General features: G+C 38.7%; 6 protein-coding genes and 1 long non-coding RNA gene across 19 annotated transcripts; 3 read left to right on the plus strand and 4 right to left on the minus strand.

The window, feature by feature from the left end:
* The first annotated feature begins 391 nt into the window (after window positions 1–391).
* UBE3C (ubiquitin protein ligase E3C) lies at window positions 392–77374 on the plus strand. 4 transcript variants are annotated; one of them, XM_037382583.1, is made up of 24 exons: window positions 392–625; window positions 1112–1213; window positions 10742–10795; window positions 13602–13676; window positions 14361–14507; window positions 15299–15414; window positions 17298–17455; window positions 19546–19699; window positions 20493–20713; window positions 21000–21154; window positions 23127–23314; window positions 30612–30698; window positions 31351–31508; window positions 32071–32303; window positions 37363–37467; window positions 38534–38621; window positions 42024–42121; window positions 44332–44464; window positions 46182–46429; window positions 59804–60016; window positions 68682–68870; window positions 68967–69033; window positions 69808–69938; window positions 75351–77374. In XM_037382583.1, exons 1-24 carry the CDS (start codon window positions 560–562, stop codon window positions 75519–75521), a joined length of 3357 nt encoding a protein of 1118 aa, XP_037238480.1. In that variant the 5' UTR covers window positions 392–559; the 3' UTR covers window positions 75522–77374. The 4 variants fall into 4 exon arrangements, with proteins under 4 accessions (XP_037238480.1, XP_037238481.1, XP_037238482.1 ...); XM_037382582.1 differs by lacking the exon at window positions 392–625 and adding an exon at window positions 655–921; XM_037382584.1 differs by lacking the exon at window positions 1112–1213 and having other exon boundaries at window positions 393–625.
* A 10898-nt stretch (window positions 77375–88272) lies between these two features.
* DNAJB6 (DnaJ heat shock protein family (Hsp40) member B6) lies at window positions 88273–147684 on the plus strand. Of its 5 annotated transcripts, XM_037383149.1 has the most exons (11): window positions 88326–88454; window positions 98507–98614; window positions 99583–99692; window positions 102333–102392; window positions 102754–102864; window positions 111339–111470; window positions 112373–112514; window positions 114632–114702; window positions 136696–136719; window positions 137958–138164; window positions 146081–147681. In XM_037383149.1, the coding sequence occupies exons 2-11, from the start codon at window positions 98550–98552 to the stop codon at window positions 146161–146163; spliced, it is 1005 nt and encodes a 334-aa protein (XP_037239046.1). In that variant the 5' UTR covers window positions 88326–88454; window positions 98507–98549; the 3' UTR covers window positions 146164–147681. The 5 variants fall into 5 exon arrangements, with proteins under 5 accessions (XP_037239047.1, XP_037239046.1, XP_037239048.1 ...); XM_037383151.1 differs by lacking the exon at window positions 136696–136719 and having other exon boundaries at window positions 146081–147684; XM_037383152.1 differs by lacking the exons at window positions 136696–136719; window positions 146081–147681 and adding an exon at window positions 121974–122124 and having other exon boundaries at window positions 137958–137976.
* Window positions 147685–244292: 96608 nt separating this feature from the next.
* On the minus strand, window positions 244293–907754 carry PTPRN2 (protein tyrosine phosphatase receptor type N2). The gene is made up of 23 exons (XM_037386391.1): window positions 907491–907754; window positions 836971–837021; window positions 735984–736097; window positions 672079–672196; window positions 667095–667257; window positions 653007–653481; window positions 646608–646859; window positions 645236–645276; window positions 643046–643419; window positions 622076–622162; window positions 606361–606440; window positions 484191–484255; window positions 352043–352255; window positions 331245–331439; window positions 307857–308004; window positions 300321–300394; window positions 292080–292157; window positions 279771–279890; window positions 278448–278614; window positions 272809–272862; window positions 270663–270727; window positions 254418–254491; window positions 244293–249037 (listed from the first exon to the last, which is right to left on the minus strand). The coding sequence occupies exons 1-23, from the start codon at window positions 907606–907608 to the stop codon at window positions 248966–248968; spliced, it is 3198 nt and encodes a 1065-aa protein (XP_037242288.1). The 5' UTR covers window positions 907609–907754; the 3' UTR covers window positions 244293–248965.
* An 11649-nt stretch (window positions 907755–919403) lies between these two features.
* On the minus strand, window positions 919404–923570 carry LOC119147828. Its single transcript, XR_005104164.1, has 2 exons — window positions 922245–923570; window positions 919404–921089 (listed from the first exon to the last, which is right to left on the minus strand). It is a non-coding gene; the product is annotated as an uncharacterized LOC119147828 (long non-coding RNA).
* An 801-nt stretch (window positions 923571–924371) lies between these two features.
* Window positions 924372–972875, minus strand: NCAPG2 (non-SMC condensin II complex subunit G2). Of its 4 annotated transcripts, none has more exons than XM_037385278.1 (28): window positions 972706–972875; window positions 971970–972064; window positions 968520–968711; window positions 967425–967539; window positions 966796–966953; window positions 965818–965952; window positions 960019–960113; window positions 959125–959194; window positions 958344–958430; window positions 955752–955847; window positions 950795–950920; window positions 949654–949833; window positions 948437–948589; window positions 943978–944200; window positions 942652–942761; window positions 942002–942175; window positions 940141–940211; window positions 939714–939867; window positions 939364–939537; window positions 938720–938836; window positions 938453–938596; window positions 935715–935814; window positions 935047–935231; window positions 934156–934299; window positions 932134–932237; window positions 928928–929025; window positions 928470–928572; window positions 924372–924600 (listed from the first exon to the last, which is right to left on the minus strand). In XM_037385278.1, the coding sequence occupies exons 2-28, from the start codon at window positions 972042–972044 to the stop codon at window positions 924549–924551; spliced, it is 3435 nt and encodes a 1144-aa protein (XP_037241175.1). In that variant the 5' UTR covers window positions 972045–972064; window positions 972706–972875; the 3' UTR covers window positions 924372–924548. The 4 variants fall into 4 exon arrangements, 3 of the variants coding, with proteins under 3 accessions (XP_037241175.1, XP_037241174.1, XP_037241176.1); XM_037385277.1 differs by lacking the exon at window positions 972706–972875 and adding an exon at window positions 972391–972693; XR_005103882.1 differs by lacking the exons at window positions 924372–924600; window positions 928470–928572; window positions 972706–972875 and adding exons at window positions 930513–930585; window positions 972391–972694 and having other exon boundaries at window positions 928939–929025.
* A 10223-nt stretch (window positions 972876–983098) lies between these two features.
* Window positions 983099–1067461, minus strand: ESYT2 (extended synaptotagmin 2). Of its 2 annotated transcripts, XM_037383686.1 has the most exons (23): window positions 1066959–1067461; window positions 1038149–1038190; window positions 1037066–1037200; window positions 1035150–1035226; window positions 1029281–1029353; window positions 1028371–1028460; window positions 1014726–1014781; window positions 1009774–1009894; window positions 1008992–1009168; window positions 1008499–1008581; window positions 1007100–1007148; window positions 1006349–1006438; window positions 1005719–1005814; window positions 998247–998309; window positions 996177–996251; window positions 994695–994781; window positions 993764–993913; window positions 992561–992949; window positions 990248–990346; window positions 989510–989641; window positions 987429–987534; window positions 986407–986456; window positions 983099–986279 (listed from the first exon to the last, which is right to left on the minus strand). In XM_037383686.1, the coding sequence occupies exons 1-23, from the start codon at window positions 1067313–1067315 to the stop codon at window positions 986234–986236; spliced, it is 2643 nt and encodes an 880-aa protein (XP_037239583.1). In that variant the 5' UTR covers window positions 1067316–1067461; the 3' UTR covers window positions 983099–986233. The 2 variants fall into 2 exon arrangements, with proteins under 2 accessions (XP_037239583.1, XP_037239584.1); XM_037383687.1 differs by lacking the exon at window positions 998247–998309 and having other exon boundaries at window positions 1066959–1067460.
* Window positions 1067462–1074039: 6578 nt separating this feature from the next.
* Window positions 1074040–1108539, plus strand: DYNC2I1 (dynein 2 intermediate chain 1). Of its 2 annotated transcripts, XM_037385891.1 has the most exons (25): window positions 1074083–1074170; window positions 1076527–1076623; window positions 1078486–1078539; window positions 1080116–1080548; window positions 1081086–1081138; window positions 1081730–1082056; window positions 1083762–1083820; window positions 1085592–1085649; window positions 1088769–1088846; window positions 1090005–1090200; window positions 1091707–1091809; window positions 1094586–1094715; window positions 1095284–1095395; window positions 1095759–1095853; window positions 1096179–1096308; window positions 1097188–1097360; window positions 1097906–1098068; window positions 1100789–1100902; window positions 1101965–1102026; window positions 1103103–1103154; window positions 1104444–1104504; window positions 1104757–1104853; window positions 1105109–1105240; window positions 1106738–1106961; window positions 1108089–1108539. In XM_037385891.1, the coding sequence occupies exons 2-25, from the start codon at window positions 1076594–1076596 to the stop codon at window positions 1108258–1108260; spliced, it is 3108 nt and encodes a 1035-aa protein (XP_037241788.1). In that variant the 5' UTR covers window positions 1074083–1074170; window positions 1076527–1076593; the 3' UTR covers window positions 1108261–1108539. The 2 variants fall into 2 exon arrangements, with proteins under 2 accessions (XP_037241789.1, XP_037241788.1); XM_037385892.1 differs by lacking the exon at window positions 1076527–1076623 and having other exon boundaries at window positions 1074040–1074170.
* Window positions 1108540–1153433: the final 44894 nt, after the last annotated feature.

The raw sequence follows: 1153433 nt of genomic DNA on the forward strand, positions 1-1153433 counted from the left end.
GCTGGGGCCGCCCGGGACGAGGCGCGGCCTCGCGGGGGCTGAGGAGAGGCGCGCGCGGGCGGCGCGGCCCCGGCGGCTGCGGGCGGCGCTCGCGCCACCGCGCCCGGCCGCCGGGAGCGCGCCGGGGAGGCTGCGGGCGGCGGCCATCTTCTCTCCACAGCCGGCTGCTCCCCCAGTGCAAGTGAAGCAGCCCCGCCAGCCCCCTCCTCCGCTCCCTCCCTCCTCCTTCTCCTCCTCCCTCCCACTACACTCAGCCGTTGCCGCCGGTCAGAAAGGGGGCGACCGGGGAAGCGAAGGCCGCGGGGCGGGGAAGGCGGGGGGGGGGGGGGGGGGGGGGGGAGACAGGCCGGGCCGCCGTGAGGGGAGAAGCCCCGCGGGGGCGGGCAGCGGGGGCTAGCCGGCGGCGGGCGGGCGGGCCGCGGGGTGCCAGCCCGGGGGGTTCGCGCCTCCCCGGGGCCGGCGCCGGCCCCTCCGCTCGCCCCTGCCGGCCGGCCGGCGCCCCCTTTGCGGGGTCAGCTCGGGGGGCTGGACCCCGCTCTAGATGGGATAAGCTGTAAACATGTTTAGCTTTGAAGGGGATTTCAAAACGAGGCCCAAGGTGTCTCTCGGAGGAGCGAGTAGGAAGGTAAGAAACGGCGCCTGCCTCCGCGTTTGTGTCTGTGTCGGTTTCCCTCGGCCCCCTCTGCCTTCCCTTCTTATCGTTATTTTTGCCATTGGGCCTTCAGAAATGGGAGCAGCTATGACTAAGGTTTAATAGAGGGTGAGGAAAATCCTCCCCTCCCGATGATGTGTTTCTCTCGTCTCGGCTCTGTGTTGGATTTTTTTGTGTGTTTTTTTGTTTGTTTGTTTGTTTTCTTGTTGTTTGGTTTTTGGTTTTTTTTTTTGATCAGGCCCCACACACCATCCCAGGTTTGCAGCGTGGTAAGAATTGTGGGAAGCGAGGAAATGTCTCCTTAGCTCGTCCCGGTTGTCCCCGTCTCCCCCCCCCGTCCCCGCCCCGGTAGCAACCCGGTTTGTTGTGGCTGGGAGCACCTCCCGAGCAGTTCGGTTCGAGGGCTCCCGGGGTGAAGGAGGGAAGGACTCGGACACCTCCTGTAATTTCTTTGCAAAGGGAAAGTCTTGCGTGGGCCCGCCTCGTTGGAGAGATGGGGGGAGAACAACAGCCTTACACAACTCGAGATCAACGCAGATTGCTGGGGGAGGCTTCACCCACGTGAGTGAGGGTTGCCGGGTCACAGCTTTAGCTTTTCTCTGTCAGGTTCACGTTCAGTTCAGTTTGTCGTGTGCAGGGTGAGTAGCAGTTAATTGTCTGTTGTACCAGACTATTGTATATCCTTGTGTTGATGGCAGAGAGGCGAAGTGGTTTATTTAGATCTTGCTGACTGGACAGAGCAGTCAAATGTTTAGACGAGGACTGAAGGGCATAGAGCGACTGAAGAATAAGCGAAAGGACAAGGCGTTTTTAGAAATGGCCTGGCTTGTAAGGGTTGCTTTAATTCACTTCTAAAATATTACTACCCATGTCATCATTGGACATGATTGTGTGGGAAGCCGAGTGTTTCAATTAATATGTTTGAACCTTAATACGGGTAAAAATAAAATTTATGTTATTGTGCACTGTAGGCAAGTTCGGCTCCCTGAAACTTTTAAGGTTTGGCAGTACAGTTAGGAAACTAGTTTAAAATACTGCACTATGTGCTACTAAAATCACAGTGAAGTTTGCATTTTGGTGGATTGTTTTACATCATTTATTAAGGAGAATGTGTAACAGAACTGTATTTAAATTGTGCAGCTTTTCATCTAAATAATCTTCCGTGTATCTTAAGACATTTCTATTCATTAGATTACATACAATGGCATTACATGAGTGAAAAATACCATAAATATTCCCCAGCAGAAGTAGGAATTGGCAGAACATGCCCTGGTCCTCAGCTGAACGATTTAGGTACTTTGCAACTTCTAACACTGACTTTCTAATAGTGTTCCTTGCAGAACATACTTCCTTCTACAGAAGTAAACAGCTGTCATAACAGCTTCTTTTATACCTACTGATTTCTTCATAAGAGTTCAGCAGAATTCTATTTTATTTTAATCATACGGACAAATTTATTAATGTTGTACAGGTGTAAATTTCCAAGGGCAAATATTAAAAGGTAAAGGAAGTGGAAACTGAAGTTGATGCATAACCTTCACTCTGTCCAATACAGAGGTTGTGTGTCATGGTCTGATTGATACTGACTAGTGCACAGATTTGATGATTTCACATTGGTACGCTGAAGTGCTTGTGCTGCGTCAATGCAAATCAGTTAGTTGTGGCTTTGTATGTCATGTTTATATGGATGTTGTAGAATAACCTTGAAATAGCTGCTTATTTTCAGAAACTATGTACAGTACTAATGAAAAAAATTGTTTAAACAGTACTAAGAAAGCAGTTTACCTGAATTTATATGTAAACGTATTACAGCAGAGATTGGTGTGGCAAGTGTTTACATGGATTCCAGGAGCTTCCATTATTTCACGTCCCAGGCTCCTTGTTTTCTCATACCTATAGACTTCAGTTTTACAGAAGGCTAAATTATAAAATGTTTCCTTTTAGCATTTTGGGCACATGGAAAAAATGTTCTTTGATGAACTCCCTTGCCTTCCAAATGTGTATAATTTTAGAGAGATACAGTTTATAGTTCCAAACTTGCACCTCTGTGATGCTTTATTAGTTAGCTGGGTGCTTAGTACTGCATGTTTTGATTCCTTTAGTAGAATAAAGCACTACCAGAAGTACAGGTGAAATCTGTATACAGGCTGCTTAATGCTAAGAATAACTCTCTGCCCTGTTTGGGGAAGCTTCGCAAATATTGTTGCACCTGCATAGATAGCTCCATTAGCAAAACCCTCCCAGGGGCTGGATATGAAAGCAGGGACTCCAGTTCAAAGAGCTAGTCAGTGCTAAAGATGCCAGCAGTCTTCCTGATGTGGATACAACTATGCCAAAATAAATGATCAGCAAAACTGACTATTAAAAGTATGATTGTTTGCAGCTGCAGTTATATCAGCAGAATAACTGTGTCGGGCACAGGTCATGTGTCAATGCCCTGTCTTACATTGCATTGCCTGTTTGTAGTGTTTCTTTAGGCCTTGCAAGAGGCTGACCTCAGTAAGTCCTTATTATAGGCACAATAATAGAAATACAGCTGAGGACTTGTGGCTACTAACTTTTATGGCATTTTTTAATTATAAAAGTAGAGAGCTTCAGGTTGGTTTTTACTCTGTTTGCATCTTATGTTCATATGTGTTATGATGGTCTGACTGTGAATGCTGTAGAGGGCCGTTTCAATCCAACCAGACCTTTTGCCAGAAAAGTAGTATTTTTGTTAAAATCCTGAGTTGCAAAATTAATGTTCTCAAAATTACTACCCCTGTGACTGATTGTAACATTTTAATGTTGCATTGTACATCAGTGTAAAAATACAGATGGTATTGTCAGTGTTTGGACTTTTCCCTCCATATCTACTTTCAGAAACTTGCTGATACATTTGGGCATTAGTTATATAGGAGTTTGAGGGTCTAGGTACTGTGTCTTATTTACAATATGGTAAGTTTGTTTAATTTTTGAGATTGCTTGTTGTTACCTTTAAAACAATTTCCTTTATGAGGCTCTTCAAAAGATATTTTCAGATTGTTTTAATTGTAACTGGCAAAACATATTTTTTTACTTCTGAAGTAAAATAGCCTCCAAAAAGGAATACTGTTGTTGGAGTTCTATATGGTAATGCCTTGAATTACGCACGGACTTTTTGTACGGGACTGTAATTATTGCCTAAAAGGCTGTGGCTGCAAAATTTGTGTGGTATGTCAGGCAGGAAAGAAGACATGCATCTGAAGAGTTGGTTTGGGGTGCAGTTCAAATTGAACTGAACTAACCGAACTGTGCAGTGGAATGAAACAGGTGGTTCCTACCTCGTCCTTTGTGTCTCGTATAGTGAACATGTTTTGCAAGGTGGAGTGTCACCATGCCTTCTGGTGGCAGCTATTAGGTTTCATTAATTTTATCATGAAGTTGGACTCTTGGTGGCATAGCACAGAATCTGTTTAACCATGCTTGATTTGGTATGGTCAGGCCCAGTGTTCCTTTATTAATTTTGCCAGTGTTAAGAGAAACACGAGGTACTAGTCCTTTAGTTTATCATGCAGGGGGATACCCATGCCTGTGCTGAGATGCACAAAGGGCTCTGTAGCTCCACATTATTCATTTAGGTTGTGAAATAGGTTAATGACATCTTGTAAGCCTTTAACAGGAAAAATAGTTAAAAGGCTTTTGCTAAGTCAAATGTACAGTATCACTTGAGATATCCAAAACATGCTTCTATAAATTCCAAGACTGTTTTAAATAGAGTATTTTAAAATTATCATACTGGTATGAGATAGTTTAAAAATAAATTCCTTTTCAGGAATTTGTACTACAGATGAGTTAGCACTGTTGTGAAAGTGAAACCAACTTCACTGTGTTTCTTTTTGTGTTTTGGTTTTGTTGTTGTGAAACGTGGAAAATTACTAATGAACCAATAGTGATGATTCCATCTGTATTTTAAAAAAGTCTCTGTAATTTTAATATGGACATGTTTAGTAATAAAAGATCTCAGTTTACAAAGTTTGTCTATGTTTTATTTTAGTAGCTACTGACATGCTTTCTTAAATTAATAGCATAACATTAAGCATTAGATTCCTTTATATTCCTCCCCCCAGCTGAAGTGCAGACATACAACTCCAGAAGCACCTTGTTTGGTCTTTGTTTTCTATATTCTATATGTGAAGTAACTTCTTGTGGAATAAGAATTAATGATTTAAAACCAGTAGGGTATAAGATTGCCAGTGAATGGAGAAATCTTTGCACATGTTGGAATTGCTTATGGTGATAGCTGTCTGTAGGATTTAAAAAAAAAAAAGGGACGTATTTAAAAATGGTTTTGTTTCTGTCTTAATGATTAGTTGAAGAAAGTTGTTAATTTCAGGAAAGGAGAATTACTGTTTTGTTATACCTTACTTGAACCTACATTAGGTGGCAATGGAAATGAAATGATGCTAGGGATTTATAGTATAGGATTTCTTGATTATAATTACAAATTTACAATTTATTTTTGAACAGTGGAAAAGAATTGCACTACTTTGCTCTGTAAGACTGGTGTCCTGTAAGGCACATGGTTAGATATTACGCAAGTACATACTTCATTGTGAGTCAGGACTGTATTTTGTCCAGATCATTCGAACGTCAAAGCCTGCGTCCTGAAATGCTCTTTGAATTTCAGATCTGTGGTGTGGAAATACGATGAGACCATCGTGTTGTAAAATAATGACTGTCAATAGGAAACTATTATCAATGTACACTAGATTCTTTTGGATTTTTCTCCTCTTGGTAACATTTTAAATTCTCCTCGTTTCAAAGGAAGCTACGAGTGATGGAGTTGAAGTTAGCTGACATCAGTGATTACACTGCTGTTTTCTCAAATTCAAAGAAAAAATTTCTGCTTTTATAGATATATTTTTCCCCCTGCTTTTTTCTGCGAAAATGAAAAGTCACTCAACTACAATGATGCATACAATATGTGTCTTAAAAATCATAATAGAGACAAACGGAGTAAATTTAAAGGCAATTTGTTTACATTTCATTTGGCCTCTAGACCCTTCAGTCAAGTCCTGATTCCACTGTGCGTGTCTTCGTAGCTGTCATGATAAAAGTGGTTTCAGATACTCCCTACATCCTACAGTAAAAGTTGAGCTAAAATGCTGAGATGCTTTCTAGCAAGCACTATGACATTGATTTCCGTGATGCCAGGCTTTCCCTGGCCTAATGCCTCTTCTTGGCTGTATTTTAAGTACTTTAAAACACCTTTTTTCTAGAAGAAGGTCTTCTCTACATGTAAACGTAATTATTATGTGAATAATCAGAGATAACGAGGAGCCACAAACTGTTTCAAAGCGGAATTTTCCAAGCTGCTGAACATGTTTTACTCAGGCTGGCTGAGCTGCCTGTCCAATGGAATTTAAATTGTTGAGGTCCAGTTCAAGACACTGTGTGTCTTTAAAAATGCTAATTTCTTTTAATATTCAGAGAAACCAATAGAAATGGAGTTTATCTTGTCTGAAATAATGTTGGGAACTAGAAACATTGTTGGGAGCCACTTTAGAGGGGGATATGTCCCACTGCCCACCTTTGTTCTCTACAAATAAATGCTACAAAATCTTCCTTTTCTTTTTTGGACTTGATAAATATTTATGTTGGAAGGAATTTTGTTCTATAAACACCTTAGGTCACTTCATTTGCTTTGGAAATTGTTATTGATTTTTATGTGGTTCAAGCTAAATTCAGCTGAAAAGTCACATTCCTCATTTTAAGGAAAGAAAAAAGATGCAAGTTCCTGGGTTTTGTAGATGAAAACCATACAAGATTTTACAATTGTCCCAAAAGTTGAAAGATCAAGTGCTTATTTGCTTTTCCATGAAAATTTCCTAAAAGGCATGCCTTGTACCTTGCATGATCTATTGTAATGTTAAATAGAATAGCTTTCTCAACTAAAGAAAGAAAATGAATTACAAATAGATCTCAAAGGTTTGTTAATTTTTTGCATCAGTGTATTTTTGTTGTTGTTTTTTTTAAATTGTGCTCAGTGTTTGGACAGTGCCAGAAAATTAATTAGTCAATTTCACCTTTGCATCTGGCATGTTTTGGTTTTAAATATATTTCTGTGGAGCTTAACATGACTGCTCAGGAGTGTTTCAGATTTTAAATTTCAGATTTTAAGAGACAACAAATGCTGGAAGTACTTGGAAAAAAAATTATTCTTTTTCTGAACCTGAATTTTGAACTAAGAGGGCTGAAAGCTTATTACCACTCTCAATGCAGAGTGTTAAAATGACAAAAAAGAATCATTATTTGTTTGTTTATGTTATTTGGGCTTTGTGTAGGATGTGTAAAGGGTAGGAGTTTTGTAAACATACTTTTGCAACTAAGACTGTATTTCAGCAAAGTGAGGACGAGAAAGCAGTCTGAATTACATTTTTTTTTCATTATGTGTTTAATTGGCATTTTTAAAGCACTGATGTTGTTACCTTGTTGGGTGTGGTTTTTCTCGTCAACTGGTGTGTTACAGCAGTGGTGTGACTTTGAACTTTGCTGTGATGAATAATACGGTACATAGCAGTTTCATCCTGATGTATACATTAACATTTCAATATTACTTAACATTTCTTTGATGATAGTCGCAAGCTTTCCTTTCTATCTACTGTCCTCCATCTGCTTCCTTGTTTTTACCTTTTTCTCCCTCCTTGTCTTACTTTTTAAGTTATCATCCATAATGTCACATTGTGTTTTACTGTCACATACTGTTTCTTTGCTTGCTTGTTTCTTTGTGTCATGCCTCATGTATTTGGTGAAGAAAATGTCTCTAATTGGGCTTTTCATGGTCCTGGAGCTTGAGCAACCTCCTTGCTAGAGCCTGAGGTTGGTTGTCTTTACGATTATAAGCTGTTGGAGGAAGGAGCAGACAGGAAGGGGGCTGCTAGTGAAGCACTAAACATTGTATGAAACCACAGACAGTGTATTCCCTCTCCTGCACTTTGGAGGTCAGCTCCTGAAGAAAGACTACATCATAGGAACTGTCAAGAATTTTATTCAGTAAATGGCTTTTTGGTCTTTCTGAATTAGGGTTGAAGGAATCCAAGACAAGCTGATGCTTCGTTCCCCCTAAAAATGCCTGCCTGCCTGTCTGTCTTAGTAGGTAGACTTGATAACTGACATCTGCCTGTCTGGCAGGTGAAGAAAGAAGAGAGTGTGACCATCACAGAAGTGAGGGAAGGAAGATGGGGGGTAGGAATGAGCTAGGTTTGATCTTTGGAAGTTACTGTTGGATGGATCCCGTACTGTGAGTTGCTCTGGCTGTAGCTACGCAGGAAGAGATGGTGGAATGGCGGCTGTAGCTGTCAGCAGTCACATGACCATATAGATAGGAGTTGTCAAATGTACATCACTTTCTGTAATGCTGTTGTCATTCACAACCAGCCACAGAACAAAAGCTACTGAGTTTTGCTCTTTTTCAATGTGCTGTTTTATTAAGAGGCAAGGCAGGGAGGATTTCAGAGATGACAGTGCAGTTAGCTGTCTGTGAGAAATGAGTTTTTTAGAAGGCCCTTTGTAGGCAAAGAAGATTATTTCATAGTTCTTTTCGTCTCTTTTCCACAGCAAGTTTATTTTCTATTGCATATTTACTGTTACTTTTTAATTTCTGAAGGGGCAGTGTACTCCAGTTGGGTTGAAAAACTCTGAAGGAGATACATTTTTCTTGCATTTAACTTAAATATGTTCTTTAGTCATAGTTATGATTCCATTTCTTTATGTTTCTGATCTATGTGTGTCTTGTGACCAATAGTAGTATTTGACCCATAATAATTTTTCAAGTGGGATGTACTTACCTGAATATTTTGTGTTGTTTTAAGACAGTTCCTCTACTGTATTTATTTTTTACTTTAACAAGTTGGTGTTTTTCTTTAAAAGTACTCAAAGCAAGTATGTGTCATTGACTAAAAACTTAGTTTTGCTGTTTCTTTAAAGAAACAGTGGATTGTTTAAAGAGTGCTTGCTTCAGAGACCCTATTACCGATCAATGCAAAGTCGGTGATACAGTATGTGAGGATACACTGCCCTCTTAGATCTTCTCCCCTCCCCCCAGTACTTAAAATTATTTTTTTCTGATAAGCACTCTGGCTGCTTATTTTCCTTTCTCTACTAATCTCTTGTGTTTACTGTGTGTGTATTTTTTTGTTTTGGTACTGTTCAGTTTGTCTTCCCTTTTCTGTATGTTCTTTTGCTTTTTCTTTCAATCTGCTCTGTAGTGTAAGAACAAATTCAGCAGCATTGCTTCTAAGCAGAAATGCTCTTTCCATGGCGCTGCTGCAGAATTAAACTCTAACACATTGAAGAGAGACCACTTTTTGGTACACTGATCACTTCTGAATAGGAACATTTCACTAACTTCTTTAATGCATTGGGTATCAGCTGTTGAAAATGTAGTATTCGATTTAAAAATGTCCTGAAACTTTAAGCCATCTGTTATTTCTTAATTTAGTACATTATTTTGTCTTTTTGTGTGTGTGAGGTCAGAATCTCTTGCCTCATCTTGCCAAGCAGGCTGGGAGTCTTTCCTATTGCTTGAGTGGAGATGCATTGTCTTATGTATGGATTTTGTTATGATTTGTTTATACTGTGTTTAACACATGAAAAAAACCCTGTCTTTAGAGGGCAATAGCTGTAGTTAGTGGTGTGTTTGGCCGTAAATGCTGTCTTTAGAGGAAAAGATGGTTAACCTTCTTGTGGGATTTTTTTTCTTTACGCTCCAGTAAGTGATCAGAAATATAAACCCAATTTTAAATTCATTTTTTTGCATCTATGTTTTTCTCTTTCAGTGACCTGCGTTAAAGTATCTTCTATCTTAAAGAAATCAGGAGAATCATGACCTTGTTTCTTCTGTATTGTCAAAAAATAAATGCAGAAGACTTCTGCCCTCAGTTTTTGTATCTGCTTATAGACATTGAAAATATTCCACCACAGTTGTTTTAAATGTGGTTAAATATTTTATAAATTTTTGTTTGCCAACTCCAAATTTATTTTTATGTATTCAGATATAATAATTATCATCTTGAGTGTGTTTTATTTCTTAACTTCTCTAGACTAGCAAGGGTATAGGGAGAAGAGGAAGTAGTTACATGTGTCATAGAGGCAAAAGACAAAATTCCTTAAATCTCTTGTCTGTTTTAGACTGGATTTGGGAAGGTGCTAGGGTAGTTTAAACTCTTACTGTCTGCAGTGGGAGCTGAGTACTCTGCGTCAAAAAGGGATTATTTTGTATATTTCCTTGGAAACTACACAGAACCATCCAGTAAGAGATTCTTGCAAATAAAGCTTTGTTTATGTTTTGAAATCAATGCGTACTGATTTAGCATTGTGGTTTAAAAGCTAAGGCACAGGTTTTCTATTATAATGGTATTGTTCTTTAGAGGCCTCATGAATACTTAAGTATTCTTTTTCTTTTTCTCTATTGGAGAGATCACAATCCTGAAAGTTTCAGTTCCTAGCCTTTACCTGGGTGAAGAGTTCAAAATTTTAAAAGACAAAATTCTTACTGTTTATGTTATGTATGTCTGTTTTGGCATCTTTTCCAGACAAGTTTTGAGGAAAAGGATAAGTAAATATAAGAGCTTAGTGCTATTTTGCAAGTGAGACAAAAGAATGGGGGCTTTGGTACAGTGGTTACTTTGAACATGCCACAACTTGCTATACACACCTGGGCCAGTGACTTAGTGCGCTTCAAGCAAGGAAAACACTCTGTAAACATTTGGTACTACCTGGTAGGATTGAGACTGTTCTGTTTCAGCTCCCCCATTTGTAAATGGGTGATACTTGCCTGGATAATTGGGATGCTGAGAAGACAAACCTGGACAGGCATCAGTACAGTTCACTGCTATTTGCTTGTCCCTTTTCTTTTTACATAACTTCTCGCTGTTGGTGTGCTTTTGAGAGGGCTGCATTGTCTGTATTTGTAAGCGTGGAAAATGATTAACGCTTAATTTTCTCAAGTGTTTTATGTATTGCAAATTAACGAACAATCTCCAGAGTTAAGTCTATATTAAATATCATAAACACATTTGAATCATGTTTGAATGAAAATGCAATAGTATCTTTATTTGTGTCTTATAGGAAGAAAAGGCTTCTCTCCTGCATCGTACTCAGGAAGAAAGGAGGAAACGAGAGGTAAAGTAGACTGTAAGCGTTTGCATGCACACTGGATTCTTTTGGCTTTTTTTTGCTAAGGTACCATTGACAGTCCAAAGTACTTCTCCTGCAGTTTACTTAGTTCAGGAATATTTTGTTGCAGTTTACAAGTTCTATATAGTCTTCAGGTGTACTAGAATTGACAAACTGTTTGACTGCTTTTAAGATGCTTCCCAGAAGTGATTTTCATCTCAAAAGAAGGTACTTAAACATGCACTGGGTGCAAAGGGAATTCTTCCCTTTTGTTTTGGTGCTCATTGAATCTAGTCTTTGTCAAGAAGACAGGTATTTGGCTAGTAACTGCCTTTTTTTGCCATTTCTGTAATCTATTACTATGGGTTGATCTCAGCAAACTGTCTTCTACTCCTGGTTCTGCTATGGTTTCTTGAATGACCCTCAGTAATTGACTTACCCAGAGCGTGCATCCTCAGTTCTTTGGAGATGAAGTCAGAACAATGATACTTGAATGCATCCTACAGTGCATTGAAATCACCTGATAATTGAGGAGCAATGAGGAGCTGATGTGTGAGGCTTTAGGAGACCTTAATACAGGTTTATAATGGAAGCTTACTGCCATGGATTATTCATTCTGGAATGATGCAAAGGAGGAATAGGCATTGAAAGGAAAAACCACTAGCTTTAAACATTAATAGACGTGGCAATATCAAAATAAAATTTAGTAGTATGGAATTAAAGTGAATATGTTCATTTTGTTGGATTTTTTTCCCCTCCTCCTGATATGAGCTGAAAAAAATTTGGTCTTAAAAATGATTTAACAAGTATAACTGCATAGGTTTCGTGCTGATTAAGAAAACAGCTGTTTGGCGCTTAAAGGTGTTTTTGACCCTTGCTAGATTAAACACAATTTATGCAGTGGCACCTCTCTTTCTGAGAATAGTTACTGCTTTTTTTCCTTTCCAACCTGGGTGTATAGTTATGGACCAAGTTTAAGTATGAAGTTACTAGGGTTTTGCCAGTTAGTTCAGAATGCTGTGTTGCGCATCAAATTTATGATCAGTGAGTCCTTACCAACATATGCAAAAGTATGTTTTTGTGCTTCATAAACTTTTTGCCCTATATTGAAATAACCCATTCAGTTGCTTAATTCTGCCTGCTGCTAAGCTGATGCAGTGTCATGTGCTCATAGCTGTATATGTGCATGCATACACACAATGGTTTTCTGTGGCATGTATCAGATTCTTACAAAATGAACGGCTCCTCTGAGAATAAAATCAGTTATGGCTTTTAAAAAAATGCCTGTAGCAGAATCTTAGCAATGACTTCAGACTTAAAACCTTTGCAATTGTGGGTCACTAATTGACAATTATGTATTCTAGAATAAAACCTGTACCTAGAGAAAAAGAGAAGGTATCTACTTTTTAGTCGAGCATTACATTATGATTATGGAGAGATAGTGCCTCTCTGTAATTGAAACTCTCTCCTGTTTGCCCCCATACTTTGCACTTTTACTGTTAGATAACTTTGAAGAGAAAAATATCCTTTGGCTTATCAAAATTTTGATTTTGATCCGTGCTTTAGAGATAATTGGAGTCTTTCAAGTGTATGCTTATTCAGAGAAATTGCTTTAGGAACTGGGATTTCCGAGAAAAAATAAAATAGGCATTGGACAGCAGTTTCATCTGGTGTTTCTCAGGACAGTTCAGGTTGTTTTTTAAGTTGCATGTCTTTATGGATAATAAATCAGAAATCAAGGTTTTGCGGGTAGAAAGTTTATGTGAACTTTCCCAAATGTATTTTATTGAAATCTAGAAAAATGTTTTGGTGTTTTGTTTGGTGTCTGGTAGCCCTTAGAATTATGGGCTCATTCTAGTCCATGGATTGGTCAGGATAAAATGTCTTTTCTTAAAGAGGCTTCTCTGATTTTTGCTCTTTGTACTTCCTCAACCACTGGTTTGTAGGTCTAAGTTCATGAGCAACTATTTTACTTCCCCCTTTCATCCCCTAAAAAACTATATGGACATTGTTAGAAACCTAATTACAGTAGCCACTTCCTTTAGGTATTTATTATGATGGGGTATGCTGGGGGTGTTGTCAAGGAACTTACTGACTGCACTTTCTGTATTGCCTTAAGCAGGCTGGGTTTCAGTTCCTCAGAAACTGATACATTGTAAAGGGATGATTTTAATTACTCCTCCTAGGTACTGAGGAAGAAATCTTAAAATTACTCACTTAATATGTCTTGTTTGAAGGAGAAAGCAAGAATGTTTATTAATTTTTGTACTGTGCTCCTGAGCTTAAAGCATTTAGCCTCATTTTCCTTTTGACAGCAGTATTGTTTCCAAATAACTGATGGGGTTTTTTTGCGGCTTCCCCCTCCCCCAATCTAAACTGCACCAGCCTCATAATACTGATGTATTATTTGAATGGAAACAAATAAGCAAGGCTTCAATGTTAGCTGACATATGCAGAAAGAGAAATGGTGTAATTGAATTTGATGAATTCTTCAACATTTTAGTATTAAGACTTTGTCTAATGAAATACGAAAGTGTTTTATTTTGACTTACATAGTATTATATACTTGTTGAGTATTAAAAATTATTTTGCAGTGTCTTAATGGTAAATCTACACTTAAAAACATAAAAAGCTTTCTCCCTGACGTATGTGTATTGGATGCAAACCTTCAAAGATTTTATTTTACTAACAATTAGTGCTTAATTTTAATTAAAAAAAAATATCCTTTTGAATACAAATATATTTGTTAAAATGGTAGAAATTAGAGTCAGTTCCACAATGCTGATTTCAGTTTTCTTGCTTTGTTTTACAGGAAGAGAGGCGGAGGCTGAAAAATGCAATAATAATCCAGTCATTTGTAAGAGGGTACAGAGACAGAAAACATCAAGTAAGTACTTTTTTATTTAGGTAGATGTAAAATAGTTTTGCTGAAAGTGAGACTTTCTAGTAAAGAATAATTCCATTGGTAAATCTTCATCTTTTTGAGTATTGTGTGCCCACAAAGTGGAAGTTTTCTCCCTTTTGATGTTTTCATTTGAACCTCAGTATTTTAGTAGATGGACGTTTATTCTGCAAAGCATGTGTGTGACACTGGACTTCAGTGGGATTACACAATGTTTTTTTGAGCTGATAATGCAAATGAAAACAACTGGGTATCAGCAGCTTTCACATGCCAGTGGAGCTTTTTTTCCCCAATATGGCTAAGGTGGTAGTTTGAGTCAAAAAGATGTTCTTTCTAAGCTGCTGTTCGGTAGATTATTGTAAGAGTTGTATCTGTTTAAACTTGCTAATATTTATTGAGTGAACTAGATGAAAATGCGTGATGTGATATTCTTTACTTGAAAAGCAACAAATTTATTGCAATGTGTACTTTCTGAATTATAGAAAGCAGTTATGGCTTTAACTATGATATAGTCTGTATGTTTTAATCTCTTCACAAAAATATGTTGTATCCATTTTACTACTTTGTATCCATTTTGGATGCGAAGCTGAAATGAAGTTTTAAAAATGTTGCATCTCTGTTTTAAATCATGACCATTATTGATATATTGATGCATGTCTTATTTTTAAGTACTCTATCCAAAGAAGTGAATTTGATCGCTGTGCTAATTTGGCCCAATCTGGAGGAACCTTTTCCACTGCTAATGGAGCCAATTTGACTCTTTTAGTTCGTCAGTTACTCTTTTTCTATAGACAGAATGAGGATTCTAAGCGTTTGGTGAGTACTGTTACATACTTTGATCTGTAGGACTTATGTCGTGCGCTTTTAAAGTACTTTCACTTAAAAGATTTTGAAGGAATGCAAAAAAGTCTTTGGCCACTTTAGTAACTTCATTTAAGAATTCTGGCTTTTGCTGACGTGTACTCTGCTGTTTTTCATTTAGTCAGAATAAGTTAAGAGTTAGATTTCATATGTATACGCACATGCAGAATCTGAAAGAAAGCTTTGAAAAATCCTGTTTGTATTATTATTTTATCAAAATTAATATACTTCTATTAGATTTTAATTTTTAAATAATATTTTCCACTTAGCTCTCTGGTCATTCCAAGGGTGTTTGGGTTGTTGTTTTTTTTGTCTGGGTGTTGTTCCCATCCCCTGTCGTGTCGTCCGCCCCCCGCTCCCCCCGGTCAGTAATGCTGGCATATCAGTTACAAAGTCACTGCAAATTTCCCAAACATATGAGTACGTATGGTTCATAGCTAGTATTAATAATGGACATTAAAGAAATATGGCTATTTAAAACCAAAAAACGTAACAGATAAATTTGTTGCAAGAGTGAAGTTATTTGTGAGTAATTAAGTCTTAACATTGAAAATTTAGTACTAGCAGTCATGTATTTTATGTTGTATAACAGTTTTTTTTTTCTCGGCTGAACAGAATTGTCTTCGTTTATGTTTTGCAAGTCCTCCAAAGTTCTCCAAAACAGGATTGAAATATTACTCTCTGTGTTGTAATAAATAATATAACTTGTTGTTATAAACAGTAAACTTGTGCGGATCTTTTCCCAGGTATGGATGTGTCAGAATTTAATTAAACATAGTTCTCAGTTTGTTAAGCAATTGGATCGTCCAGACAGACTTACTTGCTTATTCCAAATAAAGAGACTGTTGGGGCTGTGTTGCAGGTAAATTCTTTTTTCTATGTGCTGCTATCTAAGACATGGTCAGAGATTATGTTGGGCACTTGTTGGCTTCTTTTTGGAGAGGCAAAGTATTAAATATAAATTTATTTTATGGGGAGGACTTTTTATGTTAAGTATGTGTATAGGCCATGGTGTAGGATACTGCTGTAAGACAATGGAATGTTCTTAAACTTCATTTACTTTCAAGTTCAACATGTACTTAAGGGATGCACTGCCTAGGAGCAGGCTTAAGTGTGTTCCTACTGCTTGCATATAGCAATATTTGTGGAAAATAGAAGGTTTTTTTGGGAGCCAATAGTAATTAGAAGATGTTATCTGAGTTAGACTAATGTTCCAAGGATATGGTTTGGATATGTTTTGTTTTAAAACTAGTATTCTATAAGAGGCTTTTCCTCACACTTTATTTTGGATTTAAGGCATGTTAATCAGTTGTATTACTGGCTTCAGTGGTACATTTATTATTTGTAGCGGGAGGATCACAGGAAGGTAAATCTGTCAAGATGACTTGAATATCTGGCAGCTAAAGCATAGTTTTAGAAGACAATGTATTTACTTTTACCAATAATAGGAACTGGTTATACTTTTCAGAGCCTTAAAACAGGTTTCTTTTCCTTTTAGTGTTGATACTTCTTTAAAAAATTGTTTCATTCAAGTCACTGAACCTTGTGTTCTTACAATTGTGTATAGTGTGTGTGTAATAAACACCAGATACTAAAGGAGACTTGAGTAGTGGGCTTCAAAGGAACACAGCTGCGATGTCCCTGGATTAAACTGTACATTTTTGCTACAGTTGAAATTGTGGTTTCGTAAATGCAGCTCTGTTAGTATTCCCACTGTCCTTTCCTGACTGGGTGATTTGGGGGAAAAAAAGCAATGGAAGAGGTATCCCTGCCTATACATACAGGGAAAATGGAGGAAGAAGCTGCTCTTAACTTCACCTTGCAGCATGATGATGCGTGTCTATTTGCTTTCTTGAGCTACTTTAATTTTCTGCAAAAGCTCAGAAAGTGTGCAGTGGGACAGTTAGCCAGAAATGTTGTTTCCCTGGGATAAGTTGAGATTCATGAGGAGCTGTAGCTTTTGATCCTGTGGAAAAAAAGTGACCATGTAATATCATAGCAAAAAAAAGTAGTTTGATCGCAGCTGCAAAAAAGGTCTTGTTATCAGAGTATCTTTTTTTCTGTTTAGTGAAATGTCTTAGCTATAGTGTCAAAGTAATTTTTGCTGTTAGGTCCCATTTTTCAGAATGGCTGAAAGAGAAAGCAGTTGGGTATGCCTAGATACCTCTCATACTAACAAATCCTTTTAATTCTAAACAGGCTCTTAATATTCACCATTTCTGTGGTTACTGGTAGCTGTTTCATAAGCAACGTGCTAAAAAGACAGGATGGTTGTACATTTTCAATATTTCAGTCCGTAATTAAAGACATATTGTTTTAGTTACACATACGACATTCCCCAGTGTTTGTTCCCAGCTTGTATTGCTCTGGGGCTTTCATGGCTTCATTTTTAATATGGGTAGTAATACATGTTGGAAAAACATGTATTACTCTCCGCTTCTCATCCAGTTTGGGCAGTAGACCTCCCAACTTTCAAGTCACTGAAAGCTGGAATTTAATAGGATTTAAAGAGGCAGTGCTATAATATTCATAGAAACCCTAAAATGAGGAATTATTATTATAAAGGTGTCTACAAAAAGATGTAGCTAAACTACTGAGAACGCTTGGCAACCAAGTAGAAATAAGTTACTTTAAAGTGAATGTGAAAGGTTTTTTGTAGCTCTATTTTTAAGTCAGTGTACATATGCCTGTGGTGAGGGAAGAGAAGTATCTTGTTAAATAATTTTTATTTCATTTCATTTATAGGCTATTGCAAAATTGCAATGATGACAGTCTGAATGTTGCACTTCCTATGAGAATGCTTGAGGTATTTTCATCTGAGAATACGTATTTGCCTGTTTTACAAGATGTCAGCTATGTGACATCATTAATTGAACAAATTTTGCACTACATGATTCAAAAAGGTGAGTAGCTAGGAACTAGAAGTTTTGGGAAATTCGCAAAAATTAAACAGAACGTGTAATACCTGAGGACCATGTTGTTTAATGACATTTTAACCTTTACCATAGACACAATGAATTAAGTGCTGCACACATTAACATAGTCATTAGATGGATATTTTGCTTGAATGAGATCACTGCCTGAGAAATTACTGTTTGATTTCTTTGGGAATTCTGGTTATAAATTGAATATTCTACCAAATTACTTATACAGAGTTTTACCACAGATTTTGGGAGTAGGTGGGTATTACCTAACAAAAGTTTTATTCCAGTAGCTGTTCACACACACAAACACATATACACATGTGCCCGTGCACACCCGCATGCACACTGTGGCAGATCTAAGCTTTAGTTGTGTAAACGTTGGGCATTGTGTTGCATTACTGTTCTCTAAAACTGCTAATAATCATTATTATTGTCAGTTGGCATTACCTTTTCATCCTGCTAACATAAGACACCTTAGCAAAGCGATGGTGACCTAGCTTTTGTTTCCCTTGTACCATCATCATCAAAACTGTTTGCTGAACTGCAGTTACACCTGTGCAAACATACTGAAAGTTAATGAATTGTGTAGTTATCACCAAAATTATGTTTTGCCTCAAAGAAACTATATTACTCTGCGAATGTGGGGGGAAAAAATAAAAATTTGGATTTCTGATACCATAGTTTGAGGTTGCAAGACTTGTGGATGAGGAGAACAGCCAAAAACTTCATGAAATAAACATCTTGGATCCAACTTCATTGATATAAAAGACAAAAAGAGCACCTTCCAATTTGTTAGGTAATTGTTGGAATAATTCTATGCAAGTCTTAAAAGTACATTCAGTGGACTCGGCTGTTTTACCCCGTTACTAAGGATTTGGTTTTAACTGCTACAAGTTGACAGCACTATGAGAAACCCCCCCCCACCCTCTTATTCTAGTGCATTTATTTTACTCGCACAGGCATAGCTAAAACTACAGATGTATTCGTGTTTGTCTCATTGCTTTGTGTATAGTAAATATATCTTCCAAAATACTCACATTTGCTCGGATAGTATAATATTCAGTCCTCGCAACTGATATGTGAAACTTTATCACAATGTTAGATCATACATTTTAGTAAAAATATTCAGCTTTCTGATCACTTATAATGAAACCAAAAAGAAGCGTTTGTGTGTACCTACAAATGTTCTGTTTCCTAATCATTTGTGATAGTTAATTTGTAAAGAATCTGTAATCAGATTTTATTAGTATATGCTTTTGCATTTGTCTTCTGTGTGTGTCTTGTCAGCATTGCTAAGTTACTCCTTTATTGGGACTTCCACTTGTTGCATTGCATGTGAAGTTAGGTAGTTCCCAACAAAGGGTCTTAGGCTGGACCTCTCGATGATGTGACATTATTTATGCATTTATAGTGGTTCCAGTAGTTGTGGAACTTCCATCTTAGTTTAGGAGTTCATTGAGCAAGAGGAATTTTTAAGAAGAATGAAATAATATGATTCCATTTGTACTTTAATGAGACAAAACTAGGTTACCCTCTACACATCTGTGATTTGGGTGGTAATGCATTTTATTACTGAGAGATCCCCGTTTTGGAAATCGTAATTGTATCCTTAAGCTTGCTAAGACAGGGTGCTTATAGAATTGAGATACTCTGCCAACAGGACTCTTACCTGTATGATGCAGTCACATTTTGGTGTAGAGGGGAGAATTCATAGTTTCTGAATGGGTGGAAGGACAGCTGTCACAAACATGGCTAGAGTCACTCAGAGGAGAAGAGAACATCTTTTTTATGGGTCATAGTTTTTAAAAAACCCAAATTATTCACTTCAGCAGCAGGAGTGATTGGTCTTTGAAAATCAGACTGACTCTGAATGCAGTTATCAATTTGTGATTTTTATAAAGCAATGTTTTCAGAGAGGTTGCTAGTATATTCTGTTATGTGAATGTGACTTGGGCTATTGTAAAATGGCTTCCAAAGTAAAGCTTCATGCAGTTAATTGTGAATTAGAAGTTGTTTTATACAGAAAAGGAGTAATACTGTATTTAAAAAGTTATATTTTTTGTTTGCAGGCTACTACAAGTCGCTTTATTTGTTAATTAACAATAAGCTTCCCTCGAGTATTGAGTATTCTGATGTTTCTCGAGTCCCTATTGCAAAAATACTTCTGGAGAATGTTCTGAAGCCGTTGCACTTTACATATAGCTCCTGTCCAGAAGGTGCAAGGTAAATAAAGATAATACTGGGTGTTTGTATGCTCACTTGTTACTGTCAGAGGTGTGCAGTTTGCTGTTGAGTGTCTAGCTATTCTTTCAGTGCATTTTGTTGATTTATTTGCAATAGTAATGATTTTTCTGGTAATGCTGTACATTGATGAAACAGTGTAGTTTTAGGTGTGTTTAAGAAAAAAGCCGTAGCATACTGAAGACTACAATAAACAGAGCACAGAGAATAGCAGTTATTAGAATACATAGAAACATAGGTGTGGAAAAAGTTAGGTGAGAGCAGAAATGCAGCTAAGGGCAGATGAAGACTTAAAAAGTTAAACTTCTTGACAGAGGAGCTGAGGTTTATGGAGAGAAATAACTAAGTCATAGCTTAGGAGCAGAAAGAGTCGGGTATGTAGAAAGATGGAACAAAAATCACTCTGGTTCTATCACATGTTTTGTGTTGAAGTAGTATTTAGGGGGTAAAAAAGACTTAATTGTTCTTTTTTAATGTATTTTTTATTTCAAGATTATAAACAATGACTTTAACTTCAGAATAGTTTTCTGTAAGTTCAGGAAAAGTTTAAAGGGTAAAATTACATGTAAGATCACCAGGAAAAGGGTGTGGTATAAGAAGTTTATTTTTGAGAAATCTGAGAAATTTGGTTTATTAGCACAGGATTAATGGAGTGCATCTTTGCAGCCATCTTGATGGACATGTTCAAACTTGCAAATTGATCTGTTATTCCATGGATATAACTGTGGGAAATTTTGCCTATATTTTCTATAAAGACAATTTTTCTTCATTTCAGGCAGCAGGTTTTTGCAGCCTTCACAGAGGAGTTTCTGGCAGCACCTTTTACAGATCAGATATTCCATTTCATCATTCCAGCGCTTGCTGATGTGCAGACCATTTTCCCTTACGAACTCTTTCTGAATGCACTATTATTAGCAGAAAGTGGATGTTTGAGAAGAAGTGATCAAGCCCCGTGGCTTTTTTACTTTGTGTTAACAGTTGGAGAAACATATTTGGGTGAGAAAGCTGAATGGCCATTTCATTGTTTTTTCATGTTTCAGTTAGTATTTTATGTGTTTCTACAACATGGTTCATTGCCAAGCAAAAAGGACAGTTTGTGGATTAAAGTGTTGGAGAGATCTGTTTTTTTAGCTATTCTTACCCTTTTCAGTAAAAAATACACTTAATTTGGGAAGATCTGGCATAATGTGTTTTGGTCAGGTATTTCTGGTAAAATATATTTTCTATTACAGTGCGATCTGGCTAATGACTTTTTCTTTTTTTTTCAATATACATGCTATAGGATCCCTTTCAGAGGAAGGACTTCTTGTCTATTTGAGGGTACTCCAAACTTTTCTCTCTCAGCTGCCTGTGTCTAGTGCTGGTACGAATTGTCAAGATGCAAATAGTGATTCTGAAGATGAGGATGAAGAGATCAGTAAAATGACATCTACAGCAGTAAGCAGTACAGAATTTCTTTGAATGAGTTTGTATTATAGCAGCAGCAAATATAGGCAAAAAAATGATCATTGTAAGTCCAGTATTTTTCTAACTAAGTGCAGAAGGGAGCATGTTTATTTTTTAAAAATACAGGGCTGCTCACTGTAAACAAACAGAACTGGTTGTTTACATTAAAACCAAAACTCTTACTATAATAACAAATCTTAAAGTATGGGCAGGTACTGGGTTTGCTGAAGAGCAGAGCTTTTATTTAACAAAAAATATTTAAACTTCTTTAAATTTGTATTTTACAGAGACTGTATTACTCGCTATATTCTTTTAAGTTCATGATGATGCTAAGATACCATGAGATGTTCCAGACTAAGTTGGAAGATCCCAACTTAGTATTTTATTTTTTTTCCTCTCGTGGAAATATTAGAAGTTCAACTACAGTCTTTACCATGTAGAATTAGCTCTGCATTTAAATGCATCCACTACCTTGAAAGCCTTCAAAGGGGGAACACCCACTTTCTATAATGATGTATAGAGACTGTATTATAAATAGAACTTTTCGCTGTAGTTTAAACTACCACCAGTACAATGAATCTGTGCTGACTTTAACCTCCTAACACTCTGCTTGAGGCTTTGAACAACCAAAGTTGGAGAGATGTAAATTCAACAGTTTCTTACTGGCCTTTATATAATCTCTCAAAAGGCACTACTGTTCAAAGGATTTAGGCAGTGTGCCGTCTTTCCTTGTGGAATATGTGAAATGTCACCATATAAAAAAGTCTCATAGACTATTTTGCCTCTCCACACTGTGCTGGGATTTCTGGATTTCGGTCTCTCAGGCATTCTAAGACATACTGCTATTTTCTTGCCTATGTCTTGGAAGCAAAAGTATACCAGCTCTTCTAAGAAATACTTTTCCTATAAAGTGTGCTTGTATAACACCTTACATGAAATGTATTTCTGAAAGACGCAGCATTTTTAAGACTTCGATATTGAGAGTAATCTCTTATAAAGAGCTGTACTGCTGGAGAATACATGCAACTTTTTTTCACTTGTACATTTTTAGATGCAGTGTGTTACCGTTACCCCAAAATCTTTACCAAGATAGTGCGAATAAAATACTTAATTTGTCAGACACACACATGCTGTATGTGATGTAAATATTGGCAGATTCTGCTTGTGGCTTAGAGATGTTGGTGATGTTCAAGACGTGATTAGGTGAAAAAAAAAAAGCATAAATATCTGTTCACAGGTAACTTACAGTGATTTTTAGATCAGAGAAAATCTTCTCTGATGAGGCTTTAATGCATAATACTATATATTGCAATGTTGGTTTCTCTTGTGAGATTTTATGTATTCCATATTGCCATGCATGCCTGTCTTAGAAGAAAAAAAGAGGGTGGGTGGGGAACCCCTCTTTCTTAAAAATTCATAACTGGATAACTTGTATCCTTCGGTGATCCAGACTGCTTTGCTCAGTTGAGGGCAAGAAAAAGAGAGGAGATAAGGAAAAGGAAAGGCTGAGCTCCACTCAGAGAAAGCATTCTTCAGTGTACACTTCTGTACTACCCAAATGTGTATTAGACACACTGAAGTTTTTTGTTGTTTGTTAACCCATGGATTATGAATGTGAAAATACTGTTTAAAAACGAACTTAACAGTAGACATCCAATTCTGGATTTTGTGTCCTGTGCTGGCTGATGTCAGTGGGGAAGAGATGACTATTCGCATATCTTATGCCAGTAAATGATCTTGCCTTATTGTATGGAAGTGTTGCAGTACATCATTACGTTAAAGGGAGTCTTTCCCACTGATCCAGGTGAAAAGACCGGTACCACAACCCATTGGTTGCCTCCCTAGGGATTTAAGTTGGCTCTTGGGTCTGGTATTTGTAAGAATAGTACTGGGATATACATACGTGCTTGAGTGTGCTTGATCATTAAAAAAACTTCTAGCAAATTTTTCTTTGTGTTTGTAGGGTGATGGGAGAATATCAGTTCAGTACATAACTGAGGAGTGTCTAAAGAAATTGGATACAAAGCAGCAGACAAACACTCTACTGAATATGGTTTGGAGAGATTCAGCTAGCGAAGAGGTCTTTACCCTGATGGCATCAATCTGCCACACACTAATGGTACAACATCGGATGATGGTGCCAAAAGTCAGGCAAGTATAAATAATTGTGATGTTGACCGCAGTACGTGTAAAATTTGTTTTATTAGCTAGACTTGTTTTAAATACCCTGTGGGTTTTTTTCCCCTCTGTTTTCCTTCTGTGATCAGCTAAAATAAATAAGAGTTTAAGATTTTAAATAATAAATCCAGGCAAACCAAAGAGTAGATTCTTTCTTATTTTAATTCTTGTTAATTATGCTCTCTCTGGAGTAATCATAGAGTCCAAAAGCATAAGCTCCTGGTTTGTTTAGTGAGTTGCAAATAAGTTAGTATTGTATCACCACGTTTGAGGACTGTGGAGCAGGTAGTGTTTGTAACCAGAAAATGACACACAAATAGGGATTGCAAAGATGCTTGAAAGGAGTTTGTCTGTTCCTTTGCTTAGAGGTAGTGAAGTGTCATTTTAGCAGAAGTTTGTCTAGCTTGTTTTTAAAAATTTTAATGATACGGATTCCACAGTCTCTGTAGCTAGCTCAGCACTGAAACCAACTTGTTCTCTACCCTCTTTAATTTACAGCCATTGCTACAAATTAAAACGATTCCTAACTATTGAAGATCACTGTTGTTTGGGAAGGGCTTTGGCACCTGAGGTGGAGATAAAAGACTTGTTCATTTGTACGCATTCTTTTACAACGGTTGCAAACCACAAATGTCAGTAACAATTGAAGAAGATTTTTGACCTTTTTATTATCAGAGCCATAAATATTAACACTGTTCTGGTGTAAGTAGTTTTGAATAAGTATGTAGTTGCCGGTAGTAAAGTAAGTATTTAGAGAATGTTGTAAACATAATCAATTTAAACTGCATTGTAAACAGTGATACAGAAAACTAATTAGGTGGTATCTTAGCCCAACGGTGTTTATAGCTGTTAGAGGAAGTAAGATGTCAGTGAAACTGTGATTGCTCGATTAGGGTAATTAGTTCTTTGTAGACTAATTGCATTAGAGCAGGATGTGAGACCTGAAGATCATAGCAGCAGTTGAATTAGTATGCCTGCTCTATTGTTGCAAGTAGTACATTGCCTTGGATAGTAATTACTGAGTTTAAATGCATCACTGCTTTGACTTGAAGTTTGCTGGTTAGCTGTGTGGAAAAAGGTGTTTAATGAATAAAGAAGTCCCACAGAACTTTAGTTGTATGAGTATGGCATCTATTTCCTCTGAGACACCATATTGGGTCTTTGTAATTATTTGTAATAAAAAGCTAGTTACACATTGGATAAATTCAAGAGTTATGAAAGCTCTACTCAAAATCTTATAAGGGAAAGCAGTTTACAAATTGTAACTTTTGAATAGCTCCAAAATAATTGAATGCATCAATTTTAGAAAAAAAGTAGTACAGATACTTATATTTTTGTCAGTAATACCAATGGAATTACTTTCATGGTCAAAATGAAGTTAATTCATACAGGTATTTGGTAAATTAAAGCAGACATTGAATTACTAGTTCTGACTTCCAGGCCAATCATACGTGTTGGGTTTGGCAGGCATCATCATGTCAGGAGGTGCCAGTCTTTTGTTCTATCCTCAATCCATTTTAGACCTGGCCTAAGTTAGCAAGCAGCTGTTCTAAATGTTATTTTTGAGTCTTTTTCAAAGGACATTTGGTGCTTGTTTTAAAGGTAGTAACGTTGTGTCATTTTAAAAGACAATTAAAAGATTTTTCATGATTGATTTCCACTTTTTTTGATTACCTGGTGATTTTTTTTTATTGCCCAAATGATTTTGTGAAATTCAATGATAGACGTTTGAAAAATGCTTAACTTGTTTCGAAACTAACTTAAATGACTTAGACACACTTTCCTTTGTAATATTCTGTAATTAAACTATGTAGAAATAATTAAGCAGAAATAATTAATTTAAAATTATTTTTGGTGTATTCTAAGAGCTCAAAAATGCTCTTTTCTGATTGGAAACATACTGGGTCAAGTGGTTTGAAAGATAGAGAAAGATGTTACAAAGGCTTTGCTTATTTAACAGCATTTACAACTGTAATAGAAAATTATGATAATTAAAACCATAGACTGCAAATCTGCAAAGTGGTATGATAAATAAAGACTAATAATTGAAAATAGCTTTTCAATAACTGTAAAGAAAATTAGGCAACAGTTAACACAGACTTTGGAAGGGAGGAAATGACAAGTGTCTCTGTATTGCTTTAATAGTTATAAGGCTTTTTTCCTTCTTGAAAAAAGAAACTTGTAGTATAGACTTATGGCACTCCATTAAAGCTGAATGCATTTTCCTCTTGTGACTTCTCAGTACATCTTTGATTTGACCAGTGCTGATCTTGTATAGTTGCTGCATTAGCTCAGTAGTTTCTTTGGTTTTGCAACAGAGGCCAAGAGAGAATAGAACAAGATGCCCCAAACTGCAGTGTAGTTCTGAATGGAAGGAGCACGCCTGTAAAGTTTCATTCTGATTTTCCACAGAGGGTGGCGGGATCCAGAGATGGATTACTGGAAAAGCACATTATTTTGGGTTAGTTGTTAGGAATTTTGATAAAATCTGAATGAGTTCTGGAAGGATCCAGTCAAGCTCAATTGAAGAAAAAGGCTCAAGACAGGAAAAACCTAGCTATAGCTAGTGTTCAGTAAGCCAGATTAGAGGTATAGAATAAGATCCTGATTGTAATGAAGTCATTGGGAATTGTACTTGTTTTCAGAGGGGCAGGGCTTTCATCTTTTCACTGTAAAGTTAACATGTATTATCAAATACAGTTACTACAAAGAAAAAAAAAAAAAAAGAACCTGAGTCTTGGAGTGTAGTTCTCATTATAAAGAGATTTGCAAGACTTATTCATCAAAATAACTAGTAAATTCCTTTTCTGCAAAATGTTTAGGGGCATAATTTAATACCATAGACCTCAGATCATCACTGTGGCTTGATACTAAATAGTGGTGGAAACTGTGCTTGTACTGGGACTTCAGTTGCTGTCAGCTGTCTGATCAGTGCCCCAGAGTGATTGCTCATTTTGGTTTAGCAGTTTCATAGTGGCCATATATTGCTACTGTTTAATTAACATAACACTGCTAATCTTAATTTGCAGTTGAAAATTGTTTGGAAAATTGACATTACCATGTAATATGAGCAGCTTGTCTTCATACATGTGTTGAAGATACTTAAGTTTTACATGAAGCAATTTTAATAATTCTTCAAGGATGTTCTTAACACCATTGTGTTGTTCTTAAAACCAGAATCATTGTATATGAAGCTTTTACTCTTTTTGCTGGTTTATTGGTTGGTTTGGTGTTTTTTTTAAGGTTTGCTTTACATTCTTGGTCCAATACAAAGACAGGCAGAACCATAAAGCAGCCTAAAGAATGGTATACTTCATTTAACGATGGCTTTGCATGCTGTCTGGTACCTGTGACACCTTGCAGTTCTGAGGTGTCAAAATCTGCTGCCCTGGCAGCGGTGACCTTTCACAGACTGTATGAGCTCCTCTCATTCTAGTGTATTCTCTTCATTAACTTAAATGGTCTCAGTGGGAAACTGGGTCCAATTTATGACCTAGACTGAAAATCTTGCCTTTAACTAATTAACTTGTAGTGGTGCCTCAGCTAAATTAAGCTTAATGGGTCATTTAATCTGTCCCATTGCGCAGGAGGAATTTGACACTTTTTTTTTAAACCAGAGGTGCACAAAATACTATTCTGGCAAGTACACATAAATCATGTGGCCTTTGTGGACAATTAGATACCTAGGGAGAGAAACAAGGCTCTAAATAAATGATCGTTATGTACTTACTTTTGGGAGCAGATAAGTTAATTTGGTATGATTAAAATAGGTACTTAACAGAAATCACTGGAGTGAATTTAACTCCATCATTGCCTGTGGCTGAGATAGTGTTCATTTTTCTACTTGAAAGGAACTTACCCTTTCTGGTAGAGAAATGGTTCTTCTCCCAGACTAGAGTGCTAAATCTGAATACTGAACTTTACAGAAAATCTATCAATGAATCCATTATATAAAACCATGTATAGTGATCTCATAATAAAGATGTTGGGGGTATGCACTGGTATTTTCAACAAAATGTAGAACCATCAGCTGGGAAAGGTAAAAAGCCAGGGTTTAAACTTTAGCCAATTGGTTTGTTTTTAGAATAATACAGATATTGAAAGTGAAACCCCTGAGTCAGATTATAAAAAATTTACATAAGAGGAAATAATCTTAATAGTTTTATGTGCGTGGTCTTTTTTTTTTTAAGGAAAAAGGGATCAAGATTGTATGGACACTCATACTTTACGTTAACTGATCTCTAAACTTTGTGAATTGATAATGCTTTGTCTTCCGGGTATATAAGCTGTCTTTATAATGCTCTGCAGTTTATCAGGAATTACTGTTTTGTGCAGTGTCATTTTAATGTAGTTTTATCTGGAAATGCTGTTTTTTAGCAGGTGCACGTCTTTTTTCTGCCAAAGAAAAAGACCCAGTGAGGTAGATTTTGACCTATTTTAATTATAAACATTTCTAATTATTTACCTTCTGATTTTTTTTTAATTAAAAATTTTTAGGCTTTTTCATTTTTTTCAATGTAAAGCCAAAAATGTTGAAACTACTTAGTACAGCCGATTTCTTGAACTTATGCAGAAATAGGACTTTTCAAGGCCATCCTTGCATTGTGGGTTTGTTTGGATTTTTTTTATCGTTACAATTGTTACCTACTACTTTGAAAGGCAATTTCTGTGCTTGAAGTGGGAGGGTAGTAGTTGGTTTCTGCTCTCATTCTTTTCGCAATGAATTATATTTCAGGTGAATCTAGTGATGTAAAATTTTTCTAACACGAGGCCTCCTTCACCCTTCTGTGTTTAGTTTGCAGTTTTATGTTTATTTTCTGGTAACAGTATGGAAACTAGAATTGATGAATTCATCTGCTTCATATTTCATAGGTATTTCGTATTGACAAATAGGTTGTATGATAACATCTTCTACCAAATTTGCATTTTTGTATTTAACCAGATTTTCAGGGAAGGGAAACATGAAAGTTGAATACATTGAGCATTTCTGGAATTGGGCCATGAAATATAGCAGTTGCTACAATTGACTGCCTGAATCACAGATGTGGAATAAAAATGGCTAAAACGTAGACAAAGGTTATTATTGTAAGCTCTTAAGGTTTGTCCTTTTTCCCCCTTCATTATTGCTGAATATTGCTAGAATGAAAAAATGAATTACATTATGATAGGTTCAGTGTCCATAATGTTTGTTCATTTCTGCTAAAACTATTACATAATTTCCAGGGATGATTGTAAAATTAACAAGTTTTTACTTGGAAGCCCTATGAGACCTAATGGCACTGTGCCAAATTACAAATGAGGAAATGTCTCATTTCAGAAACCAAGACATCTGAGCTATCTTTCAGATATGTAAACATTAAAATACCAATCCTTATTCTAGGTTAGCTAGATATAATTCCTTACATGATAATGCATGATTTCCACCCAAATGTCAAAATAATGTGACATTAGGAAGAAGTAAAATTCCCATGTATGAAATTCAGGTTGAATTTTTTCAAAAATTCGAAATGTTTGAAGTAGAACTTAATTTTACAATAAAACTTACTTAAACTGGCATTAGCTGCAGTTACTTCAAATGTAACTCAAGCTTAGCAATGACCACCAACATGTAAATTCTCTGGAATATGTGAAGCTCCCAACTCTTTTTAAAGGTACTGATCTATGTATTTAAAATTCAAAATTTTTGAAACAGAGGGCATGATATTTTAGTAAAGACACACTGCAGACCAGAGGTTGATTGTATGTAATTTTCCTTTTTGCATGCCCCATTGTATTTCCAGAACTCCCCATACCTGTGAAACTCTATCCTTTCTGCTTAGTGAAGAGTTCTGCCTTTCCTCATGCTACTTTATCTTTGCACAGTTCCTTGTCTGTGCAACTGGCTTTTGGTGAATATGTGTGAACCGAGAGCCTGAAGAGGGGAGTAGCTGTGTAGATGCATGAGAGAGGTTGGACTTCAGTGAAGGCAGTAAAAAGGGGCTACAGGGCTTCAGCAGCCAGGAAGCGAAGACCCAGGGGCAAATGGCACTATGCACTATTCATTTGTGAGTGGGCGCGTAGATTTTCTTGTGGGTTTTTTTTGTTTTGATGTCTTTAAATGAGTTGCCACTTAAACCATTCTCAAATATTTTTACACGTTTACTGATATTTTACTTTTTTCCTTAACAAAATGCATGCTTCCTTTCCTGTTGCCATCTGGCAAATTTTAATTTATCCATGTGGTCCATAATACTGTTTATTCAGGCAGCAGCTAGTCTACCCTCCCTGCTCTCATTTCCCAGCCTCTTGTATGCATGGTCACAGGCAATTTTGATACTATGAGGCTGTTCACTTCTGAGAGATGTGGACCTGAGCATCTGTTTTACCTTATTTATTCTAATAGTAATTAGGAGACCTAGGAAGTAGCATTTAGGATAACTAACTGAATATAGTTCTTCAATATCCAAAAAATAACAGTTTAGTTAGTCAGATCTTGTTAGGTTTCCTAGAAGACATTAATTGTTTCAAATTATGTTTGTCACATGTGTTGATTCCTGCAGGGGAAAAATTAGGCTGGGGGAGACTTCTTAACTCTGGAAAGCTTTTTATTTCTCGTTTCTATGAAAAGTGTATCATGCCGTAATCATGCCTGAAATAATATGGTTAAAGTCAGTCCTATATGTAACTGACTTGTGAACATACGTGTTTATTTTTACAGGTGTATAAACCATGTTTTGTCTGCGCATGGATTAGTGTTTGTGTATGGGTAGCTGTCCTGACAGACATTGTTCCATGATGATATGTGCCATACAGAATATACCAGTAAAATTGCTACATAATTTTAAATCAATGGCTGTTTCTAGTGTAAATTAACTTTAAAGTATTTTCGATCTACTTTTTGCAAAAATTGCTATGTTAATGTTAGAAGAACCACGGAAGTTAGCTGTTAAGTAGTTGGTGTGACTTACCTGTTTTTTTTTTAAATTCTAATATAGAAAACTCTGACTGTATGTTATTTTCATTAATATGTGTGCAATACTGCAAACTAGGGTTTATATTGTGTGCTTTGTTGCTGAGTTAATGAAAACTGTATTTTGGGTATCAGAATTTATATGCTTGTTTTTCAGCTTTTGGGGCTTTCACCACATTTGATAAGAATAAGAGCCTCCATCCTGAAAAAGTAAATTTAAATTGTTTGAGAAATGCTTTACAGAAAAGTTCTCATAGAAGCACTGTGTTTTGTGAATACAGTATTTGGGAAGACACAATTTATTTGAACTTCCTCTTGCAGGCTTCTTTATAGTTTAGCCTTTAATGCCAGATTCCTGAGGCATCTTTGGTATTTGATATCTTCAATGACTACACGAATGATTACAGGGTATGTATTATACCATTTCTGAAACTAATGCTTTGTTAAAATAGGGTGTATCTAGAGAAAAGAGAATAAGACAATTAGTGGTATGACACTGCTTGCAGAAGACGATGAAATCCAACACTGTCATGGTTACTTAGCCCCTATGATTTCATAAAACTGAGCTAAATAAACTGTTTCTTTAAGGTGGATATTTTGTAGTTTTTCGGAGTGCTTACTAGCCTCAATCTAACAAACATCAAAGCCCCAAGTATGTGAGGTTTTTTATCTTCTATACTTTGACTTGTGAAATTGATGGTGGCAGAAACATGTTCCCAGAAACTGAAGCATTGGACCTACAGATTTGTTTTGTGCTGACATGCAGAATAGTTGCTCTCTGTTTTGTGTCACTGTTCTAAACCAGAAAGTATCTGCAGTCTGTAATGGTTAATGTCAAAGTTTATATATTATAAAGACACTGAGATACTATACAAGACAAGAACTTATGAAGAGTAACCTTATTTTGCAAGGATGGGAAATAGTAGTTACTTAACTGAGATCTTGTCCTTATTTTGCTGTAGGAACTACGACTAAATATTTTTACTAGAATGATGAAGTTAATACTTTTTTTAGTGTATTTAACTAACAATCTCTTTAACTTCGCATTTTATATTTTAAGGTCTATGGTGCCACTCCTTCAAGTGATTTCAAGAGGCTCTCCAATGTCTTTAGAAGACTCTAGTCGAATTATCCCTCTCTTTTACCTTTTTAGTTCTTTGTTTAGTCATTCACTTATTTCTATTCATGATAATGAATTCTTTGGTGATCCAATAGAAGGTGAGTTTCAAACATATTTTACAAAATGTTTTTGTGTAAGGCTACAGAGTTCCCTGTGCAATGATTTGCTGATATCCGTGGGGAAGGCTCTTCTGGGTTGACTTGCTGAGGGTCCCCTGAGCTCTGAACTGTCAACTGGCTCTTTCATGGTGATTGCATTTAAAAAAAAAGGGGGTGGGGTGGGGTGTGAAATGATGGCTGCACCTTGGAAACCTTGGCGTTACAGGGTCTGATATGGAAGTTCTTAATCATGGTAGTTTTCAATGATTTAGTGAAGAGAATGAAGTTCCTCTGGACTGAACCTGTAGTCTAAGGTAAAAATTTAACACAGCAGGAATCACAAAAGCAAACAAGAGAATATTTGATTAAAATAATTGTGACTGCAAACAATTACAAGACCTGATCACCATTGTAAATGTATACTTGTTCTCTTTTTGGGGTAATGTTTCTTTCCTCTGCCTTTAGAGTTTGTGTGTGAATATTAAAGTTTCAATGAAATATGTTTATGTAGTAACAGAATTATTAAGAAAAGGTCATTTAAGGAAACTTGTATTTTATGTAGTTGTAGGTCAGAGACAATCATCAATGATGCCTTTTACGCTAGAAGAGCTTGTAATATTATCACGCTGCCTTCGAGATGCATGTTTAGGAATCATAAAGTTGGCTTACCCAGAAACAAAACCAGAGGTTCGTGAGGAATATATTGCAGCATTTAGAAGTGTTGGAGTAACCAAAAATACGGAAATGCAGCAATGTATACAGACAGAACAAAAAAGGTGGATTCAGTTATTCAAGGTAAATTGTGTCAATTTCCAGAACATATTTAAATAAAATTCTCAGCCTTCTGCTGAAGATAGATCGGGAAGTTTTTTTTCTCTCCAAGTACACTTCTAACACAGTTGTTACAAGGAATGTGGATTTGGGAAGGTTGCTTTTTGGCATGTATGCTAAACTGAGTAATTCTGATAACTGCAACAATTTTTTTTTGTGCTTCTGGCAACATTTTAAGTTTAATTTCTTGCTTATTCTGTTTATCAAAAAGTTACTGTATAGACTATAGGCTTTAACTTGGATTCCCATTCAGCAGGGTACCTAAGCATGTCATTATAACTTTATTTAGGTGTGAAATTTTAACTGAATCATACCATTACTCAAGTACTTCGGTATTAGAGGCTTCACTAAATTCGTACCATGCCTTATTGGTTTTGCTAGTATTTTACTAAAATTTGTTGGTACTACTCCTTCTGGGTTTGCTGGAATACTCATGGAATAGTGAGTCCAGCTTAGCAAATGTAAACTTAATGCATGTTCTTTCTGGCTATCTACCAATGTATTTCTGCTAGTTTTATCCATGGTATCCTACCTAAGACATGAGTTAGGAGAAGCTGAAAATGTTGGCAGGAAAAAACCTAATATAACTGTTGCCGAGAAAAAAAGAGTGCTTGACTTGTCATGAAAATCCTGCAGCAAACACATCTAGTCAGCTAAAATTGCTCATTAAAGTGGGAGCAGAAGAAATGCATTTTCCAAATTGAATGCTAGATTTACAGTCTGTTTAATACTGGCGACCTCTCGCACACTAATGTTCAGATCGAGTCATCAGCTGTCCCTTCAGGTCTTTTATCACTGCTTTTGTCAAGCTATCTATTTAATTGAAAGAAGTTAATTGAATGAAAATGATCAACTAAGCTTGTATTAATATTGCTAATGGAACTTTCTTCTTGGCCATGTTTGGAGAAAGATGTCATGCTAGACTTTAGGAAAGGCCCATTAAGGCTTGCACTTAACCTGATGGGCTAATTAAGGAATGCTTATTCATTCTACAAGTCTAAGATAGCCTCTATCCAGCATATTCTGCCTGATTTTACAACACATTTCACTTATGAGCATAAGCATTAATAGCAGTGAGAGTAACTGATAATGTTTTGATTGCACTGAATACAGTCCTAATGCTCCACTGAATATGTAATTTGCATGATTGATCTAATATATGTTTGCACAATTTAATTTAATTACTTGTCTTTAAATTGCCAAATAAACTTTCGATTTAAAGGTCACAAGAGAAAACCCCAATATGTCTGTTTTTCTAAGAATAACGGCATGCTAGGGGTGTTTTGAAGTATGCAGTTTATATCATGCCATCTTCCATTTTGTCTCTTCAGTTTGTCACATATGTTTTTATAAGCTGCTTATATTTCAGGTGAATTTGATCATATTTTGCAGTCATTCAGAAAATCCTGAGTTACTTTGTCCCACTTTGGCAGTCGGGAATTAAACTTCTAGTGGAACTGTCTAACTCTCTGTACTTTTACTATTTTCAGGAGCCAGCGTTGCCTTCCATTAACTGAATTACAAATATAAATCTTGAGGGTATCTCGAAGGCTCTGGTTCTATTAAAGAAAAATGTAGCTAATAACAAAGCTTCTCTTGTTTACTCCTTCAGAAACATATTGTTAAAAGTAAAAATTCAACACGGCTGAAGTTCGCCTTGTCAAGAAGACTACTGTACACAGCACTGAGTCTTTCCTGATGGCAGCTTCAAAATACCTTCTTGCCAGTAAGCAGGCAGGAATATCTTCTTCCAAATCATTAAACCAAAGCTGAAGTAGTCTGTCATAACTTTAAGTATAAAATACTTTCTTTTACATCGTGTCAAATATGAGAGATTTATCTTTGGTAAAGCTTTTGCAAGCTGCAGAGAAAGAGGCATGTTCCTTCCCTATTATCAGTGCTTTTAATTTCTCGTTTCTTTTTTTCTCTTAAATTGTCACGCTAGTTTTGCATGTTTTCCATGCCACTGGTGTATAACGAAATACATTCCTGTGTGTATATATATATATGTGTGTGTGTGTGTGTGCAAATACAGGCTTTGCTTCTGCAAGGTAATGGTAAATCTGAAAACAGTGAGTCTGCTGACAACAATGTGCATATTTACTAACAGATTGGAGATCTTTGGTAAGATTTAGGTGTGAAAATGTCTTTATTCAGCAGAATCCCCCTTTTTTCTCGGTATAATATTGAATAATGTATTCAACTGTAACGGATTTAATAAAGGACTTAAGTTATGAGTACATGAAAATGGATTTTGTCAAATAAAATAATTATTTCACTATCTTGAGTCAGTCCTATAAAATTAAGTTGCTAATTTTGCTGAATTTTAGTTTTTGAATGTTACTTGAACTTGACACTTTATTGGAAAGAAATCTCCATTTTAATATTATTTATTGAAGTGGGTCTTTCCTTTCAATAAAATACATACTTATAAAAAGATTTATAAAGGAGTCCTGAATTTAGATTGCTAGTGTTCTCAGTACCCTTTCATTATGTAGAAGGGACTCCAATCTCACTGAACTTTATTCAGTTTCCTTTAAGGATTTTTTAACTGCTTGTAAAATATTTTATTAGCATGGTCTTCACAGGGATAATTTTTTCTGATTCTTTTTTTTCCCCCTTTATTTTTTAATCTTTCTCTTGTGTATAGTGGTAATGGGACCACAGAGCTTCAGTGAGGCACCTAACCCACACTGAATTTTATAAGGGCAAGGTGATGAAAATTCCTGTGTAATCAGACAGTTCCTTTAATAGCATTCTTTGTTCTGCCTTTATTCAAGACTTTACAAACTGGATGTAAAAGGTCTTTTGTGTAGTATCTAGAGATAGAATCCTTTAGAAGGCCCATTAAACTCTTTGTTGATCTTGACACCTGCCCATTAAGATTGTCCTTTAGCAAGATTGCTTTGTGTATTGTTTTTTTCTATTCATTTTTCAAGTGCTGTAATTCTGAGTTGCAAAACAGATGGTTGTTCATTGTAGCAGTGATAACATCTTTTTAGAGTAGTAATTTAATATTCTATTGATTCCACTTAATTATGTTTTATGTAGTGTTGGGATAAGTTGGTTCCACTTTGGAGAGAAGGCATGCAACAAAGTATGACAATTGTGCTTGAGGATGGAGTAATTGTTAGCCTGATATCTCTTCTACTTTTTCTTTTTTCTTTTCCTAGATTGGTGGAAACTGCCAAAAAAAATTACTAAAGTTGCAAAGCCACCCTAGTGACCATGATAACCACTTTTTTCAGCCTCCCAATTTTGTTATGAAGATGTGCATAAATAGTTATCTATTCAGTTTTCTCATTTTCTGACCGTATGGTTATAATAATGACAGAATTACAAAATTTCATCATTTGAATTGCCTGTGAATAAAAAATAATTAAGCATAGTGGTTTAAGTTAGCGTGCTTGTGGTTGGGTGCAGTATGGGTGTACACATCATCATCCACTATGGTCCACCTAATAAGCTGGTATTTGTTAAACCACTTTTACTAGGTGGTTTTTAGGTAAATACTTACACCTTCTGTTGGAAAAAGGTTTACTAACTTGCCACACTAAAGGGTTGTTACCGAATGCATTTTAGTTTGTAAATAACGTTATGATAATAAAGTATATGTGTGCATATTAAATGAAAATTGCAACCAGCCACCCCACATGTGTATTTTTAGGTCTGTAGGTGCTTTTTGTGCTTCTTGTGGTGATCACTAGAAGAGTATTTGGTAACCATCCTTTCTGGGAAAATGGTCATCTTGTAATCTGCTTTCAGGCATGTTTGAGCTAGGCCTTTCTCAGAAGTGATTTTATTTTCTGAAACTGATGTGTTGGATCTTTTAACAGTCTTATGGTAGGGTTTACTGTATACTATAAACAGCTGATTTAGTCACACTAGGATCTGTTTTAGTATAGACAAGAGCTTTGAGGGTACAGTTCATTTGATAAATTGCTAGCTGCTTCTGGATGAGATGATCTTTTTTTCTCCAGCCAACTTTGAAAATGCTAATAAGATATTGACAAAAAAGGGAGCCTGTAGTATCTTTTCAGATGTAGACCTTTACCCTTAAAAATAGCAGCTTTTGTTTTTTACATGGATAATCACCTCCGTGTCTGGTGAGGTGGTATTATCAGCAGACACTTAGGATTCCTCTGAGGCACCTTTAGCTGGAAATGTTTTAGTTTGTTAATGCAGCAGCCAGAAGTAGTCAACCTTTTGTGTACTTCAGAGATGGAACTTTTGCTGTTTTGTTTTGCTGCCAATTTAATGCTTCAGCCCTCTCCTTTACTTTCTGAAGTTGATATTGGCTTTTGAGAAGCACATCACGCCATCTTCTGCTGGTTAGTTAAATTTATGGACTATGGGCAGAAATACCCACTGTTTATTAGATATCTCTCAGATTTGACAGGTGTGGAGTGATACATGTGACCTTTGTCTTGAGATGGCAAGCAAAAATTCCATTCTTCTGTGGAGCATTTTCCTTGAAAAATGGTGCACAGAAATTTAAGAAACTCCTTCCTTGTGGACAAAGAAGATCGACAAATCAGCCAAGTTGTTTGGAATCTGTTTTAGAATAAGAGGCAGTAAGGAATAGCTATATCTGTTCACATGTTTAATTTCTGAAAACTTGTGTAAGCAAAAAAGACCATTGTATAAATGACCTGGTTAGGTGTTACTTTCTTTAAATAAGTAATTTAATGCTGGTGATGATTTGATTAGGCTTCCCTGAACTGGCATATAACTTTTTACATGTGCAGGGTATTCCTAAGATTACTTAGTCCTAGGTAGTCCTGGTTCTTAGGTTTTTGAATAAGACTTTAATAAATCAATTTTTTTGATGGCTTAGAAGTGAACCAGAATTACTTATTCACATTCTAAGGTATTTAAGTATAAGAGCAAGTTTTTGTAAGTAAAAAATAAGAATTTCATACATTACTGACAGATTTTTTTAAAAAAAGTTTTTGCTTGTGGATTATACAGTTTCATTCGCAGTGCTAAATGTGTGTTGAATGTATGTGTTTCTGACACCTAGGTCATCACAAATTTAGTGAAAATGTTGAAATCTAGAGATACCAGGAGAAATTTCTGCCCGCCAAATCACTGGCTCTCGGAACAAGAAAATATTAAAGCAGATAAGGTAAGAGTAATAACCTTTTTCCACATAGCCTTACAGGTGCTGAAGTTTCAATAATAAAATGTTAGGTTCCTGATAGTATCAGTGATGTTGATGTTGCACAGATTTAATGTGTTTTAAAACTTGGAGTAAAGCTGCTTTTTTCTAATGTAAAAGTCTTGCACTTGTTAAACTTTATGGATTGGAACTGTGATTTAACATAAAAGTGGAACAATAGTGTAAGTCATCTGCATTTACAGAGAGGAGAATCAAATTCTGGTAGCGTTTTGTTGTGTTTTATTTTCTAGTTACTTTAAGTACTTCTCATAATAAAAATGCTAAATAAAAGAATTGCTCTATAGTGGGGAAAAATGCCTCAAAATTATCTTCCAAAATTAAATTCAGCATCATTACCTCGCCTAGAAATTATTTTTTTCCTGAGAGCTTTTGAAAAAAATGTCATTGTTTGAGCTTAGAGACTGTGTTTATGTGTGCAGAAGTAAACAGTAATATGAATGTGCAAGGACGTCCTTTGAATCACTGAAAACTTGGATCATAAGAAGCTCGTTACACCTCAGAATACCTTGCACTATTAGATGTCTTAACAGTTGGAGGTTTTGCGTGGAACAGTTGACAGTGAACTCTTCTGGTTTTGATGACTGCACGTTTGCTTGCCTTGTGTTCAAGATTTCCATTTCTCTGTGTGACAGTTCTTTATAATACTTAGCAAATCGTGCCTACACACCTTAAAGTACTAGTAGTCTTAAACTGTGATGCTAACCTCATTCTCAGTACAAAGTGAACAGAATTTATTTGACATCTCAAAATTCAGACTCGGCTTTAGTATCTTAAATACTGGAACTTATTTGCGTGGTATTTTTAAATGATACACAGACTCTATATTACATTGTTAACTTTGCAATGCAAATGCAAACTTTAAGGCATGAGTATAAGGAGGAGTGATTAGAAATTAAGATACTTAGGCATTCAGATGCATTGGATGTGACAGTTCTATCCATTTGTTGTGTAATAGTAAATTGTAATTTGTAATTCAGTAATGTGTAACTGTAAAATACTGTTAATTTCTTAGGTTACACAGCTGTATGTGCCATCTGCCCGACATGTCTGGAGAGTCAGAAGAATGGGAAGAATAGGACCATTGCAGTCTACTTTGGATGGTAAGATGCTTCTATGCAATTTTTGCTTTACTATGTCAAAGTAACAGTTTGCCTTATACAAAGAAAAATCTATCTTTTATAGAGCTCAGTTGAGCATTTTGTGTAAAAGTCTTAATGATAGCGAAAAGCAAGGCAGTCTTTCATAATTTTGTTTCTGATGCTTTAAAAATGTGTATTTGTATACATACACATTTGTGCATTATGTCTTTAGAATATTTAATGTATAACAGCTTTCCCTAAGCTGTTTCTGGCATTGATGAGGGGAAACGATGAGGTGGACACGAGATGTGTTAAAAATAAATGAATTAATATGTGTAAAAAGCAGTTGCATAAGGTACACAATAAAGTAGCAGATGATGTAAAGCACTAACATTTTGCTTTTACTGTATACTATAAGGAGACTTCTATATTATACATTAAACTGTAACAAACAAGCTTTAGGTACCATGATAAGTATTAATTACTGTTTATAAATATTTTCTCTAATTAGATAAGGCAGAAACTTAACCCTTTGAATTACTCAAAATATCCGGACTGTATGGAACTTCCAAAGAAAGATGAGAGAATTGGACCAACTTAGCAATGAGGGTAAATTTATGCTAGTTCAGCTTTTCATACCTTTGTAGCTTCAGTATTCTAGAACTTTACCTTGCTATGCTCAGGTAAAATACTCATTAAATCACTCATACTTGTGAAGATTTAATAATGAATTAAAAATGGGGCCTTTAAGTAGGAAAATCATTCATCTGCGATGGTCCATACTCATTCAAGATGATGTAATCTACTTGAGTATCTTAGCCAGATACAGTGGATCATTTAGAGAAGACCATAGCCTTTGAATACTGCCTCAGACTTGTACAGAATTAAGGGCTTTGTCCAAGGTCAAAACCTATGGACTACTTATAATGATGTTTTTTACTGGAATAGCTATGATGGTCTAAGTTGACTTTGATTACCTTATTAGTCTAGTTGCCAGATAACAACTAGCTTGTCCAGTGTAAGTACTTCTCAGAATTTTAAATTTAATATTTTTTCAGTTTAGCTTTTCTTTTTGGAAGTTGCGTATTCTAAGTGATTGTTAATATGAAATCTTTCAAATAGGTGTTTTAGCAAAAATTGCTAGGCTTCAACAGCCCTGTATCCTGTATACCTTGCGGACTCTAGACCAGTAGTCCCTGTTTCTTCCATTGACCTCCATGGCTCTTGACAGCTATACTGCCATGATGATCACTGTCAGACCTGTTGCGCATTTACTACTTCCAGATTCTCTCCCATGTGTATCGTCTTACTGTTCTTACATCGTCTTACTTAAAAGGGTCTTACTATTCCTTGCCTCATACATACAGCATCTTGAGCTCTTTCCCTTGTCTTTCTTCTCATAGTAGCCCCGGTTCCCTCTGTTTCATTAGTTGCCTTGGTCTGGGCAGTTGGTGGATAAAGGAATGTATGTGCTGCGGTTGGTGTGGAGCAGCTACATGCCCTCGCTTTGCTGGCTGGCTGCCAGGCAAGCTGACACACTGAACAGAGCAGATAACAGAGCTCTCCTTGCTGTTTCTGTGATCAGGTCACTAAAGGAATTTCTCTTCTCTGTTGAGCTGAAAATTTTCACAAAACTTAGTATTTTTGAGCTCCTCTGTCAAAGCTAAAATTCAGCTGGGTAGCTCAAAAGGGTGTCTTGGGGGCAAAATGATGAGGCAAGATGTCACTATGTGTTCAAGTAGATGCTGTTTTCATACAAAATCGGACTGAAAAAGATGCAGCCAACGTGAATGTGTGAAAATGAGCAGGTAATAGTGTGCACGACTTGTTTAATCCCTCTTGACTCCATATGGGTTAAAGCCAATTAACATAAAAGTACTGCTGAATCACATATGGTCATGTTTATTTGTGCTTTTTCATTTACTTAAATGGCAGACTCGTTAGTTCTAAATGCCCTCTGTATTGATGGCTCCATCCCATATTTCTCTTTAAAGAAAGAAGCTGTGATGGAGAAATGCAGATAAAATTGACTAATTGACTGGAATAATTGAACTGTCGAAGTCATGTAGTAGTTTACCTTTGCTGTACACGCACTTTTTCTTTAAAATGCTTTTAACTGTTAGCTTAATAGGCTGCATACATTGACTTTAATTAAAAATGTTTACTAAGTAAACTAAGGGTAATCACAGATAAGCATTTTATCAGAAATTCCAAAGGCTTGCAATGTTGAAACCTGCCCCAAATGAATATAAAGTTTTGGGTCACATCATGTGTAATTGGTACTTAAAATATCCCTACTTAATGTGCTTTGAGGAGTGGGGGGGAAAAAAAAGTGAAATTGAAGTGATGTCTAGTTGCAGAAAGGCAGCAAAATACTAGTCACCTCAGGTAGGAACCAAAGGAAGAACCTGTAACTGTCACGGTAAACTCTGGCTTTGTAATATGGCCTGTAAATAGTGACTGTGGATTCTTTTTTTTTTTTTTTTTTTTGCGCTAAGGTAGTTATTAAACATGAAAAGAAAACAACTAAGGAATTGTGGGTTTTGTTTCCTCTGTAGACTGAAGCTAGGTGGACCTTTAGCCACAGCATTGAGTCAGTGAGCAGTATCTTTTTCTTTTTTTTTTTCCCCTCTGCATTCAATTATTTACAGTCAGGTATGTGCTCGGCAACTGAGTTTCTTCCATGAGGTTGGAGCAGGGTTGTCACTTCTACTGCGCACCACCCAAAGTTGAGTTGTTCCCTAAGAACATTCTCTGTGGGTATGAGAAGGTTTAAGGGAGCTGCATGGTAGCTTGGGAACTGTATGTGACAGAGTGTATCTGTTGCTGTGGCTTCTTGAATTCTTTTTTAATGTTCTTTTCTCAGGCACATTATAAATACAATTACGGTGACCTTGCTGTTGAGAGAGAGAAGCCATTGAAATAAATGTTATCTTTCTGCTGGTTTCATTAGATTTGGTTTACTCATTAGTTTTTATGCCTAAAATTATTTGACTGAAAGTAGATGTAGTTGCAGGCACAATTCCGTTAAACTATTTTGCTTGTTGAGATGGGAATATTGTGTATTCCTGCGATGAAATTTCTAATTGCTTACAACTTCTTAATTGTCTTTTAGAATGAATTTTTTCTTAATTGAAAAATTAAAATGTCAATAATAAGAAAATAACTTTTTTCTTCTAAGATGAAAAATACAGGAGTACTTATTTTTATACATGTTTTGTTTTCAGTGTGTTTTCACTACTTGTATTTCAGTTTGCCTGTAGAAACCAATCTTTAAAGAATGGTAAGGCTTTGTTTAGTGAGTAAATTATTTTAATGTATGTATTGTTATACAGAGTAAATTGAGTCACTTGATACAAAATAAACTGTTTAAAAAATAAATGTTCTTTGCAAAATTTTAAAAATTATTATTTTTATTTTAAGTGGGCTTGGAACCAGCACCTCTTTCTGTATCTGAAGAACGACAACTTGCAATTCTGACAGAGCTACCTTTTGTAGTTCCTTTTGAAGAAAGAGTAAAGGTACCTAATTTCCAATTTAATATGCAGTTGTATTTTTAGTTTTTTATTTTCAGTAAGTGTAAAAAGACCTCTTAAGTAGAAACTGGATTGTTTCCCTACAGAAGGATACAGGCCATGCTGTTTTTCTATAGTACTCATGTGGCGACTGAACATTTAATTACTTTTATCTTCTTCTATTAGCTGTATTTTATAATGCATTAGAATTAGAAGCATGTATTCCAAGTGGCATGAGGTATGTTTACAATCAACTGCAGTCCTGATTCAATGATTGATCTACATGATTGCACCCTCTTGTGGTAAACAGAGCACTAACTAGTTGTGCATCTAATAAACAGCTTGCAAGGTCAAGTCTGGAGACTTGTGCAGTGGGTGGATTTACAGAGAATGAGATGGTGGATATCGGTTTTGGAAGAGTAACACCTAGAGATTAAATTTCTGCATTCATAGCTGTGTAGCTGAACTTTGATAGAGTATATAGTTTAAAACTTGGAAAATTCTTGTATTTTCCAATACAAGAATTACCAGATACTGGATACTCTTATAAGCAGTTACTGCGTTCATTTTCATGGTAGACTCTTCATCCTCCTGACCCCAGAGGATGTTACCCTCTTTAGCCTTAAAGCACATTGGTGTACACCTTTCAATCTGTTATTTACCTGTGGAAGGTAAAGAAACTGATTTGTATCAGGTGTCTTGGTTCTCACTGACTTAACCCATACTTTTGACAGCTTGCCTATGATGATGTTACTTCTTATGGTGTGTACTTTAGTCAACATTGCTTGCTTTTCCATGTGTTTGTCTGAATTAATTTTAAATACCTCAGTTATGTGTTAGGGTTCTTATTCTCAGGTCTAACGCATGCATGAACATTGGATTATGTAGGAGTCCAGACTCTATATCAAGAAGAAATTTGCTATGAGTTATACTTGTGTAGTAATTGTAATGAGCCATATCTAGCTGTGTTTCAGGGAAGAGAATGGTGGTGAGCATATTCTCATGCCATGTACATAAAAATAAAGTGTCTGCGGCTGTGTGTCTTGATGTTGTAGAACTGTAGAAAAATACAGGTCCGAAGGGACCTCTGGAGGTACTCTAGTCTGCATACATCCTCATACAGGAATAAATTCAGAGTTGGATGAGGGTGTGCAAGGACTTGTCCAGATGAGTTTTAACTGTCTCCAAAGATGATGATGGTTTCACAAACTCTTCATGTAACCTCTTCTGATACTTAATCACGCTCATTATGAAATGTTTTTTCTTTATGTCCATTCAGCATTTCTCTTTCTACAGCTTATGACTATATTCTCTTATCTTCCTCCTGTGTACCTTAGAGAAGAACCCAGCTTTTGCCTACACTGTAATCTTCCTGGTTGGAGAGCATCCTCTTCGCTAGCTGCAGTTGTCCATAGAAACAGTAGATTTGAGGCCTTACTTACAGTAGCTTTGTCTGCTGTAGTCAGATTTTCCTCTTTCGTGGCAAATTCGTTGTTTCTAAACATCCCTGAAGACTCTTAACCTTCTAATTTAAGAAGGCAGTCTCTAGTATTGGGAGATTGCATCCCTTGGAAAATGTACTAGGCTGTTTACTGAATATGGAAAAGATGCAAGAGAGGATGTAGTAAACAGACACTCCCTGTGTTGAGAGTATATTAAACATTGTTACACTTTAGGCAACCTGCGTCCATGCTACATATTGGCATATCCACTTGGCTATGTGCTATTTTGCCCTGGATTATTTGCTCATTGCTCCTAACAGGAGAATCTTACCTAATTTCTTATTACTGGGAAAGTTCCTAAGCATTACAAAACCCAATAAAAAAGTATTTACTATTATTGAGGATAACCTCTGTATGTGTAACATACTCATGGCTTTTTCCTTTTGTTTTTGAATACTTTGTATTTCAGAACTCTGAAAGTTAGGGAGCTAAGTCTGGAATCATTGATACAATATCTGTAGATGTGTCTCTTTGTGTAGAAAGAACTGAGGATGGTATCTTGGCATGAAAAAGTTTTTTGCATGTCTGTCCCCTCTCCTTCCCTCCCCTGGGATATGGCTCTGTATTATGTTTCTGCAGCTCAGTGAGAGAGAAGACAAATTGCTTGAAAGTGAGTGCCCAACAGCAACTCAAAGGACAGTAATAGTAGTGAATGACCATCTGTTGGTGAGTATTTAGATCTGACACGATTTCTCTTTTCACTTACTTTAACAGATTTTTCAAAGACTGATATATGCTGATAAACAAGAAGTTCAAGGAGATGGGCCGTTTTTGGATGGAATTAATGTCACTATCAGAAGAAATTACATTTATGAAGATGCTTATGATAAACTTTCTCCTGAAAATGGTAGGTTTACAATTAATTTATCATCAGCTTGTTTATAACATTTAACCATTCTTAACATGTACTTACATATTTGCTTACTTGAGTAGGGTGTTAGAAGTGCATCAGCTGTGAGGTGTGAAAGCTCTTACAAAGTTAAATTTCCTGATTTTTACATAAAGTGATTCTTCTCCACGTTCTTTCGATTATAGCAGTCTCATCCTCTTTGAACTAAGGAGGCATGTGTTAAACCTAATTTATGGGGCTTTTCTCCCCATTTATTTATTCAAATAACTTTACTTTGTATATTTATGTATGTAGTTCATTAGATATTTTCTGCTTTGGTAAATCAGTGTCAACAAATATATAGACTGCACAGAATTTGCTAGGTACAGTGTGACTGGTAAGGATAAAGCAGTGTACTTAGTAGTGGTAGTGTGTACTAGTATGTATTTTACCACATCGATTTAAATCATACCTTAGTGTGAAAGCAGCCTCTTTAGAAGTAAAATTCCAATATAGATAAAGGCTGCCAGACTAAAGTCCTTATTATATTGTATTTTTGTGTCTAAAAAGAATAATTGCCAAATACTTTGCCATGTGAATCTTGTCTGCTGTGCCATCTCAGCTTGTCCTGAAGAACTGTCTAGTTTAGAGAGGAAGAAGGGGCGGTGCTGATATTCTTGCTTAGTGTAAAATTTCGCGAGATCATGTATTTTCTTAATTTCCTTTGCTCGGGCAGTATTAAATATACTGTTGTATTTATAAATAGGATTTTGTGTTTCAATACCTGAGTTTAAAACTAACTACCTAAAAGAGATACATTTAGACTTATTTTTTTTAAAAAAAGTACAAACTATGGTACTAGTAGATGTACAGACATTTGCTAATGGGAGAGTATAAGTAAGACACTCGGTGGCTCAGTCGAAATTCTTTTGCTACCAGGTGCTAAAGATTCTTTCATGAATATCAGCTTCCCATAATGTGTGCATTTTTAGCACATGGAAGCAGTAGAAAGTTTATTGTTACTGGTTCATTACTGGTTGCTTTGCCTGGACAAGTGTAGTCAGTGCAAGGGTTTGCATAAAAGCTGTGTATTTGGTTAGATCTTTGGAAGACTGCAGTGAATTGAGCAAAAAGGTCCTCCTTTTCTGTTAGGTGTACATAGTTCAGGGACCTAAATACTGCTTGCTTTCTCAAGGAGCAGCCTTCTATGGAACAAGCAGAACATCTTCCTTCAGAACATGTTCACCTTTACTACACCTTGCTCATTGGAATTCCATGACATAGCAATAAGTCCAGAGTATCAAAAACATAAAGTTCAGTTTCAAATAAAATTATTTAATGGTGTAGCTTAATAGTCAGCCCCTCTAAGTGGCAGTGCTTATTGAAGGTTCCTTCAGACAGGAAAGTGTTGAACCTTGCAGTCACAATATTTTATATAAATAGAATTTTCAAATTATTCTTGGGCCTCTCTACAAGACTCTAGGATTTCCTTCCCCCTCCTAGTGTCTTTCCACTGCCACCTTTTGATGCTCTTAAAGCAAGACCCTTTGTACAAAGTGAGTTTCACATACTGAATATTCCCAAATCCAAGCCAGTAATAGAATTTTGATCTTATGTACTAGTTCAATCTTTTAATATAAAGTTAGTGTAGATGTTTGTATAGTTACGTGTGTGTATCCAAACAAATTTCAAGCAGATAGTTATGTTTGAATTTGTCTGTCTCTTTTCTCTGCAGAACCTGACCTAAAAAAGCGCATTCGTGTTCACTTACTTAATGCACATGGTCTTGATGAAGCTGGTATTGATGGTGGTGGAATTTTCAGAGAATTTCTGAATGAACTACTTAAATCAGGATTTAACCCTAACCAGGGATTTTTTAAGACCACCAACGAGGGCCTTCTTTATCCTAACCCTGCTGCACAGATGCTTGTTGGAGACTCTTACGCCCGACATTACTACTTTCTTGGAAGAATGCTTGGAAAGGTAAAGACAGTATTGTATAATATAAAGCTACAGCAGTACTGAAATAGTTCATAATATTTTTTTTTTGTTTTAGATGGGGGTAGATGGGGAAAAAGTGATATTTTTATAGAGTTGGGGGAAAAATAACTTTCAGATGTTGGATCTAAACATTATTTCTATATATCACCCAAGATTCTGGTTCCTTTTAGTAAGTTACATACTTGACAAGTACCGAGGATTTGAGATACTTTTGACTGCCAGTTGAGCAAAGCGTGCATGTGTCTGCTTCTGTGTTTGTTCTGTTGCTTAAAGTTAAGTTGATTGAAGCCAATAGAACTACTGTACTTATGGTGATTTTTGATCTGGAGCTTTCTGAATTTGACTACACTTAAACTTCCATCATTTGGGCTATATGAAATTAATAATTTAAGGAATGAACAGTTTCTAGTTGTATGAGGTGTAAAATTCTTGCTAGCATTTAAAATTTGCCATATGCATTTACCATACTTAAGAGCCTTATGCAAATTAACTGTCACTTAATTCTGGTTGGGTTTTTTGTACATTTTGCATCTTTATTCAGTTTTAGTGCTTGGTACTTTGCTGTGAATGTTGAAAGACTAACTAAACATGAATGTTCAAAGACTAATTTGAGCTAGGTGGAAGATGGGGGAGGAGAGAAAAAAAAGAGAGAAACCATTACAGATACTCATTACATTCAGTTTTCTTTTATGGTCTGGTTCAGTCATGAGGCTACTTTTTTTTTTAAGCCCTCGAAATACTTTTTGTAAAGCTAATAATTATGAAACAAAGTTTGGAATACAAATTGCATTTCAGAAAAAAAAAAGTATTGATTGCTCCTTAGCTATCTAAAACTGAAGGTATTTAAGATGTAAAAGTTCCCTTTAATTGCCTGAATTATTTTGGAGGCTAAAATCCTGTTTACTTGCAGTGAGATTTTTATGTAGAGTTGGATGTTCTTTTAGTGTAGCTGGAAGCAGTTTAAGAGGACGTTGTTGGCAAACTTGAGTTGTTGAAACGGAATGCTGTTCTTCAGAGTTGCCAGTCAACTGCTATAAACTGCCACTTTGCAGGCAAATTCTCTGCTAAGGTGTCCTAGCTTTTAAAATATGCAAAATCATTCAATAATGAAAATTTCAATTTGGCCATTTCAATAAAATAATCTTTGAAGGATGTTCCCGCTTTTAGTGTGAGACTATTTACAATAGTTTGTAATTCTGACCTATGTTACATATCCAACTTTTCATTTCCTTTCTGCATCTGTAGATTTTTGGAGTAGGGAAACACATACTGCTGTGGTATCATAAGGAAGTTACTTGACTCTAAAAATGTTGGTTTTTATCTAACATGGAATGGGGCAGGGCTTAATTGTCGCGGGGAAGTTTGAAACATTATTTTAAAGAAAAAAAGACTGTAATTTTGGATCCTTGTATTTCTTCTGTCAAAACAACACATTGCCTTCTGTAATTGGGTTTCAAATGTTAGCGTAAAGACAGAAGTTAAAAAATGTGTTTTTCCCATAAAGTGCTACAAGTATAGTTCTGGTTTTGTCTTTTTAAAAGCAGAGGTTCTATTATTTAACATTTGGAAAGCATAAATTGTTTTTGTATTTGCAGTATATTTACATAAGGTAAGAACTGACAGTGTTACTTATAATTATCTCTACCCAGGTGGACAGACACGTTTTTAGTAGTGTGTTTAGAGACTCGATGAATTAAACAGAAAGATAAGGCACGACCATACTATTCAAAACCTGCCAGTATTGCGTTCTTGGTTAAGTTATTGAATACTCACTCACCCGTCTTCAAAAATGGTCCATTTTATGCTTTGCACAGGGTTATTTGAGAGCAATAGTGGATTATTAAAAGCCCCTTTGTAAACAAAATAGATCTAATGCAAAGGAAGCAATCAGGCATCCACAGCAATTTCTTATTTGTGGAAACCAGTATGTAAAGAGCGCTGCCACCAAAAACTCTTAATGTAAGAAGTTTCAATGTTATCAGAAAACAAATACATTAAAATATAATAATTTATAGAAATTCTCTGTCTCTTGGTAGCCATTTCATACTAATACCCAAATGCATTTAACTTTCAGTACCATAGATACACACCTAATTCATTTTTTCTTCTCATCAGGAAGTTTCTAACAGCTTGACATCTTCTATGTTAATTATTCAGTTCAAAAGTAGAAAAGCCTAAAAACTTTAAAATTACCCTTAAAAACAGCCTATCTAAAAATTTAAATTCTTGTAACCCTACAAAAATTATTGACTACTTGGGATGTATTTTTGTAGTTAGTGAAGAAATTGACATTATATACTATACAAACTGCATGGCTGTCCATGCAGCTTTTACTGATCACTCGATGAGGAAAAGGCCTGGTAGAAATAATACCATGTGATCATGCACTTGCATATGTTGTCTGAAATAATTCTTTAAAAAAAAAAAAAAAAGGCAAAAAAGCAGACATTAATTTGCTTAAACAACAGCAGCACTCAAACACTTCCAAAGTTTACATTTCTCAACTTTCAGTGACTTTACTTTGTAATGTAAATATTATTTTAACTTTGGTGCCTTTTAAGCGTTTCCCTTTCTCTTCCTTAAAAGTAAAAGCTCATCTTACTGTGCACACCTCTGGTAGCAGTCTGTCACCACTGGTGGGGTTTGAAACTTGAATTCAAATTCTTTTTTTTTTTTAAATTAAAAAAAAATATTCAAAATTCAAGAATTCAGTTTTGCCCACTGGAAGGATAGCAGTGACTTTCTGAGGCCCAGGCTTTGCTTGAGAACTGTGGGTGCCCTGGGCTGTCAGGGACATTCAGACAGGTGTTCTAGCCCCAAATTCTTTGTTGTCCTCCCTGGAAAGTAAAGTCTTGTCCCATGTGGTGTCCCAGAAGTATGGATGTGACAGTAAAATTGGGCTGTGGGGAGGCACCTGATTCGGTTTAACTTCCTTTCCATGGGCAGAAGTTCTGGCAGCACTAAAAAAATCCTTCCACATGCAGACTTCCCTGCTGCAGCTTTGTCAATGTAGTGGGCTTGGCTCGGCAGAACACAAAAATTGTCATTTTTGACAGGCTACCAAAACTAAAACTGACATAGCCAGAGAAGGGAAGTTTGGAAGCAACACTTGAGAATCTTAAATGAGGATTCTCTCAGTGCTGATTCTTGAATGGTCTGCTGCAGACCTGGAAAGAGGGAAACACTGGTTAACCATTTCACCAGAAATAAGGATTAGTAGAACAGTGACAGATACAGAAGTAAAATCTGAACTTTACCATATTATTCAGACCTAAACTCAGTCTTGTATACCATATTATCTTTCTCCATTTCCAGTTTACATTTGTATGTATTATATGATGTTAATGTGGCAGATGTTGTTGAAAGGGACATTCTTTGCATTTGGAATTATTTGACATCAAGTAGCTAATTCTTATGATAATTTACTTACATTCAAAGAAGTATCAGCATTAGTTTTAAGAATATGGCAGGAAGTCCATAGGAAGATTAGAATGATAATTGTAATGGTTTCCTCATATTCCTTTTTGACATAAACCTGTCTAGTTCTTGTATGTATTATGTTTTGCAGTGATTATCTTTACACCTCCAACAAGGTGACCCTTTCTGACACTAAAGATTTTTGTCTAATACGCTCAGTATTTTTGGTTATACTGAATTCTACTGTCTCCATTTCTCTTCTCTTACTCCAGCATATTGAAGAGCTGTAGCGAGTCACGCATTCATGTTGCTGAAGCATATATGCACTATCTTTGAAATATAAAATTAAATCTCTTTTTCTAAGCAATAGAATCTGCAGTCCTTGGAAGACACTGGAGTTTTCTGAAATGCTTTAGGTTTGTTTTGGAAAGACTTAGCTTTTGTCTTAAATGGGTGGGAAGGCAGTATGAAGGACAATTTTTTTGAGTTACTGTTGTTTTGAACTGAATCCTTCCTTTGTGGAGCCAAGTAAAGAATTTTGATGGAAGAAGCAGCAAGGACTGAGCAAAAATGATGTGTTTATTTTAAATGTTTAAATCCATTATTTTGACGATGGATAGGTGAGACAATCTAGGATTAGTCTTTGATCATTAATATTTAATGTTACATAGAATTCAGTAATTTGCATGGCCTGGTGGATATTACGTTGATGAAGGTTTATGTCATATGACTTCTTATAGGTTACTGTACTGATTTGAGATATAACAGACCGTTCTGTGCACCTATCTAAATGTTTTTAGATGTATAATTTTAAAAAGGTTATAAAACGTGTATTTTCGTAAAACTGAACATTAGAAAGGTAATAGTAGATCACATACCAATTTAATTACCATAGCAGTAAATGTGAGGCCATTAATTACTGATTTGATTAGTTTTCTGTATCTTAAGAGTGTGTGACTTGTGGTTACTGTTTGTAACTTTGAATAGAGCTCTGATAGGTCATTTATTGTGTGACACATTATTCCTGGCTGGAAGGTACAATTCTTAGATTAGCAGTGTCTACAGTAAAAACCTAAAGTAGTTCTTAATCATCTTCGGGCCTTATCTAAAATAGATCGAATCAACGGGAGTCTTTTCGCAGCAAGATCTGGATCAGATCCTAAACTCTGAAATCATTTATAAGCTGCACATATGGAGTTAAAACCTTCAAGCAAGTGTTTCCTATAACATATTTGTGTGCCCTTTTTGTGCCAAAAGCTTGTAGAGAGAAACAAAGCAAGAGAACTGGATTTTGCATGCTTGAATATTTGATAGGGTGGTGCAGCAAGCATTGTACTGCTACTCTTCCTTTGTTTCTCTGACTGTTGAAGGGTTTGCTGTGGTTTTTTTTTTTTTTCTCCTGATTTTTAGGCAGCCCTTTCCCTTTGCTTACTGTCCATTTAATTAAGACCCACTTTGACTTGGCTTAAATCAGTACACTTGATTGATTTGTGCTGCAGCCACCATTGGTGCTACTAGTACCTAGAAAGGTAGGTATGGAATTATGGTACTGGTACAAAGAGGAGGTAATTTGTGTGAACTTTTTGGTTTATTAATTTCAGTTACCCTCCACGTGATTTTGTAGACTCAGCATTTTGCTTAAACACAAGTTAGCTGACGATCATTTGTATCGGAAAATCCTGAATCATCTGAAATGGAATCAAAACAGAAATTTACCATGTAAAGTGGCATGCTCTTTTAATTATACAGTTACAGTGCAGAAGCACAATCGTAAGAGAGCAAAATTGATACCTTATGGAAGTTATTTCGTGATTTATGAATGTAGATGTAAACTAATCTGAATCTATTTTCTGACACAGTTACTCAGCTTGACAATTCCTTTGTGTACTGGTTCATTTAACATAACCAATTATCTTTTGATTACAAATAGCTACGTTAGTACTAACCTTGTAAATATATGTCTAGCACTAAAAGACTACTGAAATGTGGTATTCTAACTCTAAATCTTTAGGAAGGAAAAGTGTGTATTGATGGATTGTGATATTTATTGGGTCATAATGTATTTAAATTTTCTTTAATGCATATGTTAGTGATTGTTTACTGTGATAAAGTGCATAGAGGTCTCTGCAAGGAGTTCTGCATGGAAAGAATTACCTCATGTCAGTGGTCAGTCCTCAATTAAAAGTTCCATTAGCAGATGATTCCTGCTTCTGGTTTGTGTACTGATTGCATTTTATTGCCTCTAAATCAGGTTCCTAGACAGGGAATAAATAAACAGTTAGAGTGTGTGGTAATGGTATCCTTATCTTTTTTCAGTTGGGAACACCTACGTCTATTTCAATCAATTAGGTTTGGAATACTTACTGAAATTCCTTATTCTATTTGAACTGTTTTCAAAAATGACTGGTTTCACTGCTATTAAAATAGAGATTTATCTTAGAAGCATATCCAGAGGTTAGTTATATAGTAGTAAGTGTTTCAGTTTTTCAGAAGACTAGAACTTGAATAAGGAGATGTCTTCCTTTTATCTTCAGTTCTTAATAAATTACGCTTAAATTTGAGACAAGAAAAAAATATATTAAGCCTTTACTGGAACTTCAGTAGTGAATGATAACTATCAGTTATCCAGCGCATCCACAAGTACCTCTAGTCTTTCCTTCTCCCATCCCTCAAACCGCCCAAATGACATTGATTGCAATTTATATCGTATGTGTGATATAAGTTACAGAGAGAACTGTTCCTATTGGAACAAAAAGAAAGTACTAAGCTGATGAAATGGTGGTTTTCTGCAGGTACTAACATTTCTGAAGTACTCTATTTTGGTAATAAGAACTCTTGTAATAAAATTAAATGCCCTATATTCTTAGAATAAAAATACTAGCATGACTTCCCATTTTAAAACTAAAAATTAACTCAAGGTCATTATACCTTATATGCTCCAATGGAGTCTTTGGAAATGGATTCCCACATTTTTATGGTAATGAGTCAGTCGAGGGTTTCTTTGGTGCTTATCACACACTTGCAATCCATTTTCAGGTATTTACATGGATCGTAGCAAATCTGACAGGCAGGCCCTTCGCATCTGAGTCTTCCTACCCCAGTTCTCTGGAACTTCTGTGAACTTGTACTTACTGATCTGCAAATTACCAGTGAGTGGGAAATCAGAAGTAAAGCCAATCTACAAAAGGCTCTATTTTTTCTGGAAAAAAAAAAAAAAAAAAAAAAAAAGTATTTTTACATCTGAGGTTGTAGCACTGCTGCAAGAGTGTTAATAAAGCACTCTCAGAAGTCTAATTACCGGCATCTAGTTGTGGAATTTTGGCCTCCTGCTCTTTCAAAAGGCATCTAGTATTTGAACAGAAAATGCACTATGAATTTTTGCAGCCGTATAGGGAAGATAATGTACCAGATTTTCCATTACTGTGGTCATATAATGCATCCAGATGTCTCTGCTATTGTCGAGCTCAGAAAACTGAGAAACAGTGACTTAAAGCTACCAGATAGACATGTTGCATTGTGACACACCACCTGATAGAATTAATTTTTCATATTGGCGTTAGGAACGGTATAAATTTGTTTTTGCTCACTTTAAAGCACATAATTTCTTACAGATATACTTAATAATTTTAGCTTTAAAATTACTAAATGCTAGCTTTAAAAATGCTTCAGATATAGGAATGAATACATGTTAACTTTAATGTAGCTTATATTTTTTAGTTTTATCTTTTTCATTAGGGTAGAAAAGGCTTTTCTGGCCCCAAAGGCTTTGTAAGTGTGATATTTCTCGAATATAAATAATAAGGTAGAAGGAAGTTCTAATGGTTTTGCTATTTTTCTATCATTTTTATTAATGGTTCTGTACAGCTTTGAAGATCTATTGCACTCTGTAAGTGCTAAGTATTATTTAATAGTAACTGTTTAAAATGACTGAAATAGAAAGGGTTATGGTCTTGGGGGCTGATTAGGGAAATACCTGAATTTAAGCTCAGTCATTTACTGCCTCAGCCCATAAGCCTTAAGTGTGTCTCTCTAGGGGTATGACTTTAGCATTGTTTAGGTTTTAAAATACAGTTCTGGGTTGTGAAGGACTAATGGAAAGTAGGAACAATGACTGATTAATTATTTAACTAAAAATCTTTCTTAAGTAGAAATAATGGAATTAATTGTAGACCTGAAAGTATAAGTAAAGGCACTAAAGCTGCCTTACAGTCAGGAAGGTTTAGTTGGTTCATCTGTGAATTTGTTTATGTAATTTGAACCTTACTCAGCATGTTGTAATGCTCACGTAACCTCTACTGTATACGGCTAATTTGTCTGAAATAACTAGCTTAGATTTTGTCCAGTTTTAAAACATGGCACAAAGTTGTTTCTTTCTGAAGAGTGTTGCCTAAATCTTGGAGTGTTATACCTTAACAATACCTCATGTGACCACATATTGCTTAAATAATACTGTGATAGTTATCATATATAGTCCCAGGCAGATGTTATTCCCATTGTGTTGAAAACAAGGAAGAAGTCCTTCTTGCCCAGAGAACTGCATCATTTTCCTTCCTTTCTTACTATGCGCTGTATACAAGTGTCCTTCCAGCTGAGATCATGCTTCTATGATACATTAAAGCTACTAATTGCATGCCTGTATTCTTAAAGTTGCTTGCCTTAAAGAACCATTCCTTGTTTCCACACATCACAGGTGCTTAATGAATGCATTCAGGATATTCATAAGTATCTGAACATATTTGTCACTTTAGATGACCAAGTTGTGATCTATATACTGATTTCTTTTGTAGCTACTCTGTTGTAATCAATTATAGTCGAACTATACTGTAATCACAACTAGCTAATATTTAAAAGAGTAACAATAGGCTTCAGTCCGTGCGCTTTGTGTGTGAAGTCAAAACCTATTAACCACAGTAGGCTTTCAGTTACTCTTGCTTGTTTTTAACTTTCTGGTGTGTTCTACAGGCATTCACACACAGAGGGAGGGAGGTGTATGAAGTTACTTTTACTGAATACTACTTCTTTCGTAGTGAAATAATTGCTTGGCCTTTTAACCAGAAAAAACTTCTTTTAACCCATAGATGTTAAAAATAAATAAATAAAAAAATTTAAAAAGCTAGCAAGGCTTCTTGGATAATGGGAAAATGCTGGGGTGAAGAATACCGAAAGGAATTTGTTATCAAAAACCAGACTTCTTTGTTTGTTCTGTTTTGTTTAGTTGTTTCAGAAGCTTTTAAGTTATTTTATTGGTTATCTAGATATGTCATCACTTTGCCTAAAAAGCATCCCTTACCTACATGAGTTTGAAATAGGACTGGGAAGTCCAGATTGGCCCTTTTAGCAGACATAACCTTTTAGCTTCTGGGAATGTGTCATCCTATGAGCATTACAGTGCGTGTGTGATTGCCCTTGATGTAGACATCCCTGTCTCTGCTTCAGACTAGCTTCTTGCCCACAACTTGCATATGCAAATTGCACTTCCATGGAAGTGGAATGCTAATAAATGCCCAGCCTTTAGAGGAGGAATAGGTATATAGGCTCTGTTAAGGTGTTTGATTCCCCTTCCCCCCATCAAAAGGTTAAAACCTAGGAAGTCAGATGTCATATTTGACCACTAATTGCTCCTTTTGTGACTCCCTATCTGGATTTTTTGCTTTATGTAAGTTGCTTGCAGTTTATGGGACTGCAGGATAGACACAATTGAAGTCAAGTAAGGGGCTTGGTAGATAAAAAAGTGGGGAATGTGAGCTCCCAGAATTCATTATAGAATGGCATTAGTCCCATCAGTGACGATTGTAAGAGTTAAAGGAAACTTGCCAAAGGGTGAGAGTACTTGAAGTTTGAGAAGAGTTTAGTATTAAAATGTATATTGGTTAAACTTGCTGGCTTTGAGTTCTTGAAGCAATGTATGAACAAGAGCTTACAGTCAAACGAAATTATTCACCTCCCTCCAAGAGCAAGCCAGTTTCTTTGTCAGCATTGTTGCCTGTTGGCTACTGGAGGAGAAAAAGAGGACTGCTTCTGTGGGGAGGGTGTGATTGTATTAAAAAGTAAATATATAAGTATATTCTAATGCTGCAGCTTCATATTGCGGCTGATTAACCTGACAGCTGGTTCCCTCTGTTAGAGGCGGGCACCAGTCCCTTGCCTGTCACTGAGGCTGGGCTCCTGCCTCCTTTATGTTGATATTGCAGAAGGCCTGTTCAGAGAGTTCAGTATTTCATCTCAAGTAATTTATAGCTCCCCAAGACAGTTCACTAAGAAAAAAGAGGAAAGGAGTTATCTCCCGTGTCGGCCATTAGATTAGCTGCAGTAAGAAAAATACTGTCAGGGTGGACTTCCATGGGCAACTGGCTGCTCTAAGGTTGTGCTCCCGTGGAAGCAAACGGTCTTGCTCTTCCTACCTGGTTTCAGCCGTAGCAGTGAGCTGGATCGGATTCTGATTTGAAAGAAAGCTCAACTTCAAACAGTGTCTATGCTGTGGTTTAACTCCAGCTGGTAATTAAGTACCACGCAGCCACTCGCTCACTCCCCCCTCACCCCGAGGGATGGGGAGGAGAGTTGGAGAGGAATGTAAAACTCGAGGGTTGAGATAAGAACAATGTAATAATTGATATAGAATAAAAATGAAAGAACAATAATAACAATGATGACAGTAACGGTTATAATGAAAAGTGGAAGGGAAAGAATAAAATCCAGAGGGAAAGGAAGAAAGGAACACATAGTGCATGGGGCAGCTGCTCAGCACCCACCCACCGATGCCCGGCCAGTCCCTGAGCCATGACCTGCCCCCCCGGCCAACCCCCAGGTATATACACCCAGCATGGCGTCCCATGGTGTGGAACACCTCTTTGGCTAGTTTGGGTCAGCAGACCTGGCTGTGTCCCCTCCCAGCTCCTTGTGCCCCTCTAGCCTCTTCCCTAGCAAGGCCTGAGGAACTGAAAAGTCTCACATCAAAGCCAGAACACAGCACTGTACCAGCTCCTAAGAAAATAATTAACTCCATCCCAGCTGAAACCAGGACAGTCCACCAACACCCCCCCACCCCCAAACCTAAAACCCAACATCACAAACAATGCACAGCACAAATAATCTGCAACTTCTGAACTTTATTCAGCATGTCATAATGCTCATGTAACCTCTATACTATACAATTACTCTACCTGCAAACAAACCCAGTTGATTCAGAAAGCTGGTTTATTTCATTTCTGTGGCAGGAATGGGTGGAATCACACCTTTTGGCAGAGACAGGTAGTTTGATCAGTTCATGCTGACAGAGAAGCAGGGAAGTTAGAGGGAAACTGAAGAATACAGTTTCAGTTTGTTTGGTCATGTTCAGATGTACACAGCATTTCTCAGCATCTTTGTGTGGTGCTGGAGCTGTAATGGTATAATTTACCTCTTTGAAACAAAACCAATTTTATTTACCAGAGTGTTAGTGCATTTTTTATTAAACTTTATTAGGATAGCTTGACTTTCAGACTAATTAAAACATTACTGTTTGTCTTGTTTCCAAAAAGACTTTTTTTTTTTAATACTGCAATTACTTGGCTAAGAGAAGGAGTAATTAAAGTTATTCTCAAGTTGCACAATTTATTTTATTTAAAAATGCTTTATATAGTTTTTAGATGAAATTATAAATGTTCACTTTGGAACTACCTGAAGATTAATAGTGATGCATTTGAAATGCATTATTTTTTTATTGATTCTTAATGTAGTAAATTACTGAAGTTATTTGGCAGCAAACAGAAGTAGCCAGTGATGTTGTTCACATTTATTTTCCTGATAGCGTCACAATTTGCATTAATTGCATTGCAGCTGCACTCACTTATATTAAAAAGCTTCTACTATAATTAATCCTTTTTATTTCAAATCATTTTGGCACAATTTCTAGCAATAAACACTCATAAAAGACAGACACTTGAAAAATAACATACAAGTTTCTTCAATATACCTATTGCTGTTTTTTCCTGACAAGGAATTATTGATAGGCTTCTAGGATTAAGTGTTGCAAGTGGCTAAGACTTAAGACCAGTTTGAAAAATGCTAAGTGGATTATTTTGCATAAAAAATAGACAGGTTTTGAATTTGTGTAATTAACCTGTGTTTAGAAAATACCTTGATTTATGTCTACATTTGTATTTCAGTTGCATACATTATGGAAATTTAATTTATAATCCATTTAGCTGATGTGATCATAGTTTTTAGTGCTATCATTTATTAGTCCTTGTATATTAAATGCTCTAAAGGCTTAAACCTGCCTTGTGTAAAAAATTACACCTCTACATTTACATTTTATGAGTCATAGATGGAATTCTATTTTAAATTCGGGTAGCTTTGATATATTTAAGGAATTACAATAGCTTTATTGTTACTAATGCAGGAACAGCAAACAGTGACCTTATACATTGCAAATTAATGATTTATCCCTCTAGTTTGCTTTTAAAGTCAACTATACAAATGAGGATTTCGACTTCTACACCTTGAATAAATCATATAGCTCTAAATATAATGCACCCTCTGGCTTTGAACTCGTTATTCTCAATTCTTTCTGCAAGGTCTAACTCACCTCATAGAAATGTTCTTTCAAAGGTTTAAGGAATTGTGTATATTTTTCTTAACGTTTTTGTTGGAATATCATTGAGTGATTACAGCTACATTTATTCTTCTTTTTTCCTTTTTTTTGCTCATTGTACTTCCTTTTCTAAGCTTGCAGCAGATTCTGGAGGAATTAAGGAATGACAAAACACTGCTCTTGAAGACTAAAAAGAGAACAAACAATGATGTTACGTTGATGATGCCTTTTCTGATCAGCTTGGCAGGGATATTAATGATACTGTAAAGATTTGGTTGTCATTGTTAAAGATGCTGATGTGGCAAACAAACTAGACAATGGGAAAGGCTAGGCACAGCCAGCATGTTTCAGGAATGGCAGCGGTCTCTTATTTTTCCTTTATTCATGTAGGCTTTCTCTAAATAATACCATGCTTTCTCTTTCTAGTGCTGAAGTCTCAATCTCACCTTGTTTTGAGAGCTACCATATGTACTTTTTTCTTCCCATGAACAAGAAGTTGTTACTTATTGTATGAAAAATATGCAAAGTTGCTTTGCTTTACATTGCAATGTGGTCATACAGTAGATCAACTGAGAGTGGTATTGCTGGAGTTCTGTGCATTTTTGAAAATTGTTGAGGAAACTCTCAGTTTGCAGTAAAAGTGTATTTTTCGTGAGTGCTGCATATTCAGGTCAGGCTCACTTTTGGTTCAGCAATTTTTTGGCAGGTATAACAGTGTCAGGCATAGGAAGGATTGGATGTACGGTACTGTCATGACTGGTAAGCTTCTGGTGGGGAAATTAGGATGGTTTGACGATGCCATTTAAGCAGTAGAATTCACCAAAAAGATACAGCCATGAATCTGTATAACATGCAAGAAAAATAGTTTATTTGGATTAGTTTTAACTGTACTGGTTTTACATAGTTATTTTAAAGGGGCTGACTATTTTACATGTAGCAATTGTTAAGAATGAGAGGATACTGCTGGTGAAATGCTAATGAAGGTAGAGATGCTAACTTTATATGGAAGATATTCTTGATGCAGTTGTGTTGTCCTTCAGCAAACTTTGCTTTTCTTGCCAGTCTATGCAATTAATACACTTTCTGTTTGTTATCATACTTTAGGCAAGAAGATTAATGTAAGTCACCACATAATTAATTTGTAAAATTTAGGAGCTTGGTATTTCACAAAAATACTCAGTTTTCAAACTTCAGATGAATGCTTTTAAATTCATGCAATATCTGGGCTATTGCTATACCAGAAGATCCTATTCAGGTACCAAATTAAGAAGGAATTACCAAAATGTTGAGAAATAGATAATAGCCTTTAGAATTCCTGCATGTACAACAATAAAATATAATGTGCTTTTCATTGCTGTGTTTTTCAGGCTCTTTATGAAAATATGCTGGTGGAGTTGCCATTTGCTAGTTTTTTCCTCTCAAAATTACTGGGGACAAGTGCTGATGTGGACATTCATCATTTAGCTTCACTAGATCCAGAAATGTACAAAAATTTGCTTTTTCTCAAGAGCTATGAAGGCGATGTAGAAGAACTTGGACTAAACTTCACTGTGGTAAACAATGACCTTGGGGAAGCCCAGGTAAGAATAGCTTTCACTTTTTTTTTTAACGACTGATGAATTGTTACTACCATGATTAATTAATTTTTAAAGTGATAGGAAATAACTGTTGAAGGTGCTGTGTGTTTTGAGGCATCATAGGGATTCTGACTCAGTATTGGGAATAGACAATAACTAATGTGTGCTTAAAAAAAACACTTTTGATGACAAGTTAAAGGTCTGGTCTTTTACGTAGTAAACTATAGTGATTATTTTCTAACAGACATACATGAAAAGTTCTGTTGCCCAAGATAATTTCTTCAACAAAATATTTTATGGTGTTTCTTTAATTGCTCTTCAAGTAACTGCAAAAGTTAGAGGATATGTAAACTGTAGAAGTACTGTCTGGTTTTGGAATCAGTTAGAAATCAGAATAGTTTTAAATGATAATCACCCTTTATTGTGAGATAAGCATTGTCTCCTTTAGCTGTCATTTTCAAAGTAGAGGTCCTGAAATCAGACCTTAAATATTTTGGGGGTTTTTTGAGGGGTTGAGACACCAGGTGAGTCAGGAGGGAGAAATGGGCATTCAGTGCTTCCAAAAAGCAGTTAGTTAGGGCCAGTTAGTTAGGTCCTTAAGTGTGAGTTTTAATGCAGTTGTACTATATAATTTGATTATGGCTTTTATTTGCTCTGTGTGAGTACTAAAGATCACTTATGTTCATAGTAGAAAATAAATGTCACTAGAGCTGGAAAAGTGTGCCTTTATGTGCTCTTACAGTTAATCTCCTTAGTTAAAGTCTTTGTCGTACTTCCTTTTTAATTTTTGAGGATTTAAAGTTGTGTACTACTTGTGGTCTACTTATACTTGATTATGGTATTTATTAATAATTGGATCAAAAAACTAGACCTGACCACATTATGACATGCAGCATCATCTGAATTCAGCTTTGTTTCTAGTGGAAGAAGCAGAGACTGTAAAAGGGGTAAGCAGTTCTCTTGAGTTTGCCTGGCAGGGAAGCCTGGGACTGTGCACATCTTACAGAAGCGGCAGCGAGATGCAGCAGCGAGATGCAGCAGCTAGTCCTGGAGATTGTTAGGTGTTCTCTGCTGCTGCTTAAATCATAGCAAGTTTGATGTCCAAGACTTCTGCTTTAACAACATCAGGCTCAGACTTTATCTTGACTTTCCTGTCATCCATTTCCTGTTGTTATGGGAGATCCTAAAACCTGGACTGCATTCAAAACAGTACCCTCAGATTTGCGGTTCATGAATGATACTGAAGGGGAGAGTCAACAATTGCCTGGTACAATACATCTTTTTTTCCCCTGGGTTACACTCCCTATATGAAAACTTCTGACCGCTGTCTTTAGAAAAACACTCAAAAACTTGAAATAAAGGCATGTGATACAAATGTATGCGAAAGCACGTTCTAGAACACCTACTCTATTGTACAGTATTGTACAGAGAGCGCCTGCTGCGTTGCAGCATGTGCTGTAAGTGACGGATACCAAATTGTGTTCTAGCTGCGTATTTGGTTACGAGGTTGCAAAGCACACAAGACGGTACTCTGCAATATAACCTAGAATTTTTGTGGAGGGCAAGAAAAATCTTTTGTTTGTATTCTAAAGCCATTCATTTCAATGCACTTAAAGTAATAGTTTTGTTGATCACAGCTAATATAAATGCAGTTTAGTCTCTAATTAAAAATAAGTAGTAGTGAATATTTTTGGGAGAGGTTTTGGTGTCCATACTTCATACATCTACTCTGTATGTCCTCAAAAATTAGCCACACAAATTAAAACCTACCTTAACAAGTAAAGTAGAAGGATATAGAAAAGAGGAAATAGCTCAGAAATAACATAAAAGGAGATCCAAATTAGAGATGATGTCAGTTCTACCTACTGCAACAAAAAACTGTAAAAAGAGAATTTTAACAAACAAATTAGGCTTGGCAAGAATCCCTTTGAGGGCTACAGCTTGTATTATCAAGACTTCTGATTTTTAATTGTTTGGAATTACTTTAAAAGGAAGATTAAATAGTGAGTTTCTGAGTAATTAAATGCAATGTAAGTTAAACTAAATATTCTTATGCTGTTTTGCTATGTTTACACTTGGAGAGAGAACGCTATAACTGTGAAGTATTAATCATCTTTTAACGAGACTGCATGTTTAGTGTAGTTCAACTAATTGTTTCTTGTCACAGTCTTCTGTGTTTTAATGCAACAGGTTACTTTTTATTCTTTGTTTCATTGCCTTAATAAACCTTAATAAATACATTCTGTCTAGTATTTGACTGGTGTAACCATTGCATACTAATATAATTGTGTCAAGGTAAGGCTAATTCACTTTGGGAAAAGAGCTTAATTTGCACTCCTTATGTTGAATGCACATTTTCTCTAGTTTTCAGCTAAACAACCACTTTAGTGTCTAATAAATTAGTGCCCAATAAATGCATCATAAATCTATCATTGTAAATAGCTATCCTCATGACAGTGTCCATCCAGCAACTGTGGCACAAAAGCATTATCTGCAATGAAAGACACATTCAAAAGAGGTTCTATTGCCTCGTGTCAGTAGTAGAAGGTAAAATTCTATTATCAGCATATTGATTCCAATCCTGTAATGTGCTTTTAGATCCCATTAAACTATTGTCAAAGTGCATTCAGCAGAAGTTGAAAAAGGTACTTAATAATTTGCACATTAGACGGCTAATTAGGGGAGCTATGCCATCAACCTTATTTTCCAACCCCAAATAGCTTTAGTTTTTGATAAAGAACTGTATAATGCAGTGATACCAGTTGAGATTTCAGTTGTTGGATCTGCTGCATAAAATGGTGGCCAGTAAAAATGTCTCAAAAGAATGTCAGCCTACAGTTACAGGTGCCTTCAGGAAGCTGTGTATATTGATTTTATTTTTCCTTTTATCTTGTAGATTAGATGGTGATAAAATAGTTCTAAAATGCTTATAATAAGTGTAAGGTTAACAATTCCAAGAAAATACCTCCTCTTTTCAGACCTCCCCCCACCCCCGCAGTGAGGAAGATGAGTTTTGTGGCTGTCCAGGGGAAGAGAGTAAGATTCAGACATGTATTCCTCATCCTGCAAAAATGTTAGGTTCTGTACTGCAGGGACTGTTCTAAAACAGTGATTTTTGAGATTACATGGATTGGAACAGTTGAATGTGATCAGAATACTTCATAATCAGAAGACTCCATAATTAAAGTGTAGAAGAACAAATCCACAGTAAAGCACTATAATATATATAGTAGCAGTTTCTATGAAATTCTATATAATATAGAAGTCAGTGTCAGGACACCTTTGGCTTTTTAAACAGATGTGATTGCCATTGCTGTTGCTGAAAATATGTTGACTCACTAAAGGAGAGTTTTTTGACTTTAAATTTTCAAGCCTTAAAAATAATTCTGAAACTGGCTGTCTTGGTGCCTTCTTTTCTAGGATACAGTGGCTTAGATGAATGATTTTGGAAGTTTTTCAGAAGCAAAATATTTAAGTTGAGGCTGATCCTTCTCAGGCAGATTTATAACACTAATGGCAAATGCATTCTTAGGCATTCAAATGCAATCTCCTACCTGGAACTCCTGCCTGAACATCTGGAAGACAGATGACAGGGAAAGAAAGAAAAGCTTTATTGACTTGTTTTCAGAATGGGGAAGAGCTTTAGGGGTGATGTGAACAAAAGTGATCAGAGTCCAAGAGGAAAGGTAAAATATTTTCATCTGTCCTAAAAACAAGTTTGTAGGAGTTCTTGACTGTCTGTAAGAGTGCTTTTTGAAACTGTACTGGAGATTCTATGATTATATGAAGACATACATGTTTTCACGCACAAGAAAAGAGCACCTAGGTGACATGTCCATTATTCTTTCTTGAAATACTTCCTACTTAACTCTCTGAATGTTCCCTTTTTCTCTGTTAGCTTGGGATGCAGCTGCCACTGCCAGATCTGTGTGAGCAGCAGCTGGCATGAAGTTTGTCTACCAACAGAGACTTGCAATTTTCTGTCCATAATCACATTAGAAATCAACTTTGTGTGACAGATTATTATCAATAAGCTAGAAGATAAATACTCCAAATTCTTCCTGACAAATAGTTACTCACTGTTTTCCTCTTCATTATTGTGATAACGTTCAAAATAGTAGCTATAATAATGATTGAACTGTTCAGTTGAACTGAAGCTATACATAAAATAATTTACTACTTTTTTTTAACAAACTGTGGTGGTTTTCTTGAATAAGAATGTAAATGCAAGTGGATCACTTTTTTTTTTTTTAAGTAAGCGTGTACCTGGAGAAACACATAATTGAATTTGTAGCCACGAAAACCCTAAGTGCATGTAATTGTAGTTCCAACTGTATCTAACCTTCAGTCAGAGGCCTAATGCAATACTTCTGTCTATAGTACTAAAAAAAAGCAAAGCACCTTTTCTTGCAGATTTATAAAAATATGGGACTTTTTGTATCCTACTTTGATATTTCGCCTTTATTTTGAACACATACTTTGTGAATATGGAATCAAATGCAGTTATCTGTGGTATTGTCTGAATGAGCTGAATACTTATCTCAATAATATGCATGAATTGATTGCTTTAAAAATAAGTGATTCTGATAATGAACCAAGTTAAGATGATTTTTAATTTTTTTTTTTTTTAGATTTACAAAATAGAAAATAAGGTGATGACACCAGTCTACACGTTTTGGGTAGTTTTCTAGTTTTGCCCATCCTGTGTAACCTGTGTTATCATCTTGCACCATCTAGTGGTAAAAATTGGATGGATAAAAATAAAAACGCAAGCTGAAAAATCTTTCAAGATGTAATAAATTGTATTGTGGCCTTTTGAAAAAGGAACTCTTCAACAATCACAGTGTGACAATTAATTCCTGACATTTAGAATTAGATGGGAATTCTACAACAGTTCCTTTAAAATGCCATGAAAACACTGAATGAGTAGAAAGTGCATTGACATTTACTATGGTTTTACTGCTACCAAGTGATACTACTTTCTGTCTTCTGTTTTACATCTGTCTTATCTTTTATGGCATAATATATTTATTATTCCTGCTACATTAGCCTTTTTGTATCAGACTGTGATGATACTTTGACAAAACGGTAGTAGGAAAAATAGGATTTCTTCAAGTATTTTTTCCTCTTTTCTAAAAATAGTGGTCAGAAAGAGTACAGTGCTCGTTCTTCCACAAACCAAAGGAAAAAATCACAGGGAGAGAGAACAGCTTTTATTATACAATGATTACAGCTTTCCCGACATCTGTAGACCACCGTGGAGACAATACTGCTATAATGCAAACATAAGCATAAATGAAACTGTGCCCTGATTTCTATTTGCTGACACGCAAGGAAAGTCAGATGTTTTGCTTCACCTAGTGCTGGCATGAATCTTAAAACACAACAGTTGTCTAGAACACCCTGCCAGTAGTTCCCTTTGCTATTTTAGGAAGTCAGTTCAAGCATCCTTTTATGTAAATACTGAGCTCACAGAAATTATTGTACACAAATGGAATAATAACTATTACTTAAGTTATTGTTGGTGTCCGTATTCTTGAGAGAAGCTCGATGAGTTAGGTAATACAAATATGCTTTAATACGGCCAAATTCAATGTGTCCATATGTCAAAGAGAAGAATTGTATTTGGTGAAATAACAACAGAAGAACAACAATTATGCAGTTCTGCAAAACAAATAGAGAAAATTTGTAGTTAATTACTGTTAGCGTTGAGGTCTCAACAGTGATCAGTGCATATGGAATAGCATTGGTAACTCTGACCCTGTAACACTGAAGAGGACAGGAATTTAAATAATAAGTAAGAGAAAGCTTTCTGATCTTGTTAGGCTTTGTAAAAAGGGTATTTTCTAGGAGGAGATTGAAGGAACCTGACTGACATTGGTTCAGTGAAAAAAGATCTGGGAAGATTAATGAAGTTGCTGCCTGTAAGTAATATGTCATGGATATAAGCTATAGGACAATATTGAAATAAGAACAATAGGTATGAACAAACTTTACCCATTTGACTTGAAGTGGAAATTAGAAGTTTCTAATCATTAGATGAATCCCATTATTGACTAACTTTCCAGGGACAATAGCAAAACTACTATGGTGGGATGAAACGCACTACATTTCTAGACTGCATTGTTGGCTGCAGTAGCAGAGAAAGCTTAGCAGTGACCCCTTTTCATCAGATGTTTCCACTGTGGTATGGAACATGTCCCATACTTCCATTAATACTCCTTTTGGACTTTGACCAGTAAAAATATCCTCACCCTCTGGCCAGTCCGTGGCACCAGGTACTGGCTGGTATCCCCTAGAGTGGCCAGCTGCATAAGTGCCAGGCTCCACAAGGGCTGGGCTCCAGGGAAAGTGTGGTTTAACTCCAGCCAGCAACATCCCCTGGGGATGGGAGGAGAATCAGGGAAAAATCAGGGAAAAGGTGAAACTTCAGGTTGAGATAAGAACAATTTAATAATGGAAATTAAACAGAAATAATAATAGCAATTGTAATGAGAAGGAGGGGGGAGAATAATAAAATCCAAAGGGTAGGAAAGGGAAAAAAACCCGAGTGATGCACAGTTGCTTTACCACCCACTGACCGATGCCCAGCCAGTGCCTGAGCAGTGATCAGCAGGCCCCAGTCAACTCCCCCAAGTTTATATATTGAGCATGATGTTCTATAGCATGGAATATCCCTTTGGATAGTTCAGGTTAGCTGTCCTGGCTGTGTCCCCTCCCAGTTTCTTGTGCCCCTCCAGCCTTCTCGCTGTCGGGGCCTGAGAAACTGGAAAGTCCTTGACTTAGTTGTTGGTAGGTCATTTCTATACTAAAACATCAGTGTGTTATCAACATTATTCTCACACCAAATCCAAAAAACACAGCCCTGCACCAGCTACTAAGAGGAAAATTAACTCTATTCCAGCTGAAATCAGGACAGAAAGCTATTCTGCCTCTTGTCTTGGTGGCTCTTGTCGAAGGGAACTCGGAAGGGAACCAAGCTAATGTGTGCAGGGTATGAAACAGTCAGTTAAACTGACATCTTTGTTTTATTTAATTCTTCAGGGAGTAAGGTTTAAGCATAGTCAGTACTGCCTGCACACAGACATGGTAGAATATTAATGAATTTTTTTCTATGGGCGTAACAAAAGCAAGAAGCTCTCAGTTGAAGGATTAAAGTGGGAAGTAAGACATATTTTTAACACCTATTGTAATTCAGGTTGTTATAGCTTATCAAGGAAAGTGGTAAATACTCTATCACATGGAGTCTTTATACGAGGATTGCCTGTCTCTCTAAATAATGTGCTGTAAGTCATCTGTGGATTTATTGAGTTAAATACAGGAATCTTTAGACAGAATCCTCTGGCCTGTTATCTGGGAGGTCAGATTCACAGATCAGAATGTTCACTTTTGGCCATAAAAAACTATTAATCAAGTGAAAATCTGAATTCTCAAAAGCACTGTGAATTTTTAATCTTACTGTTTTTCATTTTGCTTAGTACTGGAACAGCTTACATTATTGGGAAGCATATTACAAAAGAAGCTATTCACATGTTTAATTCTCTGTGCTTTAAGGATGCAAACATGCACAGACTGAAATGCACAGTTGTTTAAAAAAAACTTGAAAATTGCCAATTCCAGAGTGCAGAAAACCAAACGCTCTTTTGAAGGGTTCAGAAGGTGACAGTATCTCAGCTTTTCAGGTTTTTAATCCTCCTCTTAGTTTTCTAATAATTCCTTCCAATTGGGCTGCTACTCTACAAAATTATCCTCATGTAGTAAAGAATAGAATATGTAAGGGTCTTCAGTGTGTTAGTAATAACAACCTTTGATCCTGGTTTATATCTTGATGCAATTAACAATATCTTTGGTTTGCGGTTGTTTAGTTTTTTTTCATTAAAAATTCTTCTGTGTTGAGGTACCTTGGTACTTGAAGGACAAAAGTTAAGCTTCCCAGTAGAAAAACAAGGTTTGGGCTTGATATGTTTGTTTGTTTTTTACTTTTGCTGAAAGTACTGAGCATGTATAGCTTGGATTTTGAATGGTAGGAGTTGTGAACGTCATTCTGTAAATTATGCTTGTATCAGAATCTTGATTTTTACTCAGCAGACATTGCTTTTACCATAATGTGATCGTGTAGAATTCATGATCACTGGACAGTTAGAGAAGAGCCTAGCAAGTCAAGCACAGCTTTCCTAATCCAACTGGAAGGAGAGTGCTCTGTGTGAGCTCTCTGCTTACACAGGCTATCGTCTCTTCCAGGTCCCTTACTAGTGTAAGGGAAGCTGGGGCAAGCTTGCCAAGGGGCAGTTTTTCACCCTAGTTTCTGTCTGACTGGCAGTGGTGAATTTAGTATTGCACACTGACTGCTATAAAAGAGATCTGTCTTTGCCAAATGTGTTTTCTGGTAATAAACCACAGGGCCATGCAGTCAGCTGCATTAGCAGCTGGATGTCTAGTTCTAAAAACCGGATGCTATAGAATATGCTCTTATGAGTAAACAGAAAAATCAGTACCTTTATAACTTGTTGTAGTCTTCTATCTTAGTTTGAGGTGAATATTCTTGAGTATATTCTAGTAAACTTCAAATATATACATCACTTACTAGAATGTTTTGGAGTTCAATTTTATGGTTACAGCACACAGAATTAAAAGTTTACCGAAGTGATGAAAACTGTTATGTTTATAGGTGGTTGAACTGAAGCCAGGTGGAAAAGATATTCCTGTTACCAGTGCTAACCGAATCGCGTACATCCATCTGGTGGCAGACTACAGGTTAAACAAACAAATTCGACAGCATTGCCTTGCTTTCCGTCAGGGACTGGCCAATGTTGTGAATCTTGAATGGCTTCGAATGTTTGATCAACAGGAAATACAGGTACTTTTGCTTAAAACTGCAGAAACCCATTGCTTTAAAGTGAAATAAATGCTATTTTTTGCCTGTAATTAACTGTCTAATTTCCTTCACTATTAGGTTCTGACTTCTGGTGCCCAGGTTCCTATTAGTTTGGATGACCTTAAATCTTTCACAAACTATTCAGGTAAGCTTATTTTACTGAAGTAAAAGAAAGTATTATGACTGACTCCAGAATAAACAAACTTGCTTTTTATCCTAGCTTGTAAAAAATTTTGTAGGGTCATTCTTGTTAACTTTGGTTGTTAACTTTGGCCAAACTCTAGATGGGCCTGAATTTTGGAAGATTGGGTAAAATTGCAACCTAATTTTATGAATGCTGGGAAATAAGGTATGCAGTTTATTTTATTCAGACACTTAAATAGAAGTTTAGAGCTGGATAATAAGAGGACACGTAATTCCTTTCCCAAATGCATATTAGTCAGTGATGGTGTCTGCCATGAAAATAAGTCTGCAAATGCCTTTGGGATAGTTGGGTTTTTTGCTCTGCATTTATTATGAATGTAATCAAAAAGTAGCTACTATATCATCAGTTCACATCCGGGCTTACCTCAAGGTAAGTTGATTCATTAAACAACATCATGAGTCTTGCAGATTTTGGAAACTCTTGGAGTAAAAGGCAGTAGTCCAGAGTTACTAGGTAAATGCTAAACTAAATAAAATTAATTTAAAATAAGTAGGATTCAGTGAAGAAAACTGCAGTTAAGAAGGTGAGGGAAATAGCCACACGAAAGCAATGAATGAGAAACCCAAAATGCAGTGATCAAAGAGATCTGTAGATACTGGAAGTTAGCAATGTAAGCCCACTGGTTATAATATTTTCTCCAAGCTTTTCAAGACTGATGCTAGGTTTTCTTACATGAAACTATTCTACCTATAAATCATTTAAATCTCATTACAGGTGGCTACACAGCAGACCATCCTGTAATCAAAATATTCTGGAGAGTTGTAGAAAGCTTCACTGATGAAGAGAAACGCAAGCTACTCAAGTTTGTAACAAGCTGCTCTCGACCACCTCTTCTGGGGTTTAAGGTATATGTCTTCCCAGCTTCCTGGCAAGTTTTTGTAAATGCTGCAGGTTATGAGACAAGCTTTTTTGTCTGTGGGAATTTACAGTTTGAGAAGAACGTTCCTCTGTGACTACAGAAACAGTTTCAATGCATTTGCATGTATGATCAGTATAGTTTTAAAATACTTAATGAAATGTTGTTCTCTTGTCTTCTATTTCAACTGCAAAATTTGATAAGCTACAAATACATCAGTTAGAGCACTGAACTCTTTGTCATGGAAGATCCTTGATGCTGTTTCATGTTACTGTGCAGAAGCAGTATTGCTACCAGTTTCAAGGAACAGGTTGAGTTAATGTCTTTCAAACCAGGCGAAAGAGGATTTAGGGTATAAAAGCAGCCATTAAAATTGAACCCTTTAAATTAACCATTTGAAGCAGGAGATGTTTTTCTTTCTAATTACTGTTTATCTGTTTATAGGGTCACAGTTCATTAGCCTTTGTATCTACATATTTTGCTGATGTCATTAACAATCTAGTGAAGCTTAAGTATGCAGAAAACTTGTCTACTGCTTATAAAACGAAAATGCTGATGCAAGTTGAAGGCATTTTGAAACTGAATTCTGGAGATACTCTACCTATGAGTTTCAGCTGTGCTGCAAAATTTTGGTTAAGAACTGGTCATGGACTTTATTTCTACTAAAATTTAGGAACATTCAGTGCTTTTCTGTAAGAAAATAAAAGAATAAATTGATTCAAGGCAACTTTTAGTTGCCTCACTTTTAGTACAATAGTCAACAGTGTGTTTGCTGTTGTTCCACATAATCCCACCTTTGTATTAACTTTTACAGGCATTGCATCATGCAGTTCCTTTCAAGTAAGAATAATATTTGTTGCTAAACAAAATTTGAGTACATGTACTTTTAAAATTTTCACATCATAAGGTACTGTGGTACACTTTTTAATTAGCAGTGGATAGTAACTAATTTTCTAAATTTATAGGTAAAATAGGTAGATCAACCCATAAGAAATAAATGCAGGTATTGTCAAAGTCCTGAAGGCTTATTAACTGTTTTGTAAAATAAGTGGTGTTGAATTAGCATTTTCTCATTATAGAAATACTTCAGGGACAGACACTAGCATTTTATATAGGAACAAGGAATTCAGGTAGACATAATAGCCTGGAGGTGAAAACAACATACTTTGAATTTTGCACAGTTTTTGCTTGAATTATACTGTGAAAGTTCATTCTGGTGGGTTTTTTTTTTTTTTTGTTTTGTTTTAATCAGCATTTAAAAAAATACTGGAAAGGCAAATGCTAGAAGAATATTTTCTTAGCTTGAGGAATTGGGCCCTTTCCTGTGACATGTCCTGGGGGTGACACATGATAAAGGTGTCAGAAGTAAAAAATTAAACAAAAATCCCCACCTTCCTCATCCATACATACAACTTAGATACTTGTAGTACTTACCATTTTTTTCCTCTTATGGAATTAAACAAAATTAATTCTAGAATTTTTCAACTTTGGATTATTGACTTTTTTCACGAATACAGTTTTCTTCTGGAAAACAAAGATGACACTCCGGTATTGAAATGATGGTTAGTCTCAGACACAGCCCTCTGAAACTTGAATGATTTAGAATATATAAAAGCAGATGTGAGTTATCATACAGTAGTGTGTGGATCAGTTACGAGAGGTGATGAAAGAATACTCCCGGTAGCTTAAACAGCGGCTTTTTTTCCCTATGCTGCAAAGTGATTTTGGAAGTGGAAGAGTTGTTTCTAGTGCTAAATTCTGCAGGGAAGCACGGCCCTTTTCCCTTGACTTCGATCTATCCCCTTATGCTGCAACTTCGTGATCTCTTCCCTTTCCAATTTTCCTATTTCTTTGTAAGCTGATGGAGGTATGCAGCACTGCCATTGCAGTGTGTGATCGCTCAAACCTCCGTTTAGTACAGTCGTGCTGTAACCCTCTGTGCAGTCTCACCCTCTGCATTATCCCCTCAGCCGCTGTAGCAAGCTCTCTGTGGTGGCGTTAGCATGTGGATAGGCAACATATCCTCCATCTTCAATACCTGTAACGTATAGCTCAGCCACACTCCATTTACAAGCACCTAGGAGAGGAATTGGCACTTGCTGTTTGTAATTTGTCTGACTGTTCCATGTGTCTACTTCAGGGTGAAATGAATCATGCCTTAGACTCCACAAAACATACTAACTAGATCCCCTTGAACAGTGAAGAGTGTCTGGGTTGACTATATTTGGATATGCAGGCAACAGAGATGGCTGTTTGATAACATGAATCCTATTTAGGGTATTCACTGATCGATTTATGTGATTGATTATTTAAAAGCCTGCAAGCATTTATCTTTAACTCTCAAGCCTGCAAGCATTTCTCTTTAACTCTCCAGTCCGTGTGAATATCACTGTACGCTACTCTTGCAACAGAGTTTTATAGGACAGTGTGGAATGAGACCAAGAAAGAACAGTGCATGAGACGTGTAGTGAAGGGAGAGCTGGGAAGGAGTTGTATGGAAACAAAGTAAACAGAAGTCACTTTTTATATGTTTGTTGACATATTTTTTTAATTACAAGGAGAGAGGAGGAAATGCAGATGTAGCTAGCCAGCTTTGAGGTAACCAGCGTGACGTTTGAAGAGATGGAGGAAATTAATCAAAAGTCTAAAAAATTAAGGCTGACAGTGACATATTAGAAAGAAGCCACATGTGGAAAGCTGAAGTTTGTGTGTGTACTTGGGTGGTAGGGCACAGACTGACTTTAACATACTTGGCTAGGAGAACTGGAAATAAAATAGTCATCAAATTTTCAGCATGGTGGCAGTAAGTTAAAAGATTAATTCACTGTGCAACGGACTTGTGAGCTCAGCCATGTGCAAGAGTCTTGGCAGCAGCTGAGTAGAAAGGCATGGCTGCCGCTCTGCTGGCAGCACCTAGCAGGAGCTAGGTCAGTACTTGCATGGTGCTTGCAGTAGTATCTTGTTAACATGTATTTACCCATGAACCAGGGGTTTGCCAGAAAAGGAAGTGGGTAACTGGTGTTGTCATCAGTAGTAGCATCTTGGTAGCCTACAACAGTGTGATGTTTATAGCTCTGAAGGAGAAGAGTGCAAAGTGGCAGGAGCGCTGAATATTGCGGGCCAAATCACTGTCTGAATATATTTAGACATTAACACAAGCTATCTTCAAAATTTGTTTACAGTTTTAATATAAGTACTGTATTTTTCTGAGGAACACAGTTGCTGGTTCTCACTCTGAAACCTTCTGTACACTTTATATTGTGGAACCTTCACATTTTCTTAAAGTTAATGCATGTTAATTTAAGATAAGGCAATGTCTTGACATTCATAGCTAATAGATGACACAGTTTAACTTTGCATCATTTAAAAATTCTGAACTTTCACTGCAAAATTCAGACTCGGAATAACATTTACTAAAGCTAATTAAAGTTTAATAAGTTTAATAAATGTGATTGTTATGGACAAAAAAAAAGCCCCAACATTAAAGCATGGTTAAAAATTGTTAAGTTCCAATCAGGTCACATAATAAATTGATGATACTTTTCACTTCCAAACTATTGCAGTTTCCTGCTGTACAGTATTTAATTATGCAACAAATGGTGCCCTTGGCATGACACTTCAATTTAGAACTTCATTTTTCCATTTTTAAAGCTAAAGTAGGGGAATTCAATTAGCATTTTGAAAGGAACACTAAAAATGCAGCATTTTTGCCATGAAATACTTCTAAGGCCTCCATTTGAACAATAATTTAGCTTAGAATCTCATTGACCTTTTGCCTTTGGAGCTGGGATTTTTTTTCCAGTTTTTAAAATCAGAACTGTTTTACCTCAGGCAAGCATTTGATAAAATGAATACTTTCTTGCCAGCAAAGTTCTTGCAGTTCTTGCAGTGATCTAGAGGTAACAAATATAATTTTCACTATACTCTTTTTCTTAGAAGAAAAAAAGATCTGATATTATTGAAACAGATACTACATACAAAATGTCTTATGAGTCTGTTCCTCAGATCAATAGTTACCACATCACTGTGCACATCAGTATCATCCCAATAACAGCCAAGTGACTTTAATAATTAGTCTGAAGAAACACTGAGTATTATTGCTTTAAGTAAAGCTAGACCTTTATTTGGAGCTTATAAAGTACCTCTCATTTCAGAGTTCTAGACATAGTAGTGTAAATACTTGCTTAATCTTACACATGAACAGGTCTACTGAAGTCATTAGTACTGTTCATCCTGAAGTTCATAAATTGCAGGCTTGCTGAAAGATTAGTTTAAACAGAAGTCTCCCGAGGGCAAGAAATGCCTTTAGCATTGTATCAGATAATTGATTTCAATGAAGAAAATACCATTGTATATTGTGGTGAGTAAAGGAAAATGTTGGCTTGATACTCATCCACTGGAAGAATTTATCTTATATATCTGGGGCATGCTAACTGAAGTTCTAAAAGGAAAACACTGAAAGGGTATGTTTGATCATAGTTCCTTTATTCGGGATTTTTTTTTAATGTCACAAATCGATGTAGTATTACAACTTCATAAAATTTGTTCTTAGAATTGATCACTCATTCATCCTTTTTCTTAGAGCATCATTTGAACATGACAAATGCTCATGTAGCATTTGTGCATAAAATTGGAATACTTTTAAACTAACAGAAGAATGTTGTAACTGGCATAGCACATCATTTCATTAGCTAGAGCAAAATTGCCTTTGTTGGGATTTTTTGTGTATACAGAAACAATGTCTTCCCTGCCTGGAAAGAAAAACCCAAAGTATAATTCTCAGAAGAAGCTATGTCATTATACAGTGACAAATATTACATGTCATTCAAGGACAGAACATCCTTTTCCACTTACCTCCATTACTGCTAGTGGTCTGTTGTTCCCGGTGTTCAGCATGTTTCACTATCGGAAAACATCACTGTAGCAGGGACCCGTCATTTTCCTCTTCCTACATAATAAACAGCATCCATGGACATTTGAGAGGTGGTGAGGAGAGTCTGAGGTTGTGAAACCCAGTTGTTTCTCCCAAATACAACAAAAAATTTCTTGCATGCTGCTGTATGACTTTTTCCATTTTGGGGTTCACTGTTCTTGTGGGATCACAGATTTGTAGAATAGAATGTACAAAAAGTAACAACTTGTTATTTTTTTTCCTTAGAACTAAATTGCTTTGTGTTTTGCAATTTAATGGATCTCAGTGGGGACAAGGGTAGAGGAAGGCACTATACAATTCAAGAGCTCTTTTGGGGCCACCAGGAATAAAAGAAGATGCCACTTGATTATGTCATTGTGACAGGCTTTAATTTCATGATTTATTTCCTAGAAGTCTTTGCTAGCTGTTATGGGGTAGGTTTTGGCCTGTATGTATTTTTTGATACGTTTCTTCTGTTGCATTTTTCAGGAGTTATATCCTGCCTTTTGCATTCACAATGGAGGATCTGATTTAGACAGGCTACCTACTGCCAGTACCTGCATGAACTTGCTGAAGCTTCCTGAGTTTTATGACGAAAATCTTATGCGAAGCAAGCTTCTTTATGCCATTGAATGTGCTGCTGGATTTGAATTAAGCTGAGTCGAACTGATGCTTATTTGGATGATCTGCAGAGGAACTAACCAGTGCCTACTCTATAAGCAGCACCCTACCCAAGCAGTTTTAAGGGAATTCTGTCTAGATTTCTGCAGCTCTTGTGTCTTACTGAATGCCCTCAAATAGGTTTCATTTTTAAACATTATTTCTTAGTTAGCTTTCATTAATTAATATTACATTGACACTGCTTTATGATTGAAAACAATGAATGCTGTGTGCAGTGTGGTTGTTTTCTGTGTTTATGCGAAGAAAGAGCACATTTAAAGAACAGTGACATCTCAGTGAAATTAACCAAAGATGAAGCTTTGGCTTTGTGCTGTTCAAACATAAATAATTTCACAAACTGGCAATAAAGTTGTGTACCATGCAGCGCATTGGGATGAGACAGGGCTAACAGCCTGTAATTAATCTCTTAGAGGGAAGTGAAGCAGATGTTTGCAGATATCCCAGAACTGAGAGGATGAAAATGCTCATTACTGATAACCTAACATCTTTATCTTTACTTATGTTGTAGAATTGTTTACAAATCATAGTTTTTGCAGAACTGATTTTATTTTATACTACCTTCCCTCAAGATGGTAGGCACTGAGATAAATAGTTTATAATATTCCATTTGTGCTTTCTGAAATACCTTGGAGAAATTGGATTTACATTATTTTAAGTTCAACCTTTGGCTGTGTCATTATCACTTGAACACTGTCGTAAATGGATGTGACTATCCATGTTTGTTCTGTTTCTGTCTTTTGTGCCTGTACAGATTTTTTTTTTAATGTATCAGACGCCTATTGCATACACAGTACATACAAAAGTCATCACTTTGGAAAAATATACGTGTAACAACTATTAAAATTATTTGAACCAAAGTTATCAGGCTTTATCTTTTATATTTGAAGCCTGTGGTGTTCACATTCCTTTTCCCTATGGTTTCTTTCCATCTTAAATATCATATCTGTGCTGTAGACACTAGTCAAATTCCTTATTTTTTTGTGATTAAACACCTTTTACATCCCTCTGCCTGCAGTACTTCTGCTAAGAAAAGTAGGTGGGAATATGCTGCTTTAATGTAATTTGATATCTGGGAAAAAAATTGCTTTCATATGTGTGGGAGTCATCTTGCGAGAGACGGGACACAGCACACCAATATGATGCTCTGTAAAGTCAGTTTACTCTATCAAAAGGCGATTCTTTTATACAGTTCTGATTTCCGTACATGTGCAAACCTTAATGTTGATTGTTGCATACGATGTACACACGCTTTAAAACCTCTCATTATTGGCTATGTCCATTGACGTCTATAAAACCTCATCCTCATTTAACATCCTCGTTCTAACATTTTACTTCCTCCTTATCTGATGTCAGAATTGCCACATCAGCGCTTTGTGACCGTTCATCAACCTTTATCCTTTACCTTAAATCTTCTTCCATGGCCCAGGCCACTACACATATGGAAGGGACTGATCTTCTAGTAGTAGACACATTGTTGGGTATTCATATGCAAACTGTAGTCAACTAAAAAAAAAGGAGTTATACTTTAAACTGTAAGATTCATAAATGCATCCCTCTGAACCTTAGTTTTATATTCTAAATCATCAAAATTTACAATCAAATTTGTATTCATCTCTTATGCAAAAAAATATTTTGCTGTTACTGGAAACTGTTTGATTTCATATTTAATAAGCAGTAACCAGCAATATCCTTTTAAATGTGGGGAAACTGAGTGATTTAAGATGTTTACTAGTAACCATATAAAAATGTATAATTTCTTAATTTGGGTAATGAAGTGTTAAAATACTATTTGTAGTCTTGATGTACAGAAATAAAATGATTGGTTTTCTTTTTGGTTTTGTTTTAGGCTTTTTATTTATGTTAAATGTTACGTACTCAACCTATTCTTTATCCCAAAATTCTTTTCTTGTATATTTTTCTATCTAAATTATAGAACTTGTAAAGAATTTGAAAAAGGAGATCAGTAATAGTGGAACTGCCTCCTCCTAATCACAAAACCTGAATGCTTCTTTTTAGATAGCATTATTTATTTTAGATCCTAATGCTTTAAATATTTTGAATTTTTTCAATTCTGTTATTTTGCTACATTGGGTAGTGTTGTATCTGTGTTTTGTAAAAATAAATTCTCGATTAAATATTAATACTTTGAAGATTCTGTTGGAGTCACGTCAAGTAATCGTGACTGGTAATGCTTTCTGCTTTTGTAAAAGGAGACAGTGCACACTATTCCTGTTACCATGAACGCAAGTTCAACAGAGAGGGTAGGCTGGGTAAGTGAGTTGCAGATAGGTATAGTCATGTAATTGCAGGAATCACACAGTTGCAGAAATCTTCAGCAGAGAATTTGAGTTTGCTGAAAATACTCTATTTCTTCAGTATGTAATAGTTGGCAATCTTGTTTTGTGTATTCTGTACATTAAGTATGCAATTCTGATGTACTCAAGTCAGTGGGATTGTAGCCTAGATTTCATTCTGCAGGTGGTCGGGTGAAAATCTGTGCTGCAACAGCTTACACCACCTTTGGTATCCAGACTGCAATAAGAAGAGTGCAGGGTTTTCCTTTGGCAATGAGTGCTTTCCCTTCTGACTGTCAACTGTTTTCATGTAGTCAGGATGAAGCACGAGTCCCTGCTTTTCAGTGATCCATTGCTGGATATTTTAAGGAACAGGAGGTAAAGGTGTAAGAAATAATATAGGTATAGTTAGTCACGTCCTGAGGAGCTAGGTCATCTACATGATCTCTTGTAGCTCTTACGTAGCAAGAGTTGTTTATGTACGAAAATGGATTTTCTGTTTTTTAGAAGAAGAGCAAACTCTCCATTGTGATGCTCCCAGATTTTAGGTAGGCAGAGGCAGGAAGCATTTTGCATGCAAGTAACCTGAAATATTATCGTAGATTTTGATAATCAGAATTATAGCAGTAATAATTATAGGTTTGGACTTGTTTTCTATACAAGGCAACCCTTCCTAAAAGTCAATTGCTGTACTTCACTGTTCTGTCTGCCTAGTTGAGTACGTGCTTTTTGAAAAATGACAGCATTTTCTGTTTAGTTTTTGTTTTCAAATAATTTTTGGTTTATAATTTTGTGATCTGTTTTAAAAACATTTTGTCAAAGTTTATCTGATGGGAGAGGTCACAAATCCTTTATCTCTCCAAAGTTAAAAGGCATAACAGCATAATAAAAAAAGAAAATTAGCACTTAGTCTGTTTCATTTTGGTGAGAATTCTTCCAGATGTGGGTTTAGTCCTACTAGCTGGATTTAAAAACAAACAAACAAACAAAAACAACCAACCAGAACATAGATTATTTGCCTTGTTCCTTAATCTCAGTTGTCTTCCATCATGGTCCTGAAAGCCAGGCTTCTATAAATGTCACAAAACTCACTTGTGATTTCTGGGGAGAATTTATGTCTACAAAAGAGGAAAGATTTGGCTCACATGTAAACACTGAGCTGACAGAAGTTTGATTTGAACAACAAAGATATCTTCAGTTATTTTTGTGTGGGGTGCTCCATAACTTTTTTAAAAAAAGCTTCCTGATGCTGTTAGTGGCAATGTGGACAGTTCTTTTGGCATCACTTGAGTAATCTAGCACAAACATCCTAATGTGACCTATAAAGGGGTTTGGAATTCAAAGAAAACACTTGAAGGAGTTCAACCCAAAAACTACTTGTTAAATGCCAGTGAGACAGCACGTATATACTCTACACCACTGAAAAACAGTACAGCACAGAAACAAAAAGGAAAGAACAAGAGAGCTTTTTTTCTTGGAATGTTTTGTTAGACCTGTAATTTTTTTTTTGGTATTTATAATTATATGCAAAAACTTTAAAATGTTTGCTCATATACATGAATCTGTGTTAATAATGGTTTGTGATGTAAATGCTTGTTACAGTTTTTTTTTCATGATGCTTTGCCTGTCAGTGAAGGAGTGAAGAAATTAACATGGTCTGTAAAACTGATCAGGATATCTATATTTTTATCGACTTCTGCTTTTGTGAATAAAATAATTTGAGTTTTCTTGAAACTTCGCGGAAACACTCTTTTATTTTTTCGCAGTAAATTTGGCATTCTCTTGCTAAAGATTGATAGTACTGAACAGATTCTGAAAGGGAAGGTAGTATTAACTGTTTGTTGGTCTTGAAGTTACTACTGTTGGAACAGGCTGCCCAGGGAAGTGGAGGAGTCACCATGCCTGCAGGTATTTAAGAGGTGTACGTGCGGCACACAGGGACACGGTTTAGTGGTGGGTTTGGCAGTGTTAGGTTAACGGTTGGGCTCTGATCTTAAAGATCTTTTCCAGCCTAAATGATTTTACTGCTTCAGGATGATCCTAACTTCAGTTCTTGAGCAGTGAATTTCCCACTCTGTCAGTCAAACTGCAGTGATAAGGTTTAGATTTTTTTCAGTCTTGTCTTTCAAACAATATAGCTAAGACCACGGATGTACTTTGAAAAAGCTCCTTCAGAATCTTTGGAAAGAACAGAACTCTGTCCTTGGATAAGAATATGAGAATTTGTAATTCATGGTGAAGAATGCTATGTCAGCAAACACAAAAACATCTCTTTCAGCTTCTGGAATTTTAGCACAAATGTGGCCCCCTCTGAAGGTGTAGTTTAATTTTTACCTCCTTTGATGATTACAGTTGTCTGCTTCCCTTTGCTTTTCTACTATTTTTATTGCTAAATACACTTCTGGTTCCATGATAGCATTTATGAAGTTAGTATTGTGCACGTTTCTTTTGGAATACTTAATACCATGTATTCTTCAGCTTACAACCCACTAAAAGTGTGGTAAACAGAAAATTACAGAAAATTCCTCCTGTAGGACGCTTCGTGAATAGAACACACGTGCTGAGATATGTTGCCTGTTTTTCAGTATCTATCTGATAGTCTGGAAAGCTCGTAACATTTCTGATGTGTGTAGAGAGACAACACAGGGCAAAAAGTGAAGTTACCAACAGTTGAATCTATTTCGAAGAAGACTGAGTGGTTGAGGTCAGCAGGAATGTCTGGAGCTCACCCAGTCCAACCCCTCTGCTCCAAGCAGGGTCACCTAGAGCAGGCTGCTCAGGACATTGTCCTGGGGAGTTCTGAATGTGTCCGTGGATGGAGACTCCACAACTTCTCTGGGCAACTTTCTCCAGTGTTCAATTACCTTTACAATGAAGCATATTTAATCTAATTTTTTCTATTCCAGTTTGTGCCCATTGCCTCTTGTCCTATCACTGGGCAGTGCTAAGAGGAATGTGAGCCTTCTCTAGGCAGAACACCACCAGCTTTCTCAGCCTCTCCTCATATTACATGTGCTCCAAAGCCTTGATCTTCTTTCTCTCTGACTTGCTTGTTAGTGAACACAGCAGCATCTTCAGAATATATGTTGTGGACTTTGATGTGACTGCTGAGGCTGCACCTTGACTCCTGTGTACAGTTCTGGGCCCCTCGCTTCAAGAGGGATGTAGGGGTGCTGGAGCGTGTCCAGAGATGGGCAATGGAGCTGGTGAAGGGTCTGGAGCACAAGTCCTATGAGAAGCAGCTGAGGGAGCTGGCGTGGTTTGGAGAAGAGGAGGCTCAGGGGGGACATTATTGCTCCCTGCAACTACCTGACAGGAGGCTGTAGGCAGGTGGGGTCAGTCTCTTCTCCCAGATAACAAGCAACAGGACAAGAGGAAATGGCCTCAAGTTGTGCCAGGGGAGGTTTAGATTGGATATTAGGAACAATTTCTTCACTGCAAGGGTGGTCAAGTGTTAGAACAAGCTGCCCAGGGAGGTGGTGGAATCACCATCTCTGGAGGTGTTTAAAAAAAGATGCAGTGCTTAGGGACATGGTTTAGTGATGGGGTTGACAGTGCTGGGTTAACAGTTGGACTTGATGATCTCAAAGGTCTTTTCCAACCTAACCGATACTGTAATTATGTAATTCTCTTCCTTGTCAGATGCCTGTAGATGTCTGTAGTTGTTAATAAGTGGCACTTACCCGGTAAGGATGGATTTAAAATGTTGTAGCTTTGCTTCCAGTGCTGCTTTGTGTTTTCAAGGATTTTGGAAATTGGTTATCAACTGCAAAATAAAGAGACTCAGTAAAAACTGAGGTCTCAATTATTTTCACAACTTTTTATAGATATGATGCTAGACATGGATGCAAAAAACCATCAGACTAATGCTAAATGTTATATCACCTAAATATATATTCACTTCTTCCGCCACCAACAGTATCAAACATCTGGAAGTGCAACAGCTTTGACAGACTCCTGTAACTTGACTGTCTAGAAGACAGAGGTTGTGTAGGCCAGCGCTAGGTGCAGTCCAGCAAAGTGTGTCTGACAGTCCGACAGGAGAAACATGGGAATTCTGACTGGCACCAGCGGAACCGCTTGTACATAAAGGCACGCACGGATGTCCTGCAGGCCTGATTGCATGCTGTCAAGGTATGAACTTTTCCTGTGCGATGGTTAAATCATTGCTATGTTTCTTTGCCAGAATAGTTGCTCTCCAGTCTGGGACTAAGTTTACCTGTCTACAGCTCTGTAGGAAACATATGTCTGTTTGCAGTGTTTGTTAATGTATTTATAGGAACAGCTTGCTCAAATGTCCTACTATATTTAAGATCATTCTTTTCTGCATTCCCAGAGCAGCTGTTAGTTCATACTGTGTAACATTTGACTGAAAATTAGTTTTGCATTATTTCTATTTTATTCTCTGTTTATAGTTACACATAGTTCTTGATCGCTGAAGAAGGAAACAGGCATTCACCAGATGGTGTTATTTCAGATCATCTTGCTACTTCTGCTTACCCAAATGTTAGATCTAGGAAAAACATCTCTCATCAGTTGCTATGTAGTTTTGCTCTGTGTTGTTAAACATACCTTCTGAAGAAATTAGTTCCTTCTAGCCCTTGTAGCTTTAATTAAGAATAATTCTTTTCATTACAGCTCTGCTTGCTGTTTTTCCCCTCTGCGCTTTCAGGCAAACAGCAGCCAAGCTCAAAGTTCTGGAGAGATATTTTTAGGTCTAATTATCTGTTAGATCCATCTGGCTATTGATGAAAAATTGCATAGAATTAACTAATATTTGGCATTGGCATATGGATAAGAAAGCATATTCCTGATCCAGTTAATGAACATAAATGCTGATCAAGCTGTCCTTGCAAGGAATAAGCACTTGCCATAAGCTGTGAGCTCTTCTGACTGCCTGCAACAGTTCTTAGGTTGTTGTCTGCACACCCCAAATAATCCGTAGAATACATCTAACGCTTCAGAGGAATTGGCAAAAGCACCAGCTATCCTGAAATGTTTTAACCACTCTCAAAAGCATCCACTAAGCTCAAGCCTTTGGTTAGAAAGAGTCCTGATAAACTTGCAGCCTCTTGATTACCTAAGAAGCATCGTACCGATGAAAATTGAGTTGTCCTCAGCAGAAATGCTCTGGAGAATGCTAATGAAAATTGGTTATTTTGTGCTTTTAATGCTTCTACTTAAAGTTTTAAACTTTAGGTGTATTGCCCATATTTCAAGTCTAATTGTTTCTGATAAGCTATCAGCAAAAAGTTAATGCTTACATTTAATTAAGTGGCACTTTCCAGAATTACTTTGCCAGTAGTACTATAATTAAATGATGTGAGAACAGTCTTTGACACATATGCTCATATTCGTTGTTAATACCAAAAATAGAATCTGTAAATCTGTAAATAGAAAAACTGGATGCATTAAGCAGCAGGCCAGAGCAGCAGGCTAAGAAGGCTGCAGCCATTACCACATCAGAGGGACTAACATTAATATCTCTCTAATGCAGCATTTGTAAGCATTTCTTGTGTTCTGATGGGCTTTTCATAATTGACCTCCATAAGTCATAAAAAATGATTAAAAAAAAAGAAACTGGGAACTATGTGAATTGCTAAAACCTCCTGGAATGCTGCCACATTATTTCCATCATGAGGTTATAGCTACCAGTTAGGCCTGAATTCATGTCACTTAACTTCAGCCATCTGTAAGGTGGCTGTCAAGGCACTTCCGATGCAAGAGGGAACCCAGAGACAGAGCTCCAGAGGGTGGTTCGTTCTTTACTAAAATACATCTCCGAAGTGGATGGAATAAATTGTGCCCTGGAGATGCCCCCTCTTTTCTCTCTCTCTCTTTGTAGTTGGAAGCCTTAAACGGGATGCTTAACTTTTAGGCAGTTGAAGTGAACCAGACCTTTCCCTCACGTTCCCAGGTGAGAGCTGAAAATTCTTGAACAATGAAGATCCTTTGATAACAGAATTTATTCTGACTTATGACGCAGCACTTGGACACCAGCCCAGGTCTGCTTGGATCTCTGATACCAGCTTCCACAGATCCACCAGACTTTATCAGCTTTTGTTAACTGGAATGTTGATCCTCTGCCAGCAGCATCAGATTTAATGCTCCTTAACACAATACTCCAGGCTTTTGCTGCAAGCAGCTAGCTGTAAAAAAATAGAACACTTTTGCAAATACCTTTGAAGAAGGTTTTCTGAATCTAAAAGCTTTTCTGTTTTATGAGCCCTGTAAGTAGATCTAATTAAACATGTTACCCATTTCTATGAGTCCTGCCTCTAACATCTTTCCCATGACATTACCTCTGATGAGGAGGAAGGTGATTTTGGCTCTTTACCTTATGCAGTTCCCCCTCTGTGTTTATTTTTTACACAGAGACTGCAGGGTCCTCCTGTTGCATGGAAAACACTGATATGGATAGGTCTCATTTAAGGACTTCAAACTATTCTAAGATTTATGTATGATTAATGCTACAGTTTAAAAAGAATTGAGAAATCTTAAATGAGTGTGACTGAATATACAGATCAAATTGAACTATGGGGTCAGATAATTTTTAATTAATTCTTGGGGAACTAGTCAGTGCTGTTCTGTAGTACTTGAACTATGTAACTGAAATGAGAGAAATGGTGGTAAAAAGGTGGTTCCGCAGTACCTGGCTATAGTTAACGAACGTTGCTTATCAGAGTGCTGCTCTTTAAAGCAAAGTAATCACAGCCACAATATGTACTTTGAGCTTTGGGAGAAGCAGACTTTGCCTGGACACATACTGATAAGATCAAGATCACATTAGCCTGAAAAATCTTGGATGCTGAGCTGACCTACTGAAGATCTGAAAGGGTAGGAGGTGGAGGCGCTGCCAGACTGGGCTAAGGCAGCAAGTGCACTGGCAGAGCAGCACGAAGGCAGCCCTTCCTGCGCTGCTTACCAGCCACAGTGTTCTTCTGATCAGAAAACAAACAGAAGCCAGGAAAACAAGACCATGAGTGACTGGTTTTGAAACTACTCTTTAGTTTATGTTTCTCTGTCAAATTCTACAGGATGCTGATCAAAAGGGATACAAATCTGTCACTCTTAACGTTTTTATAGATTCATGCTGTTAGTCTTGCACTCCCCAAATTACTGTTAACCTGTAACCCACTGCTGTGCATGAAAAAATGCAGAGGGTTAAGCATTGTCAAGATGACATCAGGTGGAATGCTTGGTCATGTGCCAGTGGGGGAGCTACAACCACAGGTGGGAGGTAGAGACTTCTTCCTTTGGCAGGAGCTGAGCAGTTTGATGGACTCTGTGCTAGAGGCAGCCTCAGCCTGGAGTCTCCAGAGTTACTTGTCCCCACACCTTAGACCTTGAGATATAATCAGAAATCCCTTGGCTGCTACCACTGTCCCGTCACCAAGTTCGTGGAGGTCCAGTAGTATTCGATGCCAGCCGGCCAGGCTGAGCTGCCTCCTGCAGAGCTGGTGAGATTGGCTTCTGCCAGGGTACAGTTCCAGAGCTGACCAAACCTTGTGCTTACAAGCATAGGGTAGTAGTGAAATCTTTCAGAACTGGAGCACTGGGGACAATCACATAAGCAGCTCTACAGAAGCTGGCTCGGGTCTGGTGAGGACAAGCTGGGGTCACATTGTACTGCAGGAGTTTTGAGGATACTGACTTTGCACAGTCACCTGGATCTCTGCTGTGTGATCTTGGTACACCCCACAGTACCCCTTCCAGCTGACTTTGGCACGTGCTGTATTTATGTATTTTATATGCCTTCCCTGTAACCCAGAGAACAGAAAATTGAATACCAAGTTTGCAATATAAACAAACTTCAAAAAAAATACAATACTTCTTGTTATCGTCCAGTGTTAGATAATCTGAGATATCAAAGATAGTAAGTTTATAAAAAAAATAAAAAGTGCCCCAATAAATGCTACTTGTAATTGCTGGCTGTGCAAACCACCTGTTCTGCAAAGTCTCAGGAAATGTGTTCCTATCCCACTTCAAAGACAAGCATAGACCAATTAAAATATATTTTGGATTTTTTTATAAATGCATAATCTGTTGGGGTTTTTTTTATAATTTTGTTTGGAAACTTTTATTTACATTCTCTGTGTCCTGCTGTAGAAAATTCTCAACTGGATCTCACACTGCTAGCTGGGCCCTCAGCTGAGAGCAACACACTTTACCTTCTCATACCTCCCTTTCTCAGAGTGCAGAACTGGGCTCTAAGCCTTCCCAAACATTACTCTGACACCTGAAGAGTGCTAACACTTCTGTTACCTGATAACTGATATCAGAACAGTGTTAGAAAATCTGTGGGCAAATTAATGTAATTCTATCACCCGTACAACAACTGTGGTAAAGCAGCAGTGGTCCTGGTTGCATTGATGTAGGCAGCGTTGCAATTTCAACCCTAAAATGCAATTTCAGGGTTGAAATTGCATACAGAATTAGGCTGCTTTGCCACTATTCTGCTTGTGTGGATAAATAGAAAATTACATGGTTGGCATCCATCGTACCATAACTTTAACATAAAATCTACTCTGTAAACCGTAACTTTAACATAAAATCTACTCTGTAAACAATTAGAGCAAAGCAACTGCCTCATGCACAACTTCTGGCTTATTTACCGCAGGTGAGATTTTTTTTTAAAGACCGAAGACTTTTCATACTTTGTTCTCACTTGTCATCTGTCATGAAAGGTTGAGGGAAAACCTCTTTATTTCCACATCGAGAAATGTTTAAAGCATTAAATCAAAATTTGTTATGATCCCCTCCTGAACTGCACAGTGCTGACCTGCTGCTTGTGTTTGCACTTGCTACGCTGGGAATCTTCAGAGATGATGCCAAAACGGCACAGAGTAACTGCTCAGAGACGAATTTTGTCTTTAAGCAGCAAAGATACTTATTTCATGCAACGTTGGGAGCTAGCCGATTCGCACCGGACATAGTAGCTCCCAAGTTTTCAGTGAAAAGTCAGGTAATTTATACAATTTTTGTGAGAGGTAACAACATCTTTATATACATATTCATTTGATTTCAACACCTAATCATTCTATTCTTAATAGGTGGGATCTAGGTGGAGTAAACCTTTCAACTTCTCTGTTCAGCGATTTCCTGACTCATGGTCTCCTTATCTCCTTCAAGTGCCCACCATATCTTTTCTAATTATTCAGAGTACTTTGTTCCTTTACTTTAACATCATCAGTGGAACCTTTTCTAATTATTCAGACTACATTCCTTTCTCAACACAAACAAAGCATCACCCAGAGCATTGTACCAAACTCATCCTGACTAATATTAAGACCTTGCTCTGTTTCCGAGTTTTGCAGTTTTAACTTTTAGAAAGAGCCAGTCTAAACTACTGGTGTTCTTCCTCCCCCTCAGCCCCTGTGGATAAAACAACTTGGACTTCACAGCTACTTGCTGATGGGCAGCTAATAGTGGTGCAAGGTGTCTCTTTGATCTAATTCTAAAGACTCGTTTCCACGACCACAATTTAGCATCACATCTCATGGAACAGTACTTCTTTTGAAGCTTGTATTTCCCCCAAAGCACCAAGCCTATACTTTTCTTGCGATTGTCCTACTACTTGCCTTGCTGATCCGTGTTTTATTCCAAGCTTGCTTTTTTGTTTTTCAACTGATCCCACTCCCACATACACACCTCGAGAATAAGGAGTAGCCTTTTATTTGACGATATTTGGGGAGCACGCATTGTAGGTGTGGAAATTCATTTCACCTTGGTCGTCTATAAATCAATGCCTCCTCCAGCTTTTAAAATAAAGGGCAAGAAAAAAAAAGAATTTTACAGCCGTGGATAAAGTCCAAATTTTTAAAATAGAATAATAACTTGGCTGCTTATACTTTGCTCTCAGCCACGACACTCAGAAAACCACATGCTGAAGTGTAACCCTGGGGATGCTTAAATATATTCATCTGCGTAGGTGCCAGCTGGAAAACGGGGAATCTGGCCTCAGGGGAATTGTGTGCGAGCGTTCCCATTTTGAGACTAAAATGAAGACACACACAGGGGAAGAAATTTTGTCTTCTCGCTTCTAGCAGCCAAACTCACCTATTCAAAGAGCGTTTTTTAGAATAATTAATGGTTTTTTTCTCTTTTTTTCCCTCAGCAGCACAGCTGGACATCGCTCCGCCCATCCCCCGCCCGTCTGTTCCCCTCAGAGGCGAGCCGCCCGCTTCGGGGGCCTTAAACCCCGCCCCCCTTCGGGGGAGAGCGAGCGCTGGGGGAGGCCCCTGCCTGGTCCTGCCCTACGGCCGGGGCCGGTGGCGGCGGCTGTCCCTGCCGGGACTGTCCCTGCCCGGGGGCCGCCTGGGTACGCGGCCCCGGCGCCGGCCGTGCGGACACGGATGGCGCCGGAGCCACCCGGCCGGAAGCCCCGTCCCCACTGCAGCGCCGCCGGCCGCCGCCAGGGGGCGGCCTCTGCCTGCGCGGCGGGCGGCGCGGGGCCGCGCGCCGTTCGAGAAACTTCCGGAAACAGCCGGCCGGCAGTGACGTGAGGGCCGCGGTGACGGAGCATCCTGTTTGCGGCTGAGGTGAGCTGCCGCCGTTGCCGTTGTCCCGGGCTGCTGGCGGGGAGGGTGGCGGCCGCGCTGCGGAGGCACCGGGGCGGGTGAGTGCGGGGGGCGAGGGTGCTCAGCGGCGGGCCTTGCTGCACTGGGCCGTGTGAGGGGAAGGGACGGGGGAGAGCGAGCGGGAGGGGGCGCCGGTTTCTGGGCCGGGCCTCAGCTCTTAGCAACAGTGTTGGTGGTAACGGGGCCTCCCGGCGCGGCCTGGGCCGGAGTGTCCCCCGTGGGGAGCCGGGGTGCCGCCTGCCTCGGCGTTTCTCCCCAGGTGGCGGGGCGCTGCGCGGGGCGGCCCCGCGGCGGCGGGTGCGGGGCGGGCGCGGGGACCGGCGGCACTTGGGGGCGGGCGGTGAGGAGCCGCCCCCGGCGCCACGGCAGCCTGGGACTGAGCCCGTAACCCACGGCGGAGGGGTCCGGGGGGGATCACCGGGCCGTGCGAGCCCGGCTCGGGTTTGCCTCCTGTTTGCCGCAAGCAGAGAAGGCCTGGAGGGGAAAAAAATACCCGCGCTTCTATTTCTGCTTGCGGTGGTTTCAGTCACGGAAAGGTGAGGGAGAGCTGCAGTTCACCCTTTGCTCCTGAACGTGTTGGACAGACCTTTTCCTCGGAGACCTTTTCTTCGCAGCGTACTTTTTTGGCGTGCTTGCAAATTAAACGTGGCGCTCCCCCCCACTTCCGCCGGTAGAAGTGGTTTAATGAAATTCTGTTCTGCATTGTTTCTTAACTCAGAGTAGGGTCAGTCGTAAGGTTTGTTGTGGGTGAAGACGGTAGTCGCCAGGTGTTTTGAATTCGCTGTTGGCCGAGTTCCAACGTGAGTTGAAAATGGTCACAGGCGGGTAAAGGAACATAGTTTGTTGTCAGTGTTTGCTGGACTTCTGAGAAGGCAGTGAGTTAGGAAATGCAGTTATTTATGAACGGTGTTTCTGTTTGTAGCAACACTCTGTCCTGTTAGAGTTCTACTGTCAGAGCTCTCGTTGGCTGCCAAAAACCTGTGCTGCAGGGTTGAGCTATTCTAATGAAGGCATTAGAAAAAATTCAAAATCCTGAGCAGATTTGTCTTGAATCCTGATAATAATAAGGCTGCTTGTTTGCTTTGCATTTGCATACGGCAGCATTATAGAAGCTAAATTTGTAACAGTGCTGATGTGCAAAATTGTCAAGCTTGTGATATTGCATAGTCAATCAGTGATCAAGTCTTGAGTTTTTAGGATATAAAGCATCAAAAAGTGTTAAGAACAAGGTGTTGACACAGAACAGCTGGAATGAAATTAGGCTCTTCCTCTCCGGTCCTCTGCGGTTGCAGTTACTGCTGACCTTAATTTTTGTTTACTCTTCGGGGATCCTTGTACTCTAGTTAGGAGGGATTTTATGTCATGTTGATGATCAAGCGTCTGGTGGTTGAAGTGTCATTTGGTTTGCTGGATTACGTTGTCAAAGAGGATTTATTTGAATCAGTGAGTAAATGTATGTCCAGATTTTGTCTCTGTGATTATTTTTTTTTGTAATTTTTTTTTTATTTTAAACAACCAGAATGTTAACTGTTGCACAATACTGGTCTAAATTTGTTTCTCTCTCTTGGCTCTCGTGCTGGCTTTTCAGTGGAGAACAAGAGACCATTCAAAATGGAAGTTAAATTAGGATTAAATTCTCTTAAATAGTCTCAGACATTGGGGGAGAAATTTAAATTGCTACTTGTACTGGCAGTACTGTTTAAACTGCAGTGTTAATTTCTGTCTGTAAACTGTGAAGTTCCTCTCCTTACCCATCAGATTTGTCTTTTTAGCACTTGTGCTTTCTGACTACCGCATGTTCTTACCAAAACAGCTTTTCTCTCTGGTGTTTTTTTCTGTCTTTCCTAGATGGATGCAGTTTGCTAATTTGTCTTGGCTGGACTTTGGGAGAAAGCATGCAGGGCTTCACTTTTGTGTAACACACAACTTTCAGTTGGGGGGATAATGTGTTTTGCTGTTTATTTTTTTTAATAGATATATACATTTTTCAACCTACTATATTCTTTCATCCACTAGGAGTGTTGCAATTTACATGGAGAGAGGAAACAATCTGCATTAAATCATGATCGTAGTTGCAAATGTATATGAATTCCTAATAGCATTTGGACTGTATTGAGGAAAGAAATAGCTGGGTGTGGGTGGTTGGTTTTTTTTTTTTTTTATTGTAGAACTTTCAGGACTCCTTCATCTGTACTTAATTCTTTGAGCTGAGGTTGTGTGGGATGAGGGTGATGATTGTGTTTTACTGTAAATCCAGAGGCATTGGAAGTTCTAGCCTGGAATTGACTGAAATTTCACACCAGGTTGAATGGAGTGCAGCCACCCATGTTAACTGTGTTCTGCTTTTGTGCTGCTGGCTATAGAGGATGGTACATCTCTTATCATGTCAATATATTGGACTTCCAGACTTTAGCAGACTGTTTCTTACCATATAAATAGTGATGTTTTGAAGGGAATGTTTTGTCTTAATTTTCAGGTTAGTTGTGTGAGTTGATGTTCTAGTATTTTGCTCTTTAAGTAGGAAGTAATCAATTTCTCTAATAGCATTTGTGAAGAACCTTGTCAGCTGTGTCCTGAAAACATTTTCTGTCAACAGCTTTTCCTTTGTCTTGATTTATTGAAGTAACGGAAGGATTAGTGAGAAATTACTTAATTTGTCAAAACTTTTTGTCTTAGATATGATCGTTTATTTCAAGATAGATTTAAATTAAAACTGTAGTTGATGATATCAGTAGGTTTAAATTGTATTTTCCTTGCTTTTCAATGAAGTGCTACTATATTTGAATGGATGTTAGATGTTTTTTAAGCTTAGACTTAAAACATTATTTTGATTCTGTTTATTTAACTGCTGGAAAATAAATAATGCATATGAATTTCACTCCTACAGTTGTAGGTTTCATTTATGTTTTTTATTTGTTCTAAATAAATTCTGAAATCCCACTGAGTGAGGACTCAGCACTTCACAAGGATCTTAAAGCTCATATAATGGCTGAAGTCATTCATAGTTACATTGCAGCCAGATTTTGTTTAAACTTTAATTCTTTTGATTAGAAGAAATTATTTTGTCTTAAAATGTAGCCTGAGTCTGTGATAATTTGTCATTGTTTTTCTGAAAAAGAAACAAGTGTTTGCTTTAATGTAACTTTTTTTTTTTCTGGTTGGCGTAAATAAAACTATTGTGACTCCAAAAACTACTTCAGGGGAAGTGTGTAGAAACTGTAAACTATTTTCTTTCCCCTGAAGAATCATCTGGTTGCATGTGATTGTTTGACTGAAACTTTCTGGACTTGATCTTTGCCAGTTGAGCCTTTTACTGTTTTTAATCGCTTAATCAAATACAGATCATACATTTTTTAAAATGAGTTAGGAATATTTTTACTTTGTATAAAATAGCCTTTTATGGTTAGTTTTAGGAGGGTGCCAGTGTTCCAGATATTTGTATGACACAGTTCCAAATTTGGGCACCTGAGTTGTTGTGTTTTGGAAAAATGCCCCTTTACTTTTTGAAGAAACTTTGAGTAAGTACCCCTTGATTTAAGGCATGCTAATAGATCAGACAGCTAAGCTGTAGCGTTTAAGGCAAGAATGTGAGGGTAGCCTATTCACAGATCTACTTCCTTTTCCAGTTTTTATTAGCTAGTTTACATTTCTTTCACAGATGAAGATTTTAATTTTTTTCTGTTTTTGGTAGGCTAATTGTTTTTTAATTTAAGTTTTTTTACTTGCTGCCCTTTACAGGCTTTCCATGTGCCAAGCAGTAATACAGACTTGAAAGTTCTGTATTTCTTGTGACAGTTGTGTCTTGCTCCCGTTGGGGAGGAGAGGCAGGGACAGTTACTTTTTGTAACTTCTTGCCTTGAGGGGTGAGGGAGCCTTATACAGGAGGGTCTTTATTTGGTTGTGGTGGTGGGGTCTTGGTGTTTTGTTAAAAAAATAGAACTTGAACTGCAAGGTAAAGCAGTCGGCCTAGCTACCTTTTCCACTGTATGAACTGCATCCTCTTGTATAATAATCGCTGTCTTAAAGTCTGTTCTGTTTTCTGACATGAAAACAGGATGTTTAGTGTAAACATGAGATTAAACTAAGCTTTTTGGAATGTTGATTTTGTTAAGATTCATCTCATGGGGATGCTGTGGCAGTCTTAATGTAATGAATATAAACATTGCTATTTAAGTACATTTTATTAACTTTAATTATATGGTAAATTTACTTTTTTCCTTGCAGTCCATTTTGGGAACCTGTGAAATTAAATTGTGACAGCTTTTCTAAGCTTAGCAAAGTAGAATTTAAAAGTACTGAGTTTTTTAATATATCTTAGTCTGTACCCCACCATGCATATATCAGTGGGAAGAAAAATTCAGTGTTGCTGCATTGTGTAAATTATGTCAGCTTAATTAATCACAAACTTTGTACAGGGTTTCTTGCTCTGTATTATTGCACTCATCAAAATGAAAGTAACTTTCTTTTGATTCCTTAATATTCTTGGACTTCCTCTGAAAACACAGTGCTAGGGTGGTGGACCTTTGCTAGTACAGCCAAGAGACTGCTCATGGTCTTAGCTCATATGGCTCATCCCAGATACTGTTGTTAGAACGGACAAAGATCTCTGTATTTGGGATTTGGCCAAGGTTTTGGGACTTCTGTGACTTCTTTGCTGAGTTGTACTAGGTAAAATGCATGTTACTGTTGCCCAAGGTGGTGGTCTGCTCTGAAGAGTTGTGATGTGAGTTTTGTCTTTTTTTGGTTAAGGCGCAGGATGACGCCAGAAGGCAGTTTCTATAACCGGTTATCTGTGTGTTAAAGGCAGTGGCCTCTTCAAGCCAGTGAGAACTCCTGAGCCACTGCTACAAATGTGTTTTGGAAGCCTTGGCAAACAGTGCTTTATGGCTGATTTTATTTATCCTTTTAGACAGGTAGCTTGGGGAGATATAGGCAAGTAATCACAATTCATGGATTTCATTTGAAATCTCTAGCTTGTGAGCAGATGAAGTGGCTGAACTTGATCTGAGGTTTGTTACTTTAAGACTGAAAATATTTGCATGTCTCTGAATTTACGAGACTGTAAATAATAAAAAGCTTAGCAAAGGTGTCTTAGCTATATAAAAATTGAATGAACAAATACTATAAAACTTTGAAAGTGTGTGTATGTTGCTTGGTATTTTTGTGGCTCTGGATCTACAACAGTATTAATGCTACTGTGGGTTAGTTCATGCTTTGAAGGAGTGTAAAATTTCATCAGGTCCAGCTGACATACTGTTTTCTAATAAAACTCTTGGAATGTGGAAAATCATATTTTTTTTAATCATAGGTTGCAGTTCCCAAAGGTCCTTGAGTGTGTGCATCATCTGTTAACATACCAAAGACATCTCTAAGTTGCTCAGTTGCTGTTGAGGAGGTCAGGTGCAAGCTCAGGCTGAACTGGGATTCAGAACAGGGTGCTTGCTCTTCCTGTGCTGCCAGCAAGGTGCAAACCTTTGGGTATGTTCGTAGAAAGCAGGCAGGTACTAGGAGTTGGATGGCCCTGCAGCTTGCACAGCGTGTTGATGAGTGGCTGCTGCTTTGAATTGCCTGAATCAGGAATTTGGAACTCCCATCTCCTTCTGTTGAGGTGACTGCTCTAGTCACTAAGCTTGAGCTGTTCTGGCGTATTTCAGGACTCTCTATGCTGTCCAATTGCTTCATGGCCAGAAATAGATAACTTTTTCTGATAGGCTGACTGCAAAGGTTACATGCCCCTTGCTGTCTGAATTCCCTCCTGGCTGCTTTAAGAATGTCTTGTTTGGATACCTTCCTCCCGTCCGTATTTGGTTATGGGTGCTGCTTTGTCGTCCTTGCAGGTTGTGCATCTAATTTCTTTTTTCTTTGCCACCTGATCTTATAAAAGTTTGTATCTCTGTACATACTTATCTACTGTAATTCTTCTCATGCCTTTTATGTAGCTGAAGACTTTGCTGTAAAAAGAGTTTACGAGCGAGTTTTCAGGATAGCTCTAAACTGATCTAGCTTTGGGCCCTGCTGTGAGAGGGAGATCTCAAGTCTGGTCATGTGCTCCTGTCAGTTGAGCATTCAGGGTTTCTGCTCGGTAAGCCGGAACAAAGCTGACTTCTGTGATGACTGAGAAATCTGTAAGCTATGGAAACTCCTGCAAAATGCATAAACATTGGATGTTTGAATTGTTCATGCTTTAAAGGAAGAGTTAGAGTAGCTGATAGCATCCTATAAACACAGTTCAGTTATGAACACAAGTAACTGTAGATTTTTGAAAGCAAACATGAAGGCCATGAAACAACTTTTTTTTCATCTGGAGTTTTTTTGCTTGTTTTTTCTTCTGAGACTTTGAAGATTTTCTGTGGCTGGAGGCAGGAAACTAACAAATTTGGGCTGCCTTCTTTGTGGTTTTGGAAAAAACCTGCCTAGTTAATGAGCCTTGCTTGTGTATTCAGACACAAGTTGTTTGACAGATTCGGGGTTGAAAGATGATTTTTGTCATGTCATTTTGGTTGGGACAGTTGAATATTTTTGCTTTTCATTTTGCAGGAAGGCGTACGGTTTGCTTCTTTGAAACATCTAGGTATTTTCACTGTGCAGATTCCTACTAGCCTTAAAACTGCTGTTATTTTCTTTTTGATCAGCAGTTTTCTGTTTTGTTACAAGTTGATGGTGGTTGTTTTCTTGAGTCAGTATTTAAAGTATTTTGTTCCTAGTGTCATGGTTTAACCCCAGCTGGCAACTAAGCACCACACAGCTGCTTGCTCACTCCCCCCTGCTTTGAGAAGGGAGAATCTGAAGGGTAGAGAGAAAACTCATGGGCTGGGATAAAGATAACTTAATAGATAAAGCAAAACCTGTGTCTGCAAACAATGTGAAACAAGCAATTAATTCGCTACTTGCCATCTGCAGGCAGGTAGGTGTTCAGCCATCTCCAGGAATGCAGAGTTCCTTGACTTAGTATAAACATTACTTGGCAAGAACTGGAAACATCAGTATGTTATCAACATATTCTCATACCAAATCCAAAACACAATGGTGCACCAACTACTAAGAAAAAAATTAACTCTATCTCAGCCGAAACCAGGACACCTGGAAAGATTAGAGACAGAGGTCTTTTCTAGTTTGTGAGTGTTGGGTTGGGATTTTCTGAGTTTTTTTCTTAGTTGGTTTTTTTTGCTTTTTGTCTTACTGGGTGTTAAGTATTTCCAAGCGGCTAAATATTAGCTGGCACTGGTTCGTGTTTTTGCATGTCTTGCTTAAGCTGACAAAAAAGGCTGCAGATGAATTTTCTTCATGTCAATATTGCTAAAGTGTTTTTGTGCACAAGAAAGATGTTTCTGTGATACCAAAAATTGTAGCAGTGCAGTTTGTGCTTTATGGTAACTAGCAGGTAGAAATAATGATTAATTGGAACTTAATGAACTCTTCTTGTCACCCGAATGTTTGATTAAGGGAAGAATATAAACAGTTTATTTTCTTTAGAGAGCTGCTGGCATGTCCTAATTCCAGACTTTATATTAGTAGCAAGTGAAAGCTGGACAATAACACGCTCACAAAGAATAGAATATGCAACCCCCAGACATCTCTGAAACAAGTAATTCCTTTGTTCGAGGAGGAGTTGCTTTTTAGGGTCAGAGTAATCTCTTAAGAGCTGGCCATGTTGCTGCAGCACTCTTTTGGTACCAGCTTCAGGCTTCTGTTATTTAGGATATATTGGTGTATATATTGAGTCTGAATTTAAAAAGTACTGCAGCACTGTTTTTAAACAAGCAGTCTACATGTTTAAAGAAATATATGTTGAAATAAATATGACTGCCAGTGTGCAGATTTCTCTAGGAAAATGTGATTTATTTTTTAAATCAAAGTTGCTTTTCCTACCTGCTTATTCTAGCTAGAAGCTTGAGTTTTGAATTTTTCCTTTCAGGTATCTGCCTAAATTGACAGGAATGCCAATGCAGGTTTTTTTCGGTTGTTGTTTTTTTTTTTTTTTTTTTTTTTTTAAAAAAAAAGGAAAGAATGTAGAAAAATCATAGTATCCCTTGTTTGGAGGGGCTCTGACCTCTTTTTTTGCTTGACTCAAACTAGAAATCCCCCTCCGCCCCCCATTTCTTTCTGTAAACTTTTCATATATGCCATTACCCATAAGGATTTGCTACAGGATTTGATAACATACTTAACCCGTCCTAACCTTTGTCCTTGCTGGTATATTCATAGAGCTGTTTTTCTAATAGTTGTTTGGGAAACAGCAAAACTAGTGAGGCTAGTTGATAGCAAATATTCTGGGATATTTTTGGATAATCTGTATGCTTACATATTGAACCCTGCCATTACCACATTAGTATCAGCATTCTTAATGTACGTTTTAATGCATGTCTCCCAGCTTCCCTTGGTGTTGGTCACAATATTCTATACACTTACTATTTTTTTCAGTAGGGAAGTTTCTTCAAAGGGCAAAGTCAATTAGAGGTCTGTTTACCTGCTACACTTTAATTTTGCAAGTGTTTGTGGGACTGTGTGGTTAACTAGATTGCTAAAACCACCTAAGTTTTAAAAACACATACCTTCTCCAATATGTTTGCTTCTGTAAGTAGCTTGGAGGGGGGAGGTAGCATGGGAGGGTATTTCTTAAACTGGTTTTGCCATTTGAGGAAATGTGTGTGTAACCACATCCCTAATTAAAGTAAATTAGGCTTTAACCTACAACAGCAGTGTATTTTGAAGATGTATCAGTTTGTTTTAAAAGGAAGGCTCTCTTTAATGTTTATATTTCAGGATGTTGAAAGATACATGTAATACTAGTAAAATAAATCAGTTTAAGAATATTTTACTGGGCTGTATCATGCTTGATTCTTTTAGCATTTATGTGAAAGAACATGAAAATGAGACTTTGCCTCGGGTGAAATTAAAAATACTGTCTGACTTGAAGAAGGAAGTGATTTCAGTGAATTTTTGTTCTTGATTATGTTCTTGATGCATGGGATAAGAAAACGTGACTAATAAATTGTGTTGTTGTGTTCTAAGTGTATCTGGGTGACTTTGCCCACAATGAGTTGGTAGCTCATTGAAAAGGTCAGTGTTGCCTTGTTTGTAAAACTTGAAATGATCCAGCTGTAGTGGTAGGATGAAAAGGTGGTTGGAAGTTTTGCCAGAATAGAGACTTGTTACAGTGGTGGGGAGAAGAAGCCTTTGCATGGAGACATGAAATGTTCTTGAAATTTTTAGAAAGATTCTTTCACCTTAGTGGTCATTTAGTTGAAGCGATGTTTAGTATAACTGCTCCTTGGAACTTTTGTCTGATACTGACAAGAAACTGTCAGTATTTGAGTAGTGCAAATTTTCTTTTAAATTTCTTAAGGCTCTTTTGGAAAAACTTTGTTCTCTATACCAAGAAACACAAGGTGCCTCTGTACTTGAGTTGGTTGGTTAACCTGGCCATTTGAGCAATCTTGCCTGGCTCTGTACTTAATGTTGGTAAACATAAAGGAAATAAATGGAATTCAGTAGCTTTGGCAATATGGGAGTTTTCTGTCAAGGTTTAAGTACCTTGGAAACTATAGGTGGAACTCTAGATTTTCAAGACCTGTACATACGTTGCTTTTTTGGAGGGAGCATCTCGGTGGAAGTAATATTCTAGACAGTAGATATGGAAGATGTGGCCCTTCGTTTATGCTTGTATGTGCTTAAGACATGACATAGTTGTCAGAGATGGCATAAAGTGAACGTGATACATAGTTTCTTTTGCATTCAGTTATTAATGTGTATAACAGAATGGTGACATACTGTACATACTCTTCTTAATGTGCCAGTTAAATCAAGCTTTTCAGTCTGATTTGTTTCAGGACCCTGCTCTTTACCTATGTCTCTGTACACTGTGTTTTAGTGGGATTAAAGAACATAAACAAAAATCAGAATCAAGGTACTTGTTTGATCTGTTAACGTAAAGTGCTTTTATTTTGGGGGAGTTTGGAACATTCAGATTCCTAAAAAACAAACATTGTGCTCAAGTCAGGTTTGGTACTGGAAGGTACTAGGCTCCTACCTGATTTCTGTGAAGTAGCATTAGTGGACGAGCTTTATGTACAAGTTCTTGTTGTTACAGGACTGAAGGACTTGGCTGTTGTTAAGAAGATAACTGCTGAAACATGGTGGATTACTATGAAGTTCTGGGAGTGCAAAAGCATGCCTCAGCAGAAGATATTAAAAAAGCGTAAGTATGACTCTAACACATATGTTATGTATTTTGACAAACATACAATCACATGGTTTCTGGATTCTCACTAAACAAACAGTTCTTTGTTTAGATTTAGCGTTTATGTACTGTTTTAAAATGGATGTATGTAACATTTTCAAAAGATATGGTTCACTTTTCTACAAACAGTTGGGAGGAGACGTTTGTGAAGTACCCATTTCTAGTATACCAAAACCATTTGATAATAAATTGCAGTTTCAAGTGACCTGGAAATACTGTGTTTCTCTCTTGCTCCTGGGTGCCTGAGCTTAATTAATCAAACAGCACTAGTGTGTGGAAGTTTGATTTATGTTTTTTTCCTCCCTTGTTCTTTTGCCAATTCCTGCGCATACTACTTTGTCAACACCAATGTTTGAACTGTGATCTTGTATGACTGAGTAAAACACTCCAACCTAAGTGCAAGCTTAGCTCTGCCCCTTTACAATAGTTATGAATGCTGCCTAAAATACTTCATTTGAGGGTAGGAATTGTGTGCAGGTGTAGCAATCAAAGAAGCCACTGATGTTAGGATGCTGCTGCAGTTTGGTTTCAGAGTACTCTTGGAGCTTTATTGTCTTTGTACGAGAAGAATAGTTTTGATGCTTCCAGGTTGGCTGTAGTATTGAAAAATTATGGAGCTCTAAGAAGCAGCCCATAGCAGAAATGTTACAGAATTATTTTGTTGAGACGTGCCAGATGTTGATCATCAGACACAATCTCAAAATAACTAAAGAACCCCAAACCCACCTTTTTTTTTTTTTTTTTTTTAAGCAAATCTTCGTGTACCTGAAGAATCTATTTATACTGTTTTAGATGCAAGGTACAAAGCACTGGGGAATTTCTAAATACTTTAATCCCTGATAACTTGTTTGAAACATTTTGTCTTTACCTGTATAGCATACCCCTTCATTTCAGAGTAAAATATCCTTTGTTTTCCTTCCATTTAGGTACCGTAAATTGGCACTAAAATGGCACCCTGACAAAAACCCAGACAATAAAGAAGAGGCAGAACGGCAATTTAAACAAGTGGCTGAGGCCTATGAAGTTTTGTCAGATGGTAGGTATTTTAAAAGGGCTCTTGGACTGCCTGCCCCTAGTCTGGGTGTCAGACTGAAAATGCTGATGTGTGATGCTTTAAAGGAATATTGTAACTTTGGTTTACTGCCCAACTCAACTACTTCCTTTTCAAAATAAGGGAGAGAAAAAAAGCTTACAGGTAAGACAGAGTAAACAGAAATTTTGAAACAGAAATTTCAGGTTCTTTCTAGATGAGTAACCAAACCAGTTTCCTTCTAGAAATTGAAATGCTTTGTTTGCCAGGCCCTCTTCCGAAATTTCTGAAGAGATTTTATCTTAGGGGGTAAATCCAGTGTTACCATTGGTACAGAGTAATTACTGTGTTTATCTAATAAAAATCAGGCTAGACAAACTGAAGTATCTACTGCTGGGCCTGCTGCTTCTAGTTCTTGTAACAGTAAACTATTCTTGACAAAGGCCAAGCATACTGTAAACCTTGCTGAGAATTTGGATTGTGTTTGGGTGAATTCCTTCAATTCAGTCAACTGTGATACTGAGGGGAGTGTTTATTTTGAATTGTTCTGACACAGTTGCTTAGCATGATCCATGTGGTGCAGGAATTCAGCTTATAGTTCACCATGTCGTTTTGCTTGAAAAGTATCATTAATTTTTGCTAGTGTTCTGGCAAGAGCAGTCTGAATCATAACAAAGTACTTTATTTTCCTGTGTAATTGACTGCAGCTGTCTATGCTATTTCTGAAGTGTCCTTGATTTCACCTGAGACCAGTGAGCATGGGAAAGCTATATTTAAAACACCACCAGCATCTAGATTACCCTTCTGGATTTTGCCTGGTTTATCAAGATGCAGTCTTATACACCCTGTTTTGATACATAATTGACATGGGAGAAAGTTTACTTTATGGTCAGTTCATCGTATACTCGTCTTCTAGAGTAGTTTAACCTTCTTAAGCAAATCTTTTGAGCAAGATAAAAATAGGATACTGGTCTGGTTGTTACACAAATCTTTAGTTCTTTGGAAACATCTTCTGAAAATGCTGCCTGTTTTTGGATCTAGACCAAATCTTAAGTTACTGGTGTCTTAATCATTTGTGCAGCAGGGGTATCTTGACTCCTGCGCCCCATGGTTGAGAGGCAATGAACTGTTCTGCAGACTTAACGAAATTTTCTGACACCATTACAGGCTTGAATGAAGACAGATTTTGGCAGAATAATAGTTTCGTAAGGGGTTACATAAGCAAAGAATACTGAAATTGGATGATCACAGAACACACTTCCCTTGTGGTTTCAACAACATTACATTTTTCAAGATGAACTTCAGGCTTTGTGAGCCCTCAGGTTTTCCTTGCTGTTTCCTGCTCTTTCTGACAGTTTGTCTCCATTAATGCTTTGATCTTTTTACACTGGTGGGTAGGTTAACCTCCTTTCTTTAAAAGTCACTTCCTAGACATGTGATACAGGTAATGAACCAAGCTTTCCTTGGGAGTGTGCGTGTGTGTCAACCTATTACAAGTTTCCATTATTTGGAGATGATGACCAATACATAAAATTGAAATTTCTGTTGGAAGTATTTTACTTTTCAGCAGCCATTTGAGGTAACTGCATGTTCTTTCAGTGACGCTACTTAAATTTCAAAAACATCTTTCACTGGAGAGATCCCCGTGGGAATAGCATGTTAATATTGGGTCTAAAATCAAGTGCCCTGACTGGTTTTTAGCTGATGCATCCACACCAGTGCAAGCAAAATAAGCTAACTCTCTGCCCGTTTAAGCTCTTCAGGTTCCCTTCCAGTACCACAGTGCAGTCTGATCTTGTGCAGTAATGTAGAGTTAATTTTTCTTCCGTTTCTCATGAATATGGGAAAGCTGGGCTGTAGTGAAATTAAGTGAGCCATTCCATGCTTTCTAGAATAGTGAAGAGCAAGCAGTTAGTGTCAAATCCTTCCATGGTATCTTTTTTAACATCTCTTCATTTCCCTTTAACTAGAATTGATTGAATGGATAGAATTGATTTGAAGGGTTTTGCAGTCACTTAAACACTTTCCATTTTGATAAGTCTGTCACACTGGGCTTGGTCTGGTGCAATAAAAGGAAGAGAGGCAATGGTCAAGGTCTGCAACAAGGGAAATTCTAGTTGGATAGAAGGAAGGGGTGGGAATGCTTACGGTAAGAATGCTTGAGCACTGGGACTTTTTCAGAGAGACTGTGGAATCTTCTTTTCTTGGATATTGATGAGATCAGGGCCTTATCCAGGCAAGTTTTGACCAACTTTGAGGTTAGACTTGTTCGGAGGAGAAGCTTGAATTCCAACAGTCCTTTACAACCTGAAGGTTTCCATGGTACCTGTGTAAAGGTGAAGACTGCAGTATTCTTTTTGAAGGCAAACTTCCTTGTGAAATTTGTCCTTGTACCAGAATTTTTTCTGATACAACAGGACTGGAGCTTCCATGACTAATGATAGGAAGTGTAAAGTTCAGTACCTGTTCTTTTTGAATCTAATTGCTTTGGCAATCCTTGTTAAAAATGTTCCCTTGTTATATGCCAGAACTTTTAAGTAATCTAGCTTTGTGATGAAGTTTAGCTGAGAATACCAGTTAAGTGGTCTTGTTTTTATTCCAAATTCGATGTGTCTATTTACTGACATGTACAACTTCTCCTTGTAGCTAAAAAACGTGACATCTATGACAGATACGGAAAAGAAGGCTTAATAAATGGAGGTGGAGGTATGTTAACTAGCAGTTCTGTGCTTTCTCTATTCTGATGGGAAGCAGTTTGCTGCAGATTTCTTTTAAGATGGGAATCTGGAAATGCCTATACTAAGGCCTAAAACGTAGTCTTCTGAAAATTGAAGTTACAGTTGTTTTCACAATTTTTCTAGTTGTTGTGAAAGGTATTAATGATGTCTGGAAATAGTGAAGAGAATTAATTACAAAAAGGGTATTGTGTGTACTTCACTTGAGTTAACCTGGGAGAGAAAATTTTTAGAAATGTGTTTGTATTTCTAAATTATTCAAATACAATGTAGGCCTGAATTTTCTTATTAGTAAGAATGTGTGAGGGTTGAAATTTAATTTCTCTTTGTAGGTGGAAATCATCACGATAATCCATTTGAATTTGGATTTACATTCCGTAACCCAGAAGATGTCTTTAGGGAGTTTTTTGGTGGAAGGGACCCCTTTTCATTTGACTTCTTTGGTAAGTAATCCACTTGAAAAAAGAGCTCTTCCTCTTCAGTGTCTTCATATTGCTTAATCTCTATAATAATGTATGTAGAAGTTTTAATGTTTTTAAAAGTAATTTTTTATCTTTGGCAGCAAAAAGGGGCTAATTCAGCTTAGATTTTAATTACATCTTTCTCTCGTTTGCTATTCTGGAGTCATCAGTTGTTAGATGACTCTAATGAAGGATTAGAAAAGGGATTGAAGGGCTAGTGGTTGAATTAAGTAGAACGTTAGTTGATGAATTAGATGAGTACCTAGAGGAAGAATCTGGTAGAGGATAAGCAGCAGAGTTTGAGCAACTAGATCCAGTGAGAAATTAGCAGTAATAGTAAAGGACAGATTAGAAGAAGTGTCCAGCAGAATGCTAATGAGTGAAACTGGCTGAACTGGGAAGATGCAACTTCTTCACTGCAGGGGGTTGGATCAGATGAACTCTAGAGGTCCCTGCCAACCTCAGCCATTTTGCGATTGAGTGGTAGAAAACCTAGAAAAATCTGAGCAAGATGTTGAGTAGGATAGATAGTGAGGAGGAACTGAGAGAGAATGTTTAGCTCTTTTGTTTTTTTAATCTAAGATACTTTAAATAGTTGGTTCTCAAATCATATATCTGCATAGTAAGGGTAAGGCATGTTCTAGCTACAGGGAGACTGACATAGGCTTTGTTTGATTTTGACTGTATTTACTTCATCAGCACTAGCAAAAGATTTTAACTTGCTGTCTCTAAAAATGTCAGTGTTCCTGACTGACCTTTAAAGCCATGAAGTCAGGTTCTCCATGTTAATAGCTGTAAGCTTCAAAAGAACCTGAGGATTTACCTTTTGGATTCCTTAGAAGGAAGGCTGTACAACATAGTGCATAGAGCTGTGTAGTTTATCAAACAGAGGTACCACTACTGCCAAAATTTTCCTGGGCTATTGCAGCTACTTTAGCCTCTCCTCTGTCGAGGAAAAGTGTTACATCTTGCCCTGCGGAAACAGAGGACTTAACAATATACCTCTGCACTGGTGACATTGAGGCGTGCTTCCAAAAACATTTTCCACCTGCTTAACACCCAAATTTATTTATTTATTCAGAAGCAGGCCATCTACTTCATGTATTGATGACTGTCATTGTCAGGTTTAAGATGCGAGTAATGTGGCACAGGCACACTTCTTGCAGAGTAAGGTTCTGACACTGTCAGCAATGTTGCGTATACTCAGTTTGATGAAAACATAAAGCTGCCTCCACCTTATGTGGGTAGTTGCAGTGTTGGTGACCAGAGTCCTAAAACCTGTGTTGAGCTTTGAATTCTGACTAAAAACTCTTGTAATTTTTCTCATCAGAAGGCTTCAAAGTGAGCATCTTTTTTTTTTTTTTTTTTTTTTTTTGCTTTAAGATGCTTAAGACATTCTCTAATATGGGAATGTGTAACTCAGAACTATTATTCCACAATTTCTATTCAGCAATCTCTTGTTTGCAGCAATCTGAATGTTGAAGGTAGCAGAACATGAAAATACAGGTGCTTTCAGCTGAATGTAGTGCATTAAATAATGCCAAAAGCAAGCAGTAGAATTGTGTGTATAACTTGAATATTTGTATTGGTGAACTAGAGCATTTGTAATATTGAAAACACTGGTAGGACAGAAGCTTTCCTGAAGAATAAGGGAATTTTTTTGTCTTCTAAAAATGAGAAGTTTTCAATTTGTTAATGAATTTTCTGTGGAACTGGAAACTCTTTAAGGAGATACTCACGTTATAATTGGTTTTATAAGCAATTGAATAAGGACTGAGGTCATGCTTTCTGAAAATGTACACTGGTGGAATCGAAGATGAAATTGAATAATTACTTTGAAATGTTTCCACCTTTTATCCAGTTTGAAGTGTCATGTAGTGAAGCCCACAGAATGTAGGTGGGACTCTGAGTCCTGATTGCCATTGAATATGTAAAGAGCAGCATTCAGATGCATAATCCCTGGATATCTGTGAATATGAAGAATTTCTAAAATTGTGCTATGAATTGAGTCTGTTAAACTCCACTGAGCTATGTTGCACTGCTATTGGAGTTTCAGAAAGTTTTCTTAATAAACAGAGGCATCTTTATTCCTCTGTAGAAAAGGGGAGAAATGTGTGAAGACTTCTGTGGTGGTTTTTAAATGAGTCCCTTCAGACTTTTCATACGACAATTTTAATACGGTTAAAGACAGCTCTGAATGCTTCTAAATGGGGCAAAGTTAATGTTATGTGCTCTATGTTCCGCTTGAATTAACTCAGCCAGTCACTATTTCTCTTACTGATTTTTCAGGCAAATTCTTTGTAAAAATAAGGATTTTTTAGAACTCGATCTGATAATACAACAGATTGTTAACTCTTGAGACTTGTGGGCTTGCCTTCTGTGACATCTGGTTACAGCAGAATCTGCTTTTTCCTAGTGGGCTCTTGCAATCATAGTGTTCAGTCTCTTTGACATATAGAACGACGGTAATCCTTTATAGCAGGAAGAAAAGGTGATGCTTCCTGTGTAGTACTGCTGTCTGCCTTGCAAAGGACTGCCTTGCAATATCAGCGTCTGGTTAACTGGTATTCAGCACACTGTACTATATACCACTCCTGTTCTTTGACTGTCCTTTGACATTAGAACTGAGTGTTTACTCTTAATACAGGGATTGATTTCTCCTTTCAGTAAGTTTTTCTGTTTAAAGTTTATATATGATGCTTCCCTTGAATTGGTTTATTTGTGCTCCATGTAGTGTTTTGCTCATATTTCATTCGTAAACTTTTCAAGGAATTTTTTTTCTGCTGTATTTTAACAGTTCATAGTGAGGGAAGGATCTTATTGTTACCACTGGTGATGGAGGTGCATTCATTAAAGACTGTTGCTGCAGGCATTGTGAGGAACAGAAACTGATGTGTTTTGCTGTAGGTCAAACAGCTTGACTGTGTTGACTGTGTTTCTGGGCTGTTCAATAATTGACTTCGTTTTGGTTTAGATAACTTTCAGATTCTCACTTCAAGAATAGGGTATATGTTGGAAGGGATTATCAGCGAGGAATTATATTGAAAAATGCAGTATATATCACAAGAGCATAACATTACCCAACAGGCAATTTAGTAGTTCAGACAACTCCTTAAGGAATTAAGTAATCTTTTATGTAAATTGAACTTCACATAGACTCTAAACCATCTCAGATGTCACCAGTTGTATCTGAGATATCCAAGTAATTTCTGTATGGGCTAGAAAATACAATTGTGGACCTACAGCAGATTAGTATCTTCCAGCAGTGATATCTAGAAGCTCAACAGGATGTTTCAGGGCATTTCAAACAGCTTTAGGTGCCTGTATGTCTAGTTAAATTAATCCCACAAGGTACCATGCTTTTCTCTGTGGTAGAATGTGTTAATAATGTGCCATGATAAATTGCTCCAGATGGAAGCCCTCTCTAGACGTTGATGTCAGAGAGGTGTCTGTTTGTGGAGTCTCAACAGAGATCATAATTGTGACGGCTTTGCTGTAGTTCTAAACACTGCAGTGTTCTCAGCATGCATTCTGAGACATTTTTTAATAAATGTCTTAAATGTTTTTCTTACCTTGGGAAATAGAATTCATGATGTGTTTTAATTTAAATTTAATATCAGGTGATACATACAAAGCCATACACATTCTGTGGAGTTTCCTTTGAGAATTCTGGTTGCCTGCTTTATGTGGTATTTTAAAAATCTATACTCTTGGAAACCAAAGGTAAAATTGAACTTAACACCTTTATATGACTAGCTAGATACAAATATTTGTCACAGAGAACATCAGCTAGCTAGTTACATGGTATTTGGTTTGATTCCATCAAACAACAGAGTTGTTGCACATTGACTACTGTGGTATTGATTACATACAATGAAGCATGAGTGTTCTGCAGAAGTATAGTGAATTACTTCAAGCATCCAGGCTAAAGAGTTTTCACCTGACAAGAAAGGGGAATATCTATGTGCAGTAATCATTGCAAACTCTATTTTACATGATCTGTGTTTTAGGGTGTTGTTCAGGGATGGGGTAACTTCATCAACCTTTTAGTCTCAAGGACAGACAGTTGTCTTACTGGGACAAAAGGTTTGCCTAAGGGTCAGATCACCGTGTAATCCCATTTCTGATAATTATGATGTGTAGATGTTCTAATGCAGAATGTATTTGTTAGTCAAATAGGTTCTTAAAACTGAAAATGGAGGTGGCTTTCAGTTAAAGCTATCTTGCACAATGTTGTACTCTTTGTAATTAGTCTTTTGTTGACATAAATTTGCAGGTTTTGGTGCAAATGAAGTGCTCAGAGATTTGCATGCACATTCATTGCTTTGGTACGAATGTGCACAGTTGTATTTTCCAAGCACCAATCTTAAAACATAATTATCTACCGAATGGCCAAAATCTCACTCCTGTAATTTTTTCAGAAGTAACTTTATAGGTTTGAAGAAGAGTTTTGAAATGCAGGAATTCTCACACAGACAGCATTGTAAAACAGAAATAGGTAATGCTGTGGCTCCAAGGTTAGCTCAACTAACATACAGCTTCTGCTGAATGGGAGGAGGTCCTGCTCCAAATTCTCGTGTCTGCCTTAAAACTTTAATCTTTGATTAATGACCCATTAGACACATTGAGAAGCTGTGTGATAGTACATTGGCCAAAGAGGAAGCTTCTTGGGCATTCCAAGCCAGTTCAGGTTGTTAGTTCCCAGGAAAATGCTTTTGTTTTGTTTCGTGTTCTTGGATGGCTAGCTGGTTAAATTGGTCAGAGGACAAATGCAAGAGAGACATCAGGAGAGCGGGTCATACAGTGGTAGTAGAAGATTCCTCCATTTTTAAGGTCTGCCTGAACGTTAGGATGTTAATTTGATAAATATGAAATGCTGATTAGAGTTGGACTTACTAGCACCTTTGTAGTCTTGCTGTAGATGGCATTCAAAGGTAATGTTTTAAGTCTCCTTTTTCTAAAAAATTACTAGTCCCAGGTTCTCTGCTTTGTATCATTAGAAAGACTTGCAAATGCTTCTGCTGGTATATTTTCTTACGTGGCAAACATGAAACTGAATCTGATCCTTTGTCCTCCCATAAGCTTCTGGTAATACGCAGATTAGAATAAACTTTGAATTTATCTCCAAGCAGTATTTAGTAATACTCTAGTCCAGCATTTCAGTTTTCTGAAGCTTTTAAGTTATATAGTATTTATATGCTATTTTCACTTTTTAGAAAGGCCTTCATTTTGTGTGGTGGTGTGGTTTTGGGGTTTATTTTTTTTTTTTCCTGCTTAGTTTTGTTGATCTGATATGCTTCTAACATTCAGTAGGAAAATTACATCGATTATAAGCACCAAAATGACTTACCATAAGAGGAGTCATTAAAAAAAATATAACACCCTGATATTGTGCTGTCCACTGCATTTGAACTGTTTGGAAAAAAACATCTATGTGAAAAGGTTATTGTTCATGGAAAGGGTCTGCTAAATCACAAAAATAGACTACCAGGCTGAAATGTTATTACTTTGCTGAGTGGTACTATTAATCATCCTGAGTTAGGGACTAGAAGCATAAACAGAGCCTGAGTGGTTGTGGGGCTGCTAGGTTCATGTGTATTTGGTGGTGGATATAACAAATTATAATGCAGGAGCCTCTTGCTGCCTTCTTTCCTTGGTGTTTTTGGCAATTTATTTTTTTCTTCATGTGTACCTGGATGGCTGTCAGGAATCTAAGACTCCCTCAGGGAAGTCCTACACATTTTCCTGTGTCTGCATAATCCATTTTTGCTGAGAATTCCACAGTCCATTGTGGAACACTGTGGAAGAGTGGTTTGAGTATCTTACTGGAGAGACTTGGTAGAGGAGCGCTGGAGGGTTATTAGCAGAGCTGCTAACAGAATTCGCCTGAGGTTAGAATATTTGCTAGTACAGAGTGCTGACCTCTTTCTTTGGTGTTCAAATAAAAACACCAAAGGCTTGCTAAAGGCTAATAAGGCATGTCCGAGTCTCGGTTAGGTTTTTGTGTGACTAGGAGTAGGCAATAATCCATTTAGAAGCTGAGTTGATAGTAGGGATCTCTGGGACATTCTGTGGTCCTCCTTTAAAAATCTTTATGTTGCTGCTGCTGTTGTGCTGAGGAGGAGAGATTAACTTGCAGAATAGGCTGACACAGTGGGAGATTAAAACCTCAAAGCTTACATGGTAGGTTGTTTTGTTTTTATTTGAACACCAGGTAACAAGAAAAATTGGACTATAAATAGAAAGATTAACAGTGGGAGTAATATAATATAGATCATTTGTACACGTGAGTGAATGACCTTCATAACTAACTTATGAGTCATTCTAGTGAGAATAAATTGGACTACAAAACAATTAACTGCAGTGATCTTACTTGCTAGTTAATATGCTAGTTGACAAAAAATATCCCCTCATTTTTTAAAGGGACATGCTGCCTGTTTTGGAGATGGTCATTTTGGTGGTAGGTTCCCATATTTCCATGCCCAAGCATTTGTTTATTTTTTTTATGTGGTTGAAAAGGTAACAACAATTCATTTTTGTATTAAAGAATACTTGTTCTGCATGGGGGGGGGGGGGGGTTGGGGAAATCACAAACAAGAAACCACCTGAGTAGAAAAAAAAACCAACATTCTAACCACTTGCTTCTCTAGTGTGTATAAGATAGTTTAGTCCTGCCTTGTTTTATTCCATAATTGTGGAAGCTGGTGGAAGGATAAGGTTATTATTATGTTCTTGGCATTTCATGTCTTTGCTGATGGGCATGTATGTCTGAACCCCTCAGTGGCTGCCTTTGTTCAGCATAAATACATGTGACGTTTCACTTTTGTTAAGTATTTGCACATAAACCAGATGGAAATTAATATCTTTTTATCATCATACTGATTGTTTTACTATTGTCACTATTGCATTAACTTGGTGATTTATCATAAATTGGCTTGGATTTCTGTGGGGGTACCACAGGTGGTATAAGGACTGCAGGTCTGACCTTCAGTTTGTCAGTTTGTAGTTTTGAACAGTGTTGCAGTTACAAAACTCTTTGCTTGCTTTCATACTTTTATGGCTGCTATCATCAGTTTCTGATTTTCCAGTAAGAGCTTGTTCTGAGCAGTGTGTCAGGCTGTTGTCTTTCAATATTGAGTCCCCAGTTGTAAAACTTGGGTAAAATTGTTGGTACTGTACAGTACTCATTCTGGGAGAGGTCTGGTTGATGAAGAGAGTGGTTGAAGTTCTTAAACTTTTCTGATTTTAATGTATTATGTTTATTGAGTATCTGTTACATGGTTGCAGTTTTATATGTTGCTCTTTGTTTTAAGAGCACTAGTAAAAAGCAGCTTTCACATAATTCTAGTAATTATTTTTTGGGAAAATGTGATAAAGTGAGTAAGGCTTGCTTTTATAGGTGTCTGGTCCCCGCTTGTGTGGTTTTGTTGTGTGGTGTGTTTTTGTTGGTGTTTTTTTTTTTTTTGAAAGAGTATTGTCATCTTGATGGGGATGGAACAATAGCTGTTCTGAATGACATAACAGTTGTACTTGAATTTGAAATAGCATTCTATCCATGACCCCCTTTCTCTTTCTCTCCCCTCTTCCTCCTGCTTGGTAGGGACCGAATGTTTCTTTAGGACACTGTTTGTAAACCTCCATACTTTGGTGCCTAAATGTGCATCAGAATACATGTTTGAAGTACCTAATGTGGCAAGTGCTAAAATAAACACTTTGAACACTTTGAGGTTATGAGTCATCAGTCCCTGGCTGCTGTTTTTATATTTCAATAATGGACACAATCTGGAAGTTACTTTTCAGAGACCTCATCATGGTGATCCACAATAAATCTTAAATAAGCTAGGAAGTTCAGGTACCTGTATACAGTATTTTAAGACTTGTTAAATTCAAATTCTGAGAGTTTAAATTGTCTGTCTGTGGTGGTCTACACCTTGGAAAAACTTAGTCTGACAACAGGGAGTTCTGTAGAACAGCTGAAGGGTTTGCCTTGTGGTGACTTGATGTAGGGAGATCATGATTATGCATCTGAAGAGTGTTAAATCTGTCAAATGTGAAGTGACTGGACATAGTTAGCCTCAAATAAGTACTGATTTCACTTTTTATCATACCTACGGTGTATTATGCTATATGAGCATGTGGTGGAAATTATACTATTTCTATAGCTCCTGCCATTTCTGTTATACTAAAAAATACAAGAGCGTTTACATTAGGTATACTGGTTTTTAATACTAAACAGCTAAAATAAGGAAATAGAATACTACTTGTAATTACTTTTTTTTGATCCAAAAGTGAGAATTTAGTCCAGAAGGAGCATAGGAATTGCCTTTGAACAGTTCAGTAGCATCAAATATTTCAAAGGAAGAATCTTATCTGTAACAGGAAATTTCTTTTTTCAGTGAAGAATCCGTGATGATTAACTACAGAATTGCTCAGTAATGTTGTCTTCTGTTTTGTAGAAGACCCTTTTGAGGACTTCTTTGGGGGCAGACGGGGTCCAAGGGGAAGCAGAAGCAGAGGCGGTGGATCATTTTTCTCTGCCTTTGGTGGATTCCCTGCTTTTGGAAGTGGCTTTTCTTCATTTGACACAGGTAAATTTTCACAACATTTAACAAGGAATGCAGTTTTGGTTCACAAGGGATCTCAATATAAAAGCTGATACATACCTTTTTTAAAAAAAGTTGCCTTTTTCATGTAGGAAATTTTGACACTGATTTTTAAAATTTGGCGGCTCTTACCAAGTCTGAATGTAAATAATGCTATAATTACAATATTTCCTCTGCTTTAAAGTTCATGAAAAGTAAACAGACCTCTAAGAGATAGAACTTCGTGTTCTTAATTTTGGTGCTACAGTTTTTTTATAGCTTTAGAATTGGCTTTGTTGCATTTGCTTTTAGGTGTTGGGGTGTAATGGATTTTAAAGTCCTGAAAATACACTGGGAAAATGTGTGCCTAGAACCCAGGGTACTACATAGCATTGGTTCTGGGGCAGTCAGTTTTGAATGCTGATGGCTGTATCTATAAGGTTGCTGAGAGTTGCTGGTAGTCACCATCCTTTCAAGTGTTAAGAGTCGGGGTATTAGGCGATACAAAACTTGGGTTTTTTTTTTTTTCTGCTAACTCTGTGCATTGGAATCGTGCATTAAAGCAAAAAATTGGATTAATTAAACTTACTAGCTTTACCTTGAGTGGAAAGAATGGTACAATGGTTGACTTCAGCTGACAGGCTTGAATGTCTTTTCTTCAGGGGTGGAGTTGACAAATGGTTTCTGGACAGTGCCGTGCATTTGGAATTTGAACTATGGGTCCCTATGGGAGAAATTGATGGGGTTGGAGCCATGTTTTTGTTCTCACACTGGTGTTTTATGCCATTTAGTCACTGATGTTGCGTTGATGCAACCAGCTAAGGGCATCCTGGAGCTAGGATGTAGTCTGAATGGGTGATAAATTTGGATCCCACAGTCATGCAAAAATACATGTTATTTCCCAACAGGTTTTACTTCATTTGGTTCGCTGGGACACGGAGGGCTTACTTCATTCTCCTCTACGTCATTTGGTGGCAGTGGGATGGGTAACTTCAAATCAGTTTCAACCTCAACTAAAATAGTTAATGGCAGAAAAATTACTACAAAGAGGTAAGTGATACAAATATATTTGTATGTCTTGACATATGCCATGCATAGCTATAAATACAGGCATATAAATATATATACACACCCGTAAATACAGTGGCACGTGTATGTATATATATTTTTACTTTTGTTATGGTTATCACATTACTTGGATTTCTCTGAATGCTTAAAAAAAATTGTAAAGTTTTATTGGACTCTGACTTCTTGGCATTGCTGAGTTACTTAAAGCTGTAGCATGTGAAATGGCGAAGATGGTGTTTTTGTCTAAACTCTTGATATTTGGGGAGGGTTCAGATGTGTAAGCCATGGTTTTAGAACTGCGCTGATGAAAAATGTAGGTTGCAGCTGCTTTGCTGACAGTGGAGCTCTTCCAGACCTTCAGAACCTTATAGCCCTTGACTACTGTCTGCCAAGTCAGCTTGAGCTTCTGGAAGGGAAAAGTGCTCTTGGTTTCTGTTGATTGTGAAGCTTTTAATTGGGGACTGGGAGACTTTTCATTTTGCAGACTTTATGAAACACTTTTCCCTAACATCTGCTCTAGTTTGCTTTCCTAGACAGTGTTTGAGTGAAGCTCTTGTGTAAAAAGGAATTTTCTTTTATCTGTTAAGTGACACAAACAAATGCAACCTGCTTTGGGGAAAACTCTTCCTGTTTGTTACAAAGTGAATTTTCAAGTACTATACATAGTGTACCTTCTCACTATTTCATGCTTTTGATGGTGAAATCACTGCATTTGGGAAACTCAGATTAGTTAGCTATGGAGGTAACCTATGTGGAATGTTATGATCAGTAACTTAAGAGTACTGAACAAGTAGTTAAACAATTTCAGTACTTAATAAAAGCTTATGGGAAAACAAGGGAGAACCGTTTTTTTTTTTTGTTTTGTTTGGTAACTTGTGTCCCATACCAAAGTGCAAGGTTCTTCTGTGTCCTGTTGTACTGGAGAGATCTTGTCATCTTGACCACTTAATTGCAGCCTTTGTCATCACACACTACTTTGGTCATATTTTTCTGTGAGTGTATTCTAGAAAAATCGGAAATCTGCCCACTTTTGAGGGGATTGTATCTGGGGAGAGAGACCAAAGAAAGTAGAAAGTGTTTATGCAAAAGAAGATAAGGCACCATGTTTGTTTTAATATTAAAAATATAGGTTAAATCAGGTGTGCTGTTGTCATCTCTCTTGTTACCATATTTAGAAAGAGGGGAGAGAAGCAAGAAATGCTGTTAGCCACATCTAGGAAGATGCACTATCTTCGAGAAGTGTGTTCCTTTGTAGAATGTCTGCCCATATGGTAGCTGAGTCTAAGGAAGATTCATATTTCAGCATACCTGAAGAAAATCTTCTCTGAGTAATATTTTGATTTGGGCAAGAAGTCTTTAATACGGGTGTGTTCTCTTCACTAAGTCTGATCTCCAGAAAAATTTGTATTCATCCTTGTGGTTTCCTCATTTGAACCATGAGGGGAGAAACCCCAGACAGTTAAAAATTTAGGCATAAATTAAATGTTTTAAAAATAACTTAAACATTCCTTATATTCCATTCTTAAAACAAACAAAAGCCCAAACCCACAGAGCTCTTTAATACAAGGATACTTAAATTTTGCAACATATGTGCTGGTCATAAACTTGCTATATGGTAGGTCTCTAAATTAATTGCTCTGATCAAATTAAAAGTGGATTACAAACTGTCTTGCATGCCATACATCGTGCAAAATTGTGATTTGATCTAGAATATTATGCATTTAACAAATGGGTAGGTACTAAATGCAGTGTCAATTTGTACAGTTCATCTGTCAAAAGACATTTAGTTCTAGATTACAGGGTGTAGTGTCAGTACAACTGTGACAATGTATGAGGTGACAGCTGTAACTGTGAACTCTGCAAATGGGAGGATTCAAACCTCCAGAAAGCAATTTTCCTGCTATAAATAAGCAATATCAGTGGGGGAATGCAGATGGTTACTAGTTAGAGCTTCTGTGCTGTTAAATACAAAAGTTTGCCAACTACAGTTGCATTAAGCAGGCAGTGCTCAGCTATAGTTCATTATATGAAAACCTAGGTCTGGTGTGCATTCTCAGCTGCTTACAGAGCTTTGAAATGGCTGTGTTTTTTATCTACAGAATTGTTGAGAACGGACAAGAGAGAGTAGAAGTTGAAGAAGATGGCCAGTTAAGGTCGCTAACAATAAATGGTAAGGAGCAGCTGCTGCGCTTGGATAACAAGTAATTCAACGCACGCATTTAACAGAAATTTTAAGCTATAACAGCCACCATTTGAGGATTGACAGGAACATTTTTTGAAGATTTCAGATGAACTCAACTTTCTGTATATCCATACTTAAGTAGTATAAATAGCTCACCGAAACTCGTATTTGTCATAGACTTTTGAGTTAATTGTTGGGACCACCTCAATTGGACCATTTTTTGTCCTTAAAATTGTTGTAAATTTCTGTATGCACTTTTATTTTTATTATATATGATCAAGGTGACCATGATCCTTCAGTAGTGCTAGGGCAAGATGTACACTAACACTAGCATGAATCTTGCTTTTTCCAATTTGAAATGTGAGCCAATTAGTAGTTTGAAGTCTGCTGTGAAGTTAACATTTCCAGGATAACCTTTTTAATAATTTCAACTTTTTTTTTTTTTTTAATGTTTAGTAGTGAACAATGTTAATACATTTCTGGTAATGCATTTCTGGTTTAAATAAATTAAGGATGTTTTCTAGTTGTGCATGAATGCAGACAACTTAGTAAGTTTTGACAAATGTTTAAATGTGTAATGTAAGCAAAGGTAAACAAAAGTGAAGCCAGTGAGCAGAGTCTTTTGTCATTTGCTAAAAAAAAAAAAGAAAAAAAAAAGATAAAAAATATTCAAAATGAATAAATGCTGATGTTTGTGGTGCATTCTTTCATGAATGGCATTTGTAACCTTGTGTCTGTGTGTGATTTGGGCAACTTGGGAAAACTGTGCACTGCTTTTTGTTTTTTTTTCCTCCTTCCCCTCCCCCTCCCCCCCCCCCCCCCCCCCCCCTTTTTCTTCAATCTCAAGGTTGAGGGCCTTTTTTCTTTGCACGTGTTTTCTTCAGTGTGACTGAAACATGATATTTATTTTTTTTTTAAACCTGTATTTGAAGCACCTGTTTTTAAGAAGCATTCAGAGGCTGTCTTAACTCCATCTTTAGCCCTAGTACATATTTTTTTTTCTGGTCTAGGCCTAAAGTAACTAAACCAGAAAAAACCCTAAAAAATAGAAGAAGTTTTCTAAAGTTTTAAGTTCTGAGATGGCTTCAAAGAATAATCTGTAGTGAACATAGATGCACAGGAAAACGTTTAATAATTAAAAAGGCTTTTTAAAAGATAGGATTTTTTTTGCTTATTTTGAGAAACATAATTGCTTCGAAAAAGATTTGTACATAATTAGTAGCGATAAAGTATCTCGCTCTTATATTTAGTGATCAACCAAAAACGGAAAGATTGACAAATGCCTTTTGTTAAATTGAGTGAAGCAAAGTGTTAGTTTGTAGCTAAGACCAGATTTTCAAAGTTTAGTGAAAGATGACTTGATTTCTGTGTGTCATAGAGAAAGCATGCAAATAACTATTGGCATATGTTAACACCTGCCAGTCTCTGGGTAATTTCATGCGTAAATCATGGATGTGCGGTTTTTATCTGTGCACCAGCTTTGAACATCTGGCCTTCATGGAAATCTTTAGGGTGGCTTAGTGGGTTGTGGTTTTTGTTTTTTTTTTTAAAAAAGGCATGGTGTTTTAAAATGATCACTTAATGCCTTCTTGCTGAACACCAACTGCTTTATACTAACAAATGCATTGATTGTTAAATACATCGAAAAGATTTGCTCTTGTTTTTCATGCAGGATAACGGATTCAACTTAACCCAAACCAACAATCTAACAAACTGCTACAACAGAGTTCGTATTTGCAGCAGACTTAGTGTATCTTACATTCGTCCCTCTACCATTAATGCTAATTTCATAGAACCAAACAAAATAACAGGTAGAAGAATAAATAAATACGTAATTTGGTTTTGGGACTATAGAAGTTATGTACCTTTTCCAGTTCTTTGCAGAGTTCTTGTTATTTCAGTGTTGTGGTTTTGGTGTAGAAGCACAAACTCAATTTAGAATTAAACAGTGTTTTCTTGTTAATGCTGTTTTTTCCTTCCCCATGTATGTTCCTTCTTGATCCAGATAACTAAACAGACAATTTATTTCAAAATCTGGCTCTGTTGTGATGTCTTGATTATTAAAAATGTTAATTTATATTTATAGGACACGGTGTGCTCCTTTAAGTTTATGTAAACTGTAAAAAGTGATTCAAAATTGGTTAACCAAGTCAAATAAAATCAGGACAATCTGGACTTGAGTTTGAATTCCTTCCTGTGGATACCCATAGGTTTTACATTGAGCTGCCAGACTTCACCTTCTATTTTAATCCCAGGTAATCTTTTAACATTTAAATTGCCTAGCTCAAGTTAGGAACATAATTATGATAGCATAACTGCTAGTGGTAGATCTGTACCCACATGCTTGCCTTAGCTATTCTTACCTAGAAAAGTGCGGTCCTTCTCATAGTGTTACGTACAAACAGTTCACTCTGGGGTTCTGTTAACAAAATCTTGTAACGCTGTCAATTTGCTGAAGATCCAGTGTTTTGGATAGTCTTGCCTTTTTCCTTCAGATCCCTGAAGCTGCTTCTTGTCAGAACTGGACAAAATGCAGCATTAAATGGCAGCGCTGCACCTTCTTGGTGTAGAAACTGGTGAAACAGAGAAGAAGAAATGAGCCAGCAGAAGGCAAAACCCATCAGTAAAAGTTTCTCTAGTAGTAAGCAGATACCCATACACCAGTGTTTGAATAGGCTGCTGGTTGTACTGGGTGGATACACGGTCTTGGTCCAGGTATATAATTGCACTGGAAGTTCCAGGTCCAGATGTAAAAAAACAAACCAAAACAAAACCACCAAAACGGTCATCGCCTTACACTTGACCAAAACCTGGTAGTCTCCACCTGTTTCAATATGTAGAACACAGTTTTGTTTTGGTTTTTTTTTTTCTTAAATAACACTGCATCCAGCATTCTTTTCTAATGCAACTTCTTGCATCCAGCTTCATTTTTAATACACAAATCCTTATTCTGTGTTTACTGTGGATCCAATTTAAATTCTTCACATTATATATTATATATTCAGAATTTCCTCTTATTTGGGCTGTTGAAAGGAATTTCTTCTCTGTTGAAAACCCACTTAGTATGTTGCTCTGAGAAATTTTATGTTGTTCCTTACTAATACGTAATTTGCATGGATGAGCCAAACCTACTCACTAGAAGTAATGTATCATCAAGGGCAGCAAATTTCCCCAAACTTCAGTTTTGGCCAAAATAGCATAAAATACTCAAAACCAGAAAAGGTTCTAAATTCTAGGAAATGCTAGGCATCATATGTGCAGTGGGCTGAGGTAGCTTTCAATACCAGGTGCTGTTTGATTAAAAGTACCATTTCTTCATACAGGAGGGATTAATGCTGAATCTTTAGGGACACCATCCCATTTAAATTAAGCTCTCCCAGTGGTCTGGAAAAAACTAAGATGGAGTTTTTGAACCTGCTAAGTCACTTACTCTTTCATGCTCTGCTTCAGAGTTCGTTGTAGAAGGCAGTAACTTTGTAATGCTTTTTCTGGGAGCAGCCTTTGGGTCTCTGGCGCATGGCCGTGATTTCAATGCAGTACACTGTAACACATTGCATGGCATCTGCCCCTTCCGCTTGGCTTTACTGGAGAACTTTGGGATTTTGCCTTAGAATGCTTCACATCTTAACATGGCTGCAGCTACTGGAGTTCTCAGTTCTCACAATACCTTCTCTGAGAATCACAGACACTGTTTTGTGGTGGAAGTGACAAAGCTGTCAGAAAAAGTGAATTTCATTCAGGGGTGTACATTGCAATGGGAAGATGCATACTGTTTCAACTTGTGATTAATTGATGGACTGAGTCTTAGATTGCTGAAAACAAGATTGTAAAAGACTTGGAGCCCCCATTGTCCCTTAAGCCCAAGTTTAGGTGTCTGTGTCAGTGTTTGTGTTCAGCTGTCCTGTTTGCTTGCCTCCTTCAGTATATTGGTGTTAAGTGTAAGTGGAGGTTTGTCTTCTGTATTTAGCTGTGCTTCTGCGTTTCAGACCATCTCTGGGATGGTCTACTGATAAAGGAAGTTAGATTTTACTTTTTATTTTTGGAAACTTGAGTTCTGTTCCTGAATCGTGTTTCTGCTTTGTTTGAGAAGTGAGCTTGTTTCGTACTTTGTCTTAGTTTAAGCTGTGATGGCAACAGAATAGCACTTGCTTCTAAAGATGATGGCTTTGCAAAGTGAGTGCTACAGCTGGGTGATGCTTAAGGTCAGGGACCTTTTGAAAGGTGCTCAGTGTTAGTGCAGTGCTTTAATTTAGTAGTGGAATACTTGTTAACCTTTCTGTGGAAACATTTCTTGGTACTTCTGGAAGACCTGTGTCTTTGGTCGTGATTTTTGGATGTCTTAGTATTCAGGTTTATTTTTTGGCATGGTGTTCTCATACAAGGTAGCTGCAATACAGACACCACTAGTCTACCAGCCAGCAGTTATCTGAACTTCGAAACTTTACTATTTTTAAGGTAAGAAGGGGAAGCTTGTTCGCACTGCCTGCTTCCTCTGGTCTTGTTTACTTTGGGACTGAATTGTGACACAGACTTGCTTTAGGTAGTACCCAGCATAGTTTGGGTTTTCTGGTTGTTACTGCTAGTCTTCAAGTGGTTGTCTTAAGTAAAAAGTTTTTTATATTCCACCAGAAATGCTGAAATGGTCCTTACGTTGCCATAGTTGGAATCAAGCATATTTTCTTTGTCGGTGTTACAAACTGTACCTGTTGAATTTATAATTTTGGTGGGTTTACTGCTTGATCTGCTTTGGTTTCGGAAAAGCATACCTCGACTGGAGTTGGTGGTGAGGTGCACTACTGAAAAGGTAGAGCACAAGATAGTTGCTTTATACTCTTGCTGCATAGGCCATACATTCACAAAACAGTAAGTTTCACTTCTGAGATGCTGCTGTTAGGTTAAAAAAAAATAAATTAAAATGCTGTGACTGTCTAAGCTGTAACCCTGACCCTATGCAAGCTGACTGCTGATTCAAACTCATTGAAACTTCTCTGAAAAACTATGTTCTGGCAGACTTAGCGCTGGGTTAGGTGTTATCTTACTTAAAACAGCTGGTAGAAAGTTAATTGAAAACCCACGTGAATACTATATGCCCTGTCATGCTTACCACGTCTAAAATAGATGCAGTAGTTTGGATGTGATAGTACCCAGATCTGAAAGCTATGAAGTCCTGGTGTGAGGTAGATTGCGCTGGTGGCCCGAGTGCTAATTATCTTCCAAATAAAGGAGGTTGAAGACTTCCGCCTGAGAAGATGTCAGCTTTGAATTGTAATGGTGGGGATTAAAGTAAATTTAATTCAGAAGTGAAAAGTTTTATTAAAAGATGCTATTAAGTAGAATTGTTTCTTTAGATCTTTAGCTTTTTAAATAATGCTAGCTTTTGCAGCATAGTGAGTTCATTTTAAAGTCACTAAAACTAATCATTTTTGAGCTTGACAATCAAGAAAATAGGCGTTTAGAGGTTTATGGCAGTAACTTAAAAGTTTGGTTTGCCCTGGGACTTATCCTTTACACTGAGTCACAACTGAGAGCTCTTTCAGCTGTTCTTTTCAATGCAGCCAACTTCAAATGAGCTTCATAAAGAGAGAAAAAAAGCCCTGTAGCCGCTGGTTTACCAGCGGTCAAAATAAAGCTGAATCCTTTCATACACCTGAACGTTAGTTAATTCTGAGAGAGACAGAGTGTTATGTTAACAACTAGTTTGTAAAGACTATAGTAAGGATGCTAGTCTTGTAGTTGATGTAACAAATGCCAAAGTACATTTGGAAAGCTTCAATTCCTCCTTTGATTGACTGATAAAAATCAGATATGAAATCTTCTGGATTGTTTCTCATTTGTAAATTTATTTGCATGAGTTACTAGTATGGGAGAGGCAACCAGCCTGGGTGAGTGGTCATAGAATTCACATTGTGGAACACCTATTCCTGATGGCTGGGAGAGAGAATTATTTTGGCAGTGTCTGTAACGGAGTTGCTTGAAGCAGTTACTAAGAGAGCTAAAGATGCAAAGCAGCAGCTCTGGATTAGGATTCTTCTCTCTTGTTTGCAGTCACAGGCTTGATTGAATTTTGGCCCAGGAGGGGAGTTTACCTGGGAAAACAAATCATGAGCCTGCAGAGGGTTTGACACATCTGGTGGGGAAGCTGGGCAGCTCCAGCAGTCTTGGGTTTCTTCTCAGGAATACACGCCGTGTCTGTGTTAATCTTTGTAACCAATACATAGATTAAGATGAACTTGCTTATTTATCACACGTTTGCGTAACTGTCACCATAGGCACCCCTGGCAAACATTTTTCCTAGGCATGTAGTTGGAGGCTGCCTTTTACAGAAACTAAACGTGAATTTGTCATCCTGCAGTGGTATTTGTCTAGCTCAGCAGCGGAGTACTGTGTCTTGCTTTTGTGAAAGGCTGTATTCTGTAGTGTCAGTCTCCCTCGTTCCTTTCCCAAACGCAGCTAGACTGTGCGTGTTTTAGAACTGCTTTGGACTTGTCTGTGAAAGTATTTCTGGAGGAAAATGGAGAAGACTCAGACAGCCAAGGTTCAGCCTTTCCTCCAGTCTCTCTTAGCCAGAGTCAGAGGACAAAGTCTTTTGTGGTCAGAGGACTCTGGCCAGGTTTTCCGTAACAACACTGCCTCTCATCAGAAGGCACCCCGGTACTTCTAATTTACTCGGACATGCTCTGTTAAGTAGTCAGTCACTCAGACACCTCCCAGAATTAGTCTGCTAATCTTGATGTATACATTTCTTACTACTGGCTGCTTATGGGAAATATGGTCAGGTCCTTATCACCAAGTGTACTGCACTTCAGTAATGAAAGGGCATTATTCAGCTCTTCAGTACAAACTGGGAGCGGGACGTTCAGGAGAAATTCCCTTAAAGCTGCTCTGGGTGTGTCTGGCACTGCCTGCAAGCATGAGTAGCATTCACAGACCTCCTGCCCTCAGTCTTTGAGCTCCTGACTGAGTGCGAAGAGGTGGAGGATTTTTCTCTTGGGAAGATTCACCTTCTGAGGACAACCACCAAAAGTTTATTTTTTGTTAAATACCTCTAGCGCTGTTTCCATCTTTTCTGGGGCTGGGTGTTGTAGCCCCAAGAAGAAAGGCAACTCTTAACATCCTTGACAGGCACAGTGCTGCTTCTCAGTGTAATTTGCAGGGCATGAAACCAGTAAGGGAGAAGCAGGAAACCAACACAGCCTGTTCTGTGCTGTTGACATAAATCTCAAGGACTTTTTTCCTTGTTTGGCCTTGGCCTTTCTCAGGAAATTGTGCTCACCAGTTACTGCATGAGTGCAAAAGCAGTGGGTGTTTGCCTGTGTCGCCTCTTCACCCAGCGCAAACAAGGAAGGTGCTTCTGCAGCCTGAGGGTGGTGTGCCAAACTCCAGTTTGATTGCAAACAAATGTGTACACTGGTAAGATAAAACTGCGCATATTAAAGGTCGCCTTGTTTGGAAGAAGGGTATAAACATTTGTATAAGGCTAGACATTTCCAATTGAGAAGATAAACATACATGTTCAGCACATGGGTGATTCACTGTTGGAAGAACCTGCCAAGAGAAGTCGTTTCTCCAGCCTTCAAATGTCTTAAAAGACGAGCTTTCTGAAAAATACGGTTTGGTGAGAAGCGAGTGTTTGAGCTTTACAAAGAAGTAGCGGAAACTTGGGAGCCTGGGGCGCAGATCGGGATGCAGCATAGGGTGCCGTGTGCCTTCAGGCTTTTCTCATAGTTTGTATCTTGGCTTCTCCCCTCCCTCTCCTAACGTGTTAACGTTAACGCGCATGACACGTTCTCTTGCTGTGGTTGTGAGACTGGGGGGTGCTTTCACGATGAAGGAGTTTGGGGGATGGTTGAGGCTGCGTGCAGGGGCCGTCTTGCCTGTCGGGAGGTTCTGGGGAAGCTGGGGAGCTGGGAAGAGAGGAGGCAACGCATGCATCTAGGGCACAGATACTGTTGCCTGATGACTATCGCCCTGAAGTGTCCAGTTTGGGATGTGTAGGTGCCGAGAGGGGACTCCATGTGGCAGAAGACATTCTGGATCTGTTAAGGTAAGTAGTTGCTTTAGGGTAGTGGACAAACCGGGTGTTTAGTGATGATGAGGAGCCAGGCTGAGGGCCATGATGACTGTCTCCAGGGAATTTGATTTGAAATGTGCATTATGGTGAGCCCTTGTACATCTCTTGTCTTCTCACCAACAACAGATTGCAGAGCTCGAGAGCGCCTAATTTCAGCTCCTGAGATGAAGATTAGGAGGTCTCTTGTTAAAATGTAATGTTGTGACAATGATTCATTTGGCAGAGGGAACTATTGATTTTCTTAAACATTTTAACAATGGGAAGTTTTTGGTTTTAGTGCATGTTAAATCTTATGTGGATAGCAATATGCATGTTTTGAATTTTGAGTGACTATGATGAAGAAAGCTGGCTTTTTGTTATTTGGGTCGTCTGTGGTAGTGTGCTGAGCGCCTAAGACTGCAATATGTCAGAAAAGTACTTCTACAGGGAACAGGCAGAGAAGCATCTCCTACGGGGCTTACGTGCATGAAAAATACACTCCGTGGACACTTACTTGGGTTTGGTATATACCCAGAGCTGCATTTGTTAATCAGTTTTTTTTGAAGAGAAGCTTGAGGAAAGGCAAATTCCTGGAATCATAATTCAGTAGCATTTGGGCCATATAACCATCAAACATAGTTTGGAACAAAACCAAAATGTAAACTCTTCTATGGCAAAGTTCTGATACCTCTGCGGTCCTTCCTCATTTTCTGAGGAAGGTATCCTGCTTGGAGATTGCTGGAACTCCAGAAGAACTAAGTCTTAGTTCTCCTGTGGTCAAAGTTAACCATATTATGAGATCTAAATATTCAGCCCTTAAAATAGCTGTTGTGGAGAAGTCTCCTTTCTGTACAAACGGTAAAAACTGAGAGCAGAGTCGGGGAGGACACCTCCACCAGTATAGACACAGCCAGCTGCAGGGACAAGGAAACTTGTTAATGGAAGAGCAGAGAAGTGTGTGTGCTGTACTGCTCTGCCCTTCTCTGCCTTCAAAGAAGTCTCGGGCATCAATCTTTCTGTGGTTGGCAGAGTGTGACAGCCAGTGTACACCTTGTGTGTGGTGACTGCTCGTTAGCAGTAAACCACTTCTGAACTACTTGCTTTTAAATGTATCAGAGCTGTAACTTGTCAAAGCAAAAGAATTGCATCCCTTTTATCCGTATTTTCCAAATAGATTCAACGTTTTTGAGTTGCATCCCGCGTGAAACCTGTTTCAGAGTTAGGAAATGCAATTCCGTTCGCTGTACGGCTCGAGTCATCTTACATTGCTGGAAGAGACATCACCAGGTGTTCTTAGGCAAAACACGGACGATTTCTCTAGAGAATCGGGTAAAAAGACAAAGCAGATGATTGGTTTTGCTGCTGTTAAGTAAAAAAAAAATTATGCGTACTTTACTATGCATATTCATATTTTTGATGTGTTATATCATTGCTAGCTACTACTACACGGTATGGAACTGGCAGTGCCTGTTGCCAGGGGGGCTGTCTGAGTAATGTCCAAAGTATTTCTGAAACGTTGGTGTTGTCTTCGTTTTGATCCATCTTGAAAGTACTAGCCCAGAAGAACTGGAAGATAGTCGTGTGTGAAAGATTTAGAGAAAGTTGAGTGATCTTTCCTGAATCCTAGTCACAGCAGTTCTGTAGCCATTAATACTTTATTAACAAATATAACTGTCTTGAAGAGTGTAGAACAGAAGGTGAATTTTAAGTGCTTTCTAATGCAGTGAATAATCAAGATGATGATTCTTGTAATCACTCCTTAAAACAAGAAGCTCAACTCAAGGAAATAAAACGTTTTTCTAAGAAGACACAGGTGTTTAAGCTCCCTGCTCTTCTTGATGAACAAAATCAAGAACGTAAGATTAATTGATTGCTCTGATGTGGTTTCCAGTCTTCGCTCTCCTCTAGCACTTGCTCTGTGCGCTTTGCTCCCGAAATGTTTATAGAGACGACGACTGCATCCCTGGTAACCCTTTTTGTAGAACAAATCACGAAGCCACGTGCATGCCAGTGCTTTGTGCCGTGTTGCAGGGGAGGTGCTTCTTTCTCTGGACAGAACAGTTTCCAGCAGTGGAAAGCCTTTTTCTATGAGAGCTGTTTGACAGGGAGATCTTACCGTAATGCCTCCTGGCTTCTCCTGAAACAAAAAGTCAATACTTTGTTCATGCCGGGCTCCAGGTTCAGCTCATTGTTGTGTTCTCTGTGTGTGGCAGCAGAATTTCCCAATTTATCGGTGTCTCTCGTCGTGAGTGTGGACCTGTAAGTGGCACGGAGCCAAGCGAGCAACTTGTGATGTGGGTTAGACGGTACGTTGCTAGCAGAGGTCAAAGCCTCTCCAGTTTTCTTCTTTTTGTGACAGTTTTGGCTAATCTTCCTTTAAAATATAGGCCTTTGAGATTTTCGGCTGAAGTTGGGATGGAGATGGGCACTCCGAGGTCCTGGCTGAACTGTGTCCGGTGTGTCAGTGTCACACCAGCGTGGTTTTAGTGTTTTGAAGGCTTTTGCAAACGGATTCCACCTCCTGGAAGGTGACCTGATTGCCTTGCCTGCTGTAATTTTATTTCCAGTCTACTGTTCAGTTTGAGTAAGCAAATGTCTTTAGAATAACAGTTGTTAATTCTTTAATTTAGTATTTTTAAGAGTTACTGTAACGAGATCTTTTTTTCCTGCAGGAGGTACCAGGCTGTATCCAATACCGGGAGTTCAGGCAAGGTCAGAATTTTATTTGGAAAGTGAAGAAATGCTCTCAAAAGTGCAAAGTCTGGGCCTTTTTATGGCAGTTGCTGACTTGCATGATAACAAACGTGAAGTGAACATCAGTTTTACTCATTGTGCGTCTGTTCTAGGTTTCCTTTCGATTTCACAGTGCTGACTGCAGGACACTCTCAACCCTGTGAAGGGAGCAATAAATGATCTTAGAAGGCCGAGGAGGAATGCTGTAGGGTAAATGAAGTTTGACATCTTCAAACTTAGTAAAACCTCTTGGCAAGTGTTTCTGAGAAGATTTTGAGTTTGCTGGTGTTCCAGGGGGAGGTGGAGTAGCTTTGCTGGCTCCTGCACTTCAGGCTGCTGGTAGTACAGAATTGTCTTTGTAGTTAAACAGTTCAAACCTCTGCAGTTTTGATGATTTGTTTTTGAAGTGTTTCAAATATTTGTACCATGGTATAATGAGTCTGTTGACAAATGGTCACTTGAATATTTGGAAAAGCTTTTGGCTGCCGTTGCAGAATTACAGGAGGTGCGGGGATGTCTGTACGCCGGGTGATTTTGAGCAGAAGCTCGTTACGGCAACTTCAGGTGTTGAGTTGTCCTGTTGTGTAGTTTTGGTGGGCCCATCCCTTCCACAGGTGCATCCACCTCTCCAGCCAGAGCTGGTGGGCATTTGGGTGCTTTTTACTCCCTTCTGGTGTTCTCCAGTTTCTCTGCCTTTGTGGTAGCTCTTAAATACTGGTCTCCCCTTTTTTTGCTTTGGCCCCAGAAATTGTGGTTGGAAATGGTGGTTGTTGTCCTTAGTGCTTCATCCCACCTCGGAGGTGTGTTACAAGAGGAGAAGGTGGGGTGGTGCCAGTGCAGCAACATAGGATGGGAACAGCCATCGCTCCGGGCATGGGCAGCTCTGGGGTGGCCTTCCCAGGGGATGCATGGCCACACTGGGTACACCAAGCAGGTACTAATGCTGCTCTTCAAACTCTCGTTCTATTTCCAAAACTCACAAAGCTCTCTGGGTAAAACATTCCCTGTTCCCAGTGGATCTCTGCAGAAGGAACGTATAAACTGACGATACTGTTCCCAGGCACAAAAGATAATTGTAAGTATTGTTATTGTTGGATGCTAGTCATGTGTCTGGTTTGGTGTTTTGTTTTTTTTTAATTGAGAACATTTAAATTTCTGTGCTCTCCATTGGTTAGTTTAGTCAGAACCTCAATTTGAGCAGAATACATGGAGCAATTTCTTTCTGTGTGTATAAATATATGTATGTACGTATACGTGTGTGCATGTTTGCATGTATAAATATTTAGTTATTGATATGTCTTGGATTTGAGAAATCACCTGTGTTCCTAAGCTATGGTGGGTTTTAAGACACAGGCTGATGAGCTTGACTGTGGGTGGGAAAGAGTGTGTGTGGAAACTGAGAGTTCCCTGATGGATTGGAGGTGCCAAACAACAAAAAGTGGAGCAGCTTGGGAGGTATGGCCCCTGTAAGGCCATTGTACAGGTTCCTAACGAAATACAGTATTTAGTCAAAATTAATACTGAATGTCAGCTTGAAACGCTACTTTTTAAAATTCAGACTTGTCATTAGCGTGTCAATATTATGGAACCGAATGCCAGCTAACAGCTTATTGTTCTTGTGGGGAAGATGTCAAAAATAGGATTGGGTTTTGTGGTGCAGGTTCATAAAGCACTTTGAAACCTACTGAGCTGTGAGAAGAGGGAGTTGTCCTGTTACTATGAGCCCGTGTCATTTTTGGGGCAATTAAAAGATTAAGGTCTTTGGAGCTCTGTAAATCAGGGATGTGTGCAGGCAGTGGGAGCTGGAATCTGCCCACCCCAGTCCTGGTAATGCAGGGATGGATGAGGAATGAATTACACGTTTTGGGGTATAATTGGAGAGGGCACGTATCCTTTTTTTGGTAATTAGTATGTGAAACAGTGTCATATTTAAGGCTCAGAGTAGAAGGAGAATATTTTCCGAACGATTAACCAGAAAAGATGAGAGCTTACAAACAGCGTGGACGATGCAATATAAACATGGAGCTTGCTCTTCCTGCCTTGTGTCTGTGAGTTTTCAACAGCGCTAATAGCCATTTGGTGAAAATATAAACTTGGTGATTTTGTGCTTTTGCCAAATTACTATGGTAGTGTTGACAAAACAGCTGGGGAAGTCATTCATCACATTTTTCTGAAGTCACTCATGGGATTCTTTTCTTTTTAAATTTAACTGCATGGCTTTTTGCTTTTTTTATATATATATATATAAAAAAATAATATATATATATAACTTTTTTTCTCTTATGGTAATCTGGGTTTGCCGTACATTAAGGTTTTGAAGATTGATTTAAAGCTGATAATAATGACAAAATGTGTAACAAAGCTGTAGAATTTGCAAAATAGGGCTTGCTCATAACTGCTCTGGAGATGCTCTTTTTAGTGAGGGCTACTAATGGAAATGTAAGATGACATCTTGATGCTTTCACTCGGTTTTTAGCAGCGATAAGATCTGTTCGTTGTGGAAGAGCACATTCCCTCTGCTCGCTGTCTGAGGAGTTTTCTAATGAGTAGCCCAATTTTGCTTGATCTGGTGGTGGCGACGCCGACGAGAGTTGAAGGCAAGAAGCAAATTTTGACTTCAGGGGCAGTGAAGGGGCTGTTTTGTCTGGCACTGGGAGGTTCTGGAGCACGAGTGTGAGAGGTGGGAAGGTCCGTGGGGCTTTGCTCGGGCACGAGAGGAAACCCCAGTGGAAGGCAGCTTGTGCCTGGGCGCGCAGTGGAGGACCTGGCCGGGCTGCATGTAGTTGTGCTGTGGATTTTTTATTTACTTATTTTCCTCTAGTGTTGAGTATGTTGAGTTGTGTTGTGAGGAGCTGGTGGTTGTCTTTTTTTTTTTTTCTCAATAGAATTTTGGTTTGCACTTCAAAACCAATTTCAAAGGCAGAAATGAGCTGTAAGGCTTCCTCATGGTGGAGGTGAAACCTGCAGGGATTTTTGCCTGAGGTTGAAATACAGGTGAGACAAGAAAAACCTCTGAATATTGGACCAAATCAAGTATTTTGATCTTAGTAAAACCGGTTCTGGAGGAAGAAGGGCCATGTAAAAGAGGGAGACAGTTACAGTGATCTGAGCCCCTTCTCACCTATATGTTGTGTAGGGAGTGTGCTGGGGAGAGAAGCCCCAGGAGCGTGAGCCCCTGGTGTGACTTTGTAAGGGGGTCTGGTGGGCAGCACTGCAGCATGGTGCCTCACCACGGGGCCTACAGGAAGCTGTGACAGAGATCTGACATGACCCTGAAAAGTGTAGAAAGCCTCATCTTTTAAGTAACCTCAATTGCTGTTGAAAAATTTGGTCCATTTTTTCAAACTGAGCTTGAAATCTTGCTAATTTGTATTTATATATCTCAAGCTGTGAAGCTTGTTCCTCGTTCTTTGCTTCCTTTCAAAATTCATGCAGAAATGAATAAAAGATCCCTGTGTGGGAAAGTCTTTTAAAATTAATAAAATTCATTTTGAGCGGCAGCAGCATGCAAATGGGGTTATCTCTCTGCTTGCTGGAAACGTGGGGATTCACGTTACCTCCTGTCACTTGCATTTCCCACATCCCAGATCTTTAAGATGAGAGCCGTTGGCGTCATCGGTACGGATGCCCTGGCGTGCTTCAACAGAAACAAAATGTAACTGCAGAAGTCTGGATGCGCTCAGCCATCACTTCTCTCTGGCCTCACAGTTAATGTGGGACCATTCATTGGGCTTTAAAAGATCTTCCAATGAGTAAGTTGGCAGCGAGGAGGTAAATCCAGGCTCTCGGCAACTGCCCTGTCCATACATCAGGCTGCAGAGCTCTGAGCCACCCCATATGGTCAGACAGGAATGGCTTTAGCCATCAGTCCCCGTTAGCCGCTCAGAACAGCATGATGGCGTCCCCTTTAAAGTACCTGTTTGCAGCACTGCTGTAGTTAGCATATGGTGTGGACTCCGATAATTTTCCCAGTTGGTTGCAGATTGGGGTATCTTCGTGGCAAAATACTGGTGCTTTGAGTAGCTTGATGCGCTGGGAATACAGGATTCGTGTTGGTACACGCTGGGCATGAATGCAGGATATAATGGGGTTCTTGGGCATGTGTGGGGGTGGTAGGTAAAACCCAGATGGCTAGAAAAAAAAGAAAATCATCAAAAGGCTGAGCTTTCTGATGGAGCCTGCTGTGGGGTGGGGAGGGTGAGTGACCCACTTGGGGGTCCTTCCCTCCCCTGCCCTGTGCCACAGGGCTGCGGGCTGGGTGGGAACAGGAGCCGCTGGATATGAGGGCAAAAAGGAGCAAGTCCATTGCCAGCTTTTAAAGCCAGAAGGGCAGAGGTGTGTTCAGCAAAATGTATGAGCCCAGCCCTGTCCTGGATACTGGATGTGCTGCAGCCGCGGCTGTCCTGGGCCAGAAATAGCACTGCCAGAGCTGCTCCATCAGACTTGCTCCTTTCTCCCAAATCCCACCCCCTTTGTTTTCCGTCAGTTCCCTGGACTTGACCACCACGGTGCGGGGGTGACGGCAGGGCAGGCGGTGGGAGCCCGCGCAGGGTGTGGGATGGGCAGGGGTGAGGGGGGACACGGCAGCGGTCCTGCGGAGGGCACGGCTCGAGCCTTCAGGCTCTGACCAGCTGAGCGCTCCGGGCACCACTTCGGCCAAGTCTTTCCGAGCATTTTGCAGGAGGGATGTCTTGGGCACAGATTGGGTTCGCTGTGCCAGAGGAAACCCTGAATCTCCTCATGTTCTCAGTATCAGTTGTTCCAGAAGAAAAATAATTGCTAGTAATTGGTGAAAGCCACTAATTTTTGTGAGATGGCTCAAAATGTTGTCCTTCATCCTGTGCTTTAGCTGATAAACTTCAGTGTTGAAATAAATTCCCGTTATGGTTTTCACAAGCTCTGCCCCAGAAGCGGTGGTGCAGATGGGGCAGCTGCTCCGGCATTCCCTGGATAGTTTCTGAGTGATTTCAGGCTCTTTCGGCTTTCAAGACTACTTGCATTTTTTTTCTCAGTAGACTTTAAAATGGCTGCTTTTTCTCATAAGTATCACATCAAACAGCAAGAGGGAGATTCTTTTTTTTCTTTTTTGTAAGGCTGTCACTGTCAAACTCAGCGACATTTTTCAAAGAGGACCTGATGCAAATTTCGGTTTCTGTCGAGTCTGACAAACCCAAGAGAGCACAGGCTGAAAGTGGGTTTTATAGCTCCTGCTGTTAAGCGCTGCAGTATTCGTGTTTCCTGGTATTTGGAAACAAGTTTAAGAACAATTAATCAGAAGAACTTGCTCAACATAGCCTCCAGTAATGGTGAGGGAGTATTTTCTTGGCTAAGTGTCTTGCCTACAATTTCAGGAGGGGGGTGTGCGTGTGCGCATGTGGTTTTGGAAAATACCCTGGGCTTGGTATCTTATAATGAGCATCCCTCGTTCCCAACAGAAATTAAAAGAAACTGTGATGGTTCGACAACTTTCTGAACACAACTTTCAAGTTCATCCCGTGAATTAGACCTCTTCTTATATGTTTTAGTAGAGTTACTTGGTCTCCTGATGTCTTCTCTGTGCTATAATATATTGGGTACGGAGCTTTTAAGAGAAGAAACAAAAGAACCAGTTAATCTCCAGAATTTTTCAGCCCAGGGTAATCCTGGCCTGTAGATGGGTCATTTCCATGAAATAAATTCGTGCATCCAGTGGGCTTCTCTGAAGTACGAGATTTCCCAGCAAATGTTGGATGTTGGATACCAGAAGAACCCTGGTATCTTCTGCTAAGGTAAACATCAGTACTGGAGCTGCTGTAACAGCAGAAAAGTTTATTCGTACCGAAGCCTTATCAATAGGTTATGAAGATTGTAGCGCTGCCTGCTTCAGATGAATGTATTTAAATGGGGATGTTTGTTCTTTCTCTTGGGGTTGCTCCTGCAGTCACAGCTCAGCACTCCAGTGCAGCAGCGGGTGTAGTTGAGTCATCAGAAACTCCGGTGCCCTCTGTAGGCGCAGGGGAAATTCCAAGCCCTTGTAATAGAAGGGGGGAAAAAAGTCAAGCAAAGCTTTTTTTTTTTTTTTTTTTTTTTCTTTTGCACTCTTGTTCAGTTGTCAGTCAGCATTGGTAGCAGTTCAGACTAACATCAGACTTCCAGTTGAGTCTTCTCTAGAAGCAGCAATAGTGTCCTGCGCTAAGCGTCAGAAAATACATAACCTCTTAACTTTAAAGTCTTAAAATATTAGAAGGACGCTTTGCTGGCCATCATGCAAGAAAGATTTGAATGGAGTAAGTTTCCTGCAAGCTGTCCTTCCACAACTGGCTGGCTGGAGCTTAGCTGGGAGCACTCTCGTGCCATTAGATAAAGCCAGACATCCCCCACTGGCTGGATCTGCTGGTGCTGGTTGCAGGGAGGGCTGTGTGGTGGTTGCAGCCTTGGGGAAGTCTTCCTTTGGACTGAGCAAACCGGTGTGCCTACTTGCTGTTTCTTAATACAGGGCAAGTCCTGATTATATATGTGTATGTATATATATATATTTTTTCTTTTTTTTTGGTTGGGTGTGCAAGAAAATACCATGCAAGCAGCAGGGCTCTGTGTGGGAACCACAAAGGCTCCGCTTCCTTTTGTGCGGGAAGTGACACGGCAAGTGTAAATCAGTGGTTTGACGTTCTCAGGATGTTTGCCCCGGTTGGTTCAGCATGTTTCTGTTAATTACTATCCTGCCATTAATTACTGCTGATTCCTGGTATGATTTCGGTTCGATTCCAGGATGTACAGGGATGTTACTTACATGTAACACAATAATAATGCTAGCCTGTGCAGGGCTGCTTTTGTGCGAAGTGCTCTGGGACTCACCTGTCCCACCTGGCCCGGAATATCCTCCCTCTTAGCGGTTTAATTCCTGTGTGTTATCTCCGTTTTCCAGGAGCACACACGGACCCCTCGGTGTAGCTGGCGGCTCCCCTAAAGCACCCGGCTAGTCCAAGCATTGTACTCGCGGTTTGCCTTGGACGTGCAAAATCGCTGTATCGCCGGCTGAAGCGGCTGGGGCGCCTCGTGCCCCTCGCGCCAGGCAATGTTGCCCTCTGCTGGCTCATTACAGGTTAAAGGAGCCAGATTTTCCCCTTTCCCACAGCAGCGCTTTGCTGTGAGAAACTGTTTTTCAGCCCTTCTTGCTTGCAACAGAACGCAGGTTTTTATCCTAATGCAACTCTGTAGGATGCTACAGCTCACGTTGGATTTCTTTTTCCCCAGAAGCTGCTTTTCGTTTGGGAGAACCTGGTGCACCAGAAAACCAGACTTTAAATTACTGTTTTTAAATGTTACTAGTAATGCTGAATCCTCATTTTCAGCATTAGCCCTTAGAAATGTAACTTCTCTGAACTAGTTTTGCAAGTGAAATAACTGCAAGGTTTTTAATTATTATTTGCATTAGCACCATAAGACCTTTTGCTTAACACTGTAATCTGGATGCAGATTCCAACAGCCCCAATAATTGTCCCCTTCCCTGCCCCAGCTGGGGCAGCTGCACGATGACCTGGATCCAGGCACTGAGCTGGGTTAAAAATAAGCTTGCAAAAGGGAGTGTTATTTTTAACCTGGGTCAGCCCCCTGCCTGGGTTCGCAGCACGGCTGCTCAGGCTCTCACATGGGTGTGCTGGCTTGGAGGTGTGGGAGGCGGCAAGAAGGAGCCATGGGGGAGAACCAAGGGCTGGAGTACCCCTGAAAGTTGCTTCTCCAGTGGATATTCCAGCTCTGAACTCGGCTATGGACCCCCCCCCTCCACACCAGCTGTCTTCCTGAAAGCCATTTCCAGGACAAATGTCACCGCTGATAAAGCCCCAGCAATGTTCAGGCACTGGGTGGTGATGCCCTGTGTGGCTGGCCTTTCCCGGAGTAAATTCTTTGCAAATTCTCACAGTTTGCAATTGGTACAGCTAGTTTTATTCAGAGTCTGACTCGAACGTTTAAAATATGTTAAAATAAGAGGAACATGAGAAAAGAGTTGATGCACATTACACATTTGTGGTGCTTTGCAAGGTGTGCTAAAGATAAGATGATCAGAGGAACGATCTGATGGCTCATACCATGCATAGCACTGTCGTAGTTTCAACATTGAATCACAGCTGATGTGATGTTACAACATTTAACTAATTTGTGGTGCCATCCTGCTCTCCTGCAACTCATAAAGGGGAAGAAGTTTGGATGATTTGTTGGGGTCTATTTGTTGAACTAAACATTGTCTTTTCTTTGGGGGAGGTGGAAAATGGAGTGACTGTTGGGTGATCGAGGTGGATTTAATCCTTTCAGTATTTAAGTGGGGCTTATAAGAAAGATGGGGACAGACTTTTTAGTAGCAATAGGACAAGGGGTAATGGGTTTCAACTGAAAGAAGGTGGATTGGTTTAAAACTAAAAGAGGATAGATTCAGACTAGATACAAGGAAGAAATTTTTTACGATGAGAGTGGTGACACACTGAAACAGGTTGCCGGGAGAGGTTGTTGATGTCCCATCCCTGGAAATGTTCGAGGTCCAGGCTGATGGGGCGTTGAGCAACCTGATCTATTTGAAGATGTCCCTATTCACTGCAGAGGGGTTGGGCTAGACAACATTTGAAGGTCCCTTCCAACCCAAACCATGCTATGAATCTATGGTATAGCTGCAAAATGTGCTGCCTGTGTAGTGGCGGGGAGCAGCTCTGCATCCCCCCTAGGGCTCTGCTGTGGAGTGAAGGACAGATGGAGGCAGGCATGGGCTGCCCAGAAGTAGAAAACATAAATTGTTCTTCTGGAGATAAACTGTGTAACTTCATAGTTTAATCAAAGTAAATAAAGCATTTGACTTAGTTGCCACTGTATTGTGTTTTGTGGGCCCCTCCGGTGTGCTGGTGCTTTCGCCCCAAACAGCAGAGTGATGCCAGTGGCAGCCGGATAGGGAATTTTCTTGCCATACAACACAGGTCAGCTCCGCTTAGCAAAAACGCTGCTTTCAAATCCTTAGTGACAAAGTTAGGGAGCTTCTGAGGAAGGGCTGAAGACAAACTTCCAAAGGGATGCTGGTTCCCCAGGTCCAATACCGAGGAGCTGTGCTCGAGGTTTTAGCACAGGTTGTCACCACTTTTGGGGCAGGCGGTGGGTTTGAACAAGTTTGCAAACAGCCCTTTCACCATTTGTGTATCACTGGACGTTCCATACTGATTCCCTTAGTCACCTGCCTCCTCCTGCACTGCAGCCACAGCTGTGTTGCAGAGATAAACCCCGAGCAGGAGCTGCTGGTCCAGTCTCAGGCGGTGCTGGCGGAGCAGGTGGCGGGCACGGGCGAGCCAGCGGCACCGAGCACAGCCAGGGCTCTCCTGGCTGCCTTGGGCTGGTGCAGCACCTGCAGCCAGTGCGATGGTGCAGTGCGAGGCCCATCTGTGGGGGTTGGTTTTGGATTGGTTTTGAGGGGAAGAGAAACAGGTATTACAGGAATTGTCTCTATGTTGGTTTGTTTTTTTGTTTTGTTCCCGCCCGCTCCCCGATGTATTGTCCTTGATGGAGCAATTGAACTATGAACCCTGCTGGAAGAGGGGACAGTTCTTGCTTTGAGCTGTTTGCGGAAGAGCTGCAGGTGTGGGATACCCCAGACAAAGCCCTGGAGAAGACGTATCGTGACTTTTCAACTTTTCATGGACTAAAAGCAGCATAGTTGTAAGGACTTTGTCCCAAAACTTGCAGGAGGTGTGTAACAGGCAGGTATCATCATTTTCCAAAGTCAGAGCTGTGCTCATACCGTCAGGAGCTGAAGGCTAAAACCAGCTCTAGAGAGCAGCGTTCATGGGATTTGATAAAGCAGAACAGGCTCTCCTGCCTCATCTTTAGACTGCAGTTGATTTAATTGGGAAGTCTGGAGTATGGAATGTCTTTAATGGTTTTGTATTTTATTTTAAGCTGGACTCAAGCAGTGAGTGCTTGCTGGAAGGTCTTTCTGCGGCTTCGTTATGTGCTCAGTGGTGTGGGGCTGGTGGCACTGCTCAGCTGCCAGAGCCAGGGAGCTCTGCAGCACCGTGCGCTGCAAGCAGCAGATCGAGGAGGCATTAGGGTGCAAGAGGGCCAGCACCCAGCGATGCGGTGGGTACATCACTAGGCAGGAGCAGGGTTATTGTGATTTCTTCCAGTCTTAAACAGTTCCTTTCACACTGGCTGAATTAGACTAAAATTGTCAAGATTGATTGCTAATGTAGTTAGGAGTAATTTATTGGGGTGTGCGTAGAGCATCTGGTTTGATACTTCACTGTATTGTGTTAGTGCGTCTGATCAGGTTGTCTCCGCGATGCGCACACACAGACACAGAGCTTTGAGAATGGCCTCAGAACATTCCTTATTCCTGCATCTGGTGGCCAATATAGATTCTAAATCTGCATCAAGCCAGACTTTGCACATCAAAAAGAAAGCCATGCGGTTTGTGTTTCCATGGAGGGGAGGGATCGCCTGTTTCTGGTGTGCTATAATTTGTTAGGAAGTGAACTCTCTTGACTGGTTTTTGTATGTGCAACTGGTGTATGTGTGTTTCCTATGTTTTTTTTTGTTCTGTTTTGTTTTTTTTTTTTTGGTTTTGTTTTTGTTTTTGTTTTTTTTTAAACTCCAGGCACTTTATAGGCTTATCTCCATAGACCCGGTTGATATGATAATACCACCAGGCTGATACATGCTTCAGTGCTGTTTGTATAGTGTGTAGAATCCCGTAGCCTCTTATGGGAAATGACAGCTATTTTGTATGTGGTGTTTTCCGAGCTTTTCCTTGCCTACCACCTCCCATAGCTGAAGCACTGTACCCTGTGTGTGTGGGAGGGGAAGCTGTCCTGCCAGCCCCCTCCTACTGCAAGAAGAACCACACATCCAGAGTTTACACTGGTATGATGCAGTCAGGTGGTGTCTTATTGCAGAAATCCTTGGTGGTACCATCACTTGGGTTTTTGTCTTGTTTGCTTGTGCCTTTGGAAACGCAGGAGACTCCGGGGTAAAACAGTGTGAGTGTTTGGAGGGTGGGAATGGGCGTTTAACCACCCAGGAATAAGGGTCCTCTGCGTGCTGCCCATGCACATCAGGTGCTCTGACGTGCGGTGGTGTGACGCGAGGCACATCTTGGAGTCCTCTTCTGCGAGGCCTCAGGTGCCGCATCATGCTGTGAAATGACTTTTTAAACAAACCTTGCCTCCTTTTCCTTATGCCCTCAGAAGCATCTCCCCATGTACGATTACAAGGTAAAGACAATGCAGCCTGTTCTGTTTGAAAGTGTCAGTGGCTTGGTGCACACAACAAAGTGGGTATTACTGTTCTTGCTCCTTACTGCATACGTTGGTGCTTTTTCCATCTTCAAAGCATTTTCCAGCCATGAACTAAGAGCACACGCATTAGCTGGGAGCACGCACCCCTCCCTAAGCAGCTGATGCCGGGCACATCCCAGGAAAAACTTCCAGAATGTGACACACCACTTTTGATGCAAATAAAATGACGCTGTATTTCATCAGCTCTATTAAAAGTACTTAAGTAATTGAATTAATGAAACTTTAAAAAGCCTTCAAGACACAAATGTTGTACACACCTTTCTTCTCTCTCTTTTTTTTTTTCTTTTATTTTCTTTCTTATTTTCCCTGTTGATTGTCTTTGGTTGACCTCTTTATTTGTTACCTTACTGTTTGCTTTTTGATGTGTGGTTTTTGCTTGGTTTTTTTGTGTTACGGTAGCTGATTTCTCTACTTTGCAGCATTGGTACTGTTACAGTTTCGTGCAGCAAAGGAAAGTGTCATCTGCAAAACAGCATGAGTATGACTGGGGTACCTCATTGTTCATGTTAATTTTTGCAAACATTGGGGTTTTGTTTCCATTGCGTTCATTCGCCTTTGCTGCGTGTGCCTGCCTTGCCCCCTGGACTGTGCTTACCTCTTACATCTTCAGCCCAATTTCCCATCTCCATGTGATCCTTCACACTTCTGTACCATTCTTCCAGCTGTGGATGTCCAGCATCCAGCCCCTCTGAACCCACGTTGGCTTTGGTTTTCTCCCACCATCCTTGTAGCCAGCTTAGATATTTCTCCCTTCTTTCCCGATAGCTGTTCCTTGAGCTGGGCCAACCCTTCCTAGGCAAGATAGTCTGGCTGAGGTGGGATGAGATGACGTGCTCTGCACAGGACAGAAATATCATCCAGGGCCGTGGGCTCAGCTTGCTCACCCTGCCTTTGGGAAAAAGGAGACGGTGGCCCCTGAGCTGTCATATCTAGCTGACTTTTTTGGGTGGCTTCAGTGTGGTGAGAAGCCACTGATGGAGCTTTCTGCTCCAGCCGCTCCCCGGGTGGGCAGGTAGACAGGACTGTCTGAGCTAACCACAGCCGAGGCAGTAGTTCTGTGACTCCCCGTTTCCAGCCTAGTTTTGAGTTTTGTTCAGGCGACGTGTAAGCATTTTGGGTGCAGCTCACTTCTCTTGCACTCTTTGCTGTTTCAGGTGAGGCAGATGAAGAAGCCTTTGCTGAGGAGTGCAGACGGAGAGGACAACACGCCCTGCCTTTCCAGCCCACCAACCCGCGCCTGCTGAAGCCTCACAAGCCTGCCAGTTCCCCCAGATATGCCTATCATTATAATAGCGATGAGGTGGAAGAACAAGATAGAAGCCGGGTTACAAGCAGCTTGGAGACCCCTTTTTATTTATCAGGTGTGCACAAGCATGTTGATGAGAAATGCGCAGAAAAGGATCCGTCAGCTAGTCAAAAGCCAAAACCAAAGAGCCAAGCAAGAGGTTGTTGCTGTGTGTTGACTTAATGTTAGCTCCCTGGTAAATAATCAGTAGCAGCTTGTGTGCCTTAGTCCTGCGTTTGCTCTGCTCTTCAATTTAGTGTAGATTCACAAATGCCCTGGGATATTCAAGGATCCAGGGCAAATACTGTTACGCTGCTGGAGTGCCTGTGATCTTTGTTCTTAAAAGTGAAGGCCTTTTAGAGATTAACTCATCACAGTACTTGGAACATTCATTTATTTAAATTGTACGCGGCTTCCTTGTTGAAGGAGAAGTTCGGCAACTTGATACTATTTCTGGAAGCTGCTATTTTAGGTGCCTAAATCCTAATAGAGGAGAAGGCTGAGACTGTTCAGGCTAATGCAGAAGAGTGGCAATTGTCCTGGTTATTTTTGGAAGTAATTAGTCCTTTGATATATTTCCTGTCTGTAATGTTTCGGCACTATAGTCCAGAGGCTATCTTGGACAACAGAGTCCTCATAACTACTTGATTTAATTGGAACCTGTGGTCAAAAGGTCATCCAGGACTGCCGGGACAGGTTTTTCTGAAACGTGAGGATGCCTTTCTACGTGGATGCCCAAACCAAGGGCTCTTCTCAGTAGTGCTGAATTAGGTGAGGTGCTGGGAAGTGTGAGCGCATGAGGCTCCTCGGGGTAAACACAGTGCATGAAAAACATGCATCCTACCCCAAAACATGCGCTTGAATGCTCCCAGTGCTGTACCAACTTCTGCTGTGTTTATGAGCCTTTAAATCTAACACTCTTCTGTACGGAAGACCTAAAGAGATCATGTAGGATGACAGCTTGAAAAAATAGAAACACTCAGATAAATGTCTTCCTGATCAGTTGTTGGAAGTTTTGTTTCTTTAGGGATGGCTAAATTGGATCTTTTCTTTAAAAAGTTTAATATTTCTCTACAGAAGCCTGAATGTAACCTCGGGACTGATGTCCTGATATCTCCTATGCAGGGGATGGAGGTTTTGTCTCTGGTGTCCGCAGCTGGCAAAACAAAACCTTGGCTCCGCATTTGGAGACATGAGGTCCTCTACAGTCATAACAATCCTTTGGTAATGGTTTCCAAAGAGCATCTGAGTTTGACAGGCACCTTGCAATTTTTGGAGCAATTTTTAAGATTGCTTAAGACTTTTTGCTGTGAAACTATTTATGCTCCAAGGCGCACAGGTTTGCAATTAAAATGAGTTTCCAGAGAAATGAATTTCCAGAGTTATTTGCACAATCACAAAATCCTGTCTCCTACCAGTAGATTGTGAGTTGCCATAAAAGATTCAGGGTGAAAACTTGATTGCAGTAAGACTAAGGTTTTACTGTTGCTTTAAATATTTTGCCTACTTTTCCTCTGATGGACAAGGCTGCTGAAGGACAGGTCGAGTCAGTCATACAAACCTACGTGAGTGTCTTAATCTCTCCCTGGGAAGCTTGTGCGCGAGCCCCTGTCAGTGATGCCGCTCTTCTTGGGTGTTCACCTCTGCCAACTGCCTTGCCCAGCAAGCAGCTTCACCGGCGCAGCTCTGTGATTACACAGAACGCTTACTTGCTCCCGTTTGGCTTCTCATTGATCACTGCAACAGCTGCTGTGCTTCCATGGGCCAGCATTGGGAAAGCGCAGCATCTTTTTTTGCCTTGGTCCAAAGCCCACTCAATTCAGTGGAAAATAGTGAAGTTCAATGGCCTTAAGCTGGGCGCCGTTCCACCTCGAATCAGACCCTTTTGCCACCGTTGGCATGTGGCCCTGGGCAGCGAGACCGCGTGGCAGTTTGAGATGTTGTCCTGGGTAGAGCATCTCAAGCAAATCCTCAAGTCATTAATGATTCACCTGCAGCGATATGTTTTTCTTTTCCCAGCTCTAAGAGTGGGAATGTTTTAATTTGTAAGTCTGTAGCAAACTGAAATGAAGGAGAAGGGATAGGTTTCATCTTGACTGTGTGGTTGGAATCCCTCTGGAAGTGGCCATCTCTCTCTAGTGCCCAAGGCAACCAATACCCAGAGGTGAGATGAATCCTCTCCTTAGCCAGGATTTCCAGTCATTACAGTGGGCATTTAATAAAAAAATTGGAGTTTAATTTGATTCTCCATATTGACACTTTGTGTTTTAGTATAAATTGCTCTGTGTTTCCTGCTGTTCTCGGTTTCGTAATGGCCTTTTAGAATAAAATGTCACCTCTTGTGCTCTGAAGTCACTGCATATCTCAAACAGTTCTCTAGCTCCAAACAAGTTATTTTTTAATAAGATTTCAGATACTGCAAGTAATGTGCTCCCTGATAGGATGATGTATGGCTGCCTGGTGGTATCCAAGCTGTGTCAAAGTGGTGTTAATGCCAGCAGAGACCTGGGAGTTGCAGCCATTCATGGTAGAGGCCATGGTAACTACCCCTAAAAAACAGCTGCTCCAGATTCGAGTTTTTGACCTTTACCTAGCAAGGATGGTTGAAATGTTTAATTGTTAAAATACTGAAAAATACACGATACAAAAGATCGTTATTTGGAAGAGAATATTGCAAGGTTTGCTTTTCCTTTTGAATGAAATAGCTTGCATTCACCTAAAACTTACAACATTAATAATTCATTTTTGCTGCATTTTCATCCACTGGCATCCCTGAAGAGGAAACCACTTTAAAAGAACTAGCTTAACTAATCTGGATCCTTTCCTGGCATGGATTCTGCTGCTGGAAAGTTGAGCTATTTGTGTGTTATTTCATCTTTAATGCAGTCTCTGTTCTTTTTACCACCATATGGTTTCCTGAATTACGCTTTACTAACTAGTAAAATCGATATGCTTGGTTGTCCAAACTAATTACTTTATAATTCCCTCACATGTATTTGGGCATGTAATGGAAAGAGAAAGGAAAGCAAAGCCACTGTTTTCTGTGGAAATCTAATATGTAAGGAATGCTGGAGGTGTGGAGATGGGAGGGAGTTTGCTCTCCCTTTGCTCCGCATCCCCCGGCTGTAACGGCATGTGAGTGGGGTGGGGGGAAAGCCATACTCTTCTGCAGGCAGAGGGTGGGAAGATTGGCTGGTGGATTTGGAGGCTGGCTGGTTGCTCCCTGGCTTAGCCAGAGCTGCCTTCACACATGGGTTTTTGGCTGCTAGTCTAAGAGCATCCCGCTACCCATTTGCTTCCCATAGAAGGTAGCTGGGTTGCACATGGAAGGGCTTCCAAGGCTGCATTGCCTTGCAAGCTTTTGCTTGCCATGTGGGAGTAAAACCTTGGACTCTATTCAGTAACAGTATTACCTTAATTAATAGCAGGCAAGCAGGTTGTATCTGGCTTGGTATGTTCTTGTAGCAATTCTAGGCAGAATTGGTAATGAAAATAGTATGATGAGCAAGCATGAAGGAAAGCCCCGGTAAGTTGGTAAAGCTTTTCAGTCCCCTAAAACATCAAAGTTGGAATTACATCACTGGGTTGGCCAGTGAAACTGGAGAACTCGCCCCTTGGATTTAACAGTGCGGATAATTAAATAGCAGATTGGCATACCTAGACAGGGTGGGATGTTTTGTCACCTCAGGTCTTTACGTAAAGGCAGGTTCTCTCCCTGTGATGCTCTGTGGCATGGGCAGGAGCTGTGGATGTGGTGAGAGAATTAGTAGGTCAGGTTGTGGTGTGTTGGGCAGTGGCTTGGGCTGAAAGGAGGGAATGTGAAAGTGTAGCGTAAAGCTGTAATTGGAAATTGAGTCACACACGTGAAATTATACTGAAGCTGTGATCCTGGGTGAATTTTAATAATGGTATATGCAAGCGTGTTCAGTCTAAAATAACAGATGGTGGCTGCAACTCAGAAGTAAGCTAGCTACCTTTGAAGAGAGCTATTTCTAAGAGCAGAAAATTACAAAGCGCACTACAGAACCCAGGCTGTGCATGCCCCGCTGCCCTGTTAGAGCTCTGTGTGGATGCTGGAGCCGTGACGGCTTCCATGGCTTCAAGGAGGGCAAAAGACTGGCTGCAATCTTAGCAAAAAGTTAGTAGGTCTTGAAAACCATTTTCTCTGGAACTTGAGCACAAAGCATGAATCCCTCCCACCCTCTACCTCAGCGCTTCACAGCCTGAAAGGAGGTTCCTCCAAAGTCTTCACCCTTGCAGGAGATCCACAAAAATCAGGCCACGGCCTTTATTAGCGATTAAAGTGGGTCAAGAAGCAGCAGTGCTGCACATTAATCGTCGGTCATGACTGACCTTGTTTCCTTCTGCTGAGTCCTGTGCTCTCCTGTGCTGGCAGGAGAAGGTGGAGCAGAGCCGCGGCTGCTCTCAGCATCCTGGTAGAGCAGGCAGATGTCAGACAGGGCAGGAAGAAGTGGGATACCACAGATGGGTTGGGTGGGAGTGTTTTGCCCAGGACACTTGTCCCTTTGGATCAGTCACTCAATGTGCACACCTCCCTTACAGTTGCTGCCCAAGAACATGACGAGTTTTGTAGTCAGTGGCTGAACAAACCTGTGACTTTGGGAGGTGCAGATGGCAGAGAACTAGAAACACAGAAATAAAGTCAGAGACGCAGCAGGGAGGCTTCCCAATTTGTTTTGGTCCTTGCTGAGTGCTTGAGGGAGTTGCTACTGAGTGTTGCTGGAAGTTGGTTTCAGTCATCAGCAGCTTTACGAAAGCTGGAATAGCTTTTGTGCTCTTTATGGTTCTTCTGGAAGTAGAAGAGAAGGGGATGAAACGGATGGAGTGGGTCAGCTAATGCTGTTTGTTTTAGACAAGAATTTTCCAGGTCATAAACCAGGTGTAACTCCAAATGCTGTGGCTTCTTGCTTCATCTGTCTCTGCTCCTGGCAACTGACAAAAGCAAGGACATACCAAGTTAGGGTGATAACCATCTGTATTTGAGTGATTCTGTTTTCCCAATGTCAAAGCTTGGGGAAGCTCTCAGCAGCCTGTTCTCCCTCCACCCTGTAGTGTGTTTCTAGGGTTTAGGTGGCTAACCATGCTTCTGAGGGTGGAAATTTGAACAAGCCCTTCTCTGAGGTCAGAATTGTTTGGCTGAAGCCAGTTGAGCCAGGCACCAACTGTGGGAAGTTTCTGTGACTGCTTTGTGACGCTGACGGCTCGTCAGGATGCAGGTTCGCTGCAAATGAGTCAAATAGTAATGGGGCTTCTGCTTTCTAATTCAGATTTTGTTCTCTCCTGACTTTGCGGCTAGCCTTGTAATCAAGGCAGGTAAATATGCTTTTAATTAGTGTTGGTTGGAGTATTCAAGTGAAATACACACCAAAGGGTTACGTCTTTAGTGTGCAATTTTTATTTTTGTTAGGAGCTGCTTCGCTTGTTTGGATCAGGTTTTTGGCTGTTATCACCCAGCGTAGCATCGCTGGAGCTAGCAGACAGACAAAATTTGACCTGTCCTTTCTTCTTAGCTGGGGTAGAAAAGGAAACGGTTGAGAGTGAAATTATATATCACAGCAGGCTCAAAACAGAAAAGACATGGCAGTTTTCTCTTGAGGAATACTCTGTATTTGTGTGTTATCTCCTCCTCTGGCAAATCTGTTTCTGTGTGTCAGTGATAACACTTGAAAGATTTCCACTTTTTCCCCTTATCATTCTGGAGGCTAGTAGGAGACGGTGTTGTCAAATGCCTAAATATCTTCATACCACATATTTTAATATTTGAGTTATTTGATTTTTAAGACAATGAATTATGTGGCATTAATTTCAAGTCATAATTTACATCAACTCACAGTATTTTTAGGGAAGAGTTACATTTGAGGAAAATGGACTGTTGAAAACAAGAAAGTATTATGATATAAAACAGCAGTATCAAATGCTATCATACGTGTATGTGGAAGCCTTTTAGAAATACTGACGGTGTTTTGAGAATGAAAAATGATAAAATCATGAAACTAATAACCTGTTAGGGTTTAATGATCCTTTCCCAAATATCTGTGTTAATGTTTCATAGTTGTTACATGAAGTAGTTCTGATCAGCTGATATGATGCTGGTTTTCCCCTCAAGTAAAGGGAAGAATCCTTTGAATAACAGCCCTTGGATGACTGATTCTCAAGAGTCAGCACGTCTCTTCCGCCTCCGTGGGCCTTTGTGGGAAAGCAAAGAGATGTCTGACCCCTTCCAGGATTTGTGCCTTAACAGCAGCAAATTAAATGCCAAGGGATCCTCTTTTTGACAATGTATAGGTGACCGAGGGGCTGACACTGAAGTAAACTTCATGGATGGGGTTCTTAGTTAGGAGATGTTCATGCGGTGACCCTAGGGAGGGGGTTGTAGCTCAGGAGGGTGGCAGGGTGCAGGGAAAACAGCGTCATCTGCAATTCTGCAAAGCAGTGCCTGTTTTTCTCTTCCTTAAACAATAAAACAGGTTTCCACTCTAACTTTGCGCAGGCTAATTGCTCATGGCAGAACTTCTAAATAAATATCCTGCTTCTTGACTCAGATGATTGCGAAAGATGAAGTCATGCTGTTGATACAGCATAGGAGCTAGAATGATAACCTAGGAACAGTTTTCCTTGCTACAAGGGAGTGTATTTCCTCCAGTGCACAGGCTTTTGATAATGTCTTAAAGTGATTTTAGCCCAAAGACCATCTTGTGGTTCTCCCCAAGTCTTAAACCGAAGACCTGCAGTTCTGCTGCGGGCACAACAGCCCTGATCGCGCCCGGGAGGAGCTCTATTAGGAGCCAACTTCAGCCACCACGTGGCTTCATACTCCTCTGACCTCCCGCCCCTTCCTCTTCCCACTTTTCCCGTCTTTATTTCGCTATTGGTGCTAAATTGGTGGAGAACCAGGTGCGATGGTGACACAGCTTCCTCAGGGTCGTTTTGCCTGCCTGCAGGGAGAATGGAGGAAAGTAAGAGATTTCCAGACAGGCCGAGCTGTGCCCTTCCTGGGCCGTTCCTGTGATGCGAGGTCCTTGCTCCCAGCTTGCAGGGGTCCTCCGCTCTGTGCTGGCCCCGTTCACCGGACTGTGCCAATTCCTAGTGGCAGAGCACCGCTGAGCTAAAAGATCCTTCCAGCTATTTCAAAGCATCACAGAATGATTATCTGAGGGAAATGTTTGCTAGCTTTGAGTTGAGATTTGTAAGTGCACTTGGGTAGATGCGTGGGTTCTGCACCGTTTGCTGGCCATGCAGGTCTGCTAGTAAGTTGTGTTTTACTGCAGGTTTGGAGGAAAGGGCATGATGCAGAGCACAAACTGATTTTCACACATCTTTGTGGGGGGGGCGGGGAAAAACACATGAGGATGGTGATCACATGGCTGGAAGCTTGTGCCTACTGAACATGTAGCAAATAATTATTACTTGAACTCGATGCTTCCATGCACCGTTGCAGTTGCAGTAGAATATAACCTATGGTGCATAGTAAAGCATGAGTAGGCTGATGACCCATATATAAAATGTGGAGTGGTAAACACTGAGCATCTTCTTATTTACTCAGGACTCTTGGCATTCCCTAGTCTTAAAGTGGAAATGTAAATATCGTGGTAACTTGTGACTACTACTGTGAGCAGGAAATGCCAGTAGTTAAATAGTTCCTGCTGTGTAAGTCTTATTTATTGCTTCCATTCTGAAAATTGTTCTGGTTTTGCATGTGCTCTAATATTGAAGCTTTTCCTGAATGGCTTTGAAATCTTTTGAAAGTTCTCCAGATCTTTTCAGACTTCGGAGATTGATAGTGTTTTCTTTCTGTCCTATGTAAGGGATATAGTAGAACTGGGGATATAGTAGAAATGATAATTTAAAAACCACCTTAGAAAGCCAGACCTTTTCTTTAAGATTCCTTAAACCATTCAGAGAACGTGCTTTTGCTAGAAGGAATAGTCCATGAATGCTGTGAATAGTGTTTTACAAGCCATGTTTCCTCAGGATACAAGGAAGGCAGCAAGAGGAGGAAGCAGAAGCAGAGAGAGGAACAGAAGAAGAAGAAGTCAACCAAAGGGAGTTACTAAAATGGACTTCTCTGCTATGCCAATACCTTTATAATAATGACGATTTAATGTTACATTTGAGCACACCTCTTCTTGTGTATATTTTTTGATTGTTCACACTGCTAGCAAGGAAGTGACTCATGTTTAAAACTGTACTAAAATTGCACTATGTTATTCTTTTTAGTTTCACAGAGTGGCTTTCTTGCCAGCCAGGTTAGGGAATTTGAGTGAGGCTGATCTTTGTTGGAAGTGTGTTACGTTTGAAGATTGGAAAATGTTGCAGAATTTCTTACCTCTTCCTTCCCTGGGACTAAAATGACTCTAGTCTAGTGTTTGTTTATTTGTCTTGCAGGATATAAAGGGTTGTGCAAATGCCTGTTTGTTTGGTCACTCTAGCATCAACATCAGGCATGCTGGAAGAAGAGTGCTATTCGTTCATGTCATTGGGAATGGGATGGAGACATGAGCTCTTATAGTGCAATTTATGCAAGTGACTTTTATGGTTGTTTTTTTTCTCCAAGCTGGGCAGTGAAGGTTTGTCCCTGCTTTTAAGATGTTCCTTCATTTTTAAATTGTATCATGAAGTTATATCCTCTGATTTTAAGAAGCTAAGTGTAATGATGGTCTCCTGTAAGCACTCCTACTGATTTCCTTAAGCTTAGTTGACTCCCGATGAATCATTTGGTGAAATCATTCCTTATTTTAAAAGTTTATTTTCAGAACCTAGAGACAAATGATCTAAGTGCTACTTTGAAACTGCTTTTTGTTTCTGCTGAGTAGGTTTGAGATAACAAAACATTTTTTCAACATCCATATATGACTTCAGCGAGTCTACAAGGAACTTACACCTTTACGTACGAAAGCATTTTGCATTGGTTTTATTGCAGAACTAATTTTTTTAGCTTGAAAACATGTCTTCAGTTTAAAAGAAATATATATTTTCTGGCAAGATTACTTCCTTGCTTCCCATACTTGTCTCATGTGCATGACACATCGCTTCTCTTAACCTTTTATTTGTACAGAGCCCTTCTGTTGCCTTAAGTGTTTACCTGCATGTTTCTTGTCAGTATGTTGCCTCCTCTTTTTAACCTCCGGGTAGGAGTTAGCAGCTTATGGGTTTGTTTCGTTTTGTCTTCCTCTTGCCAATCAATATGTTGTTGATGTAACAGACTTAAACCTGGCAATATTGAAAGTCCACAGTTCCTGGAGAAACTCACTCATGCTAACATTTAAAAGATCAAGGAATGCACGCATTGGTGTCAGGAAGAAGCCAAACAGAAACATCAAGGCTGCATTCTAGCATGGTTTGGTGTAACAAATTCTGATGTCTCTGGTATCTGAACGGTTTAGCTTCAAATGCTTACGTTACCCAGTGTAACCCTATGCAAACATATAACCATACATGAACTCTGTTAGGGTATTTAAATTATGGTTAATACGAAATAAGACTGAGTACCATTTTCTGTCACTTAAGTACCACTTTTTATTTTGTTTTGTGCAGTGTTACTAATATTTAAAAATAAAGAAAATTATCCTTTATACTTTGTCCTCTTGCACTGTACTGTAGACTACAGCTGGCATCAGTTGTTCTTGTGTAGTTTTAATTAAAGTGTAGGCTGGAAGCACAAGGGGGAGAGTCCATATTCGCAGACACCCACAGTGTACCAAGTTTTTCCTTTTGCTAAATCCATGAGCAAGCCAATCCAGTCCCTGTGTCGAATGGCTGATCCTGGAAACCTGGTGAGGGTTCTTTCTGGCTGGAAACATTCACTGTAAGGAGTGTATACCTCAAACGGAGATTGCACATTTGCCGTGCAAGGAACATCCATCCTGGACAATACACAACACTTTGAATTGCATCCCAATTAGTATGCTTTCCATACTCTGGGAGAAGTCCCCCTCAGCACATACGCTAATTTGAAGCTATTAGTGGTCCTCATTTGTTGGGAAAATGGAGCATGCTTTGGAAAAGCCGGAGAGGTAGAGGGAGGGGTGACACCAGCGTAGGGCTGGTCTCCCCAGGCTGTCCCTGTGGTGTGAGCAGCCCCATGTCATAGGACAGAGTGGCTCTGGATCAGGAACGTGCCTTGAAGAGTTCGAGCAGACTGGGGTTTGGAACATAAATATCTTCTTGACTCTGGTCCCTGTGTTAGCTTTGAAGGAGGAGGATAGAGCATTAATTAGTTAGAAGACCTGAAGGCAGGCTCTAAAATAGTTGGGAAGCCTGGCTCACCAAGGGCATCCTTATCCCACTGGAAAGGTGCGGGCGTGCTGGCAGCTGGGCTCCTACACCCTGTGCCTCCCGTGGGGAGAAACTCCTGGGAAAAAGAGTCCCCAGAGGGGTCTCTTTACAGGCATAATTTTTCCTGTAACTACCTAGAATCTGCCCAAGCTTGCCTAGAAATTAAGAAATGTGGGCCGGTGGCCATTAAGCCTCATTCCTTTGTTCTCAGCCTGATTATTTCTGGATTGTAACCACAGGGTAACTGCTTAACTGAGCACCACGAGGTAAGGTTGTCAGCCTGGGTGCAGCACCGTGCTCCCGTGGCTGTGCTGCTTGCTGGGCAGCCTGGATGCGGGGCCACAGCTGCCACGGATGTACGAGCAGCCACGTACGTGGGGTCTGGTATCCCAGCGCATCCATCTGCCACAGGTGAAGGCTGCATGATGATAGGGTTGGTTAAAGTATGTGTTGGGGCAGGAAACATGCAGGTGGGTGTGAGGCACCACAACTGATGACAGATGATGCTGGCCCAAGAGTGGCTGTGAATAAATGTATTGTGAAAACTGGGAAAAGATTCCTGACTGTCCAACACTTCTGTGGAAGAGCTGAGGACAGAAACAGAGCTAGTCTGAATAGAGACCTTACATGATTTATAAAACGGATTGCAAAATGATTCTTTACAGAGCAGATAACCTGGGCTCACAGACCCACAACGTATCCCGTGAGAAAATTAAATTATTAGGGTAGAGAGCAGTTGAGTAACAGCATAATTAAAACGATACACTGAAAACAAAACAATTTTATCTTGAGATAGGGGGACAATCACAAACAAAATACTGTCAGATAAGGGTTCCTGCTCCTCACTTGGAAGCTGCCACTATGAAAATGGTTTAAATTCAGTTGTTTTTCCACACCTTTTAGAGATGTGCACAGTCTGCTCTTTGAACTAAGGTTTGGCAAGACTTTGATCTTAAATAAAATCTCAGAGCACGTAGGTGTCAAAATGATAAAATGTATTTTTCAAGTTTTTGCCCAGTCTCTGCTCTGTGCTGCTGCCCACCTTCATGGGCAGCTTGCAGACCTGTAGCAGCTACTGTAGAGGTAACACAAGGCTCTGTTTTCCTCTGTCAGCTTAGCTGCCTTTACAGAGTCTTGCTTTTCCCCCAAATTTTGGAACTATCTCATGAGCCTTTGTATGTATTTATTGAAATAACACACTAAAAAGATGCCGCTTTTGAAAAGAAGAGAGCCAGATACCCAGAAAATGTGCAGTAAATGTTGTGGAAGCGCTAAACTGCCTGTTTTCCCAACGCCATCTGAAATGTGTGACTCATACCCACTTGTTCTTCAGGAATGTTCCTAGACTTGTGCCACTGAACAGGTGCCTATCAAGTGGTGGGATTAGCTTGTTACTATATTGAATGTCATTGTTTAATTCAGCCTATACAGAAATGTAATAATTTCCATTTTTTCCCCTTTGCTTGGTGTGCCAGCTGCACAGGACTGTTTATTCCTGGGATGCACAGGTTAGTCCTTCCTGCATTTCAGATCTCAGTTATCTTTCTTCGTGTGCAGTTCTGCTCATTTTATGTCCAAACTTTGCTTGCATTTTAGTGCTTTCACACCATCTTGCCTGGGGAGCACCTTACTCCCCTGTAACTCACATATTGGTGGAGGGGAGGGGTAGAGTTGCCTGTGATTAGGTATATTTAATTCTTCTCTTCCTAATGAGCAAGGTGGAATCTGGTCTTAAGAGACTTTTTATCACTATTTGCAAATCTTCACTCATTGCTACCTGCAGCACTGAACACTAGACAAGGCAAGGCAATTTTCCTCTCCACTGATGAGAATTAAAAGAGGCCACTTAAAGCCACATACAGATCTAAATTTTAACGAATGTTCATAATTGAAACCATGATTAATACAGCTGCCCTGTGCCGGCACACTGACTTCTCACATGTTTTTCTAGCCAAAAAGGATTAGGCGGGGTGTTGGGAAGTGTCATGTTTGTTAAGTACTGTGTTGGTGCCCTTCTTAGCCACCAACTGATATCTACTAACAGGAGGAGAAGCACTTCCAAAGTGGCTGAGCTGACCTGAGATGACATTTCCAAGGTAACCAAGTAGGTTACCTTGCTGCTCTCATCACAACAAGCAGAGACTGCTCATGTCATTCGGCACATCTTGAACTATGTCATCAAGTATCCCAGACCTTCCTTCTGCCTCTTCCAGGAGGCCTCATGTTGTCACTACAAAATCATCCCAAAAAGCAAGAAGTGAGCGCGAGAGGAAGATCAAAACACACACTCTTTTAACGAGCCTGAATGCTTTGATTTTAGGAAGATGCCTCCATGTCTGCCTGGAAGTGATCACATATTTTCTTGGATGTTTCCAAGGAGGGAACTGGACCTCAGAGCACTGCCTGGATGTTTAATTGCGTCTCTTCAATGTCTGTTTCCGTTGGCATGCACATGCATCTTTCTACTTAAACAGCATACATAATTTTTTCCATCCCTTGTTTAGGAAGTGCTCATCCTTTGGTCAATGCAGGGCGGCTTGCTTGTTCTTTAGGCTGCCGGTTGTTGAAATTTAATGAAGTCTTATAGTATGGCGGGGGTTATTTTTGCATTATCTCAATATTAGAGAGTTGCGGTTGGGAAAATTTCTTGAACTTGAAAAGCAAAATTTACTTCCAGGTTTTAAGATATGAGCTAACGGTGCAAAATGGTAGATCATGCCAAAGCTAGTACGCAAATACACCTCTTAAATGTGTTAGGTTAAAACTTATGAAATAGGTTAAAACTTAGGAAATATATCTTTCTGCCTGCTTTTTGGAGTCCCAGTGTGTGACATCTGTGGATGGTTTAATACGTTGAGCAGCGCACTGGTTGCATATTGCTACGTGAGACCAAGGGATAGTTTGAAGCTTCTTTAATAGACTGCATGCTCAGAGCCAGGGAAGGGAACGAGCTGTAAGGAGACATTAGGGAGCACTAAGCAAACACTTCCCACAGCACCTGGAAGGGACACGCACCAAAGGTGCATGACTTGATCCTGGCAGCAGATGCAAGCTACAACCTGCCATACTGGTAGTGTTGTGACAAGGTGGGTTTCACCGCTTTGGGATTCAAGGCGAGGAGGTAACCAGCACTAGAGCCTTCCCAGTGCTGTGAGTCACGCTTTATACCCATAAAAATGATTTGTCAGCTGCCTGGCCCGCTGTCCTGTCTTTGATAGTGACTAACAGTGGATGCCTAGGGGAGAGCACAGCAACAGGCTAAGCATGTAATTATACCTCACCAAAATGTTTTCCCAGCTGCGGCTCCATGGCCCAGAGGCTCCTGGATCCAGAAATGGGCTTTCTCTTGCCCAGTATTTTTTTCCCATCAACTCGTTCAATTGCCTGCTCAATACCCAGTGCCTTACGGCAAGATTCCTCGCCTGGCTCTGTTGGGTAATGAGATAGCCCCTGTGTTTTAAACCTCTCTCCTACAGCTTCCTTTGGTTTCCTCCCCTCCTCCATCCTGACATTGGAAGAGACACTGAACACCACAGCCTCATTCACCTTTTCCATGCCACTCGTGATTTTACAGATTTTGCTCATGCCAGCTTTTGGTTAACTCTTTTATGGCTCAAGAGCATCTTGGACTATACCTTGCAGAAAAGCCTCTTCCTACCTTTGATGGCCCTCTCGGGTCAGGAAAGCTCATTAAACAGCAGCTGTCGCTCAGCTCCATAAACTGTGATGACTGCCCGGACGAGCATGACTAGCATTTTACCAACTTGTAATACCCCGCTCTCAGTCTGACAGGAAGAGAAGGCGGCCGCGCCAAGCCCAGGATGCAGGAAGAGCAGAGCAGCGCTTGAGACCCGCCTCCGATGCCCTCAGTCTCACCAGGCTCTCACGGGCTCTGGAATGAGAACGCATGAGCTCACGGCAGTGATGGTATCTCCAGAGCGTCGTGGTCCCACACACCTTCACCCTCCTTCCCACCCCCTCAGCCGAGACCGCGTCACGGGGCATTCCTTGGCAGCCGACAGGACGTGCACCTCCTGACTCAGGCACAGCTCCTGCCACCGCTCGTCCCTCGGGCTGCAAGCGCTAACTCTGTAACTCTGCTTGGCTGGCAGCACGCGGACGGTGGAGTCAGTGGAGTAGGTGCTTTATTCTAAGAGGTGCCTGGTGTTCCTGCTGCCAGTTTGCCTGCTCCCATGGAAAACTGGCATTGGCTGTATGATCCCTGCCGACCAGGGAGACAGGTCCAGTAACCTTGGGAAGACACCTTGCTCACGGTGTGACGCATCCCTGTGGGCACTGCCTGGAGATGGGGGCAGCGCGACAACGTGTGTCCCTGATTCCTGCAGCACTGCAGTGGTTTCACTGCCACCCCCAGTATGTCCAGTATGCAGATGGTATTTCCCACCTGTAGCGATCTGGGCTGTGACTTTCCCTATTCCCCTCAGCATCTTTTGTGCAGGGGCAGCTGCATGCAAGTGTTCACTCACCAGCGTCATTTGGGAAATCTTAAACGTCTGGGGAGTTAGTTATGAGGAAACAACAGTGGTGGCAAGGAGGATCCAGACAGACGGGCGGGCGTACGGCATCGAACACTGACAGTGAGAATTCAAAACCGGCCCATTGATCCGACCCCCCAGAACGTTGTGTCAGGACCTGTCAAAGCTCAGAGCGTGTCTGGCTCCGCAGTTCTGGTACCCATCCAGCTCCATGTTAAATACGATTTTGCCCAACGGATTTTCGACCTGAGCGCAGACACAGGCCTGGGGGACAGGTAACCCCTGCCCGCGGTGCCCCTGCCCCAGCAGAAGCCGTGCCGCGCCTGCGGGAAGGCTTTTCCATTTGGGTGCGCCTGAGCCTGTGGCCTCTTCTTTCTCAGCGGGATTCAGGTTTGGTGGGGGCAGTTTTCTAGTCAACAAAATGACTTCCCTCGGAACCACAGATTTTTCTACCACGAATACTTAGGAAAATATTATTCAGTTCATGTGTAATGTGAGTCTCAGGTTGCGTTAGGAGATGGGATGTGATAGAACACGATGAAAATGAGTCACTTCGTATCATGCTTTATTGTGATGTGTCAGCTGAGAAAGCTAAAGAGCTATAGGTGTTCCTACCAACCCAATTATGAAACAACCGCTGGTTCATGCAGAGATTACTAAGTTTTTCCTAGGCTAGTTTAGGTTTAGGTCTGCTGTTTAGCAATGTTTTGTTTAAGTTGCTAACAATAGGCTGCCTCAGAATCTATTTTCCACCCAGAAAAGTCATCAGTCTCATTAGCAATAGCTAACCTTGCTCAAAAACTCCAGTCATCAGGACCAGACTGTCTCTGTTGGCAGAGGGGAAAGCCTGTGAGATTGCCCTTATTTGAGGGCTACTTTCCGCTGGCGTTGACTAGAAGGGGGTAATGGTGCCACCGCCTGCTGCTGCTGTAGAACTGAGAATACGAAGGTGTGATTTGGAAAATCTGCAGGTTAGAGAGTGGCCCTATACTTCGCAATTTAATCCAGAGAGTGACAGATGCCTTGACACAGGCAGAAAAACTCAAAAGGATTTTCAAGTTAGACTTGTCATTTCCATTCCTGCTGGCTGCATTGCTGGCGGTCATTAAGAAGAAGCACGCAGGACCCTTCAGGACATTGCAGCAGCCCTGGGTATGAAGTTGTGTCTGTGGGATGCGGGTGATGGAATTGGTGGAGACCAATGGTCTCAGTCCCTCTCCACCACTGGTCTGGTGAGACCTTCAGCTGATGACTTTGCCTCCTGCTGCAATGCCCATGGGCTTGCCAAGGCTGCACAAGCCAAGAGCCACACAGCTGGGCAGCCTGGAAGTACCTGGTGTACACCATCTGCTATGGTGATGCTGGATGAGGAGCTGCTTTTGTAAAAGCTTAGGTAAATTTTGAGAATAAGGATTTATAAGTCCAGCTTTTCTTGTGCTATTATTTTGAGTATGAGCGGACTCATTGGGGGAGCCCTCACCCAGGGGGCAGATTTGGGGCAGGTATATGTGACTCCTCTCCCCTGCTCTGTGCCTTCTCCTGACTGTGACCCTTCGGCAGTCCCCGTCCCTTCAGCTCTATGTCTCTCTGCCACAGAAAAAGTCAATTCAGTGAAATGCCCTGGGGCTTTTGCTGTGTCAATACACAGAGGCCAGGGTAGGACCTTTCCCTTCATTTTTATACTAGGGTTTGAACTCCTCGGTCTCGCACCATTAACCCCTTGCAGCCCTGGTTTGAGGAGGAGGAGGTTTCCTAGCGGGGTTGTAAATGCTTCAGAAAAGGCATCTGGGGAGGAAAGCTGAATAATGGAAATGTTAACAGACCTTTCATTACACACCCGATACATCATTACTTAATTTCTTTGCTTCTGTCTCTTGTTTTTATAGGGTTTTTTCCCCCTGATCAATAGCATTCATCCTACTCAGTGAACAGGCTTGATACTGTTTTTATGGTGCAAAAATTACTGTTGCTTTGACTGGTTGCTATTACCGGATGACACTGCTTGGCAGAAAACAATGAATCTTCCTATTATTTGGAAAATAAATGTGATTTATGGGAGCAGAAATTGATAGTGGTCTGTGTCTTGCCGTCAGAGTGCTTGCTTTCTTGAAATAAGGCACCTTTGGAGTGTGAAGGCTGTTTGTCTAGCGCTGTGGAGCAATTTATAATATAAATTTTTTAACTCAGTTTTGATTCAGATTTTTTTTAAAGATGATGATAAAGAAAACATCTGTGGTCTTTTTAATGGTTTGATGCCCATGTGGAAAGCAGTTGCGTAGGTGCTGGAGTTAAGCATGCTGGCAGGGAAGGACATGTTGTGGGTGGTGGAGGTGATGGAGGGAGGAGGAGGAAGGGGAAAGCTGGCCATTGACCACCTGCTGTCATTTCCCTTCACTCACTGAAGGGACGATGGTCAGCACGGAGGATTTATTATTAAAATCCCACAATAATGGTAGCTAAAAATGGACCACTTGAACTGCAGGGAAGCAGAACCGCTTCACCTGATAGCTGTGCAAGACATTGCCTAGGGACATCTGGGGGGGCCTGTGAGGCTGTTCCTGTCTTTTCTGCTCGTTCTTGCTCTTTCGCAGCAAACTCTCTGCTGCCTTCCAGTTGGCCTCAGCTGTGGTGGGCCAGCTCTGCTCCTGGACAGCACGGCTGTGGGCCCTCTTCCTCTAATGCCTGTGCCGAATATGGCTTCTGCTTCTTGAAGGACTAGCAAATAAAGAACTTACCTATTTGGGGACATATTTTGTGCCTCTCTTAGGGCAAAGGAACTAAGGGAAGTCCTCATCGCTTTGGATTTTTTTTTTTTTAAATTAAAAATACATGTGGTCTCCAAGTCCAGTCCCCTCAACTCTTTGGTTTATTCCAGGCTTAACAGTGATTTAAGCTACACTTATGGTATATTTACACAGAGAGAGGATGTTTGGCTGAGTGCATATATCAGCACCTCTGCAAGCAACTGCAGTTGAAGCCAAATGCTGAGCTCTTCCATGTAATTGCATCTCCCATGCCAAGGAAGAGTGGGCACAGCCCCCAGGGTAGCAGAGCTATGGGTCTCCTCAGCTAGGCACGGGGACCCCAAATCTCCACAGAGAGATCCTTTGGGAGAGCTGCGATGCCCCAAACACCCAGATGCTGGAAAGCCACCCAAGTAATTCCAGTCCGGAGTGGAAATTTTCACCTCTGGGAATCAAATTTAACCTCAGCAAATGATTCTGCCCCACAACATGCTGCGTAAGGGGCCACGCTTTTTGTGCAATCACTGGTAAAAGAGGCCCTGTGTCCAAAAAGTACATCCAAAATATGTACATCTGCACGTTTGCACACGAAAGGATGACCGCTGAATATATACCTATTCCTACTGCACAAATGGCCAAAACCACAGTGCCCAAATCATTTCTCTGCATAGAACTGAGCTGCTTGGAAAAATAGTGAAGCGAGAGATTTTCGTTAAGGTATTTTGACAAAGACAAATGTTCCCTTAGGAAGCAGGTACATCAGATGGGAAGAGGCTGATCGTTAATTTTAAAAAGTCAATTTTCTGTCAGGTAAAAGTTGTATTTTGGAGATGGTTTACCATCCCTGCCTGCCAGCCGCCTTGCTCTGCTTTGGGGCTGATTTCTGGTCAAGCTGAAGTGAACACCTGAAAGTTTTTTATTTCTCCATAGAAATAAATATGCATGCATACATATATGTATGTGTATGTACCTTTAGCACCCTTCTGGATATTTTTAGCTACTTTTCTTAGGCCAAGAGGATGGATACTGTACTAGCTAGGAAGCTGAAGCAAACTGTAATTACCTTTATCAGTCTTAAACCAACGTAATCAGCAGTTTTCTGAAAACCTTTGTGCAGAGCCTTTATTTTTCAGGCCTCTGAGTGTATGTTCAGGCAGGGCCAAACACTGCGGTGATCTAAGCCTGATTTGGGTCTGCTCAGTGGAACTCCTTTGTTTTATGGTCAGGAGGAAAACATTATGAAAATCGGATCTGCTACATTACATGGGGCCACATAATTTCACTTAATGGTGCCTGCATTGAAGTTACGATCTCACGGCAAACCCAGAGTGTATCTCATAGAGAAACACCCAGCCACAACTGGAATAATTATCTCTTTTAGGCATCATTCCTTGCAGAAAGTACTTCCATTTACTCAATTCTTCAAACAGCAGCTTCTTCCAAGCAACTGCCTGGCTGGCTGCAATGTCTTTACACAGGTAGGACCATCTCTGGCCAGGACTAAACATTGAGTTTGTGCCGAGTTAGCTCCAAGGAATAATGGGTTTCAGCGGGTAAAATAGCATAAATACAGCTGCCAGGGTAGCTAAAACTATACAGATGATGGTAAAGATAATTACACTGTTGTTAAAGGGACTTTGGTGCAGTTTATTTCTTTGACTTGCAAGAGTTGTACAGAGATAAACAGCTGTCAAAGGGAGTCCATGGTTTTGTTTCCTTATCTGAAATCAGAGCCCCAAGACACAGCCGTATTCTTGTACTTTGAAGATTAATTTAAAATAAATACCATACTTTTTGTATCAGACTCTTTCCTTCTGTCTGGGATTTGTGTCCCATGGATGTACTTACTGCAGATGCAGCTTCTCCTGCTGTCCCACGTTGTAGAGAACATATTTGTGTGTGTTTACCTGGCTGTTGGTGCAGGATTCAGCACTGTGTGTTTTAGCACTGTATTTCTAGTGGTAAGTACATTCACTGGGATAATTACACATGAACTTGAAGAGGTGTTAGACGTTAATTATACCAACATAGATAATCTGAGGTAAAATTCTGGACTTATTTACGGCTTCACATAGGTAACGTAAATAACCTATTGCTATGTGTATCATTACACTGAATCTCACTCTTCAAGGACATTTTATTTTCATCAGGAAACTGACTAACACTAGTACCATGTTGCTACTTCAGAATCTGGTCATAATTTGAGGATATTATCAGGATGCATCCTCTATAAAAGATCCTGAAAAGGTCTTCCTATTTAAAGTAAACCTTGTGGACTGCACACTGCTTTTCTGAATGGAACTAGCCATTCCTTAATTTAGCCCTGGCAGTTACTGTGCTATTTGCATTAATATATACTGATATTCAGTGAAGTAAATCATGATGCACCCTTCCAAGGGGCAGTGGTGAAGAAATCCCATCAACCCACATTATGCTAAAGTAGCCTTCGCCAACTAATTTGTGTTGCTCCAAACGTGGAGCACTTTACTGTGATGAGTTAACTCCAATACTTACACAGTAAACCCCCAGATCCTTCTACCATTTGTGAGCCTAGAAGGAGCTGTGCTCCACAAAGCTTAATGTACTTCCATCAGGTTCCTGACTTCATAAATAAAGCAGTTCTTTGTTTTTCCCCTGTTGTGTTCCTGACTCTCTCATCAAATTGAAACCGTTACTAAACCAGATTTTGGTATCAGCCCAGAGCTTTCTGTTTTGCAAGATAGCTCATCCTCATTTTTGATACAGCTGAATTTCCTAGCACATTAGCTTTATAAAAAATCTGTTACCATTTCCTCTTCAGAGTCCCGGTTTTCTGCAATTCCTAAGCATTTGGGGCTGCAAAGAGTATTAATCCAGAAGCACAACTTTTGCTGGAGGAATCAGCCCTTACAGATATGAAGTTGGAAATTTGCTGGAGTGAGGGTGGGCTGGAGGCAGAAAATGGTTTGATGTATGATGCATGGCCACTTTACAAACATAGCTTTGTACTTGAGAAGGTGGCTTTCATCATTAAGAGAGTAGCCTGGGACCTAGAGGATCTGCATGCAGTTCTTGACTCTGCTCCTGCCTTTTTGAGTCAATCTTAAAATGATTACCAGCCAGACAATCTCTCTGTTCCCCGTCTATAAAATAAAACAAGTTAATTCAATCCTCTTCTCCTGCACTTCATTCAATCTGTTTAGCTCATTAATTCTTCAGACCAGGAACTCAATCATGCTGTTTCACAAGGCAAGCACAGAGAGAAATAAAGTGGAGCAATGCAGATTTAAACAGTCCTGTAGCTTATAAAAATGAAATTCAACCCTACAGAGTACTCCCCCTTACTACCAATACCAAGATGACACATTTCTCCCTCTCCCTGAAATCTAGACATACCAGAGATGGAGATGGGTGAGGTCGGCTAAGTGCCCCGCTCCACCCCTCTGATGGTGACTCTCCTTGTATCCCCTCTCATTCTGCCTAATTGTATTTACAGTGCAAGTATTTGTACAAACACAGCCATACCTGAGGGCTTTCCCAGAGATAAGGGGGTTTATTACACTTCCATCCACAGCTATCTGCAAAATAATGTAATTAGTTTATCCTATGTTTGTCAAGAAAAAACAAAACTGAATAGCGTAAATGGTATTTGGAAGAATGACGCATTCCTGCCCTTTGGCATAATTCAGCCTATAATTCTTTATCCAGCTGTTGGTGTGCTATGTTGTCCACCACTCTGGGATATGAGACAGAGCAGGGCTATAGGAAGATACTTTCTTGCTTTGGAGGAAAATTTCAGCATGTCTGTCACAGGAAAAGTTATTAAACTCCTTCAGTTATTTGCCTTCCGCCTTTGTAACCTGCTCTTTTGTAGGTACTCATATTTTGGGGGCACAGGTTAGCGCAGGGGCAATGTAACCAGTTCTCCTGGATCTCCTTTAGCTCTGCCACCAGCACGCTGGACCTGGGTCCCACTGGCGTGGAACAGACCCTGTAACTGTCCTCTGTGAGGAGTTTAAATATATTTGCCCGCTTATTAGACAAACTTAATGTAACCGTAACTATCCAAGCCAACTAGTGTAGTAAAAAGATGCTTTAAGATCTCAAGAATCCAGAGCAAAAGGAGAAATGTTTAAAAGGCCCCCAAACCAGCTACCTTTAATGGAATTAGATAGTTTAGCTATATAAATAAGAAGCTATTGCTCGTGGAAAAAAAAAAATCTCAGTGATTTCCCCTGAGGTAAAATCAGTAGAGCAAAAGAAAAAAAAAAGAAGTAAAAAAAAAAAAATCCCTCACCATAAACCTGAAGGGACTTGTCAGCTTTACAGCAGAAATTGGAGAGACCACTCAAGCAAGGAAAGGATTAGGCTATCTCCTATCAAAGCATGCATGGACTGGATTTTTACAGCAACTTAAACAGAAAGTGGTGGGGTTTGGGCTTTGATTTTTTTCCATTTCCAGCTGTGGCAAAGATTGGAAGAAAAAATGCACACAATACAGTCCGTAAAGTAGTGCCTTTCCAGTGGAACCAGTGCCTACGTCCTCCTCCCAGGTCCATCAACTTTAGCAATTACAATACTGCTCCGTTTTGCACACTGACCCCAAAGGCAGTGTGAAACATTTATACTTTTGGTTACATCCATGAAGACCCATGTCCCACAGCTCTCAACACAAGAGTGAGCTGGCCTGGCTGTGAGAAGGAAAGGATGTAGTTGGTGACGAAGGGTCTTGGGTGCTGTCTGATGCAGGAGAGCTGGAAGCAGCTATGCTACGACAAATCCTGCCTCTTAATCCCCTCTGACCTGAGCTCCTGATCCCAGACACATCAGCACTCAGCTATTTTGAATCTGCTCAGTGTTCCAAAAATACCATGCATGCCCTGAGCATACTCACATTAGTGCAGCCTCCACCATGAGAACATGGTACAAGCTTGTTTGCTCCGTGCTAGGAGCCCTGTGCTCGCCCTCTGCACCGTCTCCCTGCTGCTGCAAGACAATGTGACTGTATTTACAAGTAGCAGAAGATGGAAAATTATTGCTGGAGTGTGAACAAATAATTCTTTATTAAAACTCATTTTTTTTTTTTCACTGAGTCTTCAGCTTTTCAAAGTGTGCCTTTGCTCGTGCGTGTAGTTGACTAAGCATTGAGGGGAGGGGATTGATTGCTGTATAGTCCTCAGCTCCGGCACGTCATCTCATTGCACTGGTTCTCTTCCTCTTTACAAGGTCCTACCACACACTGTCCCCTCTAAGGTCAGTCCAGCCCCAGTCCTCTCTTCTTCAGTCCTGCAGTGTAGAGGAATTACAGAGGAATTAAGGCAAGTTAATTAACATTGATAATGTACAGCTGGGGGCTGGCTTCAGGGGCGGTGGGTTGGCTGATGTGGACAATGTGCAGCCGTGGCCGGTTCCTGCTGAGTAGTTAAATAGCTCTAAGGGGGATGGAAGAGGAGCCCTGGAGGAAGAGAGACCCAGAAGAAGGAGAGGGAGTGCCCTGGGTGGAGGAGAGACAAGGAGGGGGCCTAGATGAGGAGAGGCCAGCTGGAAGAGGAGCCCAGAGGAAGAAGAACATGGATGCAGCAGAGGCAAGAAGCAGGGTGGACTGAAGAGGGTGAAGAAACAGCACAAACAGTAGATGAACTTTTGAAACCTTGTGGGGCATTGGTGGCTGTGCTGGGGCAAGGTGGGGGAACCACTTACTGAAGTTAACCTGGTATGGGATGGTGAAAGCCTTGTTGCAGCCAGCTAGTTTTGATAGTGCTGTGACACTGCAGCTTCTCAGGTTGGGCTGGTGGCAGCTTTCAGGGGGTACAGAGAAGCTCATCTCCATTTGGTGTGTGCCTTGCCTTTTTTACTACATGAGTCCTACAGTCATTTTATAGTAAAGTATGCCAGGGCAGGGTAACTGGGCATCTTCACTTACCAATCTTCAGACTTGCTGGTGCACTGTGTTCAGTGACTGGTCCTTCACTGTCATGCTGTGATTTGGCTCTGCTCCCACTTCTTGTCTTTAACCAGTTTTCCCCTAAAGAGAGAACAGATACAGTTTTAATTTGGAGTCTACTTCTGGGCTTTCAACTCACTCTTCTAAAAGTTTTTAAGTCAGGACAGACACAATTTTCTCTCTCTCTCTTTTTCTTTTTTTCCCCCCAGCCTCAGATTCTGATACTGTTGAGGTAATGTGTCTCTCTGTCTAGCTTTTAGTTATAAAGCCTTTGCCACTGAATAACTGTCTCCCTTTCTTTTTATTTATTTTTTTTTATTTTCCTTGCCAGTCTATTGCCAGCTGGAGAAAAACTGTTATCTCCTTCCTACAGGCAGGATGTGAAGCGATAAAAATTAAATTCCAATGCCAAAGCTCAAAGTCTACCTAGCCAGCCTTCAGCCACCACCCTTCCTTGGCTAAACCTGACTGTGTCAAGCTTGGAGCCTCCTCAGGTTCTCCTTGGAGATTTCTATAAAAACCCCTATGTTTTCTGCATTGAGAGACACAACCACCAAGTCCAGGCAGCAACCTGTGTTCCTGCTGGTAGTCACTAACAAGGTGCTCTGTGCCCATTTTCACCTTCAGAGCCTACCCTGAAAAGGGCCATGTGCCTAAGGATGGTCTCAATTTGTGCTTAGCAGATGACACCTTCTGCTGGGATGGAGTATAGTATCACAGAACCATTTAGGCTGGAAAAGACCGTTAAAATCATCAAGCCCAACCACTTCTCCCAGTCTTCCTGTTCTTCCTCCTGCTCCCTCTCCTCCTCTTCCTCTTTTTCTTCCAGCTTTTATTTCTTCTATTTTTTTGTTAAACACTTCTTTCTGATTTTGTTCATCCTCATTCTTTTCCTTATCTTTCGCCTTCTTGTGTTCTCCCCCTGGTCCTCATTTCCCATCTTATTCTCATCCTCCTCCTCTTGCCTCCTGTTGCCTTCTTGAGTAGTTACAGGTTCACAGCCCTCAGCTACCCGAAGGCTTCACAGCATTATCTCCTGCTCACAAGGCTCTCCTCTTGGAGGGAGGAGAATAACTAGGCATCTTTAAAACAGCTATCCACGGATTTCATACAGTGTAGGAAAACTTCAGCACAACAATATACCTGATTCCAGACCTGGTGAGTAAGACTCCGTGAGCACTGTGGGCACCATGTAATGGGCCCCACAGGTCTGCAGCAGTAACCTTGCCTTACAGATGTCACGTTTTGTAAAAATGGTACACTTGACCTTAATGTCTACCATCAGTAGAGTCCTCTCTGTAGGACAGCTTCATATGGAAGTGAATTTTCTCAGCCCTTTCCCCTACAATATTTTGTGAGGTCAGTTTACCTTATCTGGATGCTGTTCCTGAGGTGTCTGACTTGCAACAGTGCTCTTTTTAGGTATTAGAGTGCCCAAGTTCTGCTTATAAATCTCACTCACTCAAGTTAAAATAGGTAATTTATCCTGAAGCTAAAGTATCAATCCAGTTTGAATTTACATCAACCCTTTTTAATCTCAAGACTTCTAAATACAATTGCCGCAGTGTATGAACATTATGTTATCAAATGGTATTGAAAGATGCTGTTAATCTACACATGGCTGTATCAAGGCTAGCTGTAGTACAGAATTCATTGCTCAATATGTGGTTAAAATGGATTCCATATCTTTGCAAGTTTATACATTTATCTTCAGGCATTTCATTATGACTGGTGCTAATGATAAGCTTTCAAAATAAACACACATGTATTGTTCTATATTGTTAGTAAAGTGACCATAACCCCTCCTCTGTCTAGTTTTCCTGTTTTAAAAACTCTTCTAATCAGGATTTTGCAGACCAGTACTGCTTTCCTTGAATTATTTCAGATGAATAATTCTGATATCGGGGAAATATTTTACTGGTACCTTCCTCAGCTCCCAAAAAATCCATTCATATTTTAAAAACTTAGAAGAAAACCAGAAATCTGCCAGTTCCCAACTGTCATTTGCTCCTTATAGCCTACTTTTGGAGTGTTGCCAGACGCTCTCATCAGTCTGCTCATGATGTATACATGGCTCTTTCAGCATAATGTATGGCTGTGGACACGAAATAGGCGCATGAAAATAACGGCTGCTGATTTTGCTATCAGTGTGCTCTTTGACCTTCACCCCTGGCTGGAAAACCACTATGTTATTAATTCAAGTCTCATGTTGTCTCTCCTCTTTACTTGTAATACATGTTCTGTACAGGCTTTATTACAAAGTATGGGTTACAGATTTCACAAACTGGGAATAAAATCACACTGTTAGCATGACACCCCCAAATACCAATCTGTCTGCTAGGTTTCTCATGGGACCTAGTTACTCTTGGCATGATCTCAGCACCTTCCTACTGACCCAGCACAGGAGCAGAACTAATATTAGACAGCACTAAACTCACTGCTAGTGTAATATAATTTTATTTAAAACCACTAGCCTAAATCCCAATTGAATTTATTTGCCGAAACATGAGCCCTTGGTGTAGCACAGCTACCATCTTTTTGTGTGAAAGCACAGATTCTTGCTTGAAAGATTTATCTGATATTAATGACATAGCTGCATTTAGATTGCATGAATCAGTACGTGCCATAAACTGCTTGAACACTCGTTAAACCTGATGAATTAAATAATCCTCCTGGGTTGGAGAGAGATGTTGCTGTTATAGTTTATGATATATCATATATCACATCTGTTTGTTATTGTTCTACCCATGTTATTTTATGTTTAAAAGGGATAATGTCAGCAGGAGTAAGTCCTGCTTATTTTGGAAGAAACAGATGCTCTGCAAATAGAAGACAGTACAAAATGCCTGGAAATTGGGAAATCTGCTGGCAATCTGATAGCTGAGGAAGTGCTGGAGGACTTGTCTATATGGAGAAAAGAGCCTGAAGAATATTATTACGGAGTAGTTATTAGACTGCGGGTTGTTATTTTTTACAGTAAACCAACTTGTATTCTGATTTTAATTCATTTTGAGTGCTCTCCCTTTGGAAGTGTTGCCATGGGGCTGCTTAGGTCTCTTAGGTTGGAGCCTGGTACTTGATGATACTGAGATGCACCTCTTCTTCTGTTCCCACGGAGCACTGGACTGGGGCCCAGATCTGCATTTCAGTAGTTCTCTAAACTGTTTAAGGCTTGGGCGAAGGTAAATCCTCCTAAAATCGCACACCAAACATTGTTCACTTTGTGTGATATATATATAAGCTCATTTTATTTATTTTTTTTTATTAGCTGGTAGCACGATTCCTCCACTTCTCAGGTTTACACTTTTGGTCGGTCATGTATGTGTTGGCTGGCTGAGAGCAGTTCCTATCAGCCTGACCCAATTCCCAATGGAGTGCATGGGTTCTGAGCCAGGCCAGCTGCCCTTGGCTGTGAACCGTAGAATAAATATTTCTTTTAAACACAGAGCATCTTGACTATTCCAAGAATGTCTCAAAAGCCGATCTAGGCTATGTCAGCTCTTCTTCATATGCAGAGGGGAAAAATCCTTTCAGAACTGAGGCATGGGAAGTATGTAACGCTGAGATGTGTCATTGTCTAAACTTTGGGCAGGGTGGGATGTTAGGGAAGGTTTCCAGGGAACCAGAAAAACTTTCACAAACTTATTGGCCGACATCCACGGCAAATGTCATTCCAGATATGGCAGAGAATTAAGCAGCTCTATAGCAAAATAAAACCACATCCAAAAATAAAGATCGTAACACTTATATTTTAATATTAAATGATAAACATTCGAGTGCTGTAAAAGTCAGTGAGACTGGGGAAGAGATTTATGATCCCTGGTAGTATTTAAATGAATAATTTTCTGTGATTTCTGGTTAAAACCAAATTAAGTGTTTAGGTACATGTAAGTGTGTGAGTTGTTTCCTGGCTTTAGGATGGACTAATCTTTCAGTTGCATACAATGTGCTTTGCTGAACTGTGGACAAAATTTCTTTCACATGGCTAGTGATGGGGCCATGCCATGATGAGAACACAGTGCCTCTGGCTTAAAGTGTATATTTTCAGTTTAATACATAGATAAACAAAGAAGAAAGCTACAATTCAAAGAAGTCCACATAGGACTCCAAAAACTCTTACTCAGACTACATAAAAATTATAAAAGTAAACAAATATTCAATACCTTTGGTAGCCAAAGCTCTGCTGACCTAGAACCATATTTTTAAATATGAAATTGGTCCCACTCTATGCAAGACATTGTCCTCTACTGATTCTTCTCTTATATGTCCATTTCTTCCTTTCTCAGCTCTCTTCCCATCCCTCTCTGGGGCATCATTGGTCTTGATCCCCAGACCTGACAACTCTCTGAATTACTGGATCCCTTGGGTAGCAAGCACCTGCAGGGAGCAGTCTCGATGGAGCCTGCTGTCTAATCACCTATTGCAGACAGTGCAGCTCCAGTTAATGCAAACCATTGATTCCCAGGAATATTTGAGCTCATCCTAAAGCACTGACCTACTTTTGGCCAGATGACTTGCCCTCTGGGCTCCAGTGGTCAGACTGACCACTGTAATGGGGCACTACATACCAGCTACCCTGGCAGACACCTTGGCTTCTGTGTCCTAAGCAGGAGCTAAATCCTACCTTTGCTGTCCAGACTAAAATCCTGGCATGTCTTTGTGAGTCCCCAGTTGGTTTTGCTTCAGTTTCTAATCTTTCCTCCTTTCCGCATCCTTTCCTAATCATGGCAGGTGATAAAGCTTTTCCACCTGTCACTCAGACTCCCAACCTGGCCATCATATTAGCTGGGATTTAGCTGAGCTGTGATTACTGAAATCTCATGGTTCTTTCTCTAACAGCCACTCCTTCCCAGCAATGCACACAGGTAAACCTCTCCTCCAGACACCCAGTGTTTCATACCTAGATCCTTGCAGGTTCCTTTCCCTTGCCCTTGAGAAACTCAATCCTACTCTGCTCCTACCCATGGGCTATCAGAGGTCATCTCTGGCCTGGATCGCTTACCCTTCTTTTCCCATGCTGACACCTTTTTCTCAAATATTGAACATAAGCTTCTTGCCTTGGCTCCCTGGTGCAGCCTGGCCAGTTCCTTACTATCTGCATCAGCTTTCATTGCCTCTCAAGGCAGTTGCTCCCTGCTGGGTGCCATCGTTCCCTTGTTAACTTTTCCAACAAGAACCTGTATACTTTCTTCCAGCAGGCCCTCGGACTTGGGAGAGACCTCTCGCAAACAGCCACAAAGCTACATCAGTATCTGCTTTCAAATCTCTTATTTAAATTCTCCCTTGACATAAGGCTTAAGAATAAAACAGCTACTTTTAACATTACACAAACTGCAAGAGTATATTAGACTAAATGATATATTTGTTCTTGATTTCCCATATGTCCTGTATTATTTTTTCTTATACTTTGATTATGAGCTCTTTGGGGTAAGAATCACATTCAGGGGTTTGTTATTAGAGAAGACATACATACATCATAAGGATAAATAAAGGAGGGTAGTAACTCTTCTTCATTCAAGAGAAGGACGTGCCTTAATTTCTTGTCGGTCAGATGTTGTGGACGCCATTAGGAGCCATGAGTGGTGACATCACTTTGCCTAATTTAATGCCAGTTTTTCGAAGGCACTATGGCATGTTGTTAGCTTTGGGAGACGTGTAAGCACCTCATTTCAGTCAGCAGTAGAAACCACCAGCTGCTTGTTCGATGCTGCATTTTTTGGAGAAGCCACTGGAGGGACACCGCCGCTACAAAACTAAACCCACCGCAACCTGCTCCAGCGCTTCCAGCCTCCTCCGCTCCTGCTGCCTCTTGGGTGGAAGAGTCCAAACAGACATTATTTTGCTGGCTACAAATTATTTCTGGTTTAATCAAAGACCTAACATGACCTGAAGTTATTCGTTCTATAGACGCAGGAGGAAAAGAAAGAATGGAAAAAAAATGCTACTGTCACTTTGGACCAGCGTTAAGGCTCAGAACTCCACGGGGGACACGCCAGGCAGCCTGTCCTGCAAAGCCCAGCTTGCAGATGAAGTGGGGCTGGCTCACACAAGCAAAGGCTGCAAGACTGGGCCAGAAACAGCCATAGCACAAGCCTGCAGCCGCCAGACACGCTTAGGCAGCCAAGTCATCCCCGATGGCAGGCCTGTTCCTCTGGCTGCTGTGGATTTGGGGGAGCGATGGCCACAGCAAAGCGGAAATTGTCTCATACCTGGGTCCCCAGGAGCTGCGGAATTACCCTTTTCCACAGCAAGCCTACTGTCATTGCCAGCTGACTCTTGCCAAACCACCATTTTTTCTAAGCTACATAAACTAATATTCATGGCTATCGGCTACTTTTCTGTAAAAAAATAATGATCACCAAGAAAACGGCAATCTGGGGAAGACATGCCAAATGTGTCTAAGGCATACCTCTGTGCAAAAACAATTTTATTTTTATCTGAAACAGAAGGCAGGAAACATTTATGTTCCTGAGTATCTGAATTTATCTTGAAAAGAATATTTATTAACATCACCATAGAAACAGAAATTTAGAGGTGTTAGACTTATTCCAGTTGTTACAATTACTATTTCCTCCACAGCATGTTCTGTTATACAGCAAATAATGAACAACTTAAGATCTCTTATGATCTTCCTCTAGAGATTTTTTCTCTTTGCTGGAAAAACTCCCAGTTTCTGTGGCATGTAAAACTGCCCTTTCACATCCCCGCTTTCATTTACTGAACAAAAAGAGAAAAAAACCTCAGAATATTTCCCTGGAAGTAAAGATGCAAGGAAGAAGTTTGAACTTGCAGTGCATAATTTTAGGGCAGTATCCAGGGCTGTTTGTCAGATTTAAAAATGCTTTTTAATGTGTTGATTAATAAGCAGGATCCAGGCTATCTGTATACAGTTAACACAGAGTCTGCTCTGCCTGGTGGTGCAGTGGTCTCTCTAAAATTGTAAAATCATGTCAACAGTTGTCACAGCTACTACTATAAAGCCATTTAAAAAATGAACCCACCACTGATTTGCAGTACACCATTATTGTAGTGTGTCTTCTTTAACTACAGCGTCCCCCCGTCCTTGCCTGGGACCATTCCCTCTGGTTTACGAAGGGGATTACACACACCATGTTCCTGCTGGATTGACTTGCATTGACCATTGCCATGCGGATGCGCTCAATATTGGAACTATTTTGGTGAGTAAACTTTTTATTAACAAGCATCCTATAAATGCCAAACTCTGAAATAACTGTTTTCATGTGCTAAAAATGCAACTTTCACCATGAAAAATGTTCTGTAAAATATTAAGCAGTATATGCTCCCACCCTTGCTCGGTACAATCTTTCACACTAGCTATTTAGTACAGTAGCTACTCCAGATTAACAATAAGATTTTCATAGTTTACAATATGGTTGATATAAATGTCCTATTATGGAAGCTTCACCTTTTCTTGTTGTATGCATTTTCTAAAAGCAACAATGTAATGCTGTATGCACAGGTTATATTTATCACAGCTGGCTTAGGCAGAGACAGAATTAATTAGGAAGTGTCTCAAATGTCAGATCATTAAATGAAATTGTAAAAAGGTAAATTGTAGTCTTCAGCAAGCAAATATCTCACAAAGTGATCCTTGAAAAAAATTGCAGTTGCTCTAAAATATATTAATTTCTTCTTTACAATTGCTTATAGGAACAACGTATGTGGTTCTACATAAACAAAAAAACTTTCTAATTTGATCTGAAGGTCAGCACAGAGGTCATGATGAAGCATTTCTTTTAGTCTCTGAGGAATGACTAAACACTGAACAAATATTTAATTTGCATTTTTCATTACTATTAAATAGACTTTTCTTCTTCCAAAAATCTCCCTAGAGTTTATTTCAGTTCTTTTCTGAAATTTACAGGAATAAAATGGAAAAAACAAGACACATAATGAACAGCTAACATTTAATAAATTCTTCCCTTTTTACTACTTTAATACCAAAAAAAGTACTGTAATAGTGAAAAAAGGGAAAATGCAATATATTTCCCTCTTTCCATCCTGAAGTGCCAGCATTTCTTGCCTGAAATCAATATTTAGACTCAGTAGTAGAAATACATTTTAGTTGGAGAAACTCTTGTAATAGAGTTTTAAAATCATGGCTGTGAGGTCTGTTATTTCAATGCAGTATTTGATTCCAAGGACTCACAGGAGATTTCTGTATGAGGATGCTAACTCTTCCCTGCACTACAAGAGGTAACAAATTAAGACAGAAAGCAGCATGTGGGGGATAGCATACTATTTTCCTCCCTTCTCTCTCTTTCCTCCCCAAATCAATGTTTAGACTGAACCAGTTTTAGCTGCAGCATCAAGGCATCACATTACGGAAAGGGTTGCTTTGAAGGGGCTCCCATCCGTTTGCCGGGGTATTTTTAAGCTGTTTTGGGTAGATACAGACCCTTGTTGCTTACTGACTGCGCAGTACTGACATGATGCAGAACAAGCCAGCATACATGTGCAAACATGCACCCTAAACAAGCCTTTCTCCCTGCAAAAGCTAGTGCTGCTGAGCTGCAGTGAGGAGGAAAGTCACATTAAAAACAAGTACGCTCTTTCCAGCCACTGCTTCTAGTGTACAGAGGATGTATCAGATCCAGAGGCAAAGGACGTGAGTAGATAGCAGCAAAGGCAGTTAGTACATCAGAACAGTGCTGAGGCCATATTATACTATTGTTAAATACAGCTTCTATAAAGCAGTGGTCCCCAACACGCCAGAATTTAAGGGACGTGTTTCTACTTAAGATCCCCCCAAGATCTGCAGCTCTTCTGTGGGCACCCAGCTGCCTGGCCTCACTGTGGTCAAAACTGTGGCTCTTCCTGACACTTCCCACACCGTTAAGTGATAAGAGGGTCTTGGGGTTGGCCATCCTTGTCGGGACCCTCCTCTGGGATCTCTCCTCAGATGTAGGATGATAGAGATTGTCCCTGCCCCACCTCCTCTTACAGAACAGGCTGGAGAACCCATTCCTGAACTTACTGAGTGCTTGGAAAGCGAAGCCACCTATGTGGAAGGACTCATATTTTTCCCTATAAAACATTTTTAACAGTGCCATCAATGGTTCCTCCCACAGTCCCAGCAGACTTTGGAAGATAGGAGTTTTCAGCAGAAAAGTGAACACAGATTCCTATGGTGCTGCCTCTGTTTCTTTTGCACAGTGCTGGGGCAGAGAACTAGGCTGTGTCCCATCTGTTTTCCCAGTCCTAAATTCAGTATGCAAGAGGCTTGGAGTGCAGATGTGCCTCTGCACTTGGTACATCACTCCCCAGGACTGTACTGGAGATGGGAAGGGACAAATGCAGCCAGGGTACCGAAGGTGGCTCTGAACCGACGCTGTGGTGCCAGAGCTTTTAGATGTGGAGCCAGATAACGTTGAAATTCAGATTTCAGCGCTACTCTTGTGACTCGTCTTTGTTAGACTGTCAGCACATACTGGCACCCCCAGGCATATGTACGGTAGCTTCACCTAACATATGAGATGATACTTGCTATGTTCATAACCTGCTGTAACAGAGAAAGTGTTTCCATCTAGAACTTGGCAATTCTCCACTATGCCATCAGACTAGAAATGCTCAGCGAGACTGGCAGTATATGCGAGTGTGCTTAAAGGAATCCACAAGGGACTGACCATCAGCCTCTAATCTTCCTCCAATCTTGCTGAGTTACTTTCATTCAATCTTCCTTTGTGTTCTTACCCGATATCACACTTATCCCTTCATGCACGTTCCTCCTATTGAAAGCACATGCCTTAGTGATCTGTTAAGAGGGTACAGTGAATGTTATGTGAGTGTATTCTTGGAATTTTTTTTCTTTGTGAACCGTTGAAATTGCTTCTTGAGGACATGAATGCCTTTTCTGGCTGTCTCCACTCCTCCGTCTTCGTCTTTGACACTGAGGACATTTGAGAAGTACAGGTCATGTTGCATGGGAGCATGGGATGTAGGAAGCTTAATGCACAAATCACAGACGTTCTGTTCTATTCATAAAGAAGAAATAATTGGGGATTTTGTTTTCTCTTAAATGAATCTTTTGATTAACAGGCTGATGCTAGGCATTTTTTTTAAAGAAGTGCAGTTTTTTTTGAGACAGCAGTAATAATAAAAAGGTCTGCCTGCTTTTTGTTTCATATTATACAGTGATTAGCCTGAAAGAGGTATCAATTATATTTGTCTAAGAATATTTTTCCTCACTGTTTTCAGCCCTGTGTGTTGCACTGATTAAGGGGAATTGATCTTTGCTGCCATATGAAAATGGGAAAACAAACATGAGCTCAGTGATTGTATAAGATGTGCTCGAGGGCCACAACTTGAGGCAAGAGGAACGCTTTGTGTCTTAGTCAGACCATGCAGACAAGTCTATCAAATGTACAACGTGTCATATACAGATTTCTGTTTAGTGGACCTTTCTGTCCCAGCCTCCACATTTATCATTGTCTCCCTGACAGGAGCTCTGCCCTGTTATCCTGACTTGTATGTCATTTATCAGTATTAAGTACAACAAAAGAGTATCTCTTTAAACCCCCTTTACCCTTTCACATGCTTCTACCCTTGAATAATGATATCTGTCTCTGCAACCACAAATATTCTATTTTATCCTTTCCTTTGTATTATGTTAGCTGCTCAATGAATGATGAAAATGGCATTAGTGCACTTTAAAATGAAAATTATTATATTATTTTTGAAGTCATGTGTAAGAGAAGAGATAAAAGCATTTGGGCGCTTTTGCCCCTTTTTTAGGCCTGTCAGGTTGAAAAGACTTTATATAACCCCCACCATCCACAAAGTCAAAACATGGCAATGCCAACTCAACCCAAATCACACAGCCCCAACCCCCAAATCTGAATTTTCAGCCATGGGTATAAATCACTGTCTCCAAAGCAAAAAGTGTGAATTATGACATAAAAAGTGAAATTAAAATAACATTAATGGCCTTTGAACATACTTTCACATATGACTATTGCATTTATTTTACTCAAGAACAAAGGGGAAGGTGGGGGAAATGGGCCACAGAAACCTTAAAAAGGTAACAAAAAAAGGGAAAGCAGCTGCTGGAAAAGATGTTTCCAAGCAGCATTTCATGGCCACGTCTGCTGCAATGTTTTATAACAATGGACCATCTTTATAGAAAGTTGGTAACATGCTGGAAATCATAAGCTTCACAGAATTTATGTCTAGCTACTGCCTTGCAAGATATTTCACAGAGATGTGTTAGCAACTCTGTATAACACGTACAGTCCAGGCTCAGGTTATTAATTATAGCTTGGATTTTCAATTTATAATCAATAAAAACCCCAAACCAATTGCCAGTTTGAAACTTTGCTTCTCATTCTCTCATGTGTACATACACATAAATCATCCAGTTCTCACGTGTCTCCTGTTACACCTCCTGCTGTATTTTCCAGACGTATTTCCCTGTTCCTTTTTTGAAAGACAAAAAACTCCCTCGTCCTTCATGTTCTGCCCAGCCTCCTCATGTTCCTGCTCTCCTGAGCCCTGCACTGGTCAGACCTGGTTCCCAGCACACCCCATCACTGTGCTGTATCCCTTCAGGCATCACTTAAAGGATGCTAAGACCTGCAGACTTGGGCACAGCAGTAAAGGAGTATTTGCAGAGGAAGACAGCGGTGCATGGCATGGCTACTACACAGTGATTACATGGGAAAGGATGAATGGATCCCTCCACTACTCCAGATTTGGGTCCCAAGAGTCATCAAGATTATTTACATTTCTGTAACACCTGCCAAAGCGCCTCTGACAAAGATAGGTAAGCGGCTGTATGGTGACAATTCTTGATGCTGAAGGGATGCCCAGGAAGGGATTATTGGAGGAAAAACAGGTCACCAGCTCCTCAAGCTGGTAAAACACCAGGAATACAAGTAGAAATGGAAATGGGGGAGTCATTTGGAAGGCAGGGTGTCTCCGGGAGCTCTTGATTCCCACGTGTGGCAACTGAAAAGGCTCTTGGGGAGGTGCTGGAGGTTGGTTGCCATCCCCAAGCAGAATTGCCTTTTGAATTTGTTTCTTCATGACTATTTGATTTCAATTCGGTAACTAAGAGCCTGGCCATATATCTTGCTAATTGCCTCTTGTTTTGCCACTGAGTTTACTTGATTCCCTGTGTACACTGGTCTTAAATACACTTAGCTGAAAATTGGTGGATTTTCCTCTTCCATGTAAAGGAATCGGTTTCTGGACCTGGTTTTCAGTAGAGGCGAAAACCCACAACCCTAATAGGTTTACAAAAAGGTTCATATAATGGTGTTTGCAGTACTTGTGTGCTGGCATGCCAGACTCCAGGGAGTCCGAGTCTTTCCTGGAGGTAGGGCACTGTCTGCTTCTTGTCAGCAAGTTGCTATCACAGACTAGAGATCTAGGAATAAGTCTCTCACAGTGGCTGCCACCTGGCAGTATACATTTTTCAACCAGCAAGGAAGTCTCAATTCTGACTTCTCCAGGAGCATCTCTGGAGAGCAGTGAGATGACCTGAACACTGTTTCTCTGGCTGCTCTGCAAAGATACCACCAAAAGATCTATCCCTGTGTGATCAACACAGTGTACACAATGCTTCAGATGAGCTGCTACTCAAAGCCTTACTCAAAAGAAACTATGGCAGCAGTTTTCCCAAAATGGGAGGCACTGACCTAACAGTCACTCCCCTGTAGAAGGACCTACTCCTTTCCCTTTCCCCCGTCTCTGCTCTCTGCTACACACTTTTGTCATTTACCATGTGGCAGGTCTGGGTCTCTCTGGATCCCTCTGCAAATGGATGCAGCTCATTAACTCAGAAAATAATTTTTTTTTTCCTCAGTTACCAAAAATTACACGAAACTGGACTGACAGGCAGCAGAAGACCATGAGAAGGGTGTGAGGAAGCTAGAGATGGTGCACAGGAGACAGTGGGAGCATGCGACCGAGTGTAGGGAAAGGGCACAAGACTCCTATCTCCATTTGTAAGGCAATAGCAAGCCATTAGATCAGCCCACCAAATCATGGTACTTAGCTTAAAACATCCTTAGCTCTCCTAGATATATTACTTCTGGTATAACTGAAGACAGCCTTCTCACAAGTGCCCCAGGCTGGTGGCTCACAGCTGCCCTACAATCAACTCATGACCTTTCAGTCATTTCCCAATGATGAGCTCCCATCTTCCAGAAGGTGTTTTGGGTGTTAGTTCCAGACGTATCCATTAGTATTTCACACCTTGAATGAATTTCACCCTCTTTCCATTATTTCAATCCAAAGTGCCATGCAATTCCTTCTGTAGAACGTACCAGTTCTTCTCCGTTTGGGAATACCTCCCAGCTTTGTGCCATCAACACACATCATCAACATGCTTCTGACATTTGTGCCAATTTAGCATTTGCACTTAGGCTACCTTTTCAACAAACCACATGCTACTTCATGTACCCTGATGGAGGATGACTTAACCCCACGTTGTCACTTAGTACAGCATTTGATGCTAAACATCCTCCTGGCAAGATTGTTATAACTCCCACTGAAATCAAAAGGTGTCTTTGCACTGATGTTAGTGCGCGAGGCCACCACACCGAATAGGCTGGGAAGTTTAAGATCAATAAGTGTAAGCTGTGACCAAAATGGTTTGAATATTCCAGCGGTTCTTAGCGTAGATTTTGTAGCTTTATATTGATCAATACAATGGGAAAAAAACCACCCTGTGTTTAAACAAAATTACAGTGAATTGCTCAAAGGCAAAACAAAATTCTCTGCTCAGCTGTTTGGCTCACATTCATCTCCCTTTACTCCTATAGAAGTGACATTTTAATTAACTGTGTCAGGTGGATGTGTAACATCTCTGCTGAAAAGCCTGTATCTGCTCAGCTGTGTGTCATAGTTTCTATACTGGTAATACCTACAAGCGGTCATGCTTTTGTGGCAGGAGGATCCAAATTCTGAACAAATACTTTATAATGCATAATCTTTCTAAGCTTTTCTTCTACTTGCACAAATCTATGGAAAGTGGCGTTTTCCTTGGATTATTTAAATAAACTTTTTTTTTTTCTATGAGCAAGCCAAAAAATTTTCTATAGCAGGATCAAAAATCAGTTCTTTGTGGGTAATAAACAGTTTTGCATGAGACTGGCTGGCTAAATGGTAGCGATTTTGTTCAAGTGAGTGCTTTTAGCTATGAATACCTAAGTGTGCAAATGTAAACTGCTGCTTCTGCAAATATATGTGCAGCTCTGAGGTTCACTTTCTGTGAATGTTAATGGACACAGAATTCAATTGCATGAATATTCAAAGAAAGTGAACACAAAAGCAGCACAAGTGTGGCTGAAGCAAACAGATGTAAAAATATAAGCCCAGAATCAGGGTTTCCCCCTGCCCTGCCAGTGGGAGTGCCTTAAACTTTGACAGCTTTACAGTATTGACCAGATTCTGGGTTTTTCAGGTAAATTATAATGTGATACGAGCCATAAGATTCCAGAGAGTCCTATTTGGAATGTATCAGTTGTGTCACAAAGTCTGATTTGGATCTGAAGCTTTCCTAGTCAACTGTCAGCTTAGACCTAGATGGGAATGCTGTGGTGTGGGAAATACTTCTGCTGGGATGACAAGGAGATGGTCAAAGAAGAGGATCACTCCCTTTATTGGAGCCCCTTGTCAAACCAGGAACGAGGGTGAGCAAGCAGAGAAATAATGTGTGAAGTTCTGTGAAAGGTGAGGGATGTGTGTATCTGGGTTTAAATTGCAAGTGTGTGGTTTTAACATTGGTGAGTGGGAGGGAGAAACAAAGGAATGGAAATCTGGATATACAGTTTATATATGTACTTGAACGCATATTCTCAATCTGTCACCTTAAGATGTGCCCGCTAAGCTGCAGTTGTGAGTGGGAACCTCTGAAAGAGTCAATGAAGCAGGAGTGGGCATACAAATAAAATTAAACTGCAAGAGGCTGGAGTGCTGCATTTTGTTATTCAAACTTTCCTGATGCATTTTAATTTTACCGATAAAGGAATCATGCACAGACACAATCTACAGGGGAAGAACATTGGAGGTTATGAATGAAACCAGTTAAAATTAGAGAGGCAATTCAGACCTTTGGAAAAGCTAATGGCATTTCCCCAAGTGCATCACGAGCATACGATCAGTGGGAAGTCACCACGCAAATGTAATGTGAGTAAATGGCACCTCCCCCAGTGATAATAGGGAAACTGAGGCACACAGGTGATTTGGGCTCTGATTCTGCAAAGCACTTGAATACATGCTTCAAACATGGCCCATTCTCACTGACAGCAAACAGTGCTTTCCTGAACTTAGTAACTGTCTTAAATCCTTCCTCAAATCAAATCAAAACAGGGGCAATGTGATGACTACACTCAGAATTATTCTATGGTTAGAAACATGCATATGCTTACTTTGCTGAGATAAAAGCTATGCATATGGCTGAAGACCACAACAGGAGTTGGTCAGAGATGGGCTTGGGATAGGAGTACTGTCAAGAATATCAGCACAGCTATCACTTGTTTGATGGCAGTAATAAGTGAGGATGAGCAAGGGCTGAGGCTCGTAGGTGAGGGACAAGATGCGAAGGTATGTAGGAAGCCTCAAATAAGATGCGTTGTTGAATCTGTGTTGCTGTTTCAATGGAAACTAAATATAGCACTTTTACTTAGCATGCAGAATACGTGGTAACAAGCTTGGGGCTTCCTAGATACCCTTATACTGCATCAACATAAGTGGGGGATACTGGGGAAAGGCTCACTTTCTCCCCTCATTCACTCTGCAAGATGGGCAAGACACAGTGGGGTAGAAATCAGCCCAGTTTTCAGTATATTCCTTTCTAATCCTCTTAAAATCTAAGTCAGAGCTGCAGTGATTAGTGCAAGCTCAATGACCAGAATCTTCATTTCTTCATGCCACCTTCATTTCTGCCACACAGCAACTTGTTTCTTCAATAACTTAAATGGAGTACGGATTTTATATATTTATTTAGCTTGTAGGAAGGGTTTGGGTAATGCAGTCATTCTATTAGGTCTTGATGGCTGTTCTAGCAGCTTAATAGCTGATGACAGATCCTCAATAAACAAATCTAAATGCATTTTAAGGAAATTAAATACTACCTTTCATTATACTATCTTATTGGCACTGTGTCAGCTGCTGTTTTACTTGTACTACTCCCAAAAAAGTGAGATCTGATAAAAATTTGCATTTCAGTTTACATTATGTATCAGAATTTTAGTTCTAGTATTCTGTGCATGACTTCATAAATGCCTCACAATGATAGTAACTGCAACTCTATGCACAGACCTACCAAAACTCTAGCACACAAGGCCACTTGCTCTCTGTGTGGTGCCAACACAAAGTAACTCTCTCTCTCTCTCTATTCCACTCAGTGTCAGCACCTCCTGCCTCTTCTGGAAATGCCACCAAATGACTCGAAGATGGTGTAAACACATCATTGAAATCAATTTAATTAAAAGCATTGCAAACCTTGACATATGGGGAGATCTGCTTTGATAAATTATGGAAAATTGCTGGAAAGGCCGGTACTGCCTGGCTGCTTTTGCATTTTTCTTCAATGACAGGATCTGGTGAAAAAGCAGAATTTGAGTATGTTTCATCTCTCTGACCTGAGTCATTTAGGAAGCAGGCACATAGTGTACACCAGCCACGTGGGGTCCCTCTGCATTCAGTGGAGAGACACTTTCATCCCTCCTGTTGTGGGCTCTCCCAGTTTATGTTGAGGGACCACTGTGATTTCAGACAGCCCCTCCTCAGGAAGACTTACTTTTCTTTGGCTGTGGTTTCCCAAAAATGTTGCCTTAGAAAAAGAAAATAGTGACAAAAATTTCCTCTTTAAGTGTCTTTTTCACAAACCCCTGTGTTCTTTGAAATTTTGCTGATCCTTCACTTTGAACAGTATCCAAACACTGAAATAAACAATGTCTTGTTGCTAATTTTCTTTCTCCATGTTCCAGTGCTCCATGCTTTCTCTCCATTCTTTTTATTTTCCTTTGCTTTTCCAACAGAGGGAAAACAGAACAGAAAATACAGAGAGAGAGGAAAATTAAGCCTGTTTAACTACACTGTTAAAGGTGTTCTGAACACACAGCCAGGGACCTGCTCAGGACTCTCAGGGCAAGTATGGCTTCACCATAGGATATTCTCTGCAGAGCTGTATGGGATTAGGTGAGCAGGGTTACCTCTTCACTTTCTACTCAGCCATTAACCCCCACAAATTTGCTCTTCATGCTCCTGGGCTTCTCTGAGTTGAAGGGATAAGACAGAATTTACGGTAATGGCTCATTTCTGCCAGATCTGGGCCCTGGTAGCAGATAGCCCGCTCCTTTCATCAACCTGGTGACTCAAAGCAGGCAGGATGCTGCAAGTCAGACAGAGCAGCCTGGATGATTATTCTGCAAATATTTTGCTTTTTTGAATTTGCTTACATACCAAAATATGGGTTTAGCTGATACAAGCCAACAGCTCCATCAGAATCCATTACAATCTATCAGTCAAATACTCAGTAATTTCCAAATTAGTCCATGGACTACAATACATTCAAGTGATCTTTATACTCTATCTTGTAAAAAAAATCCACCGTTATAAGAATTACCTAAACATGGATTTACCAGGCAGATAGCCTGCAATGTAAATGACTTGTGTTTGGATAGGTAGAATGCATATCAAAATGCACGCTCAAATGAGAGACCATATTGACTCTTTCCGAGCTGTTATGGTCTATTAGATAAATATTATCTTGGTTCAGGATTGTGGTAGTTTTCTATATGCAGTTTCCTGATAAGCCATATGGACTCTCAGATAAAATTGTGTCTTCAGATTTAGAAAGTGATATGGCTGAATAGCTGTAATGAGTATGAGGAAGCTCCTGTTAACCAATTAATCAGACTGTGTCACTGAACACCCCCTCCCCTTCTCGTGTTAGCATGTGCTATAATATATACCCAGCAAACATGCACTGCTTAGTGGTGTTTTGACAAAAAATCACATGCCAATACAACTAATCCTTGTACAACAGTTGTAGTTGTATCCCTACACTACTGTGATTCCAGTCACCTTTCTGATTATTTTCTACCTTGTTCACACAAATGCATATATACTTACAACCATGGCCCATCAACATTAACAGTAAGAACTTCACTGATTCCAGAGGCATGGATTCCTGGCATGCATTGCCTTTTCTCACTTAATAACAATGTACAAAACACAGCTTTCAATCATCAATGGCAGAAACTAAGTGGACTTGCATTTCATCTACATGTGATGTGAGATCCAGGGATCCCTGCGTAACTTGTAAAAAGTTTGCATGAACTAACTAAGGCTGGGACACAAACCAAGAGAAGAACCATTAGCTGGAGCCAGGTCCTAGCTTTGTAGGTGACACAACAACCAACCTCTCTGTGTTAATAAACACAGGGATTTGTGCAGTGCATTTGTATACCACGCTGATGTGAGAAATTAGGTGGTGAATTCCAGTTTGTTTAAAGTGACTGTGTATCTTAGAACTGACTGTTTTTTCCTTCTTTGTACACCTTGCAAAAGAGTTTTCTTGCTGCTACATAAACTGCTACCTGAAGAGGACAAAAAAAAAAAAAAAAAAAAAAAGCATTATTTCTGGATAAATCAAATTTTGTCCAGATTCTCCTTATGGTTAAAGGGGTGGATTTTCTCCTAAAGAGCAACACAAAAGTGTACCTACACAGAACAGTTCAGTATTATGCAGAGATAACCAAGGTACTTTAGGGTACCACAGGCCTTATTAATAACCTCTGGGGTGTTTTCCCAGAACTGTCACTCAGAATGGGCAGCATATCAATGCATGAGTATCCCGTAAAATGTTTTTTGAAAGGACCTAAAGTTTTCTCCCAGCAGAAAAAGTGCCACATGGCTGCTGGTTAGGATGCTGCCAGATAGGGGGGGGGAGGGGGAGTCTCACTTTGGGAAAGGGATGGTCCAGATACAGGCAAGGCCACAGGGTGCCTTTACTTTATTCCTCACAAATGGGTTAAGCAGCTTTCTTTTAGACCACTACTTCTTTTACCTCTAAGACCTTAGAAGGTAAGGCAACAGATGGTATATTAAGAATGTAATTTTAGCAGGTGAGGAATGTGACTTCATTTGGTCCTCTGTTCCATAACTTTCTTGTTATCTTAATATTAGTTAAAAGTAGCTCTGCTTTGAATGGCTAAACTCATTCTCTGAAGCACGCTGCTAAAATGTAAACATCATACAACTTTGATTTCTTATGAATAGAGAACACATGCTGTTACTGAAAAGAACATACAAGATTGCCACGCTTTTGGAAATCAAATGTTAATTATGAGTCGGGATTGGAGAACACAATAAGCTTTTGCCCATTCATTGTGGCCAAAGACAATTTCCAAGCCTCTACAAAAATCATACTTTTCAGGTCTGTTGGGATTCTTGTATTTTATCAGGAAAGAGCATTTCCAGCTCCTAGTCCTTGCAGAGGAAGCTGTGGCTGAAGGCATTGTCTAACGTTGTTGCCTAACTTTGCAAAGAGGACATCAGCATCTTGCCTGTGCTCATGTTCACAGCCATTCTCTATGAATAAGTGTTAAGTTGTTCAGCTTTACACAGCCCTGCCATGTTGTAAATGTTGTAAATGTACTGTTAACACTTTTATAGGCCAAATTACATGACAGCTTTTGTTTTTGGTGGTTTTTTTGTTTGCTTGGTTTTGTTTTTTTTTTTTTTTTAATGAAAACATACTTCTTTCTGTGTATATTAGCCTGTATGTCAAACTTGGAATGTGAAAATAATGCAGTTATAAGCCTGAAGCATCAAGACATCGAACAAAACCAACTGCAAAGAGTTGCTTTATCTTCCCAAAAATTTGACCAGAGACAAGTGCAGATGAAGCCTGGCTTACAGCAGTGATCGGATCCTCTCAAACATGCAACTTATCAAACCAAAGTTGCACACTTAGCAAAAGTTTTGGCTTCCCTTTGCTTTTCCAGGCTTTAATGTTTTATGCGGCTTAATTTAAACAACTGAAAAAAATGGGAAAAAGTAAGCATTTGTATGTTTCAAAGTTCTCCTAAAAACCACCGTGACTGAAACTGTTGCCTTGCAAAACCCTAGGTAAGGGCACAGCCTCCTCCATTTCCAGCACGTAAATCGTTTGGGAGGCAGCCCCAGTGCTGCACAGAGCATAGCTGGCAGGAAATACTGCACACTGTATTCTCACTGTCATGATGCAGGTTATTACAAGAACTCAGCTTGCTTTATTCAAATCACCATTTTGAAAATAGGCTAAGTTTCTGCACCTTGTGTTTCTGGGCACCTTTGGCATTGTCCGACTCCATAACCAGCAGAGCACTCTGTGGCCAGCTGTTCTGAAGCCAGCTATCCCTTCCATTCTCCAGGACACACTGTTCTCATGAGATTTCCAGCACAGTCCACGCTCTGTTCAAAAGGCTTGGATAGGCTTGAATAAACATCTGACCTTCTTGAGGAAGAAAATGTAAACCTCCCTCCCCTCCCACCCCAGCTGTGATTCTTTTGAGGTTCTCTTCTACTATTTGTCTTTATTTACCAAGCAAAGACAATATGTTTGACCCTACATAAAAACAGACGACTTCCAGATTTAAAAGAAGCTTTCAGCTATAATGGAAACAAGTGAAGAAGTTCAAAATTGTGAATAAATACAAAGTTTGTAGGAAGAAGTTTTTAAGTTTTTTACACTGTGAAGAATACACAGAATAAATAAAACCCCTTGTGTTTCTAGGTACACAGCATATGACGAGCCCCATTCCCAGCTCAATGTGACAACTGCTCCTGTAATTATATTGCAGGCTTTGTGGAAGAAGCACAGAACTGTGGCTTGATCAGCCATGATTTGGAAGGTCTTTCATGTTTTTATTTCACTGAAGCATTGCTATTTTCAGCCAATTTTAATGTGTGCCAAAGTAACTTAAATAGATGCGGGTTTTCTTTTTTATTAAATGCCTACTTTTCCACTTGCCTTTTTTCACTGAACATTCCATGTCCTCTTTCAAGTTGTTCTAGGTTCAGTCTCCAAGAGAGTAGCGAGGGAAAATCAGGCCATTTAAAAATAAAATAGATTACTTCTGCACAGCTTTCTTTAATCAAAACCATTATAACTGATGGCTCAGAGCCTTGATTACACCTCTTCAGAGGGCACCCCTTGATTTTGCGCGACATCCCTGATTATTTTATTTATTTATTTATTTATTTATCTATTTAATTTATTTATTTATTAGCTTTTACTTTCTGCCTTGATTTCTAGGTCACTGAGCTGAGGCTCTTTCTTGCTTTAAATGGACTTGCTTGTTTCTCAGTGGCAGGTTATTTTTCTTACAGGGGCTATGAAGTAAACATGCCCCTTTTTCAGAAGAAGACAAAAATTCTCGTGATCCCATATTCTTTGAGTTCTTTCTCTTTTTTTTTTACCCCCCTAGCTCCTGTGGAGAGCAAGATTGGACCAAGAGTTATCTCTCCCGACCTCCCCCAAGCCCCCGCAGAGCTAAGGGCCAAAAGGTCATTTTCTCAGGTTCCCTCTGGAGGGAGAATCCAAAGGTCATTCCCTCCCACCCCAACTCACCCCAAGTGCATCTGAGAGACATTTAAAACAGCTTTGAAGAGGGAGGGGAGAGACCAAGGCCATGTGCTTTACCTACTACCCCTCAACAGCCAGGAGATGTGAACCAGGGCTGTGCATGAAATGTTTATCATAGAATCTTTAGATTGAAAAAGGCCTTGAAGATATTTGAGTCCAACCTTTAACGTAGCACTGTCAAGTCCACCACTAAACCCTGTCCCTCAGTGCCACATCCACACGCCTTCTAAATACCTCCAGGGATGGTGACTCAACCACTTCCCTGGGCAGCCTGTTCCAATGCTTGACAACCGTTTTGGTGAAGAAATTTTTCCTAATATCCAATCTAAACCTCCCCTGGTGCAACCCATTTCCTCTTGTCCTATTGCTTGTTACTTGGGAGAAGAGACTGACAGCCACCACAACACACCCTCCTTTCAGGTAGCTGTAAGGAACACGGTCTTCCCTGAGCCTCCTTTACTCCAGGCTAAACACCCCCAGTTCTCCCAGCTGCTCCCCATTTACCTTGACTCTCAAATCTACTCAGGCCTTGCCTCAAATTCAAGGTTTGGTGCTCTGTGAACTTCATCAGGGATGGGCAGAAATTGCTCACACAGCTGTAAAGCGGGCCTAACCGTTTCTGCTTCCTTTTCTATCTCTGAAATCAGCCTTCTCCTTCCCAGAGTCCTGGGATTCACCTTCTCCCAGATCTGGGTTTCACTAGGAATTAACCAGATGCCATTAGGGAGTGGTGCTGAACAGCTCTGAACCTCTCAGTGTTCCTGGTTCTTGGGAATGGAGCTGCAGGTATCATTTTATGAGTCTGCTCGGAAAACAAACCCAGACAGCCTCACACAGGAGCTGCTGCCGCTGCTGCCTGCTGCCCTGTCATCCACGAACCCTCTGGACCGGTTTTGGACTTGCCCAAGACAGAAGCAAATAGTTCAGGTTAGCACCTTTACACTTCCTCCTCATCCCTTCCAAGGAAAAAGACTCTTTTTTTCCCTTGCTTTCCGAATGCCGAAGTAAAAGAGATTCCTCATCGTTAATTTCTTTGAGCTGCCTGAGGAAGGAAGAGAAGAGCAACAGTTATTTCACAAGGTCCCCCGCAGAAGGGGGGCACCAAGGGTCACTTCCTCTCAATCTGTCCCCTCCGAAGGCGAGCACTTAGGCTGTGTCAATGCCACGGTCCCTTTGTGGTGGATAGGCAGCCGGAGGTCATCCCCTGCCCCAGCCCTGCTCTCGCCGCAGACGCACACGCTTGCTTTCTCTCGCACACGGGGGGCAGGGGAGATTAGTTCTTTTTTCCTCTCTCCGCTTTGTATAGGGGAGAACTCACAAGTCACTACCTGGGCCCCTTTTGGAAAGAGACAATAACAAAAAGCCAGTTCCTAGGGTTTGGGGGTTTTTTTCTGAGGATTTTTCAGGCTGCTGGGGCATAGTAGAATTAGCTGAGCAAAGCTTTACAATCCAGATTAAAAGGGAAATGCTGAAGTATTGGTTTTGAGCCACTTGGAGGTTTTGGTGATGCTGCCCAGTGCAGCTGCAAATCCACAGCAAAATTTCTACTGACCTCTGGGTAACACGCCAGCCTTAAATTTGGGGAACACACTAAGATCCTGTGAGGCACTGTAAGAAAGCAAGGATCATGTGACATACACTGGAAAATTCAGGTCTCTGTTATCAGATTAGGCACAATAAATAAAACCACCTATCCTGCTTATTGTTGGAGTTTGAATTATCACAGGTCACTCCTTTAGGGCCTGAGCGAGATCCTTTGAAATAATGCAAGTGTTCTGGCTTTTCTGTTTCTGTTTTTGAATTTCACATGGGTCAAGCCATGATCAGGCTTCCTCTTCACATTAGTCTCTGGAAAAATCTTTAAGGCGCTAATATGGAATTAAGAGTTCTTGTCAAAAGCTACCTTTTCACAGATGGTTTTCTGATTCTCTCAAGTCTTGGGGGGAAAACTTTGTTCTGAGATAAGAGTTTGCAGCTCCCACTGAAGTCAATGAGCTGGTCTTCAACACCTCCAAAACAGAGCCAAGGGAAATAAGCATTGTGTGGCTGCTTACCTTGGAACAAGAATCTGGCCCTAAGATTAAAGTAGAACACTTACATTAAGGCATCCTACTATTTCAGCCTTGCTATTGTAAATGACAGGCACACCAAGCTGCTCAAAAAAGATGTGCAGACTTTCTACATACTCATAAGACTGAGTAGAGAAACTAATTCGGCAGCATAAATTAACCTGTACCCAGAACCTCCGTGTGAACTCCTCAGCAAGATGCAAAGCTCCTTTTGACACACTGCAAGACCATTTACAGGAGAACAAACCGTAGCTAAGACTGCTTGCTTGCTTTCTTTTCTCCTTCTCCCCCCTCCCTCTGCAAAGTCAGAATGACTTCTCTCAAGGCAGATGTTGACCCCTGGTACTGTGCAGTTTGCGCATTTCAGCATGCTGGAATAGTTCAAGACTTTCCCATCCAGCTCTTGAGATAATGCATTGCTTCTATAGAAGCAGTAGCACTTAAATGGGGAACAACGTCATTTTTAGGCCCTAGGTGAAAAACATGCACTGTGAGGCAGTAAATGGCTACAAAATGCTTTGAGATCCCCGTGTAAGCGTGCAATATGCTTATTCTACAGCACCTCACCACTGTGGAGTTCAGGACTGATGCCGTTCATCAGTGCTTCAGATGACCCCGCTTGCAAATGAAGTATTTAGCCTTTGCAAGTAGCAGTGACATATTCTACACCCTGGGTAGCACACCGGCGCCCTGCACAGCACTGAGCCTTTCTGCCCACACCCAGAGTTATCCCTGACTGAGGAGGAACAGGGTCCACTCCCCTGCACAGAGGCATGACTCGCTCAAGCGTGAGCTCCTATTTCCAACGGTGCCCACGGATCCGCGGCTCTGCCTTGGAGTGTTCCACACTTCCAACGGAGCACACGAGGATTCTTTATTAATTGTGATGATTCTGTTATTGCCACACAGTGCTGCTTGTTAAGAACACAATGAATGCAAGTCAGTGTAGTATCCCTTCCTCTCCTCCTTCCCTAAATGCAAAATACAAATCCACTTGAAAAGTGGAGATCTTTTGACTTCTAACAGAAACTTTTATCCGCGTAAGAGGATAAGAAATTCATTAGCTTAAGTTGTGTGACTGTAACAGCTCATTAGAGAGCACTGTGCTTTTCAGAGTAAGCATGCCTCCAGCCCTGTGTGGAATCTATCAAAAAATCTATCAAAGTTCAGGATAAAGGTATGGGACAACTTAACCATCTTGGAAAGCAATTCCTTATTTTTAACTATGCAGACCACAGGGTTCATGACGTTATTTTAATGAACAGTCATAGGCCTGACATTCAAATCTTCATTTTTTGTCTAATTGCAAGCAAAATATGAAATTGCTAAATTGATCTTTCTTGCCAAGGAAAAAAATACAGATTTTAATTCATGGTCCGTAATTATGTTTTCAAATTAATTTTGACTAATATTTTTTTTTTAAGGTAAAATAAGCATTTTGATTTCAGGTTTGACTGCTGCAAAATACTGCTGTAAAAATCTTAACATGGCTTCTCTTCAAACAAGGGAAAAACTGCCACTGATAAACAGAAACATATTAATTAGTCCTACCAATTTGTTGAAAGAAATGAATGATGAAGCAGAGTTCTCAGCCATTTGTCTGATCAAAAAAGTTAGCGATAGGGCATTTTTTCATCCATGGAATCTCAGAAGGCATGGCCTTGACAAAGCAGGTCGTTTGCAACATTTTATAAAATATATGAGGGGAGATTGCATTGTATTTTTCAATCTTCCCCTGGCAGCCTTCATGGCTTTAGTCAATTTATGCTTCATCTGTTAAAGTTCAATATGGGGCACTGGGTCCCAAAATGTACTTTGAAGCATCCATAGCAAATCTTCTAATCTCCATTTTCACTATCTGAGCAACATATGCATTAGAGTGGAATTTGGGATCGGCTTTTAGGTTGAGGGGTGAAACGCTTACTGAGATAACCTACAGTATCTTGGCTTCAAGTGTAATGTTCAGGTTCGGATAAATGATTGCTTTTCATTTTCTCCAAAGATAAATGATAAAAGATATAGTTTTATACGAGGATTTATAGACCTCTGTATCCACATATACATGGACGTCAAGTATTTGTTTTAAAATGTACATTAAATACAAATCTTGCAGAAGCAAGTAGTTTCTTATGCCATTCTGAGAAAAATGACACTATTTTACAGAACACGATGGTTGCAGTAAACCACCATCATCTGCCTTTAGTCATCAACAAGCTTTTCTGGCTTCACTGTACTTATTTAGTCTAAACAAAGCTCAGTACCTTTGCTGCCCCTCAAAGCAAGGAAATTACACATTTTTGTTCGTAGCAGTACTATGACATTAAGAGTTAACAAAACTTCACAAAAGAATTGAACGGGAAGGGTCAATGCTTTCCGCAATTTTGTTTCCAAGTCTGGCTTCTACTACAGGGATTTTTCAGTTTTTGCAACTATTCGGTTTCCACACTTACTGCATTTTTGCTTTGTTCTCTCCTATGTCATTTGAGAACAATGACTGTGTTGTATGAGGTAAGACAAGCTATTGGCATGAAGGGGCACAGTCACAAAACAGTAATTATTGTTGTAGGGTGCAACTGAGGGAGGGAAAAATATCTGATATTTGTGCCGATTCTTTAAGAAGTGATCTGCCATTTACAGCGAGCTGTTGCCGAGTATTTCTGCTTAGTAAAGACCACCAGAATATAAACATTTGTTTTTCAAATGATGCTATTTGCAGTTCACGATCTTTATTAGGTATAAATAAATTAAAAAAATGTATGCAGGTCTTGTGCTAGGCAGGTACAAGGCATTTTTTCTCACAAAAGCCCTTCTCAAGGTACAAGTGGGCTTGCCTGCCGCGAAAAAAATAAATAAATCATATTCCCACTTCCTGCTGCTTACAAACCAGCCCGTCTTTCCGCGCCAACACGCACTGTTAAGGTCTGGCTGGACAGGCTTTCAGAATTACCCAATTCCCCTCAAACCAGCTCGGCCGCCCGCCCCGGCGCGGCACGGCACGGCACGGCACGGCGCGGGCACGGCACGGCACGGCACGGCACGGCACGGCACGGCACGGCACGGCACGGCACGGCACGGCACGGCACGGCACGGCCCCGACCCGCCGCCGCCGCCCGCCCTCCCGCCGCCGGACCAGCCGTTAACGGCGCCGCCTCGCGCAGGCTCGCAGCCGGCCGCACGCCGGGAAGCGCCGCCGGCGCCTCGTATGTGCCGCCCCGCCGGATTGGCTAAGCGGCTTCGGAAAGGTGGCCGCCGATTGGCTGGGGCCGGCTGCTGTTGCTATGACTTTGTTGCTAGGGCCTCGGCCGTCTCCAGGCCCTGCAGGAAACATGTAATGAATTATGGATGGTTGATTTTCTCAAAGAGGCCTGATCTGTAATGCAGATTAGCTGCATGCCCCCCCTTTTCTTCTGGGTTCTTAAAAAAAAAATAATTAAAAAAATATATTAAAAAAAAAAAAGAAAAAAAATAATCTGAGTTTTAAATCAGAATCTGGCATTTGCGTTGTCCCCAGTCACAGCAGTGACTCCTGAATACTGATGTTAATTCTTATGCAAAGACAGGGCTAGAGGTCACTGTCTGTTATTTGTTCAGGAAAAGCTTGTAGGATTTTCACTGAACTCTGTGACCTGTTGGGGTATTATTTTTTTGCCCCTATTTGGTTCAGAGATAAAATAGGATACAAACACCAGAAGTGGTATTTTCTAACAGTTGGAGAGGAAATTGTCCCCTTGGAGCACGATGGAGCTGTAGGAATCCAGCAGCCAGGCTGGCCAGCACACTGGCTTTTCTCACCTCGTAAAAGATATTTTTTCCCAAATATGACCTAAGACCTTCTGTCGGCACAGTTTGTGCTGCTCAGGCCTTCATTAATGGTCTCAATAGCCTTTGGCTGAAGAGAGGTTCCCTGTGAGTGCCACATCAATAAGATCCCCGCTTCACACAAGTGCAAAATGGGATGTTGTTACCCACGGATAACTCCCCAGCTGGACTCCCCCAGGAGCAAAGCCTCTGATGCTTCATACCTGAATAAACAGGATGCTACAATTCATTTAATTTCCCTAATCTTCATCTATTAAGAAGTATGGTGGATGTTATGCTACAGAAGTTTTAATATTTTCCTATTCCTAATGAATACCAATGCCAAAAGAGACACCTCTCTTGTGCTCATGCAGAATTTAGTTCTAATTTTTTTTTTTTCATACTGGTGACAAATTATTTCAATCCTTTCTGAGTCAAGCCTCTGTGGACAAATGTGAATTGAAAAATTATGAATTTTAGAGAAAATAATGAGCCTGATCCTTATTTTGAGTCAGATTGCGTGATTTTGGCCAGACTCAGCCAAGCTGGACATCCTCAGCTGTCCAAGTGATGACCTCAGTGGAGGTCTCTTGGTACCTTGAAGGTTCATGACTGATGTGAGGGACAGCGCAGGCTTGCTCCTCCTCAAACCTCTGTTTTTCAGACAACTGCACACTAAGCAATTTACTCAGCAAGGAAATGACTGGGTAATTAGATTGATTCCTATAGATTTTGTATGGTGGAATTTACACTTTTTACACCTCAAATCCTGACCAGTTCATAGTTCTTTCTCGGGGAGAAGTAAATGGCTTAAGCAAGAGCTCTGAGATGAAGATGAAATATATCCAACCTCCTGTGATTCAGAGAATGATACCTTATTTCTAGGATTATTAAACAAAATGTTCTGTTGTGTAAAAACCAATGAGCACTGAAAAAAAAATAATTTAAGAAAGTCTGAAACACTGCATTCAAGAGTAGAAAAAACAGGCTCAGCTCTGGCCATCAGGCAGTCCCTAAGAGCTTCAGCTGCAATGGCCCATATGTTTTATTATTTCCTGTTATTAAAACGCTTTCTATTGAAGAACATGGTTAAGGCAAAACTGTATTGCCTATCCCACCCATTCCTGACAGAGCATTCATCAAACTCCATTAAAAAAAAATATTCAGACTATAGATGTGTCATTAGAGACCCAATGATGCTTATAGCTCAGAAATGTCTGAGATGCAGTTTGCTGAAAACACAGTATTAACATTTGTTTATATGGATGTGTTAAATTTGGGTATTTTCCTGACAGTGGTTCTGTGCAACATACATTAAAATGAAAAATATGTTAATAGTTTGTACTTGCAGGAAATGTAGGTCATGTTTTTGTGAACTAAATTGTGTTTTCAACTTTTCATTTAGTGATCTTTATTTTTATATATAATAGTCTGTGTCTAACCCATTGGAAGATGATTATTCCTGCACCTATATAAATACAGCATACACCATGATATTTGGGACAGCTTAAATAGTCAGCAAAGAGGCAGCAAATGACTTCTTAAGCACATATGCAATTTAAGCAAATACATATTTCTAGTGCTATAAATGTATAATAGTACAGAGTTAGTAGCTCTCTATGCTTTATATTGAGGAGGCACATGAAATTCAAACAGCAGCAGCCAAGCTCTTTCTGTAGCTACGCTGTCACATTGTGGAAAACTCCCAGAGCTGGGCATCCTGACAACGTCTGCAGCACAGCTTCTGTCTTTGTGCATTGGTCTCAACTTCACTAAAAGAGTGCTTGAAGCTACAGGACAGAGAGGCTTCAACTCCAGTGAGCCTTGCATCTGAGGACATTTTGTAGGTAACTCCTCAGGAGGAACCTTGCTGAGTTTTCCTGATTAAGATTTTATAATTCCCTTTGCTGTGTTTGTGTGCTGAGGGGCAAAGGAGGGGCTAGAGGCCTTTATGGTATGGACTGCACCACCTGACTCAAATGGATACAATACATACTGGACAATAGCTCAAGTGTGAGAAGGTCTGGAGTCATCTAACAGGGAGAAAAATGATTCAGGAAGCTTTTACAAAAGAAGCGGCTCTTAAGGAGATCGCTGAATGAGGAAAGGGAACTTTTTGGTGCCTGATGAGTCGGAGGTTGGTGTGTGGTCAGGGTGGAGCAGGAGGCAATCTTCAGAAAGCAGGAGTGGTTATGAGAAAGGAAGGAGAGGAAGGAAATTGTATTTTTTTTTGTCTTTATATCAGTAGCATCTGAGTGAAAAAAAAAATCACATCTGTTTCCACAGAAAATATCAAAGTTTTGGGTTCCCCGCCCCCCCCCAAGTTTTCAGTGTTATTGTTTCAGTAGAAGTTTCTTTCTTTTAGAAACAAAGGGCTTCTTTCAGTTTGCTTAGAACGAATGAAAATTTTCTAAGGGTCCTTTTCTATTAGGGACTGTATAAACAAAAAAAGCTTTGCATTTTTAACAAAAATAGTTTTAAAATTGGGCTTTAGCACAAGCATATTATTCACAAAGATCCTTCTATAATTTGAAACATTTTCTGTTGAAGTAGTTTCCACTGGTTTATGCTATCGGTAATCTTCATAGAGTTTACATTAAATCCACAAACGTTGTATAGTGTGATGAAGCTGATGAGAATCAACAAAGGATAAAGTAGAGTATCGCAGCCCAGATAAAGAAACCCACTGTTTAATGCCAGATGCTCAGGAAATGTCAAAAGTAAAGTGAGTTTCAGGTCAAGGGCACTGGGAACACTCTGTTAGCAAACCCTAAGAGAGGCAGCTCTTGTTATTAGTATGTGCAAGGATATGGCGAGTCCTTTTTAATCTATCCCTGGGCCTCCTTCTAGCTTTCCAGACACGAATCCATCCCATTTGGGTTCACCTCTGTGGGATTGCTGGGAGTTTTAAAAAATACTTTCTTTGGTCTTTCTAATGTTCTCCATCAGGTTTGCTAAAGGCCAGGATTTCAGTGAAAATCCTGCTCCTAGGAGACGTGGGCGCACTGCCAGGCCTTGAAAGTGCAGAAAACAGTGGACAGCTGCTCTTTTTTTAACTTTCCGTGACAGCAAGGTTCTTTCTTCACCCCTTGTTTTTCCACCACAGCACTTAATAGTACCTGTGCCAAGCTCATTTCCATTTTGCACACCTTTGCTTTTGAGTACTTTTCTGAAGTGTTTAGATGGTGGGTGGTGAGTTTACCTTGTTTATCACCAATTAAGGGAGTTACTTGCTACAATGCTAAATTGACAGGTGAAACCTGAAGAAATAGGACCAGGGTGTAGGCAGGTGAATAGCTTGAGCAACCTTTATATAGGTAGCTCTTTCATGGAGAATGGGGCACTATTTCATGTAACTAGGAAGTAGAGGATCTGGTTTGGGAGAACTAACATGATACATGCTGATACTGCTTGATAAATGTCCCCAGCAAGGTGCTGCAAAATTGGAAGAGTGTTGACTTCCACTCAGGTATGAACAGCAAGGGAGTTTGGCCCTGTAACTTCAGAGCCATAATAGGCACTTTCTGTATTTTAATTTCCTGTAGGTGTGCACCAAGTCTGCTGTGAAGTACAAGTAATTTTGCAATGATTGTTCAGAATTTTGCAGCTTAACAGCATGGTTTAACTCTTTCCTTACTGATGGTTTTAACATCTCTGAATTTCCAGGGATCCCCTAAATGCATGTTTAGTCCTTGAATGCTATGTTTTATACCAGAGGAAAAAGCCTAATATAACACTGTGCAATGTACTTCCTAACATGTGTGCTATTAACATGCTGTGGGATGTGGCTTATACATTTTTATGATACAGCGCTAGGAAACAAATTTATTCAGTGCAAAGTCTGTACACTCAGCCAGGGAATGGGTCAAACTGGTGAGGCCTACCAGTTGTCTGGTACAGAGCTCTTTTGAAGGAGACATAGTGAGTTTCCTGAAGAGCCTATGTCACCACAATCCATCATTACAGTATATTGTCATAATATACAAGTATGTTGTCACATTTGTGTTGTCTGAATAGTGGATATTGTGAGATACAGACTGGGAAGAGAGAGATGAGTGACTCAGACCCTGCTGGTGCCGCAGAGCTTTTCAGTTATTAGAGCAAGGCAGTGTTTCAGATTTGGTCCAGTTTGCAGAGTAATTGTCCTGTGTCTTGGCAACAGGATGGAGAAAGAACAGCAATGTGGTGTCGTCTACTATGGATCCAAACCTTGCTCTTCATGTTGATGGGATTTATCTCATATGTTAGATACTTACAGAATAGACATCTATAGTAGATCTAGCCCAGGCATTGGAGATAAAAAGGTCCTTTTGCATATAACTAATTTGATCTATTTAGTTCTGTCTTCCTTAGGTTGAAACAAACACATGTCCTGGAAGTATGTGTGCTGGGATCACAAAGCCCAAAATAATATGCTGTCATGATGGATTGTGGTGACACAGGCTCTTCAGGAAACTCACTTCATGTCTCCTTCAAAAGAGTTCTGTACCGGACAACCAGGTGATCAGGCCCAGTCAGTGTGGGTTTATAAAAGGCAAGTCCTGCTTGACTAACCTGATCTCCTTCCATGACTAGGTGACCCACTTAGTGGATGAGGGAAAGGATTTGGATGCTGTCTACCCAGACTTTAGTAAAGCCTTTGACATTGTTTCTTACAGCATTCTCCTGGAGAAACTGGCTGCTCCTGGCTTGGATGGGCTTATGCTTCCCTGGGTAACAAACTGGCTGGATGGCTGGGCCCAAAGAGTGGTGGTGAATGGAGCTAAATCCAGTTAGTGGTTAATCACAAGTGGTGTTCCCCAGGGCTCAGTATTGGGGCCAGTCCTGTTATCTGGACAAGGGGATCTGGCACACCAAGTTGGGGGGAGTGTTGATCTGCTGGAGGGTAGAAAGGCTCTACAGAGGGATCTGAATGGGCTGGACCCATGCGCCAAGGCCAGTTGTATGACGTTCAAGAAGGCCAAGTGTGGGGTACTGCACTTGGATCACAACAACCCCATTCAAGGCTACAGGCTTGGTTAAGAGTAACTGGAAAGCTGCATGGTGGAAAAGGACCTGGGGGTGTTGATCAACCATGCTTAGCACTGGTGAGGCTGCATCTTGAATACTGTGTTCCGTTTTGGGCCCCTCACTTCAAGAGGGATGTAGAGGTGCTGGAGCGTGTCCAGAGAAGGGCAACAAAGCTGGTAAAGGGTCTGGAGCACAAGTCCTATGAGGAGCAGCTTGGGAAACTGGGCTGGGGGCGGGGGATTAGCCTGGAGAAAAGGAGGCTCAGGAGAGACCTTACTGCTCCCTACAACTACTTGAAAGGAGGGTGTAGCGAGCTGGGTGTCAGTCTCTTCTCCGAAGTAACAAGCAATAGGACAAGAGGAAATGGGTTGCACCAGGGGAGGTTTAGATTGGATATTAGGAAAAATTTCTTCACCAAAACGGTTGTCAAGCATTGGAACAGGCTGCCCAGGGAAGTGGTTGAGTCACCATCCCTGGAGGTATTTAGAAGGCGTGTGGATGTGGCACTGAGGGACAGGGTTTAGTGGTGGACTTGACAGTGTGAGGTTAGCGGCTGGACTCAATGATCTTTAAGATCTTTTCCAGCGTAAAGGATACTATGATTCTGTGAAATGTATCAGTCATGCTGGTCTTTGCTGTCTGCCGCACAATCCTCTTCTACACAGAACTTGTTTCTGAGCCTGGAAAGGGCCTTTTTGTGAATGAGCCAAGAACAGCAAATCTAAAGCAACTCGTTACTGGCCTTCCCTTCTCACTCCTCATATAGCAGCTGTTGGTAGGATCATTGCAAGTGTAGCCACAGAAATTGCTTAAAAGCAGCTTGGTAGCTGCTTCAGCTTTCCAAGTCAGCTGGCAGCTGACTTGGGAAGCTGAAGCCAGCCGACAGTGAGATGTCTAATACATCTCCAGAAGCCTCTGTATTTGCAGTGATTACCATAGTGACACACCACTCTGTTTTGTCCATGTTCTGTGGTCAAATAGAAACAATCAAAATGTTGCCATTTATCCAAAACAGATAAAACGATGACATAAGAGGAATAATGGGACTTTGTATGTGGATCCCATATGGATGCCATAGTTCTACTGGTTTAAAAATAGCTTCTATTATGTACAACCTGGGAAGAAAAGGTACCATGACGGGTAGGACTTTTTCTGGAGAAAGAATCATGATGTCAGAATTGTGGATGTTTCATAAGGAGTAATCACCCATGTTGAAGAGAAGTTGATACGTAGCTAGGTGTGTGAATAAAAGTAGCATGGTTAATTGGCATGTAATAGTTAATATTACTCAGTTTATTTGCAGTAAAAGCTCCAATTCCCCTTCAGCAAACCCTGTGTAACACAGTGGGCTGCTGTGTTGTATATTGTTTGAGCTTTTCAAGAAGGTCTTGAGCTCACAGCTATTAACAAAGTTGGCAAGTTTGTATCTGCCTATGCTAGCTTTGAATTTATATGGATGTTGTTGGCATTGATATCAAAACTCATATTGTGATCAATGGGAACAGCATTGAGCCTTGATTTCTTAAGAGTAATTTCCACTAAGAAAGCACCTAGTAAGGTCATCTAGTTTGATCACCTGTATAACACTGTCTATTCAGTTCCATGATTCACGTGCATTTTCAGCATGATGATTTTAATTAGATTAATGTCTTTAGGAGTAGCAGTTGCATGCCACAGGCATGGAACGGAAAGAACAAGCTACAGTGCCAAGTATGGGTGAGGCCCCAGCGATGATTGCAATTAGTGAAAGTAATACCTTCTCCCATCTTTTAACTAATTTCTTTCCAATTTGACCTGAGAAATTATTCCCAATTTTAAATCTGCTGATCAATATGATTCTGTGCATGTAGGCTAGAAATCAAGTTGTACTATCTAGGAATATTTGTCTCTATCTGCTCAGAATTCAGATCTAGTTTGGTGCCTTTTTGTCAGTTATGGTAAGTCTGTAAGTAAAGGGAAAACCCAATAAAATAAAAGAAAAAACCCCACCCAAACCATCAAACAAGTACAGAAACAAAAAATCCCTGTCTCCAAACCCCCAGACATCTCTACCTGGCCAGTTGTGCATGAGAGGGAAACCTTCCTACCCTGCCTTGCTGTGAGGTTGTATTAAACCACATCTTTTAGGAAGATAGGTGGTATTGCCTTGAAACCTCCAGCCAATAGTGAGACCTTCACCTTCACTGATAATCTTTTAGTGTTTAATTACCTTGTCTGGAAGAAAATTACATCTTGTTTCAAGGTTGAATTTGTCTAACTTCAACTTTCAGCCATTCAATCTTGTTCAAGCTTTTGTCAACAAGATTGAAAGCCCTTTATTAGGTATCTTTTCCACCAGGAAATACCTATATAAACTGATAGAGTCATTCTATAACTTACCTGAAATTCTGCCTCTAAAAAGCACTTCCCAACTCTTGCTTTCCCCACATCTCCCTGACAGAGGTTCCTTTCTTCTATATGCTGCACGGTCAGAAACCAGTACTGTATTCTAGCAAGTCATGAGGAAAGAGGAAGAAATATCTAAGAGGAGAGGTTCAAAAGGAATTCCTTGGTGATTGTTCTGTTTGTATATTTGGAAGAGGTATTTTCTCTTGAAAAGCAAAACTCTGCTAAACATTCCCAGCCTGCCCCCAAACAGGCCATCAGCTCAGTTCTACAATACTGATACTAGAAGTTTGCAGAGCAGTGCCCTGTACTTGACCATGCCTGATGTAAATCAGCCAACCTCCTGGGAGGTCAGTTCCTGCCAGTGGGGCTGTCGCTCTTTATATCATTTGAGGGTGTAGAAAGCACTTTACAAAGAGGCATGTGGATGTTAAGGAACACTAGCCAAAGCAGTGATAACCTCTAGCATCCTGTAGGTGCTCAGTGCCCTTAATTCTCCTACCTGCAGTAAAAATACAGGGCCCTTCAAACCTTGGGTGGAGAGTGGAGTCATGGTGAAATCTTGGTGAAACCACTCGATGTAGCAAGTCCATGTTAAACATAAAGGAACAGTAAAAACTTCACTAGCAATCTTCTGTTGAGAAGTCTAGTTTCTTGCCCTACTTGTCCAGTTATTCATATATTTAATTACCACTTATGTTATGAAAACATCAAGATAGATGCCAGTCTAGGACATCACTAGGTCAGGACAAAAATGTAATGCAGTCCCCATCCCAGTAAACCTGTGGGACTGTAACATAAGCTATTTATAGCTGACCAGATCAAAGCATTTAGTGTAGAAGGAACAAGGGATCCTAAACAAGAAGGTGAGTACAGATCCTCCCCAAGGAGGAGCCATGATCAGAATTCAACATTTTCCAGTGGTGCAGTTTCTGTGTGCACCCTATGGAGGTAAGTTTATTATCACTACAGCAGTGATTTATTTCAAACATCTTCATTTTTTTTTCTCAGGATGAAGCCAGTGTTTTAAATTACAGCTATAGCGTGGAAGAGAGAATTTAACTAAAGCATAAATATGATACATGAAAATATTCGTGCCTTATTTTCAGGGTAATAACTAAACACCTGCTAAATTACATTTCAAAAAATTACCCAGTATTTCACAGTGGGTTTTATCCTTTTGTTTGTTATTTTCTCTTAAGCCTTGCTCTGGATCCTTGATCTGTGTGGGAAGATTGTCTCATCCATGCAGAGCTCTGCATGTACTGATGCTCTGCCCATGCAGGGCTGATTACAGGACGAGGCCTGAGGTTTGTGCAACAGGGACAGCACTTCTCAGGGCATTTAGGTTGACTTCTGGCATAGCATGGCGTGCACCAACAGAGCATGAGAGAAGAGATCATTACTCAGAGGAAAAAAAGAAAAAGACTTTTTTTGAAAGCTTGGGCAAAAGGAATAAGAAGTCAAAAGTGACTCATTCATGTTGATTCTGTCTAACCTTTACTTTCCCACATGTTGCTGTTTTCTTCTGTCAGCAACTTAAGTGTAGTAAAAGCATCTCATTGAGGAGAATGCTGTAGATGGGCATTATCTCCCCTGAGATGTGAAGTGTATATTCGGTTACTGAGCCTCTTGGAAACATGGTGGAAGGCTCATGCTCAGTTGTCTGTTTTGCTTTTTTTGTTTTTTGTAGTTGTTTTTCATTCTGGCACTGAGTGGGCAGACAAGACTCTTGAACAATCTGTAATTACATAGTGTCACAGTTGATGAGGTTACAAAGGAGTAAATATGTAGTTGGTATTAGAGAGGGTATTTTTAACAATACTCACTCTACATCTAATAGAGTGCATCTGTGTCCTCTGTGGGCACTTTGCCTTAGATAATATAAAAGGAGAGCAATGGGGAAGAGAGCAGCATAATTATATCTGCATAGTCTTCAGTGGAATCAGTTTCTGCAAATACACACTTGACTTTTGAACTCTTTCATACCAGTGCTGCTCCTATTGATGCCAGTGGCATCTTTGCCCTTGAATAGGAATAGGATTGAATTCTGACTATTGAATCTCTTATGACAAGAGAGGTGGAAGTTTCCCAGCATGATCTGATTGCTGTAGTCAAAGAGAAGAGTTTTATTAGACCATCATGTCAGTAATTCTTGACCTGGGATCATGACTATGTCTCAAGGAGGCGCGACAACTCTCCTTTCTTTTTTGGCTTGCAAGGGGACAACAGCAATCTGATATATTTTTCTGGTGTAACGTGGGTCACAGCGCAGAGCAGAATGAAATAGTTTCATCAGCCTGCCTCTGCTGGGTTGTTACCTGCTGTGTTTCCACTTCTGCTAGCCAAATTTTAGCATCTCTGTGATGCAGAACAGCCTGCTCTGGACAGTACCACACGTCTAAAGTAAGGAAATCATATTGTATTTATACCCCTCAGAGCTGAGGGAAATAATTTAAAGAGTCAAGGGCCAAGTTTAGTTTATCATGGCAATGTGAAAAGATTTGTTTAAAAAATGCTGTTGCATACTGATGCTTGATGTTCCTTGGCTGAAGCAGTTACTAGACGCAGTCTTGATCATCTTTATTAATAATTTGTACTCCAACAGCACCTATGGATTCATGTATCCTGTCCAAACATAAAGGGTGACATTACTTGCAAGTTTGTCATTTCCAGCCTTAAGGGCAGATGTGGGAACAACAAGACTGACTTCCAGGGAACAGTGTCCGTTCACCTCAGCCATTGCTCTACTCGTGCAACCTGAGGATGTGACTCAGGTTGCTGCGAACATCCCTCCACCTCTTAGCTTCAGCATTCAAGGTATTGCAAGCATACTGATCTTTACCTGTGACATACCTTCTCCTTGCACTTTACAGTGAAATGCCAGCACTTCCCTGTGTATGGGCATATTAGTCCCTGGCTTATAGTGCAGCAGTAAAGGAAAAAGTACTTTTAAACTGCCTTTAGGAAAATACAACAAAATTGAGAAGAGGCAACAGTACACTGTTTGCCAAAACCTGGACAGAACCGCAGACCTGCACTATTTTCTAAAGTCACTTGCAGAATTCCTGAAGATATTACGAATAGTTTGTATTCATTTTCCTTGCCTTGCTCTGTCTTTCTTCCTCAAATCCTAATGGCCTTCAGCATCTGACAATAGCACCACCTACGCAATACACCAGAAATGATCAAGAAATAAGGGGAGTGGTTAGGTGATCTGCTTCTTGAGCAGCCTGCTAAGAGCCATCTTCTGTATGAATGAGAAAAGTCAGACGCAGCATCAGAGAAATCCAGCAGAGTTTGCTTGCTTTTTTTCTCCTCTTTCCTCTAGCCACAGGAGTGGACCAAAGCAATCTCAATCCCCTGACCCTGGTACGTGGAGGGATTATCTCTTCCCCCAACATGAAAGGCTGTTTGTGTCTTCTTTTTCTCTGCCATTTACTCTATTTTCCCTGTCTTGAGGTGTTCCCTCTCTCGTTTAAACAGTGTTGCTCTCTTTTTTGGCAGAAAGTTGTTCAGGACACAGAAGAGCCAGGCCTGACTTCAAATGAAAGACAGAAAGAAAACAGCCTTTTTCCCTTTGGCTTTAGCATATTTTGTGGGATCTCTGCCTGACCTGCACCATTCACTTCCTCTGCCTTAGCTCCTCCTTTGGTCTGCCCACTCAAACATTCCTCTTGCTACTCTTCCCGCCCCCCCCCCCCCCCGCCCCCCTTGTCACGTAAAACCTCCACATCCAGGTAATGAATGCCATCTCACCTCTTTCTCTTTACTCATATTTCTGTGAGGTGAATGAACCCACTGACAATGGAAGGAGGAGATAAGAAATCCCCCATGGAAATATTGCAGATACTGAAAATAATTTGGAGCAAAAATCCCTGCGGGTTTATTGAAAACACCCCCTACCCTGCCAGCCCCCAATATACAGATTTATTTATCTGCTTTGCTGCATTTTGCTTATGTCAAGAGCTGGATTGCTCCTGTACAGCCCCCTTGCCAGGCAGATAATTGCTACATACTCTTTTGTATTGCTGCTACCACCTCCACCATCGGGCGCTTTCTCAAACAATCGCCTGCGCAGCCTCGGAGCAATCCATCTCTCTGCAGACAGTAGGATAACAGTGCTTTGATATTAGGGGTCTCCCAGGAGCAGGTGAGAGTCTTGCCTCTTTTCTTGAAAATCAAATGAAGTAAATACTGTACATTTCTCCTTCCTTTTCCAGATCATTAGCAAAGATGTTAAGTAAAACCAGGCTAGCTCTCTGACAGCCCCAGCCTCTTCTTGATGGTATCTCGTTGGCCGTCACTTGCACGCAGACACACCGACCTGATGCAGTGTCATTTATCATTACCTTTTGTTTACAGCCACTCAGGCAGTTGTCACTCTGTGTGACAATGTCCGTATTCAAGCCAATATGAATTTATTTTTCAAGAAAGACATTTTGAGAGTAAAGTTTATGTCTCACTAAGGATCCAGCTATACTGCATTACTGGCAAGACTTTTTCCTTCACCATCATCCGTTACAGTTCTGATTAAACAAATCATACCGTAGCCTGGCCTTTCTCATTATTTACTGCCCAGGGTTTCTTTCACATGCTCATGCTTATCTTTTCAGCTGGATAGTCATTAAATTCTATTGCTATGCATATAGACAATAACAATTTTTAGGCTTTCTTTGATTTCCTCCACCTGTCTCCAGCTCCTGAAGGCTGGTTTCCTTCTCAGTTCCCTAGACATGGGACTGTCAGGCCCTGCTGACTGCAGGCAGTGGGAGACTCCAGCAGTGCTAGGACTAACCATGGACCCCAATTTTTATCTTAGGAGAGGGATGCCTCTGACAAACGAGACATCAGTATGTGTGAGGCAGGAGATAAACAGCTTTTTGTAGGTCACAGTAGCCACAGAAGTGGATCTTTGTTTTGAGCTGCTTCTCTCTTTTCTACCCTTCCCTTTCACCTTGCTGCTCAGTGAAGGTGGAAGAATAAGAGCCAGAGGCAGGGGCAGCATCCCAGGGGGAGCTGGGCCACATCTGGTTATGCCTCCCCTCCTTGCAGTGGTGTGGCAGCGTGCGGGTAGCAGCCTTTTTGCCACTGCCATGGACAGAGGCAGGAGGACGTGCTCCCCGGCTGGGTTTGCAGAGTTGTCTTCTGGACAAAGGCAAAACTGCATGGAGAAAACCTGCGGGAACTTGTTGGCCATGATGCATGTCAGAAGCATGTTTGGCAAAATAATTTGCTACCCTGTGGACAAGTAACAACTTTCCTTTCACTTTTTTCCTATCAATATATTAATTGCCAAAATAAATATTTGATTTTCCAGTGCTAATGCAGCCCAAGTGCCATACATTACATATGCATTCCCTCCCTTATTGTCTCCTACCCCAACAGCACAAAATATATAATTGCACAATAAAGACTGGGGGACTAGGGACATACCTTAAACCTCTAGTCTGTCTACCACTGCAAAATTACAACTGGGACCAGGTGCTGGGCCCAAAAGACAGAACTAGATGAACTATTCTATGTAAAATTTCTGGTGAACCAGGAAGGTTCCATCATACTAAACATTTACTTCAGAACAAATTTTATCTCACTGAGAATATTTTTTTTTAAATTTCATGGGAAGTATGCTTCTTTTTAATACTGTCAGGGTGTTATATTCTATTTGTTATTGGAAACTTCAGCTAGAAATGACGTGAAAATTTATTTAAAAAAAGATTTAGATCCTTAACATCAAAAGGAAAATAAACTATTTTGGTACGTGAAACATTTTGTTCTACCTGACACAGTGATTTTAAAAATATTTCTGTTTGCTGATAGCTAACAAACCAGTTTGGAATGACACACAGTTATTTCAATGACATTTTCCTAGAGCTACTAGTGAGACAAAAATCCATTATCTGTAAAGCTCAGAGTAGACAGTCTAAGTCATGAATATTATGTTGAAAGCATCTTATGATCTTTTGATGTTAGATGCTGTGCACTTATATATATAGATAATATATATATATATACATGTGTGTGTGTTTATATATACACACACATATATGAATGTGTGAGTGTATATCTGTAAACAAGTACATTTTGCTGTAGCAGTTTTGCCCTCAAAGATAGTAGCTCAATATAGCTTATGGAGAGGCATGCGGTCTGCATTGTTACGGATATTATTTCTTAACAGCTTGGATCCAGTCCAAGATTTAAGCACATACTTATGTTCGAGTATATCAGTAATTGCACTGAGCTTTGCTTGAAAGTTTTCCTTAAGTCTTTCCCAAAAGTCGTCAATGAATATACGGTGTGGAATTTTGTTGCTAACCCTTTTAACAGTCCCCAGTATCTCTCATTTTCTTCTGTTTTGGAAACCACCATGACATGACGTGTGTGTATGCAGCTTAGGCTCGTGTGCTGGATGTGCTAGTGTTTGGATCCCAGTTTCTTTGGTTCCCCCAAACAGGACCACTTCTAGGAGCAGACAAAAGAAGCAGGGCTGTAGTGTGCTGTGTAAGAGTCATGCTCCAGATGCCTCAGAGAAAAGACCTACCGCTGTGCTAACGGTGTTGAGCGCAGTAGTTACTATTTGAGGTGAAACACACAGCTCTTCAAGCTTGGAGGAGGTGTACTTGCCCTCGGTAAATTCAGCTCCAAGCCTTCTACGGTGGGCATGGATGCAGCAACCTAGCCCTGATCCTTCATCCTCAAGGCCAAATTTCAGTTTTGCCTGCCCCCTAAGTCAGACTGAGCCATCTTTGCCTTTATATATGTATAGTGTGTGTCAAGCAAGGGGCGCAGCAAGGCCAGCACAGCCTGCTCAGCAGTGCCTAATGTGAGCGCTCCATCGGGGCTCAGGTGCCACCTCCGTCTGCAGGTGACTGGAAAGCAAGTGAAAACAAGCAGATCAGCCTTTGGCTGCACAGAGCTACAGATCAGGTCCCCGGTGGCCAGCTCCCCACTGATGGACAGAAATGCGTTGTGGAGGCAGTGTAGCATAGCTTGTTTAATGCTGCATTATGTTAATGCATACCGGAGAGCCATTAACATGGGAATCTTAGATTTAAAATATAATGAACCACACAATTCAATGTTCTGTAGCACTGTATACTCTGGAGTCATAAGCATGTAATTTTTTTGATCAAGTTTCAGCCCAAAGCAAATATTCTCAGCTAAGCAGCTCTCTAATCTATCTATCCACAAATATATATATTTGTTTTTAATAACATGTGATAATATTTACCAGACACATAATGGGCACTGTTATTTTTATCCAGGGTTCATGCTTTACCTATTAAATGTTATACAACCTTTCTAAAACCAAATTAAGCAAAAACATTAGCATCAATCCATTGAATGCAGGCGCTATTTAAAAAATGTAGATGTTTTCAAACACTACAGTGAATGGAAAAATATTGCTGCCTTGACTGTCAGATTACATTTCTTTCCTATTGAAGCTAAGTGGGTTAAATTAAGTGATTAATTAACTATGCATCTGCACAATTAGGTGGGCATTTTTATTCTGTTCAACTTATACACTTACTTCTAGCTTCAAAAGAAAGGAACCGCAACAAGACAAAGAGAAGAACATCCACCAGAATTAGGCATTTCCAATAGCAGTATTGTATTATGGATTTTATTATCATTTCTGTTGTAGTGTTGTTAATTCATTGGGTTTATAACTCAGGCATGAGGATTTGGTACGTGGTGGAATTTCTTAGTTAGAGGAATTTTTGCTAGGTTTTATTTACTGTTGGTTTTTAGACTGAAAAGCTGTAACAATGTCTAACAAAAATAATCACCTTTGTTGCAGGTTTTCTGAGTTTCTTGTCATAAGACAGCTTGGCCCGGTCTGTCATTGAGGTGCTGTTTCCAAAGCCATTTCCCGAGGTGCTGCCTGGACTTCTGTCTGCAGTGTGTATGGAGGTGGGTGAAAGCTGTGGGTGCTGCTGCACTTGTGGGGACAAGGGCCAGCACCCTACTACATCCAAGGAACATGCGTGGCATTACTGCAATACAATGGTACCCTCTTGCTGCTCCCACTACCTAAAGCTCTGCATCTGCTTTTGCAAACTTTTAAGTAGGAATAAATAGCCATCATTATAAGATCAGTGATTCTTCCTTTTTTTTACTGTTTCCCTTCAAACCCACCCCTGTCCTGGCCTGCTCATATGGTGTTCCTACAGCTTTATACTTTTAACAGCTGTGTTTTGTTCAAAGTGTCTAATTTTGCAATAATTGGCCAAATGTCCCGCCTTTTCCACATGACCATGGGCTTTAACTTTCTCCTTTTTTCATACTTAACCACTCTTCTCCTCTTACCCTCTCTCCCTGCTCCACAGAGCACAGTAGACATTAAAGTATTGTTTTTTTGCATGGCATGTTTACTAGCAGCTAAGGGGCTGCTCAGATGTCCAAGCCAGTCTGGGGCAAAAGCAGCAATCACAAGTTCAGTTTCCTCACCTCCCCCTTGCAAAGTGCATGTGGATGTCCATAAACCTGCCGCTAACCTTCAGTGGAAGAAGGGCACCTATGGCTTCTCCTCTCTGGGTAAAACTCTCTCCTTCCACCCCCTGCAGTGGCGCCTACCCCAACCAAAGCTGGGTGCAGCCTTGTGCTGGATTTCTTGTCAAATTTCTCACCCTTTTCCCCCCTCTCCAGTGAAAACAGAAGTGTTTTTCAATGCTCCCGTTCACCAAACCTCTTTTCTGAGATGGTTTTTATCTTGGTCCTTGCCAGAATCCTGGTCACTGGCAGGTACAAATGCTGTAAATGGACTAATGTGGACCCAGCAAGCGCTGGCCTTCTGCTTTGAGCTGTGCCTTTGAAAATAATGAGCTGGATTGTCAGAGCCCTTGGTCAGCAAGGTGAGAGAATGAGAACCCTGCTGCTCCCCTGCTCAGTTTGCAACTCCAGCTGCTGGCAGTGGCAACTATTCAACTGAAGTTCCCTTCAGTGAGAAAGGTCTTTGGCAACAAGGAAATGTTGGGATTTTTTTATTCCCTCATCTGTAACTTTTGTTTTTTGGCATCAGCTGCCATGTGTCCTCATACAAAAGTTCTTTTCTTTTCTTTTTCTTTCCCTTTTTTAAGCTGACATTTTGATTCTGCTTTAATTAAACCACTTTGGAAGCAGCATGACTCTGTTTTGGAATGAATTGCACTAGTACAAGTTTTGTGCGGAGGCATCTTTATTTCAGAGTGACTACATCCCTTCTGACAGTCCTCCCACAGCTAGCCCACCTTGCCTTGCTTCAGGCCTCCATCAGTCTGGGGTTTTTTAACCTGCATGAACTCTACTGCTCTACAAGCATCCTGACCAGATGTCACAGGGCAGTTTTCATGCCAAGAGGCAATCGCTTTGGCTCCTTTGCTTTTCTGCTTGCATGACACCCCTCTTGCTCCTTTCCCCTTGCTCCCTTCTCCCACTCAGTTACTGACCCAGTGAGGATGCCATGGCCCAGGATTTATCAGGGCTTTTTTCTCTCCCAGAAGAGCATGTCCAGTCCTCGCTGAATTAATCAGTGCTTTGCTGTGACCTATCAGTGTCTGGGGCAGCGTATGTGGGAGGAAAGCACTTGTGGGGACAAGGGCCAGCACCTTACTACATCCAAGGAACATGGGTGGCATTACTGCAATACAACGGTACCCTCTTGCTGTTCCCTCTACCTAAAGCTCTGCATCTGCTTTTGCAAACTTTTAAGTAGGTATAAATAGCCATCATTATAAGATCAGTGATTCTTTTTTTTAACTGTTTCCCTTCAAACCCACCCCCATCCTGGCCTGCTCATATGGTGTTCCTACAGCTTTATACTTTTAACAGCTGTGTTTTGTTCAAAGTGTCTAATTTTGCAATAACTGGCCAAATGTCCCACCTTTTCCACATGACCATGGGCTTTAACTTTCTCCTTTTTTCATACTTAACCACTCTTCTCCTCTTACCCTCTCTCCCCGCTCCACAGAGCACAGTAGACATTAAAGTATCGGTATTTTGCATGGCATGTTTACCAGCGTAGAAAAATCCTGGCTCAAAAAACCCATGAGTGACCACTGTCTTAGGTTTTTAACTACATTTATAGTAGAGGAGGTAAATTGCCAAAATCAAACCATGACAACATTACAAAAATCCGTGAAAATGATAAGGCAGAAATTCCCAGACGTCCTCTTTTGCAACTCCATTTCCAAGCCCATGAGCTCATCCCCACCAACATTTCCTGCTTGGGGTGCATTCCTCAGTCTAGAAAGCACCATTATAAGGAATTCTTGGCTATTTTTACTGAGATTCTTGGAATTTTTAACAATTGAAATGCAATTATATTATTATAATTATTTATTATAAAGTCCAGTTATTTGGGAGTGCACTTTTATGATGCATAAACCTATGGGAGAGGATTTAAACACAGAGAATTAGTGCTCAGTTTCAGTGCCTGGATTATGGAATAATACACAGCCTCCTCATGGGGCTGCGTTCATTCAGTGTTTCCTTCCTACCCCAGTACTGCCTTTCTGAGCCCCAGCATGGTACATGAGCATTGTTCTGTTTTCCAGGTCTTATAGAGCCTTTCAATGCAATATCCATTTCTGTTTTGCAGCCCAACATTTCAAGAAAGCATCCACTTACGGAAAAGAAATCCATGGAAGTTAAGAAATAATTACAAATTAACTACTACAATTAAAAATATTTTTACCCTGTGCTGTTGGTTAGTGGATTGAAAATTGAGCCTACTTGGATGAATTAAATCAAAGGCAGGAGGAAGGCTATTGGGAAGTGATTAGCTGGTCCTTGTGTCCCGGAAGTCCTGTAGTGCACTACTAGGAAATTCATAGCGTCCCAAAGCCCAATAGCTGGATGTTGGATCACAGGGTATCTTCCTTGGACACCGCACAGTTACTCTGAAAAAATCCAACACTACAATAAACATGAAAATGCTCTTAAATTGGCATTAAAAATCTCACTCAATATGTTCAATGAAAATCTTCTATCAGATATATTTTATTAGGGATGGTACTAAACTGAATAAGAAGGTGGCAGGCAAAATTAGGTAATTTGTGGAGTTCTGGCTCCATGATCCCTCTCTTATAAGAGAGAGAGAAAAGAAGCAGTTTAATTCCAGGAAAAGAGGCACAGCAAATGTTTCTCCTTTGAGTAAGCAAAGAGAGGAGGGAAACTGTGATCATTCCCTGTCCTGCCTCTGCTGTGGGGCAGCTACAAGCCATCGCCTGTTCCAGGCAGACAGTGAAAACCTAGCATAGCCTAGTGGGCTTGCTCACTGCCATAACAGCTATGTTTAGTGGTGGCTATTTTCAGAATCAGGATTTTGTGTTGTAATCCATGTCACACAGCACCTGACTGGCAGATGTCTGGATACACAGCAAGGCTTGGAGGAATCGGTAGCTTGGAAGTGCTGGGGATTGTGTGGACGTTACTTTTTTGATCATATTGTCTTTATTCCAAAAGTGAATTCCTAATTACACCCACAGTTCTGGGTCAGCAAAAAGCCACAACTCACATATAAACAATCTAATTTTTAAAGTTGTCAAAATGACAAGATCTTTAAAAATATGTCAGCTCATTAATATATAATAATCCCATGCCAACTTGCCTTGAAATAATTTGATAGATAAGATCTCATTTTGTTGATAACTAAATGAATTTTAGAACACTGAAGGTTGTTTTGTGTTTTTTAATCTGGTTTTTATTTGTGATTGCTTGTAACTGTTTATATCCATTTAATAACTAAAAAAGCATGTCCACAATCTGTCCTTGGCTGAATTCCTCCAAATAGTTCACTCGTTCAGTGTGGTATTGGGTTAGCTTGTTGGTTCAGTGATCAACATGATTTTTGAATCAATGTAACACAGGAGAGGGTTTACATTACTGCTGCCACAAAATGTAATCAACTGCCTAGCATATTTGTCTGAAGAATTATTAAAGCATAGAATGCAAAGTGGCAGAAATAGAAGTATAATTCTGGTAAAATCATCAAAGGATGCAATAACCGAGTTAGAAAATGCAGTGACAGATCTAATTAACGAACTAAATTACAATTCAGTCCAAAAATAATTGTCATTAGAAGTAAAATCACATTTCTGTCTGAAGCGTCTCAGCATGTTTGCCATAGTGATTGGTAAAACTAGAAAGAAACCCACTCTCATTATTTTTTTAATGCAATTATTATACACAAAAATCAGTCATGAAATCGAATATGCCAGTTTAGCAAACCATTCTCAGCTAAGAGCCTTCCCCCTCACACTGCGATGTAGAGCTTTAGGCTCTAGGGCTGCTGCCTTACAGCACTCTCCTTTTGTGCCCGTGTTGGAGTCAACATTATTTTTGGACCGACTCCCTCCTCCCAAAGACCTCTTCAATTTCTGAATTAAAACAACAGACCGTTTAATTTTAATATTGACCTAATTGCACATCTGAATCAGTTGGAAGCCATCTAACAGAAGGAAAATACTAATAGGACATGTGCCAACTGCAGTTTAAGTTGGGCTGCTTTTAATATAATCTGAAGAGCTTTTGTATTAAGCTCTAACAATGGATAATACAGCCGCTGAGCTGATTACTTAAGCAACTTCTAGATATATTCACACAACAAATTTGAATTCTGAGTATTTTGCATACTGTTTCCACCTATATAATTGTCCACTGGCCCTTATCATTTTTTATTATGCAAAACTGAATTTTTTTTGAAGCGTGAAGAATGAAGTAATTTAGTATGCAAACAGTTAAAACTCTCATGTGGATTCCGATTTCGTATGTGTTGATAAATTCACTTACGATGACTGACAGTGTGAGATTTTTTAGGGTCATATCGGTCACTCTTTCCATGACACTGATGAAAATGATAAACTAAATGCCAGAAGTGTCCCTGGCGCATCGTGGGATGAAATGTGTAAAATGTCAGTGTCTAGCCGGTGTCTATTAATAACTAAATATGATTGCATGTAATGAGCAGAGATTTTCATGTTGATTGAAGTATGATTTCTTTTGATCTTCCAGATGTTGCTGCTTAGAAATTCATATTGCTCTTTTGCTGCTAAATGCATAATGACCTTTTAAAACCTTTTAACTGTTAAAACCCCTATTATTTTCAACAACCAAGTCAAGCTTCCAGCTTTTTTAATGTTGATTGGAAGTTCCTCTCTCTTCCCATTCTTACTTTCCCTTTTTGCTTTGTCTAGTCTCCTCTTCCTCTCTCTTTTTTTCTACACTTCTTTTCCTCTAATACATTTCTCTAGCAAAGTTTCTGACAACACACTGACTCCTGTGCTCGGAGGGGCTGATGGCATAAGATAGCTGGACCCCATTGCCACTTGTGCCACTGCTACTCCCTTAAAGTACCAGGGAGTTACCCAGCATCGCTGGGAAATTTGGCCTGAACAAATATTTTGTGTGAATACCCAGGTCATCTCGCTTCCGTGGTAGAAAAGAAACAAAGGCAGGTGTCAGAAGTAAAGAATCGCATAGCTGGTGTTGATAGCGGAGTGATCCGCTTGAAGAAAGAAATCGGGGAGCATTGTAAGCTTTCTGCATGAATAATGCATCTGTGTCGCTTGTTTTTGGGCTTAGTCACACCCTGCCTTCCACATTTGGCCCCTTTATGGTTGCACCTGTGTATGAATGGTGACTGCCTGAGAGCTTGCAAGAATAAAATGAGTCCCAGAGTAAAGGCGGCAGCAGCAGCAGCGTAAGCTTCTCTTCATTATTCAGCTTTTGTGCCAGTCCCACGTTAGCGGAAGGCTGTCTCTGGCCTGCGTGACTCAGCCATGTTAATACAGGGAGCTGCTTCTGCTCCATGAGGGTGTTTTAAGTTCTTAACTGCTTTGGTTAGTGGCCGCTGGATGAAGACGCTGAAGAAGGGTATCTCCACTCCTGGCACTTTTGGCAATATGAGCTTTAGGATGTTTCAAGACCTCTGAATGGGGTTCATGTGCCCAGGTTTCTTCCACATCACCGTGCCGTCCCAGCATTGTTCACAAAGAAAAGGGTCTTGGGAGACCACCTAGGCCAAACTCGCACTTCAAGCAGGGCCAGCACTGGCTTAAGACCCATTTGAAATATTTTGGATCCGTCTGGAAGGAGAACATCATCTGGCATGTTGCGTTTGGTATGGTGTGTACTCAATGGGTTAAGGGCCAAATCCTCTCATAGTCTCTTCAAGCAAATGCAACGTCTTCAAGCAGTACTCCTGTAAATTAGCATAAGGACAAATCTGCCTGGAACAGTTTGATCAATTCACTATGAAAGGCTTGCCCTATCTAGTTACCATCCTTTGGGCCCACTGCCATCCAGCCTAGGAATCGGTTCAAGTGCTTCTCATTGCCTGGACACTGGCAAATGATGGGAGGCTGCCAAGGGACAGGCTGGAGTACAGGGCCATCCTGAGGTGTTTTGCGGCCTTTGAAATGGGGACATGGCTCATGGATCTGTTTTAGCTGCTGTGTAACAGCAGGAAAATGTACCACTTTTGCATAGGCAGTATGTAGGTGGAAAAGACAGTAAAGACAATCGAGCAGAGTAAAGCATCTAGCAAAATAAATCCCTTCTGAACAAGTGTTTTTTTACACCTAGATCTGTTCCTGCAAATCTTCAATATAAAACAAATTATTCTGGTTTTAATTACAGACTCTGTGGCAAATAAGCCACACAAAGCCAGACTCAAGAAGATCCTAGACCCTTGGAGGACCAGTCCAAGTCTACCATGGCACAGGTAAAGAGTGGCTCCAGTGGTCACTGTACCAGAGCATGCCAAGTTTTTTGTGTTTGTTGGTGAAAAATGCTGTCCATCGTATGGCATCTTTGCACTGTCTTTGTGAAAATGGCTGCATCTTTTACTGACTTCCCTGTGGATCTCTTTGTCACTAATGCAATAGTGACAGTCCTGGGGCCCTATTGCTCTCAGCTACCTCTGGTTCCTGTGCAGTGTACTGTGTCATTCATTATATATGCTGGTCCCATCTGGTCTGACAAGCCTTCTCCATCCTCAGAAGCGATTACAAATAATAATGATGACAAAACCCAGAGAATTTTTGCTTTATTTTGAAAGTGATTGTCTTCTGTTGCATGAGGGCGCTTCCCGCCTATCTCTGGGGTCACCTGGCAACCATTTGCTAGCCTCCTGCCATCAGATCCATATCAAGCAAGGGCATCTGGAAGCTCATTTGGGATGGGAACTGCTCCCTTTCACTATCCTTGCTGGCCTTCTATGGGCTGAGGTGAGATTACTGTGCATACGATGGATTCATGACCATTTTACTCTGATAGAGGCTACTTAAACATATTGTAGCAGTTTCATTTGTGTTCTGCCAAAATATTAAAAGAAAAGCTGATGCTAATACAGTATCAACCACCAACACTGCATAATTAAGCATGCGATATTTGCAGTTGATGTTTGTCTGTTTAATAGAATTAAGGATAATTAAGAGAAAACAGTGAGAAGACATCACTGCACAATATAACAATCTACCAAAGCAAATGAAACAGTGAAAGCAATGTCTCTGAGTAGGACTGTTCCCCTTGTGTGTTGTTTGCTGCTGTGCTTCTTTAATGGGTCACTTAATAATAAAAATTATATACGTATAATAATATATACACTTAATACATACAAATAGACACTATATTTGTATGTATTAAGTGTATATATGTATTAAGTGTACAAATGTACAAATATACACTTTAAAAATTAAGTGTATATTTGTATGTATTAAGTGTATATATATGTATTAGGTGTACAAATGTACATTTGTATATGTACATAGATACATATATGTGTATATATATGGATTAAGTGAGAACGTGACTGCACATGGCTGGGACACATTAGGATTTTAAAGGATCTGTTTAAAGGGTGCACTCCAATTTTGAAAGAGAAGAAGCATTTGTGACATACTGGGCTAACATGGACACATTCCAACTTTCTCATCCAGCATCCTTTCCTTTTGTTTACACTGGAATGCCCTGTGACTGTTCCTGTCTGATCACATTCCCCACTCTCACCCTGAAGCTGACATCTCTGAAGTGGCTGGAGTAAGTCCAAAGGACATTAAACACTGGTTTGGCCACTGGGTTTTGCTACAGGACTGAAAGTGGATGACTGGCTTGTGGCAAGCCATACCTTGGTTAAAGTGTCGTCTTTTAATGTTCCACCTTGGTGCTAAACCTCCTCCCTGGCTGTGGTGTCTCAGATATAAATCACCTTTCTGTTGGTGGCTCTCTCTTTCTTTCTTTAATTATCTGTTCCTTTAATCAAAATCAGTAGGGACAGCAGAGGGAGTGTGGCTAAGGATGTATTTACTTGAAACATCCAGAGCTCTGAATATATCACCAACATGGGCCAGAATGGCCTGGGGAACATCTGTGCTTCAACTTTGCTCAACAAAGACAAATATGTCTCACTCAGTGCTTCACTCTTATAGAAGTTTCCATATTGATAGAAATAATTCAATGTATTTTAGTAATTTTGTTAAGGCAGGCTCAGCAGTTCCCCCACTTCAGATTCAATAGTAATTGGGTTGATATTACCTGCAGGTATCTTTGCAAGAAGATGCTGTTTATGTCACTATTGCAGAAGCTTTATCAATACATTAATTGGTGCTAGAAAGTTGACAGCCTGCCCATATGAGTGTCTGGCTTTGAGCAACCTGAAACTTAAATTACTATTTGAACTTATTTTTTGTTTGGAAGATAATGCACTACAGAGGGACAGTAAGAAGCAACATCCTTAGATGGCACCTGTGTTTGATGAACGGATACCTAATGCAATCACTATTTTTATTTGTTCCTGTAGCAAGGGCACACCCAGGGGCTTTGGTGGGGATTAGGGCCTCTGTGCTCAGTACCATGTACAAACAGCTTGCAATTGAATGTGGATTCATATATAAGAAAATGAAACCAGCCATTCCCTTTCAGAAAAATTGAATTCCCCTCCCAACAGGTCGATAACGCAAGCAATGACGGTGGTGCTTGAGAAGGATAGCTGCCATGGTGTGCAGTGGAGCTTCCTTAGGAAGGTCCCACATCTTCATAAGGCTCCAGCAAGATTAATCTCTGCACCAACACAGAGCTTTTGGGAAAAATCGTGCTCCAAGAGAGAAACTTACTGCTCTGCCTCCATTCCTCCAGGGCCACCTTTACAGACAGGCATGGCTGGTGGTTTGCTGCAGTAGCAAGGGCCAGCTGACTGCCTCGCTTGGACAAGGTATGTGACATGGCACTGCCCCAGTCCCCAGTCTGGCACAGCTGCTGGCAGAGACTGTAGGACACCACGATCACTATTCTGGGGGGTCAGCTTCCCCCTTTCCTCCTCCTCAGTAACAACTAAAGAAGCAAGTCCAGTTCTGTCCCTTCCCTCCCTCACCTGATCCAGCATCTGAACCCAGGCTGTCTAATCTGCATGCATGGCTGAAATTTTAGGGGCCTGGGAAGGATACAGCTACCCAAATTTCTTTGCCAGTCAATGCAGAGGCATACTCAACCCTAAAGACTTGCAGAGGTTGCTCCTGTCTCCCTTACTTGTGAGATGCAAGGAAAGCAAAGGGGAACCACTGGAAATAGTTGTCTTCATGCCTTCGAAATCTGCTTGGTCATGCTCTTCTAAAGGCAGGAGTGTAGTACAGGATGGTGTCATTGCTTATGTTTTGAACTATGTGGCAGTAGAGCAAGCACTGACTTAGTGTGGCTCTTCATTTCAAGCCAAGCCATGGTACAGCCAGGCTGTCAAGAGTCACATGGAAGAGACAACAAGGAGGATGCAACCAGCCAGCAGCCAGGCATTCACTGGGCATGCAAGAGCAGAGCTGAGTTTTGCTGTGGCTTTCTCCTGGTTTTCATCCAGTGATGCTGAACTATAACAACAGAGATGCCACAGCATGCTGCAGCCATAACAGCAATAGGGGAATGACTGCACCCCCTTGGTGGTTATCAGAAGCTCTGACTCTTCTGGAAACTGAGGCAGGGTGTAGGTGCCTGTTAGCCTACACTTGGGTTGCTTTAGAATCGGTAGCCCCAGCCATGTCACCTGCACCAGCAGCTGCAGCAAAGAGCCTGGGCAAGTGTCACAGTCCACTCAGTGGACTTGTGATGGTTTGTTAACTATGATCTTGAAGCGCAAAAATCAAGGTGACCACGCCAAGCGGTTATGCTTCAATCAAACAGCACAGTTTTATTGTTTGCCCGTAAAGCAGTGTGCGATAGGTGGAAAGACAGAAAGTGAATAAAAGGTAAAGTAAAAAGAAAAGGAGAGAGGATGATAGCTACCACCACGGGTCCAAGGTGTCCCTATGGTCCCAGGTCCAGGCAGCGTCCTACCGGTCCTTCCGATCGTCGTGATCCTTGGTGGGGAATATCTCCAAAGTTCAGTTGCTAAGAAGGCATCTTTTTGTGCCAAGCAACACACCTTGCTCCGCCTCTGGTCCATGGACTTCCACCAGTCTCCACCCTCTTGAGCCAGGTTTTCTTGCCCCAGAGGCGGGTAGCTTCAGACCAGGAGGCGTGTTCTTTTTTGTTTTCTGGTTCGTTGTTATGACCACGGTTGCGATCCATCTTCTGGACAGCTGTTATGTGGCCTTATTCAATCCCAGGTGGCAGGGAGCGGCATAGTACTCCTCCTCGTACCGTGCAGTTCTCTTTCCCAGGGTCTTTGTGTCTTGGTGTCCATGAGGACCGCATTCCATCTCCAGGTCTCTGTTGGCAATGTTGAGACAATATTGTTCTCTTTAGACCGACTCTTACAGCTAGATTCAGGGTAAACCTGTGAGGATTCACCTATAGTTGAAAAGGATCAGTTTTGACAGACTGGACCAATGTCTGATATTTGTAAACCAGAATGTGTCTGTGTTCGTATTTATTCACACTGTTCTCCAATGTTCCAGTTCCTAGATTGGTGTGAGGATAGTTCCTCGGAAATTAATAACTGTTAGAGCTCTGTGGCTCAGTGAATTGTTTACTTCCTTACATCATTAATACTATCTTTGTAGGGAGAAGGAGTGTTGAAAATAATAAACAGTCTTTCCCTCATTAATATTCTGAAGACTATGGGAGCAAAGGCAAGACATGACTGCTAGCTACCGCGGGGCCTCGAAATACACAGCTTCCAGCTGGTGCGGTCCACGCTCAGGTCTTTTCTAGTCACCGTAAGAAAAACGTGTTATAATTGCACAAAGCCAAGTTTGCATCTTTCCCGGCATACTGACTCTTCCGTTGTCTGCCTCTGTATATGCGTTTATACCCATCGCTCAGAAGGCGCGCTGGATTTTGCATGCTGGGCGCGGGTCTCGGTGCTGAGCGCGGCTGGGAAGCCCCGAGCAGCGGCCCGAGCAGCGGTGGCCGCGGGGCAGGGCTCAGTAGGTGGCGCTATTTCCTCTTGGTTTAGGACCAAACCCGCGACCCAGCGCCGTGTGCGGGGAGCCGTCCGGCCGCAGTGCCCCGGTTCCGCCTGTTAGCAGGGCTGCTTCTTTCTCTACAAGCGGTGAAGCTGCGTTTCTACCCTCGGATGGCAGGAGGACTTACCTTAGCATTGTAGTTAAAATTCATTTCTGTCATTTCATTCGGATTCTATACATCTCTTTTGCACGTTCAGCTGGGTATTGTATTTTTTTTTACTTTCCAACCTAAAAACTGCTGTTTGGTATCCAATATGTTGTAGTAACTCTCTTAAACCAGTTATTACCATCTACTTCAGCGATGGCTGCCTTCCTAGAGTGGCAAGGAAATGTGTCCCTATAAATTCCTTCCCTCACAATATTGAACCTTAATTAATCGCCACTTATAAAATGCTTTGAGATCCCCAGAGGAGGAAAAAGAAAAAAAAAAAAGTATGGAAGTGCAAAGTATAGTTAATTGTTATTTTAGCACTTTAAAAGCATGAACCCACCCCTGGAAACTAGGCACAAAAATGCACTAATTCCAAATTCTGCATGAGAAAACTCAAGGCCACAAGGGAATTTGAAAGGTTCCTAATTAGGCAGAATTCACAAGGCAGACAAAAACTGGAAGACAAAGGTTAAAAAAAAGAGGCAAGAATATATTTCATAGGAAACCAAAAGACAAGTAGCGAAATGCAGTGACAGACAGCTACTCTGTCTAGACCACAGACCAGGTGCAGATCCACCCAGGGCGATGCTCATGCATTAGCACACACTGCACTGGTACATGTACTGGGCAAACCCATGCCTGAAGTAGCTCAAGCAACTTCCTTGGAGTGACACCAGGGACTTGCTTGGCCCCTTTTGTTTAGCTGATATCACAAGAGCTGAGACGAGGAATTAGACTGACATAGATAACTGCCTACCATGCAGTCAGGGGAGGGAGTGATCATTTGTGTGCTGCTGGCTCTGCCCGATAGGGTCTTTGGATCTTGTGTTTTTCCCCTGATATTATTATTCTTACTATTTTTAGAAAAATCTGGAAAGAAGGAGCAAGTGGTTAAAAACACTAACAGAATGAAAAAATGAGAAACAGTTTTGGGGTTGTGTTTACAAAGACAGCTCAGGATACTAACAGCCATTTTATGTTCTAAGACCAAATGTAAATTTTCTAACTCTCTCCTCTCCCCTTATGGGAAACATTTAATTCTTTAAATACCAAAGTTTCCACTGGTGAAGTTTGTTAGGTGCAATGGCACTGGGCTTGCACAGATACACCTTCACCTGCAATTTGATGACTCTGAGTTTCTTGGCATCTGTTTCACTGATGAATGTTCTCTCTTTCCCAGAGGAGGGGATGCTGCAGCCACACCTGGAGCCTGCTTTCCCTCCACCTCCCTGCATCTTCTCACAAAATGCAGCCAAACGCTCCTCCCTGCTACACACCCTTTTACCGGTTCTGATAATCCTTGAGATCAAATCCTTGCTCTGTCTGTTTTGGGGCAGAAACTCACAGCTAGATCTGTCTCTTTCTGGAGACTCCACCGGTGGGGTACTGAATGAGATAAAATGTAGCTGTCTCAGTCAATACCATAAGTTATTTCCAGTTTCATAGGAGCCCTTTCCTTTGCATTTGCAATTTAGTATTCACAGACTAAGGGACCCAGCCCTGCCTCTCCCCCAGCGCAGGTAAGGATCCAACCCCCAAAGCTGCAGAATCAAATCTGTACAGCTTCTTGTTCCCTATGACTTAATGAATATTTATGTCTTTATTGCAGCATGGAATAGCTCAGGTCCCATGAGCACAGCAAGCAGGAGAATGTTTGATTTGTGAGCCTGAGATAGGGAGCAGCAGTAGCTGAAATTCAGGGGCCATGGGGATTTCTGTAGAGAAGGGGAGAGCCCTGGTATCTATGTAATTTAGGTACCGAGGAGGTCTGGAGGATAGCTGTTTTGGAAGTTAGCACATGGAGTGGCAGTTAGATATCTCCAGCACCCCAGTCAATCTAGTTCCAGAGGCTTCAGCACAATGTTCAATCCATATTCACATATTTTGATTATTCAAAAAGGTTTTTGCCTTCCCTGAGAATTAAGCATGAAGGGCCTAATTCTAGATGCTGCACTGATACAACTCTTGATAAGTATCACTGAAGTCAATCAGCAGAACAGCATTTCACATTTGCCTCTTTGAGAATGGGATTTGTTCCTTACCTAATCAGGTAATAGTGTTGTCATCAGACTAATCCATATGCCTGCAGAAGAAAGTCTCTCTCTTGTTTTACTGTTGCCATAATGTTTCCTCTTCGGACATTGACTGCAGATCTAAAGGCTTCACAATTCACAGAGAAGATAGAGAGCTTTTCTTTCCTTGCTAGTCTTTGGCTGGTTTTACCTGTGCTCAGGGTGCAATAGTCAATGTTCATTTTCTTGACGTAAGATATGGCAGGTAAGTGTAACATCCTTAATAAAATACCACAAATACTGTATGGAAGGGCACAACAGCTCCTTTTTGGACTGGATCTTTGCTTAGTGCATGCAGGTTTTTAATGTTAAATGTTCTCAAGAAGATGTTAAGACCAGAGTCTGTTTTCCTTTGTGAACCCCCAATGAGTGACAGCCCAGGTACTTCTTAGGATAAGGTTTTGTGAGACAGCTCAGCCTTACAGCTCGTAGTCTGCACGGACGGAATGTCCTCACTACAGATCCTGTGGTCTGTTTCCATTGTGTTCACTCTGCTATTTGGACCTCTTAGCAACCAGTCTGTATCATTAAAAAGAAAAAGGATTAACATGGGGAAAGAAAAGAAGAAATGAAAGTTTAGTTAGTGAACTGATCTGACTCTCCGTATTCCCAGCTGAGCCAATGCGAGGGACACAGTGGAGCAGTGCTGCCAGCAGTGGGAGGATGCGCAGGGACAGGGGTTGCCCCCAGAGCTGTGAGCTTGCCCCATCTGCCTGTGAAACTTTAGTCTTAGAGGTGAATAGATGTCATTCCTCTGTGTGATCCAGCCCTCAAGCCTTCCAGCAGAGCTCCCTGTCTAGCATAGATGCAACAAACTAAATACCTTAATTAGAGCATGCTACCATTGCACCTAGTGCAAAGCAATCTGGGATGGGAGGGAGTGCCTAAGAAGTGGTGCTGGTTGTGGCAGGAGAAAATGGAATGCTTTCCTTCTGTTTGAGCCTAATTATTGTACTGAGAATCTGTCTTCACTGGTGTCTTGGAACTTTAGGGCTCTGTGCTGGAAGCAGGATAAGTGCCAGTAGCAAAGGAACAGGGTATTCAGTACCAGAACAACAAAAACATCATCATGAAGGCAGTGACCTGCAGGACTCTCATTAGCTCTGGTAGCAGCAGGACCCAGCTGTGATGCTGAACACAGATCTGAAGCTTGAAGAGACTCTGGCCAGCCACAAGCAGGCTTCGAAGCTGTGCCAGAAGAGAAGGGAACAGAGGAAACTTCTGCCATGACAACATGAAAGAGTGCTCAAAAGGTGTCTTGGGTTCTTGTTCCAGCTGGATGAGTGGCTGCCTAGGTACAGAGACTAATTTATGGGAAATGTAAAGACAACTATCTTTAATATTAAAACCTGTGAGTCATTTTCTTTATTTGCTACCCCAACTGCACAACCAAATGCAGAGGCTCCAATCTTCTTTCCTATGACCTTCAATCATCTGTTGGAGAGTCACATCATTAGGATGAAATTGGGAGAGTTTATTTCAGAAATTTCACTAACTGAGACGAAGAAACTTCTGTGCTGCATTTGTCCATCTTTCCTTGAAGACCAGAGATGAGGTATGTCACCCAAAAGGCAGATTTTTCCATCATTCTGACCTGACAGTACAGTCTCCATATTTTTTTGAATGCAGGAAGCCGATAACCTTACCCTTGTCATTTTTTCACAGATCTGGGCCTCTTTTCATCTTATTCCTCTAGGCAATTCCAGATCTATTTTCTACTTGACCCCATAGTTCTGATTTGCATGGCAGGTTGCCTATTCCTTTGCTTCTGCACATCTAGTTTGTTTAACAAAGAATCCCATCCTAATCTCTTGAATTTTCCCATGATTCTGCCATTAAGCCCTAAAAAAACCCCAAACAAACAAACCAAAAAAAGGGTACAAAATGTACAGAGCCTCCCAGAGCCCAGAGAAACAAGTATCACAAGGAACATCAGTGCTAAACGCTGTTGTTTACCCATGCACTCCAAATGCATTAATAGGTTACAAAATGGAGATGAGTTTAGGTTAAACAGACAGCTTTGTCACTTTGCAGAGACAGGTCTTTAGACTCACAAGATAAATAAGACAATTCAAGCATGGCTTTACCACTCCACACACTTCTTATGTTCTTACAAAAGCTCGTGCAATTGTGTATTAATGTAAAAGGCGCTTTCCTTCCTGTGATTATTTATGTAATCAGTAGGAAAAAATTCATGATGAACTAGACTCTGCGGGTCAGCCTCTGATCACTCTAATTTGAATGTTGGATGAAGAAAAAATGTCACAGGCAGCCAATATCCTGCAAAAGAGAAGATCTGCAGGGACACTGACAGGGGACTGGCAGTGAGTTGTCACAGTAGACTTTGCTGGTTATTTGCTGTCTTTCTCACTGCGTATCATCTGGTCTTTTGCTCCTGAATTACTAGCTTAAGCTCCCCTGCATGCAAGACAGATGCCTAATTTGTGGATACCAACAGGAGTCATGTCCAAAATAGATGTTCAGCTGCTCAGACCTGTTAAAACTGAGAAACTTCTGGGCATGTCTGAAAATAAAACATTAATTGCCTCAGAAGCACTGGTGCTCGAGGCTGTGATGCCTGCAGATTTTTAGGTGCCACCAGGTTTCATGAAGGAATGTTTTTGGGGGTAACACCTTTTGGGGCCTTAAGCCTTAGAAAAATTCAGTCGTGGTGTGGGCCTATAAGTCCTTAATATTTCTGTGCAGCTCACAGGGAATCACCTCCACCGTGATGGCTCCCCACTTTTGCTCACTGCCCGGTCGTGGTGAGCGGTGGGTTACAGGAGTATGGCATTCGGGCTCCTGGGTGTTGTGTGAGGAGCCGAGTTGTCTGACTTGAGGGGGGGCATTCCTTCATCTGGCAGGGTTCTGGGATGCAAAGGCTGCATCAGTGCCATACTGAAGCAAAGCACTTTACCCCCTTTCGCTGACAGAAAGCATAAATGCATTACTCTTTAGCTGGCACAGAAGTGATTGATTCCAAAGTGGCCGCAGCAGCCTATATATTCATTTGTTGAGTGATGATACACAAAACCTTTCCTAATCCAACATCTCCTGCTCTGCTGTCACCGAATCATGGAATCACAGAATAATTTGGGTTGGAAGGGACTTTTAAAGGCCATCTAGTCCAACCCCCCTGTAATGAGCAGGGACATCTTCAACTAGATCAGGTTGCTCAAGGCCCCATCCAGCCTGGCCTTGAATGTTTCTAGGGATGGGGCATCTATCACCTCTCTGGGGAATCTGTTCCAGTGTTTCTCCACCTGCACTGTAAAATATTTCTTCCTTATATCTAGTCTAAATCTACCCTCTTTTAGTTTAAAACCATTACCCCTTATCTTATCACAACAGGTCCTACTAAAAGGTCTGTCCTCATCTTTCTTACAAGACCCCCTTTGAGTACTGAAAGGCTGAGATCAAGTCTCCCCGGAGCCTTCTCTTCTCCAGGGTGAGCAACTCCAACTCTCTCAGCCTTTCCTCTTAGAGGAGGTGTTTCACCCTGAGGAGATGAAGACAGGGACTCCTGATTCCGACCAGAAGACTATTAGCCCAAAACCTGCGTTTATATATCCTAATGCACCATACTAAAATATAATCAATTAATCAATACTGTTCACAGGCTTCTTGGCTATATTTCATTGGTTAATTACTAAGCTACAAACACACTGAACTTCTTGCATTTTTTTTCTCTCTTCCTTCTTATCTCTGTGAGTTTTATGTTCTCAGCCAGCCACCAATGTGGCATGGTGCATCCGCTCCAGCCTTGCTTCATATCCCGTTTCTCTTCTGGGCGTTCAGCCAACCTTATCTTACTTTCTTTCTTCTTTAGCCTTCAAGGTCCTTCACAGGCATCGTGGCCTCCAGCACTTGCCATAAAGCTCTCTACACCACCCCTCTGATAATTTTTCGGCTGTCCTCCGCACCTGCTCAACAGGTCCTTGTCTTCCTATGCTGGGGGCTCCAGAGCTGAACTCAGCACTCCAGGTGGGGTCTCAGCAGTGTGAGTAGAGGGGCAGAATCACCTCCCTCGACCTGCTGGCCACACTTCTTCTGATGCAGCCCAGGATACAGTTCTATGATAAAGCTGACCATGGTGTTTATGCTCCATCCTGAAGCTCTCCTCAGCTAGAGTGGGAGGATTCTAGATATGACAGTGGCAGAGTTTAACAGGATCCTTACTGGAGTTCAGGAAAATAGCTTTACTGACACTTCTCAAAGGGGAGTAATCAATGTCTTGATGGCCAGCAGGTGACCAGCAACGAGCAGAGTACTGGGCTCTGGTGGGATCCCATCTGTGATATTGTGTCTGGTTTGGGCCCTCAGCTGAAGAGGGACAGGAAGAAACAGCTGCGGGTCTAATGGAGAGTGGAGAGCTACCAAAATGGCACAAGGCTGGGAGTTTGTGGCTCACGAGGAGAGGCTGAGGGAGTTGGACCTGTTCTGCCTTTGTGGAGAGAAGGCTAAGGGACACACTTGTAACAAAAATGGCTTGATGGGCAGATGCAAAGATGGAAGACCTAAATCTTTCTTGGTAGTGCCAGGCACTATAAGAAAGGCAAAGGCCGCAAAATGCAATTTGGAATTTCAGTTTGGACATTAAGAAAAAATGTTTCAGCAGGAGGGCATAACAGAGGAAGACTCACCAGAACTGTCATGCAACCTCCATCATTTGAGTCTCAGCTACACAACTCACGGATCTGGTTCCGTGTGGGTCATAGTCCAGGTGAGTAGGAAGATGGAGACTAGACACCTCCAGTTGTCCATTCCAACCAACATTTCTGGTCCCGTGTGGGTCATAGTCCAGGTGAGTAGGAAGATGGAGACTAGGCACCTCCAGTTGTCCATTCCAACCAACATTTCTGTGATTCTGTGATTTAGACAGAAATTCTGGGAATTTTTGTAGTTGTTATCTATAGCACAAATGCAGTTCCAGGCTTCTGAAATAAGACTGAGTTAGACCAGGAGACTAGAATAAATGAAAAGTCTCAGAGCAAAAGTTTTCCTCTAAAAACCAGTACACCAGACGACTGGAAGAATTTTTTCCCTATGCTGGTAAAAGATGAAGAGCTGTGCGTTCACCATGGCATTGAATGGGCTGACTGTGAGTCTCCTGTCGTAGCACAAAGAGATGGGGATAACTTCAGAAGGAACCTGCTGGAAGAAAACTTTGCATGCTGAAGTGGTGAAAAGCTGCCTCTCAGCTGACAGCAGAACAAAGTCCTTTTATGCTCTGAAATGATTCTTATAGAGACTGAGGAGCTACTGTGTGTGGGGAGCCCCATCCAACTCTTGACAGTGGTAGTGCTCTGGATTAACATGTTAGGAAGAAAGAAGGAAATACCCTGAGGAAAGAAGTCAGCATTAATTTTACTGTTACTGGGTTTGGGAGTGAGTAATACCTAAGTCTCAGGCTTGCAGTCATCCATGTAGCAATAGCCACCAATTTAGTCTGCAACAAAGAAGTCTGCTGTCAACACACACACACACACACACGCATGCGCGCATACGTATCTATACCATCTTTCAAACACCTTCTAGCACCACTCACCAGTTACTTCCTATGTGATTAACATATTCCTGGTGAGCAGGCAAAAGTAGCATTTCCAGTTTTTGCTGTAAGACAAGCCTTTGACCCTATATGTTAGCTGCTGCATGGAGAGCAAAGAAAGCACTGCCATTTCACCTAATCCTGTGTGTCGAACCAAAGCAGCAGATTGAAGTTATGGCAGGCACACATCAGTGTGCATGGATATGAAATCTAAAAAAGAAATAAACTTGTACATCTCCACAGATCTATTTAAATACAATATTTTATTCCATTCCATGTAGCTTTTTATACAGTTCTCATCACCATAGCAACAAAGGTCCAGCTCTTCAAAAGGTATTTAGGTACCCTTCAGCACCCAAATCTACCAACTGGGTGCTATGGCAGTCACAAAAATATTGTTAAGCTTCCACACACTCCTCTGTGTGTGTCCGAGGTGCCTGAATACAGGTGGTGCCCATGGCTGAGAAGCTGCTAAGGGCTCCAGCTTAAAGCCAAAACAGGACTTGAAGACAGATCCTCGAAGCGAGAATGTCCCCACTTGATTCTCCAGTGCCTTGGAAACACCATGGGGAGACACTTGAATGCTCACCCAGTGGACAGCTTAGGGACAAGTATGGGCATATATTAATTTCTATATCTGTCAGTGTTGCCATCTTGGCAGCCCCGTACAGCTTGTTGGTTAAATCACTGATGTGTTGCAGACGGGTTCATATTTTACTCAGAACCATTTGAAACAGAGAAATACACCTCCTTCTCCCACATCCTACCGTAACCCTACTTCCAGTTCTCCCTGTTTAGATGAACAGGCTGAAGCAAAAACATTTCCTCTGCAGAACACCTTCCCCCCAGGGAAAAGGTTTGAATTTTGCCTCAAATGAAGCAAAAACAGGGAACTGAGCTAGAGTTTCCTGCAGCACAAGATTAACAATCATCTGTCATGGTTTGGTTCCATTATCTTTTTGTAAAGGGAGATATGTGTGCAGGGTTTTTTTTTTAAAATATACATATTTCTGTGCACATAAATTCTGTACTCCTTTGCATGCTTCTACTTAGATGAATAGTGTGTGTATATTTAGCAGCATTGTACAGATACTGCATGAATAAAGGCTGTTGTGTCTAGTTTTTATTTTCCCTCTCTAAATACCTAAATATATGTTGTATACAGTGATATTTATGTTCAGACATGTGCAAGGCTGTGTGTGCATGTGCTCGGTTTGATGGGGGAAGGAGATCTCCTTGGCACAATACTTATTAGTATCATCAATCATTGGGGGTGTCATTTCCAAATTCCCTTTCCCTTACCTAATTTGCTAAACCTAATTCTTTATCACACTACAACACCCAGCATGAGAGATGGAAGTGATAATGAGAGGTGGCTTGCTCATCCACGCTCTACTGTACAGAAGCAATGTCAGCTTGGCATCTTCTAGAGGGATTTCCCATTTTCTTTCTCTTCCCATGTAGGGTGCTCTGTATCTGCTCAACTCACAGCAATTAGCAGCCGGTTGCATCCCTACTGCACTGTGGCTTTACTTCTGGCTCCTCAGTGTGCTCTTCAGCTGCTGGAGTCCCTAAATCAAGCATCTTGCTTGATCTGTCTGCTGGTGCTGTCTGCCTGTGCTTTCTTGGCTTAGATACATTTGCTAACGCATCCAGTTCAGGACACCTCCAAAATTCACTTTATTAATCTCAGCAACCTAAGGCTATGTATTTTGTTTCCAAGTCTGGTACTAAATTAGCAAAAGACCTTTATCAAAAACATACCTTATTGAATTTGCCAGTCCTGTTCTACTTGTGCAAATAATTGCATGTCTTTAAAACTTCGAGGGAGGAAAACACCAAACATGAGTGGAATCTAAAGTACTGACTCAAAACTCCCATCCCTGACATGGACAAGGCCAGGATTTCATCCTGTATGTGCTGTCACTCCCAAACCATATGCAAGTCCTGTTCTTGTCAATGAATTTAACTCACCAGAAGTCATTGATTTCCCTGGGTTTATTCGCAGGGTTGTCCTACACAAAGACCGCTAACGGAATTAATGGATCTTCATCCTGCACACATAGATTACAGCGCTGGGTTGGGGCTCAGTTATTCATGGACAGGGCTTTGTTTCACCAGCAGACCTTCAAAATACGCAGCAGCTTCTCTCAGTTGTTGCAAAGAGGATGCCATAGAAAGAAAACAGCAACATATGAAAGCACTAATAAAGCAGTTCAGGAGCCCTAGCAGGAAATGACCTTCAAAATTTCATGCACATTAAGGGAAAAAAAAATACAAGCTCTGTTTTTCATAAGATGGGGAAGGTACGTCCAGTGTGTAAAGCTTTTAACACCAACACAAAGAATCAGTGAAGCCTGACTTTTCTATTTGATGAGGAATGAGAAAGACTCAGAATACAAAGATGTCACCAATTAGCAGCATCTCAGCTAGAAGTGTGAATATTTTTAGAAAACTGAAAGAACGGGAGACTTGTTTTTAAACAAAGAAGAGGTTTTAATCAGATGGAGAAACAGATATTATGGAGGATGCTTTACAAAAATCCTTTGGGAATTTGGTTGCTTAGTGCCAGGAGGAATGGTATTTAAATCTTTTTTGTTTTCTTTTCTTTTTTTTTTTCATTTTGGACATCTATGATTACTCCAGTGACAACACAGTCCCATGAGTTAGACCACTTGGGACTCCCTGTTCAGATGCTGTCACAATGACATCAGTCTTTGTAGAAGCGCAGGAAATAACACTGTGGATCAAGGCACACTGTACTGAGGTTTGACTAAACCCAGGATCTTTATACAAGTCCGGTAAAACAGACCACTTTGGGAAGGACCTGCTGAAAAGGTGAAAAGTCACATCAGTAACTCAGGCCGGCAGCAGTCAGGATTTATCAGAAAATTGGAAGAGAACATTTTCTGACACAGAAGTTGTGATAACAGGAGATGTACAGTAAATGGTCTGCTTTGATAACTGGCTTCACAGTGGTGCACCTTACCCACCGCGCGTGTCCTCCTGAGGCAGGCAGGCAGATGCGCAGCCAAAGCTGCAGTACTTGGATGCCCCTTGTGCAGCAGCCAGAATCCCAGCCATGAATGTAGCTATTTACTCAGAGGCCCGGAGACCTCAAAGACTGCTTTCTGTTTACAGAGGAGGTACCTCTTTGCTCAGCTTCCTGACTGAAAACTGTGTTCAGGCAGCTACAGCTGTAAATAAAGGCATAAGCAATGGTATTTGAGACTGTTAAAGCTCCTCCAAGCAGAGATTGACTACTACACAGACCCAGTGTTCCTTACTCTATTCTTGGTGGCATTTGGGCATCGCTGTAAAATTTATGCTTCAAGGAAAAAATGTACCTTAAAGGCTAGAAAATTGCAATATTCCTATAGGATAAGTATCAAGCACAAGGGAGAAACTGTGCTTGCTACAGCCTAGACTTTTATGGTAAATTGTACTCTGGTTGTTTCACACTCAAAGGGATCAAGCCAATGCCAATGTCCAAGGAAAGGTACCATCAGACTCCTTGTGTTCCATTGGATGGCCCATAAATGAAATTGCCTGATTAAGTTCTCTTTTCTGGGAGTGGTAAGCATCTAATGGAAATGGATTTTAGCACAGGGCAGCTACAAGGAATGAAGTAAGACTTTGGCCCTGAAACTGCAAGTTGCTGGTCAATGGCTATTTGTCTTCCCAGAGTCAGCACTACAACTCTCCCCCTGAGTAAATGCCCCAATATTCAGATTGTCTGAGAAGTGTGAGCATTTTTTTAGCCTTTTGTAGCAGACCTGTAGAGGAAAGTATCATAAAATAAATTGTAAGTGTAAAATTAAATGTGATTAGACATAGGCAGTAAGCCTCAATTCCTGCATATTCCCTGCAGGCTGGGAGAAGTCATTCTCCTCCCTTAAGCTATGCTGTTGACTGTGTCCAGCTGTGTGCCTCACTGACACATACTGTACAGCTACTCCCTGGAGGAGCTGAAGGACTTGCAGCTTGAGCTCACAAGTTTTGGCAGCTCAACATGTCTCCATGTGTCTGTCACGTTATAGTACCCTCCACATGACAACAAGGTAGTCAGTCGTTCCTCTGACGCAAAGTCAGATGGTTGCTATGACAAAGCGTGGTTTTTGTTTGAATGCTATTTTGAGGCTAATGTATACCCCTTGCACCAACATCTAAGGAAGTGTCAGTCAAGATTTGTTTTAGGCTCGCTATCTGAAAGGATGTTCCCTAACGGGTTGGCCATTCCATTGTATCTAATATTTCTATGGATCCTATCAGTACGGCATGTGAGTTAGCCCTCCTGAACTTATCCTACTCATTAGCAACATCAGGAATAGCCATGCATATAATCTTATATAATATAAGATTATAGGAACATCTTACTGAGTGATGTGGCCATTTTCTCTCACACATCTATCAGAGGCAAAGGAGCAAGCCCTATACAGATGAACAACTCGAGAGCTATTTAATTAATATAGACCATAACAACCACCTGCAAAGATGGTTGAAGCTCTTACCCCCAGTGGCCAGGTTTCCACTCCACCAAGGCAGGCAGAAGGTGGCCAGTCTCAGCTTTTTTTAGTCTGTAGAATTTTAAAGAAGTCATCAAATTATTGCAGGGATATATATTTCTTGCATGCTTTGAAACTGAAAAATATATACTTCATGGCAGAGAACTTTTTGAAAGGTAAGTACCTTATGATTCTCATTTGACTTTAATCAATTACAGTAAAAGTCAGGTAAGGCCAGTCTACCATGCCTGGTAAATTTTATCAACAAGTCTGAAAGACTGAATGTTTCTATTACTGTATTCAGATAATTACCACAGCCACTTACAATTGGATGGTCTGTAGTAGGAAAGATATTATTATTTTTGCAAATCCACCAAGTTATGCACTGAGGTGCCATTCAGGCTAGGACGGTTAGGAAGGCAATTGTCACAATCCTCCTGCAGCTCAAAGGGCTGAATAACAATTCTGGCCCAGGAGCAAGCCGTATACTGGGTTAAAACACCAGCAATTTTCACCTTGGGGTAAGGTTTAGTGGAACTCATTGTTTTTAATTTGCAGCTTTGAGAAGTGTAACCATCTATGTTTTATGGATTTTTCTTTTCCTATGAGGGAACTCATCAACTTTGATGTCTCTACCTATTGATTCTCTGTATTAAGGGATTGGTAAAACAGATTAACCACAATAGGATGTTAATTAAGACCATGTTTCAGCTTTCCAAAATTACTCTCTTTTTGCAGAAAGCTGATGAATTGACTGGCAGCAGAGACCATCCAAGCCAAGGAGTTAGAAGGTATAGATCGCAAGGGAAACGGTCCACATATCCAAGAGAAAGTCTGGAGACAATGCAATCCTGTTTTCACAACGTGCTGCGTGGGGCTGTTGCATCCGAGTGGTGCTAACAGTGTAAATAACACTTTTCAACAAAAAGGTAAATGCAAATGTCGTGTGTTGTGTTTTTCCACCCTGGTGCTCCCAGAACCCTGCTCTGGAGGAAGGAGCCTCTGCCCACCTTTTACTCTGGCTCTGCTCTGCCTTTCCCAAGCCTCATTTTTGACTGCACTCTCACTGAATGTTTTTATTCAGAGTCTGTAAACCTCAGTACCAGCTCGGCTCACATTAGTGTCAGAGAAGTATCTCTTGGCAGTTTACAAAAAAGAAAATAGGAAGTCAAGCATTATTTAATGTGAATGTGGTAGAGTGCCTATGCTGAGCTTCTCTTGGAGGTCTGAGGCTCCAGCTACCTGAAAAAGCTGATAAAAGCTGCTGTCATCCCGTGGTTCAGCTTCCCTCTCCCCCATGGCTCTGGCCCTGCTCTGCTGGGGTGACTCACAACACACGAGAAATCTGGGCTTTTTTTGCCTCAGTCTTCACTGGCAACGTTTCTTCCCACACCTCTCTAGTGGATGGACCACAAGGCAGGGACTGGGGGAACAAAGTCCCTCCCACTGCTGGAGAAGATCAGGCCTGTGACCACCTGATGAACCTGAATATACATGTCTGTGGGACCTGATGAGATGCATCCCCAGAGCCCTGAGTGACCTGGCTGATGCAGTTGCCAAGCCACAGTGATATCTGAAAAGTCATGGCAGTGAAGTGCCTGGTGACAGGAAAAAGGGAAACGTTGCACTCCTTTTTAATAAGGGTAGAAAGGAGGACACTGGGAACTACTGACCTGTCAGCTCATGCTGGTTTTGGCTGGGACAGAGTTAAATTTCTTCATGGTAGCTAGTATGGGGCTATGGTTTGGATTTGTGCTGAAAACAGTGTTGACAATACAGGGATGCTTTAGTTATTTCTGAGCAGTGCTTACACAGCGTCACGGCCTCCTCTGCCTCTCACCTGTCCGGGTTTCAGCTGGGAAAGAGTTAATTTTCTTCTTAGTAGCTGGTGCAGAGCTGTGTTTGGGATTTGGTGTGAGAACGATGTTGATAGCACACTGATGTTTTTGGTTGTTGCCCAGTAATGTTGCTGCTAAGTCAAGGACTTTCCAGTTTCTCAGGCCCTGCCAGCAAGAGGGCTGGAGGGGCACGGGAAACTGGGAGGGGACACAGCCAGGACAGGTGACCTGGACCAGCCAAAGGGATATTCCATACCATATGGTGTCATGCTGAGTATATAAGCTGAGGCAAGAAGAAGGAAAGGGGTGACATTCAGCATTATGGTGTTTGTCTTCCCGAGTAACCGTTACGCGTGATGGATCCCGGCTTTCCTGGAGATGGCCGGACACCTGCTGGCCCATGGGAAGCGGTGAATGAATTCCTTGCTTTGCTTGCATGCGTGGCTTTTGCTCTACCTATTAAACTGTGTTTATCTCAACCCATGAATTCTCTCACTTCTACCCTTCCAGTTTTCTCCCCCATCCCACTGGGGGGAGCAAGCAAGTGGCTCTGTGGGGTTTAGCTGCCGACAAGCACTAAACCATGACACAGCCTCACCTCTGTGCCTGGGAAGATCATGGAACAGATCCTCCTAGAAGCTATGCTAGGGCACATGGAGGACAGGGAGGTGATTCGACAGAGCCAGCATGGTTTCACCAAGAACAAATCCTGCCTGACCAACTTAGTGGACTTCTAAGGTGGAATGACTACATCAGTGGACAAGGGAAGAGCTATGGATGTCATCTATTTGGACTTCTGTAAAGACCTTTGACACGGTCTCCCTCAGCATCCTTCACTCTAAATTGAAGAGATGTGGGTTTGAGGGAAAGACTGTTTGGTGGATGAGGAATTGGTTGGATGGTCCCATCTAGAGGATAGTAGTCAACACCTCAATGTCGAGATGGATATCAGTGACAGTGCTGTCCCTCTGGGGTCCATGTTGACACTAGTACTGTTCAATATCTTCATCAGTGACATAGACAGTGGGATCAAGTGTACACTCAGCAAGCTTGCAAATGAAACCAAGCTGAGGGGTGCAGCTGGCAAGCCTGAGGGACAGGATGCCATCCAGAGGCACCTGGACAAGCTCGAGAAACGGGCCCATGGGAACCTCATGAGGTTCAACAAGGCCAAGCACAAGGTCCTGCAACTGGATCGGGGCATGCCCCCAATATCAATACAGGCTGGGAGGTGAAGAATTTGACAGCAGCCCTGACAAGAAGGACTTGAGGGTACTGGTAGATGAAAAGCTGGACATGAGCTGGCAATGTGCATTCACAGCCCAGAAGGCCAGATGTATCCTGGGCTGCATCAGAAGAAGTGTGGCCAGTAGGTCGAGGAAGGTGATTCTGCCCCTCTACTTGCTGTTCCAAGACCCCACCTGGAGTGCAGAGTTCAGCTCTGGAGCCCGCAGCAGAGGAAAGACAAGGACCTGTTGGAACCGGTCCAGAGGAGTGCCACAAAAATTATCAGAGGAGTGGAACGCCTCTCCTAAGAGACTGAGAAAGTTGGGGTTGTTCATCCTAGAGAAGAGAAGACTCCGGGGAGACTTGATCTCAGCCTTTCAGTACTCAAAGGGGGTCTTGTAAGAAAGATGAGGACAGACCTTTTAGTAGGACCTGTTGTGATAAGATAAGGGGTAACGGTTTTAAACTAAAAGAGGGTAGATTTAGACTAGATATAAGGAAGAAATATTTTACAGTGCAGGTGGAGAAACACTGAAACAGGTTTCCCAGAGAGGTGATAGATGCCTCATCCCCAGAAACATTCAAGGCCAGGCTGGACGAGTCTCTGAACAGCCTGACCTAGTTGAAGATGTCCCTGCTCATTGCAGGGGGGTTGGACTAGATGGCCTTTAAAAGTCCCTTCCAACCCAAACTATGCTACAATTCCGTGATTCTGATGCAGACTAGAAGTTAGTGGGGCTATTCACTCAAGTTTCACTTGCATTGAAGTGTTGGCTTTTCAACTGCCCAGTGCTCTTTTAAAGCTGTATTTAGTCAGGAAAATGAGGAGAGTTTGCTTTTTATGCAGTGATATGGATTGCTTTTTGGCTATTCCAGCTGTGAGTGACAATAAATTGGATTGATGCCCAAGGGACATCTCTGGGGCTTGGTCAGGCTGGTGTGGTACAGTTTCAGAAAGAGACAGTACCATGTGGGCTGAGTCACCAGAGGCAAAACCCCCATTACAAAGGGATCCAGCAGACTCTTGTGCCTCATAGCATCATGCAAGCTGGGGTCCATCTTGTAGTTGGGTTTCCAGAAAGAAATGTTGGCAGCACAGCTCTTCAGAGTCATGTACATGCTTATACCCAGTTAATTTCATTTTCTGTGTTGAAAAATTGAGGAGCATGAGCTGTACAGCTTCAGAATACTGTTTAAAAGTGCATCTTTTCTGGATAGGTGGAGTATGCAAAATGTGGATACCTTTTTGAAGAAGCATCACTTTGATTATTGATATGATTTCCTACTTTCAACATTTTCTGGAAGGAAGACGGATATTTGGTTCAGAGGCTATTTTAGCTGGTTCTATCCATTTTGCTGAACCAAGTTCCTCCCCCCTCCCCAAAAGGCTTTCTTTTTAATAACAGCTGTTATTTCTTTCCAGGTGCTGGGAAGAGAAGTCAAAGAAACCCCTCCTTGGGTTCCTTCCAGAAATAAAAAAAACCCAAAACATTTTGGCTGTCATTCAGGCCTGCCCTTTCATTAATTCTATTTCAATGTATTTTATATGACCATGCGTCTGTCTTTGCAACAGCAAGGAATCTCAGTGGGACAGAACAGCTTAATCGATCAGCAATCCTGGTCACCCAGAAAGAGTGTTAATTGGCCTTGGTACTTGAAGCATGTGACACCGCCTGACCTAATCATCAGAACTGGAGAAGTCAATAAATTAGAGGAGAAATGCAGATGGATAAAATAAGGACCCAATTCCGTACAACATGCTGTGAACATCATTCCTGAAACCAGTAGCAGTATATGGAAAAGCCAAGTCAAGCATTCACTGGAGAAGGCCCAGGGGAGCTAAAAGCAAGAATAATTTTATGTTTTCAGAGTTTCACCTTTTAGTCTTCCATCATGTACATTTGATATGTCTTAGCAATTTGTCTGAAAGCTCCTAACCGAATCTGTGGAAATTATTCATTCTCCCACTCACCTTGCCCCTGCACTCCCCAGGGAGGGACTGAGGCCAGCGAAGCCAACGTGACCTGGTCAGGGGACTGGCAGGGACATGCCAAGGCTCACCTCTCTCTAAGAGAGGGGCAGCATTCACACAAAATTTGGTGTCTCTGTTAAATGCTGCAGGTGAAATCTCAGCTCCTGCTGCAGCAACAGGAGCAGGTTTGCTTAGCCCCCGGCTCCCGCATTTACCTCCAGCCACTGATGCGCTAATAACTCCAAGCTGCTAATTCAGGCCTGTAATTTAGACACATGAAGAAGCCAGTGCAAACACCTCCCATGGCACCTGCAGCATTAGCCTGGTGAGGGCTGAAGGAGAGTGGATCACCTTCAGAGGCAGGGCGATGTCCTTTCAGCCTTAATAAAAATGCTCCCATCCCTGTGCTGCAGATGAAGAACTTCAGTCCCTGGAGCTGGCAGGGGCAACTTTCCAAGTGTTGACTGCAAGGCATTAGCATGTGCAAGCACACGCTGCCCACGAGCACGGGGAAGGATGACCCTACATACACAGCCAGGTTCGAGCATGTGGGCTTTGGGCAGGCAGCCAGGGCAGGCAAAGGCTGGCAAGGGAAAAAGAGTCCAATATCCCAAATCTGCATGGGGGCAGAGGCCAGCCCTCTTGTACTGTGTGGCTGTATGAGTAGAACACTTAACGCCCCTCCCGTGGGGCTAGGTGGTGTCAGGACTGGGTCTGGAGTAAAGCAGCTCTTCGTCCTGCCTGCTCCAGAGGCAGCACGTACTGCAGTGAATCCTAACCTTCTATTAAACATTCAGAAAAAAAGAGGGAAATAATCAGTAGACATGTCTCACAGGCAATCTGGTAAAAGGAAGATGGCATAGAGAGTACCCCTCCCCCCTCCCTCTTGCATTCATGGTGAAGCCACAGCACTGGGGGGCACGAGCCCCTTCAGGGACAACCACCCTGGGACCCTCCTGCGGCAGATGCTATGAGAAAAACTAATTCACACCCTGCCTGGGGTATGGTCCTCCCGACAGCCAGCTGTGGATGCGAGCAGATCTCTGGTGTGCTTAATGCCCACTGCTGTCCTGTCAGGACATGGCAGGTGGCACAAGATCCTCAGATGTGGGACAGGGAACCCAGGGAATACGTCAGCCCCCAGGCATGGAACCATTGGGACTGAAGTCCCAAGGATATGGATAATTAAAATGATGCCTATCACAACCTTTTGAACACCCATTTGGATTCTGAATTACCTTCTGGTTTTTGTCTTTAAGGGTAATAGTAGGCAAAGTATTTGTGACTGTCCCTGCAGCCATGAAGCTCCTCAAAAGCTGAGGTGATTTTATGATTAAATGTTTCTGGACATAGTAGATGGAAATTTTTTTCCCTCAGAACCCAGCAGGTGGGAAATGCACAGAATCCAGCCTGAATTTTTTATGCAGTGAAAACTGAAAATGAAAATGAAGAGTTTCCTATTCAAGCCAGAAGCTGCAGGGACTGGGCTAAAGTCTCGGTCTGGGGTAACAAAGTCTCAGAAAAGGGTCCTTTGAAGTAGAGGGTCATGAAGAGCAAATTTTCAGTGAAATTTTTTCCATCTTTTTTTCCACCAAATATTGTTTTTTTTTTCCAGTAGAAATCTGTCAGTTTTGCTGCTGACTCTCAAGCTAGTTTGAAGGTGGACATCTTCAGGTTTTTTTTCAAAAAATCCAATTTCAAATTTTCCAATTACACCTTAAATTAACTCTGGGCATCCTTACAGCAACTCGGGTACCTCTACTTCGTATTTTGCACCCTGAGCCACTCTGTAGAGCCACACAAGGGATGGAGAAGCATCAACTGCAGACTGCCATTATCTACATGCACATTCCCATACTCAATGAAAATGAACATCACCATCCCTATTTTATAGGTGGCATAATGAAAGTATTTATCCTTGGTGTTCCATTAGGAACCCAAATCTGACTGTCTCCTTAGAAATTTGTCCCTAAACACCTCCCTTTTATTAAACACATCAAAAATCACAGCTACAACGAAAGAAAGCTTACTGGAAGGCTATCAGGTTTGCAGTTTCCAACCAGTTAGAACCACCTTGTGTTGGTGCAGTCAGTGGAGGGAACTGCTGGGAGAAGCACTGCTGCCAACCAAGTGCAGGGACACCAGTATCAGCAAAATGACTCCCAGCTCCTAGCAGAGCCAAGATGGTAGCGAAGGGGTGGACATCTCCTACACCGAAAGCTATAGATGCCCACCCATGAGCAAGCGAACATGTGCCTGGTAGGAGTCCTGTGACACTATTTTATCCAGTACAAATGTCTGGAGGTACACTTATCCATCTGTTGGCTGTCCACATAGCTGTGCTCTTATTCCCTGCCCCGTCGTTATTTATGTATATATAGATATATAGAGCTGTGATATATCTCACAGCTCCAGAGACAGTTGCACAGATAAACATCTGTAGGCAAGGTATGGTCCACAGTGGGAAGACTCACTGTGTTAGCAGAGAAGTTAACATAAATTTGCAGTCAAAAGTCACAGATTCAGTCCTATTACTTGCAACGCTCCAGCAAAATGCCTTTTAAAAAAATAAGCAAAGCTTAAAAAAAAAAGATATCAGGAAGAAAGTTAACAAGGCACTAAAAACTCATTTTGTTGCCCTTCAAGTGCCAGAAGGTGTTCAGAGACAGCAGAGCTATTGATGTTAACTCAGATACGGGAGGAAAGGAGACCAGATTACAGTAGCCTGGCAGACAGGAAGGAGAAAAGACATAAGGAATAGGAGCAATAAGGATCAGGAGCAATAAAGTCTCCAGACCAGCCAGGTGAAAAGTGCAAACCTGTTTTGTCCCCTCCTTTCCATAGCTCACTTTTTCCTATAGCCAACAGAAGTGATCTGTACCACATCCTTTATCTGCTGGCCTTTCGCTGGAGAAGACAGGGTTTTTAAATAACAATAATAAAACTTTCCATTTGTATTTTAATAAGGAAACATTTCTTTTTATCAGATTACCAGGCCTGCCATGATTCACCTCCAAGCCCTTCATTTGGCTAATGAATTTATGCCCCTCTCTCTAGAGGGAGAAAATCTTGTCATTCACAAAATGATGCCATTATCAGCATATCTCATGCCGAGGAGAGGCAGGGAAAGAAATCCCTGCTCGGCTTCATTGGTGCTGGTCTCTCCTTCCTCCTGTGCTTGGCGCTATAAGCGGGAAGGTCATCACTTAGCTTGGACACTGCTCTGCTTGAGGGCTGCTGCCCTGTCTCAGAGCCTTTAAGGTCAGGAGGGACCACAGTGTGCTATGACACCCCCCACCCCCACCCCCCCATTTGTCCTCTCTCAGATCAAGAGCTGTTACTTCATTACAGTGCAAAAAGCTCCGCAAACCAAGTGGGATGGCCTCCCCAGTCCTTCAACTAAAGGTCAAACAAAGGTGAAATTCTGGCCAGAACATGGTCAAAAGAAGGCTGGACTTCGGTTGCTGTTGGGCCAGGATGTGATTCTGCATCTCTGGTGTGGACAGGGAGCTAATCCACCTGGCCACAACATCAGTCAGGTGGCTTTGAACTTTGTTAGACAGGCTGCCTTCCATCCCCACCGTTCTCTGAGCCATTTCACACCATGCCAGGGCAGCTTCACAGATCTGGCTCAGGACCCTGGGCATCCAGCTCACCACCTGCACTCCCATCATGAGTATCTGGCAAACATAAGTTTGAATACAGCAGAGAAGTAAACCTGTGCCCCAGCACGTGGGACAGCTCTAAGAGCTGGAATACAGTCTGGTATTGTTTTTATAGTCTCTGGCTAAAAAAACCCCACAAAAGTATTTTTTTTTTTCCTATGCAACTTCAGAATGTCTGTTCTTCATAATCCTCACACAAACTTAGCCTAGGCATGGGCAATCCTTGCTCTCAGCTGTGTGTTGCAGCCCTCCTGGTGCATCACAGAGGGTCTGTGGGAGCTGGGTCTAGCAGTTGTCTGTCAGTAGCCCAGCACTCCCATGAGGGATGCAGTTTCCCTGACCAGTGCCCCAGGCACGCTGGGGAATGGCAACTTTCAGGGGAGACCCAAAGCCCACAGCCAGGTGGGAGTCCTTCCAAATCTTGTGATGCTTCCCTTTCTGCAAGAGATGCTATTTCAGTAATGTCCTGCCTACCTAACACCCAGCCTGTATTTTCCACTGGAAACAGTATTTTTCCACTTTCAGCCCCAAACAATTCTGGGCTAAATACTGTACCACTGCTTCTCTCTGCTGACCTGGGAGGAAGCTGAAAGGATTAGCTGGGACTTCCACTTAATTTTTAGCTGGTTGGATTAGGGAAAGCAAATCCCACCCTCTATGCCTACATTAGAGACTGAGCAGTTGGGAGCAGATGGGACCAGGAGAGGAAAGTGTGTGTAGAAGTGAATACTTAGAGGGTTTATCAAAATATGTTAGTGGTACACTGCCACACTGTTATCTGCTCTCTCCTGGGAGGTCTAACCCGCACTGAGGCATCAGGCATTCCCTGGTCCTGGGTACGGGCAGGAGAAGCATATCAAGATCGTGGTGCTTCCTTTCCCTCTTGCCTAACCCTTCATATCTCACTGTATATTAAAGGGTAACTCAGACAACTAATTAAATTACTTTCCCCTGACTTAAACTTCATAATATTAAATAAGTTTTCACAGATGCCAAAAGTAAAAGCTGTAATGGCATTTTCAGCCAGCACTAAATTGATAATTCATTGACATACATTAGAAGTAGTGTAACAAATGCAGCATCAGCCAGCCATTCAGAACAAACCTTTAAAATTGTCTCAGTGACACATACGGGTCAGACCCAGCTAGACTTGTATATATAGGTGCAGGAGTCTGCTTTAGGATGGGGCGGGGGGAAGCATTGGTTATGCATGGCAGGGCTGTTTGTGCCTGCCATTTACATAAGTCCTGCTTTTGCAGGGCTGGAATTCACCAAGGAAAATTGCAAAAGCTTTTACAAGCCAGCATGCTGCTAAAAAGAAGCCTTGTGAACATTTATGTGGTTTTGTGCACATCAGGTGTTGTGTTGGCTACTTTCAGAAAAGCAAGTTTGGGTGGATGCAGAAAAGGCAATGCTGGGAAGGTCTCCCAGGGTAAATACCCACAACACCGACAAAAATTACGGGATTTTTTTTTCCCTCACTGAGAAGAACAAGATTATTAGAGACTGGAACATGTCCAAGCAGTGAGATGACAATACTGGCAGATCACTACAAAGGTGTCCATCCATCCCGTTCCTTGGTGAATGTGACAATACAGGGCTACTGCTGTAACCACTCTGCTCTAGAGCAAGGACCCACACCTTTCCTGCAGAGAGCGTGTTAACAGCAGGCTTATCTTCAAGATTTCTATTCTTATGCCATATACACTCATGTCAGAGGAGCACCAGCCTACAAACCATGTCCGTCTCTATTTGGCATCTCGGCCATGGGGGATAAGGGAGGTGGAAGTCAATCAGGGAAGGAATTTGGCACAACTGAGATTCCAGGCAAGACATGGGATGGAGTCTGTTTCAGCAAGCACAGCTGTAACAAATCTTTCAGAACAAAATACTTGAAAGTGTATGAACCAGCAGTGCATCAAAAATATTTTCTTTCCCAAGTCATCTCATTATCTCATCATGTTGTTATAGTGTCTTTACTCCCTCAGCTGCATGAAAAATAGAAAGAAGGTGATTTAACATAACAGACATAACCTAAGGGTTTCTCCAAAGGGCTCAGCATTCAGTGCTACAGCTGTACAGAATGCCAGATCCTATCTAACTGCTTAGGAGCACAACTTGGTCTGGTTGCCTGTTTTGTGGGTCCTTACAATGGAAGTGCATGCAATGGGCAGAACTGCAATTCATTTCAGACTAATCTTAATAGATCCCAACTTGTTACTTCACCTTCTATAATACCTTATTTTTTTAAAATAATAAAAATGCAGGCTCTCAGAATGAGCAGTAGAACAGATAAAAAAAAAATCAATGCTAAAGACCTTCTGTTCTATAAGGAACATCTCCGAGTCAGGTCACTTACCCAGCTCCTTCAACCATGCATGGCTAAACACACCAGATGTTAAATTAACCTCCCTTTTCAAAAAGACATGTGTATTCCTGTTCATGGAAACAAATCTATAAATAATCAAAAGGTAATTCTGGAAAAAGTGGTGGTTTGTTTTTCCCCTTCAGCCACTTACAAGAGCTTCTTTTCAGCCTCGTCAATGCTTTTATCAGGATTGCAAAGCTGTGGGTCCACTTTGGCTTCTGCCCAACAGATTAGGTGTAGCATCAGTAACACCGCAAGAACTGGTCTTGCTCATTCTCACTCTATCGTAATATCCGTGCGCAGGAACAAACATTTCTGACTTGGACAACACAAATGAAATCTGCTGGAAAATGGAGCAGATTTCCTGCGTGAAGGAAATGGATGCCACATTTAGAAACAAGTGCTACTAGAACACTGCTGTTCACTAGGTTTTTTTTTTACATGAACTCAAAAGTCTAAATACCATGTTTTTGGCCACTTTTCCCTTTTTTCCCCTCTTGTGCTGGAAGGCAACAGTGCCTATTCTCCCACACAATAGTGTCACTGGCTGCGAGGCACACAAAACCACTAAGCACTACCCAGCACCAAGGCTACTCTCCAGTTATGCCCTGCTGTGGTCACCGCAGCACCTCCTGCCCAGGCTTGGCATATGCTCAAGCAATGCTATCTGCTGCTGAAGTTATAGCCCTACCTGGAATCCAGTACCGATAGATGTTCAGACTGGCATAATGAGGGGTTTCAAACGGTGCTGCCCGTTTGGGAGTGGCGGGTTACACCTGGGACACTACTGCCCTGTGAAATTCCCTCCCATACCTTGAATTTTGGTAGAAGCTATAGAATCCAACTAGTAGGCACACGATGTGGGAGTCAGTTCCCTGAATATAGGTATCCAAAGTCATGTGAGGCACCTCAGGAGATTTAAGCCACCAGCACAGGGTTGGCAAAGAAAACACAAGACTGGTCCCAGCCATGTGGCATGAGTGCCAGAGGCTAGGCAGGATACTCACAGCCTCTGCAGTGACAAGCACTGAATCCTGCCCAGAGGATAGGATTCAGCTCATGGATTAAGACACTTAAATATAAATGCTTCCATGTGCGCTACATGGCCAAGTGTCCACTACAGCAAATTACAACCTTGTTGGTGCAGCCTAGAGAGGGATTTATCTGTCCAATTGTAGGTGCGTCCTTTTGGGAAGCTGATTAGTAATCAGTCTGCATCAAGGGAAACTTCAGTTAGGTCTTGAAAAGATACTTTCAACAGAGAGGATGCAGAGGAATCTGCATCTCTGGAGACACTTGAAACTCGTCTGGAGATGACCCTGAGCTGTGTGCTGTATTGGGGGGGGTGTGTTTGCACTATCTGAGCTGCAGAGCTCCACTTTAAAGACCATTCAGTAGCTCTCCACTGACTTTGAAAGGATACCAAAGCTATTTTAGTAAGTATCTTACTCTGTAAGCTGCATCCACCCCTTCTTGTCTAGATCCTACATAACTGATGGCATAAAGCAGAGGGATGAGCAACATGGCCATGGCTTTTGCAGGGGGAGGTCATGTCTGAAAAGCCTACTAAGAGGCTTTGAAGGAATCAGTGATCACGTTGATGTGGGTGATTTACTTGATATTTTGTACTTGGCTTCCTTTAAAAGCTTTTGGCAAAGGCTGTTCCATGAAAGATTCTTACAGAAACTGAGCTGCCATTGGATTAGGGGGAAGTTTTTTGAAGCTTAATGAGTGATTAAGAGATAAGAAACGGGTTGTGAGGGAAGAGACAGTTTTTGCAGTGGTAGTGGTTCCCCAACAAGGAGGAGGTGATAGCAAGGCAGCAGAGTGTGAATAACACGTTATGTAGGGTCATAAAAACAAGCGTAATTTAACCATGAAGTGTCATGGAGAAACCTTGCGATAATGCAGAACTGTGAAGATGGCAGATGGAATCACTGATGACACACAAAGTAATGCACATCATGAAATACACATCCCTAACAATAAAGACAGAAAGATGACCTCCAGGCAAGCTATTGCCCTGAAGAAAAGGATTTGGTATTGCTGTGGATGAAGGTGGTTTGAGCGCCAGCTCTGTGCTCAGCAGTGGAGAAGGGCACTGGAGTGTTAGAAATTCCAAAGAAAAGGAAAAAATATAGAACTACACTACTTGACAGTAGGCTGCAGCCTGGCCCCTGTGCACCTCAGGGCACACACAGTAGAAACAGAAGTGGACAAGATAAGATGAGAGGTAGCAAACGTGACCAAAGGCAGGGGACAACTTCTGTGAGGAGAAACAGGTCTTCAGTGCGGAACAGGAAGAACTGAGGAGGAATAGGATAAGTACATCCATAAAATCAGAAATTACTTCCCTGTTGCAGCACTATCAAAACTAGCTGGCTGCAACAAGGCTTTCACCATCCCATACCAGGTTAACTTCAAAAAGTGGTTCCCCCACCTTGCCCCAGCACAGCCACCAATGCCCCACAAGGCCCAGCACAGCCACCAATGCCCCACAAGGTTCAAAAGTTCACCTACCATCTGCACAGTTTCTCCATCCTCTTCAGGCCAGTCCACCCTGCTCCTCCTGGGGCCTCTTCTTGTCTCTCCTCCCTCTCCTTCTTTCAGGTCTCTCTTCCTCCAGGGCTCCTCTTCCACCCCCCTTAGAGCTATTTAACTACTCAGCAGGAACCGGCCACAGCTGCACATTGTCCACGTCAGCCAACCCACCGCCCCTGAAGCCAGCCCCCAGCTGTACATTATCAATGTTAATTAACCTGCCTTCATTCCTCTACACTTCCCCTACACTTCCCTTTTTCTCACAAGTGATCCAACCCAGTTATGAGGGAATGGGTTTACAATATCAAAAGGAAATGCTTTTCTACGTAACAGTTAAATTTTGAAACTCCCCGTTTCAAGGTATGGGGTGAATAGGATGAATCACCTTATAGTAAAGCAGACATCTAAACTAGATCAGATAAATCGCAGCCTAAAAATGCTCGTTTTCCTTCACTGACTACCAAGGAACCTTATGATGAGTTGCTAGTCTGCAGAAGTCCATGCAAAAGCTACTCAGAGGTTGGTCAAGATGAATCCCACCTCGAACATCTGCTGGAAATAACAGACTAACACATTCCTGTATCTTTGAGAACTGTGACCAAAGCTCCTGCAGGGAAAAATCTGGTGCAGGGCAATATATGAGCCATATAGCCCAAAACTTAGCTTAAGTCTGTGTCTCCCAGGATGGACGTCCATGTAGACCCTTTTTTCGGTGTTGCTGATTTACTTCTGTGTGTGGGATAACTGGTGCATTCTCAAGGGAGGAAATTAATTTTTGGCTTAACTCCACTGCAGTAAGAATTTCCCCAAGGATTTGGTTGTTTCAAGCACACGGTGTGCTGGTCCTGTCACTAAACCAAGAATAAACACAGCATACCAGTTACCCCTCCCGCTGGGTGCGCGGTTCTTTGTATTTGTCCACCATGCAAAACAGAAGCACCAATCTCATCCACACTGAACTTTACAACAAGTTTTAAAAATGAAACCCCGAGGAACTTTGGGCAACTTGAACTGGGTTTTACACCGTGTGAGGGGCTGCAGTGGTTCAGTTAGGAGCTGCAGAAACGAGTCTCTCCCTTTCGCGCTGGCACCAAGCAGAGCAGCAGATGGGCAGCTCTTTCCTCCTCACCCCCTTTGCTGGGTTCTGTCTCCCTGCTCACGCTCAGCTCATGCTCAGAGGAAGTGTGTTACCACAGCACGGGCTGTGTAACAGGAATGTTCGGGTGTGCCAGGCATGCTCCAGGCTCATACACCCAGCTCCTTCCCAAGCCCTACCAGAAGCCAGTACCCAGATAATGAGCTAGAGCCAAAAATACAAACCAAGAACACTGCCACCAAAGTAATGCCCCTAGCAGCAGCTGAGACGCTGTCATGCAGTCGGAGCACTGGAGAGCTGCGTGTATCTGTGTAGCATGAAGCAAAGCAAGTGCTGGCTGCATGAATCGACGTATGAGCAGCTGATGGCTTTCGTGTTTGGCCTAGAAGATACATAATGCTCCAATAGTTACATAGTTAAATACATTTCTCTTTTTGTCCTCCATCTGATGTTACCAGAGGCTTCAGAAAGCTATCTTGGAGATGAAAGACCTCCTAAATTACACCACTAGGAAAATAGTGGTAATGGTGTATATATGCCACTTCCAAGATGAAAGTCACCTTCTTACACTGAGCAAGGCATAGATATTAAAATGCACAACTACTTAAACAAGGTTAAAGAATGTAAAATGTGATTCTTCTGATGGGAAGGGAGTGAGCTGGACCAGGACGTTTTCTACCTCTCTATTCACATTTTTCTAGTGATTTCCAGGTAAGCAGCAAACTATTTTAAGTCTTCTTCAAAACACAAATGAAATTTTAACACACAATATAGGACCATGAAAATTGCCGTACCAGGGCTGTCTAATCCCAAAGACTGCCTCTGATAACAGCTAACAATAGATATTTCATGGAAAAATATAAACCTTCACGTAACGGGCAGTGCTTAAGGGAAAATTACTTCCTATCCTCCAGGGAAAAGAATGTTTATTTTATGCTGTGCTTTTGTAGGAACCTTAGACTTTATTCCTCTTAATATAACAGTGAGTATTTTCCATCACCCGTTCAAATCCTTCTGTGAATACAGCTACTATTTTAAAACTATACATTCTTGGGCAGTCTGTACCACCCATTATGTGATGCTGAACCACCAGCCTTCCCTCCCCGAAACCATTTTCCTGCCTTTATTTTTCCTGAAAGAGGGCATCACTTACTCCGTTTATTAACTGGTACACTCTGTGACACACAGTACAGGCCAATTTTTTTCACTTCCCGGTTATACAAGGAGGGTCACTGTAATTTAGTCATTTTTTTGCCTGCTTCACATTCTGGTCTGAACCCAAGAGTCTGCCTTGATCAGAATCCTGGAAGCTGCACCACCGCAGCCACACAGCCCAGCCAGGGGCGGCTGCAATGACTTCTGCTCTGAGCAGATTAAACGTGCACCTCTAAGCTGTCAGCAGGTGTCTGTGCCCTCTCCGTCAGCCCCCTGAGCCCACCTCGGGTAGTCACAATCCAGCTCTCCAGCAACAGACGGAGGTACCACTCCCACCCCCCAAATAAAAGCAAAGCACCAGCTGTTAATGCTGTATTCACAATACCGTACTCCACAGACAACGTGACTTTATTCACAAATATGATTTTTACAGAGGTAGAACAAAATACTTTGTATAATCTTTTTTTTTTTTTTAAACTATATACATATAAAGAATATAATAGAATGACAAGAAAGAAAAGGTTGTAAACAAAACAATATTATGCCATCAAATACAGTACAAACAGCATGCAAGAACAGCTTCAAATGAAATCTTGCTGGTGTAACTTCATTTTATTTCTAATGTGGTAAATGAAGAGTAGTAAAGAGTCATGCTCTAATTGGATTGAGTATGCCACAGCTCTGCAATTTTGTTTTAGTTTTTTTTTCTTTTCTATTACAATAAACCAACAGGATAGCTTTCTTTTCACTGTGGTGGGAAATGCTTTTGTAATGCCCAATGTAATCTCAACAGAAAAATATAATAATCAAATCTACAAAGTGTACTCTCATTTAAAAAGCAAAACCATAGAAACTGTACAGTTTTAAAAAGCGAATTATCTCAACTGCTTCTTAAGAGAATTTTCTAAAGAAAGAATAAAATATGCAGAATAAAAATTAGGAGAGCTATTGTTCTGTAACAAAGCTAATCAAATACTTGTTTTCTATTCCAATAAACAGTTTTTTTAATTAATTACTATTCTGGAAATTATGAAGTGGGCTGGGTTTTATTAATGTTCCACTTGAATAATAAAGCATGAACTCCTTCCAGGTACTATAGCTGTCATTCCCCTGGGGATGGATGGAGATTGGTTCTGCATGCACGCTAGAGACAGGAACAAGGTTTAGTCATTGGCATAGATTTTAAAAATATTTTAAAATACTTCAGATTTTAGTAGCATCTATAAAAATAATCTTGCTTGTTTTGCTACTGGATTGAGATCTGGATATGGGATTTTCTGCTGAAATTCATTCTTGGCCTTTGCACTTGCCAAGGACTTCCACTGGATGTTCCCTGGGCTGCACCAGGTCCCCCAGATGGTGGTCAACAGCAATGGTTGGAGCTCACACCTGAAACACGTGAAGCCAACAGCAAATCCCACGCTGTCTTCACTGTGTCTAGGGCTGAACCTCAAGGACCTGGGGTTTGGGGAATGGTGCTGTCCTGCCCCTCCACCCCCCTAAATTCCAGCCCACGGCATGGGAGGGGCAAAGGCTGGAGAGAGTCCCATGAGCTATATCAGTGCTGCTGACAGCCACCTCCCCGTCCCTCACATCTGCACTGTGACTATGTCAGCGCGGGGTCTGGCCAGCTCACTGCCCTGCTCGTGGCCAGCAGCTGTGCACACTGCCGTGCCTGTGGAAAAAGAGAGTTTTCTCCTCTGCCGCAGGCTTTGACCAGCAAGGAAGGAAACTGTGAGCACTGGAGTTAAATCACCCTCCCGCAGCTCCCCCCTTTAAATGACATTTAAAGATTCAACCACACAAGCACTTGTAGATTCAATTTGTCTTCATCAAGAACATGAGGATGGTCAATTTTAAACACATGCTGTTTATGGCTATGGATCAGGCACCGTCCCAAGCTTCAATCGCAATGAGTTTACTAAAGATCAAGCAGAATATTGGACAGGGAAAGACAGTAGGTCTCATTTGACTCTGGGCTCTCAGGTGATCCTGGCTTCCAGGAAGAAGCTCAACTCCACCTGTCAGTGAACATGGAGCAGGACCCACGTCTAGTGCAAGTGGCCGTGGCTGGCCTGAACAACGTCCTTCATGAAATCACCAGGATTAAGTTAACTGCAGTGAAAAGGGTAAAGAAATACCTGCCCTGCATGAGAAATCCATCTCTGTGGCTTCATCCATGGCTTTGGCATCTTCCCAGGAAACGGCCTGTCAAACCCCTCCGGATTGCCCTGGTGCAACTGAAACCTGCATTTCCCTATTAGGCCCTGCAGAAGATTATCACCCCCAGAAGCAGGGCGTTTATTGAGAGGTGTGAACAGTATACCACCTGCACAGACGAAATACTCTGTGTGATAGTTTACAGTCAACAGAACAAGCCTGGCACCTCTTTGTGGAAGAACTGTACAAAAAATGGCTGAAATAACAGGATTGTCAATGACATTCAGTGGGAGATACTCTAACCCTCTGAGTAAGACTGCATCTTTCTGTTGTGTAAACTGGTCTACAAGTATGAATAAAACAATACATCCCTGCCCCATTAGCCTTGGGGAAGATTAATGCCCTCTAATCTACGCTAAATAAACTCCGAAGCATGAAGAGCAATATTTAAGTCGTACACTCAGCTGCTTGTGAATTAATAGGGATTACCCTGAAATTGCTATTATGAAATGCAAATATTTGCAAAAGAACAATTAAAAAATATTCCTGAAGTGCGAACGAGAGGCTCGTCAGCCCTGTTTGTGGTATGCACAGGGACAGTCACAAGGCGAACGCTAATGAATCCCAGGGCAGAAATCTGTGCTAAAAACCCATCAGCCGTTTGGCAGCAGGTAATGGCACAGCGTCTTGCACAGGGAAATAATTCTACCTGGTAATCAGAGGGCTTGGCTTAGGATGCCCTAATTTTTGATTCTTTGGACAGTTTGTTGGATATAACTACCTGTATTTTCAGAAAACTGCAGTACATGGCTCACAGTAAATCTACTTCAAACACTTGCTGATACTGCTCAACTGATCTCATCTGCCCGGATCTGCAATTTTGTGTTAGCTAAAGTAATAAAAGAATCCTGCTAAACCTAAATTATCAAATGAAAAAGGCAATTTTCTCATTTATACTCCATTAGTTTTTTAGTTATTGCTAGGAAAGCTCTAAAATGCTTAGGCCATAAAATAAACATGTGGCTTAATGTACAGTATGTGTACTTAAGAGGATGATGGCATCTGTAGTAACTGCTCTGTACTGCTATAGTAACGGAATGCATGAATTAAGCAACAGCACATACCAAGTAAAGCATACAAAAACGTATGGCAAAAAGTAACAGGAGTTCTGCTTTTTTTTTTTTTTTTTTTTTAAATAACTCTTTAATTGCTAAAAAGAAGAAATCACCAATATCCACACCTACAACACAAAATTGCAACATGGTTGATTTCGATAGATGCCTGTTACCTCTGTGTCAGCAAAAATCTGTGATACTGTTCTAACATTTCACTGATTAGAAGTTTATAAAAGCTTCCCCTTCCCAAATTAAATTAAACTACATACTTCCCAGTGCTGAATTCAAATGATTAACCTAATATGGTTTCAAGCCCACAACACTGTTAAGATTTTTGGAAAAAAAGCACCCCACATTCTTACATCATGGAGATGTAGGATAGCATAAAAAAGCGTCCACATATTCAGTTTTGAAAATGAAATTAAAAGCCTAGATCACTTAGGTAACTTGTAGAATTTTACTCCCAGACCCTTCATTCAAACGTATCAGTGTACTTTTTATCAATAATGGAAATTCCTTCACAAGAGTACCACAACTAAACCTGTGAATTCACATAAGCAAGACTGCAAAACCAAACTGTTTATGGACATATTTTAGCATTACTTTGCAACAGTGGGCATTAGGATTTTGTGAACACAAGAATCTCTGAAATTCAACCTGTGTGCTTCTTTATCCCTTAATGGTTAATTAAAATAGGTATCATTCAGAACAAGCAGGGAGCAGAGCCTCTGCAGAAAGGTGCAACGAACGTCTGGATCAGACAAACTCGATGAGGATCATAAAACGCAGATTGGAGATTTCTCCTTCAGCCAGGCTTTTACAGAAATATATTTTCCCGGCTACAAAGGATGGCACAGCACAGTTTTACAGAGGGAAATGCAAAAATATAAAGAGGAAAGTCTCATTTTCTTCCTCAGTAATCCCGTAACATCAACAATCTGTTTCCGTAACAGCTCTGGACATTTACCTGACTGCTGCCAGGGCCTTTCCCCATCACCCGAGGTGAGTCTATGCTCTCCTTTCCACTGTCAGTGGTAGGTACACGGTCAGAGTTGTGCTCCTTATCCCCTGGCTTCCCATTAATGTGACCAACTTGTTATCCCCAGTTGCAACAACTGTGCAGGCCTATTTACCTATAGTTCAGATTTTCTTCCATTCACGGCACAAAGCTGAAAAGTAAACAACAGTTAAGAAAACATTTGCTTGCCGAAGCCCAGCATGAGGAGGTGCAAGCTCTCTTTGCCTGAGCCTGGACCTGTGTTTACTCACACCCTCAGCACTGTTTCATGCTCTAGCTTGGCATTGTATAGGAACAATCACCATACTCTTCAGCTCCCCCCGCCTCATTCAGCCTTTGAGAAGTTACGAAATATAACAGAACACTGTTTTCTGAGACTATATTGACTGCACTAATTACCCACAATACTGTATATTTGCTATTAAGAACATGAATGTGTGCTTTCAAAGTGTGACTGACATTCAGGGCTTTGAGGATGTGAAAGGCATTTGATGGATTGTTCTGTCACTTAATCCGAGGCTTCGATGTACTTTTAAAAATTTGTTTAAAACCCCAAAAAACAGAATACACATTTTTAACTGTTGAACTTTTACCAGCTAAAGGAGTTTTTAAGGACCCTATCACTATGTGGTTACAACAGAAGATACACAGTTAAGGTCAGGTCACGGTTTCCAAGAACATTCACAGGGACTGAGGATGAGGAAAATGAGGGACGGATCCTGCGGGAACCTTCGGGAGACTGAGCTGCTCACTGGGGAAGTGCCTTGAGTATTGCATTCACTTCCTCTGCAACCGCTGTCAAAGCAAACTCAAACTGCTCCTGCGGAAAGAACAAACACATACTCTGAATAATAAAACAAAACACTTTCCAAAGCGCACTATTCTGCAGCCGAGAATCCTCAAGACATTGTTAAAAATATGAATATGCAGGATGAACTGTAGACTGCAACGGAAAGGAACAAAATGTTCTGGGATTATTGATGCCATATAACATGTTTGACAGCATCTTGAAGCCGGAGTCATTTTAATGGAGAAAAATGTTGGTAGCAGAAACTAAGCTATTGGGACACAATGATGTATTGCAATTGCGTGGTCAGAAGGGTTTGGGAGTAGTTGATCGCCAGCCACTTCCTTCTGACACAGAGATGGAAAGTCGTTAACATAATTGAGATATGAAATAGGTGAGATGCTGCAAAGCAGAGCCTTTGGCTTTTCTCAGGACTGTTTCTAGGTGAAATCAGTTAGAATAAATACCTCCTCACCTTATATCTATTATATAGAACAGTATCTGCTTTTTGGTTTGCCTGTTATTGCTCTTGCTCAGTCTCCCTTTTTAACAGCCTTTCTGTACCTACAAATTGCCTAATGATTTTTAGCCCACTCCTATTTAAGAAATACCTGGGATAGCTTCTCCCTGCTATTAATTTACTGTAAGCATAAAACCAAAATTACTGACAGGCTTCTGTGCTGGGTTGGCAGAAATGGGAAGGACATAGCCATGTATGGCCACCTCTTCTAAGTGCAACCCTAACATGCTCCTGAACAGTATAGTCCTATGGAAGGATGACAAGTTTTACTTCCTCAAGGTTAACAGGTGTTGTATTTTCTAGGCAAGTAATTTTTCCCAGAAATTTAGCTTACTGAAATATCTGACAGGATGATTTGGCATTTATGACTTTTCAGATGAAAAAAGATATGTGGACAGTTTACTCAGAATAGCGGCAGATCAAGGATACCAGACAAGGACTGTGAAGATGTTTCTGGACTTTCTGTAAGTACTCCAGTGGGTTAAGCCAGCTGGGCTCAAGAGCTGCTGAAGAATTGACTTTGAGAATGAAGGTCAGAGACACACCCTGCAAAGCATCCTGAGATCACTGCTGGGATACTGTCTGTGTTTCCAGTTAGAAAACTGGTGGTCTGGTAGGTACCTGAAGCCCCTCAGTTTGCACTGCCAGAGGCTGCGTGGGACGGCTGCAGGCATGTAAGCAGCAGCGGTGGATGGCTGCCGAACACAGCCAGCCCCCAAAGGTGGTTACTGGACTAAACAGCATTTGTTTTCCAAGTGTCTCACCTTCCTGCAGAAATCTACAGGAAGGATGAAAGAACAAACTACAAATGTGCAACTCAGAGTTCAGAAAGGCAGCTGACTTCTAATTCCTGCAATTCAGTGCCAGTCTCCTCTGCCTTCTCTTACCCCACTGCAGTCACCTCTCATGTGGAGATGCCTCAGAAAGAAGCAACGAAGGGCACAGTTCCTGAGCAGAAAAGAAGAACAAAGCTCAGAATAATTTCTCAGAGACACTGACATTCAAGAATTTTGCTGTCTGCTTGGTGCTGTCAAAGTAGCATCCTTGTACATTTCCTGGACTGCAGCCAATAGCTTTTAATCAGACATCAATTCACCCTAAAGAGTAGGACTCATCCTCATTAGGCACAGAAAATGGTGTCTATGCCTGCCTATGCCTCCCTACACTCCACAAGGTCTCTGCAATTAAAGAAAAGACTGGAAATGCTGGTGGCCACCCGGGACCATCGGTTGTACTTTAACTGGAGTACACTGAATGTGTGAGAGGAGCTGGAGGGCAGGGGAGGCAGAGAGGGCATTCATCTGGACATGCTGTGCCAGAACCAAACCAGGTGCTTGTACTAGCTCAAAAAACTTGGAAATTTGGAAGGAAATTTGGAAATTTGGAATTTAGAAGGAAAAAGGAAATTCGGGCTTACGCATGAGAAGTGCTTGCCTCCAGGAAAAAGAACCTTGGCTTCTTTGGAAGGTTGGAGACCCTTGTGCTGGGGCTGGTAGCAGCAGGGTGAAGCAGATGCTCCCGGGACGCTGGTGTTCAGATATGAGTGGGAGAGTTGGTCCCCACTGCTGCCAGTCCTTGGAGCATGGGGAGCACAACAGCAGAAGAGGCTGATCTGAGCACTATGGGGTTGACATGGTGATGCAGCCAAGTTTCAGAGATGTGCAGACGCCTCTTCCAAGATGTGGGCGTCAGTTCGGAAGAAACTGGTGCTGCCCATGGTAAAGAGGCTACCTAATGTGCTCTTCATCTGATTTTTTCATAGTCAGGAAAAGTTTGTAAGATCAGGGACTACAATACATTGATATTAGTCCCATTGGCGAAAACAACTCCTATTACTCTGAAGTTATTCATTGAGCAAATCTGCCCTTTGACCTTGTTGTTCCGAGATGTGTTCACCTTATTGTGAAGATCTGTCAGCCCTCTGACCTGCGAGTGCTTTTGCCCCTCACGGTGGGGTACCCCTCCTGTGAGCACAGGGTATCACTGCATTGCCTGAGAAAAAGTCTGTCTCCCCTGGAAGACTGAAAGACTGATCAAGATGAATTCCAAAGTTCAGTATGGATTTTGAGGCAAGTTTGGTGGATCCCACCAGCGAAAGTTAGGTGTGATCTTAAATTACTGAGGCAAAACAACTTACAAAGCATAATCTTTACAGCCAAAGCTCAACACTGACTGCCAAACACTGCAGTAAAGGGGACAGCAGAGCAGACACATGAGATACGTGAGGACATGGTCCTTCTGCGATGGTGCAGCTCTTCCCTTTCCTTCCTTCTGCATAATATGCACAGGTGAAACACAGATAGTGCAGCTTCCACCGATGTGTATCACCACCCTCCAAAGAAAAGCCTTGACACACCTTCTGCACTCTTCCATGAGAACAACCACAGTTAAAGCAAATTAATTTCAGATATTTTTCAAGGAGCTCAGTTTGTTGTTTTGTACAGCCACGCTGTCATTCACATATGATATTTGCCTATACAAGACTGACTGGAGATGAATTTTAACGTCTAGCTTTGCCTAGAAAACAGAGCCGGACAGGCATTTTGTGGACTCAGTCCATATATAACACAGAGGTGACAAGAATATATTTAATAAAAAATAATAAGCTATGTTTCATTAAGTTTACAAATAAAAATTCCTAAGAAAACAAACAGAGTACACGTAGCATACATGAAAGAACCTTAGCTAATTATTACAGATTACAAGAGGAAAGATAAAGGAGAAGAGAGAAAAAAAGGAAATATATATTCCTCCCATCACACAGAATGCACTTCTGCCTTCATTACTTTTTCCTCTCACATGTGGCATATCAATTCTATTTTATGATTCCCCTGCAAAAAAACCCCACAAAACCACAAGCCCTCTTATTATGCTTCTCAGAAATGTAGAATGTCGTTATGATAATTTCATTACCATTTATTATATACAGTGCCTTTGAATTAAAGATCCCTTCCAGAAGACAAAATGTTGCAAACAAATCTTTCACATGCCTATTGAAAATGTGGAGCGCTGCCTGCTGGAAACACAATAACATTGCTGAAGTAAGTTGGTGTTTATTTTGCCTAGGGATATTCTGTAATTGGCATTTCTAACCTGACTTTTAATCCATCGTTTTAAATTACTCCAAGAGTCTAATATTCCTCATTTGTATTCAGTTGGGAGAGCACAGGGGTTTGTTTAAATCCATCAGAAAAATTCTCTGGGGATTCTGCATTGCTAGCATGTAACCAGATATTTATAATTTGCAACACATTAGCTTGAATAAGTGATTTGGGTGGTTTTGAGAAAATGACAATGATGGAAGAAGGAGCAAGAGGAGAGATAAGCAATATCCTGAGAAAATTTTTCATCCTGGATGAAAACACAGGATACATTTCTTTTCTGGAGCTCTTCCAGATAAATGGCCGAAGGGGAAAAACACATCTTGAGTGAGATTTTCATGGGACTTAAGTAACTATTTCTGAGTTAAGTAAGAAAAGTTGTTCACATAAACTCATTCTTTGGTTCTGGAGCTATGTTTTTTCCTTTGTTGAAGGCAACAAGCTGTAATTTCTCTGCCCTTAGAGGGAAACTGGAATCTGAGCTCTATATTTTTGCAGAGCTGCCACGTATTTTGTATGCATTTACAGGACTTGCATGTTCCCTCAGAGTAAATATATGTGACATTGGGTACTGTGTGCTATATGCATTTTTCTTCCAGTCTGAATAATCAAAGCAGAAGAAAGATTTGTGCAGTGCTATGTCCTGCATAGAGATAAAGATTAGTTAGCTTTGACTGGCTCATCTTTATTTTTCATGCACTTAGTCTATTTGAAATAATAACTAAATGTCCTCCCAACTGTTCTCCAGCACCACTTCTCCTAGTATTAGTGGAAAGATAAAATGATTATGAAGACATTCAAGAAAAGTTATGAACCAATGATTCCTGCAACACACATTTATTTCACCTTCGTCCCTCAGCAATTTCAACTCCATAAACGCTGCAGACTCTCCTATCAGTTTCAGCCTGGCCAAGACAGAGTGCTGCCACATTGCCCTTGCGACTCAGTTTGGGGCTGTAACTCTCATTCGATACTTACATCGTCATATACAGATTTATTTGGTCTCCATGCCATGAACGATTTTCTCTATTGTCATGCTTGCAGCTCTTAACTTGCAGCAAATAGCCCCAAATATAATTCCATACATCACTGAAATTGTTAATAATAGAAAGTTTCATTTCTAATTTAAGGGACTACAATCACACCATCAGCTATCTTTAAAAGTTTTACATCGTGTCAAAACTATTACAACTGTCCGGAAATATAGAGCAAGATAATCACCTTACCAAAGGGTACAAGTATAATTACCATGCTACACCCATAAAGGACATGGATTTATGCAAGATGTAAGCTCTTCTGTTCAAAGATACTAAAAATGACACAACTTCCTATAAAACCCTATTTCCTTTAATTGTAAATATTTTTTTCCACAAAAAAAATCAAATCAGCAGTTACATTCTCTTTAATAACTTGAAGCTTTTAAAAAAATACTGCATTCACAGTTATGAACAGATACTCTAAGAAAATAATCCATATTTCAGGATGAAAGCAAGAACGTTCTTTCAAATGCACATTTTCTTTAGTAGGCTATAGATTGTTGTCTTGACTGCCTTTCATATATGGTAATCAAGATAGATGCTGGAGATGTTACAAGAAGGAGCAGTAAACACCAAAGAAAGTAGCCTAGATAAATCTTCAGCATAAATAAACCTCAGTTGGTAGGGAGCCAAACAGAGTAATCAGCAAGCGACCTGCGTTAAATTAGGTCATACCCTCTCTCTTCTGTCATGAAAACAACTACTGTGAAAGACCTTTAATGTATTTAAAATCCCAGTGGATTTATTGACAGTACCTTTGTCTGGACCATGCCTGGTCTCTGGTCCCTCAAGTGCTCCAGGGTAGCAGCAATATCAATCTCTTTAGCACCTGCAACAAACCACAAATTGGGCTGAGTTCAGAGCACAAGATAATCCATGCTGCATCTGTCAATCTCTTGCTATCGGGTTCCCTTTGGGCTAACAGTACAATTGAAAATTATTACATCCATCTCTCAGCAGACTTGGCAGGCAGCTGCAATTTTTGTGTTCATATAGAAAAATAAGAGGTTGAGGCAGCTTTTATTAACATTAATTCAAGAAAAGCCAGAGAAAAACAAATTCTTAAAAATGCCTCTGCACCTAGAGCAGAATACATTTTGCAGAACCTAAGGGCCAGTTGTGGCAATGCCACCGAGTGCCCTTCTGTCACTTCTAAGAGTATGCACTGAACCAAGGGCCTGAACCACACAAAGATTTACGCTGTTAAAACAAGACTTAGGTGAACTTTTGTCATTTGCAGCTGAGATCCAGAAAACCTGTCTGTGGTTTCCTAGATCAGGACGTGCCAGACCATCTTGCTGCATGATCACTCTTTCAGCCAGCAAATCCATGGCATTTTCTTTAGGTTATACTTTGGCTGTCTGGACATCGCTGCTGTGTAGTGATCAGCAGCACCAGGATGCAGAAAATAGACATGCACAGCCTGACTGCCGCAGGGCCCGGCTCCCTTCTTGGTGCAAATGAGAGTGTTTTCTTTTAAGACATGATCTGTGGAGATCAAAGCAAGTCCTTGGTGCCTCTCACCTTTTTTAATATAGCCCAGACCCTGGAGAACCAAAGGGGAAATCAGGGATGCTGGTTTCCTGCTCGATTTCCTCCGGTTTAAGACATTTCAAAACAACCCTCCTCATTTTCCTCAACTGCCTAACTTGAAACCTGTTTTTGAAGGCATTGAGAGGAAATTCGGATTTTGGTCCCTCCTGTATGAAGTTCATGAGTAGAAAACTGACTGGAAATCCTTGGAGCTACACTCCAGCTACAGAGTTTGGCTCCTTCGCATCCTTCCCTTTCTGCATCTTTCAAGAACATCACACAGTGCCAAAGCATCGGGCAGATGGGCAGAGGGTCATGCCAGCCCAAGTGCAAGTGCCCCATCTCTGTTCCCCTATACCCTACTGCCCTGGTAGTCCATGCGTTCTCCGAGGGCAGATGTGGGTCCACAGCTTCTGAAGCTTAGAAAGATGCACACCTCAGGTCCCTCCTTTGTTGTACATACACTTTCATCATTAGATGGTTTATCAAGGACAGGGATCAGCTAAAATTCTGAAATCTGCTCTGTTTTAAAGGATACACAATGGTGTGCTCCAAAAAAAACCGTGGCCCTTCAATAAGAACTTTGACAGCTGTTTCCCATTGCCTGGCCCTAGGAATCTCCTGGCCCAGCCTGTGCCAATTTGGAACTTCCTTCTTGAGGTATTTAAATCTCCCCAACTATTCACACGGGTCTTGGTTCCTAACTTGTAGGCCACGCACCTAAAGCACTGCTGCTGCAATAGCTAACTTGTACACATGTAGAACATACACTTGTTTAGCTCCCAGGACAAGATTTGGCCCAATGCTTACCACTCTTCCTACAACTTTTGCAATTTAAGGGCTTGAGTCTAACTGTAATTACGTTTATGTCAATGTAAACATCATACACCTCCTCATTTACCCAACTCAGCTTGATAACTCAGCATCATCTTATAAAAAAATCCAGAAAAGCAACTAATAGTGAACGATTTAATTTGGTGTCCTTTGATATAAGATATGAGAAGATATTTTAGAATAACATCAGCTCTACAAGAATAACTGATTTGCAATACATTGTTCATATCGATGAAAATATGTTCTTCAGCTGCATCAGAAATTGAATGAATTCATTCAGTAAATATAACAGTGACAATTTAAAAGAAGTATCTGACAGATATTTTTGATGATTACCATGGGTTGGGGCATTGTATGGCTTTTTCTTCCTCCACTGCCCCCCTGAACTGTACAGGAATTTACTGGGATGAGCTTTGGAAAAAATAGAAAGTTTTATTTTAAAATAAAAACCCTCAGATCTTACAACAGAGTAAAGCAATACATACTCATATATGCTGTAAAGTCTGCTAACAGGGACAGTAATTACACCTTAAGTCTGTTGCAGGTTTTGCAGTGGCAGATCATCTGGAAAGCATCAGTAAAGGTAAACTCTTTGTAAACCCTAGCACTTGTGTAACATGGTAGCTCATTTCAGTGCTTAGTATCACACATGCATTTGCCATTAGGTGGGGTTTTCCTGTTCCACCACAGATGTCCATGGGAGCAGAGCTGTGTGAGTACTGTATACACTTAACAGCCTTACTTGTGGCCTCATTAGATTACCAGGAATTTGAATGTCCCAGTAGCATCCTGGCTCAGTGTAAGAGGCATTCTCTCCTTCAGAAATTAAGATACGAGAAAAATTTAAGACACCAACAGCCATGGATGAGGTTAACCACAGTCCTGAGCTGGCCTCCAAGGTGTGCTGCGAGGATGAACCTGGAGATCCCCCAGTGGAGCTGGCAGGCTTGAGTGCCATGTGGGCTTCCCTGTGGTTGCAAATGAGTACATCCCCCCTGCAGTGAGGGACAGTCTTTATTTGAAAACACTTTAGCCTCAGGTCAAAAAGGGAAAAGGTTCATGACAAGACCTAATAACACTTTAATGGCCAGACAGGCTTCTGAGCTTACCTTTGAAAGAATTAATTCCTCCATTTCTGTGATGCAGATTGCGGGCATTTACTAGTGAACTGATGCTTGCTTTTTCATCATCATTAATGGAATGACATGCCTAATAGTACGAACGATGCCTGGTTATGAAATCCTGATTTTGTGAAACACCAAAGCATATGCTTTCCCTGGAACATAGGAACAGTTCTAGTGGGCCAATGTGATTAAGGGAAAGCTTGTTTTGAAGTGTTTTGCCAGTGGAAGTCCTTGAAACATCAGTTCTTACTGATTGCTGTCCCCCAACCATGACCCCCAGCATGTCACCCACAAGCACTTCTGATGTCCACAGCCATAGGTAATTAAACGGAAAAGGAGAGTGAGTATGATTTTGCCCAAATCACGTGTCTTGTTGAGAGGCCAGAGGGTCAGAGGCAGAGATTAGTTTGCTACCCCCTTTTTTCCATTTTTGAATGCCTCTGATACTATGGTGATGGGAACTACCTAAGTGCCTAGAGAGGCTGACCAACAAAACTCAGTGCTGCAAAGATAGGCAGCTGTTTTGGAAGAAAAATATCTTGAACAAGAAAATTCACAGGAAAAGGGATGAAATCAATGGCACAGGATAAAGCCAGCATGACTTGTTTTCTCTCTACATAAACAACCCCCCTTTTGCTACTTATTCTGCATCTACTCCCTTATTGTGCCTAAAACAAATGAGTTTAAATATATATTGCTAGTCCACTATTAAATCTCATTTTGTGATGAGGGCTTTTTTTCTATTCAAACTTATGCTAGATTGCTGTTATATTATGTAAATTCAGCTCACTTCCACTGATGTGTGCGATAGTAGAAAGTTCTCCGGTGATACAGACAGACAAAGGAAGAGATTCTCAAGGCACAAAGAGGGGTCTGAACCCAACCTGCCTTCACAGGTGAGAGGAGCTCAGTGTCTACTTGCAGCATGAGTTTTCAACTCTGGAATTATTTGGTTGAAATCTGACACAAACTCAACATGTTCTTCACCACACTGAGGCTTTCTCTTTAATCTGAGCATACAACAGTATGCCATAACATTCTATAGTACCCAATAATGCTTTATTTATGATTTGGAGCCATTTCAAGTGACAAAAAATACAGCATATACTACATGACATTGGGAGAGAGGGATATTGCAGCTAAGGACATTAGGGTCAAATCATGCTCTTACTGAGATGGCTGCAAAATATTCACATGCTGCTAAGGTATTTTAAGCATTGCGTATCTGCAAAGCCCACATACAAACTAAATTTGATGCAGTGGTTTAGAGTAAAAGCTGGAAGAACTTGATCCACTGATTCTAAGGATATCCCATAATTGGAAGTGGTTTTGCTCAGGCTACTAAACTATGAAGTCCAGTAAATAGATGGACACATACATTTATTGTCATACAACAAATAATCTAGGGGAAACGTTAAAAATACTAGGCTGGAGAACACTGACAATTGGAAAAAAGAACACAAAATATGTCAAAAAGGCAATATTTTCTATCTTTTCTCCCCACCAGTACGTACGTTATCTGTCTGCTTAACAGTGCTACTGGTTACTGAAAATGAAGAGGGGGATAAAAGAGGAAGCATTTAAAGAATAAAGAACTGCCTTTTCACCTTTTGACTGTATTTTACTCTGCAGGGAATAAATTTGGCTCGTGCTTGTGACAGGTTCCTTTTTCACAATGGATTTCATTGCTTGTTTTAAATGAATGTACGAATGTAGCCTAGTGTGAGACTGAGCTAATGTTGTACCAGCAGTATTGTGAAAAATGACTGTGCAATGTGCGGTGGTGTTTTTTTTAACCAGAACATGCATTTGCAGAATTCACTGTGAGCTAGATACTACTAGCCTTCCCCCTGCCCTCAGCAGCTCAGTGAGCTAGCTGAGTAAATACCTCCAAAAGCACTTCCACACCACTGCAAGCCAGATTTTAACTTCAGTAATTAACTATCATATTCCTAAAGGCTTGAAGCATTCACAGTAAGTGCACAGCAACCCACATCAGGAACATTAACTGGATAAACTAAAAGAAAACAAGAGAAGACGCAAGCTGAATTATATTTTGCCCCCAAGGAGAGAAGTGGTTTCTGAAGTTTAGGGTCATATCCTTTGCAACCCTTTCTCTCCCCGCAGGCACCAATGCAGGATGCACGCTGGCACTTAACAGCTGGTGCTCCTGATTAGCAGATCTCAAGGGGTTAAAGTGTTTGCCCTTAGATAGTCGCATAAGTGGAGTATCCAGCATGTCATAAAAACATAGGTAAAAGTTGAATTCCCTCTTCCTCTTGCAATAAATAACAAGCTAGCCAAATTCTGCAATAGGCTCCATGAGGTGACCAGCAGCTCGCACTATTTAAAACCATCATGAATTACCTAATGTTAGTTTTATGACTATAATAATGGAAACTTCTGTCTCTTCTCATCCCCCTAAACATGGCAGGGGACCTATTTTGATAAGCACAAGACACATGAGAAACACCCTGTGGAGGATAATCCCTTCCAGATTGTAGCAGCGCTGCTGTCACTGTGATGGTACAGGAATATGACAGACAAAGTTTGTCGAGAGGTGTAACATCTTTTAATATATCAGCTGGGAAGAAAAAATGAAGGCATATCATTAAGAAGTGGGTTTCAGATTCAGCAAACTACAGAGCTTCTGCACCTGAATACGTGCTGGGGTTTTTATTTTCAGTTATAATAACAATCAGCATTTGTTACGTAAATGTACGAAAATTTTGGCTTAATTAAAGTAAGCACTGAAATTTTATTTTTTATGTAATAGGCTTGAACATACTTGCATTGAAAGCAAAATCAAAAGTCCTATTTTATTCATTACTAATGAAAATTGCAGTGTAGATTCTGTGAGACTGATAGAATTTTATATTAAAGCACTGTATTAAAAGGAATATTTTAGATGCTAGATGCTCTGAATTTTCTGTATATTTATAAAAATAAAATGATTCTTAAATACTTCATCAAAGAAGTTATTTGTGGGGGGTTTCTTTTTGAATAACCCAAACTGAAGAGTTTTCTTTGTGAATGTTTCACAAATACATATCACTCATAAATATTAAATTAAAAAGGATTTTTCTAGTTGGGAACAACTTTCAAATCTACTGACATATATGCTCAAAAAGATATGATTATAACTCTGCAGAACAGCTATGAATTTGTTACTGTGAGTTCTGAAGGATGGCTTGGTCATTAGAGGGCTATGTTTAGACAAATTTAGATTCTCTTTCAGACTGAGACTCTGACTTCCTGCACCACTTCGGTTAAATCATTAAATTCACCCTACGTTTCACACCGTCATTTATAAAACACACCATTTTTTCCTACCTAGTAAGCTGTTATGAAGGCAAATCCACTAACGATTACAAGGTATTTGGACACTAGAGAGGCGAGGACCTAGATAGATACTCTTATTTTGTTTCTCCCCAGTACCCTTCGCACCTTCCTTAGCCCTCTTTCTGTTCCCCTCGATCATAAAGTGATCACAAAGCTGGATATATGATGTAGGAGTCATGCCGAGCAGTTGTAAATGTGGGATTATTAGCACTGTTAGCTTTTCTCCTTAAGGAGATGACGATGATCTATATGGGAATAACATTTATCCCAACAGAAAAAAAATGGAGTACTAAGGGGAATACAGAAGTGACCTGTCAAGTGCCTCTTTTTGCAGCAGTAAGTATTCAGTTTCATTCTATTCATTCAGATATTACCTGCTTGATGCATCTTTTTATATTTATTATATTGTATACATTTTTGAATTAGGCCTTGAAGGGCAAAGGGACTTGTTAGGTCAGATTAAAAACTGGCTTGTTAAAATCTCGAAGGAAGAGTCCCGAATACAGTTCTTTCCACTCCCGTTGCTACAAGCTGAAAAAGATCCAATTATTATTTGCAAGATGCTGCTGATCGGCAGCCCTTTAGTCTCAGAGTCATACATGGTGCAGGATTCGCAGGCAGTTGGGAGTGCTGTGGACGAATCACTTGTAATATTACGAACCAGCAAAAATACATGTGAAAAAAACTAAGGGCATAAACCACAGTGTCAGCAAGGACAATGAGCTGTCTCATCACAGCGCGTCTGTGTTTAGGAAGACTACAAGTGTTATTCATGTTTGGGTGATGACTGCATGACTCGTGCCTAAAAGCAGTGCTTCATGGTCAAAGCAAACTCCGCACAGCGGCTTTATGCTGCCTTTCTTCCCTCCCCATGTAAAGCCTCTGACAAATAAGCTTTCTTGGGTTTAGTACAACATTTTCTGGCCCTTTTCCATGCTCAGCTTTGCCTTAGAAAGGAGGTAGACAACTGAGCTGTGGAGATCCAAGGACAGAAGGCTCCGGCTGGAGAAGGACAGGCGATGACTAGATCCAGGTCTGCCAGGAGCTTAACACACAAAAAGGGCCCACCTATCCTGCTGGCTGTGACAGTCTATAGAAACAGGAGCAGGCTCCCTGGGGAGTTAGGAGGGTAAATCAGCACTCATGGACTATTATGCTGTCGTAGCTATGCTGCTTCCAGTGCCCAAGCTAGCTGGATGTAGCACAGATATCCATTAGATCTGCAGTGCTCCTAAAGCCCTAGATGACTCCAGCTTCCCACTGGCAACTTCTAAAGGACGGCCCGGGTAGCTGCTCCAGCAAGTGTTAGCCCCATTGAGTACTTAATGTTGCAGCAAAACATTTAATCACACCATATGAGGGGCAAACTCAATCTGATTAAAGAAGAAAGGGTCATAACTAGGGGGAGTGTAACACCACTTCTTCACTGACCATTAGTTTTAATGGCATACCGGTAATATTTACTAACTAGCTCAGTCTCAAAGGCCCAGCCTCATCTCATCTACTCCAGCCATCCTTGAAGTTCGAATCGGAGTTAGTCATCTTCTCTCCCAACAGCTGAGAGAGAGGGGAAGCTCTGATGGGCAATTCATTTGCCTGAGAATTACCCTCCAGAGGTGCGTATCATTCTCCATTGATGACTGAGGAGACCTGGACAACTAGGTTAGGAGAGATGCTCAATGCTAGATGGTTTATATGGCTGAAGTTAGCTGGAATGAACCTGGGCTGAAAAAAGCGGAGTTTTTGCTCTGCAGTTTCGGGCTCACGAACGCTAGAATCTGCCAAATCCAATGGTGTTTGAGATCTGTGTTTTGTGTCTGTTGCCTTCCCCTCTTCCCTCACCTGCCCAGTTTGCCAATTTTGATGGAAAAGACAAAAGAAAAAGCTATGTGCAACCACAGTGAAAAGATAAACCAGTTGCAGTATTGTGTAGGGAAGGCCATGGAAGTGAAAAACGTGCTGTAAGAGTAACCGCTGTTTATACAGTGCTCTGCTGCAAAGAAATGAGTATTTTCTTCCTTCAACTTACATTGTCTGAATGCCCAATAAATAAAAACACTTGTAAATATTAGAGTTAAAAAAGGGAGCTCAACAACAGCTAAAACCTACAAAAATAAAAGCGATTTTCATTTGTAGTTATCCAGATGTCTGCTGCTCTAGCTGCTGGAGTTCTGCTATTGGCCAGGAGGATCATTTGATGCTTTTCATGGAAAGAGAGAAGCGTCAGCAAAAACCTAGTGAGGGACACACTTTTAAAGATAACAAAAAAGAGAAATGTATTCAGGCTGGCATTTTCATTAAAAGCTTATTGTCTCTCTGAGATGAACAAATTTGTGTGCATGTGTGTATGCAGTTAGGGACTGACCCAATGCATACCTGAATCAGTGAACTGTCTGTAATTTCAGACAAAATACGTAAGTGCTTTTATACACCTAACAATGACCCTAATTAAAAATTCACTACTTTATTAAAACAAAACAAAAGAACTCAATGGGCAAAGCAAGCATATCTATGAAGAAGGGAGTACTTACAGTAATGAAAGTGAAGCAATGAAAATTATTGTGACAGTCATACACACACAGAGTATACATTGTGTGTTATTGTTTACACATTTTACATTAATACTTGAAAAATGCATGTCATAGATTTATAAATGTAAGTGATACCGCTTTGTCAGTACACAATCCTAAGGAAGGTGATATGGAAGATGGAATACAGCCTATTTAAAAAAAAATTCCAAAGGAAAATAATGCTTCTAAGGTTACACTAATTTTAACAGTCTTGCAGGGATAGAAATTCACTACTGCCATTTCAGCTTTTAAGCTAATATCCTTTGTCAATGGAGAAAAAACATGCAGAAACCACTCACTGTAACTGAATGCAAATGGATGCTAATTTGAGGACCAGTCCTTGCTCACTTCCACTGTGCATGAGAATATGTCACATCACATTCCATACAGTATAGAAACTGTTTCTCTTTTACATCTGGATTTCCTCCATCCTCCCCCAAGTTAAAAGTAAAAAGAATATGCCTAAATTACTACATGCAAGAAATCGAAGTTAATGAGTTATATTCTATATAGGCTAAGATACCCCATAATCACCTGTTGTCACTCTAGAAAATACCAGTGCACACATCTAAATTCAACTTACACAGGCGTGCACACACACACATACACACAACATACAAACTCTACATGTAGCAAGAATTGTGGATGTGCTGCTACTGCCTACTTAAAGGTGTTCCCCAGTATCAGCTCCCATAAGAGTTCTACACAATTTCCTTCTTTTACTACCTCTTCCAGAAACTACTGGCAAATTACCTAAAAGGCAGTTCATCTCCACATGCTGAATCAAACATGAATAAAGTTAAGATGCTGCTTGCAAAGATGACATTTCTGAAAACGTGCCTCAGCTGGCCCTAAAAATTCTTGGAGTCCCCTTTGGAAAATGTGAATTTTCTTCAGCGGGGACACAGAAGTAGCTCACTCACATGAATCTATTAAATGGTAAGAACTACATTTTACAGTACTTTCATTTTACGTTGCACGTAGGTGGCAATGCTTTCACAAGACAGTACATGCAGTGACCTAAACAAAAGATGAATTCATTCTTTAATGAAGTTTATCCTTAAAAGTGATTAAACTGGTCCAGCTATAGAAGCTGTGGAATAATTACACTTCAGTTAGGTCATACATACATTGTAGCCTTTACAGCCAGAAGACTACCATCTGGTCAATTAAATACTTCAAATCCTTCTATGGACTGCTGCATGAGATTAGCTACAAAAAAAGTAGTTCTTTGCTCTGTATATAAACCTCCTTTTCCAAACATTTGTCTAGCTGCTTCTCAAACCGATAGCACAGTACTTCTATGACCAGCTTTTTCACTTTTCCATATTCTAACCTACCCATTGTGTGAAAAAATGCCGCCCAAATTCCTTATCTGCTTGTCTCCTCCTTAGTTTCAGTCAATGACTTCTTGTTTTCAAATTAGTGACTATCTCAAGCTGCTTACTGACATCAATACATTCCTTTCAAGGTCTTCTAATACTCTATGGGGACCCCCCTTCGTGTTCCCTTTCCCAAGGAATAGCCCATGTCTGATCAGTCTGTCTTCACAATTCATTTGCCCCAAACCCTGGATAATTAGGATTGTTTACAACCACACTTTCTTAGTCCCAATTCTTTTCCAATAAAATCCCAGAACAGCAAATAACTCATGAAATATGCCTCTTTTAGAGTAATCCCTGACCACTAAACTATATAAAAAAGAAAGAAGCCAACGAAATTACATTAATAACTTGTTTTCTTTTTGTTTGAAATCTCTAGATGCCATGAAGGAAACCATCTGAAAATGCAGTCCATACAGCATACACCAGGCAACCAACACCTTCCCCGTGGTCACTAATTCATTTCACAACAGAAGCTTGTAGAACATGCTACATTTTTATCCTCATTTGATGAACCAGTAATCGATGACTCCACAGTGTCAATAATGTGTCAAAAGCTTTAAAGCTTTATAAATCAAAAATGTGTTTTGCGAAGGAAATAAACACTGTTTTATACAGCTTGTTCTAAATCGTGAGAGTTCGCTAAGCATCACAGGCTGGACCATAAAAAACTGTCTTACACATTCCCTATACACTTTTGCATGTAGCTGGGGGCCCAGCTCTCACTGTGATTAATTATCTGCTGGGAAAGGCTGCAAGAATGAGCACTATTTGCCTAATTGTGTTTCCAGGGTAACTCATTACATAAAAGTTACAATACATAAATGCAGCTCATTTGAAAAACCGGCCTTATAACATATGATATGTTTACATGGACACTAAGAGCTTCCATCAGAAACTGAAATAGCAACATTTCAGATTTACTTGGTTAGCATTATTGCTGCTGAGAACTGAGGCAGCCTTGTGGACAGCAAAACAGTGCACAAAGCAAACCCTAATTTTTAGGCTTTACTGGCCTGCATTTCCCCCCCCTTTTCCTAGAGATGATAATCTATCTCACCCAAATCTCAAAGACCATCTATATGATCAATTCAAACTTAAAACAGGAAAACAACTGAATTTGTAAGTCCTGATTTTTTCTCCAGAATACCACCTATTTCTAATCCCACTTTTTGCTCTCTTAACCATTAAAAAAAATCCCACCAGTAATGTCTCTTTTATACTACATATTTTTTCAATCACTGGATGACACACAGTATGTTAAGTTTTATTTTCATGGGAGAAGCTGGATCCTCAGTGAAAGAAATATCCCCTTGTTCACCAAGAGCATGTCAGAAATAGTCTGGTCTAGACTTGTATCAGCACAACTGAACAACAGAATTTTCTCAGACTTTGCATAAGGACTCAAAAATAAGCAGATTGAATCCATTTTAACATGAATATGGGCCAGTATTTTCTTTCATAAAATCCTTTCAGAGAGGAGCTAACCTCACAACTTCATTATGATTGTTAAATCCACACAGCAGATAAGCAAAACCTCAGCAAGGGTTCAGATTAGCCAAAATCATTTGATCACGATGAGTCAGAAGGCGAATTAAGGAATCTTTTGTTTTGCCTTAAAATGTCACGGTATAAACTGCATCTGCTCAGGAGCTGACTCACAAGACCCTCAGACAATAGGGTAGCGGGGGCAAGGAAAGGACTTGGGGAGATAACCTCCGCAGCCAGCTCAGGCCAGAGTGTGTGCTCATCAATTATAATCCCAGCTTTTGAATGCGAGAGAATAAACCGTTGGTTCAGCTTTACTAAATCGAATCTTTTTGCTGGGTTTTAGAATTCGGAAATCAATACTTTAAAAGGATTTTAAAATTCATATTCGCCTTCCCTTTGACTCATCTCGTTCCAGCTAGTTCAAACACAAGAAAATGGATGGTCAGCAAACCCTAAGCAGCTGCTGGCTGGATTAATATCTAAAAATCAAACTATTATCTACCCTATCCTAGCTTCTCAGTTCAGAAAAATGAAAGTAGGAAGACTCATAATCCCATTTTTTCTCTTTTTTGTGCCAGAAACACTCAATAAAAATGTCTTGCAATACATCAAACTTTTAGTCACTACAATAAGCCTGCAGGAAAGACAAGAAATGAGAAAATTCTCAATTTTTCTCTAGTTCACACAAAAAGAAAAAAACCTGATCAGCTCAGAGTTACTGTGAGTTTGGGGTGAGAAAGGAATATCAAGTAGACTAAATCTAAATCAGCTTATCTTCCCTAGTAACAAAGGATAAAACTTGTAAATACAAGAATGTTGAAATTCTCAGCAGAAATCAGCCTCAGAAAAACAGTCTGTCAAAAATCCAGCAAGCATTGTTATCTACAAAACCAATCCAATACCATTTTCTGCATTTATTTAAATCATGGAAGCACACATGGAGTCGAAATAAATCACTTCTCAACTTCTCATTTAAAACTAAAGCTTGTCCTAAGCTGTCTGTCAGGGAAATGAGAGGTGACTTGGTAACTGCCTTAAAATTGTAACACCCATGTAAAAATCATTATCATAGTTAATTCATTATCATAGCTAAAACATGTCAAACAGTTTTTAAATGTCTTACTGTAAGGCCATACTCAACACCACTTAGTTTTTGCTATTACTTTGATGAGCACAGGATCAGGGTTTTGTAACTACTCTGCATATGAATCTAGCAAGAAAAATAAATCTAGAAATAAACTACATGATCAATAGCAGCATGAAGTTACTGGAACAACTAAACAAAAGGATACACTTGCATTTAAAACTTTTTGCTGACACAACACAAGAATGATAGCACTGAATAGACACTGTTGTTCTCTGACTGCTCCAGGAACTAATAAGATTATTTAATGTGGCTGCTTGGAGTGAATGTGCACAGATACAGACATTACATTTACTACACAGAGGACAGTGAAATTCATTAAAAACCCAACCCAAGAGGAGATCCTTCCTGATGCTGCGCAGAGCCGGAGGGAGTCCCGCAGGCCGGCGCTGTGTGGCTCTCAAAGGCAGCTGGGGGCCAGAAAAGTGTTTGCTGAGCAAGGGTTCCTGCCAGCCCTTGTGTGCCCTCCTGCCAGCTCACCGCACACACACACACCCACCCCTCCCAGTACACCAAGGGGGCACTTCTACCCTTGGCACCAACTTATAGCATCCTGCAAAGTGCACTGACACAGGGTGCTTTGGTTTTTTTTAAGATTTCATTCCTGCTTTCTCAAAGGGGCTGGGGCCATCAGACTGACATGGTGGGTGTCGAGCACAACCCCCTCCCCATTTTGATGTCCCCTGCTTTATGCTCTAGGAACAGAGCCCTGGCCGGTGTTTTTCAGCATCTAAAATAATACGAGGGACAGCAACAGGCAAGACAGTAGAAGATATGAATTTATAACGTGTTTAATAGACTAAGTGTTAGCATTAATTCAATGAGCAGTAGGAGAAGAAATTGTAAATGACAAAGGCATTTACAGTTAACTGTCTAAGAGAATGCAGGGAAGTAAATCATTACATGAACAAGGAGCTCCTTTTCTCAACCCACCCTATTAAAACCCCCACTAAAGAGCCAAGGCATTTATTGATTGCTTTCTACTTTCCCACTGCCGAAACTAAGTACTCCTCTATTTACTTTGATTTAAAAATGCATTATTGTCTACTTTCTAATAAACCAGACAGTGGAACAAGAAACTCAAATTATTCTAAGTTTATTCCTAAAAGTCCGTTTTTTTTGGTTTTTTTTTTTTTTTTGAAAGACTGAAGGCCTTAATCCTTAAAAGCCTTTTTGAAAGAAATGTTACTAGATGCTGGCCTTGCAGCTGGGCCCAGATTGAAAGTGCACTTACATTTTTATGTTTAGCGCTGAAGGACTCTGAAGTTAGCCCTCGCACTCCACATAAAAGCTTTGGAAAGGGCATTCTTTGCCACTCGTGCAATTCATTCTCTAAGAAAAGGAAATGGAAAGAAAGATTTCATGTCCAGGGCTTCAGGCCTTTGATCATTTGATGAACATTGGATCCTCAACCTGGGCCTCCAGCTTCTCAGGCCAGACAAAGAGGGCCCCGGCCGCACAGGCTGGGCCTCGGTTCCCGCCCGAACAAAACCTTTGGCGGCCGCACAGTGTGACAGCCTGGGAAAGGCCCACCTCAGCAGGGCTGAGATGCCCGCTCTGCCCTTTGATCTTTCATTTAAACCCCGGCCAAAGCACCAGGTCAGGGGATTTCGCGTCGCACACCCCCATGGGCAGAGGGGAGCAGGTCAAGAACAAAATGGGGGTGACCGATCTCCAAAAAGCCCTGTGACGCCTTTCTCTGGCCAGTTTCACATGACTTGTCTGGTATTGTGAAGCGCTAAGCCCACACTTAAAATGGAATTTGACATTACATGGTACAATGGAGTCAATAAATGGCATTCTTCAGTGCTTTTACAACAAAGTCAACCCTCCCTTAAGTGCCTGAAAGCCCCAAGCTAGAAAATATTTCTCATTTACTTCTTTATGCGAGTAAATTGCATATACTTTAAATCTAGTTTTCATCATGGCTTCTCATTGCTGATGACTGAAATGAGCCGAACAAATACTTAACAAAGGTCTACATTAATTTTACGATGTACCATTGCTTCTATTTTTAAAGACTAGGTTGTCACGTGGCACGTAACAAGCATTGGAAATATCTCCATATTCCTTCACAGAGAGAAAACCTGTTTTCCAACGAGCATGAAAAACTAATCTCATCCCACTGAAAAATTTATTTTCAGTACAGTGCTAAGGAGAAGGCAAACACCTAACTTCTTTTAACATCAGCAGCCAGTTCCACATGGTGCTCGCGGGCAGAAAATTGAGTCCATGTTTGATGAGACATGTTAATAGAATCTGGAGAGAAAAAAAATGCTAAACTCTTCTTTCTAAAGGGATGGGACCCTGCTATGCCCCACAGGACTGGGACATGCAAGATGCAAAAGCAGATGACTGCAAAGCATGGAGTGTATTTTTAAACTAATATACAAACATGTCTATGTTAGAAAAGTTTAAACAACTGTAAAGTGGTTAGAACTCAAAGAACTAAATATTGTTTCTCTGTATAAATTAACATATGTTTTTACAACTAATTCTTTCTTTAAATACACATATGTGCATAATGCCAGATCAAGGTGACTTAAGAACACAGGTTAAGAATTAAGAAAGGCAAATGACTATTTTCTATTTACTTTCAACCTCATAAGATTTCTCTTCCTCTTAAAATGTTCTACAAAACTGTGATACAAACATGGCCGAAGGCACAAAGAATGGGTACAATAATCCACAAATAAAGTGACTATGATGTCTTGACCTTGGTCAGGTTTACATGCCCACTTTTACCCCTCTTCCTTTTGAAGACACAGTATCAGTATAAAAATTTTGGTTTAGTTCTAACATACAAAGATTATTTCAGGGTATTTCAAGTACTTCCCACCATGAACCATTTAACAATAAATAAAATGCAAAGGGAATGGTCCCAATCTCTAAAGAATCTACAGACTTCATTTTAAACAAACAACAGTATAGATTTATGTTGAAAGATAACTCCCCACTTCATAAAATTACATCTCACAGATAAGGAAACTAAGGAACAGAAAAATTAAATAAATTATTCAATATTGAACAGGCAGTAGCAGAACCGGGAACAGAGCATTAACTGATTTATTTTCAGTCCTCTGTCCTGTTCACTACAGTCTTTTTCCTCCTAAGAGACAAACCTGTGCAGCGCAGGAGGCCCTGTCTGGTACCAGGTCTTCTAGGCAATTTAGTGGCAATGGGCAGCCACAAAATGAAGAGTTAATGGTTGTTTGACCAGGTGACAGAGAACCAGGCAACAGCCATGAAGCAGTCCAGCACCTAACTCATGTAACCATCAAATAAGGATTGTACAGTCCCAAGGTATCTTCTAAAAACTCTAAGAACTATTTTAAATTACAAATTTAAAAATTCAAATACTCCTCAGCAGCACAAATCCACCTGCTCATTCACAAAGCATTTGTGCTTGGGTTTGTTGTTTGAAATCGCTATGAAAATAAAACTTAAGAACATTCAGGAAGGAGTACAATTTGCCTTTAATTTATTCTCAGATTTTCTGTGAATATTGTTCCCCGCGTTGCCACGGCAACACAAGCACATCTTCCAGTACTGAGGAAGTAACAAGCCTTTCGATTCTCACCTTTGGCCATTTTATTGAGAACCATGTCAATTAGAATGTAGGTTCCACTTCTTCCCGCACCATTGCTGCCAACAGAAAGGGAAAAAGAAAAAATAAAGCCTATCAATGTGTATCTAGACTCAACATGCAGGTACCTGCCCTCAATGTTTATACTTTTACACATGGGGGGGAGAGGACAGAACAAGGGGCTAAAGCATGGTACTGAGAGAGGAGAGAAAGCTTGCACTGAATTAATGCAAGCTGTTTGTGGAAGATTAAGTATTAGTCTGCACGGATAACAGGGCTTTGTTTTGATTTTTTAAGCCAAGTTGTGTTTCTGCAAGAAAGCATTTTAAACAACAGTGGAAAAGCCATTAACCCTAAAACAGGATACCCTTCTGTTCAAGAAGTGCACATACAATGAGCTTAGAGTCACTTGTATGTGACATCAAGAACCACAGAATAAGCTAGAGCAGAACATTATCCAGAATGGTCTCAAAATGTCATGGGTTGCATTTGAACACAGTGGTCAGAGGCAATGCATACCGACACGCATTTGAGAACCAAAATATTTGACTACTGAGGGACTGCAGTCTTCCTTCACTATACATCATGAGTGGTTTGTTTATTCTTTTTACCTTTCCCTTGAATTCTTCCTTAGTTGCAATGACCAGAAAAAATATTATCATGTAATTCCCAAGAAACAGCTTTAACTGTTGTGTGTCATCAGCCCTTCCTCAGAGATGTGAGACCAAGCCTGGGGAGGGGGAAAGCTCCCTAATCTGAATGCAGCTTGTGTCCCTTTCAGAGAGCAATGTGTAATTGCCAGCGTGATGCTCTTTTAGAGCTGCTGTTAGCAAACATAATTAAGACTTTAAGTAAAAGCTTTTTTTCTTTCCCTCCCTAAAATTTTTACAAAGGTGCATGTGTGACCAATTAGACTGGTATGTAGTTTTATTAATTAAGCCATTATTTTTATTGATAGCTCAATTTGTGTACAAGAATTAAGGAAAGGAAAAATAATAGAACAGCGTGAAGCGGGTTATTACATTCTGTTTACAGGCAGGCTTTGAAACTTAATTTTTGTTAAGTCTCTGTGGACAGAGGTTTTTTTCTTTCAGTTACTAGATCACTGCTTAGAGAAAAGGAGGTAATGGTAATAATTTTTTTTTCTGCGTCCATGAAAGGAACAAAGACACAATCTTATTAGTTAAACTGAATAATAAGAGACAAAGCAGCGATCAGGCCCAATAAAAACAAAAACTACTGAGCTGATGGCAGGCACTTCCATCCATCACAGTAAGGAAAATGCAGGAAACTTGAAGGTTCTTCATTCTGCATCAAATGTTCCTTTTCCCAGGCTTCCTCAATGCAATGCAAACAAGCCTGCTCCAGAGCATTCACCTCTGCAGAGGGCTTCCTAGCATCCAGTGGAAGGTAATTCTGCTGAGCCACATGTGAAACATGTCCCCTTTCTTCTCACTCCCACCCAAAGTGGAGTACCCCATGTTAAACAACCTGCCTCTTAGCAAGGTTGTTTTTCTGTCTTCCTTATCGATAAGAATATTTTTGATAAATAAGTGCAACATTCTCCTTACAAGTCAGAACATCCAATAAGAAAACCAACCATTAGTGTCATTATGGCAAAGTTTTCCATTGACCTGCCTGATAGCTTTTGTGTGCATCTATCAGACTGTCAGGCCTAAAGATAATCTACGCTTAAAGGATCACTTGATCTCTGGGTAGATTTCCACTCCCTGACATTGCCCTCTTCTTACCATGGTCACTGAAAGCAAGCAAAGAAGAAATAAAACGTAACTGAGTGTTAATAAAATAAAGACAACTGAACTGGGAGGAGATGCAAGGAATCACTATCATTTTGAAGGAGATTTATGAAAATGAAGTGCTACTTATATTGGAAAAGACAGCCATACATTGTTAAATTGTGGCACAACATCTATGAAATCACAGGAAAAGATAATTTTGTTATTAAAATAGATCCTCAGTATTAATTAGCATTAAAAACAACTGAATTATATTTAATACCTTCAGCCTACCTCACTATCTGTTTAGTGATTCATCTAAAGCTTTAATTTGCCCATTAAAAATAAAATTAAATTCTTACACATACAAATCTCTCTAAAGCTATTTTAGAAATTGTACTTGCCTGCAATGAACAACTACTGGACAAGAGCGACCCCTGTAGCACTTGTTTACTTTTCTGAAATAAAACAGACACAAAAAATTAATTAAGCATATTACTATTGTTTCTTTAGCCAACTGTCAAAAATACGCAGTAAGAAAAAGTACATATTAACAGTCTTTAAAGAAACAGTCAGGTTGATAATTTGCTAGTACAACAAGCAGTTGTTACATACATGATCGTTTTTAAAGTTTGCTTCTGTAGAAATTTTGCTACTGTAGAAATCCCAAAAAACATCCCTGTTTTCAGTTATCACTGTTGGCTAGGCAAAATAAACGATCTCTTTTCTCAAATGTCTCATCTTAGCTCCAAAACTAAGATTATCTTGAGATGCTTTAATTTTACAGCCATCTTTGAGTTCATGAGCTTGCTCAAAGAAGTATCGAGGGGCACCAAACTGAATCCAAAATCAAAACTGGCTATGTCACTATACTTTGTGCAATGTGTGCTGATTTGTTAAGCCAGTTCTCCTCAGAAAGGCAAATACCAAATCTCCTGAAAAGCTTCTCACAAAATCCTAAAATGTAATCTATTGTGATAAAAATAACTAAAACCATCAGAAAGCTTTACTGCTTTGGTTCTAGTGTAGAAGTCTTGTATATTTAATATTTACAAATTATTCTCTTCTACAGCTTCCTGGTTAAACATTCTTAGTGGCAAGAGAATATATCCGAAGTCAATCAATGAAAGTACAGCTATCAAACAGGTCTGCTGATATGTAAAATCAAGGAAGGAATTAACCAGTGCTGACAAAACCCCAAGATATTCAGTCTAAGAATAGAGCCCACAAAATTGGTTTAAATCTATTTAAATTGCCTTACAAAAACCCAAATCCCAAACCCTGTCTTCTGCTCTAGGATATATTTTGCATGTCAAGTATGTTACAGGCCCAAAAAAACCCATAAAATATGCACACATATGTTATCAAGGCAAGCTGAATAAAGGCTAAAATGGGAAAGCATTGCTTCAAGAAATCAAAACCTTTCATTCCATTTATTTGGTAAGATGTTTGAGGTTACCAGAGCTAGAAGGTCTCCTGTGAAACCATTTCACAGGGCAGCTTCCAAGGGGTGCCCAGACCCCCTAATAGTCCCCAGCTCAGCACAAGTGTTACACAGGATCCTGACTGCTAAACTGAAGTGAGCTGCTGGAATTTGGCAACTGCGGTACAATGTTATTATGAATTTTAAACCATAACTAACCTACTGAATCATTTAGTTCTTGGCTGTTCATCTATTCACTAACATCTGTGCTGTGAAAACATGCATATATCTTTAAACATTGCTTACAGTATAGCCTGAAGATGCCTAAACTTCTAAATCTGACAGGGAGTCAGGATACCTGGAACTCAACCCAAACAGGCTACAGAGATGTTGGTGATGTCCCATGAAACTGCATTATCACATTCTGCTTTTTATTATTTAAGATTCTAACTGGACTTGATAACAATATTAAGTTCTTGTAATGAATTCTTTAAACATTTGAATTCAGGAATTTTTCACAATTCTTACTCTTTTGCTTACTGATGTAAATCCTACTTACAGAGACATTCTGTCTTTATTCATAATGCTTGGATATAAGTAATTAATGCAGTAGAACAATGTTCTATGAAATAAGTGGTAAGTCATCGAGAAGCACCTGACTTTAGAAGTTAAATGGACCATTTGTAGGTCCATAAATGCATATATACGCAGGCACTACCAAGCAAAATTTCAATGACTTAAGCTGCAGTAGAGTTTTTACATGAATGAACCATTCATTTCTTGATGGTCGTATCTGAGGACCAACTCCTTCTACACAATATAAACCCTGATATTTATTTTTTGTATTGTACAGTAAATTATATTTGAAATGTCTGTAACAACATCAGACACAGTCAGTCTGCATTCCCCTACGTGCAGTGCAGCTGGTCATCCTCCCCCCACCTCCCACCATGTGCATTAGCAAAGTTGTTTCTGCATTTAACATCTTAAATAAAAGCTAGTAACTATGGAGGGTATTTACCATTTCTTTTTCTGCTTGTGTGGTTCCTTTGTTCCTTGTATGGCACCACTAATATGATATTCGCATGTTGTGACTAGCCATCTACCAAAGTCCTAATATAATTTCAATGACAAACTCGATCTAAACCTCTCAGTAAATCAGACCTCTCAGTAAATCAGACAGCCAGAGACACATGTTAGGGAAAGACACCTTATGTTTGTCAGTTTTATTGAAGGCGTTTCAAACATTTTCATTATCACACATTTCAGGAAACACATTAAAACAAAGGGTTTCAATCCAGCTGGTTCATAGCTTTGTCTATATATAGCTTATGAAAATATTTAGAAGTGCAGCAACATCTCATTTCGTTCTTAGTTCTGGCTAATGAGAGTGAGCTGAAAATTCATCAGTAAGCAAAGTTCTTGAATGTTGAAGAAAATATATATTTATATATATATATATACATATACAGGAAGAATTAACTTAGAAAGAATGATTAGTAATACAAACCAACCCTTGGCTCATTGAGTGAAAAAGAAATCATCATGCAAACCATCAGCAAGCAAAGGTCAGAGGTCGTTAGAGGCTCAGAAAAGGGGTTTCCCACATTGTCCCTGCAGCAGAGTCACAGTTTCCAATGATCACTTTTGTGACTATGCAACTGGGCTCATATTACTAGCTGCAACATCACAAAAATGACACTGGCAACCGCTAATTAGCTGGCAAAATAAGAATTTGTCCATTTTTAAAGTGAGCAGTGTTAGTAAATGCCATTGCACACAGCGAGAAGTGATAGCATAATAGATATATATTTTAAGCAAAGCCCTCACATGTGATGCTAATTATCTTTTAGCTTAGCAGTCCCTCTTTAAAGTGTAAATGTGCTCCCTCTGGGCTCAAGAAATATTTAATTACACATATCAGTGCATGACTAACAAGCTAGTCCAGAGCAATAATGATTGGTCTATTGTTCAAAATGAAATTAGGACTCCAGAAGCATTTAAAACTGACCAGTCGTTTCTGTAGTAGCCTCACCTCTCAGGGACTGTCTTTTGTACAGATTTTTAAAATATATAGAATAATCTCTTTTTGGCAATTTATACCTACATTCTGAAAGTACGATAGATTATTCCATAAGGTTTAATGTATCTGCTAGATGCAAAATCATCTAAAACACTGATACATAGTAAGAGAACTGTAAGCTTTCAAGTTTTCAAAGAGACTTGCAAAATTTACTTCAATAAAAATTTTAAGGTCCATATTTCCACAGACTCTGGGCAAGGTAATTTTGGGAATCCAATTTTTCTTGGTGATGAATTATAAAAAATAGAGGGTTGGTTATGTATATGCTTAATTTCATATATGTATGTGAATATATAAATATACACACATATCCATATATATATACAAACACACTGAATGCACATAAAAACATAGATAAGATTAAAAGAAATGAGAGCAGCCCCTTCCTAGCACCACCCTCTATGAGTATGGTAGCGCTGCCAGACATTTATTCTGGGGGCTTTATGACTCAGCTGTCGTAATCCAGCGGAGTTTGTGCTTTAAATAGAAAGCTTCAGGTGCAAAACATGTATTGTATAAATGAATTCCAAATACATTATTTTAGCAATAGTGCATTAGGTTTTTTTGTCATTAAAAAAACAGCAACATCAGATGACCAAGAAAACTGAGATTCATAGACCAGCTATTGTGCATGCCAAAATTCCTTTTCAGACGGAATTTTACTATGCATTCAGTATTATGAGTTCATTGTACAAAATCTGCACGTAGCACATGATTACAGTACCCTACACTGGACTGTGAATACATATGAAATGAACACTCAGAATTCAATTAAATCTTAACAGGTTCATTCCCATACTGGCTTTAAATACAAAGAATGGCAGCTCCGCTACTTTTCTCTATCTACTTATAAATTTTCTTTTTCAAAGTATCTGCAACAGTTCTTCAACATGGCTATCTAACCCTTACACAATGTCACTTTAAGAAGTGCTTTCCTGGTGATGTGAACTGTGACTTACTGTGGATCTAATCCTGCAGCTCATGCAGGGTCCTCAGTTCTTACTGTAGCAAGTCGGAGTTGAGGTGCTCCGAACTTCAGATGTCCTGGCTGTACAGGCTCATTTATTGTCTAGTTAGAACTGCTAGCAGCTTTCCCACTAACTTCAAAATGAGCAAAATCAGACGTTGTGTTGGCTCCGTGCTGCAGCCTCACATGGCTTGATAGAACCAATTCAGAATTTTCACTACAGAAATTCACTACAGGCAACTTCCTCGGTACCACAAGCAAAGGGAAATCAACCTATAAAAATCACATTAAAGTTTGAACTCAGAGAAGAAAACCTTGAATATTCAATTACAATTTCAACTCCATCCTATGGCCATGCTTCCTTCCCCTGCTATCACTTTTGCATTGCGAATCTGTAGCATATCCTTATATTCTTACCTAGCCATAGCTCCTAGTGACTCAGCACAGCTGTACTCCGTTACTTGACCTGCACCATGTCAGATGACTCTCTGCTTTGAGAAGCCTTGCAATACGTATGAGAATACTGATGGATGAAGAGTGCATTTAGTCCTAAATTTTTAAGGGTAAAACTCTGCCAACAGGCAACCAGCTTCTCCGCTCAGGTGCAGATGCACAACTCTGGCATCAGTCAGAGCTCCTAGCATGTATTGAAAGAAACAAGTTTGGACCCTTTGAGCACTGAGCCCCGTATAATCACTTTGGGGGGTTGTATATAATATTGTAGTACAGAGGGGAAAACACGCGATCCCACAGGCCGCTTGCGGATTGAGAACCAACTCCCCAAACCTCCTGGAGATTCTTTTCATTAGCCATAAGCACATCACTGTGGATTAGCTGGCATACGCTAACACCTACACACGATGCACTGGGCACGGTTTGCAATCAAATGAAGATTATTTCAGTCCAGTATTTATCATGCATGGCTTTAATTTTCAAATTAAAATTTAGATAGACACAGCAAACATTAGAGAAGGTGGCAAGGACTTTCACAGGTTTTGCCTTTGTATATTTGTATTTTAAAGCCACGTTGACTTCCCTTAAAATTCCAGAGGGTATGCTTTGTCAACATTTTCATCTGCTTTCTCAAATTTCCACCTTCCTGCAGCCACAGAAGGTCTACAGACCTCACTGTCTCATCCTTACGAGCAAACGTTCCCATGGGAATGCTGTTACTTCCATATGACTCCACCACGTTGGTTTTTTCTTTTTAAGTGTACTCATACTACACTATTTATTTGTGAGATTCCTGCAATAAGGATCATAGGGGAGACATATAAAAAAGCCTGGAAGTTGCAGAACGGATACAGAAGCACCAAAGGGCTGTACAGAGGGAGGAAAGGTATCGATCTCTAAATGGGAAATGAATACGTCTTAAAACCAGGCAACATTTACGCGTGAGACAACACTCAACATCAACCTACTGCAGATTTTGGTGTTAGTTTAGCATTGTGGCATCACAGGCTGAGGAACCCCCTTTCAAACCAGAAATATTTAAAGGACAAGTAAAAGGACTAGTTTAGTTCCTCAGATCCGGATTGTCTTAAAGAAACTGTCATACTTTGTGCTTTACCTGCGGAAATCCAGAAGTGATCTTGTGGAAGCAGGAACCCTCTGATCGTTCCAGCTGAGGAAGTGGAACTGTGTCACTGTGCGGGTCTCGTTTGTCTGCAGGTTCTTCAGATAGAAGCTTCTCACAAGGAAATCCTCGCACCAGATATGCTCAGAGACAAGGTTTACCTACACGCCACAGGAAGAAACAAACGGAGATCAGCAATTTTGGTTGCTAGCTACATCTTCAGGACTGCAAGTGTAAGATGTCTGGGATGAAGGAATTGCATGAAAGTTTTATTTTTATTAGCAAATTGGCGAGTGCTGGGAAAATATTTTTTTTTTAGTTTAGCAAGCAGTGTAGTTGTCAGGAAGGGGTTAGCTGTCCCTGCTAGTCTATTGAAAATGTAAGAAAAATTCTTGACAGTTTTAATGCAAAAGGAAAAATCACTGAGTTGAAACTTCATATCATTATGTGAATACAAAAGACACTGCCTGAAAATATGTTAAGACTTCCAGTCGCTTTCTACTTGGAAATGCCCAGAATGCATTGCCCAGGTCACTCGCAGAGGTCTTAAAAATCTGAGTTGAATTCACATGAGAAGTTAAAAGTCAGCTTCTTCTGCTACGTAGAAAAATAAGCATTAAAAAATGCAGCTTATTTGCACAGTTCATCTTTTCAGAAAATTAGTTTGTTCCCATTTTACTTTAAATAACAGTATTTCCTCACGTTTTCCTATTCTTTGTATTGTGGTATTATTTTCTCCCTCTACTCAGCTGGACAACTGGGAAAATCTAACAGCCATTGTCAACGTTACATAGCAACAAAACTGGTGATGTCAAATTTTGGAGTAGAAATGTAAAGCAGAAAAGAAAAATATGTATTTGCTGTTGTGACTGAGGCAAGAGGTAAAAATAGATAGCATTAATTGCTAAAGATATAAAGATACTAAAGATAATACAGGCTTTTCTACAAAGAGATACATATGGCTTTCCTAAGGCAAATTTCACTAGTTCTAAAAATACTATTTACCTATAAAATATAGATACACTTTTTCATATTTCAACCACTTGCAAAACCATCTGAAAAACATAATTATTGTCCTTTTTTCATTGTAATACTTGGCTCATTATTTATGAGATCTTATTCAGCAGAAACTACATGGCTATTAAAACTGTGTTCAGATTTTCTGCAAACCTAAAACTACTCGAAGGCACACGAAGTGTATTTAAGAGCCCTCAGCTCAACCTCCAGGTTAGATCAGCTTGAACCCCATTTTGCCCTGTAAAAAATCAACCCGTACACTTAGTGTCACATTTAGAACCAGATATTTTGTTTAGGTACCTCGTAGATGTGGTAGAGGTTTGACCCTTCGTCTGGCCAATAGTGGTAGCACTGTTTGACTCCGTTTTCCACGAGGGGTGTCAGCATGACAATAACGACACAGCCGTTCTCCCAGACCATCTGCAGACAAAGAAAGACACCGTGGCCACATTGTGACTGCCTAATTACTGCGTGACATGTATAATTACTGCACTCAGACACACAATCAAAATTTATTCCATTCACAGGAAATTTATTTCATTTTCATTAGACACTTTTACTCTGCAGCTGCTTTCAAATCCCTGAATAAACTGGCACCGTATTTTGCAGGCGTCCATGAAATATTAAAGAATATCCTGCTATTTCAATTCGGGTCTTCCACAAAATCTCTCCTCGTTCCCGGTACCATGTTCAGCTGCTTTTCTGTCAAACTTTTAGATCCACAAAGGGAACACTGAACTATGCTTGCAGAACATACAGATATTTGGGATTTGATATTTAATACTAAAGCAGCATGGACCTACTGAAGTCACATGTATTGAAACCTGTTTGTGTCCTCAACCCTGTGTCTTTTTACAGCTTGCCATGTAGCAAAAGCTATTAAAGTGCTGCATTGCTGAAACAATCATAGAAGTTGCATCTGAACAACAGTAATGAGGAAAAAGCAGGAAAAACCCAAACCAAATCTGTCCTTCCAGAAACATTTCAGATGGGGGAATCGTCCCTTCAAATGCACATTTACAAAAGATTTGTTGCAAATGTGCATTATTTTCTTTCTTCTTCCTCCCCTTCTTCCTTTTTTGTTCCCTTCCTTCTTTTTTTCTTCTTTTCCTTTTTGTTTTTCCTTTTCTTTGTCTAGCTCTGTTTTCCCCTTTTACTTTCCTTTTTTTCTCTGGAGGTAGAAGTCCAACTCCTGCTGCAGACTGTGCACTCACAGAGCACAGGTACAGCAGGAGCAGAAGAAAACAGCGTATCTTCACCACCAGCATGATCACTTAATAATTGAGGCCAGCCACAAAGTAGGATACAGGAATCCAGTGCATCCTCAACTAAAGGATTTGTGGATGCCTCCCACAAACAGCAAACAAGCAGAGATGCTCTGGTCTGGCGTATCTCTGTTCCAAACACAGCCCATGGCTGAACAAAAAGGCTCCTATGAATTAATACCAAGCAGCATAATCGCTAAAAACTGTTATTATTATGCTGTACATTGATGTTATATTTGCATACAACTTTCATTGTCTTTTTGCTAGCATATAAAATTACTGAATGAAGAGTAAACTGCGCTTTTTGTGAAGGGTTATGTTTATTTCACAGAAATATTTAGAAGCAACTGTATTGACATGTAAATTTTGTAAACAAAAAAGGCCTTTGTCTAAACTGTGCAAAGATGAGATGATACATTCAATTCAAGGATTATTTTTTTTAATTACATATCAAATAAAAAGGTTTCCCATTCATGGATAATGATGTTGTCTTCTCTTTTAAGAATAGCTTGCATATAGAGAAACAAATAACATTTCTCTTCCTTTTTTTTTTCCATTTTGCAACATAATTAAAACAACTTTTAAAACAAGCTTAGAATTATTTAGAGAAATTAATCTAGGGTTTGCACAGAATAGGGTTATTTATAATTTTGAACAGAAGTGGGGAAAAAAATTACAGTTGCCTATATGGAATAAAAATAATCTTTATCTTCTTTCTCTTCTCCCCTTAAAAACATTTTAAAAATAAAAATATCTATAATCCACCCATCCTCCTGTTAAAAACTCATAATGCCACAAAACCAGCAAAATTAAACTGATAGATAGCTTATTTTACAGACAGACGTAGATTTATCACTTGTATCTTTTTTGTCCTGCATTTGTTTTAGGCCACAGCTGGGAACCTTCTTTGTATGTAAGGAAGATGATAAGAGATTTCATTCATTCTAACGTAGTTTCACCTTTTTCAGTCAGCAATCAGACTAAGATAAGAATTCAAAACATGCATCTTACTTTAAAACTAGCCCCACTAAATCAGTACTTTCATCACATAACGATTTAATGTGCCTCTAGAAGGTATAGAAGCTCATTGAAGCCATTACGAAAATGAGGAGAAACACAGTTTTTATGAGTGTAATAAAAATACAATGATCTAGACCATAAACTAATCATCTAGCACTCTGCTTGTGCCACCCAAGTGTAACATTATAAAAGCCCACTCATTTAGAGAGGAATCCTTACAGTTTGGCAACCCTGTTCATTGGTTCAAAGATACAGCATTTCATTAGAGAGGGGCTGTCTGCGTCTCTGAAGATTTCATTAAGCATAAATCCAAATGAAAGTTAATTTAAACAAACAATTTCAAAGTTACTCTGGGGTATAATATTTCTTTTAGGTCATTGTGTGAAAATGTAGAAGTCAAATCTACTAAATCAAGAAGGCAATACAATCTAGTGCCGTCATCCCTGTTACATGCAATTGTCACTGCATCTCCTGTGCTTACCATTGAGACACGATTTTCACTAAAACTCCCAGCCTGTGACCGGAGGAGTACAGCATTTTCTTTGTTTCCTTGATAATTTAAATGTTAGACCATCAGGCTGTTACCTGGATTTCTTCCCAAATAACATAGAAGTGGGATGAGTCAAAGGCAGTTCACAAAGTTTTATACTGCTGCCGGTTCACCACTCCATCTTTAACCTGCTGATGGGTTTTTGAGAAGCCGCTGCTCCCAGCACCTAACACTTTGCTGTGCTCACTGTCAGACATGGCCACGTGCTAGAAAGTGGCCCCAAGGAGCACGTCTTTGTAATGAAGGAACAGGTAGCACAGACCTGGCCTGCACAACCCCTTTGGAGAAGCACCTCTGGTAACCTAAGACACGTTTCAGCTGGGCTTGGAGAACAAAGGAGGAAGTTCGGTTGCAAATCCACAATAATGCACGTAATTCTGAAATTTGTGTGCTTGCACAGTAGAAAGTGAGTCAATGCATGTGATATAAGAATAAAGAGACTATCTGGTCCTCAGGGCAGAGGTTTTTCTTGTTAGGTACAGCCTAGCAAAATTAAGCCTTAAACTCTATGTGTCCATAAAAACTAAATATATTTTTCTACATATTATGTTTAGTATATAATATATACATATATAGCTCTCTAATATATGAAACTAAACTTATTTAGACCATTTAGCCCAGGCAGCTTCATGTTTGTAATTTATGGTAATGCTTTCAGGAGAAGAAGAAATGTTGAATGGAGTCTCCTGAATGGAAGTGATAAAGTCTGAGTTACATATAGGAGCTCACTACAGAGCTCACAATACATGCTTTGCTGAAAAGGGAAGGTAGCGTATAATTTTGTGTGACACGTCTACCTTCAGCCTATATGCCTAGAGAGTAACATGTTAATGATCTTTAATGAGGTTCTGCTGTATGCATCATTCTCAAAACATTTCTTAGACAAGAATAACAGCATCCCATTCCATTTATTGCAAATGAAAGGCTGAATCCTGCAACCCAAAGATGAGCAGTGCGTTTGACATCTGCAGGATTCCCTGTTGATGAAATCCGCCACGTGTAGAGACCTCATGCTGTGGTTATCCAGCATGTCAGTCCTATACAAAGGACTTCCACATTGGGATGAATTATATTTAATAGGAATTACTTGCAAAGGAGCACAGAATTGGTTTTTCAAGTAAGGAGAAAAATAAAGTCATAAATAGGAGAAACAGTGTTGCAACACTGCCACAAAACTGATAAAGCACCAGGTTTTGAAAGCTTGTATTTTAAGATGTCCTTTTTTACTAGCTTGTAAATAAAATGGTTAATACGGATCCCTTTTTTTTTTTTCAGACATTTCATCATTTTGAAGCTTCTTTTTTATAATGAATGATTCTCCTGAACCCTCTTTTCAGTCATTTTCTTCTTTATTTTAGTGATGGGGAAATGACAAGATACATGTTCTGACCAGACACTTCTTTTGATGGGGACTGGTGGAGAAGTTTCTAAAATGTGATGATTTCAAAGTAGAAAATAGATGGGATAATCAGTTAAATCCAGCCTGTTCACTAAAAATAACAGGCTAATCACACCAGCTGCTTTCTGGGGGAGATCTCCAGCAAACTAAAGAATTCACCTTTTCAGTCTTTTAGGCTTCCCAAGTAACTGGTAAATGCAACTACTTGGAAAAGCAGACAAACAAGCAAACAAAACCCAAATAATTTCTAATGATAATAAAACCTCAACATGAATAAACACAACACCCAAAGCCACAACAAAGCAAGGTACTAACTCTTGCTGGATCAGATAATATTCATCCCATGACATGTCTTGGAAGTAATTAACACAACCGTGACTTCTTTCATTCTCCACTGGAAATAGGAAACACTGTACTGAATGGAGAGAGTCAGCAAACGGTATTTTCTGGAATATTTTAAAACCAAACGCCTATGTTTTAATGGGTTAAAAAAAGGGGAGGGAGGAATCTTTTAACTAACAACAAAAAAAAAACATTGGAGGGGCATTTAGATGTTTGTCGTTAACTAGAACTTCACTATGCATGCCAGTCAAAAAGCAAGCTCTTTTGCAAAACATTTTGGTTGAAAATGACTTATCATCTTGATAGGAAATGGGTCAAATCTGGCAAAGTCAGAATTGCCATTTGCAGACACTACTGTGCTGGATCGCTAAGCAAATCTGTAGGTTGAAAAAGTGACTATCAACAATCTGTATTTAATTAAAAAAATAGTCTGACTCTTGCACTTAAAAAGACGTCTCCAGAAAGGACCATATATAAATACGTGGTCATCAAGACTGGCTCCATGTGTTATGTCCCTGGTGCTGCAGCAACACTTGTTTGGAAGTCAACGGGAAAGGCAAACTCAAGATGACTGTATGTGCTGCAATAACTTCTGCTTTCTCAGAGAGATATAAAATGCTCTTATTCTTCTCAGTAGACTCCTAACTCAAGCCTTATTATTAAATAATTTAAATATGAGCCCTATTTAGTATTGCAGTGCTGACAAAACCACGTTAAGGAGGGAAAGTCCACCAGAATTGCCAGTAATTAGGTTTTCACCTTAGTATTGGAAAGGTGGAACCTAAACAATAAAGGGATAGAAATTTAAAAAGGATCACCCCTAAGTACCTTCCTCAACAGAAGCCATAATTAGAAGTGAGCATGGTAAATGCACACTCCTTTACTGAACGCCTATGGAATTCCTAATGCTATATTTATTTCACATGGCTTGACAAGTTACTAGAGCTCTAGGGGCTACTGTTCTGTGCCTATCTCTCCCTTGCTGTTTTTCTTTTATTAAATTAAAATATGCATATTTTACACATTGAATTGCTTTGTGTCGCTTTTCATCTGCTCCTCTTTCTGAAGGTGAGAACTGATTAGACATGCAGGAAGTCCCATTCCAGGCAAGGAAAATAAAACTTGGGAATCAAGACTGCTTGAAAGCACTCTGTTCTGCACAGAACAAAATGCAGGAAAATAATTTAGTCTGTAAATTAATTTCAGCACTCACAAAACATGCTGAACTGGGAGCACAGAAACCAGCAATTAGAGCAGAGGAGGGTTTGGTACAGTTGTTCCTACTCTGCCCATGGGCTTGGAACACTGATTTTGCAGGGAGACTCAATTCAGCTACTGGGACGTGGTCTCCTGCCCACTGGGATTTGCCCTTGGAGATCACTGATGACTAATCCCTTTTTACACAGGAAACAATCAACTGACAGTATTTTGTATTTCTTTTGCTGAATTCCAAAACTGCAAGAGAGAAGCAAGTGTTGCCAAACAGACGTGCAAAGATTTACCACATCCTCAAGACCGCAACTCAGAAATGGGGTTCTTAACATGCTGGTGTGATCTGGGGGGAAAACAACAGTCAGTTTTTGAACTGATGCTGGTAATACACTCCTAAATATGGGTAGAGAAGAATTATTCTAAAAACAGTTATAGATTAAGAAATGCAGGACTGAGGACAATGAAAAGCAAAAGTCAACTGAACTCCCTGGCTCACATTAGGGCTCGAGTCTTTACTCTTGGGATCCTTCTGCACTTTGCATTTAACAGTCTTGCAATAAAAATAGAAAATAATCCAAGGAACAGACATGACGCCCTATAATCACAACAGCGTAAACCTCCACTCCATTCTTTTTGTTTGTGGGCAATAGACACCTAGTTTTAACAAGGGTGAAGAGTGTTCCCAATTTCAAGACTATTTCAAGTATTGGTGAACAGTGAAGGGAAGATGGGGTACTGAAAGCATGGGTTTGATTCAGAACACACAGGATGAAGCTTTCCCACTTCCCAGAGGAGCATCCTAAACATGAAGGGGCAGCATCTGAAGTCTGTCTTTCTGGTCCTGTGTCAGACACAGTGCTGTTCATGACTGGTATCTGCTTCATCACCCTTGCCAGAATGGAGCCTCTCAGGGACTAAGGCACTTGGGAACTTACCTAGCCTGAACTACACATACATTCAGGCAAAAGCCAGGGAATTTTCTGGTCCAAACTACAAGTGTTGACTGTATTTAATCTCATGATTTACTGTTGTAGGTACTTTAAACCTTACTGAACATCTGCAAAATGAGGAAAATTGTATTTACCTACTCCTTCTGTAGAGGTTACATAATGCTCATATACTTATTAATGATGTTGTCATAATTAATGGGTTGGTAGGGAGGACATCACAGAAACACAACAAATACAAAAATATATATGTCACATGTGATTTCATTTTGTAAGGCAACTAAAGGGTATCCTCTTAAGTCACTTGGCAGGAAATCCCTGATCCCTCCCTCTATTTCACTTAATATGATAAAATAAAAAAAGATAAAAATGTACTTTCCACAAAGGGAGTGGAAAGAAGGGCAGATGTCGGTAGATTTATGAAAGCAAGACATATCTTGGGGTATTTTCTGGAGGGAAGAATTATGGCCTCCTACAGAAATCTCCAATTGGAGACAATGCGCTTAGCAGACACGCCATTTATAAAATGGCATAATTAAGAACAATTTTTCACTGCAAGGACAGTTGGTTCTGAATATCCTAACTCCAAGGAATAGTTTCTTGCATATTATCATCTCTTGCTTCTTAGAATACTCTGCAAGTTAAGACATGTACTTCATGTCAAATACTTCGTAGAATTATTACCCAGCACATACGGAAAATAATAAAATTTTATGCCTCCAGAATTATTCACAACATAGAACTCCTGCTGCGAAAACTTGTTATAGATCAGAAATATTCTACATCCTCTTTCTTTTGAATTATGTTCAAAGAGATGTTGAATTTTAATAGCGTTATGTGGAAGAGCTGAGTGAAATCTCACTGAAGCTGCTGGACAAAATCATCACCTTTCATTCAAGATAAATGTAAGAAACAAGCAAACTCTTTTATGGAGCCTGATAACTGAAATTACAGAAGTTAGCATCAAAAACAAGAGAAATGTGAAGCATACGGACCCATGAGTTTCTCTAGAAACTGATATGCTTAATGCAGAGAGAGAGGCGTTAATCAAGGCAAGATGATTAATCCAGATAAGCAGCAAAAACGTGTAAAAGGAATAAAGAAACCACCAGCACAGTTCAACAAACTAGCATTGTGATCCTGCTAGAAGAAAAGCTGAAAGAGAGGTTGGGGGTAAAACACTGGGTGAATGAGGTTTGGAATAAAGAAGTTATTCCCTGTTATTTGATTCTGTCTTTGTTCAAAGAAATAAAACTCTCTATTTTCTTTGTAAATAAAATGGAAATATATCAAAGCAAAACCCTATCCTCAGGATGAATTCTCTTTCCAGCTGAGAAGAAAACAACCCACAACCTGGCAAATTGTTTAACCACTCAGGTAAAAATGGATTAATACCATGTGAGGAGAAGCATCCAGTTTTCAAGAAAGGGAATTGTGAGGTGGAATTCCCACTGAACCAAAATAGAATCAATGAAGGATGTATCACTCAGAAATAGTAATTGGTAAAAAGAGATGAAAACAAGACCAGATGAAATTAAAAGAAGACTTAAATCAGCTGGAGGCTTTTCAAAATTAATTAAAGTAGTAGCTGGAGAATTTCCAGAGCGGTCTAAGAGATGACATGCAGGCAGAGATGAAATCTCTGCTTGAGCCGCAAACACAGAGTAACCAGGCAGATTAGGAAGCCCTGTGGCAAAACGGATCAATGAGATGACTGACAACACAACTCCTGCAGGCTAGAAAGTTTTCAAAGAAATAGGTAAGCCAGGAAAGTTGGAACTAACTTGGCACTTGCTGACTTAGAGGAGCTATGCCAAAAATATAAGGAGCCGGAGAAGTAATCTGGAGGGACACAGACAACTGTGGAAGTCTGATGCCTGGAATTGGTCTTACGCCCTTAGAGAAGCCAGAGTTAAGACTCTTGCCTTTTTTATCATTCTTATTTTTACAACATATACAAATTTGAACACAATTTGAAAATGACCAATGTATAGGAGTTTGGACTATCGCCAGCTCAAAGTCTTTGAAAGAAAAACTTCCATCAAGCTGATCTCTCTCAAGTCAATATGAAAACCCAAATGACTAGAAAGGTGTACAGAAAATGCTGAGTCTAATGGCCAGCTCTAGTGGCTCAATTTAGGTGGTACTGAAGAGCAGTATTTGCTCTTCTTCCTCACCTTACCAAAAAGGACATAAACTTTCAAGAAGTGGTCACTAGTGAGATGACTGAAACTGGTCCCTCTCCAGTCCCATAGTGGTATTAGGCATGGGTTTGCTCAACAGTAAGTAGTAAGAATGCTAAACAAGATGAGATTGAACAAAGCATCATAAATGCTTTATGAAAATGCTTTACCCAGTTTGGGAAAGAGAAGATACTGAGCTAACCATGATCTTTGTTCAGATCTGGGCAACTCGAAAACAGTAAATGGGAATTTGATTGCTAAGTGTCTAATAACACTTGCACAAAAACACTGGGCACTGGATCAACATAACAGGTTTTAGAAGGGTTTGCCAATAAAACTAGGAATAAAAGATTATCCAAAACTAAATCATCTGTTTGGTCTTAAATAGAGATAATAGATATGACCACATGATCATGAAGATGACAGATATAAAGAGCAGCAGACACTGCAGAGTAGTGTTAGAGAGCTCAGGAACTAGGTTCCTTTTGGAAGAAGCTTCCTCCAGATGCGTCTGTAGCCTTCTCCCCCACCAAGCGGCATTTGGTCCATTGGACCACGCAACAAAGTAAATCCTAAAACGAGAGTAAAACCTACAAAGTACTGTGACACACTATAAATCTATCCCTAGCAGGCCACGCTGCTCGCTAATGTAGATGTAGTCACTGACGGGTGGAAGAATCTAATGCAAGTTTAAGGGAAACTAAGTTTAGAAAGTGTCTCTGGAACCTGAGCACAGAATCTAGAGAGTCAGGACAAATCAGAAGCAGTCTGGATTTTGTTGCGGATACCAGCTGTGTTGTAAATGCCAAGAAAGTTATCTTATACTTTCAAGTAAAACAAATACTTTGTAGACAAGTGTTTTCTAGGAATCAGTTTGAAAAGCCTACAGGAGTTGAAACATTTTGTAAGAGTTTCTTCCTGGGGTAGCCTTTCAGCCAAGGTAAAATGGCCTGGCTGATGTCCACCCTGCAACTAGGCTCTTGGGAATCTTAGCAGTTAAGTTGCTGCAAAAATAAGAAACAATAAATCTAGTACATATTGCCATAGAAGATGATGCCAAGCTCCAAGAGTTTCTGTTGGACTTGCTAAAGCATGACATTGTGCATTTAGACAAGGAACAGCAGAATAGTCCCAGGTCTCTCTGGAGGCAGTCACTCTTCCATCAGTCAGAACACTGCTTCACTGAGCACACAAAAGGGGAAAAAAACAACACAGCTCAGCAACAGCTGGTATTAAGTGGAGGAGGGAGAGGGAGGAGAACCACTGAGAAGACATATCAAGGATGAATAATTGAATCTTTAAACAATCCCTGGTGGAAGCACCATGGTCTTGTATAAACTACAGAAAATTGTATTCGAGGATTCAAGAATTGTATTCAAAGGATTCCGCCCTGACAGGAGTTAATACTCCATTTTCCATAGCAATTTCAGGTTTCCCATGCTTTACCTTAATATAGGTACTACCAGGTGAAAAACAGGTATAAACATTGCTCATGCATCTGGGCATACACTGCAACAACTTCAAGCCATGGCTTTTGACTTGTACAATGGACCTACTACATTTCAGTGGTTATGGATGTGGCGTTCTGTGAGGAGTTAATCTCTCTCTCAGCCTGCTCATCACACCTGGCTGATACCCTGGGCCAAGTAAAAAGCTTGGGACAGGAGCTGGCACATTGACATGTGATCTGTAGGAAGTTTAACTTAAAGAAAAGTGGGTGATGGACCAATCTGATACAGGTAGATTGTTATGTTGAAGTGACAGGCACCATCAAAATAAATGTAAGAAACAAACTTTTGTATGGAACCTAATAGAAGAAACCACATAAGAATATCACGTAAAAAATGGATATGTAGCCACACTTGAGCAGAAGCTGAACCATGGTTGCTGAATGGTTTCTGTTTACAGCAAATCTGGTGGGGAGATGCAGTGAACTTTCACTGAAGGATAACGGGGAGGAGGAATAGTTAAAAAGAGCAGAAAGCAAGTGAAGGAAAGTGAAGACTCTCCACTCACAAATAGCATGAAGAAAGAAAGTCAAGAAAGAGACCTTCTGAGTACAAAGTTGGAATGAAGACGGTTGGATCACAGAAGAAAGAAATAATGTTCTATCTCTGTGTCTATGCGAACAGGTTGCCTAACTGTTCAAATTAGAATGGGAGAAGAACAAAATATATCCTTCATACTATGTTTGTATGATTAATTCTGATTTCTGCATCAGCAGCAATGATTCTTTAAATGCCTCCTTTAAAAATTAGAACATACATTTTTTCCAACATGTAAAAGGTGCAGTAACAAGTGAAAATACACAAAATCTAAATATACAAATATGCAAAAATATACAATTAAAAACCCCTGGGCCTTCGGAATCATAAAATACAATTACAGAATAGCTAACATGGTCTTTGATTTTGCACGTTTAACTTAAGAAACACATTCTTAAGCATCATGCCTGTTATAAGGAATACTCCTGCCAAGGGAAGAAAGATCAGTGTTCTCAATTGTGTCTAATTACCAAATAACGAAGATAAAAATCACAAGTTACTTGAAAATTTAGGCCAGACCAACAGCTCAGCTGACTTGAAGCAGAAAGCATTTGCTTTGCACTTTTAAAAACCAGTCCCAAAATATCTCAGACTGAGCATCTGAATATCCAGGCACCCAAAATCAAACAACCTTTTTGAAAATGTCCTGATTCCTCATCAGAAACAGTAGAAAATTGTGACATGAAAAGCATCTTCAATAGGGATCAGTTAAGACTTTCTAATCATAGACCAAATGATGCAGATGAAGAGACATGATGATTTCAACTGATGCAAGCCCCTAAAATACAATGGCACTTCTGAAATTTTTACACAGATACTCTTTTCCTTCAGAACAAATGCTTCTACATTTATAATGCAAACCAAGAAATAAAAACATACGTTTGTCTTGATAATAAACCTCAGTTGGCCTCTTCCCTTCAGTAAGCTTCAGCAAGCTTTCAGGTGCACTTTCACACTTACAAAGGAATTTAACGCAGCATATCCATCACACAATTTGCATACCCCAGCCCGGCGGTGTGTGTGTATGTCCAAATCTGAGAGCTGCGTAAGCACATAAAAAACCTCCATGCAAAGTAAGCTCATATTTGCATCAGCAATCCTTGCCTTCAGCCCCGGTCCTGCAAAAAGTTATGCACCTCCTTAGCTTTATGCAGCAGGGTCTTAACTCGGCCTTTAACTCAGCTACCTGTGGTAGGGAAAATACGTACGAATTTAAGCATTTTGGGGAACTGGGACATGTGAGAAATAGGTTTCAATGGAAAAATTCATGGCACATAGTGTTAGGTCCTTTTGATCTGGAGAGTGACAATGAATTCTGGCTACACTCTTAAGAAGGTCAGGCCCTCTGAAAATCATCCAGTCCTTGGCAGTAGCTTAATTACAGAGACCTGGCACTATTATACGAATACTTCAGCCTGAGGTTTTCAATATAATTTCCAGATCAAGTATTCTTTCGCAGGGCTTGTCGTATACATAAATGGCTTGAATATCCATGCACCAGATTTGAAAAAGACATGTGAATGGAGGTTTTTCCACCTGTTGTGACTCAAGCACAACATATTTTCATACATCTTACATTTCTAGAAGCACACGACAACATTTGACTTGTCACATAAATTCCATTTTCAAAGAGATATTTAACTTACCTGCCAGAAGTCAGCAACAGTAGCAGGGAGAGGGCCCTGGGTGGCAATATATGCAGGGTTTCGAGGGTCATGGTCCATCTGGAACAAGGGAAGAGAACACAGACTGGATTTATTTAGAAGAAAATCCCTTGCTGTGTTAGAGACAGAAAGTATGCGAGAGCAGAAACAAGGGACTTCCTAAAGGACTGTCATGGCCCTCCATCCTTTATTGGCAAACAAAGAATTTTATTTCTATTTATAAGCTCAGAGGAGAAGTTTTTCCACAAAAGACTGATCCTACCAGATGATAATCGGCGCACATGATAAGCAATGTCCTATGTCCTCAATATGCAGCATAAGATCATTTACGGTGGTTGACAAAGGCATTTATTTGAGATCAGTACTCGTGGTCTCATAGCAACCTAGGAGCCATTTGAAACATTTTTCTACACTGAGTGTTAAGAATGCTCCACACATCTAAATATGTTCTCCATTTCCACTGTGCCAGTCAAGGGCACATGTAACTAAAAAACAGCAAAAATAGGGAACAAATTCAGTTTCTGGCTTTTTCTGGTTAGCTGATTTATCTAAATGCATGGATTTGGCCTCAATAGAGGAAGTTCTGCTTAAAGACCTTAATTATTACATTTAATTCAAGGAGCAGAAAATTCACTGAGCAGAAAAAAAAAGAAGCTAAGAAACAAAGCCATCAAGAGTAAATAGGATTAGTGTGTTACAATGAATGTTTTCGAACTGATGGGTGGTTTTCTTGGTTCTAAATCTTAGGACTCATTCTGCTGAAAAAGAAGATCTGCTGATAGGATTAAAAAACAAACAAACTCATTCTAACCCTGAACTGGGCAAGACAAAACTGAGCATAAAGAAAAGAGACCCAGTTCAGCTCTCAGATGAGTGGGTGTGCCTCACTGACACTGAAGTCGGCGAGAGTTAACTTATACCCGTGTAGCTGAAGGCAGAATTTGTCTCAATACATGATTCTGTTCTATAAGATCTGAATAAGAATGAATGTGAGTCACATTTGCATTAACAGGCATCTACTGAATTTATTCATAGCCTATCAAAATTTTCAGTGATGGTACATGTCAGTGTAAAAGAAGGCACCTCATAATTATGTGCAACATAAAAGAGGGAAGAACTATAAAAGAACAGATGTAAGTTATTCTAACAGAACAACAATATGATGAATGTTGCAAAAAGGAAGAGAACACTTTTATGTTTCTAATTTTCTGATGTATAATAAGCTGGACTTAATATTAAAATTCTCCATGACAACACAACACAGGTAAAATGAAGTCACTGAACCCATTTAGAATAAAAGCTTACTTCTGATTCACCACCCCTGGTTATAAAAAACCTTGACCAGGATGTCTATAATACCATCATTTTATTCTGAACTTCATTGAGATGCTTCTCTTATCAGCAAATAACTCTTCACAACAAGCAATTGCTCACAACAAATTTCAACCTGCCTTTCTCTGCCTTTTGATAAAAGCAATTTTGATAGCAGAATGTTTACTACCGTGGGTATTTTGAGATCAGGGAAAAACTAGCTTTCTTCAGAAAGCAGTATTAGCAAAAAAATCTTAGGAACCATTTCAAAATGGGTAACTTTTTCTTGGTTTTGTAAGAATCCAGACACTGAAACAAAGACAGCTGAAAACAACAGCAAATGTGATTAAGCAAAGTCAGGTTTAAAGGGGTTATTTTTGCTCCATTATGGTTGAAATAATTTCCGTTGTTTTGTTTTGAATCCCACAGAGATCTATAGGATTTAATCATGTGCTTAAAGGTTTTACTGTGCTGGAAAAATCTTAGCTTAGGAGAATCGACCTGCACTGAGCAGGACTTGCTGCTCCCAGCGGAAAGCATTGCAGGCTGCATCCACTCGAAGATGATGTCAGTTGTCTGACTGGCGAGAGGCCGATTTGGAAATGTAACCAATCGTGAATACACCAAACTTTAGAAAAATAATAATTTACTTTGAATTTCTTCTTAAACTAAATTCTTTTGTATGTAGACATGACAGAAAGCAAAGGCAGAAGAAATCAAGGATGATGTAAATGGCGCTGTCATGGAGGAAACACTTCTCAACATTCAACTGGTAAATCAGGAATAGGCCAATCTCGGCATTTCAGCATTAATCAACCTCTGTCACAAAGGTGCAGTTGGAACGTGGCAAACATTACAATAAGCACAGAGTAGTGAAGTGTATCAGCAGTTTAACAATAATTCAAAAGACAATTACAATTATTCCATTTCAAGCACATTGTGTTGCACAGAAAACAATTACGAGCAGAAACTCTTCTTGCTTGAAGCAAATAGAAGATGGCAGAAAGCCCTATCACACTATTAAATGATCTTTAACTGAGCAAAAATAAGCGCAAAGATTAAACTAATTAAATGAAATTCCTGGTTTCATCAATTTTCTATTATATGTACTGTTTTAAAGGCCACATATTTCAAGAACAGTGTGAAAAATCACTACTCTGGTCACATTCAATTTAACTCGAGTAGGTGACTGCAAGGGACAGTTCACGATGTTTTTATGTTCTTTTTTATTCTCTCAAGGTTACCAAGAACACCAAGGGCATCTTAATCTATCAAAGTTAACAAAAGTTTGAATAAAGAAATAAAGTCAGTAATGGGTTTTAAACTAACTAATCAAGGATCAAGTAAAAGGCTTTTTTTTAATGTCAGTAGTCATTATCTTCTTTCAACGATCCCTCAGATTTCTCACTTCATGAAAATAAAACAGAAAATGTATTCTCCAGAGAACAGAGAACAGCAGGCTCCATACTATCAAGTATTAAAATAAAAATCGACTGTTTGCTAACATTTTACATTGGAACAACCTTCAGAAATCACCCTAATAGCAGTTGTTCAAAAAGACCAAGATTTTCCCCTCTGTGTCCCCATCAAAGCACCAGGTTCGCAAGGCGTACATCAGAACTGGATCGAACAGCCATTCTGGAAAGAAAAACCTGCAATTATTACAACTGTTGTGCTATGGTGAAATTCTCATTTTCTGCTGAAGTACAACAAAAGCAAGTCTGGAGATGATTGTTTCAATCTTTTTTCCCCATGATTTTCTATTAGGAAAAGAAAGGGATTAAGGATTACTATCACTGATCATGCAATTGACTGTGGCAATTTCCATCACTAATATCAAAAGCAAATGGAAACAAAAAGGAGGAGCATTCAGATTTCTTGTTGGAAAAGAAAAACTACACAAAACATTAATGGCACAACTTGTAACTTAAGTTGACTTACAGTATCTTCCAGTAGGAAAATATATAAAGATCACAGTATCACAATTAGTTCCACCTTTGTTGAATTAATATCAGATTCCAACTTTGCTTTACTAGAGAATAAAAGTTACTCCTTTGGTTTTTCCTTCAAGAGTTCTACTGCCCCGTTGCCCTACCCTAGGACTTTGCACTGATTCCCTGAAGAACTCTGAATTGTGTTGAGTTTTTACAGAGATTGTGCTGCTGTATGATTTCACTGATAACACTGATGAAATACAGCAAAATCAATACATTCTGGCAGCAAATCCTCGAATTTATTGTATTTGGACTTGAGAGTGGTACATACAGATTCTTGTTAAGTAGTCTTCTAAAACCGTACACAGTAGAAGTGTCAATAGGCATCAATGACCATTCTGAAATCTCATGTAAATGATACACCGATTCACTCCTGCCCTTCACCATCATTCTCAGCTTGTCAGATCCTTACTTCCCACACAGAAAAATGCTGGGTGAGATGTGGTCTGACACACCATATTTACCCTGATCTAAATCCTCTGAGTCCAGCTGAAATACTCCTAAATCATACGAGATCAGAATGAGATCCAGCGTAGACCAAATATGACAGAAAGAATGTTGAACCCCGATTAAGACCTGAAAAATTTGTACGGATTCAAGGTACTGTGTGGTTTCCAGGTTTAATGTGTTTGTAATACTGATAAAATCTACTTTCAAGCATGTATTTACTACACAGTAAAGGAAGTCTCTAAAACTAAAGAGAGTATTTGTTTTTGTAAAATAAAGCATATCCAGCAAATGCAGATGAACTTTGTAATCACATTCATCTCAGCATTAACATTAAAAAGGTAGACCAGTCCTCATCTTCATGTTTGAATTAAAATTTAAAACAATTTTTAAACCCTTCCTTTAAAACCCCTAATGGAATGAAAAAAGTAAATCTGGTCGTGAATGCCATTATGAATTTCAGAGTCTATTCTTGGTGATGAAATTTGTATGCTGTGTTTGAACAAACTGTCATGGTAATGACATTCCTCAGTCTGGTGTCTTCAGTAATAAGCAAACCGAGTTTTTAAATGTAGTTGATGGGATTTTTTCTCTCAGACACCCTATGAGGAGAAACAGAATTCCCATTTACTTTCATGACCTCTGATTTAAAAGCAAAGATTGCACATTATTTACTACTGGATGATTTTCCCGAAATTTAATGAGGACTAAGTACAAATATGACAGAAGTAATTATCACAGTTTTATTCTGCACAGTCAGGGTCTTCTCGTGCTGTAATTGCAAGCCTTTCATTCAGCTGCCGATAGCAGAGTTATTATCATAGTACTTTATGTTATTTCAGAGAGGATGGAAGCAGATTTCTACCTCACTTCTACCCTGCAAATTTATCGCAAGGACTCATTTTGCCTGGCCTCACGCTACAGTGAAATTAAAGACCTACGGGAAGAATTCGGGACTAAATCTTTGCTGATTCTCCTCACCTACTCTCAGCCACGGTGAGGCCATCAATCTAACCCCACTTTTCACAGCACATTGCAGGGAAAGGAGGTCTTGAGGGGGGTAGCGTTTTTTAAAAAGGAGAAACATGTGGGCAGGTCGCCAGCTCATTGTCTAGCACGGAGATTTTTTTATGGTGTACTGCTGCACTCATTTAGACTTAAGTTAAGGTTGAGTGAGCCCCAGCTGGAGACTGGACCACTGACCCAGAAGCTGGAGATACCCAGCGACATGTACACGACTGGAAGCCTCCCTTCCCGAAGCTCAAATATAATTACTTTATTTTACACTCTTCCCTCACCAGACAGCTCACACACGCAGGGAGGAAAAAGCCTCTTCCAGTCAGTACAGACCATACTGATCCTGTGCTATTAATGCCCATCTTGCAGCTCACTACAATGCTCGCTCCTAACCCAGGCGCTGCAAGGCGCAAATGCACCAGGAACATCATTGTATTGACATGATAATTACTGAAGTTATTTAAGTTGAAAGGCAGCAGTCTGAAGGAAAGAAATGGCAGGATTTTTGCAAGAGCGAATAAAGGCACACTTACTGGTACTCCACATCCACCGTACACTTACAAAGATGTTGATTAAATGTGTGTCTGCTAACAGAAAAAAATCTCAAATAAACCACAGTAGTAATAGCATGTATGTCCAGCTCAGGCTGCAACAGCTGTACAGCCACAGTAAATATTGCAGAATCAAGTGCCCAACATAATATTCCAGTAGGCTTCTGTGGTGGGAGAAACAGAGACTGAATGTGTCTGCCACTCCTATATTTTACCTCATTATACAAAACTGTATCAGATCAACAAATATGTTTACACTAACCTGAAGATATTTAATCTGTTTTGAAAGGAAACAGTTTTCAGGGAATCTTTCCAAACTATGGACTTGCAAAGTAGTGATTTCCTCCTACTAACCTCCCACTGCATCACCTTCAGGAAACACACATTTTATCTACTGCTTTCAAAATAGCAAAATGACTATTGACTTAGTGAAATGAACTCACAAAACCATCTGGAGCATCTCTTTCCTTGGAATAGCAGGTCATCTACACAAATGTGGGCTGTGGCACTCCTTCCCACACAATAGGGTCCCTATACTACCATGAAGAAGAGGAACTCAAGAGTTTCTCTGGGCAGTTTTTCATGGCTCTGCAAGATACTGGATGCTTGTTCCAATCCAATGAAAGACTTGTGCACCCACTTATCTCTGGGCATAGAAATATTTCTGTAAAAGATTTAGAGACAACCATAAGATTTTTTGCTTCATCAATGTGATTTGTTTTATTGAACTAAACTTTTGAGTCTGGGAAAGCTACAAAAAAGAAAGTTTCTAACCTTGCAGAAGAAAATACCCTTATTAAGTGCTGGATGGAAAGGCAAGATTACAATCTCCTGTAAAACCATGAGAATTAAAGCTGCAGAAGCAGAGATCCTCTGCCTGCATTAGCTTCGGGCATCATGACAAAGCAAATCTTTCCCAGTTATGTCAGTGGGGTATATCTTGGTCCTGTCTCTCCAACTCCAGCACTACTTAAAGTAATACTTCTCACTTCAGCATAATTAAGGGAATAGATACACTATAATCCAGAATTACAATTGCAACAGGCATATACACACATGCAAGAATTTACCCCTTCCCCAAACAAATTTGTTTACTAAAAAGTTAAGCTGTGCCTACACCAAATTTTGTGCAGGTTGCAGAACCCCATCTTGGTTATTTGGTATAAACACAGTATTGGTATTGCTGCCAGCATTGAACCTGGCTTAGCCGTGTCTACAGATGCTGTAATTCCACTTCTGCACGATACTGTAGTCATGTGAATTACAACCAAGCTCTTTCAAGAATACAGTATCTCACTTCCACTTAACACCTCCTACTCCTTTGCTTGTCACAAAACCTCAGCTTTTACTATCAAATTAAGGCTTGACCAACCATAACTCACCAAATGCGCTCTGAAGACAGGCAAACAAGAGCACTGAAGCCCTGGAGCTGGACCTCTGTGAATGACTTTACAAGCAGTACACATATTCCTTGGAGGACCAAGGTATTCTGATCTCCCGATCCAGGGGCCATCCAGAGCCCGGTCCAGTCAGAGACATACTTAAAAGTGGTCCAAAACCTGCTCCAGTCTGTGCGCATCTACCCCATCCTCTAAAATGGCAGCTGGCAAGCCCTGAAGCATCCAGGTCCTTTGGTTTCCCCTCTACCCTAAGCCAAAGAAAAAAGCATCCCCAAGATATTTTTGGGTTCTGTGTACTTTTAACTCTTTGAATAAAACGTTTTTCTATGTTGAAGGAAACAAAGCTTTTGAACTGAAAGTAACAAAAACAAAGCTTAGAGAACAGTTTCTGTGTAGTTGTGGTGTTTTTTTTTAAGAAAAAAAGTATTGTCAACAACATTGGAAGGAAGCAGCCTGTAATTTCATGCTGTTGCAAATTGTCAGCTGCCTTGCCCACACAAAGTGATTTAACTGGGGGAGTGATACTCCCCAGGAAAATGAGCCAGTAATGGCATATACAGCCCACTGCAGTGAGATCTAATTTTCCATCCTAAGTTCTTTCTCATAGTTTCCCTGTAATAACTTTTTAGGGCCTAATTAATGTGAATAAGAACCATGAGCAAAAGTGACTCCGATACTAGCAGTCTCATGGAGGTCAAGGACGCGGTGCCTTTTTCCCCCTTCAGATGGGTATCGTGACACTGCCATTAAGACGCTATGACAGGGCAATGCTTCTGGCTGTACCATACCTGCTTTGTGTCTAAAAATAGAGACCTTTTCTCCCTATCATCTTTCAAAGACAAGGAAGGATTCATACACAGCTTATGTAGAGTGAGAAAGGGCAGCTGGGCCACACTGGAGTATTTGGATGCAAAAATTGGATTGACCTATCTTGCAGTTCGAATGAACACACAAGTGGTAAGGGACCTCATTCTTGCTTTCAAAACAGCAAGCTCTGAGAACTGGGAGAGCTACAGAAATATCAAGCCATGCATTGGGAGGGCTACAGAGGAAGAGAGGTAAGAGGAAATTTCAGTTCCTGATGCAGAAGTTCAGAAGCCTGTGGAGCTCAGCTCTCCACGCCTACAGAAACCATTCCTCCTACAACTGCAGCTGGCAGGACAAAGCAATAAAGAATAAGCAAGTTTTACCTCCTCAGAGAAGGAAAAGCTCTGCTAAGGGTATATCATTGAATTTTATAATCTGTAAGTTAATAATATCTAATAATAGTATCTATTGACTTTGTTCTCCTAGTACATAAACTTCAAGGGTATTGCATGTACATGTAGAAGATTCATTTCTCTTCGGTTTGGAAGGAAAGCCTGAGACATCAGAGTTGTGAGGTGCTCACAGTCTGCGGCTGCACAACCTGAGCAGTGAGGTGCTTCAGGTTAGCATCTTTTAACAACAAGGAAAGACAGGGACTGACTATTTTGATTATTTCTCATAGGTTACCATACTTACAATTGGGCTAGCGTTGATGTAGTCTGAATTGTCATGGCTACTTTCACCTTTTAGACATATCCTGGAGTGATCATCTGCAAAGGAGAAAATAAAAGGAGAAAGTTTCTATACAAGTATTCTACTCATTTTATGTTACAGAATTCAAAGTCAGATTAATGTGCATTTTAAGACAGCAACAGTTAATATCAGAGAGGATACTTCCTTCTGGCTCCCAACCTCGCATAGCCTTCATACAGCCACAGTGTCACAGCCTGACTCAGGAACGAAACACGAAGATACCTCAGAGGCTGAGTATCAGAGAGATACGCATTATGAGATGCACCATAATGTGCTAGAACCTCTCACAGGAAAAGGAGGAATCTCTGCTGCTCAGGTAGTTTAAGAGTTAAACTAGGCAAATCACTAGAAAAAAAACAGTATTATGGAAAGCATTCCTGTATTTGCAGGGTCAGGGAAGAAGTAAGCTGATGGACTTGGTCCATCTGGCTTCTCTATAAAATGAAAAGCAGAAACATTGAAGTATGAGAGCTGGACAGCGAGTTAATCTGCCCTGATCAAAGACCAGTGCTGTGTGGTGCTAGTGACGTGGGGTGATGATATGACTTGTACACGATCGTGGGAGAGAGAAAATGCTGAGAATAACTGCATCTAAAAGTACAACTGCAGCACATATATCTTACACTGCTGGTAATGTAGCTAGTTCAGACACAACTAGTAAAGAAAACAGCAGCTCCAGACATAGGAGACTTACTCATTATTCTCGCCCATTGACAAGATTCTTTTATCACTTTTTAACTTGCATTTTTACTGGTGCTAGCTCATTTGTGTTTAGAGCTGGTACACCCCAAACTCTAGTTGTTTGTTGTTTTTTTTTTTACTTCAGGACATATGTAATGGATGGGTTTTATTTGTCTGTATTTAGACAGTGACAATACAGATGTCTGCATTTCTTCCAGTCATTTAGACTCACTTTCCGCTAAGAGAAAAGAAGTATTTCTATGTCATGAATCATCTCATCCTGATTTAGCTGTCTCAAACGGGCCAAATTGCACTCGAGAAGTGCCTGTTTCTTTCCATTGACTAAAGAAAGACTAGACTACTTTATGTGAGAGATGTCTGTCTTTACATATGAATCTTAAACAGCTTGTACCTGATTACATAATCAGCACAATTCTCAGGAAACCTACCCTGCACAGTACATAGTGGTGAGAGATTATGGAGCTGCCCTTTCTGTAACCATCTACAGCTGAACATGTATACCAATGCTTTGAGAGGATCTTTCCACCAATTACTCAAAGACAAAATAAGAGCACAGGAATACACCCTGTCCCCCTTTGGATCTTGTCTAGTGGCCTGTGGCACCATCCTCACCAGCAGAATTACAAGTTGGCTTTTTTAAACTACTAAGAACCGATCATCATTTTAATAACGAGGAGCAATAAATGAGCCACCAAACATTGTAAGTACCACACAGGAGAGACAGAGGATTTGGGCCCTGCTTAGTTTTATTGCCCAGTAATGTCATGGCAGTTCAGTATGTGAGCACGACAAAGGTGTGCTTGTGTAAGGGTTGTTTATAGTCACTCAATCTCATCAGCAATACTTAGCTTGCCCATGTGAGCAGCCTTCTCCTGGAATAAGATTAGAGGTGAACAAGTTAATTTCAAATGAATGAAGAGCCATTCTTTACTATTAAAATAAAATTATTTCCTCTAATAAGGTTTCAATGCAATAGGAGGATGAAGACGAGGAGAAAGGAAACACATTCAATGCACATTATTCACTTCCACTTTACTTTAGCACCACTGCACAAAAAATCTGAAACATAAAAATGAACCTGTGACATCTGAGATCTTGGGGCTACCCAAGAGTTTTTACAGAAAGCTTTACAATGAGCATTGTCACAGAGTGCTTGAAGAACTCCAGCTCTGAAACCTTTTGGCTATGTGCACTAAATGTGGTCTCTCACGTACCTCAGTAACCGCTCAGGATAAGCCTCATTCATTGGACAGCAAAAGTGTTTGAACTAATCACCAAAGAAAATGTGTGAAATTTTTTCAAATGGATGAGCGAGAGAGAGCAGACATTTAGCAAACAAATGCCAGTGTGACTCTCCAATGGAAGTGTCAGATCAGTAACTTCAGGATCCTTTTTAAAAAAAACAATGGTTTATCCAGACCCTCTGATTTAGTGTGCCATGTCATTATCCTGCTGTCTTGGAGGGTTTAGCAGAGGGTGAGACATGTTAAGGCTTTGGTAGTGAAAAGGTGGTGAGACTGTATTTCCACTCAGGAGGAAAAAAAAAGTGTGCAAAAAAGGGTTGTAGATGTGTTTTCTGCATATATCAAGAGTTTGCACCCATGTGTGCTTCAGTTGCAGCATCAAGCGTTCATATTGACAATGAACAGATTGTGCTTGTCTATGCCTGTTATCACCTCAAAGCTTCTAGGAACTAGCATAATAGCTCTTCAGAAACAGGCGGAAAAAGAAGGGAAAAAAAACCAAAAAAGGAATACCACGGACACTAGTTTTTTAACAATAAGAAATTACAGGGAAAATGCCGAATGTACATTATTATTTTTTTTATAAACTGCATATTGATTACATTAGAAGCAAGGAAAGAGAAGCAGGAGAAGCAGGAAATAAAAAGAATGAAGGGGGTGACAGAAAAGGAAGATATATAAGATCAATCTAAAAAGTGAGAAAGAAAGATGGATGAAGAAATAGGAGGAGAGGGACGGTAATCAGGAAGTGAGAGAAAAGACAAATGATGTTACTAGCTACTGCAATCTGGCCGAGCTACAACTAGACATTATTTCAAATACCCACAACAGCTACTGCTGAATGCTGAAGTACTTTGCATTTGCTATTGCTCCAGCCAAGCCACAGCTGAAAGAAAAGCAAAACGTATAGATGGATATGTGCGGCAGAGAGAGGCTTCTTAAACAAGAAGGCTAGTGCTAACCTATAGCTGAGGAGAAATGTAGCACTACCATATTTTATATATATATAAACTATAAAATATAAAGAACAGAGGGTAAAGGACAAAATATAAAGCAAACACACATGAGTTTTTATATGAATATAAAACACAAATGAGTTTTATAGCATTATATAAAAACTCTTTTTCTAGACTGAGAAACCTAAGTTTTGGTGTCTACATACAGGTATTTTCATGTGGACCAGGTTAGACTTAATGGAGCTTGATTTAATTGGCCAAACATGAACGTGTTGTACTGTTTGAGAAACTGTAGAGTAGGTGAGGCACTGCACAAGGCTAACGAGTACGACACAAGACCTAAAGGCTTGCACTCTATTGGACCAGCACCTGAAATTCACACAGGATACACAAGGGCATCCTAGAGCTATTAATTTCCCTGTAAACCAAATACCAACTTCTGGCCATTGCACAGCTCTCCTGATGCCACTGCACTGACTAGCCCTTCACTGGCTGTAACAAGTGCTTTGACACCTGGCTCGTATGGAGGCAGCTACATGGAAACACTTACATCTAGGCATCTTAATCTACAAGTTCACAGAATCATGCCCGGAGAACTTGACTCAATGCCTCCGTATTTCTGAGGTGATATCTGTAGGTTTCTGGTGATATCTGAGGTTCCCTAAGGACTCTCAGGACAGCAGCTAGGGGGGCACAGGTCTCCCACAGGGTCTGTGTTATACCTACTGGCTCTGCGTGGGTACCTTCGGTACTTTAGGCATCTCAAATGGCACTGGATTCCTGTGTGTAAACAACCGAGTTGGGCACAAAAGGCCATACCTATCTGGATTATTTAAACAGTGACCAACACTAGAGCAGTATGCCATCTCACAGTCTCACAGTGGCCCTGCAACTCAATGAAGATCTATTACTTGTATTGTTTTTCAGATGAGGGTCGAAGGCTTGGAAAAATAAGACTCACATCTTTTTCCTCACATCTAATTCTCTCTGTCTTCTGCCTCCTTTCAGTCAGATACTTCTGAAGGGACAGAACTAACAAAGGCTGGAAACAAGGCACATGGGTGACTTTGGGTGGTCTGAATCCAGGCATCACAGAGCAGAGCAAATCTCAAAACAATCAACCTGGCACATTCTGCCCAGATCATCATTGCTTCTAGATTTAGACAGATTTCTTTTTCCCCCATACAAAGCATGGTACAGAAATACACTAAGAAAGTGAAGAACTACTGAGGAGCAAAAGAGGAGCAGTCTGAAGACTGTGAAGAATCATATTTGTTGGTTATCATTATTTTGCCCATAGGTTATTTGCACAAAACGGAACTCTTCTTCTTAGATGTGAACTGAAATCAAGTTCATTTATTCCAGAGCACTATTTGTACATGCGTTACCGACACGGATAATGCACACACCCAGAGCAAGCACCCCTGTTCAGGTGTTCCCATCCTCGGCACATCCCCTGGCTTTGCTGGAACTGCACCCCAGCCTCCGAGCTGGGCTCACACTCTGCCCACAAATGCTCTGCCTTCCTTTAGAGGACAACCAAAGCACAGAGGTAAGCGTGTTGCTGTGATGTATACCATGACCCACGGACACTGCTATGGTAGACAGCTTTTGACAGATGTTCACTGCAAACAGTTGTTTGCCAAATGTTTAAAATACCTACAGGTATTAATGGTATACATAAGTAAAACCATATAGTGTTGACTCTATTGAGATGGTTTTATTTTGCAGAGATGCAAGAAGAGAAAATAAAGTCTGGAAAGCTTTTTCTTGGGCATCAACAAATTGAGCTGCTCATGCATTCAGATGAAAAAAAAAAAGGTATCCCGTTTCCCTAAATTGCATCAATCTGCCTGTTGGTTGGATAAAAGGATGCAGTTTTGTTAATCTAGAAGGTCCAAGTTACTTCAATAGTTAGAATTTTTCAAACTAGTCATTTAAGTGCAGTGTGAAGGTGTTCTGCTACCAATTTTTTTAAAAGCTATTTGTAAACAGAGAAGATAGGTATAAGAGTAAACTCTGATAAAACTGTGAGATTAAAGATAACGTTAATCTAGAAATTATATCAGTTATGTAATCAGTAAAAAAAAAAAGTCATATTATTTTAAGACTGGTTAAGAAAGGAAAATGCAAAGTAAATACAACGTGATATTAAAGCTTCTTTGAAGCCTTCCTAAGACGAAATCTTTCACATGACTTGGCAATCTTGTTCTACCTTGTCAAGGTGATTATGAATATGAAAGGGATAAGGAAATGCTAACAAGGCATTACTCTGTGAGAATACTTTGCATGTAGCATAACAACTTTGTAGCGTATCAAAAGCATATCAGTTTTGCTTCTTAATTTATTATTAAGCAAATCTGTGAGTTTTTGCCATAGTTTTATTGTCAAATATAGTTAAAAAAAATGGGCGAACTGGACCCTGATCTCAATCTAATCTTAAAGTCTACAATAACCATCACCTTATCAAAACGTAATATTGTTTAAACTCTATGCCACACTTTCCACCCAATATCTGAGTAGTTTTAAGGATATAACATGACAGCTGTTTACCAGTGTGCAGCAACTTCAGAAAGTGAGGCCAGGTAATTTTGTGCAATTCAGTCAAAAAGGAAAGTTCCCAGTCCACTAATGGCTATAAGAGAAACTTCCACATTGTAACAAAGCCAAACCCCAGCATTTTACTCTTGGAAAAGTACTATGGGTTTTTAAATGTGGCAAAATACTTTTAAGTAAAGCTTCAGGAAAAATTGCAGCCAGCCTGTCCATGTCCAAATACCTTCCCAGGCAGTGCTGATTCAGTCTAGGCTCAGCCACGGGAAGAACAGGCGTAACAATATGCCATGGAAGAAGCAATGGCAGAGACTTGTCAGCTGAAGGCTGATCACTGTAGGCTGTTCCATCCACATGGTACAATATAAAGAAAAGAAACAGACTATCTTAGCTCTGAAAATACTTCCGTGACACCCAAGCTAAAAACCTCTGCTCTTTAGCACTGCTGCAGCTGGATTCAGAGCTAGAACTGTCTAGTCCGAGGGTCCCTATCTCACTGCTCGTTGTATCATGCAGACTCATTTCCTACATCGCCTGAATAACCAACATCAAATTCTGGCAACATCTATGGCTCCCATGCTGTCTCCAGGGCAGCAACCAGAAACAATCCGGCTTAATTTATGAGCAGGGACTTGGAATAGCTCAAGATGGTCTGACTGTAAGCCCACATTGAAAAGAACGTTTTAAGCAGGAAGATTAACTTGGATCAATACACATTATCATGGAGTAATTTTCACTTCCTATCATGTCAGTTAAATGCTATTTTTTCAGGATGGAAAAGATCACAGAACTTGCACTCCTTTAACTTTCATTGTGACTCCTTCTAGAACTTTTCTACAGACCTGATCCCAAAACACATGGAAGTCAGCAAACTGCTGCTGTTGCCCCAAAAGGCTTTCAACCAGCACCGTATTTACTCAGGAGAATTTGCATTGCCAAACCAATGCAGTCCTCTCCTAAGCAGCAGAGTATAGCAAAAAGAGCCACTACATAAACAAGACAGCAAAACCCAGCTGAAGGTAATATGCAAGGACCGATGGGCTCAGTTAAGTTATCATGTACTTCCAAAGAATCTTTACTCTAAATCTGGCTCTGACATTTACTTAACGTGTCACCTGTCATCTCCCCATTTCTAAAGGAGGAATAGTACTTACTCAAGGCTCTCATAGGGAAAATTAATGTTTTCAGGGCACTTTAAAAATTAAAATAGCTACATAAGTTTGCCAAGCTACCCAGCTGGATTGTGGGCACACTGATTGAGAGCATCTTTGTTGCTGTGGTCTGTGCATATATTCTCAGTTCCAGTTTTGTTTCATTGGTTGCTTAATAAAATGTGTGGCCATAGATTACCAATGTAATCTATGAGATACATATATTTGCATAGGAAAAATATGTTGCTTTTATTTCAAGCTCAGAAAGGTGGCTGCTTACAGGAAAGAGCAGATTCTAGGAATATAAACACTGACTGCTTTTTTCCTTTTTTTTTTTTTTTTCTCTTTTTATCCTAAGCCTAGCAGAGAGAGAAGCCAGTTTGCAAGCTTATCCACTGAAGCCTAAAGGGGCTCATTCAGTACAGCTGAGTATCTGATAAACAGATCATCTAGCTCTGATTATAGACTGCTGGTATTACTGTTGGATGGACATGATACCAACTTTAAACACAAGCCAAACTTCTTTCTGTTGAATGGCTACAGATGCCACTCTTGTGCAGAAAGTGCATTCCAGCACTGAAAAGCACTCTGGCTACTGAATTTCTTGAGACAGCACAGCTGCAGCAGCAGTGCTATGTGACATAGTTCTGCATGTTTGTAACATATATGCAACTTACAAGGAGATAAACAGCATCTGATATTAGAACAGGACATGCACCCAGCCCACAGCTGTAGCTACAGTTTTCTGGTACACGTATAAGCTACTCTGTATTCTGTTTGCCTGTCATCTGCAGCTTTCAAACCCCTGCGCACAAGATATTGAGAAATGTATTAAGAACTTACAATGCAATCATCCAAATTAAGCATACATACATGGTACTACAGCCTGTGAGCGATTCTTCTGGATGTTTTCCTCCTGCTGTGCAATGGTGGTGGCATTGGGTTCAGCCTGGTAAGCACACAGAGCTTCCCATTCTTTCTCCAGACGATTCTTGTTTTTCAGATGGTCTTCCATGTAGGACTGGAATTAAAAGAATACTGTATTAAGCACTGACTTGTCCAGACTCAAAGCTAAGCTAAAGGCATGTATCTCAGGATAGAAAGCATGAGAATCCTGAGCTTTGGGGACAAAACACACTCAGTCTTATGGCTAATTCATTCACTTAACAGAGTTCAAGCTTATTTGTGCCATACAAAATGAGAATGCTAACATGTACCAGTGCTAACACAGAAGAAATGCTTGAAAACCCCAGCTACCGAGCTTCAGGAGAGAACTATTTCTTCTTCAGCACCCAGAAAATGTAAGCCCAAATGTCTCTTTCATCAGGCAATGAAAAAGAAACAAGAGCCCATTGATAAAAACTACTTACTACAACAACAGCTCACGTCAAACCAAAGGCTTTTAAAACTGAAGTTCAAGCACATATGCAAGTCATAACAACGATACAGCTGTTGAGGAGAATTAAAAAATTGCCAGGCTGAACTGTCATGGCTCAAGTACCAGGTCATTAGGAACTCGTCCTGCACATGGACTGGCACAGAGGGTGCCTTGAACTGAGAAGGTGCTGTTAATTAATATTAATGTACGTTGTTAAAGATTGTAACTGGCATTCAGTAAAGTCAACAGTGTTAGGAGAAGCATCACCAAAGCAAAATTAACTGGCTGTGGCAGGAATTGTCTGTTGGAGTATACTGGTGCAGGTCACTGGTGCAGGTCTTCAGTTTTTGCAGAGCTCCCAAAGCTAGAGATTCAGTATTGTGTTGGGAATTCAGTTCCAAAGGTTTTCCAAAAGTGAACTAAAACCCTATTCCTTCACCCCACGGACCTGAAAATCATCCAGGTAAGTGAGGGGAAGAGAGCAGATAGGAGGAAGGGTGAGGAAAACCAGAAATCTTCCTTTCCCTTTAACATGAAAATTAAGAAAGTGATCACCTGGTGCTCTAAGCCTACTTACACAGCCAAATTTCCTTTCAAAGACTGTCATTTGCTCCTAGAGTAAACAGCAGAATAATCTCACATTACATCCAGTTCATATTTGTAACATCCCTACTACCTTTACAAGGTAGGTTGAAGTTAACAGCCTTAACCAGATCAAAACAGACTGTTTAGGGGGACAGGCTCAGGGTCTGGATGGGGGTCGGGAGCAGCACTGTGGGTGTCTCTGGCCCAACCATCCGTCAAAGAGGTTCCTGCTGGAGCACTCACTAATACAGCCCAATCTGCAGCAACACTTGTCTAGAAAAAGCTCCTGGAAAGGATTCACTGAAAAGTATAAAAAGCAGTTTAATTGCTTAGAAAACCTTTTTCACAGACAATCTCTGTTATGTCAAATTGTTCTTCCCAAACATGCTTTAAAGAAGAAAGGCTCTCATGCCCTCTCAGCAGGTTTAACAGAAGGTGCAAAAAAGCTTGCAGCTTGTCTTCCACCAAATGGGAACTCTGCTAAAGCTGTCGCTCCACCACGCTTCCCACCCCACCAGCGAAGCAGGATACTGCTCTCTCTTGCAGCTTGAATGGTTTTTCGGTTATAAAAGAGCCCCTGACACACAGCTTTGTTTTGTGCAGGGTTTGTCGGGTGTGTGCGTCTTTACACGAGATTTGTAAATCAAACCTGTTACTGAAAAGCAATTCAAGAAGTGACGCTTCCAGAAAGGATATCTTTAAGGACATAGAAATATATTGTGTTAGAAGAAAGGTTTCTAAAGGAGGTAAAAAATAATGGTGGCCTAGATACAATCAAAACACCTACTGTGTGATTGCTTCTTTTCTATAATGAAGGAAAAAGCATCGTGGTGGACAGAGCCGTGACCTGACGGATGGGGAGCTGGGAGAGCTGGGCGGCCCCGTCATGTGTTAGGGGAGCAGGTCAGCCAACACGTTCCCAGCCTTAACCTGCGAGGTAATGGGAGGAAACCATCCTCCGATAGTTTCCTTGTCCTTGCCAAAAGACTTTTTACTGTGGAAAGGAGGGAGGCTAAAGATCCCATTCTTTTCTCCCAGCAAATCTGTGCCTGGATATGTATACTGAATTTAACAAAAAAAGAGATAATCCTTCCTGAGCAGAGACTAGTTGGTATATAAGAATTTTTATGAGGCCAAGGCGAAAAATAGCAAAATCTTACAATAACACTGAGCCAAGAATCCTGGCTTCAGAGAAGCTGTTTAGCATGCAGCAGGCAGAGAGCAGGCAGTCAAGGACCAGCCCGTAGCATCTTGCCATTTTAAACCACAATTTTATAATCTGATTCATTTTGACATGCCCATCACCAATGTCCCATAGACTTCAGGGACATTTTATGCAAATATACAGATCTGCCAACACTGAATCTCTCCAAAATACTCAGAGATCCATGAAGCTGCAGGAAAAGGGGCATGAACATTTGATTGCTAAGGCAGGGCTGTATGTAGCAAGGAGCCTCTTGTTGGCTCCAACTTGTCTGTTTAATGATTTCAAGGACTGTATTAAAAAAAAATACTTTCTTTTAAAATCATCAAATGTGACAAAGTTAAGGTTATTTGATTGCTTTTAGCGCACACAAATTTTTCAAAACCTCATCTTCCTCTAAAAAGGAATACCCTTTTCACTTTTACGTTTCTTTTTCAGGGAATCCTGAGCGTAAAGATTAATGTTCAAACGAAAACACACTAAAATCTTTAACCAGACAAGGACTTTTCATGCAGTTTCAACACCTACGCTGCATGGATCAGATTCACAGGGCACTTCCTGACAGATCTTGAAAAGGTGTTTCGACTATACGAACAGACCCATGGAAGGCTCTGCACAATGTAAGTATCTGCTTTACACACATTTAAAAAAAGATACCGAGAAAGAAGCTCACTTTAAAACATTCAGGAGTCAGACAATTCCCTCAGAGTTAAGTAATCTTTCATTTACAGTCCTTCAGAGCCCCTACGCTCATCCCCATTTTGCTAAACAGAAGCTTAGTGATTTTGAAACACTCTCTCGGGAGCCACTGGATGTACATTAAATTGAGTGGAACTTCTGATATTTTAGAGTATGTATGTCTACTCAAATCCACTCCTCAATTAGGATGTTTTCATGAGACATTCTGCAGCATTTGCCTGGTACAAAAGAAATTCATTACCAACATGTCAAACATGCACATGATTTTCCATGTCCCAGAGCAGAAGGTAAAATAAATAGAGGTTGTCACCACCGTTGTAATGCTCCTCAAAAACTGCTGAAAAAGATAGAGGTCCGGTCTCACCAATATGCCCACATCAAGACAAGTCCTGTAATCCCAAGTATATGCTACTATTTAAACAAATACGGTCTGCTTGGACAAATCTCCTGATGTATCTTAAATTTCATTAAGTCTTAATTTTCCTTCCACAGCACCTCACCTGCAGAGATAACTGGCAGCCCAGTTCGTACTTACTCTTCTACACACAGATGAGACACTCTTGCTACCAAACGTGTTATGGAGATGAGGATGCAGCGACATTACGTAGAGGGGGTGTGTGTTATGTTGTAAAATCTATTATTATTGTGTGATTGTAACCTATAATTATCATGCCAGTCATAAGGCAAAAGATGAGCTTTCCGACAGAGGATGAAAAACTGTTCCAAGGACAATGAGTCTCTGGCCAAGAGAACCATGTCCAGCAGCAAATATTAAGACAGCATGCCCGAACACAGGCACAAGGACACAGCACAGCAGCCTGGCTTGGCTTTGGTAAAAACTTTCTGAACTGATGTTGTAATATGGTGTCAAACCACTTTTGGTTTTCTTTACTTTTTTCTTCACTCAAGGAGTGGCATCCAGTGCATGCTCTGTGACTAAATTAACGTTAACAAATTTAACAATTAAATTCTAATTGTCTGGTTGGTCTCCAAATACCTTCTTCAGAGATAGTATGGTTTGCATCTGTCAAGATATTTGTTTTTTAAACACCTATTTTATTTCCTGATGTTCAGCTATCACAAAAAGCAATTATTTTTGACAACGTTTCCAATACAGTACTTGATCAGACACTCTTCGTGACTGAGGATGTCTCTTTTAATGAAAAGATGAGCAACTGTTAAATTGACAGACCTTGACAGGTCTAATCGAATCTCAAATGTCATCTGAAGAAGTGGATGGGACATTACCTTAATCCTGGTGAATGGTGACCACTCCAATCCACACCTATCACCTTACAGTGTGACAGCCACTGCTGCCAAACTGCTGCCGCTTCTTCCAGAGATGCAGAGGGCCATGCAGTGTTCTGGTGCTTCACTGGACTCCTCAGAAGGAATTTGGAAAGCAGAGAACTAGCCCAGCTACTATATAGCAAATTGTGTGCTAAATGACCATACTTGAAAATTTGTTTTGCTGTTTTCTCCAATTCACTTAAGTAAAGGGTGTTTTTTCTCCTTTGTTCCTTGCTAACTTGTAGGCTACACTGCTCTGGCACAGGACGCCCAAGCATTTCTGCTATTCTGCTTAAACTTGTCTTCTTCAGCACATATTGCATTGACTATATGCAAGAGGAATACTTTTCTGCATAAATCCAATTTACTTTCAACACAGCACATGATTTTCTCCTTCCTTTTTCTGGCTTAATACCTTATCATTAGTGGCTTCACAGTAAATTTCTCTGTTCTCACTCACAGTACTCACAGTGCTATAGAATTTAGAGACAGAAGCAGCCTATTTGATTCAGGTAATGTCTGGTTTCTTGTACTTCACTATGAAACTTTCTAACATTTAAGTGTCCTGTATCTGATGGAGAAGCCTAAATCACCATTCATTACTACTTCTCGGGATACAAACTGTTCTAACTATACACTGTATTCCTGGAAATACTTAAATATTTTCAATAAGGAACATAAGTCCTCATTTGAGATGGCTTTTTCACAGGGATGCCAATAGTATTGCTTTTCTATTGCAAAATTAATTTGCTACCCATTGTTAACAATCCATTTACTTCATCCCTGGTCTGCTTATACAGACCATTGCGGCTCTGTATAATTTCTGCTTGTATATATTTCAGTGTCTTCACAAATCATGAATTGATACATCTATGCAAACTATAGACATCTCTTCTTGTGAGTCTTTTCTATAAAGATAAGTTATTTGTTGTACGTATTTTCAGGTCTAAGGTTTTCAAACTTTTTAATTACTCCGTCATCACTTCTGTGCAGAACTTTACACTGTGGTACCATATGTAAAAGCCACTGTCAACTGCATTCACTTCCAGATCATTATTTAAAAAGTCAAATATAATTGGATCTAACAGCAATTCCTGTACTCTGCCAGACACTCCCATGCCTAGCTTTTGATCACTACTTTTTGTATATCATCCTTTAGCCACATTTCAATTCACTTAATTGTCTACTAAAAAACGGACATTAATTTATCAATTAAGTGTTCATGAGACAGTTTCAAGGCTTTATTAAAATCTGGATATATCACCTCTGTTGTTTTCACTTCATCTACTGGTTTTGTAGTTTTAGTTAAATACAAAGCAATCAAGTTTGTCCAGGCAAGATTTATTCTTCATAAAATTATGCACATTCTTACTCATTGTGCAGCTATCCAAGGGAAAGGATGGAGGAGATTAGCAAATGCACAAAGGAAAGACTCCAGCCTTCCCCATCCTCTTAAATGAGACCCTCACACTTATCTCCCTTTCATGCCCTTGAAAAATCTCTTGCTAGATAATCAGCAATTTCTTTTTTTAATATGTACTTCCATTATCTTCTAGGGCTGGAGTCTGGACTCAGGGAATAGCAACAGAAAGGTTCATTTCTCTTCTCCTCTTTCCTTCTCCCCACTCCTCTTTTATAAAATTATGATTACTTTATTCTTCTATTTTGGTGCACCCACACTTGTCCAGACGTACTCAAATAAAAGTCCCTGAGCTTTTAGAGTTTTTAGTCACTATTAGAATCCTGAGCCACAGCCAGATCATGCAGTGCACCCCAGTGTTTCTTCACATCTTCTAAGCATTTCTCACATCTCCTAACACCGTCTCATAGCAATACTGAGGTTACTTTGGGCTCTTCCTTGTTTACAGAAGGTTGGTCTTTCTCCCTGAGCTGCTGTGGTGTTCTTGCAAAGACCGAAGGCTGGGAGCTCATCACCCGTGTTTCCAAGAAGAATGCTCTCAGCGGTGGCCTACGTAGAAGAAAACACAGGAGCAGAGCCAAACTATGCCCATACCTTTCCTATCTTTCTTCCTTCACAAAGCATACTTTATTTAAAGAGAGGATGCACCATCCCAAAACAATTTAAGTCTTCTGATCAACTAACATGTTAAGAAAATCAGTTTTCTCCAACAGTTCTAGTTCTATGGAAGCACCACAGTTGTTTCTGATGCTCTGACACAACCAACCTGCAGTAATGCAGAGCCTACAGCTGTTAACCAAGACCCGCCCCATCTCTGAAATGTCACTGCGTAACTGCTGCTAAAAGCACTAGCTCTGGTCCTAACACAGCCATTCAAGTTTTCAATGCTAACTGTCAAGTGATTTTATTGAGCTAGTTACATGAAGTTTATATATATGTATAAAAATAAAAATTCTGTTGTGGCAATTCATTGTCATTATCTCACAAAACTCGTTATCTGGAAGAAAACTCAGTAAATTAACATCTGTCTATAAAGCCTCACATACTTCCACTCCTGGGGAGCATTCTGCATCCACTACTGCCTATGGCAATGGTACTGACTTTACTGGGCCAGGATTTCATTATCTGGTTAGTCTGTCGTTTCAGGCTGAAGGCTCCTTCTTCTTTTCTAACTTGTGCCATCCCGGATCTCCTGATTTTATCAGCAAGAACTGTCTAAGGTAACCAGAAATGAAAAAATCTAGGAAATAAAAACCTGGGAATTTTTATTTTGTCTTTATAAAATAACACCGAGAAATTATTTTTCCTCCTCAGTGTTTGCAGCCACATTACTACCATAATGTGTTCTCATCTAATTTTTCTCGTATTTCTCAGTACCTGATTACACCAGTGAGAGAGCAGTTTCGAAGTCTTTTCAATTAAGTATTGAAAACTACAATGAAACTTTACTAGTAATTTGCAGTAAAACGCTACTAATATCATACATAATATGGTAGGTGATGAAGGAAAACTAAAGAAAACAGAGGGAGGCAATTCTCTGACAAAGCAGCTATTCAGCCTAGTTGAGAATAATATCCCTAGATTGTTTCAAATAGGTTGTATTATCCAGAAATAAATTAACTTCCATGGTGATGTCAGCCAACAATAAAGAATGGTATTCCATAGTTTCAATTTTATATTTTTAGATGTAAAGATTATTGTAAACAACTAAGCATGTGCACAGAGAGCAGTCATGCTTTAAGCATGCCATCTAAAATAATTTTAAGTGATTGTCCTTGGGTTTCTAGAGAAGCGTCATCTTTGCACGAGCAGCGTATGGCATTATCTACCAGACTAGACTATTGTGCAACTTTTGCAAGAATGACTGTAATTCACAAGTACATTAAATGGCAACCTATGTTCTGTTTACCTAAATTAATATACCCTTGATGTAGCGTATAACACTGCCTCCCCCTCTCTTAATGCTTTGATAATAGAGTTTTGTAACTTGTAAAAGGATTACTTCAATCCAATCAGCAGGTGCTGGGATCAGTGTGTGTCAGACAAACACTCGCTAATCCCTTTTCTTACAGCTCCCAGCTGCCAAAGGTGCTCAATGAAATCCCAATGAAATGACTGGATACAACCTGGTGTGGACTGACGCAGGTTTTCAGCTCTGGAGGAAATCTTGGAAAATACATGTGATTGCTAAACATTGCTAGAATTGGAATGATGAAGGCAGATATGCCTTTGAAAGGAAATGTAGCCAAGAAATTAAACTTTAAAAAAATTTAGAATGCTTAACTATGAAATATTTACTCTACCTGGCTCTCTAAATTTAGCAGAAGATAAAGAAATTCACTCTACGAAGAACTCCTTCTCAAGGATTATCAGCTACTTAATGGTGTCTTCTAGGTCTTAAAATACAACCACCCCCATCTCCTCCTCCTTACCCCCTTTCTTGAAATCTAAATTATGCCTATGAAGTTTCACCCCTGCAATTACTTTGCTTGAAATAAACCTCAAGAAAAAGGAGAAGATGATTACCATTAAACGAATATAATTTGCCCCCTTACAGTCTCTGTATTTCTATAGCTCCTTCTGTCCCACTGTCTGAAAGTACTCACATTACTGGGCAGGGGGGCCAAGTATCATCACCGTTTACAGATGGGAAATGAAAGGGCAGAAACATCGAAGTGAATTTCTCAGGGTCACAGAATATGATCCTAAACCACTTATTTTTCAGGGGAACGCAGAACTCAAGTCTTCTTGACCGCTGGTTTTTCTTTTTCCCATGACAATTTTTAGAGACAGGACTGAAGGTCGTGCAACCTTCATGAATCCCTATCTGATAACATTTTTGTAATTAGACCACACCAAATGTTCTGACTCTAATGGAATTAGAACAGGTTTTGGTTTGAGGGGTTTGTTTAGAAATGCAGGGTTTAAGTGGTTGATGAGTGGAAGTAGAGGAATTTAATTTACACACATGTTAAGATTCTATTTATACAAAGACATGCCAAATGAAATAAAAAAGATTTAAATGATGGATTAGCCAAAATTTCACAACAGATTTCACAATAAAAATCTTAAATAATAAATAACCTTTAAATAAAGAAACAATATTCTTTCAAAAAACAGAGGACTAAACCTCTTAGCCAAATACTACTATTTCACAGCATGGGATAAGTCTTGACATTTCCTAAAAATGAATATAAATCCAAAACAAGAAACCCCAAACCTCCCCATTAAAGACAACTCTGCAGTATAGAAACTGATGCCAAGGACAGTGTCAGCTGAATTTGTCAACTGAGACATTTTGGTAAGGGCTTCTGGTAGCTCTTTTAAAAAGTAAAAGCACAAGCTACACAGCTGAATAAAAACCAGCAGAAAAACTGCAGAAAAAATATACAAATCAAGTCCTTTGCCTCTTTGTCATAAATACTGACACCCAATTCCATTCTCACAGGAAACTGCTATTTTCTTCTTACACATTAAACCTATTTTTCAGATGATCCTTCTTCTCAATTCATTTTTTTTTTTACAAATGGTTTGAACACCGTACCACAATCCAAGACATATTTGTGATTCATTTATATGCCTGCTAATGATGTTGTGTGCCTGAAACAAAAACTTTAAAAATACATTACTACATGTTAATTATCTAGCTGAAAACACAAAACCAAATTCCCTGCCTTCTTCCTCTCCAACCCCCGTTAACTCAATTAAGCATCTAAATTTGGGTTCCCGGTTGGGTACTGTATTTGCAAATTTAAAATTTAATGAATTAAAGTCTGTGTTTCTTTTCAGAGCACTTCTACAGTCATCTTCATTTACTATATATAAAAATTACCAAGAGATAAATATAGAATTCTGAAAACGTCATGTTTAAAAATAATCTCTTCAAGCCTGGTCAAGTTCTTCAGAGATAATGAGACTAGGAAAACCCAGGCAACCATGACCAAGTACATCAAAGAGATTCAGCACATGATTTATAGATAGTCTGGCAAATTATGCCTCTGCTAGACAGTAGCCATCTTGAGGGCAGAAAGGAAAATATTATTTCTACAGACATAACATCCCTGCCACAGCAAAGGGATAAGCAGTAATACTCTTACTACTCTTAAATATGTGAATGAAAGTGAAAAGGTGCTTCTCTAGGAACAAATTATGACTCATAAAGAAAAGCCACTCTGATTCTCAATGGTTTTTGGGGAAAAAGAAAAAAAAAGGTATTAAAATTGATAATGAGAGTCTGTACACAAACACACAGAGAGGTTTGTGTGAATATTGAGAATATGCAAGACGAAATCCAAGAACTCTTGCAATCCACGCCATACCCACAGCCTAGCAGCAGAATATGCATAAGCACAAGTGAACATATGGTCACCTGTGAGAAAAAGCAGGGAAAGAACAGACTGGATAATCAGCCTTTTCCTTAGAAAACATCCATAACAGTCAGAGACAGGAAACTTTAGACTCCATGAACATCTTCAATGGTCAAATCCTCACACTCAAAACCATTTTGGAACCACATACCTGACCTAGGAAGTTCCATATTTCCATGCTGCAAGCTGCAGAGAAGCAATCCATTACAGTAGCTGCCAAAGAGGACAGTGAGCAGTGAAGGAACACTTTTTTCCACAGATGTACTTTCAGGACTTAATGGAGACGACTATGGGAGAAGACATGCCTGACTCCTGCCCTATCCCTTCCACGTCGCACATTGGTTCAACATGGCTGTGAGTGTGGCAGGAGACCAAGCAACGCTGGCCATGAGAAAGATGCAGCTGGCATCTACCCAGCTCCCAAATCTAGGGGAAGCGTCCCATTTTTTAGGTAACCTTTTATCTGTGCTCCCTGGGACTCTCAGATGAGGTTGGCCTAGCTCAGTGATTCTCAAGTATTTTTCTCATGAAAGGATTCAAAAGGGATTGTGAAGAGATGGTAGAAAATCTTTAGAAGTGCATAAGCTGAAGACATCCTACCTGCTCCTGGGACTTTTGGGTTTCCATGGAAGCTAATAAGGGTTAACACTTTAAAGAAGTTTGAGGAACATTGGTCTAATCCACAGACGAGAACATATGAAGTGACAGAGGGCAAAATAAAAACCAGAGAAAGACAATGTGAAAGGGGACAGAAAGAGAAGCCAGGAACAGACTGTAGAGGTCAATAAAGAAGGCAAATGATGACACTGTACTGCAAAGAAAGAAAATCAGAAGAACAAAAACCAGAACACAGCAAATGAAGAAAAAGCTATGGGAAGAAGCAAATGTTGGTCATAACTGGTAACTGTCAGCATTTCCTCGTGTGCTGTTTCTTTTCCCTGGAACACTTCCCTTCACATGCTGACCAAGGAGGAAACATTGAGAGGGCGACCGCAGCAGTTTCCAGGAGACAGTACAAGTACGGCTTACTGCTAAATGGAAGGAAAAAGCAAAATAAAGAACTTAAAATTCAGCATGTGTGTGTGTGTGCAATGGCTAAGGATTTAGCAGGTTGGCAATATATTCTTGAAGAAAACTGTTACCAATTCAGATGAGACTAAAAAAGTGAGTAGATGGCATCCTTTTCTATCATGAAGGTAGCAGACCATAGATTGCCCATCCTCAGTTTGGTTTTCACAATCTTTTCCAATGTGTATTTAATACCTTTCAGCCGGCTCTCCAAACATGGAATAGGTTGCTCCTAGATAACGAGGCCAAAACTAAACCTGCAGAATCAAATCTGACAAAGCCAGGTGCAGAACTCCTTTATACTTTCATGTTTTAAAAAAGACTAATGAGGGACAAAAAAGGGCAAAAATATTACCCTTCGATACAATCCTTTTTCTGTTAAAGCCAATATGATTAGTCGTGAAAGCAGAGCACTGGGACACCAGGGAATGGAGGTCTACTGGCTCTGCTTCTGACCTTAAGGTTAGTCTTGGTCAAGACAGTTCCCTGTCTGTGTCTGAGCTCCCTGGACTAAAAAGACAGGATAATGATATTGACCTTTAAAAAGAGCTTTGAACCTACTGATCAAAAGTGCTATGTAAGAGTTGGCTTATTATTATTTTGGTTACTGAAGTGAGTTGAAAGGCTCTGGGTGACTTTAATCAAAATTTCTTATATCAGGCCCCAGAATCCTACCTGAAGGACAAAGTTTCTCAAAATTCAGTTGTGAGGATACACATATGGTGTGTCCATGGCTGGTGCATAACCTCAGATACTGCAGAGTTTTCCTGACTCCAGCAGAACTTTAAATGACACAAAAATAATTATAGGACTTCCAGAAGAAATAACGTAGTAGGCACCATGAGTATATTCACTAGCAATTAGACACTACTATAATGCTTTCAGTCAAACTGGTCTAATGCGAAGACACTGAGAGGTGAAAGGAGGCAATGAGGAAAGAAGAGAGCACTGTTCTCAGGTATCACACATGCCCGTGTGAGCAACAGCAGCTCATCCCTCCTGCTGCGAGCCAGCACTGCCTGGGGGTTTTATGCTGCTGCTTCTGGGTGGTCGCTGTGGGCACCAACTCTTCTGGGCACCTTTCTACTAAAGCAGTAGATAAATACCTGCATCAGAAATACTCCTACATATTGAAAAGCTTTGGGTTTGGATTCTGCATTAGCGTCATGCTCGACAAATTCCACCTCTTAACTACACCAGCCTACCATGCTGGCATGGGGGTTGTCTCTTCCTGTTGTGGTCTACATGGTTTGTTATGATTCTTATAGATTAACACAGACCCTTGATGCCTTTGACCTAACAAATAATTATAATACACACAAAACATGATTTTATAATGAAACTGCTTCTCCAGGTGTTGTTACTGCACGCTATTCAACAACTGCTATGTTTAAGCTAAGACCCCTTTGGCTCTGCTCGATGACTGAAGTGAATGTACAGCCTGTGGCACCTTCTGCTACACCACCACCCTGCCTGCAAGACCGTTGCAAAGGAACGCCTGGAGGACTGCAGACACAAGGTTAGTTCTGTAACCCATAATCTTCTGCACAAACCCAATGAAGTTCCGACATGGTCCACACACAGGTAAAGCTTGGAGTAATCTCATGGTAGAGCAGGTACGTGGGGGTTTGTTGCATGGATACAAAGTCCATCTACTCATGCATATAATGCTTTAATCAAAGCATTTAAATGATCTCTTCTCTGTTCTGCTGGTAAGATTTGTCACTGGCAAAGTCGTGACATCTCTTACATTAGCTTTTTTCTATAACGGGACACAAGCAAATTAATAATGTTCTTTAACATACATCTCCAGTATTCATGTGGCTGAGACCACTGCAAATTAAACTTCGTAAATTATCACTGCTCTGCTTTTCACCATTCATGTCACTACATATTCACAATTTCCTCAGCCCGAGGAGCGAAAACAGCCTTGTCAGCTTCATTTGTACACTCCTATAAGAAATAAAAATTGCAAATATTGCAAGGAAAAGTTTTAAAATTTAAAATGCCAAGCAGTTTTTTGTTAACACTTCAAAGATGCGTATATTGTATCTCTGCTCACAAATATTTATCTAAACTTCTATGAGGATACTGTTGCTGTACATGGTATTTGTACACAAGCATACATGTGGGTACAAAGCACCCACCGCTGAATATTCATCTCAAGGCACATGACACTAATAAAAATATACAAAACTGAAAATATGTTTAGCATATTTTATTAACACCTGGTGAGCAGGTGGGAGCCGGGTCGGAGTGGGGCCCCAGATCTTGTTGATATTTTTGTGACACAGAAATAGCCTGTAATTATATTTGGTAACAATGTTGCTTCATGTTTAGGTAGCCCTACTTTGAAATTGACCACTATTTAAAGATGTCAATTTCAAAGTAGGGCTACCTAAACATGAAGCAACATTGTTACCAAATATAATTACAGGCTATTTCTGTGTCACAAAAATATCAACAAGATCTGGGGCCCCACTCCGACCCGGCTCCCACCTGCTCACCAGCCATGTGCAGGCAAAGCCTTGGGTGCGATTTCCAGTTCTCAGATGTTTCTGCTGTAGCATTCTTCTGTGGTTATCTCAGTAGACATCTTTGCTTTGGTAAGATGGATACTGAACTCCCATCCTGCTACACATTCCAGGAATATGCACACAGCAAGCAGCTCAGCATCAGCTCACACATGAACAGCCTTAGCTCCCATAAAATATTCATTCATTTAAAAAATATTTGCACCCTGCTGTCAAACTTAGACAAATTCATACCGAGCTTCAGAAAATAGCTGTTTTAATGGTAAATGATGTTCCAGAAACCTCTTTCAGGCTAAACACTCTCGTCAAAATTATTTTAATAAGAAAGATTAACAATTTCAACATTAGCTGCTAATCCCCTTTCATTTGAAACTGTGCTGATAAAATTCTTTGCTTGTCATTCAAATAGTAAGTAATAATTATAGATTTGGGGCCTCCATCTCTTGCTTCATTAATAGTAAATTGCATGGAAGTCTGAAGCATAAAGTCAGCTTTGATACATCTCAAAATGCAATTTCCATAGCTTTCCTTAGCTACGTACAATTAATTACAGAGTTAATAAGGGGAATATGTTAATGAAAGGGAAATTATTTACTCAGACCACCTGGTCTTATCAAATTTCTTTAATATGTTTCCTTCTTTCTGTGAATTTGGATGACAGCAAGAACACAAATCATGGTGTGCACTGCTAGTCCTTTAATATTTTTATTTGCACCCAGCTAAAGTCCACTTAAATTGAGTATCAAAAGAATGTAAGAACTAGTCAGTACTAAACAACTGACCGTATTTGTTTTATCAAGTTCAGTTTTAATTTTAAAACAAAAATGCTTAAACAACTTTATAATTACCAGACTCTCTTCAATGCTTAGAGTATAAATACAAAGAATCCAATAAGGAGGCATTGTCATTTTTTTCTTTAAAGCAATGTGTTGAATATGCACATATTTAATAAAAGAAGTACAGAAACATGCTTCAATTGATTACACACTGACAGCTACCAGCGCTTAGCTGCTATGTGCAGCAGGGTGACTGGATGTTCATGGGCATATCTGAGCTAGTACAAACAGCCTGATCGGAAGGAGGCAAACCTTCACCAAGTCATCTTAAAAATAACGCAGCTGTGACACGCAGTCAGATAAATATTTCTTAAAGACATGTCAAATCCAGAAACCAACCATCTTCAACAGACGTTAATGGATTTACTACTAACCAGAGGACAGAAAGATTTTAAGACCTGGATGCTAGCACTCATAGTCATAAAAAAAAAAAAAAAAAAAAAAAAAAAAAAAGGCAGAGAATAATTGCCAGAGCAATAACAGGTCATGCTTGGAGGAGGCGATGCTTGTGAGCAGTTTGTCACCCTTCCCTTCTATTCGTAGTTCAATGCAACGGTACAGCAAGCAGCCAGAAACACAAGGCAAATAGTAATTCTCCCCCTGCTACGAATGAGGTTTTCTTGGCCAGCTGGGCAACCTACAGCACCATTAGCATATGAGTTCAGGACAAGAGAATCAGCGAGACATGGCAGCATTGAGGGAGAGTTACCAACTAAAAAAAAGAAAGAAAAGGTATTACTCCAGTCTGAAATAAGAGTTGCATAAAGGAGACAAATTCATAGTAGAATCATCTATTTCATGAAGAGATACTGGGGGAGGGATATAATATTTGAGGGTAGCAGACTTCATCTGGTTTTGACCAAGAAATAACACAGTCCTCCTTATGGAACAGCAAATACTGTCATCCACAAGCAAACTTCACAGATTATTTTAATGTTTATCTCCTTATTTAAAAATGTTTCCACAGCTGCGTTGTGGGTGCATATGCAAAATGTGATCATCACAGGAGCATTTTGTCTGTGTCCTACACATTAGATTTTCTAAATACCACCCAAATTCTTATACCTTACTCACAAAACACTGCCAAGTTAAGGCATAATCCCACAAAGAGTTGCAGAAAGCAAGGTATAATATTTTTTAATCTTGTCCTGAAAATAAGCATAAACAGATTTTGTTGAATCAATGGAGGGATTAAGTTGTCTTCATTATCAGCACCATCTTAACCAGACCACTTCCAGTAACTTTTGCTGGCACAGTCCACATGAAGAAAAGGAGCTTTCCAAAATAGCACTGGAGTTCTCCTGGGTGTCTTAAACTGCAACTGGTACAACAGTGCAAAACCACAGTGCCAGTATGGTGTCCCTTCTTCGTAAGTACCATGAAGCAAGTTCCAGCTTCATCCTGAACTGTTTCATGTTTTCAGAAGCTCTGAAGTTGTAGTTCCATTTACCAGACATCATTTGATCTCCTTGGTGCACCATGTCTTGCAACCATTTCTTTATCCCACAGTGAATCAAAATGCACCTCCTTCTCACGTCTGAACTCTGCCACCAGCTCAGAGAAATACTCTGTAACACGTATTGTCATCTCAGGCCTCCTGCCTGAGAAGTCTTCGTGAACCACCCTCTTTCTAGTATCCTTCTCCTTCTAAATAGGCATTTCCGCTTGTTAGATGCCCAACAGGATCAACTGCTACAATGAGTTATCAATGACTTAATGCATGATATAAGCAGGCACAACAGGACAAACACAGTGAAGGGCACTTCATTATTGACGATACATTTGGAGCCAAAAGACAAAACCAGTAACCTCCTGCATGAGAATTCATCTGGTTTCTGCCACTAATGAGACTCTCAGAAGCAGCTGAGGACCCAGTAACATCCCTCGTCTTCAATCTGAAGTACCAAAACCCAGATCTTTTTCATTAGACGACCTCCTAGCATCTCTTGCTGCTTGCTACAACTGGTACTTATCTTGCCTTGACATGAACTGGATGTTCTCTAGAAATGGAAAAAAGCTGGGAGAAACACAAAAAAGCTCAGATAGCCACTAAGTTTTAGTTTCAGCCATGGCAATGATCTTTTCTTTTTACTTTGTGCACACAGTTGCATAAGCTAGTTTTGAGTCACATATTTCTCCCAATGTAATGCTTTAAAAATTAATACTCCAGAATATTAATAGAAATGTTTTGTTCATCTCTCTACTAAAAGCCTTAGGCAATGATATAAGGTGGCTGAAAGTGTTCAACCAAAGCAGCTTAAACAAAGCTGGAATAAACACTTCACAGTCAAAAGACAGACCAAGACGTAGTCACAGAAATTCGGTGAGTTATTTCTAATCATGAATACATTTGGGGAAAACAACCAACAGGGAAGAATTTAGGGGGAAAAAGAAGATTTTGAAATTAATTTCATACTGCATTCAAGAGAAATGTTATTCTTGATTTAATACTGACTCTGTAATTGCCGTTATTTCCCAAGGCCCATTCAACAAGATTAATATAGAAAAAGGGAGGCAACTGAACATGAAACAAATAAAAATGGAAGAATCAAAGGATAACCTGTTCATGAATATTTTTCCTGAGTTTTATTGATGAAATCTATGTAGTACATACATCCATTTATGCGATTTATGGCTCTATCAGTATAGCTGTTTTCATATGCAACAAGATCTTTTGCACTTTAATTTGAGGCTTTTCTTTGTTCCTGTATCTCAAGTCCTGGCTTTAAACAGAGGCAAATGTTTAAAAATCACTTAAACATTCAGGGAGGGAAACAAAAACCTAAAAAGAAGGGATAAACACCATTTCAACAGCAGAATACCTTTCAGGAGGCAACCAGCTCCACTTGTCCCTTAAGAGCATGACAACTCAGGGAGAGAGGGATAAAGATCTTCCTATCCACAGTATTTATGTCTTTTTGGGATATCAGCTATCTTGTCACTGACAAATGCAATACACGGCAGCCTTCTCCCTTGTGACTCCTCTCATCTGACCGAGGGTGATGAAATGGCCTTAGGGCCAAAGCCTTCTTGGGACTTACATTTCATGAGACTCCTACAACTATTTATACTGGCACAGATGAAAGGTAAGTTGAGATTTAGATCCACTTAGCACATGTGTAAGGACTTTATGCTTTCAGCTAAACTTTGCCACTGCCTTGTTTCCCTTCCCATGTGGAGGAGGACTTTGTTCTTCATTTTGTCAGCTGTAAGTGCTTTTTTAGACAGAGTATTCATATTCTCGAAATTCATAAAGAACTAAAGAGAAATTAATGGTGGTAGAAGGAATTGGTGGAAAAAGAAAAGAATTTCAAAACCCACTAAATAATCAAGCATGCCATAATTGTGACAAAGACCTTGTCTTCCACACCTGCACTCCTCACCTTTGTCCTTGTTAGTATCAATCACCTCTGTGGTGTGTGTCCCCAGGCAGCGGACTGCACTCATACCACGCATCACGTTCCTTCGCTCAGGAAATGTTTTGTGTGTACATGGATTAAGCTCAAGGTGGAAAGTATACCTACGTCTAGCACAGTGCTATCGGCCCTCACATGCTGGAGTTTCTTTCTTTATTCAGAAGTGCTTTTAGCTTCCTTCTGCTCCTGCTTTTTTGCAGCTTCAAGAATAAAACCAAGGAATTTCAGCAAAATGTGGTGCAAGATTTAACAAACACTTTTTCTTGTGGGAATGTGTCTTCTATCACTGAGTCCTACACTCTTTCATATTCAATTAAGAGAAAATCTATAGCAGCTACCCCATAGAGTCCATTTCAAACAGAGTTTATTTTAAAAAATGAGAGTGAAGGAAAATGGCTTATAAAGCTTCAAAAAGTTACCACGCAGAAATTACAGGATACCAATGTTGTCAAAAAAACCCAGGTTCAAGCTTGGAAACTATCCTCTCCTTGTTACCCTTCTCAGTCCCACAGCAATCCTCCCATTGATCCTGCATCAAAACTGAAGTGGATGCAAAATTCAACATCTTGGGTTTGACTGGTTTCCCAGTAGCAGGTCTCCATCCCACGTTGCCCCGTTCAGAAGGTGACACAACCCGTCCCAGAACTTTCTTTTGACACAAAGTTCTCACAGGAGGCCATCTTCACTTCTCTGTGTAGAAAGTCCTTTTGGTTTTGCAGGCATATCGCCAAGGGCAGGGGGATCAAGAGGACTTACACCCCCCCTAGATGTGAAGCCCTAGATTTCAGCCTCTTGTTCATTTGCTCCCACTGCCTCGTTCAGCCCAGTTTACAAAACCTTCCTCTCCTCCTGAAAAGACCAGTATGCACAAACTATCACAGATCGTTCTTATTTCCAATATATACAGCAGTTTCACACCCTCCAGGAGAAGACTCCTCAGACTCCCAGTTTAAACAAGCATTGTAGAGGACCTTTTGTAAATTCACACTTTCTGAAACTCTAATTTATATGTAATGCTCCAAATTTTGCACATCTGTCTTTACAAGGAAAAAAAAAAACCCACCAACCCCAAAACATAGAAAATCACTTTTGCTTCTGCAAATTCCCTCTCATATACGGTATTCAGGTAACAACCTCAAAACATTATCGTCAAAAGCACACGCTCCCTTCCTGCAGTACTGTTCTTCATCCAAAACCTCATAAAAGATCATAATTATTTTAAGCAAACAAGCGTGGTAATATATGAAGCAGATGTGGGATCCAATCTACCTAACTTACGTGCTGAACCTGTGTTTCAGCACGAACAAAAGAGGCTCCTTCATCTACGCCACAGATGTCAACGGAATGGTGCAGGCACCACAGGAGACCTCCAGGGAGAAATCCACCCTCTGGCTTATTGTCTGGAGACCTTCACGGTCACCCGCTCACTTCACCAGCTAGACAGGGAATTTATGGACTCCAGTCAACGCCACCACTTCATTAAGTGCCTAAAATGTGGGTGTAAGTCAGGAGCCCGAGTCAGGGAGACTGAACCTCTCCTGCACACCTTCAAGCCCCCACTGGTTTTCCTGCTGGACTGCCAAGGAAGTGCCACACTTTGTCAGGACTTCTCTTGGCACTTGAAATACGGATGTACACATGTGAATACAGTGAAATCCAATTCTAGGTTCCTACTCTTTCCCTTGCTGTGACCTTCTGCAAAACAATTGTTTTCTTGCAAAACCACGGGTGACCAAAAGGAGGACACCTCTTTGTTGTTGCTCACGCTGAAGCCAGCCAGCCAGCCCCACAGACACGACTGCATAAACCAAGCTCCTCTAATTACACTTTCCAAGGTGCTTGGATCTTTTAGAAAGACAGAAGCAAAAAGTGCCATATGCGCCATCCTCCTGCTATGAATGTGAGGAAAAAGAACGTGAAAAGGAAAAAAAAAAGCAAAAAAAAAAAAAAAAAAAGCAAGCTCTGAATGTTGTTATCGCTGTCCTTCTGGGCCTCCTGAGTCCTCCCTGCTTCTTCCTGCCAACAGCACAAACCACCTCATGCTACCGCCAGCAGCACAGACACTGCTGTGGATGTACAGGGAAGCAGCAGAAATGCAGGATTTTTCCCTTTGAAAGGCTGGTTTCAGTCTAAGCGAGGAGCCCGCCCCACAGCCACAAGGGTTGGGAAGATTCCTGGTTTCTCCAGACCTCCAGCACTATAAAAGATGTGCTAACCAGAAGTCGCAAGTCCTCCAAAAAAACAGTACCTGTGCCCAACCACCAGCTCCAATAAACCCAAAGCTGAGGTGGCTTGGAGATCACTTCAGGTATGACCTGCCACAAATTAAACAGCTTTACAGAAATGTTTCTGACCAACGCAACCTCTGAGCAAGATTACATGAAGTCTTTCAGCAATTGCACACACATTTCTTTTAAGCTACTTTCATTAAAGATTTATCCTGTTTATAAATCAAAATAAAATATTTTCTGCTGCCACTTTATACAGTAATCCATTGTTTTATTTTCCCTGGGGAGGTCCTGGCACCTATGAACAAGAAAGACTGAGGAGCCCCGGCTCAGCTAACTGCTACTTCGCTGCACACTGTGGAGCTGAAAAACACATTTACAGACCTGCAAGTGCATTTACCCTGCAAAGCAGATGGTATTTGCCATTCTTACCAGGTCCCTTGCTAATATTTCTCGTTGCTTTTTTAGGCACTGAGATATTTTTCGCAGAAAACATCTACAAAATTTAAAAGATAAGAGGACTGTGGCAGCAGGACATGGGAAGACCTGGAAAACTTCTTGTACTGAATGGTATAAAAGTTACAAAGTGGCCCCTCGCCCTCTTCCACCTGTAGCTGCAGGGCAAGGAGAGGAACAGCTCACCTCTGGTGAGCCTCTTCTGTTGCTGAGGTCCAACAAGCCACAGCATCTCCAGAGGGAGAGAAATTCAGGCAAATAAGTATTACAGATAATGTGCATTTATTTTTGAGCAAAACATAAATTGGGTCAGCTCTCCGGTTTCAGTGTGACCCACCGTGACACAAAACATGAGCATTTCTGATCAAGTCCAATCATCTGCTTCAGCGCTGTGCTGAGCCATGCTGATCTTCCCATGTAAACCTAACCCAGCTTTGCCTTCAGCAAATCTTAAATTTATGGTTTAACTACTTCCCTTAAGTAAACATCCCACTGCCTGCCTGACCCTCCTATTAGGCTTGCCCTGATATCCAGGCTAAATAGATCCTTTCGATTCTAACCCATATTTTCTTCCTAATTGTATCATCTGCATCCATTAAGAACAATTTTTCCCCATCCTGTATTTCAAAACGCATAGGCAGACTCCCCTGAATCACTGATTTTTGTTTGTTCCGTTTAGACTAAACAAATTAACTGCTTTTACGCTCTCTGTGTGGTTTGTGCTCTCCAGACACTACAGCATTTTTTCTACCCTTCTCTGAACCCTCACCATGTAAGATGTAACACATGCTGTTAGATAGCTAACATATGTATGAGTTCATCCAGGGTTAAACAGGATTGACTGAATTATGGACACCCAACACCGTAACAGTGATCTTGACCAATCTGACTATTTTTTAAAGTTCATTTATCGCCATATGAAGACAATTCTTTCTTGTAATTTTGCAGAAATTCCCAGAGCCAGAGTAAGTGGCTCCCATACGCAACTTTCTCTCCTTTAAGCTTGATTTTGTGATTTTCTATTTTCCCCAATAATATAACTGAAAACAATTTTGCTCAATTTTAAGTAGTTGAAACTGTTTGCAAATGTTAAATGTATATTTCCATCTACATAGGAAATTTTGCTCTTATTTCCATATAAATATATTGCCTTAGAACCTTACAATGGGAATTGGTACTTATTTTGCGGTTGGGCAATTGCAGACATTCCTTTTTCCCCCAAGCATTTCAATTAACTATGAAAGGAAATCAAGTGAATTTTAGGAAATCAAGTGAATTTTAATTCTGGTTAGGCAAAAGTGGGACAGTAAAAACTATAACAAATGATTTTCTGTCATGGGAGCAACCCTTCCAAACTGTACTTGTAAACTAAATTTTAACATAATAATTAAGTAACTCCTTATTGGGGAGGAATAGGCAAGGGCAGGGGAAGAACTATTTACTCAGGATGACATACTCTGATGAAGCATCTGGTTTACAATCCTGCCCTGTTTTTGCTCAGTTTTATAGCTGACCTGATCAAGGCTGAAGGAGGTCAGTAACTTGGCTGAGGTCAAATCAGCTCTTTGGGGTTTGCCTGCCTTCATTCCTTTCTCCATTATGTGAGGTGGCTTGTAAGGACCTGAGAAATATCTGAGAAGACGACAGTACTTTCAAATAGAGGTCCAGAAAAAGAAAGAAGTTGAAAAATTATGACCCAGAAGCATGGCACAGTGGAGAGAAGTTTTCTCCTAAGAGATCCTGCTGGTGAGTCCTCCCAGTGGTGCGTAAATAACTCAAGAAGGAAGTTTCCAAAAGCACAGCAACATTACCAGCTGGAGAGGGTGCTTACTTATGACCAACCATACTGATAAATAGCAGAGATCAACTATAGAGAGCAAAACAACACCTGACCCATCGTCTTCACCATCACCTAACTTCTCAGCTCATTTCAATGCATTCTACAAAACCAGCAAATATTTAAAGGAGGAGGAAAATAACGTACAAAAAATGGGGGATCAGTCTACAGCTCTCCCAGCGGGACACTAACAGAGAGACAGAAACACACTGCAGCCAGCCCCAGCCCCTAGGCTCCATTACAAGACACAGACCTTCTTGTGCCCATCTTCTACACGGATACTTGTTGCAAGTTGTGTTTGGAAGTAACCCAAGCCTTCCAATGCAGAGGCCATCAACAGAATATATTTGGATCATCTCAAACATAGAAGAGAACCAGCTTGGAAGAAATTCGGCCAAGGACAACAAAATTCAGGCAAGGCTCAAAATTCAGATCCCTTTTATAAAGGTAATGGAAAACAAATTGCTCTGTTTTCTAGGGGTTTTTTTCTTCTCATTTCTACTGGAATCACTAGCATTCTGCTGCCTTCCCAGCTCAGACACCTCTGCACACCAAAGATACATGAGAAAAAGCAGCAAGCCGATCAGAAATTTAGCAGTTTTCTTCAGTTGTCCAAGCTGAGGTAAACACAAATTAACAGGACAAAAGGACAACATGGGGCTTATCTTTTTTGAAGCACGCAGACAAGCAATTCGTATGTCCAAGATAAAAGAACGTTCCCCAGAGAGAAAAAAAAAAAAGCATCATAATGAAAAAGAAATGGAAATAAAAATCCCCTTAGTTTTAATTAAACAAAACTAAGATTACTAGCAAAGCTCAGGAATATTTTTCACCTGTGAAAAGACAGCTTCCCTTTCCTTACAAGTTACCCCTCTCCCAAAGCTGAGCAGGTACCTTAAATAATGATGAAATTTCTCATGCCGTGAAGACAAAACCACCTTACCAAGATCATGTGACCGGTGGAGATGTCCATGTTGGACTGGACCGGCTCCTCACACCAGGACGACGTGCTGCTCCGGGCCGAGGGGCTGGGAATGGGCCCATCGCTGAACTGCGAAGAAATGCTGTTGATCCGGGAGGCGTGCAGGGGCTCCGGGCGATCAGATGTTTTCACTGCCATGCGCTGGCGGCATAGCTCCTGGAGAGAGAGAGAGAGGAAGAAACAACCTACGGTTAAGAGTAATTACAGGATACAGTCTACTAAAGACATATGATGTACAATATGTTTCCAGGGCTGTAAGTGTTTTCCCCTTCACTGCAGTGATTTTTGGGAAGCTGTCTGTTCTGTTAAGCGCGTCTACAAAGAAATACTCAATGAAAATTGCTCTACGGTGACTACCCCAACCCTTCAAAAGTGTTAATTATGACTGCACACACATCTCCTTTTAGATAACCGAAAACAGTATTTTGGAGCTTGACTTCTCTAACAGATGGCCTCTTTTCCCCCTAACATCACTCTGCGTTCTGCAAAGCCACTTTTGAACTGCACAACCTCCTGAAGCTAATGGGGTTGCACAGGAGTAATTGAGAGCGGTGCTTGGCCCTGGGTATGCAAACTCAGCAAGCTCAAGGCAACTGGATTGATGTGCTCTCCAGTATAAATCCTAGTTGATAGATGCCTCATTTCTCTTCATTAAAATAGCAAACTCACAACACTTCCTCCCTGACGTGGGGCAGAGAGGATGAAGAATGACATTAACGAAGAATAAAAGCAGAAATCTGTCGCTGTATTGTTTAAGCAGCTTCGGCGAAGAAAGAAAACTCAAGCTATCACACACCCTAATGCAAGCCATGTTAAAACACCAAAATAGACCGTGCTGGGAATACGTATTTTCAGTTGTTCCCATGCAAAAAATTCAGGCAAAACCACAGAATTCTTGTTAGGTAACAGAAAATCTTGCTGGCAAAACCAGCTCCTTACAGCATAAAATTCTGACTCTAATGGGATAAACAGACCCCCAGTTACACTGTCATCGATACAATGCTTTTAGAATCAGTTACGTGTGGTGAAATCCCAGACAGTATTATAAAATTATCATTTTTAAACATATGTCTATTGTCCATAAGAAATACTCAGCTGCCTATGGTGCACAGCAAGACCAGCTAGTCCATAGTATCTGGACATATTGCACATGCGGTGTGGTTACACATTTGTCTCAGATTACTCATCTGAGTACTAAGAGCACAGTCTCTTGCCTCAGGCTAACAAAATAATACAGTCTAAAGAATTCATACTGTGGAAATGCCATGGCTTCTGTTTTCTTATTCGTTGATAACATAGTTGCAGCCCAAGTGCCATCAGTAGGATGATCTGAAACCCTCCATATATCAAGTGCAATACAATCTTTTTTTCAGACTGGAGTTAGGAAAGTAACTTTAAGACTATGTTTTTCTTTTTGAACCTTGCAGACTTTAGGACACTGAAGAGGGATCCTAATCCATGCAGTAGCAAGCATTCAGACAAACCCACTGAAACCATTATACTGGGTCTCCTCTTGCCACCACATGGCAATGATTAAAGACCCCTTCAAACATTTTCTTCTACCAAAGCTTCTGTTTGACTTGCCATTTGAGATGCTTATGTGGAATTTTACTATTCTGTGTTGTGCAATGCATTTTATATATATACATAAAAATATACACACACACACAAACGTGCAAATTAAGAATCACTGAGACAAAATTTATATATATATATATATAAACAGGATATATTTTGTTGTTTATTACAAAAATAAAGTCAACAGAGGTTTGGGAAGCACAGATTACTCCTTGCATGTGGTCTCCATTGTTGGAATAACTTTACAGACTGTCCCAAGGCTGCTATCTGACTCCATGACTGCATTTTGTATGTTTATTAATTTCATCCAAGCCATGTAAGATTTTTTCAATGTTTTACAAAAAGTAGGGTTTTTTCCACACTTGACTAGAATATTTTCTGTCACTTGGTACCTTCATCACTTCCTACTGACTTTACAGGAAAAATATTAGGCAAAAAAATTAAACTTCAAAAATACTTTGAAATTGAGTCACATATATTGTGTTAAACAGGTCAATTAAACTCCCAGTATTAAACCCTAGAGTTTTTAATAAAGGAAAAAAAAATATTGTATTTCTTGGTTTTAGATATAGGAGCAAAGAAAAAAATCTCTCCTTCTCCTTTCCTCTGAAGGATCACACATGTCATAAGAAAAGATAGCAATAGTCCAAAATGGCTATTGCTAACCTCAGAATGACCTTGCAGTAAGTGTAATTTCAAATCCCTGCTTTTAGCAGTTTTTGGGAAAAGTAGAACAGTGTGGAAACTTTTTAGACAGAAAAAATAAATCTAAAGAAAACCAAAAAGCTGTTCAGATGTCTAGATCTCAGTCATTCTCAGAGGGAATGGTTTATCGGACCAGGGAAAAGTATAATAAGTAAAGGTATAAAAATATGTAGTCTATCCCATAACTGCTCAAAGGATGTCTTCTGGCTAGCATTCCATGTGGCATAGATACAAATTTATTATATTCTAATAGACATCCTGCCACTTGACTCACCCCAACTCTGTGCTAACAATAGCATTTGTACTTAAACAGGATCTTTGTTTTTAAGTTGATCTCTTCCTGCTGTTCATATCCTGCCTCAAGTCATAATCCTCTGCTTTTACAAGCGGTTGCTGTGGAAAGGATTATAGACCTCTGCTAACAAAAAAGAATCAGGATCAAGTGAACTCTAAGAAATTAATATACAATTTTTACGCAAATGATAATGACAGAAGAAGCAATATTACAGCCAACTGGTTCTCGGTAGATTAACCTCCAACTAAAACCAATGTTTTGGACATAAAATACTTAATACGCTACAAAGAAATGCTTTTTAAAAACTAAGTTTAACCCTTTTGTGGTCCTCATGAAAGAAGGTTGAAAAACACAATAAATATACGTTTAAAAAAGAAAAAAGTAATCTGATCTCAAATATTAACGTATTTCTTTCCTGACATATATAGAACCAAAACAACTATTCCCAGAACTGCTGTAACTGTCAACTACCTTAAACAAAGCAACCACGTCACTGCACACTGCCATAAAAAGTGTTTAATGTAAACAGGAAGGTCAGATCATAGCTGCAGCAAAAACACTACGGAATTTCTTGATTGGTGTTTTAAATCTCCAAGACAATGGGATTTCCCCTGCCTGTAAACACAAGCTTTTTCTTGAATTTATTTCCAGATTAGTCTTAACAGCTCTTGACAGTTCTTCCTTCCCCCACTACCAGCCAGGCCAGCCCAGCCTGAGGAACCTGCCCCATCCCCACGTGCAGGTCAGCAGTCTCAGGACACCTACAGCTTTCGCTTCTGCAAAGCCACCTCCCTGTTAGCCCAACCATCCCAACCCCCAGCTGGGTTTTTACCCTAGCACTCCAGGGATAACACAGTTAACACCATCACATACAAAAGCTTTGACCATGTGGGGCGTTTTGGGGAGCAACATGGGTTCCTCCAGGACATACAGACTAGGGAGGTCCAGCTCAGAGCAGGGAAATGTCTAAATGGGGGGTCTGGGTTTGCTTCATCCTTGAGATGGTCAGCGATGTCCCCCTCCTGCAAAAGGTGCTGGGAATAGCGGGGTCTCACTGGGTGGGGTGTTTCATACAAGGGGCTCCCAGGGAAACACCATCCCCCAGCACTTGCAGGGATGGCATCACTCTACAAGCACACAAAGCCCTAGATGGGCAAGAGCCTCATTAATATGATATCTGTTACCTGTACACTTCTCTGCATGCTCAGGTAAGCTTTTCCCCGCTCTCCAAAATCTTTGCTCTCAGAGGCATTTAGCAAATCAGCCATCTACCAAACCACAATTAGAATTTAAACTTGACTAAAATGTCAAAGCTGCAAAACTTGACTAAAATGTCAAAGCTGTGAGTGTGACACGAGCTGTACTTCTGCATCGTCTCGGCACGTACACCATTAAAAATATTTTCTAAGAATGAATTCAATTTAATGCTGCGCTTCTATATTTAGCCGAGTGGCTGAGGCTATTTCTGCTGTACTGCGACTCAGTAATGTCTAGCCGTTGTTTGTGTATAGTTTGAGTGCCATTCTTCATTTAAAAACATCATTTACACCTAAAAAAGCAATCATAACGCATACAGTGAAATATGAAGAAATGATCCTTTTGACCCTTCAGGCTATGATCTAATGGATGGGTTGGACATAAACATTTATTTAAAAGGTAATTTGAAGTTTATGACATTATTTCCCATCACATGAGAATTGCTATCATACTGAGGCACTTACTCTGTTTTTTATTTCCCAACATTTATTATCAAACTTATGCGGTGGTCACATGCAGTATATAATGGAAAAGTAATATCGCTGTGTGACAAAAACTGCCATAACCAAGATAAATATTCTGTAAATAATGTCCAGTTAAATGAGTTCAAAGTACAGCACAATGATCATGTGTAGAAAGCTTTTTATTTGAGACATAGTTGATAACCTTAAACAAACCATAAACAGTATTCTCAGAAAACCCCTGGACCTCTTCCAATGAGGTTTTAAAGTGCTCCTGATACTTGGTTGTCCTCACGGAGACAGGGAGATGCACAAATCAACAATTAATTCCTCACATACAACAAATGGATTCTCAAATCCATACAGTCCGCTTGTGAATGAACCATGTTGCAGCACAGATGGAGTTTATCCATGTTTAAAGAAGGACATCAAGGGATGTGTTGTGCCAAAAGGACAACAGCCCTCATGGATGGAGACCCAGCCTTACCACTGTGTTGTGTTAGATGTGTTTCTGAACTTGAAGAGATGAGTAAGAAACTCTCCTCTCAACCAAGGAGGCATCAAGACTGTTCAGAAATGAACCCCACAGATACCTGCCCAGGTCTGGTTTAGGGATGCAACAGCAGAAGCATTAGGCCACCTCTACTGGATGCCCCCAGTCAGTGACAGCAGCAGCATTTGCTGCCACTTGGCTTTGTGATGCACAGCAGCCATCGTCATGGAAGGGCAAGACAGCACACAACAATTCAGAGGAATTTTTATCTTCCATCAAGTTCAACTAATACAGTAGCTATCTGGAAAATCCACCAAGACCACATAGTTTACTCAAATGTTTGGGTTTGGAGAAAAATCTGTGTATATGCCCTGGTAAGGACTAAGAGTATAGGCAAGCATGGAACTAAAACCAGCTGGAACTAAGGCTTGAATTGAAAATTGAATTGAATTGAAATTGAATTCAATTGAAAAATTGAATCTTTTCCCATTTTAGCTGCAAAAATGGGATCTGAAAACCTCAGGGTGGCAAGTTACCAGTGGGAGACCTGATCTGAGCATCCTGCTTAAGAGATGACCAACACGCACCTCAGCTTTCCACTCATTACTCTTTAAAAATGAGCCACTCCACCGCAAAGCTGCCTTCGGTCAGGATGTTGCTCTTTAATAAAATACACCTACTTCATGTGAATGCACTATGCAGTGCCTTCAGGTAGTCCAAGTCCAGCTACTGACCATGGCCCATGAATAGTTCTCATCTAGCTGACACCAGGTGCATTACAAATGGAGCTGTTTAGTCCAAAGTAAATGAAAACAGTTTTGTATCGAAAATACTGCTCTTCTTCCCCAGTCACATTTACCTCAGATCTGCTTAACAGGAGCCTGGGATCTGAGGGAAATGCCAACTCTCCAGTTTACTATATAAAGTATACTTTACTATATAAAAAAAGAAATATAATTTCATTCTTATATATTAATGAAAATAATATGGTTTTGTAACTGACCCCAAATTTACATAACTCCAAAAATAAACTCCAGGAAATAGGACTAACATTTCCACACTTTTAAAAATCTTTTGCTTAACAAATTCAAATGGAAATCACCTGAGCTAGTCCAGAAACAAGTGTGGCACAATTATTTTCAGCATTTACAAAATATAAGAGAGAATAAACTCTTCCATGGCATAATTATTAAGAAAATGCAGGCAAAGACAGACAAATAGACAAATAAATTACTGTTTATTAAAAGTGATAGCTGAGTGTTCACCAAGCCCTTTCAACTTGACCTGCCCAATAGTCTATCAGAAACAAATCTGCTTAAGCAGGCATGATCACAATAGCACTGTGTTCACTTTACATGCAAAACAAAATTGTTTTGTAGAAATTTTAAATTAAAAATGCTCACTATTCGAAAGGATTCAAGGCTGTAGTCTGTAACAAAATCTAATGAAAACTAAGAATATACGTAACCTTTTATATGCTAGGTATGAAAGAACAAGAGATCTTTAAAAGTGCTTTTCTTCTCAGCTTTAATACATTTAATTAAATAGTAGCCTCGCTTTACATTAAGGTGGCATTATTCACAGGATGAGCTGAGGTCTGCACATACAGCATGGATTCAACTGTTCTGCTATGGATGCAGTCATAACACAGCGAGATTTAAAAAATGAAAAAATAAGGTAAGCTCATTTTTTAAGACAAATGAATCTAGGACTACAAACATCATTATTCTCTAACTAAATTTGCTTAGTGTTACTACAGGGTGAAGCTAAAGTCATTTGGCTGCCTTTGTTTTGCTTTTGCATACTTAATACGCTTGCAGGTGTTATAAATTTAACTTTAACTTATTTACTGTGTTTGTAGCTTTGGGGATAATTACAGCTTTATTACCATTTATTTTTGAGTTACTGAAACATACTTTCAAGCTTTAGTTTCATTTTAACATACTTTTTGTCCAGGAGTAAAAGAGCTGTTTACATAGGTCGCACAGCTGTACATCTATTCTCTGTCCTTGCCAGAAAAGGCAACCGCTGAGATCAGTGTGCCTTCAGAAAAGGAGCAAAGGGAAATAATGGAAAAATGTTTGAGAGTAACATTTTGAGAGACACAGCATCAAACATATCGTTACATATCCATGCTCTGTACAATTCGTATTTATCTAGACTTGTATGTGATAGCCTTTGGGAGAAAAAAAAAATTTAAAAAAAAAGAACAAAGCAAGATGTATTTATTTGATTGTCCATACAGCCTTAGTCTGTCCAGTTCAGTTTATCGTCTGCCCTCTCGCACTGCAGTACCCTCTGTACATCTGGATACAACTCGGAGTCTTGGTGTTGGGGTTTTGCTTTGTTTGGTTTTTAAATGACCTAAAAGGCAAGGCTGCAGTTTCTCTTTGAGAGCATTGCAGTCAAACACAGGCTTGAAACTAATTTTCCTAAAAAAACCCCAATTTTGATTATGGTCTGTGAAATTAAAAATTTTAATTATTTTTAGCATTGCAAGTGTTTCCTGTAATTACGATTCCCCTTTCTTCATGTACACAAAGAAAGCAGAGGTCACGCAGGAGGGGAGAGGCAAACAAAACATGGGCATCTTTACATGGAAAATGACTCTTCCTTTATTTCTATTTATTTGTTTTATTCCCTCTCTTGAAATTCAAGCATTTGCACGGTCTTATCCTACTAAATCTAAGAAACAAAAAGCCATCATGGTCTTGTACACATCTCCGTAAGTCCAGCAGACGAGAAAATTTCTGGCTTGCACAGGACTGACTATGCAATACAGCTTAAGGAAATATTTTAACTTTAATTCTTTCAGTAACCTCTCATCAATGAGGTAGACATCTAAATAGCCCAGAAGCTCCTGAAGGAGGGAGAGGTCCTTTACGTGGCTCATGTCACCAAGGAAGATGTGACACCATAGGTCTAACGATATTTCCCTGAAATAATGGTACTGTGTTTTCCCCGCTATCCATGCCAGCAAAGCACAGGCATTTTTGGGGATAATACTGCTTTCCAGAGGGTCAGTGACATTTGAAGACCATGTTTAGGTTACTCTACTGAGGAATTTTTTCCCATACAAAAATATAAAGACCACTCTATCTGGAACTGTGTATGAGTTTATAAAACAGTTGATATTCTTGATTTCTAAAAGCAAGAGTTTTATGAAACAATGCCTGCCTTAACGTGGCTGGAGGGCACTGGACTTCACAGATAGAAGATGCATGAAGAAAGTTCATGTTTCTTTAAACAGATTTGAACTGGTATTTTCCCTGCATAATGACATCATGGTCATAACGACATCATGGTGTTTCTCTCAGGATTTAAAGAGACTATCTGGATGCCTCCAAGGAAACCAGGGACTATTTCTAACAGGAAAGATCTGCAAGCCATAAACCTGAAGTCAGCTGAGATTTACTTGTGTAAAAACACCCATTTTTTTCTCAGGGTGTCCCTGACAGTGTCTGAGCATTACTGGTCTTGCAATTCAGACAACTAATTCTGGAAGCAGCAAGCTATGAGACTGATCTACCTGCCACACACACACACACTCCCCCTCCAAAAAAAAAAAAAAAGAAAAGAAAAGAAAAAAAGCATGTATTTTTTTGGTGGTTTCAACCAATGCTGGTTTCCAAATTGCATTGCATGTAGCGTATATAGTAAGTATGAAGATGGGAGAGGAAAGATTTCTTAAGGAGTAACTAGACAGAGAAAAACAAGGCGTAAAAAAACCTTCACCTTTTCCATACTTTGTCCATCTTAACTAACTCAAATAGATGCTCATGAGGGCACAGCTGCTTCTTAATATGAATTTGCACAGTAAATTCACCGCTAGCACAGTGAGAGCCATACAGCACAGTATGCATTACAAATAAACCGTAGTAACGATTGAATTAACCTGAAAGGCCATGCAGAACCATGTGCAAATTCATCATGTACTTTGACTTTGGCTAACCCACCCAAAGCCTGACCAGCTTCCAGCAGATGCCAGGGCTTTAAAAGATAACTGCCACAAATGTTTCCTTTTCCACTCCCAGTGTTTATAGTTGCCTGGGGCCCAAAGCAGGCAAAAAATGCAGTCCCAAGCCAGCTGTAGTTTCTCAGGAAAGCTATACATTAAGGCTGTGTAGTCCACTATTTTATTGCCCTGCAGGATTAAAAATGGGAGATCATTTCTGCTAGAAATAAGAATCCCCAGCTGCCAGCAGAATTCAGCATGCACTTCCAGCCTGAAAAGAAACAAACATATAGCTACAAGTTTATGTCTAAAAATGTTACTTTACCCCATTGCAAAGATTATTATTGCTTCTCCTTAAGTCCATGTAACTACATTCATGGTAAGAGAGGTACTAAAACCAGTCAGAGAAATATGAAAATAAGTCCTAAAAACCTCAAATACTTTTTTTCACAGAAGATGACCATACGTGTAAGAGGTGATGCTGGATAAGGAACTATTTATCAAGGATGGCCATCAGCAACATATTTTTTTTCAGAACATCATCTATCATGACATTTGAAACTGCCAGTCATTACCCTCTCCTGATCTGAAAACTAAAGTCATTGCTTTCCACCTGTTCCCCACTGAAAATAAAAATGAAATCACTCTTTAACTCTACTAGGAGGAACAAACACAAACTTTGTGAACAAAGGAAACTGTAAAAAAAAGAATCTATAAAGCACAAAGTTGCCACTAAGTCAGAGCAGGTTATTGCAAGCCACATCTTTAGTAATATAAGGAAACTATACTAAACTATGGAAAAAATAGTATCTCTGAGTTCCATCATGTCTCTGAGAACAGACATTCTTTCTATCACACACCACAAAAGTCTGCAAGGATTAAAAATGTTGGTCAGTATTTCTACACATTCACTTTATTAGTGTTACACAAGATACTGGCAAAACTAAGAGGGGCCACCAGTACTGATGGTCAGAGATAGAAGGAGACTTTGTATTTTGGAGAAAACAGCAACACCAGCAAAAACACCCATTTCTCTTGGGCTATCCCTTGCCTCTCCGTACAACCGTACTCTCAACCAAGACTGCGGTCCTGCCCTGGCACTGCTGGCCCAGAGCGGAGCTGCAGACCTCCCTGCTATCCCTGACCTGCCCCACAGCATCGCTTCCAATCCATCCTGCAGCAGGATAATGTGTGTGTTTTCTTTCAAAGAAAAGAACTTCCTTGGCCATTACTGAAGCTCCTGGGTTTCCCTCTGCCAACTCACGCAAGCACAGGGTCACTTTGGACCCCTCCACTAGTTTGTCTGCAAGAAGCCCCATGGAACACCACAGGAGAACACAAGGAAGGTAGGCATATTCCCAAAACGGTCACATCTTAATTTTGGACTATTTTAAGAATTAGGGCATGAAGTTACAGACATCTTCTAAAACATTATCAGCTGTTTTATTACCTGGGAGATTTTTTCTCACCTGCTTCTTTGGGTTTTGAGATTCCTGCTAACAACATGCTGCAGAAACAGTGCTGTGTGTTGCAGTTGTATTACGCAGACAGATTTTCCTCTATTAGTCCTTAATGGTATATATTTAACTGAATGTCTTTACCCTGGTACTAGGCAGAAGACAGAGTAAGAGTTTCACTCTTTCTTCAGTTCTTCACTTTATATACTTCTTTTCTACACGGCCACTTGTTACTGTTTTAGAAGAAATAACCTGTCTTTTCAATCTCTCTCATATGAGTTTTCATGCCCTTAATTATCCTTGTCACCTTTTCCTCACTCCCTCCACTTTGGCATTGTTCCTTCAGCAATGGCGGGACCAGCACTCACAGAAACCTCAAGCATTGATTTATACTTAATTAACTTCTAAAGCCCTCAAACAAGCAAATAAAATTATTAGTCAACAATGCCTGGAGAGCCACTGGGTTAACCCAGACCTTCAAAAAGAAGCTGAAGTTTGGACCAGCTTGCTAGGCAACCCTTCTGTATGCTTTAATTTCATATCCAAGTGCTTTCCGGTGTGGTTAATTAGGAATTGCAGCTCTTTATTTCACTCTTGTGGGTGACAGTATATGGAATGTACATGCTTACATTCCCATTTTACTGTACATATTATTTTCCCAGAGTACAGAAGGAGATGCTATATGACATAATTTCACTATACAACACAAATTTACATATGCAAATTGTTCTTGCTCCCAAAACTAAATTCAGCTCCATCACATTTCTCCTCCTATCTTACGTGGATAGCCAGCCACTGGCAGCTTTCGCTGTGGTCCACTGCAGTGAAATCTCTTCCAGCAAATCACTCCACACAAGACATTTTTCTTTCCCACGAAGCCAGGATGAACTCCAGTTGAGAAGTTGGAAAAAGGTAAAATCCAAGTTTCTTTCCTCCAAGCTGTCAGAAAAGCAGCAGCATACTGAATTTTTTCTTTTCATCTTTCCCTCGTTCTTCTGTTAGTAGTTAGTGGGAAAGATCAATACTTCTCTGACATGAATATTCCCCTCCATACAATTTTGAAGATTAGGGGGATGTTCAGACCAGCAGTACAGGACAATGGGTAGGGCTTGTAGCTATGGCTCTATTGCAACCCACCTCAAACCACATACCACTGCTGTTGTCAGACAGCACAACCAAGGCAAAGCCTTTGCACCTGCGTGAAATGCATGTACCTCCAATTAGGTAGCCTTCCAGGAGGGGAAAGGGAGTGATTTTAATCAGCCAAGGTATGCATGCAAAACCAATACCAAAAGTGAGTTTTATCACACAATGATTAGCTGTTCCCACTTTGGAGGGCAAGATCAGCCACTTTGGAGATCTCTGAGATGCTGCCAGAACCTGGTTCTGCAAAACAGCAGCAGTCCTACGTAGATGGAAAAAGAAGGAATCACCAAGAAGCCTGCAACTATGTTAGCTAGACAGGAAAACAGAAAAATAAAAACTGTACCAAAAATTAATAGGATTTACCAGAAATATTAAAAATTCAACAAACCATTTCCCTGATCAAAATCTGTGCTTGTTCAGAATGTGGTCATCCCCAGCAAACATCAATAAAATGTCACTCATTTGTCTTTGACAAAAAAGTGTAGAAACTGGTCAGCAAAGCTTAGAGAAGACCCCAAGCACTTTCTCCTTTGGATAAGCCACCTACACTAAATATGATTTTCTCCAGTTGAAAAGGTATTCTCTCCCACCCTCCCCACCACATTAATTCTGGTTCTTAGAATGATTTAACTTCTAGGAGCATCCTTTTACAGTCTACCTTCTTCAGTCTTGGTTTGGTTGTTTGGTAAGAATACGAGTGATGAAAACTGGATCTGCATGCTGAAAGCTGAGAGCCTGGACTGGAATATGACGAGCTGCAGGAATGCCCCAGCTGAGTTACACTGCAGGGACACACACTGGTGCTGTGAGAGCTCAGAACCCGTGATAGCAAAAATCTCAGTACAAAGAAGTCCGGTGAGTTGTTTCAGTCCTTTACCATACCTTGCTGGTGGCATTAAATCACTCCACTTTTCTTTTACAGTTTTTTAAACTGCTAGAAAGCATTTAGATCTCTGTTGTGCACATAAATACATAAAAAGCAAAACATCTTGGATAGGAGGTCTTCATCACTGGAGCTGGAGCTTTGTCCTTGGTTGAGAGGAATGAAATGAGGCCTCTTGTCCAGCCAACACAAAACACATCCTCAATGTTTAACTCTTTGTAGCTCTGCTCAGAGGTCATCCATGGGTCCCCCTGCCCTCGCATGTCACACACGCTCCCAAGGCCACTCGAGACAGCACCTCTCACTCCGGCCTTTGGCGAGACTGGAGTGGTTGAGCAGCATGACCCCAGGAGAGCTCCAATCTGCTCTACCCAAACTATTTCTTCTACAGTTTATACCACAGTAAAACAAAATGAGCAAACACCTCACAGTCCACTCAGAATATTCCACTTGGCGACATTCCTGCAAGAGCTGCAGAACAGGGCTACAGGCAGAGGAAAGCTGACGAACTGAAACCTACTTTTATTCACCTGTCACACCAAACCGCCAAGTCCGTATGGGTTTACCCGGGTAAAACCTTGGGTGGCTGTGGTCAGCCTCAGATCCTTCACTGAGGCTAAGCACAGACACACGGTGCAGGAAGGACCCAGACATTTGCAGCTGAGCTCTCGCTGGCATTGGGCACAACACGGAGCTGCTCGGCCAGCACGCCACCAGGCACAGCATCTCCCTGCCCGCACCGAGAAGGGGAATGGAAGCGATGCTGCATCCCCCACTCTTCCTCCCTTTCACTGCATGAGACCGGTGTGCAGGATGAACAGATGTACCCAGAAGAAAGTTGTAAGAACAGTGCTTTTAATGTACCTTACAGACTTCAGAGAATAAACTGCGACCTGTTCCTGCTCGCAGGCAACGTGGTCCTACAAGAACTAACAAACATTACCTACAACAGTTCTTCACATACACAAAATTAACTTCTACTCTCTCCCAGGGAATGTGACCCTGGTACAAGATTCATTCTGCAAATGAAAAAACCTTCCCAGTTAAAAACTTTAAAATATTTTTTTTTTCTAGTGCAGCACTCTGAAGGAATATGAAAGGCTCAGCAAGTCAGATTGCAGTGTTAGCTGCTGAGTGTTCAGTGAATATACAATAGAAGAATGTGTCAAATCTAAAACATGGTAACAGAGCTGCTCCAAAAGAAAAAGGAAAACCTTAAAACAGAAAAAAAGGCAGAAATGTGTAGGAAAGACAGGCCTGATTATCCTCTACATTACATCAGAAAAAAAAAATGCCACTGAAGACTGTATAGGAAAAAAAGAAATCGGGACACTTGAAATGACGTACAGCCTGAGACTGCAAATCAAATACTCTCCAGCCCATTAGGCAAGGCTGTGGTTATCTTTGGCTTCTTTGTAACGTACAGGCACTGGGACATAATCAATTTACCAGGGGGAGACAATCCATTGTACTTAGCCAGAACCAGCCCACACTCAGCTGGCAAACAGCCCGCGGCATGGCAGGGATGGGTGACAGGGGCTCTGAGGTGGGAGTGGGTATGCTTGGGAGCAGAAGCATGGACCTCGGCGGTCCAAGACGGGCAGTTAGAACAGATGAAGCAACAGTAATTCACACCCTCTAAAATCGGGTGGCCATGGCCAAGTTAGTAAGAAAACTGACTAGTGAATGAGTATGTCTTTTTCTTGTCCTGTGCTGAGAAATTGTCTGGGAGAAGGTTGGGTGGCTTGGCCTGAAATGGTGCCAGGGCCATTCAAACAATTTACTAGTTTAATTTACCAGGCAAGATGCAGCCTGCAAGTCCAGAGCACCTCCAGCATATTAAAAAAAAAATAATGCCTGTTTGGGTAAGGACTCTGGATTTCCCAGTAATTAAAAATGAGTCACCAACTTTATTTCCCCTCCTACTATTTTTTTCTTAGCATTTTCTTACATCTGAAATACACAGAAATTATACTGCAAGATGCTTGGAGCACATTTGTCCTTGTTCCACAAAACACCAAACTCAAACACCATATTCTACAGGGAAAAATAAACAAAGCTGAGTAAGAAGAGAGGGTCAACATCACCTTCCCCCTGCCACTCTGCACTAATCCTATGCAGATGAACAGCCAACTACTTGAAAAAGATGGTTTATATTACTCAGACCTAAACTCACATGGCACCTTCTCATCCAAGCACTCCAGGAGTTGCATCTATGCTTATTTTCCTTCCATATCTGCAAAAAAACTCGCTCTCTACCTGCCCATTCTAATGTAAAGACTCTTTTACTCAAAAGTGTTGCTGCATTGCCACTGCTGCAGCAGCCCACGACCTGGGCTGCGAGGATAAAACCTCTTGTGGTCAGGGCCAGTCTATTTCTCCAACACCGAGTAATTTACAAAAGTTATTTTCTTAAAGAGGAAAAGCTTGCAGGAGAGCCATTCGTAACAAGCCCAATAAACCTCTGTCACCCAGCGGGTGCAGTTCTCCCAGGGCTGCCCCACTGCCAGGGCCACGCGTGCTGGAGCGGCAGACAGAGCAGGGCAGGAGGAGATGGGGAGGCACTGCTCCTCACAGACAGGCACGACAGTCTCAAATAATTTCCTGAAGTACCCTCTGAAATCTGTGCCATCGAGCTTTGGCACCTAGGATGAGCATTTCTCATTAAGCAGTATTTTGAAGTGGATTTTAAATGCTAGGGCTATGGTAGCAAACATGCCCCTATTTATTTATTGATATCCCGACTTATCAATCGGACATGTTTGGTAAATTTCTGCTGATTTAATAATTCATAGACTATTCTGAAATATTACTACCATTTAACTCAATTTTATGGCTACCACAGGAAGCAAGGTTAGGGAATAGTCCACTGCACCACAGGAATTGTGGATTGTTCTGCACACTAATCAGATAAAAAACAGATTAGAATTTAAATCCATATTTGCACACCTCCTGTTTTGCCTCATTCTGCTTTGGCCATCCACTATCTGACTTCAATAAAGTATTTAAGCACAAGGTAAACTCTCCTCTAATCACCTTAAAACAGACCCCACTTCTTTTCCTCTCCCATTATTTCTATACATGACTACTCTGTACTATGTTTTGCACATTGTGAAAACTACCTCTGCCTCACCTTAAAGTACAGTGGTTTATGTAACAACAAATGTATTTGTGGGTTTCTGAAATTTTCTTTTAAGGCGAAAGTCTAATTAAAAATAGAGAAAACTGTTCACATAATACACAATAAGCAGACTTAAATGGACAAGAACTCTTCTAATACATATACCTCCCCTTGTATGCTTTATTACAAGCCATTATAGTTTGTCCTGTTGCTTTACGGAGTCACGTGAGATATCTTTTTTTTTCTCTTTTAATAAGGACACAGGAAAAGATTAGAAATGTGTTATATCCTTTGTTTTCCTAGAAGAAGACACAAACAAGCCCTTCATGGCATCCAGCCTTATGGCAACATTTTAATCTATCCAAAATCCTTATTAAATGTATTTCTTACTGAAATGCTTGCTAAATACTCATGTACTGAATACATTTAGTCTTCAGTGTTACCTTTTTTGTTTAAGTGTAGGAGGGTCCTTGAAAACGAGGTTTTACATAGGCAGGAGGTAATACTTTATGGTACTGACTGTCCCCAGTTTACCAGCTTTCCTTGGTCCCCATCCTGATGTTTATTGGAGGGCTACTGAGAAGCTGATAAATAAGAACAGCAAAATTTTCCTCCCCGCCCCCCCCCCCCCCCCCCTTCACTTGGTTCACAAAAATCATAAGGAGCAGATATACGGTACTAATGTAACACTAAGGTCTAATACTGTAATAACAACTTTGCTTATGAACGTCTAAAGTGTAAAATATGAAGCTATATTAGAGGTAATGAATTACCTATATTTAAACACACAAACTGGGTGATGGTTAAATAGAGAATGTGTTTCCAGGGGATTCTTTCACTTGGAGCCTTTTAAAATATGTGCAGCAAAATTTTTATCGTAATTGTTGAAAATACCGTGTTCTTAAAATCTCTAATAAAAAATACCAGCAGGATCAAATCTATAAAAGCACAGAGAAATTCTTACTGGCTTTGAATCCAGAAAGATCATATAATTAATAAGACTGTATTTAACAAAGAAATATATAATTTATATATAATACATGTAATAACGTAGAATTTAACATATAATTTACAATTATATGCCTGACAAATCAAATTATTTGAAGAAGTTTTTAAAACAGCCGATGATGTAATCCAGCTGCACTGACAGTGCACAGCTCACGTAACCTTGAATACTAAGGCAGTTTAAGAAGGAACTTCGGTGTAAACTGCCTGGTCTTTGCCCCCTTGCTTTTTAAAGGAAGTTCTTTTGGCTCAGATGAAGGAAAATTAAAAAGAACATTATTGACATAAAATATTAAAAGACAGGCTTTCTGAAGCCAGCCTCAGTGCATTTTAACTTTTGCCTTTAAATTCCATTATGGGCCACATTTTGCCGAGCATTACCAGTGATGCAGAAGGCTATGCTCATAGGAAAGTTCTGCAGCACAAAGTATAAAATATGCTGATGATTTAACATCTCGCACAATGCAGCGTTCTCCACAGGGGGGTCAAAAGCCAGGGTTCAGCTGGACTCACAAATACATCACCCTGAATCAAACAGAGCATCCCTAAATAGTAGCAGTCGCTAACATACACTCATTACATTAATAAATTGCTCGCTAATGGGAGCAGTGACAAGTAAGATGTGCACTTAGTGGCCCTGTTTGCAGGCCGCCCCTGATATCTGACTGCCCGTTTTTCTCTGGGTTATGTTCCAAAGGCTTCAAAGTGCATGAAGAAAGTCTGCTCAGTGTTGTGAAATAAATCAAAGAGTGTCTGCTGGAAATTCCTAAAACACTTCTGCCCTAATCTCCTGGACCAGAGAGTGGGCTTGCAGAATGCTAAACTTGCTTTTCAAAGAAGATCAAAGCAACATGAGCAACAATTAAAAACACGGGTGCAGGTGTGCGCATGTGCAGGGGCACCACGGAGACACTAAGAACCTCTTTTTAGTCATCCCTTAATGCTAACGCTAACTTATCTAATCATTACACGTGTGATTTGAAAGGACAGGAGACGTGTTTGTAAGGTACACAAAAAACTGTCTGCCTTTATGTATAAAATGTGGTTTATGCACATGCAACATCTTACGAGATACACTATTTCCATTAATTTTTAAAAGCTCCTTAGCCACTAATTAAACCATCCTAGCATTTTGCTGTTTAGCAATTGAAAGATAAGTGAAGTTGCACTTGTGCTCTCCAGTTCCTAGTGTTACTCAGTCCTTCGGCCGGGTTTAGCCTCCCAGACCTTACTTTAACACTGTGCAGGCCAGCTGCTTGCCTTATAAACACCTGAAGAGCCAAGATACCTCCTCAAGTGGCATTGGGCTGTTTGGCAGCTCACCACGGAGATTTCATTTGCCTGCTTCAACTTTTACATGGTATTGGCTGTCCCACCTAAGACTGGTCACTTCTGCACGCACTTACACAAGAAATACTCGTGTTAGTAGATGTGTGCTCACACCAGAACTGCTTGTGCTGGCAGGTGAGTGCCCGAGGGACGGTGACATCGCATGACAGGCGCTATGCCTCTGGTGCAGGGGGACACTCAGCAGCCAACCTCTTATCTCCCTGACAATGTGGTTTGCCTGTTTTCTGCTTCTCAAGCCAGTATGTTGCAGCACAAACAAGAAGTGGTGGTGGTGGGGGGGAACAACAAACTAGAAGCTGTGGGAAAAAACTTCGAAGTTCACAGGGTGAGTAAGGAAGGAGTAAAACCCAGGATGAACTCTACTAGCTGAACTGGGTTAGGATGAAAAATACTTCTGCTAAATGTTGAAAATTTAGGTCAGTCTTGTTTATGTGAAGATACAAACCACTGACATTTTGAGAAGCATGTGAATCAAAGTAATATTTCAGTGTTCTGTCTGAATCGCATTGGGCCACCAGGCCCTTTTATACAAATCAATTTCTCCCCCTTCAAATTAAAAAAAATAAATCTGAATTATCACTTAACTGTAAGCAGCAACATATTGGAGTATCGTGCTTTAAGGTCTAGTGGCAGCAGCTGCTGAAATATTTCATATTTTTAAAATACACTGAGTTAACTGAGTAGATACTTGGGAAACAGAAGAGAACAAAGTAGGTACAATTTTGAAAGCTATCTGCTTTTTCCTCCCCCTGTATTAATATGGGTTACATTATTCCCCTATGAGTATCAGAGAAGATGAGGGAAAAGATAATTGATGCTTTTCTGAGACCTAATTGATGTTATCCAAAACATGCATCACACCAGATATCCATTACATTTAACACAGCTCAACATAAGGCGATTTTGATGATAGGAATAGGGCTCAATCCTATTTCTCTTCAAATCCACATGAATAGTTTATTATATACAGAACCAGGCTCAGTGATTCATTTCAGTAAAACGTTACTTAGCAGCATCAAAACTGCCTGAGTATTTTGTCTGCCTATACTGGGGCCTCCTACTGCTGCCATTGAAACAAATGGCAAAATTCCCATTTACTTCCACGGGAGGAGAGCCAAGCCCTTAGAAACCTTTGTATTTAAGGAAAAAAATTTTTCCTCCCACTCATGACTACAGTTCCCCTGAAAAACCAATGGAAATGTTTAAGAAGTCAGGTGGTTAGGACTGGGCCCAAAGGTCAGGAACAAAGAATACAAATACAGTCTTGCTATTGCAAAACTGCGCAGCATCCTCGAAGCGTCATTGTTTTTAAACAGAAAATGTCACTCTGGGATCTAACTAAGAAGATTTTGAAATATATATAAATCTGGGACGAAGAAATGAAGCATACATTTCATTTAGTGCCTGGATTACAGATTCTTATTAAACAAACCAGAGCTCATTATAAAATCAATATCAACCACTATACTCCCAGGAGAAACGGCAAAAAAGGTCACTCCAAGAAATTCAAACAATTTTCCTGCTGGAAGGGCATGATTTTAATTACAGATACTATTAATTAGAGCTGTCAGTAGGAAGATTGTCCTGTTAATTATCACAAATTCAGTTTCAAGTGTGATTTTGGAACCTGAAGGGCTTCTATTTTTTTAAATTAAGAATTCTTCTATGCACGTTTAACGGAAGAGGAAGGCTACCTATCACTTCTGTGGTTTAAACAAGCCAACAGCAAGTTCCCTATTAAAACCAAACAAAAATATTTACGGCCACAGTCTCTTTGGCCAGCAAAACTGATCTGACAAACTGCTGTTTTGTTCACACTTTGCCCTGGAGGACACTCCTTTCTTGCACTGGAAATGCTCTTGCTCTCAACTCTCTTACTTTGGTAGTAATTAAATTTAAGGATGTAAAGTAATTTTTTTAAGTAAACATTCCATTTAAGCTGAAAACCAAAACCATCCCTGAACATACTAACCGTTACAGAAAGATTCGTATTTATCATTCTCTACTCAAATCTCCCTGGACCCTGCCTGTGGAGACATACTTAATACATTACATCTTTAACATGTAAGAGGTACAGACAGACCCAAACTTTGTGAGGAAATCTGAGTTTATTCCTGCATGACTTCCAGCTGCCAATTTGACTCTGTCTCAGCGCCACAATACAGAAAGGCCATAATGTCTGATCCTCAGCAGAACAAGAAGGTAAAATAAAACCTGACCGAAGAGTGCCATTAGGGAGACCCTATGGGCGCACAGCAGAACCGGATACTACAGCAACCATGTTTACATATTCTCGAATTCTTTTTCCTGGTCACACTCCAAATATTTTGGGATAGCAGACCAGGGCTGTGTGGTATATGACCATAACACATGCATACCGCACCGCCAACACACCAAGAAATAAGTGCCACGATCTAAAACAAACTTCAGGAAGATGCAGAGTGTCTCTCCACCCAACACTTCAGAAACTGAAAGAGAAAGCCCGAGGTTTCTGATTTATTTCAGGAAATCTGAGCGTAGTCCTCCCGTATCGCTGGGTACACATCTGCTACCATTGTTCTCCCAGAACCAGCCCTGGTTTACCTCCCCATCTATCAGCATTAGATTTCATTTTATCTGAATAATGGCAGAAGGTGGCAACAGATCGGGTCAAAGGCTCTTTTCATATCAGACCCCGAAGAAGTCGATTACTCAAAAAGAGAGACATCTTCAGATAACCGTACAATCCATTCCTCATAAATGTTAAAGATTTTTCATTATTAATAGTGGCAAGGGTGACAGATTATGGATATTAATGTTATTTTTCAGAGAATTTCAATGGCAAAGGCTTTTTTTTTTTTTTTTAATGTTTCTAATTAGGCACGAATTTACAGCAACTACCAGAATAGCCAAGATTAACACCCAGCAGTAAAAAGCCGGTCCAGTGAATCCGCGGGAATATGAATCGAGCGGGGGGTGGCAGCGGCGGGGACAACCCGCCCCCCCCGGCTCCCAGCACGGGCAGGGTCCCCTCGGGGGTACGGGCTCCCGGCAGAGGCACGATCGCTCCTTACCTGGTAAGCGGCGGGGGCGTCGGAGCCGGCGTCGCCCCCCAGGGCCGAGAGCTTCTCCTTCAGGCGGTGGTGGGCACGGTGGCGGAGGCAGTAGGCGACCCCCGATGCCGCCAGGACGCCGGCGATGCAGGCGAGGGAGAGGAGGGTGAGGAGGAGGAATTTGGCGGACTCTGCCTCTTCCCCGCGCTGCGGGAGCGGCGGGACGTTGCTTTTCTGCAGGGGAGGAGAGAGAGGCAGCGCCTGAGTTGCGCGGTCGCGGAGCTGCGCGGAAAAGGGGGGGGGGGGGGGCACCCCGTCGAGGGAAACACCCGGCAGCGCTAACTTTCAGCCAAGGCTGAAGGCAAACGAAGGGGCAGGGACAGCGCTGCTGGCATGTCCCCCTCCGTCCCGTCCCCTCCCCTCCCGGCGGTGGCATTTAACTACCGAGAGGCGGAGGCGGGCGCGCTGACTGCGCGCAAGCACCGCGGCGCGTCCCGCAGCTCCGCGCCCCCCCGCAGCAGCGCGTCCAGGGCCAGCAAGGGAAAATCCGAGCGTGGTTTGTTTTTTTTTTTTCCTTGGAGTGAAAAATAAAACACGGAACGACCAAGAGGAGGAGAAGAAGTAGTAGTAGTAGGTGGCGGTCCTTCCTTTTGTCTGTTGTAGAAGTAAAAGGATAAAAAGCAGCCCGATAGTTCCAAACTCCTCCAGATTACTATTATTTTTGCAGCAATAGGAGAGAATCCTTCTAGTGCATTTCACTTGTCTCCATGTGCTAAAAAGTTGTACAATAATTTCCCCTCATTAGCTTCATTATAAGCTATATTAGCAACAATTAAAAACGCAACATGAAAATGAAAAGACCAGGCGCGCAAATTGCAGCAAGACTCATTTGGCCTGCATTCCCCCTTTCACAATTACCAGGGAAATGAATTGAAAAGCACGCCCCTGCCTCAGTCCTGGTTGCTACAAGATGAGAACAATTAGCAAACTCCTTTCCACCACCTAATTTCGCGTGGTAACAAAATGGATTTTTCCCCATGAATGCCTAGCCGGCCTATTCATTATCTCTCCTCTATTAGTAATTTTCTGCTCCGCATTCAGCTAGCCAGCTCTTAATTTCCTCCTGTCTTGCAGTGTACACAGTGGCTCTTATGTCAGACCCGGTCCATTTTTATCTTGTAATCATAAAGGCCACCAAAGCAATTATCGCTGGTCTTGACTGTAAATGCTTGTCATTAATTAGCCTCCTTGCCTTCAGTGCTGCGGATTAGCCGGGGCTGAGGCTGAGTTAATGGAAACGCAGGTTCAATAAGACTCCCGGATTTTCGTGCCTGGATGCGCCGCGCGGAGGAGGGCGGCCGGGTTTGTAAACCCCGGGTGGCGGGGGGCGGGCGCCGGGGCCAGGCATGTGCGCCCGCCTCCGCGCCCGCGCAGCCACCGCCGGACCGCCGCCTCCCCTCCCCTCCCCTCCCCTCCCCTCCCCTCGGCGGCGGCCGGCCCCTCCTCCAAATCCCAACAGCCACCAGGAGGACGGGGCTGCATCCCCCCCGCCCCGGCGCCGGGGGGCTCCGGGGCCGCCCCCCCGCCCCAGCCCTAGCCCTACCCGGGCACCTGCCCCAGGCGCGCCGGGGGGAGCGCGGCCTCGGCCCGCCCCGGGCGGGGGAAGGGGGGGGGGCTTGCGAAGGGAACCCGGGAGGGGCAGCACCGACGGCAGCCGCCGCCTGCGCCCCGCTCCCGCGGTCCCGGGGGCCCGGGGCGGGGGGTGAAGGGCCGCTGCGCTCCGCATTAGCATCTCCGTGAAAGGCCGCCGTCCCCCCGGGCCAGAGGTCGCAATCTGCATCTAAATAGGCAGCTCCCGCGAAAGTGCCGACCCTCTCCCTCCCCCCCCCCCCCCCGCCCCCAGCCCCGAGTGCTGCGCCCCGGGACGTTAATCCGCCTCGCCGCGGTATTCGGCCTCGCATCGGCGAGGTAGGGACAAGCGCCCCCTCCCCTCCGGACCCCCCGGGCCGCCGCGGTCCCAGGCTCGGACCGCGCGTGCGGGCAGTGGCACCGCCGCCGGGAAGGGAGAGGTGGGCGGGCAGTTTCGGGCACCGCTCCCGAGTCGCTCGGTTCCTTGCTTTCGCAACCACGGCTCTAAACCATTTTCCTTCTCCGGCTGCCGTGTGAGAGCCGCACAAGCACGCCGGGAAAGGGCTACACGAGAGAAACCAGGAAAACGATGGGAGCCAAGTGCTGTCAAATGCCCCGAGCAAACACAGGGGAGAGAAGGCGCGCTGGCCTTTCTCCCCTTGTAGTTACAGTGACTGTCGATGTCGCTTCCAACTTTGCCAGGCAGTTGTCCCCACAAAGCCGGGGCTGCCATCCCCAGAGCTGGCTGCCCTTAACAAAAGCACTCGCCGAGACACCCTGCATGTCCCCCGCGACGGTGATACACGGGGACGGGTCGGATCCCACCCCCCTCCCCCCCCGTGGGGTGCTCTGCCTCGGTTACACCTCGGTAAGCACCCTCGGCGGGGAGCCCGTGTAGCCGGGTCCCTAGGGATGGGCTGCAGGCAGGCGAGGCTTGCAGCAAACCGGCCCCGGCCCCGCCGCGGGCGGGAAGGGCCGGAGGGGCACGGCCGCTGCCCGCCGCCCTCCGCCTGCGCGGCCGCCCGGCGGTGCCCGCCACGTCGGAGCGGCTGCCGGGGAAGGGAGAGGGGCTCTGCCGCGGGGCCGCCGGGCCCTCTCCCCGCTCTCCCTCGCTCCCACGTCGCGGGAAGCACCACCGGAGCCGCTGCCGTCGGGGCCCGCGGGGTTCCCCTCTCCCCTCCCAGCCTCCGGGGACACCCGGTGCTGCGGGCCGCCCCGGGCAGCACCGGTGACTGCTGCCGGCTGCACCGCCCCGCGTAAAGCACCGAGCAAAGACGACGGCGAAGCCCCGGCCCCGCGTGGCGCAGCGGGCTGGGCACCCCCGGTGCCGCGGAGGGCAGCGGGGCCCAGCAGCCCCGGGCGTCTCTTGTCGGGGGGTGGTCAGGAAACAGCCCCACTGCCCCCAGGTCAGCTGGAGACACCGGCTGCCCTTTCCTCCTGCTTCATGTCTGACCAAACACCACATTACAAACGGGTAAAAATTAACCTGACGAGATAATTACCAGCTCCCCCCCCTCCCCCGCTCCCTCCAGCAGCAGCACAGCTTTCCCCACTTCACCTAAACCCCTCATTCCTCCCCGCAGTAAGGCCCCAGCCTGAAACCGAGCCCAGGGTTAATTAGAGGCGTCCTGTCAGACTTGACTTGAAATTGAAAGAAAAATGTTTAAATATTTATGAATTTGACATTTACAGTCGGATGTCTTTTAAAGCAGAGCACCTCTCCCTGTGCTGGCTGGGGCTGCCGGGTGTGGGGGCCGGGGTGGAAGGGGAACAATGGCTGTTGCATAATAAGAAAAACAAATCACCTCTTCCCTGCACACCCCCCCTACCCCCCAGCTTCACAAATAAATAGACCACATAAATTACACGTAATTAAACATTAAACTCAGCTACATATAACTATGCATTTTCTAAACTTTATAGAACAGAATATACTGACGTTCCTCCGAGTGATTTTCTCCTTGGAAAATTGTGTAGTGTCACAGAACCCCAGTGAAGGAGAAACAACTAATGCCTGAACGGATGGCTTAGGATGTGACTCTAAATACGACGGCTCTGGAGATGCTCAGCCAGTCTTTACTTGCTTCGAAATGGCCTGGCCTGCATTTAAATACTAGAAGGCAAAGATTTACCCTGTCTCAGAAGAACGTTACACCTACCACTTAACACTCCACAGTGTTTGCTTGAAGTGCATCGCTTCTGGGGGGGGGTGTGGTGGTTTGTTTTTTTGAAGAGGGAGGAAAAAATGCTTCGGATCTGATCTCATGTAGGCTTTCCTGGTCCCTCGACAGAACACATTTTACATACACCCAAAAGTGAGTCAGTAACTAGAGCAGCCATAACGCTGGAGTCACAAATCACTGTTCTAATCAGAGCAGCGTCCCGTTCCGCGGTGTCATCCCATGATGCAGCAGAACAGCCGACATTTCAAACGAATTCCAGGCAAATGTCAGTAAATATTTAATGTATGCTTTCATGTAAATAAGTTCTCACACCTATGCTGCAAGTGTGGGAGAAAGTCTTTGTAAGAGCAGAGAGGAGCTCCCCATGCAGTCATGTAAAAGCTCACCTTCCAGATGCTTCAGTAGAATTACACTTTATTATTTCCTTTAGGACCCAGGGCCTGATTCTGGTCCTTGCTGAAACAAAACTCTAACTGAAGTTGAGGTTTTGTTTTGCTTTGTAAATGTAAAAAGATATTCCTGGATTTAAAACTCAGTTTGCCAGTTACTGCACCCAACCTCTCTTCCAGTTTGCAAAGGAAAAAACACTACAATTCATTTTAAAACAAGACATCATAATTTTTTGCAATTTTTGCACGTCTTGGTTTTTACATTTATATTACAGTTTTGTTTCTGAGCAATAATAAAAAACTGCAGATTTCTTAGTAAACATGGGCAAAAAGAGGAACTCCAGAATATGATTTGTTTCAAAATATTAGAATGTTAAAAAACTCAAGAGGTGCTATTTTTAATTTGGAATTCACTATAGAATCTAATAAATGAGAGAAGTGAGGCGGAAATAATCATGTATTAATTCTGTGCATTACAAAATCTTTTCAGAAGCTATTATCAGAGCAAGAGGCATTGTGGTTTGGATTCAGGGTGGGAGAAATCCTTTGTGCAACTGAAAGCTATTGTTCCTCTGTGCAGATGAAATTGTACTTGCAAATCTGCCATTCAAGGAGGGAAAAAAGTGCCTAGGCAGAAGAAAAGAATTCTACAAGAAAATAATTATTCTTAAAAATAAACTTCACTAAAATAAGTTTTAGTTCATTAGCTTTTTTTTTTTTTAAGAGGATCCTATGCTAATAATCACAGCCACTGACATTAAAACAAACCATAAAACATATGTGTATTATTTCCTTAATATAGAAAGCATGAAGAAAGGGATGTGTGTGGGTGTGTATGGAGATATATATAGATATATAATATGTATTCATATATACATCTGTGTATGTCTGCCTGCGTAAATAATCTAAACTTAAATTCACTTCCAGTGATTTTGCTCTGTAAGTTTATCTGAAACATAGGTTGAGATACACTATGCTGGTTAAGTTTTGATAGACCATTGAAAACCAGAGGAACACTTCACATCAGGAGGAGCCTGGCTACCCTAATCTGTCCCCAGGAAACCTACAGATAAGATTTTTTCCTTTAGTAAAATACGAAAGCAAACAGAAGAGAAAACAGCATCTCCTTTGGTTTTGGTTCCTGCTTCTCCTCCCCTACTTTGTGCTCCCAGTCAGGTTAGACTGGGGCAGCAGGGCCTGGGCATGTTCACCTTCAGTTCATATAATGTTCCTTGCGTTCGGCGCTGCACTCCCAAAGGGTATGGTCCGGGCTACTTGTTGGCGTTTTAAAGTACTATCTTTAGAGTTAGTATGAGATTTTTCTCTGCCTCCCTCTTGACTCCCCCCCTCCTCCCCGGGAAAGCTCGCCTGATGCCAGGATCACTTTCAGCAGATGTCAGTTCATCACCTGAAATGAGGTCAATGTAATGCTTTTACTCAGGAGGATGAAATCGGATGGGAAGGTACTTTTTGCTTCTTTTAGGGGTTGGAAAGATTAGACAAATCGACAAACACAAAAGGCAGATGGATTTCTGGGAACTGCAGCTTATTCAAATCACTGAGAAAGGTCACTGCAAGAGCCACAGATCTATTCATCTGTAGGGGTACAATGATCTTTCCGCAACCTTCAACACCACAAAGCACTCTGGAGCGTCTCTATACCTTTTAGTAGGATTAATACCACGAACAATGACTGAATACAATCAAGAATTCAACGAGTTCAAAGATCCCTTGATAAATGGTAGATATTTTCTGCTGGCTTCCTAAAGGCAAACAGAAGTGAAGTTTCTGGTTAGAGTTACAAGAAATTATACCTGTTAGTCTGAATCCCACTACAAGGTGATGCTGAAATGGCAAAATGTCCAAGAACCCCAAAGAAGTTTGTGGTGTGGAAGGAGTCAGGTTGTGAAAGAGGAAATTTAAAGAGCTTCAAGATTTTCCTGAGGATCTGGGTATTTTTTTAAGTCAGCGCTTAGTTGAAGAATACAGCCCAAGAGCCTACAGCATCACTGAGGCATTGTAGGGATAAGGCACAACTCAGGAGCACGGACAGCCACATCCATGCCTGTGGAGGAGGCAGGCGAGTCGGAGCTGGAAGAGTGCGGCCTGTCCTGCCCGGAGCCCGCAGCACGCCTCTGGGGTGGCAGCAAGAAGAAGAGGGTGCGGAGGCACTGCAGTGAGGAAACTTCAGTTCCCAGCTCTAAGGACTCAGGAGCAATTAGGGGAAAGCAGCAGGATGGGAGCACCGGGAAGCAGGTTTCCTCCTCAGCCCAGGCTTTGTGAACCAGAGTGAACCAGATGAACAGAGGGACTCGGCAGGTCCAAGTCCCACAGTGTCAGAGCCCGAGCCAAGAGGACGGTCAGCGATAGCCGAGCTTAATCAAGTATCTTCAGCAAGCAAGACAAACACAAGCCGTAGTGCCAGCGCTGAGCTAATGCTGATGCTGAAGGCACATAATTTAGGGATTAGATAAAGCGCCCTTCAAACCGAGTGCCAGCAAGCGATCCGCCTCTCGGTAACGCGCTGGCACTGCCGGAGGCCCCGTCAGCGGAGCAGCCGCCCCGTCTCGCAGGGAACCAGGACGTGTCCCGCTCCGAGGCCGCCGCCGCCGCCCGGGGCTGGGGCTCCGCCGGCCGCCTCCGCGCAACCCGCCGCGGGGGGGGGCCCGGCCTCGGGGCCCCGACCCGCCAGCGGCCCGAGGGGAGCGGCGAGAGTGCGTCCTCACCCCGCCGGGCCCGCCGGGCCCGCTGTCCCCGCCCGCCCGCCCGCCGCATGTTCGACGGCTCCGGCCCCAGGGGCACCCCCGGGGCACCGCCGGGCCGGGGGCGCCCGGGGCTTCGGGAACCGCGGGGCCGGGGGGAGGCGAAGCGGCCCTCCCTCCGCGGAGACCCCGGCCTCGACCGACGGGGCGGGCGGTGGCTGCAGCTGCCCCGCGTCCCGCCCGACGCTCCGCCGCCCGCCGCGCACCCGGCTCCACGCAAGCCTTGGCCAGGCCGCCTCGACAGACGGCGCTGCCCCCCCTCCCCCCCGCCGCATTTACCTGCTGCCATGGCGCTGCAGCCGGCGTGCCGGGACGGGCTCCTTGCCGGGAGGGCTCCGCGCACCTCGGCGGGCTCTACCAATCCTCCTCCGGGGCCAAAACTTCCCCCCCCCACCCACCCCTCCCCTCCTCAGCGGAGACAAAGGCGGCGGCAGGCACAGGCGCTCCCGGCAGCCCGCAGCCGCTCCCGGCGCGGCGGGGGGAGAAGCGGGTCCGGGCGGCCCGGGCGGCCCCGCGGGGCGCGGGCGGACGATGCTGGCGCGCCCCGGCGCTGCCCTCCTTATATCGGGCCGCTCGCAGCCCCTGCCGGCTGCCGCACATGGCCCATCCACCGGTTGCTATAGCGATGCCTCCCCTCCACATGTTGCTGGCAGCAATTGGCTAAGGAGGTCTGGGCTGTTCAGAAACCCTTCGCCGGAGTGAGGCGGTGAATGGACACGGGCTGTGTCACTCATTTGCAGAAGCTGTTTGGGGTTTCTGTTGTGGATGCGTGTGTGTGGGGTTGGTTGTTGGTTTGGTTTTTTTTTTGTTGTTGTTGTTGATCTTTTTTTTACGCCGCCCCCCCATCTTTTTGCTTTTACTCCCCCCCCCCCTTTTTTTTTTTTTTGTGCCACTCTTGCAAGATGGAAGCGAAGGGTGGAACAATGACGGCAAGCCAAAAATAAAATCAAACAAGGAGAGCCTAAGATAATTTACATGACAATACAGCAAAGAAGTCCACAACGTTTCTTCCTGAAAAGACTTTCCTCTGTTAAAAAAAAACCCCACACACAGTGCCCAGCAACGGAGGTACAAACTTTTCCCCCTTCCGTCCTCATTCTCCAAATAACACACGAAATTAGGCAGAAGCAGCATGCTGCCACCAGCCATAGGACAGTGGCGGAGCCCGGTTAAATAAATCACGGCGGGGGCTGCCGAGAGCGGGTGCGGGGCCGCTGGGGCCGAGCGGCGCCGTGCTGTGCCCGGCGCTGCCCGCCCCGCGCTCCCCGTTAGAGCCGCTTTTCCGCGCAGGTGCCCGGGGCAGCACTGACTCTTCCAACCCAGAGGGACCCCGCAGCCTTCCCCGTCCCCGCAGCCTGCAGCATGCCGCCGGCAAACACGCAGCGGAGGCACCCCCGAAGCGTCTGCCTACGGGTGCCCCGGCTGCGGGAGCGGGACCAGAGCTAGCGGGAATGGGGGTGGGGGGTGGGAGGGACTACCGGTTGCAGGCGACAGGGCCTTGGGGGGCTCCTTCGGACCCCCTCCCCGATGAAGCGCCCTCCCGCTTCTCTCTTCCCATTGTTTCCCGTTGCCACTACGGCTGGGGTGGCCGGCCCTCCTCCGTCCGGGGGGGCGCACCCCGCTTCCCCTTTCCCTCCGCAGCCCCCAGCCATGCCGCCCCCCCGCCGCCGCTGTGCCCCAGACTCCCCCGGCTCGGGCGGCGGCAGTCCCTGCGCGGACGCGGGGCAAAACCCTCCTGAGCCGAGAGAGCCGCAAATCCGGGCGGGGGAGCGGCTCCCCCCGCGCCGCCCGCCCCGAGGGGACCCCCCCACCCGCGGCGGGACGGTGCGGAGGGGGCGGCGTGCGGGGGTGGGGTGGCATACGGCGGGATGGGGTGGGATGGGGTGGGTCGGGCCGCTCCTGTCGCGCCGGCAGCCGTCGGGGGCTCGGCCCGCTGCAGCCTGGCCGGCCCCGACGGGCTTCGCCTTCGCGGTGGGCGCGGGCGGGCTCCCCGAGGCTGCCCCGCTGCCACCCCACGCAGGTCCCCGCTCCCCGGCAGCACCCCCCCCACCCCCCGCAGCCGGCGCTTTGGCAAGCACAGGGGCCTGCCCGGGAAGCCAAGGAAGGGCAAGGGCAGCCTGTGTCCCCCCAGCGTCCCTCCTCCCCCGCCCCAGCGCCACGCTGCACTTAAACCTGCAGGACAGCACCAAAAGTGCCACCGGCACCCTCCGTGCAGGGTCGTTCTGCCGTGGCTGTGCCCCCGGCTCCCCTGCACCCCCACCCGCGCTGCCCCCTCCCGTGTCACCCTGAGGAAGATGCTGTTCACACCAACACCAGTTTTGGCAAGGTTTCCAGGGGGAAGAGGTACCCCTCGTGCTCCTACCTGGCTGCTGCTCATGGAAAATCCTTCACGTTCCCACAGATTAACACAAACTTGGCTTCTCCAAACATTTAATCAGCTACATTTTTAGCGCACGGTATGAACTTATTACTTTGTCAGTCTGTCAGCCTGATAGCACTCTTTTCCGTCTAATATCATCCTGCTCCGGTAAGAGCGATAGCATACATAATTTGCTCACTAACCTGTATTACTTAAGTTGAAAGATAAATGAACCCGCCAAGAGATTTCATTAAAAGGACACGTGTGTTTGCATATTGATCCTTCTAATGAACTGTCTGAAACTGATAAATACTTCCATTAGCTTTGTAGTTTGTATTTCTTATTTACAAATAAATTAATCATCATTTCCTGGGCAAATACTGCACCTTTTCAGAACTGTCAGGTGCTAAACATGCAAATGACTGTCCAGGTGTCAAGACACAGCAGAATACAATTTAAAATACATTATTTTTTTTTTAACGGTGAAATTTTGAGACATTTGTAGTGAAATTTAAAATACTTTAAAATTTTTATGTAATTTTCACTACTTCTATCACGTGCTAAACACAACCTTTGCAGGCATGGCGAATATCTGTGAGGGTTACGTCACAGGGAAAAATTATTTAAACATAGATTATTTAATGTGCTATTCATTAAAAACATAGGATGTGCTGCCAGATGGAAGAAATAATTTCCAATAGTTTACGAATTTAAAACTTCAAAACCTTCTGAACAAAATTTTCATAGCACTGTTACTCTCAGCCATTACTAGTGAATAGCTTTACTGGTACTTGATAGAATCTCATTTTCAATTGAATAACTTACATTTAGGTGATCTAAATACATTTTCTCATAGGATTCAATGCATTTGTGAATGGAAAAACAAAACATCCCTGATACTAGCAGCATTTTGCTATAGAATTGCTAGAGTGTTTCATGTCTTTTTCTTGGATACCAATTGAAATCAAAAGTAAAAATTACTTTGAGGCAGTTTCTCTGGTTGTAGTGCATTTAAAATACCAGTATTTCCAAAATTTGCATTAACATTCATCCAAATTCAAGAGCTCTATTTGAACTATGCCTAAATGCAAAATATTCTGAATCTTGCCATTTCAATGAGAATGATGCTGAAACATATTTCCATTTTGCACAGAACAAAACTCTTGTCTGAGAACCAGCAATGTTTGTCAGGACTCCCTAAAAATCTGTCCTCATAACTGGGTGCTGAAAACCACACTGACCTTTTTGCCTTGATTTCTGACTACAGCTCTGTCTGCAATTTTAGATTTAGTCACTTCTTTCTGCAACTGTGTGCACGATGTATAGCATGAAATAGATTTTCATTCTTTTAAAGGATGTATGATAAAGCTAAACCACCATTTAATCTCATTTGTTGGTTTTGTTTAAAAGTTTTATCTCACATCCTCTGGAGCCCCACTCCTTAAATACAAATCTAAGTATGTTGCAGAGGATTTTCCACAGATTTTCCGTCTGCGAGGATCTTAAGATCAAAGTTGAATTTCCTTCACTCCTATGAACAAAAACTATTTTCCAAATATTAACTTCCTATCCAAGTTTTTGCAAATTACCTTAACTTTAGGAATACATGTATTAAGAGGCAGAGCCCCCCTGTCTTGAAACCACCACACCTTTCTTATAAAGAAAACCAACACCTAGGACCATAATTTGAAAATGGATTTAGCAGTATTTTAACCACTGCACTTCCCTGAGTTGTACATCTTATCTTCTTAAGCTCATCTGTGAAGATCAACACCAGACACTTTCTACTTCCAAGTAAATTCTAGAGCTCTTAGCTTTATTAAGAAAATTATTTCATTCTGGCTAAGATTTGAATCTAATTAATCTGTCTTGCGGTTTAAAAATGATAACTAAATTCAAGCTGCATACATTTCTTCAGAGACAGCTTAAAATATTAATTAAAGAGTGCATTTTCCATTTATTTTAATTACATTAATACAGTTTCAATAAATAAAATAGTTCTATGCTTCATCAAATCAAACAAACTTGAATGCAAATTTTTCTATTGATTAGTTCTCTGTTCACATCGGTCCTTTTGGCTCTTTACTTTTAAATAGGAAAGAGATGCAGAAAGGTTTGGGGGTTCCCATTAGTGAAATGAGGTCCAGCGGTCGGAAAAGATCAGCTCAGCCTTCTAGGAGGCTGATACAGCCATGTAAAATTGGCATTCTGATAATGTATTGCTTATAAAGGTAATCAGTGATATAGGATGGAATGCCTTTACAGACTTTTTTTAAACAAATGAAGATTTTCTTTTATTACGTTTTCACAGGTAAATTCAAAAAAACCTATTTGATCTTTCTGATCCACTTGCCTGTGATGCTTACTGATCCACAGACAAGGTATTACAAGACAACTGGATGAATTGTGTTTTAATATTCAATTTAATTAAAGCTGACATGTTCTAGATTTGCAGGTGAACCTTTCTTGAGATAAAGCACAGGACAGAGGCAGTCTTGTTAGTAGCTGCGTCAAAAAAAAGTGCCATTCTACCTAAATCAGTAATAATTCTATCCTTCAAATATTTGAGCAGCAGCAGCAGCTAAAGAAAAACTGAATATTGAAGAAAAACGTTCAAAATACCTTGGGAGACACAGCAGGTGTTTTGAAACATGCCCTTTATACATTTCTGAACAGTTTGAATCTCTTTGTAATTTAGGGCCCAATCCTGCTCCCCTCAATCTGAGGAATTCATTATGAATCAACAGAACTAATCAGAATACCAACTGGAACACAATAGTAAATGTTTTCGGGGTCAGGCTTTGTGTAAATCTATATTTCACAAAAAATACGTGCAATATTAAAACTAATTACATTGTGATTAGGTTTATATTCACAGAATAGAGATAAAATGTTAATTTAAGTTTTAACATGAGACTAAATACTGTTTTTATGAAAGCCTGATCAAGAAGCTTCTATAAAAGTGCCAACTCAAAACCTGTTTAATGGTAAAACATTATGAGAAATGCATGATTTTACACTGTGATCTTGTTATAACAAAATGTGGCTATCATTGAAATGCTGGACTTATTTTACGCATCAGTACCGTACGTGCTAAGAATTCAGAGAACTGTTAGGTATCAGTTTTCTCTAATGTAACGTCAGCAGTTTAGTTTTGTTAAAGTGCTATTTTAATATTGTCATTTTCTGAGATGAAAAGAAACAGTACAGTTTACATGTGAGAAAGTATTTTCAGAGTAGTAGCCAGTGCTGCAAATCTGTATGAGATCTGGAATTGAGATGTGTTTTTTCTGCCTTTGACACAAATATTGCTCTTTCTAGCTTATCTTCGAATACTGGTAGCCCCAGGACAAACATAGATTACATTAGAAAACTGTCCTTCATTATATTGATTGAAATGCACTTCCAGCCTACCTGAATCTGATGTTAGAACATTTTTATTAGCTTTAAATTGTTTGCATTATAAATTTAAAATAACAAAATGTTTTTATAGTTTAAAGTTCTAAAGCAGGTGGTTTACAAAGTTCTTATGAGCTTTGTGTAGTCCCATCGAGTTTCTTTTTGCACCAGCCTCCCATTTCTGGCCACAGAGAAGGACTGGCTTTGTGGACAACTGGCGATGCCTCTTACGAAAACAAATGAGGACAGCATTGAAAATGGTACACAAAATTTTAACAAAGGTCAGAATTACAGAGCACTAAATTACTGAATTACTAACCAATTACAGTTCATGCACCAGTAGTACTCCACATTATTTAAGATTTCAACATGGTGCTACCATTGCTTTAGGGTCCCTGATAAGGGTCTTGCCTTTACGTTGTGACACATAGAAACATAGAAACTGGAAGTCTGAACAGCATTAGCAGCATCACCAGTCCTGGAGCTGGGCTCTAACAGATAAACTGGCAAAGATGGCAGACACCCAGTAAAATCCTTCTTATACTTTCACTACATCTAATAAAGACACCACCCCACTCCCACCCTAATTCCTTCTTTTAGAAAGCAATTTGCCAGGGTTTTCCTCTTCTTTTTCTCCTCCTGCTGAAGAAATGACAAAATGCCCATGGAGTGGAGGCAGACCCTTGGTCAGTAAAGCAAATAGGCACTATGTGTGTGGCATTTTTAATACAATTAGATTCCTACAAGTATGAACACTTACCAAAATAAGAGAAAGAAGACCCTGACACTTACAGGAAGGAGGATAGAGGCTAGATAACTTTCAGAAAGTCCCGTTTCTTCTCTGAGTCATACAAGCATTCAAGAACATGGAAAAATTTTGCCTTTTCTGGCTATAGAAGCAGGAAGGTGATTACACTGGTTTATGCAACCACAAGCTATAAAACCTAGATAAATAATAATGTGTGATAGCATGCTAAAATGAATGTATCACACAGCCATTTTAAAAATACATGCCTTAAATTTATGCCTTCAGATTACATATGAAATCAGAAAGATTGTTGAAAAAGTACTTATCCTATGTCTTGTATGTAATGAGGCATGCACACACACACTCAATAGATTTTGTCAATTAACTTCAAGACAATGTTCTATAGATTTTAGTAGTCCATTTAAGACTTTAGACACACTGCTTTACAGACACATGTGTGTCAATTTACACTAAATGTAGGTATGGGCTGTAAGCTTTTACCTATACTCAGACACTTGGTGTTTGAAACAACTATCACTGAAGCCTCAATATTTTAAATGGAAGAAAAGCAAGTGTGCTGATTTATACAAACAGGACCTTTCACCTTCAAACAGTGGTCTTACAAGTGGCACTGAGAGCTATGTCCACATGCCTATCACTGGATTCCCATAACTTTGTCAGAGTTTTGGAAGGGCAAAGAATTAAGGGGTCACGCAAGAGCTTGATAAGACGCACAGTGACAAGCCTCTCATGCAAAGCTAATTGCAGGGGGAAAGTCAGAACTTCTGAACAGATCTTCTGTTTACTACTTTTTTTGGTGATTTGCTCAGGCTTTTGAAAGAAAAGACCTTCCTGACTCTCCCTCCCCCTTTTAGTCTCTCAGTCTACATATGATAAATTTGTTCAAAACATTTTCCAATAAATGTGAAAGATTTCTCTTAAATCAGTATAAACTTTTAAATTGTCAATAATACTGATGATACAACCCTTTCAAACACAGAGCTCAGGAAAATTTAGGGGTTCTTGCACCATCTCAAACTATGTATAAAATGTAGTTTTCTGCAATTAACTAGATACTCTCCAACATAGCTGCTCCTAAGTTTTACGCGTTACATTTCCCTGTGAATTTAAGGAAACTAATGAGAAACAGTACTTATAGAAAAACTTCCTCTGGAAGTCTTTCCAGCCTCCCACCGATCCTGTCCTCAGAGCTCCTGAAGGCAGTGTGGGAATCTCAGGGTGAACTTGAAGCATGCCCAGGGAAGGGCTGCAGGTTTGGCACTTGGATCAATCGCTTTGTGCATGAAAGTGTAACTCTTCCCTCGGGCACCTCTGAGGCCAGGAAATGAGTGCCACGATCAAAGCTTACACCTTTTCCTACTACCTAGCCCTGCTTGCAGGACAAAAGCACACTAGGACCTTCACAGGAAAAAGAAAAGTATGCCTTAAAGTATTGCATTGTTTAAAACATAAATGTATCAAAGTTTTTAGAGTTATGATTACTAGAAACATTCTGCTGTTCAGCTCTCCAAGCAAATGGAGAAGATGCTGTTGAGAAAAGAACGTGTGATAACATCCTTTGAGGTCTTCATTTTCCTACATGATTATCTCTAACTCACTATTTTTAATAGTTTTGTTTCTTTAGCTAAGTTAAGCCTTGGGATTGATTATCTTGTCTTCTGTTTCACTAACCCAAACATTTGACCTGGCACTACTGGGGACTACTTTGCTGTAACCCCGCTCTCTCTGTTCCCTGGTAGATGCTTGTTGTGCCTTTCACCCTGCTTTCTTGCTTCTAAAAACCTGTCAAGTCCATGAACCACAGAAGGTCCTTTAGGCCCCTAGTTAAGGGCTTAAGCCAGGTGCCACCAGTCCCTTGGTCTCCTACTGGTCTGAAAGGGCTCGTAGCAAATGTAATTTCTTTTCTTTTATGTTCGATATATTCATTACTCTACTGTTGATCACAATTTAAAATCAACTGAAACAAATATCATCTCTTTAGAAAAGTTACCATAGAAACAACACTGGAGAATTCCCTTTAAAAATGTCAAGATTTCCCTCGCATTTAAATACGGACTCCCAGGCATTACTCATGCACCATTAAAAACTGCAACAAAGCCAGTGAGTCATTAGTTTAAAAATATATCCGTAAACATACAGATTTCAAAGATAGAGATGTTTTTGTCTCAGTAAGTATGTATCACGACATGACCCAACTTTTGATTTTATCTTGTTCTGTTTTACATCCCCAGAGAAAACTTGAACACTGTTGCCTCTTGTTCAAACACCTGATTGAGGAAGGAAAGAACAAAAATCAAGAGTGACAAAACACACAGAATGTGAGAAATACCAGCAAAAGCTAGTCAGAGAGGAAGAATAACTTTGAATACATATTTACATGGTAGTAGACAAGATGAATGGAAAGAAATGAAATGAGACATTCTCTACACAGAGAGAGAATTTTAATATTGTACCTTAAAGTAAGAAAATTTTAAATAGAGAAATTTCCTAATTTAAACTAATCAAGGCTACGGTACTGTGCTATGTCAGTCAATTTCTATTTCTTTGTGAAAATCTGTAGTATAACATTAATATCACATACTTTTCTACTCCACCCTTCTTCTGTGGGATAACTGGCAAACTCTAACAGATTTTGGCTGAGCAGAAGAAGGTCCATCTGCATAAGACACTTTGATCATACGGAAGCAAAAGCAAATATGCTGGAGTCAAAGTGGAAGGTGCTCCACAAGTAATAATAATGCAAATTTAAAGAAAATTCAGAACTGGTCACAAAGAAAGCTGATAAATAGTTTATTCATAAACTCTTGCATATTTAGAGGAGATTATAATATAAAGGCATTGTGCCTTCCCTTTGCATTACTGGCTCTGCTGTAGATAAATAGCATGGCTGAATGGAACCAGATTAATGAAAATAAAGACAGTTTTCTCATTTTCTTTGTAGTAGAGCCAACCTGAAAATGAAGAAAAACAACAAAATTGAACTAATTTTTGTTCTGCAGGCTCTTATATAAATGTTTTATTTCTTTCATTTTCTTAATGCAAGAAGCCTTAGAAATTTGCTTCTGAATTTTTAGTGGTAGAAGTCCCCCCATTCCTGCTTAGTCTTCTTTCCTTTTTTTTTATCCTTCTTCCTTCATTTTTCCCTCCTGTTTGTCACTTATTCATGGAGATAAATAAACATTGAAGAACAGATAGAAAAAACCCAATAAATCCAGCTTTTTAAAAAATAAGCCAAACAATTATTTCCCTATTTAATAATGGATTTATGTAATAATTTAAATTATTAATAATTTAATAATAAATAATATGCCATATTTAGATTTATCAGAAATACTGCAAACATTTTCCATATTAAAGAGAAATTTCAAATACAATATTTTATCAAAATTTTTAGCCACATTAATTTATATGATCATCATACTCTGATAGTTAAAATATAGTTTTAATTTTTTTGCTGTCAGAATTGTGTTTTCTGTTCCCACTTCAACTCAATGAAGTTGAAAAAGAAAAATAAACCCAAGGAGTTAAACTGAGACTATGTGAAGGTGAGGAGAGGTGCAGTATCAGGACAGATGTGTGTAGAAGGCTCTAACAGAAAAACATATTCTGGATGTGACAACACATTTTAAATTAACTTATAGATGATTATAAATTTCCTGCCAAAGATAAACACCAGTAGAATTTTTCCTCCTAAAACCAGGAAGGGCAGTACATAGTACAGCTGTAACTGAGGTATCTTTGATAGCTCGCTTCTGCTTTAATTTCCTACTATTTCTAAAAAGAAAGAGCAGGTTTTGGAAACATATTAGTTCTCGCCAACACTGGTCTGTATTCCCACACATAGCCCAAATCACACCCCAGCCACACCGATAAAAGTTTTTGCTCCGTAGACATCTAGCAAGAGGCAGAAGCGTACCATTGCCAGCAAGGAGTGCAGGGAAAGGCTTCGGTATGAACCACAGGCATACCATGGCAATTTTTCAGCTAGAAGCTGACTTTAAATCTTTTGTAATCATGTTTATATTCAGTGCCATAGAAGGAGTTTCACATAGAAATAGATCTGTTTGTTTCAAAACTGAGTTGTTCAGCGTTGTCTGGATCAGCAAAACATTTATCGGTCCATGGACTCGGCGCCATGACATTACAGGGTGCCCATGAGAGCTGGATTTTGCATCTGTATATCAAAGGCAGGTGGTTAATGTGCTGATCCTGCCCTGGCAGAGAGCTCCCCACTGACCACACATCTGAGCATGGGCTATTTTTATGTGAAGTGTAAAGTTTGCTAAAGGGAGGTGCTAGTTTCTTCAGTAGACCTCCTCACCTTGTTTCTTTAGCAGGATGTACTTACTTTATTGTGAGAATTTCTCCATGTTCACCTCATTATTCATCTGGCTTTAGGTAGGAACAACTGTGAAAGAGGACCAACACAAAAGCCTAGGTTCAGCCCTGAAACCCCTCCTGCATTGTCCTGTAGCTTTTTCACATATGAGTAACACAGCTTGCCCTAAAATCATGACAAAAATCTATGCCACTTCGCTGGCTTGCTCTCCAAAAGACAAGTTGCCAGAGCTGTAACAGTTTACACTGGGGAAGGTCTGTCCTCATCTATTTTTATTCACATGTATGAATCACACTTCCATGCACCACAGCTAGAAATAAAACAGTAGTCCACCTCAAAGCTTTAAATTACTTGGGGCTTAATTAAGAGTATGATAGAACAGATATGAAATTTAAGATGCAGTCAGTGGTTAAATTAATGTAGACACAAGATCATGTGTCTGCTGTATACCTCAGTCTGGTAGTTTCATGCAGAACAAATTTCCCACTCATTTTTCCCCCCTAGACATAACATAGAGTAGTGTAATAACTATGATTATCATTATATGAAGATTAAAACAATTTTGAAATTGCAGGGTTTGGAAACACGACTATCATATGTATGCCAGAGAAAAATGATAACTTTCTACATCAGTTTGTCTCATACGTGGGTGAGGGTTGGATCCTGGCCTGCTCAAGTTGCTTTGTGACACTTGGCAGTTTTCAAGCAGCTGCAGGGCTGGGGTAGGCAGGTCCCCGAGCACTCTCCTGCATCAAACAGGCAGAACAGTGGCTGTGGATTGTTTCTTCCCAGCCTCTGTAGAAAGTCCTCTCCTTCAGGATGAGAATACAACATGAGTGCATTAAAACAAGAACATCAAGCTTCTTTTTAGAGGGTCCTCATTCACTTCAATTAGAGTGATGCTGGGTGAGTGGTCCCTCAAAAGGGCAAATGTCTTTTGACCAAAGCTGTCCTGTCCTATCCATGTGGGACAACCGATGAATCCTGTACACTCTTTACAAGTTTGAGCATTCATCCACATGGAAATAAGAGCTGGAATAAGGCTGCAAATTACTTCTTGTCCCAGCCACTGAATCTGGCACTTTTTTCAATAGGACTCCTCATTCAAATTCTATTTTACAAGAATTTTCCCTGTTGCATTTGGTTGCCTGCAATAAATGCACACTTGGGTTAAAATGCAGCATATTATCCTGTTTCCTTGGTAGCACTTCGGTTCTGCCAAAGTGTTTACTCTGCAGTCCAGGTTACTTCAGCTGATGGAGCAGTAGAGGGGAGATGCTTAGGAACAAGCTCTGTCTCTTTGCCCTAATATCAGACCAGTTTCTAATTTCTCTTTGCAGTCCCCATTCTGTCTCACCACTTCTGTCTTTGAAACAACCTTTCCATACCAGTTTGGATTTTAAAAGGCAATTCATCTGCCTGAAGGATAGATAATGAGCAGAAAACCAAACAAACAGATCATCAAGACCATTATTTTTAAGCTGCTTCCTTTCTGTGGGCTTCCCCCAGAGCCCTGACTTTTGCTCTCTTTTGCTGTGTAGCACTGAGTTTAAGGAGAAGACCATGGATCTGAGACTAAGGTGGCTCTGTTGCTTTATACCCTTTTACAACACTAAAAGAAGACATCCAGAACTTTGGCTTTAGTCCCGATTGCGTGAGTGCCACTGATGACATGTGGTAAGGAAGGGAAGAAAATTTCTTAAGAGTGTATTAACAAAATACAGTTTTGATTGCAATTTGTTAACACATTTAACAAAATGGATGTTAAACAAAATAAACTAAATTTTGTCAGGGAGCTGGACCTCATTGTAATCAAGGGCTAGAGAACAAGAATGCTATAAATTGTTTTCCAGTGACTGAGAAAGGGAATAAATCTGAAGTCCTCTTTATGGGAGAAGAAATCGGGTGACTCTACTATTTCACAGTTACACCGTATGGTTTAGGGCTACAATTACAAATCATAATTTTTGAGGGAGAACTCCCTGAATGGAGAAAACAGGCTGAGTGACCATGTCCCTCAGCTGCATGCTAAGGAAACATGCCCAGACTGACAGTGTCAGTACATCAGCTGCTGTCACTCCCCTGCATCAGCTGGTCACTGCTAATTGCAGGTATGAAGAGTGATGCTGCGCTTTCCCTCCTGCATGCTCAGAGCTGGGGGGCATTCCTTCCTTTCCGCTCCCTTACAATGTCTGGACAGGGAGGGCTCCTTAGATATTCAAGCTGTGCCCTTTTGCAGGAGAGAGAGAGCATTGCTGGAAGCAGATGTGATGCCTCTTGGAGGGAGAGGAACTTGCACACCTAAGATTAACACGACTTTGAACACTGGAGGAAGCAGGGATAAAGGCAGGGTCTGCAGCCTCCTGCCCACTCCTCCGTGCACATCAAGGCATTTGGAGCAGACAAGCAAAGGATCACCTGGGCGCCATCCTGTGTGCCTCTAAAAGATGCTCTCAGCCCATGCTCAGACCTAGAATTGACTATTTTTTACATGCTAAGGCTCATGCATTGCAAAGTTGTGTAAGTGTGGAGTGGGGAGAGCTTGGGTCCAGCTGGTAGCCAGCCTGTGCCTTAGCACATACATCTTCAAGCTGTTACACACAGAAGTGGCCATGCCTGAGCACTGGAGCCCATCACCACCTCCTTGCAGAAACATTGCGTGACCGTCATGAGGCAAGCTGGCCAGCTAGGCTTACTTGCAGATAGACCTGATGCGGATAACACAAATAATTGCAGCTGGTGGAGTTATACAAGCTGATATTTTCTTATAAATGCACAGATGCAGAGATGCCATGCTCTTGGCTGCTGCAGACAAGCTTTCCCAAAACACGCTGTGTCCTTGGGCAAAGCCCATGTTCTGGGCGCTGGCTGGAGCCGGGCACCTGTCTGCCTTCACCAGGCTAGATCTGCACATGACCACTGACAAAACCAAACCCAAGTGCTAGAACACCTTCATAATCACATAGAGATGTGTAACAACAGGCAGTAATGGAAGGAGGGAGAAACGAGGACAGTTGGGCTGCAGTTTTGGATGTAGGCACTTCTCACTGCAAGCCCCTAAACCCTGCACTGAATTTAGCCCCAGATTTCAGGTGCAGCAGCTGCATTATGCATTTTTGCTCGGTGTCAGCTCTCAAGCTTCTAAGAGCAGGGACATTCATCATCTACAGAACTGCTGGATTATTTATCATTGAAGAAAATCAAGCACTCTTACTTATACATGAATTTAAAATATTAATATGAATCTATTTGTCAGCAAAACTCTAAATGGTTATAAAATATGTGTGGTGTAGCAGATTTTACTTACAGGAACACCAAACCATACCTTGACATATTTTTTGTTGGAATTCAGCTATAAACTCTGTGACTAAGATGTGCTTTGACTTTGACACCTCTCCAGCGGCTTGCTGCTTTTCTTTATTAAAAAGGATCCCAGCAGAGTGTTTTTTCTTGTTATAGATCACTTTTTGCCCCTTACAGTAGAAAATGTGTGCTCACACTAATTTCTATATACCAGATGATTATTATTATTTTTTCTGATGATCAGATCTGGATAACTTGTCCTGGCAGAATGATTTATGCATCTCATTTCAATAAGAATAGACTTCAATTTGATTCTAAAGGAAAGAAGGTTTTGTGGTTTTTTTTTTGTTTGTTTTTTTTTGGTTTTTTTTTTTTTCCAAACAGCTGAAGTAAAATAGGATTACAGAGACCTCTGGAAAAATAAAAGATGCAAACATTTTATTTATTTCCTTACATTTGCCTAATAAGATCATAAACACAACAACAACTACAAAAGGTTTATTTTAAAGCCTAGAGGATTTTTAACACAGTCAGTATCATAGGCTTTTAATGGTAGGTATAAGCTAGGGCTGCCAGCTGGGAGGATGGCAGCAGGTGGGATGGAGGAGAATTATGGGTTTCATGGGAGGATTGGGCCACTAAGAGGAGAAGTCAAGATGCTTGTCTGGGGACAGGTCAAGACACCTTCAAGGAAAGCCCTGTTCATCTTCTCATGGCCTGGCCACACAAGGAAAATCACACTGACATAAACCACCTCACAAGCTGGACCAGTACACCCACAGCTGAGTTTGGTATCAGTGCACCTACTGCAGGTGAGTGTGACAACCAAAACTTCCCTAACTACAGGGCTTACCTCTGAATCCTCCAAGGTGCTCATCGCCAAATTGAACAATTTATTTTCAGTACATAATACCCTCCTTTTCAAACTAAAATATTTTTTGGCATACAATGGAGCAGGCAGAAATGAGAGGATGAGTGGGAAGAGGACAGGGTGATCTCCATCTTCTGACTCATGCCAGATCTAATCAGAGCAGCATACAAAGCCCTCCAGAGCTAACAACAACAGCAAAGCATTTTGCTCTGCAGTTTTCCATACATTTTTGGACCTTGGGAAGGTGAAGTGATAAGTGAGCATAGAGTTTCTAGTTTTCTTCCCATGTCTGTCCACAACAACTGGCACAATCTTTTGCAAGACATTACATTTATCAGTTCCCAAGTTTTCTTAGTTGTTAAATGGACATAGCAGAACTTCAGTGCCTCACAAGGCTGTTGTAGAGTTCAATTCATTAAAATTTATAAGATGCATTCAAGTTTTTAGCCAAAAGTTGCTGTATAAATTGCAAGGCTTCTAACATCTGTTTGCCTACACAGCTGAATACAAAACAGAAAAAAAAAAAAATCTTGTATACAGGTTTCCTTGTGGTACCATAGGCATTTCCATCTTTTTGTTTATTGCCCAAGCTGAAAAGTTATAGGTAGGTATTCACAAATGGCACAGGCTTTTAGAACAAGGTTTGACTCTCCTTTGGGACCACCAAAAGAGACCTGCCTCCAGACTATGTAGGTTTCTAGCTAACAGAAATAGCAAGAAATCGCTGACTATGGGGTCAGACCTCCTGCAATACTTTGATACAATACTGCTAACAAGAATTTAAAAATCAGACCAGGCACTGAAAAAATAAAAAGAAATTAAACAAGATGGTGAAGTATTTTTGCCCTGGCTTAAAAATAAGAAAGAGGGGCACAATGCAGTTAATTTAAATATCACAGCTGATAGACAGATGTTCAGACAGATTCCTGTAACAAGTGCCATAAAGCAGGAATAAACAAAGGTGGCTTTGTGAAAAATGACAAAAATACAATGATAAGTGGCAAAAAATGTTTTTGTGGGGAGGAAAAACCCTCTAACTCATCTTCAGAATAGCTCAAAGTTCATTTGTATCGTTTGCAGTGCCAACAGTGCAATTTCACGATCTTCCTAGGATTTTTTAATATGCAATGGATATGCGAAGTCAGATAATGTATTTCAGCTCCACCCATAAGACATGAAAAATCTAGAGTTTAATGAGGTGGCTGAAAAGGTATAGTTAGTTTCATAAAGCAACAACAATAACCTCTTGTTTCAATGTAGTCTTGGCAAGAAAGAGGGAAAAACAGAGAGATATGAATTGGTTGGCACCCCCCAAATACTTGGACAATGAATTTGTTACCTGCAGGCTGGTCAGGTGGATGAACTGCTTGCTTTTGCTAGGAAGACCTGGTGTCTAATGAAACTTTTATATTCCGGTATCATGACAAAAAAACCAGCCCCAAAAGAGAGGAGACATTGTATACAATCACTAGCAAATTTAAGTAGGGACCAGAAATCCCAGGCTCTGTTGCTGGCTCTTGACGTCTCTTGGGCATGCAATTTAACCTCCCTGTGAAAGATTTTTCATAAGCACCAGAGGGATTTAGAAATGCAAGTCTCATTAATTTTCATTAGACTTGTGCAACTCCACCCCTTGGGTCCTCTGAAAATCTCCCTTCCTGTGTTTTTTAGTTGACTTCCCTGTTAAATAGGGATAGTAATTACAACTGATCAACCTGTTTAAATAATACAGTTATAATATCACTATTATCTTCATAGATTATATTCAGGACTGAAATAAATGTCTCATAATAAATAATGCAGAACTTTAACATCTGTTCTGGTTAGTAAATAATTCACAAGTCAATAATTAATTTTCTAGCTGTTCATTTATAATTCATAAATATTTGCCAAATATTCAGAATCTGAAAAATTTTATCTGAACTATTATGTGAACTTTTCCTTTTAATTATTACATACTCACAATTTGTGTCATTTAGTTTGGCATTTAATTAACACAGTATTATTTTCTTTCTCCTGACTGAATGAGTGAAATTTTTCAAATGTTGGAAAGTCACTGTCAACACTGAATCATTGATATTCGCTTAGTATGACTTTTCAGTGCCCACAAAAATTTAGTGCTTTGAGGACTCACCAGCATTTTCATGAACAATATGATTTATGGAGTCAGTCTCAGTGACTTCATTTGTCAGCTTGCCTACTTCCCAGTTGTTCCCTTAGCCAGTTCTCCAGTTTACTCCCAGTGCTTACCTAATTCAATTAATTGATGTCTGCATGATGATTGGTCAAAACTTGGGTGGGCATATTTTTTAAACAGTACTAGTGTTTACAGGAAAAAAATACACCTTTAAAGTATTCATTCAATAATTTCCCAAGAACTTTGATGCCTTTTATATCCCTGTTACATTAGAAAATCTAACAAAGACATCTTTGACACATCAGACTCTGGCTGTCTTAACAAAAAAAGACCTCAAAGCTCAATCTATGTATTCTGCAAAACATGTATCACTAAATATATCAAATAATCATTAACATCAGTATGCATTTGTAATGGAGCTTAGCAGCAGAAGACCTGAAAGATTGAGATTATCCCACCTAGGGCACCTTTCCTGACTGGTTAAATTTAGTAATTACTTTCTGTATGCTATTGGGGCTACAGAAAGTAACGAGTCTGCTCTATAGGGCAATTCTGGATGTGGGCTGAAATGTTTGGAAGAGTCACATCTTGCTCCTTCTGCAGTGACTACGCACAGGGCCAGAGCAGCTTTGCTCTTTAATCACTTCATGGAGAAATCGAGCCTGTAACTGCTGACTGAAGATGTCCTTGTTGTTTTAAAAGCAGGACAAATAAATATTCACTTGCAACTTGCCCCTTGAAAGGGATCTCTGCATTCACCAAATGTTCCTGATTAAGCCTCTGAACTAGTCGAGAATCAATAAGCCTCTGAACTAGTCGAGAATCAAAATGGATAGTTTTAGTCTGGTTCTCCAGAGGACTCAAAATATGAAACTAATTTACATCTGGATTTAAATGCTTGTTCAGAATAACATTCTGCGTGCAGATACATCCAAGCAATGCGTGGATGCATGGGTAAGTGAACAGGGGTTAAAAATGGGGCTGGACCACAGGCTCAGGGCATAGCCTGCTGTCTACAGCACTGACGGCTGCACTTCTCTCACTAATTAGACTTTGATCAGATTAATCATGTATGCAGTCCTACTGAATGCAATGGGACTACTGCTGGGGACAAAAATAAAAAACAAGTTTAAGTGCTTCAGGTGGTTCAGATTGTCGATAACTAGAGCCAGAACCTTTCATATAGCAACTCAAGAGGGAGAAGCTACCTTCTACCCAGCAATTCCATACCTATTACTACACCAGAACCATTAGGATTGTTATACAGTGAATATCCCTGAAACAGCAAAGTATCATTATAATGGATTTTTTGTTAAGAGTTCATAGCATTCATAAGCCTATTCACACAGCAATGTGCAGCCATAAAGCTTTGAAGAGTGGGGTTTAGAAAGTGGAAAAGTAGCACAAAGGTAATTCAATAAGATGTTGGTCTCACAAACAGTATCAAAAGACTAACTTTTACATAGATTGTGACATTTACTTTCAAAGCTAAGAAGATTTTTCTTGTTCATATTATTTTCATTAGGAAGCTGCACTTGTTATGGATTTTTTTCTCACTCAGGCACAGATGAATGAGACAAACCCCCAGGTATTTAAAACATTAATATAATGGTCTGATAGCCTGTAAATAAACCTTTGTCAATTTGTCATTTGCTATAAGTGTCTCTTTTGTTAAACCACCATTTTTTTAGGTCATCTCTGCAGTTTAATCCAAAATAGCTGTAACAGGTATTAGCCCTTGAACATAAGCATCACCTACAGGTGTAGGAAGCAGATGGCAGGTTTGTTCTTTCTACTCTGCCATGAGGATCTTTGCACCTTTTAAAAGGGATTTCATGCAACCTAGGATAGGGTCCACGTTGTTATTAATGCGAAAACAAATTAAATTTGCTTTGAAACAACCTAAATACTTAGGCAGATCCCACTATAGAGGCTACCAAAGGCACTGCTGCCAGTTTCCTTGTACTTTATAGTGGTCTAGCCATTTGCATACTTGTTTAGTAACAGACACATACAGATCAGGGGGTTGGAACACCTCTCCTATGAAGAGAGGCTGAGGGAATTAGGTTTGTTTAGCCTGAAGAACAGAAAACTTTGGGAAGACTCTGTTGTGGCCTCTTCTCAATTAATTCTTAATTTAATTTAATTAAATTCTTAAAGAGGGCATTTAAGAAAGATGGAGGAAGACTTTTTACCACAGACTGTAGTGATAGGACAAGAGGTAATGGTTTTAAAGTAAAAGAGGGTAGATTTGAATTTGATAGAAGGAAGAAATTCCTTATGATGAGGGTGGTGAGACACTGGAACAGGTTGCCTGGAGAAGCTGTGGATGTCCCATCCCTGAAAGTGTTCACAGTCGGGTTGGATGGGGCTTTGAGCAACCTGATCTAGTGAAAGCTGTCCCTGCCCATGGCAGGAGGGTCGGAACTAGATGATCTTTAAACATGCCTTACAACCTAAACCATTCCATAAATCTATGATTTTATGATGCTACTTCCTTCTAGCCCAACAATTATTTATTCTATGTACAATGCAACAAATTTAATAGAACAGCTTGAAAGAACACATCTGAGAGTGTGCTGGTGAGTTACAACGTCTACCAGGTGACTGGTTGTGTCAGTATCATTCTCAAAGCATGGAAACTGAATCTGGTTATTGCATGTTCTTGGTGATCTACAGGACAGATGGCAAGATATTGGCCATTGTCTTATCTAATCTAACTACTGCTGTTTTCTTTTTCTTGAAAACTGTATGGTGGATAAAAAGCTACTAGTAGAAGGTTCAGGGGTTTAATTCACATGCAAATATCCTGATTTTCTGCATTTCCTGATAGGTATGTGGTTTAATCCTCTCTGTGCCCCTTAGGCAGTTCCCTGGTCAGCATGCTAGTTTTATGGAGGATCTCTTATATACACCCCCCCCCCGCTCATTGAATGGGTAACCTGTATGGTGAACTTCTCTGAGGCAGCGGACAGCCAAACAGTACCCAGAAGTGCAGGTACTAGACCTGTCAAAATGGGAGGCTTATGTCAATTTATAGGGTTAGCCTTAACTGTCTTCCCTGAGTCAGAGCAACATTGGAATCCAAGCCTTGTGACTACTGTGCTACTGTCATAACCAAAGGACTATCCATCCTTGCCCTTTGGAAATTCCATATTGACACATATAGACTTGGTTAATCAGCTAGTTAGTGTGACAGTGAGTTTTTTAACTAATAATAAGTAGAAGAAAGTTACTTTCAGAAATAGTGCTTATGAATCATGTCCCAGTTATTCTAACCACGTTGGTGAGTTAAGGCTAAAACAGGATACACCTTGAATGGGTTGTATCTGAAGGAATAATCTAGGTCACAAATAAGTAACCTACTCCAAGGCCCAAAGTATCAGAACTTTTGAAAAAAACTGACAAATTCTGAAAGCATGCAAACTTTGATAAAGATGCCTATTTCAGGCAAAAGTATAGGCAGGCAGGCTGATGTTAGGAGTGAAGGAATTCATGACAGTTTGCCCAAACTTCCTCTCATTTCTTAAAAAATTTGAAATCAGAGCAACTCAACACTTCATTATCTGATAGACCCTCCACTCACCAGTCACATCAGCATGCGGATTCCCAAAGTGCTGATTCCAGAGATGCAGCATACTTGTCCAAGCCATTATGAGTATCAAGAAGCGTTTTATACAACATGCTATTGGAACTAATTTCACACACGATGTCACGTTCATCCTAGGCATATTTGGTGGCAAGAGTTCCCAATAAATTATAAGGCTAGAGAAGCCTAAAGAAAAGGAGTAAGTCCTTCGCTGCAGAGGGACTAGCATTTTCTTTTTCTAAAGTTATGACATTTTGCCTTTGGATGATTTTCTTGGCAAATACTATAGACCAGTGTCAGAAGGGGAGGAGAAAAACAAAGACTGTGCAATACTTTATATTATATGCATCACATGGTGCCTTTTGGTTCAGTAGACATAAACAGCTTTAAAGTTCAAGGCTAATTCAAATTGGATTTTAGAAATACAAAGTCTTAAAACATTTGCACCAAACTAAAGGATTACACTCTTATCTTATCCTTATAAAAGCTTTCAAAAAAAAATCTGGTAGCTCAGATTTTAAATTGGGTCTTCAAAACCCTCTTGTCTGTAGCTGTGTCATCTGCTTGGTTGCCTATTGTCAAAAGGTAAAATGTCTTATAGAGAGAAGGATTTGCATAAATTGCTATCACCTGCTGGCCATCCCAGGTTAATGAAAGTGGGAGAAAAAAATAAATGCATGATGCCTTTGAGCCTAATCTTTCTTGACTGCTTCTGTGCCAAAACAGATGAGAGAAATATTACTGTGGTCGTTGTCTTAACTTGCAGATCATTTACAACCTGGGCCTAGTCTTGCCCTTTGCTATCATTGAAATCTTGTATCTCCACCTACTGAAATCAGTCATCAGAGGGTGGAGGAACTTTTTCATAGTACAGATGCTTTTAGCCTTCTCCTCCCTGCATGCAGCAGAAAAGATGTAGCACAGGAAACTGTGGGAACCAGCTGTACTAAAAGAAAATTATCCCTCAGTGGTTGGAGTAGAGCATACACAGCATTTGGACAATCAGGCTAGAAATAACACATGAACAAAAAACATATTAGGCAGATGCTCATACTCTAAGTTAATTCTGCGTCTGGTAAAGAGGACTTGAAGGGGCAATCTATAGCAGTGCACAGCTACCTAAGGATAGTTACAGAGGTGGAAGAACCAAACTCTTTGCAGCAGTTTTAGATGACATACTGAGGACAACAGTCATCAGCTGTGGCCTGGGAGATGAAGATAGCCCAAAGAGGCTGTGGAATCTCCACCCCTGGTGGTTTTCAAGACTTAGGAGGACCATACCAAAACTGACCTGTTGGCAATTGCTGCAGTTTGAGCTGGAGATTGGCCTAGACCTGCTCATATTCCTTCCAATCACCATTTTTTTGATCCTATATAATGCTGAGTATGAAAGTTAATGCAGTGAATATAACTATTTACACAAAAGATAATGAAAAGTACAGCGAGCAATAATTTTGTTCAGAGGGTTAAAGAATGGTTCTGACAATTTATTACAGCATAAGGTCTTTTACCAGCCACGTGAAATGAATTGTTTTTTATAGTGTCTGTTCTTTCCTGTTTAGAAAATTCACAGGAAACTACCATTAATATTCATAGGGATTTTATATTTACATCAGAAGAACAAATCACAAAATAATAGTCAATGTTCACCTACAGATAAGTCTTATTTCAAAAGGAATCTCCACACTGCACTCACTTGTCTAACAAAGTTTCCCAAGTATTTAGACTTTCCCATGTTTACTCCCTTTTGTGCAGAAGAAGAAAGGGGAATTTGGCTTATTGTGGAGGACTTTTAAACAGCTGTGAGACTGACCACAACATTGCCTAGAAATCTCAGAGAAAAAGTCACTGCACTTCTGCCAGCCTATTCTGTTTGATGTGCTATACCAAATATATTACGACATATATCAAAACACATTGACCTATGAATTATTACAATAGTGAAACCCTGGATTATGCACTGTATAGTTGATCTATCCATGAAAACAGTGTTTGATGTACATGTGCATTATTGCAGATGGGCAGATCAACTATGTTGTGCTGATAGTGCCACTCCGTTTATCTCAAGTGCACCCAGCTCACTGCACATGCAATGCAATGCAATGCATGTATTTCTTTCAGGGAAAGATCTGTAGAAGACTTATACCTGACTATACAAACGAGTGTAAGAAGCAGTCTTGTAATACATGCAGTGCAAGAGATGCTCACAGAAGGTTAATCCATTCTCAGAAGTTGCTAAGTAACAGTACCCTGAGCTCAGGATCACTAATTACTCAACAGCTCATCTCCAAAGACTTTGACTTGTGTTTTATTGGCTGAACATCACTATTTCTTGATAGTCTATTTGGGCAGTATGGGTTGAGGGGGGAAAAGAAAGCACCCAGTTGATTTAAATCAGCAGAATCTGACTTGTCTCACAATTTTGAAGTTTAGATTAACATTTCAGTAAAAACTCCTTAGTAATGAGAAAATGACTTCTGGACCACTATATACTAATATGCCAAAGATTCACTCCAGCTACAATAGCACTGTCTCTTTAGAATGCTCAGAATTCATTAGAAGGCAGGTGAAGTAAATTTGATTTTGTCAAGCTATCATGTGAGTGCAGTATTACATAGAGAATGGAGTGCACTTGTGTTTTGCATATCCTAGGTACATCGTTTTGATTTGCAGAAGGTTATTTTCTAACTGCCAGGGATTTTATTTTTTTCCCCCTTTTTAAAAGAAAAAATCAATCAAGTCCCCTCCCAGCACACAGGTAAATAAATTTGTACCAGCAACGGGATTAAGGTCAAAAACATAACTAACATTCCTCTGTAAATACCCAAGATTAAAATAAACGTATTTTTATTAATGCTGTTAGAAATCTCTCCAACATTTGAATGCCTTGACATTTGAACAATGATAATCTTTCTGCCTCTGAGATGTGCATTTTTGTTAGCAAATACTGTAATACATGGCTTTAGGATTCAAAATAAAGTTCTAGGAAACCTTTACATAAATTAAGAACAACGCAAAAGCCAAAGATCCTGCATTTGGTTCACAGACACCATTCTAATGTTAGGGAGTAATGATGTACAAAACAGAATATTAGCTAAAGCTTATTTGGTGTAAACATAATAACTATTTCAAAAGCATTTAGAAACAATATAAAAGATACCGATTCATGTAAAACATAATGAACATGCAGTTCCTTGTAGTGAAAAACGTTTTACAAGAGTTTGGCAGAGAGCACATCTGTAACTGAAATAAAAATCAGCAGAATTTGTTGCATAACTTAGACATAGCTTTATCCTCTTCTATTCAAATTAATACATGGGTTAGCAATTTATATGCCAAGTCTCAGCTCTCAGGGATTAGAAACAGCTGAGGTATACTGCAACATTGAGGTTTATGAAGTGAAAATGCTGACAGACTCAAATAAAATGGCACTGCTGCTACATCAGGTGGGAAACTTGATCCATGAACTGTTACTGGAGGGGTGTAAGTGTCTGAATCCATAGCTTCAATGTAAAGGGTTCCAGTTTGCCCAGAGGGTGTTGCCTAGCCTATATTTCTTCGTTTACAATACTCTTCAAACTAATATTGTACCTTAAGTGAGCTTCAAATCAGCTACTTCTAGAAAAAGTATGCTGTAGTGGATCACCAGCACAAGGCTTGCATGACAGCTGAGCCTGCTTAACACCTTAAAGAAGGGATTAACAAATGTATTTTCTCAAGCACTGTGTGTGAGCTTCCTTCCTTCTCCTTCACTTCTGCCTCAGGATTCACAGCACTGTGGTCCCTGCCCTGCTTTGATGCCCCCAGTGCCCAGCACACCTGTTTGTGGCAACCAGCTCTCCAATTCAAAGGCATCCCAATGAAAAGGACGTTCTTCCTAAATACAGGGTTTTTTTGCTGTGGCCTCTGCCATAGCTGAAATGCCTAGGTTATGCAGAAGCTCATGGCAAGACCTCAGGCTAATCCCTCTGGATGCGGGTGTTGTGGCTTTCACCCTGTAAAGCTTGTTGTCAAAGTCATTTTACAGTGCAGCATGTTGCTCTCACTGAGGAGCTCTTCTCAGTGAGTCCCGTCCATCCTGGGAAGTTGTTAAGGAAAAAACCAGCCACAGTCACTGTATTTAATCCCCACAGAGATCATTACATTTTACTGTTTCCTCAGGCCATGGCTAAATAGGGCTTGTGGTGCCTTGGGACTATAAAGATGCATTTTTCTTTCATGGCACATCTCTGCTTCCTACAATGCTTCCCCAAAGTACAAAAAAGTTGCAAAATAAAAACAAAATAGGAGGAAGTAGACTCCAAATGCTGTACTAAGTGTGAAATTCCCCGAGGTGTAAGGTAATTGCAGCACCTAGCTGTCATGGTAACAGGCATGACTGCAATTAATAAAATTCAAAGTGTGCTATACGTGGAAGACGTTAGGTAGAAACCTCCACGAGCCTGTTTGTTTAAAGTCACTCCTGCCTTCCTGCTTATCCCGGCTGAAAACTTGCCTGATGCATCTCAGCCAGGCATCAGATTGTCTTCAGAGATTTCAAACCTTTGTGCAGAGCCACTGCCAGACCTTCATAAACAGAATGATACTAAACTTCTCTGCACCAAGGAATAATACTGAACACTTGTAATTTGGAGAACACAGCCTTCAGGTTTCTATAATGTGTGCTTGTGAATACCGGGAACTAATTTAATATTGCGTAAACCTCCTTTCACCGCTCGGCTTTATAGCCATCACATCAGCATGGTTTTCTAGCCAATGTCAGGCTGCCCTGGAACTGAGAAAATCAATGAAGGTTAAAATCGCACACATGAAGGCATTGTGTTGATCTGCACTGCCATTAATTTAAACCATTTGGGGAAGCTAAAAAGCAAGCCAATTATTTTCTATTTGCAATTCTACTGTACATCTAACACACAGAGCAATACCTAGCATAAGGAAATGTAAACCTGTCAGTTTACTGCTAAGTGACCCAGCTTATACAGATGCAATTAGAAAGTTATTAAACCAGAGTCCCTTTAGCCATGGCTTCAGCTGAACAGCTCTGCTACTAATACTATCCATCAGATTGCATCCATTTATAGCTTGAGCACTATCACTTTTTCATAGCATTTAATATCATTATTCCTAACAATCAACCAGCATATGCTGTTTTGAGCATTAATCCTTGCCTGCCATTGACTACTTATAAACACAATATAAATTAAAATTAAAAGAATGATAGCACTATCCTTGTAGGTTTTGATTGGGAGGCGCACCCTCTCTTTCAGCTGTACAGGTGCCAAGGGCCAGACCTGCTCTCTCCTGACCAGTGCCTGAGGCTGGATGGACCACATGGCATGGCTGGATGTGGTAGCTCACCCGGGGTGACATCCCACCTGGGGTGCAGCACTCTGCCGTGTCACCTGCAGGTGAGCTGGTGAGCACCTTGACAGCTGTGTGGTAACAGTGATGCCTTCCCTGGATGCCTTTACACCTCCTTTCAAGTCTGTGGCTAAAAGAGAGCAAAGTTTAGGAGAAATCGGCCAGGTAACCCTTACATCAAGGTGCAGCTCATTTTTTTCTGGGAGAATTCTTGCCCCATATCCATCCTTTCTGTGAACAGCCCATAGGATCACAGAGGGAACCTGATTCAAAGGGCAAGTTAAACATGAGAATTTGTGCCACATAACCAGATACTGGGTCTCCTCTGTCTAGTCCTTAAGAAAGCTGGAAACTTGTCCCCAGGGAAGATGTTCTTATTCCACTGATCCCTCCAGACATTTCTGAAATTCACGCCTCTACACAGGTCCATACAAGAGTTCATTAGATCCACAAAAAAAAAATCTTCAAACTAGGTTCAACTGGAATGCAAATGAAGGCCCGTGGCAAGAAGACAAATTCCCTCTTTCTTGAGTTAACTTCTGTATTTTCGTCCGTACTGACTGATCTGTATTAGCATGAGAAACAGTATAATTTCAGTTGCAGCTCTTTTTAAAATCAGGTATTTTCATGACTCCCTGCTTTATCTGTGGGAAAGTACATTTACTAGGGATTAAATCTAGAAACATCCAGGCTTCTGAGTTTGTACTGCATGCAATAGTTTAATTAGGTAATGGTACATCAGTATTTTTAGGAGAACTTTCATTTATTACATGGAAGCGATCATAAAAGTTGAATGAGCTCTGGAAATAACTTGTTCTTTTCTGAGACTATTCAAAACCTCATCTTTATTTTTAGATTTAAAATCTATCTTAATTTTAAACTGTATAGATACACTGTACTGTACTTAGAGCATATATAATTAGAAATGAGAAGTCTAGATTGCTGTAGATCAGGAGCTGTAAAATTTTCCTTAAAACTGACAGTTGCCTTGAATGTGGTTTACCATTGAAGACAAAATATTTCTTTCTAATAAAATGGCTTCTCAAATTCTTTCAGGTACGATCATCCATCAGCTGGGTCTGCTGGATCTAACTTCAATTCTGTAGATATCTAGACAAACAGAGATGGAGGAATCCTCCTCCTTTATTAGCCTCTACTCTATTCTCACAGCCTTCCTTCCTGCATAGGATGTGGTATTGAACTCTGCCTTGGTTTCAGCTGGGATTATTTTCTTCCTAGTGGTTGGTGCAGTGCTGTGTTTTGGATTTAGTATGAAAATAAGGTTGATAATACACTGATGTTTTAGTTGTTGTTAAGTCATGCATATTCTAAATCAAGAACTTTTCAAGTTTCCCATACTCTGCCAGTGAGCGGGTGCACAAGAAACTGGGAAGGAGCAGAGCCAGGACAGCTCAGTTCGAACTAGCCAAAAGCATATTCCACAGCATAGAATGTTATGCTCAGTATATAAACTGGGGCGAGCTGGCCAGGGCCTGTCGATCGCTGCTTGGGGACCGACTGGGCATCATCGGTGAGTGAGTGGTGAGCAATTGTATTGTGCATCACTTCTTTTTTTTTTCCCTTTGGGCTTTTTTATACACCTCTCTCTCCTTTTCATAATTGTTATTGTTATTATTTTATTTTATTTAAATTATGAAATTGTTCTTATCTCAACCCACGAGTTTTACTTTTTTCCTGATTCTCCTCCCGGTGCTGCTGGCAAGTGGGATGGTGGTGGCACGGTGGACTGAGCGTGATACTTAGTTGCTGGCTGGGGTTAAACCACAACATACTCTAAGCCCAAAAGGTTACATCAACTACTTGTGACTGTACCCATAGGTCCAAGGCACTGACAGTCTTGCTCCTACCATACATCTGTGGAATTTCTTTTGCTTTGCTAGATACCGCAGAAACTGTGTTTCTGATCATGTAGCTTTCTATACTGATTTATCTGACAGCTTCCTCATTTAGACCTAGGCTTTTTTAAAATGAAAGTATTCAGCTCCTATACCCCAAAAGTATGAAACACTAAGGTACAAAGAGAAAGCCTGTGTTTCTTAAAGCATGTCTAAGAAAAGACTGCAATTTCCAGTGAGTAAGGCTCCCCAGCATTATGCAGTGGAAGATCTTAGAAATAACAAATCAAAGAAGTTATGCAGTACTAAAACACTAATAACTGCACCAGTACCATAGGTTTTGAAGCATTAAGAAGTATATGTGTACTTTCTTATGAGAAACATTTAAGCGCATACTGAAAATATTAATGTGGAAAAAAACAGTATAGAAAAACCTCAGCGTATGGACTGCTTTACTGGAGCAGGCTGTCTTTAACAGTGGAGAGCAGCAATCTTTAAACACAGAAGTGAGCAATCTTAATTGCCCTGACTCTCGAAATAACAGCAAAACTACAGCACAGACCACAATATGGCATGATTTTAACTAAGCTGCATAAAGTTCTTGCACTGTTGGCTTACCATTACATGATCTTAGATGAGGCATGTATCAGAAAACAAAATTCTGGTAAGAGGAAAGTCTCTTTTTCAATTTCTATTTGTTGAATAGTGATTGCATTGGCACTGAAGATGCTAAGTGTCTTGCTGGATTAGATGTTTTGTGGTTCCTTATTATATAACATTTGACTATATATATATATATAGTCTAAATGTTTTATAAGAAAAGGACACAAAGGGTTCTATCCGAAAAGAACTCCTGAGCCTGTATATTACCCCATTATAATCCATATAACCAGGTCTGACCTAGTGTGGCAACTTGCTGATATATCGCCGTAACAACTACGTATACACATTGTAACACAGTTCAGGCTATTACCAATAAAAGCCAGTTATCTGGCCTCTGACATTTATACAAGCCATAAATATCCAGAAATAAGAAAGCTAGATCCTGCTTTCCTACTTCCTGTCTTCCTAATGATGCAGTTTTTTTCAAACTTGCTAACAAGAGCTATCGAAGAGCTGTTCAGCTCTATGCAGTCATTGTGCACATTTCCATTTACCCAAAATAAATGCAAAACTTCCAGTGAAGCCCTTTAACAACAATTTTTTCCCTCTGTGTTTTGTCACCTCAGTTATACTTTCTATGTTGTAAAATAAAAATTCTTAGGTGACCTCATACAAAATAGTCCAGTTTTGATGTTTGTATCGGGATCTGCTTCCCTCCTAGGAATCCCTTATAGTATAAAGGCAAAACTGGTACAGGAGACCAAAATTGTTTGGGTTTTTTTTTCATACTTCAGCTAAAACATTGTAAAATAAAAAATAAATGTATAATAAAAATAATATTTTTTAAAATTTTACAAAGTAAGAATGTAAGTTTTTTAAAAAAATCCCAAATGTTCTCTATACTGGGCATACTTTGACATATTCTGTTCTACAGCAACTTCAGCCACTGCAACTGTCTTCCAAAGTCTGCACAGGCATCCATGAAAATTTTAAATACTTCCATTCAGCCTTGGCACAGCAGCTCCTAATAGATGCACTTGGGTAGTTTAATACATTTACTAAAACATTTTAAGTCACTCGGTTCAGATAAAATCTGTGTAAACAGAGACAAGCCTCATGTGCCATACCTAAACTGTTCAATCTCAGCAGTCTGATCTCAGCACCAAAGCTCACATAAACGTGCCCAACCATCCTGATTTAAAGGGCTGGTGGTCACATGCAACTCATACCCATCCTAACTTGGGGCATGGGGTAATGAGCACTTGGAGAACTATACCTATTTTAACACTTCAATACAAGCCTTGCTGCCTAACTTGATTGCCACAGTCACAAATGTGGGCTTGTAGCTGTAAACCCCACTGATCAGGCCTGGCAAAGCCACAGCCCAAAAGACAAAACTGCACTCCAGATCAACGGGGATTTACTTAAGCATAAAGGCTGTGTGTAAGGATGGTGAGCAGCAACCTATTGCCTACCCAGGGCTGCCTGCACATCTTCCCAGGTGAACAGTCACTCTCTACCAAGTTAGGTGGAGTGGTTATCACCCAAACACAATTTTAAACTAGCAGACAAACAGGAAACAAGTAACTGTATGAAGATTACCCTAGGAATTTTTGTCCAGCTCTGGAGCTGGATGAAGCCTCAACCACTAGCTTCAGACCCTAACATTTCCTATTGTGGGTGTCCCTGTTCATGTGTCCTTGGTTTTTATGTCTTGTCCTGTCTTCTGTGCCACCATCCTCATGTTTGTTCCTGCACTGCCTGCATTTGTTCCCAGGCCTCATCCTATCTTGCTGGTATTTAAAATCCTGACCTCATACCAGGTTCTTGTCTTGCCCCTTCATTTGACTCTTTCATGATTTCTCCAGTTCTTGGTCTTTGTCAAGGTTTGCCTTGATGACTTCTTCACTCTGATTCAACTGAGTTTAACCAACAGGCAGGGCCACCCGCATCCCAGTCGTGACAAACTGAGTCAGACTACAGCTTGCTGCATCTGCTTCCACCAAGTTTGAAAGGCCTGACTACTCTAAACATAAAAGAAACTTGTGGAGACTGGGAGGCTCTACACTCTGCTCGGTGTCATTTTTTTTTATTGAATGTAACATGATGAATTTTGGGAATGGCACATCTGCTCTCCTCCACAATTTAAAGGGGAATGTTGGAGGCAAGTTGAAGGAAGAAAAATGTATCAAAGGCTATTAAACACAAAGATACCATCTGTGGTTCAGGAAGTCTCTGGACTGCAAATCACTGAAAGCTGGGGAAATACATCAGCAAAGTGTCACTGCACACCGGCCCCACTCCACCCTGCTGTTGCCTGCAGTTGGATGCAGACTTACATGGTCCAAGAAAGATATTTTTATGTTCTCGGGTAGCCAGGGGAAAATCATCATCAACATTTATCATCAACTGTATTTATTGGGGGGAGTCTGGAAAACTGAAGGCAGGACTCCTACCATCTGCTTAGTAGAGCCACAGCTTCAAGTACCTCTGCAATGGCCTGAATGCCAGAGAACTGACTGATGACACCAGTAGACATTTTCCAGAACAGCAATATCCCGGTGTGAGTGTCTCCCCATAAAGTTTAAGGTAGTGCCTTTCCAAAAGACCTGCCTTCTAGTCAGAGAAGATGGTGGCGGTGGGAAGAGGCCAGAAGGCCAAGCACCCTGTGAGAGGGAAGGCAAGAGGGGACCTGCAGAGCCCACTGGAGTAACTGAGGGAGGGAGAAAAGGGGACAACCAGAGTAAAACACACAGAGCTCCCCCAGCCAACAGCATATGTGTCTTCTGTGTGGGTTAGACACACCACAGAGCAAGCAGCGCCCCAGGCACGGAGGGAAAGCTGAAGGTTTAAGGCCTCCATAAGCAAAGGAGGCCTGAAAGCACAGCCCCTGAGCTGGGCCGTGAGCTTGGGTGACAGATGCCCTGATTGATGAACCTCCCAATAGATGGTATATCTCCCCAGGGTCAGGAGATGTCACTCCTTGAAGCCCCTCTAACAGGGGGTGCAGAATCAAATAACACGTTGTGGAGACTTGCTAAAAGGGTAAAGAAGATTGCTCCGTTTCTGAACAACCTGCAAAGTATCACAGTGCACTGGACTGTGTGCTGATGGAGTGGTGGAGCCTGTTTCGGCTTGTAGTAAAGAAGAAGATCGGGCAGGACTCGAGCTGGGCACCTGAGCCCTAATCCTGTCATTTCTGGAAGCAGATGTATTCCTTTTATGCCCTGCATGTGCTCGCTGCCCAGTCCAGGCCCCAGGCGCTGAGGAAGGCAGTGTGCTGAGGGACACAGCCAGCAGGCAGGGGGTGATGGCTGCAGGTGAGACCCCACGGCACAGGCAGCTGAGGCGTACCCCTGCCTGGAGCTGTCTGGGGGTGACCTGAGCATCTGGCATGTCTATCCGCAGCAACGTTCTACATCATTTGACCAAAATACTCTCTTTTCTCCCTCCGTGTGACTCCGTGCAGTGACCTAGTGGACCCCTAGGAAAAGTCCAGATCCAATGCAATTAGCGCAAACATCAGGAAATGTCTCCCCATCACACCACTCCATATAGCCAGGGCACAGCTTGAACATGTTTGTTCTGTGCAAAGCTTTGGGAGAATTTGCATTAGAAAACAGAGACAAATGGAAATTTTGGCTTTTGCTACTGTTTTTAAGGGAAATGTCACCCAAAGAGCTATTTACCTATTATCTAGATTCTGGTGTTGATAATGCTAGCTGTGCAATATGAATTTTTAGAATTTATTTTAAAGCAATATTAGGAAATGCATTTTGCACTATGTAATTTTATTAATAAATTTGCTTGATGTTTATTTATTCTTCTCTTGCTGTAATCATACTTCTGATGCTGCATACATTTACAATGAAAAAAATGCATTTTCAAATGTCTTTAACCTGGTTTTATGATTATTTGTTAATCACAATCCATTAAAACCTTAAGGTTTTGAGTGGAGGAATTTTTTGGGGCTTTTTTCTTTTTTTTAGAATGGTCTGTTTTGCTTTAGCTGGCACACTAAAAAGAAAAAAAGTAATTTGGGTTTAGTATGTAGAATTTAACTAAGCTTTATTTATTTTATTGTCAGAAGTAATAATAGGGAGTAATTTAAGTACTTTGAAGACGTGCATTTAGTGGTCTTTGAAGCATAATCCCATTAAGATTAATAATGAATTACATCTGAGAAAGACTATGTCCCTTAATGCTAATGTCTTTTGCAAGGTGGATAAATCGCTCAATTTAACAGCAAAGACAAATGTGCAAAGGAGCTGTAGTTACACTGGCTTATTTGATGTTGGGAGGTTCTCGTTTTAGTGGTGGTGGTTTTTGGTTTTTTTTGTTTTGTTTTTTTTTTTGTTTTGTTTCTGTCTAGAAGACCCAGAGACTCATGGTCATTGAAAACGTTTGAGTAAAGCCATACCCAGGGATGACCAGCTCCCTTGAATAATCACCATCCACTTCGCATGACTGCAAACCTTGCTGGTAATAGTTCCACCATTGCTGAAGACTTCAGTTTTCCCAACAGGTCTTGGTCATGGTGTGCACAGAAAGCCTGAAGCAGCCAAGATAGGCTGAAGAGCTAAACGATGAAGACAATGTAGGTGGCCTAGTTTTAATTAGGAGCATGGTTTGTTGAGCCAAAGCGTCCCATATGGTCTTTCGCAGAAACCAGTGTTCAGGATACCGACTTCAAACTTCATTCAGTGGTGCTGCAGTGCTCCAGAGGGGAAAGACTCTGCTCCTTTTCCTGGAATAGCATAATTTTTTGCAGCATGCATAGCTATGAAGTAAAAGGTAGATAGATGTAAAATATGGCCTGGCTCTTTTAAGAGCAAGAGGGATGCACCCAAGGACTGAAACAAAGCCTACAAAGCAAAGCACGAAATTATGGCTCACACTAGCCAGACCATGCCAAGGAAGAAGCAATGTCCCTTCAGCCTCCTTTCAGGTCCAGCCTTGTAGCAGAGACCAGGTGGGACAGATCTCTGTTCCCACTCGTGTAAGAAAAACATCCCTGGCAGGACACCAGGCAGAACCTCCTCCTGTACCCTGCTATTACGTGTATGACAGGCAGCTAAGCCTTCATCCTGCTTAATTTATAAGAGCTAACGAGATCATGTAACACACTGGTACAACCACAAAATCAGTGCTGCTTTGTCCAGGAAATAATGGTATATGTCGTTTCTGATTACAATCGGTTCAAGGGGGCAACAAACCTCACAGGTATGTGCAACCTTCAAAGCACCTATTAAAAATATATTTTTATGTTGTAATTCCTTACTAAGATAGATGCATTGATTTCTTTCCCTCACATCTGAGAAGCAATTGCACATACTTATATTCAGAAGAATGCACATAATATATTAGAAAAACTAAGCATGAAGAATCAGTTTAGATTTCACTGAATATGAATTTGGGGAGAAAAATAATCCCTCCACCTTCTCACTACTAATGCAGTAGGGTTTATTTTTGAATGAAGGCAATATGAGCTTAAATTAAATGTCAAATATAATTTAACATTAAAGCATGAAGTGTCTGAGTGTGTGCGTGTCAAAACTAGAAGCTTTTCTGAGTGGTTAATTGCTATCTACAAAATAATAACCTATAAAAAGATTTCTCATTTTCAGTAGTGAGGCTTAAATTTACTGTACTGGAATAATACTAACAAAATAGAGCTTAGAAGCCTTTTTAGTCACCCATGCCACATGAAGACACACAATGCCAAATAAAAACATCTGCAATCTGGCTGCCTACTTCTCTGGGAGATGTCTAGACTCCTTTTATAATCAGCAATGAGAAATAGGCACTTCTAGGCTGCAGTTCATCTTGTCCTAAACTAGATATCTAAAATAGGCCAGAAGAATCACATCTGAAAAGTGCCTATTTCTCTCCACTGACCGTAAAGGAAGGCAGGAGTGATTAGTTCAGAGGCACAGAGCTACAAGGCAATGTGTAGTTTTGATCATTTTCTGCCAACAGGACCAACTGACCAATGCTGCAATTATATTTTTTTTCCACTGACACCTGAGAGGTAACTACTGTTAGTGTTAGAAAGTGACTGCTTTATGCAACATGCCACCCACTTTACAAAGTAGTGAAATCCTTGCCAAAACAACCTCCAAGCCTGAGATTTTTAGTTCTAGGGCTGAACTCTGCAAAAGCATTACAACAATCAAAACAGCTAAAACTGAACAAAACCATCCCAACAGGAAGGCCTAACCTTCCATGCATTTGTACAACTGCTTGATTCTAGCCATACAAATAGTCCTACGGGGTAGATTCAGATGACTTTTTAAATAAGTTGTTGGCTATAAGTGGGCAAAGGTCTGTATGCTGTAGTACAATGGACTGGCTGGAAACCTCCAGTAAGTCAGCTGAGTTCTACTGGAAGGAAGGGACAATAGGGGAAAACAAAACAAATACATGCTTTTTATATCGGTATACTTCCTTGTCATGGGTAACTTATGACTTAGCTTTTTTTTTTTTTTTTTTTTTTTTGGGGGGGGGGGGAGGGGGGAGCAGTATTCCTAAATATGTAACAGCATAAATAATACAGAAAATCTGACTCAAATCTATTAGGAATGGCTAGACAAAACCCGGATATGTGTGAAGTTAATGGCAAAACTATCAGTGACTTAAATTAATTCACAACTTCAATCCTTTGGCATTTATAACAACTAAAAATCTAAGGTGGTTTCCAGAATATGAAATAAAAATACATAATTTTAATGTCTCTATAAAACTATTTCTGCTAGAAGGAGGAAAATATCTGAGATCGAAAACAAGGAACCAGTTTTTTAAAGACATTGGCATTGGGCTCAACGAATATAGAAGCAATAAACTATAATTTTCATCATGATTTGTCATTTTTTGTTTGTCTTCAAAGTTACATTTCAGAAGCATAACACAGTTGTCCAATTTCTGTGGGGTGACAGGAGCTTTCCCTGTCATTCCCATGTCATCTACCAAACATGTTCGTTTGGGCATATCCTTCAACACCGAAGTTTTGATATACAAGTTCACAAGGGTCATGCAAGTCACATGATGGAGAGCATTGAAAGTTAAGCTAACAGAGTAATCTGAACATCAAATATACCTTAAATAATAAGAATTACTATATAATCAGAAAAGCATTGAGTTAGATTTCTAAATGCTAGGTATAACATGGAGTGAGTGATATGGATGAAAGAAATGCAGGCTAAGCAGTCTGGAATCACTAGGGAAGGAGTAAGCAATTCCTGTCCAAACCTTTCCACCAAAGCAGATGCATCTAAGCCCTATGGAGCTGCCTTTTTACGTTAAAAGGAACAACCTTGAAATGTGAGCAAGGCTTAAATCTCATTGAAAGTTACTGTTTTGTTTGTTCTCTTATGTCCAAAGTCAGTGCTGGCAGTGGGCAAGCAGCCTGATATGGGACACGGCCAGAGACATCTCGTGGCTTTGGTAACACAGTCACACACTGTGCGGCCGTTGCCAAATGTGGAAATCTGCTGGAGAGTTTTACACAGTGGCATGAGCCTTGGGCATGGTGCTGACATCCTAGAGTGCCTGCCAGCTTGGCCACTGCTTGCCCTCCCTGCAGATCATTGGTTGCCAGCCGTGAGCTGTTTTGAGTGGCTCCCAGCCCCTTCTGCCCGCTGTGTCTGAGATGAGTTGCTGCCATGTTGGCAATGGCATCTCAGCACCATCAGAGCAGCCCTGAACTACCTCATCTGCAGCAGAAAGAGCACGGGTCTTCATTTGCCAACACAACAGTCACTCTTTGTAGCTGGAGAGGCTCCTCACCCCCATGATCTCTGACTGATAACAGCAATGAGGATCAGAGTGTTTTTTCAAGCCCTAGCACTGCATGCACAGAGCACACCTCCCCTGCTGCCATCCCTCCCCTTGACATACCATGGACAAGCACAGAGTGGCTTGGGGTTATTTCATGCTCTCAGCTGAGGCCTAAGGTACAAGATGTTGGTGTATTCCTGATTTCTAGTTTGGCTACTAGTAGGAGCTTGCAGATGTGGCTCCTCCTCCACACGTAGCTTCTTTCCAACCTCAGTGCCTTTCCTGCACTGTGACCTCTGCCTACCGTCCACTGTCCTGGCTCATGAAGAGACACAAGGACTATCTGCCCTGTTAACAGGTGCAGCTCCACACCACAGAAAGTAGAAGCAGAAGGCCATGATAATCACGTCTTTCTCATTTCGGAGGTATCCCATGTGTTGATGTGCAACTACTTTTGCCAACTCAAGATAGAAAAAGCCAAAGGCTGATGCTTTGCTGCACTGGGTACAAAACCCACATATTCAGACCACTGAAAAAGAGTGTAACATCCAGGGGATGCCGTAGCACTATGTGGACAGACTTGCATTGAACGAGGGGCAAGAATATCCTTGCGTAGTGACTCCAGCAATTACATTGTGAGAAGAGAAAGTGGGTCAGAAGGAAAGACCTGTGTGGAAACAGTGGCAGATGCGGTAAAACTCTGGCACGGGCAAATGTTACTTAATCTGGCATAAGGTCTGCTGACATCAGTCCAGCCAGGAATATTATCTATTTACTTGTTACTGATTCTGAACTGGTGCAGTGTGGTATAGGGTAATTACTGATTTGTGCCACCTGGTTGCTCCTTTTTCAGCAAAGCACTAAGAGCCCTTTTGCTACTATCCAGCTACAACCTTTGGTTCTTAGGCTACTGTAGAGACCTAGAGGTCTCCACACCTGCTATCTGAAGTCTTCTTACCTGGTCCCATCAGTGCCATTATGCTTCTTTAACATAATCCATTCACCAGTAACTCTGCCTTCTGTGTATTTTAAGTCATAAGGAACATTTTAAGAAATAAATACTTTGCCAACCAAGAGAGGATCTGAACACATTATAATACCGGGCATCATATAAAACAATTTACTTGCAGTATTTGTTGTAGGGTCTTCTATTCTTCTGCAAGTTAAACTCCATCACAAGTAATTAAGAACTTCCTCTGAAACCTCAAGATTTGTTGATTTAGCAGAAAAGATGGGTTGTAACAGCTGAACTCCAGCAATTTTTGCTGAGGTGGTTTAGATGTTACTGCTCTCAGTTATTTTTCCCATCCTTCTGCCAAAGTTACTGCCCCTGGACAGAAGAGCAAACTAAAATGTGGGCCTGTATCTCACACAGCCCCTTCAAACTGCTGAGATATCACTCTGCAAAGTGATGCCCTTGAAGTACAGGCATCCAGTCTTTTTTTGTTGACCCTGATACAGGGCAAAATTGAAAAAGATATCTTCATCAGAAGCTTTAAAAAAAAAAGGGATGGGAAAACAAAAATGTATCAAAACTATCTCAGTTTTCTCTCCTACTTGTTCTTACAATGAATTCAAGTCACAGCCTTGTTTCTCTACAACTGTCCTGTCTCTGCTAGTTACTAATTTTAACCAGGGTCCTCCATTACGCGACAAGATGAAAAAGAAAGTTATGAAAGGATGCAAGTCACAGCTTTGCTAAACCTTTTATAGTTTTTAAGTTCCTCAGTCAGCTCCCAAATACCTTCTCTGGTTCTATCACAATTCCAGCACACAGAATGGAAACACAAAGTACGAAACAGATGCAGCTATGTGTAAGAAAAAGCCAAAACCTTATGTCCTCTCTCAATAATCTCTGACTTTCAGAATCTTGCCTGAACATTCATCAAATATTCCCTTTGTCTGTTGTCATCCCTCTTAAATACATAAAGAACTCATTCATGAATGTATAAACTTTTGTCAGTCTCTAAAGTAAATGGAGTTTTCTTTTAAAATGTTTTAAATCAAAATCGCTCAGTACCTGGTGCTCTGTACTGTTATCCTCCTTTCTTCAGAGAGCATGTCTGCTTTTGATCCTTTATTCCAGACTTCTCTCCAGCACAGATTTCTCTGTCAGTTTGGGAGTTGTGCCCTGTGTTAATGTTTAGATGGCATAATTTGATGCTTTCCTGTCTCGCTTTTAAAAAGTATCTCTCTCAAAATTGCTGCTGATAAAGGTTAAAGACACTCAAGGATAATGTAACTGAGGCTTTTGTTCTTCCTCTCCAGCCCCTACCCCTTGCCCCCTTCCCAATATGTGAAGTAACTGTTGATGGGCCAGAAATTCCATTTGAGCTGCATCAAGCTCTGCACCTGTGCACAGGAACAGACTTTGGTCCACGCTGCTACAGAATAAGGGCACAAACTCACCAAGGACTAAAGACAATAGTCCAGTAAAAAGTTTCCCTTCAGTAATCAGAAACCAATCTCTCCATTTCCTACTTGGATGCCCCACTTCATCCCTCATATTGCATGCGGAGGGAATTGCTTTGATAAGCCAGTTCTGTTACGCTGTGCAAGGAGACCACCACTTCAGATTCAAAAGTCATCTCATCTCTTCCCAAACCACTTCAACATTCTTTGAACATTGCTTCATGGAATACCTTTCTCTAACAGTTGAATTGTCTTTATTCATCTAGCGAGAAGAGTGGCAACAAGGCAGCAGAGACCAAGGCAACTGTAAGACAGAATGTAGCCAAAAGAGCAAAGAAATCTTTCTCTGGTGTATGTGTGTGTCTCTCTCTTTTTAAAATAAACTTTTGCATTGCACTCAATTTCAGAAAGAGAGAAGTCTCTGTTAAGAAGCAATGGAGAACTCTGAGAGTAATTGGAAATGTGTCCTTCTGCAGCTCCTATTCACTGCTGGTGTTCAGCAATAAAAAGAGAATTGCAACCATGAATCACAAACACTGCCGTGCTGTCTTAATACTCCCTTTCAGGAACTGAAGAGACAAATACCACTTAGTCAAGGAGAAACCCTCATATATCTGATACACCTCCAAATGCTCTGTGATTAATCTTTTTCCTTAAAAACAAACAAAACAATACAAACACTGGTTGAACAACAAAAAAAATCCCACATCCAACAATCCAGATTTCTAAAGCTTTGATGGAATGAGGCCACTGGTGGGCAACAGTAGAACTTTACATAGAAAAACCCCTAAACACTTTACTAAAGCTATCAAAAGAGCTATTCTTTTAGGTAGTTTTGGAGTAAATAAAACAACACTTATTCCTTTAAGTGATTTGTTTGCATTAAATGATTCATTTGCATTTATTTGTCTAATCCCAGAGAGGTTATTGTGCTGCAGCACACTCACATTCAATTGGGCTATTCTTTAAAGCCAAGTGCTGCGGCTTCTAAAGTGAGAATGTGGATGCTGGATTTCAGCAGAGTTGGAATCCACTACATAAATTGAAAGAGTTTTCTATTCTGTATTGTCCGTATCATGCTTGTTTGCTGAAACAACACCAGCGTTTCAGCAGTGGGAAGTGGGTAGCCTGGGGAGCAGGAGGGATTCCTGACATGCTGCACGGCCCTTTGGGAATCATTGTGAGATGCGTTCGCAAAAACACTGGTGGCTGCCACTGGTCTTGCTATGAGCATGTTTTGAACAGCTTCCATAAGCCTCTCCAGGATTATGAACCCGTAGTGCTTAATCAGCAGGTAGTAAGAGTTTCAAGAGCAGATCCCCAGAGTCAAGCGCACCCTTCATTCTTCAAGGTGGGACTTGAGTTTTTGGTTAGGCTGGCTTTCACTGCCATTCCTGCCTACACGCTCTTGCTGCTTCTCTTGTGCCATCACCACTCTTGATCTGGATCAGGGAGCTGAACTGGTAAAAGGCTATAAAAAATATGAAGTAAATATTTTTTGCCCATTTAGCACCTTGAACTGTTTCACCATGATTGATCATGGCTTAATGCAAGAAAGAAAATGGAAGCAGATGGCTGGGGTAGGACAGAAGAAAGTTTTACAGTGGTTTAACTACATTGCTAAACCATACCCTCAGTTTATCTATCTCTCTATAAACAACTCCTTCCCCATGTGCAACTCTTCAGGAGCTGTGGTTGAAAAAGACACGTAAGCGTTAATGCAATCTGAATAAATGGTGGCATTTCGGCAGGGGCAGTGTGGGGGTGAGACAGCCATTACATAATATAATTGGAGATTTATCCATCAAAGCATTACATTTTGAGCGGGACAAACTGGATGTCCCAGAAACCAGCGGTTAAACAAACACTGAATTTGTAAACCCATTCAGAATGTGTAAAAAGTATTGTTGTTTTATTACTGTTATTTATCTTGATCGCGTTTGTTCTGCTTAGAAGAAATGAAACACAGGCGCTCTTTGCTTTAATTGCTGGGCCTATTCTTTAGTAAACAATGAAAAGTGATTAGAGATGTTTTTTGGCATGCACAGTCCAAAACCACCTAGTGAGAGTTCAAAGAACAAAGCAAATGCTTATTGGAAGAAATTACTCAGCTAACTAAACTTGTATATCTTTGAGTCAGACATTTTTTCAGCATCTTTACCCCATTTATCAAAGCACAATTACTGTCACTATTGTGTTGTGTCATTAGGCGTAAGGTTACAAGTGCCAGTCGGAATAAAAAAATTGCAGTAATGTTGGCATAATTTTTCATTATCATCTTCATTAACCACAGCTAGTGGGAGTAAGAGTTTATCCTTGCTGTTGTCATCGTCATGACAACGCTTCCAAAGCTTGTCTGCCGAGAGTTCACCAGATACAAAAAACTGAATGTCCTCATTATTCCGCTTCTCACACTCTCACCCATGCCAAGGGTGATCCGAGATGCACAGGGCCCTTGATTTATCCCCTGTGATTTCTCTTGACAGCCTGGTATGGTGTCTCAGCTTAAGGCAATCGGTCTGATTTCACAGTTTAATTACTGCTAATCTGAAGGAGCGTGGCCAATGCTAATGAGCCAGCAGCAATCAAAGCAATAATGGCTAAACTCGTCCTGTTTCATTCTTCTCTTTTTATTAAAACACCCTTGCCCTGAAATAAGCAAGTAATATCTCCTTCTCTCTGCAACTGCACTGAGAGAACAGACGAACCTCGTGTACAGTTTGGTGTTATTTCAGAAGCAGATCATAAGATTCCTTTATATTTCACACTTAAACTCTAGTTTAATGTTAGTTTCCAAACAGCTTTGATTCAAGAAAAGAATCAATAATTGGAAAAGACTCATTAGCAGATCACTGGCTCAACTGCAGAACTTCCATGGTGGCACACCAGGGCCAAATGTGGGATGGAGGCCTCCTTGATTTTTGCAGCTGGGCATCACCAAATTGCACAGTGAATTACAGCACTGTGAAAGAGAAGCTAGAATATTCAGAAAGGCCTTTAATGTAAAAGGAATTAATTATAAAAGTGGATAGCAATCTACCCTGCAAAATGATTGGTCCCCTCATTTAACACCACCCAACAACTTGCACATTCTCCCTTTTCTTGAGCTTCTCTCCTATTGCCAAAAAAAGACAAAGAAAAGCATAGAAAAAAATCTTCAGGACTGATTTCTCTCAGTCACACAGCCCAAACACCAGGAGTAACTCCAGGAAAAAAAAACAACCAAAAAGAATTGGGCCCCACATCTGCCTTTCTGTACATCCCTCAGCTGCGTTACAAGTTCCTTCAGATAATTTTTTGTTGGCCTTTTTCTTCCTCAGAGCAGAACCTCTATTTAAAAATATTTCCCAAACTTTACTGTGATGATTTGATTAACATACAAAACCTTTTACACTGTAATGATTCTCCAAACATGAAATACCTTATTAGAAGCAAAAGCCCCAACATCAAAGTAAATCTTAGATATTCCAGCATTTTCATGTTTCCTTTGGTGAACCATAAGTAGGCTCTTGCCCATTTTGAATTAAGCAGAAAAACTGTGTTTCAGTCATACTGTGTGATTTATGATAGATAAATAGAAGGTTTGGCAATATTTTTCTTGTTAAATGACATGAGAGGAAGAATGATAGAGAAATCAGCCATAAATAAGAGGTTTTAGAGCCAATTTTGAAGAATGTGAACTACTTGTCTTGTGCTTGTCTCAAGTTTATCTGTTATTACTTCAAATTTGGTGTTGCTCAGTTAACCTGAAGGAAACCAGCTTTTTACGAATTTTGTGGACACCTAAGAATACCTGGCCAGTGTGGAAAATCACATCTTTGCAGATAAAGGTGTTTAATAAAATGGTAAATACTAGAATGTATCATTTGCTTTTTACAGCAGTGTCATTTAAATGTGTAATATAGCAAACCAGTGACACTTTATAGGATTAAGTCTATTATGAATCATTTTATCTCATCCATTCATTAAAGAGCTGTTCTATCAGTGATTGTTTCACATTCACAATGTCATATTTTAAACCAGAGAAGTCCAGACTGTAATACTATGGAGAGCTGTGCAGTGTTTGTAAACCTATTTTATCTAATATTTTTGTCTCTGTCTCAGTGCAAGAAAAATAATGCTATGGGTACTCACAAAATATGGCTATTTCCATAAGATACATGAGAGAGAGTGTCACAGGAGGGGAACACCATTCTAATAATATTTTGTACTTCATCATAGCACTGTCAGAGGATGCCAATGGAGACTCCAAGTCATTTTAAAGAATCACTTCATTTACAGGGAAGGAGTTCACTCCTAATTAAGTTGGAAAGCCTCTGGGGCTTTCTCCAGCCTTTGCAATTCTGATTTCCTTTGAGAACTCCTGGTAAATCTAAGAGATCCAGAGATTTCAGTGTGATTAAGACCCTATTGACACAGACATTAAAATGGCGCTAGTCAGACTATGCCATAAACCTTACGCGAAACCGCCTGTGCACAACAGCTCAGGTAAAGTGAACTAGCAGCCTGCCAGTAATGACAATAATATGGTGTAACCGTGAGCCACAAGTGATAACAAGAAAAGAAGAAAAATCTAGGTTTAAGATCTTGTTTGTCTCCAATAATAGACCTCGATATTCATCTGCTGAGGAACTGGGAAATCTTGGTGTAAAGCGGAAAAAAAGTAAAAATGTAGAGCAGGGAGCTACAAAATTCAGATTGCGTATGAAAAATCTACACTTCCCTTATCTTCTAACTTAGAATGTATCTATACGCCAAGAATGTAATCTGGTGCCACCAAACTGATGTGGTATAGCTACATGGAAGATTGGAAGCCCTGTAAATAAAACTGACATTTCTACATAAGGCTAAATTCTCTGATTTGGTTCACTGGAAAACTCCACAAGGTCTATTACTACCACAGGCAGAAGAGAAGGAAGGAAGGAAGGAACATGATATAGTACTTATTTATGCTGTTGTAATAATAATAAAAGAATGTATATACAACCATAAAATGAGAACCAAGTGACCTGAATTCCACTTAAGCCCCTATGTTGTCCCATTCTGAGCTAAACTGATCATGTCTAACATGTCCATGTAAATGCACCCCAACATAGAAAGCAAGGAAATATCCACTCATTTGTAGCTCTGGCTTGGTTCTCTTGTTTTACTGAATATCCATCAGAACATCTAGGCAGATAAAAAGCTGTCAGTCAAGAGTAAGTAGCAAACATGGGGACTTTGGCAAAATTGAGGCCTTGTAAATTTGGGTCAAAGAGAGCAAGTTGCACTGAAAACCTGCAATAGAGCAGGGAACTAATTTTATGTCATTCTGAATAATGGAAAGTATCACCGCCATCAAATTATCCTTCTCTTCTTATAAATGGGAATTGCTAGCACAAGTGTAAAACCTTTTTGTCACTAAAGTAATACATGCATCAAAAGATGTCATTAATAAATTTAGGGTGTTTTAGTGAAGTGTGGTATGATAGACCCTGTGACAAAAGAAACACAATGATGAGCAAAGACTTCTAAAATATAATACAGGGACACATTAGTCATATGGAGGCAATGTGAATCGAAGAACAGACTGTCAAGAAATCAGAGTTGATTTCCTTCTGCATCTTAGGAATTTGGAGGACATCAGTTTTGGTTAGCTGTGGATCTGGCATCCTGGTACTCTTCCTCCAAAAAAGGAATTTCTCAGAGAATAATCTACCAAGTGGTCAGACCCAGTGCTGCTGAGACTGCACTTCCTGCACAGTTTGAACTGGCTCAATTTTTAGAAGCAACTGCCTTCTATTATTCTAAAATAATGTTTCTACTGAGGTTTTTGCAAGACAGGAGTGAGGCAGCAGTAGCAGGTCCCTGCTGTGGAAATAAGGGATCTGAGGAAACACACAGAAGAATTGGAAGAGAGGGCATTTGAAGTGAACACAAAGAGAAAAAAACAAAATTAATAAAATTGGAGAGATCTTCAAACAGAAACAAACTTTAGATGCAAAGGAAAATAAAAGAAAGCAAACTTGGTTTGTTTAGCAACCAAGACTAATTCCCCTTCCTGTTAGAAAAGACCTTCATAGATCAAAGTATTAGATCACTCTGAATTCCACTTGGGCAACCAGCGATATCCTGATTAGATTTGTATTTAAACAGAATTCTCATACATTTCAATTATTAGAATCATTGGAGCCAAGTGCTCTTTCAAGTTAGACCTAAATTATCCATTCTGTAACAGAAAGTGAAAAGGCATACAATACTGATATCAAACATTGTTCTGTAGAGCCGTATATACTTTTAGCAGTCATGAGCATAAAATGGAAGCATTCTGTACTCATACAGTTCCACTGGCAAGCTGAAAACTTACTACAGCAAACAAAAGCAAGCATATTCTTGGGTTTTAATTGCTTTACTATTCAAAGGATAATCTGCCAGCCTTAGTCTTCAAAACTGTTCTTCAGAATATTTACTTCTGTGTGCTCAAAAAGAAAAAAAAGATACTACAAAAGGTACTAATTTTCATCTGTTGGGCTAGGTACCTTTTAAAAACAAGTGCCCTTGATGGCATGCCATTTGACAGTGCAAAGCTAGATGTACCACAGACCAGGAGTCTCTTTAAATGATGACGTGTGATCAGTTTGAATATCCCCAGTAGTGAAACAGGAATCTATATATCTATTGAAACAGCACTGGCAGATAAGCATATTCACTGCTACCGAAAAACAGCTTAATGGAGCCATTACTTAAATGCACAAGATCATACACAGGTTCAAAACATTCATCATTCACTTAAAACTCACCAAACCATGAATTTGGTAAATAACTGCTTCTCAGACTTCACACCTACATTCTGAATCTAGGATTTAAAAATTACAAAGACCCTTATATCTTTTTGCCACTTTTAGGATAATATCATTGCTACTTGAAAATGATGATTTTCTAATCTCCTGCTTTGGTTTTCTTACAGTACCGTATGAGGTTTAATGTCTCAACTTATTTGTTGCTAGTCAATAGACCCTAGGTGTCATGCTGTTACTATGTCTTATGCTGTCTATAAAATTATGAAGTGCGTGCAGGATAACAGGGAGAAATCATCAACACAGGAGGTTTTCAGTGAATAATCTTCCAGATTCAGAGAACCACCTCCCTCCTCCTACCTTCCAGAATTTTACTGCTGAAAGAGATGACTCTGAATCACCATACAGCAAAACAGATTTCATCAGTGCTTGTTCCTATCGCGGACCTTTAACCGCTCTGTGACTGCTCCCATCCTCCCTGCACTGCTGCTGAAAGCAGCCTGTTTGCCCTCACTGTGTTTTCTCACAGGTTCCTTCCATAGTATTTGCACAACATCCTACTTCTACTCCCAGACACTTTCCTTATTATAGCAATTTTCTCCAAAGGAGTCTATCTCATCTGCAAGAAACAATAGAAATCAAAGATTTTAAAAATGTCATGGTCATCTGGTTATATCCTTCTCATATATCTCCCCCTCAATGTCATCTGTGAGTCCTAGTTTCTGCATTGTACTATATGCAGTTACCTGGGCAAGAGATCAAATTTTTCCCTATCTTACGAGAGGCCTGATATATCTTTGAAATCCTAAATATAATAAATCACTATAATACTAATTAAAGAGCAAAGATTGCTTGTAACTCTTCTCTTATCCTGATGAAATTACAAGTGAAACAAATCTACTATTTATCTCTAACACACTACCACCAACATAACTGAATTATGGTTTTCTCCTGTTTGATAGTTTAACTAGTTTTAGAAAAATGTTAAGTGTACACCTGCTGTTTCCACTGAGTAATTTCTTTAGAAGGTAGGTGACCTTACTCACATTTGCAGTTCTCTTGTAAAGAAAAATAAACAAGAATTGTAGCATGAATTTACCAGTCAGATCCAGGTCTTATTTCAAGTAGGTAAGATGTCTGGGCTGGAAAATGTAGATGCAACTCATATGTACAGTGGGTAAAAAAAATCAGTGGTCTGAAAAACATAAAAATTTGAAAGTGGTATAAAATTGGCAGATTGCCAGTCCATCCCATTTTCTGTCTGTGGAAATTATTGTTTTATTTCTTCAAAGGGCTCACTCATTTTACTAGCCCATATGTCTCAGTGACACCATTTTTAGCTATCAGTTAAGATATAAATATCGCATTGAATTGTTTGTCCTCTTGGGATCCTTTCAAAACTGGCATAATTATCCGTTACTCACCTCTACCTCACCAGATAAAATTCCAGAGTCAGGACCTCACTTAACTTTTCATCAGTGAGAAGGAGAAACATCAAAGGACCTTCCATTGTAAACAGAAATGGGGTCATCTTCATCATTAGCAGCAATGATGGATGTACAAAACCTCTGCAGAGTTGGAAAAGCAGCACTGACAAACCCAGATGCAAACTGTTTTGGTTTATCTAAAACCCTTGTGCATAGTACTTTTCCCTTTTAACCCTTCTGTACCAAACAGCAAGTCTTTAAAAGGATGCCAGCAGTCTTCCTCCAATCCCTGTGGCAATATTCAGTATTTACAGAAGCACTTTTTGGGATGTCAGTAGCTGCAGCTGCGTTTGTGTGGTCCCAAAAACCAGGTCTGCATAAGACTTCTACTTCTTATAAGCACTGGTGAGTCTGCCAGCCTGTGGCACCCAAAGTCAGCAGACAGCCATGTTTAGCAAAAAAAAAAAACACCCACCCAAAATCCCTAATTCTAAACAGTTTAATCACTTCAGTTGAAATGATGGACTAAGTCAAGCCATTTTACCTGCCCTAGTATTTAGTTTTCTCACCTGACATCTACGGTGCCATCCTCTACAACAATCTCTGTAGGACAGGAAGAAAAACAAACACCCACCCTCCATTTCAAATTATTTTTAGGAAGGTACATGAATCATCTTTGTCAACATAACCCAGAGGATATTGAAAGCCTTTAGAAAAACTAACTCAGGTTACTCTTTCCATCACATCATTAAACATGTCTAGAATTCTTTAAATTATGCTCTGTCAAATGTTCTGTTTTTTTTTTTTTATTTTAAATGTTGTTAAGCTTTTTAACCATGTTCCTCAAATAAGAAGAGTTGTGACTTTTCTTATATATGTTATTTAGAGACAAGAAGCAATATGCACAAGTAATCTTTATGCTCCCTGTTTGGTGTCTTCGTATGATTCAGTAAATAGCAAGAGATGCAACACATATAAAAGTTAAAACAGCTTCAACAATGCCAGAGAATGATTTATGTATGGAACTTTTTGCTTTGCACTTTCCCATCTATGCCAAAACAGCAGCAGTGGATGGTAGCAGGCACTTGTGTTATATATGTTATCAAATATTATGTATAAATACTATCTACCTCTCTGCTTTAAAGTCTTCCTTTAGCAGTAAAGGAGGCAATATCATGCAACTGCACATCGAGTAACTCATCACTGCAATGAAGGCAGTCTGCTTCTGTCTTGTTTTAGACCATCTTCTGACTCAGAGTCTCATCTGGTTGGTTTACACTTTAATTTGACTCCTCGTTATCTTTTCGACCATAAAAAAAATGACAACATCTTTTTTACTTTAAATAGAAACTCAGGACATAACCAAAGACTCTCTGCAGACAAAGAACTCTATAGGTTAAGAAGTTTTTAGTCTGTCTTTGTCTGGGCGGGGGAAGCCAGACCACACTGTAAGGCACTGTGGCAAAGGCACCCATGCTACTGGACCAGTAAGTTTTCCCTCACAGATAACCAACTCTAGAGTTGTACCAGTTGGTGTTTGCTACTTGAGCCAGTTTAATTGCTTTTTAGCTCTTGCCAGAGGATATGCCTATTCCTGCCTCAAGCTGTCTTTCAAGAAGCCTCAGCCTAACAGAAAGTGCCCAAGGGAGTGCGATAGAAAGAAGACCCAAACCAGCTGTCTGGGAAGTCAGAAAGATGGGGAGAGGGCAAATAAGTTTGTGTTTCTTGAGGTTTACCAGCAGGACACACACTGAAAAACGGTGTGCATGGAGGGAACCTCTTTGCTGCAGAAAGCTGGAAAAGGTATTAATATAATAATAATAAAATAATAATAATAATACAGTTTTCCAAGCTTGAGTCTCAGTGATCCATTCACAGGAAAGAGAGCATGTAAAATATCCAGATAACTAAAGAAACCCGAAAAGTGATCCTTTTGCTAATATCCATCCTCATTTAGCCCAAAGCTGTAAGATGATATTTCCCTAATGTAATCTTCTGCTTTTTGTCAAAGACTTGTGTTTCCCTGAACTGGAAGTTGTATTCAGACCACTGTATTTAATAACCTTTGATGATTCTTTCTGTCTTGAATTTGTCTAATAATTTCTTAAACCTCTTTAAACATGTGGTATCCAAAATATCTTGTAGCAATGAAATCCTCAATTTATTTTGCATTATGAAGAAAAAGTGCTTTCCCACTGCCTAGCAATTTCAGGGTGCCCCTACTTCTTGTTCTATGGCAACAGAAGATGATCATCTCCTCTCTGGATCCTCTGGATCATTTATAATTTTGTACACCTCTGTACATCTTTGTTGTTTACAGTATTGTGTGCACCATGAGACTCCTTTTTCCCCCACAGTGAAGGGATGTGGTGCATTCAGTCTCTGCTTTACATAAAGTATTCAATTCCTCTGCTCAGGCTGTCACCTGTGCAGCTCCTCCAGCTCTATCACATCCCGCTGGAGTCAGACCTGTACATAATGTACAAAACACAGGAACGTCACAAGTTAGAGCTGGGCAGGCATTTTCTTTCTTGTTCTATTCCTTTTCTGGTAACTCCTTTTTGTTTGATGAAGTTGCATTTTCACAAGCTTCTGGGCTGCATGCCAGTGTGATGTGAGATGACTCGACGTTTTCAGTATTATTTTTCTAAACACTGACTTCTCTGCAGTCGGCTGTCCTGTGGGATGGCTTCCCAGGAAAGAAATGAATTTGCCACGACTGAAGAGTCACCACTACCTGTGTACAAGCCATCCCTGCTATAGATTTAATCTCAAAGCAAGTGTTGCTGTTCTGAAGGGTCCCTCTGGCAGAAGGCAGGTCCACACCATGGCTGAGCGGCTGCATTAGACGCCGCAGTATTCTAATGTAATTAGAAAACAGCTGTGAAGGAACAGTCAATTGTTTTTTGGCAGTCACGGCCAATTTTGCACCAATGCAAATGATGAATCAAATCCTGCAAGTTTACAAAATCTGTTGAGAACGTAATGGCAGAAGCCACGCTAATGATTTTAAATCTCATTTACAGTTTTCGGCTGATGGAGTAGTCCCTTGTCCCTCAGAAGCCTCCAGGGTGAAGGAATTCCCATACACTGCACCATAACACCTACGGGGAAGGGGAGAGGAGAGCCAATGGATTCAGTATGGAAATCGGGCAGCTACTTTCCAGCTACAGACTAAATGCAGTGCAGTCTTCTTCCTTCCCAGAGCGGAAACCATGCCATTGAGACATGCATTACTCAGCCCACCAAATAAACATAAAACTGGGAAGAGAGAATAACACAAAGTACCCAGTTACTACCAGGCTGCTGCTCCCTGACTATCAAACCCAGTCCACCTGCAATGTAATAATGCATCAGAAATGCCCATCCAGGAGAACAGTGTTATTCCTTCGGACATATTCCTCATACCAGCTCTTTTAACAAACATTTAGCTCCATTAAGGCTATCAAATATCAGCCTGTGAATTATCATCTACTCCTAAAATGTGTGCAACTTTACTGTCTGAATGATGATAAGAATCTCTAGGGCCACATTCTCTTGCTGAGGTCCCCCACAAGATCTTTCAAAAATATTGCATGTGTCAGCTGGGATTGGAAATGCTTCTTATGGGGATAACTGCTAAAAACATATTTTTGTGTTTGTAAGAGTGCCTGTTAACATGAACAAATGGAATCTAGTTGGCAATATGTTTGTGTAAGTGCAAACTTTGGGATAAGGATGTAAGAAACAACATTTGAAAATGGCCCTTTGCCCTTCTTGCTCTGGCCTGAAAATAGCCACGTGTCACTCTTTAGAAGGCAGTATTTTTGGCCAGATAGTCAATAATTTTAATAGAATTAGCATGGGACAGAAATGCCATCCAAAAATGGATTCATGTTTAATCTGGTAATCTGATCCCATATGGCACTTTAAAGAGTGGGAGGAATTAGTGTTTGCTGCTTAAAGAAATTACCCAGAAAATGACTGCTGAAGACAGACCAAATAGTACCTCATCAGCATTCAGTGTGAAAAAGACAAAAAGCACAGGAACAAGAGAAGTTAAAAGGTGAGCCAGCAAAGAAAGCCAAAATTTGTTCCTGCATGGCTGGAAAAGGGATAACAATCAGATGATAAAGGCAACCTCACAAAGTACTCAATATAAATAAAGAAGAATTAGAATATATTGCACAGAAGGTGGAAAGCAATTTAAAAGCCGCACCTAACAATAAGCTAAGCTCTATCCTTAAATACCCATTCACCTTCTCTGCAGTTCTGAGAAGGTGTTAAGAATGCATCAGAAAGCACAGTTTGGTCCCATATTTATCTCTAATCATCCTGATAAGGGAAGCAAAGGTCTCGGGCACAAGGCTTGTAATGACACTTGACTGTGCTTCAGGTCACAGTTTCAGGGTGCATTTCTGGGAGGCAGAACAGGCCAATGTGGTTCTTTCTTCCTGCCTTCATCCCTCAGTCCTTCTGATCCATTTGTCTGTGCAGCCTTGTAATGAACTCAATCCACAGAAACTCAACGCACAACTAATCCTGCTAAAGAATTAGAAAAACGACTGAGCATATTTTTAATTCAGCTGAGCTCAACCAGTTCATCTCTAGCCTTGCAAAAAGTGGCAATGGCACAACTGAGGAGCCACCCCTGGAGTGAACAGTTGGAGATAAATGGAATAAACAGATGGAGTTGAAGAGGAGAAGAGCGGGAACAGCTCACGCTGCCTTTGATGCCAAAAGCGATGTCCGCAGAAACGCAGCCTCAGAGCCCCAGTTTGAGCTGTCTTTGGAAGTATGTTAATATCTGCACAAATACAGAAAATATGGCCTTTGTGCTAAAAAAATATAAATAATAATGACCAGAGAGAATAAAAATAGCTGAAGGATGAGATGAACATCCAAAGCATTTCAGATAGCGGGCAGGCAGCTCAGTAATTTAATGATGCTTTTTCTATGTTCTTCTCCCTCTATCAGGATGTTCAGCTTCCCTGACCTGCCCCGAGCTGGAAAACCTCCTTTCGTGACATTGACCTTTCACTTGGCCCATACCCCCAAATCCTACAAGGTATGAAGAGCCCTTCTTCTTTTTCACTGAAATTATGGAAACCGAAGGGCATCAAAACAACGGCCACTGAAGTTGCAGCTAAACCAAAGCAGGGTTTGCAGGCTGCAAATCTATTTTTTGATTCTGTAACTTGACATAGACATGCAGCACAGGTTAAAAACCAAAGAACAGCTATTTCCCCCCTTCCTACCTCCCTGGAAAGGAAAGCATTTAGCAGAACAAAGTGCCTGCTGTAAAATGAAATAAGATGTGACTGTTCCCATATGGGGATTACACAAAATACACCCCTAAAGAATTATTCTGTTGCTTACTTCTGGGGTAAGAATACAGGATTTATCTGTAAAAGCAGCTCAGACCAGGGCAGTGCAGTGGCTAATGAAACCCATGCCAATATGTGTCCAAATCCTTTCCTTTGTGCCACCAGTTCAAGCACACCAATTTGTGACAGAGCTACGAAATGAAAAATCACAGCCCAGTGCACAGAGATAATATAGACAATAACTAAGCTTTTGCTGCGTGCTTATGCACACATGCAACACCCAGCATTCAGCTCAGGCAGAGCCTGGCTGGCTCACCAAAGACAACAGCCCTGAGATAAAGAGTCCAAATTAGGGGGAGGGAAAAAAAAAAAAAGTATATATCTCTCAGGTGCAGTCTACAAACACAACAAAGCACAATACTTTTTGACGGTTATCCTGTGGCTCTGAACAGGCACAGACCCTGAGTCCTACACAAATAGCCAATGGCAGGATTAGTGCCATGGTATTATGTCCTTAATGGATATAGACTTTCCTCTTAATTCTCCCCTTAACACCCACCCATCTCTTTTCCTTCCTTTTAAAGTACCAAAAGGATGTCCAACACCTCTGGAAAACATATCTTAAGAAACAAAATCAATTGCACCTATAAAAATCATTCATTTGCAAAGTAAAACATTTTTTGTTTTGTTTAGCTAGCAACGGAGGCAGAGGGAGAACTATATCCATTTTTCCTCTAAAAAATTTAAAAACTCTTGTGAGATTCCCTAAAATTAAGTAGAACTTAAGTGTCCATAGGACCTTAAGTGTCCTCACTTAGCAACCTGGTTTCCACAACCGGTGGCTAGTTTGGGTGCCAGAGCAGCAGCTACCAGCTCTCCATGTTACATTTCTATGAATTACCAATCTATCTAGCATTTTTAAAAACTCTTTGACAATTAAAAAACCCCCAAAAAACATTTATGAGAAAAGACAAGTACTTACCAACAGCATGTCAAGGGGGTAAATACAACAAAGCTCTCTATGCATGTTTCTCCTTGCCTAACTTTCCACACAATTCTCTATCTGTGCGATGCAAAATTTCAATGTGCTCTCAGGGACTAAGGACTGGCCACTTCTGGCAGCTCCCCCAGCCTCATGCCATTACTCAGACATACATGTGCTTTAGTATTTTATATGATTATAGGTTCAGACTGGAGAGATTACAATTTGCCAGGCTAGAGAACGCCAGGCTAGAGGGCTTCCCCAATTAATAGCAACCCTGTTGTTATCACCAGTGACCCCTTCCAGGCTGTGCTTGATTTCCCTTGTTCCACTTCCCCTTTCCCTCCTCTAAAGGCCTTATTTAACTCTTTGCAGAAAAATATCAAATAGGTGAACTGAGGTGACATGAAAGCAATTTCCCTACACTCGCCTGCTTTATGCTCTGGTCAGCCAGGATTTCCTTATTACACCTAAGGGAAAGGCAAAGAACGCGTTCCTAAAACCAGCATTTTATTTGCCCAGCAGCCTAGCAGGTTGTGCCACTATTAGCACGTCTAGCTCACTAACAGCACAGTGGTTGCTTCCCATCAGCTTTCACAAAAAAGTATTTATTGACAGGTCAGAAAGCAAAAATGGCAGATTGAATGTACTAGAGCAACTGTAACCACAATCCTTTACTAAACCTATTCCAGAAGCATCCTTCAGATTCTGTGGTGTGATTAAGATGAGGATGTCAGTAAATTACTATTATTTGTTTTCTTCCCAGGACTTGGCTAAAATAAGGTAGACAGCTTGCCTTTTTGACTGCTATATTATTTTCTTGATGGTCTTTGCATAGGATCCCTTGTTTGTTTCCAAATTCAGGAGTAATCAGACCTTCCTTATGTGGGCACACCCTACAGTGCATCCTGCAGCAGGTAGAACAAAAGGACTCTTGTTTCAGCTCAGTTATCTAATTGCTGAGGCTTCAAGACAGATGCCCAAGACAAGTTTAAAAGAGGAATAACAGTTCTGAACTCAATTACCTAGGTGCAAAACAGGATAGGAATCAAGTCACAGATTACTGGAGACAGTCTGGCAAGGCAGAGGACCCTGAGCTCAGCCCTTCAAAGGGGTTAGGCACCACCTTAAATTTAGCACAAGATTAAATGACTTTCAGCATGTAAATAGGAATATCAGCACTTTGCACCCCTGAAAGGAATCACATTAAAAAAAATCACGAGGTTAAGATATATTATCTAGGAAGACCAAGTTCCCCTTGTATCTCTGCAAGCCAATTGCTTTTACAGAACTTCAGGCTATTACTTAATATGAAAATCACAGGCTGGGGATGGGACAGGAGATGTGTAAGATGTGTCATGAAAAAAAAAAAAGCTGGGATTAATGACTGGGGCTTATCAATCTCAGCTTGTATTTGTGATGAAGACAGTGCAAAGTGGATATACACCTTAAATAAGAAAGGGAATGTCAAAAACATGACAGTTATAAATCCAAGGTCAACAGTAGCCTTCAAAGAGTTTTCTTAAGCAGTTGTGATGGATTCCCGATTTGCTGAAAGTTTTACGCAAGACAGCTTGACACTTTATTGCCATAAGTTTCACGGCATAAAAAATTCAAGGGTTTCAGCTAACAGCAGGTACATCTGAAGGAGATTACAGAACCTTGACCTCATTTTTTGGTACCTATGTTAGTTACATTGTGAAGGGGTTCCCAAGTCATACAGGAGTGCTAAATTTTGCCAAGCAACGGCACTTCTTTCCTTATTTTGACTACTTATAAGCAACAGCTTAGTCTAAGCCAAAACCCACAAAAGTCTTGACAAATATTACCATTGACTTCCAGATAAAACTCATAAAGTCCTTTTCATCTTGAAGGCTATTTGAGCATTCCACACATTCATACACTATTGAAGTTCAGCAGATTTCAAACTGGTACAGGGCAACTATTTAGCAATTTAGAGCAAACCCACATGTCTTTGGCAGAAGATGTGAAGTCTACTTTAAAACAGAATTTCCAGGGTTATCTTATGTAGGTACAATGAAATTGCTTTCACAGTTTAACAGCATACGTTTTGCCTTGTATCTCTATATAGTCCCTCTGAGAATATAACATTATGTGACCTAATTTTTAAATTATTTTAAAGCTAGTCCTTGAACAAGCTTTACCTTGCTCTCCCACAGCGCTCTCAGTGCACCACAAAGTCTCTAAACTTCAGGTAAGGTCTCCAGCCTTCAGGGAATGACACAGCAGTTCAGGACAGGCTTCCCAGGAAAGACAGCACCTTCAGTCTGCTGGCACGCAGCAGCAGTGTTTGTTCAGTTCCTATGGCCTTCCCAGTTTCATCTTCTTACCCCAAATCTGCCATCATTACCTCTACGGTGTTAACACTGCAGCGCATTAGTTGTGGCAGCGGGCAGCCCAGCTCCACAGCTTTCCGTTCTTCAGATAAAGTGGTTTATCATTTCTTTGCCTGCCTAGCTACGTCTTCATTTGTAGCATTCCTGCAGTAGTAGTTCATCCACACCAAATCAGAGGACAGATGTTGGACACAGATGTACTTATATGTGGAATTCCTTCCAATGTCCTTCATATCTTGCTCAAAATGAGAAATTATTTTTTCTTCAGCATATATTGGGAATTAAACCAGGAAAGCAAATGTATAAAGAAAAGGTAACTGCAGAATTACCAGACCCAGAGAATTTACACTCATACTGTGGCTCACATGGGCATTAGTTGTAAAACAGCACATCTAAGAACTGCAAAATGTGTCACGGTCTCATTTCCAGCCATAGATCCTAAATTTTAAATGTAGTCTGAAAGATAATTTTCACGAGCAACCCACCTCCCACTTCAGCTGAAGGATCACCACCTTTGGTGCAGTCTGTTTTCCTGGATACCTCCCAGGGGACCTGATCCTTCACCGCCTTGCCTAGATATCGATACTTTTGCACAAAAGGTATAATGTGCTATAGTTCTTGTTGTAGCACTCACTCCCACTCTCCTCTCCTGCTGAGCAGGTGAAAATGAGCAAAGAAGCTGCAAGGCTGCCGAGTAGAAATCCTTACACTGGCACTTTCATTAACAAATCTTTTCTGTTGGAAACATAGTATATAAAATCTTAGCAGAGAAGAAGTTATTTTTGAAGACAGCGAGATTAAAATTTTCAATTAAAGTTGCATAAATATAAAGGACCCTATATATTTTTTTGAATATTATTATTTTGTGCCTGATGAAACTAACAGTTACACCTTTGAAAGCAAACAATATTATTAGCTCTAATAAAGTTTGCCATATGTTTCCTTTCTCAGAAAGGTATTTTAGAGTTTTGGGTGGGGGAAAAAAAAAAAAAAAGAAAGAGAGAGATCCCTTCCCAGTTTGACGCCTCTTTTGAGCGACTTTAATCCTCATCCCAACCACTATGTCTCCCACAGCTTCTTTGCCTCTCCTTGAAGCTCACAAAAGCTCTGCAGCGACCTTGGGAACAGGCTTGTGAGGTACCAGCAGTGACAGGCAGCAGGGGGGGCTCACACATCGGGTTACTTGGTCTGGCATATTTTCATGTTCATTTTCACTCCTTCCTGATGGTAATGGCAGAACAGAGAATTTCCATAGCCGTACTAAACTTTGGAACCTAAATTTTCTGATAATTTTCTTTGGAGTTTCTGTACATGAATGCTTTTGATGATAATTTATATCTATTTCTTGCATCGAGACATTCATCAGTAAATCTCAAAGCACTTTAGAAAGGAGATCAATGTCATTATCATCATTTTGAAATTAGCTTACCAAGAGATTATTATTTCTGGTACAACGTGATTGCTATATAAAAGCAGTATGAGTGCCATGGCATTTGCCTTTATGCCATAAGCTTAACGCTGCTCTCTAATAAAGATTTCTTTAACCAAATCAGAATAAGACAGCCTTAGTCTTTTCTGCTCTTTTGAAAAAAAAAAAACCACCCAACAAAAAACCTAACCAAAAAACAACAAAGGAAGGATTGAAAGAAATACAAATCTTTTTGACTAAGTTAAGAAATCCAAGTTAACGTTGCTGTATATTTTACGTAATTCCAAGCATATGATTCCAGAAAGACTGGCACACAGGGGAAAAAAAAGCAAACAAAACAAACACATGCACTAGAGGAAAGCTTTGCTGCTTGCAGGCTTGCTGAGTTACGCGCCCTGTCCTCCACAGAAAGGGCTTCACTGACACTTTGTGGAAACACTGGCCTGATCTTGAATCACACTGTGCTTGCTCTCTCTTAACAGAGGCCTTCAGAGAATTTCATGCTAAAATGCCATATTGAGAATTGTTTACTCTTGGCTATTTTGCTGCAACACATCCTTGACAGGGCTTAAACGTTGCCCTTACAACGCGGCACAGAGCTCAGGCAAGGCATGGCAACTCCTTGCAAGGGAAGGAGGATGGAAGGAAAATATTATGAATACGTAACAGCAACCAAAGTATTTCCGAGGAGTATGTTCTTTCATGAACACCTTTAGTACAGTGCACGTCTAAACTGCATTTTTGCATATTCTTGCAGTAATTGCGTGAGAGAAGCCGTTAGTCTGAGAAAGAGAAAACGGTAATGGTTAGCCAGAAATAATAATTTTTGCACTGCCCAAAGAAAAAAAAAACCATGGGCAAGTGTGTGTTTCGAAACAAAATTAAATAGATTTGTGTTTTAAATAGTACTGAAAGCTGTGGGTTTCAATAACTTGCCTGTTTCACCATTCAGGCATCAGCCTCAAGACAAAAAACACACAAAGCAAGAGAAAGTTCTGTAACCTTTTCAATATTCTTCATTAGACTTCACCATCCACAGCCCCTAGAGTGAACTGCATCATCAAATCAATTGCACCAAAGCCTCCTCTGATTTATGAAAGGCCTCACCATGGAGTTTTCATATACCGGTTATTTAAGTACTGAAAAGTCTTACCTATAGATCCTCAAGTAATTACACACTGAGAAAGCTCACGCAGAGCAGATTTTCAGCAAAGGGAGGCCACAAAAAGCCTTTTACAGCTGAAATCAGGCATGTATTAAGGTTTGTGTTTTTATAGGGCTGCATTAAGAGCTGAGCCCAGAGACTAGCACAAAATGAGAGCAAGGGGACTTTCCCAGTGATAAATCTGAGAAGATACAAAGGCATTTCCAGGACTATCGCTATGATGAAAGCCAGACCCAGGCTTTCCCTTTTCAACACATGCATATGGGAGGTGCTATAAATAATATCATCTTACTACAGTAGATCAGTTTGGATTTTTTTTTTCTTAAATAATGATCTCATCACCTTTGTCTTCTCATCTCCCACTAACACAGGAAAAAAAAAAAAAGAACAACCAAGTTGCTGCTTGCAAGAGCATCTGCTGCACTCCTGCTTGTGGGTTTGGGGCAGTGGATTTGCATGGGAAGCTCCCAGTCTCCACAGTGGCGGACCACTGTGTCATGTTGATCTAGGTAAAAAGAATGCTCAGACCTTTTTTTCTGAAACCTGTCCTTCAAACACAGCAGCAATGGGGCTTTTTAAGGCATTTTGCAGGACGGATGTTGTTTTGGTATCTTGATCATTTCTAGCTACGTAATTCCCACTCTGCAATATAATAAAATCAGCAAAAGTAGCATCAGCATACTTCCCTTCACCAGTGGAAATTATTTCCCCCTTTTCCTTCCCCTTGTTCAAAGTCTCTCTAAAAAACTGGATAAGTGCATCAGTCCCTTCACAAAATGGAAAAAACCCATATTTATATGCTTTATTCTCTTTTAAAAAAAAGTATATCAACTTTATCAATATTTATACATGTTTATACTCTTTTAAAAGGGAGGGCAAACAGAAATTTGCAGAGTCTTTGCACCAAAATCAAACAAACTTAACCCCTGTGCTCAGCTTCAATCAATTCTGTTGGTAGGCTGCATATTCACTGATGTTTTGGGAAGATCGATGCATATTGTGTCTCCCAAAGAAATCTACCTCCCCACAACAGCAACAGCTAAATTGTTCTACTCTGCTTCAGAGTTAGCTGCTGGTTACTGACAAACAGCCACACATAACCAACTTACATAGAAATATATTTAATACATGTTAAATCCTTACCAAAACACAACTACAATTTTGATACAGAAGACTCAGCCATTGCAACTCATGTGGGCATAGTCCATAACACATATTATGAAGGCATTGGTTTAGTTCTTACCTGTGACGCTTGCATGCAATGGTATATTAATTAGGTTACAATTTCATTGATATCTCAGAAGCTACAGCTACTTTTGCTGGTGGCCTATAGTTTAGAATTGTTTTCAAGTAATTAAATATCACACATTGCATTTTGGTGGATTTTAAAATACCTCTTTGACAAAGTGACTCAGGTGCTGCATTGTAACCATTATCAAATAAATCCTACCCTGGACACCATTAGTTTAGCTAAAAATAAAGCAGCATCAACTCTTTGTACTCTGAAAGCACACACTAATGCATAATGGGGGGATTAGGAGGAACACGAGGCACTCAAAAAAAGCTAAAAGGTCTAAAACTGCCTGCAGGTGGACTTAAGACATCCTTGAGTTACAGCCTGCCCTACGGACAAGAACTAGCATGCAGCCAATTTGAGTGTAGTTAGCAGAACACCTTTTATTTTAAAATACTTTTTGAACCTAATAAAGCAATTTTAATTAGATTGTTTAGTGAAAAGTTAGAGAAAATCAGAAGGAATATTGCTATCCTGAACACAAACCCTCCCTATAAACTGAAAAGGACAGGCATTTTGAAATAGTAAAAGGCATGAATTTATTCTGTACTTGTGCTTATACAGACCGCTGTCTTCCCCTGGATCACCTAGCAGATGCCCTGAACGCTTATGATCATATGTCATTCTTTGGAAGCTGAAACCTCATGTAGACTTAGGATTTTCAAAGGATTGAAACCCTAACCCCATTTAGGATCTTTTCCATAAACCCTAATCCTAGTCATTTGATGGGACATTTCACTGGTTACTGTATCGTTACTATTTTTTTAAATACAAAGGCAGTAGAGCTGAGGTTTGAGTTAATATCATAGAACTCAGAATAAAACCACGGCATTTGGTCACAAAGATTTTGCTCTCAAAAGTGGCTGATGTTTCTGATTTGTCATTGATCAAAGCGCAATTTATCTTCCTTAGGGAAATAAGAATGACATAGTATTTTCCAACAGATGTGACTCACTAACTGTGTTCTTCCAAAGAACTTTTAGAAACAAAATCATCATCAGATTTGGCAATGGGTGTACTGGCTTTCCTACAACTGCTATTCTTACAGTGCTAATGACTTGCTCTTGTGTCGGATCACACTGAACGACCATGCCACAAGGCTCCTTGTATCCCAAGGGATGCTGTAGCTCCTTGGCAGCACATATATTACCTGATGTCAGACAGCACCGTCTCCAACAGCAGCAGCATCCATCAGCTGCCACGAGCTAGGAAAGAAAGCAGCTGTTTCCAAATCTTTTTGAAATGATGTGTAATGCACTCAAGCAAACCTCCCTTCCTCTCCCCTGGGATGTATTATAAATATTATGAATTTGTATTATTAATACTGTATGAGTGTTAGAATATTTATTGTAAGTGTGGGGCCCTAACATTTGTACAAATCAAGTGTGTCTAGGGAGTCTCTCACTAAGCACTGATATGCAACTGCTTCCAGATAAGTGTAAATATCACAGGACAAGATTGTACAACAGTTTGAGACAGAAAGTAAAAAACGTCATATTATCCTACAGGGCTGATGCTCGAAAGTATGCAGATGTATGACAGGCAGCCAAGTGTGAATTTTGACAGGGCATTAGGCAGCCAGTCTGGCAAAAGTGTTGTAAGATTGTTAACGAACAAGAGATCAATAGCCTTTTAATTTCTTCACCTGAAGTACTGCAGAATGCTCCCTGTAACATGAAGTTTTCCAGGGAAGGATGTCAGCTACTCACTAATCAAAGCTACTTTCTGCAGCAGTGGTGCGCCTCACAAATCGCCCTTTAAGAAACTGTTTCTGATTTACTTGCGAATCAAATTGCACTCGCAGTCCAATGTGGGATTGCTGTAATAGGAGAAAGCAACAAGGGAGGACACCTACTGATATATTACTTTTCTATTTTATTAGCAGGAACCGTGTTAAAGCCAATTAAATTTCACAGAACTGAGAACAGTTGTGCTCTTCTGGAGATTCCTGTGAAGGTTTAAAGCTAAAATTGAGAGTCTCCCACAGAAACTGTTAATTATAATTGTTCTTAATAAAGAGGGAGCACAAATGAAACCAGAATTTGAAACTATTGCTGCTGATTTAGCAGGTCTTTTAATAAAGCTTTGTTGATAAAAACTGTTCTTAAAATTCGTTCTAATATTCCAGCAACACCAAAACTGCTCATCACAAGCAAGGTTATTTTTTGATTTTCAGTGCACAGAAATGCATGACATTTTTATTTAACTACTAAATTTCTGTCAAAATGTGGTATTTCATATCTCCAGCTAACACACGCATTAGGGGGCTGGAAATGGCCATCAAAATGTATTTTTTTCATTTTGATGCAAAGCACAGACCATTCTGCTGGACCTTTTGAAATTATTTCTGAAATGGGTATGCTTCTGATTGTTCACAGTTTTAAGTGTTCAAGAAACTGATCTAATACAGTGAATTCTTAACCTAAATTCCTAAATATATAGTTCACTTTTAGAAATTACAACCTTTCTGGTTTTATTTTTTAATAATTAAAAAAATCCCTTATTCTGAAATATTGCATTTTCAATTTTTTAAAAGGCATTCTTAAGAATATGTGATCAGGTGTTACTCCAGGAAAGAACAGCCATCCCTGTAAAGCTGCAAGTGTATCATGGCCGACTCAAAATATGAACAGAAGAAGGAAAAGCCAGACTACCCTACTATGTAATCACCAAGTTGCCTGCAGTCTCAACAGCTGCAAAACTCTTCTTTCTGACCCCGGCGAGCCCCAGCTTTTCAGCTTTTGGGAGCTGCCACCCACCTTCTAACACATACCATGTCATCACTTCAAGCAAACTTTCCTTTAGTTTCAAAAGTCAGTCCAAACCCCATTTTCATTCCAAAAATTCTGTATCTACCACCATCACAGACTCCCACTCTCCCCATGTTTATTTCCCAGTTTGTTCTGATCATTTTGGATCACCAGGAGTCTTTTTGCCCTTGACACAAGTCCTACAGCCTTACACTGGAGCCTCTCAACCCAGACCTAACAGCCACATCAATGTCCTCTTTGGATTTCAGTCATCTAGACCTACCCTGCTCTACTTTGCTTTGGCTGCTCAACTCTTCCCTCTGCAGAGACTTTTTGCTTACTTCATATATATTTATTTTCTATTTTTTTATTTTATATATATACACACACAGATATAAGAAATAAAAATAGATATCTTAAAAATTCAGATTTTATTTTTTTCTATGGAAAAAATGGTTGTATTATTAAAAGTGTTCAGGACAATATTCTGATGCAATTCCCAGTTCAAGCCCAATGATGCGAATGGTGTTGTGTGGAGGTGTGGTTCTCCCTTTCTGCTCTGTCACAATCTTATTTCCCCTACACAAAGTGTTAGCGCTGTAAGAGCTTGAGTGTATATATGTAGTATGAGCTCCCCAGCTGCCACCTTCTGGGAGAATACGTGTAACAACCCACTTTAAAAATGCATTCTATTTATTCATGCATTTGGCACTTTAAAGCTATGATATATAATTTAATAGAAAAATATAAAATCAATAATCATTTAGTTCCAACTATAAAGCAAGTCAAGCACGGATCAATTTTCATAACACACTTATAATCGTTTAAACACCAACAGATGCCTGATAAAAAACTTGGAGAAACGTTCTGCTGGTTTCCGACTTCGGGAAATAGATGAATTCGGAGCAGTAAGGATTCTGTATCAGTAAAACAGCCTTCTCTCCAGAGCCCGCTGCCTCCTCCAGCACTGCTCTGTTATGATCATCGCACGAGTAGCGCTGGATTAGGACTTCACAAAGAACTATTATACTCCAGCGCGTCATGCAAGATTAGCAATCTTCAGTCCCAGAAGCTTTCATAGAGCTATAGTCCTGAAGTTAAGTAATCTTAAAAATGCAGGATTAGGTGGACCACACAAACCTTGCCCAGGATAGCCGATGCTATGGAAATGACAACGCACTTCAGGCTTTTCAAGCGCTGCCAAGACTCAGTAGCTGTAGACCGTGCACTGTTGAGTGTGAATCAATAGAATGGAGAAGTCTGGGCTACTTTCCGGACAAATGCGACCTGTCTTCACTGGGTTCTTAGTCTGTACTTGTAAAATAAATTATCTGAATACTAAATATGTATACATTCCACCACACTTGAGAAAGCCTAGGGTAATGTTAAGTCCAGAGTCAGCTCCAGTGTGGACCACCTGGTTCTCAAAGACGAGGCATCAATCTAACTTGCTGTACCTGCCATTCCTGAAATAGAGTCCAGGACTTCAAAGCCCTGTGACATCCCTGTGTCCTTCCAGACTGGAGCTTCCCTCACACGACCATTCAACAACCAGCCCAAGCTGGGACATGGAACCAGAAGCAAGGTCAACAAGACAACATGTGAATGAGGCAGCCCAGAGTGATCTTGTGCCCTTTCACTGCAAAAGGAACACTTTTGCCCCTCTGAGCTACATAACTTTGACTTATAACTTCACCCTGAAGGTAAGTTTGATGGGACACTTGGGCAGCTGGAGCCCTGTGAGTAAAGGGACCACCTTTTCACCGAGATGAGCAGACATACCAAAGTCTTCACATTTTTCAAGACTAATTACTATGACAGGACAGAATACTAAACGTGAATGCAATAACAACTTATTATGTAGTGAAAACCCAGAAATGGTGAAACTAAGATTTTTGGAAAGGGTGACTTTCAGTGCCTTGCTGGATCAAACCAAGCCTGACACTCACGTCTGGGCACAAGGGAAAGTGTCCGTGCTCCGACTGCCCCTGCGGCAGGCAGCCTCCTGCTCTTCCCAAGCATCTCTCCTTCCCTACCCTCACAGTGCAGGCTCCCGTTTGCAGTCCCAAAGGTTTCCTGAGGTTTGGTGTCCTCAGTTCTGCCAGAGGAAAGGCAAGCAGCCTTCTTCCTTAAAGAAGTTAGAGCCAAGAGGAAGCCTTCTGGCTTGCAATCCAGCTCTTTTTCTTAAAGCATACAACATGTACAGCCTGCAAACAAATAAACTAGCTAATTATACCTTTGCCAGAGCGAGACAAACTTCAGATCTTTTCTTTAGCAGTGTTTCTCTTTGAAGTAATGTAATAAAGGATTAGTTGCCGAGGAGTTGCCATTCAGTTTCGGATAAACTTGGATAAGTGACAGCTAACTGAAGTCAACAGCTGGATCATGTAGTACAACATACAATTATCCAGACATTCCAATGAAGAGTCCTCCATCTCAGAACAAATTGACAAGCTCAGGTCAAGGAAAGGCAAACTTTTGCATGAGCAAAATCTTTGCTGGAAACCAGTGTTCCTCCATGGAGAAGCGTTCATGGAACGAGGTGGCCTGCACTCCTCTTCTTCCACTGTCTCCTGAAGCTTTACATGCCACTCCCCGTATTTTAATTAAAACATTGGCAAAGCCCCCAATACCCTCCAATCCACGATATTAATCTTTCCCCTGTTGTGTTGTGATTTACTTTGGAGACTGAAACTTGATCATGAGTAGTAATCATTTCTCTATTGTGTTTCTTTTATCTTGATCTTATTTAAGCTTAAAAACTGGAACACCTTTATAAAATGAGACTTTCAATAGAGAAATGTCACTTCTGCAGCGGTATCTAGTGACATAGATGTTTCTTTACATAGACTTGTATTTATAGAACAAAAACAAATTCCTCAGTAATACATAACTGTCCTAAAGAGGCAGCTCAGCAAATTATTTTGTTAGTGCTGACAATTTACAAGTTCTTCATATTAACACATGAAATTGTGTGGGCTTGTGTGAAAGCATTTTTAGGATCTATTCTGCTTATCTGCATAATAAAACTCACTTTTACATATTGCCTGTCATCTAAAAGATCTCAAAGACTCTCACAAACTTAAACTAATATGCAAACTAAAGAGACAAACACTAATTCCTTGCTGAAAGTCAGCATTGGTTTAACAACACACAACAGTAACTATGAAATAATCTTGTTCTTTCACACCTACTGCTGCAAAGGTAATAAACCGCTAACGAATAGGAAAAGATGAGTTTGTTAGAGCACAAGGCAAGCACTTAGGAAAGTCTGTTGAAAAATATGAAATAAATTGAGACATCAATACCAGCAAAAATAAAAAAATCCAGTCATTGCTGCCTTACCAGAATTTACATCCCCTTGTAAGAGTCATATTCTTTTGACTTAGGTGGAAAATAGATGAAACTTCCACCTTTTGTGGGATGCACATGGAGACTGTTTTCTCCCACTGAGACCAGGATACCCCAACACATGGAACAAGTAGCACCTGGAAGGAGAGTGGCAGCCTTATAGACCTCTGCAAAGGGAAGGCAGCTGTGGCCAGAGAGGGTGAATGGAAGCCAAACCTGGGCTGCCAGAGGGATGTGGCTTATTTTTGTCTTTCAAAGATCAAAATGGGAATTGACCTTTCCCAGGGTTTATGAACAAAGGATGGTCCAGGACAAAGATGTGTATCTGAAACCTTGTTCCTCATATTCTGTAGGCTGCAGGTTCCCAGAGCCAGAGTTTCCAGTTCATATCTTGCTTGTTCCACACATTTAGAATTATTTCTGAATTGCGTTATTCTGTTCTCTAAATTTAAACAGATCCGCAGTCTTTATTGTACGTGCATTTAGAATGGGTTTTTTTTTTTTGAGAAGCATCAATTTCACAGGTGAGTATTTGCTACACCAAGCTAGATAATTTGTGACAACATTTGTGTATTTTAAACATTTCCATCCTGAAATAATTATTTAGACATATGTTTTGTTCTTTATCAGCTTTGTTACTTTCACCTACATTCAACACTATTAAAATCAGAGGTTTTTCAATGTTTCTTGCACTTTTGCAAAATTCATGTTGTGGAGAGAAAGAAAAACCAAACTCACAAAACTGTGTTTTAAATGTATTAAATCTATACCAAACACATTGATGGTATTTGATTAAAGCCATAATCATTCTCAGTGTGTCTATGTTTCACTTAAAGTGCACTGCACAGGATTTAAACATTTAAATGCTGAGCCAATATAGTCATGCAGCTTCACTTCCTGAGCATCGATATGACATTTTTCACCTCTAAATAATAAAAATTATTCCAGGAGCAATCTGCTTATAAATAAGCATGAATCTCTGGAAGCACTGAATGGTGAGTTACTACTACTACAGGCAGTGGATATGTTTTCATTCACAACACTAGGGGCCTGACCCAGACCCTTGATGAGTATTGTAATTCCCTGTGTACACAAAACAAAACAGAAGAAGGAGAGTCAGTGACTGGAATCAAGCTCTGTCAGAGGTTGTCTTAGGAAATGATATTTTCCAGTTCCTTGTTCTCTTTTTGGTGTTCAAGCCACACCTCTCTTTACTTGTTCCTTTTATCTCCCTCTTGAATTGTATTTCAGAATCAGAAATATTTTGCTTGATCTATTAAAATGTGAGTTGTCTCTTACTCTCCCACAGCTACAAAATCCACATTTGACCTTCACACTGCATTTCAGTATAGCGTTGCTTCATTTTTCACACATAATCTGATTTCATTATACAGGTCAGAATTACTCATAATGAAAAGTTGAACTAATAATTAGGGGCACCACTGATGCCTCTTGTCTCCTCATTAAAGGACTAGACTTTAATTTATTATAAATGGAACCACAACCAAATATACATGCATAGGAATCATCACAGATTTAAGCTTTTTGCCTTTTTTTTTTTTTTCCTTTTCCTTTTCTCTTTGTATTCTTATTTTCTGAATAGAAAGTAATTAGTTTGGTTTATTTAGCTGTATTTAGATTGGTAAGACTATCATTAATCTGTTTTGGTAAGATGTTCCACTCGCAATACAACAGCAGCAGCACATTTTTTTAATGCATGGCTCTGCATGAAAACAGAACACAAATCCCCAGCTCTCCACCCACTGTGCTGTGGAAACTGTGGGTGACAAAGTGCAGCCAGAAAAGCCCATTTGCAGCCTGTAACAAAACAAATGTTGTGATGGAGAAGAGAGGAAAAAAGGAAGCAATTTTTAGAAAGGGTTTAAACCATCATTTACCCTAGCGGGAGGATGTGACTGACTTGCCACTTTAAGGCTTTATTGACTAATAAGATTTGAGGATACAGCATAGTAAGAAAAGTTTTCTTTTCTTTCTTTTTCTTTTTTTTTTTTTAATAAAAATGACTTCAAAAGATGGTACACAGCTATTCAAAGTTGCTCATATTTACTTTGGGATTGAAATGAAGCCTTTGAGCATCAGGAATCCATTCCAGAGGGAATGAATGATGTATTTTGAATTTTAGACTTGCTATTGTACTTTTAACACATCTTTTGGCAACAATTCAAGTTCTTATTAGTTTAAACTTGGAATGACTTGCTTATCTGTGGTTGAACAGACCAAAGCCGCAGCCAGTGTTCCTATATGCTACTGTGGGAAATGGGATGCTTACAGTTTTGAAAGTAAAAAACAAGGCTCTAGATCTGCAACTGACTCCAAGCCTGGAGCCAGCATACATTGCAAAGTCAGTTGCATGAGAGGTTACTTATTATTTGAAGTGTTTTATTACCCTGAAAATGAAAATAATTGAAAATGTGTCTAAATTGTAAATTATTTTCACATGAAAACCCTGACCTTTATTGGATCCAGTCAGTGTATATCTGTGTCTGAGAGAAGGTTTGATTAGCAAATCTAGGACCTCAGTCTCTAACAAATAGGTCTAGAAGAAAACAAATTAATAGCTGTAGAAGAAAATAGGTAGTTTAATTCTATACTAGTTGAAGAAACAAGTGTTTTCACAAATGCATTTAGGAAAAGTTAATTCTAATGTGACTGCCCTTGCTCAGGCAAGGCTAGAGATGGAAAACTGAAGCAAGAGAAAGCTAAGACCAAAAGACTTTATATTTCTTCCAGCTATTTTCAGTTTCACTTATTATTAGTTTTATGTCACATACTAGAAAGGACTCTTTTTTTTTTTTTTTTCTTCTCCACAACACTTTCATTAAAAGAGAAATAAAAAAATACCCCCAAAACAGTAATTCAAAGCTCAGAAAAAAAATAAAGGATGCCAGATTTCAAGAATGAAAGGATTTTTTCCCTCTTTCCCTCTTAAAATAACCTGGTTAAGAGTTCAAAGCCCTTTTTTCCCTTATAGGCTAGGCTGGAATAAAATACCATGCCCAAGATTTGAAGAGGTATAATTTTTAAAGTACGTGTAGAATTCAAATTGGCAACAGTAGGAGAGACTGAATACCTAAGAAAAATATCTATTTTTTTACAGTCCTTGGCATCTGCAAGTTTGCATTTTTTAAAGAATGTGGATCAGAAATTAAACCATAATACCTAAGCTGCATTTTCCACTCATTTAATTTAAAGGCACTGACCTGGACCTATTGTGTCCACCGAGGATGTGGCCACGTGAGCTAACAGGCAAGCAGGCCAGTAACAGAGCTGGGAATTGAATGAAGATCCCTGTGCCCAACCGAGCATCTCATTCCTTAGGCAGGAGGGCAGTCCCGTTGGTAAGCAGACCCTTTTAATACTCCCAGTGTTGCGTAAGAAATGAAGGCAACTAAAACACCTAAAAAGTTTGAAGACTCCCCTTGTACCGAAATGCAAAGGGAAGAAATGATGAAAAACTGTCAAAGAATAGCTACTGACATGCAGAATTTTCTTAATTTAATAATAAATGAAGATGACATAAAACCATCACGATGGCTGTCTCTCTGCTGTATCATATCACTTGCAAAACCTGATAATTTCATATAGAAGGTGATATTTTCTCTGTGAAGTTTAAAACAGCCTCTTTATAAACAATAATATTTACAAGTGCCACAAGAAAGGAGTTTCTAAATGTAGGAATCTCTGAAGCAGTAAATATGTAATAGCCAGGTTGTTCTTGCACTATGGACTTTACAAGAGCCATTCTTTGTAAAAGCCCCCTATGGCCAGCATTCAGATTTCAGCTATCGGTCAGTATTGAGTCCTTATGGAAACCTAATGAACAGCAGAGTTAAACAGAGGTTTTTAAAAGCCTGGGATTTGGGTTATGCCCTAATTAGGAAGTCTGGATTTGTTTCTGTGTCTGACTGTGAAAACAAAGCCCCATGCAGGCTATACTATTACGATCCCCACCAGCAGCAGAATGAGCAATCTGCACATTTGCTGTGATTTTGCAAGTGTTGCATCACTTCATAAAGATCCCTGTCATTTCTCCAAAGATACAAAAGCATCCTACAAGAAACCTACCCTGCTCTAATTCAGATTTTTTTTCTCCTCTAGAATGTGCTAGAGCCTTACGTATTCCCGTATCCAGACATGCTTCAGGTGACAAGATACATTCAAGACTGGTTACTGATTGCACCGACCATTGCCTTCTCCATAAACAGCTGACCTGCAAGATGTGTATGCTTACAAAGATGCAGCCTGGTATTTTAAAAAGTCAAACGAAAACTATATCTTCATTTTTCCCCGTATGCAGTTGTTTCCTGTCAAATTAGGTAAAAGCTTTTGTTTTAACTATATTCAGTGGAGCCTGGAAAGATCATGTATAAGGTTGTCTTGGAAAAAACCCAAACATAACCCCCCAATCTTTCATCTCCCCATCCCCATTATCCTTATTCCCCACCAACTTGGGGATCAGCGATTCAAAAGAATTTATAGCTTCAAAAAGAACTGTTTGCTGTAAATACTGGTGAGAAGCCCAGTATGTAGGACTGCTCTTGCTAAATATTTTCATAACCTCTCTCATTTGTGGGGTTCGTTTTACTGCTTTGGATGTTTTGGCTGTTGTGCTATTAGATGTCTGTTAATGCATTAAGTAAATTGCTGTTGTGCATTAAAGCAACCAAATTTGACTATTTGAATGCTAAAATAACTAGCAGTTTCTGTTTATTTCATAGCCGATTAGAAATCTGCCTTTTGCACTGAAGCAGTATTTACAGGGTATTCATGTAGCAGACACACAGTGTAATCTTCTTTCTCTGCAGCTGACAGCACACAGAGATGTTCAATGTAAAACTCAATGATGTACAAAGAATTTGACTGCTATGAGATAACTGGTCCTTTTCTTAACCCTCTCCTGATGGATTGTGGGAGGCAGACAAAATAAGGATCTGCTACCAGGCTGATAAGTCATTTCTGTTCTCTAAAATAGGAAAGCAGGGCCATATTAAAGGTGAAACCATTTATAAATATAGCCCTGTGGAGAAGGAGATGGACAAAAGGTTATATGTGATGTTTGAGTACCTATTAAAAGAAGCAGGAACACAAAACCTGAGCAGATCAAAATATGTGTTTACATATGCCTGTTAATTCTGAGACAAACTTTTGAAGAATGCTAGCCAATATATTCCAGCATGAGTAACAGAAATTAGGCTAAATTCACACTGAAGCACTTAAATAAATCACTTGATTTTCAGAGGATATTTGAAACTCAAATACAAAATGTAATTGCCTACCTCTAGGCATCAAATAATGAAACGGCTGACAAAAATACTAACTCTCAGCAGCCGTGAGGTCAAGGAAGCTCAAAGACTTAGACCAAATATTCATACACAGGTAAGATTTTTTTTTTGCGTGTTTCTATACAATGTCATATGTTTTCCATACTTTTACATGATGCAATCAATGCATAATATTGTCTTAGGGACAGCCATAGCTAGCATTTAGTGAATCTGATGGAAAGGTTCACCTCTTCTTCCATGACTGCTGCCCCTGGACTTAATAATGTGGGGTTTTTTTAGAGATTAATGCAATGCTATAATTTTTCTCCTTTTAAATTTGCAACTCTGGCATGTGATCATGCCTTTAGCATTTAAGAGCGTTGATGAGATGCTGTCTTCCCAGAAGACTTTATGTATGTATTTACACACATGCACGTGCACTTGTAAGCACATGTGTATGGGAAAGCCCTAATATACATTACAAGATATTACCTTGAAATAGTCCTTGCTTATGAACATTTAACCCACTGAAAAAGCCCTTGCAATGTTCATTTCAACATCACAAACCAATGATATAACAGGAACTTGATAGTGAGTGCTCTGTTTGGACACCTCCCTCTAGGAATTATTGAAATTTTTTCCTGGACCTCTTTACTATAGTCTTACAGAGGGATGGAGATGTTGAAAGTGCTGTAACAAACTATCCCAGACACTAAGGCACTCTTTGTTTCTGAAGTGCAACAAAACTATTTAATAACAAAATACTTTTATAAGAATACTTTTAAAATATTTTTTGGTACATACAGTGTTTCTGCATTTCTCTTACCTTCAGCTTTTATCATATTTTTATTTAGTCAAATCTAAGCGATCTTGCCTTCCTGGTTCCTTTACTGTATAGGTTGGTAGCACTGAGAAAGAGTCCTCTAAAAACTTATTTTCCAATGTAAATCTTATTAACAAACCACAGAAATATTTCTCTGGCTTCAATTTTTATAGAAGCCTGTTCTGACAAAACCTATATATTTTAGACCTAACACTTTTTCTTAGGTGCTTTGATTAAAAAGGACAAACTTCCTTGACACATTTTCTTCTCCACAGGAGCCAGGGTTTGTTTCGGTTTCAAACTTCACTTGAAGTATCAGACATCAAACCTTTGCCCTAGAAATTACAGGCTGCACAGACAGTGTCTGAAGGACATGCAGGAATTTTATTTGCATCTTTTCTGTTTCTAGTACTTTGCCTTTACTACAGCTGAAATAACCATTGTGGAGTGAATATGCAAACCTGAATAAAGGGAGCTGGAGTGATTAAGATCTGAGAAGACCTTTATTGGATATATAAAGCCATTCAGCTTATTAATTAAAATAAATCTGGTGACAGCCAGCCCACTTTTGTTTTTGAAATGCTTTAGATGGTCTTTTTCAATTCTAATTTCTGAATTCTTAATATCACCTATATCTGTAAGATAACCTGCATGCAAGTGGAAAGACACCCAAGTCTTCCTGTGAATTGGATCACAGGGTAAAAAACCCACAAATCTCTTCCCTTTGTCTTCCATCAGGAAGGACAGTGCCCATGAACTGACTTCCCTGGTAGAGAGGCAAAAAGGCACTTGTGGCTGTTACTTGGTGCCCAGAAGCCAAGGAAGCTTCTTAGAAGCAGCAGGTTTGGGAGTCAGTTGTGCCTTCTGTTGCCCACCCTGACTGACGTGCTACACACTCAGAAGAAATGTTTTAAATATTAAGATTACAGTGACAAACACCCCCAAAATTAGGAAACACCAGACTCTATCTGTCTCATGAATATGTATTTTGCCACTGTCATTAATTACATGGTCACAAACCACTTTTTCACAAAGTCCTCAGCTGGTGCTCCCTCAGTGAGGAACTGCTGAATATTTTATTGTCACTATTTAGTTTCTGCCTTAAGTCCTGGGGACAACATGAGAGAAGGTGACCTGCATTATCCATGCAGTCAAAGTACTTATGGGAACCACTGCCGTGAAGGAGCTGAACATGCTTTGTTTGCTCAGTTGTGGTAACTTTTCTGTTACCTACCTAGTTAATTGCACTTGGAAAGTATCAGCTTGACACAAGTGGGGTCCGCCAGGGATTTTGATACTGAGCCCCAGGCTGTTCAACGTCTTCATAAATGATCTGGATGATGAGCTTGAAAGCACCCTCACTAAGTTTGCTGATGACACCAAACCAGGTGGTAAGATGAACGTGCCACAAAGGTGACCCATCTTACAGAGAGACCTGGGCTGGCTGGAAGAGTGGGCAAGCAAGAACAACATGAAGTTTAAAAAAGACAAGTGCAAAAGTCCTGCACTTGAGGTGAAATAACTGAAGAGCCCAGCACAGACTGGGATCTGCATGGCTGGGGAGTAGCCTTGCTGATGGGGACCTGGAGGTCCTGGTGGACAACAAGCTGAACAGGAGTCAGCAGGTCACTACCACAGCTACAAAGGCAAATCAGATCCTGGACTGCATCCACAGAGGCATTCTTAACAGAGATAGAAATGTCATCATCCCACTTCACTCGGCGCTCGACAGGCTGCACCTGGAGAACTGTGTCCAGTTCTGGTCCCCACAGTTAAGAAAGAACATGGGCAAACTGGAGACTGTCTAAAGGAGGGCCAGAAAGATGATCAAAGGGCTGGAGAACCTGCCTTATGAGGAAAGACTGAAGGAGATACGTCTTTTCTCCCTGTAGAAAAGAAGGCTCAGGAGGCACCTCATCACAGAATTCCAGTAGGTATAGGTGGATGTAAAGAGGATGGAGGCTCTCTTTTCACAAGGAGCCACATGGAGAAGACAAGTGGCAATGGGTAAAAGTTGCAGTGGGAGAGGTTTCATCTCAATGTAAGAAAGAAATGTTTTGGAGTAAATACAATCATTCAGTGGAACAACCTCCCCAGGGACATTGTGGAGTCCCCATTGCCAGAGGTTTCCAATATGTGATCAAACAGCGTGCCAGAAAATCTCATCCAGGCTTCTTTTCTCATGAAAGGTCGAACCAGGTGATCTTTCTAGGTCCCTTTCAGCCTGGGCTGCTCTGTGATTCTATGATCACCCAAATAGATTAAGTAATCATTGATGAAATTCAGCCTGAAAAATTCTTTATAGGGAAGAGTTCAGATTGAAGAAGTTAAGGACTGTTTATTTACAGAAAAATGCAAAGATGATCTTATTCTGGAAGTTTTAGGCAATGGTAATGGTAGATGGTGCTGCCATTTCTCCCTATGCATTAAATGTCTTGAATATTTTGTTTTTATTTATTCCCTATAATTAAATCCAAGTGGTACGATACAGGCATAGACCTATAGAGGCAGTTAGATGAAATTAATTTGGGAAAAAAAACGTTATTAATGGATCTATTTTAATCTGGAACGTTAAGACTTTTCAAATGGAAACATATTGCTTTTCAACGTTCAGTGAACACAGAAAAGAAATTTCATGGGGAGAGATAATTTTATAAAAATAATTTGAAAGTAAAAGATAAATTGAAATAGGTTCAAACTAGTAAATACAGGTTGCTTGATTTTGAAGGCTTAGAGCTGTCTTTATGAATACAAAAGAATTATCCATACATAATTGAAATTATTATTGCTGAACTAAGCGTAAGCTACTGATTATGCCAATGCCTCACTGGCCTGGTTAGTTAGGGCAAAATACTGCGCACATTAAAGCGGTTAGAAAGGTAGAGATTTCATTTCAGCGTTACTGAATTTCTAAATAAAATTTAGGAGTAGGGGGACTTGCATGGAGTTCAGGCTTGATTTGCAGTAAGGTGTCATTAGTAAGAAAGAAGACAGAGCCCTAAATTGCTTCAACTCTTTTTAGTACTTCATTTTTTGCTATATCACACACAAAACCACCAAGCTGAGCTGGAAACTCATTCTTGCCTTGTGAAAAATTAAAGGATTTCAAAAACAGAAATTGTATCCATTGGATCAATCTGAATTTTACCCTATAGCACATTTTAATAAATTACTCAAATCATTGTAAACACTTTATTTAAATAATTTTAAATGATTCACTGTCATTTTGGCAATTTTTAAGTTCTGAAATAGACTTCTTTTAAAAATTCAGAAAAAAATGATAGCGCAGTTACAAAAACATGCCCAAGCATGCATCTCAACATTTCAAAGCTGACTTTTAAAAAAACTTAAATTAAAATAATTCTTTGAAACTATTTCCTTTTATAAATCTTTTAAAAACATCTTGTATAACAATTTAAAAGGACATTTTTTTACTAGTCCCATAAAGTGTATGTGTTTGGCTTAAACCTAAGTATTAATTCTAGGTTTTTACTAAGCTTGGAGAGTAAATTTCTGACTGTTTTATAATGCTATTTATTTTATTTTGTTTTAATTTTTATTTATTTTGGCTAAGACATCTAGAAGTGCCTGGCTGGGACCTCAGTCACTTCCCAACATGACAAGCTGCCATGCACTTGTTCTGCAGTAGGTACCTCTGCATCCATGTCCTGCCTCCTGGGAAGTCAACTGAAGATGCAACACCTGACTGTGCATCATCCCTACAAGAATCTTTGTTACTAGCAGGAGTGCTCCTTGCAATAAGGTTATAGCTCCTGACAATCATTTTTTCACTGTTTAACTGGGTGATAAGAAAAGTGACGGAAATTTCGTTGAAGGGGTGAAGCTGCAGCTCTTGCCAGGGGTCTCCTCTGTCCTCCTGCTGAGGTGACCTGTCTGTGACAGAAGTGGCAGAAAGTTGTCTGCACCTTGGCTAAATCCAGAGCTCTAATGCTAGGGAGCAGTGGTTCATACTAACCCTGTGGCTTGGCACTGGAGAGATGGTGACATCTCCTGCCAGTTCCTCTGTGTGGGTCATATCCTGTGATGGGTGGTTAAGAAGGAGGTGACAGGGACCTGGTGGTTTCCTAAGCGGCCCAGAGCATGCCTTCCCAGTGCTCAGTTCCTGGCTTCCCAGTGCTCATTTCTTCAGATTTGTGGTAAAATCAGGCTGGACATACCCTGAAGAATAACTTCTGTTGGTCATATCACTGATGTGGTAAGATCTCCGTTCTCCCCATAGGCCTGTTATAGTTCAACTGAAGTACAAAGAAATCTATCCAATTTGGGAAAATGATTGAAATCCAGAGAAATTATTCTCCCAGCATGAGTAAATGTTAGCAGATTTTGGCTAATCTGAGTTTTCACTGATAAAGGTGAGCACATTCAGGATGTATTATAACTCAGTATTTTGAACATTGCACTATTTATTGCTACTCTCTTTCTTCTTGCTTTTAATTGCAGTGCTAGTGTTCATTTAATGAACAAGAGCATTAGCATACCGAAGACAACGACAGGAGAACTTCCCTTGTCGCTGTGCCCCTGCAGCCTCAAGCTAATCTCCTGCCAGCACCGACCATCCAGATAGCGCCAGCTCGCTCTCTCACACACAAACACTTCACAACTTGTTGATATTCAACGTAGGAATTAGGGCAGACCATTTTCATTTGTGGCTGCATATTGAAGCTAGTGAAGCAATTAGGAGTACCCTACAAGTCTGCTTTGGTTGAGACCATAGGAATACCGAAGAGCCAAAACCTCATCTTGATTAACTCATATCTGTTCCAACACAGCCCTCCAGCAAGCATGGATTCATCGGCGCCTTTAGCAAGAAGACTTGCAAAAAAAATATGTGGACTGCTGTATCTAGATGCTTGTTTGTGTTTGTGAATAACCCTGTGTGTAAGACTGTGCTAGCCCAGCAAACATAACCCCTCCCCAAAACAACAGAAATAATTTTGCACTGTAGCATTGCAGCCTTGGATGCAGTCGCAGCTTAATTAATAATCAGCCCTTACACTTTTGTGGGCCACCTCTCAGCACTATCACATGTTTCCTTCAGCACGCTTGCTTGCTTTTGGAGAAACAGACACAAGATTGACAAGTGCATGAAACAAAATTACCCCCCTCAAACCAGAAAGGTGTCCTCTCAAGGTCATGTTCAGACAAATGGCATGAGCTGTGTGCTAAATCTCCAGCAATTTACCTGGGCTGTGGATAAACAGAATCCTTCAGTATCCTCTGAAGCTCTAATGCCAACTCCTCCTCCTTTTCCTCCTCCACCTCCCATACAAATTCATTGTGAAGCTTCAAGGGGGAAAAGTACTTGCAAAGGTTATTCTAAAGCTCAAATCTAAATGCATTTTGAAATGCTTCTGAACCCACTGCAGATGCCATACACTAGACAAAGAGCTGCAGAAGGCCCACAATAATACGCTAATTCCACTGCTAGAAGAAAGGGAGAAGACTTCAATCAATCTTGAAATTAATTTTGCATTTTAAAATGTAACAGCCTCTGCACTGCATAGAGTGTCAATTCTTTTATCATGATTACTTGTTATGTGTCAAACCATTTAGTCTCACCTCCTATTGTGCCATGATTGAGTTCATGGCAGCAAACATACTGGTCATAAAAACAATGAAAGCTTGAATGCTGCCTGAAATATTTGTTTCAGTGAAGCTGAATAATCAAATGCACATTATGGTTTTTTGTCAACAACTTTAATTTAGTTCTGTTTAACTGATTGCCCATACCTTACCTTTTTTCTGCTCCATAAAGGAGGCCTGTAGGACCAACAAGAAGTAAAATCACTAGCTAAGGCTCACATTCCTGTAAATAGAGGAATGGCTGAGCGCTTTTTTACCTATTTGTTTCAGAAATCTTCCTCTTTTCTGCCAGTATCGCTTTTGCCCATTTTAAGTCTCTGGATCCAACTGGTGGCTTCAAACTTTTCAACCTGGATCACTACAACATTTTAGGTCAACTACAAACCCTTAAAAGTTTCAAAGATGTGGATTGCTTGTAGCATGTATGAACTTGCTCCTTTTAGATATGGTTTGGTGGTACAAAGTCTGAAAGCATCTGGATTTGCTGGAGCTTACTGCTGGGTGAGTGTGCCAGTATGTGCAGGAGGGGCAAAGGTGCCCCTCAAAGGGACCACAGCAAAAATGGAGGCAAAGCTCCAACTTGTCTGTCATACTAATTAGCACTGGTGAGAGCATGCTTTCCACTGGCAGAAGATGTCAAAACCTACAGCAAGAGCTGCTGTGGTGTGTGTGGATGGAGAGCTTTTGAGCATCCAAGTGCTTCTGAGATCTGCTGCAGGAATGTCCCTGTCCCCTTCTGCACCTTCACGCATGCAGAAAGCGTAAAAGCATATTATGTACAGAGAGGACAGTTTATAACTGAATTGGCCAAGGAGGCAAAATCAACATCTTCCAACACACCCAGCCTTGCTACTAGTCTTCTGATAATTGGTGTGTCCACAATCGCAGTAGACATGGGATCCTATGAACTAAAAATCTCTTGGGTTTATTTGTTTGTTCTACTTGCTTAAAATGTTTCTTTTTAAAATGTGGAAAGCTCAGAATCTTGTGTATCAACCTTTACATGAAATCCCTTTATTTAAAATCTTGTGTGAAAATTGTTAAAATTTTGATTTCTTATTCCACCCCCAGCCTCTCTACCAATTAAATAAATGTTGTGTTTTGTAGCATACGTTTTATCAAATTCCAGTTTCACAAGAAATGTTTTCCTCCTTCTACAAAGTTAGGTGCAAATTTTAACTTGTCCTGTTTATTACAAAGACATTTTCATCTAGAAAATGAAAATGACATTTTAGCCTTGCAGTCACTGTGTGACTATTTGAAAGAATCCCACAAATAGATGAAGAAATGCACCAAGAAGAATATATAAGGAGAAGAAAAATGAGAATGGGCTGTTTTGGCCGTAGTTAAGAGCAGAAAAGAGGGGGGCAACACTGACTGATGGAAGGCACACATTGTTATTCACTGTGAATTTTGCAATCATTTTCTCTGCTTCACAACCTTTAAGTGTTGGTCCACTTTTTAACCTGCTCCATAGATCTGAGGGCACTGCAGACCTGCCCACAATACTAGTTTATTAACTGCACATAATGAGGTATGCAACACTTCAAATAACAATACATCAGTCAGCAGAATAGGAAGCCAAAATGCATGGCTTGGTTTGGCTTGCTGTTCACCTTCGCTCAAGCAATTATAATGTCTTGAGGCTGAGCCTGGAAAAATAAGAGAGATGGTATCATTTATCTTCTCTTTTTTTTTTTTTCCCAAAGAAAATCTTTGTAAAAGAAAGGTAATGGGTTTTTTTGTTTGTTTTGGTTTTTTTTTTTTTTTACGTTGAATTTATGTTTCTTATTTATCCCTTGTGGGAGTACACATTTTTGTCTTACATCTAGGCAAAGCCAGTAAAGTCAACTACTGCTAGTTCCTCTGCCCACTTTGACCATGGCAGAGCACTGATGATCCAAGCTGGCTGCCACCACAGCTGTCCAGAAGGGAAAAAATTAGGATGTGACTCCTGCTGGGGTGAAGGCTGGAGTACACCATTGCCACTGTCTCCACATCTGTTCCTCACATCTCAGGAGCAAAGGCTTCCCCTCTCTCCATCCCTCTGATATGCCTTGCCTGTCCTCTGGACTCTGGACTAGCAAAATTTATTTTTTTTTAATTGAAATAATTTAAAGTTTTGACTAAATAATGGATCTGTTTTCTCCATATTAACCTCTGATGCACAGGACAGAGGGAAACTAGAGCGTGTAATTTTCACCGAGTTAGATAATCAAACCCCTAACTTGCTATAGGAGAGTAAAAGGTGAGAAATAGTTGGGAGATGAGTGTGAGAAGAGACAATAACTGCATTAAACTTTTTTTCTACTTTGAAAAAATATAATGAAAAAATATTGTTGTGTGTTTACTGGTTCATTGTGTAAATGAAATATTGAATCAACCCAAGACTGTTCCCAGTCATACTGTCCCAAACTGAAAAACACACAACAGCCATTCTAAAAATGCAATATTAATAGTATAATGATCTCTCTAAGCTCTTAGAAATAATATAAACATTTTACTGTCCTTTAGATCATGACATATTTCTGATGAAGACAGAGAGTTTGCTCGACAAAAAGCAAAGACAGTTAGCTCTCTGAGCTTTTATTTGTTTTTGTGACATTGCTGTTGTCTGTCCATCTACATTTATAAATATTGTGGATCAAATTAAAACCTGATATAAGGTATTGTTTTAATCCATTCACAATTTGGTAACAAGAATGACCTTAAATTGCCTCACTGAAGAAAACCATCCCTCAATTTCTAAAAGGGAAAATGAAAAAAAACCCTGCAGCCCACCTAGCCTACAGCAACAGTCAGTGGTTTTCTCTGCATTTGCTGTCTTACTTACAATACTGATGATTAGTGAGAAAAGAATCTGTTTTCCTGTGGTTTTCCATTCAGAAATCATGGCATAATCAGAATTGTGTTTGCTTTATAAGAACATGTTGATGGGTGAGAATGGTTCCAAGACCTGGGCTGTTTTCAGGGGAAAAGCTGAGGATAAGCTAAAAATGCTTGTTACGCTACTAGGACTAGTTACAGAACTAGAGAGGTGTTTACCCACTAGGAAGATGCTGAAGACCAGTTGTGATCATATTCTTCCACAGAGGGGCTGGAAAAGGGCAGCAGATTACTGTAGATAACGGGGGATGTTGGTATGATCTTCACATAACAGTACCAATGCCTGAATCACTGGTCAACTTTGTCACTATGGGAGACGTCTTTCAACACCCTGGGTGCAAAATCCTACAGTTGGAAGGACAGAACCTCCCTCTGAAGCCTTTCAATGATTTATTCTGCAAATCTAGGCTCAAAGGTCAGACACGTACCATGAAGCTACATGTCAGTGCAAGGGTGCTGGGATTTCCTCTTTACTGCAGCTGCCATGTTGCAGCCATGTCTTGATATCAGTAACAATTAAACAAAAGCATCCTCCAAGTAAAAATCCCACCAGTTACAAAAATTGATGGTACAGAAGTAGAAGCCCAACTTAATGTGCCAAGTTGCCAGTGCTTCTACAAACTTTATGAGCCAGACTGAGAGGCTACAGGGCACCTGAGAGCTGTCTGTTTGCCACCATATTCACATTATTCTAATACTTATCCAGTGGTCACTAGCTGAGCTTGACAGTTTTGTTACAGACGTATAGCAGTTTTAGTTTCCAAATCAATTTAAATAGCAACCACAGCCAGACCACCTAGCAATGACATAGGGAATGGTTTATAGAAGCGAGGTTTGAGGCTAAAAAAAGTTACTTTCCTGCCAATACTGAGATGGAAAAAATCCTTGTTGTATTGATATGGAAAACTCCTCTTGAGCACCTAAAAGCAGCTAGGGAGGGAACAATAACTACAGATTGCAAACGCCAGGATCAATGGCAACTGAAAAGTATGGTAAAAAGGGGTAGTTACAGTCTCCTTTTGAAGTATGCCGAGCTTGGCCTAATTTCCACTGAACTGGCTACAGTGTCGTGAATTCAGACTAGGTAGGGATTGCAACTGTCTCTTTGGTTCCACAGCCTCACCTCAAACCCAGTGAATGACGTTCTGGCTCATAGGGCTGCTTCAGAGCAAGCAAGGACATAGCCAGACATTCACCTGACATGAACAATCCCTTCCTAGCAATGAACAGGCAAGACAGTATTCCTTTTCCCAAAGGATGGAAGTATGCCACGGGGATTTTGGACTTTAAAGGTGTTTTGTGATTAAATATGAGATCTTTGTTATCACTAGAGGAACTAATTTTACATGGAGCTTTGTCCCAGGTAACTTCAAGACTGTGAGACTTAAGGGCAAGGTACTTCCAAATGTGTGTATAAATTTAAGCATTTAAATAGTGATCTGATTTTTAGTTTCTGGATAGCTGTAACTCTCATTCACTATCTACTGCTGGCTAACTATTGCCATTTAATTAGGTCTTTTAACTTGAAACAGGTGAATCTAAAAATACCTGCTGAAGCACTTCACAAAATTTGGACTCACTAATTTTATGTCCATAGAAAGGAGCATTCATTTTAAGTTAATCATGATAAAAGGAAGGGCTAAGACCCGCTTTCTTCCTATAAATGCATTATTGTGCTGTGATGCACCAATCCAGATGCTGGTGACATTTCCAACAGGCTGCTACAAAACTAAAACTGATTATGGGGACAGGAAACGCTGACTGGGAAAAAGGACTGATAAGAAAGAAAGAAAGCACTGAGGTAAACTCACAAGATCTGTATTTTGCATCATCAAGACCTTTCTTGACAAGCTCCATCTCTGCTCTTTATATACATAGAAAATTAGCATATCATTTGATAATGACCTATCAAAACCTATGCTTTGATTACAAGCAGCTGCTTTTGATTACAATCAATGAATCACTAATTTGTGCTCAACCACAGAACAGTTGGACTCCATCTATTATTCATTCTTGAAGTGGAGATCCTATTTAGAACTGGGTTCTGAATTTCACTGAAGCTTTTACCCTCTTGGCTATTAATAATTTTGTTTTGAAGTTAGGTCTCTAAGGTTTCATGATGGCCTCTTTTGTTATGCTTAAACTCTGAAATAATACACTCAGCTGTTGCCCAGATCTATGCATCTTTCTCCCTGACCGTATGTGTAGAAGGGGCTAATTTAAGTCTTCTAACAACCACATGATACTCTTTTGATTTTCAAAAGCCCTAGCCTTTATGTCTGGCATAAACTGAGCTATATTCACAAGGGACTGATATAACATAGTCTGTGGCTGTATGAGATTTGTAAGTCTCTGAATTTCTTTACAACATATATATATATATATACACACCCCCATATACATACAACAGATACACAAATGTCAGATGCCTTCTAAATTCAAGGTATTTTGCTTGAAGTCATGGGCTATAATGCACCCTTGCATAATTATATGTGCATAAACACACATATTCTTCAGATAAATCCAAAACTTTTGAGCTCCAAGATCTCATGTTCAACAGCTTTGATTATCGCTAGTTCAAGATAAGGAACTGGATTGTTTTTCTTAGATGATCAGTAAGATTGTTTATAAGAGTGTGTGAATGACTTCTGTAGAGCAAACCTCTTTTTGGTGTAAGCTGTTTCCAGTGTGTAAGACCGTCTGGCTCACAAATCTGCGTGACTCCCTCAACCAACATACAAGCGGCACCTCATTTGGTAAATGGATGATGACTAGACACAAGATGAAACTGATGATCAATGTATGCTGTTTTTCCTATCAACAAAAAATAGTGAATGTTCATCATCAAGCAAATAAATTAATTTACAAGCCCAAAATGTCAGAAATGCCCTGCTATTCAGTTTGGGTGGTAGGTCTGATAGATGGATGACTGTCATTTAAAAGGTCTACTCTAAACAATTGTTAAACATGTTCAATGTATGTGGAAATATTTTCAAAATGCAGCTGACACCTCGGAGTCTGAGTATTGTTCTTAGGTTCAATCCAAAGCAGACAGCTGAGGCTTGGGACTGTCTTGGAGAGCACCACCAGCACGGGGGGGAGGAATCACAACGCTGCTTTCCAGTCATGGATTCTCTCACTTGTTAGACCCCTCATGAAATGTGGCAGAAAGTGTGATCCCGAAAGGCAACTAGAAACCAGTACTGAGTACCCTGGGGTGCGTTCCCTAAGCTTTAGACCCGAGGAAGGACAACATAGATATCTTGCTGATAGTGGGGTAGTCTGGAGAGAAAATCAGTTTTGACAACAGAATCTGCTTGGAAAACAGTATTCGTTCTTAAATTTACTCTTAACTTGCATTCTGATTCTGCAAGTGAGATTTACCGCCCACAAGAAGAAGCAGAGAGAAAGTGGGAAACCTTCTCGGTTCAGAACAGTGGGCACAATTAGTTGCAAGTGTAAAGTGGCACCCACAAAACCAAAGATGCAATTTAAAAATCACACCTCAGGCTCGACAAGCACAGGCTCACGGGGTCCCCACTGCAGCCCACGTCTCTAATGAATGCTTTCTGCTCCTCCTGTCTCTGCCCATTGACTTTAATATAAATTGTGCCTCATGATTTTTTAAATAGTCAACAGAATGCTGTAATCTGTAACTCTTACTCATGTTAATAAGTATTTAATCATCTCAACAGGATCTAGATACACGTTGGGACTGCTCCTGAGAATAAATTACTTCCCATTGAATGTAACGACTCAGACCCATTTTTATTTACACATTGTATGTGAGATTCACAAAAAGACTGTGAAAATTCAGCCAGAGGTCTCATTGCCAGAGCTGCTGGGAGCTAAGTGCCTTTGAATATCTGGCACATAGTACCAAGCATCTGACAATCAATCAATCCGTGAGACTTAATTTTGCCCTCAGATGTATGTTGCTCCCACTGAAGCCAGCAAGTTACACATACTTCACCAGGGAATTGACCATAATATAGCTGTTAAGGCAGACTGGCATTTTAGAGTTCCTTTTTAAGTGAGGTAGTTCATTACAAAAATAGCCATGTAACTAAATGTCTAAGCACCAACACATAGGTTTGAAATGTCAGGGAGGAGCAAGCTTTACGTTTACAAGTCTTTTTATTTCCCAGCGAAAGCTACATAACTCACAAGGCCCTTTACAAACAAACAAACAAACAAAAAGAGGAAAAGAAATGGCTTCATGCTCTTGAAACACCTCTGGGAAACAGAACGGCTGAGCGGAGCCACATAGCAATTCAGTTATAATGTCCAGTAGCTTCAAACACCACAAAGCCTGCATAAATGTCAGATTTCCTTTACTGGCAGCCTGAAGTCTTTGCAATAGAGTTGTTTCTGTTCCGACTCAGCATCATCATATGCTCTAATTATTGTTAAAACACAGTCTGTCGTGTCAGAAATGATTCAATTTATAAACACATCCGCAGCACAGGCCACAGGTAGGCAGGCACACAGTGGCAGCATACACTGAAGCTGTTATTGATGGCTATCAGCAAAATAAATGAAAGAGAGAAAAAAAGCCCTCACCAAAGTGACAAACAAAGGTTTAGTTCTCACTGCTCTCTGCACTGGATCTTATGGGACTGTGGGATCAGATTCCCAGCAGAGTCACAGCCCCTGCTTTACAGGACATCACCTAGCTGAACCTCTGTGGTCCATTGCATAGATCTAGACTAAGGGAATCAACCTAATAAGACCTGCGTGTTGAACACCCTTATGATCCTCTAAATATCTCTTGGTTTAGCTGAATTTCCCTGCGTGCAAGTTGAAAAAAACTTGAGACCCTGTAAAATTGAACTCAAAGATCCTGAAATGGCTCATGCTGTTTCAAGCATATGGATGTAAAATATCGATGTGACTATAAAACTACTTTCCTACGGAGACAAAGCCTAAGGTAAGCTGAGTTTGTATTGATGTGCGAGAAGCACTATGAATTATCATTATCTGCTACATCACAGTAATACACACGATGCTAGAAAATGGGTAATTACATAAGACAGCAAGGATCAACAGAAGTCACTTGAAACCAGGTTTCGTTCTGCTTTGCGGGGACACTAAGGACTTCTGGCAGGTTGCATAAATGTGGGGTTCTACTATCAAAATATGCTACCAAATGGTGCAATACACAGTTGCTGGAAGTAATGCATCTCATTATTAAGATTTTGGGTTATGGCGAACCATACCATAATTTTCTAGAAGCCTGGTGTCAGCTAGATGTGACTGTCTCTTCACATTCTCTTTCTGTTCATTTAGGATTCAATTTGTTAGATGAAAGGCAGGCACATAGTAATAACTACACACAAGCTCCATGTGCTTTTTCATTCCGTGCTTAATTCCACCCCTCACCCCACCCCAGCTTTCATGGGCATAGGCAAAGAACTCAAAGAAAGTGAAGAAATAACAAAATAATGTAATTAAAAATCTAGTAATTGCTAAGTTTTGAGTGCTGCTTTAGAACATGAGTGGGGTGATGTTTTAATGTAATTTTTAATGACAGAAGTCCTATAAGTAGGATGAATATGATATGCAGCACTGAAAAACAGGTATTTTCCAGCTGCAGCAATTATCTCATGTGAGGTTTAAAAAACACTGGTAAAGCATATGTGACTTACTTTTCACGTGAGAGGTAATTGCATCTTCCCTGAAGTTCACTGTGAATTTCTGGTGTTCTGGTGTTTTCTTCTGAAAATCAAGTTCATCAAAGTAACGATATGAAAGACAGAGACTTTTTAAAATAGCTTTCCGTTCACTATCATTTTTTGTCATCTTAGTATAACCTTTTGTGACATATCTGACCATTTTTCACGGGAATAAAGAATCATGAATTGGGAGAGGCTGCTGAGAGGAGCTAATAATTTTCAGGACCTATAGGTACCTCCTTAAGATGTTCCCCAGTCTGCTGTGTGCCTAGTAACCTCATCTCTCTATTTCCCTTATATCTTTAACTTTAGTTAGAGCTGCTTTATAACACCGCTGGAGATCTAGGTATAAACCACACTGCATTTAGCATCATGTATTTCATAAGCATGAAAAAGAAGGCAGGATAAATGCTGCATACAACAAATTGCATAAAAGGACAAAGCAAAATGGCAGCTATATTCAGCAAACAGATTTATTCCTAGAAAAGTGCTTCCCTGCACCTTAATCCACATCAATCTTTCTGCCACTCCTCAGTCTGGTGCTGGCTGGATTTCCTGGTCTTGCATTTCTGGAGGCTTCCAGAAGGAGAGGCCGTCTCATAGCACAAATAGGATATAATTCTGATTTTTAAAGAAGAAAATATTGTTCCCTGATATCTAGCTGGATTAGACTCATTGCAAGTGAAAAGGACGCAAACTGAAGGTGGATTTTAACACATTAAGTCTGCAAAGATCTGAAAACCTGGGCAGCAGGTAAGATCAAAATGGACAGACATAAAGTCTTCAGGGCTAATCTTCCCGTGGGTGGTATTTTGCTCTTTCTACAGATCTACATGTCTGGGAGCACTTTAGCAACATGATTAGTAGTTCTTGTTAGTGCCCATCAACACTTACTGCCTATGGCCTGGGGAGCAAACTGGGTGTAGCTGCATGAGCAAAAAACTGGTTGTGCCCTTCATTCCCCAAAATTTAGACCCACAAAGAAAGACCATCACTGTCTTGTTTCAGCTCTGAGGAAGTGTAGTTCAGAGACATCCTTTCAAATTCAGTTATGGTAAAAGTTTAATTAAAAGAATGTCAGCATTTCCTATTGCCTTTCCTTTAAAAAACAAGATGAACAAACTAGGAACCTTGAATAAGCTGATACCTTTCTAAAATCAGCTTGTATTCTGATGCTTGAACTGGTCTGAGAACCATCTTTTATTACAATTTTCTTTCATCGAGGCAAACGAAAAGCAGAAGACATGATTTTTGAGAGAAAAACAACAGAGATTAAACTCAGGTCTGTGTATTCCACCTGTGATGCCAGAATAAACTATCAGATTACTGCACAGAGGGAACTAAAGGTGTGACCTATGCATTTAGTTTTGCTCATGCCTCTCACTGTTCTGTTGGGTTTTATTGCAAAGCTTAATTAAAATTAATAGCAAATCAGCTGGCTTCAGATTGTTTGGAAACATTACAGAACAATTGGATTGTACCTCCACCTACTGTTAGCACTCAGTTATCTTGAGAAGGGTATGTCTGCGGCATTTTAAAGCACTGACATGTATGATGCTCTGGGATACAGGCTGGGCAGGTCACGAGTAAGAAAACAGCAGACTGAATTGATGGGGAAAGTTTAATTTTGGCTAAACCCCATACTTTATTATTACTATAAAAGGGCTGCAACCGGGAGCTTTGCGCTTCTTTTGTCTACTGTTTCCTTTCTTGTGTCAAAGTCAGGTGCATTCATGCAAAGGAAGCCAACAGCCTTTCCTCATATTTCCATATATTACTTCGGAGATTTTCTCCTCCTTTGTATCTATGGGAAAGTTTCTTGTGAAGCCAGTGCTCACAGAAGCACCAGCATGCTTTGAAGTGCATAGTTTAAACATACTTCAGAAAAGGTTTCTCAGGAGCAAACTTGTATTTCACTTTAATGAAAAGCTTTTCTCTCAGATTATGCAGATCTATCTGCAGATGCTACCTAACAACACATGGACTACATCTTGCCATCCCTAAATATCACTTTCCCCTCCCCCCCCGCCCCGGGCTAGAGTAACCCAAGGGAGTTTGGTAGTGCCACTGCAACAACTACCTCTCGGGCACTGTGCTGCTGAGAGCTTTTCCCAAATCTGAAGTAGGTGCTTTGGGGTAAGAAAAAGGCCAGACTGGAAGGGTTCCCAGCAAGCACCCCACTGGACCAGCCCAGCCTACCCAGTTGAAGATGTCAAATGCTTGGATATGGATTCAGCCCTGCCTCATTCGGGAGCTCACTTGCACAGAGGCACTTATTTGCATTTAGGGTTTGTGTAGCTTAACGCATTTTTTAGATAAGCAAAGCAGGTCTGGTCTTTCCAAAGGACAAGGGCAAGATAGTTGTGCCCCTTTTCATCCAGTAGCTCAGTAATTAGAGCAGCTGTCTATATGATGTGGGCCCCTACCTTGATCAAACAGCTCCTGCACCTAAGGGATCAGGACTCTTCCTTCCCGCCGGATGGCTGAAGCCACCAGAGCTGGGGTTCCCCACTGAGGCCCCTCTCAGTCCATTCTGCTGAAACTCTTCCTCTTTGCATGGCCCAATTAAATATTCATCGGGCCAGAGAGTAGCGAGCACCAACTGTAGCTTAGCGGTTGTGGCAGTCCTTAGGGAGAGATTCCCATCTCTGCACTGATGAAGGGTTTCCTGTGAAGGATTTACTGGAACAAACATGCGACAGCATTCAGCTTAGCATGCAGCCTGGAGGAGCCAAGCCCATGGGTCAAGTGCCGCAGTGGGGAGGAGGGACTTGACTTTGCACCCTGTGTCTGGAGTGCTGGTTAAGTCAACTTGTGTGCCTCAAGGGAACAGGTGTTTAGTGTCTGGTGGGGCTTACCTCCTGCTCTCAGCTGGAGCAAAGCGGTCCTGGGAAGCCTGTTTTAACTACTGGACCGAAGCTGGAAAATCAAGCACCCTAGGTGTCAGGAAAAGCCAGGATTAAGGTTGCTGGCTCAACTCAGTCTTGCCCCACACATATATTTTGCATCTGTGTTTTCCTAGACTCCTCGTCATGCAGGGCACAGAGTGGCCCATGGTTTTTGTGTCTCCGTTTGCATTTGGCCATTTGCCTTATTTACCTCATGTTACACAAACCCTTCTGTGATGACAGCCATCAGCTGTAAGGATAGACAAATAATTTTCAATATTTTCATTTCCTTCTTCGATATTTATTATTCCAGTATACAAACCCTACAAAATTTTAATGAATTTCATATCCTGCCTAGGACATGAGTGGATATTGTTCCCTCTGTAAAAAGCAGATTTCAGGCACAGAAAGATTTGCGTCAAAAAGTTACCATTAATTTTAGGTACACAGTTTGAGCTGTCTCCATTTGTGTAGCATTTCTGCTCTACTCTTTGTAGTATTTCATATGTTCTCACACACTCTCCAGTTCATACTTTTGTTGTGCAAGTGCTCGCCAAACCTATGGGTCAAGCACTACACAGAAGGTCTTGTATATCTAGAAAATGAGAAAGAAATAGAAGTCTCTGACAAAACTTGTAAGAAAATTACCTAACTACATATAAAGACTCCCTGGTAAAAAAAAAAAAAAAAAAAAAAGAAAAAGAAATTTTGCCTTTTTAATCTAGAGGCTATCCTGTGTCATTCTATATTTTCTGACTTAACAAACCAGATAGGGGCTTCTTAATCATTTGTTTTACCTAAAAGTCCTAGTTCATTGCCAAACCTGACCCTTTCTGCATATGAATGAAACAGGATTCTGTAATAAAACATTCTACTTTAATATACATGGAAAAATGGACCAAATTAAATGTGCAGAAACAATATGTCAGGTATTACATTTTGAGGGCTTAACTTTGCAATTTTTTGCAGTGAAAATATTTTTTCAGAATAAAAAATGACATCCACAAGATTTTGATTAAAAAAAAAAAATCACAAAAACCCCAGCCTTCCCTGCTGTAATTTGAATATATGTCTTCATATTGACCCCAGTATAGCTCATCACATAACTTAATATCCATCACCCAGACCTCTACCATTTGGGTTACTGGAATTAGGTATGAGTGGCGAAGGAGAGTGGAAGTGTTAGCATTGCTTCCACATCCCTGTGCCGAGGCAGGGGGGCTCTCAGATGAAAACCAGTCGCTTCAGACCACATGGTCAAGGAAGGTACTCTAGGCAAAGCTTTTGTGACTACTGTCTTCCAAATCTGAACCCATCTTTTTCCTAGCCCTGTGTCCTTCGCTTACCCAGTCCCAGTGTGGAAGTTTCTCTCCACAGTTGTCTTGGTGTAGCTTCCCCAGCCATATCTGCAGACTGAGCTATGTATCACTCCTGGTTGGCTCTGGAGACGTTACCTGTGCCAAGAAATCATCCCTGACACCCTCCCCAAATCTTCTTGACTGCTGTGTCCTGTGGCATTGCTGATGCAGCCAGTCAGGTTGAAGTCCCCGCCGTTAACCAGGTCTGTGTTAACAGCCTCTTCCTTCATTTTGTTTAGAAAAGATCTCTTCTTCTTCTCACCCTGATCATGCAGTTTGTAACAAACTCTCCAGATCATAGGCTACAGGCTTTCAGCAAGCTTTTTGTCCGTTCTATACATCCCCATCTATCCATCCATGGGGATGGATTTAGCAGATGCTAAAGTGCTGCAAGTTTCTTCAGGGCATGTGCAAACCATACATATACACAGGTTTACAACTACTTGGGAAAAGATTCCCTGCATTTCCATTAAAAAGAGCAAATGATAAATCCTTGTCATGTACTATCCATCACCACCAAGCAAAAGTAGCAGGGATGGATCACTGCGACAGCTGAAAAATAAAAAACACCATAACTTTTTGACACTGGCTTAAGGTTAATTTTCTGCAGTGCAGTTTCAGAAATGACTGAGTTGTTTGTGTTGTAATTTTCCTACGAAAATTCTGCCAGAGCCAGAGAGTAGATGCTAGAAATTTTCAAATTATTAAAGTTTGCCCCTGAAATTTCTCACAGGGAGTGCCAAGAAACTGTAATGGTTGGAAATGCTGTCCAACCTGCCACCAGGTATAAGCTGTAAACAAAATACCTAAGAAAGAAATTTCAGTATGCTTATATGGGACGTCTTTTCACCATACCTTGAATGTTACCATGAGTGAATACAGACTGTACCTCCATCAAAAGTGCCTTTCATCTCGCAAAGAGAAAACACACAGCATACAGATGTATCCTCTGTTCTGTTTCCAAAAGCAGAAAAACTTAAAAAAAAAACCTTACAAAAATGAGCAAATACTCAATATAACTGCACAGGCTACAGTTTTAAGCTCATATGTGGCACTGTTTCATATTCAAGTGAATTCATTTCTGAAAAGCAGTTGTCATGATTCACTGTTAAGCTCCCAGGACAGCAGAGAGATAGCTCCAAGGAAGATCACAGCACGCCTAAGCATCAACCTGTACTTATGTCAGTCCCAAAATAAAAAAAGGAAACTTCAGTTTTGTGGGGCCTTGGTACCAGCCTGGTTGGTAGTACAAATATGATAATGGAGTTATGATTTTTGCTTCAAAATGGGTGCAAACCTTGCTTTCTACTTACTGGTTATACTTTCTGGGTTGTCTCTTTTAAATTAAGGCTGTGATTAACTTTGTTGTGTCTATCAGCACTAGATCATAGGCTTACTTATCCAGTTCTGTTGGGAAGCTGAAATATTTTCATGACAGTCTAGAAATGAGAAAAACATTAAAGAAAAAAGAAAGACTAAGGTCCCAATAAGACAGCATTACATAAAACTTGCCTTCTGAGATGCCCGTGTGTACCTCAAACACCCATTCAAAGGCAGGGAGGAACCTTAAACACCAGTGTTGCTAAGTAGTCTGTCAGCTATCAACTACTTTTTGTATCATGAAAATGATGTGAATTGAATGACTAAGAGACCAAAATTCTGGATCATTGCTACAAGATTACTAGAGAATTACTGAGTTATGAAGATAGAACCCAATTATCACATCACTTAACTTTTTCAGATCTTATCCAAGCAACAATCTATAGCTTTACATCATTTTTGTGAGAAATTGAAAAAAGTAGCAGGGATCTATCAGTCTCCTGGAACATGTATTCCTGATTGACTGCAGCAAAATATGAACTATATTCACACAGCATTATTTTAATAGCCCCAGAAGTCAATTTTATCTGCAAAACACTTTAAAAAAAGCTAAGAAAGTTAATTCCAGTAGTAAAAATTATTTTCCGTCTCAAAAGTGATGTAAAGATAATGTTATAATTATTATTTTATAGTGGTTGTGTTGGGTTTTTTTTGTGGTTTGTTTTTTTTTTTTAGTATATCATGTAATTTTAGGCAGCCTCATGGTATCTCCCACTGCATGAGGCAGGATTTGCTCCTCCTGCAGCCTTCTGCTCCAAAGCTGATTCAGAGGGACGTGCTGGAGCCAGGGGTCTGTGGGAAAGACAAGTCCTTAAGAAAATCAGCCTTGTTCTTAGGAAAAGACCCTGTGACTTGACAGAGCCCCTCCCTGACATTGTAATTGTAATTTCAAATGTGTATGGGATACGTCCTTTTATGTTTTCCACTGGTTGTGCTAATGTTAGCACAAGATGCAAAAGAATGTTGCGTTATTGCAAACAACTTTAATTTTGATTTATAAAATTAATTTTTAATAAGGATAACTACTATTTCCCCTTAGAAATGTATTTAGAAGAGCCTGTAATAAACTGTATTCTAGAAAGCAAGACTATTTATAGGCAAAACCCAAAAATCATGTATGCTGTTTTCAAAGGAATTGCTTAAGCAGGTGCATACTAAAAAGGTGAGTTTGTTTGTGCACAAAAGCCTATAGATTTTTACTGGTAATTCAGAAACTTGGTGTGCATGTAGGTGGGCTTAAAAGCAGCAAGCATTTCCATATCAAAAAAATTTTGATATGAAAGTTTGCTCCTGCAAAATATAAAAAAAGCAACAACTTTCCCTATAAATGGGGATCCTGTCTTCAGAAAGAACTTTTCAAGATTACTTTATTCAAAACGGAGGTAGGAGACAAAGGATCTCAAAGGAGATGCCTGACTAGGGCAGCTTAGTGTGGCATTTCAGTCCTGCCTCTTTGAAAACTTGCCCCATATTTTCCAAAACGGAACGGCTTTGCTTTCCACTCCAGATGGGAGCTGTACTTGATGGGAACAGTACTTCTCGGGTTCACAGCTTCCACTGTGGTTTATGCCATGCAGTTATGTCCTTCCATTCTGACTGATACCAGCAAGAAAAAATATATTTATGCTTGAATAGGCATGGACCAAGAGGTTTAGGTTTTTATGTTAATGCAGGTAGAAACCAGGTGCTGCTGTACATCTTCCTTAGATCCTGCCCATCAGCCCCCCTTCTCCTCAGCACTGGTTAGGGTCTCATCCCCTGATGACTGGGAAAAATGGAGGAAAACCGTGGAGGAAAACCAGCCTTTCTTGGCAGACCCATGCAACTCAGGCTGGGGTGACTTCCTCAGGGACCCCCTCCTTGCAACGAAAGAACACTGAGGCAAAGAGAAAGGAGTATGTTACAAGAGTAAGCAGACTGGCTAGTTTGCTCCTTCTCATGATTAAAGAAATGAGAAATTTTATACTAGTATTCTAATTCTGGCACCCCCCCATTGTAACGATTGTATAATATACTCCAGGATTGCCAACCATCAAATGGTTCCTGTCATTTGATGCCTGCTCTTGTCCTGCTTGTATGCAATTCATTGATGGGAGGTCAGTGCATGACACATGAGGCCAGCATGAATGTATCAAGCTCCTTGGATGCTTCAACAGAGAGAAGTGGATGAGATGTCCATCATGGCCTTCAGCACCTTTTTATATTGGGCTGGTATCAAGACTAGCAGAATAGCAGAAATTTAATAGTGAATGATGACTCTTATGGGTTAAGGTCCACTTTTAGAAAAGATGTACTTGACATACCTGGCCTGTAGCCTGCTGTGCATTTTTATGTTGTGTTTTCAGAAGCAAGAGAATATTTTTAGGTTGATCTAAGGCAGATGTACTTTTTGAAATGGCTTATACTGCAGATGTACGTTACACTGCACTAATTAACTTCTTTGATGCAGCAATCCTAGTCCCTTTGGGCTGCTATAGATGGCTACATTTCTGTAAACTGGGGATAGATTTGTTCCCAGTTTAAACATGGAATTGATTGAACATTAGTGACGGGGAAACTGGAATTCTGGAGGTGCAGTTTGGTTTGAAAAGGACCCACACATTTGCTTGTCCAAACCTCCTGGGCTTACACGACACGCAACTGCAAACGATCTTAGGAAGAGAAGAGCCTCTCATGACACTTTTAGCACTTCATGTATCCAGTGACTAAACCCACAGATGCAGGAAGTGCAAGAGGATGAAAACATATTGTTCAAATGACTATTTGAATATTACTAAACTTTTGTTAAATTTTTGGGATACATCAGTCTGCAAGATGGAGTATCTGGAATTGTTACTGGTTCATTTATTCATCCTTTATTAAAGTAAGGCTGGAGGCTATCAGGGAGTGTGTTGACAGTATTTCCATGCTGCTTGTCTGTACTTTCTAGTTTCAAGGATGTGTTATATTGCTCTGAAAGCACCTTCTCTGATACACCAATGAAACTTCTAAAACTCATAGCATTCTCTGGGGACAGTAACTAATTTTCTCAGCACTAAACACTTTCAGCACAGTACTATTATTATTGCTTAGCCTGTATCATCCTCCTGATAGTATCCACATATACAGCTGGTTTACTGAAGAAGAGGTACTAGGCAACCTATCCAAGGGCACATACTGGGTCAGTGGTAAAGACCGAGGAATTTGCTCAGGAGGCTTGTATGCACACATAAACCTACCAATGGAATGAGTAAAGGAGAAAGTGGAGGGTGAGTGGGCTGTAGTGGCTCTGAGCGGTGGCAGCGCAATGCAGACTCCTGCGTTGCCACATCATCCCAGCCATGCTGTGGGGCAACACTCTTCTGTTAAATCCAAGCTGCAAACAACTTTGTTTATCACATAATAAGAAGAGAAAATATGTGGATGCAGAGATGCTCTGCAGGTTACAGGCCTTTGGGCAGTCTTTGAGGCCCATCATCACACAGCCAACATCAGTACCATGCAGAATAATATCCTTTTTTATAATTATTCTTTCTAAAATACACTGTTGCTCTGATTTTAAAACCACTGGGGATAATACTTGCCACAGGAAAAGATGTATAATGTATCTTTTTTCTACACTAACCAAACCACCTATTGATTTATTTTATTAATTGCATTCATTTATTTATTGGGTTTGGGTGGTTTCTTTTTAATTTGGAAATGGTCCTTGATGTCTAGGAACATATCTTCCCACAGTGCTGTAAAGTTGTAAAAGGCACCACAATTTGATCTTGTAATATTTGATTCAAACTGTAAGATGCTATAAATAAAGTAGATCTGTTGACTTCTAAACAGCTTAATTCAGGAATGAAGGCATAAGTTTTTCGCAGAGTGCCAGAAGAGAAGGAGGGATAGCCTGTAGGCACTGTCTCCATACAGTGAAAGCACGTATTTGTCATGGCCTCAGCCTTTGGAAAGATGAATGATGATTTGGACACTTTTGGAAAGAAGAAACAGAATTAAAAATAAACAAACCAAATTCTAAATATCTTTTGAGAAAAATGTTGAGAATCCTGTTGCCAATAAAAGCTTTATACAAGAGCAAGCCATAATTATGGGTTTTCTCCCCTCTGCCTTTCCTCCAAATCTCTCATAATTTTTCTTTAAAAACAGCAGCCAAGTAATTTTTTTCAAAGATAAAGAAACGGGAAAATCCATGCTATGTCTTTTCTTATTTTTTTCAAGTTAGCTACAACATTTGGTGTTACCTCATTACCTCCTTTGTGTATAACTTTTTATGAATGGCTGAAAGCAGAAGAATGCAATTACCAAAAAAAAATTGGACTATTAGAAGGAAATATTTCTGCCTTGATTAGAGTACTGAGTTTGACACAACCTAGAAAGCAGACAGAAGCAGCATAAATACACATTCACCTTTTGTGGTGCTGGAAAAAATATTTCAAAAGATTCATATTGGTTATTCAATATAAAAGATGAGTGAAATATGCAAATTATGCCTACAAAATACCTCTAAAGAGATCAAAGATAAATGCACCTGGTTAGTGAAATATTTAAGTTACTATCAATTGTAACTAAAGCAAATGGAAAGCTCTGGGCACTCCAAATCCATTCCTGACCTTGTCAGGCCAGTGACAGCCTGCGCCCGTACTCCTGGAGTCTTCTGTTTTCTGGAATGACAGACTTTGCTGCTGCCTCATGTATTATTCAAGGCAAAGCAGGACCCAACGAAACAGATTTAAAAGATCTCTTAAAAAGGAAAACCATGACAGAAAAATAAAGGTTAATCAGAGAACCTGGTATTTTTTTCCTATAATTTATATAAAAATTGCAGCTTTCATAGAGCTGGAGGTGTCCTTACTTGTTATTACAGGTACACCTTCAATTTTGCACATTTCTCCATGCTGACTTGCTGTCTGCAGGGTGCTTGTAGAACAGCATATGGTACAGTGTGGACATTTTTTTTCCTACTAAAGAACCACAGCACAGCTTTGGCAAGAGAGCATTTTAAGGCTCAACAGAAAACTTGGGAGTTTATTTTCTGTGGCGGTCCAATTAGACTTACCCTGGAACTCCCAGAGTCTTTCTATTCTTTGACCTGACATAGCTGTCAGAAAATTGGAAGTGTGTACTCATTTAAATCGATACCAGATTGTCTTAAAAACACACACACAATATACTACAGACTGTATTCTTCTCTTCAAGAAGGTCTATGGGTCAGTTCTACGTTTTCCTTACATGAAAGCCTTTCTCAATAATTTCCATTTAGGCATCTTCTCTGATGTTGATTATTAAATGTAATTGCTTTTACACTACAAAGATGATGCAGAACATGTATATGAATCCCACACAAATATTTGATATTCCAAGCATACAAATATGTTCACATAAAGAAACACATACGAAGACATACAGCTGTTGTCCATGTATGTGCAATATGCATGTAGTTTTTGCATGTAGTTTTTAATTTCTGTTTTGTGCAATATTCTCATCTATAAGTCTCTAAAAACACCAACATGAGCTTCACCTAATGATAAGCATTAATATATTGCCATTGCAGCTGATATGAGTCTCATTTGCTGAAAGTCATATATGTATTAAAAAAGTTGAGATTCCTCAGCATCTGGAGGACACAGGCTACAAGATAACTGGGATGCAGCTACACTAGGGATTTGCTATTCAAATATGTAGTCCCACTGGTCAATTTTCTTTTTTCCCAGTCTTTGAGAGCATCATGCATGTGTATCAGATTGATGATATATGGGGTGCTACTTTTATGTACATGCACAGACCCAGAGAAGTCTATATAAGAAATCACACTAATAGAATCTAAGACCAGCTGGCAATACATGTTGGGCAAAAAAGGAAGATGTGACAACTTCAGCTAAGCCAACAGACAGAATCACTTGATTTGGTCTCTGCACATCTTTAAAATCATGCTCTGTGAACATTGTTATGACAGGGAAAAACAAGATTTTTTTCCCTGTAAAATTAAATGTCACTCTTGATAGCATAATATCTGAAACATCATCCTTCCAAGTCCACAGCAATACTTTACACAGAAAATTAAACTCTCTCTCTGTTTATTGAGTGGATAATGCAGTCTTCGAATGTGTGAGAACCCCTGCTAGGTGAGAAATTAAAAAAGAAGCACTATAAAGTCTAATGGTATGTATGAAATACAAAAAAGAGAGAAAAAGGTAACTTAATTGGTAATCAGAAGAAATCATAAAACTAATCATGCAATTAATGTCTTAAAAAGCCAGCATATGAGGTGTGTATAATTACCAGAAAACAATGCAGTCATGGTTTCAAGGATTAATGAATTAATGATTGTTGGGAGGGAGGAGGATTTGATCTGCAATTTTATATATTAGCTTTAAATCCATGCTAAACTATTACTTTTCTTTGTTTACAGGAAATGTCCTCCCCTTACTCATAGAATTTATCTTTGAAATTAGTGGTTTTTTAATATTACGTTTAAAACATTTTCCTTGAGAGATGCAGATGTGTTTCCTTTTCCTTCCTATAGCTCCCCATCCTCCTCTCTTGTTCATGAAAATAAATGACACTTTGCAAGGGAAAGAGTTTGTACAGCACATACATCAAAATGACACAAAGCCCAGAGAAATTCACCGATTGCAGGTGCTGGAATAAATTAACAACTATGTTAACGTATATAAATATTTTTATTTTCTCTTTAAAATGTAAAGTGCTACACCACATATTATCAATTGTCCTTTGTTTTGCACACACATTAAGAAATAAATTTGTGTTCTGGTGATGATTGCTAATTTACTGATGATCTTATATATCAAGATGTTAATTTGTTGATAAAAGGAGGTGATAGAAAATTACAAATGATTTAAGACTGGTGTACATCAAAACATAAGCATCCCTTTGATTTAGTTTCCAACTACAAAGATTTCAAACCAGCCTATGGTAAACAGTGGTCTTTGTTCCTTTTTTTTTCTTTTCTTGTATGGTTCAAATGCGTGCATCTGCTGCTAGATGCAATAGCAATGCATGACAGATAAAGGATGGATGAAAGTATTGGATCTTTTTATGACAGCAGAGTCCCATCGTTCAATAACCTTCAAGAAAGAGGATGGCCCAGTGGTGAGGGAGCTGTCTTAGGACTGGAGAGACCTGGGCTACCTCAGGGCTAACACAGCCTCTCCATGACTTGATTCTCCGTTTGCAATTGAAGGATGCACATTACTTCTCTGTCTTGATGGACTCTTAGAAAATAAAATGCCTTCAAGACATTGCCAGATAGTTGGATATTATAGTAAGAGCAGACAGGTGAATAGCACAGATAGAAGCTTTAAAAAATGCACAGCTAGCAAATTAGAGATTTTTAAACTAAAAAATGAAGGAGTCCCTGTAAATTGTGCCACTGTTAGAAATGTAAGCTCTTTCTATGAGAAGTTTGGCAGAGGCTGGGTTCCCACAAGGTCCATGAGCTATGGTGCTCCAGGACTTGAGCTGCTCACAGGTAGTTCTGCTCTCAGCTGAACTCCTCCCTCAGCTCCCAGACAATACTCTCAGTTGGGGAATGGAGCAAAGGAAGGAAAAAACCCACCAAGACAGGACAAAGAAAAGGGACAGAAATGAGACTGAGAATAAATGAAGCCAATTTGCAAGTTGCTGACTTTCCATGTGGGCTTATAGACACTCACAGTTCATTTCTACGCTCCAGCTCCCAGCTATAAGAGTCATTATAATACCTGGCTGTGCCTCAGAGGGGTTCCCAGCATCCCCTCATTAATGGCTGGGAGCTCTCACACCATGGCAGTGACGGTGGCTATAAGACACACAGAATTAGTATCACATGTGAAAATGGTGTTTGCAGATAGCTGTATGTTAAGAACTGGAGAGAGGCTGGGTAGCAGTAGCCACTTTAGATCAAATAGCCACTTGCATCTAGTAAGCCCTGGAGTCCCTAAATCCAGCCTGATTCAGCCACCGGCTGCTGCGGCCTTTTTCATATACCGACAGGGTGGCACCAGAGTGAATGGGACCATCATACTAGGGGTCGAAGTCCCAGGGTTGCCACTTGCCTCAGAGAGAATCCAACATTTTTTCAGAAGAGGAAGAACTGCAATGTTTTGCAGTGCATTTTCTTCCTTCTACGAGTTTGGGGCTGTTTTTGGTGGAAGCTAGAGAGTCTTACAATAATTTAGATGTTTCTAGATCATTCATTTTCTATTTTGCTGTTGCTGCAGGTCTGTGACCCACCGTGTGAGACAGCAACTGCCCTGTCATCCCAACGAAGTCAGTGGCACAAGGCTGCCGGGAGGGCTGGACAGGATCGGGTTTTGATTTGGCATAGAAACGGCTTCACTGAACTTCACCACTGAGAGCAAACACATGCCCTGTCTGATTTTACACAGAGCTGGACTTCTGCGGGCCTTTGACGTCACAGTTTGGGTCACATAAATAAAATTTATTGTTGCTCCTTCTGCTTGACACGGATAGAGGTGATACTTGGAGACAAGAAAGATGCGGTTTAAATCATTTAAATCTCCAGCAGTTTTCTATTTTGCATTCTGCAAGATCAGTGTTGTCTTTTCCTACATTTGCACAGGATGACATAAGCAACTATCTACAATAATGGGATCAGATCAACAATGGAAACTATTATTTTCTAGTAACCAAAGTGAATTTGAGAATTCAAAGAGAAATTGAGATGCCAGTTTCTCACTCTTTAAAAACATAGGGGTGACCATACTGAGTATAGGGGAGACCATACTTGAGTTAGACCAAAAAATGCGCGTAGCTGAGCACCCTGCTTGTGGCAGCAGCCATTAGTGGGCACATGGAAAACAGTATAAGAACAGCTGGAGAAGCAGGTCCTGACACTTGCACTCACGTTGGCCGTGTGATGATTCTCTCCCAGTCTCCATTCTGTAACGTGGCAGGATTTAGGTTGGAGGCTGAAGGATCTTGAGCTCTTCTGTGGACGCCACCTGATGTGAAATGCACTCTGGCATCCCATGGAGCAAGTGCCTCTATTCATGCCTCTAAGCAGAGTGGGGGTGTGCATTACTGTACCTCGCTCTGCAGAGGCACCCCATTTAAATTGCCTTCATATACCAAAGCTTGGGAATCTCCAGTCTAGGCACAACCACCCTAACTGTATCTAAGCTAAAGATGTCAAGAAGATTTAAAGAAAGTTATGATGCCTTGGCCTTGATCTTGCCTAGTAAAAGGGCCAGGAAGGTCTGAATTTTTTAATGATGGTATGGGTGGAGATTTGGTTGTTAAGCTTTATCAAGAGGAGCTTGATTTAAATATTTAACTCCCAAGCATAATAACTGCACATTCCCTGGAGCAGTGTAAGGAAAGGCTGAACCACCAAAGCAATCGCTCCGGCAGTTCTGCAGTGGTTGTCTGTCTCCTTATCCACATCCTGCAACATGATGCAAAGGTATCCAATGAATCCAACAGAGAGATGGTTTGCTCTGACCATCTATAAATTCAACAAAAATGAATTCCCTTATCTTGATGAGTTTGCCTTGCCAAACATGCAACATCAAGAAAATTCTGCTTCTAGAACTGAAAGGAAATTCCTCAGCACAAGTATTTTCCAGGCATCAGAGCCATTGACAACACTCAGAAATAGTCAGATCAATTAATTTTCCTTTTCAGAAAATTTGTTACATTCTCAGATTTTCCAATTAGATATTTTAAAATCAGAAAAATTACCATTTCATCTTGATTCAACTTTTTAAAAATAAAATTCAAATTAATTTAAGTGAATTCATTCTTCAATGGTAAACATGAAAAGAAATGTTTTGATTAATATGATTACGTAATGCATCAGATGGAAAATCAGATTACTGAACTTTCTACCCTAAACCCACAGTTTACTGTATAAATAATTTATGCTGTAAAGTTCCAAAAATAAAGCCTCATTTTTAAAAATGGTTGACATTCTGGCTCTCACCTGATTCAAATTGTAGCTTTGAGTATTCACTAGCTTTGAAAATCACAGTAACACATGCTAAATGCTGAGCCCCAAATCTAAACAATTCAGAATTAAAACGTTCTTTTGAAACTCTGGTTATAAGAGTCTTCATAAAAGATGAAAATAAAGTTATTAGCACAGCACAAAAGAATTTCTGAGTCCTCAAACTACAAATGCTCAACCATGGGCATGAGACTACTCCTACCCCCCTAAGTCATGATCTACTTTAGTGTATGCTAATTTCTTTCATCTGAGTTTTCCTTAAACCCATCTTTCCTGATTGTTTGTATTTTTCAAAGCAATTCAGCATGATTTAATCTTAAATGACACTCACACAGTGACTTAATAATTAATATGCCAAGTAAAGCAGGTAAACTAAATCACCTCTTAAATTAAGAAACCAGATCCTTTCTATTAGAGCATAAACATAATTTGAAACATTGGTCTTAATAACTCATGCTCTATTAAGGAAAGAGCAGGTGGCTTAGCGTTGCTAATGCAGAATTGATATTGCAGAAAAATGTGAGAATCTTAGGTTGGTGTACACTGTACTTCAGTTGCTTTCTAGCTGTACCATCAGCATTTAAATAATGAAATTACATTCCTATTCATGAGCCACACTCTTCTGAATTTTAAGATGCATATCATAATTATTTTTAGAAATTAAGGGATAATGTTTATTCCCAATGGATACTGTTGTTGTTGTTGTTATTATTATTATTATTATTATTAAAATAGCATGTTTTTAAACGTTAACTACCAAACTGCAGGAAGCAGGGCAAATATCTGCTCCCTGAGTCAGTAATCAAACATGCTCTTTCCATTAGCAGGTTGGGTGAAGACAGAGGCTGAGCTGGAATCAGTGCACGCTGAAGTGCCCCATCATTAGAGGTTCTGGAAGTGTCACTGCTGAGGCTGCAGACAGCTTTGTTTAGCTCTGTTTTGCACTGGTCATCAAAAGTTTTCATTTTGATCTTTTCTGCTCACAGACCTGCACTACAAAGCCCTTGTGCACAGTTTGCCAGCTGCTCAGCATCCCTTCCACACAGAAACACTGAAAAGTCTGTCTTCTACCTGCTCCGCAGACCAGAATTCAATCTTTGTTTCTGCAGAGCAACTGTGATGAGCCAGTAGCTTCCACCCTGTTACATTCACCGAGCTGAGAACAGAGACACCCTGTCTTTTGCTGGGCTGTGTGTCAATTTTGAACTGTTTTTTGCACCTTGATGGTGAAGATGTAGCATTTAAATACATACTGTAGAGCAAGGCTGAAAGCAGATGCCTAAAAGATGGTACATAGAATCCACTGTCATGTCTTCATAAATTATGGAAGTAAATTTAGGACAATGGCCATTTACTCGCAGAAATTTCCTAAATTACTTGTTGGATATTTTGAACCTTTGGGTATTCATTCATTTTCCCTCTAGTCAAAAAACCCGGTCTGTTAAAATACTGGTAGCGTTTGCATCTAGCTCTCTTTTTCACCTTGGGCATATGCAAATGATGGATTTAATTACACAACAACAGAATGAAACTATAAGGGAGAATAAATGCCACAGTAGGAAAAATATTTGTACTGTGACCTGCAAAATAAGATTATTTATTTCTGTAAGCCTAGTTTAAAATACCTTATTGTAAGACCTGTAAGCATACTGTCAGAAATAAATACCAGACCTGGATGCAGTCACTCATCTTTCACTGCAACAGGAATACCAGTTCAGACAAATCCTTAAATTTACTTACTTGGATTAAAAATGAAGAGAAAGCAAAAGTAAACTAACTCTACAGTTGGGGACATCTCCAGTAGGAATTGTTTATTTGATAGTTAATGGAATGATCCAGAGCTGTCCTCTGACTCATCATCATACATGCTGAGATGATGCAGTTTTAATAAGATTTTTATTAAACATCATTGCTGATACTGAGGGTTGATAGAAACTGTTAGGAATTTAACACTAGGATGGAGACAGAGTTAGTGATCTTACAGACAATTTAGCTTGAGAGAAGTCCTTTCACGGGGAATACAATTTTCAAAAGAGAGACCACATAGAGCTCACCAGTGAATGTGAGATGTAGATGTCAGGGGCAGATGCTGTCCACACCGGCTATCCAAGCGCTTGTGTCAGAGTGCATGATACAGGCTGCAGATAAACCACTCACTACTTAGCTGTCATTTCTATCTAGGATGGCTTGGATTTTGGAAGGATTTGGATATATAGCCTCTGTTCTCAAAATTCCCCACTTAGGTGCTCAGGTTGGTAAAGCAGGTGTCTAAAGGAAAGGCATGAAACCAGCTGTAAGCCAATGCCAACGGATGCAGAGGCTCTCAGTTCAAAGGTTTTGTTGTCTGTGAAATGTCGCAATAAAGGAGAATCAAACATGCAGTAAAATACTGTTCCGGGAGCTAAAACCCCTTAATGCAGTCAGCATTAAATCATATACTCACAACAAATTGAAAAATAATATGACCAGTGCCAAAAGAGCCATGCATCTGAAGTTGTCACTTAGATAAGAAGGCAGCGCTCCTCCAGCACACTGCCCGGGGTTGTGTGCGCTCTCCTGAGGAGGACAGTGAGGCTCCATTCAAAATGTCATTAGTACCTCCAAATCTGCCTGCTAGGATCGGAAAACCATTTATTAGGAAAGTATAAAAAAGGGTATCAGAACATGGGAATGAGGGACAGGAGTCTTTGGTCCCAATTTTGGTCTCATTCTTATCAGCTTAATTTAACAAATAACTTCACATATCTCCATGCTGCTGCTTGAAAGCCGCTTTTGATGAGACCAGAAGCAAACCACCTCCTTGTACTTTCAAGCAGGGCTGGCATCCAATACAGTCAGTTAAAAAGCTAATGAGGCAGGGATGTAGCAACAGCTCCTTTCACCGAACTGATCAACCACTTTACAAATGAACATGGTACTTCCTTAAGTGAGGCCCAAGCATATGAAAATGGTCCTTAAGTCAATCTCCAGCTACATTTACCCCTCAAAACACAAAGAAAGAGATGAATGATTTAAAGTTGCTGTGGAGCCGACTGAGAGAGAGTCAGCCACGTGAAAAATGCTGTTCTTGTGAAGTACAGCAACTGCCACAGTATAGCATCATTCTATGGTCTGGAGTTCCTGTTTAATAAATGACGGCACAAATCCTGCTGCAATCCTTTAGAAAAACTTCTGCAAGACAAAACATCTTGTTTACATGCAGTCATAACCACACATTACAGAATGAAGCGTAGATGGATTGTATAGCAAAATCCATCTGTTCTACCTGCAGTTTATATTTAATACTGTACGATAAAATATCTTGGAAGTCACATAAATCATTGTGACATTCTAATCCAACCTCTATTCAGAAATCACAGCAGCTGTCTTTTAAAATGTCCTTCCCAACAGTAACAAAATCTGACCCTATTAATGAGATCAAAGCTTAAAATTACTAGATACCAGTCAATGGTAATTCTTGTTCCGTTACAATTACCAAAATTCAACCTTGCACTGATAAAGCACTTCACATTTTACAAAACTATACATGGATTGTTCTTTAACTAACTTATATGTGTCAATATGAATTGGGCTTATGTGATGCATAGATATATGTAGTGCCTGGTATAGGAATTACAGTAGGAGCATAAAGTTTGTATAAAACTTGCAATATATTTTTATCTTGAGTTCACAGTAGAAATAAATTATTTTGTATGTTTATCTCTTTATCAATTTACATTGTCCTTATCACTATTAGTCGCAAAGCAATTCTCACTAAAAGTACAAACAGAACAATGCTCTGCCTTCTCTTCCCTGTGCCTGTAAGGATGGTTTATGAAGGTCCACAAGATAATAATTACATTTGTTCCAGCTTTCAGGAAGTTCTGAATCTGTAGCAAGTTATATGAAACATAATCCATGCTTTTAAGACTAGCAAAGGCTATGTGGTGGGTGTTTGAAAGTCAGGCTAAGGCTGTATTCAGTGAGTCCACACCAGAAAAATCATCCCATCCAGGGGGATCCCCGGAGGACGGACCATAGCAATGCAACATGGCATGGACAGCTACACCACCGCCCTCCAAAGGGGCCAGTTCTGCTGAGTAGTGTGGTGGTGAGCAAGGCTGTGCTCTTCCTTTTGGTAAATTTGCCCGGTGGTGTTTTTGGCATGGCATCAGGCCAGGGAAGTGAACCCAAGGAAGTGCGTGGCTGAAAAATCTCCTCATTTCCCTTGTCTTTCTGTATGCAGGGACAGTAAGGTGTAGTAGACTTTCTACTATCTATGCTTTACCTTGCATCCTAACGATCTTAATGCATTTGTGTGAGACCTAAATCAATGCAGTTCTTCCATTGATTTCACTGTGTTTTGAATCAGAACCGTTGCAGGCACATGGTCCTGAGCTGCTTCAGTGTTGAAAGAAGACACAGGGGAATAAGGTCTGGTAGCAGCTATGCCCAGAACAATTCCAGTCAATTCTAAAAGTTTCTCTAGGGCCAAACAAGACTCAGCACACTCATCCAAAGCTTCTGGTGATCCACAGAGGGAAAATACCTGCAGGGAACTTTAAATTTGTTGGTCAAGCTAGCCCATACCAGCCAGTCCACAAGCTATAGGGAAAGCCATGAAAAGGAGGGCATTCCTCACCCTGCACAGGGGTACAAAGCCATCCCCACCCTGGCCTTGTAGGAATGGAAAGGATGCTCTCTGTGATCATTGGTGATTGCCACCCTAAAGACATCTGTGGCACATATATTTATTACATGCAGAGCCTTTGATATACTGGCTTTGAGCATGGACTTTGAGCAGGTGAAGAAAGACAAAGAGAACTCATTATTGTTTATCATGTGCCAGATGGCAGCAATGCCAGGATCAGGCTGGTTGTCCTAGGGACACACCATGATCTCCAGCACACAGCAAAAGACTAAAAGCATAGAAAACAAGTCCTTGGAAAAGGCAGATTGCACAGTCAAGTTAGTACTGTGAGCATCCAAAGGACAAAATTTTCTTACAGATAAGGTAGTAGTCCCAGACTTTTCCTTCTGCCTTCAAAAATCCATCCTTATTTTCTAACACTGGAGCTGGAACTGCCAGTACAGAAAGGAAATCTGCCTGATACACTGTTGGCACCCACCCTGCTTTGAGCAGGAGATGGGAAAAGGCAACTCCAGGGTTCTTTCAGCCAATATTTTTATGATTTTCATTTTCATCACCTCCAGATGCTTCCAGGAGCCAACAGGTTTTGAAATATGACAGTAATATGAGGGAACTTGACCACACTTCTCAGAAACAACCTTGCAGGTCACCAGGGATGGGCATCGCAGTCTTGGTTATTTGGGCTGCAGGAAGAATGAGGGACAGCTGACAGTTCACTCCTGTCCTTCTTTTGGCCTATGGGCTTCATACAGAACCAAACCCTGCACATCTGATGGATGTCTGGTTCACCTGGGCAGTAAAAACATCTGCTTTTCCTGCTAAGCTAAGGAATGCACCTTTTCAAACTTCATAAAACCATCGTACAGAAGACAGGGAGGATTTGTTAGGCATTAGATGAAAACCTTATGCTGAAAGCTAACTGATCTTTGCAGACAGGATCACTTCTGTCACGAAAAGAAAAAAAAAAGCATGTTTTTAGTAGAAAGTTATAAGGTTAAAAAAAAGGTAAAAAAATAGCCCAGGGAAAAATAACTATGCCAAGGATTGCATCAAAACACTTAAGTGCTGCTGAAGACTTGAGCTAAGTGTGTGATAGCTACCCCCCCTTTATACTATGTTGTAAAACCTGAAACAGTGGGTCATGAATGCGCACTTGTGACACTGCCAGATCTGAAAGGTCTTTCCTCTTGCCTGATCCTAGTATGACATGGGAGATGTGAACAGTCTGTTCTTCATGCAATCCCCAGGTATTATTTAAAATATAAACAAACTTCCAGAAAATTGCACTGATCTCTTTTTGACACTTCATAATTTTCTCTCGGTAATTGCTTAAGTTGTAGCAATTGCCTGGCAGACATGAAATATGACGGGGAAGGTGGAGGGAAGGAAGCACTTACTGCTAACTATATACCGCAGAGATAAGTGCCAGTCATAATCTGACCTGATATTAATTTCTGTATGAGAAGGGGTTTTCAGAAGAAATCAAATGCTAAATACTTCTATATAACTGTAAAAAAAAAGTAACCTGTGAAGTCATGGGCTATTAACTAATCGCTATACTTCAACTAATGGCAGCATACAGTTGCTAGGTAACTCCTGATAAGATGTGTGCATTGGCTTCCCGAGAATTACTAGAGAAAAGTGATTCCCTCCACCACCACCACCACCACCACCACCTCTGAGTTAAACTGATTACATAGGAGTTTCTGTTTTGACTGATTTTACAGGAGATAAATGGTGACTACATTGTGTTTAGACAGCCAAAATCTGCACGCTAGGTGATAAAATCTAAAAAAATGCAATCACTGAAGTGCATTTGTTACTTTTTCAATGGGTTCATTTACCCTTGACATCACAACGCTTCATGCTGGAATCCTGAGTTCTCCAACTGATTTATTTTTATGTACTGCATTATATTTCATAAGATGCAAAGAGTCAGATGACTGGAAGCTAACTCTGAAAATCAATGAGGAACAGATACCTACATTTGAGCGGTGTTGCCCTTTTACAATTTTTTAATATTTTTACTCTCTGTTTCACACTATCACAGTTATGTCTTTGATAGAAAACTGAAATTCAATTCTATTTGAGCATTTTTTTCTTTATTTTGGTTCACCAAGTTAATATTAAATAGAAATGAATGCTAAGCCAATTCAGTAAACAGTTTTTGAGGAAATATTATACTGCCTCACTTGTTCTGAATAAAATAAAAACACAAACAAGACTAAAAACAAAACAGAAAAGCAAAAGACATCTTCAAAATGAAGAACTATATAGAAACCGCTGGCAGAAAATAATAGGTTTGATTTTTTTTTACCCAACTGTCTAGCATTAAGTATAGTATATGGGCTCTGCAAACTGTTCTGTTTTGCAGGGAAAAAAGACTTGCTATATCTCTAATAATTAGTCTTAATATTATTCCTTGCCCTGGAAAATCAGGCACTCTCAAGCAAATTATTTAAAAGAAATCAAGATAAATTCAAAGCTATTTCACCCTTCTAAATTTATGACTTTTACAGTGTGTTTGGGTTGTCTCCCTCTTCTGGCTGATCCAGACAACCCAAGGAACCTACAACTGTTCAAACTCATGAAGTTTGGCGTTGGCACAGCCCAGCCAGCTTCCCTTGTGTGAGTTTATATGGAGACTGCAATATCTGTACCTACAAGCACAGGTACAGATTTGCAATGGGACATTTTTTTCATGGTAAGCACTCTGTCCTCCATGATAAGACTACCTATCATCCCTTAGGAAGGGGTGAGCAAGCAACGAAAGAAAGAACATAAGAGATGACATTATTATAGTTTTTCTGAGTTAGCTTTGAGATTAGGGGACACACCAGGGGTTTCTACGCTACCAGAAAAGAAACACAGTTGTTTGCATACACTCCAAGCGGAATGACTATTTTTGTATCCCAATCACACACCTCCTCCGCTGGCATCAGCCAGGGTTCTTTCCATGGCATACATTGCTCACAGCTTGATGCAACAAACTGCCCGACAACTATATTGAGAAACAGCTTGTTTTGTTTTTCTAATTTGGAAAACAAAGGCGCACTGCAAGCTGCGCTGACTGGGAAGTCATACATCTTTAAAACAAAGTAAAAAGGAAAGGAAAATAAGGAAACATCCTTTAGTTACAGCAGACACCTCCTTTCCTTGCAAAGTGCCCTGTCAGCATGGCCCACCTCATGCCACTTTTCAACATCAGCTGAAAAAGAATGAGATCTTTATTGTGTTTTTGTTCAGAAGTTAATACTAGGGAATTTGTTGTCTGTAAAGAGAGGGCTTCAGGCCACTGGAAAAGACTCTTCCTCTGGTGGGATCAGCTATGGAACTAATGTAGACTACAGACTCTTCACTGCATGGGCCATCAGGTCCCAAAGGGTTGCCCTGGAAGGTAGGTTAACCACTGGGCCATCAGGATCCAGCCAGGCCCAGAACGACATGGTCCAGCCTGGTACGAACATTCATCTCCCCTCACACTCAGTCTCTTTCCAGGGAAATCCATACAACAACAGGAGCCTTTGCAGCCCCACTTCAGGAAATGACCTCAACCTGCTCTTGGGGACATGGAGTGTAGGACAGGCCCAATAATGGCCTTGCATGGCCTCTTGCAAGTGTCCAGGGCTGGGACACCTGCTGGGCTTTGATTATCTGACTGTTCCAGCTCAGTGTGCTCACACACTCCATGAACACAGCCTGTGCTCAGACAGTCAGGGATGGACACAAACAGTTGAAGATCACGCTTGGGAATCCCTCGGACAGGCTTATCAGACCAACATGGAGTACAATGAACATTATTTTCACTGTTCACATCTTCAGCCAAGACTGCAGATTGTGATATCCCAGATTTACCTAGTCATTTAGACGACACAATCATCTTGACACCTCAGGTCCAGTGGAGATCAAACCCATTCAATCTCAGCTTTTAAACTGAATTCCATTTAACTATGCAGCCCTAGCCTTTGGCTTTCCCTGTAATCAGTGGTGGGAAATAAAAGGCAATTCCAATCATAGCTGGACTCTGCTGATTATAAAGCTCAGCTGACTGCACTCCTATCACAGATGATTCAGTTAAGTGCCTGTACAACTAAGTTAGGGGTGGATGATGTTAGTTGCTAATAGACTTTTCTAATCAGTGGGCTTACATCTCAGTGGAGCAGGTAAGGGTGCAGGGAAGTCTTGGGAACCATAAGCCAGTCAACCAAAGCTCTGGGAAAAGCCAGAGCCAGTCTTGTGAACTGGGAGCCTGGACACTGCATGCCTGCAAATAGCTGCTCCTCCAGTGTCCCATGAAAGAGAGCTGGTGTACAATTTCTATAAATGAAGAGGACTGCACCAAGGAAGTAACTTGCACATATCACTCATCTTAGGAAAATGACCCAGCAAATCTCCGAGTATTTGCTAATCTGTTCAGGTATTTAGCATGAGGGGATCCAGACTGGTGGTTCCCTGTACCTGCTACATTGTGGTAATTAATAGTAAAGGTATTTGTGGGCACGCAGCAAGGAGGAGACCTTGCTCCTCATTCAGCTTTACAGCCTGAATGGGCTGGGTAGGAGTACTGAATTCATATCCTGCAAATAAGTAATTTTACAACAGAGGAATTCCGTGGTTCCACCTCTCCTGAGCCAGAAAAGCCACAGCTGACACACCTTTTCAAAGTCTGCTCTCCTGACTTGTGGGCTGCTGGCAGGTTTATAAGACCATGTTTTAAATTAAGGGCAGATGCCAATACAATATATTGTTGTGCCACTGTATATAATAAAGATGACTGCCACCTTCTTGGAGATTATTTGCATTCCTAATCAGAGAAAGAATTTGGCTGAGCAAATTTGGGAGTCCCCAGGATGAAGGAAAAATTTCAGTAGAAATTTAATTGCTTGAAATGTATCAAGTTGCCATATTTTGTTTATTTCCTGAGATTCAATTACGAAAATTGCCAGCCTGCAACTCCAAATTGCATGACAACTGTTGAACTTACAGTCTCACAAGGATACTCACCCCAGAGCACAACAACACACACATTGCTCCACTACCCTAAAATAATATAAGCTGCCAGTAATTGAAAAGGGCAAAATAAACTCCGCACCTTCTTTATTCCTTGACTGGTATAATGAGGATGTCATTCTATTGTCTCCTGGGTGGGATCTCTTGCCATCTCAGTTGTTACAGGTTTTTTTCTAGACACGTTGGGTACATATATGGTTTCACTTCACAAAATGTCTCTGTGCCCTCACCAGTCTGTTCATCCTTGTCAAATCAGGATTTCACACATTGTTTTCTGCACATTCCCTAATCTTAGTGAAAGTTTCATTTCCCCAGCCCATTGCCATCGGCTATTAGTCTGGCACAAAACTCAAGCTCAAAATGAAAAAGATAAAACAGAGAAAAGTCAGCAGACACAGCTGCTATTGCTCTGCTTTCTCTTGTCACAGCTAACAAAAAGTGCTTAATAGCACCATTGTGTTACTTGTGTGCCAGGGAGACAACAAGGTGTATCCTGCCATGCCCTATGAATATTACCTATTCCTGAAATACTCTGTATCTGCCCATTAGTGTTTCCAAAGTTCACCATGGCATAGATGGAGCAAAGTTTCTTTGTCTAATGGATACAAACCAGCAATAACAATATGGTATTAGCCACTGTGGATGTTACTGACCAACAGGGTCACAGACAACACCTGGACTTACTCTAAGCTTTGACTGTTGAAATCAAAAGACCAAAGTCTTAAAATGACAATTCAAAATTTCACACATTGATAATTAATTTTTTTTTTAATATGTTATGGCATTTTCATAAGAGCTTAGTTATTTGACAGACTTTTAGCATTTTTGCCTACTTGGTATCAGCAAAGTAAAGAAACTGAGCTTGTTTAGAAAAGAGACAAAATTATTTTGCATGACAAGACAAATATGTTTTAAAATGTAATGAAATACTGTCAATTTGTTTAAAAAAAAATTAGTGGCAGATTCTGGCTTCTATGGGTGAAGAACTCTCTTCTCTGGTTTAGAAAGGAATGATTTTCCTTTTAGCATTCAAATTTGCATGCCAATATACTTTGCATATAATTTACATATCATACTGTATCACAACCACTTTGTCTCTTATTGTAAAATCCAAGATCAGCTCTGAGCATTTCATAGCCAGGATTATTAAAATATTTTGTTAAGTCAAGTCTGAAGATAAGCTTTCACCCTGATGGTCCTGGAATTGCATACTAATGGACAGGAAAGGTGAGCGGCTGGTTCAAGCACTACGTTGGGCTTTGGGTCTGGTCCCAAATTTCTCACAAGCTTCCTTTCAAATTTGGACAATTTCATTCAATATCTCCGTAACTCAGATCCTTATTTGTAAAATAAGAAAAATGATAATTTTTATTGCTTTTCTTTTCTAATCTTGTCTTTTTGAGTGATTATCTGTAATCACTCAAAGGCAGTTTTCCTATCAGTCTAGTGTGGGCAGGCACCCAGTGAGATCCCAATCCTGTCTTGAAAGCATTACTGTAATGCCCCTGTTAATCAAAACTACTCAGCCTTTTTTCAATCAAATGATTTATGCAAAGAAATATCAATTTCCTGCAGAATGATTTTTTTTTTTCATAGATCCACACAAGTTTTCAGGAAACTTTAAATAGTTTTTTTTTTTCCTGAAAAAGACATGATTTTTGGTTAAAGTTCAGATGACAGAAAGCTTTACCACCATCTACAGTTTAGTATCAGAGCACTCCTATGGGAAACTTCACCTGCTTGACTCAGAACAAGGATCTTTGTATGAACAAGGAGCTGTGTTGAACAATTCCTATCCATCCCAGGTTCATAAACTTACTGGAATATTAAAATATTTACAAAAAGTGAAACAATTCCAGGAGGCTACTACCCTGTGTAGTTGATGAGGTTTAGCCCACATAGAAAAGCAGTGCAGAAAACCAGGGTATTCCTCCTTCTGCATAAGGACCTACACCTCCATTCTGTTCTGGGTCTCTCTTGGGCTTCTATCATGAAAAAGTAGGATTTCATCCAAACGGGAAATCAGCGATGCTCCGCAATATCAAAAAGCTCTGCAGCACACAGAGCCGTATCCTGCTGAACATTAGTAGGTGTATACAGGGCACTTTTGGTGGAAACTCAGAGTGTGTGTTCTGAAGCTGCCTGTAATACTTCAGCAGTGTGAAGCAGAAGCTCCCAGCAGCAGCAGAAGTTGATTGGAAATGGGACCCAGGACCACAGCTGAGGGCCATGAAACACCTGAAGCCTCTTCCTGACCTGTGGCAAGAGCTCAAGGACATTATATAATACAAAGTACCGTAAACAGCTAAAACAGGTTGCAGAGGTTAGTGGTGTGAGTACTCACACTGTATTGGATATATTGCTTACAAGTAGCAATGCACTGCTTATTTCCAGATACTATCTTGAGATGTCTTATGGATTAATGCTTCTCTAATCAACAGATCATCATCATCATCTCTCCTCTTAAGACAAACTCGAATCAGCATTTCAGTGGAAGCTACTGTAACAGATTTTATCTTTTTTTCCTAAATATTCATCTATTGTAGCTAAAGTTACTTGTTATATATGAAGAATTCCCAATTCTCTCCAGGATGAAACAGTCATTATTTATGTTAAAATTAATAGCAAAATGTGTAAGAAGGTGAGTGAATGAAGAACTTGGATTAAGTAGTGCTGGTTAACCTCAGCGCAGACTGCTGCTGTTCTGCTGTAGAACGTGATGAACTTCACAGGGTCAATTTAGTGTTCTGGGAAAAAGCAAAAAGAAAAAAGGCAGCTCTGGTTCTAAGGAACACCCTGGTCATATGGGTAACAGTTAAGAGGGGCCATTCGTACTCTCAGGTGTACATCTTGGTAGTGCAGGTAGCACTAGAACAGGCAACAGGAATAATGGGGTTTCCCAGAAAATTTCTAACTACCTTACATTATCTGGCACCTGTGTGCCAGACACCTGTACGCTGCTGAACACCCATCTGCTATATATGCTACATGCATTTCTTTTCTTTTTCTTTAAGCTTGGCAAAGGAGTTGATTAGGAAGATAAAGTCTCTGAAAAACATTTTGGACAAAGATGCCAGCACAGATTGTACAGTAAAAGATATCAGGTCTGCCAGTACATGCACACCACACTCTGCAGGCTGCTTATACTTGCCTCTCAATGATTTATTGCACAAATTACTGGAGTTCTGAAATAGTACAAGCCATATCTCCATATTTCTATTTGGTATAGATTTGATAACGCAAGGATGCAACCTCCTCAACAAGCAATATTTGTATTCTAGCTAGTCTTTTTTCTTGGTCAGTGAGAATATCCTTTCTTTCGGAGCAGTTGCTGCTTATCTTTCCTCTCTGCTCTCTCCTGCTACAGGCAATATAGCTGAATGCTGCTGATATGATTTTTGTCCCATTCTAAATCTAAAAAAGATACCTTTTGTATGACAGTTTCCCCAAGTATTAAATAAACTCACTGATGGTATTTTGCGTTTTAAAAGGACTAAGTCACATTGCTTGTGTGTGCACAGCTATCAGCAGCTAGATGAAACCGTCTAGTGTCCAGCAGCACTCACAACTCTTCTAGGTGGATCTCAGAAAACACAATACCCTTCCAAAAAAGGATGTGCTCATATATACTTTTATATATATATACATGCAGTTACTTGTAAAATCAGAACCTTAATGATATATTTACTTTTTAAAAAAGGTCATAAACCCCCCAAGAAGTACAAGGAAGGACACAAGATTACGTACAACTACTGGCTTCAGTAATAATAATTAAAAGAAAAGTATTTCAAGGCAAACACTTCTTTTAGGACTAACCAGATTTTTGTACTAGTGTAGAAAAAAAGTTATTAAGAAATATTTTTAACTGACTATTTTAACAGACAAGTATATTGAACATATTAACTGATATAGAAAACGTACTACTCTCACATTTGGATAAACTAAGGTACATTTTATTCACATGATACCTGCAGTTGGCAACTGCCTGACTCTTCCATTCAGTGCACAGTACACAAAATAGAAGTTACCTCTTCAGGTTGTGCATATGCACACACAGATACATAGATACACATGCAAAACCCTAAAGCAACATAGTGCACTTATCTTCTTCCCATTTTTAGATCATACATATTTCATTAAGCTTCATGCAGAGTGTCTTCTGATTTATGGTAATTGTCAACAAAAGCAAAAAATGCCTACAGTTTTAACCCTGGAGTACTGGGGATTTAACTGGGATAAAATTAAAATGTTTATGGGGGAAAAAAACCCCCATAACAGCCTAAGCCACTGGGAGCTTGACCCTTGAGATGTTGTCAATTTTTTATTTTATTTTATTGTGTTTGTTGTCTGTAGAGGCAGATGCCAGAAGCAACATCTGATGTACTGGACACGTCCAGTGTTATCCCAGCATCCTCATGGCCTGGAGGACTTGGAGTGAGACTAATTTCCATATCAAACCCAATTTAGATGAAACATCTTGGTTTAAAAAAAAAAAAAGCCAGTGCATCAATAGCCCCTTGATTAGATTTTCATCTCCTGAGCAGACAACTATGAATATTTATTACCATGAATGCAGATTTCCCTCTTTCCATTGCTCTGATCTTGAATATTACCCACTGCTAATTTTTATGAAAATTTGGGCAACATAATGTTTTCACATAAACTGACAGTTCTTGAGATAATCCCGTTATTGTTTGATGGGAAATGACAGTTTCCGCTTATTCATGTGTTAACGAGGGATTAAATATTGTTTTCCATCACCGTAATCTAAGATGGACTGGAAATTAAAATTCGAACATTGTGCATTAGCAGAGCTTTGAGGAATAGAATTTGTTTGCATTCACTTAGTAAAGATCTGTAAATTAACAGTTTAAAAATCCAGTGAAAACCATACCATAAAAATGGCACTGATGTTTGTAAAATGAAGTCGTTACTCTACCTGCTAAAGGTAAAGAGCCAGAGAGAGAAACAGTTTGCAAAATGGCATCCCTTTGCAAGAGCAAGGTGCACAGTGAGCTGCTGTCAGCCCCAGTGGTCTTTGGGCATGAATGGACTGTCATTCTTCTGTGGCACAGAATCATGTCCCTTTTCCTTGTCACAGGTTCTGATATTCAAACACTTGATATAATCAGATCACATTGAAAAAATCCTCTATCATAAATCTATCAGTAACAGTAAAAGCAGTCATACTGACCCAGGAGCTGTTTTCATGCATGCCAAAGTGCTGTGCTCACACCCTATCCAGGTCTTGGCACGCAGTACATAGACACATATAATTCTTCACTGAAATGGGTATTTTGCTGGAGCTGCAGTATACAGATATAATGGATCAGTTATCTCCTCAATGCTTATGCCTAATTCCCAGCAATGCAAATCAGAGATACCTATATGTACCAAAGTGAAAATAGAGACCTATGGGTGGCATTCATGAGCCACCATTACATTGCTGTTTCAACAGAAGCTTTGAGTTAAGTAGGTTTGCAATTCTACTAAAAAATGCCCCAACATCTCCCTTTCATACCAGTCAAAGTGCAAATAATCCTAAAACTATGCTTAGTCAAAGCAACTCAAACATCTACCTAACCAAACATCAAAACTATCTCATTAGGATAAATATTGCTGATTCATGGAAATAAGTAACAAACCAGCTGCAACAAAACTAATTTAATAGGAATTCTCATGGTTGAATTTGGAACCTTGTTAAAAATATTCTGACTAAGAAATGATGTCATGTGTACAGCACATAAAGCCTTGCATTCTGAAGGATGCTGAAGTGATGGACGGGCAGCAGCACTATAGCAATGTTGCCTCTAAGGATGGAAACTCAGTGATGTACAGGTGCAAAACTGTTCTGGGCAGGACAAAGGAGAATGCGCTACCAAACCTTCAGCCTTCCCAGAAAGCACATCTGATCTAAAGTTTTGCAGCCTAGTTCTAAAAAACCTGCAATAAATGGCACAGCAATTCTTGTAAGTAGATAGGAAAAAAAAAGTCACTAGCTGCAGCTGAAGCTTTAATTCTTAGGGAAACACATGCCTTAAACACCTGTGCTACAAGGCAGACCACTCTGGAACTGCCTGCTGGGAACGGTCCCTGGCCCAGATCTTGCTTAGATTTAGAAGCAAAACAGCCTAGAGTACAAGCTGGCACAGGACGCGATGTGAGTGACCATGCCAACAATTACAAGTACAGATGAATGTAGGACCATGACAGGCTCTGTGCCCTGTTCTTGTTTATTTTGCTAAGGCTGACATAGATATAAGGCCCCTGATGCCAGGGATTTATACACAAAGGTTGGATGTCTCACAGCTTGAATCTTAGTTCAAGACACTTACCCTCCTAATGCCTACAGAACGAGAGCAGAGGTCCTGGCACATGGCTTACCATGTCGAACTGGAGAGGAGCATTTGCTTCCCAGGGACTGCTAGAGAGAGGGCTGAGGGGACGCGATCTGCTACCTCCTCCTCTTCTCCAACAGTTAAATCTGTGTAGATAACTATGTAAATAGTTAAATAGCTTGAAATCCCTGTGTTCCTGCCAGGATCAAGCTCTTGCCTCTGGAGGTGGAAGAATCTCCCTTGTCACAATTTCTGACCAGTTCTATCACTCAAACTTCAGATGGTTAAAGAGAATTTAATCTTAATCCACAGTTTACCCAGCCAACCCATTACACCACTAACAATTTTGTTTTCCTTTGAGTCATAATGAACTGGCTGCGGGTAGAGGGAGGATGCTGAATTTCATGAATCAGTGAGATACCTAGTACAAACAATCATGTTCTCCTATGTAAAGATCCTACATGCCTTCTTTATATATATAACAAATGCAGGATGCCAAATCACAGGGTAGATGATAACTGATTTTTAAGCAGAATTACCCTGCAGTTTGCTTTATGTAGTCAGTACTACTATCTAAATCTCCTTTCTCTACATATCCATGATGGTTTGTAAGGGAAACTGCTTTAAAAACAATGGTATGACACGGCCTAAAATCAAGACAAAACCTTAAAACAATCATATGCTACTTTTTTAACAGAACAACGTTAACAAAGACAAAAAGGAACAACACTGGTAGGATGCATAAGTTCCTGAAGCCACAAGGCAAACCGTATCTTGTTTCATTTTACATGATTCTGAATAAAAATTGAATTGCTTTAGTTGCCATGACAACTGCCACATCACTTGGCACTTCTGCTCCTTTAAATCACACAGTGCTACTGTAAAGGAATTCATGAAACAACATGACACTTGAATACTTGTGCTTTTTATACTGTTTCAGGAGGAAAACATAAATCAATATAGACTGATAGTTGTCTCTGAAAATCAGGTTTGTTGTATTTTTCTTAACATTATAATCTCCTCATTTCCTTGTCGTGATCTTTAAAAATTTGTAAAGAAGGTGGAGGGCGTTGTCACAATCAGAGCACAAGGAAAGAAATTACTACTGACACCTGATTTCCAAACTGAAGCTGTGACCTGTCATTCAGATGTCAAAATACCTCTGCTATGCAGTATTCAAATCAAATACAGGGGATAAACATTGGAACTTTGCCCCTCCACAACCAGAGACAGTGTGATATGTGACAGAAGACAGTCTCAGTAGCATCCAGGCATCTCTTTAAACTTAGCAGTAGCTTAAAAGGAAAGTCTAACTATATACTTAAAGATAAAGCATATTCTAAATGTTTGCAGAATTGGGGCCATGATTTATGTTGTTTTAGTATGTTCCGTATATAACATGCAGTCACAGAAGTTATATGACAAAATAATGTGGTAAAATTATATACATATTCATGCTGCATATTTTTTGTTTTTATTTTGCTGTTTATTAACACTCTGGATGCAATTTATTTGAAAAGCAGCCCTTTAGTGGGCTGTGTACCATAATGAATAGTTAATAAATAGCATTACCATTATCTCTAAATACTAACTAAAATGCATTTTGCAAAAACATACAAGATCTTAAATAAATGAGCCATAGAGCTCCATCATTCTCTTTGGAGAAATTTAATGTTCTGTTTAGTTTTATTCCTTAAGGCTCGTGAAGCATTACTTCTAAACGTTACTGTATGACTAACTTCTGATTAGCATCACTTTACTATACAAGTATACTCACAGAACTGTAATAGTCAGATATTATTCACTGTCAGTAAAACTCCATAAAAGTAGTATATCAGTAGTAACATTCTATGTAAAATATAGTCTATGAATTTTTAAGGGTTACACAGCTTTAGATGCTGTAATTTGTGTGTGTGGGATAAGGTGAATCTTCCTCATTGTGCCTTCACCAAGAATATTTCTAGGATTGTACTCCTTAAAGTGTTTCATTTCATGTTTTCTTCTTTATATATATATAGCCTTCAAGTTACATGCCTTAAAGCAAAGACCCCCTCTGTGACCTGATGCATGCCTTGCCCATAGCAATGTGTGCTGCTCCAGAACACTGTCCTCCTGGAAATCTCTGTTAACTGCTAATCAACACAGCCACAGTGATCAGCGAGAGCCAGCAGCAAGGGCTGTCTGCAGGATCTCCAATCCCACATCTCACGTTACAGGAAAAAATTAATTTGTTGATCTCAAAGCCATGGGTTTTGTAGGAAAAAATACTGAAAGCAGACTCATGGAAAAAGCCCTCCCTGGTGTGCCCTGGTGCAGGAGTGCTTACACTGTAATGCAGAGGTGTATTCCCTCATATGCACCTGTGTTGAGCTTCAGCCCAATTAGTTCTGCCAAGAGGAGGGTGGGTTTCAACAAAAGTTGAAAAACTTAGCTGTGACGGGCTAAAACTGGAATATTTATGCATGCACTGCTGCTATTCCTACACTGCGGTCAGTACCAGAGCTACCCTAACTGACCTTGGGTACAGCATCCCTTCCCATCCCAGTTTACCTCTGGGCATGATGGGTGCTCCAGATCAGGAGTGTTTGCTGAGTGCCCAGATGTCACTGTAAGAAAGGCAGCTGGAGTTAGTTTGGTCTTTACAAGCCAAAATCCAACCCTCAGCATTCTACCTAGTAGTCAGAGATCAGAAAAAAGCTGACACCTTATTCTACAGGAACTGCAAATGATTTGTCAAGTTCTGCACTCACTCCCATTTTTTATGGATTTCCAATGTCATACTGGGTAAAATGTGGATACACAGACATTAATGACAAAATTTGGCAACATTAAGGCAGATAAGTTAGAAATCCAACTCCTGCCTCAAAGATGCTTGCACAACCCTGGAAACTCTTATCATGTCCTCTAGCTTCTCTAGAGTTTTTAAATGCAGACTTCTTTATTGTAGTAACATCACTTTATGCAACATCAATGTAATTCTACAACTATCAAGATATCTATAAATGAGAACAACCTGAAGCATGTCAAAATATCACTACTCTATTTTAGAACATCTAGAGGTATGGCAGTGTTCATTTTGCATATATTTTGGGTTATCTCCATTTGGTTTAGAAAACTATTCTAATTCTTATGTCTGCTATATGAGAACTATGATTCAAATTTTACAAACAAAGTTACAATTCCAATGATGATTCTGTTTTATGCAGCCCTACTGGGAAATTGAAAGACTTAATTTAAAATAATGTTTTCTGGAGTGGGTACTGTTTTAACAGTTCAAGACAGAAACAGTGCCATTGCCTCAGCTTGTTTCAGGCTTTGATTCAGAACATTTATTATTCACAGACTCTTAGCCTCCAAAACCTGATTTGAATCATTACACTTTCTCGAGCCACTGGAGAGCCTAACCTGTTACTCTGAAATTGTGTGGAAAACAAATTTCAGCCAACAGCTGGATAAACAGTTATTTTTCCATGCCACAGCAACTGCATTTGAACCATTATTTGAAATTTTCTTAAACTGGAGCTGGACTTGAACCAGACAAACTCCAGTTACAGCCACCTCAGCATGGAATTGAACAGAAAACTGCTGCACTTTTATAGTAATTCAAAAGTCTTCTGTGATGAGGAAGAAGTGGTTATGTTCCTAAAGGATGCGGAAGGAATTCCAGGTTACCCAGTGAACTCTGTGTGGGGCTGTGGTTCATGGTGCTTACCGAGCTCCCTTGGGCTGGAGAGCAGCTCCTGGATACAAGTCCAGTTGGAATCGTGTTTGCCTGGGACTGGGGATCCCAGCCCTGCTGAATCCTGAACTCAGCGGGAGTCAGGTGGAGCTGTGCTGCTCTAAGGAGGCTTTCGCTCCGTGTGAGACCGAACGCTGTCCCAAAGATATCATAGGGGTGCTTAGCCACGCAAAGCAACAAATTCAAGATGTATTTCTGCAAAATGCAATGGTCCACGTCAAATTGGAAGATAGGAAAATGGAGTTATGGGTCCTGCTTAAATGCTGTTTAGCTCTTCAGGTTTTTTACCAGTACTATGCCTCTTACGGTATTATGCAAATATACACATAGATAACACTTACATTCATACACTCACATACGCTCAACTAGAGGAGGTTCTTGAACTTCTAAAGATGACCTTAGGACTTCAGAGATTTATTTCATGTGTGGGAGATCAAAAGAAAATACCTCAAAGACGACACCAGCTTTACTGTATCTGAATAACCAAGAAGGTGTGAAAGAGCTCATGATGAATTTAGCTGGTGCAAACATCATGCATGACAATGACTCAAATCTTGGAAGGCTACTGTATGGAGTTTTAGAGATGTTATAGGTGCTGGAAAACTCCAAACAGAAGATAAACATCTTAGGAAATATAATTCCAGAGGCAGTCAGCACTACAGCAATGCACACATCCCTAGGATTTCAATGTTGGCAGTGGTTTTCCCTACAGTGGAGTTATTCCTGGTTTTCTAGTATAACAGCCTTCTTTCAAACCAGATAGGTGCCAAAATAATTAGCACTTTAAGAGCGATACACAGCACATTGAGCTCCAGTCCAAGTCTATTGAATACTCTGTCAGCAAATGTTGGATGTTGAGGTGGATGTGCTGTGGAAGTCCCAGTATGGGTCTGTTCCACTATGACCTGAAGGAAGCTCTGCTTACCCACAGTCCAGACAACGCTTTGCACTATATCATCCAAACCTTCCCATGAAACATATAGAACATTTAAGTCAACATCCTGACACATGAGCAGCTTCTGACACTGCAGCTCAGGAACTCATTTTTAATCCTGCTAAAGCAGAGCCTCTCCTATGTTGATGCAATGCAGCTAACCTCAGCTCTATCCCAGAAAACTCACTGAAGCTGCGGAAATCTTTTGTATGACATAAAGATGATGAATTGTATTGTAGCTGTGGTAGACTCCAGACCCGTGTTGTTAATGACTACATAGCACATGTTTATGCAGTGACATAAAAGCAATTCATCACCCCTCCCTGGACTTCACTGAATGGCTCAGTAAATTTGGTATGAATTTTATAATCTGTTGTTGGTTTTGAAATGCTTTTCTTGAGATGGAAAGTGAGAGATTGAGAAGCTCTGAGAAGCATTTACCTTTACAAAGAGGCAGTTTCCTTCTACTGCACCCAAGGCCTGGGTAGTCATTGGTGTCTACACATTCCTTACTGAGGCACAAATCCTGTCATCATAGACCAACACCTAAACCAGATTCTACTGTCCAGAGCAACACCGGAATTATTGCTGAGCTTAGAACAATTCCTGCATTTGTTTATACAGCTGCTCCATTTGCCACTAGTATCTCAGCTATATTTCTCTTGAGCTATTTCAGATAAGAACGTTGCCATGCAAAATTAATCCTTTTTGTTTTGCAGTCCTGCAAGTAAAGATTATATATCCATTAACTTTGCCATGAATCTGACCCACTATTCAAACAAAAAGGCCATTTCTCATTCTGAAAAAAGATTTTTTTTCTAAGTACTTCTGATTTGAGCATCTTGACTTTGATTTACAGTTACCTTTACATATAATTCTATTCCTACTTGTGAAGAAAAAAAAAATCCTTATTCAACAAAAGGCTCCTTCATTATGTTAAAATATGTACTTTCTATTGTTTTAACACTGTTAAACACCAGGGTGAATAAAAAACAAACTGCAAAACTGGATTAACAGAGTTAGATTTAACCTGACATAGCCTGAATCTGATACCCCATCAACAAAGAAACAGCTTGGTTACAGCACTCCATTATTTTTCATGTAGGTGAGACTGCAGAAATGTATTCATTATGTACACAATCATATCTGATAAGTCTTAGAAAGGGGAATGTACACAGCTGGGAGAATCCACATGCAACAAAATATATAAGCAGCTGATAAATGTTCTTCCATCACCTTAATGCTCCAAACCACTTGGTTCTTTCGTTGCTGATCACCATATATCAGATGTAACCTGGAATATCTTTAGGCCAAAATCCCCTCAGTTAATTGATTTTCAAATTTTGCCTTCTAAAAATAAATATTTGGCAGAGTATAAAGCACAACCTTCTGTCAAAGTCTTTATTAATCCAAGTAGTATCACCAGTTTTTTAAAAAGCTATGATAGCCTAAAGGCATGGGAGATGAGTTCTGCTTACTAAACCAAGCACAAGAACCAGATCAGGGAGATCTCTAACCTAAAAACTTGTTCATTTTCTCCAGTTCTATTAGCTGGTCTTAAAAAAAGCTAAAGTCCTCGAGGCTATGTCTCCAGTATATCCTTAGAATACCACGGTTACAACAACGCTAGTACTACAATGTGGATTAATAATGCATTTAGCAGGTGACAACTTCTTGCATTTCAAGTATTCCAAAATGCTTGCTTTCTCCATTGACCACATATGAGACAACAATTCATTTAAGAGTAAGTGTATGAAGTGAAGTGGGCTTTCACTTTCCAGCTGACTTTGAAGCCAGCTGGAATTCACTCAATGGCTGGAATTGGACAAAACACATGGAGGTATTTCATTAGCATGAGAAATCCTGTTAGGTAAACTTTTACTGCTTGTGGCTTCCACAGTCTGTGCCACAGTCCTGGTCGTCCTGTCACTTAGCAGAAGCCAGGGCTTGTGGACAGCACAAACAGGCTTCAATCTGGCTTGAAATCAGGACACAGCCTGAGGTGCACAGCCACGCTCCATGATACACTTCCCAGCTCTTGAATTATGCACCTTTAAGAACCTCGACTAGTTAAATCAGCTCAAGTCAAGGAGAGATGCTGGTTTGCATTTTCTGATGGTTTCACCTATGTGTGTTTCCACATTCTAGTTCTTACAGCTTTGACCCTGGGCATCTCAGCAGGTCTCAGTGTTGGTAAATCTTCAGGACAAAGTCTTTTAATAATGTGAATAAAGTTACACTTTAATAATGTGAATAAAGTTACACAAAGAACCTCAGAAATCCTGGCAAGTTAAGTTCTTAGGCATGAACTGATAAAAATTAGAAATATAGAAAATGAAAATCAGTAAAAAAAGAAAAAAAGTAAATTCTTTCAGTATATTAAGTTAGTAATTCATTATTCTTAACACCGAGAATAATGTAATCACAAGAAAAAGGCATTTGTCTAGCCCTGTGAGCATTCACCACTATCAAAATTACTTAAATGAAAAGGAGAAAAAAGATAACTGTGTACACAAAATTAGCACGAGAATTAGCAATCAACTGTAGTTCATACAAGGTTCTTAGCAGATAGCATCATCTTTATTAATAAATGATGAACTGCTTAGTGGAGTTTTTGCTTAGTGATATCACCATAATAACAGACACATGTTTTATTTATGTTTCAAGTTACATCCAAAATAAGCAAGTCATTCACTGTCAGATTCCCTCTAACATCTGAAGACTCTTTACCCCAAATTTAAACTTTCATTGATCTAGACGAGATAGCACTCCATCAAAACCAAGGGGAATAATACGATGACTTCAGTTGCTGTGCACATCTTTGGGGATTTTGTTTCTGTGATACAACAAAGCAAAAACCCGCATTTCTTAAAGCCGGCTGCACTTTTCTTATAAGGATGGTATTTTTTTCTCTGTGGGATACAGTTCTATTTGTGCAGCAGATTGTATTTTGACAGATGCAACTGTATCATAAAAAGGCCCTTAGCACTATCAGACTGGTAGCTCACAAATGTTCATGAGCTCCAGGATTTCTTGAAAAAAACCAACAATTAAAATGTTTTTGAGAGTGTAAAAAGCCCCCAAGCCACTTACCTCCCCCACACCAGTCTGCAGAATTTTCAGTCCAGTTGTTTTTTCAAGCTTCTCTTTGTTTATGGCTGTAAGGAAAATGAGATTGAAAGAGTTACAGGAAAGCTGGAATATGCATGTTTTTGCAGCATTTATGATGTAACTGACCTGCTTTCCTCCATCAGTAAATTCATGAGGGTTCCTTCTTATGCCACCTATGGAATATCTTTCACTGATAGCAACTCTGCTAGTCAGTTTTATAAATGGACAGGTATGCCACTAATTGTTCATTATTATGTGAAAAAGAAAGCCAAACTGATTCTAGTTCCTTTGCATACACAGCACCACACAAACTTATATACAATATGTTTGGGAAATTCTCTTCAGTGGAAACTTCCCACTCTTTTGCTTGCAGTGAAGAGCAGGGCAGCACCTTGCCATTACCACAGCACTGTCACTGTGTAGGACATTTCACAATAAATAGACCCTTATCTAGCAGGTAAGATAAATAGTTTATTTCACAACATTGGGATGCAACTCAAAATGTTTTCTTTTTTTGAAATTTAGTTTTTTTCCTATTTATGAGCTTCTATACCAGTAAAAGCATTAAAAAAAAAAAAAAAAAAAAAAAAAGCAATCCAGCATAAATCAGCTAAACACAAACAGAGGTAGTAATCACTAAGACTACACTTATACTTGAAAACCCAAACATGCCCAGGGCATGAAGCTGAGCACTATCTTACCAGTGCCCATATTTTTCAGTCATTGCTATGGTCTTCACAAGATTTTGGCCTTTGCCTAGCAGCATTCTCACAAAACAATGCTCAACCGCAGCTCTGGGGACAGTCCAAGGATGAGATTATTCCCACCTAGGGGTATAGGTAAGGTCATCCAGTTTTGGATGCGAGGACTTTAACCTTCTAGATGCAAATTGTGACAGTGGGACTCTTGGCCAAAACCCAGGCAGATGGCTTGATTTATTTGTGAATAGAAATGAAGCCTTGTAGCCTTGTTAAACTCTCCTCCCTTCAGCAGTCTAGTCATTAACTGTGTAACCCAAGTGAGTCATCTAGGTTCTCTCCGCAGTCAATGGAAAGGGATGAACATTTAATATGATGAGTCATCCCACATATCTTACACGCATCTGCAGGCACCTATCTCTTTCGTTTGATTATGGACACAGTTTGGACAGACTCAGCTTTTCAGTTTAAGTTGCCTAAAAGAAACATTCCTACCAGAAAGGACAAGAAGTATGCTAGAACATATTGTACACTGTAAGTTTACATAAAAATACCAACAGAGATTAATATATTTTTCTTTCATTTGTAAAAAATGCTCTTTAATTGTTGGCATTTGAGACATATTCATAGCAGATCAGAGTGCAGCAGACGGTTCTCAGAAGCAATATTACTGTGAGCTGAGAATTCAGTTTGTTTAAAGTGCAACACAAATGACTCACATTTATTTCAGAGATGAGGTGTATTATTAGGGCTCGATCTCACCTCATACATCCAAAATATGGAAAGATTTTGGTAAGTGCTTTTAAGTGCAAAGACTCGAGAAGTGAAACTGTAATACAGAGAAACTTTTCTGACTGCCTTCAGCAAGGGATGAACATTGCCGGTGATTCAAATGGAGAGGAAAGTCCTGCCCACATTTTAGGCCCCTGCACAGCTTCACTTTTGCTTCTTTTTAATATGCTACCAATTAAGCAGATAGGAACATGGAGTCCCAAGTTAAGAAAGCTGAAATGCATGTTTTGTTGGATGACAGCCTAGAAAACTTACACAATACTCACATACTTAACACTTATGCCATGCTTTACATATTTACAAACATTTATTCCACTCAGAGTCACAGGGACCACATGAGGAGAGTTGCCTGGACCATGCAATTTGAGTTTACATTTTCACTGTGTTGTATATGTTGTGCAGTATGGATTTCCAAAACATAAGTAAATCTTTGCCAGCAAGCTTGATTTTCAGCCTTCCAATGGACTCTGGACTATGTTACTTCACTGATGGCTGATGACCTGCCATGTCTAACAGCATTATCCCTTTTGGATGTGCCATTTTGCTGCAAAGTTGTGCCATGCTACCACACTGACCACATCACACCCAGCATACAACTTAAAGGTAGATTTCTACTGAATGAAAATATGTAGAAACCTCCATAGCCTCCTTCAAAGAAACCAAGTGGTCCAACAAATGATTCTTTGGTAGCTTAAGATAAAGAAAACTACACAGCAGAGTGGCTGCAAAATGAATGGGTATAAGTACGCAACAAGGCTTAAATCCCAGTGTGTAACTTCCTACCACATGAACAGTTAATGGAAAATATTGGGTCTGCTTAATCACCAGATTTTATAATTACTATCACATATTTGACCTCCTTTTTATAGGTTTCCTGCAGACTTTAATTACTGAAGCTTTGATATTAAAAAACAAAAAAAAAGTTTACTTAACACCCCCTTCCCACCCTGATATTGGCTAAAACACAAAGGACAGGTCTACCAGCCGTGCTAACATAAAGCCTGCCAAAATTAGGAGCCACGAAGACAACGACATGTTATTGATTAAATCATAACCTGAAAATGGTCAAGCTCGGGCACTGTCAGACTGCAGAGAAAGACAGAGCAGACTGTCTCCGGCATGTTCACTCCAGGCATGTACAGGAGCGCATTGTAGCTAACCTTGAACTCCACAAGCAGCTCAGGAAGGTCAAGAAATTCTGTCAAAAACAGTGGTGCTGAAGCTGAAGCATCAACTACATATCAAGCAGCTGCCTCAAGATGGGGAACAGTGAATGTAACTATTTAAATTTTTCTGTGCATAACTGTAATTGAGAATTTAAGACAGTAAACAAGAGTCGATAGCCTATAGATAGGTGAGGAAAAAGTGGTGGGAAAACCAATTCAGATATTAAGAACAAGGCACTAATCCTTTGAAAATTGGCCAACATTTATAAAAAGTATTTTAGTTTACAACCTGTTAGCTTTTATTCCAATACAAATATACAGCAGATGATGTTTCTGTTTCAAATTTTATGAACTGGAAATGATAATTCTGGGTAACACGGTATATTGCACATTCCATCAAAGTTGATTTTTTATGGCCACAGTTTAAAGTCCTGAAATACTAATGGAGAACTGACAAACTCATCAGCACAGAGGCATAATAAAAACAGCTATGCAAAAAAAGGCAAAAATCTCCAGACTAACTCAGTTAGCAACATATAAATCCCTTTTTTTAATCTTCCACTGAAACAAAAAGAGCTTCCAAACACACAAAAAAGGAGGCCTTTAAATTAAATTCACTAGATGAAGGATATGCAAATTACCTGAAGAAGCGGAGCCCTATAATGTTCTCAAAATTCTGCAATAGCCTATTTAATTAGTATTTTAATTTATCAGAATAATTCTTTGCACTTGACAATTTATGCAGTATTCCATATAATTAAGCACGTAGCTACAGTGGAATAATTTTGCCTACTCTCTGTATACCAGTTATTTTAACCTGAAAGAATCTGTGGAAGTCTCTTCTGTGATCTAAATTACAATGGGGACAACTTAATGGCTTTTCTCTATTACAGGGCATGATGAGGGTGTTACTGAGTGTTTAAGGGTAGGGATTGTTACCGTTCGTAGGCTTCACTAACCTGAGGGAGCTCTGATGTGTTTTCTGAGAGCTAACATTTATTTTCTTTAGCAAAGTTATCTGTCAGTGGCACAGTCAGGAATTTGGAGTGTCTAGTTTTGTCGTTGGCAGGTTTAACCTTAGAGCCTGTCAGTTATTAGGTGAAGCAAGTTATACAGGGCTTCGAGGAGACCTCCAGCCTCATTACAGCACTTCTGGAGGAAGGAAGCCCTGAGAAATGAGTGAGTGGTTTACAAAGGTTTGCTATAAAGCAGGTTGCCAAGCACAACCTCACCCTCCAGCTTACTCATGGGACTGCATGCTGGCACAAGCAAGACAGTTTGTGTCAAACCTTGCGCAAGCGAGGTTTGTGCAGGAGGCTTCCTCGGTCTGCCTCCTGTGCTGCTGCAGGATTTACCTGCTCCAGAGAAGAAATCATCCTCAAATAAAAAAAGCATTTGTGGGAAGATGGTGGAAACCTTATTTTTCTGCTGTGAATCTGACTTTAAGGGTGTGCTGTACGTAATTAAATGAAGAAAAAAAAAAAAAAAAGTACTTACAGACGTATGATTCTCCTGACCTCTATTACATGCCCATTTTAGAATAAGCCAATTGATGCCCTAGACTTACTAACTATATTGACTGGATATCCAGTCAATAAAGTGATGGAGGGCAATTAATTCAGATTTACTGTAGGCTGTCATATGAATTCTACAAGAACCATCTTCTTCCCATCAGCTAGTTGCAAAACTCCTTTCACAGAGTCACATTCAGAAGAATTTCATTTCTTATACCCTCTTTGAGGAAAGGGTAAATCCAGAGAGATGGTAAGCATTTATTACAGCTTTTAACTCTTTAACAAGTTTCCCAAATCTAAGACAAGCAGATCTACTTACTTCAAGTTAGTCTTTGCTTTCTCCTCCCCTACAAAGAATCCCCTGATTATATAGGAAGTTTCTTTACAGGGTGGACCAGAAAGACTGCCTTTATGTTTGACAGGCCCACACACCATGCCATGCATATACGTAGCAGATACTAAAACCTTTGTCCATTGCAATTCAATGAAAATGGATTTCCATAACACTTGGGCTCTCTCCCTGTTGACAACACCACAGTCCCAGAGTAAACATGCCTTTGAATAGTCAGTGCACCTCCTGAAACTGCTGAGGCATTCACACCACTAAACAAGAATGGGACAGAGGAAAACCACACAGTCGGTTCCACGTTCTCTGAGTCTTTTCCCTACAGAGCCACCCAATGTTCCATAGGTTTTTCCCACCTCGCTCACTTTCCTTTGTTGAAAAGTAATTAAAAGTACTTTAATTAACTTTGAATTAGATGCTTCGGTATAACCATGTGCAGAAGAATAGACTTTCTGAAATATGAGATAAACTCTCCCTGTCTTTGGCATGTATCTACAGGGTGGTGTGTGATGCTGTGCCCAGCCCTGGGCACTTCTTCCAGGGTCTACAGCCTGTGAATCTCCCTGGGCAGGAGTAGCATAAGGCTGCAAGTAAAGTCAAAATCACAACATGAGCATTCAAAATGCTCCAGCTTGAAACAAAAATGACTAACTCAAGTGGCCAGATACAAGGAGAAGGGTTCCTTTACTAAATTTTACAGTTCAGTTAGTGAAGTACACAGGCTGCGGTCAAAAGGTATTTTGTCTTCCAGTCTTTCTTGGGTGATAGCATGAGATAGTTGCTTCATGTGTAATTTCTAGTTAACTGGCATCCAGGCCTGGAATGAAAATGGTTGCAGAACAGGCAAAGCCACAGAGCTTTGCCTGTTCTGAGACAACCTGATAAATATTATGTCATATTCAATTTTCAAGTCGTTTTTCAAATTATTTTAATTAGATATTGTTTCAGTCTCATGTGCATTAATTTAATTTCTGATATCAACATTTCAACATTCAATCTGTTCAGATGGAGCACCTTGCTGCCTGGAGTAATTTAAAATATTGTTTGCATCTCCACCGATTTTGAGGGCACACATCCTTTACAACCTGCTCTAGCCAAGAAAACCAGCAGATGGAAATCCAGGCCATGCTCACCACTCCGAGTGCACCTTTGCATTCTCAGAGTTTTTGGTGTAAGACAGCCAAATCTCCATGCACACCATCAAGGAATTTTCCATCTCTATTTGCCTTTAATTTTGGTCAAAAATACACACAAAATCCATTTGTCAGGCAAGTAACAGCACCACATGCTGCGGTAAGAGAAAAATTGCCCCTTAGTTGGGTAGCTGGCAAGAACTGTCCATTTTTTTAAACCCATTCACTAAAAAAACCATCACTTTCCCCTCTTTAAACTATCCACCTCCCATGTCCCTCATGTCCATTGGTCAGATAATATTCAAGGATAGAGCAGCAAAGACCTGATCAGTCCGGACCTCATGTAGCTGTCTGTTTGCATAGATTAGGTATTTTAAACACATTCTTTCTGCCTGACTGCTTGCATTGATTTATTTTCAGTTATTTAATAAATAGCTGCTCAATTGTACCTTCTCCCTTAACTGTCCTTTAAAATAAGCACACTGCTATTCTAAAGTGTGGTATTTAAATTGTAGTAAAGGGGTTTGGGATATATGCAATAACATTTTTGTATTTCTCTGGAGATTTTTTCTTAATGGTGGGATCCATCTCTTCTAACTTTGCTGTCTCAACTAAGAAATCAGTCAGGGTTCCCTCACTAGTCAAGAGAAGTAAATAGATATTGCTAGAGATTGACTTATTCCATCCTGAGACAGGTTTCATTTATTCATCATATATAAATATAGGCCTGGAAAGGCCTGTTGGGTCAATCAATCCAATTTTTTTTTTATTTTTTTTTTCCCTACAGGCATACCCTTGTAAGAAACATCTGTATACAAGCTTACAAGCTCCAAAATACTTCAGCAGTAAACCAGTCCTATAGTCAATCCTATGGCTACAGAGAGGAATTTTCAAGGTGTGGTGTCAATGTGATGGTTCCGCTCCCAAAGTATGACCAAATCAAGTTTATATGAATTAGAACTGTAGAAATGAAAAAACCCTTTATCTATTCTACATACTTTCTTGCAGAGCTTCAGAAACCCATTATCAAAAATATTCTCCTCAATAATATAAGGAAGTTGATGCTCATCAATAGAAGAGGTTTGAGTACCACCAACAAAAATAACCATGCTTTGGCTATGTATCTTTTACAAATACAGAATCTATTTTAATGAATTATTAACAGTGACAATTTTTAATACTATTGATGATTTTACCAGTGACAATTCAATGCTGCACGTTACCTGATGGAGTGCAGCGCATGTATGTGTAACGATTTGCTTGCATACTTAAAACACTTATCCATTATTTATAGCTAAAGGTATACCAATTCAGCCAGTGTTAGCAGAAAATGAAAAAAAGTGTCATTCCACCTTTCACATAAAAATTTGTTCACATAAATATTCTTTGACAAGCTTCAGCTCTGTACAAAAAAATCCAGATAAAACAACCTGCAGTACACTGAGCTGAAGCTAGAGCAGAATACATTCAAGTAGACCAAAGTGGCATGACTAACGGTGCAAGTGCAGGCAATTTTTCTCAGTGAGCTTCTTTCTGGGCTGATCACTACTGTCTAGATCAACTTTTAATTGTAAATTTCATTTTTAAAAGTCCCAGTTAGCTTAACATTAAAGTTCACCATCATCTATTCAGTCTTAACATTTACAAATGAGAAGGCAAGATTAATGGTCCCAGGGGATGGGCTGGAAACCCAGAGTTCTCTCAGCCTTTCCGGTGCAGGGAAGTCTGCTTCCTCACCTTCACAACATTGTGGAAACTAACACTCCATAAAATGAGCTTAAGGCCACAACTTCTTTTCTTTCCTTTTAAATAGACAGGGCTTTGGAACATTATTCAACAAGAGTTTTGCTGCCTTTTTTTTTATTTATAGTCAAGAATCCAACAGATTGCTTTAATTTTCTTGTGATGAAAGTACTACCAAAAATCAAACAGATAATAGCAGTTGCTCAGCTTTTCAAGGGTAGCCATGTATTCTAGGTTTTTTATCTGCTGTTTCCTTCTATTTGAATATCTCTCCTTCCATATACTCCATTTTGATCCCTCAGGATATCCACTGCATCTCCTTTTTGTGTTTTATTATTAAATAAGAACTGTCCATCCTCTTTAAAAACACAAACTTTTATGTAAGATCTGTTCCTTGTCCTTTTAATACTTTAGAAAAAGTAGAAAAATTATAAGCTTCTATGGCTATCTCCATCTAACAGGAACAAAAATATTTACCTCCCTGGTGTCCAGAACTAGTAGTATCTAAAATACAATTTTTTCTCCCATTCTTGCTTTCCTAGCAATATTAAGGGGGTGGTTTATAAGTAGAAAGAACCACTGAAGTGATCCAGAAGTTGCTACTTATGGTTGTAGCTTTGTAGAAATTCGGGAACCCCAGTTACCTAGAATTTAACTGACCTTTCGTGGTTTCTTTAGAAGAGATGATGTGCTATTGGGGCAAAGGAAAGGACTAAACTGTCTCTCAGAAGACTACCAGCTACTTTTTCTATAGCTTCTATTATTTTTTAACATAAACCAAAGGGTGCAGGTGAAAAAAACAGTTATTGCAGTTATAAAAAAAATGATCCACTCCATCTGAGAGTCTCCCTGGATACTACACTGACCTTCTGTCATATATAATATATAAAATTTAAAAATACACACATTTGCCTCTAATTATTAATCCTCATTTTTTTAATGCTGTAACTTTTAAGCATTCTCCTGCTTACACCACTTCGAGTCTTCTCATAAAGACTGCCTGCAATGTATGAACTATTCTTACTTTTATTTAAAATCTGTCCAAAAATTTGGGATGGACCCTGCAGTGTGCTTCCACTGGTATATGAAAAATGTAAGGGGAACTACCAGTAATTCTCAGCATGCCAAACTGTTATTTTTAATAAATAGACATTCAAGAACTGTCATTTTTTTTCAGTCATTTCCTCATTAATAAAACAGTACCCTGTAGGTTCATTTCTTTAATGATCCAAAACACAACTTCAAGCCATGTTATTTGTTATTCATCTACAACTACACTTAATGTCATCCTCATGGCACAAATGTAACAAGACTGACTTGGGAAAACATTAGCAATATTTCAGCTGACTGGCTCACTAAATCATGAATAACACAGCTAATGCACAAGGTCATTCACTAACAAAATTTATTTGCACTGCCTCAGAATAAAATGAAAATATTTATTACTGAGGATGCCAATAGTAACAGGAGTCACAATAAAGCTTTCAGGTGAGAGTGAATTGGGGTGATGTTAACTTGCCTATAATTTCTCACGATAATTTTTCATAATTCTGCCTTAATGAAAACTTTGAAGGTTACTTTGAAAAAGAATTTCTTTAAAATCAGCCAAAAGTGGAAGAATCAGTGAAGCCTGCTTGTAATTCAGAAATATAGGACCAATATTTTTTAAAGAGTATAAGCTTTAAACATATAGTAAAAAGCATTATGTTTATCCTTGGATGGGTGAAGTGCAAAATAAGCAAGGTAAATGCTTTTCTATAGTGTAAACTGTGTCCTAAGTGCATTTACAGAATTTTCATGCACGTGGGTGTGTGCAGGCCTGCACATTTGATGGGAATGAGGAGAAGGATTTAACAGGAAAGATCTAAGTGTGTGAAGAATGGCTGCTTTGCAGATCCTGGGGTTACCCAGAATATTAGGATTATTACTACCTCACCTTCAAATTCTTGTGGCCAGGACCATCATGGGAAAGGCACTGAGCAAACATACAACTGAAAAGTAGCTCCTGTGCAAAAGGGACCAAACCGCTGGAGACAGTGAATGGCTGCGGAGAGGAGTACAAGTAACGAGGAATTTATATTAGGCAACATGACAGCTGAACACCAAAGCAGCATCCATCCACACACCATTCTTCCTCTTATTTTTGCACAGAGAGTGATGTGATCAGCTAGGCCTTACAAATCCTTAAAAAGCTGCAGCACTTTCACCATTTCCCCATTTAGAGGAGCAGAAGAGGCTTATTGGCAGGGTTTGAAATAAAGAGAAAGGGCAGGAAAGACCACTCGGGTCAGCGCTGCCAGAATTGCTGGAAGCAAAGGCAAGGCTTTCATTTTCCATGCCTGCTGTGGTGGACAGTAGGCTCAGCCCAGTACTTACTGGCATGAGTTTCTGCCAGCACCATCTCTCCTCCAGCAATGCTTTGAAAACATTTTTTTAGGACATCCCTACAAACTGTAAAAAAGGATACCTGGACTGTCCCACCCCCTGTGGTGCCACTTCAATCCAAGTGGATTATAAATCCGATTATAAACATTTCATTGGGCAAAATGCCGTTCTGTTTCTCAGATCTCTGCACTTTGTGGGAGAATTCTACATTCAGAATGAGAAGTATTTCTGTCATACTGGGTTTTTTTAAAGAAATCATAAGCAACTGGAGAAATATTAGATCTAAAGAAGATGGGTGAATTGACAGAGTCTGAGTCTGTGGACTAATTCTGCATATCAGGAGCTAGCGCTGCTGGTAGAAGAGTTTACTGTCTATCAAAATGCCAGCTACACACTCTTTTGAGTAGTCCCTTATCCTTTTTTTTTTTTTGGCAAAATGTGCATCATTAGCAAAAAATCTGCTATTTAAACCATTTGAGCTTACTTGGTAAATTTTGACTGACGTGGTTCAGAGTGATCACAGGAGCAGTTCCCTCAGCAGGTACAAGACAGCGGTAACCTCTGTCAAGGGTACGATATATAACCTCATTCATTGGCACTGATGCATTCAAAAGAGGACATCAGCACAGCCTTTATAAGACTGTCAGACTTGTAGATTATGCAATTTAACACATAGAAATCATTACTGCATACAATTTACGATAAATGTAAATGAAATGCCTATCCACTTTATGCATACATGGGCATAGGTCACTATTAGGGTGCCAGCAATTTCAAGCAATTTCTGCATGCTGTTTTCTGCAAAAATTAGCACAATAGCTTCCTTATGGGGTGAAAATCTACAGGAGCGTTAAAAGCATGGTGAAATGTTTTCTGACTTCTATCTGATTGCTCCATTGGGCAGGCAGACGTTCTCCTACCAAGACAGGCTGTAAGTACACCCAAGGCTCTGCATGAAGTCATCCTTGCAGCACCTTCCCCTCCCTGACAGCATGGCCATAGCACAGGCTTGTTTCCAGAGCTTCCCCTTGATGCAAATACATGGAAAGAAGACTTAGATGAAATATTTGGTACAGAAAAAGAAAGGTGGCTATTACAAGGGCAGTACAGATAATGACTTCCTCAGGAAAGAACTTTGTGAGAAAGTGGTTTGCATATTTCCTGACCCCCTTGCTTTTGTAGACTGCTGGATCCGTGACTGATTTCTCAAGAAGAGGATGCTGTTGTGAAATTATTCTAAAATTCCTTTATATATATATATCTCATATGCCTGAACCCTTTACTTTATAAATACCTACAATAATCTATGCATAAACACATAGCACATATGTCTCAATATAGAATACATACATACAGCTTATTCCACCCACTATTCTTCAAAAATTAATACAGTAGTATAACCATAAATTAAGTATGAGGTATACATCTCCGCCAATCAAGATTAATGTATATTATTATCCCTTGACCCCTTCTTAATGTTCCATTTTACCATGTTTCTAAAATATTTATACCATACAGGGTGTTAAATTATAGCAATTAAGACCATAGTATGGTTTTATTAATATTTCATCAAGAATGTTTCATAATTTGAATTTCCCTGGTGCCCTTCTGTTGCTTTGCTGTACACTGTGGGGATGGAGGGCATTTCTCTCTTGTTGTTCTTTGTCTTTGCAGAACTTTACCAGCATTATGCTTTATATAGCCAGATGCAGTGTTTTGCAGCTACTGATTTTTTACCTGGTGGCTGACTCGTGTAATAGTTTCAGGTTCTTTATGTCCACTTCTGGGTCTCTAGCACAACAAAGACATCAGCAAACTGGATAGAGACCAGAGAAGGGCCACCAAAGGGACTGGAGCATGAATTCAAGGAGAGGCTGAGACCGATGGGTTTGTTCAGCCCGGGGAAGCGAAGTCTGACTGGTGATTTAACTGTTACTGGCTGTGGCTTGGGCAGGATTATAAAAAAGCTGGAGACAGACTTTTGCAGAGACTCATAGCAAAAGGATTCCAGGAAAATTGCTACAAAGGAAATTCTAGTTGGGCAGAAAGAAAAAAACTATTTTCTTACTGAGTAAGTGATGGTTGAGCATTGGAACAAGCTGCTCTGAAAGGCTGTAGAATCTTTATTTGTTGAGATTTTTCATAATTCAGGTGGAGCAGGGTCTCAAGAAGCCAAATTTTGGATTTGGCACTACTTTACACTGGTTGTTGAACCCAATGACCCCCTGAGGTCCCTTCCAACTTAAATTTTCCTATTTTATATATATATATATTTATATATATATATATATATATATTTATAATAAACCCTTTCTTGAAATAGGTGCTGCATGTTTTTATGAGGAAAGGCTTCTGTCCTCAAGAGTACCATCATCTCTCAGACCCGGGTTCAGCAAAGCATTTTTATTTCTGGTTCAGTTTGTTCTTATGCAGCAAAACACTTCAAGACATGTTCAGCTGATGAATCATGGCCCAAAAGCACTGGAATGGGGTGAAGAAGGGAAACACAGAAGTTTGGGAAAATTCAAACCAAACTAACATTTGGGTTTTATTGCTTATTTTTTGTGGCATACAAATCTGCATGGTCATCACAACAGAGCTGAACTAGGTTATGTCAGCAAAACTGGAGACATTGAAAAGATTAGAAAATGGAACATTGTGTGAATAATGGAAAAATAAAAGGAAAGTTTTATTAGAAAAAACACTATCAGAAAAGGCAAAAGATAATTAGAAGAAAAGGAATAATAAGTCTTGTTGGTCAAGTGTGAAGAAAGGTCTCTTCGTAAAGCAGTGTAATGTTACTGCATAGATGACAGGTGATTAAACGACAGAACTGAGCTTTGCTGCAGCCAAAGCATGAGGCAGACAGACACAAATATAGAGGAGGAAGAGAAATGGACCCGGACAATGGAAATAACAAGGGATGAGGGTAAAGGAAAAACTACCCAGGACTTCAGATTAGGTTTGGCTACTCCCTATATTTTACAACTTGTATTCCAAAGGTGGTTTCACAATGCAATTTTAGACATCTGAAAATCAGGCATTTAGTGAAAGCTTCTCGCCTGCTTTCCCTATAGCTGATATATAGAGAGGCATTTCCAGAGAGCACTTCATCCTCTCTCAGAAAGACATCAGTCACATGTAAATAAAATTTCACCACCCATTTGTTGTACAGCCATGATATGCCAAAAGCAGTTGGGGGTTTGCAGCAAAGATTCAAGGAGCTAATTTGCATGATACAGAAATAGGTAGGTGATGTCACAGGGAAGGGGGGTACCAAATTAATGAGTAAGAAATCAAGATGGAAAGAATGGGATGTCCCTGCTAACCACAGTCTTTGTCACCCAGGCTGTAACGTGAAGGGTAAAATTCTACAGTGATATTTTCCCATAATTCTGAGACTGCAGTTTCAAATGAAAAATGAATTTGAATCCAGTATTTGTTCTCCATCCATATGTTTGTATTATTTTACATAACCTAGGATATATTGTAATAGTGAGTAATACTGACATAGAGTGATAATTTAATTTAGCAAAAGAAAGCAAGAGGTAAAATGATACTTGTACAATATTTCATTAATCTTAAAATATCAAGGCAGTTTTCACTAGGTACACACTATAGCATCTTTTTTTTTTCTGAATCATTAAATTGCTTTTTTGTGCTGCAATTATGTTATATTAAATACTTTAATATATGAATTATTTCATTCAGTACTCAGTAGTCTGTTTTTCAAAATAATGAAATGTTACAGCTTTTATATTTTCATTTGAAAAAAAATTGTGTATTGTAGGAATAAATTTTGATTAATTTCTGACAAGAAAGATATAAAAAAACTCCCTCCAAAAAAAAGTTTGCTGAGCAGACAAAGTTGACAAATTATTAGGAGGAACAAGTGCCTTCAGGGTTATCCTGAAAGGATTTGGTTGTTGTGGGAATTCATATAAATGGAGGCACCAGCAAAAGAGCACAGCTCTCTGTATTACCTTGTCACAGAGCAGGAAGAGTTGATGCTCCTTCAGGTAACATTGTGCCACATATAAAAAATGAACAATTTCGAGCAATTAGTTTCACCAAAGGTTGAATGAGAATCTGAACGTCCTGCTGTCTTGCAAGTGAAGCTATGAAGGAGAAAGGAGGCTAGTTTTTCACATGTAGGATGGGTGACGAGATGAATGCAAGATAATTAACAGGTTGCTGCATCTTTTGTTTTTGATAGCCAACTTAATTAGATTTTGTAACTGGACAATTCCTTGGGTCAAGTTAGGAACGCATTTCTTACAAAAACTCATTTGTAATAGATAAAAGCACCAAGGTCTTGTAAAATAGAGATATATGTAGGATGTAATTATATGTAAAGTGTATGTGTTCTGTGTGCATGATGTATGATGCTGGAATAAGATTTGCATATATCTGAATATTCATTAGATCTTCAATATCTTGTGAAGTAAAATGCAATAAAAGAAGGAATAGAAACAGAGATAACAGGGAGAAGATGCATCTCTTTCATTTTCCTAATTTCACACTGTATAATGATCTACCCATCTATTTTCTTATTTAAAAATATCAACAAGATGTTTGATATTATAAATAACATTAAATAATAGGCATTAATAATGCATTATAACCTTGCATTCAATTACAATATTTAAATTAAACCCAAATATATTAATACTTAAATAATAATTAATATAAAATTAACTTTTAAATATAGCACTGTATTACTCTGTGGAAATTATATTAGTAGTTAGAATACTTTAAGGATATAAGCCTATCTAAATCAAACTGCAGGCACTGCTGACAATTCATTAAAAGGAATCAAAATATACCACTTATTTGGTTAATTATAACATATAAATACAGTTCCATTATCATATCAATCATAGTACTGCAGCTACCTCATTCTTTTACACTACCATATTATTACTTGTGTAATTTTACGATGTACTTAAAATAAATGATGCCACATTTAAAAACTACTATTTCAGCAGCAGTAGTGTTAGAGTTAAAGGAAAAATAGCATTTTTATAAAGACTAATACACCTGGAGGGAAAAGCACTCAGAGTATCTAAATATGTTTTCTATTCACAGTTTGAACTCCAGTTGTTCAAAGTGAAGTGTTGCCTTTGGTGTGGAACATGAAGTACTTGGGATAGAAGAGCAGAGCAGCATCAAAGGAGGACCAGCCATCTGATGCCACAAAACACATGTATTGATTTCATATTTTGAAAGTCTTCCTTTACCTTGAATATTTAGCAGATTCAATGGAAGTCTGAACTGACCACAATGAGTTTAAATCCTGCTTTAACTAACATGTAATATTTAAGAAGGACATACAAGTTATTCTATCATGCTTGTTATCAACAAACAGGGTGCTAACTCAGGGACAGATATATGACACATTGGGCTTTTGTACCAGAGAGATTATAAAAGCTACAAATATTACTTGTATTTACAACCATGAGTAGACTATGAAAAAGAAACTACTTTGAAATATCTGTTATAGAGTAGGCAGAGGTTGCTTTTTTAACATCATCTATGTTAAAATAATATACTTAATACTTAAATAACCTATTTTTTCTACTTGTTAACACTGTACAGCATGTTTTCAGCCTTAGACAAGCCACAAAGCAATTAAACTGACTACTGGATTTAATTCTGGCATTAGGTCTTTTTTCACACTTGCAGCTTTTAATTTTATTCACCGTTTACATAAATTATTAATTAATATTGATTTTCAAATGGACCATGTTCAATATTTTACTTGTAGTAAAATCAAGAGTTTCTTGTCATATTCAAGATGCTGATCCCATTTTATCCTAGGTGCTAGGTAATAACATATGAGAAGAGAGTGAAAAGGAAAACCAAGAATATTCTCTGTGTGGTATTCAGTATTTAGATTTCTTTCTCCAAATGACATCTGGATGTTGGCCATTAGGACAGCACTTTCCATATAAATGTATATTTCAAATGTTCTATCTAGTCAGGGCAAAACCAAGCAAGAGCCAACAAACCTAAAACCATGAAGCCAGGGGAAATGAAGTGGGGTTAGACACATCTGGCAACATAAATAGTTTAAAAACATTTTCCACTAACGATTTCTCAGTTTTTTTAGTGATGAACAATCTCCATAACTGATCCAGAGATGGAAAGCTGATTAACTGGGACAGTTACTAAACTACCATCCTGCAGTAACCTACAGCTCTGCACAAGCCCAATATTCGTTTATATCACCAAGCCCTCTTGGTTCCAGATTAGAGCTGGGTTAAGCCTCCCAAATTAAGTCCAGCTAATAATTTTGTTAAACATAACGAAATAAAACATCCCCCCAAAACCCCCAAACCAAAATGCGTTGTTTGACCTGAAAAAACATTTTATATTTTTACTTTGGTTGTCATTTGCTTTGAATTTTTCTCAAACGGATTTCTGAAAAGGCCAGAACAGGGCTTAAAGTACAACTGAAACCAAATACTTAGTTTAGATGGAAATAATGCAAGGAGATGGAGGGAAAAAAAAATGTTCTTTAGGTATTTACTCAATTCAAATTAAAGTTTGATTTGGTTTGGTTATCCCCCTGCCCCCCAAAAAACACCCGCCACATAATACTGCCTAAAAAATTCCCCATACAACTCTTTCCAAATATCCAAAACACGTTTAAATTTATAATAAATGAAATATAATTTGATTTGGCAATTTCACTGAATTTGTTTGGAGTAGTCTTTATCTGAAATTGGGACACTGTAAAAAATTGTCTTTCTTTTCATGAACTGAATAAAGATGCACCAGTATGGAAAGGAACATTGCACATATGCTCAACAAATTTTTTTTGGGAGAACCAGAGAAAGTGGTTTTATGAAAAGTGAGAACTAAATAAGTAGACAACTATCTCTTTCTTCCATTATTAGCTCTTCCTTCAAATGTATTTTAAAATACCTTTTTTCTCTAATTAATAAAATTCTTGCCACCGTTGATATAATTATCATCTGGTCTATGGCCAGGCAAGCTCCCTGGCAAAGTCTAGAGCACATACTTGGGGGAACCTAAGGTGGTGCTAATAAAAGTTGCAGCTGGTACTCCTTTCACAGAAATTACTACTGTAGAGCAGAATACGTGTTTGTGTCTGAGCTGCCAAGGGGAAACGCTGCATCTTGGCATGCTCTGCCCTCCCTGGGCCTGGCAGTGGCAGGGGACGGCTGGACACATGCCCAAAACTGTTGATCTGCCATGGCAATGATAGCCCTTGGCAAAATAAATGAGTAGGAGCCGTACAGAACATTTCACATCTTGCAGCTAAAGCTATCAGAGCATGTCTGCCTGAGTCCCATAGCTGAAGCCACCCCCGTACATCCCTGCATCTAAATACAGCCCAATTAATCTCACTTTATTAAGAATTCAGCTCTGAAAAAAAAAGGATATTTTCCCCACTGAGCTTGCATTTTTTCCTGTTTTGCAGTTTGGTTTGAGCACTTGCTAACTAGGCACAGTGCTGGTTACCTGGCTGATGAGAGCAAAGATATCTGAATGATTTGTGTTTATAATAATAGCATACAAATATAAATATGAATTTATACAAAATTCTTTTACATGTTCCTAAGCTCTCTCCACACAGCTTGGTGTTATGGCTTTGTTAGACCTAATTTGAAGGATAGCTTTCTGTGCATAATTCTCAGGTCATAATTCAGAATTTGATTTAGGGTTGAATCTTGGTGTGAGGTCATAACTGCTCTGTGCCTCACTGATTTCACTGTCGTGCTCCATATGGGCGCTGTCAAATGAGAACCTTACCCTGTTGATTTTATAGGGTCACATTTTCATAGGCATTCCGTTCAATTCACTCAAAATATAACTGCTGTGCATCAATTTCAGTTAGACATAAAAGTCACAAGGAGCTACTTCTGCTTTGTGATTGGAAAGAGATTGCATATGTATACACATCCCCTTTATACAGTAATACCTGCATCAGTGAAAGTCTTTGTCTTCCATATGAGATGGGAAAGTTGTAAAACAGTGAGATAAAAGTGATTTGCTGCAAGTCACCCAGCAGCCTACTGCGAGAAATGGAAATTCCTCACTGTCCTGAAGCCAAACTCAGTGACACTACATTTCATCCCATGGCTCAGCAGTGAAAAATATAATATTTCTATAAATACTGATGGTTTAACATGTTGACCCCAGCCTGGAATCTGGAATCAAACACTACCATGGTGGTGTTTAGGTTAAAAAGAAACAAGTAGAAAATACCCTTTCTTTTTTTTACTCTCAGCTAACTGCCTTTTTCTGAAGAAAGGTAAAGGGAAAAGGAGAAGCCACCTTTGAGAAAACAGCAGCAATCAGTGCACAACAATAAAAGCATAGATTAACTGAAGGGTCCTTCATTATAAATACATCTAAAAATTCATTGTATTTGGTACTTTGGGACCATTTAAAAATGAGCTGATAAAGCAACATTATTTCTTAGACTGATAATCAGCTTGCTGGATTTCAGAGAGGTCAGAGGCTTCCTTGTTTATTTACCTGAAGTAGTCTTTTAGTGCTCTGATCTTCTCAGTCTATCGTTATTATTAGTCTTCCTTGAGTTCTGCTTTTCAAATACCTTGTCTCCAGCTCACTTTGCATTTCCTATTCAGCAATTTAACCCTACAGACAGTTTATAAAACAAGATAAAAATCCATAAATTAGGTGTCCATGGGTGCTTGTGCCCTATATCTTTGTCAAGGATGATCACAATCAAATGCTTGTTTCTCGAGACAGCCTGTCAGCGAGCACAATTACAGGTTCTCAACTTGCCGTGCCATAGCACAAGGCAGAAGTAAGACTCTTGTAGCAAGGGAAACAGCTTCTTACTCATTCTTCATCTGCCTCTTTTCTGTCTATTTTCTTAGTTCTGTTTATTTTCTTTACAGACTGTCATTAATACACTTTTGAAAAAGCATTCTTGTTATTAAATATGCAATATTTATATTCCTTTATGGGTACAGTAACTTCAGAGACAGTGTAAATAACTGGCATGTGGTGCAAACACAGCTAAGCCAGGGGTAACCTAGGGAGTTTGGCAGCTCTGCCATGCCATCGTGGCAGTGTGGAGGCCAACGCCAGGCACTGGTCCAAGGTGCCACAGCTAAGCTGCTAGCAGCACCCCCAGTAGTTTAAATCCTTTGAAACACTGACATCCGCGGGATCTTTTATTTCCAGATCTGAAGGGAAAATCTTGCCATCATTATTTAGAGCAGAAATGTTGCCATGGACTTGACTGAGATCAAAACTTAGCTGTGGTTCGTTTAGTTTTGTTTTGTTGTTTGGGGTTTTTTTTGGTGTTTGTTTTTTTTTTTTTTTTACATTTGAAGACATGTTAAGGACTGAGAACATGACTTACAGCCATGACTTCTGTGCCTTGGGCAGTAGGAACAGTGTATTCAGAAATATCTTTCCTGTAAGTAGTGACAGGTTTAGATGAATGCTGTGGGCTATACATCATCTGAAACGGGACCTATTACAACGAACTGCAAATTATGCTCTATTGAGCAAGGAAAGATGATAATGCTGTAATGAAAGCCTATATACCAGAGGTCATTATAGTGGAGTTGAGTGGTGGGAGAGAGAATATTTAGATTTCTGAGAGGAAATTGATACATATTTAAAACATTCATCCTAAAGTGAGCCTTAGTACATCACCAAAAGGAAAAACTAGGGTGATGTTGCACTGTTTGTTGTCTTTTCCTTTTAAACTCTAGGAACCATCAGATATGAGGAAACTCTGCCATGGTCTGAGGGACTTCCTATGCCTCAGAGCCTCCTCCAGGATGGCTCTGTCTTGGAGCACTACCTTGTGTCCCCACATCACCTCATAACTTATTCCTATTCCTGACAGGTCTCCCTCACCATCCTCATTCTAATATGCTCCCTAAGGAATCCTCACAGGGACAGGCTTGAAGTCTCCTGCCAGAGTCACTAGGTAGACCTGCATATTTAAGATGCCTTTACTTCTCTCTCTGCATGTGGCAAAGAACTCAACGTTGCAGCAAGTCTCCCACCTTCATTTGTTATTTCTTTGTTAAAGGAAGCGGATTTGTTATCTCAAATATGAGCAAGCATCTAGACAGCCAGGCAACGTGCTGACACAGGGGTACATCTTGATCATGAATTCCAACACTGTCTCCTGGCTGAGACATCTTCTGCTTTTCTAGCAAATATTGCCAGTTGCACAGTGTTATTTCACTCATAACAGGCCTCCAGGCAGAGTACAAACCATTAATTAGTTCCCTTTGATTCCAACAATTCAGGCAGGTTTTCACCCTTGTACTAATCCACTCATTGAGACTGAAATGTCTGAACTTGAATTCATAGATGCTGCAGGAGATCATGTCAAAACTCTTGTTTAGGTCAAAGTAGATAACCACTGTTCTGCGCTTATCCACAGAGCTTTTCATTTCATTGTAGAAGGGAATAAGGTTGGTCAGGCATGGTTATCCCTGGATTAATCCATGCTGGCTAGTCCCAGTCATCATCTTGTCCTTCACATGCCCAGTAATAGCTTCCAAGAGAATGCACTCCATAATTTTTTCAGGGATCAAAGTGAAGCTGACCAGCCTCTTGTTTCCTGGTGCATTTACTCTTGTTCTTATTCAAGATGGGTGCAACACTGGCTTTTCTCCAGCCTTAACTCCCAATCTTCACAACTTTCAAAGAGTGCCCTTTCTGCGATACCAGATACCTTTCTGAGCTACCCTGTACACATCCATCTTGACCCATGGACTTCCGTGCGTCAAGATTTTTTAAGAGATCTTTGACTCGATTGTCTTCTACTATACTAGATCATAGTTTCTCTCCTTGAAAAACATCTCTGCACATATATGCTTGGGGAGACCTTTTTGCTGCAGGTCACAAAGAAAATACGGAGCAATTCTGCCTGGCTGCATTTGCTGTCACTAAATCACCTGCTGCATTCAGAAGGGGGCCCATGTTCTTCTCTTTTTCTTTTACTTCTAATGCAGTGGTAGAAGCTTTCCTTGTTACCCTTGATGTCACTTGCCAGTTCAAACTCTAGTGCACATTGGCTTTCCTGGCACTGTTCCAGTTTCTATGTATTTTCTATATTGTTCCTTTGCAGCCTGTCCTTCCTGTATACATCCCTTTTTTTGCACTGGAACTCAGCACTGACATGCCAAGCCAGTTTCCTGGTACCTCTCATTTTCCTGAGTACCAGGAAAGAGTATTTTTGTGCTTTCTGTCCCTAGAGACCTACAGCTGTCATGAGTTGTTTTTTTCTTTAGAAATGCCTCTCACAGGATCTTGCCTACCAGTTTCCCGAAAAGCCAAAGTCTGATGTCCTGAGGGCTACATACAAGCCCTCCTCATTCCCCTCAAAATCTTGAACACCTTTATTTCATGGTCACTAATTAACATATGTTTAGTACAATTATATATGTTGATATAAGGACAGAAACATAATTTAATTCCTTCCATCTGGATTTTCAGTTTTCCTCCTAGATTCAAAATATGTAAGTTTGGACTGCTTTAGAGAATCCTGTGCTTAGGAAGAACCACCAGGCTGTAACAGCAGGTTCCTCGTGTAACTTATCTGCATTGTACAAGGATATTGGCCTGGGATAATATCCTCTTGCCTTAAAAACACCCTCCTTGTGAACATATTCCTTAATTCTGATTGCAGTCCCTCTTTGGTTCAATGTTCTGGCTCATAAATTGCAATAGCCCATACCTTGGCATCACATGGTGTCATTTACAGTTTCCACAAGATATTTGCTTCTAAATCATATCAGCTGCACAGCTATAAATTAGATGTGAGGCAGGAGAGAATCAAATCAATGAAACACAATATTATCATGACCGGTATCTAAATTTTGGAAAATCTCTTTCAACCTAGTGAGGCTGAGTCTACCCTAAGTTTCACTGCTTCACAGAGTTTTTCCATATTGCCTTTCTGAAGAGCTTCAAATATTTTTTTTTCACCATATTTTGGGCACCATAGACTTCATTCTTCCTAACTTAAAGGTATTTCTTGGGGAGATTTTAAGATTATTTTTTTTAAAGTGCAGCATACTCTAAATTAATCCAGGCAAACAACCCAAAAAAGCAAAGGCAATGATGTCTGAGGCCTCAGAGCTCTTGTGGTCTTACAGCATTATCTCATCTCATAGCATTTCAAAGTGTTCAAGTAAGTATTCTGTCCATCTAAAAAATCATTCGGTCTTCAGGAACCAAAGCTCCAGGTTTTTTGATCTCAGCTCTTTAAGTCTTTCCTTAATCTTAAAGGCTTTAGATTTGGTAACTCCTCTGCTGATAGACCTTATTACTAGAACATGCAGGGTCAGAATCTGAAATGACTTTTTCTCATTTTGAATAACTTTATCTGCTTATTTATTTATTGCAACTACTATGTTTTTCTTCTGAGGACATCAAGGAACTGCAAAAGTATTACTCCTTTGGTCTTTCTTTACTTGAAATTTGCCAAGAGGTCATTAAAGCATTTCTGAGAAATTAATTTATCATTAAAGTTGTCAGCATGTGAACCTTGATGTTCTAGTAGTTCCCATAGCCTTTCATTAGACAGTTGGGACTAAACACTTTGAGAAGAGTTGTATAAGGAGCTAATCAAAAAGCACAGGTAAAGGGCCTGTAAGACAAGAGAAATTCTTTTATTATTATTATTTCTTTTTAAAGCCCATAAAATGAACAGTTGGGAATTCCGTATATGTCCAGAATGCAAAGCATTGCTGGTTCTAGAGGAAACTACGCGGAGCCCTTCTCATGGACTAAATAGAAATCTGTTAAATGCTGATCTTCTGCTTTGCCCGTACTTTGCAAACACCAGTCCCCTTCAGACCTTGCCTCCACTGCACCGTCCTGACAGCTGAATCTGTGCCTGAATGGACAAGCCAGATGGGGAAGAAGCAAAAGGTCCTACCTCAAGCAACAAATGAAGGTAACACAAGGTAGGTTTGGGAAAGGAGAACCTTTGCGAGTAATTTGAGGGATGTAAATTACTAAGAAGAGGAATTATCTCAGGAAGTCCATAGGGATTTCTACATAGTACTGGGGTGGAATTCAGATAAGAAGCATTAAGATAAGTTCAAGAAAAAAAATAATATTCTAATGGTGAGATCTATTAGATTGCTGAACAGTATCCTGCTGGAAGTAGTGAGAGCAGGATGATTTGGGTTATATCATTCAAACCCTTCACATGGAATTATATTTACACTGTCAACAGCAAGCATTTCCATTTCAAAAAATTGCTGCTATACGTGCGTGTCAAGCAGTCTACGCTTAGAGAAGCAAAAGATAATATTCGCTTTATCACCCACCCTATGTTTCTTATTATTTTGCTTACCAGTGGGAACAGTTTTATTGCTTTTTTTTTTTTTTTTTTGTTATTTGTACAGATGGCAAAGAGAAGAATTGGAAAATGCATAGTTTTTATGTTATAGAAGTTTGGAGTTTTTTTCCTTCCTTCAGAGAGCAAAGATCAGAATGAAATTGTCTTCAGCAATTTGTATGTTTCATTTTTCCTGAATGGACAACACCTGAAGTGCTGAGATGTAATTTGGTGCAGAATAAGCAGGAAATATATTTCTCAAGGAACTGTTCTCCTCTTATGGCAGATATGTAACTGCTGCTAATGACAACAGAAATTACAGATCTGCTATAGGGTTGTGACTGCTGTGTCTTGCCCCGATATGGCTGTTTTGCTGCACTAGTATTTCAAACACTTCATATCCTTTACTAACCACAAGAGTATCCCATACAGACAATTTTTATTCTACTAAAATACACACAAATAGAAACACAGATATTTATCATTGCTGCATACTGGTGTCTACACTTTAGTAGCATAATTTTGAAGGGAAAAAAAGCCTATATCCATATATGAAAGGATACTTTATGTAAAATTGGGCTGAATATCAGTAGCCACTTTAAAGCACATATCTGTTTGAACAGGGAATGTAACATTACCCAGTATGCAACCTCGAGGTAGCTGAGAGGCTTTTGGTCCACTGTGAGTGTGCTATAGCCAAGCATCTCAGCGTAGCTCAGCTCGCTCTGTAAGCCTGGCTCCCCGTGGCAGCTCAAGGGCCCCAACACGACTTTGGTGGGAGCTGGTAGCCCAGATGACTTCTCATAGCAAATCTGGCAGCAGGCAGAGGTACGTGAGGTATCTTCTAACAGGCTACACTGGGTAGCAGAACCATTTAACCTGGCACTTTGCCTGGGCTAATTGGCCCTGCACAGAAGATGGGTAAATCAGTTCAAAACATCATAATGTAACCAACCTGCTTCTAGTACCTGAGCAGACTTGCTAAATGCTATCTTAGGTATCTGTTCAGGTGCTGCAATTGTGAGATATTACTTAGTGATGTATCCCAAGTAATCTGCACACAGACCAAAAGGCAAAGGAAGTGAGCTAATGGGAATGGACAGAACGAAGTAGAAACTTAATTTTCTATTGTGTTTAGTCTTTCAAAAATATCATTCACTTTGAATAGAAAATGAGGATGAACCTCTTGACAGAACAAAGCTATTTTCAAGTCTTAGAGGTATATGAAGGTAAAGCAGTGCAAGAAGCTCTATGAATACATTTCATGGGCATGTAAATTATTTATCCCAGAAAATCACTAGAGTTATTTTAAAAATAGCCATAGGTCCTATGTTTTCAGGTATATGACTCTGGCCTTAGCACTACTGTTAGTTTTTCTTGGCTTACGATGCTGCTTTTTCAAATTTACACAGAAAGCTGGCCAACAAACGGAGAAAAATATTCTAGAAATGGAATAAAAAATTCAAATATCTTTTAGCTAATACGCCTTCTAGCAATGTTATTTAATTGCATTAAAAGAAAATAGGCTGGATGTAAATGTTTTTGAAGTTACAGTGGGGTAAATGATGAACATACATAAAAGAAAAGATATCATTAGCTCGGAATAATACCACCTTAAACTTAAAAAATACAGTTAATAAAGTGAATACTATCTCTAGTTCTAAAGAGACAGGTGAAAGGAAGAGGTACTAAAAGGGTGTTTCTAGAACATAACCACAGCCATCTAAAATGTAAGCATCCTGTGTGATACTGGTGTGAGGGAAACACAAAGTATTGGAGATAGCTGTGTGTGGTAAAGTTGTCCTGTTCTGATCTTATGTTAAATTAGCTCAGGAATTCTTCACTTTCTTTCTGCATTTGGCATACTCATTATTTATTTCTTTAATAAAGTGTTGGGGCTTGTAAGATTGTGTGATTTAAATTAATGTTAACCACTTTCACAGTCACAGAAAATCATTAGCTCAAAACAATGGGTTGCTGAGCATTTTGTCAGAACAGGGTGACACCACATGACAAAATCTGGACCTATTTCTTATTGGTTATTTTGGTATCTGTTCATTATTTTAGGGATCTCACTAGTCTGCTTATTTGTCCATATTTTTCAGTTATGTGGATGAAACATATCATGCACAGATTGTCCAACACTTCCTAAATGCTTTTATAATTTTACTACTACAGTTCAACTCAAAGTGCAACACTGGAACAGTAGTATTTAATCTGTATCTGTCACAGTATGTAATTCCTTGCTTCAAAGGGCATTGTAGTATCAAAATATAAATGCTATGGATTTCTAAATGCTTCCCCAAAGATCAAGCTTTACACCTCAAACAATAAGGTTGCATGCTTTCACTTATTAATATTACCATGAACACACATTTATTAGTAGCAAAGTATTGTGCTTTCCAAACTCAGAAGATGCAAAGAAAACTTTGTATCATGACAGCATAGGGTTCTGTCTCTTTGCTTTCCATGGATCGCCTTTGATTCAAGCTTTTGCATGAGTTATGAGCATGTTTGGCACTACTCTGGCACCAAACAGAGGATATGTGGAGTGGCAGAAGAGGAAAGCTAGCAGTGATCAAGGCAAGCGCATTTATGTGCAGGTTGTGTCTCATGCCAAGGAGCAAGACATAAAAAGACCACATGTGAACACTGGCCCTAATTGATAATCACCTGGCTGACATTTTAAACTTACTTAAATGTTTTCTACTAACTGTTTTATTTCACAGAGAAAAAATATTGCCTCCATCATCTATTTCTATTGCATTCAGATTCAACGCCCTGTTGTGCTAAGTTATGCAAAGACAAAAAAAAAAAAAAAAAAAAAATCCCTAACTAGAAAATCTGCATTATGGCTTCCTGACAAATCAATGTTCAAAAGTTAGATGTTCAAGCCCCGCTTTATAAGCTGTATAAAGACATATGTAGATCTAGAAGGAAAAGCGCTGACATAACCTGGATACCTATCTGAAAACAAGGCAAACGGAGGTATCTGCCTCTCTGTACTGACTACAAGGGAATATAAAGTGACTACCTCAGACTTACATGGCTAACTTTTGATGTTTAGGTTATGACAGATAAATCTGCTCCATACTGTGAGAAGAAAAAGTGACTTAGAAGGATGGAGCAGAGTACAATCAAATATACGCATCATTATTTTTTATTATTATAAAAGAAGAATTGTAAACACCATCTATATTCATCTGTCCCAAACCTGCCCACTGGTAAGTGATTTATGTTGATACATATTATGAGACAAGATTTGTAAAAGAATGCAAGAGCTTCTATTCAATGGATCATACATTTTACTTGCTTTTCCCAGCTATAACAGCAGATCCAAAAAAAGTATTTTCATCGTTAAAGTCCTTCCTTCTCTCACATCCTTAAGGATGAGAAGTATAAGAATATTACCACACAGAGAAGACGTGTGATGGCAAAGGCAGGTTTTAAAAAGTCATTTGAAGAAGAAAAGATTGGCTATCAGGTCAGTTCTAGAAGCCCCAAGTCTCCATTTAGCTAAGGAAAAGAACTATTATTTTCAGAAAAAAAGATATTATAAAATCAGAGTAATTACATAATGTACTTATTCAAATAACAGGTCAGGATAAACAGTGATTATACAACCCTGTGAGAATGATTTGCATTCGAGCACATGCACACAGTAAATTAGAGACTAGGGTGCTAGCAAACACACACTCCTATGAGGAATCATTGCGTTTGCTGATCCTCATCAAGTATTCAATCAGTGTAGAGTTCAAACTGAGCCAAGTCTTAACACAAAAATATATTGTAAGTCCATTACAGGAATGGCTCAAGTGAAGGTTGACCTTCTGGGAGTTGCACCTCTAGTCATCATGGCAATCTCAGCTGGCATCAGAGTTAACCAGACAAATCATAACATCCACTCCAAACAGTCATGCACCACTTCCCTATCTCTGCAATCAACTGAGCAATCCCTTCTGTATTTCTTCCTATGGGATACAAGAAAAAATGCACTTCTGCATGCCCTTGTAACAACCTGCATTTGTTAGAACTGCAGAGTCCAATAAGCTTCAGTGCAGATGAAAAAGCCAATAAAAATACTGATTAAAGCGAAAGAAATGGCTTTGCCAGTAAAGCACGCTGGAGAACCAGCACTTCAGTTCTTGTGCGCTGATTGCCACATGTCTGATAGGATTGTGCTTTATCATCAGCTTCTTTATTGTAAAACCATAGAGAAAGGATAAGAGAAATCAGCTGGGACTTCAGCGAGAAATCTAATATGTAAGAAAAACAAGAGCACAAACCCCAAAATAGTGACATTCAGAACGAACTCTCTAAACCCACTTTAAGTGGAAGATACTGGCTTGTAGCCTTTTTTGGCTCCCAGTGGAATCTGAAGAAAAGATAGAGGATAAATCCATCTGTTTGAGAATGGAAAAATGTTTGTGCAAAATGGAGAGGACAACAAAAAGGTTCTTCAGCATTTTCTGGACAGAGAGCAAAATCAGCAGCCTGGAAGAGCAGTGATCAGTGGTGGTGTGGGAATCGCTTCCAGTGACCACAAGCAGCAGCGGTGGCTGTGCCCTGCCAGTTGCTGGTGGCCCATGGGACACCCCCATCACCAACACCTGGCTGCCATCTACCTCTTTTTCAGCGGCTTGCAGGGAGCGGTGCTGAGGAGCAGCACTTTCCGCGCTCCCCAATAGGGTGTACGTGTTCATGCTTCATCCCCTGACCTCACATCCTAGGGATGACATCTCTCACAGAACACAAAAGCAGATAAAGGTGGAAAAAGTTATTATATGAGGTCTGGGGGGAGAGATTTTTCCCTCTTAGTGTCAAGTTAAAAGAGGTTCCAGGTGAGAGGAAGCCAGCTGCAGCTGCTGGGATAAAAAGGCAGCTATTTGAACCTAAGTTGATATTTTAATTCTAGCAGCCTAAAAAGCCTTCAGTTAACTAAAGGCCAAGTGATACTCAGCAGAAGAAAATTAAAAAAACTGTACAGAGAGAAGGATGCTTTTTAGTCCCTCTAAACTGAAATGCTGTGAACCATACAATTCCAATTTCAACCTCCCACTTTAGTATTCATGTGGATATCTTTTGCACTGCAGTGGGAGTAAAGGTGCTCCCAAAGTCACAGTAATATAGCTCTTTCTCATGGCAATATACTTCAAAGGAATAGGTTTACAGATCTACTTACAGGTGCTTTGGATCAATTTGAAAATGTGTGAGGCATCAAGGCTCAGCTGACCTCACAGATTAAACACGATATGTCATTTCTCCAATACCCTGCAAAACCTTCTCAGGGATGCTCTCCTCCCATAAATATTTGGTTTAGTTAACCAAACAGTGAATAAGAACTTCTGGCTGTTGGAAGTGGCTCTATAAAATATGTAATCATCAGAGGAATCAGTCACTTTGCAAAGTCTGCCACAAAACCAGAGGTAACAAACATTATAGCAACAACCAGCCATGCAAAAGAAGAAGAAAACAAACAAATATGGAAACCCAAACTGGGGAAGCAGTTTTGGTCAGGGTTTTTTTTGTTTGTTTTGGGTTTTTTTTGTTTGTTTTTTAATTTTATGCCATCAGATTAATTAAAAAAAATATTTGTGATCTAACAGAATGAGGTCGGGAAAGATGGAGAGAATAGCAATGAAAGGTTCAGACAGCAATGTTGGAGTGAGATGTTCTGAAGTTTATGACATTTCTCACAGGTAAGTACAATGTAAAAATGTTTATTCAGTCTTTGGAAGTTAAAAATACTCAAAATATTTGTATTAAGTAAAGGGGAGTTAGTCTTCTGATATGAAAAGTACTACACTGTCACTTTAATAGTCTTCTTAGAACACTTTTTTGGGCATATGAAGGAGAAGAAGACAACTGGGAACAATCAGGAGGAATTCACCAAAGGTAAAACATGCCTGATCAACCTCACTGCCTCTACTACAAAACAAATGGATTTGTGGATGTGTAAAAATGTGTTTCTCCCTTTTAAGTGCAGTATCACCAGTAAAGAGAAGACACTTGGAAATAACAGGTATCTTCAAATGGTTGGCCACGATACACCTTCAAATTTCAGCATCCGTGAGACACAGTAGCAAGAAGCCCTGCTTCATGGCACAAGTGTAGTAAAAAATGCATCAAAAACTTGAATGTAAGTCAGCAGTATCATGCTATTGAACAAAATTACACTTCATTCTGAAACACAAAATCCTATTTCCATTTTTCCTTTCATAACCACTAGTGTTGAGGAACTCTTATATTGAGTTAAGCAGTGTAATGTAGGACCCAGCACTCCTAGCAAAGGCTTTGAAGAGGTTAGATCCAAGATACCTGACCACATAACTGTTAATGGCCCTAGACTGTTGGGGCTCCAATTGTTCCTTTCCACCAGAACTGAACGAGCTCTCCAGGGCTGCATTTCCTTCACCAAAAGTCCTCATCTTTAGGAATTTTGTCTCCTCTGTTCCCAACAGAGAAAAGATATAAGGTAAAGAACTAGCTGGTGTTGCTGCCAATTCCGAATTTTGTCTTCACAAGCTATCACCATAATAACACCAGAATGCCAATAAAAATCAGCAACGCTCTGCTTATGGATAAAGAGCAGCTCTGAAGATCTAGGGATGTGTTCAGCTGTACTCCGTTTCCCTGGGCTGGGAAAAACTTTGGGTTTTACTTCATCACTTTCCAAAATTTAATTTGGATTGTCTGAAACATATTTTTTAATCATTTATAGCCTTCAAGGATTTTCACTTCATCCTAAACAAGGTATTGGTCGTATATACAAGCCATTTGTGTTAACCACCTCTAGTCTTGGCTATTTTGATTTACTAGGTCTGAAATGGAATGTGAGGATACCACACTGCTCTTTGAGAATTAGAAAAGCATTCAAACACAGATCAGCTTATATAATATTATTCTAAATAGAGAGTAATTACAGGACATAAAGCACTAATTGGAGTAATAGGATGGAATCACCAAGAAATGCTGATTACTTTGCACTGTGAAGGTGAAACAAAGCATCCATTGGTGCCTTTTGATGCCACAAGGTAAACCGAGTTTGCCTTCCACAGAACACTGTAGTGCAGCAGCCCTTACAGAAACACAAATGCTTATTTTACATGTTAATTTATGCAGTGTAGATGGTATTAATTCTTTTTTAAGATACGTGAGATGACAACATAAATTAGGCGAAAGATTTTTTTTTCTCTATTTGTCAAAATTCCTCACAATTATTGGAGTACCTGCTGACCTTGTAAAGACTGAAAAATATGAAGAGTTGCTTTGCTGAAGTAACAAGAGCGACAATTATTAAAATGAAGCAAATAGAAGGTAAAAAACAAAAAAATGCCTCAAACCATCACCATGAGAATACACTCTTTCTGGTGATAAGGAAAATAAAATTTAAAAGAACAAACAACTCTGACTTCCTGTCACTATTAATGAAATTTCATTTACCTTTTCTATTTAGCAGCTATCAGTCTTCATATATCAAATTTAATTTTGCACAGTTATACATTATTTTTCAGTTGTATCAATAAATTAACCCCATGGATGGTAAAGCCAGACAGGACTACTATGATCGTGCAATCTGACCTCATAAACGAAAGAACATTTTTCTTGATTAAGTTCAAGCCGAGAGTGTGTGCGTGTATGCACACGCTATATGTATATATGCATATTTTTTAGATTGACTGTGTACAATTATGACAACAAAATTACTGATCTAAACCCAGGTCTGCTAAATCCACTGGATTATGGATTGGATATGATCTTAAGGTTGACAGTTCCGAAAAATAGAAATGCATTTTTCTTTTTCTTTTTCTTTTTTTTTTTTTTGTTATTTGACTGCGAAATTGGAAAGATGGTGTCACCTGCCTTTTAGCATACAGCAAACATATTTCAGTGTGGGAAAAGAATCAACATTTTAAAATTAAAATTCATCGTTTCTTTTTACTTACAGGACCTGAATAATTGTTAAAAACAACTAATTACCTGCATACCAGAAAGCACATTTAATTAGCTGCTCATAAACGGAATACATTTCGAAAGCCCTCCAGGGGGGATAGGTGCAGAAATTCCATTAACCAAAGTTGTGCGTGAATTTGAGCACTTCTTCGAAAAAATACTCTGGAGACCACTTTTATGCATATTAGTTTTTCTCTTCAAAGTACTTTCCCCTCTTCCACGTGTGCATGAATGAAAAGATCTGTCCAGCTACAGGGGTATGGGCTTTTATGAATGGAGGAACAGTGAGTTTCTTGCCTTTTGTGACTGAGGTAAAAGACAAAGATGCAGAATGCTTTTCTTTTCTAGGTTCAGGGAAAAGTTACAGAAGTTACCTCATCAGGATAGGACAGGAGATGGAAAATTTATATGCAAGAGATCAGCTTCATTCAGAGAGGGACCAAGTTTGCAGTTGCCAGGTGTCTGCGTTTGCCTGGCAGCGGTGTCTCCAAGCGTTGGGCATTCAAAACCTGCTCCCCTGTTTTGATACAACATGAAGACAATAGCACGACAGTGGAAAACCACACAACTCCCCTCTTGCCCTAACACTGTTATGACCACTGAGAGACACAAACAGAGATGGTTATGCACCCCCCACCCCCGTCTCTCACGTGCATTCACTCGATCCAATTTTCTCTTTGCTCCAGCCCAAAATGAAGCGGCAGCAAACAGTTCAGTGAAGCAAACAAATGCATAGTCTGTTTCTCTTTTAAAAGGAAAAAGTTATCTGGATTCCCTCTTGATGAAGTAACGTCAATCCTTGTCTACCTTATACCTTTGCTGCAGAAATTGTCACCTTCAAAATTAATGGTCCTTTCAGAGAAGAGTGCCTATCTCAAGGCATTTATCTGATAGAGCTGGTAGCATTTTTCCAAAGAACCATCCTCCATCAGGTCATACTGTTTCACTGGAATTGAAAGTTTTAAGTGAACATGTTGATTTTGATGGTATTTGACAGAAAAATTTAAATGCTTCAAATAAAAAGTGAACATTGGGCTTTCTTACTTGATTTTGTCCCCATGGTACAATCTTGTTCTATTTCATTTTGCACTTGTTTTAATACTTAATTTCTAAATAATGTAATATTGTTTCCTATAATTCAATATTATATTCTAATGTGCTGAGATTGTCAGGCTGAACTGATTTGACGTTGCTGAAATGAAATTTTTCATAACAATGGTCTAGATGTTTAGAAATACATTTAATTAAAAACTTATTATCAGAATTTCTACTTTAAATTGAAATTTTTCAATTCAATGCTGATTGAAAGGGAGTTAAAATATTGGTATTTTCATGAAGAAGAAATATTATTTTTTTGATCAAATGTCTAATAACTAGATAAGTAGTAAAATTCATGTAGAAAGTTTTATATATAGTGTCTCTCTTGCTATACAGGTAGTTCAATGTCTTCTGAAATGCATACACACATGAAAACTTCCACATACACAGGTTCCAATATGAATTACCCTCAGTCTGTACACTGGTTTTCTTGCTTAAAGGATTTTTTAATGAAACTATTTGTATCTGGTTGTAATAAATTTTTTATAGCTATCACACATATATTTGCATTGGTGTGTACATCTCTGTAGTCACACCCATCCCAAGCACTATTGTTAACAGAGGTTTTCACTATACATTTACTTGCTAGCCTAAATGTTTCCTTCCCAATTTTATACCTCCTGTAATGAGTTGTGAAGTGTGACACCTTAAGCAAACTTTGGGTAAATCCATTGTAGAAAGCCTCCCAGTTTGACTCTCTAAGCAATATTTTAGATGCTGGAGCCAAATTTTTTCCAGTATTATTGATCTGCTATAGCTAAAGCAGCTACATTTACTGAATAACAGAGGTAGTTTGTCTCTTGTGATCTCTGCATTAATATGCAATGTTATGGTAGTCTTAGGCACTGCTTATATTGCAATAACAGTGTCAAATAGCCTAATTATAAAGTGATTGATTCCCTGGTCAGAAGAGGTGAAAAGTTGTTGAGCAGGCAAGATGATGAATGGATGAGACCTCACCATTTGCCTGGAAATACTAAATCCCTCAGCAGATTCTTGTTTTATCTTAGGTAGCAAACACCGATAATGTTTGGAGAAAGCTACACATTTCACACATGCTTTTGCCAAGGTTCATACACACTGACCTGGCTCAGTTGGTACAACACACACAGAGACAGCTCTGTCACCTCATTTTCTTTGCCTTTGAAACGTAAAACTCCACACGTATTAAGCCAAACCCTCCCATCCTTCAGAGCAGCAATTTTTCTTCTGCCTTTATTCAACCAAATTTCATGTTCTTATCCTTAGGAATTAAACAAAAAAGGAAAAGGGCACACACACCCTTCCCCCCACTCTAAAAAAAAAAAAAAAAAAAGGAAGGATCATTCACCCTCAACATATATCTAGCCAGGAATCTAAAAAGTTTATCTTCTCAGGTAAAGCTGGTGACTATTCAAGCTCTCCAAACTGAGCAGAGATTTAATTTGAAAAGCTTCACTGTCTCTTTCTCTCAAAAGACAAAATGCTGCATAACATAGAATAAATGTTTCTTGAGTTTTTAAAGCATATATAGAAAGTAATAACAATTAATATTTATTTTTTTATAGTGCTTTGAAGTTGTTAAAATTGTTATTAGCTCTCTGGAGTTTCTTACGATAGCATTTGTGATGCTGAAATCATTTATGGTAAACAAGGAGTTCCTTATGAGTACCTCTATAGTATTTCCACCATAGTTCAGCATTAAGTGACTGTAAAGTATCAGAATTTTTAGCATCAGCTGAAAGACTGTACGTTTCACAACTGCATTAAGACACAACCCCCAAATGAATTAAAAAAAAAAATGCGTTGCATTATTGTAAGAAAGTCTACAGTGAAACAGAAAGGCTTTTCTTGCCTCAAGCTACAATAGCTACTAGTTTAACTCAATGGTCAGAGCACTCCCTGGGGAAACAAGAAGCCTTAATTCCACTGCTGGCAGTAATTTTCCCTTTGTTAGCAGCACATGTACAAAATTATTTTAAAAATAACACCACATGTATTAAACACTCACTCCAAGATGACTTATAAAAACAATGTTCCATATGTGCAAATGAGATTCTGGCAAGCACAAAATTATATGCAGAAATCACATTTGGGTGTGGAAAAGACTCTTTTCACTAACCCAGATAGATATTTAATTTCTATGGGATAAATTGCATGCTACCTATTCACTAACATAATTTTCCCACTGATGATTGACATTTAGATATCAAAGAGGAAAAAAGATAGCATACATTAGATTGCACATCTCGGAGGAGTAAAAGGTATTCATTAGACTAGGTATTCCAGCAAATGGCATGCTAAAGTCTTGACAAAAATCATGTCAGAAGTCATGTCAATCTTTTTTTTTTTTGCTACCTCAAAAGCACATCTGTCTGTGGATGACAATCACTCATACCGGCATCTGAAATGTAACAAATAACACCCACACTGGAAAAGATGAAAGCCAGAATCAATGTGCGAGACACCGCACTGCTGACCGGTATTCAAGGACATGAAAATGCAAATAAACAGGGCTTGAGTATTCCCAGAGGGATAATGTGCAGCGGAGGGCAGCACGGAAAGAAGGAAACCATGTCAGAGGAGCTCAGGCCTTACAGGGTGTTTAACGCTGCAGAAGGGGTATGATGCACAAACAGAGGCAAAGCCCGGCGCAGGGGCTGTTCTGCCACACGTGCCCCCCCAGTGCTACTTTCAGCCAGTTCAGAAATAGCCTGTCTGGCTCCAGAGAGAAACCAAGCCAGTGCCTCTAGCTGAAAAGAAGATGGTGTCTTTGATTAAGCCTTATCATTTTTTTGTGCAAGGGTCAAATCAGAGGGGGAAAGGAGGAGTAATATTTTTAGACCTTTAACAAGGATGGAAAAAATATTCGGAATTCACCCCCTGGGAGAAAGCCAGGACCTACATTAAGAAAATAAAAAGAGACCTGCACTGCAGAGTAACTGGACAAAAATTACTTCCTCACACCAGACTGAACTACTCAGAGGAGATGCACTACGCATGGGAACAAGTATCCTGCAGTTAGTGCCTAGTTATGCTTCCCTCAAAATGAATAATGCTAACAATATAACAATAGCAAAATAATAAAGCAAAGGAGGAAGATCTACGTTATCTGTGTTCATTCATCCAAACTATAATGCTTCCCTTAAATATTAAGTACCTTTCTATGATTAGAAATACAATGTGAAAGGCTAAAGAAATATACTGCGTAGTGGATTTTTTTAATTTTTTTTTTTTTTAAGAGACAATGAGAAAAGCAACACAGCTCTTTTAATCCTGTAATCTCTCTGGTAGCAATCAGCTTGGTGTACGTTTCAGTTTGTTCACTTGTCATCTACATTAAGAGTCCTTCAATGAGCTTTTCTTTTAAAGTAAATACAGAATGACACATTTATAATTAGATCTCCCTGACCATTCCTTTTTAGGTTTGAAGGATATGAGATGTGGACATGTCATGCAACCCCTGCTCCTGATCAGTGTGCTAAGGAGCTTAGAATTTCACTGTTGATTAGTGAATTGTGAAACACCCAACAATATAAACTATGGGTGCTGCCGGTTCAGATATTGTGGCCTCAGTTATTCCCTGCATACAGGAACAGTCAGAAACTCAAGAAATGTTTTGAATTCCACTGAAAAATAAAAAGAGCCAAAACCAATCCTGAACTTCAAGCAAAGATTATTCAATCATTATAGAACAGTATAAGCCCCTGTGAACACAACAGCAAGCAAAATTCCCGTTGAGCCTAAGGAGAGTAAGTATATTTTAAGATCACTAGGAATGCAGCATAGCATTATATGTTAGTGTTTGTAATTGCCCTTGATATTCAAATAATTTCTTAACATTTGTGGCTATTCAAACTGTCTGTAACATTTTTTCTCACTAAGGAATAAAATGAATTTTTTTTGTTTGTTCCCTTTAGCTCCAATTTGGTTTTAATCATTCATGGCTTTGGTATCTATGAACAAATTTCTCAACAACTGTATCATAATTTTCTTTGATAGTCTAGGAATAGCCTAATGACACTGAATTTTCATGTTCCAATAGAGGGATCTGTGCTTGTCTGCTTTTTGTCTTAATATATAGGACAGAGAGCTTTCATTTTTACTGCCTTAGACAAAAAATCAGAGATAATTGCCCCCTGTGTTCCTTGGTTGTATTCACTGATCAGGAGAAAATAGAAGAATCATTCACTTCTTCAGCTGTGTGACTATAACTTTACTAAGGGAAGTCAAGTTTGGGGATTCAGTGACTCAGCAATGTTCTTTAGCCTTCTGATTTTTACTGGGACTCTTCAGCACTAGCATGGACCTCCTGGGACCCTAACTGTTCCACTTCCATCAAGATCAAAATGTAAAAACAGCCAACATTTGCCACCGTTCTGACCACCCTCACTGTGCCGGGAAAACAGTTCATAACTTCCCACTTTTTTCTTCACAAAGTAAAGCTTTCTATCCCAATCTTCTGCAGTAAAAAAAATCTCCTTTGCATGGTTTTTTTTTTTTTTTTGTCCTGCAATCCACACTTTGTCAATTTTTGACACTGACTCACTTAAAATTTTTATTTATTTATTTGTAATTTACCAACTCCCCACCCAGTATCATCTACTACTTTAACATCTATGGTCTATAACTCAAACTTACTATTTACCACCTTTTGTTCATCAAATTTCTTTTCAAACAACAATACTCTTATAAATCCTAAGAATCCTGATCCTTCAGTTTTTGTAATCTATGGCTACTCCAATAGTGATAAATAAAACACAGCCAGTGGCTCAGGTTTAGTGTTGCTGCCCCTTCTACTCTATCCCACACTTGGCCATGGTCTTTCTCTGGCCCTTTGCACTACTCTGTGACCATAAGGTATAATTAGTAAATGTTTGCAGGGAGGCATTGAAGGTGTCTGAAATAAGGGCTCTGTTCACAGAATAACAGAATCACGGAGCAGTCAGGGTTGGAAGGGAGCCCTGGAGACCATCTAGCCCAACCTCCTGCTGAAGCAGGTTCTCTTAGAGCTGGTTGCACAGAGCCATGCCCAGGTGGGTTTTGAATGTCCCCGGAGAAAGAGACCCCACAGCCTCTCTGGGCAGCCTGTGCCAGGGCTCTGGCACCGTCAGAGTAAATACATTTTTCCTCATATTCAGATGGAACTTCCTGCATTGCAGTTTGTGCCCATTGCCCCTTGTCCTGGCACTGGGCACCACTGAGAAGAGCCTGGCCCCAGCATCTTGACACTCACCCTGAAGATAGTTGCAGACATTGCTAAGATCCCCTCTGAGTCTTCTCTTATCCAGGCTAAACAGGCCCAGCTCGCTCAGCCTTTCCTCATCAGGGACATGCTCCAGCCCCCTAATCATCTTCATAGCCCTCTGCTGGACACTCTCCAGTAGCTCCCTGTCTCTCTTGAATTGGGGAGCCCAGAACTGGACCCAGCACTCCAGATGTGGCCTCACCAGGCCAGAGCAGAGGGCGAGGATCACCTCCTTTGACCCGCTGGCTATGTTCCTCCTAATGCAACCCAGGGTGTCATTGACCTCCTTGGCCACAAGGGCACACTACTGGCCTGTGGGGAACTTGATGTCCACCAGAACTCCCAGGACCTTCTCTACAGATCTGCCTTCCAGCAGGTCATCCCCCTGCCTGTACTGGTGCATGGGTTGTTCCTCACCGGGTGCAGGGTCTTAACTTACCTTCATTGAACTTCATGAGGTTCTTCTTCACTCAACTCTCTAGCCTATCCAGGTCTGGATGAATTGCAGTGAAGTCTTCTGGTGTATCAGCCACTCCTCCCAGTTCTGTATCATCAGCAGATTTACGCTCTGTCACTTCATCCAAGTCACTGATGGATAAGTTGAACAAGACTGGACCCAGGAGTGACCCCTGGGGACACCACTAGCTGCAGGTCTCCAGCTAGACTCTGCACTGTTGATCACAACCCTGAGCTTTTCCGTTCAGCCAGTTCTCAATCTGCTTCACTGTCTGCTCATCTAAACCACACTGCCTGAGCTTGCCTATGAGGGTGTTATGGCAGACACAATCAAAATCCTTGCTGAGGTCAAGGTAGACAACATCCACTGCTCTCCTCTTGTCTACCCAGCCAGTCATTCCATCGTAGAAGGCTACCAGACTGGTCAGGCATGATTTCCCCTTGCTGAATCCATGTTGACTACTCCTGATAACCTTCTATTCCTCCCCATGCTTAGAGATGACCTCCAGGATGAGCTGTTCCATCACCTTTCCAGGGATGGAGGTGAGGCTGACTGGTCTGTAGTGTCCTGGGTCCTTGTTCTTGCCATTTTTGAAGACTCGAGTGACACTGGCTTTCCTCCAGTCCTCAGGAACCTCCATGATCTTTCAAAGATGATGGAGAGTGGCTTAGCAGTAACATCTGCCAGCTCCCTCAGCACTCCTGGGTGCATGCCATCAGGGCCCATCGATTTGTGGGTGTCAGGTTTGCTTAAGTGATCTCTAACTTGATCCTCATCAACCAGGGGAAAGTCTTCTTCCTCTCTTGCTTCCAGGGTCTGGGAAACCTGAGGGCTGCACTTGGCAGGAAAAACTGAAGCAAAGAAGACATTCGGTAACTCCACCTTCTATGTGTCCTTTTTCACCATGGCACCCACCTCATTCAGCAGAGGGCCCACATTTTCCCTGGTCATCCTTTTCCTACTAATGCACTTGAAGAAGCCCTTCTTGTTGTCTTTGACCTCCCTTACTAGATTTAATTCCAAACGGACCCTAGCCTTCCTTATCACCTCCCTGCATGTTCTGACAACATCACTATATTCCTCCCAAGTGGCCAAGTGTCCATACCTTGTAAACTTACTTCTTCTCTTTGAGTTTTGCCAGAAGCTCCTTGCTCATCCATGCAGGTCTCCTGCCCCATTTGCTTGATTTCTTACTCATAGGGATGCACTGATCTTGAGCTTGGAGGAAGTGATGCTTGAATATTAGCCAGCTCTCCTGGAACCCCTACCTTCTAGCAACCTAACACATGGGATTCTTCCATGTAGGTCCTTGAAGGCCCAAACTTAGCTCTTCTGAAGGCCAGGGCTGCAGTCCTACTTATTGTCCTGCTCCTCCACGCAGGATCGTGAACTCCACCATCTCATGATCACTGTAGCCAAGGCTGCCCCCAACCTTTACAACCCCAAACAGTCCTTTATTTGTCTAGGTCTAGAAGCACACTTCACCCCACTGGCTCCTTCATGACCTGTGTCAGAAAGTTATCACTGATGCTCTGCAGGAGCCTCCTGGACAGTGTGTTGTAGCTCACTAGAGAAATATTTCTATTGCATGAAAATCATGTATGCTGATTCACCTGGAGTAGGTAATGAGTGCACATACAGGGTATTTGATGCCATAAAGCCTTCAGGAAAAGTGCTGAAGTGTTATAAATAAAGCAAAATCTCATGCAGTCTTGTTACCTGCAGGCAACGGACCTTGGAGTGCTCTGTTCTGTGAGCCATCCTCAGGGAGGAAAATTCCTAGTTGGGATGGGCCAGAACTATGTTCTGGATCATGTTAGCAGATACACAATACAGTGACCCCAATAGTCAGTAATCCACTGGTCAAGACTGCTCTCTGTCCATGTCTTATTTAGTAGGAAAAAAATATACCTGGCAGTACAGATAAACATATTAGTTTCTGGTGTGGTAAAGGCAGTTAGAAATTAGATAATCTATAGGGCAAGTAAACTCATAATGAAATATTTAATTCTTTGGGTAACTAAACATCAAAGATAGAATCTAAAAGTTTACTTTCAGCATAGGTGTCGAATCTCGGATTAAGACAACTAAAAATAGGTGTCTATCTTTTACTTACACATTGATCCACCCAACAAGGCCAAGGGAGGCAAAAGAGCTATTGCATTTATGTAAGGTAGATGCCCACACTATGTTCAGCTAATACAAGTGACTGTATGGACTGTAGCAGGAATGCAAATAACAATCTCATGTGTAGGCATGTCTAGGGTGAATCCCATCTCCAGTCTAAACTATAGTTTAGATTGCTTATTCATTGATGTCTAGTGCGATCTGAGATGCCCTTGGGCACCTTGTCTGGCCTGCTGCAGTCACCGCAGAAAGGCACAGATCTTCTCTATATCCTGTGTCACACCTGACAATTCATGTGCAAGTATCAAGTACCAATTCAAAAACCATCAATGGCTGGGCAGAGGAATTAAGTCTGAGCTGTCTGGACTCTGTCAGTGAGAGAGACAGCTCCAGAGGGAAGTTTAGTCATTCCTGCAATAGCAGGAATACAATGAGCATTTAAATCAGATTTTTAGTATTTGATAGGAGTAGGATGGCATGGGTCCCCAAATAAGGAGCCTACATAACCTACATAAACTACTTCCATTACCTCCATTCCACATACCTTTCTGCAAGGGGTGGAGGATCCAAGATAGGCTGCATATATCATTAGAGAACTGAAAATACATGAACTAAGGGATGCAGTCTGAAATCCAGTCTAATGTCACTGAAGTTAAAGATACTCTGATGACAATTTCCATAGTGTAAGAGCTTTAGCTGAAATTTCTTTGCACCAATTCTCTCCCACAGAAACTAGAGCCTGGAAAGAATGATTATATCATCCAAATGTAGATTATACGGCATATAATGTCTGGGATTCTGAGAACACTGCAGTCAAATCACTGTTTACGAGTCATATTGCCAACAATTCTTAATCTAGCATTCTGCTGCAAAATTAACTCTCAAGAAAGTAAATTTTACCGTAATGAAATATTTTATTTCTAATCAGCAAGAAGAAAGAAAATTGTTCACCTGCCTTCTGTAGCCTTGGTTCTTTTTGGCACTACAAATACACAGCTCTTCAGAAAAGAAAGATTTTTTTTAGTTGTGGACCTAAATGTGGATTTGAAAGCTTAATTTTAGACATTTAGCTTTACAGTAAAAAGACTAGAAATCTTGGTAGATTACTAAAGTAAAGAAGTAAGAAGCAAGACTGCTTACAGTCCAGAGAAAGCCACATCAGGAATGTTGTAAGGAATATGACATAACATTACCATATGCGGGAAAAAATATTACAATTGGGTAAATAGGGAAGACATGATCAAGAATGATAAATCTCTAACGGAACAAAGGAAGCCTGTAGGGATACTTAAAGAGAGGATTGAAATGGTCAAATCACAAGCTACAAAAATAAACCTAACAGCTACGCTTGGTATGTGTCACAGTTATGTTTGAGTTGGCCAGAACTGAGAGCAGGTGCAAAGGGAGAATGTTGGAGAGTCAGCAAAACTTGTGCACAACCTATCAATGAAAAAAGAACAAGGGAAAAGAAAACGGCACCCAGGCTGATGGGGAAGATGTCCTCAGCAATATGTCTTAGCTACATATGTTTAGTCTCTACAAGTTACAGTCCAACATCCAAGAAAAAAAAAAAGTTCAATAAATTTTTAATTTTGCTATTCAATTATTAACTCATCTCTGGGATACGGTTTGTGTAAATTAAATAGGATGATTGAGTCACAAATTTTCCAACAAATACTGAGATGGAATCCCTTGGAAAGAGTGCATAACATAGTTCAAGTGAAATCTAAGGCCATACCAACTGTCAGCAGGACACTGTTTACACCAGGCGAGGCTCTGAGTTAATAGATCTGACAGATCTTTCCAAATCAAAGCAGTGACTGACATTACAATACAAGAATGAGAAAACAGACAGTGAAAGAGTATAGTGACACTGTATGGCATGTCTTTTCCCTTCAATGTCTCATTACTAGTAAAAACAGTAAGTAATTTCAAATAACACTGCTTTTCTGAATTAATGGAATTACAGATGAGAAAACACCAGACTTGATTTTACCTTCATAGCATTTAATATGAGATCAGAACATCTCGTACTGGTATAGCTCCATTGATTTCAATTAATTTAACCTTCTGATTAACTATAAACCAGAGAACAGAATCAGGACCAATTAGCCTCAATGAGCATAAGTGTTGCAAGGAGCCAGCAAAACTCTCAGGATTAGCTGTCGGGAAAAAGCTTTCAATCTAGGGAATATTTTATACCTCTCTGTGGAAGGCACTAAGCCGTCAGCATAGGCTTTGCATGGATTTTTATAAGCCCATGTACTAGTAAAAACACCTTAATTGAGCTAATTTAAAAATGTTCTTTCTGATCAATGTATTGATTTAGTTATAATTTGATTCCTGCCTTGGTGATCATCTTTATGTAGCTCTGTAAGTGTACTGTGAATGTGAAGTGCACACGAATATGTAATGAAATCCATTAACTAATAAAACAATGATCAGTCAATTCATGAAAAATGGTGCAGATTTTAAAGATAAATGGCTAGTTTTCTGGTGGGGATTCTTGCACAAACATTACATGGTCTGTTATTTCAGCACCGTCTTATTTAATAATGAGAGAACAGTGGCATTGTAAAGGACAGGAGTTTGCTATTTATCACTACCTCTGGAAGAAAATAGGGTTGGAGGGGATTCCTGTCAAAGGCAAAAGGAAAGCTGAAATTGGGCTTTTGTACTGGACTCTAAGTACACACCAAAATATTCTATCAATACAAAAAAAATATTTTCAAAGACATATTCTCTCTTCATTAGACCTGTCCTCAATAAAGTTCTATTTTGAAGCACTCAATCCATATTTGTATCCACTCATGATTCCTTACCTCCCTGTGAATCTAGCTAAAAAACTTAATCAAAGTCTGATCTTGCACACAAGAGAGTATTTTTATGACTAGTCCCACAGAAATCCTATTTTTAGGGTGAATAAAGTTCCTCAGCTGATGTCTATAAGATGAAAACTAGTGCATACCCTGTGGATTTAGTCTGACTTCCCTTACATTGCTGTAATTCAAATTCCTTGTAGTCTTTGTAATTAATTCAATCTAAACTAGATGATATTGCTGTCCAAGTGTTCCTGATTCACTTCTGCCTGCTGGACAACATAATAATGTCCTGAGACCACCACAGACTCTGCAGATTTGACAGTAGTTCTTTCTTCCCTTTTGGGAACACTGAGCAAAATTTCTGAACGATCCCTTTTCTGCGACACACCAGAAGCAGAAATACTTTCCTTTTTTTTAATAAGCTTCAAATTGCATTGTAGCAAATAGTGGAATTTTAATGTAATTAGAGAAGTTCTAACTGGACTCTTGTTATTTCACAGTCTCTCAGAATCTTTACTTTACTGCACTGTTTTCCAAAACCTCAGTCCAACTTGAGCTGGAGGCAAAGTTAGGATTTTGACTTTCGATTTTCATTTGGGCTCATCTTTCAAACACTCATTATTTCCCTTGCTGGCATATGTTTGCCCATCGTCAGTTAGAATCTGCATGATTTTATATTTATAAACAAAAGTTAAGCAATTCAACCAAACGCATAAACTTTTTTTTTGAGGGACCAAAGTGGCAGCTTTCTCATTACATATCAATTTACAGCTCAAAATCAGGAATAGATCAATGCAAGCCATCTGCACCTTGCAAGTTTTAACATATCTCCCTTTCGTCACTCTCAGTATAGCAGAGGAAGTTATGCAGAGCATGTGGTCTGCTTTCACAAATAATTTCTATGGAAAACAGCAGTCAGACAGTAATACAGGCCCAAGGTGACCTCATTACTGAAATTTGTTCTAGTTGTCATTAGACATATCACACTGTGTCACTCAAATCGGGAAAGGAATAAGAGATACTGACACGCAGCACCAGTGATTAGAGATGAAAAATACTGTTACACCATAAGAATCCCTTGGTGGAGAAGAAATATGTATAGTGTTTCAGATTCATTCGCCCCCCTGATCTGTCACTACCACCTTTATGGCTTTATTCTTTCTCTACTTGTTAATTCTTCTTCATAAGGGACAGCACCTTTTCTTGAAAAATATTTCAGAGGCTGATCTTTACCAGCCAGCTACCTTGCACAAAATATCACTGATTTTTTGGTAGTGATGCCCTCATGTTGTGTAAAGATATTTACTGTACTCGCAGCAGACCAACTTGGACAGCTGCTTTTTGTGTGTGTGTGTGTGTTTATCAGTGCAGACTCTTGTCACTGCCTGACTGTAGACATGGCTTCATTCTGCACAAACGTAAGTTTTGGTTAGATCAGGCCAAAAGCCTGAGCTCCTTGTAAGTCCAGAAGCTGCAAGGAACGATACCAGCAATTCAGAAGATGGCATCTTCCTAGCCAGAAGCAAAGCATGGCTGGCAAAGACCCTAGTGAGAGGAATTAAACTGTCCAGCCAACTGCCAGTTCCCACTCCCAGCTTTTCCAGACTTGGTAACCAAAGATCTGGGTCCATCCAGTTTTTGGGACCTCCTGCCCAAAGGATGCACTCCTACCCTTGATAAATACTCTCCTGCCATGAGTCCCCACAGACTCAAAGTCCTTCAGCAGCTTCAGGACACATCTCCTGAAGCACAGTAATTTGAATGAGATTTTGCATCATACTAAGGCTTAGCTGATTTGCTTTCAGTGAAGAAAAAAGTCCTTAAAGCCAAGTGCTCACTATTTATCATTGTCAAATATCTCAAGATGCATTTTGCAATAGTGCCCCAGAATAAGAACAAAATTATTGGGGATCATCCCAAATGTTATGGCAAAATTCTAGTCTGGCCAATTACACTCTGCTTACCAAAATTCTCACTGCTAAGCAAAAAGAAAGGGATTTGGTTTCTCTTTCTGGCCTGGACTTTTGGACAGTTGTTACTATGCACTTTAACCCCATAGCTTTCCACCTGAGAGCTGGTGAGTCAAAACACATCTTAGAATCACAAACAGCTTATCTGAACATAAAAAGATATGGGGTCTACAGGATGAAAGGTGTTACATGAAAGAAAGAAGTTATTGTTCCTTTTTTCTTTACAGACTTTTGCAGCTGTTTTGCTGCTGAAAATGATTCATTTTTATATTGACCTACATGAGGGAGGAGGAAGAGGGGATCTTATAAGGTTTTTATGAAACGGTTAAAACAGATGAGACCGACCAGGAAACAAAAAAACAAACAAATAAAAATTTCATCTCAATTACTCAAACATAAAGCTCACTTGTAAAAGTTTGATATTTCATGCCCCATATCTATATTTAACTATTTTCGATTATGCTTCCCACTTATGCCCTGTTGGATTCTTAATTTCTTCCCAATGCACTTTGCACTTTGCTAACTCACTCTATAGTGAAGCAGGACCATGGAAGTCTGAGTTACTATCTCCCTACAGTGATTAAAATTTTTGCTTTTTTGTTCTCTCGAAAGTATTCTAGTTCTTCTTTTTGCCATTCAGACATCTGTGCCAGTTGCATGTTTTCTTGAAACAAATGCATTTATGGTGAACCCCTTCTTTCTGAAGTCTAAGACAATATTTTTTCATCTTTGCCTTCAGAAGGACCAGTATTTGATTTTCAGTCAAGTCTAAATACAATCTCTCTTTAGCTTCTCATATGTTAGAAATTTGCCCTTTCACTAAAATCCCTGTCAGTGCTAACAGTACCTCAGAATGTGAAAATAGGTATATTCCATTCAACTATAATGTTGATAGGTTATTTTTTTCTCAAGATGTATATTTTTTATCCATATATTTTCAGATTATTATCTAATACATTTATTAGTCCTATCTGAAATAGTGCAGTCCTATTCAACTATTAACTTTCCCAACAAAAAAAATAGGACAATCTAAAAATGAGAAGTCCAGCCTGTGACAGCTCATCATACATTATAAACCATCCTCAGCACATCTGTGGGTAAATTGTCTCTTGTGAACTGTTCTACAGCTGTTAGGGTTCATGTTGTTCCCTTATAAACTAGAAATAGGAATTTTTATTACCTCTGGCCGTAATTTAAATTACATGAGACTAACTCCATGCTGTATATTAGTGTACTGCCATGCAGTTCAGCTTTTATTTTGACATACTACAATGCAGCTTATACATTAACCCTACCATCGGTAGACGTGTGATGGGAAAAGAAAGGAAAACCACACACAGTATTTAAAATGTTAGGAAAAAACCTTAGGTCTATAAAGATTTATTATTGTACTTGCACCTATTCTCATAGGTTATATTCTTGGCAGCTTTACATCACTGGAGTGAATGGTTCAAGCACATCACTCGTACTCAACAAACACTCTAAAGGTCAGTGCTGTCACCCTTTCACTAAACGTCACCAAAAATAGCTACATAGCTGTTCTAGGAGCTCTTGCTTTATTTATTAAATAAAATCTGTGCTATGAGGTTTTTTCCAAGTCTTACATTGCAAAAAACTAAACCAGGTATTTTTAACAATGTTTGTAAGTTAGAATTTTTGAGCAATCTGTGCAAATAAAAAAATCTGTTTCACTTCAATATTTTAAAAATTAGATTTACTTTCAAAAATTTAAAATGTATTACATAGAACCAAATGACATATTTCTTCCGAGCTATCAGATTACTATGATCATTTTTGCAACTGTATGTGTCTTTAGAATCATAGAATCACAGAATCATTTGGGACTAAGAACTGCTTTGCTCTTCATAAAAAAATCACACACTCCTCCTCCTCCCTACATGTATTTCTTAAACTAGAAAAAAGGGTAATTTAAGAAATATGGAGACGTCTCAAGAGAAGTTAAAAAAGTATACCCCAACATACAGAGTTAGCTAGGATAAAAACTTTTCATAAATACCATCAATAGGCTGAAGCTGTCCCTGCATAGATTGAAACAGAAATCCGTCACTTCCCACTCAATTGCAAGCAGAAAAATTTATTTGGCACAAGTATATTTAACCGAAGAAATACATGTATTAGAACAGGAATTTTTCCTTAACAAATTATATTCATTACATTCTTCTGTGAAGTTTTACACTTTGATATACCTTACAGTAAGCTGCAATTTATAAACTGCCAGGACACAAAAGAATGTGGATGTTACCATAAGCCCGTTCCAGCAACTTACTTTAGAAAGCCATAAACATTATGGCTAATTAACAACCTAATGGAATGCTGAGAATGAAGGTCTTGCTTCTCTGTGCACTTCTGGGCTCGCCTTTAATTGGTAAGAAATTTCCAAGGCTATAAACAGAACACCACATCTAAGCAACACTCAAAATTTACTTCTGGGTTTTCATCTAAAAAAAAAAAAAGAATCATTAGCTTTCCAATTAATTTTCATAAGTCATTGTGGCTTGAATAAATAGTTCCTTAAACCCAGGATGTGGATTAAGGATTTTTGTATGTCTCCTCTTTGATTTCATTCAGTTTGTCATTGTAGGAAACAGTCTCTAAATGAGCAATTATTCTTTTATTTTGGTGGCAGGACAAAATGTATCTAGACAAACATGGCATCATATCAGGGTGCTGTGGTGGTTAAAAAGTGGACCTGGATTCAGAAGCTCTCAGGAGTCTCATTCCCTGCTCTGCCCCAGATTGAACCACATAACCTGGAGCTAACAGCTCAGTATCTCTACCTGCAACATTGAATAATATTAATTCTCATCCGCAGTCTCTTGACAACACAAGCCCAAGACAAGCAGTGGTAGCATCAGGCATGGATCTGCACAGAGCCTTGGACAGCCCAGAATACTACTAATTTTTATAAAAATTTCTTACTCTCGTCCTCATGAATATTGAATTATTTAAAAAACTTAGTCCATAAGAAATGTTTCCCACAGTTTTTTAATGGCATGTGAAACAAAACATCCTATAAAATCTTTCAAGATGTGTGGCATACAACAGAGAATCGCGATGATTACTTTGGGACTAAATAAATAAGTATATTGCTCCAAACAACCAAAGAAATTCCTACAGAGTTTGAAAATAAAACCAAAAAAACTGGCTTTTTTTTCTTTTCACAAGGAGTAACATAACTAGCTATTCCAGATGTGAGCTTTGCCAATACTTGTTTATTAAGAGCAAGGCCTTGCTCCAGCAATTAAAACCTTTGGGAATGTATGCAAACCAGAACATTTGCATTTGGCCTTGAGCAATATACCTTCTGCATGACAGTGTGCTCCCCACAGCTTTGAACATGCTGACAGACTAAACTAACCAAACCTCCAGAGAACCAGTGGCTAGAACCTGCAATAATCCAATGGGAAAGATTACAAGCTTTATAAAAAAGAGCACAGTACACTAGCATGAAGTTTGCAGAAGAACCAGGATCTGAGGTGACCATTACAGTAAAGGTGGAAAGCTTTTACCATGGATAACAGCTGGACAAAGGCAGAATATCAAAACCAGGGGAAGACTCATTATTTTGGACCTGATGAATCTGAATTCTGTGGTTGACCTTTCAGGGCCAGATTCTGATCTGGAGGGAATAGGCTGTCTGTATGGCTTTGTTGTCAACGGCACGGGCTCCTGCGGATCTAATGATAACATGTCTGCATGACCTGTCTGGCCAACTGCTGTCCCTAGTCTTGTATTTCATAATCTTTTGAAATTAAAATACAAGTAAATTAAGAAATTATTCAAACCATTTCTAAAGAAAGTATCTTGTTTCACCCTGTACAGAATCATCACAATGGTTTTCATTTAAAAACAAACTGAAAATAGGTAAAAGTCTGAATCTGTAGTTATTCTAACTTTTTATTTACTTACATGTAAGAAAATGTGTGCTTTGCAATCTGTGGACTTCAAATGGATAAACCCTACTCCTAGATAAGATGAACTTTATTACTGAAAAATCAACCAGAACATCATCTGCCTCTTTTCACAGCATCTTCAAAATAGTACTTAATGGGACACAAGTGTTGGGGGCTTGCCAGGGGCTTATTCTCATATCTGTGCTACCTCTTCCCTGGGGACAGGGAATTTCTATGCAAACCATTCATTTTCCTGATGATTTATAAGGCATTTATAGTACATATCCCAAAATGAAAAAAAGATATATTTCTAATTTGACCAGAACCAAGCCCTAAAAGAGGTCTGAAGTGATGGTATTTTTTAAAACTAAAGTTTAAAATAATTTTTTGCAAAATTTACATTCTAAAAATGTATTGTGGGTGGATTACAACCAATGAAACAGGTGTCAAAAGCACAGTAGAAATCAAAACCCCTGTGGTTTTAATCCCTGAGCATACATCAGGAGAAATTCTGTTTAAAAAAGCCAATAAGGTTATTAAGAATTACCAGAAAATGTAAAAGAAATCCTCTTTGCATTGGAGCTACAGCTGCAGTAGTCAAATTGAGAAATCTGGGTAAGTTTTAGGGAAAATATACAATATGCAAACAAGCCATGGCTTCTTTTGCCATCTGACATGCAGTAATAGCTAACAAATGAGAGGCTCTTTCAAATGAACTGGTCCTGCACAGCTGAATGATGATAGGCAAATGGGATAGGAATGAATTATAGAGCAATGCTTGCTGTCACAATACATCTTTGCAAAAGCTACTTCCCTTCAGAAATTATCGGCACCTACCAAAGCTGCAGGGATTACCCTTCCCCTATGGCAGCATACAACAGGAGGGGAAATTTTGGCTCCTGACCAAGAAAGCAGAAGGTGAAAAATGTACTAACAAGTGAAGTGAGAAAGCTAAGCCAAAATTCTTTAGGAAAGTAATAGCTTTATCCATACCCAAGCCTGAGTCCTCGTTGACTTTTAGCCTCTGCATAGTAGCATTAGAACTGCTCATACAACACCGTGGAAAAAGACAGACAAATCTGTGTCTGAAAGGGTATGCTTCGTCACTTAGGTGTGATTCACTTAAGAACAACACATTCATAGAGAAATTTGACCCAACAGTATGCTCTGTCCCACTGGTAAACAACTGCAAATGTACATGTCATCTGGCCCCAGAAAGCCAAGAGCCAAAGCATGGAAGGAAGCACTGTGCCATAGGGAGTGCAGGCTTGCAACAGGCTGCTGCGTATTTCACCTGCAACTACTGCCTTGCATTGAACTTCAAAATACACTGAGGTAGTCTGGGATATTTTCCTAGTGAGTATCTTTGATTTTCTGGTCAAGAAATAAGGGACCCTGCACCCCTTTGTCAGAAATAACAGTGGGAGCCACAACCTGATCAATTTCATCTCGTCCCCTTTGCATTCCAGCCTTCTGAAGGTCCTCAACAGCCTAAAAGCACTTCAGGTCAAGTCACTGCTCTTCCTCTTCTCCAAACATGGCTATCACTTGTAGTGTCTACTCAGGGCATTCCTTTTACCATCTCTCCCTTTGTCAGTTCTTTCAGCCTGCTAACCCATAAACACACCCAGCTGCAGAAAAATAGTCTGTTCTGAAGTGTGTGATGGCAAAAGAGGAGAAGGTGTAGAACATGTGAAGGGACAAACGGGTACACAAAGAAGGAAAGAGAGCCTAGACATACAGGGATTGGTAAATCTTCCTTGCATACATCAAAGTCCCCTCTAGATGTCTATGTGAAGGAAGAGATATAGTACTTTATGGTTTGTTGGTTTTTTTTTTGTGAAAAGGATGTGCACTTTGTTTTCACTTTAGCGATTGATTCTCATAACAGTTAAGTAGCCATCTATGAATAAAGTTTACTTTACAAGCTCAGGTGCTAGTTGTCTCTTCTATAAAGATGAAGATATAAATTCTGATCATCTAAGCTCAAGGTCAGTATTGTTCAACAGAGAAGAAATTCTGTTTTACTATTTCTTTTCAAAGTATCTGAAACAATTACTAAGGACCCCATTTAAATAGAAGAATTCAAAAGGTAGGAAATGCCAGATTAAAATTGCTTATGCAACTCAATTCAGACCTCTTGAACATATCTGCTAAGAAACCATCTTCAATTATGTGATCACAGACTATTTTTCCATGGCATAGCTGCAGCTCTTTTTGTGTGGACTGTGGATGGTATTCTGAGGAATGGTAGTCTTGAAATGAAACAGGTTTATGTAGTGAATGAGGTTTTCATTTCTCTCTGCCTCATTTGTTTCAGGAACTGGAAGGTATATAATGAACCAGCAAGGGACTACAGAATGTGAAAATAAGATTTAATGGTTAAGGCAGCTGCCACTGAAGAAGTGAATTCCATTTCTGGATCTGCCACAGAGTTCCTATGTGATGTAGGACAAATCACATTTCCTACAGATGACCAGTATTTGATGTTCCTTGTTTTCTGGCCTCTATATGAGACAATTGAGCTGAGCTACTGAACACTTATATCTGCAAATGATGTAGATTAAAACTGTATTTATATACACATAAATATAGGTTAAAATTATAGAGGCTATGGAAAAAAAGATTTATAAATTAGCTGATACATTGTCAGCTATTTCGTTCTTTTTCTCTCTGTGCCTCTGTCCATCACCTGTGAAGTAGGGATAACAAACCCATGGATGGCTAGGGTATTAAGCAGGTAATTTCATTACTGTGTGAAGCATTCAGTTATGATAGCCGTGAGAACAATGAAGCAACAAATAATTTTGTATTCAGTGCAGGTTTTGAATGATGTGGTGGTAAGGAAAGCTCTGGGGCCACATGCTGCATGAAGAGGATGGAAGGGAACACAAGCTAACTGCCAGTGAAGCAGGGTCATGTGGAAAAAAACCAGTATTCATTTTTAAAAGAATGTCAGAGTGCCTGCACCCAGAGGGGCCAAATTAAGTTTGGCAGAAGCAACCTCAGCCCTGGAATTATGTAATTTCTATGTGGGCTTGGTTTTGTTTTCATGTAGATTTGGCGTCATCTGCTTCTAAGAAGCACTTGAATGTATATGGTAGTTTTACGTGAAGAAGAGAAGAATCCAGTCATCTATCACCTCTCCCATTTCTAAGACAGATGAAAGGGAGTTTGAATCTAACCCCATGTTTTATACAGGTGTAGAAGAGGTAGAATCTGATACAGGTTAATGTCTTGGATTTGGGAATGGATGTCCAGATTGATGTGGCTTGGAATGAACATCCAGATGGATGTAGTTTGGCTGTCTGGAAAGGCTGCGTTCAATCTTGTCCTCGGAAACAGACCTGCCTCACCTATCTCTATAAAGACTAGATGTTCCTGCGGGGAGAAAATACCCACTTTGGTATCTGGACAGGACCCCATTGCCTCAGTCGTTCATTCAGGAAGAGCATGGCTGAGCAGTCGATGCCCGAGGACACCAGTGTAGCTCTGCTTCTCAGCCCACAAGCTCAGAGGCTGTTACACCTTGGCTGGTCCATGAGATGGGCTGGGCAGGCTGAGGTCTGCCCTGGAGCTTGGCTTTTACCTCACTGCTTATCCCCACCATGTCTGCCACGTCCAGGGCAGGAGGTGTGAGCAGGTGAACCTGAGGTAGGACCTGGCTGACTTGTATCTGCACTGAGGCTGTCCACCTCTACTCACACAGACTGGAAACCAGGGGGAGGATCGATCCTTCCTGTTAATACAGATTCAGCTGGAGGAAGAAAGAGACTGGGGGTACTTTGGCAATTCACTACATCTTGGTGTTGTGATAAGGAAATCACAGTACAGGGAAGTCCTATCTTGTTACTAACTTTGCTATTATATGAAAGAAATTAATATTGTGACTAGGCCATGACTGCTTATAAACCCTGCATATTAAGTTGTGGGAAAGATTACTGCTGAATTCCTTGTTTTACTGTTCACCCTGGTTTGCAGCCTTCTATTTTCTGATACCTGCTATAGCTGACACTCGCTTTGCCAAAATATATTATAGGCCACATGGAAGATCATATATCAGCAAATAATGGAATCAAGTTAAAATGCAAGTTTCCTATAATGAACTGAGCAAGTCCATTTCAGCATTAAGTTCAGGTGTTATACTGGGAGAGAAGATAGGCTTTAAGGTACATTTTAAATTTGATTGCCTGAGAGAACACAAATATGTAACTTCAAAATTTCAGACCAACATGCCTGCTTTCTAAAGCTTGAAGCAGTTTCATTCATGAGGTTTATAATTTGTCAAAGTATTTCCACTAGATTTGCATGCAAATTATGAAATACAAACCCAGTTTAGTACAGCGAAGAAAATTATTTCAATCACTAAGGGAAATAAAAGTAACTTTTACTTAGAGCACGAGAAGAAAAGAAAAGCAAACGAGATTAAAAGTATCCTCTCTTGATGAATTCCATTGTTTGGCAGAGAGAAGATTAGCCAGAAGAGGGAAAAAATATTTAAGAATTTATTCATAAAAATTACCAACCCTAAGTCTACATGCTGAATAAATTAAACATCCCTATCTTTCACATCATTATTCTATGCTTTCCCGATCAGAGCAGAATAAAAATTGTACCTTAGACCTTAGGACCAAGCAGTGGTGCAAATTTCTCATTCCAAACTCCAGATGGCACGAATTGTCACGGACTCACTGAAGTCATCTGAGTTGTGGTAGTATATACCATGTGAAGATTCAGCCCCACATTACTTGACTCTGTATAGTAGTTTATGACTGCACTTATTTTGGATCACATGAAACCAAAAGATATACATTAAATAAGCAGTGAGTAAATGTAGACATGATACTCCTAGAGTATCAGGAAGACATTACATAGATCAATTAAATATTGAGAGGAAAAAAAATACTTTAATGGGTCTTTGTTCTGCTACCCGTATCCAAGCCCTTCAATGTTCAAGCATCGATGAAAACAGCGTTTTCATAGTGAGGCTGTATGACAACAAACTCACGTGAACAGCGTAACAGTCAACTGCAATCTTTCAGCCAAGTATGTATCTCAACATATAATGTATGTATTTCACCTGGCATCTTACTAATATTAGGAAGAAAATACAATTCCCACTTTAAAAGTAAATGCTCTTTCTCTTCTTTCTCACGTACGTGCACATCTTTGAGCAAAGCAAAACATGGTAAGGGACGTGAACAATGACTAGGCACCTTCTATATTGCAGCCCTAGTGACATATTTTGGCAACAACTGTTTTTAAATATTCAGCAGGTTAATATGTAAAGCAACTACATAGTTAATAATATTTTGATTACAAATAAACATTTCAAAGAACCTCCTCACTCAATTCTGTCTGAGTATCAGGAAATCAGAAGCACATGGGCTATTCTTGCTAATTTGGCCGATCACCTTGCAAGCAATGAAAGATCCATGAAGAACTACAATTCCTTCCAGGATTTTAACCAGGTATTTAACTAACAGTGTGAGATACAGATAAATAGATTTCTTTGATTTTGATACAAGCATCAGGAGGCTTCTTTCATCCAAAAATTTTTGTCTGGGGATAGAACAAAGCGATTTTAAACTCCTGGACAGAGTATAAATATATTTAGATATAGGATTCTAATACCTATTTTTTTTTTGTTCTAACCAGACCAAAAAGACTCACTTATTTAAATCCTTTTTTGTTTTCTGTCACTTGTTTGTGACAACAGTCCCCAACAAGCATTATGATTACATTTTGGTAATTGTTGTAGGAATATGGAAAAGTTCAAGATTTCTTTGCACAATACAGCCAGGATTCTTCCTGAAGCACCTGATAGAGTAGGGGAGGAATGATGATGATGATGATTTGGCAAACACAAAACACATGGCACAACAGGAAGATTTTAAGAAAATGCAAGGCAGAAAAGGAATAAAGCAGAGGGTAATCTGAGAAAATGTTACGGTTACTTATGGCAATAAATGCACAGCAAAAGCAGTTTTAATGCAGATGAATAATATTGTATGGTCCATCACAGATATAGCAGGTAAAGATAGCATGAAAAAAACATCACCTTCTACCACCAAATGCTTTGTGGACAAAGAGCAGCTTTTAGTGTGGGCAAGATCCACAACCCTGTACTGAATTTGTTTTAAAAAAGAGAGAGCATTTTCATACAACTCAAGAGAGCCATTGCTGTGTCATGTTTATGCATTGCACAGCGGAGCCTTGACACCTGTGCACTGCTGCAACACAAATAGGTAACAGTGGTGGAGCCAGAGCTCCCAAGCCTTTGCTTTTGCTGCTTCCATCACCACTGCTTTCAACAGGAGCTACCTATTCTTGTGGAGGAAGGAGGGGAAACTGGCATTCCCCCACAGGTGAGTAGGCTGAAGGCCCTCACATCTGCCTGTTACTTCAGTCTTAACACCAGCAGGAGAGACACCATTTGGGAAACTTCTACTCCAGTCAACAAGGAATGAGGTAGTATTTGCAATGAGCACGTACAAAATTCCAGGGATGTGTGTGTGTATATGTATAATTCTTTTAGGCTACTTCTTGACTTGTGAAACCGTGCAGACATAGCAAATCTACCTCAGTACAGCAACTAATTTTTGTTTTCACTATAGAAATTTCTTAAGATATGTTTCCTAGAATAGTGTTATAATCTGATAAACATCTGGAGTGACATATAAAAAGTCCTGATGTGCAAGTGCCCAAGCTCCTTAACACAACCGGTCACATTATTTTAGATACATGTGAAGAAAAAACACTGCACCGGGGAGATCTGACTTCATTTGATAAAATGAACCCTGGGTATTCATCAGCCCACAAGGATGCTTTGGTTTCCAGGGGAAGGTAACCCACAAAATCGGTGCAGAAAAGAGCTATCGCATGTTCAGGCTACAACTCAGATATGAAAAACTGGAGAACGGGAGCAGCCTGCACTACTTTGAAGTCTGGGCACAGCCTCTGAAAACACTCTGCGTCCTAGCAGCACAGCGAGGGCTTCTTTTTTCTTTGCCCACTTCCAGTTGCTCTCTTCTAGTCAGATGTGAAAGCTCCTGAATCCAAGGACTACCATCATCCCATGTTACCTGCATCTCTTGGCCCCATCACGGCTGTGGCCCTTGTCCACTGGAATACAAAAACCAATGTTGTGTTGTGTGTCAAGGTGCAGGTGTAGACAGCATTAGGAGGATCTCGGTATGAATATCGTCCTACAATATGAGTAAGCACAGTCATTTCATGCATGAATTAAGCCTGCATGACAATCAGAAAGTTCAGCTCTTCACATCTTTTAATACCAAAGCTGATACTCAGTGCAAAATGACAGCAGATTTCCTTTTTTTACTTCAAGTTTACATAGGAACATTAAGCAGCTATTCTTAATGTGGAGGATAGTGTGAACGTACTGAAATATTTTTAAAAGCTCAGTGTTACAAAGTGAAGTTAAAGGAAGAATTTTCTATTTATTATTTTGTAATAGCTTTTGTGTACTTTTAATCATTAATATTTAACCAAACTGAAAATAAGGCTATACTTTACTGAGATGCATTAGGCCAAGCCATTTACCTACAATTAAAGTGGTAAAATATTAGGAAAAAATAGAAATTCTTACTATGGAACTTTAATATAAATGCAGAATGATTTAATTTGCAATTTATCTTAAATGTACAATAACTTTTAGTACTATGAAATTAACACCAAGGTAAGCAGTTTACTTCTCTATAAAAAGAAACTGAAAATAGATTTCTTCCGATAAGGAGGTGCTGAAGTGGGACTTGAGTGGTATAACTTAAAGAAAAACATGAAGTGTTGCTCGAAATAGCAGATAACTGTCCCTGAAGTCAATGCCTCAGGAAGATGCTAATGAAGAGCACATCAATAGAAGTGCCATCTTTCACACAGGGTATGAAAGCTCCCGATCATTATGCAGTCATGAGTGACTCTGGGTATGTTTTGCTAACACTGGAGACCTTGGCCCCTGAATTTCTGCTGAATCACTTTGGTTTAATTGCATTCTGCACACCTAATTTATCCCCTAAACTGCTAAACTGTTCTGGAATGGCAATGGTATCTTCCTAAATATGTTTTACCCTCACTGTAGGAAGTTCTCTGCCTACATTTCTGTTTGCTTAAGTATATTTCTTATATTTTGGGGAGGAAAAGTTTTTCTGAAACAAAAGCTATTCAAAATGTAAGCTTTTAATTTCAGTAAATGAACTGTAAGACTATCAAACTGAATATGAAGAGACTAGTCTCATACAAAAAAGTGTGCAAGGATTTTTAATTTTGGAGTTTGTTTAACATTCTCCTTTTGTGTTGGCTGTTCCTTAAAAAGTAAACGGTACCATCTGTATAGACCATCTGAACTGGACTGACCCTGAACAGGAACATGAACAGAATGAACCTACAGATAATCCACAGAACTTTGTCAAGCCTGATGATAGATAATTTACTTCCAGATAATATGGACAGGCAATTATTACCACAGGACTTTAATAAACAAAAATATGAGAATTGCCTTAATTTTGCAAGCATTACTTTCCACATGAGTTTGGTTTTTTCTGTGGCAAAGTTTTCAGCAATATGAAATGATAAAGAAATGAGTCAGAGGGGCTTGTCCTGAAACCAGCATCTGTTTTCCCACTCCTGTCAAAATCATTTACTGTTATTTAGTGTGAAGTTTGGCTTGCACATTAGCAGAGCCTATGATACAGGGTATCAGTATATGCCTATGAGAATTGTATATGCTGCACAGCTATCTCTGGTTTGCCCACGTGTCCAGTCCCGCATACACTGCTGGTTCCACATATGCTACCAATAGCAGCAAATAACAGTCAAAGAATGGCAGATGAAGAATAACTACATTTAAGGAACGGGTCAAGAGACTGAAGAAAATAATATCATGTTAAGACATCCTTGAGGAACTCTTGGCTTCCCTACTTTGCTTTCATGCCCGTGTGGTCCTCAAAAGCTCTGTGCCCACTTTCTCTCTTCCAGCATCCTGCCTTTGGGCACCCTCCCCCACCAGGGCTGGGAAGTCACTGGTACGACTCGACATCCTAATTTGCTCCAAGTGCTCAGCTGCTGCTGCAAGACCAGCCTGTACGCTTCTGGAGCTTGTCTTCCCCGCAGGGAAGTCAGGATAACTCGATTTGCTCCTGTCAAGGAGAAGGGTTCCAAGCCAAGAGATCTGCTTCTGCTGAGCCCTTGGCACTGAAATCAAGCCTGCAGTTCTGTCATGCCCTTTTTGTTGCTTGGATTCACGAGGAACGCTTCCTCTCCCTGCACAACTAAACTGCACCACCGTGGGAGGCTTGAACTGTGTTTTTAAACAGGCTCCCTGCTGTTTTGTGTCACATTCTTTCTTCTTCTCCTTCCACAGCAATTTCATATATATTATGTTCTAAAACAGAGGGCAAACTCTAAAAATGAGCATCCTGCACACAATTTTCCAATGTTCATGGCCAATTTGCTGTGTTCTGCTGTGAATTTCATGACAAGGAATTCAGAAAGTATTAATATTGCATTTGATCCCTCCTCCTTTTTCCCTTGTATCCCACTGATGCTTGTGTACTCACAGTACGTGAAACAAAGGGGTGTGTGTGTGTGTGTGTCTTCAAGTTCCAAAATCTTACTACTTGTGCATTTTTACATAAATTAAATTAACTCCGACTTCATGAAAATGCTGACTTCAAGACAAAAATACTATTTTAGGAGGATAACTGATACTACTACAACATCAATTAGTGAATTTAGTCATGTCCAGGGATTTATCTAATGCAGAATTTATTGAATTTATTGAGAATTTATGCCTCATTCTCATTTTAACTTTTCAATCTTTTTGGTAATGTAAAATAAATGGCATGTTAGATTAGTTTCTTGGCTTACACTAAGTATTACCACGTATTTTCTTGGAGTGAGGTGCTTTGCTAGAGAGCATTAATGATAGCCATTTAAGGTAGGAAAAAGTTAAAATTCAATGGAATCTCTTTGTCTTTTAGTTCCTCATTCTTTGCCAAGTACATACATACCTTTATATATATATATATATACACACACACACAGTGGCAGTGAAATAAAGATTTTCTTTGATTTAATTTCAAGAAAAATGTCAAACACGGAGACGCATCCACTATCCTTTCCTAGACATCAAAGCTATTTTCAACAGAAGGGTCTCTGCTCAGCCAAAAATATAGTCTGTTTCCATACTGCAGCTGAAGAAAAGCTCAGAGAGAAAGAGAAGGAAAAAAAATCAGTTTTCATGGCCATGTACCAATTTCTACAGGATGAAAGATGAAAGCATTTTTGGTTGAATCAGCCAGTATCTTTTAATTAGAAGAAGCATTTCCAAAAGTGTCTAGCTGTCTCTAGGAACACAAGTCTCGGTCACTGACTTCAATTTTGCAACAAAAATTATACTATGACTTAGTGACATCTTTCACAAAAATGGGTCAATTTTTCTTTCATAAAAAATGCAAGAAAACCTGACTTTCAAGTCATTTGGCCTTTTATTATAATATATTACATCCCATGCACTGTCTTGATGACATTTACTGTTTCCTATGCAGGATCCCACAGTATGTATGAGTTGTCCGAAGTTCAAAGAGGGTAATCATTAAAATTTGACATTTATGTCAATGTGTGTGCAAGGAGTTTACCTTTTCATTAGCTGCATATATTTTTTGTTCTGGTGGAAAAAGCTGAATATGAAGTCATGAAAGACTTGGAGTGATTTTGTGTGATCCCAGTAGAGACTAATGGGTAATTCTATCTGATTGCAACTGAGATTACTGGGTAATTGATTAAAGATTTTTTTGTTGGTGTTATTTGCTGAGTTGTCAGGAGGTGTTGAGTCATGCTGTGAGAAGTTCGAGTACTGAATCTTCTGCTGTCATATACAGAAATGTCATGTTATATTACACAGCACACAGAACCAAGTTAAAAAATTTTCTTTGTATGTAACACGGTAGTTTGGTAAACAAAACCTATCAACTTCATAAATCTGGTTTTCCTTCCAATTGTATGTTATTTTTCATGCCTGATAAGCTCAGATTTTCTCAGTGCACAAGTCCTAACAGATGTCTTTCTTCAGATGAACAAACTGATTTGAATACTGTAAGGATATGAGTGTTGTCAGCCAGACTTTAATAGGTCTTTCTTTTGGTTCAGAAGTGTTAAACTCCTCTTGAAAACAAATTGCATGTGTTGCACTGTTTCCTTGTTTGGCCAGGGAAAACAGTCCAGCAAACTTCTGCCTCTCGACTCATCCCAAAATACTTTTAGTAATGGCATTGAGGAGACAGAAAGACTGATGGAGATGTGATATCCAGAATCAGTTTGCAGACTCAAGGGAACAGCTTTTATGCCTGATCATGGTATGAAGTCAGCATGAAGAGGAATGCATGAATTTTTGCTGTGAGTCTTAATTTTAATCAGCTTAGCTGAGTTGCAGACAGTGAAGCCAAAACCCCACGCAGGTGGGTCTTGGCTGGCATACTGGTGGGGTCCTGAGCACTTGGGAGGGAAAAGGAGAGCCATTCTGAGAAAAAAGGTTGCCTGTGGTTCATACGGCTGTGAAGGCTGACAATAACTCCCCCGCGGGGGCCATGTGGAGCCGCTGTCTCCTGGAAGAAAAGCAGCCTGGCCACCCTTCCCTCCAAAGCCTGGCTCAAAGGAGACTGGGGACAGATGAGGACAGTCACCCACATTCCACTCAGAAACTTCCTGCAAAGGTCCAGAGGGAACAGAGGGTGAGAAGATCATCCAGCAATATCAAGCTAAACCTTTTGCATTAGTTTTTATTTGGTCTAACTATAATCTTGCTCTTTAATCCTGTGAATAAAAGATAGACTAGGCTCTCCAGACCCTCAGGAGAAATTTTCTGAAATTATCTCTATGCTCCCTGGAGCGTTATTTTCTCAGCACTGCGAGTGCAACCAGCTATCTCATGTTATAAGGCAACACCACACCATGCAAAAAGTGGACACACACTGATGAGGAGTGGGGCATTCAGTGATCTCGGTGCGTGTATTCAGAAGCCTGTATTCAGTAGCTCATACTCAGGCTCATTTAAGAAGCTGAATTTGCATTATACAAGTAGACCTATGATCAGCAATCAAATAAATGATGTCATATAGCCAGTAATCCACGTCTGCAGCCTCTGTTAGCTGAGACTTAATACTAGGGGCCAAAACCTGCCTCTGCAGGAATAGTTCTAGATGTAGAAGCTATTTCAGTACAATTTCTTTAAGCAGCAATATACTACGTAATGTCAACAAAAGTGGAAGGAACCAGCTGAATCAGGCCAGTAGGCAGTATTAAGCAAAACCTACAAAATGACAGGTGTTTTATTTTAGAGCTTTTTGATTTATCTTTATTTAAGGAAGAGAAAATCAATTAAGTAAAATTGTTCTAAGCCTTCTGCTTTTATTATATTTGAAATATAATAAAACCCTACAAACTGCAGAACAGCTTTAAGCCAGCAAACTAGAAGATACAAGACTCTTTGATACATTAATTTTCATCTTCGCAGAAAACATAACAAGGAAAACTTTACTTAGTGAAGATAAAAAGGAAATTCCTACCTTCTAAATTCTTCCAGAAAAGCAGATTTCCCCCAGTTAGATCTGTACAAGTATCTTTTACATCTTCATTATGAATTTTTAAATTTGCTACTCATTTGGATGCTTAATTTAAAAAAAAAATAATTCTCTACTTTCTTATTAATTTGCTTCACCTCAGGAGAGGCACTTGATAAGACTATTTCACTCCACAATGCAATGCCATGAACATATAATTTGGGTGCCTTTATGTTTTTTCTCACCTATCTCTTTAGAAATAGACAATCTAACTTTAGTTACCATATTCACCCAAAGATCTCTGTTGCATCTACGGTTGAAATAACTATTCTGAAAGTTCTTTTATGTTAATTTGTATACATAATTATGGCAGTAAATGTTTTAAAAACTGCCCAAAACAGAGGAGGCATTTTAAAAAGTTTGTGGCTGCACGTAAAGGTTTCACTTTGTTCAGCTTCTCTCTACTCCTTTTACTAACCAGCCTGCAGCTTCTAATGCTCTGCTGACAGACACCTTTCAGATTTCTATACGTCTCTTAAAGACAATTACTGAATTTACCCAATGAGCTAGAGTAGGAGCAACCTTATAGGTTACCTAAAAGGCTAACAAGCTGGAAGCCTTTAAGGTGGCATCAGTGTCTCATATTTCTTGATGTCAGTGAGTTGATAAAATTGTTACTAGTTCAAGAAGACTCACACCCATGGTTTCTTTTTTCAGGCATTCCCTTCAACTAAGGCCAGATAGTTAAGGTCTTGTATCTCAGATGTGGTAAGTGGGCTGCAATGGCAGAATTCACTCCTCAGGAACTTCACAAACAAGGGGCTTTGTGTTGCAAGAACTGAGCCATCAGCAGAGGGAGAAACTGTCTCCTTCCCAACCTACTTTTTTTTTTTTTTTTCTTAATAGAGGAAATGGCAACCTCTTTCTACCTATAATCTGAGCAAGATGTTGATGAAAAGGTAAGACTTCTTTTAAAGATTATTCTTTCTTGGAAACATCAAGCATGATACAGTGTTCCTCTGTCATATATAGTCTAACAATGCTCGGTTGTGAGGAAAGACATCCCACTCCTTGTTCAGCCTCGGAAACTGCTCAAGTCTGTGAAAACAGTCCAAGATTTAACTTCTCTGAGCTGACAGCCTCCTAGCACTGGAGCAGAGTCAGTCATCCTTGCTCCCGACCAGGCTGAACCACCTTTTCTGAATTACCTCATTGATGTCAATGGGATTATTTCAGCTACAGGTAGCACTTGGTGTGAGCCAAAATAGCAGAACTCAACCCAGAGCTCCTATTAATGATCACATCAAGAGTAATAATTAACCCTCCAATTTTTCATTCAGTAAAACTGTGTGTGTACCCATTATCACAAAAGATACAACACAGCAACAAATATCACCACCACCACAAGCCATTAAGGGTTTAGGAGCACACAGAAATACAATGTGATAATCTAGAACAGCAAACAGAGATTATACAGTTGACTCGAAAAGTATCATTTGCATAGAGTCTGCCTACTGAAATTGCATGTAAACAAAGATACCAGTCCCAGCGTCTTGCATAGAAAACAACCAGCACTGTGTAAAGGCCTGGATTGAAGATTGATGCAGAGCAAAGAGTGCCACCTACAGAATTGCTAGGAATATTTACTTCAACACATTAGGTCCCCTTTCCATTTGTAGACCATCTATGATGATGTTTAGTTAGCACAGTCTGGTGAGATCAAATCCAAGCTGCAGCGCTCTCAGAGCCAAGAAATTAACTGGAACGAAAAGTAATGTAAGAGCAAAGCTGCTAAACAAAAGAGATGTTTGAAAAATTTACTAAGACTACAGCTATAAGAAATAATCTCCCCAGCTCAGAACAGCCTGCTTTGGATGTACAGTCCTCCAACGTGTGTGACATCGTAATATGGCACATTTACTACTTGCACAGAAGCTGCAATACGCAGCACCATGAGAAAACCTCAGAAATACTGCTGCTGTGATTTTACTTTCATAAGGGCACTCCAGACTACAAGCTCCTGGTGAAAAGAAGCACAGCAGTTAAACCCTATGCATTTCTTCCTATGTTGCCTCCATTAGGCAAAGTCCAGGCATGCGTTGCTCAGTAAGGTTAACTGGATGGCAGCTTTCTCGGTAACTGGAGGCTAGTTGGCAGTTCAGAAACAGATGGTAGGTTAAATAGTCTCAGCTGGTAGGATTTTTTGCTTTGGCCTTTTCCACTTCCCTTTAGACATGACCGTACTGCAACAGGAAGATTTGAAGTAGTGGTCAAAAAGTAAGACAGGCATTCATTCCTTATCCATGTACAGATATTTCCCTATCCAGCCTGTGAAGTGCTGTCATCCATTTAACAATGACCACAGAGATAATGACAATAATATGGCTGGACTGTGAGCTCCAAATTCTATTATGAAATATGCTTGTTCTGGGGGTGGCGATACTCAGGTATTGGGTCTACAATAAAAAACAAGAGAAGGATGCTGTGGTGGGCGGAGAGAGAAAAAAAGGTCTTTCCTTTCGTATCTGATATTTGTAAAAAGTTTTAAACCCCTTGCTTTTTGTATGTCATATGTCTTGCCTATCCTGAAAAATCAGACTATTTGGGGCTGAACCTGATCAGTCTGCTCAGTTACTGTGTGTCTGCCAAGGTTTGAGCCAATAACATATTGCAAGAGCCAGTGTAGTAATTATACAATCTGATCTCTGCATGCTACCAAAATAAACTCAAAGCTAATGATGGCAGTGCTACCACCATTTAGCAGGTTGAAATGTGCCATATTTATTGCCACCTCATGAGATCGCTTTCCTAATCTGAAAGAGATTTAAGACACTTAGAAACACGCAGCTACTCCTTTCTGCTGTTTTCAGGCTGCTCCTGGTCATATTGGGCCTCTCTGCTCTATCCCTTGAATAAACAGAAAAGCTGCTTTCACAGCTCATCTCCAGATATGAAATTACTTTCATGGTGGCTGAGCGCTCTCTGCTATCCAAATTTCTCACAAAACCCATTGCTTTCATTTTCTTGTGCTACTGAGCTGAACAAAGATAAAAGGAGTCAAATAAAGATTATTGATTTAATGTTATCATTTCTCATTCTTTTTCCTCCTTAGGAGCATTGTTGTGTATTTTATAACAAGACATGCAGCAGCAGCAATGCCACGAACAAGTCAGCTTTGTGACTCTTTGCAGGCTTGAGTTATCAGCAGCCACCTGTGCCGTATGCTGTACTGAGGAATTAGTGATTTGGAAAATTATCCAATCCATACTATCAAATCAAAGGAAAGATCTACTGTTTGCAATTACTTTCTCAGAGCTTGCTGCTGATTCTCCTTGCATTTGTTAAAATCCAGCTAGTGGAACTACAGCACTGGCCCTTTACAGTGAATGTTTGTCAGGCTTTACAAGTATATTCTCAATGCCACGAAATGGGATAGAATATTACTAGGGGGTAATTACAGCGGGGGTTTTCCTCTCAAGATGAAGCCAGGTTGAATAACTGAGAAGTTATGGTTACATTCCCATTCCCATCATACACAGAAACCCAAACAGAAGGGAAATTTGAACTGTGATAGAGCAAAAGCCATATATCTCCATAATGGCAATGATAACAAGAAAATAGCAGTTTTCTCACATCTTGTGTAGACATATCATGAGGCGACCTCTCAAGAACCAGAACGTGAGCAGTCATGAGGCCTTACAGGTGCCTTTCCAAAAGTGTTATTAATGTGGATTCATTAGATGTTTTTATGAAAAGCAGAAAAATGAGACCCAGTCCCCAGCTAGAGATTTTAGTTTTATCCTTCCTAAACCCAGAACCTTGAAAAAACTCCTGGCATAGCTGATAGCTCAGCATCTAAAATCCATGCAAGCAGAATACATTGCATTGCATTGCAACCTCAATGACTGGAGACATTTTACAGAAAAAAACCCCACCCTGAAATTATCACATAGTCACAAGATTTCAAGAGAGAAAACCCAAAACAGTGAAAGCCACTAGCCATGCTTTATGAATGCAGAATACCTACCAACATTTTGGAAACAGTTGGATGCATTAAGGTTTTTGAAACAACAGAGTTTACATTAATATAACTAAGTACACAATTTATGCTGTAGCAAGTATCGAATGACAGATTGGGAATAGAAACAGGCTAACACAGTTTCCTGGTTAGGACAGACACCTCAGGCTGTGGTGAAAGATGACCTTTATATATATATCTAGGAAAAAAACATTTAAGAAACAGATATAACACCATGACCTTTTTAGATACATAGCATAAAACATCTAAGGGGAAAATCCTGCCGCTCTTCCCTTCTGCCACAGAAGCCATGGACACAGCAGGAACTGCCCAGGGGGCCGGTGGTGGTACTGGAAGTTGCAGGTTTCACTCAATCCCAAAATGACCGTAAGGGTGGGACTGATGACACCTAACCTTGCCACCTACGTGCCTGCCATTTGGAGTCTCTATCTAGCTGACAGAGGCAGACAGGCAGCTCCAGAAGTGCTGCTTAAAATAAATGTCTAAAGCAGAATACATGAATTGTAAAGCAGAATTTATTAATTATTCTTTGAAGGTACGTTCATTGCTTTGACTACAGAGGGACTGCTAATTTCTAACTAGAGTTCACTCTGTTGAACTGCACCTCGAGGGATGACACTATTATTACACCCTCTGGTGACGAGGGGCTGTTTATATTGCTCCAGTATGCAGAAGAGATCGCATTTTAGTGGAATTGGTGTAGGACCCAGGATTTCCTTGAACAAACAGAAGCCAAGGTTTAGCATTATTGTTCTGACCTTTTGCTTCTTAATAGAAAATAATCTTGTAAAACTGCAATTACTTCTCTGACAGAGTTTTGTTTTCTTTTCACCCTTCAAAAACCATAAAAAGCAAAGGAGAGTTTATTTCATTAAGTCTGAGAAATTGAAGATGTAGCGATGCTGATTATAATGTTTTGCTGCTCCTATGGTCCTACCACAGACATTCCCATGCCAGATACAATCTGTAGGGTATTTTTAGCAAAAAAAAAAAAAAAAAAAAAAAGTGCCAGAAGTGTTAAACTTTCAAAGGAAGAAATTTGGAGGAATGATAGCCCAAATGCTAATAAGAATTTGAAAAACAGAAATGAAATTAAATCCCCAGGAAGGAATGGTTCTACTTAGAGAAAAATTAAGATGGTATCAAAATGCATGATGAGGAAAACAGGAAGACAAGAATAAATTCTTAATGGCAAGATCCAAGAGGTCAGTTAATTTAGATGGAAATTAATTAACATTTGGAACTAAAGTGTTTGGTAGAGGCCCAATGGTAGTATAAGCCACAGCCATTTCCCTCTGAAAGAGGAAAATTGGAGAGTCTAAAACTATTTTGAAGTGAAAACCGAATAAGAAATATTTTGAGGACATCAGAATGAGGAAAATGAGAAAAATTTGCTCAAGACCATGAAAGGTTAATGAAGCAGTTAAGGAATTAGCTCCTAATTAGCTCCTTTCCACTAATTAAGATGAAATACTATCAAAATGGTGGTGGCAGGCCTTCTGGAACAAATAGCAAGCATCCAAAGCTTCTGCAAAAGTTCACCTACAAGTTATCTGAATTGTTTATAAAATACACATTCACTGCTGCTTCTGATGTGCACAGCACACTGCAGCTGTATTTAAAATCAATCCAGAACTACAGAATCACTCCAGGGAATTACTGACCAGTGGATGTAAATGACAGTTCAAATCAGAAAAACAAAACACTTGGAAGAAGATGATGATAACAAGGGGGCTAATCAGTGCTATTTCTGTGAAGAAACACCATGTCTTGTCTCTCAAGACTGTAGGTCTATGTGTTATTGTCTTGAAAAGCCATCATCAATGCCCCCGAACCCCGATTACCTCTCCTCTTGCATATTTTCTAACTCCCTTAGAATAATTGTGCCACTATAATTGTTTGAGAATTATTCTATACATTAAATTACAAGTACAATAAATTTGCTTAAGAATTATATAATATATTTAAAAATAAGATTGTATAAGCCAGTTCCTATAGTGTTTACTACAAAGGAGGCACCGATAGTGGCATAACAGAAAAAACAAGCAAGATATTCTTTAAGTTTGGTTTAGTGCTGAAGAAGATAAGTCTTAGAGCTACAATCAAAGAAACCTTGTGATATGTTGATAAAACAGTGAATAAAGAAGAACCTTTTGACATACTTTATTCAGATCACCAAAATGATTTTTCAAGGTCCCTTATAGGAGATGAGTATGAAAATGCTGTCCCAGGCCAAGAAATTGCTAGGAGAGAAAAAAACCCGAAGAATATGATTAAATGGTGCATTTTTATCATGGTGAAAGGTTAATGACAGGGCACCTCGTGGTTACTTTCTAGGTCACTGGTTATTTAATAGATTCATTAATAATCTAGAAAGGGATGGTGTGCAGGTAGGCAGCAAAACAGGCACATAGTAATTTTTCAGGCTATTCAGGACATAGAGAACACTGAGTTCACAGTTTTGCCAGAATATAGGTTTGTCTTTTTTTGACAATTTTGTCTTAGAGTTATCACCAACTAGCATATTCTTACAACCACAGGGCTGCTCAATATAGAATACAATTGTTTTATCATCATGTGATTATTTATGAGCTAGAAATTCTTTTGATTTCACCAGATAAGCCCACAAGTTAAGCATATTATTTTTTATTTTCTGTTCTCCTTTTTTTATTTTTGGAAAATCTCCCAGAAAACAATGTGGAGTTTAGCAGCAGCTCTAAGCTAATAAGATCAAATATCAAGAAACTCCAGAAATCAAGCTTAACCCAATAATGTAGGTTCATCACTGCTGATCTTACACATTCTATCTTTTTTTTGTCTTTTAAATAGCAATACTCCTCATCTGGCCTATCCTTCTCTCCAGGGAACAGACAGAAAAAAGTATTTTTTTAAATTAATTTTCATTCTCTCAAAAATTAAATACAAATAATAATAAGCTTCTTTTTAAATAAATTAAAACAAAGAATGAAAATGATCCTGTTCTTACGAGATATCTAAGATACCTTTACACTTTTATAGAAGTTCATTTTTGAGGAAATATTCACAAAAGGTTACTCTTTGCAAAGTGAGGTTTGGGAGATTCGCCTGTCATTCCATCCTGTGCAGATGCATAGATATCATGCAAGGCTGTAGGCAGGTAGGGGTTAGTCCCTTCTTCCAAGTAACAAGCGACAGGACAAGAGTGAATGGCCTCAAGTTGTGCCAGGGGAGGTTTAGACTGGATATTAGGAACAATTTCTTCACCAGAAGGGTTGTCAAGCATTGGAATGGGATGCCCTGGGAAGTGTTGGAGTCACCATCCCTGGAGGTATGTAAAAGATGTGTAGATGTGGTGCTTAGGGACATGGTTTAGTGATGGACCTGGCAGTGCTGTGTTAATGGTTAGACTTGATGATCTTAAAGGTCTTTTCCAACCTAAATGTTTCTATAAGTCTATTCTATGATTCCATAACATACCTAATTTCTTTGTCCCTCACAGCCCTAAGAAGAGAAAAATTGTCAAGTCCTTGAAATCAGCACAGCAGCTGTACCCTGTATACAAGTGTGGAATCGTAAGACTGCTCCTTAAGGTCAGCACAGCTTATGGTAATGAATATGGAAAGGTTACTATTGTTGTCTTTTGTTGATTTCTCCTCAAAAAATGCAAAGAACAAAAAGGTCACTAAGCAATGTTTCTAAGCTACTTTGGAATTTACTAATCCATCACTGAAGAAAATAAAAAAGGGTTAATAAAATATACTCTAGACACAGAAAATCAGATTAGAAGTGGCATTTCACTGTGAAACCTTCTTTAGACAGAGAAAAAATAACCCCAAATTCAGAAAAGAAAGCTACTTTCAGACTTTGATCACTAAATAAATATTTACAAACCGAATAAAGCTTTTTAAAGTACAAGGCTGGAGCACTATAACACGTCATTGAGGAATACATCTGTGACAGTGGAGCTGACATCTAGTACTGTAATGAATGCTATATGCAACAATTTTATGAAAATTGTACTTGTCCAGATCAGTGAAAGAAGCTACTGTATGTTGCGTTTTGTAGACCAAGCCTATACTGGAAGTGATTGAAAAAGCAAGCAGGGTGACGATTCGATGGCAAGAAGAGACTCTAGCGTGATGTACTAAATTACCAATTGAGTGCTATCCAAGGAGGATACAAACTTGCACTGGATAGTGAAAGTGTTCCAGTTAGAGGAACTTTGAGAGGACAGAAGCCCTGTTGAAGGCAATCTGGATCGGCAAATTTGCAAAGGGACAAACGAACTAGAACTCTGCAAAGTGTGTCCAAAGGCACTGCTCATTCTTGGGTCCAGGCTGGGGAAAACTTAGACACAGCCTAAATTTAAAACTATATCTCTTTCCCCTGACATGCTTTTGTCCTAAACAAATTCTAAATGGTTTTCAAGTCATTATTTGGTTGCTGCCAGTGTCTCCACTATCTCAGGCTGTGGAGAAGATCTGAGGGAAGGATAAACTTATATTTTGATTTCAATACACAGAGCTGGGGACAGAGAACCAGAAATGCACTCTGAGATGCATGTCAGGGGCTATCTGAAATAGCATGAATAAAAGGTAAAAATTTAATAAGAAAAATCAGTAAGAAACTGTGTTTCTATATGGATATTTCCATATATATGTCAACAGAATATGCATGTCATAGATTCTGAATCATTGCATATATTTATTTTGCTGTGATTTTCTCATGTTGTGTGGCCCTTTAGCTTTACAGTATCTTGCCTACAGTATTTGTGTTGTGTGATGACAAAGTGGAAGCACCAGCATAATCTTGACATTTTGGCATTACTCTTTGTCTGTCTTGCCTTTTGTGGATGTTACTGTATTATTTAAAATGCCAAATGTTCACAACCATATAGATAAGCCAAATTCCATGAATTTTAATGTGAATATTTTATACTTTAAGTTCAAAATAGGCTTGTTGTTTGAGTGGAGGATCAGCTTTGAAGGTAACTGTGCAAACAGTGATACTGTTGAATTGATCTGTTTGGTAGAATAAGTTTTGAGCAAAGGACAATATGGAAGTATTTTCATGAAACAGACCTTTTACTGTTAGGGGATAGGTTAATCTATTTTAGAAATTCTGAAGTCATAAAGCAATGGAGTTGCTCTTGCTGCTGGACTTATGTGATCATTTGTTCATATTTTTAAAATACAGAATTAAGGGACGTAATTACCCACGTTGCACTGGAAATAATAAATACTACTAATTTATCAATTTTCTATTACAGAGAATGACATCTTTTATAAAAGAAAATTTAAATAATTTTTTAAAACATTTGGACCATTTTCTCATGCTGAGCTTACACTTTTAAGTATGTATAGATAGGCAAAGGTTTGAGCCAGAATTTGTTTCTCAAACAAATTTTGTGTTGAAATCACACATGATATTATTTCCAGATGGACTGTAGTAAGAAGAATAGAATTTCAGTTCATTTCAGTGTGTACGTCAAAAGTTTTGCCTTGTATAGATGAAGAAAACACAACGATTTTCTTTTTATCTTAAGTATTTTTTGTAAAACAAGGAATTATTTGGAAATTCTCTACAGCAGACAATTCAAGTCCTGAAAATACAGTTTAATTGTTGGAAGAGGCATCCTACACTGATACAGCCTTAATTACTCTTTTTATTGCAAAGAGGAATCAGTACAAACTGGACAACACGACAGAGTCTGACACAAACTGTTACAGAGTAATGGAGAAGGTACCGAGCATAGAAGTGAATATTGAAAAAAGTGAAATAAGATAATTATTTGTCCATTTTTTTCTATAATTGGATTGTCCAAAAGCCCACGTGTGTTTAGCAATGGTCTGAAGTTAGGCACATGCTTAAGAATGTGATTTTGGGGAAATTTAGCCCTCCACATCATTGAATAGTATCCTAAAATACTGGAATCAGATAATATTTTTATTTATTTATTAGTGTATTTATTTCACAAGCCATTATTTTTGGCAAGGTATTTGCAAAAAATTGGGTATGTATGTAGAAGACTAAACAGACATGTTAGAACCCAGCTGGAGGTCAGACACATTCTTAAGACAGATTCTCTTCAATTTAACTTCTGCATGTCTCTCAAATCACTACAGGACATCTCACTTTTTCCTGAAACAATTACAAGGTTGATACCTGTGGTATTTACCTGCTCTGAGGGTGTTGTAATGATCAGCTAACTCACCCTTGCACAGAAAGGCAGCAGAACCCCCATGCATTAGTTGGACAAAATCAGTAAAGCACTCTTTAACTGACAATAATAATGACTCCACAGTGATTCACTACCACAGAAATAGTTATCAAGATAGCAAGGGATGAAAACAATATTCAAGTACTCCTGGAAGGAAGAAGTCATAATGTCTTTTAACTCAATATGGGTAAAATAAAAAAAAAGATATGTTATTTTGGGTCTTCTGAAAAAAACCCCACAATGTATAAAATATAAAAAAGACCAAATGACCTTTTACAGATTATTTTTTTGTCTCCATAGATAAACTGGATTGAAAGTTAGATACAGAAAGGTTACACTAAGTAGATTTCTAGAAATAATTACAATCACTAACCAAAGCGAAAGACAAATCAAACAGATGACTCAGTTTCAATGATGGGTATCAATCTACAAACATAAGCAAAAATAGGTCAAATTCTTTATATACCTTTAAGACGATAAGAAGTATCCAGCACAGACTATTCAGACGGACTAGAAAAAGTCTTTTTTCTTTCCCTCCCCAGTTATTATGGAATTTTATTAAAAACCCAGACTGCTGGAAGAGTGAAATCCGTTGTGTCAACACATACGTGCACAAGAATAATAAATGACAAATTTGACATAAATTCTTCTACAAAAATGGTTCATTATTTCTGTAGATCAGACATGAAAAAGGAAGAAAAAGAATTCTGAAATTTGAAACATGGCTTTTTTTTTTTTTTAATGCCTGAAAACTGAAAATGTTTGGAATGCCGTGTAAAGTGACTTTAATAAAATACTTTTTATCAAATGAAAGAGTTAATTATGCTCTTGTTCTGATCTACTTTATCTTCTATAAAGATCTAAGGCTGAGACTTCGATATTTTTTGGTGCATCCTTATATTTAAAAAATGGTTCAGTTGTGGTCTGTTCAATTAACATTAGCACAAATATGCACAGCAATACATAGTACCCACATATTTTAGAGTCAGATATTAAGGAAAGATTTTGTTACTGAGACACAATACACTTGCAAACTATAAAAAGCACTAATAATTCACATGTATCTTTTCTAGTTCAGGGGACAAAACTCAGCTTTCCATTTCTGCTCCCTTATCTCTTTGAAAGTGCAAATAATACATTTCCCATAACCATGCTTTTCAAGCAGAAACCAGCCAATGGATTGTTTTTGAAAAAGGAGTCTTTTCAGAGCAAACCATAACTAAGAGAAACAGGACAATTTAGAACTTTGTCCTTCCTCACTGAAGATTTTCAATTGACTTTACTTGCATTGGGATTGGGGCCCTAAAGGAGATGTAGAAATTAGCTTTGAACAGCCTACTAAGTAAGTAGCCCTATCTGCACTTCTTACTCAGATACAAAGCTGATCATTAATAACCTGGTAATTTAGGGCAAAAAAATCAGGGTTCTCAAGCACCTTTCAGAACCAGACTGGAGGAGTGCATACAAGGAATAATGACAGAAATGAAGGAATAAGATTGCAACTGCCTTTCTTCCTGTTGAAAGAAAAAAGGAAAAAAAAAAAAGAAAATCAATTTCTGGATAAACCAAGGGTCTCAAATACTCTTCACACAGAAGAACAGAAAGTATTGTCATTATTTTTTGAAATATATATGAGGATAAATAACCTAATTGGTGAAAGAGAAGTACCTGAGAGTGATTGGAAGATTTTTGGGTTTTGTGAACGTAAGTCAACTCTTGTAAAGATCAGCAGAACCTCAAAAGGATAACCCCCCCCAAAACGCTACCCTCTACTTTATGCATTTTTCTATCTCATCAAGAGAAGAATCAAACTCCTGCATGAAAATGCCTGTTTTGTTCCAATAACACATCACAGGGTCTGTTCCTGAAGCCCTTGCAAAAATAAACAGCTTGGAATTGCAGCCGCTGCTAAGTTAGCACACCGCTCGGTCAGGCTGAAGCAGCTGCAGCCAACGGTTCAAATCAAATTCATAAAATGCAGGGATTGATATTTTCAAAAGAAAATAACAGCTAATATAGATGAAAATAAAAGAAGGGTTTATATTAATCTCCAATTTATTTAATTTTAAAGATCGAAGCTTGGAACGGAGAGAGGGTCAAGCCTAGAAATGAAGGTTCCGAAATGAAATCTGAGGACCAGGTGATTTCACACAATTCCAAATGACCAGATTTTGGCAAGGGAGAATAGGAAGGGAATGACAAGGAGGGACTGAAAGCTCATTCCTGGAAAGGTTTAAAATTACATTCTCTGCACTAACACAGTTTGAAGATCTGACATAAACATGTCTGCAGCCCAGCTAAGGAGACACCTGGTATCTTAGCACGTGGACAAGTTTCATCCCTTTTCCCCAGGAAGCTGGTGCTGTGGCCCTGTGGGAGAGGTGCAGCAGGAGACGAGAGCCTGCAGGACCATAGGCTTAGGCTGGTGCCACTTGGTAAGATTTGCAGATTTCAACACCTAGCCTCTAGGAAGGTTTGCAGATCTATAGTGTTTCTGATGTGTCCTAAGCTCTGACAACAATAATAAAAGAACAGAAGGGATCATGGTAACAGGGGCATAGCCCCCAGTATGATAATGTTCTTGTTTCCTCATTAACGACGAGGTTCAAAACTTTGAAATCAAAGATTTCAAAGCAAGGAAATAAAATTTCAAAAATCCTGGTAGGCAAAATAATTCAGATAGTTCCCTTATTTAATAACAGTTCCCTTTTAGTCTCTCCTATACTTTTTCCCCTGTTTCAAGATCTTTTTTCATTCTTTTTGGTTGCCTTCACTGTTCTCTCACTTGAATGCTGGAGGTGGATCTAGGTAGCTAAATCACTTCCAAATTATGGCAAAGTAATTTCTTGTTTCCTGGCTCAGCTTCTTTTCCTTGCCTGTTTTCATCTTCTTTCCTGTCCCTTAACTCTCACTTTTTACTGTGCTTTTACTCCTCAGGTGTTTCTTTGTAAGGTCTTTCTACCTTTGGACCCTCCGTCTCCCACCATGGGAAGCCTGGGAGCTGTCAAGGAGCCAGCTCCGAGTAGCTCCTGCCTGTGGACCACTTGCAGGGCAGGAGGGCAAGCATAGCAGCATCATTTCCACTTCTCCTCTAGGCAGAAAGCAGCAAACCTCAAGGACCAGCAATGGCCCAAGGCAGCAGCCAGCTCCTCTTCTGCATTCCGCACTGTGCCATGTCCTCCACACTGTGCAGCCCTCGCACCCAGGAGGTAGGAGATGCACTGCCTCGGTGATGCCCACGCAGCACCTTCCCATTTATTATACCTGAAAGCCAAGGCTTTTTACTAGTCAACGCTTATTTTGTAAAGGCCAAAATTATACCTAGTGGAGGTTGATACGAACAATCTGCGGAAGGACGAGGTGCCATTCGGTTTGTAGGATTTGAAAACCCACAATCCTTCCCTGTATGAGTCTGACAGTTCTTGTATTAGTTTGCTATCGTATGGCATTCATGCATGCAGAGCTGGTAATTAAGGCAGAGTCAACACTCATACACCCCCAGATTTAAAGAAAGATTGCTTGGTTAATTAGGATACAATTTGGTTTTGTACGCTTCTAGAAATTGTTCCAATAATAAGTTTGTGTACCATTATTACAAAATTAAAAACTGTTAGCAAAGCAGTTATAATTAATGTTTCTGACTTAAAGGCCTAACTCCTGAATTTTGAGAATTATCTTTTCTAATGGTATGAGAAAAAACATTGCTCAGGTTTAAAAGATTGAGTATAAATGGGTTTGTTCGTCAAGAAGAATACTGGGTTTACCTCTATTTTTCCAGGACAACACATCCTATTAAATTTCTCTTTATTTTTTTCCTTTTTTTAAAGAATCACAGCTATTTTGAATCGACCCACTATTAGAGAAAGAAAAGTGACAAATTCCCTCAGCTCAGCAATAGAAGAATTTGCAGTTTAAAGACCTCACCATAAAAACTTAACATACTGTATCTGACACTGTATCTGTTACCAAAGATATGCATCTAGCACTGCAAATTGTCATTTTTGGGGCAATGCGTAGCAGGGAACAACAATAATGAAGGGAAAAAATCCCCACAACAGTATAATCTACAGTAATAGAGTTTAGGATGTAATCACTTAGCTGCTGTCTCTGACCACAGCGGCAGAATACTACTTTCCAGCTGAGTTTAGTCTCTGAAGGTCATTAGAGATGTGTACCAATAAACATACACTCTGCTATCAGATTAGCAGACAAAACAGTTTCCATGGCAACCATTGGACAAGAGAGCTCGCCTGCATTCAGCATTAATTTAAAATATTTTTTTTTCCTCCCTCAGTCTCCTTGGAGTCAGTACTGTGAAACACAAGTGCTTGCAAGCTCTCTAATCTGTGGCTGCCTTTGAAAACCCATCCAACGTGTGTTGAAGCTGAGCCAATTAACGTTACGAGAATTGGGTGAATTGCAGAGAATCTGGCAAGGCTGTGTTTACCAATTAGGGTTTTTTTTATGATGCAAATGTTGCACACCATGCAGCAGGAATAAAAGCCAGCTATGCTGAATATGAAACTGTTAATTGCATTTTTCAGAGACACGGCTACAAGGTGAAACTAATCATACAAATGATAACTGGTTTTTACCACCTACAGTGCTTTGGTATTGCACTTTCACTAATCTGTATTAAAATAGCCCATAAATTTTTACAGCCAAAGAAAATGCAGATCTTAGTACACCCTTCTGAATTTTGGGGGACATAAGGAATCAGGGAAATTAGATATGGGCAACAAGGAAAGCAATCACATTATTTTAGTAAAAACCAAACAGTGATTTTCCTGATTTTTTTGTTTTTTAAAGAAAATATACGTTTGCTACAAAACAAAGAGAAGTACAATCTATTAAATTCGAATGAAAATCGTCCCGGTAAAACAGACTGGTAAAGATGTTAATGAGTAGGAAGTTTTCTGAGTGAATCAGTCCAAAGGGAATGGATGGAAGGGATCCAAAGGGATGAGGATGGAAAATGCTTGGATCAAAAGTCCTAAAGAAAATTGGATAATATATATTTATGGAGAGGTTTACTAGATAATTTACAAACAGCAGGACAGTCAAATATATAAAACCGCAGATTGCTGAGAGGATTTGGGAATACTTTAGCCTGAAGAGAGGCTTATAAGTAGGACGTTATATCTAGCTGGTCCAAGCATGCAGTATCATTTTTAAAAAATAATTAAAATATTATCTATTTTCAGGTATTATAATTCTGTATACGAGAGGGCAGGAAAATGGGTTTTGTATCTAGACCTCCCCATAATGTAAGCCTTATTTCTCCAAGCATAAAACTCAGTTAGGGGAGCACTTAACGATGAAATATTTAGAAAAAAGTAGATAGATTAAATCCTTCAATTAAGTTTTTGATGTCATTTTGATTGCAGTACCTAGTGAGAGAGAAATTTTATTTGAACTTTATTTTTTCCTTAAAGATTTTTCAGTATGGAAAAAGAAAAAATAAATCAATATTCTACCTTTTTCTCCTGCAAATGAGACATTGAAGTTTAATTGTTACATAAAACTATGAGATCACTTTTCTGATACATGCCTGAAGAATATTTGAACAGAAAGAACCCCTAAAAACTTTGCCAGTAACTGTCACTAAACCACAGACACTGCCACTACCACTATCTCATCCACTTGGAAGTACAGAGTACCTTGAGTATTTAGTTAGTTGTTTCCTGTGACTAATTAAATTAAACAGTGATGGCAAATCAAAACAAGGTCCTAAAGGCATTTGAGTAAGTGGGTACAGTTGTCTTCAGGTGTGATGAAGACCACAGTACTTTAGGGGCCATGTGTCCCTAAGTGCTCTACAAACTTTAATCAATTCTTCGTTGAATCTTTATGAGAAAAAGAAGTACATTTTTTACCATTCTGTAGATCATTTCTGTGCCTCTCCTTAATTGTGTCAGTTATGTAGAATTAGAAAGAGATATGAAATCTCCTGTCATCAATTAGTTTGTCATAAAATTATCTCTATGACAGTACCTTTGTCTTTTAGAAGACAAATTATGCAGCACCACAAATATTTGCAGAACACAAATATTTGCTAAACTAATGTATTTTGTGGTCAGCAATCACATATACATGACACTTAGATAAAGAAGAAAAGCATCAGGCAGAGAGGGTTTTCAAATGTTGCATTTAGAGAAGATGATCAAAGTAAATGCTGCAAAGAATAACCATAACTAGAGTAATACACTAGACAACTTCAATTGAAAGTGGCATGGCTTCAAGTAACAAGATAATAGGGTTGAATAATGCAAATGACCATATCCCATGTGGGTTTGTACTACAAGAGATCCTAAACCCACTGAAAATTAGGAAAAGGCATTGAAGAGCAGATTCTTGAAGAGATTTTCCTAAAAGAATAGAGAAAATGAGGACAGCTGGGAACCTTGAATGCACAGCAGGATGAGGGGCAAGGGAATGATTTGCTCTATAATAAGAACTGAGTGAAACAGTGACAATTGCAGAAAGTGCATGAAGAAAACTAGCCAGGAATGAATGGCCCATGTGTTTCTGAACTGCACTGGCAATCAATCATCTATTTTCCAGCAAAAGACAAAATACAAATTTGAATCGCAACCGCTGCCAGAGTGTGCTTAGCCCTGATCGGTACTGCATTAAGACAGCAAGAGAAACTCTGTCAGACTTGATAAAATGCTTATAAGAAGGGATGAGGTTTTATGCACTTTGGAAGACAGATGGGTCATGTCAGAAATGAACTGCATCTAAACAACATGCTTCTCTCCATTCTTTTGTGTATTTATTTACTTCGGCTTTTCATATTCTTCGGTTGATTCACAGGATGCTAAAGACATCCAACAACGCTGCCATATACACCTCCGAGAGCTAAAGATTAGAATTCTCTTCAGAGTTTTCTTCTAATCAGGCATTTACTGCAGGTCTGTTCACTTCCATTGTCCGTAATGTTAAAAGGTACAGATTTGTAAAATTTGTTTTGCAAGAACTTAGTAGCTATTCAAAAGTGACCAGAAATCATTTCGATTTCAATTGTTGCAAAGTACAAATTTGAAGACCTTGGATCATGGGCTTAAAGAGAAAGAGAAAAATTAAAGTAATTGAGATAACGATCAAAGGATAACAAAACACAATTGTTAGTGAAGATTACAAAGCCCTAAAAAATCTGACTGATTATCTCTGCAAAGAAGCTATCAGATTGCTGGAAATTGTTGGAAATGCAGAGCTATTAGGAAAAAAGATAGTTTTGCAATGAATAGCAAAATTATGATCTGCCTTGTATCCCTGAAGTTGTAGATAGTTGAGCAACAAACCCCCTGTGTCTTGAGAAAGAAATATAATTTTAAAATTATTTCATGAACAGCAGTCCAGTATCATGGTATAAGGAAACTCATCACTTTTGAATAAGACTACTTGGCAACAGAAGGCAACTATGAGGGTTAGAACATAAAGCAAGTATTGCAAATTATCATTTTACAGTTATAATAAGCAAGATGCAGGACATTTCCCAAGGCTCAATTCATCAGCTGAGAAGAACTGATATGCTCAGGGTAATAAACTGAAGGAAACAATATAGGCCAGAAGATCACTGAGATTAAAACCATAATCTTTCAGAGTTCCTTTTTCAAACATGTTTTGTTGCTTTTTGCTTTTGTTTTGTTTTTTTTTTTTCAAATATGAAAATGCTGTTCTGCACATCACACAAGACCCATAGAAATCCAGCCATTTAAAATTATAATGTAAAAATAAAGTTACCACCACATTCAGAATATACTTGTGCTCAACAAACACACAGAAGGATGGATGGTCTCTTCCTTGAAGGCTGATTGATATTAAAAAGACAAGAAAGAAGGAAAAGGGTGAGACTGAAAACACAAAAATCATTAAAAGGATAACTGGGCAGTTTTGTGACACTGTTGACTATCCTTGAACACACTTGGCTTTTCCACCTGGCTGGAGATGTACTGCTCCTCATTCTTGATATGAGTTAGCCAGGCTTTTACAGGTGTCAGAAAGGATTCAAACCCAGAAAAAAAAATCTCCTTAGTGACCCAACTTAGGAAGAGACATCCCATCCTCCTAAAGAAGTCTGAGAAAGGTATGGCTACAATAATATCTAGGACATGAATAAATCAACACTATTTTTTTCTATTGCTGGAACTCTGATGTTTCATCTTGCTCCAGCATTTGCAATCCCACCATAACAAAGTAGGTTCACACACAACTGGTAGTAGAAAAGCATTCTGAGTGTACTGGAAATCTGTGTTTTTTTTTTTTTTTTTAATATTTTCTTCTCAGCATTGCTACTTTTAAGATGTGATATCACAGATGACAATCTTTACTATGTTAACAGGGAACTTCTCCAAGTTATTATTATACAGAAATGTTTTCTTCCTCCCAGGCACCATGGCGACTGCAGCACTAAAAATAAGATAAGCCCTGTCTACAGAGAGATGAATGAAGATATGAACACGGCATTCTGCAAGCCACAGCCAATAAAATCACTAAAATTTGGATGGAAATGGTAGGGAAAGAAAACTCACTGTCATTTTGCCAACAAGCATTTGAAATGCAAGTATCACAGAGCTGGAGCACATCAGCATGAGTCAGTAGTATCGTACCTGTCCTTCTACTAACTGAGACAGTTTCAACAGATTTCTATACACAGTTGACATAATTGCTCTGGACTCAAAGTCCAGACGCTATGGTAGCTGTAGGGGTTCTAGTCTCTTAAGGTTACAAAATATAGCACAATATAATCATGATAAACCTGGTAAGTAAAATACCTAGACACTCTGCTGGCCCAAGACAAATCCCATTGCCATGTTGCTTCTGCTTCTCCTGAATTCTGATTTACATGGAGTAACATTTGCATTTTCTGAATTATAAGATTATGTCCAAAATGTGTCAGAGCAATTCATTTGATAAGGTATGTAATTCCTTCAAAGAACTGCTGGACATCAAATTGTAAAGAAGAGCTGAAGACTGTATACCTTGAAAAATATTTTTTGAATTGGAAAGTTTGGATTTTTAGTCTGACCTATGTTATTGTGTATATGCATGTAGTACTACTACTACTACTATCTCTAAAAAGTTCTCATAATCCTTCTGTGAAATGGAACAGTTCTTTCTCTATGGGACATTGAGGCCTCCACAGAGAGTAAAATCAAAGTCCAGGATGAGTCTGAACAGTATAATTTACAATACAAAGCAGTAAAGTATTCTTTTGATTTCCAAAATAATCTATAGTGATGTGAAGTAACAGAGGAAAATAAAGCCCTGGTTTATTCCTGCAATGCTTCCACAAGCTGAGTTTGCAACATTCACCCACTGGATAGAAGAGCTTTATTTTTCACTTGTGGATTAAAATGATTAAAAGTAAATGAAAAGAGGATGCAAGAACATCCCTTAATCTGTGTTCCTAGACCTGTATTACTATTACGCCTTTCATTACTCCAAACGTTATGGTTATCAAGTCAAAAATAAGCTGATATGCACATGATATGTGAAGACTATGTCATTTATCAAGAATCTGAAAGGCAGAAACATTTTAGTGTGTGATGTTAATTTCCCACTCTAGGAACATAAAAACATATACAAAGCGATACAGCGCTGACCTGCAGTCATGGTATGACTGACTGAGGGGAGAGGGGTAGCTAGCTCAGATATTCCTGCGAACATGAAGATTTAGGAGCAAACAAACTTGGAGAAGAGTGGAAACACGAAGTCCAACCTGAGTGTCGCTGCTGGGGTCTGCCAGCACATGTGACAAGCCTGGTGATTTGGTTGTGTGGATTCACTGTGCTGAAACAACCAGGTAAGAAAACAAAGGCAAAACCCCCCAAGCTTCACAATGGAAACCACAGATAACCTCAATAATTAAGTTGGAAACATATTTGTTCAGGAGTTAGTGTTGAAGGCTTACATTTGCACTGAAAAGCTTTGACCTAATTTTAGAGAGTATTGTTAGATATTTTAAACTAATTTATAATAGATTCAGTTAAAATACATTGGTTAAATAGAATTGTAGCTATTGAATCTGCACATACCTTATGTATCATAACGTAACTTAGAAGAGTGAAATGTATGACATATAAAGTGGGAATCCTTAGTGTAGATTCAGAACTACTCTAGTTAGTAATCTGTAATGCTAAATATACAAAACCCCAATATTTTTTGTTCTAGTCTCCCAATGTTACTAATGAAAGATGAGTAATGTCAGTGCAATGAAAGAATGGAAATGCATAATGTTCAAATAGCATACAGAAAACAGATAGATGTAGAAGCTAAAAAGAAAGCCAAAAGGACAAACAATTCCCTTTCACAATTTTCTTTCCTTTTTTTCTCATTCTTTTTAAAGATACCTTCTCAAATAACAGCACAGTATATAGTCATGATTGCCAGAGTCGTTGCTCAAAAGTTGCAAATGCATTTCTAACAGTGGTCCTGAGATTTTAGAAGCAGAAACAAAAGAGGTGTATGGTACATTTCGTGTATTGATTGACCTTTGTATATGACAAAAAAATACCATCACTTTGTGAGCACAAATTACAGACGAAAGTTTAAGGCAGCATTTTTACCTTTGGACTCACAGACCTCAATTTGCTTTTCAAGACTATAATAAAGACTAAGCTACAGTTCCACTACTCTAGTGTAAGCACAAATTGGCTGAAGTTTGATGTTTCCTAGGGCTTCCCAGAATTTGGGAAGAAACACATACTGACAAAAGTGTTTTCACCTCCAACATGTTCCACTATATCCCAGCCTGGGTAGAAGTGGGGATCACAGCCCTCCCCGGGGAAATTAGAGCAGAAGAAAATTGTATGTTCCCAGAGCACTGGAGCTGCACATCAGCTGTGCTCAAGGTTGAAAGATGAAACATGTCCTCTGACACAGAACAGAATACTTTTTGAATAGTCAGGACAGGTTATTCAAAATCTGGATTGCAGAAAACAAGTTGTTCTAATTCACAAGTTTGTACTTGGAACCTGAAGTTATACACAAAAAACAAGTCCTGTAAAAGCAGAGAAATATCACAACAGTTGAGTCATTATTTGAGAAGTACTTCGAGATATAATAGCTACCCCAGGTTAATCTACCCCAGGAAGACTTAAAAAAGAGGAAACTAACCTATTTCACCTTTTACAAAGCTGCTACCTGGAAAGTACTGCATATCACGGTGATATGATATAATGATCATATTTTGCCAGAGGGGCCATTTTCAAGCTTGTTTTGTCTCCCATACATTTTCAGCCCTGGCTGAAATAAACATAGTCACTTATCAATTAGGAAGCCCTCATCAATCCCTGAATGTCAGACTGGCTAATAAATCTGTTGCAGCATCTTGTAAGACTGTCACCAGACATTACATTTTATATCCCAGTTTTCATTTCTAGTATTAAATATCATAATTCAAATTTTCTCACTTGTATTTCCAGGATTGCTGTTGGGTAAAGGAATAGATCTGTAACTATACCTTTAATGTTGGCTCAAAATTAAATTGCTGCTGTGGATATGGGTATTTCTTCAATACATTGCCAGAAAAGGAAAAAAACACCAACCAAACAAAACCCCCCAAAAACCCAAAACAAAAGCCAAGGACTAAAATAATTCAGCAGACCAAATCCATTTATTTCTAGTAGAGATGCAGTATGCTGTGGAAAAAAAAAATCATATTATAAAGGGAAAGACGGGAAAGAAATGCAAATAAAGAGAGAAGCGTATATTACCAAAGTTAAGCTTTCTGGATTAGTGAAAAAGAAAACCTCCTATGGATCCAGACTAAAAATTTCCTTTCAGTTTGTTTTCTGTTGCATGGGTTACTTCTCCATTTCAGTGACTTTTGTAACAGAGGCAATTGGTTGTTGCCCCCCTACAAATAAATGACCATTTGCATGGGGCTTCATTGGCACTGGCATTTTAAGGGAAAAAGTGCCTTTCCAAAAGATCCTGTGTTGCTTTAAAGCATGTAACAGTTTCAGTATGCCAAATGCACGTCGTGCTGTGAGCCATCACAGCAGTACACAGATATTGATTTAGATAGAAACAGAGGGCTGGGGAAGATAGAAAGGGCACAGTGTGCTTTCTGATGTGTATGCATTATTTAGCTTTCATAGTTTCATCTGAAGTTAGTGCCTATTTAGATAAAATTATAGAATCTGTATCACTGCATTCAGTACAGGTACATCAAATTACTTCTGAAGCAAAGAGATATAGATGATACGACTTATTTGTTCTTGTAGCTACCAAGAAAATGGTTTTTAGTGATGATCTATTTTTTTCAACTTGAAAAATATACCTGGAAAAAGTACCATGTTGCCAAAAACAAAGAAAAATAGTCTTATATGCTTGGATCCCAAACACGTACACTAGAGAAATCTGTCACAAAAATTCCACTGATTCTAATACCTAGGAATGTCAAATGATTGGAGACAACTAATCGGGAATTTCTCTAATATTCAAACACAGTAAAATTCACAGAGTAAGGCAGGCAAATGCAAAAGAAGAACACAAAGGTAGGAAAGAATGGAAAGGTCACAAGAGATCATAATGTTTACTTTAGTAGCTTGGATTAAAGTCCCAATGTTTTGCTTTTATTTCTACACTTTCCTAACATGTCTTTAATGGAGAGAGACAGAGAGGTTCCTAGACTCAAAACTTAACTGGAATGAATGTATTTGTTCTGCATAGTCCTACTTCCTTTGAAAAATACTATAAATGATACAGATAATGTTCTTTTGGGGCTGGATCTTGAACTTGAAAATGAAATCACAAAAATTTATGCAGTATTTTATGAGTGACTTCATATGTGCAGAAATGAACATGAGAAAAAGCTGAGACCTTCAGATGCCACTGAAAAATATTTTGAATATAGTTTGCTGTTTAGAGTACCATATTTTGCGATTCTTACCAAACCTGTGGAATGTTACAAGGCCATGTGGAAACGGCTGACAAATGCTAAAGTTTCAGAAGATAGCCGTTACCCTTCTGTTCATCTGTTCCTTCTGATTCTGAACTACCAGCCGTTTGTACAGAAACATTCTTAATTAACAGGATTAGTATCAAAAGGATTACTGTGTGAGTAAGAGCTCGCAGACCAAATTGAAACACTGCACAATGTCAGATAACAAGCTGGCAAATAAATGTATTCATATGGAAACACTTATTTGACTTAGTAGCGCAGAAACATCGACTTCCAGTCCAACACACATGAGCGGATGATTCTTGTACACTAGCCTATGAGAGCTGAAACCTTCTCAGAATGAGCCCTTTTCAAAAAAACAAATTAAATGTCTCCTGTTGAATCTTTCTACCAAATATTAAGTAAGGATTTAGTAGACTTTAAAAATTAGGTATGGTTCACCTGACAAGTTCTTTCAAGTAAAAACAATCAACTACACCTGTCACAAGCATCATCACCACCGATATAACATGTAAACAACTACATATCTATAGTTGTATATACAACTATATATACAGGCAAAAATGTAAAGATTATCTATGTTTAGTAGAATGTTAAAAGCATGTTAGGATTCTCTTTTTATTAGAGATGTTTTTATTTATAACCTAACATAGAAGTGCACAAATAGACAGAAAGCATACATTTTACTGGGGAACTGCATGCAAAAAAATGTTGCTATAGTGGCTTCTTTTCAATTATCCATTTTTTAATTTAGAAATCCCTTGAAGGCCTTAGCTAAATTAATGAATTGATATCAAGCAAAATTTCAAAATGGCATTTAAAATTTTAAATAAGCTATGTTTTATTATTAAATATAATTTAAACCACGTTTTGTCTAAAAAAATACCAAACCAAACACCCTCCCAATCCTGCCACACACACACAGATAAACACAGATCAGAACTTTGCAAAAATTTACTGGGAGAACGTTTCTGATAGCAAGCCAAAATCTTGAACATAGTGCTCTAAGTAACAGCTGGGGAGATGGGCAAGTCAGGACTGAAGAAAATCCCGTTCCATCCTTAGACCCTGGAGGAACATCTCACCAGCATCATAATACGAGGCCCAGGTCTAGCCGGTCTTTTCTGTGCACTTTCCCTGCTGAAAACATCACAAGAACATCTGCTTTCACAGGATTTTTCATGGAGTCTCAGGGGATCTTCTTGTTATGTTACTGCAGTATTTTGAATGACAGTCAGACAGCAAAAACAACAAGAACAAGATCCAAAGAGAGGAAAGAGTGAGGATAGGGGTCGTAAAGAGATAGGGAAGTAGAAAGAAAGATAAGGAAAAATGGACTATGAAAAAGGAAGGATCAGAATACATCAGCAAAATAGTGAGTTGGGGAACCAGAAAATTAGACAAAAATAGAAATTAGGTGAAAAAGATTTAAAGGAAAGAAGTTTTTAAGAGAAGAGAAAGGAAAATGGAAAATAGAGCATCCATCACAAATACGGAATATCTTAAAACAAGGAAAAAAAAAAAAAGAAAGAAAAAGAACCTTAACTTAGCAGAATTAAAATGGAAGGTCTGAATAAAGCCTGCATGAAACTTCAAGTTACACACAAGAGATGAATACAAACCAGATGCTATGTAACTAGAAAGACAGAATAAATTGTGAATAAATGACATTCACAGTCAAGCCCAGCTCAGAATACTTGTGTTATTTTTTTTTCCATTAGTAATAGAAACATGTGTTGAGTTTTTAGTATTCATTTATATCTTCCCTAAAACATTGCAGGAGCAGGTAGGACTAATAAAAGCTTGCCTGCACAAGTCTGGTAAACAATGACTGAATTTTGTATATTTATATATTACATTTTTGGTATGTGTTTCTTCCATTCTTTGCAGTAATGCTGACATAAAGTTAAAATTCACTATCTGCATGCACATACAAACACAGACAGCCAAGATGCAAAAATGTTTGCTTTTTTGTATAACACAAAACCCTTCTAACTCTACAAATATTAATATTACATAAATTATTGCCATGGGGAAGCAACAGTGAGCCTGTATCAGCAACAGGAGTACTACTGACCCTTAAATTGCATTTAAAATTTGATCCTACTCCTTTCCAGGCACTGGGGAACCTTCCATTTACATGCATTGGGGCCATAATGGTGGATATTCAGATATGAGATGGAATAGATGAGTCATGATTTGAAAAGAGGACTTAAAAAGGAATTAAGGGTAACAGCAATCATTGTGTGCTTTAAGCCTGAACTGAGGGCCAGGGACGTCAAAAGGAAAGCTTTCATTAGCTTCAGTGCCCTCTGACTCGAGTTCTTTTACATTCTGGAAGGCAGGAAGGATTATGTTTTGGAAAGCTGAGAGACTGAAATCATGCTACACAGGCATTAAAAAATGCCTCTTCTCGGCCTCAAGTGTGGCATGGCCTCAGTCGTGTGACTGGGGGTAGGAATAAGGCTGGAAACTGAGACTCCCAGTCCCAAGAGCACAATTGCATTCACATCACTTACCAGATTTGAAAAATATTATGTTTTTCCTCGTTACCTTGCTAGCTTTTTTTGCCCCTCTTCATTCTATTGTTAGTGAACTAAGCAGAGAAAAAAATATTAAACTGCCTAGTATTGTGATACTTCTGTAAAACTATCTTTCCATTTAGACTGATGCAACTAAGCAATGTCAACTACCAGGTGGTATTTCAACTAATTGGCAAAATGACATTTCCTCAATATTACATTCAACCTTTTCTCATCAATGAATATTTCAAAGAAAGAACTAGAAAGATATTGTAAGGGAAGAAATATATGATTTTAATAGGTAAAACTTCTAAATTCTCCACCGACAAAAAGAGCTTAATAAGACACAAAATGTTAGGCTTTCTCTAGTCTACCTCTTTTCTCTTTCTCTCCCATCTCCAAATACCCAAAACACATGTGAAAAAATTTAATGACAGCATGAACAAAAAAGTAAGACTCCAAGTATGCAGATGTGTAATTTTCACACTTTTTTTTCTCATGCAGATGTCTAGATTTTGCTTTCTAAAGGGAAAAAATACATTATGACTTCTAAATATCTGTTTTCCATCTTAAAATATTAAAATATTGCTAATACATGAACTGAGAGGGTTTTGTCTATTTTTACATTAGCGAATGTAGATAAAAGGCAGGCGCTTTTTTTTTTTTTTTTTTTCTGGACTACTTCACATGCACATACACCCCTTCCCAGTGTCGTTTTAATCTCAACTGGAGGTGACTACTCATTTGTAAAAGAAAAGAGGTTAAGAGGCACTAAATAAAGATGACAGATAGCTTCATAAAATAATTTAAATTCTCTGAAAAAGAACTGAGTAGAAAACAAAGATGACGCTGTTTACAGTAACAATATTTAAAATGTATTAATTAAACCCAGAGCAGAACTACAAAAGAGAGAGGTGCTTTGAAGATGGAAAGCTCTGAATGCCACAGGAAGCTTTGAAGTTTCTCAGTTTCCTTTGTTTCTCACTCATAATACATGAGGACACTCTGCAGTAGCTAAGCTTTAACTTTCAAGGGACCTTTTTCTGTTTGTTCCACCATTAATGAGAGAAAAAAAAAATAATCATACCCTGCTCTTGCTATTCGTCTTTAGAATTCATGGCAGAGAGACTCGCTGATGCTGGGAGAGTTTCTGGTTCCTATTTGGGAAGGCTGATTTAATCTATTGAAGGTTACCCTGCAGTCAGTTGTGCCAAATATATGCCAGACTTTAGCATAAATTAATCGAGCAGTCACCTAGTTCAGCTTCCGTTATACTATGGAGGCAAAGGCAGCAATGCCGGAGTCAGGGCTGGTTTCAAATCTGCTCTTAAAACTGAAACTAAAAATTTCAGTTTCATATCCTATTACTTGATTTCCTCTCCAGATAGCCTCGGACAATCCTTTTAGCAAAAGTTATATCAATAGTAGGAAACATTTTCTAGTGGTACCTTCTTTGTGTGTGGGGAAGAGGAATCCAGAGAAAAAGAAGAGTTTGGGGAGATTTTGACTTCCCGATAGTGTCCCTGGAAGCTGCTGTTGAGTTCAGTATTTGAATTTATTGAATCAAAAGGTGATCTCACGCACATTCATAGGTTTCTCAACCTTCAAAATCACCCAAGGGAAAAAAAAATAACTTCATTTCTTACAGATGATTCCTGCAGCAACAGAGGTGATCCTCCTCCCCTTCCTCCATTCCCACTTCATAGATTTAGGTAGAGCAGTTCCACTGTGTATATTATGTGCATTATCTCCAGAGATAACACGATCACATTGTCATGCAAACATGCAAATCACCACTTCTAGTTTCCATGGTTTCAAATTGAAACGCTGGCATCCTTTTATCATGGCCCAGCATAACTTACTGTAAAAAAAAAAAAAAGGCAACAAGGCAGAAACCACAGGACTAGCCTGCATTACACTAGAGGAATTTAGATAGCTCTAAACCACCTACCATTTAGAGGACTAAATCCTAGGTATATTTTTTTAAATTCCACTAGAAGTTCTGATGCTTCATCTGAGTCCTGTTAATTAAAACATTTTTACATAAACTGGCTCACATTGCCTCTAATTTAGTATTAAATGAAAGGAAGGAATGTCAGGTTCCCAGCCACAACACAATACCACTGGGAATGTGCAGGCTTCCAGTTTTAGCACTCAGGAAACACTGCATTAATGCGGTCAGAGAAGCTTTATGCTAAAAAGGAAGGGGGGAAAAAAATAAAAGTTTTACAAGCCTATTCATTGATTGCTTTTACAAAGACTTAGGAACAAAATACCACAGAGAGGTGAAATCCAGGCAGGGGCAGTACAAAATTCTGTGTTGTCCTGCTGAGGTACTCCTGAAACCCTCATATATGAGCTCAAAAAAAGCACACTGAGGTTAACTGCTCTAACTTTGCTGGCAGTGCCAGCTTTGTATTAACGGCTACAGGGATGCGGACACATCTGTTGGAAATAATACGAAGACTTCAGATTTTCTTCTATAAAATTAGCCAACAGATACTAACAGTTTTGAGTGTCCATTAGTAAAAAGCACGTTCAAAAGAAGAAGGTAACAGCTGCTTCATGTCTCACCAGCCTGCATTTTACCACTGGACAACTCCTTAAGTTTAGGCATCTAACCTGTGGTGCCTGTACAAAGAGGCTAATTTTCCAAAGACCTTTGTAAGAGAATGGAAAGAAAGAACCTCCTACACAGGGTGATTCAGAGCTGCATCTTAACTTAGATGCTCTGAATTGTCCTCTGGGGAATCTTCCTTCAGTCTGAGATCTACATAAGGAGATTTTCCTCCTTATTTAGCCATATGAACTAGGTGGCCTGAATTCTGGGGTCTTGAACACCTTCCCAAGAGCCCTATCCCCATCAGGACAGGAACCAACATACCAAATGAAGCAACAGAGGAATTAAATGTGAAGGTCAGGTTAGACAGGACAATTCTGCTTGTGGTAAGACTCAAGAATGAAACCTCAATGACTTGGCTTGCCCTTTCTCAGGGGAGCAAGGGAGTCCAGGCCTGGCCCCTTGCATTAGTCAGCACTGCAGAGCTGTCGCTTCGTGTATGGATGTGACTGCTGAGGGATGATGCCTTGCTCCCGCTGTCCCTCCAAAAGCAATGTTTTCTATGTCTCAAACACAAAAAATGGGTATTTAGTTTGTATTTCACCAAAGATAAGAAAAAAAAAATAATCAGCCATCTGAAAGTTAATAAAACCTAAATGTTCTACATTTAAAACCAGAAACCAAACTAAGATTTAAAGTATTTACTATACAAGGATGCTCACTGTTATCTTCTCTCTCTAAAATTAATATTTATCATACTTAATTAAACTCTGTCTTACATCCATGTGTACTCCACTTCAAGCCTGAATACTAAATATTATTAATAATTATGGCTAGTACATTCATTCATGCAAACACAAATCACACATCTCTAGAGTCTAAAGAAGTAGTCACTTTTCATTACAAGAAGTCCCAAGACATGGGCTCTGGCACTCATTATTTTATGGAAGATTTTCTGTGTTTGTGACTTCTTTCAGTAAGCTAAAATAGCATGTAACTTTGCATTACCTTGAAGCCTCGGTGGCTTTTCTTCAATAGCTTTAAGGTAATCTTTTCACTGCCTGTGACAACTGTGCTCTGCACCCTTATGTCAGTGCCAAAGAACAGAAATTCTTTGTAAGTTATAATTTTTAGTGTCAAGGACAGATGTGATCTCTTTGTCCACCACTCAGACAACAGAGCATAGTCCAGAAAAAGTGAGTATTCCACCAATGATTTCACGACAAACCTTTTATTTCCAGTGTAAAAGGACCTTCAGTGGTCTTTCTATACTTTTTAGATTAAGTCCTTAGAAAAAATGCTTTTCACCCGTATTTTCTCATTTGTAGTAGCTATATGCATCAAACAAGTATTTTGACACATTTACAACAGACTAGATCAAGTGCTATCCGTAACAAAACTATAATTATAGTTCATAAATTTATAAATCTATTATAAATTTAAATATTATTTTTAAATAAAATTGCAGCAATTAATATTCACAGTTTTGGAGTCACAGAACCCTAGCTACACTCTTGGGCATTTTATTACTCCCTTTGACTAGTGTCCAAATGTTTTCAGTTGTGATCTCTCTGAATACCTTGGTTGATGGTCCAACTAAACTGAATATTTCATATAGCCCAAAAGAAGTTTTGATTTATGGAGACCAGGGCTGGTGAACTCAGGAAGCCTTATCATGCTTTTAAAGAAGAGCATATTAAATCTTCACACCCAGGAAACACACATACAAAAAACATATATCCAAATTTATTCCACTATTTCTTCAACATGTGATACTTTCCCTGGAAAAAAGGTAGCATATGATTTGTCTTAAGTAGGAAAAGCAGCATAATTTTAATGTCTATTTTTGTATTAAGACTCCTAAGACAAATGTTCTGCCCCATCTGCCAGCACAAACTGAGAGGCTCCAAATTTCCTTCCTCTACATTTCTCACTGCTGTTTATCCTCCGATGTGCTCTCTGCACATACTCCTTCTCTGCTACATATGCTTGTCAGATGATTTGGAAATATATAACTGCCTTGTGGCTACTTTGTTTGATGTAGTTTTGACATTCACATGTCTGTAACACCTTAGTCTTTGAAACCAATGGAGGGAGAAAAATTTCCTAAAGCAGACTTTATTACCTTTGTTACTTCATTGATTTCAGAAAATTTCAACTAGAGATAAATCTGGACCAATAGCATTAAAGATCACATTATTCTGTTAGAAGCACTTAAGAATTTAGTAATTAGTTCTAAATTGTTATTATGACATCAAGCTGCAAATGCAAACATCCCTTAAATACAGAGCCCTAAATGCAAGAATACAGTGGTAAAAAGCTAAAAAAAGGCCACCTGATGGCACAATTGATGCCAAAAATAATTTACTTTAAACCTTGTCTCCAACAATGACTAATCCTAAATAGTCATGGAAGCCTATGCAGAAAGGGAGATTGGTAGAAATATTTTAGAGATCAGTACTGCAAAATAAGTCAGGACATTTCTGAGGTTGAAGTGGTATTTTGTGTTGAAGAAATTAATGTTTTTTTTCTTACACTAATCTGTGTATCAGATTTTTTTAATCCCCATAAACTTTAGTGTTCAAAACAAACTTTGACAAGGACTTTGTCCGCCTGGTACTGCATTGTTTGCAAAGCCACTTCTTTCTTCTTGTTGTCAGCTTGTTTCCCAGTAGTCAGCAATGAGAACATTCTATATGCAGTGTTAGAAGGACTGTTACATAAAACATAACAAAATTGATGGCCTTTAGTTCCTCTTCTGAAGACAGAGAAAAAATTCAAATCCTACACAACTTCTCCATGCCAGTCTGATTTTACAGACCTCCATCATATCTTTGCATCAGTCATATCACTTTAAACAGACTCTTATTCTATTTAATCTTTCCCTGTACACCAGATGTTCCCTACCTTTGATCTCCCTTGTCACGCCTCTCTATATCTTTACCCATAATAATATACCTTTCAGAGAGGAGGGGAGCAGAGCTTCACGTGTTTAGGGACACAGGCACAACATGGTTTTCTAACAATGACATAATGGTATTTTCTGGGGATTTTCTCTCTTTGCTTCCCTAACATCTAATTTGCTTTCATTGCTGCTATTGAGCACTGAACTGGCATTTTCACAGAACTATATATTATAACCTCAAATGTCATTCCTGAGTACTTACAGTTAGCTCAGTGTCCATCACTGTATATGTAATGTTAGGACTCAGGGTTTTTTCACCCTTAAGTATCACATAACGTTTATAAAAATTGAATTTCATCTGCTAATTTATTGCCCAGTCACTCATATGTCCTTCTTCAATGTTATACAGTCAGCTCTTGTCTTGAATATCTTGAATATCTCAAAACCCTTAGCAAGCTATTCTGTCCTTTTTACAAATCATTTATGAATCTGTTGAAGAGCACAAACCTCTGTGGAATTCAGCTGGCGACATGTCTGCATTGTGAAAATGGAACAGTTATTCTTACCCTCTGCTGCCTTTCTTTTTACTGACTATTTATCCACGTGAAGACCTCCCTATTATCCCAGAGCAACTTAGCTGCTTTGTTGAGAGATGCTGTCAAAAGTCTTTTGGATTCCATGGGACCCATATTAACAGCATCTCCCTCCTACGCATGCTTGTTACTGAATTCAAGGGTCTGAAGTTGAGAGGCAGGACTTTCAAAAGTTGAGCCATTCCTAGTATGCGTCCACCAATTCTGTACCTAGAATAATTTATACTAATTTATATAATATAGACATCAGGTTTAGTGATTTTTCATTTCTGTCAATCTTCACTGTGGCCTTTTCTACAAACTAGTTTTATATTTACTATCTTCCGATCTGTTAGGATGAGGCTTTCCCATCACACCTGCTGCCTCAGCTGTTTCATTCTGGAGAGTTGTTTCAATGATCTTGACTAAGTATCATCTGACTTCTTACTCTTAATTTTGTGTATTTGTTCCATAGATTCAATTTCAGATATCATCTGATGATTTTCCCATAATGAAGGATTCTTTCATAGAAACCTTGCTAAATTCTTGAATAGTGAGCATACCTTTATGAATTTTTTTTTTTCACTTATTATGTCTTTTTCTCAAAGCTATTTTTCAGTATCTTTGATTCTATGGACTTTGCGAAAGGCTTCCTGCCCCCAATTAATTTGAAAATCATTTATTATTAGTTTTAAAGAATTTTGCAGGTTGCTTGTCCAGTCTTTTTGGCCTACTTTACTACATTTTTATACTTTACTTGCCATTACCTTTCTTTGTATTTTTCTGTCTTGAACATACCTCAGATATCTTGACATATCTTCTAGTAACTTCCATTTTTATTCTGTTTTGCCATGTTGGCTTGATTTTGGTCTTCCTCAAGTTTTTGTACTACATGGCACGAATCTGGATGGAGTTCCTAATATGATGTCTTTAAATGATCTCCATAAAAATTGAACATACATAACATTTTTCAAAGCCCCTTTTGTATTTTTTTAACTGTATTTATTCCCACTTAATGTATTTTCTGTTTTTAAAATAAAGCACAGAAATAGTGGATTTTTGTGCATTTGCTGGCACATTGGATCTAAGCAAAATGTGGTTTCTGTTACAAAGCAGTCTACCGAGAGAAACATTTTCAGTCAAGTCTTTCACCAGTGCTCAGGATCAAGGTGCTACTTCCCACAGTTTCCCTGACTGCCTGGTTCCATCAAACACGTCTTAACGGGGTCAAAAAACATAGTTTGTGGCAATTCATCCAGACAGGACATGGCCTTTCTAATCTCACTCAGCATGCCACTGCATCCACTGTAAGTCTACCATGTTCCCCCTACTGTATCGAATTCTTTTTTTGGTGGTGGTGTTTTTATTCAGTACTCTGTATTCCTTTCCCTGTGTGGAACTGGAATTTCAATCATAACTCACCAAAGTGGTTTTGCATGATGTGCTAATCTGATCTGTCAGCATTCTTTAACATATAAAACCTTGAAACTAAAATTCCATAAGATTCATAAAGGGACACACACTGTCCTTTCCACATTTTGTATCCTGATACAGGTGCTTTCTTTCCAAATATGCAATATATTTCTTATGTCAATAGTTAGGTTCTGTGGCTTGTACTTAAATCAAGGAAGACTCTTGGGATTCCGTCTATGCACATTGCTCTTGCACACAGCCCAGACGAGGTGACCCAAAGTTTTCCTAGCTTTTTATCTGGGCAAATACAAATTTGCAGGGAACCTGAGCGCAAGCCAACTACAGACCTCCTGTAGGAAGAGGGAAGGGAACTGATGATGCATTTTTGGGGCAGCCTGCAATTCAAAGCATACTACGTGAACTCTATGACCTAGCATGGAGGTGTAGCTATTGGGAATCATTACCTTTGGTAAAAGGACACTGCAGACTCTACAGAGAAACATTTATGGATAACGTAATATTTGATTTACAGAATGAGAAGAACATCAAACATCATTAAAAGATTATGTTACATATCAGTGCCATTTATCTAGACTTAATCCATCAATGGAAACATTTAAAATACTATTTACAGTTCAGAGAACGATAGCGCGATACACAGAGACTTTAATAAGATTGCAGGCAGGCAACAAATATGCAGAAGCCAAAGCAGAGGTGTCGAATACATAGAAGGCTGAGCAATTTTGTGCTATTACCATGCTGTGGAACTCTTAGTAAGATCCAAATGGTAAAATATATTTCCCATAGATTATATATGCACACAGGATGTTCAATTTTCCATCCTTTAAGTAGCCTCACATTTCAAGGGAAAGAATGCACACATGTTCTGTTTTTGCCTATGCTGAAGGAGATCCAGAATCTTCACCTCAAAACACTAAATTGTGCAGTAAACCTTCCCCACACTCTGTGGCATGCAAAGAATTGCATACTGCCTCCTAAGGTGGCTGATACACAGGGAACAGGAGCATCATGTAGACTACTGTGAGTAAGGAAAGGTAACCATTTACTAACAGAGCTCACAGACAGTAAGGAATGTAGAATAAAAGCCAGTTGTGGGTGGATATTAAGCAACTGTGCAACCAGAGGTGTTTTTCATCACCCCACGTGTTAGGTGGTTTCTGCTTCAGAACTTTTCTCCTCTGAGGATCGCACAGGTCTTTGCAAACTTTATCAAAGCTCAGAACAATTTCAGTGGTAGGCCTTTTGGTTTTTTTCCCACTTAAAAGAAGATCTGAGGGACTTCACTAAGGTCACACAAATGGCATTGGTTAAATTATAGGTGTGTTTCAAACTGATTGAGTTTAATCTGTAGAAGATTGTGAGTAGACCACTATACACTTACTGTCCTCTCAGTTCCTCTGACCTCAGTCAAAAAAAAGGAAACAAATGAGCTACTGTAAACAAACTAGTAGTGTCTACAGTGAAATTCACATCAGCTTAACTAGGTAACTTTAAAAATACTTAATACAAATATATATACAAATATATATTTTAGTATGAATATGAATTAAACTGATTACTTCCATATTTCATATTTTAGGCAGGCTTTTACTCTCCTAACAAATGTATGGATAAAGACTAAATTAAGGCAACCAAAGAAAATTAAAATTTTATGATGAACAATTACAACGTATACATAAATATTCATTCCTGTATCAGCACAAGATATCAGTGGTATTGCCAGAAAACACTAAGTGTGGTTCTCTGAACCACAAAAGGACAGAATTATCAACTCTTCTCCTTCTTCTCTCTTAGTAGTATATAAAGTAAAAACATTCCTCTAATTATAACTGGGTCATTACTATGAAGGCTGCACATACGTTCACCTGGATTAAAATATATATTAAACTCTGATCAAACATACACATACATAAATTACTTGCAATATGAATGTAAGACGGGATGTGGGAGGAACAAGTACATTGAAATCTCCTGTTCCCTCCCAGTTTATCAGTTAGGACACCCAACAACAGAGAAAAAAGGTCCCTTCCCACTCCATCATCACTGAAAGGTGCAAAAATAGACATATAATCAAATTTCTGAAGTCTTTCCTATTCTACCCTCAGAGCCCCAACCACCAGGCCAGCGTCTGGCTGCCACCAGGCTGGTCACTTCTGCAGTCAGCGCTGCTCAGCTCTCAGACACATGGGGCAGGTTTCTACAGCAGAGATAGGAAAGACCCTTTCCTTTCCCCTTCTTTTCACCTGTAAATGCCGAGTACCCTCCTCAGATCCCTGGATCCTCGGTAAACCTAATTTTCAGCTCTATCCAGGTGACTAAACTCTACCAAGACAAGAAAACTGACATACTCTGTTTGTCCATTTTTTCCCATTGGCTAGCTATAGATGCCTTCCAGCTCACCGTTTAAATGTTTTTCATCATTTCCACTGCTTTCCCATTCCCTGCTTTGACTAAATTTAGGGGAAAGGCTTACCTTTCCCTTCAGAATAAATAATTTCATTTGGAGATCCTATGGCCTTAACCTATGTTTGCAATTGTCTGTTTCTTGTGCAGTCAAAATCTAAGTAAAATATTAGAAACTGATATTACTTTCAATAAAGCCCTGAAATGATTAGTGAACCAGCCATGGAACCTAAATACACTAAACTTATACATTGTGGTATGATAGAAAATACCTAAGTATAGCCATCCACAGAAGAGAAGTTAGAATGAGAAGTAGTCTGACGTGATTACCATAGAATGGATCCCAGAGTACATTTTAAAAAAATAATATATAAGGACTAACAGTTTTGAAACTTTCATTAACAGGGAACTTCAGGCATCAGTGGCAAATGGCCAGAAAATGAACAGGGTAGTATTGTAGGTTTATACATATGCATATATAGGAGCTGGTTTACACTGGCATGGTTTGTTTTTGCTTGAGAGTGAGCCACTTGCACCTGAACAAGTTAGAGATTTGCCTATAAAATATATGTATTAAAAAAACCTATATTTAAAATACTTGAGCAAATCCCCAGGGCAGACAGAGCTGAAGTCTAAATGTCACTGCTCTTTTAGAGACAAGATCAACCTATAACCTTATCAGAACACGAATTATGTCACTGAACAACATCCAAAACCTGCAGAGGCATTTCAGAGATTTTTGGCATTCTAATTTATGGATTTCAGCTGCTGTTTTCTAACTTTCAGCGTGCTCCTTCAGAGAAAGACATATTTTTTTCATTAGTCCATATTTTCTTTATTGGTTACAAAAGTCCTGAAAATCTATCACATTTATCTTTGTGCATTTTGATGACGCATAATACTGATTAGAAAGTGTCTCATCTGGTAATAAGTCCCCTTCATAATTTTTTTTCAAATGTTGTTTTTATGCAGTTCATACAGGAATCCAATTAGCATATCATTGTGACTGATTAAATATGCCTCACGTAAATTTACATGTCAAAATACATACTGTACTTAAACAAACAGACAAGGATGCCAGTCTTCTGTAAACAGCTTTGCATGCATAAACTAACTCAGAAACACAAAAGCTTATATTTAAATTCTCAATGACTACCTGAATAGAGTGAAAGGGAGACAGAAAGGTAATGTTACTCATGCATGAAGTGAGAGAATGAATATAGACATTTGTCTCTCTTTGTCTCTGAAGAAAACTATTGACAAGAGATTCCCCATCTGCATATGAGGCTGTCACGTCAGATTAGCTCATCAGGTAATGGAAATTTGGCCTCTGATCCAGAAAAGGTCCCTATGCACTAAGAATCGAGACTGTTTCAAAGAGATTGTATTATCTTAGACAGCAGGATTAAATTAATATGGGAATGACTTCTACTGAAGGAAATTTTTTGTTAAACGTGCTAATGTTTATTATGCAGAGCATCCAGTTCTCATCCGTGATCTTTCTTGACATTTATTCATTACTTTTTGACCTTCCTTGCAACTGAAAAACAAACAAGTGACACGCACCCCCTATGAAGCATGGATGATGTGCTTTCAACCAAAACCTCTGAAGACTCATTCATGCAAGCACACATCATGAAACAGTAGAAGAAATTACACTGTTGCCAGATAGATCAAATTAATTCCCCCTAAGTGGAAAAATTATTGAGGTCAATCATAAAGGACTGTACTCACTAAGTGGATGTTGTAGCTACTGTTCTTAACCACAAATACCCCAGTTTCAGTTCTTTCTCCAGTGAATAATTCAATAATTTACATTAAATACACGATGAAGGAAGGACTTGGAGATGAGTCATCAAACTCCTGAGCAGCAGTCATGTACTAGGCGACAGTGCACTGTCCCCTTTGGTTTCGTGCTCCCTAGGTCAGAGAACATTCAATTATTCCATGCAAAGTGTAGCAGCTTGTGCAGGAAAGGCTGAGAACCGCCTCCCAATTCTTTACTAGCATCGTGATTAAGGAGATGGGTTCAAACTCCCTAAGTCAGAGGAAAACAGTGAACTCAGATCTTCATCCTTATCAAGGGCATTTCTGAGAGGAGACTGAGATTTCATCTATGGAAGCTAATCAGCAAGACTGATTATACAGATTTGCATTGTCATTTACGGGACAGACCAGAGAGTATCAACACATTACGAAAGCAGCAAGTCATAGAACAAATGACAAAACCCCCTGTGTATGACTAGATATGTTTGAAAGTTGCAAACAATTCTAGGTGAAGTCAAATCTTTTGAATGACTTCAATGAAAAATTGGATTAGGTTACCACTGAGCATGGCTGAAAAACAATAGGCCACCACAGCCTTGACTTTAAAGTTGTCCCACATGTAAATAAACATCCATATCATCTGCTTCTGATTTCACACAAACCAGAAGAGCAATGGCAGGAACAATACACAGCATGGAGGTATTTTCTGCAGAGCAATGTTGTGTCTTCTAAGCATGAGATAATCTATCAGATTGCATATGTTCATCACCATTGTGGTGCCTCTATCTTCTGTATATTCTAGTACAGAAAGATGAACTACACCACTCAAGTAAGAGTCTGAAATAAGAAATGATTGAGGGGCATTTAAAAATAAATTTAGGATGTTGAAATAATGAAATAATAGAAATATCAGGACAATGAAATGGCATTTTGTTACTGACATTACCAAAAACACAGGTCTCATTTAATCTAAAATAATTGATATGTGTCTGTGGTTGTTATTAAATCCATATACTGCTACTTCATTTACTATATAAAAAGTTTAGAACAGATTTCTGCATTTCCCAGTATCTAAAATCAGCAGTTTAGATTGTTCTTTGCCAGAATTACTATTGACAGAATTAAATGCAGTTTAATTTTTATCCCAAAAGCGAAGAAATATTTTTAAAAAGCTTGAATCTACATCACAACCTTCAGTCTATATTAATAGCAATATGAATTGTGAATGTTCTAAAAGAAATCGAAAACAGAAATTTATTGTTATAGCTCTAATTGCTGCCAAAGGGATGACGTTGTAATACTGACAGTGAAAAGTGATGTAAAATTTTCAAATGCTACAGCAAGGAGAAAACTGTTATTTTAGAGAATTCAAATTGACTGCCTACCCATTTATTTTATCTTTGCTGGAAACCAGGTACAGATGCTTAATAAAAGTACAAAAAAAATGTTACTGGACAATCACAGAAAAAAATCACCTGTAGGAAACTTTTTGCTTCTTTTTTGTTCCTAAAAAAGAATCATATCCCTTTATGAAAATCTATCACTAGTAACACCAAGTAACTATGATTTTTATTAATTATTAATATTATTATATTAATATATATTTATTAATTATTATTAATAGAAAGCTATAGACAAGTTCTTCTTTTAACAAAAATAATGATTTTCTTTCCCCAAGTTTTGCTTAAGACCAACTTGCAATCTGAAGGGTGTCTCACACCTTTTCTGCAGAAAAGTCAAGCAAAACCTATACTTAATAGCTCTTTTGGTACTTAGAACTAGAGGAGTATTACAACTGCTAGGCCATAAAATTCAGTGGAATCTATGGGTGGAATTCAGCTCTCAGATTAAGACCCCTAAACTTAAGTGCCTGCACTGACATGCCTACATGTCGGTTGGTTGCCTATGCTCCCAATGTAGCTCATAAAGGTCAATGCTAATACAGTTAGGAGGGTTATTCAGACCTCCCTAAACCGCTCCCTTGGCTCTGCTGACTGCACATGGATGAGGAACCTGGAGCAAGAGATAGGTGTCAAAATGTCTAGTGCCCTTGTCAGTGCTGTTGGTTATCCTGCCTGGAGTCCGGAAAGATGTGGACCCCCCATAAGTGAGGTCCCAGGCAAGTAGCTTAGACAGCTACAGCACTTCCAGTAGTGCCAGATGTCTCCATCAGGCAAATTAATCCCACCATTCCTATACTGAATGGTTACTCACATAGGTCAAATGGAGGCACTTAAACTCCACACCTAAATATGTATCTTTCTCAGCCAAGTATCATGTGAAATGCCCCCTCCTCTCTTCCCATAAGATACTTCAGGATCAAGCCCGTGGAAAGAAAAGACAGAAGTCTAAAGGCAGGAGAACATTCTCAAATCATTAGCATTTTGATTGACGGTTGCTTTGAGTACAACTAGTCATTCAGATTGTATCATACAAAAAAAACCCCTGTTACACCTAAACACTTCCTTCATCTAATGATAGCCAAATTGTGCTTCAGAGACCATTCACGTACATGATAAACTACAGAATATGTGATTACGTGGAAAATTCTGAGGAAATAAAGTAACTTGTCCCATGCAAGCTGCTTGAGAGAAAGGTTATATGATATTCTCTAAGATTGTATCATCAGATATTGTAACAATGGTGGAATAAATCCAATTATACTTCATGAAAAAAGATTTTGCATTGGTTTATTGAGAGAAAAAAACCCCACTATTATAAAGACTAAAAGAATGTATAGATATGCTACAAAAAAGAAGCAAACAGACAATTTTCTAGAGTGATTTTTTTTCAAAGTAGTGTGAAATTGCATATTCTGTGCCTTAAAATATATCATTTCAGTTTCTCTACTTATCAAGACTTAGCTTACTGTATGTAAAAGGGAATGTCCAAAAAAAACCCACTTCATTAGAGAAAAACATCTTTCACTTGTTAATAAAGCTGTATAATTTGTTTCTCTTAACATCAGTGCTATAAAAGTCGGTGACTTTCAGACTCTGTAACAGAGAAACGATTAAGTCACAATTCAACCAACAACGCATGTAATATTCTCCCTATTAGAGCTGAGAAAAATCACAGGAAAATACTGAAAAATTGAAAATCACATTGAGTAAAAGTGACAAAAAACGTATCTGTGATTTAGGAGCATATGGCAATGACATTTAAAGCTGCTAAGATATGTCCAAAATGGGATTTCTTGAATTCTTTATTAATAACACAACTAAAACTGAAATTATTCTTAAAATAAGAAAAGATTGTTTAATAACACAGTAGGTTATTTGATTAGGAAGTGGCACAAATAAAAGGGAGAAGACATTGATTGCATGCTTGAGGAGGCTATTGGTGTAAGTTTAATTGCTGGTAGAATTACATATGCTGAAGTATTCTCTTCCAAGCAGAACATCACTATCCCTCACTCCCCAAATGTAACATTTTTTTCTTTCCTTTTTTTTTTTTTTTTTTTTTTTTCTTCTTTTTACCAAGTCCAAACTGCAGTGAGATAATGGTTTCAAAAAAAGCCAGGGCAAGGCTAAAACATGTTGGTAATCCTTTAACAGAGATGAATGTTGGAGGGATATACACTTCCCATGGAATAAATAAATTAATTAATTACGAGGGAATAACAATCATTGTTTCAAACAGCTCCACTGCTACACATCCTGAATCTCTTGTAATGAAGACTACAATTCTGTTATATCTAGACATGTTAGAAGTTTCTTTGTTGCCTCAGCAAATGGTTTCCCTCATTTTGTGCCAAAACGCATTTGACTACTATCTAATAAGACAAGATGAAATGGACCGGGCTGTGTGCAGGCAATGTTGAAGCACCTATGCCTCCAAGGGGTTTTTTAACCATCATGTGCCTAATGAGACCTCCAGAAGGTCTCCCTAACAAAGGCTGGCGTAGACACTAGCAGGTTCATAATGAACTAAGAACAGGTTTGTTTGGCGGCACGCCTTGTGCCCAGACTTTCTCCAATATCCAGGATAGGGGATAGGGAAACTAAAATTTCTCCTAAAAGGGCAAACAAGCATGATGGGGAGGCTATGATGTAATGATGAGCAGAGACTCAAATCACAGTCTAGTTAATCCCTGAAAGGGTGTCCTTGCCTTATTGATATAAATATTGTCAGGAAAGGACAAGATAAGGATTTTTCCTGTTTGAAAACCACAGGAGCTTTTACCAGCAACCAAGGGCAAGTTGAGAGGAAAATTTTAGGAATGTATATGGTTTTGGTTTTGAGTTTCATTGCTATTTTTTGTTGTTCTTGCCAGCAAGCTAGAGATTTAGTTATACATATGCAGTTTGTGTAGGAAACAGCATTATTTATCTATATTAGACAATTTTATAAAACCAGTGGCTTCTAGAAGATCACTCAGAGATGCTCCAGGCCACAATAATGCAGAGGTGGAGAGGAAGACAGCGTGGTGGAGAAAGTAAAAAGAAGCGACAGTTTATATTAGAGCCAATCTAACCTTTAAAAGAAATAAATTTCAATATCAATTGCAGCCTAACAGAAAACATCTTTCAAAAAGGCCTGCTCTTCTCATGAATTGATGTGCAAACCGGTGACTCTATTTTCACCACACATTGCCACTTCTTGCCAAAAAATGGCAACCTCCTTGGAGCAGAGTTAACGCCAATGGCTGCCACAGGAGGACTGAAATGGCAGCAATCATTTCGGAAAGGATAACTTGTTTTCATTTGGGCTGTTCTCAGAATCTGATAGGAAGAATGTTAAGTGTGCTACTCAGTTGTTTTTAAGTGAATGGAGTTTGCTGTTAGCAGAAGCTAGATATGTACTGAAATAGAATGAACCATTACAAAATAACTTGCATCTCCTATTGAACATGCAGGGTGCTTAGAATTAGAAAGCCATTAAAACTATGGAACACTGTAATGATGTAACATAAAAGCAAATGTATGCAGATGAACTCTGTGACCTACCTAACCACCAACAGTCATCTCCAGATGTGTACTTATGGCTGTAATTTTTACCCTCAGACTGTTTTCTTTAATTTTTAAAGGACTGGAACAATTTTCTTAATAAAGAGTATGGGCTTTCATAAATAAAAACTATGTTTAAAATTCAAAATATATGTCACAGTTGTGGTGCTTAGAATGTCAATGTCTTCCAGGGAATTTGCAGTTATGAACTTCATTAACAATTCAGTAACATCCTAGTTGAAAGGAAAGAGCCACAGCTCAGCTCTGTAGGGCTGGAAGTCTCCTCAGATTCAAGCATGCTGAAATCAAGCCCTTCCATATGTTAAGGAATTTGACATCGTAGATAGGGCTACGCAGCTACTGAAGAACATTTTCACTGCCTCACAGTCATCTTTGACTTCATGTCATATGCATAGACAGAAGGATATGTGAAGCAGGTATAACTTTAAAAAAAAGCCACTGCCAATAATGTTATCCTTCCCCCTTTTCCCCCACTTATTTATTCTGTTGAGTAAATACAGCAGCACACACCCTTTGAGAAGATCCAAGCACCTAAGATATCAGCATGGGGTGGACAGAGGTGACACAGGGCCATGAGAAACCAGCACTTTTCTGAAGCAGCCTTTGGCAGCCACACCAAGTGCTGCTCAGTGCCCAAACCACTACCAGACCACGCTGTTCAGTGAGCTACATCCCATCTTCTGCGCACAAGGGAATACTCTGCTCCAAAAAATGCTGACTATCCCTCAACAAGATATCTCTCTGTCCATATTCATTCTGAAATGTGCTCTAAAGGTGTTCCAGAGAGATCTAAGGTTTTTGCTTTCATTGGGAGATCTTGGTTGGCCTTAAATTTAAGCAAGATGCCTGTTGTAGTTAATGGAGAATAACAGGATCCTCAAGGGAATGAGATATACTCGACCTATCTTAGACACCAATCATATGTGTGATAGACATGTATGAGATAGATGAGAGATAGGAGATACAGATGAGACAGACACCTCTCATGGGATGAAATGAATTACCCTCTGGAAGCACTTATTACATTCAACTGATTGTAGAGGGAGCCGAGGTTGACTAGCTTACACTTAAAGTACCTAGAAGACGGACACCTGAGTTAGAGGAGATGAAATTCACTCTTACGTTTAAATTTGATTACAAAGAATTGAGTTAGCTGACACAATACTGACCATGACTGATTGGGTCTGTGCACAGTAGGACAACTACAATTCAACACTAAGCTGCAAGGCAGCTACTGTAATTAGTCGGCATGGTGCTAAACACAACTTGTTTTTTTTCAAGGCGTTCAGTCAACTCATTTTTAACATGAGCAGAATCATTTACCAGTCAAAGGATGCAGTCTCAGAAACATAGGACAGTTAAGAATGATGCACCTGAGGGATTTATGGGGAAAAAAACCCTGCGATTCTATTCTGGACACGTTAAAATATGCAGTATTAATTAATATAAAATATTATTTCCCATTTTTAAAAGAGACATTACATATGTTCTGGTGAACACATGAATTAAGTGTTGAAATAAAAATGAGAATTCAGCACTGCTAAACTGAATGTTTTTTTAAAAAAGCAGGACTGTATGAATTAAAAAATTGACACATTTTCCCAAAATAAACTGACAATATTTGAAAAGATTTCTTTAAAATAAGGTGTGGAAATTAGCCTGTATACGGTCATAAGTTGAGTGAAGCTATCTTGATTTAAAACAGCAACATTTCTGTTGCCATAAGGACAGACAGGGGAGTTTTTACATGTATTGAAACTTTTAAATTCCAGTATAGTTTATGCATATGAAGATATTTATGTAAAATAACAGGCATAAAATTGTAAAGAGAAACAAGTGACTGCATTAATGCATGAACAGCATTTCATGTTTTGCTAAAGATGACTAAAAACTGAATTCCTATGGAATTGCATGTTGGACATTCCCATACCTACCCAATGAGTTCATAATGATTACTGCTATTACAATGAATACAAAATTAATGAATAATAAATTAAATCCTTACACTAAATTGATATTAGGAACCTCTTTAAGTCATTAATTTTTTGTAACAGTCAAGTCACAATCCATAATAACCTTCTGAGAATAACAAGTTATGGATTTAATTACAGATAAAAAGAAATATCTTCTATTAAAATGTGGGAAATTATGCCCTAAAAATTAAAAATGGAGCAGATGTTGGAAAGCAGTAAAGGATGTTCATAAACTAAAATTATACCATACATGAAAAAAGGAAATTAGAATGTCACGTTTTTTCTTGCAATGTTTTCAAAAGAAATATTTCAGGGTTAGAATAAAAGATGAACTAGCCAAGCATACTTATAAGAAGTTTGATTGGTTTATGACATGTCAAGTGCAGAGAAAATCTTTCACTTCTGTACACAAAATTCCTGTCATAGGAATTAAGCTAACAATCAAAGTAAATGTCATATCTAAGTTTGGTAATACTCACTCAGGATTTTTAAGAAATCTAAAATATTAAAGTGATTTTTTGTTCATATAAACTTTGCAGAAATCTTCCTAGAGAAAAGATAACTGCCAGCCCCATAGATACATGGCATTTTGAAAGTTTAAACATCCTTGGAAATAAAACATTGAAGATTCTTGAAGCAGGCATGATTTGCCTCTGTGTGCTACCCCATTTACTGTTAGAGGTCCTGTCTGCCAATATTTTAGGCAATTTGGACAACTTTCAGAATGAAAAATAACTATTTCACCATAAATCATTGATACTTTGATTTATCATGACAAATACCAGCCTCTCAAAAGTGCTGAAAGAGTCACTACAATAGCTTAGGCACAATGGCACACTGGTGGAGACCTGTGACTCCATCCCCCTTAGTGTAAGAGCAGAACCCGCCTGCATCTTGGAACACTTCAAGAACTCTTTCAGTTTTTTGAATAGACAATGCATTAAAAGTGCAGAATGCACAAAGTTGTTAGAAATATAAAAACATTGAATATCATACCATTTCAGTGTGATTTCTATCAGGTACAACTATTTCTGAATAAAATAGTGAAGAATAGAAATCTAATGGAATTCCTTGTATTTTCTTATGGCAGAAGTTCAGGCATGAGAAAAAGAATGTGAGATCTATACAGAGAAAGTCATAGTACATTTAAAAGCTGTAGAAGGTGAAGTTTTCCTGGAGCTTTTTTCTATATGAATGGCCATATCTGGTTCCTTTTAGTCATGTATTGTATCTCCATCAGTGTTCAAAAGGAAAAGACTACAGAGATCAGATATAACTGGCTTCACTTTTTGAAAAAATATGTACATTGCCTTCTAGGTATTACCTCTTTAATGATATAAAGGTGTCAAAAGAGTCCAGAGTATCTTTAAATATAAAAGGTATTAATGTACTATCTAGCCTTAGCGTGTTTATCAACACAGACATCCTCTCCCATGTAACTGCCTGGATAAGGGTAGGGCTTGACCAGCAATAGCTTTCACATCTCTGCAGGGAGCTACCTCAAACTCAGGTTTAGCTCTTGTGATTACCCACCACTAACAGTGGTTAGATGAACATGTGTGAATTGCATCTGTACAGAAGAGGAGCTAGGGGGATGAAGGATGCTCACCAGCAGTAACAGTACATTCTGTGAAAAGCTGATAGCCATTACTAGACACACACTAAGAACCAAATTGAACTTATTCCTAGGGGTACCAGAATTTGAACTTGAAAGTATACATGTGATAGTGCAAACATGCTGTGGACTGTGAACTTTGTTACTAACCATCCAGTCTTGAGAGTTTCCATTTACACTTTTTTCTTTTTTTTCGTGTGAAGAAATCTGAGATTTAAACATATTTTTGAATGAGGAGTCTTAGATACTTATTGCCTTCTGTCTAAAGCAAAGTTATTTAACTGTATGGCAATATTCCACTAAGTTTGTTTAAAGCGCTTAAGGGCAAGTTATAATTCATTTTAATACATACGCCTCTACACATAAATATATGCCAATTCTAACATTTATGATCACTTGCACTGTAACAGATATCAGTTTATAACAGATTATCAGTATAACAGTATAACAGAAGACACAAGTTTAGAGTTCTTAAACTCTCTGACACTCTTTACCTACAAGCAACGTACCAAGACACTAATATAATGTGAAAGATGGATAAGCTTATTCACACTGGCAAAGAGTATCAGAGAACTGAAGCAATATGTAGAAAAAAATGTGATGAATATGCAAACTCTGCCTCATCACCAGTTTAATAACAACAGAAGAGGATCAGCTTCCTCATCCATGCCGTCACTTCTGGAAACAGCTACTTTGATAGTACCTTTGATATTCTAGGCTCCCCACATCTCCCAGCTTTCAGCAATATTTTGTCCACTCTGCTGATTTCAGATGTTTAATTATGCCATGAGACCTCCGCTGCCAGTAGAAAAAAGGAGCTATGGATAGAGTATGAGATGAAAAGGGACCAGAACGGAAAAGCAGAATCACTGGAGAACTGGCATTGCAAATGCTTGAATTCATCCATGTTTAAATCAGAAAACTTGAGGGGGCATCTGATTCTTCACAGTTAAGTTAACAAAATATTAACTCACCATCAAATAATAATTGTTAACATATTTTCCTAAGGCTTATAGAAAGCAGAGCACTGGAAGCTGCCAAGGGAAAGATAGCCTACTTGCTTAAAATGTCACCTAACTTTGAAAACATTATATTGTAACATAAAAATAACAGGTTCCACAGCAGGTGGATTTCTCAATTTGAAACACATTAAAAAATTAATGTTAAAATACTTTAACATAAAATAATGTAATAACCCGGTTGAATTCTCAGTTTTTAAGTGGAAATAATTCCTGTTTGAACATGCAAATCCATTTTACAGCCAAGGGTAGTAACTACACCCAGTGTGGTTGATTTTAGCTGCACATTTCCCATTAATGTTAATGTGAGTTTCACAGCTATATTGCTGCACATGGGTAGAGAATATACCCTCAAGTTGTTAAATGGCAACGAAAGAAGAGAATGCATATGTGGTGATTCCCCTGAAGAGGAAAAATGCCAAAGAAAGAAATGTCAGAAAGAATAATATAATACACAAAATTCATTCAGAGAAGGAAGGATGGGGAGGAAAAAAGAAAAAAAACCCAAAAAACAAACCACGTCCCGGTCTCTTTCCAAAATCAGATGTTTTCTGGGTTCCCTGAAAGGATACAACAATTGAGAAAGACTTAACAGTCTCCTGTAAAACCACAATCATGAAATCCAGAAGGAAAAAGCATCTTTTTCTCAGTGGAGGTCTTTGTTTCAGACAGACCTTCTGCTCCTTAGACCTAGATTTAAAGCTTTATCTCTCTTCCCTCCCCCCCTCCCCCCGCCCCCCGCCCCAATTTATATACATGCTCTAGATTACATGTAAAGTCAAAAAGAATTAGAGCAGTATTTTCATCAAAGCTGCATCTCTGTGGCTTTTTGTTGGTGGGAGTTCACCAGTTTGTCTGACAGTGCTGATCAAGGTTAAAAACAACTCCATAAAAAAACTGTAATTTTTAACTGTTCCAGTCCAGCTCCAACTGCAACCACTGAAACACTGAACTTTATCTTATTAGGTTTAGGTCTAGGGTTAGGCCATCAAATCCCAACCTGCATTTCTATGGTATGTACCAGTTTACCCCAAACCATTACTTTTTGAAGGTCTGCATTCTTTCTCCATGCACAGTAAGAATGTCATGGTCACCATATACCTATATTAGGTATTTCAGTTCAAGAAGAAAAATCAGAGGGAACAAACAGTTACATATGTGTAAAACCACTGCAGACTTGAGGTCCTAGCTGGGGTTTAGGAACATAGCTGAACACCTTGAGGTCCTCTGAAAAATTCCATTTATGTCTCTGTCTTTTATCTATATCCACAAGCACACACTTTCTGCAGCACAAAGAACAGTACAGTAAGTGAGAAAAGTAATTTTTAGTGTAGTCTGATAAAAACAGGAATAAATACCATGAAAAGGTAGTCAACATTTTTTTTTTTAAATATACCTTTTATAAAAATCTTCATCATGTTTTCATGTATTTACTTGGTTGGGCTTTTTCCTTATTTTCTCATCTTTTGCTAAAGTATTTTATCAATTGAAAATCTGTTATAGGAATTCACTCATAGACTATTGCTGGATGAAGGGATATTGATAACTCCCACAAGAAAAATGGGAGTTTTTTGAATGCCTTGAATTTTTGCATGTGAAATTTCCAGCAAAATTCTGCAGACTTATCAAATACAATAAGTACATTTATTTCTTTCTTTTATTTTCTTTTTATGATTAATATTTTAATGTAAATTAAAAGTATTAACATTATGCATCTCTGTGTATATGTACAGCCCAATACATACATAACATACACATATAACATACATGCATGTATGTATAATACAACACCTACATATATGTGCATATAAATATATAATTCATTTGTACCACAATATAATTTTTCCCATACTTCTCCAATTTCACATTATATGCTTACTCCTAAACGTCTGTTTAGCCAATTTTGTAAACTATGATAAATGGAATTACTCCATATTATTAGTTCACTTATGCTCAGCACAAAACTACAGTGAAAACCAGTTTCCACAACTTCTAATTACAAAACATTAGCTACCTGAGTCTTCTCCAGCTGAGCAGATTAGCATAGATCTTCTCTGCTGACAGCTTTGACCTTCACTCCAGCAAACACTTGTCAAAATGCCAGAAGTAATTACCTTGCTGTTTAGGAAGGAGTAATGGGGTGTAGCTACCTACCTTTTCTTGTTACTGATCTAAAATGTCTATAAAACTTTGCCAAGAGGCACCCTCTGGATTTTGGCATACACATTTTTTTTCTCATCTGCCTTTTTTTTTTTTTTACAGACTATGAAATATTAGCTATATGATCTCCTGCCAGCCAATCCCATCACAATTCCAGGGGACAGGCTAAATAACCTACTAGATGGATCTTTCAAGCAAAATGATTTTATGACTGCTGTCATCCTGATTTTCTTGCACTGATGCAACCAGGAAAAAAAAACAAAAAAAAAAGCAGCAGAAGCAGCACAGGAACAAATGGTCATAATTACACTATAGAACACCATACTGTCAATCCTCTGTATTATCTTTAAAAAACATTATGTTGTAGCTGGTTTTTTTTTTCTTTTCATAAAAAAGCCTTTTTCCTATTCGTATTTCAGATTTACAAATAAGAAAACAGAGGCACCAATAATTTCCAAGTACTTCTTGAAAATTTATGGCTAGATTAAATCTAGCATGTCTTTTGACTGCAGCCAACATAAAGCCATACAATTTCTTTTAATCCGGAATGTTCAAATTTACAGAAAATACTTTCTAAAGAGAACAAAGGGATTTGATATGTTTTCCTGAAGACTAGATAATACTAGAAAGACTAAGTATTTGCAGATTATTGCAATGATCATTCATGTCTAAATCCTGCATACAATTTTTGTCAGACAATGGAAAACATCATCTCCAAATAGGAACAAGATCAAAGATCTATAAACCGGACTCCATCTTACTTTGCATGTTAGAATGGATATCTGGGGTTCGAGAAAGCTCAGGATAAAAAACCCCAGCCAAACCAAACCAAAAAGAAACCAGAAAAACCTTCTTTGACCATAGATAGTCCAGAAAACAAACAATTTTTGAAAATCACATCATTTGCCCTGTAGTCACAACATTCCCTAACAACTGTGCAGGCTACCAGGCAGCATCAGCAGCTGCTGAAGTAGCCTTCAATCCGTAGGAGAAAGACCGCTAAAAATGAAGGCAATGTTAAAATACAGGACTGCATACTGCTGACAAGTGTGTCCTTGTGAGTACTGCCAACAAACTTCTCTTATCTTCAAAAAGTCTCCCAAAGCTCTCAAATAATTCCTTGTTCCACTGTCAAGAGCTCATTATTTCCCCTCTCAGATACATCCCTCCATAAGCCATCAGCAGTAAAAGGTCATGAAAGTGACTATTCTCAAGACGGATGATACAGGAATCCTCCGGACCTCCACACTAAGCCTTTTTCAGCCAGAAACCCTCCACCTGCCCTTTCATCCCAGGTCATGTTTGTGCCTCCTTCCCAAGCTGTCATCCCATAAATCGTGTTCTACCAAGTAAACAGATTGCTACTCGGTTCAGGTCAGCTGCCCCTACACATTGTTACCAAAACACCACACTTCTGGAGAAGTGCCTTTTCGTGTTATTACTTTTCTCCAGCAAAAAGGGATGACAGCCTGATTCTAAAATGATTCTGTGCGTAATTGATTTTGTGTTTTCTCTTGTGCTTTAAATAACAACTATTTTTCATAGAGCCCTGAAGCAGCACCTCTCTCCCTCACAATTTTTTATTATTTGTCTATGAAAGCTGTCACTTAAAATCACAAGATTGCTAATCATCCCATTTAATATATTAAAAATAGGTTATTTATTTACATCAGATAAAGAACATTTCCCTGTTTGTACCAACTAAAATAAAACATTACCCCTTGTTCCACATGGTGCCTAGTGTTTATTTGCATGCTTAGTTCAGAATTGTTAGGTTTTGTCTTGCTGTGCTGCCTTTGGAAAAGTTGTAATCAGTCTGTCTAACGGGTGGAGAAAAATGTACTGACATTTTCTAGGTAAAGGTTAGGTTACAATACTATCGGACTGAAATTAAGGCTTCTTTAATTCCCTTATTTATGCTGACCTAAAAAGTTACACATTCACCAGAAAATATTAGATCAGCCTACCTATTATTTACATAAAAGTTGCATTCTATTAACTGCCTTACTCGATTTCTTCTAACTGTAGCATTCCTAAATAATTTGCTTTAATATGCTTAGGATCTGCTGTAAACAGAGTCTCTTAAGTGTACTGCACAAAAATACATAAAAATTTATTAAAAGAATATAACATTTAAATATGTCTGGAATTTTAAGTATTATTGTTGAAAAAGGAAACATATTGCTTACGTTTCCATTATCCTGGAAAATGTGTTGCTTATCACAAAAATGCAAAACAGAAACAATTTTGCTAAATAATATGATGAAATATGACATTAAGCAGGTTGTCTTGGGTTAGGGGATTTCTGCTTGCTTTGCTTTAAATTAGAATGAAATTTAGTTCTGCAATATTTTAGTATAGGGACATTTTGATACCATGTTCAGAGTGGGACCCCATAGTATTGCTGCTATACAAAAAATAATGCTGTGCTCTTCCAGTCACACGCAGGGACTTCAGTGCAGCTTTTTTTTATTATTTACATAAACTGAAAATAGTCCTTTTAAAATGTACAGGTCAGTTTGAAGCATCTATGTAAGGAAATATGTAGCAATTTTAATATGGATAAAGACTTGTCCATAGTCAAAAATGTACTGGGAGATTTCTTGGACTTGAAAGAAAAACACTTTGCACTTCAACTAAATGACAGTTTCATCTTGCATTACCAGCTTCCATTGTGAACAAACCGACTGAACGAATTTGGATGTTTAATAATATTACACATGGTAATATTTATCAAATTTGAAATCTTTGTAAATTTACTCAGTCTTAAATTAATTTTGAATTCTTAAAGATCTTTGAATGTGTTACCAAAGGACAAAGTGAATGAAGGAGGCTTAAGTAGAAGAAATGAGGATTTGCACCAGAACATTTTAGGAGATACAGCAACATAAAAAATATTTTTGAACATAATACCAAGCAGGGACTACAGGAAGATCTTGAAAGCTTTTCCACTGTACTAAATTCTACAGTCCTGACTTCAGTCAATCTCCCTTGATTTATCTGCAGTATTTATATATGGCAGTCCTATCATCAACAATATCTATACATTTCTGTGGATATTAGCGATGGTTTTCTCTCACCTACCTTTAGCCACCTATCATAAGTGCTAGTTCACACAATGGTGTTTTTTTTACTTTGAACGTAAAGGCAATCTAGACAACTAGTTTTGGATAAATGCCTAACATCTAGGCAGCTGCAACCAGGTTGGATGAATTCTGCCCTCACTATGACAATGCATTCGGTTATATTACCAGAAAGCTCTTTTAAAAAGTCAATTTTAAAATCACTATTAACCATTAAATCATGACGTAAATTACTTTAATAGAGGACTTATTTTCATGTGTCTTCATAGGCCTGCCCATAGATTTCAGAAAAAGGAACTAACAGAAATGTAAGAGGAGCTGCAAATCAACCTAAGGTTCAGTTTGGGTCTTTCCATTGAACCTTTGATAGAACTTTCTGGTTCAGGTATCAGCTATTGTATTCTAAAATACTACTATATATACTACACTTTATTTCAGTTTAATACCAATCTGGTGGTTTTCTATGAATGGGTGTTTAATAAGAGGCGTCAGACTGTAATGACATGAACCATCATTACTTTAATTAAAGTACATCGGCTACATAATGCTGCTTAGCTTTTGTTTTTCTCCTCAGTTCTACAGAATTATTAACTAGCCAAAGTTCCCAATAATTAAGAAGCTTGATTCGGGGCTTTATGCTGGAATAGATTACATCACTTTATAAAGTGAACAGGAGGAAATTCTGAAGTTTTCTTTACAACAGAAAGTGGTTTTAAAGCAAAAAGATTTCTTGTAAAATTAGATACCTCACAGATATTCTCAGGGGAAAGAGGTGTATGTTAAAAAAGTCCATCCTTACTAACCACAACAGTTAATATCATAATTAGAAGTCACCAGAGAGGAGTCATAACCAAAGATACTTGCTATTCTTCAGGACTGAGGCACATTTACCTAATGGTAGCACCCACCACAACTGCTAAAACTCATTCCATTTTCAACAGACAAATAAGGTGGGAAGGAAATGCCGTCTCAAAAACTCATTAATCATTGTATCAGACATTCAGTAGTGCAGGAGACAGTTCAGATTCTGAATAATATTAGAAAAATATAATGATTCCCTTATTCAGCAATGGATGGATTTGAGGAAAATACTTCAGATAGACTTGACTTTACAGTAGGTGAAAGGGAATTGATCCACTACAGAGGGCTCAAGAAGTGAAAAATGACAATGTGAACTAAGGAGGCTTGAGCAGAAGAAACCAGGATTCGCACCAAAAGACTTAAGAGAGCCAGCAACAGAAAAAGAGCTGTCAAACTTCTACATTTCACATTATAGACCAAAGAACTGTAATCCTCCTTAAACAGGGCAATGGCAAGTGAAAGCAGATGGACCTCAGAGCCTCCTGGCTATATTGTTCAAAGTTTCTGACACAGAAGCTGTCAGTACACTTCAAAAATGAACTTCAAATTATTCATAGACACATTCCTTGTTACCATCTCAGAAAGCAAGACATCTAATCGCATGGTCTACAAAAATCTAGATAGAGGGAAGGAATTCAGCCATAGACTCTGTTCACTTCATCTGAATTATGAATCTTAGAATGACTGGCCAATGAATACTTTCAAAACAACCACTATTGCTCATGGTTGGGGGTTAGAAAAAGGAAACCAAGACAATAACATTTGTGGCTGAAGCAACAGAGTTCATCTTTCTGAGACTTCTCAGGATACACACAAGGCTTATGACAAAAATCAACAAGACAACCAAGGCTGGTTATAGCCATTTAGAAAGAACAAGGATTTAGAGAAGAGGAAGTCTTTTTATCTAGAAATTGAAGTGTCCTGCTTTTGATGATAAACAATTCATATCTCCTGCATTGACGGTCACCATGAAAAAGAAGATGGATGTTGCCTTTCCTGAAACAATACAATGGACATTGCCAAGTTTCATTATGTCAGCAACAGAAGCAGTATGAAGAATAATAAATTTCTAGATTACACTCAGTTAAGTGAAATATATATTATGCAAAGAACTTCTAACAATTAACCAACAATGATCTAAAAAGCATCAAAGGCCAGACAGTTTAACCACAAGCTGAAATAACCAGAGAGATAAACGCACAATATTCCAAAAGAGATAAAAGCGCAATATTCCAAACTCACTGCATTAAATGATATTTTCCAGGTTTTGTTCCAATTCCTCTGTGAGACTATGACATTTTTAAGATGTGAATCAGTAGTATCTATTCTAAATATGCTTTTAACTAAGTACCTGGATAGCTAAATAAAACTTTAATAAACTTACTGTTGTGTTGACAATTTGTTCCTCGTTGTGTCTTTCTTTCTCCTAGTCTCCCTTATCTACATTTATACATTCTTTACATATGCATATTACAAGTAGCTTTATTTTATTAAGATCCAAAGTTACATGAAGATAAATCTGAGGACAGTTCTCTCTCTTTTGTTCTCCTGAGAACCTCCTAGAAAACTTTTCTTCCTAATAATGGATAATAGTATAGAACTACCATGTTTCTGTCAACAGTGCTGGTATGGTCAATACTTACTGGCTAGAAAGCAGAGTGAGCCTCTGCAGCATTCCTAGAAACAGTCAGTTTAAGTTGCGTACCAGTTCCTCATCAGCTGACTCTCTAATGCTGAGTAAATTATCTTCCCTCTGGGCCTTGTTTTGTCAAAATGCAAACCATGAAATTAAGAGGTGTGCACCCTTTACAGAGGTATTCCATAAATGTGTTTTTATTACATTTTTATTATGCAGTAAAGTGTAAAGATAACCCCTTTGGCCAACAGAAGACATATCATGGCTAGAACGAATACAAGAGAGCAGCCATATAAATAACTTGCAACATTTTAGACTTTCATCTGATTTGCTAAAAGTTGAAATGTATTTCAATTATACCAAAAGTTAATACAAACAATTGCTGCAAACAGCAAAAAAAAATGCATCTAAACATTATAGCTTTAACTGATTATTTGTAATTTCATAGCTAAGTCTTTTAAAATATATCTATAGCACTGAATTTATCAGGAAATCAAAATGTGTACATGTCAGAGTCTCAGCTCTTTTTAAGTGGGCTAAGATTGGATGTGTGACAAAACTGCAATCCTGCTGACTGTGCTTAAGAAAAGGGAGCAATAATGGTTTTCTTCATTGACTGTTTAAGGCAGGTTCCTCACCAGTATTTTCAAGCTGAAGAGGAATCTGGAATCATCTTTTAGTGCAGGTGGGCTGCTTCACTATCTGACATAGCTTTGAATTTTTAAATTTCTTCATCATCAGAAAATTCTGTATTTCAGTCCTGCTATCCAAGGACATTTTGTTTGTAGGATGTGATAGAAACTAAAAGCCTTTGAAATTAGACCACTAATTTATGTACTTAAGCCTACATATTTAGAAGATTAAGTTTTGATGCCTATAAATACACCTGAGACCTACCAAGCAAATGAAAAATATTGGAGACAGAATAAAGCATAAATAACTTCTTCACCAATTGAACCCAGGGCCACTAATATGACCGGCCATTTAGTCATCGTAATTAAGATTAAAACTATGACATCTTGGACCACTCCACACCGATAATATACAATCAGCTTAAATCACTAGGCAGTGTAAGTTAACTCTAAGGGTTTTGAAATAGTTTTAATCTCAAAAGGACTGTTTAATGCCAAAAGCTAAGTATCACGTTTTGTCTGTTTAAAGCTGCCAATTTTAGCAAAAATACTCAGTTTAGATGTCAAAAGTTCTATTGCAATATTTGTTGCCATGGATATTTCACCACAGCTGGAACATGACCAAAATTTGTAGGTGTCAAATCTCAAAATCTGAAAGTTTAGAAATTTAAACATTTGCAGTTGTTTAAAACTGCTAAGAAATTGTAGATGATTTTTTTTATCTATTCCAATACTTTTGAGGCAGTATTTTTACTCAAATTATCTTCTTATACTCTTACATTCTAATGATAAGATAGTACTTTTTCATTTGTAGTTTTTCTTCAGGGGAATTAATTCGGCAGTGCATTTTTTTCAGAAGAAGAAAGCTGGCAGAGGAAAAGATTTTAGACAAGAAAGTTATATGATTCAACACCCTACTCCCGAAGTCAGGATTAATGGTTGGTATCAAACCATACATGTGAAAATGCAGGTTTTACCAGCAGGGCAACAGAAATGTAAAAAAAACCCTCTCAACAGACAAAATCCAAACCCCAAACCCAAACAAATTCAATAGCTTCGTTAAAAGTTTAGGGAATTAAAAAAAAATTATATATATATATATATATATTTAAAGTTATATCAAGGTTTCTGGCTTTTCATCATGGTGTATATCACAATATATTTTACACACGAGGATCTGCACACAAGACCAACACCCTAGTATTTGGTTATGCATTGCCTTTTGCTGTGCTATCTGTCCCCTACCACTAATGTGCCTACACTATGCATACATCCCTTTGCCCCTTCAATCTCCATTTTTTATAACACCTAAAATGTTGCATTTTAATACAACACCAAAAAAACATAAGCATGATTCTAACTAGTAAAAGCCTGTAGCCACACATAAGTAAATTCTTTTAATTCATTTTGGCAATACTGAGGATCTGTGCACAAGACTTTCTCCCACATCTCTTTTTCATGTGTGCAGCATATATATGACTGTTACAGCCACCTGATGCTAAAAACCTATGCTTTGAAACTTCTGAAGATTCCTGTTTTCTAATTATCACTGCTACTATCCATGTATTTGCATAAACAGTGGGATTCAAGAGTACCTATAAAGCAAACTCATTGTTCATTACCATACTGACTATACTGCAATTTTATATAGAGTTATCTTACTGATAATTGTTCTCTGCTAGACTTCTCCTAACCTTTAAACTGAAGAGAAGAGAAATCCACATTCATTTGTCTAAACGATGTCATGTGCCAAGTGTAATTACTTCTAGAGCAGGGCATCTATGTCTAGAGAAAGTTTATTTCTTCGAAATATTGAGATGAAATTGCACTGCACCATTGAGCCTGACTTATTAAACAGAAATAGGCCAGAGGACAGCTACTTGATCTAAGATATGTTCTATATTATGAATGTCAAAGTATGTGGCGCTGGCAAAACATTGGCTGTCCTGCTCTGCAGTCAAAGAACAAATAAAGGTATTGCTAATGTGAGAAAGCAAGCTATTCACAATTTTAAATTACTCTGTTGTCAGCTTTCCTATATACTTATGTAGCCCTAGAAACTGCAAAAACAAGTAACCAAAACATTCACACAGAATTGGAACTCTGGATTACTAGGAAAAAGTTTTATCAGCAGGAACACGGCTGAAGGATTTCAAAGAATTTTATGTTTCCACAGGCCAGGTCTCATGTACACCAAGAAGAATGGATTTCAAACTCCAAGAAAACATAGGAAACCATTTTTATTGTCATACTTTCAAATCTGTATTTTTTAGTAGATATTCTAAGTCATTCATCTGTTTGTATAGTTAATTGCTAGAGTCCCATGCCTTTTCTAACCTGCACATTTGTCAAATTCCACAGGAGAGGATGGAAAACTTTAAACAGTTCCCTATATTTAAACCTAAATAATGCAAGGAAAATATGAAGTTTATCTATTTTGGTTACAAAATATATGCCACGTGAATAATAAGATCAAACTGCAGCAGAGACAGTTCCTGAGGATATCGGTGAGATGTGCATGTACATAACATCTGCACAAATAGATTCCTTTTTGCAAATCTGCATAATTTACATTCCCATAATTATTACAGCAGCTGATTACCTCCAGTTCTAAATTATTTTCATTTCTAAGGATGTGATGGACAGTGAAATTCTGTCATTTTTGTCTATCTATTTTCTGTAAACGAGATATGCTCTCAAAGTTCCTGGCTAGATGTCAAGTTACCTAATAGCATACAGCCTCGAGCAACGCACTTACCTGTGCCTACCCTGGAAGATTGCATTGATTTATTCTGCTTTGGTTTCCTTTGGTAAATTAAGTTTTTGGAATGCTTTTGTGCTAGACAACTGTTGGCTTTTAAAATTTTTAATTACAACTAAAGCCTGAGAAAACCTTTTATGTAAGTGTATGCTGCTGTTGATCTTTTACTTGAATTTATTTTTGGCTTTAGAGATCTGCAGGTAAGAAGTTTCCTTAAAATAAATGAACTGATTCCAAAGTACATTGACAAGCTACTGCAACCATATTTATCATTTAGGAAAGAAAAATGAGATACATTTTAAATTTAAAATATTTGATGGCTGGATAGAATTGTGAGCATATTTATTTTTAAAGGCAAACACAAGGTTTAGTTATAACCTGGTGATGTACTGAGAAGAGCTGATGTAAAACTCCTACAAGCCACTTTCTGCAACCATCAGACCCTGAAAATTTTAATGTACTAAACAAACAGAAAGTAGGAAATACTTTGGGTAAGAATATATAGATCAGATAAAATGACTATGTAAAACAATAATTTAAGTTGGTGAATCTGCACAACTTCCTCTGGGGTGACTTTTTTTGGTCCCCAAAACCTCCCAACTTTGTCAGCAATATTCAAGGAAGTTGAGAACAATTACTTTGATCCTAGTGGTAAGAAAAAAACTACTGTTACTGCTTGAATTTTGCTGAAATAAACTAGTCACAACATTTATACTTTTCAGAGTAGCTTGCTAGGAACAGGCCAAGGCACATCAGCCACCTCCCAGACTTGGAAAGGTTTCTGTGGACTTTTTAATTCTCAGGGGATGTCTATTCCATGAACTTGTTTACATGTAAATTTTTGAACACATGTAAGCTTCATTACTCACAACAGGCAAAGCTACAAACTGCATTCTGATCTATTTTACTGCTTTCTACCAGTTTAATCTGTTCTTCCATTGCAAAAGCCACTGCACAACCTTGTCCACATTCACTGTGCCACTCGGGACTTGACAGAACTTTCTCATACTGTATTCATCTTTTTTTTCTAAAATAAACCCCCCTGCCTCATTTTCCCATTTGTTATATGGAAGATATTCCATACTTACAGTCATACCTTCTGCCTTTCTCTGAATCTTTCCATTTCAACTGGAGTTTCCAACCTCTCTGAGGTATGAGAAGCAGAACTGTATGTCATATTTAAATATAGGCAAGTTATAGATTTATGCAAAAACAAATGATATAATTCTGTTTTTTATTCCTTTCAAAATAATTCTTTAAAACACTTTCCTTGTTTGACTGATAATGGAGGCTGAATTGCTATTTTCATTAAATTACCTATTACTACACTAAGATCTTACTCCAGAGCACTCATAGTCTATTTAGACCCATAACTTCACATGTAAAGCTGTTTTTTCTCCTTATATTTCTCTTTCTTTTACACTAATTTACAGTGAATTTCATTTGCCATTTTGAGTCCAGTCACTGAGTCTGGTAAGGTTTTTATACATTTCTAAGATAAACCTTCACCTTTAATACCGTGAGTAATTTAGTATTATTAGCAGGATTTCTCATCACACTGCTCACTCTCTTTGCCAACACATTTTTAAGTAGGTTGAATGCAACAGTCCCAGCAGACATCCTTCCACTTTTCTGCCATCTCGAGCCTTTTAGAAAACTAGTAATTTATTCCTAATCTCTCTTTCTTGCCTTTTAACCAATTACTGATCCACCATTTGTGTGTTCCGTATTCCACATTCTAAGAAACAGTTTCCTTAGAAATGTGTAGTGAAAGACCTTGGCAAAAGTCTTTGGCAATCCAGGCAGGCTCTGCCAGCTGCATCATATCTGTCAGCCCCTTCAGGGGGATTCAACAGGTTTCCAAGGCAGGGCATTGATATAAAAAGCCATGTGAATTCTTCACAGGTATATCATGCACATTCAGGTGTCCTATAATTCAATAATTACTTAATTGTAATTTCCTAGTTTTGACAGTAGACATCCACAGCTTTTTGGCATGTTAAACCCTTATAAGAAATACAGTATCCCATCTGCTACTCTCTCACCACCAGTTAGCAAGACCCTTCTCCAAGGGGTCCTGCAAAGGAAAGTTCTGGCATAGGAACTACCCCAGCTCTTTCTACAACTAAATTCATCCACGGTGAAGCAAACACATTTGGGGTCCCAGTGTTTATTTAAATAAACTTTTTTTTTTGTTTCTATTTTCAAGCAACATTGCAACTTGTTTACTCATAATTTTTTAAAACCTATCAATTGGGTAATTTGGAAGCAAACCAGTTACCAACTCAGTTACTTTGCAGAGATTATTTCTCGCAGTCAACAGCTCCATAATACAATTAGTAGCCAAATTGACAAGAAGCCAACAGAAGTCCTTAGAACAGTGGTAGTTATTTGGAAGCAGTTTAGCTCCAGGAATACATCTACTCCCAAGATTAACTTGTCGTTGAAATTGCCTAAACAGTACAACAACACAGGTATATTTCTACTATCTTTTGATCCAGAAATTAAGGCAAAGATGTAATAACATTTTTGATCCCTGAAACAAAGTATCAGAAAAGTGAAAGTTTACAAATGGCCAATTGGTTCTTGCAAGTTCATGTCAACACTGAAGAGTTTTTCACCATGCTAGACCTTGACTGCAAGTGTCTATTTAACCCTTATCCTTAAGAAATCCTTAAGCAAGGAATTCTCAGGCAGTTTCAATTGACTCAGAGATGTTGCACTTCAATTTCCCATATGTGCCACTCACCTCTCAATTGTCTCCCTCTTTAAATGTCATCCTCCTGGGAGAAGAGGGTGTCTCTGCACTGTTTGCAGTGTTACTGCCCACTGCACAGGCATGGAGGAAGTCATGGTTTGGGCATGGAGGACAAGGACTTACCTGCTGCTTCAGCAACATCTTCAGTTGAAATATTTTGGAGGTTTGAATGCACTCTGAAGGTCACAGCTGGTCCCAGCACGCTGGAAGAGATTATTAAAAAATGTAAGATTCATAATCAAGAGACATGGCATAATATTCCTTATCAAAATAGGTTTTTAAAGAGAACCTATTAAGACACCATTTAGCCCTCTTCCTTTTGCTTCATTAGCTACATTTGCATACATTTTTATACCTCTTGTGGTTTCTTGTGCGTATCTTCTGCCTATCTGAAAGGATTTCGATGACATTAACTAAACTTCAGAGCACTCCTGTAAATACTATTCTTATTATGGAGACAGCAAAATGAAGGCACTAAAATTGTTATTCACACAAGTACAGCATAGATCATCACTGGAATTTAGCATCCAAAGAAGATTACAAGTAGTTTCAAATTTTATATGATTGACATCAGTACAAGCTTAGCCCTGCTGGTACAACTGAAAGCCAGAGGGACAACGAAGAACCTCCTTATATTTATCTCGATCTGCAAGACAATGTGTGGGGAAAAGATTTTGGACATATTTGATCCAATGGGTGATTTTGACTAGAAAGATACCACAAAGTATTTATCTTTTAACAAGAGAGGTAATCACTTCTTTGAATAACTTATGAGGGGGAATGATTTGACTCTGTGGTGACCTTTTGGGGTGTAGCTTCATGGTCCTTTATGGCATTAAAATCTGTAAGGCATTTACAGAGAAAGCTACTGATCAGCCAGATGAAGAACAACAGAGTAAATTATTCAGGGTTTCACCAAAAAAATTAATTGTGCATTTTTAAAGAAAAATAAATCCATATATGTAATGTTGCATTCATTCTCCACCCATCCCAATCATATCCAACTTACACACACATCTGATGAAAGGAATAAAGAAATTTCTGTTCTGATATCCTTAAAACTATACTGAAGTACATACATATATGAAACAAATACACACACACAGATACAGTAAATGCCTTTTGAAAAAATAAATAAATATCCAGGTAACATGAGACTATAGAAACTATAAAATAATAATTTACAGAGAAGAAGAGTGCAAAGGGTTAGCAAAGACAAAAGTTGTCACTATTAAAAAAGTTTACTTACATACTACGTATTATGTGAGTTCCTTAGTTTTCATTATTCATATAATCAGTGAAAAGAATTACATTTATACTAAAACAACCCTACTTAAAAGGTGAAATACACTGGCTGGAACTGTACATGTAACAGTTGCGACTTATGAAAGAATGAAGTCTGAAAAATTGCTGCATAAAAGAAATAACTTGAAAAATATTTTTGTTGCAGAGCTTGAAATGAAATATTAAATTATTCTTTTACTAACAAGTTAATATTTTGCATTCAAACAACAAAGATCACTTAATGAAGTGTGCTTAATTGCATTACATATATCCTAGACAGGAATACCTTTACACTATTTCCACTTCAGGAAGAAAAAAAATGTTATTAACCATAAGACTTTGCTTCAAGCTCTACAAAGGGAAACAGAGAAAGACTAAGATGCATCCTTTCAGTCTTGTACTAGCAAATTATGCACTGTGCACATTTTATTCTGGAGTTAATAGGAATTGTCATTAATCAATCATTTTTTTCTAAATACTCTTCAGTGGGGGAGGAGAAAAAGAAAACAGAGATATTTTATTGCTAAAGGACACTTCAGATGCCAAGTCATTAATGTATAAGAAATGTATTTTAATATTGTTAAGTAATTATAAAGTATTTATCAGCATCATTTAAATAATATTCTAGGTTATCATACTCAAGAGTTGCGAAGTGTACTTTATTTGAGATAACTGCTTTAGAAAAACTCACACCATTCCCCAATTCTGTCGCTAACGCTGAGATAATCAACCATAAAAGTCACCTGGGAGTTTCATCATACCATACCCTGAACATAACCAATCTTGCACTGTCCTTTCTGCATTGCCAGCCTGAGAGACACGATGATTCCTTCCTAGCTGCTGGGACCTTTACAGTGTAATTAGCAGTCTGCTTTAAATAAAAGCAGGCACCAATCCAGTATATAGCTGTCCCATGACAAAGACAGGGTGAAGAAAATAACTTTAGGTATTCCCCCACAAATCTACACTGCGTAGTCCATTATAGCTGAGAACCTGGAACCAATACACACTTTCAAGCACAACGTAGTTATACTTTTGCTTTACCAGCAAAGACATAAAATGTTTCTCCCCTTGCCTGGGTTTTTTGCTTCTCTCTCTGCCCCAGGGCTCACTCCCCCCTCAGCTGTCCTCCTGCCCCACTCCATGCAGCTATGCACTTCATGGCATCATTATAAACATATAGATTAAACCTGGATCACTTCAGTGATCCAGCCCAGGCAGTGAGAGGCCAGGATTTCAAAGTGGAGCCTGGCAGGGACCATCGCACTATTCTCTAGTGACTCCACCTGGATAATCCAGGAACAGGACAGGATTTGAGCTGTGCCCATGTAGGCATCGCCACAAGCACTGCCACTTCTTGTCACTGATGAGACAATTTAGGGAAATAAAGAGCAAAATGCAGGATGGGAAAGAAGTTCCTATGCAAGTGGGACGATATTGGGTTAACAGCATTCTTTTGCAAGAAAGAAGAGATCTCAGAATCGTTTAAAATACCCACTCATATATTTCTGTGAGAGGTATTGCTTTTCTCTACTGTAACAACTGAGTGCTTGAATGTAAGGAATCACCTGAGCACTACATAAACACAGCTTCACTAGGAATGTTTACAAAACACAGAAAATAAAGCAGCTCTTGTCACAACTTCATGCACATTGTTATTCTGCTGTTTATTTAAAAGCAAACAAAAGACCTTGAGATTACTTGGTCAAAATTGCATTTCTGCTTGATGTTTTGGGAACTGACTGCTTCAGGAGCTCATAAAATGAGATTTTTCTCATGGGGGCTTCTGGCAAAAGCACTCAATAAATAAACATTTCAATAACAATAGATGCCCTTTGGGGAATTCCTCGCTGTTCATTATGTGTTGGACAAGAGCATTTAAACAAAACCAGTAATTATATGACTGCAAAGTTTTTTTAAAAAGACTTTTTAATAAGAGGGCAACCAGCCTGAGAAAAGGTTCTAAGATGTATAAAATGCACCCCTGATACTACCTAACCAGGAACTTTAAATTAGATAGATGAGACTGCTTTTTCATGCGGCTGTCAAACCCTCTGAAGCCTAGCTAATATTAATGGCAATTGTCTTTACATCACTCTAAATACGGAGGCTCACTGAAGTGCACGCGATTGTTTATGACCTGATGAATTGCAAACAAACCATTCCCACAGATGAGGGAGGGTGCTGCCTGTTAGCAGAGGCATCCCTCCTGGCTGGCAGGTTACATCACACCAGCACTCAGCCAGGTGTGCCGGTGAAAACCATCAGAAATGTTCCCACCAAAATGCTTAAAGTGCAACACCCAGGCTGAAACATAGCCTGCATCTAAGACATGCATCTGCTGCACCTGAGATTAAAAATGTTAGGTAGTAACACTTTTAATCTAGAAAGACAGTATTTTATATCAGATTTTTTGACTGTTCCCCACTCTCCCCCCCCATCCCCATCAATGCCGATACAGCTATACCTTTGAAAATTTGTAGTTGACTCTTCTGACATGAACTTCCACCCAAATAAGAGAAGATTGTGAGTTTCAGGAGGCATCTGGACTATATTATTATAATTGCACTTATCATTCTTTTCTAATACTTTGCTATGACAGTTTTTTTGAATAAAGGTAAGCAGGTCTGGCTTCAAGGCTAATAAACAGTGACTTCTCCCCATGCAAAATGTAATGTCTTTTGCAATGACCTGCTAAATTTATTACTCAAAATTTACTGAGTAATTACCCCCTCTGTCAGCTGTCACAACTTCTGCTTTTTTTTTAATTTCAATAATGTTGCTTTCAGCCATAATAGTTTTTTTTTAACAAAGACATTCAAAGCATATTGCAAATTGTCACCCTTATGTGCTGTTGTCTTATATTCTGTTTACTAGAGATGAAATAATTACAGTGTTTATACCAAAATGACTTGAAGGTTGATTGCTGATTTAATAATATCCCCTCCCCTTGGGTTTATACTTCCCATCTGAAAGTGTGAGGGTGTACAACATGCACAGAAACAAACAATATTCTTCGTGTAAAATATAAGTATTTCCTTTCTTTTACTGACTAACAACATTCTTATTATTTTTTTGCCTGTCAACAAATGAATCATCTGAATAAACAGAGCTGGAGCATGATCAATATGGCAAGGTCCATATCACTTTCAAGCCGTAGGTTATAATTATGTTTATGAATGACAGGATTTAAATCTCCATAAATTATGTACCAAGCTTTGCATGCCTGTTCTTCTCCCTCAAGTGTATATACTTTAGCATTACAGTATCATACAGAAGGTTTACTGTGAAATACAGTCACAGTCTATCATACCCCCTAGTGGAAAAGGATTTGAGAAACAAGTGCCAATGTGGTTACGTGTACTCTTGAAGATGACACATAGAGCTGATGCCAGATGGAAATGAGTTGAGGTTGTACTGCATTTTTTAAAAACAGACAGACAGAGTGCAATTTCTCAAGATTTGAGGAAGATGAGGAGGTTAGGATTGGATATTTCCAACATTAAACATTTTCTTAATGACCCTATTTTGTAAAACAGAGCTTGCCTTAATAAAGCTTAGATTTGAAATTAGAGTCACCACTTGCGTATATGTTCATTTCAAAATCCTTTAATCTCTGGAGGTTAAGAAAAGCAATTAGTAACGCTCCAGAGGATTGTGCGAAGTAATTTTATAGCAGTGAAGGTAATTGTCTCAGGAAATGTTTGGTGGGCTTGAACTAATGACTTGCAATGTGTACACATTTCTGTGCTTACTGTGTTTAGGAATTTGAAGCTTATGCCCATTGTTTATATTGCATTGAAGTCTTTTCACCTCAATTTTGGAAAAAATAAAATGCTCATACTGCTGTAAATGGGTTATCTATTATATACATAGCTATATAAACATACTTATGTCAAATCAAATTAATAAGGAAAAGCACATGATGAAAAGAGGCATTTTTGTAATACAGTATGTTTATATGATGTGATTTACAGAGCAAAGCAAAGGCAGAAAATTGCAGCTGGTCATTGTCCTATAACATAAAGGGATTAAGAAGTGTACACTGGCTGTTTTGCTCTCCTTCTGTTACTCAGACCAAGTATAAATCCATTGACCACTTGGTTCAAGTTTCACCAACATTTTTAACCAGAAATTTTGACCAAAATTTATTTTGTGAAGCATTGCATCATACTCTGTTTATATTACAAAAGCAGGTACCTGACTAAAGTTCAAAGAGTCAGGAAATCTGAGAAGGATGTATTGTGCTGACCTACTATAAAATAACTTCCCTGAACTGGTGAGTAGAGAATACTGATTATCTCCCAAACTTAATACAAAAAAGGCACACATTTTACTCTCTAACTTCTTTTCTCTTCAAAGACTTTCTTTGTTTTGCACCTGAACAAAACAAATGTCAATGTACAGCTGAATATATTCTCACATTACTATTGACACGTATGTACTTAAAGCCAGTGATCAATTTAAAAATCTTTCCCAGTTTTAGTAAACTGAGCTTCTTGAGCCCTTCTCTGGAAATCCTTAACATGCTTCTTAAACTGCAGAAGGACACACAGCGTTCCACAACATGCTGCAATACAGCCAAAAATACATTATCTATTTATATGTATATCCTTTATATACACTAAGCAGGAACTGTCTGTTTGCAACACTCTCTATGGAAATGTGGTCCTGTACTGAACACAGAGCTAGCACGGAGAAAGTCAAACATTGGTTGTATTAACATCACACCTTATGTCTGACAATGACCAAGTAATAAAGATGAAAAAGCAAAATCCCTGCTAAGGGAAGGACGTTAATTGCAGTGCTCACCAGTTAGTGGTTGATTTTCTGTCACCACTCGCATTTCATTAGAGTGGTTTACACCATGCAGCTGGGTGAGGTGTAACAGATAGACCACAAAGATTAGAGAGATTGACAGTTTCAGAGCAATCACATCTTGCAAATGTAACTACATGGAAACAAAAGTTAGGTCTGGATTTGATGGTTGCAGCTCAGACTAACCTCTGCAAGCTACATCTACAGTCTTCATAAATCAGGTCATTATTTGGCCACCTTGTACCGCCCTCTTCTCTCTCCCTGAAACCATCAGGGCTGCAGAGCGACTACACGGAACACCATTTCAGGGGGAAAGAAAAGGGCACGACAAGGTGTGCAAATAATGAAATGTATTCTGACTGACACACTACTGTCGTTAGAAAGAATTTCAAGAGCCAAGTCACAGAAAAGGGAGGACTGGTGCAAAAAGAGAAGCTTTCCAACAACAGCAGTCCATGTTTGGTGGGTCTCTGGTACCACCCAATATACTAAATGATGGACTTTTAATTATTTTACATTAGTCATTAATTTTGTATTAATCATTTAATCTATATGCATCAAAATTTTGCTAAGTACACTGATACTAATTTACCGTGCAAAAGACGATGAAAGAGTATTTTAAAGATTTTACAACTCGCTTCATCTCAGGTAAAGATTATTTTGCTAAGCCTACAATTTAAATGATTTTAAAAAGAGACAACGCTCAATTTAGAGAATGATGCTACACTCAGTTTGTCCTATTTTTATTCTTCACGAAATGCAACTTCTGATGATTACTCAATATCTATGAATAATTTGCAGAGTTTTAAAATAATTTTTCTATTAATCTGTCACAAACCATGGAGCTTGACATTTTCACCATGCTGAGTACATGAAAGCTGCCAGCTTTGTCTGCCATGAAAATAAGGTTCTTAATTACAGTATTTAAAAGAACAAACCCTACAAGTGCTATAATTTTTTACAGCAAAAGAGTGCTTGGACACTGAGAGAGTGGGAAAATGGTCTCAAAATTCTGCTTAAATGTACAGTGATTTTTCTTTCACTCCTCAAAGATTAAGGTAAAGGATAAAAAAGTTATGTCATTAAAAATATATAATTGTATTCTATTTACATTTCTGTTCTTTATACCTTGTAGTAGTCTGCTTGGTACATAAAGAACAGACAGTTTTAATTTTAGCCAGTAAGCATTCAATGCATTTTACTGACTTCAGGTCTATTTACCCCCTGCACACCTGTGTTGTTAATGGAGTCTGTTGAAATCCCATGTAAAATTAGTCTACTGGGATGATAGCCACCTTATGCTCAATTTGCACAAATCATTTAATAATTAATGAAGAGCATGACTCATGTGTTAGGGCTTTTGCAGAGGTAAAGGTTCAGAGTACTCACACCTTTGATAGGAGCCAGATAGGTCACAGATTTCTTTGATGAAGATTAGGCAGCACAACCAAATACCAAAAAAACCCAGACTTTGCTGCAGCCTCAATTAAAAAAGCTGCAAATCTCTGAGTGCTACAGCCAGAGCCCTCCTGTTTTCACTCTTAAGAACTTGTTGCCTTGTCCTTTAGTTCTCAGGAGACCAACCAGAAGATTTGTTCTGGAGCTTCCCCTGCCAGCTGTGAAGCAGAGGCATTTGCTTTGCAAAGGAGTCACTACAAGTGGAATTCATTGAGCTCTTTCAGTCCCACCTACAGATGCAAATTTACTCTGACTGCCTTTATGGCTCCTAAGGAAATACAAACCCTTCCATAGGCAGGCTGTGGTGCAGCTCATACGCCTGGACATGCAGTATTTACTGGCTAGAGTGTAAAAAAGTATGTGCAGAATAATTATTTAACTTTTTCAGCCAGGCCAGCAGGTCTGTAATGTTCCTTGAATCCACCCATCCATCCAGGTGACAAAAAGTGAGAAAAAAAAGTGTGTGTTTGTGTATGTAGGAGAACCAGGTAGCCAAGGGCAGGAGCATCAAGACATAGATGTAAGATATACTCCTATAAGGGACTATTCTTTTAAACAAATCTCTATGTGATAATCTTTTTCTGTTTCTAACACTAGTTACTCTATTTGTGGACCAAGCTTTAGTTCAAGACTAGTAATCAGAGTTCTCTGTTTCTATTCTCATATCTGTCACCAAATTCTGTACCATCTTAGGGAAAATCAAGCAAACCATCTTGAGTTTCAATTTACCCATCTGTAGAATGGAAATGATTACCTGTTAATAATATGTACAATGTTATATAAATTAAATGCAATGGCACATATTCAGAACTTCCTTGAAACAAAGTATAGCCTGCCTACCTTATAATGTTATAAAATTTAATTTTATTTAAAAAGGAATATGATGGCATTCTTAGTCATATAGAGGGATGAGTAGTAGAGAAATATGAAGTTTAAAAAAAGATAGATAAACTTCAGAAGCCCACACATCTGTATAAACCTCTTGAGCAGGGACCTGTGAGTACATGGAGATGTATCTATAACACTGGATTTCATTCTGCTTTTGATTACAAAGGTACAAATCCTCTGATTTAATGAGATGAAATATTGTAATGGAAAGCCAAACTTTGTACATTTTTATTTATAAGACTCTCCCTAGATTTTTATGGTCTTTCTGTTTTGTCACCTAGAATTCATAAAATGCTGCAGGCTAAAATCCTTCTTGTTATTTTAATGTATTTTTATATTTTTCCAGCAGGAAAGTTACAGTGGAGAAGGCAAAATGATCTTGGTTATATGCACATTTATTAAAGAAAAGCACACAAAATATATTGTACCTCAGGGGAAAAAGCCACAAGACTAATGTAATGCTAAGGTTGAGAAATCACTCATTTTTAAGTAAAGAAATTCATGGTTGAAACTTCCACCTTATTTTTGTTTTCCTTATCCTCATTCCTTTAAAAAAATGATGTATATTTATATTATAAATTAGTTGTCAAATAAGACATTATGTACCAGAAAACACAGTGTAATTTCTTATAAAAGCCTGCATGCGATGAGTTACAGCAGTACATTTTTCAGACAATTTGTTTTCCAGACTCATTAAATCTGTGGAAGAAGTCAAGTTTGAATAAAAGTGGTTCCATTATTTCTGAGTTATGCTTTTATAACATTTTAAACAAGATTATGCCAAATAGCCTTAGCCTGTTGGTTTGCTATTTAAAATCAAAGAACAGATGACAAATATTGCTCAACTTTTCTGAAAGGCGTATCTTTTGAGATGAAGCACAGCACAGTTCAGACTGGGATAAAAATGTTGCTTAATTTCTGGACAATAAATGGAATGGAAATAAAAAAATCGATCTATTGCTAGTTTATACTACAGCACCTTAAGGAGAGGAGGAGGACTATATGTTTTTTCATAAGCACAATATTAAAATATTTATCTTAGTAAATCTAAATGGCATAGATGGCTGAATCTGGAATCTGCCAGCCTAGAAAAAACTTTGCAAGAATATCAGTCCACAGATGTTTAACATACAATGCAAGAGAAGATTAATTACACCGAATCAAGGAGAAAGGAATCATGGAGAATCTGTACAGCAGAAGGAAGTTTGCAGATACAAACCTGACAAGACACTGTGCTACCTGTCCCACTACTGCTCAGTGGTTAAATAATCCTCCCTCACACTATCCTGTCTCTCAAGCTACTGATAATTTCCTGAGATGTTCACATTTAGAGCATACATATACCACATGTCATAATCCATCAGCATGATGAAGTGAAAATACCAAGTACTGTTCGAGTGTTTAGGTTCTGGATGACTGAATGATTAACTGGCTGATTGAGTTTTTCAGGTGTTAGAAAAATAACATGACAAACAATGAATAAAACCTATACAGCATGATGAGGACACTGCAGTCAATGCACGTGTTCATAATAGGTGAGGCTGTGAGCTCCGCTCATCAGTGTGCCTGCCCGACACTTCCGATTTGAACGCATTTAAAGCTTTTCCAAACTTTCACCACTTTGGTTTGATTTTCAGACATCTTCTTCACTTCACGTTCTTTTCACTGGGATGGTTGGCTGGCTTTTCAAATTGTATTTATTCCAGCCCAACCGTTTCAGCCTTTCCTAAAAACAAGAATAATTGCAGGTATAGCTTTGTTGTGTACGGCCTTTTCTTTGAAAAGGAGGTGGAAAGTGTCTCTAATCCCACTGCTTGAAAACAGAGATTTGAAGTAGAGTAAGAATGTAACCTTGTAGCTGTCCTCATGATAAGCCTTCCAAATTCAAGCTTTTGTTAGACCAGTCTTTACACAAAAATATGTAAAATACCATAGTTGACACTAAGGACATACTACAGTATAGTAGGAAAAATCAATCTTGACTTACTTTGTATCTAGATATGCAGTTTTTCTTTTCAAAATATTTTTTCAGTAGGATCCCTGACATCCAAGGATGAATGATGGTCAAGTAATAGAGAAGACTAATATTTTCAGGGGCCTGAATTTTTATTAGACTTCAGGAAGTATCTTGCAAATAAGGTATGGACCTATAAAGATGTAAAGGTCCTACCGTTACTTTGAATTCTGCGGGTACCATCCAGTTCTGCCTTGGATTCAGATTCACTCAGCTCGATTGAAGCCAAGTCATTTCAGGCATTTTTTTTGCTTTTTCTTTTTCTTTTATTTTCTTTTTTTTTTTTTTCCCCCCAGTAGCACTGAGAGCTGACTTCTGGGACTGTTGAACACTCAGAATGGTAATTGAAGCCAGTAAGATCTGTCTCAATAAGTGAAGTTTTTCACAGAAGAAGCTGAATAAGCTATACTCTGTGACATCAGACTGGACACCTCATACTAGCAAATGCTTTGACATTAATCTCTTCATGCATACCTCCAGCTCTGTATGATCCTAATAATATGCCACATCTCATGTGAGTTTGTCAAGCATATTGATAGTGCAGTGAAGAGCAACACAGGGAAAAACAAAAACAAAAACCCAAACCAAAATAAGAGGAGATGGGGTTTCTGACCTCAAAACAGGGTTTGAATAATGTGCAGTAAATAAAACCTGCAGCCACACACTGAACAACGAAAATAAAATGAAACATTGAAGACCTGCTTATTAACTGAGCATTTTATTTCCTGCATATGGAATAAGACAGAGGGATGCAGAAAAATACATAGATATGATCAAATATTTCAAGATTATATGATAATTAACCTTTATTGAAAGATTGATATTTTTGGTCAGCTGAACAAATTAAAAAAAATAATGGCTTGAGTTTAGTCCAAAATATTTTTTGTTTATAATTATCACCAAAATAAAAGCATTTTCCTTATAAGTCAAATTTGGTTAAATTTTTAAAATAGTTATTACTTCGAATTTAAAAATTATAGCATTTTATTTTCAAAATGTCAAACCAACTGCTGGGCTACTACAAATTTGGAAAGGCATTTTTCAGCTGCAGCCTCCATACAATTTCCATACATACCTTCAGTTATCCTGAATTTTCAGTTTTTCGTATAATAAACTATTCAAGTAAAACACTGAATTCACCTCTAGTCTCAGCGTGGGTAGGGAGAGCAGTCAGGTGAAAGCTGAACAACCAACCTGAGGCCTGGAAGTTTGAGATTCAGACTCTGAAAGATCAGTGATTTTGTCTTTTAACTTAGCTTTAGACATAACATATAGATGCAAGCAACCATACATGATAGGGGAATACTGGTTCAATTTTATGGCTTTGCAATGAGGGACATTATATTAGACAACCAGAATCAGTTTTTTCAACTGGAAAAAATCTATTCATATTAGCATTTGAAATTTAGCATGAGTATCCTGTTCATCCCCAATGTTATATATATATATGTATATATTATATGCTTATATAGGAAATTATTGTTACACTTCAAAACAAGAGCAGCAGAGATTAATGTTATTTTATAGCATGAATATAGAGTGCTCTGCTACACATTTTCCATTGAAAAATTAGACACAAGAAATAAGAAGGAAGAGAAAAAATCAGCACTAGTGCAGCATCCATCAGAGAATCTAATATTCAGCAGAAAATCTCACTCTTAACTGGAGGCTGAGAATGGTAGGATATGCAGTCTGAAATGCTATGAAAACAGAATAATCTGTTTTCTTTCCATACAAAGGTATTTAGCTAAGCTTAGACCTGAGAAGTTCCCTTAGCAAGGTTCTTAGTAAATACCCCAAGTATGAGAACATTAAAAATTCAGAAATCATTTGTATTCTCATCAGAAAACAAATAACTCATTTATCTTCTAATCAATGGTTTTGACTATGGATTCTGAGTCTCCTTTCCACTGACGTTACTGCTGAGTTTACAGATTTTCATATTTTTATTATATTTGGATGTTTCTTAATAACATCTTGTGTTTGCAATTTTACTCTATAATGTGTGAAGAACTGTAATTACATGAAGGCGGCCAATGTTGCAGATTGCAGAGTGGTAAAATTATTTCTTTAAAAATAAATACAAACACTCCTAACACTACCACACATCTGACTTCAATCCATGATAACAGTCCAATAATCAATCACCAGGGGCATTGGACACCCATAATTAGATTATAAAATCATAACTATAGTCATTTTACGTCTGCTTGCATAATTACATCAGCATGCTAATATCCTTTTAATGGTCTCTAATGATGTAATAAGAAATAATGGAATTTATTTGACAGATACATAACCATTAACAAAACATATTAAGCATAACTATTACTTCCATAAAGATTCAGGGTGTATCCAAAAGTGACAGCTAACATGTTGGATCTTTTCTTCAGTGTTGAAATATTTCTAATTACGAATTCCCAAAATCTATTCCCACTCATCTGCTTCACAGGGTGAGCAAAGTTTATGTCAATGCAAACTTGACAACAAACCAACTGCAGAAGTGGACTGAAGCTCTGGGAGCCAAGCCTGAGGCTACACTGTGAATTGCAGGCTATCTGTTAAAGTTGGCAGGGTTGTGAAAGAGAGAAGATAAACTGATTACTACCATGCATCACCTAATCAAGAACTAACAGGGGAGTCACGAATTGGTAGGAATCCATAGCAAAAGCAATTGCTCACTTACACAACGGCAAAGTACAAGAATAACACTAAAAATATAGGGAAGAACAAAATATATTTGTAGACAAAACTAACTAAAGGTAGCAATATATTTGTGAAGCAGTCCCTTTAAAATTATTTTTTCAGAGAAAAGGACAAGAAACTCTTAACTGAGAATTTATGAATTTTAGGAGAACACACCACTCACCCTCTCTCCTCTGTTTTTACACTGTTCCTATTTAATGCAATGCTTTTGTCTATACTGTGAAATTAACCCAGTGAGTCTCATTAACATTCCTTTACTCTGAAATCTTTGCAAAAAATAATAAAAAAAACCCCTTAGGCCTACACTGTTACTTTCTTACCACTCAGAATTCTTGGAGGGAAAAGAGAGAATTGAGAATTTTACACCAAGCTAATTCTCAGGTCAGAGTTCGAAGTAGAATAGGGTGTCATATTCCCACACCTTATATAAATCCTTGGGCTCCAGTTTATGAGTAGTTTTTTCTATCTAATTTCCCCCTTTTTTAAAAAAACACCACCTGAATTCTTAAGAAAAAAGACTACTTTTAGTTGCCAGTGAAATGATCTCAATTACCCAAGATGCCTTAGGCCAAGTAAAAAAGCATATTTCCTGAGAGGCCTCACTCTCACACTGATATGTCAACAGTAGATTAGGAATAACCATTACATCAAGTTTTTCCTGAACCTCTTCTCCATGAGGCCATTCAGAAGCTAACCAGAGCCTTCAAACTCATATAGCTTTCTGCTGATAATTGTGCAGTGATGACAAAAGAACAAACGTAAAAACCATTAATTCTTTGCTTGGTGAGGCCTCTTTCTAAAGCTTCTACTACTGGTGTATCTACCGGCCAGCTCCACCTTTCTTTAGCATTTCATGGGTTTAATGTGATTGAAAGAATCTCATTTTCTTGAATAAAGAAAATTTATTCTGGATGAATTCTTCACTAACTTGAGATTTGGGCTAACCTTTCACAGATCTATACATCTTTTTAAAAGGCAAAGACTGATAAAAATGTTGTATTAGACAATGTTCAATCCTGTTTGGAGTTACTATAACTCATAACACACTTTTAAAGTACTGACCACATGAGTACTTTCAGTACAGTCATATGACTGCATATTAATAGATGCAAAATAACCAGCCTCCCTAAAGTCACACATTAAAAAAAAAGGTTGTTCATAGTTAGCTTTATCACTGGAGGGATACTTTTCATTACAGAATGAATCTACAGCCTGCCAATTGCAACGTTGTTGTGTTTTATCAAATGGTAAGAAGTAACCAAAAGGCTTTATGCTAACTATTAGAAAGGTAGGTGAAAGTGCTCTTGTACTGTAAATGAACGCAGTTAATGAAGCACAACCTGCTGATTCCAGCAGAGAAATTGTTCCATGGGATTACTGCTTTAAGTGTGCAGCAGACTTTATCTGCTAGTATTCAAAATCAAGGATGCAAATTCTTTTTACAAGGAAGACCATGTAATATTGTAAATTTCTTAAAATTTCAAAACTCAAGTTTTCATAAAAAATGCATTTCGTAAAATACAACCAAAAAGACATTCATCAATACAAAGAATTTTCTAGTAAACAAAATATAGGAATATTTTCATTTTAAAAAAAACTAAAGCCAATATGACTGGTATCTGTCAGTTTCCCAAAAAAGATTTTCTCACCAGTAGTCTGTTTCTCCCTACACATACAGTAATGGAAGGGGTAGATTTTTTTATTCTAAATAATAATAAATACTTCCACTAAAGATGGAACATTTTCAGACTACAGCTTAAAACACAGTATTAAATGATGAATTGCATTCACTAGAACTGAAGGTTAAAGAAAAGCTGACGGCAGCACAGGCAAGGCAGAGAAAGATGCTGCACTTCAGTAACCTGACTCATGGGCCAAAATAACCAGCCCCAAACCCTCTGAAACATAGGCAGGAACTGGATGCTAACCAGACTTCAGCTATTTTCTGTGTGCCAAGATGTGACTTCTTTACAGCAAACTGTCAAAACCCTCCCACAGTTGACCCTTTTTTTCCACTACTTTTCTATCAAACTATTTTTATTTTCTGTTTTATAAAGGAAGAATTAAGTTTTGTGAAGTAAATGTTCCTACCAAAATAATTTCAGAAAATCCCCAACTTAATTTTTTTTACCAGATATGGCAAATCGTAACCTCCTAGTTCAGGAGATGAATATGAAGAGCATTCATCAGTATGAATCATATGAAGAAAAACAGTACCTCATCATAGCTGAACTCCCTGTGACTTGTTAAATGAGTAGCTGACCAAACAGCATGACCCAGTGTACCACGTGCCAGACTCAATGCCAGGGACCCAAGTTCTTATTCATCTCTGACATCATTTTCCGTTTCAGCAATGCTGGGTGTAATGACCCTTCACAAGACTTTCCTTACCTAGAAACTGCTAAATAAGGTTGGTAATATTTTTACAGCACTTTAAGCAAACTATTTTTCCCTACTGAAGGGTAGGAAAATTTCAGTCATCATCTTTTTTTTCTCAAAATAATTTATTCCTGTGTATATGGGACATTATATAGATCATCACTATATTCTTTGCCTTGCACACTCTCGTTAATTTCGGCATTAAAAATTAGATATTTCCTTGTAAGACAAACTACTCAAAACCCATGAGATATCCCATAAAATAAAAAGCGGCAAATTCCAGGTACGTACTTGACATCATCGAAGACACTCATCTGCAGCTTCAGGAGATCTGCCACTTCCTTTATTAACTCCAAGCCCTTTTCCACACTCAGGGGGCTGTTGAAAGGGAGCAAGAAAACAGAACATTACGAAAATGGAACTCATCAATACTTGAGAGGCTAAAAGTCCCAAAAGAGTTATCCCCTTGGCCTCTTAGAGTCTGAAAGCCACCACTAACTGTATTCCTGTCACATAGTGATCGTGATATCAAGGGAATTGGGATCAGGTGCTTCTCCAGGCATGATGAATCACCTGAATTTTCCAGCAATAAGACAAACAATAAGGTGTAAATGGAATTGTTAGGAAGTGTAATGGGCCCATGATGCAGCAACCAGTTCATCTCAGTCCTCAATAAAAAATGTAATAAAGTAAAAGGACAGAAAGAGAGAAAAGGATTGACAAGACAAGGAGGAGAAACAAACAATGAAAGTCAAATTGCAGGCTCGGCATCAAATGGACAAGGGAAAAGCGTACTTTTAAATTCATTAGTTTTTAAAATGAATCTTCACCCAGTAAAGGGATACAAAATTATTATGGATTCAAAAGTAAACAATGGAGCAAGGCACATAGTCCAGAGGACACTGATTAGATACATAGAATTTAGTTTGGTGTGTGCATGGTCTGCTGACAGAACCTGCTTTAAATCTTTTTAACCTTTGCCAATGCCACATTTACATTTTTTAATTTAGAAAACAGGTTGCAATCAAGGCTAACAGAAGACAACCACTATCATTTTTTAAAGCGCTTACCTACATGCAAAATTAGTATTTGCAAGAATTTCAGGTTATTAGAGCTGTTACGACTCTCAAGATGCATTAAGAACATTCTGTCCCTAATAAACAGATTATACTTTGTTTAGTTGTTCTTTGGTACTGTGGAACCAAACACAAAAGTATTAAGCAAAAATATAAGGAAACAATATAACAGTGTCCAGTGAGAACAACAGAACATTCTCTCTCTAAATAATCCTCAACATTGTTAAAGCCCCAAAGATCATAAAATTAAACCTTACAAGCTTGATACTTATCTAACTTATGCCATGGCAAATCAGAAACAACTTTGATGAGATTAACCCTGGGGAAAAAAGGTTCTGTACTTTTTCCTTCAAAGATTTATAACAAGTAGGAGAAGGAGGTGTCAAAAAATTTATGTACTATTAGACATGATCTTTTCAACTGGATTAAGGGGAAAAAAGATTTTTTTTTTTTCAAAGCTCTGTACCTAGGTTATTACTTCTGCTTCACAGTGAAAGTTTTTAAATCTAATTTTATATCACGGTAATCATTGCTGCAATTTTATTTATTGTCTGCAATGAGCACTGTTTGTTTATTTATTTATTTATTTATTGCGCTGCTTTCTGCATACACTGCCCTATGGGCACCTCTATTTAAATAATGGGATGTCTCATGTGGATCTCGGTTAGGATGGAATTGCTCAGCCTTCCTTCATGCCACTAACCCAAAATGCTCAAGAGACCTCCTGTCACACAAGCAGAGGTAGCCCCTCAAGGCACCAGATAAATTTGGAGTTTTTCTAGATGTCTGACAGAAATATTCTTGTGTGAAAGTAACAAAAGAATTTGATTGTAAAAATGCACTATAGATTATTCATAAAACCCCTATATTTCAAGGACTGACAACGGGCAGAAATGTGATTATTCCTATTGCTATGAAAGCAGATTGTCATAGTGACTCAGGGGCTTATGTGTTAATTAAATCTTTTCTCCCAAAGATGTTGGCTTAAATTTTATGGAAATGATTGGTGTCAGCAAGTGGGCTTTTAGTGTAATAGCAAGTCTACGCAGCAGTGCAGGCAAAGGCTGCTGCATACATTGGTGTCCAATGGAGTCTCATTTGTAAAAGCTCAACCTCCTACTCTCTGCTTACTCCTCCTCCTCTGAAAAAGCATTCCTCAGCTTCAAAAACAAGGTATGCTGCTACAAGTCAATGCAACAACAGTAATGGGGCATAATCAGAGCATTCAAATGCTAAACCCCAGCAAGAGTGCTGGTGAGAAAATGGGAAAGAAAATGGTGCTGGAAGACCATTCTCTTACAAGCCTGAGCATCCAGGAGTAGTCTTAGTAACTCTCATCCAATACCAAGCCATTCACAAACTCAGATGCAGTTAGACCAAGAAATGATCATTCATAACAGCACAGGAAAGCTGCAGCACCAGTACTCTGGTACCTGTGCTATTATTGATCCCACTGCCACATTTGAGGTTTTAAATGAAGAATGATTAGTTTATATCATGATATTCTCCAAAGCACTTTTTCCAGTTTTGTAGCATTGTTACGTACTGTTACTGTTCATTGCAGTTTTGTGATGCGTGTATTTTAGGGGAGCTGAATATTCAAAAGCTTGCATTCTCCATACCTTGTTTCTGCTTTTCTTTAGTTTAGTGTTGTACGGTTTGTTCAGTGATTGCCTTTAGCTTTGTTTACGCAGAGAGAATACACTGCTCCCACCAGCACAGTGTCAAGCAAAGTAGCTTGCCTTGCAACAGCACCGTACACTGACATCACCCATCTGATTTCAGGTTTACACAGGGACTGTTGCCAGAAGACAACTTGCAAACACCACCTATCCTCCTGCCCGTGGTCCTCCCACGTGTCCCCATTGCAAGCACACAGTACTTGTGGAACAGCTCTTTGTGAGCTTTCATGTAGTATGCCTGGTTTTCAGCTTGCTGGGTTCAGTCCTGTATGGGAAGTTTCTGTATTATGGAGCGGGCTTTTTCTTATGAATATGATTCATCTATTGATTGTGAGGGTTCAACAACTATGGAATTAATTTAAAGTGTTATGTAAACCAGGAAAGACAGACAAAAATTAGTTGTTCAGATAAGGAACAAATAGTGAGATACTCCACGCAGAAATTGTAATCATAGGATGAATTGTCTTCAGACAATCTTGACAATGAAACTATTTTATCAAGGCCAAAGACTTGGAGGGAAGCTAAGGGTGGGGGTAAGGTTCACACTGCTTTGTCTGAACTGCCAAGACATTCATTTTGGTTCCCTATAGTGGGGGAGGAGAGAGGGAAGTCTCTTTGTGATGGGCTTTGCTGGCGCTCAGAGCAGCACGGCACACAGCGAGTCACTGGGCTATGGCCCCTCGGTTCCCATGCTACAACACAGACCCAACCCATATACATTCTGTTTCAGGAGCCTGTGATAACACATTGCAGCACACCAGTAACGGTGAACCCTTAAAAGAGAAATCACAGCCTACATAGGCCTCAAAGATACAAAGCATGTACTAGAAAAAACATCAGCAGAAAAATGCCTACCCATGGGTGCTATTTAGGCTTTGCAAATTTTCTTGAGGCTGGCTAACCCTGCTTATGCCAAAGAAAATTAATGGCTCCTGCAGTGTCTTTAACAGTCCTTCTTTATTTTATCACTACATTTTTTGATTGCCCTGAAGGTTTTTGATTAGCTTTGATCCAGATCTTGGTGTTAGAAGAAGAAACTGTGGGATGGCACAGCACCTTTTTTCCAGATGACATAGCTGTTGCCAGCTGAGATCCTGAGACAGTGGTCACTGGGTTTCCTACCTTTGCTCTCATTTCACTTGCTGTAGATTTCTTTTTTTGCATCTTCTTTCAAGCTACCTGTGTTAAAATACCACAACTGTAGCTAAAACAAAGTGTGATGCATCTCACAGTTTAAAAATAATTGGGTTTAGGTCCTTTTTAGGTTTCCATCTCCAGTTCTCTACAACTTGGAAGAGGAAAAGAGAGTCAGAAAGTATAGAAAATTCGTGTATAACCAACTTATTGCTTTATCTTCTAATGCCATCTCATCACTCACTAGTGAGTGCTAGCCTAAATATTATTTTTCATTTCACAGATTCAGGCCCTACTGAACCAGAAGCAGAACTCTGTCTCACTCAGATGCCAATCTCTATCTCATATTATTTGTAGAATATACTTTGTTTGACAGGTTAATGACAATGAAGAAATAAATGGGGAATGAAATACCTGTATTTCCTTTGGGGCTTATGTAGATATATATATAGTTTTAAAGTCTGGCAGAGTATCATCTGCAAAATATTTCACTGCTGCTTTTGTTTAATTTCACTTTTCAGGGCACAGCTCTTGCACTAAACTAGTTATACCTGCTGGAGCATATGGCTTATATCTCTGCTAAAAATAGCCAATGTTATATGGTAGTACTACATTATCCTTTCAGATGAAATGGCTCCCCAGCTCAGTGCAAGACTCTGATGCCATGATTTAACAACATGAAAACTTCCCTACCCATTTTAACCATGTAAAAATAAATAATCCAATCTGTATCTACTTGTCTGAGCTGAAATAATCATGAGCCAATCAGCTGCCTATAAAGTCATCAATTTTGTCTAAAAAAAAACCCCAAAACAGATCTAGTCTATAAAGCTATTTTATTTAGAGATTAATCTGAAATGAAAATACAGGAATTAATATCTCTTAACTTTAATGTGAGCTCCTAAGCCCTTCTGGAAATTAGTGTAATCCATTTAAATCCTCAGGAGTGGATTTGGGAACCCAACTTTATGTAATTGTTTGTTAAAACGTTTTCACAAAGTGTACTGGACATTGCATACAAGAAAATTAGCTTGCCTGGTGAAAAATAATATTCTGTGCCTTCCAGTATGTAAATCCCTCTCAGTGAAGGAGCTGAAAACAGAAATATTTTAAGGAACAATCCACTTACAAAGGTAATTTAAAAAATAGAACATTGGATTATAACCTTCCTCTGCTATTGTCTATTAATGATTTCACTTTTCACTCACTCAATTTGCAAGAAAAATCCATTATGAAGAGTCATTTCTAAAATCTGGTCGCAGAAAGTTGGGACAACTTAGAATACCACTAAGTGATTTTCTTTTCAATCACTGCTACAAAATGTATAGAATTTGCTAGCCATTTTTTTAATCTGCCTATACGATCCCACTGCCTTCAATGGTTTCATATATAAGTGAAAGAGTATCTCTTGCTCAATGAATTACCAATGAGGAACAGAATATGTCTTCATATGGAAGAGGCCTATCAGGTTACCCTGGTCAAGACATCTTCCTGACCCTCAGTTTCACTCTCCATAAAATGAAGGCAATGATACCAACTTTCTTTGTCAGATGCCTAGTATTGTTATATAAAAGACTGTTATTATTTGACTTGCTTCCCTTCTGGAGCTAAGAATAGAAAAAGCAGCACTACTGGCTGTCCCTAAAGGTTTTATATATATATCTATAGATAGATAGATAGATATAGATATATAGATATATTTCTTCCTACCGGATATGGAGAAACTGTAGTAGTGAATACCATGTGACCCGAGTGTTATCTTTTAGTCATAATAAAAACTTTCCTCATTCCACTACCAAAATTTTTGTTTCAAACTTTTTAAGCAAAGGGGCTCTGACTGGTTTTAGAGCACATCTGTCTGATTTTAGAGCATATTTAGTGTACTCAGATCCAGGTGAAGGTAACTTCTCCCTCACTGGTCACTTAGTAGCCTTGCTAAATGCCTGTTGGGGGCAAACAGAGTAGGAGGCAAGGGTCTTATGGAACAGATGTTCCTTAGGAATAGCCAGTTAGACCACTAAAAAAAGAGTAGTGCTGATTTCAAGACCAGCTCAGCTCCATGCTGCAATTATTCAAACAATGCTACAAATGGATGCCACGTTTCCAAGAAATTCCCAAGATAAACTACAAATCTAATGAGTGAGAACAACCACTTTGAATAATGGACTGTCTATTTTTGACCTGGACCTAATGATTTATGCATTCAAGGCTCAAAGCTTCCCCTTCTGGTTAAAGAACAAGAAGGAAAGATGTAAATGAAGGAACAGGGGGAGTTCTGCAGGGAGTGACACTGGCAGCATGGCCGGCTCTGCATGCTGAGCTAAATGGAGATTAAACTCTAATAAAAGCCAGTGGGCAATGTCAAAGGGAACAAGAGGAAAAACAGAAGCAAACAATTATGAAAACTATATGTTCTGTATTTCCCAACATGCCTGTCAAAACAATCCCATAAATTGATCCATTTTTGCAGTGAAAAATCTGATCCAGTTATACAGATGGCTTGATTGCGACTCTTTGCCAAGCCTGCTCCCAGTCCAAGGAGAGCAACATGTAGCTCAATGTTACGCTGAGGTTATGTCAGTCTCGTAAGCAGTTGCTCTCATTTGCTTTTCCTCCTCCCAGTTGCCAAGTGTCTTCGGAAACCCACTTACTGAACTCTGAAATACTCCCTTAGCACCGTCATTCAAATTATGTATTGTCTTTACCAGCCTGTACCTAGTGTCCTTCCAATACTCTGTTTAGCAATTGTAATGCAGCACTATAATGGACATCCAGTCAGCCCTGTCAGATTAGTTCAATTGAATCATTTTCTGCAAAAATGAAGAATAATCTACAGTACAGAAATAGGCATGACATTGGGAATTACACTCCTTAAACCTAAATGTCAGTCTAATTTTCAGTGAAATCTTAAGTAAGGTAGGGTTCAATCCACCTAAAATTTGTTTAAATTGGGCCAAAGGCAATGAAGGCCAGTTTGCCCATTTTTAAGAGTGCTAAGCACTGCATTAAAATTGCAAGGCATTTGTCTACAGCCTGAAAGTTGCCTGAGTGCTTAACTGCAGTCCTCCCAGAAGTATCAGAAAGCGTATTTTCTGGAGAGGTAAATGCCAGTCTCTCACATCCAGGCTTTCTTTGTTATCCAAACTCAAGCACAGTGACATGTCCACTCTATCTATTACTTATTTCCCCTGCAGAAGGTTCAAAAGGTTGGCTACACCTGTGTTCAGCCTGAATAGTACTGAATCTGCATCTCAGCCAGAGGAAGGCAGAACCTGAGAACGTGCCATCTAGGTCCTTTGGGAAGAAGACCTTTTTTAGACTGTTTACTTTAAAAACACTTTCAATATTTGCTAATGTGAAACGCACAGATGCTCAAAAAGTAACTTTGGACCAGCAGTCTTCCTTCCTCCTGCAAATTAAGAGCCACTCTTGCATGTTTTCTATGTTCTGTTGCTTTTATTCCTGAAGATGAACTACTGGGCCATCAAGAGGATGATGAACCGTGCTATCACTCAGGACAGTACATAGAGCACTCTCCTAGGATGTGGGAGGCAACACGTCTTGGACTAGCTTTGGTAAGATCTCTTCCATCTCCTGCTTCACTTTCTAACCCCTGCAGTAATAAGCAGAGGACAGTACACATGGTGCCTTTCAGCAGAGAAGCACTGGACACACTGTATCCTAGAATATCCTACTTGTTTGGCATGTCTTAGTGAAACAAGGAGATACCTTGCAGTCTGGGCTGTCTTCTGGAGTCTCCAAAAAGTCCCTTCTAATCAATGGAGGAAAGGAGGTCCCTAACTCCCCTGCGTGGGTATGTCTTCACTTGTCTCTCAGGGAGCTCGATGTCAAATGAAGTGGGTCATCCTTGTCATCCTTGGGGAAGATGTGCAGCGTCCAGCAGCTCTAAGTTTGGCACCTAAATGAGGCAGTTTGGCTTTCACTCTAAATTCTGAAATAATCTTTAAACCTAGAAATATGCCTTAAAGGGAAAAGGTATTAACCACATGGATAACAAGACGGACACCCAATGCTCTTGAAAATAGGAGCTGAATTGACTAAATCTGTTGAAGAATTTAATTTCAGTAATCAATTTTTACTAAACAATGAGAGGTACATGCAGATTATGCCTTGCAGATGAAAGCATTGGGTTAGAACTGTAAGTTTCTTTCTCAGTTGGGTCTTTAACCCACACATTCATGTTAGCAAGAATAATCTACCAGAAGACGTAGTCTGACAATCACCTGGATATGTTCATCAAAGATCAGTGTCTTTTAGTGGTGGTACTTTAGTGTAGAAGCTAATCTGAGTCTTGAGCTGACAAACATAATTTTCTTGGTCCTGCCTACCTCTGTATTTATTTTGAGTGTTTATATCAAAGATTTTTTTACCCGTCATTCACCTAGTAGGCACATGCAGGAGATTCTTCCATGTTGAAGATTTTACTTTTTAGTACTAATCTTAGATACATTTTTTTTCTCTCGTCTTTTTAAATACTTAATTTTAAGAAAGATGCATTCCATAGCTTAAAATAATTATTTAAGAAAGATCCACCTGGCCATTTTTCAACAATGTCTCTGTGCATTGACATCAAATTGGCTTCCTCTCACTGACAGGGCAACAGTATATAACAGCATCACGTTCTTAATATGCAGCACAGTCTCCTTAGTACTACAGATAAAAAGCTAAACTTAAAAAACCCCAAAACCACAAAGTTCAGAAATGTGAGTCTGGAATACCATAAGGAATGCTGCAGAAAGTCAAATAAAGAGGCCGCCTTTAAGATGACTAATGTTGAGTTTTCTGTGGCTGCTAAAACCATTTGGCAGCAGCATGGACATTGGCTAGGCTGCAGGCAAACTGCCTGCTGACGGGAAGCTGGGAGAGGTATCCCGGCCAGCTCCAACACAAGCTGCCAGCCTCCCTCCATACCTGGAAAAGAGCAGGTATGTTTGTCACAGGGCTCAGGCTGAGCGGTGAGACTCTGAGGTGTGTGGAGGTATTTCAGAGCTTCTTTAAAATGTCTTACAAATATGCTAGGGACTGGCTGCTTACTATTTGTTCTAACAAATACAAAAGATTAACCCAGCAGAGAGGGTCTCTTTGAATAGGTGACAGTAGCTTCAGCACTTTTTACCACCCACCTTCATGGGCCAGTATCAGGCCTTATTCCTTTCACACCATATCTCCACTCTCAGCGCATTGCTTGGACAGGAGAAGTGGAAGAGCCAGAATACCAGGTCTAGAGAGCTGCCTCACCATGGGCAAGGGGCTGGTGCATACCAGCTATGGCTGCCTTGTCTGCTAAGAGCAGTCAAGAGAAAAGGGTAAAGAGGGGGAAAGCAATTTCCATTTCCTGCTGCTGGGATCAAGAAGGAGCAAGAAGAGCAACTGCTGAAGGGTGCACATCCCCAGCAGTACACAGTAACCCTACACCTTGAGTCAATTCTCAGCATCAACTACCAGCACAAGACTGGAGGTTCTTTTAAAACACCTTTGGTTTACTTAAGCCAGCAGTAAATACAGAAGAGTCCAAAAATAAGACCTAAGAAATAAAATGAAGTCCAAGATAATTCTGGAAAAGTTATGAAGGAGGGTGAGAGAAGTGGTCAGCTGAGATACACCTCTGTAAGGACTACCTAAGGAGGAGTCTACCCTGAGAGAAACATGGCTGTGACAGACAGAAACCACAGGTACTTTTAATTTTTTTGTCTTGGGCAGTGCTGTGCTCACGCTGCTGAAAAGCGAGAAAGACAGACGTTAAAAAAAGTTGTCCAGTAACAATATTCAACATTGCCCTCAATTTCCTGAGGAAAAACTTAAAAGGTGTGAGGGTTGTTATGAAATTGCCAGTATTCAGGCAGTTGCCTAAAGCCCAGTCAAAATGTAGCAAGCCACATATATTCTGTCCCAGGAGTACTAGGGATACCAGACCATAATAAATTACAATATTATACATGAGAAGACCAGATTCCAACTGATTCAGTATCTGGCTCCAGTGGTCAGACAGAAGAATGGTGCCATTTTATCCTTACATGAAGCACATGAACCTCATGTTTCCAGATTGGAATGATAATCTCTCATGCACTGTTTCCACGTGCACCCACTGCACTGCAGCCTAGGCAAAGAACAGACAGAGATTAGAAATCAGTCCCCCTTCCTTCTGAAAATAAATAAATAAGATTATGGTATAATTCTACAAACAGTTAATGTGATTATGTATATTGCCATTACTCACAAAAATTCTTTTTAAAAAATCCCCTGCTGAACTCTTGATCTCAGTGATACATATTAGACTAGTTTGTGTTTTAGAAATACATGGCAGAGAACTGGGCCACCAACTTCAGGATTTGCATGCCTTTTAAATTTTCAAGTCTGAAATATGTGCTACCATACCAAGGGCAGGATTCACGTATCAACACAGCAAACCTTTTCTTCAAAATTTTCCACAGCCTCAGAGCCCAGACTATAAGGAGTTCTAAGAATACCTTTTCCTTTTCTTTTTTCTTTTTTTAAAAAAGGACTATTTTTGCTAATGTCTATTATTCTGTCACACTTATTGCAGCTGAATTTCATCTACCATTGTGCTCTTTAATCCCTCAATGTATTTAAATCCATCTGGAATTTTTCTAAATCCTCCATAGTTCTTCCTAACAGAGACAATTTGCCCATGGGGTACCACTAATCGCTCTACATGCTGAGAAGCATCAGTTCATAACAAATCTTTCTCTCCTATCTCATAACCAGTTCTTAATCCGCAGTGACACCCTGGCCCTTGCTCTGTGACTCACTCTCCTTAAAGTCAGTATGAAGAGCATCCCGTTTATCTCCTGTTGATTTGAAGGGTAGGTACAACTTGTGGTTTCGCTGCAACAGCAGCTTTTCTCCCAGGAGAGTATGATGTATCTCATCCGTAGCTGCTTCACTCCTGAGGGTCTTCCAGGCATGGTATTGCCCCAAAGGAGAAGAGAGGGTCCCTGGCACTGCCTCCTGGAGGCCCAGGCTCGGTAGCCTTCAGATATAAATAGCCAAGATGTAAAATGTGAATAGTAGCTTATCATGAGTGTGGTCCTGGAGTTGGTGATCACAGCACTTTTCCACCTCAGGGAAGCTGAAAACAATACTAGGAAAGCTTTTATTTTAAGGACACAGTTTAATTTTTTTTTTGTTTTTCTCTTCCCTTTTTTCTTCGTATTCTTCTTTCTTTTTTATTCTGCTAAGATTAGTAAATATTTTAACAAGCAACATAATGGGAAACTCAGCTACTGAAGTATGAAATAGAAGGTTGTAAACCTCTTTGTGTGCAAATTTCAGTAGTAACTGAAATATGGAAGAGCTGCTGATGCCATCATAAAGAACAGACACAGCTTTACCAAGATTCCTCAAGAGATTTTCACTCCCCTCTTCCCACTGACTCCTGTCTTCTGGGAATTGGCTGCATAGCACTTTCTAGCACACCACCACCACTACTCTCTGACCTGAAAGGTCACTTACCAAACCTGGCTGATTTAGCTGCTAGCTACCAACATCTGAGCCACATGCCCTGCAATCCAGAGGAAAGATGTCGCATCCTGAGGAGGGAATAAATGGTGTATGGTGTCATCTATGCATGCCCATGGGAGGAGTGAGCGATCCTGCCACCTTAGATAGCACATGGCATGTCAAAGAAGACATGGCAACACAGTGACATGCCTCTTCCATTCTCATCAGGGTGGCAACCACCAGTACAAAGCTATTGCATCCAGTTTTCTTCAGCTCCTACTTCTCTTTTTCTAGACACAAATGATGTCTCTTACTCATCAGAAGGCGCATATTAACCATACAATGGAGAAGAAATGGAGACATTAGAGTGGTTTTCTCCAGGTCACAAAGGAGGTAAGTGAAATAGCAAGGACTACTGGGAACATTTTAACATCAAAGCAATTTATAGTGTTGCCATTAAATTCTTTCTGAGCCCACAAAGCCTAAAAAAACATTTAGACACTGAAATTGTATTTATTTCTCTTGTCTGGAAGTGCCCCTGAGATTAACTCATCCGATAACCTATAATGAAAGTCCTGGGCACTGATGCTTCAAGTCCATGGAGTTACAACAGCCTGCCTTGTCTGTCCAAGTTTGAGCCTTTTGTCCGTGTTTCAGTGTAGTTTCATACACCTTGAAGCACACTTCTCCAGTAAAGACTTTGAGGAGGAATGTGTGTCAGCACTAGATGGATTTATTTTTATTTGAATGCATGTGTGCCTTAAATTTAGTTAAATAATGATCAGTTTTGTAAATGGTTCACATTTATTATGGATTAATGAAAGCAACCAAATAGCTTCCGAGCACAGAGCTGCTCACCGGATTGTTTGAGAGCTGCCTGACTTCACAGCACTTTTATTGCATTGGGCTGCAGTTTCATTTTTCTATGCTTGTTTTCTCAAAGGCTTTATTAGCCATAAAACCTTTTTAAGCTTACTTCTGTTTTGACAGCTCAGCAAATTCCCACTTTCTGTCATTTTTTTCCCTCTTTTCCCACCACCAGTAAGTGTGAATTTAAACCTCTTAATACAGACAGATTCAAGTCCAGACCAATCTGTAACACAAATGACACTTCCTAAAAATCAATGGCAGTGGTCAGGCTATGAAGGTCAGAGGAGATAACGGCATCATGGAAACATGAGAGTGATAGAGAAGTCGAGAGGGAAGAGCTCTCCAGAGTTATAATGGAAGTGTGACACTGTGCCAGCCTGTACTTGCATTACTTCAAACATGCACTACCTCCAGCTGGGTTAACAGCAACAAATTCGTACAGATGCTTTGTCATAAGCAGAAGCACAGAAATAGTGACAATAATCAGTGCCACAATTGTGACATCCTCCTTTCTGAGGCTGAAATGGACCTTACCAAAGCACTCGCTCGTGTGTTTTAAGCTGAATGTTAGAAACAGCACTTGCAGTCCTCTTGTCGTGAACCCGGAACCTCTGATGAAAAAAAAGCCTTGAAAATGCAAAATTGTTCTTTCGTATCAAATTACTCTTTTATACAAGGAAGTAATAAATGAGATTGAGGACAACTGATGATACCCACTTCCAACTTTTCATTCTTTCCCTTCCTTCATATCTTCCTTCTTCCTTCAAGGCAGCTTAAAGCCCAGAAAAATTTATAATGCAAATGGTATAATTTAAGAATGACAAAGAATATCCAACAACTTAGTGTTAAAGAAAAGAAGTTAAAGAAAAAAAATATTTCCATAAGAAATCTAAGCTTCAAAGATTTAAAACCTGACTTTTTGTATCATTCTCCACACTATTAAGAAATTAACTCTACATTTATTTCTATAGTAGATATGTCTAGTCTTGAGATTGTGGCATACCTTCTTTAAACAAATGCCAGTGGAAAACCAGAATATCTACTTGAAATAAAAATTAAAATATTTTCTCTGTTCTGATTTATTCTCTGTGTTCTGAATTAGTCCTCACTGATTTTCTACTTATGAAATTATATTTGATTGAAATAAAAATTATTTAAAGTGTGATTAAAATTACTTCATTCTAATTTTTAGTGGTCAGGCATTTACACTGTGTACGTTATCCAAGTTAGGAAATAAAAAAAAAATTCTGGTGTGAAAATTAAATTATGACGTTTTAATACCTGAACTTCCCAGGACGGGGCAGAACAGCACTGGTGAAAAAGTACTGGTAGGTAATAGACTGTGTCATGATCCAGTGTGCTTCCTTCCCAGGAATCCCAATCTTTGGCTTTCTCCTCCTTTCTCATTTCAAAAGCTTAAGATTCATCACTCTTTTATAATGAACTACATGGTAATTACCCCCAAAACACTGACATAGTAAAAGTATTGACCATATGGTATTGTGAGATATTGCAGCATCTTGGGGTTTTAATGACTATCACTGTTTACAAAAACAAAGCACAGCTACCAGCCCCTTTCCTGGTTTGGGGGGATGTAAAGTGCAGCCTCAGCGATTAAAGGTCTATAGCCTGCAGTCAGCAGAGTAACTTGAACCTGCTCGCAAAGGGGTTGTGGAGTACTTGCACCAGCTGCTCTTCTGAAAGAAATGGAGTGTGAGACCTGAACACAGGATGCTAACATGACATAGAGGCATGGAAAGACAGAAATGAGTGTCTGGGAATGCCTGTTCCAGGAAACTAGGCTGACAGCCATATCTGTTCAGCTAAGTGGAGAGATGTAAATGTGAGCTAGTCCTTGTGGCACTTCTGGGGACTCCAGGCATGTTCTTACAATTACCAGTTGCCTTTCATCAAGGGACCAGAGTGATTCCTTGTCAGTACTGTTGCTATTGTGATGATCAGCTGGTCACCAGCTACATCAATTCAAAATTTTGTTCTGGATGCTCCTCTAGAGGCAAAAATGCCCAGCTGGTCCCAACAGAAAATAGAGGAAAACACCTGGGGAAGTGAAGCCCTAAGAGGAGGGAAAGATGTACCCTTGGAAGGGCTCTTCTTTTGTAAAGTGATCTACATTAGGAGGTGGGACTCATATTGTGGGATAATATATCGGGAAGCACAAAAGCTAAGGGCAACAGAAGTAGAACAGATGATCATGTTAACACTGCACATACAACAGACAAATTCAAAACTGAACTCTTGTACTGAAAAAAAGCCCTGCCAGTATTTATTGTTCTCTATGGCAAAGCTACTGTAACTACTGTTTTCCTGTTATTTTCTTGTGCATGAATAAGAAGGAGGAATTATCATTTTCCTATGGGAATATACAATATCAGAATTAAGGCAGTGAAGCAGTAATGTGGGGGATATGATCTCTGTCACTTTCTAAGTATCACAAGGAAACTGGAGGATTAAAGAAAGGAAGATTATTTTATGTCTAGAAAACTCTAGGGAGTATAAATATTACATGTGAAGAGTTAGCCAAGGAAGATTCTAGATTTATGTCTCTCTACCAGTTATGGTGCTGAGACAAAATGACATAATTGTCTCTACTGGATAAATTCATAGGCAAGTATTTTCCATCTTTATTATTTAGGTAGGGGGTCAAAGTATGTTATCAGAAGCTAAACTTTTGGCTTTAAAACCAGTGATGGACATTCATGGAACTTATTTATACAAGGGTAAAGACTGCTAGAGAAAGTGACAAAATGCAGATAAAAATTTTACCTTTAATTTCTTAATATAAGCAATGCTATCCCTCACTGATATAACAGACCTTAGTAACAAAAGCTTTTCTGTTTTATATAAGTTTATAATTTCTTATAATTTTTAAAGCTAGTTGTAGAAGGTAAGTGAAGAATACGCACGAATCTTTTTCCCTTGATAAACTGCACTTGCAGGTAGAATAACAACTTCAAAGAGTACACTGAGATATGGAGAGAAGGTCCAATCAGCTTTTCTGTTTGTATATGTCTATTAATGGACAAGAATATTTTGTTATTATTTCTTAAAAAAGAGCTGAAAAGCCTCATGGAATAGAAAAGCTCAGCTTCTAAGAAACATCAAGACCTTCCAGCTTCTTTCCAAGGAAAGAACAATAAAACCTATCAGCCCTGTTTCATTGCTGTAGATGTTGTGATACATTTTCTCCTGTTTATTTTTAATTTCATTTTTTAATGTAATTAAAATGCACTAAATATTTTAACCTGGTAGGGGAAAATGATGAAGATCATAAAAATGCAATTCTTTAATGACTTGTCTAGGAAAACAGAAAATTTGGGGAATAAACCAAGAGTTCTGTACAGCCCAGCTTCAGGGTCCTAACTTGAACACCCTACTGTGGAAAGTAATCATTATACGCAAAGCAGCATCATTTATCACCTTTGTAAAGGTGGAGAAAAAATATCAAGCATCTGGAATTAACCTAACCCTTCAGCACGTTGAACGGGTCAGCTTAATCATATTCAATAGCAATTTTATATTATGAACACAAGATCCATTTTCAGCTTCTCCACAGCATCTGATCAGAATACCAGCTACCTCAAATTAGATACACAGAAATGCATGTACGAGCCGATAAAGTTAACGTTGTGAACAGATTTACAGCCTAAAGAGTTTTACATAGACAGTCTTGAATTGAGAGTTAACATATGACAAAACATGAGATACCCAGGAATTGACTAATACAACAATGCCAGATGTTGGCTCACAAGCTAACAGAGCTGCCATGAGCTGTCTGTGATCTTGGATTTATAGGAAGAACTTCAAGCACATGCATTCTGAAAAATCACAAAACAGGACAGGTTTCTCTGCATTGGGCGTCCAAGGACTTCAGAAAAGCATGACTTGACTTTGAAGCTTGAAAGACTGCGATAAGCAGTGAAAAGAGATGAACTTTCTACTCTCAAACTGGGATTTTTCTGAACACATTTAAGTCTTCTCAATCTCATATAAGAAATCGCACACCAGCTTGACTATTTAAACTGCTGAGCATGCAGCAGCTTGCATTTAGTTTTACTGGAGGTGGTAAGAACTACATGTTCTGGAAAGTCAGGCTTTGGGTTTCCTCACGAGAGGCTAGACATTGTTTAAATGTTTTTATTGTGGGATCTTGGTCCTCGGCTTTGAGCATATCCTGCTAGACAAATGGGAGCGTTGGCATTTTTTTCCAACCCTCAGGAAAAGTTTTCTGTACATGAAGAGCTAGAATTTAAGAAAATAGGAAGAATTCTTTTGTCCAAAGGCAAAGACTTCTCTGATTTGGGAATTCACACTGCTGTACCCTCGCTATAATGGAGGGGTATTTTATAACTATGGCCAAAGTAGCATACAAAAAAAACCCCAAACATCTTGTAGTTAACTGTTTTGTAAGATTACTTTAGAATTTCAGAGCTAAAATTAGTAGAAACAGTTCAAAGCAGTTACACTGAGAACGAAAGAAACCTCTTTGACACAAATCCTACAGTGGTAGAATACCAATTTTTTGAAGGAGAAAAGAGTAAACAAAGCAAATCACCCAATTTGATTGGTTTCTCAGCATAATAAAGTGCTGAAGCAGCACAGTGGAGGATTTGCTGGACAATTTTCTACACTGAAACTGTCAATTCATTCCGAAGCTTAGTGCTGATGGATATTATGGATTGGTATGGATTGCACTGCTCCAACCATCTGAAAGGTCACTCAACAAACACAGCAGGAGTGACCTATTGTTCTTGCCATTGACAATCGGACTGCCATTTTGACAAGTCTTTAAACTATCACAAATCTTTTCTTCAAGTATTACACGGAAATGTTTATCTTTGCTTTGTGGCACAATTAAAAGCTGGCATCTTAGGAGTTCACTGAAGCAGTCCTAATATCTCCTTGGATCACACTTGCAAAGCCATGGAAGCCTGAGAATCTAATATTGAATGGATCACCCCTGACATCTGTCAACTTTACCACTGGGTACATTCTTTTCAGTTCCATTTTCAGATCAGAAGGTGAAAAGAACTCCAGCTATTATCCCCAGTGTACAAATATGTTGGACTACTTCCCTTTCTCACCAAAAGACCACTGTTTCAGCTGTAGAAATGAAGCTTCACTGCTCAAAAAGCTCATGGCCAATAAAAACTGATGGATTGAAACTATGACCTTTTGCTTTATGGAGGAAGAAGAAAACCATACAAAGATGTAGTACTGGAAAATAAATAAGTGGTTCTCATATTATATTTTGGCATTTCATTTTGTGTGCACAAGTTAAGGGTGGATTGAAAAAAAACACCAAGATCATAATTTTTGGTTTGTAGTCTTCAATGTGATAATTGCTGCAAGAAAGATACCTCACTTATGAATCTGTGTGATGCTCAAGGTCTTAGGAAGGTTTATTTCATGCCTACCTTTAGCTTCAGCTTTCTCCCTATTTCAAATTGAGAACTTTAGAAAAGAATAAATATTTAAACACAAAATCACAGAATCATTTAGGTTGGAAAAGATCTACAAGATCATCGAGTCTAAGTGTAAAATATCAAAGATCAGTTGGGAAATCAATTTCATGAGTAATTAGAGACTACAACCACCTCTCAAACAGGAGTGATTTTAGACTATCATGGATTAAAGATATGACTAGGAATAATTCCAGCCCCTTCACTGTATGAAAATATCGTGCATGTACAGTTATATATCAATATGTAGCATATACCTAAACCATTTATCAATACTATTTATTTACTGCAAACAGCCAGTAAGATCTTCAGTACAAACCCATAATGATACACGAAGTTTACTAAAGATATGTTCCTTAAAAGGACATTAATATTTACCTTCTGTGCAGCGATAGTTAACAAATATTCCTTTGTCTATGCTTCTTCCCCCAAGAAAAAATACAATTGCGCAAAATTCATGAAAACAAGTCCTTACTGAAACTCAGCTACACTGATGCAATTGCTCTCTAAGGCCACTTTATGTACTAAAGAAAAGGTTGTGGGACATACTAGTATGTTACAGATCCCTCAGCTGCTGTAGAAAGTATTTCACCGCTCCTGCAGAGTGGACAAGTCCATTTTTAGCATGTGGAATTTCCTGAACAGGTTTTGTTATTCCTATAGAATTCCAGAATATACAAATTTTGTTTTGTGAAATACAGGGGTTTCATTTTACTCTCACATTTCAGATAGACCTATTCAAAACAAACAAGTTTAACAACAACAAAAACCAAACCAGTATATTTTGGAGTTGAAATGCTGAGGAGGGCCAAATCACTGAACAGTTATAAGTCACTGGCTAAGAACCTTGAGACAAATATCTGTTTACTGAAGATCAAATGCAACATAATCATGATACAAAAGGAATTTTTCTTTAGTTCAACTCAATCAGCTAATTCTCTTTAATAATTAACTCATTCTAGATGAGGAACTGAAAAAACCCCATGAAAGCTTATTCTCTTTTTCTCTGTGGTGACTTTGGAGAAGATGACATCTAGCTGCACTCGAAGTGCTAAGTGAGAAGTTGTCAGTTAACTTTTCTGAATACTGACAGTACGTGCTTTCTGTAATGAGCTGGTTACTATTAAAAACTAAAATTTTTTTGATAAAACTATATTTTTTAATTTAAACCATTTGAAGTAGTTTCATCTAACTAATTGCAGATTTTTTCTCATTGTTTCTGAGCATTTTTAACAACATTCCAATGTTTATGTAAAAACATTTTGTCCAAAAGTTACTAAAATTGTGATAATCTTGTATATAAGAAAAGTACTTTTTGTCTTTCTGGTATTGAAAATGATAAAGAAGATGAAAAAATCTATGCTAAATAATATTTGTGTATGTGGAGTCCTCTAGGACCAAGAACCTTTGGACAAATTATCTTCTTCAGCAAGTTTCATTGAATTATTAATAATAGGCATAATTCCTGGAAAACCCATCAGTGGAGGACTAGCTAGGAAGAAAACTGGGTAAGACGACACAGTGAAGAATCTATGTGCTTTGAAGACTGAAAGCCAGAATGTCTCCCATTACACAGAGCTGTGAAAGCTCTAAGCTTTTAGAGAATTTATGGGCCAAATAATACTGGATGGTCAAGGGAGATAGCGTCATTAAGATACTGTTGGATATAAAGGTGCCTTCCAAACTGATGTTTGAAAAAGTCCGGGGAAGTAGCACTGAGCTGGGGAAAAAACAGCTTCTATAGTTTCACCTAGCATTCATAGGAAGAAGCCAAGAGGTGTGGCTGAGCTAGGTTATCCCACCAGTTTTTGGTAGACTGGTTTCAAAAACAGAGGAGACTCCTGAGTGTTCCTTGGCAAAAAAATGAACAGAAATGTAACCTACTTGAAGGACTATGGTATGATCTAGAAAAAAAACTGTAAGATACTCTGTAATAACTGGCTTTCTCCTGGTTGAGAGTAGTGAGCCTGTTAAAAGAACCAGTCGACAAAAATGAACGTTACAGGAAAACAAATGAAAAGTGTAATTGCAAAAGTAGTTTAAAACTGGTTAATCAAATCCAAAGCACTCATTCATTAAATAATGATTAACATTATTGTTAATTAACAATATATTTATATATATCAATAACATTAATTGTTATTGATACACAGACAAGTTAACAGAAGTACGAGGACCTCAAATCATTTGGGACTTGCCTTAAAGCAAGTACCCCCAAGCTCCCAAAAGGTCTTTTCTAAACTATAGAGCTGGGTTTCTTTAGAAAATGAATAAAATGTAACACTAAAATGGTAAAAATAAAACTTAGGATGGGACACGATAGCAATGCAAGGATCTGTTAACTCTTATTCCTGCTATGTCCTCATAAAGTCAGCCCTTTTCCTTCAGCTTCTCATTCCAGTAACTAAGTAACTTTTGTTTTCTGCAGGGTAACCTCTGAGTCCTTATGAAATATATTCCTTCCATAATCTCTGAGGAGTGGGTGCTTGTCCCCTACTTTTTGGGAAGTCTCTGTCTTTCTCTAGTGTTTGCAGGCTGCTGAGCCTCAGCTTTCACTCTCTGTCCCTCCATGCACTGTATAAAATCTCTTCCCCCCAAATGGCATCCTTTCTTCATGATCACATCTTTCTCAAGTGTGGCCCCTGGGAGAAGGCAAAAAAGAAGCTGTCTCTGAAATGCAGCCACATGCATTTCAAAGCAACACAGTGTGATAAAAAAAAGAATCCTCCACAATTCTATTGCCTTCGATCCCATTAATAAGTTTGAGATAGTAAAAAAAATCAATCCGTGCTACAAAAGTTTCAGTTTCTCTATAGTGCTGGGCAGAGATTTGTAAGCCCATTTTAGAAATCCCTAATTTATCACAGAAGAATGGTTTGGATTCCTAACCAAATTGTTCTCATTCTTGCAGTGGGGGAAAGTATGTAAAACTGCCCACATTGTTCTAAACTCCCAAATGTTCCTGTAATAAACTGTGTTTCACTAGGGGAAAAAAGCTGTCTTTTGAAAATATGGTATTAAATGTGAAATTCATTAGTGACATGACCTGAAATCATTAGGTCTTTCTTGCTAAACTAGCTGCATATGTGATGTTTGGATTCCTCTATGTGTTATTTTCAGATCAAAATGAAACCACAGAGAAAATATTGTGCTTTTTCACTGTGTCATTTTTTTAAAGAATGACTCAGGCATTGATATTTAGGCTACTTTCAAGTCAAATATTTAAAGCCCACATTCTAACCATAAGCACACTTACTGACATATCGGAAGGTCACTGGAACATGAGAAGACAGAGAGACATCTACATAAAAGACCTACAAACTAAGTATCTTCTGCACTGGAGGAAAGGCAACTGTGAGAAAATTGAACTGTTTTCGTGTATTTTCATCAAAGTACTGAACAGGTTCCAAATAGTTTCAGATGTATTAAAAATCAGGCCTGTGGCATTTTCCTCTTGTACATTCATATTTCATAAGGTGCAATGACTTTATCTTTTCTCAAGTTAAAAACACCATTCAAATTGGCTGCTATACTTACTCTTTCACTGTCACAATATAGCCGTATTCTTTCTGCTCGGAAGACTTCACTTCAAGTTGTAAGCCTTGTCCCATATTTTTCTGAGGCTCTTCATAGGAGTTTCCATCCTGCATTAGAGCATTCTTAATCCCGTAGTGAGCCTCGCTTGGGTCTTTGGAGTCAGATTCACTGTTCTTTGCAGCTGTCAATTCCCTTGAAAAAGTCTCACTTTTTACATTTTCCACACCAGCATTTATCTCTTCTGAGGAAGAAGAGTCAGTGTCTTCAGATTTCTTGGTTTCTGTCTTAGTAGATTCTTCAGGTATAAGGTCTTTAGGTGTATTTTCAGGTAATGCATTCTCATTCAAGAAATTTACTAGCTTTGCAGTGCTCTCCTGTATTAAAAGAATGTTATTTTAAAAACTAAACACAGGAATGTTGTACTGAACCAAACCTGGATATAATCTTTCAGACTGTTATTGATATGGTAAAGCCTATTCATAGAAATGTCACATGGTCATTTTCTTAATTTCTATATGCTGCCAGACTATATAAGAACATGTTCATCCAGTAATAATAAAACAGCATTAAATTACGCCACTGTATTTTTCAAATAAGGGCAAAGAAATTCTATAGTTAACAATTACTTTCTTTTTTCAATTATCACAGAAACTAGACAGCCTTATCTCTGTTTTGAAAAGCTAGAAGAAAATGGTGATGAGATTTTGATGGAGTTTATTTTCATGTGTCTATGTGTTTAAGTATTAGTGAGAATAAAATTTTGTTATCAAATAAGTTAAAGAAAAGGAGAAAGAATAGAAATATTCATCAGTACTCTAAGTGTTGGGACTGGAAACGTGCATACCTCTTGGGTCTTACAAGTCATAACACAGGAAAGGGAAGAGATATTATGTGATGAATTATATTTCATGTCCAGAAATTCTGATAAACTGTTTGTGAATGATCCACTAAGCTAAACCTATGATCACGTAAAAAAATCTGTTTCATATGTTGAAACGGTAAGCAAATGACCAAAGTCAAAACACATGCCTGGAACAATTCATTAGCTAGTTTCATTATACGAGTTTACTGCACCCAAGCATTTGGAAGGAAATGATGGCTAATAGGCACTTTGTACTCTGTGCCACAATATATTCTTTTCTATGACATCCCCTATTCAAACTGTCAATAAGAAATCTATACATGGTATCCTCTGTAAGTCTATTTTAAATGCAGTGCTTCATTCCTGGAAGAATTTCATGTGGGTGGTTAAAGCTCCTGCCACATTGCCCACTTTTGTGTTTTCTTTGCTTGGCTGAAGGGTAGCTACTAAAGAGATTTTGCTGTGAACAAAAGGAGGGTTGCTCATGTGTGAGTCTTGTAGTGTTAGCTTTTGATAGAGTATATAGTAGGATAAGTTTCACGGTAGTTTTAAAAAATATTTCTTTGAGATTTTTTTTCTTTGCTCCATGTAACCCAGGAAAAGAAAGACTGATATACCTGAAAAATGGCTGAATATTGGACAAAAGTCTAGAGGATGTGATTCAAAGCTCATAAGGAATATTGTAAAAGTAATCTGGATTAAAATCCCAAATTTTATGTTATCCCCTAGTGCCTAGAGCTTTTGAAATACCTCTGATATTCAAAGATTTTGAAGAACTAATGGTAAAGTAAAAAAGTGAAGAATGACGAATCCCATGGAAGAAAAGGGAATTTTGAACCTTCTCACAAACACATGCTTTCAGAGGGAATATGTTTACCCATCTGCTTCTGAAACTTAGATACTGTCTGAGGAAGGATGCTTGCATTCCCCAGAACTAAGAGCCAAATGACAGGTGAAGGAATGGTGTTTTCAAGAATACCTCAATACTTAAAATTTACCAACTTCAGGAAAAGCCTGAATTAGTCTGAAGTTTGGGATCTGTTATGAATTCTGTTATGTAAATATGAATTCATATTTACAAATGAAAGGCGAAATAGGACTTGATTTTGTTTTTTGAACTGCAAAACTCATTTTGGTTAAGGTTTAAATAAATGTTCCTTTAACATTTCAATGCATCAACACAACATGCCTATGCTGTGATATTGAATTATATTCACACAAGACACAAAACAAGTCTTATATTTCAAAGTGTGCCTCTGACCTTCACTGCATATAAACCTGATATTCTGAGACTGAATACTTGTTTTGTTAAAATACTGGTACTCTACCTTTTTATCAGTTCTCACACTGCCTTCGCGCACTCCATTGTCTGTAGGATATGAAAAGCACAAATACATAGTTAGGAAGGGAAAATATCATACATGAAACGCACACCGCTTATAGGCTGCTGAGTGGCCTTTTCATGCAATTTAAACATTAAGACATCAAAGCTGAAAGGGCAAAGTAAAGAGCACTGTATAATTCAGTATGGTTATTCTAACCCAACTTCAATAGCAAATCAACGCAAGATCAATGGACAGACTACTTCAAGAGCCAATGTAATAGTGTTATTTTGCTAATTAAGTGTCCAATCTTCATATCTGTTTATCAATATCTAAGAACCCCCCAATATAATGGCTCTAACTAGCTGAATAGATATTTACATTAAAGAAAAAGCAAACATATACATCCCACATACATGTTTTGCTGGAAGAAGATGACTTATTTCAATAGGTATCATCTACCAAAACCATGTTACAGTTTAACTACAGTGATGATATGCAGTCACATCATTAACCTCAGTCAAATAATGCTTGTTTTTTCATTTATGAACTGAGTTTTATTCATGTCTTCCAGCATGATTCAGGACAAACCCTCAAGCCTGCTCATTCTAATTTACAAAAAAGAATTGGCAATTAAAATAACCAGAATATCCCTAACTAGTAAGGATTTCAGTATCTCACCATGAAAAAGGACAGTAAATTATGCTTATGACTTACAGCATATGATTTTAATGTCTTACATAATGTAATATTCCTAAAATAGAGAATGGATGAGTGGTAACTTCTGTCCCACTGTGTTGTCAACTTATTAATGGCAATTACTGTAGCTCCTGAATCTGCATCACCAGGAAAATATGTGTCCAGATAGAAGCAAATTACTCTTTTATTTCTCAAAGCAGGAAAGGGAAGTAGTTTTCTACCTGTACCTGTCTGTCTAAGACTTTCTTCTGCAAGTAATTGCGGTACATTAAAGAATGATTATATGTAAAACATTTTTTCCCCACATATTTTGAAATAAATTCTTGGAATATAATGATTTTTCATTATCATTTTGTTTAAACATCTCATTTTCAAGAAAGGGAAATTAAGACCCCATGGCATACAACTATTTGTATTTCAACATAATTGGGTGTGTAGGTTTATCATGCTTGTGAAGCTTGAAGACCAAGGGTTCACAAACAGATGCATTTTTGGTAAATAAAGTATCTGCTGTAAAAGAAAGTCACAAAGGTAAAATCCTGCAGCCTTCAGCAAAAAAATGCAGAAGCTTCCCCTCCTGTCTTTAAAACTGAATTTGAAAAGTCTAGCACTAATGTGAAACAATAAAGGAAAAGAAGGGTAGCTATCTTTTCATGTGCTTAACTTTTAGGTTTTATACCTGGTATATTAACACTGTTTTCCATTAACCCAGTCTGAACCTCTGCCCTTCCTTGAGCTTCTCCTTTCTTCATTTGCGCTTCTGTTTTGTTTTTAGTTTTTCCAGCACCCTCTTCTGTCTCTTTCTGAATGCCAACAGTTTGAATTGCATTGGCGATAGTATCAGCGATCTCATCCAGTTCTGTTGAGCTGAGATTCTCCACGTTCACTTGATGTTTCTTTAGGTCCTTCAATACATCTTTAATAAGTGTCTCTAGATCACAAAATGACAAGCACAAGATTTAGCTGCATACACAAAGTACATGTGCTTATATCAATATCTTTCATTTTCCCTAAAAGATATGTTCCTTCATAGAGAATGTCTGTTTTCCGAAGGACTGTGTATACATTCATGCTGCCATTTTTACAAAACCCACAGTATTATAAATGAATGTTAGGGTTTATGTCAAGGTGAATCTATATCAGACGCTGGGGGATGTATGCCGCTACAACCCTGCAAGTTGTCCTAGAGAAAGGTGTATAAAATTGTTACTTTTTCTTTACCTGAAGAACATTGTTTCCTAGTCTAAAATGACTCAAAATACTGAAAACAAGTGTTAAGGTAGCTTAAATCTTATTGATTTCTCTTGTCAAAAATATCTTTTGTCAAAAATGAACTTCACTGTTTTGGTCTGTCAGCTGTGAATGTTTTACCAGTCACATTGAGTAAAGACATGTTTAGATGACATTCCAGGCCAGGAAAAGCAAATGGATTTACATTTAGCAGGGGGAAAAAAAACCCAAAACAAAACAACAGAAACCAAACAAAACCACAAAACAACCTTGATGTGAAAAAAGTTTTGAAGATGAGGAAATTCAAGGACAGTGGAAATTCAAGGTGAGTTAGAAGATATAGCATAACAGCTCTTCAGGGAAGGTACTGACTGCATATATTGCATATATCCTTCAGTACTATTCTGCAAAACTCAGCCTAATGTCCCTTGGAGTATGAGACACTAAATGTAGGGCTTACTCTAGCATACCAAAGTAATTTTCAATCATGCTTCTGTTCTGCTTATTCATGCTGATCAGGAATTTAGCATACATATGCATATGCATGCAAGAAAACTGTCACATAGGTAGTATTGTGCAAGAAAAGGAAGATATGGTCCACTTTTAAATCTCTTTTGAATGTATGAATTTATGTATAAGCAGTTTGACAGCAACATCCAGTCTTTTATCTTATAGTAACATTCTCCCTGTTAAGGCCTGTGGTTGGACATTTTTGTCATCATCTGTAAACAAGACTGACTTTGGGACCATGCTGTCAGTTACATAAAAGTGAATTAAAAAGTAGATGTGCAAAGGGGAAAACACTACAGGAAAAAGGGCTAAAGAGGAGGTTTTACTTTTCACAGCAAAGGAAGAAGTAGTTAGAGACTAGGAAAGAAGAAGTAGAAACTCTTCTGCTCCTGGGAAAAGGCAGCAGAACATCTGTGGTTTTGCAGGGAGACAAGAAGCAAGGATTATTTCTCATCAGAAAAAAGAGGCCAAGACCTGAGAAACATCTGTCATTTTTTGGACCACACAGTGTTAGCTGAAGAGGTTAAAGCTTGCAGCTGACCATCAACTTCTCAATGCCATCTCAAGAGAGAGATTAATGTCCTCTAACTTGACCAAATAAACTAATGCAGTTTTCCCCAAACTAATTAGTCAATATAGACCAAGATAAGTTAAGCAGCTTAAATAGTAGGTTTACTGTGAGTCAAAGAGGGTTTTGACACATGGGGAAGGTGGTTTGTTGATGTACTTTCTTTGCCAGGTTAAAAAGATACATGTTTCCAATAATCCACCCTGATGATAATACAAAATTCTACTGATTTCATTATAAAATTCAGCTGAGGGTGTATGCTGTGAACTTTTGAAATTTACTTTAAAAAGCTTAGTTTTAAACATACTTGAGTGTGACTAACAATAAAAAAGATAGTTAAATCTATGATGTTCAAACTGTAGCAGCCAGCAAAGATTATGGTACCACAATGAAACAGCAGGGTGCTTTGTACAGGAAAGCCAATGTTCAGTTACAAGAATCAAAGACTTAATCTCACAATCTATGCCAAACTCTCTGGGCCAAGATATTTGGAGGCAGCAAAATTAGGACTGGCATTTGATGGAAGCTGAGCAACACTTCACAGAAAACTTTGAATATTTTCATTTCCACATTTCATTGTATTGTATCCATCCTCGTTACAAATTTAATAATACAGTAAAAAAATAATAACCAAATATTTTTGTTTAGGAAGGTAATCTACAAGAGCAAGTTGATCCAAACTGCAATAAACGTTTTCACTAGGTTTGAGCAAACTTAGTTCAAGAAACTTTTTCAAGAAGCACAACAGCTACCTGGAAGATGGCCATTTGGAGAAGATGTTACACATAGCAGCAATGCAGGAAATTAAACTAGGAAACACCAGCACTGCCAGATTACCTTAGAAGTCTTGTGTCTGCTTAGGTATCATTTTTGTTCTTGTGTTTTATAGAACTATCGGACAAAAACCTGACAGAAAAATCTAAATTATTGAAGCAGAGCTAATAAAGTCAGCAAAGAAAAGACAGAATATGTGTCAGTTCCAAATCAAAACTAAAACTTTTCAACTAAAACATCAATATTTGAAAAGAAATCTTAAAAGAGAATTATATTTCAGAACATATATAATTAAAAGAGCTATATTAATGTAGCACTACTAGATTTTTGTTTATTTCGGTTGTTTCACAGCCAGCTGTCAAGGCCAACTACTGAGCTATTCAACTACACACAGTCAATATAGCCCTGTCATCTCCATTCCATTATGTTTTTCCTAACTAACTTCTCTCTGTACCTATCACCTTAGCCAAGTCTTATCTCTCTAGTCCACTTCCACAGGCTCATAGTCAATAACAAAGCAGTCTCAGTCTCAAACAAAATGGAAATGGGGGAACAGGGCAGGGAGCCACACAAGGAAATGAATGGCCACAGGCCGTATTCCAGATAACACTAACTGGCTCACTGCAGGTCATTTAATAGACCTGTTACGGAGCTGCCTCCTGCCCCTCTGACGCTGCTATTCCTGCCCTGGTCAGTGTCACCTGGGCACAGTTTATCAAACTCCTAAACACTTGTGTGAATGTGAGTACAACTTAGTCATTATATGCTACTTTTACTGAACAGCTACAAGTGTCACTTAAAATGTCAAGGACCAAAGCTAGCATGAGGAACATCATGTTTTCGGTATACTAGGAGGAACAGTCGCCAAAATGTCTGTAACAGCCTGGTGAAATGAAGGTCTAAATAGAGTCTTCCTAACTTCATGAGGTTACTGATACGATGTTAATATAATGTCCATGTTAAATATGGATGTTTCCACTTGTTATGGCACTTGTCCATGTTTGTATATAATTTGCATGTCATTGGATAAGGCTGATACACAAATAGATATTAGTGCATCTATTTACAAACACCTTTGGGTAATTTAAGGAAATTATGATGAAATTATTGAAATCACAAAATATTGCTGGAGAAAGACCAAAACCCAGATGGATACTGCAATGGCATATCGCTTAAGCAGCATGTGTACTCGAACATGCATGGACCTCTGCAGAGCTTTTATACTCTCCCACTGATGCCTTCTAAATAGAATCGGCAATGCTCAGCCGTGTTTCAGAGGGCTTGTACTGCAAACCAGATTTCTCCCTCAGCTCCAGCTTCTGCAATGAAGGCAGCAAATTGCTTTTCATAGTTACCTTGCAGCCCTGAACAGTAAAGGCACATATATGTTAGATCATGTAATTTTTAATATCAGCTTCACCAGTAGAATTCCCTAGTAGGTAACAATAGCAGCTTAGCAAGGGAAAACAGCTGTTTATTGTACAGCGTATAAATCATGCCCCAAACTCCACTGACACAACTGCCAAAGCCAGCTTGCCTGAGAACCGACCGCGGTGTATGGCAGCAGGAACTTTGCTCGCACTCTCACAGGGTGGTCTGTCATCTTCTACATGATCACCCTACTGACCACACTTAGCTGTAGTCAGCAGCTAAGCACCATACAGATTGGTGACCACAGCTTTGCAGACAAAGGATGTACAAAAATATCTTTGCTCTATAAACATGGGAGTTTGTTTTATTTTGGGAAAAATAAAATAAAAATATCTGAATTATCAATTTTGTGACCTTTCCAAAGCAACAGAGAGATGTATTCTATAATATTTAATACACCAAAAATGAGTAACTAGAAAAAAATCACTTAAAACTGGGAGAGATGTATTCTATAATATTTAATACACCAAAAATGAGTAACTAGAAAAAAATCACTTAAAACTGAGCCAAATTCTAAATATGGCTGGTGCAGAAGACAGATTAATGATTCTGCTATTGCACAGTGACTACAAAGGCAGTACCCACACACATCATGCTACTCCTAGAGGTAGTAGTTTCCAAATCTGATAGGAAAATAGCTCCACATTTCCTTCTCTTGTATTTTTTCCTCAGGGTGCCTTGTTAGCTAATTTACCTGCCACTGTTTTGCAGCAATTCTCAGTGCTAATCTGCTCAGTACCTTCTCGATTGTTCTCCCAGTCTAGTTCCTTTGTCTAATTCTGTATAAGATGTAGTAGAGAACTGAGCTTATGTGACTGCACCCCATGCTTTCCAGTTTTTCAAACATTCTGTGCTTTAGGGTGCAAGAGAGAAACAACCCACAAGTGTACAAAAATCCTGAAGCACCAGAGAGAGTGGAGAAAGGTTAAAAGCAGAAAGAGATGATGCAGTCAGCCTGGAAAATCTGAATCCAAACCATCATCATTCCAATGGACATCATTTTAAACAACGAATATGTTGGGATTTGTCTTCACCACTTCCTTATGAGACTATTAAGTGGCTCAAAAATACAAAGGAAACCATATTATTTCCTACTCAAATGATTCATAATTTTAGTCTATGCAACATTTAAAAGCTAATGCAATGGAAGAAGTTCCCACAGGGCACATTATGTATGTGAAGTCATAGTAGTACAACCCAATGAATTGTGAAACATGTTATTCCCTCTAAGTGTTAAGCATTTTTTTTCCCGGTTGGCTCCTACCAGGAAAGGTGAAGTGGAACAGCTGGAGGATAATGAAACCAGCATGTGCCTAGTTTGTTTTGAGTCTAGTAACAAAATTGTCTAACCTGTGCAAGAGACTTACAGTGCCACCTGGATTTGATTTTACATTATAGTTCGTTCCTTGAAACCTGTTATCTCTGGGCACCATACCAAGAATGCTTTCACTTCTGAGCATCCCTTGATTGCAAGCATTATCTTTCCTCTGTTGCAACTTTGACATTTCTGTGTATTCTGTTTTTTAAAAAAAACCAACCATATAAATCAAAGAATGTAAAACTTTATGGATTATAGTAACTACAGAAAGGATTCAAAGGAACCCTCTTACATATCACCAAAATCCATTGGGATAGTGGTGACTGTGGTGTAACAGATGTAACTGTTTGGCGATGGCTGAGGAACAATTCTTTCATTTTTCAGGCATTCTGAACCACTGGAATAACATCAATAGTTAGATGAGTTTAAAGAAACAATAAAGTCAATGAGAGTTATTTCCTCAACTGTAGCTGATCCCTGGCCATGATGTGGAGACCCATCATGTCTCACAAAGCAGCACATAAAGTGTATCACAGCATCCCATGAGAAGTTACACTCCATCTTCATTTAAATATTAGTCAAACTATCACATACAAAGGAAATCAGAATTTGGCCACTGTTAAACAGCATTAGCAAAAAAAGATGGAAATCCAGCAAATGGGTTGTTTCTTATAAAATGTCTATCCAAAACTAGATGTAACCTCACCTTCTTGATTTATACTGTGTCCACCTAGCCACACAATTGACGGATGCCTCTCCTCTCTGTTCTGTACCAGAATTTATCTCAATGTTAACTTCTGTGTCTAACTTTGAATTTTATCCATGGTCCTTGAATTTCTAGCTAAATACAGAGAAATGGAACAAAACCAGGCATTTCTATATTACCTATATATAGTGTGGGATGTATACATAAAACCAGATTTGATAGGAAAGATATACCCATAATCACATGTTGTTTGTAAAATGCTTTGAAAAATATAACAAGTTACATAAATGCTACAACTTATTGAGTGCCATATATTTCTGCATGCATATGGAAGGTGGGTTGAAGAATGTGGGTAGATGTTTGCAGAGAAAGTAGTTAGGATGATGAACATTTTTACTGTATTATGGCAGATATAAATATGCCAATAGTAGGAGATATATCAGAATGTCTACTTTTTTTTCCCCCCGTTTTTTTTGCAAAAATACTCAGTGAATACAAGGAAAACTTCCAATAAGTTAAAATAAGTAAATATCAGCTTTACCATCCACTACACTCAGAGGGTCCTTTGGATCATCTTGGGAAGCGGATTTATGATTCAGCATCTCAGGGGTCGGCCCCAGCACTCCAGATGCAGGTCTTGGCTTGAACAGTTTCTTCAGTTTAAAATCTTCTGCTTTTCCTTTGGCAAAAGTTCCATCAAAAGGACTGACTTGCGAAGAGTAGAATCTATCAGCATATATGTGAGGCCCCTTAGTCCTGCTGTGAGAGCTTTTATCATTGTTTTGGGCTGACAAGTTCTGAGTGATGTACGTATGCAGTGCAGCCATCAGAGATTTTTGGTCAAGCGCCGTTTCTGACTCTGGCGAGAATTTATCTGGCTGAGGCTGGCTGAAGGACCTCCCATGGAGATTTTCAGCATGCTGTTGATGGGATATTGATGTATGGGCCAAAGGAGATGATCTTTCTTTGGGTTTTTGCATCATGTAGTACCTGATAGGATCATTATAGATGTAGCTCTAGAGAGTAAAAGGGTGAAAAAAGGACTGGGTCATCATTGCTTTGTAATGATTATTGTTACACAAGGATCACAGACATAATCCTTAGTGTTTTACCGACCAGGAAAACAATAATTAGAATCTGTAATGCATATGTAGGTAGCAAACCTCAAACCGGTAAGTTTGCTTTAAAGAGGCACTATCGCTTAGGTACAAATTTTGTAAACCAGATTATTAAATTATCAAAAAGCAAAAGAAAGAGATCAGAGAGAGAATGATGCAACTTCAACTTGATATTAATTATCTATGCACTATCTGCATTCAGTCAGACACAGGGAAGTTAGTAAAGCCACTTTCCCTTTGGTTTTTACTAGACTTGAGAGAGTAACTTGTTTTGTTAGGTTACTTACCAAAACCTAGCAAGTCAAATAAACAATGTCATTTTTTAAAGAACACCAAGGAAGCAAAAAAAAATATTTTGTATATATTAAATACTTTGTTCTATTTTAAAGGAAATAGTTTTGCTTTTTCCCTAAATTAAACCTCTAACCAAAATGCCCTCTGACAGTATAAAGAAAAATAAAAGCAGCCTTTAAAATGGGTTTCCATTTGGGTTTTGATTTTGTTTTGGTTTAGTTTTTTTCAGGTAAAATAACTCAGCAAACTAAGCAAGAATGTAAAAAATGTTTTAATCAAGCTAAAACCATGTTTTCATTGAAAAAGAGCTGGGTAAAAAGTGGAAAGGTGGGCTGGCACTAGAGTTTTCTATTTTCAGTTTCAGATTTTCAAGGATGCACCAGATGGGAATCTAGAACTGCAAGACAACATCCATAGCTTTCATTGATTTTTTTTCTTTTTGTTGATGACAAAATTTAGATTTGAGGACAAATTTTAAATTGCCTTTAAGTCCTTTAATCCTTTACCTCAGTATATGAAACAATAGACTCATTAATTAGTATTACATTTACTATAATTTAATTGTAGAGACATTTTTGGTTTTTGGTTTTAACAAACCAGTTCCACCCTCCTAAACAATTTCAAAAAACACTTTCCTTCATTCTCTGCTAAATACAAATATAAACCAAGACGTTTACTTATATTCAGAACGATTCCAATTAGATTCTTTGTTTCTAAATCCTTCAGGACACTTTGCTAAGTTGCATCCCATACTGTATGTATGTTGAAGAATGAGTCCTGCTTCTCAGCTGTGGTTTCTTGGTTAAACTGTCAAACAAACTACATTACAATGTGGGAAACTTAGGGCAGGGATTATTTCAACTCTCACTGCTATAAATTATAATGGAACACTAGTGTCCCTGTGCACTGATAGCATAATGGTTTAGGACAGAAAGAGCTGCAAAATACATAAAGCACAGAGACTATATACCCCAGAGGAGAGCAATTAGTAGAATTAGGCCAGAAAAATCATTATTTATATATTTTCTACTGAAATTTGTAAAGGCAAAATAAGTAAGGCTGATAAACTATTCCAGAAATGAATAAAAAACTTTAGATTTTATCCTGTTCTTTTTTTATAGACAATAATTTTGCTCTCCTTCTGAACAATTTTATTTCTTCTGATAAGTCAGTTGATTTTATAATATATATTCATAACCCTTGCTTTCCAAGAGGGTCATCCTCCCCTGAGAAATTATTGAAGAGGTTCATTCCATGATTCCATATGATGATTTGTAGACTTATGGCTTATGCAACTTTATTACAGAAAAAAATGCACTTTGGCTTCTTTGGTTTGTGATCCACCAGTGCAAGGCTTTTGACTTCTGCAGGTGGTCTTTAACATAGAAACATGTTTTGTTAATGTCAAGAAATTGGGCTAGAGTAAGACAGTGTCAAAGAATACAGAGCTAGAGATCAAGCCGCTTTTTGTATGAAATATTTTGATGTCCCCTGGGAACTGTATCAAACAACAGCAATATAACTGGTTTGGTGCACCAGCTGCAGGGTGTGCACTGCTCTGATCAACACCAAGAGGGGAGCCAGTTGTAAAAATACAAGTTCAACACTGTTTACATACTTAATAGCAAATCCTAGATGTGAAAACTACTAGTTGTATGTTTTTATTTCTTAATTTCAACAGATCTTTGCATGGGGTAATTAATTCTTTAATGACACTTAGATTCCTAGAAGGAACTGCAGAGGCTGATGCAAAGCAGTCCCAGACACACCAAGTAGTTTATAGAGAATTCACGTAAACTGCTGTCTGTCTATCCAGCCCCTGTACTCTCAACCTTGCCACCTTTTGGATGACCTTCTGGGGACAAGGGAAGGAAGAACAGGGAGTTGGGAAAGGGAGTAACATGACTGGGGGGAAAGGACATTCCCCATTCAGCCATGGAAACACATTGTCAGCTCAATCCAGTTTATGTGACTATACCACGATTTCGATTTCTGTCCCATATCCAGCTGCCTCTTTAGCCTTTGAAGCTTTACTAATAAATCAAGTCTTCGGGGGAGCAAAACTGCTAGACATCAAGCCACGTGTGAAAGATTAGGTTCAGGAGATGTGGGCTGGCTTTTGATGAGATATTTAACAAGTCCAAATACCCTTTAACATTAACAGATCTGTGATTTCCTGCTCCTGCAGACAACAGGCATCAAGAAAGAAAACACAACAAAACCACCAGGTGATTGTTCACAAATTGGATATAAGTAAGTGCCAGTCCTGAGCTCAGAGCTGCACCTCTATCAAGAAGGGGCAGCCTCTCAGCAGCTTGACAGGTCACACTTTGGGCAGTAAGGGATGAAATATTAAAAGTTCTAATTAAAGTATAGCACCAACAGCTCAGCTGTCTGCACAGTACACTCAGATACCAGCCCATCTGATGTAGCTTAGTCTGACTTAATTAAAGGGATCTCACAGCTGCATGGCAATCCTCAACTTGGAGGAGAAAAAAACCCTACCTTGCCACCCCCATCTCAAACAAAACACAGCACCTGAAGTACATGTGCCAAATGAAATATGCAAGGTGAAACCCAAGTAAAATTGCAGTACAGATAAACATAACACTAGATTATGGGTTTGTCTAAGTGCCATGGGAAAAAACATCTATTTTTTACAGAAAAAGATATGAGAAAGATCTGTTATATGTAGTTTGGAATCCAGTGATGATTTAAATCTTAAGTTACTAGTAACAATTGTAGAGCAATGTGATAATCTTATTTGCAGTGGTTTTGCAATCAAACCTCCTGAGCATGGACATTGCTAGTTTGACTTACTTCAAAGTTAAATGGCATAATCCATGGTCAGTGAAAAGAATCTGCAAATTTCCTTGTTGGTGCCTTTGGAGAAGCTGCTAACATTACGGAGAAGCAGAAGGAAACAGGGAGTAAGGAAATTTTAAAGAGAAAATGATTAAACTGGTTTAATATAAAGAACTGCCAACAATAATAAAAGAAAAAAAAAAGACAAACATTTAATGCAATATGTAGAACTAACAAAGAATACCATAGCTACCTTATAGATTATTTATACTGAATAGGGTTAGAATACAAGTCCCTATTACTATCAGGAACTTTTTTCTTTTTTAAAAAAAATAGGTAAGATACTGCTCAATTATCTCATGTCACTGATACAACACCTTTTAAAAAATGCTCCAAATTGCTTAAAAAATCAGTTAAAAAAATCTTATTTCTCCATCTGCACAGGATTTTCCTCTTCTTCACCACCTTTCAAATAAGCTATCTCAATAATTCACACATTATCAAAAAAGCCCACACACTAACCTTTCTGAAGTTGAAATTGTTAGGGCAATGTCTTGTATGGTTTAGGTGTGTAAGTAACTGACATTTTCTGCATGAAAGTTCACAGAAGGGCACAATAAATTACACTGTGCAGATGCACTGTGCAATAGTCTACGGACTACACATTTTCTTTTTTTCTTTTTTTTTTTTTTTTAAATATATTAAAAAGGGGACTGGATTAGATGCATGCAACCCAAGGCACAGGTAAATGCTGTTCAATTTATCCACAAAGGGGTAGATTGATGTAAATGTTTCACCCAAGTGCAGAAAGAATGGAATTAAATTTATGACAAAATAGTTACTTTCTTGAGGATACATTTGTTAAATCTTGAAGTCATATAAAGCTAACAAAAAATCCCTTAGGAATGCAAAAAGGAGAAATCTTCCTCCCACAATTTTATTTAGCTTTTTCTGTTTGATGCATTTTCACAGATTAATTTATGTTTGCTACCACCTAAATTTGGTTGGGTCATGATTACACCTACAATACTTCATTTGTTGTTCTTATTTGAGATAGGGGCAGTATGCTTACTGAAATTAGAAAATAAAATCACAACAAAGACTGGAACCAGGCTCTCCCTCAACAATGGTGTGATAACATAAAAGTTTCCAAAGGCTACCAAAAATGAAATCATCTCATACTTTAACTCACTGTGAGGAGTGAAAGAAGCGTAACTTTTTCTACCAGAAGCAGTCTGGATATTTTGTGACACTCAGGCACTTGCCTCATATAAACTCCTGATGTGGGAAACACATGCACTCATGTGAACATGTAACTTAACAGGAGCACAAGTGGCACTGCCTGACTGCAAGATCGAAGTCTGGGCTGTGAATTTGTACACCTCAATTTACCTTTACTTGGAGAGAAATCCAGCCAGCACTGAAACCTGAGGGCCCAGAAGTCCCTGGGATGGAGCTGTGTCCTTTGGGTACCACAACTAAAGTAGCCAGGCCTGTGCTAAAAAAGTTTCAATTCTTTCAGCTGGTGAGCTGCTGCTTTCATACAGTGCTGCACTGTCAGGAGGATATCTTAGCAGGTTTACAGCTAGGTTCTAGCTCACTGAAAGAGGGGAAGTCCTAAAAGCCACTGCGTGCTGTAGACATGATGTTACACACTCTGCACCAAATTCAGTGTTACGTTTGTCTGAAAATAATAGGTAAAGGCAAAGAAAGATTCAATTTTTTGAGCAATAGTGGAGCAAAAACCTTCTCTACCAGCCTTTTTTTACTATGTATAATGACATTATACCATGGCAAGAAAACACTGCATAAACCCCAAGAACCTGGAAGACTAAGTAAGAATCCAGAAACTGAAAAAGAGGTCAAACCAGTGTCTCCTGCAGTGATGAGATAGCATCAGGCCATGGTCTTTTGACAGATTCATAGGCTTAAAGCAACAGGCACCATCACAGTCATCTCATCTGACCTACTATTTCAACTAATAATTTTCTGTAACTATCTCCTATTTTCTTTCTGAGAATTACAACAGCTTTGAAACCATTTAAGAACTACATCAGAGAAGTAAAAATGGCAAAGTTTGTTAATTAACACCCCGTAGTTTGCAATGTCAAAAGCTTGATCAAGCAAAAGGGGTCCTCAGAGTCTCCTTTGATCAAAACTAGTGATGACTTTGCTTCCTAATGTGAAATTGCAGTGTTAACAGGATTTTCTGGAGTCTGACTGTATACCATCCAATAATCTACACCGCTGTAATTTCAGTTGACAGAGATTTGATTGTGAGCAGCATATTCTACTCCTCTTAAAAAAAAAAAAATCATCCAAAACTGGATGAAAAAAGAGAGAGGATAAATACATTGGCTTCTTTCATGTATGTTACTATTTAAGAAATTCACTTTTAAGTCCAAATGTTCCCAGCCATTCTTGATCTCTTTTGGGATGATCTTACCTGCATGCCTACCCTTCAACCTTCTCCAACAGACTCTCTTGCATGAATAATTTTTATCTTTAGTCACCATTTCTTGTGTTGCTGAGGAACTCACTACCTTTAGTTCTCATAACTAACTGCTGGTTGTTCTCTCTGTTTCTGACAAATCTCCATCCTATGGGCTAAACCAGAGTTCCCTTGGGCATAGAAGTGCTGGATGGTCTCTCTGACATTCATCATCAGCTCATCAAACAAAAAATGTTAGTTTTACACATTGGGTTATGCAATAACCTGGTTTGTCTTTACATATAAAGGGTGAAATGTGTGGAGAAAAAAATGACAGGTGAATGAACCCCAATAACCTGATCAATGCCAAGAGGCCCCTCCCCCAGCTCCTCCCTGGGCCACCACAGCAAGCCATCAGCCATGATGTCCAGGACTCTTGTCTGGATCACCCTGCGGATTGAAGGAGTTACTGCCTACAGGGTTGTGGGACTCCTTACAGGATGCCAGGAAAAACATCTTGTCATTGTACAAAGCATATAATAGGATGTTTAGAGAAAGGACCAGAAATCAGGGCGGGTTGGGGAACAGCTGTGGTGTAACAGCAGGAAAAGGCAGTAAAAGGGAACCAGTAACATGTAAGCAGGTTGGCTAGTACACAAGTCTGACCATACGTTGTCTCTGATCACCACAGTCTATCCCATCTTCTCAATAAACTCTATTTCTAACTATTCTTCTGGGTGAGAAGCTCTATTATGTGTGCATGTCTGTATGGTGGTCTGAGTGCCAATATCCAGAGTCAGACCATGGGTCCCATGGTGCCTATTGGCAGTACCTGCTCCACTTGGCTACTGGTTAGACATGGGGACACAGACTATCAGGCTACCACGTTCAGAAGCTCTTTAACATTACCAGTAGGAACCAAAAAGTCACAGTCAGCCCCCAGTGAAAGGTAGAAATTGTGCAGCATGGCAATCAGTGCCGATAGATATACCAGGGTGTACCAGCTTCCCTTGTTTAAGAACAGTTTGCTCATATGTCAGTTAAGTCTGTTACTTAAGGCTTCAGTGAATGATGTTTAAACACATTTTCTGTAGGCATATGCTGGTATATTGAGCTATCTCACTATCTAAAGATGATTTACATAGAAACATGAAGATCTTCATCTGCCAAGAGTTGAGCACATTAGCACCATTTCAATATACTTATAATTCTAACATATGAATCTAGAGAACACTTTTACCCAAAGAAATGCAAACGATTAGAGATCTTCAGGATCCACACCTACAACACTGTTTTACAACTCCATTGAAAGCAACCAACTATTTGCTGGACAACTGCTTCAGGTAAGGTGAGGTTTTTTCCCCTCATTAAAAAAAAAATATAATTGTTGTTGCACTGTCCTGAAATGTATACACCAGCACAGTCACACAGAGGTTAGATAAAATAAGTTTAAATTTTTGTGAACTCTACCCTCTCATTTGATGAGTATGATCTAAAAATAAATACGGAATATACGCTAAAATTTGTACCAGCTCCATTGTCTTCTATTTACTGAGCTCAGTGTACCAAAGAACAGTGAGTAAATATTTGCAAGACAAATAGCAAACTTGCAGGAGAAATGACAGAAGCAAACCCTCTAAACACACGGTATTTTGGAAGACACATGGTATTTTGCAAAAAAAAAAGAGCTGATTTTGAAGGGGTGGGGAGGGATCTAAAAAAAAAGCAAAGCTTATTGTTCAGTCTGTATTTGAGGTTTTAAAACAATCTATGTTTCATCTGGGAATTACCAGCAATTAATTAACTGCCCTTTTAAATAAGCCTCCAGACTTGACACACATCATTTATAATATAATTTCTACAGTACATGTATCTTCAAATCAGTGTTAAAATAATTAATCTTTAGAAGACAGCTGTGCAATAAGGGAAATTATGATTTCTATGTTAGATGTGGAAATTCTGTCACAACTGATAGGTGGTAGGTAAAGGTAGGTGTCAGGTCTAAGACTTGAAAAGCATGATATTGGCACTAGAATCTTCACTTACCAAATTATTAATTAAAAAATTAAATCACAGTTCACATTAGATCACCAGACTGTGTATTTATGCCACAACTATAATTTTACTAGGCTTTGTAGCCATGAGTCTGCTAGATCTTCAAACGTAGAGGTACTAGTCCTCCCAGAAAAAAATTGCTATCTACACCAGATTCATGCAGGATGGCCAGCAAGACAGATTTTACAATGTCTTATTTTATATATATGTATTAGAATAGATGATTCACAACTTGGAAATTCCTTTTTTCACTCCACTGATCATAAAGAGTTTAGGTTCACTCACACCAATACAAAAAACTGTATTTGGTCAAATGAGTTCTACTCTGGTAATTACAGAGTTTTCTTTGTTTGCTGGGTTTGGGTTTTTTTTTTCTTTGTTTTTGTGTTGTTGGTTTTTTTTAAAGGACTGTCATGTTTTCATTTTACTGAAAAGAACAATGGAGAGGAGAATGATCCAAAAGACAAAATACTTTTCTGGGATTTGAGGCTTAACTTTTAGTGTACACTGTACCAAAAAATTATGCACTACCTCAGAAAAGCTATACAATCTGTCTATGTCAGAGTATTAGTTCTTCCGTACTCTGTAATGGCATAAGGTAAATAAATATATCAAAACTTGTGAGACATTCAGATACTATTCTAATGGTCATTGTACAGATATGCCAATAGATGGACAATTCTGTAGTTTCAGGGAGACTCCTTTATCAATTATTCCTGATATTTGTATGGAAGTGTTTATGCATAGGGTTAATTATATTTTTCTTATGTATACATAATTCCACATAAATGAAATATGAACTTAACATTTATATAAGCAGAGTTTAAATGTATACTTTACAGAAAGTTTTTTGACTTTTCAGCAGTCAGCCTTCAAATCAATTTCTGATGAACTTCATTCAGTACTGTATTTTAATCAGTGTTAGCTAAATAAAGGTCCTGCTTTTTTGCATCAAAGCTCCAGATTAAAATGAGCAATGACTGCGTAATTTCTTACTAGTTAATCACAGTAATTATTATTTGCAGATAAGTTCAGAGTACATCTTTGAGCACCTGTGCACTCAGATTTTCTAAAATAAATAATAATCCTTTTTAAAAATTACCACATATCCTAATTCTTTCAGGAGATCAATTACAAAGCATAAAACAATTGATTTTCAACCCAGCAAAGATATGAGTCATCTTCCCTGAATGTGAAGGAGGAAAACAGGTGGAAGGTTCCCTCTTGCAGTAAGGACTAAAATATAAGCTTTACCAAATGCTTTGTCTAACCTTTGTACCCTTCTAGATTCCAGCAAACTGACTCTGCCACAACAGTTTTTGTTTGCACCTTGTTCCCTTTCAGCGCCATTGTACTGCTGGTCTAACAGCCAGCCATACCTCTCTGTCGCTAACCAGTCACTTCATGCGGTTCCCCTTCATGAAATCTATGAAGAGCTTTACCTTTATTAATTACTTCTTTGATGTAAGCGTTCTGTTTTTTCCCAGACTCGTTGGTTTAAAATTTATAATATCTCAGACTTGGAGATTTCTGCAATCACAATATTTATACATAAAGTATACCTTGAAATGAACGTAAGTAATTAAAAACCAAAGAAACAGAAACAGCAGAAAATAGATGAAACTCCCTGAGGACTCGGAGGCAATTTTCTCTTCCTCCCTATACTACATATAAGGGCCTGAATGGCACATGAGCCTAAGGAAGACCTTAGCAGCAGGTAGGACCATGTCTGAAGACCTCAGAGGCTAACTCAGGAGGAAGGTATATAGAGCAGTTACACGAATCTTCTAGCCCTAAAACCTAAACCATAAAAGACCCCTGCAACAAGAAATGCAGCACTAGCACAAGTACAGCAGGCAACTTCCTTATTCCTACAGCCTGTCCAGAAGGTTTCCTGGAGGAGCCAAAGGAGCATCCAACCCCAGAGTGGAGCTGGGAGACCAGAAGCGTGACTGGGCACTGGTCATGCAGTGTGGTGGACACGATTGCTGTGTGCTATAGCCCCTGTGTCTGAAATGAGCCCAGCACAGCGCTGTTAACCAAAGCAGTGCACTTTTGCCGGCATGAGGCATTAAAAAATTCACAAGTCAGGCTACCAGAAGGCAAGAGATTATGTTAAACTGATAGCTAGTTCAAGGAAAAAACAAACAGTTCCAGGTGACAGGGTTTTTTGTTTGGTTTGGGGTTTTTTTTTTCCTTCTGATTTTGAGACTTCTAAGTACATTTGTATCACATTTCAAATCTTCTCTTTCTGTGATGGCTAAAAAATTATTCTTGGTCAGATGAAGGCAGCATAATTGAAATCTCCTGTAACTATTCAACTGCAGGCATTTGGACTTTTTTTAAAAAATATAAGATCATTCTTCACTGCCTTGTCTAACAGCTGGTGATGGTAGACAAAAGGAGTATTTGCTGCCATACTGATCACTTTTGCTGCCTCTCTTTTTTGCTTTGTTTAGCAGCCACTGTGGACATAGCTATTTTTCCCTTTTTCCATCTCCTTTATTTAAAGATTTCCTCCAGGCTTCCCACATGCCCCTGCTATGCAAACACACAGAGCTCACCAGCAGGGCTACCATCAGCAGCAAAGCAAGCAAGCTCTCCTTTTACAGCTGACTAGCTTTAGCAATACCATTTGCATGCTATCCCTTCAAACCCAACAAAACCCTGCTTCTCAGTTTCTGTACGAATGTCAATAGTACAGTATTTTTTTCAGGGGGTTGGGTTTGGGTATTTTTCTATGAGAGGAGTTTTTCCTAACCAGAGGGTAGAAGAGCAGGGGAATTCCCACATGATTTGAAGCCTCTGCATTTCTTGCCTCAGTAGATAAGATAAACCAAGCTATCTCATTATGTGTTTGTGCCTGGCTATATGTCATTTCCCATACTAAGTCCAGGTTTGGCAGAAAGGAATCAAAAAGACTGATAATGCAGCATTTTGTGAATGGTAAAACCTTCATTAAGCCCAAGTGGAGGGGAAAAACACCAAACAAAAACCCACTAGCTAATGCTTAAGTAACAAATGCCCCCAAGTGCCCATTTTCTGAACAACTCTTTTCAGCTTAACTAAAGTGAAATGCTCTTTACAGCTGTAATCCTCGGGAAACAGACCCACCAAATCTTCTGATTTACTGCTATTTATCCACTGGCAGAGTCATTATCAACTGGCTAGATTACAGCCTGCCGTAGATACCGTCTAAATACCGAGAAAAATTTTTAAGTTGGTGGTGAACTTCAAGTGCTTCAAAAATCACTCAGAGAAGCTCTTGCAATAAATGGTAGGCATTATAGGAATTTTGATCCATCACATGATTTAAGTTAATTAGTGTTATTTCTGCCACTGTTGTATCAAGCCTCAAGCTGATAGTTCTTTGAACAAAGGAAATAGGAAAAAGTTACTTGTTTTAGGTTTTGCTGTGTCTTATTTTACAGCTTTATGTATAACTGTATGTATTCTGTCTACTTGGTAATGTTGAAGCTCTGTAATTTTATTCCAATAATACATGTGGAAGATAGTACCAAAACTAAAGACCAAAAGTTTGTAAAACACTTTGATTAATAATATTCATGTTCAGATACTAAATAACACTTTTGGAGTATAACAAATATTTTTAAATCTTTGCCTTTATTCTTCCTTTGTTTTATTCTTGGCCAGAGTCCTCTGATGACTGTTTTGGAATAAATCAGAATCCACTCAGGAAGCCTGCCTAGAAGCACTAAATTTCTGCAAGATTCAGCTGTGCTTCATAGCAAGTAAGGTATCAAAGCCAACAGTGTTACATCTCCTGCTCCCCAATAACAAAAATGAAGTGACAGAGATAAACATATACTTGAAAGAAAATTATTTTTAAGAAGGACAAAGGCTCTAAAGCTGCAATTTTAGGTTTAAGTAGGGTAAAGTACCTCTATCCTACCCTTATTTTTAATCAGCAAAGTGCAAGAAAGTTAAAAAGATAAGATCTTGCTTCAGTTATTTAATGTAGGGTCATAACTAATCTAAACACAAACAAAGGTACTAAGATTTTTTGAAGCATGCAATTAAAGTGCCAAAGAGCCATTTTCAATTTCAAGTGATATGACCATATCAAATGCAGCTCTTACACTTACTTTCCTTCCTACTCTTTTCAAACTGTTAAATTTAATATTTTTTTTCTGCTTTCTGGAGTAGCAAAAATCCTGTTTTCTCTTTTGTTTAAATATTATTTCATTAATGATCCAATGAATCAAGGCACAAATACAGTGGCCGTCTTCTTTCTTTTTAAAGAACAGCAGTTGCATTTGATTTGCAGAGGACAGAGAAATGTCTCCAGGATTATTTAAAATTCATGACTGAGTGCTAATTTTTAAAATAATTTTCATTTGTAAATATATATTTTTTATATTACAGGTAACACATCTGATTCAGTGTCTGTTGTTTTAAAACGCTTTTCAGTAAACAGAAGTGTACAGTTTGCTCCTATACATGCTTCATTTCCAGATTTTCTCCTCTTTATCCCACTCCCCCAGGCTTCAGAGTACCCATCTCCATGGCAACACTCGATAAGGTTGGTGGGTGGTGTTATCACAGCAGGCTTCCCCACAGAAGGTCTCAACCATATGGATTATTTATGAACTTGCATGACAGCACCAGACCCACTGAAATACTTCTTGAGCAAGTTTTCTTGTCTCTGAAAGCCAGTGATTCAAAGCCGGGCATCCTCACTGCAGTCAGCGCCCATGAATAGAGAGTGCAGAAAAAGTACCATGAAAGCGGTCACTCATCCATCCCAAAAGCTGCCTTGCCACTGCCTATAGGTTCCTTACCCCTGATGAACACCTAATGACACACGCCATAAATCATAAGCTCTATATATGCCAATCAGTGAAATGGGAAACCTGCAGCTTCTGACAAGGATAGTAACATTTCAAGTTATGCCATCACTATATAGTTGATACAACTGATACTGTTGTTGGGAACTGGTGTTGCAGATACACTGCAGTAGTTCTGTGTCTCTGAGTTAGCGCCTAGAAAAAAAAAGTTTGGCTTTAACACTATGTTTTCTTTACCTGATTTTTTCCTAAAACTTCAGTATGTTTTTTAGCTAAGGTGGTTGCATTTGCACTTTATTCATGCAAACAGCACATACAATTTCTTTTTAAAGGATTGCTATAATAACAGCTTATTTCTTTAAATTAATAGAGTATTTTGGCTAAACACAATTTTCGAGCAAAAGATACAGGCCTGTAACGGTCTGTCATAAGCAACCCCTCCACCCAATCAGTTTTATAAATTTATCAAGCTCCATCTTCGAGCAAGACAGATTTTCTCTAGGAAAGAAAAAAAAGTGTTTTAGTTCTCAAACAGGCATTTGTGTGTTTTTTTAAAAAATAGCCAATACTCAAGATTTAATGGTTGTGATTTATCTTCCTAGCTATCCGCATATTTCTAATGTATACATATGAACCGTAATTGGTCATGATAGGCTTTCTTTATAATCAATAAGGAGGAAATGTTGAGGCACAATTCATCTCAAAATCTGCTCAAAGATTATGTTAATTGTACTCTGAGCACCATCAACTCCAGCAAGAATTCAAAGGGTAGTTCAGCCAGCTTTTTGGAGAGGAGCCACTCAGATGCTGCAAGAATGGTTTCAGATCAGTCAGTGAAGATGTTACCACCTTTATCCCACTCTTCCTCCTTCCTCACATACAATCCATCTCTAATTGAGATTAAATACTCCAGTTCAGAAAAGCTGTATTGTTTACAAGGGTGAAGATGACTCAGGTCATTCAGAGAGAACTTGATTAGTGCAGTTACGATAATCAGTTGGAGGAGGCAGTAAGAAACAATGTCTGCTCTTGAGACAGAAGGGAAAACTGAAAAATAAGGAGAATTCAGAGAGGGAAGCCAAAATGACATAATGTGGTAACCACATTAGAAACACTACCTTGATAGAAGCTTTGTCATTTGTCTTCCTTGGGTATAAATTTGTAGTTGCAGACTGGGAGAGAATACCGAGATATTTAAGATATTGCTGAAGAGAATTGGCCAAGTCAACATCATTTTCCAGATCATAATTTCTTCCATTATCTGCATTCAGCCCCACAGTCCTGCACAGAAAAAGCAAGGAAAAAAAAGTTACCAGCCTGTACAACATAACAAAGTGCCCAACTAAAAAGGCACTGCAAACCGCTGAAGTTAGTTCCATACACAACAGTCGCTCAAAAGCTTAGCAACCACAAAAGTATAGAAAATTCAATGTTTCAGCAAAAGTAAAAAAAATCTTGCACTATTAGCAATTTATTCCATGAATCAAAGTTAATGATCCAACAGGAAGTCAAATATAATGCTTACATCAAGGCAAAGCCATATTCAGAAGAAAAGAGAATGCTTGTAAAAAGAAAATATGGATCATTAAATTGCACCCCAAAGAAATATGAGATGGTTCTAAGATTTAAAAAAATTGCTGAATGATGATGAGATTCAACAACAATTTGGCCCTGCACCAATTTATGGAATACAGTGAGAATACTGGATGTGCAGAAATAACTGAGCAAGTCAGCTCCAGCAAACAGCTTAAAAAGGGAATAATGAGATTGAACAAGTATCTCTTTTGCTCTCCTCAGGTGCCCTCGATTCACAGGATGGCAGTGTTTCCTGAGTGGTTTAGACAGATCTTGGTGACGTTTGCAAGGAAAAGCTAAAAATGTGATTAAACAACAGCAGTGTAGAGATGGTTATATGGGATTCAGAGCAGTGTCTGCAATGAATCTGAATTATTACTGGCTCTCCTCATCTATCTCAACAACATGTCAATGATGATGATAATTTGAATGTCAACACCAGTAACTATTTCATTCCTTGTGCAAGAAAGCAGAGAGGGTTCCAAGTCTGCTTTCTTCCCTGTGACACATTGTTTTGAGGGAAGTCACCTTTTTTGTGTCACCGTTTCCTACCCACACACCTACACACTTCCTCAGTGATGAACAGCTCCAGGTGGAAGAGCCTTCCAGCTCAGGGACACAAGTCATCATTTGACTTTCAACATGTCCATGCCACTGTAAGCAAAGTTTTATTCTACCAGCCCATGTCATGGTGCTTATGTAGGGGCACAGCTTGAGAGTGCTCTTATGTCCTTCCTTCCATGCTTACAGATTTATCAAATGCGTGTCCTGACTAATTTAATACCAATAAATGTAATTAATAATCTAATTTACAGTGGTAGCATTGCAACCAATAGTGCTTAGAGGGTTGCTTACTTTGACGTACCAGAAAAAACCTGCACCTCTCCCCAGTGTAAAACAACCCATCAAGTAACCAAACGCCAAGAAAACAAAGGTTTACTGCAAAGAGGACTATAGTGATCTTGATATAATTCACCATCAGTCTTGCTTAGTCCTCGTGCTCTTCATACTTTTTACTCTTATTCCAGAGCTTTAAATTCTGCCTTATGACGAACTGTGGACAGGCAGGTAACACTGTTCACCTCCTTTTCAACTTAAAGCCAGAGGAAAACTGTTCTACAGTTTTAGAAAGAGCTGGACAGTGTGCTTTCTGCTTCAATAGAGATGAACTAATCCAAAGAGGTGAAAGTTTCCCAGTTTCAAAACCTCATCTTTCATTCATCAATTAATTCCAACACCTATCTTCTCCGTTCTTTGCTAACTTTGAAAAGAAAAGGAGAATGGAAATACCAGACCAAATTCTGCCCTGAGGATTTCCACTGGAGCTAATGGGAAATGAATGCACAGATAAAAGTCAGTATTCAGGTTAGATTTTCAAGCCCTTATTTACAGTGTATAATCACACCGGTGATAGAAGCAAAGTTTGGGGTCAAAGACTTCTCATTTTTCTTATGGAGACAGTAATTACACTCAAATTGTGTCTAAATTCCACATCAGTTGTAGTATTTTATACTGTAAACTTTTAGACATTTAAAAAGTAAAAGTCTAACAAAGCATTACATTTAATTTGATGACAACTTTCATGAAATCCTATTAACACATCTGAAAGATTGTAAAAAAAATTTGTAGTTCACTAGTATATCACTGTTGTTCACCTTATTAACACAAAAACACATTAAGTGAGCTATTATTGCAACCAAATTAAAACATTTCTTTTAAATTTGATAAAGTGATATTGGAAAATGAATGAACAGAAGAAATGAGTTCTTCCTGTGCACTTATTTGGAAGCATTTTCAGTTTAAATTTGTTCTGAAAAAGGACTTTGCATACAATGAACTTTAGGGTATAAAGACAATAACATATATAATTATTTAGCCACAGAAATAATTCTATATTTGCTACAAAACCCCAATACTTTAGGAGCTTTTGTGCGGAAATATCTAAATCACTGCACCTCAGATATTTCTAGAATGTTGTCAATAAATACCAAACTTTTTAGAATAATGTTTCTCCCTTTAAAATGCTGTGAGAATCTTATTACTGACTTAATGATGGTTATATTATGGAAATAATGCTATACACCATTTCATACATTGAAGTTTGCTGGAAACATTTGTGGTTTTGCCTAATTGCACCAATGAACACAGCTGACATTTATTCCCTGTGTGCAGAATGGACTCTTTTCCTTTATCTTGGATCCTCTTTCAAGAGTGGGGGTTTTTTGAAATTTAATAAGGGCCCAGGAAATACCGTGTACACTCCAGTTAGCCACCAAAGAAAGAACTTTCATCTTGAAATCAAGCTCCCAGTTTTAGCATTTTGTTAAGATGAAATCCATGTCTTCTGTTTCATCAGATTTCATACGCACTAATTTAGCCTAAGTCAATTTACCTTTCAAGTGTCTGAGTCTATTTTCTCGCTCTCACTAGCTCTGTGGGGATTAATGACTCATTAGTATGACTTCATATTGTCTTATTACACACGGTTACCCTTAATAAAAGGTCTTCCTGCCATAATGTTTCTTTGATAATTAGATACCTACACCAAGTTGCTTTTTTTAATTATTTAATTATTATCTGATAACATTTTAGCAAGTGCATTGAGCACACCGAGCATATAGCAAACTTGATGAGAATCTACAAGGTGCCAGAGGAAAAGTTCCTACTGTTCCCTGACCTACAGAATATATTGTAAATGGCAACAAGAAAAATCAATTAATGCTTTAAACTGTTGGCACATAAGATAATGCTTTCAGAAGCACAGCTTGGTAACTTCAGAAAATCTATCCACAATAGGAATGGCTATAAGTGGAACACATTTGAAATTCTGATGTTCCTAAAGTGTCAATAAACAAAATGGGTTATTTTTTTAACATATAGTTCTAGCTAAAATGCAAAACAGCTCAAACCTGATCACAACAGGAAGTCCTAAAAGCGATCATCTGTTTGTTCTCAGTCTAAAAACTAAATTATTTCTTATATCTTCTTGTACTTTTTATTTTTGTGTAACTATGAATCTGGAACACTGCAGAATACAGGCTTGATCTCATGGAAATCTGGCCTATTTTATCTTACTCTCATGAATAAAAGTTTCAGATACACTTATTCTAAAAAAAATCCCCCAGAAGATATTAAGAATCATTTCTGATACCATGTACAGAGAGTAATCCATACAGTAACAGCATTTTGTGTACCTAAGATTTTGTGTATCTAAGCAGCAGAAACATGTTTATGGATTCAACCGCATGTTGTTGTCACCTTTATGATAATCTATAGATCAGTATCTTCTGTAGAAGTTAAGTTTCTATTCTACTGTACTCCTGAAATGTATAGTGCTGTAATTTTAAGGAATGCTTTTGAATCAGCAAAAATGTGAAATATGGCGTCAGATTCTATGAATTTAAACAAAAGAGGCAAACACAGCTGAAGCCACTGAAGTATCAATTAAACAGCATTTTTATTTCCATAGAATAGAAATCTAGAAAAGGAAATTTTTTGCGGTATATGCAAAATACATACTGCAGTATCGGAATATCTAAAGTCCAACATTTATCTTGCCCATCAAAGCCAGAAGTTCCAGCTTTGATCCACTATGAAGAAAGTTTTCTAACAAAAAACACTTTCTTTTAATTTCATGAATTTTGAGATTGCTTTTCTTAAAATCATGCAGGAGAAAGTAAAATTTACCATTTTTAATGTTCCTAAAATTTTATGCATTTTAAAATTTTCTTCTGGGTATGTGTGATTGAGTTGCACTTAAAAGCCTGCAGGAAAAACCAGACATAACAAAATACATATGTGTATCTGTGTATCAAGTTGATATAATTGCAGGTCCTATAGCCATAACATTCTACAGAATTATAGACGTGCCTCTTGCCACCAGTAACTGCTAAGTCACGCCTCAATATCTTTCAAGCCATGAGGAAAATAGCTTCTATAATGCAAAGAATAGATAAAAATGTCCCAACACTGTTTTCTGTCATGGGAACTTGCATGAATCTCTCCTTCCTGGACAAACTCTGCAACTAAGCTTAGAGTCTATGGACTTCAAATCAATTACAGCTATGTTTTGGAAGACTATGAGTTTGAAAATATAATTACTTGCCCAGAATGTCATTCAATGCTTCTTGTTTCTTTTTGTTGGCTTTTTCCAGAATAAAATGTCTCCTGTGGTCGAGCTACTATACAAGTCTGCCTTTTTAAGCCAGTCATAAGTAGAGCTCATAAGTAGGCTGAACTGACACTAGACACTGCATAAACGGGATAAAAGACCTGATATTTTGAATTCTGACACCTAAATTAACAGAAGGTGTGTTTTCCTGATTTGCTGATAATCAGAAGAACAGGGTTGAGGGTTTTCATTCATTCTGTCTGGTGTTTTCTGTGCTGTTGTACAACTGGTTTTCCTTTCTCATATAGATAGTGGTTTTGGTGATGTGTTTAATTCAGCTTCAGTGCCTATCTATTTCTTATCATTCACAAATCCTCCCAAAAACCTACCAGGCAAAACCACCATTGAAGACTTACCTTCCCATGTCAGAGCCTTCAGATGCAAATATATCAGGGTGCCTGGTGTGTATTTTGTGAATGGTTGAGAGTTCCTGACCAATCACATGCTGCGTATAATCGTCTCGCCAGGTAAAACCTGATAAATAATGAAACAAACAATCAAACAGAATCAAAACTATTAAAGTTTGGCAAAAATGTATCTTATATAAATAATATTAAAAGAAAGAAAAAAGAAAAAAGAAGCTTTGTCCAAGTGTGTCGTGGTTTAACCCTGGCTGGCAATTTAGTACCACACAGCCACTCGCTCACTCCCCCCTCACCCAGAGGGGTGGGGAGGAAAGTTGGAGAGGAATGTAAAACTTGAGGGTTGAGATAAGAACAATTTAATAATTGAAAAAGGAAAAATAAATGAAAGAACAATAATAACAATTGATGACAGTACTGATGTACTGATGATGAAAGTACTGATGACAGTAACGGTTATAATGAAAAGTGGAAGGGAAAGAATAAAATCCAGAGGGAAAGGAAGAAAGGAACACGTAGTGCACGGGGCAGCTGCTCAGCACCCACCCACCGATGCCCGGCCAGTCCCTGAGCCATGACCTGCCCCCCCGGCCAACCCCCAGGTATATACACCCAGCATGGCGTCCCATGGTGTGGAACACCTCTTTGGCTAGTTTGGGTCAGCAGACCTGGCTGTGTACCCTCCCAGCTCCTTGTGCCCCTCCAGTCTTTTCCCTAGCAAGGCCTGAAGAACTGAAAAGTCTCACATCAAAGCCAGAACACAGCACTGTACCAGCTCCTAAGAAAATAATTAACTCCATCCCAGCTGAAATCAGGACAAAGTGGAACCCAAGAATGAACTACAAATTCTTCTCTTCTGTGTGAAATTATGTTAATCAAACTTTCCCTACAATGGAAGGCAGGCAGTAGATGATGTGAGGAGGTTCTGAAAAACTTTCAATAGAATTTTAGCAAGTTACAAACCAGCTTCAGTAGATAAAAAGGGTTACTTTGGATAGCTATGGAAAAGTTATCTCACTAGCTGGTATCTGTTGAAAGGTTGCTTTGCTTCTTCCCCATACACAGCACACTGTACCTTCTCTGTTTTCTCCATGAAACAATGCTTTTATAACATTAAGGAGCTAGTACTGCAATGGAAATACTATTTTGAGTTTTAGTATAACACATGTGGAGGTCAACTGATGTTATCTTTATACTATAATGTGACAAAGAACTTTACAACAAGGGGGAAGTGCAACTGTGAGGACAAATTCCAGTGATTACTTATTAATTACATGCACTGCCAATCTCATAGTAATTATACTTGAAATAATGGTGTAACTCCAAACATAATTGTTACCCAATTTGTAGATTTTAGATGTTACGGTAACACTTCAGTTCATAGAACTTTCCCATGCAATTATCTGTAATTATCGAAAAACTAAATATTACATAATTGAAGAGAAATTCTGCTTCTATGCCATGCACAGTAAAACACCAAAAAACACTCGATTCAGTAAAAGTTCTAGAGATGGCTACCCTGCCATCTCTATCTTCCTGTAAGAAACCACTTAAAGCAAAATCCTCTCTAGCACCAGATGAAAGGGGATGTATCTCACTGCCAGAATCAGCCTCAGAAAGGGGATTTTTGGTTCAGTCCCTATTTCATACATATGTTATAAATTTAATCACCATTGGCAGCCAACGTCAGATCTGTTGGTATAGAGCAGTCTCTTCAGATGCAGCTAAAGCATCATGAGTCAGTCTCAGCAGAACCCAGAACTTGGCCACCTCGCTCCTTGGATGAGTGCTGTATTCAGTGGGCTATTAAAAAAAAGGAATGTGTTCAGTTTATTTCACCCTATTGAGGTGGAGTTTATTGCCTGTTTACTTAATCCCAGAAGTAAAAAAGAATTATAAGCATGACATTTGTCCATTCTGCCAAAGCAGACAGTTCTGAGAATGCAGAAATAAAACTTTATTTAATAAATATTTACCAAATTTTAAGCCTAAGGAGTAGATACTTAAATAAGTTGGGTATAAGATTTAGACAGGCCTAGGAAGAATTCAAACTGTGCTGTTCTTTGAGATTTAGACAAGTTTTAGGAAATAAAGTTCCCATTTGGGCAGGATTTAGGTGGACTGCATCTCAGATTATTTTTTTTTTAAATTAATGAAAATACTACTAATAAACAGTCTAGAATGGCTTTAACAAACAAAAAAGCCCTCTGACACCTCTCTGACACTCTGCTTTTGCTCCTCCTTTCTCCTTTTCTTAAATAAAAATGTTACTCAAGTTTATTGATGAAACGCTTCACCTGAAATCATGCTAGATGTTAATGGCTACAGTAAATTACTTCAGACCCTAGGGAGGTGGAAGAATCTTTATCTAAGCTATTTTTAGACCGGATTCATCCTTTCCAAATGCAAATTTTACCTTTTCAAATGTCCCATGTAGTAGATGGATTCAAATAATTTTACAAATCTTAATCTAAGGATGCTCATAGTATGTTCTTACATGAATACCCAAAAATGAGTCAACATGTACCTATGACTGTTTTGTTGTAGTGTATTAAAATTATTTTTACATGAAAGTTTATGTTCAAGTTTACTTCTCTGCTGCCTAGCACTACACATTTCTGGTTTTTTTTTTTATAAATTCATGTGGGAGGAGAAACTAAGATAACATTCAAGTTTAGAAGAATGTGCAACAAAAGATGTTCAGCCAAAATACATATATATTTAAATAATTAGCATAGCCATAAAGCTACTAATTTATTAACTATGTGTCCAAAATCACTACCATTTTACTTTGTAACTCTAAGCCAATGCTAGCACTATTAAAGGCTAAAAAGTACACAATACATAACATAAACTTTGAAGAAAAATACACAGGATTACTCTGAATAGTTTTGTACAAATTAAAGCAAGAAGAGTTATGTGAGGTACCTGTGTACAGGCAGGATGCTCACTTCTCTCAGTCCTGAGCAATATAACTGGCTGCAGACAGAGGGTTCAATGCTTAGGTTTTCATGCCTCCACAAAACAAAGCTTTTGGTAAAAAGACATAAGAAACCACTGCAATCCCAGTTCTCAATGGTCGTGATGACGGTGTACCTTTTGTTAACTTTGGTGTATTTTCTGTCTCCTGCAGCACTACTTTAACATTTTCTCCTAATGTATTTGAAACCAGTGCAAGTATACCATCCTTAATACTGTAAAAGAACACAACCGTTGCATTAAAAGAGAGTAAAAAAGGTGAAATTGAAACAGAATACTTGCTACAGAGCTTAAGAAACTAGAGTTAAGGGAATATGCCCTCTCAACTGTATCTGCTAGCACTTCTAACTCACATAAGAATTAGAACAAGACATGGATGAAAAATGCAAATTTTAACTAATTCAAAAATCCTCTTGTCAATAAATTAATATTCCTGTTTCTTAAGCAGCTATCTCAGGAACGACAATGTATCTAAAGCTAACCTTATGCCAATCATTTTCCAGCATTGTTCCAGCTTCAAAAAAATCTCTCCCACACACTGAGCTCAATAAAACAGCACATTCAGGAACCATAATGCCACACTGACAGCTGCAATCAGAATTAAGGTTGAGAAGGAGCATATGACGCCGTATGGCGATTTCCTGTTCCCTTTGTCTCTGCCGTCACACCTAGCGCCAGCTCCTGGCTCACGACCCAATTATTACAATTTATCTCCACCGGCTGAGCAGGATCACAGCAGTGCTCCTGTACACGCATTACTTCCATGTCACTAACGGGGAACGGTATGGGGGGATGTCCAACCCCTGATTAACCATCCCTCCTGCTGCAGGTCTGCCCTGGACCTGTGTCTCCCAACCGTGAATTCCCACAGACAGGCAATTCCAGGGAAAAAGAGGAGTCCAGGAGACATGGGAGTGACGCAAATACTACGACAACAACAGCAGCAGATATAAAATTGCTCTCAGTTGAAGAGCATTGATAGGAGTGGACTCCACAAAAATTGCCATTGATACAAATTTTCCACAAAAAAAGTAGCACTTTTCAGTGGTGTCAGAGCCCAAGGTTTAATTCTAATTTAATTGTAATTGATATTCCATAATCTAAACGTATGTAGAAAGGGAATACTGATGTAGAGACAGTGAAGACAAGTCGTTAAGACCTTTAGTAAACCCAACCTGCACATCAAAACCAATGAGGTGCTCCAGATACAACGCAGTCTTTCCTTATTATCATCATGTATCTCCTGGGATCTTTTCTTTCTACAGCAAAATTAATTATTATTATTACCCATGACTACAAAAATAATAATGAAATTATTATTGTTTAGGTCCCCATTATGTTCAACACTTAGCAATGACTATGCCAACACAGACTATAGGAATTATTTTATTAATTGATATCAAATCAAAAGCAAGCAGTGTAAATAGTGAAGAAAATATTTTTCACAGATTCACACTGGTGAAGGTGATATTAGTTTCTTTCTCCAAAATGAAAGTCAAAATTGTTTTCACATTTATCATACAATTTCACTTTTAACTTGCTTAATTAGCTTTGCTGCTCTACCAATTACACAGAATTATTGAAAGATAATCAGAATTCAAATATGTATTTCCTTCTCTTGGCTGTTCAATTTTTCTAAGTAATGGCATTCTTTCCTTTGATTTTGACTGTTTTTCATCTTAGAGAAACTCGATGTCTCTTCAAATGTACCTGACCACATCTTTCATGCATGTAAATTGTATTACCAACTGTTGAAAACACTAATCTGCTGCTTTTCTCTCTCAACTTATTTTAGTTCGGAATTATTCATACAAATAATCTTCACCCCCTCTGAAGGCTAAGCAAGAAAAACATCAGCTCTTTAACTCTGCAAAGGAGTTCTGGTATAAATCAGTAGAGCCCAATTTACAGAAACAACAGTTCTCACTGCCCAAATATTTGGCTGTGCAAATCTTCCTGCTTGTGCTGTCGACCCTTTTCCTGACTCTCCTGGCTGAGGCTGCATAGGGCTCTGCAGGCAAATCTAGCAAAACCTGTGTCTGACAGGCTAACACTATAAGACTGAAATCCAACATTATTTTTCTGCATCAATATATTAGCAACAAAGTTATTTTATTGTACCAAGGCCATTCAAAGTGGCAGGAGATTATTATATATTGGCAGAAACCTATATATTAAAACTTGATCTGCCTTTGTCAGGAAAATCACTGTATAAAGGCCAAAAAACCTCAGAAGTTTTCAGACTTGAAGCCAGAACATGTACTATTTTTGAGTTGTGACATTATTTTTTCCCCCAATTTTGGTAACATTATTTTGTCCCTACACGGTGGATGATACAATAGTTTTTTCACTGAACTACCTTCAACTGCTACTTCATTTCAGCTAGGAAACTCTCAGTTGTAGAGCTCAGAGACTTTCATTCCCCATGCCATGTGTTGCAAATTGTTAATGCCTACTTTAGCTGTCAGAACGGCTGCAGAATTGGGAATGATTTGCTTTCTTCCCTATTTTCACAACAGACAGGTCAACATACAGACATGCCTTTCTGCAAGCTGCCTTTCCACATTCTCCAGAGGAGCTGCACTTGTTCTCATCCCGGACCTCCATTTTCAGAGCTCAAGGACATACCCAATAAGGTTCACATGTTTCAGCACTGGCTAAGTAGAAATTGCAGCTTTAATGCTGAGTTTGCTCTGTGTAGAACAAAATTAATTCTTTCAACTGCTATATTTTCTACCTAAAAATGCAGCCAAAAGATAAAATCCTGACATTTCCTCTTACAAGAAAAGAAAACCATAACTTCTTCCCAAAGCAATTTTGCAATACAATTTGCAATGGCAGGTTATGGAAAAAATAGTAAGAGAGAAGTTAAACCCACCTCTTAAACCACAACCTTTTATTCCCCTGGAACTTTGGCTTGGAATATTCGTTTGTTCTGAAAAGTGAGACTAAGGATGGTTTCTACAAAATTGGAAAAAAATCTGTCAAGACAGTTTTGCACTACACTTACACGAAAACTTACTCTAATTAAATGTGTTTGCTCTGGTTAAACACTGTATTGTCTTCTAGATGAAAAGAAAATCTGGTATAGACTGTATTTGAAGAACAACTGAGAATTATAAGCAGTCTTCACCACTCTTGTTCAATCCATTTCAGCAGGAACTGTGGTCACTCTCTCCTGGAAATCCTCAGGAGCTTTTGTTTTTTCCTTCCCTTTTCCACTGCATTCCCCAGCAGCAGTTCTGAGTACCAGATTTGCATCGGTGAGTTTGTTGCCATCTTTTGGAGCTTCTAGTGAGATTTTTATAATATGCAAGAATTTTAGTCGCTGCATTCAGCAGCGATTCACTCACACTCACAGGCAAATAGCTTCCATTTGAATGAACAGATGAAAGGGCTGCCTAAGGATTACAGTTTCAAATTTTCATATATTGTTTTATTATACATAAAAGTGATAATCTCCATAGAATTAAATTACCAGCATGATCTGCTTACAGCTCTGATTTTAATTTACTCTAAGTAACTATCCCAGAAGGTGTAGGGAAGGCTTTTCTCTTCAGTTTTTTTGGAATTTCTATTATTTGAAAAAGCCAAATGAGTGCTTCATTTGCCAAGGAGATTATAAAATGCTCTCACAGGACTCAGTATGCAATGTTTTCTTACCTTTATTTCAGCTCTTGTAGGCAGCTACAAATAATTGGTTTATACAAGAGAAATTTTCTAAGTGTTACATAAGATTTTTCTGCCACTGGAGCTGATAGTAATAAAAGAATAATATGATAATGCAAAACATATCATCTAACTACCAACTAGAATAGGCTACTTTCCAAAGACTAGAACAGAATGGATACGCAGAAAATACTTCCCAAATCATTGAGATAAATCCCATGCTATTCACCATGTTATATAATCCTTTTCACAAATTGATGACCCTCAACCTGAAAGCAGATGGTTCCATTCACAGAAATGCTTTTTAGGAATGAAGATATGCAAAAAGGGGGCTTCTTGAGTAGTTACTTTATATTATTGTTCAACTTTAATTTAACTCAGGTTCAGTTGCATCTTTAACTTGAACGGCTCTCTGTGATGTCTAGGCTGTGAAATATTTATAAAAAAACCCCAATCAAATGAACATGGTGAGCAATAAAGGTGCAGCTTCTATTTCTCAATTTCCTTCTGACCCTGGACTATGCACAGACATTTCCTCAGCGCTTTCAGCCCAAGGAGTTTTCATGAACATGAGGAAATATTCACATGCACCCAAAATAGTGATACTAAAATAAAGATGAGACTGCTTTGCTTGTTTCACTGAGCTTTGAACCCACCTGTGTTAGCCGACAATCACATCCAAGTGCATGTGACTATTTCAGATTTAACTCCAAAAGCCTGACGTTAGTTCTACACTGCAAGACAGCTCTTTTTACTACATTAATGCTCTGAAATCTCCTTTTAGAATAAGAAGTGGTGAGGTTTCATTTTCTGTTGAAATATCTTTCATTTTTTTCTGTTCCCTTCTCCTTCCTTTTCTACCTTATTATTCCTTTCTGAGATGTTGTACACCACTCTAAACTATCATTCATTCATCTCATAATGCAGGATCTCTTTAGTATGCAGAAATTGGTTGTAATGCTAGACTGTACAATGCTAAGAATGGAGATATTGTCCAAATAGTAGTTAACAATGCATATAAAATCAGCAGGTCTTCCTTCTCATTTTATTTTATCCATTTCATTTCATGCTAACAGTAGGATGACAGCCTTATTTTCATGAAAAATATAGTTTCTGGGAAAGGAATTCTGAAGTGCCTTCAGTCTGGGAATTAAAACATCACCTGTAACAAGGTAGAATTGGTCAGAAACGTCCTGGCACTTCAGTAAGTATAGAAAATTAAGTGGATATACAGGTTACACATATTCTAGCAAATTCATCTCAGATCTACAGTTCTTCATGTATTTTTAAATGTCTACAAGCAGAAGTGTTCTTTCAGCTCCACGTATTGGTTCTCACCCCCATTTTGTGTAACTGCTGAACTCTCATTGATGTTTGTGAAAAATCAATTTTCAGCTGTCAGAGGAGTGCTTTCAATTGCACAAGTGAAGTCAATATAGGGGAGTGCCAAACTGGGCAGCACAGCAAAGGCTGCAGATGCAAATGCATCTCCACATTTGGTTCTGAATATAAGTCTTTAAGACTGATGTACAGACCACTGTACCAGCAGTACAGAGGGAACGTTAGAATGAGTCAGAGCAAAGCCTTCTGCAGGATTTTCACAGCGTATCACGCAGGGAAATCTGACATACTTGAAACACTTTCCCTAGCGAGGGCCTTTGGTCTCCTACTCACCATGCTCTGTTCTGCATGAAAAGCAATACAAATTAAAGCAGGAAAAAGGTAATACTTTTTTATTTTAGATGATAAGCAGAAAGCCTCTATATAGTTTGTTTGGAACCATAGCCTTCATTTTCCACTTTTAAGCCACTTCTCTTGGACTGTAAATTCCTCCAGGAAAAGGCCATATATCACATACATTTGTACAGTCTCTTTCTAAAGCAGTAACAACAATAACAATTATTGTTATTGTTGCTATTACTATTAATAAAAGCACAGCAGTTGCAGAAGTTAGGGTTCCCTTTGGAATCTTGTAAAGATCTTGGTGGCTGAAAGCCAGGAGTTTTCCAGGGAAGTACATTAGCCAAGCCTGTTTGCCTGAAGCAATGATGAACAATCTGCAGGTCACACTTCTCTCCCAAAAACCTGATTAGTGCTCCTCAGGTTTCAGTTTTAATTCCCCCCGTGTACAGAAAATACACCGTGAATTTGTGCAGCCCTGAAAGGCATTTTCAGCCAGAGGAGTATTTGAATTATCTTTTTTTTATTCTCTTGTGCACATAAACTTTTTGAGTTTTGACCTTCCAACAACTGCAACAGCAAGGCACTTTACATTGCATGACAGATATTTTTTTCATTTAAGCATTTTTAGTCTTTGCATTTCAGGGCTCTGATTTACAAGCTGATTACAATTAACAAATTACTGCACCACTCGTCAGCTAAGGTACAGTGTCTGCCCATGTACTTAGCTGGTGTCCGTGGGTAAAAATGAGGCAATTTAACTTATTTTAGCCAATAATAGAAATGATTTAGTTAGATAAGCTCTGACTGAAATGATTTCCTACCTGGTGTTCATTTCCCTCCCTTGTTTCATGGAGATAATACCTCACTAAGCTTTAATAACATCTTTGGACAATTCATATAATGCTGATTCACGAAGTCACATTGATGATTTGTCAGCTACATGCACTCTGATTTCTAGTTCTTTCTAGCTTCTTTACTGCCTTCTGGGGTTGATGTCTCTGAATACTTAAAAAATGCCATGCTATGAGCTGTGATTCAGTTTTACCACGATGTATCACAATGCTACTAAAAAGCAGATTTTTTTAAAATCTCTGAATTAGTTTTTGAACAAGACCATTGATGAATTAAAATACTGACACTGAAAGATCTGGAACAATCAGATATGAACTTAGAGCCCCTAAAATTCGAGTCTTTGTGAGCAGGGTTCCAGCTGATGCCCATTCATAACAAATCACTTCAAAAAGCTTCATCACTTTTTGCTCATCACCATCAAGAGATGCTAGGTTTAAATGTCATTTACTAAAAACTGTCATTAACAAAATGCCTCAAAACATGCAATGATGACATAACAGTGAAATAAAACATACAGAGGGAATATAAGTTTCCAACTGTTCTTGGGAGCAACTTTACCTTTCTATGTTCTATGTTCAGCTAAAACCTGAATGTTCTGAAATAGTTCCACTAAATAGCTCCACTAACTTCGTGCCACCAAGGTCTGACGTTAACTGTGCAGAACTGCTATGCCCACTGTGCTCCATATGAACCACAGTGAACTTCCTCGGGGCAAAGACCACAGTTTGATGTGTAGCCTGGACCTGCAGGCTGAGCCACAGAGGAGCAAGCACCAGGAGGGAGGACCAAAAGCATGTTTTCCTTCTTTTGAATCTTCCCTTCAACTTGTAATGGGACACAAACTGACTCTACCTGCAACACAGACACAACAAAACCCAGTTTCAAGGGTTAAAGTTGTACTGCATTTTGTGAAGCATTTGAATGTTGTAGAATTTGGCCAGCATAAACAGCAAGCAGTGACAAGAATAGAGTTCACCAAGAGCTACAGCAATGTGTCATTACCTAAGTGGCAGGGAGGTGCTTTTTTTCTTAACTTCAGTGTATTTCTACTATTTAAGGATCAGCAACTAATATCAAGGAACTAAAAATATTTTCAAAAATACCATTCATTCCAGAAATTTGTCCATCAGCAGTTCTGAACAGCATACAAAGCAGCAAACCTCCTTTAGAGCAAACACTGAAGTGAACCAGCAATAAAAAGCATTTCAAAAACATTGGTGGTATAGCTCATATTTCTTTCACTTAGTATTATTACAGAAGATAAGTCTCCTGATCAGTGGCTTCCAGCTTTAAGAAATATTGATATATTTCTAGATAATCAACTGCTACCTATTACCATACTTTTGATGTGGTGGAACATTCATGTGCCTTATTTTCCACTTCCTCAGGGTATCCTGGTTAAATGTCACATGCATTTTTCTCCCATGTTAAGAAAACAAAACCTGCATATTAATTCTTTTTAAGAGATGCATAAGTAAGAAAGGAACATTGGTTATTCTCTTCATCTATAAACTACTCTAATAGACATATAAATAATACTGGTAAAAGTAATGCAGCCTTAATTATCAGCAGTGTTATCCCTCTGTTTATAACAGTCATGATAAATGAAATCTCAGCAACCAACCTGATTGCTTTCATAGCAGTTTAACCTAATGCTCAACAAAAGACACAGAGTTTAAAAAGCCAAGCTATCCATGTGTTTTACAAGTATGTTGTTATTTAATGCAAGATCTCTGTTCCATTGACCAGATTTCTGCTTCTTAGTCATGAAATTATGAGCAAATGTCCCTGTAAGTGTATCCAACAGCTAAGGTATCCAAGAGCTCTATACACACCTCTTTAGATGTTCCTAATATCAGAATGAAAATGAGAAGAATTGCACTTTTCTCACTCCAAAATTCTCATTGTTCAGTTCCCCAAATCTGTAGCTCAGCAAGGCAATCTATTTAGAAAATGTTTGATTTGATGGCCCCAAAAGGCACAAATCTTGGAAAGGAATGAGAGAATAAACTACTGAAAATGGCCTGCTTCACCCATTTACATGCTACAGATCTGACCTTAATCTGGCATTCCTTATTCATAGTAACTCACACAGTGTTAGCACTTTCAAATAGAAAAAAAAATTATATCTTTTTTCTAGAAAAACAATCATTTTATTTTATACTTCAGGACTATTGGTTTGGTTGCAAGGAGTAGAGTAGAAGCTAGGATTAACTTGGTTTATGTACTACAACAAATAAAACAGAAATATGGGGCATTGAAAAGTCAATGATTTATTGTTAATTTGCTATTCCTAGTAACCATTTACTCCTAGGCCTCTATATAAGATAAACTATGTTTATAGATATAGATTTTACTTTACTTACATTATATGAGACATGAAAGTATTTTCTTCCGTCAATTACTTCTTTACTAAATGCCAAAGGTTCAAACATATAAACTGAAGTCGTCTGTTCTGACAGACAAATAAGACTAGTTTTGCACTTTACATTATATTCAGCAGTCAGTCAGGTTTGATTCATTTCGCTATATGCAGTACCAAGGTATGCCCCTGAAGCTTTTATAGCTTTAAAAGCTAAAGGTATCCGGTGTTTCTCAGATAGTTTTTGATCACCCTGTTTGCTTGAAAGTACATTAGAATTGGTCAAGATTTCCAAGGTTGCCACAAAGATAGTCCTATACCACATTGATATGTCATCAAAACCAAATAAGTCTCTCTTTCCACATCCATTCTGTATTTAGGAAAAAATCTGTCTTGTTGACTGGGGGTGGGGTGGGAGGGTGTGTGTGGGGGGGTGGTGTGGTGTGTGTGTGTGTGTTTATCTGTGATCCCACATTACAGCTGAGGCTAAATAAGATTGTCTCAACACACCAGATTTCAGCTGCCCGAGCAGCAAGGCTGCAAGGTGTGCTGCAGTTGCCCGGCATCCCAGCTGCCAAAGCACCTCTCCTACACATTCAAATGTCACCCAGAATCCCATGAGGGTACCCGACACAGAAGCAAGGCCCCTTATTTTCCATGGCTCTCCTAGAGACTGAGCAGTTTATTTTGTTCGGTTATTCTGTGTAGATAAACATGTTACAATAAGCTCCCTCTCCATCAGTACCACTGAAGTTTAGCTAGACAGTTGCCCAGAACAGGTTTTGCTCCAGTTCTTTGTGTAGCCTTTGATGGCATGGGGCTTTGCAAGCTGTGGTTGGATGGACGGGTGGAAGGAAACACTCCTGCATGGGAACTCAAGTAACTGTTGCACTGCCAAAGGTAAAACAGATCCCTTCCCACTCTCCTCACACTACCTGGACTTGTGCTGCTAACAGAAATAGGAAGCAGTACATAATTTTTTCATTACTCCTGTTATCATTCACGTTAATGCCATGTCACACAAATCTGGTAGTCCAAATGAGGATTGTAATGGTTGTAAATCCTATTTACTTTTATTGTAAGTTCTTCAAATGCCACCTAAGAAATGCAAAGCACTTTTGTCAAAACAGAAGTCAGGCTCATGAAAGAATACCTTCCACTCATGTATTATGACTTGGTTACCCCTATCTATTATGCCAAACACCCTCATATATATACAGCCTAGACATACCCCTTCTTCTATTATTCTTTGCATTATTTTTGTAGCCAGGGAAAAGTTTCCCTGACATAGTTTTGACAATTCCACAATTAATTTGTCTTCATTTCATTGTGTCCTTAATAACACTATGTAGGCAACAGATGTCAAGTCTTTCCAAGTGGAATGAAGCAGAAGTGAACTCACATCCCTAATAAATTGTTTATTGAATATTTATTTTTACTTGGATGACAAAGTGCTAGTGAACCCGCTGGTGGTAAAGCCCATGCATACATGCTACAGCACAACATTTATTGAAGCAGCTATTCTTGCCAAATCTATATTGCATTTATAAATCTTCAAAACAAGCCCTGGTAAATGTCACTTCTTCTTAAATGCTCAGCAGAATCAATGACAAGTGATGCTGCCTTTGCCCTTGAAGAATTTACGTGTTTAGATCTGAGTCCAAATTCTAAAAACCTGTTCAGAAACACATGTGGTGTAAAGCACACATGCAATCTACCAGGAGCACCAAGGAAAGAAAGGAAAAGTTACTCTGAAGTCAAAAGCTAAATACAAACAGGAAAGCCTGTCTATTGTTGTTTTAGACTTTGATTGTAAGCTGTGTCAAATACAGTACTTCAAAGCCCATTAACTTACTTCTATTCTGCATTGGAATATTTTGCAGTTGTCTTCCGTATCTTACCTAAAAGCTGTCAGTTGATTTTGACATGGTTCCAGTATTACATTAGGCACCTTTTGAAATAAGTATCAATATAAAATAAATTAAAAAATCAAAATATACATTTACAATACCTAATTAAAAAAATTTTAGACATTAATCTGGCATAACATCAGGCAAAACTGTCTGCTGTGTTTTTGTTTGTGTTTCCTAAGTACGCACTCTTCATTTTCTGGATGATAATTCTGATTTTTTTTTTTATTATATCTTTGAGTTCAAAGAGAACTGAAATACAAAAACTGAGCAATACAGTAAAAAAAATTATATCTACTTTAACTTCTTGAATGCCACCAGTGAATTGTGGAACAGTCTGCTCAGTGTCAGTGGGATGCCCATCTCCAAAGAGCAGAGTTGCTCTGCTAACCAGCACAGTCCAGATTTGCTGTCATGCCTGACATGACACGACTCAAATGCTTTTCCAAGGAAAGCATTGCAATGTCCTCATTTTCCAGCTGGTTTTGTAACAGCCGTGGTTTAAAAGAGTATGGGGTAGTCTATTCAGTGTTCTGAATTATAGAGCGAACAGTATTCTTCAAGAGCATATCAACTGGCCTAGTACAATGACACATTTCTATGGCAGAACCACAGGTATATCATCTTTTTGCCCATGGTGGATTTCTCAGTCAGAGGAATTTCCCTAAGGAGAAGTGCTGTCAGCACAGTGCAAGGAAAAAGACCAGATAAAGAGAATCCATGGAGACCGAGAACGGAGAATGTCTCTCCTTCAGAGCTCTAATCCCCACAGCACCTTACACCCTACCAGCCACAGACAGTCAGGGTTGCCGCAACCTCCGCTCACTTCTATAAGGATCTTTTCTGGGCAGAAACTGGGCACGTGGTTCTCCTGACTTGATCCACACCTATGTTCCATGCACCTCCCTCTCTAACCAGCACTTCTTTTCTTTTTAGCAATATCTACACTTGTTTCACTCTCAAATGGTGCTGAACATGTTAATTAAACATAAAATAATTGGCAGAGTTTGTCACAGAGATGACATTTTAATGGTAGATGAAATCTTGAGGCAATATTCATTGATAAAATACAAAGTGAAATGGAAAAAAAATTGATTCATATCAAGACCTTCTGCTTATTGCTAAAGTCATCACAGTAAAAAAAAAATAACAAAAATTACTCTCTGTCTATTGATGGCTGCCAAATTGTCTCAAAATGGAAAACTGGCTTTGAAATGGAAATAGTTCAAAAGCAAAAAAACCCCCACTCCACAGCCCAAATGGTGATGATGAGCAAAAAAGGACTTCTCAAGCACACATCCAGGAAAATGGAGGACAAAAAGATTATAAGATTCTTTGCTACTTTTTATTTTCAAGTTAAACAAAACATTCACAAAAAAACCCCAAAAACAAAAAAAAAACCCAAAAAACCCACCACCAAAACGAATAAAAAACCCACCAAAAACCAAACAAAAAAACCCAAACAAAAAGCAGTTCTAATGCTTTCCCCATTCTTTATAGCAGTATTTGATAGACATACAGGTAGGATGAATAATCTAAGTCAGCAAATTTACTCTATTTAGTAACATCCCTGGGGACAGTATGTTGTAGTTGGTATGAAGAGATTTATTGTGCTCTAGGAGACTTTAGAAAATGTGAATGTTACATTACAGCATTGTTTTATTCTAAATAAAGGATAAACCCACCACTCTCACAATTTAGATTTGGGTTTAATGTCTGCATTTGTAGTAGTGATTTGGAAAGCTTATAAAAAATACTTAAACACATACCACTTCTTTCTCTCTAATTCCTGTACACTTTGTTAAATAGCTATCTTAATGCAACAATAGCAGGATATTTTGGATCTTTGCAGGAGAGGTGGACTATAGGCAGCCACTAAATATTGGCAAAAGCATCACACATTGTAAAAAAGTTTCCAAATGTGTAATGCAAAGAGTCTTTCTTTTCATCCACCAACTCGGAAGACAGGTCAACTGATAAAAGGGAAGATTCCAGCCCCCCAGTCTGAAAACTACTGAAAGGCAGGTGTCAAGATGCTGGAAACCTGCCCTTTCACCCACTTTCTCTCGCTAGGTGACAATGAAGTGAGAACCTGTTAGAAGAAATGATTCTCTGTATGCATCTTCTCAGACTTTGTGGCTCTGGTTCCATACAACTATATCTGACAGCCTTTATTTGAAATAATTTGGGGAATTTTTTAATGTTCCCTAAGTGCAATGAATTAAGGGGTTAGAATAAGGCTTGAGGGAAAAACCACAACCTGTTTGTAGTATGAATTGCAACAAAACCTAAATAAGGAGCAATTTCCTATTACATATTGTGTTTAGTCATCTTAAATTCTTCAGTCTCCTTCCCGTAACTCCTTACAACATGTTTAGGGCTGTGTGACAGAGATGAAGTATGACAGGTTCCTAATCTGCAAAACAATTGAAAAATGTTATTTTTTGCAGAGGCAATCCCACATTCATCTGCTGCCTGATTTAGAGTTTCCGTCTGGACAGTTGGCAGTCACTCACTACAGTTCAGACTACCTCGAAATGTAGCACAGAGGCTTTGGGCGAACTCTGATTTAGATACTCAGTAAGGGAAGAACAAGTTCTTGCTAAAATCACTTCCATTTTCAGATGTATCAATCAAATGAACAGTAGTTTCATTTCCATTCTTCCAAAAACAGAGAGGTAGAAAACCACTTTAAAGATGAAATTATCATCATAGGAAGTTTGTTGTGCCCTGAATCTCTAGATATGGTTTGAAATAGACCTGACGGGTTTAGTCCATTCATTTCTCCTCTACCTCTTCTCCATCTAGAGACAGATCAAATTAAGTAGGTTTGCAAGGAAAAAACAAAACAACAACAAAAAAATCCAACAAACAAACAAAAAACCCCCCAAACACCAAAACACCCTGTAATGAAGAGGAAAAGCCAGTGTTTCTAGAAACATCATTATTTCATTAGGGACATTCCCTCAACATCACTGTTCTCCGCATTACACACAAAAAAATTGTAGTCTCTTTCTCCTCTTCCTCTTTCTGTTACCATGTCGTTAATTCCAACTGTGAAGCCACTGACCCTTGAAATTATTTTCACATGCCTGGAAAACACATGTGGCTTTTCCTTACCTTTATCTTTCTAGAATTGTTCTTTCAAAATTCTGTGTGCCCCCTGGAAAATATTAATTCACACAGGATTCTGTTAACAAATATCAAAACTTAGCCTTAGTTTTAGCCTTAGAGACTTAAACCTCTAAAGAGGAAATTCAGAGTTCAGCTTGCATTATTCCTCACTAGTAACATAAAAACAGGTTCAGCATATGTAACACTGCTGCAGCTTAAGCACAGCAAGATATACCCTGAACTTTCAAATCCCTGCTTCTTATTTGTACAAGCCAGGCTATGAAAACAGACACTCCTAATGAATTCACTGAGAAATCCCTAGTAGAAGTAGCAATGGAAGACTTAGAACTATAATATTTAAAGCAACTGCAAAATTGTGCTTTCATCAGGAAAGGAGCAAAAGCTTTGTTAGTTTGAAGCTTACATTCATATTCGGCATAATAATTCAAAGTATCATTGCCTGCCACTATTAGTAGACAGGGGTCAAATATGGCAAGAAAAAAAAATTACATTCACAAGCTATACAAAAGAGAAAATAGGCTCAAACTGTATGAAGTGCGGTGACATTATTTAAATGTCTTTGTTAATCAGGGTCCTGACATAAGAGATGGTGCTGAGAAGAATTTGCTCTTCAGACCCTTCTCAGCATGGGTCAAATCTGCTTAATATTCCAAACGTTGAGTCTAGCTGAACCACGTTACCCCTTTATGATCTCTCATCTATTTTTTTTCTCCTTTGAATTCAAGATGCACTGGTATTTTCAGTTTTCATCACTGCTAAAGGGCAGGGAAGCTATAGTATAAACAGTGAAGTTCCTTTCAAGCCTTTTTTATAATGATTTATACATTATACAGCTGTTAGACCTGCAGAAATTTTTGCAGAAAGTGAGAACACAAAAAAGAAGTTTGGGAATGTTTACTTGAGAACTTATTTATTCTTTCCAGTTGCTCCATGAGAGATGAAAAATAGGACTATCTGCTGATTCATACATGAGAAAATAAGAGCAGTCTAATTTCCACCCCATATAGCCACAACAGTGTGAAGCCCATGCAAAGCAAAGAACGATGAGGTTCACAGAGCATTTAATGTACAGATGCTGCTGCTTACTTATCTGCACTAACATCCCATTTGAAGTATGCCCAGAAGGACTACGGAGGATGTTTCAGGTGGCCAGTTGTCACTCTTTCATAGATGAATAAAAGATGAAGACCAAAGTCACATAGGCTGTAGCCAGCGCATTGGTCTCCCCACTCTCTGGTGATGTTTGTGGAGAGCAAAAAGGGTTCTTTAACAGAAAAGGTGGCTCTAGCACTCCTGTTGGAACCATACACTAGAGGATGTGCTCTGTAGTCACAAGATCAAGAACTTGTGTTCCTTTATGGTTCCTTCTTCCCCCAGCATTTGTGTAGCTTCCCTAGCCATCCACAAGCTTAATCCCTTCCAGCTGTTGTCCCATCACTCAGACTTGCTACCTGAGGGGTCTGGAGGCTATTTTTGTTTCCCTGCCAAAATACTCAATCCATAAAAGATTTTCTCACATTTCAAGCAGGACATACAGCACAATGAGAGGACATGAAAGAGCAGCCAGCCAGTTTATTTTGATTTATTGGAAACATTATGGGATTGCCCAAAGGCCTTGATCAGAGTCCAGTCGTGCTCAGAGCTGTTCCACCCTGTCTGCAGCAGTGCAAGACAGTAAGATAGATGAGGTTGCTCAAGACAAGATGAGATCCAGCCCACCTGGGGACAACTATTTTTGCAGTGGGGATTTAGGAAGGACACACTACCATAAACACCAACTGCACCGTTGTGAAGATGTCAATAGCCTGATGTAAATGAATGATTTGAGAAACTGCAATGACACAAGTCAGACCATCTGATATTATTTCCTTTCAAGCATTCAGATAAATGTAGTAAGTTTTCACACTCCCTACCAGCATTTGTTAAAAGCTAGTTTCCATAATGTTCCTGTTCAGAATCGAAACCTAGCCAATCCTGACTACTCACTTCACAGAATGTCATATCCTGTATTTACACTTACTGCTTACTTTTTTAAATTGCAGAGAGAGAAGGGAATGCCCCATTCAATTCAGAAGGGATAAAGCCATTGAATTCAGCTTTGAGACAAGTCTTCACCAAACAAGTGTATGTCACTAGTTGGAATAGGGTGGCATGCTGATCAGGTACTTAGGGTTATACCACAGGTTATTTTCCATGTTTTCCATGGGTTTAATACACATTTCATGATTTCTTGTCCATGGTTCTGATCCCTTTATGTTCATCCTGCTGTAGACACCCAAGCCCAGTGACAGCTTAAGGGCTATAATTAGAGCCTTGGAAGTTAGAGGGAGACACCAAAAGTATTGAACAACTGAAAATGTTTTGATACCTTCTTTCACAATCAGCATGGGCAGCAGCAACCAGATGCTATAGCTAAGACACTTCTGGGAAGGGAGATGCACTACACAGTGTTGGTACAACACTGGATAAATGCACTGTATTTTATTGGAGATGGGATACTTGCACTTCATTTATTAAAAAAGCCCTCAAAAGAACAAACTGAAATAAAAAAGAATAGATCACAAGGAGAAGTATGAGGTAATAGGAGGAAGGATTTTGGAAAAGAAAGGAGGGGAAAGAAGGTTCCAACATATTTTTCCCCTCCTTCTTACAATTTTCTTCACGGTGTGGGTTTTGGTTTTTTTTGTTGTTGTTGGTTTTTTTTTTGGGGGGGGGGCAGCTTCAGAAGGATAGTATTTAAGGATTAAAAGAGAACTTTTCCCTTCAAAGAGCCAGTTTCACCAAATGTAATGTTGACAGGCACTGTACAGCTACGGTGTGTATTTGGGAAGACATAATAAATACGAACTGAAAAGGTCACATCTTACACAGGCACCTTTGACGACTCATGCAGACTCTCTCTCAAAATCCAGCTCAGAAGTAGATACAGTAACACATTCCTTCCCTCCAGCATTCACAGTAACTAGGGTTTCAAAACCACTTAAATTTCCTATTAAAAATCTCAATTCAGGAATATACACTGCTTTGGTTTAACACGTTCCCAGAAAGGCAGTTGTGCTCATGTATTCCATGTGGCAGTCCAAGTTTGACATGGAATCACTTCTTTTTCATAACAATAAATAAAACCTACAGTTTTCAAAGGAAACAAAATAGACAGCAATCCATTTATGACATCTCACTCATTCATGCTCACACTCTACTGCCAATAAATATGTAAGAGATTAATGAGACTTCAAATTGTAGAAAAACAGTAAATAACTGCAATGTTTTTAAATAAAAATAATGTGTGACTTGATTTCTCTTCTTTTTCATGGGTAGCTATTCGGATTGAAGGGGTTAATTTATTTCCTGAGACAGAAGACCTTAGATAAGCTTGGTGGTTATGTAGGCATGTCTGGGTTGCTAGGAGTTTAAACTATCAGCTTGCAAATGGAGCTATTTCAGATCCCAGGTGATCCAAAGAATAGGTTCTCCTTGTGCACTAAACGATGCAGGGATTATGTGGAAAAAAAATCGTATGCGATCATATAATCAGACTCTGGACTGTAACACACAAGCACAAAGCTGCTGAATGAAGGCAGTGCAGGAAATGCCAGAATTACATTTGTCTGCCTTCTGAACGTTTGATTTGCAGTCCTCAGAAGGTTTTTTTATTATTATTATTATTTTTCTTAATCATAACTATTGTCTATAACACACACACAGAATATGATACAGTACTGGGTAATAATGAGACTTCTTGTGTGCAGCTCCTGCTCATTAATTGTCCTGGTATTTTTCTTACTTGGACATGGATATTCCGGTGGTTAATGATATTATATCTTCTGTATATCAGCTCACTCATGCATATGACCATTTGATTGCCTCACATACCCTGTTTAACCTAATTATCACAAACACTGATGTCTCAAGAATTTTCTGTGGCTCCAAGATCTGCACTATCAAAAATAGGCATAACTCTCTAAGCAATTTCTGTGCTTGGTTACAATTCAGTAAACCAGTGCCACTTCGCTAAGTTAAATGCATTGATAAACACTGCTGAACCTATCAAAAACATTCTGTACCTTATGCTATTGTTTGCATTAAAGCAAAGGCTAAATCACCTATATAGAATAAGAAGGGCAGGAGCTTTAGGGAAGGGGAATTGCTTTTGTGTTTTTTCCTTACTTTATATACGCATGAGAAACATCACAAAGTACTTAGTAAGGGGAAAAAAATGCAGGCTTGAGTTTATCCAACAATGAAAGTAATCAGAACCTGTCATACAGTATATAAAATATGTTCAAACACATACTTGACTTTAATTTATTGGTGCTAAAGCTCCCACTGAATTAAACCAGAGTTCAGGGTGCTAAGCACCCCTGTAAATCAGAAGCTTCATGCACATGTGACTGCAGTCCCGGGCTGCCTGTTTAACAGGAAATCACTTTTATCATCGCAACGAGTCGAGGAGAGAAGCCCATGACCAGAATGCTATTTTTATCTACCGAATCAGTGACTCTGTGTAAACTATTTCTACAGGAAATAAATATGTAAAGGTGGCATCAATTATTAGAGTTTCAATTAAGGTACTGAAAAGCAGGAGATGCCATGCGTAGCAGAAATTACTAATTTGAAAAGGGAATAAAGTATATTTTTCAGCTGAAGTAATTTTTTTTAAAAAAAAAAAAAGAATTTAGGCAGGATATTTATTCTCTTTTCAACAAAGGAGGTGACAGTATCCATGTGTGATAAAAATCTTCTCACTTCCTCTTTTAGACAAAGGAGGAGACACAAGGGTAGTTTTCATATTCAAGCCCCTCAATTATTAGTTTTGCTACCTTCCCAGCCCTTGCCAAAAGCCTCAGCTTTCCCTTTCTCTTAAAGAACAAAGAAAAAATCCTGAATATGTGATCATGAACTGAGAAACAACATGGAGATTAAATACATATGTATGGGCACACGTGTTTCGATCACCAAAAATTAATAGCTCGTGTGTCATCATGCTACAACATCTTCATACTTGCCTATTTGACACATAATTGTTGATTTTTACATGAAGCATAATGACAAAGCATCTGATTTTTAATGTTTTGGGTTAGTTGAAGGGTTTGAGAAAAAAAATCAGGGACAACAAAATGAATTTGCAGAAATTACACAGAAACTGGTCCTGTTTCCGCCAAATTCAGTGAAACTGCTCCATATGCTATATGCACTCCATTTAACTCACCTCCTAAAATCATCAGAAAGTGGTCAAGAATGGCAGAACAATCCCTGCAAATGAGTAATAGAAGCAATACTACTGCTAATAACACAGTACCCTACATCTATACATTGCCTGTCACCCCAAGGATGCTAAAGCATCTAAACCTCCTGCATAAGGAGTAAAAGTCAGACAAACAGATTAAATCCAAGCTGTCACACAGTACCCCCCTGGCATTGACTTTGGTCTAGGACAGCAGGTCATTTCTCTCCAAAACCTGCATTAAATTTTCCACTCAGAGAAAAAGGGAATCTCTCTGATCAATCAGGATACAAAAAGCCAGACCACATTTAACTTCACACAACTCAAGACTCCTCTCATGCCTGAGTCTTTTCCCTGCCCGTATTTCTCTGCTTTAACTTTTCTTTACCTCTAGTCAACTGTGAACATATATATGAAGATTTGATTTTGGGGAAGCACCTTCAACTCGATCCACTTCAGCTGAACCTTCAAACACTCAGCCTCCCTGACTATCAGGCCATAAATATAAGAGAAGTAAATACCTGTACCCTGCAACCTCTCCTCTCCTCTCTTTGCGACAGTGCTGCTCACAGCTTCCCCAGGGACCGAGTTATCCACAAGAGTGGCATTATAAATTCAACAATGTGCAATTCATTTTCACAGTCCTCAAAGATAACATACTCAGTTTTAAATTATTGAATCATTCATTTAACTTAGGATGCCTGAAAATCATAATTTTTATGGAAAGTAATAAATTGTAATTGCATGTTATAAAAATATAAGTAAGAGAACACCCGGATGTGACACAAAGAAAATACCTCATTCTGTCAATGAGTGTGATTAATTAATGATGGTTTCTAATTGTAACACATTACTTACAGAATTAACACTTTTTGTATCTATCTGCTAACCCCACTTTTAAAAAGTTATTTCGGCTGCAAGTGATTCGTGAGTTGTTTTTCTTTTAATAATAGTTTCTCTGAGTGCAGCCTTCCTAGAAGCAGCAGGAAGCAATGACAGGCTTTGGCTGCTCAAGCCCCTGCATGGAGCACTTTCAAGTGGGCACGTAACTTAACATAAGCCCAGCTATCTGGACTCATGCTAAGGTTCATATCCTGACCTGCTGACTGTGACGTGATGTAGGGACTCCTGAACACTACACGTTAAGAAATGTTCCTATTAAATTGACAGTCCAAGTTGCACTAATGTAACTTTCAATTCAGTATCTAGCAGGTACTGCAGTAACTGTTTACCTGGGTGAAGCTGTAGTGTTGGATACAAGCTGGAGCACTAGCTCCACTGCAAGATTACAGACACCTTTCCTGGACAATACAAGCCTTTCCAAACAGTCCCAAGCAGTTAAATCCAAAGGCCATCTCCTGCTTAAGGGAACAGCAGAGCTCCAATAGTATGGAGTAAGCTGGGTTGTTATCATACTGCTTGTTCAAAATGGTAAAGTATCATATTTATTGGTGCTAGCAGCCGCTGGTCTGGTATTATCAGTGATTACTGTGAGATTCAAAATTTGAGTCTAGATCTTCTCACAATTGTCCTGGTTTCAGCTGGGACAGAGTTAACTTCTGGTGATTGGTGACTCAACAATTTACTGGTGGTGGTATTCTGCCAACACAGGATAATCCCTTGCACTGTTCTCCATTTATTTACCTGGTCTGGCAGTAGTGATACATGTCGAGGGCTGCCTTGTTTGAACTGGAAAAAATTAGTATCTTGACTTTCATCTTTTATGAAGTATTACTTCGTAATTAAGGTTGCTTCTTTTGTTATTTGTTTGTTTCTGCTTTCCCATTTGAATTCAGTCTACTTCAGCCAAATCTTGTTTTTCTCTGCTAGATTATAGAGGTAACCAATATTTTTGACACAGTAAGGCCCTTCTGCACTGTAAACAAATTGTCTGTCTTTGAGGAAAGCAGAACAGATGGAGCTGTAAGCTTCTCACTATAAGGCATTCTCTCAAAATTATTTTTCTGACCCATTCGTTTGCCTTCTTCAATTTGCCAACATAATTTAAATAAATACGGACACACAACTAAACAAGATACTCTAGTAGCTGCCTGACTAATGCAATATATATATAGAGAAAATCACTTCCCTCTCCCAAGTCACTATTGTAATCTGTATATCCATGGTCTACATTAGCTTTCTTTGCCCCAGCTCTCACATAAAGCCCCAGTGAGCTGCTTGTCTGGTATGATCCAAACACCTTTCTCAAGTACAAGTCCTCAACAGAACAGAGATCCTCACTGCAGCCCCCAGCCTGCATTCTCTTTATAATTTTTTTTTTTTAATGGCCCATCTTGGCAATCATCCTAAATTCCCTGATAGGACTTAATTACTGGTCACAGTTCCAATAGTTTGTAAGTCATCTGGAACTTTTGTTACTGGCAGCTAGTAAATGTGTCTCTCTAACTTACTCAAAAAGTTGTGGATAAGAATTGAGCCAGCATCTATCCCTAAGGAATTTCACTAGGAACAATCTTACTTAAATCTTATTATTATTTTGGGAGTGTAAAGCACCCTTTCATCCAAATAAGAAGCAGTATTCATATATTAAAAGATATGGAAAGCTAGATTTTCCAAGGCATAGCAAATGATGGACTTTATTATGTAGAAATGTAAAGGACACATATGAAAATAACATGCACTTATCAAAAACAGTGGTCCTTAAAAATAATTTTCTTTTGAACAAAAATCCTTAGACCTTGTGTTTTGCAGATTTCAATGTGCATTAGAAGAACACAGAATACTACTGTACAAAATAAAGAATGCACACGTTTATACACATTTGGACCACAAAGACAGGAATTAAAAAAAAAAACAACAAATAACTGCAATACAGTATGAAAAGCACACTAGATGGAACTACACTAAGACTTCCATAATGGTAATATTTTATTCAACATGGGCTCTGTCAAGGATATAAATCCTTTCTGCCTGTCCCCAGAGTGTCCAGGCCCAAAATAACATAAGATTAACTTTCATGACAGAGTTTTTGTCTTCAGGGTGAGGAGGAAGGCAGAGGAAAAATGTTTTTTCGCTGTGAAGGAAGAAGTCTGAAAGCAGATGCAAGTTCATAATAGAAAAAAAATAAGTATCTTTTCAAATATTTTTAAATTACCATAACACCAGAATTCAGGAAAACACTGAAATGTGAAGCCCATTCATCTTTCTGGAAGCAACAAATACAACTTAGAGCAATGCTAAAATATTTCTTGGATAGGAAAGCTTCTAAAGGGACATCTGCATTACTACTCCGGACTCCTCCTCAGTTCCTCCTCCTTTGCTCTTTGCTCACCAAGAGAGATGGCCAAGGCAGCACGTCTTGGTGGAATTTGTAATATAATCAGTAAGATGCCACAAAGCTGCATATTTGATGCTAGTTTATTATTCTCATTGTGCTTCTGCAGGTTCGGTCTCCCTCCCCCCCAGCCTGCACTCCTCCCTCTTTTCCACAACCCCCCTCCAGAGGCACAAACAATTGTAGCTCAAAAGCTGCATTACCTCTCATTTTACAAAATTTCTGCAAGGAATAACCTTTAACCCATACTTTGCCTCCTCCCCTTCCCTGCCAAAAGCTTTATTCATTCAATTCTTTTTCAACCTCAATTACTTCTCATTTAACAAATGGTTGATATAGCAGTGAAGCACTACAGTAAGAACAAAGGTTGGTGCTCCATTGCAATCTCTTCAGGGTAGAATTAAAGGCAAATTCTCTATCAGAGAAAGCCACCTCTCCTCGATTTTTCTGTCACTGCATTATTATTATACAGCTTGTCTCTGAAAGGAAAGCTCTCAGGGTGTCATGAACTCTCAGAGAATTTCTAGTCTACAATGCCTCTCAGTAAAAAAGGGAATGCTCCAGAGAGAAAATAACCTTTGTGTAAGGAAAGGTTTGTTCTGCAATATTGTCTGAGCATTGGCTTTTCAGGGAAGAAATGAGTCTTTGCATTTGCATTACCAGAGTGCAGAAACTGGTCCAAGAGAATATCACTCTGCGCAGCCCGAGCTATACTGCTCTCTTCCCTCTGATTGAGAGACAGAGAGACTTGAGCAGGATTAGGCAGTATATACAATCCCTACTCTATTGATACATGTCCACAGCAGAACACACACAATTGAATTCAGAAAACGTGATTCCTGTTCATTTCAAATGGTATTCTTCGACTGAAAAAAAGCCATGTCACTTGCAACATCTCTTTTCTGATCTTATTTGAAGGAATAATGGAAGAATATACTCCTAATTGCCTTTTCCCTCATTCCTCAATCATTCTCTCATATATTTTCCCCTGATTTAAAATACTTCAAATGCAGGCATAAATTCTTGCCCTTTGCTGGAACGTCTATAGCAGCAGTTTATGTCAGCAACAGGACAGCAACATTGTCATGGAGACAAATTAGAGATACTCCAAAAGAATCCGAAACCGTCTTGTCTAGAAAAAATAAAGACTGCTTATAGCAAGTATCATTCATACACATATAAATATACACAGGAACACACACATTCTGGCACAGGAAAGAACGGAGAACAGACAAAAGTGACAGATAATCTTAAAAAAGGGAGGAAATGAGGAGAGAGATTCCAAGCTGTGTGAATTGTTAAATGCCCACTGACATACATGGAACTCTGATAATTAATTTCTGTTAAGGATTTGTTTCTGAGAAATGAAAACCACTCTCAGCCTGCTCATATCCTGCTTTCCTGAATTGTTTTAATTACACAAAAATTTAGGTGATCTATTATTTTTATTTCACATAATTTTATGTATTCCACTGGTCATTCTAAATAATTATTTTTTTAAATTTGTTTTAAAGTGAAACACTTTCTTTATCCAAATGAGGCTAGAGAAACAGAATGTGGAAATGTAAAAGGAAGGTGAAATGGTTAATGCAAGAAATGACTTATAAATACATAGGGAAAAAATAAAGAACAGCAAAAGAAAAATAAATTTTATAGTATTCAGATTCAGGTTCAAGCTCAAAAAGAAGCATGATCAAAATGTATCATCCCTTGATAGTTACAGATTACTGAAGACAGTGGCACTTCCATATGCTTTTCTTAATACTGTTTACAAATTACATCCTTCCGGGAGTTGCAGAAATAAAAATTGTACTTCAAAGGCATGCACGTGGGTTATTAGCTAAAGCTAATGGCCACCATTCCCACATATCTGAAAGATTATTTTTTCCCCTGAAAGAAAAATAAAACTAAAAAAAATGGTATCATATTTGATGTTCTGCAAACATTTTAATAATACATAAAGTCTGAGTTAGAAAGGAAAACAACTCAAAACCAAATCAATAAAGTCTGTAATACTAAACAATTTCAGTTTACCCTCCAGTTACTCTATGTCAGTGTTTACTGCATGTTGTACAGACTACTTCACATACCTGCTTGCCTAGGATATTCTTAGGGCTGTGAATCCTTTAGATGTATCCCAAATGCTGAGATAACGCTATTTAATTCTCTGGAATAATAAACAATTAAAAAAAACCCCACTACTGCTGTCATTCAGTTATACTTAAAAATAGCACAGCTAAGCAGGTGGTGAGTAGTGATTACTGTGCTTGCTGTCACCGATTGACTGCAGATTGTGCATACAGCAAATCTATGCCAAGATATCTAGTTATTTTTGTTACTCATCTTCTCCCTTCCTACTCATCAACTTTACCTAAATGTGTTTTTCAGCTGTAACATGTTGAGTTTTACACTGTAGACTCTTAAAGGCAGGTATTATCACTCTAAACTTGGTTACTACCTGTGGAAAAGGTCTTAGACTGCAAGCTAAATTCCAGCCTAAGACTTTAGTAATCACTCAATGGCATCTTTGGAGACAGACTTGACCCGACAAGGTTAAATATGAGCAATAAGGGGTTAAGCTTTTTGGTTCCTGAAGACTTTTTGACAGTGCTAAACGCTGAAAAACACATTTAGGTGATGTTGAGAAAGGAGCAAGCTGCAGATTGTAAAATTTTAGGTTAGCCACTTGTTAAATTACCATCTATTTGTAAAATTATTTAAAGTTTGAATGATATGAAAGATGAAGATAGACATAAGTATACTGCAGTTACCTGCAGCATTTCACAGTTCATTTCCAGAATATTTTGGGTCTTGTACTCTATGGCTCTTTTGTATAAATGGTTAGTACTCCTGGCCAGCTCATCATGACAGTACTTCTCTAGTATGATGCAGTAGATATCATAAGAGGCTTTTAAAAAGGGATTGGGGGGGGGGGGGGGGGGGAGGGGAAGAAAACGTTTTCAAAACCATTGTCAAAATGAGGGTCCAGAAATCAATTTGTAATTATCTGCCAACACAAATCTAAAGGCTTTTCTGTGATAAGGGTGGTAATCCATAGGGCTGTAATGTGAATTATTTCAAAGAATAAAAGACTGATTTTCCTCATGACCTATATAGCTTTTAGTGAGCTTTAAAACAAAATTACATTTTATACTTCTCATGAATGGTTTTCTCCCCCCTCCTTCCCCCTTTAAAAATGCAGGGTTTTGTCCCATCTAGTAGGCTTTCAGCTTTAAATAGGACTCAGTTTTTTCCAATGTTGATACATTTTGTTCCACTGAAAGTGAAGGCTCTGGCTTTGCAAAAGAGCTGAAGCTTCCTCTGTACAAAGGCAACCCTTTCCAAAAGTTTAAAAGTAAACTACAAATGATATTATTGTGTTATTTTTACACAGAAGCTCAGCATTAGAATTATTTTTTTTCCAGAAATCTTTTAGCATAAAAATATGATAAATAAATATTTCACAAGGTACAAAACCATCAGGGAACAGCTTATCTGAGGTTAAAATGAAGTCAAATGAATATGAGGGAAAAAAATATAGGTTTGAGCATTTGCAACAAAATGAAAAAAAGACAAAGTGCAACATTTTCAAAGAGGGTGACGGCCATATACAGATTACTGTATTTATCACCTCAGCTCCTGTGGCCTCATGCCAACAGAGTGATTCTGGATGCAGCTGATCACAGGCAAAGCTTCTGATCATTCAGCAGTACTGAACATTGACTAAGATCTTGTAGATACAAACCCATGAAAGCTTCTGCATGGGATACCAGTTGCAACTTCCTTATGCGAAGTTGCCTCCACATGCTTTTACTTACAGTTGTTGCACGCTTAAAAATTGCTTTCCAGGAAAACACAGTAGTTTCAGTGTCAAAAACATTAAACTTATTATACCATTAATATTGTAGAGAGTATTTCTCTACAGAACCATTTAATTTTTTGAAAGAATATTTGGTTCTGTTGGATTTATTCAGAGATTCAGAAGAATCAAGCATTACTTAAGTCTGTCAGCCCAAAAGTGTTTTGGATCTTAGTAAGTAAGAGCTCCCTGGGATAATTGCATAATCCCACTCTTATTAAAAATAAACTGAATTCTCAGTTGAAGTACCTGCTGTAATGTATGTCAGGATACCTTTGCATTAGCAACCAGATCAAACTTTGGAAGTGTGATGGATTTCTTTACCAATCTAAGATTCTTAAAACTATTCCAAAATTAACTTAATTATTCTGGATTTTTAGGACAACTGTTTCTAAGAAATTTAAAAAAAATCAATTGACTTGGGTTTTTTTCTGCTGCTAATCAACTAACTTATGCAGTAACTACCATGGAAAATAAGGAATGTTCTCTGCTTTGGCTTCAGAAAAGGTTAGACAAGTAGTTCTTTCCTAGTACATCATTTGAAACTTTAAAAAATGGTTTTGTAGGTGAGATCTAGGTGAGATCTTTTCATTACTATATCTACCCATTTTTCTGAGACTTTTTTTGTAGTATATTCTTCCTGCTCAGAACACAACACATAATTTGTGCTTCGACCCTGTATGTTTGTACACTGCGTAGCATTTTAAGGCCATATTCAGAAGTCCTGCATGAGGCCTTTTAAAGAATAAATAAAAAAATACAGTGCCAACATCTCCCTGCCAGCTCTTCTGCAATTGGCAGGCACTGCTCATTTAATAACTTTACTCTTCACTAGAGAGTAAACCTGTCCCCATAAGCCATATGTCTTTTTCCAACATTTGTTTCACTTGAACTTATTTTCTGAAGGGACAGTAAAGTACATAATGTCACAACAACTTGCTAATGCTGCAAGCAAGGTTATCCAGTGTGTTCTCAAAATCTAAATGGTTTCTATCAGGTCAAAAAGGGTGAAAGAAAGCAAGGTGGAGATCAAAACTGTTTGATTCCTTCTTACTTCCCAGCTTAGTAAATTAATAGTAGGTTAACACAATAATAAAAGCACAGACTGGATGGTTTATCCAATCTGATGCAAAACTACCCAAGACTCTCTGGCAAACCCTTTTCTGCATTATGACTCTTTGGGAAATGTCATCTCCTGAACGCAAACAAGGGCAGCTCTGAAGATCCTCTAAGCTACACCACAGACAGCACAGCTGGCCCAGACATAAGGACATGGATCTACCTTCAGCACTTTGCCCTTCTCCCTGTTGTTTCAATCTGAACACAGCACCTGGTCTTTGGAACAGCCAAACATGGCTGAAGAGTCAAGTTCATAAAACTTGCATAAAAAACTCACAAGACGACAGAAGTAGAACTCACTGCACTGTTAATCAACTCTTATCTTTTAGGGGAAAAAAATGCAAATGTAACATCATTAAAAAAATGAAAACTTTTAATGAAAACAAGAATTACTCATACTGCTCCACAGAGGATAAAAGATCTCTCTTTGGATTCTACTCTAATCTAGTTTCAGGGTAATTGTTAAAGTGTTTGAAATATCTTATCTCTCCCTCCCCCCTGTTTATATTCTTGACTTCTTTAATGTACAGATTGCCTTTAATTTGGTTGATTGGGATGTTGGTTCTGTATGAGACTCCCATTCAACTCCCAGTTAAATAAGCATTTCCCAAGAAATAAACTTCTGTCCTCCCCCTTCCCCCACACCTTCAGCCCCAAATGCCTATCACAATACACGTGTCAAAGGCAATTTTATTGTCTTCTCCTCACCCCATCTTGCAGGCTCCTTCCTATAGATGTGCAAGAGAGTGCTGTCCTCAGACCCTGCTTGCTTCTCTGCTTATGGTGCAACTCTGCTCAAAAGAGCCGTCTTGCTCCAAATCACAGTGTTACAGCTTTTAGATCCTGTTTTGTTTCTCCATTTCCCTGATTCTCAGTGACTTTTCTGTGCTAGGTAGCTCAGATTTTCTCTTGATAAACAGTGCTTATCCTGCAGAATGAATCTTATGGCCTTTATGTAACTGCCTCATGTGCACATACTAAACTGTTTATACTATAAGGACATCACTATGAAATCTAGACTATAGTCTTGTTTAATTCAGTTACTTTTCTGAAGCTGTCACTCCTCTGTGCCTTTGAATAGCTCTGTATTTCTGCATTATTTTCCTGACTGCCTTGAACCAGGGAGTTCAAGGGAGCTGAATCTTATGTGCCTGTGGTGGGTTGACCTTGGCTGGATGCCAGGTGCCCACCAAGCCACTCTATCACTCCCCTCCTCTGCAGAGCTGATGGTGGTACTGGAGAAAATAAAGTAAGAACAAACTTGTGGGTCAAGATAAAGGCAGGTTAATGAAGAAATAGCAAAAGTCGCATGTACACAAGTAAAGGAAAACCAAAGATGTTACCCTCTACTTCCAAACAGTGGGCAATGTTAGGCCACTTCCCTAAAGTGCTTCAGTACATGCAGCAGTTGCTCCAGAAAACAAACGTCACAAATAGGTAATGTCCCCTCTTCCTCTGCCTTTCTCTTAGCTTTTCTATCTGAGCAGACATCATACGGTATGGAATATCCCTTTGGTCAGTTTGGGTCAACTGTCCTGGCTGTGTCCCCTCCCAGGATCTTGCCCACCCGCAGCCTACTGGTGTGTGTGTGGGGGAAGGTTGGAGAGACAGCCCTGATGCTGCGCGAGCGCTGCTCAGTAGCAGCCAAAACTGTTGTGTGATCACCACCCTTCTAGCCAGCAGTACAAGCACAGCGCTGTGAGGGCTGCTGTGGGGCTCAGCCAGACCCAATACAGTGTCCCAGCAAGAGACCAGTAGAAGTTTCTCAACTTATCAACAATTTACTCCAAGCATTTACCTCAATGCATAGCAGAAGCAATAAAGACAGCGTAACATACTTGAAAACATTTGTTCTTTTCTCTGGCTGTATCTGCCTCAGTAGGAAATGATCCCAACAATACAAAACAGAAAAGCCTGGTAGGTCTGAAAATGTATCTTACAGTTTGGGGTCAAAGTCTTTTTGGCTTTTTTTTCCTCACCAAGGTAATAGACAGTGTGTGGTAGCTCGGCATGTTTGGTTTGTCACTAACTTCTCACCTCCAACTCTCCAGTTCATAGTAAGAACAAAGCACAGGAACACAAAGGAGGATTCTGTCACAGGGATCATGGAGAAAGACCTGGTTTTCATCCCCTTTGTATACAGCCACCCTTCTGATTACTGGCATTACGTTCAGTTCCTCTTCCCCTTTTTTAAGTCTCCACAGTATTGATTGGCACAATGGCTACAAAGAAGCTCATTCAATAAGGAAACAGACAACAGAAGAAAACTACTGATTATTAGAATAGAGGCTGTAATAATTACCAACGTTTGGCTGAAACTCATGTAGCAATACTTGAAGAGTCCATTGATTCCAGAGCGATTGCAAAAAGGTAAACTGTCAAACAACACCCAGCCAGCCTCACATTCAGCAGCATCTTCTGCACATCAACAGCACAATGCAATCCACCTTAGTCACGTAAATGGCAAACTCACAGTGATTCAACCCACCATAATCCTAATTCTTGCAACTGGACAATTCAAAAACAGTGTTTCTCTCCAAGTCCCAGTTGCAGGTCAGAAGCTTTGTCTTCCTATGGTTTTTATTATTCTTGGCCCAAACCACATAGTTCCCTCTATAACTCAGTTGCTCACAGTAATCCAGCCTGGCTCTCCACTGCACTGAAGTCACCAACAGCACACAGCAAGAGCTGAGAGGAGTTACAAGATCACAGGTCATTATGTGCTAAGATGATTCAGAGCATCCTTAGAAAAGGGCATGTAGCAAACAGCCTTACTCAAGTGTTGTATCTTACTGTTCTCCATCATCTCTCACCTTCTGCACTAGAACAGGTGTCTCCATGTACATATCTTTGCCAGCTTCACCTAATGATTATTCAAAGCTTTATATTCTTCCTCCAATGATACTAATAATACGTTTTGACAACTTGAACTCCCTGACAATTATCCTTTGGGGAATCAGAAGAACATCTTATTATTAGCTGGGAACATAACCTTGCAGAAAGTACAAAACCAGGATTGTCATCAGGCTGTTTCATTATGAAACATCTGATTGAGATCTCAAATAGGTACCAACAGGAGGGAATGCTGTTCACTGAATAATACCCAGGTATTAGTGACCTGGGTAGTGTGTCTGATAGCACCAGTGAGTATCTGTGGGCTTTTGGAACTTTACTGTTATGCCTTCTACCATTATTTGTTATACGGTTCTCTTAGATTCAGGCAATGGGGAGGAACAATCTGTTGTTATGTGTTTAAACAATTTTCAACCCAAGAGGGTCCCATCTTCATGCAAAAATTAACTATTTACAGTAGCAGCAAAACTGTAACCTACCATTTCCTCCAGCATTTATAAGCTTATTTTTTCTTATTCTTTGCAAAGTTATGAACATTATCCTATCCATCTCAATAGGAAAACAGATAAAAGTGGTAAAATTCACTGTAAATAATGGTGGGGTTTTAATCTTATTTAGCCTTGTTGTTCTCTTGACTTCAAAAAAAAAAAATATTCACAATCACCTATTTTCCATTCATGTGCCTGCATGACTTTACATAATGAATAATGACAACTGATTTTTCATTTTTTCATTTTAATTATCTTAGATTCTGAAACAAAACTTTGAAATCAGTATTGTTTCAGTGGGGACTATGAAATCTTTTTACTGGTGAATGGTATCACCATAAAATGGTAAACTTCAGGTAGATATTTGAATATTGTCACAGGAAGACATTCCTCCTGTTAATCAAAGCCAGAGAGTAATCATAGTGGTTCACTAGTTTAACTGTTGTCAAATACTGCCATGCAAGAGTAACTGACTATGCAAATAACCACAGACACATGACCACATGACCCACACCCAGGTCACTGAAAATCTAATTGTACTGCATCAAATTTACCAGAAAATCACAAGGGCAATCACCAGGTGATCACTGGCCATACTAGAGTATGATCATTCTTTCTAATGACATCCCCAAGCCATACAGGACATTATCTGTTTTGCTCAATTTCCAGACACAATGGTTTAATCAATATTAATGCAATTTAGAGTTTAATGCTCCCTCATCCAAATGCTTTCTGTCCCCACTCCAACAATCAACAATCTCTTCTTTCCATCTCATTTGAAGCAGTGATTTTCTATCAGAGAGGTATAACATACCTGGGGTAATTCCTCAGTGCTACTGGAGCATATTTCAGCATTAGATCTGTAAGACACCTAATGAGACAATTCCACATACTGAGAAAAAACCAAATATTGGAAAAGTAAAGCCCACACTTTATGGTACTGCTGTTAGCTTTGAGTGGGCAACAGTGACTACTCAAAAGGAAGCATAATTTGAATCTAGTGTCACCTTAGAACTTTTTGGAGACAGGGGCTCTGCTTAGCAAACATTCTGGAAAATATTTTACAGCAAACTGTTTTCCTATCCATTCGCCTAAGAAAAGCTATATGAGAAACCCTGGGAGCTCCAGACTGCCAGCAGAGCACCAAGCAGTCCCTCCCAGCAATTATTCAATCCACAGGAACTGAAACCAAGGACTTCCAGTAGATGGTGCTTCTTAAGCCTCTGGGAATTCTAAAATAACGAGTTATATACAATTTATTTAGGAATGACCAAAATTTCCCTCTATACATCAATCCATATCCCCCAAGACAACACCTTTCGAATGTTAGAATTTCTCACAGATGAGAATTTCTGATATTTGAATAGTTCTACTCTAAATTTATTGTCCTGCTATTGGCTCTGGCCCAATACTTTTATATTATGACATTCTTTAATTTATTCCAAGTTAAGATAAAAAAGTGGCACATTTTGTCACACAATCTATTTCAGGGAAAATATTTTCAAAGACAATTTTAAACAATGACCAGTGCGAAGCTTAAATCCCTATCAGATTCTTACATTTCTCTGTATTTCTTCCCTTTCTTCCCATGTGCTTAACCCTCAAAAATTCACCTAATTTAGAAAAAGTTAGTAGGAAACAGCACAATATAGGCCCATTTCTCTTACATAATAATTTCTATTCTGGGCTTTTACCCTGTCCTCATATCACAAGATACCAATTCCTTTTGGAATAATGTTTTCTAGGTTTAGGGTTCTAAGATTATTGTGGTTTTCTTCCTTAAAAAGAATTTCAGTACCCTAATTGGCATTTCAAGAAAAATTCAAAATCCCACCTTTACTTTTATATGCATGCTTTGCTCTTTGGAACAGTACTAAAGCTACAAAAATTGAGGTCTGAAAATAGGAAATAAGAATGATCCATTGCACTCTTGTATGGAAAGCAATTTTGTTTTGAATTTGATCTTACTAGTAAATCTTTGAAAAAAATTTGGCATTGAGCAGTTCTTTCATCTAACAATGTACAATCTTGCAGAAAAGTCTGTGGAATGTTTCAAAGAACTTGTTTAGATAAATTTACTTTCTTGCTATGCCCGTGGGAGAAAAGAACCTTTTTTCCTGACACAGTTTTCTATAATTCAGTGTAAGGCATTGAAGCTCCCTCCTGCAAAATGGCATGCTACTTCTGAAAGGAGCTGGCACTCTTCACTCTGTTACCCTGTACCTTTCAGAAACAAGGTCTTGTTCAGTTCCAGTCATCTGAATTGGCCATAACTTCTCAGCTGAGGAAATAGATGTCTAGTTCTGAATTAAGATTGTAAACTAGTAAAATCTTATGTTTGTGTTTTCATGCAGTTAGATATTATCATGCATGCACTTAGACATACATGGGTGTAGAAGGAAAATTTGAATGCGACATCCACATTGGCAGTGCCCGATTACTTGTTGCTTGCACAGTTGTTGAATGAATGTGATGTTTTGCAGCTAATGTGATGTTCATTTGTTACTTCTTGTGAAGCCAGTCAGTTTTCCCACAGGTGTTGGGTTTTTTTTCCTTAAAATGTATTTATAAATAGCTGTGGAGAAATAATGTATATTGTACAATCATTTGTCTGAGAGTACCTTGACAAAATTCACTTGTGTCCCTTAAGGCAGATTAGATGAGCTACCATTTAATGGTATTGATGATGGATGCAGTAAACAGCTTTAGGCCTGGGAATATAATCTATGACTCCTAGAAACTGTTAGTGTAGCAAGAAGCTCATTTGCAGCATTTAGACAGCACTAATGATCAGTCTATGCCATGTAAATGGGAGGAAAGAGGTTGTGTTTTGGGATGCAGAACGTTCTGTGAGAAGTAAAAGGGCTATGCCTCTAATCAGAGCATCTCCCTGGTGAGCACTTCAGATCCACTATGGGCAGTGCAAAGGCTTGGATCAATTATCTAGTAATAACATTATAATCCTTGGAGATATGGACAGAAGAACACTTACCAGTTGCAAAACTTTTTCATCACTTTTCTAAAAAAAAAAACACCAACACCGCCCACACACACACCAACACCACTTTATCTTTTGGTCTCAGTATAATTCCTCCTAAATCTACTAGTTAAAATTCCTCCTTGTGCAAAGGGTGATATAAGGCTAATTTACCCCTCATTTCCCATTTGAAGGGCATTCACAGGAAAGCACCCAATGCTAGCCCAGTCATAGTGTGGTTTGATCTCTGAAGTCTCTAAATGGAGGACAACACTCCAGTCAGTTTTCCATGAAGTGTTCCAGATTTAAGCTAGCACGCTAATCTTTTTGTGGGCAGGATAACCAGGTAAGTGCAACAGCAGAATTTATCCCATAAACCTTGCGGCACAATAGCCTATTGCAGTCATGGTGAGATTCCATACAGCCTGCTGCTGCTTCCCACCCTGCCCTTCCTACTTGCCGCTCCAGGCAGAGCATCCTGTCCAGGTAAGCCTGCCTCAACCTGAGCTTTAATTAAGAAGGAGATCGGGTGCTTTCCAGCTGTCATCTTCAGTCTATCATATTTGCCTTCCCTTGTTAAAAGCAGAGTATGACACTTTTTCGCCTTCATGGATCTCTGTCTCCATTCAGCCAGTACCAGTCTTGGCTCTCAAAGAACATAGGCTTTGCTAGAACTGCAAAGCAATTTTGTTGTAAAAGCAACCAGGATGCCACTGAGGCCTTGGGAAGAAGCTTTCTTCATTAAATCCATTTACAATTATAACTTCTTTGTAGAGCTACATTATTACCTCTTTGCCTACTGTAACGAGGTTAGTGCCCTTGGTGCTGAATCCCTGGGCCCCATCTCAACCGACAGCTGACGTGCCTGTATAATGCAGGCATCTTTCCTTACACGAGACAGGTTTTGTTCTCTGTTTAATATTTGATTTCTGTAACAGAGTGTGGAAGGACTTCTAAAAGCAAAATCCAGGTTGGGAGCTTTCTGTAACAACCATGGCCATAGTATTAATTTTATTTCTAAAAATTATTCTATATTCAAGATAAAATTCACAATTGCATTTACAAATTTTATAGACGTGCAATTTTTCCCCCTGTTTTTCCAGACAGGAGCTCTTATAGTCTTTAGCACAGATAGGTTTCCTTCAAAGCAGCATAATGTTCTTTACCACTTCCCTCTCACAATGACAGGTCATTTTGAACGCTTGCCCATCCCTGCCTGCCTGTATCTGATGCTCTTGACACGAGACACGCACATTTTAACAGAATTTCTAAAAGGGCTGCTTGAAAGAAAGGGTAACATGACAGAAAGAAAATGTTACTAAAAATCTTTCAAAGTACTCTTCATGTGAAAATCTGTTGTGTAGCCACACTGAATCTACGCATACTGTTATAGCTTCCAGTAAAAATGAAAAACAGAAGAGAAAGAAAAGATAAATCAGTTGGGGGGGGGGGGGGGGGAAGTTTACAGAAGCCTGGAAGATAATATAACATTTATCTAAGAAAGTAATCACATTCTCTATTATTAAATATGTTATTGCACATCATGGAAAATAGTTTACATTGAAAATATTTTGAAATAAAAAATACATTATGCGGTTTCACTTCATGTATATTTTAGTGTTAAGAAAATGAAAGGAATAAAGCAATTTCTATGGATAATGTGGGAATGAAAAATAAGCTGTTAGATGGACTTTCAAAATATCACTAAATCAAAAAGTATCAAGCATAAAATAATTTTTATTACTGCTAGCAACAACTTTTATCATGAAAGCACTGGAAAATTATAGCCTTTTTTTTTTTTTTTTCATCTGTGATTAATATGTTGCCCTATGTGGGCTGGAATACAGTGCCTGTCTGATAGCATAAAGCAAACTGAACAGCTGATAAGGACAATGATTAAATAAGTATAATGGATTTTATACGGGTGTGGGAGGAATTTAGGAAGGAAAACTGTCCAAATTAAGTTTGTGTCAGTCACTGAAATCTATATTCTTCTTCTTGCGAAAGGTGTCTATCATCTTTAAAATCCAGAGGGGATCAAGGCATTGTACTCCACAGTGACATCTGTGCCTGAAACAGCGCACTCCTCTTTAGAGCCATGCTGGATTATTGGTTTAACGTTAAACAGACTCAGAAAGAAGGAAAAGATAAAAAGCAACAGCAACAAAACAACTCCTTTGTATATCATCTCAGTTTATCACTGATGGTCTCCCATTCAAGAATTGACTGAACTCAGCTTCAATAATTAACTTTTACATTTTTATTGGTCTGACCTATTCAGAATTATATCAAAACTCCAACCCACCAGAACAATTATGTTGCCTTTTCCATATTGGAAAAAAAGAGCCAATGCTGTTAAATCTTTTCCTGTCAGTGCAAGCTATTTTTAATATTCCATAGCATTTTTGGATTTTTTCTTTTCCCCCCTTTAAGAAATCACAACACATTTTGGTTTTGACATACTGCTCAATACTTAACAAGAATCTCACCAGAAAATAAATCCATAGTTGTTTTCATGACAGCAAATTACATGCCAAAGCGTGACATTTAAATGTTGAATTTTAATGGCTTGTCAGCAGAAGTGAAATGCATTTAAAAAAATTAATACGTGAGAGAACAATGTGTCTGTCTATAAAATAATTCTGTTCATAGTAGACATGAATGGTAAATACAGTGTCAAATGTATTCTATTCCTCAAAGCACATCTTCATTTAGTAAGAAAGGAGCTATACGAATAGGGGTTAAATTCTTCTCTCCTGCTGGCACAGCATATGTCTGCTGCAGTCATACAGGTCGGGAAACTCCTACCAGTATCCATTTCCAGCAGGTTTCCTCGTGCAGGGCAATTTTAGCAAAGGCAATAAAAGGTGAACTGGGCAGCTTGGGGAGCAGGAGGAGTGTCCACTGACTCTCACAAGCTCTCAGTTATGACTGCCACCCACTTGCCGCCTCTCTTTTTCCTTGGACTGTAGGCAGTGACAACACTGATTTTCAGAGAATAAATTCAAGAAATGATTGACCAAAAATATTCTAATTACATTTAGTCACATGCAAGCATTTCGTCCCTGCTGTTTACCTTAAACATATCCATCAACAATTTTTTCACTTGCTACCAATAAGCACTTATATTATGCAAAATGTGGATATTTAACATAAAATAGCAGTAAGGAGAATTCCCCTTTCACCTTGCAATTACAACAATATAAATAATGATACTATTTCAGTGTTCTTGCTTACATATAAGGTCCCTTAGGATCTTTGGATTACACAGTAATGGTCTATAAAGGAAGTGTGACAGGTGGTATGGACATACTCGTACGATAATATATACCCTCAGATTAGGGAAAATTTGACAACATTGTGAAGAATCAGGTTGTTGACAACATGTTGGAATCTGAGAAAACAGAAAGTCAACTGCTGAGAAATGCCGATTTGTATAGATTGGTCAAAATAATCTATGTCTATACTTTGATGGGAACCAATTTAATTCTCTTCATTTAGGGAAGGAAATAAATGGGAAGCTTCTCTACATGCAGCTGCAGACAAAAAACAAATGCTGAGGAGCACAGGAAAGCGGTTACTAGTCCTAAAACATTAAACTGTCTGAATGCACTCACTGAAATGCTCTGAGCAGTTTTGCCCTGCTTGTCAAAAACCAAAGGAAGAACACCAGACAATGAGAATGATTAAAGAAATAGAAAGCTTGTTTATGAAGAAAGATTGGAATAGCTTTTCTTAGCCATGTATGCCTTCACACTGGAAGCATCTATTCCTTTACGCCTGGAGCCTTCATTCCTTCAGGTACATGTCCCACCTTTACAGAAATAGCAACTCTCTTCAAGTATTCTTTGCTGCTTTCTCCTGAAATTCTGTCCCATTCTCCTTATGTCACCAGAGGTAATACCCCAGTATCTATATTTCTCACTTTTACTTATTCTTTTCATTCTTTTAAAATTATATTCATCCTCTTTCAGCTGCCTCCCTGCATCTTGTGGCTGGTTTCAAAATACCTGCATATCACCCAAACCACTGAATGGTCTCTCCCTCTGTAGGGGTATTCACTTGGAAATCTCTCCTTGAGCGAGCCACATATTTCTACAAAGTTCATAGATACTGAATGTATTTGAGACCTTGCCTTTCCGTCAAATTAGCCAAAAAAATCAGAAATTATTGAAAGACTGAACTGAATTAATGCAATGGGCAGGCAGTGCCCATCCTTACAATGTTTCATTAAAAAACAAACAAACAAACAAACAAGCACAACAACAACAAAACAAAACAACAACAACAACAAAAAAAAAACAAATTAAAAAGCCCAACAAAAAACTCACATCAGGTAAATAAATAAATGAAAGAGACTCACTGACACCTGACTTCATGGAGAACCTGGTAGGAGCCTAATATTAGGTATTTGATTGAGTAAACACAAAAATATCCAAAGTTCTATCAGACAGGAGCAACAGACTTCCCTTGTAACATACAAGAGCGCTATCCTGCAGCACTGTTCCACTACTAGTTAACACAGGAGGGGGAAAATGTCCTAATTATAGAGTCTACAGAACGTCCAATGTCTCCTTCATGTATCTTGTCCTGGCACTGACAGAAATAAGATACAGACTTAGATAAACCGATAAGGAACAGGAATTTTCCCACCTTCTTGGACAATGAAAGTACACAGATTTATGCAAACCAGTCAATTTCTCTGCTCCATGTGCAATCTGCGTTCTTATCCCATGTAGAGAAAATTTTTTTCCTAACACTTTCACAGAGCCATTCCTTCCTCCATAGAAAGTTTCATGTGATTTCTAACAGACTATCAACATTAGAGGCTAAGACCTCACTCACAAAACAATTAATGCATGGGAAATAGTAAAGCATAAATCCTTAAAGGCCTTGACAAAATGCCTCCATCTATGGACAAATCAGTTCAGCTCCTATGCCTGTTCAACCCCTGTCCTTTATACTTTAGAAGAAAGGCTGACACATCAGAAACTTAGTTTTTCTACAAGAAACCATTTTTCTACAAGTACATCAGCTACTACAAAAATCAGATTACCTCCCCCTCTGAAGCATGCATCACTCAAACTGGTATTAACTTAACTTCTTTCATACTGCCCAAACCATATGACAATAAGTAACTTCAGATAACCTGCAGTAAATCTAAGCTGTTTTGTCCAGAGATTAAAGAGTTGCATTCTTGCCATCATCACTCTAAAACATCTGTTCTTCTAACAGATGTTATCTTGACACTCACCCTTATGATGATGATAACTTTTATTTAGTTAGTTTCAAGGTGTATTTTTAAAGGAGACCAGCACTAGAGCTGCCTTATTCAACTTTTTAAAGTCATGGATATTTGTGGATGAGACACTGAAGTTTTGTACTCAGAATACTGTAACTCTCTGTCTCTCTTCAGAGCTACAGGCTTCACTTCCACTGCTGGCCTTGAAAAGCCAGCTAAAAAAAGGTGGCACTAAGATCATTTCCATTGCATGGCAATGAAATTAAATGCCTTTAATCAGTCTTTAGAAGAGATGAAATGAGATTTAAATTAGATTTAGTATTTGCAGCTAAAAATATTTTGGTCTGTGAATCAATCCTCAGCCAATTAGTTAGCAACATATAAATCTTATTTCTAAAAAAACATGTGCAAACATGTTACAAAATTAGGCAAATGAAAACTCTTTATACTGCCAGTTTTCTAACTGAAAAGGAGACTTCTCAAATCATTCTGAATATTTATATACTGAACTTTTAGAAATACTCAGACTGGAGACCATGTTCCACAAGGCATAATGTACACAAGTCATTTGTAAAGTCTGTTATTTAAAGAGTACAACTATTGGGCAGAATTGTTGAAAGCAACATTGTCTAATTAAACAGCAGTGACCTGACAGAAATGTCTTCACTACCACTTTGGCCTCAATAATTTAGAGAACCTCCCATTGAACGGTAACATAAATAGATGCAGTTCAGTGGTGACAGTGAAGGGTTGTCAATACAGTGACATTAGCATGCACTTTTGATTTTCTCCAACTCAACATTATTAAACACTTAGCTTAATAAACTGAAACAATGTTACTACTGTAAGTGATAATATCAAGATACTGGGTGAAGGGAATCCATAACAGAATGATAATGCGGCTGCAGTATTGAATTTTCACCATTAAAATACCCAGGTAAGTCCTCAGTTTTCTCCTGGACTTTCAATGGAGGGAAGAATTAGCCTAAAACTCCAGGTATATCCTAATGATTTCCTTTCACCAATCATTTGGAAAGTACAGAAGTGACTGAACTGGGAAAAGTGCCTTCATATGTATCAGACTTCAGGTATCTAACATTCTTGCCTAAAGCTGTATTCTCAAGTCTTGACAGAGTGAATTGTTCATGCAAAGACGTACCACCCTTCCCTCAGTTCCGCAGGGCTCCTGCCACAGCAAAATTACTGTCTATATACTGACTCATACTGTTTCATAGTTTCCGTATGCTGTACTGTGCTCTTTAAGGGTCCATCTGTTGTCTCTTAACTCACAGGTTCTCTAGAAGCTGTCTGTACTGATTCTATAGTATAGTAACCAAAACAAAGTCCACAAGCAGAGCTTCTAAGTACTGGCCTAATACCGTAGAGTTTGGTTAAAAGAATCAGAATTCAGTGTTTTGGAACTTGATTGTTCATTTTGTGCTCACCTTTAACATAAAAAAAAAAAAAAAAAAAATAAAAAATAAAAAATCTGCCTAATCTGTAGGTACAGAAAGCTGCTTTATTTTTCACAATTGTTTTCACCACAGAAATGGAAGTACTATAAAGATATATATACTGAATAAGTAACTATCTTTAACTGTATCCTTTAAGAGAAAAAGGACTATAAAAATGTTGTTCTTAGAGGCAAGCTTTCCTCAATCTAAATCAGCAGCCCTACATCACGTATTACCTTCCTGAACTCAGAGATCATATATTTGATGCCAGACAGCTTTTCGTATTTCTTTTTTTGTTTTTTCTATACTGTTTTTGAAACAACCTTTCCTTTATTCTTTCTTTTTATATTTAACACAGAAAAGACTATACTGTTTCATGCAGAGGAAGAAAATACCCTTACTGTAACAATCAATATAATTAACCTGTTATCCTACTTTTGGTATTTACATTCCTCTCCAGAATTAATTCAAGTAACCTTTGTTACCGTATCAACAGCCCTCACATCAAAGTGGAAGCAAGAGACCTTATTTATTTATTTTTAAATCAGATCTGTGCTCCCAGTTGGTAAAACTGAGGAACAGAGTAACAGTTCTTCATCACATTTTGGAAGGTGTTTTGACCTGCATGTTATTGCCAATACTGCCAGTGTCAGCGCACAAGTGACAAAAATAGCAGCAATATCTTTTTATTGATACTGTATTCACTTTATACCCCAATGTTAAATTTATAGTTTTCCCTAGAGGACTGATATCATATTCACATCGCCAACATTACAGCTGTATGAGAGCTGCTTTTTAGAGCCAATATCAATCACACCATATGTTGTCCGGAAAAGCAGATAGCACAAACAGATCACCTTACCCTCTGACCTGGAGAATTAGAGTTTAATTATGAACACAGGCTCCACCTCCTTTGTTTTCAGTTGTGCAGTAGCACAAAAGAGTTTATAAATATTCAGAAATTATTGCTTTGACCTACTCTGTGCTTCACACCACCACGACCACCACCCAATTCTTCTGATACTGGTTCTTTTAACAGTACAGAGAGATTTTACTTCTGTCCTGAAGCTGTATCTCCTCTAGCTTTTGATCCAACAGCAGTGGACATTTCCCAGCAAGCATTAGGCCATTTGTAAAGGCCTTTTTAAAGTCAGTCCTGTTTTATAATGCCCAAGGGAAACTGTTATCAAAGCAGCATTCTCTACCTCTGTGCCATTATGCTAAAACCAGCTTGGTGAAAATGGAAGGCTTAGACTTCACAGTCTCAGCAAGCACACAACAAAATTGATGAACTGAAAGAACACTAAAGTGTTCAGATCCCTGTGTCACTACTGGTTTCCTGTAAAATTTCAGCTAATCACTAAGGTCCATGACCAAAAATATATTTAAGCATCTTATATAAGTAGGAGACTTGCCACTGAAATCAATGAATATATAAACATTTACATATCTGTGAACCTGACCCTTTAATCCTTCCATGTCCTATCTGTAAAATGAGGTTAACATTAATTCTGTATCTACCAAAGATAGAGAACACAAATACCGACAATGAAAAGGTGTTCAGATTTCACTGTAACAGAAAACCAAACAAACCCAAAGTTTAAATGGGAGAAAGCCTTAAATCAAAGGAGGGAGGGAAACACAGATGGACTCAGTGGTGTGCTCGTGTGTTAGTCTTAAGCGTAAACCTTCGAAGATGCAAAGGAAGGATTCTAACTTCAATAGTGCCTTTAACTTATTGCTGCATTTCTGGAATATGCTGCCCTGAATCCCCCTGCAGAGGCAGGCAGTATATGATACTGCAGATGCTGAACCTTTTAAGTTTCTGACAGTTATGATTTTTTCATAAATTGTAACATTAAGCCCAACCACTCTGTTTCATGTTTATGCTGCCTCATTTAGATGAACCTGCTTCTTCAACAGGAACACAGAAGCAAAACAGTCAACCTAATTCTATTTTGCATTATTTGCCTGGCAACATGTTTTTAGGAGATCCTGGAATGTTTTTGAGGTCTGTGAGAATAAGGGAGAGATGCTTAACAATCCTCCTCAGGCCAAATAGATACCCGGGCATCTTCCATCAAGATGTGTATGCTCTGCTGTGGACAGCATCAAGGGCATTGATGCCACCTTCTCCATCATTTCTCTCCGCAGAGCTGAGGTAGAGTATGCCAGCAGCAAGTCCTGTTCTTTAGCTGGCTCAGCTTCAAAAATTCATACAGCAAAACTCAGATGAAAATACTTCTACAAAAGTACCTGATACAATTTATGCATACTACATGTATCCAGGTTTCTAGAGAGTTACTGGATAACCAAAAGTATCTTAAAAAAGCATCTTGTCCAAAATAACACCCCATAGCAACGACCACAAACAGAATATATGTAAGGAAGAAGCAGCAAGCCCAGATCCTGCTAAACTGTTTTGAGGCAGCATCTCGTGTACACTGGCACACTTTTCTGGCAGGATCACAACACTACTTCTCTGTTAATATTAGACTTTCAACATAATTCTTGCTGAGCACCAGCCTTGACACTGCTTCTGTATAGAAAGAAAAAAAAGCATACAGAAAACGAAAAAATAATCCAACTTTTTTTGTGTAGTAAAAAATCCTTTTTTTTTATTCTATAGTAATAAAAATTCACCATAGAATGTTAAAAATGAAACATGATCCCACAGATAGAAAAGGGAGATTGGGCCAACAGCAGTGTTTCAGTGCAGCCAGAATTTGATACTAATTAACAGCAATGTAAGAAATTAAAGGGTAAATGGACCTATTAGATGATCTACTAAGTATACTGTCCATAAAGAAACAGCTTGTCTAACAGTCAAATGATGTATCATATGGCGTAGTCACTCTGAATCCCAAAGCTGTCCATCTTCAGAAGCTGTAGCGTTTCTTAGTGAAAAATCAGCCAAGACACAGATTTCAAGGCAGATGGAACATAGCTTCCAGGAACTCAGTTTGCAAAAGATTAAGGGGCAAATAACTGGGTCCCTTCCACAGCTGGATCACAGTTAATCTTGGGGTGCCAAGACAGGATTCTAAATGGATCCATGGCAGATTCGGCTTTGCTCTTAAACTTTCCTGTACATTTCTGCAACATCATTTCAGCAAAATCCTTTCTTTTGTTTCCCTACTCAAACCAGAGGGTGCTGATGTTTTCCTTTTCCATTAAAGGCACAAACGCATGATGTATGAAAAATTCATCATGAGAATTGGTGGCGATACAGCCAAAGTAAGAAAACAGAAGATACGATGGAAGTATCTATACGATATCCCAAAAAGCGAGGACAGGACAGTAGCCCAATGGCCTTTTACTGTGAAAACCTAAAGCAGGCCTCCTATAAAACGTATCATAGCGTGCATATCGTCACTTACAAATATGACATCAAGAAACCAGTTAGCTTCATTTATTAGAAAACTAATCTCTACTCCCATTAGGATAAAAATACTAGATCCAGGTTTCATTTATACCATACTCCAGGAATTACAATTAAGGAGAAAGTGTCCTCTGATGGAGGTGGCAAAGTAGTAGCATGCTCTCCCTGGGCTCTGGCACCAGTGCAACGTTTGTCCTTGCAAATGCAAGAACTTTTTCCAATTGTGGCTCTACTTCAAAATAACTCAGGCTCCTTTAAAGCATGCCAAGGGGTGTTCTCAGCCAGCTTTGGAAGCCCTGGCCAAAAGAAGAAACTATTAACTATTGCAGAAGTTATTTTAAGGAAAAACAGGACAGCCATCCCAGAAATCTGCTGTATCATTTTCTTGAGAGAACTTGAGTCATTATGACTAATAAGGATTTTTTGCTTGAGGAAAGACAATATTCCAAAAAAAAGTTTCTAATATTCATGGACTGAATTTCAGAAAGAGACTGAATCTTACTGATCTACAAAGGACCTTTAAGGGAGCAATGCCTGCCCTGAAAAGCTGCAATTATTCCTCATCTTCCCTTCTATTTCATCATAGACCATGGCTTCTTCACTGTAACATTAGTATTTACTTGTTGCATGTATTACAAATAGTTTTTCCTTAATTATATACAAGAACTGTGAAGTCCCTAAACCACAGAATCAGAAGTTGTACAAGGGGAAAACTTACATTGTACTTTCTCAGTATCTTACACTTCTTCCCTATATCCTTAAACATCTGCTACCAATCACTGTCAGAGCAGGATGTTCAGCTAGATGAATCATCTGAGTGAGCTAATACTGCACTTCATCATTTATCAGCCCAGAACACTGGGTTTTTACACCTATCCAGACTTGCTAGTTGGTTAAAGCAGACAATTGTTTCTGGATTTTTTTCTTTCAGTCTGCAGAAATATGCTAGCAAAACGAATGGCTTGAAGGGAAGGGCAGGAACAAATGTAAAAAGTCAAAACAGTGTTTTGCTGCCATGGTGTAATAAAAATAAAAGCTTACTTTAGACAAAGCTCAGCTTGTAACCAAAAAAGCTAGTTACATGATGGGACTGTGCTTTTTATGTCTTCCAGGTATCACCTGACAAAGTATTCACCTCACTTTGCCAATATGTGAAAACAAGTGGGATTCTGTTTTGCACCCCATGTGAAGTAGGGAAGCAAAAGAGAAATGAGTCATCCAAACAGCTCAAAGACTCTCTTTGAATAGCCCTACTACAGTTCAAGTTCACAATGCTCAATATGAGAAACACTGGATGTAATGGTGGACAATTGAAGCAAATAGCCAAAGTCCCAATGACCCTTCATCTTTAACTTGCAAACAAAGCAAATAGATACAGAGATTAATGACAATTATTACTGAGGTTGAGAATGTAATTTTCACAATTCTAAAGCTACAAGTTACAAAATATTGACTAGCACAAAGAGCCATGTAACCCAAACTTGTGGTGTATAAGACCAATCCAGATGGAGTGAATACGGTTCACTCATGGTATGTGGTCCAATTACAGTAAACCCACTGATAAAAATTAGCGTCCTTCCAACACCGCAGCCTATGAACATATACACACTCTGCAATGATTGACTTTTTATTGCCTAATTAACTTGGTGAGAGAAAGTTGAGCAATTCTGCAGCCTGGAGATGAAGGATCCTCTTTAATTTGATCTAAAGTTCCTTAAATCTCTTACTTACAGGAGCTCTAGTAGGCATTTCACAAATCTTAAAGAATGTAAGCAACACTTGTGCAACAATGGACTGTACTCAATATAAGAACTAAACCTAGAAACACTGAACTTAAATCCATTAATCAGCATCCCAGCAAAGTAGGTAATGACACTGATGGTTGATTTTTCTCTATGTATCTGTGATTCAACCCCAGACTGATAATTTTTCTTTCACAAGTAGACACAGACACCTGATGAATCCTCCAAAAATTGAAAGAGCACATGGAAAATCTAAGATTAGTCAGAGTACTGAGTAATACAGCAAGCACCACCACAAAGAAAATTCTAAGTTTGCACTATCATTTATAACAGGGATAATAGCCTGAGGATGTTTTCTCCCATCTCAGAACTGGTGACACTACTCTCAGGGTTCCTGTATTTTGGTTAAATTCTCCTTTGTGGGATTCAGTGTCCTGCAGTGCAAAAATCAATATGCATGCTCTACCTGCTGCTTGGTCTTTATTGCATTGCTAAAGTTGCAGCATCTGTGCAGGGTGATGATGGATGTTTTGGAAACTCTTATAAGAGGTTATAAATGTTCTGACTCTTATAAAAAGTTTCACCTTGGTTTCTGACATCGTGCCTGATTTTCATACCTAGAATTACTTGTAAAAGCAACTCACTAACTTACCTAAGTACACTGTCAAGGATGTAGTCAGCTCATCAGATCTTTACATTTGTCAAATTATTTATGCAGATAAAACACTTAAAAAAGAAATCAGATTTTAAAAAAAGCTTTTAAAATAGATAAAATAATATCAGTGAAAATAAATAAAGGAAAGCTATTACACTTATACCTTGTTCTTAATGCAAACACTGTCCTTAATACCACTAGTCCTCAGTAGCACAATAACAAACAGTCATTATTGATTTAATAATAAGCTGCTTCCCAGAACGAATATTGTTACACTTCTGCAAGAAGTTTCATTTTAAAGGAAGAGTTTGTTGGCCTATTGCTCAGTCATCCATGTGGGAAAACAAGAGACTTAATTATCGTCCTTTGATCTCTCAAGTCCTAGGTAGTTGTACCATCATAAAATTCAGTCTGGAAAACCTAGTTCGCCCAAGCCTTTCAATGTGTTAGCACAAATCCTCCAGAAAATCAGTACATTTGGGTTTTGTTTTTTTCAGGCATGCTTTGATTTCACAGTCCTAGGCTTGTACTTCTGAGTACTTTTCTTCTATTTTCTTAATCCTTGAAACAGAAAAATGAAAACAAAAAGAAACATCTCAGAATACTCCTGTATGACAAAATGTAGAAAAAACAATCCCATTTCCTTCGCAGCACCACCCACCCTCAACTGTAACTTGCTCAGTAAAACAGCAGGGAAGTGAAAGCCTCTAAAATGGCAGGTTTTATTATAAAAATTGATGCTTTCAGTAACTTTAGCAAAGAGTGACTAACATAGAAATCAAGATGGATGCTGCATTTTGAAATTAATGAAATAGTTTCAAATAAGGACATTCCAGACCTACTTCTGTTGTAAGAGGGAAAATATTGCAGTTTGACTATTTCAACAGATATCTTACCACAGCATTTGTGACATTTATAAAGGTACAATAGCTTCCCCCCCGAAAAGACAAATGTTCTGAAAGACACAGGTCAATCTACTGCATTTAAACTATTGTTTAAAGAAAATGGAAAATAATACTACATGATGGAGTTACCAGAAAATAAAAGACATGTAAATAGGTTTGTCTTGCCCTAAAGAGAAGTGGTGAAGTATAAAACAACAGAAACTTTAAGATCACAAGAATATTCTCAAGGCTAAAGGTTGAGTAACTTCCAATGAAGATGAGTTCATACTATCAGTTGTCAGGCAAGGGCCTGTACCATGACCTGTCAAACTAAAGTTCAAGATAAAACCAGGACCTATTCTAGTATGAGTTACATTAAAAAGTTTATGCCAAAATAACACAGCAGGATTAGAAATTGCCTGAGTGCTTGCTATTCAACAAAGGTCAGAATTTGAGCACTGATTAGTTTATGCTGCTTCATGGATAGCTGATGGGTACCCAGAGGATATCAGAAAAATAATTAAAATGTTGCAAGAGTATGGGCCAGAGAAACTGCAGCAAAGGCTATTTTGTTTCAGTGACCTTGGCACTGGGAATTTGAAATTGTTTCTCAGGTTCTGTTCAGTATGTATGATATTAAAGCTGTACCAGAAGCTACTTACTTACCCTTAAAGTACAACTGAACTCCTCTAAACACCTCTCTGCAGGGCCTGGAACTTGGTTGAACTTAATATTGTATTTAGTGAGACACAAAAGACAAAACTCATGTGACTAAATGGAAGAGCAGAGGCAATCAGCCACAGACTCCCTAGTCAATGGAGAGCTAAGTAACATGGTCAGTGAAATCTAGGATACAATTCACTTTATCCTACAGTTGTCTAAGTTACACAGATAAATCACACCCTAAAAGTGCCTGTTGGTCTTTTATTTACAAAGACAGCCCCAGCATATGGAGGTTGTGGAGTCACAGCTGTGTGAGACAGATGCCATCCACACAACCAGAGCACATGTTTTCAGTTCAGCAACAGCAGAGTCAAGGCGAGGTGGCAAAGCGCTTGAAGCACCATCTTGGGACTCACTGTCATTAAGAATGGGATGGAATAGAGGGGGGGAATGGGGGGGGAGGGGATTAATAGTTTTGCAACGTTGCAACCCTTTAAATATATTTTTTTAGTCAATATGGCCCCCCATAGAGCAAATTTAAACCTGCTGTCAACAAACTTCCTAAGAACAACTGAAATAACATCTCCATCCATACATGTGCTGGCATTACCAGAACATGGTTCACCTGCTTACCCATTGAGCAAACCTGCATAAGGGAAAAGATCTACTTAAGAGGAGACAGTAGACTTGTGCTAGAGCTTGCTGCTTTTTTTTTTTTTTTAATGATTAGCTGCTGGCCTAAGAATGAGAGATGAACATCATCTCTTCTTTAAGTTCAAAGGAGAGGAATTAGTCATAAGGAACCTGGGATGAGGCGAAGGGCAGAATCCCAGACAGAAGAAAAGTGAACAGAACAGCAGAGAGAAGGGCAAGGTCATGTGCAAGAAATATTTGAGACAGATATTTGTACATCTCCTTAGGTCATCACTCCCCACAGAGAAAAATAGGGTGGATTTTATAAAAAAAAAAAAAATGAGCCATTAGTTTTAGAACCAGTGTTTGTATGTTCACAGATTTTTATATACTAATTTTGATACTGAAGGTATGTTTTTAAGACAACCCAGTAAGATGTCAGTAACACTTTACTATTAATGCTTAGCTAAGCCTTCAAATAAAATTTTTAGCATAACGCAGGAAGGTTATCTGTTGGTTCCTAAAGCAGAAGAATGCAGTAGTAAAGATGAAACAATAAAATTATTCAGAAAGATTCCAGCAGAACAGTTAAGTGACCAATTTTATCTAAAATCTTACCGAAACGTGAAGTGGGATTTCTTATATACTAAGTGCTAAAGTTGAGCATTTAATTAGACTGTCAAATCTAGGAGGACCAGAAGTAGATTAAACTTTGGATACTTATACATAGTGATCAGACACTGCAGTGCAAAGGAAGGATTAGATGGTCATAACTAATCTAAGTTTTAATTAAAATTTAAAAGCAGACAGGTTTTGCACTGCCCACAAGGGAGAAAAAGCTGTGTTCCAGCGCGATGCATTGAAGTGTATTTTTCTCATTTCTGAATTGAATTTTGTATCCAGTCTTTCTAGTGTTATTCTCAGCTTAAAGAAAATACTCCCATTTTAAGCAACCCACACTGAGGGCCACATTCCTTTTTTATTTATTGACTGGTGGAATTACCTCACAAGTTAATAAGATGGTAGTAAGAAGTTTTCAGTGTTGATGAACATTTCAATTTTAAATTTAAATTCAGTGTATGGCTCTCTAAGCATTCACTGCCCTCTGCTCAAGCCTACAGGCAGTGTCTGAACAAAGTTCACTTTGATGGAAGGGAAGAATATTCTAAAATTGTCTCTCCCACATAAATGCAAAAAAATGCTAATGCTCGATCTTGTAGAGAGTTTCCAATGAAGACTGGTGGTAATGTTGGAGCTATAACTCAGAACATAAGATAATGCATCTTTCTTCCTATTGTAGGGCTGATTGACTTATTCATCATGATTTCATTAGATGGTGAGTTCAACCCTTCTTCTATGTTTCCAATTAATTTCTGACTTCTGTAAAAGTATTCATTATTCATAAATATTTTATGAAGTGTTTAGGTGAACAATTTTAAACCTAATGAATTTTTTAATCTCTGTTTCTTTTTCCACTTGGAGTGACTGGCCCAAGTCACATAGAACTGACCTTAGCAAATACTTTCAGTGCATGGTGATACTCATTAAAGTTAGTATATGTACAGTTTTATTATAAAGTCATAAACCTCTTAGGTTAGAAATTTATTGGTGATGAATATCAAATATTGTTTGAAGAGCCTAAATATTATTCTTTACAGAGGAAAAGTCCAAACCTTTAAAATTTTGCCTTTTTTAGAAGAAAACCTACAAGAGACACCAGGAGGAGATTGAGGGGAAGAGGCCCAAGGGGCCACTTAGCACAAGTACTTTGCACTAACTCTCCTCCCAGATAAGAAGAGGTTGATGGAAAAGCCGGTAGGAGCTGCAAGCAACCTGGAGGAGATGGTGGGGTCACGGGCCTGACAGTGAGGATTGCTGTCTAGCAACTACCCCAGAGAAAAGTGAAACAAAGATTCAGCAGGTCTCTGTGTGCTGAGTAACCGGCTGAGGTCTCCACAGGAACAAACAGCCAGCTGCTTCTGTGGAGAGGCAAGGGCAAGTGGGCAACAGCAGGGTGGCCCCACGGAGGCAGGGATGCAGCAATTCCAGCTAATATTTTGGGGGCAGAAAAAGTGGGAGATGAAAGAAAGTGTCTTTTTCTTTTGGAATTATATCTTGCTTATATATTTCTACTGCTGCTTAAATGGGAAATTAGGAATTTTACAGAGAACAGACCTATCTCATGGGGAGTTGCAAAGAGAAAAGGTATGCAACTGAACAAAATAACTGACCTTTTGATCATGTAGAGTTTTGAATAAGGAGGGATTTTTTTACATTGTTTTGCAGCTAGTATTAAATCCCTCTAACATCTTGAATGTGACTATTAGCTGGATGGCTGCTAAAACCTAGTAACTACAAACAGAATGAAAACCTCAATGTTTGACACTATTGAATGTCACTAACTGTAACATTATCAGAAGCGAACATAGCTTGGTTACAGTCTACCTGGAAAGACCTTAAACTCATCAAACTATTCAAAAAAGCTGAGCTGGAATGCTTAAGTCTTTTTATTTGCTTACTCTCCTGCTACTGAGGAAGGGGTAGAGTGGGAAAGAAAGCATCTGTACAAAATGCATAAGCAACTCTGAGCAATGAAGAAAAGTAATGCTCCAAACTCAGTACTTAAATTCAAAGAATAGTTTATGAAAGAGGTGATGTGGTCCAAGGAGTGCCTTTTGGTTTGCTTTCCTGGCATACTAAAAAATAATAAAATAGAAGTGATTTTATTAGCCTATATTGGGCTACATTAGGAGAATAGACAGCACTTAAAGGAGAGTATTACCCTTCTCTACTCAGCAGCAGTGTGGGCACATCTAGATTACTGTGTCCATTTTTTGACACAATTTCTTGAACAGGGGTTCAGTAAAGAAACTGACACTGTAGAAAGTCCACCAGAGGGTTACCAAGCTGGTTGTGTCATACGACCAGCAAGAAGAGATGGCACAGGGGCTACTTTTGTGTTGTGAAGAAGCGACTACGAGTGGACCTTAGCCAGCAGCAATGCAGCCTACAGCAGCATAGAGGGTAGTTTAAAACACAACAGAGTCAAATTCATCTTACTTTTGACTGATAATAAAACAAGGAACAAAAGCCACAAGATGTAGTGTGGGAGGATTATGTTGCACATGGCAAGAACCTTCTCTCAGGGGCTAGCCAAACAGGTCAAACTTCGGGTAAAACACAAAGATTTTAAAATTCCATTCCTTGGAAGTTTTCAAGACTCAAGCAGGCAATCTGATACAGTTTCCAGTTATCCTGCTTTTAGACAGAGACTGAACTAGATAACTCCCAGATGTCCACCTAATCAGCACTTCCATGATTCCTCTAAGCATTTCTATGTATTTAACATTAATTATTTGACCTGTAGTTGTTAAATTTTTCACATAAGGACAACACCAAAGGAAATTGTAAATTTGAAATTTGTAATATACCCTAACAATTTCTCAGAAAGTCTTTTTCACTATGGACAGATATGTAATATTGCATATTGGTCATTTGCCATGAAGGAAATCAACCAGCAGCTCCTAATGAGGACCAATGTGGAATTTAAAGTTTGCAAAAAATACTCCATCAAAAGATGTCATCTTGCAAATATAGCAATAAATGGCAACATAATAGCTCCTTGAAAAATTGGGGGGGGGGGGGGGGGAGGCGCGGAGGGGATCTTTTCGCAAAACATGTATTCATTGGAATATCTCAGCAAATGCAAACTGCCTGGAAACTCACAAAGCTTAATACCCAAGACATCATACAAGTTGCAGTCAGTTTCAAGTTGTGCAATTGTGCTTGTACAGAAACAACCGTGGGTCACATCTGTGACTAAGTGTGACCTTCCTTCCATTCCTTTACTCCTACAACTAACAGAGACTTTTTTTCACCATGGTTATTTCTTAACATTTGAGCACAGCAAAGACATTCCAATGTGTTATAAACCAGGCACTTACTGTGAGAAAAAAATTAATACAAAACATGATTAAATAAAACTCAGTGATTATGGAATTAAATTCTTGGGTAAGGTTAACATATCTTTATCATTTGTAGATTGTTCTATATTTTTACCATGTTCATTGTGCCATCAATTAAGTCAATCAGTGTGATGGTATCTCTAAGGGTAAGTAGCTCCCTCAAGGGCCAGATTTGGGACACTGACTCAGATCAGTTGCTGCTTGTCAGCTAGCTGGAGCCTGACAGAGAAAAAAAATCTACAGTCCCTCTTCCCCCACCTATTGCCTTTTTAGTCAACTCCTTTCATTACAAAAAAGTTTCTTAGCACCCTGAGCCCAAGTTTCTGGACCAACCCTCTCAAGCTCAGAAGAGCAGCTATGCTATTCCCTTGTATTGCATGCTCTCCCCCTGCCTAATATCACACTCCCTGCACTTTTCTGCAGTATCTGTGTCCCCTCTCCATGCATCTTAGATACCTTTTTTGGCCTATCAGCTGGGTAAAATGCAGGTTGAGTCTGACCAGCTCCAAAACACAAAAATAACGCATTGGCTGTAATGTGTATGCAAGAGCCAGCTGCTTCTGAACAAATGGGTAACAGCTGATTTTAGCCCAGCAGTGACACTAATGCTCTTTTGCTCCTCTACATAGCTAGTGATTTTCTAGAAAAGCATTTCATGATATTTATTACACAAGAAAAGCTCAAGTCTGGTCAAATACTGTTTAAACTGGGGACAGATGAAAAACTACTAGAAGGGAAAGTGATAGATGCACAGAGAGTGTTACCATCTCTAACAGCATTTTTTTATCAGACGAGAAAAAAGTAATAGAACAGCAAACGTGAAGGAGCACCTGAAGATAAACCAGCTTTCTCGGAATGTATCAGACTAGAGGATGCTCAGACAGGAATTTTTCCTCTTCACAAAAGCAAGTGGAGCTATAAAAACCTAAAAGGAAGGAACAGGTCAGTTTCTAAAATGTTGCAGACTCAGCAACCTTATACTTACTGAGTCAGATATTTTGTGTTGTTGGGTAGCTCACAGGTAAAATAAGGAAAAGAATGTCAATTTTTTGACCATGCTAAAGAAATGTGAAAATACTGCATTCAAAAAACCCCACAGAAACCCCAAAATGGGGCCAAGAATAAGAAAGTCGTTTGATAGCTGTTTGACATACGCTAAGTCAGAGGAAGATTATTTAAAGTCTTCCTAAAAGATCTGAGACACTTCAGTTAAATATGCTGTGCAATGCTTAATTAGAAACCAAACGGCAATGGGAATAAAAGATTAAAAATTAGGGGAAAGTCCTTTTTGCCATTTTAAGACTATGAGAAGCTTCAAAAGAGAAACTGAGCAATTGACAAGTGTTTGGGGGATGGTATGATTTTATTATCATGAACTGCACTGTTGATCCATGACCATACACATATATAAGCAAAACAAAACAGGAGAACCTGTGAAATACAGTGAGTATATGCTAAGAATCAGCATGAAAGAAAACACAAGTGGAACTGAAAAAGAGATTTAATATCAGCCAGCCTTTGGCAGAAACTGCTACATTTATCAGAAGCATTCTGACAAAGCCATAAGATAAGGAATGAAAACATCTTAAGCGAAAAGTGTGCGTGTGTGTGTGTGTGTGTGTGTGTATATATTCTGTAGAGCAAAGGAGAAAAAAAATTGTAGGAATTCATACTGATTACTAAAACAAATTAAAGCTTCAAATCATACCATGGTGTACTGTGAGGGACCTGATCTCCCTATTGAGGTTCTGTATGAATAAAATTAAAATCATGATTTTCAAAAAGTAAGCCTAAATGTTTCAGAATTTAATGTCCTTTTATAAAACTAAAAATACGTCAAGCATTAGGTGTCATTAAGTGTTGATATATTAAAAGAATGTGAGGCCATGTAGATAGAGATAAAAGCTGCAGACAGACAAATGTAATGAATACAGAAATAGAAAAGGAAAACAAATTCCCTAGTAATAAACAAGTAAGGAAGAAAACACTAGTAGTGCAATGATAAAAAAATAGTCTTATGTTGAATATGTAAATATATTATAATTAAGGACACAAAACAGCATAATTAGGTTGGATATGCTATACTGTTACTCACAATTTCCAAGAGTAGCATTATTGGAGAACACAGCAGCTAAAGAAGTAATCTCATGCTTGAGCTGACATTTGCTGACATTCCAAGTATAGGAACAACTGTCAATGAACTGCAATTTGATTGTTGTGTGTTCGAGTGTGTTTTAAAAACATATTGTGTACCCACACCACTTGAAGCTTAGTGTATTCCCAGACCAAGGTCCTGTGGAACGTGTTAATTTTTTTAAAGAATGACCTAAGAGAGTAAGAATGATGTTCCAAGCCACATGTGACATTATTAGAGCAACAAGTTAATGAATAACCCAAATCCAAAGACTTTTTGTTGTTGAGCTGTTGCTCAGTTTAATGCTGAGAACAAGGCCATCCAGGGAAGCCTGGTGACCTTGCTCAGTGCTGTCCAACAGGAACAAGAAAAGACTTCTTTAGTTTTTTTCCAGAGAGGGAGGAAACAGAGGCAGTCTCCAAATTTCAAAGACAAGAAAAAGAACAAACTGTGGAAGAACCAGCACAGAAAACTTCATGGAAAAGACTAAGCATTAATGCACAGGTTAAGATCCATGAGGTGCCACAGAGATCTTCAAAACAAAGGAGGCAAGGCAGGAATTGATCGACAGCCTTTGGTATTTGCATTATATTATCACTATTTTCTTCGCTTCCTTTGGAAGAACTTTAAAGTTATCTGGGCCACAAAGAATTTAATATTTCCTGGTCTTAGTCAGCAATCGTCACTGCTGTTTGACAGAAACATGACACAAAGGAGACATGCAGACCATTTCTGCTTTCTATCAAGCATACTAGTTAATGTGTTATCTTATCAAAAACACAAGTAAAAGCTCTGATTGATCATTCTTTTTAAACAAAAGGAATATGATGCTATTGGGATGACATACATATCTTCCAGAAAAGCAATACTGAAATGATACAAGATCAAAAAGCTTTACACAACAGTTATGGATGCAGATAAAATTAAATATATATTTTAAAAGTTTTCTTCTATAATTTCTAATATCTTTCCCCAAATACATAGGATCTGCTTTGCTCCTATAATAAATTTTTGTAATGAAAACACATTTTTCATAAATACCAATTTCCTGAAAAGAACATTTTTCACAAATGTCTTATATGGCAAAGAGGAAGGCAACATCATGCCAGATTATGTCTGGTAAGCAAAGCATCCATACAAGAAACCAAACAGAAAAAAAAAACAACTGTATTTTTTTGTTCTGTGCTGTGCAACACACAGGTGTTCAAAAATTATTTCAAAATGTATTCTTTCTGCTTTATAAATAAATCTTTTTGGTTTTGCTGAAACTCATTCTTAGTTTTCTGAAGTTCTATTTAGGTCTTTAAGGACCAAAAAATTTCAGTGGTGCTTTAGCACTTAATACAGGCAAGAATTTCTTTTCAGTGCATTACTGTCCATTGAGCCACAAAGTTAAGGCAGCATGACAGTGATACCAGCAGAAGGTAAGTATGTCCAGTCCTGGCTGAGTTCCTCCAGTGTAGCATGTCATGGGGTTTATGCTTCAATTCCTGGCTTCAGCACCGTCTAGGAGAAGAATTTGCTCCATACACAGATGTCTGGACCCAGCTGATACCCAGGAAATTTGATGTAAATGCACTGCTCTTTTCAAATATACTTTTTTTTCCTAAAGGCCAAAAAAAGAGTTCGCCTTCCTTTATATCAATATTTGAATTCAAAGAAAAACCTGCTGTTTCCCACCTCTCCTGGTTTCAGCTTTCTATATACTTCCATAATGATGTGATAATCACCTTGCAAATATGTGCAAGAACTGCATTATTCCTTTTAAGTTTATTTCAAAACTGAGCTTATAAAGGTTTACTTTCAAGTCCGTTACCTTTGTTGTAGTAACAAATGATACTTTTCCTTGAAAAATAGTCCTGACTGAAATATTTAGCAACCCTTTCGTAATTCATGCTGCATGTGACAAGTCACATCCATTTCAATTTTCAAGTTAACTGATTGTAAATAATTTTATTTTTTAAAACAAATTTGCTGTAAGAGTATAAAATTATTTTTAGCAAAGTTATATTAATCACCTTACACTTAACTGCTTAGAATTAATTTAGCACAAGTATTTTTTTCCTCCCTGTCAAGAGCTTCCTGGGTTGCAAAGAAAACAAACAAGAGGAAAAAGGTGCTATTTTTTTTCAAATAGTCTGTAAATCTGTTGCCTATTTTCACAGCCCATGAGCCTCTCCTGAACATCTTGCTGACCTGAGCTACATGAATTTAAAAAGTCTATCCTATATCCTATTCTTTTCGGTTCTTTTAATAACACTGTCGATATTTAAATGTCTTTAAGCGGGACTTTCTTCATAATAATGTGAAACTTTCTTTGAAAGTAAAGTTTTGAACAAGAAAGTGTTACAGCAAAAATTAAGTAGCAACAAACATACTCAAGAATCTTTTAGTAATGACTCCAACTTACTAAAAACAAAAAAACATCTATCTGATTTTTTTTTTGTCATACTCATGCTGCATGGTTCCTGCAGTAAAGTGTCAACAGCTGCAACTTTGTTAATATTTAAGTGAACCATGAGACAGAAGCTAAACTACTGATTATTAGCTAACATGCTTTGTTTCTAATACACAGTGTTATGTCAAACTGTGCTAGAAATAGTGTCCACAGGGCATATAGCAAACACAAGAACATGACTTCCAGTTCAAGACAACCATATGCCGCCAAGCACGTAACACTGAGAAAGTATGAACGCTGTAAAATGTTTCTGTATGCTTGAACTTTCTTTATATTTTTTCCCTAAACAGGCACAGTGGCCACGCCCAGAGGCAGAATTCTAAGTCAGATGGGCATTTCTTGTGACTCTGAGCGAACACACTTCTTCTGATACCTTTAAGAAGTGTGTCCTCCAGGCTCCATCTCTGAGCTCTTTTGTCAATAACGCTCACTGCTATGGCAGCTGCGCTTTCACAGACTTAGTACCATGTTATCACCTAGTCTGAATTACTAGTTGGAAACTATTCTATAAAACTAACATAAGTCCTTCTTGGAGTAAACAAGTTGAGAAATACTACTGTTCTCTTTTATGATTGCTTATGCTACTATTTCAAGTATCATTTATGCATTACTGCTTGAGTTATAATGTACCATGATTAGTCCTTCTATCCCAATTTCTGTACTTCTAGTCTTATAGGTAAATAATCAGTGTGAAACTGTTTCCACAGGCTTGCTAAGAATCTTAGTGATGCGATCATTTTGTCTTCACAGTAATATTGTTGGGACAAGAAGAAAAGAAAACATTTTATAATCTATTTAATCCATTTAAGTAAAAAAAAAATAATAATTGTGCATTTCAGGTCAAACAGGAAAGTGCATAGATGATTTATCATTGTTGGTATATTCCAAGAAGTGTCTTCTCCCAAGCTGGACAAGAGGACGTAGAAGACCAGCCGTAGGGATAAGTATTTCCATTTCCTTCAGGCACTGCTTATTCACCCCTCCATCCTGATACTTCATTTCCTTTTTCCACTGATTTAGTCCTATCTAAACAGCATCCTTTTTATTGTCCTGTTTATCAATGAGAAATGTTTCAAGCCCTCATAAATTATGAATTATAGCACTACCAACTTCAGAAAGTGATTCATCATGTTTCAGCAACTATGGGAAGTGCTTTTCCCATATGGTCACATTTATAAAGTGAATCTTCAGAAAATCTTCGTGAAGAGTATTTAGAAAGATTTGATTGACTCAAGGACAGTGTGAGTGAAAATGCCGTTAACAAGGGTATTTGAATGCTAACAGATCATTTCTTTGTAGGAAACTATCTAATGTTCCAAGGCATTCATTTCTATCACCTACTAGTAGATAATGTAGACAAAGATAGACTCAATGTGTAAAGAAGACATAATAACTATATCATTATGAAACCTGAATTCAATTTTAGTCAAAGTCCTTTATTAAACAGATTACCATCAGTTGTGTCACTCATCTAAGCCTCTGTCGTATGCTTCCCTATTGTAGTAAACATTTCAAGCTGGCAGAATCACAAATTATATTTGCCATACATATCATGTTGTCCTTTGTTTTACAGCACCTGACCATACAAACCTCCATTTAGACCATGATTCAAACATAAGCATCACTTAGAAGTGATCAGCAAACAGGAAAGAAAGAGGATGTAAATTTTATGAGGCTTTCTATGGATTATTATTTTTAATTCTGTGGAAATAGATGTCAACAGACTATTGCTAGAAAGAAAGAGGTGATTAGTAATACTACAAGACAACATCAGAAAGGAAACAAAAAAGAAAAAACAAGTCACATTAGAAAAATAAATAAATAAGAACCTAGTTAACAAGTCAATAACCTCCAAAATATCTGGTCCTTAACTGTATATGCATCTAATAAAAATAGAAAGTATTCAATATAGACTTTACTAATAAAGTTTTGCTTATTATAGGACCTACTATATAGTCTTTCAAAAGAAAATTGTCCTGCAGTTTACAAAAAGGAGAGATGAGATGCTGTCCCCTATCCTTTCCAGGGAAGGTGAGTATCACCATGTGGAGTTAGTCAGTATCTTGTGGAGCAGACAAGAATGGAATACTACAAAGGAAATAAGACTTCTGAAAAAATTAAGCCCTTTCTTGAGGTTACCTGAAACATTTGTGTGGTCTTGACATCTTGCTTATCCACACTGCAGAAGTGGTCATAGTGGTTTGCACACAATTTACAGGAGGAAACTGTGCAAGTGACCACCACAGCCAAAAAACATGACCTAAGGTCTAGGTGTATTACATCTGATAGCACTAGCAAAGAGCAGAGTCTTCTTTTAGCAATCTGATGTCAGTAATCCATTAATCTGATAGACTGTATTGATTCTACTCCTTCCATATTTCTGTCCTCCCTAAACAGTTCAGAATTTAAGGATACTGAGGGGAAAAAAAAAAAAAAGTGATTTTATCACATCAATCACTTGAACGAGAGCATTCAAACATTCTGTTATCTTTTACAGACATATTTAGGATTCCCTTCACTGGGATACCCACAGGCCACAAAAAATGCTTACAAAAGTTTTATATCAGTTCAAAGCATATACACATTTGTGTATGCACCTCTAAATGTCATGTCTAAGAAACGATAAAAGCTAAAGTGTTTTCATTCTCCACCACAGTTTCATTCTCTGTGTTCTTTGTCATTGTCTTGCTATGAAAAAGTAGGAGACAAGTCCAAGTTTCAAGGCCTAAGTTTCCTTCAAAGACGGAATACTGCAGTTTATTGCAACAGGCACATCCAGGGAGGTGGGTTGCTCATGACAGATCCTAGGAAGGGTTGGTTTATTGATCAGAGAAGCATTTAGTAGGGGGAAGTCACATCAGTTGTGTGGAATTAACTAAAAACTTATGGTAGTCAGGGAAATGGAGACAGGTAAGCATCTTTTGAGATGACCTGGGGTATCATACCAGCCTCTGAATGTGCCCCTCCAGCAGGGCATGGGTCTCCTGCACGTCTCTCACCTCTGACATCCCCATGGAGGAAGCTTTACATGTATAGGACTCACCACTGATATTCAGGCAATGTAAATGAGTGCTGACCGTCCATGATCAATTTATGATATGATCAATTTAGATATCAATTTAGCTGTCTTATTGCGATGAATCTGCCCCCCTTCTTTACTACATTCAAACATAAAGCAGATACTAGCTTTTCTGCTTGTACAATGTTACCCTGATGAAATAGTATTTTCATAAATTTGCTTGCATAACTTAGCCTTTAGAAAATGACAAGTTAAAGAGCCACAAGTACTATTCACATGTAACTAAATCAGTCAGGAGTTACTACAATCAAGTTTTTATGAGTTTGCTTCATGTGGATGGGCTGCTGGAAAGGAAATAAATCTCTGAAAATTTTGTTGATCCTCTAAATAAGTGGTTTCCAAACTAGAAGTCCAGCCCCTAAGTATAGACATGAACTCACAAGTAATCAATTTTTTCTAGTAATTAAACTAGCATCATGCTAATATAACATTACTAGTTTGTAATTGAAATTGGAAGTGGAAAATATTTAGGAACAAACCTCCACACAAATGACGCAAATGCAAAATTAACCATTCCAAAAGTCCTCTTGGAACAATTTAGATTACAAAGATCTCCTGGTCCAGCAGCTATTCTAACAGCTTTATTTCATGTGTAAGTACCTAGAAAGTTCATTCACCTTTTTTGGCTTTCACTTTATGCAAGTTTTGGTTTGTTAGTTCAAGTTATGCCATTCAGAAGCTCTAACATCCTTTCTGGCTTTAGAAAAAGCACAAAAATTAACTTCAGAAAACCAAATAAAAATTAAAAGAAACAGAGTAGATGCAGCTTGTAATGAAATCAGAGCAGTTCTGCTTATCTGAATTAATTTGAAAGTTAAGAACTGTTTCTACCTAACTGTAAGTTGTGTGTTTTCTGCCCGTGCACCCTAAACTATGCTCTGGTGCAAAAGTATACGTGGTAAATTATTTTCCTTTCCTGCCGATTTATTTATATGACACCAGCATTCATAGACACTAAACTTTCATTGTACAGAGTGTCAGTCACAGACATGCACTACAAAGGGAAGAAGCACGTCTCCTGAAATTGCTTCACCAAGTCCTTGTCGCAGATTCAGTGAGTCAGGCGGCTTTATACTTGTATAAAGTCTGCACTACTGGGCCTGAAAGGCACCGTGTTTGGAAACTTCTGAAGACATCACCTCAGAGGGAGCACAAGATAATTGTAACGCAGCACAACTAACCCTACTCCAGTTTTTACTATACCTCTGTGTGAGAGCTTCTCCAGGATGATCCTTAGGCGCTGAAGAACAGGAGGTGAAATGTCATATTTATATATGTCTACTACTGGCACTCGCTGACATCGCCCAAATATTCCATCTGCAGGAGAGAGAAGAAGAAAAGGAAAAATATAGACTTTGTTTTTTGAGAGGAAGAAATGCGTGATAAGATGCGCATTTCCAATATATGCTAATTATATACTGAGGGAATCTTTTAAAAGACATTTTAAAAAGCTATCAAAGGACTACTGAAGTCATGAGACAGTGTATTTTCTATCAAAATAAATAAATACTGGAAAGAATATTAGTTGGAGGAAGATTCTACTGTACAAGTTATGCATACAGTTTATTTTATAAATTTCTGATTTCTGCCTCCCAAGTCTTTTAATGTAAGACTTCTTTACTGACAATTCAGTGGGAAAAGTCTTAATGTTCGGTGCCTACTATGTTGCAGATGAAAAGTGCAGCATCCAGAAATATAAATATTAATTTTCAGAAACTATGAGGATTTGCTGAAACATTTTTAATGCAGGCACTGTGTGTTAGGCATTGGTAAATGAGAACTGAATCCGTAATGGCTAGTAAAAGCTCATTTCAAGAAGTACCCTCTAATGAATGCAATAAAAGAAAGCTGCTCACAGAACAATGAGATATTAATGTGGCCTAATTTATTTAGCTCCATTCCATTTGTCTAAAATGACAGACTCTTCTCATCAATGTCTTTTCAAATCACACCTTCTAATTAATTTAGCTTCTTATTAGTCTTTATTTAGAAAATTGTTCATTTTGAGACAAGCTTCCTGTGTATGTGTGGGAGGAACAGGGAGTTCAAACTTTCAAATTACCTTTCTCTCTTTCATACAAAAGACTAATTCAGAGCCTAGGTGCTTCACATGCAATCTGACCATCTGCAATCCTAGGCCTCTGAGAAAGAACGTGGTTTCATTTATTGTTCAAAACAGTTCTCTTCTATATAGTGATCCAAAGGAAGCAATTTAAATGCAACAAGTTTAATTAGCAAAATATTCTACTGCAGTACTAGATTTAACACGGTAATTACGTCTGCTCTGATATTACCTCTGCGCTCAAAAAGGATAGCTACATCAGATTAGCAGAAAATAACAGTACGTATTAATTTGCAAATGTCCATTACTTTCTCTGCTACTTCACAGACCTAAAAGATTACAAATGGGAACTACTGGCCCAGCTGTTCACTAAACACAAATAATGGCATAAAAGAAAATAAACCAATCTAGGATGCAGAAAAAAAGGGTATTATTAGCCTTCAGTCTTAAACACAAATACCTCATTGAAATTAGGCAACTTTTTCTTTCTTTGGCTTTCCAATCCTCCTGTCACTTACAACTGCCAAATTAAATTAATCCAAATTAAAAACTTACCTCTGAGTCTAATTCTGTTATTGGAAACTAGGTTTAATTTAGAAACCACAGACACAGAATTGGTTTGGTTTTCTGCCGAATAATGTATAAAGCAGCCTAACAGCAGATTAAAATATTTATCTCCATTTAAAAACCTGTTGCAGTTGGAAACAAGCAAGGTATATTAATAGCAGTCACTTGTAAATGGATGGATAACAGGAATAAATAAGGTCTTGATTCAGAAAGGAACAGAAGAACATTTCAGTGTTTAAGAGCAAGACCATTCAAAATGAAGCATAATTTGAACTCGCCAGATCCATTTCAGAATACCACCATTAGTGGCTACAAATAATTAGGACAAAATTATATAAGCAACTAATACTGCATTTAGAGTTCAGAAAAGCATACACATTTGGCATACTTTAAAGTATTTTGTATTAGGTATCATTTAAAGATATCACCACAGATGCAAAAGTTGATTCACTAACAAACTCTAAAAGAGCCCTAAACTTTTTTTCTAAAACCAGAGTTCACAGAAACCTTTAGCCTACCGCCTTTCAATAGAACAAAACCTATTTAAAGCCTAAAATTAACAATTAGCACATGAGTTCAAGCTGCATTACACAATCTATCCAAAAACACTGGGACTGCTTAGGGAGAAACTGCAAGTTACTTTGGCTTTTGTATTTGAAATATGGGCATAATAAGCTTTGAAGAGTCTGCAATCACAAATAGTGCTCTGCTTTGCTAAATGCAGTACTAGGAGAGTGGAGAAGGAGTAGTATGCCCCAAGGAGTGGTTGGCAAATGCCATCTCTAAAGTACAGAGGATCTTTATAGTGGGGATTATAGCTGGACTGGAGTTGTGCAAACAGTAGATTTCATAGCTCGGTTCAGTAGCATTTTTTTAAAAAGTAGGAATTTTCCTAGGTTTTTCTATTTCTGGAGATGCCGGGGTTTGTTTGGTTAGAGTTGGTTAGTTTGGTTATGGGTTTTGGTTTGGTTTGGGGGGTTTTTTTTGGTTTTTGTTTTCTTTTGTTTTGTTTTTTATTGCAAGGTTTCTGTGGCAAGATTTAAAACATAAAAAATTAAATTTAGGTTAAGCATTCAATTTTCAGAGTACCTTTTAATTAAACTTCAAGTTACATAGATCATGGAAAAAAAACAGGCAAGGAGGAGCCATTGTACAAAAAATACATTTGCAAAAGTTCCCCTAGTTTTTCTTTCCAATAAATTTATTTAGCAGATGTAGCCCTAATTCAGAAATGGCTTTAGTCCAGCATAAACATAATTTTCACTTAAGGTACAGCTGATGTTTAAAAGCTGTCCAGCTTAGTCTGCCATGAACTATCCAGAACCACTGTGATCTTTACAGTGAGTAAATACACGGCATACCTTTCCAGACCAGGTGCACCCACCTTCAGCACAGGGCAATGTGTGGCTGTTGCAGTGTATCAGTCGGTGTCTCAGCACCCTGTCATGCACCCATTTGATCTCTAATAGCCTCCAACAAGCAAATTGCCCAAATTTGTCAGGAAGCAAAAAGGAAAATGGAAAATGGAAAAGCCACCCAGATTCTACAGTAAATGTCATATGGCAGAGGAAGTTCAAAGCATGAGTGATGCTTTAATAACTGCCATCCACTGCCTATAGCTGTTAAGAGTGTGTTCATACTGAACTTTGATTAAAATTGTATTCGGAGAAGGAACGTAATATGCAAAAGACATCTGCTCTTTACACATGCACAGAATGAGGGAAGGTTGAGACAACCGATCAATATACACATATGGTTGCTATTAAAGTGCTATCATTTGCTAACCGTTAGCAAAAAGGAGTATCTGAAATTTCCATAGTAATATCTTAAAAGTTATACTTAGACCTGGAAACATCTGCGTTAACAGCATGGTGATGTTGACTTTTAGATGGCTTCTACATTTGTTTCCATAGAAGAGACTAAAACAGAAGAATAATATACCCAAGGAGACAGCAAGATGCTTCTATTTGGCCGTTTTGCTAATAGGTTTAATATTAGAGAAAGAATACAAGCATAAATTTGTCCAAGCTGCTATTTAAAATCTTGAATTTTGACAAATATATATTGCAAAGTTAGATGCCAAGATTAAAAGACAGAAATTTAACTTAACCAAGGTGCCCAGTAAGATCTCAAATAATGGCAGATGAACCTCTTTTATTAAAGACAACACCCCGGAGCACAGAACATCTATTTACACTGAATATTTATCAACTTCTAGTGAAAAAATTACAACTGATAGATTAAACCATGAACAAGTCAAAATACAAGTTCTAGAAGGGTGATTTTTGAGAGAGGTTTAGAAGCAAACAGAGAAGTCCCATCTTCATTCATTATTTTTGCCTACTTGCCATGAATTAGTAGATATTTATGACCTCTATTACCTACTGAGGAAGGAAGCATCATGTTGCATTCATGACATCTAGGTACTGAATTGATTAAAAGGAGAACACAACAAACTGCAGTTTAAAACAGTTTTGAAGAGTTGATTGCACCAGCAGGTTCACTTGCTAAGTTAGACAGACATCACATGCTTGACGGATACTGAAAAGTCTATGGAAATTTGCACTGAAGGGACCTTGAAGGGACTATTTGTGGGCAGCTGATATATTCAATTATTTTAAAATAGTGTTTCCTAATTAAAAAAAACAACAAAAAAACCAACCCCAAAAACCAACCCAAAACCCCAAACCCAAACAAACAAACAAAAAAAACCCCACCCCAGCGTATACTAAGCTATCCTTGGCTACAGAAAAATATCCCATCCTGGAATCACTAAGTATGGCTAATCCAACAACAGAAACTAAGGTGTTTTGGATAACACCAGCTAAAAAAAAAGAATGATTTTGTGTTGAGTATTTTGCTACTGGGCAAAGCTATGAGGACTGGTAGAGACACTGGAGTTTGTCTGCAGGCTGATGAAAACTTGATAGATGTAAATTAAAAGACTGTGTTCTGCAGTAATTAATTATTTAGACCTACATGCAGTGAAATTTTCACATGGCGCTGACAAGTGACCTTTGAAAGGAGCCTTCAAGAGATGCTTTGAAGCACCTGGTTCTGCTCTTCAAACTTCCTGCAGCAGCCAGAAAGGCAGTGGCTCTCTGGATGGTGGTACGCGCATAGGTGGGTCAACCAACACTTCATCTTCCTTGCCCTAACAACCTGACAACTGTTGAAATAACATAAAGTAGAGCTTTGTATAAAATAAAGTTTTGCCCCATACTGCAGGTGTTGTGCTATGTTCCTGTGTTGTAAACCAGAAAGTCCACGGACCCAGCGGTGTGTCAAACAGCACCTGCTGCCACCTTTGACTGTATCGTTTGTGCTCCTGCAGTTAATCAGGGAGCTTCCTCTCATGTTTCTGCAGTTTGCAGTGGGCACCATTCTGCAGCAGTTTAACCTCCTGGAACAAAAGGATTCTTTCTTCTCACTGAGTATGGGCATTGCTTCACACTCCTTCCCCCAGCTTCTAGTTTAAGGTGCTGTAAGGTCCAAGAGTAGTTTAGGACTAATGAAAAGGCCAGTACTTGAGGTCTCGTAAGCCACAGTTAGAGCCCCAGTTGCCTACCAGGAAGCCTGAATCATTTTCCAATGGGAAACGCAATATTTGCATCTCAAAAGTCTCATGATACTGGACTTCAAGGTCCACAGATGTTAAATGTTTTAAGAAGTACGAAGCAGGTTATTGAAGTATTTTACTCTTCTCTCCCTGCTACTCCCCTCCAGTATGGTGCTTGTTTTCAAAATCCCTTTTAAAAATTTTAAAATTAAAAATTAAGTGTTGCAGTTCCTTGAAGAGGACATCGAGCTGCATACCGGCAGGCTTATTTCCAAAGATACAGTCCACAGACCCACATTCAACATTTACAAGTAAGCTCTTCAGCAAACAGCATATTTTTCATATTCCATTTATTTAAAAAGATTTGTTCATAATTTATGCATCTACTTTCAAATTCTCTTTACAGAGACCACAGAGAGAGAAAGCGTGCAACTGCGGCTTCCGCAGCGCCGTTTCTCCTGCCGTGTTCTGCAGACGTTACCTCAGCGCTTTCAGGCAGCAAACGCTCACAGACCAGCCTCACGCACCGCGGCCGCTCCGCCGCGAGCTCCCAGCACTTTGGCGCCTTTTTTTCCCGCCCACGCCCGGGCAGCCGCCTGTGAGCGGTAATGACGCCACCTAGCGGTCACCGCCGCCGCGCCCTGCCGTGGGCCCCCCGGCCACCCTGCCCTTACCGGCCCCGGGCGGCTGCTACGTGCCTGGGAGTTTGTGAGGCAGTTGTTTAGAATTAAGAAATACCACACGAAAATAAAATTTATAAAAGGCCAGGATGTTTGTTTTTAGAAGGGATGCGTTATTACAAGTGAACAAAGTAGCGTGTGGATTGCTTGAAACAGAGTCAGTGGTGGCATTTGCTGCTGCTGGCGTGTAAGGCACAGCACATTATGCAACAAAAATACATTCTCAACCGTAAGTAAAACACAAAACACGTTTTTTTGTCGATTTATGTGGTAGATTTAGTAGAAACACCAGAAGAAGAAAACAGCAAGAATGTAAAATACACTAACCTTGGGGGAAGAAAAAATTAATCCCACAAGAAAATACCATGCCATGGACGCTCTTACTAACAGTGCAGTAAATACACTCTTCCTCAGCTACTAAATAAACTGCTCCCTGGAAGGCAAAGGCAACTTTTTAAGTTCTGCTGAAAGCCAGACCACCTCACAGTCCTATAGAAGACCTCTGACAAGGTTTAATGCCCCTCCTCACCTATCTGGAAACACATTTAAGGAAAAAAGTGGATGGACAGCCTGTTTTCAACCAAAAAAAACCCAAAACCTAAACCACCAGAATATTTCTGCTGACTGAAAGAACTGGATAGCATGTTAGTAATTACAAAAGTGCTTATATTAAAAGATAAATGTTCACATTAACAGCAGCATTGGTCAGCTGTTGTGCAAACATTGTGATAGGACTGGGATTTGCAAAACTTCGTATCATCCCAAGGCATGCCTGAGAGCAAATAGCTCTTCTGGGGATTTACGGTCCCCTTGTCTCAAGGAGTAATTCTGGGAGCAAGTTCTAGAGGACTGCCTTCTTCCTTCATTAAAAAAAAAAAAAAAAAAAAAAAAAAAAAAGATAACAGCCTTCAACAGAGGGGAAATATCATTTCAGGAACTATTTCTGTACTAACCTGCTAATTTAAGTGGTGCATTGTACAGTCCCAAAATATTACACACACTTTCACTTGAGAGGTTTTTTTTACATTACAGCAGAAATATGCAAAGTGTAGAGAAACTAACTAAAAAGTCCTGCTCTCTCTTGAATACAGCAAAAGGAGGGAAGAAAAGGACTGTGAAAAAAACTAGCTACAGCTTAACAAAGCAAGAGGAGAGCAGGCTCTCCATGAAAAGAAGTGCTGCCCACTTTCCAAAGCGCCCCTGTTATTCAGCTGAGCGAATGAGAGGTTCAGATTTCAACGCCTCCTTTCCGCGATTCAGAGCACAGAAATGAACCTCAGTCTCAACAGGTCGTACGTCAGCCTCCCAACCACAGAAATAATGGCCATGCCTTGGGAGGAAAGGGCGGGAGGGAGTTTAAGGAAAGGAAAAAGTAGAGATGAAAAGAAAGCAAGTCTCAAATTTTTACTGCTAGAGCCAATGTTCAAGTTGAATAATGCTTGAATAACTTGGTACTTCTCAGAGAACCAGATTTCAATTTTCCACAGCCTAGGTAACTATGTGGAATGAAGGCTATGTTTTTGTCTCCATCATGAGGACAACAAAGGATGACAAAGCAACGAGTGAACCAACATCTTCCACATCCAGATGACTGCTATAGTCTGTAATACACAGAAATCATCTGCCTGTAATTCTGGTCACAGAGACCGATCCAGACTTGAGAAAAACTTTGACAAAAACCCCCAGAAACTAACTGCAATATATTAAAGAGGGCTTTTCTAAGAAAAACTGCATATTCAATATTAACTATGATGTCTCTAAGAAAAAAGAGCTTGCAATCAAAATCATCTGAACGGCAGCTCCTTTTTTTGTCAATACTGCTACTAAAAAGAAAAGGAAGGAAAGGCTTAAACATATAAATCCTCCTCCAAGAGGAGAAATACTTTAAAATGAAGTGTAAGTCAAGTATTAGTAGGCTTACAATGAAGCTATCTCCTTTTCTTTAGCTCATTTAGTCACTGGACTTTAAGATTAACATGTAAATTTATACTTTACAGTGCTATCTCATCAGTGAGAAATCTGAGCCATGTACACACACCACACACACACACACACACCCCGAAAAAAAAATATTTCCAAAAGACAGAATACTGCACCAAATTCTGATCACAACATTACTGGAAAGATACAAATAAACTACAGAAATTTAGAGAAAAGGGAAAGAAAGGAGGTAGCCACATAGATCCTTAAGCATTGAACTCTGGTTCTTTATGGGAGAAGACGAAAAGTTTATGCAACCTGGTTGATTAATTATTTATGACATTATTGGGAGAAATGGAGTGAAAAGACAAAAATGAACACTGTGAATCCGAACAAGTTTCAAGCAGGGAGAAACTATTCTGAAGCTGTTCAACTCCCTCCTGGAAGAGTAATGGAGCTCCTATTTGCTTGCACTGTTTAAAATTAAGCCAGAGCAATGAGGAATGATGAAACATGAACAATTCTTTTTTTCTTTTTTTTTTTTTTTTTACTCAATATGCATTTATGAACAGAGGTTACTGAAGGGACTAGGAATTTATTTATGGAAGCAATGAGATGCAAATATACTAATGCTTATTTATGCACACTAATTTTCCAAGTATCGCCGAGATGTACTTCAGTCACTTCGAGGATCCCCATTACATTTTCGGTTGGTGCCAAGAATCACTCTGGTGCTGGCAGTGTCTTCACTGTGTGATCAGGCTGTAGCTGCTCCTGCATCTGTATTCCCAAGGTAAAAATAATTCTACAAGGAAACATGTTCAGCAAAATGGATTTCTGCATTAATTTTAATTTTGTGTTAAAAACAAAGGAATGAAAGTTTTAACTTGTGCTAAGTGTCAAGAGCTTATATTTTAAGAGTTAGTTATTACAGGTTTGCAGGAGACAGTATTCTTGTGAAAACATGACTAATGACCATTCCATTCATATTCATCAGGTGCAGTGTCTAACAGAGAAAACTTGGTTTATTTCTGACCTTTGCCAAACTTGCAGCTTTCTAGATCTTTCCAGGACAATATATATTGAGACAGCAGATTACTTTTGTAATCTGAGCTACTGAATTTATTCCTAATGGAATTTACTTCAGACATACATGAAATTATAGTAATAAAGTTCTCTATCACGTTCCCTAGCTGCAAAGTATTACAGAAATTATGAAAAATTATGTTATGCCAAGCTGAACACATCAGCAGAAATTTTAAATGCATTCCATTATGAAGGGGAGCGGAAACTTATAAACTAGGATAACTTCACAGAGTGATGCACCCTGTAGACTGATTGAGACTGTTTGGAGATATCTCAGAAATCTCTGCACCTTGCTCAGGTATGAAATATAGGCATGCCTATAGAAGCCACAGTACATCAAGCCTCTGGCAGCTTACGCACGGGCACTGGAACAGCCAAGAATCTCACCTCAAACTGAAAGAGGGATGCTAACAGTTTCTGCTGAAGAGTCTGGAAAGCATGAACAATCTGACAGTTTTCAAGCAAACTGTGCTTTAAAATAGCTAAATATGATGTTACATACCTGGGACCACCCATCAGGAGCTGCATCCAGAAAATTTCTTCCTATCAAAATGAATTAGAGTTCTGGACATAGCTGTCATCCCCCCCATGTGACAGAGCCTGAGCACTGCCCGCAGCTTTGCTAATGGCAATAAGTGAAGGGCATGAGACATTACAGTCCTCCTTGCTTGGTTCAGACCCCAGCATTCAGTCTGAGACAATAGCAGGGCAAAAGCTTTAATAAGGTTTGTGGATATAGGAACATGACAGCAATAAGTTTGAATAAGGAGGTGACATCATTCAGTTTGCAGCACTGATGATGTCAGTATGGGAATATAGCGTTCTGGTGTCCACATTTTAAAATTAATGATAAATTTTGGAAAGGACATTGAGAGAAGCAAAAGAGATTATTTACAGGCTGGAAAAAGCCCTATGGAGAAATGCCTTTTCCAGCACAGAAGTCCAGAATACAGGATGATCTTGTGTCTTTCTAAGTAAGCACGCAGAGATATGAAATGATATGGGAACAGAGATCTGGAACAGGACTGGGAGCAGTTTCAGAAGTATTTAATTCTTCCTGGTTTTGTCTGTTATAGTTCATAGCAACTTTTATGGTTTGTAAAGTCTGAAATTACGAGAAGAATGGTCCTGGAAAGCAAGATTTTTCTGCTTTTGCAATGGGGGCGGAGACCCCTCAACGCATGTGAAATGTGCAGCCCCAAATTGCTTACTATTTTATTCACAGAATAGATACAACTTACAGAAAATATTTAACATTTGAGCACACTGATAAATTGTAATCTGCTTTTTAAAATACTGTGTACAATTAAAAGTCATTATTTAACAGGAGTTTGGGAGCTGAATGTAAGCTATAATTTGAGTGGTTAAGTGCAGAAGTTGTATACTTAGCATATATACTTCTTAAAAGAAGACAGAATAAATAAGAATAATTTTGAACGAAGTATTCATGCCACAAAAGGAGGAAATAACAGTTCATCAAAGATGCAAAATTAAAAAACTTGAAAGCCAGGACTACAAGATCAGCAAAAATACCCACTGAAATAATAGTTTACCAATGAGCACCATACTGTATCTTTCTAAATTTCTCCCTCAAACTATATTGCTTATGAAAGGCCAGGTTCTTGCTGGGGATAACAAAACTACACAGAAAATAGTACGTACACTTATCTCTTCTTATATTCCAGCTGAATGCTCTTACAGGTGGACACCATTTTTTCTTAATATGTTTTGATAGAACTAACAAAAAAGATTTCAATCCTGAGTGGAGAAAAATGCCTCTACTTAAAATAATATATTCTGAAGATTCTTCTGGATTACTGAAAATAACAACACACATTTAAATAATATTGCTGAATTTATGACACTTACTAGACAGATAATATCACCTGGTTCTCTACACAAAGACTACTTTTCTTAAACATATCACCTCAAAGTTTCACTGTTTTGCCAGTGCTTTGCTACTCCCCAGATACTCAACCAGCCCAGCCTACACTCCTGTTCTGGCCAACAGAAAGGTTTGCAAAAGGAGACCAGTTCCAGGGTGCTGGTATGGACATCACTGGAGGCCTCTCCGAAACAAAACCATAAACAGAAATGCACACTCACTAATGAAAGCAAAGAGATAAACCAGTACTGTTTAAATGTTAGAGGAAAAAGAAACATGAAAACTGAAGAAGGGAAAAAGCCACCAGCTTCTATCCTTTAGCCATATTTCAGCTCTAATTTTCCAGTCAATAAAATGCTTCTGTGATGAAAAGTAATTTGGATATACCAAAACTAGATAGATTTCCAAGCCATGTACAGACATAAACCTTTTTTGATGCATCCAGACGTTTCTGTTTAATCCACTATAGCATTTTCTCTCAAAGGCATCAATCAAAATAGTCAATTTTTATCTTGTAATCCAACTTCTGCATACATAGTAGCTGCAGTAATTTTACAGTATGTTTCATTTATTTCTTCAGGAGCCAGAGACTCTTAGCCAGAGACTAAAAGCAGGAGCCAGAGACAACTGTTAAAACTGTTTGCTGCTGTTTTCAGTGTTCATGAATGGACAGTTTAGGAACAGGACATCCCTCTTCAACTGGAGCATCAACCTTTCAAATAAAAATGTTCACCCCAAAGTCAAGAAAGGACAGTCCAGAAAACAACCTGCAAATTTTAATACATTCAAGATTCTAAAGTCAGCACCCTAAGTCTTTTGCGCAAACTTCATTTGCTGCAAAGTTCATATTCTGTCTAGACCACTGACTGCTGTCATATTTGGTGCAACTTGTTACGGGTGGAAAGATAAGCAGCAGGGCAGCAAAAAGAGGAGGTTTATCTATGGCAGCTAATCTCCTCAATCAACAGCACTCAGCTCTGCTTAACAGCCGTTGCCAAGTAACAGGGACCAGCTTTTCTTATCGGCTTCATAATGTTTCATTGACTATTCAGACTAGAATAGAAAGCTGTGACACTCAGGGTTATAAGCAGCACAAAATGAAAATGGCATATTATGTGGTATGAAGAAGAGAAATCTTTTAGCCCTCACCTTATCTGGACAGTGACTGTTACTCAAAAAAAAAAAAAAAATCATCTATCATTTTCTGCTCTGCTTATTTTAATATCACAAAACAAACAGAAAAATATATCTACATAAACAAGATTTTTTTTAAACATTGTTGTCAGGTCCTCAGCAATTCACTGACATTACTGATACCTCTTATACAGAAAGACAAGGGTTGCATAGATCCTTATCACATTACTGAAAAGCAAGCATTTGCTGCTTATTCTAAAGCTATTGCAGCTGCTTTAATGCGTTGAGGGATGTCTTCTCACGGTAGGTAGGATATTCCTCAAACCTTGATAACTATGACCAGAATAAGACAATCTATGCAAAACTGATAACATTACGTATCTTTAACAGTATTACTACTTCTCTCTCCTGTCTTCGTCTCTGCACAGATTCTGATTTTCAGTTTGAATACTGATACTGTTAGTGTACTGGAACAGGAAGAGCAAAGCCTTATTGCACCTCTTCTGATTATGATTTTTTTAGTATAATCACCTTTTCTGCATATCTGAATTTACTAAAATTTAAATCTGGGGGCCATCCAGAATCATGATGAATTGTAACTGCCATTGTTACAGAATTATATCATTACCTACCATAAGAAAAAGCAGTAAATAAAAGAACATGCTTAGACACATTCACCGTATCAGAGAACCTAATGATATACTTCACAAATTGGTAAATAAATGTTTTTACCTTTGTTCCACCCCAAAGAATGACTAACCATCCCCAAGCCACTATATCCAGAAAGCTACGACCCATCAAAGTTTTGTCTTTGATATATTTACACATGCTCAGAAAATGGAAGGAATATCCTGCAACAAATTTTATACTCATAGAACTCTGTCTTTCACACAAAGTTCAGGTATGGATTTAAGGCAAAAATTTATACACATTTGAGGCTGCAAGTACTTCTGAGGGATGTCGTGTTACCCAGTCTCTTTCTGCACAAACTCCAATGCATTCAGTTACTGTTAAGGACATGCCTAAATTTACATTCATTGCAAGTCTCCAGATGCTACTGGGAATTTTTCCATGTTTAAAAATAACTATTTGCTTAAGCAATTGTCCTTACTGCAGCCTCAGTCTTCCAGGGCTGTCTTGATTTTCCACGATTTTAGGAAAAGCTGAAAAAATTCAAAGCAGTTGCAAAATTCTGCAGGTATCGTATCATACCCTTCAGGAAATTTTAAAGCTTATCTGTAATATGGAGTCTATAGGATGATCATCTACTGAAGCAGAAACACACCTTTCTCTGGCACTGAAGTTTCCTATGCCTGTGTGTCTCAGACAGTCTCATATGACTGCACTTCATTTTGGTTGAAATGTCTTATGTGATCATGATACAGTGTGATACGGCTATGGGCCCTCTTACATTTAGAATAGGATTGATTAATTCATTTCACAAAAGCATAATTGTCTTCTTTCTTTCAGTGAAAAATAATTTCTGAGCTATGCTCCCAAAGCTCGCCACACGCTCACTAGTAAACCTGCAGTTTTATCTAGATAATATATTTAGATGACCCAGAGCAGGGTTATCAACTTCTCCATCTACTCATCCCCTTCCATTTTTCACCATTAATGAGAACAGAAAAATTTCAAATAAGAGAAAGTATAATCTCTAACAACAAATAAAGGCAATGTTTCCTTTTCATACTAAATGGCGTGAGTTTTAGGAAAAAGGGGTTTTAGATCTGATTCAGCTCAGCAAACCATGCGTATCAGATTGGAGAGGTAAGTTAGGAGTGTAGTCGTGATAGGTTTCCTCCAGAGCTACCGAAGAGGGCACATGCTAAAGGTGATTTGGCTAAACTAAAATCTAAGTCATTAAACTGCACAGATGCGTATCTGAATACAAATAAAGTCATAAGGCTTTGACGAATGGATTAGCCTTAGTAAAAGAACAAACTGTAAAATAATCTGTGGATTCAGTCCTAGCTGATGTGCTACTATCAATTTTCACCCAAGTTGGCTTTTCAGCTAATGGACACTTAAGAGGAGGCATTACACCTATTTCAACTTGTTTGAGTACAATAATGAAGTGAAGAAAAGGTTTAAATAGAAACATACTGAGTCTTCTTCTAGTGCTCAGATAATTAACTTTACAAATGTATTACTAACTTGAATTTATTGATTTATCATTAATTGAATCTATCTGAAATTATTATTATTATAATAATTTATGGAACATTATTTTCACCAGAGTGCGAAAACACCACAAAAAAAATTGTATTTGCAATTATATTGCTTTCACTACTGGGAACATCAATAATTTTGGTTCTTAAGACTTTTGCTTTTTGCTCGTAGACAGGGAAATAGTGCTGAGATCTTAGTCATGGAGAAGTGACAAGGTTCATAAGGATCAAACTGATGGCACAGACTAAAAGAAGCAGAATGTATTTCATCTTTTCGTCCCAGAAGCCAATGCAGCCTGATACAAATGCAAGGCCTCTTCAGCCACATCCATGTAGTGCAACACAGGGAACTGAAGGTGATTGCAGGACTCAAATTTCAAGTCCCATCAAGAAGAGTGCACCAACTCTTGGGGCCAAGCACTGTTATGTTAAGATGTATCCACTAAGTGAAGTTGCTTCTTAAAATATTAGTACAAGAAAAACAACTAATTCTCTGGCAGTTCATAAAGAGGAACATATCTCAAAAATCCATTTAAATTTCTCTGAATAATTTATAATTGTTCCTTTACTCCTGTGCCATATCAGTAGTGACATTACTTTTGAACATTCACATCGGGATCCCTAAGGGCCAGATTTTCAAAGCTGAGCACATACACTTAAAGAGCAGAGGAATAAAAATATCAGATAGGCTCAGGTATGGAGATCCATAATTTTGGATGTGCATAAAATCAGTGGCACAGGCTGTGTCATATGCAAACAGCTACTAACTGCAAGTGCAGACACAGGAAGCTTTCCCATATTATGATGTACAGCCTATGGAAGATGGCTAGGACAAAATAAGGGCAGAGGTTACTGCTCTCATTTTGACTTCTGTCCCGTGAGGATTCTGTTCCAAAACTGTAATTTTAAAGTCCCTCTCATGTTGTTTCTGTCCCTTCATGTTTTTGATATCTGGAGTGGAGAAAAGGAAGAAGGAATTGGTTGAATAGAAGCTAAACAGACACTGGAATAAAAATTGTCAAAGCAAAATGAAAGAAGTCTTACTTTATATTGAGTATAATATCTTACACTCAAAACAACAGGCCTGTCAGTAATTACAGAGAAATACAGCTTTCATACAGATCCATCATTAGGCATCATTCTAGTAGAACCATTAGAAGTACCCTCTCTTTACCTAGGGGCAAAGTCTTACGCTAAGCTTCTTCCATACATGTAGGGAATTGATTTCAACAGCACTCTGGGTTTGGGTTTCTGTTTGGATTTTTTGGTGGTGGTTTTGTTGGTTTAATTTTTTTTTGTAAGAAGGCTTCAGAATAATTTCTACAAAACCAACATGGATCATCTTTAATTACTGCATTGCAACCACGGCTATTTGAAAACCTAGTCTCAGCAAAGTAGATGACAAACATTAATGAGCAGTAATGCACACATGGTATTGTAAATGAAAGGATAATGAAAGCAATTTATTTGAAAATTAAAATATGATTAAGAATGGCAGTCTGTACTAGGGCCCAGATGCCAACAGAAAGCAACCAATGTGCGAGCAGACTGTCATTAATTTGGGAACCGTATGAAATTGCCTTCCTTTCTTTGACAGTTTTTAATATAAAGTATCTTAATAGACAGCACATATATACTGGAAGCCAAAAGATCTATGGAGATTTTTAGAAGAAATGAAGAACACTGCAGGGAAAGCCTCCAAAAGGACACTCTCCAGGAGAGAAAGAGAGAGGGGAATACATTTAGAAGATGTTTCAAATTTTGGGTAGGATGAATTACACTCTGCAGAAGTGCCTCTCTACATTGACTCTGGAGAGACTGTCAGTTTTTCACTCACACTCAGCGGAGTGCCTAAACTGAGGTCAGGTGAACCTAGAGCCTATTTCCAAGAGCAGGTGCTCACACCAGCACCTAATTAGGAACAGGACACTTGAGGAGATCCAAAAAAACAGATGCACTGGAGTTTGCTAAGTGTATGCAGAGGTCTTGAAGCAATTTAACTAGAATAGCGTTCTCCTTCACATGTGTTAATAAGCCTTTCTGAGACTATGCAAATATGTTTAGGATCTAAACTGGCCCCATCTGTACAGTGTAGGATGTTCAAGCCTCCAACACTTCAAGAACCTCTGAACTTTGCTCCAAATCAGAGTACAGCATACCTTGAAAACCTGAATCAGTGTTAGGTACTAAAATAAAAATGGTCTTTGTATTGTTTTTGAAGTGTCTGCTTATCTCAAGTTGCCATTGACACAACAGCAAACCATACTCAGCTGACTGCTATTAAGTTGTCATATATACTCATATTTAAACATTCAAGTTTGAACATTTCAACCTAAATAACTTTATCAGAAGCAATATGTTAGAGGTGCTTCAGCTCCATGACAAATTACTAGACCATACAACTTCAAGACCTACAAATATGTCAGGATGTACAAAAAGTCACTGAGAAAGCTTTCTCTTTTTTAAAAAAAAACCAACACCAAAGGATTAAAACACAGGAGGGAGCTATGCTGAACAAAGCAAGGACTGCTTTGTCTTGATGGTACTAAGCCTACTGGTTTTGTTCCAGCTGCAGCAGGTCAGGATCAGGCATTTTACATTTATCAATCTGATTTCAGAAATTAAACACAGCCATTTGGATAGCTGTTCTTAGGGATACAAAGTTCCTGTTAAGACATATCTTTTGTTACAAAAACCCACTTTAAAGACGTAATAACTTGGACCTAACACAGCATAACAGGCTTGTCAAAAGAGGTCATTATCCCACTGTATTCAGTATTGGTGTGTCCTCACCTCGAGCACTGTGTGCAGTTCTGGGCCCCACAGCTTACGAAGGACATGGAGGTCCTTGAATGCATCTGGAGGAGGGCAACAAAGCTGGTGAAAGGTCTGTAAGGCATGGCCTACGAGGAGCAGCCAAGGACTTTGGGCTTGTCTAGTTTGGAGAGAAGGAGGCTGAGGGGCAACCCCATTGCTCTCTACAGCTTCTCGAGGAGGGGAAGTGGAGTGAGGTGCTGAGTGAGCTCTTCTCCCTGGTATCCAGTGATGGGATGCATGGAATGGTTCAAAGCTGCACCAGGGGAGGTTTAGGCTGGACATTAGGAAGCATTTCTTTACCGAGAGGGTGGGCAAACACTGGAACAGGCTTGAGAGGCAGTTGATGTCCCAAGCCTGTCAGTGTTTGAGGTATTTGGACAATGCCCTTAACAACATCCTTTAACTTTTGGTCCGTCCTGAACTGGTCAGGCAGTTGGACTAGATGGTCATTGCAAGTCCCTTTCCAACAGAAATATACTATTCTAAGGTTCAGCTTTTAAGCAAAACAGAATACTATCCTTCTTTAACAGGATTTTGTTGTACATTTACTAAAATGTTTGTACAGTATTTACAAGATATGTAGGAAATCAGAGTAACCCATCAACAGATTTTTTCATCATACTTTCTTGAATAAATTTATATTTTATGTACATAAATCACTTATCTCCTTTTCAAAAGACACCCCAGAAAAACAAATTTAGTCAATATGGCACCCAAGAACCAGTACTTCCCGTTGTATCTAAGGTCTGAGGAGAAGCTCTTACTCAATACTTGGCTGCACAGTAGACACAAATCCTCCTAGCCAGAATGCACACTATTGAACACTGCAGACAGAAATGGGTGGATGATGTGGATAAGATATTAGATATAATAATTTATGTGTATATTACAACTGTAGAAGTAAACATCTAATTAGCTAAAACAAAACTGGCAAGTTTTTATGGGTAACAGCTGTACCCCAGCTGAGCTGAACTGTTATCTTTTCACCACTAACGGCACGGGAAAGACAAAGCAAACAGTTTTATCTGCAAAACTTCACATCTTAACAAAAGGCTACTCTTTGGCCAGAATACATTCCCCACCCCCGCTTCCCCCTACTGTTACATTGCTTTAGCTATTACTAAATTTCACAAAGATTCTTAGAATTTTCAGCTTCTAATTATTTCTTTTCTGTCCATCAAGCCAATCATTCAACACATCTTCTTAAAAACTGCTTTGATATCTGTTTGAACAATGCCACTTTTGGGTAGGTGACAAGGGCTAATCATCAATGAAAAAAATATAAATAGAACCAATGCCTGCTTAAAAATATATTTTAATTCTAAGAAATCCACTGGGATATTAACAAAAGGTGGTTTTGTCTGCAAAAACGCATTAACATAGCCATTTATAAAACTAATAGGAAAGCGAGCACTGCTCCAGTAATAATGAAAGTACACTGCAGAATAACATTATGGAAATAGGATACCAAATTGAAGAATTGACCTTGGGGCCCTGGCTTATCCTGGATGAAGATGACTTGTGAAATGAAAATTTGGCTGTAATTTGCTCTTGCTTTCCCTAAAAGGTTGAAGGCATTTCTATTCTAAATGAATAAAACGACGGTTAATTTCCTAGCATTAAGCAGGATGTTCTTAAATATAGTTATTTAAGTGTATTTAAATACATTTTCAAGTCTTATTTTTATTTTTAGAAAACTAGAACTGTTTTTTTGTGATTTGTATCATAGTCGATTTCTAACCATTAATTTTTAAATCACTTCAGAGAAGTACGTGCTACAGCTGAATCAGTTGGATGCGCTATACTTGTGTATCAAGTGTTTATTCTTGATTTAATAAGATCCATTGGTCTGAGCATTTGATACTATAAGGGAACACGAAATACAGAAATTGAGGACACTCCTTCAAATAATCATACCGCTTTCAAATAATGATAAAAATATTATAATCTGTTATAGAAAAAATAACAGCTAAAAATAGGAGCTTCATAGTTTTGTTTCACGTAAGACTTATTTAATAATGGCCGTCAGTCCATCCCTTACAGGGGATGGGCAAATGTCATAATATGATGGTTAAAGTCAGAACTGAAATAAATCAAAACAAAGTAGAAGTCACAGACAGATAATACTATATGCAATGTCAAAAATTTGCATACAGTACTGTTCTTGAAGGCAGTAGGCACATCTTAAATAGCACCAAGAACCAAAGGAAAGGAACGTGCTACAAGATCCACAAGACTTTCAGCATGTCTTTTACAGCAGTAGTTTTAATTACTGCTATTATAGCAGTGCCTAGCATCCTCAATAATTGTTCAGGGATTATGTTTGAAATGCAAACATACAACGAAAAAATCCATCTCTATATATTTACATATAAATATCCTTTGTATGTGCATATATATTATTTTAATATTATTTACACATATATTTTAATATTATATACACATAACTGGATATTTAAAAAACACTCCTCCAAGGAGATTATATTTATAAATGAGTATTTATGGCATTCAGATATGAATAGGCAAAGTAAGAGCTTGGGTATACCAGGCAGAATGACAAGCAATACTAAACACAGTCCAGTTCCCTGAACGTACTTTGTATGCTTCATGGAAGAGAATTTCAAGAAGGAATCTGAAGGACAGCTTTAAGTTGGCTTATGAATGGTTACAAACAGCTTCTGTCAAACATGGGGATATAAGAGAGAAGGGCAAAGGTGCTTATCTGAAAATGAACACAAAGAAGATAAATCCTGAGGTAACTGGTAAAACAGAAACAGGAATTAAAACCTGCATTATTTATAAGAAATAAGCCTAATGCATTCTAAGCCTGTATCCAAGATGAGAAAAATTCTCAGATTGCATGTCTAAATGCAGAGATTCTGAATTTGCTATGTATTTTACCAAATTTCAAAATTTAAGAATCGTATTTTTTCAAATTAGCAAACTCTTATACAACCTTGCTGTTCAGTACATTATTTTCTTTTGCTTAGTAAAGTGGAATCAAAGACAAACAGTGAAAACCTTCCAGGAATTTATGATTCCAAAGACAATATTATTCAGTAGCATCTTACCAGACTTTTTAGAATAAAAACTTTTCCTTGTTTCATTCTACAGTAAATTAATATTTTATTTATTGCTTTACATCAGAGAAACATAAAGTAATGCAATTTATATTTCTTGTGATTATGAAGCCACAGTACCAGTCTAAGGGAGAGCCCAACAGCTCCGTACACACTGGTAAACTAAGCCACACTACAGAATCCTCCTGGGTGCTGGCATATCAGCTGCATAAGTAACATGTTAGAAAGGTCTTTGGCATGTGGTTTTGTCCCAACTAATACGCTTCCAGAATAACCATATGGATAGTTCATGAGCTTAGAACATTTCAAGGCCCCCTTACAGGAGGCAGTGTGCATTTGGCTGGCTGTCACCCAGAGATGGACCACTCTATGTGGCTCAGGTGTAGGCCAGACAGTGGGCTCTGCCCACATAGCCACATATTTTTAAGAAAACAGCATAAACAGCAGTGGATATTGATGATCTCCTTTTTTTTATTTTCCTCCTTGAAACACCTCTGCATATCACAAGTATCTGACACCATTAACAGAAGTGCAATTTTGTGTAGTGGGCAGCACAGCAATTGAGTTTAAAGCCAAGTATAGGATGAGAAGAATGACAGGAACTTCCTTTAATATGTGTTGCATTGCACGTCACAAAATTCCTCTGATAAAAATACATCAGACTTTACCTTCAAGACATTTCTCACTTTTTCCTTCAAAGTTCCTATCTGGAAAGCAGCTTCAGAGCCCAAAGTCTCAGAAGGATCCTCTAAGTCTGATTCTGAACCTACCCATGAGTCATTAGTACCCATCCATTCTCATGCTAATACTGGCCTTTAACTTAAATAGCCCTTTTCTCTCCCTCAAGTTATTTTCTCAATAACATACTTACAGATATCAGTGGCATCAGCAGGTATCATATGTATATCAGGTATCATCTCTCTGGTTTAATCTGCAAGGCTAAATAGGATGGCCTCCTCTAGTTTCCTCACTGATGAGAGACTTCATTCACTGATCTTATTATCAACCTTTTCTCACACCCTCCAGTTTCAACTAAACCTTCTTCAACACATTTAAAAGCAAATCCCCATATGAGTATTCCAGGCAATGACTTGTCAAAGGCTATGTACACCACTACTTGTCCATCTCTTCCTCCATGTCCTAGATAGATGCCTACTAAAATTGCCTGTGGTCTATCACGGTAACGTCATGGTAAGGATGCACAATTATCCCACAGCTGCAAAAAACATTCAAGCCCTTCTCTGCCTCTGCCATTTCCAACTGTGAATGTTCTAATAGTTGAGCTTTTAGTCCTTGACCTTTCACTTTATACTATTCACATGACTCTATCATTGTATGTCCCAGATCTGCACATTCTTTTTAACATAATAAATCTCTTCTCGTTTTATCAAGAAAGTAGCTCAGTTTTCTGTCAGCACTATCATAAAATTTGTCTTAAAGTTGCTGATAAAAATAAAAAGTGAAATTTTACAAAATCAATTTTTCATAAATTCTTTTACAAAGCTCAGTCCAAGTACTTCTCTCACCAATACTACCCATTGCCATACTGTATTAAGGCATTGCATTCATTTTACAAGAGCTTTCATAGACTTTTTACTCTGAAATTTAAATAAAAAAAATATTTTATTTAAGAGGCCAACCAAGTGCTTTACTGATGTCTGATTGACTCTATTGCCTCCATTTCCCGTCTAGAAAGTTAGTTCTCCTTCAAAAATAAAACCAGGACAACGCAAAGCAAACCTTTTTAGGCCACTGGTACGATGCATCTTGGGTGGATTTATACTATTGTCTTCTGTTTAACTCAGATCAGATTCACAGGCTTGAATTTGCCTGCTTCGCACTCTCTGCCGCCTTAAACACAAGCAATACTATCTTTTCTCCACTCTCTGTTGCTGCGTTTACAATACTTGCTGCCAGACCCACCTCTTGATGTGCCAGTTCTTTCAAGAAACTGGGATGGACATTATTCAGCATCAAATTTCTTAAATGGGTTTTACTTTAGTTATAGTAATTTCCATTTTTGTTAATAATTACTCATCTCACTTAACATCAATCTTATAAAAATCAAGGCAAAATATTAACAAAATCATAGGATTGTCTCCTTTGAAAATCTTCACTGGCATTAAAGCAGTTTGGCTGGCTAATCTGTTGCTACTTTATTACCTGGAATATTAACCAGTGAGGGGTAATTCTATGAACTGAAGCTTTGTTTGTATATCATCTGTACATTTACAAGACCACATATTGAACAGTTACTTTCAGATGAGTATTTTAGTAACACATGGTTCAAGCATCCACAGCTGTTAACTGGTAAAAAGAAAAGATATATATAGATAGATAGATATAGATATATATATAAAAATATATAGATTGGGGTTTTTTTAAATTATATTAAGTTTCTTGGCTCTTATTTAGAACATTAATCAGAAAAGCATTAAGAGAAAAGAATCAGAAGAGGTCTGAGGCAGTAACAACGGTGCCTTTCAACAGATTTGACATGCTAAAAGAAAACTAATATATAGATGCCCCTAGGAGCATTCTGTGCTTCTGAAATGCAAACTCTCTTTCCTACTCATTCAGCAGTCACCTCTCAGTCTTTTCCAAGATACAGCAGCTGAGCTGATAGGAAGATACACAGGAGTTTGCTGCTCAGCACACTCATAAGTAGGCATCTCCTTTCCAGTATTTGCACACATACAACCTTTTCTGGAAACCACAATGGCAAAAATTATTATAATATTTAGCATGATTTCTTTGTCTTTCCTATATAGTTGCACTTCACAATATTTTAATCCTTTCTTTAGAAAACAGATGTAACAAGTATAAAACAAGGGAACACTTGTAGAGAGATATAAATACAGGTATTTCTCACATTGATTCATATAATTCACTACCAAATAATGGTATTACATCACATAGTTCTTAATTACATGCTTCAGATTTTATTCATGCAAGTACAGAATGTGTAAATTCCTAAACAGGATTAAAATATATGAAGTCTATCTATCATGTTTCATAGTAAAGACCAGCAATGTGGTTGGGAACAAATTTCTGCACTGACAGTTGTATTGTTTGCTGAACCTCAAAGTGCTCCTTTTTGTTCTAGCAGGAAGAGAATTGTTAATGATAAAAGCATACATTCATTCTTTTCCGGCTTGCTATTTCAAAGATAAAAAACAAATAAAGAAAAAATCCCACAGTTTGTTAAAAACGTGAAATACAGATTATTTCCTCTACTTCAATTTAATAGCATTTTTATTACTAGACTTAAGCTTGAAGTCTAACTAAAACAAAAAAAAAAACCATGAAAAACAGAACTGACAAAAATAAATAACACAAAAAGCTCTCAACTCTCTTCAGTGTTCAGAAAAGTGAATTAACATATTTATTGAATTACATTGGCAATGAAGACAGCAATATATTGAAATTCATTGATTTTTTTTCTTGACTTAAAAGCAACACAGATGCTTATTACAAAACAGCGGTTCCTCTTCTCATTTTTATCAACCCTTTTTTAACAGCCACTGACATTGACAGTTTCAAGCTTAATTGTACATTCAGCATGTACTGTTAATGACATTAGATAAATGGATCACATCAGAATGCAGTATCGTCAAAAGAGACCACGTGCCAATTTTACAAATTTAAAATCAAACAAGCTACTCTGTAGACCCTGACTCTTCAAGTTGTTTATCAACTGAGTACTAGAGAATATTTTGAATGTCATTATACATCAAAAGATGAAAGATGTGTCTACTACAGCCCATGTTCCATTTATACAATGAAATTTAATTACATGTTATAACTATGCTGTCTTAGAACTATGATAATTAAAGGGGTACAGTACATTGGTGTTTTATTCATTGTAAGCCCTCATTGTCAGAGGGCTTAACTCAGCCATGAAAATTTACTCCCTTATCAAAGGAAGAAGACCATCACAAACACAGCAACACTTGCTGCAACTATGCTAAAATATAGTTGGAACTTATTTGCAGCATCGTTTGGGATGTCAGAATGAGCCTAAAAAAATCCTTTGCATTGCAATATATAAGGCCTCAGAATAACAGCTATTTAAAATATCATTTTTTACATTTAGAGGGATTTTTATATATATATATATCTTGAACCAGATCTCTGAGCAAAATACTCAGCTTCATGCAAAATATCTTTCTGCAAGCCCATTATAAGCACAAGTAGTGTGCTTCCTAAATAACTAAGAACCTTTTTGGAAGCCTGAAATCTAAGTTCTTTAGCAGCAGGGTGTTTGGATAAAATTTTCACCTGTATAGGCAGTTGCAAATTACAATCCTCTGCATCTACATGGGCATCTGAGCAAGACCTGGTGGCCAAGTGGAGGCAGTTTAATTGGCTGGCCGTGCTCCGCATGGGCAGGTACGGCTCGCTTGGAGAGGTGCCGAATTAACACATCTCACAGATTTCGCAGTTCTTACTTATTCTCTGCTTTATAAAACCAGCCCTGCCTCCACAAGTTTTCCAGACACTCTAGATTATGCTGGCCACCTTCATGTATATAGGGTAGCACAGAATATCCAGATCTACCTTCCAAGGTGTATACAGACACACGGTCTTTCCTGCGCTGTATTTCCTTCCCAGACAAACTCCCTGTGTGTGCATTATAAGTCATGTCACTATTTCTAGCACCCTGGATTAAAACAGATACCATCTGACTTGCCATTTATTTATTCACACGGGTTTTAATCTGCAAGGTGCAACAGGAACAGGGTACTGGAGGGCTATTTAACGTGGAAGCTGACAAGGCTGCTGGCAAAAAAAAAAAAAAAAAGTTTTCTTTTCAGTAACTAAACCAGTAAGAATTGTGCTTAAAATCACCCCAACCATAGTTCCTTTTTGGGAATATTTCCTTTCTATGTCAGTCATCTGACTTTTCTTCTTCCACTCTAAATCTTCTAATCAGATTGTGCTACAAAACTCCTGTATTTGAGCAGAGGCCCTTTAAAACCAACAAAACTGTCCCTTTGGGTGGTCTCATGCTTTCTTGGATTTCCAGTGAAAAAGGAAATAAACCAGTAATATCAATTCTCCATAAATTATTCAAGACTCACATTACCTTCATTAGCCAAATCTGGTACTTTACCAGTTCTTAAAGCAAGGCTACTCAAAACATGTGGGTAAGAAGTTTTCATGGAATCTAACCTACTAGATTTATTGCTTCCACTTAAGTTACACAGTGTAAGGTGCGTAGCATTTCTTGGGTTAGGTTATTGGGCAAATATATCGTTCTCCAAACATATACACAAAATATAGCTGCACAAAACACCAATAAAAATAACTTTATCCTCAATCCACTGAACAAGCATACGATTTCTAATAAATAGTCATCCAGTGTAGCAAAATCCTGTGACAACCAACAAAAGGGGCAATTTAAGGATGGAGCATTGCCTGCTTCTGCAGATCTAAGACTTATTTTAAGCTTTTTTTTGTGTGCGATCAAATCAGCATCAACCCAATTATGCCTAAGGTCTATCTTCTTGTTAGATGGCAGGGTCAGTCACAAATGAGCAGCCTCTTGCAATTTTCCATCGAATCAGCTCTGTAATTTGAGAGCTAATGCAGACATCTCATGAAAACAAATCATCAGACAGTGTCGGTTCTCCCCCTCCTTCCCAAAACAAAATGTTCGAGGGATTTGGGTTTCTCTTTAAAAGCCAATTCCCGTCTCCACAAAAGACAATGCAATCCATAGTAAAGAAAAGTCAGTAGTAATTTTTTGACCTTCATGAATGTTTCAAACCTCTATGCACCTTTTTTCCAAAAGCATTCTCACTTTGGTAAAAAAAAATTATTAATTTTAAGTACAAAATACAGACTGTAAGTAAAGGTATTTTCCAAGAAATGAGACATTTGCATGAAACTGCAAAATGCAAATCTATAGTCATAAACTTCCTTGCCAATAGCTCAGCACCATTACAATAAAGATATTCAGGAAAAAAAAAACTACCTTTATGTTAAGCGCTCTTCCTAATTCAGAAATACCTAAAATCTTCAGAAAAAGCTAGTTATTTCCAACAGAGAGAGAAAGAGGCTGGGAATAATGAACTACAAACCTGATCTTTTTCATTCACCTAACCTCTGCCTTCTTTCTGACAAACTAAGCCACTGAATCTGTACATCTGAACTGCCAACAAAAACAGTAGGATAAGGAAGATCCCTAAATTATTCAAAGTGGTTTCTGGGCTTCAAAAGACTCCTTCACTTTGTTCCTTTATATATCTACAGCTATTTAAGTTTGCCTCTGGCTCTGACACAGGCAGTATCACATCTGTGATGCTGAAAGAGAGGAGTGATTCTGTAATTTTGGGCAGACGCTTCTCCGGCTGGAGCCCACAAAGAACAAGATGGCCACTTTGGCAGGTCTTGGGATGCAAGGACTGCAACTCTAAAGAAGTTGTTCCCTTACCCCTCCCTTTTTATTTCTAATTTCTCCCACACTACAGCACTTCTACGTATGCCAGATGGAACTTGTCAATCTCACTGAGGATCAAAAAGTAAGACAGAATTATAGAATCACTTAGGTTGGAAAAGACCTTCTGAGATCATGAGCAACCATTAACGCAGCACTGCCAAGTCCACCACTAAACCATGTCCCTCAGCACCGCATCTACATGTCTTTTAAACGCCTTCAGGGATGGCTTAGGGAAGAGTACCTGGAAAGCTGCCTGGTAGAAAAGGCCCTGGGGGGGCAGGTCGACAGGTGGCTGAACATGAGCCAGCAGTGTGCCCGGGTGGACAAGAAGGTCGGTAGCATCCTGGCTTGTACCTGAAACAGTGTGGCCAGCAGGACTGGGGAAGTGATTGTCCCCCTGCACTCAGCACTGGTGAGGCCGCACCTTGAACCCTGTGTTCAGTTCTGGGCCCCTCACTGCAAGAGGGACGCAGAGGTGCTGGAGCGTGTCCAGAGACGGGCAACGGAGCTGGTGAAGGGTCTGGGGCACAAGTCTGATGAGAAGCAGCTGAGGGAACTGGGGTGGGGGAAGGGGGCGTAGCCTGGAGAAAAGGAGGCTCAGGGAAGACCTTACCACTCCCTAAGACTACCTGAAAGGAGAGTGTAGTGAGGTGGGATCAGTCCCTTCTCCCAAGTAACAAGTAACAGGACAAGAGGAAACAGCCTCAAGTTGCGCCAGGGGAGGTTTAGATTGGCTGTTAGCAGACATTTCTTCACTGCAAGGGTGGTCAAGCATTGGAACAGGCTGCCCAGGGAGGTGTTGGAGTCACCATCCCTGAAGGTGTTTAAAAGACATGTAGATGCGCTGCTTTGGGACATGGTTTAGCAATGGACTTGGCAGTCCTGGATTAACGGTTGGACTCTATGATCTCTCAAAGGTCTTTTCCAACCTAAATAATTCTATGATTCTATTAACATGTACTTTTACTGCTTAATAGCATGTAGACAGAGCTCCTAAAGGGGGCCTGAGGCCTCTAAAGAAGAAAAAGAAACAGATATCAGAATTCATATCCTGCCCAAATTCACTGGTCTACCACTAGTAGAGCCCACAAGTGTGAGGCTGCTTTTTTGTGCTTCTCTAATGCCAGCAGCCTTATTATTAACTAGGCTGACAGAGAGACTGAGCTCAGGAAGGTGTAGAGGTTTCCAGGGCACTGCCTCATAGATACAGATGGTTTTTCACTCTCATATGTCCAGAAAAGACTGAAGGAAATTTCCTTCTAAGTTCTGCAAGTTCTGCCAGAGAAGACTGAAGGAAATTCCCTTCTAAGTTATGCCAGCTGCTGGCAAAAGGCTCCTGACCATACAGCTTTCATAGACTCCCACTGAAGTCGAAGAGGTCACTCACATGAGTGCAAAGTTGCTAAATCAGGGCACTCCAGACAAACTGAAAAGGCATCTACTAATTAACTTAAAAATCTATTTTCATCGGATACGTGTATGAATATACTGTATATGTTTCTATGTGTGCTCCTCAGATTTAGATCCCAAAATGCAGAAAAAGACTGGGACCTGAAAACTGGCAGTTGGGGTGAAGATTTGGACCTCATACCAAGAAAGGAAAATACTAAAGCAAGAACTCATAAAAACTTTTTTCTCCAGGTAACTACTCGCAATGCAGTGCAATGTAAGTTTAACAAGACGTTTGCAGTTTGACCCTGAATTCATGATGTACGCTGCATTGCTGCCAGCAAAAGTGGAATGGCAGTGCTGTGGGGAATTCCGACTCCATTGCCCTTGGAAAGGAAAGGTCTTGAAAAACTGGCTGTGACTCAAGGCCAGATCACAAGTACAGTCAGTGCCTTGCACAGCAAGACATGCACTCATCTTAGCTACCATCTATTTCCATACCTACAAATGAAATGGAAAGGGGCAACAGCAAAAGAAAAAAACCTCCACCCTCCCCACCCACCCACCCCCCGGAGGATAAGCATGTTATTGTTTTCTTGTTAGAGTCCTTTAAATCTGTTTTTCAGCAGCTGTCTAGCTCCATCTCTGCTTCTACTAGCAGTAACATCAGTGAGCTAAGACTTACAAGAAGTGAAGGTTGCTTTCTTGGATAAAAGGGATTTTGTAATGTCTGGCCTTCTGGATGTTTCCTGTCTAGTTGTTTGGCATTCAGAAATACTGGCTGGTTTATTTCAGTTCCAGAAATCTCAAGAAACAATTTTATACTTTAGCAAGGATACTGCCATGGTCCCCACTCTCATTGGATCCCCTGTATGCTCTCCCTATAACACTGAGATATATTCGGAATCAAAATATTTGTATGTAAGCCTTATAAGCAGGCTTAACCTTTCAAACACATCTGCCACAGTAATGTTCACATACAGTGTTTTATGTACATATTAATGACATATGATATTGTCTATACAAACGTACGTTACGTATTGCATATATACAGTATTTGTAGCTATGCCATTCTATGTACCTTTATCATAATGCAAGCTAACATTCAAATGATAGCACTTTTGGAAATAACAGTTCAGCATCAGCAGCTACTATCTACATGTGAAAATGAAAAACTTAAATCAGTTTCTTAGTGGGCCTGCTAAGCTGGACACCACAGATATCCAGAATCTAAAAGACATACTGACCTATGTAGATGACAGATGTCAAATCTTTACAGTGTATATTTTTTAAAAGTGCACTTTTGAAAATTTTAATGATTCTGAGCCTGTGATTGTAAAATATACAGTAACTAAATATTTATCATTAGATTTTTAATAACTTTAAGGCCCACAATGATAATGAATTCTTCAGCAACATTCTGTAACGCATTTTCTGAGCTTGTGGTGCAACACATGGGTTAGCAACATTCACTTGGGATGAGCTTTCTGTCTGCATCCCAGAATTACAGTAGCAGCCAAAAGAGAACAAATCACCGAAGTGAAGATGTAGCTGTGGCACAATTTCCATCATGACTTTATTCATGGGAAAGAGGGCCAGGGAGAGAAAAAGAAAGCAGCAGGAGTTGATATAGCCTTTATGGCCAGGGGCCGTGCCTGTGCCTGCATTAAAAGTCATGTCTTTATTTCCAGCACCCTGGATTAAACCAGATACCATCTGACTTGCCATTTATTTATTCACATGGGTTTCAATCTACAAGGTGCCACAGGAACAGGGTACTGGAGGGCTATTTAACGTGGAAGCTGACAAGGCTGCTGGCAAAAAAAAAAAAAAAAGTTTTCTTTTCAGTAACTAAACCAGTAAGAATTGTGCTTAAAATCACCACAACCATAGTTCCTTTTTTGGGGTATTTCCTTTCTATGTCAGTCATCTGACTTTTCTTCTTCCATCCTAAACCTTCTAATCCAATTGTGCTACTGAACTCCTGTATTTGAGCAAAGGCCCTTTAAAGCCAACAAAACATCATACAGATTCCCATTTGCAATTGCTGAATCAAGGCTTTCGATGAGGCGCTGACTAATTGCAAATTGGTGAGCAGCAAACCGTAACTAAGGGCTGACAATAAGGAATATCGCTACGTATGGCAAGAAATGCCAAGGTCCTGCCAAAAAATCCATTTACTGTACACCTTTTGCAGCAGGAAAATAAATACCTCGACTGCAATGCTTAGATATTGCAAACCACCAAGTAATTATGATCAAAACAACCTGTGCATTTTGTTACACAAAGGTATGACTGCTCAACACACAAAGATTCAGAAAAAGAAATAATCTGTATTGACAAAATGACAAATGTGCAGGACCAAGGCCTTTTGGTGTAATGTTTGAAATGGGGAGAAATATTCTCATGAAAATTCAAAGTTCTCACTTAATTGAATATGGAGTAAATGATTCTTCTTTTGCATGTTCTTTTTCTATCTTCTAGGGACATGGTGAGAATTAATCTCTAAAAATAAGAAATATTCATATATGGGATCCAGGATCTACTCATCTTATAGGGTGAGGAAATCCAAAGTAACAGCAATTACATGCAATGTAACAATACATTTTCAGTCATTTTGGCAGCACCTTACAGAAAATTTGCAGATACACAATTTATAGCTTGTAACAATTGAAAGAAAAATCACATTAATCTAGGAAAAAACCAACCGTGGCATTGTCAGAGCCATGATACAACTGTAATTCCAGCAGATTAGGATGAAGATATAATACAAAGCAAAGCACTAATATTATTTGCTTTTTCTCAGATCCTTCTTTCTTTTCAGTGGCTTCTGCCACTAGGGTTGCAATATCAGTTATTTTCCAATCTTTTGCAAATGGAAAAGGGGAAATAAAACATCTCTTATTTGCTCATGTTTGGATTTTCAATATTTTTTCCCTTGATAGCTTCTCCTTTGAGCAGTAGCAGTGTCAATTCCCCAAGGGCAGAATTCAGGTCTCAGAAATACGTACACGGCATACAAATCCTCCGTAATGCTCTTCCTAATAGTTTGTTAAACTCTGAGAAATGTTATCTATGGAAATACATATATGCATTTCATAAGTGCAAAACCAGGTACTGATGCCATCTGCATTGAGCCATAACAACCATTTATTAACTTTGTAGAAAATTCTTATAGTTTATACAAATAACTGAGCTTGAAGAGCTCCTGCCAAGATGAATACAACATCTATCAACACACAGACTTCCCTGCGCAGTCCCCACAAACCACCTTCCAAGCCTGCATGGCAGCGTGCTCAAGCTGCAGCTTTGTGAAGTGCTTCAGAAATTATCAGGCAGACCTGACTACAAACTTTCGGCTTTCCACAGAGCTGAAGAAAGCCCTCTTTCTACAACTATCAACAGCCTGCCTCAAGCTTGAATTTATTCCCAGTGTCACTGAAGGGCAGTTCTGCTTCCATAAACTGTGAAGCTCTGAATCATTTGCACAAGGTTGTGCTGAATTTGTGATGTGGGGTGTAAGAACGGAGCAGTCACAAAACACACAACAGCAGAAAGAACTTCTAAGTGCGCCTGATTATAGATTAATCTGCTGATGCACAAGAAATAGCCTGTAGAGGTCATAAAATTAAACACAGCAGACTTTTCTCTTAGAACATGCCAATGTTACACCATCCAGAGTGACACTGATTTTCCAGGCAGAGTACTGCTAAATCAAGTCTGAAGGTTTGCAACAGCAAAAGCACCATGCTGACAAAAATTTCACCTGCATATACTGTTCTCCACTTTCAAAATAATCTGCAGCTTTTGTAGGAAATTAGCTTCCACTAGCTAAAACACAAATGTTAAGCAAAATGACAGCATCTATATTGGTACAATTCCAACTTACCTCTGAGCAATATTTTAACTCTAAATGGGTGTTTTTTCTATAAAAATGTTTCAACAACCATCCCAAAGCCTGCATATCATGGTTTTTTTTCACGTATACTTCTAACAAGACTTGAACCTTGCCTCTCCTTCTAGATCTTGCCCCTCTAACTTATTAGTTTATTTTGAAGTCACAGCCTGCAAATGAGCAACATGAGCTTTTTGTCAACCAAAAATTATTCTGGTATTCTCTGGGAGAGATTTTACATAAATTGAAAAATTTTATTGAAATTATTTAATGAGTATAATTTATCACTAGCAATGAAAGTTAGAATTCCCGTATTCACGTCCTTTACAAGTCATTAGTTAGAGACAGCAAAACATGCGTGTTGATGACTTCAGCTTCGCACACCTGCCGAAACAGTCCTTATGAACTATATACTGAAAAGCATTTTCTTATCCTAGAGTGGAATTCATTTGCAAGGCACTCATTTAGAGCCAGAACTGACAAACTTAATGAAGCAGTTCTCTACACAATGCTGTCTCATAGATATCTCTGAACATCACCCCACTGGAGAAAAAGTTCACAGCACAAACGAGTTACATAGCTGAAACACAAAGCATAATGCCAGTAACAGCAGTAAGAGTTGAAAATAGCCATTAATTCTGTAATTTTAAATCTGGGTATTTGAAAATAGCATATATACTTAGAGAGTAAGTACTTTTTGAATGCTTTCCTCATTCTTTGGCCTTTATATATAACCTTGACTGACGAAACACTTTTCAATTTTATTAACGTACGCTATGCAAGCTAGATACAGAGACAGACATGATGGGTGAAGCACTGCAATTGATCTGGTAAAAGTGCAAAGTCTATCATCAGGTACTATAAATATCAGTAAGATTTTATTATTTTTTTTTTAAATCAGCCACATTCAGACAAAACATAGGCAGTGATTGCCAGAGCTATGGCTTAGACTGAGATATTGCAGAAAGTGATTATGGCTAGCTGTGATTATGCTATGATCAGAATAGCATGTTCCCAGGTGTGCTTTCCAATCCAAAGAGGCACTTGAAGTTTTAATGGGAATTTGATTGAAGCACAAGACAACAAATGCTAAAATACTATGAAAGAGTATACTTCTGATTAAAGATCAAAACTAAATGGAAAGAAAGATTATGGCTATTTTATATTGGTTTTATGAAAATAGCCACACTGAGGGAGTTATTGGAGCCAACCACATATACCAAAATAACAGGATCAGTTGAGGAACAAAGCCCATGTGGCTCTCACAACATGCTAGCCTGAGCCACCATGCTAAAAACCCACACGACCTAAAGTGACGTGCGAAATAAAGTAAGCATTCAGTATTTATTTATGTATTTTCTGGAGATATTCTCTTCCTTTACCTCTATTTTACATACATTGTTGTCACAGGAAAAAATTGGCCAAGTCACGTGGTTTAAATGAAATCAGGGTTGAAGTGGTTTATTGATTTATTAATGGTATGTAATTAACTGGCAATCAGTGAGCTATATATTCAGGATCAATATCAGCAAAAGAACAGATAAACCACAATACCAGGCATTTACAAAATGAGAGCAAATGCTTACAATTTTCTAAACAGCCTTCTGCCACTAGCCCCAAAACCTTCTAATCCCCATGGCCATGTTCTCACAGTCACCTGCACATCACAACCTGCTCACAGGCCGTGTACAAGGATCTCCCTCTTCTGGGGTGCAGGTTCCCATTTATAAGCACCTCCTTTGTAGAATGCGAGGGCTTCAGCTCTGTGCATACCTATTCTGCTTCCCTTGGTTGAATAATTTGCAGGCAGTGAACTAGATCTCCCAGAGCCAGGTACGAATGCCCAAGGTGGGTCCCAGCAGTGCTGGATAAACCCATCCTCTGGCAGGGAGAATGCACCATCCTGGACACAGGCTGTAATGGTGGTGGTGCAGCCTCCAGCACTGGCAAACCCCATTTCGGTACTGTCCTGTTCCCATTTCTCCCTGCTGTAGCAAGTTTTCATGGTTCTTTTGCAGCTCTTTGCAAGCTACTTCTTTCTTTTTTCTTCTTTTGTTTGTTTGGTGGTTTTCTGTTTGTTTTGGGGTTTTTTTTGTTGTGTGGGTTTTTTTGTTTTGTTTTGTTTTTTGGGGTTTTTTTATAAGCTCCCAAAAGTCTCTGGGTAACTCTCTGGTTACCATTTAAACCAGCTGACAGTCTTGTTATGCAAACTTTTTTCATTTTAATTTTTGCTTTAGCACTACCAGGGTTTGGGTAAACATTCTCTGAGGTAGTTTTGGGTATTCCATTCACGCACACTGTTTGCTTTTGCATTCCTCCCCATTGCCACCCAGGCCATGTTACTGAGAAGGAGCCATGCTGACTCCCCTGTAAGCATTACCAATAGATGTTTATACAGAATAAACCTATTTTTTCTGGACATAGGACAGGAGATGCAATAAATAAGCCAAAGTTCAATGTTTGAGTTGAACCAGATTGCAGCAATGTTTATGGCTAGACATATAACCGTTAGCCCTCAAAAACAAATTAGTAAGAATTAATATCACAATGAGAAAGCTTTTAGAGTTGGGCTTTAGTTCATAATAGTGCTATTAAGTTATAACAGTCTGAATTAAGCATGGATTCACCACCCAGTGACATTTTATTCAACAACAAAAAATGAGAAAGAGTGCTTGCAGTAACTAATGTCAGAAGAGCTAGCAAAATATAGATGTGTAAGACAAAACAGAAGGAAAATGTTTTCAGGACCTAGGAATTATCAAAACTTCCAGAAACTGAGAAAACATGCATGTATAATAAAAATAAAATAGTCATTTGCCACAAATTACTGTCTAAAAGGATGCCCTTTGGTCTTCTAGTGATAGTATATTTTATGAATACATGCAACCATTGGAGAAAAAACCATCTATTCTTCTGGATAAAGGATACAGAATCTGTTATTTTGCCTGAAAACATCTCAGATAAGTATCAATAATAAGATAAGAAAGATGAAAATGATGATGCACGTCAGTGCAAATGGATAAACAAACTCTTGATACCTCAAAGACAGCTCAAAAAGCAATAAACAGGGAAAGAAAGGGCCTCAACATAATTGCAAAGCTCAGTCACAAGGTTAGTTGCATGCATTTCAAATTTTCTGTTACATATTTTGTGTCATAAGCATGTACAGTTCAAACTGAAAAGTTTACTAGTAAGGAAGAAATGTGGACTTTGTTTTCAAAAGTCTGATAACATAGAGGTCAAGGTTATATACAGAGAGGGAGCAAACAGAGACACTGTATGAAGCAGATCTGCCAAGTGACCTGTCCAAGGATGAGTCTTGGCCACACCTTTTCCCCTTGCTAAAGCAGCATTTCTGCTCTAACATGGTCCTCACCAGCAAGGCAGGAGCAAGCAGGTGAGGTTTCGAACCCAAGTGAAGATACACCATCAGCCCCCTGCAGACTGTGCACAGCCTGTCTGTGTGTCTGAGCACCACACTCGCCAAACCACCCTTTGAAGATCCTGGAGATGACAAGAAAGGATTCATTTCCTACCAGTGCTTTCAAGCAGTTCAGGCTCACATGACATCTTTCCAGAGGGAACTGGTTCCCCTTCACCTGTTACCAGTATCTATTCTGTAGGGTACCTCTGCAAATAGATAAAGATCGTTCCTCCTCCTGGAAATAAAAAAATTCCAGCCTCCCCCATCTCAGGAGTCTCCAGCCTCCACTCATCAAGGTGCAGCCAATCCTCCTTCCCTGCAGTGTAGGGTTTGGGCTTTTGCCCTGCACAGTCTCTGCAAAACCCCTGCTCATCTCCATAGGCTGCACACTGTCCCCTATAGCTCCTGTGCATTGCAGCTATGCAACTCAGTGCCTCAAGCAGAGCACATCTCTCACCGGTAAGGCCAACATCATTGTCAGCCTCAGCCCCGACAGAGCCACTAGGCAGACATCCTGAGAGCTGGATGGCCAAATCCTCTATCTGGAGCTCCCTTCTGATGTGACAGGGTGGCTGGTCCAGCACATGCTGGGGAATGCACCCTGGGGCACATCACCGTTATTGCTGCACAGTCCAATGTCATCTTCAGCAGGTACTACCAGGTCCATTTTCAGCTCCTCACTGGGAAACTGTCCCACAAGCAGCTGATTTAGCAGTTCAGTTCCCTGTGCCTTCTCATATGTAAATACTTTTTAAAAGATTAAAAACCCAAATACAACAATTCTACACTTTTGAGAGAGATGAGAATAAAGTAGATGAGCATTCGCAAATCCAAGAATTGTTTTTGTGGAAATCCACTTTCATGTAATGTACCTATAAGCTGCAGAGTTGAAAAAAAAAATACATTTGTACGTGCTCAGTGTTGACAGTTTCAGCCTTATTCTCCCTCGTCTCTAATTTCCCAACTGGTGAAATACCACTTTTCCCCATTGAGTAAACTCATTAATCTGGTTGAGAAATGTAAATAGTATAGTAGTGACTGACACTGAAACACTTAAGAGTAAATTAATAATTATGTATTTAGCATAGGGTGTGGATATGCTGTGCAATATACACACACTGATGAAAATAAAAATAAATATGGAATAGGTCCTATTCATTGAGCGCAATGAGACACCCTGAGATGCTTATGTTCAAATAGCTGTTTAAATGTGAACTTGCATAAGCACAGGTCTGGTCACATTAATAAGTGCTTTTGGGGATTTGGTCCTCTGGTTCTCAGCCTCTTTCAGGTATGAAGCCACAGGGCAGAAGACTGCAATTCTCTCTCCCACTCATGCCCAACATAAGTCACTTCTGAATGTTAGATCATAAATATCACTTGTGACATCATCCTAAAGGGTAAGAAGCGATTTATATTTATATGAATAGACATGGAGGACAAATATGACCTATGGGAATATGTTAAATGTCTTCATGTGAAAACCAGAACACTAATATTAGCAGAAAAACTTCCTCTCGAAGATATTTTCTTGCATCCCAACCAGTATCAACATACTCATCCGCTAACATTTGTTTTGAGTTACTAGATTTACACACCTGATCATCTTTAAAAAAAGGGCAAATGCCTTGGTTTCATCAACAGCATATAAATACTTGAAAGCCAAAAAAAAAAAAAAGTAAAAAAAAAAGTGGTTTTAAAATTTAAAATTATAGATCTACTAAACTGGTTTGGAAGCCAGAAATATAAAAATTCAATTTATAAAACCCTCTGTGGTTTTGAAACAAAGAAACATTATTGCTACCTATTTAATTTAAATAGATATTGCAGCTTTATGTATGTTGGCAGGGAAATAGATCCAGACTATGGTGTATGCCTAGTAAGTAAACATCTCCAAGGAAAAAAAAAGCAGGTCACCAGTGCATAAAGTGGATTTGGGAACTGTTTAACTGTGTTTCTTCTCAATATTCATTACAGCAAAGCACCCAGGGCACATCTATTTGACTTTACATTGTTTATTGCAATTTCCTCTCCTGAGAATCTTAGACCTTGACAACTAAAAGTTATAGTACCAGCCCTCAAACCAAACTCACTCACAAAAGAGTAGTGTTCACGTTCGATGTGACTGTGGGATTCGAGTGAGAGTCTAACAATACTCAGTACTGAAATGCTTCTGGGTTTTGGTCTTGACACTAAACAGTCACAGAGTAGCACAGCATACAAAGATCGCTTTGATAGAGACTGGCTTTTTACTTAGTTGAATAAAGAAATTGTCCTGTTCACCCCAAACTATATCAGCAAGGAGAAAACACAGAGGAAGTGTGATCAACTTTCATGATATTGCATATAGGTATGAAATAGAAGATTTGGGGAAATTCAAGATTTTGGAGTTTAAGCCGCAGAGTATTCGGTTGCATTTTTTCCCCCCCATGGCTTTTGTTGTTTGGATTATTTTTTTTTTTTTGGTTAATAAGTTTGACCCTAATTATCAGAATTAATCTCTGGTAATTAGGAGACCTCTCTGACAATCAAAACAGTTCTCTTAAATTTAAACCACTCTTAATGAAAGGCATGGCAGCTATTAAAAAAGTGTCAGTATTGTAACTCAACATAAATTAATCTAAATGCTACCAAACCTCTTTTCCTGTGTATTCTTGCTCAGAAAGGGTTTACTACATTGTCGGTGAATGAATCGCTTCACTTTCCAATAGGCAATGTTGGGCAACTGTCAATTTCCAATGATTAAATAATTTCATAAGCTAGAAAATAAACAAGGGCACAGGGTTTTGTAATTGCTGTTTTTTTCCCCAGTGAGCAGTTAGGGTGGGAAAAATAAATGGGAAGACAAACAGAACAAAAATTAAAAGAGTGAGGAATGGTATGCACAGACACTTTAAGATTAACATGCACAAAAGAATGAAATATTTCCAAACAGAAGCAGCACTTCTCATCACACCAACCTGACTACCTTGAGACAACCCAGTTCAGGAATCATGAAAAAAATAGAAGAAATAGCTTCAGTGACCTGAAAACTTTTCTAAGGTAAAAAAAAAAATAAAATATGAAAATCATAAGAGAAAAGATCTGAGCATAAGTTTTATATTTTGGTCTTGACTTTTCTGCCCTTGACTTTTCTTGCCCATAAAGTTACATCTCGCTTTTGACTTATTTTTACTGATAGTAAACTGCTGTGGTACTACTGAGATTTCCTCTTTTTCCCCCTGAAAATAACCCTGTATTTTCTGCAATACTAGATATGAATGTTCACTGGAATTAATTCTTTTATTCCCCTCTGACTATTCTTTAAATTGCTATTTATAAAGCGTGTTGAGGTTGGGGGCTTCGTAGCTGTTAATGGACTCACAAAGCATATGGGGTAACATCTGCATTTCTTCAGCCACTCAGAGCAAACAACATGGTGAAGTTGCACCTTATGCAGTCTTGAAGAGTACTTCCACTGAGGGAATGTGAGCAGGACTGAGCATGATATGCTCCCAAAACTCTAAATCTGTATCAAGATTCAGGATGAAAATCAGGATGCTCATTCCTTTATGGACACTAAATGTTCAGGAAAAATCCTGAAACCAAATACAGCTGTACAGCTATGGATTTCCACCATCAAGAGTTCACTGAGAATTTAGCATACACCTGAATAGTGTTGCTGAATATCTAATAGATTTCCACCACTTTTCTCTCATCCTCCTCTTTCCCAAATAAAAGACTATATTCAGCATAATTTTATTAATTTCACATAATGCCATTAAAAGCAAACAAAACAACTTTGAGGACACAAGTGTAAAATCTAATGCATCTACTTACTTTTTTGCACAAATTAAATTTGCCATTTCACGACTTAAGTTCCAGTGGGAATATAGCTTCCAGTAGATTTGAAGGCATCAGCAGTGAATCACCATAGGTTTTGAACCATAAATGGAAATTTTTTACTGTTGTCATAAAAAGGACTTTGGCATAAAAGTGCCATATTTTATATTTAAAAAACAGTCATTAATTCCATACAAAGCCAAAAGCTCACTAGTGATACAGTTATCATTTCTGTTTTCCTCAAAATCCTTACAGTAAGAAAATGAGCTGGTTTCATTCAGCAGCTCCAAACATTTTCATATAACTACACAGTGTTAGTCAAACCGATGACAACTGACTCAAGGATGGCCAGTAATTTATGGCATCTGCTATTCCCAGAAAAGAAGAAAAAACCCTACTGATCATGTCTGCCTGGGATGCTTTATTTCAAACATCTCTAAACTTCACAGGTAAAAATGCTAGAACCACCAGTTTCTGGGGTGGGGTGGGGGGGATAAACCAAAAACAACCAAGACCGAATATTTGTGCTGATTGTACATAAAATACCATTAGCAGAAGAAAGGAAATTAACTCTTGTTGGAATTCTACTAGCCAACCATTCTGCCAAAGATTTACTGTACCTCCTTGCACTTTTTTTATGTTCTCCTATACAGAGTACAATGATTGGCATGGTATAGTTATTCTTGTGATGTGAAAAGTATATGATACTACATACAAAATATCAAATTTAAAAGAAATAGCTGCAGCAGAATACTAGTGAATTCATTGCCAAGATGAAGTCAAACATAACTTGGATTAAAACTGCCTATAGCTTTTGGTCTAAGCTTCAGACACGTAAGTTCGTTAGAAAAAGATTTATAATGCTTTCTTCATACCTTGTCAGTTCAATTAATTCTGGTTGAAAAATGGAGAACACCAGACTGTGGAACTTTTTAAATTTTTAAGATATTAATTAATATGACAGGTCACAACTTTGAGCTGAATTATGAGACATTCCTTCATCCCACCATGAGACCACCCTCCTAGCTATTATACTTTATAAAATTATTTATTTTTAGATCTATGTAATGCATATATTGTTTATCAAAGCATTCCTGTAGAACAAATCAAAATAAGAATATGCAATGCTACAAGTGTTCCTGAAAGAGCCTGTGCTAGTTTTTTTCAACTACTTTAGCTGAGGCTTAAGACTAGATACTAGAACTACTGAACATCTAGAAGACTGACTTAGATTACCATTTACAATTTCATTATTAACAAATTGCAACATACACTGACTGACACATAGAATGGGCTTTCTCCATATGATTACCCTTCTGTTTTTACTACTTATTTACAAAAGTTTCCTGTGTAAAAAGATACATACATTGTAAAAAAATCATTAGCTCGATTCAAAAACCAAAGGGTAACCACTAAGCAAGACTCAAAAGATGTGGCTGGCAGGTGTTTTCTAGCTTTCTGAAGTTTTTTTTTTTTTTCTATGTCCAAAACAGAAGCAGTTTAAAATGTATAGCAAGATGCGAGTTCTGGGGAACCGCTTCCCTTCAGTTGGCAACTCCAAACTAGTGTTGCCATGAGTTTGACACCTTTCCTTTGAGTCTGTTCCAAAAGCAAAAAGCACAAGCAAAATGAGAAAAGACAAAGGAGAAAGCAGGGGAGATCAAACTATAATAATTTAGTTGAGCTTCAAAGTTGGACCCTCGAGTTCTCAATCTAGTTCCCTGATTCTGACATGCTGCTGACTCTCTTTCCTCTTCCAATTACTAAATTCGTATGTGATTTTTTAAGTATAGCTTTCATTGTAGAGCTAACTTTAGAGCTACATCCAGTTTAGTCTTAGCTTAGTGAAAATACCCCCAAGACACATCTACACTCAGCTCATATCCACTCCAGTTCCACACCCAACTGTCCAATATGCAAAGGCTCCAGTGAATTATCCTGAGGCTACTGGCACCAGCTACATAACTCGGCTACTGGAAATCCTTTTTCATCTTCTTCACTACAATTTGAAAGTTTTACTGACCAATTCAGTTAACAACTTCTGCCTTAAAATGGTCTAGAAACAGACTCTGGCTACTGTGTTTCTCAAGCTGAATTTTACCTCGTCACCAAGAATTATAAATATTATGGCAGAAAATTATGTTAATGCAAGCATCCCTTGCCACTCTAGGGCTCAAGACACAAGGAGCATGTGGCAATAGCACAGCGTTATTTCCTCTCTGAGGATGGGACAGTATACTCTGCTAAGAATAACCCATGCTGATTTGACAGAGCAGACCTGTAGAAGAATAACGCCCTGTATAGCCTGGAAGTTTTGGAGCACAACCACCTGCAGTGGATTGAAAACCTCTGTAAGCAAAGTGACCTACAGGTTTTTGTATGAGGAGCCTGTTCCTGCTTCTTGGTGACAGAGTTACGGATGAGCACAATCAGGTCACCCACAATTTGTTATTACGTTTTTATCTGGAACTTACCCACCTCATGTTTCTACAGCTCAGTAGATCCTTGTTTTGCTAAAGACAGTTCCTTGCATGGTTCTCTGCTGGGTAAATTTCTTTTCCCAGTTCACTGATACACACCCAGGCCATTCCCTGTTACTGTTCTCACTGAGCTGTCATGGAAATCCAGCATCAAACCTTCCATCATCTGGTAGGATATTGAAATGATTTGCAATATAACATTTCTCTTCAGGTGCTGGGAGATACAGTGGGAATGTGGTTATGTGCAGACTCACTATATATTGTACACTGCAACCTAATCCATTTACCTGTCATGTGAACGCTAGCCTGCATCCTCCAGCAAGGATAAATTTTAAATTTTAAAACCTTCAAACTCAATACAAAGGTTTTAGTATCTGGACAATGAACATGATGGGGCACTCAGTGAATAAAAGTCTACATTAACCTTGCAATGCAGACGCAGTGACATTGTGGATCAATTAGCTTTCTTCTATTTAAAAAGTAAATGTGTTTGTTCCATAGGATAGGTGTCAATACAGCCATGGTCTTGAGTTACGTTTAAGTCTTCCGGCTTAGAAATAGAAATGTTTCGGGGGCTGTTTTGTTTCTGTTAAAAGTCGAGGCATCAACAACACCAGAAACAACAAAAATACTACGACAAAAGGGTCTGAAGCCTTTGAAACAGATCAAAAGTACAGCCATTTGTTTGATCTATTTTTTTAAAAAGTGAATATTGAAATATTTAACACGCTTAGTTCCTGTGTAAGAAAATTACTGTGCAATTCTCCCCTTTCCCCCCAACCCTGAAATCTCTCTCTGATACCTTCTCCAGCTTTTTTCCTGTGAAAAGCTTCCTTCTACATCTAAATATGGTAATTGACAGGAAGAAACAAAATTACAATTGTGGAGCGATATTCCATTCTGTAATAAGCTGAATTCACTTAACCTCATGATCAAAATGTACAGTACATCTCACTATTTGCCCTCATGTTTGTAGGAAATTAATATTCTGGCAAGGTGCACTCAGTGTGTGACTGAATTCACAAATGATATTATCAACAATAAAATAAATAAATCATGTTTCACAGTAAGACACCATGGCTTTTTTTAGATTAAAATTATCCTTGAAAACAGACATAAAACATAATCAAATAGACCAAGAAAAGAATGAAAGAACATCTCAGAAGGGTTTAAGTATTTGAGATAAAAGACATATGAAACAACTTTGGATGTAGCGGGGGAAAAACCCAAAACCACACTTGAATAAGAATAGAGAGAAACATTGAACAGGCACAATATTTTTATGCTTCAGAGTCCACGTTTCTTCCTTTCAGTGATCCCCAGCGAAACCAGTAATAATTTATACAAATATTCACTGGAAGAACAACATCAAAATATGCAATGAATGCAATAGGAGGAACCCAAAGATCATAACTATGCTCACTATGTGATAAGGTATTTCATACCTTTCTATTATAACTAGAAAGAAAGGATATTTTATACTGGTATTTTATAAAATTCCTTCAACATTAAAGCAAAAATTACAGTTTAAACATGGAATCAATTTTTCTACTAATAGTTTAATAGTAAGTAAACATTTTCATATATCACCAAAGAGATCATAGCATTCAGCAGCATAAGTAGTACTGTATATCAGAGTTCTATGTTCTTTAAAAACCACTCTCACAGAGTGTCTGCCTTCAGTGTTTGTATCTCAGTCACGGAATACGCAGCCATGGTGAGTTTCCATTTTACTGTCTAAAACTTTAGTTCAGAACATCCTTCTCAGATGACCTCACTAAACATTATTTGAGGAAAAAAACATTCCATTTGACAAACTACTACGTTCCAAATTGATAAACTCAGAGTTCCCAAGCAGAGCCACAAAGTTAGGGTGAGGCTTATTTCATTATCACTTCCAGTTTGTGTTTTGCCTTCCCACCATTCATCAAGTCTTCATTGCAAATACTGCGTAATTTCACTTGCAGTTCCTACTATAACAAACAAAGTCAGCCCCCACATCTCAGACACTGTCATGCTATGGCATTGTCACCCTCTTTTCTTAATGGCCCTAGCTGTTCACCTCCCATAAAATCCAAGTTCATTCTTTTTAAATTCTTTATAAAAGACCAACTTTTGTAAGGTTGCAACCACTCTGTGCACATGTGAAAGGACATATTTTTTTAGAGGAATCAAAAGAGACCCCCAGTTCTCCTAGTGCTAGGACCAGCAGCATCGCTTCCACATGGGTGAGAGGAGGGGACAGGACCGGTCCAGTGCAATCAGCACTTCAGTGGAAGTCATAAGTTTTATGAAATTGTCCATGAAGTGGATACAGATCTTGAAAAAAGTACGAAGAAGTATTACCTTCCTCCCTACCCTTCTGAAATTGTCCATGAAGTGGACACAGATCTTGACAAAAGTACCAAGAAGTATTATCTTCCTCCCTACCTTTCTGAAATAATTTTGCCAACATTATTCTTAGAGTCGCTTCTCTGTGTAGCAGTCGTTGGACAGCTTGGTAGAAAGCTGGGCACCCACAACCTGGATGGTGCCCAGTGCTCAGGCTGGTGCCATGCTTGTGCTGTTCGTTGCACGGGAAGCTTCCAGCCTTAGGACACAGCACCATTCTAGTATCAAATGTCTCACACTGTCCAATTAAAGCTTTAGAAATTCACAAGGTAAATATCTGGGGATTTCTTGGGTCATCACATCTTTCAGGGCACATCATATCACATGCTTTGGGACTAGTTTTAAATGTTTTAGACACATGTATCAGCAACAGAGGGAAAAGAATTACAAAATCAAAGTTAAAATCGAATCGGCCTCAACAATGCTGAAAAAGAAGCACAAATTAATCTGATAATCAATAAGCATTTAAGACTTATTTCCTAAAAGTCTGTGCCAGAACGTTTTGGAGAAAGGAGGACTCCACAGGACTAAAAACTGAAAACAATGAAAGACAGGCTGCACCGAGACTAGGTCATCAGCAATACTTTTCAACTTGGCACAAGAAAAATTAATGGAAGTTTCTTAATTGGCTAAATCACATCTGTCTAACATTTTGACAGAATTAACAAAAAGAAGTCTGTTGCTGCCACTGAGGCATGTTAATAGAGATCTGATAACTTGCATGATTAGAAGCCAGTCATTTTTATAAATGTTTTCAAGAGAAGTAACATTTTCATAAGGCTACAACTCTAAGATCTTGAATGACACAGCTCTTTTCTAAGTGAATTATAAGCAAGTGGCTCCACTGATTTCGGTAGGATGCTCCTAGTGAGCAAGGATGACAGAACAGTACCCTGCAGATATATATACAATATCCTTCAAATGATAAGCAACAACAACAACAAAAGAAAAAAAGAAAAAAAAAAGAAAGAAAAATAAAAAGTTCTTTCTGGACTCCCATTTACCCTTTCAAATGCATATTTACCCAACGCAATGCAACACCATGTCAGAGCTACCCAAACTAGCACATTTATACAGCACCATGCAGGGATATTAGCTAAGGTCTCAGAGAGAATATAACCTCGTTAGAGCAACATTGTGCATGGGCTAATTAGGCCTGCCTCTCAAGCAAGGCTAATTATTCCCAGTACAGCACCATACTGATATCACTCTGCTGCTTCTAGGTTCTGGAGCTAGATTATTCAGCAGTAGCTCAGGGATCTCTGCCCCACGCTGCATTCAAAATTGTAAACAGAATCATGAGAAATGGATGTATTGTTCTGAGATAGCAGCATGATGCACTGCACTGTCTCGCTTCATCTATCAAGGATATCAAAATGAAGGATTAACATGTCTATGCACTGAGATCTTTGTTTAAATGGGAAATTCCACTACCAGGCCAACAGTTGCGCCACAGAGAAAAGTTGGACTGAAGGGAACAAATATCCCAGGACTGTGTCCAGAGTGGCTACAATCATCTCACTAGGTGCATGCCACCCTCAGTAGGCCCTAAGAAACAAAAAAAGGTAAGTAAAGGCTAGAGAGAAGGTCTAGACTTCTGCTGGTTTTCTTAAAAGACCAGCTTTGAGTAAAAGCTAGAGCAAAACAGAAGGTTTCTTATTCTGTTGGCCAGGCAGGTCTCACAATGAAAGTGTAAACCCGAGTACCGGTACCGCGATGGAGCATGGAGCACAGTTAACTGAGAAACCTTCCTTGGGATGTCTTACTGCAAGTTTCAAAGTTTAGGAGAGTTTGTTGTTTCAGATGCAAAAGCTGATAGCAAATCTGTGTCAACGAGAGGCCTTACAGAGCCCAAACCAGAAATGACAAGCTGGCTGGGACTGGAGCCAGCTGCCCTGGAAGCACTCTAGGTCCCAAGTCTGGCTGCATTGCAGACAAGGCTTGTGCACCAGGAGGGTTGAAACAAGCAACAGCATGATCTTCATCAGATAGGGAAGAAGAAACTACTTGACATTTAGTATAAAAGTAAAACCAGTGCTTTTACATAAAATATACATAGAGGAGTCAACAAAATTTTTGTGTGAGGCAGCCAGAAAGCTTCCCCTTTGCCCAGTAGGAAAGTTTTCTTTGTATCTTTAATTCAGCTATCCTCTTATGAAAACACAACAAAAAAAAAATCTTTGAAATTAAAAGGCAAGGCGAGGTCTCTCACATCACCACAGAACTGAATGCATCTTGTTTTGACATAGCTCTAACAAGCAGAGTAAAGCACAGGAATGAAGACTTAATAAACTCCGCCAGGATTTGAGCCCTGCATCGCTGACACACATTTCTGTGATAAGACTGAATTGCCAAGAGCCTTCCATTAAGGACAGTGTTTTCGTCCAGGTCTTGTTGTGATGTTGGGTAACAATAAATCTAGTTTTCAAAAGACACTCTAATAGGAAATGTGAAATAACAGAAATGTGAGTAACATTTTAAGCCATTAGCGTACTGTATCCACTTCCTTTTCTAACTGGCAGTTGTTATCAGTATAAAGATTTGAAAGTACACATAATAGCTTCTAATGAAAATGAAAGGGAAAAAAAAAAAAAAAAAACAGAGCTGCAATGACAGCTTGTTCCCTAGAATTCCAATAGAATTAAACAATCAGTTTTGATGAGGGGAGCACAGGGACAAGGCAGAAAGACATCATCAATTTAAAGTCAATTTACCTTTGTGGTTACTAGGCTGTAAATGAACACCTCTTCTGTAACAGCACAGCCAAAGAGGAGTTCTTACCTGCCTTGTTCAAAATATACTAGTCCAAAATATTAAATCCTGGGCAAAATGGTAATAAAAGTCACGAGAATATCGGGATTAATTTGGTCTCACTCCTTATTGCTGCTCTACCTGTTCATTGCAAAGCATTTTTTAATTTTGTTTATAACCACGAAAGAAAGAACACTCAGACCATTGCCCACATCTCTCCCTGTACAGGTTGGACCCCCTACCAGTGCTTAAAATACCACATTTTAGCTCCAGCAGAAAAGTGGCAAATGTCATGAAGCCCACTAGGTATTGGACTACTGCAAATTTACACACAGAGGCATAAAAGTCATAAAGAGCATAAAACCTTAGACATTAGGAAATACCATTTTAGGGAACAGAAAGAGGAGAAATCTTGTTCAAAATGAATTAATTCATAAAGAACATTTAAAAATACCAGCCTATAGAAAAGATATACTGATAGCAACTGAACATTTAATCTTTAATATGCATATCCATTTTCCACTCCATTTTCAGAAATATCAATAACTATTCTGTACAAGCCGACAAAATGAAAGGTTTTACTAACTCAAAGCTTATCCCATCCAACCTCTGCACTTGTAAACTGTTTAACATGCTAATGCCTGATTGTTTCTGATTAAAAAAACCCAAACAACTATATCTTGCTAAAGCTGTGATGTGCCAAGTACACAGTGACAAATAGCTTTCTCGAATCCTGACAAAATACTCCCTCTGCTGTACAATACACACTGTTACATAAAGCCCAATGCACATATATACATATTTAAACTATGAACAGGTCATGGGTATAGGTAGGTTTCATAAACCAGAGAAATAATTCACTTTTCCAGAATGGCCTTGCTGAAAATAGAAATATCATTTGTATCCACCAAACGGAAAGTTACTCGTGGCTTAGGTCAAACGAACAGTATGTATACACTAAGGTACAAACATATATAGGTGCCTAGGCCTCAAAGACAATAATAATCCTAAATTATTTAGGTTTGTAGTGAACATTAGAAATAACGGGTCAACTGCCCAGATGAGGCATAGACGGGTCAAAATACAAATATCTGAATATAAGGATAACAGAATGAATGAACAAATTCAGCCATAGTTTTGTTCTGACTGTATTTTACTATTTTATTATATACCAAGAATTTGTCTTGATCCAAAATGGCTCTCATTTTCATCATGCCATCGATTTCACCATGTCTCTATAGCAAATAGTAAGGTGGTTAACAGGACTGGGAAGCTAACATTTCTTTTGGGCTGGAAAATCTTTCAAGATAAAGTTTTCATTTAGAAATTATGCAATCCAAGTTACCTAAAGAGACTTGGAAAACCAAAGGCATTCAGGAGACCACACCTTGAACAAGCTGAAACGGTTTGCCAAGTACCCAGAAATGAAGACCTGTTCACACCACAAAGCCAGACCAGCCTGCAGTACATCAACTCCTGAGGCAGCATCCATGCAGCACATGTGTCACAGACTGTCTGATGCCAAAGAACATGGAAAGACCTCTCCAAGTTTATATCAAAAATCTGTTTAAATATTTAGTGCGCACAATCTCTCCCTCTCCCCCAGAAAGCTGAACACTTCTCCTAAGAGAGCACCAAAGCCCATGCATAACCACAGAACAAAACATCATTATCCATAAACAGACGTACAATTTTCAGCTTTTAAAAAAGTTAAAATTAGTTCTTTAGGATGGATATTAGTGAACTATTGAATGCAAAATCCCTCTAATCTACTTCAATTTGTATTAGTAGGGACTGACACAAACACTTTCTCTCTGCTTCAGACTCTTCCAACTCATACAATTTCAACTGATAGGAAATGTGTTTAAGAAAAACCAGTAATTGAGGAACAAAATCATCTGCATCTCATGATTTCATTACATATTTTGGTTTTATTCCCCAAAATTGTTAAGAAATTTAAGTTCTGATTTACGTCATATTGTCCTTATGTGTTAATGCCATTAAAATTCAAATTTTATCTAGCTGTCATAAGATAATTACAGAAATTAGCCATTCCAGGGCAGAAAGATGAAGACACTGTAATAACACTAATGCTGGCTTATCTGAGAAACACAAACCAAAGAGAATTTCTTCCCAGAAATTCCATTAAAATTATTCTTTTCAAAGTAAAAGCTAAAGAGTAATTATTTCTAAGCTTATTAAGTAGTAATCACTTGTGGGTTTTTATTTATATATAGTTGATATAACTCCTTTCTATTTCAGAAATATGTCAAGAATATAGTTATCTGAAAAGCAGTATTCAGAAGAAATGCCCTTTGCATTTTTCTCGTAGAAACACAGTAAATGTTTGCTCACTAGCAAGTAACAATTGCAGCTAGCTGCAGTATATGCTAAATTGCGTATACGGAGGGGGGGAAAGAATTCTATATCGTTCATCTTACACCTTTGAGTGCGCATCATGAATATACACCAGGAGTAACAATAACTCCATTCCAAACAAGGATCAGGGCACGATTCACTACAGCCCCAGCATCACACTATAGGCCATGCTTGAGCAAAACTTGGCATGACCGCTCCTTTGCAGTATATCAATACTGCCACAGGATGGCAGAAAGAACACCTGATAATTTCAGTGGCTTTAAAATTCCCAAGATGCTGGTGGAAGCCTGTAAGCAGCTGAATCCTTAGCTGCCAGCATTCTGTTGCGTTTGCGACCAAGTGCAATTACATGCAGGGTCACCAGTGGCAGAAGCTTACACAACATTGTGAAAAGCCTTAAACGCTATAAAAATGAGTAGCTTTAGTGCTACTCCATGTCCCGTTATAATCTCTTTAAGAGCTACCAAAAAAAAGTTGCAGTTTATACCTTGTTGGAAAAGAAGAATTGGCTGAATTTTTAAACCATATCATCAGTCAGTTCGTGGCAGGTAGGACACTGCCTGTGCCAGTCTTATAGGAAAATTGCAGCGTGATGCGCCTCCAAGCACACAACCCCACAGACGGAAAGCTCTGTCAGACAGATCTTCAGGCCTCCTGCTCAAGGAACAAGTTGTCTGTACACAAGGCAAACGAAAAAGCAGGATGCTACCAGAAACAAACCGCAGCAACACTTGCATCAAAGAGCACTTCTTGCCCTCAGGCAGAAAGTCATCTCAGGAGGTATTTTATTTTTCCTTTTCTTTTCAAGCTAACAGGTATTCAAGAGATACAGAGTAACTTGGAAACAGTGACTTGATAAACAATTGAACTGAGGCAACATGGGCCCTAAAAGAAAAGCTTGTTTCCATGGATGTTTGCCATCTTTGGTCCCATAGCCCTTCCTGTGTGTGTTTACTCCTGCAGTCACAGGATTAGCAACAGCTTCAGAATGAGCCGAATCGCCATTTTACCCAGGTTACTTATAGCACCCTTCTGCTTATTTACAACAGTGTGATGGGGAGACTCCAGGATGCTGCAGCTTGCATCTCCATCCCTTTCCTTTTGCTCCTGGCCACAGGCACTACAGGGCAGAAGTTTGGGGAAAATGTGGGAAATTTCTGAACTTCTAAAGTTCAGAAAAAGTCATCAACTTTGTTTCTTCAAGCAAAGATTACTGGATCATACATAAATCTTTCTGGCATAACACCACAAGGAGTCTTCTTCGCAGAGCCTACCAGAGATTTTATACAGGTTCTTTCCCCCAGGAAGGGAATATTACAAGACTCCATCTTGATGCTTTTGATCCTCACTGAAATCATGAAGTCTATTTTTTTTATTAGGCCAGTGGGGAGACACGTCTTTCTTGCTGCATCAATTAATAGCCTGAATTTGGTTTAATTTCAACCTTTTTCCCTTGTTCTCTACCTATGAAACTGAAGACTTTTCACATTAAAATTACTATATCTCTATCCTGCTGTCTGATATTGCAGACAAGATCTCTTTGCTTTGGCTGAGAAAAAAAATTGCTACTCACCGAATGAAAGAACTTGCATTAGTTTCAGAATCATGATAAAACAAAGAATTGCTTTTTTCCTAGGTTTTGGACAAGGATAAGGGTTCAACGAGCTCAGCCACTTGAACAATTCCTGTATTTTATCTAATCCAAAGAAATGAAAATGCTGTTTCTACCACTGAACTTGAGAAAAAAATAGGCTAATGATAGCCCTGGTCCAGTCCTTCCTTTCTGCAGTATGGGTAACATAACATATTTCTAGTCCTTTAGTAACAGACTTGGTAGCTACATTCAGCTGGTAGCAAGAAACATTTTTTCTAGCAGAAAATCCATTTCTGGATTTATCCAAATGGAATCAATGGAAGCCAACAGCCTCTCGACCACCTTTTCTTTTTCCAGACTACTACTCATTTCTTCCTTGAAAAGCACCATCCATTACTCTCTGTTTTAATAAGGTACAGGCTTAACCAATTTGAAGCAGCCCAACAGTAGTCTTAAATTAATTACAGTGTCATCCATCCCTTCCCCTGACATCTGAAGATGACACCTTGTGGCAGCTTCTCCTTTAGCATTGTCTTTAAGCGTGATACATGATTGCAATTTTCTTCCATCTGCTTGAACTTCCAGCATAACAGCAAGCTGGGCACTTCTTGGTTTTGCTGGTACTTTTGTTGATAACAGATTTGCACCTTTAACACATACAGCAATATTTGACCGTGTGGTGGGAAAGTACCCAATTTCAACCTGTTCTGTATTTGTGTCTGTGGTTGTGTCTTCATTTTATGCAGCACCATTGACAAGCTACTGATATTTTCAACACTGTGAGCCCTTGTTTTCCTATCTAACTAGGCTTGAAAGTTGCTGCATTTGGATAAACAAATGCATCCTGGCTTTCAGCTGGCCCTTGGGGATCTGCAGCTACACAATAACATGCAGACCTCCAATGGCCCAGTCGTTTCTAGGACACAAACCACACGGGATATTAATCTCTCGGGGGGGGGGGGGGGGGGGGGGGGGGGTTGGGTTTTATTTATTTGGGGTTTTTTGTTTTGGCTTTTTTTTTCCCCCCTCCTCTTGTTGTTAATAAATGATACTGCATTTTACTTTCTCAACAAGCCTGTTCTGCTTTGCTGGATTAGGGATGTACACTAACCGGCACTATGAACTGTTTTTTCTTCTTTCCTTCAGCAAATCTTAGCAATTGCACAGATTAGCCTAAAAGTAGCTGTAGAGTCTGTATACTAACTCTAGAAACAGCATCTTTTCTAACTGCTTTTTAGTTATGTTTTATTCATATTCCAGCGATCGGTTTAAATTTGCATTCGAGCAGTCTTACATGCTTTCTAATGGTTTCACAATTGAAATGCCTTGTGTTTCTGTTACCTGCTGTTGATTGCTTCAAGGGGGTTTAATTTACTTAATGATTGAGAATACAGACCATAATATTAGATATGTTTTCATGTTCAGCCCAATGTAAATTTGTGCTAAAAATAAACATGAAAGGCTTTACATGATAAGCAAAGCATCATAAGGGTACATCATACACTGGAGCAGCTATATTAAAATTATAACTGTATTGTGAGCATAGATGAATCAAGATCAATTGCAACACCTCTTTGCTGAGTGTATCATATATACTTTCTTTTTTCCTTGTATGTGAATCAAAAATAATTCAGAGTCTTTACATCTTGACAGGTGGGGAAAATAGCACTTTGAAGTGAATTTCCAGATATCCCTTTGAGTTTCATTTCAGAAATATAGGCAGTAGATATTTCAGCAAAGTTATTTTTATATATATATATATATATATATGTGTATATATACACACCAAAAAAAATGGTTAACTCACTCTGTAAAGATACTGGGAAAATACACCACTATTACAAAGAAGCACAAGGCCAATTAATTTTGATGTGACTAGAAAACCAAAACTTTCCTATTCACCTCAACTTTAAATAAAGTCAAGCTCTAGCTTTCATTTTTGTGTATATGATACACTGAAACTTCCCAAAACATTTTTCCTGAGTTGAATTTGTTCCGAATGTAACTCAGTTCATGCTATAAATTACAGAACGTTGCTCATCACCTTTACCACTAAATGGCAGAGGATACAAACCTACTTCATTCTTACCTGTGGGACCTCACTTCAGGTCCCCCCAATGCCCAAAGCTCTGGAAGACCCTAATTTGATAATCTACTAGTAAACATGAGAGAACTTTTGTATTTGCTCATTCAGTTTTTCAAAAAACATTGCAGAAGACAAAATTAACCTGAAACTAGAAGCAAGTCTAAAACAACAACAGCAAAAAAAAAAAAAGAATACAATAGAAGAAGCTTAGTGAAATTTAAATCTGCATTTGAATTTTTACTTTTAATTAAAAAAAAAAAAAAAAGAAAATTTCATGGAGCAAGTTGGAACAGGTAGCCCAAAAACGTGTTCTTTAATATTAAAACCTGCATATGGCCCTCTTAGCTTATCTCCAACTAAGAACTTTACAGGAAAAATATTGCTAGCATTCTCATGTAAAGTCTACAAGAAAACAATCTTTTAGTACAAATCCAACATCCTGCTGCAATGCTCTTCATATCAGTTGTCATCTCAACCACCAGCAATGGTTTCAGAGTAAACATCCTTCAAAGATTATTAGGATCACATAGTTTTAAGAGAAACGAATGATTATATATAGCTAACTATCTACACATCAAGATAAATACTGAAGCATTTATCTGCACTGTGGTCACAATTTAAAAGCCATTTTTGTAACAGCAGTGGCTAGTGAGAGAGAGAATAGTAATGGAAATTTTGATTTCAGAACACAAGATGGCAGCCTCCAAAAGGGAATAGGAAGTTCCCAAATCACCTCCAACGGTTAGGGACCTTATCATAGTCACATTAAATCTTGGACTGCAAGAGTCCAAACTTTACCAACCTTTTTATATGGATTAACCACAGACATCATGAATAATAGCAAAAAAGTAAATATGAAACTAAAAACATGTTTCATTAAGAGAAAAGCATATTAAAAGGAGCTTGTGGGAAATATTTTGTATATTTCCATCTAGACTTCTCAAAAGGCTTTGCTTCCAAAGGCAAAAATGCAGATTACCATTCCACAACCAAGATTTACAAGTAAAACTTACCAATACATATATATGAGATCACCCAAGAACCAGTCACATCTTTACCATGCAAAAATGAATGAAACAAGTGTTTCTTCCCATAAATGGCCAGATTTTATACATGTATGGCTATATTGCAATTTACAGGGAGCAGCTACAATCCAGATCTCAGTTACAAATCTGGTCATACTAAGCCCCAGTAAAGTTTTTTTGACGTTGCTGAGTACCTGAGACTATGCAAAGTAAAGGTCTAGTCAGTTTACTTTCCTCCTTAAATAATATGCAAAATGTTTGCACGCAAATAGAAACGTAACTGTGAATGGACTTCATGTTCTGTAACTCCTACCTACCAAAGTCAGAAAAGCTCTTCCAGACTCTCACGTAGCAGAGAAAAAGATTAAACTAGAGATGTCATAAGGAAACCTGGGGGAAAGAGAACCTAAAAAGCTACTTTTTGACTCCACTTTAACCTCCATCTGGCTTATTTACACATTAATGACTCAATTGCAGGTTGCATACCTGACCCCACAACAAAATACAAGTTCAATGCAGTCCCATTTGCATTCACATCACAGGAGTAATAGTGACTTAATTAAGTCTTACTAAGTCATAATATCTTTAAAACACATGTACGACTAAGTCAAAACAGAATTATATTACAAAAGCTCCTTAGTGGTTTTCGTCTTTTTAAACAAAACATATTCCAAAACTAAAAAACCCATACAGCACAAAATTTATCACCCTAATGACTAGTTAATAAAAAAATAAGACACTTTCCACATCAAAGAAAAGTCATGCTTTCCCATTTTTTTTTTTTAATAAAGGCTTTTACTCCCCTTTCTTTGCATACACAAAGTCTTTTCCTTCAACATTAACCACTAAATCCCTGTCCGAAGGTACCTATTGCCATTCACCGCCTAGGGAAGCCTAGAGTTGTTTAGGTTAAATACCTAAGCCTCTAAATTGCTGAAATTAGGCAAAATTAACCCTATATTTAAAGTTGGAGCATCCAACTGAATAGGATCTGTGGTGACTAGCGAACAAGAATGCCAGTGCCTAGAAAATTAGATGTACGGTACTTACTTGAGACATCAGTTTAGAACGGACAAGGAAGACACTGCGACAGCAACAGGCATCCTAACAAGCACCATTTTATCCGGAAGGCTTCTATACCATCCAAATACTTCCCCCACAAGCCATATGATACCTCAAATGATTTGCAATATAAAAGACCAAAGTGACAAAAAACTTTCATGTCTCAAAGTTTAAAGACAATTTAAAGCTTGAGGCTGGCATACGAGACGAGCGTGTAGGCAGGCAAAAACCTTTGCAAGAGCAAGGCCTGAAGGATGCTGCAATGGGAATCGTAACTAATATAACAGATGGTAGAGCGCAGCATACCCTTGTATTCTGGCACATTTCAGTTACTGCCTATCATTTGGTTGCACCTGTGTCTTTCTCTACTCAAAGATTAAAGTCCTGGGAAGCTGAACATATTTTGCTTCCATTTTTTTTCTCTTCCACACGGTCCCTCTGGCTCTTGATTGTCTGAGGTCTCCACCCAGGCAAGCTGGCATCTCAGGAAAAATAGGATGTGCATTCAGACCTTATGAGATCAGACAGCCCATCACCCACCTCCAGGCAGAAGCAAAAATCCCTAAACCATTCCTATAGGCTAAATCTTGCTAAGAATCTATTTATGTATTCACTGTCTATAGGGTTTGGACATTTTTCCTCACGCCTTGTTTTGATATCCCATGATGTAGCTTAAACTATAAGGTTTTGTTCTCGGTACAGGGAAACCTTTTTTCTTTGCTCTCATGCTTTTCTTATTGAGAACATAGATTCTTTCATCAGTCGTTCTTCATGTAATTCTTATATTGCTCCAAACAGACCCCTTCCAGCACCAAAACTAGGCATTTCACCATAACAAGCCTCACAAAAATGCTAACAGGAGTAGAAGGATTATCTCCCATACCTATAACATAACATTCCCCCTTAAACATACCAGTAGGATACTTGGGTATTTGTGCAATATGGTGATGGGACTGACTTGAGCAGACTTTGCAACGTGCTTTATATCCCAGAGCAATTTTTGCTTCTTAGCTGTCCTTGCCCCTTCCACATGTGGTGCACTACGGATAAATGTGGTACTTTACACTTCACTGGATTGCACTGCATTTATTTCAGGCCATTTCCCTATTATTTTTCTTTCCTGAGTCATTACTGATTTCAAGCTTGTACTTCAACATGACAGGCTCTCCTGGCTTGCATATCACCAGCAGATTTCATAAGCGTGCTCTCAGCTGTATCATGTAAATCATTGGGAAAACATTGAAAAGCACCAATAAGCATCCCAAACAAGCAGCTGTGGATGGTCAGGAACTGTCCCCATGGAGGTGTTTACCAGAGTCACAGGGTGAAAGGACTCAGTGCAGGCAAAACCAGGCAAACCTGCTGCCCATGGTGTCTCCACCAGTACCAGGTCCCATCCTGGAGTGGGTTCTGCACCATTAGTGATGCATGCAGCAGGTTAGGGACTTTCATATGGATAGTGTCTATACAACTTACATGTGAGAATGCAAGTGCCAAAGGCCTCCTTAAAGTCCTGATTTAATCACGTTTACTATGTATGCTTAGCCCTGTGGCCTGTTACCTCATCAAAGGATTAAATTAGTTCATATGAAATCCTTTTGGGGTGATTTTTTTGAGAAATCTATGTTGTTTGTTTGTTACTTACCACTTCTTTTGGTTTTTTGGGTTTGGTTTTTTTTTTTTAGCAGATAGAGGTTTGTAAACAGGCATGTGAAGCATTTTTCCAGAAATTTAAGTTAAACTGAGAATACATCCTCTTCCTGTCTCGCATCTTCCTTTTTTGAGTTAGCTCTATGTCACACTTCTTTTTTCCCATAACAACAGATCCTCTCCATGACTTCTCTAAGGTTGCTGGTCTAAGACTGGATTGAATAAATTTCAATGCAAAGAAGCTGGAAATAGGGTGAGGTGATCTCAAACCACCTCACTTAAATGGTTTGTGAATTTTGCTTCTTCCCTGTTCCAGCAGTTGTAACTCCTCTGCTGCTTGTGTCAGCTATGCAGAGCTAATCTTTTTTACAGACATAGCATCAAAGGAGGGAGAATAAAACACAAAAGACTTTTGCCCTCCCAGTAATAGTCCATTGTTATCTATCCATTGGGTAGTGAAACAACTTTTTCATTAGTCCACGCAGCAATAGATGCAGCAAGAAAAGGAAATAAATATTCTCATTTAATCTCATTTTTCTCATATAATTCATAATTTTATTACAATTAAGAGTTTGTTTAGTTTTGGTTTTAATCCTAATGAGAAAGAGTGCCCTTAAGCAAGTTGGAGGGGAAAAAAAAAAAAAGAAAAAAAAAAAAGCAGCTCTGGATGATCTACCACAATCTCAGGTCCCTGCTACTGCAGTGCCTGTGCAGGCTGTTCACAACAGAACATAAAGGTTAAAGTGAAATCAGGCTGTTCATGTAGAAACCTGCAGAAAAAAAAAGCAGTCAGAATCAGAAGCTGAAGACGGCGCTGCAGAAAGCAGTGCTGTTCAGATTGCAGGAACCAATCAATAATCCTGAGAAGGAGGAATACCGCTGAAAAATATATCGGTCACAACAAAAAAAAACCCAGGAACCAAGGAATGTAGCAGTGACCATCAGTAATAACTTGGTTTTGAAAGCACCTCTGCAGGTGAATGGATAGATAGGACTGCTTGTTTTTAGGGGAGATTGTCAGCATTGCTATCTATGTATCATCACAAAAAAAAATAATACCCAAACAAACAAACTAGACTTCATCTCTTCCGCCTTCATTTTCTACAAAATGGTCTTATATTCATTTATATGTTTCAGAGTTCGGTAAGCTTTTCAGTAACAGAAGGTGGTGTTAGTATAACACTACCAGCTTCATTGCTTTTTTCTCTAGGAAAATCTTTTGATTTCATACTAAGAAACATATTTCAGACAAAACTTCATTTTGGACAGGGTTTCCATATGAAATTTCACATGTCAAACACCATCTTTGGCATGAAGACTTACAAAAATGGAAGGAGGAAGGTGTATTTACAGTAGTGCTTTATTTCAGGAGTCATGTGTTTTTGCAGCAAATCTCTGCTTCGCCCTCACTGAACACCCTTTGGTTCCCATAGTGGAGCACACATGTTGACTCTTGATGGAAATGAGCACTAGTGGCCTTTGAGTCCCAGGATGGGACTAGAGGTCTTCCAAGGGAAAACACCTCCTGATATCTGTGAAAGCCTGGATGTCAGGTTTTCAAATCAAATGTTTTGCTTAGTAGGTCTGCTCCAATTGCACCACATTATGTTCGAACATAAACACAGCCAGAATCTAGCTGAGAAACATTTTGCCTTCCTTCAAAATCTATAATCACATTTACACAGTCTCTTTCTCTCTCCTTTACAAGAAAACATTCTGTCATACCAAATGTTCCCAGACTATTGATATTTACTTGTTCTGTGAGTTTCGTTCTCTCAGGAATGGTAAAGTTGCTTGCTAATTAGGGTCTCTTCATACCAGATGCTTTCTTCCTTTGATTCGATCGTATTTTATGTCTCCCTCTTGTGGGAGAAGAATTGAGGTTACAAAAGAGAATGCAAGATAATATTTGAATTTAAAACCCCTTTTTACAATGTACGATGCAGTATGTACATACATGACTGCAGAGAACAGTAAACTAAGCATTACGGTAATTTTTGTTTGTTCACATTTCATCAAAGGAACTAACCAGCAGTACGACCACCAAGATGTAACATGCTCAGCACTGTCTGACGTCAGGGCATCTGGCTTACAATCAAGGAACAGGTAGGATACATGGAAGAACAACCCAGCACAACAGCTACAAACACACTGTTTCCACAACAGTCACTCCCATCTGCACAGATGTATCCCTCAGGGGCAGTGGCATGGACCAGACAGCTTTCCATTCGCATTTCTTACCATTCTTATCACAAGGCTGCCATCACAAGGATTTCTTGTAGAGTAGAAAATGCACCTATTTTCCTGAATAAACTCCCAAAGAAGCAAATTTTTAACATTCCTGCTAAACGCAGCCCTACATTAGAAATTTAAGACTTCATTCTTTGCAAACAGAGAGCAAGAGGTAAAAGTAAGAATAGCGAGATATTAATTAGAGAGATGCTAAGAGATTTCCTTCCACCAGTGTGGACTGCAGGTGACATGTACCTACTCTTGACCTACTTTTGTTAGAAAATAAGAATGAAATGCTGTCACATACTTCAGTGTACAGAGGAGAGGTGCTGGAACAAACACAAAGGATGAGAAGCAAAAACCCATCAGCCTGGTCACATTATCAGAACCAGGATTCAAAAGACTTGAGGTCTCACAGCCAAGCATGACAGTCACTAGGGTGAAAAAGATATCAGGTGATATTTTGACTTCATTGAAATTAGTAGGATTTATGCATCAATTAGATTCAAATTGCTGTGCTCCAGAACTTCCACAGAGTAATTTTCACGGATTAAAATGTATTGTTTGCTATTTTATGGCAGACCACTAACCCAGCTTAGTATGGGAGACTTATGTACCTTGTATTATAATACTTCTGTGCTGGTATGCGAAAAAAATATTTTGCAAATAAATTGAGGTCAAGCTCACAAGAACCATAAAATGTTGTACATGTTAAAGCCTAAATATCATAGCATCTATTATGTGATGTATGTCCTGTAAAGGGAATTACAAATATTTGCAGAAATTACACATCTGCTCTAAAAACATCAGATCTTGCTGACACTAGGAAAAACACTAGGAAGAGTTATGGGAGCAGTATGCTATAGATGGAAATTCTCCAATGAGTATATTTTGATTAATGCGTCTGCTGCATTCACTAACAAATAACGGGCAAGGTCACAAGTAATGTCAGTAGTCCTGTATACTACAGCCTCCGTGGCTATAAAAGCAAGCCCCATATTTTACAGGAGCATTTCCCTGAGATGAGCTAAAATACTTTGGAAATAGTAATAATATACATAAAGTTGTGAAATTTACATCAGATACTAAAAAAAAATATATACCTCATATTTTCTTATGAAAGATCGAGATATCTTAAAAATCTTAAAGTTATTATACTCATTTTTCTCTATATGTGACATTGTCTTACTTGCAAAAATCTTAAGAGCTAAAAGGCAGTCTACAGCTGTAACCCAATGAAGCAAAAGGGTCTGAGGATACAGACTATCTGGCAAAGCTGGAACATTATGCAACTTTGCCTACCGAGACAAGCTTCATCAAAGTGTGTCTGCAAAAATGTCTACTACTATTTGAGAACTAAGTTATAGAACACCAGAAACCCATGTTACGTATACCTACCTATCATTCAGACACATCCTATTTATACAAGGCTTAACTCTGGATATTAGATAAGATGAGCTGTGAGGAGTTTAATTTTATTCGCATTTCACCAGGTCTTTAAATCAGCATAAAGGAATAACAGTTTCTTACTGTAGGCTTACCAAGTCCACAACAGCTTGGTTAACTATTTGAACTCCCTGCATGCTCTTCAGTGTCACACTAGAATTCACCTCAGCTCATTAACAGTCGAAAATGACTTCTATCACACAATCTATCACACTGACTTTGAACCACTCCAGCTTGTTTGTAACAGGTGTTATTACCAACTATAAGAAGACCTCTTCCTCCAGACTCCCCGCTCCCTGCAGTCAGCATGAAACACAATGAATAGTTTCTTCAGCCAACAATTTTATTTAACACTATTCTAAGCAGCTTAAGAATGCTAAAAAGTTGCTTACTTTTCAGACATATTCAGCACCACCTGATTTTATTGGAGTTTATATCAGCTGCAACTCCTGCTTTTAATCTCAACCACTCCTATTTGTGTAGCTAAACAGAAACAGACTGCTGCAGGGGAGGGAAGGAGGAAATAACGTACTTTATGCATTTAATACCTGGCCATCTGGTACCTCAGAAATGCGTTCAACTTCAAAACAGCAAGAAAATAAAATGAGGGAGCCAAAACAGGCTCTGCTGCAGCAAAAATGCATTTGTTCTATACAAACAGGACAACTGGCAGCTGATGCAGAGGATATACACATAAATCCAAATGTTAATACGCAGGGTTTACCTGAATGGAAATACTGTAGGTAAGCAGTATCAATGGAAAGAAGAATAAATTCTGGGTCCCTGACATGATTTTTTTCTAATTTTGTCTTCTGTATGTCACTAAAAATCTGGGAAGAAAAACTGAATACTTAAGGTGTTTCCCTTCATGTAAAGAAGAAAAAGCAAAAAATGTAGTAATGTTTAGCAACTTCAACATCCTCAGCAACACTTGCTAGATGTCTTTGGAGAAACATATGCATAATAGGTAGAATTTCTAATTAGCAACTAAACAACTGCAGTGCTAAAAAAGGGTGTCATTCTATTTTGAAGAAAAGCCTTAAGACAGGTACAGGCGAACGGGCTTATCTATAGAGAAAGGTGGTGATCATGTTGCAGGAAGAAAGCAAACTGGAGAAGGCTTTTTACAGCTTCCAGGAAACTCCTACGCTTCTCTTAATCCCTCCCTTTTTGCCACCTGAAGGATGCATAGAGGAAAAAAACTCTGAGCTGTGTTTTCCATGAAGCTGTAAGATCTTCTGGCATAAATCTGTCTAAAAGAGCAAATTACTTAAGGATGAGCTTTCCAGCATTTCTACACAGTAAATGCTAATTCCTCTACAAGTTAACAGACACCCTGTGTGCACGGAACTGATTTGTCCACTGTTGATAGCCTTGATGGGGTATGCACTTTGGGTCACAAACCCCCCAAAATTAAAAAGTATACATGTGGAAGGTCATATGACTTCTGGGGGGGGAAATATCTCTTTCCTAAAGATCATTAGGTTTAGACATAATTTACTATTTCAAATGCTGACCATACATCTGGAAGCTTAGATTTTGAAAACCAACAACTAGGAATCCTCTTTGCAATAGTATCATTTTTGCCTGATATTCAATCCACTATTTCTTAGAGGTTTCATGATAGCTGCAAGAGAGTTATAACTATCCAATTTCCCTACATTAATGATTTTTTAAATACTAATGGTTTCAATTATTTTTTCCCCCAGTTATCTGCACTAGTCAACAACTGAAATTCTGTTATTCTTGCCACAAAAGCCAGTAACAGATGATGTCAAAATAGAAGAAAAAGAGTGTTGCTACTGTATCTGGTTGGGGTAGAAACACGGAAGCAGCACAGGGTGATTCTGGAGACAAAGGTAAAATTTTTCTGTGTAATGTGACCTGGAGGAGTTACTGGTTTTCATTATAAAATTACTGTTACATGAGTTTGCCCAGTTTAGAAAGTTCTTTGAAAACTGTGATTTTTACCAGAAATTCCCAAAATGTTTTGGTGCTGTCAAAACCTGAAGTCTTGTTATATTTCAAGACCAAAATCTCAGTTTTTACTGTGAAAAGATGAGTTTAGACCTCACTCAGCTGTATAGAAATCGTATTGAAAAAGCAACCCAAAACATTTAGAGGAAGGCAAACTGTCAGCATACAACTTTTGGTACCACAAAAGATTTTTAAAATTACAGGGGCTTAGTGTTTAACTCTATAAAACTTGGCTAGACATTATGAAAATAACACAGTCTTCAAGTAACACTATTAGTGTTGCCAAGCAGGTACCAACCTTTGCCAATTCTGAGTGCAAAACAAAAACTAAATCAACATTCTCATTGCAGTTTGTCTGTACTTTGTATAGACATATACATTTCAGTATATATATTTATCTATATATACTTATATGTATAAGTATATGAATATACTTATATGATTGTGTACACTACTGAACAGCATTTTATAGATGTCTAATATGTTTTATCATCAACTACACACACACAAACAAAAAAAAAAGACGACAGCACTAAGTACAAAGTAGAACTACCAAATGCTCACTGGAAGCAGAATGCAGCAGAACCTGCCAAAGGAGCCATGGGTGCAAAAAGATGGTAAAATGGCAATGGTCATGGATCCTTCCTAAGAGAAAAAGGACGAAGTGAAGACTAAATTCCAGAAAGACCAGGTTCACTGTGCCTAGAAATCTGGTAGGTAGATAAATCACAAGCTCTTCAAAATAAACCACTTTGGAAGTCAAGTTAGTAAGTAGGAATATAAAAATAGCAAGAGCACAGCAGGACAAAAGTCAGTCAGAAAGATCAAAGTATAGTATATAACATAAAGGAAAAGGTAAAAGGGACATGTTATAAAGACACCGAAATAGTATGAAAAGAGTCAGAAAATAGATGGTAAAATCCTCCCCAGTTTCTCCATCTATGGTTGGTAGATCACCTGTGGTCTCAGAAGATGGTTCAAATATAACAGTAGATAAAAGTGACAAGAGGTAACGGTTTAAACTAAGAGAGGGGAGATTTAGACTAGACGTAAGGAAGAAAATTTTTATGTGTGGTGAAACACCAGAACAGACTGTCCAGAGAGGTGATAGATGCCCCATCCCTGGAAACATTCAAGGCCAGGCTGGACGGGGCTTTGAGCAACCTGATCTAGTTGAAGATGTCCCTGCTCATTACGGGGGGGGTGGACTAGATGGCCTTTAAAGGTCCCTTCCAACCCACACCATTTTGTGATTCTTGACAAAAAAGACCCACATACACTTTGAAAACAATTGTACAGCTTTCTGCAGGACTTATTAGGAAACAAGGGAGTAAAGAAAAGGTAGTAAAATCCTCCAGCTGGTTCACAAGTAAACCCCATCACAGTTACATTGTATGAAAAAAATATTGATTGTTTTAAAATGTTAGGCAATGTGCATGGATTTCTCTGGGGTTTTTTCCCCCACAAAAATAAGTATATGCTGAAAATAAGAACTGCATGTTACTCGGGAGAATTGTCAATAGATGACCATGAGAAAACATTCAAATTACTTTAGCTTCATTTTTCATTAGAAAGAGAACTCTGATCAGGCAATTAATCACAACACACTAGGAAAAAGAAGAAAATGGAAGCTAAAATGTGATAAGTGAGCATTTAACCAAATTCTACATTTTTAAATCACAGAACTGATGAAATTAATTCTTAGAAAGCACACCAGAGGAAATTTAGAGCACTTAGTACTTAAGAGGACTCATGGGAAAGAAGCATGGCTCTAGAAGGTTAGAAAAAGTAAACCCAAATACCTATCCTCAGAATGAAAGAAAATTGAAAGGTTTAGGAAATGTGGATTACTCTGTTTAAACTGAAGTTCCAGAAAAACACTGGAGCAAATAAAAATCACCTAGAAGACAGGACAGGTTACATAAGTACTGTCAACATGGATTTTTAGGGAACTGACTAATGAATTGAGTTGATTTTCTCCATGACAGGATGAAAGTCCTTGTGTGAAGGCAGAGGTCAGTAGGTATCTTAACGTTCTCCTTAGCAGGGCTTTTGGTACTGACTCACGTGATATTTTCATTAGCAATTCTAGTTGAACCCTCTTTAAAATGGGTAAAACTCTTTTGAAAACCCTATTCAGACCTATCAATGGATAACTGTCAGAACACGATGTCAGGAAAGGATGTATCAAGTAGGATTTTGCAGAGGGTCTGTCCTGGGTCTAGTAGTATCTATTCAATAATTTCATTAGTCATTTAGACAATGGAACCAGCAAATGCTTATTAAATGCAACATTTGTATTTAGGCCTTCTTGGGCTTTAGAATAGATTTAAGGATAATTGTCTGCAAACTTGGGTGACTAAGTTATGCATCTAAAACCACACCTTTTTTTTTTACTGGGAAGATAATAGGCATTATCTACTAAAGTCATACAAACATCTGGGAGTTCTCTTACCTCAAAATGATCGCTAACAAAAATATGAGTATATTTCATGAATCAAAGAAGTTGCACAAGGAAATGCTGGTGCACTATATTATTCAAGATTGTTAGAAGTCTCCTACGAGCCTCACATCATCACATTTATGTGGGCAATGAAATAAACAAATAAATGAGGTAAATATGAAAGTCAAAGTTGGTATGAATCAAAGTTTTATTCCAATTGCAAGACAGGATCGAACACTTCAAGTGAAGCCTAAAACCGCAGGAGACTATTGAGTTTCCACAACACGTATGTGAATTGAACAATACTTAGTACAAGTTCTGTTCATTTTAATTTGTGCCAGTTGAGGATTTCACTCCAGATTTACTTCTGTGCTAAGATTTGGTAGGTACTGCCAAAACTCTGGTTTTGTGTAATACACGTTCTTGAGAGGCAGCTTTACCATGGTGTGTCTTTTGTGGAGGGTGAGGTGGAACAGTAAATGTCGCAGATACTTGGATTGGGTTTGCACTATGACAGCTCTCTCAGAATAACTGAGAACTTGGTATCTTGAAATGAAAATAACTATATGCACAGCTCATATTATTTCCAGAAAAGTGTCATGTACTTTTAGGCCTCATGTGCTAGTTGAATCTAGTAATTGGAACTCGGGTAGGTCCACTTACTATTTTAAGTCTATATTGGTGTAAGAATGCCAGGCAAACAAACTTTTAACCCTCTTTTATATATATATATATACATGAAACTGATCATTAGAAGTGAAAGTTCTATAAATTCACTTCTTAGCAAATTTATTTTGACCATTAGTTTTCGGGGGTGGGGTGGATTTTTAATGCTACATTTTCTGTGAACTGATGTACAATTATTATCGGGAATCAACAAGTTTTCAAAATTCAGTCTGTATGGTTGATTCAGACTCTTATCAGCCTTAGAGGTCTTATCTAAGGTCTTTTTTTTTTTTTTTCTCCTTAAAAGAGATATTGTTTTAAATCCTAATGTGTTTAAGTTTGCAAAATATTTGGAAATCCTTGGGTGGAAATTAAATTGCAATTTTATAATAACTATATTTTTTTCACAAAAGATGTATTTATTCCACAACAGAAAAATACCAGGTTCATGTCAGGCAGAGATTCATATACTTATGTAAAACTATCAGTCAGGGATGAATCATCACCAAAACAAGGTCTGATAATCTCTTTTCACAAGTAGATGGAAAAGAAGCTACTAGCCATCTGGACGCAGCAATTTCATATACTAAGTTGATAACTCAAACCAAATGCAAAACTTAGTTTCCCACCTTCACAGCAGCAATGCCATCTTCAGGTCCATAACACAAACACAACATGAGCATACTTCTTGCAAGAAGATTTTTAAATGAGAAGAAATGCTTCCAGTTGGTTAGCTATTATTTCAAAATTTTTAACAACCCAAGAGATCAAAGATTTAAATAATCTTCCTTATGACAAGTAAGTCAAATCGGATCCTTCTTGTTACGATTACCATGCTTATAAATACATTTCTGTGACTTCCATGAAGCTTCCTTTAACCGGAATTTTCTCCACAGTAAATTTTTATTGTTTCTGTATAGCAGCTAATGATTACAGTTTTACATATGTATCTGTGAAGTACCAGTTTAATCTTGACTTAATGATAGACCAAGGAGAGTAGCAAAAGTGATAAAATTAGCTCTCATATCAGTAGTTTCCACAACCAATATTCCTCCTAGCTGCCTACCTATAAAATTGAAACACACAGGATTCTTTAGAATAGTAAAGATTTTGTAGGGAATATTTTAATCTGTTATTAAACCTGGGGATGTAAGATGACAAAAGCTTTACAAGTGTGCTAAATTTGCTATTACTGCAGAATATCAAATGCAAGCATGCAGCTAGACTTTTAAAAGCACGTTTTGATCATTTAATGAACATACATATATAGGAAATCTCTATACCTTTCATACCTTCTGGCCTTTGGTGAGTTTTAATCATGCACATATATATATACTAGCCACACACCCACACACACAGAGGAATCTGAAGCAAAGGCAAATGATAGATGAACCACGAGGCACTATTGATTCCCTCTGCTGTAACGCAACTCAGGAGTGAAGTACGGCATCATTATTAGAGATGCTGTCCATTAATTTCTCCTTGCTCTACAACTCCTTAATTATAACATATTAGCAGCACACGCCTGAGCGAGCACCACTCTAATTTGAAACCAAAACAATGCTTGTGTCCCACCATGAGTAATATTAATTAAAAATCTCTCTTCTGTTTTCCCTGAGCTCTTCTTACATTTCCAGGTAAAGTTAAATAAAAATGTATGTCAACATGTAAAAGCTAGCTATCAGCAAATACATAGTGTTACTGAAGTACTGGATGTTGAACGTCAACTTAAATGGTTTCCTTTTGGAAACTTTGTGTGTTTGTCCATGCAGTTTCACATTATGGTCATTACTAATAACAGTAATCATATCAGGCAGTCCTTGCACATTTGACAAGTTAATAATATCACAAAAGATAGATACAAGCTTTCTGGGATATTAAGTATAATACCAAGTAATAACTCATTTGTGCATTTATTGATATTCCAGCTAAGGAAAATAAATCACAAGTGAAAAAAAACCAAAACAAAACAGAAGTCCAAGTTCTAAGAAGTAAACATATAAAATGAAAGCTTGATATACAAGATAAAATACAACATACAGCAGAACAGGAGTAATAAAATCTTTGTGCAGAAATTCCGTATCTGAAAAAAGCTTAATATTTCTGGTTTAGGACTTTCAAGCCAAGTTAGTTGCTGGTTGATATCAGGTTGTTTAGCTAATTACAAATAAGTATATAGAGTTTATAAAGGCTCTTTGGATAAGAGTACTTCACATGCTCTGCTGTGCAACCAGCCCTTTTCTCAGGGAAGTAACCTGGTCAGCAATGTTTGAATGACTACATTTAACGCCATTCATTCTCCAAGGTGAAATATGTAGAAAAAAATATACGTAATATTCATCGGTAAATAAGTACTTTTCTCCAACAGAATCTTAAAGATATCTGACATACCCACAAACTTCAAATGTTCAAATTGCTGCTTTTTGGTACCTGAATAGTAGTGCCCATGACATCCGTTCCTGATGAAAAAGACTGCTTCATGTGAAACACTGGCTGTGCTGAGCATGAGAGATGTTATCGCAACAGAAAAGCCCAGCTTGCCAACAAGAATGATAGCAAAACAAAAAAGCTCTTAACAGAGTTCCTACTGTTGCAGCCAGGAAGCATCCAAATTGCAGTGGTCCATTACTCTTCTGATGACAACCAAATTAAGCAAAGCCTGACTGCAGGATGCTAAATTCAGGTGATGCTAAATTAAACGTTTTCAAGAAATGTCCCACATCTGAGAGGTTACATCAGTGGGCCTAGATTTTTTTTTTGTTCTTTCACATGGATCTTGACTTTTTTTTTTTCAGCTAGCTGCATAAAAGTTCTCATAAATATAAGCACACTATACTGAACCACCTTCTAACTACATTTTTTCCATCAGAAGTATTATATTCCTATTTATCATTTTAATACAAGCATATCAATCAATCATCAGCAGCCACCTCTGGGTGGGTTGGATTTTTTCCTTTATTTTTCTTTTAACTGAAACCTATTCTGTTTTCTGACAACCTAGCCAGTTGTTTTTTTAATGGAGCACCCTTCTGTAGAAAACAGGTTCTCTGTAATATAACTAATCTAGTTGAAAATACAGGGAGCAGGGGGTGTCAGAAAAGATGTTCTGATCAACTTTAACAAGAAGAACTGAACTTGTAATTTAACTGCCCCCAGTGTAACTTAATATAACTTGGCAATACATTTTCAATTAACTCATAGAGTACATTAAGCTCATGTAAAATTTAAAGAGCAAGAAATTGAATTAATATAGCTCAAGATCTGAGACCTTCCCACAGTACATAGAAATAGAGCCTTGTATGTTACCTGCTATTGAGCACACAAATTCATTACTCTAATTTATTAAACTAAAAGAAGATTCCCATAATTTCTTATGTAAAATATCTGCAAAAGGATGTAAATTTATTACAGCCAGCCACATACGCTGGCTTGGCAATCCCAGCTGCAGGGTGTCACACATCCAGCTCCCAGTTCTAATGTTGGCTAAGGTGAAAACTGTCACCAAACTGCAGGTGCTTTCATTTCCATTTATCTTCAATTACGAGATGTATATAACCCATGACTACTTACACCCACCTTCCTAAGGGGCATAGGGATACTGCCACCTGCAGCCCCTGAGATACAAAAGCTGGCCCTGTCTTAGCTTGGTACAGTTCCAGCTTTTGTGGCTTCAGTCATCCTTGTACTCAAGTCCCAAGCAAAAGGCTAATGTGGTGTTCAGTGGCTTCAAAGAAGCCACCCCCTCAAGTGGTTTACAAGCCAAAGCATTATCACCTACAGCAAACAAAGAAGGAAATGCAATGCCTAAAGATTCATTGGAAGTGATTTTTTTTTAAAAAAAAAATGATATGGCAGAGGTTTCTGAACAGAACCTAGTACAGTGCCAACCAAGTTTTAATGGAACTGTTCCAGTAACAGAACAGAGTTTAGGTTTTTCTCATTGTGAAGGCTATTTTTGCTTTACTTCTCATAGGCAGGATAATTCTTGTGTTTATGTGGCAGAGAAGCAGATTCTTGGTAGAAGACAGAGCTCAGTCTTCTCCTGCTTGGAGTTACCCCCGAAAGCTTGCTGAACTTCTATGGGAGTGGCTGGCAATAATTCAGACCTTCACATAATACAGTTTCTTAGGTGTTTTCAGACCACTGATGGACGAGCACTACTAATGTACAAAGTATTGTGAAAAAGTCAAACTGAAATGGAAGTCACACGTTAAAATAGAAAGTAGATCTCATTCATTTAAATCAATAAACACAGAACTTAATGGAGTCTGATGTTCTATTAATTACTGCTGGTAAGGCAAAAGGAAATATTTTATAAAGTAGCATTTTGTGAACCGTGGCAACAGTATCAGAAATAGTACTTTATAGCCTTTGAAAAATGATGGGAGATTGTAGTTGAGGGAAGGAAAATACAAAAATTAAACAGAAGCTTTGGTTAACGCTATGTTATAAAATCTTATGGAGAGTTATGACAAGTTCTACAGATAATTGTTGCAGTACTTAAGGTTAAATCCAGCCACTTTCAAAATACAAAATAATTTAGGTTACCCAGAAATATCAGGTTTCCACAAAATGCTTCAGTATTTGCACAACATTTTTTCAACAAACCCACTTACCATTAGCTACAATTCCCACAACAGCAACGCCAGAGTATTTAGTGATGATAAAGTCCAATAATTCATAAACAAGTGTGCTACTAGGTGTTGTAACTGCTGCTCTTTAAAACTAAGAGAAGGCTTTTGAATCAGCTATGTACATTCACCAATATCCAAATCAGTCTGCTGAGCAATCCCAAAATAAGGCACCGCTCTGCTAAGGAATAAATTTTAATATGATATGTGGAAGACAGTTCCTTGCTCCATCATCAAATGTCCTCAGACTTAATCACTTTAGATCAGTGACAGTCACCTGCGCACAAATGAAAACTTCATCACAGAACCATTGTGTGTTGTCACTAAAAGGAAAATGTATTTCCTTTACTAGCTTTACATAGTTCATTTAAAGAGTGTCACCTGGTGCATTGTGTACTTGTGTGGGAAGCAGGACAGAGAAGCAAAAAAATAATAATCTAGCTGTATTTATATTAAAACATAAAATGCATTGCAAAAAGATATTGATAACCTCAGAATAAATAAAGCCTACTGCCACACAGTCTAAGCCATTCCTTCTTAAAGGAATTTTAATTGATTAGATTTTAATTTAAACACTTTAATTGTTAAATTGTTCTTAACCTGCATTCAGTACAAAAATCAGAATTACACATAAGACTACCAGTCTATTCACAATACCCTCACTACGGATCTGAAATCATGCATTCCAGTCCAAATGTATGATACAAAACCAAACCTTGCAAAAGGCTGCAGAAAGCTTAAAATCCCAAAACACAACAGTAAGTTGCAGTGTACAAGCAATGCTCAAACCAAACACTCACATCCCATGGGCACACTCAGAAAAAGGCGTAACATTGCTTTTCTGTATCTTGGTAGGGAGGGAATCACAGGAATAACCAGATAACCAAAACCACAACATACATCCTTATGCAGCTGGGGCACAAGCATCGCCCTGATTGACCTGAGAGTCTATGAGTGCTTGCAGTTCTGCTTCTGTGTGCTAGCATTAATCCTCAATACTAAGTCACCAGGAGCCAGACTGCAAGTGAAAGTCCAGCCGATGCCCAGAAGATACCAGTAAAGCCCTGTACTTTTCTGCTTTAAAAAATATGAACCCCAGTCCCGTCATTCTTGGTAACAAACTGGAACTGCCTCTGAACAAGCCAGAACCCCAGTGTACTCAGTGTGTTGAGAGCACCAGCTGGATCCAAGTACTCAAAGGTATACTCAGTATCTTTCTAAAAAGCAGCTCTTGGCTAGTAGGAACTGTGAAGGAATTACATTTATGCATATATATAAAAATATACACTCATATATAATCTACTGACTAGCACTTCTGCTCAGGAAATGAGAAATCTCAGTTCTTCAGTCTGAAGATTGTTCACTCCCTTATCTGCCATATCACAGGCTAGTCCCTAGCTATTAGTCTTTAAGAGGGGCCGGGACAAACTCTTCTTTTTTTTCTGAAGCCATGCCAAAGAATTGAAAAGCTGCATGAAGCCAGAAAAAGAGCAAAAGGAAAAGCATGACTCTGCACCCTAATAGGATATTTGACTGGAGAGAGTGCAATTATTATTTCCAGCTTCTGCTCCCAAGATTGTTAATGCATTGTGCGTTAAGTAGCTATTCTGTGAAAATTTTGACATAGTCTTGGGAACAGGACTCAATCACAGCATAACCACAAAGGTACAATCCTGCTCCCCTGTCCCCTTTTCCAGCTCTGCAAATCTTGTAGTCTTTTCTATACAATGGCTTTAGCAAAAAGGAAAGTCTGTCTTTGCTCCACACAGTCTGTAGCTTAGCAATTATCATGCTGCCCCTAGGAGTTAGTAAGATCTTGGGCTGTACTTGTGGATGTTCCTGCTGACATTTTTAAACAGATGACATGTCTAATCAACCATGGTTTTAGAAGGGAAAGGTGCAAGACAACAGCTACTAGTGCCAGCAAAGTTGTATCCTCTCTGGCTTCTTGTGGCATCACATTCCTGAGCCAAAGATACATTGTGTTTCACCTGCCCAACACGACTGGTACTTGCTTTACCTAATTAGAGCAAGCTTCCTTCCCAGGGGGTGGGTTTTCGATTTCCCTTTCAGACAATCAAAGAAAGGGGACAGCGGTTATCCTGGGGAGCACTGACTGCATTAGGTACCTTGTACCTGCCAGTTCTTTTGTTTTTCCTGCCAGTACCAGAAACTGGCCATTATCCAAGTCAGCATGGATGGGATTCACGTGGTTAGAGTCGACCTCATGTATAGAGCACATGTAGTCAACCTATCCACTGCTTTTGCAGAGCTGTAGTCAAGGGAGCAATTTATCTCTTCTTACAGAAAAGATCTAAAGCATGTAAGATCAGTCATCACCTAAAAATGTCTGGTTTACTCTCAACCATAGAGGAACAAACTTTGGGCAACCAGCTCAGACTGACATCCAACTGCAAATACCCAAGGTTAAGCCTGATGAATCCCGCTCCACATGTCTCTGAAACAGAGCTTCCTCTGACTTCAGCCTTTGGCTTCCCACATGCTGACGTGAACATACTGATCACGATCCTGCTTTGGGCTAAAGGAGCAGAGCAGCCAATCCCCAGAACGCACTCGGTTATTTCATAGCGCTTTGGGTAGGTTTCAACTTTAGTAAGCATTAGATCAAACCTTATGAGAACTTAGAGGTTCTCTTTCCATACCTCAGTCCCTATTAAACTCTCACTCATTTAAATAGTAAATTAAAGTAACTCATCATCAGAAGGGTCCAAGTACTTATCACAAATTTTCAGTACAACCATAAACTTAAATCCACAACTACTACCCAAAGGGGGTGGGGTGGGAAGAGAGCATGGCTCACCCATCAGATGTAACAAAAACTTTCCAAAAGCCAATCATTAGTTTTGCAAAGGAAATTAAGCATGCAGACACCTACTTTGAGAAGATGTTTTTCAAATGTAAATGTCAGATTGTACCTTGCTGATACCATCAATGTTCTGGAAGAACATTCTCTTCAGGGCCAATTTCTTTTCAAAAAGAAGTATAATTGGATGGACAAGGCTAGGAATGGCTGTCATAGATAACATACATGGTAAAAGGTCTAAGAAAGCTGAAATAAATCCCTAAATTATTCTGAGACAAAATTAAAACAGAAAAGATTAATTAAGAAACCTGACTAGAATGCCTCCAAAAGTGAAGCACTAAACTGTGGGCCATAAAAGAAATGTTCCCTACAAAGCAAGCAGTGAACTAAGAATTAATTTAGAAAGTGACCCATGATCGAATTCTCTGTCTTTCTCAAACCTTCCCTGCTCAGAGCATTTTAATGAAAATCCTCCTCCACTGCCATTATTATAAAGTGCAGCTCTGCAAGTAATGGCAAGGCTATGATTAATGCAGCAGTACCTGCCCTAGGAATTGGGTTATTTAGATCTGAGATGGTCAGATCCGATTAAGGCAGTGTTAAAAATTTAGCGATGGTTCAAACTCCATCATGACAAGCTGTGTTCCCACAGTAGCAGGAATTTCAGAAACAAGCCAGAAACAGTGCAAAGCATGATTTGTCTGGTTCCCAAATTATAAACCAAATGTCTTTTAGTGCATTTACAGAAATCTTATTCCTGAATTGTAGTCTGTGTGCTCCTATGCACTGATACAGCAAGTGACCTAAACTGATCTGTGGCTTTATGAATGTTAAACAGGCAGAGTCCAGGCCAGAAGAGATCATTTGGCCATTTAACCAAACTGTTCATGCCCCTCAGCCTTCAGCTTCATTCCTCTGTTCATATCAACTACCCACTACTACAGAAAAACAAATTCAACTAAAAATAAATTTTAAAAAAAACACAAACTGTCTTATTTGAAGTGACAAATCCATTTACCTACTTCCAGGTTTTGCCTACCAGTTCATATTAAGACTGCCTCCTTGCTTTGAAGGTTCCTAGTGCATGGTATTTGCTGAGCATTAAAATACTAGCACACTGCAGTCATGCAATCTCACAATATTCTTTGAGAAAATGAACAAATTGAGTCTCATGTGCCTTAATATTTTCTCAGACCTAAAATCATTTCAGCTATTCTCTTCTGTCTCCATTCCAATTTTTGACAATAATTTTAAACACTGGCATGACAGTTTTTTGCAGCATTCTCATAGTGGCCTTACCATTAGACTTGATGAAGGTTAAATCAAAGCCAATCCTCCACATACCCAAGTTACTTTATGTTATCACATCATGAATTATATTAACTTTTTTTGCTGTAATACCAGAGGAAAAACCTATATCAAGTTGCTTTCCACCTATATTCATTACTGAGAAACTGTCTGGGAGACCATCCTCCCCTGTTTTGCAGAGCATGTATTCACCCCTTCTAGAAGTACGTCTTTATGTTTGGGTGTACCAAAACTGTTTGTGCTTGAAAGCACAAAAGCAGCCATGCACTCATCAAAAAATATTCTTCCCACTCCTTGTGTCATTTGCAATTATTTATCTTGGGAAAGAAATTACACATTTTTCCCTAATAATTTGTAAAACTGAACCCTACTTTAAAATCCAGTTCATGACGAGTTTGACATTGGTCTGACTCTGGCTGAGAACAAGGCCAAATCAACCATGCTGTATTCCTGCTTTCTTTGCTGGCTCTATTTCAACATCCTTTGGCTTTCTGACAGTATTTAAAAAAATAGATATACATATGCGCCTGTTAAATGAACCTATACCACGGCTAGAATTTTCCCCCTGATAGTTATACCAGATTCATGGCCTTAAATCTCTTAAGGAATTATTATTCCCTTAATAACAACAGTGACATTATAGATGGGGTTTTTCTCCCTTCAGAAGAGATCTTGGAGGGCAAGAGAGAACACAGAGCACAAGAGGATAATTACATTCTGCATAACTGGAAAAATATATTTAACTTCATTAATATATTTAATTAATGTAATTAGTATTTTAATTTAAGCTAATTTAATTAACATATTTTAATATATTAAAGAAGCAGAACTTAAGAGAAAAAAAATTCAACAAAATCTCTATATAACTGCATTCTGGTTTTAACAATTGTACACTTAGATCAATGTATTCAGTATTCTGGATATTAGATTATCACTGTTTGGTTTTGTTTGTATTTTCCACATCCTCACAGTCCCCATCTGTCTCTTTTTGGTTTCTGTGTCCATTGGAAGCGGGCAAGGAAGCTCATTTCTCTTCTGCTTGTATTGCAGCTACTACATGACTGGAGCTCCTTGCTACTGTAGCTATATAAACAGTGAAAACATGCAAGTGTGCAAGACGTACAAAATATGTTGATTATTCATTTACATAAACACATACCATACCTGCAAATTAGTATGTTTACAATCGCTTACTGTTGAATTAAATAAACAAATGAATCCCCAAGTCCAGCTTTGTGTTCATTACAATCTCTGTTGCAATTACAGATCTAGTTAGCTTCCTAATTTGCTTTCTGAGAACTTAAACTAATGCTTAACTTTAATTTAGGTGCTAATTCCATTGCAGATGTTCAGCACGCTGCTTGGTTAAAGGATTTGCAATTACATTCTGTAGATTTGTTCTTAACTGCCAGCTCTATTATCAATAAAGCAGAACTAAGCTCTGGCTCAGTGTCATCCCTGTCCTTCTGAGTTATGCATGAACCTGAGCTTTTTGCTGTATGTTTGGGAAGAAAAAAAAAAAAAAAGCTCCAATATGGAAGCTTAATTCACTGAAAATGAAAGGACAAATTAAGAAGTTAAGGAGATTTTTTTTAATTTGAGTTTCCATACCATAATGAAAATTTCTTCCTTTTTATATACACATATGTATGTATTTATACATAGATTTGGAGTTTTAGGTAGAGTTTGGGGTTTTTGTTTCTCACACCTGGTCATTCAATATGCAAAACCTGCTAAATGTAAATATGATATTGTACACCTATACTTCCTTCTGTTGCCAGAAGTCATCTCCCCCCTCAAAAAAAAAAAAAAAAAAAAAAATCAAGGAGAGGAAAAGCTGACCCTTTACTCCAGAAAGGTTGTGCCTTGGCATTGCTGCCCCCTGCATTACTAAACAAGATTTTTATTTATTTACTAAATTATTACAGGTTAATTTCAGAAAAGCACAATTCCAAAGAAGCCTAAAGACTACCAGCCTGTAAATACTTGTCAAGGTTTAATATTTATATTTGGCAGTGGTGTCTTGTACTATTGTGAAATGATTGAGTCTACTGAAAGCATCAAGAGTTTAAAGAAATTGCACAGCTGGGCACTCCCAATGCTGAGACACCTGGATTTTGAGGTTTTGATCAGATCATTGTATTGGCACTTACAGAGCTTTAACATTAAGAGTTCTCCTTTATGGCAAAGTGATCTGATGAGCCCTGTCTGGCCTTTAAGGGACAGAAACAATGAGCCCCTCATATGGCATGTAAAAATCCCAACTAGGATAGAATTGTGGGTGGGTAGCAGTGAGGTCAGCAAAAGCCTGGATGGAAACTCGTTTATCTTTTCATTCCCAATATGAGACACTCAGCTGAACCCAACTCAACAAAGTAGCCTGAACCCTTTTTCAGCTGTCCTGGAAAAATTCTTAGGAATTCAAATGAAGCCATAAAATCCAGTTTAAAAATATATACCTAATTACCTATTGCAACACTACTGAAGTTTTACTTGAAATGTGGCCAAAGTTTCAGGGCCATTTTGTTGCCCAAACTCTGGACATGCTGCAGCTCGCATGAATTCCAATTCTGAACTAGAACTTGCAACTTTACAAGCCTTATTCGTTACAAGATAAAAGTATTCAGCTAAGCAGCTGCATACCTTCTACACAGCACACCTTACAGCGAGTCAACCACATCACAATGCTTATTAATTCAATTACACCATTGATAATCTCTTTAAGGTCAGGATGGGCTTTTAGAGATTGGAAGCCTCATAGTGCCCTTCAGAGCAGTGCCACAATTCCAACACTTGTTATGTAGATAGCACACATTGGTTTGTCTTCTAAGACTAAGATTTATGAGGTGAAGAATTTCAAAAGAATTTCAGGTATCTTCCATTTTGCATACCTAAGTCCAAATCTTAAAAACCCCAAAACAAATAAAAAAACCAAACACCCAACAAAAAAAACCCAAACCACCAAGAATCTATTTTTAGTGACTATTAAATGACAACATCTTCTCAAAATAGAGAAAGTTTAACCCCATACCTTGTTTCTAAACAAAAAAGTTCAGCTCTTGGTTATTTTTATGCATGATTTCTGCTTCAATTTATAAAATCAGTTTTAGAAGAAGTCACTTTGTACTGGAAATATCTAGATATTTTTTAAAAGTACAACCACTTATTAGCTAATGCTATCATTAAAAGGACAAGCTTACTCCGTGAAGAATGCAATCCAGTTAAAATACATCATTATTACAGATAAGGGTGAGCTCTTCCACATGTTCCCAACTAAAACTGTGTTTCAGGTGACTGGCTCAAACCCATTTAATAAAAGATCATAAAGATTTGATTTGTTGCTCAAGTCTCTCTTGATCACGCCCTCTGAAAAAACACAGAACTAACTTCATTTTGACACTATTCATTTATACTATTTAGTTTCTAAAGTAAAAAAAAAATAATAAATAGACCATTTCAAAAACCGTACCTCCCCTAGCAACAGGTGAACCACAATGGACATGACAAGTTGATTAAACTCCATTATTTCAGATTAGGTGGCAGATTCACAGGGGTAGAGGCTGTGGCACAGAGACCCCTGCAGCGAGGGCCAGACAAACTGACGTGCCCACAAAGCATGGAAAAAATAATTCTAGTTCTGGAACTGAGCTAATAAAGGCAGCTGCTTTGCATCACAGGTAAGGCAAAATTGCCAACAGCAAACACAGTAGTCCTCTCTCCCCATCTCCTTCCCTCACATAATTGTACAGGCATGTTACTTATCCTCCAGATTTACTGAAACCCAAACGGATCTGAAACCCCCGGATCTGACACAAGGAAAGAAGCAGGTTCTTGTGGCTAGGGAGGGAGAAGAGACAGGAATCACCCCAGTGGTGATCTGTTTGGCTTAACTATAACAAACTGCACCCCAAAATTCACCTCTGAGACCAAGTACAACACTATGCAGCTGCACAGGTTTCAAGACCTGTATGGTGAGCTTCATTCTGTTATAAAACAAATTAAGAAGTTTTGTGTGTTGCAGACTTAAATTAGTGTCTTTACTTTGCAAAGATAAACAGTAAATTTAAAGGACAGTCTGAAATTAGTGGATGTAGCACAGTATTCCCAGAATTCTGGCAAAGTGCTTAATCTGATTCTTTGCTGAAATTTCTTTCACAAAAGAATTTTGTCCTCATATGTGCACTGTGTATTTCCTCGAGTCAATTTTTATGCCACTTATAAAATAAAATGGACAGGGAATTAATCACTTACATGCTTCTATGGAAATCATTACTCTCACTTTCCCATTAAAGAAAAAAAAAAAAAAAAAGAGTGAACATCTAAATTTGTCTGCTGTATCCTTAGCACAATTCATTTCTCCATTTCAAATTAAGAAGAATGAATTCAGATGGATCGATCCAAGATATTTATTTCAGTTAAGGTATTTACCAGACTTTATAAATGTATGCTATTCATGCTAAAAGTGCAAGCCACATCCTCACTTTGGCTCTACAGTTTTCTTGTTCATATGCAATACAATAATCCCATGCCACATCAACTTCCAACGTTGTACACTATTTTTCATCAAAAATTTAAAACAGGACATGCTTTTGAAGCTGTTTTTGCTTCATGTTATGAACCTTTCTGGACATTCAGAGAAGTATTCAGCAATCATAAGTATCATACTTCTCATTACAGTCTAAATGGTAAGAGAACAATGAGAAGACAGACATTGCCAAATCACTGCAGAAGAGGACTAATTTTTACAATTACTAGTGTAGATTTGATCCATGTCAGAACAGCCCCTATACTGTCAAGGAGATTTGAGTTTCAGAAAGGAAACTGTATCACTAGTTGAATATGAGGAAGCCCAAATAAAAGTAAAACATTTAATATATACAGATCTATGTTCACCTGTTGGAGACTGTGCCACATACCACAGGTCATGTTGTATTTTTGTGCACATGGATCCACTTCATTTCATTACATGAGATCGCCTGAAAGATACTTGCATGGAAATCTTTCAAACTACATCATCAGTGGCACTGGATAGTACAAATCTACAACTTCATACACATGAAAGTCGTATTTCCACAGCTACTGTATCACTTTTTTATTGTGAAACATAACAGCTACAAATCAAACTAATATTTAAAACATCTCCAATTTTAGACACACTATGCAGCTGTGGCAATTGCCTTTCCAACAGGTGCTTTCAGCAGCAATCTAAGGAATTTTGAGGTCTGCACAGCTGTTTTCATTTATTAATACGTTTTTTCCCATCCTCTCCAGAACACAGAAGCCATATATGTGGGTGATTAACTGATTTATAATCCTCAGAGGTATGGACATTTATGAAGCAAGTCAGGAAGCTGGAAGATCAAACACCTGTGAGGCATTTACATTCAGTTCAAAAGTGTTATTCTGCTAAAAGAACAGGCATTGCAGATTAAAGCATTTACTGTATAGATGGTAATATGACTGCTGTTGCTTTTCAAGGCATCTCTCAGAAACACAACATTGTGCCTAAAAATTCTATGTGCAAAGAATAAAAAAGAATAAAATTTATATAGGTTACACTCCTTAAGCCATTCCATTGTACCTATGTGTTATGACAGAGAGTATTTTACCCCTATAGAACTCTTTCCCTATTCATAGCATGGTTGAAGGCTCATCATTACCCATCTCGATCTGTGGCTATAGAAGGCATGAAAAGATTTCTTGTTCAATAAAAACTGTTGTGAATTCAAAAGTATTGTTTCCTTGTGGTTTTCTGCTATAGCATCTAAGATAAAGTGTGAGATGCAGCCATAAATGAGTATGTATAACCAGGGGTTACAATTCCCATAGCCTTAGCAGTAAATATTCTCCTGCGGTTCTATATGTGATTTGAGTTGGGTCTCTAATGATTATGACACACTACATTTGCACTGATTTATATGACATATACTTGGTATAACTTTCTGCTGACATACGCCTGAATAATTTTTTTATAAAAATATACAGGCACTCCAGAAACCTGTCCCATTACACACTTGTGCTAGTATGAATTGAATTACTAATTTCTGTATTATAGTTGTGCTCTCCTAGCAACTGACTGCTAGTCAGAGAACTGCATTTCAATCTCTAGCACTGCACACTACTAACAAAAAGCACCAGCTTGAATCTTCACCTCAAAACCTGAAAACCCAATTACTGCATCAGGGCATCAAGACGAATAAACCATCCTCACTCAGCAGCACATTCCCTGGCTTTCCCAAACCCAACTGTATGCAGACAAAACAAAAATAGTGGGAAAAAAGGGCAAGCCCAAAATGACCTGTAACCCTCTTGAATCCACTCCTCCTTTTGCACTTGTGACTAACTGATGGGGAGGTGATTAACAGCCTCCTCACACTATTACATACCAGCCACAGCTCACCAATGGTTTTTCCAACTCTTTTGGCAAGGCAGTTCCTTGCCCATAGGCTGGTGCCTTCTGCAGGATTTGCTGCTCCTGAGGATAGGTGCTGTACAGTCACGATGCCCGGACTGTTCTCCAGACAGCTCGTCCAGAGACGTTAACAGTGAGCTCATCATTCCCAAGACTTTCAGCCTAAGGTTTACTTCTCAGTCTCATAGCCTTTCTCTGGCTTAAGTACAAAATGTTTTCTGCACCATCTGCTCATCTATGATATAAGCAGGGTCAGCACAATGTTACATCAAAGTAATTTACACCTATTCATTCCAACTTACCAATAAATAATACATCAGTACTAAGATGAAACTATCTACAGACTTCCTAAAGTGTAGAAGTATCACTGAGAGGCTTCCCTAGCTATACTGCACGTGTAAATGCCAACCACATCATATAATAAAAGGATTTACCAGCTACCATTTGCTCCAGCTGGCACTGAAGCATAACATTTTAGGCTAGTTACAGTTATTATGCTGCAGCAATCCTAGTTTTAAGAACTCAGCTCCAGAGTCTTCAAACAGGTTGCTTTCTATTAAAAAAAGAGTTGTCGTCAGTCTTCTCTTGAAAAACTGAACCAAGATGCTGTATTAGTTGTGGGGAAAAGGGGCTGATTTATTATGTTTTGAAAACTTGAGTTTCAAAATTTGCTTTCCTCGTGAAATTTCAGGATTTACCACAATGACCAAGAATATGAATTCTGCTTTCTGATCAGCCCTACCTGTCAGCACCCTTCAATGACATTCACAGGGCATATTTGGATCCTTAGCTATGGCTCCTGTACACTTGCACTTGCTTCTGAGGGATGCCTGTCTCAGCAGGGTACAAGAAGGAGAGGTTGATGAGGAGTCAAGAGAGAGAACTGCATTAATGCAGGAAAATAAAAGGTCAGAACTCGAGGAGGGACTAATGAAAGGGAACGGGAGAAGAAAGCGATTCGTTCTGGGGAAGAACAGACTGCTATCTGAAATTTCATGGGACTTTGAGAATTTTCCCTTAATTGTTATTTTTTCCCCCAATGCAATAGTACTGCAACACCTATTCCCTTTCAACAAAAGTAGCCCTCTTATAATAAAACATATAAAATAAACCCCCACTAAATACTTATGTCATAAGGCAAAACATTTCATTTTAATGGAACATTTTATTTCCCCTTTACTACTACCCAGAAAAATATTAGAAACTGCAAAACAATGCATAATTGAAATGTACAATCTTTTAATTTTAGATAAAAATGATGTATTTCAGCACTTTTAAGGTTTTTTCCTACTTTTATTTGAAGCTATTTCTCATATAAAATTGCAAAATAAGCAGCTGTTTAAAATCTGTGTATATTCATAAAGTGTTTAAAACAAAAGTGCTGACTGACCTATAACAACAACAGTCCCCCTAAACACCCTTCATATAAATTAATGTTTAATAAGAATGAAATCTAATAAGCAGGTCAGAGAACTGCAAAGCAAACAGTAGCTCTGCTGCTGCAACTATTCCCCAGACAATATTCTCATCACATACAAGATATATATTATGAGATATATATATTCATTATAAAATACATCTTTTCAGCTGTACGTTTTCCAGATAGTGAGTACTGCTATTATTTCTCCTTTAAAAATAAATTAGTTTGTTACAGCCATACCCTCGAATTTGAACACTGCCTATCCCTGGACAGTCTGAAAATGGAACTTTCCTGATTTCTGCATCTGTGATTATTACAGAAAAATAAACCCGTGTACATATGGGAGAAGGGAAGAAGGATCCCAACTGTTCCCCAGAAGGGACACAATGACTGACTGACTATCACTAGGTAGAGTCGTGGTCCAAATTACGCTCCCAAAGCAATTTCAGCAAAAGTCTTTTTTGGAGGTTTTCATCTTCAGTTTTTTAAAATTAAATAAATAAATAAAAATTGCCACTTCTGCTCTGTTCTTAACTGAAAGGGCCTGGAGAAATATCTATGCAGCTATCATGGCCTCATGCTGTGGGCTCATCTCCAGACACAGAAGGATCTCACAAAGCCACATCACCAGCCCGTCAGAGATCACGCCGGGCCATGAGACACCTCCCACCAGCAGCACAGCCTTGGCACAACCCAGAGGAACTTGGCCAGCCAATTCCATACCTCCAGCCACAAGACCCCCAGCACAAATTCTATCCCACGCAGCAGTCAGACTGCTGTGCCCGGTGATAGGCTGAGCCTGGGTCCTTGCTGGGTCAGAAGGACCTTTCGCAGAGCAAAAATGGGGATTGTGTTTCTGCTTATGGATTTTCTGATTATCCGGGAAGAGATCCTTAGTGGGGTATGGAGCTGTGTGAAGGACAGGGCACACTCCTTAAGCTGGGTTTAAATCCCAGTATCACCTTAGCTCTGTGCTTTATGGATTTTTGAGCTTAGCATGCAGGGCGTTGCACCACAGCCTCCGGCAGACCACTTTCTGTTTGCACAAAGGTCACATGCAGACTACATCTGGCCAAGATTAACGCGCCTCTGGCCACGCAGAAGACACGACCCAGTTAAATAATCAATCTTTCTCCACCTTCTCTCTGTACAAACCAAGGGATGAAAGCCTTGGGGAACATTTGTGTCCCTCCTGCCACCTGCCTGTTTAGAGTGGCAGAGAGAACACTGTTTCTGGCATATACCCATGTCTTCCCTAATGCACCTAAAACATTTCTTCAGCTGAACTCAGGGTATTCCTGGGATGAAAGTAAGATGCACATGCCAAAGGCCAGACAGGTTTTTATAAGATCTGGGATCCCAGTTCAAGAGGAACAGGGAGCTGCTGGAGAGGGTCCAGCAGAAGGCTATGAAGATGACAGAACCGGAGCATGTCCCTTATGAGGAAAGGCCAAGAGAGCTGGGCCTGTTTAGCCTGCAGAAGAGAAGACTGAGAGGGGATCTTAGCAATGTCTGCAACTATCTTCAGGGCAAATGTCAAGATGCTGGGGCCAGGCTCTTCTCAGTGGTGCCCAGCGACAGGACAACGGGCAACGGGGACAAACTGCAACACAGGGAGCTCCGTCTGAATGTAAGGAAATAATTCTTTACCTTGAGGGTGCCAGAGCCCTGGCACAGGCTGCCCAGAGAGGCTGTGGGGTCTCCTCTGGGGACATTCAAAACCCACCTGGACATGGCTCTGTGCAACCAGCTCTAGGAGACCCTGCTTTAGCAAGGGCTCGGGCTAGATGGCCTCCAGAGCTCCCTTCCAACCCTGACTGCTCCGTGATTCTGTGTCTCCACACAACTCCAGCCCAACAGGCAACCCTCTCCATCCTAATGCCCACTGGACTACAGAGCCCACACAGGACATGACCCTTGTGGGATACCAGAGAGAAAGGGGAACGCACATCATCCCTGCCAGCACCAGCCACAGACACTGAGCCAGACGATCCAGTAACAACAGTCAGGGAACAGAAAAGACACATTAGCAGTATTTCTGACCACAGAAGGGAAAGGAAAAGGCAAAAACTCAGAACAGCCAGGCTGGCTGCTTTTTGTTTGTGCAGATGCTGGGAGGATGGGGAAGGAGCATCTGGAAGCTGGAGAGAGCCAGTGGAGGGGGAGAAATTCCAGAAAGTCTGAAATGGATTTGGAAGGGGCATCCTTGTCACAACAGCACAAACAAGGCAGACTTGAAAGACATATCTGCTGAGGCCATGCCCAAGACCATAACACCTTACTATTATTTAGGTGGCAGCTTCTTTTAAGCATGTGAGTTTTCAAAACCTGTAGAAACTATATCACAGGTATGGATAATACAAAAAAAATAATTAACTTTTGTATAGTAGGAGAACATCTCAATATCAATTTTCTTTCAGACCTTTTGCACATCACATTTGACCATATTTGTGTTGCTTACAGGTACACATAAACGCTACTGTAAGGTTGCATGCCACAAAGAAAAAAACCAAACAACATTTCAACAAGTTACTTTAAGACATCAGAAAACTTATAAACTATTTCCTGACATAACACTGGCTTTACTAAGAGCACCCTAAAACTTTTAAACAAGTGATAAAGTATCAGTTGCTGCCACTCGTGGCTGATGGGGGATCATTCTGAACAGCAAAGATTTGCAAAGTTGCAAGCACTCACATCAATACTGAAAAACTTTTCTATCTTGAAATACTTCCTTTAAGCTTTGATATCTTCGTTCTTCCTTTTCTTTGGTATCTGCCAGCTCTATCAAATTCCCTGAACCTTCTGCAGTTATGGATTTTTTTGCTACCTTTACTGCCTATTACCAAAACCAGTCCTGAATCCATCAGCTTTCTGCACTCCATGACGTTGTTACTCTCTGTTATTGCGCACCAGTTTCACCGATTCTCTTCCATTCTCTGACAACTAATTTTAACAGGAAAAGGTACGTGGATGAATATACAGCAAATCAACTAGTATTTCTAGAGCTCTCAGACTTAATCTCAGGCAAAACAATTTCTTTGGATTTTCTTTCTATGATGCATAATACCACTATATCTGATAATTGAATTATCTCACAGGAACAAAAAGAGAACGTGCATCAAGTATTTGAAATCCGGTACTAAAACATACTTTCTAAGCCACATTATTGTTTCTCAAGCTCGCATCAGAGAAAGCAAGTATTTTTAAGAGACTAAAACCTGTTAGAGTAGTGAATTCATCTCTGTAATGTCCTTGCTTACCAGTTTCACATTGTCTGCCATTGAAATAATGACGGACACACAAAGAGGTCTATTAGGTAATTCTGGAGTAGAACTTGGCATCTGGCTTTATCCATTCATTCAGAATCTTCCGTAACATTGATCTGACTTTATGGCACCCATCCACAACTCCCCATATACCACACTGGCACAAACCCCTGACAGATCACATTACTACTCTAAGTAATGGTATTTTTTTTGCAGAATCACAGATTACGCTGCTCCAGTTATGGTTCTTTCTGCAGCAGTTTCAACCACGACCCTGATGTTGTGGGGCTGTCAGCCGAGCCTGTCCAGCTAACAGCTCTACACTGCTAGCACATTTCATCCTAACCCAGCATCCTAGCAAATGTAGCAGGCAAAACAAATATTAACGGGCTTTAGAGATTAGCTAATTCATCCTGTTACTGTCGACCTACTGTTGGTTAGGGCAAGACAATGATTAACAGACTGAACCTGCTTAGTCAGGTGTAGTGTTCCATAGAAACAGCCAGACATCTTAACCTGCTATGCCTGCCTACTGGCTTTATTCAGCAGTAGTGACAAATGGACTCTCGGCTGCTCAGGAATATCAGGTAAGAGTTATTAAAATACAAACAATCACATCAGTCCATCACAGAGTTTTTCCTTTATTGTCTGACTTGGGAAAACAAACAAAAAATACCCAAAAACCTGAACTCTCACAACACCTACAGAACAAAAGAGATCGCCATACAAGTGCTGCGTCTTACAGCCTTTTCTGACATGTACTTTCATAAGCTCTCACTTTACACAAAATATTTAATTTACTTCCCCCCCCCCCCCCCCCCCCCTTTCTCTTTTCTGTGAGTAAGGACTGAAAAATGATATGGAAGACTCGGGAGACAAAATCCTACCCCATATATCATTATATGTCCCCATCTTGGCTATGATCTTCTAGACCTCTGGCACTCAAGCAAACCATGACTTTCAGCCCTTTCCTCACACAAGGACTCTTAAAGCAAATGAACAAGTGACTCATAGAACAAAATTAGGGACCAACTCTATAAATTATTTTTCCCCAAGAGCATTGTATGTTTCCCCCTAATAAAAAAAGATAGTTTTCCATTTTTAAAGTAAATATTCTTAAAAAAATATTTACTGTATTTTTAAACTATACTGAATTATGGATTGATTCAAACATATAAAAGTCAAAACATACCGACAGCAAACAGCATTTACATGTTATTTCTGAATATATACGATAACCCTCATTAAGTACTATTTTTTACTGTTTCTCTTCAAAATTGCTCATGAGGTGTAGCTTTACCAAAACATTACGCATCTCCTGGGTTCATATATGCTATTTGAAGCCCCTAAGCTACCAACACACCGTGACACTTGACTCGGAACTAAAGACCTAGCACAGTGAAATACGTGGAGGACTCTTTTGATTCTAAAGAATTATTTAAGATTAATATTAATTTGGGTTAGTAACAGATTTGGGGATAGAAGTGGAGGTATAAGGGAGTGCTGACAGAAACACGGTTTCTCTGTAGAGATCTGGTAGGCTAAACAATTTCTGTGATTTTGACCCAGCTGTCTGCTGCAGAAGACAACAGGCCAGTTAAACTTGAGCCTGGCCCAACAGAAATGGCTTCTTTATACCAGTCCTGACAAATCAAAAATAAAAGTTATTTGGTTTAGCTCCATAGCTTTGCACAATCATGCTTTCTCCATAGGTGTCCTTCTCAGAAAAGCACCCAGAGTCACGCCTTCTGCTCACCCAACTCTACAGCTCCTTCCATTACTTAGGAGATCCCTCAGTCATGGATGGGGTTGGGGGACAACCAAGGTGTCCCCAAGCCCTTTACCACCTTTGGGATTTCTTCACTTCTTCCTCCTACTCTTACATGCCTCCAGCCTCCCTCCACCCTGAAGCATCTCTCACCCACCACTCAGCATCATTTCAGCATCCCCACACCTGATTTGCCAAAACAAACAAACAAACAAAAAACATCAGCTTCCCTTCCCCCAAGCAGCAAATGCTGCTCATATAGGGCATCCCAGGCTACGGCAAGGAACAAAGGTGTCAGGTCACCACCATACTCTGCTCCAGTATGATAAGGACAGCATGGCCAGACATGGAAAAACAAAACGGAGCTGAGAAGCTATGGAAAACAAAGTTTATTGTGGCCCAGCTGAAAGAAGAGCAAACCTCTGCTTTTGCTGACCCTGTCCCCCACACCAAAGCTGCTGAAAGGAGCAGTTGAAGGCAGACTATCTCATCATCATCATCTTCTCAGCTTTGACAACAACATTCTTCAGTTGAGTCTGAAATTGATTCAGATCTTGTTTACAGCAAAAGACAAAATTATGAATTGTTAAAGCCCCACTCAGATTCTCTTCCACTTTCGGTAAAACTGGCCACTAATCAATACTCTTCAGAGTTTCTTCAAGCGCAATTGTGTAAGATGTTTCCAAGATGCTCACAGGGGGAAGAGTCAGCCACTTGGCACACGAGCTCACAGACCTCTGCAGAGCACAGAGCCAGCCGTGCAGACAGCACGGTTCACGGGCACAGACAGTAAACAAGTAGAAATAAATCAATCTGTTCCCCCATAAAATTGTTGCCACTTGAACTGCAGCATCTCCCACGCTGATATTGTGGATAACTCTGTTTCATCTTGATTACAACCAGTATTAACACCCAAAGCAATAAAATCTTTCACATTCTCATTTTATTGAAGCCAAAGGACAACCCTGCTGCAGTGACATATGGCTCTGCTCCTCTGCAAGTATGTTAGGCTGCCTACAAAATCTCCTTGTCTAGCAAAGGATAATGCTTTTTAAAATCAATGACCTGCATTAATTTGTATTTTCCACCAGGAAAACCTCACATATCATTATAATCATCTTTCTATACAACAGACAAATGAGCATTCTCACATTGTTTGCATTTTTTTCTCCTTTAATGGAATGGTTTTAGACTATGTCATTGATTCTATAGCCATTACTGTGTGATTTTTTTTACAGCAAAAGCGTTAGCTTGGAGTTCACAGGCTGCAAAGCAATTCCTCCATAGCTGAAACAACATAAAGAACAGTCTAGGAGATATGAACTGAGGATGGGACTAAGTTTTGCAGCACTTTGGAAAAACAGGCAGTACACAGCCAATAACTTATGTACAGTTTTCCACCTCAGGGGATTTGGTATTATCTCTTGATTATTTTTTTTTTTAAGCTAAAATCTTTCTCTGTAGTATATGTACTGACATCCAGGTGAGCATCCCAAACTCCATGCAACAGGATTAAACTCCCTGCAGCTCTTCTCCTGGCTGCATGATATGTCCCCACATTACTGCACAGGGAGGGCAGAGATCATCCCAGGTCGCTGCTTTGGGGGTAAGAGCAAACATTTCCACCTCAGAGGCAGACAGGAACCCAAAGCCACGGTCCCCAGTGTCCTGCAGGAGACCTCTGTATATTGCTTCTTGTAAACCCTGCCTTGTGAGGATGGAACAGATTTGTACTTTCATGTGGTTAGAAAGTATTATGTGAACTTGTATCTTCAACCACAGAAATAAGAAAGGTGGCAGCTCTATAAAATTATAGCACCTGATGTACAAGTGCCAGCTCATAAAAAAAGGTACAAAAAAGTAGGAAGAAAACTATTTATGCCTCCTTTTCCAGTCTAAAACTATACTTCTGAAATACTTGCTCATTTCAGACCAAGAAAGTTCTGTTTGTTTATAGTTTTTAACAAAATGTCTTCTGACTGTGCCAACAACTTCTTAATAGCAAACAGGATGCAAATGGCATGACATACAGGAGCAGATTTTGTTTAGCAAATGCTTAACGTCATTGTCATGGTTCCTAAAAAGCAGCTTGCAATGGCATTGCAATTTGCACTTACTGCGGCATATTTAACAAACGCCCATTTCCCATTTATACTGAATGTAGAGACATTCACATTAAAAATAGGGAAATATTTACCCATGTACTACTGTACATGAATGAAGTGTACCATGAAAAACCCTTAGCCCTAGAATTCTGAATTCTTTTCCTTTCATAAACTAACATGGTCATCTCCCCATAACTGGGGAGAAATCGTAAGGTACTATTTGAGGAAGCTGATCTGCATTTGTGGGATATTTGTTTAAGCAAAGCAGGAACCACTACATTATCTTCACAAGCCACTGCAGCCCTGAGAAAGTACGTGTCGTGGATTAACCCCAGCCAGCAGCTAAGCACCACACAGCCACGCACTCACAGCCCCCATCGCAGGATGAGGGAAAAAGAATTGGAAGAGTGAAAGTGAAAAAACTTATGGCTTGAGATAAAAACAGTTTAATGGTTGAAATAAAATAATAATAAACTGCAATGAAAAGGAAAGTAACCCATTCTATGCTAACAAAGAGAAAGAAATAAAACCCAATGAAAGTGATGCAAATGCAAACAATTGCTCACCACCACCCAACCAGCGCCCAGCCAGTCCCCAGGCAGCAGCCCTCCACCACCGCCCCCCTTCCCCCTAGGTTATATACTGAGCGTGACATCCTATGGTATATAATGGTATGGAATGTCCCTTGGGTCAGTCGGGGTCAGCTGTCCTGGCTGTGCCCCCTCCCAACTCCTTGTGCCCCCCCCCCCCGTAGCCTCCTCGCTGGTGGGGAGGGGTGAGGAGCAGAGGGGGCCGTGACGCTGTGTAAGCACTGCTCAGCGCTAGCTAAAGCATCCCCAAATTATCAACGTTTTCCAGCACTAATCCAAAACACGGCCCCGTGCTAGCTACCATGGAGAAAATTAATTCCACCCCAGCTGAAACCAACACAGTATGGCATCTCCAGAACTTAAGAGGTTTAGTTAATGTGTTTGACAAGAGATGCCTAGGGATTACATAAAAAAGAAAGGAAGGAAAAAAAATATGCTTAGTGGTAGACTGATTTTTTTCTACCAATTTTTGAAGTGGAATAATCTTTTTTGAAGTTTCAGCTGTCTTCCATTCTAAAATATGCCATTAAACTCCATTCCAGTCATAACTTATTTTCAAAACATGCTAACAAAATACATTGAAACCTGTAAATCTTTTTTGGCATAATTTGTGGAAGGTACTATTTCATGAAATAACAAAATAATTTTGCCCAGTGACCTAATTCCTTGGGGGATGGGGCGAGGGGAATAAACAAAGAAAAATTTTTGGGGGCTAGGATAAATCTCTTTTCAGATAATTTGAAATAAAGCCCAGCAAGAAGATGTGACTTTTAATTGGCAATGCATAGATCTAGAGAGATGAAATGGGCACTAACTGGCTGATTACCTTTGTAGTGAACATCGATTTGTAATTTGTACTGCAATGTTAAACATGTCCATCAACCCTTTGCCACCGAGAACTCTACTGATACAGAGCTGAAACAGGGAATCTTTTCTGCCCAAACTTCTTTCAGAGGTTTCTGTTTCCTCAGTTATAACAGTTTCTGACTCAAGTGTTCGTATGGGTGAGTTTAACTACTGGAGGAGCAGAAAGACTATCCCTTTGGCTTTCAAAGCAAAAGCAGCGACCCAATTTAAAACAGTGACTGACCTACTAAAACAAAAGGTAATCTTAGTATTAGACTCAATTTCAAACATTTTTAGCAAAAACTTTGAGTGGAACTTTGGCATCTAAAGTTAGATTTACCATAACAAAATTGAAGTGAATAAAAGAGAACGGACATGGAATAGGACTGTGTATCAGCATTACATTATCTTATGTTTTGTTGAACATACTGGTCCATTTGCATGCAACCATTATGCACAGGAATTTTTGACGTAAGTAAAAAATAAGTGAAAACATTTAAGAAAAGAGAGATTACCTCACTGAAGAATCAAATATTCAGAACACAATCATTCACTAAACACTTGTAAACAATCAAAATTATAGGTAAAATTTCAGGAAGAAACTTTTTAATAGCTCCTGTTAGTGAAAAAAGTTTGTTCCATTAAGTTGCCTGGCATAAGCCATCAGCAAAATTCCATTAAAATGAAAGCAGGCTGTCAGTAAAGTAGGAACTCGTAATTATTGTAAAGACTTACTAGACTTCTACAACTTGAACTCAGAAGTGAAACATTTAAGGGAAATAAAACAACATCCTAAAAAGATAAATTAAATCATAAGAGTACCAGGAGACTATTATAATTTAGAAAGGTTTTGGGGGCATTTAAGTTAAAATAAACACAAGAAGCATTCAAGTTTATTACTTGAAGTTAGAAAATGAATTGAAATTTAAAAACAAAACCAAACACCAGCACCCCACCGCCACCTCAAAAACCTCTCCACCTCCAAAGGAAATGAATTGATTTTATTTTGGAAAGCCACAATTCATTTAAACTGCTTCCACTGTGATTGCACAGCGCAGGTTGTCTTCTATAAGTGTCCAATAGACTATGAAACTATTGGCAATTATGCCCTACAAATTTCCATCCATCTTATTGCCAATCTACTCCTAATACCCTTTTTATCTGAATTTCACAGGAATAAAGATAGAGCAGCATGATGTATAATCAAGAGAGGGGACTACGGGACAGAGGAAAAAAAAATTCTGAGGGAAGGTCTCATTAGTTTTCAACTCTACCTTCAATTTCCCCCCACCACCACCAGCACATTATATAGTTTCTGGCTAGATAATACACCTCTTTCTTATCTATTATAGATGTTCACCATAAAGAAAGAATCAACTACAGCTCAATAACAGATAAAGAAACCTAACAAAAGACAATCTTGCCATTGAAAAACTGCATAGGGTGTAACTGCTCAATTATACCTGTCCTGTTACTTCCAGGAAAAAAATGTGGTGTTATAGTCAAATATCTGAAAGAATCAGTGAGATAACTCAGTTGAAAGATGAATACAATTTTTAAAGAGCTAAGACTAAATAGAATAAATTAGGTATACTTCTTCAGCCTTATCATAATACTGTAAAGTCAACATTAACACAAAAATTTGCTGCATTATATTAAAAAACCAAAACCTTTTCCTTTTAAAAGACATCTTTCCTTGAAGAGTTTAGAGTCCAGGCATTAAATGTTGTATTTCCTTACTCTTCCTTAATATCCAGTGCTCTTACCAACCTTCTTAAATCATGCTGACCCTACCTTAGGGCCAATAGAGGAACACGCTGACACAGCAGCAAAAGCAACCAAACGTTTCTCAATTTATGCAGAGGAGCAGTGAAAGATATTTAAGTAAAGGACTAAATTACAATAGTTTGGGACAATAAAATATATTTGTTGTTCTGTCTACCTCTACAGCAACTGTTGTTGCTGTTGCCATGGAGGTTGTAGGGCACAAAAAAACCCCTCTGTTTCAATTAAAGGATTCAAATGGCTTGTAATGGGGAATAACTGTTCATTAACAGGTCTACCTGTTAATCAGTAGTACTATGATTAGTTCGGTTTCAGATTGTTCTCATTTATTTAATGAGGACATAGAACAAAAAAAAGCCTCCCATTGCTCTTTATTACAGAGCATTTATTCCAAGCACTAGAATAAAGAAAAAGTATATCTTTTCTAGCTCACTTTGGCTGAATGTTCTACTTTGGACCCCCACCAGTCAAAAATAAGGACTTCTAGAAATAGGTACACAACTTGGGATAAAGCTTCTACATTCTTTATTAAAAAAAAAAAAAAAAAAAAAAAAAGGAAAAGAAAAATTGTCTCTGTGTAGTTCATTAGCTCAGAACAACCACAGTCACTGAAAGTTATTTTCATATATGGAAAAAAATATTTAATATATGCATGTGAACTTGCATCTCATATTTAGATTATTCTAAAGTGATTGCCTGTTTCTTACCTTCTTACATGACATCGTGAAGGTTAAATGTTATTGAATATATTTTCACATACAAGCTACGTTCTGACAAGAAAGTCACTATGTCTTGCAAAAACAGTAGGCAGAGTTTTGCTCTGCTGAGGCAGATACGCTTTCAGGTGATCCAGGTCATAAGGTTTTGCTGCTCAATTCTCTCATATTCTTCGAGAAGTTACTTACCCAGGATGACAACATTCCCCACTGCCAACCATAAATTATTTTTTTCCTATTATATTTACTGTCTAAAAGCAGGCAAGAGTCAAAAAGCTTTTAGTGCTTGTCAAATGCTATGAAATCAACAACAAAAAGGTGTTCATTAAGTGATCATTGCAATACAACAGCAGTAAACTGATGCACAGTCTGGCCAGCAAACTTGGAAAAGGATTTTTGACAGAACTTTTGAAGGAAAAAAAAATAAATATATATGTATGGCATCTTAAGCACAGAGAAACTTGTAACTATAAAGAAACATCCAAAAGGATGTTTTTCAGGAGAAATTCATTAAGAAGTCTACAGATTTGCCTCCCACATCTTCAAGAAAATACACAGTAAATAGCGGCCTTGGAAAACTGGTATATTTTGAAAATTTGTAGTCCGATTCATGATTCCATATTTTAAGCATATGTACTATTAGATGGGATTACTGAATTTTTCAAAAAGAAATATAAAAGCATTATGATTATTAAAAAAAATACAATTTTCTTGAGCAAACCTTTCTAGCTGATCCTCTTCTAGACAGTCCTGTCAATGCCTCTGTTAATCATCAAAGTAACTTGATAATTAACAATAATAATTAATCTGATTGACCCAATTAACCACTGCTGCACTGAGACAATACTCATTTATTGATATTCAGGGAGACAAAGGCAAATATCACAGTTATATATCTAACAGAGTAGGTGAAGTCCAAAATAAGCAAGTAGATCCAAAGTTATGCACCTCATTTTTGCAGTTACACATTTGTAAGTAATCAACATGCTAAGTACCCTTTTAACACCACAAAAAAACCCCAAAACTCTCTCATTCAAATCTGGAGTTGCCATATAATTGCAATATGGCTGTGTAGCTGTCACTGCCCTGAAAACTCACCAATTTCACCTCTCCTAGTTTTGGCAATTTTATTACTACTCTGTTCATAAATATGTTTATGCAGTTTTTTGGGGGGGTCTGGTTTGGGGTTGTATTTTTTGTTTGTTTGTTTGTGTGGGGTTTTTTTTAATAGAGGTATAAAATCTAAAGAAAAAACCCTGCCTATTATTTTACTTTTTCAAAAGCCAAAACCAAAACATCTTAATCATGAAGTAAACCATAACACTTCGGAATGCCACTTGACACAAGAAGGGGACAAAGTATGATGGATTTTCAGCGGAGGCACACTGTTGCAGTGTTACTCCAAACGAGGATTCATTTACTTTCCACCTCATTTCCAGAATAATATCCCTTGGTGTTCTTTCCTTTACAGACCATGCTGTCCTTTTCAGGCTCCTGTGTTTCACGATTCATCAGGCACAAGTTTTAGTAAGACTCCCTAATGCCTTTTTTCAGATACTGTACTTTTCCATGACCTCCCAACTGTTTACAATTACTCTTTTTTTTTTTTTTGAGTGTAATAAAATAATGAAATAGCGAACATCTCTGAACTTGTCCAACACCTGTGCCAACAGCTGCTACATACTTTACCCAAAAAGAGTTAATGAAGAGGCCCACAACACACTAATAAGATACATGGTACAATCTCTCAAATACCCAAACATATTTTCATGAAACACTTAATATGCTAGTGTAACATACATTGTCAAAGTTACTCTACAATGTGTGTAAACCACCTAGTACCAGTTCCAAAAAGCAGCAGACAAATAGGATTTAGTTTTTCGTTCTAATAAACACACACAAATATCTTCTAAGTGTGCGGACTTTGGATCAACTCAAATATTGCATGGAGAAATACTCAATATTTAAAGGCGGGCAAAAAAGCTAATCCAAACATTCCAGAACTTCAATTTACTTAATATCAGATTGTTACATTAATTTTTTGTAGACTCATCCACCTTATCACCACAAATATACAATTTGGTTAAGAGAGATAGATACTATATAATTACGCTCCAATGATCTAGGCTCCTCCAGCAGCCCCCATCTACGCTATGGTCGGGAGTGGAATCTTTTAACCAAACACCAAAATCTCCCCAAAATCACTCAAACATACACTCGTTAAGCAATTCTACTTGCAGTGCTTGCCTGGTTCTGTGAAACTCAGTGCTGGTGTTTGGAGCAAGAAAAGACACTACCACAAGTCACAGCACTAAGACAGAAATGAAAGTTTCTGTATGACAACACAGCAGCTTTCTTGCCTGAGCTGTTAGAAAAATGTCTGCTCACATGAAATAACACTGTGCAACACTCAGCAGCTCCAAGACTTATTTACTAGCACAGGCCACGGGAATACAGAGGATTACCTATGGCTGATGGTAGATTTACTGTTGTACATACGTTCTTCTCACTTGGTGCTGAACAGCAGGCTGTCAGTGAAGGCTGAGTGATGGTTTTGTGCCCTGCAGGTGCTACAACTTAAGATTCTCTACAAAAAAATCCCCATAATAAAGCTTTTAATGAAAGCTGGGATAGTGGTTAAACCATAGTTGCATTATCGTGCTAAGCATCTTTTCCTAATGAGGAGATCATAACTTCACCTTTGATCACTATTTCTTTTACCTCAATTAGCTCATACACACTCAGCATCAATGTTGAAAGTGTTCTTGTTGGTCAAAACTGCGTATACTCAGCAGCAAACAAGACCCCCCTAGTTTGGAAACTGAGCTGGTACAATTTCTTTGCAAAGCAGTAGCATGGCAGGGTGGAGCAGAGCTGAGAAACCCTCAAATTCCTCCAGTCATCATCTCCTGCTCCCTTTTGTTGTGTTATCGCTAATCATAGCAGAAGTTGTGTTGCAATGTCTCTTCTGCTCATTAATCCTGAGGAGCTCTGACACCCTCATTAATACACGTGTCTTTAGAGCTTCATAAGACAAGGGGAAGGAGAAGCCAACACGAGGGACTACACAGACTAATGGGAAACCAGAGTCTTCCTCCCAAACTCTGTATCATTTTTTTTCTCCTATTACAGGAGTGTCACATAACCTAATAGAGAACAAGTGTGGGAAAAAGAGAGCAAATTTTAATCTTTATTTCCACATAATTATTTCAAAAGATATGTATGAGCTTTTTAAGAAATGTAAAATATTCCTAAAAACTAAGGCAGTATCGTTATAACCACAGATCTTCAGGAATATTTAGGTGTTAACTCACCCTAGATTTCAGTTGAATGAAGTGTGTAAATACTTCTGAAGATGTCAGCTTTCAGAATACCATTATACAATGGTAGATTTTAAAGTTTACTCCTTGAATATCACACTGGATTTTTACATTCATCTGACATATTTATTCAAAGGATGTTTTTAAAAACTAACCCTCTGATCTCCTTGAACTGGTATGGAAGGACCACTGAAAGTTAATCCTTGTATTTAAATAATTGGTTGGGTTTCTACTCCAAACATACACATATCCCCATTAACCTCAGAATTCAGATTAGAAATGATACACCAGGTTTACCTCATAGGGTTGTACTAGGACTTCAGTTATTTGTGAAGAATTCCCACATCCTTGGAAAGCACATAAATTCTCTCTTCACCCAATAAAGCAACATTATGTAGAGGTACCACTTAGCGTTACTCCTTAGAAGGCTGAATTTAGTTATAACAAGCACGGATGCTTATTGAAAAGCTTCAGGAAGCTTAGGCAGAGATTTATAGCATCATTTCACAAAAATTCAATAGCTTCTGTAAGAGCAGTGCCTTGCAAACGCAGATGTAGCTGCAGACATCTGTTAGCTAAACAATGCTGAGGTGCATCTCCCTCTAATTCCATCCTACTAGGCAATGATCTGGAAAACCTCAAAGCGTAACACATTAAGTTCAAGAAACCATTTCAGGGATCCTGACTCCTCTCCCTTATCGTCTGTGGCACATGTTTACCATTTATGGTTCATCACCAGCACATGCAATCACTTATATTCCAACTGTTTGAGGAGCTCTGTAGCTGAGGAAGAAAGCACGTTAATATTCTGAACTGTCTGGAGACATCCAAACTTGGAAAATCTCATGACTTTGTACTGCAATGCTTGGACGCCTTTGACACACCATGCTAACCTAAGTCTCTCCTAACAAGTGCAGCTTGCACACATAAAGCAATATTGATTCAGCTGTGCATAGCTGTTTATACAGCCTTTCAGAAGCCGGGCATCTTCAAACAGTACTGCAGACATTAGACCGTGCCTTCCTAAGAGAAGTTTAGTGTTTGTCAGTGAGGCTTGACTTAATGATGCACACTGCGCCAACAACAGTATTTAATTAACTTTTTCAGTTGGCCTCACAGAGCTGTTTTCCACAATCTGATCTTTTCTGCATGAACCCTGTTACAATTTCATGCAGGAAGTGGGCTTGCAGCAACATCTTTCATAAATAGAACTGCCCTGATTTATAAAGGCTCCGATGATAAGGAGTAAAGATATCATGGTATCCACGCATGGATAAAACACAGCACAAAGCTTCTTTCTGAAGCAAAATATCTGGAGATTAAACCTAAAGGAAAGAATGCCATCCTTCTAAATGAGCAGTTCAAACAGTTTAATAAAGGGAGGAATGAGGATAATAAGGGATGGTTATTTCAAAATGAATGCTTTTATCTATACCACATGGCGTCTTTCCCAGTGGCACTACCAGAATTCAATAGCATGATTTCATGAGAAAGGATAAGAACCAGTCTTTGCTTTGCTATCTTCAGGAGCTACTTTGTTTAAACCTTCCAAAGAGGAAGGTATGTGAGCTGATGTTGAACTGCTTTACTTATCACTTAAAATGCAAAGCAAAATGTGACCTATTCCCACTTATCCAACTGTACTAGGTTTAATATATAATTACAAGGACCATTCAAGGGTAAGTAGATCTCTGCCTCAGAGGCAATCTAAAAATTCCTTCTTGATGCTTCTTTTTCTTTCTTTTTCATACAAACACCTTCTAGGCATAACAGTTAAGAAAAAAAGAAAATACACATACAGGCAAACTCATTTGCTTAAACTTCTAACCCAGGCAGCAAAACATACGTGAACATTTGAATGCCATACCCCTCTTTACCCACAGCTATGTCACTACACATACCCTCATTTCAAATCCTATTCCTTATATTATTCTTTTCCCTTCTGTATATCTTGTTTAATTAAGATATTGTTATTTGCTTCCTTTGGTGTCTATAGCAGCTTATCAGCACTTATTGGGGAGCAAGCATTGCCAAGCTTATAGCATGCCAGATCATTTTCTATTAAGGTCTGCAGCTCATATACATATCCACCTTTTGTACCAAGTTTTTTAGCTGCAGCCTTTCAAGCTTCAAGCATTTTAGGTGGGTAAAAATATCATTTCTTCTAACTGTATAATAGAGGTAATGGTGTACCAGAAGTTAAATAAATGACACCTAAGCAACTTCACACCGCAACAGTCTACCTTCGTAAAGGAAGAGTTCAGGAAAACTAACTCAGTCTTTTTGCCTGGCTTATCCTTATGCCACTAAAATAAACATGAAACAATATGTTCCTTTTTAACCACTTGATGAGTCAGTGCAGCTCAGGAAACTGATAAAAGGTTTATGGAAATAAATTAATATTGCATGACTGCTGCTGGAGCTATTAAACAAACATAAACGAGAAGCTGTCACTGAAGCCAAAAGAGACCTTTATATCATGAGGGAAAGTGGCAGAAAATTCAATCATTATTACAGCAGGTTCTTTGCCCTGCAAAAATGGCAGACCTAAACAAATATAAGCGTTGCAACCGATACAGTTATGCTGGTTATATCAGATCTTACAACTGGATTACACTGCTTTTAACAATAAAAGAAATTGCTTTTAACTGACCTTTTTTTCTTTGTACAAATGAACGTTTCTCAAAATATTTCGGCCAATCTCTTCTTCCAAATAAATGAGAAGGAATAGTATTTTTCTAAAGTTATGAAACAGCTCAGTTATTGGTGGGTTTGGTTATCCTTTTACAAGTCTGATACATGAAAGTACTTGAAGTTTCCAGGTAATGACATGAGATGGCAAATACTGTGACTTATGACTTCAATAGGCAAACCCAGTTTCATTTTTGAAAATGCGGTCAGTTCAGTTACTTTGCTAGAGGCTGAGAGAAAGATCAAAATTATCAGCCTTCCTGCAGGAGTCAGGCTCAGATCTGCAGATCACAGATGCTTCAAAGATGCTACCCAAAAGCAGCTGCTGTTTCTTACCCACTTTCACACTGTACTTTAGAAACATGCACTTGTGTGACAGCAAAGGAGACAAACGTTTCCATGACCTTGCAGTACACAAAGCTCTGCTCCTGAGCATAGTGACCTCTACAGACTTAAGTTCCTGAGCTATCAGTCCACCAAAGCCCTTACATTTTAATATATCAGGATTTCTGAAGAACTTCAGAGATACTGTTGAACCAGAAGCAGTTTGGACAGGAAAAATGGAAATGACTACTCAGAAGCAAGTGGCCCTATTCTTTTCTTCTATGTATAAAAAGTAAATTCTGATGGTATTTTAGTACTTCAAAGTATGACCTTCCAAAGGTTTTGTTAATTTCAAGAATGGTGTATTTTTACTTGCATCAAGGATAGCACTTAATATCTACTCTGGGTAACATTTGCCCAGTTAGGGCAAAAAAAATTAAATACTATGTAGTGACCTTAAACACATTGACAGAATCTCTGAACGTATTTTTTTTTTTAATTAAGATCAGCCATTAGGCAATGTCATTGATCAACTGGCTTAATCATTAGTGACCTTTAACTTAGTTATGCCAAAGTAAGAATAGATCTACAGAATAAATCCATTTTAAATTCTAAGATACCATTTTCATAGTTTAATTCTGCATGCTAATAAAAGTCACGTTAAGTTTTTAGAAAGCACATCTTCAATTAAGGCAACACCTACAGCATGAAGCTATGAAGTAACCTTTACAGGAGCATCTCTATTGAAAACTTTTTGCTATCAGTTAAAGTACGTACATTTCTTTACTATCATCTGTTGCATAAATTCCTCATTATACACTGTCTGCCAGATATAACAGTGGCCTATCATACAATCTGATTAAAAATACTTGTGATGGGAAGGAAAGACTACAGCTAGGCACTGAATATCATGGGTAGTCAGCAAAATGCACCACTGTAGAAAACTGGTGCTACCCTTCCTGGTGTCAATCATGGAAATTGTCAATGCAGAATGTTTGCACGTTATTGGAACAACTTCAAGTGACACATTTACACAAGAATTATCTTTGGAGATGTTAATGAATGCACTGTTTCTAACCTACCTATTTTAATTCCTCCCAGCTCCTCAACCATATTTCTGTCTTTTATTCCCTCTCCTGCGTGCATTTGTCTGTCATTCAACAATACTGGACATTTAATCTTATTTCATCTTAAATATTTGTTAAATTAGGATATTAATAAGCTTCATCTATTAGCAGACCCATATTATTGACTCCTCTGTTTGATGGAAAACAAATCTACTTCCTTGTGCCATACATTCACAAAGAGAAATTTATATATAATACTTTAAAAATAAAAATCCCTAATTACAGATCCATATTTTTCACAAAAGTAACGTCTTTAGAAGTTCTTTAAACATGGTCTGCCCTTCATCAGGACTTAAATGATTTCATGTAGCACATTGCCAATCTTCAACTCTTGCCAGAAAAATTCTTTCCTGTTATTCCATGAGACTCATGAGACTCATTCATATATTTGCATTGGCTTTTTTGACTTACTGAAAAGAAATTGTGAAGGAGAGCAGAAGCAAGCTGCTTCTGCATAGTTCAAGTAAAATAACAGAAAAAGGAAGCAGCATAATCAAGATCAATTTAAGTCTTGCTTTGAGACTTGCTTCTTACTTACTGTAATAAATATCAACCTTTTGAAGAAAAGGAGACCGATAATTACTCAATATCATCCACTAAAATGATGAACAACCTGAAAATAACAAACCCATTATTTTCAGCCTGTATTAAGACAAATTAAATGTCAGCATATTTCACTGTGTTTAATTTAATTGCAATCTATTTCTCATAAAAGGAGATTATGTTGTTCAAGGTTGAGATAATTTTTTTTATTATTATTATTTTTAATCTATTGCATTTCCCCTAACTGTTCACTACAATAGTCATACCTGGTACTTCCCCACACCGTCCTTTCTTTCCTCTCCTTCATATATAGATTTGGCTTATTGAATCGACCACATAGCAATTACACAGCAGAGGACAAAGTAGTCAGCAAACAAAATATTGAAGACTTACCATTTACACAGATCTCAAAAGATTTGCAAAGGTCATCCTCAAACAGGCAGCCTAAAAACACAATAGAACAGTAAAAATTAATACAGGTTTCAAACTGTGGATAATTAGTGCAGGCTGAAGACCTCTCAGGCTATTAAATGCTCAGCAAGAGTCAGGCATTTAGTTGGCCTTAGGAGTCTAAACTAGGCAGTACAGAAAATCAAGAATGTGGAAACAGGTCTGGTTAGAGAGCACATCTTGCTACCTGGTTATGTCCAGAATAACCTTTGACGTTTTTCTTTCCCATCATTCAACTACTGACGGTTCAGGTTTTGCTATGCATCTCTCTTATTCAGCAATTTGAGGAACTTTATGTTCTCTCAGTTTTGAGTATGTTATTACACCACAGCACATTAACATTGCAATACACGACAAAAACATATATCAAGAAATCAGGAGTTTCCTAAAGATACGTTTACTGCAGTGACACAAGCCTAGAAATCAGGTATAAATTGCTCAAATCAGGCTTGGATTTAGTAACTGCAGCCATAGATCCTCAGGAACACCAACTCTTTGGAGAAAGTGTTAATTTTTAAACCATCCATACCAACACTGTGATACCTCCACAGACAGCTGGAAAATCAGTACAGGTCTACGAAAAATATCCTAGGGTTTTATTCCACTTAATGCAGGAAATTTGTCCCAAAACATGCTGCCTTATGGGCCCCTGTTACACCAGCTCCATACCTCACTCTAGAAACTGCATCCAGGCTGGCAATCCCAGCTCATCCACTTGTTCACAGATTAAGTATTCTGTTCCCTGTTGCTAGTATCACCTAACCAGGTAATGAGACACTAGTTATTATCCCCTTTATCTTCAAATTCAAAAAACTTATGCTGATATTTGTAAGGACAGCAAAGAAGCAGGCAAGATGTGCCTCTGCTCTGGTCACTCCACACTGGGGGACTGGGAGAAGGAACAAGTACAGAAGCAGTATGGAATGTTGGGGTACTGTTAAGGGCATGCACTCTGTTAACCCAAGCAGCAGTTTCTTTGTTTTCTGAAAAAGATAAAGAGCTAGGACTGGATAAAATCCAAGGAATGAGGCTGTATTTTGAACACTGAAACTGCCCTAGAGAACACATTTTTACAATTAAGCCTTTTAACTTCTCTAGGAAGTACCTTAAGTTTAAAAATGACACAGGGTGTTATAAACATTAAGAGTTCTTGAACAGTTTCACACTATGCATCAAAAAAAATGCCAGGAACCTCACCATGTCTAAATACAGCAGCAAATCCTCTCCCCCCAGCTGTGCCTGTCTCCACAGAAGCACAGAGTACAAGCATCTGTATTTGTCAAATGGATTAAGTAGGCTGTTCTCATAAAAGAGACTGAAAGGCTCAAGACTCTCTGCCTATAAATTACCTGAGCCCTAACCCTGCTAAAAGAAAAATTCAGGGGGATAGAGTGACTTATGCATGCCTGCATAGCCTTTCAGCAGGTAACTGTATTAACACATCATTAAGCCTGAACTAATACACTGTGTCCCTCAGCAGGATTTATTAGCACAGTGCTAGGTGTCAGCTAGGCAAGCAAATCTACGCGAATTTGAGCCATATTGAAGAACAAGTACCATCCCTTACATCTAGCCCACAACTGCCTGCAAAGACCACACATACATAACCTTAAGCAGATAACAAAAGCCTACAGTATGCACACCGATAAAAGCGCTCCCTCATCCTTTACCTATGCACCAACAAACTGTAGGTATACACTCAGAAGATTTTGGAAGGCTGAGGAAGTTTCATACCAGGAAAGCTTCTGCAAGCAGAGTATAGTAGAACAAAATGCATCTACACGATCCACAAACTGTGATTTGTGGCATATTTTTGAGATGCATATAATTTTGCTCCAGACAAGTCTGCTCTAGCAGCCATTTGACCTGAAACATTGTCTGAAAACTCACCGAGGATATCTGATTGCAGCCTTGGTACTGACCCAGCAAAGCAGAAGGATGCCTTAACTATAAATTGACTTGTAAAGAACATAAGAACAATGACAGGCAGTGACCAAAACACATCAGCACAGAACATACAGCACAAGAAGAGCCATAATTAAAAGCATAGCAGTGATCACTTAAAAAAAAAAAAAAAAAAAGAAAAAGAATGCTTGCAGGGAAAAATAATAAAAAAGTGAAAGACTTCAAGTGCTAATATAAACTAGACAAAAGTATAGTTCAATATGCCTGTTTTCAGAAATCTGAAGTTATCTCTTCTAAAAGAAAATGTTCCCTTGTTATGAAAAATCCCTGATCAAATCTCTTTGTCTTGTTTTCATGACACATCACAAAAGAGTTAAAACCAGAAGCCTGAAATACGTGCATCCAGGGAAGGGCTGCAGAAGGCGTCCAGTGATGGAGGGAAGGCCAGCAGTTTTGTAGTTGATTTCACATTGTGCAGCAGCTATGCTGTAGATCCAAAAGGTGCCAGGCAAGATGTTTCAAGCAGCAATGCTTTAGTGGAGTCGCACAACAAAACAGTGACTGGTTGTCCTGGTTTCAGCTGGGATGGAGTTAATTTTCTTAGTGCAGTGCTGTGTTTTGGCTCTGATGTGAGAACAATGTTGACAGGACACCGATGTTTCAGTTGTTGCTGGGTGATGTTTATACTGAATCAAGGACTTTTCGGTTTCTTGGGCCCTGCCAGCAGAAGGGCTGGAGGGGCACGGGAAACTGGGAGGGGGCACAGCCAGGACAGGTGACCCAAGCTAGCCAAAGAGGTATTCCATACCATATGGTGTCATGCTGAGTACATAAACTGGGGGAAGAAGAAGGAATGGGGGGACATCCAGCATTATGGCACTTGTCTTCCCAAGTAACTGTTACACATGACAGAGCGTGGCTTTCATGGGGATAGCTGGACACCTGCCTGCCCATGGGAAGTGGGGAATGAATTCCTTGCTTTGCTTTACCTATTAAATTGTTCTTATCTCAGCCCTCAATTTTTACATTCCTTTCCAATTTTCCTCCCCATCCCTCTGGGTGAGGCCGAGTGAGTGAGTGGCTGCATGGGGCTTGGTTGCTGGCTGGGGTTAAACCACGATACTGGTTCACCAAGACCCTGCTAGTTTCAAAAGCACCTGGGAGATGGGATCACCTGCTGCCCATGGCCACCTGCTAGAGGCAGACCATTCTATTATATGCAGATATTCTGAGAAGGAGAAAAATCCAGATACAAAATGAACAAAATTTATATGTTCAGGTACAAACAGCCAGGTTACCTCTCTACAGAACTGAGACACACTCTGATTTTGCCTGATACATTTTGCTTTGTCACCTAATATATTTTCCATAAAAAAAAACAAAATAAAACTGATTTTATCATGGTTAAGTTTCTCTTTTAATAATAGTTGGTTATTTGATGCTCACTGCAGCAAGGCATCTGATGCAATTAGCCTTGGAAGCTTATGTTTTGGAGAGCAAGTTAATAAAGTCAATATATGGCAAAGTATATGCATCTATACTTTAAAACAGACAAGGACCTCCAGAACTCCTTGAAGAATATTTTGTTTCAAGTTATTTATTGCTAGAGTTGACTGTTATGCGTATTTCACCCAACCAGTCAATATGCTAATTTAACTACTAATTTATCTTTTGTTGTTACTTGCTGTGACATTAAGAAGCATCATATTTCATTTTAAATACCATCTACCTACTAATAGTAATGGTGGTAATAAGTCACCATTGAAGAGTGAAGTGGTATCGTCTCCGAAAAGCACTTAATACATTTCAGGCCTTATGGGATCAAAATTACATTTCATTTCCTATGAAACAATCTCTTTACCAGAGTTCATCTCCTAAAACACATGAACGGTTGCTGAAATACCTTCAAATCCCACAGAAAGAGACCTCAAAAGAACAAAACCCCAATCTTACTTCATACAGCAGCCCTGAAATAATGAATTCTCCATTTAGTATTCAACCAGCTGACAGACTAAAACTGCACAGGTATGCATGTATTGCTTTGCTTAACCTAGAATTTAAACACAGCTTTCTTAACTTGCATGAAAGATTCACCTCTTTATTAACACTTGTACAGTCCCCACATCTTGGTGACAAAGAAGGCTGGAGCAACAACTTGCGCACAGGTGCACCAGTGGCCACAAGCAGTTCCACTGATAAACTGTTTTATCATATTTATTATGAACTTATATTTATTATGTTTCTGTTCAGGCAGCAGTTAACCTTCAGGTCTTGTCAAAAATAAACTTTTGTTGAAACCTTAACTAAGAATCACTCACTGTCTTCATATGTCTAGTATGGCTTCAAACAGCTCTTATATTTTACTGCCTCCTTTCCGAGTCATTATTCTCAGGTTTTAGCCTCTAGTATTAGGCTACAGCTTCATTTCGCTTCATCAAACTAAATTCATCTATTAACAGTTCATAATAATTTTTTTATTATTTTATCTAAATTCATCTCTTCCTCCACCCATGTAACGAAAGCCGCAGGTCTGTGCTGTGCAGCTCCGAACATCGTGAGAGTAGTTCCCCGACACACTGGAGCTAGTTAAAATGCAGTTAGCACAGCAGTAAGGATCATCCTGTATACTTGGCTAACTATATGGTTTTTTTCACATTCTTAAATGTAAGCTGTGGTATATGGCCACCCTTCTACTGACATAAATCATGCATTTATAAACACTATCTTCTTGATAGTTTACTACAGTGAATTCCAGAAGAGTTTACATGAGTGAAGCTCAATACAGGTCAGAAAAGCCCAGGCTGACTGTGTAATATAAGCCAATATAGTGACCTTTCATACACCAAGGTAAGCATCTCTCAGAAAGAAGTCAAGAATAATAAATAAATACTTAACTTTATCCATTATTCCAAACACAGATTTTTGTAGCCTGCAATTCTACTAAGTTGCATCGGGCACAAGGACCATCTGTATTGAACCCACTTAAATATACAGACATTTCCTCAATGTTTTTTAACTTTATGGCTACTTAAAACAAGGGTAGGGATCTATGCTGTGTATTACAATACATGTACATGGTGCATTCTTTGTTAACTAGCCAGGAAAAGAGATTCCACAGGGCCTCACAAAATCTTCTGCCTCCCTTTCTTTCCCTCCCCCCTAGATCTCCAATACTGTTTCTCAGAAAGTCAGCACAACATAGTCACAAAATACCACTGCAAGTACAGGACCTAGAAGTTTAAAACTCTTTGTGATGATATTTTTTCTCATGAAACACTAATAAAACTATTCTTTTTCTCCATTCATCAACAGCAGTCCTGCCTCTCTAAAGACAAAATATGGAAGTTTTAACCACACTTGAACACACCTTTTATTCGGATTTATAAGAGGTGCCTCTGAAGGTAACAACAGTCAAGGCACCAGCTGAAATCACTCAAACATTAAGAAAAAGCTGTAATAATTCATTTATCAGATAAACTATTTTTAAAAATCCATTGATAAAATAGATTACATTTATCTCTCTATCCTTTACCGCAGTTAACCAACAGTTTACAATGATTTTCCATTAAAAATCTCTTCCAAGAATGCCCAAAACCTATATGCATTTTTGTTAACTACAACAATAGATAAGCCATAGCCCCTCTTCATCAAAAATTGTCTTAGAATTATCGAAATAAGAAAACAAACAATAGGCAAGAACAGCTAATTTTCTTCTATACATATCAATCAGAAACCGCGAAAACATAAACCTCCAAAATCCTTTCCATTTTTGAGGGTTCTCCTCCTCTTTCTTTCACCTTTTTCCATGTGAGCACCTCGCATCTCTTCACGTTCTCAGACTGTAACAAACTCACCTCATCACAAAGTTTTAGCAAGTATATTTCATTAACCAAAATATGCTGATGCTCAATAGGATTTTTAATAGTCTAGAACACAAGCTCACTCCACATTTACCTGCTTCTTTCAAATTTAGTTGCTATCCTCTAAGAAGACCTTGAAGAGTAAGTACTGCTAAACACTGCTAATGAAACAAAAGAGGAAACACCTGGGTATGCCAAACTGGGCATGCCTGATGGGCCTCACTGGGTCTTTAACACCCACTGTGAGCAATTCTAAGTGGAGAGCATAAGTTTATTTTCCTATAGTGGGGTTAAGAATATTTTAAAAAGTGTTCAGCTCACACAACTGGGATAGCTCTGACTGAAAAAAAAATCAAGCTAGTACACAGCAATAAGGAATGATAACATGAACTGACTGGTAGGAAGGGTCAACAGGTTTTTCGTGCAGAAAGCTGAATGGAGAAATCATCTGACTGAGAGAGACATATTCCTCTCACTAATAGAGGTGAGAGAAAACTTTGCTCAGGGTGCCAAAGCTGTGATCCATCCAACACATTCTCATCCGTCTGCCATGCAAGTATGCCTGGCAAGTCTAGAATTACACAAAATTGCAAGAATGGTTAAGAAAAATGTACTTTAAGCTGATCATGAGTTTTAAGCAGAGTTCCTCTTGGTTTCCCGAACCCTGTGGTTATACAGGTACCACAGGTGTATGTACAAGTGTAACATAAGCATTACTTTTTACTCAAAACCTATCAATTGCATGTGAAAAATCAACTACTGTTTCATTAGTTTTATTTTGGCATTCACTTTGATAATAAATTTGAATATTCCCTGGCCCTATTTTTTAAATTTTCATTTTTATCCATTTTTTCTTTGCTTCTTTTTTTCCTGTTCCAAACTCCTCCATTCTCTTTCAGAGGAGTATCTTTTCGAACTCTACCCATTCTCCTCTACTCTCCAAGAAAGCATTGTTCCACCACCAGAATGCAGTCGCCCCTTTCAGTACCTCCCAGGCACATGCATGCCATACTCAGGCATTACCCTTCCCACCTGTGCCCTCTCCTTTCTCTCATGCAGGTAAACAGCAAGTCTGTCCCCTTGTTATCACTACTCAATACTGGCAGTTTCTAGATCTCCACTCTCACCCTTTTCCACGGGTGCCCTCCACTTCCATTCTTCCAGCACACTCAGCCCTTCCTCACCTATCTCCCTTCTGGTGTGTTGATTAGGAGAGAGGTAAAGAGACAGGAGGTAACAGAGGGACAGAATTTGCTTTTCTTGCTCCCCTCCATTCAGAGCTTTTCAGGAGCGGAGTAGGTTCAGCCACATTCTCTCTTTCTCCTCAGGTTCCTAGGACATCCAGAATATTCTTCATTGAGAAAGGTATTTTACCAAGACATCTGAACCTGTGATGGTTTATCAACAACCACGTGGAGTAGCTTAACTATGAAAGAAAAGTAAATCGATGTGGTCAAAAATAACGTTAAAGGAGCACATAACACTGAAGGGGCTCTTTCTCACAAGGGAGTGAGACAGCTTAGTAAGTACTGAGCTTTGATCTTTCTCCCTTACTCCGCCTTTTATGTTTTTGAGTGTAATAGGTGTCTGATGTTTTTGTAGTACTGTAAACTCTTGAAAGCAGATTATTTAAAAAGAAATAAAAATGTGTGCATGTACAAAGCCTAGTACAGTGAAGCACTGATCTCTTGTGAGGAATCCAGGCCTTACTGTAATCCAAATTAATAGTCCTAAAGATGGCAAAAGAAATCCCTACAGCGGTTAACTGGAGGACTGTGCAATCTCTTACATGAAAAGTTTCCAGAGTAAAGCAAGGAAAGATTTCCCATGAGTGTTACCATATGGTGTTAACACTTCCTCATCTCAGAATTACTCCTTCTTTCAATCATTTTTCATACACACTGATTTTGTATATTGCAATACGACCCTAGCCAGAATATTTCACCATGCAATAGAGTTTTCATTCAAAAAGGGAAAATGTCAGTACTAAATTCATAGGCAAGATTTTCCCCGAAGCCTCAGTGACAGTACATGTTAGTGCTTCAATTACCTTCTTTGTATCACTTGCTCTTCAACATATGTGGACTGACGCACCAAATAGGCAAAATAGTACAAAAGTGCTGTGATGTATCATACTGTTTCTCACTATGTAAGACCTGTACTTTGTCCTTTCCTCATTTAGGGAAAAAAAATATTGCATCTTTTGTTTTGCATGTAATTAGTCCTGAGTCTGTCCACCACTGAAGAAAGCAATTGCTTTGTGGTGAAATTACATTAACTTATCTGATTACTAATGCCATGATTGCGATGATGTAGGGCTTTTCTTCTGGGGAGCACTGAGGAAAGGTCACTACTAAGAATAATTGAAGATGTGAGCAGTAATAGTCCACAAGGCGAAAAGACAGGGAAAGGCTATCACTGGGAAAGCTCCAGAACAGCATTTGCCTTTGCCCAGGGCTCAGGAAGAAGGTGGCTGATACAGGACAAGTGTGTTTTGGTGTGCTTTTTTGTCATTTTTGCACAGTAAATATTAAAAGAACTCACATTGTCTCCCCAGAAAAATTACAATTCTCTCAATGCTAGATTTTCCAACTGTGTTTCTCTAGCAGAGACCACCACTAGCTCTCACAGTAAATGGGGAGCACAGATTAAATCTGACAATTAGCTCTACTAACAGTTACATTGAACACTAAACCACTCTCCATTTAAATAAAAAATTTGCAGATAAACCCATTATTGGGGAACAAATAGAAGATCATTTAAAAGCTAACATTATAATTATTACTTCTTAGGGTCAAAACTGAAATCTTCTGCCCACGCCCATTAACAGTTGCAGGAGGGGTCAAATGGGCTTTTGCTCAAGTAACGCAGCCCCAAATGAAAAATCTTTGCCATGTTAGTAGCCCATTTTGGGACAAAATTACCTGTTCCCTCAAAATTAGAAAATGTTAATTGAAATGCTCACAAGCTGTATACAAAATGTCACAAATACCCAGACCAGGCCTTCAGTAACTGCTGTTCAATGCCGCCTTCTGGTTGACAGTTGTTAAAATTAATTTCCTTACTGAGCAGTAAACTGAAATCACCTGACACCCACTGAAATCACAACTGTGACTCAGCAAAACTTTTTTTGGACTTAGCAGAGACTTTGGGGGATGAATACCATGACTCTAAATTAATAATTCCACATTGCTGTTTAAATATATCAACAGCCAGCCTCAATTTTTTACCTACTATTGCCTGTACAGTATCGTTCCCCACAAAATCTGTGGGCAGCAAAGCCTTCTAGTATTATTCATAGCCATATTAAAAACTTAAACTGAGGCTTACTACAGAAGAGTATGATGTTACCAGCAAAGCCTTCCTCAATATTATTGCATGTAGGCCAGCAAGCATTGCAGTTCAGTGGCCTCTGTCATACATATCCTGTGAAAGAACTACTGTCATCATTATGTCTGTCAACCTCATTTACCCATCAGTAACTGTCCATCTATTCCTGTATACTAATTTTACAAAACTACAGAAAAAGAGTGAGTTCTATGTCCTAATCATGACTTAATTCTACCCTTCTCCCACAGTCAGGGTTAAGACAAGCTGGGTCAGAGAAGTAATGAACCATTAGCTAGAGGAAATAGGAACTATGTCTGGGGGTTGTGTGCTTTGGAAGGTAGTCCTTTCAGACAAAATACTTCAAAACACTTACATGGTAAAGAACCTTATGTCCCATCAACTGAAGCTGATCAGTCTCCAAGAGCCACGTTGTGACAGCTTGGTTTTTTTAAAAAAAAAGTTCTTTAATGTTGTGCCTTATGTTTTGGGAAAACTCCCATTATTTGCATAATCAAAGGAAGGAAAAGAGATATGTTTATCATTTTCCTCTAACAAGCACCAAAATTTTCTTTTCATTATTTGTCAAAGATTCTTAATGAGTATCTCCTTGGTGCTTAAAAAGCATAAGTGGAATTCACAGTAATTCTTACCCAGTTATATTGCCTCTAAAAGTAAGTAATTACCCGATACTTAGGGGTAATGCGCCTCTCCCAACACTGTCTTGAGCAGACTTCAAAGGAAGAAACAATTTTTTGCAGAGAACCTCTTTGGAATGATTGGCTTTTGTGTTCTGTTTTATTTAGAAAAGAGTGCAGCATCTTTTAATTGACGACGTCTGTATCAACAGCTGCAGTGCGGCCAGTGCCTGTCACATACAATCCCTTCTTTTTCCCTTCCTCATTCTTCTTAGAAAATCACTCTCCTTTTTGTTCCATCTCTATTTCACAGTTAATTTGAGCTGGGTAAATTATAATGTGAACTTGGCAAAAACAACTTGGGAAGGAAAAAAAGGAATCATATAGCTCAGTGGAGTCTGAAGTGCAAGGGGAAGGTCCACAGTCATTTACTGCAGGAAAGTAATTCTAATCTGGACAACAGCACACATGGGTTTTGGAGCTACGCTTAACAGATGAGCTCCAAACAGGGAGACAGGACCCAGCCAGTACTCTAAGTCTCTCTATTTCTGTGTATCCACATTGAGCCCTGCTGGATATGAAAACACTTTAAATTGCTATTATTGGGTCTGTGTTTGAAAAAACAGCTTCACACCTTTACCATGCAATTTTGAATCACATTATAATGCTTATTTAGAGTGCTGAAATCACCTGAGTTCATCTCATGAAAAAGACACTATTATATACACTTGGTAATTTCTTTAATAAAGAGTTTAAACAGTCCACAGTAATCCACATTAATTATTCATGTGTTGGAGAAAAATAATGAAAGTCAATGCTGAAAGTCATAGTCTCTTAAAGTTCTTGAAGGAAAAAGAATAATATTAGGTAAAATTCAATGGACTGTGGCACCAAGATTTATCTATGTAATTTACCCTGAGAATTTGAATTGCAAATGAGGCTGCAGCATTCTCTAGTATGGGACAAAGTTATGAGAAACAGGTCATACAAGGATACTGGTAGCACATCAAAGTTAACAGTACTTAGTGAAGATGCCTAAAACTTTTCCCTTTCCACAGAAAAATGAAAGAATCTTAGAAATGTTTATGTACTCAACATTTTTTTAAATCTACCAAGAACTCAGCTGTTCCAATCAATACAAATTAACTCTTGACATATAATCAATGGGCAGCACCTTGTGGTTTGCTCAAGTCCTATAGGACTTGTAGCGTATGTAACTGCATACATGGTCATCATGATGGCAAGGGGTAGACTTAGGACAGTACTTTGTTATGCTGATAAAGAATCAAATCTATCCTGTATTGATTCAAAATTCATTCCAGACAGTAGTTTAAATTCATCACAGAGTAAAATGATCCGCTTCTACTTACTTTTGTGAAATTACACCGATTTCTAAGAAAATCTGGAACTCAGAGAATGGTCCTGATTTTGACCAGTAATTGTGCTCTAATTACTCCTGACTCACCCTGATGTATCTGGGGCTGGCATTAGAGCCAGCTGTCCCAGAATACATTATGCTGTTGTCTCTGTGAAGTAGCTCTATCTACCCCGTGATATCAATAAGATGTTTTTTTCCCCAGGCTAGCTGTTGAGAGGCAGCCACCATAATGACACATATCAGAGAAGTAGTTAAGAAAAAGGCTAATGATTAAAGCAATTCGGGGAGGAAGCCAAGAAAATCAGAGATAATGCTGAAACATGACAAATATGATGCATGCAGAGTAACACCAGAATTCATATTCTGGTTCCTTCCTAAAAAGTACACAAAAAGACAATTTTTCTCTCTCTCTCAAAAAAAAAAAAAAAAAAAAAGATTATTAGAAGAGTAAACCTCCCAGATTCTAAAAGTTCATCTAACTGTTAGACTGCTATAAACAATGAGGAACAATGAGGGAAAACTGCCCTTGAGAAAATCCATTTCTTTAGGAAAAACAATCTGAGGCCTGGATGCATTCAGGAGTTTATGTAGGTGCGTTTCACCGTTAAGAGTAGCCAAAATCCATTACTATATTATAGCCATATAGTCACCAGTTCTCATTAGCTTAGCTTCTAATGCGTATTGATTTACATGGAACTGAAGTGTCTGAACAGCCTTGTGAATTAGGGCCCAAATGCTTACTTTTTTTTGTTTGTGTTTATTATCTTTGTTATTTTTCCTTTGTAAATAATAACCTCCAAAGTGTCTGTGCAAAACTTGTGCAGTAGGAAGAAAAGTTTTAGAACTTTTATTGAACAGATAAGAAAAAGATGCTAACAAACCGTTGATGTTGCATGTCCCCTGAATACCTGAATATCATAGGAGATACCAAGCTGCTTGTAAACCAGACCTATAGCAAGATTAGCAGACTGGAATGCAGACTTGGCCCTGATTTTTGCTGCTGGCCTGGAGAAATCATTTCAGCACAATTTTCCCCTCTGTATTTTGTGTGTCTTGTCATGTTAAATACTCAAGCATAATGATTGTAATCATGTGTTTACAAGTGGTTGCCAAAACGGAGATCTGGTCAAGTGTGGAGTGCTAATGATCATTGTAATACAAATAATAACCTTTGTATGCCTTTATCTAACTTCTCCACATCTCACAGAAATGTTTTCAACCTTAAAGAAAAAGAAGCAGCTGCATAAAGGTACTGGGAAGTATCAGGACAATGGAAACAAGCATTTCCTGACAGTATGTTTTGTAATGGTGATTTAAGTAAGACCAATGCCCTCTAACTTTTCAAAAATTGCAGGGATTTCAACAGAGACTGTGAAACAGCTCCTTGCCTGTCACTGAACTCTACAGTACATGAGCTTTTGAGTTTATATTCCTGGAGAAGCAGGACAAGGTGATGGCAGGGGACTCAAAATTATGCAGGGGACATGAATTCTAGTTAGGGCCCTGAAGTGGCCAAGTATCAGACAGGCAAAGAGACCTCCAAGCCTCAGGTGAAAAGTTGTACAAATATCTGTATGGCTTCAGGAGCACTATCTGTCGTTCTTTCCTGACTTGTTATACAGAGACTTCTAATGAAGTAACAGATTGTTCTTCAAGTCTCAGCTCAGACTACGTCTTTCTACTGTTTGACTTACCTAACCATTTGATTTTAATGAAAGGGAAAGTAAGGCATATATATAAAGTAACGAAAAAGTATGTCTGAATCTTGTGTCCATCCTTTATCATACTCCTTTTCGATGAACAGGAACTGCAGTCAGTGTGATTACACTGCAGTTACAATCCTTAAAACCTGTACTATGCATATTATGTGTAGCGCACTGCATTGTACAGTTTCATGTTCCACCTGAGGACAACAATCCACTTCTGAGAACAAGTGAATGCCAGTGTTGTGTATTTTTCATTTTCCTATCTAAATTTAAGTTGAAGACTGAAGTCAAGGGTGTTTGCATTTCTTTAGCATCACTCAAAGTCTCTAAATCATGTTTGCTGAAAATAAATTCCATATAGAAGGCAACATATCCCACAAAACTGTGTAGACACTCCACTGAATTTCTACACATTTCATCATAACAGCATGTCTTATAAAGAGCCAAATACTTTTTACTACTTGCATTTACACAGCAGTCTCTACTTCCATCATTACAGCCTCCTCTGTGGTCATTCCCTATCCTGCTGTGGATGTCCTTTGTTCCTGGGAGTTATCAGGTAGAAGGCATATAACAGAAAAGGGAAGGGAATGGAGATTTTCACATCACTATTCACCAATGGATTGGTTTTGTGTTTTGTTTTGTTTTGTTTTTTAATAAAGCAAATGAAGATGGATGAGGAAACTTAGGAACCTGGAAACAGTAAGAGGTAGAAATTTAGAAGAAAACATTGGAGAACCATGATTTTACAGAGGAAGTAGTAAACACTTCGCTATGCAGTCAGTGGAGAAAGAAAATGTACAAGAAAAGAGGAAATGAGAGAATATATGAGTCTGAGAAAGGAAGTGAAGGAGAATAACCTTCACAGAAATGTCTGTAATGCATAAGTTAAAAGTGATAAAAAGTCCAAAGTACAGACATAAGCCAGTGGCAGCGATAAGAACAGACCTGAGATTTCCTGAGTATGTTACACCAACTTTACTGGAGTACTGCCTTAGGATTGCAGAGAGTTTAGCAGAAGGGGGTTGCAGGCATTTCTTGCAGGCATGCTGAGAACAGAATTTGGTTTACAATAATCTCATTGATAGTTTGCAAGCCTGTTACAAAGTTTCATTAATTCAAGACTGGATTTTTTTTTTTTTCCCTCAAAAAATGCTTGGTGATAATATTTCAGGAAGTTCCAGACATGAGTCTTCAGTCTACAGTTGACTGTAAATTGACTGGCATTTGCATAATCCTGTGAGACATGATAATCAATGAGGTTTAGAGTCAGTCTGGCACCTCATATGGGAGCCTTCTTAAGAATTCTTAAATTATTTTAATGAACCAGTATTATTCAAATATTTTTTTTTCTTTCAGGATTTGAACTTCAGCCAAACCATTAAACCATGATCTTTAAAAGTATACTTGGAGAGTTTCTATTTGATGAAAATCTTACAAATCTAATCTTCCATTGTCTCAGAATTTAATACAGTGCAGACAGCAAAGAGCAACGTGTATGCAATATTTTGTACATCAATATAGTGTTTACAAAAAATCCTAATTATAAGACTCAAGGAAAACCACCAAAAAAACAACAAATAAATCACCCAAACAACACAAAGCTCTGTGACCTTTATCCTCTGTTCTACAAATTATACATTATGCAGCAGAAGTATAGGAACAAGAATATTAAAAAAATGCCTAAATGAGTAAATTAATATTTTCTTACAGTGTAACCTCATTTGAAGTGTCCTTTCAAACCAAGAGATTGTGACAGGAATGTCTGAAAGCTCTGAAATTATTTCATTAAAGATATGTCAAAAAATGCAAAACATGGAAGAGTGATGTGTTGTTATTATTACATACTGTTCTGTACAAGGAAACCAATATACGGCTACATCTCTTCATTTAGCTTTGCTGAGAAGAAAACTTAACTATCAAATTCACATCAAGTACTAGTCTTTTCAAGAAGGTGGCTTCAGTTTCCTGCAGGCAGTTGAGGAGTATCAGGTCAAGGACCAGAACAACAATCACTGTATCTACAGTTCTTTTCCTTTTGTATTATTTCCTGCAATGTTTTCACTGAGGGGCACATGGAAAGAAAAATGATGTTCACAGAATATGAGATGCATTGTTGTTCTTCTGTTGAAAAACATGCACTGGCAGACTCTTGGCTGGAACTTGGTTCAGGATAGCCTCGGGATTTTTACAGCTAGGAGGTTTTGTCTATCAATTCAACTTCCCTTTAGCTATTAATGTAATGTCAAAACAACTAAAACAAAACATACTTTGCACCACTTTCTATTGTAATCTCCACAAACAGTTTTAACAATTTCACATAGCTAAAAACATGTAGTTAACATGTGTAGGTTCAATGAAAAAGCAGTCCTCAGACTGGCCCAAGTCTGCTGGAATATTACATCAGTGACCCAGCTCTTCATCTTCCCAATTTAAACAGACTATGAGGACAGGGCACAACTCTGATGGAATAGGAGAAGGTTGCTTGTGTCTGACAGTATGTGAACATACCTGCATCCTCTCTACCTCCCAGAAAAAACTTGCTTTCCTTATACTCAGCAGCTCTGTCCATTGACATCTGATGATATAATAGCATGCAATTTATGTAATTCTGGGTTAAAGGTACAACACACATATGAAGTATAATTACTACACATTTACTCTTGCGTTTAGTTGTAATGCTGTATTTACAAAGAGATATGAAAGTGTCTGCACACTTTCAAAATTACAGCTGGGTACTAAAGCCTTTTGTCACTCCAGAATTCCCAGCCCTTTACCTGCACTGTCAATATAACCTTCTCTATGGATGTCATTCCCTTGTCATTGTTCTTTGACAATACTATAACTTTGCTCAATTGGTTCTCTTCTGAGATCTCCACCACACCTCCACACAGCCTGCCTAATCTCATGGACCATACAGTTTACTAATAAGGACCTTATAGTCAGGACAGTGAGTTTAGGCCCTAGATTATCCCCTCCAACCACTACCTTTCCAGATGTATGGACAACTCTATTGCTACTACTAGTGTAGTGTATAATTATAGAATGCTAACAGCCAGCCTCAGAAAAGATTACCCAGTCTTCTTTCCTCTTACAATCCATACAGCTCATTTCACAACATTTGCATTCCCAGATGGATAACTGCTTCTATACCCTGAATAAGTTAAAAAAAAAAAAAAAAAAGTGAAATATATCAGAAGGAAAAACTTATTAGTTCAGTACTACATAGAAGCTTTTTCAATAGAATTTTTACTAAAATATCCTAAGAGATTTAAGGTGACTCACAACTGCCTAAAAATATGGAAGCTATTTTTCTCCTGTGTATTTTTTTTCTTTATGATGAGGGGAAGCTAAAAGTACTTTGCTTTTGTTTCCAATTATTTTTTCCTTAGTTTCTACCTTCTCTTTTTGTAAGTATAATAATGTACATTGCGTCTTTACGTAAGATGCTGCTGAATGTGCACCACCTGTATCAGCAGGGGCATGGCAGATATAAAACACTAACCACGCAGCTGCAATTACAGATCAAAGATGACTGCTAATCTTACTAACTGCTAATTGTTAGTTCTCCCACTTTCAATCAGTCCCAAGCACTTTGCAAAACAGAATCAATGTTTCTCCTTGAAAACTACAGGTACAAATCTGTACCACACATGTATGAATATACATATCTTAAACATGTATATATTATATATACGTAGGAAATTTTTTACTATTACTATTACTGTGCTAAAAGAGGGATGAAATTTATTGCCACAACATTGGCATCTAGTGCCATCTGGGATACCACAGACTAAGATACCCACACAGCACTGAGAGATACAGTACAGGACTTGTGGGAGATGCAGTCTTTTCTGGAGTGTTAGGAAGGTTAGCAGACTACCCACCGGACTTGAACCAACACAAGGCACCCTTCTTTAGGCACTGAATTCAGCCTTGCTTTCTAAAATAATTTAGGTGAGCCATGCCATAAAATTACTATTTCTGTCGATTTGTCTTGCAGGTTTCTCTGTAGTGGTCTTAGAGGTAAATGTCAGCTTTCCAAGTACTACAATTGCCTGAGATAAGACCCCTCTTCCACTGTCTCCTTTGAGATGTCAAAAACCAGAAGTCTAGTTCTTCAAAACTGGTATTGAAACTCAGTCATCTGAAAACCTTTGAAAGATACAGATTTAGAGGATACAAGGTCTCAATAGCAAGGAAGAAGTGAAAAGGAGGCACTGTACATTATATTTAACTTCTTCATGCGGTGTCAAGGTTTGTTGAAAATCTCTACTTGATACTAGCTCTGTTGGCATTGTAACCTTGGCTTGCCCGCTCCTATGTGCCTCATTTTCCAGTGTTGCAGGTGGTCATTTTTCCACAATATAGAGTGCAACAGTCACCAAGGGAATATCTTGTTCCCGGTACAGGCACTGACAAGCCTTCACTGATTTTTGAAATAACAAGTCTGGAACCTAAATGCTCAAGGCAGGAATAGGAGTTAAAGCAGACTGGAAAATTGCTCTTGCTGCATTACAGAAGAGATATTGTTCCTCCACTAAACTAGGAACAGAAAAGTGAATTAACCTTTCTTTCTACTTGAATAAGGAGAGATATGCGCCCTCTTCCCTGTATTTTGCTTTAGTTGCACAGAATGTCTTCTGTTATTTATAATCAACTCTGAATCAGAAATAACTCCACACTGAAAAGCACACCATTTTGCCTGGAAGTATTATGGTGGAGACGGAGGCCTAGCACAAGAGAAAGTAGGCCCACCTTGGCTTTTAAAGGAGAAGGTAGCAACAGCTAAGTAACTTTGCATTGTATTTTTAGGATACATTTCTAAAAATACTTGAAAGTGTCTAAATACTGTTGAATATTTTTGGGAAAAAAAGTCTAAAACGTGAAGATTTTCCATGAAGACCTAAGGCTCAGAGATGCAGACACAATGCCAGGTCACTGGCACATAGTGAAAGACAAGTCTGTGTGATGAAAACAAATCTAATGGGTTTATTTTTAAATACAAGCATTTCATAATGAATATTCAGCAAGACAGCTGCAGCCCAAAAATCATCCACTGACACATCCAGGAATGGTTTCAAATAATCATTGCATACATGAAAAAATCCAGAACATTCTAGCCTATGTGTGATTATAATTTTTTAATTGTGTGTGTCATGTATGCTTAAGCAGTATTTAAAAGGCAGTTTAGAAAACTAAAAAAAAAATAAATGCAACACCTCTAGAAGCACTAAGATTTTTCTAGAAACATCTGCCAAGTTAAAAATGTTCATCCGAGGAAGTAAGGCAATGATTTAGAAACTTCAGCTTGTATTTTTTCTCCTTTCAACTGAACAGTAAGGTAAAACTCCATTCTGTACTTCTGCAGTTAATATTAAAGCTGAAATTGTTTTAATGGAGTTCACCCAACTTTATTCTGGCTGCTGAAAGAACGGTAGGATAAAGGAAATTAACGATTCAATCTTCCTTGCATTACTATTTCATCACCGTAAAATAATGGAGTAATGAAACCAGTCTGTAGAGAAGACCGTCACCACATGCACACACACAAGATAAACTACAAAATTCAAGCAGGACAGCACCCACCACCCTCAAGCCAGGATGGACGGCTTCATAACTGTTTATGATAAGGCATTGATATTCAGTATTTCTCCAATCTCTAAAGTTGTTTTAACTGCACACATAGCAGTGAAATTTTGCCACCTTAAAATTAATGGCAAACTCCCACTTGTTGCAGCTGGCTCCGAGCATGTTATTTTGCAGATCTATACTACTGGTCAGAGCAAAAAATTCATTGCTGGACACACTGAATAGGTACGATAGAATAGAAAATGGCATAATTTTAGACCATCATCTATGCTGGTAGTAATCAAGCTTAAAGAAATTACGAGATCTCATTCATACAGGATTTCTAGACCTTTCTCTTTTCAAAACATAAACTTGGGAATCACTTACTGAATTATGCATTCTGCACAGAACAATAAGAATTTCTAATACTGTGTGACACAGAAAGTAGGCAAGAAACTAGAGATTCTAGTTATCTATAACTATCTTAGTTCAGCAGGTTAATTTTTAGTTTGACAAGCGAGAGATTCATTCTCTATTTCTGTGCCCCACTGCATCTGAAACCCTGAATGATCTCTACAGAAAAAGTGTGAAGAAGCAAAAATGTAAGGCTATTTCAGGTCTATTTCAAGCACTGTAGGAGTTTGACAGTATTTCATTTTTCAACATATGCTAAAACACCGTGGGATGACTTTATAGCTTCTGTAGCTTCATGCATATAAATACGGGTAGATAGGATCAGGATGTTTCATGCAGTCAGAAAGATGTAAGGAACAGCACCAGCAGGTTACTTTCCACAGTACGGTTCTTAGAGAGAACAGCAACGTGTGAGCCCTCCATAACTAGTTACAGCAGCTGGAATCCAAGCACAAAGAAACGGACTGCATCCAAGCTCATTTGCCCAGTTCACAAAGAAAGGCTACACAGGATCTGAATTGTCATTTACTGTAGTAGGCTAGTTCACCTGGGGCCAATACCTGAAACACTGGTGGATGACTAATTTATGATGACTAACTTAAGAAGTTCCATTTTTAATGGAAATAATTCAAAGCCAGGAGAAATAATGAGAAAGGAAAAAAGAATAAATTCCTGTTACATGACCCAGTTGAAGCTCAACTCTCCACATGCTATTCCTGCGCAGTGAACTTTTTGCTCCCATTTTGTTTCCTGTTTTTCTGCTCCATAGAAGGCAGCACGGTCGACCATTTCCAGTCAAGACCTTTTCAATGTCCGTACTCCAAGGGGTCTTTTATATCTCCTCAGCTCAGCAGAAGGAAACACAGGCAACAGAAGATGGAATGTTGTTCTTCCCCTTTTATGACAGCTGCCATTTGGTCAACTGAGGTGGCACCAATAGCACAATAAAATCACCAGCGTGAAACTTAATGCGTCCCACAATAGCATGCAAATTTTAAGAACATCAGGCTGCCCATTTGCATCAGGGAAGCTCTGTCTGGACCTGGATTCTGGCTCTGAAAGTGGCCATCAGCAGATGTTCAGGGAGAGAGCATCAGAAAACCTTTCCAGTGAGAGAGAACACACTGTTTAAAAACGTAGTTAGAGGCTGTATCTGAACTGTGATGTCTGAGAAGTATCAATTTCCCTTCAGAGCTCATTTATTTTTTTTGGCTTCCATGAGGCTCTTCAAAGCCCTAGTGACAGGCAGGTAAATAAATATTATCTACTTTTAACAGGCAGAAGAAAATGTGTTATATAATGTGTGCCAGATGTGAAAAGTAAGCAATTAACAGTCCTAGCAGTGGTCTATGTGCCACTTGTGTATCTGTTTTTGCCTTAAAAGATCTTGCAGTCTAGACAGATGGCATAAAAGACTACAGCAGAACAGAAGAAGTGTCTAGCCTGACACTTTGTAAAGTTGTTGTTGTTGTGGTGGTTATTATTTTTATTAAATATGGGAGTGGGTGACTTTTTTTCTTTTTTAATGAATTAGGCTTTCTGGTTCCTAATATCTGGTACTACGCTGTTACACCACAATGCTTACCTGTTTTTCTTTTTACTTTTTCAGTACATTACCTTTCCCACATGCAATAGTTCAACATTTTTTTTAAGCCATCAGCAGAAAATAAACTAATTTACAGGCCATCAAGCATGACCATTTTCATTATAGTCCAATTAAATCATCAGTAAAGTGAAGATAATATTACTTTCCTGTTCTTCAGTCATAAAATAAGTTCTAAGGTATAAAAGATTCAAATACTAGAATTTAGGCTAGGCTGGAAATCAGGTTTCAGTGTATTTAATCTTTCTACCTTTGAACAGCAATTTTTACATTCAATAAATTCAGAGGTAGACTTCTGGGATCTAAATGCCAAGGAGATTTAGGCAGGATATGTTATTCTGTGTTTATGAGGAAAGTTATGCAAACACGCAGAGATTATATTCAACTAAGAGCATTTTTCATGCAAATGAATTTTTCTTTGTTTATGCACCAAACAATATTTTTATCTTGAGTGTTTAAAAAAAGAAGAATTTTATTGTTTCATTTATCCAAGCAGTAATGTGTATCCAAAGGAAAACACAAAATCTATGGTTCATATATTAGAGTTTTACTGCTCTTTGAGCTACTGTAAAATTTCTGAATTTTCCTTTCTAGTGGGCAAATACATGAACATAGACATCTAATTAAAACATTTGAAAGGACTTGCCACAGTTTTCCTAAGCACATGAATCTTCTGGGAAGAATGAGACTTGCAAATTTAAGCTCTAGAGATGAAACTTTTGGAAATGTTTTAGCATGTGATAAAAGGGGGCAAGATCAGAAACTTTTTATACTCGCTACATAACCTGTGCCACCTGCTCTCCTGTAAAAGTTCTCAGTTTTCTTCTGCATTGCTTCACAAGTTTTATGTGAGTAGAATCTTTTCAATACATCCGAGGATTAATTAATACTTCCAGTTTATGTCTAAAGCATAATATGTAATATTTATAATAGTGCGCTAGAGGTCTATCACTTTTTGGAAAGACAATTTATCCTACAAAACCGCACAGTTCACCTAACTGTAGTAGTACTGAAGAAAAATGCCAAGGGATATGATAGCTGCCTGCAGTTGTATGTATTCAGCTTTCCACATGATGGTTAATGACAACCATAACTGTAAACTTCATTGCAAGAATAATTACAACTTACATATGGATTTAGAAAAAACATAAATAAGTATCAGAAAGTGTATTTCCAGCTAAGCAACAAAGTAACGACTGGTGTCTTCATTACACATACATTTGCTCAATAAAGTTCAGAATTGCAAATGAAACCAAAACTCATTATATTTTATGAGACAAGCAGGCAAGTCTCACACTTTGAAAAAGGAATAAGAGATGTTCACAACTGGTGCTCTCCACAACACTCACAACAGCCTCCCTCAGCAGGAGCCTCTCACCAATGGCAGAAAAAAACCAGCAGATAACATTTAAACTGATTAACATGTTTGTGTCTTCCCCATTACACAAGAAATTTTCATTCTGCAGGGGATGACTAAGAAAATGATAAAACAGTTCATTCATTTTGTGAGTATTAGTGGTCATTTTGTGACCTGACTAGAATTACATTTGAGAACAGAAGGCATAAAAGGCATAAAACAATATTATCAGCAAATGAAGCCTACTTGAACTCCACCTATTTTTAGCCACTTGTGCTAATCAGCAGCACAGATCCCCACTAGGATAACAAGACCAAATTCCTGACACTCAACAAACAAGAAATGGAACAGGAGAAACAGCATGAACCCACTAAAGGTGACAGCCATAATACAGAAAACAAAACAGACCATGAGAGGACCTTGCTTTACAGAAAGAGCAGAACACAAACTTTTGATGTTAATTTCCCTGTAATAACTGTATACAAGTGATCAGAAGCCAAAGTAGATAAGATTGTAATGAAGTAAAAATTAGCAAATCAAAAAAAAAGGAGTCTGGAGGAGTGTTAAATTTAAGCAAGTGTATTATTCTGTGCTTCGGAAGAAAGCATAAGCACCCAGAAATTTGAAACCAATAATCAAACTCATTGTGTAAGAATCCTAAGTGCTGCAGCAGTTACAGTTTTTAAGAAAAGCTTAAAAAACTAATGTGCTTTTATATTTAGTGAATGAAAAGGAAACCAACCCAACAGACAAAACTCAGTTTACTATTAGTTAGAAAGCTGTACTGAAGATCTTTTCTCCATCCTACAGCTATATTACCTTCACTTTCCTGCACACTGGTTGCATTGCATGGCACACCTCATCTATGCAAACAGAGGCAAACAGGCAACAGAAAAATGTAAGATTTTATGAACTCATATTTCTAGCATATTTCTTTTCTTCATAAATACATAACCAAAATGCAGAAATTTTGGACTGGACATTCTTACACCTTATATTTTTTTTCATGTAAGTGTTGATTTCTAAAATAAAAATTTAAATATTTTCATTACCTTGTACAGTTTTCTCCTAACTAGTCCTCTCAGACAATATACTGCTTCAATGAAACAAAGCCACATGCTAAGAATAGCAGAAACAAAACACTGAGGATGATAAATAATACACATACTTGGAGCACTAGTCAGAAAGTGTCTTATCGTAGGCTTCTATGTTTAAACTGAATATGCACTATACATTTTCCAGTCGTCCTGGCATGAAAGGAGACTTTTGAAAGAAGTTCCTAGTGTTAACTTTTTTGTAAACAAAATGTTGAAAGCTCACCTTAATTTAATTAATCTATATAGTTTTCTAGTGTGCAAGAAGTTAGATACCATATATTCAATTACTTTTTCATGCCAAGAGCGAAACTTAATACCTAAATATAGAGATAAGTTCTCTGCTCTGCTAGAGAAAGAAATGCTTAATCAATCCAAGGTATTTAAAATATTTGCACCCTAAATAAACCTTCACCAGTCACCCTTGTAGGTTCTTAAATTGTCAGGTGGCAATGCATCTGGCTGCACACATCTTTTCCTCTAGGGAAAAGGATGTAGAGGGCCTGTTTGCCATATGCCATTTAACACAACCACCTTAATTTGCCAGGAATGTCTTTACGGGTTCTTTGGTGCTAGATTGTGTATTGGAAGCTTGATAAATTACCTCAGCTCGTGCACTTTGTTAGCATGTAGGTGGACTGCTCCCAAATCCCAAGCTGGCCAATAATTTCTGCATTTGATTATAGTACTCTTTATCCATAAAGAGAAGAGTCAACATGTCATCTGAAAGACATATCTAACAGAACATCCAAGAGTTTGAGAGACCTTCTGAGCCCCCAGCTGCAATATGCTTAAACTGAATTTCCTGTTCCCACTCTGCTCACTGCAAAGAGTGGAGAATGATATTCAAAATATTTGAATTACCACAGAAGGTTAACTCCCCAAAAGATGGAGCACAAGGGAAATGGAGTAGGCATACGAACACATTATAGACAGTCTGGTTGCCTTAGGGAAGACATTTTGTCTACCAGCAAGCCCCAGAGTCGTCATGGCACCATTCAAAATACCCAAAACAATCACCTGCAACTCCTACGCTTGTGTTTCTTGGACGCTAACAGGATGATAGACTGTATACCAATGTCTTCTGCACAGACTAGCCCCTCTTCTTTTAGGAGAGAAAACATCTAAATTTGTATAAATATGTACAAGTCATCAGTAAGGACAATTTTCTTCAGTAATAAGGACCTCATGAACAACAGCTCAGCTTTAGTGACTCTTTTACAGAAAAGACAAGTCATTAAGACATTAACCAAAAAAAGCGCTGTCTCCTAGTCAGCTGCCACAATCCTGTAAGCACCGGGCTTCAGAGCAGGGCAGTTCTGAGACAGCATCCATGGCTCTGACAAATGACCTCCGCTGCTGCACTAACAAGGAAAATGCATCCAGGCTCATCCCATTGAGCTACTCTGCTGTACAGGAAAGGGTAGTCTCCTCAGACATTAATGGTTACAAGGATAAATACAAGTGCCCAAGATGGTGCTTCCTCTCAGAATGAGCCCAAAGGATCACCACAGGCCCTACAGAGCCCACAGGTCTCAGCCCTCAGATTACACTACTGAACACCAACCCGGGAAGGCCAGAGAGGTAAATTGCACTGAATTATCAGCAATGGAGGTAACCTTAATTGTTTCGGTTCGGACACAAATGCCATATTCTCCTACTGTTCTCACAGGCTGGCTGAAGTCAGCACTTGACTGAAGACCAGATGGCTAATCCCCAAGCCAGAAAAGAACGAGGAAGCCTTTTGAAGAACATGTCATTATTTCCATTAAAGTAACATGTAGGAGTTCCAATACAGGGAAGAACCCAATAACAGTAAGCCCCTTCCAAGCATGCCTCAGAGAAATATATACCTTAATTATACATTAGGATTTCTGTAAATTTAAGTTCCAGGTATTCATTAAATCAAACTTTTGAAAGCTAAAGAGTGGTGGATGTGACCACATAACCTTACAGACTTATTCGCTGAACAGAGAACGATTGAGAGAGATCTGCGGGAAAATTGTCTCTGAGTACATAATTATAAAACTATCACAGTGCATATGTGCAAAGGGAGCAATCTAAAACAGGTGTTTTCCAGCTTAAAGTGCAAATGCTATAGTCAAAGGCTTGGCCACATATAATAACCTTGCCACAAAGAAGGCTAACGGTGTCCTGAGCTACGTGCAAGGAGTGCTGCCAGTAGGTTGAAGAGGTGATCCTTCCCCTCTACTCAACACTGCTGAAGCCACACCTGGAGTACTGGGTCCAGTGCCAAGCCCCTCAGCTCATGGACATATCAGAGAGTCCAACAAAGGGTCATGAAGATGATTAAGGGACTGGAACATCTGTCCTATAAGGAAATCTGAAAGAGCTGGGGCCATTTATCCTAAAGGAGACAGCTCAGGAGGACATCTCATTAATATTTACAAATATGTGTAGGCAGAGTGCAAACGAGACAGAGCCAGGCCTTCTCAGTGGTGCCCAGTGACAGGACCAGAGGCAATGGGCATAAACACAGGAGATTTTCTCTGAACATCAGGAAGCACTTTTTTACTGTGACAATGACTCAAAAGCCATCTGGACACGGTCCTGGACTCTAGGTGACCCTGCTTGAGCAGGTGGATTGGGCATGATGACCTCCAGAGGTCCCTGCCAACCTCTACCATCCTGTGATTCTGTGAAAAATGCTAACTCACCAGTTAAGCTGAATTCAAAGAAAATCACTTTACTTCTGAGTGCCCACACAGAGTGGGTGTGTAACAAAGGTGGGACAGCAAATCCCCTTTAAATTCACAGTTTTAATAATTCAGGTTATCTTGTTTGTGTGTGCATATGCAGGAAAACTCTAAGAAGCAGTATTTTCATATTTTGTGGATGTGTTTTCTTTACTCTTATGTTTTAAAGGAAAAAAATCTAATTATCTGCAACTGTGCATCAGCAGCTGTCTGCTCTGTGGAAGAGGTCTTTACTGCTTAACCTATAGCACTATACCTTTTGCTAAAAGCAGTAGAAGATTGCGAGACTGGCACTGTATCAAGCTGACATTGAACTGGGAATTTATTTCCAGGAGTCCACTCTTTCCCCTCATACTGCTTTAACAGATTTCAGGCTTTTTTTCTGCAAGGACTGTCATTTTTACAAAGGCGGTGTGCAGTTATACTTGGGTGGTTCATTGTGTTATTCCAGTTTGGAGATAAAAGTGAAGAACACTTTCAGATCAAAATATAACATTTCCTTCTCTCTAAAAGTTTAATTAGATTACTAACATTGGAATATGGGGGACAAATTGGGGCAGCAGATCAGTTTAGTACTTTAATTTTAAAAAATACTGAGTAGCATGATTGCATGTTATTTCTTAAAAACATTTTCTACCTGAAGTTATAAGCTACATACAAGAATTTAAGCTAAAGCAACATGAAAGGCATGTGCCAAGAAGTGCAAGAGTTTGTCAGCTAATTTTTGTCATAAAACGTTGCAACAATAAAACAAAATCACAGTAAATTCTTGCAATTGCTGTCCTCTATTGTTTAAAATGGGTATACATGTAAATAAAATACCTTCATTATTTTAAAACGGAAACATAATTTTCAAGTTGCAAGCATCCTTTCAGCTTTTCCTTACATAAGTTCATAGAATTTTTCCTAACTTATTTTCAATAACAAGAAGGCAAATGCACATAACTAAAAGCATATCACTATATTAAGGGAAGGGACATCACACTTAGGGGGATTCCAAGTTGTCAACAGTGCCTTATTTTTCACAACTAGGTCTTTGCCAATCCATTTAAAAGTGAGTTTGCTATTTTGCACATCACTAGCGCCTACCCATCCTTCACATTTCACTCCACTAGTGCCCTTTTGTATTATACATCAAAGCATAGACCTCTTAAATAGCATGTTGGGGAGAAAAAAAAAAAAAAAAAAGACGCTCTAACATTACTTACATTCCATCACACTGTTACTCTGCGCTTTTACTTGTCATTCTCTTTGAATCCCCTATTGATGTGACACATTGAGACGTGCATATACTACAGATGCAGCATGATTCATCAGGAGTATACGGCTCCACTTTCAACACAAAAATGCTTTTAGAAGATACCCAAGTTCATTGACTCAGTGTTTCTCACTAGGAGGCTGTTTTAACAATGGTTTTCTTAGTTTTCTCATGTCAGAGTAGTGTTGCCATTTTGCCTGCATCCCTGCTTCTGAAGCCAACTAGCACGTTGTTAAAGCCCATTCCATAGGTGTAGGCACTGGGCTAAAGTAAATAAGCCTTTGCTAAAATCTTAGTGCTGCATGCTTGATTTTTGTCTTCATTCTGCCTTCTTGTAGTTAAAACCAGTATTTAAATTAGTTTTACTAATTTTATGCATTAATTGTAACAAAGCCTGACAATATGTTGATCTGACAAGTAACTGAAAACAGCCTTGTAGATGTGAGAAACCACAGCAACCTAAGCGTGATAAAGCAGTAAAAAGAGATAAAAGGACAGAGGGCAAAATAAAAATAATCCTGATAGGTTTATACAATAAAAATATGCTGTTAAGAACTTTAAAAATACACCGTTGGCAGAAAATCCTTATAGCTGGTAGAAATTTCATTCTGACTAGACCTGACAACCATCCTGAACTTCTGACACCTGACAAGTTAATTGAGTCATTTGCAACCCATTACCAACTCCAGCTACTTTCATTTTCTAAGAAAAAATACCTGTCCTGGAGCAAATCTTGCTATGACACTAGAATATAGCAGCTCGTTGATGATGAGTAGCCTTGAGGAGATTTTACTGCGGCTCCGTCTTGGGAAGAAGAGGACATAATTAACTGCTGAGATAGAAGGAAAGAAACTCTGGAAAATAGCAATTCCATGAACGCTTAATACTGGCATACAGCGGCATGATCACAGCCCTGACTATTCATTCCTGCCTCTTTCACCTCCGGCTGGTTCTAGCTAGGATGCGTTCTCCCAGCCTGCAGAGGAAAGGGGCAGTGTGAGGGCAGCATAGAGGGAGCAGGGTATGGTTGCCAGCTCAGTAGACGGCAGATGAGCAGGACAGCTTGTTTGGCAGCAGGGTAACTTTGTGCTAGCTTAACATGAGCATGGAACTACACTGTTAATACTTATATGGCTGCCAGAAGTGAAAAGTACTGTTTTGTTGTGTAGTCCGCTTCCTATAAAAACCTTGGAATTCTGCAGAAAGAGTGTTCCAAGTCCTTGACTGGAGGTTGTGGTCAAACCTAAACTGAAGCACGACTCAGCACCTGTATTCCTTCCAAATTATCTCTCCTGAAAGCCCTGTGGCTTCCTGCTGCTTGCCAGAGGCTCCCGCGGAAAGACCCCTTACTGCAGACCAGCCCTTGTGCAGTGCTGAATAACTATCGTTTCCAAATCAAGGTCATTCTTTGCAGCAGATATCTTTGTCTAGAATAAGTTTAGCTGCCATTGTTACTCTTTCAAGACAGTGACAGTCCAAAAGGATCAACAAACAATCCTAATCCTGAGAATTTTCATTATTCTGCGTAGTTCTCTGAAATTTTCTACTAAATATAAAGAACACAGGCATTCACTTTAAAGGGAACATACGTATACTCTGGAAAGTAATATTAATTTTGCTGTTTTAAATAACTGAGGGCAAATCTGCTCTCCAGTTTCTTAAAAATTGTCTAGCACTCCCTGCCCACTCCCTGGCTCAAACAGTAACTTGTCAAAAGTTTCACTCTAGAAAACTTTTTGAGAGATAAAAATCTTAAAAGTTAAACTAGCTTGTAGCCCTCCTGCATGAATGTGAATTTGATGTAAAATAGACATCTGTTCCAAAACATTAAAAGCTTTCTCTCTAGTGTTTTTTTTCTTAAACTATAGAATGTGATCTATGCCATCTTTCAGTTTCTGGAAACAGCTATATACATCATAGAAATCAGGCAAAAATCACAGTTATCTAAGGCAGTTTAGGTTGAATCAAGACAAACTAATGGTTACTAGTGCAGCCAACCCATCAGATTTTATTACTCACAATGAAATAAATTAAAATTAAGAAAATAAAACAAACTTGACAATCAACTTGCACTATTCCAGATTATGGAAGAAAGCTATAAAACATGATCTAGAGTACAAAAAAGTGGATCGTGAATTTAGAAAGCATCTCATTATTTTCTGGTTTTGCAATACTGAGTTGCTATGCCTATTCAAATCTTCTAAGATTCTGCAACATTTCTACTTTTGTATTTATTAGAATGATATTTCTAAATTCCTAACATACCATGGCAAGTCTCTATCTCTAATTATTTTTGGAAACTATTATTAAAAATTATTTCACAGAAAAGTAGATAATGTTTTAAAAACTGTGTGGCATTCTAAAATGTAAAGACTAAAAGATGCATGAGCCACAGGAAAAGTAACTGGATGTGGGAAAACTGCAGCAACGTAAAAAGGACTCAGATTACAGGAACAAGCATTGTTTGAAACAGAACGACAGAATGAATTACAGCCTAGGCCTCAAATTTTACTAAAATGCTAAATTAAATTTTTAAATGGCCACACAGTTTCTGTCAAAATTAAACATTATTCCAAATCTAGAAACTCAAATAATCAAGTCAGAGTGGCAGATTAGCAAATTTATAAACCTTTAAAATTCCAGAGTGTAAATAGCAGAAATCCAGAGCAGTTTGCTTTAAAAGCAGTTCGGTAACCAAACATGGTATTCACAAAACTGCAAGATGAATGGTAACTGCTTGCTGCAGGAGATCAGTGGTTTAACTCAACTCTGGGTTTCCATTAACTACAACAACTAAATTTAACACATCCACAGGAAATATTTAAAAGGAAATATAATCGTGTCACCTTATTTATGATACAGCTGAACATAAAGCAGAGATGTCTTAAAGCTGTGGATTCTGAGAGGTACTAAACAGCACCATGTCACAATATTTTTAACAAGTGATAATACAAGACTCAGGAAATATGTACAGAGAATGAAGAATACATTTTTCTCCTGGGCTCCATGTAAATATTTAAAGTTAGGGAAAAGACACAGTAATTTATCGGTGATTGTCAGAGGAACAGAGGAGGAATTTTTCTCACCAGTAAATCACTGCTCTGTCTGCCAATAAGTAATCAGTTATTCCACACCACTACATCGCAGCTGCTCTTGCCGCTGTGATGCATCTCCACTTTGAAAAAAAAATCTCTAAATATAACATTTATACCACTTCATAATTAATGCAATTTTTGTCTTAAGTTCTAATGCAGAGTTCTACTATTTCTCAGTGGAAACAAATTATTGGCCAAATTCTATCACAACATACTTCATGCAGAATGAAAATCAAAGCAGTCACTCAGGCCCTGTGATGATGAAGGGTAACTGTAGAGGAATGAAGGCAGTGGGTTGATTAGCATTGTACATGTACAACATGCAGCTGTGGCCTTGCCTCAGAGGCAGTGGGTTGATTGACATGGACGATGTGCAGCTGTAGCTCGTTCCCGCTAAGTGGTTAAATAGCAATGAGGCGTGAGGAAGATGAGTAGTGTGGTCTGACCTCTGGAGGAAGGAGAAATGGCACAGACAATAGAATCTGGCCTATGGTAAAGCCTTGTTGCAGCCTACTAGTTTGTTTGTGCTGTAACAGGTGGAAAGTGGGATCTGATGGGATGGGACAGGTAAGGAGGACAGAGAGCATCTGGTATCCTGCCATAGTGATGCTCTCTGGGGTGATCAAACTTCATCAAGGCTCAAAATGAAAGGTAAAAATTCCCAGAAGACCTCAGTTCAGAAACAACTAGTGTATATCACCACAATTAAAACTTTTATTTTCAAAGCTGCCAGCCCTTCTCCAGGCTATGTGCAAAATTGGCTGCTTAGGCAAAAAAAAAAAAAAAAAAAAAAAAAACCACAGACAAAAAAACTAAGCCTAACAGACAATGGAAAGAAGTAAAAAATTCTTTAAAAAAAAAAAAAAAATTGACATTTTTTGTCTAAAATATTTCTAGATTTTGTCACATTTTAAAAATAGAAGCATAAAATTCTAATTGAGTTTCAGTTAATATTGTTGACAATTTTTATTCATAACTATAAGCACAATTAAACAAAGAGAATTAGTAAATATAACTGTCATGCTGATATTGTTTCCTTACACTTACAAAGCTGGCTTAGTTGTGATGAAAATTTTGTCAGCTCTATATTCCCATTCACTTCCACCCAAAGGCCTCACAACTTATATGAGCTTTTTTACTTCAACCATGCTGTCTGTGTCAGGCTTTTCCAAGCTACAGAAATTAATATAATTCTATGCAAATAGCACACACTTACTGTTTCCTAACTTTCCCAATTATCAGCATAATTTGGAGATTTAGAACCACACTAGTTCAGGCAAGTGTCTTCTCATTTCATTAACTTCTAATTTAATTTTTCAAAGTGTATCACATTCATCACTTTTTAGTTACAATTAGTATCTATGGGTAATCTCAGGAACGACTGCTCTTTTGTTATTACTCTAATAGAGAAATTAAGCAAAATCCAAAACTAAACTATAAAGTAATATTCTCCAGTTATATAAATAGTTTTAAAAACGAAACTACATGGTAGAGTATATATTGCTACAGGACAAATAAACCGCAGATTTCTTGCTGCTATTGAAACAAGTTGAAACTTTCCACTCCTCCTGATGCCTACAAAATGATACTTGACTAGTACTGTCCTCCAAACTCAAGTAGTCTATCGGTATCCTCTGCCCTACAGTACTATTCCTTTTTGAGCTGATTCACTGTAACGTTACAGACAAAATAGTAAAGAAGCTTGAATGCAAGAGTTTTCCAGGGAACCACATCTGTTTCCTATTGATTTTGAAAACTTTTGTTATCTTTAATTTTCTTCCCCCTTGACAAGGTATGAATACAAAATAGTTCTTGATTTTAGCAAAGTCCAAAAGGCAGAACCACAACTATTGTGAAGAATTGCTTTTATTAACCTGCTTCCTATTAAGTTCATTTGACATTAGTGCAAACTAAGACTAGATTAACAGCACTTGGGGTGGAAATGGTGTTTCCCACCATAGAGGTTAAATGAATAGGGACTCATTTCTCCTTCTAACTAACTATTATGACTAGGGAACAGATCTTAGACCTATGATACAAGGTTCCATGAAAACATCATCTCTGTCCTCAGTCATGGTCAAATAAATAAACCCAGAAAAAACAGTGAAAGGATTCAGCTTCTTCCTGAGTAGAGGGAGGGGATAAGGCAGAAAGCTTAAAAATTTGTAAGTAGCATGAAAAAAAGTAAATAGGAAGAACCAAGTTCAACATCCCTTTAACCACAATAAGCACACTTTTTTAAAAATAATTACTCTTATAAAACTCTAGAAGTTAGTGCCCAAGAATGTTATGTAATCTTTGATTTAGGACCCCCTGAGCTGAAAATTTCTGAAGGCTGGCAAAGTACACCAGAGAAACGTGACTATAGGCAATGGGCAAAGAGAGAGTATGGGGCTGTATGGACCCTGAGCGTGGCCTAGAACAACTCTTATCAGGTTCACTGTCAGGCAGTGATGTTCCACAGTTAAAAGTAGGACCAAGGTTACACAGAAGTAAATAGAAGCCAAAAATAGATAGAGAAGTCCCACGTGATATTCAGTTCCAGGTATTATTTCTCTGTAGCATATGGTTATGGATGTTCAGCTGGATACAGACACTGCACTGAAGGGACATATAGTCTAATTTGAAGAAATAGGCAGTAGGGTGACCAAGATATTTTGGAAATAATCCTAAATTCTTTGTTCTGCAAGCATTGCAGAAGTTTCCTGTGATTCATTTGATTTACTAAAGGCATGTTCTTCACAAAAATGAAAGAGCTGTGACAGGTAACCCATAGGCACAAAACCCAATAGCTATACTGTTCACTGTAACAACAAATGTACCTACATTTGATCAACTAAAAAACTCTCTGGACATGACAGATTATACTGACTAGAATGGGAGCTTAGATAACTAATTCATCTATAGACACCTGCATGGGGACGTCTAAACACAGGTGTCTTAATCTGTGGTTGAATCCTGCCACATTTAATTCAAATGTGCCTTGACTATTCATATTTAAGTAATGCATATTATAATGCTTTTATGATGTTATTATCTTCCAGCCGGGCTTTGACTGCTGACCTCATTTAGCTTTCCAGTTAATAGGTGTTTGATGATTTGCCAAAACCAAAATCATGTGTACAGATTGTTCTTTGCTGAATTGATTGATATAGGGCTTATTTTCAAGATCATGTCTGCCCCATTTGCAGATGTTCTGTTCTTCTTAATCAGAACAGGAAAACTGACACATCTTATTAGAAAATTCATATTACTTCTGTTATTCTAGTCTGCAGGTTGTCTGAAAACTTGCTGCTACTATTCATTTTTATAGTCAGAACCAACAAATCCCACACTTCATCCAATTTTTATTTTCAGATAGGATTTTCAAACAGACCTAAAGGATTAGACTTCTCAGCTCTCATTAGCAATCACTAGGAACTGGGCTTTTAACTCTTTGAAACTCCTTATCTTACTCGTATAAGCTTTCAGATTCTGCAACTCTGACTCAATACAGACAGCAGGTAATCACTGACACGAAGCATGGTTTAAAGGACTGTTTTTAAATCAAGAAGGTACCTGACCATAACCAAAGTTGATGTCTGTACCATTACAAGCTTGCTAGCCAGTCTAAGGATTCCTCACCACATAACTTCAAATGTCAAGATAACTCTGGGATGCTGGAACATGTTCTTTCAGTCTGCTTCTAAAAAGAAATCAAATGGGCCAGCAACAGTTCTCTGACCCTTTTATTGATTAGCACAGCATGGCTCACATCCACTTGGCTGACTTCTCTCACTTTACTCCTATCCCCTTGCCCTCCAAAACAGAACAGCTGCACCCTACCTGTCTCTTTGCAGTGGTCTTTGGCCCATAATATTTCCCCAGACCTTGCCTGGGTATTGTCTGGAAAAGTGCTTAACACTCCAAACTCTGCCATGGTCATGACCATGCTAGCAGTTCAGAAGTTTGGATGATCATTTACCTGTGCTTAGGCCCAAATTCTCTCTGTTATTAGTTTATTAACAAAGACATAACCTCATGCTCCTAAAATATGATGCAGTTTGGGTGTCAGTTGGATTTTTTTAGTCTGGAACTGTAAGAGGAAATAGATCTCTTGACACATACGTTTCACTGAAGACTTTTTTTTTCCCAAAGCAGTTATATTCTTCCCTGGGGATGTAGCTTTCTCTGTCCTTTCCTAGCCTGAAGATGTGATGACATTCTCTGAAAACAGAGAAATAATTCAAAAATCACTTAGTCATCTCTTTAGTGTGGTGGGCTCTCTTTGCCAAGGGTTGACAGTGTGAGTTTCAGAAGACAACCTTAACAACCCCCCTAAAAAAGTGTTTTCAGAGGTATCTATTCAATTCACCTTCAGTATAAGTGTCAAAGTTAAAAGGTGAAGACCTGCAGTCTCAACTACATGGAAGTTTAACTACAACTTTGAGACAGGTGCCAAATCCAGACGAGAGAGAGTTTAGACTGTTGCTTCTTCTCCATTCCCAGTTACTGCTGTGTATTTCCAGTCCTGGTGCCTTGCATGCTCTTAAGAGTTCCGTTTCTATCAGATGCCTAACTCTTCCTGTTTCTTGTTCGGAAAGCTCTGTTGCCTAAACCAAAATTTCTTAGCCAAACACTTAATTTATATCCATTGCTGGCACAAGCGGTCAGTGACCAAGTTCTTTGGATCTGGTCCTCAACATCTTTGCCACCTTTTCTTGCCTAATTCAGATACCATTTCCACTTCTCCTATGCCATTCTCATTCTCAGTCCCTTCATATTTCTCTGGTTTCCATTCTCTCATTTTGAAAACATCAGTTGTTCCTTAAACAACATGCTGCATTATCTCATGTCCTCCCTTTCACCTCTTTTCTTTCTTCTGTAACTTTTCTGGGGGAAAGGTCTTCCTTGTCTTAGCTCTATTATCTGTCTCTTCTGCCACACATTAAAAAAATCACCTGTTGTCCTACATTCTGATTTTATCCTTCACCTAATCCTCTTCCATATACCCAGATCATGTATTTTATGAGTTCTTCCTTATGCAAACCACCATTTTACTGTGATGTTCCCAGGGCTCCTCTCCTCCTAGAAGCAAGGCAGCTTAAGGCCCTCCCGCTGATAGGAGCTGTTATGGAAAAAGAGGTGGAAGTAGGGCTGCCCACCTCTGTCTCCTGGGAGCCGCTGTTAAGCTGAGACCCCAGGCCCCAGGTCAAACTGCACTGCAGCTGTGCTGCCACCACATTGATGCTTGGGCATTTGCCTTGTTGATCCAGACTTTCAAACTTAATATCCCAGCATTATGTCAGGTCTTTCCCATCATTGGCTTGCTCCATGGCCTTGCTCCTGAGAGCCTTTTACTCTCAGCTAAACCTGGCTAAGGTCACCAGATCTGCCTTGCTTGCTTTGCTCAGGTAGAGTGGGATGAGGTCCTTGCTGGTGAGGCTACTTCCATCCTCAGCTTCAGGCTCACTTTCCTTTGCTCTTCCCTGGCAGGTTCTTTTCGAGCCATTTTTCATTCAGACTTTTACTTCCGCTGAAGGAGCACTTGGCTTTTAACATCTGAGAAACAACCACATTCACAAAGCTCTTGCTTCTTTCATTATTGTCCTTGACTTAACTTCTTTATTTAGATAGCGTGTATCAATCCTACCTTTTATGATAGAAGCAGGTTTGGGTTTTGTAATCATACAATCAAATATTTTTTTTCTCTTTTCTCTCTTAGCAACCTTTCAGGAAATATGGAGAGTATAATCGCTTTCCTTTATTAATAAGCATCTCCCAAGAGTCTAACAATTTCCTTTTTAGCACTTTCTAGTGCTTTCCTTCTTTCACATGCATTTTCTAAAGAGACTTTCTTCAAAGCGACAGTCTCTATTCTTAAATTGAAAACATGCCTTTCCAGTTTTTCTTCAGTATCTTTACTACTTCTTCCTGGTTTAGTTCTATTGACACCATGGAGACAAATAATGGAACACAAATATAAACTAGGAAAATCTTAGTCTTCTTCAGTTGCCACCTTTATTTCCTACTACTTACAAGTTACTTTCTATCCACTTGCACTCCTCATAATTAAAATGTGAAGATATACTGAGATCTGAACTTCATGAACAGCTCAGTCTAATACTTTCAGAAATACTGTTTTGTCTCTTACTATCTACATTTTTCCATATTTTTGCTGTTTCAGCTCTATTTCAACATCTCCTATTTCAACATCCCTTCAAAAGACTGTACAGTCACTAATTTGTTTTGTTGCAAAAATTATTTCATTGTCACACCTTTCTGTTGTTCTTAACTAATTTTTTATCAAAGATGTTACAAATAAAATGGAAACATCAGATACAAGCATCTAATAGTTTACTTCACCTGGAAAGCTTCAATGGTTCTCTAAAGACATCCTGTCCTTTCACGTACAATAACACGTTATTCTTCTCCATAAGTTTATTACGGAGAATGCAGAATACTTTTGCAAAAATTAGATTAAATTAGAAAGTACAGGTAATTTTGTTTTTTAATACAAGTTCTTCCTTTCACAACACAAAGGTTGCATAAAAAAAGACCCTTTTAATTGGGCCCTTGGAATATGTCTTTATGGAGAACATTTACTGTCAATGATTCAAGCTTTTTATGAAAGAATTTATACTGTTATGATCTGTGTTTGTGTAAAACCCTTTGCTCCGAGTCATTCAGCTGATGGCTACTTTCCAAAATACTGGAATTACTCACCACAAATCTACTGCAGTGACAGAAATCAAAGTTTTGAATAATGGATTTAAGACATCTATATTACATTTGGGCTCATAAGATGTATTACCATAAAATAGACATTAAATATATATGCACAGTGCAGCAAACTTCCAGAACTCAACAATAAGGTGACACATGACATGAGAATTTTCTTGAGTTTCCAAAGTCAGTTGGGATCCAGTTTAGAAAAAGTTAGTCTTATGACCACAGAAATCGAATTTTAACACCAGAATTATTACTACGTTTAAAAGAGGATGTCAATTGAAAGCCTTCATCTATCTCTCAGAGTAATGAATAAACCTGGTGATAAATTAGTTTTTCTTGATGAGCAAAAGTAACAGAGGATGCACTATCTTCTTTTCAACTTCTATCCTTCTTCCTTCTGATATATCAACTTTGTACCACGTTCTGCATATTAAATATAGGCCAAAAGAAGGCAAGAAAGGGCAACCCTTAATATCACTACCCAAAGGATTTCCTTGTCTTTCTCAGCTCCAAGCAGAAATTATATATTGTTTTCCAAATAGAATAAAGGGAGAAGGAGCCAGCAGAAATTTTGATAGATCAGTGGCAAAATTTGAGGGTCTTATTAGCAGGAGCAGGCCTGAGGGAGTGGAACAGGCTTACTATTAATATTCTTATAGCTTTTTGTGTTCTTCAGAATTCAGCAGGGCAAAACTAGGCAGCATTCCTAATTTCCCCTGATTTTGTCAATAATTCACAGCAAAGCAAGTTCATAATGAATATTAGTGGCCTTATCACTAATATGTATTAGTCTCAATTTTTTTAATATGGAAGAATTGTACTGACTCTGGGTGGGGCATGGGGGAGAGAATAGAAGACAAAACAACGAGTAATTTCCTTCCAAGGGTGGAGAAAATGATAAAACCTATTGGTAAAATTTTGATATTTTCAGTAAGTCTTAAATAAATAGCCACAGATCTCACCTGCAAACCAGATGGTGACAATCATTAAAGGAATTATGGTTTATGCTGCCATCTTCACATAGATGTATTTCATTAGTGTAATAGCATATATGCATTTCTGGCAAAATCACAGGTGAAATATATCCTGATTCACAACTGTACTGCCAAACTGACCAGTACAATTGGTATTATGTCCTTTTTTCATTACGCTGTTTGTATTTTGGTGGCATGATAACTAGAAACTTATCATATAGCTAGACACCCCATTCTAGAATGAGATCTAGTGCCCTAAATTTAGTAGGAGGGGGAGGTACTTCTACTTACATTGGGGTTTTTTTTTAAGGTTTGGTGATGTTTTCATTTAAACAGTCCTTTTCAATCTACATATGCCAATAACAATAGGAAACCACCTGGAATACCATTGGTCTTAGTCAAGCATTATGATAAAATCAGGAAAAAATTCTAAAGAATGATGTAAGAAAGATAGGGTTTCAGCAATTTTCTATTTTAAAAAGTAATTTCTGTGATTTCAAGTCATGAATAGTCTCTCACTATACACTGAAGAACCAGTCTACATGGCAGAAATAAGACAAATATAAACTCATTATTTTTCCTTGGCCTTTGGAGGACTTATATATTTGAGGAGTTTTTTAATATAGGCTTACAAGCATTGTCATAAATTATTCAGAGTTTGATTTTGTATTGGATTTGTTCCACAGTGCAGTGATCAATCTGTTCTACTTTCAAAAATGAGAATGGCAGTTTGTGTGAAATACAGAAATTAATAAATTCTGTTTTAATTGTCTATAGTCTGTCACTATGGGTCAGACAATGGGTCAGACATTTGGTTTATTAGTGCAGACCATAATCACTATGTTTTTGCTGCATATTTGAGAACCCATTTCTCAGTTCATTTTTAGTTTTTTATTTAATGAGCTACAGAAGACCTTTCATGGGTATTGATGAATCTGTAACCCCATTCACTTGCAGGTTTTGCACAGGATTTCATCATTAGCAGATAATTACCACTAACCCTCATTTGCTGATCCTCTGTTCTCTCTGCAGTTATAGAAAGGCACTTGTTTTTATACCTACTTCACTTCCACAACTGTTTTAATATTAAATACCTAGCTAATTTTTAGTGGATTAAGAATAGTATATTTTGCTCAGGGGATAGCTTGCCTATAGAGCAGTATGGTCAAAGAAAATAAATGACTATGTCCTCCAGCTAAGAATAAACAGCATCTCATTTAGCTGAAGGAAATGTGTCAGTAATACCATTACTGTTAAAAAAGAAGGAAAACTTTTTCAAGGAAGTAACATATATTAAAAAATATTCCTTATCAATTTTAATGACACAAACATTTCTCTTCTGAAATAATTGTAGATTTTTCTACTCGTTTTCCAATATTGTTACAATCTTCATATTTTCAATTTTACTAGATTCTTTTCAATCCTTCTATTCTCTCTCTACATTCACACTCCTCATTGTATTGTTGCTATTCCGAGCTTGCCCTCTCTTGTCATTTTCTGACCAGTTCTTCCAAAATTTGCATTACTTAAAGTTGATAGCATATTGGAAATAGACATTCAGCAATTTATAATAGTAGAATAAATAGAATAGGATAGAATGTTTCAGTTGTAAGAGACCAACAATGATCATCTAGTCCAACGGCCCATAGTATGCAACTACATCATGCAACTTAGCAGAAAGTTGCCAGTTAACCTTCTACTATCTTTAAATATGGAGATTAGTCTAAATCACAGATAATATCCACATTAGAACTGCAGCTAAAAACTTTTTTTTTCCCTTTAGTGTAAATTAAACTTTGAAAGGAAATAGAGCAACACATGAGAACAATATTCCTTTCAGCTTCAGGAACAAATGCAGCCCATCTGCATGAGGAAGCTGCATATCTGCACATGGGTATCACGTGGAGGTGGCTGGATTTAGTAGTGGGTATAGACTCTTTCAGCCCTTCATGTAAATCTGCACCTGATAGCATTGCTAAAATCCTGAACAGAAAAACAAATGTAATATAATAAAGCAACAGAATGACACCTGGAAAGCAAGTAAAAATGCTTTTTAAAATAATAAAGGAGTATGATGAAAGTTCCTTTGGGAATTTGTAGTTTTGGTATTACTGTGCTGGTACCAGTATAATCCTTACACACATTTATTTTGTAAATATCTCAGAATTTACCATGTAGCATGTATTTGTTGTGAACCTCTGTAAGCTAAAGAAATTTTGTAACGTTCTGTTGATTGAAGTGGATGGCAACTAATTTAAATGGAATATAAATATATTCCAGGGATTTCTGGGGCAGCTGGGCAAAACCAAATGAAACTTTAAACCAATCAAGTTTTACTGGAGGGATGGGGCTCATTTCATCCCCTTTGAACCATCTATGAGCTAAATTAGTAGTATATCTCCCTGTGGTACAGAAGCATTTCAGAGAAGTATACATCAAGACAACTAGCAATAAAATTGTTTTCATGAGCTGCCTTCTACCCAGCATTCACACATAACCATTTTGCACAAATCATTTAAATGACCTGTTCAACTTTAGGGCTTAAAAATGCTATAAATCTTACCTTTTTCCACAAAGTCTCTAAGCATTCCAGGCTGCCCAGAAAAGGTATAGGATTCCCAAATTTTCACATGAGTTTTGGTTACTAACGTGATTACTTTTGCAGTTGGGTTTTTTGGGCATTTTTAAGTGGAAACTTACTAACAAAACCCTCCAGGCACTCACATTTTATTCCAGATACAATCTTTATCTGCCTTTCCTCAAGTCTTATTTACCTTGGACTATTATAAACATGTTGACCAAGTTCAGGATATGACTGTGATATATTTGTCTTGTAGGTATATTTCAAATTGATTTTTTTACAACCATTCAAACATACTTAAAAGTTCTCATCTATTTTTAAAGAATAAATATATAGGTATGAGCGAAATCCTATGCCACCTTACTCCAAAAGAAGTCAGAACCTCCCTGAAAAAAAAGAACATCTCAAAAAAAAGCTGTTGAACTTCTATCTGACGTTCTATCCTTTTGCTCAAGTCTTGGTATGGATGATAAGAAGTCTTTTAATTAACCTTCGTGTTTTCCAGTAAGCTTCCTTGGACTCCTGAGCCAACAGGAGTCCTGTGTTCTGCCTTGGATATTATCCAAAGCATTAACAATGATTGCTGAAGTTTGCTTACTACCTCAGTAAATAAAGCAGTGTTATTTTCTACTTCATACTGGCTGACAGCCATTTTCTATGTTCCCAGACAACACTGATTCAATGTATCAGCAAGAATATTTAGCTGCTACTTTGGAGGAGATGAAACTGTGACTGTCTCTTCAGATAAACAGTTAATCAGTGTCCTTACTCACAAGGTAGTCTTAGCATTGGTTTTACTCTGGTGTTTCACTTTGAGCTATTTTCTGAGAAAAGGAGACTATATTCATTCTAATAAATTATTTTGATTGTCTTCTGTTCTCTTACTATACCATATAAATGAACTCATGCACAGTTTTTTCTTATTAGTAGCAGGGGGTAAGAAAGACAAACTGTTTTAGATTCCAAAGGAGAACCACAGGATGATTCGTTCACATTGATGAAATGAAAACCTGAATCTTGAGTGTCTCTTTTACTGTTAACGATGTGATTTATCCAGACTGGTCTACCAGGTTCTTTATTTTTCCTGTATACGCTTTTTTTACATGTATTTACTTTAGGTCCAACACAACATGTACCTTTTAACTGATCAGATATGCCTAATGGCTATTTGTGGTTTAGTTGTTCATTTTAAATTGTGTGGGTTTTCCCAGTTGCTATGTTATGTTTTAAAATCAATTCATTAAAATGTACATTTTCTCATGCAACTGCTTTATATTTGACTGCAGTTATCTGAAGGTTTTTTTGAGCTGAACAGTAATGTGCTTCCACAGCAAGGAAGCTAGAAATGGTTTCCAGTTTAGAATCAGAGAGACATCACATGTGTCAATGTTGATCTTTTCAATTCATTTCTAGTAAAGCCTGCAAAGAAAAAACATGTGAAGATAAGAGATGGAAAAACATAAATCTGTGGAAAAATAAATCTTTTATATCTGCCCAGCCAGATCTGCATCTTCATTACTACTACATCACCGAAAACAGGCTTTAAATCATAAATTGGCTCTAGTAAGATGCTCAGCACTTTCTGTCCAAAGATGAATGCAATTTCCTAGTAATTTTAGAAAGGGTGGGAACTGTGAGAGTACTATGATCTAGTTGGATGAGGAAAAATAGAGAAGGCTGAACCAGAGCCAGTAGTCTTGATGCTTTTAATATAATCACTGAAGACATATTTTTTATTAAAATCCCCTATAAGGACGGGCATTTAGCTCTCTTAGGTTCCTAAGAGAACCAGTGCAATCTTGCTATTTTCCTAATCCTGTAAAATGGTTTACAGGTAATAAAGAAAGACTGACAAATCCCATATTACAGAGATTATAAAGTCAGTCTGCTATGTATTTACTATGGAACAGCAACAAAGACACTTGCTGAGATCATTCAACATCTGCCAACTAGTTAAAACTAAATCACAGGAGACTTTTTTGGGATTTTAGCCAGTCAAGTAAGAATCCAAAATCTATGCAAAACAGTCTGTCTCACATTCTTTTGTATTAGCTCTCACAGCTTGACAGACTGTATTTTGCATTTTTTCTACTCTTAAAAAAGCAACAACAAAAAATCCCACCAACACCCCCCAGAAATCTATATCAAAATCCATCTGATAAATGTCTTCCTTGAGCAAAAGAGAATGGATAGTCCAAACTGCTAGTTCTGGCTTTCTACATCTTCTCACTGTCCCTCACTCCAAGAAGACAGGAAATATTTGAATGAAGAGCATGTTTCCTGCAGGAAGAGGAAGGTGGAGGAAGCCACGTTGTACATGGATTCTTGCAATTTTAACCAAATCAGAATAATTGACACGCACATACTGTCTGAGCAAAGGAAAACATATTCTGTAGTAGACATTTATAACAACACTTTCAGATGGTCAGAAACACTATGTTCAGTTCTCAACCAGTAAGGTGTTTCTTGCTACATCTGTTATCTTACAAATCAATGGTTCAGACTGCCACATATTAAATTCGTTCAGTGTATGTTCATGAATCGGTCAACCCAATATAACTCCTCCAGCCAGGCACTGTATCTCTATTTGCCTCTTTCTTTTGTATCTCTTTCTGTGCTTTACACTTGCAAAACGGACATCTGTTTTCCAAGGATGGTAAATCACTATTAGTATCACAAGAAATTATGAGTGTAGATCTGTAAGAGTAACAAAATCTTGCCTGGAAGCTAAAAGAGCCATAACTATTGGTAAAAAAATGCATGTACTACTTTCATACAATTAAACTCTTGGTCTTTAGTATAAAGCAAATCTACTTAGACATCAGGCTTGGACATCACACTCAAATTAGTTATGTCCATGCTACCAGCTCATCAAAGAATTGTGTGTAATCTGCAGAAGATGGAATTGTTCTGTAAGGCCACCTCAAATAATCCATTATTGGGTTTCTGCCTTTATCATATAAAGCTTTGGAAAAAGGAGAAAACAAAACAAAACCTCAGACATTTATTATTATTACCTGTAAAATAACTAGATATAGAGTTTTCAGCTAAGTGTATAAAAATCTCATTCGCCTTTTTTCTTGCTGTTGTAGAGTTCAGCCAGTGAAGCTCAATGTCTCTTTTAATTTTCTCTTTCTTCACCCTGTTCTGCAGGTAGGTTCCACCTCATTATATAAATTCAATAATAGTCTGTGAAAAAATTGTATTTGACAGCTCATTCCAATCTATGCCTCTAGGACTGTGTAAAGCAGCAATTCTCAAACTTTTTGGAAATGTAACCCTACTTTGGTTGCTTGTCTTGGGCATGGTATCTCCCTTCCCTGACAGCTACTTAGGTTTAACCTAATACACAGCACGGTCCAGGAGTGCCAGATTTCATAATTGTTAGCAGGGGCTAGAATCCTCCAGGGCTGAAGAGTAAGAAGAGGCTGTAATTACTGGCTATAGGTGTTTCCATTTTCCAGGGAATTGTTAACTGTCAGCAATTAAAAATAGTTACAACCACTGTGAAAAATGAAAATATCTGCCTCTAGTAATGATAGATGCTTGTCATTCTCCCTCCTGGACAAAATGAACTGTTACTGTCTTATCTGAGTAGTACTCCTAGACTCTCATCCTAGTGCTGCACAGCAGAAATATGATCTGTATGAAAAGCATGGGTTTCTTACTTGATTTAAAATAAAATAAAGCCAAAAACAACAATAAAGTTGTTTTTAAATACTAGATCTAGTGAATTGTTTGACTGAAGATTAATTCACCAAAGATATAACCTCAAGGCAATCTCGACTACATAAATCTAAACCTAGTTCAGTATCTGCGCAGAATTTTGCTAATAATCCTGATGGAGAAAGCATAATGTGGTTGGTATTTTCTGCTATGCTGCACCTTAGCAGTTAGGTCTATCAAAGACAATGTAAGGAATTTGAGCAAAAATATCCTTGCAGTCTCGTTGAGACAAAAGACCTGCACCCCAGTTTCCATGGACAACCCAAACTGTTCCTACAGCCTGCTTAATACCTAATTACTTTTATACAGAATGGGACAGCTTCAACAGTCTCATTTTTAGAGCTCAGAATAAAATGGATCAGCTGAGTAGCCTGATGAGAGAGGCAGAAGGCACCATCTCTACCATTTTAGACATTATGCTTAAAGGCCCTTTGTAGTCCAGCTCTTCATTTCTACCTTTCTTTTGTTCTTACTGATGAAATGTTTGTGTTTATTCCTAAAAATGAATCTAAAAAAGGATCTTTAAAAATCAAACAATTTTATTTCAGGTCAACATAAATTTGTCACAATTCAATCACCAATAATTCCCGTTAGTCTAGCTACACTGCCTTTTATTATGGCTCAGATGAAGCAGTTCTATATCCCAAATTTATGTAGAGGATTCTAGTCAAACAAGGTCCCACCTTTAAATCTTAGTTTTGCATCTCCAGTGATCTTGTGTCCTACATAAGCTGATATAACCTTGAATGTTACTCCAATTCTTGTCTACCAGAACCAGAAACCTTTTAGAAATTAGTGGCACCCCTGCCAAGAATGTGAACTTTCCATCACAGGTAGATGCACTGCCAGGGCAGTTCTATTCTGGATATAGGTAAACACGTCTTGTAAGAATTTGGATTTAATTCACTAGTGTCGACTAGAACTGCTAGATAGGGGAAGTTTTCAAATGTCCATAACTACACAGATAGAACTGTACACATATGATCCATAATTTAGTGTTCCATATATCAGATTAAAAAAACATTCATGTTCTCTCTTTTTTCCTAAGCTACCCTATATCATGTTTCTAGCTTTCATTTGCTAAGCCGTGACAGTAGAGTGTCAGATAAAATTTCAGTAAAACTACCCCATTATTCTGAGGGGAAATCTCCCAACTATTCAATCACCTCATTCCTAGCAAAACAATTCCCTCACTATTTCAGTAATTCTCAAATCCAGAATCAACATAGCTGGCTTCATAAGTCTGTGTCGCACAAAGTACTCAGGTGTGTGATGCACTGAGGTGTGTCCATCAAGTTCCTAAAACAGAAGACCTTCTAAAAGGCATGCAATCATTTCTAAATATTGACATTTCTTATGCGGCTGGTAAAATTTAATGAAAGAAATATTTCAAAAGAAATGAAAGAATCAGTCTTACTAGCTGAAATAAAAAATTCTCAGAAAAGAACAAGCAAGTTGTCTGACCAAGAGTAACAGAGGTAGGTCAGTACTTGAATGACAAAGTGGGTCATCACCAATACTATATGTCTCCAGACATACATACAATAGCATTCTCTGTAGCTTCAGTCAAGCACTTACAGATAGCAGATAGCAACCTTCTTCAGTGATCATTGAATGTACTGTTTCTTTGCTGCTTTCACTGTCTAAACATTTTCTGGCTCGCTTACAACATTTTTGTCATTTAGCAAAACAGCTGTGACACTCAGGCACCATTATCTTACATAAGCTGAAGCTGGCTATACATTAAGACTCCCAGTCTATAAGGACACACCTTTCCTTAGGACAAAACACTAGAACAGCACACAATTTTGAAGTACCTCCTAACTATCACAGCTTAATAATTTGGAAAGGACAGAAGTATTTCAGTAGCTTCATTACCTCAACAGCTAGAAAAATATTTGTAACATTTCAATAGCTAGAAAACATATGTGCAAGAACACAGAATAAAAGAAACCTCTGCTGCTTCAAAAATAGCTGTTGTCTTACTTTTTTACAGATACCTGCTGTATCTTTTGCCATGAGAAAATCATACTATTATTTTTTCACTGTGAAAGCCAGTAATTTAGCTCCTTATTGACATTTTCAGTTACACAAATTCCTGCATTGTAAAATGGAAGCGAAATATGGTGAAATTATTTTATGTTTCCAGTTTTATTATGCAAACCACAATTGCTCCTGCTGTCAACAAGAAAAGTTTAGTGCTACTGAAAAGCATTTAATCTAGTCTTGCAAAACATGACATGAGTGGCATGTAAATTAGACCACGCCTCCTAATGACTCATATCCCATTTGTCTTGACAGCACAGATAGTTTCAAGGAAAATATCTTTAAAAACACACATTTTTTTTTTCCCAGGTAGACTTTTGTTCTTACATCTAAGATTTTAATTCAAAAAAACTAAGGGCAAGTGGGATCCTGTCATGTTTCTATGGTCACAGATTATTTTTTTTTAATATTACTGTATTGTCTGCCAGTTACTTTTCCTGTCAATTGCATGAAACTTAAACACAACAGCAGTGGTGAGCAATTAAAAGTCATTTCTAAAACTAAAAAATTTCTATTGTTTAATCATAAAGTGTAGTGGAGTGGTAATGGACAAAGTAGCGTCTAGAAAACTTTCTGTTCATTTTTGAAAGATGACCGTATTTCAGCCTCTGCTTCTTCCCTAAAAAGTCTCTGCAGCAGTTGCAGAATGTTAGGAGACAGAAGCTCAGATATGTTTCTCTCCACGCTATATGCAGAACACCTGCTGGCTTCCTTTTCTTTGATGTAGATTTTGGCAATACATAAGAAGGCTACAAGTCTATATGAGCCAGTGATACAGTGCCCACTGGGGCATGATCCTGTACTGACCTGAAGTCACAGGATTCAGTCGATTTCTTCAGTGAGAACACACCAGAAAAAGCTGCAAAAGAAGGCATAGAAAGCTGCACTGCAGCAAAGTACCAGGCCGAAAAGAATGATGATCCCTTTTCCATCAAAAGAATAAAAATTCATTCAGTGCTTTGGGGTCAAAAGCTATTATTGCTATATTTTAAATTCAGATTAGTCAGGTTTTAGTATGTGTAACTTAATTCCCAGTTAGCATAAAATCACCCAGCCATATTTGGATTATCTGACTGCAAACACTGCAGAGGGAACTAAACAGGCAAGTGCAGAAGAACCCGGTGGTGGTTGTAATGCTTTCTAATACCGGTGGTCAGTGTGCATGTATCTGTAAGGCAGTGAGTATTTAAGAAAACAGTGAGTAGCAGTGACTGCTACTGAACCAGTACATGAATGCATAAGAACTCTGGCCTTGATTTCAGTATGAATATCATATACATATATACATGTACACAAATACATGGAAAATTGTTACACATTGAGAATTTCACTGTCTATCCCAAAATGCAGCAACTTAGACTGAGCACTGAGTGACATGTGAGAAAGTGCTACATGGTAATGTTCATTTTTTCTGGTTTTCAACATAAACCAGCCAGATGCTCTCAACTTAGTACTATCTTGGTAGTAAATAACTCATACTGGTTTTGTTTTGTTGAAACTCTGCTTGAAATCCTATGTTACTAAGACAGAACAATGAAATATTTTAGCAAAGTGTATAAGGTCCTGGTAAAGATGAAAAACATTGTTCTCAAGAGAAAAGCTGTGCTTGGAAGAATCCACTCTTCTCCAAGACTTGTCCAGACAAAAAGAAAGAAAGAGGAAGTAGTCTGATGAGTTTATTAAAAAAAAAAATAATAAAAATCTATGTTTTATTACTTCAAGATTTGATCTTGTTCCTATTGACTTGGGTGTTCCATGAGGAAGCCCTCAAACACTAATTGAAAATTAGTACAAAGGGGATAAAAAAAAAATCTGTTTAGCACTCATTAATATAGAATGAGGACCCCCATCCTTTTCTTCTGCAATTTGTACAGAAATGGGGAGTGACATTTAGATATGCTTAGTTATATGACTAAAAGGAGTCAATATAAAAATTATGAATACATAACAGTCATCCATCCACACCAACTTCCGTGAACCCATTTCAAAATACATTAAAATAAAACAACATTTTTCAATTAAATAAGATTTTAACTTAACTGAAGCTAATAAGCACTTTTGTCTTGGTATGCTGGTAAGATTGGCTAGATTTTCTTAGATCCCCATTATTTAGAATAAGTAAAAGTTGTTTTGTTTTAATCATAAAACCACCATAAAATCATTTCTTTCTGTAATAGGTACCACCATTCATATTGCGTGAATAGTACAGGAGTAGTGAAGAAGGACAAATCTATACAGAATATATTTCACAGTCATGTAATGCACTCTAACATATGAGATAAACAGAAGTGTGACTGATAGATTTCAAGGTCAGGAAAGACCATGGTGACCACATTCTACATTAAAAACATCAGAGCATGTAATCAAGTATCATCAGGTGGTCACTGCAATCAGTTCACAATTTCTACCTGAGTAAAAGTATTGCATCATATGCCCCCTTTGAATCAGTTCAGTGGGTTATCATCCCAGTGATTAAAAAATACTCATCTTTTAGCATGAATTTGTTCAGCTTCAGGTTTCATTTTCCACCATTCATCAGCTGCCATTAAGGAAACTCTCTAAGTTCTCCTTGTTGAAACCTCCATGTATCAAAATCTACTTTTTGTGCAAGTATAGAGGGAACTTTTATTGCATTGGATCTCATAAATAGGTTTTGGCTTATAATCATATTAAGTATCATTTTAATAAAAGTGCCAGGAGTATTAACAGCAAGTAGTTTACTATTAGAGGATCAGGAATATAGCTAGTGAGTGTCTAGTAAACAAGAGTATAGGTTTTGAGCTCAATCTGTAGATGACTAGTGTTCAGAGCAGAAAACAAGTCAAATGTATTTACCTCTGACTGCGTTGCTGAATACATCACCGCTATGTTCTTTATCAAGAAACAGTAATTTTAAACCACAGTGTATTACCCCACTGAAATCCAGATGAGAAGCAGTGAAAATGTGTAAAATCCAGGTCTGGTCATCATCCCCCAGCATGAGACACAGTACTTTAGCCAGCTGGATGTGGTAAACAGGAATCCTTAGAGACAGTACTGTGTGAAATCATCACAGAGCTCACAACCATTCTTGAACTTCAGACAGATTTAATTCTTTGCAATTTTTCACCTTCAACAGAAGGAACAGCAATCTCTTGCTGAAACTCTTAAATGCATCTTCAATTTCTGAGCTCTATCTGTGGTACAAATTAGAATTTTGTGTAACTGTGAGCATATCTTCCAAATAAATTCAAAAAGTATACTTAAGAGCACTGCAAAATGGCACATGAGAAACAGACAAAAGCATCAGTAGAATTCATTGTTTTCCTAAACTGTTTGAATATTTTCCTCTTTCAGTGCTGTATTCTGGAGGCTGACCAACCATACATAAACTATTGGGTTTATGCAATTTATCAAGAAAACAGTTGATTTTTCTCCTGCCTTTGGCAAACCTGAACCATTACAAATTCCTCATTTGACATAAAAATGGTCTAAGTGTTCCCTTTAGAATGATGTAGTTTCTCCTCTGTACTGTATTTTGCTTTTACAAAATGTACCACTATAAACATGTCTTATGTGGCAAGATCATAAAATCATTGATACAAGGATTGCTCCTGCAGCTGACAATATTATTTCACATGTTCTTCTTACGTAATGAATAGGGACACTAAATTTGTTAGTGATACAATATAATCTTTTATTATGTATTTTAAGTAAAAGCTTAGGATCACGAAGTCCAAAAAGAAGGACTCTTTCTCATTAACTATTCAATATGGCTACAGATTAGAAGAAAATCACCTTCGAGAAACATGCTTGTCATAAATAAAAAGCTTTGTATACAGAAATGAAGCTCTGCAGAAATCTTGATTGCAGCAAAATATGTTAATGAGTACTACTGAAATATATAGTGTAAGGTCAAGGAAACTAACTGTAAATCTAACGCTTTTACATCACCATATCTATTCAAGAATTTTTAAAATCAGTATAGATACTTTGTTTACATTGCACCAAGACCTGAGCTGTCACCACAGTTCTCTACTTGGTATGCAAGCATTATCCACATTTTCTGCTCATAAAAAATAGAGAAATGTCAGGATTTGCCTAATATCACATAGCAGAATACAGAAATCAAATCCTTTTATATGACCACTTGACATTCAAAGCCCTTCATAATTTGCTTCCTAATATTTCTCTCCTCTCCTATCACCGTCTCCTCTTTCAACACTTGAGTCCTCCAACTTCTTGTATTCTTCTTCACTGTTTCCTTTCATGCTGCTAATACATTTGGAGTTCCCTTTCTGAACCAAGACACAAATTCTCCTGTATTTATTAATGCTCAGCTTAAAACACAGTCCTTCATGGCTGTCATGCACCATCACAGAAGATGTGTGTAACCAATTCTTGGTCCTTACCCATATTTACAGACAACTTTCCACCCCCTCTAGCCTAGTGCAATTGGGTTGCCAGCACACAGAAACTACATATTGCTCTCACTCCAATGAGCTAAAAACAATTTCTTCTTACTACAGAAAAGCACTCATTGTCAAAATAAGTTAATGTAAACAGCATATTGTTAACCATTTTTATATTACTGTTCATTTATGCAACTCCTAAATCCTTATATTTATTACATTGTCTACCTAATTCATCAACCCCTTCAGGCTGGAAATGCATCTTTTCAAAGGCCTTTGAAATTCCCAAAGCATTAGGTGGCAGCAAAAAATAAATAAGCACTATATAGTTCATTATAGAAATTTGAAAAAACAGCTGTATTTGTATATATAGTCTACATCAGATGTGATGACAAGGTTTGTTTTCTAATGAACACAGGTGAAAGAAAAATCCCTTAAAAGTATCTCTGCACTTCTCACAGTATCAAGTTAGTACTCAGAAAATAAGACTATGCTGAGTATGAGCAAAGCATCATGAAGCAACTAATCATCAAAAATCAGGGATCCTGTTACACTGTAGAACAAGAAGGAAGGGATGTATTTTCAGCCAAGTATATCTGTGCTAGTACCTTTGCACGATTATATTTCAAGGCAAATAATTTTTTTGAGATTAGAAACAAACTGGAATTTAACTGCATCTTTTCGGTTTAGAGTTAATGCTTAGAATTTACTTGGGAAATTCTTACATTTTAATTGCCTATTTCAAACAAAGAATTAATCTACAAACAAAAATAGAAGATTATTTTAAAAATTGAAAATAATTACTTTTTCAAAAATAAAAATTAATCCCAAACTATAATATACTCCTTTGCTGTAGAGCTACAATGTACTTCAAGAGAAGGAAGATCATGTTATCATTCTACAAAGTTCCTATTACTATCATTCTCTAAGATTTAAAAACTTGCAAGAGATTATATTTGCCTTTTGTGCGATATGGTTTCTAGGTACAACAAAGGCACTGCTAAAGATAACAACTTTTAGCATTAAAAAGTACTCTTAAGTCAGTATTTGCAGACCATACCATTTGAAGGTAAGATGCAGTTCTCAAGTTTAAAAATTTCATGGAGATATATTACAAAGTTTGGACCGGAGTTTATAGTCCTCTGCACTCCTCTGTCTAAAATGCAGCCTCTGTTTCTATCATGCTGCTTCTGTAGTTGGTGTAAATCTGGTCAGTTTAGCCAAATGTTCCTCGAGTACCATTCTTCTCCTCCTGAAGCAGACACATAAAATAGGTCAGATTAATTCTGTCCCGTAAGTATCTCTTTCTCTTCAAGGACTATAAATGGGCCACAGTGTGTCTGACTCAACTGCAGACTTCTGAAGTGAGATGAATCCCACACCCCAAGACTAACTGTCCTGCAAAAGTTTTCTCAATAAAATAATGTTGAAATGTTTGTTACTGTTTCAGTCCAGGTGGCAGCACTGGACTGGCCTCCATCAGCAGCGATGCCAATCCAGACTCAGGCAGGGCCAGATACACAAACACAATACATGCAAAGATGGTCAGAAGGTGCTTATTAGCTCAGCATCCCACCAGGGGGTCCCCAGTAGTTTCCCAAGCAAAGTAAGCAGCAAGTGGGGAGGTCCCTGGTGCTACGGAACACCGGTCCATGTGGAGAAGAATGGGTGGGAGGTTTTGAAGCTTTTATGTGAGTTGCATGAGCGTTAAGTGTTATATCATTACCTAAGCATCCTTGCAAGTGATCATGCAAAAAGCGCATGGCTAGCTATGGGAGATGCTTGATACTTAACATGTTTGGGAAAACTTAACCAAGGACAACGTAAGTAAAAATATATCACAATGTAGAATAATGATCCCTACGGCCTTAACAAAGCATAAAGGGCTTCATTATGAGGAATCTGGGTTATAGCTGTACTGACCTCCATCACCTACCTACTCACCACTCTTCCACATTTAACCATACACTTACACAAAGGATATTTAAACAAAAGAAAGCCAAGACAGTATTTTAAATATATAATTTAATACAGTCTAATTTTGGAGAAAGTCCTAAATTGCTAGACCTGAAAACGAATTTGTTGCATGTTGTTGTTTCTCATAGTGTTTGTCAATAGGTATAATTTCGAGTCTGTCTGGGATTAGGAAATAATTGAAAAATTGAGCAGAACCCATTTTGGCTGTGGTTCCCTCTAGAAGACCGAAATCTACACATTTTGTGATCTTTTGAAAAAGCTTTAGCTTTTGAAAGTATGTAAAAACACACCAATTTTCTTGAAAGCAGCATATCTTTTGAAGACAGTTGGAAAATGGGGTTTTCCTGCTATAAGAAAAAAGACCAGGCAGCTGATACCTCAAGAAGAACTAAAAGCTTAGAAATATCACTTATGCTCTTATGTAAGCAATATTAAAAGATTGGTTTATTTTGGGTTTTTTTTTTAAAAAAAACAACAAACCAAAACTAACTTCTCTGAACATTCCAGTCCTTGCTTAAACTTAAGTTGTTTGGACACTGTCAACGGGTCATTCAATTAAAAATGTAGTTTTCAGAAAATCAAGGTTCTACAGGATGCTTCTAATCAAACACTTCACTGGATAAACTGTAACAAAATATTCCAGTGAATTGAATAAAAATATTTAATTTGAGGTCAATTTAACACTGCAATGTATCTGATATGCCAGATATGAATGGTGGTTCAAATTCTCCTTCTAAAATGTGGCAATGCCTCATGGATGAGTTGAACAAGGAAGCCTGATCCAGTGACAAGACTGAGGCCTCTGCCACACAGCAGGAGCTCAGCGACTTCCCTCCTGCCCATCATGAGCATATGAGGGTCTGAAGATGTAATTTCTAGCACCAGGAGTAGCAAAACTTTCTCTCTGCCCTCAGGCTGAAGCACCTGGCAGTTCAGGCTGATAAAGTCCAGTGTTACCTTAATTTTTATTTTTTTTTCATGTTTCAGTATTTTTCCTTCTCCAAATATATTTCTGTAAAAAATGTTTTATTCCATTAGAACATCCTAATTTTTCATTTTTGTCCTGATACAAAGCAAAAACAAATGTTGAAATATGAGAAGCTCCCATAAGAAAAAAATTCCAAATGTTGAACAGTTATAATTAAAATCTCTACAAGGATTCAAGGAACACTCTCTGCTGCAATTAAGGAGTGAAATAATGAAGAAAAAAAAAGTATAGAGGCAGAACCATCCCAAAATATCATTTATTTCCTTGTTCTGTAGGCTTCTGTAAAACATAGCTTTAGTACTGTGCTGCACTTAGAGTTTTAATCCAATGATCACACAAAACTAATGGCTCAAGAAGTTAAAAATAGGAGCTATAAGGTATCTAACAGCCATACAGAACTTGGGAGCAATTTGATATCTCTTGCTCTTCAAGCAAAAACTCATAATCATTGCTCAAATAATCAAAAAAAATACAACAGCCAAAGATGAGAAAAACAACAGCCACATTTTGTCACTGTAGTAATTTTTGGTGAAGACTTGAATATATTTATTCTCCTGCATTATCTTTATTTTGAAGAAAGTGAAAATATATAGTTATAGGCTTATTTTAGAAGAACAAACCTATTCTGATAGCTGGAAGATTCAAGGAATTGTTCTGTTTTAAACTGCATATTCAGATAACTAGAAGTTCTAATAGAAGGAACAAAGATGCTTCATTTTAGTTAAAATCTCTCACCTTACTTTAAAGAAGCCTTCAAAAGTTACGGTTCTTTAAACTGTGTGACTTTAAGGTTACAAAATATTAATGAATCTTCCCAAAGCTGTATTGTCTTTGTCATCAATATTATCATCTTTTTTTTGCTTGTCTCCACACCCGACTATTTTTTAAGACTGCTCATTTGTAAAAGTAAACCAAGGCAATGAAAAAATGGGTTCAGCTGAGATTATAATATCCACCAATCTGGTATAAGATCGTGATAAATCAGTAAAATACATACCTACTGTACCTCTTTCTACTTTATTCAATCACATATTTTCTGAGTGCAGTATAGAGCTATTTTCTCTTTAAATTCAGCTAGCTTGCAATTTAATCTTCCCTCTCACGCGCATGCCATGCACAAAGGTGCACTTTTATTATTTCACACCCATTTGAAGAAAAAATAAAATAATTTTCTTCTTTTAATTACATATATATATATTTCTCTATGGGCAAAATACAGTACCCTCAATCAGGAGCTCAACAATTCTCATAAACTGAATAGGGATGGATCTCACCAGCACTCACATAAAACCTCCACATTACACAGGTTGCAGAAATCATAATTCTACAAATGACACACATCCTTCTAGAACAGTACTGGACTGTTGTTCCAAAATGAGACCGAAGAATAAGTGATTATTGAAAAACAAGTCTTAAAAAAAACAAGAAGTAAAACAAATCCTTTTCCTTCCTAATTCTAAGAGCAAAGAAATTAGCTGAAGAGCATACCCAAATCCCACTTACATTCGCTTGCTCAAAAGTCCATGTAACTTGATTTCAATAGCTTGCACATGCTTCCATACAGAACTGCCACGCAGGCTTAAATCACTGCCTTCTGCAACAGGCAGAAGGCTGAAGTGTTAGTAGTGCAGAGGTGGGTAGAATGTTCCAGCTCAACAGCCCATAATACTTGAAATGCGCTTTCTGCTTTGATGTAATATCTTTCCATTCACACTTTCTCATCTGTACTGAAATCCAAAGTATAATGCACAGGCATGGGATTTTTCTGCTACCAAAGTTAGTTACATACTTTCCACAGCTATCGGAACCCATCAGGAGCACTTCATATAGACACTCCTGGCTGGAACACAGTTCTAAAAAAACACATTTAACCTAGTGTTTTTTCCTGCCCACACCGGCAAGAAATTCTTAGCACTGTATTAGCAGTTTACTAGCAAAAATCCACTTAATTTTGTTTCTTACAAAATATTAGTTATTGAAGGCCTAAGCAAATACTAGCATAATTTTTGATTCACTATTACTGTGACTATACATTATTTTTCTTTTAAGGACAGTTCGTGTGTATCTGCATCTAGAAGATTTGTCTGCTTCAGAATTGTTGTATCATTTGTCAGAATATCTTTAGCACTGCAAGTCTCTCATCCCCATCGCTCTACAGGGGAACACAAGCATTATTCAGGGGGATGCTATTTGTGCTTACTTTGTTTTCCCTAGTCAAAAGTTTCTTACCCTTTTTCCCTCAGCAACTGTTAGTGATCAGTGTCAAGAGACAGGTTTTGGTCTAAGCTGATACAGCAATTTTTATGGGCAATACACCATGACACTCACCTTGGTATGACCTTCCCATTTGCCAGCTGTCTGCCACTGTCAGACAACCCTCAGATCCATCAGACCTCATATCAGCCTGGAGCGCAGATCCCCAAACAGAGATGGGCCCCTCAGCAGACACACAGAAAAAGGGAATCATCATTCTATTTTTTTTAAAGGCTCAGGTAATGGAATGGCAAAATATTACTGTAGGTATGATCTTTAAAAATAAAATTCACTATCTGAAATCATCCTATTCATCTTTGCACTGCTTGACTATTTTTTGATAAAACATTCCACAAATACCATATATGACTTCTGGAAAAAATTATTACTGTGAAATCTGGAAAAGATTCAGTCAAGAAGGACACTAAAGCTTTTTATCAAATTGAAAAATATTACTTTACTGTTGCTACAGTAACATCTTCCTAATAAGCCCTTTAAATTTACACACCGTCTTAAGAGAGTTCTAGGTCAAGTTAAAAAGCACAGACAAGCTCTTCAGAGGAATCAAGTTTATATTCAGCATGGGTAAGAATGCATTAGAAAAGGTGAACTAAAGTTTTTAGTTATTTCCATAATGACTTCTCACTTGCTGTGGTCTGTCCTACTTTCTTTCCCCTTAGCCACCCAGTAGTCTCTCTTCTGAAGAGAGAATTTTCAATTGCCTCTAAGGGAAAACTCCTAATAATTTTTTATCCTATAGAAAAGTATCATCTTAATTAAAAAAACAAACAAACAAACAAAAAAAAAAAACAACTTAGATTTTCAAAAAGATACATTTGCAGCTATGTTTGCACCTCCTGAGATGGGACCAAGAATGAAAAGCTATTTCCAATTTGTCACATATGGAGAATAACTACACATAGATAATATATGAACTGAGAAACTGCAGAGTGAATACAAAATTCATTCATGAGGCACCTGGGGATTATAACAGGAATTTATATTTATTTCCTCTATAACTACATAGTATTTGGTGTTCTCTCACTGATCTTTAAGGTCCAAAGTTAAAGTCATTCTTGGGGAGAGTTCGCAATATACATACTGAGGATCATCTCTGGAAAAGGAGGAACAACCTTTTTCAATTTTCATGCAGTTGTAAAGAATAAGTTAGTGGATTTTTGGCACCAATCCATTTTCAGAGAAATATTCAGTTAATTTGCATCTTCTCAAATGCAGGTTTTTACAGTCCTTCCCAGATGTCACCAGATACCTACTCACTGGAGAAGAATGAAAACCAAATCTTTTAACTCATACTAGAGTGGTGTGCCCTATAAATTTTTGAAAAGCAAACACACACAGTATTGTTATTGCAGAAGGCACTCAAAATAGCAGATTCAAAGTGATTTTAGAAATTCCTATCTAGTTTCATTTTTAAAAACTCTCTTTTAATTATCTTGTTTGGAAATGTGACAAATTATTTAACTAACCCTAAAACCAGACACAGGTGACAGCACTATACAGTTATTGCACACTTATCTACTGTGTGAAATTTTGATGTCATTGAAGTGCTCAGTTACCAAGGATATGAGTGAAATAAAAGTCCTGATTCTACAAAAATTCAAGGTATAATCAAAACTGCTGTGACCTATTTTTCCCCATGCTGAAAGCAAAGAGGGTAAACAGTCCCGTTTACTAAGCGACAACAGCACCTACCTATAGTTAAGCTCATGCTTAAGTATTTGCATTGGTAATCAGAACCAAAATTAAACAGACAGGCTTAAGTATAGCTTTCAGCTAATAAAATGTTACAGAAACAGCTCTCCTGTGATTTATGACATGAAAACAAAGTCATCATAATAGCTGACATAACGTTATTCCCCAATGAAATGTGACTAAAAATAGATTATGAATAAATATATTGTAAGATACTGTGGAATGAACTAACGTTAAGAAACTACATAATGAAATTAACCTATTTCCAACAGAGCTGCCAGTTCACTGATTTTTTTTATTTACAAAGACTAGGAAAAAAAGATGAATACTGACTCCAGCATAACAGAGATTATTATGGTATGCAAGCTTCCATCTTGCCACATTTAAAGGCTATTTGTTCCCAGCACTCTCTCTCCCCCTTTTTTCTGTTTTTGTATTCCCATCGTGTCTGGTCTCTATCAGTATTCATTGCTTTGATTTATAAACATTTCTGTAATTAATTTCTGAAGCTCTACTTTTTAAGAAGGTTATGTATTTTATCTAATGTATTCAGGAATTGTATTTGTAGTCCGTAAATGTTGGGGGGTGGGGTGGTTGTTTTTTTTACAAACTGGTATTTAGTTGACATCTGCACAACTGGGAAGGACTCTCCAAAGGTTACATGGCAATGGTCAGGCTGGTCAGAGTTCTGTTAGCACGGCTGACAAGCTAAAGGGACTGAAAGGTGGAAAAAAATCCCAGGCATGAAAGAGTCTTTACTCAACAGAAACCAGTAGAAAGGTAGATTCTTCAACTCAAGTCAGTACTCATTTTGGAGGATGAAAGCTGACCAAAAATAATCTGTCCCTGGGAAATTTCATCAAGCATTGTGAAAATGAGGTTAATCTGACAGTCTGGTGAAGCCAAACCAGGATTACAGGTATAAGAATGTTATGTGATCTTTTTCTCCACGTCTTTCTTGGTGTAATAGTTGTTTTACTGAAAAAAAGTGTGTTTTAATAGTTTTTTAAAAAGTTTTACCGCAAAGAGTGGAATACTTGCTTTCTTTTCATTTGTACGTGAACATTGTCAGACACTGAGAAGTGACTTAGCTGTGCCTGGCAAATTACAGAACACTATCCCTCTGTTCTCCAGAGAGTGGCAGTCCCAAATAAAGTAACTCACACACCATTCCACAGGATCAGAGTTACGCACCACGAAACAACCAAAACCCATTCTTTGGCAAAAAGAATTCTCTCAACTGAGAAGAGTTAAGAAGAGTATCTTTGTCAAATAGCAGGAAAACGTGGGGGCTCCTGAGCCAAGGCTATCTTCCAGACTGCAACAGAGACAAGGGAAAACTGACTAGAAAGAAAATGTTCAAATACTTAGATGCTAATACTCCGTCTTAAATAGACCTGAAAATATTCTATAAAATCAGCTCTAGGCAAGCTCCATTCAAGTATTTGATGCCTTAAATCACCTTAAATCCAGGATCCCTGGGCTGATATCAGTCACATCAGAAGGAAATGAACCCGGAACTGTTCTTATTTACACCGAATACGAAAACTTCAGGAAAACTGGTAAACTTCTTCGTGAAAGGTTGCATTTTGTATACTTCTGTTGACAGCAGAGTCTCCTCGTGTGTTGATGAACTTTCATTTGTAACCAAGTTAGTATTATTCTAATACTAGCTGGGCAAAAGATAATTATTTACAAGCCCACACTGGTAAAAGAGTCTTAGGTGGCCAGACATACATACACCCACATTCAGATTCTTCATGCAGAGGCTTAGGTGAGGCTTATGCCCCCTTTACATGCACAACTATTTAATTCAGTCTCTCTGGCGTGAACCTCCCTAAACTGCAAGTTTAGAGAAAGAAGCACAACCGTGCTGCTTTTAACAACCTGCAAAGTCACTCCGTCTCTGGGTAGCTGATGATGTCAGAGGTCTTCCCTGTCTGCTAGACTATGAAAATAGTTCCATAATCTGAGGATAATAAAGTATTATTCTAAAATGCTCTCAAGTAATTCTTCAATTAGGAAAGTTTGACAACCCGGTGTGATCAGCTCTCTTGTTCAAGCCAATTCAGATCCTTCATAAAAGCTGTGTGTTCTACTTTCTAAAATGTCAGCCATTTGACAGATGTTTATTCACAAGCCTGTGTGCTATGTCTGTTTCCTCCTCCCTTCTCAGTTATTTACTTTCAGATTACAAACTTGTTAGAGCAGGTGTTACTCAGAGAAACAAAAGCAAATGGACAGGAAAAAAAAAAAAAAAGCCCTCAACAGTAAATCTTTGGCTTGTTGGGCGGCATAAAGACAAACATATACAGTATTAAAACAACCTTCCCATTCTGCTTTTTAAATGCTATTTAATTACAGCATTATAAAATTTATACTGTCTAAAAGCATGAGTGATTGCTCCCAAAGAACATGATTGCTTTACTTTTCTGCAGCTCTTAAGATGGAAATTCACCAGATAGCATCAGTTAAGTTTAATTTTTCCTTCCAAATTCCTGTTTCCATTATTGTTGCATTTAATCTGACTATGCAATTTTTATAGGTCCCATTTGTCCTTGGAAAACATCCCCTGCTTGTAATGTATGTTGGTAAATTGTAATTATGAGCTGACCTAGTTAACCAAAATAAACCTCCAGATAGGTAGTACTAACAAGAATATTTTAACAATTTTGAGATTTCACTTCATAATTGAAGAAAAGGAATATTACAGAATCTGACTCCAGACTTCAAGGGTAAAAAACCAACTCAAACATTTCTTAAAAATATATCAAACAAAAATAAAAAAATTAAAAGTAATACCCTGTGCCAAACGATTTTGGGGGGCTTAATGTCTGCCAGCTGTGTTGCTAACTCCAAGATATGTTCTCCTACCTATATGCTTGGTGATATTCACGTTTGTCTCTCACTTTCATTACTATTCAGCTATTTCCAGAAAGTCATGATGTATAATTCCCAAATTTCTCTTTTCCCCTCCTTTTTTCTTCCTTTAGAACATAAAAAGTAAAAAATGGGATAATCACCAGTGACTACAGCCTTCTCCAACAAATGGAAGTTGCTGTAATCTACAGGGTGATACCATGAAAGTAGGAAACAGTGTTTTGCCAAGAAGCTGAGATGAGAGGTGAGACCAGGTCACAGAAGTTTGGTATAATGTTTTGCTAGTATAAGTAAGGCATTGCACTGACTACATACTGAGAATACTGAGCTGTGCTAAAACCTAGAAAAGAAAGATTTTATGAGTAATAGCCCACTGAAGGTATTTGATAGCTAACACCTATCATATCAGATATCAAATAAAGCTGAAATATAAACAGCAAGTATAAAAAGTATTCCAGAATCTTAACTAAAATTATAACAAATCATTTTGCCAAGAAAAGTACACCATAATGTATACATTCTTTAGAAAATAGAATAGATATTCACATTCTTTGGTGGTGACTTACCTGCATTAATCAAGGGTTGTAATCTTTGATGCCACATTTTTAATTCAGCACTGATGAGTAAATAGAATTTAATGTCTAACTTACAAAACAATTCTGTAAGAGAGGTCAGGTTAATAGGAGACTATCTTTCATAAAGACACAAGTCAAAGTATCATGCCACGGAAAGCTCAGGGGCAATAGTGGCATAAACTACTCCTGTCCCCAAACCCATCTCCCTGTTGCTGTTTCATGGATACCAACACAAATACCAGCACTGTTTTCACTGCTTGTGAGCAAGGCTGCGATTTAGATCCATATCTTGTTTCTTTCAGTCAAACCAACACCCTTTCCACAAAGGCAAGATCAAGCAGTCATTGGCAGGAACACCATAAACTTTTGTTATTGTCAAACATTCTGTACTGCAAAGGTGCAGCCTGATACTAGTTGAAAAAACACAGTTTTTCAACAGAAAAACTTCCTCAAACCTGAAGATGAGGCATGACCTTCTAGGTGAAGTAAAGTAGTTGTCTGAAACAACTGCTCTGAGTTTAACTGAACTTTATTAACCAACTAAAAAAGTTGTAGAAAAAAGATAGCCCTCCTAGTGTAGAGCAGAATATTAACAAGAGAAGAGGTTATATCTTTACCCTTTTTAGGACAGCAACAGACAGACAGGTAATTATCTCCTGCAGAATAATGACAGCAGATTTCTATGTGCCAGAAATCCAGAATATCTATCCAATTTTCAGCATGCAAGATTTATTTTCATAAGGTATTTTGTAGAATTTGTTGAGATTCAAACTTGAGAGATCAAAGATTAATGGGGGGTGGGGGGAGGGCGGGGAATAAGGGTTTTACATATGTACAGATATTACCTGACTTTTGTTGAACTTATAAAGTTTATTATAATATGTAGTGTGTATTTGGTCTCAGTTGCATTGTTTTCTATGAGGACTTCTGGAAGTATGTTACATTTTGAGAGGTACATATATCTTTGCAGATTACCTTATACCTGTTGGCTATGATTTCAACCTTATGTAACATCATTGCATGTTCTTAAGCTATGACTGAAAGAAAAGACCTTACACCCACTACAACCAGCTGTACTTCCCATAAAACTTCTAGTACTGATTTTATACATTGAAATAGCTTGTTTTATCAGTGCATTAGTTTGAAACAAAATAGGTATGCAATGTGAATTGCTAACACTCTGTTCAAAGAGGCTGTGCATCAACAAACTACGTTTAGTATTTAAGTGTGTTTCACTGAAAGAAATTATAGGAAAAAACACCATAGTAAGATGCAGTAATTTACTAAGCTACTTCTAAAAAATATCTTTCTCAAAAGGAATACATTTTATAAAGTTAAGCCCTCTAATACTTTCTGAAAAAAAAGTTCCCTAGCTTTTGATGAGCACAACTGTCCTCAATGGCATATTGTTATTGGGAATGCTATAGTGCATTTATGCTATGAAATGGTTGAGATAAAAATAGAGACTTCGGCTCCCCCTCACAAGTAAAGCCCCTAAAACTACATAAGAATACTCAGTAATCCTATGTACACATTAACCTCCATGCCCTTCATGCTTTCTCTTGACTGTCCAAAACTAGTTAGTCTTCATGGTTCCCTTCCTTCAGCTTTCCAATACCAGACTCCCTTACCATTTGCCTATCCTTCCTGCAGACCTCCTGCTAATTTACCTGCTTTTTCCCCTTTGCTTGCTCATTCCGTTGTGCCCGTTTCTTCTCTGTCTCATTCAAAGGTCACCTTCATTTGTTTGTGAATACCAGAGTGTGATTTTCTCAGAGAAAGTTCTTTCCAGGACTGCTAATATCCTTCAGCTATCTCACTTGTTTCAGTCCCTCATGTGACAAACCTGCCTGACTACTCACAGGACCTTCCTAAACAGTTTACTTTCAAGACCTTTATATCTCAAAGTCATGCCAGTGGTTTTGAAGTAATTTGAAGTAGTAGGTGATCCTCAGCCAACCTAACCTTAGTTTAAGCTACTTCATTAGTCTCACGAGGCAGGTGAATCACTCCCCAAACGTGCTTACCTATCCCCAGGTTTAGCCTGAGCATCTGATTTTTAAATAGCTAAGGTGCAGTACCTACCACCACGAGATACTCACCCTAGCCCAGGAAATGTATTAAGACAATTCTAAGTTGAAAGCAAAAGCTGCATTCAGGGAGACGTTTACCCGACCTATGTTAGATATGTACAGTTGGGTAAAATTAATTTAAATTCATAAATTAGATAAAGTTTAAAAGGAGCCTTGAGTGATTAGCTCAAATAATTACATTTAGTTAGATGAATCCCACCCCTTACATTAAGAGAAATATAAATCCTTTCTGCTCCCAGAACAGTTCCTCATAGTCTACATGCATTTTGTAACTCCATTTTTGCCACAGCTTTGGTCTAAATGAATGAATTAACATTTCTGTTTTGTGAACCCCTTTTCCTTCTTGTCAACTTGCCTCATTTTCTCACGCCTCAAACTGGTCCATTGAACATCTCAGTTTTGCTGCTGCATTTGACTGGTCTCTTCCATGAGAAAAAGTAACTCCACCCAAAGTTTACATCTTTACAGATCATATACAACTCACTAATCTCCACTCCTGATCTCCAATTCCAGTAATTTTACTTGTCTAAACATTTAATTTCTCAATCCCTCTTTCAAACATCCACATTCCCAACATGCCTCTATTCCTTGACAACTGATTGTTGCCCTGCAAATGTGCTCTTTGTATGCATCTCCATCTCATTTATCATTTGCAAACACAAAATTGTTTGATCAGAAACAATATTACTTACTGCCGTCCTATATTTATTAATAATGGCCATGCTGAGCCTAACCGAATATCCATCCAGCTCAGCATCCTGTCTTTGACGGAGACTAGGAGTGGACTTTGCCTCTGGATATTTTCCCTCCTTTGCCCATTTTATCATCAAAACCAAATTCATCTTTCCTCCAATCTTTATTGAATGCCCTCCTAAATCAGACTGTAAACACCAACACAGATCTTAGCAAGACATTATATATACTGATTTTGTAAGAATAACTTCAGAGACTTTATCTACATTTTAGGCTACAGTGTAAGTGGGATGAGGACAAAATATATATTATTTTCAGGAAGCTGGAATATACACTGCTGTTTGTCTTTCACAGGTCTTCTTACAGATTTGGATACATATGATCGACAGTAATCATCACCTACGGCTGAGCTTGTGTTCTTACGCTCTCTTTCCAGCCGATGGAAATCTGACCAACGGCTCCCTCTTATCACTGGGCTCCAGCACCTCCTGGGACTGCAGCTGCCCTCTTCTCACTAATGGCACACTGATGTTTATAAGCCTTGCTGTTCACTGTCACAAAGTACACAAGCAACTGCCTGCTTAACATTAGTGTATCAACATTAACTACCCTTTGGTAGTTTAGCAGAACTGCCTGAATATTCCAGGATCTAAGGACCAGGGGCAACCTAACTTCCTCTCAGAGGGCTGACTGATAGGACTGATAGCATGCTATGATGATGGTATGGTATGATGAAGTTTTGGGGACTGGTATTATTCAAAGACAAGTAGAAATATTTTTTTTAAATTTCACTAAATACAGTTAAATGTTGGGGTACACTCAGGTAGGAAGCAGAAACAAACTTATATTTTCAAAAACTTGTCTGTTTTCTCTCAATTAGTAAACTAAACAAATAGAAAAAAAAGTCTCCCCAGAAATCCCATCCTATGAACATCCTTTAGAGTACACTACACGCTTTCTTTTACTGATAGAGAAATAATTCACTTCCTGTCCATTTGAAACTTTGAACAAAAACAAGCTAGATAGTAAAAGAATATTGTAGAACAGTCATGCAATGATGCCAAAAACATTAATGCATATTCTTACCTTCAATTCAATGGAACTAACAGACATGCCTTGATATTGAGCTACTTTCAAGTTGTTTTCTAACATAACTAATTACTTAAGAAACATTTCTAGAATATACAAAAATATTTTTGATGAAGGGAAACATGCAGTTTCCTACACTGAATCCTTCATGTTCTGACCACATAGCATTGTCTTAATTAAATTACTGTGTTGATATTTTTATTTACTAGCATTATATCATAAATTACACTCCATCATCAATAATAACATCAAATCAACAAGGTATCAAAATACCCGAGTGCCTATGGGAAGTTCCAAAATCATGTAACTGGAAAGTCAGGCAATATTATCTACTAAACAGACGATAACACTGTAATTCCCCCACTTTTTCAGGCAGTCTGTTACCAGCCTCAATCAGCATTTTGATCCAAATACTACCGAAGTCAATGGAAAAGTTACGTTGACTCTAGTGAGCTTCAGCTCAGCTCAGAATTGCTGCAAGAAGCAAAATTTCAATCCTCATGGATTTTCAAGGCCATTGAAAATGAAGGCTGAGAAGAACACTTATGCTGATTTTTTTATGGTAGTATATCTCCAACAAGAACTAAACCAAGACAGACTTTTTTTTGCTGTTCCCCTTGAAACACTCAGACAAAAGCTCTCTGTCACTACTTCCTTTGGATTGTATTTTAAGCACTGACCAAAAAGCCAAAAAATTTGTGGGTTTTTTCATCTGTCCTACCCTTTATTTCATTCTCTTGCAACTTAAGAATCAACACTGGAAAAATGCTTTCCACCAATGGTAAAGGAAGTCCCTGCTTTTATAATTTCTTACTTCTGATCAACTTTAATCACTTGAAACTCCTAAAATATTTTTTAAGCTGTTAAATATGCACACCATACTTCATGAAAGTCCTACAATTAACATGCAACATTTTTAAAAAGTCTTTAAATAAAGTTTCTATCCTCAATTACATTTTAACCCTAGTGAAATGTAAGACACCACCTTTGCTCACCGTATGTGTCAGGTACTCACAGCTACAGGTTTAGAAGAGTATTTATTGTTTATAAGCTGAAATGTGACCAACTTGTCTTTTTGTTAGTTAGTTAAATACTAAATTCACAGTCATTTGACTTGCAAAATTCTGCATATGATGATTTGAATACAGCTTTGAAGGAACTTTTACATGGTGTATAGAACAACTGTTTCTAGAAATTTCCACAGCATATTACTGTACCCATTTAAGAAAAAAATGCATACTGAAGAATGGGATTGCATGAAGCACAAAAGATCAAATTATATTGCAAAAATTATACTCATATTCCCTGAAGGTTATAAGCATCAGGTTACACATTAGAGGGCAATGTGAAGGCACTGCAGCAAGCACACTCTTTTCAAAGAGATGAGGATTACTTCTGCTGTAAAGTATCGGCATTTTAGGAGTAATAAAATAATGTGATTAAAAATGTTCACAGTTTACTTTGTCCCCAAGTCCTCTACCTCCCCCAGACTACCTAACATAAAAATAAAATCCCACTGCAACTGTATGAATAGATTATTGGTAGACAATAGAATATTAATATAATTAGAATAATCTGAATATAATCAGAATAATCTGAATAGATTACCAGTATTTCTTAACAGATTTACCAGTCACAGGTGGTGTACTGGTCACAGGTGGTGTACCCCAGGGCTCAGTATTGGGGCCTGTTCTGTTTAATATCTTTATTAATGATCTGGATGATGGCATTGAGTGCACCCTCAGTAAATTTGCAGATGACACCAAGCTGGGGGAGGGAATTTTGATCTCCTTGAGGGTAGGGAGGCTCTCCAGCTGGATCTGGACAGGCAGGACCAATTGATTGAGGACACCTGTATGAGCTTCAACAAGAATTGCGAGGTCCTGCACTTGGACCACAACAGCCCCATGCTTGGGGAAGAGTGGCTACAGGCTTGGGGAAGAGGGATGGAAAGCTGCCTGGTGGAAAAGGAACTGGGGGTGCTGGTTGACAGCCAGCTGAACATGAGCCAGCAGTGTGCCCAGGTGGCCAAGGAGGCCAGTAGCATCCTGGCTTGTACCTGAAACAGTGTGGCCAGCAGGACTGGGGAAGTGATTGTCCCCCTGCACTCAGCACTGGTGGGGCTGCACCTCAAATCCTGTGTTCAGTTTTGGCCCCCTCACTGCAAGAGGGACGCAGAGGTGCTGGAGGGTGTCCAGCGAAGGACAATGAGGCTAGTGGAGGATCTGGAGCACAAGTTTTATGAGGAGCAGCTGAGCTGAGGGAACTGGGGGTGGGGCAGGAGGGGGGAGCGGTTTAGCCTGGAGAAAAGGAAGCTCAGGGGAGATCTTACTGCTCTCTACAACTACCTGAAAGGAGATTGTACCAAGGTGAGGGTCGGTCTCTTCTCCCAGATAACTGGCGACAGGACAAGAGGAAATAACCTCAAGTTGTGCCAGGGGAGGCTGAGATTGGATGTTAGGAAAAATTTCTTCACTGAAAGGGTGGTCAAGCATTGGAACAGGCTGCCCAGGTAGGTGGTGGAATCACCATCCCTGGAGATGTTTAAAAAACATGTAGACGCAGTGCTTAGGGACATGGTTTAGTGATGGACTTGGCAGTCCTGGGTTAACACTTGGACTTGATGATCTCAAAGGTCTTTTCCAACCTAAATAATTCTATGATTCTATGATTAGTCTACTCAAAAACCTGTTCAACTGCATGAAAATACTTTACTTGTTAGACCTGCAATTTTTAATGAAGTAAATGCTTAGTGTTATTGGAAAGCTTTTTAAGTTTAACTTCTTCCTCAGTATAATTATTTTCTAATAAGAAAATGTTTCACTGAAATCAAATTCCATATAACCTACACTACAGGAGCAGTATAACCCAAATCTGTGGAATTTACCATACATGATCAGGATACATTGTTCACAGATGATTACTTTGTAAAACACTTGCAATGAAGTTCCATAATCTTAAATGGACTGTGTCTTATAAACAAACAATTAAAGATTTATTTAACATACTAAATTCCCAGCCCCAGTGTTTCACCAACAGCTAATGCATCCTACTATGTACTCAGCTGATTTTTTTCTGTGGAAAAGATAAGAGCCTCTCTCCTGGGCTAAATCTGGGCAAAAGGTGGAGAGAGGGGAAAAGCTATACTTTTCTTCATTGTTCACATTTAAATGCTACTATAAATGTCAGGAAATGGAAGAATATGTGCCTTCGTTGATAATAACATCTTACAAAAACACCTTCCCACAGGAACAATCTACAAAGCCTTATGAATTAAATAGGCAGGAGAAGCACAAATCAAAATCTTGCATCTTATTTAACTGTAACGTTAAAACTTCCAATTTCTTAAACAAGTTTGTAAGCATGTTACAAAATAAATAGGTCACCATTTGGAGGTCATTACTATATTGGAAAGCATAGACAAAAGTTGACCAAAAAAAGAGGAATGAAATTGGATGAAAACATGTATGAAACGGTAAAGGTTATGAACTTCTACTTCTGAATCAGCTTTTAGGAAGAATTTCTGAAATACTTAATCGGAAAAAATTAATACAAAAACCTGTTTCTATAATTACATGGCTTTTAAGGCAGTTTTCTAGCACATATTATAGAAGTTTCATAATGCATTTGTGTTCAATCTTCAATTACAGAAGATGAGACTGTGCTCAAGAAGAAACCAAATGAGTATCTTCCACCTATAACCACAAATAATCCCAAAACTCAGATATCTTGTAAAATTACAGTTGCATCTCCTGATTGTGTCTAAAAATTGTAGTCTAAAATTGAACACTATCTATTATAATAGTTTGAGCTCGAGATTAATGAGATCTGAAACATTGTTTCAAAAGAAATAAAGGAACTCTAAAGGGAAGAGACAGCTAAAACTGTTTCACTTCCAGCAATGCAAACATTTGCCTGCATCTTGTCAAACACAATAAATTCTTTCCCACCTTTCAGAGAGATCTGTGAGATATCAGTGAGATATCAGTTCTCTATCCAAGCAAGAAGCAGAAAGGCTCAACTTCTTATACCGCTATTGAAATGTCTCTGAATTATACACCCCAGACGAGTGGATTTGCTTTATAAAATCAAGCCTGCTCTTCCCCCATTCCCTTCCATGCAAGGACAGATTTAACTGTCAGGCAGACATCCTCACCGAGGCAGAGGCACAGTGAAGCCAGAGGAAACTGACACACAAACATGTTTTTTCAGCTACAGCAGTGCTGAAAAATATTTAGTGAGCCAGGCTGATTTGCAGCTTATGTTTTGGGAGAAAGAATCAAAATCTGACTAGTTTGAAAGCACGATGTATAATGCACTATTAAAGGTAAAAATTACAGCTATTACTTGCAATATTTTTATGCAAGCTTTCTCCTTAGCAGATTAGTAGAAACAGTCTATATCTATAGCAACCAGGAGAGAGGATGGAGGGATATATCCAGTCCAAACCATTTCTCCTTAAAACCTTGCATCACTACCTTCAATGTAGCAAGCATTTAATAGCTCATTTTGATTGCCACTTGACTGAAGCTCCATTAAAAACATGGTCAGATGATATTAATTCCTTAATAAACAGAGGGTACATGAGGAATACTGCACTGATACTTCTGTGGGAGGCTTCCTTTGTTTCTTAAGGTCATTTTATTTTTTGTCTTAGAAAAGGATTTCTTGGGGACAGCTAGTTTAGCTTTTACTCTCTGATGTCCAGAACTGGTCTAGGTAGGTATTACACTGGGGGGGGGGGGGGGGGGGGGGGGGCGGGAAATACAAAATTCTCCAAGTTATGACCTTCTTGACTTAAAGTGAGTTTCAGAAAGATACTATAACTGAAATGAGAATGACTGTATTAGTACATACTGTTGGGGGTACTTCTGGTGAGCACAGTCATGACTGTCTCCGTGCAAGGAAAGGACTGCCAGGGACAGCGGCACAGGTGAATGGCATTGATCTTAAACACAGAGTTTGTTTTCAGGATCCCTTCATGTTAGCGGGGGTCATTTCAGCAGGTGGGGATGTTTACTGCAGATGATATCTTCTAAAAGAGGAAGGTGTTGGTTGGAGAATGTCTCAAGAGAAAGGCTGCTTAATGGTCTTCGCTGGGCAGCACTGGGTATTTTTCTGCAGGTCTAGAACAGCTTTAACCCTGCAGGAGCCAGTGCTGCCTGCCACCTCCAGCAGAAAGAGTTAGGGGTGGGCACCAGCTGCGCCCAGGGGCTCGTAGCCTGGGAATTTCCTGTGTTTTTCAAATATGAGGACAGCTTAGTGGGCTAAATCCATGCAGCTGGGAGGAGGGTTGCATACGCGGGGGCTGGATGTATTTTGGGTGACTCGCCGCTGGTGTACCTCGGCTTTAGGGGGCTCGTGATTGTCTCGGTGGAAGTTTTCAGCAGGTGGGGACAGCCGGTGAGATCGGCTCCTCAGAGGCGTCCCCACAGACCCCCAGGGGAGACGCCGCTGAGGCCCTGGGCCGGCCTCGGGCTCACCGGGGATCGGAGGGACCGGCGGGACCCGGGAGGTGCGAGGGGCCGGGGACAGGGACCCTCAGCGGGCAGCCGCCCCATAAGAAGCCGGATGACGGAGCCCCTCAGCGGGGTTTTGAGGGACCAGAGAAGGGGGCCCCTCAGCGGGAGCTGATCGCGAAGGACCGGAGAAGGGAGCCGCTCCGCGGGAACCGGCCGTGAGGGACCGGAGGACGGGCCCCTCGCCGGTAGCCGTGCAGGCACGGCCGCCGGGGGCCTGTCGAGCTGCCTCTGAGGAGGCTCTCGGGCAGCAGCGGAGGGAGCGAGGGGACGGCGCGGCCCCTCTCCCCCTCCCCTCAGCCCCCCGCCCCCCGCCCATCGCCCCACTCACCGATCCGCGCCTCGGCGGTGGCTCCGGCGGAGGGCGATTGGGTGCGCGGGGAGGCGGCGAGGACCTGCAGCAGCGGCGGCAGCAGCAACGGGAGGACGGAGCTGAGCGCCCCCATCATGCCTGGCCCATCGCAGGCGGCTGTCCCGCTCCCCTGCCCGCCGCCGCCAGCCCTCACTCCATACCGCCCGCCCGCCCCTGGCTCCCCGCAGCCGCTCCCCGGCTCCGGCGAGCGGCAGCCGCAGCAGATTCAACACCCAGGACAGCGACCAGCGCCGCCTGCCCGCCCCCGAGCCGGCCCCGCCCCGCCCCGGCCCGGCCCGGCCCGCCCGCCCGGCAGCCGCAGGGGGGCAGCCCGCGCCCGCTCCGCGCTTCCCGCGCCGCGCTTCCCGCCCCGCCTGCCCGGCCCCCCATGGCGGGGTGGCGGCCCCCCGCTCCCGCAAGGTGAGGGCTGGGGATGTCCCTCGGCCTCGCCGCCGCCGGCCCTGACGAGGCTCCGCCTCAGGCGGGCAGCGAGCCTGCGGGCACGGCCCGACCCCTTTTGCCGCCGGGCGAGGGGCAGGGGGGACCCTGCCGGCCAGAGAGCCTGTTCGCTGGAATCCCCCGTAAAGATGGCTGAGAATGGGAAGGGACTTAATAAACGTGCTTGTTCCACACACCTGTGTGTAAAACCAATTCAGCGCCTGTCAACGTTTTGCCCTGAAAAATGCGCTAGCTCGGTGGGTTGTCCCTGCGGCCTCCTCACTGGCAGTTTATTTCCCGCCAGTTTTTCTGCAGAAAATTACTTGCTGTCCTGAAGGATCTTACAAGCCCTCAGGTGAACACCTCACGTAGGTGTGGTGTTGGCCTGGGAAGCGTCCGCAAGGTGACATGTCTGCCCTCCACCTCCTGTCCCAGATCCACTGCCCGTAAGCGTGAGCCCTTGGCCTGGGCTGCCAGGTAGAGCGGGAGTCTCAGGCACCAACCCATGGACTCCGTCCGTGTTCACAGGTCTCATTTTCCCACAACTCGGTGTAAATCAGCCTTTAACTCGGCAGTCACAGTCACCAAGGTGAAACAGCGCAGCTGCTGTGCCTCCCAGCATGGGATGCGTTTTTAACTGGGACAGCCAGCTCCATGCCACAGCGAGTGATGGCTGGTACCTGCCCCTCTGTCACCCCAACATCTGCTTTACTCCTCTCTGAAGTTTCAGATTCTCCCAATCTTCTTCATACTTGAAAAAAAAAAAATATATAAAATATATATAGCTATAACTGTACTCCCTGACATGCTTCATCCCTGGCTTTAACCAGGTACAATCATGACAGGCTCACATTCAAGGTATTTAAAAGGAGTAAAAATTGCAATATGTGAAGAGGCTTTGCCGCGGGCCAGCAAACTAAATAACAAAAGTTCACAGAACAAACTAACCCTGGAAGCGCACAGCCATTCCTCGCTCACCTCAAAGGTGGCAGAGAATACAATTGCAACACGTCCAGACCAGGGTGGATGCAAAATGTCCAGCCACCATGTTGGGACCAGCTGGGACCTGCCATGGGGTGGTCAGACCAGCCTGGGGGCCCGGGTTGGAGCTTTGTCCCAGGCTCTGGGCAGAGGGGCTGCACAGGAGCTCGTGCGGGGCACACCAAGCACTTATGGCCCCTGGTGCCCCGACAGACGGTTGCAGACTCCTCTTACTCTCTCATTTTTGCTCTGTGGGAAAAGTGTCAGCCTCTGCACTGGGGAAAAGGAGTCCTAGTTTCTAGAACTGGTGCAAAGTCACTTCCTTTCCTTTGTGGTTAAGGTTGGTGACTCAGATACCAAAAAAAAAAGGGCAATATTTGATTCAGAAAACAGAATTTTTAAAAAAAATATAGGTACTGGGAAGTGTTCGTTGGCCCAGGGTTTGCAAAAGGGTAGGATGGTCTTTTCAAGCATTTTTGTACTTGAGTTCTGTTACATGTTTTTTTACATCTTGCAGGGGAGTGATTTCACTAACCCAAAAGGTCCCTTTAACTCAGGTAAATCAATTTGACAACTCTGAAAGAAATCTAAGCACTGAAAGCGGGAAAAGAAAAAAAGGAGGGAAAAGCATTCTATGGAAAGGACAAGATGAGAAATGAAAGTGCTGAAACAAATTAGTATATTCTCATGGGTTATGCAAACCATCTGGTTTTAAGAGCTAGTAGTAGGAACAAGGAAAAAGGTCATCTGAATTAGCAGAGAACTGCAAAACAACTGAAGGTAAGAAAGGAGCAAATGGCAGGCACAGCAAGAGAACAAGTTGTTCGTCAAAACACAAAATAGCACTGATATTACTGGAAGTCATTGCAGCTTTGCAACGAGTGATTTGCATAGCTCCTGTGAATTTATGATCAAATACTATGTAGATTTTAAAAGGAAATTAAAATTCTCATAGCCACTCCATGCAGAGGATTAGCAAAATAATGACATTTGTTCAAATGTGTGTGAAAAATCAAGAAAGGCATTCACAGAAGACAGGAAGAGAACCTTGACTACACAAGGTTAGTAAAGACAGGAGTACAGTGTCAAGGAAAGAGTAAAGAGTCAATTGGTAGGTGAATTGGGCATTTGGAAAGAACTCAAGCAGCAATCCTCAGGACTGGAAAGTATAAAGCATTCCCTACCTGGTCATATTTTAGTTTTATATTAGGCTGCACCTAGCAAAAATAAACAGATATGTCTTAAAGCTCCAGGAACAGACAGATTGAAGTCAGTGGTATTGCATATAATGAATTTTGTTAATGACGTGTAAAAACTGCAAGACTTGAGTCTGTGTGTAAATTAGATGAATAACAGTATCACAGTGTAAATAACATGTTCTGACACATGCAGGTTACTTGCTGGTTCACAGTCATTTTCTCAAGACATTTCTCAGTGCCAAGGTTTTTAATAGTTTTTGCAATAAATTAAGCATCCATCTTTAGGTCTACCAGCCTTGTGAGGTTGTTTTGATTGTGGGTTTTATTATAAAGTTTTCAATAGGTTTCTGAACTGCGGGAGAAAAAATCCTAAAGGGTATAAGTAATTTGTGAAAATTACTAGAAAGATCAGAAAAAATGACTCCATTTTTGAAGTCAGGGATGTTGTGAGGCTCAAACAAAACTGTAGGATTTGATAGTTTCGAAAAAGGAATAGAAGAGGGTATCAGTTGTTTCTGTAAGGGCATATTTAAATCTTTTTGGTAAGGGAATCTAAACTAGTAACAATACGGAATGGTGGCTGAGAGGGTAGAGTATCAGGTCTCCATTGTCAATGTGTCTGGTGGTGAATGTGAGGCTATATGAAAGAATGACACTGGAAAATGCAGATCCGAACATTTCAGCACAGTGAATAACATACCCAAGTTTAGTATGTCATAGAATCGTAGGATCATAGAATGGTTTGGGTTGGAAGGGACCTTAAAGACCAACTACTCCAACCCCCATGGCCACAGCTTCTCTGGGCAAGCTGTGCCAGTGCCTTACTCACAGTAAATTTCTTCTTAATATCTTATTTTCTATCTTAATATCTAATCTAAATCTACCCTCTTCTAGTTTAAACCATTATTCCTTGTCCTGTCACTACATGCCCTTGTAAAAAGTAATTAATTGTCCTTAATTGCTGAAGTTGAGTCTTTTTATGATAGCCTTATAGGTGTGAAAAACATGCTAGGCAAAGTGAAAGAAGAGCTGGATAATCTATGATTTTTTATCTATGAAAGATTTGCATCCTTATCCATGGTAACGACAGCTGAAAGGAGTTTTTCAAGGAAATGCTTTTCTGTTTGAAAATGCTGTGTTCTCTAAGGTTTTTCATGAGAAACATACATGTTTTATCCAAAATCCATTAGCAAGGACCAGAAAAAGATCCAGAAAGAGCCAGATATTATTCCAGAAAGGCTGATTGCCCAGTAGCCATGACACATGCATGGCCTGAGATTTTAAATGTTCAAATTTTTCTCTGATTGATTCAAAGACAAGATCTGGCCATTGGACAATAAAGTCAGCCTCTCTCTCTCTCTCTCTCTCTCTGTTTCACTGGGTCATTCAAGATTATAGTAAAAGCAAACAGCCCTGCTAGAAAAGACATTGATAGGCAGAAGTACTTCACCATGGAAGAAGCAAGAAGATGAGTATAGGATTTATTTTGTTGATTTAATACTGCTTAGAATGAAATAATAAGAGTAATGAATTAATAAGCTGGGAATTGAGTTAATGATAGAATTTTCAGAGATGCCAGAAGAAAAGGTGCCTAAATTACATGAACCAAAAATTGGGTGGGGATGAAAAAGAAGATAAACACAGGATTCAGTTAAAGTAGAACATTGCCAGAGAATAATTTAGGCATGGAAATACACAAAGAGAAAATACTCTTAATAGTTATATACTTATAAGTAAATAAGTGATATGATTAAAATGTTTATAACAAGATTAAAATACGACATGATAGTTAAAAGCTAAATATTAAGGTCTATAAAACACAAAGGTAGCATCTGAGTTTTACTGTGTACTTTGCTACTGAGGTCATGTGTATAAGCCTTTGCAGATCTGTTTTTTAATTACAAATGGGAATTATATATACAAGCATAGGTACACCTGCGTGACTGTAGAAATTATGTATGTATACTTTACTTGTACAGGATAGAACTGCATGTTTCATCTAAGGATCACAGACCTATTTGTCGTTTTAGCCAAGTATAAAGAAGAGCCTGAACAAAAGGTCAGTTCCAGCTATGTTAAATGCAGTCTACCTGCATAGGCAAATACACCATGAAGAAAAACAAACAAAAAGAGCATTAAAATTACCTTCTTCATTTTCTTTCTTCATCTCATCCCCCCCCTTCTCCAAATCATGGCTTCTGAGCATGTTAATTGCAGTTCATTTGTACTGTTAATGGGTCCAAAATCCACAGGGAACAATATCTATCAGGCAGTTTATCTAAGATTCAGTAACCCAGATATCTTGGCAGAGCTTTAAGATGTATGGGGTTGGGGGGGGGTAGGGGCGAAAGAGGAGAGAAAGAGATAGAGAGTTTTGTGCTATATCTGTGCCCAGACAAGACAGAAATTAGACTGTTTTATTATTTACATTTTCTGGCTCTAGAGGACATCATTGGTAAAATATTCAAAGCCTGTAGTTGTATATACAGACAGAAAATGAGTCTCTTGGAGGCTCAGCACTGCACATGTAACCTCCACCACGCTTTTCTGAGGGCAGAAAGAGCTGGCTGAGCAGCAGTAATCCTCCTGCACCCTGCTTGTGACCTGAGGACTTCTTTCTGTGAAAAATAAGGCCAGAAAAACCATCTCTAGAGCCACATCTTGGAGTCCCATGGTCACAAGAGGAACAGTACCAGTTACCACTTTGTATATTGCTGCTGTGAGCAGTCATAAACTCTGTTTCAGGAGGCTGATGAGCACTGGACCCTCTTCAGGATGATCTGGCAAAGACACTCTTCAGTGACTGCAGAACTGTTCACACATGCATATTTTGGAATATTTTGATTCTATTTATTCACTATTGTTGATGGAAAGTTTAAAGTGACAACATTTCTTTTTAAATTACAGGGCCAGGGTTATTTCAGCTGTATTGCAGAGGCTGCAATAGGTCTGGGATGAAAAATGATCAAAACAGTTAACAGAAATTTTACACTGCACTTACAACTAGTTTCTTTTACTTATGTATTTTGAAAAAAGTACATGCATAGTTAGGTAGCTCTGTATATTCAACCCTTTCATTAAGAGAAAACACGTGACTTATTCCATGCACACATTTTTTAAAATACAGAATTAAAGTAGTTAATATTTTAAAGCAGTTAAGAATGAAGGACTTTATCCTGCCATAGTGATAAGCAATATGTCTAGAAAGCCATCCAGTGCCTGCGACACCAAGAGTGTTTAGAGGATGTGAAGCTATAGAAAAGCCAGGATTACGGAGAGCTAAGTCATATAACTCTCTCCATAGCAGTACAAATACTCACTTAAATTTTGGTTTGGTGGTTGTAGCCTACATTCAGGGACTAGACTTATTAAAGGAATAGAAAGTTCCTAATGGGAGAAGTATTTAACTGGTGTAAAAAAGTGTAGCTCCAGGTCATATCAGCAGTGGTTGTGGTCTTTCTCAATTATTGCACATTTCATAGTATAACTAGAAGTACTTGAAAGCATTCTAGCATTCAATAAAGAAATTACTGATTTTCAGTATTAGTTACTTCATATCTACAAAACTAGCAGAGCCTTTGATATTTTAAAACTATTTCACGCTGAATTCAGTTTAGCATGAAAATAAACATTTGCAGGGTCTAGAAGATGTCACATTACTTGATGGAGACTGTGGTAGGATTAATTTTATGTTTGTGTTGTATCTAGGAATAATGTTTTAATGTACAGTTGATTTCAGCAATTTTACAGCTTTTCTTCTTGTTTCCAAAGTCTATTAGAAAATGTCTTTACTCTGGATCATGCTGAAAGTTTTACTCTGGATATTTCTGCATCACTGAGGAACAGGAGTTCAACACGGAGCCAGAAGAAAAAATCCTTGAGAACTGTGCAACTGCATGACTGATAGAGTTTAAAAAAGGGAAATAAAAGTAGGTTGATTTTAGTTATGTCTCGTAAGCTGTGAGCTGGTCTTTTATTCCCTATGCTGTAACTGAATGATAATGGTTTTTACGTGTTGCTGGAAAAAAGCAGTTGGAAAGGAGCCTAAAATGGTGTTCAGGGCCTAAGAGATGAAATGCAGCCAGAGAAAACTACCTGTGAGAATAGCAGATGTGACTTAGATTAACTGAAAACTATACATGTGACTTACCTTAACTGAAGACCTAAACATCCGCGTATACAAGTGCTTAGGGCAGCATGTTTTGAGTTGAATTCCAAGGCTGTAGAAACCCTTGGTGCCAGACCAGCCACTTCAGTGTGCATGGTAGCTGGGGCTTGTGGGGGAAATTTCCATATCCCTTCTGCTGGTTTGCTAGGGATGTTGGAGAGATCAACTTCTGTAAATGTAGGCATATGCAGGTCTGGTTTGAACCCAAATCAGTTTGAGATTCATTTAAAATTCTAACCAACTTGTTCAAATACCACTTACGGTGATACCTACATTAAACAGGGTGCTGATGTTTGATTTAAAATTGGTTGAAGAGAAAGAAAAGGTGGCGTGAAGCAACTTGCAAGCAACAATGTATGGATGTTCAGAACCTGTGCAGAACAGATCTTCAGTGTCTCAAGATGGGGATACAATAACTGATGAATCCCAATTCTGAGGCCACTTCTGACATCTTTATATCTAGCGTCAGGCTGTGAAGAGGAATTTGGGCTTCACTGGGAGACGGATGGCCTCTTTGAGAACAAGCACAGGTCACTGACCTGCACTGGAGTTGGCCCTTTTAACTGAGAAAGTCTCGATTTCTTGCTAATGCCTGCCAGCATCTTAGATCAACAGAGACTAAACCGTGACTTGCCTATGTTGAAGTCACTGGAGACAGATTTCAAAATCAAAACCACCTGAATTTCTACTGATTTTCATGAGTGTTTAGAGATATCAGCACAGCTGAAAAACTTACCTTCTGAGCATAGCAAGATGGTATATCCAGATTAAACAATTAGACATTACTAAATGATTTCAGCAAATGGGTTCTTGGTCTTCAAAAACCAGGTTGAAACACCTAGGTGTGCAATGAATAATTATATTTGGTTGCCATTGATAAAAATTGTTTTGAAATGCCAATAGGGAACCAAATTTTTAAATTAATTAGGTGCTTTTTTTCAATAGGAGGGAGCTCAGAAACAGGTACAACATTCTATTTTTATCCATCTTTGCTAATCTGTAAGATTTGATACTTGCTGAATGGATTTTGCAACTAATAACTAATTCCCTGAGATATCCATTCCTCTTGTGCTAAATTAAAGGATGAATGAGATTACCACATTTTGTCATTCTGAAATAATAGGCCTGTAGTTGATTAAAGCTGCTGGGGAGCTCTGGTTACATGTCCCTCACTTTCTGTGTCTGACCTGGGAACCTGAAGTCTAATTCAAGTACTAAGCACCCACAACTGCAGCTGGAGATGGGTGCTTTGAGGTGACAAGTGTTATACAATGTGACATCTCACACCGAGTTCCCAAAATTCAGAGAATTTTTTTAACTTGGTCTCACTGTACATTTGTAAAATGGTGATAAGTAAATCTACAGGGAGTTGGAAAGATACATGACTCACTGTGAAATTCTGGGACTGCAGAATAGTACCATAGTAACGCCATGGTGGAAGTTAACAGGTTTGTCCTCAGAGCTGGGTATGAATAGCATGCAGCAGATTAAGTGTAGAGCTGTATATTGAACAAGTGGAGAAAAAGCACTGAGTATTTGCTGTCATCAACAGCAAGGGTTTTGAATCATCCAGAGAGCAGATACAGACAGCACTGAGTAGGGAACAGTTTGTGTGGAATAAGTAACTTTTCTTAATGTAATTAAAGATATCATGTCACTCGACACATAATCAAAGGGGAGGTTTAAAACTGCTTCTTTAACACATCTTCATTTTGATACCCCCTGACTTTTGAGTGCCTTAATTTTCAGCTCTAGCGGTGTTCTTACACCATGGTTTCATGTGCTACATATGAGGGAGGGTCTGGTTTCACAAAGCCCCAAAGTGCAGACTCTTGCATTTTCCAGCTGCTGTGGTGGTGAGAGGAAGTGCAGGACAGCAAACAGTCAAGAAGCTGCTTGTGCTCCTCTCCATTTTTTCTCCAGCATCTCTTTTCCTTTGGCTACTGAAGACATAATATGCTTTTGGGTTAAGCTCATCCTCTTTGTATGTTCTGCCCAGAAAACACTGCTGTTCTGCTTACTGCAATAGACAAAAGCAAACCTGGTGGTGACCTCAAGGCTAGAATATTTGCTATAGCTGGTTTATGAATATAACTTGGAGTATCATTGAGAAATATACTGGGATGAAAACTAGAATTGAACAATATGTTTGATAGCAATGCAGAATGGACCAACAGCCACTGAGCTCAGATCATTTTCACTTCAGTTTTACAGCTTAATGCTTATTGACATGGGTTAATTTGAATAGGAAAAAAAAAATTAAGTACATAATTTCTAGTGTGAAAAATTATAAAATCTTCCTCAAGGCATTCTGATATCTCAGCATACAAGGCTGCTTGGACCACTGCCTATGATGTGTTTCTTTTAAAGGAAGGTCACTGAGGGCATGCTGTGACCGTAAAACAAAAAACAACAACAAAAAAAAAAAAGTAGGGAAAGTTCATGGTAATGACAGCTGGGGAAAGGAACATTGCTTGGACTACATTGAAATTACATTATGTGTCTTTGTAAGTACAAGATTATGCTAAGAATAGTCCTAGGTTCTGGTGAAAGTATTAGAAATTGAGTAATAGAAGAGACAGGATGCTCTTTTTCTGTTCTGAATCACTACTTTAAAAAACCTTGCCTTTGCTCCCTGTTGTAGTTCACAGTGTTCCAACAGAGCATCAAAGACCGAACAAAAACAGTTACTTGACTTCTCAAGGGAATATTCCTCCTAGGCTGAACGTGTTCCATGAGCTTTTCTGCTTTGTATAATAGAGCTTCTACTGTATATGACTAAGTGGGTTGAGTCATACAGATATTTATTTTTTTTATGCAATGGCTTTAATAAACGTGAATGCGCTGCTCTTGGTAAAGCCAAGAAGTGACTACCAACTTTGAAAAAGCAGGCCACTATTGCCAAAATCTTACTATTTAAAAAATTGTATCTCCTTATGCCATCCTAATCTACAGCTAACCTCTTTAGCATGAGAACATCAAGAAGAGGTTGGCAGCCCCTCGCCCGTAAAAAATAAAGCAAAGGGAACAGGTGAAAGCAAAGATACCGTGCTGGGGTCCCACCCGCTGACTGAAGGGATGTGGGTGGCTGCGCAATAGCCGTCACAAAGAAGTGGCTTAGCAAGGGCTGGGGAGGCAAGTCAGACTGGGATTGTCAGGGTGAGTGAGTTCCCACACAGCCCTCCTGTGTGCTTCACTGGGGAACTATCTAGCGCCTGGACCTGGCCTAAGCCCCACTGTGATCAAAAGAAATCCACGGACAGGTGTGGAAGTTCCACCTTCTGAAGGGGAATTTCTCCAGGTGATTCATAAGATAGATGAACAGGGTTCCTACTATGAGGTTTATGATGGATATTTAGTCTTCTATCATTAATTCTCCTACATTACCAATGAAAAAAGGAATATCACAGTGAAAAAGTGGCAAAGGTACAAAATTCTACTCGCAAAAATTACATTAAACACAGAAAGAATACTAAGGCAAAAATAAACTTGTAACTGGCATTTTCTTTCATTAGCAGTTGAATGAAATTAGATGTAAAAGAGCTGTCCTAAACTGGAACTGCAACAGGAAGGTTGAGAGCTAAAGGGACAAAGATGGTCTTCACAACAGATTAATGAAAAAAGAATTCTCCTCTTCCCCCTCCCTATAATTTCACAAAAATAAAACTGTTTCCATATATAATTTTTTCCACAAAGTCAATGTAATTCCAGAGCCAAAAGCATCACACCTGTTCAGATGTGCTAACTGCACAGGAGAGTCTTTCACCAGACAGCACAGAGTGCTTTCTAATATTAGATCACATTGAAACAAGTCTGCTTTTAAGCATTCAATCAATGGATCATGATACACGGATAAATTAAAAACTGCAAGCTAGATTCCCTGATCTATATATGCTGCTCAGGCAGTTTAAGGCTCTATGATCTTAATTGGGAAGATAAGAATTCCCCAGAGGCTGGCTGACCTGTGATGGATGGCCCAGGACCCAAATACTGCTGTCGATTCCAATGTAGATCAAATCAGGGAATCAGGAAGCTGTAATCAGATCCCTTGATAAGTTCTCTCATTTTCTTGCATCAAACAATTCTTAATTTAATTGCAGATGGACTAGTTTTACATTTCTTCTTTTTCAGTCCTAATTTTTAGAATTCTGACAATAGCAGACACCTCAAAATGTAAAATAATCTGACAAATACTGCAAGTTAGTAACCCCACCTTTAATTTTTTTAATTTAAAAATCAGATTCTTGTGTCATAGATGTAATGTAAGTCTCCATGCAGTATAAGTCTCACATTTTTGCTACTGTCCTTGAGCTTGACTATATAGGCTATTGTGGAATCAAACTGCACATTCCCCTAGCAGCTCCTGTATGGGCAAATTCACCTGCTAAGCCTGGTGTCTGGCTGAGGCACTTAATAGAAACAGCTTTCACTGTAAAACTGGTATTTTACACATAGTGGGTGGACAGCCAGATGAAAACAGCCATCCTGCAGATCAAGAGCAGCGGTCCATGAGAAGGAATCTGGGCACAGAGGATGAGAGAAAGGTAACTATTTTTGTCATGAAGGATGGTCACTTTTAGTAAAAGAACACTTAAAGGACAAGCCTTAAAATTCTTTGTGCGGAACTGAAAAAACACTGAGAGTAAAATCTTTTTCTTTGTATTAAGTAGTGTCCAGTCTTAGAGAACAGTGTAAGAAAGGACACAGCTTTTGCCATTCTGATCAGTAAAATGAGCTCCCTCAGTGAAAGGAGCTTTTCCTTCAGTGGAGCAGTGGGAGACGTTCAGTCACACCGTCACTCAATAGCCTAGAGCAGGAACTAGATTCACTCTTTTTTGTTTGGTTTGGGTTGAGGTTTTTTAAGGATTCTCTTGGATTGGTCTGTTTGGGTTTGTAGCCTCTTATAGATGCTGTATTTTTCCATTAGATGATATTCTGAGAAAATAAGGTTTCAAATATTTGCCTTTTTTTAATAATCACGGCAAGATCTCAGAAAGGTCAGTGCATGAAGCCTACATTTCTTGCTATTAAGCTGGTACTCAGGTACAATTGGAGGCAGTTGTTAAGTCAGGATTGTTACATTAAGAAACAAAAGAAAAAAAAATGTCAAATGGATATTCTTTATTACCATGAAAGTTTAGCACAAACAGTTTAATAATTATCCTTAAAAGGCAGGAAGCATGTGTCATTACACATTGCAAAGAACCCAAGAGGAGGCTGGGCTGGCTCTAGCCTCTATTTTTTGATGCAGGCAAATGGCTGTACAGGATCCACGTACCTTTCCAGCAAGAACTGCTAAATGGTACCTACTTAAAATGTAAGGTTTTACAGCAAAGCATCCATTACTGCAGCATACAAAAAAATTATTAACCCAAGGCAAAGATTATTATTGGAATAGTTAGACAGATAAGGAGCTAATTGAACAGAAGAGGGAAACAGATTAGGCTGAAAAGGAATTACTAGTGATGTTCTGGAATGGCACCTTATTTAATATTTTCATTAATGACAGTACAAAAATAAGCATGAACTAATAAATTTGAAAGTATATTTGAAACTGGGACAAAGTTGACAGCAGTATCAAGCAAAGGTGTAGAATTTTACATAGGAAGAATTTAGTAATGTGAAGAAACGTGAAAGAAGTGTGAAGTCATGTTTTTGAGGAGAAAGTTATTTTGCTGAAAACAAGATGGTCCTCTGGTTAAAAAAAAAAACACACAGGAGAAAAAAGTTGGTAAGAGTCTCTACTTCCTAGAGTCATAAGCAATAAGGAGATAATAGTAACAGATCTCCTACCATGATACTGTTTTAAAAAAATGCTAACAGATATAACAAAGTGAATTTCCATTTCTAAAGTTTCCTCAGTACTAACGTATATAATTTCTGCAGCTTTTATAGAACCATGATGTGGAACTGGACAGAGATAAATGACCCACTGTTATTAGAGAAGACTAAGGACACATCTATGCTGAGCAACCTAACCCAGTGAAAAAAATGCCAACGATTGCCAAGTAAATTAAAGCTAAAATTACATAGCATTTTGAAGCCAGGGTCATGCTTAGACAAGCAGCAGTACGGCTACACAGAGCCCAGGACTAGAGTCTTATCTGAAGTAGATTAGGCAAGATTTCTGCCCATCTGCAATGGCTTAATGAAACTGAAGAACTGCTGGCTGGCTGCAGAAAGTTTTGCAGCTGTTCCTGAAATCTGCCCTTGGTCAGCTAATTGTCAAGATGTAAGTGCTAAGCCACGTGCTTCTGTCCGAAATGGGCAGCTCCCACTCTAGGTACTCCTGATGCAGACACAGCAGGACACTGTACAACGGGCTTGGTTCACAAGACATCAAAGCAAATCAGCAAATAATACTACAGGGCAGATGGTGTGTCTCGTGATTTCGCATTGCAGTCATTATCATAAGTATTCTTCAATAAGCATTTATCAAGTGGGGTGAAAGATTTTATGAAAATTGGTCTCGCCGATTTCCTTTTGTGAGTCAGAAGACCCCAAAGCACTTGACAGCAGCAGTACGCATGAGTTTAAATGCAAGGTGAGTTGCAGCTATCATGGGAGTAAACAGCAGGTGCAAAGTGTGCTGCTTTTTCCTTGGCAGGTCTGAAAGTTTGTGTGCTTGAATCCATACCTGAAGACATTTATTTGCTACGGAAGAAACTTGAGAGCTTCTGGGTTTTCTTTAGCTTATAATTTGAAGCTGTGATAGATGGAAGACTGCTGGACTTTGTTTCCCAGCCAGACAACAAAGCAAATTAATATTGTCATCAAAAAGGGACCAAGACCCTACAAATAAAATTAAAACAGAAGATTACTGCAAATAATTCAAAGCTATGGCTTTCTTCAGTAATAATTATACTGAATATATATGCATGAAGGGGAGAGCTATAGACATGCCGCTTACAGGTACAACTGTGACTCAGAAATTTATTTACGAAGCAGTTGTACATTAAGTGACTGCCAGTGCAAGTTGCTCAAAAGCATATCTTATAATGGTGTTACCTTGCTCATATTTCAAGCAAATTTATTAATCAAAGCCAAGTTCAACTTCTTGAAAAAGCGAAACAGATCTCAAAGGGTCTGTTTTAAAATTTTGGGAAGTTCTCAGATATACAGTTAGGATACTGCAGTTGGCTGAGTTATTATTCCACTGAATATTCTGTAACAAAACCCGAAGACTAACCCCTCTCCCCAAATAGAACTTTAACAGCACTTCCAATTATTAAAATGAAACAAGTCTGTTTTACAGGTTTCCAAAAGATAACTCAGCTTACGAAACATACTATTTCATAGAATCATGGAATGGTTTGGGTTGGAAGGGACAGTAAAGATCACCTAGTTCCCACCCCCCTGCCACGGGCAGGGACACCTGCCCCAGCCCAGGTTGCCCCAAGCCCCGTTCAGCCTGGCCTTGAGCACTGCCAGGGATGGGGCATCCACAGCTTCCCTGGGCAGCCTGGGCCAGTGTCTCACCAACCTCACAGTTAAGAACTTACTCCTAATATCTAATCTAAATCTACCTTCTTTCAGTTTAAAACCATTCCCCTTTGTTCTATCACTACAGGCCCTACTAAATTTCTATTTCTTTATCTTCAAAACAGAATGAAAATGTTAGGATTTAGCATTTTGGCAACCTTAGTTTGCAATGAAAACAGCAAATAAAACCTGGGACTCATGATATTTTTGTGAAATTTGTTACAAAGACCCAAAAAGAAAGCACTGACAGACCTTGGCTCAAGGAACCCTAAGAACATAATTATCTGTGTTGCAGAAAGCCAACATTTTTTCATCTGTCAAAGCAGTTCAGTAAAGCTGGACTAGAAATTGAGCTGAAATCTATATACCAGCTGCACAACTAACTCAAAATGATTTCAACATGCTTGAGAACCACTTGAGTACCAGCCACCAGGAGGACAAAGGTTTATCTTTAAATTTTCTTACCCTTCCTAGCAACACCACCTCTGAGTTCTTCTGAAGAAATCTGCAGATTTCTGATGTTGGTATTACCTTAATTTCTTTCAGGCTCAGGGATATTACATCTGCAACAAGTATTCCATGAAAAGTGAAAACTGAAAAAGCAATATTATACACAGAGGGAAAACGTGGCAGTAAATTTGGATTCTTTTCTAATTAATAACATCAGCAAATACTGAAAGACTGAGAAGCAGGAAAAAGAAACTGTCATTTACATATTCATTAAGTAATTTGTATAACCAGAAGATTTAAAAGGTCATTACTGGAACACCTGCCTGTTAACAGATGTAGAAGAATGAAGGCCAAACAACACAATTTTTATAAAGATGTCGATAAACAGTTGGCAGACTTACAGAAACCTGCTGTGGCAGCATTAGTCTTTTTGGTCAGGCTGCTGTTGTGGGTAAGGTAAATCTGGAATTCACAAATCCATACACATACTGACTTCCCTGTTGCAAAGCCTGACAGTTGTATTTAAAGAATTTGATTGCTTTTAAATATAAACATTCAAGCTAAATAAGCTTTTATCCAGTGGGGAAGATTTATACACTAAGGTCAAGTATGTTTGCTGTAAAGCAGGATGAAGGTAGTGCATTGCGCTTAACAGAGCAGATAATGGGAAAAAAATCTCACAATCTCTTACCACAGAAAGAAAACCAGCACAGTAGATGCCTGTTTAGATAGATAGGGGTACAGCACTGTGCAGAAATCTTCATCGAGAACAAAGAGTCTGAGCTAATTTCACTCATTTGTTAGTTTCCATTTCAGTGCCACTCAGTAACACTGCGGACCTCAATAAGCCATTTGCACAAGCACATAGTGAGAGTCACGTCACCTCATTGTAGACAACTGTTAGATGTCCAGGTCTTAGCTGGTCACCATATGCTACCTTTAGTCTGTGGCTGAATAATTTTCTGGGGATTCCTGTTAGATCTCCTAAAACAGACAAAAATATGTCATTATGAACGGTACAGGTTTTGGCTGGGATAGTTCATTTTCTCCATGGTAGCTAGCACGGGGCCGTGTTTTGGATTAGTGCTGGAAAACGTTGATAATTTGGGGATGCTTTAGCTAGCGCTGAGCAGTGCTTACACAGCGTCACGGCCCCCTCTGCTCCTCACCCCTCCCCACCAGTGAGGAGGCTACGGGGGGGGCACAGCCAGGACAGCTGACCCCGACTGACCCAAGGGACATTCCATACCATTATATACCATAGGATGTCACACTTAGTATATAACCTAGGGGAAGGGGGGCGGTGGTGGAGGGCTGCTGCCTGGGGACGGGCTGGGCAGTGGTGAGCAATTGTTTTTTCTGGAGTTTTATTTTCCTCTCTGAAATTTTTTCCTCTTTTTCCTTATAATTTTTAAATATTTTTTTTTTCATTATTAAACTTTTTATCTCAACCGGCAAATTTACTTTTACCCTTACACTTTTTCCCTGCCCCATGAAGGGGTGGGGTTTGTGAGTTGAGCCTTATGGCCGCTTCTCAGGACGCCACTGAATGGGACACCCCTATCCCTTGGTGTATCAATCAACCACTGCTCCCAGGGTGGCATCATCCCACCACTTATTTCATCCCACCACTCAAACTTTTAATAAAAATATTAAATAGCATTGGCAACAGTATCTGCCCTGAGGAATGCCGCTAGTAACTGGCTTTCAATGCGACTGTGTAGCATCATTATTCTTCAAGCCTGATGGCCCAGTCAGTTTCCCACCCACCTTCTAAGCCCACCTCTCTCCAGTTGGGCTATAAGGACACTGTATAAGCCTGTCTCTTTGCCAAGGACAAGAAAGATGACATTCTCTGCTCTCTCTTCTTCCACAAAAGGGAGGGAAATCAGGTTGGTTAGGTAGTTTGCCCTGGGTAAAGTTGTGATAGCTATTCTCAATCTCCATGTTGTTCTTCACGTGTCTCAAAATGAAATAAATTTCCAAAGCGTATTCCTAAAGGTTATGCAGCCTTTCGAGGGACTGAGATCACATGCCACTTCAAAGTGTATCAGATACAACTATTATTTTATAAAAACGAAGATACTGATTTTACATACCCCCTGCCCCTAAGGTGTTTTTATACAGAATAACCCCTTCACATCCGTTTGAAAAAATCTTTACTATTACATTATTTCTATACACACTTTTATACATTTTATCTGCTTTAAATATATACAAATAAAAGAAAATAAACTTTAGCTATAAGTTTAAAATATAATCTTTCTTTTAAAACCGGTATGTCTTCCTGTAATTTTCATGACAAAAGCTTCCACATGGTCAAGGTTTCAAAAATTCATCCAAAATTTTCAAAGATGATTCATACAGGATTCTGAAATGGCATAAAACAACGCATAACAGGATTAGATATGCTAAATCAATCATTTACTATTTGATTCTCAGAGTACAGCTACCACATGATTTCTTTGATCCGTTATTCCATATTAGTTTAAATATTAAATATGCCTTTACAAATTATTTTTGAAATAGCCATTTTTTTCTTTCAACTTTTCCATTTTTCTGCTAATCATCTCTAGCTAGAGCATAATCTCCAGCAAGCCAGTTTAAATTACTATGTCAATTCAAGCACATTTTCTAATATTTCATCACCTATTTAAAGAAGCCACTTTTCTTCACAGCATTTTTACTCTTTTTTTCAAAAAAATAGTCAAATCCTTTACCAAGAATTCATACAAAGGTCAGTTTTCATTCTTTCACTTTCTTCAGTCTTCATAATTTGTCTCCTTACCTGTGGCAATTTTTTAACAAGCCCGAGCTTTCTAACTTATCCTTATTAAGCAGCTGCCTTCTTCAGCTGCAGGTATGCCCATCTCAGTCCCTTTGTGACTCTCTTTTGTCTCACATTACTCCCTAAACAATCTCCAGGGTCAGCCCTGAAATTTCCATTTGGCAGGCCCTTTTCATTCTCTTGCACTCCCTGACATAGTCACTCACCCAGCCTTCCTAGTTGCATTCTCATGCAACAACTTCTAACACTGCTCTAAAATATCCTCAGAAGACAAAAATGGACACTTTGGTCTTCTGTCAAAACATTATTTCACTGTTAACCACTATAAACTTTATCCTTCATGTAACTTCAGTAACAGATTCTGTCACCTGTATTTCTCAAGCATTTTTTTCCTCCATATTTTTATTATTATAGTCCTAGACTGATGGCCCCAAGGAAGCAGGGTTAGACAGCCATTAATGACGCTAAGTTTGGGCATTCATCATGAGTCACCCAGACCTGAAATACAAGAGGCAACGCTGCAATTTCACAGCAGTGCATTGAACATTAGGGCTCCCTGAATTCAGACTGCCATGGCTGCATCACATGCTCCTCTTTATAGAGCTACATCCTTTAAGCCATGATGGAACCCAAAATAAGCTAGTATTATACTATAAAATTAGTCTAATTAGGTAAGCACTGTGGTTTTAGACACAATGCTACTTTTTATAAATTTTATTTTGTTACAATTTATGGCTAATAAACCAATAGATCTGCAATGCTGGACCAGGTACCTGCCACACACAACAAACCGTCATTCAGAACAACTGCATGCCTCCCCAAACAGGCAAATTGAAGTCAGTTTTACCAGGTACCTTTCTAGTGAATTTCTAGACAGGTGGCAGACAAGTCATACACAAAGTTAGATCACAAAACAATTCAAGAATCATTATTTACAGAGGCAATGAGAGTGTAATAAAGAGTTTGGGAAGCTAGATGATTATACTAATGAAATATCTTCCCGCACAGCTATCAGCTAAATCTGAATTCTAATACTCATGAATCAGAATACTAATCGAATACAAAATATTAAGTAAAAGGTATTATTCTATAGCACATTTGGTTTTATAGAGCATGCAACATTTTTCTCTAGCCTCCAAATCACTACATTGACAGCTTTATTCGCATTTTTTGTCTAGACATAAATATTTGCATTTTATAAACTAATGTGTGTGCCATTACACTTGAGGAAATTCTCTCTACATACAACATGTTGTCCAGAATTTTTAAGTGCACTGAACAGCATTTTAAAAATAATAGACCCACAGGGCCATCTTAAAGTGCTAACTCAGCTGAAGAGGGAAGACTAAATTACGATGAAAAGTTTTGCTTCTGAATTAGTGCAATAATTCCTTGTTTAAGGGCAGCACTTTAATTACTACACCAGACAGCATTTTTATTTTTTTCTTTCTTTGCTAATATGTAATAGTTTACTTCTAAGTCTAAATTTAAGATGCTGGCACAGAATGCCAAGCCTCTTGGGAAATTAAAGAATGCCACTATTTCCTGGTATACCTGGGTATTAAATAAATTAATCCATCACGGAGTTGTTATAAGATAATGCATTCAGAAGCAAAAAGTAATAATACTATTAAGTATGAGTTAAAAAAACAGTAATCTATTTTAGCAAGCATCAGTGCAGCACTGTATTATAAGGTTGTGCTCAAAGTAATGATCAAAGATCTAGCTTGCAGCATAGCATAACTAAAATTTCAGTGTTTGGCAAGTAGAATAGGATGATAAAATAGTCCACAAACAGCAGGGTACATTTTAGACTGTATATAATCACATATTGGTTATATATTCGCACACTTGTACCAGAGCAAACAGCCTGTCAGAAGACACTAGAGGCTCAGCCTGGTCCAACACTATGTCTATCTGAGAAAATGCAAACACACTTTAAATTAGTCAAGCAAAACTTAATCACTGAAGAACTTCCTCCTAACCTTTTTTTCAGCATGAATTCTTTTACCCTTCTAGGAAGAAAAAAATCCCCAACATACCTGTACAAATACAAATACTCCCAAATTCTGCAAAGCTGTGAGAGAGCTTCTGAATTTTGTTATCATATTACAATTCTGATTAATGTTTGAAAAAACCAACTTTCTATCACCATCTCATATTCATGATCTTTTAACTTTATCTGCAACTACCTCTTGGTTTTGTATTACACAAAAGGTGGCCATTCATGTATCATGAAATTAAAACACTGTATAGGTTCTTATGCTCTTCACTGCCCCAACTTCTAGGCTGCTTTGTCCCTGTTCACTGGGCAGAGATGATCATATGGATTCATAGAGCAATTACCTGTGTTCTTTACTGAAATTTATAGTCAGTAGTGCACTCAGGTGGCAACAATTATTCAATTTAATGTGCCCATTTATTTAATCATGTTAAGATTTGCTTTAATTTCTCAGCCTTTCTACTGTCTTGATTAAAAGAAATACAAACCAAACCATGAGACTCTACTGCTCACCCTTCTTTTCCAGATTATTATTATTATTTTTTAAAATGTTTTAGTAGAACACCTAGCAACCCAACATTAAATGATTTCATGGCAAATTAAAAAAAAAAAAAAATCTTTGTTTGATTTTGTTTTTAAGCTAGGTCCCAAGTAAAAGAAATTTGTTCACAGCCAAGCAACTAATTAAAAGTCTATCTAGGAAGCAGAGTCCTAGTTTAGTTTTAGAAGTCCAATTATGTAGTGATTTTTAAAAATAAGATTTTTTTTTGGTTCTTTTTCAATTTTATGTTACATGACCACAGTGTCCTCTGTGGAAACCACTCAGTCTTGACAGCAAAATTTCTGTGTTGTATTTACTTGTGCCAGACAGGAAATGGAAGTGAAGGGCACACTAGTTTTGACTACCCACCTCCCCCCCCCCCCTTTTTTTTGTTTGTTTTTTAAATATAATTTTTCATGGTACACAACTGAAGTGGTACGTATATATCATAACACTTTCTGGTCTAGATCTTAAGATTATATATCTCTTTAAAGAGAGTTACACAATACTGTTTTGGCTTTGATATAATAGCAGATTTAAATGAATGAATACATATTTCGTTATCAACAATACAGCTACTCTATTGTATTGCTCTGGATATCAGGCTTTTTTTTTTTCCCCCTCCTGGAACAGAACTGAATCGTGCAATATACAGCATCAAGTCATAACACATTCAAATTAAATGCAGAAAACCAAACTATATATGTAAAGATTGCAATCACAGCAAATGTACAGGCAGGAAATATAATACTGTGCTGGGCTCAATACCTCACAATTTTGTTCACCCACTATTTCAAACCTTGCAATCATTCAGAACACTCTAACCATATTACGTAAATACAAAACACAGCCATTTATTGCAGAGAGGGTATAGAAGAGGTTAGTGTTCATTTCCAACAGCACATTTACCTTCCAGTGCTGCTAGATTCTTCTGTGGCAGCATCCTTGCATGTTATCAGTTTCCTTTGAATGGCAGGTGCAATATCCTTTAGAAGTGAAGTTTTGTGCTTACCTATTTGAAATAAGATTATGCAGAAAAGCTGGACAAAAAATAATGATTTATCAAAAAAAACTTCCTGCCTATTTCCATAAGTATTTAACGTAACAGATAGTTTAATGAAATATTAGATATTATATTACCTTTTATTCCAGAAAAACAGAATACAGAGATGAACCATACAAATTAGCAGACAGTTGTGTTTTTGAACTCACTATACAAAGATTGAATGTCCAAGCTTAACATAATTTGAGTGATATAAGCTTAAATCCTGTAGGAAAATGGTAACTTAACAGTGCTTGTTGAATTGCACAAGAACTCCACTTTCAAAACAGCATATGAAAAAAAGAAAAAAAATAGTTTGACTGACCTTTAATTATGATCATAATGCAGACAACAGCTGTTATATTAAAAATCCCTTCAATCTCTTCAGAGAGAATGCATTCCATTAATTCATTTAAAAATGACCTAAGGAAAAAATAAAGCAAGAATACATTATGAACCATGTTTTTTTCAAAATAGGACTGAACAGAACAAGTTTGTGATTATGCTACCCTGCCACCATAGCTTCAGAGATACCATGCATGACAAAGCAATGGTTATTGGGTAATTGAAGACTACATGCTGCTTCTGGAACTGAGAATATCTGAGTTAGCAGAATGGTAAATTGCTTGGGAAGAAAATAAAAAAGTTTGTACACAGAGTAAGTAGCTGTTAAGAGAAATGAATAGCTTGTGAACTATTTCGGGAAAGTCAATCCATGAAAAAAATACTGGTTCTACTGGAATGCAAGTCACATAATTTGTACTGAAATTTCTAATTTAAATTTCTACTGAAGTTTAAAAAGAAATATGTTATACAACACCAACGGTTTGTTAGTAACTACTCATGCTCTTACAACTATTACTACTTGTAGCCTGATCAGAAACTGGAGTTTGATTAACTTTTTGGTCTAAAATGAGAATCTCAATAATTAAAAGAGATTGCTTTCCAACCACAAAACAGTGAAGAACGTTTATAAAATAAACATAGCCCCAAAACACCTCCAAACTAAATTGTAGATACTGAAAGTATGGAGAGACTAACAGAACCAAAACAACTATTCATTTAAAGTCTAAGATAAATACTAACTCAATATGTACCTTAAGAGACTCACTTTTAGCAAGAGATTATAGTATTGTCAGCAAACTTTAGCTGTGTTTTGAGACATATATTGAGTTAAGAAAAACGAAACGAGAGTGAAGAAAGAGGTCTAGCAACCATACTAAACTGCAGTAGGGAATAAGGCAATACTACAGAATGAAATCACTAATTGATCATTATAGTATTTATGGTAAAAATAACAAATTTATCTCAGAAGCAATTCTCAAAAACAAGAGAAAAATAAAAGAACAAGAGGGATAAAGCAGGAGATGGACAAGATCTGTAACCCACATACTCAGAGCACAAAACTAAATGCTGTGTAAAAAGTAAAAGGGGAAACAGAGCAGTAGATGTTACAGTAACTTTCTCCAAAACATTTCAAAATACCTTTGATAATAATATTATCTGTTACCAAAACCAAACACCATAAATACCCAGTTCTGTCTTTAACTGTTCTTCAGGCCTTTTCAGGTGGCAAGACATCAAAATGAAATACGCTGTTAAGACAAGAACTAACCTCCACTAGCGACTCAGTAAATAAGCTTTGTAGTAGCTCAAATATTGCTTCAGAGTGCTGAGAAAGATGAAACCTCCTTAGGGTCTGAAATAAGTATTATGAAGTCGCTCTTGCATTGCATTAGTTTTGTTGTATCATTGTGGACCAACTGACTAAGTGTTGATTCCATTTCATACTGCTCTTAAATTGCTGACTGACAGTATTCCATTCAGAGTTTTGACTTTATTGTTTACCACTGCTTAGGTTAGTAAGCATACTCTTTAGTTCCATGAAGGAATATTGTAATTTTACTAACCTGTAATGAGACTCACTGCAGACTTAAAACAGCTGCCTTTCCCCACCTCCCTCTCAACTAGGGTCACATGAGCCTGCATGCAAAGATAAAACAGAACTGAACAGTAAGCTACTTACAAATACAGATAAATAAGAGATAACTAGTTGGTTCCTGTACAGATAGTTCCCTACTAAAGGGCAGGATACTCACACAATTGGTCAGATATTGCCAAATCACTCAGCATTATCAGTGGTATAGGGACTGAAACTTGGTGCTAGAGAATGACCAATTAGTAACTCAAAACATAATAGATGCTGCAGAACCTGGTGCAAGCTGATTGTGTGTTCACAGCATGGAAGCTCACATCAGATTCTGTAATGCCATAGACTTTTGTATTGGTGGGGAATGATGATAATTTGAGATATTGAATGATTTGCTAATGGACTGATTATGGCCCTATCATTACAGATTAATAAAAGAAAACACCCTTAAAAGCAGTCTCAGCCCTGAGGCACCAGTGAAACCAGATGAAAATCATCTCCTGACTTAGATCTTTGCACCAAAAAGATAAATACTAGAAGACACATGTTTATTAAAGTATTCATAGAAACAATCTGGTCCAAGCTAGCAGTTTTCTCTCTCAAGATTGGACAAGATCCTCCTTGAGCATTGTAAGAAAAAGTTTCAGAAGAATTCATTGAATTTCTGCATCTCTTCTCAAAAGATGTGTGTAAAATAATTTTCACTAAAAGACAGAACCTCAATGGACAGCTGCTGCCTCACAGAACAAGATCTGGGTTAGGAAACCTATTGCTGGACTCTCTGGACTCCTTTGCTGTGTAAGTTCAGCTAGTAGAGAAGGATTGAGAAGAAAAAACCCTTATGACAGCAGAGACAGCGATATTCAATGCCTGTAAGATGAGGAAGTTAAGGATAGGCATTACTTGTGACAAGTCGTGGAGAATAACAGGACTTCTAAGGAATACATATTAGACCCTTGATCATTTAAAATAAGTCTGATGTGTATAGCCATGTAAATAAAAACTGAGTATGAACAAACTAAGCAAAATGAAATTAACTTATGACAATTTTAGAAGATATTCAGAGTAGCCACTAAATAGAGGAAATTAAAAAAAAGTTTAAATCTTACAAAAAATAATGATGTAACCCTACTTTGGGGGGCTTTTAGAACTCAGATATTTTAAAGCTAATTTGAATTTTGTGATTTTAATAAAGCTACAGTACATTTGTCACCTCATTGAGGATGTTCAATTAAAAGATTAATGCTATTTCTGGTAAATATTTTATCTCATTTCAAGATTTCTATATTGAGGGGACTGATGTTTAAGTATCTTCTGAAAGAAGCAAGCCAAGATGCAAGATTAAAGAACTCATTTAGATGAGCAGTCCTGTAAATAAGCAGCCCTCTTAGAAGCAGTTAAAAAGCAGTACAAAAAAATGGAACCACCACCACCCCCAGTCAATAGCGACATGCATTACGGCAGGAGAAAGGGATTATGAAGGAGTGCAGGTAAATTTTGTATCTAGCTCCTCAAAATTTATTTGAATTTAGAAATTAAAACACTTGACAAGATTTCTACATTAACCACAACCTTGGACAAATTAATGTAGAAACATTTACCTGACAAGATTAACTGACTTCATAATTATGGCCATTAGACTGCTTGAAAGAGGAGGAAGGCCTGAAATAGTCCTTGGTATAGTTAAGTCTTTCTCATTGGAAGCCTAAAAAAGAGAAGTCCACAACTGTAGTAGATCAAGAAATACACCTATGCAGAAAATATCAAAGCAAATTTGTATTTCAATAATTATACTAACCAAAACCTATCCCTTAAATAATTAAAAGAGAAGAAATATTCACAATGTATTCTTTGACTAGCCTTAATCCAATTGTGTTGCATCCAAATAAACAAAACAAATTTAAATTAGAAAGGCTAAAACTAAACCAAATAAACAGTATTTGTATCAAGGCAAATATTCTCCTCTGTTGTTCTGAACAGAAGTTACATGAAACTACATTGTTGGTCACTATTTATAAAGGCACAGCGTATTAAGTACAAATGAGTACCCTTTGTGTCTCCAAGTTTAAGTGTGCTTGCATAATTTCTAATAAAATAATGTAGGTGACAGTGATTTCCTGATTCCCTTTATCTGTTCTTCTTGGTATCAAGTTCTGAATAGCATGGCAAGTATTTAGTTAGAACCAAATTTGGATTTACTAGTACAGTAACCTAGGGGCTGGGAAAACCCCAGCTCAGATGATTTAGTGTAATGAACATTCATAATCTGTGAGTACGAATCTGCAGTATCATTCAAGACCATAAACCTTTACCCCGCAGCATCTGTAAAAAGCATGCTGTCATTCTACAGCCCCTCAGCTGATTACTAATATTTGCAGGCAAATCTCTGGTATTGTTTCAGTTCCTTCCATAACACAGAATATCTTAGAAGCAGCTCTGTTGTACTCAGTACTTTCTGGCAACCGTTTATTGCTCTTTCTCCGACATATCTAGCAACCACAGTAAGTACAGCCTCTGCCACAGAAACTCTGCTCCTCCTTGTTAGTTCTCAAAGCTTCCAGTCTTACCTGTCATATTTGCTCCTAACACTACATGCATGAGGACTATGCATTGGGACTGTTACCCCCTTCAAGGACAATAAAAAAAAAAGCCAAGCCGGGGCTTTTAGCATATACAGTAATCAGAGCTTCTTTCTTTACAAAGAAACTCAAATCAGTTATTTGGAAATCCTCTAGACAAAAAGCAGAGAAACCAAAAAAAGATGCAGTACGAGAAATGGATCTGTATTGAAGCAGAGAATGTGTAAGTGATCAGTGCCAAGCACGACACCAGCCCATTTTGGAACAGGATTACAGAACCCTAAGAGACAGTTCCAAGGATAGGGAACTGGAATCTGTCAGAGATCAGTGGTTCATTTCCTAAGTTCCCTAACATTGAGTGAGACAAGGTGAGGTAGGTTTAGCACAACCTCCCTTCCTCCTCTCTCCCTGAGCTTTTATTGCTGAGCAGAACATTGTATGGGATGGAATATGCCTTTGGTCAGCTTGAGTTGTCTGCCTCAGCTGTGTCCCCTACAGCCTGCTTGCCTTTTTTTTTTTTTTTTTTTTTTTTTAGGGCAAGGGGTTAAGGGAAGAGACGATACAAGCATTCAGTCTGCAAGTACTGTTCAGCAACAGCCAAACTAAGTGATGTGTCCTCAACAGCATTTTAGCCACAAATGCAAACTGTGGCACCATCGAGACTGCTGTGAAGAACGTTAACTCCTTCCCAGCCAGACCCAGTACAAAACCACATAGACAGAAGATCTCAAAAAATGTCATTAGTCTCCAACACTGCCTAATTTCTAAATTCTTCTGTCAGAGGCAAATAGCGAACTAGGCACCGCGATAACTCTGCTCTTACACAGCTGTATTCATAAATCTGAGCGATGCACCATAATACAAAATTACAAGAAAAATTTCCTGTTTGTTCCATACCAACACACACAAAGTCTTCATCTGCAGTACAAACATCACACTTTCTGATCATTGCTCTGTTGTTCCAACATAACTTTAAAAGCAGTTAAGTGTAAAAAATAACATAAAATAAACTCATAAAAAAACCACCCAAAAAACTAACTTTACCTTCTGTAGCACATGATATATCTCTGCTACTATTGCAGCTAGGAGAGTAGAAAGCACACCCTGGTGAACTGCTGGCCAAGATGAATGCCAGCACTGGACTGCCTGTATGAATTCTCCAAGAGGCACTTGAACAGACTGAATCAACTAAAACCAAAGAAAAACAGTTCAGCTTTTTCACATTGCTTGAGTATAATTTAAATACTTCAACAAGTTTCTCTGTGAAGAAATGCAGATCACACCTGAAAGCTATTGAGGTATTTAAGCCACCTGGGATCAGATAGGGAATCAGCAACATGTTTGGGAAGTCTACTCAAATTTGAGAGAAACAAAAACAATTCTTGTAATGAAAAATAGAACAGAATGTTTTTCAGAAGTCCTGAAAAGCAGGCCATAAAATTTTCCAGTGATCCACCCCTCTCACTACTATCTAGGCTCCGCTATAAAAGAAGCTAACTTTTTTGTGAAGAGAGGTTTTGAAGAACTTTAGTACATCTTAATTATTTTGAACTGGATATAATTCAGACAAAGAAAATAAGACAATTCCTCCTCCCTCCCAAGACCATAATTTATATAATCAAACTTTTTGTTCTAGATTGAGAAAGTTCATTTAATTGCAGGTAAGATTAATAACCTATGAGTACTAGCATAGCTTAGGATCATTGGTAACAGAACGCATTGTTCGCCAATTTAACAGTTTTTCTGTCATGATGAAACCAACAATGGAAAAAAAAATCCAAACATTGGTAACTAGGAAACTTAGAAATTTTACCTGAATATTTGAGTCAACATCTGATTAAATTACCACCACAAAGTGTCTAATTATAACACATTTGCATAAAAAGTATGGATTGACCTACACATTAGGTAGACATTTCAATTGTAATTTGATACCTGAATCCCTTCTTCTGGCTGTTTGTTGAGTTTGCGTGCCACACATTCTAAAACTTTCTGGAAGACTGCCTGTACATTGTGAAAAAGATTTGCCACTTCATCTGTCTCAGTATTCTGAGTTAAAGAAGCTTCAATAATTTCTTTTAGAGCCATCAGTAACACTGGGGCACAAAAGTCACCTCTCTCTAGAGAAACAGATAAATACCACAATATAAAAAAACTGTAATGAGATATTCTTTGGGTACAAGCTTAGAATGGAACTCAGTTATATACCATAAATAGCCAAATTTAAATAGTGCTACAATGACGCCTTCCAAGGCACGCCGATATACATGTAACTCATATATATATATTTTTATACATATATTAAAACCAATTTGCATATATACACATACATATAACCCCCTGAATTATATAGTAATAACTGGAATCTAAGAGCAAAGAAGAAACACTAGTTATCAACACAATATGGTTCTGGGCCAGTTCTCTGCTTGTTTTCAATCCTCTGAAAAGCTGCCGTGACTTCTGACTGTATTGTTGGTATTAGCTAGCATAAGCAGTAGACATTTTTTGACAAACAGATTCCAAAATGCTAAGAGCAATAGTTCTGCTAGTGTAAGTCAGCTAAGTATACGTGGAGATGTTTATGTTAGTGCAAAATATTGTACCTGTTTGTATAACTGAAAGAGCGATACCTAAAACATGTGCTTGAAACGTGAGATTTCCAAGGCCAATCATTATGACATCTTTACACACTGTCAGGTAGGCCTAGGAAACAGATGCAAAAGCATGTGAGAAAGAAAATTGATATAAAGGAACTGTTCAGTAAAATCTAAAAATAATAAAACCATGAAATCTTAGCAAAGTTGTCCTGAAAGCTGATGCATCTACTTGGAGTTACTCAGTTTACAACCTTTGAAAAGCAGAAGTTCCAAACACTTCTCCGTAGCTCTTTCCTCCAGCAAACACAGTTTCTCAAAAGGCAGTAAATCCTCCATCTTTTTTACTCAGGCTCAGATCAGAAGCATTGATACTTAACATTTACCAAAACAGAATATGAAGTCTTTATCTATCTTGAGTAGCAAAATTAAAAACCGCATCCAAAAAGAGCTTTTCGCTACAGACACACAAATGCTACATACTAAAGAGATTACAGTACTAATGTATAGACAGAGTAGAGAATTTTTAACCATCCTATTATGTATACATGAGCTGGGTTGTTCAAGGCACTGACTGTGACTAAAGTTAGGCCAAATCTTTCCCTTGACCAAAATCTGAAAGGACCCATAGATCAACATTAAAATCTCCCCTGGGTTAAGTGGTATGTCAGGGACACTTAAGAGGAAACAATTCAGAACTACACTTAAAAAACCAACCAAACACATTATATAATCAAATGCTTTCTGTGAAGAGCAGATGAAGGTAAGGGGTAAGGGACACTGTCAGTGATGACACTGGGGTTTGTGTCAGAGGGCCCATCAGCCTCACACAGCAGAGCAGTGGCCTAATGAGAACAGCCCCCCTGTAAAGCTCTGCCTGTAACAGTAAGCGCTAAACTGAGTAACAGGCCAAGCAGAGGAAGGGTGAAATGGGAAAGAATGGGATAAGTCGTGGAGAAACTGACAGAGAAATGTAAGTTGAAAAAGTAGAGAGACTCTAGTCCCCTTTCATATACAACAGTATTAAAGAAGCAACTAATTTTTAGATATATGGATATTTTGAGATAAACTAGGTCTGCTTTTAATGCCAACATTATTACCAAATATACACTACAAACAATTAAAAAGCACAATCAATACCTCATTCCAACAAAAAACAGTATAAAAGGTGAGAAACAAATAGGAGCTGCTTAACAAGCATGTGGCTTATTACAGGAGATGCAAGAAGCCTGGATTCTCTTCTTGACTTCCAGACAAGTCACATCAGTCTTTTACACCTCAGTTTCTCCTCTGGAAATAATGATGAAAATGAATAGCCAATAATGAAACACAATGATCTTTACTAGTAGATCTTAAAGTCCAAGTAATATGTCAGATGAGTTTACAGGCGACAGCTGCCTATCTTATTGCTTATCAATAAAGTTTGTGTTCATTTCATTTTCAAACATAGGAACTTGATCATAAACATTCTGATAATGCTGGTAAAGTGTCCCTGTTTTGTGTCTTGTCTTTCTATTATAGAAAGTTGAGTTCTGTGCATCTAAAATTTTGATAAACAGAAGAGCTTTGGTATGCATACTAAATATTTCATTCATAGAGAACAGACAGTAGCATATAGAACACACAAGCTACCTGTACCGGGCACAGCTGCAACACCTGTTTGAGTTTACTATCTCTTTATACTTTTCCAGAAGCCGTTTGGCTGCTGCAGCACAATTAGAGTACAAGACTGACCTCATTATTAAATTGCCAGGTAATTCACACCCTACCTCTCTGCTGACTTCCAAAGATATGTTCTATGCTTCATTCTAGTGCTGAGTCCCATAGCAAATTCCCCAGGGTATAATTTTACCCATTTCTTTTGCGAAAGCAGGAAGGAAAGAAAGAAAGAAAGAAAGAAAGGAAGCAAGCAAGCAATTAGATCTAAATCCTCTTTTATAATCACACCACCTTCCTGGTCCTTTAAGTCATCCTCTGTTGTGTTATTCAACACAATGTATGCAGCTGCAGTGATTCTGTCATTTCCAGGACCTTCTATACCACAGAAGAGCAGGCTATTAAGTGCTAGTATACCACGCAACTATAGCTTTGTTTTCAGCCACTAATTTTCTTCTCCTTTTCAGAATTGAGATTCAGTGACAATCTTAACTCTATGTTAATGCTTTTTTCATAAAACAGCGTTAAGTATTACCTTCATTTAGTATGGGGGATGAGAGAACGAGGACAAGAATTACTTGTTAGAAGCCTAAGATTTTAGACACCCAGGTTACATCACCTGCTGTGCCACAAGTTTCTTGAGTGGGCATTTTCACAAGTGTGAAACATTAAACATATTCCATCCTCACTTCAACAGATATGACGACAATATATATTATGCACTGGTGGGTGGAAAAAGTCTAGATAAGAAAAAGGTATTGTTGATGCCAAATACTTGATTTAATTGCTAGGGTACACACAGTTATACTTACATATTCTTATATTTAAAAAATATGAAGGTTCAAACAAAATCAAAAGCAATTTAGAAAAAAGTGTGACTTTAAGCAATCAAAGGAATAGCAAAAGTACAAAACTGTAACCTCAGAATAATCAGGCCTGTTTCATTAGTTCATTCACTTGCTGGGCTCCAAAAATGCCAGTGCACTCTGTCAGTATACGATTGAAATAAATAAATAAATAAATAAATAAATATATATATGTGTGGTTTTTCAGATTGGCAGCTGTTTAATTTATGTTATGAGACCTCTAACCTGGATAATTAATTCAGAAACGTTACTGTGTTTTGAAATGCCATCTTCTTGATCCCTTGCTAGTACAAAAGGAACAACTTGACTTTCCACCCAAGCACCTGTCTCCTTCAGAAGTGGGAGGTAATCTTTTCCTTCTTCAGAAAACTGTGAGGGGAAAAAAAAACCCAAACAAACAGAAGTTGTTTAATAACTGTCTTTCCAATTCTTTTGGAATTTCCTTATACTTTCAGCTGCAACTCCAGCTTATACAGAAAGGTATAACCATACCTTGTTCTGAAGATGAATACTCAACCTGCAAAAGAGGCTGAAGGCTCTTAGGGCAGTTGCTTGAATCCAGCTACGAGAACCTGCATCAGTTCCTTTCAGAATTGAGCCAAGAACCTCCTGAAATATCAAAATCTATATTTATATTTCCCAGAAAATCCTTTCAAATGTTTCTTTTCTCAGCAGCTTTAAACAAGAGATTTTAAAAAACAAAAACAAAAAAAAAACCCACAAAAAAATCCCTAACCCCCCCAAACCAATAAGCATACTTTCAATTCATTTCATTTTGCAATGCCATAACTGGTTTTGAGACTATTTCTTATATGTATGTTCATAAAGTCAGGTCCCTTAATGCTCTCAACACTAGATCACATCAATTTTGAGACACCTAAAAATGACAAGCTGGTTAAAATCTACCTTCTACAAACAATTCTGAACTAATATACTTCTAGTTTAGAATATTGGTTTGAAGTACAATTCAAAAAGAAAATCTTCTATAGAAGAGAAACGAGGATCTCTTTCTATAGAAGAGAAACTAGGATCATGAATCTTAAATATTTATTCCTGTGGGCCTTTAGTTTGACTTAGGCAATATATGATATTAGGCACTCTTTTATAAGCACTGTTTATGGTAAGGAGAATACTACCTTTGCAGCACTGAGAATTTTCAAAAGCTGTTTCAGTTTCTTTTTAGGAACAGAGAGCAGGTAACCACGATTAACAGGATGAGTCAATAAATATTCAATGTAATCAACTGCTAATTCTGGCTTTGATTCCTGTGTTACATGGATACGCACTCGTCGTTCAGATGTTTTAATACTCTAAATGAGAAGAAGGCACAAAACCAGTAGAACACTGTTAGTATCTTACAACTAATTCCAAAGCAGAATAATATGGCATTAAAGAGGCTTCTTTACTAAAGAAAAAAAACAAAAAAGCATGATGCCTTTATGTAATCTAGCAATTCCTTAATTCTTTGATGTATGTATATGCACACCTTTCTTGGGGTTAGCCTGTCAGACAACCAGTCACAGGCTAATTCCATAACATGTCCCACTTGACCCCAGCGACACATGCAGTCTATCAGGGTAGAATATTTGCTTTTGTCAGCTCCAATGTCAATATTTCTGAGTCTGGAGATCACACCGCAGCTTAAAAATCAAACAAACAAACAAACAGAGATGCATTAGCTTTACATCCATAAGTGAAGAAATAATTCAAAGAAAAATCAACTAGCATAGTACCAAAAGATTCACCAATGGCTCAAAGACATACTTGCAGCTCGTAAGTTTTACTAACTTATCAAATTTGTTTAGTGGATTAATTTATAAAAATGGGATTTAATACATCAAGCTGTGAAAAATTAATAGTTACAGTCAACAAGAAATTTCTTGTCATTCGTATTTTGGATTTGGGAATAGTACCTGAATGTAGGAATAGCAGCAGGGGGCATAAAGGATGCCAGAACAACCAATGGAGTCACACAACGCTCATCCTAGGATTAAAAAAAAAAGTATACTATATGATGCACACATACAGGTACACACACGCACACAAAACTAAAGAAAGTACTTTTTCAGTATGATTAAATTATCTCACCTTAAGGACTTCCTTTTTTCCCTAGAAATGGAACTGAAAGAAGCTCCTAACAACATGTGGCTTGCAATATGAAGCCTCTGATTCTTTTTCTTAGAGATCAATTATCAATTATCTTATCATTCAGCTTTCTGACAAACTGTCAGAAACACCACCATGACTAATTTTGGTTCCATTAGATTAATAACCATTGCAAAAGAAATAACAGCTCTAGCTTCATATTTTTTCTGGTAGTGGCTAATACTCAATTGCACAATCACAACACCATCTAACGCCTCTCAAGTAACTAGTGCCTTAAATGAATATTCATTCACATCAGAAATTTATAAAAAATACTCTGAAGGAAAGGGTGTTTATATAACAATGGTAATGCAAAATACAGTGTAAGTCACTACAACACATCATAATACAAGGTCTGGACCACAACATAGTCTCACTTGGATTATATAGAAACCAATCTACGTGAAAGACTCCAAAAATAGTGTATCTGTATGTCCAAGCTTCACAAATACAATCAAATGAAATTACTACCTACATGGGTATTTCAAGATCTAAAACCTTTTAAAGATGATTTTTGAAGAACATTAAAAAAATATATTTGCAGCTTTTCAGGAAAGAGACATGCTGCTTCAGTCTGCAGCTTTTAGAAACTAAGCCTCTGATGACAGGTCTTTTTAGATCCAAGCTGATTACTCACTGTAAGAATATCAAAGTCAAAGAGGTTGCTTGCTAAAGCTGAATATCTCATATGCTCACCAGAAACTCTCAAGAGGGATGCTACATCCTCTACCAAAAAGATTCAGAATGTCTTTTGACAACTTCCAAATGCTTTCAGGGTAGAGACAGTATGTGGTGTATCTGCTGCAGAATCTTATGTAGTAGCAAATTGCTTTCCAGTCCCTGATTATCTAAAGAAAACTTGAATGTTAAGTATAACAGCCAGCGTAACTCAGTATACTTCAGTACAAGAGCCATAAACATAAATGGTGTCCAGTAGATAAGCCTTCCAAATGCTCTACAGGGTGTGGCAGATACTATTAACCACTATTAAAAGATAGCATCCTGAAGAATAACACTGAAACTAAACAGATCAAGGAGACTGAAAATACAAAATGACTGGCTTTAATTAATTGCTTATATCAAGCCCAAACAATAAGTGCGTGCATCAAAAAATCATTGGAGTAGAATCAAATTAGTGGAAATCAATCACAAGGAAGCAAAAAAGGAGCCTCAGCTGCTTCAGCTGTCTGTTCCAGCAGCCAGATCATAGTAAGTGGTGGTGCTAGATGAGTTTGGGGGGGGAGTGAGTAGAAAACACATGAGGACTGTCATATACATTGAGTATTAATTCTGCTAAATTTATTGTGCTATTTATGGCGCAATTTTCAGTTACCGATTCCTAAAAGTTTCAAAAACATTCAAAAGAATAGAATCCTATAAAAACATTAAAAGGGGAGCAATTTATTGCGTAAGTATTTCAGTGTTGACTATTTAGATAATGGTTCATCAGTCAGATACTGCAATTGGAGAATAGCTTCTATCCAATTCCAAAAGACTTGCTATTGTTTATAACTTACAGCAACAATGAAAAAGAATTCCTAATGCCATGAAGACAGATAAAAGACACAATACATGAAAGCATGTGAAGAAAATACAAAGCACTTACAGGAAAAATTAGGTTTTCTTTACCTTAAATACTTTAAAATATTCAGGAAGTACAGAAGCAAATTTTCTGACAGCATAAGATTTGGCACCTTCATTGTGATCTAGTGCTTTCTGGATACTTCTCCAGAGAATTACAGTAACCTCCAATAAACTTGCCATGCTGGCCACATCATTTATTGACAACACATTATTCAACACCTGAAATACAAACATTTAGATGATACTACCTATTTTAATCTAAATTTGCATTTGAGAATATAATAAAGTTTGAAAAAAACATGAAACTTCATTTCACAAAGGTATTATGTTTGTTGTAGAACATGAACCCCATAATTCAGTCTTATATATATAGCTTGAGTCATCTTGATATGTTATTTTTTTTTAATTAATTTAATTGCAAAACCAAACCAATTTATAATTAGTACTGGAATTTGGGAAGCATTCATTTAAAATAAGCTTCACACTAATTTCATATATCTAATTCTAGCTACTTCACCAAATTTCTGCTGTTGCAGGGCAGGAAACCACCATAATGGCAGTTCTCCCCTTCTAATTCCACAGATGCCCAAGGACTTTTCCTTTACATTTCTGTCATATCATTAACTGCCCATGTCTCAAATCAAGCACCACAGGAATAAAGTCACCAGAATTTATCATGAAGTGGACTTTCTTACGCTTGTATTCTCCTTTTCATCATCATCATCATCACTATCACGAAGACTCTCTTTCATTGCTTTCTGGATGCAGGCATTCAAGCAGCGCCGAATAGTAAGCATCAATTTAGCTACATTTAAATATAATAAGAATAAATTAGACATTCACTATTTGTTAAGAATGTTGATAGTAAATTCATCTAAGTGTAATGCTGGAAAGTCAGTATGAAAAAGCAGGCAATAGAACCAGAAACACTTATTTTTTTATTATTATTACTTATAAAAATTAAATTATAGAGAAAAAAAGAAAACATTTCCTAGTAAAAGGAAATTATATAAAACACTTTCACGTTTTCCCAGCAAGCATGAAGAAGAAATGGCAACATCATAATCAGGTCCTATAATTTTATTGTTAAAAAAGAAATCTACTAAAAAAAAACCAACCAACCACCATCTTACCAAACCAGGATCAGAGGGAGCTCTCAACTCCTACATTCATCTAGCATAGCTATTAATTTAATGACCTGTGTTTAATCATACATCCCCTCTGATGTCAACTCCAATTTTTTATAAAAGATGTAGTAGCCTAACCATCGTAGTCCGTAATGAAGAGCTCATCTCTGGATAAAAGGCAAAGGGTTATGTCCACTCTAGTGAAGGTATGACTAGAGGTACACTAGCACATATTTCAAAACTACCTTATCCAGTTAATCAGCAAAAGGGCAAGGACTTGGGTGTTTTACCCAGGTCACTCCATCCTGACTACTTTGTTTTTATAGTATCAGAACGCCTCTGAAAAAAAATTTCCCAATTTTTCCTGGTTCAATAGCACTTTTACAAAAAGCAGCTATACTCTGTGTAGTACATACCCCTTCTGCTGAAGGTTTCTGTAGTTTTTAACAGGAAGGAGGGCTTTTTAGATTTTCTCTGAGCAACTTAAAAAATATTACAATATTTTTCACCTGCTATAAAATGTTCCAGGTAAAGATCTCAAATCACTTGAGGAACCAGGGTATTTCATTTCACTATTTCTGCATTATAAATAACTAATACTTTTAGGGTACATACATGTGAGGAGAAAGGGGAAAAGAGATCAGATAGCAACACTGGTTACAGAGTACAGCACCTGAGAGCAGAAATGAAAAGCTTTGGTCTCTTCATTGTTGAAAAAGCTTATGTCTGTTGTCATCAGGGTTCATTGCTGCTGTCAAGAATTTCAAAAACTACAAACTATTATTATACTAAAACCAACAGATCTAGCAACAACATGATAGAGAAAAAGTATAAAAAACAGTGACATGCTATGATATTAGTATATCCAAAGACTTACAAGGTTTTGTGCTTTACCTATATTGGTGGGGGCAGTATATTCATAAGCATATTGATAGAACTTTCTAGCTGCTGCTGAATTCATCTGGATTAGAGTAACACAGCGCTCACACCACACATCTTCAGGTTGGTTAATGGGAAAGAAAGAGTTGAATAAGAGATTCACTAAGCGTCGTGACACAGGCTGTGAATCAACTTCAAGACGAGTCAGAAGATGCTCCATGGGACAGATTTCCCAGAACTTTTAAGAATGAAAAAAAGATATCAAAGGAGTTAAAAAAACAGAACAAAACCAAGTCACCCTTATTGTGTCGTCCACATCAAAAGTGTCAATAAATATAAACAACATTTTAAAAAAAGAATACACATTTTTAATTTTTATCAGAACACCAGCACTCACTTGAGGTCAAATATTCCTGCAACAATACTACTTTACTGTTCTGACACACCTCTAAGTCTCCCAGTATCTCTGATAGACTGGTAAAATTCTGTTTCAAGCAATTCCAGCTCAATATTCCTGCAATGCTAATGCAATTCCATAGGTACAGGGGAAAATTATTTACTCTATAAGCATATCACTACAAAATATAATTTTTTGTCATTATGTGTCATGTTTCATATTCTCATGATAGGACAAAGTAGGACCAAACTACCTACAAGTATGATATACACCCTAAAAACCTGTATAGAACAAGACCCTTTCCAAAACCATCCCAAACCATAAGTGCATACCATCATTAGCAGAGCTCTAGCTTATTCATAACAGTTACTGAAAGCTAAGAAAATCAGAAAGAATAAATAGCTTGTTATGGTATGCTGAGTGATACTCACATCTGTAATTTTTGTGAGATCTTGAATTATACTGTGTACTTTCAGGTAATAAAAAACCAAAACACACAAAAGACACACCACCAAAAAATAAAGTTTCATGGCATTGAAAAATATTGAATTATATATTTGAATATTGATATATTTGAAAATATGAAAATTTCATTATTGAGTAGAAACGGCTGGAGCAGCTAATTATCCTGTGATTTCAAACCATGGGCATTCCTACTACAATTATCATAAAAAGAAGGTCCTTGGAGCAAAGCATTAAAGTATTCCCAGGACTTACCAGAGAGATCTATATTGCGACATTTAAATAAAGAGAAGTTACTGACAAAACATTTAACACTTTTAGTATTTTTTTTCCTTTTATGTAAATCTGATCCTTTGTTTGCGAGATCTGAATCTTTTTCTACATAAAAATAAAGCTCACAGTAGATTGAAGATACCCATTATGCCTAAAAAATTAATTAATACCTAAAAAACAATCCCTGCAGTTGAGAATTATCTCTTTCCTCTGTCTTTAATGGCAGAAATTCAGAGTAATTCAGGAAAGCTGAAAAGATAGTTTGCTTGAACTTTCATACTGAATAACAAATAACTTTCAAACAAGAATTTTTTATACATTTAACAGCAGCATGAATACTTTTTTTAAAAGACTGTACACAAAATAACAATGTTACAAAATCAATTTGAAGCATTGATGATATTGAATACAAGCTAAAAAAACCTGGGTTATATTTCACTATACAGATAACTGATACTGACAGATCAAATCATGACTGTAGGTGCCAATCCTTTAAAGTATAGGTGTTGTATCTTATGAAGAGTAAGAACTCAGTACAAGAAGTGCTGAGTGGCTGTGAGGTTACAAAGTGATGTAGAAATTAATACTAAAAAATACACAGGAAGATTATGAAAGTGACACAATCTGATTATTAGGAGAACATGCTTGTTGAGTATTTTTAAAATAATAAACACCACAAGAAAACGATAGAAATCATGATTCAGATTCTAGCTTCCAACACTTGCAGAATAGTTCTGTTGTTTCTGCTAATTCTGTGAACCAAGTGATGCATCTCCTAACACACAGGCACCATCAGTGTGAGGTCCAGTGTCAGTGATACTTTGCTTCTGCCATTCTACCTCAGATTTACCTGGTAAAGCCTGGCTTTAAAACCCGCTGAAGCAGAAACTTCAGGGGAAAAAAAAAGCTGCCTTTTAGAGTACTACCACTTATTTATAATTCTGAATTGCTTCCTCCAACTATCTCCAATAATCTTAACAACCAGAACCCATTGTCTAAGTAAAGGTACAGCTGCACTTGAAATTAACAAAGAGATGTGCAAACACTACTAGGACCCTGCTGGAAACTTTTTGTACCAACAGTCTGAATGATATCTTGTACTTGCATTGTTTGTCTCCATTTCACATTTTTTGTGGACTTGCCTAATCAACACATTAAGGTATGTATTATGGAAGCACTAAATTTGCTGCTGTATTATTATCCTGATTTTATGTAATTCTTATCCTGAACCTGTGTGCAAGAAACCAAAAGCTCTCAGTTCAGAAATTGCCTCCCATTTATCTTGTCTTCTGAGCATATTTTGGGGAATTTGGAAGGTCCTGAGCTAGTCTAATCTCAACCAATATCTTTGAGGTCCTGTCATCTAAGCTAGAATGCACACATTTGGCAAGTAGGTAACTCTCCTGTTAGGGTTAGAGGTGCTCCTTGGGGAATGAAGCCTTAAACATCTGAGAAATCAAACATTTATTTAATTCTTTCCTGAACAACAGAGATATATACCTCTGACTTCACACAGTATATGTGCCTAGCACAAGATAAGCATGTCCTAATAATTAGGCTTAGCAAGAGACAAAACCAAGATTAAAACAAAGTATAAAATTGAAATTAGGAAACAATTAACAGCAGAAAGCGAAGAAAGAGCTCAAAGATGCTATGATGCCTAAAGCTGGACAGTATCCCCCTGTAAGAGTCGGTCCAAAGAGAACAATATTGTCTCAGTATTGCCAACAGAAACCTGGAGATGGAACACAGTCTGCATGGACACCAAGACACAAAGACCCTGGGAAAGAACTGCATGGCACGAGGAGTACTGTGCCATGCCCTGCCACCTGGGATTGAAAGGAATGATTTCGCTAAGGCCACATAACCACTGTCCAGAAGATGGATCACAACCACTGGCATAGCAACGAACCAGAAAACTTGAACTTCAGGTGAACTTTTCTTCATTTTAATGTCATTATAATACAAAAACACACCTCCTGGTCTGAAGCTACCCACCCCTAAGGCAAACCAAGCCTCGGGCACCCCTTTGTGGACATGCATTGTAACCTTGCTCGAGAAAGCAGAGATTGGTGACAATCCATGGGCCAGAGGAGAAGCAAGGTGTGTTGCCTGGCATAAAAGATGGCTCCTTAGCAACTGAACTCTGGAGATCTTCCCCACCAAGGATCATGACAATCAGAAAGATGAGCGGGACGCTGCCTGGACCTGGGACCATAGGGATGCCTTGGACCCATGGTGGTAGCTATCATCCTCTTTCCTTTTCTTTTTACTTTACCTTTCCTTCTCTCCCTGTCACTATCACTTGCTGCTTTATGGGCAAACGATAAAATTGTGCAGTTTTATCAAAGCATAACCCCTTGGCGTGGTCACCTTGATTTTTGTGCTTCAAGATCATAGTAAACGAAGCATCACGAGTCCACTGAGTGGACCGTGACACCCCCTAAACAAGAGCCCACAGCAGAACACAAAGTGTGTTCAAAATCCTATGAAAAGATGCCAAAATCCCAAAGGATATGCCAACAAAAGACAAATAGAAATTAGAAAATTAGGTAAATAAAAGTAAAAAAACAACTCTGCAAAGGCATTAAGCATTTAGAAGGTAAGAGAGGCCAGAGTTGAGCTAGTCAGCTGGAAGTGTGGCTGTACGTCCTGCTCTGCCTGGACATGGCCACGAGAGCAGAAGGCAAAAACATGCTGGGAAAAAGGTCTGCTGAGGGCTTGATACCAGCAGGCACAGAAAAAAAGCTGGCAAGCACCAGGATGCTACTGGACTGCCAATAGTCCTAAACTAGTCAAAAGTGGAAGAGTGGAAAAGGAGAAGAGTGTACTTGGCTCAACGAAAAAGCAAACTTTCCAGCATGCCTATAAAATCACTGCTGTAGTAGTATCCAGACACAGTGCTCTCTCCTGTGGTTAATTTCTCCGTGAAGAACAGCTAAGGAAAGGCTGAAAGCTCACCAGGACTGATCACAATTTATTTATTTATTCCAAAAGGTTTTTCATGGATACCATGATTTCAGTAGAATTCATGAAAAATCACTGGAAAAAAAAAGTACTTCTATACTACTATCTACATTTGGATCAAAATCTTTTAAATGGACAGAAGTGACTAACAGCAACAGAATCCACAAGTCTTGGAAATAAACTCAGTTACACACTTAAATGTACAGAGAAAATGTACTGAAATTACAAGTATTACTACATCAAAGCATGTAATTTTTGCCTTTAGGAATACTGCAGTAGTCTCAAAAAGCACTTTTTTTTTTTTTAAATAAATGCCTTGATTTTATCTCCTTCTTGATATTTATAGTGTCACTTATCAGGTGTCAGTCATCCTACCTTAGCAGTCTTGGTAGCCTTAATTTTCAGCAGTGTATCAACAAATGCCACTCGTACTTTCTCTGAAGTGTCATGAAGACTGTGTTTGACTGCTGGCAGGAGCTGTTCCAGTAATGGATGACTTAGCTTGTTGTCCAAAATTATCGGTAGGCACTGCAAAATAACAAAATTATGCTTAAAAAAATGTAATTAAAGAGTAGATTTTAAAAAAGATGGACCATGAAACCTCTGAGGTTAAATTAAGTAGGGACAGACACCGTGCATGCGTATTTTTCTTATAATACTCTTAGTAAAAATTGCTGTTATTTCAAATTGCCAGTCAAGTGTATTCAGTAAACTCTTTTCAGTTAATCAGCTTCAGATCTACACTGAGGCCATGGTCTTGCCTTCTACCTGATGGTACAGTGTACTTTTTGTGGTAACACCACCAGCTCCCTACACTCTGTTAATTTCAGATTAAAAAAAAATACGTCTTTCTTTGCTAAGTTATTTTTAAACCAGCAATTTAAAACATTTTTAAAATGTCTGCTTACCCAGTATAGACCCCCATGCAGCTACAGTAGGACAAGTGAGGATTAACATGAAAACAGCTCCAGTTTAAGGCTGAATTGACACAAACCCAAAATCTTTAAGTGAAAATACTACTTAGGGAGTTCATTTTTCTGTCCAAGCTATTAGTTATTTACCAGATGCCAGAAAGATGTAGGTGAACTAATCCTACCATATTGAACAATGCATGGAAGGCTGACAATCCCAGAGAAACAGTATGTAGTTATATTCACCCAAACCTCAGAAACACAAAGTGGGGTACGACATTATATTCTAACCGTCTTGGGATGGGCATGTCTTGGCATGGCTTAAAACCAGTGACATAGAAACAGCCTGGAACCTGCCTGCATACATTTTCAAGTCTAAACATAATTTCTAACAGCTAAAATAACTTGCATCAGGTCCAAACAATGTATATTAGACTGGAAATACAAAGTGGTTGAGAGTCACAAAGCGAGTCACTATTCTAAAAGGCATTTATTCATTCCAAATGTGCGGCTGTTCTAAAATATGTGTAAGACTCGGGTGTATTAGGAAATTTACTGCCTAAGTCATTTTGCAGAATAAGTCATCTCCTTGACTTAAAGTGGCCTATACTAGAAACCTGTGCATCCAGTAAAATATAAAAATGACATTAATAATTTTTAAATTTAGAAAAAAGGATTTACTTTAAAAACAGAGCATCGGACATCAGCAGATGTTGTATCATATGCCAGCTCTCCAGTTAGTTTTTTTAAAAGATCGGCAAGAATTGCTGCAGGAATCATCTCCCAGTATCTGGATGTTATCTGAGTAACTCCAAGTACCCCCGTAGAGCGGACAACTGGGTGAGGATCTTCTAAGAGACTCTAAAAAAAACCAGAATAACAACAATGTGAGTATATGCATTATTGTGGCCCTGTTGCTGTTTGACATTAACCTATCATGAACAAATAGCATTCCATTACATTTCAATCATTATGCAAATTATCATACTATGAAAGAACTGTAATATTAATAGTTCCTCAAGTCATTTTATTATAAAGCAAACTAGAAAAGTTAAATCAGAAGCAAAATTAAGAAAAACACTGGACATTTTTTTTTAATTGGACTTTTGAAATAAGGTTTGGGTTTTTTAAATAGCTCACATTAAGTCCCGCATCTGTGGCTTAATTAAAAATATTCAGACTTCTATTTACATATGAGTTTACATTGGCCACTTTTCCTATGCAACAATATAAAAATTTTGAAATTCATTCAATTACCCAGTATTTACATTTTAAGGCCATACTCAGGATTTCCCAAACATTTTCTTAATGAAAATACTATGCCCATTTTTACTCATCTAGAGACCAGTAAGGAGTTTTTTTAGTTTTTCTCCATTATACTTTATTTCAGAAGTATTTAGTAATACGGTACTAAACTTCCATTGAATGCTTACACATTAAATACTAAACTTCCATGGAATGCTCACACATTAAATGTAAAGCTCTCTTCACCAGTCCTAGGTTAAGTAAGGACCAAGATTCATTATGCATCTAGTCTTTCAAAAGCTTCTTTCATTCACAGATTAATGGATAACAATACCAAATATTTCATTTTCAAAGCTGAAAATGGTGCATGTCATCTGTTGTCAACATACTACAGGAATTTAAAATATTAGTTTATTTTTATATTTTCTATATTTATATATTTTTTGCATCACAGCCCTGTATTTCCCTATGAGTACTATCCAGAAATTCCATACATTTTGATTGCATCAACAGCTTATTTTTGAGTTAACTTTGGTGGAAGTTTCATTTCTAACATTTTAGTTTCATAAAAACTTACAAAGAGTTCTTCGAACTGCTTCTGAATTTCATTGTCCATCTCTTCAGTGTTAAAACTGGGATTACGAACAGGAAAAGCATCAACAAACAAAAATGCTGCATTTGATCGAACTTCCGAGTTCCTGGCCTGTTCCAATGAAGGAAAAAAATATTTTTTCAGTAAAGTACAGACTGTTAATATCAAAAGGCATAACCTGTCAAATGCTAATCTCCAAACACTTTTAGCAAGTGTTTTTGATTAAGTAGATTGAAAACATTGATTTTTAAATGCCTGGAAGAGCTTACGGTAACATAATGGAAGAACTTATAGTAACATATGATTTAATTTTTTTTTACCTTACATTTCTGCCCATTCAGTAAACCCCAAGTTATTAGTACAATCAGCTTTCAAAGCATAGCAACTTCAATGACCCTGAAGAGTCATAGTCAGAGCCCTTCTGCTTTCTGTAATGGAGAATAAATCAAAAGCAGTTGGGATTTCTCTTGGTCACCTTAAAGCTCCTCTTCAGAATACATGAATCTTCAATGCAAGGAGATTGAATTAATTAAATTGCCTGTCAAGAGACATGATTTAAATGAAAAGCTCAAGCCTCTTTCTTCAGGAAAACAGTATTTAGAAACTAAGTACCATCAAGCCTGGAGACTAACCTATCCAACATAAACATACTCAGTTCTGCATTTAGGCACATAAGTAATAGGACCATGTTCTGAGCTCCAGGCTGCTCATCAAAAATCTAAGGCAAGCCTCATAACCCTCAGACATTTTACCATTTGCAATAGTTTTCAGTGTGTTACACTACACATTATACTCTTTGCAAATATAAGGAATATAAAGAAATATAAAGAAAAATGAAAGAAGCATATATTTAGACACTCGGTCAGTGAAAAATAGATTGGCCCTGTGGACTCATAAAAGATGGAAAGAGAGAGCAGGCAACGAAATGAAGAAAAAATGAAATTCAAGGTATCTCTGGGAGAAATCTGAAATCTATCCATCAGACTACATTTTATCTATCAAAGCCAGCAGTGAAATTATAAGAACCTGTGCTGACTTCTCTTGGAAGGAACAGGGAAGGAAGAATTGTTCAGATTTTGGGTCCAAGCTAAAACAAGTAAATATATATGTGTGTGTTTATGAGATTGTGTATGTACAGTGTAATAAAACAAGTAAAGTAGGCTTAATTTTACCAGCAAGATAAGAGACAGTTCAGGGAATCTCCTGATTATTTTAATTTCCAAATTCCAATTTTCTTCTTCCCTTATCATGAGACATTCACATCAAAGGCAGGGAAAAGAAAAGTTAGGATAATCAAGTAAAATTTAGAACTAAGTAAACTAAGGGCAAGTAAAACCAGAAAAATGCAAAGGAGCAACAATTATTTCATTTACGATTTGTTTTGTATTTCCCTTTTTGGCTGATCCTCATACGGTGGGTCCCATCTCTGAGTACAACCAAAAAATTCTAAATTCTTCAAGCTAACAAGATTAATAGTAAATCTAAATTTAATGCTATGAAGGCAAACACAGCCCATATATCCATTCTTTAGTTCGGGACTTGTGTTCTACTTTATTTATCATGGATAATGCAAAAAGTCTAAAAGTGAAGAGATTATAATTATTAATTCAATCCTATAAAGCTACAGAAAATCCTTTAACTTTGAGCTTGTTTATATTGAAGAATTAATGCATAACAAGTCAATATGTAAATACAGGGTGAAATAAACGCTTCTGTGGTAATACTTCATGTGAAAATTAATTCAAGTGTGGGTTTTTTGCAATAACTTAGACCCCCCCTACCACTGCTATTCCAGAAAGTTAATTTTCATAAACTTTAAGTGCCTTATATGAATTCCATTAGGATCACTATAATTCTGAACTGAGTACCCACAGTTTAAATTCCTGCCTTTAATTAATTGGAATTTATCCCAAATTATTTGCATATTCAAGCTTGTAATAGAGTAAATGTCTTCACAGACGCAGAACGTAAGACTTCAAATTCATATCCTATTTCATTCCACATTGACTTATCCCTGCAAGAGGGGCCTACAGTTATTTAAATGACTTTGTTTCTTTAAACTTGTACTTAAAAAAAACCTGAGGAAGTTTCACAACCTTTTTAAACAATATTATTTTAGTTCAGTTAATTTTCAGAGCTTTCTTTGAAGTTTTATCTAGTCTTACAATCCTGAAATTCACCTCCAATTATTTAAAACACTTTTCCCCCAAGTAAAAGTTAGTTTAAAAGTGGGAGATGTTAAAAAAAAACCCAACCAAACACACCACTTTAAAGGAATCACTTCCTTCAGCAGCTTGAATTCCTGGAGGAGTGGTTCTTGACTTTTTGAGCTTGAAAAGAAATACCTTAATCACTATTTATCTCACAATAAATATCCATATATTTGTCTTGATACAGCTTTTTATACTAATAACCAATAGCTGCACAAATATCTCTGCTATGTTTGCAGGAAACTTACTTTTCATACTGAAGACATGAAAAAAAGATCAAGAAGTTATACAATGGCCTATATTATAAAAACCTAAACTTGCATAAAGGCTTATAAAAGACATGTAGGTAAAAGCCACAAAGGAATCTTGTGTGATCATGGTATTTGCAGAACAAGCAATTTAAGAAGAGAGAGAGAGCTATGCATTACCAATATGCATTCTTAGTTTAAGGATTTCAGAGGTGAAATCAAGTCGCTTCAACATGAACAATTCTGGAATCCTTTGTATTCTTACAACTGAAGTGTTTTTCCTTTCTGCAAGAAGGAGGGCTAAAGAGGTCCTTCTATGAATTCCCTTTCTCTTTTGTAACCAGTGTTCTAGAACAAGATTTATTCTTCACTATTAAATTACTGATTTGTACAGTGGCTAAAACAGGAGCACCAAACGGGTTATCTGAAATTAAACTGGTATTTCAAGCTTTGGAGCAGAATCCATACCACTAAGGACAATTATAAGCTTCCCTTCTTAGTTTTGTGTCTTAAACTACTGGTGATTCAGAGTCACAGCAACAGTTATCTTAATGCCAGATACTTAGCAGTACTCTACGAAAAAGAAAAATTATCTATACAAAAGCCACACAGCAAGACAGTGGCCTACCCAAAAATAAATTGCCAAATTTTGATGTTCAGTCACATATTTCCTTTCATCAATAACAAATATGGTACTAAATCATTTGGAATTCAGAATCTTTCCTTGCACTGAATCATTAGAGGATTCATATTACTGCTGCATTACTTTTTTTTACAATTCTTCCTTTACCATTCTGAAATCTATGTTCACAACAGTTGGACTGCTTTGCTGTATTAAAACAAATTCTCCATGACCTATTTGATAACGCCTGTTAACATCTAAGCTTGAAGTGCTTAACTACATATGTAGAAACTGTCAAGATAAAAAAACAAAAAAATTCCAAACCCAAGAAAAAACCTCCATCCAACCAAACACCACCAAAACATCCCTAAAATTCAAATTTGTTCTAGCAATGTAACAATTAGTGATGTGCAAATTATGAATAGCTGCAGTTAAAAACTTGAACCACTTCTGGAACTGGGAATTTCTCCCACTGTCTTGCTGCAAATCAATAATTAATCTTTTTTCCTCAAGTCAAACCATTCTGTTACATCTCTCCAAACAAGCCTATGCAGATTTAGTAAGGTTTGACAGAATGTTCCTCCAAAGTACTCTAATCTTGTATTTGAGTTGAGTCCTGGGCTTTGGAAAGTGAAAACTAGCCTTCATTTACAAATAGCAGCTCCCTTAAGAATGGAATACCATGTTTTGCTAAACACCCTGAAATTGTTTCTGAGATGCTAGTCTGGAATTTTGCTATGCTATCAAAAAATCAGTTTAAAACCATATTCTTTTTAGAGACAGAAATGTAGAAATTAAAACAAGCCATGCTTTGTAGCTCTTACTCTCTTGCACTGAGAATGTATATATATATATATATACATCTCATCCAGAATGATAGTTGTTTATATTAATTCTAAAGGGATAGGATCCAACCTTTAATGTAAGGCCAAACAAGATATTGGTCTACCAATGAGTCTTTCCACCCTCTCACTTCTACTTGTTTGAAACCAAACAGCTCTCAACTCTTTCCCGTAACTCAAAATTCATTTTAAACAAAGAAAATTGAATGAATGTTTCAAAAGCACTTAATTTGGCTGTAAAAAAAAAATGTATGTGTATGTTCTAACTAAAGGAATTTCATAACTTCAGACAAAATAAAAGCTGTTCACAAAGAAAGAAGCTTGGCCTATCTTAATCACAGAGTGTAACTGAGCAGGTAAATTGCAGCAGGTACCCTTTCATCTGTGCATGCAATCCACAGGAAGACATACACACTTACCTTAAAAGTACTAGAAGTCAGAAATTTCATTCTGAATGCTTGATTAAAAGCACATCCATAGCATGAATGTCTGTACATACTATTAAACTAGAATAAAATGTTTTCTAAAATACTACTCTAATAAATTAATTGAGCTGTATTCCAAGGCCAGTAATTAACCAGAAGTTGAGACTGAACCATTCTCTGAACGTTTCTGGCTTTGATGGAGTAAAGCACTCATCACTCCATTTCCAAGACCCAAAGATCTTGGAAAACAGAATACAATATTACGCCAAATTCCTGAATTGCGAAGACGACCAGAATACCAGACTTAGTGTTAGTGCCGCTATCTACTGCAGTCCTGGAAAGTACACTGTGTACCTATAAACAGAACTGAATTTCAGAAGTAAATTATATTAACAAATTAGAATATTTTTCTGCAAGCTATGCCTAATTACAATTTGCGACGTTACTCTGCTACAGCCGAGATGCTAAACACACAGATTTTTTTTGCCATAGCCATTTTGTTGTAAAAGCAATTATTAAAAACAGAACTTGTGGCAGGACCTCAAGATGTAGTAGTTTGAGAAAGACAGTCCTATTTTCTGAAAAGTATAATTACCTTCAGTGCTCTCCAGAGGATAGGTTGATACAATCTGTAGAGCATTTCTTCAACTCCTTCACGAACTTTACTTTGTTTATGAAAATAACTCAGCATCTGAGAAAAACAAACCAACCAATCTCAAAACCCGTTTTTAACAGTACTTTCTACATTCAAGAAATGTCATAGTTGCATCATTTTATCATTTATAAAAGACCAAAGCCATTCCCATACTACACAAAAAAAACCCCAAACTAGATGTATTAATAGACCCTGTAATTTATTTAATTCTCAAAAATCATAAAATAGATCTAATAAATATCACATTTTATACCTTTATGGATTCAATAAATCTATATATAGTTCTTCAACTTAGAAATGAAGTCATGGCTATAGAGTGAGTTTCACAGCACACACTCATTTTTGTTACAGTAAAAACCTACTCAATGTACCTGGCAGAAATATTTCAAAACCATGTAATTATGAACTACAGGTAAATAAGCCATTGCTCTGTTACAAACAAAGAAACATTATTTGGTAACTGGAGTTATCCAAATAAAAATCTACAAATTTAATATATTTTGTATGCATTGATGAAAAGCAAGTATCAGCACTGTTTGTGACTCAGAACCGTGCTTAGTTAGATAAAGTCCCTTTTACTTTTGTTTCTGAATTAAGCAGATGAAAAAGGAAAGTAGAAGACCATAAGAAAGGACATCATGTAACTTCTTAAGAAGTAATTCCTCCACCCAAAACACTGATCTTTGCAAAGAAGTTGACCCTCTAGTAATCAATACTTCAGATATTCACAACTACAGCTAGACAGGGAAGCCTGTGAATAGCATCTAAGGAAGCAATGCTATAGTGGAAGAATCCCTTTTCTCTTTTTGAAATATACTGAAGTAAAGACATTGTATTATTTGTAAGAGACTATGTAGCTCTTATTTCTACATGAAAATACTGATTTGTCGTTAACTGCGGGTTAGATCCATCACTGTTTTGTAATAGATGATATTAGAACAGCGAGTATCAGATACTGGCAAAATGGACAAAGGTTTTATAATCAGAACTCTGAATTCAGAAGGGAGAGGTATATGTGTTGCTTTCCCCTCTCTCCCCACTCTTTCAATAAAATATCTCAAACTTTGCTCAGGTGACTGGGGTTGGTTACTCTAAGTGCTATAGGAACTTCTCAATTCTAAAGGACCATTTAAAATCAAATTCTTGCATACTGAAAAACAATGCATCATTCAAATTTATTCTGAGAGTCATTCTCTTCACAACTCAAAGACAGATTTATTTCTATCACTGTCCTCTTTCAAGATCATGAGCTTCTGAACCTGAAAAAGATGAAATGCTGTGTCAGAAGCCTACTCCATCAATCAGGAATCACATGACAAGGGAACACTACAGGTATGAGAATCTATTTACATTTGATTAAAAACAAACCAAAACCTAAAAAACCAAACTAAAATAAAAACAATCACGGATCGTATACTGATATAATGAGGTATACCTTTCATATACTATACACTCCAGCATCTACATTTGGGAGAAAGCACCGGAGGTGAAGGGGCATAGATCAAATACAAATGCCTTGTCTTAAAAAAGGTTTATGCACTTACTCTGCTTCACATTCTGCTCATGAATAAAAGCCACAGATAGAAAACTAGAATCCGTAACTGAATCAAAGCTTGTCCCTATAAACATATATACAACCCACCCATATATAACAAAAAGAAAAAAACACGTTTAGTTCCAGACCCATCTATTAAATTTGCCTTAAGGAGCTTAAGACTTTTCATCCCTGTGATCAGCTATGGAAAGGTCAGTTCTCTAGGTAAAAAAAAGCTTAGCAATGGACTGCAAAAGCTATTTCCAGCACTCTGGAAAAATCCCCTTTTATTTCTACTTTTGAGCACCAAAGCTAAAATTGGTGCAAAACTATAAGCAGGTTCCTCCTTAAATTTGTTCTAATACTGTTTCTCTGAATATGCTGTTTTTCAGTATTTGTGGTGAGTTGGCCCTAGTCACCAGCTAAGCACCACGCAGCCACTCACCAATTCCCCTCCTGGTGGAGTAGGGGAGAGAAGCTGAAGAAAACAAGAAAACTCATGGGTTTAGGATGGATAGTTTAATAAGTAAATAAAACCAAAACAAGTGATGCAAATGCAATCACTCCGCACCTCCGACAAGTACACCAATGCCCAGCCAGTCTCCAAGCAATGACTACCTCCCCAAAATCCACTTCTCAGTTTTTATTGCTGAGCATGATGTTATATGGCATGTAATAAGCCTTTAGTCAGTTTGGGTCAGCTGTCTCCGACCCTCCCAACTTCTTGCTCATCCCCAGCCTATTCCCTATGGAAACAGAGTGGAGAAGAGAAAATCATGGAAGTACTGCTGACCAATAGCCAAAACATTGGTGTGCTACCTACACTGTTTTAGTCAACAAATCCAAACCACTGCACCATACAGGCTGCTTTGAAGAAAATAATTCCATTCCAGGCAGATCTAGTATAGTATTTTAGTATGAAATGGAAGTTTTCCTCTTTATAGTAACTGATCTGATTTTGATGCTACTAGTTCACATCATGCTTTACAGGAGCTTACCTCTCTAACTTTAGAATGAACAGAAGAACTTTTGGGAAGATGAATACCATGATGCATGAAATCTTGAATGCAGTTATGTTCAAGTTCCTGCAGTACAAACACACACATGCTACTGTGAAAACAATAGTAAGTACAGGAGACTGGGCAACATCTTACATTTTTCCCTAAAACAAACAACTGAAAATAGTTTTTTATACTATTTCTTACTTGGCTTCTGCTTGGCCCAATTTCTCCATGCTAGGGGCCTCTGTCTGCTTAAATTTATTTTCAAAGTTTCACAATACGCAATTAATCCAATTCTCAGAACCAAGTTTGGAATTCAACAGCAACTCTGTGTGATAAATAAGAGTTACTTGGTATCTGAAATTTAGCTGTAGCATTGTTATGATGCTGTAATTATGCTTTTAATCACCTCCATGGAAATCCACAAAACCTAGATAAATACATAAGCTATCAATTATATAGACTTGCACATACTGAATGAAAGCTTCAGTAAGTCAGATAACTAGTGTTTACAAAAAACATTGTTTATATGCATAGTTGTGCAAACCAATATTTCAGCAGCAGAATTAGAGGTGTTTAAATGCAGCAAAGCTGATCACAGTGGGCAAACTTTCAAAGTATGACATGCTGTTATTCTTTGACGGCACTGAAGAGGCCCTTTCTTAGGAAAATCATTCCTTGATGCTTGCTTACGAACATTTCTGAGGTTGAAAAGTCATGTATCTTCTCCACCTTGAAATTCAAAACAATCCAAATGAAATTTCAAGCACAGTATTACCTCTATGAATTCTCCTGACACCTTCTTCCAGGCCCTGAAGTAAACTTCTGAAATGTATTCCGTCAAGTATCTGTATTAACATATGGGAAACATTTTCAAGCAAGCATCCTAACTTTATGAATTGTATGTAGATAGGGTTAACAACATGACATTTTTTGTAAGTACCAATATTATTATTATTAATTCTGTGCGTCAACATTATTTTTAGAAGAAATTATCTTTAAAGTCTACACTGATTATTATAGACAAAGTTAACTGTTAGTTAATGAACCCAAGCACTATTAAAAAAAAAGTTAATATCTCTTATGGTGGGAAAGTCAAAATATCAGCACAGATATTTTATCATTATTCTCATAATGAATGCCTTTATAATTATAATGATGTACAAGTATACATTATTCTAACTGAAAGCATTTAGAAAACCTGTTTTTAATATGAAGAATTACTTCTGTTATAAGCATATTTTTCATCTGTCAGTCAAGTTCTTAGGCTATGATCCTGCAAGTCACTTGTTATTTAGAATGTCTCTAGAATCTTACTGAATTAAATTAGAGGTTGCTCATAGGAAAAAATAACAACACCTTAGAGAAGGAGAAATGGACATGCAATTCTCATACAAACACTGCAAGTAAGGCAGCACAGTTCATATGAAATTCATTGGCTTTAGTTAATGCTAAATAAGCATTTTGATACACCTATAATTGTACACATAGGCATGTGCAGAGCAACTATTAAATGAAGTTGCTGAAACAATTCAGTAGTTACATTCAGCAGATTTGAAGGTCTGTGGATTCTGATATATTTTATCATATACTAGGTACTTTAGAGTGCGAGATAAACAAGATTTTAGCCAAGCTCTTAACGATCATTAAGAACTTTAGCTATGATGCATACCTTGGAAAGAACTGTAATTGGTTTTTAACAGTTCCATGTATCATTTTAATGAAGTTTATATTCCAGCTAAATAAAAAGCTCAAGAATCTTCTTCCCTGTTAGAAGGGGAAAAAAGGAATAATAAAAAAGTCAAACTCCAGTAGAATACACAATTTAAAAGCCACCTCAAAAATCAGTAAATACAGAGCTTAAAGATTAAAAGAAATTACACCTTTAATTTTAAAAAGCATAGATAAAATTGTTGCAGAAAAAAAAGAGATTCTCAATTTTTAAACAGAATTCAAGCATTACTGTTATTTATACTGTAGAGAAAACGCAAAACAAATGAACATGTGGATTATATATCTGCCTGCATTTTTTTCAACATCCATTCTGCTTTGGTGTGACTTTAAGTAGCATTCCATAATGACATGGGACTGTGCAACTCAGGACCCTCATCAAGGCTGCATCATCAGAGCTCTGTGAAGGTACAATATCATTCCAGGATGACACTGTATTAATGGTGATGGTACAAATAAAATAGCATGACAACTCTGCCAGCATTGGCTATGGAAACATTTTTGAACAAAGCCACAGAAAACAGCTGGGCCACCAAGTACAATAAATATTCTGATTAGCAAGGACAATTCCTTTCCTACTGCCTTATGAAAGGTAATATTGCAAACCTCCTGGAGGGAGCTGCTCCAGTTCATGAAAACAGAGGAAAAAAAAAAAAAAAAAAGTTTTCCTGAATCAGTTTTCTTCCATTTTAGCAAGCCAGAAATAGAGATGACAAATCTGATAAGCAACAGATTTTTTTGCAAGAAAAGGCAGGGGAAGGTTGTGGATGGAAGAAATAAACCATTGCTCTTCTGGAATCAGCAAGATCTGCCCATGGAATTAGAGCCTTACGCAGTATCTGTACAGACAGCCTCACTCTGGCTCATCTTACAGATGAAGTAAAGGCATCCACCTTCTGAGACTTTGAAAAGTTTGATCACACAAGGATAAGTCAGTCAATTGTAAGGGTCCTTTGTACCCGTTAGCTTTCTAGCCAAAAATAAGTCAGGAAAATTAATAAGGAACTGCAATAATAAAGAACACATTGGCAGAAGTTCAAAAGGTGCACTGAACAACTAGCAGAGCTTCAAAGGCACTTCCATCAAGAGCTGCACCTATGACAAAATAGAGAAAATACGGCTAAGAACACCAGACACTTTGAGCTAGGATATCATAGAGCAGGGGTAGAGGGAAGGAAGCATATACAGGTAGACACTGCCCTTTAATGGAACTGATAGCTTTAATGCCTTCATGTCAAGAAGAAATTCAGAAGATCTGAAAAAAATCAAGACCTAAAGGCAAAATACAACGTCAAGATCCTTGTCTACAGGTGTGATGGAATCCTTCCTGTTGTCAATGAGAGCTTCTTCTATCAAGAAAGAAAAAATTGAATGCAGTCAGTTATCTCCAACTTTGGTGGCATAATATGTACGTTGGAGTGCCAGTGGTGCACTCTTCCATCAACATCCCTAACAAACCAAAAGGTCAATGGAGTCTTGAACTACAGCCCCTCCCTCAGCAAAGTAAAGATGAGAACAAATGCAAACTCATCTCTTCTACAGTCCCAACAGCAAGGCAGATGAAGAAAAGTCACAAATTTAGGCAAAAAAGAATTCATGAAAGCTAGATTTCAGCAGATTGACCCTGAAAATTATAGTAAGTGCCTCTGATTTAATCAGCTGCTTATAATCACTGGATCTGAAATGATTAGTTATCAACATTCTCAGTATCATGAAAGGTAAACTGGCGACAAGTGAATAAGATTACAAACTTGTCATCTTTAGGGTTAATGCATTAACAGTGTTTATTATCCAGTACTGCTGTGCTGTGGACATAGGACCTGTGACTGTCAGCTGTACACACACTCTGACATTAGCAAGGAAGAAGAGAGAACAGGCTTACCTCTAAAACACAATAAGATATGCTTTGCAGGGCTCTCCAGCTGTTTGATTGGAAACCCCATCTGAACAAGAATGTTTCCATAAATCACAGAGACACATAAATTCAGAGGATCACTCTGCTAATGCGCCCTGAAAATAAGCCTCTGAGAAATATTACTCTGTGTTGAATGGCATCATCTGGGAAGGCAGAAAACCTGAACTCCCTGAACTTGCAATGAGACTTCAATGTGAAATTCTGTACCAGTTTAATCTGATCTAGAACCAGAAAACCACATTCCTCCCTTCCCTTCATCCTTGTATACAATGAACCAGCCCAGGCAGTTAATCTGGCTGAAAAATAATCTTACTATGAAAAACACTTGGTCAGCTACCTCCTTTAATCAATCCATGACACAGCTGCTTGAGCATTCATACTGCAGAAAGGAAAATAGGAATGCTAGCCCTTGGCAACACAGGATCACTGCAACCCGGAGTTACATCAGCTTAAGCTGCTATGGAGCTACACTCCGAAATGTGTACTCTGAAAATAATTATGTATGCTTTTCTTAGGAACTGTAGAACAAACCTGCAGGCATTAAAGGGAATATTAGCCCTGATATATAGGAGTTTGTTTTCATCTCAAGGCAATTCATACATCACGTTAACAATTGGTACAGCTATTAGCATTTTAGAAATAGACACAGAATGTGCAAAAAAGGTCCAGCAGAAATACTGGGGGCATGTCAGACACATTGCTACAAGAAATCTACCATAAGTGAAATGAGCCAGGCAGGGAAACTAGACAACACACAAGGTAGGTTGTCACAAAAACTAAACTCCCTCAAAATGCAAAATCCCATGCAGGACTTGCAACAGAAGTGCAATGGTCTTATAGCAACAGGAAAATCGTTTGAATACTTTGAATTTCAAGGCACAAGCTCCTATCTGCAGAGCTAGAAACATCCCAGGCAGTTACCATTCTGGATCTGTACTGGCAATTCACATATCGAAGCTGGATTTCACCTCACAAACTGAGACATCTAAATTTGGATATTTAAGTCCCTAGAATGTTTTCCAGATGGCAGAGATTGCAATAGATCCTGTGTTTTATGTGCCAGCCCCATGTGGATGTCTGAAGCAACTTAGGTCGTTCACTTATACTTAAGCAATTAAAGCTTTCCCAGGACCTGTACTGATTAGGCTCCTGCGTAGATGGATAAATTGGTTTCAGACACCTAATGTAACTGAATCCTATCCTGGGGTCTTTCCAGAATGGGTTGTGGTTCCCCTTTTATTTTGAACTAGTTTCCTCAAAGATGTAAAGCGACTTGTGTATTCAGTTTGCGTAGGAAGGTTTTGGTAGGGGGGGAACTACAGGGGTGGCTTCTGTGAGAAGCTGCTAGAAGTGTCCCCCATGTCTGACAGCCAATGCCAGCTGGCTCCAAGAGAGACCTGCTGCTGGCTGGGCCTCTGGGGTAATGTATTTAAGAAAAGGGGAAAACTGCTGTGCAACAGCAGCTGGAGAGAGAAGCGAGAGCCTGTGAGACAACTCTGCAGCCATGCAGGCCAGTGCAGGAGGAGCTCGGCTCCAGGCACTGGAGCAGAGATTCCCAGCAGCCAGCAGCCTGTGGTAAAGCCCATGGTGAGGCAGGCTGTGCCCCTGCAGCCCAAAGAGGTTCACAGTGGAACAGATATCCACCTTAAGACACCACCCTGGAGGAGGGGGATGCACCTCAAGGTTGCTATGACCCCACAGAAAGCCTGGACTAGAGCAGGCTCCTGGCAGGACCTGTGGAGACAGAGGAGCCCTGAGTGGAGCAGATTTGCTGGCAGGACCTTTGGCCCCCCAGAGGACCCATGCCAGACCAGTCTGTTCCTGTAGGGCTGCACCCCGTGGAAAGGATACACGCTGGAGCAGTGTGTGAAGAACTGCAGCCCGTGGGAAAGACTCATGTTGGAAAAGTTTGTGAAGGACTGTCTTCCATGGGTGGAACCCCACACTGGAGCAGTGGAAGAGTGTGAGGAGGGAGGAACTGAAGAGAATATGTAATAAACTGACCATAAACCCCCATTCCCCATCCCCTGCACTGCTCAGGGGAGAAGGAGATAGAGAACCCCTGAGTGAAGTTGAGCCTGGGCAGAAGGGAGGAGTGGCAAGAAGGTGTTTTATTAACTCCACCCCAGCTGAAACCAGAACAGTAGTTAAATGTAAAAAATGGATAAGACTGGACATAATAAATGAGAGCCTATACTTACAAACAGTGGTCTAGATCTTTCACTATTATCAGAAAGGAATGGATGGACTAACAGAATGCAAATTCAACTCCCAGCCAGGAGCTGTTACTTTCAGTCAATTCTTCTAGCTACAAAGCTAAGGATTCAAGATTAAGGATTTAAACCACTAATGATCACATGCCAGAGCAAAGAGTGTAGTAAGGCACTCTCTGTATCTGCCTAGAAAGAGACAGGCATACAAAACTGAAAATGTGACAAAATGTCAAGAGACCAGAAGTCACCGGGAGGAAGGAAGAACAAAAGCTTAGGCAGAAAAGTAAATGTGCAAATTGTGACCAAATCTGCATATACTTGTGGGGCAAAGGGGATGTGTTTTGATATGCCAGGAGAAAGATTCAGTACCAAGTCCTATTATTACTGCTTTTTCCCCCCCCCAAAAAAAGGGAAAAAAACCAACCAAAGAAACAAAAAGCCAAAGGAGTACAAACTCTCTTTAGAAAAATCAGCGGGGTAATTACTATGTGATGTATTAAAAATCTCACAAGACATGGAAGAAAAAGATAACTACAAGAAGTTTTTTCTGAAGCCTAGCAGCAGTTTCCTTTAACATATATAGTTCCCAAATATTTACTGTGTCTATAGGATTATGAAATATTAAAGCAATGCAGTATATTCAAATAAAACAGAAGAAAATAATTAATACAGAATGAAATACAGCAAGACATTTCAAGTGCTGTACCAATGAACGCACACAGGTACAAACAAAAGTTCCCTTCCCAACTCTCACATTGCCTTAGTACATCCCAATTTTAGTCAAAACTAAAACATCTTAAGATACAATGCATAAGTAACAAAAAAAACCCCCAAAACTTAGTGTCAAGTATCCAAAGCCTGGTCTATGAAACATTTCACCTGATTTGTTTGCTACCACCATTTTTAAAATGCTGTATCTCCATGCCACCATAAGCATACAGCAATCTCAGAGCTCATTTTATGATAAAAGTTCATATACTACAAGAAAAAGAATATATATAGTTAAACAGGCAAGAAGTTAGAACTTCAGAGCCAATGTCAGGTTGTCTTGTCAACTACTCAGTAAAAAAAAGCTTGGATACTACTATCTTGGTGCAGAGGCACAAATTAGAAGCTACAATACAGCAATTCTTCACTGAGAAATGTAGCTAGTCAAAATAATTCCTATTTTGCTGTAAAGTTGCATTCTTCTTATGCTACTTTTAAAATTGACTATGGAAATGCAATCTTCTAAATGGAATCACTTAGAAGGGAAATTATTTTGCTACAAATTTCTGTCTCCAGTAAAAGAAAAACCGCTATAAAAGAATAGAATTATACCAGGGAATGGTTTTAAGTATTGAGGTACATGCAATGGAGCAAAGCACTTAGTTCTTATTACCTCAGGATACAAGAACTTGAATGATTATTTTGACATATAGTTTTACACTTCAGTCTGGAATAGGAATAAAGGGTTTTCCAGATGAAACAGAATATCAGCCATTTATAGCATGAGTCAGAGCTGATTTGTCTCATATTGCTACCTACCATACTGTGAAAAAAAGGCTTAATGTAAAACCATTAAACATAAACAAAGACCACTCAAATGAAATCACAGTAAAAGTTTGCTTACCTCTTCTTTTTTAATGTGTTTTACACTCATAAAACACTGAAGCAACAAGTCCTTGACTTCATTACTCTCCTCTGAATCATAATCAAAACAAAGTAACGTCTGATGTAAATTCCATAGACGAACTACATCCGCACCCTGACAGGAAGAAAAAAAAAAAAAAAAAAAGCCCACACTACAGTGAAGTAGGTATAGCTTTTAATGCAAATCATTATTTAAGAGATTTTAAATAATGAATTTGGAATGCACTGTCAGACAGAAGATTTTCAGATTTTAAAATTCTGAACATTATTTTACTTTCACCACAGCATTGGGAAAAATTACAAAAATATGAGTAACTGCAGAAATACTAATTTCCAACATCTGAAGACATGCTCAAGTATATTCATGCAAAATAGATGAAAACTGTATTACCTGAAACATTATACAATGAAAGCAGTTAACAGGGAAAAATAAAAGAAAACAATAAGTAAAGGAGAAATTTATTGGGTTAGTGCAAAAGTAGTATGCAAGAAGCTAACTTACACATTTAAGAAAAGAATTTCAGTCCATTAATAGAGACATAAGTTATTTGTAGACAGATACAGAGTAACATAAAATTAAGCTTCCCACATAAAAAGTCTCTATGAGTACCTGAACATAGTGCTTAAAACCCAAATTAATCAAAAGAGTTGCTATTGAAGCATTGGTCACTGAACTTTTCAAATGGGTGAAGGAAAACAGAGGCAAAAAAAACCCCAACTGACTCCTGAAATTGACTCCAAAAATCTTTAGTTTATTCTAGAGAAGGCAACATTGTAACATGTTGCTTATGCAAACAATAACACCAAAAAAAAGACTTTGTAAACACATATGCTAGGTTTCATTAACTGAGAAGCATTAGGACATTGAAAACAAGCTAACTCGAAATAAAAGGTATTTTTGAGGGATAATCTTGGAATATTCAGTAATAATCTAAAAGTTCATATAGCTTCAGCATACCGTAGCTGCTTTATTCAGGCTTTTTCTTAGAAGAATGATAAATAGTGTCTTCCCTAGCTGCTCCTTCCCTTCCAGTCCTTTCTCCCACCACATTTCAAACACACGTTGGATAGCACCCTGTAGGGTTTTTTCAGATTCAGGTAATGCAGGAAGAATACCTATAACAGTAATAAAATAATTATTTACTGCAATGAACCAAGTTATTCCTATAGAACACCACTCTGCTAGTACACTATTTACACTTCACAATGTTTACACATCTTAATAGGTTATTCTCACTATAGAGTTAACAAAGCTACCTAAATACCTAAGGGTCTAGCCAAGTTTTTGGATCAGTAATAACAGAATCTTAAGTTTTGCCTTAAAAATAATATAATCCACAGCATAAGGAAGGTTATCTATCATTGGGTGAACAGCTGGGAGAAAGAAATCTATCCAGCTTCTAGATTAAGTGATTTTTAAATAAATGCTCCCTTAATTTCGTGTCATAAAGAAAAACTCACATCAATACCAACTTCTCTCCTGTAGATTCTGTTCCACAGGCCAGTCAGGTCAACAAAAAGCCTAGTATACTCATCTGCTAAAAAGAAGCAGTATAATTCTATATTCTGCAAGAGGTAAATACACACCGTTTAATATAAAAACACATTCTAGAAGAGCTTCGTAGTTTACGGTTTCATCCACTGCAGGTATGGAAGCAGTAACTACAGCTGTCACTCCCTGGATCACAGCTACAGTTTGTTTCTGAAAGAAAGCAATGTTTAGGAAACAATTCTGCAGTTTATTTTATGTTCAGAAGATAATTATGACAAGAAATAAACATTAGCAACAGACACCAAAGCTGAATCGCTATTACGCTTCCATTCTGAAGAAAGGGTATACAGGCACCCAAAACCCATGAAATAAGAGCCAAAAGCATATATTTTTAAAGTACATCTGTTTCAAAAGGTTTGGAATGGGTTTTCAGCTCCAGCTAACTCTGTGACTGTACAAGTGTATCCATCCCTCCATTAAAAACTTCATCCGCAACAAAACCACTCAAAAAGACCCTAATGAGCAGGGTTTGTGCAACTCAAAAACACATAGATTGGTCACTTTAGAGCCAGGTATGTGATACTATAGGCCTCTGTATGTATGACTGATTTTCTACAAACCTCTAGGTGTCCCCAATGAATTCCCCACTGCATTTCTTTCTTTCTTCCAAAATGAAATAATCTTTTCCCCCAACAGTCTCAAGACTATGTAGACTACAGTGCAGAAGGCAGTATGTAAGGGTCTGAGTCAGAGAAATTCTGTGTTAAGCTAAATTTGTGGGAGGGGCGATCAAATCTAGACTTCATGATCTTCATTCAATAAAATGATATAATAAAACAGGTAGTGAATTTCTTATAGTATATGCCAGATAACTAAGGAACATCTGAGATATCAAGATTTATTTACTGAAATAAGACATATGAGAAGCCCACTCAACTAGTGAAAAAACTAAATCTGATCTTTCATAATTAAAATTTCAGCAGAGGTAATATTTTATAGTATAGACCAGTAATGAGTTCACCTTAACCCAAGCAGGACAGTTACAAGGTCAGTTAAGACTGGTGCAGGGAGGTGAAGTTTAGAATTGATGTTGTTTGATAACCCTTGCATGTTTTCAGATGCTATGAAAACATTCCACTTCCCAGAAAATATGAAATACTCATCACATTTTTATTTTACAAAATGTTTACCATTTCTGGAACTAACTCAACTTCCATGTCATCATCACTTTCATTATCTTCACGCTTCTGCCATCTTTCCACTGGGTTCTCCATCAAGCTGTCTGTCAACAGCTGCGTCAGTCTCTCCCATAGCACTACTTTTTGCTTTCTTGATAATTCTTGAAGTAGTTCATTCAAGTCAAAACGATCAAATTTATTTTTCTGTGAATGGTCAGAAGATATCGCACAATTCCACATCAGTGAGGTAGCTTATATTTCATCATCATACTTCCCAAGATTAAAGCTTTTTTTTGCATTAAGAATCGACTTCCATTCCTCTGCAGCGATAGAGATAAAATACCTTCTGGAAATTGTGTTTCTTTCAAAAATAGCATGAAAAAATCCTGCTGCTTAACTCTTCATTGTGAAACAAGAGTGCTTCTCTTAAGACTAAAGTCGGTAGCCCTTGCCAGCAATACCACTGAATATAAATCACATCCCCATAACATCAACTTCTGTCTCTCACGTGTTCCAAATACTTCATTCCCAACAGAGACAATTCCATACCCTTAGCTAAGAAGTTCAGAACTGCACAGAATTAAAGTCCCTGATCATATCTTTGCTATCTTAAATATAGATTGATGACGGCTGTTAAAAGAAAATCTTTACACAAGGACTAGAAATGCAAGTCAGTACAGCCCTAGGGGCAGCACTACAGATTTTGGCATACAATCTGCACAGAACAGTGCTCTGTATATGGCACTATTGTACTCCGGACTTAGGTGTGATGAGGGGGTTACATTAAGCCCACGCTTCCCTCTTATGCTTTACTGAATGGGAAGCCACTGTTAGTCTCTGTAACAGACTTCACTAAAAGACAGATCTGAACCATTTCCTCAGAAGAACCTTACCAGAAAAATTTACCTCAGAGACACAAAGAGCCTGTTAGCATCAAAGAAGGGTTGGCAACCTGCTAGGAAAGGGAATGTGCAGAGAAAAGAACAGAAGGAAAAACAGACACAGCCAAGAGGAAGTACAGATAATTTTTGAGGTTTAATTTGCAATACTGAAGACTTACTTGATCAAAACCACTTTGGAGGAAAGAGGGAGAATGTCCATGATCTTGAAATAAAAATATTTTTAGTTTGCAGATACACTCAAAAACAGGAACCAAAAAGAAAAAGAAAGTTGAAGGGAAAAATAAAAATAGAAAAATAATGAAAGAAGCAGCACTAAGTATTAGAAGGCTCACAGAAGGGCATGAGAAGAAAGATCCTGTTACATATTTATAACAGAACTTCTATCCTATTCTACAGCTAGAAACAAATATAATAAACCAAAGGCCACACAGGGAGTACTGCAGACCTCTACTTCAAACAAACCCAAAAGACAGGATATTAAGATTGTATGGTTTTGAACAAAAAGAATGAATTCATAATAAGACTAGAGCTTTCTGATCTTCCTTTGGCATGATATGGTATAGAATTATTCCAAAACCTATGAGAGATAAGGATGTCACTGAATGATAGTTGTATCTGCGATTTCTGTTTTCCTATGAAATAATGTATTTTCTTGAATTGGAATGGATTTAGTGGAAAAATGTAACACCACCTGATAAAGACCTCAAAGAGCAACACCACAATACTGTAACATTTTTAAAAGATTACAAAGAAAGGTGAAAAGTCCAAGGCAAATCTTGAAGGAAAACTAGCAAAACCCCTAGATATAAATGAAGCAAAACATTGAGAGAAAAGGAAAATTAATGGGGCGTGGAGAGGTGGAAATGAGAGACATTCAAAGAAGTAGCAGAGCTAAGAACAGAACTTTAAGAAAAGTTAAAATGGAAAATTCTGTGGCCAGAGCACAAAATAGGTAGAAAAAGTAGGGCATAAATAGAATATGAGAACTAAGGAAAGCAGTGAGGCTGTAACCACACTTTCCTCTTCTTTCTACATTTATGTATCTACTTCTAAAGGACAGGAATACAATACCACAGTCTCCTCCAGAAAAACAATCAAGAATTACTCAAAGGAGATCTTAAAATGAGGATCTTCATCCTAAGATAAGACCTATCAGGGAGGGTTTAAAAGGAAATGAATAAAATAACTCAGGTCTCTCAGACAATCAAAAAGTAATTTGGATATTCAAGATCCCTTCCTATGAAGGCATGAAGACAGTTTTAATCAATATACTCATTATAGCGGGTAACATACTGTTTCCAGAGGTATTGGCAACAGCTGAAAACTGTTTTAAGACAAGTCATGTGAACTGGTGATGAAAACCCCATTTTTAATCCAAATAGACCAAGATATGTTAAAACAGATTACTTAGATGAAGATGGCAGAAACAACATGACCAAATTAATTGAAAAGGAAATGCTGCAAGTACTGTATGTTATCCTAAACAGAATAGCTTTTTGTTAAAGTGTTTATATTTGGGTGAAAATGGGACAAAGACTTCAAGCAAAGGCAATTTGGTAATAAAGTTGTCATCTATAATTACATACAGGAGTGCAAACGAAAAACCTAGCAAATTTATTGGGATAAAGAGATTCAGTGACGTTTATGAAACAAACATTTCGAAGCTTACTACACAGAACATGATCCCTGTCACAGAAATTATAGGTTTAATACTTTTGTTACTTTAGAAAATTAAGTTATGCCTCTGTAGACATAAGAAGTCAACTGATCCACTTCTTTTATCCTGATACAGGTAATATTAGGATAATACTGATTAGAAAGCTTAAGAAACTAACCCGACAATACCATTTATTGAGGCTATCAGAGGATGTTGAGGAGAAACTGCGTATATCTTAATACCACATAGACTGAAACTTAGTAGAAAAAACAACAATCTAAATTATTATATCCGATTACCGTGCAATATCATATATACAACATGAGAATGAACTTTGCATTAGTAGATTTTGATGGATTTGTTTTGTTCCTCCTGCTTCTCTCCACACTAAATTTAGAGAGAGCACGCTATCCCCATCCCTAAAACATTCAGTGATAAAAGAACTATCAACTACAATTACACAAGGACTAAAGAATAAGTGGACAGCCTAAACGATTTAAAAGAATTAACAAATACTAGTGAAACATCCTTCTGCTATGTTTGTGTATTCAATTACACAGCAATAACTCTTTCATAAGTTGAAATATTAAAAAAAACCCAATACTTTGACATTACATTAATACTTTTTTTTCCCCAGTATTACCATGGTACTACCATTTGTTCTTAAAAGACATAAGCTGTATATACAACAACCAAATGTTAAAAAATTAGTTGGTTTATAAATAGCAACATTTCAGATTCTACAACTTTGTCGACTGTGTTCCCTTAACTTGTTTTCTACAGCAATTATTCTAGCACATCTGCAGGTACCAGAGAAATAGTTCTGTCTCTACACCACAAAATTTCTGCTCTAATAACAGACTTACAATTTCATTAGTTACACATGTATCTTGTCTTACTTACAGAATTCTGAGTATAACACAAGAAGTCTTCAATTGACTCTTTAGACACAACTTGTAAAAATGCTTCACGTTTCATGGTGGTCTTGTTTTTCCTTGCTTTGTGAATGAAATAAGACAAAATGTTAGAGAAAGTACTGTCTCTCAAAACAAGATCACAATTGGCCTCAATGAAGAGCATATGAGCTTAGATTCATCTACATGGTTACAAATAAATGATGTTTCCCCTCCAAAATACTTTTGAATCAGCACTTAGATTTGTAACAGCACTAGGCTGCAGTACTGGGACATTTTGGTTTTAGTTCACTTTCCAAGTCTTAAAACAAGAACTTCTAATGGTTACTTCGATTTTTAAAACTAACAGTGTATCCAGCACACACCGCCCATTTAGCTAGCCATCACTCCCAGTGACAGCATTTACTTACACGAAAAGCAAAACACTCGGTCCTTTTCCCTCTTGCCAAGGAGGGCTCTGACAGACGGGCAAGGCCGCTTTCCGGCACCGAGCGCTGACTATGTCCCCAAGCACTCCTTCCAGCCAGGCCCTTCCCGCACCTGCCACCCAGGAGCCCGCCGCACCCGGCCTCCGCTGCGTGCGGGGCGGCAGCAGAGACAGGCCGGCTGGGGGGCCCGTCCCGGAGCAGCCGGGCGCTGGCTACTGCCCCGCCGCCGGGCAGGGCCCCACAGCCAGCCGGGTGCGCCCGAAGCGGCAGGAGGCTGAGGCCGGGCGGGCCGCTTACCTGGCGCTGCCTCAGGAGGGAACCCCCGCGGAGCTGCGGGCCCCGTTTCTCAGCGGCCGGGGCTGCCCGCACCGGAGGACACCGAGCGGCGGCGGCGCGGACGGGACGCGGCAGGGCTGTAGCCCGCCCAGGAGGAGCCGCGGGTGCACCCAGGGCCGCGCCGCAGCCCGCCCAACCCCACGCGCCGCTGCCCGCGCTGACGCTTTCAAATCCTCGCGCGGCGGCCGTTGGGCGCGGGCGGGATCCGTCGAGCGCGCGTCTCGCGAGAGCTGGGCTGCGGCGCCACCGAGGGGAGGGCGGGGCGCGCGCGGTCGCGGCCGTTAGAGCGGGGCCGGGGCCGCGTCCCAGGAACGGGCCGGGCCTTCCCGCCCCCGCCCGGGTGGGAGCTGCGGAGCCGCCTCCCGCCGGGGCCGGCGTTGGTCCCGTCCCGCGGGGCACCTGCTCTGGCGGGGGGGACTGCAGGGCAGGCGGCCGAAGGACTGAGGAGCCGGGGCCCGGCTGCCTTGCGGGGGGCCTGGCTGCCGGGGGTGCCGGCTGCCTGGGGTGCAGACCCAGCTGCGGGCAGGCCTGGGCATCCACAGCCCGGGCGTGGGCCGCGGTGCAGTGCGGTGCAGGCTGTGCTGCTCTGTTTGGGATTTGGGAGCCCTGAAGCGCTTCTCCACCGCTTCCCCTCAGCAGTGAAGGCTGGCTGGCCTGCACGGCATTCCGTGGAGGAGCATCCAGGTGCTGCTGACAGGGAGTAAACCTGCGTACCAGTTACTGTTACCTTTCTGTGGCTACTTCTGAAGTCTCGGTGACTTCAAACAGGGATAAGACGGTTTTAGTTAAATTCATGTACAGGCTTAAGGAACAGTGTGCTGCCTTCCATGGATCTCGGGGAAGGTGGACACACTCTTCTGCTGTGGTTTGACCCCGGCCAGCAGTCAAGCCCCACGCAACCACTGGCTCAGTCCCCCCATCACAGGATGGGGGAAGAGGGTCAGAAGAGTAAAAGTGAGAAAACTTGTGGGTCAAGGTAAAGACAGTTTAATAGGTGGAGCAAAAGCCACACATGCAAGCAAAGCAAAACCAGGCATTCATTCACCGCTTCCCATGGGCAGGCAGGTGTTCATCCCAGGAAAGCTGGGCCCCATCATACATAACAGCTACTTGGGAAGACAAATGCCATAATGCTGAATGTTCCCCCCCTTCCTTCTTCCCCCGGCTTTTATACTCAGCATGACGTCATACGGTATGGAATATCCCTTTGGATAGTTCAGGTCAGCTGTCCTAGTTGTGTCCTCTTCCAGTCTGTTGTGCCCCTCCAGTCTTCTCACTAGCAGGGCCTGAGAAACTGAAAAGTCCTTGACTTGGTATAAACACTACCTATCAACACCTAAAACCATCAATGTGCTATCAACTTCGCCCTCACACCTAATACAAAACAGCCCTGCACCAGCTACTAAGAAGAAAATGAATTCTATCCCAGCTGAAACCAGGACATATTCTTACAAAGCATTTATGCTAGCTCACAGAGCCTGCATCATACATTGCATTACACCAGTGACTTTCTTTCTCCAAGAATGCTTTTGTTGCTAGCGTTTGACAGCTGCGCATTTAACCTCAGCCATGGTGAATGCTACGTTATGCGCTCTTCATTCAAAATGATGAGAGCTCAACAGGCTGCTCACCAGATTTTATAGGAGATTGTGTAATAGGAGACTATGTGAGCCTGATGATACTTACACTTTGATAACTAAGGACTTCTTAATATATCAGGAAATGCTGCTTTCTGTTTCTTCTCAATCCTTAATTTGCAGTGTTCGGAAATAGCTGGACTCAGTTCCTTGAATGAAGCATAATCAGCTTTCAAATTCTGTACTATTCCCCATTCCATTTGTCTGAGCTCTTCTGCAAACCAAAACCAGTCAGTATGTCTTGTGAAGGGCTTTATTTATATCTTTTGATTTTGCATCTGCGGTAGCATATTTCTCAGTATTTCTCAGCGCTGTTGGCTGTTCAGAAGAGGTAGGTGCTTGACTGAAATAGTTTACTTTCGGTCCGTGATAGCAGTACAGCATTTGCTAGTTTACTATGCAAACAAACAGAAGACCAACAATAATTTCCATAAAGTTCTCATATCTGATTGGACTTTTGTGGATTGCAATTTTTAACAACACGATGTAATTCAGATTTTGTTTAATATTATATGTAAAAATTCACTACTTTTTAAAGTAGTATTTATGTCTTCTGCTAATATTTTAATTTTTAACATAGACTCTAATCACCTGACCTCTCACAGTGGTGGTTTATATTCAAAATTAAAACTTGTCTCATTTTCTGCCAGATATATATTTGACTTACAGACTTTTCCTGGTTTATTGTTGAAGTTCTTGAGTAAACTGTTCTGTTTACCTCTTTTCTTACACGGTTTGAAGACTATAGGATGAAAAATAGTTTATTATATGCTTATCCTATATAAATAATGCTATTCTGTATTGCTTTAATAATGTACATAACAGATGACTAATGTTACTGAAAACAAAAATAAAAACTTTCAATTCCTGCATCATCAACAGAGGCCACATGAAACTTCTGAAATAACTGGATTTTAAAACATGTGCCACATAGAAAGTACCACAGGCACAGCAGGAGAATGGGTTCCATTACTTACAAGTTGTAATAGAGATAGTCGCATACCCAAGGCAGGGGCATTATAGCAGGAGTCAGAAGCCATAAACTCATCTTGCTGGGCAACATAACGAGGTACCGGTAGTTCAGTGTCACTCCTTGGCCCTACCTGAAGCCGCGCCCCCCCCCCCCCCCCCCCCCCACACACACACATACCTCACGTCGTATTTTCACCTAGAATAAGGCCTGTCTCCTCTGAAGCGTGAAACAGGTAATCCAGCAGTTACCAGCATCCACCTACCAGCAACCATGGAGGAAGGTCCCAGGAGAGATGCACCCCTGGACAATCGCTTGAAACAGCATCTGTCCTCCAGCCCTAACCCCCACACTGTGACAGCCGGCAGGCATCGACTTCCAGAAGCAGACTGCCCAAAGGAGGGAGCATTTTGCTGCTTTACACTAAAGAAGGATGAAGAATTAGGGTTGTTTCCGATCCCATGGACCTTTTTAATTTCTAAAGTTAGATGATCAGCTAAGTGCAAGAAGCCTGTGAAACAGTTTGCTTGAAGTAAGTTGTGTGAGCAATCATCACGCTCATAAAAGAGTAAAATCAAAGAAAAAAATATGAAAACTGACTTTAATACATTGTGCTAACATCTTCCCTTTCTGCATATATCAAAAATCTTTGACATTTTAGGTCCAAACTGATGGATTTATTTTTCATGTCCTGTGTGGACTATTTCATTAATATGTTGATTAGTCTTTTAATTAGATACTACATTAGTCACCTGGTTACTGTTTATTTAGTCGGGCACATACCCATTTAGCAAACATACTAAAACATATTTTAGCTCATGATTTATGTTGCATAGCAACCACAGAATGATTTTTTCATAGTATTGAAACTACGAGTTGACACAGATAACAACAGACTGAATAATGCCAAATGATTCATTTTAAAGGACCACATCGAGAAACCAGAGAGGTAGAATAGTGTTTTGCAGGTTTTTTCAGGAATTGTGCATGAACTGCAAGCTAGTAATGAAGCTACAACTCTATTTTCAGTTTCTCCAATGTTCTCCCTTTCAAAAGTACCCAATTACATGCCTCTTTTTGACATATCTGTTCATCTGCTCAAAATAATCTATACCCTGTGATAATAATCTCATATTTATTATCATTTTCCTGTCAAGTCACGTTAAGGCAAAAATGAAAAATGGGCCTTCCACACATGGTTGCTGAGCAACAGCAAATAAAGATTTGCTTTCGTGCTACCGCTTCATAAACTAGTCTTTATTCTTGTTGGTGGCCTGTATAAGAGATCTCAATTGCAAACGTCTCCCACAAGAATATTGTAGTTTGGACAACGGCAAGTCCTCTGTTTTAACCTATATGATACAACATTATAAATACTGTAAAAAATAAACAAGTAATTCCCTGAACATCAGATGTTTTCTTGACACATTTTTTTCATATTTACAATGATATTTTCTAGATAATCATTTCTGATGAGATCATTGTATGCATTATCTACCAACATGTTAGAATTGTTACTCCCATTTCTTTTCATTTGAATATGTAATAAAATTTGTTATAGTTAATACGGGATCCACGAAATCTGCTCATCCTCTGAGGCAGGCTGTTAATAATTTACATGCATTAATTTCCCTTGATTTTTTTTTTTTTTTTTTTGATCCTCACATACTTTGATAAATAATCCGAACAGCATGGGAGAAAGATGAAGTTTCACACTATTCCACTTCTCCAGATCCCCCCTTGCCTGAAGGTAATACTGCCAATCATGCCAGCCTTTATTCAGAGGCAACTGTCAGTTTTCAGTGGTGGTGTGATTAGACTGTGAAACTGCTTATTTCCCTTAAATTATTAATATTAACACGAAACAATTTCAGAGTTTAAGAGATTAAGTAGGAAAAAACCCCATTCACCACAGAAGAAAAAAAATTATCCTTGTTAAGTCGGAAAAAAAATAAGGAAATAAAATGTGCAGAGGGAATGCAAAAGCTTTTCTGAAGGGGCACTGCCCAGAGGGGCTGCGGATGCTGGTGAAGTCCTGAAGTGCCGCTGCGTGGGCGCTCACCAGTACTGCTGGGTGCCTCGCATGCTGGGCACACTGATGGAAGGCATGGGAACAGTGCAACTTTATTCATTTTGGTTTATTATTATGCTTTATTATAAAATATTCACTTATTCTATCATGAAGATGACCAGAGGGCTGAAGCACCTCTCCCATGTGAGGACAGGCTGAGAGAGTTGGGCTTGTTCAGCCTGGGGAAGAGAGAAGGCTCCAGGGAGACCTTCCAGTACCTAAAGGGGCCTGCAAGAAAGCTGGAGAGGGACGTTTTACAAGGACAAGTAGCAATAGGACAAGGTGGGGGTGGCTTTAAACTGAAAGAGGGCAGGTTTAGATTAGATACAAGGAAGAAATTCTTCTCTCTGAGGGCAGTGAGACACTGGCCCAGGCTGCCCAGGGAAGCTGTGGATGCCCCATCCCTGGCAGTGCCCAAGGCCAGGCTGGACGGGGCTTGGGGCAACCTGGGCTGGTGGCAGGTGTCCCTGCCCATGGCAGGGGGGTTGGAACTAGGTGATCTTTAAGGAATCCTCCAACCCAAACCATTCTGTAACTCTATTATTTGCTTTATCATTATGCTCTTACTGTTATCGGTGTTTCCTTACAGGCAGTGTTGTTATAAATCACAGTAATTTTTCTCTGCTCACTGGTAGTACCATGAAAATTGAAAGATGTCTGAAATGCTATAAAATGCCTACAAAAAGAAATTACAATAACAATATTTGCATAGCTAAATCCATCCCACTGTAAATAAAAGAAGCATCACTACAGCAAACATTTTCTAGTATAAAGTTATTGACATCTTTTAGAATACTATGTATCAATGAGTAGATCTATAGTACTAGTTTGTAATTTAATTTGTTTCAGACATAAACACTCCAGTTATATCTGCCATGTCCAGATTACTGTAACCCTGTTCAATTTAACATTCTGAATTATTAGAGATTTACAGCTCTTGTAAGTGTTCTGCCTCCTCTCAGATCTCACACTATCTTACTCTTTATGGACAAAGAGAAGAATTGTTTCTAAAGTACAAAAATACTGTTATTAATTTTACAAGTGCTCTTAAAGGTTTAATTACGATAGACATGCATCGTCTAGACATGACACCATCTCTGTTCCATCTAATATGAAACATGCAAATACTGTATAAATATCAGAATGGACATGATTGGCTTATCCATATTAGTTTATATATATAGGGGGTGGGGGTGGGGGTGTACATGTACATCTGTACAGAAACACACAACAAACTACATTGCCTGGAGAATGTACCACCATTTACTTGTTTCTCACATCAGTGTTGGCTTTGTCAAGGCTGAGACGTGGGTGTTCCCCCTGTTGCCGATCCGGACCAGGAACCTAACCTAAGCCCATCATGCTTTTCTTAAGGGCTGCATGTCCAGCTTCCCTCATGCAAAACTAACACATCGGGAACCGAGCGAGCGCAGTGCTTGCTCCGCGCAGTGTCAGAGTGGGGGGATACATCTGGACTCAGGCACTTGAAAGTTCTCACACATTCACTAGTTTAGACATACCTGTCAATTATTACTGTTCTGTGCATCAGTTTGACTATCACAAGACCTTGCAACAGTGTGATTTGGCAGACAATTTCTGATCGTGTTCTTAACGAAGGAAATTGTTGTGTGAGGTATTTTTTCTAGTAGAATTTGATCTTTGCTCCTTTTCCCCACCCTGTGTTTATTGTGCTGCTCCATGATGTATTTCACTGTTGCTAGATATCCCAAGTTTCCAGCCTCATGCTTGAGCCAACAGTAGAAATAAATACTTAAAGCATGATGATGTTTCAAATGAACTTAGAACCTTAATCTTCCAGAAGTTTCATGTTTCCTTGAATCATGGACCAGCTGTGTATTTCCTGCTGCCTCATGACTAAATGCTTTCACAAAAACATTTTGGTAAATTGAATCCAGATATTCTTAACCTCCATTATGAAACTCCATTCTTTTAGTATCACCTGTGCCTCAGAGCAAAGGGGGAGAGTGGAGTGCCCGGGGGACCATGCCTGTTTTTCACTTCTTTTAAGCTAGGATGACTTCCAGCTCCACTCCCAAAGATGCCTAGAATCCAGATCGCTTCATTATTGTACAAGAAAAAAATGTGCACAGGCAGCAAAAAAGGCTTCACAATAGTCTGCACTACCATCTAGTGGCATGTAATGGTGTATTCAGAAAACAAAAATTGTGCAGTAATGAATACAAATGCTAAAACTTTAAAGTCTCATTGCAAAAGATATGAGAAGCAAAAACGCTTTATAAAAAAACGTTACAAATGAAGCATTTTTTTACACTTCCAATAATCTGAATTTGAAAAAGCATATTAAATAAAAAAATGACCTAGAACAAATGACTAAAACTAAGATTTACACCTCTTTTTAGCAAGCTGATCTTAGTATTTTAAACCTTCAATTCCAACTTATTTTACATGCAAAATAATGATTTACCAAATAAAACACAAAGAACTGGCATTGCTACAAACACCCTTCTACAAGTCCCAAACAGCCATTTCCATTAACTCATTTTCATTAGCTTTCATTTCATTTCCATCACCTGTACGCATGGCAGGTCTAGGGACAATCCCAGTTCTTTGGATGCTGTTGTCACAGTTTGTCAAATTTATCCAACTGTGCTCAAAGCTGAAGGTTACTAACAGAGCACCTACTCAGTGGTTAGCATATTACCTTTAGCTCTGAGAACGTTCCATGATTCATGCAAAACCAGATAAAGGTTCCTATAAATTCTAGGATTGAAAAAATTCAACACAGTAACCTCAACTGAACTTCCAGATAGCAACAAAACCCCATGCAAAATATGCCAGGGATTTCAGCCTATGAGTTGAAGTGTTTCTCCCATGTTGAAGTCTGCTTGGAACTGTCTTGCAGAATACTCTTTATTAAATCATTAATATTTGTGAAATGCTCAGTAAGCTCCACTTGGCAGTCTCTGAGAGTTTGCAGAACACCACACTGGCTTGCAAATCCAACTGAGGATTAAAAAACCTTATTTGAAATTCCATGCTGGAAAGAACTGCCATTAAATGCGTGCACTGTTTTTTGTTTTAGTGATCTCATCACAGCGATCTGGTGAAATTAATGACCTTCATTCAGCACCTACAGATAATTATTGCTTTGCTAGCATTATCTACATGGCTACTCAAGTTCTTTGCATAGATTAATGTATTTTTAATCGCTACACAATTTTTGCATCCTGACTTAACAAAGCTTGCAACTTCCTGCTCTATGCCTCCCTGGTTTCGCCCAGCCAGAGCTGCCACGTGTCCAGCCCTGACAGCTTGGGGTCAGGCAGCAAAATGCCCAGCAGGACCTACTGCACGGGCCAAGAGTTTCAGGAGATTTACTGATTTTACTTTAACCTTTAGAAAAATATACTTGAGACTCACAGAATAATTCCGGTAAGAAGGAACCTCAGCACGTCGTCTAGTCCAACCTCCTGCTGAAAGGAACTACATTGCTTAGAAAATAAGTAAAATCGATCGTCAGTCACACATGGGATTCTTGCCAGACAGCTGATGGATGAAGTCACAGCCCAGTCGGGGTGCTGGGACATCACAGCTTTTTTCTGCGTGTCATCCCTTGCACGGAGGCTGAGATGCTGCATGCCCGGCTCTGAGGGCAGCTGGATTATCCAGTCCTGGCAGGAACAGACCCCGCGGTCCCCAAGCCACGAACCAGCCCTACCACAGCCTGAGCGTGAAAGGTTGGAATCTTGCCTAGCTTCCTCTGTCCCCGAACCTGTGCGGATCTTAAAGGGAAGAGTGATCGCCATTAGCCCTTAATTCCTTTGCAATCAAGTTTACACCTACCGAGGACTCAAAGAAACAGGGGAAGACAGGCTGGCTTCGCTTCGGTAGCATCTGAGGGAACAGATACGGGGTAGTCAGCTCAATGGATTCTACTGTAGGTGACAGGCAAGCAATAGCCCCTGCAGGCAGCGAGAACAGAGAGCATCACCCCCGTCACGTGAACACAGGTTAGAGAACTTGCCTCCCAGAGCTGCCACCTTACCTAGCCGCTAAATACACTGCGTTACACTGAAAGGAATACAAGCAGATTTTTTTTACTTTAGCTGCTTTGCCTTTTTCAAATAATGTATTTCAAAAGGTGGCTGAGAATGTTGAGCCTGATGGCCTTAGAAGAGCATGCAATGACAAAGTTAGACACTTTGTTAAGATATATAAAACCACTATTTGTGATTAAATCGCCTGACTCCTGCAGCAACAGCCACAAATAGGTCTGGGACTGTCTGAAGTTTTGGTTCATTTTACCAAATACCAAAGGTACCGTCCAACAATCGGAGTTTGTTTGGGGGCAAATATAAACTGATTAAACCAGAAACCTCATAGGAAACCAATTTTTATATTTAGCTCTTAGCTGAGAAATTACCTAAATTAACCCTACTGGTAACTGTGTTGGCAAACTGCTCTTCAGCGGAGACTGGATGAACTAAGTGACGGCCCATTTAAACAGTTTAAATGTTTAAACTGTTTAAACAGTACAGCAAACATTAAGAAAGTCTAGGCTTGGCTGAGCCTATGGAATTAATACCAAATCCATCTGGAGGAGTGTCTTGCACAATTCTTCCTGCTCTCTAACAAGATCTTGTGAATATATAAGCAGCATTTTTTTTGCAGGTGCTGATCCAGTTACCACCTGCCTTACAGGACTGAATGGGAGGTTTGATTTTGATCCAAGTCTGAAAAATGCAAACACCTGATCAGCACCGGCACTGCCAGAAAGTGTGCCATCCCGAAACACCCTGCCATGAGGGAGTTAGGCGGGCACGCGTTCTACTTGGCTTTAGCTGCCTTCCCATTGATTAGCAGAAGCCCTTTAGTCCATTAAAAAAGGCAGATATCTCCCCTAGGAAAAAAAACAACCAACCAACTGAACATAATTTTGTAGTTAACATCAATAAAGATTATCCAGTGGGGTTCCTTCTAAACATGATAGCAACTGGGTGATGAACTTCTGCAGCTTTTATTTATAGCTGATGAAAGCTAAGTATTAATAATTCAGACAAGCTGTAGCTGTTTAAGGGAAGATGTATCATAATTAATTATGTTATAATTAATTATAAATTAGTGTTTAATGCAAACAGCGTAATTTCTATGGCTGTTTTTCTGTAATAGAGAACCCAATACCCCTTTTCTTATTTACGCAGTACGCAGTTGTATGTTCTATCAGTATCTGCCTTGCCAAGCAGGTGGAAGTACAGGAAAGAACGCCACATGCAGAAATCCACTGGTTCTAAATCTAAAAGGCAATTACATGCAGTTCTAGGTCCTTTTGAAAACATAATTAATGACAATTGATTAGTCAGTGCTTGATTGGTGGCAATTTGTTCAACTGATCATTTTAAGAGGAAAAAAACCACCTAGATACTTAAGTTGAACAAAGGACCTACTCATTCTTACACGTGAATCTGTTCCAGACGGAACAGATGCACAGCCATGGAACTCCCCAGTGAAGTGACTGCACTTCTCATGTAAAATGCAAAAATCTGCCTACACACCTTACAGCAAGGCTACCTAGGCTAGAGTAGTCAACATACATGACTATTTTTAAAATTCACCTCATCGTATTACCAATTAGGACAGGGATATGCAAAGGAGAGGAAAAGGGAGTGTGTGTGTAGAGGGAAGCAACACACTGACTTCCATATGAACCATTTATTGAATAAATACATGCATCATAATGTAGAATTACATGAGCAAAAAAAGGCAATCTGTACAAAATTGATTACCCTTTGTTCTCATTTCAACTCTCACCATTTGCTGCAGCTCTGATAAAGGATTCAAGACAGAAAATTAAAACTCTTTTAATCCCAATCCACGTGAGATGCATGCGGATTTGAGTTTGGGTTATAATACTGCTATAATTAAGAAAGCTGGTTTTCTTGTCAGTGAAGCAGAGTAATTCTAAAAACAGTTTCAACAGTAGAGAACATGTGTTGGTACATACAGGTAACAAAGCTTGGGTTTAGCCATTTCTTAAACATTTGTTCATATTTTAAGGCACAGAATAAACAAGAACTACATAAAAAGCTATCAGTTGATATTGAATATATTGACTTCATAATGAGGTGCAATTTTTGTCCAGAGGAAAAATGATGTTCGGCCTTCCTACTTCCATATGAACAGAACAATCAGAATTTGTTAACTATGATACAGAGGTTTGTTTCCGTTATAAAAAGAATCAGTCTCATCTAGGCAGTCATATTCTGATCCAAACTCAGGAGAATGTTTCTAAAGAGTTTGGCATCCAGGACCAATTACAGTCAACAGGAATTACTGTTGCTGAATTATAGTAATTCAGTTTCTTCATTTTAGATTCCTAGATGGGAACCAGGCTCTTTTAAGAATCTATCCTTAATTTTAGGTTGTGAGCTACTTTGGAAACCTGTCCTATATACTTTATTCATTTATTCACTTCATGTTATTGTCTCACATTTACCCAAACACAGCATTATTTTCCCCCTTGAGACTTCAGATGACAGAATATGCACTTTTAAGTGCAAAGTCTTCTAAAATCTTAAGACTTGAAACACCGTATCAGTTTAACAGCCCATTTGTTAGCTACAGATCAAACTCTGGGGAGTCACTAGCTGAGATGTACAGCAAAAAGCCCTTCAACCTCAGGCTGAACCAAGGCAAAATAAAATTATGCTAAACTGCTGCTCTTAGACTTGATTTATATCAGCTTTCACCTTCTGCATTTTCATTGCATTAACAGTAATTCTCTGCCTTTCCATTCTTAACATTTTAATGAAGAACTAGTAAAGGAAATATGTATTTCATAATATATTACATTTTATATGAATAGATGAGTGTATATATATATATAGATACTAATACATTCCAATATAGAGCAAAGCCTTCAAATGGAAATATTTTCTTACAAAGAACCTCTCTATTGCCCAGTCCATCAGAAAGTTACAGCAGCAAAATTTACAATGCAAAAGTTTGTTTGTTAAAATTGTCTTGAATAAATGTGGCAATAAGAAGGCCATCACTGTACAGAGGTGTATGCATGCATGTCACACACATCCGTGACAAATGTTCATGTTAAACTGAATTTAGACAAACTGAAATGAGTCAATTCTTAAACTTGAAAAAGACAAAAAGCTACATCTATGGTAGGCACTTTGGTACATCTAGTAATGTAGGCATATTCTACATCTAGAATTAAGGTTCTGTCAGTAATTTACAATAAAGCTAATTTTAGGAGTTTATTCTTCTGCTTTAAAATTCTTTCTTGGCTGAGACATCGTGCCAGAATCTTAGCTAAATAATATACTTTGTCTAATTGCATACTTATCCAAGAATGAGGGCGTTGGCTCTGAAAGAGCTGAACTGTTCTCTTGGATACTTAACGCACGTTTTTATAACAGTCTGAGAAAACTTACCAGAAAAGGAAAAATCAGCTCTGAATACAAAAAAGTATTCCTCCAAATTCATAAAATTAAGAGTTACGAGCTCAGCTGTTCAGGCTGATACTCTCCCTTCAGCTCTCAACTGCCTACTTTTATCAGTTTGTGCTAAGTGTATCACTGCTGTAGTCTTGCAGTAGACTATGGCAATGCTTCAGTAGAATGCCATTATTTCTCAAGAAAGCTGTGTGGACCACTGCAGTGCATTTCTTTCATGCACCAAGCACACCAAGTTGCAATGAAGCAACTGCAAAGACAGTCAGTTTCAACTCAGTTCCACACTTCCTTATTTGGTGTTCCATTTTAGTATTACAGAAGGTATAGCATATCACACTATTTAAGCACAGTATTGTATAATAAAAATAACATATGTCTTGTACATATGCCTACTATATGAACTTACATTGCAAGCTGATTTGGATACCTTATAAATCAGTGAAAATGGCAGTAAGGACAGTTTTATGTGGTTATAGATACTATTGGTTTTTTTAATAATACAGAAAAATCCATGTTCTCATACCTTCAGAAGGTCACATGTCTAGTACTATAGAGTACAGGAATAAAAAAAAAATCTGTAAAATAAAACTGTACTGTTTGTTATGTTTATTCCATTAAATGAAAACTCAGATTTAGAAACTGTGATTCATGGACCTCATCCTCTATGTATACAGAATGTATAGAATTCTCATTTTTATTTATAATATTCTATAGCTTGTCTTTTGAATAATACATTTATATATAAATATTAAAATGTTAATGTTTTGTACATTTTAAGCTAGCCACACTGGGCCAGAAACACAATACAGTAAAAATGTTTTTCTGCAGTTGTTTTTGAAGAATATCACAACATGATTAAGACCATTGTGCTGCAAAGACGAAAGAGATTCATCTGAAGAAATAACATGCATTTAAGAAGAAAATATCTATATCCTTTATCTAATTTTCTTCTGAATTCAAGCCAGCATGAAAGAATTATAAAAAAATAGTATATATTTACATGGTACACTATACCTTGGTGAGATATAAAACGAGGCAGGAAAACAGCAGAACATAACCTTTTCACTTTCTAATAGGTACAGTCGTCATAAAGATCAATTTAAACACAAAAGTTACTTTACTGTACTATTGCACATTACAGTAACACATACAATCGTTTAGCAAATTAAAATACAAAGTTTGACAATGGGAAAGGCTATGTCTACATAAAATGACCAAGTGTTATAAATTTATTAGGGATGTGTCTAAGAACTAAATCAGTAAAGCTATAAAAATAATATTGGTACATCTGTGAGAAGAACGCTTCAAAAAATATATAAAGGTTGGCAAAATTATGCATGGGGAATTCCTGGTATCCATGGGCCTAACTTGCACCATGTGGCCTTGTACCATCTTCTGTTAAATCATACCTGAAAATGAAAAAAACAAAGGAAATGTTTTTTACATTTAGCATGTATTATTAAAACTGTTATTAACACAGTATGTGTTATTATTAGTATGCAGTAGTATTATTAATAAAGGAAATAATATACTTACCACTGGGTCCAGCCTTTAGCAAGTTCTTCAGATGCCAGAGGTATTAATAACTGTGGAAAGTTAAATGAGCAATCAATGCACTGTGTGTGTCTTTCATTCTATGTCTTTTAAAGATCAAATCTCACAATCCTGTAAACTACAGTACAAGTAATGCCCTTAGTAAACAATTTATTTTACATCCTTGACATCACAGCTATCTGCTGTTTGACTTGTAGTAAAGTTTCAAGTTGTTGGTTTTGACCTAAAAATCTATATACCCTTTAGCGATACAGTCCCAGAGCACCTCACAGCCTTAAATTCTGAACGTGGCTTATCTCAGCAATGGCAGTCAGCTGATGTGTTTATGCTAACAGCCTTCCTAATAAACAGGAAAATTAAGAACACCGCTCACCATGGACTGACCATGATTCTGGTATCTCTCATGCTTTACAGAGCTCAAACACATCAATTTGCAAGGATGCAGGAATTTACTGTTCCTTTTTGCATGCTCCAAATCATATGTGTAGGAAATAGAATGATTTAATGAGTGCCTACAGAGCAGAGAAGTGAATTCAATAGCTGGTTTTGGCATTGGGTACATCTCTAGTAGCAGTTCTTTCTCCTGGATTCTACAATCTGGAATTACAACTACTAAACACACATTTGTTCCGTGTGTTTCTCTAAGTACTCTTGCTTGCCTTTCCAGTTTTGTTTGAACATTTTCTGAGATACCACCTGTTTTCTACTGGTTATTTTGTTTCTCTGACTGTATGACTACTAAGTCTGACATGCAGGTTTGTTTTGTTACTGCAAGCCTCAGAACTTACAGTTCTCTGGAAGATGCCTCATGTTTTTATACCTGTCTCTGCAGTTTGTTCCTTTCTTACTGAAGCTTAACATCTAACCAATCTATAATTTTTAAAAGCTTTGCACGTGAATCAGGTGCTTCAGTCAACACTAACAAGCTCATATCACAAGAGGGTTTTAGTCTTAATATAATAATAACATGCTGCATTAACAGAATTTGCTTGTTGTCAACTTACTTTGCCAAGCAGCCCTTTATCTTTGGACAAGAAGCCACCACTGTTCTTCACTGCTACATCTAGTGTTCTTCTCTGTACTTCAGGCAGGGAAACACTGAAATCAAATCTGACAGGCAAAGTGATGCTTTAGAGAAAATTTTGTACCTGAAGTGCAAGTTCAGTTCCTACAGCTAAATAACAATTCAAATCATAACCAACCACCCCCCTCCCAAAACAAAAAAGAAGGTCTGAGATAATGGAGAAAAAGATCCCAATGTTTTTGACTAAAATTTTTCTTCAATGATATTGATCAGTACCAACATCCAATGTTTGAGACTTTGTTACCTTTAGTCTCTAGAAGCCACTGGTAAAAGCAAACAACACAAAACTAAACAAAGAGTCAGCCACTGACTCTACAGAGTGCAGAATGAGGAATCCTACTATACTGCCAGCTCAGTATTGCTAGTCTCCAAAATGGAAAGGCTGGTTAGTCTTACTGATCCTCAGTCCTTGATAACCAGAGCTCATTTTCTTTCCTGGCACACCAAGGAAACCCATCAGCTTTTAAGGAAGAATGCATTTTGTTTCTAGGTCAGAAACTTACAGAAAGTGAGGGCAAGACCATACCACAATCTACATCTATTTGTCATTACAGTTCTCCAGCAGCTTTATTGCTTTGCAGTACATTTTACTTGGAAAGGCACAGTAAAACTGACTGGCTTTCAGCTGGGATAGAGTTAATTTTCTTCTTAGTAGCTGGTGCAGGGCTGTGTTTTGGATTTGGTGTGAGAATAAGACTGATAATAGATATTTTTAGTTGTTGGTAACTAATGTTTATACTAAGTCGAAGACTTTTCAGTGTCTCAGGCCCTGTCAGTGAGAAGGCTGGAGGAGCACAGGCAAGGAGCAGAGCCAGGACAGCTGACCTGAGCTAGCCAAAGGGCTGTTCCATGCCACAGAATGCCACGCTCAGTATAAAACCTGGGGGGAGCTGGCAGGGCCTGCCTATTGCTGCTCAGGGACTGGCTGGGCACTACTCAGCAGGTGGTGAGCAATGGCATTGTGCATCACTGGGTTTTTAATCCCTTCCCTATGGATTTTATTCCTCTCCCCTTCTCCCTCCTTTTCATTATAACTGTTACTATTATTATTAGGGGTTTTTTTTCCTATTTTAATTATTAAATTGTTCTTATCTCAACCCTTGAGTTTTACATTACTTCCCCGATTCTCCTCCCCATCCCTTGGGCAGGGCGTGGGGGTGAGCAAGTGGCTGCATGGTACTTAAGTTACTGGCTGGGGTTAAACCATGACAAAACCAAGTCTATTATCTGTAATAAACAGGAAAGCGCTGTACCATCAGGAAAACCTCCCAGAGCCTCTAACCAATGATTTACAGATTCCCCCTGGACAGAATGGACTGAAGCGTGTTTTCCCCAGTTTAACTGTCTGTAGAGAAAGGTCACCTTTATTGAAAAGTGATGGGTACAAGTGTGAGGGGAAACTACCATGAAAAAGCTGACTACAAAGATAAGGATTTTTTATGCAGCACAATCTTGCACAACTTCCAACCTGTGGGCAAGTTATATTTCTATAGGTTATATCTAACCTACAAAGAAAATTCCTGAGTCCCTGGGTGCTGAGAGGTGCTACTGGGTTGATCAACTGAACAATTCAATCACAAACAGACACTGGCTGGCCAGTCCTGCCAAGGAGGCAGCATCTATCAGCCAGGCAATCAGCCAGTCAGACAACATGCTTTCTGTCAGTAAGGGATACCAACGGCACCCGCCAGCTGCAAGCACTGATGTTCTGACCACCTGCCAGAAGGTGCACACTGCTTTTTAGCTACCAGCCCAAAGGGGATGCAACTGACATAGGATAAGGCAAAAAAGAAGAAAGAACTGGTGAAAGAGTGAGAAGGTCTACAGTCATAACAGGGAATAGAAGGATGGGAAGAGCTATTACAGCAGGAGAGAAAGGTATGACAAGTCTGGTGACAACTAGAGGTTTCAACAGCTCATCCGTTCAGGTAAACAGAAGCGTTAATTCAGCAGCATTGCAATTACATGATATAAACCTACTACCCATAGTTTAAAACATACATTTGATCAAACACTGGGTTTAATGTCTTCTTTGATACATGTGTTTTTCTTCTTCCTGATCGTCGCTTATCAGGCAATAAATACATTCGCACATATGGATCGGATCCTTCTTCTGAAAACGCTATTAGATTTCTGTGACCAGCAAAAAACAAGGAGAACCACTTAGAAAATGAATGAGACATCGCTGAATATAAGCGTCTACATTACTATCATTTAATTTAGTACACGAATGAATTATGGGATATCCTGCACAAAGTATGATGCACAGGACAGAGCACACAGATAAACAGCAGTGGAAAAGAAAAATTGGAAAAAGTGCCAAGCAGTGACTTGTACAAAATCAAATAAACGTTGTATTCCTAGCTCTGCTGTCTGCCCATGATTTCTTAAATTCCAACTCAAATCTAGATTGAGCTTTCCAAAAATTCTGCTGTCATCCCAGGAAAAATTCAGCCTGTTCACGATGTTTTAGACACTACTGATAAAAATCCACATGCCTTTTTCATTTAAAATCTGACAGGGTATTCAGACAAAAATCACAGTAAAATCTTCAATGAAGTTTTTACTGATTCTGAGCATAGCTCTGTATATTTTTGTATTTACACATACTTACAATCTCTATGTTGTTTTAAAAATGACAAAGATCATCCAGACAACGAATTCAGGAAGGTAAGTCAAGATATCACAAAGTTTACAAAGAAATATGCACAGAAATGAAATTTGTTATTTTCTGCTTACCTGCAGGAATGCACTACCACAATCAGTTTGTTTCTTTGTGAACTATGACGAATTGTTAGCTGAATCTGTCCTAGTGGAGACTGCCCCAGAGTTGTTCCACTGCAGGAAAAAGTAGAATGTTACGCTTAGTATTTACAATGCAGATTTGAAGTAAGACCTAACTGAAATACATGCCAAAAAGTTTTTCCAGAAATCATGTATTATCCATTTAAGTTTTTACTAGACCAACATGGAAGAGAGCACACATCAGTGTATGAGCGTATCTTCACCAGTTTCTGGTACTTCAGTTCCTTGTGCAACACCTCTACTCTCCAAAATAAGCTAGGTGTTCTTATCAGCTTAGAGATCATCTGTTCTTCAGTACTTTGAAAACCACTACTATTAAAGAACTTGCTTACTCCAAAATAAACTTTAAAGCAGTATCTAGGAGACTGGAAAGAATAATCATGCAAACTGCAATGAAAAACTCAGACACGGACCACTCTTACTTATGGCTAGGAACCAATTAGAAGGCCAGCTCATTCTTTTCTAAATCCCCTAATGTAGAAATATAGATATTCTTGGGATTAAAATAGTGATATTTAAACGCACTTACTGTCTTAAAAGCTCAAATCACGGTATAAACACAGCCATTTCACTTTTCTGTAGCGCATGCCACATCAAAAAGAAGAGTAGAATCAATTTACACTTATAAATACAGGCCATGCTTAAATAAAAAGCAAGCACTGTGTTTAAGAATTTCTGTTTTAAAGAATGGCCAATATTTGCAGAGTTCCCTCATCTCTAGGAAATGCTTGTTTTAGTTTGTGTATACTGACTGCAAGTGTTTTCCATTCCATACAAGACAGTATATGGAAGTTTAGCATTTCTCAGATACCTGAAGGATATCTTTACTTCAAGGGAGTGTGGGCATCTTTTGTGAACAGCTACTAAAAAGTGATTGCTCCATTAAAATTCTCAAGTCATTCACTTTAAAAACTAGAATGAAGTGCTTCACGTCCAGTATTTTCTTGGTTAAAATAAAAATATCTAAAAAAATCAAGAGCACCCAAAAACATGGGGCTGCAATAAAGGATCTCCTTAGCTGTAGCTTTACCATTCTAACCAAATGAGAAAGTATGAAATTTTGTGGTTTAAATAAGGAGCAGTATTTCAACGTTTATCAAAATTATCAATCTAACACAGTTTTGGGCTGGAAGAGAGACATGGGAGATTGGAGCACATAAGCAGATGGTAAAGGAAATGGGTTTGTACAAATTGAAGAGACTGCCAAGAGCAGATTCAGTTGCAGTGATTCACTACTTAAAACAGACATTATTGAGAAGACTGAGACAGACACCTCGTGTATGTGCACAGTAAAAGAACAAGAGGCTGCAGTCAAGTTGTAGCAAGATAAATTCCAGTCGGAAATAAGGAAATATTGTCATGGTGGAGTGGTTAAGCAGTGGAATTGCTGAGAAAGTTTATAGAATCTAGTACCCTTAGAGATATTCAAAACTTTTATGGACAAGGCCCAGGAAACCTGATCTAACATTGAGGTAGGATTTGCTTTGAGCAGAGGGCTGACTGACCTCCAGAAGTTCCTTCCAAGCTGTATGACACTATTGATTCTATGAACTCTGACAGAGAAAGAGATGAATCACTTCAGTCCCTCACAAATAAAAAATTGAAATCTTTCTACTTAGATTCACAGAGAACTACATGAATAGGGAATTAATGGTTACCATTCTCCTATTCAGAGCAGACTGGCTACTCAGCTATCTTTACTGGTGAGTATAGCTGCCCACTGAGGCAAGTAAAGACCAAAAATTAATAGAGAATTTAAGAAAGCATAGCTGCAGCAATCCTTATTAAGTAGTAACTGACTTTCATTTAACATTCTTTATAGTCAACTATACCTCTAATTTAAAAAGACCAGCTGTATTCAGCTCAATTGGCTTATTATTAATGCTAACAGGATTCAGTGGTGAAACAGGCAACTATTGCCATGAAAGTTATTAATATTGTATCGAAAAATATCCTTCCCTCTTACCATCCCACTCTTTTTAGCACTACAGCAGTTTAGTTACGAAAACAAGGTGGACTAAATCTTGCAGATTATTGCAATGGTAAAGTAACTTCTTATTGCAAGATCTATCTAACTGAGGTACCGTGAGGAAACAGAAAATCACGACTGATTTTCAAATGCTAGGCTCAAACTGCAGTAGTAAAAAATATTACTGAAATGCAAACTAAGCACTCTTTGGCTGCACTGATGGCATTTTTTATAAATTAACTTAGATGTATTACAAAACGAAGCAATGTACACCATACTTTTCAAGCTGTCGTAGTCTTTGCCGTAGCTCCTGTGTGGCGATAGGCAGAGATATGTCTGAGGCTATGCTAGGAGTGGGTTCTTTGACTGAGAGGTGGCTGGGAGAATAAGAAAAGTTAGAGGCGTGAAGACTGGAGGAACTTCGGCTGAGATCTGTTGGCCAGTGAGGGCTGGCATTGGGAGGCTGACTTTTTTCAGCTGTATCAGTCTTTTTGTCACTATCAGTCACTGGGGAAGCTGGAACAGGTTTGTTTGAATCAGGTGGTGGTGAGACAGGAACCTGAGGCTTAAAAGATGATTTTCTTGCATCTTTGGAAAGAGATGGCCTTTTTACTTGGGCTGAGTGTTGATGATCTGGAGATCTTGCTTGCTTTTCAAGAGAAAGGACCTAGATACCATAAAAATACATATAGTATTAACTATTTTCCAGTATAATAAAACAGGAAAAAAATTGTTTCTACAAGAGTACTGGTTGGTGACAAATTAAGTTCAGACACTATCATTCACTCTATAACAGGAAACCTTCTGCACAGCAAAACATAGCCCCATCTTTTTTGTGGCAACTGCAGTTAACTATAAAAAAAATGTGAAATTCTCCATTCAGAATTAGTCTCCTCATTATTCCCTTTCCACACTCTACACATTTCTGGTGCAAGTGCTATTTATTTTACAGCTCTAGCCACCTGGAAAGCTATGCTATGATCTTTTTCTTCTAATTTTTTGAAATTTAATCTTACATCACATGTTTTTACTCATTATCCTTACTTTCTCTTTTATACTTTACTTTGATTTATTAACAACAAGTAAGCAAGAAAGTGCTGTAGAAAAGAACAAATAACAAAGTTAACATATGTTTGACAGTGTCTGCAAAGAGATATACTATCTTAACCCAAATTATTTTGCTGGGGAAAAAGACAAACCAACTTTCAGGTATCAATTTTTGTCTTCAAATCTCCAATTTGCTTGAAAGTTGGACCGAATTTTTCTACTACTAGGACGGTACTTTCTTTCCCTATAAACTTTATTCTTTTTAAACCATCAGGACTCAGTTCCATTTCTAGAAAAGATAAAGGTGATTTCAGATCACTAGCCTTGTGAACCCAAGGGAATGTACTATCTTTTTCATAAAGCTAGAAGACCAGGAGTCACAACAGTCTTAAGTATGCTTTCAGATATTTACAATGGGAAAAGCTTTAGAGTACCCTGAGTGCAATCTTCATGTTTATAGTGCTGTTCGGACCGGAGTTGCTCAGGTGGAACCGTTGATGCATAGTTAAATCTTCACTCTCTAGCAACTGGCTTAGAGGCAGTTTGAAGTTCCCCAAAGAACACTGGTGTTGCTCATCCCTCACCTGAAGGAACACAGAAGCTAAGTCATTTTATATCATCTGCTTTGTAAGAATTCAGAGAAAGAAAAGGAGATTACAGTTTTATTTGAGAACAAAAAAACAAAACAATATTGATTGTAGTTTGTTCTTCAACAAAATTTCCCTGATCATAAGACAACTTTACGTTGAAGAAGGAAACAGTAAGTATATGGAATGCCGAGTTTCTTCATCCCTATCTTCTACAGCATAAGCAAGACAGGAAACTAACCATCACATCTACATCTACCTGACCCTTGATCAAAATAACTACACAGTTTCCAAACGGTCTGTGTTAAAAATGAATTCCCACAACTGTTAGAGGAATAGTAACTAGAACAGTCCTCATTTACACTTCAGTCTGTCTGAACTAGGTAAATACATGTCATCAGTGTAAAGGGATACAGTATCTGGGCAAAGCAAAGACTTCCTTGGGATGAGAAAGGAAACAAACCAGCCATACATAACAGTATTTTCTGCTATCAGTTAAGACTGTTAAGGTTTGAAACAGGTATCAAAACATACTTTTTTTATCTTTTAAGACAACAATCAACTATATTCTTCTGGTGACTGATTGGTTATAGTCTTTCTTCCTTTTAGACGTCAATGCAAATGAACATTTCATAGCCTCATCTTAAAAAACACTAAGCATAATTTTATGGTGTTCACAACATATTCAGTCTCATTTTGTAACAGCCTGTAATGTTTGAATGTTAATACTGCAGCGTCTTAGAAAATAAAGGTATCTAAAGAGAGTGAGACAACATACCTCAACTTCCAGATCCTGCCTTTTGGGATTGTGTACAAAGAAAGTAAAGTTTTCCTCCCATACTGGTTCATTGGTCTTGTATCGAATCTAAAGTTTGAAAACAGGAAGCATACAATTATAAAACAGTTTTGTCTAATAAAGACAGTATCAAAAGTTGAGTACATTTTTCATTTTGGCTTTGCAAAATTTATGTCTGAAGCCTGACATATTTAAACAAAGGCCAAGTGGGATCTACCCGAGGCATATATAATATGACATATAAAACTATACCCAGGACATGTAATAGGGTATGTTTTGCATTGAAGTTGCTGTATGTAAAGTAAAACGCCTCCTAAAGAACTGTTACTTCACACCAGTCTATGAACAAACACAGTGTCTTCAGACTGGCACATTCTCTCTTCTCGTACTTTTCCAAAGGGCTCAACTAAATCAATAAAAGTCCTAGAAACTCGTATTTTCCCCTCTAATCTCCAAATAGCCATGCCAAATTCACTACTTTCAGCAAGCCATTAATGGAGGGGAAGGTGGGGGGAGAGAGAAGAAAAGCACTACCTCCAGGAACAAAGGACTTGAATTTCTATCTCCGTTCTCTAATAGGTATCAAAATTAAGACTGTATCATCTGGTTTAGGCTTTTTGACAACTTTTGACAATGTACGAAAAAGTAAAATTAGATGTCCTCTCCTTTTCGCTCACTGACACTTTTACTTAAAAAACAAACAAACAAAACACCCATATTGTATATATCTACCTATATAGGTATCGCTTCACTATAGCTATTTTATTTTAAAGAGCTGTTTGAATGCACAGAGGCTAGTAATGGACAAGATGACAGGCATGTTGAATGCCTTACATCAGAATCAGAGGGAACACCATCAAGATCGACCTCCTGACAAGCATCTGTTACAGACCACCCGATTAGGAGAGAGATGACTGACAACTCAAAGCTGTTTTCAGGCCTGCAGAACCAGGTTCTCACCAAGAGCTTCAGCTACGCTAATGTTTTCTAGGAAAGCAGCACAACGGTGCACAAGCAATTCAGGAGTCTGTGAGGAACTTGGATCTCAAGTTCTGAGAGCTATACAGCACTGGCTAATCTAATGCCCTGCTTTAAGTGGAAGGTTCAAGCAGATGATCTTCAGCAGCCCTTTTCAACCTGGGCATTTCTCTAACACTGTGATTCTGTAAGTTTTCAAAATACTGATCAAGATTTGAAGCCTGCTGTTTGCCCACACTATTATTTGTATAATCACCACTGTAGGAATCCCAGCTGCAGATCAGAACATCTACAAATAGTTAAAACTTGATCTCTACTCACAGTTTAGACTGATTAAGCACCCATTTGATCCTTGGCTTCTTGTTGGCAATTTCAGTTCTGGTGGTAACTTTTAGTGCAGTGTATACACTCAAAGGCTTGAAAGCCAATGCCAAGCCACAGAACCACCAAATGTTTGTAAACAGAGTATAAAGAGTAGGAACTTACCTTACTTTCCTGCGCCTTGTGTCCAACTGACAGCAAAACAAGTGGGTTGGGATTGCTGTTTATTTTCTTTCCTGACTGATGAAGAAAAAGCAAAAACTTTGCCTTCAGAATAAAGCAAAACCTCTCTCTGCTGAAATTTAAGTGTCTGCATCTTAAAAATACAAATCATATGCATTCTACTATGTGCTTATATTATCCTCAGTATTTTATTCATTTTCATTCAGACTTCAATAGCAGACTGGCTAGTAACTGGTGAACACATTTAACATGAAGGCATCCAACTACCCTAAATATGCTGAAGCAAAATGCTATAAAGAGGCATGAGTTTTAGAGTCCTTTCCATCTTCTTTGAATTAAATTGCTGAGGTGCAAATTCTTAGCCTTCAATGAGCATTACAACCCCCAAAGCTAATGAAGCATAGTTAAAAGTGCAAAATGAATATTGCATGCAGATGGGAGATATGGAGAAAGCACAAACTCAGGAAGCTTACTTTATTTACATTGCAGTAGTATTATTAAACTGCATGTAATATCAGAACATTGATATTCCCCACTTTTCAGTTTGGGGAAAAAGAAGATGCACTATAATGTACCTGATGTGTATTTCTACAGTTTACCAAATTCTCTTTATTAGAGAATCAACCATCTGCCATATCTGAGCCTTGCTCACCAACTGTATATCATTACATCAAACTGTGAAAATAAACATCAGTTTAGAAACACATTATATACACAAAAGGAACATTCCCAACGACATGTTTCTTTCACAAATGTTAAACTAACCTAACAATAATTTAAGTCTGAAAGAAAAGATAGACATGAAAGTTAATCATCTCAAGCAAGTGTTAATGCAGTTTAAAAGGCCTAGAAAATATCGTATACATGGTTAATAATATACTTTGAATTCTACCATGTAGGAAATTGTACAGATCAGGTATGTAAACAGGAAGTTAGTTAAAATCTACTTAATGCATGTAAGGTCACAATTACAACCAAGTGATTCAAATATTTTACATTTTTAAATTAAGAATGTGCATATTTTAGATAGTTTTGGATCTGAACTTATATTTTGGACATCATACTTTCACTAATATTACCTGACTTTTATGTGACACACTGCTTATAACCATAATTTACTTTAGAAAAAACACTGTTAAGAAAGCACTCCTTTCTTGGATGAATGCCGCATTTTTTTCATTATTTCTAATCCAAAATATTTAGCTTTCATCAAAGACAACAGAATACAAACGTTTAGGGAAGAGAAAGTGAGATTACACTCCAGCTGATGGTGTTTAAAAATGCTAGGTGACATATGTTTTATTTTGTCCATAAAAAGGTGCCCAAAACTCCCTTTTCTTCATAAAATGATGAAACCACAGAAGTTGACAAAAAGACTCTGTTGCCTATGCTGATACATAAATATAAGTAATTCTAATTCATGCTAAATAGGCAGCAATATTTACACACACAACGCACCTCTTAACACCTGCTGCTGACAGATTTGCTGTTGACAGTCTATTAGAGACTGCCTCTTGTCCAAGTTCTTCCAGCTGAGAACTTGGCTTATGCCTTCCAAGTTTGCCTCCCAACTCTACGTCTTCCATATCAAAAAGCTGGACTAAATTTATTTAGCATCTATATAAAAGATGTAAATCCTTCTGGAAACATCTAACAGAAATAAGATTATTTCAAAACATGTCAAAGATTTATTTTATTGGTTAGTCATTCAGAGTTGACTAATAAAGTATCACTCAGTATGTAAAGATGTCTTAGCTTTCATGTCAGCCTTGTTCTTTAAGTCACTACTTCAAATTAACTCTCAGGACTATTTTTTCCCCCCAGTCTTCAAAAACAGTCTATACTCCACTCAGCTGATCTACAACTGAAGTCACCACAGTATTTTACCAATGTCCCGATTGCTTCTTGAAACCAAATTTAAGTAAAACGGAATTGCACTAAATAGATACCTGGCAACAGAAATTCCATCCACTGTTGTAAGAGAAGTGTTGCAGGCATTTGTGCATTTCCATTACTTTTGTGACCTTAAATGGACAACTATATTAGTTTTACCTTCAGGGCTTTCTGAACAGCAGCCTTCTTCAAGCCATCAGGGTTAAATTCTAATGGATTATGCTTTTAAGTCAGGAAAGAATGAACATAGGCAGGGTTAATAAGTCATGCAATGAAGAAATCTCACTAGGTTAATTATGACATGACAATATAGGGCAAAGCAGGAAAAAAAATCAACCTAAAAACCCCCAAAAATCTTTAAAACAAAACAATGAAGGAACCACAACAACAAAAAAAAGTCTGACAGAGCTTTCTTTTTCTTCCTCGTCATCTCTGAATGTTTGTATTCTGCTTTAAAACTCATATACTCACTTTCAGTCCACTTATATTTCCCTTACCAGTGTTTTTTTAACCATAATAAAGAAAATTCACAAAACTGGTTTTATTGAATGCCTGATGTCCTATGGACTGCCCTCTGAATGAACCTTTATAAAATTTGGTCTATTTTCGCAACATAGAAGCTTCTCTGATGGTAAGTCAAGTAATTATGCGAAGGAGTCCTCTTATGGGAGAAATTACAATGCTGAAAGTACTGACAGGACTTAGATCATTATAAAAGTCAAAGTCATTCGAGCCTCTTCAGCAGATGAGTGATACAAACAGCACGCTAACTAGAATGAAGGTCTACTGCTTTACTTGAATGAAGACAAGCAAATAAACTAACAACAGAAATTTGAACTGATTTAGCAGGACAGAACTCCTGACTACTTTCCATTAAAATAAAATAGAAAAAACTGCTTAAGAATAACACATTGTTCTTCAAGTGATACATATAAAGTACGAAAATGTTACATAAAATTTTCATTCAAGTCGTAAGAAATAATTTCAGAGAACAGAATTTTGAAATAAAACAGATTTCAAGTTACTATACTTATAGCTGTTTTTTTCTTTAAGCACAAAGTTTTGTTTCAAGGGAGAATTCTACTTTAAAAGCTGTAGCGTGTGGCAACAGAAAAAATTGCATAATGGCCTTTTAAAATATGCTGGTTTATGAACAGGAACTGGTATTATCAGTGCTCTGCCAAAAGAAATACCTTTCTGAAATTCAAATCCAAAAGCGACTATAATTTGAAGAGAGATGTAACCTTTATGCAGAAATACTTTTTTATGTTTTCTTTTGGAATGTCCATATCCTCAAGTTGTCCAATATACATGGCAAGATTCCCAGCATTTAGCTTAAAAATTTCTGTCTCAGGACAAATACTTCATGGTGAAACTGATAAAAATCAGAAATAAGTTTTGGCTGGTTTTATGGGATTTTTTAAATAATTATTTGTCTTAAAATAAAATTAAGGAATATTCCACAGCTATTTACCTGTATTGTACTTAAAGACCTTCCAAGATGGAGACTGGACAATATCCCTAGACAGATCAATCCTAATGTTTAAATATCCTTCTCATTAGAAACATTTTTAATGCCCAATGGGTTTGTTCCTTGCTGGAGTTTAAGCACTGTTTCTTGTTTTCTGACAAACATGAAAAAGCCACTTTGTTTGCAGCAGCCTTGTATCATTTCCATCCCCATCGTTACCTCATAATGCTAAATTCTCTTCCTCTGCTAGTCACATTTTCTGGCTTTCTTACTATCATTACGGCTGTCCGCCATACCTTAAATTGCTGCAGCCAAAATCGGGGCCTAGTAACGGCTAAGTAGACCAGAAGGATGAGTCCATACATCTTAGAGGCTGCATTCCTCTCTTCTATATACAGGAGGGTGTTTGTCTTTCATAGCAATATGATACAGCATGATCTGTTGCTGTTGGGCTATCCATCGGACAACTATTTCCATCCCATATTTATATGGATGCAATGACTGTACTCTATGGAAAAGTACCTTATTTTTCTAGATCATATCTGTAATTCATCAAGATAATTTTGAATCCTAAACTGCCCCTTAACTTACTGGCCATCTTTCCTTCATGTCTGCACCTGTATATTCAGTACACGGTTTTCCCCCCCTATATTATTATTTCAAATAATTTTAAAAGTCAAAAACAAACCTATGTGATCAATTACAAAGGCAGACAACCAATGATTCCTGGATAATGAACATGTCTCAGTTCCTCTGGAATCATAGCAAGGATAGGCCAAGAGGGACATCAGCTGGGGCAAATATGTTTAAGCCAGACTTGAGGTTTCAAGGGAAGGAGCTTCAGGTCCATGAGGATGGTGGCTGAAAGGCTGGGCAGGAAGAGACTAGGAGAAGAAAAGGGAGTATTCAATATAAAAAGCCAAGAAAAGGTCTTCCCCTGGGTGACAGAATTGTCTTCCTATGGTTTTGTGTGTGTCTACAGTCACAGGAAAAGGGAATAGGTATCCAAGAACTACACTGATAGCTGACACAGTGGAATAAACCAGATTTCAGGTTAGCATTCTGTAACAGCCAGTGACATTTGCAGTGAACACTAGTAACAAACCAATAAATTATACCAACAAACAAGCTGTTTCCTTATTAAGCTAGGTCCTAATTCAATATGCTTTGGAGTACAACTCATTACTTCTGTTGACTCACTAAGTCTTGCTTGGGATTGAAATGGGGCTTTAGAAGTTTCTAAATCTGTGAGCGTGCCCTCAATTGATAACCAGAAGACAATCACTTATCTGTAAGAGCTGATTTAAAATTTGGATAATTTATATATTATATAGACAACAAATTAGAAGAAAAAATGTTATGAATACATCAAAATGTATGATTAAACATAACACATAATAAAACTAGTGCTACTCACTTTCAGAAATTATACTAAGAACACTATTCATACTCCTTAACTGCAGATAAATCAATTTAGATGGGTAAATGTCTGAATTAGGTGTCATGAACCTAGGTTCCCAGGAGTCAATAAAACTGTCTAGAAAGGAAGAGAGCACTCAGGGCACTGGATTTTCCTCTCTCCATATAAAGTGAACCCTCTTTTAAATACTTCCCACCCCCCTCAAGTAACTCATGTCACAGTCTCAGTAGATATCTGAACTTGCAGGTGTGAATGTTTGCTTAATACCTCATGTTTAAAGATGCCCTGAAAACAAGATGGAGTTTTATAACTGCTGAAGTTACCTCTGGGCTACTACGCTTCTCTCCTCACTCCTGGCCTCCAGCCAAATCTCATCCTCTTGCTTGTTGCAGGACTAGCACGCATGCAACTGCAGAGCAAGGCAGTTAAGAGTGCTGTTACCTGGCTATCCTGAAATGGTTGCTGTTCCACTCTGACTCGCAGATCGCTTCAGGGATTTTGAAAGTTTTGTTCAATGTATAAATAGATGTTATTATATGCAGATGACATGCACTAATGCAAAGACCCTAAAGACCAACAAAAACATCAGGGCTACACTCTTTAACAAGAATTTTTTTTAATTATTATTATTTTTAGGATGTATCTAGTATTTTTACAACTTAAAGAAACAGCAACTACATATCAGTATAATACCAAGATAACTGAACTATAGTTTGTGAACTGCACTATTTACTAAATTTTAACAAATTTTGGTAATGGATGTAACTTTTCCATACTTTAACTTCTACACAGAAACAACTGAAAGAACCACAGAAAAGAGATTTGGGAGGGAGGCAGAGGGGAAGGTTTTTTTAAATCCAGGTTTATGTTATCAGCCAAAAGTAGCTAGCCAGCAACAAATTTATCTGCACAATCTACAACGGCATACCCATGTCTCTGTGGCAAAGGAGTTCTCATTCTGAACAAATTCTCATCCTTATTGAGGATACCAAGGTTGTGTTTACAGATTGAAGACATTCAGATGCTCATTAGCTTGTAATAATCTTGTAACATTAAATTCAAGCAAAATATATTAATTGATGGTTCTGCCTAGCCTGGATTTTCTTAACTACAGACTAATTTGAAAAAAAGAAAAGGAGCTTGGGAATTTGCAAAACAAGGAGCACCATGGAGTGAAACAGAATTTACAAGGGAATTTATAGTTTGGGGAGCACAAAGAACCACACCCATTTTTAAAGCAGTACTTGAACCACTGTGGAGGGGTTGCAAGTTCTTACAAACATTGAGTGCATCACCTTTTAAAGCAACTACAAGGATGTTGGTTGTAAGATTTATTATTTTCATTTCTTTGCAATAAAAGCCAACAATTCACCAGCATACAGTGTGCTAATATAATATGCATTTGATAGTATGCATTTCATTTCTCAATGAATCAGCAATTTAGGTTAAATGTAAAAGCTTTTGCAACAAAGTCATCTTGGGTTTTTATCATATTTATCATTATTTACTTACCCAATGATATGCTGATCAATGAAACTTAAGTAGCCTTTAAAATGCAATAAAAATAGCACAAAAACAATGCACACTTGTTGAAACCATGCAGCAAAACAAATTGCATGCTCTCATTCCACTAGAGTGAGTGGCTTTAGTAGCGCTAATCCACACTCTGGCAGATAAAAGGTACAATACAAATAATACCAGAGAACTCACAAATAGTGCTCTATAGAGTGAGGTAGTGTTTTCACAAAAGACTAGTCCCGATGCTCTCCTCTCTTTTAAGTATCCACACCCAAAGTTTCCCTCGTAGATACTCTTAGGAAGATGGAAATGGAAGGAGAAAGCAGAGTGATGGGATTGTGGCAGAATGAATGCATAAGCAGCTTTACTACACAAAAAAGTTAAGGAAAACAGTCAAAAGATTCCAGAGAAAACAGCAGATAACAAAAAGTAAGTAAATATTTGCCATTTCAAATAGTTTTATCTGTTAAATTACTTTCAGTAGTGCAGCAAGGTGAAAAGGGGTTTTTTGTTTTTATTTATATTCAAAGATATTTACCCACTTTCCAAGTTTACTCTTGGTAGTTAAGATTTATATGGCAGATCCAACTAAGCAGATTTAGAGACCAGCCTTCTACACTGTTTCTACTTCACTTGAAATACATGTCAGATAAATCATCCTAGTGTCTCAGAAACCCACAAATAGGATACATCTGTGCGAAAGAAATCCCTGTGCTGGGGATTATCCACTATAACTCAAACAAAACAAGGCTGATGACAAGATCTACAGTGTACCAGTGATAAGCATTAACTTAAGAAATCCATTTTGAAGGTAATAAAAAGTACTTATTCATCTAGGAAATATTTCAGCTGTAACATTAAAAGTTGTAGACAAAAGTCTTCAAAACTATTAATAAAGGTCAGTGTAATTTTAATATTTCATTCTCTTTGAACTTTTTGTTCCCCATAAACACAAGCAATCTTGAAGAGCAATTACTTTTGCTGTTATGCTACATGACCCCAGCAGTGAATATGACACAACATGAGAAGCCAGATGACTTTCATGTTTAGTCCTGTGAATGTTGTTCCATATTAGAATCAAATGGACAAAGTTGTACTTGCTATAATTCACTGCAGTTTGTCTAGCAGCTCCATGACATTATCTAAGCGTTGTCTTTGTAGAATCTATAGGAATCTCTTCAGTCCTCCTGCATGAAGAAGTCTTCCTGTGATATTTCCCCCCCCCACCTAACTGTGAAGCTTTTTTGTATCTGGTTTTGGACAACCTGAATTTAACACAGTACTGTATTATTTTACTGTTGTAAATTTGTAAATGGAATTTTCAATTGTTCAGTGTTACTGTCTATCATATTCTTGACAACACGCTTCTGGAAAGAAAATGACTTGCAGTTAAATACTGAGTCATTTGCAGCAACTGCTTTTCTGGGCTTTTAGAGCAAGGAGGGAAAAAAAAAAAAAAAAAAAGAGGGTTAAATAAGTCCTACACTATGACCATCCTTATTTTCAATCCACTCTGGCAATCTTGTACTGTAGAGAGAACAGCTGACACAGCAATAAGAAATTCGGGATCCTGTTCCCAAATTTCTTAACTGGTCAGCTTTGTGCAAGGAACTTCCCCTTTCTGTGCCCTAGAGTTTAGAGATCTACTGATCAGAGTACTGATTAAGACAGTGAAATTAAAATACTGTCCCCAAAAGTAGGCGTAACTCAAGACTTGCAGCCTAACCTTTCTGAAGGAGGGAGACAATGTTACAGAATGTTTGTTTAAAACTCGAATGGAAAAACCTACTCTTATGACAAAGCCTCTATTTGTTGCAAAAGCTAATCTAATACAAAGAAGCAGAGTTGTATGGAAAAAAATTGGAAACTGTGGATGACAGAACTTTAAATTATCCATGTTAAGTAGGATACTTTAGTGTATTTTAACTGATATATTCAACTTGTAACAGTTTGCATAAAATCCAGTAGTTGAACAAGAAAATACAGAAATGGGTTCAAATTAATCTAGTTCACAAAACAGATGGCAGACAGACTTTTCCTGTGTGTTGCAGTATTCTGAAACTGATGTTAAGCACACCATAATTCTATTCTCTATCTGCTTACTCTGTACTACAGTAATTCTACTCTTTTTCTGCCAAGTTACAGACTTCTACTGAATTCAGTACAGTGAAGTTAAAAAGATGATGCAGGACTATTCCAAATGAGCTGCATCTTTTTAGCTTTTAAGATAACCTATAAATATTACTTCCAAACACTCAAACACTGTTCTGTACACCCTGGAACAGACATGAAATCACTAATCAGTGATGTAAATTGTTTAGGCTATTAAAGTTTCATTTGTTACCACTCTGATGCAGTGTTTTAACTGACATTTAAGATGAGGGGACAAATTTGCAAAATGCATGCAAAAAAATTTGAGGCTTGAAAACTTTATTCTATGATGTGTATTTTAGTCATCACTTCCAGAATTTCTCATCTAATAGCAATGCCGAAAAACAGCAAAACTCAGTGTTATGCTTCAAATATCTATTTGTGGTAGGGTTTAATTTATTACTGTTACCATTTACAACCAGGAACAGTACTAACCTGAAATAAACTACAAAACAGTCTGTGCTTGTCATAAACAAGCTATTTCACAGTCCCATAATAGAATCCATATAATGACAGAACCATCTTTTTTTTGTTGTTTTGTATTTTGCACAAGCAAATAAACAATACTCCAAACGACAACTTCACAGAAATCTCTGACAAGTATTCTGCCACTGATAACACCAACTGCACAGTATTGATTTCATGATGAGAACTTCAGTACCTTCAAGTCTACCTACCACAGATACCCTAAACCAAAGCAAGCAGGTTTACCTTAACTCAAGGAAGTGGGCCTTTTCCCAGTTAGTTCCTTAAAAATGCTCATGCTAGTCCCATACTATTTATGGAAAACACTGTGTAATAAAACCATGCAGCCTTTCAAGTCCAGGAAAGGAGCATTCTTTTAAGAAAAACCACACTGATTAAAGGGTAATGTTTTATTAAAGATACCTCTGTAATACTATACTACTAAAAATGTGGACCTTACATTACACGTTTTGAAATAAGAGAAAGTATAAAAAACATGACATAATGTGTGTTAGTAGAGCAGCGTGCCATACTACCAAGCAAGACATGCTGGAAGTACACAAGAGAGACCCATGGCAAAAGAGTATCTAGCAGAATATAACTTACAGGCAGGTTTCTTGCTGAGTCCAAATAGAGAATAAGCAATGCAGAAGAAAGCCCATCATTGGCTTGGTCTTTATCAGCTCTAATGCTTGTTAGCACCTAAACCAAAAACATACTGTAAGCCTTTCTGAAAAATCAAATAATGTTATTATTTCTTTCCCATTCCTGAAAAATATTTTTAAAACATCTCCCAAAATGCAAACATTCACAAATGCACACTATGAAGCATACAACCAAAGTTTTCAAAATTCATATATATGTATTTCAAACCCAATTCCTAATTATTTTTTTTAGACTGGACAGATTATGATATGATATTTCACTTCATCTCTCAGGCTAATGAGCTATTAGCTAATACTCTCAAACCTAACATTAAGAGAAGAGGACGACAAAAGCATTTTAAAATCCCTTGGCCACAAGAGTACATTGGCAGTCATGACTGGTTTGAGATTTCTAAAGATAAATAGCTTGGAATAAATTTACAGGTTTATACAAATTCACAACTAAAGAATTATACTAGTTAACAACAATAACAAAAAAAGACCCAACACCAAACAAAACAAAACCCCCACACAACAAAAAACACCCCACAACAATTAAGATTAGGATAAAAGTAATGTGTTCCTTTAATACCTTGTCTAGATTTTCAGCAGTTGGCATCAATGTGAGCCATTCCAGTTTTAAGTGCAATTTTCCTTTGGACACTTCATCCAAAGTAAACCACTGAAAGTTAAGCAAAGTAATGTGAAATAAACTGAAACCAGACAGATACACAACTGCAATTGCAGCTCAGAACATTTAAGGAAATGCTAACTCCACTAGAAATCGCATAGAGCTGAAGTCTGCATAACCTGAAAAGATCTGATTGTTTAAACTGTCCTATTTCACACTAAATATAACAACACAGAATAACAAAAACTGCCATGCAAACCTCTATGTTATATTGTAAAATGTTTTTTTTTAACTATGGAGAGAATTCTTAAAGTTCTGTAAACATGTTCTGGAAATACAAACCCTGCATAACGTTACTATAAAATCTCTCTTCCCTTACATACAGGATGAAAATTAGTCTGTTAAGTCCGATAATAATTAAACCAAACAATTAACTATCTCCTGCAAGAAAGAGCTCTCACCAAATACATAGATTACTGGTTTTTGCATTTATCAACTAGTAATCTTAAAATCCGAAGACAGAATAATGGCATTATTCTTCAGATTTCACCAATTCAGGTATCTCTTAAACCACTGTACCGATCATCAGCAAATCTATTTCTATAGCATTAAGGTTATTCACGTATATACAGGAACTATCCCCGGAAAATAGTACAATAACTACATATACAACATATGGGTTTTTTAAAACCAAAGCTTACTGAACACTTACCTCATCTAGAAGACGCTCCTTTTCAACTTCAATTAAATCGATCATCAAACTAGAAAAAAAAAAAAGAATACGTATTTTAGCCAAGAAGCAAAAAACCTAACACAGAACTCAAACCCCACCCTGTGCTTGCTGAGTCTCCAGGCTTCCACTGAGATCAAAAGAGCAGAATACTATTCTTTTAGCTCCTAAGAGAGGAATAAGTAGGGAATGAAATGGCTGAACAAAGATGAATGCAGGGTAACAGAAAATATGCCTATACTAGAGAACATTTTGTAGCTACGAGGGCAACTGGCACAGTACGGCTCCCATACACCTGGCCAAACTCTCAAAATGGCGACTACATCCAAACTACCCACTGGAAATAGCCCCTGGACGTATGCTGTGACCAAATTCATGCCTTGGCATTGTCTGGGAGAGAGCTTGTTCACACAAGCTAAAAATGTATCAGGGAATCTGCTAAAAATTAAACAAGGCAGACAACTGCATGCCACAGCATGAACATTTGTCGTGGCTTTTTATTTTATCAGTACTGATGTACACGCTATGCCACTTCCTCCCCCCAACCACTTCAGTGTAAGATTACAGAAGTGCAAAGAAAAGAAGCCTTTGTACTACCTACTTCTTTATTTTAATGAGAAGAGAAGTAGGTACTGTTGCTCCTGTTAAGAGAGAAGGAGCTGGAAAGATAAGGGAGTTCTACTCTGTATGGAAAGCAACAATGAGAAGCTCCAAAACTCTGCAAGAAATAAAGGTGACAAATTACTGGAGAAAGAAGCTGACTAAAACCCTGAAACGTTTATGGGTAAACACTTAGTTTACCAACTAAGTTTACTACCTTTAAGGTAGGCCTATGGAATTTAAGAGTGAGTAATGTTTGCAAAAGCATTACAGTAAATTTTTTTCTTTAATCTAATAGTTAACATCAGCTTTTAGAGAAAAATAAACTGCAAGATAGCTATTTAAAAACTATGAAGATGAGGAAGATACACAGTTTTACAATTTACAACTCTGCCTGAAGAAATAATTAAGACTTAGTGTTAGCTTACAAACATCAAAGCAGGTAGGGCACAATCCCTAACGAAAAAAAAAATCCCCCTAAACCCAAACAAAACAAAACAAAAAAAACAATCTTTTTTTTTTCTGGGTACCCACAATACTTACCATATTTTTAAAAAAATATGTGAACATACAGATGTGTATATATACACACAAGCACATTTTTATCTACATATATGAAGCAATTAGGGAACTACTTACTGCCATAATTTTGATAATACAGTAATTTAGCAGAACTGCAACTGCGATAATAAAGACTAGATGAAAATATTCCACCTCTTTTAATACCTACAAACAAATTATCCATGACATTCCTTTATGTTATGTAACAAATATCCATTACCTTCCCAGGAAGTCATCTTTATCTGGGTCTTCATCAAAGAGCTCAATCTCCAGCTCCTGTCCTGGATGTTCATATACTAAGGCCTGGAAGTACAGTAAGATGGCACTGTCAACAGTAAAACTAATCAGCTTTGTTAAATGGCATAGTAACAGTAAAACATCGAACTGCAGTGTACTTGTGTATTAAAACTTATCAATGAGCAAATGCTTTAAAAAGATGCAATTAATGAGTAGAGCAAGCATAAGAGCTTTTTTGATGTGATTTGCTAATGTTGGCTTTAATAGACTAGACTGCTCTTCAGAATTACTGATGCTTAGTCTAGACAAAAGCGCGTATACATCAATGGAGAATTTCTGTTTTGTTACAGAACTTTGGGCTTTTAGAGGGAAATATGAAGCTCCTCGAGGAAGTCCCCAGAGTATCACCTTCAACAAAAGAAACTCTAGAAGACAACTTTACAGAATGCAAAAAAAGATATTTTTATTGGTTATACCTCATAAACTTCATTCCATTTTGGATTCAGATTTTCTTTTATGACTTTGCTTTGGAAAATCTGGTTGCCCACACGGATGATTCCATAAGGATCTGACTTTCCCTTGACAATCCCTTTTAGGTAAGTATCTTTCCCCTCCAGGTCCTGAGCTTCTATAAAGTGTATCCTTAGAACACCCTGAAAAAGGAAAAGGTAAGTTTAGGTAGCAATTTGAAAGCTTCCGTGTCATCACAATTTATGCAATATGTGTCTTATCATTTCCATTGTGATTTCCTTAACATGAAAATTAGTTTGGATACACTGTAAATGGAGAGATATCAATGATGATCCACATACACAGCAGACCTAGCATGCAAGATATTCCTGAAAACAAGATTTCATCAACAAGCAGAAACATGCCAGTTATATCAAGAAATGCCATGCTACCCGAAGTGAGTAACAATAAATAGTAACAACTGTCAAGTGAAAAGCACTAACAATGATTTACAGCGATAAAATAAAACTTATGCTACTTATTTTTTAGTTTATACAGTTGAACTAGATTTTAGCAAGTAATATGTTTAAGATTCTAACAAACTAAAAAAAATCCTTCTTGGCGTTATTATGAAACATTAACTCAACAGAAATTATTTATAAATTAATTATTTTAAGTGACTGGATTCATGATAACTTGTACTACTGCAGTAACTCTAGAAATTCACACAGATGTACATATCTTTAGCGGTTACTACTACACAAAAAGCTAAATGTGAAATTCTTAGTATTAAATGAAACATGCTTACCTTTGGTATAGGAAACCGCAGTTGAGCAATCTGCACTTCACTGACAAGTGGGACTGTAATTCTATTTGGAAGGACCAAGTAGTTGGATATTATATCCAATATTATTGTATCTGATAAACCACTGTTGGAGAAAATAACCCTCAGTTACTTCATAAGAATTAACCATGTTACATCACACTAATATACTCCTTTTGCTGCTTAACAACCTAAATGGAGAATATATTTGTCGTTTTAGGGGGGTAAAGACACATCTGTTTTTTGAACACTTCTTTTAAAATAACGGATTCTTGCAAAATGGCCACCAGGTGGAAGCAGCTGACACAGAATAGCAGAAACCACAGAGATGACTATAAAGTTCTCATTTCCTTGCCACCACCAAGTTCTCCCCTCACCCTCGCCTTTTAAAGCCACCCAGGGCAAAAGGCTATTGCATAAGTTTTCTTGCCTGCATTGCATATAACCAAGCAGATGTTAACTGTTAATCTACTTTTGTATTTCAATAATGATTTAACTGTCTCTGAAAGTCTGGCTAACCATTCCTGTATTGTTATGAAACAAGTTGTCCTCTTGAGCTGGGAGGACCACCATTTAAAACAGAAAAACAAAAGAAAACATGCTCCGAATAAAATATAGCCTAGGGAAGCAAAACAGGTTTTGTTCTGGCAAAAAGGGAGTGGCAGTACAATCACACTGGTAATGAATCATTTAAAAAACCCAACCCCACAGTCCTCCAGAAACACAGAAGAGAGAAAGATTTCCTAAGCAACGAGTTCACCCAGTTGGGTCTGAACTGACAACAAAGCAGTACGCTGTCAGACCAATACAACAGTTACACATATTGCCTACACTGGCAAAAAGGCTGAGCTGCAGCGATACAATTCGCTATAGGATACAAGTATCCAGGAAGATTTTAGGGTTATGCACAAAGGTTCAGAAAGAAAATTACAAAAATACTTGAACTGCTTGTGCACTCTTGCTAAAGCTGGTGGAGCTGCTTCAGGGATGAACGATTTCTCCTCCTAAATACACTTTATGATTCTCCATTTACAGTTATGAAATTAAAATGCAAATAATATTTGATTACTTAGAACATTTTTCAGAGGAAGCACATGTGTGTAATCACCTTGAGAAGTTTTTCTAAGACTGGATAAGTAGTTGCAAGTAGCTCTGACTCAGCAGTTAGCATATTTATAAAAACACAAAAGCTGCAATGAAATGTAATAAATATATATACTATATATATGTGTATATACACACACACACACACTTTCATTTGGGGAGAAAATTTCACAGTGAGCAATGAAGGTATTATGGTGGAGATGGGTAACAGAATTAAATACAATCTGGCCCACTGATTCACACCAATATTTCATGCCAGTACAGCCTGCAACCCCTTGGCTGCCCACTTCCACAGAAAATATAGATGAACTACAATTCACGACAGAACATGGTTGACTTTTTAACGTCATCCAGTAAGATAGAACAGAAGAAACTCAAGGCTGCATCAAGATCAATGGACAGGTCTGTGCAAACCCCTCTATTCTCTGAAAGAAGCAACAGTGGACAATGTTAAGATACTGCTCAGGGGAAAAATTTCCTCTCCACTTCTGTGAATTAATTCACATCTGTCCTAAGGAGGAGTCTTCATTCCCCGTCCTTGCTTGCAGAGCTCATCCAATCATATTAACAAAGATTTTCATTCTAAATGAACACTGAACCCTACAAATGTAGTTTCAGTAATTAAGACAACTACTATAAGAAGATAATCATGTTGTTTGAAAATAAGTAGCTTCCTTTAGTCATCACTGTAACATGTTTTTCAAACTTTTTCAGTTCCACGTTGGTAATCATAGTTTTCAACTTGTGTATACTAAAAGTTTCTCTAAAATTAGCCAAGAAAATAGACCCCATTGTTTTGTTAGAATTGACTTAAAATTTTAAAATAAACGTCTCCACCAGTCTAACATTACAAGGAAAATAATAAAAAGCTGAGGTGATAGTAACTACACAAGCAACAACCACACTTTTCAAAATACAAATCTGACAACAAATCTCCAGTAGGTAAGTTTGCTTTGTTCCTGCTTTTGTTAAGTGTCCCTACCTGGCAAGAAGAGAAAGCTTTGCCGTTATGCTCAATACAGCACATGCCTTAAGAACAGATGATTAATGGAAAAAACTAACTGACCTAGGTCAGAGAAAGCATATGAGCAATGCAGGACAGGCAATGGTACCAGAGCTGCCTTGAAAGAAAGGTTATCGTGCTCTTAGTTAAGATCACATACATTATGAAATAAGCTACAGGCATAAACAAACCTATCCTGGAGTAGCAAAAGGTTCAGAGATTGACTAATGTTCAAATGGTGCTAGAGCAGATTTCCTTAAATAAAAGAAAGAGCCTGAAGCACTACACAGTCCAGTCACTGGGAGGATTCACAATCCTCTCTGTTAAGATGAAACCCCAACTCTGTGATTCCAAAGGTCAGCCTCACAATTTTACATCAATATAAATGCTTGAATGTCACTAAAATATCCGAGAAATTAATATGAAGAATGAGCTAGCATTAATGGAATTTCACACAAAGAAACTGGACTCATAGGAGGCAGCAGATACTCCCTCGCTAAGTAATGAATTAAATTAATTCTAAAAACAACATGACACTTTCAAGCTGTTTAAAATGTATCGAACCAAATATTAGCCAACTGGGATGCTCCCAGGTGGAAAGTATTCTTCAGGAATACGCGGCAAAAGTAACAACCTTTTGCCATTATGTTATTAAACTAAGAGGTCTGATCTATGGAAAACAGAGACAAATCACCGATCAAGCTACAGAGAAAGATGTATCAATTTAAACCCTTACATTGATGCATCACCAATAAACAGTTTCTTAAGACTGTAAAACTCTTAAGTCATTGATGATAAGCACAATTATTTTCTCAGTTCACAGAAATGACAAGTGCAAAATGTTTCACGTATTTTACATGTCTTCAAGAGCTCAATTTCATTGTAGGAAAATAACTGTCAGGTACCTACTCTTTGCTATTTAGTTCTACTTATTTTTTAGTGACAGAATAAGCAGCTATGTATTTTTCTTGCATCGTCTTTATTTACACTGCAGAGACAGCACATCTCAGACTACATAAAGTGTTTTTACTGTATCTCAAGCAACTATAATATAATTCATCTTCCCATCATCCACATACCTTCCTGACAGCACTTTAGTATTCTCACAGCCTGGCTCCTCCTTACACAGAGATTTTAATTCCACTCCACTGTAAGCTATACTAATGATGGAACATGAATTACTTGTATGTCCTTCTCCTTGTGGAGTCATATACTAAGAGCAACAGAAGTTGTTAACAGCTCACAGGGAAGCTTCTAGCAGCAAATGCAGAATTTCATTTAATAGAAGGCATTTGCAAACAGAGTACAAGCAAGTATTTTTGCGTGCAGGCAACAGCAGTAAGATAAAAAAGGTACCTGTGGCAGCAACAATCTCTTCATTGTTCAGCACTGTTTACTACAATATGTCAAGTTACCCTACCAAACCATACAATCTATCTATATAGATAAGAAAAACAAATTCAGCACTGAAGAAATGTCTTGGCAAAACAGAACATGAGTCACCTCGGTTACAGTTTCTATAGAAACTATACCACATCTAGATGGCATGATTTTATGCATGTGTGGCCAAGCTTGGTTGCTCTGGAAACCATAAAATTGAGATACTTAGCTAGAATTTGTTTACATCTGAGGTTTTGTGTTTGCAGTCAGCCAAACATGTAGTGTGGTATAAATCTCAGGAGCCTAGTAAGCTTAGGTACTAAATGTGAGTTTATTAGTGTTATGTCAAAAAAGCAAATTATTACTCGGTACTTGTATTTTGGAAGCCCTTTTCTCACTCATCAAGAAAATCTCTTTCCTTGGAGGCAGCCTTAAGCAGGCTTGAAAGATAAGCAATTCTTGCAGCCATTAACCTACTTAATGCAAGTTCTAATTTTGAACTGTTCAACTGGGATTCCGTGCAATGGTTTCACATGTCTAAGCAAAGCAAGATCTGTTTCAGTCACGCAAGTGAGCAGTAAAGGATTAATACCTAAATTCAAACTCATTTTTAAACAATAAAAAAGTAATTCTGGAGTCAGCCAGCTCTTGAGAGTACGGGATCCAATAAAAGGACTAGTCACAAAATCCAAGTGTGTATCAGATCCACCCTTACTCCCTTAGCCATAGTTTCAATATTAAAAAGACCCTGGGTAACTATTACAACTAGATAATTATGAATATACTAATGGATTTAACCTCATCAGGATTGCAATGATTCAAAGCAGCTTCGTTTTTACCTCTACTACTGCTTTTTTCTTTGGGGTTTTATCATGTACTATTTTGACAAGCTCTGCATAAACCAAGCATTTTTTCTAGCTATATATGGTCAATATTTTTGCTACTCCATTTGATCTTCACATAATAAACTGAAAGCTTTAAAAAGTAAGTACTTGAAGAGATTAGGAAGTTTAATTTAATTAGTGTCTTAAGTATTTCTAACTACCTTTATGCAAGCAACTAGAGAAATATCAGCATACAAAGCCATGAGCCAAGATGTTGTGAACCCACTGACATGAAAAATAAGGCTCTCTGTCTTTCTGCTGCCATATGAGATAGCAGATAGGAAATTCACAAGATTCTGGAAATCTGGAAAGGCTGAGAACACTAAAAAAAGCAGATTAAATTTTTTTTTCGAAATGTTTTTAACAAGTTCCATAGCTGTAAGTTTGTGCATTTTTACTTGTAGTGAAATCACTACCTTCTGCACGTTGAGCAATTTAATGTAATTCTAAATCATGAGATAACTACTCGGAATAATTTAACCTAAAATTATTTAGCTGATGGTCTTCAGATTTTCTGGGGTGTACTTGGGTGGAAGAATATCAAACACTGCTTTACATATACTCACTTCAGTCCCGGAACATCCAGAAGATTGGTCAGTCCTGTCCAGTTAATTTCCAAAAGCTGTGAATTACAGAGAAGGGGTTGGGGGGGGGGGGGGGGGGGAGAGAAAAGCAACTTAGAATTCACAACACTGAAGAAATAAACCTGATCACTATAAATTCTGATCAGTGGAGGGTTAATAACCAGTTTCCAGGATTTTCTTAAACAGAAACCCAAACTTCTTCCATTCTAAATAATTTTTATCCAATTATAACTTTTAAAGTTATAAAAACAACTCACCATCTTCTTACCTACCCTTCCACATGTACATACAAATACACACATGCACGCCCCAATCTACATGTGTACATAGTATCTACTACATACAACCAGTATCAAGTAATGATATGTGATCCTATTTTCTGGAGGAATATATTCATATTCACCATTGACCTGTTATAGATGGACAACTAACCTACATGAATTTGCAGAGTATAATAAACTGATGAAGAATCCCATCTGAGACCAGGAAAATAAGAGATCTAGAAGGCATGACTACAGAAAGAAAAAAAGACTGGGATTAAGAAGGTGGAAGGAGGACACGACAACAGCTTGCAAACAGAGGAGGCTGTTTTTAATGACAAAGAGAAATTAACTCCACCATGGATGCAGTAAAGAAGAAAGGTATCAACAGGATTAAGTATCAAAGTTAGAAAAATCCTCAGAAATAATTAATAGGGATAATTCATTACTAGATCATATGTACTTCCTTCACTGAAATTTTTTACAGAATGTTAGATGTACAAGTGCTGTTTCAGGGCTGCCGGCATTAATAACTAATTCCCCATATTCTTTTCAATCATATAATATTATTCTAGATAACAAAACTAACAAAAAAACCCTAAGTTTCCTTATCTCCCTTCTCACTGAAAACTTTTTATTAACTGCATAGAAGTAAACTGAATATAAGTAGCAAACAAATTCAAACCCATCCAACTACCACCACGCTTCCAAATCCACCTAACCTAATCCACCTAAGAATAGCTGCATGAAAAAGTTAGAGATATTGAGATCCCTCAGATAATAAACTAATCGTGGTGGTTCAGTTAAATGCTGAAACAAACCAACAAATCTTTACAAGAACCCATGTTGCATCTTTCCACAAACAGGCAAGAATGATCACCCTACATACATTTGCTATTAAAAGAAACAACCCTAGCAAATACCATTCTTTTTAAAAGGATCTATTAATAGTTTAGTTAGTGATTTCCTTTGTGAATACTTTTGACTAAAGATAACACACACTACATTTACTTACATAAGGAGCACTATTACTTAATATACTTTTGTAATAGTGGCAAACTATTTCAACGTTACCTGTGAAGCACCTAGCCTATCTGTAACAAACAATCAAGCAGAAAAAAAAATCATTATCCTTTCAATGGAAAAGGTAGCAAGATTTAATAACTAAATATTCCAAAACAAAAGGCAAGACGTATCATGGGACATACTGCAAGAATCTACATAAGCCAGCAACATGGCCCTTGCCACAAAGAAGGCTAACACTATCCTGGGCTGCATTAAGAAAACCATTGCCAATGGGATGAGGGAGGTGATCCTTTCCCTCCACTGACCAGCGGGGAGGCCACACCTGAGTGCTCTGTCCAGTTTGGGCTCCTCAGTACATGGACATACTGGACAGAGGTCCAAAAAAGGGCCATAAGGATGACTAAGGGACAGGAGCATCTCTCCTATGAGGAAAGGCTCAAAGAGCTGGGGCTGTTTACCCCACAGAACAGAAGGCTCGGGGGGGATACATGTCCATAAATGCCTGAAGGGAAGGTGCAAAGAAAACTAAGCCGGGTTCTTCTCAGTGGTGCCCAGTGACAAGACCAGAGGCAAAGGGCACAAACTGAAAAACAGGAGGTTCTTAACAGCAGGAAACATTTATTTCCTGTGAAGATGATAGAGCATTGGCACAGGCTGCCCAGAGAGGTTGTGGAGTCTCTGCCTTTGGAGACATTAAAAAAGCCATCTGGATATGGGCCTAGGCAACCTGCCCTAGATGGGCCTGCTTGAGGAAGGGGTTAGACTAGATGACTTCCAGAGGTCCCTACCAACTTCAGCTATTCTATGAGTCTGTGAACATACTGGAACAGAAAACAAACATTTGGTCCTACCCAGTGAGTAAGATTAGCGTCTTCCTAACTATACTATTCAGAAGGGTGATTAAACCTACAGACTTCAAGAGAATGCTTAAAATTTAGCACTTTCCCTGCTGATACCCATTCAGCAAATTGCTACAGGATTTTTCTTCACCTCCTTTTACTGTATTACACTCCTATGCCTTTGTATAGTCAGGAGAGCAGCAGACACAGAGACTCCTCTAATAAGGCAATCTAACAAACTCTGGTGGACGACTGAAAGAAGCTTGCTTTCTAACTCCATCAACCAAAAGGAGCCCAACAGAGATCTGCTATGTTTCAACATTAAGAAACCCCAACACACTTAGAACAAAAGAATTATAAATTCATACAGATCATTATAGTCTATCCATTTGCTTCTCCTAAATGCAATTTCCTAAACCCTTCAGGATATTCATGTTTCCCAGACTCTGAAAGAATGAATGAAAGTCAAAACAATTTTTCGTTCTGTCATTACAGCATAAGGAAGACAACAATAACTCTCAGAATAAGTTAAACATCATGATTTAGTTAAATTCATTTTCTTACTTCACATAATTTTATACTGTGTGGGTTAAAATGCAGTAAACAAATTTCTGCCAGTTGTATGTATTTTACTATATTTAATTATACCTTTGCATGCACACTTTTCCCCTCGCCAATTACAGAGTACTTCCTTCATCCATCCATTTCATGTACTCATTTTTGTCCAGGAATTATATTCAATATCTCAACAGATACAATAATGATGACATTATGATAGCAGGGAAAAAAAAAAAAATCAATCAACATTTTTATTGTTCTGCTCTAACCCTTAAAAAGCACTTTCCCCAAAGTATCCCCAATAAAGCGGTAGCAGTACAGAGAACTGGAATGTAAAGCTTTAGACCCTTCACTGAACTATGAGTAATATGATTCCTGTAAGCTTAATTCTGCAGCTTTAGAAATAACAAGAGCTTTCTGACAAGATACTGCAGAACTGACGCTACTGTAAAAACACAGGCTGATTTTTAAGAGGTTTCCAAAATCATATTTTCCTTCCCATTTTCCTTTACATATTCCTTTGCTGAACTTCATGAGATTCCTATTGGCACATTTTTCCGGCTTGTCAAGGTCCCTCTGAATAGTAGCACAACTATCTGCTGCATCAACCACTTCTTCCAGTTTCAAGCAAGTAAACTTGCTGTGGCTCCAGTGGTGTCTCCAGAAGGTCAGAGGTCCTGTTTCAGATGTCCCGTCTACAGAGAATCACACTAGATGCATATGTGAGGGTAACTAAATTCAGCCTAAGCCACTACTTGTTCATATACATTAGTCACATCTGAAACAGACTATCAGAATCTAAAGTGAAACATCCTATCATTAGCAGCTATACAGAGCCCAGTACAGAGACTGCTGACTTTCATCATTCTTCACATGAAAGTGTGAAGATATTGTTGGTCCAGTACCATCTTGTATTCAATGTCTTTCTAAAGATATCTCACTATAAACTAGTTTTGCCCACTTTCTGTTACAGTACTAGCAGGATTATTTTTAGTGAGAAAAGGCTAACCTACCTTACACAAGAAAAAGTATGTATTTGAGCAAATCATATGGAGGAACCAAAAGCTGTGGAATTTGCATCATCACTTACCACGCTGTTATCTGACTATGCATTCAGATTCTAACAAACACATTGAAGATTCAACTAGTACATGTGAAACTTTCCTATACTTCTGAAAACACTAATTTTTAGAAAATGCTTTTGAAAGACTTAGGTTATCAGACTCATTTTCAAACGGACAAAAAGAAGGTTAAACCCACTCATTTAGTTTGCTCTAGTCAGTGTTTACACAAAAATTCTGCCTTTCTTCCTTCAAATTTATCTTCCATTAGCATACAAGGCCTCTATCAACTATAGATCAGGCTGTCAGCCAAGCACTTACAAGAAGTTGTGCACAAGAGATGAACACACATTAGGAAAACAGTTTTGTAATTAGCATTTTCAGCAAAGGAACGCACAGTTAACAACTGGATTGGAAAAGATCTTCAGGTAGGTGGGAGGCTCAGTTTGCTAAGGCACATCTATTTATGGAATGCTAGCAAGGCTAAGTAGCAGTAAGACCTTCCAGAAGTGGATGAGATCTTACTAAAAACTCATACAGTCTGAACACTGAACAGCCTTTTTCTTCTTCCTATTTTTGGGGTTTTTTTAAAGTGTTATGATTTCTTTTCTACATGAATGTAAATTTAAAGCTATCAGGTTTTTAATTAGCAAATGCAAACTGTTAGAAATTATTTGTTGTAAAATGGGTTATTTTACATTGGTATGTAAGCTTTACTTGTACACTTAGTTCTACAATAACAAACGATGAGCTAGAAAACACAGAACAAATATATAAGAAAGCTGAAGGTAATTTCAGTGTATTCTTCTTTGAAAATTAACGGTGCAAATTATACGTTCTTCAAATCTCATGCTCATCTTAACTCTGAAAAAAAGTTAAGAAATAAATAACTGAACCACGATGAAAAGTCCAATTTAGCACAAGTAACTTCAGTTTTGTACTACTTCCTCAATCCTGCAAACCCACAAATGTTTAAGTAATGTAACATACAAATAGCTTGGTAGCAGCTGATAAAATTAATGACAACTTGTGTTTTCACACTGGTTGTCATGTTCTAATCACAAGTTTTGGCATTATATTATATGACACTTCAAAAATCTATGCAGACTACTGAGGCTCTGGAATAAGTAATTTTATAGTGTTTTAAGACAAAGAATCCATTTTATTGGATGATTTATTCCCTTTTTCCTTATTCATAGGTGAATTAGAAGGCAAATACACCCCACAAATACCTCAAAAAATTGGTCCTTATCCTAAGGTGTTCATACCTGCATCCCATATTTAACATTTTTACATGCTAATGTTTTCAGAGTAAACAGAAAATGAGAAAATATTTGCATTTCCTTTTGATTTTTTCATTCTTTGTTGTTTAGTATATTGCATACAGCAATTAACATGGCAGAGTCCTGTACTGCCTCCTAAATAGATTTAACCACATTAAATGAATCGGGCAACATAATGCACATTAAAATTCAGCATGAAAAAACACCATCTACACTAGACTGAAACATGTATTGTAGTGGTTTCTATATTAACTGCTACAACCCAAACCAAAACAAAGAACAACCTATGAGATAGCACAGAGAGCTGCAAGGTTTTTCAATTTATGTGACCAAAAAGCATTTCAGAAGGTTGCAGCACAGCATATAGACCACATACACTGCTTGTGACCACTCACTATCAATACTTTGATTATTACACACCTCTTCTCAAAAACAAGGCTACATTGATTCATTCTGTCATCAGTCCTCAGACCATGAGGCATGTAAAAAATAATCACACAAAGTTACTGAAAAAAAATAGTGTTACTAAGAGTGGCCCATTTAGACAAGAAACGCAATTAGTATGCAATTAGTACATATAACATCAGAAACTTTATTCATCTATTTATTGTACAGGAATAAACACAAATACAGAGGTCAATTTCAGAAGTGCTAAAGACAAATCCTTTTCAATTCAAAGTTGGAGTTAAGAAATTAAAAATCATTACCAAGGCTAAGCATGTTACCGGATTATTAGAAAAGCTTTGCAAATAAACCTTAAGCCATGAAACGTTTTGGAAGGAATACAAGCCTTCATACTCCTGGCATAAATCAAGCTTTTGCTGTTTGCACTTTGAAGGTAAGCTCTCCTCACATAACAAGTTTTGCTATGTTCACCCACCATTGTGCTTCCTTTCCAGTTCTACCAGAAGAGCCCAACAGTAATGAAGCATTGATATTGGTATCACTGCAGGAATACACACTCTAATCTTAGCCTACAGATATAATGACAAATGCTTTTTTCTTTTTATGTTGGGTTTTTTTTTTTCTTCATAGTCCAGCCAAACACAGATTTTCATTCTACATTTTGTGCATTACCATGCCATGATTTGCAAGCACCCCACCCCCGCAACAGGTAGTTCTCTCAGTAAGTTAAAGCAACGTCACCATCCTAAAAAACTCAAAAGGCCTATGGAGAAAAAGGGAGCAAGCAAAAGACTGCCAGCTGATGAATCATTTTATGAAGTACTGAATAGAAAAAATTTCCATACTTTAAGGAAAGTTTTGGCCTATAAATCTCCAAAATAGCTTAACAATATTATTTCCTTCTTCATCACAGCTTTGAGCAATGCAAAATTCTCTTAGTTCAGCTAAATTCAGGGAATGCCAACTGGTTCTCTACAGCAGAACTAACAGGGCACTGGAAAGATTGTGTTCAGTATTTGTCACCAAGTGAAACTCTGCCAAGAGCCAAAAACAATGTGGTCTCTTTATACAACACAGTGCAACTGAGAGAGGTGATATGCCTTGCAGAGACTTCTTACCAGCCAGCTCACTGGCCTGGAGTGGGCGGGATTTCAGACACCAGTGAGACTTTCCAATGAAGTAGTATGTGTGTCAAGTTACTCAAAGCTCTTTCAATTCTTCCTCTGCTCACAGTAGTGAAAACAGATTACGTTTCCTCCCTGAAAACCAAGAAATGTGTGTCTTCTCAAGGCTCTGTACTGAGAACGAATGAACACTTACACTGAGTTTTAAAATATATATATATATCTCCCTGCGGCCTGTAAGAAAAGGTAGGCTAAAAACTGATGAGCGTTTTTACGCATTTGGTGTTCTCCATACCCTAGATGTGTTAGGATGCAAAAGGGAAAAGAATGTACTGGGACACAGAACACACAGGCCACAACTGAAGTTCACAGCAGCACAAAAGGCAGCCTCTAAACACTGCCAGTCTTGTGGCTTCATTTGGCTGCCATAAACACTACTAATTCTCAGAAGCGAAGCCACAAAGTATTTTAAAATGCTAACGAACAACTTCCTGCTAATCAAGTTATGGAAGTATGAGTCTTCTGCAAGACCCACTACAGGGCATGATGATACAATTCCATGGGATAAGTTGTGTTTCTTCTCAGAATTTTTTTATAAGAAGGGGACTAACATGCCCTCTTCTCCTTACTCCTGAACGGTCATGCAGAAACAGTACAACCTGTTAGTAGAGCACAACCCATTACCACTGCAATGCTAAAGTGCTAACATTACTGTAATTATTTAATAAATAACATTATCGAGTGTATTTCCCCAGTAAACATATAATAAACTCAGCTTCTCAAGCAAGGCTTGACTATACAATACCATAGAAGGTAGCAATGACACTGTTTTTCATCATTCCTGAAGGAAACACACCATATCTCTGCATGGGAGCCATGTTTAACAGTGCTGTTTTTCCGCTGTAACTGTCCAAAGATTTAAATGACAAATGCTGAAGATGGAAGATGTATAGTTGTGGAGGTAAGAGACAGAACAGGCAAGTTTTTGAGTTAAGGTGACCAGAAGAAGGACCACAGTTAGTCTTGTAAAAATCCTGTGCACCTCACTATTCTCCACAGTGTCAACTATTCAAAGTTTCATTTCAAGCCAATTCTCTCTACTTTCTACCCTTCTACCAGTTCCACATTTTGGTTCGCACCCTCATATGAGTACTGACACTCTCCTGCCTCCTTAGCGAGCCAGCCCAAGATGCTGAAATACATCTGAAGGACAGGAAATTAGTCACTTCTTGATGTGTTTAATATTTTGCCAGCTTAGGTCCCAAAACCGGTTTCCTTTAGGAGGAGAAGCTTCAACACTGGTATGAAAGAGACAATAACACTGAATGGGAGGGCACAGGGAGAGAAGAATATGGTACAGTGGAAGCATCAACTGTAATGGCCCTAAAAACATCCCATAAGCTATCAAAATTAAATTATAAAAATTTTAAGTTATAGAAAATTATAAGTACACAAAGTAACAGTGCAAATCACTCATCTTGTAAGCAATAACACTAATTCTTAACAAATATAACCGTAAATTCAGAATTTATCCACATGTTCCACAAACCCCTTTAAAAGAGATTAAAAAAAATTGAAGCAAACATAGCAACAGTCTCATACATTCTGACGCATTTTTGACCAACTAAAAGCAAACCAAAACAACATTCTTCTGCATTCCACATAATGACTTTTTTTTTTCCCCCAGCCATTTCACTAGGACTCATTCTTGGTGCAAGTGCTCCTTTTGAGTCTAATTTTCATCAGTACTCATAATTTTTAAAGTCACATTCAGCGCTGAATTTTCCAAAGGCAGCCAATATTAAATGAAACTAAATCAGTATCAAATAAAGCAAAACTACAGAACAGAACAAATCTGTAAAGTGAGTAGAGGACAAAACTGTGAATATAGAAATTGCAGCTTTGCAAGAGTTGCCCACTTTTCCTGGAAGGCATCCTGTTTTCCAGCCATGGTTTTTTTAGAATAGTATAGGCATTTTCATATGTCTATTTTGTTGTTTTTGTTTTAAACAAGAGAAAAGGGTTGGGTTAAGAAACGCCTTCAATATTAAGTATGCCACTAAACAAGCTTTTGAAAATTACTAATCTGCAGTACAGCTGTAAGCCATATACACTTCTGTAACTAATCAAAAATCAAAATCATTAACTATGTGGTGTTTTGTTCTAAAAGGAAAAGATAACTTCACTTAGAGAAACAGAATATATATGGTAAATATACATAATGTTAACATAGTGAGAAGTAATACAAAAAAACCTACACATCCTATTTACACAGTGCTAACCTTTCCAGCACTGAAGCTCAGAGATCTAAAAGACTACTTCAAAACATTAGAACGCACATATTTCTCCCTTGAAGTCTCTTACATATTCAGACATATTTTTTAAGCTGATGAAACTTTCAGCACCTTCTTCACAATAGTAACAACAAAATACAGTATTTAAAAAGTTTCATATAACATAAGAACTCTTGCAGTATCAAAAACTTCATGCATTACTCAGAAACTGGAGACTGGTAAACTCATTAAACAAGTATGTTCAGAACTATCAATTTAGGCAGCGTTGCCTTATATAGTCATTAAAGCCAGCAAACAGACGATACAGAGCAAGAGGAATTGTTGCCAGTTACTTTGGACTGGAAAGTATGAGAACAAAACCTAATGCTAGCTGCCAACTAATTCCTCTTCCCTTCTAACAAAAATATTGAAGAAAAGCTTTCCTTGGCTGCAGCCACTTGCTCTCTAGTAAGTGGACAGAATTTGGTTATTGCTATAATAAGCTTTATTTTACATTTTTCTACAGAGGTTAGAAAAACACCAAGACACACTGCAGTGGGGAGAAAAGTCTGCTTGGAAAAAAATATGAATTAATTATGGAATTATGGAATAATTTGACTCAAAGATATTTTGTGGACAATCAACCCTTAAGTTTGCTTGGACCTTGACCACTAGCTTTTAAATGAAAGGAGGGTGAAAAACACTTTTAATATTTTTGTAACTGAATACTTTTGGGAAGGGTTTGACTTTTTAGTTTTCATTCTCCAGTTTACTTCCTGTCATTTTTTGTCCCACGAAGTCAACCAGACCCCTAATAAAGTGGCATGGGGATAGAAGTAAAGACAACATTACTCTGGACAAAGTCTCTCCCAAAGTTCAGAAAGCTATGACCACAAATGAGAGGTGTTTCATTTGATATACTTCCAGTTTACGATCTCAGGTGCAGATTGACTGAGTTAACCAATTCACAAATGCATGGCACTTAGCATGGATCTGGGACAGAAAGGACTGGCCACAGCTACCAGAGCTAAAAGGTGTCTGGAGAGGTATCTGGAACTACCAGAAATAAAAGGTTCAAACAAATCCTACCAGAGCACAATGCTGGGAAACAGAGGACGTGTCAGGATCAGCTTACAAGCATGCCTGCTGCTGATCTCTCCCCTGCTATCCCCTACCAGCTTTCCTACCTCTCCCTCAGAAAGCACCAAAGAAGCTGTGGCTGCAGGAGGAACCCCAGGAAAGCAGCCCATATGTGCTGCACTGGGTCATAGCTCCAGCAGAATAGCTTCTGCAGAGGGACAATACACAGGTTTCTTTCTCAGTGAATACAAAACAGAACTGAGAGACAGAACACAAACCACATCTACAACACAAAGATCATGCCTGGGGGTGGGGGGTGGGCGAAAGAAGTAAGGCCTGTGTCCACACAACTAAACCCTTCTCCCTGCGCCTCTAAAATAGTGTTTGCACTTAACTTGTTTACTAGGTGGTCCCTGTAATGAGCTGGGTGCAGTACTGAGTCTGGAAATTGTTTGGAAGAGCACTAAATAGCAAAATAACATCAGAGTAAGCTAACAATTACATAGCACAGACCACCATAAGGCAGTGTCCAGCCTGTCACAGCCCTGCTTCATTTGTTAGTATAAATACAAACATTATGTCCTAGACTCATGCTGCTCAGCCAGTGGGTAAAAAGGAGACAACCAGAGATCTCCTAATATTTAGACTCGCTTCAAAGTAGTAAGTGGAAATCCAAATTTGGTTCATCTCAATGTACCTCCCCAACCCTTCCCAAATAAGACCAATGATGTTTTATCAGTTTGCACGAATTATTTCACTTTTAGAAAAAAAGTGACTAAACTATCCACAAAACATTTCCAAATTCTTGCACGTTTTACCAAGATTTAAGTTCACATTTGCTTTACACAAAAACACATGGTTTCTCTAGAGAGATGAAACAAGACACATAAATGACACCTTAAGTTTTTCCTAGGCCACACAAACACCCATACAAACCTACCTTTTCAGCAAGTTCACAAAAATTTATCTTAGGACATTTGTTCAAAAGAATTGTTACAAGAATGTGATGTCATTGAAGAAAACAACAACATACCTTCTAAAGCTGTTGAAGTAAAGAATTCACTCCCACCTCCCAAACCTTGAAAACTAGATCAACTCAGCAGATTGCTGAGGAAACCACAACGATCAATCTGAGACTGTTTCAAAGTGCCTAAACCCATGCACTTGTAATTTATGATCTAGCATAATCTGAAACTGTACATCTTAACATCACAAGTTTTACTGTTTAATTAGAACATATCCAAGAAACAAAAGCCTCCAACGGAAAATATACTTCCAAGTAAGAGACAGAATCAATTTCTTCAAAGAAGTCTGTGCAGCACAGATTTCCATGATGTTCTCATTTTTTAAGCTCTCTCACTGATACTTACTACAAACAAACTTCAAATCACTGAAACTGCCTTACACACACACAACATCAAAATATTTTCCAACGTGAAGTGTGCAATTTGTATTATGTTCTCCTTTATATTTGTCTAAAATAAGGTTGTTTGCAACATCTGTGAGCATTTCCTGATGCATCTGCAGATTAAACCAGAAATTTCCTGCAAGTAGTAAAATCTAGAGTAGAATTTCTGTCATATTTGATAATATTTAGTTCAATAGGTTATTTATTACTCATTTTCAGACAGTGAAAATTACATTTGCTATCTATCCTGTTCTATCAGTGCTGTACCAAGTTAACAGACATACTGGTGCTTGTCAGCCAATCTTACCTGCGAGATTCAGACTACAGCTTTTGAAGTGAAACAATCACCCCAAGGTGCAACAATCCACCATCTATAGTGCAAACTTCAATTACATACATTATCATTTTAACACAGAGGAAACGGTTGAACTGAAATTGTATCACTACACCACCCACGTTCCCAGGTTTCAAAACCTGTGTTACTTTCAAACATTGCACTTAAATATGAACTTTTTAAAATATAGTAAGTTCAACATGAAAAGGCAAGACAGGCACATAAAACAGGTGCTCATAAAAAGTAACTATCGGGTGATTTGTGATAGGCCAGAATTCAGAAAAATTTTTGGCCTTAGAAAACTTTCCTTAACTCATTTTCTACAAATTACTCAGATGCAGAAGTTTTCTTCCTCTTCAGTGAGCTAAGAACCATTCTCCTAATTCAAGAGTACTTAAATAAGTCTGTAACAACTGCAACACTATTGAATCCTGCAAAAATGCACATAACTTTGGTGCCAGTCTCCATGATACAAATTAATATTGGCTAACCCAAATAATCCCCAGGCACTTTCCTTGTTGTTTGGGTAGTAAAGAACAGGGGAACCCTACGAAAGACTTCTAAAGTACATCACAGTTTCATTTAGATAAATGAATCAGTTACTTCAACAAAAAAGGTGGTAAAACGCAGCAGAATCCCATACAAATGCTATAATACCTTGAAACTAATTTCAGTTTGTACATAGTTATATTATTTAAAATTAAAACATTTTTTAATTATTAATTAGTATTTTAACTCTTATTAAGTCAACATCAACCTTTCCAGTTAGAGCATGCCCAGAATCTCACCTTCTACAAGACTCACTAGGTTGGATACAATCTCAAGAGCCCACCTGAGCGAATGGTTCTGGAAAAGCTGTACTTACATCAATACTAACAGATGATGCAGGTCCAATCTGTTCTTAAGAGCCAGCAGAGACAGAGATTCAGTGTCTCAAGGCAGCCTATTGCAGTGCTTCACTACCACTACCATACAGGCTTTCCCTCATCCCTCTTGTCTAGCCTGAATCTTCCTTGCTGTGACTCTTTGTTATCCTATCTGCCATTGATATACAGAATAGATTGCATGTTTCTCTTCCGCAAGAGCCTCTCACATTTTTTAAGACATTTTCTCCTCACTCTAAACTAAACAATTCCCATTCTTTTGGTCTGTTCTCGAGGGTCAAATTTATTCTTATCTCCCTACTTTGCACACTTTCCAGCTGGTCAGTATCTTTTTTGAAGGGCTGTGCCTAAAACTGAAAGCATTTGTGGGTTATTTTCTTGTTTACACATGTCAGTCTGGCTGTTTCAGTTTCATCCCAGCAAGGCCTTGTTGGCTTAGCTACGTTTCACTAGTATTCCTGTCCAAATGTCTACTTTGCCCTAGCACATATTACAGTTGAATTACATGACACCCTCTCTCCCGCCAACTTCTGCTACTGTCATGATAATTTTGACTCCCAATTCCATCTCACACTGTGCTTCATCCATTTTCATCCTTGGGTCATTGGTAAATATAATGGAAATCGCCTACCTGCTGTTTAGGATAAAAATTTCAATCATCTTAGCAGGTGATCTCAGAACACCCATTCTGATTTTAATTTGTGGTAACATCAGCATGGTTTTCAAAACAACTTTGCATAGATCTTGTGGAATTTTAACTTACACCATGCTCACCTACAGACTGTCATGAAGAATCAGTAACAAGTTTACAAACAACCTAGATGGTATCTATTGATCTTCCTTTATCCAGAAGACTCAAGAAAAATTTGACAGCTTTGACAAAATACACTTCAGAATTCCAAAGTAATTATTATTCATCTTGGTTTCTTCTAGTATTCATAAAATTTGTCCACTATTTTTCCAGGAAAGCTCAACCAAATGGAAGTGATTTCGCAAATTCTTTCCTTTTGCTGCTTAATTCTTCCTCTATCATTTTCTGACTACTGTCATCAGCACTCTAGAAAGAGCAGAAACAGAGATAAAAGTACTTACAGGTTTCCTAAGGAAAAAAAGAGATAGTGCTCCAATTAGGGGCATGTCTCCAATCAGTGGTTCCAAAATAACCCTCATAGTGCCATGGATCTGTGGAAGGGGAGGAAAAAAAGGCAATTAATTTACTTTAGTTCAAGTATTAAATAAATACACATTCACTGGCAATGCTTACACTTCCTAGTTCATTAAATTTTTGATTATGGAAGAATTTCACATATATAGCTTTACCTGTCGCCCAAACCCAAAATATTTAACACAGGCACTAAACAGCTGGGCTTAAAAATTCATTATATTCTTCTACATGATGCTCTGTCATGTTAGTGGTAATTTTGCCAAAATATGAAGCAGATCATCTATACAGCTCAATGTAAACCAGTGTGGCACAAAACAATGCAATGGCATCCACAGACACTAGAACAAAAGTAGGCAAATGCTTATAGGTATGTCAAGATACACCACACACACACACAAAAAAGCGTACTGTTTTTCCTCATGAGAGAGAGAGATCTGTTACCAGAAAATTAAGGAATTTTGAGAGACAGTATCAGAAGGCAAGGCTACTAATAGTAACTGCACCTGAACTAGTAATTGCATCTCACAGTAAAATATTCAATAAAACAAAATTTTAAGCTCCATGGTCCCTTTACAAACCACATGAACACTGGACTGATGTGCAATTATCTCCATCTTTTTTCATACATATTTAAAACAGCTCTAAATCTAAAAGGAATTTACCCTTTCAGCTAAGTCATGTTACTGAAATTATCATGCAGTATCAATATAATGCAACTGAGAAAAAAATAGTAACCAATAAAACTACACCATTACTGGTTCCTTCTTATAAATTATTTCATTAGAAAATAATGTCTCAGTGATAACTCAATATCAAAATAAAAAAAATTAATTTCACCTGTATGCTTTTCACACCAGCTCTGCAAAAGTATCTCTTGATCTCCAAATCAATTTCACAGTTTCCAACAAAACTAAGACAAAAAAGGAAAGTATATATTTAATTTTATGGACTAAACCACAATATACCATTAGTACAATATACCACTATCATGACAGTGATTTCACTCATACATCACAGCTTATAAACAAAAAATGAATGTTAAAACATTGAAGCATATAACAAAGTCAAGATTGTTAAAAAAAATTACATCCACTTCAAAACATCACCACTGTCATTAAAATCACTCCAATACATACATAGGTATGTTATCATCTCCAGAAGCATACATGAGATAAAACATGCAAGTACCCTTACTATTAGGAAATAACAGACACTATTCATACCCCACCTTCAGGAAAGCTCTACGTTGGTATCATTGACAGTACATGAACCCAAACCCATGTTCATCTAATATAATCATGAGAAGCATTAGACAGAGATGGTTATTTCACTAGAAATCAAAGTTGTCTGAAATATTCAGAGACTTGCAAAGCCAGTCATATTTAGAAATTCCGTAAGCTGAATGGGCCGAGATGGATGATCCACTAACCAAGGGTTATGCCAAAAACAGTCAAGCCCCTTCCAAGGGGAAGGGAGAGAGGAGGTAGTGAGTAAATTAGAAAATAATACATTTAAAACAATGCAATATTTTCCCTGAACAGGTCTTGCATCCCATTTTGGGGGATGCAAGGTCAAGGGCTTGAAATTTTGCAGATGCTGCTCTGTATCCCAGAGAGAGATTTGCACTAGACTGTAAAAAAAGGCCCATTTGTTTTGCCCATGCTACAAGGCTAAAAGATTATTTGAATGCAACTCAAGACTCAGATTTTAGCAGCTGCTTTTCCCAAAGCTCCATGCAGGTCAAGCATGTACCAGCAGAGTTGAAGAGATCTTTTCTAAGAACTGCTGCTGCTGCAAGCCACGTTAAGTCTGAAAACAAACTAATTCTGAGACTCAAAAAGGAATCTAGAAAGAAAGCTTGTGACTAGCAAGGGAACAGGTCAATGATTCTACAGAGTAAGAGCTAAAACCAAAAACCAACAGACTGACTTTCAAGCTACAGCTAGGGAGAGAGTGGCTAGACAAGGAACCTGGCTGAGAAGATACAGGTTATAACAAAAGGACAAATGAAATCTGAAGAGCTTTCTGAACAAACTACCAGCTAAAAAAAAATAATTAAAAAAATATGGAAAAAAAAGAACTAAGTGGGGAGGAGATAAGGGGCAGCTCAGACTATGCCAGATACTGCTGCGAGCAGGGGAAATTTTCTCCTTTACAAGGCATCCCATTCCAAATTCCGCAGTAGAGCTCAGGCTTCCTCAGATTAGGTTCCTCAGACCTAACCTGTACCATGAAAAACTGTTCAGCCAAGTTTAGGAGTTTGATGGAATTTTATTACAGAAATGTCTGGAAAGTTATGGAGAAAATGGAGTTGGCTCTCCTCACAGGTCCATTTTAGGATCAAGTCAAGGTAGAATAAATAACTGTAATAGTAAAAGCAGAACAGCAGGACTCCTGCCGCCTCTCCTCTGACAACTGATGGCCACAAGGTACTTTCAAAAGAAAGCAAAGCTGATGGTTGCTGCATTCAGAATATCCACTATTCAAATCATTTGTAGCCACCTGTACTCTGTGTGATAGTGCTACCTATGGGATTTCAAGAAAACACAAATCTTATCAATCCCTTGAATGAACAATAGTGCTGAGACATTCTTGTAAACATCCAACACTGGAATGTATTTTCAACTATTCAAAAGATAACAATACACAGACTCATTTTGGTACAATGACCAGTTTGGGGAACTGGAAGACAGCAACATGACAAGGGTTTATGTGAAAGGAAAGCGACCACTGCTTTCTCCGGAATGAATGTAGTGTGATTGTACAGTTTAAAAATAGGAATATTTTTTTTTAATGCATCATTTCAAACTATGTAAGTTCTATTTTTACCTATCTAACTATATATAGAGAGATAGTAGATATAAATATACACACACATATGTAATTGTGTAACAACATGACACAGGGAAGCAAGGTCAATTAAAACCTGTAACTCAAACCTCAATCTTGGCACTTCGTAGCATCAGAACTATTTGTGTTATGAAGACTGGGAAGCAATATGCTTGTTTGAAAATCCGTAATAACATGATGACAAACTGAAGTAAAAATAGTAACAAACTGCATTTGAGGGTAACAAGTCAACTGCTTTTAACCTTTTAATAAAGTTAAACATGGTTTTATCCCAAGATATTTGGCTGGGTCCATTAACAGTCAGTGCTACAGAATTCCACTGTAACATAACATACAACTTGAAGGCTCATTTAGTAAGTAAATTCTGTACATTCAGATCATAATATCCCAGAAATATTTATGACCCCTGTAATGTACAGAACACTAAGATAGATTACATTTTAATGGGGGCAGTCCCGTAAGAATATAATAGCAGATGTACTCAATCAGATAAAAAGCACAGTATACTGTGGATGGGGTCACTGTACGACCATAAAAGATGCCCAGAAGCAAAACAAACAAACAAAAATAGGACAAACATTTCCCAGATTACAACGATCTGTGATACTGTACTCTGGGCTACCTTCATTATTTTTACAAGATATTTTGACTGCATTTTTACAACTGTCATCTGCCAGTACAATGGTAGTGATTTTTCTCCATTCAAGTATGCCACATGAAAAAAAAAAAATACTTCCACGAGTTTAAATCTGCAGCCTAAAATTTTCTTTTTTTGTGTGTCATGAGACTGTGAAAAACAACTCAGTTGTATGCTATTAACAAGTATTTCCTCAATCTCTCAGTCTTTTTTGGCTTTCTTTACTACAGTTCACATTTAATTTGACAGTTTATCTTGGTTTCTGTTGATCCATAACTTTAAATTTTCCTCAAGTGTTTACTACATTCATGCATTTTAGCAAATGTAAGATTTATATTTATTATCAATTTATTTAGACTATCTTAATTGGCCCAAGTAGTTAAAAGTTTTCCCTCACACATCTTTGTCAGCAGAAAGTAACTTCTAAATTGTAACATGAGTTTTGACAATTTTTTAACATAAAGTTCACAGTAAGTAAGAGAAAGGTAAAGTGTTCCCTTTGCAAACATGGTCCTGAAATTGAATCTTTAAATACACTTTCCAATGAATGCTTTGTGGATTATCTAGTCAAGCGGCTTACAAGAGTAAAGTTCCTCACTGTATCCTGAGCAATGCATAGGACCTGTTTCAAAAGGTTCTGAAAAACACTCTCAAGCAATGATCAGAATGCACTTGATACCCCTGCAGAAACAATAGAAACTAAACCAAAACACACTCCTTTTGCAATTAAAAGCAAACCCCCAAAAAAACTCAAAGAAGAGATACTAAAAAAAAACCCCAAAGCTAAAAAAATAGAAAAAAAAAATATAAGAAATGCTAAAGAAGTGTTTTGGAGACACATTGGAACTACTTAAATGTACTGTAAGGAAGGTCCAAAGCCAATACATATACCCAATCACAAACAACTGACAGTAGAAAGGGCTAAAGGATGCCACACTAGTGAAACAGCAGGACAGAAGGAGATTATTACAAGAATGGATGTACTAAAAATTTGAAAATATAAATAAAATAAAATCTTTCCTTCTTTTCCCCCTGCCACCCCCCCCAAGGATTTGACTTCATACAGCTATTCTTATGAATGCTTAGAGAGAGACTGTTTTCCTTCTCAAATGTGTTTAGGGAATTAAGGGTTTATAGAAAGCTCCTAACTTTGAAATTAAAAATAAATTAAAATTAAAACAATCTAATTTAACTGGAGATTTAAATCTATAGGGGTAAATACTCCAAAGGACAGACTTTTCTCTAATACTGACCTGTTCTTGATAATCTTACAAAACTGAACTAAAATATCCTAGCAATGGACCCCTCAGGAACATAAACAACAAAACAACAACAAAAAAAATAATCACAGAGTCACACATGATACTGGAGTGCCATCTATTTAAAACTTGTAGAAATAAAAGCCTTTGAAAAAGAGCCCTTACCCAATGAGAAGGTGTCAAGGACAAGTCTTAAATATGAAATGGGACTTCTTTTGATGGTGGTTTTGTTTAAGCCTTAATTGCTAGAAGCTATGACAGTCACTCTCTAGCACTCTTGTTTCCATGCTCCTCCTGCAAGCTTATGCCACTGACAGCAGGGGCAGACTGTTGGGGTAAATGGGCACCTAACTGACTCAGCACTATCATCTTTATTTAAACCACTTCAAGGAATTTATTTCAGTCTTTTAGACTGGACTCTAGCTGTTACCACTTCTCAAGTAGGTTGCAATGTAATGCATTGAGACATATGGGCCAAGATTTACTTCCAGTCTAAGTAACAGGACATTAATCCTGAAATTTTTGTGCAAATCTTCTGTCCTTTTTACGTTTATCTGTCCCAACCCAGTTCATGAAAATGAGCAGGAGTAAAAACAAAAAAAAACCAAAAAAAAAAGAAACACTAGATTTACCCTCTCCTCCTGTGGGAGTAATCCTGCTTTAAAGAGAAGAAGTGGTCCTGTGAGACTTGGCCTCTCAAACGCCTGAAAAAACCAGCTTCTCAAAAACAAGTCTTTTACTGTGTCCATAGCGGTCAGACAAGTCTGTTTTCCTGAGGGCTTAAGTCTGAAAAGGTGAGGCTGTTCTCACAGCTGCTCTCCAAAGCAGCAACAAGGAGAAAACAGAAGGAAATTTCTCCATTAGGGCTAACAGCATCCACCCCAGTGAAACACACTTTCAAGACACAATGCTGCTGTATTCTGTCCAGCAACACCAATCCCTGGTTTGGATAGCTGTCTTTTTCCTATAGAAATAAAGTGATTTGATTTAATAAAGATTGGTCCCTGCTCACAGGTGTAGCCCCCCTGAAACCCAGGAAAGAATGCAGCAGCAGCATCTTCTCACTCTGGCACCCAGCTCTGACAAAAAAAAAGCAGTCTTCAACATAGCTGAGATTTACATAAATAATTCAAAATTAAGAATAACCAAGTTCAAACTTTGGAAGTAACTCTGAAAAAGAGAAGTTGAGAGGCCTGATTTCCCTGGCAGTAACCAGCAGGGTAGCAGCAAGAAACACAGAAGGCTGTGGTTTGCTGGATCATCAGTGACTGACAAATCTGGCCTTTCCACAACCTACAAACAAGTGAAAGTAGTCACTTGAACACATATCAATTAAGGCCAAATACAAAACCTTTGCTGGGTTCACTGACTGTACTTTCAAAACTCTGTAACTGCAGACTGTGCAGACTTTGGCAAATGTTGGGTAGATCTATTCATAAACCTATACCAACAGGGTCATAATGAAAGGGGCAAAGAAAACTGAAGCAGCAGACTGCAGTCGCTCTTGCATTATAAAAAACAAATTTAATTTGGTTACATATGAGCACAAGTCCTTTGGTAGCTATCATTCTCTTTTTCTAACACTGTGTTTATAAACAAAAAAATATTTAAGTAACGGAGAAAAATAAAAAAATCCCAAGCATCTTACTGTACCTTAAATTTTAGACTAAACTGCAAGGAAAAGTTTTAATACATGAGAAAAAAATAGTGCTTTAGGCTTTAGAAAGTACTTTTTTATTAACCAACATTAATGATGCAGTCATACTGAGTCAATATGCTATTTCCCTCAGATAAATGCTATTTACAGCATGCAGTTCCTTCCTCCATTCATACACAATTGGAACTAACTACATTTGCATTAATGAAGCAATTATTCTCCTTTCAGGACAACATAATGCTGAATCAAGCAAAGCATATATTATAAGGCATGGACATCATCATAATATAGAAATAAACTTACCTGATTTGAAGATCCAAAATGATCTGCCTTTTGTCCACATTTTCGGTGTACACTTTCACACCATTTATCCGCAGAGGCTGAAACAAAGCAGCAAGTAAAAGTTGCATCTTTCTACTGAACTATATCATATTAAACTCTTAACTTTGAAATAAAGGTGAAAATACACACATTCATGCCTGAAGTTAAGAATTTACTATAAGCATTATTAAAAGGTGTGAAGCAAGGCTACCAATTTAGCTCAAAGTTAAAAATCACCTTGCTAGGATTCACTCAACCATGCTTCTGACAATTACCCTGTGTTTAGGCCACTAGATTTCAAGATTTACAAAAATTTAGTATCAAGCTTTCTCTCTCCCCCATCTGTATGAATGTAAACATCTCATTTCTCTGTACTAGTATATGCCTAATACCCCCAGACAACTAAAACAACAAGCTAAATTTAATTCACAAAAATTAAGTGGAATTTAGTCAGAACGGATGGAAAAGTACTCATAATCCCCCCAAAAAGTTGTTTCAACCACTGTGCTCTTTATCTAAACTGTTGTACTTGTACTTTCCCTCTCTCTCTCTCTCCTTTCCTCTCCCTCTCACACAGAAACAACAGATATCAATCAAACACTCATCAAACACCAGATGGGAGAAGGATGACCTTACTTAGCATCACCTCCTGTGACATTTTGAGGTTTTATTTTCTGGAAAAATTGCCATACTTCTGTTTATATCTTGTAGTAATTTAAGTAAAATGGAAACCTCATTGCTGTCAGATTCCCATTGTGTGTGTGGCTGTGCACCTCACAGGATGCAACTCAATCAAGGCTGCAATACAAAGTAAGAATAGCTATTTCTCATGTCTGAGATAACACAGTTCACCCGCAGAAGCATAAAGAGCTGTGGAAGCTAATTTAAAACCTACTTAAAATTAGTATGGCTTAAAAGGAATGCAGTTCTACAGCCTGTGTATTAGGTGTATTAGGGCAGGGCAGACCCCTGTGTAAAAGGACTTACAACTTTAAAACAAAACAAAACCAAAAAAAACAATCACACAAAAGGTTCTGTAAAGTGTAATGAACTCTTATATACATGAAATAAGAGTCACAAAGAGAAAAATCATTCACCTTCATCTCACCCGAAACTTAATTTCAGTTTTTCTAACATATGGGGAAGGGGGTGGGGGGCACTGATTTTTAAATCCTTACTTTAAATCTCATTTATGACAAGCAAGAGGAACACAAAAGACAACTTTACAAAAAAACAGTTAAGCCGTATCTCAACAGACAAGTTCTGGCTGATACTGGTAACAGTAATCAGTGCCAAACTTATTGCAAGCAGAGGTAACATGCTTAGCTCGGACTGGTCAAACAGGCTCTTCTGCAGCTATGAAAGAGTTATACTTTATGACCCCTTCTTTCAGGGGACCTAATAGAAGATAGACACCTATCTGCTCCTTGATACTGTGTTATGTGCAGTCCTTTGGAAAGCTGAGCCAGCAGCTTTGTCATTGGACTCCGTACATAAGGCGATTAAAAGTTCATCTGTTACAAGAAAGGTAATTGCACTTGCATCATCTGGCAAGAAAGGTATAATGGTCCCTGCTCACTTAATGTACAGCATTACATACACGGTATTAAAATCATATTGCTATGAGCTCTCCACATGACTAGAGTTACAATACTTTGAGACTTCTCAGTTCTCAGGCAAATTTCCAAAGCAGAGACCCCAGGAAAAACATTAAAAAAAAATAATAATGCACACTCTGCTAAAAAAGCCACACATTTTTATTTTAATGTTACAACAGAAACCAGAATAAGGCTTACCATCAAGTGTCGCGGAGAAATGTTTTTGTGTAGATTTAAACAGGCTACATGAGAATGGCAAGTAAGACAGAGGCTCTTAGAAAACCCTCACCAGACACTGACCTGATGACCAATATCAATCTTTGTAAAACTGAAGGTACTGAGGTGGTTGTTTGCTCCTCTTACTGCTGGTTCTATGGTCTCTCGGAAGAGTTTCTCAATAAATTGGCAAATAAAAGGCCACATCTGTTTTACAGTCTAAGGAAAAAATAAATAAATAATCAATCTACTTGGAACACAACTTTGCACACAACTAAAACCCATTCTTTAAGGCATACGTAAGATTTTTTTGTACAAAATTTTAAACATACAAGTTTTCTATACATTTCATTACAGACATAAGAAGGACCGGCTCCCCTTTTTACATACAGGAAAGCTTTCTGGAATTCTCAATTTGTGTGTTTTGCACATTTGCATAGATTTAAAGCACTGGAGGAGGACAAAAACAGTATGAAGAATTTTCTTTTATCCCACAAATGCCCATGCATTCAGCACTGATGCTGAATGTTGGGGACAAGGGTGAAGAGGGTTAAGTTTATTTGCATGTAAAGAGAGGTAAGAAAAAATGGCTCAAAGGCATTTCTTAAATACATACATAAAGTTTATAAAAGTAAAAAATACAGTATTTTACTGTCATATCTGAAAATTCTATATTTTATTTTTTTTTCTCACTATTCTTTAATTAACTCATGTTCTTCTATGCTCTTTGAATACAAGATACTTTAAAAAATCCCAGGCTACTTAGATCTATACCTTAGATTATCACACATACAAATCAAAACTGCAAAATTTATTTATTTTTAGATTGTAGGTCAGGAACCTACAGTAACCGGAAAGTATCCCAGACAAGCAGAACATAAAAGACTGTGTTTAGAGCTGCTATGACTTCCACACAATTACAGCTGTCCTTATTTTAATGTCACTTCAAGTCATTCTTCAAAACTCACAATTTCAAGACCATGAAAACAGATTTAATCTTTCTTATGACTAAATGGATCAACGACCAGAAGTTCAAGTGTATAAAGTGCAAAGAAAGTTGAAACTCCTCTGATCTCAGATTCCTGCCTCACCATTTTTTCTTTTTTTCACCTCAGATCACCCTCCCCTCCCTTCACATTTAGGAGCAATGTTAATCACTACTCTTACCTTGTTCAGCCATTCTGCCCTCTCTGTGTCTGGAAAGTGAACCTAAAAAAAAACCAAACAAAAAACCCAAACAAAAAAATTAATAGAAATACAAAATGCTTTTTACTTAATCATGTCCAGTCATTGCTGAAACAGGAAAGCTTAAGGATTGCCCTACAAGCAATGCATACAGTGAACAACATACTAAGCAGTTAACATTCTTGACAAGAATATTAGAATTCAAGCAGGTAAAATATGAAATCATTTCTAAATTACATAAATACGTAAATCCAAGCATACATTTAATAGATTTAATAGTGGCACCTGAAATAAAGTATTGCTTTAACACCATTAAAAAAAAAAAAAAAAGCATAGCTGACACAGCTAATGTCAACTGAATTTAACTCTTGTGTTTCTGGGGCTTTTAACATGATACACGTGACTGCCAGAGTCCTGACTGTACTTTTACTTCCTTTCATTCACGTCAGAACTTCTGCAATATCAACAAATCATGGCTAGAAATATTTAATCAGTGAAGCTGAACTCAGGAATACGGATTTAACTTCTGACAAAAGTCCTTAACATTTTTAGCGATTCCTTTTCTCAGGCAACTGCAGAAATCAATGAGACAGAAGTTTAATGGTATATACATGGTATGGGAAGTACCTATCACAGCAGGAAAACACCAATCAAATGCTGGAAGAACAGATGCAGTTTTCCAGACACAGAAGGAGAACACAGTTAGTAGCTTTACATCTTACACACACAAAAAGATAAAAACCTGAAGCACTGCAGCAGAAGCAGAGTTAAACATTTCTTTAGAAACTAACAGCTTCTACAACAAGATGCAGATCACACTTCTGAAACACAAAGAGCTTTGGAACACACTAAAAAACTGTGACCTACATATACTGACTTTCATGAAGCAATGTCTCAACTGAATTGCGAAGTCTTAATCTCTTCATAGCATAACAGATTGTACCACTGGTTTTAACAACAGTGCCCACTGGTTATTTTTATTCTACACATATCCTAAATGTGAAAAGTCAGTTAAATATGTACTTTAAAACTTTACTTTCAACAGGTTGGATTTGAAAGCAAACTCCACTAATGATTTCTTTATTTATTTTTTATTAAAGTTATGCATTAACAATCAGCACTAATATATCCTTGAATATGCTCAAGTTAGATTCAGAGAAGTCCTTAAAAATTTCATTTGAGCATCCATGTTTTAGCTATGCTGGAGGATTGGCCCCTACAGCAAAATCTGTATTGTTAGTTATTTCTCTGGTCTATTTCTTCCTCAATATTCCAGGGTTCAAAACTAAAGTAAACTACACATTTTTACAGATTCTTAAAGAATTAAAAACACTGCCATCTTCCACTGTCAAGAGAGGCTTTTAGAAGCCTTTTTAAAATACTTTTTAAATATATATCACACATCTATCAAACCCATTACAAGTGGCACAAAAATGACCAGTGATCTGCTTGACTGTAACAAAAACATTCAATGGCATTTATTTTACTTTGTGAGTTCAAACAATAGAATTATTAATAATAGATGGAGCAGTTTTTGAACCATATTATATTTATTTATAACTAATTTCCTAGAAAATTATGGTGGGTAGAATGTCTGAGGTCTGTATTTAGAGGGTTGGGTGAGTGGTTTTTTTTCTTTCTTAGAAACAAAAATACTTTTTTTTTTTTTTTTTTTTTGCATTTGCAATACAGGCAATTACTGTATGCTATGAATTTACATAGCTGAACAGAGCTTACACTCAATTTTTGCCTTGCAGGGTTCTCAAGTTGCTTCCACTGGTAAAAAGTTAAAGAAACAAAAAGAATGAACACTATGTTAACCCTAATTATAATAAGGAATATTTTAATCTTTCTCATAAAATACTTGACTTCTGAATCTGCAGGCGGACCATGTGCCAATTTTCAATAATTAATTATCTCTTAAGCATGATGATGGATCAACATGAATATTGTCATTTGCTTAGGAGAGTGGTCAGTGATGTTCACAGGGTGGGAACTCAAGAGCTGTTCCACACAAGGAAGAATACGAACTACAGCTATTGTAATGAATGGCAACAAAATACATTGAAAAGAAACAACAAATTAAATACATAGATGAGGAAAGGAAAAGAAAATTCACGGAAATACCAAAAGCAAACCTGTCTGCTGCAAGTCATGCAAGATGTAGCAGTTATGTTCACAATTGATTTTTAGTCTTTTGTATAAGTATGCAGTTGACATCAACTGAAGAGCCACACTAGACTGAGAAAGACTTCCCATTCTAAATACAGCCTCAGTCGAGATGAAATTCATCTTCCTCCACTGCATGATCGGACTTCCCAGACCCAGGGTATAAACTCCCCAAGGCACAGGCCACATTCCCTACACTATGCACATGCCTGACATTCAATACGTTTCCCAAATAAAACAGGTAGCATGTCTCTTGTACCCATTTAGCACCCAAATTATGTACCCATTCGTCCCAAATTATGCAGAATCACTTGAGATAGGCTGGGCAATTTGCAAGAGGTTACCATACACTAATATCTACTCATATACACTAATTTATTGATTTTTAGTTTTATCTACTATACAGTCTTTATTAAGACCTTGCCTAACAGGACATGGTTCTTAATTTTCCCACAGATTTAATAATTACTTGTCCTTCCGTGTGCCACACCTACCATTACCTGAGTTAGTACTAGAGCAACTCCTTAGTTATATCAGCCTAGTTTACTTCTACAGCTGCACACATTAATAGGCAAAAAAAATAATACAATTAATTACATATTGCATTCCTGTTCCTCATCCCTTTTCCATCCTTGCTTTTCCACCCCGTCCACTTGTAACATAATTCCATTGCATTCAGCATCTATTCTGATACCTCAAACAGACAGAACACAACCTTCCATCTTCAAGACTCTGAAATTTTTAATCCAGTTAATCTTGAATCAAAAGTTGAGCTTTATTTAAACTTCAGATGCTCCACAACCAGACAGGCTGAAAACAAGACATACACATGTATCAATCTACCAATTCCATACATTTTTAGCCTGCTGCATGAGACTGCGATATTAATGGCAAAATCGTATTTTGCTTTAAGAATTCTTGATATCAAACACAGTCTTACACAAAAAAAACTGGGGAAAGCCTGAAGGATGGAAGCTGGTACTCTAAATCAGTCAGGACAGACATAAGAGCACTGAGGCAACTGCACAAACATTTTATGGCCAGAAACAGAAGTTGAAATCAGACCAACCGATGTGTAGTATCTGTTAATTCCTGTACAAAATGTATTAGACAAGTATGACAGAAAAAGACAAAGAGTCAAGACTTCAGCAAAGACAGCGAAAGACTAAAGCATTTTCCACTTTGCTTCTGTTATTAAATTGCTCATGCAGGTTTGGCAAGTACTGTCTCATTTCGACTGCTTGGTGTAGTTATTTATTATTCAAAGGAAAGTACAACTAGAGAGAACTACTGCAAGAAATACCCTAACAAACATGTTCAACACCAAAAACATTATAATATTACATGTTTCAGGAATACTCTAGTATTAAACATTACATTGCAAAATACTTGGAAGTACTCAAAAGATGCATTTATGCACATTAAAAATACATAATTTAGCTTTCTCACACAACTGCTTGTGCTCAGCCCTAAACAGCTCTCACGTTTACTTTCTATTTCTGGTGTGCTTATATCCTGCACTGTCAAAACCTCAATTCAGAACATATGTTTTGTAATGATCAATAAGATACCCAAAAGAGCCCAAGGAATGCAGTTCCTTGTTCTGTCCTGGAAGACAATAAAAAAACCCAGAAAAAAAGAAAAAGAAAAAAAAAAAAAAGGAAAAAAAGAGAAAGCCACTAACAAGCTCCTATTTTTGTAGTAACAGCAGAATGTTTCTTACCCAGAATGATTTTATTATTCAGCTTCTCTATATACGCTCTTCATATTGGCTAAATTAAGTCAGTTCTCTGCCCAGATGATTATCTGCATCTTTCTAAGGACAAGGCTAGACAAAATGTAATAATCCTCAAACTCAAACCCCAGGGACTAAGGATTGGTGGGAAATTTTGAAAAGTCAAACAGTAATCAGCAAATGATATCAAAGGATTTTCAAAGTGTAAGTAATAATAATAAAATTGCTGCCTTAAATATAATTTTTTGTTCACACAAGGGAGGTTTTACATATATACAAAATGTCACTAAAAGCAAGTATTGACAAGAAAATCAGAAAGAATGAAGTTACAACACCCTTCTGGAAATAAGTGAATTGCTTTCATCACAAGTTACAGGTGTTAATAATCTACTACAAAATATAAATTGCAGTTGTTATTCACTGATCCCCTCACTTTAAAACACTTATCTTTGTAGCCTTCTCCACCCTCAAAGCTATTTATCAGTCAGCCCTTGTTATATTTAACTTCTGTTTAATGATTATGATTAATACATAGGTCCTAATCATCATTTACATAAACTGAAACATCAAAAATCGCACCTATATTCAAAGTACACAACTACTGCTATTGACCAGAGTATTCCATGAAGTGAAAACTTTTTTCGCTGCAAACTAATCACTTTCTCATTAGTTGTGTATTACAGTAAAGGAAGCAATAAAAGCAGTTAGCTTAAAAAAACCAACCACCCTCACCACCACCACCACTATGTATGGGCTTTTTTTCCCCATCTATCCCCCTCCAAGGATTAAAGGTAAGAATACAATTTCAGACTACATTAAAAATAATGTGTTACAATAGTTATGTTTAACAGATACTTGAGTCAGCATTACTTAGCTTATGTCTAGTCCCTTCCATTTGCACTGTTTACTTGTTGCTCTAGATAGAAATCTTACACTATATCAGTAACTTCTTGATTAATTATAAGGTCACACAATATAACTAAGTTTCTTGGTGTAGTTACAATATAATTAAGCATTCTTGGAGAACAGTTTTCCAATTATTTCCCAAATATCTCGTATTGGATATTGATCCCTTCTGCTTACTTTGGAAAGCTAGTTACATACAAAATTCTCCTCTCTACCAAAATCATATTTGCCTACCTTAAATGTAAAAATATAAAAGGGTAGTGCAATTAGTCTCCATAGTCTCATCAGTGGAGAGTGACAGCATCCCATAGAAGGAATTCAGAACAGAAGCCCAACTTGGGTGCTTTAAATCACCTTCTGTGATTTAGCACAATGCATAAGCAGTTATTTAACTACTAAACCTAAAGCTAGGTGGTGTGGCAAAAAAAAAAACCCACTCTAAACTCACTGCACTTGTAACTCAAAAAGGCCAGAGAAATTTAGTAGAAGAATTAAGGAGGAATCCTAGCATGACTAAAGAGTGTTGTGCAGTGATATTCAAGCTATTCACTTCAGTGTTTTCCAGTCAGTAAAGCAGGCTGGCCTAACAACATATTAAGTAAAACAGAGGCAAGCAGGGCTCATGGCTTGATCCCATGTATTCCAGCCAACAATGCCTTCTCCCTGGAGAAACAAGGGGCAGCAGTAGGTCAAGTATTTGTTCCTTTCCACAAAGGAATCGGCGCACTCTTCTGCTACTCAACACAACCTGAAGAGCCTTAACCTCAAACACAGACTGGGGGAACAACTGTTCCTAACAGGAAGGAAAGGGGATGGAAGGGAAAGCAAAGCAGCCAGGCTGTCTTCTGTTACTCCAATAATCTACCCCCAGGGTTATCCTAGCAATCTTCCCAACTACCAACCCCAGAAATACCGTAGCTCCCATATCTTCTGGATTACAAGGGAAAACACAGTACATATCTACCGTTGCAGAACTGCAGGGTTCAGTATTCCTGAAAGAGAACATTACATTGTTAATGAGGGTTCCTCAAAAATGCTGCAATTAACCGCACGCCCTTGCCACTAAATTAGCAAACAACTGCTATTTCCATTATTCTTTGGTAATCTGTTTCTGTTTAGCACACTTTGGCATGCATGTTGTGTTTGCAGTCTTAAATATATTTAAATGATTTGCACAGCAAAATTTGTATTCAGTATTACAAATGCTGTATGTTTTCAGTATGGGGATTAAGCAAGCACTCTTGAAACAGTTTCACTGAGAATCATCGGGGCGTGTTATGTATGTAATGTCTTTCAACAGAAACATCTGGAAGATCCAGAAGCAAGGCTGAATACAGATAATCACTTTTGTCAAACACACTATGAAAGCCCACAAAGTACTTCACAAAATGGCAGTTAGAAGGACCCACATATATCAGTATGATTAACCTAAAATTAAAAGCTATATAAAATAAGCTATACAGGCTTTGATAATAAATGCCCATAAACACATAAAAATAGATAAATAAATAAATCAAACATTAGAAAATTAAGGCCAGGGCAAAGAACAAAACAAAACAAACAACCCTAAACCCATACACATACACACACACACACACACAGAGTAAGATACAGAGAGAAAGGAGGTGGGGAAGGGCCCTAGAGCTATTGCCATAGCTCTCCCATCACTATATAACCCGAAAGTAAAACGGAAATATTGGAAAAAGTGGAAATATATCTAAGTGGAAGAAGCAGCTGTAATGCCAAGCAAGGTTAAGGACTGTATGTATTTATAAACTGGAACATAAGCCACTTGGACAACACACTGGAAAACAAAATAAGCCTTTTAAAAAAAAAAAGTAATTACATGCCCTTTGAGTCAGATTTGCACCTATGAGACAAGAGTGGTATTAGAAACACATACTTGGTATCCCACCAAATGTTCCTAAAAACATTCCACCAGCACAAACACTGTCATCCCACGTGAACCACCATTATCAGTTCAGCAAGTCCTAAGAGCTGCCACAACAAATTATAGACAGCTATTCGGCACACGTTTTCCAATGTGATCTCTATGTATTTTCTACTGCCCCACAAGCTATGTGCTTCAGTCACTGTGAGCATCAAGGTGAAAAATAATTCTTTCAACAACACAGCAATTAAACACAAAACAAGTTGGCACTTGTAGCAAGTCTGAAACAAATGGCTTTTCAACACCTCTGGGTTTCAATACGAACACAGGAAAGCATCTATAATAAAATTAATATACCTCAAGTAATAAAACTGAGATTCTTTATATGACACAAAGTTTTATTTCATTGCAGCCTTCTGTTACCTCTGTTCCTCTCTTCTTCCTAAAGGTCTAAAGAAAGGTCTAATATACTGACCAGTTCAAACTTCGAATAAACAGTAGCTCACATACTCAGGATACTTCAGCATTCTGGTATGCCCTAAAGGCCACAGACAATATATCTGGAAGACAAGAAAATGACTAGCAGCACATAGGCCGTTTTTTGTAAAGTCAGGCAAAACTAGCATAAATTAGGTCTTCATAAAATGCTGCAAATGGTAGCAGCACTGTAAAAAGAGCCACAACTATCCATAGACACACTGTTGAACTCAACTAAAGCTCAAACTACACAAGAAGGATCTCACATCCACCCTTTCTGCTGTGCCAGAATTAAAACATAGAACTAAATTAAAAATATTTAATACTTCTTTAATACTTCATTTTACCAATGACCATAATTGTCTTTATGCTTCTCATTTAAATAATACAAAGATATATATATTATAAAAAGAGACTTCAAAAGTTGTCCCTCTGTTTTCCGTCTCATTGCAGAATTCACTGTAACAGCATTTGGAAAATTAACAATACTCCAGTTTTTGCTAGCAGCCTAGCAAAAAACCTCATCAGCTTCAAGTTTTGACAGCTGTCTGCTCAGAATCCATCCCTCTGCAACCCTGCAATACCACCAGAACATTCTCACCTGGACACACACCCCCAACTTCAAAGGCAAACAATGTCTTTGGCAATGCAAAACACGCTTATTTGCAACAGAAAAGCCCTGGCTAAAGAGGCTTCAGAGCTCTGCGACTGAAAGGGCAGCCCAGAAGCGAGTCATGCAATTCAGAACTGAAGGATCCCGAGACCTTACAAAGCACAACACTTTCATTTTCTCCATGCATGCCTTTCACTTCAACATCTATTAAATAGGCTTCACTCATAATGGCAGCGAGGCTTGTCAAGACTACATTCCTTTTCAGCAATTTGACTCACCAGTACAAAAACTAAATAAAAATTTGCCTAAGTGCTGCTATTTTTGCAGAGATAGAGCAAGCATGCTGCAATACGAAGTTACCCAGAAACCTCCTACTTAGCTGCAGCTTGCTGTAATAAAATCCTCCGGGATACACATTATAAGCAGCTGCTCTGGAAGAATGACAGAACAGTAGTCTGCTAGTAAAGGAATGGGGAAATCCTGCTTCTAGCTTGACATTCAGCCTTTGCAACCCCAAGTCGAGGAAAGCTGTTCAGCCTAGAAATTAAACACTGAGCATCATTAACTTCCAGAAGCATCCTGGCTTAATCATCTGAGGCACCACATAAAACGAAAATTCCTTGCTTTAACACTAGGGATTACACAATTTCCTTCCAAACATCTGGAAATACACTGGCATGGATTTCTGTCATATCTGGATGCAGAATCCACCCTAATTTAGCCCCACTGTGTCTGCTGGAGGGAACCACATAGCTTTCCTTTGCTCATCTGTTGCTTCTTTCTAAACACAAAACTTTTAGCCTTCAGTCCCCTACCACCAGCTTCATCTTCTAGTGCAGCCTAAAATTATCTTCAAGTACTAGTATACTAGTACTAAATACCGTAATTCAGGCTTCTATCTAGAGATAAAGTCAACTCTAACCAAACAGCTTCATTTTCACTGCAGTGTAAGAAGATCTTGTAATTTTTCCTGAATCACTCTGTTCACACTTCCACTTTCCTGCTGGAAAAGTATTGTAAATTTTCAGTGATCAGGACTGGGACAGGACCGTAAAAAAAAAAAAAAGAAAAATATAGAAGGTATACAGGGCCTTAAGTTGCAGGAACCTTTTAATGGTTTCCACTTTCTGAAGGATCCACATGAAGAACCTCTGACATAAGTTTGATATCCTGACACATAAAGAGACATCTTTTTCACACCTAGCCAGTATTTTTCCTCTAGAATATAATGAAGGTCTCTGGATCATGTCTAAAAGAATACCTTTGCTTCCCAGGGTGGGAGACTTCCAACAAGTAACTTGAGCAATGTGGCACAGCATGTCAATTTTGGCAGGAAGTGTTCCCAAGACTCAAAACAAGTTATTGCAAACAACCAACAGAGACTTTAGAACCTAATTTAGTTAGATAAAAGGATTAATCTTGCCTTAATCTTTCTCTACAAGAAAAAAAAAAATCATGATAGATGCATAGGCTGAGGAAATGAAGTTATGTTTCTCACAATTTGATAGCTAGGCTTTTCATTTTAATTTTGACAACCTCTTTAATAATAAAATAACCTATATATTTCCTATAAAGGGATTTAAATTTAAAAGCACTCATGAAATCACTGATATACTAGCAATGCAAGGACTAAAACCACGATTATGTTCAGCATGCAGGTCCACCAAGACCTAACAAGTCACCTATATGAACATGTTCCCAACATCTGACTAGTGTCTGCTGCCTGGCAGACTTGGCAAAAGCCAGTCCTTCAACTACACCACTGAAGTTCATATCCATCATTCAGAACCCATCAAAAATAAACACTCACTGAAAGACAGCAATCTTCAAGTTTACAGGGAGTGGAAGACTCCTAACAAAAATACTTCAAGGCATTCTTCATCTAATGGTTTCCCATTCTCCTCAATTGTCAGCTGGAACTGGAACAGAAGTGATATTGAGAGCTTCTTAAAGCGAGGCAACATAAGAACTTAGGCTTAACATTTGGATAGGTTACTACCCACGTTTACATGGTGATTTCATCTACACAACATCCTTATTCAGAAGGCCAGAATTCATTATCAACTGTTATGACAGCAGGATGCCCTTTTCCAATCTCACCTTCAGTGGGTATTCACATCAATAACAATTACATTTTAAATGCTGATGTCCAATGAAAGGCAAGGACAAGTAGAGTTAAAAAAAAATAATCAAAAACTGAACAGTGTAACACTCTACACAAGCAAAATATCAAGATCTGGATTTATACTGATTACAGTCTTGCTGTCACACCAGGTTTTAGACATGGTGTAACCAAAGTTTAAATGACTGCCCATATTAGCACATCTCCAAATTCCCACAAGCATTGTAATCATTACTGAAATCAGAGAACCAGATTGTAAATGTTTAAACTGCTGAAAGACATAGCATGAACCACAGCTGCATGGACTCACTGAATTTTAACACTTGAAAAAAATCCCATACAGTACTACTTTTTGACATGTTATCAACTTTACCCTTTTATTCTCCAATCCAAGCTGGTATTCAAGCTAAAATACAGTATCAGAGCATGCAAACTCAAGCTGGGTTAATCTGCATCCTAAGTCGTCAAACAAGTCTGTAGAATATGCTCATTAGTTAGCTCTTATATGCTTATTATTTAGTTCTGCACAAAAAGAAAATATATGCACATTGATGTTTCAACTGAATCTGACTCCCAACAACAGCAAAAGTGTGTAACTTCTACAAACTGCACTGCATCCAGTACCATCCAGCCAGAGTTTATTCTTAATATTAAAACATTTTTTAAACTCAATCAGAAATCATTGAGTTTAAAATTTTAAAATCCCCCTGTATCATTTCTAGCTGAAACACTGGAAATTTATTATATAAAATCCAGAGACTATAAAGGGTATAGACAGACTGGCAGTTTTGGTGAACCTGTAAATATTCAGCGATATACTCTCTCTGAAACTATAAAACTCTGCTAAGAAAGTAACAGAATGCAGAACATCCTAATGATGTGAAACCAAAAAGAGTGGTAATGTTTAATTTGGGTCTCAGTTAACATAGTGACAAGGAACGGTGGGGAGGAAAGCCCTAGTTCACCTGATAGCATCAGATATCTGATGACAAACAGCGTATATGTGTAACCCTTCCTGGTTCTTCCATTCAAGCATTTAACCAGATTCCTACACCAGGTTCTTATACAAAGCTCAGTATTTCTAATAATCATGTGCACACTAAAATTTCTAGTATTTATAACATTTTTTCTCTATTTTCTCTAAAACGTCTCCGTCATCCCCCCGGACGGACTGTACTTCAGCACAGAATACAGTATGGTGTTATTAGAAAATGATATGCAAAATATATCACATATTTCATCAGCAACACATAATATAGGAACTTCTGCACTAGGCAAGATCAAAGGTCCAACTAACACAGCAACCAGAAGCGATGTCTAAGGAAAAAGAAAAAACAAAGTAGTACTATGGAGTTATCCTTCCCTGAATATCCTCTCAGCTTCTGCAAAGGCTGGCTCTAACCCCTTAGCAGCTGTTGTTATCCTCCATCACTCTTTCTAACTCAAAAATGCTCAGCCCCTTGCAAAAAAACAAACAAACCAAAATCAAACCAAAACAAACAAAAAACCCAGTTCCATTTTACAAATTCCCTTGTATCAGATAAGTTTACTTAAGGCAAAGTTGATGCTCTAGATTTTTAGGGCAGCCCTTATCCTCATGCATGACTATCCTGAAAATGCAAGACAAATGAAATACATAACTGGAAAACACTCTGACCACTGAACTCCAATCCCTGTGACTGCAGGCATCGTTATCCTATTTCTGTTTATAAACTCCACCTTAAAACCATGCAGTTTCCTACCATTCCTCAGTGCAGCCCAGGAAGGGCAGCTCTAGTGTGTTTTTGGTAGGCTGGGTTGCTAAGGAAAGAAACTGAAGCACTCCCTGCTAAACCACATTTCTAAACTTGGGTATGCTACATCATATGTTTGAGTTATAAGGTGGAACCAAAACCCAGACAGACTCCCAACTAAATTAACTATTATACTCATCCTTAAATACCAGTCTTACTATTTTGACTCTACATGTCATCAACAAAGGATACTTTAACGGAAAAAGTCTTCACCAAATGACAGAACATAATGTTCAACATAAATAAAAAAAAAACACCAAATCCCCAACCAGTAGTATCACTTGGTTTTGAAGTAGAAAAGGTATTTTCATTATATATCGAAAAGGTTTTACAAGCATGTTTTCAACCTGCGCCCAGAGCTTGTAATTCCTGTATTCATACAAATTGTCATTTCAGCTGGAACATCTGTCCAATGACTGAGCTTAGGACCTCTTATCCAAGAAGCTATTTTAGAAAAAGCAGAGGAAGCGTACTTATATCAAACCTACAGAAGGAACAGATACTACTGTAACTGTATCCTCTGAGGAAACCATGCATGCTTATGCTACTGGATTGACACATTTGTACAGTGTAACATCCAGCAAGGCACTGATCTTCTATAAGCCCAATACTTTCTGTCAGCCAGCCAGTCACCAACAGAAAAATCTTCTGTGACAGTCAGAAGCAGTAGCTTTTCACATACAAATGCAGAGTTATAATTTTTCATTCTGGAATTCGAAAAGTGGGTAAAATCCTGGTCCAAGTAAAGTCAGCTCCCAAACTCCTATGACTTCAGTAGGCTCAGAGGAATAATCCTTAAGCAAGTGGGTACAACATACACAATTTTGCTCTGGAACATGGATACAGTGCCTAATACAAATACAACATTAAAAACCGATTGACATCCCAGCACTGAGACTTAACATTGACACTGATGAACTCAATTTTTATTAAAAATATTAAAATTTGAAGTAAACAGAATTTCACCCTTACAGAATCTGCTGTTCTAAACTACACACAGAACAAGTAGGAGGACACACTGTGCTTGCAGCATCTCTCTTGAACTGCACAATAATCTTCATCAGAAAGTGAATCTATACCAAAATACACCATCTACAGAACTACAAGATTCACAATCATCCACAAACACATGAATACTGCCTGGCAGGCACCTCCAAGTTTGCAACATTAAGTCCACACTTAGCACAAAGTAAGATGAAGCCCCTCAAGTGCAATTGAAGCAAATGAGTAAATTACTACCAATGGGCCTGCAGTACCTTTTCTCTAACTTACTACTACGTTCTGTACATTTTAGTTAAAAAACACCTGGATATTTGACAGTCCTGCTGATCCTCTCACTCGTGTACACAACAACATTTGTTCAGACACTTGTCCTTCCATGCAAGTATCTACAAATCAGCAAAGCAAAGAGGAAGTAGGAAATCTGGAATTTAAAACCAACATTTAGAGTTGTTTGCTTTAAATTGGCGACCAGGTTTCAAGAAGATGATGTCTTTTAAGATACCAGTAGTAAATACAAAAATACAAATGACTAAATGGAAATAAAAAGCCCAGTTATCAGCTTGCAATGCTCCCCTTCACCCTACCAAAATTCCTGCAGGTCCTGGTTCCAGGAAACATCCCCTGAGATTCCAGCTTCATGCAGACAGAGACACTTTCTCTCATGTTATGACCGCAAACCATCACTGATTCCATTGATCACTTTCTAAGCTAAACTATGTTTTAAAGCAATACTGGAAACTAAAGCATCTGCGTTCCTCTTTTTTGGGAAGTTTAATGTTTGGTGATGGCCATATGCATCTTAAATTAATTTCTCTGCCTTTAATGTAAATTCACTTATTTGCATATCTTCAGAGAGGAGTTCCTGTATTTTTTCGAAAGAATATACACCAGGTTTTACACAAACAGCTAGAAAACCAGCTCTTCAGTGGAACTATAAACTGTAGGGAAAACTGCTATCAAGTATATCTAAAGATTTTCAGTAATACCGTCAATTTACTTCTAGTAGCATGCCCAAGTGTACATAGTTGCTGACGGAAGGACAACAATTTATTTCTATTTACACAGCCATTACTTACGCTCAACAAGTGCCTGCACGAAGATATTTACCCCCAATTGAAACTAGCCCTTGTATAAAGGCAGTTACTGCCCTTCAAACAAATGATGGATAGCAAGTAGCTGAGTGATCAAGATTCAGTATTTTCTTGGACACAGAGGGGGCATGTTCCTCCAGTTCCTCCTCCTCCAGCATTAGACTGCTGGAATTGTTGAGTGTTTGATAGACAGGATGGAGAGGCAGCAAGAGTGAAGAAAGAAAAGTTGGATAACACTTTTGCTTCTATAAATGTAGCAAGAATTGTCACCTCTCCTCTCTTATTACTGATTACCATCAATGTTGAAGATAACCCAAGTAGCATTCAGGGATGTCTTGAATATTCTTTACACCAAACTCAACCATTACAAACAAGTTATGTTTTTCCACTTCCCAACATAGCAGTAAAAACAGCCATCATAAATCAATGCTACTTTAATTAATGACAAGTAGTAAGTCACTTTATAAACATACTGCCTACAATTGAATCCTAACATAAGGCACACAATAGAGTCTTAAAAGACGAAGTTGCTTGTAACTGACATGTAAGCCCACCATTTCTGCATTTTAATCCACACCTACTGTGCCACTCTGGATATTTGCACAGTGTATAGCTGGAACAGAGACAATCAGATCATACCCACTAGATCCTGGTTGCAGTTAATAACAACAAGACGACTCTTTTTGCATGTCAGCAATGGTTTTTACCTACATATGGCTTCACAGCAATTTCAAAAGTTTCCAATTTTAAAGATTCAAATATTGATGATCAGTAGGCAATTGCAATTGCTGAATTATTCTTCTTTAATTTTTAAACTTCTATCTTTTACATGTCCAAGAATAATGTAGTCACTCTACACCTGCTTTATTGTTAGTAGAGAGAAATAAGGGCCTCTGGAGAGATACATCTGACATCTTGAAATATTTCTTCTATGGCCAGATACAGTCCTCTGGAGATGCCCATATTTGATCATAAAGAAAATCTCCAATGAATTTGGACTTCTATGTCTCTATTTAGTTCAGCAAATTCTAGCTCTGAATGGAAAACAAACATCTTGTGCCTGAAACCAATCTGCTATGAGTGAGAAGAAATTTCTGTCAATTATAAGACTACTGCCTGAACTGTGAATAGTCAATCACCTCATTGCTCAGTTCCCTAAAATCCAGCTTCAATAAATTTTGCCCAAGGCCATGCCAGAATAACTATGCCACTTTTTTTGATTGCTCCTAAGCAGAACCTTCCTTGGCTTTCACTTCTCCTGAAGGAAAGGTTAATGTCTGTGCACATGCAGGGAGTACCATATGCAGCCAAGTCACTGTTAGCCCCTAAACTCTCAGCAGATATTACAGCAAATGCTGCTGCACGGTGCTAATAATTGTTTTACAAGTTCTACAATAGAATATTTACTACATGTATTAATTAAAATCTAACAGCTATGGCCCCCTTATTCCTTGCTAAATTTAGCATGTAAAAAGTAGCAATGAAGTTATGACCTCATTACTCTATGTTCCTATAATACAGAGAAAAGGGATCTCCTGCAAAAAATTCGGCTCATTCCTTCCCACTGACTAAAGACAGATGGCAGAGACATCTCTGAAATGAGGTGCCCAAGCTGAGTAGGATGTATCTACATTTCAGTTTGCTACAGCAAACTTCATTGTGTGCGCTAATTGGCAATAGATTTTTTTATGGCTTTTACTGTTGTGTTGTTTTAGGCCTGAATCCCAGCCCAGTACAACTACCAGATATTTTCAGCAGTCTAAGATCTGTACACAGCTTTTAATCACATGTAACAGCTTTCTTGCAAAAAATGTCACTTGAGTTTAGAAGAATGCAGTGATGACAGTTAAAGCAAAATCAAACCCCTTGAGTAAAATGCCACAGTTATTTTCAGAGATCTGCATAAATAGCAGTTAATCTGCAACTGCATCATTCCAGCTGAAGTACTTTCAAGAATTTGATAAAGGCTTTTCCACGTACAACTAGCCTCTAAAGAAAAAAAAAAAACCACAGAAGACTTATTTTTTTCCAACATCAAAGGGATGTTAAAATCAAATCCACCACTCTTGTTGCCATCTATGATTTGCTGCATCTGATACAGTCCTGACTGCTCCATGTATTTGAAAAATTTTTAAGACATCAAATATTCAGCAGGTTTAACATTCATCTACAACACTTTTTTAATCAAATAAACTGAACACTTTTGTTTTAACTAAACAGTTGAAGATCTGTTTGCCTATGGAGATGTCTGCAATCAAAAAGTAACTTGTAAACTATGTTGGAAAAAATTAGAACATTCTTTGAGATATGAATTTCAATGGCTTATTCTCAATGTTCTCTTTTCTCCTCAGGAGATCATATAGTTACTTTCTGTTAAAATAGTGACATCTCAAATCCCACGTCATTGCCTAATCTGACCTGCTCCAAATCAGAGGCTTTCTTCCACTTAGTGGGAGTTCGCAATGTAACAGCTTTACTTATACACTGTGTTCTGCACTACAGTATGACAGACAGAATGTTATTTCCATGTGCCTGGCAATGCAAACAATCACAGCAGCAGAAAGCAGAGCTGGAGTTCATCACTCTGATGGTTGAAAGAAAAAACTAGAACAAATGAAAACCCACAGAACAACTGGGGTTGATAAAAAGAAAAACCATTTCCCCAAGCACTGCAAGTCTCAAGCAAGAAAGTAAATGACCTTGTAAGTTCTTACAGGTTACATCTAAACTAGAAGCTTATGTGTTTCATGGGAATTAAGAATCAGAACTTTACAGTAGAAGAAATTCCAAAGTGATTTGTCAGAGCTTAAAACCCATTAATTCTAGGAACCCTGATGAACTTGTCTGCTCTCTCTGGCAAGCGGATACATTTCTATTACTTTTCAATAGAATGAAACTTAAATGATACTCTACAGTATTTCAGCTTGCGCCCCAAGGACACAGATGTGAATCAACATTATTACAGCCAAGCATAAATGCTTTGAAACAACTGGAATCAAAGCTACAATCACTTTTACCCCTTTAGCAGAGTTGCACATCAAGCACAAACACCTCAACTTCTTACCCAAAAGAAGTTTTACAAAATATCTACCAAATACTCCACACCCCAAATACCAAACACACTTGAAGTGAAGATGAAAGTTCAGATGCCTTCAGCCAGAACCAATACTCCTTGTCTCTTGGTATCTCATAGAGTTCTTCTATTACCCATTTCTCAAGTAAATGTTTGAACAACTGCAAAAATTGTTCATCAAGCCTTAATGGTCCTGTCTGCACTCTGAGACAGGAACTGCCAACTACAATTGCCTACCACTCCTCTGCATAATATCCAGAACAACACTATGTAGACCCTCTCCCCAAACCCAACAGTTTCAAACACTAGCAAAAACAAAAAACAAATTAAAAAAACCAAAACAAAAACAAAAAACCCAACCAACAAATTTTAACACAAGAGGAAAAATACCTGATTTCACATATACACACTTGTACTTCCATTGACAGCTTTGTCAGAGGCATTGTTATGGCCGTACCAGTACAACGGACTTCCTTCCTAGCTGTGCCAGAAAAACCAAAAAATTCAGCATAAAGGACCAGGTACACCAGTAACACCATGTGCGTGCTGGAAGAAAACCACTTAACCTTGAATTACTGTTTTAAAAGAACACTTTTGTAGTTCTTCATCTCTCATATAGTAGAATTAAAGCTTTTATTCTCTTGAGAAATTGATTTGTAAAAAAAGCGATTTCCAAATCAAATCTATTTTCAGGTTGTTACTATGGCTCTATGTGTAATTGATAACTCTAATGAACTAAAATGGAAAAAAACGACCCAAACTTCATCGGATTTTTTTTTGGTAAATCAAAGTAACAAAGTGAATGGATTGGTAATGCTTTTGATACTCACTTTAGAGAGCTCATGAAGGATAGGACACAAATGGAACAGAAACTTCACAGCATAATTGCAAAACTTTCAGAACACAAAGGAACTGAAATAAAAAATTCTTGGCAAGTATGTTTTCTGTTATCATACATCTATGTTAAGACCAGAAAATAAAACATGCAGTATTTAATGCAACTGTTTAAAAAGCTTTCTACATATCCAAATTTAGTAGACATGACCAAGACAGAAATAAGAAACTTATTTTATCGAAGGAACATGAACAGTTTAGGCACATTTATATCAACACAGTACTCATACCTAACACACCCAAAAAAAAAAAAACAAACCAACCAAAAAAACCCCACCCCACACACATTCAAAAGCTCAAATATTTTCCCTAAAATATAAACAAAAATAAAGACTACCATGAACAACTAGAGAACAAGAAATTACTACTATTTAAGCTAATGTATCAATCACTGTTGAATATTCTTAAAACACATACAAGTACAATGACTGTACACTGAGTTTTTTGTTCCCCATTCTCTTATTTCCTGGCTGCTATTTAACATTTAACTGGCAGAGGGTGGGTGGGTGCAAAAGCATTCTTTTTCTAGTTCACGTATTTTAGGAGAAAGTCATCGGGTGAGGAACACAGCAGTTTAAAATATAAATTTTGTCTGCATCATATTGATTACTAGACTAAGACAACTTCCTAGCCACACATACAAGAGAATTTAGCACTCTAGTCTAACAATTAACAAGATGAATCAATCAACTGGGGGAGGAGAGAAGAGACTTGCCTCAACACAAATTACAATTTTTCAAAATTCTAGACCAGCGAGTTTACTGTAATAGGAAATATTAACAATTTAAGAAAAGACATTTCCTCATTTGAGGTATCATACATTCATTACATTAACAGTCTGCTTGAAACATGCAGACAGATCAAACTTGCTAACTATCAACAAGTCCTGAGAGCTTACTCTATAAGCCTGCACAAAAACTCACAGCATGTCTTATAATAATATTCTTCCCTGCAGAAGAATGCCACAAGAGTTCTTGTAGAGTTTTTTGATATAAAGTTGTAAACTTATTCACTATTGTTTTCCAAAGCTGATTAAGTTAACAGTCTATGGAATATGCTATGTGAAGAAGGGCATCTGAGAAACTATAGGTACACGGTTTTTATATCAAGCTATGCTAACCTGAAATAAGGCATGAAGAACCATATATTACAAAAAAGCAGTAATCATGCTTAAATATAAAGCAAACTACAAGCTTCCAGAGCTTTTAAGTTCCACTTGAGTTCCTGCCCCCCAATGTTTTCCTCCCCACACTATTTTAAAAATGAACACAAACTTTAAGAGCAGATGTGTGGATCATAACACTGCACAATTCATTCAAAGCAGAACAATTAAGGTTTTATAGCTACCTTCATGCTTCAACATATCTCGTGGTTACTTTTAAATATGAAGACGACACTGCAATTTTAGAGATTCACCTGCTTTCTTCCCACCTTCCTTTTAAGGTAGACAGTGATAGAATACCAGACAATGGACTATCAATACATTTAATTTTGCATATTGTGTTACATCTTGCAAAATTTTCCTGAAGGAAATTATTTCAGCTGGTTTGGATAATCCATATGCGCCAGTATCTAACCAAAGGAATGCAAACAAAGGTTATAAAAACAACAGTGCCACAGTCTGTACTTAGACTCTCTCAATTAAAGTCTTCATTAAAACAGATGCAAAAAGATATGCAATTTACATTGCAAATATAAATCCCTCAGGTGAAAGTGCTTGCAATTGAACTAATGTAAACTTGACCCATGCTGCTATATGATAAGGACAGCCAGATGACAATGTAATGCTTGTCTGTCATATGACAGTTATTTTCAGCCAAGTAAAACTAGTTTCGTATTTCTAGTAACAACTTCAGGGTACATAATTCTAGACTGCTTTGGCTGAAAACCATTAGCCCCGTTTCAGATGTTCAACTCCTAAGGAGAATTTTACAGTCACATCAGGGTGTAGCAGACAAAACTTTGTGCAATGACTCATTATATGGGAATGCGTCTTCCAAAGGTTATTTATGTAACAGGAGTTCCATTTGAAAAACTGTATGTTTTAGCAACGTGCTGCACAAAATTTTAATACTAGCTATATAGCCGACAGGCATCTGAATGTGTTAAGAAGTCTCACTACCTCCCACAAAACACCTCTCTAAAGATAGCCATCAATTCCCCCCCCCCCCCCTTTTTTTTGCTAGTAGACTTAATAGTCAAGCAAATACTGGTATTTTATGCAGAAAAGGCTTCTTACCATTTGTAAGCCAAAACTGGAGACTGAAACCTAGTTTAAATGACAGCTCAAAACAAAACCAATAGAATAACTCAGGTTGAAAGGGACCTCTGATCCAACACACACTAAAAACAGGGCCACCTTTTAAGCTGGATCAAAGTACTGAGTGTTTGTATGTTTGACGATTAAGTATGTTAACACAGGTTGAAACAGTATAAATTAAGTTACATGTGCAACTTGACATTATAAACTGTTCAAGTTCAAGCTCTGCTTTCCCCAAAAAGACACCTCAGCAGTGTTATTTGCCACATCTTTCTAAAGTCCTCTTCATGCAAGCTATTGTTTCATATCACTTTAAACCTGTCCGCAGGCTTTCATAACCTCCTTTTTGTAGGCACTAGCACTTCTGTGGTTGTACAGTAAACTAACTCAAGGAACTGATCCAGCTGAACACCAAACCTGGCAAAAAACTTAGAATTAGATGGCCAAGTAAATTCTAAGCTGGCACAAGAAAGCAGTGGGAAAATGCAACTGGATGCAAAACATTCATTTTGTCAGGAGTGCACATTTACTTTGTTTTGAAACTGCAGAATCAGTCTCTAACTACAAAACCCCCTGATCCTCTCTGCAATAAGCGTATTTGAATGCAGAGAAAAGCCTAGAAACAAAATGTATATATATTCTCATGATTAAGGAGCCGTTAGTAGGAAGAACCTTTAAAATTCTAACTGTTCCTCTAATAACTTTAACAGTATCAGAGGAAGCACATAGAGGGTACAAAATCAAACCAAAAAGCAAAAAAAGGGCTGCATCATCTAAACTGCAATGAAAATAAGAACTGAACCAGTCTAACGAAGACTGGTACGTGAAGCTTGGTAGAAGCTACTGGGAATAAAAAAACCTAGAAGTAGGCTGGGGATGAGGATCAAATGACTCTGCAAGAAGGATGAGGAACACCTCTCTTCCTCCCTGTCCCAGGCACCATATCAATGGGATTCAAGAGGCAATGGGATGGATGGGACACAGCTCCTCACCTGAACCCTGACATAAAGACAGAGACTATACAGGACTATGTTAAGGAAAAAGGGATCAAAACAAAGTGTCTTGAGAAGCTGAGGTAAAGGGAATGGACTTAGCAAGGCCAGCATACTTGTTGAACACATGCCCTCAAAGTCAGGAAAGGCTTCAGGATTTTCAAACCTCACTTCTGTAATCAAACTTCCTTATAAAACAAGTTTAATCTGGCCTAAATTTGTCAATAGAGAAGAAACTCATTAAATACTCCACTAGCTGACTTGGCAAGTTTGTATAACCTAACTTTCCAGGCTTTACAATGATCCATTATTGCCAGATAAGAAAAGTCACAAAACTTATATTAAAAACATAATGGAATGAACAACATCTGTTAAATCAAAACACAGAGTAGGTGGCAAGTACCAGAAAGAAAACAAATCTAAGTTGGTTCTTCATTTTCAAAAAAGACACGCACATCTTTAATTACACTACGGTCTTTTCCTATTTGCCCCAACAGAACCTTGGTCTCATCCAGTGAGAAGTTAAGCCTTCCTCAACAAACATATTAAGACTGTCTAAGAAATGCAAGTGCCGTCCAGATCCTCTTTCTTCTGGCGCAAAATGAGAAAAGCATTTAGTGCATGGCAGATGCGACTGAAGAAGGGTCCTCAACGTCTTGGCCAACTACAAACTCACATCAAACTGGCAACTGGCTTCCACCATTTCACACACGGTCACTTTTAGCAAATTCTTGATTTGATTCTTCCCTCTTATTCCCCATCCAACATTTTCTTTCTAAACTTTACACAACTCTCTCATTCAACTGAAACAAATCTTACTCAGAAACAAAAAAGTACCACATGATCCAGAAGTTATACAAATGATAAAATGCCAGATCTCTCTAAATAATTGTTTCATAATTTAATTCTAACAACTGTTTAGAACAAAAACACTCTCCCCTCTTATAAAAATACTGCTTCCCCACTGTTCTTATTCACATTTGATTCTACACTGAATACTCCATCTCTGTATATCCTTTATTTTTATTAAGTGCTCACAAATACCAGCCAAAGATAAGGACTTAATTTTCCTCGTTGAAGTGGTACAGTATTTTTCCTGAATATGCAAAAGCAGCTCTACATATACTGCATGTGAAATTCTGCTGGCCTTTCAAGCTTGATACAAAAAACTTAGAAGCTGACCCCTGCTAGGCCACAGGAAATCTCCAAAGCTGCTGGTGGGGTGTCCATCCTAAACTTCCTTAGGCAAGCGTAGTATCAGGTTTATTTTATATTGTCCAACGATTAGGAAAAACAAAGAGAAAGATGAGATTTCACAGGTCAAAAAAATCTATCTAAACCTCTTATTTCTATAAACCTTCCAGAATGACCATACTCTTTTATTGATGCCCTTCTATCTACATGTTGAAACATACCAAATCCATGGCATATGTTAATTTCAGGCACTACAGAGTATATTTAAAAATTAGCATTCTTTTAAAACTTCGTATTTTAAAATAAGTTTTAAAAACGGCTTCCACAAATCCATACCTTAGATTCACTACAGGCATATGGTCAGCATAAAATTGTTGCAAAGGTCAAAAGAAATTATGCTAAAGGCAATTTCAGCGATCAGAGAATCTTTTCAGTACTATAATCAGTGATTATTTGATAAACGGGTGATAAAAAATTTTATTTATATTGCAGTTTAAGTCAAAGATTTTTATCTTACCAGAAACAAAATGCTGCCTCTTCTTTCATTTTAAAAAACAAGCACAGGACTCCAAAGAATTGTTTTGAATACTTACAATTCCTAAAAAAGGCTTTCATTACTATAAGCTACAATGAAAATGTTTTGACAATAACCTTCATTCATCTTCCTATTTCCCAGCAGGCTGTCATATTAAAAAAAATATATATATAGAATGCATCTCCAAATATACTCTGATGTGCCAACAATCTCAAACAGTAATTTAAAGTGAGAAGGATCTTGTAAAAGAGGCAGGAAAGGTCGACTGCTGCTCTAGACTTTTTTTTCCTTCCATAAAACTTCATTCTTCGCTGACAAGGTCTTTATGACTCCCAAATTTTCAGATATGGCTAAAGCTGGGCCAGCCCTTATATGCAAAACTATTTAGGCATGGAAACAACACTAGCAAACTGAAATGTAAATGAAAAAAAAAAAAAAAGGAAGAAAAAAAATTTTGTACATATCTTCCTTATTCAAAAAAACAGCATATTTCAAGAACACATTTGCAGTAGTCCCAGAAGTCAGTAATAACCGTTATGTAATATCATTCATTATATGGAAGAAAAAAAAACAAACAAAAAAAAGTACTACACATACATATTAAGAAGGCCTGTCATACTAATACTTTCAGTTCAGTATTTTTTCTTCAGCAGTTTGGTATCATGTTCATAAACATCAGTTCATCACATGGCTTTCTACCATAAATATTCTGGGATTCATATGTAAAGATCCTTTTCCATAGTGACAGTTACCACGTTACTATGTGAGAGAATATGTTATTGGACAGACATCATCTCAGCATAGTTTTAACTTACTAAATTTGAAAACTTTCAGAAACAGGAAGATATGATTAATTGGTTCTCCAACTCTAAAACCATTATTCACATGTGTCTGAGCTATGGGGTACTCATAAAGTCACCCAGGTCACCTTAACTACGATAAGTAATACTGAACCAAACTAGATTTCTTCTTTAAAAAAGAAAACCTAACCACAAGACAACACACAACCCTCAATAAACGTATGTATGTACACATACACTAGAGGCTCCTAGAACAGAAGGCAGTTTTTTAAAAGAGTAGGCAGAAGAAGGATGTGGACATCAGTTGTTAAATACTTGCAAGTTATTATTCTATTCTTACTCACACCTCTTCATGCTTTCCAGATGCAGGCTGGCAGCCTAGAGTATATGGCCATCTGCAGTATGGCCGTATAAACTGATTAGATCCAGTTTAGCATTAAGTAGCCATATACGGAAGTAATTTTTCTTATAAGTCACTCGGTAAATTCAATCTAACATGCTCAACTAACATTTGGAGAAAGGATCAGAAGAATGTGTCACAATGCCTCACAATCTTCCTTTTCATATTTTAATATGTTGTATAAAACCTTCACCCACGATTCCTACAGCTACAGTAATAACAGTATTAACCAAAGGTATAAGTTAAAGAGAAAAAGCTTTTTGTTTTGTGGCAATTAAAAACATACACTGTATTGCAGAAGACCACTTATTCATTAGGTTTACTGAGTACATACTTAACACCCATCAGCAGGGATTCTTTGGAGATTCCTGTCCTGAACTACCAATCTAAGACCCAGCTAGCAAGTTTGTTCACCATGAAGAAGTCCTTGTACCAAATACCCCAAAGAGTGTAACCCCCCTCAACCTTCTCTACAGATGCCACTCAGTACAGGATATGACCCTGTCGTTAGACTTACATAACCGTTCTTCTTCCACAAACACTGGGTCTGCCCTCCCAATATCAGTCAAAACCAAAGTCTTTGCTGCTCTAGCCATATAACTGAAGTATTTGACAAGCTCATGCAAGGGCTTGGGAGGAAAGGGCGCAGGGGGAAGCATGTATGCATGTTTTATTCTAACACAGGAGACTAAATACAAATAATTTCATAGTTATGAATCACAATGTCCTTTTTCAGACATGTGTTCTGAACTCTGCTTTTACTCAGAACGGTTCTTCATCCGTTAAACACTAGCAGTTTGTTCAACATTCATTATAACGTTCAATTAAGAAATATGCAACTACCACTGAAATCAAGCTTTTCTGAACATCACCACTGCAAAAACACTCAACTGAACACGGGCTGATAACTATTTTATTGATTATTGTAGCTATACCACATCTACTACACATACATATACTACATCTAGCAAAACGGGTACATGCTGACATTATCTCCTCCCTATAGGATGTAGTGGTGGTATAGGTAATTCACAGTCTGCAAGAATTTCATACAGCTTCCCAAGGAAAGAAGATCTACCAGATTTCTTTATAATAGGACTGTAAATCAGTTTAGTTAAAAAGGTGGCTAGACAGCAGGTTCAGGCAGGTTCTTCCTTTGACCTTGAGTAGATGAGACAACAACAAAACCCTAAAAGTCACTCTAAACTAGACCAAAAACTCAAGCAAGTCTGCAGGACCCCAAATGCTACAGCAGATTTGTAATTAATGTTTTCATACGGCACTACTTATATGACAATTATGTGCAGTATTTCAGTTTCTGTATAATACACAGTTAGGGATACAAAGAATCAATTATTTTAAAATGCCAAGATTTGTTCCTATTTCGGTCTCCTGCTGATGGCTGACAGACTTCATGCAGATACAGCTCCTGGTAACAGACCAAGTTTACAACTAATCCAGAGAAAAAATATCAGCATGGCTTTTTATCTCTATGTTGAAGAAAACAGGAGTCACAGTTTCACTTATCAAAAAAGATGCTGTACATGGTATGTTGGCATGTTATAAAAATCACATTAAACAACCAAAAACCCCTACAATGGCAAAATTAGATTAACTTTTTTGGTTGTTCTGAGAAAGAAGTATATTTGTTATGCCACTTACGATTATGAAATCCCATTACTGTTTTAAAAATAAAAGGCAACATGATACCTGGCCTTTAAAAATTGAAAGTCCTAGCTAGGTTCATACTTTCTGTCTTCTAAGCAGTGATACTTAAAATTACCACTTTCCTTATATATGTTTGCAATTTAACTGCATTAATTCCAGCATAAAAATACATATAGTGTATAAAAATGTTGCTAACAAAGGGGAAACGTCGATTTTATTTGAAGACCATTTTGATCTCCAATCCTTTCTCATTGTAAATTCTGCTGCACAGTTCTAAATTACTTGGAAAAGCACCCACCTCTGCTCCCTCCCACCCCATATAATCAGTGACATCTTCCAAACACCCAGCAGAGCTATAACGACATGTTACCAACTCTGTAAGTACAGATCTTATTCTTTTCAGACAGTAAATGAAATATTGTTTAGCACATACGTATTTCTTTTAAATAATTCAGTGTTGATATTCTAAATAACATAACTTGTATCCATGTTGAATTAATTCATTTTTCATGCACAGCACAGAATATTCCTATTGTATAACTACTTACGGAAGAGGTAATTTAGGAAACTAATAATTAACATTATGAACTCTAGTGTGGTAGCACAACAGTATCACTTTCAAATCATAACTGAGCATATTGCCAGCAGAAAAATCTTCTCCTGCAATAGCCACTTTCTAAAACATATATAACTCAGGGCAGTACTACTGAATACTTAAAATGAATTGCTAAAGCAGCTATCAGTCCAAGGTAGGTGGTGGTGGGGAAGGAAATCACACCTTGCATACACAGCTGAAATTCTTTTCCAATCAAGAGCCCAGAAAGATACAACATGCCAAGTAAATGTTTACATAATTTTAATTGAAAAATGGTTTATTACACCTCAGTTTCAGTCCCAAAAGAGTAAAGGTTTCCTACATTTAAAACATGGCACTGTCCTACTCAAGTGATTTAAAGTTTATTTCCCTGACCAGAAACCAAGGGAACATACTCCAGTGTGAAGTTCACAATAAGATGGTTAAACTTGATACCTATTAAAGACACGTCAGACTCCATATACCATCCAGTAGCTCTTATTTGAAATATGATTGCAATCCATTAATCTCTAAGACAACACACATAAAGCAAAAGGAAGAATAGCAGTTTTCCAAGAAACACTATGGAAGCAGCAAGAAGACCAATATAAAGCTTATATTTACATTCATTTGGAAAAATGATACTCCCAGAATATAACATATTTCAGGAGAAAGAGCCAAGACCGTCAAAATTTGAAAACATTATTATAAGGGAAAACAAACAATGTTTGTTTTCAAACCCACAAAAAAACCCAACAGCAATTTACAATACTTCTGTCAACCAGAGTATCAGAAGGTCACGCTTTTGGGGAAACCCTGCATATTGATCAGTTGTTTTCTCATAATACTATAGGATATGCAGGTGCCTGCAGCCAGCAGTTATTTCGCGCCACAACTTGGGTCAAGAGGCCCCTTTCTAAACCTTCTGTTATTGGAGAACTCCACTCAGATATTAACTGCCATTTCATCAATGGTAAACAAATTGTGATTTAAAATAAAATTTACACACAGCACTAAGATTGATTATCTACTGCTTAGTTAACAGCAGATGGTTACTATACACAACCCTCCACAACAAACCTAGCTCCAATTAATTAATTTCAAATGCATCAAATCAGAAAACTTCCATCATATTGCTGCACGATTACAAGAAAAAAACCAAACCCAATGGAGAACTAACATAAGAGCTATTAACCGCATCATTTAAGAGTCACACCTGTTTAAGCAGTAAAACCACTTCATCTCTTTTAAAATACTGTCCTCATTATTACCCTGATCTTCCACTAGAACTTGGGTAAAAGACATGAAAAACCAGGAGTAAAAAAGACTCCCATCCCACACCTACAGACTATATTCTCTCCAGATGTCTGGAACTCCTATAACTTCCTTAGCAGAGATAGGACAGGTCACATCAGGTACTGCAATTTGATCACATGAAAACAGCTACTTGAATACTTTACAACACTGCCCAACGCAGGGCCACTGCAATGCCTACCTAGCAGAGATGTGGGTGGCTGTTACCGAGAAGCAGAGTAGTGAACAAAGAAATGACATGGAAAGGTGTAGCATGAAACCCGCAGGACTTCACGTATGGAGACTAAGAGAGCAGTGAGCTCTGCACAGCAGGTCACCAGGGCAGAGCAGGACATAGGGAGGCTTGGATGAGCACTGACCCTGTCGGGTGGCTCGCTATCAGCTGTGTTTAAAAAATTGTTAACCTTCCAAAATAAAAATAAGGAAGAAACAGCATTCAACTTTGAAACTGAGTTTCAGAAATAAAAAAGGTAGTTCTAAAGACTTATTTAAAACTTTCAAAGGAAGACTCCACTTGCAAAGAAAGCCTTTAAAACCAACAGCAATGCACAAATCAAGCCACCACTGCCCCTTTACCTCAGCCCTCACACCACAGCCCTGAAACCAGCCAGGACACTACCTCATTTTTATGTCGCTCCGTATTAAGTAATGCTTTACTGAAAACCGTAAAACCATTCAGAGAGCGATTTTGTCTGCCTCTGATCTCAACTTTTTAAGAAAAGGTTCGCGCCCAAGTCGTGAGATCTGCGCGCCATGGAGACCTCGCTACATCCCAGAGGTGTGCGTCACCAGCATCCGAGGGGAAAGAAAACCCAAAGTCTGAGGTAAAGTTTATTTCTGAGGGAAACCCCGGCCATGACAGGTTCGCAGCGCCGCGGGGCTGTCACCACACGGCGGCCGCGGGTGCCACCCAGCCAGGTGGCCGCGCCGGGGCGGGCGGGCGGGACGCGGGGACAGGCCACCCCGGCGGAGGGAGGGTCACACCGCCTGCCCGCGTTCGGCAACGCCGCTCCCGCCACTGGACACCGAGTCTCGAAAGAGGCCGGCACAGCGCGACGAGTAGCCTGGGGCGCGGGAGATGCCATCTCCTCACCCGCTCCCTCCCACCAGGCCGCCTCCGGGGCTCCGGCCTCCGGCCTGTAGCGAGCCTCTTCTCCCGCACCCGGGGAGGAGGGGGCCGCCCCGGGTGCTGGCGTCGCGCAGGTCCCGGGGAGGTGACAGGCCCCCAGCCCGCTGCCCGCCGGGCGCGGGTGCTCCGTCGGCAGCGCCGAAGGGTGTTGGCTACTCACCCACGCGGGCAGATCCGCGGAGGAGACGCTGAGCCGCACCGCCTCCTCCTCGTCCTCCAGGAAGGCGAGCGCCCGGCCCAGGCGGGAGGTTTTGCCGCCGCGGTGCCTGCGGATCCAGAAGAGCCCGCAGAGAGCGATGAGGACCCAGCTGAAGCTCAGCCCCAGGTAGCCCAGCACATACACGGGGAAGATCAGCACGAAGCTCCTCGCAAACTGTGACACCAGACCCGTCACGTCCACGCTCAGCAGCGGCGGCGGGGGCTCCGGTACCGAGTCCCCAGCCGCGGCCTTCTCCGCGGCGGCGGGATCCGTGGCGGCCCCCGCGCCGGGGGACTGCCGAGCCGCGGCCCCGCTCATGCTCTCGCAGCGGCGGCTCCTACTATTGCTGCGGCTCCTCCCGCTGCTGCTGCTGCTGCTCCTCCTCCTCGGGCTCTAGCTGCGAGCGGGCAGGGGGGCAGGGCGGCAGCGCCTCGCATCCTGCGCCCGGCCCCGCTCACCGCGCACCGACACCAACCGCCGCCCGCTTCCGGGATCGGGGCGGCCCGGCCCAAACCGCCGCCGCGGGGCGGGTGGGGCGCGGTTGTGCTGCCGCGAGGAGGCGCCTCGGCCCCAGCAGTGCCATTGGCGCCCGCCGCGCCACGCGCCCGCCCGCCGCGCTCTGCCCCCGCCCCCGCCCCGGGCAGCCACCAGCACCGGCTGCGCCGCCGTTAGTGTCGCTCAGCCTTCCGTTCCAGGCCTGCTCGAGGAACCGCCGGTTCGCTCTGCACGACGGGATCCGGGCCAAGAGAAGATCGTCGTCGCTTCTCGCCAGGCTCCCTTCGCAGCCGCTGGGACCTCCGTCGCCTCAGCACCCCATCCCGCCCAGCCGCCCGCCGGCCATGGCTGCTTGGCCTGGCAGCGACGAGGCGGGGAGAGGCGGGAGTGCGGGGCCGGGGCTGTGGCGAGGAAGCGGCTGCTGGTGGTGGCCCGGAGCAGAACCTGCTTGCCAAGGTGCCACGGACCGCGACCGTGCTGGCCTGCGCTCCCCTCACGGGCGAACCACACCATCTCCCCAGGCTCTTCAGGCCTGTGCGCGGCTGAATGGTTTCTGCCTGTTACGTCCTTCGGTCACAAGCTTCGTATTTTCTTTGTTCTCCATTGAGGGATATTATTAAAGGAGCAGCTCATCAGCAGCTCAGAGGAACCCGAGGCTGGTCATGCTACTCCTTAGTTACAACAGGTGTTTCCTGAAGCTTTGCTCACACATCCTCAGATACAGCTGGCTTCTCATTTTGCTGGCACACAGGAGTACCTAGGGTGGCACCCATGCTCTTGGAATTACATGAGCCCTCATCTGTGGAACTAAAAAAGTTGATTTTCTACAGGCTTTGTGTCCTGTATCCCTTTACTAGATTAACACCTGGTTCCTACATCATTCCTCCAACCATTCCTTTCTCTTTTCAATAACTTTAACGGAACCACCAGTTTTGTAAGGGGCAGCTGTTGCTTGTCCTTGGCTCCATGCTAATCACTTTGCTGGTATGTGCTTTCTGATTAAACTCAGCATTTACCAGTTCTTTTTTTCTCCTGGCTTTAAATAGCTAACCTTTTGCTTAGTGGGAGTGAGAGTCCATTCTCCTCTTTTTCAGCTGTCAATTTGTGGGACTGTGTCAGACTAGTATTTGCAGGCAGGGAAGAGGGGAGAATGGTTTTAGCCAATAGGCTGAAAAGTTATGAAAATGCATATAAACAGACAAATGGGAAACCTGCATAAGCTTTATTTACTTGAGGAGTGAGAGCAAGCTCACCTCAATTATCCAGAGAAATGGAAGGATCTGAAAGACAACAGCACAAAAGGAAACTGTGTGCTCAGTGCTGCACAGCAGAATTGGAAAAAGAATCTGTATTTTGACAACTGACTGTCATGTTCTGTTTTATCATCTTTCCAGATCCCCTCCAAGCGTGCAATCAAATGAACCACTCTAAACAAAACCAATTTCTGGCCATAGGCTCATGCTGCTTTTCTTTACTCCCCGTTTACTACTGACAGTGTGCATTCTGCACCTGTATAATTAGGTTAGTTAGGCTGAAAATTCAGAATGACCAAATAGAAGTAACAATCAACAATTGACAACTGCATGGTAATCCAACCTTTGAAATGCCAGTTTACTTAGGGTCTTTACTTCTAGAGAACTCACAACATATACAGGCTGTAACAGTGAGGGGACTGAAGGGCAGCATAAGACCCTATATACACTTCTTCCGTTAAACAAGGACCGTCAAGTGTGACTGTGACCCCTTTGGATACCAATAATATCAAACTACAGTAGATGTGGGTGGTTTTTTGTATTTATTGTACTCCTAATTACTTTGTTTGCTTATATAGACTGCCTCGTGAATTCACTCCTGAGTTTCAGGATGCACAAATGGCCATATTGTACATTGGCTCCCTCTATTACAACCAATGCTATTAACATTTTCTCATTTTTTGAATTCAGCCTGATATCCTCAGTGTCGGACTCCATTATTCCCATCTTAATTCCCTACCTGGCTTCACAGTATCTGAAGCAGAATACAACTGTATCACAAACCAAAATGAAAATTCAAAACAAGAAGACAAAAAACCCCACAAAAACAAAGTGATTGAATTAACATGATGTTTGCCAACCAACACTTTACCATATGCTGCACCTTATTCTCCTTTATGTCTCAGTGTGTATTCTGCAAATGAACTGGATATAGAATTTGTAGAGGAGTACCCAATACAGTCAGTATTAATACACTGGAGAAGCACATGAGAAAAAAATTAATCTTGTAGTAGCATTTAGGATGACAAACATGTAATTGTAGGCCTGACAGCCTAGCATTGATCCTGGGCAAAGTAATTTATTAGTTCATAAAGAAGTTTGATGAATCAGAACTAAAGGTCAGTAGTACTGTGCCAATCAAACAGGAGAAGAGAAGCAAGATCTTGTAGCATTAATTCAGTAACATTTATCCGTAACATCAATAGAAAGTTCTGATAATAATGTTACCACTGACTTCTTAGAACTTCTGTAGATAACTGACTTGGCCCCACACAGTATTTTGATAAAGAAACTGGGTGGTATGAAGTTATCATATCCATTATTATAATAGGGATAAAAGAGTTGTTAAAGTGTCAAGACATAAACTCTGCTGCTAGGGGATAAACTACGGTCAGTTTCTGTATTATAAAGGTTTTCATAAAATGTTCTAGATAAACACAAGTAATTTGTTTATTCTAAACTTATTGGTACTGATAAATTGTTTAACAATTTGCTCAAGAATCTTGGAATTGTTAATTCATGTGTTCCCTGATCCTATTTTTCAATACTTAAGATAGCAGTCTTCAATGCATCAGGAAGTCTTGGAAAGTCACTTATGGCACTGAGATTACTCTGGCTTTTCCTTAAATATCCTGTAGTGAATTGTATCAACTACAGAGCTGATAATATTTATCTCATTTACACAATAATTATTCTTTTCATATCTTGCTTTGTAGGTCTGTTGCCTTCTTAGAATTTTAATTAATACTTTTTGTTTGCAGTATTGCTTTATATCCATTCTTAGCCGTATGTGTTTGTTCCTCCTTTTTATTGGATTCATTTTTTGTTTTTTCAAAATCAATAGCTTCCACTGGAATCATAGTGCTGTCCTATGTTTATCTTTGCATCACAACAGTTTGCCATGATGATTTCTTTCCAGTATCATTACTATTCTTCAGAATAACTTCCCAAAAGATCTTACTTATACATCTTGTGTTTTAAGGATGAGAAAAATTCACAAAATTCAGTTTACACGGTGAAGCAGAAAATCTAAAGTTTCTACAACTTCTTTGGGTTTCACACAAGAAAACATATTTTGGAAGAAATTTCAATTGTCGCTTCTTGACCATTTTCAGTAACAATTAATCTTCCTGAAGAACAGTATTTGATAATATACCTTATTTTTACCCAACAGCACTATTTCAGACTGATGCTTCTCTCTACAGGTTTTTAACTACTGAATAGAAATCTTTATTGAACACAAGTCTGAGAATGTTTACTCAGGATTTTTTTCCTAAAAATGTTTGAATTATTAATGGAAACATAGTTTACATCAAGTTTCATTCTAGTAAATCCTCATGATGGAATACTCACTATTTCTGTGTTTGATTTTATCCAGCTGTCTTGACCCACTTCAGATTGTCTACTATATAGCACAAATATTTTCTGCCTGCTTCAAACTATCTAATATATAGCAAAAGAGGAGTCAGAAGACTACCATACCTGTTCAGTATACAGAGCTTCTGTTGCTTGGAACAAAACCGTATGTGTCTTATCCTTGGTATCACCCAATCTGGGTTCAGCTTCACTGAATGCATAAATTGTACTCAAATGACAAGATCCTCAAATATTTATTGTTCCTGAAATACTTTCCACTAAAATGTGTTTCTCAGTAAGTTTTCACAATAATCATAATCATCTCCTTTTTTCCCCCCTAATGAGATTCTTACAAGTTATAGTTCAAAACTAAAGGCACAGTTTACTTGAGATCCACAGTTTTGCAGTTTCTATTTACGAACCTGGAGGACTGACCAACATAAGGATTTTGAACACTTTGCAAGTGGTCATTTATGCATCTCATCTTCATAAGGCCTCAGCAGGAATTGGTTAAAAAAAGGGAATATAGCTACAAAGTGTAGATCCTAACAAGCCTCTTCCTTCATACAAGAAAAGCATTATTTTCTTTTTTTTTTTTAATAATAATAAAAGAATCATAATTTTTAAGTATAGTGGAGGGTTGTCATATTGTCCCTATGAGGGCTGATATTTTCCAGTAATTTTTTGGTGTAATGCTGTGGTGAGTCATTCCATACAGGGGCGAAGAAAAACGCAGTATTGCTTCACAGGGTTTAGAGGAACATCCAAAGACAAAAAATAGCTTATTACTAGAGAATGTAAAAAGCTGAGTGATTTTATATTCTTGTTTTTCAGATAACAGTACAGGTGAAGAAGAAGAAGGTACGTATACCAAGCCAGAGAAGAGAAAAGCATGTAGAAGCTAAAATGGTATTAAAATTCCCAGGGCTACCAAAAGCCTTGTTTACAATACTTTTCTTTACAAGAAAAGCTAGGGCATCCTTTTATGCTAGTAATACAACAGATATGTGCCATTTTATTGTCTATGTTCATATGATTCTAACACCCATTTTTAGAAAAACAGTAAAACTGATGATCTTTTTCCCCTACATTGGTGAGAAACGGTAGTTTATTTTAATACATGGTGGGAATACTTAAACATGCACAAATTTCAGTTCTGCTATTCCAAAGGTGTTATTCCAGCTTGTGTTCTCATGCAGCAGTTAAACTTCAGTTTGATCCCTGGCTTTAAGGTTTGAAAAATTCTTTCCAGACCCTCTAGTGGTGCCTTCCCAGATCTGTAATACTTCCTCTTGCCATAAGGCTACCTGACTCTTCATAGGTGTAAGAAAAAGCTATTGGCAGCCAAAATTGGTTTTGCGGGATTTTTGGTAACTAATACATACGCATGTTCTAAAGAGTAGATGGTAGGGCCAGCACTTGAAAAAAACCTTTCTCTCCTGTCTGATCTTTGGTATCACTGTCACATTTGCTAGTTTTAGTTATATGCATTTGCTATATTGTCATTAAAACCAAAATTGGATTAGAGTACTTGAAGGTAGTTTTTGTCCTTCCGCCTCTATATGTAGGACAGCATTTCTGCAGAGTATCCTTTACTAAGCAGATGCCTAGTTCCATGTGTTTATAATGCCATCATCCCCTTGCCTAAAGAGCTCTTTGAGTTAATCCGTGATGGCTTGTAAGTGCATTTTTATTTCTTCAGGGAAGAAGATATAAAATGCTTATAGATTATTATTGCTCTGCCAAAGGCAGCTAAATAATTCATAAGAATACTTATAAATAAATATTCATAGATGCTTGTATTTAGTGGATGCAATTTAGTCCTTAAAGGTCATACTTACAGTTAAGGCTGGTTTGTCAGTATATTGGTTTTTCAAAACAAAATATCGAGGGTTTCTTTTTCCCTCCTGATTGCATGCTTAATTTGCCTTTGCTTTTCTGCTCTGTTAAGAAGGGAAATACTTCACAGTCCAGACAGTGAAGCAACTTCACAGCATTTTTAGTTTATTCTGGAAACTTGAGTAAGAAGCAACTGTATGAAGGCTTTGTATGTATTTGGCAACTGACTATTTAAGGCTAAGTGTAAGGGGTTAAACTTTATCTCTTTGAAGTCAGTGGCACAAATTCCCGTTGAACTAAGGCAGGAGGAACGTTCCTCAAATGCAAAAATGCCTCTGCGTTTTACCAAAACATTAGTAGTAACAGTTACATACTTTAAAAAAAAACAAACAAAAAAACCCAAACAACTCTTGAAAAAATAGGCAACAAAGTTAAAACTGCCAAGAGGAATCTTCACCCAGTCTTTTAAATTGCACGTTAATAGGTTGTTTTTGTTGTGAAAACAGCACACACCTTTCCTGCAGGCAATCATCGCTTACGTCGTTTCACGGGTGTTAACAGCTCCGGTATTTGTTACTGCGGTAATATTATTAACGTTTTTATTTCCACAGCTACTCTTCATACCTTCCTCGCATCTGGGTAATCTGGCAGACTAGGTTACGCATCATCATCTTTATCCTTACCATTTTTTTCCCCAGAGTAATTGTGCATGCCTTCACTAGAAGGGAACCAACTATGATTAAGAATGGTTTCATGACACAGTTAAACCTACAAAGGTCAGCAGTGCTCAGGAGACAACACTGCTCTAAGGGAAGCCTGGGGAGCGCCCTGTCCGCGCCTCACAGGATGGCGCCCGGCGGCCGCGGGCCCTCCCCAGCGCCCCGCCACCTGAGGAAACTCAGCCGGACACCACCTCGAGGAGGAAAACCCTCCCGCTGCCATACGGGCACCCACTGGAGCTGGCCGGGGTCCATGCCGCTGCGCCACGGTACAACCCCCCCCGCCACCGCGGGCAGCCTCTCCCCTTCCCACAACCCCGCGCGGCAGCAGCCGCCTGCCGGCCCGGCGGGCCCCCCCGCTCATCCATCGCTCGGCCGCTCGGCTGCTTCCGCCTCGCCGCCTGTTGCTAGGCGGGCCCGCACGCTGCTGCCGTGGTTTCCTGCCCGCTTGGAGGCGGCCGGTGGCGGCGGGACGCGGCATCCTGCCCGTCCCCGCCATGGAGGGTGACAAGGTGAGGGGCCGCTGCGCTGAAGGGGAACCGGGCGAGCTTGGCAGCGCCGCCCGGGCCTGACGCCTGCGGACATCGCGCCGGGGGCCGCGTCCCTGCCCCGCCGCGTCGGGAGGGCCCTGAGGCGGCACGGGGGGCGGTGGCAGTGGGGCACGACCGCCGCCCGGCCCGGGCTGCTCTGCGAGGCCTCCCCTGACGCCCTGGGTTCCTGGGCGCCTGCCAGAGCCGTCCCCTCACCCGCCCGCCGCCCGTGTTCCTTGGCGTTTACCCAGCCCATATGCGGGGGCAAGGCGGGGAGCGGCCCGGGGTTCCTTCTGCCGGCCCGGGGGTGCCTTCTGCCGGCCCGGGGGCCCCCCTGGGCAATCCCAGGCCCCTTGTTCTGTCAGGGCGCCGGTGAAACCCACCGAGTAGCGGCTGTAAGGAAGTCAGTCCTCATGTCTCTACAGCAGAAGGATGAGGCTGCACCAGCCACAGGTCTTTCTGCAGAAGATGATAGGTGATTTATGAAAATAGCCAAAGCTGTTAATATTTCAGACTGTAGGTGAAATATATTTACTAATTGATACTCCTGTAACCGCTAATTGTTGGGCTTTAGGTCTTTGGGAACCCACGTAACTATTGTGTAATGGTTTTAAATTATGAAAAAGAACCATTACACAATAGTTACGTGGGTTCCTAAAGACCTAAAGCTTCTAGAGCTCCAAAATAAAGGAAACGGAGCCACATAGACATGCTAACATCAATTATTGTGTTACATATTCATTTGGACAAGCAGAAGTATTGGATCACTTTTATTACTGTTGTGTGGATCTGGTTTTCACAGCTAATCAATTTGTGGTCTTGTTGAATAGAACATGGAGTAGGAAATAGAGTGGTTGGGCAGGATATGTGAAGGAGTATGTTAGGACCACTCTAAAAATTTTTAATTCAGATACCATTTCACTAACTGTGGTACATGAATAAACTCTTCACTGAAAAGAGGTGAGTTAGTGAATTGTGATGGGGCTTTGATCTAAAATTTTTCAGGTGCGTTGATATAAGACTGCCAAAGACCCAAAGGCAGTCATACTAACAGCCACACTGTATGAGAGGCCTCCTTTTGCTGTTTCTAATTCTCTTAAACCAAGTCTATCACTTGTGCTGCTTACCTGTTTGAGGGCTTCCAAACAGGCAACTCTTACTGGAAATAAAAAAAGACAAATATTTATATGTAAACAATAAAGTACTTTGGTTTAAAAACTACAGAAACTTCTCTTACTGTTTTTCTACATCTGTTTCTTTAGAATCATAGTTAACCAAGTTCTTAACTTGGTTAAACCCAAAACATTAAGTTCTGAAAACCTCCAATCTTTCTAGTTGTGAGTGAATAAACCCCTTTTGATCTGTCATGAAGAGTTTATCTGAAGATCTTTTGTTCCACTAACTTAATAAAACAGCATACTTACTGTTTAGTTTAAAGGACAGATTCCTAAATGTTAAAAATTTTCATAGCACTTTTTGAGTTTAGTAAATCTGTGGCATTTTGTGTCAGCTGATAAGCTCCCCATGCTCTTGAGTGGATGAATTAAGTTAAACCCCAGTGTGGTTTAAATAACTAATCTTAATCTGGATTTAAGTGAGTATGTAAGGACTTCTAAATTAGCAGACAGGTGAGAAACTTCAATAAATTTGTTAGGAGTTCTAAATTAGCAGACAGGTGAGAAACTTCAATAAAATTTTTTAAGTTTGTTTAAGCATTTTTTGTGTGGACAGTGATTTCTTACAGAGGGACGGTGGTCTTAAGGTATTGAGTTTGTTTAAGCTTTATAAAAGATCTCTCTTTTTTTAATTTGTTAGTTTGTTAATCTCCTGCAAAAGCAGAGACTTAAGTGGAAAAACATCATGTATAAAACCAGCAGATTCTAGTGAGGTGAAAACCGCAGACCCCAGAAAACTGGCAGGTGCACCTTTTTGGGCACCAGAGAATCATCTCTACATGTTGGCTGCATGCTTTTTGCCTCAGTTTTGAAATAGATCTCAGACTACCGTAGCTAGTACTGTCTATTGGTTATGCTGGATTTAGGCTATTAATATAATTAATATTCTGTCTGTCTTTGCTGATATGTACCTAAATACTGTCTAAAACCAAAACATAATCATATATCTATTAGGAATATTAAATAGGTTTCTATTTGAGACTATAATACAGCATTCTGTTCTTTTCCCATCCGTATCTATCCTTCCATCTTACCCTCACACAAGTTCTGCTGAGTTTCTTAGGCTGTGTTAAAGCTTTACGCAAGAAAATGATCTTTGATTTTACTTTCTCATCTGGCATTCTGCAGCAGTAAATATTTGTGCTTTTTTGTCTTACTTAAAGATGAGAAGAAAGGGCACTTCATTTTTGTTGCAAAAGCTGCCTTCTTGGTACTTCTGATTGACTTTGGATGAAGTTTACCAGTCCACTACAATCTTCTGTAAGATCTAATTTTGAAAAGACAATTTTTTCATGTAGAATAATTAAGAAAATATGCTGCTAAAATGCTGCTTCCATAGAATGAATTAAAAAAAAAATATGGGCACCATATGTTTTATTTTCTTCCACCAGTGCAGCTCATCGTTCAATTATTTATGGGTGATTATGTTGTTAATCTTTAGTCATCAAGTCTAAATTTGCAAATAAGTATAGCCTGGTCATGTCACTTTGAATATAGTCATCATCCTTCAGTGAACTAGTTAAAAATGTTCCATAGATTAAAATTCCTCATTTACTTTAGTGATCTCAAAAAATACAATTTTTTTTAGTCTAATCTTTTGGCAGCAGCCAAGCAGTTAAGGGCAATAACTCTGCACATGCGAAAGCAGAAATATAACCTATTTAACTAGGGAGAAGTCTAGTGAAACAATCTCCATTTTTTCATACCCAAAAAGATATTTTCATTATCTTTTAACTTTTTTCTTCAGTGCTACATACAAATATTTCATATAGCAGTCAGCTTACACATGTTGTCTGAACCATTGTAGAATATTAACTGACAGCTGATTGAAAAATAGTGCCAGCATCTTTTGAGATGCATGCAATTACTAAGCCAGAAGCTTCCTTAGTTCACTTGAAATGCACAGTAATCTATTTTTAACTTTTAGTGTTTAAAACCCTAACAGAATTGTGCTGTAGCCTAACAAAATTGTGCTGTGGCTATGTCAGATCCGTACTGCTTAAAAAAAAAATACTACATTTGTCATGGTATTTTTAGATTCACTGCCAGTGTTATTTATCCCTTGAAATTGTTCTTACGGATGAGTCTGATGTGACTCAAATGACGTGTCTACGGGGAAAATACTGTATTTCCTGTTTGCCGTGTGGATGGGTTCTGGGAGTGGTTCTGCAGAAAAAGGATCTAGGGGTCCTGGTGGACAGAAACATCAGTGTGCTCTTCAGGTGGTTATGGCTAACCACATACCGCTTACATGTATCATGAAGACCGTAGCTGCAGGCGTAGGGAAGACTGTTCTCCTTTCCTCAGCACTTGTGAGGCCTTGTCTGCAGTACTATGTCTGGTGTTAAGGCCCCCAAGTACTAAAAAGATTCTGGATTGAGGCCCTGAGATGGCTGTGGGGCTGGTGCCCTGATGTATTGGGAGGAAGGCTAAGGAGCTGTTCAGGCTAGAGAAAACAGAGGGGATCGAACTGCTGACTTCCAGCATCTAAAGAGGACGTGTGGAAAAGGTGGAGCCACACTCCTTGAGAAGTACAGTGAAAGTACAGAAGGTAGCGGCCCTATCAGCAAGTGAGATGATGAGTTAGTATAAGGAAAGTGTTTTTAATTCATTGGGAGTGGTCAAACCCAGGAACCAGGTTGGCCAGAAAACCTCCAACCTCAGAGATACTAAAAACCTCACCTATGTAAGTCTTGGACCAGAACTTTGGAGCTGAATCTAATAGAGCCAGGAGGCTGAACCTAATGACATTGATACATTGATTACTTTCCAAAAGTGGCCTGACTCTGTGTACCCATTTGTTCTATCACTGGAAGACCAATTTTAAGTCTTTCTTGAAGGAACACATTGTTATCTACCGGAGGCACTGACCTCAAAATTGCTTGCCATGTGTGTACAGAGCTGGATAACCCAGCAGAAGTCTGAGCTTCAGGCCTCCTTCAGGTCCAGTCAGATCAGGTATGCTGTAAGCATATTAGGGCAAAATCAAATTCATGTTTACATTGCAAAATCCAGTGGTACTTGCCATATATACACACCTTGATGCTTTCCTTTGGAAAACTATTTGTTTTTAAATTATTTGCTTCTCTGCAAATTGATTACTCTGTTTTTTTCTGTTCTAGAGAAGAACCAAAGAAGATACTTGGAAGTCAGAAGAACTTAGGAAACATCTTAGGGTGACTTTACGTTATTTCTGCTAGTTTTAATGTTAAGTTACATTATAGCAGTGGTATTTATTGATGGTCTAGACATACAGGGCTGTTTGTTCTACTAGCAACTCTGCCTTGTGGGATCTACAGTAGCTCTTTAAGGCTTTTTGGTACACCAGACACTTTAAATCTGCATCGTTGAATATAAACAGTACAGATCTTTAATGTCTACCTGCTAACTTTGTTGCCACAGCTCTGGAATCTGTCTAGTCCAAAGGTGTTGAGAGGCTGGCCTGCTCAACTGTTCCTAGCTATACAAATCATATAAGATTACTCAACAGATTTCTTAGTTAGGTAAATGAAAAAAATGCCATTGTTATGGTAATAACACAGCACGCAATGGGGTCTGATTTGCTGGCTGCCCAAATCCAAGTTGCAGCTTTGCTTTATCTATGCTTACCCACTTTCCTACATGAATATTATGTATTGTATTTGTTATCATCATCTTATCATGATTGTCATGTGCTTTTCTACTGGTTAATTACTTTATCTGCTGGTCAAATAGACGTTCAGGCTCCAGTCAGTTACACCATTGATATTCATACTAGTTTTGTGCTATATTTTTTAAAATGCTGTTTTCCAATACATATCTTCTTTTCTATGTATTGTGCAGATCTTCATTAGTCCTTTGGTAAGCTGAAACATCCTACTTGTTAATCTGTTACATGGCTTTCTATCAATTACATTTCAAAGCTCCCCATTATTTCAGTGCCAGTATAAGTACTTTGTATTTTGTAGACATTCAGTAACATTTCCACTACTTCCATGTAGACTAAAGCAAACAAATTTGAGTTGAAATGCTTTAGTTCCAACAGAACTGGTGAAGTTGGACTTTCATTTCTGTGGCAGTGAAACAGATGGATAAAGTTTAATTCACTTTACTCACTGACTAATCAAAACAAGTTCTGTTTGTTCTGCATTGAGAAAATAGCTGAAATCATGGATGTAGTGAAATCAGTGGGAGTTGTGCTACTTGCTTCAGGAAGGTTAAAATATGAATTTTTATGACTTTAGAAAAATATATCAATAGTTGCATTGTTGAGGGATCTAGGCCAAAAACTTTCTTGCACAGTTTTTATATGCTACTTTCTGTTGAAGTAAAAGCTCATCTTCTATTCTAAAGGCAGCTGCAGGATGCCCAGTTATCTATCATGTTGTTTATATCTGCAATGTATTTTACAAGATGGCAAAGTTTCTGTCTACATGAGTTAACATCTTTAAGATGCTTAGTTAATTTTTCAACATAGCTCTAAGCAGAATGCACAGTTCCACAGTAAATTTTCTTTTTTTACCAAATTATCTTCAAATACATAGAAAATACACTTTGTTATTTATTTCATTTATTATTTTTTTAAAAAATAAGTACAGACATAATGTTCATAATTTTACAAAGTAAGCCTAGAAATATATAAGCATTTTAATACAGTTTGGGAAATTAAATTCACAGTTAGCAAGCCATTAACTTTTTTTTTATATGAATATACTGTATCAAAATAGATTGCTGAATTATAAGGTGTTAATTTTTTTTAAATGTTTATTTCAGGCATCACAACCAGATAGTCAAAATGAAGACCAAAAACACAGAGAAAAGAAACTACAGAAAGAGAACTCTATTCATGGCACAGACACTCATAAACACGAGCACAAAGACAGAGGGAAGAGCAAGGAAAGAAAGCGAGAGAGAGATGTATTTAAATCTGGTGAAAGAGACAGGGACAAAATGAGAGAGAGACAAAGGGGGAAAGAGCACCAGAGAGGAGGAGACCAAGAGGGGTACAAAGATAAGCTTCAAGAGTCAAGTTTGGAGAAGGAAAGATACAGCGTATCAAAAGACAAAGACAGGGAAAGGGATAGAGAACGAGACAAAAAGCATAAAAGACATGAGATAAAGCAACTAGATACACAAAATAATCTAAAATCATTTGAAGGAAGAGGTAAAGAACATCACAGAAGAAGAGAAAGCAGGCATCATTTGGGTAGGTTACTTTGGGTTGCTGTTGTACTTTGATATATTTGATATTTAGAAATACTCTGAAACCATACCCCATCTGTACAGAGAAAATAAAGACAGGCAGGTGTGAGTAACTACTGAAATATATATCTTCATGAAATCTTCTGGTAACCTAGTTTTGCTTTGGTGCTTGTTTCCGTTCCTCTGAAGAGAGGGTGAATGTCACTGGTTTTGCTGGTCAGTCATCTTGAAGAGAGTAAATACCTTCCTGCCTAGACATTCTCTACTGCGCGATGCACTTGAATTTCCAAGTTGTAGGGTAATGGCTGAACTTAGCATGTGTCATTACTCTTACCATTACACAAACAATTGAGAACAGAGGGATTCATTAGGAAAGAAAAAGGTGCAACCAGCGTTGGAGAGAGAATTTCAACAGAATATTAAGTTCTTTTTAGAAAGCTCTTATTTTAGAAAACCCGTATTTTCTACATGCTAGTGTTAATTATGTACAGAGTTTGAGTATAATAAAACTTGTTCATTAATTTATACGTATGTTTTCTAGAGGAAGAGAAAACAAGAAGTGAAGATCAAGAAAGAAGACATACAGAAAAGAAGGTAAAGGAAGGGCAAGGAAGGAAGTGTTTCATAATGGAATAAGATAAAATTGTGTAATGAAGAAACTGGATCAGTCTCCTATTCCCAAGAAAACAAGATGCGTATATAGTAAGGTCATAACAAGTATACAAAACACAACAAAATATATCCAACCATTCTATTTTAAGGAGATACTTCATTTTTTTTTTAAAGTAAGAGGTAAAATCATATTTACATAACATATAGTGCTTTATTTTTGTACAGCTACATAAAAGTTTTCCATTTATGCCATTATTACAAGGATATTGGCAAGTATACGTCCTATTTTATGTTAGACCACCTGGTAAACAAAGAATTAAATTTTTGTGTGAAGAATACATGATCCAAAGACTTTTCTCTAGCAAAGTATGCGATGTCCCAGAAGAAATATCAGAATCTCAACTGATAGGATAATTTGAAAGTTGCCATTGTAGGAGAGTTTTTAAAAAATACCTGAAAGATCCACGTGGCAGAAAGAGATTAGGTACTTATGGCCAACAATGGATAAATCTGTGAAGATAAAACAGTCTTGGAGAACTCTTTAACTCTTTAATGTTATTTTTCTCTTTCTAGGATAATGATACCAAAAAGAGCATTGACAAAATTTTAGCCTACAAAGCTGAAGAAGCTGAACGTGTACACAAGTTACAGAAAGATCGAGAGTTGGATAAAGAGGGAGAAAGAAGACACAGAGAAAAAAAAGAACATTCTGTTAGACCAGGAAAAGAGAGGCTTTCAAAAGACAGAAGTCATAAACGTTACGAAAAGGAAGAGGAAGAAAAACTAATAACAAAGAGATCTAAAGAGCGATCTTCCCTTGGAGACAGAGAAGGGCAACCAGCAGAAGCTAATGAAAGAGTAAAAAGTAGAGAAAATGAAAGAAAGAAGCGTGATCTAATGGTTAGTTTTGTTAAGTCTTCAAAACATTACCTTATAACTTACTTTATTTATTGATACATAGTCATTAATAAGGTGAATAATAAAAATACTAGGATTTTAAGACAACACTTTCTTAAATTTGAGGGTAAAGTGGTAGATTAAAATACTACACCTGCATTTAAGTATCGTAACCCACAGCTGATTCCTTCCGTGAAATTTAAACTAGAAACTTGTCTATATGTTAGAAATGTCTTTTATTCATACAATTCTTTATTGCTATGACTTTTGAAATTTTGACTAACACTTTGAAGTGGAGATGACATTAGGCTGGAGGTCTATTAAAATGTATTGGTTGCCTTTATTGGAAAAAAATATTATTTTAATAGAAGCTGGTTTGGGTGTCGCCTACAAAGAGAGCATGGATATCTAACTGAGAAGCAGGCATGTGAGTGTAGTTCCCTTATATTTATGGGTTTTGGCTGTACTTCTGAAGCCATGTTCCTAACACAGAGCATGATGTTCCATCCTAGAGACTTGATTAGAACTTTGAATTTTTAACTGGTTTTTATAATGCAAGTACTCATTCTACCAGAATGAGAGAAGAAATGTAATTTGTAACTCTTAAAATCAGGTAAGTTTTATGGAACATAGAGCCATTCAGATGGTCTGGGGTAGTTTCTTCTGCTGCCTAAGGAGTGAAGATCTACATGTTTCTCAAATAAAAGTTCAGAAATACTTTTTCAGTGAAAATACTGGGCACCTTCAGTGTAGAAGTCCACTGCAAGTGATTGCTGTAACTGATTTTGTGCAGCAGAATTCAAAAGTCTTTCAGGAGCTTACTCAAGGTTTGACTTCCTTGGAAATTAACTGAAGTAGCTGTTACAGAGCATACGCACTGATGCTGATACTTCTGTCTCAGAGTTACGTTTGTTTTTCTGATGTTCATGGATAAAGAAAAGCACCTTTTTCTTAAACAATCTATTGAATACATTTCCAGACTTAGCCAAACCTTCATACTACAGAATTTAAGAGTCAAGTCCCTATACTGGAGACTAAAAGCACCTGACAATGTTCTCTCTCCCTAGGTCCAACTGGTATAAACTGTTACAGTCCATACTGTGAAAATACCATTCTTTGAAACAGGCTGGCCACAGCCTACTGAGGTCAGCCCTTAGTTACAATCATTTTTTCAGCCATACCTAGGGTTTTTTTAGGAAAGTACTCTGTGCTCACAATTTATGCAGTATACACTGGGCCCAAAGCATTTTTTAACCTTTTTTACTAATATGGTAATGTGAAGGTATCCTATAAAAAAGCTGGAATTTACTCTGGTAAAGCATTGTAAGATTTTGTGAGCAAAGGAGAAGTCTCAAGATCCCTTCTTGTTTCCTTTCTGAAATGCACTGCAGAAGGGGATTGTAGCCAAACTTCACTCCCGGGTATTTAATATTTTCAGAAGAAAATAAACACCCATAAAAGATACACTTTTATGTATCTTTTATGGGTGTTTATTTTCTTTGCTTATTATATTTGTAAGGAGGAGATTATTCTCATTTTAGTTCATACAGAGAACTTCTTACAAGGAATGACTGATACAAAAATAGTATGTCATTGAAATAATTGATTAGAAACCTTTCTTACTGTTTAATATTGCTGCTAATACAGGTTCATATACATATTTCCTCCCAGAATTTCTGACACATGACTGTCATGACTTCTTTTACAGAACAGTGAATACAAAAAAGAGGAGGGGATTCAAGAAGTAGTGAGCCATCAGCATGTAAGGTAAATTCAGAGCTTTAAAATAAGTATATACTGTATGGTAGTTACTAAGATTCAGTCACCACCAAAACAATAAGCATGAATTGTTGATCTCAAATATCTAGGGTGAATATGTTTTTTTTCATAGGCCCTTTGTGTTTTGTCTCTAAGAGGATTCATATGAAAATTATGTGTTGGTATTCATTTGTTTTTCTATGTCAGGATAATAAGATACTTTGCAGTCCTTGCAAACTACATATATATTAATCTGGATATATAGTTTGGGATGCAGAAATGCTGTATGTACCACCTGGAAATTCACTAAGCAGTCATGTGGACACACGTAAGGTTCATGATGAGCTACATAGGACTCTCTTATATTGCTTATTTTAATTTTAGTACCTCTACTTAGTTTCTACCCTGGATGGTCTTTAAAACATTAGATATATATAGCAAGTTTACTGTTATATGTCAAAGTGAAAGGTCCAGCTAATTCTCAGTAGGATCAGTAAAATTTAAGGATTATATTTCTAAGTTTTATTACTAGCAAATATAAAATCTTACAGAAGATCTCCATATATTATAGTTCTTTTTCCATTCTTCAGTGCTTTAGCTATGTGAAATTCCTATGCAGCTTTCTGAAGTGTAACTCTCAGAGTATGTTGTCAGTCATGATTCTTATTTGTAAACCCTCATTTAGCTTCCTAGCTAAAGCTAAATAGAAGACTGGCATGCTGGCTACTGGGCACACTGGCAGAGATAAAGTCACTACCACTATTGGCGAAATATTACTACTGTTTCTTAAGCATGGGACAGATCACTTTAGTCATAGTGATTTGGTCTTCGTGGAAGTGTATTTCTGTACAAAGGAAAAAAAATATTTCAGAATATGTATGTTGAGATTCTTTCTGGCAGCTGCATTTAACTGTGTCAAGCAGTGCCAAATACACAGGTTATATTTTGAAGCTGTTGTTGATGGGGTGTTGTGGGGGAGTCATTGCTTGTACATAGCTGGGAAAAAGGAATTAGCCATTTCTCAATGGCAAGGAAGGCAATATGGGTTATTGGGATATCACAAAACTGGTTCAGCATCAAGCACTGTCAATGTTGAATCATTCTGATTTGTTATGAGAGGATGCAGCCATATTTTTGCTTTTATTGTTGCCTTTTCTTATGTTCATCAGTCCCAACGGCAGTATAAATGAATACCCTCTTACCTGAAAAGTAGAACATTCTCTTCTTGAAGTCTGATACTCTACTTAGAAAATAATTAAGTAGATTGTTAAGGAGCAGAGGTTTTTTATTTTCTCCTGCTGTCTGACCCTGATTTATTGTCCTCATAAATAAAACCCCTGAATGAAAAAACAGGTTTGAATGTCAGTCTGTGATTTATAGCTTTAGAGCGCATTACACCAGCCTGATCTTGACCTCCAGTTTGCTGTAGATATTAATACAACTAATGGGTATGTGGGTTAAATAGTTTTTTTTTCCATTTTCCTTTTTCTTCTGTTTTGATGCAATTATAGGCATTAAATTTGGACAAGTTTTTTTGCAGTTCTTAGCTGATTAATCACTTGGCTGTTTCATTATCATTTTGTATCATAAATGTAGATCTATAAAAGTATTTGTAGAAATATTTCTGTTTATTGGAAATTTTCAACTATTTTTTCCTTTTCAGGAAAAAAGAGCTGTTTTTTTAAAAAAAACAAACAACCCCCCCAGAAAACAAAACCAAACCAAAACTAATGCTTCCTTCTGAGTTAACCAATAAAGTTGATGTTCTCTTCTTCAACAGGACTGCAAAAGATAAAGGAAAACTCATTGAAAAAGAGGAAAGGGACACAAAACAAGAGGTAAAACTATTTGGTTTTGGAACTTGGAATGTTGTGTTAATTTCTTGGGATTAATTACAATATGTATTTCAATATAATGCATTCTAAGATAAAATAAGATGTACGTGTATTGGTCTTCAGGTATCTCCTGACCTCTTTTTCTGGATACAGCATTAGAAAATGGATTTATTCTCTATAAATTCGCTAAGAATTGAAGGTAGCCATCTATTCAACTGTACTTCAATATTGTCTGTGCTTGAAAAAATAATTCTCAGTAAGTGGGAAGAGTTTATAAATGTAATGCAAATAAACTACACATACCTAAAGTATATTATTTCTTTATATAAACATCTGATATAGGCAAATAATATGTAGTGTAAGCTGAGTAAATGCAGCTAGCAATGTAGTTCATATATGTCTCTTAAAACAGCTGCTGTAAGAAAGAGGGAAGTATTGTAGTATGTTTAAATGGACAGATGCAGACAGAACCAAGTTTTCAGCAAGTCTGAAGTGCAGGCTATATAGACTTGGGTTGATGTGGACCAGTCGGTGCAGATACAGTCTAACTTTACCATAAAAACTTTTAAAATATTTTGTCATATTTTCAGCTGTTCATAACCATCCCCCAAAATCCAAATTCTGTTTTGGAATGTTGTAGGATTATGGTCCTGATCTAGGAAAAAGCAGTAATACCTACGAAGACATCCTTTTCCATAGCCTCATGTTATGAGCAGCCACATACCTTTCACATATGTATCTTTCAAAACCATACTAACTTCTTTTAAAACCTGGCTGTTTTCATACCAGAAGTACTTCTCTTTCAACTTTTAATTTTAATTTCCAGTATGCTTCCATTATTCTTGCTTTAGTGCTAGCATTTAGCTCAAATACTTTTTTAGGGTTTTCTTCCCCTAATGAGCTTATGCAAAGCACGTTTGTCTCTTCTCTGGCTTAGTTTTGCTGACCTATACAAGCCACATTCTTTATTCCTGTCATCATTCTAGCAGCTCTCTCTTTCTCTGTTTCAATTGGCATTAATTTTTATTTTTTTTATATGGATGACCAGAGTTGAACACAGTACTGAATGCGAATTTTCATCAGCACCTCGTGACATAAATATTTATATGTTCCTGAGCGAAGTAGCTTCCTGACATACTCTTAGATTTAGTCTGCACAGCTCTTACCACTGTGGCCAGCAGTCATCCTGGATCAATTAACATGTTCAAACTGTTCTCTTCCTCTATTGTTTCTAACAGCTGAGGTTCCAGGTAGCAGCTGGCATTGATGCTAATCTGTAAAGCCCAGATTGAGCCCACCTGTAGGTGTGAATTGTCTGTGGTGAGGACCTAAATTTCCTTTGTAGATTTTGGAGAGAAGTAGGCAGTTCAGTCCTTTTATATTTGACCTCCTTTTCCAGTATCTTCTCTGTCTTCGTTAGCTATAGGCAGCAACCAAGGAAGGTGAGATCCCCACTTAAGACCTGACTCAACAGGACTAATTAAATCAAATTCCATGGGTTTGCACTTTATGCTGTTGGATTTCATCATCGATTTGTTACTCCAAATGCCACAGTTATCCAGATATTCCAACATGACTTCTAATCCTGCTTTGTATGGACAATATATTTTCCATATAACCTTTAAAGTAGGAAAATACCAGTGATAGGGTGATTCTGATTTCCTGTGGGAATGTAGGAGGTTCTTACAAGGATGGTATGATTTTGACAACTACTGACAAGTGGAGGGGTTTAGTGTGTAAAAACTACATGTGTAACAGATGTAATGTTAAAAACATTTGTGTGTTATTAATAAAAATGGCAGATCTTTAAGTGTATTCAGAGATGATTACAGTAAGCTAATAAGGACTATAACCATCTTCACGGGTGTATTGCTACATGTGTCTTTGACTAAATGGAATAAGGATTTTAAAAAATTCTCTATGAATTAGTTACTGCTGGGTACCTGCAACCTTGCAGGAAGAACAAATTGGGGAAATTTTGCCCAATTTTGGCCAGTTTTGCTCAGATGACAACCTGACTAATATAATATATTCTTGATCCAAAGATTGATCTGAGGAGTGACAAAAAGCAGCGGCCGGAAAGACTGAAGTACTATAGTCCTAGTTCTAGGAGTCTGATGACTGAAAAGTGAGGTATCTGTAGAAGCTGTTAACTGCTATATAATGTCTGTAATACTTTTGACAGTACTACATTCTGTGAAAACTAAGTGGCTCTAGCTCTTAACAAGTTGTGAAAGGATCAAAAGTGTGTCTCACTTGGTGTTCGACAACCAGCTTGTAAAGGTAGAAGCAGTTAATAGGTGCGCTGTTACGCTGGATATTTTTCATAAAACCTAACATTTATTTCCATTTTGAAATCTGTTGAAATCCCTTGCACGTGTATAATTTAGTGTGTGACTCTGAGGAGTCTGTTGAGGGAAAAGGCTGGCTAAAGACTGAGTAGATTGGTGTGTGTCATTTTAAGCTTAATGTTTGTTCAGGGTACATGTTGGGGCAATTAAATGGCATTATTTTAATCAAGTTCAATAAGCTAGAGAAAGGTAGTTTCTTTCTGAATATTTCAGGAATGCCGTAAATCTTATTCCATGTTAATACAGTAGAAGATGCAATGTTAACAAAATTATTTATGTATAAAAATACCTTATTTTCCTGTTGTATCCATGCCTCTGTTTTCCTGGTTCCAACATGTGCAGGATTTTCAACATGTGCAGTATTTCATTAACAGATTGAGTCCCCCAGTATGCCTTAGGTATAGGGGTAGTTTTGTCTAATCCTCAAAAAAGTAGAACAGTCTTATTTTGTTGTTACACCATTGTAAGAGCTATTGAAATTATAGGCAGCACAGAAGTTTTTGTCTTTCGCAGTAACAGACTGGTGGGAAAACAGTTGTCGTCCCAAGGTAGGGTTGAGTTCTGTTCTGCCTTCCTGTATTATTATTTTAAGTCAATAATTATCACTTGTTAATACACTTTTATTTATATTTCTAAACTGAATTTGTAGTATGTTTGCTTGAAAATGTAGAAATATTGGAGGACAGCTATTCACCTATCTTTATGCTGAGATTTGGCAGATAAAGATATTTTGTAAGATTATTTAACAATTTCATTTGTTTTCTTATTTAGGAAATGAAAGATACACACATCTATAATTCAGACATGGGATTTGATAACTTTTCAGCAAATTACGAAGATGATTTTGAAGTAAGTAAAAACATACAATTGTCCATTTGAAGTAATTCTGAAGTATCAAAGGATGTTACATGGTTTTTACCTACTCTTTTTTTTTTTTTTTTTTTTGGTGACAGTGACCTTAACTTGGCTAACAGTAGATAATAATAAGTTAAAATGTTATTTAGAAACTCTACTGTATATTTAATCAGTTTTCATCAGGGGTTGGGAACCAACTTTTGGGTTTGAGTTGAAATCTTCATGAGATGCTCCTTCTGTCTTCCTGGATTTCAATTATTTTAATGATTTTCTGTGAAAAATGCTGATTTTTTTAAATAATGGGAGTGAATAATCAATTTCAGGAGAAAAAAAAAAGCCTTATTGTTTTTAATTACAAAAATGCTGTAGGAAAAAAGAATTGACACACAGCAGTCCCTTTATTAATTTGTTTAATTGAACTGTCTTTTAGCTCTCTTTTGTTCGCTTTGAAGTTAAGATAGAAGAGTGTGTTGAATGGACTTTCATTGCTGGCTGAGCCAGCTACACCTTTGTTCAGCAAAGCACAAATTCACCTCCACTTAACGTTAGGAGTGATGTCCGTTGTTGAGCTGTTCGCTATAGTAGTCCTTGCCATTCAGTGGAGAGAAACGGGCGCTTTTAAGACTTGTTCATATCATTTGTGTTAGGGTCATTATTTTAGCATGAGATGAATTATCTTAGTTAAGAGAACTGCTAAAGTATGAGCCTCATGCATGGACTTGCAAACAGGTAGTATGGTAGTTTAGTAAATTTGAGCCTGCTGTTGAAGGACATCTTTGATTAAAACTACCAAATAAACAACTTCATACATTTATGAAGCATTTATGCCACTGAACACTGTCATGTTACTTCTTTAAAGAACACATAATTCACCTAAACATTAGTTTCTACTTTAGGATATTAAAAAAAAAAGAAGATATCTATTTTGGACACTGGAGAACAATGTAGGGTTGTCTTTTCTGGATTAGAATTACATCACAATCAAGACATGCCATTTTCTTTATTTTAAAATTTCTTTCAGTCAGAGGATTTGTAGACGTCTGTATGAGAATTTTTATTTTTGATAGCATTTTATAACTTCTTAAAAAGATCTTGAAAAATACTTCTATAATCCATGTTTACTAGTTATTGAAAGTCCTATTACTTTTAAAGGATTATGAAGATGATTTTGATGATGATGAAGACAAAAGTAGTGAAGAAAGAGATGCAAAAGAAGACCCAGGAGAGATTCCATTTTCCAGAACATCAGAAATTGAAGAAATTCAAAGAGCAATTAGTGCAGAAAATGATAGAATTTGTACTTTACTGCCAAAGAAAATTGAAACTGAACAAAAGGAACTGATCATGGGTATGTGACTAGATATCAGTCTCTTTTTATTAAATGTATGAATAACACATACAACGTACAAGTAAACAAGCCACTTTTTCTAGAAGTCTGCCTAAAGGCAGAAATCTGGTCCTCTGGATGAATCACTTAGGTTTGTGGGTAAGTACTGTAACTTTCACGTTGCTAAAGCATGATTCAGAGTCATTACTAATCGTTTAAAATGTGAAGTATAAAAATTTACAGACTGACATTTAATATGTCTTAATTTGGGTAAGAGGAGGATATGAGAGTCTGGGTTTTGAAACCTGGAGAAGTGCTAGAACAGTTTGAGGTTTCTGGTGACATTCATTTGCCTTTTTCTTTTAAACAAAGTTGAAGCCACTGCTCTGGGTGGGAAGGTGAGAAATACAGATACTACTTAAATATACCGTTCTGTATCACTTTTAAAATGCGTTTTTTTCTGAAATGTGACTGTCCAGTTGACCTGATACCTGTGTCAGGTCTACTTATTTAAGTAACTACAGTTGTGATTCCTCTTTGCACTCTTCACTCATGTGAATAGCAGTGTAGAATAATTGTGCAAAAGAACCTTAAACAGCTTTTTACTCTGGTTCATGCAAAGTTAGTACAGTCACGGGAGAATAGCATAGAGTTTCTGTAAGTCCTTACAGTACCAACAAATTTTTGATTAAGAGTCATTGCAAGTCAGAACCAGTATGCTGTAATATGAATTTCTTCTTGCAAAAGATTTATGCATTTATTATTGTATTCCTGATAAACAATATGGAATCAATAAAAGAATTCCATTAATAGTATAGATCTAATGAACAGGATAGAATTCTAATATAGAATCCGATTTTTAAATTCCAAATTGTAGCACTTAGTGCTTTATGGTAAATTACACAACACTATTTTGAAGAAGTTTTGATCTCATTTGATTAAAAATGTTCTTGATCGTTTGGTAAAAGGGAGTAACATTGACATGACATCAGATATTATAGCTGTTCCATTAACTGTGATTTTTAAAGCAACAGTTTTCAATGTTTTGCTTATCCATCCAAAGGCATCAGTTAAGCTTGTGTTGATGAGCTTCTCCACTAGATGTAGTGGTGAATTCTGATTCAGTGGTGTAGCATGCATGTGGCGTAGTCTGTGTGAATTTGATATGATTTTTATAATTGCTCATAGAGCATTTTACTGTACCCAGGGGAACAAGGGAGCTGCCAATGGCAGCAGAAAGAAAGAGATACTTTCTGATCATAGTCTTCTAAAATAAAAATTAACAATGATCAGTAATTTTGAATTTATTGGTGAAGGACCACAGTAAGGGAAAAATGCTGGCCTGCTGCTGAAGTTAAGAAGCTTATTGTACTGATAACTGTGCTAGAGCATGTTGTGTTATGTGCAGACCAGTGACTTCTAATAGCTGTGTCATAATAAATCTGTTGCTTTTAGACTTACTGCTTTACATTTAAATGCACCGTAAGGTGTGAATTATAACACTAACAATGTTTTATAATATCACAGAAAAGCAATACCCTTCTGTCAGAAACTCTTTTTGTGGAATATTCATGGATTTTCAAATGGCAAACCAACGACAAACTAGCCGAAGTATGGCTAGTAAGCAGAAGTAAGTGTATTTTAAATAACCCACACAAAATGGCAACCCACTGTGTGACTGTATTTTTTTCATTATATTTGAAATATATGAAGTTTATAAACTTGATGCTTTTTAGAGTCAAATATTATTTTTGTAATCTAACACTAATTAGTTCTTAAGTAAATATAATTTACAGGCTTTACTACATGTCATTTTGAAGCAAATTTATATATATACCAGTTTGTGTGTATCATTACAGAATGAGTTGCGAGGATTGTAATTTCTTTGTATGATTATTCAGTCACTTAATTAGATATTGACTTATAGTACTGAGGAGCAAGCCTTTTAGCTGCTCTCAGGGCTCTGCTGAACTGTACTTTCTTGAAATAATCAAGACTCTATATGTTACATACTGTTGCCAAAATAGCATGTTCCCTTTCAGGGATAACACCAGTTGGTGTAAAAACATGTTATTACTGATCTGAAATTGATCTAGATTTGAGATATCTAGGACAACTCTGTATTAAAGAAACAAATTGATGCCTGTTTCTTGTGAAACTTGCAAGGAGATCCAGATTTATCTGAAACAGTGTATATATCTCCTATGTTTTGTTGCATCAATTGGACACATAAAGCAAGAATATTAAATATTATTGATAATACTGGATTTGCAGTGCTTTGTGACTCTACATAAGTGGCTAATCATCACATATGGGAAATGTTTATTGTCTAGGCTAACTCACCTTGCCTAAATTTAATTTGCCCAAATTTTATGTGAGTTCATTGTCGAGGCTTCCTCTCTAGACAGTGGAGACAGATGAGGAAATTCAGGAAGGCATCCCTGAAGAATTGCCTTCTGAAATGTTTGTCGGCCTCTCCTGATTTTGTACCATGACTGACTATGACTGTGTATATGACATTGTGTACATGCTAACATATGTAGCCTGTGGAGATAACTAGCATTTTCATGGCTAGAGAAAGGGTTTGTGGAATTTAATGCTGTGGTAATACAGGCTACCAATAAATAGTCTGAAAGCATCCCATAAATGAGCTGTGGTACTTTGGAGCTGTATTAGTATGAGTCTTATTAGTTATAATTTTAAGGATCTGTCTGCATGTATCATTAAGATTTGTAACTAGGAAGCAACTTTCATATATTTGAATTAGATCTCAGCAATCTGTGCCCACAATGTTTGTGAAGAGGTGGTGTATTAGAAAATAGAAGTACAAATAAAATGTGGGCAAGAAAATGCAATAATAATATAAAATAGCAAAAAGGAGGTGTGAAAATTGTCCCTATGCATGAAGAAAAATCCAGCCTAAAATATCAGAGGAGAAATTCCAGCTCATGTTGCTCTGGTCTTCACCCTTTTCAAACACTATCTTACTGGAGAAGAAACTGCAACTATAATATGCATCCGTAAGACTATTTAGATATGGAATTGATACAGACCCATAATTGTACCTGGGTTGTATTTATATTAAATATATTTTAAAAATCTGAAACGGCAAGAGAGAGAAAGGGAAACTACAAAAAATTTCTCCTTGTCAGGGAATCTGTACTATAGCAAGAGTGTGAAATTAACTTGTAAACAGACATCTGCATATAATTCAAGTGGTTAACTCTTAAAATATCTTAACGGGTTTATGACATTAAGTAGATAGATAGTTCTGTGAATTGTGACAAAGACTGACTGACTTTTCATTATCCACACATCCATACAAGTGGAGTGGTAGGAATGTCTTTGTAGTTGGTGATAATTAGTAGTATCACATAAATGTTTCTTACCTGCCAGAGAAAGGTACAGTATATGAAGGTAGATTTGTTTTTGAATTAGTAATCAAAGGATCATTTTATTTGTGAGCAAAGATGAAAAAATTAAGAATTTAAATAGGCAGAAGGTAAAAGAATTGAGCTGGATAAGGAAGTTGAGGGTATTTTTTATCATTCCAGCAAGGGGTTTTTGGAAGATGGAAAGATTTGGCATTTCATAGGACAAAGAGATCCAGGTATCTCAAATACTGTACAATGTGCTAATCTTACACAGAACAAAAAATACAAGTGGAAGAATACATACTCTACCTCAATCTCAAGTAATTGTTTTCATAAAATGTGAATCAACTCCAGTAGTCCAGTAACTGATGGGGTTTGGAGGCCTTCTTTTTGGGGAAGAGGCCAGTATTCATGTCCACAGGTTATGAATCAGCAATAAATTAATTTCATGTATATTAGTTAGAATATATTTTAGGATTACTGCTATTGTTATTTGTTTCCCTAGTGATGTGGAGAGGTACCAATTCAGTCAGCCTGTTACCAGTGGAGGTCATTCAAAATACATTTGCATAAGTCTAACAAACCCAGGGTAATCTAGATGATCTTCATAAAAGCATGGGCACATATAGGTGATAAAGGTTAATAAAACTAGTTTAGGAGAATTACCCACCATCCTAACTATAGGAAGAGGCATTCATCTGTTACCTCAGAACAGCTTTTAAATACTTAGGAAAGATGATCGTGCCAGACTTTGACAGTTTTGGTTTAATAATAAACGAGATAAGTTTTCCATTTGCAATCTGTATTCTATTTTTAAATATGGTAATTATCTCAGCATAACATTAAATGAGAACACATAACTATGTATTTTCTATTTTTATTTGCCAATTAATTTTGGTACAGCCTCAATTCACATAGATCAATGGACTGTTAGATCTCTGGTATTGTACAAAATAAGGTTGTGTTTCTTTTGGAATACCAAATACTTGGTCTTAACTATTTTTTGTTTCTCTCTTGTAATTCATTCTAAAGAAAACGGAGTTCAGAACTTCTCCGACTAATTGATCTGGACTTCTCAGTTAGTTTTTCTTTATTGGACTTGCCTCCTGTAAATGAGTACGACATGTATATCAGGAATTTTGGCAAAATGAACACTAAGCAGGTGGGTAACAAATACAAGATAATGTTGAAGTCCTCGAAGTGCTGATTCTTGTTCTGGAAAATAGTTTTTCTTATAAAAGAAAGTTATTAAAGCTGATAGGGCACTGAAGTAATAAATTAATAATTTTCATCTCTAAGCCTTAATTACCATAAAGCAATGATATAAAAATTTTTGGCCAGAAAGGCCATTTCCATGGCCTTCCATTTTAGAAGAGAACACTCTCTGTGGCTCACTGTCCCGAGTATGCTGGGTTTAGTGTTCACGGCATGTAAGACATTCCATAGTTTTGCAGTAGGTTTAGCACTTTTGTGTGAAATGTAGTAAAACATGCATGTACAAAATAATGACCCTGTGTAAGCATGCTTAGGTCTGAATTTTTACAAAATTCAAAAATCTACAAAATGTAAAGCCCACTTTTCTTTCAATTGTGCTATTCTTGCTGCAGCTCTGTGCAGATTGGTTTCACATAGGGAACATCAATTTTAAAATGACTACGTTTTATTCAGTTATGTGCTGTCATTCTTAGCTGTGTCACCCATATATTGACCACTTTATCTTTCTACTTAAGGCATATGTTCAGTGTAACGAGGACAATCTTGAGAGAGACGTTCAGACTGAGGAAGTTGAGACACTGGAGAAATGGACACAACATCCAGGAGAAAGTGCCCTTGTATCTGGAGGTGAAGAACATTCTGATCTTATCCATATATGGATGTATGCATGTAAACTTTCTCTTTTGTACCCGTTAATTGTCAGGATTGTGGCAGGCTGGATTGGTAGCAAACTGCTGTATGCATCCTGAATCCCCTTGCGGAGAGGGAGAATAAGTGGCAGAAATAGTTTCTTCTTTCTGGATTGCTGGTTCTGTTGGCAGCAGATATGATTCTCCCACAGATCTTCTTGTTCGGTACTTTTATTTCTGCTGAAGAGAAGCTGATTCCTACCACTTTCTTTATGCTTAATAATTACATTGTTCTTACGGTTTTCTTGATTGTTTCCCTTTTGAAGTGTCAAGTTTGGGTCTGGTTTTTGTTTTTTCTTAGGTCCCATAAACAGCCATGATATGTCAGTGAATGGAGCTGTAACACCTAAAGTTGATTCACAAAGATTAGCAAATTTCCTCCGGTCTGCTTGCCAGGTAACTTAAGTACTTAGTATCCCTTATGAGTTGTGTGCATAAATATACAGTGTGATAGATCACTTACAGTACTTGTTCTGACTAATTTAAGTAAATTACTTAAATAATATGCATTATCATTGAGATTCATCTCTCTGCAAAGGAATGGAACCAGAGCTGTGCAACATTTTTATGTCTGTAAAGCTGTACTTGCAAAGATATAAAACTAAAAAGAGAGTTGATAAAGATTTATTAAATTAATCCATATACTTTATAAAGCTGCAAATAGCAAAGCTGAAAGATAAGACGACCTTTTTATTTCTATAAATGTAATTATGTTTGAAAGGTGATTGCTGTTTTGCTAGAGGAAGATCAAGTCGCAACACAACCTGGGTGGAAACTAAGATCTCGACAAACCAGTCTGTCTATTAGTGATAGCTGTTTCCAGTTAAATACTAACCAACCATTCCTCCATGGTAAGGGAACATTATTCTACACCTTTTAGTATACAGTGTGAACTCTTCTTCCTTATGCAGAATACCATGTTCTTTGTCATGACTGAAGTGCAAACAGCACATATCAGGACATATAGGTGATGTAAAGCCTGCTTTTTAACTGTGCTATTTTTGCTGTAACTCTGTGCAGATTGGTTTTGCACAGGGAACATCAGAGCATCCTAGCTGCTGTGAAACGAGAAATATAGCCAGCAATTAGCATGATATAGGGGTGCCCTGGATGTATTTTCTTGCCCCTGTTGTTGAAGGGCCATCCCAAGGGGTGTAATTTTATATAGGCTCTTTATGCTGACAGGTAGGGCTGAAGTTGCAGATAAAGCCAGGTTGTTGAACAGGGAGAATATAGCCTGATATAACTGAACTGCATTGTATATTCCCCATATAAACACTGGATGTTCAGATGAAAAGAAAAACAAAGCATTTGTAATTATGTTAGGAAGATCTATTATAACACAAAACCATACGTATTCTAACATGAACATGTGATGAACCAGAAAAAGCCTGGCCTGTGCTGTTTCCTCTTGAGACAGCCTAATTTTCAGTATATATACTGACGTCAGATCAGATTGGCTTGCTTATGCCCAGAGTAATTATTGTACTAACTTCCTGGCTTTCTTCCTTTTTGCTTTCTACTTACTTCTATTTTTTTGTATTCTTTCTCTACTCCCTCCTTTTTTCTTGTGTAACGTCAAAAGCAACTCGCTGTTAATAGAAATATTCTTCATAATTACGTCTTAGCTTCTTTGGTTGTTGCTATAGCAGCTAAATATGTTTTTTCATCTGCAGTGAGTTTACTTTTTTATTTATTTTTCTTTCTTGATTTTTTGTTAAATGGCTTAGACCGAAAAATATCCTGCCTATATGTCTCTCAAGTTCAGAGGCAGATACTACTTTCTGCTCATGGATTACCTGAAAAGGCAGGTGTTGGTTTACTGAACAGAAAGAGCCTCATATGTGTTTGGAACATCTGGCAGCCCTCCAGTCCGCAGAAAGTTTTAATATGTGACTCAGAGGTATGTTTTAATAACATTGTATATTTGCCCATGGAATAAAAGGCTTTATTATGTGTATTGTGTTTTCTTGTCTTGTTGCAAGGTATGTCATCTTTTGAAAAACACATTTAAGCCTAGTGAGCAGAACACTATTCTCTTCTGTTTTGTGTTCCAGTACTAGGATGAAGGGATGGTCATGGTGTTTTGGTTTGGTTTTTTTTTTTATATTTTGACTCTGTTTCATGATTAAAGAATGAATGGAAGTAAAACAGCTGGTTCAGATGTTGTCAGGGCTTCTCTCTACCCGTCACTATGCTGCAGCTGAATCACCCCCTTCAGCTTTGTGGTAGTAGATGCAGCTTACACAACAATTGTCTTGAAAAGGGAAGGCCTACTGAAAGTCTTGTGTCTTACTTCTCTTTTAAATAAGCTGGCCTTCTGCCACAAACACTGTAATCAGTCTTATTCTGGATTTGCATGCCTAGGAAAAACAAACATATTTCAGGCTTATTGAATCATTGGCCTTTATCATAATATCAACCATGCATATTTTTACTGCTTAACAGGTGTTATGTTGCTGCTTTAGTCCCAATAAAACAACATTAGTTTTTGCTGGAACAATAGATGGTTCATTGTTGGTGTGGGATCTTCGAGAAGACTCAAGAATGCACCCTTGTATGATGATCGGTGAAACTGACTGGACATTAAGAGTTCCAACATTTTCCACTGGTTAGTAACTATGCATTCTGATTAGCCATTTTGAGGGCAGTGAAACAATTCCACTACTAACTCTTCTTTCTTACTTAGAACATGCTTTCTCAGTAGCCTAGTTTAGCCAGTTCAGAGATGATATTTAGTCTAGTAAAAATTGCCAGTTAGTAGTATCTGTAAAGAAATGTATGCCAGCTCAGTATGCATGAAGTGATGAGAATAGAGGTGGACCAGATGTAGAACCTAAGGGTAATTGTAATATTAAACCAGACTACTCAGCTGCTACCTAACCTGAAATCATTCGGTTAGTCAATTTTAATCATGTTATCTCCCTTAATGTAACCTACATTTCTTTTTTATCTACATCTGAACACATATATTAAGATGTATTTTTTAAAAAAATCAAAGTCATTTAAGACTGTAAAAAACAGGGTTTCAGATGTCGTTTAGAGGTTGTAGTCTGTACAAATTGTCACCTAAGTCTTGATGTTTTTATAAGGTTGCATGCAAGATATGTATCCATGAGTATACATGTATAACCTCTGTTAGTGCAGTGCTACTCCATGGGATCTAGAGAGCTATTCTTCTCATCCTAATATCTGTATATGGTTAGCTGGACTGATCGTATTGGTTTGCTTTAGTTCATTTACGGATATTGTACAGCTGTCTTACATGTAGATACCATTTTAAGTGTCTTCATCTTTGGTCTGAATCTTACCTTATGCATTTATCCACTTATGTAACTTTATCACTTCTGGATTCTATCTAGATACACTGAAAGTTGAGTCAGGATTGTGGTTTTTTTTATTGCCAGTTTATCAATTATTGTAGCAAATTAAGATCTAGGAAATTCTCATATTTTCATTACATATACACCTGCCTTTTTATGATACTATTGGTACAGCATATATGGGGATCACATCATTGGAAACAAGTAGTGTATGAAAGTTAAATGTCAGAGGCGATCTATATAAAATTAAGTTGAATGCTAACTCACAGTCATCGGTCAGTTACTTTTAGCCTTTTGTTGAAGAAATTGGGAAGCTGTGACTGAACTTTGGGTCCCAAAAGCTCTCTGGCTGGGTATCTCTAGAAATGTATCAATTGCATCTTGGAGCAAAAACTGGACATACATTTTTCTGTCATCTAGCTTGTCACATGAGCAAAATCACTGGCATTGGGGCCAGGTGGGAGCTATAGCATGGTCCTTCCACACGGAGAAGCACAGCAACAAAAAATAACGTGGAATTAATTTGTTGCCTTGTTTAGATATTTAGATAGTGTTGCATATATACTGGGAAGCCAGAAGAAAGTTTACTTTTCAGAAGTGCTTGTGGGTGACCTGCTTTCATCCTCTCACATTTTCTTGTCATTGGATTTCTCTTTTTTCTCAAAAGAGATCAAAAGATCTCTTTTGATCGTGATGTATGATCAACAGTTTTTTGTAAATTTGTAAATTTTCTTAAAACTCGTGTATGACAAATTTAACAGTTAAAGTTTATTTAAGGCATCTAACTGACATGCTGGAAGACACAATCTGAAGTACTGCACTCTGCATTTGAATTGGTGTACAAGAGCCTTAACATTTTATGAATCTGATGGAAATGAATAGATCTTTATGCCCATAACTGATGTTTGTCATTGCAAATCTAAATAGGGTTGTAGAGGAACAAGTCATTAAAGCTTTGATTGTATGTAGTTGTATGCTGAGAAACTGGGAACAAGGTCTACATACCACCATTTTCTCAATTTTAGTTATAAATTGGTGCCATTTTTCTTGGCACTGTATTGTACCCTGAAGTGAAAAACAACACATAGCGGTATTTTTATAAATAATTTTATTATTGCAAAATAAGTCCTCCTTTATGTATTTTTCCTTTTTTTTTGTGTCTGGGTGCTACCATTTAACTTATATTGACATACTATTTTTCTACAGAAATCCACCACACGCATGCACAGAATCCTGTTTTGTTCACAAGTGTGTCTGATTGCAGTAGCCACGTAAAAGTAAACATTAATTGATTGTTGATAGGCTTTAATTTCTTTAGTAGATCAGATGCTTGGTCTCGTGTTGCACAATGGGCTAGTACTCAAATGTATGTATACGGTTTCATGGAGCAAGCAGGTTTTAATGCTGTATACTTAGGAAGCTTTATGTCTTTAGTCTTAAATGAGATTAAGTTCAGTGCACAGGGCAAGTCCAGAAATCAAGAGTATCTGACAAAGAATGCATATTGAAATTGTTCTAAATATACTTTTGTTTTAAACTGTTATTAAAGGGTAAATACATATTGTGGTGAATTTTTTGTTTCAAGGTAGTTACTTTCTGTTGATAGTAATTTTTCTCCAGTTTTGTCTTTTGTGTCATAAGCAGTGATTTATTTCTATCTCTCTTGTTTATGGAGCCTGAACTCAACATAATTCTTTTCATGGTAACCCTGGAATGGCAGATTTTAATGAAGTGTCTGGTACAGTGTCATAAATGGTGCAGCAGTCATTTGGAAAATGAGAAGTAAATACAAATAGTGAAACACCAATTTTTCTAATAGTATTTTGTTAAATTAGGAAACAGTTTGCAGTATTGTATTTGAGACTTAGTAATTCTTCATCAAGTTCATTATTTGACATTCATTCTTTGTCATCATCATTCTCCCATAAGCTGAAAAGTGATTAGGGTTCTGTTGTTGTTTTTGTTCAAAATAACAAGAGTGTTTAACTTTCATTATCCTTAATTACAGATGGCATTCTAAACTCAGTCAACCATACCTCTCCTATACTAGCAGTGGAACCCGTCTCAACCTCTCTCTACACTGATCAGAATTATGGGTTCTCAAGCCTCCCTTATCAGGAGGGTATGTAAACTGCTCTTCAAAGCATCAATACATCTGAGTCTTTCTTTACGTATATAGTGAAACAAATATATCTTAGTCAAAATCCGGTTTATAATTCTATTCTTCCTCTCTAATTGTCTGTAGTATCAATTGCATGCAACATTCATGTTTATTTTTTGCTGTCATTTTTATGTATTCATTCAGTGCAGCTTCACGTTGGATGTGGGTGCATGCTTGTTATAATGTGTTTTCAAGACAATATTTCGTTCTTCTGTGATGATTTAAATTACCACTCAAAAACTGCCTTTAGAGAAGTCTTATTGCTTCTAAACTGTCCGAAAAGCCCTGTCTAAATCGGTGGAACAACTTACTTATGTCTGAAAACACTTAAAATGTGTGACTGTACTTTGATGGCTCTTTCTGTGCCTTTTGCATAATTTTTTTGACCAACATTTGCAAAGGAACCTTAATCTTGTGCCCCCAAATTCTCAGGCAGTGTGCTAGAGGAGACATTATTCCATTGCAGCTTTTCAGTTTGGAATTCATAATAGTCCAAAGAAATGTGCTGCATATCGCAGACTTTATGAGATTTCATCTGTTGCACTTTATGTTCTATTCCAAAGTCCATGCAGAATCCAGACATTTTAAAAGATGCAGAGATCATCTGCCTCTTTGGTAGGACAAACTAAACACACTAGAATAGACAGAGATATAGAATAAGGTATTTTGCTTGTAAGGGACCTACAACAATATCTAGTCCAACCACCTGACCTGTTCAGGGCTGACCAAAAGTTAAAGCATGTTGTTAAGGGCATTGTCCAAATGTCTCTCAAACACTGACAGGCTTGGAGCATTGAGCACTTCTCTAGGAAGCCTGTTCCACTGTTTGACCACCCTCTTGGTAAAGAAAGTTTCATGCCTTTTTCTTCTTCGGTAGAATTAGAGCAGTTTCCCTTTTTATGCAGCTGAGAGGATCATAGAAGTTTTGGAGAATGTTAACCTAGGCAATGTTTCAAATCCTTTTGATATTGTTCAGGATGATGATCAGTGTATGAATATAAATTGTTACTATTTTTTCCATAGACATGTCAAGCCCTCCATTCCACATAGCTTCAATGGATGAAAATGGAATCCTCAATATGTGGGTGAGTATTACATGTATGAAAAGCAAGAGTTTTGTGTCTTGGAATAAGAAAATACTTCTTCAAATATAGCAACCTAAATCCAGGATTTCTGATGAGAATTTCCTCCCTGAAAAGTACAGCAACACTAGCCATTCTGTTAAAATTCTCTTCAAAATTTTTGACCTGATCCCTAGTGCCATGATGTTACCATTAGGCAAAACTATAAACAGGTACATGAATTAATGAAAACAGGCAATCAGTAGTTCTGCTTCATAGGAATATGCTCACATATTTATATTAATTGAATATTACAACTTGGTCCTCTTTCACCCTCCTACTTTATTTTATTTGTATCATAGTGGTGTCAGAAACTGTACTGAATGTATGTGAGAAGTGACATTCATAATTTATATAAAATAAATGTTCGAGAGTCAAAATGTGAAAATCTGTGGATAATGCTACCACCCTGCCTAAAATATGACAGTCAGATAAACACCATGTCTGTTTCTTTTAATTACTGTCCTTGGAACTCTTTTTCTGTCAGGTGTTCTGTCTTTTTCTGATGCAGCTTTAGCCCAGCTGCTGAACCTGTGGTCTGCATCTGAATTGGTCTTGCTTGAGGAACTGAATGGCTCAGTGAATAATAAGGGGATAAAAGCATTATTTCCCTTCTGTATTGCTAGCTAAGTCCCTTAAAGCTCTAATTAACTTTAGTAGCAACGGATTCAGGCCAAATGATCTAACCCTTCTATCTCATGAATAGTGAAAAGCACAGAGAATGTGTTACAATTCCTTATGTGGGGGTTTTAGGGTGTTTTTTTGTGACCCACCAAACCAACAAGATGCCAACTGGCTAGTAAGTGTAGAATGTATTTTTCCACACCTTGTTTTCCAGCAGGGAACACCCAGCAGCCATGTGAAGCTTTTTTTAGCCCTGCAGACATTGACAGGGTAGAGATCTACCTTAATCGTTGTAATGTTAGATCTGCCTATCTAAATGTTCCTTTAGAGATATGTCATACATTGTTAGAGCTAGTTAAAAAAACCTTTAAAGTCTGGTAAATATTGCTTATTAATGTTAAATATTGACTTTTCAGGTAGTTGTTGAATTACAAAAAGTGGATTTAGCTGGTTCACAAACTGATTTAGGTGAGTACTGTACATTAGAGGTAGAATAAAGTGCTTGAGTTTTGAGATTATGAAGTTAGAAGAGAGAGGAAGAGTCAATGATGACAAAAAAATAGCTGAGAAGGCAGAAAAATTACCAAGGAAAAAATTCATTCTGAATAGGACATATATCTGATATTTGGGGTTATTGGTTAGGTATCATGAGAATTATTTTCATTGCTATCTGAGTCTCATCTGCTAGTTCTGTATTGGCAATTGCCACCGGACAGACACATTTCTTATAATGTCAAGGCAGGTTTCTGTGTCTTCAACAGCTTTTTTTCAAAGAGTATGAGGTTCTATGTCCTTGTTCCTCCTTCCTTTAGTTCTAACAAAATCTGTTATAATGCTTTTGTTGCTGCCTGTATCTTCATTTTGATAATTGTCCTGAAATTTCTCATTTGGGTACGGTACTTAATTTAGTGTGAGAAAAAAAGTTTCTATGAAAAAAATAAAAGAACAAAGTTCATTCAGCCCTTACTGAGTTATGTGAGTGAAGAAAATTAATTTTTTTGTTCTTTAAACAAATGTAGACTTACATACTTACCTAACTGGATAAGGCTGTGATTAAAATCCTGGTACATTTTAAAACACATATATAAAAAATGAAGTAATGCTAACAAACCAGAATTTTTGATCAATTTTCAAATTTATAATGTTGTGTGTAATGTCTGTCTATAATACACAGCTTTAGAAGCTTAACATATCTGTGGAGAGGTACATTTTAAAGCTACAGTCCTGTGTTGACACATTTTGACTGCCAGCAGCATTCATTTCTCTCCTCTTCAAAAAATTCTTGTGTTTGAAGGATTTGATTCTCTACTAACAAGTAACATAAGCCAGCTTTAAGGAAGCATTATTACAGTCTCTCATTATTACATTTATGTCACTTCGATCTTTGACAATTAAGTGTGCATTTTCACCATTGACAGATTTGGAGTTTATGGAGTGATATTACAGGACGTTATATGCATACTGTATATATACATATATATATATATATTCTTATATATATATAAGAAATGTATGATCACTCTTCCCTTTGTCCTTTTTCTTTGATTTCTGTCAGATTACAACTCTTCAGATTTGAATTCTGAAGTAAATACTTCTCAGTGATGTAAGATTCTTACATATCAAAAGCCATATCTACTATAGACAATTTATTTATGAAATATCCTTTTACTTACTAGCTTAGATTGTACTTTGAAAATAGCCCTTTCTTAATGTAAAGTGCTTAAATCAGTCTATATAATTATTTTATATAATTTTAGGTTTAATACCTGGAGGGAAAGTGAAGTTAGTACATAGCTCCACTATGGAATTGAATAACAGGTGAGAAAACAGGGGCATTTAGATTTTACACGTGTATCTCACAAAGCTAATTTTTCCTATATTTTATTAATTTGCTGTTATGTAAGATATATTTAACAATATTTTCATTAGTCGTTTGGGTTTCTTTTAATATACACTTCTTCCTGGAGCTAGTCATAGACATTTTAGATCAAGAGTTTCTGTATGTGCTTGAGTAGTTTAGGAGATAACTTCCTGTGTTTATGTCATCTTTTACCTTTACATTTTTCCTAGCTTTTTCCCAAAGGATGTGCGCCAGAGAATACCCCAGACACTGACTATTAAATATCTGTCTTCTAATCCTAATCATTTCATTGTTGGAACAAACATTGTGAGTAATGTGCTGAAATTCATGTCATTGTTAGTTTTTGTTTTGAAAGCTGCTCCATTTACTTGGAATTTTACCAGTAGACTGTGTATAAAATCTATAATTTGAGACTGTAATTAATATCTTTTAGCTATTAAACTTTTTATCTATTAAAGATCTTGTAAGGTAGCAGTTCTGTGAATTTTTTTAACTTTTTCTTGTAATACTGAGAATACAAATTTTGGTTTTTTTTGTTTAATTAGTTTATTTTGTTCCTAGGGGCTGGTAGGTCATGGTACAAGACATGATTTAAAAGTTTTTCCAAAGTTATTCAGACCCCGGGAGAGTGGACTGAGAGCTATAAGCATTAATGCAATTGATTTCTTCCCTTTTGGAAAGCAGCTATTTTTGGTATGTAATATAATACAAGCTTCATTTTTTAATTACTTGCTGAAGAAGGATTTCTAATTTGATTTATTTAACTAGATGTGATGGTTGATTTCCTCGCTAATTCAAATCTGCCGTGAAGGGTGACAACAAATCCTGTGTCCTGGTGTTCAGGCTTTGCTTATGTGAAAGGTGGACCATCTGGCTCACAGAAACAAAGGGCAATCTCACTTCAGCGTTGTAACTTTCTCTTTGTTACTGAAATTCAGCATTGAGAGCAGGTCTTCTGCTGTTAATGAAGCCGCGGTTGTTTCTCATTCTTACCATACAGTGACACAGTCATTTTGGAGACAAAATGTCTGTATTGCTGTGAAATAAAGGTCTGTGGAGCAGCTCTGGGTATTCTCTGCTTTCCTCTCCACGTCAGGCGTACCCCTGGGGGATGCGTGGCAGTGTGCCCTGTAGTCAGGTGTGTTCAGATCTGCCCTCCGCAGTTCATATTGGCACACCCGCTGTTTTTACCTGTCTTCCTTGTGAAAGTTTATTCAAAGGAAGTTGAATCTAACTTTGGTAGGATTTTCCATCTGCTTATCTTTGCATATATTTGTGCTTGATCCTTTCTTTAAAATGCTGTTTTCCTAAATTCGCCATGATTTACATAACTTCATTGGGATTGCCTAAGGTATAAAACAAACGTGTTTGGCTACAGTGTATGTATTTTGTGTTGCCTCTGCACAGTCAGAACTTTTACCAGTGTGCGTGTTCTTACCTTTTCCCCAAATGCATTTATTTAGAGCGATACAAACTTCTATATGATTGTGTCTGTATAACGTCTTTACATGTAAGCACAATTTGCAGAGGCACTGTAAAAAGTTATCATAATTTGAAAATTCTAGGAAGTCTTCCTGATGTGGAGCGGCGCAGGGTAGTAAGTTATTTTCTGTTTTCATAGAAAAGTTTCTTTTTTTATCTGGACTAGAGGAAACTAGTAAATGTTACGCTAGGCAGGACAGAAGTTCTAAGAAAATACCTGGAAGGAGTGATACCTGCCTGTCTTTGGATTTAGTTGTTCATTATGAATCAGTTTAATTTGTTATAATCTTAGGCGCAGCCTGTGCTATCAAAAGCTACTCTTGCTTTTACAGATCACATGTCCCTAAGTAGCCGTCTGAATTGGTCTCCAGGCTCTGGCCTCACCCCAGTTCAAAGTTGTGCTGGATCATAATATTAGTGAAGGTGATGGTCTGAGAGTTTTTGTAAAATGGGAAATTAGGACTTCAACGCAGGATTAGCAGATTAGATTATCTAGTATGCATTAGTACCGAGTTACTGCTTTGAACTCAAAATTGCACTAAAAGTGAAAATCCAGGTAGTCCACAGAGTGAGATATGAGAGATCTGTGCCATTTCAGTCAGAGAACTTACTTTATATGCTTGATATTCTGAAGAATTGAATTGCAGTTTTTATCTTGCCTAGTTTATTTTATTCCCAGGAAATATTTTCTTTTTGACTATGATATAGGTTGGCTGTTCAGATGGAAGCATTAGGTTACACCAAATGACATCAGAGTATCCCCTCATGCAGTGGAATGACAGCACAAACGGCCGGCCAGTTATTGCTCTGCAGTGGGCTTTAACAAGACCCGCTGTGTTTTTTGTCCTGGATGCATCATCTAATATTTACATTTGGGATCTTCTGGAAAGTGATTTGTTGCCTGTTGCAAAGCAGACTATTCCAACAGAGAAGTAAGTACATTACATTACTCTTCTTAACAAAATATTGATATTATTATCGTTCTACACTTTGATTAGAGTTTGGGTGGGGTTTTTTTGCTTGGCATTAGCTGTTCATTAGAATTTGCTTTTCTCACTGTATTTTATAAACTGTTGGAGGTGTGGAAAGAGACTATAATTTATCCTTATTTACTTATTTATACAGTCTGATAAAGGAGAAGTAATAATCAAATAATCAAGAAGTATAAGTCAAAATCTGATAATAATGTTATCACGTGGGGCAGATATTTGTACATGGAGCAGTTGCTGTTTATATGAAGAGAAAAATTTTTGTTCCCCCTGAAATCATTTGGACTGTTTAAGTTCAAAGTTCGCTCTGCTGGATCAGGATTGACCCCTAAAATAGTCAAGGTGTTGGACAACATTTTAAAATGCCTGTATAAAGTATTGTTACCAATATAAAGAAATAGATCGTGTTCATTGTCACAAAGTAAAGAAGGGTATTTTTGGCTAGCACATATCACCAAGACTAACATCAGGGTCTCACGATACTGTTCCTGTAGTCAGGAGAGACCTGTGAATCCTGCAGATTGATGCAGCAGTGCAGTTTAATTTAGCTTTTCTGAATTATAGTCTTGAGGATTCCCTTTCCTCTCATGTGGGAGTCCTACCGGGAAACTCTGTCTTCCCTAGGCTTAAGTTAGTCTTGGTGATTATCCCTCTAACTAAAAGTTTTCCTTGTAGCCTTGTAAACAATAGCAAAGTGTTGCTAGTTTGGGGAGAAAGTAATATAATTTTTAAAGTTGTTATACTGTACTGGAAAATGCCAGGAAACTTAGTTCATTTTTACAGGCTTGAAACTATCTTTTAGTCATGATTAGAAATTGATGATGGAATCTATGAACAGGGGAAGAATTGCCTGTTACATTTGCATTAAATGATTGCAACTGGTGAAAAGCTGAACATGCTGGGACTTGAAATAGTGAGGAATACTACACTGTGATGAGCAGAAAAAAGGAATAATTTAGTTAACTATAAGTAACCTGCTAAAAACACATTTGGAAACACCAATTTATATTATTTTTGTTATATTAATTATGCTTCCATTAAAAAAACCTCCCCTGTTCTTTTGATTTCAGTGTTGTAACTATGGCTCTTCTGGGAGAACCAGAAAAAACAAATGGATTGTTGGGCATTGCACTGGCTAAAGAATCTGGACAGATAGACATTCAGTTTGTAAAGAAGAAGTGGGCATTACCTCAGCCTCAGGAATCTGAAAAACTACATTTGATTTTATCGCAGTCTTTTTAGAAACAGTACACCTATTTGGGTGTACAAATTATTGCAAAATATTTAGGTTATTTTTGACTGCAATTAAAAGATTTGTAATTTTCTATTTGTATGTAACTTGTATATATTTTAAAGAAAATCAATACAGTATTTCAGCTGAAATGATATATTTTATTGTAAAAATGACAGAACCAAATTTAGCATTATTGTATTAAAGAATATGATGAACTGTTTTTGTTATTGAAAGTACTCTAGATGTATAGATTTTTTTAAAAAATACTGAAAATATATTCCTATCAATTACACTGCTGTTTCTCATTATTCTGCTCTGAAGTAAATGATAGCAGTCCTTTGGTGAGCATAAAGTCGTGTCTCTGTATAAGCAGCCTGAATATATGGAGATTTCTGGCACTGGGCCTTTTACACACTCTTGGTAAAACTTTCTTATATCTACCTAAAAATATTATGCAAACATACCAGAATACAAATTTACATCACGTGAAAATTACATCATTTCTGATTTTGACTCTTAAACGTTGTAAAAGGAATACCTAACTAACTCCAGTTGTCCTGATATGTACACTACCTGTTTGCATCAAACTATGTAAACAATATGCTCGTGAGATTTACTGAAATTCTGGATCCTTTGAGATTTCTCATGAAAAACAGTAAATACTCACCTGTTTAATTCTGCAAATAATTTCTAAAGCTCTTGTAGTGAGGAAGAGGATAGTTGTCTATAATATGATACTAATTTTTGTACATTCTTCGTAAAGTTTGGACCAAGACCAAGCACTGAAAACGTCTTTAACTTTCATGGCTTAACAACTTCTGATTTAAAGATCATGAGGAAAACCATCCTGAAACAAGCACAGATTCAGGGGGAAAAAAAGCAACTGGAAGACTGTGTTCAGAATTTAGTGAACCTATATTTAAGATATGTACCATCTCTTTCTAAAATAGACTGAAATAATTTATAAATTCTAATTAAGTCATTGCAGACGTTTTTCTTTGTAAATTGTTACTGAAATTGAGCAAACTCAGAGTCGCCACATGATGGTGCCAAGTCACAGCAGTAAAAAATGAGTGCCTGATGTAAACAATGTAAACCACTTTGAGAGTGAACCTGTTGTAGTCCATTGCACATTCCCCTTTCCTCAAAACCAGCGGCTGCAATCGAGAGAGCCCGATGAACTGTCAGAGGGGTGCATATTTCAGAGACAATTTTTACTATCCTAGTTCCCTGGTCAGCCATATATTGGTTTTTTTTTACGTGCATAAACACAAATGACTGTTCTTATATTCATTGTTGGGTATATATGGTAATAATGTACACTGTAAGGTAAATTAGAGTAGCTTTAGTAATCAGGTTAGAAATGACAGGTACTTTTTGCAGTGAGTTGGCAAAGTATCGCTACTGAAACCCATAGTAAAAAACCAAATGCAAATCTCTCTCTCTTTCCTTCTCAGAGACACACGCTCTACCACTCCCTCCCCCTAGTTTAATATCAAAATTAAGCTTTGCAATTATAGTAGTCTTCTGGAAGAAATCTCTCTCTTATTAACATGTCATCACTTTCACAATTTACCATCCTGAATTTTCTTTCTGCACCCACTTCTGTGCATGGAAGCAGAGGGTTGGGGGTTTTTCTGCCTTGCGCCGTCTTCAGTGGTGGTGGGGCTTTTCCAGTATGCAAAAAGGAAAAAATGGTGTCAACCTGCACACAGAAGTATCTGCTAATTTTGAGCTGCTGTTGGTAGGTATGATTGAATTCAAAGATTCAAATATTTTATGCCAGTTCTGCTTATACTTCCTGGAGACCTGAGTGTTCCCAGTTCCTGCACTGGGCCTATGTTTCTTGCCTAAACGATGAGTTTTCTCTCTTGAACTGCGAACTAATGTAATAATATAAATGTATCCTGTGCTGACGGTTGCTGTTACGAGAATGTGAGGCAAAGACGTGTGGAAGTTGCTGCTCTTTTGCATTACTGGGTAAATGCAGACCATTAAGAGTGATGCTCCATATAAGCTTAGCAGTTGGGTGTATTTTTGAGCATGTATCTGACCAGAGAAGTGAGAAGTATTGGTAGGCTGCAATACAACGAAAGCATTCCGTGCGTAAGGACTTACAGATTGTTTCAAACAACATAGCTGATTTTCCATCAGCTACTTCTAATAATTGTCAACTTTATATTGTTAACTTAAGGTATTGGATTTTACACATTTCATAAGAAAGCAACAACATGATTTATTAAAAATCAGACCCTGTATATGAAAGAAAAAAAGTTCACTGTTAATTCCAAATGATTTTCATATCCATATAATTTCTACCGGTAGCTCTGATATGTGTGCATACACACACACATTCTATTGAATGATCTTTGTATAGAACATAAATGCCCTCATGAAACATTTAAAATAGCCCAAATAAATACATTTTTTCCCACTTCTGGGAAATTTTGGAACACATATTCTTAACAATATGAACTGTAGTTAAAATTAACTGACCCATAAAACAGAGACTTACCATTCAAATGATAGAAAATTTGATTCACTGTCCACCCATATTAGTAACTATTATAAAATATAAGCGCTTGCTCTTAAGCCAGCAAATCCTGGCAGCAAGGCTTAAAAATTTTAAATATGCAAAATGCCAGAAGGTTTTGGATAAACTACTGCTTTTATTTTCCACTTTCTGAACATGCTTTGAAAGCTTTTTCTATTTAGAACATAAATATTAATATTGTTTTCATTGGACTTTGTCATCACAGATGTGAAAATGAAGTTTTCAGTAGCTGGATAATAAGTTAACTGAGGAACAGAATTCTTGAATCAGATGGCTGATTTCTTACAACTGTTAAGAAATGCTTTTATCAACCTGTCAGCCTATATTTGCAGTAGAGCTTGGGAGCATAGGAATAGCATGACTCTTCTTTCGTACCAGAACATTTCTTTTTAATTGTACTGAAGGTGACCGTCCTACCCAATGCAACTTTGCCTTAATTAATCATCACTGTCATGTAGTTAAGACGTGTTGAAGGATACAGAAGCATTGTAGCTTCCATAGCAATGAGGGAATATTCTACTAGCTGCAATATTTTTAGCTGAACACGTATAAAGCATAAAAATAGTTATTCTTTTTAGAGGCAGGCTTTTTTTTTTTTTCCCTGATGAGTTGGAAAGTCCATCTAGGTCTGTTCTAGGTGTAGAAGTTGGTTGGATTAAAGCAAATACTGAAATGCCATTGAATTACACCGGCTGTTGGAATAGGCCTATGTAAAATTACTTAGGAAGTAACCAGAATTTGGCCATCAGTGGCATGCTTGGTGGCATGCAAACCAGGAAAAGGTGTGAAGATACTGGGACAGGAACATGGTTAATGAGCCGTATTTTCATTGCTAGCTTAATTTTCAATCAGGATTACCAGAATTATATTTATAGACAAATGCTCATTTGTCCATGTGTTTCTGAGCCTCCTCACCTGTGAGAAGGAAGACAGTGATTATATTTACAGCTCCCCTTAAAAAAATCAGCTAACTTATCTTTTACTAGCAGTTCCTGAAGATTTCAGAACGTATATTGATATAAAATCTCTTACTCTAATTCCTGGTGTAGGCCTCTTCTTGCATTGTTCAAACTGCTATAGGGGGGCTATGTCTTGATGCTACAATGTAGGAAGTGGTGATTTAGGCGCTGCTCTGTGAAAACTGAGCAGCATGTGGAAATAGTTATCCTTTTCTTTTTTTTAACGCTACATGAAATATCCCACTGGAATTATTTAAATACAGATTGTATTTTAGACTCTTGTTTTACCCAGAGCCTCTTAGCATGATGACGGAGTTTTACCGCTCGCCTCTCGTGATACTCATGAATAGTGAAGAAGAGGTGTGGGCTGTCCCGTGCTGGAAGCTGGATGTTCAGACTGTACTGAAATGAATACAGAAGGTGTCTGCTTGCTGCTGTGGAGGGAAACTGAAGACACTCACTCTTACAGGGTTACCCAGTCCTTGCAGTTACCAACCACATCCCCTTTATGAAGGGAAAGATACATGGTTGATGTCTGATGCCTCAGCATTTGCAGTGTAGTTCACAGCATCTGCCATTCTTTAAGCTGTTAAAACGAAAGCGAAGTTCACTTAACATGGTTATTGTTAGATCCCACAGTGTTTTACAGGTGGAAGTAAGAGTGCCAACAAACCAATCCAAGCAAAATACAATCATATAAATTATCAGAATTATACTTCTGATTATGTTTTGCAAAAGCTTAGCATGAAAGGGGAAGTGTTTACATATACTCTTAGTGGTAAAAATATTTTCTTATTTAGATCAGCCATGCCCAGCATTAGCTATTTTTGAAGAAGTCAGCAAAAGCGGTTATGCAGGTAGCTGTTAACTATGGCTGGGAGGAAGGAGGTGCTTTCTTCGCTCCCTGCAGTATTTTCCTTAGCCTTTCCCTTCAAGCTCAGTGATTCATTCAGCCTTTCCTTTTTATGTTCTGCAGCCACTGGTACCAAGCCCACTATACTGGGGATGAAAAGATGTCCCTTAATCAGATCCCTTGAGCTTTTGAGCAGTTTAGAGTGCGTTGATGGCTGGCATTGGAAGCTGGGGAAGTTTACATCCACAGCAGATCCTGCATTGGCAGTAGCGATGCAGGCTTCCTCTGTCTCTGACAGCTTTCAGTAGTGAACCAGTCCATAATGAAGTAATTTCTTTATACCTCGTGGACCAAATTGAAGCCAACTGAAATAAACTGAAACGTTTCCATGTATATCCTGTTTCTCCTATACAGACCCTGAAAAGGAAGAGAAAGTAAATTTCTTGCTGTGGGTCTTTATTTTTCCTGTATTTACATGCATGTATTTATAGGCACTGATCGTCCCCTGCTGCCCCCACCCCCCAAACACACACACTTTTCAGTTTGCTTTCAGAAACTATTGTTTTATTTTGGATGATCAACATTAATATTGGTTTGATGCCCACAACTGCCTTTTGAGAGAGGTAAAGGTACTCAAATCTGTTGTCAGTGGTTTAAGGTGGTTTAAGTGGAAAAAAATTATCTGAAGTAAGTGTTGAAGAAAGTAATTTGTAAACCCGGTAAAGTGCTCAGAACGAACTGAGTGGCATGTAATGAGGAGAATTCAGGTGTGTGTGTGTAATCGATTTCCAGCTGCTAACAGCAGCCAGCCCTGGCCACCCTGCCGCCTTCCTGAGGTGCCAGCTCTGCACTCGAGGTCCTTCTCTCTCCTGGATGCAATGGTGATTTACACCGAGTCCTGAAAACTGTCGCCTACCCGTGCTGTTAGGATACTTAGTATGAGGCATGAGGAAGTCTAGTGGTCTATGAGATCTGAATTCAGTTTCCATCCCTCTCAAAGGTGCCCGTGCTACCGGGAGCACAGGCTGCCCCTGGTCAGGCAGGCAGAGGTTGTCCCCCGCTGCTCCTGCCCCGCTGCCCTGCAGTGTGACCCTGGTGCCCCTGAGCACTCGCAGCACAAGGCCAGCTGAGAGCATCCTGCTTTCCTTCCAATCTGCTTTGGGGACGAGAACATGCAAAATACAGGTTTAATTGTGTCTTCTGTGACAATGCTAGTTCAGGCACTCCAGGAGCCGTGTTGTGTACGCATTTGCCATTTCTAATCAGAAACACACCTTCTTCACAAAATACGGGTTATCAGTCTCAGTGGCTTGGTGCAGTGTGGGCCTGAGTTAGTTAAACTGGCCTCAGACTGCCTGAGGGCATCAGACCAGACTAGGGATATAGACTACAGCCCGACTGCGTTCGCATTGAGGAGCTTGATTTTGAGCACATGGCTTTTTTTCTTTGTATCGGTTATTGACACTGTGTCAGACATAAATAAAAGAAGTAATGCTTTAACATAGTTAGAAAAATCTCTATTTTTCATGGATGTGACTTAAACTTTTCGACACTGTGCCATTAAACTGATGGAATTTCAGCTCCAGATAATTTATCTCCTATTATAAATTAAAATACATAAAAAAAATAAATTAAAAAAAAAACCACACTCAGTTTTTCAGTTTTACGCTGGTGCAACCCAATTGAAAACAGCGATGATACCCTAGTAAAAGCAGGAGTAAAGTAATACTGTAATAGCCTATACTACCCATTGATATTTATAACATGATTATTTTTCACCTTTAGTTGAACCCTTGCTTCTACTGGATTCATTACATTTTTTAATATATTTGTTGCCCTTTTCTCCCAATGTCAAGTGGTTTTTGCTTTTAGGAATCTGAAATATGACAGCTTCATTGGAAACTAATCCCATGCACAGGTCAGTCAATCTGTTGCTGCTGAGTAGATTTAATACAATAAATAAAAAGCAGTTGGAATATATTATTAGGTTTTTTAGTCAAGCCTTGAGGCAGCTACAGTGTTCTTTAAGAAGTCTTTCCTCTTAGCCAGAAGTTCTGCTTTACCAGCCGATAATTTCACTGCTATTCCTCTTTTATGTTGTCTGTCTTGTGACCAGGCAACTGGTCAACTCATCTAGACCGCATTTATGGCACATTAGGGATTTCATAACTTGCCTCTTATCTCAAACTGAAATGTTTTTTCTCTCTATTGTAGAAAAAAGACATAGCACAGAAGCTGGTTAGACACATAATTTAAAAGCCACATTTTTAATTCAGTTGGTTCTTCTGGAGACGGAGAAACAGAGAGCTGTGTAAAATAGAGTTGTTTAGAGACATCCTCTAGAGGCTTAGAGGATGGATAGTCCATAATCAGATATTTGCTGACATTTTGAAATAGAAGAGTCAAACAGTGAACCCTTACAATGAGTTACATATAGATGTGAATTACCATGGCTGCACTCAGTACTGCAGATTTCAAATGCTGTATTTTCTGACCAAAGAATTCAGAGAAAATTTTAATAAATTTCCTTCATCTACAAAAGTTTTGACAACCATTTGGGAGTCAAGTTCTATTATACTGAGGTGACCAAGAAAAGAGTATTTGTCTCACAGAGCATATATGATATAGGCGGAAAAGATATTTTTTTTTGATTGCTGCATTTATTTGCAATGATAAGACAATACTCTTAATGCCTATGCAGTTGAGTCAAAGAACAGACTAATACTGAAAAGTAGGATCAAGAAAAAATGGATCTGAAACTGCCTTTCTAACCTTCATTTAGAAAATTAATGAATACTGAGGTTACTTTAGATATCCAACTATTTTTCACATTATAAGACCGTGTCAAAGGGCCTCATTTAAAGATTAATTTATCCAAAATGATGAAATTCACAGTGAGTATAATGAATTTCCTTTGCTGGGGTTGTTGGGGTTGGAATGCAGGACCTAGGTTACATAAAGACTGTCCATTACTGTAGATTCCCTAAGTTTCCTAGGCTTTTAGTTGACTTGCTCAATACTTGGCATTCTGGCAGTTCAGCAAGGTCAATTAATTAAGCAAATATACTACAAATTATGTTGTGGCTGCATGGGGTCCATGCTGTACAGATACATCTGAAAACTACCTCTCCACAATCTTCAAAGACATTGAGTAGTTTACATTTGTCTAAACTCCAGTTTGCATTCTTTTCATATTTTACAAAGATAAGGATTTCACCATATACGACATTACATGTCCTTACACCCATGTCTTCAAAAACAAAAACCTGCACTTTAGTGTCTTTACTGATCCCTGAAGTTTAAGGTCTGTCTAAAATAATCTCTCCATACATGAAAATACCCATATTCAGACAGCAGGCCAATCTCATCCCATCCACATAGGCCAACAGCAAATGCTGAAGAAAGAAATAGATAATAACACAGGAAGCATGCAATGACACTTTGCTTCCAAGTATGGTCTGTCTTCCAGGCTTCTGGCAATCTATGGCATAGGAATTTTCTGACTCAGATGGTAGCAGATCACAGCGCTTAAGAGAAAGACAGGCATTTTTTCCCATTAATTCATCCAATAGCTTTTAAAAACTATTTTTATTTTGGCCTCCAAAAATTGTGTAGCAATATACTCCACCAAATAATTACATTGTGTAAATAAATGCTTCTGGTTTAAGCCTACCAGCTGATCAGTTCATTAACTACGCCCTAGATCTTGTATTATCTGAAAAGGGAAACTTTAGCTCGGATATAAATAGGGAAATTGTTATTTCCCATACTATCTCTATTAATGACTCCACATAGAGAAACTCTTCCAAATATTCATCATTCATCTCTGTGTTGAGGTGGGTTGCATTTAAAGCACAATTTAGGCTCAAATGTTCTCTCACTTTCAAATACAAAGGTGTTTTTAGTAACAGTAACACTTGGATATACCAGTAAATTGTGTCAGACCCTGCTTCAAAGACACTTGTTTAGATAAGGAAAGTAGGTGTGTGTTGAAACCAGCCACAAGCGAAGCCTGGGAGCTTCAGCCTGTGCACAATGTAGATGTAGCTTATTTGACTCCAGTAAAGGTCAGTAACAGAATACGTCATTATTTTAAAAGTGGTCACTTTTTAAAATAAGGAATCCATATTTTGGCATTGAGTAAGGCTAGTGATGTGGTAGGTCAACCATTTGATCCCCCCAGAGAAACGAGAAAGCTAGCTTTCATTTAGAGATTGAAGATTTCCAAAGCAGAGCAGAAGGGAGGGAACATCGCAGCTGGGGCAGGACAAGTGACCGCTGAAGTGAGTGGAGAGGTTACCATCCTTAGACAAAGAACCTGGCAAAGAACAAATGCCCTGTGATCCAGTGGAAACTTTGGGCTTGTGAACTCTTAAGTGGCAGGATCCAAATCTGCACACACCTCAGGGACAGACAAACTCCAGGTTCTTGTGACTCCTGATGGTCTGTCGGCATAGCTGTACGTGTATCCAGTAGGGCTCATCTGTTAAAGGATGGACTAACTTTGTCTCAGGTGCCGACTGCTTGACTGACTGTTAGAAAGATTTATTTTGACAACTATAAATGTGTGTGTACTTATAGCGTTTTGGTTTTCAATGTCTCGAGAGAGACATTCCATTTCAAAGTGCAAAAATAAAACTAAATGGATATCCAAGACTGAGCTAGTTATAGGAGGCTTGCTAGAGTCTGTGGGGAGAAGGAGTCCTCTGCATAATGCACTGGAAAAGCTGTGATTATTTAGAAAGAAACAGATTATCTTTGACTTTATAGAAGACAGCAATTCTCCTTTTCTTGGCTCTTAAACAGTTTGTAGGAAATTGTAGGAAAAAACCCCACAATTTGTTGGTCTGTATTGATCAATATTGGTCTTTGAAGTCAAAAGGTCATGGAGAACACAGGCATCATTCAATTCCTAAGAAAGAACCAAAGACAAAGTATACTCATCTTGGTTTTAAAACACAATTTCAAATACACTAGTAGAATATTGACATGAGAAAGGAACATGGGAAAAATCAATCAATGGAAGTTTTAAATATGAATGCTAATTAAATAATATATATATGTATATGTATACATTTTTCTGTATGAAAAACTTAGACACCTGATATCTAGATTAGATTATAAACCTGCTTAGATTCAAATTTAAAAAATGCTTTGTAAACACAGGCATCACATGCTGTATGGCCATTACCTTCGGTCACGGTCAAGCTTCTCCTTACTCAAGGGACCTCAGCTCCGAGTTAGGGACAGGCACTACTGGTGTCTCTGCCAGGCAAGAGGTGCCACTTATGCAAAATAATACCAGCAAAACAAGCCAGATTTAGGATTTACCCATCTCTTATGTTCCTGGAATCTCCCAAGGTAATGGACTTTTGGGTGATATATTTCAAAAAGGGAGAAAAATGTTACTCTGTGACATTTCTTGGAGCTTTTAGTGGCACGGTACAATTGACATGATTCAAACGAAATGAGGAGAGACTGAGGCAATATCAGTCACTGTAAATCTTATAAATGTCTCTATCAATGTCAGTGCGGATCTGGAATCTACTCTCCCCAACCCATTGTCAGTCTGACAGAGTAGGGAATTCATTATAACGATATAATTTACCTCCAGATCTCAAACAACAGAGACAAGACAGCAGTTCCACAATAAAAATTCAATCACGGAAAGGTGCTGAAACCAGTTTCTGAAACATGATTTTTGTAGTTTCTCTGTAACACATTTCATAGAGATAAAACACATAATACTGAGGTGCAGAGCAATGGACACTGCCTTAAAAAGCGCTACGCAGCTGCTCGCTGCTCTGCCTTTTAGCCAGCTTGGGCTGAAGCTGATACTGTCCCCATGGGCAGGGACTCTAGGTACATATAGCAAATAGGCTGGAGGGCATCTAAAAGGCTGACAGCTAACAAAAGGAAAATCTGCCACGTCAGGCTTATGCAGATCTGGCTGTTGGTATTAATTTGCAACATTTCTATAACTTGCATCATTCAGCAGCTGAGTGAGACCTGGAACACACCCTCCCAGGGGATCTCAATGTCTGATCTCCAAGAATGGTCGTGAAAAATTTCTAGTAAAAGTGACATGATTCAAATTAAATGAAACAGTGAGTCAAAATTAGGTACGTACATTTCATAAATGTCTTCCTTTGTGTGAATTTGGATTTGAAATCTGTATTTTCATCACCCCCATGACTAGTCTAACAGGCTGCATTAAAAAACATGGGTTTTGCAGGGCATGACAGAGGAGGGAAGTGGTGCTACTGTGTCCCAGAAGTGGAATAAAACATGAGCACAGATTCAGGGCATTTGCATTAGAATCCCACTGGAAAACACTTCAGCCAGTGACCTGTGGACTGCGCCTTGGGAGCTCTGAGACTGAGCACCTCTGTTCAGACAGCTGGCAAAGTGGTCCTCTGAAAGTGCTGCCTGAAGTACTGCTGCTTGTTGAGGGGAATCTCAGGATGCGGGGTTGGCTGCTGGGGCCACCGGTGTCAGTGATACAGTTGCAGTGGCTGCTGAGAAAGCGGCTGAAGGCCCAAGGGTGTGACAGGGGTGCATCTAGAGGGTGTAGCCTAAAGCATCTGTTCTGCCTCCTTAACTTCTTTCATCCCATGGTAAAGATGAAGGCCAAAGCTTCCACATGGCATGGCAGGAGGTAGTGAGAGGAAAGGTGCCCCTGTTGCTGTCAAAGGGGATCAGGATCATAGGGACTTTCTCCTCCTTACCCTCTCCATGGGATAGAGGAACCCTGGGGAGCTGCTACTGATGAAGAACGGCATGAAGCTGGGGAGCTGGTGAGGAGGAAGGGGCAGGAAGGCAAGCCAGTGCTATATGGAGAGGATATATTTGTGCTGCACATTCTCTTCTCTCACACCAGACGTTTCCACATCTTGCCCATATGCTCTTAACTGCCCAAACTAGAACCCACAAATGGTTAACTGATGAAGCTTTCCAAATTTCTGATTTGTTCCTTTGTAGAACCGATGTTGCTCAACCAGATCATGCAGAGGAGAAATCAAAATATAATTAAAAAACCAAATCTTGCTGTTGAATGTCTTATAACATCAGGCTGAGAGATCAAACAAATGACTCCCATTTACTTTAAACACTGTTGAATGCTTCAACATCTTGTGATGTATGATCACACCATCTTCCAGCATTTGCATTTATTAAAGGGGAAAAAACCAACCCGCACCCAAAGTGCTTAGTAATTGGCTTCAGAGTAAAAGGTGTCCAGGTTCAGATGTAGTGGCAGATTTCAGAAGGAAGATGTGGACCCCAAACCCTAATTTTAATAGCTGGGACATTCAGAGATACTGGATTAGAAAAAAAATATATGCACTAAACAACTAGAGATACCCACAATTCTTAGGCTTAAAGTGGAATTGTTTTGTATTCTGTTTATTAGTTGTTGTCACTTTGTAACGAGAAATCTGGTTGCTCGTCCAGCACAGATGAATCATTGCTGTTTTGCCCTTGCCTAATGCGTCTTAGTGGTGACTCCGAAGGAGAAGCTCACAAATCACAAAACCCACTATCACACTGCGTATCAATCCCCAAGGCACGTAGATATGTGCCCCAGCAAGTGTCTAGGGAGTCCTTAGTACCAAGAAGGTTTGAAAAGGAGTGTCCTTATGGGTGTAGAGCAGTTCTACCACTGTCCTGAACTCCACATAAACTCTGAGCAGTTACCATGTGCCTTAATAATCCCAGGTTTTTCCCCTCTGATTTTAAGGCAGCTGCAGTACTTCACCTGGGATATACAGAAGAGGCTTGCTGCTCCTTGACTACAAGCTTTCCAGTACTTTCCTGCTACCTCATCCCTTTCCATTTAGGTACATGCAAACTACCAAAGCAGCTTTTGAGTACAGAGGTCCATGTTTGGTAAGTTAATTTTGGTTATTCTATCTATTGAAATTCATCCAGAATCTGTAAAACATGATAGAGGTAGTGAAGCAGTGCTGAAGCGTTGCATTTCTGCTCAGCTTGTGTTTCAGAGCCTCATATTAAATTCTGCTATCGTTTTTTTTATAATACTATTATTTCTTTGTGCATATTCAAAAATTCCAAGGTATCTGTAACTCCTTTAGAGACAATGGGTCTCTGTTGCCTCTCAAAATTAAGGCCCTTCTCAGAGGGTAGCTCTCACTGATACCTGACCCAGGGTTGTTTGCTTTCTAACAGAAAAGCATTCATGTTTTTGATTTAAAGCACTTCCATTGGCTAATAAATGCCTTCACTCATCAGTCTGTCAGTCTGTCACATCCATTGCATTCAGGGCATGACAATACCCAACAAACCAGGTTAGTAGGCAACAACCATCCGAAAGTTTGATACTTGACTTGAAGACTGAGGCTTATAGCTCTGCTGCTCTAAAAGCATTATCAGCTGCCGAAATCACTTCAAAGTAATTCTCCATTCCAAATTAGAGTGCATCTTTGCAGCATAACCACGTAATTTAATTTACAGCCATAGTTATTATTTATGGCTTATCATTCATATATTATAAGTAGGTTGCTTCAAACTACATTTATAATGTTGATAGGTGCATTAACATACATAAATTAAATCAATACATTTTAAAAAGACAAACATCCATAATGGCCTACTTAACAATCACTGTGATGCCTTCAAAATGTAGTCAAAAGAGCAGTGACTGTCCCATGGGCTGTTGGCATTATAGCACATATATCAATTTGCAATAGTAGCAACAACATCACTTCACATTTTGTTAAAAAATGCTTCTAAGATAGAATAAAATCATCAACAGAAGGAAGGAAAGAAAGGGGAGATACTATACGCAGCTTGCTTAAAGGGTAGGTAGATATATCCAAAAGTAAAAAGATGCCCACAGGGAATTTTGAAGTTTAGTGAAATATGTCTTGACACATTCATAGACTGAACAGACTGTCATGCTGGATCACGCATAAAAACATCACGGATTTACTACCATTTGTTTTCCATTTGCCTTATCAAGTTTTGAGCACCATGTGAATGAAAGTCTTTATGTGTTTTCAACCTTTAACTGCAGTGACGGCCCAGCAGCCTTGCAAGGAGCTGTGGGAATCTCACTTGCTGCATTAAATGCTTAAACACCATGGAAACTACTGCCTTAAAAGACTTTATATAGAACAGTGCAGTCATCCTTGCTGATTTAATCCAGTTTCCCAGGATGACCATCCAGTTGTTACCCTGTGAAAACAATTCAGCACAGGTGTTAGAGCAATACTGCTATGCTGCTGCAATGATGTACAGCAGAAATTTAAGTATTGCACCATGGAAAATGAACATAAAATACCTACAAATAAGAACATATATACCTGTAAGTAAGATATAATAATAAATATCTACCTATAAATACCTACAAATAAGAAATAAGAAAATAAGCATAAAATTCTAGCAGCCTCTCTTCCTCTAGTTCTGCATGCATTCAAAGGAACCAGACAAGGTGTGAGGAGCTGACAGATTGGGACCTATTGTTGGTGGCCTTGGAAGGACATGAGCCCTGAGAGGGGCTGGGTGCTGGGCTTGGCAGGATTCAGCTCTTCTGTCTAATTCCTCAGTATATCGTTATGGGCTGGAACCTATTATTTTTTCAACTGGACAGCACTTTTTTTTGTGTTCACACTCATTAATTTGCCTTCCTTTTAAGCTTCCCACCTTTCACTCTCCTTGGCCACCTCCTTACAGCAGCACGTTATGTACCGCTGTCCCACCTGTCTGGCTGGCCCCAGACCTGGCAGTCATCTTTCCACAGCATCCTCCAAGCATCCTCACAATCAGTCTGTCTAAATGAGGGCTACAGTCCTCTAAGATATGGTCTGTCCTCTTCTTCCATACACCTACAGTGACAATATCCTCCCACTGTTTTGGATCTTGGTTATTTCAATTCCCATTACTTTGACCTCAATAACAACAAATGGATGAGTAAATTAAATAGGGCAAAAAGGAAAAGTGTTCCTGAGTGCTGGATGATGCAGCATTTGTGAGGTAAATACTTTCTGACGTTATAAAAAGGGAGAAATAAAGCAATCCCTTTCTGAACTTGCCATTCTGATTTGCAAATGGCATATGCACAATTTCTGTTTTTTTCACCCCGATGAAAAGCCGGTGCTTTCATCCTGCTGCTGAAATGCGTAACAGGGAATCAGTATTTTTCAATACACAACTGTAAAGATAAAACATCCACGCCTCACTATGAATCACTAGGAAACCCAGAATTTTCTAAATGTTAGAGTGTTGATGCCTAATAAGTCTTCGAGATTTTCAGTTTTCTGCCACTTTCTCATCCCCAAACACAGTATCTCGCAATCTTGTTAGCACTGATAAAATACATGCAGTCATGGAGACATTAGCAATTACTACAAGACACGCTCTAGCACAACAGCCTTTATTCCAGTAAGAAGAGGGTGGTAGATGCTCACATCTGCCTGAAATTAGGTGGTAAAATACATTTTTATTCCTAAAGAGAATAATTTCCTAAAAGAACCCAAACCTCTGGCAGAGGCAGTGTTTGCAAAACCCGGAAATCTCCAGCATTTTATTAGAGCTGTCCAAAAGCGTTGGCTACAAAGATTTATGATGAGGGTGCTGAAAAAAAGTCTGAGAGTAATAATACCATAAATGATAGCATGGTGACAGTCTATCTGATTAGAAAAGTAATGAGGATAGGGATTGTGTCATTCACCAAAGTGGCACTTGTTTATCTTGAAATAAGTGGTGACGATGGAAGGATAATGGTGCAATCCTCATGTAGCGGGCTGGTGTGGAAAGCAGGCAGGTTGGAGCAGAAACTGGGAGCTTTTTTTGCTGTGCAAAGCACACATGGTGTTTCATTTCTCTGAGTTTTATCTGTCACACTGATTTACTTTGCAATGAATTAGGAACCAGAGACAGTCAGTCCTACTAAATGTTAAGAGAAAAAAGGTTTGGAATGTGAGTCCCACCTTCATCCCACCTGGGGCTTGATATCACATAGTCCCTGCTGACCTAAAAAGGTCCCTGAGTACCTTTTTGCTTTGCCTTGAGGTTACAGGTAGCTAACATTTAGGCATCCACACAAGCTCACAACACCCAGCTCTGGAGTGAAATCTATGTCCCACCTCAGATCTGCTATGATTTAGCTGTGCCTTATGCCTGAAACTTCAGCTAGCAATGGCAGTAGTCTTTTGCATCTGGGCCATTGAAGAAAGCTTGAACACGACTTTTGTTTGAAGTTCACAATATACTCCTGGTAATTTTCTCAGAAATAATGCCCAGCAGCACTGAGTGAAGGCTGGCAAGGACTGCTGCTTGCTCTGCCACAGGAAAGCTCCTGCTGTGACACTTTGAGCTTGAATGGAAATAGTAAGTGATAGGTACCTCATGCAAAAAACTGGCTATTGCCAGCTCAGCCTTACAACCTCAGGAGATAAGCACATCATGGATATCACATATATATCATCATGATTAAGGGCTAGTTCTATAAAAGTGTGCAGAAAAAAAACCCTCCTGCCTAACACCTGTGAATTTGCCTGTGTTTGCATCATTTCCATTTATTAAAATGCTAATAAAATATTAAAGGCTTTGGGATAGCTGTGAAAGTGTAATGAAGTGCCACAATCCAATGGCTTATCAGTATTGCAGATATTACTGACCTTTTTCCACTCAATTTACATAGAAGTACCTGCTGGGATTGCAATACCCACCTGGGCATCCTTGGATGACGGACCACGCTAGCTTTGCCCGCACGTCTGTGCTGCTGGAAAGGATGTGAGGCTTTGCGGGGTTGTGCCCTTTCTGAGGAGCGGATGGGAATACCTTTTGTATGTAACTACACCCCATTTCCATTGCCAGCCTTTCTTCTTGTCTGGTTTAACCCCAGCTATCCACTAAGAAGAAAACTAACTCTATCCCAGCTGAAACCAGGATGGCATCCATCCCTTATTCTATACCATTTACATCATGCCACGCTTCCTAATACACCAACCCTGCAGGATTTTCAGGGACAAAAGTCAGTCACAGGCATTTTCATTTCATTTTCCTTGACAAGGTTTATTTGGAGAAAGAAAGCAGCCCAAATGAGGTAATCACTTCAGCTTTCCATCTGTAAGAAAGGGGAAAAGTTATAATCTCAAATGCACAGCCTTTAGGAGGAGATGGACACTTGTCGATGATAGGCCCAGCCAAAGAAAACTGACATGAGTTGGGGAAGATAAATATTCCAGTAAAAAACACAAGAAACAAGTTCAGTGGGGTGGGGATGGGGTGGGGGGAGAACGTTAAACTCCACAGGAAAACACGGGTCCTATCAGGCACTAAATAAATTAAAATCAAAACTGGCGCATGGGTGTGTGCTTGGATCCAATTCATTTCTTGTGATATCAAAAGTAAAGAAAGACTAATTAAAAGTCCTTCACAAAAGAAGTTTGTGCTTGTATGTCCCAGCTATTAAGGTTCCCGGGAAGATGAATTGTAAGTGTGCGGTGTGGGGAAAGCTGGAGTTGTGGGAAAAGCGTGTACCATGGTGTGTAAGTGTGTCCTTAAGGGGGGAGGGCAGTTTCCCAGGCTCAGCTATTGCAAAGGTGTCAGGGACAGTCTGTGCCCAGCGGGTGCCTAGGAAGGAGACAAGGGACAACGGGAGGCAGCTCAGGGGATGCTGAAGAGCAGTGCTTCCCTGCACACACATGGCAGGGTCAGGAGGGAGAGTTCAGCAAAGACATGGACATGATCTATGCTGTGCTTCAGGTCTGGATTATCCTGGTAGTCACGACCTGCTTTTAACTTCAAAATCATTACAGAATGCTTTTATCCCTTATCTGCTCTCCCAGCAAACCCGTCCTGAGCTTCTGGGGCCAGCAATGGTTCCGTCGTCAGCGAACGCAGAGGGAAAGAGCCACGCAGAGGGAAAGAGCCACGTGCAGGAAAACTCCCCTCGGATGGATGGGTGTCTTCCTCCTCCCAGCCTCTGCGGGCTGAGCACTGAGGGAGAAGCAGCACGTGTGGGTGGGGAGGGGCTGTTTCGTGGTCTGATATGATGGCGCCTGCATTTCATACGTGTGGCTTGCTTCATTTGCATTCCCAGCCGGGCGGCCTTTGTGCTTCATTTTTTCTGATGACAGCTGCTCTTTGATTGCACTTGCCTACCTAATAAACTGTGATTGAAAACCTTTTATCTCCAAAAATTGTGTCACTGTCATGAATAACGAATAATGGAGAGCAATTAATTGTGCTGAAAGTGACACACCAAAATGGCTGAAATAATTAAATGTGTTGTTGTGATGAAATTACCTCAAAAATACAAGCTGATTTGGAGGAAGAAGGAAGCTGGTGAACAGTACACAATAACGCTTCTTACGTATTTTTCAAATGCTTGAGAATGGAGGTGTTTCCAGGGGGTGGAGAGGCCACCGTGATGCCTGCTGGCAGGCCATGCCCTGGGAGGGGGTGGGTGCCAGCTCCTGCAGTGCCTCCTGCGGTGCCTGCAGTTGGGTTATTGCCATCTATTTCTGTTTTAGCAAGAGCACTGAGTGCCACTCTGGAGTAGCAGCTGACAACAGAGTCAGCAGAACAGGTTTATAATTCAATATTTAGGACAACTATCATTTAATGACCTTGGGACTGGGAAAAAAAAAAAAAGATAAATTGGAGAGAGGCAACGAAAGCATTTTCATTGAGCACAGGAAATCACAAGAGGTGGGCAGGGGAAAGTAGGTAGAAATTTCAAAAACATTGCAGTGATTTTTGTGCCATTTTAAAAGTGCCACTGGTGCTCAGAAAATTGCAAGATGTGTGCAGACCTGTCAAGATACCAACAGTCACCTAACAGTATGTTCTACTGCACCTGTACAAACCACTCTCTCTTCAAGTGTCACTTTCAAAACTTTTAAACTTAGTTTTGCACCTAGAATGCTGCTGTGTCATGTCTTGGCTGCACCTATCTCACGATGAAAGTTGTCTGGCATTTGAAACAAGGAGTTTATAGCTTGAGGTTTGCTAAGAGAAGGAATCACAGCAATTGTGGTGTCCACTGGCATCAGCAAAACACCAGTGGCTGCAGTCATGTTGGCCCAAAGCCAATGTGTGGTGGGGGACATCACACATTCCTCACCCTCCTGCAAACACAAGCAGTGCTAAAATATGAAAAAAAGATATTTGATTTATGGTATCATTTAGGAAAGCTGAATTTTGAGATCTTTACCTACATCATCCCTGCACCAGACCTTTGTACTTATATGGCAAAGGGTGAGGTGTACAGGACTTTCCTCTGAGCACCATAACCAGAGGGGACATAGTATGACAAGGTTGAACTCAATCCCAGAGATTAATGCCTATTATATGTGCTATGTCTGAAGATATCACTATAAATAAGGGAGAAAAAGGCATACATAAGTGGTAATAGTCTTGAATAAATAATAATATTCAAAAATATATGTTACTCATATTTTGATAAGTAAAAAATTGCCATTCACTTATAAATCATACACTTTGTAATGCACTGCTCCTCCAAATAAACAAATAGAGCAAATTAAATACCATTTGTCTGACACCTAGGATAGAACAGGAAGGGGTCAGGACTTAGAAGGAGAATTTTAGCTGTTTGGAAAATGCTATTTCAATTATTTTTGAAATTGAAATGCTCTAGCTATTCATTATTTATTTATTTTATTTTTAATAACGAGCCAGTCTTTTTATGGCTGTTTCTAAAAATAAATGTGTTCATGCGAACCATGCCATGTGTAAGCCAGAAAACTGCCTTGTTCTCAGTTTGTGTAAGGTGTGAGTCCCAGATGAGGGTTCTGGACGTCTGCCAGGCTACTGCATATTGTGCCTGAGTGATGGTGATTTCTCCAGCACTGACTCTCCAGCAGCAAAGGCATTATTTACGGCTATGTGCAGATTTCCAGATGGGTCTGGAGGGTGAAAGGCAGTAGCAGCTATACTTAGATTGTCTGAAATAGTCTTTTTTAGCTTATGATCCTTGTAGTCTCTGGTGTCTCTGTTGGATTTGGGAAGTGAAGGGCTCATTTTGGAGTGAGTGATCAGGAGAGCAGCCCAAGGCTCCTGGGCCCAAGGGATAGCACTGTGCTGGGGCTGCAGCTCATCTTTGTGCACACAGGAGAAAGTTATTCTGCTATTCTTTCACCTTGGCCACTTGCAAGGCCAAAATCAGCTCACAGTTTTCCTAAATTTTACAAGAGAGTAAAGTAAATTCTTATATATATGCAATAAAATTTGAAGTGTTGTGTTACTAGTTCTACAGAACTCTCCCTTTAAAAAATACAGCTACAGAGAAGACAACTGCTGTCATCTAACCTCATCTGTCTGCAGGCAGCTTATTTTTTGGTAATATCAGAGTCACATAACACAATTTCCTTGATTTGTCTCACTTGTGTGTGGGTGGAACCATGCCACTTGGAGCAACTCCACTGTCAGGTGGAACAAAGCGCTGCAAAAAAACCCTTAACAGCACACAAATACGGATCCTATTAAGTGGAGTGAGGAAGGGAGGGGCTATCTTCAATAATTCTTTTAAGACGGGACAAACTGTCCTCTCACATCTCCCCACTGACAATCAAAAGCTTGTTCACCTTCTGTCTCAGATGTGTAAGATCAGAGTCCCCCCTCCACAGGCCAGGTTGCATTTGTGAAGCTCTAAGTATGGGCAACCTTTTAATTACAAATTGCATTTATTTCATTTTTCAATACCTTCATGGAAACCAAAATGCCAAGATAACACAAACAAGAATGAAGATGTGACCCTAAATTGCTAGAATGCTACTTAACAGCTTTGGACAGGCTGGAAAATGGAGCAGATAATAGTCTCACTAAGTGAACATCAACATGGATAAAAACTAAAGGTTAGGGCTAATGCGCGGTTATTGTACTGAGGTTAATGTACCCTCTATTTCACAAAGCTTACAGCAAGTAGGAGTCACCCAAAATTCAGACCAATTTGGGCAAACGATTTCTGAGAAATGGCCAGAAAGAGAGGATTCTTTTTTTCAGTTTTTCTACAAATGCAGCAAGCCAGGTGATGGTAAGCAGTGTTGGAAAGACCTCTGAAATCTGTAGGTACAATCTGAAGCCAATTCCAGAGATTTCCATCAGCGTCTAAGATTTCCATCAGCGAGACTGTGATTTGATTTATTTCTCTGAAACTTCTGCCCAAGGGACAGAGGATGATGAGAGGCAGGACCTGACTTGATGACTGGTCATGGGGGAGTAACTCTGGAGCTGAGCACAGCAAAGGAAGTCACCATTGGAGTGTGGTGGCTACACTCAGCTAATCTCACTTCTCATCCAAACCCTAGTCATCCAGGCTACTCATGTGTGGCTCTGATTTCAGGTCCAATGAAACTCAGAAATGTTTTTTCCTTTGGGGAAGTGGGGTTAAGTGGAATTAGTAACTTCTGCTTGCGTGTACATGATTTGCTGCTAGCGAGTGTGCCGTTTGCTCATCTCTGGGAACAGCACTTGCTGATATACTGAAGTAATAAATGAAATTATTTTGCCCATGTCATCACCATCCCTCTTGGCCTTGATTGTGCTGTACCCACCGATCATGCAGAACCACTGCATGACATGCCGCTGAGTGCTGAAATTCTTTCCTCTGCAAAAAACAACACATAGGTCATCCCACTCATTTTCAGCTCAGTGCTTTTCACCACCTCACGGTACAAGCTGGAATGAAGTATCCTTTGAAATGTCTTTTGACACTTGCTATTAAGAGCACAGCATGGTGCTCCTGATTCTTGCTGGTGTCTGAACTTCTGTCCGTCTTCTTCCTCCAGCCCACACACTCCCAGGAGCAGGTAACTGGCATGCAATGTTGGGTGCTCCTGTGGCAGAACAGAAATAACCCAAATACACAAACAAAGTTCATAGTCCCATCAGCTGCCTCTGGAGGCTGATGATATCAGAGCAGAATGAAAAACTAAAAAAGCTCAGCACGAGCTATTAAGGATGAAATCATTGCAGAGTCAGGGAGTGAAGTTAAGCTCTGTTTGATTTGGCTGTCAGTTCTGTGGAGTTTGCACACAACACACACACACATATACACAGTGATGTTCATTGTGTAAATGCCCAGCAGGGCATAAATACCCCTTCAGACGTGGGGGTTTCAGTGGTTGGTAACAGTTATTGATCATTGTTACAAATTGAAAAATAGCTAAATCTGAATGTCTGCATATTAGTGTTAGATTGTCACAATCAATGCCTGGATAGGATTGCTCTGTGTAACACATCAATCACTTTTTTAAAGTGCAGTGCATTATTAGTGTGCACAAAAATTGGTTTGGATAGAAGGAAGGGAGAACACATTTTTCTCCAACTCCTTCTGAGACCTTAGAGGCGAGTTGGCTTTCTTTGACATTGATTCAGGTAAAGATTCACCAAACCATAGGTAAACTTAAACTTTTTTTGGCTAAGGTTGGCTTTAAGCATTCACTTGAAAGCAAGTATGTGCTGCAGTGCGTGGCTGAAGCATTGCTTGTTCTCCACTATTTAAGAACTAAATCTCTGCTAGATCTTTGAATCTGTGCCAGGTGGCTTTGGTCCTTTCCTTGAGTATAGCTGATTTTGTACACTGGTCACTGGTCACACCCATGCTACATGTAGAGCAGAAATCTCTGAAAGGTCCAGCCTCCAGTCCCAGCTGTATTTCCTTGCCTCAAGCTATCTGACCTGTGTCAGAGAAGAGCCTGAGTGTGAACCAGCATATACATGGACAGCAAAGAAGCCACGGTTTTGGTGCAAAGCTGGTTGTCTTTCAGCATGATGGAACAAAGCAGTTAACTCTGTGTAATTGTGCCCATGCTAAAGTGTTATGATAAGCTTCCTCTTGTTACTTATTGTTGGTAGCCATGGTGGCAGTTTGTGTGGACTGTTCGCAGGAGAAACAACACTGCTCAACTCTCGTAGATGGGCTGTACTCAGGGTTAAAAACAAGGGAGCTCACATACGAAAAATAGTCTAAGCATATGCCTTTTTTCAAACAAGTATGAGAAGTCATAAATGCTGAGCATCTGGACAGTCCTTGCATCAGAAGAACTATTCACATTACACCCTCAGCTGCAAGCAGCAAAGCAGATTTCAGCTGCTGTAACTGATTGTTTACTGACTTTTGGACTGTCCCAAAGGTGCTGAGAGAAGTCGGGTGGTTTAAGCTAACTTTGCAGTTAAGGTAAGCAAAAAGCAAGTGCAGCACCGGGGAATAGTAGCTCAGTTTCTGATGATGACAGGACATCCCAGAGGAAAATGCAGTAAGGTCAAACAAAGAAATATGAAACAGTGGGGTGTGCAAATTCTTTCCTCTTACTGATGCAATTCTTTTTTTCTTGTTACAGCAAAGGGATGGGAAGGCTAGCTTAAATTTTGTTGTGTGGGTTTGCAGCTTTTCTGGGCTTCTCAGTTTTTGAATAGGAACCAAGTGAACTCATAACTCATATGTGTCCTGCAAGATACTTCTTTAGGACTTCTTTTTCATTCTTTTATAAGTCAAAAGTGCAGTAACAACTTTTAAAATGAAAAATCTGTTCTATACTATTCTATTGCGTCTGGCTATTTTCAAAATACCTTTATGAAGGTTTCTTACATCCATTGTTGCTAACCAGTATCAGCAGCAATACTCTCCTATTAACGTGGCTTGGTTTCTGCTCCTCCTACTTTGTTCTACCACTGGCATATCTACTAGAGCCCTGGATGGTTATTTTTATTTGTCAAAATGCTGTTTACAGTTTTATCTTGCTTCGCTTGATTTCATGTATTTCTTTTTAGTGATTTCCATTGTTGAGACACTATTTTGCCGAGCTGACCTTTGAAGATTTATTATATTTCATTATAAAAATAGTATCTCATACCTCATAAACAATGTCAGTACCTGAAGTTATTAGAACAGCAATTTATAAATAACATATGGTGACTCCATCTATGAAACTCTTGTTAAACTGTCTTTAGTAATCATAGTGCAGGTAGACTTTAAGGAGAGTTACTCAAGAGAATAATGCAATGGCTATGAACATCTCAATACACAATGGTAAGTAATGGAAAAGGAAAGGGTGATTAAAGTTTACATCACTGCATGCAGGCATACCAGTTTAGGCAGAAGTCAAGAGCTCAAACAACATAGAGGAGATTATGATTAGGATAGGTATACTCCATAGAAAGCTTACATGTGAAAATGAGTCAGTAAAATATTCCTGAGAAACTCATAAACAAACTACAATGTTAGTCTGCTTTCTGAGCACCTCACAGCATCTTGGGGAGTCTTAAAGTAAGGAATAATCTTTTCAAATGTTCCCTTCTATAACATGCTGGGAGGACTGTAGAAGAATTGTTCGTAGGTACCTACTGGGTCTGACACCAATTACTGACTGACTGAATGCAGCTGAAGGGAATACATATATTCTGTTAGCAGATTCTTAGGAACGTTTAAGAAAGTCAGAAAGTCAGTGAGGTGAATACCATGGTATAGCTCTAGCTTCAAAAGCGGTTTGATTAAACTGCACATTTTGGCAATCACACTTGTTTCCAAGCTCTGGGATATCTGGAATTGATAAGAAAAGAAAATGCTGGGTGAAATCCTGAAAAGAATGCCAGGCAAGGAATTAAAGGCCAGTGGCATACTTAGTGCCAGGCAGCACGTTTTGCATTGAAGATTAAGCGAGTAAATTTATATCCAGTGAAGGAAAGTACCATTGTCTCATGCATGAATCATTAGTTCACACATATAAGGAAGATAGATGTCTGGTAGTGGTAGGTGTAGTACATTGCATTGCTGTTTTAGTAGTTGCATCGTTGCTGTATATGGGGCGGATGAAACCCAGGCCGGGTCATTTGGCAGAGGTGATCCCATAGTGGAGAGCTGCAGGTACCAGGAACTGAGAGGGGATGAAAGAAGTATATAAACCTGCATGGAGCTGCTGTGTTATATAATGAGCATGTTAGAGGCCAGTAAGGGAGCTAAGGAGGATCTCCAGGGATTTTTAGTTCCCGCTGACTTTCTGAAGTTATTCCAAATGCAGCCACTACCTACAAAAGTTGGCAGCTTGGTTACATTCAAAACAAGAACCTGATGGTACAGTGTACAGGCTTGGTATTCCCTATCTCGAGCAGTGAAAGTACTTCACAGCTGTCGTGTCTGATCTGATGAGCCTTTACAGACTCCACAGATTCAGATTATTCATTTAGTTTAAAGCAAGATTGTGTTCCCACAGCTGAAAGTGATGGAGTTATTGGAGACAGTTCACAGCTAAACATCCTCTGTTCTGGAAGGTATTCAACCCAGATGTGAGAGGAAAACTTTGATTCTGGTGAAGTTAATGGAAAACTTCCCATCAAATTCAATGGTCATAAGATTTCAATTTGAACTTTCTGAGATAACCTGGAACAGTTTAGAGAGAAGGTGTTACTCAGGGGCTCATCTTCTACTCTATGACATGCCCATTGCTGTTGCAGTTGATAGATGGGAAACCAAGGCATGAGTCAGTCCCTTCAGCTTAGGAAAAGCAACCCACCCTTCTCAACCTTTCCATCAGCCCTAAGTAGAGTAATCAGATTAGAGTAAATGTTGTAGGAGCTGCAGCACAGACAACCTTTTCATGTCTTTATGTTGCTTAAAAAATCAGCAAGCTGATTTCTTGATCACTCAGTATCTGTCTAGGCATTGATAGGTTAAAGAGTGAAAGCTCTAAATCTCCTCTAGAAGATTTATTGTAATTTATGTGCCTTTCTAACTGCTGAGTGGGCTGGATTCTGTTTTGAGTTTCCCTGTTATAAATTCAAATAGATTAGGAAAGGAGGACTGGGAAAGGCCTGTAATTTCATTACCCCATTCTGCATCTGTAAGACCAGGACATCTTTAGCAGGTATATGTCTAAGACATGTACACACAACGTATAATCCATCAATCTTAGTGTATATTTACATGTTGGAGATTCTTTCATCCCCCTTGGTGATCTACAGTAAGATCTATCAGTTCTTACAGCACAAATGCTTTCATAACCCGGACTCCTCTGACTGCAAATGTAGTTGATTCAATCTTATTTTGCGTTGGTGGAGATGGAAAAACATGGGTTATCTTACTCTGTAACAATGTTGCATATGTATGAAGACTATTACGTTTCTGTGGCACTTCTTTGGTCTAAAATGAATAAAGATAATTCTTCCAAATTTTTCTAAGAGGCTGAAGGTTTTAGAAGTTTTGGGGTTTTTTTTCTCTCCTCTAAATTTTCTCATTTGTCTAGAACATTAAGTGAAATGTCCAAAGCAAAATGCTGTACTACAGCAACAACTCTCCATTAAATAAATTAAGCTGTATAAAGGGAATGAAAATGTGGAATGACTTGCACTGAAAATAAAATTATTTCAAAATGCTGTTAACTATTCCCATCACAATTCTCACTGAGTACAGAGCAAAGGAAATCTGTCATGGACTGATCCACTGCCAGTAATATAGCACCACTTAATATATTATTAATGAAAAGACAATTCATAAAATAATTATCCTGGGTTTTCTTTGCCTTCTTACTGTTCCTGTCCAGCAAGAACCTTCCATGGCATCAGTCTGTGTGGTGTTATTTGGATCCTGTTGAGGAAAAAGGACCAGTCTTTCAGGTATGCTGGCTACCATTTAATCCTGGTTTGTTTTCTTCCCTAAGTACTGACAGCGTCTTTCAAGTAGCATAGACTTGCAAAGGCAGATTGAAATGCAACATGTCTGCATTTCAGTATCTGAATGACTGACCAGGCTCACATCTTTACTGGCTTCACTGGGCAGCAAGAGGGGTTACATGTACCACGGCTGGGGGCTGAAATGACGTCCGATATAACAGAACAATGAGGAAAATAAAACACTTATGTCCTCCCACAGATTAATTGCTGTCAAAGATGAGGGCATAATTTCTCCAGTTACTAGAATTTGTGCCCATAACAGAGGTATATCCTTCCCTTTCTGGGCTAGCGCTCATTCTCTGCAGCTGCCTGAAAAAGACAAGACATTTATCTTGAGACTGCTGGCAGAATGAAGAAAATTTTCGTTTCCTTTTAAGTAAAGAAATTCTGCTGTAGGACTAAGACACTGAAATATGGAACAGAGGCTTACGTGCAATGGGACAGAAACCCTCTCCAGCTGTGGAGTTGGCTGAAGTCATGAAATAGGAAGTGCTTGTTTTAAAGTGTGTGAGACACTGCTGGCTTGCAGCGTAAATTATGCATCTTCCCCTTCCTGCAGGCCTGTGCTCTCTGTTCATGGCTGAACACACAGTCCTTGGCCACAGTGGAAAGAAGCTGTCTGGATAACAAAGGAAATGGAAGATTTGTTACTAGGCAGAACAGTTATTTCTTGCTGAGCTGATTGTCCTTAATGACACTGGAGCGTGCTGTCAGAATGGGTGCAGCTACTTTCCTGAGAAAGGAGCACTATCTAGAAAAATCAGTGCTCAACTTCTGATAGCCATCCCAAGTAATTATCACCTCAGTAGGTGAAGGGGAAATAAAATTTCAAACTTGTGGGGAAAATGAGGATAACTCCATCTCTGGAAAAGATTTCTTTACTGTTTCTTTGTTCCAAACTGCACTTATCTTATTGACCTCATGTTCAAACTTTCTTAGACCAGACTCTCTGCTCATCTTCCTCTCCCATATACTTACACCATTCATTAAACGAATGTCCAAGCCTGGTCTAAAGCCCAGCCTCCTTTACCATCCACACCATTAACGTGCAAATGCACTCAGGTCCAGATTTAGTTTGAGACTAGGGGCACTCACAGGGATACTTCTGCATGTGCTAAGGTTGTCCGGTTGGGCTTGGGCTTTTGCACTCAAAGCTGGAAGGAAATACCCACAGCTGAGTTTACCCCAACCACAGAGAGTGACCCTGAGCATGGGGCACGGTAACCCCAGCCCAGACCCTGTGTCAGAGACAACAGCAGCATGGGCAGTCAGGAGCTGGAGGCAGAGCCAGCTGAAATCAGCTCTGCTCTCACCAGTGATGAAGAGGCATCTTTGTGCTCTTTCTGGTAGGCAAAATACATAAATGTAAATTTCTCTTTGCTTTCTACTACTATCAGCCATGAAAAATGTTGGAAGCTGTCATCTCCAACATGAGTTTTATTTCTTGTATCACGTCTTTAAATAAGTATGTGACAGAAAAACAGAGGCAGAGCACAAGGCAGAAATTAGTATTTGATATTACTTGAAATGATAGTAAATGATACCCAATGGAGCAATTTTTCACAGCACAACCTGCTGACTTGCTAATAACTGTGAAATGCAAACAACCTCTACATGAGCATGAGACAGCAAATGGATGGAGCATCTCTGGCACAGAGGACAAGCGAGTGGGTGAATTGGTGGTACTGACTAGCTGAGCTCTAACTCTGAAGGGAAAACTTCAAAACTAAGTGAAGCAAGCAGAAAGACAAAACGTATTCAGCTCATGGCTACAGAGCTGTGTAGTCTGGAAGACGGCATGGGAAGTGTAGTATTTCTTCAAGTGCTGTGCAAGATATATGGCATGTTTGTTACATCCAAGAGCAAACTGTAAAGTATAACAAATAGAGAACAGTCATTAAGAAAGCACTGTTGAGTTGAGTTTAAATTAGAGAATAGTCAAGCTATGGCAGTGATACAGAACATATTCCTATAAAAAATGAGGCTACCTCTGATTGTAATAGGGCTGTCCTCTTATATTTCATTGTCAGGAAAGCATGCTAACTGCAAAATACTGCTTGGGCCTCATAAAACTGTACTCAGCTTTTGAGTGCTTTATTTATGGGATAAGCGGTGCAATGACATTTTGAATGCTTTCTCTCTGAATGGTAATAACGATCTAATGATTATTTAAGTGATTTTCTCAAAGTCCTCTATTTAGGAAACTGAAATATATGAAAAGTACTGCCATGTAAATGTCAGTGAAAGTAATTAAGCAGTGAGAATTTAAGATATCATTTGTTCCTTTTTTCCCTCTTCTATTGAGCTTTTTAAAGCAAGCAGGACTATGAAGTCCTGGGAAATATTATGGGGTGACAATATGGCATCGTTTAAGAAGGGGTTTCCATCTCCTCTATTGCAGTTGCCACATGGTATTTCTGTAAAAATTCAGAATGAAGTATAAATGAGCTGTACACTGGACTCCCTAAATGTAATTTAATTGTAAAGTCATGTCTGTAAACTGCTATGTCTATTACAGCAGAAAATAGTTTATAAGGAGACTGATAGCCTGAAAGATATCGAACACTTCAGAATAAAAAGAAAAAGGCTGCTTAGCAGTTACCCTGTGGCTCTGAATTTCTGTTAATGGAAAAGTTTGAGTACAGATGAGACAATGTGCTTCAGAAATTGTTTAGCAAGGTTTATCAGGACAGGTCCTGGTCAATCTTGATGCCACAATGATGCTGAAGTAATGGTTTAGACTCAGCTGATCCTTGACAACAGAAGTTGCAAATTGATTTCTTGGTTTCTTACAAAAAGTTGGGGGTTCCATGATTCTATGATCTATTTAAAAAACCAGTCGAATTAAGCAGGAAAAGTTAAGAATTAAAAATTACAAGGTAGAACTCTCTAGGACTAGAACAAATTTTCTAATAATCTTTCTGGGATTTTTTTTTAGAGTTCAGTGTGAATATAATTAAGAAATTTTCTTTCTTTTCTTACATATATATGCTAATGCTAATATCATGGTGTTGATGTATCAATATGCTGATTAATTTTTATATATGTCATGTTACTTACTTGCTAATTTTCTGTACAGCAGCATATATTCCATTAGATGTTTTTCCCTCCTGCAGAGAGATATATCTCTGAACAAACATTTACCACTGATCACTGCAGAAAACATTCTTGAACTGTGAGCTATGTACTAAGTTTCTCTTTCTTTTGATTTCTTGACTTACTCTGTTTTCTATATAAAAGTTATTTCCAAATCAAAATCTCCTATGTGGCCCTCAATTTAATTACAACTGATTATTAGGTTCAATTCTTTTTCTGCTGTTAAAGATGCTGCATTATTTTATTAAGATTTCTATTAATTAATAGAGACTATGATGCCACCTTTTTTAAGTCTTGGAGATTATGACTCAATAGGCTTTACTATTTATTTGAATAGACATTTTACTAAACAAAAAGGAATTAAGAAACCATCTGTTGCATGTAGGTGGTGTTTTTCCATGTATGTGTGCACAATGTGAATACACAGTAATATATATGTATGTATAAATAGAAGTAGAAGAGTACTTTTCATCAGGAGCTTAAAGGATGGTGTTTCTGTAGCTGTCTATGGAAATTATATTTGAGATAATAATATTTTATTTAAATGCACAGAAATTTGCATGGTCTTGATGGATAATAGACTTTATCTTGTCCCCATGGGGTATGTACTACAATGTCCTTGCTAAGTGTGGGGTGTCCTGATTCAGGTAGAGTACAAGGCTTAACTGTTGGGTGTTCTGGGGAAAAGAGATGGCAGGGTTTGACGTGGATCAGGTTGGAGTCCCCTGCAATGTGTTCATTGATGATATGTTGCAATTTTAACATTCCATCAGAACTATTTTTGTGATTTGAAGCTGCAGTTTTCTCTAAAGCATCTTCCTGTCCTCAGTGGTACCTATGTATCTGGAAGGATGAGTCTTTTCTCTGTGGTCCCAGTCATCTACTGGCATCTGATAACATATTTATGTCTCTACAGGTTCATGCCAAATGGCTCGATCAACAAAGTTGCTAAGAAGCCACAACTTCGCACCAGGAGACAGGACTTGCCTGGTAGTGACCAAAATAATTTTTTATTTTCAGGTTATTAAGAAGAAAAAAGATTTTTATAGTTAAAAGACAAACAAAAACACACCGAAAGACCACAATGAAACAGCGATTTCAAAAGCTGACCATTGCTAGACAACCTCAGGGTCAGGAACAGCTAAAAGTCCTTCAAAAAGAAGATCCCTATGAAAGGCTGAAATGAAAAACATTCCCATGGCCAGTATCTTACAGTTATGGCCACAGTGGTTTTGGTCCCATACATCCAGTACAGGACTGTTCTAGACAAAATGGAGAAAACCCTGTTTTGCCATTCCTCTGGTCTACAGTAAGCCTTGGCTCATTGGGCAGCACTTTTTGGTGATCTCTCACTCCTTTTGGACCTGCCATGTCTCAGTCTGCTGAAATTGAGTATGGGCAGAGAGTGACCTCTCAGACCTCAGAAGGACACAATGAGCAAAATTTTTCTCTGACCTTTCATTAACAGAAAAACTTCAGGAATTTGTACCTCTTCAGAAAGGACCTGGAACAGAATGAACTACTTGAGACCAATGAGAAGGGCTATGGGCCTCAGAAAAAAACAATTATTAACTCCCTCATCTTCTTACTCTATGCCCTAGACATGACGCTGGACAGCCCACGCCTACAGTAGTGAATTTTTTACCTCCTGCCCTTGGCACAGTGGGAGTGTCCCTCACCTCACATTTCATTTGAACTTCCAAACAAACTGTAAGGCCAAGAACAAAAGGTCTTCTTTCTGTCTGATTTTCTGTGAGCATATTTTATTCAGTAGTTTCAAAACTCTACAGATTTTATAAACATTAGCTGTATTTATCGCCTGTGACTTCATGCACTTTTTCCAGGAATTAGCTCTTTGAAGCGCTTTTCCAGAGAATATTACAACTAAGATACGTCTGTTCCATTGTAAACTTAATGACCCTACTCTATCTTTTCAGATACATAGCACAACCAGTTCCCAGGCTGCTAGAATTTAAACAAGTCTCTTAAGCATGCACCAGATCAGTATAGTGAATAGGTATCCCTGATGTCTTCCCATGCTTTGGAGACTCCAAAGCCAAAGTTTTCTAGGAAAGGAAGAAAACGTGTCAAGCTAGTACTTGCTTTAAACCCTGTGACTTGTTCTATCCAACTGTAGATGTCATTGCTCAAGGAAATGGTGGTCCTGGGTGCAAAAGAATTCAGTATAATTGGAGGATGGAAATGAGTGCAATGCATGTTAATAAACACAGACTTTCTTTGAAGATCTGTAATGTCCCATGAAGAAAAAGAGGGGCCCATGGATTCCTGGTTTCGTGAGGACAACAGAAAGGAGATAGTCCTAGAGTCACAGTCTTCCTGTCATTTCTGTCCCAGGCCAGCTACAGAAGGAGCTATAACTGTGCAACACTTGGAAGCTGTTTTGTACAGCACTGTCTCGATTTTAATTAAACAATCATTTAGACAATTCAGTCACATGCATAAGTGCTATCATTCTCTTAAGACTAACATCAGATTATAAAATGTGTCAGCCCTTCATCCCTACTAGTGAAGCTAAGCCATTAGACTGAAATGGAAAGGGAGAGTCACAAAACAGGAACCAAAGTGCTGCTTGTGGATGAGTAGTCTTTCTGGGAGAAGAGACTTGGGGTATGGTGACACTTAATCACCTATGTCTTTTAGTCAATGATCTTCAGCACAAAAGACATGAGCAGCAGTGGGAGTCAGGACTGGAGCCCTGATAACTTCTAAAACATATGTCTCCATCTTATTTTCTCTATTAGCCTTTCTTTGTGCCTTGCAAAAGGGAATGAGAGAATTCTCTTGCAGAGAACGAGAAAAAAAGCCTCTCCCTCTCTCTACATGGATATTTGAAAGCAGCTTTTCAGAAAGTGATTCACATCCCAGTCTCTAGTTTAGGTTAAAGAAAAAGGGACCATTGGTCTATCTTCATGATTCCAACCTAAAAAACTAATTTAACAACCTGGGTACTTGCACTAAAAGTTACTGTCTTGGTATATCTTCCACTTCTTCTCTAAGTGCCTGTGGGTTTTGTCTGTTTGGTCTGCTGTTGCAGGAATAATCATAGAACACTCTATCTAATTGAAAGAAGTAATGAAAAGACAAAACCAAAAGACACATTAACAGTATGGAATTGAAATATTCTTCTTGGACTGAACAGCTGAGTAAAGTGGCGAGCTGAATAAGATCATTTGAACATTATTACTTTGCAGGGTAAAACCTCTCTTCTAAAGAGGGAATCAATATCACAAAACATGTTTGAGAGTTTGGTTTCAGAGGTGGTAGAAGATGTTCTTTGTACCTCAAGGCACTTTCACAGAACTTAAAAAAATGGAAAACGTTAACAGATTTGAAAATGGTTAGGAATTCAGTCTTGATTTTTATCCCAAATGCCAAAACCCCCAGCATTGTTTAGCATGGATTTGTTACTTGTGTACGTGCCCTTTGTGTTGCTCTTACTGATAGCATCATTGTTCCCACAAAATATATTACATTTTGTTCTCTAATGATTAATCACTCCATGTTCCTATTAACAAAATCAGCAAGTGGGATGCTAGTTTCTTTCCTCCCTGCTGAGCAGAACATTTTATGCAGTTTCCTTACAAGAGACAGTAAGTAGAAACAGACTGGTTACTGTGAATTGCTGCTACGGATACAAATTTCTTATCTCTGTCACTGTTCTAAGGCTGTGTGGAGTGCTTGTTAGTATATTAACCAAAAGGCATTTAATACTGAGTATAACTATATTGCATTAAGCAGTACTGCCCCTCTTATTTGGTTATAGTACATTCTGCAGAAACAAATGTCAAAGGTCTGTTCTCCCTGTAAATTATGAAACATTTCACATACATATAAGCCTCTACCAACAATATATCAAACATTTTCAAACAACTCATTAAGTAATATTTGGAGGAAATTAACTTCTGATACACTTTGTATAGCGTTCCTTATGCTATTGATGGCATGTATGTCGGTCAGTGCTGTTTCATTATAGAACACTAAATGATGCATCTTGCCTAAAGATATCCACCCCTGTGGATGTCAAAAATCTCAAACATAAAAGCAGCAAGATGAAGAGACAAACAAAATTAATTTAATTCAACAGCATAAGGATATGGGTTGTACTTCTTACCAAGATAAAATAAATGGACACTTCAGTGACTGCTGTGTGTGAAATGATTTGTTTCACACATATCCTCAGTATTGTGTTAGCAATATATCTCAAATGAAGGATAACAAAGGAAATAACTCTTGCATTTGCTATTTCACTGTAGTAGAAAGCCGATACCACAGTTCTTATTAGTGAAAACCTCTTGATGCCATTCTGCGACTCTGATTTTTCTTTCATTTTAGGCTCTATGAAGGTCAGTTTCAAAGACCTTCAACCTTGAGTCATGTAAACTATGCAAGTGGCTATTTGCACATGTAAACTGTGCAGTAGCACACACAAAAACATGTATTATAACTATGAACTGACTTCCCTGGTCAGCCTGAAAACATCCCAGCTTGAGTGACACATACACTGCTGAATATTTGTGCCCAAAGAACACTTAAGCCTCTTCTTGAGTATTACTTTTAGTACCAAACCATGAGCACAAAGAATTGGAAAACAGAACCGATGGAAGATAATATTTTTAGCAATACATAATAATAATTTGCAGGACCAGGAAGTAGCATGTTAATGCTTAACCTTATGGAGTGTTGTATGCCCTCTCTTCACTCTGTTGAGTTATGTTGCTCTTATAAAAGAAAATTTCAGGACCTTTTGAGGTTTCTATCAGTTAATAGAGTGTTGTAAGGAGCTAGACCACTGCAGTCTGGGACTTGATCCAAAGTCTATTTAAATCTCTTGAAAAACAGGTGATGACTGGTCAATACTGTATCTCAGGAACATGCTTCATGTATATGGGATTCTTAATCAACTATAAATGTTTTGCCAGGCAAGCAGGCACATGAGTGATTTGCTCAGTCAAGGTCTATGAAAAAACAGAGATTATCCTGTCAGCACATAATGGTAATTATCTTATGCTGCTTGGCTTCTGAGGCACTTCCTTGTAACTTGAACTAATTCAATACTAATTCACCGAATACACTAAACCAGGGATATTGTGCCATTAAATTAACTTAAATAGCTTTGTAGCAACCCAGCAGCAGCTAAGCTGGCATTGCATAGGTCTTCATCGTCAGTTATCCCTGGTGTCCCTACAAACTAGTGTGTTTTACTAGGACTTTTATTGCTGGGATGCATCAGTTTACATATGAGCTACTGAATGTGAAATTAACAATCCATATATTCTGCTTGCTTTGGGCAGCTAATTAAATAAATTTAAAAAAAATTATGCATGGTTTTTCTTCCCTTGGTGTTTGATCTCACAGTAATCTTATTAATGCTGAGGTATGAAATGATCATAAGCCCAAGCTTTGTTTTAAACTCACTGAGCAAATTTTGAGACTATCCATGAAGCAATTTAATTACTTGCTCTGCAAATGGCATGCAACAAACACAACTGCAGACAGCAAGACACTGCAAATACAGGCTTTGTTTCAAAACTATCAGAGCAGGCAGATTTGGATTTATCTGAATGGATTTATTTACTTTGACAATTTATGCCTTGACTTAGTTCATTGAAGTACTCAGCAGATGAGATATTTCATAGATTACTTTTGGAGTAACGACCTGCTAATATTCATAGATAAATGTCTGCTGAGAATACGTTCACAAACACGTTGCATTTTGATGGAAATCTTCATCAAGCAAACCCACACAGGGGAACTCTTGCTATGTGCGTAATACATGATTAATGGGCAACTGAGAATGGGCCTTGAATGCTGTGAGTGGTTCTTAATGAAGAATGTTACAAATAATTTATATTAAGAGAGAAATTTATTATCTGGCATTGTTCAAGAATAATCCTTACTTAAATCCAGAAAAAAATGAGCTGTCATGGCTCTGAAAGGGGCCCTGTGTTAGGGGTTTTGCTGCTGCTGCCTGGGGCTGCCAGTGTCCCTGTCCCTGGGCTTTCGGGGGGGTGGGGGGGGTGGGGTCTTGGCTGTCCCTGGCCTCAGGGAGGTGCCTGATGCCTGGGGCTGGGGCTGCCCATGGGTGCTGCCCAGCTCTGCTGGATGAGCCCTGCCTGCCCTGCTAGCCCTGCCTGCTCTGCCTGTCAGGCCCTGCCTGCCCCGTGGGCCCTGCAAGGCCCTGCCTGCCCTGTGGCCCCCAAATGCCCTCCACAGGGAGCTGCCAAACTGCAGGGCCCTGACCCTCTGCCTGCAGACCAGGCCTGCAGGGACATGTTGGAAGAAACAGTGGTTTTTTGGTTATGTTTTTTCGAGGTTTAAAGACTTTATTTAATAATTAGGCATGAAAAAGACTTAAGTACACCAGAGGAATTCCATTTTATTTAAGGCATCAGTATAGCATTCAGATTTGTTCCACAAATACCACAGCCACTGCTAAACCCCAGAGAAACAAAAGAAGTACCACAGAGAGTCAAGTGACTAAAAGATAAATCAAAACTGCCAGTATAAAGTTGCTTTGAGGATTTTTATCACAATGCCAAAGACAGTATAAAATCATCTGGTGTGGGGAAAATCACAACCAGAGAATTTAGAGTCACTTGGGTATATGGTACTAAAATCTTGTCTTGTTAGAAGTTGAATTGTAGGTACAATGGCAAAATACGCAACAAACAGTGAAATAACAGCCACAAATGACTGAAGTGTCCCCAAATAATATTACCTGAACTGTCAAAACAACTATATAAAGAGGTGAAAATAAAGTCTGTATTCATCCCCCTCAGTGCTCCTGCAGAAAATGACCTTTCCATCATTGTGGGTTTGTTCTTCACAAGTTCTGAAATTATGAAGTATCATAATTGTACATGCATGGCAATTATGAAAAAGCCGAAGTCAGAATAGCTATAGGAATTTCATCTTGGAATGATCATCAAATCAGTACTAGATAAAGGAAAAAAGAAAGAGCAAGGAAAGAATTTGTAATGTGGAAGAAAAGGGGAAGACAGAAACAGAATGGGAAACCCACTATTTTCATTATTAAACCAGTCTTTGGGAGGACTTGGCAAGATGGATCCTGGCTAGTCAAAATAAAAATGATTAAAGAGGTATCTCCTCATCCACGTCAGTGCTGGCTTTTGCAGTTCAGTGTCTCCAAAGGTATCTGTTGCTCCTGACGCATCAGGACTTGGCAGAGAAAGGAAGCAACCACAGACACTCATGTACCATAATATTTTACAAGCTGATCATGTCATTCAGTCAAACTGAGCTTAGAAAGCCTTACTTTAGGCTCTCAGATGTTCCTGAAGATAAGGCATAGCCTTATTATTTACTGTAAATGGCTACATATTTGTAAAGAGAAAATCAGTAGGATTTCTGTTAGGTTTAAAAGACCTAACACCATTTACCCTATGTGTGTCCAGAGAAGTCCTTCATTAGGTTATTTTTATTCACCTTGTTTAATTAAAATAAATTCCATGTGATTATTCACCTGTTCATATTTTCCCATTTTATCAACTGTTCTGATAATCCATGATAAACTAACAGAAATTACTTCCTTTCAACTGAAATTCCTCTCACCATCTCTCAGCCATTTCTGAGCATGACCGTTAGTAAAAGGACTAATGGATAATATTTGAAAATTAGGATTTTTGGGTTTTTTTAATTTATTTAGATAAAACAATTTCTATTGAAGGAAAAGGCGTTCTGTTACAAGCTGTCCAAATACAGCCATACCAAAAATCCGTAGCAGGAGTAACTGGTTTCACTTATTGGCATTGGTGGTATTTTTTTCCCCCATTTCCTTAGGAATCAACTTATTCTAATTAAGGGCTGCACTGATTTTACTTGACAGTAATTGCAGTATTTCCTAAGATGGAGCAAAATCATGTGAGAAAAAAGTGAGAGCTCATCGGGAGATGAATGTGAAAAGAAATGGATATTCAGCTTTTTATGTTCTGTTTTCCACTGATTATAAATTACTTTTCAATCAACTGAAAATACTCTTGCTATGCCATGTAATGAAAAGAGAGACCAAATGTTTCAGAAGAGAATATAGTGCTGATTGATAGCAGGGTTCAGATTCATGTTCAACAATTCTTATTTGCTCAAATATTTCATGTAAATCCATAGGACTTCTGTGCTGTAAGGCTTTCAAGGTAGGGCGTTCTAAGAAGAAGAAACTGAATTTTATCGACAGGGTTCACAGATTTCTGATGTATTCTTTTCTGAGGTTTGTTTTGCTTTCATTCTTTTTTATTCTGGATACTGCCACTGAGAGAAGACTGAGGATGGGGAATCAAACCCTTAACTGCATGTATATATGGCTATAGCCACACATACATGAGACATAGCCACTCAGGAAGCTGCCTTTAGATAATCTCATGAAAATTCTGTCTTGGTGCTCAGGGGTGATCAAAAGTCAAAGAGAATATTAAATAATCATCATTAGTTAAGATCCTTTAATATGTATTTCTTAACAAACAGAAATCATCACCAAGTTGTTCAAATCAATGGTACACCCACTTTTTTTTATCACGCTGTACAGCTCTGATTCCTATTGTAAAAGGGATGTAGCAAAGCTAGAGATGATACAAAGAGGGAAGAAGAACACGATCAGAGGGACAGAGCATCTACCATATTGAGACAGATTAAATAGCTGTTGTGGGTTAACCCCGACAGGCAGCTCAGACCCAACCCACACAGCTGCTTGCTTACTCTCCCTCAGTGGGAAGGGGGAGAGAAACAGAAGTGTGGAAGTGAGAAAACTCATGGGTTCAGATAAAGACAGTTTCATAGGTAAAGCCAAAGCTGCATGCACACGCAAAGCAAAACAAGGAATTGATTCACTGCTCTCCACTAGCAGGCAGGTGTTCAGCCACCTCCAGGAAGGCAGGGCTCCATCACACGTAACGGTGACTTGGGAAGACAAATGTCGTAACTCTGAACATCCCCCCTTACTCCTTCTTCCCCCAGCTGTTATCGCTGAGCATGATGCCATATGGTGTGGGATATCCTTTTAGTCAGTTGGGGTCAGTTATCCCAGCTGTGTCCCCTCCCAGCTTCTTGTGCACCCCAGCCTACTCACTGGCAGGGCAGGGTGAGGAGAACAGGCCTTGATACTGTGTAAGCACTGCTCAGCGATAGCGAAAACATTCCTGTATTATCTACACTGTTTCAGTCACAAATCCAAACCAGCACTCTACAGGCTGCTATGAAGAAAATTACCTCTACCTCTGCCAAATCCAGGACAATATCCTAGTGCTTTCTGGTTTTGAAGGATGATGACCACAGAGAGGTACCCTAGAGTCAACTCACAAATGGGGAATAAGGGAAACATTATTCACACCTTCTCATAATACTACTTTTTCATAAAATGCATAGTGAAATTGTAGTACTCGGACTTTGAGGATGCTGTGGCAGTCAAAAAGGTGTAATTGTGTCCAATCTAATTTAGGGAGAGCAAATTTAAGAGTGAGTATTAAGTAGTAAGCAGCTGCTGGATGCAACTTTGACTCATAGAATCATAGAATTGTTTAGATTGGAAAAGATCTTTAAAATCAAGTCCAACTGTAAACTTATGACTGCCAAGACCACTGCTAAACCATGTCCCTGAGTGCCATATTTAAATACCACCAGGGATCGTGACTCAATCACTTCCTTGAGTATCCTGTTCCAGTGCTTGACAGCCCTTTTGGTGAAGACGTTTTTCCTAATATCCCATCTGAAAACTAGGAGAAAACACAGCGGAAAGAATAATTTTATCCATTGTTTTCTTCCCATCACTTTCCCCCCTTCATCCGTTACAAATTTGTGCCAGAGACAGATTGATCACCTGATCTCTGAGTTGATATAGTACAGCATTTATGTTCTTATTCTCCAAGAAGTTCTTCATAGGTGAACATGAACCAAGACTGAGGAAGTGAAAACCATGATGCCTAGCATGAGCCGACCTGGCTGCAGCCATCTCTAAACATCACAGTCCAGGACATTAGGAGGTTCAGTTTGCTTGGCACATAACTAACATCTTTATGAAAAGACTAATAATGCATGTGTAAAAATAAAACTCTTTGGAGATGGGAATTAAACAGTGTCACCTTGGCAAGCAAATATTTAGAAGAATGGAAAAACCCCTCAATGTTATCCACACATTTTTATAAGCAGTAAATGCAGTTTATGGGCAGATGCTACCATAACTGATGCTCACAGAATACCTTGCTGTTCTCTGCAATTGCCAAGGCAAAACAATTCTGCAAGAACTTAAAGATAATGGCACAGTTAAATTTAGTTGACTATTTTAATCTTAAAATTCAGCCTCTAAACACATGTAATTCATGTATATGATGAGTCATGGAAAACTGCTTTTTATGAAGAAAATTACTAATGTTCAGTTCTGGCTTTTCTCATTCCCTTCTACAACACTAGTTTCCTTCCAATATGCAGTTTAGTAATCATTGATCTGCAACATTTATAGTAATTTAAATGTATTTTAGGTGCTGGGTAACATGGCTCCTGCCATTTCAAAATGCTCATAAATTTCCAAGCTATTCTACTTCCATTTTTGTTATTTATGAGGAAGTCATTATTTATCAAGCCTTCAATAATGAACTCCTGCTTTCTCCAGGCTGGAATGTGTCCCTTTCACAGACAGCTTGCCAAGTCAGCCACACCGTGCCTCCGGTCCAGCATAATTGTGAAGGTCAACTATGACCAGCAGAGAAAAGCCACTGAGAGTAGAAGTCAAGGAGGTTCTGAAAGATGCAGGAAAGGTACCCTGATGAGCTCAGCCACTAGCTGATGTTGTGATGCCCTGCAGTTTCCCCCACTTTGCTTTGCAGGGCTGCACTGTCATGGAGAATTGTGCTAGGTGCATACCAGTCATACATGCCTTTGACTTTGCTTCTTTTGGAGACAGGTAGAGCTCTGTATATTTTCCAGCTGAAGCAAGCAGAAAAGGAGGACAAGTTGACATTCAAATACTATTTCAATTAACTTTTAAAATTCTAACCGGAACTTTCAAAAATGATGAGGTTTGTTTTCAAGCTGCCTATAGCCAGCAAATCATTTGAGTGTGCTGGCATGGCAGGACAGCCCCATGGTACTGCCAGGAGGCCTGGCAGATAAACTGAGTGGGTTTTGAGTGGAAATGAGCCAGTCACAGCCAGTGGGACCAGCCATGATGTTGTCATAGGACCCTGAAAAGCCTCAGACTGGATGGAAACAGGGGAAGCCATGGAAACTATGTCACCCATTCACATCGTCTTTGAGACCTCCTTATTTTTAGTTATCTAGAGTATGTGGAATGTTACTCATGGCTCTTGACCACATGAAAGGGCCAGAAGCATTGCCACACTTCAAGTATTCCAGCAAAATGCTCCCATTGCCATAGCTGCATAGGAACTGGTAAACCAACTCTCCTCATTTACAATAGTACACATTTCAGGGAAATCTCCATTGGTTTCTATAAAAAAGAATATGGAGCTAGAGACTTAAAAAATGACCCTTTTATGGCCAGAAAAGAAGCACAAATGCATTTCTAGTAATTTAAATAGTTACCAGTATGTAGCCATAGATGTTTCTGGGAAACAGATTTGAATAACTGCATTAAATTGACTGAACTAGTTCATCAACACAGGACTCAGCCCAAGGTCAGTGTCACTTGCCATTGACAGTGCCGACTACAAACTCGTATCACAAGCTGTCACACAAAACTGTAAGTCCTCTAGTAAAAAGTTTATAGTCCAAAGCACCAAACTTACATCACATCTAGAGAACAGCAGACTTAGTAACTATATATATGGAAGGAAAGGATATCAGACAGCTACAGGAGTAGTGTGACTTGAATAGGGTGCAAAGCTTTAAAACACCCTTTTTATTATTATTTTAAAGGAAGAAGTAACTTAAGGGATAGAATAAATAGAATACAGGAGGAAATCAAAAAGAAGCTATCTGTGCTGAAAAATCCAATATCCATGTTTGATAACAGCTGATCCCTTAGGCAAAGAGAGTGCTACATGTACCTGAATTAGTGCAAAATGTTTGGTATGTGACTGCCTAAAAATGTGTTAGGCAGTGAAAATGAGGCTTAGTATAAGCAGTGTAGAAAAAAGCTGAAATGGCAGGCAATCCTATTCAGGGTGGGGGAGATATCAGAGGAATTCTCAGGAATCCTTGAGTCTTGAGACTAATCTTATTTAACAGTAATCATGAACTAAATTCATAAGGCCTTAGTCCAGAAATGTAGGAGTTTATTTATGAAAACTGCTGATGACACAAAGTCACGAAAAATTACCCTTATAGAGGGTTCTGTTGTTTAAAGAAAATATAGTTACATGGCATTTGAGGATCAAGCTATTAGAAATGGGATTAAACATAACATGAGATGGAAGCCCATTGAGCAAAGGGCTGCTACTATAAACTTTGGCTGTGAACCAAAGTGACATCTTTGGAGGTTCCAAGGCTTGGCTAGACAAAGCTAGAGCTGTCATCAACCAGGGTGGCAACAGTTTCCCTCTGAAAGGACTGGACCAGGGATCCAGAGATCTTTTCCAACCACATTTCTATGTTTCTATGAGAATGAATGAAAGAATGAGGGTCGTTTATTAGTCACATCACTGACTATGAACTGCCATTGCTACTATGAGGAAGAACTTGTGGTCCCAGAAGGTGTTTGGTAAGGTATTTCCTGTAGAAATAAGAAGCTATTTGAGAAAATGTGGGTTTCCAAATGGGACACTTTGTATAGCTGTGGTAGCCTGTGCTCAGGAAAGATTAATTTTGACTTAAAGAGATGCTGAAAGAGCTGGATAGGACTCTGAGTCAGACAGGAATTGGGATGCATCTGCCTAGACCTTTTAATTTTAAGTGTGCCATAAAATACAAAACATTTGTGAGGTTTTTAAACAAAATCAAGCTTTAGTGGAAAATAATCTAGATCAATTAACATTTAAAAAAATAAGTAAGATAGATGAGAAGTAAAAGATCAAGAAATCTAATGTAGAGGAGATTCTGGGATTGCTGCCATCTGTACTGAAGGATACAGTGCAATGTTATGGTCTTATGTTTTTTCCAGAGGTCTGAGTAATGTACGATTTGAGAGACTTCATCATGCTGATACTCTGATAGCAGTTAAGGAAGGAATGGAGATTAAGAATTTTCATCTCTCAAGAAAATCATGTTGCAGATTATTCCCTCCAGAATGATTTCACAAGAATAGACCAGGGCTGTCTCCAAAGGTTCTAGTAAACTTGTACATATTTCTTGAAAAGGAGAAAATTGGCAGACAAATGGCTAATTTGACCTTGTTGTCATCCAGAAAGGGAACAGACGGTGTTAATGACAGCATGCTTCATCTTAGTACACTTCACATGCAATTTAAAACTTTCAAAAATGTCTTTTCTTGAAGTTTCTGTTTCTCTCTTCCTTTATCAACGCCAAGCCAGCTGGTCTGCTGGTAAATTTGAGGCTTGCCTCCATGCATATTTTCACCAAAAGCTCCTAAATCCACAAAAAATCATACCCTTAATCCTTTTTTGAATTACAAATATTTTTTTTCTTTTGGTGGTGGGGTGAGTATGGGTGACTGAGACCAAGTCAAGTCATAGGAAAGCTGAATTCATAGCTAAATAGCAGGGCTGGGATTCAGAAGGTCTGGTTTGTATCCTGTACTGCCACAGACTTCCTGTATGACCTAAGCATATCTGAAATATTCAGTTTTCCTCCTAGGAAAAATGTGATTAGTTCTATCAGGCTAATAAACTGGGAGAATTTATTAACTGATATTTTTCAAGCACTGTGACAAGCTTGTTTGAGAGACAGTATAGTGCTGCAAAAGATTAATGTAGATTATATTTCATCACTCTTCATAGCAGGGTGTCTCTGCACCTAAAACTTATTCTATTACTTGGTAGGAATCTAAATTATTCATGCACTGCAGATTTTTAACATGAAATATCGGTATAATCTTATCTTTCACTTTTTAAAATTAATTTTCTTTTATTTCTCTCTTCACTCATTCTTCGGTCCTTTCTCTTGAAGCTACTAAAATTTCTGTATCTCATACTTCAGAGATTGCTCCTGTTCTAAGAAAACTCAACTTGTAGTTCCTCTAAAAGGCCACAGGTAGGATTTTATATTATCCCCACACATGGGCACAGAGTGACAAGTCTTTCTTGCTGGTTTAAGCAGCCTCTGACCCCTTTTTCTCACCCCCATTCCTTTATCTACACCAACTCTCAGTGTGCCAAATTAACCATTTGCCAGGGCAGTATGGTGGAACAGAGCTGGGAACTGCTCTAAGCTAAAAATAATCACATTTTGCAGGGGGCGGTTCTTTTGGGATAGATATGCACAGAAACAGAACCATGCCTTTGCCAAGGTATCAGAGAGAGAAAAGCTTAGACTGATGAGCAGCACACCTTGCGTCAGTGCTAAAACACTGCAATTCCCTTCCCTTGCCTTCTGGACCAGGAGCCTGAAAAGAAGACTGCTCTGCACCAGCTATCTGCTGCTGATTTCCAGGAGAGAAACAGAAACCAACCCTTAGGTCTCAACTCATCTCCAGTGAAACGAATCTAACAAATAATTTGCGTTGACAGCCCCTGCAGTATCATAAACAAAACAGTTTGATTGCTTAATTAACTGCCTGATCACAGCCTTGCTCCTTTCCAGCAAAACCAGTTCAATTGCCCTTTCCAGCTCCATACAGAAGGAAGCTGTTCCTTCCACAAAACCACTCAGGGCTGGCAGTACATGGGGTATGCTGCATTATTTAAATCTGGATGTCACTCTCAGAAATAAATACTGTGAGCTGAAACCCACAAACACTGCCAGTAGGCCCATGATTTATTCATGAATGGAATAGGATATGAATGCAGTGTGGTCCTAAACACTATGTATTAGGGAAAGGGATATTAGTCAAATTAAGTAGCTTTGTTCCAGTTTTACCACCTGTGGTATCATCTTTAGATCTTTTTACAGTCTCACAGGGAGAAAATAGCTTTGAATCTGGCAAAAAATATGCTTTGAAAATTATTCATATGGTGATACAAAAGATTTTACTAGAGCATTTTCAAAAGGACATGACGGATGAAAGCAGAGATATGTGAATAAAATTATAAAATGGGTAATATTACACAATTTCAAGGAGAAAAATTTCTTTATTGGAAAAAGAAGTCTCATAAGGTGTTCTCTTGCAAGAGCAAGAAACAAAGCAGCCAAGTTTGATAACAGACAAATGGGCACAACAAGGCTTTCTAGCTTACATGAGCACATGAAAATTCTGGCTTTTGGGTGCTGTCCTTACAGAGGGAGAAAAGCAAGGGAAGGCAGGAATAAGTTGCTGCTTTGGACAATCTTAAAACTCCATCTTAACATCACAGATTTAATCCCACCTTCACTGAAACTAGGATGAAAGCAACCTAGGAAGGTTTTTATTATTAAAGGCAGTCTACTGATGTTTTGCAATTTTGTCTGTTCTTGTAAACCTGCAAGGTTTATGAAGCAGTAGAGTCTGAGAAATTTCACGTGTGATGAAGCTTTCCATTCTTTTGCAAGTGGAAATCCTGAAAAAAATCATTGGTACATCCCAGTGTTTTCGTCTGCATAAGCAGCTTGGAAATTGCTAACTTGAGGGCTGGGGAAGGGGAAGGAACATCTTCCAGTCACCAGGAATAACATGAAAACCTCTTGGTGTGCAGCAAAGCAGAATGGAGAAACACAGAGCAATGCTTGAGCCCAGAGGCTAGAAGTTAATAAGAAAATGCAACGTCTTAGTTTGGAAACTTTTGACTATGCAAGTATTGTATTACATAGCAGAGAAACATTGCACTTTGAAAATGGACTCATCAGCTCAACAGCCATAGCTGAAAAGAAAGTTACCCTTTAGAAAGGACAGTCTGCAGTGGGGTAGGAGTGGAAAAAAAAGATCAGTCCGGAGGGAGTGTTATGGAATAGTTAAAATGCAATAGGGGGAGCCGAGTGTTGGCATGTGTCTTCGTGAAAACCATGATCTCTGGGTTGGTAAGGAACCAAGCAGAGGTTGTTCAGTAACAA

Source organism: Falco rusticolus, chromosome 4 (genome assembly GCF_015220075.1).
Source record: "Falco rusticolus isolate bFalRus1 chromosome 4, bFalRus1.pri, whole genome shotgun sequence".
Classification (NCBI taxonomy): Eukaryota; Metazoa; Chordata; class Aves; order Falconiformes; family Falconidae; genus Falco; species Falco rusticolus.

Coding starts and splice junctions, on each gene's coding strand:
- UBE3C (XM_037382582.1), top strand. CDS start 784: ATGATGTGTTTCTCTCGTCTCGGCTCTGTGTTGGATTTTTTTGTGTGT. Junction 31,509..32,070: donor CTTTGGTGATCCAATAGAAG/GTGAGTTTCAAA, acceptor TATTTTATGTAG/TTGTAGGTCAGAGACAATCA. Junction 60,017..68,681: donor ATGACCTTGGGGAAGCCCAG/GTAAGAATAGCT, acceptor TTATGTTTATAG/GTGGTTGAACTGAAGCCAGG.
- DNAJB6 (XM_037383150.1), top strand. CDS start 98,550: ATGGTGGATTACTATGAAGTTCTGGGAGTGCAAAAGCATGCCTCAGCA. Junction 111,471..112,372: donor CTTTTCTTCATTTGACACAG/GTAAATTTTCAC, acceptor ATTTCCCAACAG/GTTTTACTTCATTTGGTTCG. Junction 114,703..137,957: donor AAGGTCGCTAACAATAAATG/GTAAGGAGCAGC, acceptor TTGCTGTTTCAG/GTGAGGCAGATGAAGAAGCC.
- PTPRN2 (XM_037386391.1), bottom strand. CDS start 907,608: ATGATGGGGGCGCTCAGCTCCGTCCTCCCGTTGCTGCTGCCGCCGCTG. Junction 672,197..735,983: donor GGAGAAGCTCTCACACAGAG/GTATAGTAAAAA, acceptor ATTATTTATCAG/GTTTTACCTGGCGAGACGAT. Junction 667,258..672,078: donor GAAGGCTCTGACATGGGAAG/GTAAGTCTTCAA, acceptor TTTTCTGTGCAG/GACTGTGGGGCTGAATGCAG.
- NCAPG2 (XM_037385278.1), bottom strand. CDS start 972,044: ATGAAACGTGAAGCATTTTTACAAGTTGTGTCTAAAGAGTCAATTGAA. Junction 968,712..971,969: donor TGTGTTATACTCAGAATTCT/GTAAGTAAGACA, acceptor GACCATTCACAG/AAAAATAAATTTGATCGTTT. Junction 924,601..928,469: donor GAATCTAGCAGCACTGGAAG/GTAAATGTGCTG, acceptor ATGCCATTTCAG/AATCCTGTATGAATCATCTT.
- ESYT2 (XM_037383686.1), bottom strand. CDS start 1,067,315: ATGAGCGGGGCCGCGGCTCGGCAGTCCCCCGGCGCGGGGGCCGCCACG. Junction 998,310..1,005,718: donor ACTCAGCAAGAAACCTGCCT/GTAAGTTATATT, acceptor CTGACTTAAAAG/CATAATCCATTAGAATTTAA. Junction 986,457..987,428: donor ATAAAGGGCTGCTTGGCAAA/GTAAGTTGACAA, acceptor AACTTTCCACAG/TTATTAATACCTCTGGCATC.
- DYNC2I1 (XM_037385891.1), top strand. CDS start 1,076,594: ATGAAGTTTACCAGTCCACTACAATCTTCT. Junction 1,082,057..1,083,761: donor GAAAGAAGCGTGATCTAATG/GTTAGTTTTGTT, acceptor CTTCTTTTACAG/AACAGTGAATACAAAAAAGA. Junction 1,102,027..1,103,102: donor ATGGAATCCTCAATATGTGG/GTGAGTATTACA, acceptor TTGACTTTTCAG/GTAGTTGTTGAATTACAAAA.